General features: G+C 45.0%; 2 protein-coding genes across 5 annotated transcripts; one reads left to right on the top strand and one right to left on the bottom strand.

The window, feature by feature from the left end:
- The first annotated feature begins 425235 nt into the window (after positions 1-425235).
- Positions 425236-866795, top strand: ADCY7 (adenylate cyclase 7). Its single transcript, XM_078670626.1, has 26 exons — positions 425236-425553; positions 536923-537371; positions 546766-546963; positions 565753-565917; positions 604360-604509; positions 641439-641584; positions 649441-649552; positions 665321-665448; positions 689628-689786; positions 692309-692441; positions 714025-714213; positions 734751-734794; positions 737336-737410; positions 762434-762506; positions 771513-771610; positions 772588-772672; positions 781112-781249; positions 798287-798358; positions 798534-798703; positions 812831-812915; positions 830511-830669; positions 834028-834174; positions 838156-838263; positions 860677-860791; positions 865058-865182; positions 865269-866795. The coding sequence occupies exons 2-26, from the start codon at positions 537138-537140 to the stop codon at positions 865416-865418; spliced, it is 3258 nt and encodes a 1085-aa protein (XP_078526752.1). The 5' UTR covers positions 425236-425553; positions 536923-537137; the 3' UTR covers positions 865419-866795.
- A 2334-nt stretch (positions 866796-869129) lies between these two features.
- On the bottom strand, positions 869130-1096983 carry LOC144799363 (uncharacterized). Of its 4 annotated transcripts, none has more exons than XM_078670627.1 (8): positions 1096839-1096974; positions 1090320-1090491; positions 1065647-1065711; positions 1063659-1063853; positions 980710-980881; positions 950610-950674; positions 948622-948816; positions 869130-869246 (listed from the first exon to the last, which is right to left on the bottom strand). In XM_078670627.1, exons 1-4 carry the CDS (start codon positions 1096941-1096943, stop codon positions 1063749-1063751), a joined length of 447 nt encoding a protein of 148 aa, XP_078526753.1. In that variant the 5' UTR covers positions 1096944-1096974; the 3' UTR covers positions 869130-869246; positions 948622-948816; positions 950610-950674; positions 980710-980881; positions 1063659-1063748. The 4 variants fall into 3 exon arrangements, with proteins under 4 accessions (XP_078526755.1, XP_078526753.1, XP_078526757.1 ...); XM_078670629.1 differs by having other exon boundaries at positions 1096866-1096983; XM_078670628.1 differs by lacking the exon at positions 950610-950674 and having other exon boundaries at positions 948622-948742.
- Between the last annotated feature and the right edge of the window lie 56450 nt (positions 1096984-1153433).

Raw genomic sequence — 1153433 nt, 5'->3', positions numbered from 1 at the left:
GCACTTAATAACTCGCCAGTGACATTTGAGTGACTCTGGTCAGTGGTGACGGAGATAGTGTCACTCATAGGGGTTATTTATACAACTGTTCTCTATTTGTTCGTTGATGGCGGATCAATTTGTACCTACAATCACCATAAACAAACTAGGATAACGCCTGCTTCCATCTATTGACGCAGCTGCATTTTCTGTGCATGAGACTGGGTTAAAAAACATACATAGTAAAAATACATAAATATATACATACATACAGGGTCCTTTCAGCACTCATCTTCACATCCTGACCTGACTAGGTGTCATTCACATTTTAATTATGCCCCTCACAGCATACACCATTGGGTAGTGGGTCAGTCCACTTCCTTCATTGCTTCTCTTGACTGTCTGTGATGGTATTTCGCTTGTGCAGATGTGCACACCTACCTAAAAAGTAGTCCATTTCAATGCCAGGGCTGGTTAGCTAATGTGTGCTATCATTCCTGCTTTCATTTCATTTTATTATTTTTGGGGGGGTTTTTGGCAAAAATATAGAGGCCTCCTTTAGACAGTGGTATTTTTGACTATTTATTACTTTAAAATTTCTAATAACTATTGCATATGTTTGTACAAAATATCATCACATGATTATCTAGGCCAGACCTATTGGCTTTTCTAATACTTATCTTTGTTTTAACTAACTTTGTCCCATTTCCCTTCTCCCCCTGCTTCGTGTGCATGTGTTCTGTAGTCTGTTTTGGAGACGACAACCAAAATATCATGAAGGTAAGTATAATTTCCAGTAGTATATTGCACTCTTATTAAATACCAATAGTGTAAGTTACGGTATTTACTGGGTGTGTAATCTGCATAGTATTCAGAGATTTCATATTATGTTGGCAAAAGAAGTGTTAAGTGCTCATGCTTTTCCCTTTGTGAGGAGCATAAACTCTGATTTTGCCATCAGGATTTGTGGCCAGTTTAACCTGCAGAAAATTGTGTAGGTAAAACCTATTGAAGCACACAATTGACGCCTGATTTTGAATCAGATCGCCATATTTGTCATTAAGTCGTGCAGCGCAGGCCCGGGCACCAACTGCTGGATGTGCCAGGCCACACGGGCATCCTTTTCACACCTGGCTTGGAGCTTATTGGGCAGAGGTATTCTGCAAAATCCGTGAAAATCTGTAGACAGTGGCGTAGCAAGGTCAGGTGTTACCCGTGCAAAAAATTTCTTGTCACCACCGGCTTGACATAAAGGCAAAAATAGGTGTATAAAACACATATTTTTGCCATTTTGTCACCCCCTCAGTGATGACACCCGGTGCGGCCCGCACCCATCGCACCACCCTTCCTACGCCACTGACTGGAGATACAGTTGGAACCCACACCTCTGCTAGGGCTGCTGGGATACGTGAAGGAAGCACCGATGTGGTCCCGTAGATTGCTGGCTATGTTGCTGTTACTAGCAAAACGAAGGGTGGCCATCTGCTGGGGGGGGATCAGGAAGACCATCATTTAAGGCTTGGTTACTAGATATATCCTATTGCCAAGAACAGTTCTCCATCTTCTGGGAAATGATGCCAGAAGCTTCCAGACTGAGAGAGCACAAATCAAGAAAAATATAGAAGTGCACCATATTTACAAACACGTTGTATTGGTTTAGTAAACATTATATAAGAGTGTCGAATTTATAGAGTGAAAATACATAAGAGTGTTTAATTAAAATAGAATACTTATATCAAGTGTGAAGAACTAATGTAGATGTTTGTAGAGATGTTAGAATGATGTTGAAATCCCATGTTATGTGGCTGTTGTAGGGGAAAATGTAATTCTGCTAAACGTAGAAATGTGTAGGCCACATGGCAGTTCACATAGAGTACAAGATGCTGTTACACTCTTACATGATGATGGATTTTAATGTTGTTATAATTCAAAGTATTATTGATCATAGAACTGAAATATATGTTTTATAGAAGTGTTTCATATAACCATTGTGTGTAATGAGTTAGAATACTGTTTAGACTAAGAAATTAAAGGTTTACAGAGTGCACAGGCCCGTTTCATGTAACTCTAATAGGCCTGAATAGATAAGTTCATTTCTTTTGATCTGCATGTGTTAGTTAGAGAAATGTCATGTTAAGCTTAAATTGCAGAGCCTGCTCGATGGTTTACGACTTGAAGATATGGTGGAGGCCGGAATTTGGGGCCCACTGCACAAGTGTCTGTTTGCAGGTGCGAGGAGGTTCCAATCAAGAGAGTGATGAATAGGGTTTTGTTCAGAGAGCCAGGCACAGGCCTGGAGGAGGCTTCAGGAATTTCCTGGGGGGTACCGTCTTACCGGAGAGGAGCCTGGGAAGCAAGGTCAATGCTAACGATGGGCCCAGAGGAGTATCAGCATGGAAAATACCAGAACCAACACCACGTGAGGGGCGTCTCTAAAGGGCGTTTCCATTGTAAATGTGATTTTGTATTAGGGACAGCACCCCTGGGTGGAGTTAAGGCAGATGGTCTGAGGAACCTAAGAGAGCGGATGGGTAGGCAGATAGGGAACTGCGAGACATCGTTTTGCAACAAAAACTTAGGGAAGAGTGTGATCTTCTTTGGAAGTCACCACTGCTGACACCTTTTTTAGGTTAAAATCTTGCTAAGTAGGGATGTCACTTAGTCTAGTGTAGGGACAGTCTAATCTGATTTTTTCCTTTCTGTAAATGACTCATAAGCTACAGCTTGTGTCTATTCTTGCAACTTTGATGATTTTTGAATTGGTTTTGGTAATATTCTTCTGCCGACTAAGAGCATTTAGAAAATTTATGTTTGTATTGATACCCGTATATCTTTTGAACCTTATATTGAGATGTTTGTATCTTCAGTTAAGTTTGGCTTTGTAATAAACTTTTAAACTTTTTAAGCTTAAGTGGTTCTTTAGAGTGGTGTAAGTCATTAACTGATTGACCTAGTAGTGGATTGCCTTTTACTCTATGACAGGTACCAACGGTTCAGTCGACCGGAGTTGGGATCTAGATCTATAACAATAGACCAGATGTCCCGCGTTAACAGTTGGTAGCAGAGTGAGGATGGTTACCTTCTTGAAGCAGGTGATCTAGACTAGGTTAAGTTTACCCCAAGGTCCCTAGAGATCGAGAGGTGGCCTGCCGAAGAGGGCGCTGTCGGCGCGAGAGAAAAGCAGCAGAATCGGATGAGAGTGAGTATAACAAGGGTCATGCGTGGACAGATTGCGGTGTTTTGTGTTGTATTTGTATTGTAATGTCATGCGGAGTTGAATGCCTGTAGTGTGAATGAGAGAGGGTTGTGAGCGCGCGCAACCTGGCAGACTGGTAAACTGGTAACCTGGGAAACGGGGGAACCGGTGAACTGGTGAAAATCTTAAGTTCGGGGAAGAGCTTAAGTGGTTCGGGTGTATCGAACATCCAGAGTAGTTGTCGACCAGAGAAAAGGGGGTCATGAGGTACCATTGATCGCCCGCAGGACCGAGATAAGGGGAATGCAAGAGTGAGTGTGTGGGTAACGGACGCAGGTCGAAAGTTACCGTGTGCAAGTAACCTATCAGAGAAGGCGATTGTCTGGACCAACGGAAAGACATTTCGTCAGTTAAGGTGACAATTACAGTTAGACTGTGGACGTACAGTCAAGGAAAGTGATCGCTTGGTCGGAAGTAATCATTTTTCAGAGTATGAATGGGACGCATGCATGACCGGGAGACGAGCGGAGAAAGGAGGGGAACTGCTGCGAAAGGGGGGCGAGTGACGTCAGCGAGAGCCGCGCTGTGATAGGCCGGTTGGTGTGAAGCCGCGCTGTGATAGGGCGGTTGGTGTGACGTCAGCGAAGAGCCGCGCTGTGACAGGCCAGTTAGCGAAAACCGCGCTGGGATTGGTGGATTGTCATCAGGAAGTAAACGAACGCGGAGAAAATAGAAATTTTGTAGATTTTGAACATGAAGTGTTTTAAATGTTTGAGAGGGATTTTTAAGAGAAAAAGAAGAGAATCTTATTACGGGGAAGAGGCACCGCCGGAGGGTACACCAGCTCACTATATGGCAACGAATGTTGGGTTACATACTATACTGTGGCTGGATACTTGGAGTAAGATTACAGAGGGGAATGAGGAACTGACTTTTCCGAAATATGGAACGTTTAGACTAGAAGTGTTGCATCAGCTGAAAGCAGTTATGTCCTCATTGAGACCTTTGCCTAGACCAACACAGTTTGAGGCCCTTAATGCATGGATTAGGGCGGCGCACGACAGGAGTCAGAACAGACGCCAAGAAAGGGTACGGCGATCAGTAAGGGCAGTGCAAGATGCCAAATGGGATGCGGAGGCTAAGAGATGGAGGGTACAGACGATTGAAGTGGATAAGTTGTACCCAGTGAGAGAGGTTACAGGAGAAAAGAGACCAATAGAAGAGGATGAAGAGAGCGATTCGGAGGATGGCCTAATAAATAGGTTATTGATAGATAGACCGCCTCCGGACTATAGGGAGATAGAAGGTACTGAACTCCCAAGGGGAGATAGGGTTGACATGGAAGGAAATAGGCCACTCCCTATAACGAATTGGGTACCTACCAAAGGTGAGGAGATACCTCAACATAGTCCTGTACAGGGAGTAGTCGGAAGGGTTGTGGTGCAGAAGATGCCAGCGACAGAGAGGGTTGAGTCTTATGGATTGCCAGATGCTCTTCAAGTACCCGTTACCATAGGTCCAATAGTGTCGGTTTATCACCCGGAGAAAGGGAGAGAGGAAGAACAGGTACGGCTAGACAGAGAAAGCGTTGAGATGGAAAGGAGGAATAACACGACAAATGCCTGGAGGAAATTGCCAGGACCGATAACGTGGAGCACCCCATTGGATTCAGCAGTGGGTCCCGTAACAGAACAGGGGGGTCAGAGAGGACCGATGGACCTGAGGGGACCACGGCCGAAATCCTATAAAGAGTTGAGGGCTGATTTGAGGGAATGGGATGGGTCCACAGAAGTACAGAGCAACAGGACGAGAGCAGAAGCAGAATGGGAGAGTCAAGGAAAAGAGACATTATCTCACTGCGGGGCTAGCGAAAGTGGTCAGGAGTGGGGCGGTAAAAGTCAGGAGAGTAGAGGAGTTACACGTCATATTGACAGAGGAAATGGGCAGGAGCAAAAAGGCAGAAGTACGGAGTGGGGAGAGACATCTCGTCTCATTCAAAGTGAGGGAGACCAAAGGACCCAAGAATACAGAGATAGGTTTAGGTGCACTCACCACGCACCTACTGATAACGTACAGCACTGGAATCATGGGAACACGGGGAACAGTGAAGGATCTTGCCATGCGTCGAGTGATCAGAGGTCACAGGCGAATTGTGAAGACATGGGGAATAATGGAATGTCTTACCATGCACCTAGAGAAACCATGCAGAATGAGAAATGTGGGATTATGGGAAATAGAGGAGTGTTTCACCATACACCCAGAGAGGATGGAACTGCATGGGACCTGGAGAGATGGGAGCATGGGAGGACTCCCCATAACTCGCCTGAGCCTAGACATAGGACTCAGAGCTGTGATGGGAGAGATGTAAATAGACTCTCTAGAGATGGCATACTGAAAGCTGTAATAAAAGCCAAAAGACTCGATGTGACCAGCTTAAGATCTGATCTGGACGATATAATAGATGGTACATTGTCTTTAGAAAGGATCGACATGTACGAACAAGATGAGCTGCTGTTTATAGCAAAGGATATTACTCGGAAGGCAAGAGCAACTCATGAGAAACTGTCTGAACTGGCAGACAAGTATATGGTAGATTTGTCCAGAACCAAGGCATTACAGGGTAACCACATGTTGCATTATTCAGATCAGGACTTGGATGAGAGGAGGACAACTGGATTAAAACACACATAAGGGAGCTGATCACAGGAATAAGAGCATGGAGAGATCTGGACAAATGGGAAGAGAGGTGGTCCAAAAAGGGAACTGTTAGACGGAGTGCGAATGTGATGTCTCCGGAGGGAAGGCTAATGCAGATGGAGGCATTCCCTTTGCGAGAAATAGCGAATGGAAGTTACATACCCTGGAGTAGGGGAGATTTGGCTGCATTTACAAACTCATTTCCGAAGTTAAGGGAGAATCCTGTAGAGTGGTACAAGCAGGTAGAGAGGTTTGTCAAGATTTCAAAAGTATTGTGGATTGATTTGAACACCTTGTTTGATATTGTGGTCCCAGGAGATTTGTGGCTAGCATGCAAGGTTAGTGTCGAGTGGCCAACTGCAGAACCAGAAAGGGATACTCGTACTAATGGACCGTCAGAAAGTGTAATGGTAAAATATGAAAGGGTGATGACATGGCTGAAGGATAAGGTGCCACCACAAGACATAGATTGGGTAAAAATAGACCGAACAAGACAGGAGCCCAAGGAGACAGTTCATGAGTATTATGAACGATTGCTGAAAACGTTCAAACAATATAGTGGACTAGATGTAATGGATCCCAAGGATATAGGACAGTTTGTATCGAAGTTCGTTTTGGGGTTGAGACCCGATATTTGTTTGATGATTCAGCAACATTTAATTTGTTGGCAAAATAAACCATTGGATGAGATTTTGAGATACGCAAGGTATTGCAGTGATGAAATAGAGTCCAAAGCAAAGAAACTAAAGGAGAAACTGATGATGGTACAAATGCAGTCAGCTGGTAAGGGAGGACAGCAGCAACAGGGAACAGGGACAATGGGACGGAAATTAAATAGTCAGAATAAGGACAACAGGAAAATCTGGGACCTAGAATAGACTTTGCTACATTGAAAAAAACGACAAAGTGCCACCAGTGTCACCAGGTGGGACATTGGAGACGCGAGTGTCCCTATAACCCTGAAAACGGAGAACTAGAAGTTCTAGAGGAGGAAGTTCAGGAAGTTCCAGCCCAAAGGGTGACAGTGACAAAGGGTAAGGTGGCCAAAGGGGGGACTTCGGCTCCTCGAGCTCCGTTCCCGCAGCCACCAAAGATTATGACAGGGGGAAAGGTCTATAGACAAATGCCTTTTTTCACAGGTGAAGAAGAGTGTTACTACGTTGATCCATTGACGGGACGACGTGTAAATAGAGAGGAGGACTGTACCCTTGGGGCAGTTCTAGAGGTGGATCAAAGAGGACCGTTTGTTGAGGCTGAAGTGGCAGGGTGTCCTACAACATTCTTAGTAGATACTGGAGCTACTCGATCAACTTTGAGATCGGCGGTGGTTCCAGATCTACCAATGTCGGGGGAGACAATTCAGGTGGTAGGGGTTGCAAATAGAAGGATGAATAGCCCTTTGACGGAACCAGTATCAGTGAAAATAGGAAACTACACGGATGAACATCAGTTTGTGGTGTGTGATTCTAGTCCTGTGTGTCTGTTAGGAAGGGACTTATTGTGCAAACTGAACTGCACAATATACTGCACACCACAGGGAGTGGAGGTACAGACTACAGACGATGATGCTACCTTCAAAGTTGCAAATTCGAGAACATGCATAGAACTGTATCCTACCCTGACAGTGGAGGAGCTCCCATGGGATTTACGAGATGCAGTGTCATCAGAAGTATGGGATTTTACTGGAGAAGAGATAGGACTGATCAAAGGAGTAAAACCAGTGAAGATTATGGTAAAGCCAAATGCTGAATATCCAAGAACGCCCCAATATAAATTGACCCCGGAGACGATTGCAGGAATAAAACCCGTAATCGACTCTATGATTCAACAGGGAATACTGAAGGAAATCGTGGGTAGTCCATGCAACTCCCCGATTATGGGTTTGCAGAAACCTAGTGGGAAATTTAGAATAGTGCAAGATCTTCGAAAGATTAATAACATAGTTGTTTCATGTTGTCCAGTGGTACCGAATCCATCAGTGATCTTGTTTCAGATACCATTCCAAGCTGAGTGGTTCACAGTGATAGACCTTTGTCAGGCTTTCTTCTCAATCCCATTGGATGAGGAGAGCCAGTACCTTTTTGCTTTTAAGCTGGAAAATTGTGTTTTAACATGGTGTTGTATCCCACAAGGGTATACAGAAAGCCCATCAATTTTCAACCAGCTGTTGAAGAAAAATCTTGAAAGTCTGGTACTGCCGCAGAACTCGGTTCTGGTCCAGTACATAGACGACCTACTTGTTGCGTCAGAAACGGAAGAGGCTTGTAAGATAGATACCATTGCTTTGCTGCACCATTTAGCTGAAAATGGACACAAGGTATCTCCGAACAAATTGCAGTACTGTTTGACAGAAGTACAGTACTTGGGTCACCGGATAGAAAAAGGAAAGCGCAAAGTGTCACCAGATAGGATAGAGGCGATAATGAAGATGAACGCGCCTACGACACAGAGAGAAGTCAGGATGTTCCTAGGAATGGTTGGTTATTGCCGACAGTGGATAGCTAACTTTTCACTGAAAGCAAAACCTTTACAAAAACTGACGCACAAGGAGGTGAGTGATCCGGTACCATGGGACAAGGACTGTTTGATGGCGTTTCTACAGCTGAGAGAGGACTTGTGTCGCGCTCCGGCTTTGGGGATGCCTGACTATGAAAAACCATTTTCACTTTTCTGCTGCGAGAGAGAGGGTTGTGCTTTGTCAGTTTTGGTACAGATTCATGGAAATGCCCGTAGGCCGGTTGCATACTTTTCGGCTACTTTAGATTCGGTAGCCGCAGCGTTGCCCGGATGTCTCAAATCCGTTGCCGCAACAGGTGTCAGCATCGAACAGTGTGAAAATATTGTCATGGGACACCAGTTAGTGGTGTATGTACCTCATTCTGTAGAACTGTTAATGACCAGGACCAAGACACAGCACTTGACCAGTAGTAGGCTCACGCGCTACGAGCAAGTTATAGTTGCTGCGGAGAACGTGACCCTTAAGAGGTGCTCTGTTTTGAATCCTGCTACATTGATGCCACTTCCTAATGATATAGAAGGCGAAGAATGTGAAGATCACGATTGCCTTGATGTGACTGAACTATGCACGAAGCCAAGACCAGATATTGTGGATGAGCCGTTGATTGACCCTGATGAAATTTTCTTTGTTGATGGCTCATGTTTAAGAGACGATACTGGTCGGTTGAGAGCAGCTTATGCTGTTTGCACCATTACTGGAGTTGTGGAAGCCGCTTGCCTGGAAGGAGTACACTCCGCTCAGGTAGCTGAAATCATTGCATTGACACGTGCCTGTTTAGCAGGTAGCAAAATTAGAGTCACCATTTATACCGATAGCCAATATGGTTTCGGTGTGGTTCATGATTATGGGCAATTGTGGTCTCAGAGAGGTTACATGACCTCCTCTGGTTCGCCTATTCGAAATGGGGAATTTGTGCGACTGCTGTTAGAAGCATTACAAGGTCCATCTGCAATTGCAATTGTCAAATGCGTAGCCCACACCAAAAATACAGATTTTGTGTCACAAGATAATAGATATGCAGACGAAGTTGCCCGCTATTGTGCGGAGCAAGGATATTCTTTCACGGAGGTGGAAGTGGATGGGGCTCAGGAAAGGACCGAGTTAAACATGATGCTAGAAACAGTTGATACTTGGGAGGATTTAAAAAACATGCAAGAGAACGCACCTGATTCTGAGAAAAAGGCATGGGAAACAGCAGGTTGCGTGAAAAGTGAAATGGATTTTTGGATTTCAGCAGATGGAAGGGCAGTGTTACCTGAGGAATTGGTGAGTCCAATGGCACGACAGATACATGGTCCAGTGCATTTAGGAAGAGATGCTATGCTGAGGGTATTCAGACAGACTTGGTATTGTCCTAAATTTAGGATTGCAGCAGAAGCAGTGTGTAAGAGATGTGTTACATGTCAGCAATTGAACGTAGGGAAAAGAACACCAGTTACAATGAGTCATATTGGGAGGTCTGGGGGGCCTTTCGACAGGATGCAATTAGATTTTATTGAGATGCCAAAGAGCAACCGCCTCAGGTATGTTCTGGTGGTTGTATGCATATTTTCCAGATGGGTCGAAGCATACCCTACACGCAGGTGCGATACACTCACAGTAGCAAAGTTGTTGCTTAGAGAGTTGATCCCGCGCTTCGGGGTGCCGACCTCCCTGGAATCAGATCGAGGAACTCATTTCAACAGTGAAGTTGTGAAGATGCTTTGCTCTGCATTGAACATTGATCAGAAGTTGCACTGCAGCTATCGACCAGAGGCTTCAGGTATTGTGGAGCAAATAAATGGCACACTCAAGTCCCGAATAGCCAAAGTATGTTCATCGACGTCCTTAAGCTGGCCTGATGCTCTGCCCTTGGTACTCATGAGTATGCGTAGCACACCAGACAGGAGGACAGGTCTCTCTCCACATGAAGTTTTAATGGGGAGGGCAATGAGACTTCCATCTGTACCCACTACAGCTTTGTTGAATATTACAGATGACCTGATCCTGGATTACTGCAAGGGTCTGTCTGACGCCATTCATTCTGTGTCTCTTCAGGTGCAGGCTGCTGAAGTTCCATCTTCAAGAGATCTATGTCACGACTTGTGTCCAGGTGACTGGATTCTGCTGAAGAAGCACGTCCGGAAGAACTGCCTAGACGTGCGTTGGAAGGGGCCCTACCAAGTTATCCTGACTACGAATACCGCTGTGAAGTGTGGAGGGCTGCCAAATTGGATCCACGCTTCTCATACTCGAAGAGTTCCAGCACCCCTAGAAGAAACAGCTCCTCTCACAGATGAAAATCCAGCTGTGGACGGCGAACCACTAGAGGGGATCAGTCAAGCTGAGGGGGTGTCGGAAGAAGTTGGGAGCACTACAGATCCAGAAGAAGAAAGAGGGGACGGCAGTGAAACTGACGTTGCCACAGAAGGGGAAAGTGGCTGTGAATACGGCTCAGACACAGAACAAGTCCAGAGTGATCAAGAACCGAGTGCGAGGACAAGATATAGGAGAACGAGGCGTGGAGAAGCTAGTTGGCCTGAAAGAAGAAAGAGGCCGAGTTTGAAGCCAGCTCCAGAGGAAACTCTTGCTCCTATATCTGAAGACTCGGATTTGGACGAAAGTGCACAAGGGCAGGAACAGGAAGGTCCGAGAAGATCGAGGAGGGTGCGAGTGCCTTGCAGAAGATACGCTACTCCTGAGTGGACCTGCCTCGCTGCAGATGTCCAGTGTACAGAGATCCGGGAGGGTGAGGGAAGTGACCCTGACCAGTACTGACCCCATCATAACAGTGGAAATAGTGTTTCTGATACCGGGAGTGGAGGTCGAAGGGTTGCTGACACTCAATATCCCCTATCCTCCTTATCTGAGTGGAATAAGAGACCTGGTTTTAAACAGAATAGAATTTCCGATTTGTTGTCCAAGGAGGTCAATACTTGAGGAGGTCCTTCTTCGTTTGGAAATATTAGAAGCCGTGATTAGAGTCGCTGGAACACGTATAATTTCGGATTGCTAAAAGGCTGTGTGAAAGACTTTGTAAATAAACAAATTGAAAGATAACCTAGCGCCAAGTGGAAGAAGAAGAAACTAGGGACTTCCATTTAGAGGACGGAGAAGGGTTAGGATTGTCTGTTGCTATAGAACACAAAGACTGATCTTGCGGAAAAGATTATCAGCTTCCAGGTGTGGTTCGAGAAGAGACATTGTACAAGGAAAGAGACATTGTGCTGTAAAAGAAAACCAGAGCTATACTGACTTGAGATCATGGACGATGGCAACCCGAACCGCAGGACCAAATGTATAGTAGGCACACTTTTAGTGGGAGGGATTTTTCTTATAGTTTTAGTAGTTACTATATCTTATGTAGTGGGACATGAAAATGAAGGGAAAACATCAAAGGAAGCGAAGATTGCATCAATACAGAAACCTACTACTGCTGGACAAAAAGGGAACAATACAGAGAAAGACAAAGCTTTACTAGCAGCTGAGACTCGTAGGTTACATGTAGATGAATCACAGGGAAATTTTAAATCGAATGCATATGCTAAATTGCTTTATGAATACATTGATGCTATGGAGGCCAAGAATTGTTATGTTTGCATGAAATTGCCAGCCTCTGTAGACGAAGGTATCAGATATCATCATCTTCCCTTGACTTATGGAATCACATGTAGTTTGTTGCTTAGTATATTCTATGAACGTGTGAATACTATTTTTCAAACTTCGATGCTGTTTTACCAGAAGTACCGAACTACAAGCATTTAAATAAGTGGGATTATTATAAGAGTGAAGACAGATTACAGAAATTTTTCCTTCCCTGGAAAACATTAGATACTTCACACGCCCGAAGAAATAATTTGACTTGTAAAGTGTCAGAAATTGAGTAAAAGTTTGTAGGACAAGTGGATGATCGATACCGGAGACAGAAGATCTTAAAAGCTTCAGGTCAATGGAAAACAGATTGGACCGAGGAAGAAAGGGCACACCAAAGAAAGGGTAGCAATGGTCCAATAGCTTTAGACCGAGAGAAAAAGGGGAAACTGTGTATACATAGGGGTGAAACCTATTACGAGAATGTGTTTGTGGGAAAAGTAAGTTGTGAACATGCTTTCCAATTAGAATATTATTCGAAAGACTTCTTGAAGGAAATGCAGGTGATCCCAAATGTATATTTTGTCTGTGGAAGAAATGCATACGTGAAACTACCAGATAATTGGTATGGATCATGTTATTTGGCAATTGTCTTCCCCAAAATATACCATGCTAAGGATTTGGAAATTATAGAGGGAGGAACTCAAGCTAGAGGAAGAAGGGATGTAAGCGCTGAGGAGGTAGTTGGAGACGTATTTGGGGCTATGTTTCCTATTTTAGGGATAGCACTAAATGATGTCAAGATAAGAAGATTGGCAACAGTTGTAGATAGGTTGTCCGCCAGTACTGCTAGATCACTAATGCTGGTGGAGGGAGAAATGCAATCGATAAGGGCAATGGTTCTTCAGAACCGACTTGCTCTAGATGTTCTGTTAGCCAAAGAGGGAGGAGTCTGTAAGGCTTTGAAGGTCCAGGAATGTTGCACTTACATTCCAGACAATTCAAAACCTTTAGAAAAGTACATTCGGAACATTACTGAAATCCATCATGAAATTGAGGATTTGACAAAGGTAACAGTGTGGGAGAAAGTAGGTCAAGGAATGGGTAAAGTTGGAGGTTGGTAATAGTGATTTGTATAATCACCCTGTGGGAATTGGTGCGGCTGTACCAATGGTATAGATCAAACCGGTTGCAAAGATCCATGAGAGAGCAGGAGAGGAGATTGACTGCGATGCAGGATAATCAGTACAGGAGTCTGAAGGCTCTAGAAATGATGAAACGAGGGGGTACTGCAACGACTTCAGTTTGACTCAGTCCATACCTCAGGGATGGTGTCGTGATGGTGATGACTACTAAAAGTCATCAAAGGGGGGACTGAGAGAGCACAAATCAAGAAAAATATAGAAGTGCACCATATTTACAAACACGTTGTATTGGTTTAGTAAACATTATATAAGAGTGTCGAATTTATAGAGTGAAAATACATAAGAGTGTTTAATTAAAATAGAATACTTATATCAAGTGTGAAGAACTAATGTAGATGATTTTAGAGATGTTAGAATGATGTTGAAATCCCATGTTATGTGGCTGTTCTAGGGGAAAATGTAATTCTGCTAAACGTAGAAATGTGTAGGCCACATGGCAGTTCACATAGAGTACAAGATGCTGTTACACTCTTACACGATGATGGATTTTAATGTTGTTATAATTCAAAGTATTATTGATCATAGAACTGAAATATATGTTTTATAGAAGTGTTTCATATAACCATTGTGTGTAATGAGTTAGAATACTGTTTAGACTAAGAAATTAAAGGTTTACAGAGTGCACAGGCCCGTTTCATGTAACTCTAATAGGCCTGAATAGATAAGTTCATTTCTTTTGATCTGCATGTGTTAGTTAGAGAAATGTCATGTTAAGCTTAAATTGCAGAGCCTGCTCGATGGTTTACGACTTGAAGATATGGTGGAGGCCGGAATTTGGGGCCCACTGCACAAGTGTCTGTTTGCAGGTGCGAGGAGGTTCCAATCAAGAGAGTGATGAATAGGGTTTTGTTCAGAGAGCCAGGCACAGGCCTGGAGGAGGCTTCAGGAATTTCCTGGGGGGTGCCGTCTTACCGGAGAGGTGCCTGGGAAGCAAGGTCAACGCTAACGATGGGCCCAGAGGAGTATCAGCATGGAAAATACCAGAACCAACACCACGTGAGGGGCGTCTCTAAAGGGCGTTTCCATTGTAAATGTGATTTTGTATTAGGGACAGCACCCCTGGGTGGAGTTAAGGCAGATGGTCTGAGGAACCTAAGAGAGCGGATGGGTAGGCAGATAGGGAACTGCGAGACATCGTTTTGCAACAAAAACTTAGGGAAGAGTGTGATCTTCTTTGGAAGTCACCACTGCTGACACCTTTTTTAGGTTAAAATCTTGCTAAGTAGGGATGTCACTTAGTCTAGTGTAGGGACAGTCTAATCTGATTTTTTCCTTTCTGTAAATGACTCATAAGCTACAGCTTGTGTCTATTCTTGCAACTTTGATGATTTTTGAATTGGTTTTGGTAATATTCTTCTGCCGACTAAGAGCATTTAGAAAATTTATGTTTGTATTGATACCCGTATATCTTTTGAACCTTATATTGAGATGTTTGTATCTTCAGTTAAGTTTGGCTTTGTAATAAACTTTTAAACTTTTTAAGCTTAAGTGGTTCTTTAGAGTGGTGTAAGTCATTAACTGATTGACCTAGTAGTGGATTGCCTTTTACTCTATGACAGGTACCAACGGTTCAGTCGACCGGAGTTGGGATCTAGATCTAGAACAATAGACCAGAAGTCCCGCGTTAACAAGACCTAAAGATATATGGAGCCCCTTTTTTACCTGGCTGCGTGTCCATAATTCAGAGGGTTACTATATACTGCAGATGCACCAAAAATACAGAAATGACAATCGAGGCCCCCTACTACTTCACTTAGGTACCCATTGTCTACCATGGATTAACCTGTATTCATATAGACACCTGGAAATAAATGTCATCGAAATGTGAAATATCCTAAATGTATAGATCTGATTCTAGTGGTATAAATCTACTAAAACGTTTTGCGCGTGACTAAGTCGATATCCTTTGCTCCTGATATAAGCAGGAATGTGGTGGTGCTATCCCTATATGTTGGTAGTTCTTGTTCATTCCTAGTTTCTCAAGTTGTATTATGTTTCTCTATGGGGATGTTAAGCTGTACTTAATCCTCTATGATAGTTTGTATATGTTATCTCTACCTGCCAATAAAGAAATAAAAATAAAGAAATAAAAGTCATGCAGCGCAGAAAGCCACCTTACTGCGCTGTGTGACAGGGCAAGGGCAGGAATGTGCCGTATTTAACATAATATGGCACAGTCCTGTCTTTTCCCAGCTCTGGCAGATAGTGTGCTGCCTAGCGCCAACGCAGGCTCCCTTGCACCTGCGTTGGAAGGAGGATTGTTTTTGTGCAGGAAGGGTCGCCTTCCTGCACAAAAAACAAGCCCCAGAGGCACTGTCCTCTTTCAAAGAGAAACAAGCATTAGGAATGCATTAGGGCTCGGGTTTGTTTTAAGTTAGAGATAATGGCATTGTAAATGGCAATGTGTTGTAGGCACTCTGCACTACCACTCTGCACTCTGCACTACCAATCTGCACTCTGCACTCTCAATCTACACTCTGCACTACCAATCTGCACTCTGCACTACCAATCTGCACTCTGCACTACCACTCTGCACTTTGCACTACCACTCTGCACTCTGCACTACCACTCTGCACTCTGCACTACCACTCTGCACTCTGCACTACCACTCTGCACTACCACTCTGCACTCTGCACTACCACTCTGCACTACCACTCTGCACTCTGCACTACCACTCTGCACTCTGCACTACCAATCTGCACTCTGCACTACCAATCTGCACTCTGCACTACCACTCGCACTCTCAATCTGCACTCTGCACTCTGCACTCTCGCTCTGCACTACCACTCTGCGCTCTGCACTACCACTCTGCGCTCTGCACTACCACTCTGCACTCTGCACTACCACTCTGCACTACCACTCTGCACTCTGCACTACCACTCTGCACTCTGCACTACCAATCTGCACTCTGCACTACCAATCTGCACTCTGCACTACCACTCGCACTCTCAATCTGCACTCTGCACTCTGCACTCTGCACTCTCGCTCTGCACTACCACTCTGCGCTCTGCACTACCACTCTGCACTCTGCACTACCACTCTGCACTACCACTCTGCACTCTGCACTACCACTCTGCACTCTGCACTACCAATCTGCACTCTGCACTACCAATCTGCACTCTGCACTACCAATCTGCACTCTGCACTACCACTCGCACTCTCAATCTGCACTCTGCACTCTGCACTCTCGCTCTGCACTACCACTCTGCGCTCTGCACTACCACACAAAAAACAAGCCCCAGAGGCACTGTCCTCTTTCAAAGAGAAACAAGCATTAGGAATGCATTAGGGCTCGGGTTTGTTTTAAGTTAGAGATAATGGCATTGTAAATGGCAATGTGTTGTAGGCACTCTGCACTACCACTCTGCACTCTGCACTACCAATCTGCACTCTGCACTCTCAATCTACACTCTGCACTACCAATCTGCACTCTGCACTACCAATCTGCACTCTGCACTACCACTCTGCACTTTGCACTACCACTCTGCACTCTGCACTACCACTCTGCACTCTGCACTACCACTCTGCACTCTGCACTACCACTCTGCACTCTGCACTACCACTCTGCACTCTGCACTACCACTCTGCACTACCACTCTGCACTCTGCACTACCACTCTGCACTCTGCACTACCAATCTGCACTCTGCACTACCAATCTGCACTCTGCACTACCACTCGCACTCTCAATCTGCACTCTGCACTCTGCACTCTCGCTCTGCACTACCACTCTGCGCTCTGCACTACCACTCTGCGCTCTGCACTACCACTCTGCACTCTGCACTACCACTCTGCACTACCACTCTGCACTCTGCACTACCACTCTGCACTCTGCACTACCAATCTGCACTCTGCACTACCAATCTGCACTCTGCACTACCACTCGCACTCTCAATCTGCACTCTGCACTCTGCACTCTGCACTCTCGCTCTGCACTACCACTCTGCGCTCTGCACTACCACTCTGCACTCTGCACTACCACTCTGCACTACCACTCTGCACTCTGCACTACCACTCTGCACTCTGCACTACCAATCTGCACTCTGCACTACCAATCTGCACTCTGCACTACCAATCTGCACTCTGCACTACCACTCGCACTCTCAATCTGCACTCTGCACTCTGCACTCTCGCTCTGCACTACCACTCTGCGCTCTGCACTACCACTCTGCGCTCTGCACTACCACTCTGCGCTCTGCACTACCAATCTGCACTCTGCACTACCACTCTGCACTCTGCACTACCACTCTGCACTCTGTACTACCACTCTGCACTACCACTCTGCACTTTGCACTACCACTCTGCACTACCACTCTGCACTTTGCACTACCACTCTGCACTACCAATCTGCACTCTGCACTACCAATCTGCACTCAGCACTACCACTCTCACTCTGCACTCTGCACTACCACCCTGCACTACCACTCTGCACTACCACTCTGCACTACCACTCTGCACTCTGCACTACCACTCTGCACTACCACTCTGCACTACCACTCTGCACTCTGCACTACCACTCTGCACTACCACTCTGCACTACCACTCTGCACTACCACTCTGCACTCTGCACTGCCACTCTGCACTCTGCACTACCACTCTGCACTCTGCACTACCACTCTGCACTACCACTCTGCACTCTGCACTACCACTCTGCACTCTGCACTACCACTCTGCACTCTGCACTACCACTCTGCACTACCACTCTGCACTCTGCACTACCAATCTGCACTACCACTCTGCACTCTGCACTACCACTCTGCACTACCACTCTGCACTACCACTCTGCACTACCACTCTGCACTACCACTCTGCAATACCACTCTGCACTACCAATCTGCACTCTGCACTACCAATCTGCACTCTGCACTACCAAACTGCACTCTGCACTCTCACTCTGCACTCTGCACTACCACTCTGCACTACCACTCGCACTCTCACTCTGCACTACCACTCTGCACTACCACTCTGCACTCTGCACTACCACTCTGCACTCTGCACGACCACTCTGCACTCTGCACTACCACTCTGCACTCTGCACTACCACTCTGCACTCTGCACTACCACTCTGCACTACCAATCTGCACTACCAATCTGCACTCTCAATCTGCACTACCACTACCACTTGCACTCTTAAACTGCACTCTCACTCTGCACTACCACTCTGCACTCTGCACTACCACTCTGCACTACCACTCTGCACTCTGCACTACCACTCTGCACTACCACTCTGCACTACCACTCTGCACTCTGCACTACCACTCTGCACTCTGCACTACCACTCTGCACTACCACTCTGCACTCTGCACTACCACTCTGCACTCTGCACTACCACTCTGCACTCTGCACTACCAAACTGCACTACCACTCTGCACTACCACTCTGTACTACCACTATGCACTCTGCACTACCACTCTGCACTCTGCACTACCAATCTGCACTCGCCACCAGACACGGCGGACTCGTGGAAAATTAATGAAGTGACCTAGAGGGTGAGGATGGGATACTCCGCTACCATCGAGTTCGTAGAAGAACAAGATTACATACGAAAAACAAGCAGCACAGAAAGCATCACTTTCGCGATCACAATTGTTTAAACAAGCAGCACAGAAAGCATCACTTTTGCGATCGCAATTGTTTAAACAAGCAGCACATAAAGAGATCACTTTCGCGATCGCAATTGTTTAAAAAAACGAGATCTGATGCATGTGATTCTCTACATTGCTGGCCGGCTGTTCATGCGCGCACACAGAGCTGAAGGGAAAAAAACCACAGCAGTGCACACGCTCCCAGCACCATCTGCCTTCAATTACCGGCACCTCGGACAGCTGGTAATTGAGGATTTATGTATTCTTCTGCGCGTGTCCGAACACTTTATGCAGGAAGTGGACATTGACAAATTCCTAAGTCCTATGGCGTGCTGCCTTACTTAAACACAGCCTTGCCTGGACCAATTACCATGCACATGGCAAAATACCACACGCAAAAAACGCGCGCTTTCTGGAATGTGGCAGCCCGGACCCCTTTCAGAATTCTTTTTTTTCTAATACATAAGAGCTCGGAAACTCCTCCCCCACTTCGTGGTGACGTAGGCCCGAGCCCTAAAAAACGAGGAGAAGTAAAGATATTTGTCCTCATCACGCCTCCCCTGCGGATGCATAGCATTTTGACACATTCCTGGATCTACCAGTAGTGGTATATCTGGGAATATGCCAAAATCCATGAGTGTTGCATGGTAACACCCACGCACCAAACATGGAACGCCTCCCTGGGGCAGTGTAGCGCAACACAGTGGTTGGCGCTGCGTTGCGTTACTCAAGATTTATCAAGCCACGCAGGGCAACGCAAGGGGGTCTTATTTGGCTTGATAAATCTGACTTATGAGTTGCGTCACTCTTGCGCCCCGTTGAGTAGCGCAAGGGTGACGCAACTCATTAACAAATATACCGCAGAATTTGTGCAAGGGTTACAAAATCCATGAACGAATGTGTGTAGGTTTGTTGCTACTTGTTAATACCGCGAGTGCCCATATGTTTGGAACCAGATTCAGAGAAGGAAGAGAGACAATTCTTTTGAGCGATAATGTAAGGTGTCTGCAATTTCTTTACGATTCTCAGAGCATGTTCCTATGAATAATATTGTTGGCTATATGGTGTTATTTCATGTTACATATTTTTGTAGATCATGTTTGCCAATCCCTTGATCTCCTTCTTGTTTCTGTGGGGCCTCAATGGGCACCTCACTTCTATTCCTGTAGAGAGTCTGTGCTCAGATACAGCTTCCTTGCTGCTTGAAGGTGCGTGTCTGGAAATTTGAGGAGTTTTGTTGGACTGTCAACTGGATAGATTTCATGTCACTTTCGAAGGAGGCGTCACTCAAACACTCCTGTCTAACATATTGAAGGTACTTCTCATATGTGCTTTTTATGATATGTACTTGTTGGAGTTATTTGAGGACACAGAGTAATTGCTGTTTCCCAGTCCTAATTCCCTGGACAATAGCCATGCACCTAGTTTATTCACCAGGTGAAGTGCACCTATAGTCAGGCTCATTTCCCAAACCAGAACACTAACCTGCCTCGGCGTCATTGGCCTGCTGGGGATCCAGGTACATTTTGGTGTTTCTGAACACAGTAGAAGTTTATATATTGCTTCGCATCAAGTTACCAGGTCAGCGGTTCATAGCTTGTTTACTTTTCTGAGCCAAAACTGATTAGCAGCTAAAAGCTGGGGACCACAGCCAAAGCAATATTTACCATTTGGACCGCACAAAACTACAGAAACAAGTACACAAAACAAATGTGCACTAAATATTTTATTTAATTCACAAATAAAAAATAGAAACATTAAAGTTTTAATGATATTGAAAAGATTATAGCTTTTTTAAATGTAGTTTGAGTTTCATTTCTCAAAGGCAAAGCAATATGCATTGCTTTGTGTTTTTTCCTCCTAACACATGAGGCCTTTTTGTTGCCACATACCAGTGCTTCAATTGAGGCCATCAGATCTCCATACTAGATACTTGTGCTGCTCTCTTGCATCAAACTTCCAACGTAGTTTTTAACTTCTTATATCAAACTTTTTCACATTTATAAAATGTTTTAAAATGTTCAATGTCACATTTTGCTTTGTTGTGTATATATACATTAGTAATATGCTTCTTTTAAATTTTCTAAACCATCTGAGATCCCCCTGAATATGTATTCTAGACGCCAGTTTAAGTACCACTGCTCTCTAGATGATCTGGCTCAGGTTAATTTTTTCATTGCTAATCTGTGTGCAGAGGCATTAGTCTGGGCAATACCTGCCCACCAGTGAAGAATCCCTTTATTAAGAAACTGTCTGAGCTTTAAGCACAAAGTTAAGAATGTTTTTCCTCAGATGTTTGCAGGTCTGCATTGTGTCTTTACAGGGACATGGGGAGGTGCACGTATGTAAATACAGATATCTGAATGTTATGGTTTTTTATTTGCATTTTAGATACTGCGCCACGAGCAACGGTGCCTCAAAACAGTGGTGTCGAGACATGATGGCCCATGCAGCAGTCAAACTCCAGAACATGAGTGGTGAATGGCAGGTGTCATTCCAAGCAAAGTTCTCTGTAGCCAAGTTTGACATAACCAACTCTAAACAAGAGAATGGATAAACTGTTTCTGGAACCTGCCCTACTCTGTGACCCACAGTGTGATCGCCGCCTGCAGACACTCGCCTGCCTGGTATTGTCGAACAGTCTGATATATAACGGCCGTTAATAATATGGCCCACAGGTAATTGCTACACGCTCAAGTTTCTCCTTTATTCTCAATTACCCTTTCCCATGACTTAAAGCTTCAAATAGCCATGAACATTCACTTAATAATCCATTGAAATGTCACCAAGGCATATAAGGGGGAGGAGGGTTTATGCAGTTGAGCCTCAGAAAATATCTAAAGGTAAGAAAGGTAAAATATTCATCATTAACCGAAGGTGGAAGTTGAAAGCCTTCATCAGTGTTCGTCATTTGTCTATTAAATGATGAATCTTTAGCTAGTGAGACTCCAACGTTCTTCAGTCAGGGACTCCCATGGTACTGGTCCCAAAGATGTAGGCCACTGAACGGTAAATGCAGATGGCCATCGAGTGCTTGCCGCTATTACCTCAACTTTCCCCACAGAGTGTGACAATACTCAGCTACCTGTATGCCCGGATCTCACAAGACAGCATGAGGAAAAGAGTTATTCTTCCCTTTCTGCTTCCACCTTGTATATACACATTGAATTTCTCATGCAACCCAGCCAGTGACGGCATACTGGTGTTAAAACAAGGCGAAGACCAGGTTGGGTTGAAGGGAATCCCGTAGCTGATAACTAAGTTGGTGAAGTGGATTCCAAGGTGAATTAACTGCCTTCTCATGTATGATGCAGTTTGCTTATTGCCTTCCCCCACTGTCTCAGAGTGGTACCCTATCAGCATCTGGTCAAATACATCAAAGGAAGCCGACTGAGCAGACACATTCAGAAAGGTTGATATCAGGCAAGCAACACCCATTGGGCTCACTGGGCTTCAGCCCCCCTCCCCTTGTGTGTGTCAGCCCGGGCTGAGACAGCTTCGCGGGCTGGCGACCGTCTAATTGCAGCCGCACCCGAGCACTTCACAGGTCTTTAAAGACCATTTAGTTGTTAATGAGGCTTTTGTTATGCTTTCACCCCTTCTTAGAGCCACTCTGCCTATGGCTGGAAGAATTACCCCCCCCCCCCCCCCACCCCCCCGAAATTTGTCTCTAGCTGCCCACCTGGTTGATCTCCACCTTTCCTGTTAAAATAGAAGATTCCCTTGCCATCTGTTGTCGTTGATGTACCCCAAGACCAGAGCTGGCCCTTGCTTCATTCGGGCCCTCGGTGGATAGAATGTGTTGACCTCGCTACTGCTAGTGAATAAAATGAGGCAGCAGTTGCCTTTCACAGGTCAGGGCCTTTTTGGCTACATCAAGGCAGCGACTTGCCCCCGAACACACTACTATGCACCTCCCTTGAATCACCCACAACTTAGATCTAAGTTGTTTGTTGGGGAGGGGAAGGGGTGTGTTTTTGTGTGGCAGCAGAGGGTGAGAGGTGGATGTGAAATCAAGGTAGGGACCTAATATGGTGCTAAAGAACAGTGACTGCAGCACGTTAACAACTAATAAAAACACTTTAAACACGATGACTGGAGCCAAGGTAGGGGACATTGCTGTTTGCAGGACCTTTATGCAGACAGTTCTTTGTGCCCCTCTAAAGAGTGGCGCCCTGGCCAGCTCACCCATGCCAAAAAGCCGGCCCTGCCCAATACATTTGAGAAAACACCTTTTGCTGGACGTTTCAGAATAAACTATGTTCTGAGTGCCTATGTAGTTGCTCACTGACTATTGCCTCCTTTTTTTGCTGATAATGGCAGATTAGCCGCAGGTCGATAAGTTACTGATTCTAATGGTGGCAGCAACACTCTGGCTTGCAGTGCAGTTGTGTGCTAGAGCTTTTGTGACTTCTTTACTAAAAATATACATCATGCTGGCTTCACAGAAGTGAACATCTCTCAATTTATGCTCTTGGCTGTTTGGTGCATCATTCTATTTTGTTGGTAGTGCCTCCATTGCAGTGCATGAGAAACTGTTGTACGTCTTAAAAGTACAATTAATCATCACACTTTTGATCACATTCGATCCGCTGAGCCACATCGGGATTCTAAATACAAAGCAGTTCTTGTTTTAACTGCAATACAAGGACATTTTAATGTACTTGTCAGTCTTATGAGACTAATCATAATATGGTCTCCTACTTGCCTAATGGGGTTTTCTCTTTACATACAGGGATCCCAAGATGGGCAGCGCAACGTTTTGTGAGATTGCTGTTTTTTAAGCTCTCAGCAGGCTTTATTTGCTATTGAAGCAGAGCAGTTCTTTTGTAAGTTTGAGCATTTATTATTTTTTTTTAATACTCCTGGCAGCTTCTCTTTTCTCCCACTGGAACCAAATGCCACACAGTCGTTAACTAGTCTACCTTTAATGTTCTAACACCTGCAAGCACAGTCTTGTACAAAGACAGCTTGCATATATTTGCATTATAAAGCCAGACCTTTTTGCTTTGTCAATGCTTGCTTTTGAAGGGTACAGAGAGCAAGTGACAGATTTATAATCTTGTGATTATTGGAGCCCCCTTATCACTTCTCTGCAGAGCTGTAGTAACTATAGTGGGAGATACATGGCAGATTTAAATTCGCTGAACAACATTGTCCTTTGGAAACATTGCAGGATTTTTTAGAAGGCATGGAGTATCTGTTTGAAGGAATTACTGATCACAGTATTTAGGCCTTAATTGACAAATGCAAAATATACAAATGACCGAAAAGCCCGGTGAATATTGATTTTATTAACATTTAATTTTGTTATCACTGTCATCACCTTGAAGCCAGGTTTGCGTCAGTATTCACAGCTAAGCAATTGAACAGAAATGCTGCTCATGATATGATCTCAATGGAAAAGATTGATGTGCTTATGGAAATACATGGTATGCATATATTTAAAAAAGGCGTTCTACTTCAAAAATATTCTTTAGAAAAATCAACAGGTATATCTTTTCATTAAAGAAATATGGGATCAAATATTTGAGTGTTATGATGCCTTCGAAGTATAAGTGGGTCTGGATACAGCCCCCCATGTCTCCACCCATCCTGCTAGGATGTCCCATCCTACCAACATCTAGTCGCCTTTGTCAGCCCGTCTGGGAAGAATATACAAAATATAATGTAGATATGATTATATTCTGACAACTCACAATGCGTAGAGAAATGTAAATCTGGGTCAAATCCTTTGGTTTTATTCTCAAGATTACTAACTGACTCCTAGTAAACTTAGTGAACTGGAGTTGCAATTTTGCACTCCATAGGAAATGTATCCTTTGCCTCTTCATTATATTACTGGCCTCACAGTAGCATAAACCAATAGTGATGTAGTTCGTATGGATATTTGGCAAGATGATTGTTTTCATCACCTTGACTGCTGTATTAAAGGATTTGTACTCGGTTACAAGTTCCTTAAAAAAAGTACCAATACCAGCTGTTATGCTAAATGAAAGGGGTACACAATGTACATCTCATTCTTAGAAAACCTTTGGTAAACACGGACACTGAATTACATTTTTCTTCACTCTTCCATCACTTGTCAGACCAAAAGAACAAATAAGAGGCTATATCACATTTGCCATGTTTTATCAATGTACATCAAGAAGACAGGACTAATGTGTTGCTGATGGCTGAATCTGCCCATTACAATACCTCTTTTGTCTGCAGGCTTGATATCTACAAATTATTTCATTTACTAATCCTTTAGCACTGTACAGCTAGCTCATGATATGGTGCACAAGTACATCCTTCCAAAAAGAAAAGTTTAACAGAAACTTAAAATCAACTATAAGTTTACAGGTGCAGAAAAAAAGACTCATCATTTTATAGCTGTCTGTGTGATTAATAACTTAATTAATCATCCACTCGGGGATGATGCTAGGACTTTAGGGGCCCCGGGCAGAAAGGGAATGTGTGAGACCCTCTTAAGTTGCATACAACGTGAAATCACAGAAAAGGACATAATAGAAAGTGCCATCAATTGACTATTGTTGAGGGAGTTTGCTAGAAGCCACTTTCTTGGTGCAGATATTAGCAAAACAAAAACAAATATCAACATGAATAAAATAAGCAGATATATTTTTAATTTCAAATAACTGGAAATACATTACATACGTCACACTGGATGGAAAGGTTTGGCCTAAGTCTCTCCAAAACCTATTAAAAGTTTAATCAAATGTTAACAATTGGTTTCCTATTAGTGCATTAGATACGTATATGTGTATGCAGTATTTATATAGCGTAAACCAAACCGAAAGACTGTTAAGCACTGTACAGGGTCAAAGAAAAGTCAACATGTGATAGAAGGAATAGAAGGATTGTGGATCGTGACTTCATCATGGTTTCATTTTTTTTTTAAGTGGATTATTTGCTGTTTCTTAAATTGGGTCTGACTTCGGACTGTCGGGGTGGATATGGGCATAACATTGTATATCTTTGGAGCATCTTCTTCTTCCGTCTGAAGATGCCCTTGCTGCGGGTGTGTAGAGCGCCACTGGAGATGGCAAGCTTGACATCCAAGAAGGCAGCGGTATCAGTCATATAGTGCAAACCTTACCAAAAGTAACGGAGCGCTGTACAGGGTTAATGACAAGCATAAAGTCAAGGAGTGATGGGAAAGGTAGCTGGTTTGTGGATTAATACCGCATTGTGATGGCTTTGCAGATAATGCAGCTGAGGTTGAAGATGGTGCGGGCCGGCAAGGAGGACCTGTGGATTTCCCTCTCAGTGTTATGATGTCATATTTCTTTACGCACTTGTGAGGTGCGCTGCAGCATTTGGAATGCTCCTAAGGGGGCCAGTGTGGATTAAAATTCCAAGATTGTTTCCCAGATGCCCAGTGAAAGATAGGGTATGTGCAAAAAATATATGAAACCAAATAAAACTGTTGAAAATAGCTTGACTTCTAATAAAGACATCGCCCTAGTAACTGAAAAACACCATAAACTACCAGAATACAATTATATGTAGGCTAAAAGGGTTTAATGTCCTGTGCCATGATTCATGGCTGCAACACCCCTTTCAAGCTTCCTCTTAAGACTTTAAATGTTCTCATACTAATAATTAGTATATACTTGCATGGTTCCAGAGTGCATTTCATTTTGTAAATTAGCATGGTGCAGATTCAGTTAACAAATTTGAGATACATATCCTCTCATCTGATTTCTTCAAATTTTGAACAAAACTTGGAAATCACATGTTTAAACGCCGTTAAATAATGTTGCAAGTCGTGCCCACTGACCGAGCGATTTCCTTGGGCTTTACTGTATTGAACTATGGCGGTAAGGCCCACTGGAGAGAGACCAGGCCTCTATTGTTGTGTCTGGTTTGTATTTTGCTGTCATGTATAGTATTTTCATGTCTAAAACAGAGCAAATATCTCTAGGGCTATAACAACATAGAACAAAGTATCCATGCCTCATCAGTTTAGTAAAATCTCTCAAATTGGAAGGGCTCAAAATATAAAGACAACTGGTGTAAACAGAGGTCTTTAAATTGGAGAAAGGCTCCCCTGGTGGACCTCAATGTATCATAGAGGGGGGACATCAGCCTCAGCAGTGGCTGAGATTAATTCAAGCATTCCATCCTTCACTTTGTTGCATACTTTAGTGAGTCGTCGTAAGTGGGAAGCGTATGCCCAGACATGGGTTCTGTGCACACTGTCTCACTTAAACCGAGCTATACCTGGTTGATGATGCCTAACTAGGGTGACATCTGTCCTGGGCTGCTTGTGTTATGGGTCAGAGAGGGACTAGCCTAGTAGTTTGGTCCGGACTGTTTCCAATGAAGCAGGGTGAAGACTGATTTGCATATGGCTGGGTCCAAACTGACGTGGCATGGTGTGCAAAATAACAATAGAGTGGGATGCAGCCTGAGTAATTACCCGTTGCTGTGATTCATTGAAGCATTCCATCCATCACTTTTTGTACACTTTTTTTGTGGACAGTAAACTACAGCCATAATGTGGGCTCATTGGACCCATAACCCCACGAGGCCACAGTCCCACTGCACTTGCTGTACTATTGATAGCTATGCCCTTCAGAGGGGCGTCTCGCCCCGGGGCTTGCAGCTATGGACCAGTGCTGCAAGGCCCAGAACAGCAGGCCTTCTCCCTTGGGCCTCTCAGCACTGGTCCATGGCTGGTAGGCCTATAGGAGGATGGACAGTTCTTGACCTTCACAGATCTGGATCATGACTGTGCTGTACATAGAAAAGGGACCAGGGGTTTAGTAATGTAGCCATGGACCCTATTGCAAGAAAATGATGTCGGACCGTAAAACGCACCAAGAATCTGGGAGCATTGGGTGCAGAACATCCATGAGCCCTGGTGCCACCGCACCTGCTGCACTACTGATAGCTACACCCCTGAGAGATGCCCCCAATGAGCCTCACAGAAATACTCATGTTCTGCTAAGCTCATAGACTGGCGCCACCTCCACTGAGTGTCCAACCACGACCGGCTACAATGCCCACTGGAAGGAGGGCCTCTCCAAGGCCTCACCACTCCCGAACATGACTGCAATGCCTATGGAAGAGAGTCAGGTAGCATAGCAATGGTGCCATCGGTGCTGCTGCATGGTAAAAGTCCCCCCTCACTCTTGTCTACTGGCTGCACAGTAAAATAAAGACATTATTTGGGAACAGTGGGCAATTAATACCCAGGGGCTCATTGCCACTGGTACCCGCTGCACTACTGATGGCTATGCTATTGCAGAAAGGTAATGTGTTAGGTCCCTCTAATTTGCATGCAATGTAAAATCACAGAAAATTACATCGCAGGACATCGGCCTATGCACAGAGCCATGGTATGGAGCTGCGAGACAGTTTTAATGGGGCCCACATGAGGTGCTCGTCCCTCCTCCTGTGCCTCTCAGACATGGTGTATCGCAGAGAGGAATAGGGGAAGGAGCCCACTAACCCATGGGCCTTGCAGCACATAAACATGCTTGCAAGGCCCAGGGGAGAGGGGGCCTCCCCATTGCCTTGTAATGCAACACCATAGCTATGAGTCATAGGGTAGGGGCCTCCATTCCCCTAATCCTCACAACCATGGTCTAGTGCTGCGAGGCCCAGGAGAGGGGACCGAGGATAGGGAAGTACTCTACCACTGGCTACACAACAATAGTGTAGAGCTGCAAGCCCAGGGGGTGTTCCCTACCATGGCCCACCCCAACATGATCCACAGCTGAGAGTCCCATGAGTGTGTTGTCCGAATCTCTGGTCTCATAGCTATGATGTAGTGCTGCAAGGCCCATGGGATGTGGCCCCACTGCCATGGGCCTCCATGGCCGTTGCTGTAAGACTTAGAGAAAGAGAGCCCCCTTCCCTGGGCCCCACAGCCATGGCCCCCAGCCATTGCAGCAAGAGCCAAGTAGGGTGGCCAATTTTCCTTTATCACTTCACAGGACAATTTATGCCTTTGGAGAAACCCTGCTCGTGTGGAAACACATTTTGTGTGCAGAGACTTCAGAAGATGTTTATTGGGGAGCAAGGGAACTATAAGTCACATAGCAGATTTTTGAGGTTTCATTCCAAATCCCCTGTCTCAAACAAGTCATGTTAAAAAATAACTTAGCTGGACATTGAGTTTATTGAGTGTGATTATTCTTTTTTAAATTCTAATCCCATCAACGCCTATTGGAGTAATCCTTGTCTGCTTGCAATTGCATATTTTTAGCGATAAGTTAAGAAAATAAACTCAGGTATTCAAACAGAATGAAATAGTCTTAAGCTTTGAAACACCAGTGGTAAATATCAGTATCTACCACACATACTTCTCAGTAAGTACCCACTCACACATTACCTGGTCCAACTGGTACGTTTTAACCATGGTACTATGATATTTGACTTCTAATCTCATTTTTATGATGGAAATAATCACCAGGATCTAAAGCTGAGCAGGGCTGATAACAGAGAAGTGATTCCCTGGGAGGGGCAGCCCCTTCGCCTTGGCATCAGAATCACTGACACCCCAGTTGTAGTCTAGGGAACTAGTTGGAGATATTGAACCAGGAGATGCATTTTTTAATCCTAGCCTCCCATTTGGCCAAATTGTGTGCTCTTCAGCAATCACTTTTCTGAATTAATCGCTAGGGCCACTGGTATTATGCGATTGTGTGGCTGCTGCATTTTTTGCTTAGTTATAGATTTGCTGCATTTGCCACATACTTCATCATCTGCTGTATAATCTGCAGGTTTTAACAAAAAGAAATTTGTTTCTAGCTCAAATGGTCCAAAATGTCCTAATCACACAATGACACGTGTTGGCGCAGCCGAAGATCCTTTGCAAAGCTAGACTGGTTGCATTTCTGTTGCTTATTGCTTCATTTCGATGTTAAACGGGTACTAGCTATGTGCAACCAATGCTGAGGCAGTGTTGACAAGTGCAAAAATGTCAATATCGTGAACTAATACTATCATAAAATGTGCTAAATTACACCACATAATATGCCTTTTCTTGATGCATAATTTACTCACCCCCACCACATATTTTGACCCTCCCATGCCACATAATTCCTGTGGCCCTGCTTATTGCTCTTCTGCTCCCTTTTTGGCAAGAGCTTCGTGCTCTGCTGCTCCCTTTTTGGCAAACTGCTAGTCCCCAAGATTCTTTTTTTCTTTTTTAAATAATTTCTCTAATGCTTCCACTTCCAGTCCTAATACAAAAGACTACAAAGGAATAAATAAATAAATAAAATAAATACAAAAGAAAAAATAGAGAAAGGAACAGATGGTAATAATATGGATGAATGAATAAATAGAGCAAAAGAAGAGTTCATACATAAGCATACAATTTATCAAAACAACGTAATACACCACTATATTTATATAAAGTTCTGTGATTAAGGTGTGTAATTTTTCCTAAACAAGAAAGTGATTTTGTTTTTGTTACATGTAAGAACCGGACTGTTGCACTAGATGGCTTTACTGCGGGTACATTTTTCAATATCCACAACTGAAATTAAGACAAGTTGTTTACATGACTTCTCTCTTTTTTTTTTTTATAAGTCATCAAGATATTTTAAAAAGTTCTGAATATTTCCTGAGAGAAGGGAGGTGCCCAGTCATATGTAAGAGTCACCCAAATGCAGTAAAGTGGTAAATATATAGGGGCAGATTTATGAAGGCCTTGCGCTGCCGGTGCGTCATTTTTAACATGGGAAAAAGTGACGCACCGGCGGCGCAAGGCCTTCGTAAATCTGCCCCCTAGTCTTTGTACCAAGTAGCAGTCTACTGCAGGCCTGGGTGTACTAATTTAACAAACTTTTTGACCCTGGACAAATATTACTCTACCTGTGCTTCGTTCACTGATCTGACAATACAGCAGCACTTTGAAACAGGCTTAATGTGAGTAATAGACACCAAAGACATACTCCTTGGCTCTGGCTCAGCTCGAGGTCCAGTTTGAACCACAAGTCCCTGAATAGCCGAGCTTTCATGTGGCTTCTGCCTGCCACCCTCCATCTTACCAGGATGTGCATTACAACTAGAGCTGCTGACTTTGTCACTGTGGAACCAGGTCCCAGGTTTGGCGTCAGCTCAAGATCCTTTGGTTCTGGACAAATCCCTTAATCTTCCTGTGACTAAAAAAAGAATGTGTCCTTGAGTGATGCATTCAGTTCTCATATAAAGTGCTCCAATACCTTCGGGTTGAGTTTGCGCTGTACCAAACTGCAAAAAATGTGTTTCATTCCTCATTCAAGGCTGTTTGCATCTAGGGGTGCCACCTAGCTGGTTTTCTGTCCCATTCTGGTGTGTCCCATTCTGTTGTGTAAGCAAGTCACTTAAAACAGTTATTTTTAGCCCTCATCTGTATATAATCAAAACAGCAAATATAAACAGAAAACACATTTAAACATGTTCTAGCGCTGCATTTGATCCCTGAGTATTAATTAAGGTAAACAAAGACAGAAACGTTTTGTTATAAATTAATACACACGATTTTCTTTTCAGTGCTGTTTGGTATTGTGTTCCAGGCTTTTCAGACTCCTAAAATAGCAACAAATGGCCTGGAATTTTATCTTGGAAAGGCGGAAACCCTGTTTGCATCCCAATAGTTAAAGATGATCCTGAACCTACATGGCGCAGGACCCCTCCTGTGCAGCAATGCCCCCTCCCAGACATTGAGGAACAGAGAATCCTGAAGAAAGTCATCTGCCAAGTAATACACAATAGCAATGTAGGCATGGGTCTGTGGGGGTTCAGCTGAAGGTTTCAGTTTACAGTATAAGGCGCTCACACAGTGCAAGTAAATAGCGGTGATGATGGACAGGTTGGAAAAGAGTGACGACGGTGCAAACAGTATAGAGGGAAACCTGGAAGCCTCTCTACGGTGAACAGGCACGAAGATGCCCGGACACTTGAAACAAATAAACAACAAAAAGATGAAACAGACCCATGCCTATAAACAACAGGTACTGTGCACACGTTATATGAAAGCAGTATTGGTAATGTGGTAGTCTCTTGAGACAAAGAGAAATGTGCATAACGTTGATGGATTGAAGACAGTTGTAGTATTGAATATAGGTCTTTAATTGGCTTTTGCCACACCACGGCCAGGAGCATTACATCCGTACTTAGGACAGACCGTAGCATTTGTACCCTTATGCACGGCGGATCTCCATTCAGCTCATACCCTTGCTGACCTCATGTTTTTTGGATAAATCTCGTACCCCAAGACAACTTGATATTCATCACGCCTTCCACAGCCCTGATGAGTCACAGTCTCCTACCTCTGATGAAACACGTGTCGGCTGGCGTTTTTTCAAATAAAGACAAGAATTAAAGACCTATATTCAATACTACAACTGTCTTCAATCCATCAACGTTATTCACATTTCTCTTTGTCTCAAGAGACTACCACATTACCAATACTGCTTTTATATAACGTGTGCACAGTACCTGTTGTTTATAGGCATGGGTCTGTTTCATCTTTTTGTCTACACCTTTCCCTAAATTAGTACTTACAGCTCTACAAAGTTAAGGCAAGACTCTATAGGGCCACAAGACAGCCCCCCTCAATTCTCTACAGAGTTAACACTGATGCATCCGAGAGTGACGTATGATATATTTGGTTAACTATTTGCGTAGTTGCGGGGCGTGGCTAAGATGGCGCATAATTTGGAGCTCCACAACAGGCCCAACATTCCTCCTCCTTTAATCCCCTACATCCCAGCTGCCGCTGACTCCCACTGCCGCTGAATCCCACTGCTGCCTACATTTAATCTGTGATCAGTGGGCACGGCAGATTCCTTTTTCGGCGGGAGTGAGGGCTCCCTGCTGGTGACTCCCCTATGATGAGCAGAGCCGGGCCTGCCACCACAGCCCGGCTGTGATCCTGGATTTTAGGCTCTTGGCGGCAGCCCCTTGAAATGCACCACGTAGTATTTCGACCCTAGGGCCCCCGGGTCTGCCCGGTGCTGCAGACACCCCTCGATCTGTGACCTGAGCTGTGTTTGGCCCTGGGCTACGATCATTGGAGTTGTTGAGAGAGGGGTTGGCCGGAACTGCCCGTCAACAACCGGACGTTCAGCCTCAGGAGTGCTGTAAGAATGCCAGGCTGCCCCGGGCCACCTAAGAGGGCGGCCACCCTTAGTGCCGCAGGATAGCCCAGACCCCTTTGAGCGGTCTAGTGTGGGGACCAGGGATCCCCAGTGACGTACTTCCGGTGGGGGAGGGGCTGTCCACGCCTATATGGCCTGGGGTCGCGGGCCTGGCACCCTCTTTGCCCCTCGATCGGCCATGTGGACAGGAACCTCTCCCCCTTGACCGGACGGTCGTTGCTGCCCGTGCTCTGTTTTACCTCTTTGCAGCACGATTCGCCGTCTGATCTGGCGTCGGTCGACGTTCTTGTGGTCTCCTTAGCCCTCGCTGGACACGCTGTGTCTGCAGTGGACCTCGGGTGTCGTGTAATCGGGACCAGGTAGTGGTCGACATGCGAGGTGAGTTTGGGGGGCAGGGAGGACCTTTGCGTGCTGGTGTTGTGGGGCCGGGTCCTTTTCGCTCCGGGGGTCCCTGAATTATGGGTTCAGCTGCTGTTGCGGGTCGGGGAGCTTTACCACCCGCTTTGTCGGTGTTGAGACGGCCTGGGTTCTTGTTTTGGTGTGTGCGAGGATGGGCGGGTGGCCGCTGGGATGCTGCCTGTATTTCACGGCTTGCCGGAGGCGGGAGAGCTGTGGGTGGCAAGAGGCAAACGTTTAGCGGGTTTGCTTGGCTTGGTCGTCAGCCTTTAGGATCGGAGGGCTGTCTTGCCTTTTCGGAACGGGGCCGGTTTTCGGTGGGATGGAGATCGGTGTTGGCCCACCCGGTTCGATCGGAGACTGGTTGCTGAGTTTGTGTGAGAGTGGGTTCGATGCGGGCTTTCGATTGGTGCCCAGGGACTGTGTGGCTCGTTGTCCGGCTGACACTTCGGAGGGTTCGGGCCCGTGGCGAGTGAGAATTGGTCGGGCATGGAGTGCGGTGGCGGTGGCTGCACATGATGGTACAGGTGGGCGGATGGGGGCCTTTGGGTGCGTGGCGTGGTCCCGAGCTCACGGCATACACAAGTGGTGATGCGATCAGGGGTGCTGCGGGTGGCAGGCCCCCATGCAGGTCAGTTGTGTTGCGGAGACATTGGTGTGCATGGTCGGTGCCGCCGTTGCAGTGCTTTTCCTGTCCTGGATCGGCCTTCAGGGTTCCGGGCTGCTGTGGGGACGGCCGCCTGACACGTGATGTGTGGTTGGGGGTTGTTGATTGAGGCGCCCGGTGGCGATCTCGGGAGACCGATTGGATGGCTGTGTGGTAGTTTATTGGGGTTAAAGGGGAAGTCTGGTTGTTGCCGGAGCGGCTAGCTCTTCGTCTTGCTCGGGGTGCATGCAAGCGTTGGGTGTGCCTGGGGACGTGCCACCTGGGGGGTGGTCTTGCCTGGCGGGGTCGCTTTGCAGTGTGTATGGCATTGCGACTCGAGTGCAGGGCTTCTCACCTGGGGTGGTTGCATGGCGGTGCGGAGAGAGCGTGGGTTCGATCCACTCACGGTTGGGTGCCCTCGACCGGGGCGAAGACATGGGGCGAGTGGAGTACCTTGAGGGGGTTAACAGAACCAGCTGCACGTTGCGCCAGGTTTTCTACGGGTGCGTGTGCGCTCCTTGTGTTGCGTGTGCTTTCTCTTGCGGGAAGCACCTGGCTCGATCCACGGCACCGATAGCAAGCTTCCTGTCATTAGTGAATTCATGTTCTCCCTGTGCCATAAGTTAATGTTCCCTTGTAAGCAACTGGTGCTCACGTAGTGGCCCCCTGATACTGACGAGCGAGTTAGCGCTGTACTTGCCTGCCTGCTCTCTGAGTGTGAGGGGCTGTTTTCACTCGTGGAAGAACGGCATTGGGCGTATTTGTGGTGACTCGTGGGCAGCTTGAAAGGCTTTGTTAGCAGTCGGAGCAGTGAACCAGGAAAGTAGCCCGTCCAGTTCCTGCACCGGTGGCTCCCCAGTTTGCAGGGGGCAGAGGCAGATGACGTAGTGTCAGAGTCTGGCGGGGGTCCTTTTTCTGTTGGTTCGGCCCAGGCCTGCTCTAGCTGGTTTCAAGGTTTGCGATCCAGCTTGGGGGGCTGCTTATTTTACGATCTTTACAATGCCGGCAGTCCTGACTTGTTGCAGGTATGATGTGCCTTTTGAATCATCTTCAATTTGCATAAATGAGGCAGCCAGTGACACGTTGTGCGACACTTAAGATAGGCACAGTTTCTTACGTACGTATTCATGCCACGTTCTCCACTACAGTGACCACGCCCACTTTCCAGACCGCGTGCGGTAACAAGGGCACGAGGCTTGGGCGATCGGCAAGTGATTAGTGCATCCCTGCTGCAATTTCTATTGGAGGATGCAGTGTGTCTGCAGGTCGTGGCGGCGAGGTTTTCTTTTCACAGCAGGAGTGCTGCTTGTTCTCCGGTGTGGTGCTTGTGGCTCTTGCTCCGGCATGTTCCTGTTTTCGTGGCCGAATTGAACGTTCTGTCGTCATACGAAGCTCTTTACAATACCTCCGATGCTGTGTGTGCAGGAAAAAGGTTTAAGTTTGTTGTCTCATGCCGATACATAAAGGGGAATGCAACGTTTGTGAGTACGCAGATTACAGCAGTTACTGTTCAAGGTTCACATTAGCGCAATACCGGGACCGCGTATATATTACAAGTAGAGGTAGAGTACGGCAATACAGAGCAGACACTCTAACACTAGAACAAACGTTACGTAGGCAAGGGTGGCACTGGTGCAAGTATCGAAAGCAAACACAATGTAAGAGGTAGCAAACAGTGTGTTGCAAGTGAAAAGTGGCGTGTGCATGTTACTATAGGCTGCCCAACACAGGAAAAAACGGTATACTGTAGTAAGTGGCAGACTCTCAAACCACAAGGGCACACTGAGATGACTCTTCCTAGTCATGAAGAATAGATATTCATTAATAAGGTTGTCCTTCAGATAATAGAGAGGGGATGAATTACACAGGGAAGAATAGTAAGGGGAAGAGTTAAGAAGTGACTATAATTCACACACACCAATGTGCAATGATCATGGTCAGGACTTAGCAGTGCATATTTGACTTAGTTTCAAGACACTACAATACTGCCTCAGGCGCGGGAGGTTCGCAAGTATTTGCCCCACCCAACTCCTCATGAGAACGTAATGTGGACAATCTAGTCCTCGTAACTGACAAACAGGCTTGGCCTTGGTAGCGTTGGGGGCACTGATGGCCCCTGTCTCTTGCAGAGATTCCATATTGCTATATGGAGGGGGGCCAGGGCTTTTAATGGATTTTTTTGTGTCTCAAATGCAGGAACCGCGCTGGAGAGCCGCCCTACTCACATGGGGGTCCACCTAAATGTCAACAGGCATAAGGGTTAGAGCACACTGGGGGCAGTGTGCTAGGGGCTGGGACACCCAGGTTCTCCCCAGGTGTCAGGACTGTCCTTGTTGTGGGGCACACAGGTCACACCCCATGGAAGTTTTACATTCATAGTCAACTGGTGAATCTGATCGTGGCAGGTAGCTCCTGTAAAATAGTGGATGTTTTCTCTTGTAAAAACATCGGATGAGCCTGGGCAATTGGTTGATTTACTGGGAAAAAAACAAAAATTGGGGTGTTCTGCCGTAAGCAGTGGGAGACTGGGCAAATCATGCATGCCCCGTGACAAAAATTTGAAATGCGTTTTCTTTTACACATCTGATGGGTGGGCATGAACACTGGGGGCAGTGTGATAGGGTCTGGGATTCCCAGGTTCTCCCCAGGTGTCATTACGGTCCCTGTTGTGGGGCGCGCAAGTTACACCCCATGGTAGTAATGCATGGATAGTTAACTGGTGAGTCTGCGCAGAGAAGGTTGCCTCTGTGCAATAATTGGATGTTATCAGTTGTAACAACAACTGATGCGGCTGGACAATTTGTTGTTTTACTGGGCAATAATTGGGGTGCCTCTCTGTAAGCAGTGGCAGAGTGTGGGCAAATCATGCATTCCCTGTTACAAAAATGAAATGCGTTTTCTGTTAAACATACTGGCGTATCTGGGCATATCATGCATCTCATGTGCAATAAGGGACTGCGTTCTGTTATACAGCAACTGGTGCGCAAGTAAGGGGCTCTGATCCTGGCGATCGAGTTAGCAAACTAGTGCTCGTAACTGACAGGCTGGGCCTTGGTAGCGTTGGGGGCAGTGAGGGGCCCTGTCTCATTGCAGAGAATCCATATTGGTATATGAGGGGGGGCAGGACTGCTAATGGATGTTTTATGTCTCAAATGCAGGAACCAGGATGGAAAATCGCCCTACACACATGGGGGGCCACCTGAACGAACAACAGGTAGAAATGTCGTAGCTTCCCGGATGTCAATACCGTCATTGTTGTGGGGTGCGCATGTTACACAAATACATGGGTAGTTAACTTGTGAGCCTGTGCATAGTTGGTGGCCCCTGTGCTATAATTGGATGTTCTCTATTGTAAAACAATTGATGAGTCTGGGCAATTTATTGTTTACTGGGCAATAACTGGGGTGTTCTCTCTGTAAGCAGTGGCAGAGTGTGGGTGAATCATGCATTCCCTGTGACAAAAAGAAATGCGTTATCTTTTAAAAAACTGATGTAGCTGGGCATATCATGCGTCCCATGTGCAATAATGGAATGTGTTCTTTTGTACAGAAAATGATGGCAAGTAAGGGGCTCTGATCCTGGCAATCGAGTGAGCAATAGGCTTACCTGTCAATGCTGGTTAGGGGCTGTTTTCATGGATTTGTTATTTCTTCCAGAAACGCACAGGTTTCGTTCTATAACGGTCAAACCACGCCTAGTTAGCTGGCATGCCAGGGCTCGGAGCTGGTACAGGGGAAGAACACACTGGGGGCTAGTGTGTGGGCATCTGGGTCAGCACGTCCAGGATTGGAGTGTAACCTTTTTTCTAATTTCAGGACAATCGGATCAAGTACACAGGCACGCTATGAGAAGTACAGGTGGGAACGGAGGCAGGAATGGCCCGGGCGTGCTCCGGGCTCGGAGTCCGAATGCTGTTCCTGGATAAGTTACCTTGGGGGCAAGGTGACAACCCGGTTCTGACTTCTTGTAGGGGAGAGTAGAAGCAGTGTTAAGTGTAGCGGTTGTGCCATTACCATGACGTCCTTACACTTCAGCCACAGTTGTGCTCAATGACCTTAGGGAAATACTGGTCTCAGCTCTTAGATCACAGGAGGGGTAACCACAAGGGTAGATGGGCAGAAGACTGGTTTGGGACCTTTAGGAGGGTGCCCAGGGGTCTTTTTCAGAAGTTATCTGAAGGTCAATACTTGTGACACACTATAGGGTTTGCACACAGCAGGGGAGAGGGGACGTATGCTCCAGGGGGTGGAGCCCCTTAGAGTAAGGCGTGTGCAGCATGGACCTGGGGTAGCCAGCTCAGGCACGCTCCTGGGTTTGTAAAGTTGATGTTGATGTGATGGACCAAGGGTGCTGCACCATGTGTAAGTGATTTGGGACAGCATCTAGTTTACCAGTTCTGTATGGGATCATCACTAGCGACAGCAGCTGCTTATGGATAGCAGTATAACCGCTTTTAGTTTGCCCAGGTTTGGGGCGGGCAAGGTCAGCAGCCTGGCAGCCGGAAACAGGTAGGGAAAAATCATATCCGGGACAGAGTAATGTGCACTCGGCAGTCAAGCAATCTATATTTCAACAGAACCCTGATACACTGTCTGGAATATATGCAAGGTGATGGACTACACATAGATAGGCCTTGATTTGTGCAGGGGGCATGAGTGAGCCATTCCCAGGAGGATGCGATTGGCCTTGACAGTGCTGTAATGGAGGCGATGGAGCGCATTACTGACAGTTCACAGTCCTGTGCAGCGGCAGAACTGATAGAGTATTTTGGTTGCTGGACAGCACAGCTGTCCAGAGGTGGAAATGACATGTCCTGGAGCCAAGGGAGGCCTCCGAATGAACAGGCTGTAGGTCACTGGGTCTAGAGGGCCACTGTAGCGAGGTGGGGAGGGAGCCGACCCCTGATGACTGGTGGGTAGCTGACGCTGAATCCCCTCCTTCCCTCCAGAGAGACTGGGAGCCCTGGCAGAGTGACGTCGACGCTGAAAAGGAGGAAGGAGCCTTTAATTGGGCGTTCTCCGACGAAGACGAGACCACGCCCCCTGATGACGTCTCCGAGTCCAGAATGGACAAGAGCCAGGAAATCCTCTACTCGTCGTGCAACGTCACCCCGGAGGAAGAAGGCGGTTGGAGTGGGGAGAGTGGAGTACGGAGTTCGGAAAGCGTGAGAAGAGGCGAGGAGTCCCGTGAGCGGAGGAGTGAAGGAGAAGGCGGCGAGATACAGCCAGGAGGCCAACATCCCTGCAAAGCGCCGTGCCACACTCCCGAGGGAGGAGTGTGGCTTCAGCAGGTACGGCGGCGTTTGTCGGCCTGGGTGGGGAGGAGAGGTGGCCCTCTTGTGTAAATTGTGTAGACTTCTGTATATATTCTTCCCCGTACCCGCGTTCCATTCCCGTGTCCCTTCCTCCCTACGTTCCTACCCTTCCTTACCTGCCTTCCCTTCCCTTTCCCTTCACACTTCCCTCACGCTGCCCCATCACTGTAGATAACCTGTAGAGCACTTTTCAGCGGTGTCCCGGTTACTCCGGTCTTCCCCTAAAGGGCAATCAGTGTTCAATACTTTGAACTAACGGCGGTCCCTCTTTTTGGTTCTCTTTTGGCTGGACGACGACGAGAGGTGAGGAGAAGACTCCCGAAGACCTGCCTATGGCCAGCAAGGGTCGCCCTGCGCCAGAACAGGCTAATCCCACCGCAGCCACGGACCAATCCGGATTCGCCGGGGAAAGACTGACCTCACGCAGCAGAAGAGCCTTGTTAAAAATAAAACCCAGTTTACCCAAGAAAAGTCTCCGGTCTGTTCCTGACCACAAACCCACGCTACAGCCACTCACTCCGCTTTTGAAGCAGCTCTCTTTTCAGCAACTTTGCGCTGGCTTTCTGTGGTGCATTTAGAATGGGGAAGCGAGTGGCGAGTTCCAAACAGGACACAACAGGAGTAGCCTTGTGCAGACGGGATGCTGTCCTGACAGGCGAGGTCCTGACTCTAGGTTGAGATCTAAAACGGACCAAGAAGGGGCAAGAAAAGTTATATTGTTAAACAGGTTGGAAGTGCCAACCACTGCCCAGTGCGCCTAGTTGCGAGATACCTGGCACTGCGCCCCCCCCCCCCAGGTGAGGGGCCTCCTGATGCATGCTGATGGGACCCGTTGACCAAATACCAAGTACAGCGCATAATGGAGGTGTGTTTGGAATTCGCAAGCAACAAGGTCCAGGACAAGCGCTTTTACAGCCACGCCTTTAGAATAGGGGCATCAACCACGGCTTTCCAGGCAGGCTTGCCAGTGGAACACATAAAACAAGTAGGGCGTTGAGAGCCAAGTTGTTACAAGAATTACATACGTCCTTAAGAGGCAGGTTTAGGCACAGACCTCAATTTTGATGTGCCGTTGTTGTGTGACCTGAAGTCAGTGTAATCATGTTTGAAGAATTTGGTTGTGTACATAATGAACAAGGTGTAAAACATCTGCCAGGGGCGCAGGGGCCTAGCGCACATGATGAGGAGCACTTTTGTGCGAATTGAGCAACTTGCTGGGGACTTGTGAGTTATGGTGGTCTGAAATTACCCAGAGGCATTAGTGGCGGGGCGCAAGGTCAGGGGTGGCGAGGGAGAACTCTCGCAGGCATGTCAACCGCGCTATGCGCAAATGCACCGAGCAAAAAGGATTTGGTTTTGGCAGGCCATGGGTTGCTACATGCAAAATGCACAGGGTGCTTGAAGCAAATGGCATACACCTATCCGAAGGGGGATGGACCTCTTCCTGCTAGATTTAGCGGAAGCGATAGTAGCAGCAGGTTGAAAATACAAACGCTAGAAGGTGGGGGGGCTCTGGGGCGGCGGCGGCCTCACCCAGAGCCATGGCGGAGTTACAGGGCGATCCAACGCTGGAAGGTACAGAAAGGTACCCTCTACAGGAGTACCGGAAGGGTGCGAGAGCCAATTATCGCCAGCGAGATCCCCGGTGGGATCCTGGAGGAGTGACGGCGCCCCGTTAGTCCTTCGGGCGGTTGTGGACCTGAGCAACCAGGGGTTGCCTGCAACGCTCCGCCCCTCCCTAGGGGGGAGGGGCGCGAGTAAGGGGTGGACTGGAGGTCCGCCGGTGGGAGGGGCTAGCCCTTCTCCCAAATTGACAACACCCCCGCGGTTAACAACACAGGGGTTTATGGCTTATCAGGTGGGCAGGTGGCGAGAGGCGGCCTGACCCTGGATCGCCCGTAAGATAACAACATGTTGGCATAATGTTTATGCAAATAAAGCTGCAACAACTTTCTCCAACGAAAACATTGTGTGGTGTCTGTTATTTGGGAAGTTGTTGTGAGCGGTCTGGGGTATGGGCTGATGTTGGCACTATGCCAGGCTGCCCCGGGCCACCGAAGGGGGCCACCTAAGAGGGCGGCCACCCTTAGTGCCACAGGATAGCCCAGACCCCTTTAAGCCGTCTAGTGTGGGGACCAGGGGTCCCCAGTGACATACTTCCGGCGGGGTAGGGGCTGTCCACGGCTATATGGCCTGGGGTTGCGGGCCTGGCGCCCTCTTTGCCCCTCGATTGGCCACGTGGACAGAAACCTCTCCTCCTTGACCGGACGGTCGTTGCTGCCCGTGCTCTGTTTTCCCTCCCTACCGCTAACCCGGCTGGCGGGCAGCAGGAGGGGGGACTTATTTAATACAAATTTGTTTTGTGTTGCAGGCGGAGTTACAGGCCGATCCAACGCTGGAACGTACAGAAGGGTACCCTCTACAGGAGCACCGGAAGGGTGCGGGAGCCAATTATCCCCAGCAAGATCCCCGGTGGGATCCTGGAGGAGTGACGGCACCCCGTTAGTCCTTCGGGCGGTTGTGGACCTGAGCAACCGGGGGTTGCCTGCAATGCTCCGCCCCTCCCTAGGGGGGAGGGGCGCGAGTAAGGGGTGGACTGGAGGTCCGCCAGTGGGAGGGGCTAGCCCTTCTCCCTAATTGACAACACCCCCGCGGTTAACAACACGGGGGGTTTATGGCTTATCAGGTGGGCCGGTGGCGAGAGGCGGCCTGACCCTGGATCGCCCGTAAGATAACCCAACATGTTGGCATAATGTTTATGCAAATAAGGATGCAACAACTTTCTCCAACGAAAATATTGTGTGGTGTCTGTTATTTGGGAAGTTGTTTTGAGCGGTCTGGGGTATGGGCTGATGTTGGCACTCAGCCCATACCCCAGGTGCACTGGGGGCCTGAGATGTAGATTGTGAGGAGCAGCCTTGCAGATCCCATCTGCTTTGGACTTGCGGGCTGGAGGTGAGTAGACTGACCGTAATCCTCCACCCCCGCTCAACTGCTGACAGAGGCCTATGGGGGCCTGTGCTATTGGGCAGCTTAGGGTCAGCCTCTTGGCGCGGTCCTTGCACTTTTCCCGATCTCACCTGCTGTGGCTGCTGCCCTATGAGGAAAGTGAGCAGCGGGTCTCAAACGGGCGGGACGGCGCTGGATAGCCTGCTTGAGGGCCTGACATGTGTGAACTGCCCACAGTCCTGCAAAGGAATCGCAGACTTTCCGGGTCCCACTACTGAAGCTGGAGGGGTCCATGCAGGGTTGCAAAGACCAAAGCAGAGGAAATCTGAAACTTAATGATGACAAATGGAGCGAGTAGGAGGGACAGAGGACCCTGATTTGCACGAAGTCCAGTGCTGCTCCCCATCTGCCTGGTTGCTCACTTACATGGTGCACCCTGGTTTGACCGCTGCCTTGCGGAACCAGCTGTGCTGCAGAGGACCTGTCGGAGCTGAGAAGGTGAGATGATTGAGAGGACTGCTGCTGGTTCTTGGGGTGTGGTTGGAGTTCTTGCCTCTCCCCTACCTTCACTGCACAGAGGGCGACACCTGGCTCCTGTAAACATGGGCTCCAGCATACTGCATCAGTAGATATTTGGGCGCCTGTACCCTGGTTGTTTGTCTCAGGGCTCCTCGGTGAGCACGGCCTGCTGTGTGAGAGCCTTTTTCTCTTCGCTGCTCCCAAGATGACCGCCCCTGGACTTATGTAGCTTATGAACGAGTATCATCTAAGCGGGCAGACCACACACATTAATTTTTACAGCACAGGCCCCAGAGGGCTTGCACTACCTGGCAGAACGGTGGTGGGGTTTTGCTTCGTGGGGCTGACCCGTCACTGGATATTTCACTCTAAGTGAACACCTATTATCCTGTATTAGACGGAATTGCCTCCCCTTGACTCCAGGAATATACCTTGTCGAAGCCAAGACTGCTTGTTTCCATACCTCCTCCGTGGACCCACCCGATTGCATTCTAATGATGGTGAAACCAAAGCCCAATAAAGGCCCAGAAGGTGGACACCACACCAGCTGACAAGACCCTGTCAGCCTGCAGCAACTATAGAAGCGGCTCCTTGCCCACTCTACCCAATGCCCGAGGGGGTGTCTATCCAAGACCCAGGCCACTGAGGAACGAGCCTGAGCGGTTGCAGGAGTCTCCTTCCACAACATGAACTCCTTTGCACTTCTTCAAGATGAGCACCCATCAGAGTCGGGAACGGACTTGGGTGGTTCACTCCCTTCCGTCATCGGGGACAGTCAGGGTCTGAAGGTTACTCCCAGATCGGCTGACAACTTGTGACTGTGCCTCCTGGAATAGCCACTTTTTCGGTGACAAACTTTATGTACACTTCACTAGATACGATGATAGTAGGCAAGTAAGAGGTGGTATGTATGGGATTGTGGGTCATTTATAATCAGGGCCTGCACTAGGTCTACCCAACCAATGTTGCTACCTCATCAGGGCCACAGGCAGCCCCTGACTTTGATTTTGGTGCCATGCCACCCCCATGTTTCAAAGTGGACTCTAGCATGGATTGTTTTTTTCTCTTTTGTGCTTCTTCTTTTTTGCATTCTATTGATATCGGTGTATAGCTTGTTTGTTTTTCTATGGACGGGCCTTCTCACGGCTACTGTCCCAGGGGGGAAATCTGTTGTTTATTGTTAACCTGTTTAATCGAGATACTCTATCAATGTTCCACACAGTAATTGCTGCAACCCTGTGTGCAATGACCATAGGCGGTGTTTACCTAACTTGCATGTGCCACAGGGAGGGGGGCAATGGTTTCATAGAGTCCCCAGACCATACACAATGCATGACAAGACTAGAGAATTACCAGAAAACCGTGCCCCTCAATATCCTAATTACCTGGAATGTACGAGGTATGGCCTCGCCAACTAAACGATCTTGCATTTATGCCTCTCTTAAATGGATCCAGATACATATAGCCATGCTCCAAGAAACACACTTCAACACCACTGATTACACAGACTTCTTGCTAAATGGAGGGGGTAGGTATATGGCTCTTCAGATCCCTCCTACACTCAAGGGTCTTAATTTGGGCTTCACCGGGGTTACCCTACACTATGGGCACTCAGAGGGCAGACACAAGTGGTTGATTTGTGATCCTAGAAGGCCAATTGGATGGTGAACTCCTCACGCTAACCGCAATCTGTGCCCCCAACACTCAACAGGCTGAATTTTTAGAAGCCCTCACACCGGTGCTCCTGGGAGACCCATCCGCACTCAGACTTTAATTGTGTCCCAAAAGTCATGCTTGATCGCTTCCCCTCCCTCAGAGTGGCCATCACATGACAGTCCGCACACTTCCTTGGTCAAGGAATCTCACGAATGCACCTTTTGGATGCATGGTGATGCCTACACCCACTAGATCAGGAGTATTCTTATTACTCACAGGTCCATGACATCCACACTAGAATCTACCTATTTATTTGTGTGATCCAGCTCGGAGCACGATTATCTGGGGTGGAATACCTTGCATGCAACTAATCTGACTATAGTCCCCTACGTCTCACCTTACAGTGGGGATGATAAAGCTCAATCATACCCACATGGCGGCTACAGTCGATGGCTTTGTCTGATAACCTCTTCCACGTGGGTCTCACCCAATGTATTGATGAACATTTCACTCTTAATGCAGGCAGTGCCTCATCTCGAGAAACTGAATGGATTGCCCAGAAAATGGTGGTGCAGGCCACTGCTTGGCAGCTTCCTGGGAGATACGCAAGACGCTGTTGAACAACCTCTCGAATATTGAGGGTGACCTCTGCTCCCTAGAGAACTGGGTAGCAGATCGGGCAGCCACAACTGCGCAGCTTTACCTACTACGGAGGTAGTGCAACGAGGATGAGGGCACGCTCAGTAGGCATGATTAAGGATGACATTTAGCTTCACAACACATGGATGGCGATCGCCCAGGACGACTACTTAATACGGGCGGCTCAGCAATGCACCCCTATAGGCATGATACGCATGGGTACTGGCAGGTTGCATACCACGCAGATGGACATAAATGGGGCTTTCCGCAACTACTAGTGGGAATTAAACGGAACCCCTGCACCATTTTCCCGGTCCCAGGCTTGCGATTTCTTTGGTCCCCATCAGCTAATACGATTGAATGCCCTACATAGGGCTGAAATGGAGGAGCTGCTAAAATGGAGGAGATCCGCATGGCCAATGCCCAGATTGTGCGCGAGAAGACCCCGGGTACAGACGGTTTTCCAGTTGAGTACTATGCCACCTTTGTTACTCAGACCTCGCAGCACCTGATGTTTTGCTGAGGTTAGAGAATGGGAACTCCTCCCTGACTCAATGCGCAAAGCCTTGATTGTAGTTTTACTCAAACCTGGCAGAGATCCACTGGATGTCCACTCCTATCGCTCCCTCTCTCTACTTAACATGGACTGCAAGATCCTGGGTAGAGTGTTGGAGAACCGATTTGTCCCCCTCACCCACCTATTGGTCCACACAGACCAATCCGGCATCATACCGGGCCGCAGTCCTTTTATTAACATCTGCTGGTTGTTCCTCCTCATGCACGATACACCACTCATAGCACTTGAACAAGTGGCGGTGTCACTGGATGTGGAAAAAGCATTTCACACCTTGAGGTGGGATTATCTTTTTCTGATCTTTGCCGAGATGGGGATTGGAACGGAATTTCTGGGATGGATTGGCACTTTGTATGCTAATCCCACGGTGAGAGTGAAGACAGGACAGAACATCTCGGACAGGGTGGATATTTGTAGAGCGTCTACAAGATAGGGATGTCAGTCATCCCCTTTCCTGTTTGCACTAGCCATGGAGCCTCTGGCCTGTCAATGTCATCTGTGGGCTGAGGACTGGGGCATCCGGGAAAGGGATATTTAGCACGTTATATCGCTCTACACTGACCATGCCTTAATCTTCCTCCAGGATGAGGATGCATCACTTCCGGGGCTTATGGAGATATTAGACACTTTTGGTGAGATTTCTGGGCTACTCGGAAACTGGGATAAGTCCTGTGTATTCCCTCTGGTGTGCAGACTGGTTGCAGAATGGGAGGATCCCCTGGGGACTCGCCTACGGTGGTGCTACGATACCATTAAAAAACTAGGTATAGAAATATATCACACTGAGAAAGACCCCAAAGAGGGGGATCTGGACAAGGCTGTGACCTCCATACGGCATTCCCTCTCTTTCTGATGCTCGCTCCCACTGTCTCCGTCAGGTTGGGTGGCTAAATCTATAATGTTGGTTCTCCCCGGACTGTTATACTTCTTTGTGGCCCTCCCACTCCTGCTCCCTAGGAGCGGGTTGCTGCTTGAACTAATATTGGGCTCTAGACATCGGTGGGTTGCCTTAAGCACAATGCAATGCTTATTTAATGATAGCAAATTGGGGGCACCCCACTATGAACTTTATTATGCCGCTGCACAGCTGCAGGGTCTAATGGCATGGTTGTGCAACCAGCATCCTCCTGAAACCGTCCTAGTGCACGCAATACCGAAGGATGTGAGTACTAACACATGGCTGACCAATTCAGCATCCAGTACATGATACGCGTTCAGACAGATGGCACTTGCTGGCGGAGGTATGTACACGCCAAAGGCTCTGCGCTTCCATACTCCCCAGAAATTGTTATTTGGGATGTGCCTACATTGCACAGGTGTTGTGTAGTTCCTAGGAGTCCCCCAGGACCTGCCCGTTTTGGATGACCTAAACTGAGGGCTTGGTGTCCCAACCGCTTCCGGACACCCCCACAGGATATGTCAGCCATTAGACCAGCTAGCTCTACAGTGCCACTACCACCCCCATGTTACAGTGATGTAGGTAGTCCGTGGAAACCACTGAACATGACAACCCCGATTCCTCAGGGATCATGGAAAACAGTACAGGACGTTTTGCTCAGACACTCATGCTTGCTTTCAATCAGAAAATACACAGGATGGCGATTGGGACGTTTCAATAAGAATTTATTGGTCCACGACAGCTTTGTGTAAAACATATGTGCTGCGACAATCAGGAGACATAAGCAAACAAAAGAGATTGCTAGTACCAATGTAGTGAATAGTAGATCAATTTCTACCATAGTGCTAATACGATGAACAGAAACAGTTCAGATAAAAACAATAGCACTTGCATATTCCTAAAACGTGCGCCCCAAGTAATTTGTTAAAATGTACCTAGCCTAACCGCGATGTGTAGGTGTACGTGTGTATAGATATGTGTATCTGTAGCCAAGAAACCTCCAGGGAAGAACCAACCCTCACCTGGTGATTTGGAATGAAGAACCCAGTCTCTGCGTCGAGGATGACAACCCTTAAGGGATTTCTGACCGCTGCTTGTCGGAGATTCGGCATGCAGGACCCTTGGAAGCTTGGAAGGAATTCCCCTTTAATTTTCAGGGGGAAGTGAGGGTCTTTTATACTAAAGTGGTCACTCCAGAGTTTTTCCTAGAATCGATATGTTTTTAAAACAACCATGGATGTTTTGAAAACAATCATAAATGTTTTGAAAACAAACACCAAAGCTTTTCTAAACAAGTGTGATCGTGCACAGCTGGCTGTTGGCCAAGGATGAAAAAAGCGGTGACAATTATACAGAATAAATCTGCAGTGCCTGGGGATATGTTTATGTACGTCAGATACAGGGATTCAGATAGAAGATTGAGAGCCGGGTGTCGAAGAGACAGGAGCAAGCTATTAGGTAAAAGGTCACCTGTTTAGAATAGGTATAATCATGTGGATGGCATAATGTATGTAAGATGGGGTATACATTGATTATACTATCCTAAAAGACATGACACAGGGTGGCACAATGCCCTGACCTGGCTCCTTGGAGCATAGCAGAACTCACATTGCTGGTTGACCTCTATAATGAGTGCACGCTCATGTCCTTTCAGGATCTGGTGGAGTCATATGGCCTAAATAATGGACAGTTGCTCACACACATTTTATTTATTTATTTTATTTTGCGTGTTTGTACCGCGCTAGGATCACTTCCCGAAGGAGTATCTCCGCGCCTTTGGCAGCCAAAAAGCAACTAGCGGACCCTAACCATAAACATAAGTCAATTTTGAAAAAGGAATGTCTTTAATTGCTTCCTAAAAGGAAGGTGGTCCTTGCACTGTCTCAAATACAGTGGAAGGCTGTTCCACAAAGTTGGACCAGCAACCGTAAGAGATCTTCCCCCTTGTCTCGCTTTGCTAAATTTTGGAATCTGTAACAATGCCTGCTCACTGGATCTCAAAGAGCGTGTCGGTGTATACCAGGAGAATTTATTGATCAGGTATGCTGGACCATTTCCCTGTAGACACTTATGCATTGTACAGCAGATCTTAAACTTCACCCTCTGTTTGATGGGTAACCAATGCAACTTCTCCAAAAGGGGTTTAGAGGGGGTGCGAGAGGGCTTATTCAGGACCAGACTGGCCGCAGTATTCTGGACTACCTGGAGTCTAGAAATTACCGCTTCATTTGTTGACAACAACAGCCCATTGCAGTAGTCCAAGCGACTCAATACTAGGGCCTGCACCAAGGTTCTCCTAGTAGAGTCAGGTAGTAAAGGGAAAACCTTTCGTAGCATCCCGATGATATGAAAGCAGGAGCCCACCACTTGATTGCTATGATGTTTTAATGAGAGCTCCTGATCAAGTCGGACGCCAAGGTTTTTCACTACCTGCTTGGGTTCTGGGGCCGGGCCAAGATCTTGAGGCCACCAGTCTGGGGTCCACAGAAGTTTGGCCTCACCGAACAGCATCACCTCCGTTTTTGCAACATTACACTGCAGGAGGTTTGATGCCATCCAGTTTGCCACCGCCTTCATCCCCTGGGCAAAGGAGTTCCTGACCTCCACCGTAAGGTTATCCAGGAGACATGGAATTCAGACAAATCCGAACTCCCCATTTCCCTGGGGCTACATGCCCTTTTATCGGCTACCTGCACCTGCCACACCATCACAGTTTTATACACCACACCAGCCGACCACGCAGTGAAGGCATGCGCCTGGTGGAATGAGATACTCCAACAACCACTTTCTGATGGGACCTGGTCCCCGCCCTCCAACTGGCAAAAAATGTTTCCCGTGATTACTGATTTCGCTAAACACAATTAAATTTAATTCACCAGACTTCTCTCTCCCCACACAGCATCCAACACAGGCTCCCGGCGCTCGCACCAGAATGCCCCAAATGCCAACTGCGCAATGTAGACCTCTTTCACATGGTTTGGGCATTCACATCATTGCAACCTACGTGGACAAAGATAACTGCACTCGTCACTGGCATGGTGATGCACACTCTCACTCCCACACCTGAATTGTGTCTACTGGGGCTGCGCCCCCGAACGAAGGGCAAAAACATCTACAACATTTTATAGATTTGGGTTTTGTATTATTTAAACGCAGCATAGCCACGGCATGGAATTCTCCTGCACCCCCAGATACAAAATAGTGGTTGCGTGACTTGTTGACTTGGACTGGGGCTGAAACGCACACTCTTAGGTTGCTTAGAATGAGATGTGATTCCCGGACAGGAAGCGAGTGCTGGGAAACCTTCTTGCTTACAGTAAGGACAAAATGGATGAACGAACCCCGTGAAAGACAATCATTTCTCCCATTGAGCAGGACTGGCTCGATGGGCGCTACGCTGATTGCTCGGCCTTAGCGAGCACAATGTCCACTGTTTCATACCCACATGATACTTTCATGAACTGGTTCCCCCCTCCAGCGCCTTGAGACCCTCACAGGTGAGTAGCGCGATTGATTGTATGACTACCCTGAGAGATACGCTCCCAGTGGCTATCACGTATGGTCGCAAACTTTGTACACCCATGGGACACCTACTCCTCCCACTGCCTCCTGTGACGCACGTACATGACATTGCCCTCCTGCAACCTCACTGACATGCTCCTTTCCTTAGACATGGCACCCGCACATTACATTAGGCACACACCGGAAATGGTGGGGTAACAATGGATAACCCACACATCATGGTTAGCTGATCCGGAACAAATAAGATTTTGCTATGGTTGTTTATGGTTTGTTACTCATTGTTTTTATGACCTGTTTACCCCTGTGCAATGATGTAACCCAAGCCGGTCCATTGATATTGTTACTTAAGCCTGTTACTGACAGATGTGATGTATTGTCCTGATGATTCTCTATTTTTGGTATTGTAGCACTGAAATTATGTGTCAGGAGCATTACAGACGATCACTGTATAAAACCAAAAAAGCTGTCACAAAAAATATTTGAGAAAAAAAACTGTTTGGGTAGTCATCCAATTGGGGACCTATCTGGGTTGGGAGTTGAAGGGGGGTTTCACCAGTTTAAGTTGCACAGATCACACAGAGAGAAGGAGCCCGGACAAACATGGCGATTCCCTCAGGGTACGACTTGTGTGCAAACTAAGAGATGCCCTCCTTAACCTTCCGATCCCCGTGCAGGCTTGGTCTCCTCCTTCCCCTTCCTGTTATACATTACACAGGCTTGAATGGCTAGAATACGCATCCTAACCTGGAACTTCTGGGGAATGGGGACAACACGCAAGTTACTCCAGTGCAACAATATGTGAGGAAGCTCTGCTCCAGGAAACTCACATAGCAAAATATGAGGAGAGTCGATTACAAAAGTGCTGGTGAGGGCAATTTTACAGTATTACTTAATATGGATTTGCAAAGGGAGTGCTCATATGTGTCAGACCAGGGGTGCCCTTCCGGCAAATCGCAGTAGATGCTGATCCAGAGGGGCACTATGTCCTGGTGGAAGGCCAGCTAGATGGTAGACCTATACCGTTGGGAAGTGTAAGCGCACCAAACACAGCCCAGCCAGCTTTCCTGGCACACCTTTACCTTATCCTCACCCAATGGGCCCACATTCCCTGGGAAATTGGAGGGGACTTCAATTGCGTTCTAGATCCACAGCTAGACCGCTCACACCCCCATTACCTTCCCCTCCAGTAGTGTCAACAGCCACCCGCCTTACGCAGTGTATCAGACACTGGTCCCTCCACGATAGCTGGCAGGTCCTTCATCTAGGGATCACGGAATACTCTTGCTACTTAACTCCACACGACTTGCATGTGCAAGTAGGTAGCATTCTTTGCCACTACACAGTGCAGGTGCAGGTAAAGGACGCAGAGTACTTAGGGAAAATATTTTCCAATCACAATCCACTTCAGATGCAACTTATGCGGGGAGAACCACATCCCCTGGTTCAGACATGGAGATTGCAGCTAGTGATGCTAGAGCTTCAGGTCTTTAGAGAAGAGATACGAGAGATGATAACCCAATCAGTGAAGAGAATTGGGGCACGGCTACCTCTAGACCAATCGAATGGGAGTCGTTGAAAGTGGTGATAAGGGGTCACTGCATCAGAGCGGTGGTAGGGGCTAGGGCGAGTATGCACAGAAACCTAGTACAGACCGAATCGCTGTTGGGGTCCTGGAGATGGCAGCGAGGACAGACCCCATAGCAGAGCCTGCCCTAACCGAGGCACTGAAGCACAAAGCACTTCTGATAGAACAACTGTGCTGGCTGGCCTTTAGGGCATATCAGGCTAGGTTGCCCCCGGAAGGGGACAAATGAGGCTGCCTATTGGCATGCATCCTATGTAGTGTGACATCAGTCACCCCCATCACAATGATCGGAGAAACCCTAACCCACACGCATATTAGTCAATCAGACATACACAGGGCATTTACTGCATTTTAGCAACAGCTGTATTACCCCCTGCACATAGAGAGTCAAGTACACATCACAGACTTCCTTGAGGGTCTTGTAATTCCCACTCTCGACCCTCTGGAAAGAGGACAACTGAAAGACCATCTTACTATACAGGAAATTCCGGGGCTATTAGAGGCGCAGCCACACAGAAGACCCCAGGCCTAGATGGTTTGTCAAACAAGTTTAACAAGGCCCATGAATCTCTCCTTGTCTCAAAATTACTGGAGGTGTACCAGGCCGTCCGTGGCGAAGGCCGATATGAGGTTCCCTATTGGTGTCCCTATCCAAACCAGAGAAAGACCCATTAGAGCTCACATCATACAGACCATTATCAATACTAGGAACAGATTACAAGATCCTTAGTAAAGTGATAGCGGTCAGCTTGATGGAGCACATGCCCATCTGGTTTATGTCGACCACAATGGTTTTAGTCCCGGAAGGTCAACTACATTGAATGTTCGAAGATTACACAAACTGATGGAGCTGATCTCAGTGCAGTGGCCTTATGCAGCCTGTCTAATGCTGGATCTGTAAAAGGCATTCGACACTGTGGACAATTGACATCTTGGAGGGAATGACCCTGATGGATTTTTTGTATAACCACTGATCCCTACAGGAGTTAAAGTGTGAAAGAGAGGTGACCCAATTTTTCAATTCATTTTTAAATTGAAGTTTTAAAGGGACGTAAAGCAGTAAGAGCCCATGTAGCCAAAGAGCTATTTTACTTTGAATACTGGGTTGCTTCTGTCGCAAGGGTGGTCAGGAGGTGGTTGTTGTTCATGTGTTTTATACTGTAGAGATTTTAAGTAATCGCACAGTTAATAAAAAATATACATATACACACTGTGGACTGGGGTTACCATTTCTCCACACTGACTAAAATGGGCATATCCGGGAGACTACAGAGGCTCATTAGGGTCTTCTACATGGCGCCTGCTGCCCAGATGAAAATAGGCCAGCTTATGTCACCTTCTTTTTCAGTGAGTAGAGGGCCCCACCAGGGATGCCCCTCTCACTGCTTCTATTTGCACTAGCAATGGAGCCCTTAGCTCGGTGACTCCGACAGAGGGTTGAGGAGTGGGGTATACTGCTGAATGAGGAAATGCATTGCGTTTCATTATACACAGATGATGTCCTTATGTACGTATGGGACACTCAACCGGGGATTCCTGAGATTGCATGGATTCTTGAAGAGTATCAGACAGCGTCGGGACTAGGAGTCAATTTGGCCAAGTCATGTATCTTCCCACTTCATGTGAACTGCTCTCCACAATTTATATCTGTGGGTTTCCACTCGTTGAGATGGGAACCCTGCACGTTCCAATACTTGGGAATTCGTATATATTACGATACACAGGACCACATTGACGGAAAACTTACAAGGGCTGTATCTTCTCTTCACCCGCTAATAATGTTTTGGAGCACCCTACCACTTACGGTACAGGGACTAGTATCCCTCTCTAAAATGGTGATGCTCCCCGGCTCTTATACTTCTGCCATACCCTTCTTGTCCATATCCCACGGTCAAACTTACACGCCTTACATGTGATGCTGGGTAGTTTTATATGGAACAGAGGCAGAAGGCAAATGGCACTCTGTAAGTTACAGCTACCAGTCGGCAAGGGGGGCTGAATTTAGAGCATTAATATTTGGCGGCGCAGTCACAGTGGCCCGCGAAATGGTTACCAGGGTGACAGACTGACTAGGTGAGTGGGCTTCTCGCGGTCAGGGCGTAGGCAATGATGGGGGCAATGAACAGGTGGAGCTTCCCAGAGCAGCTAATAACTTTGTGTACATAGCCTATGAAAGTTATCGAAGTGGCCTATGGCTCTTGTCGCACATGTTACCATATCCTCCCGCAATAAATCTAAGCAATATAGCTCTGTTCTGTGAACTCGTAGGGAGAGATGGCCTGGCTGGAGTGGGCACCATTGGTGATCTATTCAGGGATGGGGCGCTGATGCCTTTTGATCAACTGCAGGATGAGTGTGAGTTGCGGTGGGGCATTTCCTGGCCCATGGTATACTAGTGGCAGAGCAGGGCCCTTTATGGAATATCACTGACACTGAGCCGGAGCAACATCCACTAGCACATGCGCTCCACATCATGGGTAGTGGCCGTCAGCTCATCACATGGTTCACCAAAGCTCTGGCGCATAGGACCGTTGACCCCCTTTTGGCAACGCGCAGAAGCTGGGAGAGGGACATAGGCTGCGACCTGACACCCAAAGAATGGGAGAGGATCATATAATATCCGTGGGAGCTATCCTGTAATACCAAATATCAATACATCCAACACAACATATTGCATAGGGCCTACCTCACCCCTGCAAGCCTACCCAAAATGTTTAATACTCCTTCCCTCTGCGTCAGCTGTCACGCACCACAATGCTGGTCTGGCGCATGTGTTCTGGAGCTGCCCGGTGGCGTAGACTGTGTAGGGCGGTTACAAGAGTGCTGACAGCAGTGACTGGACGCACTGGCTTGTACACTATGGAAGGAGCATTGTTGGGAGTATATAAGCAGAATAAAGGTAACTAACCCATTCATAGACCTGGCGATACTCATTACACGTCACTCCATAGCAATGCAGTGGAAGGCGCATGCCCTCCAGAGAATACAACACTGGTGCGCGGCAACACTTAAGTGGGGCAGAGGCAGTGGTGTTGAGGAGAGAGGAAGCTAGAGAGCTATGTAGGTTTCCCATAGCGGGATTTTGGGGGACCATGTTACTGGTGTTGCAGACATACCAAGATGTTCCCCCGGATAGTAAAAGTTATATAGGCCTACAAGTACAAATACATCATCTGTGGGCCCGTCCATGACTGCCTTTGCTGTTTGTTTCTCAATTCCTGAAAACCCCTGGCATACTACTCGATCCCGGTTGACCCTTAGGACTATACACACATTGCGACATGGGGAAAGGAACGAGAGGCTACCTGGCACATGCATCAACATTGGAGTTTGCGATTCCTTAATTGCAAAAAATAAGGAATCGCAATTAAGGAATCGCAAACTGCAATGCATCAAGAAATCGCTAAATAAATTGCGATTTCTTAAAATTCCTTAATTGCGATTCTCAATTTAAGAATCGCAATAAAGGAATCCCTTCTGATTCATTCCTATGGGCCTAGAGGCCCATAGGAATGTCTTACCTCCTGGTCTACTGATTTTAGATGTAACCTGCAACTTCAAGTGATCCAAGAGATTTAGGGCCTGATTACGAGTCTGGCGGTCCAGGGACTGCCAGACTCATGGGGACATGGCAGTAGTGGTCCAGCCACCGCCTCACCGGCAGTTCGATCACCCTATTACGAATTCGGCAGTCAGACTGCCATTCCACTGCCGCAACCGCCAGGGAACCACGTTCCCTGGTGGGCCCGCTGCGGTCTGAGGGCTGCAATATGCTTGGTGTTGCCCCGATGCACCACCAAGTATAATATGTCTTTCCTCGCCGGTCTCATGGAGGTTCTTCCTCCATGTAACTGCTGGCGGTGAGGAAAGAAAAGGGGTCCTACAGGGCTCCCCTCTTGTCTCTGTGCACGGGGTACATGCAGGGGGGGGGCATGGCGGTCCCACGGCGGTGGTGTTTAAGGCTCACAATGAGCCTTTACACAGCACCGCCGTGGGACCGCCATGCCACCCGCCCGCTAGCCCACATACTTATAATCTGGCAGGCGAGTGGTACCGCCCACCTCCGCACTGCCAAAAGTCGTAATCAGCCCCTAACTGCCAAGTCTTACATTTTTAGGGTAAGATTAAGCGACTTGATATAGTGAACATTTTATGGCCTGAAAGAGAGTTCTTGGGATCTAGCAGAATGGATCAACTTAACATGTCTGATGCAGTGTTTTTATTCACACTTTCTAAATGAACTTAAGACGGAGGAGAGTTCTTATGTATGGAAAAATTGTCAGACAAGACATCGCTACAGCACACTAGACCCATGACTTTAGACCAGGCAACAGAAGAAGCTGCTGATGCTGGCTAGAAGACACAAGGCGTAAGTGGGCTTTATAAGAAAACATAATGTACTATAATCTGTGGAGGCCACTGTCCTTTCATCCTCAGATTGTTTTTTGAGGATGGAAAAGAAGTCACTGCTTTTCACAAGACACTATGAGCCTGTATCAGTACATGCTAGAAGCCTCGAAATTAAGAAAGAATTACAGAATTTACGAACTCAAAATGGCTGAAGTTTCTTGACATTTGTATCAAGTCTGATTAGTAGCATAGTATAGCTCAGAGAAAGCACACACACTGGACAACTTATTTTTAACCCCTCCCACGCTGGTGACGGAACCGCTCCCTCACGCCCCTCGGGTGGGCTGTGCTGGTGACGGAGCGGTTCCGTCACGGCCCGCTCGCCGCGCCTGCGTGGCGCTGATTTTGCGCCTGCACGGCGCGTTCTATTGAGCGGGCGGGGCCGTGACGGAACCGCTCCGTCACAAGCACAGCCCACCCGAGTGGCGTGACGGAGCGGTTCCGTCACCAGCGTCTGAGCACCGCGCGCCCCCCCGCCCCTTAGCGCTGCGGCGGAATTGCCGCCGCAGCGAAAGGGTTAAGCATGATCAAAGCATGAGACAGCGATCTTATGAAAGAGGCTCATTCGCAATACATTTATTTATTTATTTATTTATTTATTATTTATTTAAGAAGCTTATAGAGCGCGCAGCTACCCCCGACGGGGGTGTCCCGGCGCTGAGAGTACAAGTTAATCACGGGAGGGGGGCTGCCGGGTTCACGTCCATCCTAGCCTGAAGCTACAGAGGGCTCCCTGCTCGCCTAATCAGAGTTTGGTAAACAGCCAAGTTTTTAGTTTACGTCGGAAGACTTGCTCTGACTCAATGAACCTGAGGTCCAGAGGAAGGCTGTTCCAGTACTTGGCCGCAGTCACTCCGAACGTCCTGCCGCCACTCCTGGCGAGCCTAAATCTGGGAGCCACCAATAGGCGATGGCTGTTAGATCTCAGATGTTTTACTGATACGGATAATTTGAGTCTTTTACTCAGGTAAACCGGGCCAATTCCATGAATCGCCCGAAAGGCAAGGATCAAGATTTTAAATTGAATGCGCCGGGGCGACGGGGAGCCAATGTAGGTCTTCCCGGTATGCTGTGACCGAGTTGCGGATAGGGATGTTTCCAATAAGTCTGGCTGCCGCATTCTGAACAATTTGCAATCGGTCAATGAGATATAGGGGGGCACCGGCGTACAAGCTATTGGCATAGTCCAAGTGTGCCGTAGTAAGAGCATGGACGATCGTTTTGCGGGACGACTGGGGGAGATAGGGAAAGATCTTCCTAATCATGCGCAGCTTTCCAAAGCAGGCCGCGGTAACTCTGTTGACCTGAGCTTTGCAGGACATAGCGTTGTCAAAAAGGAAGCCGAGATTGCGGGCCGACTGTACAGGACTGGGAGGGGGATTCAGTACAGTAAGCCACCACAAGGTGGCGGGGGGGGCTGATTTCTGGCTAAAAAAAAGCATCTCAGTTTTGTCCGTGTTCAGGGCCAAATGATTAGAAGCCATCCATGCACAGATGTTGCCAAGGCAGTTGCGAAAGTTGGAAAAATGGGAGTCAGAGTGGTCTCTAAAGGAAAAAACAAGCTGAGTATCATCAGCGTAAGAGACCACCCTGACCCCCCAGGACTCAACTACCCTGGCAAGTGGGCCTAGGTACACGTTAAACAAAAGAGGGCTCAAGGCCGAGCCCTGGGGCACACCGCACAGAAGGGGTTTATCCTCTGATTCAAAGGGACGAAGAAGTCTTACACAGTGGCGTAGCTAGGCAAACTGCTGCCTTTGGTGGACCCTGCCTTTGCCGCCCGCGTGAGAGCGGGCGGCAAATGCATGTAAGAGCGGGGGGAGGTGAAGCCGCCTCCAAAACTCGTGCCGCCCCTGTTCTTGCAATGTGATGCTCAGGCTGGTAACAGCCCTGGGACCTCTGAATGCTTCTTCCATTTTTCTTAGGTGTCATAAGCACCTGTTTCCAAGGGCCAGATATACAACCAAGGAATTTGTGACTCGCAAAATGTGTCGCAATAGCGACTCGCTATTTGTGAGTTGCAAATTGGTATGTACCGCAGTGTCTGCGACTCTGATTGTGATTCCCAATGGAGTCGCAAATTGCATGCCTCATGCATATTCATGAGTCACTCGCAATTTGCACCCCCCATTGGGAATGGCGGGCCCTCCCAGGTATAGTGGCCTGCTGGGCTCAGCAGACCTCCATGTCTGGAAGTGCTTTTAAATAAAGCAGTTTTTTTTAATGCAGCAAGCTTTCCTTAAAGGAAAACGGGATGCATTTAAAAAACAGAAAAATGAAACGTTTTCATTTAATTTTTTAAGGGCAGGTAGTGATCCCTGGGACCACTGCCTGCTCTTAAAAATGTTTTTAGAGCCAGTCACAAAGGGGGACCCCGTCCTGTTTGCTAGTTTTCTGTGAAGGGTGGTATACTGCCACTGTTTTGCGGCTGCAATTGCGGTCGCAAACAGTCATACATGGCATTTGGGGTCGCTATTAGGAAGTGAACGCCACTTCCTAATAGCAAGTTGCAAATCCTATTTAGAGAGTCGCAAATAAATTGCAACTCGCTAAATAGGGTTTGTACATGGCGCTGTAGGATGGACATCTGGCCCCAAGTATTAAAAAACATATACTCCTGGGAAAGAGCAAACATGGTGCTTGGCCCCATCTAGTGGTCAACAACATAAGTTGCTTCATTATTATTGAATATTGTAAATAGAGGGGTTCGACCCATGTAGTCAGTGGGACCTGGGTAATAAATTGAAGTGTATGAAGGGGTCCCAGACCAGAAACACAAAGAATATATAAAATCAACTGGATTTTCACACAATTGGATAAGATCAAACACACAAAGTGACGGTTGACAGTGTTTTTATTTTCACTGAACCCACAAGACCATATAGTGGTTGTATAAAGCATTCCACATAACAGAGACTCCTGTAATGATTCTTATTATCAATCTTGGGGTGAGGAGTTCGTGTGAGTAGAAAACGGTCTACGTTTCGACCCAGGGGTGTAGGATAATGGATCCTTCTCTGTTATGTGGAATGCTTTGTAAAACATGTGTTTCCCTTGATCTCCGATTCATGGATCAATGACAATGATGTTTTCATTTGTGGATTTGTGCTTAACGATTTTTCTGATTAGTGATGTTAACTAACTGAAGCACTTCCCCTCCCCTTGCACCCCTTTCCCCTCCCCTGTGTGGGCGCACCTGATAATTGTGTATAAATATTAGTGAATATACAACCACTATATGGTCTTGTGGGTTCAGTGAAAATAAAAACACTGTCAACCGTCACTTTGTGTGTTTGATCTTATCCAATTGTGTGAAAATCCAGTTGATTTTATATATTCTTTGTGTTTCTGGTCTGGGACCCCTTCATACACTTCATTATTATTGAAGGCAACAAGCTTACATGCAATGAAAAATCTATAACTAAATGTTGTTGAAGGAGAGCAGGGCCTTGGAAAGCACTGGGCCTGTGGCATAATAGTCTTTCTACTCTTCTCCCCACGTGACGACCCTGGTGGTGTTACATAACTTATGATCTGTGTCATTTATTTGTCCTGATGATGCCCTGACCCACTTCATACCTTGAGCTTTTGTTCCTCCAGCACTACCCTGCTGAGTGCTAAAAAACTGGAGTCACTTCAGGAAAAAAAAGAACAGCTATGGGGTTCGTTGAGTGGATGCCAGCAGCCACTAGGGTTACTGCATACCCTGAAAGAATTGCAGGTTCCCTGTCATACAATTTACCAGGTGAAAGATGTACTAACATTAGGAATACTGATTTCCTAATTGCGATTAAATACAAATCGCAATTGGGAAATCATTATTCCTAATGTATGAAATACTTTATTCCCAAATAGGTCGGAAATCGACCTACCTCATGAATATTAATGAAGTAGGAATCGCAGCCATCACAGGGATGGTGTCTGGCTGAGATCAGCAGACCACCATGTCTGTATCTGCTTTTTAATAAAGCAATCTTTCTTTTTTTTTTTTAAATTAATGCAGCCCTTAAAGGAAAACTGGATGCGTTTATAATTATAAAAAAAGAGAGGAACTTTGATGTTTCATTTTTTAAGAGTAGGCAGTGGTCCGTGCGACCAGTACCTACTTAAAAAAAACAACAAATTTTGACATTCTCTATCCATTCGCGAATGGGTTACCATCACTATTAAAATGGTGGTAAATTATTACTGTTTTGCAATCAGAATTCGGTCAGAGGACAATAATATATATCATACTGATTCCATATTTGGAATGGATGCCCAAATCACGCCCCTTCCAAATACCAAAACACAAATGGAAATTAATTACATTTTGTATTTTGGACATTTGAATAAGCATTTTTCCAATCACAAACGACCCGATTCTGCGAATTCGGCTGAATGCATCCAGAAAAATGCTTTGTACATCTGGCCCTAGGTCTTTTAGAGAATGATTTTAGAAGAATCTAACCACACCACATGTAGGGGGAGGTCTCCAATCTAGTCTATTTTTTTCTGCTGGAAAGGCTCTCTTGGTAGGACTGATGAACGATGACCATGCCTATGTTCATACATTGAAAATGGTGCTTTTCACACACTATGCAAATTGAAATATTCGACTACGTTTGTAGGTGAAAAGTAACTTCTCTGTCATTACGTGACAACTCACTGAGACTCTACTTGGAGGAGCGGGGGGGGGGAGAGCGGATGTCCTAATTAATGTTATGTAGGCATAAGTGCATATGGTATGCATTTTTTGTTTACATGAAAAAGAGGATATTGTAGAAATCTTGACATTGCATCTGATTTGCTATTTTCCTTTTAAAAGTCAATTTGTGTTGTACCAGTTTAGTTTTGCCCCTTTCAACGTTGTAAGGCTGGGTCATAACCAGAGTTGTATTACTTGTACAAAGTAATTGTACACTGTGCTTGGTATCTGTTCATGGAGATGAATGAAAGAATTCCAACCCTGCTTATTACAACATGCTGAGATATAAAGTTTAATACAGAAATCTAAATGAATGTGAAAATTCCATATCATGGACTAAGCAGATTATTGGATTTGAGAAAAATGTCCTTAAATAACTCAGCATTTAAATGTAATTAACATGCTCCTGTGATTCCTACTGGGACACCAAATGTCGTACTGCTTAAGCACCACTTGTAACTATTTTTAATTATCCTGCTTCTGGGTAATTAAATCATCAAACGGCCAAATATTTAGGCACGATACTGGCGAAAGGTTAAATCATTTAAAGCCGTAACGAACATTTAAATAATGAAAATGCTAGTTTATTTTAAGCTGTTTATAAAAACACGAGGTTCCACATAAAATGTAAATCTTACAGATTTTCCTTATGAAGGTGCGAATTAAGAAGATAAATTACGTCTGACCAGCCAGTCATTTGTGGCTTTGCGGTCTTCATGTGTATATATGTTTGCATGAAAGAAAGACTCCTAACACAAATGAACATGTCTTCCTTTTCCTGTTTAGAGTAAGAGAAGAGTTGTAAAGATGATTTGAAAAGACTTAAACCACCCACTCCAATATTTGAGGAGGGTTCAAGGAAGATCTAAGCATTTGAGAAGTACTTTTTGTACGGTGCATTAGGTGCCTAATTTGTCAAACAAATTAGGTGCCCGTGCCCTCGTCTGGAGGCTACTGCAGCTTGCACCATCTATTGTCCCTGCCAGTGACAGTACTAACACAACTAATAACCATACCACTCCTACACGTGTAACAATTTAGACTATTCCAGGCACCCAACACTACACGGATGGCTTTGTGGGAGGTATTAGTCCTTTGTAACATATATTGGATTAATAAACAACTCTTGTATTGCTCATTTCTAAATTAGATAGCACCACCATGTGGCAGACTTTCATAAGTGTCAGGTGTTGACAATTAAGTGCTGGTGCCTAGCACAGGAAACCACCCACTCAAATTAAGCACTGGGTGCATTGTTGGGGGAAGAGTATGTCTTGCCAAAATGGGGTGTCACAAAATGTGAATTTCTGTATCCAAAGTAGAGGTACATAAAATCGTTTGGAAGTATTGTTGGATAGGAGAAGCCAAGCAGAAAGTGGGTGTCTGGATAGTTTCATATATTCTCAGTAGAGACATATTTTTTTGAAAGGGCATTTTTTACTGCATATCTGTAGCGTCTATTTTGCTGCAAAAATCAGTCAATTTTTAAACTGAAAGCAAAGAATGTTATAATAATATTTTTTTATTGAGAAGACAGTGACCAGGAGTGATGATCGCCTGAGATTTCCTGTTTGCAGAACGTACTTATACAGTTTTTATTTGACACAGTTATTTTATACAGCATTATTTTGCGCTCAAAGGTTTTTGCAAAGTGAAATGAAAGTGAGGGATTCCGGGAAAAACAGTTGATACCCATGGTTATATACTTGAGAAGCCTGTACTCTCAGTCATATGTGTTCCAGTCACCAAGCTGTAGCTTGAATCGAGAATTAAGTATCAGTGACCAAAAGTGACCGTTAACCATTTTTTTCACTTTTACAATACGTTTAGTCTTTGATATACTGAATTATATTTTTCCATTGAAATCACTTTGCAGCTAATTGTTTTATTGATTTCTTTTTGCATTTTATGCCTTAAAGTGAAAAATGCTGTGCATTCGGTCCTTTTTTTCATTTTGGTAAGATTTTAGTTATTAACACTAAACAAACTTGTATATTGTTTTAGATGTCTTAATTGCTATTGTATAACTGTGCACTGATTATATGGCTATTTTATTTCAGAAAATAATAATTATTCCTCAGTAACTAATTTCAAATGCAAATAGAGTGCAAAATTATTTGAAAGGCGTGATTTGGCTTTGAGACAGTCACAAGGCTAGACACCAGTCTTACTCATGGGAACAAAAAGTGCCTTAGTACAAGTTGCCCTTGAATTCCGATGGGACTGGACGCTCCGGTAACAGGACCCCATCAGAATTCTAAAGTCCACGGATTTACCGCAGACCTTGTAATTTTCTCTCAGAAATTTCACCTACTCTATTCAGGTGGAATCTCTGTCATAAAAATCAAGAGAGAAAGAGGAATTACAAGTGGAAGCGCGTGCAAAATTACCAATACCCCCAATAATTCCTCCATTCTCTGGTACCTGAAGAGTTCAACTTGTAGACGGCCAGTTAGTCAACACCTCCCCGATTTACTGCCACTCCAGTATATCGAATTGTGGGGACAATTTACTGGCACCATTACTGGAATGGTGTCCATAGGAGGCACCGTTCCAGGAACTGTTATCTGGGTGGACCAAGGGTGAGTTCGGGTGGTCCAATGCAGCACCAATATATAACAATTCTGAAGGTAGACTACAAGCCAGAGAGTTACACATGGGCGTCAATTCACCAAAATGCCAGCGGAACAAAAGGGGGTGGTGATGGATGGAGCATCTGAACCAATCAAACACTCACACCCAGTCAAAAGATCTGGGTTTAATCCATCACCGTTCTTTAGCCCACTCTGCCACCCCAGTTCAGAATTGGCCATATGCAAATCAGTCTGACCCTGTGCCTCCTGGGAACAGTCCAGCCCGAACTGCCATGCCATGCCTTCCCTGGACCGGACACAAGCTTCCTAGGACCGGTTTCTGGCATTTCAGCCGTCTTCAGCCGGGCCTGCTTGAATCCAGTGGCAAAGTGAGCAAGGTACTCACGTCTGAGCATACCCTGCCAACTTATGGCGAACAAAGCGGTACAAAAGGGGGTGGTGATGGATGGAGCATCTGAACCAAACACTCACACCCAGTCAAAAGATCTGGGTTTAATCCATCACCGTTCTTTAGCCCACTCTGCCACTCCAGTGCAGACATGGCCATATGCAAATCAGTCTGACCCTGTGCCTCATGGGAACAGTCCAGCCCGAACTGCCAAGCCATGCCTTCCCTGGACCGGAAACAAGCTTCCTAGGACCGGTTTCTGGCATTTCAGCCGCCTTCAGCCAGGCTTGCTTGAATCCAGTGGCAAAGTGAGCAAGGGACTCAAGTCTGAGCATATCCTGCCAACTTATGGTGAACAAAGCGGTACAAAAGGGGGTGGTGATGGACGGAGCATCTGAACCAACCAAACACTCGCACCCAGTCAAAAGATCTGGGTTTAATCCATCACCGTTCTTTAGCCCACTCTGCCACCCCAATTCAGACATGGCCATAGCGGGTAGCAGAAATGACATCACACATCCTTGAGCTTAATGACATCACAAAAAGTGACATCTTATGACCTTTAAGCCTTAATCTTCCTACGAAGCGAGGTCACATGATCTTAACCCTTATGACATCATAATAATTGTCATTGTTAAGTTATAATAAAAGCCATAATAAAAGCATAACTAATACAATAACACAACGTGGCCATTGGGAGAATGTGTCACTGTAGTTGTCCACGAGGTTGCTAAGTGTTTTTGATTAGTCTACTGATATATGGGGACCCGTCCTGTACCAGCGGTCCTATCCGTTGAGGGAAAGGAAATGGGCAGTGGCTGGGAATCCATCACTAACAGGTCAGTGGAGGACTTAACCACTAGATCCTCCCTGTCAACCCATTTCTTCAGTAGGTTGATGTGATATATTTGCCCTGTTCTCCCCGAATGAGGTACTGCTACTCTGTATGTAACAGGGGTTACCTGTGCTTAAACCACATAGTGACCTTGCCATTTTTCCAACAGCTTATTGTCTGTAGAAGGAGGGAGTAGGAGGACCTTATTGCCTACCTGAAAGTCCCTCACCGCCTTTTTTTTGTGGTCATAACTGCTTTTCTGTCTGGTTTGGTCTGCTTCTAACGTATGCCGCACATCTTCCCACAGAGCTGTTATCTTTGTGCCTGAGATTTGAGGCACAGTAAGGAGGGATTTTCCCTCATCTTCTTTGTCTACCCACCTTTCGATGGCCATGTCTAAAAGGGTTTTGGGCTTCCTCGCAAACACCAACTCTAACGGGCTACACCATTGAGGACTGCGTGTGTATACGTATTGAGAATAGGGTTAGTGGCAACTGTGTATCCCATTCCTTCCCTGACTCGGATATGGTATTTTTTAAGATGGTTTTGATGGTGCGGTTATACCGTTCTACCAAACCATCCATTTGCGGGTGGTAGACTGAAGTGCCTATCTGTTGAACCCCAAGCACCTTATAAATTTGAGCCATAAGCATTGACATGAAGTGGGTGCATTGATCAGTTAGAATCTCACTGGGATATCCCACCTTGCTAAAGAACCCAATCATGGCCTGTGCGTCTGCATTAGTTGTCATAATGGTGAGTGGTATAGCCTCGGGGTATCTGGTTGTGTAATCCACAAACACTAGAATGTATTGGTATCCCCTGGCCGAAGAAACTAAAGGTCCCACTAGGTCCAGCCCAACGCTGGAAAAAGGGATGTTAATGATCGACAAGGGGCGTAAGGAGGCCTTAGGGATATGGGGGCGATTTACATGCTGACACTGAACACAAGCTGCACAAAAGCGCCTGATGTCCAAGAACACGCCAGGCCAGAAAAAACGCCTCAGAAGATACTCTTTGGTTTTCTCTCTTCCGTAATGTCCCTCACCCGCCTGATTATAAGCTAAGTGTAGGACCTGGTCCCGGAAAGGGAGAGGAACCAAGAGTTGGACAGTCTCAGTGTTTTTTTTATTTTTCTACACAGTAAACCACTGGGAATACAGAAATAAGGGCCTACCTGGCTGTCCTCCTGTGACACAATCTGGGCTCAGGCATTCTCTAAGGTGGGGTCTTCTTTCTGGGCTGCCCTGAAGCTACACGGTACTCTCTCTGCCCCATCTATAACAGAGGAAGTGGATGGGTTGTTAGACAAACCATTCAGAACAGCCCAATGGTTGTTAATCTGTTTTTCTCTACGGGATCTCCCCTCTTTGTACCCACCACCGGGTAAATCCTCTTGGAAAAAGGGGCGTTCTTCAGCCACATTCACTCATCCTCCTTTTTGATTGGTGTTGATAAGAGGACAGGAAGGTCCACATAATCTATGCCCACTATCATTTCCTCCACAAGCCTTGGTATTCCCCAACCTGGATGTGTTTCCATTTTCCGTGGCATTCCATGTCTACAACAGCAACGGGATAAGCCGTACAGTCCCCATGCACGCAGGTTATCTTTAGCATCTCCCCAGGCTGCCACTGATGATCCAGGACTCGCTCGCTATCCATGACAGAGTGGTGACACCCCGAATCTACAAGAGCCTTCGTTCTGTTCTCCTTGACTAGGAGTGTCAGGTGGTAAGACTGCAGTTCATCTCCTGCCCACAGCACCCATCCCTTTGTGTGCCCCACCTCCATGGGTTCGCTAGTGGTGGTCTTGTGGGCGCAGTTGTGGGTGATATGGCCCCAGTCCGCGCATTGGTAGTGGCCATTGTCCCACCTCTCTGCTTGCAGGCCGTACAGTGACCCTAGGGTCCATAGAGGGTCTAAGAAGGGGAGAAGGGGGATTAGGAGTTGAAAACCTCCATCCCAAAGCCACCAGCATGGGCATTTGGGTTTGGGAGATCCTACTATCTGGTGCTCGTTGCTATGCACAGGCCAGATCGATGGCGCTAGTCACTGATAGATTTGGATGTTGTTTCAGCCATGCACATTTGGAACGTAGGAGCTCCTCCAGGAACTGGTCCATTACTTCCTCCATTGTGGAGGTGGTTGATTGTAGCTATAGAGTGCCAAGATCTTGCACCCTGTAAAAGAGTACACAGGGAGTGTCATGGGGCAATCATGTTTCTTTCCGGAATGTTCTTGGTCATACCCTAGTCTTTCAAACATGGCCTTCTAGATCGCTCAATATGGTGTGGTTTCTGCAGGATTAGAAGCCTAATAGACAATTTTGGATCTCAACATTCGGGCGGTGGCTGTGAACACACTAGGACGCAGGCGGGGAGTCGTTGGGAGCGAATACCTCCGACGTGAAGTAACCCCCTCCACTGTGCCCATGGAGTGAAGTGCAAGTTGCTTTCACGTTTGGACACCTGGAAATACCAGGCGAGTCCGTGACTCAATTGTGAGTTTTTTCCAATTTTCACATTTGTAGCACTTTCACCACTGAGGTTAGGGTACACTTTAGGGTGTGAACACCGCCCAGTGGTGTTTCTTTCGTTTTTACACCAGTTTATGGTCCTGATGAAAGCTCAGCCAATTTGACGTCCCGGAGCAGAAACATGTCGACCTTTGTTCACCTTTTGGACATAGTTGGCTCAAACTAATGGCTGATTTTGTCTCCACAATTGTTTTTAATGAGAACTTGCTGTGTCTCTATTAAAATAAATTGTTGACTACAGCCAAGTCTGTTTTAATTCCACTTTTCACTTATTCACCATCACTCACGAAAAACCAGCTCCACTGCAATTGCAGGTGTTGCACCACACTGGGTAGGCATTCGGCCCGCCCAGTGGAACCCGATGATGAAGCATGTCACCCACTAGGGGTGAGTGAGGGTTTTCTTAAAAACCTTTGTGGTTTTTCAGCACACTTCTGTCACGTTACTCTTTTCTTTCTTGTCTCTCTCTTTTTGGTGAAGGATATTAGTTTTTCTGTGTTTTTGCCAGAATTTGTAGTCACTCCTTAGTTGTTATTTAATTTTGGATCTCCCCAGACAGTAGGGGAGCGATGTATTAGCCCCGGCGTTCCACAGCCCACTGTGCAGCACTGGCCACTCTCTCGAAATTCGTGAAGAAGTCTGGGTCCTCCCCCAGCTGGTACTTTTGTAGTACAGAACTGGGCACATTGGGATGAACTTTGCTACTAGCTATGGTGTCCGTTGGGCCTTGTATGGCGGCGTCCTGTACCACCTGGTTCTGGGCGATCACCCCCCTCCGGTGCTTGTAGCTCTTCCTGAATGTATTCATGGTCTTTCTGGGCCTCCGTGGTTTGCCCCTCCACCACCAGCTGTAGGTGGAGCTGCCCCTCTGCCAGCTGCTTGATCATGTCATCCAGGCTGATGGTTTGCATCATTTTCTTGTTTTATGTCTTACAGGTAAAGAACCAGCTGCCCACATAGCGACCGGTTGTCCGGGTTACTTGCCTGAAGCCATGGCTGATTAACAGGGCCACGGCTGCCTCATCCAGTTGGCCTTCCCTTGGGGTGGTCGGCACCGCTGCCCAGCTCTGTCTCTCCTCTTGACCGGTCTGAGTCTCGTCCTTCGTACTCAGGTCCTTGCTTACACTTCAGTGCTATGGCGTCAGCAGTTTTTCTCCTTCCGGATCACTCTCTGCTCCTGTCTCCTCCTCTGGGGCCTCCTGCTGTACTGCCTTGGCCGGAAATGGCCATCGGTCACGCCCAGTCAAGGATGTCAGACAATCCCTTACAGTACCCTCAGGGCTCCTGTAGTTCTCTATGGGGCCCTGTCACAGTGGCCTTAATCAAAAATTGCTAACGCCATGCTCCACCATTCTAAAAACCCAAGGATGCAAGTGACATGCCTGTGGCGTAAAGCCCTTGAAAATATGCCTCTAAATTTAGAAATAAAACCATTTTAACATATATATACCAAGAAGCACGTGAGGGACAGCGTGTCCATTTCAAGGAGGGTGACATTGTGTGCAAGCCGGGTTGCAGTGCACATACCCACTTGGGTAAGATTAACATTTTGGGGAATAACGGCGCCCATTTATGGTTTTATTCAAAGAGCGGACTTCAAGAACCACAATTCCCTTAGGCACACGACCACATGGGCGGGATATTTAATTGTGCCCACAGGACTGCTCTGCTGTTGTTTCCTTGCCAGTGATCAAGGGCGCTTCACGCCCGAAACGCTTTTGGCTGACATTTGAGTGAATTTCCCTGGATTGTGCAATCCTTGAAATAAACGGAGTTTACAAGCTGGGAGTGGCTTTATCTTTGGAGGCAACTCGTTGGTTTGAGATATATATATATATATATATATATATATATATATATATATACATACACACACATACACACACACATACATACGGAAGCCTTCGCCACTGCAATCCCTCAGCACAACAGATAAAAGCAGACCCAAAGTCAGTGCGTAGCTTTTAGTTTATTGAGACCCCTTTGTGTCCACCATGACGCGTTTCTGCCTTCAGAAGGCCTTGATCACATGATATAGTATATACTTGATATTGATATAAATATATAGCATTATAATAATTTTACAAATGATTCAAAAATAATTGTATCAGAAACAAAACAATCAAGTAAACATAGTATGCATAATATTTTTTAAGTATACTAAAATAGTGACTATAGAAAAATGATTATGAAAGCATTCTCTTAAAAGAATATGAACATTGCTAAACCCCCCCCCAAAACAAACAGCAATATTAAAAATAGTAAAAATCCATTCTAAGCAACAGTAAGTAAAGCGTTGGACTTCTGAGTTGTTATATTTAATATTCCCACTCCAATCTAAGCAACATTAGGGAGAGTATTGGACTTCAGAGTGCTTAGATACACTTTTCCATTGTAGTCTAAGCAGCACTAGGGAAAGCATTGGACTTCGGAGGGGTTAGATATACTATTCACACTTTAGTCTGAGCAATAAAAAGGAAAGTGTTGGATATTTGAGAGGTTAGATTTACTATTCCCACTCCAGTCTGAGCAAAAGTAGAGAAAGTGTTGGACTTCGGAGGGGTTAGATTTACTATTCCCACTCCAGTCTATGCAACAGTAGATAAAGTGCTGGACTGTGAAAGGAATACATACAAGGATACAAGTCCTACTCATTTACTAAAAATATTTCCACAACTAATAAAAAATACATTATAGTACTTAGAAAAAATAAATACTCTAATATTTAATAAAAATATGAAAATGTAAAATATAAAATGAAAATTTACAAAGAAACAATTAAAATTAAAATAGTATTCCTTCTAATAATATTCACTTGCCTAATTTCAAATACATTGCAAAAATTGTAAATCAATACCAAATTATTTAATTTAAATACTAAAATAAACAAATATATAAAAACAACAGCATTCCACAGACAAAGTGCTCCAAAACACTTAACATCGAATCATTAATGATAATGATTAAAATAAAACACAATAATTACAATACAAAGTACAACAGTAAAATTCTGCACAATCAATTATTAATTCATCCATAACATATCACAACTATTAATAAATAAATTATGTTAATATCTTTCAACCCTACTCCCCTACAAAAAATGTAATACAGTTTTAAAAGCATATGCATAGTAAACTTATGAAAATTAAAATACCCATACAAATTAAACTCTTCATGAGTTAAACAACATTCAAAATAATAAATAATTTACATAATTATTATTCAATTAAATATCTTATTAAAAAAATAACATTTTACATTTAAATACATTTTATTTTAATTAACTTCCTACCCTCTTGTGCTACAATTTCAATAACCTGCTACTAAAATATAACTTAATATAACTAATAATAACATTTAAATATACATTATAATTAATTAATGAAAATATAGCAATTAAATAATTAATTTACATTAAAAAACTAATTACCATGACATTTCCATTGTTTATAATTTAATTAACTTCCCATCTTCAAACCCCATAACTTGCTAATACACTATAAATAACTAATTCAATTTAAAAGTTACTAAAACACTTAAAACTGTTTTTCTAAGAACTTTGACTCCATTTGAGGAACCTTCACAAAACACGTAAAAAAAGATAATTTACCTCTGCTCCTTCCTTGAAGATTTTGGGGTGATCCGTCAAGCGTGGGACAAGGGGTGTATCAAAATATCTTTTACCCATAGGAATTTTAGACAGCAATACAGAAAACATGGGTCAACACAATTACATAAATTGTGACAGAAAGCTAGACCTTTACTCAAGAAGCATGTTTTTGTGGTCTGGGATATATCTGTTCAGCCATTTTTATGACATTAAGGTTCAAATGTTAATTATATCTTGGTGTGTTTGAGCAATTTGATTAACAAACTGTAATGTCAACAAAAATTTTATGGCCCACATTTTGAGTTAATAAAAAGAAAATATGCCCTCCCTGTGCACACGCAAAGGCTATTATTGGGGGAGACTGGCTACCCGGGTGCGGGTTCTGCAGGGCCTCGCCGCATGGCAGGTACTGTGCCGTACACTCCATTGAGTACAGCTGAAGTATCCTTGGGTATAGAATTAAGGTCTGACATTACATAAGAAAACACTAGAAATTCACTGAAAAAACAAAGATTAAATTAACGTTATATTTAAGTAAGTTTTTCAGTGACAATGTTAATGTTTTTTAACTAAAAAAAATAACTAATCAGCAGTTATAGTTACACACTTTCTCTCAAAGACGAGCACCACAATATCCATTCCTACTATTAGAGTGTAATGAGAACTAATCTACTCCTTTTTACTATTCACAATCCCATCAGGGTCCCACTAGAAAGTAAAAATTATTTAAAAACAAAAAAAATTTTCTCTTCACAGTACTTATCCCTTAGACACCTTCTTTGTAAACATAGAGGTACAGCATGCCTTCTGCTGCCCCCTTATATACCATTTTTATTTAATTTCCACAGCACCTCCAATTTTTCACAGTAAACAGTAATGGTGGCCATTTCATTTCTAACAGTCTAACAGCGAGCCAATGAGAGCTCTTACGGGACTACCATGAGTGAGTGCAGGCTCGCGGGAAAAATTGACTTTTCAACCAATCACAGGGCTCCACTTTTAATTTCGCTCTCTCGCTGGAGGCCTGCAGGACTCTCGCGAATCCAACTGTTAAAATATCCAATACATTTGTATCCTTTATTTCTCAAAATCTACTAAATGGAATTATACCAAATCACAAAAAGAACAATCTTTGGACCAAGATCTAGCTTCCTGACGGATTTGGTGTAATTCCGTTCAGCAGTTTATGCTGCAGCTAAGTCTAAAGAGATATATGGAAATTGCAAGGGGATTTTACGTTTTGGGACACCCATTATATAACAGCTCCGCTTGATGGATCACCCTAAAACTTTCCAGGAAGGAGCTGAGGTGAATTTACTTTTTGGGGAAAATTGTATGAAGATACATCAAATCAATCAATCAATCAGTCAGGGGATTGTAAGCGCGCTACTCACCCGTAAGGGTCTCAAGGCCCTGGGGGAGGGTATGCCGCTCCGTTCAGCCGAAGAGCCAGGTCTTAAGGGTCTTCCTGAAGGTGTTCAGGGAAGGGGCGTGTCTGATGTCTGCCGGTAGCTCATTCCAGGTGTTGGCTGCGATGTGGGAGAACGATCTCCCGCCTGATCTGGCTCTGTGGATCTGCCGTGTTTCGGCCAGTGCGAGGTTGGATAATCGCAGGTTTCTTTTGGGAACGTGGAAGTTTATTCTGTTGTTGAGGTATTTGGGCCCGTTGTTGTGCAGGCACCTGTAGGCGTGGGTGAGGATTTTGAAGGTGAAGGAGCTAGTGGAGTTGCTGCAGGTGTTGGTTGATGTGTTCATGCCGGAGGATGCCGAGGACGAGTCTGGCCGCGGTGTTAATGTAATGTGAAGTAATGTGTATACTTGTAAAGCGTACTGTTGCCAGCCGGCGTCCTGGCGCTGTATACCGCTGGGGAACCCGTCCTGGCTTTCCCTGTGGGATGGTCCCTGCTGGGAATCCCCAAGGTGGAGCCAGGCATCCCCAGCGTTGAGGGGGCCGTTGTGGAGATGAGGCAAGCTAATGCCCAGAGTTGCCGAGTGGGACCCCTGGTTAGAGTGGGCACCGAGGCGAGAATTGTCGAGTCCGCTGACCCTGGTCCACGACCCTGCCGCGTCGGGAATCGAACCCTGGTCCCGGGCCGACTTCTGCTTCCGGGTCTGCCGCCTCTAACCAGTGAGCCACACCACTCCACCGTTTGCAGTTTCCGGAGTAGGGACTTGTTGATGCTGGCGTAGAGTGCTGGTGATGAGTGTGTGGGTGACTGTTTTCCTCGATTCGAGGGGGATCCATTTGAAGGTCTTTCGGAGATTGCGGAGGGTGTTGAAAAAGCTGGGGTGATGGCGTTGACCTGTTGGTTCATGGTGAGTGATAAGTCGAGTATGATGCCGAGGTTCTTGGTGTGGTCTGGGGGTAGGTGGGCTTCCGAGGGCGGTGGACCACTAAGTGTTGTCCCATGCTGATGGGGTGGTTCCAAGGATGAGGACTTCTGTTTTCTCAGCATTGAGTTTTAGGCTGCTGTTGGTCATCCGGACTGCCACTTCTTGCATTCCTCTCAGGAAATTGACTATAGCGGTGGTGGGGTCTTTGGTGAGGGAGAGGATGAGCTGGGTGTTGTCGGCATAGGATACAATGTTGAGGCTGTGTTATCGAATGATGTCTGCGAGGGGGGGCCATGTAGACGTTGAAGAGTATCAGGCTTAGAGATGACCCCTGTGGTACTCCGCAGGTGATGTCGGTGGGGGCGGAGAGGAAAGGCGGTAGTCTGAGCCTTTGGCTTCTTCCAGTGAGGAAAGAGCAGATCCAGTCAAGGGCCTTGCGAAGTCTGGTCATTAGTGTGCGATGAGAGACTGTGTCAAAGGCTGCAACCAGGTTGAGGAGGATGAGGGCCGCGGAGTGGCCCTGGTCCAGGAGGGTGCGGATGTCATCTGTGGCGGTGAGTAGGGCAGTCTCGGTGCTGTGGTTAGCTCGGAATCCGGATTGGGACGGGTCAAGGATGGCGTGTACTTCGATGAATTGTGTCAGTTCCCTGTTGACTGCTTTTTCTGCCACTTTGGCTGCGAAGGGGAGAAGCGAGATGGGCCGGTAGTTTTTGAGGTCGGTGGGGTCCACCGTGGGTTTCTTGAGCAGGGGCCTGACTTTGGCGTGATTCCAGTCATCTGGGAAGGTGCCTGTTTTGAAGGTGGTGTTGATGGTCTGTTGCAGTTGGGGAGCGATGTGTCCGTGGCTCTGTGGTAGATGTGAGGGGGCAGGGGTCGGTGGGGGCCAGAGTAGATGCCTTTCATGGCCGCGGCGGTGTCCATGGTCATGATTGGTGTCCAGTTGGAGATGGTGGGCTGGCTGATGTCCTGGCGAGGAGAGGGGCTGGCTGAGGTTTCTTGTGAGTGGTCGGTGAAGTTGTCGTAGAGTGTTCTGATTTTGAGGTGGAAGAAGGTTCCAAGCTTGTCGCAGAGGTGCTGGGAAGGGGTGATGTCTGTAGTTTTGCTGTGTGGGTTGGTGAATTCTAGGATGACGTTGAAGAGTTCCTTGGAGTTGGTGGAGATTTTTTTGGGGATGAAGGTCCTTTTAGTTGTTCTGATTTGGCTGTGGTAGTCCGTCATGGCATTTTTGTAGGTGGAGTAGCTGTCGGCTGTCTTGGTATTCCTCCAGTTCTTTCCAGGCATCTGCAGGTGTGTCTGGCTTCTTGAGGGGTGGTGGTGAACTCCGCTGCTTTTCTGGGGTGTTGTTTGCCGGGGTTGCATAGCGGGGCAAGCTCACCTGCGCAGTTGGCAATTCACGAGTGGATTTCTCTGGCTGCGGTGTTTGCATCGGATGCCCAGGTGTCGTCTTGGGAGAGGGTGGAGTTCAGTTGCTCGTCGGTGATCTTGCTCCATTTCTTACGTGACGGGCGAGGGGCTGGTTTAGGTGCATTGGGTTTCTCGATGGTGAAGTGGATGCAGTGGTGGTTGGTCCAAGGGGGTTGCGTTGTATGGCTGAAGCGGATGCTGTTTCCTGCAGGGAAGATGGGGTCGAGGGTGTGCCCTGCCCTGTGTGTTGATGAGTTGGTTGATTCCGATGTTGGCGAGGTTGTCGCGGAGGATGGTGGAGTTGGGGGTCGCTGGGGTTATCGAGGTGGAAGTTGAGGTCTCTAATGAGTATGTCGTTCGCTGACGTGCGATGAAGTTGGTGATATGGGCGGCGAAGGGTGTCCGGGGGCCGGGGGTCTGTAGATGAGTGTTCCACAGAGTGGGGTCTTAGGGTTGGTCTTAATTTGGAAGTGCAGGTGTTCGGCGGAGGAGAGGTTCTCGCTGGAGGTGGTGAGGCGGAGGGTGTTTTTGTGGCAGTGAAGGTGGAAACCCACCTCACTTTTAAGAGGGGTGAGAGATCCCCTCCGAGGCGGTGCACAAGCCTGCAAGGGGATGTCTAGGGTGTCTATAGGACCCCCTTCACCACCTCCAAAAGGCTGCCATCAGGGAGCGCACTGATAGTGCACCATGTTTTAGGTGGCACACTGTCAGCACGCCTCCTGACAGCTTCTTTACCTTTGCACTCGCATCTGTGACATGGCGCACAGACAAAGAGATTTCCTCATTTCCATTAGTTCATGCCCCCATGCAAATGAGGGAACACCCTCTGATGATTGTGCTGACGCTATGCATGCCAGTATTACCTGTATTACAGAAGGGGGCACATAAGCATCTGTTACCCCTTCTGGAATACCAAAGTGCCCTCGGGGTGCGCAAAGCAGGTGCATAATACATCCCCAGGTGAATTTCACTAATTTTTAAACTGAACATCTCACCTAACCAACCAGCCCCTTGCCCGTAAGAACTTCCCTCTAATAGAGATATTGATACGCTCCAACGCAGAGCTACCGTAATAACCCTGAGCATCCACAACTCCATTCTGGATCTAAAGAATCTCCTGCACCTCACCAAACTCTCCTTCTCGAATCTCAGGCTCTCGCAGAACGCTACCCCCTCTTTACACCGAGCTCCTCCTTCACCCATCACCGCTATCCCTGAGACACCTGCGCCCCAGCAAGCAACCTTGCCACCTCTCGGAGGAGGAATTTCTAGCCCTCCTCCTTACCTACAAACCTAACCCTGTCATGCCTAGTATCTATACCTCGCACATGAAGAAGTTGTAGACCTCCTCATTAGCTACGAATCTGCCTTGACAACCCCATGACCCTCAGACCTTAGTGACTAACACCCTATCTGCACGGTTGCAACCAACCCCAACAGATCAGCCACCATCCACGACAGAGGAGTGGTCAATAGCAACCTGGCGCTAGTACCAATCTCTGCCCTTACCCACGACATTCACTCCAACCCCCCTCTAGCCGGCCTCCTAATTAACTGCCAATCAGCAGTAAGGCATGCCTCTGATGTCGACGATCTCATCCTGAGCCAAAAATTGGACTTAGCGATCTTGACTGAATCTTGGCTCAATGAATCCTAATCGCCCTGCCTAGACCTCTTAGTCCTACTCAATTACAACATTGTAAGGCTGGACAGGCATTAAAAAAAAGGGGGAGGCATTGTCTGTATCTACCGCTCTAACTGCCTTGTTACTGAACTTCTGGCTGACCCTACAGACTCCTGTGAATACCTTGCACTCACTATTTGCAACAACACTTCCCAACTGTGCAGACTACATATCTTTCACCACCCCTCAGGCAAGAATGACACCTTCACTGACCACCTCATGGAAATCATCACAGCCAAGGCTTCCCCTAACTCTAACAACATTTTCCTTGGCAACTTCAACTTGCACTGGAGCGATCCCAAGGACCCTCAGGTCAATGCCATCAGAGACTTCCTGGCCAGCCAAGGCCTTATCCAAGCCTGCTCACTCCCTACTCACTTGAAAGGTGCCACCCTAGACTGGATCATCACTAAGGAACCAGCAGTCAAACTTACCTCTATTGACCCATGTGATTGGTCCAACCACCACGCTAACACCTTCCTCCTGCCTGGCACCCACAAGACATGGACACCACAACCCGTGATTTCCAAACGATGGGTTAGAGACCCCAAGAACCTTGATCATGGGAAATTGGCTGCGCGTTATGAGACCGATCCTCCCCCCCCAGTGCACTTCGGTTAACAACCTCACGGATCATTATTGCTCAACTATATCCGACATTCCCAATGGCCTTTCTCCGTTAAAACTAAAAAGAACCCAGATCAAAGACAGGAATCCCTGGTTTAACAGATCCCTCAACAAGGAGATCCCTTCGGCAGACTGAACGTAACTGGAAACAGCACCCGTCAGCAGCCCATCTAAAACTTCTCTCCGGGCTAGAAATGCCTACAATAAGAAAATACTCAACTCAAAAAAAGTATTCTTCAGAACAGAACTAGAGAATGCTAAGAATAGACCCCACAAGCTATTTGATTTGGTCAAACACCAAACTAACAACAACTTCCAAAGTAACCCTTAGATCCCTAATATAATGCGAGGAATTTTCCTCCTTCTGCGACAAAATCACTCCCCTAGGAAACAAACTTAAATCCGCAACTTACTCCCAAACTCCATCGCCTCTACCTCTTCTCTCCGTCCTGCCCTCCCAGACTTCACCCAACAACCAAGCACACTGGTCCAACTTTAAAGCCTATGATGAACACTATCTCGAAAATTCTAGCCTGCCCTCCCAGACTTCACCCAACAACCAAGCACACTGGTCCGACTTTAAAGCCTATGACGAACACTATCTTGAAAAATCTAGCCTCCTTAAACACGAACAATCACTTCAATGATCCTCTCCCCTCTAACTGCCTAGCCGCCAGCTCTTAGGCTATCGTCCCTTCCTGGAATGCAATAATCAACACTTCCCTCCTACAGGGTTCGATACTGGACTCTCTTAAAGCCGGCCAAGTCGTCCCCATCTTTAAAAAAACCTACACTGGATCCTGCTTCTGCCGACAACTATAGACCTATATTAAACATCCCACTCCTAGCCAAAGTTCTGGATAAATGTGTGCAACAGCAGCTGAGCCGACACATCACCAACTTCCACTTACTAGATGACTTCCAATCCGGGTTCAGACCTGGACACAGCACTGAAACCACCCTCCTCCACATCGTGGCTGGCTCCCTCCAAACCCTCGACCAAGGCAAAACCTGTCTCCGAATCCTCCTAGACCTATCCTCGGCGTTCGATATGGTTAACCACGAAACACTCCTTGAACGCCTCAAACTCGGGATTGGTTTGGATGGCACTGTCCATGAATGGTTTTGTTCCTTCCTCTAGAATCTCTCACAGAGAGTCCAAATCAACGGTAACCTATCCGCTCCCTCTCCAATCAACCCTGTCCCCTACCCTGACTGACTAGGTGTGTGAGTATCTCTGCGGACGAGTAGCATTATGTGAGTGGCTGTATGGGTGTATGAGTGCATATATCAGAGGCTGTATTGATGAGTGACTGCATGTATGAGTGACAATTACAGTGAGTGCGTGGATGTGTGTAGACCTATGAATCAGTCAGTGGGTATGTACCAACTGGTATTGGTGTGGCTATGGTTTCGAGAATGGTAGTCTGTACTTCAGAGTGGTGTATAAAAGGTTATATTAGGGTGTGAGGAGTTGCATCAGATGTTAAGTGGATGATGTCATCAGTGATGTCATTTGAGATGTCATCAGTGATGTAATATGTGACGTCATCAGCAATGCATGGGGGGGAGTTATAGTTAGCTCAACTAACTAGAACGGCCACATTTCTCTGGTTTTGTACGAGTGACATGTCCAACTAACTATAACATCCCTGAAACCCGTTTTTTCCCCTTGAATTTCTAAAGTTTTTTAAATGCAAATTTCTAACTATAACATCCCTGTAACCTATGTTTTTTCCAGTGAATGTCTAAGGTTTTTTTAAATGCTAATTTCTAACTATAACGTCCCTGAAATCTATGTTTTTTTCAGAGAAATTAGCATTTAAAAAACCTAAGAAATTCAAACTATAACATAGTAGTCACGTTTGCAGAGTGGTTCTGAAAGGGGCCTGGGCCTCCGACCAGAGCTCAGGAATTCCACTGTGTAGGACTTACAGGAGGTACCAGGAGGGCTACTTGGCTGCCAAAGTCCCTCAGGAATAAAGTGCACTTCATCCCCCAACCAGTACTGTGCCATGAGGCGCATTTGCAGAGTGGTAGAGAAAGGTGAGCGTGGCCTCCGAAGACCTCTTAGCAATCCCACTGTGTGGGATTTACTGTAGGTAACAGGAGGGGTAGTTAGCCCCCAAGGTCAACCTTGGGGACCAACTACCCCTCCTATTACCTCCAGTAAGTCCCACACAGCAGGATTGCTAAGTTCTTATAGCCGGCCACACCCCCTTTTCCTACCACTCTGCAAACACAATTCCTGGCACACTCTTGGATGGGGATTAAAGTCCACTTCGCTGGTGGGGGTTCTTAGGGGCAAACTAGCCTACCTGATACCTCCAGTATGCCCCAGATAGTGGGATAGCTAACAGGTGGACACAGACCATGCCCCCTTTCTCCACCACTCTGCAAACACACCTCCTGGCGTGTTCTGGGTTGGGTGATTAAGTCCCCTTGAATCCTGAGGGTCCTGGGGGCCAACTAGTCCAACAGGTACCTCCAGTACGCTCCACACAGCTAAATTGCTGAGAGTGGTCCGAGGCCACGCCCCCTTTTTACACCACTCTGCAAACGTGCATCCTGGTGCACTCCTCTGGGGATGAAGTACGCTTTAGTCCTGAGATCCTCAAGACACAAGAAGACCTCATCGCCCCACCATCAATGCGCAAAGAGACGCATTTGCAGAGTGGTGTAAAAAGGGGCGTGGCCTCGGACCACCTCTCAGCAAACCCACTGTGTGGGACTTACTGGAGGTACCTGGTGGGCTAGTTGGCCCCTAAGGACCCTTAGCATTCAAGGCGACTTAATCCCCCAACCCAGAACGCGTCAGGAGGCATGTTTGCAGAGTGGTGCAGGGCCTCCGGCGAGATGCCGGCTTTTCTTTTTGTATTTTTAGAAGGGGAGCTGTGTGGTCCCCCTTCTTTTAGTATTTTTTGGGCCCTGGGGACCCCATCCCCAGGGCCTTAAACATTTTTTTTACTTTAAAAAAAATTAGAGCGGGCCCCCCTCCCGAGGCCGACTTTGGACCCGGGGACCCCATCCCTCGGGGCATGGCCCAGTTTATTTTTGTATTATTTATACAGAAGGGGGGCTGCGTGGCTCCCCTTCCCTGGACCACTTTTGCCCCGGGACCCCATACCCTGGGGCCTGGTCTCATTTAAAAAAATATATATATTTAAGTGGGAGGGGGCCGGGTGGCCCCCTTTCCCTGGGCCACTTTTTGCCCGGGGACCCAAATTCAAAATACTTTATTCGGTTTTTACAAGTACAAAACCATAAAAGCAGTATTAAAACAGTAAAAGGAACATTTTTGATGAAAAAACATATACAATAATCTTAAATAGATGTTAAAAATAATTCATTCAAATATTAAAACAATCATGTTGGGAACTTTCATCTCTGTAATATGTGCAAGCTCTGCGGTGGGTTTTACTTGAAACAATAACCGCAATGCAGGAAACCCTAGTTTGGAAAGCTTTTTCTCAGTCTCAATGCAGATTTTAAAAAGCCTACCACAAATAAAGTGCTTTCTGGCCTCAGCATTTGCAGAAAGCAAAGAGTCGGGCGTACCTGGGTAAAATTCATCTTTTTCAGCAGTGGTTTTAAAAAGAACCTCCGGGGGGCATCATAATAGTGGCAGAAGAACATAAAGTGCGTCAGGTCCTGTGGAGATGAGGCATCGCAGCCACAGGGAGACAGCACCTGACCGCTATGACTTCCCTTTGGAACGGCAAGCAAAAGATGGTAATAGTTAAACCTAAACTGGTTAGCAAGAACCGCTTATGGGGAGAGAGGGGCCATGTAAGATAGGGTTCCAGCGATGAAACAGTTTTGAGTAACAAAGTTACGTACGCCGGATTTTGCCAATTCTGCCCCATCTCTATTAAATTCTTGCCATAGGGAGTAGGTCTTTTTGACATAAGCCATGTCCCCAGCAGTGATCGTGTCTGGGCTTAATAAAAGGTCCGGGCGCCCCAGGGCATTAAAACGGGTTTTTAAATATTTTAGCCAGGGGATATTTAGCATATTGTTCCAAGTCAAGGCCTCTTTAAGTAGATGGTGATTAAGAGTAAGGTCTTTATTTAGCCAGCACTTAAGCCAAAAAAGCAAAGGGCGGATAGCTAGAGTGTCACCCATAAATGGGAGCCCGGTTTCTTCATGGATGATTAAATTTGAAGTTCCTTTGGGTACTCCCAATAACTGTTTTAGAAAGTTATTCTCCACTACCTGAATGCCCTTCACTGCTGCGTATCCCCATAGCTCACTGCCGTAGCTGCCAATTGCAACGCTTTTTGCCTGATATAACTTCAGCATTGCCGCAATTTGACGTTTGCCCATTTTGCATGCAGAGCTGAAGTTAGCTGCATTCGCCCGTGTGATCTCACCTCTTTTCCTCTCGACTAAGGCTCCCCAATTTAAGCGGTCATCAAACAAAACTCCCAAGTAGGAGAAGGTTGTAGTTATGGGTACTTTTCCATGATTTACCATAAAGGGATAATTACATTTCGGGTGGGTCCCAACCTGTAAGATGTACGATTTAGAATTGTTTATGGCTAGGTCACGGTCAGCCATGAAACTGCTAAAAGCATTCAATAGAGATTGAAGGCCTTTTGCGGTTCTAGCCAATAGGACCGCATTGCCCGCGTAAAGGAGGACGGGAAAGCCCCTTCGCCCTACACAAGGGAAATCCACCCCAGTTTCAATCAGGGACTTATCTAGCTCGTTAATATTTAAATTGAAAAGAAAGGCAGCGAGAATGCACCCTTGCCTTACTCCCCGAGTGACTGTGAAATCCCTTGATACTCCAAGATCCTGTGAGAATCTAATGTTCGCCCTGGTATCCCTGTGAAGATCCCTCAGGAAGTTAACTAGAGTGACATCCACCCCCATGGCGTCCATGGACTGCCACAGTTTCCCCCGATTGACACAGTCAAATGCAGAGGATGGCACCCTTATGGGCGACAGTATACTTGCCGAGGATCATATACAGGTTGAGGCATTGTGCCAAGGGAGAGTGCCCCGGGCGAAACCCATACTGGATATCGGAGATGACTCTGTTTTCTTCAGCCCAGATGGACAGTCTGTTAAAAACTACTCTAGTAGTGCTTTTACGGTCTCCCTTCTTAAAAACTGGAACAATCGTGGAGGTACCCCACGACTCTTGGCAACCTTCCAGCACCCCTGCATTAAGCACGGCCATGAGGACCGGGGTCCAAAGGGGCTGGTTTGATTTAAAGAGGTCTGGAGGCAGACCATCCGGACCTGGAGCCTTGTTACAGGACAGGACAGAGATGCCTTTCTCGACCTCACACAGGGTAAACGGGGGCAGTGTTTCATTAATACCTCCCAATTTAGGATGTGACTTTATCGTGGTGCACTTAAATATGGTCTCAAAATGATGGACCCAGTCATCTTCGGTAATGTTTGAACCAATATCGTTCGCCCCTTCCCTTTCAAATAGGGTTTGTTAATTAATCCCCAGAATTTTGCACTATTACCTAAGGTATCTGGGTCAAGGAGCTCCTTCCACATGGTATCCTTTATTTCAGACTTCCGACCTGCCAGGGCCCTTTTATAATTAAGGAGGAGAAGCCTAATCCGAGATTGATCTCTTGGGATGGACCTCAAACCGCCTTCAGCTCTCTCGCTGCTCTCGAACATGGCTTGTCAAACCACTTAGGGTCTCTAAGCGATGCTTTTTTGGGGTGAGTAGATAATAAAGTTCCCGCCTTAGCAACAATGTCCTCAAAGGCATTTAGTACATTCCCAGGAGAAGAATCTAGGGACTCACAAGCTGCTAATTCAATAGCACAAGATTCCCGGATAAGGTCATAAAAGGCTACAGAGTTCACCTGGGACCACTTAAGTCGGCGCCTGCCATCCGTAAGTTTCAGCACAACAGGCACTGCCTTCTTCCCTTGCTGATTCAGTAAATCTCCACCGAGACGTACACATACAGGATTATGGTCGCTTGAAATACTACTTCTTATTTTAGAACTCCAGGAGGGAGGATTGTAGGCCACTAGAAATAAGAACATTATCTATAAAAGAGCCCCCATTATGGCCTTTAAAGGAAGGGACATGCTGTATTCTAGAGTCATCCTCCACAGACATAGCTGAAATCAGGTCTAACACATTAAGTAAGTTATTAAGTGCATCTCCCTGCAATGAGTGCTCAAAATGTAGGCCCCCCATCTTTGCACAACCCAATTCTCCCATGCATGTTAAAGCAGGGTCACCACACGGTCTTAAGTTAAAGTCACCAGTTACCATGAGACAATGAGAGGAGAAACCACAGTACTGTTTTATAAATTCACCCAGTAAAGAGATCTTGCAGGGCCCTGCAGCAAATACCACGTTGTAAAAATTAATCAGGCAAAGACTTACATTCCCTTGCTTCAAAACAACAGCTTGGAGATCTCGGTGGGGGAAGCACATTTCCCTTATTCTGCATTTCAGGGCCAAGGCCGTGTAGATAACCAACACCCCCTTAGCTCTGCCCCTTGTCGAGGGCAATGCGGGAACAAAAGAAGCTTTGTAACCCTCTAGAAATAAATTACTTTCCACCATCCAAGTCTCCTGAAGCAGATCATCGGGAATAGCTTGATGAACAAAACCCACTTTGGGTCATGGAACTTCGGCACCCTGGGACATTGCAGGAGCGGGGGTGGAGGTCCGCAGGGCCATGGAGGGATCCAGGAGGTGGGCTGCGTGACCTGGAGAGTTGGCAGTCACTGGGGGCCGCAACGGACCCCCACCGATAGTGAAAGGTAGCCCCGGGCAGTAGTGGTCCCTGGGGCAGTGAGGGGAGGGGCAGAAATTCCCCACACTTTCTTTTGTTAAATTGAAGCCCCAGGGAGGAGGCGTCCTAGGGGCTTGGGGATGCCCATGAGGCCCCCGGCACATAATTAAATTAATGCCCCAGGGAGGTGGCAGTCCCTGGGGCAGCGTGGGGGAGGCAGGAGCACACCCACACCTTTTCCATCAATGCCCCAGGGAGGTGGCTGTTCCCGGGGCTGCAGGGTTCCCCAAGGCCCCCGCACCATAATAAAACATTGCCTCCGGGACCTGGCCCTCCGAGCGCTTTAAAAAAATAAAGCATGGGAGCCCGGGCTTCGGTTCTTTTTCTGGCGGGATTCGCGAATCCTGCTGACATTTAAAAAAAATGCTTTTAAAATGTTTTCTGGTGCCCTGGGGGTACCTGTAGGACCTCCTGACCAGTCCTAGGGGATCCGGGTGTTCCTACCCTGCCCCCTTTTCTTTTTTTTCACCTTTTTTCTTGTGACTCGGTTCTACCAAGTCACAAGATGGCGGCCAACACTTTTTGGTGTGAAGAGTTGGCAGCCAATCAAGCTCGTGCTCGGGAGGGTTTGTGGATCCACCGCGGTCACCAGGTATTGATATTTTTTATTTTTTATTACTGAACGGATTTACATCATTTTGAAAAAAGGTCGCTTTCTGAACCAAGAGATACCTTTTTGCCAAATTTGGTGTAATTACGCTCAGCAGTTCGGGCTGCAGCTTTGTCTAAAGTTTCCGATGGAAATTAACATGGAGAAAATGTGTTTTGTGACCCCCCTTTTTTCTCGGCCCTTGCTCGACGAACCACCCCAAAACATTTGAGACAGGAGCTGACCTGAGTGAACCATTAGTTATGAAAATTTCGCAAAGATTCAAACGCCGCCAAAGATATTGGCAAAAGAAAAAATGCTTTTTAAATAGAAACAAGGTCCTAACTATAACTACCTACATAAAATGAAGTTTTCATAGAATGTAAAGCAAAACTGATATATCACAAATGGAAATAAACAGTGTGCTTGAACAGTCAAATGCAAATGCATCCAAACATTCTCTTCACCTTGAGTCATAAAAGAATTGATTACACTCTCCCTGAGCCAAATTATTGACAACCCCAGTTGTAAACACAATATATGTCAAATGACGAAAAAAGTGCCTAAGTGCTAAAGTGCAAGTGCTTAAGAACAATTTCATGATCCAATAGGATACATTGTACTGACTGCAGAAGACCTGATTTGAAAAACAATAAATTTGAACAAGAAAGATACAGTTAAACACTTCAAAATATCCCATCCTAACAATTAATCAGAGACAAAATCATCACAAGAAATGTAAAAAAGGAGAAACAAAAAATTGCTCATTTCACAAGGGGCAAGGTCAGATATATACTATTTATAGAAAATGATGTAATTCATCAAAAGCATTAAGCCCATTAGGGGACCGGGTATCAAGCAACATAATGAAAAATGCTTCTTTTTGACGAAGCTATTTTTCGCGATCACCACCTCTGCCTGGGTTGGCTACGGAACACAACAAAGTATATTTAAGATCTTTTAATTTCTTGTCGTGTACCGCTTTGAAGTGGCGAGCCACCAGGTAGTTCATATCTGAGTTAACTATAGCTCGGATGTGCTGCAAAATGCGCTGATGCGCAGGAAGTTTAGTACTTCCAATATATGACAGAGAACATGTGCAGGTTAGCTGATAGACTACAAAATCGCTGCGACATGTCAGATATTCTCTTATTGGGATCAACCTGTCATTAAAAGCAGATGCATAATGTGTCCCATTCACAGCAAATGTGCAAGCACGACACGAGGTGCACCTAAAAAAACCAGATTTATTGAGCCAATTAGTTTTAGGTGGCAGTTCCGGTTGGGTTCTATCTAATGCATCTTTCATCGAAGGAGCCCTCCTAAAAGTTATGGCTGGTGATTTATGTAAAAATGGAGCAAGGATAACATCAGTTAATACAATTGGCCACTCTGATCGAATAATGTTGCTGATCTTGGATGTCTGAGAGCAATAGGTGGTAATGAATCGAACAGAGCCCTGTTCAATAGATTCTGGGATCTCCTTATTTTTAGGGGTTAGAAGGTCCTCGCTGGAGCGAGCACGTACCTTGGTCATAGCCTGATCTAAAATGGCTCTACTATAGCCCTGGCTAAGGAATCTTGCCCTTGATTCCATTAAACATTGATCTAAAATGTCGGGACTACTGCAGATACGTTTGATCCGGATGAATTCACCCAAAGGTATGCTATTGATGGTATGAGGTGGATGAGCACTGCGGGCGTGCAAGATGGAATTTCCCGCAGTGCTTTTTCTGTGAAGTCTAGTCTGTATGGTGTCATGATCGATGTAAACCTGGACATCTAAGAATTCTGCCACATCAGATGTAATGTTGGCAGTAAACCTTAGATTCCTGTCATTGACATTAATTTCAGTGACGAATGACGCTGCTTGTTCCTTGGTGCCCCGCCAAATGATGAAAATATCATCAATAAAGCGCCAGTAATGCGCTAGGTGAGGAAGCCAATGTGCGTGGGTGACCCCAAGAACATGCTTCTCCCACCAGCCAACGTGGAGGCAAGAATAGCTGGGGGAGAAGCATGAACCCATGGCCACCACGCGTTCTTGATGGTAAAATTCTTTTCCAAATTGGAAATAGTTGTTAAAGAGGCATAACCGTATCATTTCCAAAAGCATGAGGTTATGATCTCTAAATCCTGCCTCTCGTCCATCCAGAAAATATTTGACTGCTTCAAGGCCCTGGAGGTGGTTGATGCTGGTGTAAAGTGCCTCAATATCCATCACCAGGAAACAAAAATCAGGACACCAAGTGATATGACTGACCTTAACCAAAAAATCAGTAGTGTCTTTCAAAAGAGAGGGGAGAGAAAACATATGTGATTGAAGAAAAAAATCCACATATTTAGAAATATTCTCATTCATACTACCCTGAGCAGAAATAATAGGACGGCCCGGGACAGGGACGGTGCATTTATGAATTTTGGGTAACAAATAAAAAAGTGGAGTGATGGGATGTGAAACATTCAAGAACTTAGATTCATCCTTTGTTAATAAGCCAGTTATAAACCAGAGATTGATATCTTTTCTTGTTTTTTCATGACTTTTAAGCATCACAAATTTAGTGCATTTTGTATAGCAAAGGGGATCACACAATTGCCTGGTTGCTTCAGTGATGTAATCTGTTTTAGCCCATAGCACTGTGTTGCCCCCCTTGTCGGCACTCTTCACTATAACCGTGTCATTACCCTGAATTCTTTTCACAAGTTTGGTATACTGCGTATTGTTAAAATCAACCTGGTTTTTTCTTTTTCAGCACCGTTCTGTTAAGGGACTTCAATTCTGTTATAATCCTATTACTAAAGACATCAAGTGCATCTTTAGGCATCAAGGGCAAGAAAGTAGATTTACCATGAAAAGTGGTAGGGGGAGAACAATTCACCTTGATAACTTGACTCACTGTCATATCAGTTTGTGAGTTGTTTTCATTGTCTAGAGACAGTAACGTCTGTAGACGCTGCAAATGTTTCACCTGTAGAGATTCGACATTAGGTGTAACACCCTCAGATTCAGCACGTGACATTGAGTTATCAGGATGTAACAAAAAATATTTTTGCAATTTAATTTTCCTAATAAATTTAAAAACATCAATCCGTGCTTGGACATAAGAAAAATCATTGGGTGGACAATACGAAAGTCCTAGAGAGAGGAGTTGCTCTTCCGCCCTGGACAATGTCAAATCTGTCAGGTTGATCACTGTGTTGTCTTGCTCACTGGTCAATTGTTCCAGTTCTTGCGAGTTTTGCCTCGCCTTCCTCCTCTTTTTGGCAATACGTTTCCTGCAGCGGCGTTTTTTGGCTGACGCTTTGTCTGCTTGGGGAGGAGTATTCCGTGAGCGCAGAGAGTACCTCCGGTCCTCGCTGACAAAATTTAATTCGTCAACCATAGAGAATTTAGTTAGGTCAATTGAAGTAGCATCAGATCGTGGTAGACTGTCTTCAGAGCCACTGAAAGACGCTACTGATAAATTATCTTGATTAGTCAAAGCAGGGCACAAAATTGCCCCTGGATCAGTAGTTGTAGTTGTTTGCTGCTGAGTAGACATGGCTTTGCGCTTGTAAGAGTCGTACTTGCGTGAAAAAGTAAAAATACGACCAGTCGCATAGTCCTCTTTGTCTCTGGCAAACTTATTGATTTTTCGTTCTTGAATTGTTTGCTCCAGCTTAGCGAGCCTTTGGTCGATTTCCTTACGGGCATTCGCTATTAAATCAGTGTCACCAGACGTCTCCAAGAGTGTATTGATCTTTGCAATTTCAACTAACAATGATTCTCTGTCAGAGTGGGCAAATTCAGTCAGAATTAATAGCATGTTCCTCGATGATTGGAGACTGTTTTCTGCCCATCTCTGAAGCATTTTGGGGTCCGGGTTTTCATAAGTAGGAACAATCATCACTCTTAATCCCCGGGGTACACGATTGACTTCCAGATATTTATCCAGTGATTTCTTTTTCCACTACTTGGAAAGTTCACTACGGAGCAACTTCTCCAGAGTCTTTAGTAAATCTTTGGTACTGTTACTCGCATTTGAAGTGTGGCTTTCTTGAGGAGTTATAGAATTTACAGTAGGTAAGTTTTCATACAGGGCTTCCGCCGCCATTTCCCTACTCCTGAGTGCGTCGGTGGACAACATAGTTGCAATTAAATGTGACGGCCAAATATGCCGCTGGACTGCTGTTATGGCTATTGTGGCTACAAAATAAACACGATTGTTCTTTCAAGTTTTCGAATAATTAGCCCAAACCTGCCTTGCTCGTTTAAGATAGCTGGTACGCGCAGACACTTCCTTACCGGATTCCGGTCCGAGCCGCCGGGTGAAGCCAGCCGACTCCCTCAGCCTCAAAACACACCACCGGGTCGGGAACTGAACAGCGCCAGCCAGTCCGATAGTTCAATCAATGAGTAGGCAGGGGGCACGGTAAATAGTACTTATGCAAGTCCAATTCCAAAACGCCGAGGCGTTAAAGTTTGCAAACACGCCGTGCCTCGAACAATGGGCGGGTCCACGAAGCCGGAAGCAAACCAATTCCGGTAATGAAATTGAACGCTGAAACCTGACCGCCGGAGGTAGCGGTAACAACAGGCGTAGACCTCGTCTTCGATACCGGGTGTTTAGTCAAGTCGTAAACACCAAAGCAGCCACAACACAGGAATCATTGCCAGCAATCCATATTTAATTTTATTTAGAGTGCAAGAGCGAGTGCCCTCCCTGACGCGTTTCGCTCCGCAGGCGGAGCTTGATCACATGACGCGTCAGGAGTAGGCCGTGCATTAAATTCAAATTAAAAGCCCAAGCGCCTAAAGAAACAGGACGCAAGGGTTGCAACAAAGCAAAAAGGCATACAGTTTGTAATTAAAGCAATAGTGCCAATCAAATTGTGTTTTACCTCTATGTACAAGGGGACAAAAATAAGAGCGTAATACTGCGTCTCGATACAGGCAAAGAGCCAGCTCCGCCTTGCCAGCAAAAGACTTCATGGACACGGACCAGTTTCTGTGCTTTATCAATTTATTGAGGCAAAGTAAGTCGCATGACGTTTCGGCTCCATGGAGCCTTGCTCACATGACAGCGTTTTAATTGCGAATGCTCATTTTTAAAGTGCCAGTGCTTAATTGTGTCAACACCACGTGATGATTACACCCAGTAGACATGGAAAAATACTGAAATTACATTTTGTATAAATGAATCCATACTCATACATATAAAAATAGCTGTTTTTTTAAGAGTCCAACTCTGTTAGTTTAAAATAATTTAGAATGTATATATATATATATATATATATATATATACACACACACACACTGAGAAACCCAAAGGTTACAATGACGTTATAGTTAGACTGACGTTTCACTCATACTAAACCAGAGAAATTCAGCTGTTATAGTTACCTGAGCTAACTATAACTCAAGCCCCCACAATGCACTGCTTATGACCTCACATATTACATCACTCAAAACATGGTCCGTGACATCACTGATGACATCTCAATTGAAAGATTTTTTTAAAGTTATTAACCTCTCAGTATATGTCAGGATGCACAGAACATGCTTACCTCCGAGTGCCAGTCCCAGCCGTGGATACAGTATTCCAAAAAATGTTAACTTGCAAATCTTCAGGAGCAGAAGAGGATGGCGAGGAGTACAGAGTGTTGGTGCCAACAGAGAAAGAGTGTTCATGTCTTCAATGAATGTGCTACACTAAACACATGAATAAAGACTAGAAGGAGTCAAAGGACCCTCAAATAACTCACAAATGGTGGTGGCCATTGTGAATGTTTAAAGTTTATTATGGCACATTTTATCCTTGTGAGGCAATCGTGATTCATAGTTGCTGCAGCTGGGACCTGCTACTCTGAAGTTTAGAATCTTCACAATCTGTCACTCTTGAAAGTTGATGAAAGGCATATCTGGAGTCAGGGAAGCACTTGCATAAAAGGAAATAGACTTTGCACTTGAACATTAATTCATGTGTATCCCATTAGGATTACATACTCTTACTTTGCACAAGCAGTCATCCATGAGAGTTACCAACTCTTGCTTTGCACCATTTTGTTACACAAGAAGTCATCCATTAGGATTCAAACTTTATATTGCAGTTGTGTCTTTCTACAGGTAGGGTTTGAAACCTCATCATACACAGTTTTGATATCTTTATTATAAACACATGTTGTATTAAGGTTTTAATTTGAAATAGCATATGATTGTTGGTTATTAGGCATACAATTAGAATTAAAGAATGCTTTTCATCTTACAGTTATCAACCAGTTACATTAATCACCATCATAACGCTAGAGTGTTATCACATAATCTTGCAAAGTTAGTGCATCTTGAGACAATGGTGCCCACGTGATAACGAATGACAACAAACTTAAGAAATATTGATTTAGGGAGAATTCAAGATTTTAGCCACGGAGTTAAACACTTGTTCAAAATCTTTAAAAAAAAATATGGAAAAATACATTCAAAACAAACACAAATGTAATTGTTCTCCTATCTATTTTCATGGGTTTTTGTTATTTCCCAATTTCTGGGGATAAATCTGTAAATAAGTGCAAAAACTTAGGAGGCAACCTGTACAAATATAATGTGCACCACTGACTTTTTTAACCCAAACTTTGCGCTATGTATTGTAAATGAGAACCTAAACACATGTTGTAATCATACAAGTAGTCATCTCACCCTTTTGAGGTATTTAGAATCACAGATATATAAAGGAAATCAAAAAAATAATCTGATAGCACAGCAGAAGTTTTAAGTATGTCTTGTTTCTTTCTTCGTTTTATTAATGTATAGAGAGCATAAAATGCCCTTCCTGTCATTTGACTAGCACTCACTATAAACCCACTAGCATTACCAAAGAAACAGTTAAAAATCCACTACCAAAATTATGTGAAGTTGTTCCCCACTTCACCAATCTCTGGAGTGACCTCTTCCTCTTGACTTTGCTCTGTGTCAGATGTGATCTGTGCCAAGCGAACTTACTCGGAAGCCTTGAGGGCTTTTTCATAAGCATCTTTTTTGGCATTGTGGTCTAATTTCAGGTCCCTTTCCTTGCACTGGGTTTTTACTTGGGGCACTTTGAGAGTAAACAGGCTGGGCAGATTCAACTCCATCGTCCCTTTAGACTTTTAAAAGGTGTAATCATTAGAATCAAAAAATAATTTAGAAAACCAAACATAACCCAATTATTGACTTAAACCAAATTAAAAATCTAAAACAATTTTGCATTCTGGGAATTTAGGGATTTTTCATTTTCTAGCATAATAGCTGAGTGATACAGCTAATCACAAATTCTAAGTGCCAACTCTAAACACCAATTTGAGAAAGTGGATTATTAGTTGATGTGGATGGTAGTCCTCTTCAAGTAATAACAGCAATATACATGACTAGTTCTAATTAGCTCTCAATAATTTAAGCCTGAGCTCAACACTTGCTAGCAGACAGGCTTAACGTAGGAAAGATTTGTAAAGCATTTGTCAGTACCAAAATAGTCAATAGGTAGGAAACACAACAGAATACAAATTCCACTCCAATTTATCAAAAATAATATAAATGTTAATCTTCAAAAGACACCAAAATGACAAATACTTGATGTGGTTAACCAGATATATGATTTTTCAAAGTTTTAGATGTTTCTAGCACCAAAAGGAGCAAAGCACCAACCATGTGTATTTGATAATGATAGACTAGGTCAAAGTCAAAAATGAAGCCCAGCAGAGATGGAGCCTCTGTCAGATACAGGGGCCAGGTTTGTCTTGCTGAAAAGTTTACCTACTGACTTATTCTAGAGAAAATTCTTGGTGACGGGTTGAGCTTCAGGGTGGACCCGAAGAAGGGCTTGTTGTTGTCTACCATCTGAAGTGCGTGACCTTGGTTGGAACCTCGGCTTTGGCAGGAAGTTCAAGGGTCGTGGCATTAACGATGGGAAAGTTCTAAGTGGGCAAAGTCGAAAGTCTGTGCCCAGGTAGGTCTCATCGGTGATATCCCTCTATGTTCACACTAAAACTTTTTGGGAAGTCAGACTACTTTTAGCAGGGTAAACCACGAAGTTGAATCTGACCGGTGGTGCAACATCAGCAGCCATGGCTCAGTGTGGGTCCGGTGGTAGCCTCTGGCTCTTTTTGGAAAAAGTTTCAAGTGTTTAGTTTTTCAGTTCTTGCAGGAGAAGAGTGCACTCCAACACCAATCAAAGGCCCAGGTCCTTGTGGCACCACTTGGATTAGGACTCAATGTCCCAGAAGCCACTAGCAGGGTCCAGAGAAAATCTAGTGGAACTGGTCAACTGGGCTCATGACATTGCAGTCTTTTTGTAACTTTTGTGTTCTCAGAGCTTAACAGGAAGCTAGCTGAATAACTCTTGGAACCCAATCTTATATCCTGGGTTCAAGTGGGAGTAGATCCACGGCCCGGGGCTTCTCTCCACAGTTAACAGTAGGTGGACTCCTCTTTCTGAAGCCCAAAGGGTTCATCAGGAATAGTCCTTCTATATTCCTCAGGTCTAGAAGTGTTCTGAGGAATGTACCAAGGGGTGTCACTTTTATGCCTGGCACTAACTTGTAGGTGGGGAAATTCCCTGTCCAATTGAGAAAAGGTTCCTGGGAGCACCTCTCCCTACTTTGACATAATTTCCTGGCAGTTGGCTCTAAACAATCCCACAGTACACTGTTCTGACAAACTCCAACATGGCAGAATCTTCACCTAGATGTTCTTCACCTAGTCAGGGATCTAGACACACCCCTGAGTTGTGTCTATGGAAACAAGAAACTCCCCCTGCCAACCAGTTCTGGAACAGGATTCACCCTCCACTGGCATTGGTGCCACTAATGGCTACTGGATAATGGCAGAGGAAGGCCTAGTTGTGAGTTGCATCCACCTGTGACAGGGGAGGCCCCATTGAAGCTTGTGCAATTGGCGGGCACATCCTCCAGACCATTATGTCGGGAGGAGGTCACACCTCCCAACTAAGGACCTCTTGTCCCTTTTATTCCCTTTCCCAAGAACCATTCACACCTCCCATCAGGCTGCCAGGTAGCAGTTGGAAATTACCTTTAAAAAGGCTACTAGAGATTGTAGGCATGAAAATGGCAACAAACAAAAACAATGGATTTAACCCAGAACTGTGACTGGGGTGAAAGTTTGATTTGTTCAGCATTCCTTCCATCATCTGTTCTTTCTCCATATATTGCCTTAAGTGGGAAAGGTATGCCCAGAAATGGGTCCTGTGCTCGCCATGCCACTGGATTCAAGTTAGCCTGACTGAGTGCTGATACCCCAATACCCATCAAAGGATGGTTGTTTCTGGTCCAGTGAGGACCTGGCTTGGCCGTTCGGGCAGAGCTGTTCCCATGGGGAGCAGGGTCAAGACTTATTTGCATATGGCCGGGTCCAAACTGGATTGATGAGCAAGAAAAGATCGATTTCACCCAGATCTGTGACTGGGGCTGAATGTTTGATTTGTTCAGCATTCTCTCCATCATCTGTACTTTTTGCATTTGGCACTCTAAGTGGGAAGGGCATGCTCAGATGTGGGACCTGTGCTCGCTACGTCACTGGGTTCAAGCTAGCCTGGCTGATAAAGGGTGATACTTCGAAACCTGTCCAAGAATGTTTTTTTCTGGTCCAAGTATTACTGGGTCCAAACTGGAATGACATGGTGAGCAAAAAAACTATGTTTTTAACCCAGATCTGTAACTGGTGGTGAATGGTCGATTTGTTCAGCATTCCGTCCTTCATCTTATTTTTGCAACTTTCTAAAAGTGGCATTTTAAAAATAGTAATTTAAAATCTGACGACCATTGAATTGTGTTTTACATTATTTTTTATTTGTGTCCTTAAATCATTGTTCTAACTCTTGCCAATCTGATGTTCTGCATTATATGGTGTTATAATGTAACCCAGTGCTTTTCTATGGGAGAGCCGGCCTTGCCACAGTGAAAAATTACTTTAGAGATTTTTCAAAACCAGGGCATGCACAACATAAGCACACGTCTTTCTTTTTAAAACCATGCACCCTGCCCTATGGGCAATTAGGTCCTGCCTTAAGGGTCACTTATCAGTATTAGAAAGGAAGTTAGGTTTTTTGCTAGGTCAAATTTGCTGTATTAAAACTGCACATTCAGGCTGCTGTGGCTAGCCTGAAGATAAGATGTGCCTTGTCACTTTAGTAGTGACACAATAGGTGCAGCAGTCCACTAGTGGCATGTACCTTACAGGCCCTGGGTACACAGAGTACCATATACTAGGGACACACAGGTAAGTTAAATATGCCACTCAGGGATTAGCCAATTGTACACATTTTAGGGGTCAGAGTATATGCTCTCAGGCCTGGTTAGCAGGGCTACAGAGTCTTAAACCCGGAAGCATCAGTCTAAAAATTGAGGTGTGATTATACAAAGAAGAGGCCTTTCTCACATAGTGCCTATTAGGAATAAAGTGGAAATTGCACTTACTCACGGTAAACCCAAGCACATACCGCTATGCCCCATCATTTTATTTTTCTTTGTGTAAAAATGTAATGAACTATGTGGGATTGTTGCAAGCCCTATGCAGACTGAGGCCTTGCATAAGCCTTTAACCTCCGCATGTAAAGTTCTCTGGTGAACTTGAACACAAAAACTCCCCTAGATGACACCTGTTTTTTGGACCCAATTTCCTTAGAAGCACAAGAAATGGGATTCACAGGTAAGCAGCTTTTCTGCACCTTTTGCAGCTATTACCACGTTTTTCCTTTTTTTTGTACAAAATGCAAAGCGAGAGCTGTTTACACTCAACTCCAACTGCCACAGCATTAAAAACCTACCTCAAAACATTTGTATTTCTGAGCAAACCTATCACTTTCAAAACCGACACATCCCCGTGAAACATGCAGATGACATTAGCATAAACATAACAGGCCCTCTCACTCGTTATAAAACACCAACCTGGCGCATGATACTAGTGTAAAAAGAACTGTACTTTGGCTAAGCAAAGGACCACGTATGCCCCCCCCCCACGAAATAATGGAAGGAAAGTCCTTCAGCACGCCCACACACACAAAACTCCACAAACATCTTCCTAGATAAAACTTGCGTTACTTTAACACCATTCAAGTTGCATCCATGCTCCGTACTAACTCACAACCAAATAACAGACAACATCTAGTGGTGCTTCCGGTCCGTTTACTGGCCTTTGCAGATCCACATAAAAAGGGCACAAGCGGGTAATGAAAGTGCCACAATACTAGAACAATGGTGGTTGGCACTATACAAATAATAAGATCAAATATAAACAAGCAATTAAAGGCCAAATTTGTTAGGAAGGCATGGAACGGCGTGTTTATAGCATTACCAGGGTTGGATTGGCAAGGCGGGCATTTGGCTGGTGCCCGAGGCCCAGCGCCCAAGGCTTGATGTGGGATGGTTTTTCACCCATTAGTGTTCAGGCTGGATCTGCTGATCTCAACTCAAGAGACTGCAGCAGCCCCTGCCCAACCCAGCACAGATTATCGTGGCCCACTGTCCAATTTCCAATTTCCAATTTAAAACATTTATAAAGCGCAGCGTGCACCGTACGGTTTCTTGGCGCTAGTGGAGAGTTCGACAACTGAGGCAAAATAAAACCTGTCATAGGAAGGAGGGGAAATTACTCGGAGAAGGCCTGTTTGAAGAGAAACGTTTTTAGATCTTTACGAAAGGAAAGATAATGAGTGGCAGAGCGGAGGTGATCAGGGAGGGAGTTCCAGAACGTGGGGGCTAGGGTAGAGAAGTTAGTTCCACCCCACTTTTTACGTTTGAAACGTGGGATTCGGAGGAGGGATTTGGAAGAAGAGCGAAGCTCTCTGGTAGGGACATATTCATTTATTAGCGAGGAGATGAAAGCGGGGGCAGTGCCTTGACGGGCCTGGAAGACCATGCAGCCGGTCTTGAACAAGGAACGTTCCTTAACAGGGAGCCAATGAAGCTCCCAGAGGAGGGGTGTGGAATGATGATAACGTGGGAGACCATAGACCAGCCGGGCCGCCTGGTTCTGGACCATCTGGAGTCTCTGCAGGCTGTATGCTGGGATGCCGTTGTAGATGGCACTGGCATAATCTAGCCGCGATATCACCAGTGCGGCCATGATCAACTTGAGTGCCTGTGGGGAAAAGAAACGGGAAACAGTGCGGATGGTTCGGAGGGTGAGGAAACAGGAAGAGACCACAGCACTGATTTGTGAATGAAGGGGGAGCTGGTTGTTCGTTCTAACCCCCAATGTTTTAACTGTGGTTGAAGGAGTGGGGGAGGGACCAAGAGAGGAGGGCCAGAAGAGGGAGTTCCAGGGACTGGACGAACCACCGGTGAGAACCAACTCGGTTTTGTTCGGGTTCAATTTAAGATGGTTGTGGTTCATCCAGTCCCTGATGAAGGTCATAGTAGACTGAAAGTTAGAAACAGAAAGAGGAGAGGAGGACAGGTCAAAGATGAGCTGGAGGTCATCGGCATAATTGTACACGGTGACCTCCAGCTGCTGAAGAGCGAAAATAAGGGGAGATATAGAGGTTGAATAATAAAGGAGAAAGAGAGGAGCCCTGGGGAACACCACAAGTGACAGGAAGTGGAGTGGTCGTAAAGTCTCCTAGCCGGACCGCCTGAGTGCGGTCCCTCAGGAAGGAGGAAAGCCAAATCAGGGCTGAACCCTCAATTCCAGCCGCCCTGACACGGGACAGTAAGATGGTGTGGTCCACCGTGTCAAAGGCGGCGGAGAGATCGAGGAGTACCAGCGCCTGATAATTGTTATTGTCCATACCCTTCCTGAGGTTATCCAAGACCGAAACCACAACTGATTCGGTCGAGTGCCTGGGGCGAAAGCCAGCCTGGCGGGGAGCCTCTACGTGGGCGCTGAAAACCGCGGTGGCATGGCGTTCCAGCACCTTGCCCAGGTAGGGCAGCAGGGAAATGGGGCGGTAGTTGGCTGAGATGGATGGGTCAGCGCCAGGCTTTTTTAAAATGGGCACTATAGTGGCTGACTTGAGCGCCGGGGTCACTACTCCCTGCGCAAGGGAGTTGTTGAGGAAAGTAATGGGGGAATCAGGGCAGGAGGAGTAGATATGTTGCAGGATCCGAGCCGGACAGATGTCTGCCGGAGAACCCGACTTTACTTTGGGGAGTATCTCCCGGAAACTAGCCTCAGTAAGGGGAGGGATAGAGGTGAGATGGCAACGAACAGTGGGAGGGGAGGGATCCACAAAGACAGATGAAGGGGGGGGATATTAGCCTTGATGGTAGCGATCTTCTCCAAGAAGTAAATGTTGAGTTGGTCGCATAGTGACTGGGATGGAGGGATTTGAGGTGAAGCTCTATCGGAATAGGCCAGGTCGTTCACTATACCGAATATTTCTCTAGATTTTTTTTCAGCTGCCATTATTTTTGTAGAAAAATAGGTGGTTTTGGCGGAGAGAATTGCAGTTTTGTAATCGGCAAGTGATTTAAGATAGAGGGTTTTTAATGAGGGGCAATAGTTTTTCCTCCACTGTCTCTCTGCCTGTCGAGCGGTCAGTTTTAGTTCTTTTAGGTGGTCGTTGAACCACCTGTTGGAGTCCTGTCACTGTCATGCATAGAATGACAATGGACCAGCCCCAGCAGACTTGGCATGTTGTGGGAGTTCTCACCATGGCCTTGGGGTATGACAGTGAGGCCTCGCCACAGGAGACGCTGCTTCTGAGGGGCAGTTTTTTCACTCCCCTTGGAAGGAGAAGTGATGGTGGCAATGAATGAGGCTCTGCTCCATCCCTCCCCTGCAGTGGCTGAGATACACTCCCATTCATGGTGTGCAGGGAAGGCACCCTCGCTGCTCTACCAGCCTCCCACCTCAAACCCTCCTCTCTGACATCTGCAACTCCTACACACCAAAGACCTCACTTAAGGGTACGGCCTTTACTCACTCCAACATCCCTGTTAGTATAGGTACCAGCAGAACCCTCTCCTCCCCCTGCTCCCTCAGACCCCCCTCAACTTACCCCCATCCACTCATGCCCCCCCACCTTAAGCCCCTGGCCTGCATGCTTGTGAACTACCGCTCGGCGGTCCGACATGCAACTAAAATTTCCTAAACTATCCTTAGTGAAGATATAGACATCACCTTCCTCACGGAAACCTGGCTCAATGATCAATCAACACCCATCCTTGATTTACTCTCCCCCACAGGTTAATCTATCAACAGAAAAGACAGACCGAAGAAAATAGGAGGTGGAATAGCAATAATCTGTAAAGGCAAACTCCAGCTCTACCTAGTCAAAAACACAAACTTTGCTACTTTTGAATACCTTGGAGCAGAACTTAAGATTCAAGGAGATCCCCCAATATGACTACACAACATCTACCACATTCTGGGTGAACCTCTTCTGTTTGCCGATGAACTATCTGACCTTCTTACTCAATCGTCACTTTCTAGCTCTAAAAATCTCTTCCTAGGAGACTTAAACCTTCACTGGTACGTGCCCAAGGACCCCCACTATCAAACTTCTCAATAACCTTCTTGAGATTAACAACCTCAAACAACTCTGCCATTCCCCAACCCACTGAAAAGGGGCTACTCTTGACGCCATCATTGCAATTAATGATTTTGCAGCCCTTTCTAACAACATCCCTATCGATTGGTCTGACCACCACGTCATACTGTTCTCCCTCTCCCCTTTAGCCCCGCCCGCCCCATCTAAAAACAACAAAAACAAAATGTCAACCAGAAACCTTAATCTTATCCCCCCTGGTGTACTGGAGGCCAAACTCCAAGCTCAACTTTACTGCACCCCTCCCTCTCTTAATGTAAATGAGCTCACTGTGCACTATAATAAAACTGTCTCCGAGGTCTTAGACCAACTTGCACCATCCAAACTAAACTCAAAAAAATATCCCGTCCAAATCATTGTTTAACTCTGACCTCAACAATAAAAGACGAGGTCTTAGACTGGCTGAAAGAACTTGGAGACAACACCCTTCCCCCTCCAACCTTGTCCTCCTTCGAACTGCTAGATCTACTTACAAGAAACACATTTTCTCTGAAAAGGTATCCTTCTTTCGTTCACAAATCGACCGTGCCAAAAATAGGCCCAGAGAACTGTTCAACATTGTTAGAATCCAAACTCCTCCCGACCCCTCAATTTGACGGCCACTACTAGCAAATGTAAAGAAATTGCTAACTTTTTCTCCCAAAAAGAAATCGCCCAAACCTTCATGTTAACTCCGATCCCTCCCAACCCCCAATATACCCTTGCTACTACTCCAACACCCTCCCCTCTGATCCTACCCCCTACCTCCTCCCCAACTTTCCACAATCCCTCCTGAAACCTTCCCCGACATAACACAGCCCAAAAAATAATGCCTCCTGGCAGAATTTCCACCCAGTTTCCGAACTAAAAGTCTTTGAAATCCTGTCCAAATTAAAACCGTCCTCTAACACAAAAGACCCTCTCCCATCTACCCTCGTCCAACATCTTAAACACGTCATTGTCTCTTATTGGACCAATATCATCAACTCCTCCCTTACCTCGGGGTGCGTCCCTGTCTCCATCCAACTCAGACAAGTCACGCCCATTCCTAAAAACCCTACGGCCGACCCTAACGACCCTAATACCCTCCTCCCCATCTCAAACCTCCCCATTCTCTCAAATGCCCTTGAAAAATGTGCCCTTCTTCAATTGGATAAACACATTGACACTTACAACCTACTCGACCCCCCACGATCCGGCTTCCGTAAAGGCTGTATTACTGAAACTGCATTGCTAAATATAGTTGATGACATCCACCATACCCTGGATAATGGAGAGTCCTTCCTACTCAATTCTGCTTGATCTCTCTGCGGCATTCGATACAGTTAACCATTCAACCTTACTCAATACACTTAACCCCTTCCATGCTCATGACGAGCTCAGCTCTTCATGCAGTACACTGCTCGTGTGCTCATGAGCTGAGCTCGTCATGAACAATTGGAATCAATGAGTTCCAGCGCTGAGGGAGATTTGCTGTAGCATTGATGTGGTTAGACTTCGTTTCGGCCTCAATGGAACTGTCCTCAACTGATTCACCTCCTATTTCCAACACAGAACCCAGCAAATCAAAATCCAAAGCTGCCTGTCTAGCTCCACTCCTGTCTCCCTCGGTGTCCCCCGAGGATCTATCCTCTCTCCTGCTCTCTTCAACCCATTCATGAAACCCCTTACCCTCATACTTAAACAAGCTGGTATTAACGATCACCTCTATGCCGATGATACCCAACTGTACTATAAAATCAAATCCCACTCAGATGTCCTACACCTTAACACCGCCCTTGCTAATATACAAACCTGGTTCTACTCCAACCATCTCAAACTCAATCCAAACAAAACTAGGATCATTCTTTTCTCTCCTAATAACAACCCACTCCCCATCCAAACATGGATCACCGACCTTAGTGCCCTAAACTGTTCACTCTCCTTATCTGAATCAGTAAAATCCCTTGGCATCACCATTGACAGTAAGTTAACGCTCAATTCCCATAAAAAAAACTCGGCAAAAGTAGCACTTTTCACGCTCCAACGTCTCCAAAAAAATCAAACCTTTCATTCCAGAGGTAGTATTCAAATCTGTTGTCCAATCATTAGTCCTCTCTTAAATTGACTATGACAACACCCTACTCTCTGGAGCTCCCAAAGTTCACCTTGGCCCCATCATATCTGTTCTCAACCTAGCGGCCAAGCTCATAACTGACTGCAAGGGCTCTGACCATATCTCGCCTGCGCTTAAGACCCTTAAATGGCTTCCTATCGAAGGCAGATCCTCCTATAAAATAGCCTGCATTACGTACAAAGCCCTTAATCAAAGACCCTGCTATACCTCTGAAACAAACTCAATAAAGCGGGTACCCGACCGATGAGAAGTACCAACTCTCTCCTCCTCATCCCCCTCTGTTGAAAAAGAAAGCCGCACAATCTCGCTCCTTCTCTGGTAAGGCTCCCAGCATCTGGAATGCCCTCCCTAAAGATCTACGACTCAACCCTTGATATGCCAGTTTAAAAAAAGACCTTCAAATGCACCTACTCAATAAATACTAGGGTCCTTAATCCTCCTATTACCATACTTGTTACACCCTCCTTTCCTTTTGAAACCGTTGCCTTCCCCTCCTCTCTTCACCCCGCTTGCGTCGACCTCACCTATTCACCCCCTTCCCTACCCTTCTTCACCGTTTTCTTCCCCCTTCCACCCCTTTTTGAACACTTTCCCTCCCCACTTATTCTCTCTCCCCCAACCCTTACTTCTTCACAAATTAATTAGTCTACCTCCTTTATGCCGTTTAAAAACTTGCAATTACTCTATTCACGTGTTGTTTCGTAAATAGCTTCTTCTTTGCACTTTTTATTGATTCAAGCTATAGCACTCAATGGATACCACTGTTATGTATTCCATGTACTATTGTCATTCCAATGTAAAGTGCCTTGATAACCCCGGATGGAGCCAGTGCCATATAAAAACTTTTAAATAAATAGATATAAACCCAGAATTCAAACCAGAGCTTTAAGTGGGATGAAAAAACGGGGGGGGGGGGGGGATGGGACCTTTCAAAGGGGCGTGGCCGATGTCATTAAGGGCGTGGCTTAAAAACATGTAAATTAAAAATCTGTGCCTAGCATTGTGTGCCACCCGACTTGTATTTTGCTGTTTCTGTCATTGCATCCAGATACATGATACAACAAGTCACATCATACATACAACAAGTCAGGACTATTGGCTTTGTCAATGGTTGTTAGTTTCCCTGGTGACACCATGACAATGTTGCTGCTCCAAATTTTCAAAAAGAGAAGGGAAATCCAGAGAGAAAATGAATCTCTTTAAAGGATTTCCCTTCCCCTACAACACTCACCTGGCATGACGTCATGTTGTAACTTCTCCACTAGTGAGAAGTAAGCAGTGTGACCACGCGCATGTCGATGTGCCTGCTGTCCCTGCAGTCCAGAAGAAAATGGATTCCTGTGGCAGTGCACAACACAGAGCCCGATAGAGACCCTTTCGAGGCCTCCTTTAAAAAAAACTACCGGCGATCAGCACCGGAGAGACCTGGCCAACTTAAAGCCATGATTCAAACGGAAAGCACCGCCTTGCCTTACCTGTCTCTTTGAGATTTGGCACTTAATTAAGAGGATTTGTTAGCATATGCCCCTGGCAGCAAGTTTCCTGACCCTTAGTGGCACCGCAGTGCAGCTTTTAAATTACCTTAGTCAAAGGAGGGTCCCACAGAAAGTGTTAATGTTTTTCTGAGAGACCAAATGTTTGATCATCTACTGCTTCCTTGGATAAAAAAACATAAAGCCCTTTCAAACAAAACCAGTGAAACTGAAAATGTTTGTTAAAACAGCACAGTCATTAACATTCTGTCTGCTGGGGTGAATTGATATAACCAGGGCCATTGACATTATGCAGCCTTGGAGGGCCCAATTATGTAGCAGGGTTGCGTAAATTATACTGCAAGAAAGGAACAATTATGCAGCTTAATGCTGCAAATTTTATGATAGTATTACTTCAATATTTTCTCAGTTTTACACTTAAAGGTGTCTGTGCATTGGTTGCACCTCATTAGTACCAGTTATTACTCAGATATAGAGATAAGCAACAGAAAGGTGATGATAAGCATTGAAAATGGCCTTCTACTTTGCAGCCACACATGTCGCTGCGGTTTAGGTAAATTTTGAACCTGTTATGCAGGAACAACATTTTTTGGTTAAAACTGCAGTTTATGCAGCAGATGGATTATGTGGCAAATGCAACACATCTAAATGCGAAAAAGGCTGCAGCCGCACCATCACATAATTCCAGTGGGAATAGAGGATATAACCTGTAGCCTCCATTCTGGATAGTTCCAACCCAACTATTCCTCTTTCTGAGAAAAATGGATCATGGTATTAAAAACACCTGTTTTGTACAGTGCTACAAAATGGCATAAAATTCAGTGGAATGCACTATGTAACAACTCAAATTGTATGCACCTTACCTTTCCTGCCTCTTTCAGCAACGCTCTGCCTTTTGACTCTGTTCCACGAATGTCTGTAGCTTACTTTATTTGTCCTCACTGAACAATTCACCGTCCTTTTATCACAACATCAACTCAGTGCTGAATTTGTTCAGATTGTTGTTAGTGATTGGCACAAGCACTCATTTTTTGAAACCAAGGCTTATTTTTTAACATGAGATTTTGACCATCGCAGGAGAGAAAAAGGCAGAAAACGAGGGGAACACAGTCATAGGAAAGCACTGAAAAAAGGGAGAAAAGAGAGAGGAAAATGAACTTTCAAGAGTGAAATAAAGAGACCGGAAGAGTAGGACGGTGGAAGAAAGAGGGATAAGATGAAACTAAGTTTTGGTCAGTTGCCTTGGAACTGAGAAGCCCTGCATTCAACAACTCCGACCAAGTGCTCCTAAAGAAAATCTGAGCCCCTGCACAAATATAAATTGTGTGTGTTTGTGTGTGTGTACACATTATGTTTGTGTTGGACGTTTGCCTCTTCTACTACTGAGCCAATGGTGAGGACCTACTTCCAGCCTTTTATCCACGCTGTCTCTTCCACTGAGCACTCACGATGAGCATCTCTCTCTCGCACTCCAAACGCCATGAGCAGAGTTTGTCTTTTCTATTTTTTGTCCATGGTAAGAGTTTTTACTCTTTTTAAATTCAAATTGAGCAAGTCTTTGCATCTAGAGAGTATCTAGCCATTCTTCAAATCTTCTTTCAATAGTCATACCACTCTCTTAATTACTTCTCAACTGATGATTTAATCCCCACAATTTCAGCTATAAAAATATCTATCATTACCCATTAATAAAAGAAAGAAAACCACTGACATCTCAACCTTACTGCTTTATATACAATCCATACAATGGATTTTTTCTATCAAATACTATTTAGTCTATGAAAATATTTTTAAAAGTTAAATACTAATCCAGGCACCTCTTCTCATTCACACATATCTAATGAAAAAGTCCTGGTAAAGGGAGACAAAAATACCAAGTAACATGAATTTCATCCAGTAGTTACCGCTCCTTTCCAGACACTTTTTCAACAATTATCAACGTTGTAAACAATGTTTTGGCTCATCATGTGTTGCCTTCATCAGGATATATATGGATAATGGCTTAATAGACAGGAGGGAACTCAGAGATAAAAAGGGGAGTATGGGATAAGTGCAATTCATGGACCTCAAAATGAGCGTCAGGAGAAGAGTGAGTGATTATCAGTGGATAAGAGAAAGTGCCCTCTTTCTTGCATGGTATGCCCCCACTTTTTGCTGAATTGCTGATGTGCTTTGACTGCGTGTGCCCTGGGCTCCTGCCAATCAGGTACCCGGGGCCTGTGTTCCTTCCCTAAAACTGCATTGAAGCCTAAACCCAATTGGCATCTCTGGCCACATGTCAGCCCCTGGTAAATGGTACCCTATGTACCCAGGGCACTGTGACCAGAGAAGGCCCCTAAGTGCTGCAGCACTTATTGTGCCACCCTTAGAGGCCATGTGCCCTGACACACACACTGCCTTGGCAGACTGCGTGTCTTCGTGCAGAACAATACAAAGAGTCAACATGGCACACATCCTAGTGTGCCATGCCCACAAAACACTGCCCTGGCATACATCAGTCACCCCTTTAGCTGGGTGCCCTATGCCAGTGGTAAGGGTACAGGTGCATGAGCTCTGTACCCCTACAATACCCAGGTCCATTCCTGGGCACTGTAAGTGCAGTGCTGCCATTAAGAGTATACGGTGCTGGGAGGTTGTGATTACATACTCCACAGCACCATAATAGCTACACTGAAGACTGAGAGGTTTGGTATCAAACTTCTCAGCACATTAAACCCACACTGATGCCAGTGTGGGATTTAATGTAAAATGTACAACAGAGGGAATCTTAGAGATGCCCCCTGAAACTCGACCAACTACTAGTGACTTGACTAAGTGGCTGCTGAGGCTGCCAACCCAGACATGTTTCTGGACCCCTGAGTCGAGAGCTTGCCACTCTCGGGGGCCTAAAACAATGCACATCCTGGGACAAGGTGCCAAGCCTCCTCCCCCAGAACGGGCAGGGTTCACGAAGGAGAATATTCAAAGGCATACCGCCTTTGTGAGCCTCTCCAGACCACTTGCTGTACTCAGCAACTGGTCCCCACTGGTTCTATCCCCACTTTGGGCGGGAGACCCGGCGGGAAAAACAAAGTGAGGAAGAGAAGTGTGCCCACCTCCGCCAACTCTACCCCTAGGGTGGGGGGGGGGGGGGGGCGAGGTGAAGCACAACCTTGAGTCCCCGCCATCTTTAGGATGTGGGTACCCAGCCAACCAGGGACAGGCTCCTGCCCCCCTCCCACTGGAGAGTGGCAGAATAGGGGGCGTACACACCCCAGGGAAGGGACCCATTGGTCCCTGACCATTACCTACCTGTAACACCCTACATTTAGTATTTAGGGGCACCCTGAACCTTAATTCTTCAGATCTAGCAATGACAAGAAAAGTAGAAGGATGTGAAGCCGTGCAGAGCTAACAAAAGGGTGACACCCACTGACTTGGCCCCAGCCCTACAGGTCTGTCTCCCCTCGAAACTGCTCCTGCGAAATCCCGGTGTGTCCAGCGGCCAGCAACCTCACAAACCCCAGAGGACCTGCCTGCATTCACTTCCCAAGCTGTTTCTCCCGTGAACACTGGACGTGTTTGAACTGCAGTTTCTGGTGCCAACCAGGAACCGCAAATCCAGCACACCTTGCACCTGCCCTGCCAGGTCCGTGTTTGAGTAAACAAACACCACGAGGAGGTCCCCCCTAGTGATCCTGACCCGATACCCGGTGACCCCTGACCTGCCTCAAGCCTCCAGACGACACCTGCAGCCTCAATCCAGAGGACTCCCCCTCCCGCGACCAGAGCGGGTAAGAAAATCCGACTTCCAAAGGCACCCCTGCACCCGACGCCCCACGGCCTTGTGTGCCCAACCCAGCAGTGCCTAACTATCCCTCTACATCCCAACTTACCCCTCAAAGTGGTGGTCACTCCTGGATGATCCTCATCCCCGGGCCTGCAGTGTTTCTTTGTCATGGAGAAATCTCATTGAAATCAACAGGGCACCCGACCTCAAAACTGTACCCGGCTGCCCTAGCTCCGCTGAGGGTGCCCCTTTGGTGCTAACTTGGTCCCCAACATGCCCTGAGCTTAACCCTAGGAGCTTTGCTCCCACAACCCGGTGGCCTGCTTGCCAGCCGCCACCAACCGGAGTCCCCCTATCCCCCATTGGATAACATTGGGCCTCAACACTCTGCACCCGGCCTCTGAGTGCTGCTGGGGGTGCAACAACAGTGCATCACTGACCCTGGGAGACCCCTGAGTCTAACTCCAGAACCCCAACTCAAAAGACTGATTCATTGACAATTTTCCTCCCAAAAAGTTTTGAAGTGTTGACTTTTGAAAACTGCAAATATTCCTTAAAAATCAGCCGAATAACCAAAACTAATTTTCTCAACTGTTTTCAGTAAATGTCCCAATGCTGAATCCAGGATCCAGCACAGAGTAAGAAAAGGTAACGATAACCTAACTTACCTGCTAAGTGAATTTCCTCCCATAGGATAACATTGGTGATTCTATGTGAAAAAGTTTCTGTCAACTTTTGAAATACAATTATATTCCTTAAAAATCGTACCGTTAACCAAAATGCATGTACTCATCTGTTTTCAGGAAATGTCCCAGGACTGACTCCAGGATCTAGTTCTGTGTTAGTAAAAGTAATCTGAAAAGTAATTAACTGCATTTTACTTAAAAAGCCCATTCAATTGAATGTACTATATCTGCAATGTGTTGCAAAAATGCTTTCTTAAAACTGTAATCAAAACCAGTACAAGTTACACTGCTATTTTGAATTGTGTTCATACAATTAATTCACTACTGAAACAAATTTTCATGCTTACCTGTACAAGGCTTGCTTGGTTCTAGAAATAAAACAACAGTATATTTTTTTATACAGAGATAATTGGCCTAGAGTTCAGTTCTTGAGTGTGTGAGACCATCTGCTGACTGAGTGTGTAAATCAAATGCTTTACACTGTCCTCTGATACTGCCTTACTGCTCGACCAAGCTACCACTTTAGAGAGAAAGGTTATATCTAACTTTAGCCTCTGCCAAACCTCTGGAGACTGCTGGACTCTGTGCACACTGTACCTTACTTTGGTGCAGTATATACAGAGCCACTTTATTACAGTGAAATAATGGAATTTTCTGTCTTGACCAATGTTAATGGCCATATACGCAATACAAGGCTTTCTTTACCATAACATTCTCCTAAAAGTATGCCTCTCATACTAAAAAGTCAATGCTTCACAAAAGGTTGCAATTCGCAAATGTGGGCCATTATTTAGGGGGGCGGGCCTATATCTGGTCCCAATCCGACCCTGAAGCATTACCAATGAAGTAAGCTCCCCACCCCGTAAAGGGTAACCAGACTTTTAAAACGTAGAACCGATGACAACCCACATTCAAAGAAGTAGGACTTAAAGGGTGCCTTGGCCGAGGAGCATCAAACGACTCAATCAGGGCTTTAAGTGGGCCGGGTCTCAAGGGGTCTGAGCACCAGCAGTTTTTTTAAGGGGGGCTCGAAATGGGTCTCTATCGGGCTCTGTTTTGAGCCCTGGCACAGGCGGTCTGTCTTTTTTTTCCGGACTGCAGTGACAGCAGTTTGCTGTCACTGTAGCCCAGAAAAAGTGCCAGGCGCAAAACGGAGCCCTATAGAGACCCGTTTCGAGACAGCAGGCACGTAGATGTGCGCTGCTCACACTGCTCACTTCTCACTAGTGGGAGAAGTTACGGCATGACGTCATGCCAGGTGAGAGTTGTGTGGAAAGGGAAATCCTTGAAAGATTAATTTTCTTTCTGGATTTCCCTTCTCTTTATAAAACGCAAGATTGTGGTAGGGTCAGCAGGGCTTTAATTGGAAGCTTTTTCAATATTATATTTAACAAGCCATAGTTGCAGCTCATTTATCTTATGCAACCAATAACCATTGACAAAGCCAATAGTCCTTACTTGTTGTAGGTATGATGTTACTTGTTGTATCACATATCTGGATGCAATGACAGAAACAGCAAAATACAAGTCGATGGGCACACTATGCTAAACACAGATTTTTAGCGTGTGTTTTAAAGCCACGCCCCTTTGAGAGACCCCCCTGTTTTTTCATCCCACTTAAAGCCCTGGACTCAATTGAAGCACTCGCCAATGTAGAAAGCACAAAAAGGCGCCATGGGTTTTAAATTCAACTGTGCACACATCACTTGTGCTAACTAAATTGCTTCCTGCTACAAGCAGCTAACTAAGCTAACACTGGAAACTTTCCTCCCTCCATGCTCAGTCCACTCTCTCTAAAAAACCGAGGCGTGCTAATTTTACTGAAATTTTCTAGGTCAGATGACGAAAAACCCAGACTGGCTTGGCAAATGTAGACGTCTGGTCTCCTACCTCGAAGCCACGGCCCAAGGAGGTGCAGGTACGGACAGTTTTGTACCCGACTAGGACAGGAATCAAAGACCATATTCTAGTACACACTCGCTCATGGATCAGAATGTATTGGGTAGCGTGCTACACAGCCGCTGGAAGTACTTAGGGGCCTTGTGAAGTGCAAGAAGCGCTATATAAATTTATTTGCAAAACAACGCAAATAGCTACAGGCAGGGCATGAAATGGAAACACTGAAGCGCAGATACGCTGTGCCAGATTAAATGTTTGCTTCTCACAAGCCCACTCACCCTTAATGTACTTCCGTCCTACTGAGAAGTGCTGGCACTCTCCCTTTCAAACTACAAGTGCAGGTACTCAGTCGCTGCCCGTTGAAAGCACCGGCCACGGACTTTCACCGGCTCCTAAGGTTGCGATTTGAAACTTTTGGGCCACGCGTAAAAATACCGAAAATATTGATTCCTAGCTCCGAGCCTACGTTAAAGTTTGTGACAGCGGGGGTGAGTGTAACTTCCACCGTGTGACACATTTCCACTCCCGGAGGAGAGCTCGCAGGCAGAGTGAGTGAGAGAGGACGCCGCTTTGGAGCAGGAGGTGGGGCGCCTGCCTCGGGCCCCGCCTGCTTCCCCAGGGCAGAGCCGGCTGCAGGACGGCGGGGAGGACGGACGCTGCTGCGGGGCTTCGCCGGCTCAGGTAAGGGCAGTGTGGAGGGGTGCTGTTGGCACAGGGGCCTGTATTGTAGGGTGGCTCCCACCAGCTCCACACACGTAGAAGCATCTTTGAACAGGGGTGAGTGGCTGGGGCAAGAAGGGGGCGTCTTGCCCCGGCTCCTGCCTCCGACCCACTCTTCAACAAGGCAAGGGTGCTGCTGATCTCAAATGCCGCCCTTCTTTCTGGGATAGGACAGCATGAAGTTGTTTAGGGAGTCTGAAGATGGACACATGCCCGCCACTGGAGAAAGACGTATCCTGAGGGGAAAGTTTGAAATCGGTGTATTTTCTCTTAGTACTTGCTTTTATTCACATTTCTATATCCTGTGCGCGCCCTGATTCTTTCGCCCCCGCTCTGCTTCAGCCGCACCTCCTGCAAATTAACCGGGAAATACAAATGCGCGTGTGATCGTGACGCAAATAAATTTGAGTCATTTACCATTGATCGGATCATCCTTTCGAAAAATGTCCCTAAACCAAACGCGGGCCGATGTGGGAGGAAAAACGTTACGTGACAGATGTTTCTTGTGGGGTGGGGCGATTACATGTGTTAAACTTAGCCCAATAAAATAAAGCTAATTTGATTTCTTTTTAATTCATTGTATACCGGTGTGCTGTGACCAGCCCCAAGCAATAAACCTCCCCAGTTAAATATCCTACGATAATAGTCCCTATGATCACATTCAGCATTAGTAAATGTGCGTGCTGTACCAGCAGTCACCTCCAGAGGACGCACTTCTTCAACCTCTGGATGTAGACTGTCCTGCCTGCCTCGTTGAGGTGTTCCATTGCCCAGTTTAAATTGGTTAATCAGCCTGAACAGGAGGGTGGCGTCATTGGCCCGTGCAATGCTGTTTTTTTTATATCTAGGGGCGCAGCTCTAGAGAGGTCTCTGGGTATATTATGGCTCCCCTAAACTATGTATTCTGTAGTAAATCGTTGTTACAAGTGCTTTCAATCGGGTAATAATGTGAAGGGCCTGTCGGGTTTCACCTGGGATGTTTACATGCCAACATTGACAAAAACACACACTCTTTTGTCTACGTTTTGACGACCTTAAAAATTTTGATTAGCTTGAAATTAATGGAGTTTTAAGTACCCCTTGCAGTCCGCTCTCCTCGGCTGCCCCTTAAAACCCCCTCATGTACTGCTTCACTTATAATGTTCTTTAACAAGATGCCCCAGTGTAATTGTAGGTAGCGACATCTGTAGCCTTCCCATCACATTGCCCCTGTTTTTAACCTTAATTCGAGCCCGATCTTCGCATCTCGCCGTCCTTGCCTCTGTAGATGTACCGCGCTTGCATTTGTTTTCAAGTCTCTTGCATGTGGTGAGCCGCTGGACTTTCCACAGTAGCCAATAGGGAGCCCTTAAAATAAAAACTTCGAATCCAGTTTCACAGTTACCTGACAATTAGGAGGACCGTACCACAGTTATTAAAAAAAGGGTGGTGTTCCAATTCATTTCCGAAGGGAAGTACAACTGACTCTAGAAAACACTGCTTACTGCCTCACAGATCACTAATTACCTTAATCGCGCGAAGGAAATCGTGGCCCATTTAATGAGAAGTTCCCGCTGCGCGCATTTAACCCCCCCGTGTGAGTTGGTGCGGGTTAAGAGTGCTTGTTTCTTAACCGTACATATGAGGAAAACTGAATTCACACACCATACCTGCAGATCCTCGACAGCAATGACAGCTGGACTGCTGCGCCGCCCCGATTGGCTGATTGTGATTATTTCGGTGCCGAAGACGAGTGATTCCCACAGGCGGTTTTCTGGGGCGTGTATTGTTGCCTTTACACCTGCAGTGTGTAATGCTTCTCGAGAACGCTCTTCTATTTGCTGAATGTGCACACAGGCGCAGCCCCTTTATTCCAGATCTTTCTGTTTTAGTTAAAGCTGGGCTTTGCTTATTTGTAGATTGATGTTCTAGTTACTGAATGGGCATACAGCTCTGGCATAAAGGGGTGCACTTTTTGGATTTGCTTTGTTGGGTTCTGCTCATCTGTTTCTAGGGCAATCTTCCATTTACTGCACGAGCACACATTTCTGAAATTAAGGGGTGCACCTTTCTGATTTGGTAAAAGCTGGGTTCTGCTCACCTGCTTCTAGATTGATGTTGTAGTTTGTGCACGCAGCTCTGGCATAAAGGGGGGCGCACCTTTTATTCTGGCCCTGCCCTTCGAGCATGACTGTCTCATAACCTCATATTTCAGATGAGATCCCGATTGGAAATGTAGGGATGCAGACATTTTTTGTGCGTCAAATAGTCGCAGTGACCTTAATCTTGCAATTGTTTGCTGGTGGTCTTCTTCGTCAAATAATGCTCACAGATCACTGGGGTGTACCAGGTCACGTTTGAGAGGTCTGTGCTGTTTTTATCGGTTTCTTTACATTCTAGACTGGAATACACCTAATCGAACGAAAAGCGAAAGCAGGTTGGAATAAACGACTCAATCGCAGCTTCGGACAAATTGAGGTCTCTTGAGATTTTTATGTTGCCCGAAGGGAGGTAAGATGTTTTTGTTTCCTCCCCCAATCTCTAGGAGAGCATTGGAAACGTTTTCAGTAGTTTTAGGGAAACAATTGACAGGTTCTGGTTAAGCACCAGACAAGAAGGGTAGTGCAGTATGATGGGATCCCCCAACGGAATGTGATGAGGAGCTCTCCAGTTGCCAATATCTCACAAATAGTCATAGACTTTGCACTGACGGGGGTGGGGGAGGGAGGGTACCCCTTAAGGGTTGGAGGCCCCCTACGAAGCAGGGGCTTCAAGGGCCGGTGCTACATACACCTCTGGCACCATAGGAAGCGCTCCTTCAATCCGATTTCCTTTCCAAATCGAAAATGTTTTTCCAAGAAATACATTCTTACAGAATTACTGCAATTGTGCAATATTCCTGTAATAATGTATTTCTTGGAAATAAAAATAAAATGAATTTGATTTTCTTTTCCTTTATGCATGTAGAGCACATCTGCTACACATATGTATCTGGGGCCCGCTAGTCGGAATCTGTCAGCGCAGGGCCATTGCAAACTTCTTCGCAGGAGACTGAGTAAAGTTAGCGGGCCTCTACGCCCCTGCACCGGAGGCCGTCTCTTACCCCACGCCAGCTTCTGATGCATATGTGTTTTGATCTTTTAATTAGCGCTTTCCTACCATTTGTAAGGCACCGAAGCGCTACTGGAATCTGGGCGCCCTACTAGTCTGGATTCTGGCCAGAGTCGGTGTGACTTGTTGGGGATTTGTCCTGACCTTGCTTGTGTTTCTGGAGCTGAGTCGTGTTGGGGTAGGCCGCCATGGTGGAGTAGGGACTAATGCATTATTTAAAGACAGATTGTCTTGGATGTCACACCTGGGCTTCAGTCTGAGTCTGCCTTTGGTGTAAGCATGACCGGCTCCAATTTATTTTCTTCATGGTGTCTCGTTCACATAGGTTATATTCACCTTTGGGGTGCCAACTCAGCCCTTTTTCCATGCGTGATCTTGGTGCTTTTCTTGAGTTTGTTGGTGATGCTCTAGTCACCACTGGTGAACACTATTCGCCATGTTACTCCCAGCTGAGTGGCCCGCTGTTGCACCTCGCGCGCTACCCGCTGGTCCAATCAAGGTGGCGCACTCAGAACCCTGCCTTGGCGCGCGCACCTCTGGACGCAGCTCACGCACTCACGCTGCTGCTCCCTGCCTAGGGACACGAGGTGCCCGGGAGGAATGGCGTCGTCTCCTTTTCATCCGCTGCCCTTTGTCTGCCAGCTCTTGGACAGAGGCATCCATTCCTCCTTTCAAACGCTGGCTCTTTCTTTCAGCTGCGTGAAGGCCCGGAGCGGCCTTCGTGCGCGCCATGGTTACCGGCACAGTGTCCCGAGTTGTAATCTGGCGGAGCAGCGGGGAGCACTTTGAGCTGTCTGTTTAGCTGAAGCCATAAAACGTGTAATTGTGTTTTATAAAGGAGCTTCACTTGACACCAGGGCCCGGGCCCTGCAAGCATTTAATGTTCGTTTGTCGCTTTTGTTTCCTCCTGCACTTTAAGGTGGGGCCAGGCCAACTTCTGCTTGGAGCAGCACATATAATACATTGGAACAAAGCCGACGGGCTGGCTTTTTAGAGTCAAACACTTTTGTTTGTTAGAATGCTGATGTGGTTTGCAGATAGTTTTGTAACGAGAGGGGTAAGTGCACTGGTTAGGTAACGCATGGGTGTTTTTTTTGGTTGGTAAATAGGGATATTGCATATACCCTGTCACTTTTTGGGTCTGGTGTTAGTCAATACCTTTTGATTTTATTAAAATGTTATATATAATTACATTTATAGGGGCTTTCAGCCAGATCTCTTCGTCTTTAGTTCTGTTATTTTGGTATTCATATTTTTCTTCGCACACTACAGCATGGGACAGTGGATCAGCACATTTCAGTCATTGGATAACTTCCAGGGCACAAGTCTTAAAAAAATAAGTGGGGGGACGCTGTCACCAGAAGTGACGTCACGACCGGAAGTGACGTTATGAAAGGTGGCTTGCACCATCAGGTTTGGATTTTTTATTCAGGAAAAAGTGCCCATTAGTGCCACAAATCCAGGTTACATCAAACAGCCCTGAATCCAAATGGTACGTCAAGGAGGAGTTCAAAGCAAACACACAATGTTGATTGACACTTCCGGATATGTTACTTCCACCACACACGTAGGATGTACTCTGTATCTCCTGCAAATCGAGCAGCGTGTTGAAATTCAATTAAAACTTTAAACCATGTGCTCACAAATACAAACATAAAAAATAATTAGACTGTCCTTTATTCCTAGGGCCGTGGTTTGTTGTTGAACCGCCTGGAGTAAGGTACATTGATTTACAGGAAATTGCCCGCTCATTATAAATACTACTGTCGCAGCCAATGAACCCTGATAAGCCACGGCTATCCGAGCCGAGTGTGTCATCAGCGCGTCAGTGTCTGTTTACAAACAGCTCCCTTCCCTCTAACACTCTCTTTTCCCCCTCCGAGTTCAGAAAAATATTTGCTTCGGATTGGCTCGTTTGAACCACACGCAGCCTCCCTCGCGGCGCCTCTGCAACCTGCCTATGTCCTGCTAAATATGTTCAAAGAGGGCATCCGAACAGTCAAGTGGAGCGAGTAGACAAATAAAGTGGTTTTATTGGGAAATCGTCTTCACTGTAAGAACAAAAAAGCATTTATTTCTCTCTCCAGCTGTTTGGCAGGGGGGACGGCGTCCCCCCCACTGCCCCCGGTAAAATAAGTGGGGGGATGCCGTCCACCCGCGTGGTACCCCGACTCGAGCCCTGCTAACTTCACTGTGGATGACGGCATTCTTCCCTTTCACCAGGTGCACATTCACACACAAAGGAGTTCCCTTAGTACCAGGAACTACTACGACAATGTGTATTTTTTACATTAAAACATGTTTTGCTTTTAGCCAATGTGTTTCTTTTATATTGTTGATCCCTGACAGCTCATCTTAGATTAATAATGTTTTACAACACCCATGGCAAAGGAAAACAAGCACAGATAAAGATAAAATGTCAGCAGACGAAAGACCGTTTGATGTTGCCGTTGCTTGTTCACGAAATGGAGTAGTGCACCTGTTATGAATAGTGGAGTGTTCTGTTTAGTAAAAAGAGGTAGTGCAGTTGCTGTAATGGGTAATCTGTTTATTTTATTTTTTAAAGAAAGCTGTGCACCTGCTATGAATCATGGAATATTTTGCTGTAAGAGTTACATTTTGATGCAGTTTGGGGCACTTGGTACTAAAATAAGTTTTCTTCGATGAAGTGAGCTATAGCACTTTTTAGAAGAGCGACGTTTTGTTTGGCGAAGCGAGGTAGTGAACTTGCTACAAGCGTTCTGAAATCAACTGTGCGATATAAAAGCCTCATAAATAATTTTACAGCAACATTTTCTAATTAATTTATAGCAATATTTTGGTAAGTGGCTCTTGCTTAGGTATATGTATCAGATGAAAGGTTTAAGTCATCCCTTTACTGCCCGAGAATATGTAACCTATTTTTGGTGTTAAGGTAAAATAACTATATCTGAAACATCAATTAAAAATGACCTCACTATATAAGTGCTTTCATGATCTTCCTTGCATCTTTGAGACTTTTGCTGTGTTTGAGGATGATGTGGCCTCCCCTCAGATGTATCTCCAGTGTGGCGTTCCCCAGGGCTCATCCCTCAGCCCCACCTTATTTAACATCTATATGAGGCCATTGGCGGAGGTGGTGCTTCCTTGGGGGGTGCAACTGGTTACCTACGCTGATGACACCCAGCTAGTCATCACCCTCTCAGGGCAGGACTCAACCTACGACAACCTCTCCTCTTGTCTTAGCAGAGTCCGTGAGTGGATGGATGAATCCTTCCTAAAACTCAATGGAGCAAAAACGGAGGTCATGATGCTGGGACACAATGCTCCCTCCTCAGTGGAGGTATGGTGGCCGGGTAGCCTCGGCCAACCTCCTCCTCCAAAAGAACAGATTAAGAGTTTGGGAGTCTGGTTGGATCCAGCTCTGAATTTCTTGGTGCAAGCCCGGAAGGTAGCAGCTACCTGCTACGCCTTGATTAGATTACTCAGGAAAATCCTTAGGCTCCTACCGTTCGAGGCGAGGCGGATTTTAGTACAGGCCCTGATCCTATCACGCCTTGACTACTCCAATGCGGTTTACCTAGGGGCCCCACAGGGGACAGTCAAGATCTTACAGACCGTACAAAATTGTGCGGCCCGGATGTTTTTAGACATCCCGTGAAGGACCTCTGCCAAACCAGCGCTGCACCAACTTCATTGGTTGCCAGTTCAACAGAGGATTGAGTTCAAGGCCATGACCATTGTACATAAAGCCATGACCAAGGCTGGTCCCGCCTTGATCCAACCTATGGTTTGCCCCTACCAAACCTCCCAAACCCTAAGATCCAGTAATAAGAACTTACTGGCGATTCCTAGGATAAAGAGAACCCGCATGTGCGGCAGGTGTTTTTCCCTACAGGCAGCAAAGCTCTGGAACAAGCTTCCCGACACCATTCGCTTAGAAGCGAACCATCTTAGGTTCAGGAAGGTGCTTAAAACCTTTCTGTTTTCCTAAATCACCGGAATGAATGGGTCTTTGAAGCGCTGGGATGCCTCCGGGTAGCCATGCACTATACAAATGTGTAGTCATTCATTCATTCAAACAGCTACAGGTTCACATACAGTGCCGAGCAGATGTGACACTGGTCTCAGGCAACTCATGTCTCACTCATTGGAAGTGAGTCTCACACCTTGGCGCAGAGTCTCAGTTCTGGCTAGTTTCAAAAGCTACATTTACTTTAATGGAGTCGTACAAAGGGACTCCTAGTATTTTTTTGGGTTAAAACAGTATCCGTCCTAAATCCTCACATCAGATTCCCGTGCACCCTTATACAACAAACAGGCTTGCACACATGATATTTACACTGGGATATTTAAATTCACCTTGCACCCTTATTCAGCTGGCGTCAGACAAATTTGAAAAATCTGTTTCTCAACAAGACCATCTTTAGAAAGGAGACCAACAATCCACCTTCTATATTGAGCTATCTCAACTGCACCTAGCTTTTGAGTAGAAAAGATGACACAAGCTTCACAGAGACTTCATTTAGTGTTTCTTTTTGGAAAATGTACCTTGCACCAAACTGATACTCGGGGTGTCAGAGTATAGCATGATAAGTATCAGATGGAGACACTCCTAGAGACCGGTGATGTTTGACGATGATGAAGTACAGACTTTTAATTCTTATAAAATTCAAACAAATTGCAGGTGATCAAAAAGTGAATCAAGTGAGTAAATAATGGATGCCAGAAAAAGAGTACTTTTAGGTCTGATCTAGCGACCGCTTTAGCTGCTTTGCTGGCCTTATGTAATAGTAAGCAAAAGACACACAATTGATGGACGGAATGCAGAACAAATCAAAACATGCACCCCGTCAAGAGATCTGGGTTAAATCCATCATTCTTTTGCTCACCATGCCACCCCAGTTTAGACCTGGCCATATGCAAATCAGTCTTGACCCTGTGCCTCATGGGAACAGCCCAGCCCAAACTGCCAATCCAGGTCCTCACTGGACCGGAAACAAGCATCCTAGGACCCGTTTCGGGGTTTAACCCCTCATCAGCCAGAATAGCTTGAATGAAGTGGCATAGTGAGCCCGGGACCCATGTCTGGGCATACCCGGTGCTCTTAATGCAAGGAAGTAACAGACACAGTTGATGTACGGGGTGGCATGGTGAGCCAAATAATGATGGATTTAGCCCAGATCTCTTGACTGGGGGGAATGTTTTGATTTGTTCTGCATTCGGTCCATCAATTGTGTGTTTTTTGCTTTCTTGCCCTAAGTGCGCTGGGTATGCCTAGACGTGGGTCCCGTGCTCACTGTGCCACTGGATTCAAGCTATCCTGGCTGATGAATAGTGAAAACCCAAAACCGGTCCTAGGATGCTTGTTTCCCGTCAAGGGAGCGCCTGGCTTGGCAGTTCGGGCTGGACTGTTCCCATTAGGCACAGGGTCAAGACTGATTTGCATATGGCCAGGTCTAAACTGGGGTGGCATGGTAAGCAAAAGAATCATGGATTTAACCCAGATCTCTTGACTGGGGGTGAATGTTTTGATTTGTTTTGCATTCTGTCCATGTAATAGTAAAACATAAATACATACACAGAGGGCCTTGGGACAGCCGTCTTCATCCATTGGTCTGTTCAACTGTCATTCACAATTTGATTCCACCCTGGGCCATTCCACTTTTGCCAAAGGCTCTATTACGATTTGAGTGGTGGCATTTCACCTGCTCACATTTTCAGAACCGCTTACCAAAAAGCAGACTCCAGGTGCGCTGAAACTTCACTGTGTTAATGCTCCTTTCGTTTCCTTTTTTATTAGGTCTAGCCTTGAGCCAGCATGCAAGCCCTGCTCTGGGGTTGATCTGTGGTAGTTGAGTACAGGGGAGAAGTCACACCCACTCCCCCACCCACTTTTTCATTGGCTTGTGTCTTTGTCCTTTTTAAATTCTGCCTTCCGATTGATTTATAGGCTGTTAGTTCCTCCTTATGAAGGCCATGTCATCATTTATATCCTTCCATGGCTACTGGCCCCTTTACTTCATGTTGCCTGAGCACTATTTTCTCCCCATTCCCCCCTCCCACTTTCCATGCCTTCTCTCCCACCCCCCACTCCCGTTGCTCGCACCTTATCGTCCCCGGCCGCCCGCACTCTTGTTTGCAATGCAATAGGTCTCGTGTAAATGTGAGTCCTATTGCATTGCAAATGCTTGTTTTGTAAGTCCCCTCATATTTTAAACGTTATCTTCAGTTTACAGTAAATCATAGCTAAGGGCACCTTTTCTTTGTGCAAATAAGAATTATTTCTTTTGATGTGTTTTCAAACTACATGTGTTTGTTTCTATTTAGTTCCAAAGGCACCAGCCTTCCAGGAAGCAGCCTTTGTATTATGTTAACATTATATACAACAGTAATAATTTTCAAATATTTTTCATTGCATGAATATAGCCATCACAGTGGGAAACATCCTTTATAACAAAACTTTCGCAAAGCGGTACCATTACCACGCAGGTTTTACAACTCAAGTCGTTACAACGACTTGCGCTGGAGGGTGCTGTAGGATAGGGAATCGTTTAATTTACTATCCAACACCTTCCCTACTATCCACAGGGACTGGAGTTGGAATAGTAAATTAAACTATTCACTATCTAGCGCCCCCCAACGCAAGTCGTTGTAACGACTTGCGTTGTAAAACCTGCGTGGTAACGGTACGCGTTGTGAAAGCACGCGTTGTACCGTCATACATCCATCACAGTAATGCAGCAATGTGTTTTTTTTCTGTTTGTGCGAATGCTTACTGTAAAATAAATAACCATTTCACCAGCTTGCAAAGACCAAACCTATGTGTTTTGCCAATGCTGTCATAATGTTTATGTAAAAATTGTGGTCATAGTATTTTTACTGTGTCGCTATTATGTACGTGCCATGCAGCGAGTATATGCTTCACCTGATGTCATACCTGCTACAGGTAGCGTTGCTGCTATCGCACTGTTTCATGTGCAACTTGTCCTGCTGCGGTGACCTATTTCTGTAACCTTGTGCCAGTGGTACTGCTGGTGTTGCACTGTCTCATCACACCTTGTGCCAGTGCTACTGTTTCTGTGACACTCTCTGCACACATTGTGCTGGTAGTACTACTGCTGCTGTGACACTGTCTCTGCACACCTTGTGCCAGTGCTACTACTGTTGTGACACTGTCGCTGTAGACTCAGTGCAGGTGTTGCCGCTGTTGTGACCATTTCTGTACATCTTGCGCAGTTGGCACTGCTGCTGCACTGTTGCTGTACAATCCGTGCAGGTGGTGCTGTGACACTGCGTATGCACTCTGTGCAGATAGTTATCCTGGTGCATGCCTGTTTCTGTGTACATTGTGCCAGGGCTACCTCTGCTGCTGTGATACTGTTTGTGTACACCCTGTGCAGATAGTAATACTGTTGTGTGCCTGTTTACGTGCACCCTGTTCCAGGGGTACTGCTGCAGTTCTGGAACTGTTTGTGTACACTCTGTGCAGATAGTAATTGTGGTGTGTGGTGTGCCCGTTTCTGTGCACCCTATGCCAGAGTAATGCTGCTGTGATCCTGTTTGTGTACACCACTTCTGCATCTTGCCTGTTTGTGTGCACCCTGTGCCAGGGGTGCTACCGTTGCTGTGGTAGTGTTTGTGTACATCCTGTGCTGATAGTAATACTGCTGTGTGACTATTTCTTTGACCTTTGTGTCAGTGGTGCTGCTGCTGTGACATCGTTTGTGTTGTGTACACCCTGTGCATACAGTAACACTGCTGCATGCCTGTTTCTATGTACATTGTGTCAGTGGTGCAGCTTCTGCTGCTGTGGTGGTGTTTGTGTACATCCTGTGCTGATAGTAATACTGCTGTGTGACTATTTATTTGATCCTTGTGTCAGTGGTGCTGCAGGGGTACTGTTTGTTCACCCTATGTAGAGTAATACTATTTTGTGTAGGTCTTGGTGCACCCTGTGCCAGGCGTAACGCTGCTGCTGTAGTACTATTTGTGTACACCCTGTGCTGATAGTAATACTGCTGCAAGGCCTTTCGGTGTACATTGTGCCAGTGGTGGGCTGTTGCAGTGACAATTTTTGTGTCTACCCTGTGCAGATAGCAATCCTGGTGCGTGCCTATTTCTGTGCACCCTATGTTGGTGTGTTGCTGCTGTGGCACTGGCCGCTTTTGACCACCTTATACAGATGGCACTGCTGCGGGACTATTTCTGTACACCTGGTTCAGCTGGTACAGTTCTTGTACTGTTTATACTTAGTACTCGTAGTACCTTCATTGGACACACTTTATGTACACCTAACTCAGCTGGTAATACTGATGTACTCAAATAGAGTTGTTAGGCAATTCCCGAATTCCTGTGCAGGTAACACTACTTGTTGAAATACTATTTTATAGTAAAGTGGTCAGATTATTATTAATAATAGCTAAATACTTTTGAACTTAAAGTTATCCGCACTTCGGCGTTTTTTTAAAAAGTGGTTGTGCTATTCATTTTGCTCGAATCATGGTGCTTTTATTGTTGTTGAGAGATCTAAATATTAGTGCTGCTGTAAGAACTAGCCTGTTGGAGGATATTATTTAGCGCAAAATCTTTAGACATTTAACCCCTTTCGTTAAAGTACCAAAAAAAAATTATTGTGCTTATATGTAAAGACATGGATTTGCAGACTGTTTATAATTTTGCTTTCTGTGTTGCGTAGAATCCGAATCCTTTCTCGCATTTTGTTGATAAATGGAATTCAAATTTTTTTTTTATAGTTTTATAAAACTTAAGTTACCTTAATGTATTTGATAGCTATGTGTTAATTTGATACACTTGTTTTTAAACTTGAATAATCGATAAAAATGTAAATTGAAATAAGCACCTGGTGCAAGTTGTATTGCCTCTTTCACACTGGCGCCTTGATGGACTGGCATGATCAGGTAAAGTACACAAATTTCCAATATCTTCCCTTTTCTTCGAGTCCCAGTGGATTTATTATTAGTTCAGCCTTCAATACCAAACATGTTGGTATTCATGTACGTAGTTAAAAAGGTATCTTATTTTCCACTTAATGATTTTTGAAGATTTGCAGTCACAAGCCTTGCCACATTTCAGAAAGGTGACCCGCGGTTGAAAAATTCTGCTAACATGAGGTGTTCACTGCACAATTCTTCCTGTTAGAAGAGAATTTCTTGTAAAAAAGTGTTCTCAAGAAAATTGTGTGGTGACATTTTTTTTTTGCTTAAAGTTTCTGCCACAAGATAAGCTGGGACTGGTTGGGGAAACTACAGCCTGTGTAAAATTTACCAAGTTCACCCCAATTTGTGGCACAGTTTGACGCTTTGCCAATCCTAACAACATGCACTGCAAAGGCAATCTTTGGCTTGCGTACATTTCATGCAGCGAAAGAGTAACAAAAACCAAAAATGACCCATCACAAAAATAAGAAATAAAAAAAAATTAAAGCAGAAATAAAAGTAGAGATTGGTCTGTCAATCCTACTACTGAAGTGGATCTATTTTGTAGGTGGTTTTACTTAAGGAGAAAGTTGTCATTCACAGTGAAGAGAGCCGAGGGCTGAATTGGATCCTCTGTCCCCTCCTGTATACCAAGGTGGGTGAAAGCAACATTTGCATGACTTGTACAGCAAATGGCTGAAGAAGTCTGACCGAATACATATATATTACATACATACAGACGTGGCCTGTTCTAATGGGTGGAGGGACCATGCCCCCTTTCTTTTTGTCCAACAAGAATAGTGTCTGTCAGGCTGAGCAAAGGTCAGCTTGACAGCCATTTTATTTTCAGGTCATACAGCTAGCAGTTAGACATGTACTTAATGGGCAGGCTCCTGGATGCCTGAGCTGAAAGTTGCAGGGTTGAAGATGTCAAAGTGACATGTGTGTATGACCTCTTCAGCCTGGCAAAGCCCCTTGAGGCCCTCCCCCTCATGACGAGGGGGAGTGTCACTGATTGTCTTGAATCTGGGCGCTTCAGTTATAAACCTTGAAGTGCCTAGGGCTGAGTGTCAATCACTGACACCTCGTCACAGAGAGGATGGGGTCAGCGACTCTTACTGATCCGATCCCACTCTGTGAAGAGGTAGGGACTATTGCCTCCCCTTCTTGGCTGACCTAAAGTTGGCCAGTTAGGGAAGGCAGCAGTTCCAAACCTGCTGGGACCTCTGGGGCAGAGCTGCACAGGCAAGTATGATTTTCTTAAAGCATTTTTCAGTGTGTGTGTATGAATATTTGGGAGTGAGTGTTATCAATGAATGTGTTTGTGAATGCATTGATGTGAAGGAGTGTGTGTGTGTGTGTGTGTGTGTTTTATCCGCTCCCCTTCCTACTAAAATTACTGTCGTCCATTGGATAAATGTATTTGTTTCTTTGGAAAAAGTGAGGCTGGTGAGGTATTTAAAGTTATCCCTCTGTCAAACCTAAAAATTAGGAACATTACTAATTTCTTTTCCATGACATTTTGGTTTCCTGTACTGTACTTCTCTGTTATCAGTGCTTGAGATAAGAAAGCTCATGTGCAGGTGTCATTTTTCACAGGGCTTGCGTCCTTTCGAGTTGTATTGGCACTGTACTATTTACAGCATTATAATCCAGCTAAGAAGCACCTGGAAGTTCCAGTGCTGTCACCTAAATAATATACTTTAAAATAGCGATCCGAGTGGGGTCGCTTCATGAATTTTAATGAGGTAGGCCGCAATTTGTGACACACTGGAAATCACAGCATAACGGGGATGGTGGTGTTCTGGGGTCAGCAGACCACCATGTCTCTGATCACTTTTTCATAAAACAAAATATTTTCTTTGAAATGCAGCATGTTTTCCTTAACCCCTTCCACGCTCATGACGAGCTCAGCTCGTCATGAGGTACGCCTGTCGTACGCTCATGACGAGCTGAGCTCGTCATGTAACGCGGTATTTGCGAATCTTTAGCGCACAGCGGTAAAACGCTTAGCGCGGATGGGGTTAAAGAAAAATGGGATGCCTTTTGAAACGAAAAACTAAAACCTTTGTTTCCTTTTGTAAGAGTAGACAGTGGTCTGTTTGACCACTGCCTGCTCTTTAAAAATATATTTTTTTAATCTGCCAAAGGGGGAAGGGATCCCCTGGAGGTCCCTTCCAGTTTGTGAATGGTTAACACTGCCTTTCAGTAGTCAGTGAAAAACAGTTTTGTGACTGTAAATTGGTTGCAAAACACTAAAGGATGCCCTTTCCAAATACCGAATCGCAAAACCAAATTGTGAATCCGTAGCAAGTGATTGAATCGCAATTTGGTTTTGTACATGCATTTTTGCTATTGCAAATCAGGCCGTTTAAGATCTCTAAATAAGCTTTGTACACATGGCCCTTGGGCCTCCTAAGATTTGCGGTTTTGTCTTATAAAGTGTTTCAGGTGTGCGGAATATCATCCTTACAATTCTTTCAGCATTCTAAAGCGGTGTTGTTCAAATAGTTAACAAATTCATTATAAGCAGGGCCAGCCTAAGGGGAGGGGGGGGGGTGAAACCGGTGCGGCTGCACTGGGCGCTGACCTAGAGGGGGGTGCACTGACCTCAGGGGGGGCACTGTGTTTAGCAATAACATGCAATTTAAAATACCTGCTGCACACCTGCTGCAGAGTTCCTTGTGCATCCAGCTTTCAGGTAGCAATAATATGTTACAATAACTCTGGTAGGTAATGTTCCTGCTATAGGGAGTGAGACTGGAATTTTGGCTATTAGCAGTTTTGGCTCACCATAATGTAGTGCAGATTGTTAATATGGCTGCTGCAAAGAACAGATTTGTATATTTTGTGAATTTGTAAAGCCAGCCTTTACCAGCGCTTTAAAACAAACAAAATGTTTTTGTGAGAGGTGCTATGCAGAGATGAGGGGTTCTTTTGCCGGCTGGTGGTGAGGGAATATGAGGAAGAGATCACATGGGTGTGTACCAAAAAACATTGTCGACCCGGGCGCTACCAGCGTTAAAGCCGGCCCTGATTATAGGAATGAAAGTGAATAATGCCCAGCTTTTAGTAGTGCTTCATCCTGCAGTTTCTCTCTAAGTGCTGTAATTAATAGATTTTGCCACAAATAAGTGTCTTAAGAATTTACATTTAGCAACTTGAAGTGGTTTTTGTAAAATGGATTTCATAGGGAGCTTGAGAAGACCTGGGCCAGATGTATTAAGCTTTCTCAAAGACTTTACGACTTCGCGAGGTCAGAGTCTGGGTTGATTCCCCTAGGTCGACAGCAAGGAGCCAGAGTCACAATATGGTGATGATTTGATTGCAGAAGAATCGGTTGAGACCTGCTCTTCCATATAGGCCCTTGTGGATTTTTATTGTTTTTTTTTTTAGGTCTCGCTAGAGCCAGCGCATGCGCTGGTCTGGCGAGACATTTAGTAGCTGGCTTTTAAAAGTGCTACTTTTGCCGGCCACCAGCTTGTTGTCACGTGCACAAGCGCGTGCGACGTGCACTGCTGCCATCTGGCTTGTAAAGGCTCAGTGCACGCGCGCAGATGCGATCACTGCTGCATGCGCACATCCTCGCGATCGCTTTCACCGCGATCACTTTTACTTTCACGGCCGCGCGGCAGTTACTTTTATGGCCACGCGGCCAATGCTTGTTCATAGGGTCTCTCTGCCCTGTTTTCTGTGGTTATTTTTCACCTTTCACTGGCGATGTTATTTTACAAAACCTGACTTGTATTGTCACTCACACATACCTTGTTAGAACATTAATTATTTTTGAAAAGTGGTGAAACTGGTTTGTTACTGAGTTTTTACATTACTTCCCAGCAGTGAGGTTACCATTTTATTTTACGTAAATCACATGTGTTTAAGAGCAAGCTGAAGAAGAAGTTTTCTGACCCCTCTTAATAATTTCCAGTGGCTGAGATTAATTCAACAATTCCACCAAACACGTTTTTGTTTTCCTCGCAGCTTTTTGCATTCGCCTGAGTCTACAGGAGATGAAAGTTAATAGTTCATGCTCACACTTTGCATCAACAAAGGCACACCTCTCTACTGAACATGAAATATGAAGGTGTAATAAATTGCCCATGGTCATTGCATAAAATTGTTCTGGAATGGTTAATGGCATCAAACTTCAGAAATATGTCCAGAATTAAATCCAAACATTTCAATTTAATTTGTGATAAATTAGCTTTTTGCAATGGATCCAACGCAACCTGCGTGTGTTATTTTATTTTCGATTCCTGGCCAATATTACGTTTCCATGTTTGCTGGATACATTTTTCTGCCTCCCCTGCTCAGTTTGAAGTTTGAAATGCCCAGACAACCGTACAGTGTCCAAAATGCAAAAGTGGCTAAGCTTTTGGGGTGCTCTGCAGTAAATCATTTTACACTTCAACGAATGCTGCACGGCCCGTTTCCTACACTTGGAAGTTCTAAAACTAATAATCATGGAAAAGCAGCATGTGCAGTATGTCACCCAAATGAAACAGCAAATATTTAGCTAAAATATGTACTTAATGCCTCATTAAAAAAAACATAGACCCTCAGTGTGTCATGGCCTTCCAGAGCAAGTTCACTGTGCAACACGGCAGCGTGCTGACAGATTGTTCGAGAGCGCCCGCTCCGCTTACGCAGGTGCGACTTCAGTTCTGACAGGCCCGCTGGAACCCATTGTGTCACGTGGGCAGTACCATTTCTAACAGGCAGCCGCGGCCCGAGCAGGTAAGAGCGCGACGTCCAAATCCCCTCCCCCAATGCCACAATGCCCAACCACTCTTACCAGCATGGGGCGTGGCTGCTAGCCGGGTGTATCCAGAAGTCTCCAGAGATCTTATTTTTGGAAAGCCAGAGGTGCTTATGGCATCGTGCTTCAGCTGAAGATGGCAATACCTCCTGTTAGAAATATGTAAGGAGTGTGGGCTGACTCGTGCCGGTTTAGCATGACGTTTGCCTTCCCTTTCACACATATTCCCTTTATAAGTATTTTTGCTGGACATATCGTCACAACAGCCTCATTCATAACAGCCTCATGCACAACTGTCTAATCAATACTGTTTTCTGGGAGTTAAATTACTAACAGGCCTAAATGGCCTACGAGTACATGTCTGTGGGTCCTTATTCACCCAAAGCAACACAGAAAAAGAACGCGAAATGAAAGGCTCTGACCAACCATGGAAGCATCAAGAAGCCTTCAATAATTGTGTTAAATGACTTAACTTGGTGAGATGGAGAGCACTTTGGGGTCTCGACAAGCAGTAGGAAACGTTGCGGAAATGCCACACTACAATACAAGTGAGAGGCTTGCTTGCTATCTGAACATATTTGCTTTTATGAAATAGGTAAAATTTTATAGCAACAAACTGCCACTCTCCCCTATACCTAATAACAGGGCACAAGTCCTAAACAAGCATTGGCATAGCGAATAGGTCTCGCCTTTGGGACCTTATAAGTGTTTAGTTATCCAGCACAATGTCCTTGGTGCAACTACATCAACTGTTGCATGGCTAAACACTTATAAGGTCCCAAAGATGAGACCTATTGGCTATGCCAATGCTTGTTATCTTCTGGGCCCAGCATGGTCCAGTTATTTTTGGGGTGCGTATTATTAGTATTTAAAGCCAAGCTGTCATTCAGCTGGACTGTATAACATTATGAGGTGACCTTTTGCCCTGCACCAGGTATGTATTTCCAACCCTGGGAAAACCCTTAGGTAAAAGGCACTGCTAAGCTAAGTTGCACTGAACCTTGGTTCCCCATTCTTCTGCATACCTTTGTTGCAGTTTGTCTTCAGAACGGGGGTTATTCCCCCAAATCTCTGCCAGCACTTTGAAAAAGAACATCAAACACTCAATTTCAAGTATATTTTTCAGTACTAAGCATCTCGTGGTGAAAATACCAGCAGCAGTTTGCCGGGAACGGGAGTGGAGGGATGGGGTCGCGAGGGTTTACAAAAAAAAAAAACACTTACCCCCTTGCCACGTCCCGAGTAGTCTCTCCTCCATATCCCTCGTCGTGACATTGCGTCTCCGCCGGATGCACCTAGGTTCCCTCCCTTAAGCCAAATTCAACGCCGCAATGCAGTGTTGTGATTGGTCTGAGTGCCGTTGCTCGTTGCTCAGACGGGGAATGGGATGCTTGGCATGTTCACCACCAGACTGTGTAATGCAACCTGGTGGGAAACATGCAAAGTGCGCAGGGTTCCCAGCCACACCCAACCTGGCTGAAAAAGGTAAAGTAAAATAATAACAGAAATAACTTCCTTATTATCATTTTTCTTTACACTGCTCCGTGAGAAGTGGGGTGATGCTCCCTCGCCTTAGCGGAGGAGCCGCCACTGGAAAATACACCTTCAAACCCACTCCTGGCCCCCTCCATGCAGAGACATGTAACATGCTGTGCACGGGTTTGGAGCAGAAAGTTAATTTTTTTTAAAACAGATGCCTTTGAAACTGCACAGGGAATCTCTTTTTAAAACTTTTGTTATTGTATTTATGTATTTTATTTTTAATATGTATGTGCTCTTTGTATAGCTCATAACTGTCCCACAGTCAGTAAAACGCTGAACATGGGTTGAAGGCGGTGATACATTCGGAATATGCAGAAGGCCCTGTCTCCTACTGACATCGCTTCTTCTTACAAGCGGCATGGAGTTGTGTGCTTCTCAGCAGGGCCGGACAGGCCTTTTATTCCATCTGGCATTTCCCTGGTAGGCCAGAGCCCTTGAAGGCTGGTTTTAAAAGCTGGTCCTTGTGCCACCTGCTCTACGTTTGCTTTTCTGTTACTGCCCATCCCAAAGTTTAATTTTTTTAATTTTCACTTTTGCACTAACGGTGTAATTTTTAAACTTAGTGATCCAAGTGGTGTCCACCATCTTGGAATGGTAAACAAAAAATTAAAGCAAATGGCACCTGCATCATTCCGATGGAGTATACATGTATTTTGATGCATTCACTCGCTTATGACATCTTGCATGCATGTGCCAAAGGAATATCGAGACAGTCATCAGAGCTCAGGTCGTCTCGTCTTTTTAAAATGTATTTACTTATTTGGACTTTGCTGCACAGCATAAGGAAAAATCCAGACACTGTATAGCATCGCCACATGGCACTGGCAAACCCAGTACTTCCCAAAGGCAAGACCTACTGGCTTGCCAATACTTGTTACACAAGTCTCACTGTACCTCTACATTAAGTATGGGTGTTCAAACTCCTTAATGTTATGCTGTCCCGTGTATTTAAAAAAAATAAAAAATCAGGGCCCCCCAGGATGGCACACACATTTTCTCACAATTATTCTATAACACTTGCAGCTCTGAACATATTTAAAAAGTCAAACAATGCATTTATGTTCATTTATTCTGTTTCAAAATGCAATCAGTCACACAATAGCTAATATTGTTTTGGGGGTCAAATTTTCCTTACACTCTAAAAGCATCCACAGTGTGAAGCTTTTCAGAAATATGCGGTGGGACTTTGATTGTGTGGTAGATCTTCAGCCTCATAGTTTAACACCCACTAGCAGCCAAGAGATGTGTCACTAAAGACCTTACTGATGGCCCATAACAGAGTAGCGCTGAACAAAAGAGATGGAAGCTGTTCCTCTATGTGTTGGACCAGCCACCAGCAAGTTGAGCGGTGGTGGTGGGGGGAGAGGTTGGAAGGAGGATGTTGTGTTAGGACTAGGAGGAAGCGGGATGGGGGATCCCGCTTTTGCGGAACTAGGGTCCTCACACACCCAGCAAGCTAGGTGTCATGCTTCATCATTTGGATCTGCTCCTCGTTGGGCCGGCGCTGCAATGCCCAACGGGCACCCACGAAGGGGCTCTTTGTCGGAGATCTTTTGCTCCTTAGCCGGATGATGAGGTGGGGGGGGTGTGGCCCATGAGTGTGTAGATAAAGTGTGGTGCAGTGAGTGCGTGTTCTAAAAAAGGGTTGGATATTCCAAATACTTTTTATTCCGGCTAAATATATATCAACCCTCTTTCTTCTGGCATACAATTATTACTGAAGGGAGTTCCATATACTGGATGTCACAAGAGTCACGTGCCCCATACAAGACACAAAACCAATGCATAAACCTGCACTGTACGTAACAATCCATGAAACTGAACCGTTTTTCATTGCACCACAAGTACCAGCATCATTAGAAGTAAGGCCAAAATATCATATAACAAGAAAAAAGGCAATAGTAGCATACTTTGGTGACGTTTCAATCAATGACATGTATGCCGCAGCCAAAAGGTTGTCAGTGCACAGATTTGCTAAACATTATTTTTTGATCGTTTAGTCTCAGAGAAGTATAAGTGGGCCAGACAGTTTTAAAACATTTATAAGGCGCCGCTCACTCTCCACTCATCCCCCGGGAGGGGAAAACTCTGCTGTGTAACCTCTGCATAATTTGAATCTACAATATGTTTGTGTTGCAAAAGAAACTCGTTTTTTTTAACTAGAACAACATTTTTGCAGCATGAAATTGTTGGTGAGTCACATTTGACCCTTTCATCTCCTGATGAAGGAGAGAAGTTTGTAGTGTAGTTCCTATATTCCCAATAGGCTCTGCGCATTGGAATAATATATCCTATAGCAGTGGTTCCCAAACTTTTTTGACCTGTGGCTCCCTTGACCTAACCGGCAGTTGGCTGTGGCTCCCCACCATTTTTTTTTACCGGTGGGCGGGATGTAAGCCCGACCTCGGGAGTACTTCCTGTTGTCTTCCTTAAAGTAATTGGTACGCAATGAAGGTATTATAATCATATCTGTAACAAAATAAGAAGATAACAGTTGTTTAATAAAAACTTGTTAATTGAGAAACAATAGAAGACTTTTTTGGACCACACAACAATAGTTTAAAAACTTCTGTATAATATAATATCTTTGTCAATGAACAGGAAAAACAACGGAGTCCGAATTTACCTTACAAATCCTAGTGAGATGGATGTGCTTGTTTTTCCTTACATAGCTCCTGAAATCTTGGAGTTATTTTTGAGATCGCAACACGCATTTCCTTTTCAAGATTATTTTTTGCCCTATATTTGGACTTTATTACTGCAACTGCTGAGAAACCAGCTTCACAAAGGTATGAAGTAGCAAACGGGATCAAAACATGCAGGGCTCGCTTGCTTATCATTGGGTATTCATCCCCAGCTTGGCACCAGAACTCAAACAGTGACTGAGACTGGAACCTTACTTTCAATGCTAAGTCACTTGCAACATCAATAAGCTGTTCTGCTTCCTCATTGTTGAAATGCTGAGGTATCTCAGCATGGAAAGGGTCTCTCACCCATTTTATTGGCTCCACCTCATCCCCATGAAAATATTTGTCAAGGTAAAAACGCAGTTGAGACAAATACAGAACAAAAACTGTCTGCAGTTCCTCCTTTAACACCATTCCATTCTCCTGCAGAAACTGGTCCAATGAAGGAAAACATGTATAGACACCCTTGCTTACACTGCTTTTCCAAAGGATCACTTTGTTCTTAAAGCCTGAAACTTTGGCTGACAGTTGCAAGATGTTAGTGTTATTGCCTTGCAAGGACTTGTTCAGTACATTCAGTTTTTCAAATAGATCAGAAAGAAAACCCATTTGTATTAGAAAGTCTGCATCAATAAATTTGTCAGCAAAACAATGTTCATCATCATCATGTAAATATGAGTATATATCATTCCTCAGCTCATACACTCTAAGCAGGGAATTACCAAGAGACAGCCACTGAGAGCTGCTGTACAACAAGAGGCCCCATGTCCTCACACAGTTTAGCAAAAAATCGTGCTTTCATTGGTCTTGTTTTAATATGATTTACCACTTTGATTACTATTTTCAAAATACCATGCAGTTCTTCACTGAGGTTTCCTGCTGCCAGTGCTTCTTGGTGTATTATACAGTGTGTCCAAACAGCATTGGGCGCTTTAGATCGTATGCGAGCTTGAAGTCCTTGGTAGCATCCTGCCATTGAACGACCCCCATCTGTACAAACCCCAACACATCTCTCCCAGTCAATTTGATTCTGTTGCATAAAATCATCCACAACTACATACAAGTCTTGACCTGTAGTTCCACCTTTGATTTCTTTACAGAACAACAAATCATCAACAATTTGTTTTTTGGTGTAGAAACCGGACATAGCAAATAAGATGGGTGTCTTTGTGGTTGTCTGTTGCCTCATCCAACTGGAGTGCAAAGTCTTTTCCTCTTAGATTACAGATGAGCTGATCATTAATATCTTCAGCCATATCATTTATCCTCCGGCTGACAGTATTATTAGAAAGAGGCACTTTCAGCAGCTGTTTACCCGCATCTTCGCCGACCATGTTTGTTACCATTTTAACAGCAGCAGGCAAAATCAGCTCTTCTGCAATTGTGTGTTTTTTTTTACTCTGTGCAACTAGATAGGCCACTTGATATGAGGACAGGAGGGCATTGCTATTAATTTTGGTTTGTTTAGAGAAAGTGGACTTTTGTACTTTGGCTTCTGACGGTCCTCATTATTAACCTGAACATATGAAACCATAATCCAGATACCTGTCATCGTACTTTCTGTACTTGGCCTTTCATTTCCCGTCCTCTTTGTCAGAAGAACCTGCAACTTCACTTTGCGCAGATGAACTTGAACTTGGCATTAGAAATCTCTTCATTGTCAATCAGAAAGATGGAAATCAGTTCCACGTGTCTGAATTATTCGGATGGAGGAGTCTTTCTATCTGTAAAGTTCCTGGTCTTCTTTTCTTTTCCTTTGCTCCAGTCTTTCCAGGTTTCTTCCGGGTCTCATCCAGTCTCCACGGTATAATAAGTCTGAAGTACAAAACATCCAGGTAAGACAAGTATAAGTAGAACAAAAGTTATCCTCTTTCTAATGATGGATCTATTATTGATGTTAATTTCCAATAGCAGCCCGTGATGATGATGACCATTTGGATTAATTATTCTTATTGGTACCCCACACAGATAGAAAGAGCATTCAGTTTTGTAATGAAATCTAAGATGGCACATTTTTGCAAACAAAGAAGAAAGCCAAATTGCAGCTAATGTGTACATCAGACTGATTTGTAACACCAAAGACCACACTTCAACAATTCCTGGGCCCAGCCAAGGACATATCACAGTAGTACAGAGTACGCTACAGAACGGACATATCGTTTTTAATCCAAATCATGGCAGTAGCTTGACTGACATTGCAGCAACCCCTACTGACTTTTTTCTGCTCCTTAATACTTTTTGCTCTCTACTGAGGACGGGCTAAACAGAGAAACGCGTGTCGAGATAACAGCACTACCTGCATTAACTTTGGTGAAAGACTACAGCAACTTTGAAAGTAAGCATACTGCATTTACCAGGATGCAATGGGATGAACCCTGCTGGGATGCGAGGCAAATGCTGCAAAGCACGAATAATGTCTGCAAAAGCTAAACAGGCATCCAAGTAGCTTAGTAGCTAATGCAACAGAGCACATTCAAGTCATTGAAGCAAACACAAGACAGTACACACAGATACACTACCATTCACACACAAATGCATGAAAAATGCTAACAACACAGCGCTGCACACACACACACACACCATCACAGAAAATGTAACTACAACACCCACACCAATTCAGCAAATGCTGTGGAGGACACACACACCACAACAAAAGTGCAGTAGAGCACATGTAAGTCACGCATCTAGGTGCAGGACTATGCGTCTCAGTACCTGCTCAAAGGCTTGATGCTGCTCCGCGCAGGCCTACGCGGAGAAAGCTATGTGCCTGACTTCATAACTCATTCACCACTAGCAAGAGAGGAGCTGGAGTGAACCAGGGCAGGCAGCTACATGGAAGTGCTAAAATCTGTGAAATGTGTGCATGCAAACACCTGTCGAGAGGTACTGTGACCTGTGAAGACTTGGGCACAATTTCAGCAACCCCTGATGACTTTTCTGCCCCTTAATACCTTTTGCTCTCTACTGATGACGGGCTAAACCACCCTCCCTCTCACTCCTGGAGGGGGCTTGAGCCATCTGCAACATCCTGGTGGGCCTTACTACTGGTCGAGAGGGCCCATGCCTCCCCCACTGAAATTGAGTTAAGAGATGTGTGGGATAGATAGACTGCAAAGGAATGGCATTTGGTAAAACCACGTGCTTACCACACAGCAGTCGGCACCAAAACAGGGCATCAAGGACCAAGTACAGAAGGCTTGCATTAGTGCAAAAACTAAATAACATCCTTAATAAAGAGCCTTCAGGCACTGTGCGTGGCACCTGCCATAAAGCAACAATGGGAGCGCAGCAGAACAGCATTGAGCCGCAGATAGACTGGAGTCATGAACAGAGAGCATGTTCATTAAAGTATTGCTGCATGGAGGCGCCCCGGGACATGGTGGCCCCTGGATCAGCCACACTCCATTTACCAGTCACTAGTTTCACCAGGGAGTGACAAACTCGCCCTGCTTGGGGCCTTTTTCTCAGAGAAAACCCATTTTGTCTGCATGTGTTCGGGAGCCACCACCACCTCCCAGGCCTTCAAAACTGACCTCAAAGTTCTCCTCCTTCAAAGACACTTCCAAATTTAACTCACACCCTCTCTATTTATCTGAAGGAAGACCTTCTAGTACAGAAAATTCTATTCTCCATGACTATGGAAGCGCCTTCCAGTGTGTTCTTGTGGTTTGAGTTTCTGCCATTTATTGCAGTATTATCCTTCTACCTGTGTTTGGTACTCGTTTGTAACATGCACACGTCACTTTTCTCTTGCAACACTGTTTGCTACCTCTTACATTTTGTTTGCTTTAGATAGTTGCACAAGTGCCACCATTGCCTACATAACGTTTGTTCTTGTGCGTCTGCCATTTATTGCAGTATTATACCTCTACTTGTAGTTTCTACGTTTTTTGTAACTTGCACACGTCACTTTCCCCCCTGTAATGTACCTTTTGCTGCTTCTTGTATTTTGTTTGCTCACGTTACTGCCTCATGTAACTTAACGTTTGCTTTTGTAATTTGGTCACTTGTAATTTTCTCCTCATGTATTATTACTGTTCCTATTGTGAAGCGCTCTGACACCTTCGGGTAAAGTCTGCACTATATAAAAACTCATAAAATCAATCAATCAATAAATAAATATGCTGCAGAATTGGAGACCCATTCATTGGAGCATGCAGGACTATTTCTACCAGGTGAGTCCCACCCACCTCTCTCTGTGCCATTCCAGAGAGCTCCACTGCCAATAACCTATTCTTATTCAGAAAATGTTCCCACAGAGTATTCCATTTCTGATGCCACAGCAGTGACCCCCATATTATGATTTGGTCCTCTTCTCCTTACTGTAGCATCCAGAGTCGTGCATACAATTATGCAGAATAAGCATATAATTCTGCAAAAAAACTGGCTTGCTCTATTGGATTCCGGTTGTAATTCTGGCTCCTGCACTTCAGCAAATCATTAAATAACGTTTGATTTTAGGCAAATAAAAGTATTTCACAAGGCCTTAAATTGCAAATGTTTGTAACATATCCTATATACTGTGTAATGTAAACCTACTTTCGATTGTCATCCCATCCTGGTGTCCATAATGCAGTCTCAGCTCCACCGTGCACACGGTACTGATCCAGGTAAAACTCATGCCCGAAACAAAGCACTAAACGAAATGTCTCAAATAAGAATAAAATGAATCCATATTTCCACACAGTGTCCTGTGAGGGCCTTTCATGTGGAGCCCAACGAAATTGAACATTGGAGGCGCGCCACTACACTTGCTACCGTTTCGAATACTTGCAGAAGTGTAAATACAGCATTAGTCATTCCTGCATTAGTTTACAACTAAGCTTACTTACCGATTTTTGTTCCACAGGGTCCCACGAGACGAGACGAGGTGAGGCGAGGCACGGCAGGGCACAACACGGGGGTCAACAGCAACGTTCCTCCGACGTTACACAGGGTCCCACGAGACAAGACGAGGCACGGCACGGCACGGCAGGGCAGGGCAGGGCACAACACGAGGGTCAACAGCAATGTTCCTCCGACGATACACAGGGTCCCACAAGACGGGGCGAGGCAGGGCAGGGTACGGCACAACACGGGGGTCAACAGCAATGTTCCTCCTACGCTCCAAGCTTTCTAAGGCAGTAATGGTGAGCCTACGCAGCTTAAGTAGGACGCGTGCGTATGTACGCACGGATGCGTATGCTGGGCAAAACCATTCCGAGGGTGGCGTTTTAAACCCCCCCCCGCATGTTGGGCTGCAATGTATATCACCCACATCCTGCCTAGCGCACCGCGGCGCCCCTGGCTGCTCATCCTGGGGTGCCGCGGCGCACACTTTGGGAACCGCAGTCCTATATATATGACGTAGGACTTAGGTCAGTAGGTCTCCATCGAATATACTAAACTTAATTGTGAGTGCCAGCTATCTCAGAGGTCACTAGAAACTTTCTCGAATTCACAAGAAGGGATTGGGTTCTGACAAACGCATAAACATGACAACTTTGTTTCCCTAGGACTGGAATAACTATCTTCAGAGTCGTAGAAACAATAGATAAGTATTTCACTCAGTCAATCGTGCATGCTTCATTTCTACAGAGTTTGCAGAGAAATAGTGAGACAGGTGTTTTCAGTGAAAGGTTTATTGAACAGTCTTCTTTCTCTTGCAAGAGAGGTGAACTGCTACAATCGTTAGACAGAATGCAAAGTATAATGCGTACAGCGAGAGTAGTCTTATGAAATAATACTGTAATAGCATTGTATGGTTTCTAAGTGATATAAAAATACATACATAAATAAATAACGTAGACTAAAATACTCAACTGGTGCTTCTAAAATATGCCTACCCCAATGTACCTAACCTAAGTCTAGTACGAGGGAAAAAGTAAGTATGGTCTTTAGCATAGGTTTAATTTTTGCAAAGAATCTACCAAAGGGTTCTCTAGGTTCTTATTGGCTCCATACATTAGAATGAAGGAGGTCTGGTATCTCTGTCTCGGGACTCGATTTCCCAATACCCCATAAGGGGAGTCAGAAACACTGGAGCTGGAGTCTCGGCAGGAGAGGGCAGCTTCCTGATCAGTGCGTCAACTGGAGAGTCAGATTCCTTCAGCATTTGCTGTAGGGAGCTGCGTCGGGCAAGTAGGTCGTCGAACTGCTCCGAACCACCGTGCTTTGCCATAGCAAGTGAAGGTATATTTATACCTTGAAGGCTTTTAGGAATGCCATGTATGATGTAAAGTTGGGCATATGAACGTCATGAATGAACCCCTAAGGAATAGATGTTCATTGTAAAACTAACTGAGTTCTTGGAGAAATCAATATTCAAGCAAGGGGAAGTTCCTAACTGCTTAAGCTGGTTTTCCAAGAAATCGTTGTGACGTTTGGGGAACGGATGGAAGTAGCCATTCCTGTATTTGGGTAGCATGGGCTATGCCTAAATAAGGGAAATGTGAATTGTACCTATATAAGGGCATGAATCGGGAAAATCCATTCGGAATCTAAAATGCCATACAACAAGTTAGTGCACAAGAAAAATATTTTAAAAACAATGCACAAGACACTTAAGGCCACCTAGTCATTCGTCGTGTGGGATTTTACCCCCAATCAGGACACAGACACCATGGGTAACGTATGTGAATCCTCACTGACGAAATCACTCTAATTCGCGTGAATGCGAAAGGTGGAATAAAGTGATAAACGTTTGAGCGTAGGGCAATAACACAAGCGTCTGTTACCAAGACTCAACCACACTGGATGGAATCCCCCACCCCCCTCAGCTACTCCACTGCCTTTTATTAGTCAAGGTTTCCTGCATGGAATCGTTCTCTGCAAAGGCTTCTAATCTTTTCTATCTAGTTGGGCATTTTCTTCAGGTGCTGTCTCCTTTAAATAAATATATTCTCATTGAAGATTAATAGTCATGAAAACACCACTGATCATACTAGCACGTATTGGCCTTAAAAGTGCAAAGATTTAGTGTGATGATGTTAGTGCTTGGTTGCTGTAAGCTTTTGTGTGGTTGCACAAGGTGCCAGTTCCCTAGCCTGCTGCAACACCTTAGGCTAGCTCCTGGGCTTCCTTTGCTCTAATATTATGATTACAGTCTACATATGTAAACATACATGAATGGATATTGGAGGAAAGAGATCTAGTCTTTTTGGTGCTCACACCATGATAGGATTTTAAGATAGCAGATGAGGTACGTCTTCAAGACTCTCTCCTGAATATTGTGATGTGTTCAACAAATGTCTTGGATGCCATCACCTACAGCGGAAGGAATCAGAACATGTGCAATCCCGCTATCATGTACACAAATACATGACAACAACATGGGTACTCTACGTGGGCTGGGGTGTGCTGCTACTTTATACAAATAAATGCATCTAATTTCAATCAACTGAGAAACATTATTGCAGAACATACTTTGCATGACATACATCATGTCCTAACACATTAGAATATGCATGAGCGTAACCTAGCCCAGCAATTCTAGCTGTTGAATTGAAAGCGAATACACACCGCAATAAAAGAACCACACTCAACAGAATATTTGGCACTACTCTGATGCTTCCTAAACATCCAGTCTATCACATGGTAACAGCATGACCACCTATGCATGAAAACTAGGTTACAAGTAGCATGATCATTATGCATGAATGACATGAAAATTAGAGTACAAAACCAAATGACTATTGTAGTATCTATACACATGTAAATAGTAATAATTGAGTGAATAACCTTGAATTAACTGGAACACTTGTAAACTAACATCCATATACAGAAGTTACAAACTCTCCATTGCACAAATTGTATGGCATATGTATTAAAAGTCAGGACCACTCGAATTATGCGAATGTGTGGTCGCAGTGTTTTTTTATCAGGAAAGTGCATTTGCTGCATTTGCCACTTAGTCCATCACCTGCTGTACAATCTGCAGATTTCAGCAAAAAAGGTTTCTAGCTCAAGTTTTGTAAAAATAAGGGACATGTAATGTAATGTATGTATACTTGTAAAGCGCACTGTTACCTCGTTACGTGGCGTCCTGGCGCTGTATACCGCTGGGGAACCCGTCCTGGCTTTCCCTATGAGAGGGCATCCCAAGGTGAAGCCAGGCATCCCCGGCGTTGCTGGGGCCGTTGTGGAGATTAAGCAAGCTATTGCCCAGAGTTGCAGAGTGGGACCCATGGTTAGCGTAGCACCTAAGCGAGAATTATCGAGTCCGCGGACATTGACCCAAGACCCTGCCGCGTCGGGAATTGAACCCTGGTCCCGGGCCGACCTCTGCTTCAGGGTCTGCCGCTTCTAACCAGTGAGACACACTTCTCCACATCTTGAGGATTTTGGGAGCCCTGGGCCAAACGTATTTTAGGGGCCCCTGCTCGAAATTGCTTTGAATTTATGATCTATTTTCAGCTCTTTTATGTACTCTGGCCAGATCCCACTCGTCCAAATCTTAAATGTGTTTACATCTAATTTTCAGGGATTGTCACATGTAATATTGCTGCAAATAATCCCTGTGACAGTCTCCTATTTCTCATATGTGAGGTTCTGTTTTCATCTGAAAAACTTTTTTATGGACGTTGTATTAAACCTAAACACACGATTTCTCTGCAAAATGTTTGTAATAGACACATACAACAACCACATGAAAAATAAATTGAAGGAAAACATTATTTATAACAATCTGTTTAAAAATTACTCAAGGTGATAAGAACAAGACTTTCTGCAGAACCGATCTAGCTCTATCAGGGAGCCCGCTGAAAGACTGGGGCCCTGGGCCAGAGCCCAGTTTGCCCATGCCTTAAAACATCTCTGACATTAAAAGATACTAAAATTGCATTAACACCTGTTGTCGTGGAGTGGAAGGCCCTTAGCAAAGTTTTACTGGTCACCTTTCTGTTGCTTATTACTATATTTAGGTGTTACACTGGAACCTAAGAGGTGCAAACTATGCCCAGACAGTGTTAATAAGTGTAAAAATGTCAAAATAATGAAATAATACTAGTACAAAGTGTGCCACATTACACCGCATAATTTGTCTTTTGTGCCACATAATTTAGCCAATCACTGCCACATAATTTAACCTTCACCTGCCGCATAATTCCCAAGGTCCTGATTAAAATGCATGATCCTGAATGCAGACAGACCTTTTATGTATGCCCAATCCCCCAACACTGAGCTCCCACAGAGTAACGTGTTACCCATTCGGAAAGCTTTTCTGGGGTAAGTGCTATGAAACTACTCGGACCATACCTCAGGGGTGGATCAGAGTAAAGCTCACTGAAAAGGAGGAAATCTGTTATTCTTTTGAACGTTGGTTGCCAATCTCGGGCGCCTGGAAGGTTGTATCTGGGGTAGGAAACATAACGCAAGGCTGTTCAGAAGGCTGCAGGCTGCAAAGAGCCATAAATGATCCCTTTTGGTTGTCTGCTGGCCAGTTGGGTTAACTGAGAGCACGACCGATGGAGCCATTGAATCTTCTACAATGCAGGAGATGGCGTGGCATGATTTGCAACCTTTTAAACATTGTTAAGTGTTGTTTCTGGCAGTGTCGCCCCTCTGCTCAAAAGGAAAAATAAAATGATAATAACTGTTGTTATTATCTTTTTATTTTCCCTATTGCAGTCAGTGGTGGGTAGGCGATGCTGGCCAGAGCAGGGGAGGAGTAAGTTGCATTCCCTAAGTGCGCATGAACTGTTTGGCAGGCCCTCTTGGGCCGACCAAACAGTTCACGTGCACTTTGCATGTTCTTACCAGGCTGCATTACACAGCCTGGTCAGGAACATGCACAGGCTCCCTGTTCCAGTCTGAGCATTGATCCACTGCACTCAGACCAATCACAACGCTGCATTGCAGCATTGTGATAGGCTCAGGGGAGCCTGTCTGCCCGGGTGCTTCCTGCTGCCGCCGGCTGGGACAAGAAGATGACAGAGGAGAGGCGGCGGCCGGCCGTTAAAGCGAAGTACTTTTTAAAATGACATTTCTCCCCCCTCTACTATCCAGTAGTAGGTGCTACTGTTTGTCTTTATTTTCATCAAACCTTGCCTGCTCCCTACTTCCGCTTGCAATCATTAAAGCTTACGCTCTAGTTTGGTCAAGGCATTCGCTACTTCCCTTTGGCAGCCACATTCTGCTACTCAAGACCCAATGCAGTCAGGGTGCCGGGAATACCCAGTGTGAGGTGAGGGACCCCCAAACATCTTAAATTCTTTATTTATTTTTATGACATCCGCCCCCAATACCTTCAATTCCATACACATGTTTGAGACTACCCTTAAAAAAATAGTCTGATTGAAATAAAAATAAAAAAATAAAACCCATGACTACAGCAAAGATTGTGACCTCATTACTGGTATACCTTTCCTAGCAAACATCTTAGAGTAGTGTGTAGATGAACAGCTAAAACTATTCATATCGGAAAAAAGTTCCATAAAGAGCTACCAGTCAGCTACACTTCGCTTCAACAACGAGGATGACCACCAAATGCTGGGCACAAATAAAACCTACCCATTTAACACCATGCCCCTGCTATCTGAAAAGAAAGAAATGAATATCCTAATGCAGCCAGGGACACCTCTGCTATGGGAGGCAATAGAGCTTCCTATTTAATCTCGTCCTTCCTAGGGTGTGGACCAAAGACCTGAAATAACATCCTGCTAAATCGATACAAAGGTCCAGCGAGTGTAGCTTGTACTTGAATTTACACCAATGATCTGCATGTTCATACCCCATCCCATGCTGATTCACACCCTAGGCCATGTGTCAATTTAATATTACGACCCCTGGTATTTCTAAAAATTTGCAGGTCCTGGAGTACAAATTACCAATATCCTCTCAGCCTGCCATGCACATTCTCACTCAGCCTCTGTACTCCTCTCCAAAGCCATGCATTAATCCAGAACCATTGTACAACATATCAACTCTTCCCAAACACATCATTCTGAACATATTCTCCATCTGTCACACTTTCATTGGAACACTACCCAATCTGATCTGAGATCGATCTAGTTCAATAGCACCATCACATTTGCATCCAAAAAACCCTCACCACTAACTCACTCAGCAGAAACCACACAGCTGAGATACAGCATGATCACTCCCCTAACCACAGTGCAATGGCCACATTGTTATGAAGCGCCCTGTAATCGATACACCTCCCTTCGTCACTGTTTCAGTCACGGACTGGTAAATGTTATATTCTACGTAGATCATCTCAGTCAGACATGCTATTCAAATGACTACCCATAAAGGCAGCCAAGGTCAATGGCAGCTGGGCCTGAAGGATGAGGGCCATGAGCTTACCAGCATTACTGTCCATCGTCCACAGAGTCCGGGGTGGTCTAGCTCCCTTTCAGTGCTGGAAATGCAAAATAAGGAAGTGCAGGTACTCACTATCCAGTTGTATGTTTCCCTCTGAAAAGTGCCCATTAAAAGGTATTGCACCCCCACTGAGAAGTGCCTTTTAAAGTTAAAGGACTTCAGGTACTTGGGGGCTCATTATGATCGCGGACGGACTTGAGTCCGTCCGCGACCATCGAGGAGGAGGGAACCTCCGCATGGCCTGCGGAGTTCCCTCCTGTCCAATTAGGATGTGACCGCCACCCTGGCGGTCACATCCTCTATTTTTAACATTGCGGCGGGTGCAGCTTCAAGCTGCAACCGCCGCAATGTTAAAAATGCATACATTGCATTTGTATGCAGAAAGCGGCAGGCACCGCGCGGTGCCTGCCGATTACTGCATACAAATGCAGGGGGGTACCATAGGTACCCCTCATATGCAACCCCCCTTCACCCAGGGGGCCCGCAACGGGCCCCCGCAGTGAAGCTCCGTATGCTTTTCCACGGCAGAAAACCCGCCGTGGAAAAGCATTTCTTTTTGGGCATCCTAATATGGCTGGCGGTGTCTGAGACACCGCCACCATATTAGGGCTTTTCCGCCACGGTTGTAAGCCAACCGCGGCGGAGAAGCTGCGGACGTAAACCTGGACCCACCAGCCATCCTAATGTGGCGGTGGGTCTTTGGTGGGTCCGCTGCGGTTTATCCGTATCCTCCAGGCCGGCGGTGGCTGGCGCCGGCCCGGAGGATACGGAAAAACCGGTATCCTAATCTGCCCCTTGGTACCTAAAAGTACCTGCACATTTAAAGAACTGGCTACCCCTTAGGAACATTGCAGGAGGCGGTGGCACAAAACTCCAGCCTCTCAAAATGCCAGTGAATGCAGACAAATGTCCCATCCACATGACCAGATCTGTCGCTATGGGGTGGTATGCTAAGGGCTCGTTAAAAATAGGGGAATGGCAAGAGGGTCATAGATAATAGATCAGACAGCACCTGCCCAGGCACTACCGGTCCACCAACTGCAAGGCCACATGCTCACACAGTGTCATTCACAGCACAGGATGTGCACCACAGGCAATAACCAAGCAAAATACTCCGTGTGCTTGACCGTATTGTAGGCCAAACACCCACTGTCCCTAAAACAATGTTTTAGCATGGAGCCATCAGAACAAGGCCATCCTTTCTTGTGGACATGGTTGTTGGAAGGGAGTGGTAGTATAGGAGTCATGTGCCAGAGGCAGGGTCACACTGGCCAATGGGGCAATCAAGCAGTGCCTGATGGGCTGCTCTGATAGGTCAGTGTATGGGCCAGTTCTCTGAGATTTCTGTGCCTGTTTTATTGTTTGGGGAGCTGGTATTTGCTATTGATTTCCGTTATATTACCACAAACATTGCCCATAGCAAGCACAGATGCATGCAGTCTCTTATACGTTGCAAAACACCTATACAACATATCTTGAACAAGTTAAAACCAGTTCTTTTTTGCAAATGCTGGCCACTTTTTTAGCCTTCTGATTCACTAATGAGGTCCACTTTTATTTTAGTGCTCGCGTCTATTTTCATTCAGAGCCCGACCCTGGTCAAAAGAGCAGTGTAGGGCACTATATGCATGCATGCCTTTTTATGTACATTTGCCTATGCTTATGCCTGCAAAACCTCTGCTTCATACCCATCTAGAGAGAAATTGTATTTAAAAAAATGGCCGTTATTTTTAAATTCTTTCTTAGTAGGTAAACACCCAAGAACCCATTGGAAGGATGAAGCGTGCGTGACACACAATGAGACTATTATAATATTTCATGAGCGAGCCTTCTGGATTGCCTATATTGCCTACTATGTTTTTTTGTTGGATTATTTGAAAATGGTGCTTTACCACGCTCTGTATTTATGGGACCTGGCTGTGAGTGCCTCATTTGGTACTGCGGGGGAGTAGTTATTACTAGTTAGGGGAGAAGATGTGGCCTAACGGCTGGCTACAGCGGTTTGCCTCAAAGCTGGGGAACTGGGTTCAAGTCGGAGATGCTCAACATCCTGTGATTGATTCTGTGCAAATCACTTAATCTTCCGGTGCCTAACAAAATAAATGAGTCCCTCTGTAATGCAACTGGTGCTCATGTAAAGTGCTTGGATACCTTCAGGTCGAGTTTGCGCTATATAAAATCCCCCTCCACCCAAAAAAATATAAGTGCCACTAAGGCAGAGGCATAACACAGGCCCGCTGCACAGCGGGCCCCCGAAATCTTTAGGGGCCCCCAAAATCTTCAGAGAGGCAGCATTCCGCCCAAGGCCAATTAATATTTGTGAAATACGAGACACTCAGGGGGGGACTGATTTTTACTATTAAATGGGGCTTGAGCGGCATGTTCTTTCCTTGCATTATGGCCCATCATCCTTGCAACAATCATGACTTCATATAATTAGGCAAGAGCACAGAGTGGAGGCAAATGCAAGCAGGAGCGGGTGGTGGGGGGCAGGGAGGGAGATTTGGGCTATGAAAGTATTTCCATTAAACCTCCCTCATCACTCGGATTCGAGCCCCTAAAAACGGCCTTTTTAAGAAGAATGCAGTGAAAACATTGATTTATTTTGCCTGGTGTACCTTTGAAGCTGAGCAGAGGGGTGGGACAATATAACTAACCAGACCCCTAACCTCCATTCCTCTCAGCAGCAGTATGGGTGAGAGAATTTCTTAGTTCCATTCTGCAATGCTAAAATTATAGAATGGTAGTTTGTTTGATAATGTCAATTAGGATTAGCGATTTATTGTGACATCATTCACCGCATGGTCCCTTTAAAGCTGTGCATGCGCGCGCGCACACACACACACACAGGTTGTTTAATTGTAACTTTACAGTCTTCGCCAGATGTCAAAACACTTTCCTGTAACAGCTCATCATGGCAGTTGCCAGCTTCTGCGAGTAGACGACACACAACTTGCCCAGGGAAAGGATATATAATCCCAGCTCACACCTCGCATCCTTGGCAAGTTCTACGGCCTGCCTTTGGTGCGTCTTGAAATCCACCTTTTTATTTTCAAGCAGAGTTATGAGAAACGCGAGACTATTTGGTGCTTCATGAAAAGCTGACATTTCTTGGCTCGCATACAGTTTCTCAAAATGTGTTGCGGGCCAGTTGGCCATGCGGTTTGAAAAGGTGAAAGCAGAGTTTTCACCTCCATGAACCTTCGCCTACCCCATCTGAAATGATTTTACATAAAAACTTCCCCTTTTATTTGCATTGCCACATTTCGAGGCCCTGCACCTGTGAGGGTTGAAGGGAAGATTTGGTTTTAAGGGGCTATGGATTATGCTCTAAATTGGATCAGAGGCCCTTGAGCGTGTGTACAAGAAAAGGATGCGAAGTGACCATCAAAACAATAATATTGTGGGTTTTTGTGATTTACATTGGACTGGAAATTTCCAATCGCGAGGAAGCACTTAGATTTATATAGAAGTTGGTTGTTGAGCATTGTTGTACTGATAGAGCGCGCGAGGCCACCCGGCCAACAGTTTTCGCCGTTTCCGGCTTCAGGGCCCGTATACTTTCCAAACCACCATATACATCGATCGGGTGACTTCACGAGCTCTATCAGGTTGGTGTGTGTGTGTTCCCTGCTACCAAATTTCGGTGCACCCGACTTACCATCCACCGATGCGGGTGCCTAATGACCACAATGAATCAGGGAGCTAGCTGTAAAGGAAAGGCAGCAAAATACAAACCCAACCAATAACATTCAAATACTGTTTAAATGACCACGGACAACTGGAAGTTTTAAAATGTTTATCTAAAGTTCAATATTTTCTTGCATGAGGTACAGTAAAATAAGGCAATCAATAACCAAGATAACGTAAATCACATAGGCAGAAAGAAATAATGACAGAGTAATCATCAAGGTACTAAATAAAATGTAACGAGAAAATACTATGTAAGTCAGTATTATCTAGACAGGGATAGACTAAGTGTGTGTGACTATAGAAGAGCTTATAATGAATAACACGCTTCACTTAAGGTGAAGGGGCCTTTGAACAACCTAGGCAACGAAGTTCTAGACCATATCAGAAAATGACACACTGCTATGCAAAATATGATTTCTAACAAATGAGAAGACATAGGAATAACTTTGCAAAATTATAAATGACTGTTCAATAGTTGCGGAAAGGCATGGAAATATAACATATGCAATGTTGAACTTTATTTAAGCAAAAGTTAGAAATTCAGAAGGTGCAAGAATTTCAAGAGGTTCAGAGTAATATTTACCTAGAAAAGGTGTGGAAACCAAACCCTGGCCACGGGTCAGTTAAGGACAGGAAACCCTCAAGGAAGGATACCCCTCAAAGGACAGCAGGTGCAGAATGGACACCCAGGACAGGACAGGATACCCTCAGAAAAAGGAATCAGGACAGGACCCTCAGGACAGGACGGCAAACCCTCAGGACAGGACCCTCTTCAGGATAGGACCGGAACCCACAGTTCGGAAGCAACGCCTGCGCTCCACCCGCTCTGCAGCTATCGATCAAGACCCCGATTGGGTCAGCGAACTCCCAGCTAAGTGCTTTGCCAGCACTTTAAGGTTCAGTAGAACCTTAGTCTATGGTCAAATTCGGACAGAGTGCTCCACAGCGCTCTGTATCTTCAGTCACCTATTGAGTGCGTTGGGTCAGTGACAGGTCAGCTAAACCAGACAAGTCGGACGGTTCACTAGGTGAACCCAGGGTAGATATACAGTTTGGGGACAGTGTACCACCCCCCAATGTTGCAAAGTGTCAGAATCCCTCAATTTCGATTGGTCCTAAGGTAGGGTTTGGGTAACACACCAATCACAATACACGAATTGAAGCCTTCATTAACATATTTGGGTACCGCCTAGCAGATTTGGGGTTCCCATGAGCTAACAGTAGCGCAATATAACAATGTATCACATAAGGAGCCACATTCGCTGTTCTCGCAGGGCAGAGGTGACTTTCTCAGGAGCATCTCGCCCATCACTGCCAGCTGGCTATGTTCCATCAGCCAAGGTCCCTCGTGCTGCCGAATGTCGCACAGGCGCAGAAGGGACCTCCAATATGGCTCTCCTCTCACTCAGACCCCCATTTCCCGCGGTACATGAAAAGTAAGCGAAAACAAATTAATACATAATAATGTCATTATGAAAACACATCACAGGGTTTGTACTTTTAACTCATCATCAAGAAATAAACTTAATTGCATTAAATGTTAGCTACATTGACACGGACACAAGAGCAGTGGCACGAGCAGTACCACATGATAAGCACAGCTATGAATTACGCATGCGCATAACTTTCCCTCCACTTCTGCAGACGCGTCAGGACACGTGAGTGTGGCTGACGCATGCGCAGTAACTAAAATACAAGCGACGGCCATTTTTAAAAGGACACGGATTAATTCATTAGAAATACACATAGGCAAGCTTCGGGAACTTTACTTAAGCTAAATATAAACGTTAGTAAAACATACACGGGTTACCTTATTACACATAAATGAGGTTCTTGATTTCGGCAAGCCGCAAAATATGCGAAGCTTTGCTTCATCAATCCCCTCTTTGATGATATCTACTATCATCACAAATTATAATGGAACCAGATGCCAACTTTCTTTCACACTTTATAAAGTTCTATTTCTTCCAGCAACCGCTCTAACTTTTCTCTTTCAGTTTTAGCAGGGTGAGAAGTTTTCACCTTTTTGTATATCTGATCATTCACTTCCTCTAATTCAATCTCATCCACACTTCGTTTCACTCCTCTTGCATTTACCTCGTGCTTTTTGGTGCGCTTGCGGTATTTACAGCATAAGAAAATGGAAAGTATAATAAGACCTATAATACCAATTGGCATCAGAATTTTGAATAATAAGCTTTTACCTATGCTAGCAAGCCAATGACCTACATTTGAGAGACCATCTACCAGTCTCTTCCAGGCACTATCAACCTCGAGTGGTTTGAGTTCCTTTGCCAAATTAGTAATGTTTTTCACATATCTTTTGATCTGTACACTTTTATCCGGAATATAAGTGCAACAATGTTGCGCCTTCAACATCCGGCAGACTCCGCCCTCTTTCGCTAATAAGGTGTCAAGAGCAAGTCGATTTTGTAAAACCATTGATCTGATCGCAACCATTTCGGTATTGACCAGCAGAAATCCATGAGCTGTTTCAGTAGACAGCACATCTACTATAGTAGACAATTTGCAAATTCTGTGAGTGTTCAGAACCACTCCCACTCCAGGTATCAGTGCACTGAAAATACTACCCATAATTTCACCTATACTTTCTCTTTTACTACGCACTAAGCCATTAGTATCTTCATTGCTTCCAGCTTTTCCATTCACATGGTATATTTTCGGGAAAACAATGCCAAAGTAGCAGCTTCCATACCAGTGATCCGGCAATTTGAAATAAGCCTCGTCCCCACAAATATAATAAATTCCAGGAAACACAGGCTCTGACCCATTTTTGAAACCCCAACCTCCAATTACCTTGTAATTATGCTCGCATTCACTGGAACCAATGAAAACATTATTATAATAGCTAGTCTTCTCGCGGTGAAGACATAGCTTGCCTTTCTTTTCAAAATCCAGCAACAGAGCAGGACCCGCTCCACCAGATGAGGTGCCTTCCATGTTTTCTGCCCACTTTGGCTTTTTCTGACTTTCGTCATTAGCCTTCTTCTGAATTTTAATTCTCCTTTTCTCTGCCATGTTCAGGAACATCTTTTCCTGCTCACGCAAAGAACAAGTCAAGTTATCTCTGTGTGCGTCTGCTATGTCAATGTTCCCTATAGTCAGAAAGTAGTCTCCCATATATCTTATGGTGTCAGTTTTTGTATGTACAGGATTCAAGTTCCCACGTATAGGAAGTTCAGAAAAGATCACGTCATTGTTAGAATAATAATACTGTAACGGTCCCCTTTTGTAAAATAAACTAGCTAAAATGCTACAGGAAATTCCATATGTTAATGGCAGATGATGGTATGTCACGCCTTCAGCCACCGAAGTAGGTAGCTTCATGCAGACATAGCAATCTTCAATTTCCATAGTTTCTACATAGTGTATTAACAAGTTTGCGAAAACATTCAAATGTGTCCTGTTTTTCATTCCATGGTAATGTAGTCCTTTCTCATCTGATGCTTCTAAGTCTCGTTTAGTTTGTCTCAATGCTCTCTCATGTCTTTCTACACTCTGTGTTGTCAGCTCCTCATTGTCAGTATTTACAACTTCAGTAGGGACAATGTTAGTATCTTTACTTACAGCAAAGGGAATGAAAATTGTTAATCCTATCCAGATAACTATCAGCACTACTACACTACATATACACACCTTGCAACACGTCTTAAAACGGCTGCAACTAGGTCTACCATTCACTGTTGAATCAGACATTTTAGCTCAGTAGGAGTGTTCTCACCCCTCTTTTTTACTTTTTACACAACTAGCTTACTTTGTGCAAATTCACGGTGGCTCGTCTTCCTCTTCAGCTGAGTACTCTGGGACAGGTTCTCCGTCGCTCACGTCAGTTATATCAAGATCTTCAAGTTCTTCCAAAACCAGTGTCCATTCAGGAGACTTGTACTTTTTGTTTTGCCTTTTTATTCGCTCACTCCTTCTTTTGGAAGAGTCTTCTTCTTGTTCTGCTATTCGAGCACTTCTTCTTGCTTCTGCACGTTTTTCTTCCACTGTCTTTATCCTTAGTCTCAGTCTTTTTACAAACCTAGGCTCAAGGTTGTTTCTTTTCTTTAGTCTCTTAGTCGGTACTTTGACTTCACTTTCTTTTCTTATTCTCTTGTTCTCTTTATCTTGTGGTAATTCTTCTCCACTTTCTTCTTCTACTTCCCTTATCTGACTAGTTCCAGGGCTAGTATCAAATTCTTCTGCCTGGTTGCTAATCTGGCCTTGTTCAGGAATATTTTGTTTTTGGCTTTCAATTGTCTCTGTTTCTGTTTCTGTTTCTGTTTCCTGAACCCGTTTTTCTAACCCTATCTGATCCTGTTCAAGCACTTCGATCTCTTTATTTTCTTCTGCTCGAACTATTACTCTATGTCTAGTCTGTCCCTTATCCACATCAGGAGTTAATGGAGGAGTATCAAACACTTGTTCTGTATCCTGCACGTGTTCAGTATCGGGCACTTGTTCAGTCTTATTCACTTGTTCTGTATCAATCACGTGCTCTGTCCCTGTCTGACCTTCTCCTTCCTCAGTTTTGATTTGAATCTCAATCGGCTGAGGATCTTCGCCTGTGCCTTGCTTTTCCTGACTAGTCCACTCTCTACCTTCACTAAGTCGTTCTCTTGTTCTGATAGGATCTTCGGTCAGATCAATCATCGGTATCCATTCTTCTGGCCATATGCTTGGCAGCTCGTCTTCAGCTACTCCTGGCTCAGTTTCCTGGACCTCTTCAGCAGGCTGGTTTCTTGGCAGTTCGCAGTCAACTACTCCTGGGCCAACGTCTGCTGTTCCTGCAACCTGACTGGTGCTGGGCTGCTCGTTGTCAGTTGCTACTGGTCTGGCTCCTTCAGGGTCCTCTGCTGGTTGCCCTGGTTCTTCAAATCCTTTGTCTGGCAATACCTTCTGAGTGTGTCCGGCGTGGATCCACTGGGGAACACCTGCGACTTTCACTGCAGTGGTTGTCACCAGGATTACTTGGCGTTTCTTTCCCCACCTTGGTGCCAGACAGCTTGATCGAGTGTGCTTCTTTATTTTGACCCAGTCTCCTGGAACCAAGTTGTGGAGAGGAGTCGTTGGATTAAGGATGCCGTCGTCTCCAATCTGGCGAGAGATAGAACGCACTTGGTCACCCAATCTTCTGCAGTATTCAAGCACCAAATCATCAGTAATACTCAACAGTTTGCTTCCTGGCACCCATGCCTGTCTCATCACTCTTCCCATAATGATTTCATGGGGACTTAGGCCTGTCTTGCGGTCTGGAACACTTCTCAGTCCCATCAGGACCAGGGGCAGGGCCTTCACCCAGGTCATGCCAGTAGCATCTGTCAGTTTTGCTAGTCTGTTTTTGATAGTTCCATTTACTTGTTCCACTATTCCAGAAGCCTCTGGGTGGTATGCACAATGGAGTTTCTGCCTTATTCCAAAGGCCTTACAAAGTTCAGCCAGTATGTCATTCTGGAAATGTCCACCCTTATCTGATTCAATAATGCATGGTATTCCGAACCTAGGTATCAGTTCTTTTAGTAAACACTTCGCTACTGTCAGTGCATCACTTTGAGGAGTAGGGTAAGCTTCTACCCATTTTGAAAACACGCAAACAATGACAAGGACATATCGTTTCCCTTCACAACGGGGCATGGTGATGAAATCAACCTGTATCTTTATAAAGGGACCCCCTGACCTCCCAATCTTGCTCAGTTCAACCATTGTCCTCTTGCCTGGGTTCATCTGTTGACATGACAGGCACCTCTGGCAGAGGGACTCTGCTACCTTCCTGAACTTTTTATTGTACCAAGTCTGTTGAAATACCAGAATCATGGCATCCCTACCAATGTGTGATCCTTCATGTATTAATCTTGCCATTGTGCCAAGCAAGTGTCGGGGTAACACAGGCATACCAGTTGGACCTATGATGACACCATCCACACGTCTCGGTCTACATCCATCCTCCTTCCATTTCTCTCTTTCTTGCCAAGGAGCCGACTCCTGCCACTCTCTCACCTCATCCCATGTAGGCACTTCCTCAAACACCTGAAGCTGGCAGCTGGTTCCTGGCCCCCCTCGTTTTGGATTTACAATATACCGATCTTTGGCACACCATTGAGCCACTCGATCAGCATAATCGTTTCCCAGAGATACTCTGTCCATGCTCCTTTGATGAGCAGTACATTTTACCACTGCCAGTTCTTTGGGTAACTGGATGGCCTCTAAAAGGTCATGAACAACTTTTGCATTCCGAATGGGAGTACCTGAGGAAGTCATGAATTCCCTTTGTAGCCATAATTGGCCAAAGTCATGCACAACGCCATAACAGTACTGACTGTCAGTATACACTGTTATGCGTAAGTCCTTCCCAATTTTGCAAGCCATTATCATGGCTATCAATTCGGCTACTTGTGCAGACTTGATGTTATATAGGTAACCTGCTTGTTCAATTTTTGTGAAAGACACTACTGCATAAGCAGCACTCAAGCCTCCTAATTCATGTCTTAGGCAGGAACCATCCACAAATAGTTCTTTATCATGCTCAGGCAATGGTACTTCTTTTATGTCTGGGCGTGGCTTGGTACTGAACTCTGTCAGATCAATACAATCATGTTCATCATCATCCCCACCTTGCATTTCCAAGGGGTCGGGGAGTAAGGTGGCAGGGTTCAGAATACCGCACCTAACAATGCTCACATTTGCTGCACCCACAAGAATCCTCTCGTATTTAGTCAGCCGACTAGGGGTGAGATACTGTGTTTTAGTTCTGGTCAATAGGATTACCACTCCATGTGAAACATACACGGTCACAGGATGTCCCATGACAATGGACTCACTCTGCTCCAAACTTGCACAGGTAGCAGCTACTGCTTTCAGACAGCCTGGTAACCCAGCGGCTACTGGGTCCAGTGTGGCAGAGAAATAGGCCACAGGCCTCCTGGTCGTGCCATGTTCTTGAGTCAGGACTGACAATGCGCAATTATCGCGAGTGTCACAGAATAGGGCAAACTCTTTGGAATAATCTGGCATTCCCAACGCAGGGGCTGTACACAGACAGTTTTTCAATCTTGTGAAAGCCATTAGACTTTCATCGTCCCACTGTACAACATCTGGCATTCCTCTCGTGGTCATTTTTATCAAGGGCCTGGCTAAGGCTGCAAATCCCAGAATCCACTGCCTGCAGTACCCTAATACACCCAGGAACATTCTGACTTCTTTTTGAGTACGGGGCAACTGCATTTTTTGAATTATTCTCACTCTTTCTGAAGTGACTTTTCTGACACCCTTTTCTATCTGATGTCCTAGATATTTCACTGATTTTGCACAGAACTGTAGTTTGTCAGGGGCCACTTTATGCCCTTTCTCACACAGGTGATTTAGGAGGGCAATGGTGTCAACTACACAGTCCCTGTGACTTTTAGACGCCAATAGAAGGTCGTCTATGTACTGCACTAATACAGAGTTCCCAGGTAAGATCAAAGTCTCTAGACATTTTTTCAAGATCTGATTAAAGATAGAGGGACTCTCTGTATACCCTTGAGGGACCCTGTTCCAACAATACACGTGACCCTCGAAAGCAAATGAGAAAAGAAATTTGCTGTCGGGGTGCAGGGGTATCGAAAAGAATGCATGACACAAATCAATCACAGTGAACCACTCAGCATCCCAAGGAATCTGGTACAGAATTACTGCAGGGTTCGGGACAATAGGGCAGCAAGGAACTACAATTTTGTTAACCTTTCTCAGGTCCTGCACTACCCTATACTTGCCACTAGGCTTTTTGATGCCCATAATCGGTGAGTTGCATGGGCTGCTCATCACTTCCTGTATGATGTTTCCTTCCAATAATTTTTGTATTTCCAGAGTGACACCTGCTTTTACTTCAGCATTCATTCGGTAGGGCCTAGTGTTAGGATATACTGCATTGTCCTTGATGGCTATTTGTATGGGGTCCACATCTTTCATCAACCCCACATCCTTTCCAGTGAAATCCCACACCTCTGGCTTTACGGCTTCCTGTAGTTCTTGGGGCAAGTCCTGCAGGGTCAATCTTTTAATTTCTGAGTCAGGTCTAAGCAACAATAATTTATAAATGCCGTCTTCATCTGGGGTCTGTATTTCAACACCTTTTGGTGTGCAAAAGATGGTACAGTTCATTTTGCACAGCAAATCACGTCCCAGTAAATTTACTGGACTGGTGTCACAGACGACAAATCTATGCATCTGTTTAAAATTTCCAATTGAAATCTCCATTGGTTCGGTGACAGGAGTACTAATCAATTGATTAGATACACCTACTACTTGGATATTTTCTCCCGAGAGGGGTAGGTTTGGAACGTCCACTGTTCTTACAGTAGAACGGGTAGCGCCAGTGTCCAACAGAAAGGTGACATCATTTCCGTCAACTTTTCCTTCAATATATGGTCCAGACTGGTCTACCGGCAAGGAAGCGCCAAGTACGCACTCCTCGTCCTCCCCTCTCAGGCCCCGTCAGTCCTGATCATTACAAAGGAAGGTATCATTCAGCAGATACTGCGAAGTTGCTGTATTTCTGTTCTCCCCGCTTTCCCAAACCTCTATCTCTTCATTTTCTGCCTGTCTTCCCCTGTATACCTGTTTGGGTGCTCGAGGCACCTGAACTGTTTTTACCTGGGGTTGAGTCTTTCTTGGTCTTTCTTTCTGCGTCTGTGGAATTAAATCAGGAGTTTTCTCATTAACATCGACTAATTGGGGACACTCGTTTCGCCAGTGTCCAATTTCGCCGCACTGATGGCAGGGAAATTTTTTCATAGCCTCTTCCCTGCTAAATTTGGGCCGGGGCTTTCCTCCACCCCCTCCCCCAGGACCTTTGTTCTCAGCATTTTTAACCATGTTACTCAATTGTTTTTCCTGTTGTTCTGCGAGCTTCACCTGAGCCCACATAACCTTCTCCTTAAGGGCCTTTTTCTTTTCTGCCATCTCGTCCTCGCAGTACTTAGCGTACCGCAGGACCTCATCCATTTTCTTAGTATGCCAACAGATTTTATTGTCTTTTATCCACTGACAAATTTCAGGTCTTAAACCATTTACAAACCTGTAAATAAAGTGCGTCATATCCTTCAGGTCGATGTTGTCAATACCACTGTATGTTTTATATACCTGCAATAACCTCTCATAAAAAGAGTGCACTGTCTCGTCCCTTTCCTGTGTTGTTCTATCTATTTTTGTCCAATCAGTTTCCTTAGCGGGCACCTTTTCTTTCAAGTGCTGAATTACCTGCTCATATTTTCGCATGACTTCTTTTGATGGCTCCCCTGTTTCCTTGTTTCTGGGATACTCTTCACTGGGCCAATCTATGTTTATTTTACACTGGGTCCATAAATCTACTGGAACCACAATGTCGAAAAACCCATCCAGGTCTTTCCACAGACATTTCTGTACCTTCACGAACCTCTCCACCTGCCGGTACCAGTCAACTGGTTTCTCTCGTAACTTTGGAAAATCGTTCGTGAAGGACACAATATCCTGCCTAGACCAGGGGACATGCACATATTTCCCCCCTGGAACTTCGCGCATGGGGCATAACTGCTCAGGTTTTTCTACCTCTCTTAAAGCAAACTCGGGAGTCACTTGTCGGGAGCGAACCTCTTCCCTCTTTTTCGCCCACCTGCTTCTCCATTTTTCCACATCTCCCCATTTCTGCAGTACCCCCATTAATTCTTTAATCTGCAACTTCTTCCCTGCCACATTCAGGTGTTCTATATCTTTGTCTGAGAAGTCTGCTCTGTACGGTTTCTGTAAGGGCTTGGATTTTGAGATATCTACCCCCATACTAACTGCTGTTTCGGTCAGTTTTTCATGGAGCACTCTGGTGTTCCTTGTAAAGCTTTTACATATGAACGACAATTCTTCCTCAGAGTAGGTATTCAATCGATCCAACCCCACATTTCCTGCCATTAATTCTTCTATTTCAACCCTCAGCTTGTAGAGGTCTAAAGGCTTTGTTTGCGGAGTCTGCTTTTCTAATTCACGACTCCAACTCTCAATTTCATCCGGAGTTACCAGAGAGACATTCCTAGTACCTGTTGCTGTCTCTAATTTAATTTCTTTTGTATTAAAAGGGTTATACCTCTGCTGTATTCCCTTTCCAGTCTGTTTGTTTGGCAATTCCAAGAATGCAACTTCAGACTCGCACTCACTGGACTGATCATCTATGATGATTGGTTCCTGTCTCGGGGTTGCTATGACTGGGGTCATGACTGGAGTAATCGGATTTCCCTGACCATTTCCGTATAACGGGACCACTGGTCCAATAGTTACTGGAATAGTCAATGCCTCAGGACTGGTATTTATCTGAGAAATTTTCTGAATTATTTCTGTTCTTTGTCTAGCTAGAGCCTCTTGCTCCTTTTCCACTAGTACCCTTCTTAGAGTTGTGTCATGTAATATCTGTGGGGTCAATGGAGGAGTAAAACTCGGGGCAGTAGGATGCGTTTCACTTGGTCCTCCCCCATAATTTGGTTTCGGGAATAAAGTTCCAGTATTAAAGGACCTGCGCTCTTCCCTATATGGAGGTTGAACAAAAGGCAGTCCTGAATTCGAGGGTTTCTCTTCGCTTTCATACAAGGGTCTGGGAAAAAAGGTTTTCGTACGTGAATATTTTTCTTCCTGACTTGCGGGCACTTTGGGATATATGTCCCTTGTTTCCGTCAGTTCGGGTTTTTCAGGATAGGGCAGTACTTGACCACCCCCTCCCAGTCCCAGGGACCTGTCTTCTTCCTTTAGGAAGTGGCGTCGGGGAACATCTCCTACACTGGAAGGTCGGGTTCCCTCATTGTAAGGTGGCGGACTTCTGGTACAGATGTCATCTATTAATTCATCATCTGAGTCCCCCAGGGCCCCCCAATGCTTACATTTTTCAGTACTTTTCTCACCCGCTCCAACGTTATGACATGCCGGCATCATGGGAAACAGACCCTCAACAATCATGCTCTGTCTCCACTGTTTCATCCTTTTATCCCTGGACTCCTGTTTCTGCCTGGGGTACCACTTGGTCAAACCCTTGTCCATTCGGGGTCTTTCTCTTTCAAAAGCCTCAATCTCCCATTCCTCTAATGCCTCATACTGCGTTAGTCTTGGTCTGGGATGCAGCTCATTCATTCGGGTTCTTAAATTAAATAAGATCCTACCATTGAAAGTACCATCTAACGGAAACGCCAATACTCCGTCATCCTTTGTATACTTCACCCAATTCTCCAGCCACACACAGGTATTGTACCCTCGGTCAAACATCATGAATGAGGCGGGAGTATTGGGTGCTGGGACAAGAACACCTTCCCTAGATTTAATCGGTTTGTCCGTTTTAAAATAATTTTTCACCTTATTTACAAGGGACATTTTTCTCTTGGTTCCGTACATAATATCGTATCTGTTAGCCTTCCACTGATCCCTTTCAAACCCTAGATGCCTTGGATCAGGTCGAGTCTCTGTAGTCCGCGAGTGCCACATACGACTTCTGCGCTAACTTTGTTTACAAACTACCTCCAATCAGAATGTGCTTCAGAAAATTCGTGCAACCAATGGGTGCGCGACACAAAATAAGCTCCGCCAATGGGTGCGCGGCCCCTTCGTGAGACAGTTCCCACGCTCCGGCGCTCACCCCTCCTTTACAATTTTCAGCTCTGCTACCCGCCCGCTGCTTCTACCAATCCCAGCGCGGCACAGAGTGACGTCAGAGGCGCTTCGCGACTGACTCCCTCCCTTCACAAGGTAACGGAAACTTTCTTTCTTTTAAAGTGCTCAGTGCTTGGTTATTTTACAACAAATACACATTCGCCACAGTGCTCAAGTGTCTAGACAGAGAAAGAATTCTATTACTGCAAGTAAACTACTTCCATTTACTTTTCACTCGCTGCGGGCAGATCTCTTCCGCCTACCCTTCACTCTAGCATCGATGAACCTGTTATTCCCCTAAACTCATCCACTTCTTTCCGGGATATGTTCCGAGTTTAAGGTTTCTCAGCGGACCCCTCTGCTTTCACGCTAGCTCCGAGGAACCTGCTACTCTTCCGATGTGACCCTTACTAGGTTACGCCACTATGGGAATTTTGCCAATGAACCCCGTTACTGTCATTTATTCACACATGTATTCAGAAAACCCTAGTTAGTGCTTCCCGGTTATCCTAACCTGCACCTAACTTTCCTCGAACCTGTGACCTCAGGACAATGGATTCTATTCACCATTTGCCCTTTCAATTCCCCGGGGAGTTCGGACAACACTTAACTAGACGATTGACAATTGCATGGATTAGTACATATAACAATATAAGAACAAGAAAAATAACAATACAGCAATTCATGAATTTCAGCAGCGTATTCACAAGAGAGTGATCAGTTCCCTCAGAACAGCCGCTCTTATAGCAGCATTAATATAATAGCAGCTTCCGACTTAACTAGTCCAACTAATCCTGCCTAACCTTTAGCTAGTCCCTAACCATCCTCTAGCTACCAGAAAACTGATAGAGCGCGCGAGGCCACCCGGCCAACAGTTTTCGCCGTTTCCGGCTTCAGGGCCCATATACTTTCCAAACCACCATATACATCGATCGGGTGACTTCACGAGCTCTATCAGGTTGGTGTGTGTGTGTTCCCTGCTACCAAATTTCGGTGCACCCGACTTACCATCCACCGATGCGGGTGCCTAATGACCACAATGAATCAGGGAGCTAGCTGTAAAGGAAAGGCAGCAAAATACAAACCCAACCAATAACATTCAAATACTGTTTAAATGACCACGGACAACTGGAAGTTTTAAAATGTTTATCTAAAGTTCAATATTTTCTTGCATGAGGTACAGTAAAATAAGGCAATCAATAACCAAGATAACGTAAATCACATAGGCAGAAAGAAATAATGACAGAGTAATCATCAAGGTACTAAATAAAATGTAACGAGAAAATACTATGTAAGTCAGTATTATCTAGACAGGGATAGACTAAGTGTGTGTGACTATAGAAGAGCTTATAATGAATAACACGCTTCACTTAAGGTGAAGGGGCCTTTGAACAACCTAGGCAACGAAGTTCTAGACCATATCAGAAAATGACACACTGCTATGCAAAATATGATTTCTAACAAATGAGAAGACATAGGAATAACTTTGCAAAATTATAAATGACTGTTCAATAGTTGCGGAAAGGCATGGAAATATAACATATGCAATGTTGAACTTTATTTAAGCAAAAGTTAGAAATTCAGAAGGTGCAAGAATTTCAAGAGGTTCAGAGTAATATTTACCTAGAAAAGGTGTGGAAACCAAACCCTGGCCACGGGTCAGTTAAGGACAGGAAACCCTCAAGGAAGGATACCCCTCAAAGGACAGCAGGTGCAGAATGGACACCCAGGACAGGACAGGATACCCTCAGAAAAAGGAATCAGGACAGGACCCTCAGGACAGGACGGCAAACCCTCAGGACAGGACCCTCTTCAGGATAGGACCGGAACCCACAGTTCGGAAGCAACGCCTGCGCTCCACCCGCTCTGCAGCTATCGATCAAGACCCCGATTGGGTCAGCGAACTCCCAGCTAAGTGCTTTGCCAGCACTTTAAGGTTCAGTAGAACCTTAGTCTATGGTCAAATTCGGACAGAGTGCTCCACAGCGCTCTGTATCTTCAGTCACCTATTGAGTGCGTTGGGTCAGTGACAGGTCAGCTAAACCAGACAAGTCGGACGGTTCACTAGGTGAACCCAGGGTAGATATACAGTTTGGGGACAGTGTACCACCCCCCAATGTTGCAAAGTGTCAGAATCCCTCAATTTCGATTGGTCCTAAGGTAGGGTTTGGGTAACACACCAATCACAATACACGAATTGAAGCCTTCATTAACATATTTGGGTACCGCCTAGCAGATTTGGGGTTCCCATGAGCTAACAGTAGCGCAATATAACAATGTATCACATAAGGAGCCACATTCGCTGTTCTCGCAGGGCAGAGGTGACTTTCTCAGGAGCATCTCGCCCATCACTGCCAGCTGGCTATGTTCCATCAGCCAAGGTCCCTCGTGCTGCCGAATGTCGCACAGGCGCAGAAGGGACCTCCAATATGGCTCTCCTCTCACTCAGACCCCCATTTCCCGCGGTACATGAAAAGTAAGCGAAAACAAATTAATACATAATAATGTCATTATGAAAACACATCACAGGGTTTGTACTTTTAACTCATCATCAAGAAATAAACTTAATTGCATTAAATGTTAGCTACATTGACACGGACACAAGAGCAGTGGCACGAGCAGTACCACATGATAAGCACAGCTATGAATTACGCATGCGCATAACTTTCCCTCCACTTCTGCAGACGCGTCAGGACACGTGAGTGTGGCTGACGCATGCGCAGTAACTAAAATACAAGCGACGGCCATTTTTAAAAGGACACGGATTAATTCATTAGAAATACACATAGGCAAGCTTCGGGAACTTTACTTAAGCTAAATATAAACGTTAGTAAAACATACACGGGTTACCTTATTACACATAAATGAGGTTCTTGATTTCGGCAAGCCGCAAAATATGCGAAGCTTTGCTTCATCAGTAGCAGTGAATAGCCTTTAGAGATTGCCCTGGCTTCCTTGAAATTCCAATGTTCTGAATCCAAACCAGTTTACATTCCGCTCATGTGTTCTAGTGCAGCCAGTGGACATATTTTGGTGTCTCGTCAGTTGAACAAACCTTATTGTCTGTGATCTCAGAGGCTAAAAATGTAAATCCAGAGGTTGGGAGAAGTTACTGAAATGTAGCAGCTGCAGTTGTATGCCAAGTTATTTATGTCTTTATATTTTTAGCGGTCTGGTTGCGAAAGACTTATTGTGTAAACTTATCTCGGACTTATAGGCTGTCTATTGCTTACCATTGGTTGGCTTTGGCACTCTCAATTGTTTGTTGCTTATGCAGTGGCTTCCCTTCCTCTTCTTGTATTTTTCCCTCCCCTAGAGCATAGCCTCTTTACAAACGTTTTTATTGGCTGACTTGTATCCTTCACCTACTCACGTTTAGGGAACCACTGTTTTCTTTTTTCATTCCAAACTGTGAGTGTGCATGTATTTTCTATCTCTCTCCTTCATATGCCGCGTCCCCGCCCTCAAATAGACTCTTTCACTCTGTGTTGTTCCCCACTTCTCTATAAAGCAACAGGGACATTTTGCTCGGGTATCACTGAAGAGCAGCCTTTAAATGTTTTTAGATCACCTCCTTCAGTCCACATATGGTATGAAAGCATCATTTTTGGCACATTAAGGGCTTTATAGCGTTGTGGGAAGTGATTCCATCTGAGGCAAAAGGTGTACTTAACATGACACTTCTCTTGAAGGCCCATACATCTGCTCCCTGGGCTACTACAGAGGACCAAATGGCTGAATTATGTGGAAAGTAAATTATGTTTCTGCAATAATTTCCCTTTACATTCTGACACTATTTTTTTAATTCCTTTCACTTTTTATTGAGTGAAATGTATTTGATGAATAAGCCAGGCCTTTGCAAACATAGCATTCAATGTGCATTTTTGTGAGGCCATCTTTTTACTTTTGTAAACAATACTTTACAGACCAACATTAGCCTCAGCTTAGCTGACGCATTATAAAGATGAGACCTATGGCTTTGCCACTGCTTGTTCTTTATTTGCGGATATTTTCAAAGAAGTCAGAGTGCTTTACATAAAAACAAATAAAATATGCAATAATAGTTAATAAATTACAGAGGTTTGTAGATGAGAAAAGGTACAAGCTGGCAAAGTAAAAAATGATTTGAAATAAGGTCACACATTCTCAAGGCAAGTTGCAAGTATAGATGTCAGAGTGTTTCGCAGGTAAATTGGCTACTGTGCGGTAACCGGAAGCTATCCATTTATGCAGTTTGGTCATGAATCATGCCTAGAGAGTGTCCAGGATTTAACAGAAGTGTTCTGCTGTTTTGGGAGAAGGTGATTTTCCGGGGAGTGTTTGAAAGATGTGAAGCATGAGTCCCATTCTCAATTCAGCGGCGGTGTGTCCATTGGGGCGCTGGGGCGGTGCCCCGCTAATGCAAAGTAATACTCCTGTATGTCTGGCAGACGTACAGGTGTATTACTTGAAGTCCGTGCGGTCACTGACGATCACCGGACGACGCCCGGCCCCAAGCAAGCATCAGGACAGGGGGGGGGGGGGGTGTGACGTCGGGTGTAGCGCACTTAGTGCGCATGCTCAGTTCTGGGCTCGTCATTTTTCTGACCAGCCCACGGCGCGCATGCGCATTAGCCTGCAGATTATAAGAGCGGGGGTTGCTTCATTGCGCAGCCCCCGGCCTCCTAATGGGCGGGTGCGTACCCCTGCCCAAGCCAATCCTGGCGCTGCTGGGGCAGCGTCTGGATTGGCTTAGTCACATCCAGTGGCGATTCCTCCATGGGGGCGTTTGGGCGCCGCCCCCCCTGCTTTCTCGCCGTGCGAGAAGGCAGAAACAAATGGTAGTTATTTATAATGATATAACTACCATTTGTTTCTGCCTTGAGAGTTTTATAAAGCGCATACATGACCGGGGGTGCCAGAGTGCTGTACAGTATAGGATAATAACAGTTAAAGTGGGAAGAGTTTTGAAGAAATACACAACGACAAAGAATACATACAATAGTTAGATATTGGAGAGTGAGAAAGGGAGGAACTCATTTAATCACCATGGCGGGATCGAAGGGACTATAGGCCATATGTACTAACGTTTTTTTTTGTCCTCTTAGACACAGACTGAGTAAAACCCTTTGATACATCAGGCCCTAACTTCAATAGATAACGACTGGTCCGTTCATTAGATATCTTTCAAGCAGAAAGACTTCAATCTTCTTGAAGAAATCCAGGAAGGGTTTGCGTGGATCTCCGGAGGTAGTGAGTTCCAGATCCTTGGAGCGTTTCCAGTGAAGGGTCGTGCGGGATCTCTCTTTCTTGAATCCAGACGGCTCAAGGAGTAGCGGGTGGATGTATCTGTACACCTTATTGGCAAACAGTACGTAAATCCTGCAAAATACGTCCTGAAAAGGTAATTAGACGGAAATATGTTCAAAGTTACCATACATCAACATATCCAACAGAGGAGAGAGTCTGTTAATAGGTCCATAAATAGCTAATAAAAAGACTTGAAACATTAGACCTACCTGTAATAATACTAAGCACTGTGAACTCCATCAGACCTGTCAAAAGTAGCAGTGCATGGAACTGTCTGCAGCACCTTTTTGCTTGGCAGGAGGGGGGAATGAAAAGAAATGGAGAAGGTCACAGTCAGTACTTAGAATGTATTCATTGAATTGAAATAAAATGTAAAAACTGGACACTATAGACATTAGGTGAAGAATATAAAGGCACAAACACTTCACAGTGAATATTGAAAGAGTTTTGATTAGAATTTATTCTGAATATATGCACAGTTCATTGCACAGGCAAGTTAATTACAGATATCAGCCAGACTGGGGCATAGCTTGAGGGAAACGGATGTCTTCTGCACACAAATATTGGTAATGCTATAAAATACATACAATGAAGCCATAGCTTTAAAGGTCTGGAGGGCAATAGCATCGTGCTCTCTATCATAGCCATAGCTATATCATTAGCATCAATAGCATTAGAAAGGCGAGACTGTGCGGCAGAGCCCTCTAATTTCTGGGCCCCAGTCTCTGGAATAAACTTCCTTTTAACCTGAGATGTTGCTCCAACTACCTAATGTTTAGGACACTACTGAAGACTTTCCTGTTTTAAATATCCCACCCCTCTTCAGCACACTCATGAAAAGTACTGATTTTATTCCGGTTGGGTGAACCAAGCGCAGAGATACTCCTCCGGGAGTCGAGTCTAGCGCTATATAAGCCTCTAAAATAAATATCAGTAATTCTGATTTTAAAAAAATGCGCTGATTGACATTAAATGCTACTATTATTTGTATCTGCACTAATCAAGAATTGATTACTAGCATATTTCTGCGCAGCAAAGTTATTTCTGCACATGGAACCTTTTATCTGACAGGTCAAGGAACTAGCGGCCACATGCATCATTGTTGCCGTTTGCGATTTCTTAATTGCGAAAATTAAGGAATCGCAATTAAGAAATCGCAAAAAGCTATGCATTAAGAAATCGCAATTTTCTTTGCGATTTCTTAAATTTCCTTAATTGCGATTTACAATTTGCGAATCGCAATTAAGGAATCCCTTCCCATTGATTCCTATGGGCCTAAAGGCCCATAGGAATCAATGGGAAGTCATTCTCAATTTGCGATTGGCAATTTGCGAATCGCAAATTGAGAATGCAATTTCAAGAGTGCTGGAGGGGTCCAAAGGACCCCCCCCCTGCACCCCTAAAATATAACTTTAAGTGCATTTTTCACACACACATGCCCCAAGGGCATGTGTGTGTGTAAAATGAAACTTTAAAAAATGCACTTTTGTGCATTTTTGAAAGTTTTCGCAAATTACCATGAAGGTCAACTTCATGGTAATTTACCTCTCCCTATTTGCGAATTCGCAAATTGAAAATGTTCATGCATTGCATTTAAGAAATCTAAAATTGCGATTTCTTAAATGCAATCGCAATTTTAGAAATCGCAACATGATTGCGATTCCTAAAATTGCGAAAAACATGATGCATCCCAATTTTGTCAATTGCATTCGCAAACGGCCGAAAATTGCGATTTGCACCATTTGCGAATGCAATTGACAATGATGCATGTGGGCCTAGATGCTTGCTTTAGGAACCAGAGTGCTTTTCTTGTTGTTGGCTTCTTGTGTGTTTTCAGTGCAGTAAAATGCACGTTGAGCATTTTTTTAAATTTTTTTATTTTAATGTCTGATAAGTATTGAACGAACATTTGCTTTCACAAACGGAGCCTGTGCCTACAACAAAGGGCCAGGCGGGAAAGTTTGATCTTTTTTTTTCATTTGGGAACGCTGGATATTTGACCTCTGCTGAACTTCTTGAGTCTAGTAAACACAGTCTAAACCTATGCACTCTGTAGCAGATGACAAACTATTCTATTATCCGTTCACCACCTGTTACTATGGGCATTTCCCGAATCTGGCATGACACTAAACCGTCACTGCAGCCTGTTGAATTTCTACAAGGTGGCTCCCTGATCCTGCAGGATTGGTGCAGTGTAGGGTATGTCAGCCCAGTTTTGAGGTAAGACGTGCAGCTTTGTGCTATGCTGCTTTCTGAAAACCGCTTGCTGCAAACCAGTCTCTCTTTTTATTATAATGCATCTCCCATGCATTTGGAATTCTACTATGAGAAATACCTTGTTACAAAAATGCTGTCCTTAATGGAACCTTAGTCGAGAAGTTCAAATCCATAATTGTATATAAGGCATCTATTTTAGTTTTGTAAATTTTGCAACATGGGATATTGTGAAGCTAATCCAATTGCAGTGGATAAATGAGATGTATATTTTGGCTGGGAAAGGATGGTTATTCATAACTGCTGCACCCTTCTTCCTGGGGGTCAGTTTCAGCAGACTCTATCTGGGCAGTGCTTTTGAGAATGCATCTTCTGCTCCATTGAAACTGGCCTCCAGGGCAGGACTGGCCGGTGGCGGGCATTGGGCGTTTTCCTGGGAGACTGAGGCCGATTTTTTGCAGTGTTGGCGGCTGTTTTGGTTATTGGGGGCCGGTTTTTCAGCAGTGCTGCTATTTCGGCCTCCAGTAACAAAAGTAGCTGGGGGGCTGATCCGTCAAAATTGCTAGGGCTGCTTTGAGTTCCCAGTCCAGTCCTGCTGGGCTCACACTGTGCCAGGATGAGAAATGCTTTTTTTACTTGCAGGTAATGCCATTACTCTGAATCCTAACCTCCTTGTTCGGATCATTATGAAATGAGGTGTCTACGCCTCAAGAAACCGATTTGACCAGCTCCGTGTCCTAAAATCACAAAACAAAAATGAACTCCTCCCTCCTATATGAGGATATATGCCCCTTCCTTACCCCTTTCTACCTGGAATGTAACAAACTATCATCTTATTTCCCTAATTCCACTTCCCATATAATAATTTGATATTTCATAACGGGAGGGGTAGATGGATTTAATGATCAGAACAAGGAAGTTTGGGCTCAGAGTAATGTACCGGTAACTAATTAAGGCATTGCCTCTTGACCCCTTCCTTGTTACTCTCATTATGAAATGAGGAATACCCAAGCTTTACCTTTAAGTGATTATTTACCATAAACACCAGTCAAGAATTAAAGAACCCTTTTGTAGATATATTTTTATACTATTTACTTCATAGTGGATACAACCTTAATACCAAACACATCATTCTATTTGCTGACATTTTCAAGCCTGTAATGTCTAACAAAGGTTGAATGGTTTGACCACGTTGCTGCCCGCTAAGAATCTTCTTGAAATTCCGCCCAAGAAACAGCCCTTCTTCTGGTGGATCTACCTTGGGCCCTAACTGGAGGAGAAACACCTTTCTGTTGATATGCCAGATAAATTGTAGAGCTTAGCCACCTGCTTAGTGTCTGAGAAGAAGGATGACCCCATTATTTCCTGCACCAAAATTCACAAATATCGATTCTGTCTATCTTAAATGAGATCCCCTTTTCCAAATAAATCAGAATGGCATTTTTTATATCATTTACCCGATTAGGATAAAAAACTCAGGAAGATTTATCTCTTGCTCAAACTTTGATCTAGAAAGTCACTTAGGGAAAAGAAAAAATGACCTAACCTCAAAAATACACTATCTGGGAAAACCATTAGATCCGGATCTCTAATTTAAAAATAACCCGGTTCTTCTATTTTGGTTGCTGTGATTGCCTTAAGAAAACACACTTTCGTAAACAGAAATTTCTACTCTGTTGACTCTAATGGTTCAAAAGAAGAGCACTTTAAAGTGTCTAACACCTGTAATATATACCAAGAAGGTAATTGAATTCTTACTTCTGTTCATCTATTAGAGAACTCCTTAAATAATCTAGTTGCCAAGATCGACACATCTCTCCAATTCTCTCTGAAGTCATTAATAGATGGCCACTGCAATGTTAATGTGACCACTTTCAGATCTAACTCAAAACCATCTTGAAGAAACCGATGTATTGCCATGTTCAGACAATGCAAAGGATCTAACTGTGCACTTCCACATCTTCTGGAGGAAGCAACCCAATGACGAGAGTAAGACATTTGAGTGGCTTCTTTCCTAGATGTTTAGATAGTGACTGCTAACTCATTTAGAATATCCAATTTCTTTATCGCTAACCTTTCCATCTCCAAGCCATTAATTGGAAGTGCCCAAGTGCTATCAGAGATAACTGACGAAAAATGAAATGAGGCGGCCTGATAGGAAGTAACCATACTTGCCATCGTTCGTTTTCACAATGAGAGGGAACCAGAAGGAATATACCCAGGCTGGAGCAATAAGAATTATTCAAGTTCTCTCTGTCCTCTCCCTGATCAGAAATGTCGATATTAGAGGGAATGGGGAAAGGCATAAAGGGTTTTCTGAGGCTAAGAACAATTAGAGCATCCACATTCAACACTTTGTCTTCCTTTACCCTGGAATAAAATTTGGCAAGAAGGGCGTTCTGCTGACCTGCAAAAAGATCTCCAACTGGCGTTCCCACCTTCGTGCAAATATCTGAAAACACTAAAGGATTTAGATGTAAATTCTGCAAGGAAGGAAATACTCTGCTCATCTGATCTTCCATCTGATTAAGAATCACTTGAATATAAATGACAGAAATCCTCTCTAAACGAATCTCTGCCCACTGAAAAGTGTGCATTGCACACTTCATCATCAACTTTAACCTCATGCCTGCCTGCTTTATCAGCTAATCCTTTGTTGACCTATTGTGTATCCTTATGAGAACAGGTTTGTCCTCAATTGCTGTGGAAAAATGTCTGAGAGGTCGATGTACCACTTCCATCTCTCCCCAGTTGGAAGACTTTCTCTGCTCCAGAGGACACCATCTCAATTTAACTAGTCCGGAACTCAACCCGACCCTTGAAACACTTCTTAATGGTATTTGTTGTTATGATTAACCAGTTTGAGGGATCTAAGTTGAAGACATTTCACAATTGTCCTGGATCTAGCCACCCTTCTAATTATTTCCTGATCTCCTTGGACAGAAATAACTTCTTCTCCAAATAATCTGATGCTGGAGTACACATTTGGAGGATCTGTTTGACAAGCACATTAAGGTGAAACTTCACCGGAAAAGCTAGAAATATGGCAGCCGCCACATCACCCTGAATTTTTAACCAGCCTCTGGCTATTGGATGAGCCAGCTTCAGAAAATTGTGCAGAATTGAAATTATTATCTGCTGTCTTCTTAAAGGGAGAGATAGTCCAATATCTGTTTGGAATCTTGCTCATGTTAATTCTAGGTCTTGTGAGGGAGACAGCTGGGATTTCCCCAGATTTATCAGAAATCCATGCTGGTGCGAAATCTCTAGAACGTTGTCCTTCTCTTTGTTGATCTGGTCCTCAGGTGTGGACTAATCATCCAAGTAGGAATGCAAAATCACCCTTCTCTGTGCAGAATGCCCACCAAAGGAGTTAGCACTTTAGTAAACATCCTTGGTGCAGATTTGAACTTAAATGTGAAGGCTGCAAATTGAAAATGTTGATTTTACTACTACAAATCTCAAATATTTTTGTTGATGAAATAAAATCAGGACATTCATATATGCATCCTGTTAATCTATGGTGACCGTGAACTCTTTTGGTAACAACATAGGAATCATTTTCTGTAGACTGTCCATCTTGATATGTACTGTCTTGATCCATTCGTTGATGCTTTTCAGATCCAAGATGGATCTGAAGCTCCTGATGGCTTTTTTACGAGACCGAGGATGGAATAAAATCTAGACCATGCTCCTCCCTGAGAACCAGCACTACTGCCCTTTTTCCAGCAAAGTCTTTATACATTCTTTCAAAGCCGTACCTTTTTCTGTGATCTCGGGCACAGGAGTTTGGATACTTCTCCAGTTTGGCGGCTTGGATTTGAATTCTATCACATATCCTCTGTGAATGATATTCAGAACCCATTGGTTGAAAAACAATGTATTTCCGTCCTTCAAGCAAAACATTTCAGCTGGCCTCAACTGGAAAATTCTCCTTTCTGGAACCTAGATCCTAAAGACATGGAGCCCCTTTCCTCCTTCTTAGGCTTGAAATGCTTCCTATGTGATAATTTGATATAATATTATCCTTTCTTCTTGACTTCATAGTTTCTTAAACTGATTTGGCCTTTGTATGGCAAAGCGTGCTTCCTGTCTTTGAAGGTCCTTGTCACCATTTGCTTCAGCTGATTTCCAAACAATTTTCTGCCTTGGAAAGGCATTTTCAACAATGTTGTATTTTCTGCTGCCTTTGCATTCCAATGGCTCAGCCACGTGTGTCTTCTGGCTAAGTGAGGCTCCTGGTACTAGTGCTGCAGATTTTATGGAATTGCAGGAGCTATGTTAACCAGTAACTCAGAGCAACATTCTTCCTCCTGCATTGCCGCTGCAAGGTTTTCAAAATCCTTTACTAAGGATTATTCTGTATAGGTGGCAAATGTCCCAGCTCTTAACAACATATGATTAGCTTCATGTGCCACTTTCATCGCCTTTTCAATCCTCTTAGCCACCTGATCCTTAGGTGTACCGTTTTTTGGATTAAACAAAGTGTGGCCAATTAAGGTGGGTAACATTGCATCAATCTTTAAGGCTTTGAGGAGAATTTTCCTCTGCCTCCTCCAACAAGTACAATTTTCTGGAAATCTTTTTATACTCTGTGTTTCAGATCTTTCCGTTCATGTAAGATTAAAGCTTGAATTTTCTCAAGGAGCAGCATGCACAGTTTTGACGGCCTTAAACTGTGGAAACAGTTCTTTAGCCTCCAGGGAATTCACCACTTCCATGAAGACTAATTTAGATCTTACATGATCCAAGAATTGGCAATACTCTTCTTCGCATATATATTTGTCACCAACTGTAGAACTTGTGCCTGGCTCAAAATCTGAGAAACAAGAGTACTCTTTAGTTTTCTTTCTCCTGCTCCTTTATTCTTTTAATTTCAAAGTATTTTTATTGAGTTTCAAAACAGAAGAAACAGGCAAGGTGTAGCAATAGACAATTAGCAGGCAAAATTGGCGAGCGAGACAGACAAGCATGTCTTCTCTAGTAAGCGGTAGAAAAGCAGGGTGATCATGCCCAAATGGAAAGGCGGTGCCTGGAGAACGAGAAAGGCCCCTCTCCTTTATTCTTTTAAGGTTTTTTGCGACCTCCTCATTAATCAAAGTGTCCCATCTCATCAGCAGAGACAGATATGTCCTCAGGATGTCCCCTTTCCCCTTTACATAGCCTGAAAGGGCTTCTGGAGCAATGTCTCACTTCATCCTCCTCAGAAGAAACAGAAAACAATGTCTTCCCTTATATAAATGTGTACCCTCCATCAATCAACATGTATTTGTACAGCTCGGCTATTCACTCGGAAGTGTATCCAGGTGCCATGGTTCTCACTCAAAAAATAAGGGAGAGTTTCCAGAATATATGTAGGCCCCTTAGAATACATCCAATAAAGTAAAAGGTTGCCAGTTATCCACCAATCCCAGAAAAGCCTCCTTTTGCTTTTTTTGTTTTTCAACTCTCTTTGAGCGTTCAAATTTACACATATCCTGCTGCTCAAGACAACGCGTTTGAGGCACAACACTCATCTAAGTTTGTTGCCGCTAGGTCTGAAAATTCACCCGGCAATTCAGTACGATAGGCACAACAGTCATTTTATCTTATTTGTGTTTCCGAAAAGAAAGGTGACGTTGTGTGTGGAGTTCTTAGTTGAGCCAGCCTGACAATTCCTTCTTCTGTTCAAAAGAAATAATAACAGTTTAATCGCCCGGACGAAGCTCTTGTCTAAAAGAACGAAACGCGTTGGCTGCCTGGTGTTTTGTCTCAAATAAAAAGGAGACTAAAGAAATCTGAACATTTCTAATACTGGATGGTCATTTAAAAATTACTTTTATTGGATACTTGGATTTGGTGGTGCAACATACAGTTGATAATAGCCTGAAAGGGCTTCTGGAGCAATGTCTCACTTCCTCCTCCTCAGAAGAAACAGAAAAACAATGTCTTCTCTTATATAAACGCGTACCCTCCATCAATCAATATGTATTTGTACAGCTCAGCTATTCACTCGCAAGTGTATTCAGGCGCCTTGGTTCTCACACAAAAAATAAGGGAGAATTTCCAGAATATATGTATGCCCCTTAGAATACCTCCGATAAAGTCAAAGGTTGCCAGCTATCCACCAATCCCAGAAAAGCCTCCTTTCGCTTTTTTGGGACTAAAATTCCCATAAATTGTTATTTTTTTCCTAAGGGCCAAGCTGGCTTGATTATCGCTGCTACTGGCGCAAGAGCCTAAAACCTTACTGCCTCCGAATCACAATATGTGATATTTCTCGCAGAGAGAGGCTAGAACTCTTACGTTCTCTCTTGAATTGTTACACAGTAACAATATGAAGTTGCTTAGAGACAAGGAGCGGCTGCTCAAGTGTCTAGCAAGCCCTCCCGTTCACTCGGGCCGACGCTGCTCAGGAAACAAACTGAGAGCGCTTTTCGGGGACTAATACATCCTCCACGTTTCCTGGGCCTGTTAACCGCTGCTATGAAATGCGCGTAACTTGAAACGCTCTCGGCTACTAGAGCGCATTAGGATAGAAATAAAAACACGTTTAGGATGAAAGTAAAAGGGAATGTATTCAAAATAAAAAGGCTTACTTTGTGTGCAGACGGCCCCCCTGGCTCGCCTACAGGTATGAGGCCTGCACGGATGCTTCACCATGAGCCAAGCACCGCAGAGGTCATGGGAACCGATTTGATGAGACCAGTTGATGCAGCCTAGGCTATGTCTCGCACTCAGCTGACCTGTAGATGGTGACAAAACATACATGCAGAGAAAGAGAAGGAAAGGACATATATCCTCAAATGGGAGGGAGGGGTTTGTTTGTTGCTTTGTGTTTTTGGGAGATTGCGCTTGTTTAACCTGTCTGTGGAGGCATTGGTGCCACGTTTCGTAATGAGAGTAACAAAGAGGGGGGATGAAGAGGTAATGACCCGGAGCACTAGTTAGCGATTCTACACTCAACAGAGGAGATCACACTACATCCTTTCTACATGCTACGAGGTGTTGGGGCCCAATATGAAGAATGTACTAGAAACTTGAACAATATTAAGAGAGATTACATTGGTCATACCGGATAAACATAAAGCAGCAATCACAGCAGAAGGATAGAAACAATCTATAGAATAGAAAAGATAAGGCATGGATTGGAGATATGCTTGTTTGTTATTTATTAAGGAAATGGGGAAGTCTGTTAGTAATTCAGATAGAGGTGAAAGAGGCAAGTTTTTGGATGTTGCTTACATATGAACACTGAGGGCAGTGGTTCCCAAAGTGTGCGCCGCGGCGCCCTGGTGCGCCGTGATTAGAAGCCAGGGGCGCCGCGCCACAGTGCAGGATGTGGGTCATAGAAACTGCAGCCACAAATCTTCCCCCTCCTTTGTGCTGCCAGGTCAATTGATCACAGCCCTCGCCCTCTGCATCTGAATGGCTCCATTAAGGGCTGCGCTCATCAGCCCCAGCGCCTTACCTGCTGCCCCAGTGACGAGCAGATAAGGCCGGCCATGGTGGGGGGGGGCCTCTTTGATTACAGCTAATGGGCCATCACTCCCCAGATCAAGGGCGCCTCTTTAATCGGACCCCCAGGGGGGCTCGGCCAGATAGAAACATCTCCGGCCTTTGAGAAGAGTAGAGTTAAACGAGGCACACCTCGGAAATGCACAGAAGAGAGGTTTGTGCTGTGTGTCTGCTGTGAGACAGGGAGGCTTGCTTGTTGCGCACATGCTGTATGTTTTTCGAGAAAGCAAAGCTTGCACTGTCTGTCTAATTTCCATCTGTCTTTATCAGAGGATAGCTTGCACTACTGCTGTTCTGTTGTACTTGTTCTGTGGGGAAGGTTAATGCCTACGCCTGTTGCCCAATCTGTACCTTTTATGTGAGGGCAAGACACTAGCACTGTTGATGCTGCAGTTGTATCTATTTTGTGAGGAAGAGTTTAGCACGTGTTAGTTGACACGTGATAATTCACCTGGGGATAGTTGAAGCAATAAAAGCGAGGTGAAGCTAGCAATAGTTAAGCTGCCTTTGCCGATGGTACAAGCGGGCGCATTTTGCGGTTTTACCGTGCGCTGGAAGAAAACTGGGTGAACTAAGAGTGCAGATTTCATCATAATGTTTTATTTGGAGACTGATGAACATTTGTCACGGTAAGCCCATTGCAGAGATTGTGACTACATAATATGCAGTTCAAACTGGAGGGGGTGATCAGGCACCATGAACTAGTTAACATACTACTGCTGCTCAGTTTCCAGAAATACGAGTTGAATGGGTAACAGGGGCAAGCATAGGTCAACGTTAGAATTGATGGTAGTAAAAACAGACATATTAGAAAATGGAGATAGGGGCACTTACCGAAGCAAACAGTTGTGTATAAACATGAGTGCATGTAGCTTGTTATCATTTTATAGGCACGTCAATAGCAATCATAGATGATGTATTATTATATTTTTATATTATAGATACCCTCGAAGAAGGGTTTTTACCCGAAATGCATTGGGTGTTTTTCAATAAAGCGTGACATCTGGAAACATGCATCGTTCCTGTCACTGTGCTTATTTAATAAACATGGAATTGAAATAAAGATGAGTAAAATGAATTGAAGAAAACAAAGGACTAAAGAGGACAAAATGAAATGGATAAAATTGTGGAATAAATGGAGAGTTTTATGGATTTAATTCATTGGATTCGTTTTGAAAACAATGGCTGTGCTGCTTGATGGGGATCGGAATGTGGTGCCCTCGTGTTCTTTCTACTTTGGCAGCGCAATTGGACAGAGCGCAGAGCAAGCGCGCATGCCTACCAGGTCAAATTGAAAGAGTACCTGAACTGAGGTTTACATTGATAATTGAGCATATAGGTGTGCATCTCCCTATCCTGTATTTCTAACATTTTATTATCTGCCATGTGCCTCTAGGTCATGTGTGATATCTTCAGCCAATTCTGGCTTTGTAGCCAATATCATTTTGCAAATTGGGATGTATGAACCGATAATGTGTGTCAATGCTGAAACGTGAAAAAAATATACTCCACGATTGCATGCCTTTGCGAGTAAGATTCTTCAAAACAGATCGGAGGCGTGTTCACAACTAGTGGAGTTATGTGGATCAAAGTCCAACAGTCTGTGTATACTTTTATGTTTTCAAAAACTCTGCCCTCCAAAGGAATTGGCAAAAAGAATAAATGTGATAGTATATCTGTTGTGTTTTATTGATTTGGTCACAACAGATTTAAAATAGGTTACCAGGTTAAGGTCCCTGCTGCAATATGAGGGGCATGTGATTTTGAGAGCTTTGGGGACCCCAAACTGTTCATTGTTCTAAAATCGCACACAAATGTTTCTACATTAGCATTTCTAATTAAGGCCACCAGTATTACCCTGCGCATCACCTGAAAGGAAGGTACCCTTGGGAAATGCCAACTTGTAATTTTGCTGTGCCCGCAGCAGTCTTTGAGAGGATGCGGCAGTCGGGGATGGAGGGGCTTAGACTTTGCGAGTTCGTTTCATGTGCAGTGTGATCACTGCTGACCTGGGAGAGCTGCCTCGCCCCGATCAGGTTGGGCTCCAGCTGCAGATCTGAAGCAGCGACTCAACTTGCCCAGTGCATGCAACTAGAGTACACCCAAGAGCATGAATGTTGTATTTTGCACGCCCAAGAAAATTGGTGGGGAGCCACGACCAACTGCCAATTAGGTCAAGGGAGCCACGGGTCAAAAAAGTTTGGGAACCACTGACTGAGGGTATCGTTTGTCTACCTGGAGGGTGATAGTTTCACAGAGGGGACTGGAAATGGGCCGCCTCTGCTGTGGCTCCTGTTTGGTAGGGAGAGGTGTGGCGACGCGGCCAGGGCGACTGACGCTGGAATCTGGGGATCAGGGTTCGATCCCCGGGTCCGGCGGCAGATTAACCCAGCACCATGCGACTCTGGGCAATAGCTTGCTTAATCTTCCCAACGGCCCCCAGCGCCTAGAGACCCTAACGGGTGATTGTGCGCTATACAAATGTGGATTATTATTATTATTGCTGAGGTTAGGGAGGCGCATCATAAACCATTTGCGCTTTCTGTCTTGTGGATCATGGCCCCGCCCCACACTCAATAGCAGTAATAAATAGCATATTACACCCTGAACATCTGCATGTATGGTTTTTGCTGTGATATTTTTTCATGTGCATTAAATGTCTGCAGTGAGATGGAATGGCATTGCCGAAGCTAGGTTATGGCCCTTCTGTCAACTGTTTCTGGAACAGTATCTGTGAGGCAATGAGCATTGTTTCCTCAAAGTAGTTAAACAGCACTATGGTAATACCATGGAATTTGACATGTGCACTCTGGTGATAAAAGCTTTCATGAATGGTTCTTATTATGCTTGTTCCTAACAATATGCTGTATTTTGTATATTTATTTTTTTAGCCGTAGCAGAAATGTATTTGTGCATGGCACTGAAAACAATACTTGTTATTTGGAGCAATTATACTAATAAATATACATTTGTACATTTATTACTACAGCGGTACTGTTATTACCATAGCACAGTGAAATAGCACAAATTTAGCCCATAGTGTCTTGATATTGGTTAAATATATTTATTTAAACAAGTACATGTGAAAAAACATGGCATAAACAACATATGCAACTGTGCAGAGTGTAATATGCTGTTTATTTGTGCCTGAGGGGAGGGGCTTTATGAGCCAATTGAGCCTTTGACTTGTCATTATTGGCTCGATCCATACTCAACAAAGATAATGAATAGCATATTACATTCTACACATCTGCGTATGTAAAATTACTTCGTGCATAATTGTCTTCCTGTGAGAAATTTGAAGTGTATTGCATTAATTGATTCAGATTACTGTTAAAGACAGATTAATATTATAGCTGTTTTTATATTGGTGTGGCTCTTTTTTTGTTGCTGTTAACTTGTCGATTATTTTGTTAAACATATCCATTTTGCTTGATTTATCACCTTTATTTTAATTCCTCTTCTTGCGATATGATGTCCCTGTGGTTATGAAATATGCAGTGCCACTTCCTGTAATACAGTCCGGTTCAAGAGATTTTACATTATTTTCTGTCAAACTCATCAGATATCCAAATTAATACCCCACCTTAGAATTTGGAAAATTGGCTATTTGCTTCTACCATTTTAAAGCCACAGTACCTACTATTTAGAGGGCAAGAACATATTTTTAGGGCGGACATAGAAGATAAAAATGTGTGTTCTTAGGGGAAAACCTCTCCTTGAAATGGGTGAGTTATGGTCCCTGCATATGAATTCTCATGTCCCTCAAAGTGCTCACTCCTCACTCCTCAATGAGGATTATGTTAGGTGTAGCCATTTTGGGACAGTGATATACAGTTACCCAGAATATTTATTTATTTAGTATTTTGTAGAGCGCACAGCTACCTCCAACGGAGGTGTCCCGGCGCTGAAGACCTTATCTCTGAAGAGTCAGGGGAGTGTGAGAGGAGGCTTTTTAGAATTAGATTTGGGAAAAAAACAGGTTTTCAGTTTTTTTCGGAATAGGGATTCTGATGTCAGAAATCTTAACTCTGTGGGCAGTTGGTTCCAGAGTTTGGATGTGGCAACTGCAAGGGCCCTTCCTCCCGTGCGTGCAAGACGGTAACGGGGGCATACCATGAGGCGTAGATGGTTAGATCTGAGGTTTCATAGGGCTTGTGAAAACCTCATTCTACGACGTAGGTATGTGGGGCCTCGGTCATTGAGAGCTCTAAAAGCCAGAGTTAAGGCTTTAAATTGGATGTGCAGTCTGATTGGGAGCCAGTGGAGTTTGATCAAGTGGGGTGAAATGGAATGGCGGTAAGGAATATTGCATACCAGCCTGTCTGCTGCATTTTGGACTCTCTGAAGTTGGTTGATGATGTAGGTAGGAGCACCTACATACAAGCTGTTAGCGTAGTCCAGGTGGGTGGTGATGAGGGCGTGGACTATTGTTTTTCGAGAGTCCAGCGGTAGAAAGGGGATAATTTTTTTTAACATTCGTAGCTTCCCGAAACAGGCTAAGGTGACTTTGTTGACTTGGGTTTTGCAGGAGAGGGAGGTGTTGAATTGGAAGCCTAGGTTTCGGGCGGCTTGGACTGGTTCTGGAGGAGGGTTGAGTTCAGACGGCCACCAGAGATTGGATGGTAAGGGAGATTTCTGATTGAAGAATAAGACTTCCGTCTTGTCAGTATTGAGTTTTAAATTATTCGCCGACATCCAGGAGGCGATATTCAGCATGCAGTGGCGAAAGTTGTCGAATGATTTTTCAGAGTGGTCTTTGAAAGAGAACACCAGTTGGGTGTCGTCAGCGTAAAAGGTTACTTTGACGCCCCAAGATTCCACCACTTTTGCCAGAGGTATGAGGTACACATTGAAGAGGAGCGGGCTGAGGGCGGAGCCCTGCGGGACGCCCCAAGTCAGTGATTTTTCAGAAGAAAGAAAGGGTCCCAGCATCACTTGTTGGGTTCTGTTCGTGAGAAAAGATTTTACCCATGAGAGGGGAGGCCCGCCGATACCTATCTCTTGAAGGCGAGTCAGTAGTTTGTCATGAGAGATGGTATCAAATGCCGCGGATAGGTCGAGGAGGATCAACATGGCCTCCTCTCTCCTATCCGTGCATTCTCGGATTGACTCGGATACCTCAAGTAGAGCCGACTCAGTACTGTAGTCCAGTCTGAAACCCGATTGGGTATCGTGGAACAAAGAGTTTGATTCTAAGTAGTGTGATAGCTGTTTTTGAACAGCTTTCTCAAGTACTTTGGCGGGTTTGGGTAGAAGTGAGATCGGCCGGTAGTTGTTTAGGCAGGAAGGATCTAAGCCTGTTTTTTTTTTGGATAGGGATTAGTAATGCATGTTTCCAGACGGAGGGCATAACACCAGTGTTTAGAGAGGAGTTCCAGATTTCGAGAAGGGGATTGATGATTAGGGGGGCGATTCCCTTCATGATTAATGCCGGGGCTGGGTCCAGGGGAGAGCCTGATTTACATTCCATAAAAAATTTCAGGGCAAGTTCCTTAGTTAGTGGTTGGAATGCTGTGAATGCATGATTGCAGTTAATGGCGGGGCCTTCGGTAATGTTGGAGCCATTCTGAAGGATCGTTGCCGCAATATTGGCTATTTTTTCTTCAAAGTAATTTGCAAGATTTTCGCTCAGGGCTTGAGACATAGGAACAGGGGTGGACAGTCCACTGGGATGAGTGAAGTCTTCTACTATATTAAAAAGGGCCTTGGTCGAGTTTTTTGCCTTGGCAGCGTATCTGAAAAGTAGGTAGACATGGAGTGGCGTTCGAGTTTGCGAAACTCTTTAAGGCTTTGACGATAATGGGCCTTGGCTTCCGGGTCATAGTGTTGTCTCCAAAGTCGTTCCAACTTTTTGCACTTGCTTCTGTATGCCCTGAGTTCTTGAGTGAACCATGGGGCAGAAGGTTTTTGTCTGCGAGAGGTGAGGGTTTGTAAAGGGGCAATTTTCTCTATAGCGGACGTAAGATCGTTGTCAAATATACGTGCTGCTACATCGAGATCGTCCGGTAGGGAGTTTAGACTGTTATGGTATTTTTGCTCTAAGGTAGTTAATGAGAGCTTGTGCCATTTCCTGCCTAGTGTTCTAATGGCAGACTCCTGTTTGACAATTTGGGCCAAGGGGACCTCGAAAGGTATTAAGTAATAGTCAGACCAAGCTAAGGGTAAGGGGGGAAGGATTGTAAGTTTCTCGCAATTCGAGAAAATAAGGTCGAGGGTGTGTACTGCAGTATGAGTGGGGCCTATTACCTTTTGTGACAGATTTAAATTTTGCATAGATTCCAGGAGCTGCGAGGCTCGGTTGCAGTTGCTTACGTCAACATGTTGGTTGAAGTCTCCCAGTACCATGAAGTGGGGGTGTTTAAGAGAGAGATCTGCCGCGGCTGCCAGTAGCTCTGAAATAGCAGGTTGAGGGGTGTTCGGGGGGTTGTAAACCAAGATCCCTGAGGAGATGGCGGTGGTGGAGTCTGTGATTGAGAAGTATAGAGCTTCTATAGGCTTGATGTTAAAGATTTTCCTAGAAGTGATTTTCAGGTGGTTTTATAGGATCACAGCGATTCCGCCACCCGTTTTGGAGCCTTCACGGCTTAATCCGGTGAAGCTGTAACCAGTCGGTACAGCTAGGGCGATGTCTGGGTTGGAAGAGTCTTTAATCCAGGTCTTCGTTAAGAATAATACATCCCATGATGTGGTAGATAGTAGAAGCCAGATGTCATTGGCGTGACAGGGTAGGGAGCGACAGTTCGCTAGACCCATGAAGTAAGTTTTAGTCGGAGGGGGCTTATTGGTTGCTAGTTTGTGGGGGAGGGTCCAGTCGGGGCATAGGGAGTAAGGGCAATTTAGGCATTTGTGCAGGAAAGGACTGGGTAGGGGGAGGTTGCAGGAGGTGGGAGATGAGCAGGATGTCTTACCTATGTTTAGGAGCTGTGATCTGGTCCAGGTTAGTATCTGAGCAGGTGGCGGACTAACATTATAGCTGGCTCTAGGCCCGGAGCTGGCACGGACGGGCGCAGACGGGCTTGCCTTAGGCGCGCCTTCGGCGCGCAATCGTCGCGCCCGCTGCGCATCCGAAATATACACATCATTTATAGTGGGAAGCTGCCGAGGGGTAGGGGCGTGGCCTCGTAAAAGAGGGCGTGGCCTTAGGGTGCGGCGGGAAATGGCGGCAAAGTTAGAATCGCCTGAGTGTCCTCGGCAGCGCTAATATCCGCTGCGAGGCTGTGGGCATAAGGCTTGAAGTGAGAAAAGGTGAGGTTCTTGAGATCAACACCCACCCTTTCGCTTGTGATTTTCGTTCGGTTTTAAAAAAAAACAAAGTAATTACTGTCGTGACTCTCAAATATTAAAATTAGAGTGCTAGTTGCCTGTAGCTCCCGGCTTCCGCCTCAGGAGATATGGACTTCTGTCAGGGTGCTAGGTAATCGCGTCTTTTATAGTCCAGGGGGCGTGGCCTCGTAAAAGGGGGCGTGGCCTTAGGGTGCGGGGGGGGGAAATGGCGGCAAAGTTAGAATCGCCTGAGTGTCCTCGGCAGCGCTAATATCTGCTGCGAGGCTGTGGGCATAAGGCTTGAAGTGAGAAAAGGTGAGGTTCTTGAGATCAACACCCACCCTTTCACTTGTGATTTTCGTTCGGTTTTAAAAAAAACCAAAGTAATTACTGTCGTGACTATCAAATATTAAAATTAGAGTGCTAGTTGCCTGTAGCTCCCGGCTTCCGCCTCAGGAGATATGGACTTCTGTCAGGGCGCTAGGTAATCGCGTCTTTTATAGTCCAGGGGGCGTGGCCTCGTAAAAGGGGGCGTGGCCTTAGGGTGCGGCGGGAAATGGCGGCAAAGTTAGAATCGCCTGAGTGTCCTCGGCAGCGCTAATATCCGCTACGAGGCTGTGGGCATAAGGCTTGAAGTGAGAAAAGGTGAGGTTCTTGAGATCAACACCCACCCTTTCACTTGTGATTTTCGTTCGGTTTTTAAAAAAAACAAAGTAATTACTGTCGTGACTCTCAAATATTAAAATTAGAGTGCTAGTTGCCTGTAGCTCCCGGCTTCCGCCTCAGGAGATATGGACTTCTGTCATAATGCCAACATTTTAAAAGAGGAAAGTGGGAAATTTTTGGGGAAAAAACAGTCACGGGAGTACAGCTTCCCTCCCCATTGATATCTATTGACGTAGAGGCAATTTCAGGCAGAAAACAGATATAACAAAGCCATTTTTTTTGCTTAAAAAATTGGGAGTCTTCCACCACCTGAGTCGGGAATTTTGGCAATGATGTCAGTGGCTGATTTCATTGAGAGCTGTCGAGGCAATCAGCTGGTTCATGGGGTAAAAGCGATTGAAAGGAGGCTTAAATGAAAAATAAGAGCAAATCTCTTTAAATCAACAGCAATATTTTATCATAATCTAATACACAAATACCAAGTAGTCCGATTTGCTCCACATCGTTACATGACTGTTAGTTCCGGCTGTTTGAAACAAACAAACGTATTACTGATGTTGTGTTACTATCAGTACTTAATTTGCTCCGGGGCACTGGCACTTATTTCCTGGGAGTGCAAGAGAGGGAAAAACACACAAGTTGTAAATCGGAAGGAAACTGCAAACCTGTACCAAAGAGAAAGTAGGAACATGCAAAAGAGAAAAAAAGGGGCAGGGAGCGTCTGGTAGTGGATAGAAAACTACCCCCGGCTTGGTATTCGGCGAGCGGACGTTTAATTGCACCGGCCACGAGCTTCTGAGTAGAGCTTCGGTACCTGCACTCTTTGTTTCACAAAGTAAGCACTCACTACTGTGGAAGAAGTTTTAAACCAAGCGCTGGGTGCCTTGTACATCTCTGCCTTACCCACAAACCCAGCGCGCTTTCGGTCCTTCCGGTGCAATAGTTTACCTACAAGCCTTGTTTTTACATCATGTCTTTTAAATGACTGGGAAAATCAACAAGAAACCCCCAAGTCTTCTCTTCTGAGTTAAAAAAGGAAACAGGAAATGCAAGTAGAAAAACTTCTTGTGTTTTGCAGAGGCATCTTCGACCACTAAATTTATACCAACGCCAACAAAAAAGGCCTACGACGAGGTCAAATGAAGGCTGGTTTTGCAAGTTGTACTCGTGCCCTCCACGTGCTTCTAGAAACTGTGAAAACTGTAAAATGACTTGAGGTCAGCCATAGTCTCTACTTCTCGCCTGCTCAGCATCCTGTTTCACACTCCTAAGCAGCTGCCCTCATCCTCCCCAAAGCAGTTTTTTCAACGCCGTGCCTCTTGCCTCACTACAGCTGTCCCGTACCTCTTTATTTTCCTTCCATGTTTTTAGGTCTCGCCTGGCGTCAGCAGCGCGCATGCACTGCTCTTGCCTTGCGAGGGCTTCTTGGAATCGATACGATTCCAGAAGCTCGCTTTCTGCTCCGCCCGTGTTTTGCATTGGTGCGTGTCATTTTGCGTCACCAATTAAGCAAAACTGGGTGTTATGATTGTCCAGGAGGGTTTTTAGTCCCTCCTGGTTACCACCCTGCCCGCTTTTGGCTCCTCCCACCGGGATTGCATCTTTTACTGGCAGAGGGAAACAGTGTCTCCTAATTAGCCGCTACTCACTTTTTTGTTCTCATTCGGCTTTGGCAAAGGCAGCCGCATGTTTATTTTTGCATCATGCTTTCACTTAAAGTGAAGGCGCAATGCAATTATAAACAAGCGGCTGACTTTGCGCAATGCCGAGAGCTTGTTTTTAATGTAATTTAACCCATCCTTCCTACATAGGTGGGGCATAGGCAAGGACGTCAAGAGAGTAAGTGTGCTTTCATTCCTCAGCTGGTTTCATTCAGCTGAAACTTGTTATCTCTTGCTGTGGGGAGTGCTGCCTGTGCTCAGACTCCGTGCCTAGAAGCCCTCAATGTTATTGGCTGGGAGAGGATGGGTGATTACAGAGATGCTGACTTAGGAACTGGCAATTAGGCTCAAGTCCCGGCGTCAGCTCAGCACCCTGTGAATTCAGGCAAATCGATTCACCTTCCCTTGTTCACAATATGAATGCGTCTCTGTGTTATGTAACTGGTGCTTGTGTAAAGAGCTCCCTCGGGTTGATTTCATGTTAAATAAAACTGCTCTGATGAGAACTAAACAAGATCTGTGCCCAACCCATCCCAGACCTTCAAGGCTGAGATGGAACCCACCAATCAGAAAGCGGTACAGCAGCGCGTCATCACTCATCAGGTGGATCCTGGCTTCTGTCCTTTTGTGTTCCTGTCTGATCCTTTTCACAGTGCTTAAAAGCCCCCGTCACCTGCCCTGGCTGCCGACCACAACAAGGTGTCTGCACAGGGGTGTCACCCCCAAGCCCAGTTGCTTTTTTGTTTTAAAACCCCCTTTATATGTACGATATCAGCTTGTCACACACCCGTGGCATAAGAACCTGCCTGTAAGAAATCTCTTAATGTTTGAGAGCGCACCAGACCTTCACAAGACTGTGAATAAACAGGACATTTTCCTTTTGATAACGATAAAGACGACCGACCCTTGCCTCTCTTGTGTCTGAATACCATGTTTTGACTCTCACTCTAGTACTAGTAAGAAAACTTTATTTGGTTAGTTACAACCTTAAAAGTATACCCTATACATAAAATTCTACAAAAACATAAGCAGGATCATATTAAAAACGTGGCATATGTACATCACATTGAATAGCACTTTCCTTCATACTATATACAAATGTTCCCCTTTGGGTAATTAAGTCAAGTAATTTTCCATCAGCATCAAATCCTTTCCAAGAGGTTCCATGCCATATTGTTAACCTTTACATGCACAGCCTCATCCTGCCCCAAATGCGCACTCTCACTCAAACATCTCGCCGTGTGTTCAGTTCACAAAACAATCATAGTGCTATACGTCTGTACGTTTTTTAAATGACAACTACATTTTGAGGCATTTTGGAAAACAATTGCTTTTTGTAGCTTAACATCTCGATGGTGTCGGTGAATCGGTTTCAACGTTTTCATTTAGCTGAAAGGCAGGTTTCTTTTTTACGTGCAATACTTTCCAGACTTGCGTACATGTCAATTCAATCGCCATTCATCACAGTCTCATCATATTTTGTGCTGGTTATATGATCTGCTCACACCTTCAGCTTTAGCATACCAAATAATCCCATATTAAAAAGTATATAACAAGCATTTGCAATGCAACAGGTCTCACATTTACGCGAGTTTGAGCTATTGGCATTGTAAATGACAATGCGTTTTATTTATGCTTCAAAAACCAAAACAAAAATAAAAGGCATTGTCATTTACAATGCTGATAGCTCAAACTCGCGTAAATGTGAGACCTGTTGCATTGGAAATGCTTGTTCTTTCTGTAATTAGTTAATCTTGACCCTTCGATGTGTCCACATGAAACGCCTAAAACTGTAAATTATGGGAGCAGGTCTGGTATTAACTAGCAGGGCTGGACTGACTATCGGGCGTTTTGGAATGCTGCTGAGCTGGGGGATGACTTCACTGCGGTGGGGGCTGATTTTATTGATGGAGACCTGCGTGTGCTTCAAAATAAACAGAGCAACACAAATTTCGTTCAGCACACGCAGGTCGCCATCAACGAAATCAGCCCCCAGCTCAGCAGCATTCCAAAACGCCCGGTAGCCAGTCTGGCCCTGTTAACTAGGGCAGACAGAAGAGAATTATCAAACATGGCTACTACAAAACGCTTCCCTCAAACTGGCCAGGCTCTAGTTAAGAGACACTGTGGCCCCAGCCATGTCCAATTGGTAATACACAAGACTAGGTTTTATACCAGTATGACGGGTCTTTTAATGTTCCTGCTGGTACAACAACTAGAAAAATCGCCTAAATCCGGTATTTGTTTTCACTGCCTACAGTGGCCACTTTAATGCGCTATTCACATCTTTCTCATCATGGCCTCACTCGAGCTCACCAACAGAGCGGTGGATGTGGGAATAGGAAAGCCCCAGTCTTTGGAACAGTCTGCGCCTCTATAGTGTAGCTACAGTGTACCTAAGCCAGAAGAATCGCATTTTGCCAGCTTGGAAGATATTACACAGGTGACTGCTAGTGGCAGCCCTGCAAGGGTGTAGCTTCGGGGGGTGGGGGGGGGGGGGCGTTTGGGTGGGAAGGGGGAACTATACCCCCTAAAAAATTTATTTTCTGTTGAATAGTTGGTTCCACTTGCTTTGAGTCGAGTATAGTGATGTCTGTCAGATTTCAACAGGAAGTTTGACATACACACAGACAAAACTCTGTTTTGAAAGTGTTAGATATGTTGGTTAATTTACAAAATATCATGTTTTCCTTAACCTAGTACCCCTACAAATCTGCATTCCTCTCCATTTCCACTGCACCTTAAGTCCCTCACAGGTGCCCTGGTTGTCGTCTAATGTATTTTAACATTAAATGCCTGTGTGATTTTTGAAAACATGAAGCTTGCCCCCCAATTTTACTGGCCAAACTATGACCATACAGACATGGTAACCTTGAACAGTATGATCCTATAGAGCTAAAGGGGACCTAGTATGGCGGGGGACTAAATTTGAGTCTTTGCTGCCTAAGAAGCCCCATAGGGGCCTTGAAGAGCATAGATCCAAGGTGAGTGTATGGGGTTCTGAGCCATCACTGCCTGAGCAACCATTTCTGCACTCTTCAAAACACAAAGGCTTCTACCACCTGGGGAGGATGGAACATCATGCTTGCCCCAACCCCACACATGATTTGGAGATCCAGTTTCCAGATGCCCTTGAGTTATCGTGTGCCATCTGTTCTTCACTGGATGACCTTGTGAAAGATGTACATATATCAGTTCTTCACTGGATGACCTTGTGAAAGACGCACATATATTAGTTCTTCCCTGAATGTTCTTGTGAAAGATGCATATATATCAGGTCTTCACATGTTGACTTTGTGAAAGATGCCCATAAATCAGTTCTTCACAGGTTGGCCTTGTGAAAGATGCACATATATATCAGTTCTTCACAGGATCACCTTATGGAAGATGCACATATATTAGGTCTTCACAGGATCACCTTGTGAAAGATGCATATATATATATATATCAGTTCTTCACAGGATGACCTTGTGAAAGATGCACATATAAATCAGTTCCTCACAGGATGACCTTGTGAAAGATGCACATATAAATCAGTTCCTCACAGGATGACCTTGTGAAAGATGCACATATAAATCAGTTCCTCACAGGATGACCTTGTGAAAGATGCACATATAAATCAGTTCCTCACAGGATGACCTTGTGAAAAATGCACATATATCAGGTCTTCACTGGATGACCCTGTGAAAGATGCACATATATCAATTCTTCACAGGATGACCTTGTGAAAGGTGCACATATATATCTGTTCTTCATTCGGTGACCTTGTGAAAGATGCACATATATCAGTTCTTAACAGGATGACCTTGCAAAAGATGCACATATACATCAGTTAGTCACTGGTTGACCTTGTGAAAGATTCACATATATATCAGTTATTCACTGGATGACCCTGTGAAAGATGCACATACATATCAGTTGTTCACTGGTTGACCTTGTGAAAGATTCACATATATATCAGTTCTTCACTGGATGACCCTATGAAAGATGCACATATATGAGTTCTTCAATGGATGACCTTGTTAAAGATGCACATTATCAGTTCTTCACAGGATGACTTTGTGAAAGATGCACATATATCAGTTCTTCACATGATGACATTGTGAAAGATGCACATATATATATTTTTTAGAGTTTTATATAGAGCGAACTAGACCCGAGAAATCGGGTATCAGAGCGCTTTACTTGAGCACCAGTTTCGTTACAGAAGGACACATTAATATTTTTGTTAGGCACGGGGGGATTAAATGATTTGCCCAGAATCACAGGATGTTGAGCATCATTGCCGAAACTCAAACCCGGTTCCCCAGAGTTGAGGTTGACCGCTCTAGCCACAAGTCTACATCCTCTTCCCATATATCAGGTCTTCACTGGATGACCTTGTGAAAGATGCACATATTTCAGTTCTTCACATGATGACCTAGTGAAAGATGCATATATTTCAGTTCTTCTATGGATGACCTTGTGAAAGATGCACCTATAGCAGTGGAACTGGTTGAGATGGTGTACCTGTAATGGCCAGAATACAATTCCAGCCCTTACTGTTGGCTCACAACGGTTTAGCCTGTCTCAAGTACAGGATCACGTGCTACTTCTGCTTGAACACTGTACTCCTGCAGCAAGTTTTCTTTTGGGATGCTGGAGGTATTTTATTTGAGAGTAGGAAGGGGTTCTTTTGCTTCTGCTGTAAAGACCAGCCACCTGCAAAACAATCTCGCATCTGTATGGGAAGTAAACCATTTTTATTCAAAGGAAGGCTAAATATGTAATTATGCCAAGATTCTAATTGTCTGGCTGCCTCAGGGTTGCAGTGCTTTATAAAGTGCTGCTGGTTATCAACCACTTTTAGGAAGGCCCTCAAAATCTTCACATTCATCTGTGATAGCCTTTGAGATGAGGACTGGCCCCAAATCCTCCTGGTCTCCTCCAGGTCTAGATTGATCTGCACCAGACTAAGCCACGTGTGGGCCGTCTTTGTATGCGCGTTGTATGTATGCAGCTCGAACCTTTGGGCGCTATGCAGTATCAAAGAGCAAATCAGCATGTAACTGGAGGGGTAGCTGTTGCCTCAAAGTGAACGTGGACTTTTACTTCATCATGATGTAGTGTTCTTTTAAAAGTTGCACCTTCAGATGTTTCTTAATTACTTTATTTAATAGTTGTTACATTACTACTCTACTATAACGAGAAAAAGACATGGCTTCTCCATTGTGTTATTACAGTCAAGTTGTGACATCTCCACATTTGCAGCTGGATCCAGCAGACATCATGGAAGCCTGGTCATAGAGCAGAATGACTATTGTTCCACCAATGAAAGAGCTAACTAGCTTTCAACTCTTTCTCCTAAACTATGTTTGCCTAAAGCTTCACAGTTGTTAGCTGATATGGAGACATTTATTATAGTATGTGTGTTTATTGCACTGCTTGACTTCATTTGAAGAAACCAAAACTATCTGCTGTCTACCAGACATTCTAAACTACAGCCATATTTCAAAGTGACCTGTTCTCCATATCAGCAACGATAACATCGTATTGAAGAAGCCTTGTGACCGTAAGTAGAATTGCTTCCATGTGTAAAATAATTCTAATGTGCCATGTGTAAGGCATTAAACATGTTTTTCTCATGTCTACTGCTGTAGTAAACTGAAATTCGATGTTTCCACTGTAGTAATATAAATGTGTGAATATTCGTTTATTAGCAAATAAATAACATGTTATTGGGTCACATTTATTTTCACGGCCTTGGGATAAATTCTTATAGTTGATCATGATGTGGTCATGGGCTAAGACTGTAGAAATGCCCAAATGTAATGAGGTGAGATAGACCAATGCATACAAACTGTGTTGTTTTTTTACTCTAATACCAATTATTAGTACTAACCACCTTTGCGATACCCATTACAGATCACTAACTACTTGTTTAATAAGTTTGCGTTTTTCGCACATCTAAGTGCTGTTCTAGGAACTACTCGGACATTTCGCACCAATAGGAAGACTGCAAAAACTTTTTTTAGAGAGACCAATCTTGTTTATCTCCGGTTTTTCCCATTCAGTTCTATGCAATGGGACTTTCTGTGACTCTGTATAAATGCCAAGGCAGAAAAATGCCAATTAAGATTGCATTATACCATATGGGGATTATACAGTTCTATAAATAGACCGCTGTGAACTTGAGTAAAATCTTTCCCAAGCACCTATGAAATGCTGGAAACAATGATCCATTATCTGGATGCCTTGTTTTGTATGGCGTTTCAGTTTACAGTGCACAGTAGCGCACAGTTACTCGCATAGTGATGTGATTGTTGTAGCGATATTAGAAATTCTTTCATGAAACCGATATCTTGCTGCTCTCTTTACAAGCTCAAACATGCGTCCTCAGGTAAACACCTCCTATGTCACAATGTCTCTGGCATAAGCAGCGATCTATTTTGGTTGCCACTGGGTTTTCCTAGAGGGTACCAAATCCATTTGTTCTGGCCCACTTTGGACCCTACCACAAAAGTTGTTGAATGTCACAGAAAAAGACACCTCGCATTGTCGAACACATTTTTGTATCCTACCACCTTTCCCTGTAAAAAAAAAAGAGCCAGTATTTAAGGAAATACGCGAGCCTACATGTTTACTTCAAATGTCAAAATCTGACTTTGTGTATGCCTATATATTTATAAATGCATAAATACATATAAAGTCATATTTAAGCATTTTAGCAAAAGTGTGCACATGCCCCCAGGCAAGCACTTCACGATTGCACCTAGTAGGTGGCCTCCCAGTTTTATCGGTGACCCTGTGTGGGGTGAAAATACAAAAATGTCTATAATGTCTGCAAACTAAACGCCCTTCAGGTGGCACAAAATAAAAAAGGGCACCTCATATGCCTTGTAAAATTTGAAGAGTGCCCTCAAAATGTCATGTAGGTTGACCACCTCATAGATATACAAAGGCCATAGGCAGGCCTGGACTCGGGCCGGTCCTTGGCACAGGTGAGCTGGGCCCACACCCAGGAAGAGGGGTGCAGGAGCTTCCTGCAACAGTCTCTTTCTGACGTGGCTCCAAAGAAAGGTGCATTGAAACACTGTTCCTGGTGGTGGCTGGTGCCCATGTCTGCATTTTGCTGCTTTTTATGGTCTGGTTGACAGTGCAGCTGTCAATTATGTGAGAATCACCAGGAGAGGGCTCTGATCCGGGAGTACATGTTTTGATTTTACAGAAGTTGTGTGTTTCTACCAAAAGTGTTTAATCCCCAAATACTGTGATCATTTTGTTTATTTATCCAGCTGCCTGAGCATGAACTTTCAGGGGCAGACACGTGACATTTTAAATCTATTAAAGTGTCTTCTAACAAGATGATCTTTAACCTACATAGATTTTTAGGTCTGGCATGGCAATGCAACAGTCACCTGACCTTATGTGATCAACAAAAATAGCTTTCTGAGTCCTACAGATAGAGAGGCTTAGTCTCCTCTCACATGTTGGTCCACCTGAGCACAGGATTTGATTTTGCCGAATTTGTGTTCTTCTGCTAAAATGATTGCATGTATTTTACTTTTTTGGCTTCTTGCAAAGTTCATATTGAAGGTAGCAGGACTGAGTTGGTTATGATGGCAAGCCAATGATTATGGTCACAGTTCTGATTTCTTTATTATGAAATGTTATAATAAAGGCATTAGACCAAATGCATTTATTGTGAAAAGCATATGTTAAAGTCTATAGAAGTTTAGGGACTGGTTTATATCACATGCTAGTTGCCAGTTTATGTGCACTTTAATAGGCTGAGGTTGGGTAAAGTTTAATGTTAAAGAGTAAAGGCTTCATCAGTTCATTAGGAAAAACAAGACAGATTTAATAGATTTGATCTGTTTATTATGAAATACTGTGGCAAAGCCAGTGGGCCTGACCTACTTATTGTGAAAAACATGTGTTAAAGTCAATAGGCATTTAAGTGTGGATTGCTATTAATCTGAATCAAAGCCTACTTTTTGTTGCTTGGAATCATATAGATTACCTCCATTAGGCAAGAGTTTTTGTGCTGGTTACATCCTCTGATAAACTATGAGTGCAGAGGACTTGCAGTGTGAATATCATTGTAAGCCCTGTTAGGAGAGATACAATTTTGCGTTCCCAGCTTTAATTTTGTCCACATTTGCAATTTCATGACTGTGTGCCTTTTGGTAGCCTTGTGGCAATGTTCATGCTCAGTACAGAAGGTGTGAATTGGTTATGGTGACAAGCCAATGATAACAGCTATAAGCTTGATTGTTGTACAGGGAAATGCTATGTCTAGTGTAATGGGTCTGGTCTGTTTATTATAAAAAGGTATTGCAAACGCAGGAGGCCTGGCATATTTATTGTGGAAAGCTGTAGACCTCTAACAATGTATTGGTGGCTAGGGGTGGGCAGGATTTGCGTGGTCGCGCTACGCACAGCTCCGCAAAACGGTAAAAAATCTCAGCAGGCACGCAAAAGTTCAGCGAACACGCGGAATTACTTGTTCTGCCCGTTTGCGATGCTTTTTTCCTGTTTGCGGATGCTATTTGCATGCTCGGGGAGAAATATCTTGCGAACACGCATTTTGAAAGCGCAAACAAGCAAAGAATTCTGCTAAGCAGTGGATTTGGGAATTTTTGGCAATTCCGCGTTCTCTGCACACTTTGAAATTACCCAAATTCCGCAAATTTTGCGAGCGGAACAGAATTTACCGCCCAGCCCTCTTATTGGCACAGTATTTTGCAGGCTGTAAAATGGTATTTGGTTAGCTATAATCTCCGAGATTACCATAGTAGGCAAGGGTTTTCGTGCTGGTCACCAACTCTGACAAACTTTGAGAGTAGAGTTTCACTGTGGTTGTTCCTGTTAGGCCATATTAAGAGAGGCTATATATTGTTTTCCTAACTGTGAATTTGTACATATTTGTAATTTTATCAAATATATGACTGATGGTTGCCAGCGGTAAACAACCATTACTTCGCATCTTTTACTTAGCATTGTCTTTTACTTCGCATGCTTTTACTTAGCATGCCTTTACTTCGCATATGCCTTTACTTAGCATATGCCGTTCCTTCACAGGAGAAGAGTGGATCCATGGTTGAAGGTGAAGAGAGGGACCAAGGGCAGAGAGAGGTAAGTGGGGCAGTGTAGTAGTGTATGTGTAGTGTAGGGTGTAGTGTTTTAGGGTTTAGGTAGTGTTGTAGTGTAGGGTGTAGTGTTTTAGGGTTTAGGGTAGTGTTGTGGTGTATGTGTAGTGTAGGGGGCAGTGTTTTAGGGTTTAGGGTAGTGTTGTAGTGTATGTGTAGTGTAGGGTAGTGTTTTAGGGTTTAGGGTAGTGTTGTAGTGTATGTGTAGTGTAGGGGGTAGTGTTTTAGGGTTTAGGGTAGTGTTGTAGTATATGTGTAGTTAGGGGGTAGTGTTTTAGGGGTTAGGGTAGAGGTGTATGTGTAGGGTAGTGTTTTAGGGTTTAGGGTAGTGTTGTAGTGTAGGGGGTAGTGTTTTAGGGTTTAGGGTAGTGTTGTAGTGTATGGGTAGTGTAGGGGTAGTGTTTTAGGGTTTAGGGTAGTGTTGTAGTGTAGGGTAGTGTTTTAGGGTTTAGGGTAGTGTTGTAGTGTATGGGTAGTGTAGGGGGTAGTGTTTTAGGGTTTAGGGTAGTGTTGTAGTGTATGTGTAGTGTAGGGTAGTGTTTTCGGGTTTAGGGTAGTGTTGTAGTGTATGTGTAGTGTAGGGTAGTGTTTTAGGGTTTAGGGTAGTGTTGTAGTGTATGTGTAGTGTAGGGGGTAGTATTTTAGGGTTTAGGGTAGTGTTGTAGTGTATGTGTACTGTAGGGGAAGTGTTTTAGGATTTAGGGTAGTGATGTAGTGTATGTGTAGTGTAGGGTAGTGTTTTAGGGTTTTTGGAAATGTAGGGGGCGTGGAGGGTAGTGTTGGTGTGTAGGGAATTTTTTTAAAAAAAGAATCTTTATGCGTAGTAAAATCCTGCAAAGTAATGTACTGCTAAGTAATACCAATTTAATGCTTTTAATTGTTTTTGCAAAGTAATGGTATGCATAATAAAATACTGCTAAGTAAAGGCATTTGCGAAGTAAAAACTTCGTAGAAACGGCATGCTAGGTAATAGCATGTTAAGTAACGTCATACATTCTTGCCAGCTTCTGCGTTCTTCACTAGGCCCTGGTTGGAAATAGTTTCAAGCCATTGGTAAAGGATAGAGGCCTTATCGGTTCACTGGGAAAAGTTATGTCAGATTCTATCATTTTGAGCTGTTTATAATGAAAAGTTATGACAAAGCAAGTAAGCCTGCCTTACTTCTTGTGAAAAGTATGTGTTAAAGACAAATCACTTTTAAGAGTGGACTATTATTGCCCTGTGCTAGAGGCATTTTGTTACATGGAATCTAACAGATTATTGTAGTAGGAAAGGGTTTTTGAGCTGGTGACCCACCTGAAAAAAACATGGGGAAAAACAATTTGCACTATGGAAATCACTACTAGGCTCTATTAGTAGGATTTTGTGTTGGTTTGACAACTGCATTTAGTACCTGTTTGTACATGTTTACAGCACACCTGATGGTTGCCTTGTGGGGAGGCTTATGAACCAACACTGTAGGTCTGATTAGTTATGGTGACAAGCCAATGAGTAGGTTATAGGCATGATTGTTTCTAATAAAGGATTATGATAAAGGCAGTAGGCCTGACATATTGATTTATTAAAAGCGTGTGTTAAAGTCAATAGGCATTTAAGGTTAGAATGTTATTTCTCTGCATTGAAGCCTACAGCTAAGCATTTTGTTACATGGACTCTCACAGATTACCATAGTTGGCATGCATGTTAGTTCTTGGTAGCCACCCTTGATGAATCATGGGTGCAGAGGATTTTTACTGTCAGAATCTCAGTTAGGCCCTCTCGGGAGAGATAGAATTTTGCTTAGCCAACTGTAATTTTGAGCACTATGTAATTTTATGAGTGTATTCCTGATGGTTGCCTTTCTGGAAAACTTATAGTCAGTATAGAATGCCACAGTTGGTTGTGGTGATGCACCATTGCTAACAGCTATTGGTCTGTTTGGTATACTAGGAAAAATATTTCTGTTGCCATATGTGTGATGGGTTTATTATGAAAAGTTATAATAAACACATTAGGGTTGATATATTGCTTGTGAAAAGGATATGTTAAAATCAATAGGCAATTAATGGTGGGTTGATATTTCTCTGTTTTAAAACCTACAGATAATTATTTTGTTACACAACGTGTCAGATTACCTCTTTAGGAAAAGATGTCGGTGTTTGTTACTGCCTCTGACAAACCCTAGAGTCAGATGATTTGTGCTACAACAATTTTTGATAGCATCTCTTCGTAGATGTTTGCCCTTTTGCCTCCACGTTTTTTCTGCGATTGGTTTGTCTGGGTGTCGTTTACACTCTACTTCCACCCATGACAGCAAACTGCAGGGGGCAATGTGTCCGTCTGCGTCTGTATCAGCCAGTGACCTTTTTGCCTTGTGAATGATGACATTTTCTTATCACATGTGTACATCCACCTGAAAATGAGAGCGCTCCAGTATCAGGGCTGGTTGGCCAGTCCTTTAGTTTTTCATTTTCTTATTTTATAGTTGCCATTTCATTTATTCGCTTCTCCGCTTTTTTATTTGAATGTTTCTTATGATGATTCTACAGTTCTCCATGCAGTGCTAACGAGTTTTTTGCTTGCTACTCATTTCATCTGTGGTGCACCACATTCCACGTGACCACTTCCTTCAAACCAGAAGATCATTATGGAAATGCTAACTGTGGCGCCCATCTTAGAACTTTAAAACAATGATAGACTATCTATAATATCTTTATAAGATGGACGCCTGTTTCTATATTTAGTTCAGTTATTACAACCATATGCCTGCTGTGTTTAGTAGGCAGCATGTTTTCTTTTTTCTGTTTGTATTCTTTTATTTATTTTGTGTATGTTGTTGAGCTTGTGTGTGTTTTATTGCAGTTGCATCAGAGGGTGAATGGAAGAATGAGTCAGTGGATGGATGAATGGATGCATGAACGCAAAGATGAGTGAGTGTATGAAAACTTATTGAGTGTCACACATACCAACGTTTTAGATGAGGAAAGTGGGAGATTTAAAAAAAAATGGGATGCTGTATTTCCCCCATAAACTCTTATTGAAACAGAGACAATATCAGGTGGGAGAAAAGTAAACCTGAATCTTGTCTATCGGCATGTATGAGTGTCTACACCTATCAGTGACACAAAAGGCCCTTTCCTTCACCTATTGGCTTCGCCAATTCTTTTATTCTCATGACTCTCCTTTCTGTTACTCTCCACCCCCTCCACTTTGTTCAACACACAGACAGCTAAACAAGATGGATGGGAGGGGGCACACCCAATTGGTTTTGCCCAGGGTGCTCTCTGAGCAGAGGCCAGCTTTGCCAGGACTGTATGTTTTTGCCACAGGGTATTTCTCTGGTGACCTGGGGCCACTGGAGGTCAGTTTGTAAGGCAGGGGGCTGCTGCTGCACCTCTGACACTTTCTCTAGCTCTCTTGGGTAATTACAGTAGGCACAGGGGAGTTTCTGAGGCGAAACAGGTGAGACAGATGAGAAACGAGGAAGAGAACAGCGCTGGTCTGCACATGTTTGCCAGAACTGCTTTTGGCTTCCAGCCCAGGCTGAGCACAGACCACTAGTGGGATGGGGCTGAGTCCCTTGCACCCAAGGTGCCAGTCTACATTATGCCAATAACACCTGGTATTCTGCAAGAAGTATGAGATTGGTAGAGAGAGGAAAAGCACAGACCATTGACAACGATTTTTGGGTGAAAAGGGCAGGTTTTATTGAAAGAAGTGTACATCAAATGTTTCCCTGGGCATTCTGCCTTTCACTTCCTGCCTCGTCCAGGTGTGAGCTTGTTCACACCCTCCCTTTCACTCAGGTACACCAATAGTGACAACAATAAAACGAGCTGAACGCATGCACGCTTCTCAGCCAACCACCAACTGTACCTGTCTCAAAGCGACAACAACACAACATAATGTGCCCTGCACATCCGTTCCAACATAAAGCACCACACAGGACATGAATCCACATAGCAATGAATAGCCCACAACTGTAGGAAGAAAATTAGGAATGGGTCAGAGGGACAACATTTTCGTTCTTACCCAATACCCATTACAGCCACCAGGTGACCTAACACACATTGGTGGCGAATATCCCAATTACCTGTGACTATAAGCTTCTGCTCCACCCCTCTACTAGATATAGCCCAAAAACCTGAATACAGTCACCCGGAATGTACCACTCACCCAATCATTCCAAGGGGCATATATCCCCTGTTCAGCTGCCCCCCAAAGCCTTCTTATTCACAGAGTTAGAGATGCCACACGCACTTAGAGGGCGCGAGACAAGGCATGCAGTGCTGCACTTGTGCAGCCATCAGCTTTGGCACGAGAAATGAGGCCTGCAGATGGGCAGGGGCCCTGTCGGCATCAGAGAGAGAATTAAAATCCTGCTCAAAGGGAACCCACAATCACGTTTTTGAAACCCGAACACTCAACCATTAAAAGTCCCCCCGCCTCTTCGGTAAAAGCCCTTTGAATATTAAACGAGGCATTAAGAAATGCGTCAAAGCTTTCAGTGGTGTGCTGAGCTCTTTGCAGGCAAGAAAAACAGGAATTAGGTGTGTCTTCTTGCCCCCCACCGCTCCCAATTAACATTAAAAGGCAGTAGGCGACTGACATCTCTGCCACTTGTCTACAGCAAGAATTATTTGTTATGCACCAAATCTGACGTTATTCCAAGCAGATGTGCAAGCATCCCAAAGTTAAATAAAGTGCGGCTTTCCTGGGAAACCATTGGTTTTTTCAGCTCACATGTTGTTGTGAACCGACAGTGTGGCTCTGTGTGAATTATTAATACATATCGTTTTCTTCGAAAGCTTTTATGTAAACACAAATGTTCGAAATCAAGGAAAAGATCAGAATTTTACTCAGCTCAGTGGCAACGAAACTTGAGGGCGCCCCCTGAAAACTACATGGAGGGCCCCCCTGCTCCGGACCCAGTCAGGAGCTCTTAGGCCAGAGGTCCCCTGCCCGAGGACCGTGCTGGTGGGGGACCCCGTGGAGCTTGGGGCACCCCCGCACCATGGGGGCTGCGGTGCTGTTGTAACGCTACTGAGCTTCCTGCAGAGTTTTGTGTTTCAGGCAGGGGTGGCCTTAGGCATGTGCAAGCTGTGCACCTGCAGGGGCCGCCACGCCAATATATATCCTTAATATAATAATCCTCTGAGGATGGATACATATTTGCGTGGCGGCCCCTGGCAGGGATTTGGCGGCCTCTGGGTCTGTTCCACTTCCAAACACCCTGACCCCCCTTTTCACTCCGCGCCTGCGTTCATCCGGGGGGCCCCCTACCTACGCTCCCTGCCCGGGGCCGTCATGAGCCTAGAGCCGCCCCTGCTTCATGTCTCATTGGAAGGGCGGGAGCCGAGCTCCAAGGCAGCAGGACAGCCAGTGGCGGCTCGCACAGGTAACCCTGTGGGGCAGCGAGGCGGGGTGGGGACCTGGATGGGGGTGTAGTGGAGTGTGACATACGCCGGGAGAGTCGGCGATGCTGCGAGCGCAAAGTAAGCGTTTTTATTAATTTATTTCTTTACTCTCTACTTTCCCATCATATGTCTCACTCCACTACCCCCCACCCAGCCCCGCTCTCGCCCCCCCCTCAGTGTTACCTGTGCGAGCCGTCACTGAGGACAGCGCCTTTGAGAACAGCGCCACTGAGTCCCACACCTCTTTGGCCAGAGCAGGTAATTCTGTGAGCGCCTCTGCTTCCAGAGGTTAATGTATTCATGACAAGAACACCACGTTTTAGGGGTCTTGCAGTCTCCTCCCTGTTAGTAAAAGGTCTCCAAGAAAAAGAGTACCACAGGGAACTTCCTGGTGCCATAACAGTGCTGCACCAGCGTGACTCGTCCATATGTGAATCATTCAACTCTGCACAGAGAATGAGTTGGAAGGAGGACATTTTGAAAATCCCAACATGTGAAATGAATACCAACGTTATCGTCACATGGTCTAAATCCAACAACTCATGGCGTTAATTGTATTACCACAATAGATCGGTCTCTGGGAGCTGGCCAGCCAATCAGAATGCTTCCTTTGCGGGTGAAAGCTATTGTTAGAGGCCCACTAAATGTATTTTCTGCCAGCTTCTACCAACCCTCCACTGTAGCCCTAGGAATGCAGCAGGGGCTTACGCATACCTGTAGAGTTAGGAAACAAGAATCAACAAAGCCAGACCTCGACTTTCTGAACTATTGGGTTTGCTGATGATGTGCAGCTTTATAAAAAAAAGCAAAATTGTTTGTGATAATTGTAGGAAAGTGGACCATTGTTTGGGGTGGATGTGTGTTCACTTCAAAGGATAAGGCCACCCTCTGCTAGGTATCACACAAATTAAATAAAATCAATCTGTGGTCAGTACCTGGCAATGTGACACAAAGCAGCCACACGTAAATCACAGGAATGTGTCAAGTATTTAAGAAGTGCATAGACAGTAGAAAAGTCACCCAAAACAACATAAAGCGCCATAACCCATAAAAAAAAAACTATGAGTAAAGTAAGTCCAAAACAACAAAAATCGAATAAGGTGAACCAAAGATGAATTTTATTACGTTTTAAGTAGAAATAGCACCAAACAGAGCAAAGCATCAATGATAGTCAATGGTCGCAGTAGACAGGGATCTATGTGCTATTTGAGGTGGACTGCGATGAAGCCTTGGTCAGACATTGCAAGTGAATTGTTCCCGGTGAAAGTAAAACCTTTCATTTAAATTTCTTCCAAGTCCCAATACAGGAAGGGTCTTTGACACTTTCTGAGAAGAAATATCCTCCCTAAGTGGGCGTCTTCTGAAATTGTAGCTGCTGCCATTGAACCGAAGGCCAGATACTTGAAGGATGTTGCTCCTACTGGAAATCTGGAGTTTTGGAAATTTCTCACTGAAACGTTTTTCAAGTCCCAATGCAGCATGGGACTCGGCCGTTTTTTTTAATGTGCTGGGAGCCTGGAGCGGGAAAAAGCTGAAATTCATTCAGACGCTGTGGAACTGGCAGTTGAAAACTTCTTCCCTTAGCTCTGGAGGAAAGGCTTTCAAAAGTTTCCAAACTTTCTCCTGGTTCGCACAGGAGGGCACTCCTGAGGGCCCAGGACATTGGACCTTCAGACGACTTCTCAAGACCTGGCTCTTCGAACAGTAGCAGCGCCCCCCCACCCCCCAGCGCTTTGAGACCCTCACGGGCATGCAGTGCCCTTTACAAATGCTATGATTGATTGGCAAGTGCAAGGTAAGTGGTTTTATTTATTTATCTATTTTATTTTCCCTATCCTATTGTATGCGGACATCCCGCCCCCCTCGGCCACTTCACCGCTCTTAGCTGTACCAACCGCGCCTGAAATGACATTAATAAAAGAAAAGCTATGGCACAATACAACCATACAAAACCATTGAAATCAATAGGGACAACAGCATTCCTTAAGGATTGACATGACTGTTGGTATTGAATTTTTCAGTAAAGCATTTCAAAATATGTCAGTGACCACCATTAAAACATGTAATGACTGGCTGTTAAGTTTGTGGTCATCAATAAAATCTTTCCATGTCTAACTAATTAGAGAGTCCTCTATTTTTCACATGCTGCCACTACAGCTTTAGGGTCATCAAAAAATGTCCGTGCCCTTAGAGTTCATGTGAAAAAGCATACGCTCCTGGAGTGCTTAACAACCAATTGCACTGCTCCCAGGGGCATCAATATAACCATTTGGTAGTTTTAAGGTGACATTTTGGGGGAATAGTTAGAAATGGGGGTCTCTAGTTGGCAATGGCTGGCCACTGTCCAAGTAGGGACCCTTCTTCCTAAGTCAGAGTTTGGGGGCTACACCCTTTGATAATCCCTGCTCAACCCTGTTGTAACGTAGCACGAGCAGCTAGGCGTATCTCAGAGGCATTGTGTGAAGCATTTATCATCATACACAATAACACAGTGAAAAACATTACAAAGGGACACCACACAAGTATTATAAAAAAATAAGTCTTTTTATATATAGACTTAACACAAGACCAATAACGTTAAAAAGCCACAATACTGTAAAATAGTGTTATTCCTGAAATGCTGTAAAAATAGTTCAAAGTGTGCAAATAGGAGTTCAGTTCAAAGCAGTGGTCTCTGCGACCCTTTTACTTACAAAGTACCTGGATTTCGTAGCAAAACGAACCAAATGTCGAAAATGAGCTGTTGCAGTGATTTGCCTCACGCGAGGCCCGCGAGGCATTGAATTCTTGCCTCAAGGGAGGATGATGCGCCGATCTGCGGATGCGCGCGGGACACAGCAACAAACTTTTTCACGCAAGGCCAGCGATGCGTTAAATCCTTGCCGCAGGGGAGGATGATGCGCCGAGCCTGTTGCATGTGTGACCTTGTTGCGATGAGAAGAAATGGTGCTCCGCGAGGGAGTGACGCTCCGGGTGTGATGCGATGAAAATGGCACACGGCGCCCACACTGCGATGTCGTGATGCGATGATCTCGGTGCAAGGATCCGGGGCTAGCGAGCACTCGAAAAGCCCGAAAATGTGCGATGCGATGATCTTTGGGTGTTAGCGAGCACTTTGTGGCCCTCAAGCGTGCGATGCGACGGTTTCTGGTTTGCGTGTGCTCGGCGATAGCAGCGCAGTCATTTTTCTTACACTCTTCAGCTGCGGCGGCTCGCTAATGGACGTTAGCGACGATTTCAGCACTCTCTTCTCTGTAGTAATACTAGAGGCCCTGGAACTGACGGGGGCCTCACCTGCATATAGAAGTCCTCACTGGGAGGAATCAGGAGGCTGGTGGGGGAGTCAGATGTGCCTGTGACTCCAACAGGAGGCTAGCTCTCTTCTAGCCCTTGGGTGATTGCTTTAGGAAGTTGAAATAAAAGTTCTCTCAAAGTCCTTTTCCCTCTTTTTCCAAGTCCAAGGCAAACTACTGCAGGCCAATCCAAGAAACAGCACACAAGCACAAGGACAGTCCTCTCCTGCAGATTCCTTCAGTTACACGGACAGAGGTTCGTTTTGATATCCAGGAGCAATACCAAAATCAGGGGTTTGGGCACAGATATTTATACCCCAAAAGTCTTTGTGCTAAAAAGTCACTGGTCACTGAACCCAGCCAGAACCAGTTCAGCTCATGCCTGGAGCACTTTGTTTACCAGGCTGTATCCTTCCTTTCAGAAAGAGGGGGGTCTGCCATCAGACGCACAGTAGGAGGTGGAGCCAGCATTCACCTTGCCAGGCCCAGCCCTATTCAGGTCAAGGAGCTACCGCTTCCCAGTACTCAATGCAGATCTCTCGATTCAACCCAGGTCTGACTCAGCCTGCCTTGCCCCTCTAAACACAGACAGCCAATACACATAACAGCAGAGCACACTGAAAGGCTTAGGCAAGAAAAATCCTACTTTCTAAAAGTGGTATTTTCAAACACAGAATACTAAAACAAACTTAGCTAAAAGGTGTATTTTATCTTTGAGTTCAGGCATACTAAACTCGAATTTCTACCATGTTCCCTGAGTCAGTTAGGACTATAAGATGTTAAAGCCAAACTGCCCATTCTAGCCTACGGAGAACAGATAGCCTTGCAGTAGTGAAAAACAAAATGGGGTGTAATTCACTACCAGGACATGCTACACATATCAAGCCATGTCCTACCTTACACAAACAATGCACCCTACCATAGGGGTGACTGAGAGGATGCCAGTGGAAGGTTCAGGGGCTGGGAAGTGTGGGCACTTCACAGCCAAGATGGCAGTTCTGGACTGCACACAGACATTGCATTGGCAGGTCTGAAGTACACTTTACAAGTTGCTTCTGTGGGTGGCGCATACCAGCGCTGCAAGCCCACCAGCAGCATTTGGGTTACCAGCCCTGGGCACACACAGGCCACACTACTAGGGACTAACCGGTAAAACAAATAAGCCAACCAGGATATACCAATTCACAGTCATATTTACACAGGGAGCATTCACGCTGTGGCACTGAATGGCAGTGGCACAGCGCCCAGAGCATCTAATACCAGCAAAAAACAGAGGAGACAACAGCCAAAAATAGAAGGGAGACCCATGCCAATGGTGCCAGGTGTAACATGTGTCCCCTCCAGCTGAAATGTGGGGAGAACTATCCATCCCCTTGGGAGTTCTCTTCACTAAGGCGGAAAAATCTGGACAGACCATCAGCATTGGCATGTTCTGTACCAGGGCGGTGTTCCACCGTGAAATCCATACCCTGTAGGGAAATGGACCTCCTCAACAACTTGGGATTCTCACCTCTCATCTGCATCAGCCATCTGAGGGGCCTGTGGTCTGTCTGAACCCGGAAGTGAGTCCCAAACAGGTATGGCCTCAGCTTCTTCAGTGCCCAGACCAGAGCAAATGCCTCACGCTCAATTGCACTCCACCTTTGTTCCCGGAGAAGTAACCTTCTACTGATGAAGGCTACAGGTTGGTCTAGTCCCTCCTCATTTATCTGTGACAGAACAGCCCCCATCCCATGCTCTGAAACGTCTGTCTGGACAATAAATTCCTTAGCAAAATTGGGCACCTAGAGGACGGGTGCTGTACACATGGCAGTCTTGAGGGAATCAAAAGCTTTCTGACCGGTGTCAGTCTAGTTCACAATCTTTGGCTGCTTCTTGGAAGTCAGCGCAGTCAAGGGAGCAACAATGTTGCCATACCTCTTGACAAACCTCCTGTAATAACCCGTGAGACCTAGGAAGGCTCCCACCTACGTCTAGGTCCTGAGGGCTCCCATGCCAGGAAGGTTTCAATCTTGGGCTGTAGGGGAGCCACCTGGCCACTCCCAACCTGGTGTCCCAAGTACACCACAGAACCCTGCCCAATCTAGCACTTACTGGCCTTGAATGTGAGGCCTGCTCTGCGCAGTGCCATCAACACTTACCAGAGGTGGCTCAAGTGGTCCTTCCAGGAGGAACTAAACACTGCAATGTCATCCAGGTAGGCAGAACTGAAATCCTCCAGTCCAGCCAACATCTGGTTGACCAACCTCTGAAAGGTGGCAGGGGCATTCTTCATCCCAAAGGGCATCGCACGGAACTGGTAGTGCCCATCTGGGGTGGAGAATGCAGACCTCTCCTTGGCCCCATCAGTTAAGGCGATCTGCCAGTACCCAGACGTTAGATCAAACGTGCTGAGGTACCTGCCAGCCCCCAACCGATCTATGAGCTCATCAGCTCTGGGGATGGGGTGCGCGTCGGTCTTCGTGACCAAATTGAGACCTCGGTAGTCGACACAGAATCTAAATTCAGGGGTGGCACCAGGCGCGGCAGCTTTTGGTACCAAGACCATGGGGCTGGACCATGGCCTGCTAGAGGACTCAACCACCCCTTTAATGTAGGCCCTGACCCTGCCACTTACTCTGTAAGCCTTTTGCTTGACAGGAAGACTGTACCCGGTGTCCACTTCATGGACGCACCACTCAGTGACACCAGGCAAAAAAAAACTGAAAATTGCCCCAACAGCTGGTTACAACCTCCCTGCTGCTCAGGGGTCAGTGTGGTGGAGAGGACCACACCCTCCACAGACACATCTTTCTCTCCTGCACACAGGAGGTCAGGAAAAGGCTTACTCTCCTCCTCCACTCCAGCATCTGTGGCAAGAAGCATGCCCACTTCAGACCCTGTAAAGTGGGGCTGCAGGCGGTTCACATGCAGGACCCCCAAGGGGTTCCTGGGAGACTGAAAGTCCACCAAGTAGTTAACAGGACTTTTGCGCTCCACCACCTCAAAGGGATCGGTCCACTTATCTTGGAGCGCACCATGCTCCACTGGGGCCAGAACCCAAACCTTCTGACCAGGTTGAAACTCGACCAGAGTGGTATTCTGGTCGTGCCAGCATTTCATTTCCTCCTGGCTGGCTTCCAGATTTGCCTCAGCAATTTTTCTGAAACGCCGAGTCTGGTTCCTGAAGGCCAATATGTAGTTAAATACATATTGGGGAGGTTTCCTGGGAGATTGCTCCCAGCCTTTCTTGACCAGACTCAGTGGCCCTCTTACACGATGGCCATAGAGCAGTTCAAAGGGACTGAACACTAAGGACTTCTGTGGCACCTTGCGGTAGGCAAACAACAAGCACGGCAAGAGGACATCCCACTTACGCCTCAGGGGCTCCTCTAGGTCCATAATCATGCCCTTCAAGGTCCAGTTGAACATTTCAACCAGACCATTTCCTTGGGGGTGGTAGGACGTGGTGAACCTATAAGTTACCCCACACTCCCTCCACAGAGACTTCATATACTGGGAGATGAAGTTGGTTCCCCTGTCAGACACCACCTCACTGGGGAACCCCAGGCGGGAGAAAATCCCCATCAGTGCACGTCCCACCACGGGGGCCGTCACCTCCTGAGCGGGATGGCTTTAGGGTAAATGGTGGCATGGTTCACCAGGACCAGGATAAACCTCTTGCCCATGGTTGTCCTGGGATCCAGAGGCCCCACGATGTCAACGCCCACTCGCTCGTATGGGGTACTAACAACTGGAAAGGGCTAGAGGGGGACCTTGATCTTCCCCCCACTCTTCCCACTTGTCTGGCAAGTCTCACATGTCCTGCAATGAGCGTCTGAGCTCTTGCGCATCTGGGGCCAATAAAAGTGGGTGGCCAGCCTTTTAAAGGTCTTGGTCTGCCCCAGATGTCCTGCCAATGGAATGTCATGAGCCAACCCCAGTAGGAAGGCTCTGAAGCAGGCGGGCTCCACCAGCTCACAGGGTGACCCCAGCTCAACAACCTTAGGCTCACTATACAGGAGACCGTTCTACCAATAAGTCAGATGTAAACCAGACTGGTCACCTGCTGCCTCTGCGGCAACCTGTTGCCGCATACCCTCAAGAGAAGGGCAAACTCATAGCTGCACACAAAACTCCTCCCTGATGGGCCCCCCTTCCTGCTGCCAATGGGTCAGCTCAGGCAGGTCCCCCAGGTTGGCACTCTGCTCCCTGGTAGGCTCCAGGGCATCCCTCTCGGGGTCTGCTCCCTCCTGGGCCGTGGGAACCAAGAGGGCCAGCTTCCCGGCCCCCCTGCCCCTTCTCTATACGGCAGGGATATGGGCCATACTCTCAGGCTCCAGATCCTTCTCAACACCCTCCTTGACTTCAATGGACCTCGTGGTAGCACACGCCCAGTCAGGCAGACCCAACATTTGTAAGTGAGCTTTCCTCTCTACCGTAGCCTACGGGGAGTTCTCTAAATCATTGCCCAAAAGCCATTCTACAGGCATGGTGGGCCTCACAGCCACCTGAAGGGTTCCTGAGACCCCCCCCCCCCCACTCAAAGGGAACCTGAGCCACCTCACATTGGCTCTCTGAGTTGTCTGCTGATACTACAGGGTAGAATGCATGAGGGACAACCTGCTATTTGGACACCAACCGGGAGCTGACAGCAGTTACACTAGCTCCTGTGTCTCTTAGAGTCTCTACTCTATGGCCATTGATGGTCACCCACTGCCTGTACTTTTTAGTGTTTTCAGGCAGTGCAGGTTTAGGGACCATCTCAAAGTCTCCTTATGAAACAAGGGTCAATTCTACGGGACCCCACTCCTCTGGGGCGCCTATCTCTTGCTCTCCCAGGGCTACACTAGCAAGTTGGCGGGGTGGTGCACGGATTGGTGCAGGGTGGTCCTTCAGGGGACACTGGGGGTCAAAATACCGGTGGCCCACTTGACCAAACTTAAAACAAGTAAGGGGCCACCTCTGAACAGGCATACCTGTCGGGGTCACTGACCTCTGCTCTTGGGGAGGCTGGGATACCACTGCTTGGTTCCCTTGGGAATTACTTTTGGGTCCTTTTGAAAACTGCCATGGTTTACCCCTGTCCCCCCCACTTCTCTGCTGGGGACCCTGCCCACCTTTGGTAAAGTCCCTCATTGGACCCTTGCGAACCCGGGTGCTCAACTAGCGGTCAGCCTCCTCAGCAAGCTTCCTAGGGTTAGTTAGCTTGCAATCAAGCAGGTGCTGGCATAGCTCAGGAAAACAATTACTAGATAACTGCTCCCATGCAATCAAATCATAAAGTTGCTCAAATGTTTCTACTTTGCTACCTCTTACCCAGCGCTCCAATGCGCTGCAAAAAAAAAGACACATATTCAACCCACGTGGTACCCTCTAACTTCTTGCAGGTTCTAAACCTCTGCCTATACATCTCAGGGGTCAAACCATAGCGGGTCATCAAAGCTTCCTTCATGTGGGCATAAACCATTCTACTTTCCTCAGGCAGGTCCAACAAGGTATCCCTCCCTTCACTAACAAAGCGGCCCCACAACCCGCTCCCCAATCCTTCTCAGGGACCCAGTGGGACACCATGGCTAATTCGTAGGCTGCAAACCACTGCCCAATATCTTCACTTTTGTGGAAATCCTTAATATCCTCTTTGGGTATATATACTCTATTCTCAGTATGCACCACAGGTATGCTGCCACCAGAGAGGGAGATTTCTACTTTCTTTGCCTTAATCTCCAACTCCCTTAATACTCTCTCATGTTCAAATTTCATCTTCATTATCTCAACCTCTAACTTTTTGTTCTCTAGATCCCTCTGACCATCCATCCTGAGTTTAGCCATCTCCATATTATGCCGCCTCTCTCTCTCTCTCTCTCTCCCTGTCCTCCATCTCTTCTGGAGACAGATCCCTTGAGGACACACTAGTGCCCGGGCTGGAAAGCGCTTTACCACCTACCAAGTCTACTACTTCCACCTGCTGCTCTCTTGCACCCTCTCCCTCCTCCACAGGCTCCCCCCATCTTTAGGGGCATGCCAGGCTTCTAGCCAGGCCTTCAGGGCTTTGTAAAACTCCTCCCTTTTAGTGAGACCTGTGATAGGGACGGTGAATTTTTTGCAAAAATATTTGAGCTGCTTGCCATTGTAGGTATCACCTTTCTCTTCTTCCCAGGAGAGCTCTTCCGAGGCATTGGATCTGGGCTTGCCCATTGTAGTAATAACTAGCCATATCAATCAAAAATAAAATCAAAAACCTAAAAAATGTACGTGGTTGCCTTATGGTCTGCACTCACTAGTAGTGTACACTATAATTACTGTATGCGATCATAAATGCAAGTCCAGATCCTCACCGCTGACCACCAATGTTAGGAATGGGGGTCTCTAGTTGGCAATGGCTGTCCACTGTCCAAGTAGGGACCCTTCTTCCTAAGTCAGAGTAAGGGGGCTAACCCCTGCTCAACCCTCTGGTAACTTAGCACGAGCAGCTAGGCTTACCTAGGAGGCAGTGTGTGAAGCATTTATGATCATACACAATAACACAGTGAAGAACACTACATAGGGACACTACACAAGTAGCTGTAAAAAATAAGTATTTTTATATATAGACTTAACACAAGACCAATATCGTTAAAAAGCCACAATACTGTAAAATAGTGTTATTCCTGAAATGCTGTAAAAATAGTTCAAAGTGTGCAAATAGGAGTTCAGTTCAAAGCAGTGGTCTCTGCAACCCTTTTACTTACAAAGTACCTGGATTTCGTAGCAAAACAAACAAAATGTTGCAAACGAGCTGTAGCGGGGATTTTCCTCACGCGTAGCCGGTGATGCATTGAATCAATGCCGCAAGGAGGATGATGCGCCGATCTGTGGATGCGTGCGGGACACAGCAACAAACTTCTTTTCGCAAGGCCAACGATGCGTTGAATCCTTGCCGTAAGGGAGGATGAAGCGCCGAGCCTGTTGCTTGTGCGACCTTGTTGCGATGAGTAAAAATGGCGCTCCAGGTGTGAGGCGATGAAAATGGCAGACGCACGGCGCCCGCACTGCTATGTCGTGATGCAATGATCTCGATGCGAGGATCCGGGGCTAGCGAGCACTCGAAAAGCCCGCAAACGTGCGATGCGATGATCTTTAAGTGTTAGCGAGCACTTTGTGACCCGCAAGCGTGTGATGCGATGGTTTTTGGTTTGCGAGCGCTCGGCGGCAGCAGTCCAGTGATTTTTCTTACGCTCTTCAGCTGCGGCAGCTCGTAAATGGGCGTTATCGATGATTTCAGCACTCTCTCCTCTGTAGTAGAACTAGAGGCCCTGGAACTCACAGGGGCCTCATCAGCAGATAGAAATACACGCTAGGAGGAATCAAGAGGCTGGTGGGGAAGTCAGATGTGCCTGTGACTCCAGCAGGAGGCTAGCTCTCTTCTAGCCCTTGGGTGATTGCTTTAGCAAGTTGAAATAAAAGTTCTCTCAAAGGTATTTTCCCTCTTCTTCCAAGTCCAGGGGAAACTACTGCAGGCCAATCCAAGAAACAGCACACAAGCACAAGGACAGTCCTCTCCTGCAGATTCCTCCAGTTACACGGACAGAGGTTTGTCTTGACATCCAGGAGCAATACCAAAATCAGGGGTTTGGGCACAGATGTTTTTACCACAAAAGTCTTTGACCTAAAAAGTCACTGGTCACTGAACCCAGCCAAAACCATTTCTGCTCAGGCCTGGAGCACTTTGTTTACCAGGCTGCATCCTTCCTTTCAGAAAGAGGGGGGTGTGCCATCAGACGCACAGTAGGAGGTGGAGCCAGCATTCACCTTGCCAGGCAGAGCCCTATTCAGGTCAAGGAGCTACCCCTCCCCAGTACTCAATGCAGATCTCTCTATTCAACCCTGGTCTGACTCAGCCTTCCTTGCCCCTCTAAACGCAGACAGCCAATACACATAACAGCAGAGCACACTGGAAGGCTTAGGCAAGAAAATACCTACTTTCTAAAAGTGGTATTTTCAAACACAAAATATTAAAGCCAACTTTGCTAAAAGATGTATTTTATCATTCTGAGTTCAGGCCTACTAAACTCAAATTTCTTCCATCTTCCCTGAGTCAGTTAGGACTTTAAGATGTAATAGTGAAACTGCTCATTCTAGCCTACGGAGAACAGGTAGCCTTGTAGTAGTGAAAAACTAAATGTGGTGTAATTCACTACCAGGACACGCTACACATATCAAGCCATGTCCTACCTTACACACACACAATGCACCCTACCATAGGGGTGACTGATATGATGCCAAAGGAAGGTTCAGGGGCTGGGAAGTGTGGGCACTTCACAGCCAAGATGGCAGTTCTGGACTGCACACAGATACTGCAGTGGCAGGTCTGAGGTACACTTTACAAGCTGCTTCTGTGGGTGACGCAAACCAGCACTGCAGGCCCACCAGCAGCATTTGAGTTACCAGCCCTGGGCACGCACTGCCCACACTACTAGGGACTAACAGGTAAACCAAATAAGCAAATCAGGGATATACCAATTCACAGTCATATTTACACAGGGAGCATTCACGCTGTGGCACTGAATGGCAGCGGCACAGCGCCCAAAGCGTCTAATACCAGCAAAAACAGAGGAGACAACAGCGAAAAATGGAAGGGAGACCCACGCCAATGGTGCCAGGTCTAACAGGAATCTTCTGTGGGGGAGGAGCTGCTGTTCCTTTGCCAGGCCCCCAAACACTTTGTAGTGTAGTTCCTATTATCCCAATAGGCTCTGCGCATTGGAATAATATCTTCAATAGTATAGACGTAGGACAGAGGTTAACTAGGTCTTCTACTGACGATATTAGACTTAAGTTTTGTGTGCCAGCTAGCTCAGAGTTCACTAGAAACTTTCTCGAATAGCCGAGGAGGAGTTTAACCTCCCTGGATAGACAAGAAGGGATTTAGTTTCTGACAACCATAGAACATGACAACTTTGCTCTCCCTGATCAAGAGTATATCTCTAGAGTTGTGTGAAAACAAAAGACAGCTATTTTACTCAGTCAATACGTGCATACTTAGTTTCACCAGATTGTAGAGAAAAGAAGAGACGGGCGTGTTCAATAAAAGGTGTTATTTATTGATCAGTCTCTTTTCTCATACAAGAGAAATGAATCGCTACAATTGCAATACTTAAGGTTAAGTAGAATGCATATAATAAAAGCAGGATTATAAAATAATACTGTGAAAGCATTGATATGGTTTCTTAGCCATATGATACTTTAAAATGAGTAAAAGATATACATACATATATACATTGACTAATCGTACTCAACTGGTGCTTCTAACTATGCCTACCCCGGTGTACCTGACCTAAGCCTAATACGTGGGAAAGAGTAAGTAAGTAGCAGTTTAAGTTTGTTTTGCCAAGAATCTGACTCAAGAATTCTCTGTAAGGGGTTAGTCAGTTCAGTACCTGGGATTTAGAAGGCAGGAGGGCTGGTATCTCTGTCTCAGGACTCGGTATCACAGTTACCCGCGAGGGCAAGCTGGAAACGCTGGAGGCTGGATTTCTCGGCAGGAGAAAAGACAGCGTCTTCCTCAGCGCGTCAAAAGGGAGGGGCAGCGTCCGTGGGCTCTCGCATCAGCTGGGCTTTCCGGCAAGTAGCGCTGCTCCAAGCTCATCACCACCGTGTCTTTGCTTAGGGCAGGGCCGGTATATTTATACCTGAAAGGTGCCGAGTTTGACGTAAGGATGGACATAAAACGTCAGTAAGGATGTCATAAGAACTGGTCGTTCTTACATTCTTTACAGGAGTTCTTGAATGAAATCAAAACAATAGCTGCGGGGGATTTCCCAGGTCTGCTGGTGGTTTGGTTTGTTTTGAGAACTCGGTGTGCTTTCTAGGGGGCTGGAGGAATAGTGCTTGCTTAATGTGATAGCATGCGCTATGACTTAATCTGAAAACGGCTTTCTGTGCCGTTGTATGGATATTAGTGAATTATAACCGGACAAGGGTCAGAAAATAGGAGTATCGATACAGGTCCCTATATAAACACACTACACCCACTCCACGCATTTATGTACATATTTACTAACCTAGGCAATAGTAAACATAACTAATAGTGCATGTGTATACCGAACCACCCCAAAATACATTTTTTGCATTTAAAAATGGCATATGCGAAATACACGAAAATGAGTATAGGTACTGTATGCATTCAAGCAGTGTGATCATTCAAGAAAGGATGCATATTTAAATCAGCATGAATGATTCACGAAAATTACACATGAAATGGCTCTTAATACAGAAAAAAAGTGCGAGACCACTTCATCACATATAAATACAATCATTTGTAAAGAAGCTAGAGGTTGAGGTAATTTCTCTAGAGGTCCTAAAAATAAAAACTCTGTTCTCTAAGAATAGTTTTACTTTAAGCAGAAGATAAGTGCAAAAAGGTAAATATTTTGGATTTGGTAAAAAAGTTTTCGTTATCAGAGGAAGAAGGAAAAAGTTCTCAGTAGCTTTGTTTTATAAAACTGAAGGTCAAATTCAGAGATCAGGGAACGCTGTGTGCACGTTTGCTTAAAGTCACTCTCTTTGTTCTGGTGAAAACATCATTTCAGACAGACTCTCGAAAAAACAGTCTACCGCTTCTGGTGAAAGTTCGACTAGGTTGGAAAATGTCGTTACCATGCAGTCATGCGCATGTTCGCTTTCAGTGATGTTTCGATCAGCATTGCTTACAGAAGGTCGTACCTGGTTGATGCTGCTCTCATCTTGTACTTCACTACCCTTCAATCGTAGTGGTGAAGTCCCCACGAATGCCGTCATCAGGATAGGTAGCCGCTGGGGACAGCACAATGCATGAGCCTTTACTGGACCCAATAAAGTATCTGCATCCAATGGTACTTCTGATTGTAGTGTAAGACAGGTGTCCAACACGCATTCTTCGCCGCATAGCATGCACCTCAATACAGGCATAACACAATTCTGCCACATGGCTCTGAACGAAAGAAACCAGGTCATATTCAGATCTCTTAGCCGGGCTAGTCCAAGGACTTTAGTTATGTGGTCCCGGTAGCGTATAGCTAGGATCGTTTCTTCCATTGTTGCTGGAGTCTTGTCTGTGACATGGCTTGCCATAACGAAGCAGGAATAGCAAAAATAAAATGCCTGATACGAGTCCCAACAGGAGTGGAAGTCCGCCAAAGATGGAATGGACGAAATTAGGAAAAATACCCAGGACTGCTTTGAATGGTGTTAACAGTCCCGAAAAAACTGTCTTAAATACACTTGCGATACTACTTGTATCAGAAATATTTAAGATTTCGTTTAGCATTTCTGCGTAGTGTAGGGGGCAATTTGTTGATAACAATGCATGTATCTCACCCGTTGTCCTTGCAACTTGGAGATCATACGTTTCTTTTGATGACGTCAAATGGGTTGGCGTCTGTAGGAGCACAGTCTTCATTCTGCTTAAAGTATCAATTCGAATAGAAGAGATATTCAAACTGGGCCAAATTTTTCCCTCCCTGTCTGGAGCGTCATTCGGAAACAACACTCGCTCACAGCAAGTGACCATGGAGCTCACGCTTACTAGATAAGGTTTTCCTGGCAGTAAGCCACAACATCTGTGATCTACAATTAGAATGTAACTCCCGTTAGAAAGTCTTCTAAAGAATGGTTCTATTTGTGTTGCAGGTGTGCCGAGCTGGTGACATGAAAGGTTATTTGAAGTCCCTTCACAGGCCCCATGCAAACTTATACCCTGACACAGAAGTATACCACTTAGCGATTTTTCACAATTATTACCACTAAGAAATACACTCTGTCCATTATTACTGTAACATGTGTGTGTATAAGGTAAGTTCCATGTTGACTTAATGTATCCTTTACCCAACCTTTCATACTGGCCTGCCTGTATATATTTTTGGCAGTATCGAAACTGGAAAGTCGTTATTGGAATAGTTATTATCCCATGTATTATCCATTCAATGACAGGTCGTTCTGACATTGTCAATGGCAATCTCTCAATGCTCAGAATTGTATAATCAGCACCCTTTTGTGCCAAGCTGATTTGTGTATCAGTAAGGTTAAAGATACTGAATAATGACGTTGTGTTGATTAAACACCAGGGCACGTAGCCTGAACGCAGATTTTGTAACGTCCAGCCAAGCTGTACAATAGAACGTAATTGGGACTGACCGTGTTGCAACATCAGTAAGTCTTGCTCTATTATATCGATTGCAGATGATACAATACTGTCCAGTGAATATATTCTGGAAGACAGAGTCATTAACCCATTGTCTACAACAGAAAGTGATTTTTCCAAATTAACACGGTCAATTTCCCGTATTTTCTCCGCTGTCTCAATTTGAGTTTCTTTCCAAGCTTCGTTGTAAGCTGCATATATAGAGGCCGCTATGAAACGTTTTTGACGCTGTTTGCGTGGTCCCATAATGAAATCACGCAAGTCAGCACCTTCTTTAAGTAAAGTCAAGTGTTGCTTAATTTCAACCAGTGTGGATGTTTGTAGCCATTCGAGGCAGAGTTTCCCTACACTGTAAGTAGTCACTATCCCTGGATGTTGTCTCTGGGAGTATCTAGGGTCTGGCCTGGTCAATGTGAACCCCTGTATTTTGTTCAGGAATCTATCTTGACAGTTATTTGTGTCTGTGGGCCAGATCAACCATTTTTTCCAATCAGGATGTGTTCTGTTTTGGTTTAAAATATGGGATACGTCTATTTCAACATCTGTAGTGCTATTACTGTCAGGTGTTGGTTTAGGAATAGACGGTTTGTTTAAGTCTTTAATTTTGGCTAGGCCAAGACAGGTTGTCTGTTGAATTGTATCATTCAAAAATATAATTTGTTCTGGGATCATGCAGGCTCTAAATAATGATTCTATCCCTTGCACTTGCCAATCTTTTGTACCCCAGATTGTTTTCGTTTCAATATTATTGTTCCAGAAATCAAAACCGAATGTTTTCATTTTTTCAAAAAATGTCTCAGAATAGATTAATTTTGTATTCGTAAGCATGGTTTTCATTCCTGTCTTATTTGACAATTTGAAATAAAATGTTTCTGCATTACTTGTGTTAAACCCTGAGAAGTATGAGAATTTTTCATAAAATGTTTTTGAACTGCCTTTTGGTGGAGTTGCACAATGTTCCCATTGGTTATAATTAAAAACATTTCTAGGTTGAGCAGATTTATGCCGATAATGGTTACCATAGTGGTTGTAACAATAAATCTGGTCATAATTAGATGAACCTTGCAAATAATCATGTTCTGTAAATTTAGCTGACATCACTAGATCAGACATATCATTAATACTTTCAAAGTCCCAATCATCAGCGAATGTGCTTGGTTTTACAAAGTCACTTAATGAAATCTTGAATTGATGAGGATACTTCAGGAGCTCAACCGGGCCATAGATTTCGTAATCAGTTTTGTCCCATGCTACCCCACCGGGTATAGGATTGGCTGTGAAGTTTACTGAAGAAAGTTCTCTTTTCTCGATGTGTGAAGACTTGTGTGGTTTCAGGACCAAGTTGATTTTCTGACTTGCTGTGTCCATTGTAACATATTTTCCCTCAATGAAATGTCCCAAGCATAGTACCATGATGAGCCAAAGTATGAGGACAAATACACCTTGTGCCACCCAGAAATCAATCCATGGAGAAATTAGATAGGTTTCTTGTATTTGATGAAATAGTTCCTGTGCTTTGTCTTTAAAAGTTTTTGTTGTTGGCTGTTCCCCAGGTTCGCTTGGATCCTCAGAAAAATCATCGAAGTTGATGAAGTAGCCAGATGCTGTTCTGTCAATTGTTTCAATTGCTTCTGGATTCCTTTTTGCTTTAGGAATTTGCTTTGTTTCATTAGCATAGTCAGTTGTTACATCATTGTAGATTGGTGTTTCTTGATGTAAAATTTTGATTTGGGTTTCAAGAGGTTTAAGTTCCATTGCTTTGTTGCATAGTCCTTGTTGATTCACTGTAGGTTTATCAAATGTGATTAGCCTCTCAGTTTGAACCTCTGTAATTGTAGCAAACTTTGGTGTTCTACTACTTCTTGGGAGTCCACTTGGCCTACTACTTGTTATCGGCCACATGATTGTGGTTTAACCAGGTCGATGGATACAACTCGGTTCTCCTTTTTACCAGCAAGGGGCAGTAATACTACTGATCTTGTCCCGTTGACAGACAAGACAGGTACTGCTTTTCTGTAAGAAGGCCCAAATTCCTTCTTTACCGCGATCTTCTCTCTGACCAGATCCCCGATTTTTGGAATCCAGACAGGCCTTGCTGGAACAGGTGGTTTCTCTTCAGTGGTTGTTGGCTGCTGTTTATGTTGCTCAGGTCTTTTCTCGTTTCATTTAAGTCCTGTAAAATAGCCAAACGATCTTTGATATCAAAGCATTTTTCTTTCACCACTGAAGTTTGACTATCGAGGTCCTGGATTAATATTCTAGTCCTAAACAATAGTTCGTACGGACTGAGACCTCTCAGAGAATTTCTTGGCAGAATATTAAGACTACGTTGGACACTTATTAAATGTTTAACCCACCCAGCTCCTGAACCTAATACCTTTGCTGTTATAGATTGCTCTATGCCTTGGTTTTTTCTTTACACCATCCCGTTTCCCTCAGGAAGGAAGTGAGAATAGTCCCGCAATGTAATGCTCATGCTGGCCATGCCCCCCCTATAAGCTCGAGAGCTAAAGGCAAGACATTGGTCAGAACGTAGCATGCTCCTAGCGTATATGCCATTATAGACTCGCAAATCTTTTTATAACAGTTCAGACGTCAGCCCAGTGCTGGGGTCTACATTTATAAGTGAAAATAGTCTCTACATGTTAATTTGACGCATTATTTATACTGTTTTTTTTATTTTTTATTATTGTTTAATCCAATCTGGAGCGAAACGCCATGGTAATATACCGTCTCGGTCGCCACTGCGATCTCTGTTGCAGTCTGGGCAGTTTTTTACAAATATGTGATGTTGCAGGCTCATTCCTGGCCACCAGTATACCGATTGTAATTCTTCCAGAGAATCCTTAAGCTTAAGGTGTCTAAGACCCTCACCCATATGTGCGTCTGCTATTAACAAGACTCTCCTGTTCGTGTTTGGAATTACCCTATCCCCCACTCCAGAGCAAAAGGAACGGAGTTTGCATCGATTATGTATGTATAATTGAGTGGATAGTTGATGGGTAATGCTGAGCAGTCGCCTTTTGATGACGTTTTCACCGCCAGCATTGTTTCCCCGTCAATGTATTTTTCTGAACGCTTTTTTGTAGCTACGGAAGCCGATTTAGTTGTTTACGCTGTGGCTGTCTCAGCCAATGAATTCCCTGCAGCGTGAACGCCATCACGCTGATGACTCAGTGAGTGTATCACTACTTGTTCCCAAAGCGATTTTTGCTTTATTGTTGCACCTGTGTCATCTTTGTAACCGTTTTGAATCCATTTCTGTAAATCGTTATTGTATGATTTTACGAATCGCACACTATTAGTGTCGGAATTTGCGATCGGCATTATCTAGCGCCATTTTTAACGCTATTATTTCAGTTTGTTGTTCTGAATTATTTTCCACTGAGTGTGTTTTTGTAAACAGAGGTCTCAGTTTACCTCCGCGCCACACGTCCTTTACAATTTCGCATGTGGCGTTATATGCTTACTTTCCCCATACTGAGGGTTGAGCATGTCCGTCTGTATATATTACACAGGCGTACTGTCGTATGGGCAGAATGTCGATTGGCAGAGGATATTCTCTTTCATATTCTAGATTTTTTAATTTTTTCATTTCCGGATCAAAATAGTATTTTACTTTGTCTGTAGCAAGATAATTTTCCCATTGTATCCATTTAGGATTTAGTGCCATAGTAGGTAAATTACATGGGCTTGTTAATGCCTCAAAAGCTGATTCTGCTGTTCTGATTGTAATACGTGTGCCGTCAGCTTGGTCTTTTTCTCTTGCTACAGCTGTTTGAACCGCATGAACAATGTTTTCCTTTATACTGAGTGTTTTTTCAGCTTCTGTGTACAAATGTGATTTGTATGCTATTGGTACCGTTTCTCCCTCATTAGAGGTTAGGTATGTGAATCCGCATCTTCCTGGGATGACTCGGATCACAAGGTTGCGTGTGTTATCGTGTGTTTGTAGTTTTGTTTTAACTAACATGTCTGTTTGTAAAGATCTCAAAATTTCTGTGTGTTTTTGAGTCCAATTGATTCTTTTAAAATCTGGTTTTATTAGGTCGTAGAGAGGTTTAACCCTCTCTGCATAACCGAAATTCAGGAAACCTAGAATTGATTGTAAGTTTTTCAGCGTTCTTGGTGCTTGGATTACAGCACATTTCTCTAGGAAATTATCAGCCAGGCTTTTGCCTTCACTTGATAGTTCATATCCTAAAAACAGGACAGTTAGATGGGCAATTCTTGACTTTTTGAGGTTGAATTTGTAACCCTCTGCTGCGAACCCAAGTATTATGGTGTTCACTCTCTTCAAGTGAGTATCCAAGTCATCATCTGTTAGATAGATGTCATCGACATAAGATAATGCCTCATCATCATATATTTGTGGTAACTCTGTTACTCTCGCTGAGAATAATCCTGGGCTGTTCTTGAACCCCTGTGGCAAACGACAGAAATTTACTGCGAGCCGTTTATTGAGAAAGCGGTCAAATATCTGCTTTCTGGTGCTATATTTTGACAAAAGAATCCATTAGAGATGTCTAATGTTGTTTTGTATTTTTTGCGCACTATGCTATTCATTAGTGCTGCACTGTGTGAGTTTTGTACTGCAAAAGTTGTGCAACATGAGTTTAGGTGTCTGTAGTCCAAAACTAGACGATATGAATCATCTGGTTTGGAGACAGGAAACAAAGGATTGTTCATTTGTGAGGTGAAAGTTTCAATCACCCCCTGGTATTCAAGTTGATCTAAGATCTCCCTGACTTGTTTTTTAGCTTCTTGCTTAATTGGGTACTGCCTCTGTGCAGTTGGTTGAGATTTTAACTGGATTTTGTGAGGAGGAGAGTCCTCATCCCATCCCACATGGTTTTTATATAATGCAGGAGCTTGAGCTACTGCCCACTTTCTTGCAAGTGTATATTTTTTATATATTGGAATGTGATTTGAGAAGGCAGGCATAATCATTTCTTCGCCATGAGGGCACTCCCTGACAAACTCCGGTGGCCAGTCTTTTTCAGCTAAAAGGATGTCGTAGCCTTTGGAGAGATTATCCCAAAATAGACCCCTTATTTTCCTAGTCTTATCTCCCTCTATACGTAATGTTATTTCATATATTTTATGAGGTTTGCTAACTCTGGTATCTGCAGTTTCCACTTGAATGTATTCATTCGTGTCCACTGTCTCCAGATGATTCATCAGGATCTTGCGAGCTATGCTCACTTCTGCTGCGCTGTCTAGCATTGTCTGAGCCCACTCTCTGTTTTTCAGCTGTGTCCTCAGGATCCTCGGCATGTTTGATTACTTTAATACTGGCTACCTTCTTTTTTGGAAATTGTAATTTTTTACTTTGAAGAGCAGGTTCCTTGTCTTTGGACTTGGTGTGCTCTTCCCTGTGTTCTGACCGTCCTCTTCTTTCCGATTTCTGGGAGGAAGTCTGAAAAGATCGAGAGGGACGTGTATCAATATCTTGATATCTATCAGGTTTCTTTACATTATCCCTATTTCTAAGGTTGTATTTTTTCTCAGAGGGCTCCCTCTGGGGAGACTTGTGTCCTTGGTCCGGAGATCTTTCTCTCCACCGAGGAGACCTTCCTCTGGACTGGAATCTTTTTTCTTTGGGAGTGGATTGTTTATTTCCATCCCAGCTCTTTTTTGGAGTGTTTAGATTATTTTTAATAAATACCTTTTCAGGATTTTCAGTTAGTTGGGGTTTCACTGGTTTCCCACCCAAACTATCTCTTCCTAGTTCTTCATAGGATTTTTCTATGATTCTGGCAAGTTAAAATGGTTGGTCTGCTATATCTGTTTCTTTCAACCTTTGGCGGATCGCCACAGATGCTGCTTCCCCCTTTATGTTTGCTAGTAATATTGCCGAGACCTGCTTGAAGTCTTTCAGTAATTTCATACCCAGAGTTAAGGCAGGTTCTAGACCGTATTCATTTTGAATCTGTTTTAGCACATCTGGTATTACCACCATGGACGGAACACCATGTATTTTTGTGTAAATGGAAGCAAAGACTGTGCCCCAAGTGTCACAGTCCTCCACATGTGGTGCGATCCCCATTGGGAGACAGTCAGAATTCTGTGTTTCTCAACAGGGGTAGTATCCGGAAATACTGCCTCTATTTGAGTGATTATTTGTGCTAACCAGAATGGAATTTGTTCCCTTTTAATGGGTATTTTACCTAGACAGGACTGTATGTTCTGTGGTGTGATTTTATTTGTGTTCCCCTGATGAGGGGTCAGCTGTGGAATTTTAATAGCTGTTTGGACTGTTGAAGTCCGCATTACATATTGGACTAATTGTCTGTATTTTAATCAGTTGTTTTAGCTGTGCTAAAAGTTCTGGTATTGACATTTTTCCAATGTCTGGATGTGGTGTGTATCCGGCTAGAACCGGCCACGTTGCTCCTGGTCTACCTAGTGGACCGAGCCTGGTGATGTGATCATTATGTTTTAGGGCGCCTTTAAACCAGAGCAGGTGCTCTTGGTATTTTAGTGGTATTTCCACCTCCTCGAAAGGAGTGTACTCATCCGGAGGTTCCTCTATCTTGTAATAGTGGAATTCCTTTGTTACAGCATTTGCTGCTGGAAAGTTTATCCATGAATAGAATACCTCTGTCTGCCGATATTCGTGTGCCTCAATTACGAATATGACCGTATCGCCTCTCGATGTCAGTCCATTTTCTATAAGTTTTAAAGTTATAGTTTTTCTTATGCTGACCGGGATGAGTATTGCATCCGGGTCAGTCTGCAGGAGACTATTGTCATCCTTTAGGAGTTGAGCTGCTATTCTAGCCGCCTCCCTTTCTCCTTCGCTGTCTGACATTTTACTGACAGGAAGGTTTTTTTGTTTTTGTTGTAGATCAGGTTTTCAAGGAAACAAAGATTAGGTGCACAATATTGTGGAACACTGTATCCTTCAACGTTGAATAAACCAAAAAACCATACATAGGAGTCTCCTCCTACTAAGTTTGGCGGATGTAACCTTTGACCCACTCCAGACGTCTTTGGAGTATTTATGGGAGAAAGGGTCTGTGTGAAAAAGCACAACTGAGTTACTCTAATGCCTTGCGTTAGATTTATCGCCTATCCAAACCGTTGGGCGCCATGTAGTGTAGTTCCTATTATCCCAATAGGCTCTGCGCATTGGAATAATATCTTCAATAGTATAGACGTAGGACAGAGGTTAACTAGGTCTTCTACTGACGATATTAGACTTAAGTTTTGTGTGCCAGCTAGCTCAGAGTTCACTAGAAACTTTCTCGAATAGCCGAGGAGGAGTTTAACCTCCCTGGATAGACAAGAAGGGATTTAGTTTCTGACAACCATAGAACATGACAACTTTGCTCTCCCTGATCAAGAGTATATCTCTAGAGTCGTGTGAAAACAAAAGACAGCTATTTTACTCAGTCAATACGTGCATACTTAGTTTCACCAGATTGTAGAGAAAAGAAGAGACGGGCGTGTTCAATAAAAGGTGTTATTTATTGATCAGTCTCTTTTCTCATACAAGAGAAATGAATCGCTACAATTGCAATACTTAAGGTTAAGTAGAATGCATATAATAAAAGCAGGATTATAAAATAATACTGTAAAAGCATTGATATGGTTTCTTAGCCATATGATACTTTAAAATGAGTAAAAGATATACATACATATATACATTGACTAATCGTACTCAACTGGTGCTTCTAACTATGCCTACCCCGGTGTACCTGACCTAAGCCTAATACGTGGGAAGGAGTAAGTAAGTAGCAGTTTAAGTTTAAGTTTGTTTTGCCAAGAATCTGACTCAAGAATTCTCTGTAAGGGGTTAGTCAGTTCAGTACCTGGGATTTAGAAGGCAGGAGGGCTGGTATCTCTGTCTCAGGACTCGGTATCCCAGTTACCCGCGAGGGCAAGCTGGAAACCCTGGAGGCTGGATTTCTCGGCAGGAGAAAAGACAGCGTCTTCCTCAGCGCGTCAAAAGGGAGGGGCAGCGTCCGTGGGCTCTCGCATCAGCTGGGCTCTCCGGCAAGTAGCGCTGCTCCAAGCTCATCACCACCGTGTCTTTGCTTAGGGCAGCGTCGGTATATTTATACCTGAAAGGTGCCGAGTTTGACGTAAGGATGGACATAAAACGTCAGTAAGGATGTCATAAGAACTGGTCATTCTTACATTCTTTACAGGAGTTCTCGAATGAAATCAAAACAATAGCTGCGGGGGATTTCCCAGGTCTGCTGGTGGTTTGGTTTGTTTTGAGAACTCGGTGTGCTTTCTAGGGGGCTGGAGGAATAGTGCTTGCTTAATGTGCTAGCATGCGCTATGACTTAATCTGAAAACGGGTTTCTGTGCCGTTGTATGGATATTAGTGAATTATAACTGGACAAGGGTCAGAAAATAGGAGTATCGATACAGGTCCCTATATAAACACACTACAACTTTCTCAACACACTGGTGGTTCCCCTGCCACTGCCCTTCCTAGGGCATCATTACAGACTACCAAATAACAAAGTAGGCACCGGCGTATGGGCCCCACTCCTTTTAGGACCCCGAGGCAACGGGTCAAAAAATATTGATTTGATCTTGATTGAAAATTACATTCAAGCTTATTGCTTCTAAAAGACAAAAAATAAATAAACAACTCAGAGAAAAGAAAATGTTACACTATATGCTCTATAGATAAAATACAATATTAATGTAATGTACCCATTAACAACTTAAAGTACATAAATCAGAGACCTCAGATTCACATAGCTATATCAATAGCTGGCCATGACAAGGAATGAACGTAACATGGACACATCTTGTGGGGGACTGGCAGTAGACAGCGCTTGCACTTTAGCAGGATCAGGTGTCCTGTCCCCATTAGAAAAAATATGGCTTAAGAATTTTAACTTTGTCTTATGGAATTCACATTTCTCGACATTCAAAGTAAAACCAGCATCAGTGAGCAACTGACACACTTGAGTAAGAGCTTTGTCGTGCTCCTTCTGAGTAGCACCAAAAACCAATATGTTATCACTGTAATTGAAATCATTCTTAACAGGCTAAAGGATATGTTGAATGACATCTTGGAATAGCTCTGCAGCTGATGACACACCAACCCTTAGTCTCTTGTAACGGAACAGACCAACATGTGTAGAAAATGTTGTAATGTATCTTTACTTCTCCGTGAGTTCCAATAGATGATATCCTTTATTCAGATCAAGGAGAGAGAATCCCTTTGCCACATTCAAATGTGTTATGTCAGCAATGTGTGGGCCTGGATGTCCTTCATTTTCACTGGCCTTGTTTGCTTGACGCATATCCATGCAGATGTGTACAGCTCCTTCACTGTCCTTTTTGGGTATTACCACTATTGTAGAAACCCATGTAGTCAGACCAGTAGAACACTCAATGATATTGTGCTTGAATAAAGATTCAAGTTCCTTTTCAACAGCTTCCTGTTAAGTGAAAGGCAATTCATCTGTGTCTTTCATAGTCCTGTCTTTTCCCAATCCATTAAATAATGTTGGGAATTGACTTACTATTTTGTTATGAGCATTCATGTTCTAGTTCTCGGATATCAGTCCCATATCAGTGGCTGTGCTGAAACTGAGCACACAGGCACTTAACACTTTACCTTGAAGTACATGAATAGGCACTTGTACTATTGTTTTCTTATGTTTCATCGTTGCCACAAATGAACCTTGACTTTTTAGTGGCGTTGATGCAGCCCCCGTATACACTTTAGTTTTCAATGGCATAAGGCGAGGCAACGGAGATAGTTCATTATATTTCTGCTCAGGCATGAAATGAAATGAAATGAAAATAAATTGAAATGAAAATAAATTTGTAAAGCGCAACTAAACCCGAAGGCATCAAGGTGCTTAAAGATGGTAAACTGTTTGGTCAGAGGAAGGAGTGGGAGCGGGTTATTGGTAAGCTTCCTGAAAGAGGCATAATTTATTGATGCACCACTATTGATAATTAAAGGTATTGAATAACCATTGACATTTAGCATGATCGTTGGGCAAGGTTTTAATGACTTCGGTGCTTTGTCATGTCGGTTTCTCTTGGACCGATGCTTTTCCTCAATGACCGCCAGTCCACCATGTGCATGCTTCTCTGAGGTGAACATATACATGGCACACCCATCTTCTTCACTTTCAGTTGATATTGACATGGAAGAACTAGTTGACGAAAATGTTGGTGTCTTTCAACTTCGTTTGATGTTGATTTGCCTCAGCTGATAGGTTTGCTTGGCCTTATGGGTATGCGTTGAACATCGCTTCTGGATCGTCTGAGTGGCCATTTTGTCTTCGCTTTGTGATGCACCTAATATTTATTTCTCCTTGCACTCTGTCACAAAATAGTTCTCCTTTCCACAGCCTTTGCAGACCTGCCCAATTGCGGGACATTTACATTTGTGTGTAAAAAAAATCCACACCTGAAACAACTTTTTTCTGTGGAGAATTAACTCTGTGTGCTTTCGCTTATTTCTTACATTCATGACTGATTCATTTCGGGCACCTCTGACCTCCATGTCAGCAGCTTCTGGATCAACACGCTCTTCAGCTCTGGCCGCAATGCAAATGCAAATTCACTTCAGACTACAAGTTTCTCTCAGTATTTGTCGACTGAACAAACCTGACAGGCAACCATCAAACACTCAGAGGCCTTAGCTTCCTCATCGTTATATTCATTGAACTTATTGTTTGAGCAGATCTAGCCTCTAAACACATTTTTCAATGGTCTTGCCAGCTTTCTGTCTTTCTCTCGTAATCTACATTTGGCATTGGATTGAATTTAAGAATCAAGTGTGCTTTGATTTGACTGTATGTAATTTCTTTAGCTCTCAGCATAATCTTTGACTTCTTTCACCAGCAAGATTCTTAAGCTACTTGATAAAGATAAGAGACTTGAAAAATATTTTGTAATGTTTGTGTTAATTTGGTATCAGCCACTTCGTATCACTCTTTGTGAGTTTTTTATTTATTTTGTACTATACACCAAATAAAGACCGGTCAGTGTGCTGAAAAAAAACTTTAAATAATATGGAGAAGAATGACAGAGAATGGTACTGCAAAAAAAATCATTGTATTTATTGACCTCTTAATACCACTGACGAGGCATTGAATGTTCTATATGGTGAGTAGCATGCTACTCTTGAAATCAAGATTAAAGTTTTATGATTAGTAATACGTTGTAAAGGGGGGTGCGGGCAGAAGGGTCCCTCGGAGGGACGTTCCGCCCCGTTACATACGTGTTTTTTGGCCATTGTACATTAGTTGTGTTAGGTTTGTGCTTTTGATTTCTTATGTGTTTAGTAGAGGTAAGATTAAGGTTAGTATAGTGGGGGTGAATTTGAAAGGGGAAGCAGTAATTTGTTTCTATAAGTGGCCATGTGTGCCTGTTAGTTAGGAGACATGGCTAAAAAAGGTCAGGGCAGTTTGAGAAGGATGTGTGGGAGTTCATAGTAGTCAGAAAGGTTTGGAATGGGACAGAGGTTGAAGGGAGCATTTTCTTTTTATATGTTTACGCACATGTGACTGGGTAAAGTTTTAGTGCCTGCAGTCAACTACTCTATATAAATGCAAGCAGCAAAATTTACATGGTCTGATGTGCACTTTGATCTTGTTGGGTAAAGTATGCACATTTTTCTTAAAATACTTTTACATACAAATATACACACAGCATTTCTTAAAGTTTCAGTAGCAAGTGTAAACCCCTCTATATAAGCAGCTATGTGTACATAGCAGAAGCCAATATGACATGGTCTGATATGCTCTTGTATGTTGTGGTGTAATATATATTTTTTACTCCTTCTATAAATGTATCTGTTCATAACTGGAAGCATAATTCAATGTACAATGGCACTTGTATAACAACAACCCCATCTTCATACCAAAAGAAACAGTTTGTCATGTCTGAGTATGCTTCTGTTTTGTAATTCTAGTCGTCATGTGGGGAAGAACCAGGTCTTGACTAATCTTCTGAAGCTGAGATGGTTGTCAATGGATCTTATGGTTGTGGGTTGTGAATTCCTTAGTTCTTTGTAAAACGGGATAGATGGATTCTATGCATTTTTGGCTTACAGATTTCAGACAGTATTTGACAAAAATAAGGAAGTGAATAAATACATTAATGGAGTTTAAGTAACAGTAACACATTCTCACTGTAAACACATCAGCAGCTCCAAGGTCTGTCTCATTATGGAGTGTGGAAGACAATGTTGTAGCGCGGATTTCTTCAGGAAATGTTGTGGGAAATGTAGTTTAGTCACTGAATTTGTTTGATATTGTACATAAGAATGCAGCAATACAAATATTTCTATTTACTAAATGATTTACAAACAGAAAGCAGCACCAAACAGTTCAAAACAATGGTAAAGTGTTTCAAAGTCTTATCCGTGTTTCATTGAATGATTACATTAAAAAAAAGTCACCATTTTAATCTCAGGAATGAAACACAGCCTCAGTGTCAGGCAAAGTTGTGTTTGCTATCACAATACAATATCCAATAATTTAATGTAATCATGAACCAACTACCATGTGGGGAGAGGATGGGGCATAATTGCCAGAGCTGCTGACTTTGGAGCTGGGGAACCAGGTTCGAGCCTTGGCGCGTCGGTTCAACATCCTGTGATTCTGGGAAAATCACTTAATCTCCATGTGCCTACCATAAATGAATGTGTCTTTAACTGGTGCTCATGAAAAGTGCTGGTGTATATGATTAAGTGCTGGTGCTGAGCATCGGAAACTACTGGCTCAAATTAAGCACTGCATCCATGGCTTTAGGGGCAACGCTGGGTCTGGTTGTCTGGTGGCTCAGTTGTTAAATGCGCCCACTCAAGAAATCTGCTGTGTTTCAAAGTACAGGGTCAAAGGCTCAAATCCCATCAGGTTCGCTCAACCCTTCGCTCCTACGAGGTCCATAAGAAAGTATCACTAAATTGGGTACAAATAAACACAGCTTTACGGCCAGTAGCCCCAAGGGGCTGCCTCAGGTGTGAATGTGAGCTATACAATTATACCTGTTATGATCATGTTGCTTCTCCTAGCTACCGTTCAAAACCATGTTTCTTTTGTGCAAGCTGTCAATAGGATACAAGATAAGCTGTAAGCAAAACCCTTCTGTGCAGATGTTTACCTTTTGCTGACGCCATAATTACAGGTCTCTGCCATCAAAGGTATAATCTAATATGCAAAGCTCCAGCACAAGTCATGTATTTATTTTTAACCGTCAGTTGGTGCTTGTAGGAGCCATATCGGCTGCAAGGGGTCCTTGAACTCAAATAATCTAATAATACCCTAGGAAACTGGGCATGAAACTGTGAGTACAAAAGGAGCTCCAGAAGGAATAATTTAGGAAACAATACAAATAAATTCAAGAAAGTTGTAATTGCATTTATATATCGCTTATTACCCCTGATGAGGCATCAAAGCGCTTTTTCAGTGAGTAACATGTTACTCTGGAACCCAAAAAGGATTAGCGGGGAATTAGCATAGGGAAATATTAAATTAATTTGAGTGGTGCACATATGAGTTTACTTGGATTGAAGAAGGATGGTGGAGGGATAGAAGAGGGAACAGTTTGTATTAATGAATCCAACCTATTCAACTAAACTAATCAACATCATCAGCAAATACATAAATGTATAGCTAGCATGAAGAATTAATTGTGTCAATTTTTTACATTACTAAGTCAGAACAATCACACTCACTGATGTCTGCAACCCACTTATTACATGCGAAGTTCTTAGATCTAGAAGTGGCATTAATCATTGAAAGTTCCACTTGGCCATAGATAAAGTGTCCATCAAAATCAACTTAGTCGTAATAAAGGAAGCACTGTGAAGAAATCTAGGGCCAGTGTGTAATAGTCGTTGACCTTTGTCTTGAAGGTCAATAGGAAGTAAGACCATCCTCAGAACTATTTGACGTACTGTCAAAATGGCTGTCTCTTTGAATCCGGAATGTCAAAAGTAGAAGGAAAATGATTCCTATGCTGGGATCAGAGACACTGCTCAACAAATCTATCTTTCACATGCAGTGACTCACAGTTGTATCGTGCAAGAGTAAATAAGAATTGTATCTTTGTAACATCTGAACCACTACGCAGAGAGGCACACCCAACAGTGGACACTGGAACTGCTTATTATGAGTTTATGATTTGTTGTGAGGGGCGGCGCTGTTCTTGTTATGTTGATACAAGGGGATTGCATGTATCATGTGTGTATTAATTATGAAGGAGCACCGAACAGGTTGTTCTGCACTGGTACTGCACTGTTTTTGTTACTTTCATTATTATCCTTATTAAAATGGTCATTTAATTGCATATAATTTCTGCATATGCTTGTAACTTTCCAGTATCTTCAGAATTAGAGATATATTTGATATTGCATGCTAATATTTCTGGTCCTACTATCCAAAAAACACTCACAGGCAAACAGTGGGAGAAGACCCTAGGAAACACACAGACGGCCTCCCGCAATGCAAGGTTCAAATACATGTAACTAATAACCTTCACACAACCTTCTTAACACCCAAAAGACTCTGGCGAATGACTTCTGGCACTGTATACAGTTACCTGAGCTGTGAGCTTGCGGACGCTGACTTTACGCACATGGTAAAGGACTGCGAGATATCATCTGATTTCTGGAGGGTGACTTTGGAATACATTGGCAAGGAGCTGGGAGGGGATGTACCCTGCGCCCCCGAAATATGCCTACTGGGACTCACTCACTTGGTAACAAAAGTGAGGGTTAGCTCCAGGTTCCTGACACTTGCGATCACTCTGGCCAAAAGATGCATAGCCGTAAACTGGAGGGCTGACCTGCCTCATCCACAATGCAATGGGGGAGAGATGTGGCCCAATGGGCACAGAGTGACACATGGCGCTGAAACTAGAGGAGAGAAGGGAATGTAGGAAATACGCTACTGGGGGAAGTCCTGGCATTATTTGAAACCCCGACCTGACACTACCGTTTGATTGAAACCCAAAGGAAAAGACTGTCAGTCTGTTACCCCCATGAGTGGTGACCTGCACAATGAGGAAGTGTTGACAGTATATTTTATGGTCAAGCTGGTGAGTGATGTGTTTAGTTTGGTGAACTGTTGAGTCGATATAGTTACAATGCATAATATGGTCTGTAGCAAATGCCAGCATAGAAACACACTGTTATATGCAAAGTTATTGATGTGTAAGAAAAGTGAAATAACCAATGTGGAAACTGATACTCATGTACCAGACATGCTATTGGAGGACAATGTTTATTCTTTTTTGGCGGCGAAGGTGTAAAGTCAATAATAGCAAGAAACCGATCCAAAATAAAATCAGGTCTTACACATCCAGTAAGAGTATTCTCAGATGGAGTGTCACCCACTATTTCTTCAACCTACCAGGATTAGATTCTTCTCTGGGGCCTTCATGATTTCCCATGATTAACTTGGAGGCATATGAATCTTCTAGGTAGGATTTAGTTATGAAGTGATGACCTTGGTCTCTACTGATGAGATGTCTTAATAGTAGAAACTAGGGGCCACTGAGGACTTGACTGAGTTGGCTCTAAGCTCTCTCTCGACAGGAGAGATGTCCGAACTAATTATTTCAATTGTATCCTTGGGTGTTCGCTAGTTTTTTTTTTCAAAACCGTATTTATTAAAAGTTCAAGCAGATCAAGTGTACAGCACCCCAAGAGCAGGGGAACAGACAAGATGCAAAGTACAGTAGAAAATACGTATGGCTCAAACTTTCGATTAACCCCTACCTGCCCCTGTAACCCCCCCCACAATCCCAACAGTACCAACTACCCACCCCTTATCCCACCCTAACCCGATGCACGTGATCACAGTTAGCTGCAGAAGACAAGAGAAAACACGCCAGGTGTCTTGGAGCTATCTTGGCCCCGAGGCATTCAGTCATCAGGCAGACCATCATCCGTTACAGTGGGAGGATCTAATGTCAGGTCTCTGTAGTCTGCCCACCGCTTCCAGATCTTGAAATGTTTCCGAGGGCAGCCCCTGGCCTCAAATACCGGCTTTTCCAGCCCCATGAGGAAGTCTAAGCCCGCCTTCCAGGCGCCAAGTGGGGGGGCACGGTCACTCTTCCAGGCCCTCGCCAGGTCTCTCTTGGCCACAACAAGGCCCAACAGAAGGAGATGGCGCTTATAGACGTTACCACCCACTTGTTCGAGGACATGAAGAAGACCCAACCTAGGTGTACGAGGTAGCTCCCATCCCAGCACCTCCGACAGGCAGTCCCACACCCCACCCCAGAACCGGACCAGGCCCACACACGACCACACAGTATGCACCAATGTGCCCCTCTCGGCCCCACAGCGCAGGCAATCCGGGGAAGCAATAAGGCCCGCCCTCCACAGTCTCTCCCTGGTGTAATAGGCCCGATGTAGGTATTTAAATTGTATGAATCTCAACCGCACTGCAATAGCCGCACCCCGGGGGGATTCCAGCGCCTCTCTCCAATCATCCTCATCCAGCGGTCCAACATCCACCTCCCAGGCGGCCTTCAACGACACCAGAGAAGAGGAGCAGTGAGTGACCAGCGATTGGTAGATTTTCGAGACTTTTTTATCCCCAAGGTCACCCATGAACAGCTTAGCCTCGACGGGGCTGAAGTCTGGAAGCTGGTCCAGCTCCACTAGGCTCGGCGCCAGCGCATGACGAAGCTGTAGGTACTTAAAAAACTGGGTCTTGGGCATCGCAAACTCACTGCTGAGCACTTCAAAGGACTTAAGGGTAGTTCCGGTAAGTACGTGACCAAGCGACGAGATCCCTATGGAGTCCCAGCCACCAAACCCTTGCAAAGAAGCCAGCGCCGGGAGCCGCCCGTTATGCCACAGCGGAGTTTCGGCCGTCAGCCGTCCCCACCAACCCATTCGACGTAGTGCCTGCCTCCAAATCAGGAAGACCACTTGTGTCGCATGCGGCAGCGACTTCCGCCGCCCCGCTGAATACAAGAGGGTATGGAGCGTGGCATCACCCATCAGAAAATGTTCCAGGGCATACGCTGGGTCATCGCGGCCACCGTACCACCACTCATTCAAGACCAGCAAATGAGAGGCTTGATAATAGGACAATATGTCAGACGTCGCGAGGCCTCCACAGTACGTGGACAAAAAGCAGGTCCGCAGTGCCACCCTAGAAGCACCCCCAGCCCACAAAAACCGGCCTAATAGGGAGTTCACACGCCGGAACCACTGTGGGTCCACTCTGTATGGATGGTTCTGTAATTGGTACAGTAGTCTAGGGAGGGCCACCATCTTAAAAATAGCAGATCTGCCATAGATATTCAGAGGCATGCGTGACCATGTCTTAACGTCTGATTGAACCCTGTCCCACACCGGTTGTATGTTACGCTCCCAGGCAACAGCGGCAGACTCCGACAGGAAGACTCCGAGATACTTCAGGCCACCAACCGCCACCTGCAGTTCCACCGCCCAAGGAGACACTTCGCGTCGGCCCCCCAGCATCCAGAGGGTCGATTTGCGAGGGTTAAGGTACAGTCCCGAGACCTCCCCAAACACACGCATTATCTCCAAGATACGCGGACCCGAACGATCCAGGTCTGTCAAAAAGAAAAGAACATCATCCGCATACAGTGCGATCCTGTCCGTGAGGCTCGCACTCCACACAAAGCCACGAAGCTGTGCATCAATGCGCACCCAGGCCGCCAGCGGCTCCATGACTAGCGCAAAGAGATATGGGGACAGGGGGCACCCCTGCCGGGTCCCCCTAGCAATCGGGAATTTCTCCGAAATGGCGCCCGAGACACGCACCGAGGCTGTGATGTCGGTGTACAGCAGTCGGACATATGAGACAAAGACTGGGCCTAAGTTGAGACGCGGCAACAGAGCAAAGAGGTATGCCCAACTGACAGAATCAAACGCTCTGTCGATGTCCGCCAGTAAGAGCGCCGCCCGCTCCCCAGTCGCCCCTATCGCACCAATCGCCACCTGCGCCCGTCTGATGTTGTGCCTTGTCGCCCTGCCCGGCATAAAGCCCGCTTGATCCGGGTGGACCAGATCCGTCACATACGGGAGAAGGCGATTCGCCAACGCCTTAGCCAATAATTTGGCCTCAAAATTAATAAGAGAAATCGGGCGATACGACTGGTGTCTGTCAGGGGGCCTGCCCGGTTTCAGGAACACCACTATTTCAGCCTGACGCCAGTCGGCCGGCAAGCAACCAACCTCTCGCGCCGCCTCCAAAGCCCTCCGATAGTGTGGTCCCAGCTGCAAATGAAATTTCTTGAAAAATTCACTAGGGAAGCCACTCGGTCCCGGCGCCTTGCCCGTGTTAAGCTGTCCCAGCGCGTCGCCCAGTTCCTCCGCCGACAGGGGAAGGTCAAGGGCTGTCCTAGCCTCCTCCGACAACGCCCGGGGGGGCAGGTCAGCTATGAATTTGTCAATCGCCTCCGGTGGGAGACAATCACGCGAAGCGTACTGTACCCTATAATAGTCGGCAAAACTCGCCGCAAGCGCAGCAGGGTCCGTCATAGCAATCCCCTCCCTGTCCGTAAGTCCCGGCAGAGAGATCGGCTGTAGAGTTCGCTGACACAGGCGGTGGAGCATAGTGCACGATTTGTCACCCCACTGGTACACCCGACTGCGCGTGGCCAGCCAGGCCTGACGAGCCTCGTCCAGCAGGATCGAAGCATAGGAACGCTGCGCCTGAAGAAGTAGCCGAAGCGCCACATCCCCTGCATTGTCACCACACTGTCCTTCCAAAGTTCTCACCGCCGCCGCAGCCGCCACAGTGGCCTCCCGACGCCCCCGACGGGCAGCAGCACACCAGGCGATGTCCACACCCCGCAGCGTGGGTTTCATGGCCTCCCAGACCGTCACACTGTCCATGCCGTCGGTCAAATTCTCCCGCCAATATTGGGCTATCGCACCGCGCAAGTGGGTCGTATATTCTGCCCGTTGGAGATGCCACGAGGACATCCGCCAACGGAACGGCTGACGGGGTTTACACAGTGCAATCTGTACTGCGACCGGGGAATGATCTGACAATCCACGAGGCTGGATCACGGCCTGCTGCACCCTATCAAGGAAGGCCCCGGGTACAAACACACAGTCTATCCGGGAAAAGGAGCCATGCACCGCCGACACAAACGTGTACTCACGCGTCCTTACATGCAGATGTCGCCATGCATCCACCCAACCGAGCCCATCACTCATAGCTCTCAGACGCGTAGGGGCAGGCGCCCCCGCGGCCACTTGCAGTCTCCGCCTGTCCAGAGTCAAATCCATTACATCATTCCAGTCACCCCCTATGACAGCTAGGCAGTCCGGAATATCGGCCCACAATTCAAACAGGCGCTCCGCTAGAGACCACTGCAGGGGAGGGGGAGCATACACACTGCCGAACACCACAGGTTCCACTCCAATCATGCCCTTGACAAACACAAACCGACCCTGGGGATCAAGCCAATGGCGCTCGTGAACATAAGATAAGCGTCGATGGATAAGGACAGCCGCCCCTCTCGACCCCCTGGTAAAACCTGCATGGAACACCTGGGTATAACCAAAACGTTGTAGACTCAGCACCTTCGTTCCTAACATGTGTGTTTCTTGCAGCAACATGACATCTGCCGAGTCCCTCTTACCCCAGCGCAGCACTGCCCCCCTTTTAATTTTGTCCAGCATGCCCCTGACATTCCAGCTGAGAATCCTCATGGAGCCACTAACAGGCGCCGCTCCTGAAGAATCACCCATAGTCTCGGTGGGAGAGCATCTGGAAATCCCCGGACCCAGCCCAAGCACCCAGTAGTACAAAAACCACAGCAGCAAAGATCACGTGCATCCCCAACCAACCACCCCGCATCCCCCCCCACCCGAACACCCACACAACATCCTCAACAACCAAACCCCTGCCTATCCCCCCTCCCCCACCCCTATACCTCAGGAAACAGTGAAGTACCTGTCGCGGCATAAAGAGCCCCGGGCCCAAAACAGAGCGCCCAAAGCCCCCCAGGCCAATGGATCCCCTCACACACCCCAACTATCAGTACCTCCCCTTGGGGCCCCCCTCGAACATGGGAGGAATGGGCCGCCCATGGGTCAGCACCCCGAACCCCGTTACGCACATGTGGTCCACCGCATAAGCGCAGCGGGACAGAACAACCTTAAACAACACGCCCACCCCCTGTGGGACCAGCCACGGCCCAGGCCACCCTACACCACACACCAGCCCATCAACCAGTAGTGTCACCCCTACGGCCACCAGCCCAGGCTAGAAACGAAGGACATGCATGAGACAGGAGAGGGCCCTACAACCCTCAGGACCCAGTCCCAGACTGAGCAGTGTCTGACTGTGCACCATCCAGTAGGCCACCCCCGGATCGGGAGCGTCGTCGCGACCTAGACTTCCGGCGTCTCCTGCTCCCGTTGGAAGATTCGCCCCTCTCCGGCGATGACCCACGCGATGCTCCGGAGTTCAGGCCCGGCTGGGCATTCGGACGGATCCTGACAGTCTCATCCGTCCATTGAAAAACCGCCTCCGGAGTGTCAAAGAAGTGGGTCTTGGAATGAAACACAACACGCAGACGTGCAGGGTACAACAGCGAATACTGAATTTTCAGTCCACGCAACTTGGCTTTCGCATCCTGGAAGGATCGGCGCTGCTGCTGCACCAGCCTGGTATAGTCCGGAAAGATCATTATCCTGTGACCCTCAAACGATAAGTCCTCCTTTGCCCTTGCTTCCCTAAGGATCACATCCCGGTCATGAAAATTCAGGATCTTAGCGATGACCGGACGCGGTCGCTCCCCCGCCGGCGGCTTCTGCGCCAAGGCTCTATGGGCACGCTCCACCACAAAGCAGCGTGATAAAGCGTCCGGGGGAAGCCAGCTCTCCAACCAGTGCGCCAAGAATGAATCCATGGACCCCTTCTCACAATCCTCCGGAAAGCCCACAAAGCGCAGATTATTCCTTCGCGCCCTCCCCTCCGCATCCTCGACACGGAGCGCCAGCCCTTTTTGGATCCTGGCCATGTCTTCCACCTTCTTTTTCAGGGCCACCACATCGTCCTCCACTCCAGTAATCCGAGTCTCGGTTTCGGTGATGCGGGCCACAGCATTGCGGAGATCCTGGCGCAGCAGCATGACATCGGCGCCAACAGCCCCAATCTTGGCATCAAGCATGTCTCTGGACTGCGTAATGGCGGCCATCAGGGCCGCATTATCAGGACCTGCGCCCTGGCCCCCACCGGAAGCCCCGGATCCTCCACTGGGCCCCGTGAATTTATCAATTGTCCCTTGCTTGGCGGACCCAGTGCCGCCCCCTCCTCTCGTCATGGTTAGCGGCAAGGAAAATGGCCACACTGCCCCAGTGGTGGGCCCCTCGTTGACAGCAATGCAGTAGGTATGGCCACCCAGGGGGGCCAGGGAAACTCCGTCGGGGATCAGATGCCGTCTCCAGTGAGCACCCCCAGCACACCAACACCGCAGCCCAGCTCCAGGCGGCAAGCCCCAGCGGGAATGCCTGGCAGGATAGTCACGGCACTAGGGAAGGGCTTCCAGGATCTCAGACTGGACCTTACCCAGAACCCACGAGCCGGGACGCGCAGAGGAAGGTCTCAGGAATCGGGGACGTCCAGCCCCGACGACCGCCCGGCCACTCCACACCCCACCCGAGTCACAAAGCAGCGGCCAATGCAGAGCAGACACTCCGGACCACCGGAGGAGAGGAGGAGGGGGGGGGCACTCACAGTTCGTCTCAGGCTACCTGTAGGAGACCTCCACGTACATCCGGGCAGCAGGCTTGTCCCTCCAGGCACCATCCAAGTCCGACGCGGCGTGTAGAGCACTAGGACTCCATCTGCTCCGGGCCCACTTCTCAGTCCAGGAGCCAGGGAAGGCACCACCCGGCCAAGGCCCACCAAATTCGAGGCCCCGGCGTCCCCAGGGCCAGGCAGGCAGCAAGGACACTCCAGCGCCCCAGAAACCGAGGTAGGATCCAGCGGGGACTCCCTCCGTCGTCTCACCGGCCCCAATCAGTCCAGGGAGCAGGGCCGAGGAGTCGCGCCTCAGAGCGCACGCTATGTGGAGATTACCAGGCCACCGGGCAACGGGGCGCGATCCACGACCAAGTCCCTCAGGGTCCCTACAGATGATGCCAGCGGTCGCCGCTCACAACAGGTGCCGTACCGACCCCAGGAGCCAGCCTCCACGACCCCCAGTCACGCAGACACAGACCGGCCCGGGGTCGCAAAACTCGAGGCCCCGGTCCCTCGGGGTCCACACAGGCCGCGGCGCCCCCAGACCGCCCCAGGAGCACCCCAGGGGCAGCCTCCGAAGACTCAGGCACTCCCAGATGTCCCCGTGGGCTCCGGCGCCGATGCTGCTGGGTGAGGGTTCCCCCGACCGGCTCAACCACTGGCCGACGGTCTCGGGTCTCGAAAATCGAGGCCCCGGCTCCACTCGTGGGCAGTAGGCCGCACCGCGTCGCCAGCAAGTGCGGGTCGCCGGAGCAGCTGATGAAGCGGGGCGGCACACCGGACAGGTCACGGTGCCACCCGGAACACTGCTAGCTCAGGTAGGGCAGTTTGCGGGGCTCGGGGGCCAGGATAATAGTCGGATAACATGTGGGCCGGCGGGAGCTCCTCTAAGCTGCGACCGCCATCGACGCCCTCCAAGCCACGCCCCCCTGTTCGCTAGTTTTTTTAAAATCAGTAATTCCTTTAAGTATTGGAAAAAACTGTTGTAGCATTCAGAGCTGCTCTGATCTGTTCATGCTGTTGTCTTTCAGATTTTATCATAGCTTTTTTTTTTTGCAAACACTTCTATCCCTCTGTAGTAACGTTTTTTTTCAAATCCGTGAGCTTTCTGTGTGGCCCGTTCATATTTTCTGGCCATTCTCTGAACTGTTTGAGGTCTCTTTGAACACTGAATGTCATTTATTAGTACACCTGCTCACTGAAGAGTTCAGAGGAGCAAATGCATTGGCAAAAGCAGTTAAGGTAGAGTTAGACTGTCTGGAAAGCACTTTTTCCTACAGCCACTTCGCTCTACTAATAGCTATATATTTTTAAATCAATAGTGGCATTTGATGAGAGGATCCAATCAAAGACATCACCTCTGGTATTTGTCAGAACAGAGTTACCTGTATGGTTTAAATGTTTTTGTTAACAAGAAGAAGCATAGTAGTAATTGAACATTGCTATCTCCCATGCTTTTCATTTCAACACGTATTGTATAATGCATGAAATGGTTCTAAAGAAGCCCAAACTTATTTGAAATATTATGTGTTATGTCTCTGATCCTGCTTGTGTGATATAAGTTGAGGGAACAGGAGAAAAGGAGACATATCAAAAAAGTAAGCCTGCCACTCCTTCAACAGGGACTCCTCCGTACTGCCTTTTGACTTTGTTTACTGTTAATGTGTGGGTGATTGCCCTGGCCCTCACCACAGTGTGGTGACCCGCTTCATCCTGAGTGGTCTTCTCCCTTTCACTTCTTCATTGCCATGTGTTGGACTTAGCCCTTTCTGCAGGGTCATCGCCAAACTGTGTTCTTACACCCTCCTATTTTCTGGCACCATTTATGCTGACTTTTAGTACTCTGTGCACTTTACCACTACTAACCAGTCCTAACAGGCGTGCGCTCTCTCTTTAAAACATGGTAAGATTGGCTTACACCCGATTGGTCCATTTCGTTTACTTGTAAGTCCCTAGTAAAGTGGTGGTACATGTGCATTAACTGCTACTAGTCTATAAGCTAGATCTCCTGAGAAATATAACTGCAGGAATAGAACTATCCAGTAGGAGTAGTGGCAATTTCCCAACCCTATACTACAGACTAAAATCGAGTTAGTAGCAGTCCCCAAGAGTTACAAACAGCAGATTAGAACCATTTTGACTACGGGATTTATGGTCTCCGCGGTTTGATTTCATGAATGTATGACTGGAAAAAAGCACTTGTGAAATTGAACACATTAATTGCTTTTAATTTGTGAATTTAGTTTCTCTGGTTTGTGTTTCTGTTTTGTAATAAGTTTTTCACATCTTGGTTTTGTTTGATGTATTTAAAGTGTCTGTGTACATATCCAAAATTACGAAAGTGGTCCCTTTTATGACAAAAAATGAACTGTGATTTTATGGAAATTAATGAAAGATTCATAGTAAATAAATACAAGGGCCAATTAAATTGAATTATTGGTCCCATTTTCAGAATTGGATAGTGGTGTAAATAGACAGCTAGAACATTTTTGGGATAATTTATTAGAGAGGCCTATTCTAGCTGATACTAAGGGCCCAACCCATTGAAATACGTGAAACTTTTAAAAAGTCTGTATTTTCTTGCTTTAGCCACGTAGTGCCCGCAGACGGTTTCTTGGTCACATGACTAGGTGTGGTTGGCAGATGGCCTTTGTGTATTCCTCCTGGACGGCCACACACAATATGGAGTTTAGGTGTGCCTGGATGAACCATCACTTGCAGGATGGGGGTGGCACAGATGGACACAAGCCCCACTTACACCTGAATAGGCTGTGTCCTGCCTTTCACACAAAGGACTGCATACCCCCTGTAGTTAGTCTGGAGCCAGGGCAGGGGAGGCAGTAAGTCCGAACATTTCAGCGTTTCCCACTTCAAAGGAGGTATAAATATTGGACCACAGAGACTAGCTCTTCAGTACACTTCTGTACCCCTGGGGATACAACAAAAGGGCGGCTGTGCTGCTTTGCTGCTAGGCCTGCCACTCTGCTGCCCTCCTGCTCTGCTGCCTGCTACCCTGCTAGCTGAGGATTGGACCTGTACCCTTCATTCCAGCCTGAAGTGGTTCCAAGGGTCAGCCAACTGACCTCCTGTAATGAGCTACAGGGACATAACAAGCTCCAGGGCCTCCCTGCAGCTGACCAGCTAATCTATTACCTGGACATGCAACTGGCCCTGCCTGAGCCCTGCTGGTGTCTGCTGATGTGGTTTCCTAACCTCCAAGTGGTGCCGCTCCGTGTCGGGACCTTTGGTGTGGCCTCATTTAAGCTCCACTGAAGTTTTTAGGCTCTTCACAAACTCGATAGGGCCCATTTACACCAAAATCTTGCCACCCACCAGCACAAAGTTCCTGGAAACCTGAGTCTTCACGTTATAGCAACAGCCTACGACACTCAGCACCGCGAAATCTGCACTTTATAGTACAGCATCGACAGCTCGTGCAGATGGCCAATGTGAAGCTCCAGCAATGACTGTCCGTAATGCCGATGGACGCTTCTCACCACAGTGATGACCATCCATGATGCCCATCCTGCTTTTCACACTCCATCGAGGAGCATCTGCAACGTTCCCCCTGCTCCTCGCTTAAGTTTCTTCCCAGCAAAGTTTGTGTAACCATCATTCTGTCTGAGGAGTTATTTGTAAAAGCATCCCATACCTTGATCTTTTTAGGTGGAAGGGATCAAGTAATAAGGCACACATTAAATTATTTTACAGAATTATATGGCGCCAAAAACACACAGGTCTGGAAGAGATTTTCATAGTAATATAACATTGTACAGTTAATATAGATCACAAGGTCCGAAATTGAATGCGAAAACAAATAATTGTTAGCAGGTACATCACAATAAGATATGGGAAGACTCGAGAGGAGGATAGAGTGGGAGAGACGTGAGAGGGGGGTAAAGAGGGCAAGGAAAGGGGAGTGGGAGAAAAGAGGGACTGGGAGAGAAATATAGACTATGTAGGTCTTGACGATACCAAAGGGGATGATGGACCCAAAACCGGTCCCAGGATGCTTGTTTCCGGTCCAGATAAGACATGGCTTGGCAGTTCGGGCTGGACTTTTCCCATGAGGCACAGGGTCAGACTGATTTGCATATGGCCATGTCTGAACGGGGGTGGTGGAGTGAGCTAAAGAATGATGATGGATTGAACCCAGATCAGTTGACTAGGGGAGAGTGTTTGATTTGCTCAAAAGTTCCGTCCATCATCCCCTTTGGTATCGCTTTGTTCGCCCTAATTCGGCAGGGTATGCCCAGATATGGGTCCCTTGCTCACTTTGCCATTGGATTCAAGATAGCCTGGCTGATGAGGATTATGAACCCGAAACCGGTCCCAGGATGCCTGTTTCCGGTCCAGGGAAGACATGGCTTGGCAGTTCGGGCTGGACTGTTCCCATGAGGCACAGGGTCAGATGGATTTGCATATGGCAATGTCTGAACTGGGGTGGTGGAGTGAGCTAAAGAATGATGATTGATTAAACCCAGATCAATTGACTGGGGGTGAGTGTTTGATTTGCTCAAACGTTCCGTCCATCATCCCCTTTGGCATCGCTATGTAGGTCTTGAAGCAGAATGAGAGGTTAAGGAGAAGGATGAAAAGGGTGAATGAGGGGATCATAAGGGGAGGCAGAGGAGGCAAGGAGAGAGTCAATGATAGAAGGGGAAACCTGAGGAGAGGAAAGGAGAACTAGAGAGGACAAAGTGAGCATGAGGGAAAAGGCATAGTGCGTGAGGAAGAGGGCATGTAAGAAAAGTTCGACTGAGAGAGGGAAATGGGTTAAGTAGGAATAGATTTAGGCGCAGGAAGGGTAAGAGACGGTGGGTGAGGGCAAGAGATGGTGTGTGAGGGCCAAGGAGAACAGAAGGAGATGGTGAGAGGATGGATTATGGGAGGGGCGTCCAGTACTCCAGGCATAGTGAAGGAGGTGCTGGATGCAGAATGAGGTAGAGGGATGAAGACCTTGAATTCTTGTTTGGTGATAGGTGTATCATGGCTGACAGAGTATGTAGTTCAAAAGGAAGGATTCCTCTGTTCCAACCAGGACATTTAAGTGGTTTAGTTGTCTTTGCATGTCATTTGGTACTGAAATTCTAGAAATCAAACTAAGGGGGTCATTATGATGGCGGATTTTCCGCATACTCCGGGCCGGCGGAAGCCACCGCCGGCCCGGAGTATGCGGGAAATCCGCCGAGGAGGCCTGAAAGACCCACTGCCAAATCAGGATGGCTGGTGGGTCTCACAATCTGTCCGCCGCTTTTCCGCCGCGGTCGGAAGCCGACCACGGCGGAAAAGCACTAACATGGCTGGCGGTGTCTATCAGACACCGCCAGCCATATTAGGATGTAGGGAAAGTAATGCTTTTCCGCGGCGGCTTTTCCGCCGTGGAAAAGCATACGGACATTCACTTTGGGGGCCCGTTGCGGGCCCCCTGGGTGAAGGTTGCGTGGGGGGTGCACATGGGGGGTACCTATGGTACCCCCCTGCCTTTGCGTGCACGAAGCGGCAGGCACCGCGCGGTGCCTGCCGCTTTGTGCATGCAAATGCACAGCTTTCGTTTTTTACATTGCGGCGGGTGCTGCTTCAAGCAGCACCCGCCGCAATGTAAAACATACAGGATGTGACCGCCAGAGTGGCGGTCACATCCTAATTGCCATGGAGGGACCGCCGCTGCCCATGCGGACGGTCCCTCCTACTCAGGGGGTCCGTCCGCCATCCTAATCGGCCCCTAAATGTTGATGCCGGGCGTTGGGTAATGAATGCTTCACATCCTGGCTCACATCTGCAGAAGGATATACCTAGTGTTACATTACTTCAAACCTGATAAGTCCACAAATTATCCAAAACTCTGTTCTGGTAGAACACCTCCACTTATTTGCCTACCATTCTATACTTGCATACATCTGTTTGGGTATAACATTAGTTAGATTTCATGCTGTGAGTGCTGTTGCTTCCTTAAGCACAGAAGGCAGTTCCATGTTCATTTCCGCTAACATTTTGAAAGAACTGATTTTGCTCTTTTAGATAGATTTGTGGAACCAATCAGCCAATAAATTCAGTCCCATCAATCATGACATTGCCCAAGTAACTGCTCAGTGGCTACCAATAAATCCAACCCAGCAGCCAAAGTTGCTGCCCCTTAAGTAATAAAACCCAGCAGTGGTCCATACCCTCCAGATCACCAATGGGCCCAACTATGCATCCATGTAGTTACGGTTTCTACGTAGCTCAAATACAGGCCAGTTCCTCAGTTGATGGTAGTCACTGATTGGAAGTTACAGGTTATTTGTAAGGGATGGGAAATTGCATTCTTACCCTTATCACTGCACTCGAATATAATACTAGTCTAGTTCGGTTGCTGCCATTTGTATTCCCTTGTTCAGCCGGCAATTTATATGTTAAAATTCAATTGGATATTGAAAGCTTTGTGACTACTTGAAGAACCAATTAAGCCACACTAGAAGGGGAGGAGCTACAAACATAATGATATTACACAATAATCATAAAAGCAGCAATTGCAAACATAACAAATTCTCAAAGTCATAGTCATGTTATGCTATCACTTTGTCTGAGTTCCACCGCACTGTATTTCAGTAAACGTCATACATATCATGAAATCTGGTTTACAGAAATTTGAAGTTCAAATTAATCAGCTACCATATTAGAAACTGTTCATCTCAGACACTAGTAAAAATGCTAAAATGTGTGAAATTCACACTTATTTAAAGGGATCCACAATTCCAGAAATGCACCTATTTGTAGCGTCACTACAGTGCTGAAAAAGGTGAATAGGGAATATTAAGGTGAAGTATTGCTGACTTTCCTGGAGATGCTGGCAGTAGCGGTCGTGAAGGCAGACTCTGCCGGAAAAACTTAAAATAGGTTACAACAGATATACAAACTGGTACTGAAGGTCTAGTGTCCTACTTTGCATTTACTAGGTGGGACCGTGCCTCTATTATTTAGAGATGAAAAGCTTGTGTTCCCATTAGTTGGTTTCTTGTTGGCTACTGGAAGAACAATTGGATCTTCAGTGCCAACAGTTCTCTGTGAAACTCTTGTAGTGGTGTCTCTTTTACTAAGTTATCAGTTTCTGGTCTGCAAAGATCCATCTTCTGTTCCTAGAAGATTCGTTTTTTTCTTCGCCACTGCTTCAAGGTTGACTCACCTGCTCTCAGGGTCTCGTGGCAGAACTTGAATTGATCCCTTTTTATGTAAATAGCCCCTTATGTATGGAATCTATAAACTGAGTCTATATAATAGTTGGCATGCCGCCCTCATCGGTTGTTACCTTTAGTAGGGCACATTTCCGCATGGTTGTGCCCTGTCTTCAACGGCACAATGATTAGAAAAGCAATGGAGTGGAATACACCAGGAGCAATTCCAATTTGTTAAAATCAGTACACGTACTGAAATGCATCACTTTGTCAGATCCTGCACAGATTTCTTATGTTTCACATAATCATCTTGAAGACAAACTCTTGCAATGTTCCAGTATGCTGCTGCCTCTCACTTCCCATGGCTTAAATTTTGTATTTAAAAGAGCAATTGTGATAAAAACCAATCCCCTGTGTTTTTGTACAACGCTCTAGAAGAGATTGTTCCAAACCACCTACTTTCAAGCCTCGATTTTAGCTGCTTGTCTATCTGATCCACTCATCTGCATGGCAGAATATGGTTAATCAAAATGGCATCTGGGATAAATATTGTGGTCTACATGCTCCTTATAAAAATATTACTCCTTTGGGTGTAAATTTTCTATTAATAACTCCAATGGGGCTAAGTTTCTGTAAAGAATATTTTGGAATAATATTTTTGGCTGATGATATTTCATCATTGATATTCTGGTGCCATATTTATCAAATGTGTGTTTCATACTTGGCATGGTTATTAATAAACTACCCCAATACGTGTCTACTCATTATATCCAGAAGTTTTGTATCCATCTGTGTTTTATGAGCAATCGCCAATGCTTATAGTGTGTCTTGCATGAATTAGATTCGGGGACATCTTAACGATTTGGGGCCCCGTCTCATCTTATCATGTGGGCCCCTGTTCGGAACATCTTTGAATGTATGATCCGGGTTCAGCTCTTTCATGCGCTCTCTTTGACCAGGTCACTGACACTGCACAGGTACACTCTTCCAAACTCTAAATGTGTTTACATCTAATATTCAGGGATAATGATGTGTTTTCAATATTGTAACACAGCAGCAGCTCACTAATATTGCAAATAATCCCTTTGACGCGCTCCAATTTCTCATAAGTGAGGTCATGTGTTGATCTAAAAGAAACTTTCTTTTACGGCTGTTACATGAAACATAAACACAGTATTTGTTTGCAACAGACTCTCTCACACATCACCCACTGGACAAATAAATTAAAGGAAAACAGTATTTAAAACAATAACATTCAGAAATATTCAAGGTCATCGGGGCAAGAATCTTTGTGGAATAGACCTGGCTCTGTTAGGAGGCCCCCTGAAAGGCTGGGTCCCTGGACCAGGGCCCAGTTTGCCCATACCTTAAAACATCTCTGATTAGATTGCTTCTTTCCTGTGGGACAGAACCCAGGATGAGGGAAGCAACCTCCCTGTCCACATCTCACAATGCCAAATGTGGGGTTGCACTGGAATCCATATTCTTTAAATGTATACGGAAGATTGAAGGGACATTGTAGTCCTTTATATTGAACCTATTATTGATGCATTTGAGCCTCAAAGATGGCATATAAACAAGCAGTTATCAGATTTTTGGCTAGCCAATACTGATCCAATAAGAACGCTCATGAATAATTCACTCTAAACAACCATTTGCTTAGCGGTTCCAAGATTCTTAATTCTATTTTATAATAAACTGTCTTCCAGTTTGTAGTTTGCAAAGCTTCTACCAGCTTTCCCTTCTGGAGCAAATTACACTACATTTCAGATTCATTTTAGCCTTAGATAATTGTATTAATGTTTTTTACTGTAACTGTAGAGGGATGAAATAACAAGCTATGCTGTACCCCCAGCACGCTTTTGGTTTACAAACAGTGGGGCTCTTCTTTACATTGTCTTCATGGATTCAGTTTCAGCCCATACTCTTAAGACTTCATCGAGGCCTCCTGTCTAATTGTTCATGGAACAGCTCAATACAAGTAGTCTCGGCTGTTTAAAAGGTTTAAAATTATGAAATCGCGTACATCCTTCTGATGCTAAATGAATTGACAGTGGTTTTTGTACTTTTACTGTGAGTGACTCTCACTAACTGAGTTCCACCCATGGTAAATTCCTAGTAATTGGACTGAGCGTTTTAAGCACCAGTGTTTGCCTTTGAAGATGAGGCCACTGCTGCGCAGTTAGGATAAGGGGCACTAGGTTAGTTACTTGTGAACACGTGTGCACATGCCTGCGCTCACGTGCGGATTGCACTTGAGACTACCATTGTGTGCAGCTCCATATTTGCCTACAAGTAGCCTGACGCAGAAGGCACTCTGCAAGGATTAGTACTGACCTAAGGAAGGCCTTATAATATGAGTGGGAATTCATAGTGTAGGTAAGTGGTTCTTAACCTTTTAACTTCTGTCGACCCCACTTGACCACTATTAGAATCCAGGAACCCCCACTAAATAATCATTGGAAACCGGGGCCCCCCATGGTGCCTTTTTCGGAAGCCGGGATCCTGCCTAAAACAATTTTGAAGATCTGAACCACAAAACAATACACAAACGATGAAATATTTGATTGAAAGTGTGTATATGATACTGGCTCTCCCCACTTCCAGCCAGCGAAGAGAGAGTCACGGACTCCAATATTGTGTGGCAAAAACAGGTCTTTATTTCTCACAAAGCCATATGACGCGTTTCGGACATCAGAGTGTCCTTGATCACATGCGGAAACGCAGTCCGCCTACATTTTTATACTATTGTGTTTTACTTCCCCCATGTCACGTGATAGATGGACATAAACAGTATACTATGTTGCAATATCCCAGCATACTATGTTGCAATATCCCACATAGTCTGTTTTCCAATCAGTATGCATTATAAATCGGGCAATTGTAATTTCCAATGTACTGGAAGTGTGTTTTCAGCAGGCGACATTTCAATGAGTCTATCATGTTTGAAAAAGCACATGTTTTTTTATAACTGCATAAATACAAATAACTTATTGCATACATTAAGCATTGGTTCAATTGTTACATATAAAGTTATCTGAATTCAATAAATAAATATATGTATATATAATTAAATATTATACAATTAATTGAATGATAGATAATAAATATACAGTGTGGAAAACCTTTTCTATTGCTGCATGGATGCAGTTTAAAACATTTGATACTAGATAATCGACAGAACTGTGCAAAGACCCACCTGATATCACAATAGTTCTTCATATTCAAACATTTGGACATAGTGTGGGGGACTGCTGTACGGAGTGAAACTCCTAATACTGCATTAATGCTGTAACCTATTGTAGCCCCATTAGTTCATACTGGTCACCTGTCTAAAATATTGTAACAACTATATACACTAGGGATGTCTTCTGATAAAAGCTAGAGCATAGATCGCTGTATGTATAAAGTGCAAAATTAAGTGCATAACCAAGTGCTGCTACCTTGGGAGGGCAGCCGCCCAACCAAGCTATAAAGTGCTAGTGCAAAGAAACGATAAAGTTAAAAGACAATGGGATTAAAACAGTGAATTAGCAGCTGAAAACCAGTTTGTGCATATACCTACGCCACATCATGCCTGAATTAATTCATTCTTATATGTCTAATTCCTTCGTACTGTTACATGTGCTATGGACATGGGCAGTATTGTCTACAGGATCGCTATTAAATATCATATCTAATCTTTCCACGTTACAGGAAATTGTGCAGATCCTCCCTGTTGTTAAGCCCTTTGGGAGTTCTGCTATCAAGCACTAGAATCATGTGAGATTCTAGTTGGCGCAGAGACCTTTCCCTATTCCCTCCTCTACGAGGGATGGGAACCGCCGCAATGACAAAGTATTTCAGGCACTTCAGCAAGAAAGCGCGTTCTTCCAAGACCCACACATAGAAGCCAGATAAAAAGTGAACAATACTGCCATCCTACTCAGGAAACCACCCAGAGTATAAGCGACATAGGGAGAATTTAGCCACACAGCGTAATAATTGGACCCGGGGGGGGGGACAACAAAAAAAAACCCCGGTCTTTTAGTTCCATTTCAACAGATGCCAGAATGATCTTTTGTTTCGGTTCCCAGACCTTGCAAGGTCGAGCTTTAACACTTGTAAGACCGAAGCTCGCCAGTCAGTAAGTGAGGGTGGAAGTTGATCTTTCCATCTTTTACAGATCTCCCTTCTGGTCAATAATATGGAGTAAAAAAGAAGATTTTTGGCCGGACTTCGAGCTCCGTCCATTACCCCAAAGATTGCAAGAGGGAGATCAATCGAAATTTGAAGACCCAAAGATGATGTAAGTAGGTTACTAATAGAGTCCCAAAAAGGTGTTACACGAGGATATTCAAAGAATATGTGAGCATCAGAGGCAGCTATTAAACCACACCTGGCACACGCTACCGTAGATCCCTGTGCAAATGTTGCCAATCTCTGTGGGGAATAGTATGCTCTATGAAGAGTAAAAAGGTGATTCCTTCGCAACCATGCGGGTTTTACAATATCCCACAAAACCTTAAATGATGTAATCCACAGATCTTGAAGGTTATGACAAGCAAGGGAAGGAGCCCACAACAGATCAGGTAGGGGAAATTCTCCGTCAGATTCCTCTTGTATCAGATTATACCACAGAGATATCTCCTTTTTGCCCAGTGGTTTATCTAGAAGGAGAGACTCCAGCTGGTTCCCACCCCCTACTGGAGCTTTATTCCGAGATGAGGGGTGTGACACATAAGAGTGTGACCAACTGGTAATCTGAATATATTTACATTTTGAAAAGTTTGATCCTATCTTTGCTATTAGAACTTCCCATGGGAGCAAACACCCCTCCACAAATAGGTCACCCCAAACCTCCAGCCCTGCATCCCGAAGGGGGACCGCCAGACTATCTTCCAACCACCCAGGATTCCCAGGTGATTCCCACAGCGGGGCTCTACTAGAGTGATAATCAAGCTTGATTGAACTCCTCACCTTAAACCATATTTTTGCCATCCACTGTAAAACCTTTAGTTTGGCTTTTTTAAAGAACTTCGGATCCCCGAATTTAAACAAAAAGGCTGACTGGGCTACTCCTTCACCTCTAAGCAAAGCTGAGAACATGCTACCAAGGCCAAAATCTGTGGGCATCTTTAGCAACATGCAAGCATGGGAGAGTTGAAACGCCCACGCATAGATTTGCAAATCAGGGGCTGCCAGCCCACCCTTCTCCCTACGGCGCCTGAGTTTCTTCCAAGCAATCCTTGGAATATGTTTATCCCAGATGAAAGAAGTGATATCTCCCTGCAACTTAGATATGGCTACTGGGTCAAAAAAAAGAGGAATGGTATTAAATAGAAACGAGACCTTAGGCAAAATAGTCATCTTGACTAAATGTACTCTCCCTAACAAAGACAAAGGGAGTTGCGACCATGATTGCATAAGTCTGCGGCAATCCCTTGCGACAGCAGCAAAATTATTTGTTGCAATTTTATTAATATCTTTGACAATAGTAAGTCCCAAATACCGTAGGCTTACAGCCGGGCATATCTCCGTACCACAGCCTCCATCATTCCGCACCATTACCTCGGTCTTTGAGGCATTGACCTCATAACCAGATATCCCCCCAAACTCTAAAGCCAACTTAATAGCTGTTAGAAAAGCTGAACATATGTCAGAGGAAAATATCAGAATGTCGTCGGCGTACAGAGCCACCTTCCTTTCCCAGCCCTGATATACAAACGACTTGATAGACTCTTCCTTCCTCAAAAGCTGGGCAAAGGGTTCTATGTACAAATCGAATAATAAAGGGGAAAGGGGGCAACCCTGCCGCGTTCCCCTTGTGATGGGAAAAGGATCAGATAAATCACCATTCACCAGAACGCTAGCTGACTGGTTCGAGTACAGGAGTCTGACAGCTCGGCGAAAACGATCGCCGATGTTGAACTTAGCCAAGACCCCGACAGGTATGCCCAGTTCACCCTGTCGTAGGCCTTGGTCGCGTCCAGCATCAGCACTGCCAACGGGAGGGAGTCAGATGTTGCCATATCAATGGCTCCTATCAGATCATAGGTTAGTTCATATAATTGGCGGCCCTTCAAAAATCCTTTCTGATCCTGGTGTATAATGTCCGGCGCAACCATACTCAGCCGCTTCGCCAGAATCGTGGCAAAGATCTTATAGTCCACGTTCAGTATGGAAATAGGTCTATATGACCCACAGCTAGTCGCTGGTTTCTCTGGCTTTAAAATTAAAGTAATTGAAGCACTATCCCAGGATACTGGAGGAGATAGACCTTCTTGCAATATTTGATTAAATAACATAGTTAAAAATGGTGTAATTGCATGTTCCAGGGCCCTATAGATCTCAGCCGGGATGCCGTCCGGACCGGCCTCCTTCCCTTTCTTACTATTATTGATCGCTGCCCTGACCTCCTCTTCCGTAATAATGCTATCCAGGGAAAACCGTTGCTCCGAGGATAGAGAGGGCAGAGACACCTTTCTCAACCAATTCTCAATGTGATCCTGATCCAAATTTTCATCTTCCTGATAAATGGATTGAAAGAACTCTCTAAAAGTTCTTCTGATGTCACCATCTGAGGTAAAAGACACGTTTTTACACGTTATGGACTCGATATTGTTACGGACCTGGTCGGTTTTAGCCTTCCAGGCCAAGCGTTTCCCAGCTCCTTCACCAAATTAATAAATGCAGTTTCGATCTCAACTTGTATTGCGAGCATCTCAGCTTCTATAGAGGCTATTTCTGGGATTGTGTGGGACTCGTTTAAGGCCTTTTTAAGAGGTCTTATTACCAATAAAGTTGCATTCCGGAGGAGAAAAAACTTTAAGTCATTGTGTTCCAGCCTGAAATGTCTGGCAACTGGGTACGCTGTATCATTATTTGCGATCGCTCATAAATGTTGCAATATTCTGACATGCACCTGTAGCTTTGTGCTTCCCACGTAACTTAGGCCACAGGTGCACGTCAGAACATATACAACGTACTCTGTTCTACAGTTGTAGCTGCCTTTGATCAAAATTTCAGTGGGACTGAAAGGGGTCATATACTTTATGGTATTTTCTCCAATTATACATGGTCTGCATGTTGAGCATTTGAAGAACCCTTGTCTTGGCTGTAGCCACATTTGCTCAGGTTGAATTTCAGGGCTACTCTTGACAATTTGGGACCTCATAGAGACACCCTTCCTAAAAGGGATTGTGGGATTTTCAGTTAGGGTTAGTGCCAAAACCGCATCTGTGAGAATGATTGGCCAATTACGTTTGATGATTGACCTTATTTGTCTTTCCTACTGTGCAGATCCTTCCTGTTGTTAAGCCCTTTCGGAGTTCTGTTATCAAGCACTAGAATCATGTGAGATTCTAGTTGGCGCAGAGACCTTTCCCTATTTCCTCCTCTACGAGGGATGGGAACCGCCGCAATGACAAAGTATTTCAGGCACTTCAGCATGAAAGCGCATTCTTCCAAGACCCACACATAGAAGCCAGATAAAAAGTGAACAATACTGCCATCCTACTCAGGAAACCACCCAGAGTATAAGCGACATAGGGAGAATTTAGCCACAGCAGCGTAATAATTGGACCCGGGGGGGGGAAAAAACAACAAAAAAACCCCTGGTCTTTTAGTTCCATTTCAACAGATACCAGAATGATCTTTTGTTTCGGTTCCCAGACCTTGCAAGGTCGAGCTTTGACACTTGTAAGACCGAAGCTCGCCAGTCAGTAAGTGAGGGTGGAAGTTGATCTTTCCATCTTTTACAGATCTCCCTTCTAGCCAATAATATGGAGTACAAAAGAAGATTTTTGGCCGGACTTCGAGCTCCGTCCATTACCCATAAAGATTGCAAGAGGGAGATCAATCGAAATTTGAAGACCCAAAGATGATGTAAGTAGGTTACTAATAGAGTCCCAAAAAGGTGTTACACGAGGATATTCAAAGAATATGTGAGCATCAGAGCCAGCTATTAAACCACACCTGGCACACTCTACCGTAGATCCCTGTGCAAATGTTGCCAATCTCTGTGGGGAATAGTATGCTCTATGAAGAGTAAAAAGATGATTCCTTCGCAACCATGCGGGTTTTACAATATCCCACAAAACCTTAAATTATGTAATCCACAGATCTTGAAGGTTATGACAAGCAAGGGAAGGAGCCCACAACAGATCAGGTAGGTGAAATTCTCCGTCAGATTCCTCTTGTATCAGATTATACCACAGAGATATCTGTGGTATAATCTGATCTTGCCATATCAATGGCTCCTATCAGATCATAGGTTAGTTCATATAATTGGCGGCCCTTCACAAATCCTTTCTGATCCTGATGTATAATGTCCGGCGCAACCATACTCAGCCGCTTCGCCAGAATCTTGGCAAAGATCTTATAGTCCATGTTCAGTATGGAAATAGGTCTATATATGACCCACAGCTAGTCGCTGGTTTCCCTGGCTTTAAAATTAAAGTAATTGAAGCACTATCCCAGGATACTGGGGGAGATAGACCTTCTTGCAATCATTGATTAAATGACATAGTTAAAAATGGTGTAATTGCATGTTCCAGGGCCCTATAGATCTCAGCCGGGATGCCGTCCAGACCGGCCGCCTTCCCTTTCTTACTATTATGGATCGCTGCCCTGACCTCCTCTTCCGTAATAATTCTATCCAGGGAAAACCGTTGCTCCGAAGATAGAGAGTGCAGAGACACCTTTCTCAACCAATTCTCAATATGATCCTGATCCAAATTTTCATCTTCCTGATAAATGGATTGAAAGAACTCTCTAAACGTTCTTCTGATGTCACCATCTGAGGTAAAAGACACGTTTTTACACGTTATGGACTCGATATTGTTACGGACTTGGTCGGTTCTAGCCTTCCAGGCCAAGAGTTTCCCAGCTCCTTCACCAAATTGAAAATGGGCTATTTTACTAGCTTCCCATTTCTCAAGAAGACGCAGATTTAAGACTGAGCCCTGTTGACCTTTTAGGGAGAGGAGCTTATTACAGAGCCCTTGTGTAACATTACCGGATGAAGCTCTAGCAGTTTCGATCTCAACTTGTATTGCGAGCATCTCAGCTTCTATAGAGGCTATTTCTGGGATTGTGTGGGACTCGTTTAAGGCCTTTTTAAGAGGTCTTATTACCAATAAAGTCGCATTCCGGAGGAGAAAAAACGTTAAGTCATTATTGTGTTCCAGCCTGAAATGTCTGGCAACTGGGTCCGCTGTGTCATTACCTGACCGTCCTGACTCTGTTGGATACGGTCGCTCCCTTCTGCCCTGCTCTCCCCTGACCACGCTGGCTGGGTATCGTTAGCGCTGCTACAGTGCCTGCATTGATTGTTTGATTATTTCACAGTGCCTTTGCCCGATCCTGCATTGATTGTTTGATATATGTAGAGTGCCTTTGCTAGATCGATTTTATGCTTTATTTGCCTGCGTGACTGTGATAATATCATTGCTCCTGCGCCCCGCTACCCCCCACAGAATAATTAATTAACTTAGTCTCCCCAACCCGGTCTGCTATTCCCTTTGTGCCGCCATTACTCGTGCTGTTGTTGTGGCCAGAGCCCGCCCCCTACACCACGCACCCGCCTCCCAGCTGCTCCTCCCTCCCCCATCCATTTATGACAGATGCACTTGCGTGCAGCGGTCACGCGCAGCGGTTGCGCCGAAGGTGCGCCAAAGGTAAGCCCGTCTACGCCCGTCCGCGCCAAGCCCGCGCCCAGCGCCAGTCCCCCTGGCCCCCGTACCACCCACCCCTCCCGCATTACATATGACGCCTCCACCCTCTTAGCCCTTAATCCCGGCCGTCTCCCCACCTGCATCCAAGCGGCCCCTGGACACACCCATGGACCCTTCACATGTAACTCCTGCAAATTTGACGGCACCAAGACCAACTCCACATCCACGAACACCAAACAGAAATTTTACTCCAACCATCTAAAATGCATCCTGCTCAACACCCGCTCGGTCCACAGACACGCCATCGACCTTTGGAATTTACTAGACACCATCTCTCCGGACGTCGCCTTCCTAACAGAAACATGGATGAACGCCTCATCAGCTCCAGACATCACCATAGCCATCCCGGATGGATACAAGATTATTCGTAAAGACCGCGCCAAGCAAACAGGAGGAGGCATCGCCATCGTCCATAAGAATTCCATCCGCATCTCAACCAGCTCAGACGTCAACCTCACTAGCGCCGAACACCTTCACTTCCAGATCCACACTGACCCCAAGACCACTCTCAGAGGTACCCTCCTCTACAGGCCACCAGGACCCCGTGCACAATTCAGTGAAGACATCACTGACTTTATCACACCTCACGCCCTCCCCTCCGAGGACTACATTCTACTGGGAGACCTCAATTTTCATCTGGAAAAGAGTAACGACAGCAACGCCACCACCTTACTGGACAACCTCGCCAACCTTGGACTCAAACAACTTGTTAACACCCCCACTCATCACTCAGGCCACACACTCGACCCCATCTTCACCTCCAGCAAACATATCTCCTTCAGTCACACCACAGTTCTCCAATGGACAGACCACAGCTGCGTACACTTTGTCTACAAAAAGTCCACTACCCACAACCATCCTCAACCCACTCTACGAAGAAACTGGAACAAAATCACCATCGACCAGATCTCCTCCTCGCTTCTTCAAAACCCCCCTGCCCACTCTTCGAACCCCAACCAAGCAGCCATGAACTTCACTCAATGGCTAACCAACAGCGCCGACAACTTAGCACCTCTGAAAAAAGGTCAAAACAAACTAGACCGCAAAAACGCTCCCTGGTTCAACGATGATCTCAAGAAATCCAAGAAACTCTGTCGCTCCCTCGAGAAGGCCTGGAAAAAAGACCCGAACACCAGCACCAAGGACGCCTTCAAAAACGCCACCCGCACACACCATCAACTGATCCGGACGGCCAAGAAAGCTGCACTTAAAGACCGACTAGACAACAACGCCCACAACAGCAAGGAATTATTCAACATCATCAAAGAATTTACCAACCCCTCTGCCAACTCCAACGACATCACTCCCTCTCAAACCCTTTGCGACTCCCTAGCCTCGTTCTTCCACGACAAAATCGCAGACATCCACAACAGCTTCGACAACCAACCCAGAGACCAACCCTCACAACCTTCTGCCGTACCCTCACCCCCCTCGAACTTCCTCAACGACTAGAACCCTATCTCCACCGAGGACACCATCCGCCTGATGAACACCATTCACTCTGGCTCCCCTACAGACCCATGCCCTCACCACATCTTCAACAAAGCAGACTCCATCATAGCACCTCACCTCCGGGACGTCATCAACTGCTCTTTCAACTCCGCCACCTTCCCGGAAAGCTGGAAACACGCCGAACTCAGCGCCCTCCTGAAAAAACCCACAGCCGACCCCACTGAACTCAAAAACTACCGCCCCATCTCGCTCCTACCTTTCCCGGCCAAAGTCATAGAGAAAGCTGTCAACAACCAGCTCGCCGCCTTCCTCGAAACCAACAAATCCCTCGACTCCTCACAGTCCGGCTTCCGAGCCAAACACAGCACTGAGACCACCCTCATTGCAGCAACAGACGACATTCGTACTCTACTGGACAATGGAGACACAGTCGCCCTCATCCTCCTTGACCTCTCCGCAGCCTTCGACACAGTCTGTCACAGCACCCTCCTGCAACGCCTCAGAAACATCGGAATCCAAGGAAAAGCACTGGAATGGATCTCCTCATTCCTTGCCGGAAGAACTCAAAGAGTACGCCTCCCACCATTCAAGTTCGAGGCCACTGAAGTCACATGCGGAGTTCCACAAGGATCCTCACTCAGCCCCACCCTCTTCAACGTATACATGAGCCCCCTCGCGACCATCGCACGCCAACACAACCTCAACATCATCTCCTACGCTGATGACACTCAACTGATCCTCTCACTCACCAAAGACCCGACCACCGCCAAAACCAACCTACATGAAGGAATGAAAGAAGTTGCCGAGTGGATGAAGCACAGCCGTCTGAAACTGAACTCAGACAAAACAGAAGTCCTTATCCTAGGTACCTCTCCCTCCGCCTGGGACGACTCTTGGTGGCCAAAGGCCCTTGGAAAAGCTCCCATCCCGACGGACCACGCACGGAACCTAGGCGTCATCCTGGATTCCTCTCTCTCGATGAACAGACAAGTCAACGCCGTTTCATCATCTTGCTTCAACATTCTTCGCATGCTCAAAAAAACATTTCGCTGGATCCCCACCGAAACCAGAAAAACGGTCACCCACACACTGGTCACGAGTCGCCTAGACTACGGGAACACCCTGTACGCCGGCACCACCGCTAAACTTCAGAAAAAACTCCAACGCATCCAGAACGCATCAGCCAGACTCATACTAGACATCCCGCGTAACGACCACATATCTGGTCACCTGAAAAACCTCCACTGGCTCCCCGTTAATAAGAGGATAACATTCCGCCTCCTAACCCACGCACACAAAGCACTTTACGAACTTGGACCCGAATGCCTCAACACTCGACTTTCCTTCTACACCCCCCCCCCACCAGCTACGCTCCTCCAACCAAGCCTTTGCCACTGTACCTCGCATCAACAAGACTAATATGGGAGGAAGATCCTTCTCCTACTTGGCAGCTAAAACCTGGAACTCACTTCCCACTCACCTTCGCCTCACTCAGAACCATCTTGCATTTAGAAAGCAACTGAAAACCTGGATATTCGACAAGTAATTCCCCACCCCATCTAGCGCCTTGAGACCCTCTGGGTATGTAGTGCGCTATATAAATTATTTGACTTGACTTGACTTGACATTTACGATCGCTCGTAAATGTTGCAATATTCTGACATGCACCTGTAGCTTTGTGCTTCCCACGTAACTTAGGCCACAGGTGCACCTCAGAACATATACAGCGTACTCTGTTCTACAGTTGTAGCTGCCTTTGATCAAAATTTCAGTGGGACTAAAAGGGGTCATATACTTTATGGTATTTTCTCCAATTATACATGCTGTGCATGTTGAGCATTTGAAGAACCATTGTCTTGGCTGTAGCCACATTTGCTTAGATTGAATTTCAAGGCTACTCTTGACAATTTGGGACCTCATAGAGACACCCTTCCTAAAAGTGATTGTGGGATTTTCAGTTAGGTTTGGTGCCAAAACCGCATCTGTGAGAATGATTGGCCAATTACGTTTGATGATTGACCTGATTTGTCTTTCCTACTGGTTATAAGTTAGGATAAGTCTAGGTGCATTTATTTCCTGAGAATCATCTATGATTTTGATTTTCAGTTCCAACAGTGATTCCCTAGATTTTAGGGCCACTTTGGCTACCGCCTCCTTGACGACTGAGTCACTGTACCCTCTGTGTCTAAATCTCATTAGTGCCTCCAGGGTGCACTAATCTTGATCTTGTTTGGTACTGCATATTCTTTTTATTCTCAGGAGTTCCCCATAGGGTATACTCCGTACCAGGTGTTTGGGATGTGCACTGTCAGCATGGAGCTTGGAGCTTCCTGCTGTTGTTTTTCTGTGTAGAGTAGTAGCAATACGTCCTTCCCCAATGAATAATCTAACATCTAAAAACTCGATGCTCTCTCTGCTAACATGTGAGGTGAATCTTAGATTTGCAGAATTGACATTAATGCTATTAATGAACAGAGTGGCACTTTCTTCATTTCCTTGCCATACAATAAATACATTGTCTATATATCGGAGCCAGTATTTCACATGCCTGGCATACATGTCTGAGTGTGTAGCCCTGAGAGCCCGCTCCTCCCAACAGCCTACCATCAAACAGGCATAGCTGGGAGAAAAGCAGGCCCCCATGGCAACCCCCCTCAGTTGTTTATACATATCACTTCCAAACATAAAGTAGTTGTTGTTGAGGCACCATGCTATACATTCCATCAACATTTTGTTATGTTCATAACATTCTACTGGTCCGGTATCTAAAAAGTACTTGATCGCCATGAGTCCTATTTGATGGTCTATGCAAGTATATAATGACTCTATGTCCAAAGTTATAAACATCATGTCAGCTTCCCACTGAATGCCTTTAACTTTTCTCAAATATATATATATATATATATATATATATATATATATATATATATATATATATATATATATCTTCACAATTTTAATTTTAATGGAACATTTGGAGATTTCTAAGTTCAACCAAGTCAAGCTATTGTCCATACCATACTCTTTGATACTCTTATAATTTCCCATGAATCTGAGATAACCAACTTATTTTTTAGCCTCTAATTTCTAATTCCTTCACATTTACTGAACACTTTGCTTCTTTATATACACTTTATTAATCTATTAATATTATTTAATTTTCTAAGCAGTCACAAACCCCTAAGTAGGCTCTGTGTACACCCCCTGCCGTGACTCCTCGACCATTTAAGAACCACCAGTGTAGGTCTGTAGTGCTTCCTGGAAAACATGTGTTGCTTTCACTATATTATAAGCAACACAAATATCTCCTGCTGCAGAAAATGCAAACGTAATTGCTTATTTAAAGGGATGTGGTAAAAATGTATTCACTCTGAAAGAATACATTAAGTAGTAAAACAACATCCAATAAACCGTGCATAACACAATAATTATTACAGAAGGCGTACTTCTTTGTATACCAACATCAATTTGTAATTTATTTGTTTACGATAAAATCATGATAGGGTCCAAACGAATCCCACTATCCCACTGTCAAACCGAGATCACCCAAGTTTTGTAAAAGTCCAAATAGTGATCCGAGACAGACCGGGGACTCCCGCAACTGATCGGTCTTCCTTTTTAACCCTTTAAGTGCTGCCGTCGGCCAATGGTCGTCACGGGCACTACCTCCCCAGTGCTGCGTGCGACCGTTGGACGTCCATTCAGCACTGGATAATGGACAGCGCAGCACTGGGGAGGTATATTTACGAAGCTCCTAAGGTGTTAAGGATGATGTTATTGAGAAAAAGCTTGCAAGACCCTTACGTTAGCAGTTGTGGTGGTCAATCCTGCAACACTTCAGTCTACAAGCATCTAACAAGTACATGAGGCCATCCGCCAGGCCAAAATATCTAGCTTTACATATGTGTAGAAAGACCCTTTATATACAATGGGGCAGTAAGCCAATCTCAAAAGTAGACTAGGGACACTTCTATGTATAAAACCATAATCCGGACATTGTACTGTACCAAAGAGTTATGAGAAAAACAAGATCTTCAAATATATATCAACACACAGACAAATGTTACATGCAGCCCCCGTGTAGCCGATTCACGTGAGGATCAGTATACTGCCTGCACGAGTGAATCCTTCGCCATTTTATACACGTTGGCAAAACTTTCCTAAAGTACAATTTCGCTCTGCTTAGGCCTACTAAGTCCAGCCAGGTATCACACTGGGGTAAATCATGCAGACCAAGCACGAATTTGCAGTTCCCAATAACAAACATCCACTTCTTATGGACTTCTAGAATAGTTTTATTTGTCTGGCTGAGCTTATACACAAAGTCCCGGCTTATGTCCCCTCCTACTGGGCCAGGTTAATCACTCTTCTCCCCAGCAGAGAGAACATAGGCTTTCCCGCACAAAAAAGAGCAATCAACAGTGATTAACTAATTTCCTGGCAAAGGAAGAGGTACGGGGGAAATCTGCATTCAATAATTAACTTTTCATACTGCACCTGGGCATTGGACAGCTCTATCTGAACAAAGGAGGTAGTCCAGACACCTGGAGCCAACACTGGAGGGGGCTTGCCTTTGACATTTTGGTGGGAAGAGATCAGGTGGTGATGCCAGTTAGGTGTGTAGCTGAGGCCCTCAGAGGAGCTTTTTTTCAGGGAAAACTTGAAGTCACTATTTTGGTTTGTACCAGAATGTTATGCAGGAGGGTTGAGACGGAGATGTATGGATGATGTGGCATTGCAGGATAGAGGTGCCTGGCTTTTACAACTTTGCTCTCCACTTAACAACCCCTGAGCAAGGGAGATACAATTGAGAATATCCTGGATTTGCTAGGCGACAACCGCTGAAAGGATGCCCAGCTGGAAGGAGAAGACACTTGATACCCTGCAAGGATGGACTAAGATGAGACTGGGGCACCTAACAGAGAAAATAACAACATAAGGAGAACACTAAGTGTGTAAGCAAGAGAAGCTTGCTCATTACATATGCATCCAATAGTGCGAGGAGCACTCATAATCTCAAACGAGGGGGTTGAAAAGTACATACTGTTACTTTGTGGTGCCCCTGCCTCTCCTTTGGGCTCCACAAATAAACAGTATGTACTTTCAGTACCAAAGCTCTGAACATGTTGCGGGAGGCTCCAGTAGTGGCACAAACTCTCCTTGAAATATGTGTCTATAGACTAACTGTATGTTCTCCTAGGGTGCCTAGTGCAGAAGTATGACCCCAGGAGAGTATTTATTATGAGCCCTCTTAGGACATGAGCTTTTTCTCTTGGGCTCTGGAGTGTGGGGACTCCTAATTGTTTGTCATATGGCTGTATTATGTGGCCTGTAGCAATTAAAACAAAACTTAGACTTGTGTGCTGTTTAATTCAAATACTGTATTGACAATATGAATATTCAGCAATAAGCAATTACCATTATAATCAATGCTTATGAGAGGTAGTACTGTTTAAATAGATTTTAATTGTGTTATCATGTTTAAACATGACATGTGGCTGACTTTTTTAATGTGGACACCCTGTCAAAGTCAGGAGGCTTGCCTCAGATATATTAAAAACCCCTTATAGTATGTTATATTGACGAAGTATAACATATGGTTATTGTTATTCATGTGGTGACCCCCTCACAAAGGCATGAGACCTGCACTATTTAAAATGACAACACCTTCTGTTTTCATGTTGTATCTGGTGTAGCTGATGGGTATTGTGAATAAGGCATTCAGGACCCAATGAAGGATTATTGTGATATTCGGTTCTCACCACCTACTTTAATGTATGTATTTGTAATTTAATGTGTGGTATATAGTAGTGTGTGCGTGTGTGTCATAAATGTATTCACTTGTATTGCTGCATGTCAGCGAGGAAAGGTAGCCCACACCACCGCCCTGAGTAAGCCCTGGACTGCTCTGCTTAACTAACCTGAGAGAGTCAAATGCAACAATGAGGTATTTGATCAGACAAGACAGTAACAAACGTTTACTTGTGAAGGACTCACATCCACACAATACCTGGATTTCTTACAGCGTCAAGTTAGTTGATTTTTAGCACAAATACGGAATAGCTCATTTTGATTACTAACAGTGTTTACTAGTCGGAAAATCGACTCAAGTCACACAGACCGTGTTAGCTTACTGATTTTGCTGACACAAACATTCTTTCTGAATATCTCTTCTCCTGGAAGTAGTTGTCCTAAGGACTGGTCATTACCAGTCCATCCTCAGTGATAGGCAGGTAAAATGCTAGAAGTTCTTACAGAGGCTCCACATAAATTCTTTTAAAAAGCATCCTTTTTCTTTGCAGCCCATGATGTCCTATCAGTCACTTATTTATAAATGTCCTTCTTTGACACCATTGGTTATTATGAATTTAGACACAAAGGGGGATGCGTACCTTAACCATATCTTCTGACCAATATCCCCCACCCCATCCGAGCTTCTTTTGCCACTCTTATGAGCAGTGTTGGTAATTGGGTTACTGGTTGAGGGGGGTGAAACCCTATTCAAGCAGCAACCACAATCTCGGTCAGTGTGAAATACAAACAAACCCCAAATTAACCTGTTTTCTTTCCTCTGATAGCTTGGCACAAACGCAGTCCGGCTGAACTAAGAGGCAATGTGTGAAGTATTTATGCAGCACTTCAAACAGTAATAAAGTAAAAACACAACACAAGAACATTCTCACACCAAACTAGAAAAATAGAATAAAATGTGATGAATTAATTGAGACCAAAACAACACAAATCCAGTCAGTAGAACCAGGGATATGCATTTTTAAAGATTTCACGTAAGTAAAGTGCCTAACAGCACAAAGGCCACTTGTGGGTATCTAGTCGAGTGAAACATGGTGAAAGTCACAAGCTCAGGCCCACCACGATGGAGTGCGGGCTGGGTACAGGGACCAGGTTAGTCCCAATGCAAGAGTTACTTTCAAACTACAGCACAAAGAGTTCCATTCACGTGAAAGAGGCTGCAAGGAGCATGGAGAGTATTGTGGATAGTCATTGATGTAGCACGAAGAGCAGACTGGGCATTGCTGACAGTCGTTGCTGGAGCTTCGCATTGGAGCAGCTATTGATGCTATAGCGGAAAAAGCAGATCTTGCATTGCCAGGCGATGCAGCCAGTCACTCTGGTGTGAAGAGTCTCGTTCACTGGAGCTCTGCGTTGGCGGGCGGTAAGACCTTGGAGTGAATGGGCTAGTTCGCCAAGAGCCCAAAACTTCAGGATTTCTCCATTTCTTTGGAGAGGAGCTCAACTGATGCCACACTTAGTGTCCAGTAACTGAGGGACCCCTCTTTGGGGTTGGGAACTCACTAGAGCAGAGGCCAGCAGGGCTCAGGCAGGTCCAGGCAGCCGGTCAGCTGGGCAGTGGCTAGGAGCCTCTGCCGCTTATTTTGTTCCTGTAACTCAGAACAGGAGGTAAGTCATCTGACCCTTGGAGTCACTTTAGCCTGGGATGAACGTACAGGTCCATTCTTCCTTCTCAGCCAGCATGGAAGTAGATTAGCAGGGCAGCTGAGTGGGTTCACTGATACAATATGGATGTAACAACCATCTATGTTCTAACTTTTGAAGAAAAAATATAGAATGCTAAAATATTGACTCCCTATACTTAAACTGGTAAGTACAAAAATATTGATTCAAAAATATCAAAGTAAAAATATAGATGTGAAAGGTGTGAAACCTTGACCTCTGGTCCAGGCCAGCACTCTCCCCAGCAGCTCCACTACACCGCCGCATCGCCTTAGTGCAGAGCCCTCCCGCCATCAGGGTTTGCGTCGCCAGCCCATCTCAGCTGTCTCAGCCACCGAGATGAATCCAATACAGCCCGCCTGGTGTACCCCACACCCTATGCTCACTGTTTTTTGCCTGCTGCCTGCCTGCTGTAAATCTAAATCACCTTTTCTCTTCTTTATTAATTTTAATTTTGGTATCTAATTTCCCCCCCCCGCTGCTGCCCCTGCAGCCCTTACCCCTGACACAGCCACCACTCCCGCCTCCCTACCTCTAGCCCCCTACTACTTAATGGCGGCCACCACGCGGTCGTGCCACTGGCACGCCAAAGGTGCGCCTAAGGCAAGCCCGTGTGCGCATGACTGCGACCAGTGCCAGGAACCCTGGATCCACAACCTTCCACCGCTACGACTCCGCCGCCCTCCTTGCACTCAACCCCGGAAGACACAGAGACTGCCAACAGGCCCCGCCCACCACGACCCACGGCCAGTTCACCTGCCTCCACTGCCATCAGACCTTGACCACAACCTCGACTTCCGGCACCATCGACAACTTCGCCGACTACACCCTAAGATGCATCCTCCTCAACATAGACTCCGTACACAAACACGCCATAGAAATCTGGAACCTTCTCGACACTCTCTCGTCTAACATCGCCTTCCTCACAGAGACATGGACCAAAGCCACCTCCGCCCCCGACATCAACACCGCCATTCCGGACGAATAGAAGATCCAGAGGAAGGACTGCCCCAACCACTCAGCAGGGGGCCTCACCATCGCACACTAGAGCACCCTCCGCCTCACCACCTCCAGTGAAAACTTCTCCGAGTACCTGCACTTCCAGACTAGCCCTAACACCACACTCCGAGGAACCCTCGTCTACAGACCCCTCGGCCCCCGGACACCCTTCACCACCACCATCACAGACTTCATCGCACCACATGCCATTGCATCAATAAACTTCATACTCATCGGAGACCTTAACTTCCACCTCGACAACCCCAGCCTCACCATCCTCCGGGAAAACCTCGCAAACATGGGACTCAACCAACTCCTCACCACACCCACTCACAGAGCATGACACATCCTCAACCCCTTCTTTGCTGCAGGCAACAGCGTTCGCTTCAGCCACACAACTCAACCACCATGGACCGACCACCACTGCGTCCACTTTACTGTCGACAAACCCAAGGCACCAAAACAACTCCCTCGCCCACCACGTAGGAACTGGAGCAAGGTTACAGACGAGCAACTGAACGCCTTCCTCACCCTAGACAACCCCACCTGGACACCTGACGCAAACACTGCAGCCACAGGACTCCACACCTGGATCTCCAACTGCGCAGACAAGCTGGCCCCGCTACGCAACCCCGGGAAACAGCGCCCCAGGAAAGCCGCCTGGTTCACCACTAATCTCCAATAAACCAGGCGCACCTGCAGACGCCTGGAGAAAAACTGGAGAAACACCAAGACCACTGATAACTACGCCACCTACAAGGATGCCATGACGCACTACCACAATGAAATCAGAACAACCAAAAGGAACTTCATCCACAACAAAATCCTAGCCATCTCCACACACTCCAAGGTACTCCTCAGTGTCATACAGGACTTTACCATGAAGCGAAGCCACGAACATCACCCTGTCCCAACACCTCTGCGACAAGCTTGGAACTTACTTCCACCTCAAGATCAGGACAATCTACGACAACTTAGCCGACCACACACAAGGCACCACAGCCGGCCCCCTGGAGAAGCCAGCCAGCCCATCATCTCCAACTGGACACCACGCACGACCAAGGAGACCACCATGACCATGAAAAGCATCCATCCGGGGGCCCCCACTGCCCCCTGCCCCCCACACATCTACCACAGGGCCACAAACACCATCGCACCCGAACTACAATGGACAATCAACACCACCTTCACACCAGGCACTTTCCCAGAGGACTGGAAATGCACAGAAGTCAGACCCCTGCTCAAGAAGCCCACGGCCGACCCCTCTGACCTCAAGGACTACTGGTCCATCTTGCTCCTCCCTTTCACAGTCAAGGTGGCAGGAAAGCAGTCAACAGGGAACTGACATGATTCATCGAAGAGAACACTGTCCTCGACCCTTCCACATCCAGATTCCGAAGCAACCACAGCACCGAGACCGCCCTACTTGCCACCACAGACGACATCCGCGCCCTTCTGGACTAAGGCCACTCCGCAGCCCTCATCCTCCTCGATCTATCTGCAGCCTCCAACACCGTCTCTCACTGCACACTAGCCGATAGACTACACGACACTGGCATACAAGGGACTGACCTGGACTGGATCTGATTGTTCCTCACCGGAAGAAGCCAAAGTATCAGACTACCACCCTTCTTCTCCGTGTCCACAGAAATCACCTGCAGAGTCCCACAGGGGTCATCACTGAGCCCGACCCTCTTCAACATCTACATGGCCCCCCCGTGGCAATCGGCCCACAACATGGACTTAACATCATATCCTATGCCGACGACACCCAGCTCACCCTCTCCCTCACCAAGGACCCACTACTGTGAAACTCTATTTCCAGAGAGGAATGCAAGACGTCGCAATCTGGATGACCAACAGCTGCCTAAAACTCAATGGCGAAAAGACCGAAGTCCTCGTCCTTCGAACCACCCCTTCAGCATGGGACAACACCTGGTGGCCCGCCACCCTCAGAAGCCCGCCTACCCCCTCAGACCCTGCCAAAAACCTCGACATCGTACTCGATTTATCACTCGCCATGAACCGACAGGTCAACGCCATCACCTCCAGCTGCTTCACCACCCTCCGCATCCTTAGAAAAACCTTCAAATGGAACCCTCCTGAGTCAAGGAAGACGGTCACCCATGCACTCATCACTAGGAAACTGGACTACGGAAACGCTCTCCACGCCGGCATCAACAAGTCCCTACTCCGCAAACTCCAGATGATACAGAACACCACGGCCAGACTTGTCCTCGGCATTGCCCGGCACGAACACATCAGCAAACAGCTTCAGAAACTGCACTGGCTCCCCGTGGAGAAGAGTCACCTTCAAGATCCTCACTCCCGCATACAAATGCATTCACAACAGCGGACCGCAATACCTCATCGACAGAATAAACTTCCACGTACCCAAAAGAAACCTCCGATCTGCCAACCCCACACTAGCTGAAACCCCTCACATCCACAGGGCCAGAGCAGGCGGAAGATTGTTCTCCCACATTGCGGCCAAAACCTGGAACAAGCTACCAGCAGACATCAGACGCGCCCCTTCGCTGAACACCTTCGGGGAGACCCTCAAGACCTGACTCTTCGGCTAAATCGGATCTGCGTACCCCCTCAGCGCCTTGAGATCCTCACGGGTGAGTAGCGCACTTCTAATTCCCTGATTGATTAATTGAGATGTAAAAATAATCAATTAAACATATATATAAAGTAAAATAAAATATATCAAATAATATTATTTTTAAACAAACTAAATTAAAACTAATACATTTTAACCAAGTATTACAAATAAAAAATATAAACAAACATAATATTATATATATATATTTAAATATTATCTTTATTTAATTTGTAAACTTTTAAAATTATGTACAAATAAAATATATATATCAATATTTTAAAATTTTACAAAAAATCTATAATAATTTAGAACATTAAATTATTTAATAAACATTAAAACATACAATAAATGCAACAGTAGGGAAAATGTTGGATTGCGAAGGGGTAAAAATTACTATTCCCATTCTAGTGAGTTTAACAATAGGGAAAGTGCTGGATGGCGGAGGGGTAGAAATTACTATTCCTACTCCAATGAGTTTAACAATTGGGAAAGTGCTGGATAATGGAGGAGTAAAAATTACTATCCCCACTCCAGTGAGTGCAACATTAGGGAAAGTGCTGGATAGCGGAGGGGTACAAATTACTATTCCGACTCCAGTAAAAGAAACAGTAGCGAAAATGTTGGATAGAGGAGAGGAAAAAATTACTATTACCACTCCAATGAGTGCAACAGAAGGAAAGTGCTCAGTAGCGGAAGGGTAAAAATGACTATTCCCACTCCAGTGAGTGCAACAGTAGGGAATTTGCTGAATAGCGGTGGGGGGAAATTACTATTCCCACACCAGTGAGTGCAACAGTAGGGAAAGTGCTGGATAGCGGAAGGGTAAAAATTACGAAACAGTTGAGAAAGTGTTGGATAGCGAAGAGGAAAAAATGACTATTCCCACTCCAGTGAGTGCAACAGTAGGGAGAGTGCTGGATAGCGTAAGGGTAAAAATTAATATTCCCACTCCAGTGTGTGCAACAGAAGGGAACGTGCTCGATAGCAGAGGGGTAAAAATTACTATTCCCACTCCAGTAAGTGCAACAGTAGGGAAAGTGCCGGATAGCGGAGGGGTAAACAATACTATTCCCACTCCAGTGAGTGCAACAGTAGGGAGAGTGCTGGATAGCGTAGGGGTAAAAATTACTATTCGCACTCCAGTGTGTGCAACAGTAGGGAAAGTGCTGGATAGCAGAGGGATAAAAATGACTATTTCCTCTCCAGTGAGTGCAAAAGTAGGGAAAGTGCTGGATAGCGGAGGGGTAAAAATTACTATTCCCAATCCAAAGAGTGCGACAGTAGGGAACTTGCTGGATTGCAGAGAAACAAAAATTACTAATAACATTTAAACAATAGATTTGTTTTTAAAAATCATAAATATAAACAATATTTTAAAAAAATATTTAAATATATTAAACATATAAAAGAAACATATATTATAATATAAATTACATATAGCAGAAATCTGCAAATATTATATAATTAATTTAATAAATACATTTAAAAACAATAATAAAAAACAATCGATATTCTTGACCACAATATTTTTTCTGGCTATTTCTCACCCACGTTATTTTTACATTGATATTGGTGCAAGTAGATATTTATACATCGATATGAATTATGTAAAACATAAATATATTTATTTTGTTTCCTACCCTAGAACACCACATCAATGAAAAAACACTTAAAACATTTTATCTAATTTTATTTCTACAATTAACATAATTAATAGTCAATTAAAAATGATTAATAAAAAAAATAATACATTCATTGAATACACATGCTTTATCGCCATAATATCCACACCACACACAATCACAGTGAACATAATTAATTACTAATTGTTTTAAAATAATTAACAATTTATTAAATCATCAATTTAAAATTAATTACTTCCCACCATTTACATCTATACATACCACAACACACACCTAAAATTAATTACACAATTACCATAATTAATTGCCAATGAATTAATTAAAAATTAACAAATTATTATTGAATTAATTAAAAATGACTTTCCACATTTAACACTGTAACATCTCAAACAAATATTAATAAATAAAAAAGTCAGTCCATTCAATATAATTAAATTTCTTCCCACCCTATTCCCCTATAAACCTACAACCCGCTACGGTACTAAAAACACAAAATTCTAAAATAAATACATTTATAACCACTAAAAATAATCAATACATTTAATATAATTAAATTACTTCCCACCCTATTCCCCTATAAACCCACAACCTGCTAAAACAATTCTTATACAAAAAAACACATCGCATACATATAAAATATACACTAAAATGCATAACATTCATAAAAAATCGATTTTTGAACTACTACATTTTTACAAACAATATTAAACACTTTGATATTTTAAACATCGATATAACTTGCCTAACAATCGATATTCTTGAGCACAATATTTTTTCTGGCAATATTTCTCACCCACGATATTTTTACATTGATATTGGTGCAAGTCGATATTTATACATGGATATTTAGTCTCTGCACCGCTGAGTGGCAGCCCTGGCAGCAAAGCAGCACAATAGTCCTTCTGTAGTATACACAGGCCCAGGAGTTATACTGTTGAGTTGGTCTGAAGGTATTATTTTGTTATGCCTTCTTTGAAGTAGGAGAAGTTTCTAGAGAATTATCTTTGATGTGCATGAAGTTTAAGCTTCCCCTGCCCAGGCTGTTTGCATAAACAAGTCCTTTGTGAGAAGGCAGAGCACATCCTATTCAGTTGCAAGTGGGGTTGTGCCCAGCTTCGCCCATCCTGCCAGTTATTTGCCCATTCAGGCACACCTAATCCCACTATTGTATGGCTGTCTGGGAGGAAGTAATGAAGTCTAACTGCCAACTATACCCAGCCATATGACCCAGGGACATGCTATAGGCACCATATTGTTAGGGCAGGAAAATGCTAACTTTCTAAAAGTAGAAAAAGAATACCTGGAAGTGTATCCAGGTTGACCCGGTGCACTACAAGTGTGTCACATAATAGTGTACAACCGCAGATACAAAAGCATCCATGTCATCTACAAATTATAATGCAATAATTCCGCAGTAATCCAGAACAATATGCATAAGAATCAAACACATTTAAAAAGTGTTATCCAAAACAGAAATATTTGTTAGATCTGCGTTTTTATTCAATGTCCATGCAGATCAAATCCACGGTGAAATAAAATAATGCAGCTTTGATTCAGCAAGCAGAAACAAGCTTCAAAGGTTCCCAATGCATTTCGGGCTATTAATAGTAGCCCTTCATCAGGAGAATCTGCAACAAGCAAATCAATAATTGTGGTAAAAAATCAATATATTTACAATGATGAGTTTTACATGACATAGGGCTCAAACACTAGTGACTATGGGACACCAATTCCCCAACACTATGTCGACAAGTTTCCAAGAGTGAAAAAATAATAAATAAACAGAAGCGATAGAGCCAACTTCCAGGATTGAGTCACAGATGGTGCCAGTTTTAAAAGTGAGGAAAAGTTCAAAAGCAGCAAAGTAAAAAAAGATACCTGGAGGCAGAACTATACACGCATTCTGCCACAATGCATGGCCAGCCTTCACGTAATTAAACTGTCAAAACGATAAAAAATGGAGAATGGAATGAAGAACTTGATTAAGAAAAACAAACACGTGAAAAGCTAAAAAATAAGCATGACAGCCGTCTACCTTAACTGCACAATACCAGTGCCGTGAAGTAAACAAGTTCCGAAAATTAACAAAAACTCAGTCGAAACACGCCCACCTACAGAAGAAAATGCCAACTTTAAAAACATTGCTCAGTGTTTAAAGACAGCAAAAAAACGAAATTCAAGAAATAAAGCCTGAGGCTTATCAATACTCTGCTGTAAGCAGTGCCTGTAGTCCACTCGCTGTGAAGTCGCCGGCCACGATTAGCGGGCCGCTTTGTTTGCTGACGTATAAACGAAAAGTGGTGCGCATAGACAGAGGACTCGAAAGAGCTACTGTGTGGTGACCGCGAACGCCGTGAAAACATGCGGAGAAAAGAAACCATAGCCCAAAATGAAGCTGAGTCAAAAGAAAGGACTAATGAAGCGCTGAAACTAGTGACTAAACAAAATGTTCGAGAAAAAAAATACCTCTCAGTCTTGCCTACATACGATAAGTCACATGGACATCTGATGACATAAATCACATGATCACTGTTGTCATTCGCGTTAAAATGCAAAGGAATCTTTTTTCCGGTGCGTGGATGGCATGTGCTACTGCCAACAATGACATTATTGCAATGCGAGCAATTCATACACTTAGTCATCCCTTTGAATGAAACCTTGTTAATGTCAGGTTGTCTATTCAAAATCTCTTTGAGGTTGTTTGATCTTTTATATGCGAATAGAGGGGGGTAGAAAACATCCCCTTAAAGTCAGGTTCAGACTGGAGTAAATCCCATCTTTGTAAGATACTTCTTTTCAGAAGAGCAGAGTGAGTGGAAAAAGTGGAAACGAATACTTCCCTGAACCGAGAAGGATGCGTTAAACTTTTTTTTAACAATTCCTCACGATTTAAGGCAGATGCTCTCTTCTCAGCGTTATCAACGACTTGTGGGGGATAACCTCTCTCAATGAATTTTTGTTTGGCTTCTCTCATCGTCTGCAAGCCTAACTCCAAATCTGAGGTAATCTGTTGGATTCTCAAAAATTGGGAAAAGGGCAAATGGCGTTTCAATGGCCGGAGGTGGAAGCTATGGTAGAGAAGAGCATTATTACGATCAGTGGGCTTCTTAAAAATAGTTGTCTCAATGGAAGTGCCAGAACGTCTAAGCATGACATCCAAAAAAGCTATGCTTTGTGGTTCAATCTGAAATGTAAATTGAATTTGGGGATTGATCTTGTTAAGTTTGAGAATCTGAGTTTCCAATAAGTTGCGTGACCCTTGCCAAATAACGAGTATGTCATCTATGAAACGTCTGTATATGACCAGATTTGAAGTTCAGACGTCATTGGAAAGAATATTCTCTGTTTCAAATTTCATCATGAAGATGTTTGCATAGCTGGGGGCTCTCGAAAAGACCATCGAAGTACCATTGGCTTCAAGAAAAAACTGCTTTTGCCAATGAAAATAACTGTGAAACAAACAAAAATGAAGGATTTCTAAAAGAAGTACCTTATTGGCTCTCAAATTGTCTTGCTTCAACAATGCCCATTCAATGGCTTCAATACCCTCACTATGGGGTATGAATGTGTACAAAGACACCACGTCTATAGTACACAACCAAAATTCTTCACTTTCAGACACCCTGATCGTCCACAAGATGTTGAGCAAATGAGTAGTGTCCTGGAGATATGAAGGACAGTCTTGAACAATGGGCTGAAGGAACACATCCAAATAATGTCCAAGTGGCTCATGTAAAGATCCGCAACTAGATACTATCGGCCTGAAAGGTGGATCCTTCAAATTTTTTTTAATTTTTGGGAGCATATATAAACCCGGTCTCCTCGGAAAATGGGTAAACAAATACTTTCTCGTTTTAGAATTGATCCACTTCATTTCAATGGCATGTGTTAAAATAGAATCCAGCAAACTAAGAAGTGTTAGTAGGATCTTCAGAAAGTGGTAAGTGCTTTGAAGAATCCTGCAACATCAAACCAATCTTGTTGTCATATTGAGTGCGATCCATCACTACCATGGCTCCACCCTTGTCTGCTTTGGTGAAATGTAATGATTTATTCTAAAATTGTAGCGATTTTAAAGCAAATTGTCCTCTAGTGGATAGATTTGGCCTCCCTCGAATTATTTTTTTACCACAATTATTGATTTGCTTGTTGCAGATTCCCCTGATGAAGGGCTACTATTAATAGCCCGAAATGCATTGGGAACATTTGAAGCTTGTTTCTGCTTGCTGAATCAAAGCTGCATTATTTTATTTCACCTTGGATTTGATCTGCATGGACATTGAATAAAAACGCAGATCTAACAATTATTTCTGTTTTTGGAGAACACTTTTTGAATGTGTTGGATTCTCATGCATATTGCTCTTGATTACTGCGGAATTTTTGCATTATAATTTGTAGATGACTTTGATTATTTTGTATCTGTGGTTGTACACTATTATGTGACACACTTGTAGTGCACCAGGTCAACCTGGATATACTTCCAGGTATTCTTTTTTCTACTTGAATTAGGTGGTCTGCAGAACCCCTCGCCTGGTGCACACGTGAATTTGTTTGTGAAAATTCAAAATTCTACATTTATACTTCTGATTCTGATTGTTTGAACTGGTTTCTTGAGTGCACATTGGCTGCGTTTATCTCTTTGAACTTTCTAAAAGTAGCATTTTCAAAATTGGAACTTTAAATCTGACTTTGCCATTAAAGAGGATTTTTATTTACAATTTCTCAAACATGAAATGATACCTGTTCCCAATCAAATGTTAGCACTTACTAAATGTAATAAGACAACTGAATGTTATCCTGAGGGAGAGGTAGGCCTCACAGTAGTGAAAAATGAATTTAGGAGATTTCAACTACCAGAACATATAAAACTTAAAAGTACATGTCCAATCTTTTAATTACAATGCACCCTGCCCTATGGACTACAGAGTGCCTACCACAGGGGGTGACATACATGCAATAAAAGGGGAGTTTAAAGCTTGGCAAGGCGGGTTATATTTACAAGTCGAATTACCAGTTTAAAACTGCATTCAGGCTGCAATGGCAGACCTGGGACATGTTTTAATGGGCTACTTAAGTGAGTAGTGCAATCAGTGGGGCAGGCCTACTAATATCTTTTGATTTACAGAGAGTATACTACTCTACAAGGTACTTAAAAGTAAATTAAATAAACCAAACTGGTGTAAGCCAATTTTATCAGTTTAAAAAGACGGTGAACAAGCACTTACGCAGTGGTAAAGTGCGGAGTCCTAGAGCAAACAAAAACGAATTAAGAGAAAAGGGGGGAGTATATAGGCAAAAGGTTTGGGGGTGACCCTATAGAGATGGTCAAGTCCACACAACCTCCATCCAGCCAAACTCTTGGGGAAAATAGTGAATACCTTGATGGGTTTTCCTGCTTAGGCGATAGAACATGGACAAGGGCCCTCTACTGCAGAGGCCCTTGCCAGTTGTATGCCCCTCTAAATTTAATTGGTGCCTCTGTCTACACTCTGAGTCACTGAACTGACGCAGGGGGAAACCTTCTACTCACCTATGGCCCCATCTGTGCAGGATCTAACTTTATCTTCCTCAGAGATGCATCCCAGTAGGCAGACACTACCACCATGGCCAACAAAGTGATGTGGCCCATTCCACTCCTTGGATCAGACTTCTGTCCCCAACCCAAGGAAAACTCTGCCCATATGCACATCAACCAACAGAGGCCACTGACAGTTGTCAATGTCAAGAGCCAGGTCCCAGGCCATCCAGGGATCTCTCACCTCTGAGGTTTCTCAAATTGGGGGGCTACCACCCAGATGTTAGACACCCTTCTTCCAATCTCCTCCCTACCAGTCATGGGGTGGTAGCCTGAGACTGGCCACTGAGCCCAGGGTCTGTACACATGACTTCCAGAGGGGAAAAACCACGCCTCCAACAGTGACACACTCTGTTTACAACCAGAGCTTTTAGGTGGCCCTGGGCAGTCCCCCTTCCCTGCTCTACTCCTACCAGTGGGAACTTATTTCCTAGAATGAAGTCAATGAAAATCTCGAGGCATACTGTGACCATCCTCTGGGCTACCCCCCTACCCCATCATTCTAGGGGTAATAGAGCCATGGGGTGGAGAAAGTCCTGCCCAAGGGCCTGACTCACCCTGCACACTTGTCTGGTATACTGATTTGGGGAAACTAACCTTTCCACTACCACTGTGTGGCTGGCACTAGTATCCCTCAGAATAGTGGCGGGAATCCCATTCTCTGTGATCTGATGGAATTGCTGAATCCCACCCTCTGGGATCACCAACCTACCCTCTGAGTCTATCTCCCAACTATGGGAGACTAGGACATGTTCTTCCACCTGCCCCTGGGTACTACCTCCCCCTGAGGCCACTTTTGCTACTCCTGTAGAGTTCCCACCTCAGAGTGGTGTCTTGGTACGGGCAAGGTCCCCTTGAGCTCCAACTGGGAGCAATCAAAGCACTGGAGTTGAAAATGGGGCACCCTAGGCCACCACCCACCAGAATCTCTCCTCCTATCCTTTGAATCTGTATGGAACATTTTCCTCTCCCACTATTCTGAGACCTATCTGGGCCACCTTAGACCTCCCCCTAACTCTGCTGGAGGAACCTGAAATATAACCCTCAAGATCACTCCCAGGTACCTTCTTGTAGACCCTGGTGCTGAGCCAGTGGTCCGCCTCCCTAGCAAGCTACCTTCGGTCAGAGATCTTACTATCTACAAGGTGTTGGCAGAGCTCTGTAAAACTAAGACTGAACATATGCTTTCTAGCAATCATATTGTGCACCCCTTGTAATCATTCACTTCACTGCCCTTCACCCAAGCATGCATTGCCTTGCAAATATTATCCACACAACCCACCCAAGACTTCCTTGGGAGTTTGTGGCTGTCCCTGAATCTCTGTTGGTACCTCTTAGGGGTCAACCCAAATTTAGCAACAAGCATGGCTTTAATGGGGGTATTCTTTGCCTGGTCACCCACCTCAAGTGTGAGAAATGCCCCCTCCCCCGTTAGGCTTGTACATTTAAAGACTGCCGGCTAACTAAATTTACAGGCCCTGGACATATGGTATACCACTCGACAAGGGACTTATAAGTAAATGAAATATTCCAAACAGGTGTAAGACAGTTTTACTATATTTTAAGTAGGTAGCACTTTAGCACCTGCTAGCAGTTCTCAAATGCACAGAGGTCTAGAGCCAACACACACGAAATCAGCAAAAAAGGGGAGGGTAAAGGCAAAACGTTTGGGGGTGACCCATCAGAGAGGGCCAAGTCCAACAGCAAGGATAACTGGAGAAAGGGTTGCAATGTTGTGCCTGCATAAAAGTAAGAGTATCCTGCCTATTGCCTGTGGATGTTTATGTGTTATGCAGCCCTTGCCGAAGGTCAGTGTATCTGATGTACGAAGTCAAAGGAAAATCTAAGTCCCCTGTGAGGTAAGCAACCCTGGCTCCTTGTTTGGTAATCAGCTGAAAATGAAATTCAAAACATTAATTATGTTATAGTGCCTCAACTAGTCTGAGCCAAGGAGAAACCGAGAAAACCTCTGCCTGAAATAAATCTGTATTACCATTTGCAACAATTTGCAACTGATGGCAACATTCCATTTTTCTCATTCTCTATAAAATGACTGTTCTCGTGCAATTTTACAATAACACGTAAAAAGTTAATGAACACCTTTTCAGTAAAGTATTGATTCAATATGTATACGCGCCGCACAAATTACCGTAAATACAAGTGGTAAATAGCACAACAGATTCTGTGGCCTGATAAACGTCGTGTAAATGCTGATGAGCGGATGGGCTAGAATAGATTTCATTGGTGAGATGCTGTGTGCACGTTTTATGGGAGTTACTGTAATTGACGTCCGACAGGTGTAGTCTGGCCCCTCGGTTGATGTAGTGTGTTGTACCTTTAACAAAAAAAAATTCCAGTGTTGCGGGGAAAAGTAAGCCTTTGCTTCAAATAATATAATGATGGAAACGATACAACAGAATACAATGTCTGCTGATGTCAACAAGCGCTCCCAGACTCGCTCGACCCCATTTCAAGGTTTCTGTGTGGAGTGCGCTCTTTTCTGTAACAATCCACCGTCACCCACCCGCGGGTTTCGTTCAACTAAAAGTTCTCCAGCTGGGCGCCGCTTGCTGGGAATTCAAACATATAATCTTAATTTAATTACAGCCCAGTGGGCCTAGACACGTCTAGTGCTAGCTGCCTGTCTTTTTAACAACTGTTTATTAAGTGACAAAGCAAGCGTTCCGTAAAAAACAGACCTGGTCCGCACACTTAAAACCAGCTTCAAGCACCGAGCAATCCCCGAGTGTCTGCGCTGTTTTTATCAACAAAATAATTACATAGCTAGTGGTAAAACTCAGAAGAAAGCACACAGCCGCTCGCTAGGAGCGAAAGAGTGGGAGAGGAAGGTACTGAGAGGAACACATCATCGTATGGGGGCTAACGACCGCGCTACCCATCCTGTCCTTTTCCTCTCTCTCTTTTCCCGCTTCTGTTATGCTACCTTCGAGGGTATTACATAAGACCACCAATGCAGCATCCGCCAAGGTCGTGTTTGCCTATCTAATGTACACGTGACCAATCATGTCAACGATATGCCCACTGTAACCCCAACGGCGTATAAGGACACCAGTATTGCCTTCACTATATCTGTACTGTACATACAAAAAAATTCGAAGAAAATCTTTTGAAATCAAAAAAAAAAAAAAAAAGAAATCCACTATAACACAAATTCAAAATCAATCAGTCAATCAGGATTTATAAAGCGCGTCTTATCGCCTGATAGGTTATAGAGGTGGGTAATAATGTCTAGCATTCTCATCACCTCTCTTCCTGGGGGCATGTATTGGCAAGCCGCAGTAGTAGGGCCAAAGACCACCTCCATCCCCTAGACTGCCAAACCCAAATTCACAAGTGCCCCCAAGACATGAAGGGCGCCGTCCAATCCCTTCCAGGCTGCTAAGGAAGGACCAGGCTGCTTTGCCTTGATTGAAATAATATTCTCTTCCTTGGTGCTCTCTTCCATGGGGTTTTTTGATTGCAGGCCAGGAAACAGAAGTAGATGGGGACCATCCCGCATCATTGTTCTCTTTGGGAACACTCCATCTATTTCCTTCTTTCATCATTCAGCTGAGGCCAAGACCAACATCAATGTTATTCCTGTTTTTTACTCTGATGCTTGGAACTTGAGGACTTTCTGTTGCTCTCGCACCATCTGCTGTTCCATCCCTTCTTGTTGACCAGTAGATCATACAGCTCTGTAACCATCACATCCATGAGGGATTCCTCAGAGATGGAAGGAGGGGACACCAAGCAGATGTAGCAGCGCGTTTCTCCTCCGGTTATCTAGCTCTTCCGGCACAAGTCCAACTTAAGAAAACTGTATTTTGGAGCTTTTGAAGATAAGGAGATGACCCAGCGTCTTGTTGGTTTTGAATCTCTGGCCTTTTAAAACTTGTATCATGGCACAGCGAAGATCATGTCAAGTTCCGTCCCCATCGCATGAGTTGAGGGGCTTTCATCTTTCCTTTAATTTTTTTTTCTAATATCTTTATTTGCATTTTGTCAACCATACAGGTTACAATTTTTAATTTTTTATTTTATTTATACATTTTCAAAAACATATACAAACATAAAGACATTAGTAGTTGTTTAGCCATATAAAACTTAGGCAGTTGAGTCAGCTCGTTACAGCAGTTTCTTACCAAATTACTAAAGAATCAGGCATCAGTATGACAGAAATAGACCTTAAAAGAGAAACAAGCAGAGCGTAACATCACAGTGCACAAAAAGGCCATCAGATATCATTTACAATATGCAGGTAAGGAGTTAGTGGACCCCATATGTCACAAGGCTTCAAGGCCTTGGGTAGTTCTTCAGCATAACAAGTGAGTTGATCCCAGGTGTATACCATGTCCTGTAACCATTGTCTAGATGTGGGCGCAGGTCTACCACCCCAGCATATAGAGACTCTGCGTTTAGCTAATAGAAGCTTTAACATTGGCAACATTTCCCAACAGGCATAACTGTGGAGTGCATGCTATGGGTGCTCCAACAATCCGTGTCAGGCTGCGTGTAACCTGCCCCCAAAATGCGCCTACCTCTGGACAGGACCATGCTAAGTGATGAAAATCAGCATCTGGAGTACCGCACTGTTGGCAGATTCACGTAAACCATATTTATATAGTTGAGCAGGTGTGTAATATATTGGATGCAGATATTTATAGTGGATCAACCTTAGATTGCCATTTGCCGTTAACTGCCATGTCAGCCTACAGCAGTTGCTCCAGTCCTCTCCCGACAGCGGCTTGGAGAGAGTTGCATTCCACTTAGCCATCGAGCTTACCCCTGTAACAGCCCCCTCTTGTTGTGAAGCGCAATATAAAGTGTGATGAGTTTCCAAACGCGACTGAGTGGTGTAGAGAAGTTGCAGTGCCTCCAAAGTTGGTGTTTCTGCAGGAAACTGGGGGTTTAGTGCACGCAATGCAGACGGCAGCCTGGTGTATACAAATGTTCGCATTGCGGCATGCTTCCCATCTGCAAGGAACGTCGATATCTCTACAAAGTGACCCCCAGGGAACACGTCACCCAGGGTTGACAATCCCACCTTGTGCAGAGTTTTAAGTGCACCAGCCTCCCTCGAAACAGAGATTGCAGCATGGTGTAAAAGCAGCATATTTGGCGTGTAAAGTGGCAATTTCTGTGCTCGCCTCCCAAGTTCTTGCCACGCTCTGGTCGTGTTTTGCACCGTGTATATCTCACCTTTTTCAAAGACTTTGTGCTTATTGACTATCATAGCTTTAAGTGGTATTGGATGCACCGCCCCTGCTTCCACCGCAACATTGGGGAATGTAGTTTGGTGTTTATTGCCAGTAGTAGGCGTAGTGCGCCTCTGCGCAGAGATAGTATAGCTGAAAGTCTGGCGCAGTGAAGGGATGTATGACGTTACAACGCATACTTTTACAACGCATTTTTTACAACGCAACATCCATTACAACGCATTCCATTACAACAAATTTTTAAAAACGACAAAACAACGCATTCCATTACAACGCATACTACCTTTACAACGCATACCATTACATCGCATAACATTACATTGCATGTATGGTAAGTATTGGATAGTGTAGAGGTAAAAATTACTATTTTAACTCCAGGGGGGTGCAACAGTAGGGTAAGTGTTGGACAGTGTAGGGGTAAAAATTACTATTCTAACTCCATGGGGGTGCAACAGTAGGGTAAGTGTTGGAAAGTGTAAGGGTACTATGCGTTGTAATGTTATGCGTTGTAATGGTATGTGTTGTAATGACCTGCGTTGTAGTGGTATGCGTTGTAGTGTCATGCGTTGTAATGGCATGCGATGTAATGGCATGCGATGTAATGGATGTTGCGTTGGAAAAGTTTTGTTGTAATGGTAGTGTGTTGTATAAGTTGCGTTGTAAAGGTTGTTTCCCCGCAGTGAAGTCACTCATATCATAAGAAACATACAGGTTACAATTGAATGAGAAAGGGGGAAGAAAAGGGAAGGAAGGGGGAAGAAGAGGGAATCTGGCAAGGGGGAGAGAGCCTGGGTAAGATAGGGAACAAATAACCATTACTAGTGCAATAAAGGGTTTATTTATTTATTTTATTTTATTTATAGAGTTTTGTATAGCGCGGACAAGACCCGTGGGTATCAGAGCGCTTCACATGTAAGATAGATTACAGACATTATAGTAGCAATTGTAACAACAGACATATATGAAGTGTAAGGCGATAGGCTATAAAGGTGATTATATGTAAGAGTTCTTCAGCCTATGCAATTAGTATTAGGAGGTGAGTGAGTTTAGCTTGAGTCAAAGGCATATGTCCAAGCTCGGTGAGGTAGGGTTATATAGCATAACAGTGCAAATAATATGTGTAATTAGCATTAGGAATAGAAAGGGTTGACATGTATCCGGGATCCTAGGCAATAAGAACAAAGTGAGGTAGAGGGTATATAGTATTGTCTGTGAGTTACAGTTATCAGATCCCATAGATGTGAGGTAGTAGTAACGTGTGTGGCCAAGGTTTAACCATGAAATCAGTCAATTGTCAGATAATTGATCTTCAAGATATTCTAGTCGAGGCCGTCTTTCTTTGGCGTAGATGTTCACATCAGTAATCAGTAAGCTTCTCTATGAAAGGTATTTGCTCATCATGTGGTTCTTCAGTTCACGTTTGAATATTGCCGAATTTTGAATCTTCCTGATGTTAGGAGGTATTGAATTCCAGACTCTGGGGGCAGCTCCTGAGAACGCTCGGTCATAGGTCTTTTTCTTACGGAAAAAGGCTGGCCTCAATAGCAGCTCTTTAGCGCTTCGAGTTGGTCTGTTGCCTCCCGATAGCTTAATTTTCTTGGCAAGGTATCTCGGCGTGTTGTAGTGAACTGCTCTGTGGGTAATACAAGCCATCTTCATTTGAATTCTGGCCTCATATGGTAGCCAGTTTAGTGTTTTCAGGTGAGGAGATATGTGATTGAATTTCTTCGATCCCGTGATCAGTCTTGCCGCTGCATTGAGACAGGCTTTTAGTGGTGCTGTGGATGTTTTCGGTAAACCCGCTAACGTGGTGCAACCGTATTCGATCCTTGAAATAACTAGGGATTGTACAGCCAGTTTTAGGTCCGCCTCTGAGATGAACGGTTTCAGTTTTCTTAAATAGTTCAGGTGGAAACGGGCGCTCTTGGCTATTGAGTTAATGTGGTCTTTCATGTCAAGGTTCTCATCTAACGTAATTCCAAGTGATTTAGCGGAATTAACTAGGGTCGGGGTGCAGTTCAGCGCGGTCACCAGTTTCGTCCATTGCTTTACCTCGGGTTGGTTCCTTGTCGGTGAAATTAGCAGAAATTCTGTTTTATGGGCATTTAGTTTCAGATGGTTCGTGGTTAACCATTGTAGAGCTCTCTTTAGTGTATTGTTCATTAGGTCAATGTCATCAAGGGAGGCGATCTTTATGTATAATTGCGTGTCATCTGCATACATGTGATAGGGTATCTGTGATTTCCGAAGGATCTCCGTGAGAGGTTCAACATACAAGTTGAATAGATCTGGGGACAACGTTGAACCTTGTGGGAACCCGACAGCAGTAGGACGTGGGGAAGAGATTGCTTGATTGACCAGGAAACGTTTAGTCCTATTCTGCAAGAAAGATTTAAACCATTTCAGCACAGTTTCCGACAAACCCATCCTGTCTTGTAGCCTGGTCATCAGCATTTCATGATTTACCGTGTCAAATGCAGATGACAGGTCTAGGAGAATCAGTAAGCATGCTTGATTTCTGTCTAGGGCTTGTAGGGCGTCATCTACAATATGCAGGATCGCAGTTTCAGTACTATGCCCAGCTCTGAATCCCGATTGGCAATCATCTAGTAATGAGAACTTAGCGATGTGTTGACTCAGTTGGCCCTGTACGCATTTCTCAATAAGTTTGGCCAGTAAAGGTATGTTGGTCACTGGTCGATAGTTGTTCGGGTCTGTTGCATCCGCTGTCGGTTTTTTGATGATGGGCACAACCTGACCTGTTTTTAGGCAGTCGGGTAGGGTCCCTTGTGCAAGTGAGGCATTTATTATCTCGGTCCAGATCGGAACTAGGGTGTGGCTGATTTCTCTTACGCACTTTGCCGGTAGAGGGTCTTGATAGTGGTTGTTCGGTCTGATTTCCGTTAGCGTTTTGGCGATCTTTTCTTGGTCATATAATTCAAATGTGTCCCAATTTGCCTTATTTTTTGTTTGGGGACTCTCTATTGACTCGTTGGCCTCATTTGTAGGTGAGGTAAGGGTCGAGAAGTTAATCGCGGCAGTTGAGAGCTCCGCTTCAAGCAATTTGGTTTTCTCCGTGAAAAATGTAGAGAATTCTTCACAACTTAAGGGAGTTTTTGGATTCTCGTGAACTGTTTTAGCTAGTTTATTAAACTGTTGTTTTAGAATCTCAAAGAGTTTTCGAGGTCTGTTTGAGGCATTGTCCAGTTCAGCTTTTATTAATTCTTTTTTGGATTTAATTATCTTCTTGTTATATTGGCTTCTGGTATTCCTGAGGGCTTTCAGCTCGGGAGAGGAGGGATGTTGCCTCCATTTCCTTTCGACCATTCTCAATCTGCGCCTGTCTTCATTCAGTGACTCACTGAACCAAGGATTTTTAGGCTTCTCTGATACTCTTTTCAGTGTCTGTGGCATGGTGTCATTGACGATATTTCCTATTGAGGTTAAGTAGTGCTCCGTCAACTCACTGACATTCAGTCTGTTGTTTGGTGGCTTCAAGACTTTCTCACATCTTTCAACCAATAGTTCAATATTGGCCTCTTTTGTATCTCGGATCAGTTTTTTGAGCTTGCGGGGTTGTATGGTCCTGCCCTTTTTCATTGTGGGTATCGCGAAAGTTATGGCGTGATGGTCGGACCAATCACACGGGTCAATAGCGAGAATTGAAGCCTCTTTATTCCTTGAGATAATCCAGTCTAAGGTCGCTCCTTGTGAGTGAGTGGGATGTGTGCAAGCTTGTGTAAGGTTTAGCTCGATGAGGAAATCTTTAAGTGAGTCAACCAGTTTGTCATTGCCGTCATCCCAGTGGAGGTTAAAGTCCCCTAGGAATATATTGTTGGCATCCGAGTTAGAGTTGGCTGTTATGATCTCCATTAGTTGCTCTGTGAACTTTGCGTTATCTCCAGGTGGGTGGTAGAACGCATGCATGTTGCATCTTTGATTGTTTGTTGATCTTATATTAAGACCAAGGTATTCACAAGACTCTAGGGGGTCAGATTGGAATTGGCTGACCTCAATCTCTGACCTGTGGATGCAAGCTATACCTCCTCCCACTTTCTTTGGTCTGTCTAACCTGACAATATTATATTGTGGTGGAACTAGGAGATCTATATTCGGTGAAGAGGGTTCAGCATGCACTGTCGGAATATTTGCAAACTGTGATTAATATTAGTTCTGTACAGCAGGCAACTGACCACAGATTGTATTCCTTTTGTATTACATATAAATTAGTTATCAGAAGGATCACACATTGATGTTCAAATGGATATAAGGAAAATATTCATCCTTTCTCTGCTTTACACATAAATATCTGGATCTGGTTATCCAGTTTGGTATCAAAATTGAGGCAAAATCAGATACAATTTATAACCCTACAATCATACATAAAAACAAATGAAGAAAACTATTGTCATATTGTCACGCCGGGTCAGGATATGTAGTGGAAATGTGCCGCCATCTCAATTGCCCTGTATTAAATATACCACCCTGTCCTCCTGGTGATGGAAGGAATTACCGGCTGGGCGTTCCCCTCCCTAGCTCGTGTAAGTCCCAGGCATGGCCGCCCCTCCTACGTCAGCCCTCGATTTCACTCAATCCAGGGGAGCCATGCATCTAGGAGCCAGTGTCTGTGTCTCGTCCTCCAACCCCTTGTGGAGGGCTACTCCCTGCTTCTCCGTCTGTACGTGCCAAGTCCCCAAGTATAGTGTCCCAAAGCTGTGCAATGGGGTATTTACGTAGCCCTGCTATTTCCTCCCTGTGCAATGACGTTTTCATCATTCCTTATATGCTCTCACACCTGCTTCCACATGGTCATTTTGTTTACTTATTTAATTATTTCAGACTTATCAGAAAAGTTAATAGCCAACTCTATGTCCTTACTTATTAAAGGTGCAAGGTTTAAAAAAGTGCATTTATTTTTGTGTGTTTCACCCATTGCCCTTGAAGCAAGGAAAGGTTTTGTGATACATCAGCCAAATGTAAAGGGCTAAAAACACGCAACGAGGGCTGGAGAATGGAGATTTGTGCGGAGTCCCATCCAGCTAAACGCGTAAAGCCTCTACAGGGTCCTTAGAAAACATAACCTTGTGTCCGGGGTATAATGAGGTCTGGGAACTCGCCGCATGTAGGAATAAAGCATGAGGCCCAAGAGCCACTGTCACTTCAGGTTTGTTTCCTCACCGACCTGTGGCTCTTATTTCACTGCAGTACTCGTGGCTCTCGGAGTCCTTCCTCATGACTCGTCACTCATTTCTCTAGTTTCTACGTTACCTCTGACAACAGTGGTCTTAAGAGGCCTAGGGAAGCTCAGGCCAGTGGCGTAACGAAACTTGAGGGGGCCCACCTGCAAAGTACATGGAGGGGCCCCCTTCCAGACTTACTCAGGAGCTCTCAGGCCAGGGTACTGTGCTGAGGGGGCTCTCTCACTGCGGGGGCTGCGGAGGCCTTTGTTATGCCACTGGCACAGGCTTACTGCTGCCAACACCGTGTATGACTGTACGCTGGACTCAAGCTGCCTCAAATTCCAGGCGATGTTGAAGGAAAGGTGCCCATGGGGTCTGCTGCAGCTGACAGACCTTTTGCAAATATTTGGTTTTCTCACAGGTTCCTACACTGTGTTCTTAGTTTGTAGTGGATCCAAGGCCCTCCAAGGTGAGCTAGAGAATCTGGGTACTCATCAGGAGCCCAGAAACATTGCCCCCTTCTTGGGTTCAGCCTAGCCACAACCTTTGGCCACCACTAGTCTTTGATGCAATAACAACAGCTAAACTCTGATCAGGGTGCCATTCACCTATACAAATCATTTATATCACTTATGTAGCAGTTGGGCTTTAAGCACCAGGCACAATAAAACACGTGGACTATTATTTCCATATATATCTGTTATTTAAGAAATATACAAAACAAAGACTTACCTCCCCAGCGGACACTATAATGTATCTGCCTTTGCATATAACTGCATTATAATTAGAGCCCCCAGTTTTATGGTATTTATTTTGTTAACATTGCCGTCTGTATTTTTAAATTGTTCTTTTTTTTTGCTCATTTTATCTGTATTTGTCCACCGAAGCTGAAACACATTTAGCTGCTATATGTACACTTGTACTTGAATGCCTGGCAGGTTCAATGATGCCAAAACCCACAGATGATAAAACCATAAACCTGTTTTAAATCATGGATATGTGACTATCAACTTTGTACACATCTACTGTTTAAGCCTCATTACCTGAAAATCTTTCTTTTTTAACCTCCTCAGCTGTCAGTCCACACAGCTATTTACCTGGCAGTCATGACTGACAGCAGTTAGAAGCATTGAAGAAATAACCTAATTATCTGTTTTTATTCATATTTACAAATTAATAGAGACAGGAAAATACATGGTTTTCTGTCTGTATTTATCTGTAGCAATCTGTAAAAATGGAAAACTGGGAGCCTTAATTACGATGCAGTCATTAGAGCATGATAGAGCAGATTTATTTTGCATTCACCGTGATTAAATGTGTATTACAGGGAGTTTGGTTCCAAGTCTGCCTGTAAGGAGGATATCCAGGTTGGCACTTGAGGGATACCTGGCTGGACTCTAAAACTTACAAGGTTGTGACAAACTCAAGAATTAAGAACCTTTTAGTATATAGTAAAGAGAGTCAAACCTTACGAGGAAAGATAACTGAACTGAAGGCCGTTAATGGGCTGGGTCCTGTTTATTTGAGGAAAAGGTTCAGTCGCTATTCCCCTAATAGACCTCTACGCTCTGTGGATCAAAATCTGATGTCGGTTCCGCGCTTTCGTCGCTCACGGTTAGGAGGACAGTCAATTGCTGTCCGTGCAGCCTCTGCTTGGAACAGACTTCCATTGTTTCTACGATCTATCCCGAATTTTGCTTCATTTAAAAAAGCTTTGAAAACTCACTTGTTTAGGATTGCCTATTAGTTTTTTCTGTGCTGATCTCTTTTAAGGCTGCTTTCTTCCTCTTCTTCAGTCCGCGCCAGGATACTCTTGAAGTAATAGAGCACGTTATAAAACAGCATAATAATAATAATAATAATAATAATAATAACATGTTCTCTAATAAATAATCCTAGGAAAATATATGAGAACAGTTCTCTCTTCAAAATAAAATCGTACAAAGGAAATAAAAGCAAACACAGAGACGCTGTTCTAATGGATAATGTTGAAATGCCCCATATATAAACTAAAGGTGTCCCACAACGGTAATTATGGATCCAAAATCAGGAACTCCAAAGTGAAATGAATAAACTTAAGGGAACAGTAATGATTCTGAAACAATGAAATTAATATAACAGAGTGGGGAAAATGATAAAACACAGAGGTGCTTGGTCAACCAGAAAGAGACACAGAGAAGAACTAAAATGAAACATTGCCATAATGAAACTAAAAGAGGAAGAGAGACTGATTGGAGAAATAAAGAGGAGAAATATAGGAAAACTGTGACAAAGGGAAACGGGGATGAAAAAGAACATGTAAGACTGAGTTGAATGGGAAGCGTAGGTTTTTGGGAAAAGAGACTTGAGGGGGAATCAAAAATGACAACCTCTATATTTGGTAGTGCTAGCTAGGGTCTCCTAAGAAGCATTTGGTTCTGGCATTGGGGCAGTGCTAAGTTTGTAAAAAAAATAATAATCATAATATTAAGTGCCAGGATTCACGTCAGGAGGCCACTTCAGCTTGCACCCCATATTGCCCGTCCCAGCGCTGCCAATGATAGTAACAGGACAAGTACTAACCATCACACTCCTACAAGTGTGACAATTAGGACTATTTTGGACCCCAAAACTATAAGAATGGCTTGGACATCAGGTAATAGTCATTCAGTGGCGGCCGGCATAGTTTGCAGTGGCGGGTGGGTACAGGCGTGCGGGGGGGCAGAAAGGGGGGAAACGGTGCGCAATAAAAAAAATATATATATATAATATAAAAATAATACTTGCCTTGCCACACCGGGTCCTGCGTCTCTGCTCTCCTTGTCAGACAGGCACCGGAAGTACAGCCAGGCTCCCCTGACCAATCACAATGCTGCAATGCAGGTTTTGAGTGTTCTGTTTTGATGCTCAACCAGGGAATGGGGGCCTGGGGTTGTTCTCCACGCAGGCTGTAATGCAGCTGTGCTGCTCTGCTGTGAAAGAGGATGCAAGAAAAACTGGTAAACCAATATGGACAAGGCAAATCCATTTGGCCATAGGAAACTGGAAAGATTTTCACAAGTCAGTCAGAGACACAGGGCAGCTAGCATATCAATGATCTGATCTGATCTGATAGTGAGACTGACACTGAATACACTGAATAAACACATGTAACAGATTAAAGAAGACCAGATAATTATTGAAACCAAAGGTGTTTTAGTTGGAAAACATTATGATGCAGGTTTATTAGTCACAATAATCGTTAACTTACAGGTGATCCAAGGTTAGTCAGCAATAACATCTAGCCTGGCTGCTTAGTTAGTCAACAAGTACCAGAAATACACAACATCTGGTGCTAAAGCTTTGGGGTTTACCCTACATCTGCACCCATTGGCCAAGAAAACAAATGAGCAGGATGGAGAAATAGTAGGCAAGCTCGAAGCTGCATTTTTAGTAACTTGGTCCGTTTGAGCTAGAAACAACTTTTTTTTAATGAAAATCTGCAGATTATGCAGCAGGTGATGGATGTGGCAAATGTGGATAATCATGGTTATGCGGAAAACACCGTACAACCCCAGTGGCCTTGTCCGAGAGTGATTAAATCAGTACGCTTACAACTGTGAGTGGGAATAATCGAGCACCACCGCATTCATCCTGGGCCCTGCAGTAAGAATGCCTGATTTTGGGGATGAAGCCATCTCATCCCCCCCCATTGGGGATGTTTGTGGTTGCTTTCTGCAATAAAATACTTTGGATCACTGTGTAACTCTGCCAACCTCAGGGCTCAGCAACAATCTAAACTGAGGGACCCAACCATTAACTGTATTGCTATGTGACATGCATTTATTTCTTGTTATTCTACTTGCCAAGCACCCTCGTTGCCTCCACTTATTTAACTTGTTTAAATAGAATGTTACTGCCATTTATATTGGTGCTTAATTCACCAAAGAGTGGCATACCAATGGCATCAGTTTCATGGAGACCCCTGTCTGGGAGTGACCTAGCTAAAGCGGGCTGCGCTGGGGTGGGGACATGGTGTGGATAGTTAAAGTTTGGATAGGATTTGGGAAGGCGAGTTGGGTGGTATTTACCTCACCTAATAATTACCAGGTGTGCAAATACCTCACCCTTTGTTAAATTTTGGCAGGTCAAATCTGCGTGAATTCAACACCAGAAAACAATGTATTATTTACTTAACATACAGATTTTGGTGCACTAAGAATCAAAATCTACATGTTACTCCCCTATTTAATAGGTGCCAACTATTACACCCAATAAAATCAGAATCTTGGGGAGTTGAGTTATATTGGGTGTGACAAATACAGTGCTTAATTTGAGCCGGTGATTTCAGGTGCTTGGCACGGGCACTCAATTGTCAACACCGGTGCTTTTGACAATCTGCTACAATGTGGCACTGTCTGGCTCATTTAGATAGGACCACAACCAACAACAGTCAATTATTAATTCGATAAACATTAAAATGGACTATTACCTGCTCCCAAGCCATTCTTATAGCTTTGGGGGCGCGGAATAGTTCAAATTGTCACACTTGTAGGAATGTGATGGTTAGTAGTTGTGTTGTTACTATCATTGGCTGCGCTGGGATGGGCAAAGTGTGGTGCAGTCTGCAGTGGCCTCTTGTCGAGAGCCCTGGCACTTATTATTTTTTGCAAATTAAGCACTAGATAAATAGGATCTACTTATTAGACTAACTCAGAATCAGGTCAGAGTCTTCAATAATGTATGCCATTAACCAGGCATCAAAAGGTGTAATTAGTAAGCATGGGCTGAAAATTTGTTCCCCCTCGCGAAATTTGCAGAATTTTGGTAATTTCGCGTTCCGCGAATCGCGCGAAATTGCCAAACACTCCGCAATTCGCAAGCTCGCGATTTTTTTTTGCTTGTTCACGCTTTAAAAATGCAATCTCGCACGCGCTGCATTGACTTACCTTGATTCTGAGTTTGCCGAGTTGTTTTCCTCCCGCGAACAAGATGGTCGCGCCCAAAAACGACCGCATGGGTAAATTCGCGGCAGCCGTGCTGAAAAAAAAACCAGCGAACACGCCAAAATAAAAAAAATTCGCAAGTTCACACAAATTCACGGATTTCACGGACCGCGAATTTGCTTTTGCGCAAATTCACAGACCGCGAATTCGCAAATTTCTCCCATACTTAGTAATTAGCTCCCAAGATGATGAAGTATTGGGTCCCATTTCTGACTGCAATGCAAGACTTGTCTAGAAGCAGAATGAAATACGTATAACTCAGGCGTATAGGTAAATGTAAACATTTACGAAAAGCGCTTACAAAGGATGAAAAATAAATGGGAGATTTTTTTGAGTGACGGATCAATTTAATACAGTTATTTTACATATATTCTATTGATTGAAGGTACATCCCAGGGTTTCTTAGGACATCATTTGGTCTTAAAAGATTTTAGTAGATCTGTCTAACTAGAGTTTTAATTTACCCAAACTGCTTGCTGATGACACCTTGTAAAAGTACATACATAAAGCGAAAATAAAATAATCTAAAGGTGATATAATTTGTAGCAGTTTATTTAGGGTTTTGCTTGAAAGTTAATGCATAAATTGGGTATTAAACTTCATTGAAAGGAATAAGCACAAATGTGAGTGAAGCTGGGAAGGGTACATGTGCACTCCGCTCACCTAGCCCTAATTCATCCTTTTCATACTGGTACTTGTATTTTAACATGCTCATCCACCTAAAAAGAACTTCACATCAGTGTCAAGGCTGGTGGGCCAATATTTAACTTTTCTATTTTGACTCTTTCCATTATTTGCCCTTTTCTTCATTTGTTTAGTCATCCTTGTAATCTAAACTATGTCTGTAGTTTACACTAATTCAAAGCGAAAAGCACACTTTCTTTGCAGCTTGCACACTTTTCTTTTCTGCCGTCATGCACATTAACACTGAAAACATCTTCTATACCTTTTCATTTGCCTGCTAGGAAGCACCTATTCTGTTCTATCAAAATTACAGTCAAAAGTTAATTAAAAAAAATTCCCGAGCTTAAAGCCACCATGTTTTAGGGAAGACATGGCTTGGCAGTTCGGGCTGGACTGTTCCCATGAGGCACAGGGTCAAGGCTGATTTGCATATGGCCATGTCTGAACTGGGGTGGTGTGGTGAGCAAAAAAATGATGGTTTTAGGCCCAGATCTCTGTACAGGGGTGAATGTATGACATTGTTCTGCATTCTGTCCATCAACTGTTGTTTTTGCATTTATCACCCCGAGTGGGACGGGTATGCTCAGACGTGAGTCCCGTGCTCTCCACGCCACTGGAGTCAAGCTATCCTGGCTGAAGACGGCTGATAGCCAGAAACCGGTCCTAGGATGCTTGATTCCGGTCCAGGGAAGACATGGCTTGGCAGTTTGGACTGGACTGTTCCATGAGGCACAGGGTCAAGGCTGATTTACATAAGGCCATGTCTGAACTGGGGTGGTGTGGTGAGAAAAAATACGATGGATTTAGGCCCAGATCTCTGTACTGGGGTGAATGTATGACATTGTTCTGCATTCTGTCCATCAACTGTTGTTTTTGCATGTTTAAGTCACAGGATTTTTTCTTCTTTTTTGTAGCATATTCTTGCAATAAAAAAAATCATTATTCCAGCCTACAAGGACCAGATCTAATGGTTTTGGCAGTTTTTGTTTACAGGAGGAACAGACTTATCCTTGAATATAAACAATTTGGTCTTGTGTCACGACCAAACTGATTGATATCATGCAAGTCCATCCCCTCTATTCATCAGCAGCCTGCCTCCTGGGTCTGATGCTTTATAGCTAGGAGTATAAAAAGAAATTAAAACAGTTTAGATTTTTATTTAGGTGTTGGTGCTGGCGAAAAGATTTTTAAGGCAGGGCAAAGTGGTCTCTGGACCAGGGCCCCAGCATTTTTGGGGGCCCACTGATAGAGCCAGCTATTTTCTTACCCTAATGGCTTTGAGTACTTCTTATACAGAGGTTAGCGTTTTCCTTCTATTTATTTCTCATATGGGTGATATGTAAGAGTCTATTACAGACATTTTGCAGAGCAATGTTGTGTTTGTTTCATGCAATAGCCTAAAAAAAATAGTTTGGATCAAAGCAGGACTTCACATATGAGAAATGGGAGGGTGTGACAGAGATTATTTGCAGTAATACAAGTGATCTGCTGCTGTCACAGTATTGAAAACACACGCCACTAGCCCTGAATGTTAGAAGAAATCACTTTTACAGTTCGGCCGAGTGTTCCATTGCACTGTCAGTGACTTTGCTAAAAAGAGCGGGAAAGAGCTGAAACTGGATCATAAATTCAAAGCTGTTCTGAACAGGGCTGGCAAAATCCTTAAACTCTCCATGCATATGTTTGAGGTCCAGCTGTGCTCTGATATTGAGTGTCTGGGTTTATGATGTGGGTAAACCATGTGTTGCAGATTGGGCAGCACACAGAGAAGAATCCCAGGCATCAACGGGGGGAGGCGGGACGGGGTTTGTATTGGTGTTAATTTTTGAGTTTGTATTGTTTGCAAGTTTGTTTAATTCGACACCATCAAGGAGCAGAGCAGAGCTGGGAAGTCTTCTACAGAAGCGAGATGTCGAGCGATAGACAAAGATCAGGGGTCAGAGTGCTCAGCTGGAACGTAAATGGGCTGGGGGACAAACTAAAGCAGGGCATGGTCAATCAATTTATCAGAATGCATGCCCCAGACATGATCCTTTAACAGGAAACCCATCTGATAGGGAGCAAATGTATGGCTTTGCATAGGGGAGGATATAGACTGGTGGCATACGCAGGATTCACCTCAGGGTCGAGGGGAGTAGGCATACTGATCAAAAATGTGTTTCCCTTCATGCTATAAAACACATGGACAGATAATCGAGGTAGATATATAGGGGTCTCGGGCCAATGGGAAGGGAAGGTAGCCACATTTGTTTCAATATTTATCCCCCCGGCCTACAGATGGAAACGTTTAAAGACCTTGGTGCGATTTTCCTGACTCTCCGCTAGGTATTCTGGTATTGGGAGGTGATTTCGATGCTGTTATGTCCGGGGATTTAGACCGTCATCCCCCACGAGTGATCAGAACCGCCCAGAGGTGGATCCCTGAGTTCATGGACGCAGTAGGTCTAGTGGATGGCTGGAAGACACATAACCCTGATAGAACACAGTTTACACACGTGTCTGGGGCACACCATAGTTTGTCTAGAATAGATTATATCCTACTATTCGAGAGGTACGTCATTTGAGGGGCGGTTATCTCAGACCACTCCCCCGTGTGGCTCCAATCGGAGTGGGACTACGTGAGTGTTGGTAGGGTAGCCCCCATTAATCCATGGTATTTGAGGGATTCACACACCCGTACCAGTTTAGTCAAAGTCACAGATCATTACTTTCAAGAAAACAAGGACTCAGTGGGCTTCGCACAGACAATATGGGAGGCTTATAAAACGGTTGTCCAGGGAGAGACGCTCTCCCTGATAATGGGGAACAAGAGGGAGAGGCCGGCTGATCTCGAGAGAGCAGAAGGGGATGTGGTAAAATCAAAGGAGGAATTGGCCCAGGCTGTTTCCCCGGAGGGTCTTTACCTCCTGCGACTGAAACAAGATGAGTTTCACAGTATCGCTAGAGATAGAGCCAGAGCGCAGAGTAGAGAGGTCAAGGGCAGAGTATATGAGCACGGAGACAAAGCAGGAAAGCTAATAGTGTGGCTGGATAGACGTGAGTGGGCATCCCGAGTGGTGCCTGAGATAGAGGGGCTTGATTCCACTCCTATAACAGACCCACAGGCCATAGCGGACACATTTTCTGCCCACTACCGTACCATATATACTACGGCCGGCAGGTTCACAGAAGAAGACGATGCGGAAATGTTAAGAGATATAAGACTCCCCAAGCTCTCTGGCAAAAACAGAGAAAACCTGGACTCCCCTATAACTCACAATGAGGTGTTGCAGGCTATTCTGGGAGCGAACTCCGGAAAAGCTACAGGGCCCAATGGTATCACCATTGAATTGTATAAACTGAATTCCAATAAACAGGCCCCTTATTTCCGGTCCATGTTAACGGAGAGTAGGGAGAAGGGACTGCTCCCATACGACAAACGAGTGGCGAACATAGTGGTCATATACAAAGACGGCAAGTCGAGAACTAGCTGCGCCTCCTATCGACGATATCACTTTTAAATGTGGAGCCCAAGGTCCTTGCTAAATTATTGGCGATACGTCTGATCAAAACAATCACCACTCTGGTAAACCCAGATCAGTCGGGCTTTATGCCGCATCGCAATACAGCCTTTAACCTACGTTGACTGCATGGAATATTGAGTAGAGCGTCCACCATACAGGAGCTGGCAGATATCGTATTGTTAGTCGCCACCATGGCGTTTGATATGGTTGAATGGCCCTATCTATTTGCGGTCTTATACAAGTTAGGTTTTGGGTAGGAATACATTGGCTGGATTCGTCTCCTCTACTCAGGCCTGATGGCCCGGGTGGTGGTAAATAATCGTAAGTCCCCGGATTTTCAGCTCAGTAGAGGTACTCGGCAGGGCTGCCCCCTGTCTCCGCTCCTTTTTGCGTTGGCAGTGGAGCCATTGGCGGCTTGGATCCGGCAGGACCGATCCATCCGTGGATTTAGGTGGTCGCTGGATTTAGAGGACAAGATATCATTGTATGCAGATGACGTTCTATTGTACCTCACAAATCCTAGAGGTTCATTAATCTGCCTCCTTGATGTGCTGGTAATATTTGGAAGGTACTCTGGATTTACTATAAACTGGCTCAAATCGGTGATCTTCGTCCTACAGGGGGAACTGCCTAAAATACCATGTGGTTGCCCGATTCAGATTGTGTCGGAAGGGTTCCGATACCTCGGAATCTATGTGACTCTAGACTCGAAAATCCGTTATGCCTGCAATCTAGATCCACCTCTGCAAAGACTCAAAAATGATGTCGCGCATTGGAGATCTCTTCCTTTATCCATGCTAGGCAGGGCGGTCCTTTTCAAAATAATGGCACTTCCATGTTTTCTATATGCACTTCAGAATATGATGGATCCAGAGACAACTCTTATGGGAGGGCAAACCACGTATAGCATTCTCCAAATTGACCCTCAACTTGTATGATGGGGGAATTAGTCTGCCAGATTTAAAGAAGTACTACTGGGCGTCTCAATTTGCAGCAATCAACCACGGGATCTATGGGCAACCAGATGACCCCGGTTATGCCATGGACAGATGGCTGCTCCAGGGGGGGGGGGGGGGGCTATACTAGAGCGCTATGCGCAAACCCCGTAGATACCCGCTGACCGGACCCACAGCACACGCCGTGCAAGTATGGCATACCGCCACAGAACACCTGCGATGGGAGAATAAACTCTTGCCACACCACTGTGGAGTTCGGAGAAATTAGGTAACCTTTGAAAATTTAAGGGGTTCGATAAATGGGACCTAATAGGGATCTCCCGAATCAAAGACATCAGGGGGGAAGGAACAATACAACCATTTCCGGCACTACAGGCGCAATATAAATTGTTAGACACCGAGCGTTACCTTCAAATCCCCCATGAATTACCCACTCATGTGCCTGGTGGCCCGTCACTCCTGGAAGCCTCCCCCCTAGAGGATAGAGTCCTCGATGGGCATCTTTCAGAAAAGACCATATCTCTAATATATAGAAATTGATTAGCAACATGGAGGATCAGTTATCGACCCTCAGAGGGAAATAGACCGGAGAAAGTCTAGAACTAGACGATGACGACTGGCAAGAGGCGGTTTCCTCCCCACAAGTGGTTGCAATCCAAGCCAGGCTGAGGTTAGTGCAGCTTAAAATATTGCATAGGGTCTATGTAATGGGTCCGGGCCTGGTTCGAATGGGACGGGCAGAAAGTGGAGAGTGCAGACAGGGGGGGGGGGGGCACTGGGAACGTTCATACACATACTGTGGGACTGAATCTGATGCTAAAGCAGGGTGAAAGGAAGGGCTGAACTACGAGCCAGAAAAAATCCATGGTTTCTACCGCCTCACATCACACAGACCAAGCAGACCAGCATGAACCTTTCCATGAATTTTGGAGGGTAAATTATTGTCCCTTGTAGAAAATGTTGAGATTGTCTTCAAATTGTGCATTTTACAGCACAAATATAAATATATTTTCCATGTAGTTCCGAAAGGGAAATTGCTACAAATTAGTACAACAATGTAAATAACTAAGATTTACAATATTCCTCATGAATAATATTTAATCATAACATCAAATCATGTATTACTAAACATTTGGTGCACAACAGAAAGTATATTTGAAACACAGGAAAAGCAAGGCCAAAGGAATCCATTTTGTCCAACTGTAAAATTTGTGAATTAAAGAATATATACCAGGAGAACTAGCACCATAACACTCATTTCAAATATTGTAAAAGGGTATAATGCCCATCACTGTGTCTCTGCCAGTAGTAGCCTATAATAATGGCAATACGATGAAAATGTATACCATTATATGCCAGCATACTGGCATTATAGCAGGGCAAGACCAGAAATGTGTTGGTCAAATACTCATTTTTTTAAAAATATACTTTTAAAGCGCTTGATTATCCTGGGGTGTCTTGGCGCTGGCTTTGATACCAGAGAAGAGTTTAAAGAAGAGCAACAAGAGCTAACGGGTACTGATAAGACAGGTTTTTAGAAGCTTCCTGAAGGTGATGAGGTTAGACATAGTATTGATGTGCAGTAGTAGGGCTACACAAACCCCAGAACATCCAGAACTCTGTAGCCAGACTAGTCCTTCGCACCCCACAACATGAGCACATGACCCAATACCTGGGAGACCTCCACTTGCTCCCCATCGAGAAGAGATTAACTGTCAAACTACTGACCCACGCCTACAAAACCCTCCACAACATCGGACCCAAATACCTTAACGAAAGAATCTCTTTCCACGCACCCAAAAGAAATATCCGCTCTGCCGACCTCGCTCTGGCCGGCACCCCACGCATCCACAGAACCAGAGCTGGAGGAAGAGGCTTCTCCTACGTCACAGACAAAGCCTAGAACGAGCTCCCAGCCACCGCCATATGCTCCCCTACCCTGCACCCCGTCAGGAAGAGCCTCAAGACCTGGCTTTTTGGCTGACCACTGGCTCCACCTCGCCCCCCCACTCCCAGCATCTTGAGACCCTCACGGGTGAGTATTGCGCTTAAAAAAACCTGATTGTTTTATTCCAGGTTACTGTCGTACCCAGAAAGAAGTTCCTGTCTCCACAGCTGGGGGCCTAAGCCATGGAGTGCCTTGTAATCAATGCAAAGTGCCTTGAACGGGATTTGTTTAATGAAAAGCCAGTGGAGGTTTTTTTTTTTTTTTAAATCTTTTTATTATTATAACACAAGAGGAAAAATATACATATCGGGTGTCATTAAACGAAATACAGCACAGCTGTGGACGGGCAAATGAAGTGACGAAATAATGTACAGTCATAAGCAGCAGAAAAATCAAATGCAGCGTGAACCAGAAGCAAAACAATTAGATAGCAATGACCGCAGGCACCCATCAACAGCACCCGCCCACCAGGAGTACAGGATGTACCGAGCAAACATGTGACACCCGGATACGTTAGGCAAGAATCAGGAGAATACGCCACAGCGCTTGTGAAGAAAGGAAAGGGGAATAGAATGGTCATAGAAAATAACAAAGGAAAAATAACCCCCCCCCCCCACAACCCCCCACCCTACACCCCTGCAGATGGCTACGACCTAACCCCACTAGCAGCGTGCCTGTCGCCCCCTAAGCTACACCCCAAGGAAGGGAAAAAGTTGAAGGAGGAGAATATAACAAATCAATACGAGCTCCCGGACTTCCATCCCCCCGCCAAGAGCAGACACCCCGTACCTTAATGTTAAGCAAGTTATAGCAAAGCAAGAGACATGTCGTAGGGGAGTCGCAAGCAGAAAAAGGACCATCCCGCCCGATCCCCGGCACCACAGAGGCAGCAAAACCCGTCCCGAACACATCAGACACATAAATATCAAACACTCAGAACCACGTCTGGCCCTCGCTCCCACAGATATAGCCCAGCAAAGACAAAAGAAACATTGCATCAAAGTCCAGTCCAGTTCAGCCCAAACCCTCACGTTCCATCACGAAGACCCCGTCCAGTACAAATTAATTGTTGCGATTTTTCACACGGGTTCTATCCATCCGAACCGCCAGCATCACAAAGATAACCGAAAACAGTAGAGTGTCAAAGTCAATTCGAAAGAAGAGAAAACAGGATAGACGTACACAGAGTCTAAAAGTCAAAGCAGGTCCACCGCCCACCATCGACAAATCTGCAAAGCGGTTTTGATCACTCACGAAAAGAGGCAAAGGGTTAATCCTACAGACGCTGGAGAAGACACAATGGCTAACAATCCAGGACATGACCTCAACCCTGTCCCGTTCGATCCAAAACGTCAGCAGAGATCAACCGGCCAGCCGCCGTGGTAGTCGACGTGGGCAACAAGGGCAACCAGGACAAATCGGTGGGCTGTCCCCCCAAGCCAGCCGTAAGCAACAGCAGTTCACAACATCCAACGGAGATTGTTCGACAAGATGTCCAAAGCACCTGCACAAAGTTCAAAGACAATAAGTCTGACATCGGCCACTGTGAACCCTGGGGGACCCCCAAGAGACATTCTTCAGATCGCCAAGCCCTGCTTACACAATCACTGTGCTCATGGTGAACAAGACTGTGGGAAGATGTAGGGGGGAACATGTCCAGTTGCGTCTGAACCACGTCGTCAACAAGCCCACAGGGCATTACTAGCTGGGGCTCTTCCCCCTCGTCGGCCCCGGCGGGAACAGCTCTTGTCGGGTGGAGCGCAATGAATCCTGTATCCAGAGCAGTGTTCAGCTTTGCGAACTGCTTATCCAGAGAGACTCGGACATCAGCTATGGCCGCCATGATGTCTTGCATCGTAACCGCCATCTTGGGTATGGGGGGGGTCTTCTGGCGTTCCAAGCATTAGTTCCCAGCCTGCAGGTAAATACTCCCGGAGACCAATGGACCACACAAAAGACAGGGCAAGTCACACATCGGAGGAATGTCTCTCTCCACACTGCCAAGTCAATCCTGCCCGTGTAATGAACACACAGCTCAGTTTCGGATCCCACCACGTAGCGCCAGCAATGGGGGCTCCTCAGTATCCCAGAAACAGTCTCATCTCCGGCAGGATCTGCAGAGCCGGTTGTGCGCCCGTGGGAGCAGCGATCGTCCTCGCCCCGAGCGGCGCCAGCCGAGAATTCGGGAGCGGCCCGTGAAAACCGGGCCGAATCCTAAACAGCGTCGGGGTCGTCACAGTATGCGCTCCGCAGACATAGAATGTATCCAACAGGCCAGCGCTTCGGGGGGTGTTACCACGCCACGTTGCCGGTCAATTAAGGCGTCCGCGGCAACAACCCGACCGATGGCCACTACGCACCAGTAGACCGACTCCGCCCCTGTACAGATGGCCGCTGTTGTTGCTTCTTCGCCCGGCCATGCTCTGCAACCTACGTCTCGGCTCAAGAGACTTTAGGGCCGCTAACTACCGCTGCGGATTTCTCCGATTTCGGGGCCGGCAGGGAGCCGGGATTCGCGCCATCAATTTCAGCGCACCTTCCCCAATACAGAATATAGCGCGATAACAGGATGATATGCAGGATAGTTGTGCGGGGCTCGGAGGGTCACGGAGCCGGGAGCCTACGCGTCCGTCCTGGCCGCCATCTTGGCTCCTCCCCCCAGTGGAGGTTTTTGATAGTGGTGGCTACTGAATGATGTCTTCAAATTTTTAAGAGAAGTTTTGCTGCAGTATTTTAAGCCTGGTAAGGATGTACTGGTATGCGGTGAGTAGTAAGCCGTTGCAGTAATCCAATTTACTTATTATCAGAGATGAAATGAGGGTTTTCTGAAGGTGAAACTGAATAAACAGGAGAATCTTTTTTAGCATTTTCAAAGTAAAGAAAGTGGAAGAGGATAGGGCGCTCACACGATTCGTATAACTTAATGTATTGTCAATCAAGACTCCCAAGTTCCAAGTCTTGGTAACAGGAGTTGGAAGAGGGCCCATATCTGCTGGCCAGCAGGTCGGGGTTCGGAAGGAAGTTTGTAAGTTTGTTCGCGAAAGAGCATCACTTCCGTTTTTCCTGCATTCATTTTAGGAAAGTGTCTACTTAGTCATGTGCTGACTGTCTGCATGCAATCGCAAAATCTGGTACGTATAAGGTATGTCATCCTTGGCCAGTGATGATTTGGGTGTCATTTGCGTAGGAAGTCGAGGAAAAGCCAAAATGTTTAATTTCACGGGTTAAAGTTGTGATGTATATATTAAATAAAGTTGGGCTGAGCGAGGACCCTTCAGGGACCTGCACGAGAAAAAGAAAGGATGAGAGGAAAATTCATCCAAACGGACCGATTGTTCTCTGTCTGATAGGAACGATTTTAGTTGATCCCAGGCCTGCTCGATGACCTTGATTTCTGTCAGACGTTCCAACAGCAATTCATGATTCATAGTATCAAAAGCTGCTGAGAGATCAAGGAGGATGAGAGCTACCCATCCGCCCTGATCGAGCGCCTGCCTGATCTCATCGGTAGCCTTGATCAAAGCTGTTTCTGTGCTGTATTCGCTGCAGAAACCAAACTGGGTGGTGTCAAGGTGATCATTGGATCGAATGTGTTCCATTAACTGGATATTCACGGTAGGGAGAGAAAGGACAAAGGGCGGTATCTGCTGGGATCTTTAGGATCTAGAATTGCCTTTTTTAAAGGAGGGAGTAGGGAAGCTTTCTTCCAAATGGAAAGAAACCTACCAGTGGAGATCATGAGCCAGAAAATAGCTGTGAGCTGACGGACAATAGTCCCAGTATGTTAGTGACCTGTTCTAGAGTGGGCTATGTGAAATCGCTGAATATTATCCTATTTTCACTTTTGTAGTGTGGACATAAATATTGTCTGAATGAGAAATCGAGGAGAAGAATAAATTGTAAAATGCTTCTACTTTGTGCAGAAAAAAAAATCTGCAAAAGGATTGTCTACTGGGCTCGTCTTGTTGGATGAATTAGTGGCTAGCTTGGTCACTGTTTGATAAAGTCTTTTTGTGCTTTGTCTATCTTTTTGATAAAGTAGGAGGTATTTTCTCTAATAATAAGAGATTTGTAAGTGGCTAGACATAGCTTATGGTTCGCCTTCTCATGCTCGTTGCAGTTTTGCCTCCATATTTTATTTTGAAATCCATCTAGGGTGTGCCCCACCTGGTGTGTGGGACCCTCTACAATTTGGGTGAAGCCAAATATGGTCTGATGATGGCTCATGTGTCCAGGTCGTGAAGTGCTTCTACGGGAAAATTGAAATCACCTAGAACAGTGAAAAGATATGTGCTTCCAGGAGATTAATGATTTCCTGTGAAAAGATTTGCCTGGGCATGCAAGTGAAAGTGTTGGTGTCAGTAAGAGCAATTTTAAAAGAAAGTACTTCACAGTATTGGCAAGGAGCCAGATAGCAATTGATTTTTAGTTTTGCCTTATAGACAATCGCTAAGCTACCCCCTTGCTTATGCGGTCTATCCTATCTGGAGATGGAATAACCTGGAAGTAAAGCCGCTAGCTTTTCTGGAATTCATGCAGGGTTGCCAATGTTTTAGCAATGAATGCCAGGGCAAGCCTGTTAGTGTCAAAATGAATGAAATTCCAGATTATACTTAATTATCGATCTAGCATTAAGCAGTATGCAGAGCAAAATGTTCTTGGAGGAGGAGTTGTTAGCGTGCAAGTTAGGGGAGCGAGCGCGCATAGCTATTGCTGTGTTATGTATGATTAGTTGTTTGCCACAGCTGGTACAGCAGTGTTGGGTGTTTACTGGGGTTATAAGACAGTAAAGTTTAAGACAATCTATGGTTTTACCTGGATGGCAACTAAGCAGGTAATTGAGCGAGTATTTTTGTGTCGTTGATTCTGCCTCAGGAGGACCAGGGGACAGGTGCTATGTGCGGTTTGGGGCACAGACGGGCTTGCCTTTGGCACGCCAGTGGCACACCCGTTGGGCAGATGTGCTTTGGTGGAGTTGATATAGCTCGTCATGTCGAGGGGCATAGCAGGGATGTGGCCTGTGTGCTCAAACAGGGCTTCAATAAAGACCAGCAGGTGAGAACAAACAGCTGTGACAAATTAAAATAAAACCCGGGGCCCAGCAACCCCTGATCTTAGTAGCAGGCTTCCCTGCAACTAATGACTACTGTTAACTTAACCTTAATTAAAATAACGATACATAAGTCAAAAGCATAAAACAAACTAAAAGCAAAGGGAATCACCCTTCCGAAATGGCGGAGTTGTTAGGCTGGGAACCAGGCACCTCCCGGAATACAAGGAAATTAAAGCACAATTAAAGCACAGTGTCCTGTTGTGCAACAAATCTGCTTGGAGGCTAACCGTTCCATTTTATGGTTCTGCTAAAGTATTTTATGGTTCTGCTAAACTATCTCATGGTTCTAAAAATACTATGATTCTAAAAATACTATGATTCTCTATATTCTTTCTTCCCATAAAGCCGTAGTTCATTTATTCCAGAAGAATGCTCATGGGTAATCACTGGGTGGGTAGTTGGCCAGTGTTAAGAATGCCAGATTTGTTAGCGCAGGGTGCTAGAATTAGTACAGATTACTTATTATGCTTGTATGGATGTATGTACAAGTATGTGTAGAGTGCAAGCCTTGCAGGCGACCTGCGGATGGGTGGGAGCCCCGGTATCTGATTTAGGATCATGTACAATGAGGAAGAATATTTATGGGTTACTTACCGTACACGCTGCAGATTCACATAGTAGAAGTATCTATAAGGATGCTGACACTTCTTTAATCCTACAGTGTATAATGTAAGTGTCAATAATGCCTACAACCATACATAAAGGCCACCTCTCCATGCCTGACTCTACTAAGCCCCTCTTTTGGGGAAATGCTCTCCTTGTCCTCCTGTCCCTCCTCCTAACCAGTGCAGGGGTAGCGGTAACAGAAAAAAAAATAGGGAAATACAGGGGCTGCTGGGATATTTTTAATACTAAATGAGTGAGACAGCTCTACCCCTTGTCCTCATCAATATTTAATCCATAAGCAGCCCCTCCTCTTCACTCTGGTTCAGCTCATTTTGTGGACTGGGGGAAGCAGAAGGACAGCAGTTTAACTGAACATTTTATGATTCGAACAGAGGGAAACCATGAAGGCTTCGGTCATGGACTTTGAGTGTTCACAAATGTGCAGGTAGCTTCTGCTATCCACTCTACTCCCCCCAGCAGCACTACATGGCATTCAAAAAAGCCCACAATCTGGTAGAACCTCTGAAAAATGTGGATGCAGCCAATCCAATCACGATTTGGGTTGACCAGCACCCAGATGTGGGGCAGGAAAAGCAGAGCGAAGACCAAATGCAGCCCAATGCCCTATTCCTGTCAACGCATGGGTGAGGGGCTGGGTCTCAAAATAGGTGTGTATATATACAATAAGGACAACTCCTTTATCTTTAATTCCTCCAAAGCTCCTCCATGAATTGTGCCACTTGGAGCCTCATTTCTAGCCGGACAACTCAGCACCGTTGAAATAGAGGAACTGCAATGGGAACAACTATTGCACCTCTTGCAATAGCTAATGGAGTGGCTCTCTTTCCAAAATGGAAGCATATATTTTCATAAAAGCAATCACCACGCCAGGCCTACACCGGATGAACACAACCCCATGCATGCACAAAAAGTTTTTTAAATCCCTTTTGCAAGGCATAACAAAACCTCCAGCCATTCCTGTGCTAGAGTCCATCATTTGTAATAGAAGTGCAATGCTTTTTTCCTTCTAGGAGAACAAAAGTCTAACTTGGCCGGATGGAAAAAAAATAACATTGTGTATTCTGGCTAAAAGCAACTCTCTTGGGACCCATAACGTGGAGAAAGTTAGAGGCTGATATTCTGCCACTCTTCCTGTAGAAGAACATTATCCAACATTTCCTGGTTCTGAATCCATCATCATGCATTATGTGATGAGAGCCTGCATGTGTTTAAAAATGTGAATTGAATTATCCCCAATTGAGATAAGGCGGCAGTTTAAAAAAGCATCATTGGTGTCTAGTAAAACCCATAAATCAAGCCTAAATTGGACACAGCGCGTTTATGATGTGCCTTGCTAAGAGCAAGCACACACTCTAATCTGATTAATGGGGGTTGAGCCAAGTAGAACAAGAAATGAGCAACAAAAGTAAAAAGAAAAATGAAAACGAATAAAACAAGACAGAAAACTGTGGTACATCTTTGTGAGTAGCGTACACTAGGGAGGACAGACTGTCTCATCCAGTTTTTGTTTTATAGATTAAAAACGTTTTCCCCGCACAATGTCCAAGTGTCGGTCACAGATCTCAAATAGGGTAAGGTAAATCGTGCATGTTTTTGGTGGGTTAAACCCTTAATTTAGCAGACTAGCTGTGTGTCTGGCATTTTTTTTAGTGATTGTGCGTTCTGGTGATTATTACGTACAAAGAGTTGTGAGTCACGTTTATACCTGGCCAGCAGATTGCCACGCTAGGAAATCCACATATTTTGTTTGTAGCTTTTTCACAGAGCTGTAAATGCCTGCTGTATCCAAGCGCTAACAGACGTCATTTTATTAGCAAATCTTTGTGATGATCATTGCATTTAGAAATCAAAAAGGGTGTTTTGACCTAACATGAGTTGGAAAGGGAGACATTGGTAGCCACCAGTTACTGACTGGGCACTCTGACAGGATGACAACCATATCACACGAGCCTCTAGGGTAGCATAATTTCACGCTCCCCATCACTGCCTCAGCCTTAAGGACACGAGATGGCTAGTAGTGTTGTGCTTTACAAATAAACCTAAAAATAAAACAAAACAATTTTGCTTCGGCCTGTAAGGGTCTGCTTTAATGGGTTGCTTTTATGAGTGTTTCCCATGCAGCATTGGCCAGTACAGGGTAAAGAAAGAAGAGCAAATTTCAGAATCCATTTAAAACCAAAATAGCTTTCAGAAAGCTAGCTTGCCTAGACCTCTAACGCTGATACACCTGCCAAAAACAAGAATAGGTTTGTGCAACTAATTGTGTGCAAACTATTCACACTTATGTTTATGTGACCACTTGTTCTTCCTGCATTTTTAAGTTTTAAGTGTGTTCCTGAACAGAATAAGAAACAACAAAGCCTTACTTGGCATCTTGGTTCACACATTGGCGTTTGCTGAAATCGACTGGTGTGTGAGTAGGAATTGTGATTTCAGTGAAGGAGACATGTCCTCAGCGCATCATGGATTGGGAACACCAATGCATTAATGCCGGGACCACTGAGCAGTTGACTAGCCTCTAATGAACTTTGATTGTCAGGGACCATAGCTGAATGTGGGAAGGCAGCAGAAAGGTGAAAGGTGCTGATACCTTAGGCTAGACTCTTTAGTGGTCCAGTTTCTGCATTTGGCCCTAAAAGCTGGATTTTCAGGTTGAGCCTGAGTGAGCATGCACTAGCGCATGTACTCTCACTTGTGAGACCGTTGTGTTCAACAATGGGTTGTAAACCCACCCATAGCTTGCCACTTGCTGGCATTAATGCCACTGTTCTTTGCTCCCTTTGGGCAGCCCTTGCCATGCGTCACATCCTTTTATTTTTGTGTCACTTGGACCAAGCACAGATTTCTGTAAATGTAAATGTAAATTGATACTTGTATAGCGCACTACTCACCCGCTAGGGTCTCAAGGCGCTTGTACGAATACCGCTGTGGAACCCATCCTGGCTTTCCCTGTGAGGTGTCCACTCCTGGGCACCCCCAAGGTGGAGGCCAGGCATCCTTAGTGTTGTGGGGGCCGTTGTGGAGATTAAGCAAGCTATTGCCCAGAGTTGCAGAGTGGGACTCCATGATTGGAATAGGCACCGAGGCGAGAATTATCAGGTCCGTGGAATTTTTGAGCCCAAGACCCGGTGAGGCGGGGAATTGAACCCTGGTCCTGGGCTAGACCTCTGCATCAGGGTCTGCCGCTCTAACCATTGAGCCACATTTCTGTCCCTCCTCTGGCCATCTACTGCTCATGCTGTGATTCAAGGAGTATTTCTTCTTCTAAAAAACCCACAAAAAAACACAATAATGAAGTCCACACCATCTGCGCCAGGCAGCTTTTTCCACCCTCCCATTCCTGTTTGTTCTCCCCCACCTACCCTCAGTCCCTTTTTCTCCTCCTCACCTGCCCTCCCATTTGTTTTTCTCCCCCAACCGCCCCATCCTTGTTTCTTCTCACTGCTGTCTGTCTGTTCTCCCCCTCCCACCCACACCTACTATCTCTGTTCTCCCCATTCCACCAGCCCTCGCATTCCTGTTTCTTTTCCTCCTCCCAACAGCCCTCCCGTCCCAGTTTCTTCTCCCCTTCCCACGCACACTCTTGTCCCACTTTAATCCCCCTCTCCCTGTTTCATCCCCCATCCTTGACTCTTCTACCCCTTATCCCTGTTTCTTATTCCGCCTCCCACCCATTCTTTAATCTGTTTATGTTCTCCTCTCCCACCAGCCTGTTCCTAATTCTTCTCCCCTCCCACCCACTTGTCCCTATTTCTTCTACTCCCTCCTATTTGTCAATCCTTGTTTCTTCTATGCCTCCCACCTGCCCTCTCATCCCTGTTTCTTTTCCCTCCTGTGTCTGTTTCTACTCCCCTCCAACCGCCTCGTTATTCTCCTACCTGTCAACTGACCGAAAAAAGCACTATGACAAGGCCAACACTTGCCACTTCAAGTCACTTTTTTAACCATCCTGTTATCCACCCCAACCCGCCCTCCCATTAACCTCGCCCACCTGATTGCCAGAGGCAATAGCTCATCATAGGGGAGACCTATTGGCCTTGCCTATGCTTGTTAGTTCTGGTGCTGAAGAGAGATTCAAGTGGACAGTACCAGCCAGGAGATAGTTAGTTACAACTAAAACACTTTTTTGGAACGTCATCCTGTGCTCTGGGCATCTCCAACTTTTAGCTGACTGGTACTGGTGGTAACTGACTCTTACTGGCCATAGGCTCTGCCTAACCAGGCCCAGGGCCAGTGCTATGCTGAAAAAGACACATTTAGAATACAGTGAAAACACCAACATACACTATGGTACACTATGGGTTGGGGGTACCCCTGTGATTGGCATGACCTACCTATAAGGTCCTAGTACATAATAGGGCAGGGGGATTGAAACTACCTATCAGTCCCTAGTATATAATGGGACATGGCAGTTTAGAGGCCAGCAGCCCTTTCTCCACTTGCATGTGTGCACTGCTGAAGCCCAATGTCAGTGAAATTGCACATTTCACTCCCCAGAAGTGCTGCCCAAAATCGACTGTGGTGGGAGGATCTGCAATATTTTTACATATTCAGAACCTCTAAATTCTTCCGTAGGTGTTCCTGGGGGTGGGGGTCCTGTAGATTTATGCAGAGTACTTATAAAGTATGTATTTATAAGCCCTGGTGCTGGTAAAATGGCCCAAGCCTTTTATCCCATTGCAAATCCCATGCCACATAGGTTAGCATATATATATATATTTAGAACAACTAGGGTGCCCCAAACAAGTCAGCACAGGACCTCGGGGAGCATATTTTGAGAAACAACAGTGGTCCCATGCAACATAGATTCATACGAAAAGATAAATACAGACACAGTCAATTCTGTATTAATATGACTTGTCCAGCCGGACAGAGGTCTCAATGTATTTACTCAACAAGGAATAAACAAGGAATTTCCTTAGACAGTTTCACGTGGTGGGGCACAAGCCTGTACCCTAATTAAACACATACAGCTTAGTACAGTTGAAGAGGTAGTGAACAGGAAAGGGCTTTTAGGCAAAAGCTTCAGAGTTCTCAAATAACAGTTAGAACAAGGATTTCAAGATGCACCTTTACATCAACATAATACATGATATAAACAATGTATAAGGCACATAAAAGGTCGACGGCGTTTCGATCCCACTTTTAAATCAAAGGGATCATCATCAGGACATTGATTAGTGCCTAATTCAATCAAGCCTCTAGAGCCATGCTGGATCCATGGCCAAAGGGAAGGGATAAAACGTACAAGTGGCTACCAGCTTCAGGAGCGATCGCATTGCCGAGTGGGACGTGATACCGACTGACCCGGTACACCCTGCATCCAACGCGATCTGACCTTCGACGCGGCCCGGTGGCTCCTGAAGCTGGTAGCCACTTGTACGTGTCCTAAAAGCCCTTTCCTGTTCACTACCTCTTCAACTGTACTAAGCTGTATGTGCTTAATGGGGTACAGGCTTGTGCCCCACCACGTGAAACTGGCGAAGGAAATTCCTTGTTTATTCCTTGAGTAAATACATTGAGACCTCTGTCGGGCTGGACAAGTCATATTAATACAGAATTGACTGTGTCTGTATTTATCTTTTCGTATGAATCTATGTTGCATGGGACCACTGTTGTTTCTCTCAACATAGGTTAACATGGCAAGAAGTTATTAATTGCTAACTCTTGATAGGAGAGAGAAGGCTAAAAATACCATTCAAAGACTTCCCAGAAGGTATTAATAAATCCAACAATATTATATAGTTGAATTTCTTCTAAGATGTACATTCAAGAAGTAATAAGACTTTCTTGTTTGTAAGTCCAGATTCAACCTTCCCAGCTCTGCTGGTAGTGCAGTGTTCTGTTACACAGGAATGCCAGAGCAGGGGGAGGGGTCGTAAACACTGGACTTCAAGAGAAGGGGAAGACACCAGTGTAATTTACAACTCTATTCTTTTGACCCCAAACCAGATCCTTTGCTTACGGAGGGAATGAGCAGATGCAAGGGGAAGAGACTATGGAGATTAGCCATATTAGAGGTGTGTTTAGCCAGCTCTTCTCTCCCAGCTGGAAAATCAGCCATTATGAATTTGGAAGAATTGGTGCACACTGGGACAAAATAGTGCCACACTCTGTAGGAAGTGGTCAGACCTTTGGGTGGCACCCTGCAGCCCATTGGGCAGGAGTGACCTCCTGCTTGACCCACAGAAATTAGAATAAGTATCTGGAAAGGCAGAGCCCCTCAGATCTGCTGCTTGAAACTTAAGAAAGCAAGACGGGCCTTAAGAAAGCAAGACGGGCCATGCCAGAAGTTAGATATGCATTTCTGAAGAATGCACCTTCTGCACCATCTGAAACTACAGCCTGTGGATTACCTTGCTGCAAAAAGGCCTAAAGAGTGGACTCCCTGCAAGCTACAGGTTAACAGAGCTCACTTGGGACATCACCACCAAGAATCCGCAACCTGGAACACTACCAGTGGATTTGTAAGGGTTTGTCCAAGTGGATTGTGGGAACTGAAGTCCTCAACTTTCAAGGACCATCTTGGAGATTCCAGACCCTTGGAGTGAGTTTGAGACACTTTGGGGTCCTTTGGGGAACTTCAGGAAGAAGTTCCATAGAATAGGAGAACTTTGGAGCAACTTTGGAAAAAAGCTCCATAAGGGGACTGACTCAACCTGTTCAGCCAAGCCACCTGCCTTCAACTGAGAGCCGGCCTGCCAGCTAGGTTCGCCCCTCGGAAAGGCTCTGCAGATCTGACTTCAAGAGTTTGGCAGGGAGTAGGTGAAATCCGAGGCTGGTGAAACCCTCACTGGATCCAGCCTGGTGAAGAGCATTGAGGGACCCCGCGAAGAAAAGCTGCAGAAAAGTTTCTAAGTCCGCAGGTAAAGACTGTGACCAAGACCTACCACGAGAACTAGCTGAGCAGGGCTCCATTACGGTTGGCCTGAAACCTTGACATTCACCCAGTCTATCGCGACCAGATTTCCTGACAAGGCGCTATTGGTTTCGGTGTGGTAGGAATAGCCAAATCTTTGAAAATTCACATCTCCGGTTCCCTATATTGGATTTTTGTCGTTTTGGTGTAATTTTAAAGAAAAAAATATTTCTTATTTTTGTAAATTGGTGTTGGATTTTTATTATGCACTGTGTCTTAATTATTTACTGAAATAGTGTTTTTAAATGCTTTACATACCTGTCTTTTAAGATAAGCCTGCCTGCTCAGAGAGACGCTGCCAAGGGTTGAGCATGGGACTAATTTTCTAAGACCTATTCTGAGCCCCATACTGTGTTAGTGACCTTATTGCCAGTGGCAGATATACATTTGCCCCTACTAATAATCCACTTTCCAACACTCTTAATGTGAAATTTCTTCCGGGCTAATATAATGAAAGGAAGTGATTGGAACCACAGGTGACTGAACATGTTTAAGACTGTTTCACTGCACTCTAATGACTCCATAAAGTTGGGCGAGCAGCCACAAGTGAATAATCTTGTTTTGGCGTTGTCTTGACTTTCAGCATTGATGTCCTAGGAAGGTAGTTGCCCTGTCAGGGCTGTTCGGGAACTCCAAACAGCTGAGCCACCAAAGGCGAGTGTGGATTTTCTAAAGTACAACAAAATCAATTTCAGCCTGAGTTTTACTAGTCCTAACTGAAGGGTCTGCTTCATTGTCGATCCGGATCCAGCTGCATTCGCGTCAGGTTCCTGGGAGGATCACTTAGTTGTTTTTAGTGCCCATCATAAACCTGCTCAAAGTACATTGAAAGCTCTTGAATGACGAGATTAGATTTCAGGTGAACCTGCAGCATCATGGCGTCTTGCAGCCGATGAGAAAGCAGCGGCCGAATGAGATTTTACGCGGAGTGATGAGTAAATTGTATATAAATAATGATGAATCCTCTTGGATTATGGTGAGTTGTTTCCTGTGGTAGGCCAGGGATGAGTTATAAATTATTTGAAATTGTTTCTCACGTTACCCTATGGCTATTATTATGTACTCTTGGTCTTTGACATTCGGTCAAGCGCACCCATAGCCAGTGCTCAGCGTTGCTTTCCAAGCAGTGATTCCAGATGACCTCATGCCTGTTGCATTCTTTGCAAGCCTTGCTTTTAGGGTTGCAGACTTACCTTCTTTTTCAAAAGGACCTCTGCAAACCCAATGCCAACCACCGTGGACAAAATGCTTAGATCCCTACCCTGCTACACAGGAGACAATTCATTTCCCTTTTCCCTCTTTTGACTGTTTATGCACACTGAAGATGACCAGACTTTGGTGCACTGAGTGGCTTAAAAACGAATTAATGTTGCAAAGAGGCAAGTAAACATGACAAGTAACAGAAAATGCATAATCAGCTGCACAAACACTCCTATGCAAAGTGTGATATGAAGGAAAACTGTAAGATGACAGTGGGTGGGAGGCATCCTCTACAGGATTGACATGTCTCATAATGGCAAGGGAAAGGGACCATGTCTTTAGAGTTAATCAAAGTTTGAGCGATCTCTTATTTTTGTTACGTGACTGCTAAAAGCATCATTGGTGTTAACAACTGTAGCAGAGAAACATCTTCCTTATGTTGGCTTTTTGACCCCCACTTTGTAAACTGATTTAAAATGATGGATGGGGATGAGATGGATGGATGGGGGGCCGAGGTTGGTGTAAAAAATTATCTTGGAATACTCCCCTTTCAGCGACTAACTCCATCAGCTATGATCCGGCGGATGATTTCTTGTCACGATTGTCGAATGGGTTTTGGATAGATATGTCTTTATGCAGCAAATAAGTAAAAAGTCTGCCAGGTTCTCTAGTTGGTAAGATTTGGAGGTCATGGACCATCCTCGCTGGTATTGCAATTTCTCAACTGCAGCCTTGGGTTAATTGTTACGCCACTAACTGGGATCAGTTCCGTGAATTTGTGGATTTTCACAACAAAGAAATAATACCAATCATTAGTCCGTCTTTTGTTTTCTTTAACTTGGGCAGGAAACCTTTGAGTTTCACCATTTTACAACGTTCTGATCTCTGAAAGAAATGATATGTCTGCGCATTCGGCTTCTGTTTATATGCTATTGTCTTTCTTTGATCCACCTGTGAGGACATGCTGGGGGCAGAATTTCTGCCTACTGTGTGGGTGTTTTTTAGCGGTGATGTTTGGTGTGGTGATTGGAGAGAGAAACCAACTAGAACTGGTGTTTTTGTGGTAGTTATTGTACAAGTGATTCTTTATTTATTTGATTATATGATGGCCTTTATAAAAGTAAGTGTCTAGGTGCAGAACTGTGAAATAAATGTGAAATACAAAATGAAACAAACCATACTGTACTACAGGGGCGGTGTAGGGTGGGGGGTGGGGTTCAGCAGGGTCTCCAAGGTCTGACAATTTGTGTTTTTTCTGAAAAAAGTATTCAAGATGTTTCTGGAGCTAATGAGTATACAAGTCTCTAACATTTGAAGGCAGATCACTCCACATGTGAGGATTCAATGAAGCGAGCCTCCTGTCATCTCAGATGGGTGAAAAGTTGACAAACTCAATTGTTCGATGGTAGGTGAGAGATTAGCAGAGAGCAGTTTTTGACAATCCATTTGCCAGCAGAATGTTTTCAGCCCCAATGAGATAATGTTATGCTTTCCTAGTTTGTGTGTCAGAGGGCACCAGTATTCTGTATTTGCAACAGCAGTTGACATTTTTCTACGGTATCTCTAGAACTGCATTTGCACAGTCAATTTCAACACTGATCACTGCCCCGTCCACTTCCTTGCTGGCTTTTTTTACATAGATGGCATGATTCCATTTTCACCAAACATCTTATTGATCTTTTTTATTGCACCAGGTTAGGGCAGTTGTAGGTTCTATCACGGGTAGCCTGCCTTGACAAAAGTGTGACTATAGGCACTGCCCCCTCTGAAGATCTTTGTCGCCCTAATCTGGTGCAATAAAAAATCAATAAGGCCTTAGTGTGTATACGTCTATTGACTAGGATTTTCCCTAGCAGCTTGGTCCTGAAGAAAGCCACTGTGACTCATATGGCATTTATATTTGGCTGAAACATGTCGACCTAACACTAGGATGTGAGAGATGATTCATTTCTCACTGCAGATCAACCATCACTGTTTTTAATCCTACCCAAGGGATCCACTAGTAAAATTTCCCAAGCGAAGGATTCCCTTGAGGTAGTTTTAACTCACTCACAATTTCATTACATCAAAAAAAACAGCTCTGCTCTGAGATGCATTAGGCATCTTAATTATGACCCCAATGATGAAGCATGCCCCGACTAGTTGGTGGGTGAGGGTTCTTTTAAAAAAAACCTAATGGTTTGTCTGAGACCTGAGTGAAAAATATTTGTGACCGCACATTGGGATGGTAACAAGCGTGTTCTCATTTGTTTAACATCTTAACAACTACCACCAGCACCTGTAAAACACTAAAGAAGACGCACTAGTAACCTGCATTAAGGCCAGCTGTAACCACAACAAGTTGCTCTTCAACATCATCAGAGTCTTCTCCAAACCCTCAGCAACCGAAAACATTGTCACTCTTTCCCAAGATCTCTGCAACCTCTTGCAGACTTCTTTCACAACAGAAATCACCACCATTTGCTACCACTTTGACCCGAACAACCCGTCACCAGCATCCACAGCCTCCTCAACTCCACCGACTCCCACCCCAACATCAGGGTTAAAACATGGGACCAACTCACCATGCAGGCCATCTCTGCCATCATGAGCTCCATTCACAAAGAAGCTCCCAGGGACCCCTGCACCCACCACATGTTCAACTTAGTGAACAACACCATCAGAAAAAACTCAACACGATCTTCAACACCTCCATCACCTCTGCCAACTTCCCAGAGGAATGGAAACATGTAGAAGTCAAACCACTCCTCAAAAAACCATCCGCTAGAAACTAAGTAGGAGTTGGTATGATGGTGGAATTGCTCTGCCTGACATAAGAGCATATTATTGGGCCTCCCAGCTTGTCCCGATCAACCAGTGATTGCACGTCCCCCAAGAAGAGCCATTGTTCAGGCTTGACAGACATCTTCTTGATCCTGCAGGGATTATGAATGCCCTATATAACAAAAAACGAAAGCACTCGATCACCGGGCCAACACTACACACAATACGCATCTGGTTTGTAGCTCAGCGCGCATTGGGATGGGAGGGGGTGATCACCCTAGCAACGCCGTTATGGGACACACAGAAGCTTGGGAGGCTGGGTAACTCCAAGGGGTTCAGAAAGTGGGACACCATAGGGATATCGACGATAGGGGATTTGTGGCAAAAAGGAGAAGTGGTTCCGTTCGCACACCTGCAGACCACCTATGGCATGGCTGAAACTGAAAGATTTCGTTATATGCAGATTAGACATGCCTTGTGTGGTAAAGGAAGCTGCAGAGTCCACTTGATAGGTTAAGATCCTGTATTGCAGGTTCCTTCCAGGTTAGACAGACAGGTTAAGATTATAGGTAGACCCCACCAGGAGCTCGCTGTTGGCAGCTCAGCCTCAGGTGACCAACTGCCACAACAGGTAATAGAAAGGTACAGTGAGCTAGAGAGACAGCCTGGCATTCTATGATGTCATAGATATAGTAGTACTGTCTAGCCAGAGAGGAACAGTGAGGAGAACATTTACCACACATCCTCTCTCTTTATAGAGTAATAGCAGAACAAAGGAATAATCGGCATCAATACCTAAAATGCCTCAATCAGCAGGGAAGTACACAACTAAGAAGAACCAAGAGTAGTAGTGTACAACAAAAGCTGACTTTAGCAAGGTATCATTAGCAAAGAAAAGAACAAAGAATCAATGTTGAAATAACATGCCACATCCCCTTCCCTTACCGAAAGAGTAAGGTTTTGAAACAAAACCAAAGACTAATAGCTAAGGTATTTGCTGACACACATAACTATTCCACACATGTGTACACCACATGGTAGACGCCCTATAAACAAGAATGAGAGTAGATTGGGAGAGATTGAATGGGTTAGAACTCTCTTAAGGTAACACTAGAGAGTAAATCCCTTTGACAAGAATTCACCAAAAAGAATTAAAAAAAAAAAAAAAACTACCCCCGATGAAGATATGTCGGCAACAAATGTATGGCAAAAACACTACTCAAAATCTTACCTAAAAGAAGCCCTGGCCAGTAGCTGCAAGAAGGTAGACTGAGACAAAAACATTGTGTACAAACAAACTCCACCAAAAACAGGGGACAGTGCATAATAAGGAGAATAGACTACTCCCAGACACTGAACTTCCCTATAAAGGGGTATGCTGCAGGACAGCATGGGCATTGACTACCCAAGAACACCCACCTTCCCCTGAATAGGGTACGCCGCAGAGTAAGTAAAAAAGCTTGAAAGCGCTGGCGGTGCAGAGGCACTGAATTACCAGGAAAATAGTTCACAAAATCACTGTAGAAATGTCTAAGTGACGAAGGAAAAAAAAACGCTTTTTTTTTTTTACCATTCGATTACAGTTCTCATTGGACCTGATGCCTTCCTCTAAGGTGCAGTGGCAGTGTCGATTTAAAACAGAAAGACTCTCCAGAAAGTGCTCGTTTCCACACGCTGGAAAGATACAGGCAGATCAGGTAGAGAATGTTGACAAGTCACTTATAGAATAAAGCGCTCAGGTTGCAGGCTGTTTTGTCACACTCAGACATATACATAAAGACACATACCCAGGGTGCAGGCTGTCTAGATGTAATAGGACACTGGTGGGGTCAGCTGGGTTTTATCTTTCGTCATATGTATAACTTTTTAGGGCTCGGACTCCTCCCCACTGAAAGTGGGAGGAGTTTCGAGAACTAATGTTAAAGAAGAAAAAAAAGAAGTATCTCCTAGGGCTTTGGCCGAGACAAATTCCACACATTCCTTAGCGTGTTCTGTCATCTGGCCAGTGATTCGTCTTCGTTGTGTTGTCGTTTTAATAGACTTGAAGTGATAGGATAAATGTAGTTTTGTTCCGCCATTTTGGGCATATTTCGTTCGTGCTCGCGCAAAGAAGTACATTAATTATAATTAGGAGCTGTCAGGGTGGCCGTGTAATGCATTCCAGATGGTGTGCGCGCGTTCACCATCTAGCAGTGTGTTTGTCTGGCGCGCGTCCTCCTCACGTGCACACAGGCATAGACGCCGTGTGCGGCTCCTTCCTGCCGGCCCGGGGAGCTGCTCTGCCGCTCTCTGGCTCACCCCCCGTCTCCCCGCCTGATTTAGTCTGTAGTTTATGGGCACGTGCCAGGAGTAGTAGATGTGCTGCGGTGCTCTCTGCAGTTTATGTATGGTGACGTGCAAGTGGCAGCAGCAGCGCCGCTGTGCTCCCGTATGGCCCCCGAGCCCATCCGCACTGGGTAATGGGCACGCGCAGGGCAGCGGCAGCAGAAGCACCGAACTGCGAGGTGCTCTAGTCTGCAGATGACGGGCGTGCGCGAGAATGAGCAGAGGCACCGAGGATCCGGGCTGCTCTCCTCCCGAGGCATGTGCAAGGCACAGCGATGGAGCTGGACTCCTTGATGCCGTCTAATGATCCCACCCCACTCTGTATAGTGCAGTCTGATTTGTGCCTATGTTGCATTTCAAATTCACATCCTGCTTAGAATTCTGAAATTTTGGGCTGTTGAACCATCCCGGACAACTTAAATGTACATTCAACTAGAGGGGGGCGAGGCAACACATGAACAGGGGGAGTCAGCCGAGCCACGGGTCTGGCTCGGATCGTAGAGCGTGTGCACGAGCCGAGCGCTGTAAATGTGTGTTAAATAAACATACAACAAGCCACATAAAGTATGCTAAAGTCACTACAAAGTTGAAAAAAATGATGTCTTCAATATGATGTAACTTAGACATTACCATGGCACAATATAGCACTGCACAGAGAAGTACTTATTAAAAGTAATATTTTTGTAAAACTCCCGTATGGCCCCCGAGCCCATCCGCACTGGGTAATGGGCACGCGCAGGGAAGCGGCAGCAGAAGCACCGAACTGCGAGGCGCTCTAGTCTGCAGATGACGGGCGTGCGCGAGAATGAGCAGAGGCACCGAGGATCCGGGCTGCTCTCCTCCCGAGGCATGTGCAAGGCACAGCGATGGAGCTGGACTCCTTGATGCCGTCTAATGATCCCACCCCACTCTGTATAGTGCAGTCTGATTTGTGCCTATGTTGCATTTCAAATTCACATCCTGCTTAGAATTCTGAAATTTTGGGCTGTTGAACCATCCCGGACAACTTAAATGTACATTCAACTAGAGGGGGGCGAGGCAACACATGAACAGGGGGAGTCGAGCCGAGCCACGGGTCTGGCTCGGATCGTAGAGCGTGTGCACGAGCCGAGCGCTGTAAATGTGTGTTAAATAAACATACAACAAGCCACATAAAGTATGCTAAAGTCACTACAAAGTTGAAAAAAAAGATGTCTTCAATATGATGTAACTTAGACATTACCATGGCCCAATATAGCACTGCACAGAGAAGTACTTATTAAAAGTAATATTTTTGTAAAACCAGTAGCCTGAACTGACAAATTCAAAAGAGGTTTCCTGGTTTCATTCGGTACAAATCCAGTAAATGGGTATCTATTTGCCTTTCCGTATGTAAAGGCTTTGTTTTTATGTGTTAGTGCACATAGGGCCAGATGTAGGTGGAGTAGTGAGTGCAGAGTAGTGACTAGAGTAGTGAGTTGTGAGTGCAGAGTAGTGAGTAGAGTAGTGAGTAGTGAGTAGAGTAGTGAGTAGAGTAGTGAGTAGAGTAGTGAGTAGTGAGTAGAGTAGTGAGTAGTGAATAGAGTAGTGAGGTGAGTAGTGAGTAGTGAGTGCAGAGTAGTGAGTAGTGAGTAGAGTAGTGAGGTGAGTAGAGTAGAGTAGTGAGTAAAGTAGTGAGTGCAGAGTAGTCAGTAGTGAGAAGAGAGTAGTGAGTAGTGTAGTGAGGTGAGTAGTGAGTAGTGAGTGCAGAGTAGTGAGTAGAGTAGTGAGTTGAGTAGTTAGTAGTGAGTAGAGTAGTGAGTAGAGTAGTGAGGTGAGTAGAGTAGAGTAGTGAGTAAAGTAGTGAGTGCAGAGTAATGAGTAGTGAGTAGAGTAGAGTAGTGAGTAGAAAGTAGTGAGTAGAGTAGTGAGTAGTGAGTAGAGTAGTGAGTGGAGAGTAGTGAGTAGTGAGTAGTGAGTGCAGAGTAGTGAGTAGTGAGTAGACTAGTGAGTAGAGTAGTCAGTAGAGTAGTGAGTAGTGAGTAGAGTAGTGAGTAGAGTAGTGAGTAGAGTAGTGAGTGCAGAGTAGTGACTAGAGTAGTGAGTAGAGTAGTGAGTAGTGAGTGCAGAGTAGTGAGTAGTGAGTGCAGAGTAGTGAGTAGAGTAGAGTAGTGAGTAGTACATCACAGGCAGCAGCTGTGCAAGCATCTTACACTCACAAGGAGACCACAGGCAGCTGAGGTGCAAGCTTGTCCCACTCACAAGAAGGACATCACAAGCAGCAGCGGTGCAAGCTTCTCACACTCACAAGAACGACATCACAGGCAGCAGCAGTGCAAGCTTCTTACACTCACAAGGAGACCACAAGCAGCAGAGGTACAAGCTTCTCACACTCGCAAGAAATACATCACAAGCAGCAGTGGTGCAAGCTTCCCTTACACACTGACAGCAGGTACTGTGCCAAGGCAGCAGCAGCAACAGAGCAAGAGTCCCTTACAAAGAACAGGAACAGCACAGAGATGCACAATGCAATCTTCTCATACTCACAGGCAGCAGCGGTGCAAGTTTCTCACACTCACAAGAAGGACATCACAGGCAGCAGCTGTGCAAGCTTCTTACACTCACAAGGAGACCACAGGCAGCTGAGGTGCAAGCTTCTCCCACTCACAAGAAGGACATCACAAGCAGCAGCGGTGCAAGCTTCTCACACTCACAAGAACGACATCACAGGCAGCAGCAGTGCAAGCTTCTTACACTCACAAGGAGACCACAGGCAGCAGAGGTGCAAGCTTCTCACACTCGCAAGAACGACATCACAAGCAGCAGTGGTGCAAGCTTCCCTTACACACTCACAGCAGGTACTGTGCCAAGGCAGCAGCAGCAACAGAGCAAGAGTCCCTTACAAAGAACAGGCACAGCACAGAGATGCTCAATGCAATCTTCTCATACTCACAGGCAGCAGCGGTGCAAGCTTCTCACACTCGCACGAAGGACATCACAGGCAGCAGCTGTGCAAGCTTCTTACACTCACTGGCAGTACACACCACATGAACACACTCCATAACACATAGCAACAATACATTGGCATTTACAATGCCATTAGCTCAAACTCAAAAAATCCGAGCCCGATTGCATTTCTAATGCTTGTTTTAAATGTCTTTAGTTCTTTTCTTTAGTTCCTATCTTTAGTTCCTTTTCTTGAAGTAGCTTCTTTAGTGCAGACGCAGGTTATCCTCTAGAAAACGTCGCCAAATTGTGGTAAAGGAAGATGTAGAGTCCACTTGATAGGTTAAGATCCTTTATTGCAGGGTCCTTCCAGGTTAGACAGACAGGTTAAGATTATAGGTAGACCCCACCAGGAGCTCGCTGTTGGCAGCTCAGCCTCAGGTGACCAACTGCCACAACAGGTAATAGAAAGGTACAGTGAGCTAAAGAGACAGCCTGGCATTCTATCATGTCATAGATATAGTAGTATTGTCTAGCCAGAGAGGAACAGTGAGGAGAACATTTACCACACCTTGCAATCTGTCTTACCGCCAGGCGCGACCCCAGAGGAGTCCTCGCCATTAGAGGATAGGCTCCTGACAGATCATCTGCAAAAAAAGGCGATCTCACTGACGTATAAAACAATTATTAACAATAGACCTGACCCCACGGGGACTGTCAAGGCTGCATGGGTAAAAGAGGTGGGAGACATTGATGAGGCAGACTGGAGGGAGGCTCTGGCTTCCCCTAAAGAGGCGGCAATTCTGTCAAGGCTACGACTTATACAACTTAAAATTCTCCCCCGCACATACTATACGAGGGTGCTCCTACATAAAATTGGGAGGACAGACATGCCGCAATGCCTGAGAGGGTGCGGGGAGCTTGGGACCTTTTTCCATACCATCTGGACCTGCCCCACAATAGAAAGATACTGGATGGCAATGATGAGGACACTCTCCCAGGTCACGGGAATCACGGTATTGCCAGAGCCGAGGTACTGCTTGCTCAATATATGGGAACCAACAGACTTAAATACGACGGCTCAGGGATGGGTGACCCTTGGGGTTACAGTAGCAAAGCGGAACATTGCGCAGAGATGGGTGTCTGGGGCTAGCCCTACCCTGGCCCAGTGGTGTACGGACATGGACCTGGCAATGGTGGCGGAAAAGTCTGTCTTTATTTATCGGGGTTGTCCGAAAAAGTGGGAAAGGGTGTGGGGAAGCTGGAACTCTTATCGGGGAGAGATATGTGAGCCACTGCCCCCCGAGGATTATGAATCGGCGGAGAGCAATTAAACGAATTGGTCACAGTGCTCTGTTTAACACACACGAAGATGGGAGAAACATGGGACTGAGTGGTGTCCGGGTATGGGACTATGAAACTGATGGAAATGTCTGTATACATGATAATGTGACCTATATGCGCGTCATGCCAATAATACTGTATGAAAATGGCTTTGTTTTCTCTTCAATAAAAATGTTTTTTTTTTTTTAAATGTTAAAACATCCGCTGACCCCAAAGACTTCAAGAACTACTGACCCTGCTCCCGTTTCCTGCCAAAGTTCTGGAAAAAGCCAACAATCACCAAGTACCTAGGGAATAAACGACCTCCTAGACCCGTCACAGTCTTTGTTCCACCTGAATCACAGCACAGAAACCAGCCTAATCGTAGCCACAGACACCATCAGGACCCTCCTAGACAATGAAGAAACTGACGCTCTGATTCTCCTAGACCTCTTGGCAGCTTTCAACACTGTGTCCCACTACACCCTCCTAAAAAGGTTCCACCATATGTGGATTCAAGGGGATGTCCTCAAATGGATCACATCCTTCCTCACCAAAAGAACCCAGACCGTCTTCCTCTGATCCCACACCTCGGGCCCCAAGGACATCATATTCAGCATCTCCCAAGGGTCCTCACTCAGCCCTACCCTGTTCAACGCCTACATGTCCCCACAAGCCACCCTGAACAGGATCTATGTAATGAACATTATATCATACGCCGACAACACTTTGCTCATTCTCTCTCTACCCTCTAACCCTACCACCACCAAGGCCAACTTCCACCTATGCATCACCAATGTCGCACACTGGATGCAATACAACTGCCTCAAACTCAACACCGACAAAACAGAGGTACTTCTATTCGGAAGCAACACATCTCTGTGGGAGGACTCCTAGTGGCCAGCAGAACTGGAACCTTACCCACACCAACAGAACACGCTAGAAACCTAGGCATCATACTGGAAAACAAAGCCACCATGAAGAACCAGACTCCGAAAAATCTTAAAGTGGTTCCCCGCAAGCACCAGACACACTGTCACCCAGGCCATTGTCACCAGCCACCTAGACTACAGCAACACCCTCTATGTAGGAATCACCTCACAACTGCTCAACAGACTACAGATCATTCAGAACTCAGCTGTCAGATGCGCCCTCAACCTCCCCTGACGGGCCCACATCACCCCCCACCTCAGAAAACTTTACTGGCTCCCCGTCCAAAAGAGGTGTCCGTTCAAACTGCTAACCCACGCCTACAAGGCCCTTCACAATCAGGGTCCATCGTACATTAACCACTGGGTGAATTTCCACCAGCCTTCCAGGCAACTGCGCTCCGCCTCCCTCTCCCAGACTCCTCGCATTCACTGAAGCAGGAGGAGCGGCAGCCGCTGATTCTCCTACCTGGCTGCGATGACCTGGAACTGCCTCCGCCTCCGAACCTCCCCCTCCCTTGCACAAGTTCAGAGAGGATCTGAAAACTTGATTGTTCAACTGACTACACCCAGCTATACATAACCCCAGCGCCTGGATACCCTCACGGGTGACAAGCAGCACTATACAAATCCCTTCGATTGATTGGTCGATTGGTCTCTTTGATTACGGGGTACCTTCCCAAGTGCAACTGGCCTTTGTAATAATTAAACCTTAAACACATGGGTAGGTGAAGAATACTCCACACTAGTGCAGACGGTGGGATGTGTAAACTTGGGAAGAAGGCACATAGGGCAGACTTGAATCTCTCCGGAGTCTAAGCAGTTGTAGGAGATGACATTTCCGTTTTTTGCAGACGCAGTTGCAGTTTTGTGAGCCATTGTCTTGACTTTTTTTTTTATCACCGCGGCTCAATGGCAGATCTGCAGATCGCTTTCCTGCGGCTAGCTGACACTCCGGTTTCCAAACACAACTTCCGCATCTCAATTGCGTCCGCCCTTTATATAGAGTTTATTAAGAGCTTCAGAGTGCAACCAAGAAAAAATGAAACCTTGGAAGGTGCAAAAACAGGCAGCTAGCGTGTTTAATCTGCTCGCCTCTTCGAACTGAGAGGCCTTTTGTTCGGTTGCCTGGCATCAGGGGGGGATTTCGTAACCTAGATTTACAAATCTAGTGTGTTGGAAATATTTGCTGAATGCTCAGCAGTAATTGAGCCCTGGCCATGATATTACTTGACATTTAGCGAAGTGGCAGTTACTCCGAATTGTCTTTCTGTTCCTGGAGTTAGCCGTGTGATCTCACTGGACAAGTGTGCCTAATTAAACCGTCACCCTCCGATAATAACCTGTAGCTGATACTTGCGGCTTTCCGTCCACATACCTGGCGACGAGGAAATTGAGCCTTCAAGTATGTTGACAGTAGGGCGGACTCAGTCAATAGGAGCAATCGACAGATGTCTAAAAGTCAATATCACTTTTTGTCCTTCCTCTAAACTGGACCTTGGGTATTGTTCTTTAAGTCACTTACGCTCCTGTTTATTTGCATGTATCATGTTCGATCTTGAAGTAGGTTATGCATTGAAGACGATAGTTGTGCTAATCAGTCTACTGATGTATTCTAATATGTTAGACAAACCTTTATATTTTGCATATTCTGCCAGTAGTATTATCTTGAAGCATCATATAACCATTCACTATCCATAGCATGGGATTAAAAATTCTAGTTTTAATACTAAGATCGTATTTGCTTCCTTTACGCCTACTTTACTGAGACAGTTTGTCCCTTGTAGGCCTTTTTGTTTAGGTCTGGCTTGACAGCGCAGCTGAAAGTAGGACCTATTGTTACCAATTCTTTAAAATATGCTCAAATGGTCTTTGGAGCTACTCAGGGAAGTCTTTTTCTTTCACCTCCTGCTGTTGGCTCTTTTATGTATCAATCCACCTTTCATGGAGCGTTTGCATCGCAATGCATGAGGAACTACTGTAAATCTAAAAAGGATAGTGAATCACATCCTACATTATTTATCAAAGCAGACTATTCTGCTTCGCCAATGCTTGTTTTTCTTATGCCACTCAAGCAGCATTGCTGCAGCTCTGTTTTCTTTGCAGGGCACAGGGAATAGACCTTCCAATACAATTACTTCTTAAATTGTCTCATGCTTCTGACATCTGCAAAGTGCACTGCTACCATCTGGAGCCTGGTGAGCACTGCATTAATCTACAAATGAATAAATAATCAACCTCAGTTGTGACAGATCCTGTTTCACTTCTCATCCATCCTGAGGAGTTTATTCCCTCTTTCTTTCTCAAGCACTCACATGTGCACAATCCTAGGAGACCAAGAAAGTGAGATCCGTTACTATAAAGTGCTCTTCCCTCATATTTATAATTTCTTAGATGAAAGCCTCTTCTGTCAAATTACACTTGACCTAATTGCAGTGTTATCTGCTTTGGGTAAGCCCACAAGAAAATGGCCATTGGTAATCAAAATAGCTCTGTGTTATAAAGAAAAGTGCCTTTTCCATCACTGGTGAGTTTAGGCACTCCGTTCCTCATCATGCATGAGCTCTATCGCTAACTCTTGCACTTATGCATCCATTCTCCCAACCACTGATTCATTCTTGCATTCAAATATTCACCCATTATAATAAATGCGCCCATAAACTCAGGAAGCGCAGGCAAGATACATTAAGAAAAAGTCTGTAATTTCAAGAAAGTAAAACCATAATATATTATGCACAATACCATTCCAAAATGGCCGCTCAGAAAATCTCACACTTGATGGCCATCTTGGAATGGGAATGTGCATATTATATCATGGATGCACCTTGGAATGGTAAAACTGTGATGCAGTGTGGTCAGTCACATTTGAGCATGACTGGACAATTTAGAAGCAATGGCTTCATGGAATGAGACACATTGCAGATGAAATCAGAGGAAAGTGATTACTGTATGGGGAAGTGCTGGGATCACTTAAAAAGAGCAGCAAAAAAAAGGAACAAAGTGAAGGGGGACCGTTAATACAGAAAATGTAAAACTAAAGGCTGGCCCACCATCCCTGATACTGAAGCACACCCATTTAAATGCAGCTGTGCACATGTGACACGGACACAGGGTGATCGAGCTTATGGCTGAAGTGGGCTGATGCACTGTCTCATGCTGAATGCTGCTACAGGTGGAAGCAGAATGTGAATGATACTGGAACAAACCAGTAACCAAAGAGGGTGTGCCCAACGGTCCCGCTATCAATACATATTTTTCTGTTTTATTGTAAAAGCTTGACACACAGCTAAAGCTTTCTGGTCAAAACAAAACACTTTAATGAAAATACAGCTAAATACTATGCATAACATTACAAATATGCACAAAATTGCAGATTGCAAAAGAATGTGTGAATACCCCTTAAAAAGGTCTAACAAGGATTCTCACAGTGACAGTCATCTACACCCATGACTTGTTGGATATGTTAACCAACACCTAAAGTCTCGTCTATTATGTAATCTGTAAGCTACCACATAACACAATACTTGTCCATACTTGTAATACAGTGTAATGCTAATCTATCCTTAAATGATTACTGGCTTGTACATATTCTTTCACAATAAATAAGTCAGTACTACTGCTTTTGCTGTAACTTTTCATAATAAACATATCTGACATGTGGAATCTGATATAGCTATTTTCAATAAGACCTCCAGCCTTTATCCTTCACTTTTCACCATAAACAGCCCTCGCCTACTGTACTGAACCTGAGCTTTACCACTAGACAACCATGAGACACATAGTCTTAAAATAACAAATATGAAAAATATTACATTTGGCGAGCAATATTAAATCCTTCCTAAGAGGGCCTAACAAAGGTGTTTGAAAATACGAGAATCTGGAGATTCTTAGGACAAAAAGCAAGAAGCAGGGGCACAGAAGCTTCTGAAATCAGTACTGCTCAAAGGATGTTTAGCAATCTATCTCAAAGGTATACCTCCTCAAGGGTTTTGAACTGAATGATCATCGAGTTCAATAATCGGAATCCGTAAGATGGTTTCTTTGTTAAAGTTTGTGCACAAAATGATAGGGGTTAAGACTGACATATTAAAGATGTAAAACAACCTATTCACTCAAGCTGAAGGCAAAATGATTAATCAAATTTTGTTTGATTTATTTTCACAAAGGTTTTGACAAATGAACAATGACCTCCAACGGGCTCATATCCCAAGCTGCAGACTAAAGTGAAAAGGTAAGAAAGCTAATTGAAAATGTATTTCCAAAGTGAAGACCTTTAATTCTTTATAAGTGTGTTTTTTTGCAAAGAAATGATTGTGATCATTTTCATGTCCACTCAATATTTTGAATTCTCTAGTTCCTTCATAGTTACTTTAGTGTCCATTATCCACACATGATCCGAAAGTTCATAGGTTTTTAAAAAACTTGTATTAGTCAATGTTATGTTATGTAATAGAACTTTTTAGAGTGCAGCATTACCCAAGGGTGTCCTGGCGCTAGTCTCTTATCCCTAGAGCACTAAACGGTAGGAACGAGTTTTACTTATCAAACAGCCAGGTTTTTAGCCCTTTCCTGAATGCCAAAAGATCAGTGGCATTTCTAAGGTGGAAAGGAAGGTCATTCCAGGCTTTTGCAGCACAGAAAGCAAAACTTGTCCCACCCCACAATACTTTTTTTGTGGAATGCACTGTCACCCACTTGGCTCCTTCAGACTAACCAGTCCTTTACGAACTTGGAGTAAAATACCTTGCGTTCCGGATGGCCAGGTTGGTGGACTGTCTCTTATCAAGTACCTGAAAGCACAAGATGGATATCTGCTGTACTTTAGCTGCGATCTTTTCTTTGACAAAAGAGAAAAAAAACATTCACCAGCTGACACTGACACTGAAGACAGCCAAAGAAGTTCAGAATCCTTGGGACTAAGAACACAGGACAAAAATCAGAGGGGGGGGGGTAGTATGTTCATATGCTAGAGGATCATTCTCTGAGAGGTCTGTGCAAACTCACCTGGAGTGGGGATAATTATGTTATTTTTCTCAGTGTGACTCTTCACTAAGAAGTAAAATCTGCTCATTGTTTTCCAAAGGTGTTCAAAGAATATGCTAGTGGGAGTCTAAACAAACCAGAACTTAGAGACAAAGAACCACCATGTGTTCTAAAGGCAGGATCACAAAAACACAAATGATTGTAGAAGTTAAAATGTGAGTAATAAGGTTTAAAAAGACCAACCCAGTTATCAACCTGAAAGTGCCCGTGTGAAGCAGCAGTGGACTTATCCTGCCAGTGTTCTGGATGATTGCTAGGTAGGTGGGGGCCTGATGTATGTTGCATGGTTGCTCTGCCATCACAGTTATAGCCCAATGCTCCAATCAGCACTGGCCTAGCACATACATATTTGCACATGCTCTGATGTTGCTTTGAATTTGGAGGATCAATACAATTTGTTGCTAAGTGAAAAGCTGACATTTACAGGATAAAAAGTTACTTGCCCATAGACAACAATCTTTTATTTGGAAAATCGCATATATATACTCAAGATAGAGGGCTGGTTAATGGGTAGAAAATGTGTGTATTGATAGAAAAATCTAAAAGATGCTGGGGGAGTCAAAATTATTTATTTTCCGTAAAATATATAGATCCGATATGTTTGTAATAATTTATAAAGCTTTTGGGGACAGTACTGCTATTGTTACTTCATTGGTGCCAGTGGACACTTTCTAATATTGTTTGTAGTGACATTTTATCATCTATATTGCTATACCATGGTATGACATTAACTTGACTACTGTTGTCTGAGGCCAGAGTCTGGGTGTTTGGTCTGCTCTCTGAACCTGTAAAGATTTTGTAGCCTGTGAAGCAGTGTAAGAACCTGTGATTACAGTTCTTCATGAAAGATAATTCCAATTTTTTCTGTCTGCAATTATGAGACCTGTTCTTTTTACCACCCTGTTTTCTCTAATTTGATTCTCAGTCATTATTTGACAGTGTAAATCTACTTGCAAGACATATGTTGGGAATATGAAGGTAGAAGATACAAAATAGCCTATATATATTGAGAAACATTGTAGGAGGTCCTGTCAAATTGAACAGACAGATTAGTTGTACTACCTGCAAAACCTTTGGATTTTTTCATTTATTTATGGGGAGTTGAAACGAAAAAAAATACGATTTGCCTCCATTTTTATCAGATTTTTTTAGGGTGGGATAGAACACCCCCAATCATCCCTCGTCAGCATTTGATCTATTTTACAGACCATCAGAGTTTAAGAATATTCACCAGTTAACCTTCAGTACTGCTTGTAAAACCTAAGGCCTTTAAGCCTGTAAAACTAAGACTTTTCAGCCATGAAAGTTACAATTTGGCCTTTTTATGAAAAAATCTCTTGAGGGGCAGAAAAGTGGAGCACCTGAACCCTTCAGGGGAATGTGGGCTCTCTCATTCGCTTGCTAGGTGAATTTTGGATTGGCTATTTACTTTCAACCACTTTTGATTTTAAGCTCACTGGCTAGCAATGAGATTTTCTTTCAAGTGCCTTAGTTTTCAACAAAAAACAACAGCTTAAATAAAGTGGTTCCGACAAAATGATTTAATCTAATACGGGCAAGTTTGTCAGCAAAAATGAGTTCCAATGGGTGGAAAAAAACAACCTGCTGAAAATATTTTTTGATGCAATATTTTTTCCTTCAGGCTGTTTTTTTTGGCTCTTTTAATGGTGCCCCCCTCACCTCCACCCCCCAAGCCCTGTTATTTTATTTACTTATTTTAAAGACTCTCTCCTATGCATTCAATGTCCCTGGTAATACTACCAATAGGGCATTTACCTGTTCTTTTTTTCCTTCAAACCCTGTTCTCCCCTTTCCGCTTTACTCCTGTTTTGTTTTTTTTTACAAATTCTTTACTACTTTATTTCGTGTTTATAAACTTCTTATCCCCCTAACTGTCCTCTTTTTTTATAAACCTCTTACTGCCCTTCTCAATTCACTCTAATATTTTCAGAAACTCCTTACTCCCACTCTAGCTTGACTGCCTTTTAAATTTTTTTTACAAACCTCTTACTCCACTCATAGTAAACTCCTCTTTACTATAAAGTTTATTCCCTCTCCTGCTCTTATTTTTACAAACCTGTCATTACCCCTCTCACTTGAATTCCTTTTTTCAAACCCCTTAGTTCATCGCCTGCTTTACTCGAGTTGTTTATTTCACAAAACCTTTACTCACTCCTGTACTACACCTTTTTTTACAAACATCTTACTCTCTCCTGCTTCAATTTGTTTTACAACCCGATCAATCACACATTACTCTCACTTTTTATTGTCTCCACTTCTCTATCTCCTACTGTCCTGTGTTCCCACCCACTTTTCCATCTTAACTCTTTACCATGCTGTCCATTAAAATGCATTTGTACCTTTACAATGAAAACGTAATTGTTACACTTGTTCAGCCAGAGGTGGGCTTCTCCAAAACCTTTGGTCTTACTCCTCCATTTTTGCTCATCTGTTTCTTTGTTGGCCTTAGGACTCTGTGCTCTTTACCACTCCTAACCAGTGCTAAAGTGTGGGTGTACTCCCTCCTTTACACTTTTTGAAATTGACTTGCACTCAATTGGTGCATTTTATCTACTTGAAAGTCTCTAGTAAAGTGATACTGCTTGTACACAAGGCCTGTAAATTAAATACTACTAGTGGACCGCCAGCAGTGATTGTTCCACCCACTTAAATAGCCCTTTAAACATATCTCAGGCCTGCCTTTGTAGCCTGTGTGTGCAGTTTAAACTGTAATTTCAACCTGGCAAAATAAACCTTTTATCAGGCCTAAATCTTCCTTTTTAATGCATATACCACCCCTAGGATGGGCACTAAACAGCCCACAGGACAGGGTGCAGTGCATTAAAAAAGTTGGACATGTACTTTTAACTTTGACATGTTCTGGTAGTGAACAATTCCCAAATTAGTTTTTTACTACTGCAAAGCCTACCTCTCCCATCGGATAACATTTGGTTCACTTATCACATTAAAAAAGTGTGAACTTTCAATTGGGAGCGGGTAGTAATATCAAGTTTGGCATCAAAGAATTGTAATTTAAATCCCTCTTCAACGGTAAAGTCAGATTTTAACCCCCACATGCATCAATGTGTCTTTTTGCATTTCTTAAATTGCGAAAAATAAGGAATCGCAAATTAAGAAATGCAAAAAGATATGCATCAATATTTTCAGTATTCTGTTGGGATTCGGTAAAAATCGCAATTTTTACCGAATCCCAAAGAAATACCGATTTCTTAACTTACTTTTCGCAATTCCCATTGATTCCTATGGGCCAAAAGGCCCATAGGAGTCAATGGAAATTGCGAGTGGCACTTAGAAAATTTCATGGGTGCAGGGGGGGGTCCAAAGGACCCCCCCATGCACCCCTGAAATGTATTTTTCGCATCATGTTGCACACACACATGTCCTAAGGACATGTGTGTCCGTAACATGAATGTTGAAAAAAAAACATTTTACACATGTAACACACTTTTTCCAAATTTACCGAGTGGTTCAACTACTCAGTAAATTTGGCACCCTATTAGCGAATTTACAATTTTTAAAAAAATGATGCATTGCTTTTAAGAAATCGCACATATGCGACTTCTTAAAAGCACCCGCAATTTTAGAATTCGCACACATGTTACGAATTCTAAAATTGCTTCATGCATCCCAAAAAGCACTTTTGCATTCGCAAACGGCCGATTTTAAGGAATCGCACCGTTTGCGAATACAAAAATGCTTGATGCATGTGGGGGTAAGTCACAATTCTGAGGGTGCCATTTTTAGAAAGTTGACATTTTCTTCTCCCAATCATTTGGTGCCTGCAACTTGTTTCCTTGGTCACATGACTAGGTGAAGCTGGCAGTTGGTATTTTTATATTGCTCCCAGACAGTGAGACAAAGGAGAATTGGCAGGATAGCTAACAATATCCTGTTCGTGGTGAGCGGTGCCGGTGTGTGAGACCCTCATTATCGGAATCAGCGTCCCGTTATATCAGAGCATCAGAAGGTTTTTTCCCGTACGTAATTAGAACCTTGGGGTTGGACTGCTAAGAAAAAATACCCTATATTGCAGCACCACCGTGTGATTTACATCAGGATAATATAGCGCGAAGCCTTAAGCTGGCTTATATTTTCGGTATCTGCAACTTGGATCTTTCCAACAGTACCTGTTCCTCACCGTCGTAATCTGAATTTTACATCTCGTTAACGACAGTGACCACAACTATGCTGCTTTTAATACAGAGTTGCCATCATGAAACAACATAGCTAAGAAAAAACGGTGGCCAGTTACCATTGATCAATTTATAAACAAAATTCTCTCTTTTTGACTGCAAATGACGGACTCCTGAAGAAGGCAATAGCCGAAACGCGCGTTGAGTTCACATCTACCGCTTTGCTTACTTCATTTGCCCATTTATTATCACCGATTCATTCTTGTGTTTTTGAATTCATTTTTTCCATTAATTGGGTGTGTCTATTTTCTCTGTATTGTAATGATTTATTGTGTTGCACCGACCAATGTTCTGAATTGTAATTTTTTATATATATTGAATCACTATGAAGAAAAAAAGATAAATGAATCCATAAAAAATATTTTTCTATATATATCAGGTTGGTCGTGTTTAATTTTATATAATCAGGATCATGTGTCACCTTACATACTAATTATGTTGTTCTCCTAGGCTTTGGCTATTGATTTATTATCATTCACTACTGTTTCCTTTTTTCAAAATAATTGTTGTTAGTCCCTACCAGTAGTGACTTTATTATTAGTAGGGGTCCCCCCTTTTTTTCAAAATAGAATTGGCAGGATGAGCCATCTCTGATTTGAGGGGAGGAGCTGTTACCCACCATACTTTCACGTCAAAAAGGCACTGCCTGAGCACACTCACAAAGGGTTTGTCACTAGTCTATTGTGACCCCAGACAATCTAGGGCCAAAGAAGGGAGGTAAGAAATTTCAAGCACCTCTGGATGAAAATCTCCAGAACCATCTCCTGCTTCAAAGTGGGGACCTGGTATAAATATTGAACCCTCAGACCGAACCCTTTGGTACACCTCTTGACCTGTAGATGATTCAGGACTGCCGTGCTGCTTTCTAAGAAGTTCTGCTACTCTGTTACACTGCTACTTGAATGAAAGGACTGGACCTGCATCTTGATCCCAGAACCACCAGAGTGACTCCAAGGGCTAGTTGGCTGGCCTCCTGAGCAAAGCCTCAGGGACAGAAAAGGTTCCAACTACCTAAACCCAGCACCTGGACACAGTCTGCTGTGAGTCTTGCTCCCCAGGTGGTGCCACCCTTTATTGGACCCTTGGAAGTGAGCCTGACGGTGCTCTACCAGTCCAGCTGTGACCCTGTAGGCAGAGCCGTCGCAGCACGATGCATCTCCACTTCAGAACTGCTGCTTTGTGATGCATTCCTGATGCAGGACTTCACACCGCAGTCAGCAGTCTCCTCTGAACCAATGTTACCTGGCGCAGGACTTGCACCGCACGCCACAGTCTCTTCGGAACTGCCATTCTGTGACTTATCCTCGACCCCGGCCTTCGCATGGCAAGCCCCTCGTCGACGGGATCTTCAATGACAGAGGAATCTGCATCGTAGCCATGCAGCTTCTTCGGTACCGCTAGTGCACAACTCATCTTCGATGCCAGACTCTGCATTGCAAGCCCTGCATCCTCGATTGAGCATGAAGTCCCAGTCTGGCGCAACTAGATTACCACAGTTGGCGCTTTGTGCTTCTAGGCACTATTTGTACTTACAACTTTAAAATTGCATATCTCCGGCCCTACTGAGTGTATTTTTATTGTTTTGATCTCAAATAATTAATTACATTTTAATTTATTTTTCTAATTTGGTTGGGATTTTTCTTGTGATTTTCACTTTATCACTGTTTGAAATGTTGTGTAAATATTGTACACATTGCCACTAAATTAAGCTTGGCTTCTTTATGCCAAGCAACCAGAGGATTAAGCATAGATTAGTTTGGGGTTTTCTTGTGTTTCACCCTGACAGAGATTATGATTTCTGCTTCAGTAGGGTGCCGCCCTCCCAACCAGTAACCCAATTTCCAACATTTATAATTTCAAGGATAAGGTATACATTTTTACACATTGCACAGTTAGGCCCTACTTGTCCCAAAACATGGCACTGGGCCCACATATTGATGTGCACAAGAGTTCCAATACTAGGTGGGCCTCTCTTTGCAGAACACAAATTGTAACATTCAAAATCGAAACACCTGGAAAAGGAATGATGTTCAGACTCTGAACGAGTAATATATGGAAAGCGTTGACGATTGTAAATGTAAATGTAGTAGTATTTGTATAGCACCCGAATCGACCCCCGAAGGGGTATCTCAGGTGCTTGTACGCATACCGCTGTGGAACCCTTCCTGGCTTTTCCCTGAGAAGTGCCCACTCCTGCGCACCCCCATGGTGAAGCCAGGCATCCTAGCGTTGTTGGGGCCGTTGTGGAGATTAAAAGCAAGCTATTGCCCAGAGTTGCAGAGTGGGGCCCATGATTAGAATGGGCACCGAGGCGAGAATTATCAGGTCCGAGGAAATTGAGCCCAAGACCAGCCGAGACGGGAATTGAACCCTGGTCCTGGGCTAGACCTATGCATCAGGGTCTGCCACTCTAACCATTGAGCCACACTTCCTTACCAACCTAGGAAGGAATATTACAATAGTTTGTATGAAAAGTTAAAAACGTAGTGAAGTGACAGGAAAAGATTTGGGGAAAATGGGGGGGCAATCATAGTTGGGTTTGTGAATTTCTAACTGTGACAGCTATACAACAGTGCAAATGTGGATATATTGGTTGACTTGTAAAAGTCAGTATAGTTGGAGCAAATTCATATTATTTTGTATATTAAGTTTGAAAGTTGTTCTGATGGGGCCTCTTCACTCGCACATGCCACAAAATGTTCAACTGCCACCACGAAACTTGCACACTTCCTTTTTGCTTTCTTAAACGGATGATCAGGGGCTATTTCACAAACCAAACTTTACTTAAAAGGCACGTTAGACTTTTGCTACCTGGGTCTAAAAGAAACTGGCTTCGTGAAGTTATTGAAATGTGCAGGTGGTGTAAAGATGAAATCACTAAGTGAATTTACAGTTTCCTGTACTTTCAAATGGGGGGACCCAGGTCATGTTATGGTCTTTGCTGTTTTCAGTCGGTACCTGTGGGCCATCCCAGAAAACAGTAAGAGAAATAAGTAATCTCAAATTAGGTAAAGTGTAATCATCAAGGCTTTCAGAATTCACATGTCTGGGCACAGTCTTTTGTGGGTTTTTTCTAAAGTAATCGTTCCTTTAAACGCTCCGGCTCTTTGGTACCAGATGCAACCCTCTGTACTGTCCTGAAATCACCCAGAGTCATTAACTAAAAAACCCTGCAATGTGAGTTGTATTTCCTAATTAATGACAGTGTAAAAAATGATCCTCATTCTCCTGTTGTTTAGGGCAAGAAAAACTGTACATTGTGTTTAGATGCACAAAAATATACTTTCGGGGTCACCGAATCTTAGAAGGATCAGAGGTGAGGTTTTTCCCACATCTTAATGCAAATATTGCAAAGGCAACCAATTTCCTGTGGACAAAAGGGTGTCCTCCTACCTCAGAGAGGAGGGTGGATTTACGGGGTGAAAGTTACTTTGGAAAAAAACAAAACATTATGCATAGTTAAACTATACCCATAAGTTTAAGACGTTTGGGAGCCAACCGCATTAGTCTGTTAAAAAGAAAAATCAACTTCTTGAAAAATAAGCGATATGAACTTTGAATATGTCTTTCTCCTGCCTCTAGCATCCCCATTGAAGTGCACTATCTTTCAGTAAAGAGTTCTGTGTTTTTTAGTGTTGTGTTGCCATGATCCATCATTTGCTGGCGACAACTCCATTTCCTCTTACTCACAACACCTACAACGTCCTGTCTTCTTCACCGCAACATAATTCTCCTGATCCTGTTGGCAGGAGAACAGCAAAATGCAACTCTTCATCACTACGTTCATCCACCACTGTTCGTCAAAAGTTACTACTTATTTGCAAGATCTCTCCCAATCTTGCTCTCCACTCGGCCAAAGTCTTTATTGGTCAATGTGCTGATCTTCAGCAGGAACTAGAACTGCTGCAGTCCCCTTGTAGGATTCCTTAACACTCATCTCAAGTCCTAAAATTCAGGACCTAAGTCCATTATAGGTTACCACCATCCCCTGCCACCCATGGACTCCCCCCCCCCCCCCCAATCTGTCTCCAAGCAGGCTGGCTAATAATGGAAAACAGAAGTTAATTGATCTATCCAAGGCCTTGCACAGTTCTCCTTTCTCAGACATCCTCAAATACACCCCACATTTCCTCGCTATTCACTAGCTACTCTACGAGTATCCAAGGAGGCTGTGATTTTAACTCACCCAAGAAAATATTTTAAAGTGCAGAATGTACCGCCACGATAAATGAAGCCTGTTCCAAGTTTACGTTTAAGAATAGAGAATTGCATAAAATGTTCATGCTTTCCATGCCAAAATACCCATGTTCTGGTAATAACTCAGCCTCTTCCCTTCTTTAAATTTCCAAAATCTATCTGAGGAAGTGCACTCTATTGCACCTGGTAATTACTTTGTGCGCTAGATCCACAGCACTTGTAACTACAATTACTGCACAAGCAGATGTTTGCGCAGGGATTGTAAAAAACAGGATACTTGAAATAGAGGCCATTGTGTCCTTCGTTGTCAGTCTACCCCATCCTCCGTTGGTCGGGATAACAGAATGGACTATTTTCACTTTTTAATCCGCGCCACATGACTGCCATGTCATTCTACCTACAGTCATCATCGCCAACAATATCTTCAAATTGGCCCTCAAAGACTGCTACCTTGTCCTGGCAGAAGGCTTGCTTCTCCACTACCATCAACTTCTCTTTAGCTGCTCACTATACAAGCTCACCAAGCAATACCTAAATATTGGTCCATATTTTAGTTTGCTTTTGTACCTTTCTTCCACCATCCTTCCTGTACATTCTCTGGGTATTGTAATCTTACACCTGCCATGCCGAAGGTACTATCTTTTGGAACTGATGTACAACATTCCTATTAGAAACCATATAAAGGAGTACTCTAATCCAAATTAGTCTAAAAATGTAACTTCTTCAAGTTTTGCTACTTCATATGAGGCAAATAATACTCAAAGAAGGGGCAATTCATAACATTTTGGAATAACGCAGATGGCACTGACGCAATAACTTAATTGTATCAATGCCACATTTAAAATTATATTGCATAGATTTGGATGTTTATCCATTGTACACGTGGTTCAAGTTGTCTTCACTTAAGCCAAGGAAAGGTATCAAAACCTGGAGTATCTGAATTATAGAAAACGCTTAAAGTGGATCATAAGTATCTCGTTTTCTCCAGGAATCAAAGTCACAAGTATAAAAGTGGCAGACAAGTTTCCACTTTAGTTAGTGACCGAATAAACTCTGCAGTTTTATTGGTGTCATTTTGTGGTATAAATGCCAATTTACTTTCGGTGGTCCTAATCTCAAATATCCAAAACTTTATCTACATTTTTAGCAAGTCAAAGATGGCGCTTCTGTTCGCACAATTCCTTCTGATAATCGATTTTAACGGGACTAGATAAGCGTCTGGTGGATGTTCACAGAGTGTTAAACATTGACCTGTCAACCTTTGTGAGGATTGGAGTCCATGGAGAGTGATTGAGCTTTTTCAAGTTAGCAAGGGGTTAACGACAGGGGTGTGCCTTCGCCCCCATATTGTTCCTTTTATATATGAATGATTTGCATCCATGGCTCATTGAGATCGGACATACCTATGGTCAAGAACAGGCCTTTACCTGCACTGCTTTATGCTGACAACACTGTTCTGATTGCAAGAGATGAACAACAAGTTGTTGATTTCAAGGATACACTCATTCTTGATACCAATCGTAGTAAGACTTTCTTTATGAACATTTTTATTGTCCCAATCACCGTGGAGAACCACAAGAGTGATCCACATCAGTTACCGGTATTCTTCATCTACTGCTGTTGTAAAAAAATCTATCTCAATCTATGAAGAGGCATCGCTTAGAGAGGGCTTTTCATTTTCCCTACCTGGGTTGACCTTTGAGGAGACTGGAACATGGGACCTCAATTTGCTTATAACAAAGCCACGTTTCTTGCATTCGGTTGGTTTTATGCCTAATCTGGCCACCATATTGGGGCAATACAGATCGCTGTCCTCTTGGAAATCTTCTACCATAAATTCTCGCCTGTGATGCGCTACTGTTCCAATGTTCAGGGATAAATGGATGTCTTTAGCCTTCAGAGAGAAGAAAAACATTTTTGGGGTGTTTGCACTTACAACTACGCAAACACAAGGAGATTATAGACGGAGCGCTGAAACTTTTCAGAAACTCACCCCCAGTCACAGATCTGAGTTGAATCCATCATCGTTCTTTAGCTCACTTTGCCACCCCAGTTCAGACACAGCCATATGCAAATCAGTCTTGATCCTGTTCATTATAGGAACAGTCCAGCCCGAACTCCCAAGCCAGGTCTTCGCTGGACCGGAAACGAGCATCCTGGGACCAGGTTTCAGGTAACACCCCTTATCAGCCAGGCATGGGTCCCTTGCTCACGTTGCCAATGGATTCAAGCTAGCATGGCTGATGATGGGTGTTACCCTCGAAACCGGTCCCAGGATGCTTGTTTCCGGTCAAGGGAAGACTAACTTGGCAGTTCGGGCTGGACTGTTCCCATGAGGCAAAGGGTCAAGACTGATTTGCTTATGGCTGGGTCTGAACTGGGGTGGCGAAGTGAGCTAAAAAACGATGATGGATTCAACCCAAATCTGTGACTGGGGGGTGAGTGTCTGAAAAATTTCAGTGCTCCGTCCATCATCTCCTTGTGTTTGCTTTGCACTTTAAATTACACCAGTCATGGGAAGTTCGGAGAAGGCTACATAGAGGATCCGGTAAAGCTATCACCACTTCTATATCAGTATGCATCATTAAACAAGGGTATTATGCAGGACTGGTTGTCCTTGGAGCAAGGATTGAATGTCCCTTGGGTCCACTGTATTAAGTCTGGCCTTGTATCTTTGGGAAGGGGTGTGTTATTCAATAAACCCTTAGAAATTCTGAGCTCGGATAAAATGCGGGTAAAACTGAATTTAATGGATAAAAAGAGGAGAGAGTGTAGTATGTTGGAGCTCCAAAAATCGGCCAACAGAGAATATGTGGGGATCATGACAACTCCTAGAATGGAACCGCAACTAGCCCTGGTAGCAATTCATATGGAAGCTTTGTTTTAACAAGGCTTAAAATTGGTCCATAAGTTGGCAGTTCAGTTTCCCTCTGAATCCATTTGATCCAGGTATGCCGAGTTTATGTGATGAATCTCCACAGCAATCTTTGTTACGTTTTTAGGTTTTTCTGTAAATGTCACAATGTGCGAAGGAAATTCTTAATTAAACCAATTTTAAAGGCTATAGGTTTTAGAAGGTGCAAAGCTCCCCTGATTCTTCAAATGCTCCCATCTCTGCTTGTGTGTAGCTGGATGTTTCCTTCTTAACAGCAGCTATTGGTTTCCGGAATTCATTAATGTTTTCATTTTTGTATTATTTATGTGTTGATGTTATTCTCATTCATATATTTTTAACTGATGTTTGTTGAATGCCATCCATGTCCAATTGATTTATATGGAATGTTTTAAAACGTTGTGGATTTTATTCTATTTTTGTGCTTTTATGATTATTTTAAATAATCAAATGAAGTATTTTGATAAATTTGATTGTAATGGTAAAATGTTGGCTTGTTCCAAAGGATAGTTTAATGGTACCTTTGCAAGTTGGAAGCTCCGTTGATAATAACGGACTTCAGAGGCTCAATGACAGTTGGCATAGGCAGACTGCTCCTAAATTCCAAACATTGTCTTTCTGTGCGTCCTTATTTAATTCAGAACACTGTACCCTAAGTGGGTAACGCATACAACGATAGCCCTTCTGTCCAGGGTTATACCACTTGTTAAAGGCCCTCTCACTGATTATTGTCCTACAACCAGGGGATGGGGCTTTAACTTTTAGAGGAGGCCCGCCCCTTTAGCACCCGTGACAGCTATTGGCAGCGAGCTATAATAGAATTGGCATCACTAAATTGGGTGCATGAGAAAATGCGTGTATGACCATCATTTCATCATTTGGAATCTAATATGTTTCCAGTAATATTGTGTCTGTCTCCTCCGGCCAGTAAACCTGCCACTGTGTGACTTAAAGTGATCACAGACTATCTAATTCCCTACCCTTTATATGGAAAAGACTGAGGAATATGAAAGCCTCGCGTGCGCACATGGCGATAATAAAATATACATATCTAGATGTCTCTGTGCATTTGAAAGGCTATTGCTGTTGAAAGTATGGGCCGGTTGCTAGGAGGGAGTTGAGCTGTAAACAAACCGCCTTCAATCAGTTTCATCGGGCAGGCAGCGGTACCAAGGGTCAAGATCGCCCTCGAAGCCTTCGTTCGAACATATCGAGCGCATTTTTAATCGTAACACTTAAAACGCAAAGCCTTTTAATTCCACAGATGGTGAGAATGAGGATGGCCGCCTCTGAGATGAAAGTTTATGAACTTAAAGTGCCTAATTATAGTTTGTGGTGCGTTTTCAGTTTGATACGTCATAGCTTTTTATTTCTATATAGGCAATTAAATGTAGGTCACAGTTTTGAAGCCGATGTACTTTTGGATCAAGTTTATATAACCTCAGGAACATACAAATCAGACGTTTTTGTATCACTAAAGGATTTATTTTTTAGTTTTCGCAATTTTAGTGGTTATCATTCGTGACTTGAGCAGTTTAAATGTCTTCAAAACATATAGGCCCACATGCATCAAGCATTTTTGTAGTCGCAAACGGTGCGATTCCTTAAAATCGGCCGTTTGCGAATGCAAAAGTGCTTTTTGGGATGCATGAAGCAATTTTAGAATTCGTAATATTTTTGCGAGTTCTAAAATTGCGGGTGCTTTTAAGAAGTCGCAGATGTGCGACTTCTTAAAAGCAATGCATCATTACTTTGACAAGTGGAAATTCGCAATTAGGGTGCCAAATTTACCGAGTGGTTGAACCACTCGGTAAATTTGGAAAAAGTGTTTAAAATGGTGAAAAAGTATTTTTTTCAACATTCATGTTTAACACACACATGTCTTTAGGACATGTGTGTGTGAAACATGATGCGAAAAATACATTTCAGGGGTGCATGGGGGGGTCCTTTGGACCCCCCCCTGCACCCATGAAATTTTCTAAGTGCCACTCGCAATTTGCATTGACTCCTATGGGCCTTTTGGCCCATAGGAATCAATGGGAATTGCGAAAATTTACTTAAGAAATCGGTATTCATTTGGGATTCGGTAAAAATTGCGATTTTTACCGAATCCCAAATGAATACCGAAAATAATGATGCATAGCATTTTGCACTTAATTTGCGATTCCTTATTTTTCGCAAATTAGGAAGTACAAAATGTAACAATGATGCATGTGGGCCATAATGTGGACTAAGCACCACAGAAACGTGACAGTACTCTTAATAATAATTTTAATAACAACAATATTAACTTATTATTATATCCATGAGTACTGCTGTAGATATTACTATACTCAGTTTGATGGTACTCAATGTATCGACCTCATGAGGATGAGAGGCTGAGATCTAAACGCATGACCTGAAGGTCGCGCACACATGCTACTCAGCAGAGTGCTCTACTCACTGAGCCTTTTTGTCTGAGCAGGGTGTGAAGTGTCGCCATGGGTCCTGCATAATGCTGGAATGTATGTAGCATATGACTGGTGCCGGGGTGGCCTGGTTGTGCTTTTGCTTTGTCCTCTGATTCAGGGTGAGGTCACTGTGCATACTTTTGAAGAGTGGTGGGGTGGTGTAACATGTATAGGAAGAGTCAGAGTAATGTGTGAGGACCAGAGGTTTGCTTGGATGGTGCTGTGAGAAACTTGAAAGCGCTATGTGCCTGCAATGTAGCCAGAATCTAGGGTCTATGTGAACCTAAGGACTGCAAACAACATTGGTGTTTTGAGAAGGCAGTATATTGTTGTTACGCAGTGCGTTTATCAAATGGCAGTATACCAAAGTGATCTATGGACCTCTGCAAAATTAGATCCTATATTACAGCATTGGAATGTTGAGCACTCCATTGAAGACAATGGAGTTCTCCGGGCTTCTAATGCTGGGTAGAACACCTGAGCATCAACATTCCAATATTTGTTCGCAGCTGTTGCTTTAAACAAAAGCCTCACGGGGCCCCAGGGGATTTCAAACCCCTCGGGCTTCATGAGGTCTTTGTTTTACATATTAGAACATTTTGCCCTCTAGAGGCGGAATGTTTAATAGCCTTAGAACCCTCTGTAGCGGGCTCTACCAGCCGTTAAAGACCCGATCCCTTGTTAAAGGCCTGAGCTGCCCGCTACGGCGGGCTCTAAGGCTATAACAGACAATCCGTATGAAATTAGACAGTGACCGGATGTTCCCAGTAGCCTATCGGGAGGTTCTGATCATAGACAGCTGTTCTGATTGGTTGAAGAAAGCCAATCAGAACTGACGAGCAGCCTTCTGATTCATCATAACAAGCAGTCCATGCCTCCCCACACTGTTTGCTCTTGGTAATAGCACAGTAGGGACCTCTTCCCTAGATATGTGAATGAGGAAGTATGATTGGAGAGAGTTCTGCGGCCATACTAGCCCTTCAATTGTGTCATAGTTGATGTAATTGTGGATGGTGGGAGATTATCATTGCAGCGCTAGTTAGGTGCCTGGACTGAGTCTGGAGTGATTGACCGCAACTACATGGGACTCATTGGTTTTCTGCCTGTAGATGAGTGGTTGACTATGATATTGAAGACAATATCTGAGTCAATTGTTGTGAACAAACAGGTGTTGTGAGTCTTGGCTTTGTCAGTGCGCCACAGTGTGGGTGGCTGGAGCAAATCCTTCAGCAGGTTCTTAGATGGGAAGGTTCTTTCTAGGGGAACTGAAGTATTTATTTATTTTTGTGATTTGGATATCGGACAGACATGGCCTGGAGGCATCAGAGCCCTTTACAATAAATCAGAACATGAAAATATACATGTATTTTTAGGTGGAGTGATCACCAGGTTGACCTCCCCCTTGAGGCCGACTGCTTCACACACATTCATTGTAAAACATAGCAATGGAAAGCAGGAGGTACAGCAGCAAGTGAAGATCTTCATTCATTCTTGTAGGTTGAGGTTGGTATGCACTTGGTAGGATCGTGAGGCGGTTGGAGTGTTTTAGACCAGGTGCCACTCAGAGAAGAGCTTTGAGGTCTATTTTTGAAGGTGAGAAAACATGTGGTCAAGCGGAGACCCGGCGGAAGAGAGTTCCAAATTCTTCCATACACTAGGAGAACCAAGGCCTGAATGGGACACGAGTAGGCTTGTCCAAGTGACACATGGCCAGAGAATCCACTACCTTCCTGTTACTGCACCATTTCTGCAGCCACTGAGATGGTTGTAAATGGAGGGAGATGTCATAATGTGGATACCTGGTATCCCCTTAAGGCAGTAAGTGAATGATGCATGATGAGTAACCACAGTAGGGCTACCAACTCAGGTAGGAGAAAATGTATTCAGCTTGCTGCGCAATGATGGGGCCTGATTTGGACCTGTCATACATCTAGGCATGCACTACAGCTCTTAGACAAATATTTTAGCATTGTATAAATACTAGGAGATTTGAGAGGGTCGCTTGAGGTTAATTTCTCACACTAATTTACCAGAATCTGCTAGATTAATTTATTCTTTGGGGAGTATAGGACAACCCAGCTGGAAATTACATTAGAGTGGATTTACCATTACCCTGGAGCAAACTGATGTAACCCTTACTCATTGGGCGAACCTCTCCTTCCTGTAGTTTAGGCAAGACACTTAAATATAATTTCTGACTTATATCGGTCTTTTCAGCCTCATTTTAAGAAGGTTGCAGCCTCCTTTTTTGGCACTCAGAGTTACACGGAAAATTCTTGCAATTCTATTTGATTGAGGAAGACCATGGTACAACTAATAATTTTGGCCACCTAGACTATGGCAATGCTCATCTCTTAGGATTATCACAGTACCTGCTTACCAGGCCTCCGATAATGCCGAATTATACTCCAAGACTCACTCTGGGACTCCAGACAATGGATTATATTCCAAATCATTAAAAAAAACTCCAGTCACTGCCTATCTCCAAAATAATTCTTTTAAATGCTTAAGTGTTTATTGTAAAGGCATTACTTAGTTCTTCTTTACTGTGTTCGATTCCATACTTGTGCAGTCCAGATATCTGAGATCTTAATCTACCTTTTTTCTGGCTGGTCATTTCTTGAGTGCCAGGCCAAGACTGAAGGGACATCAATCTCATTCCTGACTGCTAAGCACTGGAATGCTCTCCCGCTGCACAACCAATTCACCATCTTTCAGGAGACAACTCTAACCCTGCTTATTTATGCTCCCTTCGTAAGTTCTTGATGACTATTCAGGGCTGTCTTTGTATTCTCCACAGCACTGAGATACCCTTTGAGTTTGCTGTGTGCCCTCTAAGCTAATTTCATTCATTCATGTAAGGAAACCTGAGCAGGAAGCACTTTGTGTTATGAGTTTTAGATCCCTGCTTCAATGACAATAACATTATAACTTTCAACATTTCTCTGCTTTTAAATTCTATTAGTACTTTGCAGTGTTGGGAGTTCCGTTGAAAACAATGGATTGATCCGTGATTCTAATGTTCAGTAGAAGCCCGGAGCTCCAACATTTCAATGTTTGTTCACAGCTGTTGCTGTGAACAAAAGGCCTCACGGAGCCCAAATGGATTCCAATTCCCTCAGGCTCCGTGAAGCCTTTGGTTTGCAAATTAGAAAATTCTGCCGACTAGGGGCAGAATGTTTTAATAGCCTTAGAAACCTCTGTAGCGGGCGCTACTGGTCATTAAAGGCCCGCTTCCTTGTTAAAGGCCCTTGCCTTTGGCTCGGTTATTTAATGCTGGAGCAGGTTTTTAATGGCCGGTAGAGGCTATAGAAGGCGCTGAGCTCTCAGTGATCCATTTCACACATCTTCGTTTTTTGGGTCCACTTTTATAATGCTGTCCACTAATATCTGGCTGCTGTTGACACTGAGAGCACAGGCCACCACAGGGGAGGTCTCTTTTCCTCATGCATTACCATTGCAAAGCAGACGGGGTGGTGTCTTTTAGTAGACACATCATGACTCCCAAAATGTTACTGATATTTCCTAACTGTTGAGAAACTTGCCATTGCCTCACCTGATTTCACCCATGAAATCACGAGTCTGCGATGCAACGCATGCAGTTATTTAAAGATCCTCCGGATTCTCAGGCAGTGTCCGCCATGATCTTTATGAACGCACATCTTCTCTGTGTTTGAAAATGCTGAAAACAGATAATAAAGTATCCATATGATTAAGGGCAAAGGGTGTGGGGGGACAACATAGCAAAAAAATACACATGTGGATTTTTAAAGTGGCATTAATGACCCATCTAAACTCAGTTAGTTATTGGAATTTAATCAATTCTTTCTCCGTTTCCGTCTGAGTACAATTTGTGAACAAGTCAACATCTCAAGACAGGATGTTCACAAAGCATCACTGTTTAGTTTCTTTCCATTTGTAATATCTTTTTTCTTCTTGAAGCACAATACATCAGAATTAGGTGTCACTAAAAACACCTTTAAGAAAGTTTGGGGAACATCTTAATGCTTTTGATGAATTCCTTTCTTTGTCTGATATTAGCAGTCTTTACCAGTTTGTGGTTTGAGACATAATACATTTCTACTCAAAGTTCAGCTGATTCCAAGATGTTTAAAGCTTGCACCCAGTCAAGACTGGACTTGACTTTTCTGGTAAGTTGCACTTAATTTCTGCAGGTCAGAAATCAACCATCTGAGTGGAGAGTGTAGGTCATCTTTTGCCGGGCACAAGTCCTCAATAAAGATGCGCTAACATGTGACGTTTAAGGCGGGTCTTTAAGGATCCAGAGACCGACTCATTTGCCTTTTGGTGTTCTCCCTCCCTATGCAGACACACAGAAGTAAAGCCAGTCAGTCAGTCAAAAATACTTTATTCGGCCACTAAAAGCCATAAAAGCAAATAGTTAAAAAGAAGACATTTGACAAGAGATACAAAGATTAAAAAGATCCCACATGTACAATTAGAAAACCAATGGAACAAGTCATGCAAGAAAGGATAAAACTCCTTATTAAAAACCAGCACTCAAGCAAGTCAAAAAAACATCACTCATCATGACTGATGCTCCAAACACTCAATGGCAGCCCTGTGGGCTGATCCAAACTGTGATTGGCACATCCATCAAAGCAATGCCTGAAGGTGACCCATTGTCCCTCTCTATGTAAGTTGTCCTATGGGCTGATCCAAAATTTGAATGACACTTCCTATTAGCAATGGCTGCTGGGCGCTGACCCACTGCCACGCTCTGTTTGTTGTCCTATGGGCTGCTCTAAAATTTGAATGACGCTTCCAATGAGCAATGCCGTAAGGGGGCTGACCCACTGCCCCCCTCTGTTTTGTAGTCCTGTGGGCTGGTCTTAAATGTAAATGGCACTTCCTCCAAGCAGTGGATGTTTTAGGCTGAACCAAAGCCTTATGTATCATTTTTCCCTCGTGTCATGACCTCATGTAGACAGGTGAAGCTGTCTTGATATGTAAGTGGATTACAGAGATTCCCTTCTCCAGGAGTCGGCTTGCCCTCAGAGCACTGTGATGAAGAGGAGGGCAAGTCTATTGAAACTTACTAGTCAGCAATCGGGTGTGTTTGCCTGTTGAATGTTTTACCAGGCGCCTCCATTTTTCCTGCGGGCCCGGACATATTCTTCTCTTAGCTCATAACCACATTCGTGTCCCGTCCTCCGTTTCATTAGCCGAGAATGCCGACGGTCTGTGGGAGGGAAGCAATCAAGCAGTGAGTGAATCTGCAGCTGTGCCGACATTTCAATAAAAAAAACAGAAAGCCCTCATTACTGCTGGAAAATTGAATACCTCTCTCCCGGGTCATCCCAAGCCGGTGTTTTTCTTACGCTGCTGAATCATGCCTTGCTGGTTTCTCCCCCTTTGCTTCCTAATCAGTTTACAGTTGAGTCATTATAGTACCGCTGTCGTCATGCGGTATCCCTGTCTTATTATATTTAATGTGGGCCATGCAGCCGTAAATGATGAAAGTAGGCGCGTTTTTGATTACCTTGTCATCTGGAGTTTCACGACCCTTTAATAACGGGTAATTTAATGCAATCCAGTGGCATTATTTTACTTTGTTTGTGTTTAGGTAATTGTGTAAGTGGTGGTCGTCATCTATCTGTTTTGGAAGGCAGTTGTAGGTTACGTACTTTGGCACTGAGCTTGCAGAACAAGGCAGTTTTTGTTCTACTCCCATTTAGGTAGCTATTAATTCTGAGTTATTGATTACGAATGCCATGTTTTCCTTTTATATGGGTGCATTTACTCATTTTTTAAAATCATAATCTCTTTAATAATTTGGATTTATTTCATTCGCTTGTTCCCCAAATGAAATTTTACGCAGAGCAGCCATTTTGTACGTTCTTTAAAGATACCACTATTACGCGGAGTAGCAATCTTCTTTCCATCAGTGACACGAACATCACTGTTAAAAAGCACGTGAGTTCTGCCTGGGTGCCTCTGTGTACCATCCTGGGAACTCCATGGGTGTCATTTTGTTAGCTTTGGAGTTCTGCGGTGCTGCCAATGTGGTATTTTGAAATAAAGAGTGTCCTAGGAGGGTTGGGATGAGTAAAATGTCAGAGTCCTGCAGACACCATGGTCGTCCACCTTACCCATGTGCTGTGAGAGAATGGTGACATCAGGCCTATAATGCCACAAGAACATAAACCATGAATCATCAGACTTGCTTGAAGCTCAAGACAAGCCCCTGAGTGCTGCACACAATCCTCAGCAAGCCGACCACTAGATAAAGTTTGCAAAACTTTCCTGCCTTAATAGCACGTGCCATACAAGCACAAAAGTCCCTTGCAGAACCAAAAAACCATATCAGATCACAGAAAGGTCCCACAAGCACAACACAGAGTCAAAATCATGCTGATGGCAAAGCATTGCTACCCCAAGAGCATACACTTGTCATCCAACACACTTATCAGAAGGTGCTAAAACATAAAAAAAAATCACATGCACAACAAGTTCTCTAGTATGGGGACCACCTCGCTCTAGGTCTTTATGGACACTCTCTCCAGTACTGAACTTTTTACCTATAAACAGTAATTTCGGGTTTAATAATCTGAGTACAGTGGCAGCAAAACGTGTAAAACACCCAGAATGCATTAGGCCATTGCAAAAAAAAGTCCTGGACTGGAAACAGAGTCCCCAAAGAGATTGCATCAGAGTTCTTCAGGTAGATTCTTGACTCTTGGCAGGAGAGATGGGAGAAATACACTATACAGATGCTCATAACATCACATAAAACCGCCCCTCCCCTGGGCTGTCGATAGGACCTTCCTGCAGCGAAAGGGTAGATTTTCAGACCAATGGAAGTCTGATCTTACAGACAGCTCCCTCCTCTTTCCCAGAAGGCTCCAGTGAGGTTAACAGATAATCTGGCTTCGGGTTGCTGTGATCTTTAATTGTTATTGAATAATTGCTGGAGGTCACTGGATCACCTGACTCCAGAGGCTAATAGAGCATACAGTCAGCGCGCCTTCACCACCCATGTACAGCTCTAGAGGAATCTATCATTTCCTACGTCATCAATGAAGTCTGGGCATTCGCAGAGCTGTAGCCCATCCAGTGAGCTTGATCAGAGCAGTACAAGGGGCATGAAAACTTCTCTAGTGTGATAAACATAGACCATAGTTCCTCTCAGTCCTTCGTTGGCCGGGGAAAGAACACGGAGTACATATTGTGGGCAGTAACTCCCGCCCCCATCCAGCCTTTCAGAAGTGATATGCAATAGGCTTGTCAATGGAGACGTATGCAGTTGATACATGCCACAGGTAATGCAATGGGCACCAGATGCCCAATGTTAAGGGCCGCATTGTACCTAGGAGTGTGCAGTACCTGCAGTCAAGGTCGCTACAGCTGAGCAACGGACTAACGTAATACCTCTTAATGGTCTTTACACTGTTGGTAGGGGCTCTGTGCACTGAAGCGGATAGAGTTCCAAGCCATGGTTGCAAACACAAGCATGGAGTTGCAGTAATGTGTGTTTTGGGTTCTAGACGCCATTGTAGGGAGAGCAGACCCCTCATCCTTAAAGAAATCCTTGATTAAGAAGTGTGGTATTACTTCATCCGTCAATAATCGAATTGACTTTTCCGGTTGGTTTGATTTGCTGTCCTTCCTCTCCGCTAACAGGTAATATTTATATGGGAGAGCAGTTAGAAAGAATTAGCGGTAGAATCCATAAATCCTGACATGGAGGCTCCCCACTGACACAGAAAACATTATTCCGCTTGACTATTGTATTTATTACTAAAGAAAATGTAGACCACTTGTAGTGGATGCTGCCATTGACAGTAGTCTATTAACCCACTGCTTTGTTGTAATAAATCTAAGGCTGTCTTTGATTTGAGATTCTCCATTGAATAGACAGTAGAAGAAAATCTGTCCTGAGGCACAAGTACCAGATTAAAATCTCCCCCAAAGACTTTAAGTGATGTAAATGATCCAGGCACTAGCACCACATTTGTTAGTTGATGGACCTGTCCACTATTGGGCCATGGTGGCAGGCTGCAGTGCAATTCTGTGCTTTACCTCCAAGTATGCAGTTATCCACCTCCCAGCATTAATTGCTTGTATTCTTTTAACCATTATTCCACACATTTTCCTTGTGATACAACCCACCTCTCATGGCTGCTGCTGAGCTGGATTTTTTCTACCCACCGTATCTTTTATACTATACCTATGCCCTTTGCCTTCCAATGAGTCTCTTGAAGACTTATAACATCCTTATTGTTATCTGCAAATAAACTAATGAAGCCCTATATGTTTTTTCTGGTAGTGAAACCATTCACACATACTAATGTGTTTGTGTTCATGGACATCACTTATATTTTTTTTTAAAGCAGTGAGTTTTTTAATAATAGCATTTTTTTTGTCTCATTTTCTTTTTGCCCCTTGTTTTTCCTGCCTTCCCTTACCCCCCTTTCCCAGCCTAAGCCCTATCCCTGTCGTGAGCCACCCTTTCCTCTCACTCTTACCCTTATACACAAATGGCGGTCACCTATTAGGAGGCCAGACCTGTGCTCGTGCTTCTTCGTATTGAACTTGTGACTGGCAGCTTAACTATTCAGCACCCCTCTGTAGGAATGCATCTCACTGGCGTGTATGGCCCTCTTCCTTTTAGCCATATTGCAATATTCAGTAAATTGGATCTTGGCTCCCATCTTAAATATGAGCCTTCTTGTATCTGCAACAATTTCTGAGTCCCCTGAGATGGAGCAACATAGTGGCATCAACTTCCGCCTCTATCTGGAATTCTGTTGGATCTGAGATAGGATGGATTGCACCTCCACTGCCTCATCGAGAATACAGGATTCACTTTCGCAAAGAATGCGTACATATAATTGTTCGACAACTTGCATTTGTGCAGCTGCTTGCGTCAGTTCTGGAATGATCCTCCGTAAGGGTTTTACCCTTTTAGCAGTTTTAAATGCAAAGTCTGAAAAAACAATGAAAGTTTAATCATTGCGTAGCTGTACTATTCTGACTCTTCTAGCATGTTTCATAATAAGTTCTTCAATGCCATAGTCTAAGAAGCACAAAATGATTGTATGTGGCAGGGTTCATGGGTAACCCTTTTGGAAAGAGGTCTGATGCATATTGGCTATTGTTAAATCTTTGCTATGATAATTTGAGAGAACATATTCACTGTTTAGTTTATCAATGAAACGGTTCATTGTTGTTTCTCCTTCAGTATCTTCTAGTATTCCAACAAACCTAGGAATAGATTTTCTAGTAGTTTTCTAAATTAGAATTTTTTTCTTAGGATTTTTTTCGAGATTGAGTCAGGAGGTAGATTCCTAGATCAGGAAGAGGGTGCAAGGGCCTGTATTTCGTTTTATTTTTTCTGCACTCTTTTGACAAAACCTTCAATCTTCTGATCCATTACTTCAAGGTGTTTGCTCATTCTCACTGCCGTTTTCCCATGTATTCCTGGTTTTGCTTAATTTCTTGAACCGTAGATTGGATTTGATGCAATAGCTTAATCATTTGACTTGGAACTTTTGGTATGAATGAGCGGGGTGGGGGGTGGTTGTTTCACAGGAATATTTGGAATAAAGATGGTGATTCATGGTCCATTTTCTATACTGGCTTCTTTCTGTTCGCAGCTATGTTTGTTTCTGAATACACTTGGAGTTCTTTGTAGTAGTGGGATAATCTGGGCAATCTTTCCAGTTGCTCTTGTTCGTGTTGTTCCAACCAGCTTTCGCATCTTCGCATGTAGACACACTAATACATGAGTAGGTCTCTTTATTGTTCTTTGTTTCCAGTGTATTGCCTGATTTCCGTGGGGAAGTATAAGAGACTAGTCGGCTTCAAGCTAGGGGAGATGGGGGATGTTTGGTAGACTCCTAACTTTACTTGAGCACCAGTTAAGTGTTACTAATTTCCTCTTTAATTTTAAGCCCCGGGCAGCAGGGGGAGCTTTCAACTCTTCCGATAGCCCAATTTGTTGAAGGGGGAGCCGGGTAAGGCTTCTCCTATTTAATAATGAATCCCTATTTGTGGATTGGAAGTTAGATCTCTTGTTAATCTCTCTTGTTAAACCTCCCCCACTTCCCATCTCCCTTTGCTTGAGGCAACACTTCACTTGAGAAGCATTTAGCATCCTCCATAACTGCATTTACTTTAAAAGAAGCACTCCAACTATCCGTATAAGTATGCTGTGTCCTACTGGTTGAGGATTTGCTAGATTTCTCCTGCTGACTGGGCCCCACCCGTTCCTCCACCAGGTCTCCTGTCTTGCATTGCACAGTGGCCTGTTGCTCCCCAGTCCCTTTGCCGAGTTGCCCAGAGACCCCCATCCCTTCAATAGGTGCAGAGGTTGAATGTTTTTTGGGATTGGTTGACACCACTAAGTTACCAATCGCATATGTTTCTTTTCCCCTTTTACTATTGACACCTAATTTTCCATTTCTTCTCAGGGGGTTAATGTGGAGTGTGGATTTTCTAATAATGGATCTGCCTTAAGCAAAATGAAGAAGTGCATATTGGTATCTCGCTTTAGTTATGTCGATACCGTGGTGGCCGTTGCATCCAGGTTGTTGAAGTTTGTTTGTATGGATAGGGTTTCATTTGTGGGCTGAGGCATGTAGCTATTGCCTCACCTGGAATTTACCGTGAGGCAAAGCAGCTCACTCTCTCTCCTTCCCTCTACCTGGAACAGTGCAAGTGTCTCCTTTAAGAATACACTTTTTTTAATTCATATCCGAGTATGAGCCGTTTCTCTTTCTTAATCCCCGTTTTAATTTATGCATCTTAAAGTGTCGATGATCTTTCTGGGTTTCTGTGGCTTTTTTTTATTATTTATTGAGATGTTCTCATACAAACACAGATAATAAAGTAAAAAATAAGAAAATGTAACATCACAGAGATCGAAGTCAGCTTGAATTGGATATAGCAGGCATTTCGCAGTGCACAATACGTTAACATCTTTCCACCAGCTGCCAAGGTCTTTGAGTAATGAATAGGAAGATAATACATACTGCAGTTCTCCACAATACATACTATGCAACATGTGCATAGTTCCCCGGAGTGCGAATTATTCAAGCTGGTTATGACCGTCCTTTGGTTAGGATGGTGAGTCCTGTAATGTCAAGACAGGCAGAGTGTTATTTACTAGGACTGTTCGTAGTGGGGCCATACACCTTTAGGCCTGTTGGCCAGAGAAAGTGTATGCGGATGTGCATCCTGGTAATACTAGCATGGGGGAAAGCGGAATTCTCACCTCAAGCATTGGGTAGAGGATGTAGCCTTACGGCTAGAGGGACCAATCTCGAAGCTGCGGAACCGGGTTCAAGTCTCGGCAACGACGCTCAACATCCTGTGATGCTGGGCAAATCACTTGATCTCCCCGTGCCTAACAAAAATGAATGTGTCCATCTGTAATGATACTGATGATCATGTAAAGCGCTCTGATACCTTATATCTTCGGGTCTAGTTCGCGCTATTAAAAACTCTTAAAATTTGTTTTAAAAAAAACAAAGAATGACGGATATCCCCCCCTTTACTCTTGCCAAACCTGCTTCTACTGCTATGATCTCCAAATAAACACTTTCTAGACTCTTCCTTCTTCTGTCCCTCCACCACCCTTTTCTGTCCCTCCACTACCCTTTTCTGTCCCTCCACTACCCTTTTGAATCCAGCTAACAGACTCGGTGTCCACTGCTCAAATTATTATCATATTCCCCTATACTAATGAACCACTAATCCTGTTTGGGTTCTGGAGTAGTGTGCTACTCCTCGAAAAGCACTTTGATGCCTCATCAGGAGTACCAAACGCACTATAAATGCAAATCCCTCCGCCTACTATCCTTTTCAACCCAAATAACAGACTCACATGTCCACCGCTCAAATAAATTTCATATTTCCGTATACTTACTCAACACTAATCCTTTTTGGGTTCCGTTGTAGCGTGCTACTCACCGAAAAGAGCTTTGATGCCTCGTCAATTGTAGTAAGCGCTATATAAATGCAATAACAATAGGCAAAAATCTCAAGCCCGTTTTTATTTATTTCAGTGCATGTCTATGCTAAATAGAGAAAGTCCACTACTGTGACATGACCGCATAAATCTGGAATCCTCCACAATACCACATTTCTACTGCCCTAAGGGACACCATATACTCGATGTAGGGATTTAAAGTGGATCAAGGGCAGCCTACTATTGGGGGCTATAGTTCCCATCTACCCTCAGCAGAAGCAGCATTTTTTTGTCCGTGATAGGACACTTAAGCTTTGCTACCCATGTTTGTTTGGTGGCCGAGCCAGAGATGATGGAGTTCTTCTTCTGTCCTGGGCTGCATAATTTGGTGACAGTGTGCCCAACTGCTTTGACGGTAAGTAGCAGGAACAATGTTTTACAGGCTGGAAGTTCTTATGGGAAGGCGGGATAGGCTGACCTGCATAATGCCCACAGTCTGTCATATAGCAGTATGTCAAGCGACGTGTGGTTTGCCATACAAGTGATGGTTGAAAGCTCCATAAAGTTACCCGTTGGAAATAAATCGCCCATCCTAATGAGCCCCCAACACCGCCATTGCATCCTGACCTCGCGCTCTTCTGTGAGTCGTGAAATGGCTGGAGGATGAGCCCTTGTTTTGGTGCTGATGGAGCGAGATAGAAAACAAAATTTTGTTTAAACTCGTGAAGTCACATTTCCATAACATGAATAATAATATTAATGATTTGTGATATGTCGTGCTAATACAACTTAGATTAAACTTTACACATGGGGGGACTAACATGTGTGCTCATAAACGTGCATAATTGTTGCATCTTTTTGTTCGTGCAAAATAATAAAATAATTTATTGTTTTCGTTTTTGTCATTACTAACTGCTGCAAACTTAAAAGAAGCATGTGCTTGTTTTGCTTTTCCTTGTCTGTGTGATGTCATTTCCACTATTCTAGGTGCATATAAGTCTCATGGATTATCGAAGACTGGTAGATATAAACGCTGCTTTATTTGTTTGCATTGGCTAGGTAACATTTGATTAATCGGGTGGGTTAATTAATTAGTAAATCTTGGGGTGGATACAGAATCTACATTATTTCTTACATTAATACTTTTCTTGTGTTTGTTTTATACTAGAAAGCATAAGTTGTCTGCTTTTGGGCCTAGCCTGTTCGAGCTACAAAATGCTGAATTTTACTTCTGCAAAAGTCACGAGACACCCATTCTGAAATAAAATGTTCGTCAAAAGCTGCGTTCACTAAGCAAAAACTGACGTGCTATCATCATTCTGTCGGACATGGCCAAGGTCGAAAAAGAACATTTTGTCAGCCCTTAACTTGGCATCCGCGGAAGTCAATTGGAAGCAATGAGACATTTGTAGCAAACCTAGGAAGCTCCTGGTTGCATACAGAAAAGACAATGGTCCTTAAGAAAAGTGACCTAATGGAAGATTTGAAATGTGGGTGACATGTCACTTGTCACTCTCAGCCAATGGGACGTCGAAGATTTCTGAAAACTTTCCTTTGCGTAGTTTAGTTAGCGTAGAAAGGTATAAAAAGTCATGCCCCTAGGGATGGGCTGGCTGCTGCTTTCTGACTTTCCGATGAGGGTGAAGTGCTGTCGGACTTTGCGTGGAGCACGTAAGAATCCTCAAAGAACTTTACTTTAATTTCTATCTATTTAACTTAGTTAGGGACTTAGGTTTTAGAAATGCTAAACTTTAAATATTCACTTTAAATTTGATCCACTTGCTTAAATTGTATTTTTCTTAAGTTTCTTTACAATCATGCTTGCTTTATTGCTAATAAAATTCATTTATAAAACTATCAACTTATATACCATAATTTAGTAAATAAAATCTTACTTTTGACAAACAAGCTGGTCTTGGTTATTCAGAAGTGTAGGTTACTATTAGCTAGATCACGTCGCCAATGGTGGTCGTTTAAATGATTAAGATTTATTCTAATGACAATATTCTTTCCGCAGATGTATAAAACTGTATATAGTTTGTAGATAATGTATATATAGATTTAATCTGACCACCTGATTCAGTAGGCCCAAATTATGTCAGGTTTATAAATGGGTCCATATTTAGTATAGAATTTTGTTTATAGGTTATGAAATTGGGTAGCGTTGTTTATGATATATTTTCTATAGGCCGCTGGATCAATTCTCTGGTAGCAGAAATTGATGGTTGCTAAGGGTAACCAAGGTAATATGTTGGTTGCTAAGGGTTACTAAAGCGTTATGGTATGGAAATAGGATCGATGTTTTAACACATATTGAGTTCGTTTTTCGTGCTATCTGTAAGCTATACCGGTATAGATTGTGTGGCGAGAAATTAGTCACGCAAGCCATCTGTTCTGTTTGTAGTGATATCGCCGAGTATCACAAGAGGTATCGCCGTGTACCATAGTGTTGTCGCCGAGCAGCACAGTTTTAGGGCTAGGTGTGAATCTTGTATAGTGAGGGTTTTCTAAGAAATTAAAGCAGCATGAGAATAGGGACAAAGCGCCTTCCATAAAACTCACTGTGATAAGAGTATTAGTTATATCCGAGCTTGAGTGAAGGGTAAATTAGCGCCGGTGCATGACTATCTATAAACAGGTTAGAGTCCTGTACGGGTACATGTTTCATATCTATAAACAGGTTAGAGCCCTGTACGGATAACGTCGTTATTTTGCTAACGGTGCATGATCTCTATAAACAGGTGAGAGTCCTGTACGGATTTCATGTATGTTTGAAATTAGGGAATTTTCAGTGTGAAAGTGCGAGTTTGAATTGTATTTTATGTTCAAGTGGAACTCTTAGAACTGTCACTTCGCGGTGGGTTCAGAGCAAAACGAGTTCATAATTATACGTGTTAGAAGGGTGGGGTAAGGTTACTCTACTGACAATTGAATATTATCCTTAGTGTGAATAGCGCCGTCTATTCCGAAGTGTGGATACTTGAATGTATGTAAACTATCCTAAATAGTGAAACGAACAGATGTTGTCCTTATAGTCATTGTTAAGAATTAATTTACACTGAAAAATGTTTTTAAAATGGCGCTGTGAAAAGATTTTGTGAAGGAGGGGTAAGCGCCAGGAGTGAGAAACGAGAAACCGCAGCTGCTGTGTACGTCACAGAGCCGCGCTGGGATTGGGTGACCTACGTCACCAACTGTACTCTGATTGGTCCTAGAGTCTCTGACGATCTGTAAGCTGATTGGTCCTTCAGAAAAACTCCAATTTTATTGGTTGAGCAGAAAAGTGACGTAGCTCAACTGTCATTGGCTTGTTGGTGTGTTTCGCGCACGGATTGGTTGTTTTGCGGAACATCCCGGAAATATTTTACGAACGATTTTGTGAATTTGATTTAACTCTTAAAAATGAGTTATCATTTTAAACATGTTGAGAAAAAGCCAACATTATTTCAGAAATTTAAGAATTTATTTTCACCTGATAAGAAAATCGAAACGCGAGGTGGTAAATTACTTCATAAGTATAAAACACCTGCAGCGTATATGGAAGGTGAATATGGATATCATACTGTCTTATGGTTCGACAGTTGGAAACGCTATACAAAGAACGACGGTGTTTTAACTTGGCCTGATGATGGTTCATTTAATGTAAAAGTCTTGAGAAATTTACGAGAGAAAATGAACGCTCTTGTTCCGAAACCGAGACCAACTCAATTTGAAGCTTTAGTTGAGTGGGAAGACGAGATGTATCAGTTACAAAGAGAAGCTAGTGGAATTAAAAGACCTTCTAAAAATCCTCCTTGGAGAAGAGAAACTCATGAAGATAGATTGCGAATGTGGAGACAGGGAAACATGAGTGAAGGATTGTATTTAATTCAAGAAATGGTAATGGGTACTCCTACAGGGAAATCTATGGAAAGTGAATCTGAAGATGCAGTTATGGAAGAAATATATACAACTGCTAGAAAGAATCAGCCTTTGAGACCTCCTAGATCATGGTCTACTCCGGTGGTTTCTACTGAAACTTCACCGAGTGCACCTCCAATTAATGAAGCTCCTAAACTTTATCCAAATAATTGTGAAATCATTGAAACTCCTAGAAGACCAGAATTCGATAATGCTCGAAATGAAGGTAGACATTTTACAATGGCTCCAAGGGCAAGAGAAGCTCCAAAAGATTATACAAGAGAGGCAAGAAATGTTGAAGATGCTGATTATAATGAATATTTAAGATCTAAAGAAGAATTAATAAAAAGAATGACAAAAGGCATGGAAGCTGTGACAGTTCCAGTAACGATTGGTCCTGTTCAACCTGTATTTGACCAAAAGGAAACAAACAAGACAGGATTAACTATTCCTTTAAATACAGAAATTCAAAAAGCTGCTGAAAAATTTTATTCAGACTTATCTGAAATAAACTCTTCTAAATCGAGAATGCCTGATTTAACCTTTAATGAGGATTTATCTCCAAAAACACCAATGGGTGCTATATCAGATATAGGGAGTCCTGAAGTCAGGGTAACCACACCAAAACTTGATGTGGCCAAATTAAAAGCAAATATCGAAGAATTAATAATCGGAACAATCGGTCCTGATAGTTTAAATTACTATCGAGATGATGAACTACTGTTCATTTGTAAAAGCATTCAGTGGAAAACAAAAAATAAATATGATCAACTAGAGGATCTAGCAGCAGAACTTGAAATCGATGTGAGTAAACAAAAGAATTTTGCGAAACATTACAGATTAGACTTTTCAGAAAGTGACATTGAGAGTTTGAACTCAATGGGAAGAATAGTACATATAAAAGATTTGATTGTCTATATCAAAAAGCTAGGAGAACTGAATAAATGGAGAGTAAAATGGACGAAAAAGAAGGAAGATGAAAGATTGGAAAAATTGTCAAAACAATTTCCAATGAGAGAAATTGCAGGTGGAGGATATGTTCATGTCCCTTGGTCGAGACAGGACATTCTGTTATTTACAAATGACTTTCCGAAATTGAGGGAAAAACCAGTTGAGTGGTACAGGCAAGTCGATAGATTTATCAAAGTGTCAAAAGTTCTGTGGATTGATTTAGATGGATTTTTTGATATTGTAGTTCCATCAGATCTTTGGACAGAATGCAAGATATCGATTAGTTGGCCAAAAACAGAACCTGAGCGAATCAAAGAAACAGGTGCTCCAAATCCACTTGTAATGGATTTTTATGAAAAAGTGATTGTTTGGATGAAAAACAAAATTCCACCCAAAGAAGTAGATTGGGTTAAAATAGAAAGGACAGAACAAGAAACAAAAGAATCAGTTCATTCTTTTTATGAAAGACTACTGTTAATCTTTAAACAATACAGTGGTTATGAAAAACTAGACGAAAAAGACATGAGCCATTTTGTTTATAGATTTGTTTATGGACTAAAACCTGAAATAGGAGAAATGATCAGAAATAGCATTGTCGGATGGCAATCACTATCTGTAGACGATATACTAAGAAAGGCTAAATATTGCAGCGATGAAATAGAAGTAAAACAGAAGAAGCTCAAGGAGAAAGCCATGTGGGCTCAGGTAAAAGTGGCTGAGCAACAAATTGCCAGCATGGGTAATAAGAACACTAATTTTGTTCAAACTGGAAATACAAACCAGATACAAGGAAAGTTTAAAAGTAATAATTTCCCAAAGAAATTTAGCCCAAAGATTGAGGAGTTGAAGCAAAGATTACCTTGTTTTAATTGTGGCGAAATTGGACATTGGAGAGACGAGTGTCCTCATCCTCCTAAAAACTTAAAGAATCCCTTATTGAATCCACAGATGCAGAATGGTGTTGACCTGCAGCGACAGCTACAGATGCAACAGGGGTTAAACGAATTAAATATTCAGCGACAGTTGCAGCAACAGCAACAGCAACAGGTGAATAATCGTCAAGACCAATTGCCACAACCACCTTTTCCGAATTGTGGGGGAGTTCAAAAATATAATCCAAACGTGGGATTTCAGGGAAGTGAACAGGTAATAAAACCACAAAAACAGCAAAAGCAGCAAAGAATTCAAATGCAAAATGCTTCACAACAGTTTTTATTAGCAGAAAGTCAAGACAGCGATTCTGATGATTATTGCTGACGGTGCCCGAGAGAGGAGGAAGAGTGTGTTGTTGGAGCCACTCTTGAGGTTGACCAGTCCGGTCCTTTTGTAAACGGGAAAGTTAATGATGTAGACATCACTTTTCTAGTGGACACTGGTGCTACCCGTTCTACTGTTAGATCAGTGGAAATTGAAAACCTACCTCTCTCTGGGGATACCATCCAAGTTGTCGGAGTAAGTAATCAGCAAATTAAAACTGACTTAACTGATCCAGTACCAGTTGAAATTGGAAATTACAGAGACAAACACAGATTTGTGGTTTGTAATAGTAGTCCAGTGAATCTATTGGGCAGAGACATCCTATGTAAAATGAATTGTAGAATATATTGTTCTCCTGATGGAGTTGAGTTACAAACAATGGAGGAAGATGGTTTATACAGAATGACAATGATGATGATGGAAGCAGAAGGAACAAAATTGTTTCCTGCATTTGAAGAAAAAGATTTACCTGAAGAACTCAAGGAAACAGTGAAATCTGAAATATGGGATTTAACTGGAAATGAGATGGGTCTAATGAAAAACGTAGATCCAGTAAAAATTACATTAAAACAGGGAATAGAATTTCCAAACATTCCACAATATAAAATGAAAACAGAAACAATTGAAGGTATTACACCTATAATTGAAAAATTAATCAAGCAAGGTGTATTAAAAGAAATGGAGAGTAGTCCTTGTAATTCACCAATTATGGGAGTTAAAAAGTCTAACGGAACATTTAGAATCGTACAAGATTTGAGAAAGGTTAATCAAATTGTCGTTCCATGTTGTCCTGTGGTTCCAAATCCAGCAGTAATTCTGTTCCAGATTCCACATGATGCTGAATGGTATACAGTCATTGACCTTTGCAATGCATTCTTTACTGTTCCCTTACATCCAGACAGTTATGAAATCTTTGCTTTCAGATTCCAAGGTAAGACCCTCGGATGGTCAAGAATCCCTCAGGGCTATACAGAAAGTCCTTCAATCTTTAATGAACTGTTAAAAAGATCATTAGAAGACCTAGACTTACCTGGTAGGTCTACGCTAGTGCAGTATATTGATGATTTGTTAATAGCTGCAAAGACAAGAGAAAACTGTGTGACAGACACAATAATTCTGTTAAATCGCCTTGCAGAAGAAGGACATAAAGTGTCCCCAGCAAAACTACAGTTTTGCAAACAAGAAGTAAAATATCTTGGTCACAGAATTGCAAAGGGAAAAAGACAAGTAACAATAGAGAGAATAAAAATGATTCAAGCAATGTTACCACCAAGAACACAGAGACAGGTCAGAATGTTCTTGGGAATGGTAGGTTACTGTCGACAATGGATAAGTGGATTTTCAGTAATTGCAAAACCACTACAAAGACTGACAAAGTCAGATGTAAAAGATCCAATTATTCTCAATGATGCTGAGATGGATTCTTTTGAGAACCTGAAAAAGAGCTTATGCCAAGCTCCTGCTTTAGGTATGCCAAATTATGAGAAGGATTTTGAACTGTATTGTAGTGAGAGAGAAGGATGTGCATTATCTGTGTTAATTCAGAGACATGGAAATTTAAAGAAACCTATTGCATATTTCTCTGCAGTTCTTGATCCAATTGCAAAAGCATTACCAGGTTGCTTGAAAGCAGTTGCAGCTACAAGTATCAGCCTCGAACAAAGTGAGGGGATCATTATGGGATTTCCTGTGAAAGTTTTTGTGCCTCATTCAGTAGAAATATTACTGACAAGAGGTAAGACTCAACATTTAACAAGTAGCAGATTGACAAAGTATGAGAAAATCATACTAGGAGCAGATAATGTTTCGATTTCAAGATGTTTAAATCTGAATCCTTCTACATTACTGCCTGATTCTGAAATTGTTGATGACATTGAAACAGAACATGAATGTTTAGATGTCATGGAATTCTGCACTAAACCAAGAAAAGACATCAAAGACAGACCTTTGTCTGAATCGGATTTTGTCTACTTTGTAGATGGCTCATGCTTAAGATCCGAAGGAGGTGTCTTAAAAGCTTCATATTCAGTTTGTACAGTCGTAGATGTCGAAGAAGCATCATGTCTTGAAGGAGTTCGTTCAGCACAAGTGGCTGAATTAATTGCTTTAATTCGTGCATGTGAAATATCAAAGGATATAAGAGTTACCATCATTACTGATAGTCAGTATGGGTACGGAGTTGTGCATGATTATGGACAACTCTGGTCACAGAGAGGATACATGACATCAGCAGGATCACCAATTAAAAATGCAGTTTTCATTAGGAGATTAATTGAAGCAATACAATTACCAAAAGAAATCGCAATTGTTAAGTGTGCAGCGCACACTAGAGGAATTGATTATATTTCCAAGGGAAATGCCTTCGCAGATGAAACAGCTAAATACTGCGCAAGGAAAAATTATTCTTACAATCGGGAGAGGAGTAAAGAAACTGATTCAAATTCATTAATGCTAACAACAGTTGTAGAAACATGGCATGAGATTAGAGATTTACAAAATGAAGCAGAAGATGAAGAAAAAGACTTGTGGTTAAGATCAGATTGCAGACCACGTGAAGAAGATGGAGTGTGGGTTTACAAAGATGGCAGAGTAGTCTTACCAAATTGCTTGATTGCTGACATGGCCAGATTATATCATGGTCCAGCACATCTGGGAAGAGATTCTATGGTTAGACTTTTCAGAGAAACATGGTTCAATACTAAGTTTAGAACTATTGCAGAATCTTTTTGTCAAAGGTGTTTGTCATGCCAACAAATGAATCCAAACAGAAAATCAGTGGTGGGGACAGGAATAATTGGTCGAGAGGGTGGTCCCTTTACCAGGTTACAAATGGATTTCATTGAAATGCCATTACACAATTGTTTGAAATATGTGCTTGTAATTGTTTGCTTATTTTCAAGATGGGTAGAGGCTTTCCCTACACGACATTGTGATTCAATTACAGTAGCAAAATTAATGCTCAGAGAAATCATCCCAAGGTACGGTTTTCCAGTCACTATTGAGAGTGATGGAGGAAGCCATTTTGATAACAAACTGATGAAGTTAATTTGCGAAGCTTTGAGCATTGAGCAGAAAATACACTGTGCATACAGACCAGAGGCATCAGGAGTAGTTGAACAAATAAATGGAACAATTAAAAACAGAATTGGAAAAATGTGTCTTGAAACAGGTGTAAAGTGGACTGATGCTCTTCCACTTGTTTTGATGTCATTAAGAAGTACACCAGATAAAAAGACAGGTTTGAGTCCTCATGAAATTTTAATGGGAAGAGTTATGAGACAAGCTTTTGTACCTGTAGGTAAACTGTTGAGCATAAATGACAGTGCAATTATGGATTACTGTAAAAGGTTATCTGATATGGTAACTTCTGTGTCTAATCAGGTGGGAACTGAAGCACAATCAGATGAAAAGGTTTTGACACATGATCTGAGACCTGGCGATTGGGTCAGAACGAAAGTACATCGGAGAAGGAATTGTCTAGCTCCTAGATGGCAGAAACCTAGGCAGATAATTTTGATCACTACTAATGCTGTAAAGTGCAGAGGATTGAAACGCTGGATTCATCCTAGTCATACTATTCCAGTACCAACTCCTGAGAGTTCTGATGTTGAAAGTGATACCACAGATGATTCTGATTCTGAAGCAGAAGGCGAAACAGAAGGTGAAATAATTCCAGATTCTGAAGATCGACAAGAAAGTCGACATCTGGAAACTGTGCCAGTGAATGGAAATTTGACAAGAAAAGACTTAGAAATCATTGAAATAGATTCTGAAGGTGAAGAGAATCTGTTAAAAGGAAAGATAACTGAGGATTCGGTTGTCTCTATTGAAGACAAAGAAGCAGAACAAAAAGAAGTTTCAGACCAGGAGAGTATCGAAAGGCAGAGAACAAACTCTGAAGTAAGGAACAAAAATCCGAAATCTGGGAAGTTGGGGGTAATTGAGGAAGAGGAGGAAGACGAATTACCGAGTACCAGTGATGGAAGACAAAGTGAAGTTCCTGAAGGAGTGAAATTGCCGAATAGAGAAGTTCCTGAGTCAATTGAAATTTCAGACTACGAAACTGAAGAAAGTGACGTGGATGGTGAAAGTGAAAACAGAAAGAAAAGGACTTGGAAGTCAGAATCAAATAATTCTGAACCAAAGAAGAAGTACGTGAGAAAAGCAGACTACTGGCCTGGTGGAAGATTGAGAGTCAGATTGATCAAGAAACCAAAAGAACAAGTTGAAGAAATCAGTAGTCAAAAGAGTCCTGGAAAAGAAGTTGGAGTTGGAAGAAAAATTGAAGTGATATCGAGAAAAGGAAAGAGAATAGTAAGACCAAACCAAAAATACAAATCTCCTGAGTGGACTTACTTAGTAATTCCACCTGTTATTGACATATATGATAGTAGTGAAGAAGAAAACGAAATCCAAGAAATTAGTGACAATGATTGAAGTACAGATATATTAAATTGGCAAAAGGCTGAAGAAAAATTGTTAGTTGACACAAGGTCGAAGAAAAACTGTTTAGTTGAAGAAAACTTATGTATGACATAAGGTCGAAGAAATCTTGTTTAGGGTTTAAAAAAAAAAATATATATATATATATATATATATTTTAAAAGGGGGGTGTAAATATATTTAGAATTTTAAAATTTATTTTTATTTTTGAGGCTAAAATTAACCAAAAATGCCTTATGTTAAGGAGAGCACTTCAAAGTGTTCTGTTTTCAAAAGATGCTGTAAGATGACTCTGGTGTGTCTGCTCATTTTAATTCTGCTCTGGTTGGTTTTAGCTGTGATTATCCCTTTAGAGATGAATAGAGAATTACACAAAGTTAACATAACAAGCAAAGCTCTGGTTAGCCAAACTAAACATAGTGCGTCTGCAAAAGTTATTGATCATCAGCCTAACATTCATCAAGATAAATCAATTGGTGATTTTTCAAGTAATACATTCACAAAGCTATTGAGTGAATATGTTAAGGTAATGGATGCAAAAGACTGCTACGTCTGCGTTAAGTTACCAGCTTCTGTTTCTGAGGGAGTAACATATAATATGCTTCCTCTCACTTATGCTGTAACATGTAGTGTGTTAACTAGTTTATTTTATCAAACTGGACGTTTAGAATATTACTATTCAAATTATGATGAAATTTTTGCAAATATTAAGATTGATAATGCTTTAAATAAGCATAAGAAAGCAAAGCAAATGAGAGAATTTTTCCTTGTTACTAACGAACTTACTTATGAGTATGCTTATAAAAATAATCTAACTTGCAAATTAAGTGCTGAAGGAAAGAAATTTTTGAATATGGTTGAAGAGAGAAGAGCAATTTATAAGAGGAATGAATTAGTCAAGCAGACTAAGTCAAGTTTCTGGCAGAAAGAGGATGAGAAATTAAATGGCAAAATGCTTGAAAATATTGCAATTCACATAGACAAACCAGTTAGTGGAAAGCTTTGCATTAGAAGAGATAATACACTTTTTGATAATTATTTTGTAGGTGCAAGTAACTGTGAAGATACTTATCAGATTTTGGGAGGTTGGGGATTCAAAGGTGGAAAGGATCCAATCTTTCCTGGGATTTATTTTGTTTGTGGTGACAAAGCCTACTACAACCTTCCAGACCACTGGTATGGAACTTGTTATGTGGGAATTGTTTTTCCTAAAGTGTTTCATGTTGACAGAGATTCAGAAGGATTGTTTAAAATTCATAATTATGTAAATAGAGCTAAAAGAGAAACTTTTACTGAAGTTCTGGGAGATATTTTTCAAGCAGTAATACCTTTTGTTGGTATAACCTTAAACGCAGGGAGAATTAGAAAATTATCCACTATAGTTGATAGATTATCAACTGACACAGCTGATGGGTTTCAATTAGTGAATGTTGAAGTTATTGCAATTAGATCCATGGTAATTCAAGACCGCCTTGCTTTAGACATACTCCTAGCAAAAGAGGGAGGAGTCTGTGGCATTTTACATGTACAACATTGTTGTACATATATACCTGATGAAAGTAAGAATATTGAAATGTACATTAAGAATATTACACAAATGCATTCAGAGATAATTCCTTTAGAAGAAGATGATTTTACAGGGAAACTTTCAAAAAGGTTTCAAGCAATTAAAAACTGGTTTCATGATATCGGAAGTTCAATTCTTGGTAAGATTTTGGCACCTTTGATTGTAATAATATTCATTTTTATTTTGACCAAAATAGGTTGTTTGTTACATAAAAGAAAGAAACAGTTGAAAGAAAAGAAAAGAATCTATAAACTTAGAAAAGAAGAAGAAAGGGAGATCGAATTACAGGAGTTACATAGAGAGCGTTATGCTAATTCCAAAGATTATGCAGAAACAGACTTTTAGGTTTACTGATACAAATGAATTTGAATCGATTTCTTATAAATTTAAATTACCAAAATTTTGAGTGCTGGTGTGGTGATTTGTTAATCACCAGATGAGGGAGTTGATGGAGCGAGATAGAAAACAAAATTTTGTTTAAACTCGTGAAGTCACATTTCCATAACATGAATAATAATATTAATGATTTGTGATATGTCGTGCTAATACAACTTAGATTAAACTTTACACATGGGGGGACTAACATGTGTGCTCATAAACGTGCATAATTGTTGCATCTTTTTGTTCGTGCAAAATAATAAAATAATTTATTGTTTTCGTTTTTGTCATTACTAACTGCTGCAAACTTAAAAGAAGCATGTGCTTGTTTTGCTTTTCCTTGTCTGTGTGATGTCATTTCCACTATTCTAGGTGCATATAAGTCTCATGGATTATCGAAGACTGGTAGATATAAACGCTGCTTTATTTGTTTGCATTGGCTAGGTAACATTTGATTAATCGGGTGGGTTAATTAATTAGTAAATCTTGGGGTGGATACAGAATCTACATTATTTCTTACATTAATACTTTTCTTGTGTTTGTTTTATACTAGAAAGCATAAGTTGTCTGCTTTTGGGCCTAGCCTGTTCGAGCTACAAAATGCTGAATTTTACTTCTGCAAAAGTCACGAGACACCCATTCTGAAATAAAATGTTCGTAAAAAGCTGCGTTCACTAAGCAAAAACTGACGTGCTATCATCATTCTGTCGGACATGGCCAAGGTCGAAAAAGAACATTTTGTCAGCCCTTAACTTGGCATCCGCGGAAGTCAATTGGAAGCAATGAGACATTTGTAGCAAACCTAGGAAGCTCCTGGTTGCATACAGAAAAGACAATGGTCCTTAAGAAAAGTGACCTAATGGAAGATTTGAAATGTGGGTGACATGTCACTTGTCACTCTCAGCCAATGGGACGTCGAAGATTTCTGAAAACTTTCCTTTGCGTAGTTTAGTTAGCGTAGAAAGGTATAAAAAGTCATGCCCCTAGGGATGGGCTGGCTGCTGCTTTCTGACTTTCCGATGAGGGTGAAGTGCTGTCGGACTTTGCGTGGAGCACGTAAGAATCCTCAAAGAACTTTACTTTAATTTCTATCTATTTAACTTAGTTAGGGACTTAGGTTTTAGAAATGCTAAACTTTAAATATTCACTTTAAATTTGATCCACTTGCTTAAATTGTATTTTTCTTAAGTTTCTTTACAATCATGCTTGCTTTATTGCTAATAAAATTCATTTATAAAACTATCAACTTATATACCATAATTTAGTAAATAAAATCTTACTTTTGACAAACAAGCTGGTCTTGGTTATTCAGAAGTGTAGGTTACTATTAGCTAGATCACGTCGCCAATGGTGGTCGTTTAAATGATTAAGATTTATTCTAATGACAATATTCTTTCCGCAGATGTATAAAACTGTATATAGTTTGTAGATAATGTATATATAGATTTAATCTGACCACCTGATTCAGTAGGCCCAAATTATGTCAGGTTTATAAATGGGTCCATATTTAGTATAGAATTTTGTTTATAGGTTATGAAATTGGGTAGCGTTGTTTATGATATATTTTCTATAGGCCGCTGGATCAGTGCCTGCTAAGGGAAGCGTGATTCTCTTACAGATCGTATCCAAAGCCAGCCGAGTGAATGTCATTGAGTTTATGGTGGTTACATTGCATGCAGGGCACATCCAGATTAGAGTTCTGAGTAATGTGGAACCCAGTTGTAGTATAGTATAGCTCATGGTCGGTTGCAGGAAAGCCTCCTTGGTCATACGGCAATGTAAGAACTTCCCATTAGATGACCCTGCGCCGTCCCTCAGCCAAGGCGAAAACCAATATGCTGGACCCCAAACACTTGAGAAAGTGCTGGTTTAGGTGGATTGGAATGGTCTAGAAGAGACAGAGCATTTTTGGGAGGATGACTTTCTCAAGGCTAACCTTCCTGCTAATAGTAGTGAAATCTGATGTTTAACCGATTGTCACCATCACTGCACCTTATTTTAACAGCATAATTATATCTTTATCCCAACAAACCCAGATGCCTAGGTATTGTACTGTGTGTGCACCAGGGAAGGGGAAATTCCAACACTTGGGGCAGTACACAAGGCGGCGGCGAGAACACCATTGATTTATTCCAGTGTATGGATAAACCAGGCACATGTCCAAATACTGAGAATTTTCTGATGACTGGGCGAAGGTTTAATGCCGGACCGCAGAAGTACAATGAGATGTTGTCTGCATATAAAGAAATTATTAGATTACTGGATGTGAAATTGAGCCCTCTGGCAGCCTGCTGCTGTGTAATCATGCAGGCGAGAGCTTCAAGAGCCAAGGCACAAAGCAGGGAAAAGGGCCTATCTTACTGGGCGCTTCTTTTGATGGAATGGAGTCTCACGGTTGAAGTAAAATATAATATTTGGACCCAGGTCAGGAAGCTCATTGATACATTGGCCATTGTGGTTAGGGTGGCAAAGAGGAAGTTCCATTCTAACTAATTGAATACCTTGGTGTATCGAGTTGCTGATCTAACTGTGTATTAGAGCAGAGAGACCGCGTGGACTATGGGCTGTTTACCTTCCAGGAATAAATCCTTCCTGCTCTGGCAAGACTATGTAGCTAACTGTTGAACAGTGCCATTGCAAAATCCTATCTCTGTATTCCTGTGGTCTCCTGGCTTTTAATTGGGTAATATCCGAATACATGTTTTATGACTGAATGACAATAGGGCAATATGAGGTGACCATTGTAGTGAGGGGGTAGGGTGTCAGCAGCTCTCACCTCCTCATCCAGCTCATTCCTTTTACAATTCCTTGTAGAATTAGTATTGGAGGACATCACTTCCAGGCGAATTAATCGTAATCATGCTAGACTGTACGGACATTATTTTCTCTACAGTTATGGGGGCTTCAAGGAATTGCCAGTGCTGGAAATCTAGCCAGTGCAATGCTATTCGCTCAAAAAAATTGTAAAGATCAGTGGGTGCTTGGTTCGTTTGATAGGTTTAGAGGTTGGTGTAATACGGACTGAATTCACTAAGGATATGATCTGCTTTGAAAACCATCCCTCCCTCTGCCCTAATGTCAACTACATTGTTTGCTAACCACAGGCAGTATACAAGGGCCACTAGTGTTTCTGACCGGTCACTCACACTCCCTATATATTACTGCTCTAGCTAGTTTTCCCAGCTGTTTCATTCATCTCCTGTTCCACCACTTCATTACATTCTGAGAGCTTAGCTGGGATTTTGGGGCTGGGTTGCTACGTGTAAATTGTTTGGAGTTTCATCCTATAACCTGACTCCGTGCTGCTTCTCCATACACAACCCACGGATGTAAAATTTGAAGGCTTCCAGAAGACTGCACATAGTGCTCAGTGAGTGCTCATTTTGCTCAAATAATGCAATGATCTCCGCCCTTAATTCCTGTTTGAAAACTGGGTCTTGGGCTGCCTGGGATCTAAGTAGTCCTTTGAAAGCCCTATCCTGTGAGGCAGGTATTGCTATAGCCAACTTGACTGGGGAGTGGTCTCTTAGAGAGAGGGTGTCAGATGCTCTATAGACCTAGCCCAGGCACAAATGTCCTTGGTGCCAATCCACGAATCTAGCCTGGACCATGAGCTATGTACACAAGATGTCTGTGAACCCTCTCTCTCTAGGGATGCCTGTTAGCTCAAATGTCTGCCCATTTGGATGCTGCATGATACATGGAGTGAGCCAGCTGATATATGTGGTCTGTGAACTGGTTTAGTACAAAATTAAAATCACACCCCCTCCACACTATAACCTGTGGAGCAGTAAACAAATATGTGCCCCAAAGCTGCTGAACAAAATGGAGTTCATCCACATTTGGACCATATATCATTTATGAGTGTGATGTGTTTCCTCCCAGTGTACCTTGGACTATATTGAATCTCATGTGGCACTCATAAATGATGTGTAGGAGTCTGAAGGGCAGAAAACTTCTGATAAAGGCAGCAGTTCCTCTGGCATATGTGGAATATGTTGATGGTGATTGGTACCCACTTCATCTTGATGCAATTTAGATTCTGTTAGTTTGGTTAGATGAGTTTCTTAGAGAAACACCACATCCATTTTAGAATGGTCTAGAAAGGCTAATACCTGTCTGGCCTTGTGGAAGTTATTGAGCCCCTGATGTTCCACCCGAGGAATTGATAAGTCACAGCGGCATTAGCCATTGCACAGTGTGCTACATCAGGGTGTGAATGAATTGTGCCAGCTTCCCTTCTCATGATATTAGGTGCATTAGATGTTTGTTTTAGACTGGGGTTTTTTAACCCAGTTTTGTGTTGATCCTTGTGAGTAAACAGTTACCTGCTTCCACCACCTACGTCACTGTCCCCAACCAACTAGTAGATATTACCCTCTTACATAACCAGCGACAAACTATACCAAGGATACAAGCAAACCCAAAACATTTGAGAACATCCAGTGTAATCAGTGGGTCTACATGGGCGAAGCCATAAGATCTGGCATGCCAGCACCTTCACAAGGGTGGACCGTGTTGGGAATATTCATTGGCATGGACCATTCTTCATATGAACGTCAATCTGTGATATACTCTCTTGGTGCACTCACCTTCCCGAGCTATGTTTGTGTTAAGCCTGTACACATTTAAACTTTTGCACTGCATTCAGCTAGTACATTAGCTCTGCTAAGGTGATCCCCAGTATGCACCCCTGCCCTTGAACAGAGGCTGTGTCTATACTGGTCCACTCAGCAGGTCAATGTTTCAATCACGTAGAAAAGTATACATTTGTCTGTAGACAGTGGCTCATTCAGTCCTGGAGTAGTTCAACTCATTGTGTGGGTCCCCTCAGATGACCTGGGGTGTTCTATATAGTGGCTATTCTTGACTGGAATGATGGTTATTACAGGTGTACTGAGCTGAGTGTTCACATACATGTCATCTGTTACCGTCTCTGATTTTGAAGATTTTACCATTATTCTATGTCATTCAGCTGCTCTCTCAGCCTTTGGGTGACTCAAGGCGAGAGCAGGGTGGTGTTGCTTCTTGGAGCTTTAGAAAGGGGCTTGTCCTCTGTGGCATCTCAATGATGTGAGGTTTGTTGCAGTGCATTGTCCTAGACACACCTAATATGGCATGGCTTATTGTATGCCCACCTATTGTAGCTTGCATTTGGTGGGAAGATATTGACGCTGACACTCCTACACAGCGGCTGTGAAGGCATGATTGATAGACATAGTTCTGTTCATTTGATATGACTTGTTTACCCTTGACAACCTAAGAACTATGTTGAGATCTTTGAAATATAAATGGAAATGTTGGAGCAGAGAGCTGCCCTGGCGGAAGTCTAGACCCCCGTGAGCAGTGAGCTCTCTCTTCTGCAAACATGCGGAAGAAGTTGTCAGCATCGAAGATCACAGTGACTAGACTTTATATATAATCTTCAAGTCTCTCTGTGGTTGTCGATTCTGGCATGCCAATGATGTGCATATTGTTGTGCCGGGATTCAGCGTCTAATTCTTCATTCTCTGCTTTGATGATGCTTAAGACTTTTCCCTTGTTGAGCAATTTTTTGTTATTGATCACAGTGACTACTTTGAGGATGGATATTTGCGCGGTTGTCAGCCTGCCCCTCTTTAGTTTTCATCTGGTCTACCTTGTTGGTCAGAGAATCTGTCTTTCTCTTGATTGGGGCAAGACTTTTTTGCATGTTAAGCAGAAGGTCTTTGTCATCCATGTCTTCTGCCTCTTTAATGTTTTCCGAAGCACCCTGCGATATTCCAGCACCATCGCGGTCCATCGTTTTTAGGTGATCGTTTGAGTCGAATGTTATTTTAGTTTCTTTGGCATCATGCTTTCCCATTCTTGCAGTTCGTCTGGGTGAAATCCCCCCCCCTGACACTGCTAACAAAGCTGTGGGTTGATGATTGCAATCGCCAAAAGAGCTTTTGTAGTCCAAATATCAGCACCCTGGCTTTGGGCTTGCAGAGAGTTCATAGTGCTTGGACTGTTGGTGCTAGTAACTAGTCATTTCCTTTGAAAGGACTGGCCGGGCGAGAGCAAAGTCACTTTACAATGAGTGGGTTCTAACCCCACAATCCGGTGGAAGGGAGGCCACTATCATGAGGACATATGGTTCCTAAGGCTTCTTTGATGCACCCGTGATTTAGAATTATTCTAGGTACATGTCTCGTCTGTTCTGGGGGCTGATCCGACACCACCCCCTGGTGTTACAGAGGCACTGGGGACCATGAGCTGGCCACCCATTCCCCAAATACAGTGCCTTTGACTCTTCCTGGCATCAAGGGGCAGATGCCAATAACGGAGGCCGCCAGGTCCCATGCAGTCACCCCATTTTCAAATGGTAATTACATCTTCAAACCCTCCACAATATGTTGTATTAGTATCACCTATTGATTAAAATCAATTAATTAATATCAATGTCTCTAGGGAATACCATGCCTAATTGAGATTACGTCAGCGGATAACAACATTACAGTGTATCTATATCATGTTGTTCTCTCGTATGTCTATGAAATGAAATTCTGTCAGATTTACCACAAAAGATGATTGTGAATAGCTAAGTGGAAAGTCTTCTAAGGATATTTTGGCATTTGTCTTAATTATATATCAAATAAATATTTTTGCTATTTTGAATATAATATAAATCAGATCTTGACTATGTATCATTGATCGTTAATGTAATTTTGAATTAAGTTACCACTGTACTGTCCTAGTCCTGTAAATTAAGTGTACATTTTCTTGCTCAAGATACATTTTTAAGCTTTATTGGTCTCTCCCTGCTCTTGGCAAGTTACCCGTATGTAGGGGACCCCTTTGTATTTCAAACTAAGTCACCCCATTTTCACGCAGCGCTGCCTCCAGTTCATCTTTCATGCCTGCCACCAATCGTAAACACCAAGGCTGAGCGCAGAGCAACCAAGCCCAGCAAGAGCATGTCCTGCTCCAAGCCTTCGCGTCGTGGTCAGTCACTTGCTAAGGTAAGTTCAGCAGGCCCGCCACTCTAGGAAACACCATCAGTATCACCAAGGCCCCAGCCAGGGGCTGTACGTAGGCTGGTTTCCATCTCACGTTCACCTCACATTCAAGATTATGTGAGTAAGCTTAAGCTATCACAGATATAAGAAGGGCACCCCACGTGCTATTCTTATGCATGGGAGAGGGGGTATATAAGGACAAAAGAATAGCAACTCCAGTAGCAATAACAACAGGAGGCCAAAAAGCAAAATGTCTGGGGGTGAATCAGCTGAAAAACCCAGATCTAGCAAACGTCTATTGCATCAGCAGTTGCACAATGTCCCATGATCTATGACACATGACTACAGCACACATTTGTTAAAACCCCTTTATTATTCACCCTCACATATTTGGATATAGACCAACAGTGGCAATTGTCAAAACACCAACAATCAGATGCACACTGTGCTAAGGGGATCTTTGATGCTGTCCAGGATTGATTGCTTATATTAGTGAGATGAGTATGAGTTTGCGAGTAATGGGAGTCAGGGTTCATGAGTTATTATGCAAAATGCATTTTTTACATCGATTCTGTTGAGGCAGTTCTCTATCACCCAATGTGTTAAAGTTGAAATAAATTATGATACAAAAATGTGAATAATAATAAATACTTGTTAAGAATTTTTCTGTAATAATGTATGATAGATCACGTGATATTGTGCAACTATTGAAGCAACAGAGGTTGAAAGGGAGTCTGGCTCTTGTAGGATGCATTTCAGCGGTGATCTGCAGTTGATGAAGGGTCTCATCATGGCTCTGTGGACTCCCGCCTTGTCTGTGGTTCTCCAGGCATCTCGCTAGGCATTTCTGGGCTATGTGCCTCAAGTGACAAGGGCGGAACCAATAACTGCCCTTACCACTCCTCTGAAGCCTCGTTCCTCCATTTCCAATGTGGTGGTTCCCGCCTCAGCTACTGTCGGCGTGTTAGAAGCAACAAGGACGGTTGCCGGGACCTCCGACCTGTTCACAGGCATATCTAGGTTGGGTTGGGTTTCTTTAATAGGTTGTGATAGCTTCATCCCTTGAGGGAGTGTCGTCCTGCTTGGGCATCCTGAGAGTACGAGGACACTGATAGCCTTGCCCCGTCCAGGTCCAGGGCGCCTGCTAAAAAGTGGAATCCTAGTAGGTGGTGCATCCCCCCCCAATTTGTGTTGTCCACTGCCAGGAGATCCATAGGTGTGGAGAAGCAAAGTGATTATCATTGATCATAAAAGGGGGAGAGTCTGTGGGAGTGGAATGTCGAGCGGTTTAGCCAGTGCTCCTCCTCAGGAGGCCACTGCAGCTTGCAACACCCATAGCACCTGCCAGCAGTGTCAATGACAGTACCTACACAGCTACTAACCATCACACTCCTAAAAAGTGTAACAATTCAGACTATTCCAAGCCCCCAACGCTATAGGAATGGCTCGAGTTGCTGGAGTAAGTCATTTTAAATGAATATTGACTGTAGAAGCAACTGTGGTTGTGCTCAGCTCTGAATCAGACAAACTGTCATAAGTTCTGATGTTGACAAATAAGTGCTGCTGCCGAGCACCAGAACCCACCGGCTCAAATTAAGCACTGTAGCCGAAAAACACAAACAATTCCTCACTATGCACGTTAGTTTGATTGTAATGAAGAGCCAGGTAAAACAGCTACTTGGGGCTTACCTGCTTCTGGCACAGCGCCCAACCTCACTGCATATTGTTAACCTATTTTGTTGGTGGGGAGAGTTTTATATAGCACGAACCTGACCCAAAGGTATCAGGTATCGGAGCGCTTTACATGAGCACCAGTTACGTTGCACAAGTACACATTCATTTTTGTTAGGCACGGGGAGATTAAGTGATTTACCCAGAATCACAGGATGTTGAGCGTCTTTGCCAAGACTCAAACCCGGTTCCCCAGATTTTAGATCGACAGCCCTAGCCCGTTCGGCCACATCCTCGCTCCAACTTGTAATGGCTTAATTAGAATAAATGGAACCTCAGAGTATTTATGGGGCATGAAGAAACCCCACATTTACACACAAAACCACAAGAATCTCTGTAATCTAAAATACAGTATTAAACCTGCATTTGGGGGGGGGGGGGGTGAGAGCAGGCAGGTGATGAGAAATAGCCGTAATTCATTTTGCATCATGAGCGCAGCGACTTCCATCTCTTTTCTGTCGCACTCTTGCAAGTGCAGGTTGGTCGTCTGACTGTGGTTTGAATCATGACCTGACTAAATTGAGATTGTGTGCCCTTGAGGGCCTTCAAGGGCATGGGAGGGGCTTTGGGCCTTCAAGGGCATGGGAGGAGCTTTGGGCCTTCAAGGGCATGGGAGGGGCTTTGGGCCTTCAAGGGCATGGGTGGGGCTTTGGGCCTTCAAGGGCATGAGAGGGGCTTTGGGCCTTCTAGGGCATGGGAGGGGCCTTGGGCCTTGGGCCTTCAAGGGCATGGGAGGGGCTTTGGGCCGTCAAGGGCATGGGAGGGGCTTTGGGCCTTCAAGGGCATGGGAGGGGCTTTGGGCCTTCAAGGGCATGGGAGGGGCTTTGGGCCTTCAAGGGCATGGGAGGGGCTTTGGGCCATCAAGGGCATGGGAGGAGCTTTGGGCCTTAAAGGGCATGGGAGGGGCTTTGGGCCTTCAAGGACATGGGAGGGGCTTTGGGCCTTCAAGGGCATGGGAGGAGCTTTGGGCCTTCAAGGGCATGGGAGGGGCTTTGGCCTTCAAGGACATGGGAGGGGCCTTGGGCCTTCAAGGGCATGGGTGGGGCTTTGGACCTTCAAGGGCATGGGAGGGGCTTTGGGCCTTCTAGGGCATGGGAGGGGCCTTGGGCCTTCAAGGGCATGGGAGGGGCTTTGGGCCGTGAAGTGCATGGGAGGGGCTTTGGGCCTTCAAGGGCATGGGAGGGGCTTTGGGCCTTCAAGGGCATGGGAGGAGCTTAGGGCCTTCAAGGGCATGGGAGGAGCTTTGGGCCTTCAAGGGCATGGGAGGGGCTTTGTGCCTTCAAGGACATGGGAGGGGCTTTGGGCCTTCAAGGGCATGGGAGGGGCTTGGGTGCAAACACTGCTCAAAATTGGTATCTTTCAGCCAGTAATGAAAGTGCTGTTTCACTTATTATCTCACTAGTCTGCCATGAGTCATGAGCCGCAATAGGTTGCCGCCTTTGAAGGATCCCACGGTGGCATTACCTTTATGGCACAATTGGGATCCTCCCAGTCAGGAGAGGAACTGGGCGCTAGCTTGAGGAGGGGTGCTAGACCCGATTGCGAATGCCTGGCCAGAGGTACTGGCGTTAGACAATGATCCAGGGTCATGGGCTGTTTTGGCTATGTTTGTTATTTTTCTCTTTCTCCAAGTGTTACCATTTCCTCTTGTTGATCAGCTTATGCAATGGGTGAATTGTAACCGTGGCACTCATCCAGTACCTGTTGGCACATGCACTGCACACAGTAATTGTGATAAGACGGGGTTAGCATGGATCCACTCTGGTGAACCTCTGGTGTTGCTTCCAATTTAGGTGTATTTGCAAAGTCAAGGGAAACCGAAAGGTACTAAAGGACCAAGAGTAAAAGTATCTTTAAAGGAACAAAGGTCCCTTACACGTGAAGTAACACAGGAATCGGTACATTGTGATACAATGAGGCCTATGTTGAGTATCCCTAGACCTCATTGTATCTCGATGTATCCTTTGCTGTGTTACTTCACGAGTAAGGGACCTTTGTTCTTTTAGAGATACAATTTACGTGTTACATGCAGATGCTACCAGTAAAACCGATTAAGAGCAATTAAAAAAAACAAAAAACTTTACAGCAGTATGCAGTAGCCCTGACTTTATACATTTGCAAAGATACAGCCCATGTCACCCACTTGGATTGGCATAAGTGTAAAGTTTCTTGTATCGTCATGGGGGCTATTTGATCTAGGCAGCACCCCAAAACCTGTTCTTCTGTTCCCCGTTACCGGGTGCCTGGCCCCACAGTTCCTGCCTGGCTGTTAATATTGGAGCAGAACCAGGACTGACTTGGCACTGGCTTTACTCTGTCTTGAGTGGCATCATAGGCTGGAATGCAGCCAGAACAATTACCAATGGCTGAGGTTAATTCGGCATTGCACCCGTCACTTCTTTGTTTTTTCTGCAAATGTCTATATGCAAGTGAGAACCCAAGTGTCTGGCACCAAATAGTAGTTTCCACGTGAGCACAGGTGGAAACAAGTATACAAATTTCCAGCATAACACCTCAGGGAGCAGGCCACTTTCTATTAATTTAACACAGGAAGGTAAGCCATACAGTTGGTTATCACCTTTCTAACAGCAGCACACACTAGCTAGCATCCAAGAGCACATATTAGACAGCAATCTTCACATACATCCAGCATGGCCCAAATATGCCATCTAATTCACTATCAAAGTACCCAACAGCACTCTGCCACATGGAACACTCCACGCATCTTAATTTACCGGTTAATGAATCTAAAAATTGAGCTAGAAGATGCTTTCGAACTTGACAAATATTTGTGGCCTTCACTATTAAAAGGCCTCTAGAATTATGCTTCAGGAGGACAACAAAATATATGGTATGGTTGACTAAATTATGCAGCAAGGAAAGGTAAATTATGCAGCATAAAACACATCATCTGCTGATAGTATGACTACATTATTTTGTCTTTTCCACACATGGTAATACTGTATGGTCAAATATTTCACCTTATTAATACCAGTTTAACAAGCATGAACAGAAAAAAGCAACTGAATGATGACCAGATCACCTTTGCAAAGGGCCTTCCAATACACATGACACGTGTCACCACATTTTAGTATGCAGCAGATGATGAGTTATGCGGTAAATCCAAAATTATGCAAAAAAGCTGCAGAATCGCATAATTCCAGGAGCCCTGACAATTAGACACCAAAGTCATACATACACAGCTCAATGAAGAAGACATGGCTGTGTAACTGAAAACACGAACAGACACAGGTCCTGAAACACATCATCGTAGGCTTAATGAGACCCCTGCCTTCAATGGTAAACAGGTGGAAAACAGGGAGAATGCGCAGTGCTGCACAGACATGAAAGCGGCGGTATTTACACTACACACGTTCTGGTTACAAAACGCACATCAAAATAATTGAAGCATGTATAAAAAACTACAAATTCATAACCCCATAATTTGTTTGTGTTATGCAGTGTTATTTTCCATTGAGTCACAATATAAAAATGTGGATTTTTAGGTCTGGGTTTTTAAGTGCATAGGTCAAACTGACATATCGCTGAAAGTGCACACAGAGTGGGCTTTGACTTTGCACCTTTCTACCATTGGCTTTCTTCAGGCAGCCTCTTTCAGCCATTGATTTGAGAGTTTGCCCGTCATGTCTTAGCTCAGCCCAGCGTAGTAGTAATCTCTCACCTAAAGGTCTTCGCCGTGTGGATGTATCCTGCCATCTCTACTCCAGTGCTTGATATCAACGGTGGGAGGGACTACTTTACAACCATCGCCCTCTCTATCCTGCTTCTGCTGGGTCTCTTCCATGCACTTTGCTCAAAAGTGCTAACACTACATGCGTTGGCACGTTGTACCTAAACCTATTGGCTTTACCAATGCTTGTTTGAAATTGCAGGGAAAGAGACCAAATTTAGTTTTCTGCCCTAGTTAACCAGCTAAATGTACAAATATTGCCTGAATTAAAATCGGGTAGGATTGGACTCATGATTGTAGCAGAGAGCCAAGTGGTTTGTCAACGGCCTTATATAAGAGCTTTGGTTCCAATTTCGGAGCACCGGGTGCGTAAATGTAGAGTCCTCGTTGACTGATCATTAAAGGCTGGTACTATAAGGGCCAGATTTTTGTGTAGCTGAGGATACTGAGAGCAACACGTTCTTTCTAGATAATTCCTGTCTTGGAGTTCTTGGACCTTGACTTTAAATCAGTACAACTTGGCTACAAGAAATGTAAATCTTTCCTTATTACTGGCTTGAAAGGTCCAACAGGCGCAGAGTGGAGACACTCGGGTGCTGAGATGTGTCTCTCGCCCAGAGCACTTCACATATATTTTCAAGATCCTCTCAGTTACCTATGAAATTCCACATCTGCTTCATAATGGCCTTACTGGCCTTCAAAGAAGACTAGACCACAGCACCAGGGATTCCAGATCAAAAACACAAACTTGGATTCTCAGTGGAAACACGAATAATCGGATCTAGGGTGGCAAAGCATAATGACTCAAAGGGGCAATACATTGTATAGGCAATATTTAAGTGCTAGCAGTGTTCCTAGTATACTTTGTCCATACATACGATATTAAGCTAATATGCACAATATTTAGTGCAGATGTATAATATAGGGTTAGTGTATGTCATATGTATGTTGCGATTATTTTTTGCAAGAATACAGACTGAAGCCTGGAAAGCACATCTGCCCTCTGTGGTCAAAGGTGATTCGGATATTAAAAGTTTTTGGAAGAACCCAACTTTCTTTGCATTCATTTTACAGTAGTATATTTTCCCACACAACCGATTTGTTCCTCAAGATGACCCTTCCCTCAGTGTACACCGCACACCACTGAAGGTTTTTGCATACCTGCGGCTGCGTATGGCAGTCAGGGAGCTAGTCTCCTCGTTCCCAGACGAACCACCACAGCTTAACGCATTGCAAATCCTGTTAGCAGCTCCTACACGCCAACGATTGGTAACACGCCTGTATAACGCATCACAGGGGGAACAGGGTCAAGGCCAGAATAGATCGCTTCAGAGATGGGAAGAGGCAGTTGGCAACCCTATAGATAAGAAAGACTGGGATTCTAGTTGTACACAAATGCAGCTGCTAACATCAAATTGCAATCTGCGCATTATTCATTTTAAATTCCCACATCAAACATATTATACTCCCTCAAAATTACATAAATACGGACTTAGACCAGACGATAGGTGCCACAGATGCGGTGCTCCTAATACGGACTTTCTACACATGGCATGGGAATGCTCCCAGCTCCAATCATACTGGGAGGAAGTTACTAGCACTCTTACAGCTATGCTCTCCGAGGAGATACCAAATGCTCCACTTGTCTGTTTGTTGGGACTCTATAAGATTTGGCTGGCAAGAAGAAGAAAGCTTCTAGCGGTGGCATTATTACTAGCTAAACGCTGTGTTGCACTACGATGGGGGTAGCAGGCACCCACCACGACACAAAGACTGGCTATCAGATATGAGCTACGGCAAAGAGACACTGGAAACATATGCAGAAGAAAATACTGCAGGCCTCTAGACCTAGAGATTTCTGGGAACCTTTTGTACAATACCTCAGGTCCACACAGGATGTTGATTGAACTAATGCAACAATGTAAAGATAATGCTTGATTAGCACAGGGGTGATTTTGTGGTAAAGATAAGGATGGTAAGAAATATGTACAGGCAACTAGCAATGAACCTGGGGATGGGTGAACACTGTACGAATATTATACTGTATAATCTAAGCCGCCTTTTGTTTGCTACTTGTTCTGCCAAGCTGCCACATAGCGCCGGGACACCTCCTAGTGAGGTAGCTGTTCGCGCTCTATAAGTATCAGTATTATTATTATTATTATTATTATAATCACAATTTTAGTCCACATACATTTTCATGTTTAGTCTCTTTTCATCCTCCTCTGTGTTTATTGGCAAAGCAGCTTTAGCCGATGCACGTTTCGTTACCTCTATTGCTTTTTCAAGATTGTACTTACACTACGATTGGTTGGGTCTAAGGGTGCACCCAGATGTATTTCAACTGAATACAGTCTTCAGATTGAGATCCTTTATACATAATTCAAAACACATATATGCCGCAGTATGCATATGCCTTATAAGTGATGAGCGAGTATTTTATGAAATGTGCATATTCATAGCATTTATTTATTTATAGAGTTTTACTTTTATGTGTGTTTTTTATTTCTGCTGTGTTGCTATCACTGTCATTCTCTTTGGGACGTTTTATGTGATAGCGATACCTGATTTTGGAGAATTATCTGCAGTACCAAAAGAGAGGATGATTCAAATCTGATTTAACGTCTAGGGCAAATAAATTATTCAGCAGCCCATCACTTTAACAAGGAACCCAAATTCACGCTGTTGCTGCCGACAAGGGACAGGAAGCCAATTACCAAGCCAGCCATCCAAACCAACGGAAGCTGAACACAGATGGTAAGTTCACCACATCTAGTACTAGAAATTTCCAAATGACCCAGTGCTTCTGCATTAGCCAGAGCTTTCCAAGCATGAAGCCTGATGCAGTTCCTAAACCTATCAGCTGCACCTTATGGGTAGCTACTGTTGAGATTACATTTGGGATTATGTCGCCCTGTTTGGATAAAGAGTGGCATTGAATGTACTTGATGCTGCATACACAGCCTTGTCAGCATAGCCAGTCAGCTGCCTGCTGTAAGCTTTCTGAGGGCCAAGGTGTATTTTGAGGACCCAAAATATGTGCTGTGGGTTTTGTTTTTTTGGGGGAGTGGGGAAGGAGTAGTTGACGGGTGCCTCTATTCTCTTTCCTCACTGTCCAGGATCAGCTTATGATTGTTATGTTATGTTATGTTACTATATATTTGTATAGCGCAAATCACCACTGGTCCACTTTGTCACAATCTGGAAAGTTGCTTAGGGAGGCTGTGTAAACCTTTTGCTTTTGGTTTGTGACTTCCTGCGCCTATATGTATACGCAAGCTTGTGAAATGGTTTCTCAGTGCAGGATCGCAAAGCCAAGAATTGGCCTTTCCGGCACCTGAACGTCTTCAGCATATAAGTAGGTAATCTTGTGGGCATATCAGGATTGCCTACTTGTATGTATTTACCTCGTAGAAGAATGCTAGAGATGAGTGTACCCAGTACAGGAGTATGTAGACAAGCAAAAATCTAGAATCCAGCATAACACTTAACGCTAAAAAGGTGTGTGGATAGCTCAGGTAGGCTTCAGGGTGAGATATGTTGGTGTTTGTGGAGGTGATGGTACGGGGCGTTCTGCAACCTACAAGCTTCGTTGGAGCACTTATAGATGTATACAAATGGTGAAAAAATAGGAGTGCGGGTCTTTTATGTGAGAAAGAAAAATGCCTGCCTAGTAGGTAAAGTATTATTTATTCGGACCTCTAGTCTGTATGATTAAAAAGAGGGAAGATGAAAGGCAAGGTAATTATGTCCCTGCCTTTTTAAGGGTCTACATCTTTCAAGCCGTTACCCCATGACTATTCTTCAGGACCAAGGACGTAAACTCCCTGATACCACTCCTTTTATACCATATAGCTGCACACACACTGCATGCTAGAGATATAAAATACATATATACAGCACCTATTTGGTGTTGTATCTTGAAATTTTAAATTATGCTAAAATCTTGCATCATAGATCCTCCGGGGGAAGGGACACTTCTAGTCATGCTTGTATTAAAGCTAGTGCTTTGCATCATGGGTCCTTCAAGGGAAGGAATGCTACTAGTCATGCTTATATTAATGCTTGGGGCTTTGAATCATGGATCCTCCGAGGGAAGGGACTCTTCTAGTCACGCTTATATTAAAGCTTTGGCTTTGCATCATGGGCCCTCCGAGGCAAGAGGCACTTCTAGCCAAGCTTATATCAAAGCTATGGCTGGGAATCATGGGCCCTCCAAAGCAAAGGGTGCTTCTAGTCACGCTTGTATCAAAGCTATGACTTTGCATCATGGGCCCTCCGAGGGAAAGGACACTTCTAGTCATGCTTATATCAAAGCTGTGGCTTTGCATCATGGATCCTCTTGGGGAAGAGACGCTACTAGTCGCGCTTATATCAAAGCTTTGGCTTTGCATCATTGGTCCTTCGGGGGAAGGGGCGCTCCTAGTCACGCTTATATCAGAGCTTTGGCTTTGCACCATGGGTCCACCCGGGGGAGGGACGCTCCTAGTCAAACTTATATCAAAGCTATGGCTTTGCATCATGGGTCCTCCGAGACAAGGGGCGCTTCTAGTCACGCCTATATCAAAGCTATGGCTTTGCACCATGGGTCCACCCGGGGGAGGGACGCTTCAAGTCATGCTTATATCAAAGCTAGAGCTTTGTATCATGGATCCTCAGGGGGGGAGGGGCGCTTCTAGTCAAGCTCATATCAAAGCTATGGCTTTGAATCATGGATCCTTCGAGGGTAGAGATGCTTCTAGTCACGCTTACATCAAAGCTAGGGCTTTACATCATGGATCCACTGGGGCGAAGGGGCGCTTCTAGTCACGCTTATATCAAAGCTAGGGCTTTGCATCATGGATCCTCCGGGGCGGAGGGGTGCTTCTAGTCATGCTTATATCAAAGCTATGGCTTTGCATCATGGGTCCACCCGGGGGAGGGACGCTTCTAGTCACGCTCATATCAAAGCTATGGCTTTGCATCATGGGTCCACCCTGGGGAGGGACGCTTCTAGTCACACTTATATCAAAACTATGGCTTTGCATAATTGGTCCTCCGGGGGGAAGGGACGCTTCTAGTCACACTTATATCAAAGCTATGGCTTTGCATCATGGATCCACTGGGGGAAGGGACGCTTCTAGTCGCGCTTATATCAAAGCTATGGCTTTGCATTATTGGTCCTTTGGGGGGAAGCGAAGCTTCTAGTCGCACTTATATCAGAGCTTTGGCTTTGCATCATGGATCCTCAGGGGGGAAGGGGCGCTTCTAGTCACGCTCATATCAAAGCTAGGGCTTTGCATCATGGGTCCACCCGGGGGAAGGGACGCTTCTAGTCACACTTATATCAAAGCTATGGCTTTGCATCATGGATCCTCCAGGGGAAAGGGACGCTTCTAGTCACACTTATATCAAAGCTAGGGCTTTGCATCATGGATCCTGTGAGGGAAGGGACGCTTCTAGTCACGCTTATATCAAAGCTATGGCTTTGCATCATGGATCCAGACGCTTCTAGTCACGCTTATATCAAAGCTAGGGCTTTGCATCATGGATCCTGTGAGGGAAGGGACGCTTCTAGTCACGCTTATATCAAAGCTATGGCTTTGCATCATGCATCCTCCAGGAGCGAAGGGGAGCTTCTAGTCACGCTTATATCAAAGCTATGGCTTTGCATCATGGATCCTCCGGGGGGAAGGGACGCTTCTAGTCACGCTTCCATCAAAGCTAGGGCTTTGTATCATGGATCCTCTGGGGGCGCTTCTTTTCACGCTTATACTGTGTTTACTAGGGACTGTGCACTTCGTTTTTTTGGCCAGGAGAGGGAGTAAAGTTTTATTCAAACAGTATTGTTAGATTTCAACTTAGTGAGACCTTTACCTGCAGAAGTCCAAAGTATGGATTGAGCCTGTCTGTCTCCTAGGAGATTCTGAACAGGAGAAGCAGCTCCCCCGCCCCCACCCCCAGGCCAGCAGACTATTGGCTATTCAGCTACCAGGCTGCTCTGAGTCCTCCCCTCACACTTGCCCAGGCACCTTAAGGCTTTGCTGGGTGCACCCCAAATCATTTTTAAAACAGTGCACCCCCAGCCACCATTTTGTGTTCACAGGCCAGTGAAACCAGCCCCCCCCCCCCAGCAACAGGGATATTCTACATCAGAGGGTGCTTCTGTGAGCTGTTTAAACTGTGTTTACTAGGGACTGTGCACTTAGTTTTTTGCCCAGGAGAGAGAGTAAAGTTTTATTCAAACAGTGTTGTTAGATTTCAAGTTAGTGATGCCTTTACCTGCGAAGTCCAAAGTGTGGATTGAGCCTGTCTGTCTCCTAGGAGATTCTGAACAGGAGAAGCAGCTCCCAACGTTCTGGCCAGCAAACCTTGTCTGAGGTCTCCAGGACCTTATATGGTCTGCTAGTGGTTGGTACATGTGTACACTGATTGGTGGTTGGGTATTTGAGGGTTCTGATTGGTTTCTGGGTCTGGGTTTCAATCAATGTAGGGTTGGGACTAGGGCTAGGGTTAGGATTTCTATTGGAAGTAGGGACTAGGGCTTCCTATGTTGTTGGTTGTGTGGAGTAGGGCGGACTAGGGCTAGGGTTAGACCTTTAATTGGAAGTAGAGATTAGGGCTTCTGGTGTGATTGGTTGCTGGACTAGTTGTGGGACTAAGAGTAGGGTTAGGCTTTCTATTGGAAGTAGGGACTAGGGCTTCCTGTACCATTGGTTGCTTAGACTTAGGTTGGGACTAGTGGTAGGGCTAGGGCCTCTATTGGATGTAGAGATCAGGGGTTTTTAACTGATTGGGTGCTTGGTCTAGGGCTAAGATTGGCTGTAAGGTCCTGGTCTCCTATTGGTTCTAGATTTTAGGGCTAGTATTGTGATTGGATAGTGTTAGGGCTAGGGTTCCCATTGGCTGAAGGGGTCACCTGATTACTAGGGCTATAAAAGTCCAGCGTTAGGGCGTCTCAGCCCGGGCATCGAGGCTAAGGGCTGCTGCCTGTTTGAGCCTGTTCGGGACTGGCCAGGGCCAGAAAGGCTGCCTATTTTCTCTTTTAGCAATACCCAGCCCACACCATCCACATCCACAAACTTAAGGTACTTATGGATCTATATATTTATCACTTTCTTCTAATTCAGAATTTCTAATGCACTACGCTATTTCTCAGCCTACACATCTATCAATATATCCTCTAGATCCACTCTCATTTATCCCAAACCCCATGCCACTACTATGATCCCCAAAATAACCCTCTCTTGACTCTCTCCTACTCTACCCCTCCTTGTATCATCTGACACCTCTTTCTACTATACCTATCCCCCAAAACAAACCTTTTTTAACTCTTCCCTCTGACTCCTCCCCTCCAAAACTCCTTTTTACTCATCCAAAAGCCTCCTCCTAATGCTAAGACCTAAAAACAAAACAAAAAAAAAATCCTTCACTCTTTTATGCCTCCACTATCCTTTTCAATCAGAATTAACAGACTAACATGTTCACTTCTCAAATTCCATATTCAACTATACTAATTCACCACTAATCCTTTATGGGTTCCGGAGTGGCGTGCTTCAACACCCCATCAGGGGTAACAAGTGCTATATGAATGTAAACCTTTCTTCCTCTGTCATTCTCACGCTATTCTTCTCACTCCAAATACCTGACTAATATCCACCACTGAGATTACTTTCATATTTCACCATACTAATTCAACACTAATCCTTTATGGGCTTCCGGAGTAGCGTGCTTCAACACCCCATCAGGGGTAACAAGCGCTATATAAATGCAAACCTTTTTTCCTCCTCTATCCTTCTGCTATCATCCCAAATCCAAATAACTGACTAACCTATCCACCACTTAAAATGTATTTGCATGTTTCACTATACTAATTCAACACTAATCCTCTATGGGTACCGGAGTAGCGTGCCACTCGCTGAAAAAGTGCTTTGACGCCTCGTCAGGGGTAGTAAGCTCTATATAAATTTAATTACAATACAATACAATACAATCTATTCTTTTCCTGGTGCTCCTTCTCAAAACCGTTTGCAGGGTAAAGAGCAGTCCAACATTATTTTCAAGTTTGTCCTGGGTGACTCTAGTGTAGGTGCTCGGGATTCCGGTTTGATTCGAGTAGGACCCAAGGAAGAGATGGGAGGTGATGGATTGTTGCTTACTTTTACCATGGCGGTAGCCAATCAGGAAGTGAGTGCGGCTCTGGATTGCCACGGGCAGTCCCTTCCAGACTGAGTTTATATCAGTATTTTACTGGATGGTGGGCACCTTTAAGAGACATGTTGTGGAACTTACACTGATATATTGTCAGGATGCCACTGTAGTGCCACAGGTTGTGTTTGGCGTCATTCTAATATATTGCTTTGATTATTTATTTTGAATTGTTTTTTCTGAGCTAAGGCTGAGCTAGGTTTGACCTTTCTTTCAACTCTGTATCCAAAGTATTTGTCTGTTTGTGACTATGTGGACAAGATCTGAAACTTTTATACATATACATTTCATCCACATTTTTTATTATATTATCATTGGGCAGCATTTAACTTGTGGGCCATTTCCATATTGTAAAGGAAAAATGTGCGATTCATTTATTTTGTTTTTGTTCCTCCTGTGTAAAATAGTTTAGCCAAATTACTCTATGAAAGTAATACATTAATGAGTAACGCGCAAATTCGATTCGTTGTATTTGAATACCTGAATAGATTAATGTGTAAAGTATTTTAGCCTTGCTTGCACATAATCCATTGAACATTGAAAATTGCCGCTCGCACAACACCTTCCCCATACCTATCCCGGGCAGACTCAAAGCCTGGAGCCTGTCCAGCTACAACTCTGCTGATGTCACACAGATGAATCTAAAGGTAGAAGATACTACAGACCGATACAGAGCACCCTCTACTTCTGCCTGCGGCCAGTTGAAAACATATGAATGGTACACACCTCAAACTCACAGCAGTGAAAAGAAAATCCCTACCTGTGGTAAATGGTTGACTGTCCAGCAGTGCGCCCAATTGCCTAAAGACCATGCATGGGGTACAACCTGCTGTAGACAGCAGTATTAAAATCTTTGGTGTCCTCTCTGACTCCAAGGTCTCACTAATTCCTAAAGTCAACAAGTCATCAAATCTCTTAGGAAGCAAAGGCGCGTTGTCCCCTTCATGGGCTTCCTTCATCAGGACCAGGCAACCATCGGCCTCTTATTTTTCCAGCCAGAATATGCCAGTGGCATCTTCTGGAGGGCTCCTTGCGTCCTCCTCTGCTGGCTGCATGAGCATCAGAGCACAGCAGCCACGCTACTCCTCCATCTCTGACCTTGAAAATACACATGCGCAGTTCAACTAGGCATACACTGATTCCCAATAGCCAGAAGGCTCCTTCAAGGCACTCAGCTGTGCACATTGAGCAATCAAATGTATAGGCCCTCATTTCCAGTAAGAAAAGCTCTAAACCGACCAACCAAGGATGAAGCTTCAATTTAACATGAGCATTCTAGTTGCCATCCATAGTTTCACCCAACACAGTAGGGGCGGGCTGAATTCATTGTTTAGGTCTGTTTTCCCAGTATCCTTCCATTGATGGTAAAGAGGAAACAGACCTTATTGCAGTCAAGAAAGCTATAAATATCTTGCTGTGTCCCCTGCAAGTCTGACTTTTTCTCCTACACATGCCCCACACCATGGTGGGCTCCATACTGAGACCGGCGGAAGTTTATTTGTTGTGACTTCTTTCTAAAGACACCTGTGCTTATTTCACACTGATGCCATCTTGGCATGCCATGACTAAGAATTAGGCCCTCCACATTTGTGCTGGGCCATTCCACCATAAGGCAAGGGTATCGAGTCTTCCAAGCCCTGCCTGCAACCGACCCATAAAAGGCAATGGTGTGCCCAGGCTCCGTCCCACACCAAATGTGAGAAGTAACCCACATGTTAACCCTGATTTGCAAAAGAACAGATATGGCAAATAAGCCCTAAGGATTGGGCTAGCTGCCTTGAATAATACCAACACAGCACCACACCATATCCAAAGATGGAACAAATTGAAATGTATTCAACAAAAAAAGAAGGCACACTATCTCTATCCACCATATTTCCTTTCATGAAACTAGTGTGTACACACACATTGTGGCGTTGCAGATACAGGTAGGGGCTACCTTGCAGACCTTCATACACTGCACCAACATTTCCCACAAAGAGTAAACTACAGTGACACTCTGCAAACCCACACTAGGTCTGCTTTGAACTCAGACAAGGCAATTACATGCAGTGAGTCCCTATATTTATGGTTCACAGCCGTGTGAGAACTATGCTACTGCTTTCTAATAATGCTGGTTATATGATCCCTTACCAATTTACATGTAGGTGCTGTAATGTGACTAACAGGAGATGAGAGCTTATTCTCTAAGAAATATAGCTGAGCCAAGTCGACCAAAAACCTTTTATTTAAATATTGTGGTGACATATGTGTGTTTGTATTTAAAAATATATCATCACCTGAGGCAACAAAAACGTGATGTTTTTATTATATATTGGAATGGAAATTGCAATTATATAGTGCTCACTACCCCGACGAGGCATTGAAACGCTTTATGGTAAGAAGCACGCTACCTGGGAGCGCAAAGTTAGCGGTCAGTCCATTGGTTATTGGGGTTAGTCTTTCATGCTAAAGAAACCATTCCATCCATTTACTCCAGTTTCCTTGTAGTTCATTAATAGCTTAGCTATGATCATTAGAGGGGGATATGTGAGAAGCAATTACTTGCTGGAATAGATATTATGGTTTCAAAAAAAGAAGCTTAAGAAAGAGAGGCATGAGGTTTAGAGTAGTGTGTATATAGAAGAGGCATGCATATGGTAGAAAAGAAACAGAAATGCATTCAAAATAAATGAGGGAGGGAAACCATAAGTAAAAGTTTAATTCAAGGTACATTTTTCATGCAGGATTTTAAGGAATATAGCAGGTGGAGATTTTTTTTGCATGCAGTTTGAGTCTGTAAACCCCCTGAGGTCTGTGTGAGTTGGCACTGTACCCCAACTTCGCCAATTCCGAAGAGTCATGTTAAACTACTTGTCCGTTCCACAAAAAATTAGCAACAACAAAGTTGCTGAACATAATGTCTTCAGTGTGCCACAATAAGCATAATTTCCTTGGATGGAAAACATTATTTTGCCTATTACATATTAACTGGCAACAGAACTGTACAGGTGACAGACTCTGCGGTACACAAGCTTTATTTACATCCAGGTTCTACTCAACTTATGTACCACACTGTCATGTTAAACAATTTTCGATACTCTGTTTCAGTATATAAATGAGCACCTGGCTTGAGCTTAATAGTAACTCCACTTTTTCTCAACATATTCCCTCACCGGGACATGCTATAAAAAATACTAATCCTCTTTGGATGAACATTTCTTCCTTGTGGAGATTGTGATGTTTTTGGTGAAGGTACAAACAGATGGCCTTTGATAGGTTCTCTGCCCTTATTTCTTCACACTTCTACAACAGCAAAGCAAGGGAATAGTTTGGTAACTAAAAGGTGCTCAGTGTGTGATATTCTAGCAGTTCGCCTGAAATACTATTTACTTCATCTCTCATGAGCAGCAATTCTACTAAGGCGGAGCGGGAAGGTGGGTCACTGAAACTCATCTGCAGTTTCAGGAAAAATTGACTCTCACAGGATACACGTCAGAGAAACCTGGAATTACCTCTTAAATTACAAGCTTCCATAGGGGCTAGCAGTAGCCCAGGCCCCAGCTTCCACTTATCTGGTCTGGTTCTCCAACCAGTCTAAGACCCTTTTGGACCTGACCTCGCTGACTCGAGGCCCCGCCTTGTTCTTGCGCTCCTTCTTTTCTCTCTCTTTTCGCCCGTTCCCACTTTTCACACTCTCGTTTGGGCCTCTTTGTACCTTTTTTCCACTCTCCATCCTTTCTCTTCATGCGTCTTTGTGCCCTGCTTTTTCCTTCTTTGTGCCACTTTGTTCCCCACTTTTCCCTTCTTTACGCCCTACTTTTTCCTTCTCTTTGGCTTACTTTACCTTCCCGCCTGTTCTCCTGTACTTTCCCACCTCCTGCTCCCCATTGCTTTCCTGCCTCCCACACTCCTTACCTGTATGCCTTCTCCCACCTTCTACCACGCCCTTCCCTAGCCTGGCCCTCTGCCCCCATTGCCCTCTCTCACTCCCAGGGACCTATTTATTGGCAGATGATGTGTGACCACGCAGCAGACGCACCAAAGGCAAGACTGTCAGCGCCTGTCCACTTCTGAACCGCACACAGCGCCATGGACCCTGGTCTGACTGAACACCAACACTACACATCTTCCAGTCTACATGCTCTCAACACCGGACACCGCCACACCAGCTACTTCCGCACCTCACCTCGCTCCATGGTAGGGCCTTTCTCATGTACTCACTGCTATTTCACCTGCACCAACATGCACTCCCCACACAATGTTTCACCCCGTCTGGCATGCAAGCTCCTTAACACCAGATCTCTCAACAAACATGTTTCCGAGATCTGGGGCACCACTGAGACGCACTCGCCGGACATCTTTTTTCTGACAGAGACCTGGCTAAAATCTACATAAGCACCCACCATCACCACAGCCTTCCCCCTGGGGTACAAGATCTTCTGTCAGAACGGACCGAACAAACCAGGAGGAGGACCCACCGTTATCCATAATGACTACTTCCGTTGCACCACCTCCCCGAGAACACAACCTTCATAGAAAACATGCACATCTGACTTCAGCCCGTCAACCACACCTCCATCAAAGACACCCTAGACTACCAACCACCCGGAACACGCGCCACCTTCAGCAATCTCCTCACAACTCATATTTCTTACTCTGTGATCTCAACTTACATTTCGATGACCAAACAAATACCCACTCCACAGTTCTACTTGAGAGCCTCAAGATCCTAGGACTCACCTAGATCATCCAGGGCCCCGCCAAAAACCCTGGACACACTCTTGACCCCATTTTCACAGCTATCAACAAGGTCCAATTTAGTCATCTCATTCCGCTCACCTCAATGGAGCACTCCATCGTCCATTTCTTCATCGTCGTACCCCAACCCCCCTCTGCCAAAATTACCAACAAACTCGGACATAGCTGGAACAAGATTAATGACACAGACTGGACCAACACCCTCACCGCCCACCAACCAAACCTCATCTGCGACCTGCATACCAACACCAAATCTTCAAGAACGGGATCTCTACCATAGTAGACACCCTCGCGAACCCTGAAGAACTTCAGACACTCAAGAACCAAAACACACGAGTCAGCTGGCACACCATGGACCTTTTGAAACTCCAAACAGCTCTGTAAACAGTTGGAGAGAAAATGGAGAACCAGTAGGGACACCACTGCAAGAAACTCTTACACGTGCGTATTCAGTAAATACCACACCCAAATCAATGAGGCAAGAAAAAAAAGCCCTCGCTCTTAGATTGGGAAACCTCATCAAGGAATTCTCCAACCCCTCAGGGGCCATTAACTCCATCACCCTTTGCAAGAACTCTGTGGAAACCTCTCCTATTTCTTCCACAACAAAACCCTTAACATCTACAGCAACTTCGATCCCCAGCGCAAGACACAAGAACTCATCAACCAGTTGCTCACCACCACTAAAGCGGACCACCATATCACAAACTGGAAACCCCTTACCCCAGAAGTCACAGCTGAAATCGTGAGAACAATCCACTCCGGCCCCCCCCCCAACCACTATCCCCACCAGATCTTCAACCGTGGAGGAATTCTGTTAAGCTCCCACCTCACCACCATCATCAACACCTCCATCCAAAGTGGAACCATCCCGGACAATTGGAACCATGCAGAAATCACAGCTCTCCTGAAAAACCCACAACAGACCCAAAGTAGCTCCGCAAATACACACCCTTTTCCCTCCTACCCTTCCCAAAGTCGTGGAGAAAGTTATTAACAAACAAGTCTCCAACCATCTTGAACAACATAACCTACTAGGCATTTCCTAGTATGGATTCCACAACACCCACAGCATGGAAACTGCTCTCATCCCAGCAACTGATGACATCCAGGCCATCATGAACCAAGGAGAAACTGCTCCACTCAACATCATCTCACACAGCACCCTTATCAAGAGACTCCACAAGTCTGGAAATCATGGTTCTGCCCTGAGCCTTGAAAATTTCGTCATAGGACGAAACACGTGTTGGTTGTACTCCTCTTTGGTTTTGCTCATCTGTGGACTACAATCCAGTTTGTTCATCCTTGAAAATTAAAAGAATTTGCTACCTCAGCCAAAGGATTTTCTCGTACTTGGACTTTGATTTTTTTTTTATAAATCTAATTTGTCTTCTGTGTGTGTAAACTACTATTTGGACCTGTGAAATTTGGTGTTGCTTTGGGACAAACTATTCTGTATTAAGTATTGAAAGTGTTCTGATACTTTTCAACACTAGGCGGGTGGTATAGTGTAACTAATCCCTGTATATCACATATGTGCCTTTCTGTTTGGTTCTTTACTTACCCTTATTTGTGATGTGCGAGCTTACATTTTTGATCACCACCACCCACTCTTGATTACACTCTTCAACATCTACATGCCTTGTCATAAGATCGCCAGGAATCAACATTGTATGCTGCGCAGACAACACCCAGCACATCCTCTTCCTAATGAACAGCAAACACACCACCAGGACCAAATTCAACACCTACACAATGTAGCTAACTGGATGAAACAAACTGCCTAAAACTCAAGACTGATAAAACTGAAGCCCTGATCTTCGGCAACAAGAGCTCTTCATGGGACTCCTCTATGTGGCCAACAGAACTGGGACCCACACCCAACCTCACCGACCACACCCAAAAACTGTATTATTGTGGACTACAGACTCACAATGGTAAAACAAGTGAACGCTGTTACCTCCTCCTGTTTATTCAACCTAAGGAAACTATTCTGCTGGCTCCCCATCAACACCAGACACACGGTCACCCAGGCCTTTATCACCAGCAGACTGGACTACAGCAATGCACTCTACACTGAATCATGAATCAACTCTTAAAATGACTCCAGTCCACCCAGAATGCCACTGCAAGACTCATCATCAACATCCCCGCTATGCACAGATCACACCCCACCTCAGAGACCTCTCTCAGCTACTAATCCAGAAGTATTGCCAGTGCAAACTGCTCACCCACGCATAAAAAAGCTAGCCAAAACATGGAACCTGCCTACCTCAACCATCACCTCAACTTCCACTAACACACTAGGCAACTGCGCTCAGCCTCACTCCTCTTCATGCAAGTATCCTGTATCCATAGGAGTAAGTCAGGAGAATGCTCTTTTACCTACATCACCATCAAATCTGGGAATGACCTTCCTCACCACGTCCGGAAAGCCCCATCCTTTCTCGAATTTTACAAGAAAATGAAGACCTGCATATTCAACTTGGAGCCTGATTGGCCTCTTCACCTACTCCAGCACCTGGATAGCCCCTGGGAGATAAGCGCACTCTACAAATACTCATAACATAACAGTATGAAGACTTCTATCAGGGTTATCTACATTGACCGGTGGCTTCTGGCTTCCTCCCTTTCTCTGCTTCATACCTGGCAGTGACCTTTCCAGCTTCCTATTCCTAACAACATCACAGTCTCTAAACTCAACAGCTATATTCTTTTAATGACATTTTATTGACTTTAGCTTTGGCTCGTTAGAACACTGTGCACATCAACACTTAGGCAGACATCTGCCATGCAGACCAATTAAACAAAAATAGATATGCACTCCAAATCAGTAAACAAATCAATGGTGCAATAAAGTGTTCCTGACCTAAAGTACACTGCTGCTGAACTAGTGTCCCAGCATTACTTGTGTTATAATATGTGGGAGCTCGTAATCTCCCTTTAATATATTGTATTTTATTTTCCTATCCCAGGCACGTTCTGACATCAGAGCAGGCTTTTAATAAGAAAATAACGCACCCTGTAACTGGTAATAAGCTATTACTAGGGATTCGTGACTTCACAGGGCTCAGGGGGCACGGCTACCTTCACTCAGCGTAAAAGAAGTTGGTGCATGGGAGCCCACATACCATTTGTGTGACTGCAGTTTTTATGTCTCGCCTAAGACAGCCCATGCACTGTCTGTTGCCACATATGGAATTAGCTTGCAGTGGGCTTAGAGCACACTCATTGTTTACCATTGGTTGGCATCATAGTGGGGGCTTTGCTTCCCCGTCATGGGTTTGTCTGTCCCTGGAGCATGGCATGGATGCATTACATGGCTCGTTTCCTTAGAGTTCGGTTTTTTAGGTTTCGACTAGACAGTGCTTGCTCGGTCTCTTCGAGACATGTTGTATCTAGGATATGGGCTTGAAAAAACGCCCATCTTTTTCATTGGTTCCTGGTGCTGTCCTTTAGAAATGCCGGCTTTTCATTGGTGAATTCACTTAGTAGTCCCTCCTTTCAGAATTATGTATCCTTCCATGAGGAATGCCCCACTTACATGTGTTCTTACTGTTCAGGTTATTTATACTTAGAGAGAACTCTTTTTTTTTTAGTTGGTCTGCCTCATTGTTAACTGTTCTGTTTACTTGTGCAATGAAACTTCAGTGTCATCATTTGCTTGTGATCACTTTATCTCCCTGTGCCTCCCCCTCACCCATCCCGCAACAGTGCTTTGGTTGCTTCATGTCCATTTATTCTCCCCCGCCTCCAACTCAACCCACCCACAAAACTGCTCACAGGCCCCCACCACCCCTCGCCACTGCTGTTTTGACACTGCTTGACACCCCCCCCTCGAGATCATTGCATTGAATTCTTATGCTATTTTACATTAAACACTTTTATTTATATAGCGCACCTACCCATGGGCTCGGGACATTAAACAATCAGCCCATTATCACAGGATGTTAATCCAACAGCAGACTCACACATGCATCCCCAACTCACCAGTCGTCCGCTCTCACAGGTGAACTATATCCTTTGCCTAGCCATGTCTCAGGATGCAGTGCCATATGTGGCCAAAAGAGGTCCCAAGGGCACCTGGTGACAGCAGGTGGTACTGCACCCTCACAACATTGCTTGTTTTAACGTGGAGTCGGAACTGACATTTTCACTCCCAGCGCTACTGCACCATTGCAGGTGTACTACATAAAAATATATGTGCAACGACAGGCTACAAAGCAGAAAAGCACAGCTTGTAACCCATTACCCTTAGTGAGATGTGTCTCTCCCAAAAAAAAAAACATATTTTCTTGTTTAAACACTTTTCATGAGCATTTGAATACAATTAATATGAGAACTCTAGGTGAGCTCCATTCCATCAAGCTTTGTCAGTCTGATGCCTCAGAGAAAAAAGCTGCAAGAAAAGAACCCGCAGAAATGGGAAGATGCTTTTGGTTCGTGACTTATTGTGATCTGTAAATTAACTTAAGACACATTTGGACACAAGCTGCGCTGTTCGAGTAAAACTGATAGGCTTCAGAGGATGTGGGTAAAAGGTGAGCAAGACTAAAATGTGCTACACGGGTCACTCCCTACTGCATCCTTAAGTAGAAAAGCTATGCTTTATGAAGAACGGGTCCTCCTTCAAATCATTGGGACTGTTCTTAAGTAGACCATACTGTAAATAACCAGGCAGTATTGTAGAGATGGATGTGCCACCAATAAAGACACAGGAGCCTGTAATGCTGTAGCTGTGTTTATTGCTTAATTTCCCTAAAGAGCGCCGAGCCTCTGCTTTGCGCTCTGGCTCTCACTCTCACTTTTCGCGCTACTGCGGCGCGATGTGCGCGCAGCCAATCATGGCCGCCAGCACGTCACGTCGACGACGTGACGTACAAATACTAGACCGTCACTACATATCTCCCCTTTTTCCAACACATAACATTTGTAACTTACAGTCCGTCGCTCAGATCAAAGTCTCTGAACCTTGTAGGCTTGATCACCACCCTGCCGCGCCGGGTCAGTCTTACTGGGGTGGTGTGGTTCTCTTCTTCGCTGCTTCTTCTGCTTCCTCGTGCCTCTACTTGTCCATTTACATCACTCGGATCCTCTTCAGCCCTCTGCTCCTGCTCGACGCTTCCCGCCTTCACCTGTCGCTGTACTTCTCCTCTCATTTCAGGTTCCGCCTCCAGATGTTCTTGTTGGCCGAGTTCGTTCTCTCCGTCCTCTTCGTCTACTCCCCCATAGTTCCAAGATAGAATCTTATTGCATCTTGCCATGCGGTCCTCTGACCATACATTCCCATCACTCAACCGGGCCGCTCTGCCCAGTATTTCCTTCACCTGCATGGGCTTGCTGTATTTGCTCTCTCCCTTCCTTTGTAGCGTGGGCAACTTTACTCTCACCCATTCCCCTTCTTCCAGGTCCGTGTCTTTCACGTTCTTCCACTCGTTGTAGTGTTTTGTGTAGACCGCTTGTGCTTTCTCTATATTGGCACGCACCACTGCGGGGGACCATTCGCTTACAATTGTCTTCTCTTTCCACACCCGATTGTCTTGGGGTATTCACTCCTCCATTTGTCGAGATCGGGCGACGCTTCCTGGTCCGTTAGTAGTATCTGTTCCTTGCCTCCCGGATCCAGCTTGATGCCCAGGTCGCCTTGATCTAGCCATCCTAAGACCGACGGGCCTCTCTCCGACACGTAGAGCTTGCAGTATGCTGACCGGCCTCGGAATTCAAAGTTCAAAGGTCTGAATCCTGCCATTGGTATTCGATCTCCGTTGTACGTGACGGGGCGAATGTCTAGTTTTTCTAGTTCTGGGCCTAGTCGCGGTGCGAATTTCTCCTCCCACACTCCTCTCTGGACAATAGTGTAGGGCGAGCCTGTGTCTGCCACCACGCTGATTGTGACTCCTCCTACTGCCATTTCTAGGACAGGTTTCATTGTCCCTCTTCCGTCTATGCCCAGGACTTGGCCGTCCGCGCTCAACACCTGATCATCGATGTAGATCACCGTGACGACGTCCTCCTCTGTGTCTTCGTCTTGATCTTCGCTGCCTTGACCCACGTATCTCACCGTGCCTTTGGAGGCCTTCTTCCGACAGACCTTCTCGTAGTGGCCGATTATCCCGCAGTACATGCACTTGGCGCGAAATGCGGGACACTTCCTGTCGTGCGCTTCATGCGACCAGCTCCCGCACCTGTAGCATGGCTTCTTGTTGCTCCCTGCTTGTTTCCCCGATGAGCTTGTGTTGCTCTGCCACTTGTTGGGTCCCCTCTCCAACGGCTTCTTGTTCTGATACTCTCTGCGAGGTCCTTCGTCGTCTACCTTGTTCACCATGACGTTGGACGCTGTTTCCTTCCTCGTCACTTCTGCACATCGTCGTGCTAACTCGGCCCTTTTGACGATGACCATCACCTCTTTCAGTGTGGTGTCTCCACTGGCCCACAGTTTGTCCTGCACTGTCGTACACGTGGTATGCATCACCACCTGATCTTTAATGAACTCCTCTTCCCAGTTGTCATATTTGCACGTGGATGCCAACCGCTTCAGTGCCGCCACGTATTCCTCCACCGTTTCTTCCTGACGTTGCTTCCACTGTTGGAAATTGAACCTGTCCACCGATACGCACACCGCTGGCCTGAAGTGTTCGTTGAGGTCGTCGAGTGCGTGAGCGTATACATAGTCGTCTGTGGCTGCTCTCTGTTTCGGTACTAGGCTCTTGTAAATTCTCAGACCTTCCGGACCAAGGTTCAGTAACAAGATGCGTTTTTTCCTCGTGGGTTTAAACACCTCTTCGTTCTCATCCTCCAGGACTCCTATGAAATTGTCTATATATTCTCTCCAGTCCTCCCACTTCATAAGTGGTTCCCCGGGGCGGGGTAAAAACTGTACCGGCGCCATCGCGTATCCAGTTTGCGCACTCATTTTCTCTCTCTTGACCTTGAGTTGTGCACTCCCTTGGCTTCTGGGACTCCCTGGCGCGTCGTCCTGCTCTTCCTTGCTTGTTTGGGCGTGGGGACTACCTGCGTCAGCCCCCTCACTCTTCGGTGGGTTATCCAGCGCGGTTTCCCTTGTCTTTTGGGCTGCAGTGTGGGTTGGTGCGCTTTTCTGCTTGTCTCTGGGGTCTGTCCCCCCTTTGTCGTTTCCCTGTGCCGCCCCTTCGGGTGCTCTTGGGCTCTGCCACGCTCTTTAGGGTACCTGTGCTGTAATTGGAGGTCCTCTTGGCTCTCTGTCCTTTGGGGCTCTTTGTTTGGTGGTCCTTGTCCACTGGTGCTCGCTATGTTGTATTGTGGTCGCTCTGGTGGTTCTTCCTTGCTGGGGGGTCGTCATCCCACCTTCGTCGCCATTGTAGAGATGGGTGTGCCACCAATAAAGACACAGGAGCCTGTAATGCTGTAGCTGTGTTTATTGCTTAATTTCCCTAAAGAGCGCCGAGCCTCTGCTTTGCGCTCCGGCTCTCACTCTCACTTTTCGCGCTACTGCGGCGCGATGCGCGCGCAGCCAATCATGGCCGCCAGCACGTCACGTCGACGACGTGACGTGCAAACACTAGACCGTCACTACAAGTATGATACCCGTTTTCATTGGCCCACTGCCTTAAAAGGATAAAAGGTACTCGCCTGCAGTTGCATTATTACTCTTTATCTATAGGTCCCCTTCCACTACAGGGTATTCTGTATCTTTAGTTATTATGAGAAACACCAAGTTAACATTTTAAAATGCAGTGAAACCAGTGTAATGCACACCAGCCACACCTAATTATACACGCAGCTCAAAATATGAGAAGTCACCTGGAATAACCCCAAATAAATGTTGAGCAAACAGCATATTCAAACTTGAATCTCCAGCTCACGAGTCGACAGCTCTCACCGCTGTGCCGTAACTTTTGCTGAGCCATGTTGCTGGGTGCAGTACCACATGTGTCCAAAAGAGGTCCCAAGGGACACAGAGTGACAGCCAGTGGTACTTCAGCTTCACAACACTGCTTGTTTAACGCTGTGTCGGAATTGCCATTTTCACACCCAGTGCTACGGCATGATTGCAGATGTACTATATGAAAAAAACACAACTGATTTCTTTATTTTATTAAGGTGGGACGGGCATAAAAACAGGCATTTATAATGCTAATAGCTCCAACTCTAACAACTGCGAGACCAATTGCATTCCCAATGCTTGTTATTTGTTGCAGTTACACTTTTTGCCCTAAGTGAGACGGGTATGCTCAGACGTGGGACCCTTGCTCGCTGTGCCACTGGATTCAAGCTAGCCTGGCTGTTAAGGGTGACATACCCCGAAACTGGTCCCAGGATGCTTTTTTTCCGGTCCAGGGAGGACCTAGCTTGGCAGTTCGGTCTGGACTGTTCCCATGAGGTACAGGGTCAAGACTGATTTGCGTATGGCTGGGTCCAAACTGGGATGGCGTAGTGGGCAAAAGAACAATGGATTTAACCCAGATCGCTTGGCTGGGGGAGAATGTTTGAATCATTCAGCATTCCGTCCATCATTTGTTGCAGTTACACGTCTTTTTAGTAAAGCACTCTAGGCAAGTGTGTGTGTGTTTTCCAGCTACGATCCTTGTGTGCTTCTCTGCCCCCCCCATGTCCGTGTTGCTCTGTGATTCACTGTTATGTCATGTGCTCCACTGCCCTACATCTCAGTGTTACTCTGTCTCGTTGTGCACTTATTTATGCCTCTTTCTCAAAGAAAATGCCTCTTAAGAACTAGTGGGGAACCAGCAGCTCAATAAAAGTATCTTCTTTAACCAGCAAGGGATTATTGTACTTGAAAACAGGGTTCCTCTGCTCAACGCACATTTCAACAGACCACATACAAATATTGAAAAATAAACTGTGCGCGATATAGAAAATAGATGGAATAACCATTACCTGTCTTATTATGTTTTTAAAGCATCCAGAAGGCATGCAGTTGTTTAGTCTTTGTCTGAGACTTGTATATCAGAGGTAAAATTGTGGTTACAGCAAGTGTGTGCTTTATGTTTAACATAGAAGGACGGTGTTCTTGAGATCAGATGGCTGCTTAGTGTGTTTTGGTGTTTTAGATTTCACTTGGAGTCTGGCTGTGTGAATGCTTTGGGCTTTTAGGCAGAGGGCCTGCGATTTCTTCACAGAATGTTGAGGCTGGAGCCGACTGATAGATGTGTGTGTGGCAGCTAAACAGGGAGATTGGGGTTGAGCTGCAGTCTAGACTGAGCAGTTCAATGCATCACCTAAAGAGCCTTAATGTCGGTGGTTCCTGGCAGTGGCAGCTGGTATTTGAAGGTGGTGAGGAGGAGGGAATGAAATTTAAAAAATAATACACACTGACCTGTCTGCTGCTGTCGCCCGCCATCGTCCGCCATCACCGATCCCTCATCTCGGTCCTCTTTTCTGCTTCTAGGGCAGGTAGCAGAATGCACCCAGCTCAAAGCCTCCCAATAGCCAACCACAATGCTGCAGTGCAGCATTGTGATTGGTCTGAGCACCGTGGATTGGCGCTCAGCCAGAGAAAGGGAGGATGGGCATGATCTCCATGCAGGCTGTAATGCAGCCTTCATGGAGAAAATGCAAAGTGCGCATGAATGTTTGGCTGGCCCCAGAGGGCCGGCCAAACATTAATGCGCACTTTAGGGAGTGAAAACCACTCCTTCCCTCCCCTGCTCTGTCAGTAGAGCAGCCCCGCCCCGTCCCGCCTGCAAAGCTGCCACAAGAAGGAAAAAAGAAAATGATAACTTAGTTATTGTTATTTTATTTTTCCTTCAGTTACAGTACTTAAAAGCAGTGGGGCGATGCTCCTCCCCCTTAGCAGAGGAGTCGCCACTGGTTCCAAGGTAGGGTTTTAAGCTTCAAAACCTATCTGGGACCTTTCTCATGTTAGGTGCTGAGACAGACCAAAGGTTTCTGATTTTAATCCGAATTCAGTTGAACAAACCATGGGACGAGAGGTGGACCCTGTAGCCTAATCTGTGAAAAAGTATAAGTGAATAGTCCAAGTTTTTAATATAGCCTTATAGCCCGCCGTAGAGGGCTATACCGGCTATTAAAGGCCCTCTCCAGCGTTAAAGGCCCCGAGCCGAAGGCGAGGGCCTTTAACAAGGGAGAGGGACTTTAATAGCCGGTATAGCCCGACTACGAAGGGCTATAAGGCTATTAGAACATTCTGCCACTAGAGGGCAGAATGTTCTAACAAAAAAGAACAAAGCTTTATGGGAGCGTGAGGGGATTGGAATCCCCTCAGGGTCTCTGAAGCCTTTGTTCACAGCCAGAGCTGTGAACAAAGAAACATTGGAATGTTGGAGCTCCAGGCTTATACCAGCCATTATAAGCCCAGAGCACTCCATTGTTTTCAATGGAGCTCCCAACATTCCAATGTTCTAATTAGGAGTCCGCCACTAGCAATCCCTAATGCTCTTGTGGCAGAATAAGAAACTGCCTAGTTTTGTTTCCACATCATGCCTCTTTCTTCCACGACCCTAATATTCCGGAAACCTTTTTAATTCTAAAAGTGAGATGTTGATAAGGCCTTGACTCTCCAGGCTTCAGATTTAAACATACTCACTGTCACTGCTAGTATATGGAATTTCTATTTGTGAAGATGAGATCCATGTAGGAGGTATTCTGGGGTGTAAGTCTTTTCTGTAGACTCTATTATTCAAGAATCAATTTAATGTAGAGATTTAGTGTGGTTATTGCACAGATAGAAGGCTTGACTCCCAAATTTTATAGTGTGGATTGTAGTTCATGAGACAACTCGTGTAAACTGAGTACCTTGACAAGATCATTGTATGGTGGCTCTGTTGAGCCGATCAACTCAGCAAGGCGCACTGTAGTTGTTGGTTCCAAGAGTGGGACAGGTTTCTGACAAAATGTATGTTAATCTTGGAGCACTATAGCATAGTTTGTGTTTCTCCCTCTCGAATAGGACTCGGGTCAATGTAGCCTCATGGAACCAAAGGATTGACGTCACCTCTCCTCTCTGTTGGTATGGAAAATTTGCATAATAATTTGCCTTTGTGTAGTAACTTGAAATGTTGGAAAAATATGTGAAATCCAAAACTGGCCCTTAGCTCTATATTTTAGCACGAGATGACATGTCCTTTCAGGATGCCAAGACGCATTTAGCTCTGAAAAAAATATATATATATATTTGAAATACAAGGGCCGCAAGCAGCAGCCACACATGTCCTGGTCGGTCTCGCTGTTCCCGTGCACTCAAATTGAAGTTTTGGCATGAATAGCGAGGAATTACTTGATGTGGCCTAATAGGGTAATTTGCATTACAAGCGTAACATGAAATTAACAAAATTACGCAAGATTTCGCCTGGGTAATGGACATTTCACCCAGGCCTACTCTCCTCTTACCACTACACAGCGGCTTGTGCATCAGATATATTGAAAGTTACAGAAGAAGAAGGGTCGAAGTGAAGTATTGTTCATTGGTATAGTGCATGCAAGGATTGCTGAAATGCAATAAAAATGCACCCATGGTGAACAGAAAAGCATAGAGATCTGCTGCAACTAAAAAGAACGGTTGTTTTTATAGTTTTTGCTGAGATCTTTTTATTTCAGGATTTCATTTCTAAACTACACATACTAGTTTGTAGAACTAGCCTTTTCTGCAGAAGATACAACATTGCCGGTAATAGAAAGCAGTACAGATACTCTTTAGCCTATCCGTTTGCACACATCATAAAGCTAGATTTTCTAACGTTTTCGTCTTCTAAACAACTGTACTATGAAATATATATTTGGTTCTTTAATCCCTCCCTTCCCAGGCTCCCCACGTCACGGCTCCTGCATCGGTTTGGCTTGCTTTTCATGTCTGTAGTGTTCCTGTTTTCTGTGTCATGATTGGACCACACTAGTCTTTTGTTGTCCATGGTATGGAGGCTTTTTTTCGAGTTAGGAAGGTTTGGGGGCGGTAGGGGGTGGGGGGCTGCGCTGTTTTTCCAGTATCACCAGTCCTTGAACCCTGGCACACTGACTAGCAGGTTTTAGAGACAAAACTAATACCAATGTGTCTCTCTATATAGGATTTAGGCTAGAAACCCCACCACTTGCACCTGTTACCAGCAACTGGAAGGATTTCACCAAAGGTTGCTGACCCTGCCCAGCGTGTAGAGAAATAGAAGAAACTGATGAGCATTTACTGTTCTTTTGCCCAATGTACACCAGGCAAGGCAGGCTTTGGGTTGTGCCTCTTAGCCGTTCCCTGGGTATTCACCGATACAAAGTGGCACTGAGACTTTGCAAGTCGGACAGGTATGCTGTATTGTATTTCCAATTGCAAAATAACTTAAATCCATCTATCCGGTCTAAGATCCTGTCCCAGTCGGTCTCTCTCTTGCAGCAAATTGGGCTAATGGTCCCTGGATATCGAGGCGACCACTTGAACACACGAGTAAATAACGTTGGCCACAACGGTGATTTTATGCAACTGAAAAATGTCCATTTTTCTATGTTTTGTTTTTTAATGATGATACTGCACTCTATTGTTCTGTACATGAAGGGGTGAAATTATCCAACTTCACGGAGATAGTTGTATTCGTTTTTCCATTTTAAATATAACTGATTTGCTAATCGAAATTTTAAAATATTTTTATACATTTCTCAAAGCACTGTAGCATATTTGTATTACACGCGAGTTTTTATGAACATTTTACAAATGTATTTTTGAATATGTCGTTGTGGATTCGAATTCTGCTTGCTGGATATGTTGTGTTGTTTGAAAGAATGAATGTTGTAATTTGCTGATGCTGCTTTTAAGGGTTTTTTGGACCGAAAAAGTGTTATTGAAATAAACTGCTCAGTACGTGGAATGAGCTAGCATTGTTGTTGCAATTGATATGCTTGCTCTGTGAGTGAGGGAAGCTTGCAGTGCTGCTCCCCATTATATAACTGCTCGGTATGTGCGGGGAGCTTGCATTGCAATTGATGTGTCGCTCTTTGAGTGAGGGAAACTTGCAGCGCTGCTGGCATGAGCTGCTAGCTTAACCCCTTAGACGCTCATGACGAGCTGGGCTCGTCATGGCGTAGCCTCCTCGCACGCTCATGACGAGCCCAGCTCGTCACGTAAAGTGCGATTCCGCAAAACCCAGCGTACGGGCGGAATTCCGCCCGCACGCATGCGGTTAATGTGAGGGGACATGCTCATAATGGCCTTGGTGTGTTTGTCTGGTGTCTCTAATAAACTTGCAATACTACTGTGCATCATTTATTAGTTGTGAATATAAGTAAAGTTTAGAAAACCTTTTAATTTATACAGGAAGGTTATTGGCTTCGACACTGAGTTAGTATATATTAATTTAATTCGTTTAGTGTTGTTAAGTCAATTTCTGTGATCCGTGTACTTCAAACACAGGCATTGCTCTCCAGTATTCCTTCACCTGGGAAACAAAGGAATCAATCCCTCACTCAATGTCCTAGTTTTTCTTTAGGGTTTGATTTTTTTTTTTTTTTTTGGGGGGTTAAAGACTTTTATTTAGAGTTGCAAGTTAGCACACCGCTATTTAGCCAACAACCCGGAGGCAGGCAGCATCAATAGGTACAATTAGACTCCATCTTGCGGTCTCATGTCTTATATTCTTGCATACATACTACAACATTTTACATGTGAAATAGCTAGAGAAGAAAAACAAAAAGAAACAAACCCTTTAAACTAAACCTAAAGCTTCTGTGTTTCGGTACGTCAATCTAGTCAACATATGGAGTATCGTGTCACCATCTCTGGAGCGAGTTCTGAAGTTCTCGTCCAATAAAACAGGGGAGGGGGGGGGGGGAGAGTGGAGGGGCGGTGACATGTTAGGCATTCCACATCAGGCAGCTTACCCAGCCAACCGTCTCAGTTATGGGGCTAGTGTCCACCCTCACTCAACCACAGCGTCCCCTGTTCCACCGTTTTCAGTCATAGCGCCACATCATCAAGGCCCTCGCATTTCGGACATCTAGAACCCCAATCTACTCATATCTCCACACTGTCCACACTCACTCATCCAACATGTTGCCAGCCAGCAAGTCCGCCAGGGGCTGCCAAATATCAGCAGGCCTGGATCTCAGCGGTAGTAGTTCCCAGTGGTGTGTATCACTTACAACGCAACTTTTACGTCGTAATGCTGTTACAACGCAGCTATTACAACGCAGGATCCATTACATCGGATGCCATTACAACGCATGGCATTACATCGCAGATGCTATTACAACGCATACCATTACATCGTAAGTATTGGTAAGTATATACATTTTTTTAATTTTATTTAATATTATATAATTGATTTAATTAATATTAATTATAAATAAAAATAAATAAAAATATTTATTTATGTTTTTAAATATTATAAATTAAATTTATTAATTTAAGTAATTTTTTAAATAAGTATGAGTATAGGAGTATATGTTTTGGTGTACTGGGTTTTGGGGTACAGGGGTGTTTTTAGGTTTCAGGGCTAGGTTTGGGTTTTGGGGTACAGGGGTGTTTTTAGGTTTCAGGGTAGGGTTTGGGTTTTGGGGTACAGGGGTGTTTTTAGGTTTCAGGGTAGGGTTTGGGTTTTGGGGTACAGGGGTGTTTTTAGGTTTTAGGGTAGGGTTTGGGTTTTGGGGTACAGGGGTGTTTTTAGGTTTCAGGGTAGGGTTTGGGTTTTGGGGTACAGGGGTGTTTTTAGGTTTCAGGGTATGGTTTGGGTTTTGGGGTACAGGGGTGTTTTTAGGTTTCAGGGTAGGGTTTGGGTTTTGGGGTACAGGGGTGTTTTTAGGTTTCCGGGTAGGGTTTGGGTTTTGGGGTACAGGGGTGTTTTTAGGTTTCCGGGTAGGGTTTGGGTTTTGAGGTACAGGGGTGTTTTTAGGTTTCAGGATAGGGTTTGGGTTTTGGGGTACAGGGGTGTTTTTAGGGTTCAGGGTTGGGTTTGTGCTTAGGGCTAATTAAATTATATTTACCATTTATAAATTAATTAAAATATATTTATTACATTAAATTAATTATATTATATTAATTACATTTTTAATTAAATTAAATAAATTATTTTAATTAATTTAATTTCATTACAATTTTAAACATATTTAAATTAAAAGAATTTCATTATATTAATTAATTAAAATTAATTACAATTTTTATTAAAATTAAATTAAATAAATAGATTTAAATTTATTAAATTAAATTAATTACTATTTTAAAATGTATTTTAATTAAATTAAATAAATTAAATTAACTAAATTAACTTAATTACATTTTTTTTTAAAAATATACTTACCTATACTTACGATGTAATGCCATGCGTTGTAATAGCATCTGCGATGTAATGCCATGCGTTGTAATGGCATCCGATGTAATGGATCCTGCGTTGTAAAAATTACGATGTAAAGGAATGCGTTGTGAAAATCTGCGTTATAGTGACACCAATCCGTTCCCAGTATGTAGTCAGTTGATCCCGACAGTATAGTGCAGAGTTAATCCAACCTGTGACCCCAGGAGCTCCCTCTTGTTTCCAATGTAGTGCAATTTGTCTCTTCGCCAGTAGCAGCAACATAGCGATCAGATTTCTCGAGGCACAGGGTATATCGGCCACCATTCCCAGAAGTGCCATCAGGGGATCTGGAGGCAGCTGCTCCCCTAGTATTTGTCCCAACTTTGAGAATACTTCTGCCCAATATCGCTGTACTGGAGTGCATGTCCATGTTAGATGGAAGAAATCTGCATCCAGTGCACCACAACGCCAGCAGCGAGATTCGGCTATTAATCCTATTTTGAAGAGCTGCGCCGGCGTGCGGTACAGCCTGTGTAGAAAATTAAAGTGAATTAATCTCAGCCTGTAATTGGGAGACAGGTTCTCTAACTGGGTGCAGCAGAACGTCCATTGTTTGTCCGTTATGCTTAGTCCCGTCTCCCCTTCCCATTGTGCTTTCGAACCAGGTCGTATCCACGGTGCCATGTCTTGTGTTATTTTATAGATCCTGGTAATCAATTTATTCGGAGATTTGTTCGCTAGTATGTTTTCCAGTGCAGAGAGCGTTGGCGGCACCATCGGAAACATCGGGAATCTGGCCTTACACGCTGCTCTGAGCTGATAATACAGGAGCAGTTCAGATGCCGTAGGCACCTCCGCATTGCAGATGTCTCCCAGCTCTATAAAAGTGTCATCCGGGTATAGATCACTTGCGACCAACAGCCCGCTTTTACGTGCCCTTTCAGATATCGCCGCATCCTGTAAGGGACTCAGTAACGGATTACCGCCAAGCGGCATGGACGGAGCATATAGTTCAGCAATGCCCGCCCGTTTCGCTATGTTTTGCCAGGCCCACCGTGCTGTTTCAACTGTGTTCACATCTTCCGGTGAACGTTTGTATTTTTGGTAGACCGTCGTGGTTAAGGGGGTGGGTGACGACACGTCTGTCTCGATCGCCCCATGAGGTTGATACAGGATCGGGTGTTGCCAAAAATGCAGGTATTGAGCCTGGGCACAGTAGGCGTAGAGCTCAAAATCTGGAGCCGCCAGACCACCCTGTCTGAAGGGAAGCGTCAGCACCTTCCACTGAATTCTGGGTTGTTTGCCCGCCCACACTAAATCCAAAATCGCGGAGCGGATGTGCTTAAAAAAAGATAGTGTAAGTGGCAGAGGTATGTTTGCAAATAAATATAAAAATTTTGGTAGGACAACCATTTAAGTTATGGCTATCCGGCCTGTCATTGACAGCGGTAAAGTGACCCATTTTTTCACCTTTGTCTCGAGCCAGTCAACTGCCTTGCCGTAATTCAAAAGCCATAGGTAACCTCAGATCTAACAACCTACGTCTCATCACTACCCCCCGTTTCCGCCTCACACGCACGGGTGGAAGGGCCTTCGCCGTTGTCACCTCTAAACTCTGGAATCAGTTACCCACAGAGTTAAGATTCGCCTCCTCAGAACCCCTTTTCCGAAAAAAATTAAAGACCTGGTTCTTCTCCCAGATCTAAACTCTCGTTCCTCCCCCATTCCTTCCTCTGAGATAAGGTCTTCAGCGCCGGGACACCTCCGTCAGAGGTAGCTGTGCGCTCTATAAAACACTAAATAAATAATAAATAAATAGGTCCTGTATCGAGCGGCTAATATGGATCCCCAGGTATTTCACCTCTTCCGTCACCCAGGTTATGGGGAACTCGGTATGGCATTGTACCGTTCCGTCTGTCAGCGGCAGTATCATAGATTTAGACCAGTTAATGTTAATGCCCGTCAAACCACCATACCGCACTAGTTCCCGCATGAGGGGGGCGAAATTTTCTGCTGGGTTCTGCACAAAGATAGTCATGTCATCGGCATATAAGGACACTAACAGCCCTCTGGAAGTGAATCCTATACTGCGCTGGGTGTGGTGTTGCCGCAATCTCGCCGCGAGGGGTTCTGTGGCGATTGCGAATAGCAGTCAGTGGCGATAGGGTGCAGCCTTGCCTGGTCCCCCTAGAAATACTTATTGTCCGCGAAATCTGTCCATTTACCTTTACTCTCGCCATGGGACAATTGTACAGGATGCAAATTTTCTGAATAAATAGCCTACTGAAGCCCATTCTCGTGAACAGTGCTTGTAGAAATTTCCATTCGAGGGAGTCAAACGCCTTGGTGGCGTCTAGCAAGGCAGCTGCTGCTTGGACCCTCGGGTCCAAGTGTGGAGCAGACCAAATAGTGTGCGCAGATTGTCCGAGGTCGATCGACCTGTCACAAATCCCGATTGATCCGATAGCGCTATTTGGGGCAGCATCGGTTTCAAACGTTCTGCCAATAGTTTAGCGTAAATCTTGGCATCTAGTTTTATCAGCGAGAGCGGCCTGTACGAATCGGGGCTCGTGGGATCTTTGTCTGGTTTTAAAAGTGTGATTATCATGGCTTCACGGAGCGATGGGGGAAGGATCCCAGTTTCGATCGCTTCCATGTACACCTTATGTAACCTGGGGACAAGGATATCAGCGTATTCTTTATAGAAGGACGCCGTAAGACCATCCGGTCCCGGCGCTTTACCCGACGGCATGCCAGCTATGGTCGACCGTATGTCATCCTGCGTGATCGGCAGGTCCATGTATTCACGTGCCCCGTTGTTAAACCACGCCAGTGCAATTGTGTCAAGGTATTCCGTTATTACCTCGTCCTCCGGTTGTAGTTTAGAGGCGTACAAGTCCTCATAATAGGCTGCCATAGCGTGTAAGATACCATTTGGTGTCCTGACAGACTCGCCAGACGCAACCGTAAGTTCCAAAATATATTCCGTACCCCATGGCTTTCGAAGCTTCGCGGCTAGTGTCCTACCCGGGCGGTCTCCCTCCCCATATCTCCGAGCCGGAGCGTATTTATTTAAGAACTTCACCTCTCTCTCAGCTTCCTCCTGGTACTGAGTGAGTTTCGCCCTGAATGCCGCCTAGGTGGTAGCAGTAGGCAATCTAGTAATCTCAACCTCTAGAGCCGCCAATTCTTTTTCAAGCATAGCTAGTGTGTTTCTTATGGACCGTAACACTCCCGTTTTTAGTGCCATGCAGTGTCCTCTTGTCACAACCTTGCAGGCCTCCCATAACGTACCGGGCGATTCTACAGTGCCTTCATTAAACTCAAAAAATTCCTCCAGCTTAATTCTCAATTCTTCCTTGAATACCTGATCCAGTAGGGCCTGCGACGGAAATCGCCAGCTAAATGGCTGTGCGTATTGTGCAGGAGTGGTCAATGTCACTACCACCGGAGCGTGGTCCGACAATGATCTCGGTAGGTGTATCGCTGCCACAACCGAGGCATGTAAGTCCCTGGACAGCAACCAGTAGTCCAGCCGCGACCAAGCGGCCCTGTGGGCTGTAATGCAAGTGCCCGCCCGCGCATGGGGGTGCAATTGCCTCCAAGAATCAACTAGGGATGCCTCTAGGATAATGCCTCCCAGTGCCTCTGCTGCCCTTGGGTGGTGTTCCCGGGCAGCGCCCTGTCGATCTACCGCGTCAGACAGCACTACGTTGAAATCACCCGCCCACAGTATCGCTGCATCACCAAATGTACGCATTTTATCTCACAGAGTCTCATAGAAAGCAGGGTTATCATCATTCGGGCCATAGACATTCACCAGCAAGACCTGTATTCCACACAACATTCCCAAAATCAATGTGTATCTCCCATCCGCATCCTTCAGCACCCGCTGCGTCACCCAGTGTAGGCCTCGGCGGATCAAGACTGCCACCCCCCTGGCATAATTCGAGTATGGGGCATGAATCACTTCTCCCCATCTAGAGTGTTTGAGTTGTGGGGCTTCCGCGGAACTTAGATGTGTTTCTTGGAGCATGCAAATATCCACATTCTTCCGTAATAAGTAGGCATGTACCAATCTCGCCTTCCTCCTGTCATTCATCCCCCTCACATTCCAAGACAAGCATGTTATGGACGGTAATCTGGGCTCCCCATCTAAGGCAGTAGTCTCCCCAATCGTCAAGCACCCTCCAGCGGCCATAGTGATACTAAAAGGTGAAGGTGCAATCGGCTCGGTAGAGTGCTCAACGCAGTGTCACCACAGCTCCAAAGCTTACAGTTCATCGCTACAATGTCAGTGACTATCAAATAGAATATCTCCAGTGACACATTTAACACATAGCTTTTACGGGTTAACAGTGCAAACCAAACAGACCCATGTCCCATCCCTCCCACCCCACCCGCTCCAACCCCCCAATTAGGTCGTGCAGTCTTCCCCCCCAGTACCAACCCAACTGAACCAGGTACCAACAACAATAGATGGTCTAACCATAGTTTGGGATACATCCCTCGGGGTACGCAGGTGCCTGCCTTCTAACCCTGTACTTTTGACAGGGCGATCGAGTACAACTCTGACTCTGTGCGCTACAGGGCCCATCGCGCCCCAAGGCAAGCAAAGCAACAATTATCTAGTAACAGAGATCTGGACAGGTCAATAGTAAGTACAACACCTCCCCGCATAGGTGGTTAGCGCCCCACCTCCCTCAGTGGCATGTTTACGTTTTCCCTCCCTCAAGTAAGGGTCCCAGCGGCGCCATAATCCATAACATATGATATTATTCAACGTCACTTAGCTGGTCAGTGTCCCCACGCCTGTCGGTCTCAGTCTGCCCCCTCTGTTCCTTAGCAAGTTGTTTGGCAAATTTCAACGCCGCTTTGGCGTCCGTGAAGAAGGTGGGTTTACCCGGCCCCTGCACCCTCAGCTTCGCCGGGTAGATCAAGGAGTACTTCGTGCCTGTTTGTTGGAACACCTTTTTGCGGGCAAGAATTCCCGCCTGGCTGATTGTACTTGGAGCGTGAAGTCAGGGTACATCGCTATCCGGTTCCCTTTGTATTGCAAATCTGCCATGTTGCGTGCCAGTCGCAGTATCGCGTCCCTGTCCCTATAGTTTAGAATGCGTGCAAGGATTGTCCTTGGTGGAGCTCCCGGCTTGGGCACAGGTCCTAGCGTGCGGTGCGCCCTTTCCACCAGAAACATTGGGGATAGTTCCTCTCCAAAGAGATCTTTCATCATCTGCTCAACGTAGCGTTCCATATTTGCAATGTCCCTCGATTCCGCCACGCCCGTGATGCGTACGTTGTTTCTTCTGGACCTAGCTTCTAAATCTTCATTCTTCATTTGGATCAGGGAGAGCACCTTGTCCATTCCTCGCAGCTTCTTGTCAAGGTCCGATTGGCACTCCTCCGTTTCCGTCACCCGCGTTTCCAGTACCCCGACAACACCTTCCTGCTTGTCCATTCTTTTAGTCATACTGTCCATCCTTGCAGCCAGAGCGTCCATCTTCCCATCTATGCCTTGCAGACTCGATTTGAGGTCTTGAAACATGGCCTTGATGTCGTTGGCTGGCAGCACAGGCCGGGCGTCCCCCTTAAAGCTCCTGATCCGGCGTTTCATTGCACGTCGGCTTCTTGGTCGTCTTATCAAAAGCGATTTTGGGCTGCCGCGTGTCCGGTTTGCCCATGGCGTCGTCCAGCCCCGACGCACCTCTAACCGCTATCCGGGAGCACCGTGTGTCCAACCCGGGCAATTGAAGTTGCAGCGGTCGTGGCTTTTGAAAATTACGTGTCTTGTTACTGCGCCAGGCGTCCGCAACGTGGTCCGGCGAAGGGGTCAGCCTCACTCGCCAATGGGCAGCCGCACCGCAAATTCACCCCCTGGCACCGCGTTGGCCGATCTCAGGGCGCCCAGGGCAGTGTGAATCAGCCTCCACTACATGCAAGCAAAAGGAAAGTAGTTCGTCAGCCTGCCTCCACCTGTTTCAGCTGCAGTTTACAGGGTACTGGACAAAATGGCAGTCCGCACTTGCCAACCGCCACTAGCAGTCCCAAGCAACGATCACGGACGTATGTCCAAGAGTATCAGGCTTCGCAGGACCTCCCGTCTCCCAGCGGTGCAGACGCGTTTAGGCAGCTCACCGGGTGTCTCACTGTTTCTCTGGCGGTGTCGAGCGCCCCAACCGCGTCCTCCGCTGTGTCCACGCGCCTTCAATTCTGCGCAGCGCGGCCCCACATCAATATCTCCTCGGGCGCCTGTGTCCTTGCTGCCGGAGCGGGTGTGTGCAGTGATGCCGCCGGCACTAGGCTCCGTCTTCAGCACTCAGGCCAGGTAATCCAGTCTCCGAATCAGGCGGCACTCTCAGGATGGGCCGAGCCGGGCACCCACTCACTTCCGGCGGGCTAGCTCCTACGCGAGCACCCGGCGCCACACGCCGCAGCAGGCCCCACAGCGCAGGCAGGTCGGAAAGGCAGTTTCCACCGCGGGCCGGTGTGCGGTATCGTCGATCCTTCACGTGGCAAGGCGGGGATGCCTCGCTTGCACAAAGGGCACAAGACCCGAGCCCCAGAGGCAGTTATGGACGGATATTCGGCGGATTATTCAACTCGATCGGCGGAGCTACTCACTCAGGCAGCCATCCCGCTCGGCAGTCAAGCCACGCCCCCCAGGGTTTGATTTTAATGGGGTAGATGTACTCTGGAAGTGTGGTGTGGGGCAGAATGTATCCTTCAGACAGCACCATAAATATACTGTTCAAGCAGTATAGTTATTTTGTGAAGGATGGACTTTTATTACTGTTTGGTAAATTCGAAGTATCTGAAGTAAGTTTTTTGGCATTAAAAATTCACTTCTGAATCTGTATCTACAGGTCCTCTGTAATTAGGCTACGTCTCAGTCTTATACAAACTGGTGAAGGTATACAATAAATAGGCTGATCCCGGCTATATAGTCCAGTGTAGAATCTGCATGTAGGTATTCTTTGGGAGGATAGTTTGATACTTGCAGTGCCTTGTTGTACTGCCTCATGGGAGCCACATGTGGGCGCCTTAAGCAGTTCTGGAGTTGCAGGTCCTGATTGTACAAAAAGTTGTACTCTTGGCCAGGTGGGAGGAACAAGCACCGGTGGGTTTGGTGAACAGGCCCATAGTCTTGAGCTAGAAGCAAAGTGGCTGAAGAGGTCTTCGGCGGGAGGTGCAATGAGCACTTCACCAATTCATACGGAGGAAATGTGGCAATAAAGGATATACTAAATGGGCTCAGTTGATCAAATTATGTAGAAGTGCCGCAATGAAGGGTGTACGCAATGGGCTCACATGGATAGTGGGTACAGACAAATCTGTGTCGATGCAGGTTGTAGTACACGGACACGCGAACATCAAGCACTCGAGGAAATAGCAGCCAATCAGATGGCAGCATACTGGCTCCCAGAATCATTGGGCACAGGAACATTACAGCAAATGCAGGGTATGGGCAGCCCAGGCCTCACGTGATAATCAGTTGCAGGAGAAGCTCTCATGTAGCTGCAGCAAGCTAAGGCTGCTGTCATCAGGTACTGTTCACAAGTGGAAACACAGGTCAGACTCCTGGTCGTGGCAGGTTCTGCATCTTGGACCTCTTCACAACACGAATCTGAACACATATCAGGTTCCAGCTAAAGAGAGATCCAGCACAAGAAGGTCAGTCTCCTGAGTCCTTGAACAACAATGTTTATTCTTCTTTTCTGGGTGTATCCTTATATTGCGGTATGTAGATGTGCAGCGCTCCTTGAAGTTGAAGTGGAACATATGTTCAGCATATATGCATTCAGAGACGTTTTAAGGCATGAGCATAGTAGGCTCTGGCCTAGGGCTCTAGCCATTAAGGGGGGGTGGCTGATAGAGCTGGCTCTGTTCTGCAGAGATTCTTGCCCTGATGACCGTGAAACATTTTTAAACACATTGTTTTAAATATCGTTTTCCTTTATTTATTTTTGATGTGTGAGTCTATTACAGAAATTTTGCAGAGAAATACTGTGTTTCTGTTTCATGCAACATCCATAAAAAAAGTTTCTTTTAGATCAAAAAAGGACCTCACATTTGTGAAGTGAGAGGGCGTCACAGAGATCATTTGCAGTAATATTACTGAGCTGTTCTGTGTTACAATATTGAAAACACACATCACTATCCCTGAATAGTAGATATAACCATATTTTGAATTTGGATGAGTCAGTGACCTGGCAAAAGTGGGACATGAAAGAGTAGAAACTGGATCATAAATTCAAAGCTGTTCTGAACAGGGCCCCCAAAAATTCGCTTGGCCCAGGGCCCCTAAAACCCTGAAGATGTCACTGTATGCACTCCTGGGGCAGTAGGCTCAAATTCAACAGTCTAGACAGATTCAAAGTTAGACTCGGGCACTGGGGATGGACTAATTAACTTAGAGTGGATGTTCTTTTCAGTGTGTAAGACATCCAGAGCAACTAGTCACACGTGAAGTTGCCTTTCAAAGTATGTGTTTCTTGGTGACTTCTCTCAAGCACCACCAAGCTCAGGCAGTATGGTTGGGCAGACCGACCCCCGTCACTGTAAGAGGTGGGCAGCCTTGCCATGCACTTTGGCCATCCCTTTGTTGAAGATATTGCTCTGGTCATGTCACAGGCTGACCTTCTCCAATTGGTTTTACTCAGGCTGATGAACAACAAAAGGACTCTCCTTTCCCCTCCTTGATGATGATGATTCAGTCCACAAATGTTCGCTTGGCCTACCAAAACAATCTCTGCTGATGGGGTAATCTAAGGAGCACCAAAGAGGACTCTGTGGGAGAGGGAGACACTAGCACTGACTATGACTGCACTCCATGAAGCAGCTTACAACCTTAGGAGTTACATACGTCTGATGGGGACTCCAACACGGGTACCCTGCTTCACATGTACCCAAGCACACAAGTCCTCACTGAGAGGCAGGGGGTAGAGTCTTGATATAATAGACAGATGTGCCAGGGAGAGCCAATTGTCAATCTACCCAGTAGAGTTCTGGTATGAAGGCAAGTATATCACTACTATACTCAACTTCCACCAACTTTTAGTAGTGTCATGGCCTGTTTATGGGGCTGCTATCCAGCCACGTCAATGGGAGTGCCACTTTGGGTGGATCTCAATCACCCAACAGAGGTTAGCATTCTATTAGTGCGCAACTACAATAATCCGCTTCTGCAGAAAGAAACCTACCAGGTCTACAAGGCTAAAATAAGGAGAATTTGGGAACAGTGCCATGGAGCTTCGAACCTACAAGTGGTGTGGAGAAAATGCCCGTGATTATTATTTGAAATGTCGATATCTGGTTGTTTCATTCAGTATTTATATGTAACCAATAGAAGTTGCACCAGGGTATGATTAATGCAAGAGCCGCATATTGTCCTTAGCGATCCACCATCAGGGTTCTAGGTGGCATTACACTGGACCTGCTCTGTGGTGCCATGGTTAGGGTTCAGTATTGCGTGATGTTCCTGTCTGTTATGTCCTCTTGAACTTACCCTTACCCTGAGTAATTTCTCCCATTTTGCCCATCCTGGGCACTGTTGAGTTTGGTATCAGCAAGAGGAGAGGGGTGGGCGGTGCAGGCCCAGTTCCTCTGATGTACTAGAAACAGTCTGCTGCTTATGATGGAGATGCCCGGCACCCTGCACAGAGGATGGTGAAAGGGTTGATTCAAATCTGCGTTCTTTCCCCTGAGACCCTGCGGTTTAGAGCCAGAACTCCAAACCTCAGTACTAAAGTAGATGAAACCTGATGCAGCTCAGTAACTGTCTTAAGGAGCGACGTTTCCCCCGATGGCTTCCCACCGGGATTTTAAATGCCTGGAAAAAGTGTCGCCCCATTAGCAGCCTCCTGTTTATTTACCGCTGAGGATCTAGGGGACGAGCAAGGTGTGGGAACAGGACAAAGTAAACAGGACTCCTAGAGCCGTATTTACTTTATATTTATGCCTCTGCCTTCATGGCCACTGAGACAAAAGATTGCAGGTGCGTTTTGGGGGGGTGTTTTTTGTTTCGGGCATCTGCAGAGCACATGGAGGCCAATGTAAAGGTGTTGTGCTCTTCTGATGCTAATCTTACATTTCTCTCTCTCTCTCTCTCTCTCTCTCTTTGGAGAGTGAGAGAGAGATAACGAGTTGCTGGCAGAAAGGTTAGTGTTTCGTGGTAATACTAATATATTATCTGCCCAATAGGCAAACCAGCAATGCCAGCTCACACATACTGTGGCTACGAGGACTTCTGAACCTCCAGCAGATCCCTAGCTGAAGCTAATTTGGGGGAGGCTGGTACATCATCGATTGCACACTGGCAAGGCTCTGAAGAAAACTGAAAGTACAAATCTGCAGCGGAGAATTCGCACATCATTTCAGGGACATCTGAAGGGTTTTGGGGGCCCTGGGCCAAACTTATTTTGGTGGGCCCCTGTTCAGAACAGCTTTGAGTTTATGATTCAATTTCAGCTCTTTCATACCCTCTTTAGCCGAGTTACTGGTGGCACACAGGCCCTTTGGTCCAAATTCTAAATGTATTTACATCTACCTTTCAAGGATACCGGCGTTTGTTTTCAATGTTGTAACACAGCAGCATCTCACTAATTTTACTGCAGATCATTTCTGTGACATGCTCCCTTTTCTCATATGTAAGGTCTTGTTGTGATCTAAAAGAAACTTTTTTATGGATGCTGCATGAAACATAAACACATTTTTCTGCAAAATGTCTGTAATAGACTCTCACACATCAATCACATAAACATTCAATTAAAGAAAATAGGTATTTAAAACAATATGTTTTAGAATTATTCAAGGTCATCAGGGCAAGAACAGAGCTGTCTCTCTCAGGGGGGCCTTGAAAGGCTGGGGCCCTGGGCCAGAGCCCACCTTGCCCATGCTTTAAAACGTCTCTGACCAGTTTACTGGTTCTTGTAGAACTCCCCACGTAATAAACTCCGGAGCAGCCCCGCAGCAAGGTGAAGATGTTTAAAACACCTCTTTGACACAATTTTCCTGAGCAAACTTTATCGTCCTCCATAGAAAACAAAAGTTGAGGCTATGGATGGAACATATACGGTTAAAACATGATGAGGAAAATTGCAAGACTGAACAGCTAATCTAGGAAAATTAAAAAAAGAAACCAGTCAGCAAAACGAGTTACAGCATTGTGCTGGAAATTCCTACAGCCAATTGGAAAAGAGATTTGGGAGTATTGTGAATGGCTTTCGAGCTAAAAATAACCGGATTGGGGGTGTGCGTGCTGGAGATTAGAATATTGTCAAGCAAGAGTTCTTGACAGAGCTTTACCATAGGTTTTCAATTCTAACTCGATTCTGACATTAGAGAAGGGTGTTTGAGATTGCTAAAAGTTGTTAGGGTCAAAGTCATTTGTCTCTCCTCTTTTTTTCCTATAAATGTTATTTAGTATTTAGTTGGTACAAATAACAGGTAACTATGACTGCAAATTATCCCACCTTCCTCAGATGCATTCTGCAAATTTTTCCACAACCTGGTGCCGCCAATGACCAGTAACCCCCCACATGTTGCTCTACCCTCCTTCAGTGTTTAATTTGAGCCGGTGGTTGAGGGGGGTGGGGTGCTTGCATCAGGACTCATTTTCGGGACCTGTACTTATTATTTTTTTTTTATCAGACTTTGACCAAGAGAGAGAAAAACAAAAGGAGGAAATGAAGAGAAAGACAGGAGAGCTGTGAGAAATGTTGAAAGTAGGGCTGAAAAAGAACCTCCCAGAGTGAGATAAAGGTTAAGGAAGTTTCTGGTGATGAATCAAAGAGGGAAGGCAAGGAATCCTGACAGTGTAATTTGCACCCCAACATTCTATAGCACCGACTGTAGGCTCCTGCCCCGGCACATATTCTTTTATGTATTATATTATTTTATTATATTATTATTTTACAGTGGAGAGGTGTGATGCAGCGGCCAGGGCAGCTGACTTTGGAGCACAGGGTTCACGGTTCGATCCCCGGCTCCGGCGGCAGCTCAGCTCAGCACCATGTGACCCTGGGCAATAGCTCACTTAATTTCCACGACGGCCCCCAGCGCCTTGAGACCCGTAAGGGTGAGTAGTTCGCGTTTTACAAATACGATTTACATTTTTTTTTTTACAAACTGCGCACTACCAGCTTTTGTTTGGAAACCAGAGCAAAAGAGGGCCTCCTGTACAGGGGTAATAGAGGAAACCGTTTTACCAGGCGCAGCCCTTCGGAGCCTCCGCATTGTAGCACAAGCAAATTCTGTGTGTGCTGGTTTGATTTGTGTATTTTTTATTTGGGAGCATATTGGTGCCCCATACAAGCCAAACACACTAGCTGTTGTCCAAGCTGGTGCCACCAAGCTCATCTTGCTTGCACATTTAGACAGATGAGCACCAGGGTAGATTAAAATGTTACTGAGGGGACGTGTTCATAGCATGGAGCCTGAATGAGCCAAATGCGGTTTCATCTTCCCTCTTATTGGAGGTGTGGGGGGTCCGATCACAGACTGTGAGGTGAAACTACTTTGTTGGGGTCTTGTTGGGGTCTTTCAACACCGAGGCTCATACAAAGCATCGCCACCCATTAGGGAGTGTCAATATTATTACAGGCATTCCGGCAAATTGGTTGTGTCCTGGAAAGACAAGCTATTTCCTACCAGAGAAAATTGTGCTTTTTGGGAGCTGGCTGAGTTTAGACCCATTGTTATCTATTGGTAAACTAAACTATTGTTGAATCAAAGGAGAGAGTGAGGACTAGATAAGCTAGTCCGGATCCCCACTATTATATGTCAAAAATCAAAGAGGACTAGCTAAGTTACATGAGAAAGGGACTCAATGGAGTACGTGTGTCGACAAACCAGTAGGTTTTTTCAAAAAGCCCTCACCCACCAACCGTCATTCAGCCGTCTTATAAGGTGAGTGTACGAACTATGTATGGCTAAAGTGTGGTCTTGTCAGTGACAGGACCTATGTGGTTTTTTATCTAGAAGCCGGTTGTAGTGGTGGGCTAGAAAAGCGATTTTTTTCAATGTGAGGTTCAGGTAAGTAATGTTCTTTTACTTACTGTTCGTTCACTCACCTTATAAGACGGCTGAATGACGGCTAAACTTGCAAAATAATGCTAATGTGACTCTACTCTGTACGTCTGTCTGTGTCCCCTTCATGTTATATGTAGCAAAGCGAGAGGGATCCCCCCTCTCACCCATACAGCACCTTAGGGAGTGCTACACATAGCAAAAAATAAACACACTCACTATAATTTAGTTTATTTATTTAATTCACCCTTACACATACTCACTTGGTCCTGAGGAAAGCCTGTTTCAAATTAAAAAAGGCCAGGCTGAAACATGTAGACCACACAGGACGCTGGAGGTCATAATCCATACTCCAACACGTCCGTCTGCCTTTTAATATACCAACAGGGGCCCAGTAAATTAAAATATTGTTTTACCCTCGGGTACTGGGACCACCTGTATGGTTTTTTAATTTTCACCTTCACACTCACTACACTGCACACTCAGCAAGTATACCAGCTCCGCAGTAATCTGGCGTTGAAGCACACCCGGGGCACATTAGGTGCCACTGTGGTGGGCCCGATGATGAAGCATGCCACCAACTAGGTTGGTGGGTGAGGGCTTTTTGAAAAAACCTACTGGTTTGTCGACACACGTACTCCATTGAGTCCCTTTCTCATGTAACTTAGCTAGTCCTCTTTGATTGGAAACTAAAACTATTTACATAGTAATAAGTACAGCGAGATAACATGTACAGAAAAAATACAAAATGAGTGATTGATGAAAATACTAAGGTTGCTTACCCTTTATTCCATCCTGTGCCATTTTTCACCTACCTACACTTCCTGTTTTTTGTCATCCCTGCTTTTTAGGTCTCGCCTATGCAGCGCGCATGCGCTGCATAGGTGGAGACCTTTAGGAATCGGGTAACTTTTTGGGCCAAAAACGTGCACGCTTTGCATTGTTTTCGATGGCAACGCGTGCACGTTTGGCGATTCCCTTGCAGGAGTGAGATTTGAAACCATCTGTTTGTAATTAACTTGCAACCAGATGGTGCCCCTGCTCGCTCCTGCAAGGGAAACGCTTTGTGTGGTCCCGGCCGCACTCGCCCCATCCATCCCCCCTCAGCTGCATTCCTCGCATCCCACGGCGTTTTGCCTGCAGGAGCGAGCAGTGCCTCCTTGTTTACATAGAAAGGGTCACCTTGCAAACATTACTGAGTATATCGTATGTGTTTTAATTAATCACCCAATAAAGTATTAAACATGAACCCGCAGCTTTGTGGCCTAAAATCTTTTTCTGGCACCTGAGCATTTTGATGAACTGCTCTACCTCTCTACCTCTCCCTCTGCACCTCTACCTCTCTCTGCCTGTCTCTATCTCTACCTCTCCTTCTCTTTACCTACCTCTACCTCTCTTTCTCTACCTCTCTATCTCTCTCTACCTCTACCTCTCTATCTCTCTCTCTCTCTACCTCTCTCTCTGACGCTTTACCTCTCTCTCTCTGACGCTTTACCTCTCTCTCTCTCTTTACCTCTCTCTCTATACCTTTCTCTTTCTCTACCTCTCTCTCCCTCTCCACCTCTCCATGTCTCTACCTCTTCTCTCTACTTCTCTCTCTACCTCTCTCTCTCTCTACCTCACTCTCTACCTCTACCTCTCTCTCTACATCTACTTCTCTTCCTCTCTAACTCTCCACCTCTCTCTACCTCTTGCTCTCTCGACCTCTCTCTCTACCTCTCTATCTCTACCTGTACACCTCTCTCTCTACCTCTACCTCTCTACACCTCTCTCTCTAACTCTCTCTCTCTACTTCTCTATCCCTCTCTACCTCTCTATCTCTACCGCTCTCTCTCTACCTCTCTGACGCTTTACCTCTCTCTCTCTACCGCTTTACCTCTCTCTCTACCTCTTTACCTCTTTACCTCTCTCTCTACCTCTTTACCTCTCTCTCTATACCTTTCTCTTTCTCTACCTCTCTCTCTCTCCACCTCTCTCTACCTCTTTCCTCCACCTCTTCTCTCTACTTCTCGCTCTACCTCTCTCTCTACCTCTACCCCTCTCTCTACCTCTCTCTCTCTCTCCCTCTACCTCTCTCTCTACATCTACTTCTCTACCTTTCTAACTCTCCACCTCTCTCTACCTCTTGCTCTCTCTACCTCTCTCTCTACCTCTCTCTCTACCTCTCTCTCTCTACCTCTCTATCTCTCTATCTCTACCTCTACACCTCTCTCTCTACCTCTACCTCTCTACACCGCTCTCTCTAACTCTCTCTCTCTAACTCTCTCTCTACCTCTCTATCCCTCTCTACCTCTCTCTACCTCTTTACCTCTCTCTACCTCTCTACTGCTCTACCTCTCGCTCTCCACCTCTCTACCTCTCTCTCTACCTCTCTCTCTCTACCTCTCTACACCTCTCTCTCTACCTCTACCTCTCTCTCTACCTGTCTCTCTACTTCTCTCTCTACCTCTCTACCTCTCTCTACCTCTCTCTAAATCTCTCTCTACCTCTCTCTACAACTCTCTACAACTCTCTACCTCTACACCTCTCTACCTCTCTCTACCTCTATATCTTTCTACCTCTCTACCTCTCTCTACCTCTCTACTGTTCTACCTCTCTCTACCTCTCTCTCTCCACCTCTCTCTACCTCCCTATCTCTCTACCTGTCTCTCTACTTCTCTCCCTACCTCCCTACCTCTCTCTACCTCTACCTCTCTACCTCTCTCTCTACCTCTCTCTATCACTACCTCTCTACACCTCTCTACCTCTCGCTACCTCTCTCTCTACCTCTCGCTACCTCTCTCTCTCTACCTCTCTACACCTCTCTTTACCTCGCTCTACCTCTCTACACCTCTCTATCTACCTCTACACCTCTCTCTACCTGACGCTCTCCCCCCTCTCTCTCTCTCTATATATATATATATATATATATATATATATATATATATATCTCCCTCTCTCTACCCCTCTCTCTACCTCCCTACCTCTCTCTCTCTACCTCTCTACACCTCTCTCTCTACCTCTACCTCTCTCTCTACCTGTCTCTCTACTTCTCTCTCTACCTCTCTACCTCTCTCTACCTCTCTCTAAATCTCTCTCTACCTCTCTCTACAACTCTCTACCTCTACACCTCTCTACCTCTCTCTACCTCTATATCTTTCTACCTCTCTACCTCTCTACTGTTCTACCTCTCTCTACCTCTCTCTCTCCACCTCTCTCTACCTCCCTATCTCTCTACCTGTCTCTCTACTTCTCTCCCTACCTCCCTACCTCTCTCTACCTCTACCTCTCTACCTCTCTCTACCTCTCTCTCTACCTCTCTCTATCACTACCTCTCTACACCTCTCTACCTCTCGCTACCTCTCTCTCTACCTCTCGCTACCTCTCTCTCTACCTCTCTACACCTCTCTTTACCTCGCTCTACCTCTCTACACCTCTCTATCTACCTCTACACCTCTCTCTACCTGACGCTCTCCCCTCTCTCTCTCTCTCTCTATATATATATATATATATATATCTCCCTCTCTCTACCCCTCTCTCTACCTCCCTACCTCTACCTCTCTATACCTCTCTACCTCTCTCTATCTCCCTCTCTACCTCTCTACACATCTCTACCTCTCTACACCTCTCTATACCTCTCTCTCTACCTCTCTACACCTCTCTATACCTCTCCCTACCTCTCTTCCTCTCTACCTCTCTCTTCCTCTCTCTTCCTCTCTCCACTTCTCTACCTCTCTCTACCTCTCTTTCTCTACCTCTCTCTACCTCTCTCTCTCTACCTCTCTCCCTCTCTATCTCTCGCTCTCTCTCTACCTCTCTACAGCTCTACCTCTCTCTACCTCTCTACCTACCTCTCCTTACCTCTCTCTACCTCTCTCTCTAACTCTCTCTGCCTCGCTACCTCTCTCTACCTATCTCTACCTCTCTCACTACCTATCGCTCACTCTACCTCTCTCTCTACCTCTCCACACCTCTCTACACCTCTCTACACCTTTCTACCTCTCTACCGCTCTCTTTCTCTCCCTCTCTCTAACTCTCTCTCTACCTCTCTCTCTCTCTCTCTCTACCTCTCTACACCTCTCTACCTCTCTCTCTCTCTCTCTCTCTCTCTCTCTCTCTCTCTCTCTCTCTCTACCTCTCTCTACCTCTCTCTACCTCTCTCCACCTCTCTCCACCTCTCTCTCTCCCAAAGATGGCTGCAGCGTCTACCTGGAATGCGGTGGACTAAGTGGCAGCTGAAGTCTGATAGCACTGCTTGTCCTTAAATAAAAAAAAAACATTGACATAGCCAATAGGTCTCCCCTTTGGGACCTTATAATGTGTTTAGTAATCCAGTACAATATCCTTGGTGAAACAACATCAACTGTTGCATGGCTAAACACTTATAAGGTCCCAAAAGCGAGACCTATTGGCTATGCCAATGCTTGTTCTCTTTGTCGCTGTTTTCCTATCCGTCTCTTCTCCTTTTCCTTTTTTCTGCATTTCTCTCTGTTGAGCTGAGTCAAAGTCTGTTGATGAAACATAAGTGTGACCCCAAACTGAGTGTCGGTGCCCAACCAACCCCTGCAACAACTGGCACAAAAGAAAACATTGGAGCTATCTTAGAATGTATGCACAAAATACTTAAAGATCAGTGGTGTAGATAATTATTTCGTGGTAAATTACAGCATTTACAACAAAGGAAAAATCTAGAAATTTACGGTTTTTCAGGTGCTAGAGCCAGGGCTTTAGTGCTGTTGGCACCTGGTGTGGCAATCATTTTTGTTGCCCCCCCCCCCACCCCATGTCCACCTCCTCGGATTCTGTCACTACCACCGGGCATTTGTCCCTCATCTCTCCAATCATAAGTTATTGCTAAACAGTGCTCACTCCTGAGGTCGGCGCCCCCTCCATATGTCAGCGCCCAGTGCAACTGCACCAGTCGCACTGCCCTAAAGCCGGCCCTGGCTGAAGCTAGGATTAAAACCCAAGTCCTAAAGTCAATAACTGAGCCACAAGGCCACACCCCTTAGCATTTACTCTGACTTGGATATCCTAGTGTACTGGTGTGGATTCTGATGTTCACTTTCTGAATTTCAGAACTACCTTCAGTATGTCGAAATTATAAAATGGCATTATTTTAACTCAGTTGGTCTGAGGATAAATAAAAGGCAACTTAAACTGTTTCTCACTGCCGTCTCAAATGCCCATTTTGTTTTCTTTTTTTGCGTTGGGGGTGAAGCAATTACTTTAAAAAATACTCTTATTGCTTTATAGGCCTCACCACATGATAATGTGTTACTCTCTGTATGTTGGCAGGTGCCATGTCCAATGGCTTGGATCACTCGGCAACTTTTAATTTGGTGGCTTTGACTCGTGAAAGAGGGAGGCCGTCCTAAAATATGCGAGTGCGCAATGAGCTGTCAGGGTATATTGTAAGGCCATTTTTAGGTCTAGCTATGGGCAGCATTAGTTTAGAGAAATAACTCATTTTATCAATTCCTTAAAAAGGTACAAAAATACAACGTACATAGAAAGAATGGGCTTTACATGTGTTTTTCATGGCTTGCCATTGCTTGTTCATCTGGCCATGACATTTCTAAGATATTAACCACACAAAGTACCCAACACTTATGCTCAAAAAGGGGTAACCTAAGCACATTAGTGTGGCTGCTCAGGAAAACCTAGATTGCCTAAACGTTTTCCTTGAAAAGGTCAAAGGCCCTCATCCACTGAGATGGCACGCTTCATCATCGGGCCCCTCCTCACTAATCTGAAGGTTACCATGGTGGGCTCCCCCTGGAGCTCATGTAAGAGGGTTGTGTAGAGCACCTCCCAGCTGTTAAGGTATCTGGGACCTTGCTAAAGATAAAAATACATAAGCGATGGTTAGGTAATAGTCAGTTTACCGGTACCGCTCTACTGCATCAATAAAAGCAAATGCACTAATCAATGTAATGTAACCCCTCAGTGACATGCCATAGTTACATTGCCCTATTTGTGTTTCTGTTTCATTTTGATTAGGGAGATCAAGTAGTCTTTTTGTTGAACTGCAAAGATAAACGTGAAGTGTAGCTTCTAATGGGGAGCCAGAGTGTGTTCTTTTATGCATTGACTTTGCTGACATGATGGCATTTTAATTGCTGATTTATGGCTTTTTGGTTTAGGGAGTACTTGCTGTCTGGATGCCTCAGCCTGTCATCGGGCTACAGTGTCGTTGACTAATTGCCTTTGTATATTAATTTGTTTTACTTTGTTGGACGTATAACCTCTTTTGTTCCCGAAGTAAAGACATGCGGTCGCATAGGCTTTCCTACAAATGCAATGAAAATAAGGGCTGTTTGCCAAAATGCTCTTGTTTTAAATATTTTGCTATGTGTGCCTGTTCAGATCACCACCTGCAATGCCAATTGCACCTTAACCCCTTTTCTTTATCCTCCTGTGTGAGGGTTCTACTTAACTCTGCTAATGCAGTTTATTCAGCAAAGAGGCCCGATTCCATCTTCAATAATTATTTCTAGGCCAGCTTGGCGCTCCACACACATTGCTGTGTACCAGGGCCGGACTGGGAACCAAAACCGGCCCTGGCAAAGTGCTCGGCCGGCCCCCTCCTCCCTCTGGGGGAGAGGGGGGATGCCACCAAGCTCTTTACCAGGGCCGCGTTTCCGCCAAATTTGTTACAGGGCCGATTTTGCAGCTTTGCTGCAAAAACGGCCCTGTCACAAAAACGGCCCCCACCCTTGCGGCCGACCGGGGAATTGACCGGTGCCCGCAACGGCCAGTCCGGGCCTGCTGTGTACTACCATTCAATCCCCTTTGGCTGAATTGGATCACGTTCCTGAGAGGGGCGGACAACATAACGGCGGATAGCTCACCACACTCCACCACAAAAGGCGAGATGTGGCTCCCCCTAGACAACTACCTGGGCACGCACAAACCACCTTAGACAGAGACTACTAGCCTCCCCACAGGCCATACATTGGTGTGCGGCATATGAACGACCACGCCACACTCTCCTGCCTGCTCTTCCCTTCTTCTCTTTCCCCTACCCTCCTTTTTTAGGTCTCGTGGCGTAACCAGCGCGTCAGCGCTGTTGTCCGCCAGGAGATCTTTTGTTGCTGACTGTGCTTCCCAGGAGACAGCACCTGGCCGCGCGCATCTCGCAAAAGGCGATCGGCGCAGGCCACGCGCGCGCGAACGCGCTCGCCGTGGCTGTCTCCTGGGAAGCGCAAACATACACATGCACACCTCCCCTGCACGCATGCGCACACACATACACAAGCACACATACACGCACGGAGAGACATCCCCCCACCCCTCCGCCGTCGCACACACAGACACACGCACACGCACACATACAGGCATCCCCCCCTTCCCCGCTCACCGGCACTCCGGACTTGTGCATCCTCCGACCGCGGGGCTCCCATGCCCGAGAGAGCCCCGCGTCACCACTGCTCCTCCAGGCACTCCGTGGGCGCGGGCTTCACAAAACGGAAGTCCCGCCCCCACCATAGGTTTCGTTTTTAGGAGTGCGCGCGCAGTAGCGTCCTCCTCTGTGTCAGCAGCTCGGGGCTTCTCCCGTCTCGTTCTGCAGCAGCACCCCAGCTTTGCAGTGGACAGGTGGGTGAGAGCTGCACTGTCGGCTGTTGGTTGTGGTGCCATCCCTGAACCCCTGTCCCAACGCCCCCGCTGCACTCGTGCCAGCAGCGGCCCCGCGCTTCCAGTAGGAGAGCTGTCCGTGCCATTAGGAGTGCCTCCACTGTAGTAACCTTCTGAATGTCACATGTGCCCTGAGATTCGCGTGGAAGCTGTGAGCCCGGCTTTCGGGTTCCTGCCATGTTCACACTTAAGTGGGAGAAGCGCTGTCCTGTCATACTTCATCGGAGCAGCATTCACACCAGGGCCTGGAGCCGGTACGGAGGCCGAGGAGGGGACCAGCAACGCGCGCACCATGTCCGGGGTGTGGGTGTGGAGCGAGGAGTACCACTGGCAGCACATCCACGGGTCAGTTTGGTCAGGTGTTATGTACGGACTTTGTTAGGCTAGTAGAGTGCATTACGTACAAAAAGGAGGGAGGAGTATGAAGCTGAACAATGTGTGTACACACCCCACCCAAGGCTTGTTGGAAAGGCAGGGTATTAAATGATTGTTTCACGAAATACCACACTTGCGCTTATTTGCTTGTTTTTCTGATAGTGTCCTCAACCCACCGCCACTTTTCCACTCCACTGAGGTTGACATCATGAAGTCACTGACACCGGCTCTTGCTAAGCAGATGGCTCCTTTACACGGCGCCGGCGCCCCTGTCGCAATGCATGTCCTCCCCCCCCCCCCAGTCAGCACATTTCCATGGGGCAAAACCCTCTCCCCAGCAAGTGGCCCTGCAATTTGCCAACATACGTAATTTTTGTGGCACATCACTTTCAACCTAGGCTTTGCAGTCTGTTCCACAGTTTAATTACTAGTGCCAACAAGCATTTGCAATGCAATAGGTCTCGCAGTTGTTAGAGTTTGAGCCATTGGCATTGTAATTGGCAATGCCTTTTATTTACGTTTTATAAACTAACACATAAATAAAAGGCATTGCTATTTACAATGGCAATGGCTCAAACTCTAACAACTACGAGACCTATTGCATTGCAAATGCTTGTCTCTTCTTTACTTTCCTCGCACGAGGGCAGTATGCAGAACGGCCGTGTGCCAATGTACGCCAGTACCATGTCAGACAACGACTGTAACATGCACCTAACTATGTCAACTTTATGCCCACTGTAACCATACGGCGCATAAGACACCAGTACTGCCTTCACTTCACATGTTCTGTTAAAATCTCTTTAATAAAATCTTTTGAAATCGAGAAAAAGACAGAACTATTGGATTAGGCAGCTTGTTCTTAACTGGCGCCACACATTTTTTTTTAAAACATTGTGTCCAAATTCTCCAGTGGAAAAGTCCAATCACTGAAAAGGCTGATTTATATTAACACCATGTTGCCCTCTTGTATGATGAGATACTCCCTGATGGAGATGTATGTTTCACACATGTGATACGGCTCTCTCTGATCTTCTTGTGCCTTTTGAAACCTGTGAGTTGCTATACTCCTTTTCTTTCTTTATTTTGTATACTTATTTCAGAGTTTTATATAGCATGTCATGCAACCTCCTTACCTCTGGAGTCTTGGCATGTGGAGGTTGCTTAATTTCCAGTTACATTGGATGACCATTACAAGACAGTTTGGTTTGGGGGATTGCCAGGCTGCCACAGAAGTGACAAAAGCTACTTCAATAAACAGGCCTCTGCAAAGCTAATGTGGCTTGCCTTTGGGACCCATTGGCTTTGCCAATTGCTTTTGGCTGTGCTGTACAGCATCTGGACATTGCAATCTTGTCAAAATAAAAAAGAAGCGATGGTGGTTGTGCCATTCGACTGATGTGCGCATGTGCCAGAACATATGTATGGCCCTGCAGAAAGACTTGGGCACCATTTCTTTTTTTATTTTTTTATTTTCTGGATAGGTAAATAAATAATATAAGTAGTGTTACAGTGCCAGTTTAAGGGGGGAAAAAAGGTCTGCAGGTGATATGGGGTGGGTGAGGGGAATGGAGGAGTGGGTGAGAAGACGAGAAAAGCAACCCACAGATGGTGGGATGGAGAATCACAAGAAGGACCAAATACCACAGAAGCACATGGGTGAGAGCGAGCAACACAGAGAGCAATGTGGAGAAAGAGAAGCACACGGGCGAAAGGGAGAGCAACAAGGAGTGGGAACGAGGAGAGAAGCACACAAGGTTAAACAAAAGAAAATAGTAGTTCCCTAAAAGTGAGCAGTGGAGGTCACAAGTATAAAGGATATGCTGCAGGGAGGGACAAACACAAGTTGGACAACGCATCAAACCATCCAATAAGAAGAAAGCAAATGAGAGTGATGATAAAGCCAACCAATGGTAAGCAACAATGAACTTTAAGCCCTCTATAGGATCTTGTTAAGCTCAAAATAGACCTTTTGCAACCAGACACCTTGTGCTGTCTGGTAAGCTCGACCTGATCAAATACTACCCCTCACCCATTCATTTGTGTAATGACCCTTCCCTGCAGTATTTCACCCTCTCGAGCCCCTAGATTTTCAATTCTTTGTTCCACTTTTCCATTTAGCCCTACTAGCAATCGAGCCCCCATCTCCAAAAGCCTAGGGCAGAGCTCGGTCTTGGGTGTCTCCCACACATGTGCCCGGTCACGCTGTTTACTGGGCAAAGGACTCACAGACACACCTGCCCTTCACTTGATTTTGAAATGAGGAATACTCGGCGAGGAATCTCCACACTACCGGCCAGTCTTTTGGCGCCACCTAGTGTGTGTTTTTTGAAGAAGTTCATTGAAGGGGCCGCACATTTGTGAGAAGCAGCACTCTCCCCCCAATAAGGTTAAAACAAAATATACACTAATGCAGGCTTCTCCAATGAGTAGCTCGTGAGCTACTGGTGGCGCTCCAGTTTCCAATAAGTAACTCTCCTGTGTGCAACCCAGCCTACTAAATTAGAAGCTTTTACTTGGCTAAATTAATTTACATTAACAAATGGAAAAGTGTGCATTCAAGACGGAATGTGTGTATTTTTAGAACTCCTAAGCTGATGTTCGGAGAAAAAAGTGGATTTCCAAAATATATTTAAAATTAAAGCACTCAATATATAATGCGTACCATTATGATTGACTTAAACCTTGAGGTCCTCGTTGTTTTAAGTAACGATTCCTAGTCATTGACATACACACGTGCATGATTCATTGCCTATGTATATGTTTCTGATATAAAGCGCTCTGACACTCCACATTGGGATGAATGTATGACGTTACAACGAATTCCATTGCAACGCATGCCTTTACCACGCATGCGTTACAACGGAATTAATTTTCCACGCATAACCTTTACCTCGAATATTCCTTTACCACGCATACATTTACAACGTTTTTCGTTGTAAATGTATGCATGGTGAGGGCATACTCTTGATAAAGGTTATAACTCTCCCCTTACATGCCCCCAGCCTCCACTCCTTATATTTACCCCTGCCCTTAACCCTTAATATATATATATTTATTTTACTAAAATGCCCCTTATCTTTTACTCGCCCTCTCTCCATCTTCTTTGTTTACGTCGGTCGTACGTCGTTAAGAGGAAGCGGAAGTTACTTTCCGTTTCCTCTCTAACGACGTTGATTGCTTCAGCTTCGGCTCTGGCTCTTCAGGTTAGTTTTGATTTTTTGGGGGGAGACCCCCCAGCCCCCCTTTTTATCCCAACGCTTTATTTTTTTTATGGGGGAGACCCCCCAAACCCCCCCCTTTTTTTCTTTTTTTTTTACCACACATGCCTTAACTACGTATTTCGTAGTAAAGGTATGCGTGGTAAAACCTCTCGTTGTAACCACGCATGCGTCGTAATGCATGCGTGGTAAATGATTTCGTGGAAACGGCTTCGTTGTAGAGGCCGTTTCCCCATTGGGATGAGTAGCGCTAATAAAATAGATAAATGCGAGAGAAGGGGCTAAGGGGAGTTGAGGGGCACTGTTGGAAGGCAGCCGTGTAGGAATCTGTGAAGAAGGAAGTCATTAGGGGGTGCCAACAAAAGATTGGCAAACGGGCACCCCCAACTCAGAAACCAGCCCTACTTGTAGCTCCGCATGCTTGGGAGTCTTGACAGAAAATGCCATCAAGTGGTATTTTCAAATGCATGGCAGTGGAATGCTGCATCTCTACCAGTGCCTTTTTGCTTCTTGGCCATTGCAGGCACCCGCACGTGCCAATTTCATGAACCTCTCGGATTAATTCAGTGTTCAGAGATTGATTGGCGTGTGTTTACCCCTCGCCCTGCTCTCTCTGTCTGGGCCTCGTTACCCAGTGCATGATGAAGACCGTAGTTTCCGGTAGGGAGCAAAGCGAGAAGGCTCTGTCATGGTCTTAAATGGCTTAATTCAGGATAAGGAAAGCCATTAAGGACAATTACAGGAAAGCCACAAATCATTACATTAAAATAATGCAATTACAAATAAATCCCCAGCGTCGCAGCACAAGAGGATTTCTTTCGTTTCTGACCTTTCAAAAGAGAAGCTCTCGGTTTGCAGTGAAAAGAAAGAATGGAAACGGAAGTGCAGTAGATCTGGCTGCTGATTTGCATTCGGTGGTGTTGCCTTGTGCAGTTTGGCTGTTTCCCTGAGCTGCGCCTCGGTTTACACTCGTCATTCAGATTGTGCGGTCTGTGAGTGTGTGTGAGCTTGTCGTCTCGAAAGCGGGCCCGGGCCGCTTCGTGAGGTGGTAATGGCGGCGACGCACCCCCGGATAGAGCGTTTAGCCTGATTGCGTCACTCGGGTTGATGGTCATAGGGAGCATGAAGTATGACGTAGGTGTCAGAGCGGAAGTCCCTGTTCCGCTGCGTGAGGCGCGAGACCCGAGTGCGCACGTTCTTGTCGAACCAGCAGAAGTGTTTGGTTGCTGCCAAGGCTCTGTCGGGCATCGCATTCTACAACGCGCTGTAAGTCATTTTTTTTATCCGAAACATTGTTAATTGAAAAAAAAACACATATGCATTTTAAATCATGAATTAGCAGGTGTTTTTAACCTTAATGGCCGTGCGCTATATAAAACTCTGCAAATAAATAAATTAATAAATTGGGGCGAAATGTACTCTTATTGACTTAGTGTGATTAATTTGTTTGGTTTGTGACGAGGTTGTGTGGCCCATAGAAGGGATAGTATCTGTGATGTTCGTTAGTGGGCTGGACAGGATGAAATGTCCAAACAGCCTTTCATTTATTCTGTTTTAGTATTTGGTTGTAGCCTGAAGCGAGCTTCAAAGAGCAGTAACACAACAGGCGAGTGTCAACCGTGATGTGCTTTACGTAGACGAGCATTGTTTCCATTTCACTCTGAGATAGGAGGCGGCTGTGACATGTCTTTGGGATAGTACACTATATGGTTGTCTTTGTTGGCATTACACCGATTCATAGTTACACATACATGTCGATGCACACGGAGAGAAAGTGGTCATGCAATCTTTGATTAAGTGACAAAGCGTTGAAACCCTCCTCACTGCTAAATTTGTAAAACAAATATATAGGGACCCGAGGTTTTTCTTAGGAGTCCACCACAGGTGCTGTCGAATGCCAGAGTTAACCTAGTCTTGATTCCCCGTCAATGCCTCTTTCATTTGCCACTCACTCCAGTCTCTTCACCTCGTTCTTGGACGTTCTTTTTTCTTCATGCTTTCTCCCTTTGTCACTGTTTTCTTATCCCTTGCTTTCTTCTTTCTCTTTTTTTTCTTTTCTGTCTTTTGATCCGAGTCAGAATCTTTCGATGAGTCCTGGGGACTCCCGTTCCCCGAATATGAGTGTCAGTGCCCAGCACCTGCGATCACCAGCACAAATTAAGCCCTTGAAGCCAGATTTCCATGTTCCATGATTAGAAAGTAAGCCTCTAGATTACAGGTCTGATTTGCATTCAGGTAGATAGACAAAAATCCTCCTATTAGTGAAAGAGCTGCGTTACCCTTAGGAGAAGCCACCAGCACAATTGCCTCCACCTTACCAGGGTGGAAAAAGTTCCTCTGGTGTTTCCTCCTCAGCGTTCAGCATTTCCTCCTCAAATATGAGGATTTTCTGTTACCACCCAACTCTAAACCATCCCATAAACCTCGATAGGAAAAACTGTTTCCTGGTTTGAGAAACAATATTTTGCCCTTAAGAGTGCGTTTGTAAAACGTGGATGCTATGGTGAAAGGTGGGAGGGTTGTTAGGGGTTGGAGTGCCACCACATAAAGAATCTTCCATGTCTTTCTTGGTGCCAGGTACTCTAAGAGCTCCTCTGGCTGTACTGTGCTGACTTTAGAACTCAATGCCACATCGTAATAACTAGAACATAACCAAAAATATACTGAAGTATGGGAGTGAGTTTGTCGTATATTTTTTCACTGAGGAAAACAGTCCTTTTCCTTCGCTGTACAGTCACAAAATATTCTCAGAATGTTGTTTGGTATTATCCACTCGTGTATTTAAATTATGTATTTAGTAGTTTTGTTTAGAACCCAGTAAGGTTAGTATATATCATTTACAAAATCATCTGATAGAAATATTGTGTTTTAAATATCGTTTACAAAAACAACGCCCCATTGGGTGTAGAGTTTCTGTTGTTAATTCCAGTGGGGGAATATTTTTCTAAACAATATTTAGGACATGGTATTTCTGTCAGAAGATTTTATGTTAAGATATGCTGGCACCCTACCCCACTAAGCCATTTCCTGAGAATGCGGTACAAGGTCACAGTGAGACATTGCTTCGTTTAACCTGTTGATGCAGTCTGACAAAGGGCCCTGTGCATTGAATCCTTTGCTTATGGAGGTATGCACAATCGATTCGCCCTGCACAAATGGAGGCGATGGATTGTCAAACGTTATGCCTGAAATGGCCAGGTGAGCTCACTAATCCAACGTGCAGAGGTCTAAGTGTGCAGTTTGCGCTCACTTTAGGATAGCCAATAGGGGAAGTACTGGACTTAAGAAGTAAGAGGGTTTTTATGCACCCCACCCCTGGCTGCACATTGTGAAAGGCATTTTTTTGTGGCTGATGCTGCAATTTCCTCTCTGGGAGTTTCTTAGCTAAATGTGTTAAGTTTGTTGCAAGGTCATGTAGCTCTGTTTGTAAACCACTCCATAAAGCTACAGTGATCCATGAAACATGGTTTCAAGACACTTAGCAAACTTTTAGGTTGAGGTATTCTGGTAAAAATGATTGTTTCTCTTCAGAGAAACACTGTTTCTCCATTGACTGTAGAGAGGAGGCTCCTTGGTTTTCGGAGTGTTTTCACGTACAGACTCTGAAGCTCATTGTATGGTCAGGGAAGATCAGGCACTCATGGTGTGGGAATCTTTAAGCATTCCTCCTGGCCTTTTAAAGGTCATGTGAGATGAATACGATGCGAAACTCGCCACCAGAATTCAAAAGAAAACATCGTCTAACTCAGATATTATTATCCAGGCTTACGTTTCATAGCATTTCCTAGGGCAGTTATAGGTCGAATGAATATGGCAGTGAAAAGAAGGATTCAGGTATGCTTTTCAGTACTACAAGCTTTCAATAAAAGGCTAGTGGAAAATGCACTTTTAGAGAGGCCCAAAAACGTGCAAGTAGGAGGACAAACATACAGACAGACGGAGGGCGTCCATTGTGCCACGTCTGTTCATGTCCTGTGGGGTGCCCCGTGAATAGCTGACAGCCACAGCTGGAAAACATAGACACTGCCCTCCCCCCAACCTGGACACAACAATATTGTTCCTTATAACATTTCACAATTCGCTGGCTCTTTCTTTGCCGTCAGTGGTAATGAACGGGTTCAGAATGCATGCCCCCCTCAATCCTTGGCCTCTCTGCAGATCGCACAGAGCAATGGCAAGGTGTGTCAGTTGTAATTGTGATTCTATTCAAAAGTGTATTGAGGGGGTACACAGCTGTCAAAATTGATGGGGTAAACGTTAAAGAAAACACAATTCCTACAGGTGAATGGGTGCCTAGTGAAGGGAAAAAGAAGCAAGGGAGTATGTGCAGAAGAGAGTGAAAAGAGAGTGCTGAAGAGGAAAGAGATGAAATGTGAGATATGCAGATGGAGTGTTTCAGAAAGATATGAGGAGAAGAGGGCATAAGAGTTTAACCGTGAGACTGTAGAAGACAGTGAGTGGAATGAAGAGAACTGAAGTGAAATAAAATGCTCCGAAGACCACCACCCCACCACAAATCCTAGTAAGGTTTATTTATAAGGTTGCTTAAAATTTGCTTAAAATGTATTCACTGAAAAAAATAAAAGTTGAAAGCGATGTTATAGTTAGGTGAAGATATCAGTTGAAACATTCCATTTTAAATGTAAAAAACTACTGAAATTCACTATTTCTAGTCATCTCAAGTAACTATAACTCATTCACTATGGTAACTATGATACATGGGATTCTGCAATCCCTGTATGAACACCAGTCTCTAACTTCTTCATAATCGGTAATTTGTGACCCACCAAGGAACCAAATGTAAAGAAAAGACATCAGAACACATAATAACTTACTGCAATTAAGTTCTAACATCAGCGTAGATGAAAGCCAGGTCATGGAGAATAATTGAAGCAGCAATGGAAAAATGAACAATGTTTTTCTTTCTTTTGCTGTATTTTTCTAGCTTACAGTGACTGGCAGAAAGGACATGTTTGTTTTTTCCACTCCTTAGATAATTATAGAAAATTTAGAACCTTTCTGCATGTTTCTACACATTCTAAGCTACTATAGCTTTTTTGCTTAAATTACCTGTATTGAACTGATTCTATTATCTTTTTGCAACTAATATCTAACAGGTTTTTATGTGTTTAATTTTGCACTAGAAGTTCTATTTTTATTCTTCATGTTTGCAATAGTGCCTTCTTTCATTGAAGGAGCTACACACCAAGGTTTTAAGTGGTTTGTGGGAAAGGTGCTGGTTTGACAATGTATTATAAGGGCTAAAGTACCCTCTGCCATACATTATAAGGATATTGCAAATCACACCGGAGTTCCATAACCTCATAAAGGAGCTTGGCCTTCTGTCTCATTCATCTTTATGGTTATTAAACTCCTCAGTGACTTGCAATATCCTTATACTTTATGACAAGGGGTAATGTATCCTGTATACGTGTATATGTATATATATATATATGTATATATATATATATATATATATATATATATAAATATATATACACATATATATACATGCACACAATCTTCATGATTGCTCATTGTAGGTGGCATAGCACAACATTATGCCCCTCCTTGCAGAATATGATGAGGGGCCCGGAGCCTTCCATACTTCACACATTTTCATTGGCCTTGGCTTGCATGGGCCCCCCTGAAGGACTGCATGTGTGTGCATGATGCTCTTGTTGTGACCCTTTGTGTGCCCTTAGAATCACTTCTAGAGACACCTCCGAGGACACTATATAGGAAATGGAATTCGTTTTATGCATTTATTTTGTGCAATTTACCCATCCCCCTTTATTGGGGAGTGCGTTTTAGCATTTTAGATGACCATTAGATGATTCAGTGTTATTTTAGAACTCCATTGTGTAAAAAAATACAAAAAAAAATACTTCATGACGACTTTTCTGCATGCAATGTGTGCTTGCTTTCTTTGTCAGAGTGAAATTGGATCTGAAATCGTTGCTAGGGAAGTAGCCTCGTGTGGTTCATGTCCAGCGCAGCAGCCTGTTTTCAGTTTGATGTGGCATGGCCTAGCTACCCGACCGCTGATAAACTGTTAGATAACAGGATCTGTGTTTTGGCTGCAACAAAAAGCAGCAGAACTGAAGAAGCTAACTTTCTCCATCACTTGTTTAATGCATAAGCAGAAACGAGCTACTTCCTTTTTTGGGTCTCGCTGGCAATGCATCCTGCAAGGATGCATGTGTCCAGCTGGAGACGTATAGCGATCAGTCTGGGGGGAAGGAGGACAAGAGGGTGTACGAGCTTTTTGTCTCCAGGATTCGTGTGCGCGAACGCGCACGTCGCGTCCCGCGCCGTACACATGCGTGCGCAGACAGACACTCGCTCACACACACACCCCCTCCCCCACAGTCACACACACACACTCCAAGACACATACACACACACGCACGCACACTCACATACACAGCCCGCGCCCCACCCCCCCGCACGCGCGCGCGCGCGCACACACATGCTCCCCCCGCAGCTCAGCAACCCACTCACCGGCTTCCTTCGTGCGGCGGCTCTCCTCAGCTGCAGGGCTCGGCAGCAGGACTCTTCTTCCCTCCTTCGGCACCGGGGCGCAGGGTAGGCTCCTGCCTGCTCCGGTGCTCCAAACAATCGCGGCTCTTCCGTGGGAGGCGGGGTAGGCTCCCGCCCTCCTACTTCCTGTTTCCTGTTGTCACGCCGGCCTGCCTGACTTCCTGGTCGCAGGCCGGCAGAGTGACGAGGATGTTTCATTTGCGGTATTTATTTATGCATTTTTATATAGCGCAGACTTTACCCGAAGGCGGTATTTATTTATTTATGTATTTATGCATTTTTATATAGCGCAGACTTTACCCGAAGGCGGTATTTATTTATTTATGTATTTATGCATTTTTATATAGCGCAGACTTTACCCGAAGGCGTCAGAGCGCTTCACATTAGGAACAGAAATGAAACATAATGAGAAACATTACAAAAGAACAGGTTGCAAAAACATACGTTACTTACATAAGGTAATAGTGACAATTGTGAGCAAACAAAATACATGAGGTAGTAAAAACTATGAGCAACCAAAAATACATGAGGTAGTAAAGGTAATAGTGACAATCGTGAGCAAACAAAATACTTGAGTAAAAATTGTGAGCAACCAGAATACATGGGTAGTAAAGGTAATAGTGACAATCGTGAGCAAACAAAATACTTGAGTAAAAATTGTGAGCAACCAAAATACATGAGGTAGTCAAAAGTGCACAAGAGGAAATGAAAGTGACAAGTGTGCAGTTATAAGAGAAAACAGAGTATAATTAGAGGTATAGTCCTGCAATAAGTGCTAGACACTCAGGCTCAGGAACAAGCGTTACATGGGCAAGGTGGCACTTGTGCAAGTATCAAAGGCAAAGACATGTGAGAGGTAGCAGCCGTGTGTTGCAAGGGCAGAGTGGTGTGTGCATGTTACAAAAGGGCACCGAACACCAGTACATGGAAAATACTGCAAAAAGGCAGACCCTCCAATCACAGGCATACACTGGGAAGGCACTTCCATGGTCATGGAAAGTTGAAATTATCAGTAGTGGGAAGTCTTCCTCACAAATAGCAAGAGGACGTGAATTACTTTTGGAGGTGTCTCTGGAGGAGGAGAACTTTGAGGTCCCTTTTGAAGGCCTGGGAGGAGGCGGTGGTCCGGAGCTTTTTTTTGTCCTCTCGCGGTTTGTAAATACAAAACATATTGCATTACAAATGCTATAGGTATCACATTTGCGAAAGTTATAACTATTGGCATTGTAAATGACGAAGCTATTAATTTAGCTATTTAAAAAAAAAGAAACATAAATAAAAACTTTGCCATTTACAATACCAATAGCTCAAACTTTCCTAATGCGAGACCTATTGCATTGCAAATGCTTGTCTTTCTCTCTACTCCATCAGCGATGGAAGTTTTGGCCTCTTTTGGATAGAACACTGTGTTCCAGTCTTCTTATAAGGGCCCCCTGCTTGCAGCGGAAGTGAATACTTACACCGGAAGTGAATACTTACACATGGACGCTGCAATGGATTCAAACCCAAGGTGTTTACTTCTTTTTTTACCCAGAAAGGGTAAATATGGAAAAGTTAATACCTTAAACAGAGATCTAAAGTGGATTTAAAGAGATATATTAATAGCGTTCCTGAAGTACAATCTTTATATCATGCAGTTATTCGGGTAGGAAGTATACGAGGTCCGGATGCAAGTCAGTAGTGACCCTCTTGAAGTAAGTAGTGTGCGATTTTGCACTTCACTGTATCAGTAGATGGAGAGGAGGACCTCTCAAGGAATTTAGAGTAAGTGAACAGAGTTGGTGAGTTTTAACTATGGAAAAGAATGTGCCCCCTTGTCAGCATTATGGGTCAGAATTCACCAGTTAGTACTCGCTTGTGCCCCCATCTTGTCTTTGATTTATAGAAATACAGAAGGAAATGCCTTTTATAAAAAGAATAAATAGCACATTAAAGGGAATCCTGAAGCAGATTCACATTTTTTCAGGCCAGTTTTCTTTATTTTAAAACAGAATCATTTACAGAGCTTATTTCATGTCCTATTATTTTATGAAAATGACATTTAATTTCTTATTAAATGAAATCCATATCAGTGCCTTGCATACTGTCATTACGCTACCATTGATCCGTTAATTACCATTCATATTGATAACCAAAGTTTAGATTTCATATATATGTAATTGTAGAACAATTACTGTTGAGAGTGCCATTGATGAAAATGGAGTGTCTCAGTGCCAATAATGGCTGATATAGGCCTTCGACTCCAATATTCCAATGTTTGACTTTGTGTTTCTCCCTTTTTTATTCAGAATATTTCACCCGTATGGATGGAATTGCCGAGCAGCCTTCTAATAACTTCTGTCTCAGGCTCTATTAATTGTTTGCTGGTATAGGACTTCACCTGTGCCTCTGGCTTATGACTTGGGTTCTTGGTCATTAACAACCAGTATATTCATCAGTAATGGGATGTAATACACAATGAATCAAATGCTCCAGAGTTTTTCAATTTGAAAACAAAATCAAGAAATCTGGACTTTTGAAATAATCTTGCAATTGTCACTAGGTCAATAAAAGTAGGGTGGGCAGGAGAGAGATGTAGGAGAGAGATGTCACTTACTTCTCTCTCTCTCTTGCGCTGCATGGCCAGTGATGTCACTACAAGCTTCTTACATCTGGGAAGCTCTAAACAAGCCGCCAGCATAGTCGGGAGAAGGGGGATTTGGGGGGCAGCCGAGCCGCGAGGTCTGACCCCGGGCAGTTTTGGGAGGGAAAGGGAAGCAAGACATGGGAGCGGCCATTTTGCCGTTTTGGGCTGCCTGGGAATAGCCCAAAGGCAGCCCAATGTCAAGTTTTATAGCCCAAGTATAAAGGGGGCTGCCCGCGTTTTCCCAGCCACCATTTTAGGTATTGAAACCTGGTGGCTGGGAGCGGAGAGTAGATTTTTGTCCCCGCTCACCCCCCCTGGGCTTCATGTTTTTAAGGGAGGTTTTTTCCCTTTGGTAATACATTTTTTTATGAAGGGTGCGGAATTGGGGACAGGTGCACAGGGTGGGGATATATGTAAGTTGTCGCTGGAAGCAGGTGCAGGTGGAGTTTGTTTTGGATGTTGGCCAAGTTTGGCTGGAGTTCGGTATTTTGTCGTTAAGTTTGGGGACTTGGGGAACGGGAGCGGGGAAAGGGTAACCAGTTTGGGGGTTACATTAGAGGGTAGTTTGGTTACAGTTGCAAAAGGACAGATAGGAATGTAGGTATTGTGAGGTTTTGGATTTAAGAGGTAGGGGAGAAAATTGGATATTCATAAGATATAATGCTGTTATATATTGTTATGTTGGGGGGATTTTATCATGTGGGATCGTAGGGGTGGGGGGAGAAAAACAAAAGGGGGTCAGGTAACTCGATGTTTAGAGAGGTTTTAGTTTTGTAAGGCGGTTTGCCAGTTTGGTAATAATGTGATGTGCACTTGTTTCAATAAAGCGGCCTTTTACACACAAAAAATGGTAGTCGGTAGTGCTTGCCTCCCTTTCTCCCTCCCAAAGAAACTACTGGAGGTTGGGACAAAGCGATACCAAAGGGGATGATGGACGGAGAGTTTGAGCAAATCAAACACTCACCCCCAGTCAACTGATCTGGGTTTAATCCACCATCATTCTTTAGCTCACTCCACCACCCCAGTTCAGACATGGCCATATGCAAATCAGTCTGACCCTGTGCCTCATGGGAACAGTCCAGCCCTAACTGCCAAGCCATGTCTTCCCTGGACCGGAAACAAGCATCCTGGGACCGGTTTCTGGCTAATCAGCCGTCATCTGCCACGTCTGGGCATAGTTAGTGACCTGGTCCCCACAAAGGCTGCTGTTGAGCCTGGATAACAAGCCTGGATTGTTGTCTAAGCTCAATTAGTGAAGCTTGCCAAATGAATTCCCAAACCAAAATAAAGGACTACATCAGATAATCCATTTTATGAATTGGCATAAAGCAGCTACAAGTGTGGGGAGCAGTGCTTAGCGCAGCAAGAGTAAATCACATCGGTGGTGATTAAAATAATAGATTAAAGGAGAGCATTAGGCCTCAATGGAAACTAAGTGGTGGGATGTTTTTGTAAGGGGCCAGAGCAAAATATCTTTTTGTGATGTAAGGCGGTGTGAATATATGTATTCTAAATATTTCTTGTGGCACCCGTGGTGAATCGATGTTTAGACAGTTGAGTTAGTCCAAAAGTCATCATTAGGACTGTCTTGGAATTAGAAGTTGGATGCTGAATAGTCTTAGGTCTGACCTGGACCCCTGAAAGTTGAAAGTGACTGTGATGTCACTTGTGCGTGATGGTAAGAAGTTATCAAAATTAAGCGTCTGACAGTCACTCTTGCACTTCTGACTGCGACAGCCGGATACTGTTTTGCAAAGTTCTGCAGCTCTTTGAGCCTATAGCTCTTCCATTTATCGGGACACTATTAAGTGTATAATGGGAGTAACTTGACTATCTCATTAGATTGCATCATGATCAGAGGACCCATCAGTTTCCCTTTTTGATACTGCCTTGCAACCAGTGACTACCCTTGTTCTCCGTGAATAGTCTTCATATATTGTTAGCTGATTTAACATGTTTTGCTCGGTTGTATGATGTTACTACGCATTCCGTTGCAACGCATGCCTTTTCCACGCATGCGTTACAACGAGAATGCCACTACCACGAATATGCTTTACAACGAGAATGTCTTTACCACGCATAGCTATACCATGATTTTTGTTGTATAACTATGCATGATAATGGCATTTTCATTGTAAATGCTTTTTTCCATCCCTGCCCCAATTCCTTATATGTTCCCTAAAATCATTAAAAGTTAGTATATAAAAAAAAATCTCAGTTTTTCATAGACTTACTTCTCCTTCAATGTTAAGTGGTCCTTTTTCTATTTTTTTGTAAAGGCAGTACGTAGACGCATGTACGTTATTACGTCGTTAGGGAGGCTGTCTTATTTCAGGAAGGACAAAAGGCACAAATCATCGTCTTTATGGTAAGAGTTTTCTTTCTTTTTTTAAGCTCACTCTTTTTTTTGGGGTGGACCCCCAGCCCCCTTTTTTAATTCTACCTTTAGCACACATTCCTTTACTACGTATTTCGTAGTAAAGAAATGTGTGGTAAAGGCTTTACGTGGTAACCACGCATGCGTTGTAAAGCATACGTGGTTAAGTACAGCGTGGAAACGGCCGCGTTGTAGTGGCTATTTCCCATTTTGCTCCACGTGGCATGCATTTATGGACCTTCTTCTGAAATGTTACTTCTGCTTTCGATATGGATTCCTTCGTACAGATAAACAGGATAACCTGGTGCAGTGATCAACTTTTCTATTTCACCCACAGGTCTAACTTTATAAATAAATAAATAAATACGTGCAAGTCTTTCGTAGGACATATTCTAAACGAGGATATGGGGAAATGGTGCACCAGCCTGTACCCAAACCTAAGTGGAATAATAATGGACCGCACAGAATGGATGGTTGCTTTTCCACTAAACTAGTGGAACTGTCTTCACCAATAAATTCCTACATATATTCAGGGGAGCAACGGAAGCCCCCTGCGGTGTGGAGGGGTGGAATAAACGTAAGGGGCCCCCCAAAAATTAAGGGTGGCCTCTTTAAGCCCAAACGCAATGAATTTCTGTGAGATATGAGCCTCAAGGGTCTCTCATCACACTCGGAGGGGAGGGGGTACTGCATGTATTAAAACAATAAGCAGCGTTTATTATCTAAATACAAACCTATATGTTTTAACTGATCACCTTAGATCGATACGCAGTGTTCTCCTCCCCATGATGATCAACGTGCTTCTAATAATAATGCATCTCGCGAGGAAGAAATAATTTTTCCTTTTTGTTCTCGGAATGTGTTTCAGGGTTTATCAACACATTCTGGGAAATGGTTTGCAATTGTCTTGAAGTTAATGGGCTCATTAACCGAAGACAGAGACCAGATGCCATGTACAATCCACGAACTGACTTTGCCATGCTTGAAGAGACTGTTCTGGCTCAAAGTATTAGAGTGAATTTTGGTTCAGCCATGAATAGGGTCAGTGCATTCACATTGCAGGTGACCTCTGCCCCTCTTTTTTGGAGTAGACTTACGATTTTACTTTTAAAAGCATCAGTAGTGTTTCTACTTAAAGGACTTGGGAAAAAAGTATTTTATTTAACAAATTCACCTTTATTTCTATTTTTTAAGGGCCGAATGTTATTATAAATAAACCAACTTTATTTGAAAATGTACTTTTTAAGTGGTACACAACACAGTTTTCTATACGGCTTCAGCCAAATGAATTAAAATCTCGCTTTTGATGGCCTTTATTATCTGTTACCAAGATCCGTATTTACTCTGTGTGCTTAAATAAAAAGTTGGCGCAAACAACACATTTAAGGACTCGAAAGGACTATATGTATTTAATTACTGTAAAACCTGAGGGAAAGTTAAGGGACTTTATAAAACCCGTCCTTTGTGCACATATTCAATATAATTCCCCTAAAACAATATTTGAATTTGTTTCTTTAAGGGGTGTGGAATTTAATAAAATATATCCTTGTCCATGGGGCAGGTTGCTTCATAAAGCTACTTGTCCTGTAACAAAATCCACTTGTCCCTTTGGTGCCATGTAGTGCTGCTACAAATTGTGGCAGCAATCTCATTATAGAAGAGCTCTGATATAGCCTCTCTGATTATGCCAGGGCTCATATCATAGTAGTGTTTGAATACTTGCAATCCCTTTATGTTTCCACGTTTCCGCATATCTCCATACTAGGGCTGAAGGTAGTGGTAAATATAGTTGCAGTATTTGCCCTTTTAAGTCTGTGCAAACCTCCTAGCATGTTTTAAGAGTTTACAGCAACACTTCTCTAATCTTTTCCCATACTGGGAAATTTTGGAACTTTACTCCTGACAATGGCAGATGTAAACCTCTTCCAGAGTTGTGGAAAAAAGTGGTTGGAGGGAAAGTGAACTTGCAAACACTCAGATTTTTGCATGAGTAAATCTACACATGCATATTTGCTCATGCTAAAATGCAGTTCACAAATATTTTCTAGGAATACTATTTCTTGTACTACTTCTGTAAATTGTTGGGAATTCTTGAAAGCCGTATAGCTGCATTTAATAATAGGGCCCCTAATTTGGTCTGGCGTTGACCATGACCTTCTGCGTTTATTAAAATTCTGTCACTCTCTCTGTATCGGCTGGCTTCACTGTGAGTGACGGCATTCTGCTCTTTCAAACGGATCATATCAGTAGACAAAGTAATTTTGGTCAGTGCCAGTAACTACTGTGGCAGTGTGTGCTTTTTGAGGCCAAAAACAATTTTTGCTTTTGCCAGTGTTTGTTATAATGGTGAGGGCCCGGCAGCTCCCACACCAATAAGGTTTTACAAATACAATGCCAAAGCAAGTCACACATTGACAAAACTGAAAAGCTGACCACCATTTTCAGACCTACTGGCTTTGCCAATGCTTGCTTATTTCTGTTTCCCAGAATCTTATTGAAACTGGTTGCACTGATTTCCTATTATGAATATTTTTGGGAAATACTAGCATGCATCAACACGTTACTAAATGATGCTGCAAAGAAAAGGTACCTGGAATTTTACAATAGTTTAGCTAAATGTTTTTTTCCTGCTTTCATTTTTTGATCAACATTTTATTTTGGAAGCAAATAATCCTCAATCTTGCTTTCCAGCTTCTGCAAATATTTGCATTGAATCAAAGAGCATTCTGGAAGCATTAGACATAGCCTCATATTGCTAAACTTTGAAAACATGTGTACACATTTTTATACTGGAACCACTGTCAGTAGTGCAGTCAGAGCTTACAACATTTACTTGGAGCGCTCACACTAATAATAAAGGCTTTCAATTAGTGAACCATAAATACAAGTTTGAACAGCATTAACCTATGGACAACAATATTAACTTAACTGCAGACAGTGCCCTTCCCTGATTTATATTGTGGTACTGCAAACTGACATCCTAAGGGTTTGTGCTGCAGGGGGTTTGGCCTACTAGTCCCAATGACATAATAAACATGAAAACTTGTTGCCCTTGACCCCAAACAATATGTCCTGGGCATCGGGCTATAGGAATTCCACATCCCTTTTCTTTATTGATAAATGTATTTAAAACTGTATTTGGATATGTTAGGTACATTTATATAGCACATTCCCATGATTTGAATGGTACTGGAGTACTTTCAGAATCTGATTACCCTTTAAGGTTTTGGGATTTTCGTTGGCCATAGTAAAAGTGACCTGTTGAAATTGTATATTGTTTAGAGGTAAGTCCCGTTGAATAGCAGCAGGTGCAGATGAAGAAGACTAGGGCATTGTTTAGCGATGGATCATATTGGATAGTGGCCGGCTAGATCCTGGTATGGCTATTTAGTGAGCATTATGTATATGGATACATGTGCCTCAGGACTGTTTTTTGTCATTCGGCATGGATGTACTGTTGTTCATTTTTCAGCTACAAGTGGTTGTTATGTATCAACACACGTCTGCCCATTACGTGGCTTTAGTATCATTACATGTTTACATGGGTGTAATAGGTTTGACAGGTTTAAATTAGCTTCATGAGGATGGTTGGTGTAGAATGATGAGAGTGAAAAAATCTGGTGAAATAACTTGAGTAAACCTATCATTCAGGTGACAAACACATAGCCGAATAAATGACTTGGAAGCATGTTGTTCATATAAGGTTTCCAAAAGTTGTATCCCGTGTGTACTGTTGATGTTGGACGAAGTATGAGTGTGATGTGCTGTTGGAGTGGCAAACACTTCAACAATGATATTGCTTGAAACCATATTGTGTGCATGATGCTGCCAGGAGTTGTCTAATGTATAGGTTCATTTGTGATGTATTGTTTTTGTTGAATTTGTTTTGGTTGGCTTTAGGACTCTGCACACTTTACCACTGCTAATCAGTTCTAAAGTGCTTGTGCCCTCTCCTCCTAAGATGTTCAAATTGGCTTACACCCAATTGGCACATTTAGTTTGCTTGTGAGTCCCTAGTAAAGTGGTACTATATTCACAAAGGGGTTGTAACTAGTCCATTGCGACCCCAGACAATCTGGGATCAGGGTAAAATGGCACTACATGTAGGCATGGCCTGTAAATTAATTGCTACTAGTAGGCCTGCAACTCTAATTGTGCAACCACTTAAGTATACCTTTTAAACACGTCTCAGGCTTGCCATTGCAGCCTGGGTGTGCAGCTTTAAACTGCCATTCCGACATGGCAGAAAAATTCATTTGCCAGGCCTAAACCTCCCTTTTTTATTACAGATGTGACCCCGAAGTTAGCCCCTAAACAGTCCACAGGGCAGGATGCAGCGTATTTAAAAAGTTGGAAATGTACTTTTAAGTTTTACGTGTTCTGGTAGTGAAAAACTCCTAACTTCGTTTTTCACTACTGTGAGGCCCACCTCTCAAATAGGAAGACATTGGGTTACCTTATTACACTTAATAAGTGATCACTTTCGATTGGGAGCAGGTAAGAAGGTTGGGTTTGGTCTCTAAAGAATTGTAATTTAATGCCCTCTTTCATAGTAAAGTTAGATTTTAAGTCACAATTTTGAAAATGCAACTTTTAGAAAGTTTGCCTTTTTTGTTGTTCCTGCCGCCTGCAGCCTATATCCTGGGGCACATGAGTAGGTGTAGTTGGCAGGTGGCCTTTGTGTGCTCCCAGACAGTGAGACAAAGGGGAATAGGTGTTGGCATTATGGCCCATATTTGACCTGATGGGGGTGAAGCTGTCACCTACCATACTTGCACATGACAAAGACTGTGCCTCAGCACTCTCGCAAAGGGTTTCACACTAGTCTTTTGAACCCCCAAACAAGCTGGGGCCAGGACAGGGAGGTAGGAAATTCCAGACACCTTTGTGGGGAGGGAGGACTGTAGAAGTTTTTTCATACTTCAAAGTGGGCATCAGATATATATATATATATATATATAATATATATATATATATATATAAAATATATATATAAAATATATATATATATATATATATATATATATATTAAAACAGTCCACTCCCATTCCGGCTAGACAAATGACCAGCACGCCATACCATAAGTTTTACAAGTATTTAATGTAAGCCCCTACCCCCACAACAGACGCGTTTCGCCCAGTGGCTTCGTCAGTGTTCACCCGTGCTGTAATTCACAACGCCATTTAAAGCCAGCTCATCATGGAAATAAACGACGGTTTACATTTCCAGCATAAAATTCATGGCAGACATCTTTGAATGTGCAAAAAAAAAAAAAAATATATATATATATATATATATATATCCCTTAGTCCCAACTCTTCAGTACATATCTGGACCTGTGGAAGACTCAGAAGAAGGACTGTTGTACTGCTCTGCTGCTAGAAAGACTGATACTCTGCTGCCTGAGTGAGGACTGGATCTGCATTGTGAACCCAGGACCAACAGAGTGACTCTAAGGACTAGTTGGCTGGTCCACTGATCAGACCCTCAGGGACAGAAAAGGCTCCAACCACCTTGAACCCAGCATGAATGTCCATAATTCTGTGCCGACCAAGGTTCAGGGGGTGGGTATTGTCTTTGGATTATGTTTATGTATATGCAGAAGAATGGACCTTGTGAGTATAGATATGGAAGTAGAGATCATTTCTGTCACTGACTTTCTGGAGATGATCAGATAGATGTGGACACAGTTGGGTAATACCGATGACCCAGAGGACCAGGCAGATATCAGAGAGGGTGGATGTTAGCTTGTGTTGCTGTGGGCCATTGGATAAGACGGCGATGGAGGTAGAAAAGAAAAGATTATTAGAAAATGAAATGATGGGGCAATCACATATTTGTGATATTACTGGTAAGCTGTATTTGGAGGAGTAGAACTAAGAGGTAAAAACAATTTTCTGGTGGTAAAAATAATATTAAAACAAGGCTTGTAAGAAATTGTGTTATATTAGCTGGGGGGGTAAGTACCCACCTTTAGTGGTTCACAGGACTGTGATTATTAATTAAGTCACAAAATAAAGCTGAGCTTAGTATCTTGGTAGCTATGGTATCTATGGTACAGAGCACACAGGCTCAACTTAGAGGCAATGTGTAAAGTATTTGTGCAGTACTAAAACAGTCATAAAGTCAAAATGCAAGACAAAAGAAATCCCACAACAAATTAGAAAGAAAGAGTAAAATTTAATAAACAAAATAAAACCAAAATGACAAAAATCCCATAAGGTGAAATAAAGATATGAATTATTAGTATAAAGTAGAAATAGTGCCATGAAGCTCAAAGTGCCAATGATTGTCAATGGGCACGGTAGAACATAAGCACCCAGGAGTAATTTGACGCTGGCAGCAATGGAGTGTGGTTCATATATACTAACCAGGTTCACCCTGGTCACACATTTTACCTTCTGGCGTTAGTCCTAATAACTCAGGGGAGGCACTTGGAGACTAAAAGGGTGGGAGACAGAGTGCAGTTCAGGTCCATTTGCCAATGATCAGCTGAGAATTTAACAAAAAGTCGCCTGGGAGTTTGTTGTATCGCTGTATGTTGAACAGGAGGTCAGCCTTTTGACCCTTGTAGCCCAATTCTTTGTCCTTCATACAAGAGAGAGGGCAGATCCAGTCCTCCAGGGTTCTTCTCAGGTTGCAGATATCAGATTTAATGCTTTTTAGATCTTACTCAGGTCCAGGGGTATTCTGAAGTGGGTGCCAGGAGATGCCACATTTATGCCTAGCACCAGCTAGTGGGTGAGAATGACGCCTGGGGCATGCCTTAACCAATGGGGTAAAGGTTCCTGGGGTTACCCTACCCACTCTGGTCATTTTCAAGATGGCCTAAGTCTTCTGCCACTCTAAACTTGGGATCTGAGGGCTGAGGATATGTGTTGAGAAGTGACCTAGTTGCCTCCCACATCGAGCACTAAAATCCAATTTAAGGCAGTCACTGTAACCCCAACAAACTAAGAGACATAAGCCTGATAGAACAAAGCGGAGCTGTCAGAAACCAGACAATGGGTATACCCAAATTGTTTTGGCATTCTGTTTCCGTCATTTGAAGTGTCCCCAAATGTTAAATATAAGCCGATCAGACCTGCCAAACAGGCTGTGACACTTTAATGTCAAAAAGAGGCCAACTGTGATTGGGGCCAGACTGGTTGGCGGGTGGGGGACACAAAAGATGGGCCCTGCCCAAGTGTCAGCTAACGTTTGCCTGTGACAGGGGATGCCCCATTGTAGTGCATCACAAGTGTCCTATGAAAAACCCCAACCAGGATGTGACATTCAAGCAGGACCTGATACTTTAATGTCAAAATGTATCCACCAAGCATATTCTGTTAGTTCAGATAGGTAATCTCTACCCATTCAGAAATGTCTATATTAGTTATATTATTTCAAACAACATCTGTGCCTATTTAAGTGCTAAATACTGGCGAGTGGAAGAGCAAAATGCAGATTTAGCTTCCAGGGACTTCAGGCAGGCCATAGGGCACTTTCTAAAAGTTACTGTTTCGTAATATTTAGAAAAATATGATTTCACAATTGAATTGGTTTTTTAATAACTATTAAAACTAGTTGTTTAATTATTTCCTACCTAGTCCCTTTCCCAAGATACAGTATTAGTATTAGTATTGAATATTGCTTCCCGGTACTTTCCTATGGAACAGAGAATCCTGCTACAGTGAAAATAGCTTTCAGGGCTTTCTCACTGTAAGACTTTTCACAATACATTTTTGCATTTCGTATTTGAAGTACTATGCACCCTGCCTTGTGGGTAACGAAGCCTATTTAGGAGTGACAAATATTTAAAAAGAATGTTTAGGCCTGTCAAAAGGGGCCGTTTTGACATGTAGAATTTGCAGTTTAAAACCTACATGGTCTCTCTACTTGTGGCAGGCCTACAGTAATCTTTACATTGTCACTGGAGTGGTTGGCACAATGGGTGCTGCAATCCACTTGTGATATTTAACCTGGGTACACCTTGGTACCGTATACTAGGGTTTTATAGGTCAGCTAAATATGCCAATCAGAAGTATACCAATGTTATCAAGTTGAAAGGAGGAGCACAATCCTGTTAACTCTGGTTAGTGGGGTAAGGTGCTCAGCTTTCTATAGCCAGCAATAACAGGGTTCAGCAAAAGGGAAATAAATCCAGGGTGAACATGTAGAAAGCACTACATTTCCAACGGGGTGGGTTGCACCAATTGGAAAATTTTGTTGATACTCAAAATCTACACTAAAAAGAATATCAGCAGGTGGGAAGTAGAGGAGACTTTTTGTTATGGAATAGAAGTAGGAAGGAGGGTAGATAGGAAAACAATGTCAAAATGTTTTAAAAGAAGAAGGAAATTATGTAAAAATGTGCTTTACGCCAATATTTTTTCTTTCGGTATTTTTACCTAAAACCATAATCTGGGATTTTAGAGGCATAATTGGTCTTTAAACTGTCAATGTTCAATAAAGAGTCCAAAACCCATGTTGAAGTAGTGGTGGATACATGCATTGCTTCTGTGTGTGTAGTTGGTTTCTTTGGTGGTTGTGGAGTTGGAGTATAAGAATAAGTGTAATAATAAGTTCAAAAGGCGATTTTGTTTTCCTAGTGGTCTGTATCAGAAGACACATGGGTTAATTTGGGAGAAAAGGATTCCATGAAAGGGACCTATTGTCCTTTGTAGGGAGTGTTTTGTGAAGTTCAGGTTTGGACTTGTAACTATGACTCCGGCCAGATTGTCTCCTATTTGACTAAGGGCCTGATTTAATTGTTGGTAGTTGCGCTGTCCTCCACAATACACTGTCACCCTGGTGGAGGTCCTGACTGCTGAAATAAAAAATATCCATCAGGCCGAATGCATTGACATGAACCATCATCAAGGCTTTTCCTCTCAATGTATTGTAACTTTGCCATACGACTCCATCACATATGATGGAGCTGTACAGCTACGTTTAAATTTTCTTATGTTCAAAAACAAAACCCAAAGCAGTATTTTGTTTTTGAAAAAAAAACATTATGCTCCCTCACTATGGCGAGGGAGGAATTGTACAGTTTCTACTGTTCCTCACATTCAGCGTTTTCTTGCGGGTGATGGGCAGTGCAAACTGACCTATAAGTCTTTCCATTTAAACTAGGTGTACAAACAGTAAACCAGGATACAAGCAGCCCAGGACTTGTTATTTACCTGTGGCTGAGATTAATTCAAGCATTCCATCCGTCACTTTTTGTGTGCTTTAGTATGTCACCCTAAGTGGGTCATGTATGCCCAGACGTGGGTCTGTGCACACTGTGTCACTGGAACCAAGCTATACCAGGCTGGTAACCCCATAACAAGGGCGAGAGAGGCCCTGGGTTACTTTTGATCCGGTTCAGGGAGGACTTGGCTTGGCAGTTCGGACAGGACTGTTCCCATCGGAGGAGTGCCAAGACTAATTTGCATGTAGCTGGGTCCAAACTGAGGTGGCATGGTGTGCAAAATAATGAACTGGGATTCGGCCCCAAATAATTACCAGTGGCTGAGATTAATTGAAGCATTCCATCCATCACGTTTTGTATGCATTTATATTAGGTGGATGGACATCCAGGTCAATGTCTTATGGCCCTTACTCTATCGGGCCGTCGGAGTGATCTGCCCATGGCAGAGGCTGAGTAGTCTACATTGTGGTTACAGCAAAGATCTGCCCACGTTTAAATCTAGTGGGCAGTTCATTATATTGGTAGGAAGAGTACTCCATCATTCTTGCGACAGAGTACCCTTTCTGCCAACATAAAAATCAGGCCCTCACTCTGTGTTCCATCAGAATCAAACAGTGGCGGCTGCTATGGACCAGAGATGGTGGGCAGCAGGGGCAGGGATGGGGTGGGAAGGTTTTGAAAATATAAAAATAAAAGATTACTTTCCCATATACGGCCACTGCCTCTACTCCGTCCACTTCTGCTCCTGACTTACGGAAGCAAACAGGATCCCAGACTCCTTTAAGCCAATCACAACGCTACTGTCATGCAGGTACTAGCATTATCTGTTATAAAACAGGGGTAAACCCAATTGTAGTCAAAGGACCTGGGTATCAAGTGTTATAGTCAACAGTTGGTCCTAGACAATAATTGACCCTACAAATAAATTCGAAATTAGTCTGACACAATTAGTTTCCTTAGGTCACCTTTGGATTAAATCACTATGGTCAATACAAAACAATGCATGAAAGATATACTAGCCCCAACATTTATCAATTGATACAAGAGAAACACACCTGAAACCAATAAGTCTGTCCGTGAGACTTTATTTAATATACAATTTAACAATCACAATTTATAAAATACAATTATATACAAAAAGGTTTCAACATCAATATCGTGCACAGAAAAGAGTGAGAATAAGTGCTCATGTGATTGATCAAAGGGATCAATGAAGAAGAGTGAAAAATGATTTATATACAGAATTTGAGCCTGCCCTAACTCAAAAGCTTGCAAAAAATGTAACTCTTTCTCGCTAGCACATAAATGGAATGTCCTTCCGTATTTCTTAATTTGCACCAATTGGCAAGGGAAAAGGGAAGGGGGGAGGGGAAATGGCAGGTGCAGGCTCCAAGGAAAAGATGTCGACGTTTCGACCCAGAACAAAATTGACGGGTAATTGGATTCCTCAAATAAGGGTCTTCATCAGGACGGGGCGGGGAGTGGGGGCTGAGGGTTTCTCAATGTGCACGACAACAATTAAACCCCAAGGTCGGCGGGCACCTGAAACAACAAATGAAAGTACGGGCTAAATATCCAAATCATGTTTTTACTGAAAAACTAAATAAATAAAGAGGGGGCGTGCACTCACCCTTGTATGGTGTGCCACCCGTGCTAACCCACTAACGACGCACGGGTGGCACACCATACAAGGGTGAGTGCACGCCCCCTCTTTATTTATTTAGTTTTTCAGTAAAAACATGATTTGGATATTTAGCCCGTACTTTCATTTGTTGTTTCAGGTGCCCACCGACCTTGGGGTTTAATTGTTGTCGTGCACATTGAGAAACCCTCAGCCCCCACTCCCCGCCCCGTCCTGATGAAGACCCTTATTTGAGGAATCCAATTACCCGTCAATTTTGTTCTGGGTCGAAACGTCGACATCTTTCCCTTGGAGCCTGCACCTGTCATTTCCCCTCCCCCTTCCCTTTTCCCTTGCCAATTGGTGCAAATAAAGAAATACGGAAGGACGTTCCATTTATGTGCTAGCGAGAAAGAGTTAAATTTTTTGCAAGCTTTTGAGTTAGGGCAGGCTCAAATTCTGTATATAAATCATTTTTCACTCTTCTTCATTGATCCCTTTGATCAATCACATGAGCACTTATTCTCACTCTTTTCTGTGCACGATATTGATGTTGAAACCTTTTTGTATATAATTGTATTTTATAAATTGTGATTGTTAAATTGTATATTAAATAAGAAAGTCTCACGGACAGACTTATTGGTTTCAGGTGTGTTTCTCTTGTATCAATTGATAAATGTTGGGGCTAGTATATCTTTCATGCATTGTTTTGTATTGACCATAGTGATTTAATCCAAAGGTGACCTAAGGAAACTAATTGTATCAGACTAATTTCGAATTTATTTGTAGGGTCAATTATGGTACTAGCATTATCAGCATGACATCAGCGTTGTGATAGGTCTGAGCAGCCTTGTTTGTCACTCAGACAGTGCCTGGGACTGTTCTCCACCCAGCTGTGCAGGACGGACGGCCAAACAGTCAAGCACGCTTATGATGCCCACCAGTCCTCCTACCTGCTGGCTTCTGCTGTCCATCAGTATAGCACAGCTTCACCTGGCTCCATACTGAAAAATAACATGATAATATTTTTTTATTATCATTTTATTTTTCGTTTTTGTACTGCTTAGAGAGCAGTGGATCGACGCTCCTCCACCTTAATGGAGGAGCCACCCCTGGATTCAAATAGTTATTTACCACAGGGTCAACTTGGAGTGTATTTGTCATGTGGGTAAGCTAGAATTCTCTGGTCGCTCGTCATGTCAGAACTTTGGGCATTAATGAAGTGGATTTGTCTTTGTGCTCAAAGTGTGATCTAGTGGCGAGTTTTTTTGTGGCCATTGGTAACGTGGTTTTGGCGTTTGAGTTTGTGATCTAATGTCCTTTTCCCTACATTTTTAATAATGGTGGATATGAGTAGTTGTTGATGGGTATACGAATGAATGAATGAATGTTGACGGAAGTTGGTGATTGGTGCCGGGAGTGGCTGTTGATTAATGATGCAGGGAGTGACTTTGGGTTGAGCAGTGCTTGAATTGACTATAATTGATTGGTTCTGAAGGTGACTGTTGGTGAGATTTGAAGGGATATTTATTAGTGGGTAGGCAGGATGACCTGAAGGGGTGGAAGTAAAAGGAAAAGAAGGTGCAAGGTTATCATCTTAGTGGCTGGGGCACAAACTTCAAAGTCAGAAGTCCTTATGAGGCAACAGTATCTGGGCCATGTTGGATTATGTTGCTATTCTATGACATGCGAACACGGTCTGTGTGCCAGCATATCAAGACTGTTGTCTGGAAATCACTTAACCCTATGAACCTGCTTAAGATTGCACCCAGTAAAATCTGAAACCAAGTTTATCAGGCAAGATAAGCATTTCCAATCCCAACATTTTGGGGAATAACATGCATATATGGGTAATTACTGGGTCTTTTTCCCTTGTAAAATTCTTTCAGGTGTGAGCTGTTGAAATTTAACTGATGGTATAGTAAACATCATACCACTTATAAGTGCGATCCCTGCACAAACTGGGGTTTGCAGAGGGATCCCAATTTTCTGTAGCACTTCTAATCAGGCCTACATTTAGGCTGGCCTGACATTTTCATAGCGATATTGTCAGTTTAGCAGTTCTCGTTGATATAACAGATGAGGTCTCAATGTGCAGTGTTTCCTCTCCTGTGGTTAGGCATACTTCCTGTTTCAGAATCTGATGATCAGAAAACACATGACAACTGGAGCTCGCTGTGTAAAGGGACACTGCTACATAGCTTGTGTATGTTTTATTTTGTTTCAGTTTTCTAATGTGCTTTGTTGTCTCTACAAGGAGTCTACCTGCTGCTTTTGTTCTCATGAAATGCAGAACATTGTATAGTTAGAGCATACGGTTTAATAAAAAGAAAAAAAGTTGTTTTTTCAATATTTTGAGCAACTTGCAAAGTTAAGCTCAAGACGGAGGAGGAAGATAAAGTGTGTGTGGGGCGGGGTTAGGGGAGGGTTGGTGCTTATCACATCAAAACAGTTATCCACCAGAGGGCTGTATAACTTCATATTTTTCACCATCTGCAATTTTTTTGGGAGCCGGTACCACGGTGCTGCAACCCAATGTTCTTTAAGTTAATTTTCTACCAAAGATCCATTGAGATCTCCTTCCAAAGTTTGCCTCAAACCACTAACAGCAATCTATCACCCAGTGTGCTGCTTTTGAGCTTAGGAATTACCAGGAGGCACTTGCCAGCCAATCGTAATGCTATCTGGGGGTCTAGTGTTTAAATAACATGGGGTGATGGCCAAATGACAATATGGTAGCAACTTCCAAACAGTTACATTACACAAAATGATGTCTCCCTCCCCCCCCCCCCCGACTGCAGAAATGGCCGCCTGAGTCTCCCATATCTCGCAGATATTCATGGGCCTTGAGATGAATAGGAGCCCACTGAAGGGTTGTGTCCCACTCCCCCACCTGCGCTGAAGGGGCTTCATGGGCCTACATTAAGCCCCTGCTTTGAAAGGCTTTATGTTCCCACTGGCTGCCTGTAGAGTGTCCTACAGCTGCTGTTTATGTAAACTATTTGCTACATTTTTCGCTACACTCATTCACAAGGTATTATAGTAGTCCAGCTTTGTCCTTGTAATGACCCTGTCAAAGCTACACAGTTACCTTCTTCTATCAATGGTTGAAACCTATGCAGCTCTTGGTAGAACCATTAATTAGATGTTCATTTGACAGACCTGAGGCTACACAGTTTCAAATGTATTTTCAGTTGCTGGCAAGAGGGAGGGAGCGCGTGCAACACAGAGGCTGTAGATGCCTATGACCGCACAATAGTTATTTAAAAACATTCAGCCATTCAGAATGCACATGCATGCACTGCTGTGCAATTTGGCTAAAAACATTGACAAACCCAATGATCTACGTAGGTAAGACCTATTGGCTTTGCAATGCTTGTTTTTTTCTGGCAAGACGGGAGGGTGAGATGAGAGAAGCAATGATGTGGGGTGGGAGGGGGCAAGCAACAAAGGATGCAAGCAACAGCATGGGATGGGAGAGGGAAAGCAACAAGGGGGCAAGCAAAACTGTGTGGGACAGGAAGGTGGAATGGGGAAGCAAAAAGTGGGCAAGCACCAATGCAGGGTGGGAGGTGGCATGTCACAGTGTTGGAGGGTGAAGCAAAACCACATAGGTAGGGTGGGGCAAGCTATAATATGGGCAATCAGTGTAGGAGGGGGCAAGCAGCAATACAGGAGGGGAAGGTGCAAGGGAGCAAGCAAGAATGTGGAGCGGGAAGGGAGGCGGGGGATGGCCTGCACACCTATGGAGTGCTGCAACTAAAATAACAAGCATTTGCAATGCAATAGGTCTCGCATTATAAAAGTTTGAGCTGTTGGCATTGCTAATAATAATGCAACACTAGAAGCTCAAAGATTCAGTAATGTGAGACCTATTGGTCTGCAATTGTTTTTTTTGTTTTTTTTTTATATAGCACCAACTGTGGTTGGGTGTATTTGTCTGTGGTTGTGTATGTGGTTGTGTGGTTCTGTGTGTGCTTGTGTTTGTGTGTGTGTGTGCGCTTGTGTGTTTGTGTGTGCTTGTGGTTGTGGTTGTGTGTGTGCTTGTGTGTGTGGTTGTGCGTGTGTGTGGTTGTGTGTGTGTGTGCTTGTGTGTGTGTGGTTGTGTGTGTGGCTGTGTGTGTGTATGGTTGTGTGGGTTTGTGGTTGTGGGTGTGTGTGGTGTTGTGTGTGTGGTGTTGTGTGTGGTTGTGTGTGTGTGTGTGGTTGTGTGTGTGTGGTTGTGTGTGTGTGTGTGTGGTTGTGTGTGTGTGGTTGTGTGTGTGTGTGTGTGGTTGTGTGTGTGGCGTGTGTGTGTGTGATGTGGTTGTGGTGTTGTGTGTGTGGTTGTGCGTGGTTGTGTGCGTGGTTGTGTGTGTGGTGTTGTGTGTGTGGGGTTGTGTGTATGCACCCTCATGTTAAAATGTTTCTTCCATGTTATATGCATTGAAACAAATTGATTTTGCTGCTAGAAACAGCAAAGTGAAGTTATACTGGCACTTCCGGTCCCATGTTATGCACTCCTGTGCACGGACAAGAGCCCCACGAGGCAGAGTGTGATCCCACCACTCAGACAGCACGGAGCGGAAGCCGATGACAGAAGCCAACAGTTGGAGATGTCATCTATCTATGCTCGGGTTGTGGCATACATCCAGGACGCATAGTGTCAGACCAGAAGGGAACCTGGGATGATCCGAGCTCAGAAGCCTCAATAAAAGATTTCCCTTTTGGCCCCTGTTGACATTTGCCCCTTTCTACTACGCACAAATGGCCTTTTCGATTTTTAAAAACTTTCACCACAGTCCATTAGTTGTAATATTGGTTGCTATGTTATTGCATGGGTATGTAGCTGAGTCATGGAATAATCTGTGTTTGAACTTTGGTTGCTACGGTCTGTGCTCTGTTTCAGAGGGCGGGATGTTGTTATACAGCGCTGTCTGCCGGTCACAAGTGAGGGTCAGAGGCCCCGTCCTCTGTGGCCAGTCTTACATCCAGCTTCGACCACAGGAGAGGGGCTTCCCCTCGAATGGAAGACACTACAGAAGGGCTGGAATCGAAGCCGGCACTTCTAAGGCAGGCACGTATATAAACCACAGCTTCTGCACAGCCAGCAATGCTAGGATGGAGGCAGGCGGCGTCTGGCAGAAGCGGTAAATCGGATCAAACTCAGTCAACTGTGAGCTCCACGGGGTTAACTGGACAAGCAACAAACAAACAAAGGCATAAAACATTGGAAACACAATGTTTATAATATTCACTATCAACACAGACAAGCCGTGCAAAACAAATAATCTAAATTTTTTGCAAAAGAAAGTACGAAGGTATCACCAACTACCCTGAAAGAAACTAATAAAAGCTTTAGTAACAACACGAAATAAGAAGAAAACGGAACATGCAGGAGACGCAATAAATCGCATGTAATCGATTGTGCTTCTGATGGTCCGATAAGGGGAAGCAGACTGTGCAAGAAACAAACTAAGACATACATTAAAGAAATCACAGGTAAACATAATATTTATCACATTCACCGCCCACACAAGCAAGCCGTAGCAAAATACATTTTCTTTTTTCCTAAACGCTTCGAAAGTACCACCAGGGACAATTCACAAACTACAAATTAACAGCTTTAGCAACAACACGGCATAGAAGAGAAATCGGAACAATCACGGCAGAATAAATCACATGGAATGGATGCGGCGTCTCACAAGGGCCGATACAGCCATTATTATGGAAGGATTAATGCCTTTGATAAGGCAGGGCAGACTCGACAAGAAACAATAAAAAACAAGCAGCGCGAAAGAAAAAAAACGCCCGCGAGTGGTGCACGCGCGCCCCTGCGAGGCATATGTTTTCAATTATAGCGCCCGTGTCTGGGCACGATAATTGAAAACATATGAGCTTTGGTGCGCGTAACAGACACCAATAGACCATGGGCGGAGCAATGCCCCCGCATTTGGCCTATTGCGTGCTCTGTTAAAAAAACACATGCACACAAAGCCCAATAGCTGAACCCAAAAGGAAAAGCACACGCAAGAGCGTGTGCAATTCAAGGGTCAGTTTTCAAACCCCAGACAAAAGGGCTCGCCTGCGCAGTGCATCACAAGGGGCGAGCCCTAAAAATGTAGCCCTGAAAGCACATGCACTGGACAATGAAGCAGTTGTTGGACCATGTTAAAGGAGGGACAAACCAGAAGAGGAAGTGTAGTCTGCATGCTCAGACCACAGCATAGCAAGGAAATGAGTGATGATGAAGCCAACCATTGGTAAGCAGTGGGTGGGCTCTATGCTTCCTCTAAGAAAACATAATGATTCGCAAGCGAGAACACATGCCCTGTCTCAAGCGAATCCTAACAATTTAGAGACTTGTGCACGTGCACCTGAAAAGTACATAGTGATTTAAAGTCCAACCACCAGATGGCAATGGCTTCTTCAAGTGAGATAAAACAAGCATTGGCAAAGCCAATAGGTAGCTCCCATGCAAACGCTATTGTTATATGTTATAGAAATTTATGGAGCCTGGAGGTGTCAAGGCACTAGCTCCATGTGAGAAAAAGATGGGAGCCCTAGTGATTCAGCTTGTCAGAGGTATCCTCTTATGAAAAGACGTAGTACCTAGTACTTTACTTGGGAAACAGCCAGATTTTGAATCCCTTCCTAAACATGAGCAGGTTTGAGGTATTCCTGATGTTGAGGGGGGAGGAGTAGATGTCATTCATTAACTGTGATATTAACAAACCCTCTACGGCTGCAATTAGTACGTTTGAACCTTTGGGCCTCCAGTTTCCGGGCACCTGAGGACTTCAGATTTCTCCATGGATTATACAAATTAAAGGATTGTTTAAAAAACTCTGGGGCCACTCCATGAAGAGCCTTATGAGCAAGGCAGAGAGTGTTAAACTTAATTCCCTGTCTAACAGGCAGCTAGTGAAGATGTATGATAGCCTGTCAGACTGATTTGTGTTTGGGAATCCCTGTCAACAGTCTGGCAGCCGCTAATGTGCTCTAGCCATGCTATAAACCAACGTGGCTGCTGTTCAGCATGGCTAAAAGTTAGTGTCATAGAGTAGAGACATGTGGAGTGTCGGACAGTGGAATGACGAAGAGTGGAGTAGAGTGTTGTAGAGTGGAGTGGCACAGTGTGGAGTCACATAGAGTGGCATGCATTGGAGTGGCATAGAGTAGAGTTGACTGGTGTAGAGTGCATTGGCATAGAGTGTTGCAGAGTATAGTGGCGTAGAGTGCTGTGGCATGGATTAGAGTGGTGCATAGTAGACTGGAGTGACACAGAGCGTAGTGGAGTAGAGTATAGTGCTGTAGAGTGGGGAAACAACCTTTACAACGCAACTTTTACAACGCACTACCATTACAACGAAATTTTTACAACGCAAAAACCATTACAACGCATGTATTTACAACGCATGTTTTTACAACGCAGGTACCTTTACAACGCATACCATTACAACGTAAGTATTGGTAAGTATATAATTATATTTTAAATTTTATATGTTTGGGTTTTTTAAGGGGTATTTTTAGGGTTCAGGGTCAGTTTTCAGTTTTTGGGTAAAAGGGTATTTTTAGGGTTGAGGGTCAGTTTTTAGTTTTTGGGTAAAGGGGTATTTTTAGGGTTCAGGGTCAGTTTTCAGTTTTTGGATAAAGGGGTATTTTTAGGGTTCAGGGTCAGTTTTCAGTTTTTGGGTAAAGGGGCATTTTTAGGGTTCAGGGTCAGTTTTTAGTTTTTGGGTAAAGGGGTATTTTTAGGGTTGAGGGTCAGTTTTCAGTTTTTGGGTAAAGGGGTATTTTTAGGGTTCAGGGTCAGTTTTGGGTTTTTGGGTTAAGGAGTATTTTTAGGGTTCAGGGTCAGTTTTGGGTTTTTGGGTAAAGGGGTATTTTTAGGGTTCAGGGTCTGTTTTGGGTTTTTGGGGTACAGGGGTATTTTTAGGGTTCAGGGTCAGTTTTGGGTTTTTGGGGTACAGGGTAAAAATAAAATAAAATTAAATTTAAATTAAATCAATTAAATTAAATTAAATTAAATTATATTATTTTAAATTAAAAAAATTAATATATACTTACCAATACTTACGTTGTAATGGTATGCGTTGTAAAGGTACCTGCGTTGTAAAAACATGCGTTGTAAATACATGCGTTGTAAAAGTTTTTGCGTTGTAAAAAAATTCGTTGTAATGGCATGCGTTGTAAAAGTATGAGTTGTAACGTCATACATCCGTAGAGTGCAGTGGCATAGAGCACAATGGCATAGAGTGGAGTAGTGAAGAGACTACTACTGGGTCATACCCCTGTGGCGGAAAGCCGGGGGATAGCGTATTTGTGATTTTAAACTGTGTGCATTACTATTTTGGTTTTGTGGCATTTTATTTCACGTTTTGAAATTTTAAAAAGAACTTGCCTCACCCTCCGAGTTCACCGCATCTCCCAGCGCAGCAGATTACTTGCTGACGCTGCGGTAGAGACTGTCTCGAGCCGCCATACTGGGGGGAGGAAAGGGTTGCGCTCCAGTTCCTGGCCGCATCCCGGCCTCCCAGGGTATTTAAACTTACTTCAAGCGCGAGCGCACTGACTACTACTGGGTCATACCCCTGAGGCGGAAAGCCGGGGGATAGCGTATTTATGATTTTAAACTGTGTGCATTACTATTTTGGTTTTGTGGCATTTTATTTCACGTTTTGAAATTTAAAAAGAACTTGCCTCACCCTCTGAGTTCACCGCATCTCCCAGCGCAGCAGATTACTTGCTGACGCTGCGGGAGAGACTGTCTCGAGCCGCCATACTGGGGGAAGGAAAGGGTTGCGGTCCAGTTGCTGGCCGCATCCCACCCTCCTCTAAACTGGATAAAAGGATGCCGTCTTCCCGTCCGCGCATCGGGCGGGCGCAGCGGGCGCGCCGGAGGTGCGCCGAAGGCACGCCAAAGGCAAGCCCGTCTGCGCCCTTCCGGGCCTAGGGCCACAATCCCTGGTCCCGATCGTATAGATCACAACATCATCTACTCCAAAGCGACATTGGTCGATATGCGCCCAGCGCTGATGAATAACTGTATAAAGCACGATCCTGAGTATGCGTCAACAACAACTAGGCTATCCTGCCCTTACTGTAAGTCCACTATATCACTTATCAACAACAATGCCAATCCCAGTACACAGAACATCAGAAAACAAATATATATTACTATAGCGCTTATCAATGCTCGCTCACTGGGAAGGCAAAGACAAGATATCGCGGATTTTATCACTGTCAGGAACATAGACATACTCTTAATTACAGAAACCTGGATGGACAGTGCGTCCGACCCAGATCTAGTTATCGCGGTCCCACCAGGTTTTAAGGTTTACCGTCAGGATAGGGAGCGCAAAAGAGGAGGTGGGCTGGCTATAATTGCCCGTGACGCATTTAAGGTGAGGACCTTTTTGATTCCCTCACCTACTTGCGAAGCCATGCAATTTGCTATTAAACTGACCCCCTCATATAATTTTAAAGGGGTGCTTCTGTACAGACCACCAGGAGCACGCTCTGGATTCCTTTCCAATATAAGTACTATGATGGAATCACTAGCAACCGAAGAGTCACTAACAGTCCTGGGTGATCTAAATTTCCATTTAGAAAAATTAGATGACACCGAAACGCACTCCTTACTATCAGACATGGAAACCTTAGGGCTCCCTCAATTGGTCTCTTCCCCCACGCATGATGCGGGTCATACCCTGTACGGTATTTTCTCTAACTTAAAGGGTATGCATATAAAAGATATTCTCCAACTCCCATGGTCGGACCATCACGGCATAATTTGTACAATCACACCAAAGGGGGCCCCCTCTACCAACAGCTCTTTGCCCAGTCGTGAACCTTTCAAGGTCTGGAAGGACATAAACAACACAGAGTTAAAAGCCCTATTGGATAACACTCGGCCTACTTTATCCATAGATTCTAATATAGCCACCAAGCAATATCAGGATTGGTTGAGTCATGCCATGAACTCACTGGTACCTCTCAAAACAGTAACCAGAAATAAGACGGCGCCTTCCGCGCCCTGGTTCACAGAAGACCTCAGGAAACAGAAACAACTCTGTAGGAACAGAGAGAGACATTGGAGGAAACTGTACAATCCAGATAGTAAACTCCGCTACAAGGAGATGCTCTCTACCTATAAAACAAGCATTTACAATGCAACGGTCTTGTCTTTGCAAAAGTTAGAGCTAATGGCATTGTAAATGACAACATTTTTATTGATGTGTTGGTTTTGAAAATAGATAAATAAATGGCATTGTCATTTATAATGCCAATAGCTTAATCTCTCGCAAATGCGAGACTTATTGCATTTGCACGCACACACACACACACACACACAGCTACACACACACAGCCACACACACACAGCCACACACACACACACAGCCGCGCACACACATACACACACACACATACACACACACACATACACACACATACATACACACACACACACACACACACACACATACACACACACACATACACACACACACATACACACACATACACAGAGACACACACACGCACGCGCACACGCACAGAGCCACACACACACAGCCACACACACAGAGCCACACACAACACAGGAACAGAACCGGCCCCACAGGACTGTGGAGCACTCCAGGAACTGCCCAACAACAGTGGAGCGGCCCGCTGCGAGACTGGGCCGCTCTGACTCTTCCTCCCCAACACGGACTGTTGAACCCCACTCACCGGCTCTCCTCAGGCTGCTCCTCCAGTGGGGGTTCAATCGCTGTCTGGGCTCTTGGACGGCTGCACGCGGGGCTGACATGCGACGGGGGCAGGCACCGACAATGTGCCTCATGCCCCCTCCGCGTTACCTCTCCACAGGCTGCTTCAGTTGCGGGGCTCACTCTCGTGGGAGCCCCGCCTCGCCAGGGCCACGTTTCACCCGGTCCATCTCAGGACCGGGACTTAGTGTGGAGCTAGCGGGGCTCTCGGCTGCCGTCTCCTGCACTTCGGACGGATTTCAGGCCCCGCCCACGTCACGGGCAGGAGCTGCCTGACGTCCAGTTTGGACACACGCTTTGAATTGACGTGGACCCCATGCGATCTTGGCAAACAACGCATGCTATTGTCCGGGTCATTTTTCCAAAAATTCTGAAATCAAGTGGTTTTCTCAGCCCACACAGACTCTGTGGTTGAATTTTGGGAGTTATGACTTTAAATAGAAAGTAAGTGGACAGTAAATAGAAAGAATAACTTAATAGTCAACCCTGTACCGTCCGATAGTACATTTGTTTTTAAATTAAGCTTTTTGCGCTATTTATGTTGTGTTTAGTAAGACAATATTCACGATCACCCAGTTAAATGTCTGTATGTGAACTTTACGAAGAATGTTGATTGCAGTTAGAATATACTCTAATCCAGCTAGCACCTCCACTCTACACCTTTTCCCTCTAGCCGCACATCAAACCGCACAATATGCTAGTTAAGTAAATCATCATAGTGACAATACAACACAAAGCATTTCTTTTTTGCGAAATTAAGAGCCCGTCAGATACAGAAATGCGTTAATACAAAGAGCTCTCTGCCATTTTGAAACACTACTGACTCGCAGCAGTCCATAAAGATCTGTATTGTGCGGTAGAAAGGTGCAGCCTCGCGCTGGCTCTAGGGCGATGGTCGCTGCTCGCGCTCCGCCGTCTCAAACTAGTGAGTGCACGCTCTTGTCGCCGCTTGTGGGAGGGAGGGAGGGAGGGAGGTAGGGGATGCACTTCTCGCGTTCCCCTCTTTGTGGTCCGGAGTCCTGGGCTGGCAATACCCGTTATTCTGCGTGGCGTGACCAAGGAGCTACTGTTCTTTTAACGCCGCTTTGGAGCTCTCAATACTTCCCCTCCCAGCCCCACTGCCTGCGGCTCTGCCCGAACCCAGGACGGGGTGGGTGTGCGAGAAGAGAGAGTGGCCAGCGGGGATGCAAGCAAGTCGGCCTGGAGCGCATAACCGCCTCGGAAGAGACACGGGAGGGCAGGAGCGTGACGCCGTGAGCGTGCACGTTGGCTTTGGCATTCCCTGCGGCTCGAGACAGTAGCGGCGCCTGCAGTCTTCGCCGTTTCTTTGAAGTTTGCTTGTGCACCGGTCTGTTCCACTGTGAAGCGCGTTCACAGACCTGAATCGGCTCGTGACCAGGTCTGGATCGACTCGTGCACAGGTCTGTCTCCAGGTCTGTCTCCCTTGGAGGCAAACACGGCGACTATAAGTCTCGTTGGCGGCAGCGCTTGGCGCTGCAACGCCAGCGAGACCTAAAAATGATCTTAGAGGCTAAGAGGAAATATTTTAGTGACCAAATCGAGAAAGCCAAGAATTCTAACAAGCAACTCTATGACATAACTAAGCAACTTGCAGGGAATGCCCCCGACCTAACTCTCCCCCCCCCTCTCAATCCTTTTGTGATGCATTGGCAAACTTCTTCTTCACCAAAGTGAATGACATATAATCTAGCTTTTTCTGCTAAGACCGATGGTACTACACACTCTATATGTATCACACCGCCAGATTTTTCATTCACCCATTTCAAAGATCTTACGGAGTCTCAAACAATGGACATCATCACATCTATAAAAACAGGATCAGCCATGGACCCCTGCCCAGTCAAAAGTCTCGTCCCAGTTATGGACTCCCTGATAACAGTTATTACTCAAGTCTGTAACACTATGTTCAGATCAGGGACCTATCCAGATATATTAAAAAATACCCTTTTAAAACCACTTCTAAAAAAAACATATCTGGATAAGGGTGATCTAAAAAACTACCGCCCAATCGCCAGTCTGCCATTCTTGGCAAAGGTGGCTGAGAAAGCAATGAACCAACAGTTGTCGGAATTCATTGAGGAACATCAACAGCTGGACAGTACCCAATTTGGGTTTCGGAAATTTCATGGCACAGAAACTGCCCTAATTAAAGCTGCTGATGATATCCGAGTCATCCGAGATCAGGGAGGGACAGCAGTACTAGTCCTACTGGACTTATCTGCGGCCTTCGACACGGTCGATCACTTAACCCTGATCGATCGTGTCGAAAAAATGGGCATCCAACAAGCGGCAAGGAACCTGCTCACCTCCTTTTTATCGGGAAGAACGCAGGCCGTCACCCTCGGACCATTTCGGTCAGCTAACTTGTCGCTGCCATGTGGGGTTCCTCAAGGCTCATCCCTGAGTCCGACACTGTTTAATATCTATGTGTCGGACCTAGCTAAAGTCATCAAAAGGCGCATGGGATGGGCCTTACCTCCTACGCAGATGATACCCAGTTATTGCTGGCTATTAACAACGACGGAGAAAGGGTAGCCGAACGCTTCCAGGGAGGCATGCTGGCAATTGCAGACTGGATGGCCTCCAATTGCCTCAAGCTCAATTCTGAGAAAACGGAGGTCGTCAGCTTTCTCCAATTTGGTCTCCCGCTTGGTGGCCTTCATCTTTTGGAGCTCCACCTAAACCAGTGCCTAGGGTCAGAAATCTGGGAGTAGTTTTCGATCAAAACCTAAACTTCACTGCCCATGCCAACCAAATAGCGGCAGCAGCATTTCATAAGCTGAGACTGGTAAGGAAAATAATTCCTTTCCTACCAGACCGCGCTGGAAAAACGTTAATAAGTTCACTGGTGTTATCTTCACTAGATTACTGCAACGGCTTGTTTGCTAATGCCCAGATTCGTGTGGTTAATAAAATGCAGACCATACAAAACGCTGAGGCATGAGTGCTCTCCAGAACCTCAAAATACAAATCTACAGCAGAAACAATTCGGAACTTCCATTGGCTTACGATCAGAAACAGGATAAAATTTAAATCCCTCTGTATCGTATATAAAACGCTACACAAGCAGGGACCTCAATTTCTGAAAGATCAGCTCATACTCTATTGCCCCCCGAGACAACTTCGATCATCATCCATGTACGAACTAGTGGTGCCACGCACTAAAACTGTCTCCTGGGGAGATCGGCGGGCCATGGTCACGGCACCTAAATTGTGGAACACACTGCCACTGTCGATTAGGACAAGTCACTCCCTCTTGCTTTTCCGTAAAAGGCTAAAGACCTGGCTGTTTAACCAGTAACTCGGCCCTGAACCAGCAGTGGGGAATCCAGTATGAAGTCTTAGCGCCGAGACGCCTACGGGCATTTGTTCGCGCTCAACAAATATAAAAAATAAATAAATAGTGGCGCAGAGTGCAGTGTTGCAGAATAAAGTGTCAGAGTCCAGTGGTGTAGATTGGAGCAGTGGCACAGAGCACAATGATGCAGTGGCGTAGAGCACAATGATACAGTGGCGTAGATTGCAGTGACGTAGAGTACAGTGTGGAGTGGCACAGATTGGAGTACAGTGGCATAGAGGGCAGTGGCATAGAGTAGATTGCTTCAGAGTACAGTAAACTGGTGTGGAATTGTGCATAGTAGAGTGGCACAGAGTGTAATGGCATAGAGTAAAGTGGTGTAGAGTGCAGTTACATTGAGTGTAGTGGTGCAAAGTAGATTAGTGTGGTTTACAGTGGATTGGTGCAGGGGCATAGAGTTGAGTGATACAGAGTAAAGTGCATTGGCGTAGAGTGTATTGGCATAGTGTTCCGTGGCGTAGACTGCAGTGTTGCATAGTGGCTTAGAGTACAGTGGCAGAGAGTGGAGTTGTACAAAGAAGATTGGTGTGGCCTAGACTGGAATACTCTAGAGTGCAGTGGTGTAGAGTGCTGTGGTGTATAGTAGAGTGGCAAAGAGTGCATTGGCATAGAGTAGAGTGTACACAGAGTAGAGAGGCATAGCATGAAGTAGCATAGAGTGCAGTGTGTAGAGTGGTGTGGTGCAGAGTGCAGTGGAGTGGTATAAAGTGCAGTGGTACATCATAGAGTGCTGTGGTGTGGAGTGGTGTAGAATAGAGTGGAGTAGAGCGGAGTATGTGTGGCAATATAGTGCACTGCAATTACAGACCATACATATTTAGTTGAAATGACAATTACATTTGCACAGGCATACAGTTTTACTAATAAAACTATACAGTATACAAACGAAAATGTGCAGAAATTGCACCTCCTAGTATAATGATTTGTTTTTTATCATATTAAAGTATTTGTTTCCACTACACTTCAAAAATAACACAAAATGTGCCTAATTTATTGTCTTTATTCCGATATATTCTGAAATACCTACACAGTTTATTTAATTGTTGTTGTGTACTAGAAAAACCTCTTTCCTACCCCCAGTGTACAGGAAGATTGTCACATAAATCCTCTCACTTTGGAGTCAGAGAAAAACAAGCATTTACAATGCAACGGTCTCGCCTTTGCAAAAGTTAGCGCTTTTGGCATTGTAAATGACAAATGTTTTATTTATGTGTTGGTTTTGGAAACAGATAAATAAATGGCATTGTCATGAGCAGTAGAGAGTGAGTAGTAGAGAGTGAGTAGTAGAGTGAGTAGTAGTGAGTAGTAGAGAGTGAGTAGAGAGTAGTAAGTGAGTAGTAGAGTGTGTAGTAGAGTAGTGAGTGTGTAGTAGAGAGTGTGTAGTAGAGAGTAGTGAGTGTGTAGTAGAGTAGTGAGTGTGTAGTAGAGTGTGTAGTAGTGAGTGTAGTAGAGAGTAGTGACTGTAGTAGAGAGTGAGGAGTAGTGAGTAGTAGAGTGTGTAGTAGAGTAGTGAGTGTGTACTAGAGTGTGTACTAGAGTGTGTACTAGAGTGTGTAGTAGAGAGTGTGTAGTAGAGAGTGTGTAGTAGAGAGTGTGTAGTAGAGAGTGTGTAGTAGAGAGTGTGTAGTAGAGAGTGTGTAGTAGAGAGTGTGTAGTAGAGAGTGAGCAGTAGAGAGTAGTGAGTGTGTAGTAGAGTGGTGAGTGTGTAGTAGAGTGTGTAGTAGAGTGTGTAGGAGAGTGTGTAGTAGGGAGTGTAGTAGAGTGTGTAGTAGAGAGTGTGTAGTAGAGAGTAGTGAGTGTGTAGTAGAGAGTGTGTAATACAGAATGTGAAGTAGAGAGATTGAAGTAGAGAGATTGAAGTAAAGCGATTGAAGTAGAGAGATTGAAGTAGAGAGATTGAGGTAGAGAGATTGAGGTAGAGAGATTGAAGTAGAGAGATTGAAGTAGAGAGTGTGGAGTAGAGAGTGGAGAGTCTGTAGTAGAGTGTAGTAGAAAGTAGTGAGTGTGTAGTAGAGTAGTAGAGAATGTGTAGTAGAGTAGTAGAGAGTAGTAGAGGGTGTGTAGTAGAGTGTGTAGTAGAGCGTGTGTGTAGCAGAGTGTGTAGTAGAGTGTAGTAGAGTGTGTAGTGGAGAGTGTGTAGTGGAGAGTGTGTAGTAGAGAGTGTGTAGTAGAGAGTGTGTAGTAGAGAGTGTGTAGTAGAGAGTGTGTAATGTAGAGTGTGTAATGTAGAGTGTATAATGTAGAGTGTGTAGTAGAGAGTAGTGACTGTAGTAGATAGTGTGTAGTAGAGAGTGTGTAGTATAGAGTGTAAAAGAGAGTAGTGGCTGTAGTAGTGAGTGTGTAGAGAGTGTGTAGTAGAGTGTGTAGTAGAGAGTAGTGACTGTAGTAGAGAGTAGTGACTGTAGTAGAGTGTGTAGTACAGTGTGTAGTAGAGAGTAGTCACTGTAGTAGAGAGTGTGTAGTAGAGTGTGTAGTAGAGAGTGTGTAGTAGAGTGTGTAGTAGAGAGTAGTGACTGTAGTAGAGAGTGTGTAGTAGAGAGTAGTGACTGTAGTAGAGAGTGTGTAGCAGAATGTGTAGTAGAGAGTAGTGACTGTAGTAGGGAGTGTGTAGTAGAGAGTAGTGACTGTAGTAGAGAGTGTGTAGCAGAATGTGTAGTAGAGAGTAGTGACTGTAGTAGGGAGTGTGTAGTAGAGAGTAGTGACTGTAGTAGAGAGTGTGTAGTAGAGAGTAGTGACTGTAGTAGAGAGTGTGTAGTAGAGAGTGTGCAGTGATTTGAGTTTTACATCAAATTAAAAACGGGAACGGAACAAACTCATCCTATACATTTTTGTGGTAGGTGCCCACGCATATAGGGTTAAATGATGCGTTAGATGCCACAGGTCCCACCAGCACGCTTCCTTTATGATAGGAGAATGCCCAACATCACGGAGATTTGCTCTCTGCTCTTCCCGGATATTTGTATTTTCAAATATATAATGTTATCCTGCTAAACGAAGACGATGCTCAAACTATAAAAGAAGAGGGTTTCACAGATATGTTAGTCCTTCCGGGCAAACGAAATGACCCAAAGAAAGATCAAGTGACAGTTTAGAGCTCCAAGTGAGTCTTAATAAAATCAGTGTCTGGAACGCATAGCATCAAAGACGAGCGGGGCATCAAACTGCAGTGTCATTCAATCAAAGCTTCAAGGCTTCTGAGCGCTAGCCGAGAATTATTTTTTGTGAAGCACTAATCACTGTGGAAGGTGCCCCTGCTATCCCAGATGTGAGAAGTCAGTCTGATATAAAAAAAAGCAGTATTTGGAATGAATGTATTTGGCAGGGGGAAGGTGGGGCGGCGCAAGACCGTACTGACGAGTGAACAGGAGCCATTTTGTACCGAGTGATTCTGCCTGTGTGCATGTAGACAAACCAGGCAGCAGCATGAGCATGTGATTCGGTAAATAACGAGAGTTCGTCAAAATATGACGGCCCTTTAAAAAAGGTGTCGTTCTTTAAAATGTGAAGGCTTGGTGTTAATGCTGCACGTTATCGCTCTGCACTGAGAAGGTTTTCTACAACTGGTAGCGCACATATTTCAAAGTGTTTTCATACACAAAAAAGGAAAAAAAAACACTTTGCGTTGTTGTAGCTGCTGCTTGCTACATGTTGGAATGTGTGTTCCAGCGGAGTTTCTTCAAGTTCCCGCTTCCCGCCGGGCCGCCGCGCTGCCTGCGACGACCCGGAAGCGGTTGGGCAGACGGCCAATTGCAGCGCGGCCCCAACCGGAAGTCCCGCCCCCATCGCGGCGCGAGAGAGAAGCCACTGTCTGAGGAGCCCCGAGGGCTCCTGATCGAGTCCCGGTCCCGAGATGGGGGACCGGGTGAAGAGCGGCCGGGCGCATGAAGAAGGCGGGGCTCTCATGAGGTGAGAGTGCCCCGCAAAGCGCAACCGCCGCCCGAGAGGCACGCCGAGCACCGCCAGAACAGGTGAGTGTGTTGCGGAGGAGGAGGGGTGAGTGGGGGTGGGGTGTGCGCGTGTGTCTGTTGTAGTGTGTCTGTGTGTGCGTGTGTCTGTCTGCGCGTGTGTCTGTTAAAGGGGGGGTGCGTGTGTGTGTATGCAGTGTGTGTATGTGCGCATGCGTGCGGGAGCCTTTCTGTGCATGGGAATAGCAGGCACGGCGACGCGACGTGCGCGCTCACGAGCTACAATCTCCAGGAGGACAAGCTCGTCACAGTCTGCTGTCCACATTCCCCGGAAAGTGGCGAAAGTGGCGACATAAGTAGTCTCCCTAGACAGCAAAAGCTTCGCTTTTGCTTTCGTCTAGGCGAGACCTAAAAAGTAAACAAGCGCCCCTAGAAGAAAAGACAGCTCCTGACATTTGACCTCGGTCTTTGAATGCACAGCAAATGTGACAAGACCAGAACAAGATTTAAACCCATGTTTCACAGAAAGGGAGTTCATGGGGGAATACAGTAAACATGGTTTAGGCAATGGGAGGGAAGAACTTAACCTGGGGAGAGTAAATCAAATAAAGACAACAAATAGAAAGCCAGAAAATGTGAGTTACAAACCACAAAGCGAATGTTAATCAACGGGCAGAATGCATTCCTTGGTCAACTTTCCGAATGTCCCCAAGATGTCAAGCAAACCAGACAGCTGCACTGTCTGGTAGGCTGCGAACTAAAAAGAGAAGCATCATTTAAACCTACTTCCATTTGATCCACTTACCAATAGAAAAGAACAAATGATACAGGAGCACACCAGTCCACTATCATAAGAGTCTTTGTGAGGTACAATTTTGCAAGAAGGTCATTTGTACTGCATATTCATAACTTTGGGGGTCATCACGATGGCGGTGAACCCGCTACCAACAGGCTGTTGGTGGCGGGTTCACCCCCATAGTGAGGCCATTCTCTGCCCCCCCCATATTATAGTGGCGGGCGGTACCGTGGCGGTCCAAAACTCCGACCGCCACGCGTCCGATAGGACCCTCGAGTCTGTCGGTGCTGCGGAGGCACTCACCATCTCATACATGGTGGCGGTGCCTACCAGGCACCTCCATTGTGATTATGATGGTCCATCCCCACCAGCCTGTCCATGACGGTACACCCGCCATGGAAAGGCTGACGGAAAGAGCTCTCTGGGCCCAATTCGGGTCTCCCTTGAGCAGGGGCAGTTCGGTTTTGCACTTCATTTCCCTGCACCATGTTGCAGGCACCACGTGGTGCCTGCCACATAGTGCAGGGAAATACAAAACTTGCATTTATTCCATTGCGGCGGCTGCTGCAGCCAGCAGCACCCGCCGCAATAGAAAACTTGGCACTTGTGGCCGCATTGTAATGCCATATGTGGGACCGCCACCTTATTGCTGGGCGGCCCGTATCCCATCGAAATCAGGCAGTTTATTCGGACCATTCCCCTAAATACCAAAACAGCTCATTTAGTTGCAGTCACTCAATGGCAAATTTACCAGACACGTGTAGGGCAAAAACGACATTTCTTTTCAATTGAAGCTTTTAAGAGATGAGAGGCAGAAACTGGACTCTCGATTGTCATTCTTTCGATGTTTTGCAGGATGCTTCTTTTCTGTTTAGTACATGGGGGATGAGGCTTTTTTTGTCATATACAAACCTACCTTCTCACAGAAAAGGGCCAAATATAAATTCTGCTTTCTCATTTGAGCTTTTGAAAAATAAAGTTGTTATTCAACCAAATTCTAAAGGCTGTATTCTTTGAAATTTGAAACCTGTCAATGTTGAAATGTCATTGTTTGAGTGCCTTCGGTTATTTAATTTGTATTTTTACCTTTACATGTTCTTTGAAATACATTGGTTTCTTCAACCAAGGTCTTCCCGTTCAACGCAAATTAAACTCCCTTTGTTGTAAGCCATTTTGACAAAGGATACTTCTTCTGCTGCAGAGGACAAAATCCAGCCTCTCCTCATTCTAATGATCTTAGTCTATGAGAGAAAATTTGTGTTTTGCTTATCAATGATTTGTAGGTATTTCATTCTGCATGGTGCCTGTAATAACTGAAAAAAGGAATATTTTATAGTGTTTTGCAATCCGCTTCTCTCTGTAATATTGCAGAATCAGTTAGACCCTGCAGCGAGGGTGATGACGTTGTAGTATTCCCGTGAAAGGCTAATATCTTTTGTAAAAGTGAGAACTGAAAAATTATGTTTCTCCAACCCAAACACACAACGGATTCCAAGCTAGGGGTGTGTGAAATGTGCGCAGTTTGCATTTGTATACTCACTAAATTTGGGGAAAATTCTATGAAATTCCACATAAATCCATGATTTGCAAAACCGGCATTTAATGATAAAAATAGTGCAAAAAACACAAGCACTGCAAAAGGCAGTTGGTCTGGTGGTTTGCAGTGCACTTGTGTTAAATGTTTGCCATTGATGGCTCATAATTATGCAAAGTAAAGTAATAGCGTAACTTCAGGAATTTTGCTCTAACAAACATAAAACGAAAATACAGAGATTATGCAAGAATAAGCTGGTGAAATGGGCATTTTGCCCGGACCTAATTCCAACGAGGCAGATGTATTCTTTGAAAGAATTTTTTTTTAATCAAACCTACACAAACTCATTATATTCCTTCAGTAGAGATGGCGTTATGTTATATGATGTGAATTTGTAGAGCGCTGCTAATCACCAGATGCTGGGTAGGCCTGAGGAGGGAGGAGGAGATCCTACCTGTTTCATCTGGAAGAGCCATGTCTTGAGGTTCCATCGCAAGGCCTTGAGGGAGGGGGAGGATCGGAGGTGCTTCGAGAGACCATTTCTGGTTTTGGCTGAGAGGTATGAGAAGGAGCATCTTCCATTTCTGGTCTTCTTGATGCGTGGGAGGTGTGCTCTTGCCTGATCCGCTTTGATCTGACATGATTGATTAATAATCAATTTGTTCAGATCAAACGAGAAGGATAGCACCACTGTCCCCTTCTGCTGCTTTTGCAGCATCAGACTGAGGACCATGTTGAGGATGGTGCCAGAGATCTGTGTATTTCTTTTGGTATGCGCATGACGCTGACCCCACAAAGCAACTGCCATTGCAGATGTTTTTTAACAGTATTAAATAACAAGAAATTGTACATTCCTTCAATTGTTTTTAGCCAACATCGGTCAACTGTTAACCAAAATGTAAAGAAAAGTGTGAGTACATCACAAAGTATAAAAGTGAACCTATTTTTCTTCTGTCATTCTTGGTGAACACGTTATCACATACAAAGGTTAAATGAATAAAATTCACTATCAAAATCAAGATTAATGATACTATTTCACACATCTAATGAATTATTCTTCTGTTACGAAGTAAATTTAATAATGGGAGAATTTCATCCTATACACGTTTTCTAACACAGGTTCATAAAGCAAGATTATTTTTCTTTAGTAAATCACCATCTATGTTAATTATACATATGATATCATCTAAATTACTCTTTCCCTGCATGCTTTTACGATACAGTAACTAAAATTCTTTGTTTTCATCATCTGTTCCATAACGTTGATTCATTTTCTCTCAAAAGGTATAATTTCCAGTTTTTGCTCATCTTTAAAATACTAATATAATTTCCGCTCTATTAGTCCACAACTCAATAAATAACTTATCAGGTGATTTCTCGTTTTCAGAAAATATATTCTCCTTCCCGTAATAGTTTTGATCTACCATTTGTTTGCATAATCATTTAGATTACATTTCCTGGCTTAGGTCCTTATTATTTCTGGTTGAGTAATCCCAATAGGGATTTTAGTGGGATTTACTGGTCCCATCAGGATTCCTAATCCTGCTGGAACACCATGAGTCTAGTATTTTTCACTGACACACTTCACTTGCTGCTAGTAGGCAAAGCGTCCCAGTGAAAAACTTGGTAAATACATGCAGGAATCTATACAGGAACACCAATTCCTGCATGTTGTCCTCCAAAAACTTGCAATGGGGAGTAATTCATTACCCAGGAATTCCTTACGCATCCGGTATTGGTAATGTGGGTGGGGATTGTTGAGCCATTTTCTGGGCTGCCTATAATCGATCTCTAAAAATAAATTAAATACCTCCCTCCGGAAGGCCTCAGGCTGAGGGCAATTAAGGGGCATATCCGTGAGACTGGATTCCAGTGTTCTTTATTTCCTGCAGTTGGAAATGTTCCTCAGATTTAGATTAACTGTTTTAATTATGCCCACTGGTTATATATTATTATTCCCTATTGAGCATAAATTATACAGCATTATTCACTCTACTCTGGGGGCATCCTGGATTTGCCAATTTTCTTCACGAATAGCCACATCAAATTATTTTGGTAATCTGTGTTAGGATTTTGTGTTGAACGTGTATCATTTAAAAGCACAGATTATTTTTTGGTAAAGGGGAATGTTTAAAAAAAAAAGATAGATAACGGTTATACTAAATAAAGGGTGTTTTTTACATTGTGTGATATGTGAGACTGGCATGCGTATTGACAACTCCTCTGATCTTGATCTTTGTTATGCTAACAAAACACCTACACCATAATCATTTATTTGTGGATGTAGGATATTAAGGTGCCTACTAAAATGACAAAACCTGGTTTAATTAACAAACAAATTGTTAATGCTATATTATCGTCAATACCGCTGGTTCTGCAGTTAATTATCATGATGGATGTTGGAATATGTTGCACACTACAAGGGGGGATGAAAGGCTTTAGAATCCCCATAAAGAAAGAAGCTCAATGGATGCTGACAGTTCCCCTGTATACTTTTCCTCTGTTGTGTGTTGAGGAAGAATGAATTCAGTGTCATGAAAGGGTTTCTGGTAGCAAGAATGCTCTGGCATATCTGAAGTAATTTCTTATTGCCCAGAATAGGATCAGCACAAGTGTTTCTACTGTATGATGGATGTCTTCCTGGAGGGAGAACTTAGCCGCCTCCGTGCTCTACATGAGCCTAGAGCATGATGTGAGAGGAGTGCTTTTGGTGGGGCTTTGGAATTGTGTGTGCATTACTTGTTTCCTGATGGTGGAGATGATATTTCTTTGAGATGGCTGGTGAGGTTATTGATGTCTTGGCAAGTCATATTAAGCAGACTAACGCCCTTTGTGAGTCGTATATTTGGTAGGTTGGTGAAAACGTTTTACTAAAGGTAGACATGTCATTCCTTCAGGAGCTTGTTGAACATGGTGGTATGGAAGGGCTTGAAGCCTTGGTTATTGCCTCGATTACTTCTTTTTCTAACTTTGTGAAAAGGTTGAAGCTAGGAGCTGATCTGCAGATAAAAAAAATAAATCTGACACAGCGTGTTTTGCTTGTGGAGCAGACTCTAGGTCTCCAGTTGAGAAAACAGTGCTTTAATCATTGGAAGGCACAACGTTTGGGATTTTCAGACTCAGAAACATTAAGAACTAATACTTGAGCTCTATGGCCTAAAACTGAAATAACTCTATAACCATGGCTTAGATGAGGAGTTCACTGCTGATTTTTTTTTTTTTTTTGCTGCTGCTATTTTTATTCTGGATCTTGCTGGTGCCATGGAACACCTTGAGGGCAAACGTGGTGTGACTCTTATAAATCCACTTTATGTGTTCAGGTATTCTAATTGCTTAGTCATTCACCTTTACATAGTGATGGTTTCCTGGTTATTCCGCCTATTCAATGGTCGCAAGAGTTCTATCCGCAAAGTAACTTGAATTCCGTTCTGAGGCTATGCAGCATTTTCTTACTGTCCCTTGTCCAGCTGATGGTTAAGATGCTGGGTACTTGATCTAGATTGTTTTTTGTATTGGGAATGTTCTAACATGGGACCTCTGTGAATTTACAAGTGCATTATTTGATACAATTGTAAGGTGCTGCAGTTGCCTATAAGTGGTCCTTAGTGCATCTGGGATGTCTTACTAGGGGTCAAAATCTTTCCTCTACTTTCAATTTTGGGACTTGTTGGCAAGTAGAAAGCTGATGATTTTGCCTAAGTAACTATAGTTTCATTGCAAATTCAACTAATCTTAATCCTGTCTTGCACCCTTTCCCCTCTTTCATATGTTATTTTGGAATGCCACACAGACAGTTTCTTTTCCTGTCTGAGAGTGCTGATTGGGCAAAAAGAAGAACCTTATGATTCTAAGAACACACCCACTTAATATGTTGACCTTAAATACCCTTACAAGAACTAGAAACGGCTGACTCAATGTGTATCGAACAAGGAAGGCATTTAGCCCAACTTAAGGTGAAGTGAGTTTTGTAGGAAAGGTAAAAATCAGTGCACTGTTTTTGTAGATGTATAGCTTAAAATCACTCATGCTTTAATATTTTTACAGATATATTATTGTCTTATTTAAAAATGATATTTGTGAAAAATAGTAGTTTAAAAAATATTGATATTTTCTCACATGAAACAGTAGTACCTCCATGGTGGAAACCTTTTGAAAGTACCTACCATGGAGGACAGTAACTATGTTCAACCCCATACTATACATGGCGGACAGCTGTATACAGTGGGGGTTGGGACAACCTCTGTGGCTAATCTCCACTGTGCATGGACTTTGGATGTGCTCAACGGGGGACCCAGTGAGTTGGCTGTGCATAGCCAAAGGCTAAGCGCAGTGGAGATTGGTAACCCATGTTTGGACAAGATGGTATCCATGACTGAATGTCAGTCCCTACTGTGCATGACCATATGCGGTAGGAGTTGGTTGACTGCGGGAGCTGATCGAAGGCACAGCAGAGGTTGGTGCGGCTAACCCCTGCTGTGCACAGCTATGAACTGTGGTTTGCAGATTGATAGAGGTGGATATAGTTATTGTTATTAAAGAAAAACATAAGGGTAAGTTATGGGTTCTTCTACTCATAATATATTGACCTATGATTTTAACAAATCTGAGAAATTCACTTAAAAACACTGTTTAACCATAGTTAGGTTTACAAAATAAAACTGAAACCTCTCTGAAAATTTGTTAGTAGTGATTACCTATTCACACCATAACTTGTGCTCCACCCACAAAAACCATAACAAGCCCATCAATTGCACTGCCCATGACTTCACAACATTTTTGCCAACAATAAAAGAACTTAAGAACACCTCATTAAATAAAACATTTGCCAATAAACAATATTCTATCTATAGTTCTGCCTTCCATAATGTCAATTGTAAGATGATATATAATGTCACCAGTGATGTCATTTGTGGTTTCACTTGTCACCTATGCTAGCAAGTGTTTGTAATGTGCATGGAATATATTTGAATCATCTGTTAACACATTGTAGTGTTTAAACTTTTGAAATAATTTTTTATATGTTCAATCTCTCTCTCTCTTTTTGAGGGACATCATTCCCGAAATGCTACAGTGTTACTTCACTTGAACATTTGTACATTACTTCAGCTGATATGGCACCTGTTCCAATCTGGAGTTTGTTCTGTCATTCTTGAAAACTGAAGAAAAAACAGTGAAATTTACAAGTTATGGTTAGCTATGCAACGCAAGAGATACACAAAAGCTGTGCAACTCATAATTCGTATACCAGATGTAATGCTTAGGACCTCACAATATGTATAAAAAAAAGTAACAACACTTAAAGCACAACTTAGTTAAGTAGCATGCATTCAAGCCACTAAAACATACTACATTCATAGTTGCATCTTTTATAGTGTAAAGGGTAATAACATATGTAATCCATTGTAAGATTACTTACCACATGGGTCAGGTCATGAGCATTGCATTTGGTGTGCAAGGTATATTTGTAAGTCTCACGTGCAACTTATGGATACCATAACTTACTGTCAGAAATTGCGTTATTAATTTGGAAGAGGGGTGTCCTCCCACAAACGTAAACACAATATGGTTAGGTCAAAACACAACACTTGGAGAATCTTAGAGAAGCAGACCTAGGCATAATTTCAGACTGACTGCAAAGGAGCACAGGTCAGATACACTGACTAGGTCATCCCAGTCAAAGTTTTTACCTTTGGACCCAGTCTTTGAATTGGAAGTCACAATCTTCCAGTGGGACTCGGCCCAAAGCTGTGCTGGTGTGAATCCCTCAAAGTCAAATATGTTGCAGTTGAGTTCCCACTGAAACTGTTGGCCTTAGTGGCAAAAGCTCACAAAAGGACAGGATTTCATGCCGCTGAGGGTCCTTAACAGGTTGAATTGATTTGCCTACTTGCCCTGGTCCAGGCTTCATCTTCAGACGTAGTCAATTTTTCAAAGTTTAAAGCCTTCAGCGGAGCAGGCTGGAACTGGTAGCCGCACAGGGCTCCACAATGCCAGATACCTTTGCCACAACGCCCGTCTATCTAGATTTGTTTTGAGTGCTGTTCAGAGTGGAACAAACCTGGTTTTCTTTCCTGATTAGAGAGTTGCCTTCCTGGACAAGAGTCAGCACCTTGTCTTGGTCCTCTGGACTAAGTCCCATTTTTCGCCTACTGCTGAAAAAGTTCCTTATGGTCAGTCCTGCAGCCTTTTATTCCTCAGCGAAGGCCTCTACGCGTGATCGCTCTCTCGAGCCAGGCCTCCTGCAGGCCTCAGTGTTCTGTGGTCATCTGTGCCATCTTTGAGCCACCAATATTTTGTTTTTTTAGCTCCCCGGTGCAGGCAAACGTGAGTTCCGCAACTTGACCATTGGAGTGCAGTTCAAATCCCTAAGTGCCAGCAGGAATCAGGGGTCCATGAGTAAGTCCTGTTCTTCTAGAAGAAGGCTGAAGACAGGAGTCTTTTTCTGGCAGAGTCTTCTTCAGTTGGAGTCTTACCAGAAACAGGGTTGTTCTGAAAAAGTAGTGGTTGACGTGCTAGATTTATTCTGTGTACTAGGTAGTACTTGAAACCAAAATGGGTAATTCAGTGCTTGAGCTGTGATGAGTAGCAGAACTGGATTTAAGCCAGTTTGTGTCTCAGGCAGCTTAAAGTACATTTTTGACGTTTTGGAGGACCGTTCCCAGTCTGTTTGCCTCTCCCACTTTACTGCACCTAATTTGAAGACTACATGCGGTGTGCCTGAGGGCTCTCCACTCTCCCGACCTGTTTAACTTGTATCTACTTCCCCTTATACTGTCCTTAAGAAAAAAATGTGAGTTCATTTAATTATGCAGATGACCTGCGATTAATATTTTCCATTGACAACACATCTGACTCTATATCCGAATTCCAAGCCACCATGCTGCATATCTGTAACTAGATGAACAGCAGCCACTTAAAACTGAATCCAGAGAAAACGGAGCTGATCCTGATAGGTGGCACTTGCAATCCTTGGAGCCCACACTTCTGGCCAGCTGGGCTCTGCCCCAACCTCATCCTCCTCAGCTAAGAGCCTTGGAGTCACAATCAACTACGACTAATCCATGAAATCCCAGATTGGAACTGTAGTCTCTACCTGTTTCTTTCAGTTCCAGAAAATAAGGAAAATCAGCAAATTTCTCACTAGGGAAGCCCCGGTGCAGGTCGTTTAAGCACTGTTTTTTTCCAAAATAGATTACTCTAACTGTCTGTACTTTGGCCTGCCATTATATTTAGTAAAAGGACTGCAACTTGTGCAGAATCAGGCCGCTAGACTGATTATTCATCGGCCTAGATGGCAACATGCCTCCCCTCTTAAGAAGAAGTTATATTGGCTCCCCGTACCCCAACACTAGACCTTCAAAATTGGCTGCCTTATTATCAAATCTTTACATGGCACATGCCCAGAGTTCATCTCCAATACCATTCAGAGATATATAACCACCCGCAACTTTCAATCAACCCACATGAACCTACTTGCCACCCGCGCTATAAATCAAATCAGTTAGGTGGCAGCAAAATTGCGGTGCTGGCCCCTCGTTTTTGGAACGCTCAGACCCTTGACATCAGATTCTGCACAGACTGCCTAAGATTCAGAAAACTCCTCAAAACATGGCTGTTCACTCAGGTATATGATTAACTGTCCAGGACTCCAGTCACTCCTATATACAGCGCCAAGAAACCAACCGGTGTACGGGCGCTGTATAAAAATAACATATAAAGATACTTTTCCATTTAGGATTTCAAACATCTGATGTTACCATTACAATCAGATTTAGAAAATTAAGTAGGAAATACATTTGAGTGAATTTGCTAGCAGGTTCCGACACGGAGATATGGAATTACATATATTAATCACAACTAGGCCTGACTTATGGCAATTATAGCTGTGAAATTGCTTTTAGTCCATCGGTCCCTGAGGGCACACTTTTGAAAAAAATATATAGTGTGCTATGCTTTTACCAAAACCATTTTAGGGCTAGGCCTTATGCGCTGTGGCACTAATTAGCATTTTCACAGTGTCCTAGTACAAGCAAAAATAGGGTCCTGAAAAAGGTAAACTATCTGAGGAGATCATTCAGAATGGTGGATTTGCTTCACTAACCTTAACTTACAAATTTCAGTGTATTTTTGTTTTAATTCACAACTTTATTTGTGCTATAACTGTAAGTTTTCAGTGAGTTGATGAGTTTTTTTTTAACATATGTTAAGGTGCTATAACCAATTCTAACCACACACACACTCTCTCTCACTCCAATTCTGTTCACCTTCTACCACTGAGTCAGGGAACAACAGAAATCATGGAGTCAGGGTAAAAGTAGTGCAAGCCAGTATAAGGAGCAAGATATATGCAGTATTGTCATCCATTTTCTATGATCATTTGGTGATTGCAGGCTCTTTAACACTTTAACCTCAGCCCCAATCATTGGCATACTACAAAAAGAGTATCCATTTGTGATAAAGTTGCTAAGGGACCACTAAACGTTTTCTTGGGTTACTTGCCTCAATGATATTAAAAGTCTGTGACCTTTGATGGGCCACTGCTTAATAAAGCCTTATCACTAACTTACAGAAATTTCAGCAATAACTTACCAGACACATTCCATAAACTCCAAGAGAAATGGCTGACCGACCTGGGGCCCATCGATGATGAAGACTGGCAAGAGGCGCTAATGTCCTGAGGGGGGCGGCCATCACCCTTCGTTTCTGACTAATCCAACTTAAAACCCTGCACAAAGCCTATCTCACGCGGGTCACACTGGCGAAGATTGGTTTGAGATCTGATACACTATGCCTGCGTGGCTGCCATCAAGATGCAACCTTTTATCATACAATGTGGGATTGTCCACCTATACGACCAATATGGGAGGGTGCCACGAAACATATCCAAGATGCACCAGGAAAGGCACTGACCCTTACACCATGGCTGGGCCTTCTTAATATATGGGAACAGACTGACCTTATGGAAGTGGAACAACAACTAACTACACTGGGCTACACCTTAGTGAAGCAAGAGATTGCGAAACAGTGGGGAGTTGCCGATAGGCCTTCACATCGGGTATGGGGGAAAGGAATTTGACAAATGCATGATTGCGGAGAAGGAGGTATTTAAGTCAAGAGGGTGTCCAAAGAAATGGAATAAAAAATGGGGCAGTGGAATGTGTATTGAGGAGACCTGTGTATTTCCCTCACAGTGGAAATGGAAATGCAACGCAGTGGAGCGCGGCTCCTGGAGGTACCGTGACTGAACCTGAGAAACTCACGCATGGCTTAACGTACTATGTAACATGCCGAAATGTTCGAACAATTAATGTATGTGACTTTAAATGTTGTGAAATCAATTTAAAAAAAATGTTTTAAAGTCTGTGACCAAATGGGGCTCCTATGAGATGAGGGCTCTCCATCTCTGAACAAACCGCAGTGATGTCCATTAAACCCTTGCTCCATGTCATACATTGTAGGGATATACACAGCCTCGGAAGCTGTAAGCCTATCTCTTCTTCAAATTATGTCAGTTCGACAAATGGGAAATCGAAACAGTCTGTTGCGTTACCTGTGGTTCCCCACTAGTGAGATGTAAAGATGGAAATTAAAGGGAAGCTTCTAATTTCACACTGTAAAAGACAACGGCTGGGCGGTGTTACTTCCAGTGATATAATGGAACAAGAATGTAAGAAAACTGGCCATTAGTTGTGTGGCCTGCACTAGTAATAGTTCCACATTTGCCCTCCATTGAGAACCAAATGCCCCATTGTAGTGCTTGACTCTGCCAGGGTAGCAGAGGAGAGCAGTCCAAGACCTCCTTAAGGGAGGTGGTGTGAGCTAGTAATAATCATTCGCTGGTATGCAATAATAACACTCAATATATAATATCCCAGTCTGTGCTTTTCTTTGGAACAGTAAAAGTACATTTATTACACACACTACTCAATACTACGTGTTAATTTACAAATATAAACATCAGGCAGATAGAAAAAATACATAGATGAAATTGCGTAATCCTAAGGGACATACAAACACATCAGCTAAGTCTATTGGCATGGTCAAAAGTTCAAGATCACCAAACCACGTGCAAAAAACACGATAATTTTACGAGGAAATGAAATAATCAATACCCGAGTGTAAATGCACTTATTAATGTTACTAAAGCATATGCACTTTCATCATTAATCACTGTCAACATAATTCTATCAATAAAGCATTTAAAAATGAACATCACTTGTCTGTGATTTTTATATACTTTCAAAACATGAAAATACAACCATAAAAACAACCCCTTGAGAGTATCACTTGTTGACCACATAACATGCTACCATAGATTTAGCTCCTAGAGGGTGTTGTACACATGTATCTTTCTCTAGACACCTTCAAGCCACATGAACTGTAGCCATATACTCAGTAGCAGCCTGTGGAGGGAGTTCCACGGGGCGGTGGGGCGGGGCTGGGAGGGACAGGAAACTACGGAATACAGGCGAACAGAGGTAAGTAAACAAATAAATAAATAATTCGAATTTTATTACGCGTGCTGCATTGCCAAAAGCGATGCAGGGCGCACAACAAAATTAGTTGTATTTATTTATTTGTTTACTTACCTCCTTTCGGACCTATTCCGTAGTTTACTACCCCCCTCACCCTGCCCCTCCCCCGCCCCGTGGAACTCCCTCCAAGGGCCCCTACTGCATATACTTATCCCGTTGAGAACACTGCACTCCCAGCTGCAGAGCACATGCTCATGAATGTCTAATGTTGTTTGCAAACTAGAGGGGCCTTGCACATTCCCTTTCTGCCTGAGGCCCCAAACATCCTAGAACTAACGCCTAATTGTATTTCAAAACCCCTCATTTATGTGGGCTGCTCAGAGCCCACACACACCGAGGTGGAAATCCATCCCCTCCAGGGGGTTCATCTCATCTTGTGTACACCATGTGACTCCAGCTCTTCACCAGGAGTACATGTGACGAGAGCTGAAATCATGTGGCACGTGGTGGCAGCATGTGATTTGGCATGTCCGAGGAACGTTTGTGATCATCAAGGCTTGTGCTTTTTCCAGCTGCCAAGTAAAGGTGTTACAGCCTTTTTAAACGAGGGGCATCAGCACCACTGAGAAAAGCACTACAAGTTCTCAGGCACCCAAAGCCCCAGCTATTGACAACAGGTATGAAGTCTGCCTGTGACCGGTTGGCATGTTTCAGGGTGGATTGTGTAGATTTGCAAACTGAAGTTATGCCATAGAGAAACTCTCTCTATCTTCTGGAGGTTGTCCTACCCTGCAATCACCTCATCCCTCCCCTCCCTACACTAGGTCTAATATTTCAAACTTGAAGCTAAACATTCAGTTGGCATACTAAAAAATGTAATTGTCTAATCAAGACGCTTCAAAGAAAGGGTAGCGGTATATTCTATAAGTGTAGAAAGTTATTTAATTAAGGCGAGACCAGCCATCATCACATTGTTAGTGTATTCACTTTGTATGAACCATTTGCATGCTCAATGATAATCTGGAAAAAATCTGTATCGCTCTCACCCTCCTCTGGTTGATCAAAGGTGGCACCGTCCTGTACAGCGAAGGGCTCACAAACAGATTCCTAACTTTGTAGGGTAGAGGCAAACCTACCGATGAGCTGACCGAAATCATGAGTCCAACTCATACATATGTACATGTTTACCTACACTTGGTCTAGAAGCCTCATATTTCGGAAAGAATTGAGACTGAGACACAATTCAGGCTGAGAGGCAAGCTCATGCTTTATTCATTGCACTATGATACAGAAGTACTCGCCAGAACAATCTTGGTGGCTAAGGAGATAAAACTCAAGGTAGGTTCTAGAGTATGATTCCCCGGTCATCCGGGTCACAATAATAGGTAATTAACATTAAGGGAACATTCATCCTCACCTGTACATTTGGCTGCATCAGCCCTCACTCTTACTTTGAAATAAATGATTATATTTCCCTGATATCTTCTACTGTCCACTTGGGACTGGAGCACCTCCACCCCTCCAAGAAGGCTTCAGTTGGGGGTCTGTGTTACCTCACTGTAGAGTTCTTATCAAGTCAGTCCTGTCTTCCTGCGAGGCCCACCCATCCAGGGACCTTCCAGCACAGGCCAAGCACAGCACACACGATCCATGTGCATGCTAAGCTGGCATGGATGGTGGAGAAATGTGACGGTCATTAATGGATATTTTAATGAGAAGTTCTTCTGTCTGTCCAAGGCTGGCAAGACTGATATCAGTCAAGTTTACTATACTAGCAGCTGTCTACTCCCTGATTTGAGACTGGCAACGTCTAGGACTAAAAAGTGACAAAATACTACTCGCGTGACAATCTCCCTGTTTACAGAATGTTTAATTCATAGCATGGGAACTGATATCTGCGGTGTTTCAGTAAAAAGCAATTTCACCATTTGGAAAAAAAATCCATGTGAAGATAACATGGGGTCAACATTGCGCACTGTATACACCCTCCAACCCTAAACCTGTAGGTTGTTCCTATAAACAATTTGCTGCTACAAAGATAAAAGCAATGGACTACAAAGACCATTAAATGGTTGTATGACGATCCATCGGAAACAAAGACCGCGCGGCAGTTTTCATCACGGTCACAACATCGCAACGGCAGTCACATCGGCAATTTTCTCATCGCACGTTGTTGCGACGCAAATGCGGGCATTTAATTGGTTAGCGTGTCACATCGGCGACTTTACATCGCCCGACATGACAACGCGATGTTCGAGCCCACACGTTTCAGACTGGACAATGGCTATGATTCTACAGACTGCACTGTCAATGTGTATTTGAGGGAGAAGTGAGTGCCTGACCCTCTCTTGCAATCCACAGCCTTCATCCTGAGCCGAATTCACTAATGTGCTTTTCTATCCGAAATCTTAGTTCTAGCAATGCCGTTCTACGACATACACTGTGCACCGCTGGGAAATCTATATCCCGGGCCTTTGAATAACACTGAGTTTAACAAACCATTAAGCACACACACGAGGAAATAAATACCTGACTGAAATATGCGGGATGTCAAATGTTTTGAATGGAAAACCGAGTTCAAGACATGGTTCTTCCTCTTATTTCCCTTTTCTCCCTCACACATGCACATTTAGTTGATGTTCGTTTTTAGCATCTACGTTTGGCAGATGTTATTCTTCTACATGTGACTCACTGTATACACCCTCCAACCCTAAACCTGTAGGTTGTTCCTATAAACAATTTGCTGCTACAAAGATAAAAGCAATGGACTACAAAGACCATTAAATGGTTGTATGACGATCCATCGGAAACAAAGACCGCGCGGCAGTTTTCATCACGGTCACAACATCGCAACGGCAGTCACATCGGCAATTTTCTCATCGCACGTTGTTGCGACGCAAATGCGGGCATTTAATTGGTTAGCGTGTCACATCGGCGACTTTACATCGCCCGACATGACAACGCGATGTTCGAGCCCACACGTTTCAGACTGGACAATGGCTATGATTCTACAGACTGCACTGTCAATGTGTATTTGAGGGAGAAGTGAGTGCCTGACCCTCTCTTGCAATCCACAGCCTTCATCCTGAGCCGAATTCACTAATGTGCTTTTCTATCCGAAATCTTAGTTCTAGCAATGCCGTTCTACGACATACACTGTGCACCGCTGGGAAATCTATATCCCGGGCCTTTGAATAACACTGAGTTTAACAAACCATTAAGCACACACACGAGGAAATAAATACCTGACTGAAATATGCGGGATGTCAAATGTTTTGAATGGAAAACCGAGTTCAAGACATGGTTCTTCCTCTTATTTCCCTTTTCTCCCTCACACATGCACATTTAGTTGATGTTCGTTTTTAGCATCTACGTTTGGCAGATGTTATTCTTCTACATGTGACTCATGAAAAAAAAATACCAGAGGAGTGTTCACCTTTCACCCGCCACCATTGAGGTTTTGCTCCAAACAGGACTTGCATCTGAAAACAATACGGCTACCTATAGGGAACTGTCTCCATCGTATCTTTACGTCTCCTGTGAAGAGGAGCGATAGAGAATAGCATGCAAAAAAAGAGGCGATATGTTACCCTGCGCACATCGTGCTCTCGAGACTGCTGGACCTCACGAGAAACAAAAAGGTAATGTTAACCTGACATAGCGCAGTAGCGCTAATGTTCTTCACACAGGACTTAAACAAATGCCCAGTATCAAAATGCACCGAAGGCAGACAATTTGTTTAAATACGTGCTAGTTCAGAAACCATTTGTGATGGTGCTGTGATTATTCTGAGAAATACTTTTCTTGGTCAGGCGAAAAAAAGGAAACTGTTCAGGATTGCTTTGTCAGTGCGCCTAATGTGCATTCGCCCATGTGCCGAAGGTTCCAATTTGATTGACGCTCAAGAAAATTATATTTCACAGTGTTCAGATGTGCATCACAAAGAGCAATGCTATGTTGCCGTGAGATGTCTCTGTCAGTTCGGACCCGTGAAGCATGGATAAATGACTCCCATGCATCCATCCACCCAACTATGCATCCATCCATACAGCCATCCATGCATCCATCCGCCATCCATTCATCCACCCATCCATGCATCCACCCATCCATGCATCCATCCATACAGCCATCCATTCAATCATCCGCCGTGCATGCATCCATCCATACAGCCATCCATTCATCCGCCATCCATGCATCCATCCATCCATCCGCCCACCCACCACACACTCATCATTATACGGTCCGCCATCATGCAGCCATTCATCCATCCGCCGCCATGCACCCATCCACACTTTTCCCCATCCATTCACCCAGCATCCATCCATGCATCCATCCACCCATCCATGCATCCATCCAGCCACCCGCCATCCATTCATCCGCCCGCCATCCATTCATCCACCCATCCATGCATCCATCCAGCCATTCATCATCCATTCATCCACCACACACACCCATGCACCCATCCTTCATTCATGCATCCATCCAGTAGTGATAGCCACTGTTTTTTTCATCCGCCATCCATTCATCCAGCCACCCATCAATATTGACATATGCGCCATTATAACATCCCCCATCAGCCATCCTTCCACCTGTAATGTTGGGGGCCCTGGGCCCTCATGCTGGACAGGACTGACGCAGACACAGTGGGTTACATGGTAGAACTGGCCCAGAGCACATGGGCTCGGCTCCTTTTATTAAAGCTGTCTCACCTGACCAGTGACATCAGTGGTGGGTGGGTGTTTAGTGTAGGGCATACAGAAACACTAGACTGCTGACTGTGACTCTGGGTCACTACATCCCTCCCAAACTTGGGGGAAAATGAAAACAAAGGAAAGTCCAACCTTTGGGAGAAAAATGCAGTTCGCAAAATCCCACGACAAAGTTCAAACCTGTGGGAAAGAAAATGTACATACAATATAACACTGGACTCTATGATTTGAAGTGAGTCTCTTTGGTGGATTGCAGGTCGCAGATGGTGTAGTTGCTGCATCCAGGACTCACGAGTCACTGTGGCATGGTTTGCCATTTTCGGCGGGTCCTATCTTCTGTCTGCGCCGCCTGGACGTTGTTCTCGGTCTTGCCTTTGCTTGGCACCACTGGTGACAGTTGGTAGTTAGAGAGAAGGGTGACATGATCTGAGTATTGTTTGTCTTCTCGGTTCTCCTCTTCAGTCCTGGTCCTTGGTGATGTCTCTGGGCAGGCTTCAAAGTATTTCTGGGCAGATGAAAGGAGTAGGTGCATACATCCCTCTCACTAGGATGTCCCTCTCGCCAGTGTTCTTCTCTCACAAGATATCCGGGAGGACCTCTTTGCCAGGCTTCCACTGGACTGGTGTTGTCGGTCATGGTGCTCCACCATAGCCTTCGGGCCATGAGCGGGGCGCTCCACGATCTTCACCGTTGTGTCCTAGTTCCACCTGAAGGTTACGCTGTTGACTCTTTTCTTGCACGCAAAGCTTTCCTCTCAGTGGGTTTTGCAGACGCACCGTTGTGGATCTGTCTCTCTTGCGGGACTTGCTGCCACCAGAGTCCCTTGAGGCCTTTGCTTCTTGGGCTGCCACGGGTTAGTGTGGAGTGGTCCGTTCCTCAGCCGGATGTGTGAGCACTCTTGCCAACCAATCTTCCGTTCAACCCCAAAGGTAGATTGCTGTCAACAGTCCAAACTTGCCCTCTTCTACGATCGCTACATGGATGGATGGCTTGTAGGTGGATATCTTTGACTTGTGCCACCGGTGTTCATGCCAGGCCTTGTTCTCTGTTGCACTCCGGTGTTCTGGTGCATGTCACCATCTTCTTCTGATGGGTGTGTGAGTTGACTGGTCACATCTCTTCTCTTCTTGTGATCTTCTAGTGGTACCGTGGCACTCACTACCCTTCTTCTCCTCCATTCCTTTCACAACATGGTCTGTCCTTTTTCTTGTCTTAACTACCCAGGCCATCTCCGTGTGGCGTGCCCTCCACACGTGTCTCCCTGGTTGCGTCCTGCCCTTAGGACACGCCTTCTCTTCTTCCGATGACCAAAACCAGGCATCGCACCTTTCTTCCTGTCGCTACTCCTTTACTTTGTGTCGGTGTTATCAGACCTCTTCTGGGTCCCATCCATGGACCACTTCTTGAACTTCACGTCGGTCTTCATGTCAGAATATTCAGTTACTTTAGCTTTGACCTTCTGGCGGGTCTTCGCAGTCGTGACCTTCTGGCAGGTCATCTTCTCCTTTTCTTTCCGGGCGACCAACTGACTGGTCATCTTCTCCTTTTCTTTCAGGGCGACCATCTGACTGGTCATCTTCTCCTTTTCTTTCCGGGCGACCATCTGACTGGTCATCTTCTCCTTTTCTTTCGGGCGACCAACTGACTGGTCCGCATCTGGCGGTGACTTTTTGGCAAGTCATCTTCGCTGTGACCTACTGACAGGTCTCCGAGGACGCGATCCCTGCGTTACTCGGTCGTGGTGGCGTGGTGTTCCTTCACTCCTTGCGCGGTCCTGCGCAATGCTGTGCTGTCCTGATGTGTGGAGTTCCTTCACTCCTTGCACGGTCCTGCGCAATGCTGCTCGGTCCTGAGGTGTGGAGTTCCTTCACTCCTTGCGCGTTCCTGCACAGTGCTGTTCTGTGGCGTTGGCGTGTCGCTGTGCAGCGTCACTCTGGCGTTCCTGATCCCTGGCGCTCCTGGCACGTTCCAGCACAATGCTGCGCTGTCCTGTCGTGCGGGTGTGGAGTTCCTGCACTCCTTGCGCGTTCCTGTGCGCTCCTGCGCTGTCTCCTGGCGCGTTCCTGAAGGTTTTGGCGCGTTCCTGCGCTATCTCCTGGCGTGTTCCTGAGTGTTATGGCGCGTTCCTGCGCTGACTCCTGAACACTTCTTGCGCTTCCTGGGGTGTACCTGCGATTGGTCAGTCTCCTTGGGTGTCTGCTAGGTAAGTGTCTTTCTTTGCTGCTGACAGTGTTCCCTTGGTTTGTTGCGGGCTTGTATATACTGATTCTCTGTCGGGTGTCCTCTGCGGGAAGTCTGCTGTCTTCTGGCGCACTTGGGGCTGCTAGGGCAAAGCTGCAGTATGCCTTTGGGTTGTCATGGGCTTGTTTGGTTCCTCATTTCTTACAGTGGGCGCAGTGATGCAGTTTGGCCACTAGATGGCTCTGCAGGCCAGGCAGCTCTCTGATTGATTCTGGTTTTACTCGTCCCGGCCGGGAGGCGAGGAGTAGGCTTTGGAGCAAAGAGGCAGGCCTGGCCAGGCCACGGGACCAGAGTTACCCAGGCAAGTGGAAAGGTCTTTGTGGTTTGCGGAGGTGCTGGCGCTCCTGTAGACACTCTGGGGCAATGTTAGCCGCGCTGCAGGCTGGGTGCTGTTTCTGTGCGGTGTCCGCTCATGCTCACACAGCTCTGCGGGGCTTTTCTCACACTCCTCCTTGCCTTCCCCCGCCGCGGCAGCTGCACACTCTTCATTTTGCTGTGCGCGCGTGGAGAGGGGGGGAGGGGGAAGAGGCGCTGTAACGGCACCACACACTGCTTGCACCGAGGCGGTGCAGAGGTCCTTCGCCTCGCGGGTGGGCTCCGCTTACTATATCGGTGTCCCGCAGCTCCTCACACGCTGAGGGCACTCCCGTTGAAAGTTTGTTCGCACCACAGCCTTTCCTCAGTTTTGGTGGGCGGGGGCAAAGCTACCGTCGGGGCACTCGCGCTTCGGCGCTCCTTTGCCGCAGTCCTTCCCGTGCCTGTGGGGCGATGTGGAGGGCTCGTGTTGCTGCGGGTGGGCTCCGCTCGAGCTCCTGGTGCTCCTTTGGGGGTCCGTCACCCCGCCGCCACAGCCTCAATCACGCGCGGGACAGGGGTCGTGTTAGCAGGCCGCGGGTGGGCACCGCTTGGCTTCTCTTTCACGCTCTCTCACCCTCGCAGCGGCAGCCGCGCTCCACACATGCTGCCCTGCGGGGGGGGGGGAAAGGTAGGAGACGCTGCAGGCAGGCCGCGGGTGGGCTCCGCCGGCGCTGCTTTATTGGAAATTTAATGTGGCTGCAATTACGCCCGGCGAGGCTCGCTGGTCATGCGGGTGCGCTCCGCAAGTGTTCAGTCATGAGGGGGGTCGCTTAAGGCTCACGCGACCCCCGAGGCTTCTTCAGTGCCCGGGCTTACCTCCGGCCGACGGGCCTGTTCGACCACGCGGGTGGGCTCCGCGTTGGTCTCAGCATACGTGGGCACATTCGCGGCCGACGCGGGTGGGCTCCGGTCGGTCCGCACTTTTCTTCAAGCTCACTTGCGGCCGGTACAGGTGGGCTCTGGCCGGTCCGCTTATCCTCTTTGGGCACCGCCACGACAGGGCGGCATTCAGAAGGCTGGAGAGGTGCGGGGTGGACTCCCGGTCACCTCCTCCTTCTCCAGGCCCAGGGCTCGACACACGCTTCGTGGGCCTCTCGGCGGCCAGCGCCGCTTCCCCGGGAGGGTGCCCTGCACATGGGCACTTCCCTTCTTCTTTCCGGGGTTTTTCTTTTATCTGCGGCACGCGTGGCTAGCGTCCGCCCTCCTCGTCGCCAATGTAATGTTGGGGGCCCTGGGCCCTCATGCTGGACAGGACTGACACAGACACAGTGGGTTACATGGTAGAACTGGCCCAAAGCACATGGGCTCGGCCCCTTTTATTAAAGCTGTCTCACCTGACCAGTGACATCAGTGGTGGGTGGGTGTTTAGTGTAGGGCATACAGAAACACTAGACTGCTGACTGTGACTCTGGGTCACTACACCACCCATCCTTAATTCATGCATCCATCCACCCACTTGTGATAGCGACTGTTTTTTTTAAAATTTGCATCTGCGCCATTATAACATATGTAGGCTGTGAATACGCTTGATAATAACAACGTTTCTGTTGCGATTGTGTTGCCCAACAAGATTGTAGCCAGCATATCAGACCGTTTCTGTTCTGCATTTTTATAAAGTGGGGCATGTACGTGACATTGTAATGGCATAATTTTTTTAAGTTGTCTCAGCCCGTCTATTGCAAAAGAGGCTATAATTTTTTTAAGTTGTCTCAGCCCGTTAATTGCAAAATGGGCTATATGTTGCTGTACCTCACGAGAAACAAAAAAACGTAATGTTAACCTGACATAACACAGTAGCTCTATTGTTCTTCACATAGGACGTAAACAAATGCCCAGAAACCATTAAAATGCACCGAAGGCAGACCATTTGTTTAAATACGTGGTAGTTCAGAAACCATTTGTGATGGTGCTGTGATTATTCCGAGGTTTTTCACACAGGACGTAAACGAATGCCCAGTATCTAAATAACGTGCTAGCTATTATTCCGAGTAATGGCATCTTAACATCGCATGCGATGTTAATGCCATCGCGCTGTTGTGGCATGCGGACTAAAAGGCTGCGATGTCAACGACCATGCGATGTAAAAGTTGCGGTGCGATAGCACCGCGATGTATTTACATCGATGTAATTGGTGTTTCCCCCATTAAATTATAGCCACTCTTGAGTGTTTGCTATAAATATATTTAGCTGCTGAATTCGTGACTGAACCCAACCACCATCAATCTGACGTGTGCACTTGCAGGACAGCCACTTGGACCTGGGCGAGTTGGGCACTCAGAGGACACTTGGCCAATTTTTACTATTTTTCCACTTTCCATTGACTTGCAAGTCAACACCTTTTGCAGTTTGGTGTTGGTATGATAGATTAGATTAAAGCTTATAAAGCTCCTGGTTAATCCAACGTAGTGTCCCCACGCTAAGACATCTCAATCTTTACAGAAAAGCCATATCCAGAGATTAACACCTGTCCCCTGAAGGTGACTGAAAGAACCATGTCTTAAATTTTCTATGAAACAGCACTTCTGAGGGTTGCATCCTCAGCTCCAATGGCAGTGGATTCCAGGCTTTAGCTGCTAAAAAGCTAAAAGATCTGCTTCCTAAACAGGCCTTTTGAATTTTTGGCACTATCAACTTGGCGGTGCACATGGACCTAAGGCTGCGGATAGGTCTGTAAGGGGTGAAAATAACTAGGTCCATTCTCATTCAGAATCCTATGGCAAAACATTGAGCTTTAAAAGTAACTCTGTACTGCACTGGTAGCCAATGTAATTCCCTCAGGACCGTTCCCACCGGGGTTCATCTCGAGATGTTCAATATCATCCGCGCAACCAATAATTCTTAACGTTTGAATGCTATATCCAGTTCAAACAACTCGTGTTCTGGTTCCGGTTTGTTTGCTTCATGCTGCACCTCACACATATTCTCTGACGATTACCTTGCTGCTGAGGTGAATCAAGTCTACCATTATCGGAACCTCTTTGATCTGGTAGATTCTTAGGCAGAGTAGGAACTCAGTCACAGCTCACTTAAGGATCATAGTGTATGTGTTTCTGAGAGAGAGAAAAAGACAGAAACGCCTACTCCTGGAAGTACCAGAGTTCCCGAGACTGAACTCAACCGACATGTCCATGGCATATGTTGGAGGACAGTCACCCAGAATCAGCCTTTCTACTGCTCAGTATGGAGACCCCAGGCTCCACACCGTGAGGTTAGGGTCTGATTGGGACGGAAAATAGCCCCGGACACCAAAATAAAAGTGGCCCCATTAGCAAACCAGGTAGCTAAAAGAGAGGCCCACATTGGCAAATTAGGCCTGTTTTGAATTTGACACACTGTATGGGTATTTTACAGGGCATGGGAGACTGACTGCGTTTCTGTTTGCTGCAGATAGTGATTGCTGTAATAACAAAGAAATCAACAGTAAAAACCGACTATAAAACAGGCCCGCAAACCGCTAAAAAAACAGCCCACACACCAATCTGTCAGACCAGCCCATCAGGCCAGCCTGATTACTCTTTGCCAGGTTAATCAAGAAATAGCAAGCTACCCCGGCATGCATCTAGCATTTTATTTGGACACCCACGGGTAGTTGTGCGCTCTATAAATTGTTTAAATAAATAAAATAAATAAATATATAAAGCAGCTGCAGGACACATTTTATTTAAAGGAGTTTGCTATTAATACCCAATATATGAATATGGAGAGCCACTTTTACATGATGGATTGATTTGCCCATTTTGGACTGTTCCCATTACACTTGCTCACCCTCCTTCTCCTCTCAATTTCCTATCTCACTATTCCACTTACATCACTATTCCCTCTTATATTGTTAAATCTTAATGTATAGATCTGATACGCTTTGACGCTTCTACTATTTAAAATCAAATTAAGCTTATTTGCTTCGCTTTGTTCACTTTCATCCCGTTTAAGTCCTTGACCCACACAACCTATCCCACGACGACCCTCGGCACCCACACTGATACCTCTCTCCACACGTAACATGGAACCCTTAGGCACATATACTTTCAATATCATTTACCCTCCACACCTCTCACAAAAAGCCTCTAAACGCTTCAAGCATAACTCCCTAAAACTGCACCCTGAAACCCTCTTCGCTGACCCTTACTTCTCTCAGCACAACGGTTACATTACAACTGACATCATAACTGACATCATTTTCTACACCAAAGGCAGAGCCCAATGGCGTAAAGCATTCCTAACACTACTTTTGATCTCCTCCACCAGAAAATCCCCACATGGGCTAGCAATCACTATTTCACCATCACAGTTCTTCCAAGCTACAGCAACAATTTCTATCTACAATAATGGCACTATCCTCATGCAATCCACGAATCACAATCTAAATTTACTAGAGAAGGTCTTCCCCATCATTAAAGATCATATATGCAATCCCCTTTCCTCTACCCAACACTCCCCCCTACCCAATCCACCCTTTCTGCCAACACATATATCGCCCCCTCAACATCCCCATCATCCACTCTCCGGTCACCTCTTCCCCACCCTCCCCAGGCATCGCATCCACCCGCCCCTACCTCCCATACTACCCTCTCCCCATACACACTCCACCCCATCGTTATCTACCAACCCACAGCTCAACCTTCACTTCCCACCCAACCCCTTACGCCTCATCCATCAACACACTCAAACACACCCCGACCTCACTACAAAGATCGAATGCGGGCACACACATCGTCTTCCCCCCACACCGATCCCGAACGCGTTCCCCCTCCTGACCTCTCTAACTCTCCCAGCTCCACCCACTACTGCTACTCACCAACAACAATCCTCCCCATCACCTATGGTACCCGTACTAATTGTCCCTCCACCCACCCATACAACATCATCCACTACTCTACTTGGGCCCTCCCAGGTTACGGCACTACCCTACTCATGCGTATCTCAATCTTCCACTCCAACAACATCCGCCCCTGATACCACGATGGATGAACTATCACATACGTTTACCTCACGCACAACGGAAAGCATCAGTCTCAATAGGATTATGTCTGAACTCCTACTAATCAAAGAAGAACTCCACACTGTCAAAAAGATGATTGCCTGACAACCAATGCATTCCAGATCGGCGTACATGGCTAGATCAGGTTACCCCCCTATTCACCGCCCACACACCACAATGCACAATCACCTCTCATGGAACTCCATCCCATCCCCCAATCTCCCCTCCCGCCCTATCCGATACACTAACCCATTCTCGGAGAATGATATTCGCTCCCTCCTACTCTCCTACAATCCCCTTCTCATCTCCCCTAGCGCCGCGACACATACGATTAGGGCTATCACCTCTAATCCACACAGACCCGCCACTCACAACTATAGAGGAATCATTGATAATAACCTTAGAAGAATCACACTCACACTTGATCGACACCCCTTCTCAAATGCACCCTCCTGAACTGTAGATCGGCCGCTAGACACGCAGTAGATGTCGCCTCAAAAAAAAAGGTCCCACATCTCCCCTGACCTAAAAGCTTTGAACTGGCTACCATGGGAAGCCAGAATTCACCTAAAAATAGCATGCATGATCCACAAAGCCATTCACCATAAAGCACCCAGTTATCTCTCTCGGAAACTATCTATCTCTGGTGGCAAGAGATCCACAAGAAGTGCAGAAAGCCTATTACTGAAACCACACAGATTTAATAAGGCGAAAACTTACAAACGCTCCTTCTCAGGGATGGCTCCTAGGATTTGGAACGCACTACCCCAGGAACCAGACTTACCACATCTACTGCACTGTTCAAATAGGAAGTAAAGGCGATTCTCATGGAAAAATTCACATGAACTTCACTGAAGGACATGACCTATAGAGATGCAAACAGACATTCTACATGACACCTAGGCTCTCCCGTTCCGCACCTTTCTCTGTCTCCTACTTTGCACAACGTAGGATCCAGTGTTGATCTACCTCTCTCGTTTGTTATATTTATGCACACTATGTACATACTTATTTGTATTTTGTATTGTGTTGTATAACTCTCACTGCTTGATATACATTGGTATTTTGTATTGTGTTGTTTAATTTTCACTGCTTGTAAAGCGCTCTGATACCCGCAAGGGTCTGGTTCGCGCTCTATAAAACTTTCAAAATAAATAAAATAAAAAGAGTGCATTCATGTGGCTCTTTATAACAGGCATGAGCAAAAGGGAGGACACTTGCATATGTACAAATCTCTTTGATGCATGTTACACACAAAAAGGAATGAGATAAAGAGACAAAAGTAAGGGGCATGTCTGCTTCTCAGAGAGTTTTTTACTCCGTTGAACTGAGTGCATAAATAGTAAAAACATTTTTTTTTTAAAGAGCAGGGGCCCAACATTGTTCTTAAGAGTCTACAGTTGGTACAGCCAAATGCCAGGGTTGCCAAATACCAGAGCTGCCTAATACCAAGGCTGTTTAGCTTTGTTTTCACCTTATGTCTCTTCCACCTTCATACACCTCCTCTTTTTCTCAATCTTGCATGTCTTTTTTAGATCTGGCTTTAGCTGTACGTTGCTGTTGTTAAGGACATATTGTCTACAATAAAATATACTGCCAGTGTACTTTCAGTGAGCGTACTGCTTATCATTGGTTGGCTTTCTTGTTAATCTCATTATCTTGCTTTCCTTTCTCCTGCGTTTGTCCATTTCCTGTAGCTCTGCCGTGTTAGAAATCTTTTTGATTGGGTGTCTTATATCTATCCAGGGCTCACAGCAAGAAACGACTTTTACCATTGGTTCCAGCAAGTACATGTAGTTTCTTGCTTTCATCCACTGGCCTCTGAGTGGTGCTTTCTCTTTCCCATCCCCACCCTGCACTCTCTTTCCTTACCTCTCAGCTTTCTGCATAATTGTTTTTTATTTGTTATAACACCTTCCATTGCTTCCCCACCCTTTAATGCTCACCTCTGTAAAGGGTTTTCTTGCTCTCCCTCATTGACCCATTTTCTTTTTAATCTATTTTTTTGTTTTTCTTTATAAGAGAGTTCGGCAGCTGCGCTTTGCTGCCGGGCCACTCCTTGCTGCACTGTCCTTCTGTTCGCCTGTTTACTGCTCTAAGATTGTCGCTGCAAATTAGAAACAATAAATTAAAAAAATACAATGCCTGCTGCATCATGATGTATTTAAGTGCATTTTTCCTTCGTCCCTCTCGTTGTGATGACTTACTCATTGAGGCCCCTGTGCCTCCAATCACAATCCTTTCCCACATATAAAAATCCCCTCTTTCCTTACTTCCGGTTCCTTTTTTGTGCTCCAACAAATCCATGAGCAGTCGCTGTGGACATGCTGCAGCAACTTTCAAAGGCTCCTTCAGGCCGCGCAGGGACGTCAGGTTCGGTAGAACGCGCGAGCCTGTTTCATGGCGGCATGCGCACTGGCTTATTTTGGCAATTTCTATGGCATGAGGAATACAGCGCGAGCTTGCTGAGTTACTGTGAGGGAGGAGAGGCTGGCTACATTGCCATAGTCTGTGCCTCCTCTCCCTTCTTGGACAACCAGAGGCCTGCTGTGCTTGCCCCCATGCCGGCTAGATGGCGTTTCTTGGTTGCTGGGGCACAGAAGGGTCCTCGGCAACCAACAACTCAGGACGTTCTGGGGATATTTCCTATGCTTTCGCCTGACTGGAGGGATGCGGTGCCTTCCTCTGGCCAGGGTGGTCTGGCTGGGTGTGTTTGGGGTGCCGAGGTTGGGGTGCACCTCTGCTACCAGCTGTTTGGCCCGTGGGGCTCACTGTGTTGTGCTAGGGTGGTGCAATAGCTCGATGAGCTGTACATATGTAGCTGTGTATTTGGGCTCACAGTTTGGCCCTAGTCAAATGCAATGTGATGAGTTTTGAAACAGGTGAATGCAGTTGCTCTTGATTTTGGCCGCTCTCCGGTCACTCTGGCATGTTGTGCAGCATTGCTGATTGGTTGTCCTTTTGTACTTTCACCTGTATGTGCCATTTGTCACTGTAGCAGGATGTCTCCCCCACGTCTCTTGACTGTTACTCCAAGTCTGTAGACAATGTCTATCAAGGGCCTGTTTGAGGATACTGGCTCTCATTGCATTCATTCACTGCCATGAGTCGCTCAGGCTTGTTGACATGCTGCCTGGCCGTGGCACATGGGATGTCATATCCATGGGTAGCGAAGAGTTGATTGTGGCCTGTCTGTGAGATTGGGCAGGTTTTTTGCATTTGGATTCTTATGTTGATGTTCTTTTCAGGTTTGCAGGCTTGTCGTCTACATTGAGGTGTATGCGGGCTGGAGCAGCAACAGTGGTCCTGGCTCTATAGTACATCTTTTTTCCTGCTTGCGATGCAGCAGGATAGGGTGGCTGACTTCCAGTGTTCCCCGGGCTGCTGGATGCCTGTGGTGAATGCCAAGGAAGGAACTTGTGTCTGGATTTCACCTACTTTGCCACGCTTCCAAGTTGTCTGCTTAGCTGGGTCAGTGGTGGTGGGGGGCTAGCAATGGGTGTCTCAGAACACAGCTGTGCTCCTGCGGGGATCACTGTTGTGTAAGGCGATGACAGCTGTGGGTTGTTGCACAGTGCTCTTGTGGATATTCTGAGTGCAACTATATTGGAATGGAGTGGGGTGACCTGCTGCTGGGAGTGATTGCTCTAAGATGCAGTCTCTTGCCTCTGGTCTCAGTGTCATTTCTGCGATGCTTTTGGTTGTTTTGGAGGTTATTTACCCCCATTGATGAGGCATTGGTCACTGTCTCCGGATTCACCTGTGCATTTATAAGGTGTGATGCTGTTGCCGTGTTCCGTCCAGATTGGCGCCATCTTGGCCCCTCTTGTTGGCTGTTTCTCATTGATTGCATGGGGTTGTTGCCCTCAGATCATATGGGTCACAGGGTGGATGGTTGCATGACGGATTCTGGCATGGCCTCTACTTTGATGATCAAGGCAACATCACATGGGCATTGTTGGGTCAATCCTCGGGGAAGGGTTTTGTGGCTCTGACGGAGGCTATGCTGGAGGGGTGAGTGTGTTGGATTTCCAGGGGGGATGTTCAACAAGTTGATTTCCTAGCTATTGTGTTGGCAGTTATTGTTAAGGGCATCCGTGGTGTCCTCTTGTGCTTTCATGGCCTGACATTTCTTCTGGTTGCAGGACTGCTAGGCGGTTCTGGCTGACCATGCTCATTTCTCTGCTTGCCGTTGAGGGTGGAAGCTGTTCAGCGAATGGTTGGATGATCTACCCGCCCGTCCTTCGCGGACAGGTTATACGCCTGGTTCTGCAGGTCCTGTTCCAGCACTTCTACTAAGCCTTGGTTTTGCTCAGATGCCAGGGAGCCCAGGGGTCCTCTCGTGGGGACAGCCATTCCTATTCCTTATTTAGGGGTCGGTCTCTGCCAGGTGGGATGGGTGGCAGGATGTCTCCCACACTGTGGGTCCCTAGGGTAGTGCTCGTGGCTTGGGCTGTCTGGTGGGCACATGGCCTGTGGGTGGTCAGAAACTGCGTTCCTTCCAGCACGGGTATTTTGCTTTCCATCTAGTGGGTGTGGAGCTTTGTTCAAAGCAGCTAGCTCATTGTTTTCATCTTCCTTCCTCCAGTTAGGGGGTGCTTCCCTGCTCTCATCCCAAGGTGAGTCGTCCTGTTCTGCTGGTTTAGAGCGGTTGAGGGGTATATTCTGTTGTTTTCCTGGTACTGAAAATATCGGGGTATTTTGACCAGTGTTGCTGCTGTGGTACCTCATCTGATTGGTGGCATCCTTTCCATTTGAATTCTGTCCTTACAGCAGCTCCTTCCCTTATTGTCTTCTGGGGTCTTCAGGCTACAGTTTTCTCTGCATGTTGCATTTCTACGCATTTACGTTTATCCGTGTCTTCAGTGGTTTTCTGAGTCTCACTGTGAGGTTGAGATTTTCCATTTGCTGCTCCTGCTGTTCAGCCTGTGTACCAATCCATGTTTTTTTTTCCATAGTGTAGGCTCCCCTCTTGGCTGTTCTTTGTCTGCTGGGGATTTCCTTCTTCCTATTTCTAGAAAGCTGTTGGTCAAGAGGGCTTCTTTTGCCCTGACTTGTTACATGTGCTGACAGTGCTGGGTGGCTTCATGTTGCAGGGGTTTTCAACCTCTGTCTCCTTCTCTGTGCAGGTGTCTGGGAGGTTTCTGCCAGTCTGGGGTTGTGTCCATTTTGGGATTAGCAGCTTGTTTTGCAGACTCTCTGGTGTACACCGTTTGAGCTCTTGGCATCTGTGGGGTCCCGTCTTCTGGCATTGATTATGTTCTTTCTGGTGGCGGTACCGTCTGCTCGCTGCCTGGGTGAACTTGTCTCGTTGTCTTGTTGATCGCCTTCCTTGTGGGAATTTGAAGACATGATTGTATTTTGGGCCCTAGCTGCGTGCCCACAGTGACTTCTTTGTTTCATTACCAACAGGTGGCGTGTCTTCTGCTGTTTTTTCCCCAGATTTTCAGTCTCCTGGACAGGTGACACTTCATTCAGTTGATGGGAGGAAGGCAGTTCTGCCCTTCCTGGACCATGTGCAAGTGTTCTGGGTCTCCTCTGATTTGTTTTTGTGCACTTGGTCCCACTCGTAGGGAGGAAGGGGGGGCCGGGTGATCAGCCTGCGGCTCAACCCTTGAGCTTGTGCTTCGGGTCATGATTCTACATGTATTTCAGCAGTTTGGTCTATCTTCTTGTCTGAGGATACAGGGGAGGTCTACTTGGAATATGTCTGCTTCCATTGCTGAGGTGCTTGGCGTTTCTTTGCTGGTATTCTGTCAGCCTGCTACATGGGTGTTCCTTCTACCTTTGGGTCTCCTTATCGGGTGGTCCAGGGTCCTGCGGTTCTGGTTTTGTTGGGTTCCACAGTGCTGGCTTGCGTGTTGTACATAGATGTTTGCCTGTGGCTTGAACCTATGTTTGCATTTTCTGTGCAGTTGCCCATGCCCACTTTTTGGCTTGGGTACATCTCAATGAGTGAGTCATCACAACGAGAGGGACAAGGGGTAATGAGAATGGATACTTACCTTTTAATAGCATTACTCTGAGTCCTTTGTTCACCATGATTACGCAGGCCCTCTCTCCCACCCTTTTTGGTCAGTCCAACTGTGTGGCATTTCGGCTTGGTAAGGAACAGGAAATAAGGAGGGGGGAGGGAATTTATACGTGGGAAAGGGTTGTGATGGGAGGCGCAGGGGCCTCAAAGAGATAGTCATCACAGCGAGAAAAGTACTAGGAGCAATGCTATTACCAGTAAGTAATCACCACATTCTTGGTGAAACATGTGCCCATACATACATCATGGACGTACATTGGTCTTCATTATGGGAATGGGAGCAGGCAGGGATCCACATGCTAGGGGATTTATACGAAGATGGAGTGCTGTATTCTTATCCAATATTGCAGGAGAGGTTTGATCTTCCTTGGGGAGATTTTCTGATACATGCGGCCCTAGTGCGAGCAGTCCAAAAGCATTGGAAGGGGTGACTGCTAGAACCTGAAATACCGAAAGCGTGTCAGTATGTGGTGATGGCAGCAGGCACATTCAAAGCAGTTACATGCCTATACTCGAGCATGTTGAATGAGGGTTTAGTCCCGTTAGATACGCTGCATCTGAAATGGGAGGTGAGCACGGGGAAGCTCATATCGGAGACCACATGGGGACACATCCTATGTAGGGCGTAGAAGGGCACCAGGAATGCACGTTTCCAACGAGTGCATTTCTTCATAGTACATAGGGTTAGGTTAGGTTAAAGCAAGCTTTATTTCGATATATTTCACATATCTTAAAAAGCATTACAAAACATTAAAAACAGTGGAAAGTACATTACATTGTTAAAAACATACATTTCATATTTAAAAAAGCAAGGGATTTCACATGAATCCAGACTAAAATAAATATTTATGTTAGACACAAAAGCCTAGCGGATCTAACTCGCCATGCCCAGCCAAGAAATCTGGCCAGGGCACAAGCAAACAAGGGACAAGTGTCTGATCTTAAAAGTTGTAGGGCCTCCTTATGTGATCTAGTACCAAGGCTCCTACAGAGTGGCTTCAGCCATTTGCAGCGTGGAGCAGCATAGGCCGGACATTCGAACAGTAGGTGGGGAACGGACTCAGGCCTGTTCGGGCAGAAGGGGCAAAAAGGAATTGTCTGTGCCGGAACCTTCCAGCTAGCAGTCAGTGTCCCCACTGGCAATAAGCCCACCCTGAATTTAAAGAATAATGCCCTATCCCAGGTTTTTATAACCATATCCAGGTACGGTTCGCAAAAAGGGACCTCCTTAACCATCAAGAAGTCTACAGTTGTTCTGCACAGGTTGGCCTTGCTATTTCTGCCATCAGTCACCCAGGTCCAATATAACTTCTTCAGGATCATCTTGGGCGGGGCAGATCTGTTTAACCAGGCATCTTCAAGGCCCAGGTCTAAAAGAAGGCGCTTAACTTCCTTTAGCCAACGAACCTTGTGCCAACCAGGTGTTAAAAGAAGTTCTCTTAAGCCTTCGGCATAACTAGACAATTCTGGGATCCTCCAGATGCGTGCCCATAGAAGGAGGGGGCGCAACTTCGCCAGGTCGCTAATTGGGCGAGTGCCAGCATCTAGAAGGAGCGGGAGAGATGGTATACTATATGGTAGGCCCATGAGGTCTGTATGAAATATGTTTTCTGAACGAGTCAAGAAATCTACATTCTGCACGCCCCATAGTTCTGACCCATACAGGGCTGCACTCACCCCTCTTGCCCTGTAGATGTCCAATACAGGAGCAATAGGTTTAAGTGAGGAGGCTCGTTGTTCTTTAAGAAGGGCCCCCACCACCCTCTTGTGGGTCAACAACATCTTCTGATGGTGGGGTTTCCAGCTCATGGAGTCACATAGGCGAATGCCTAGGTAATCAAACTCTTTTACCCTCTTGAGTGGGACAGAGTCCAAGGAGGGTGGGTTGACAGTCTTCCTCGGGGGGTTTAAGACCAGGAACTTGGTTTTACCTACATTGATAGCAAGTCCCCTGCAATCACAAAAGTTCTTAAAGTTGGTAAGGAGACATTGCAGGCCTACTGGAGTTTTTGAGATCAGGAGGGTGTCATCTGCAAATAGGAGGGTAAGTATTTTCCTACCAGCCAGGGAAGGTGCATCTGCTGGATGTTTAAGTAAATGCTCCACCACTCCGTTAACATATAATGGGAACAGAGTGGGGGCTAGCACACAACCCTGGCGCACACCCCTATTTACAGGAATAAGTGATGTTTTTTGTCCCTGGTCACCCCACCTGATCTGAGCAAAATTATCCTCATGCAGCTTAATGAGCAAATTAAGTAAATATGGAGGAATTCCCAGTTCATCTAGGACACTCCAGAGTTGGCCACGTGGGACCAGGTCAAAGGCAGTCCGTAAGTCTATAAATGCCAGGTACAGACTGCCCTTGCCCAGTACAACCACTTTCCAGTAGATCATTAGTAACCGGAATGTCTGTTCAATGGTCCCCATGCCAGTTCTAAAACCCGCCTGGTAATCTGAGAGTATTTCCTTTTCCTCAACCCATTGTAAAACCCTTCCTAAGACTACCTTACCAGCCACCTTCTGGGTGGAATCTAACAGGTCGATAGGGCGATAGTTAGCGGGGTCGTCCCGACTTCCTTTCTTAAAAATCGGGACGACCTCCGCGCCTTTCCATGAGTCCGGGAAACACTCACCATGCAAGCCAGCATTCAAGAGGGAAGCAATGAGTCTGCCTCACTCTTCTGGGTTAACCCGAAGTAGATCGCCTGGGAGACCATCAGGTCCCGCAGCCTTATTTGGAACCAGGCACTTAATTGCTCCCTCTACTTCCTTGGGCAGAAAGTGACTATCCTCAATGTGGTCAGTACATTTAGTAAGGGGCTGGCTCATCAGGCTAACAGAGGGATCCGCAGATAAAGAATAGAGCTGGGAAAAGTGGGTAAACCACGCCTCACCAGTTATATTACATGTTAGTAGAGAATCTGTGGATTTGTCCCTAGCCCTCAGCAATTCCCAAAAACCCTTCGAGTCTTTCCTAGAGCTAGCCACCTTTAGGTCGTTCCAAAACTGGGTTTCATGCTCAGCCCTTGCCGTAACTAGAGCCCTTTTGTATATTTTCCTAGCAAGGCTAATCTGAGCGCCATCCTTAGCCTTCACTGCTTTGATTAGCTCCCGTTTGGACGAGCGGCAGGCAGAGGAGAACAAACTCGCGCTGTCCTTAGGTACAGCTCTTGTCTTATCCCTCATACCAGCTGGGTGGACAGTAAACAATTCACCTAATGCATGGGTAGTTTCTGAAAACAAAATTGGGACATCATGCTTACTGAGGCCCGAAGAGTCTAAATGTGACATCACATTGGACATTATGGACTTTACTTCTGAGATCTTAGCCTCATTAGCAGCGATTTTGTTCCACTTCAGCCGCCTGCCACAATTAGATGGGCGTACTTCATGCGTTGTTTTCCAAGAATGCGAGGGTGGATCTGGAGTCATACCCTTCCAAGGGGAGGACAAAGTTAAAGCTAGAGGATTGTGGTCACTATCAGTAGACGGCAAGATCACCATATCTATCAGATGAGCCCAGAGCCTATAATTCAAGAATATGTAATCAATCCGTGAGGAGTAACCCACCCTTATGTATGTGTGTGCCACAAGGGAGTCGGATTTAGATCTGCCATTGGTTGCCCTAAGACCAAATTCCAAACAGAGGGCATTAAGATCTATGGCACTTTGGGTCCAGCTTCTGATAGGTGTGAGAGTGAGCGGGGGAATACCTCTCCTAGCATCATCTTCCCTGATGCCTAATATATCCTCACGGGCAAGAGGTTTGAAGGAACAGTTAAGATCCCCAGCTAGTAGAACAAAAGAGTCAGTATTACAGGAACCAAGTTCCTCCTCGATTCCTGTAAGTGACAGCGTAGAAGCACCACCCCTTGCCCCTCTTACATAAATGTTAAAAACTTCAAGCTTCTTCCCCCAAGAGCCTTTTATTAATACTCTCTGCAGGTCAGGTGATTTTGTTGGTATGGTCCTGATATTTAAACCCAGGGAGATGCTAACCCAGATTAAGAGGCCGCCAGACGGCGGCCTTTACTACCAGGTGGTTGTGCCGCGGGCACAAAGTGGGTGGAGTAACACACCTTGTAGCATGGTTCCAGGCACCATGTTTCCTGGAAGAGACAAATCCCGAAGGATTCAACAAATGAATTCCAATCGGGTAAGTCGATGTTCCGTGCAAGGCCCGCTACATTCCAACTAAGCACCTTCAGCGCTGAACTACCAACATCCCCCGACCCTAGCATAAAGGTAGACATAAGGGGATCAGGAGTGATGCTAGGCTTCCTAGCCATGGGCAACGGCAGTAAATCCGCCTCAGTTACCCCCGAGAAGAGATGTATAATCTCCGCCCCTGAGGATGTAGTTACAGAGGAATCAAGGACAAAGCCAACATTGTTTTTATGGTGGATTACTGCATCCGGTGACAATAATATCGGGGGAATCTGGGACAGGATGCCTGGAACAAAAGCCGCCCTTTGGATAGGAAAGTTCAACACACCCTGCTCAATTGGAGCCTCCAGGAGTATTTTGTCGATTGGGTCTATTGTAACTGGGTAGGATCCAAAACTCTAGTAGCTATCCTTCCTGTGTCCCTTTCCATATTTACAGGTGGACTACTCCTACCTATATTACACTTGATGGGCATAAATTCAGTGTTCGACAAGGGCGGTATATCTTTAACGTCAGTTGGGGGTGCCAGTAACATAAGGAGTCAATCTACCTCTTCTAGGCAGCCAAACCTATTAAAGGTTGGTACCCCATTCCGCCATCTATTTGTGCCTTGCCAACAATCTCTGTCACCTCCCCGAGCAGGATGTCTGGCCAATAGCCAGTCCCCCCCGTAATTTATGGTAGGCCGAGGGGGATAGAAAAATGTTAGTGGTCTAACTACGATGGAAGAGTTCTCGCCACAAGTATTCCAAGAACATAGGTGTTGTGCCGTATGTGGATCTTCAAATGAGACTACAATGCAGTCACCAGGAATGGTTTTGGATGATGGGCCTATCCAGGGAACCCTTCGCACCATCGCGATTTTGCTTCTCAGATGGTTGGGAAGCGGTCTATTTACATTCAGCCAATGGATGACCTTGTTTTTAAGAGACCAAAAATGTTCTTGATGGTGGGTCCCAACTGTGGGTACTCCAGCTAGCACCACCACATATGGCCTTACATCTGGGGGGAGATCTATATAACCCCCACGAAAGTTCTCTATGATTTGTGGCCCCTGCGAGGTGGTTCGATGTGCCTTAGTTTCTTTCGTCAACGGGGCAATAATTTCTTTATGTGGTGGTATTGGTTGTGGAGGGAGTTGTTTCAATATCTTCGGTGTGGATTTAGTGACTTTATGGTCGTAGGCCTTCGTACGTGGCTTGGGTATTGGTTTAATTGGGGGCGGTACTATTGTGGTAATGGTAGGTGCCATTGCAATTTTGTCATCTTCCAATGGAATATTGATTTTATTTTCCTTAAAACTAAGGCTTGCTAGAGTTAGAATACTCTTTTCTACCTCTAAAAGATGGTTTTCTATGCGTGAGAGCCTCAGTTGTAGGGGGGTTAGAAGCTTTTTTAGAGTCTCCCATACTATTTGTAAAAATTCCTCATCTTTTCCCTCTATCTCGCCTGGGGGTACCCCATTCTTTACAGCACCTTGATATTGATCATTATCCCCCTCTATAATATCTATCTTGGTGGCATCTATGATTAGGCAATTCTCTTCAACGATGGGAAGCTCCTGCACTGGAACTACAGCCCCACCTACCCCACTTTCCACAAAAGAGTTTCTATCATTAGGATAATGTGCGCTAACGACTTTGGCCTTCTTCCTCGAGTAGGCTGATCTTATGCTACGTTTCCTTTTTTGTACTATTCCCTTCTTGTTAGAGCACACGTTATTCTCATAAACCTCATTAGTTGGTGGAATTCTTTCAGAAGGTGACCCCAATTCTGTATCAAGAACATTCGAGGTGGGGCTCAAGTTGGAATGCAAATGGGCGTACCCTAGAGTAGAAACTGTTACAAGTGGGGTTGTGGGTGAGGTATGGTGGACATCAGCCTGTGTAGTAATTAATCGTAGGCCAGATGAACGCTCGGGGGTTTTAGCAGTTGCTATATGGCCCAGGGATGATTTTTTAGACATAGCAATAACCTGGGACAATCTTCTAGCTGCGTCTAATTCTGTAGAGACTCTCTTTTGCATTTTAGTGATTTCAATATCTATTGCAGAGTTGGTCCTAGTGATAAAATCATCAAGAGTCCCATTCTGCATCTTCCCTCCTTTAGCAGCCCTACTACGGCTTGGACGTGAACACATGTTATCTAGGGGACCTGTCCAAAGAAACAAAAAAAAAAAAAAAAAAAAAAAAATACCAATAAAGCAGGGGGCGACAAGGGAAGGGCCCAGTCCAGTCTCTCCAGGCCTCGAACGGCCTCAAACGGCCCGCCCTTTGCCCGGGCTTAGCCCCGGGCACTCCCGCGCAGCGGGCTGCAGCGTCAGTTATAGGGAGACGAGGTTAGACTGGGGGCGTGTCGGCAGGGAGAGCGAGCCAGGTGCAGGTGGTTCCACCCTGCAGGGACTCCTGGGATTTCGAGTCCCTGCGTCTCCGCTCGCAGCCCTGCAGATTACTCAATCCTCCCAATCAGTGGCTCAGGTCCGGTGCACAGAAAACGCCCCTTCAAAGAGCGAAGCGGGACCCGCGAAGCGGGTCCGGCAAGCTGTGGCTGCTGCTACGATGACAGATGGCAGGCAAGTCAAATCCTATCAATGCTTCCTCTTGGCCCAAGCAAAACTTCCTTTCAGTGTCCCCACATAGTACATAGGGCGTATTTGACACCTGGTAAAATCATGGAATATTATAATGTTGGGAATGTGATGTGTCCTAGGTGCACTACAGTGGGAGCAGACCTTGAACATATGTTGTGGGGATGCCCGAAATTAGGGAACTATTGGGGGAAGTGGGGGACCTATTGAAATTGGTTACGGAGCGTCAGTTGACCTTTGATATGGCTACATGCATATCACACTGGTTCCCTCACACCTCCAGGACGAAGATAACAAGTAAATTTATAGATATGGGACTAGTGCTGGCGAAGAGGGAAATTACGATGCGCTGGAAGGCGAAGGAAGGTCCTAGCAGTTCAAGATGAAGGGCTGAGATGCTTCAGTGGGCTAGTGGTGAGGGGGCTATTCGTTTCGAACAGGCGCGATGCCAGAATAATGAAAAGGTGCTGGACGCGGCAAGAGCATGGGAAGAACTGGTTCAGACGTTGATAAACCAATCGACTGAGGACAACAGGGAATAGTGAGATGAGGCGTGATGAGGTAATTGGAACGCCCATTACAAAAACGTGCATCCTGACTTTCTGTAAACACAAGCTCTATACACTGAATTGTTGTGAATAGTTGAACACACCGGTGAGAGGGAGGAGTGTTGGGGGGACGGGGGGGGAGTTCTTAGATGTTTGTTTAATAAGATGTAATAGGTAAACAATGACGGTTGTCTACCATGTCAGTTGAAAGGTGATACGCCACGGTTCCTCATTGGAAGCATGGGGAACATAAAAAATGAACATTATTTGGCAGTAACATGGACATGTAACTGGACCCACAAGCACCAATTTGTTGGGGGATAGGGATGTCAAAGCCAATAGGAGGGACTTGTCTTTCCCTGAGCTGCACACAGTGGTTGCATGCTGACACTCACCTGAGCTTACTCCCGTTGCCCGATACTTTCAGTTGGGCAGGTGCTGCTGACACTGCCCATACACACTTTTTTCTCTCCTGCCCAATACCATTCTGTGCTGCTTCACCATGAGGCCATCCCAGTGCCATCAACCCACCCTACGCCACTGAAGCAGGGGGATTCATGTGCCAAGCAGCAGGCTGCCATAGTGCTAGCCCTGGCCAACATGGAAGGCAACAGAGACCAATCATGTTAGATTTGGTTCTGCACCAGAGCATACCATCTGTCCATCTCCATGGAGTGCTTAGTCATGGCTCAAAGTAGCAGTAGTAAAGAGTTGCAGTGAATTTGTAAACAACTCGAGCCATGCAGTTGGCATGCCGGCATGTGAAGGCACTGCACACATGCCGGTACTTCACCTTAAAGTGCAAAGCTGCTGCAACATGAAGTGAAGTCAACCTCTGCCTTCCTCATACTTAACTACAAGGTAGAAAAAATACTTATTTTAAACTGCAAAATAGTAAATACATTTCAATACAAAGGAATCACTTCCATTGCCTCAATAGACTGCTTGCCCCACTGGGTGACATTCTTAGATCTCAGTCTTTCCCCTCGCAAGTTTAACACCAAAAAGGTTTGTTCGGCATATTTTCGGGGCTTGCTATGGCTGTGCTGCAGAGATGCATGTTTTCTTCTGATCAAAACCCCAGTCACTGCTACAGAATTGCAAAAACCTAAAGGGGCTGCTTCGTGTGTAAATTGATACCACAGAGCTCCATGTCGAATGATGCCCTACTAAAACGTGAGCACGTTTTATCGCGAAGAACCAATGAAATTGCTCAGTGGGATAAACGCCTGCTGCTGAGATCTGTGCATGATTGGAGCAATACACTTAAAGGCACCAGCATCTAAGTGCTAACATTATGCAACAGACATAGTTCCAGCTCTACTCCCGGATACTTTTCAACTTTTTGAGCTTGATTAAATGATTGCCATTAGTCTTGGTGGATACCAGACAGTACACACACATGGCAATTTGAAGTGCTGTAAGCCACATGTTAGAAGCAGTGATTGGGAAATTACCTATAGGCTGTTATTGCCACCCCCAGCCTCAATCTAAATACATTGCTGTGCCCGAATCCTACCTTTTGCCGTGTTCCCACATATCGCTTATGTCTGAACAAAAGCAGGTAAATAACACCGTATCTCATGCAGGCGATCTAGGGTGGCTCATTCAAAGGGGGTATGAGATAGTTACCTGAGGCTGGGTCTCCTCAGCAGCCCTGTTGAAATATTGTATAAACATAAACAGATGGGGCAGGTGTTTTGTCACTACTGTGCTGGCTGTTAATAAAGGCTAAGCTTCAGCAAATCAACACTAGGAAGAGTCGCGTCAAAGAGAGTATGAGAACTATGTGACAGAGGTTTGTGGAAACAATCTGTGACAATCATTTATTGCAGTAGCAGCAAACGATGGTAGTAACTAGGCCCATCAGGCTGTAACCTTGGTCATTGATAATCATTAAGTCTCGCCTACAGACCGCTTTAGCTGTCTGTCAAGCGTGACTAGGCTAGGCCCATGAAGAAACACTTCCATTTTACATGTACACTTTTCTTAAGTTGCCTACTTTTCTGCACAATTACTTTTGACACACATTTGCTTGTGTGACAGTGCAGGATTGGTTTCTCTGAAACCACATTGCTTACAATTCCACTGCGTTAGCAAATTTTATTGTTTAATTTTCGTCCACGAGGCACAATGGCTATTACAAAGATTATAAACAATGTCAGCCCGGCGACACGAAAGCGTGAGTGATGTTATTATAAATACACAAGCATTTCCATGCTCAAATTTGAGGGGCACTCTGCTGTCACTGTGAGGTCGTCTCTGTGTCAGTCTCAGCCCAGCTGATTCCTGTTTACCTTCTCGGAGGAGGGATGTCCAACTTGTGACCAAGACGGGGACCTACATACCTTGCCTTCAGGTAATGGGACCTAAGATCATCCAGTAGGGGATTCTTGGCAGACCACCCGCCGCAGGCAACTAGGTTAGGGAATGCATAGTAGGAGTACATTACACCCAGTACTTATATGCCAGCATATACACACTGTTTTACCCTTTGTCCTTGTATTGCTAATCACTTTTATCTGCTTCTGTTTGATAATCATTGCAGCACCTATATTTTATAGAAGAATCACAATGGTTCAATAAATATTGAGAACTGCCCTTTGTGCATTTCTTGTGCATCTTTCTGAGTAAGCACGAGTGACTGAGCAAAGAGGTTCAAGATCTGTTACCACAATTCCTTAGGGAGGTAGGGTTGTCATGTTCTGAGGTTGCCCAAACCATTCCTTACCTTACCAGGTTTAAGGGTACTTATGGTGGCACTGTGAGCTGGCAGATATTAGGCCAATATATCTTGAGGAGGTGCTTGGAATCAGTCTGGCACCAACACGTTTTTGTTGTCAAACAAACGAACAGTTCCTACTGAAAAGTGGAAACTGCGTGACAATCTCATATCATGCACCACACACCGACACAATACATACACACATATATACATAAAGAAAGGGGCTTTTGAAAATCTTCCTACAGCCAATGGCTTCTGGGTTCACATGGTGTTAGGCATTGACAGTCAGCATTTGTTAACAGCCCACTGTATTTTTCGGATGTGAGCACTCTGACAAAGTAGTTCACACATGCACAACCACCACATCACAACACACCCACACCCATGAATTCCTTTATTGTATTATTTTTCTTTTAACATGAGGTCCACATGCTCTCGGTAGATGCTCCCCTCTCCTTCACTGCTCGCCATCTCAGCAGCTCTCCTACCCTCTCATCCTGGTTCGCCTTTTCTGACAGCTGCAAAGGGGTGTTGATTTCACTTTTATTTACTGATATGCCCTTTGTAGAAAAATGTTTTTTTGCTATTACGACATGGCCACTGCATGTGTTACAACACAAAGGTGGCCAATGAGCTTTCATTAACTTTACAGTTCTAGCGTAGTAACTATTTTGGTAACGTAAAGGAAAAACAAAAAATAGAGTGACCCAGTTACAAGAAAGCATTGACAAAGCCTTTAAGTTGCCACTTGCGTTCTGAAGGTGAGGCCTAATGCCTTTGTCAATGCTTCTTCATCCATGCATTATCCCTTTGTCACTGTTTTCCCAACTTTCTGTTCCTCCTCATTTCTCCATTTACGGCCTTTCTCTCTTTTGCCATGGTCAAAAACTGAGGATTGAGGCCAATATCACATGCCGCCTAATTTTTTCAAAATGTGCTGGGTCACACATCTTTCTTGTGCTGAGTGGATTACCTCATTTCTGCGGCAGCCAGTGGATACTGTCTGTTTTGGAACCGCCTTGAGTCCAGACAGCTGGGGAGAAATGGACTTATAAAAATGGAATTATAAAATAGGGAATACCACCAACTTTTTAGGCAGCGCGGTCTCTTCGAGACATGCTGTATTCAGAATATGGACATAAAGCTCCGCCCACTTTCTGCCCATCTTTTTAATTGGCTCCTGTCCCTGTCCTTTGTAAATGGCTTTTTATTGGTCAGTAGACTTAGTAGTCCCTCCTTAGTGCTTCCTTGTCTGTTATTGTAACCTCTCACGAGGACACCCTGTTACGTGTTGTAACTCCCTAGGTTTTAATTACAGCCTAAGAGCACTGTTTTCTTAAAGGGCTTCAGGCAGGACTCACGCTTGGTCCTGAGAAAGGCGGGCAGTAGTTACTTTACTCACTAGCACATTTCACATTTATATGAGACCTTCTGTAAATTTCCCTTCATCAGCTCCACACAGAGTACAACACAATCCGGAATTAATATAATTATTTTGTCACATTTCAAAGCTACTAATTGTATATATGAACATAGCAATTTGTAATACATTGTGGGTAGGGTGGAATTACCATTTCTTCTGCAGGGCGCAGTACCATATGTGGACCTCTTTTGGGCCACATATGGTACTGCACCCTGCAACATGACTAGGTAAAAACCTTTGGCATTGTCTACGCCAACAGCTCTAACTTTAACAAATGCTGGACCGATTGCATTTCCAGTACAATAGGTCTCGCATTTGTTTAAGTTAGAGCTGTTGACAATGACAGTGTTTTTTACTTTTGCTTTTTTATACCATTAGCAATAGTGCTATGCAAATATAATAACGCCACTGCAAATAAAAGAACAAAAGTAAAAAACTGTTATTTTCAACTCCAACAGCTCTAACTTTAACAAATGTGAGACCTATTGCATTGCAAATGCTTGTTATTGCATTTACTACTCTAGAATCAAGGTGTTTTTCATTGAAAAAACATAATTTATTTTATAGCTTGTATGCTGTTTTCCTTAGACTTAAGTAAGCATTCTTGCCACGAACTGACCTACATAATTTTATTGCACACACTACCCATAATGACCATAAGTGAACTGCCGCCTGGTACTGGAAGTGTTTCTGTTTTTAAAGACGTCTGATTTTGTTAAACTTGGCAGAGAGTGTCTTGCGGTAGTAAACTGATGTCAGACGCACTCCAGCCGCAGCATCGAGCTTCACAGGCGACTAGGACTGCAGCCATCCGACCCACCACACCTTTGGCTCATTAGCAGAGTTTTCATTCTTTTCAATCATTTATTTCTGAAATCACATTAACATCTGGACTTGTCTTTGAAGCACACAGCTGTCTCCCGCGTGACCAATGCATCCCAGGTCCCATCAATCCCAGCTTGTGAAAGGATGTTTACCTGTTCACCTCGTGCACTTGGGAGCTTATTGGCCGTATGTAGAAACTAGGCCTGGGCGGTAAATTCCGTTCCGCTCGCGGAATTTGCGGAATTTAGGTAATTTCGCGTTTCGGGGAGAACGCAAAATTGCCCAAAATTCTGCATTCCGCAACTTCGCACATTTTTTTGCTTGTTCGCATTGTCAAAATGCGTGTTCGCAAGATATTTACCCCCGAGCACGCAAACAGCAATTGCGAACAGGAAAAAAGCATCGCGTACAAGCAAATCCACATGTTCGCGCAATTTCTGCGTGTTCGCAGAGATTTTTTACGGTTTCACTGAGATTTGCGTAACGCCATTGCACAAATTCCGCCCACCCCTAATAGAAACAACGCAATGGCTCAGTGGAAGATGGCGGCATTTTGTAATGTCAATTAAAAAGTTAACAGTGACCCAAATGCCTTCAATTGAAACAGAGGTTAGGAGATTTGCAAAGCAGTGGTTATTGTGGAAAAGTGTCTCTTTTGTGAGTGTCCCTGCTATTTTAGTGTCTAAGAACAAACATGAGTCAGTTGTCTGTCTGAAATGCTCATTCAGATAGGCTGAAATGGGCATGCCTCAAATAGATCCAAACATGTTTGTACTGTAGTACAGCACCATCTTGTGTTTGGATGACCTATTACCTTCCTAGAGTAATGTCTAACTGCTCATCGCAGTAGGAGGCTACAGGTGAATGAGACATGCTACGTAAATACCCCCAGGGGCCATCAATAATAACACATCATTAATGAGTTTCACAACACATGGACTTTTTTGCAATGTGCTTGACATAATAACTTTTAATATAATTTTTCAATGATTAATATCACCACATCTACGACTTGATATGCAATTAAAGACAAACATTTCTCATATACGCAATAGTTTTTCAACTGCTTCTTTAACGCAAAAAGTACAAAAGTTGTTATGACTGCCTGACTTTTAACTGGACAATTTTATAAATATCTTATATGTATGAGCACAGAATTACTTTAAAAACAACTAACTGAGTCCCCTGTGAGAGAGAAATGCTGTTACCTGAAACTGGCATAAACCTCGATCAGGCCTTATCCTAATGTTGCTCATATTTGAAGGAAAATAAAACTTGCTTATGTCAATTTTACAAGGCTTCAATTAACCCGTCCCAAAACCTCTGTTTTATTAGAAATGGGAAAACGGTACTATCTGTTTCTATGCTGCCGCCCCCCCCCGCCTTTATCTATTCGATTGTAGCTGTTTTTCTGTATCACTGGAGAGCACTTTTACGCCATCTGCGGCATGTTTCAGAAGATAAGACTCCATAAATCAGTTCACCAAATGCATCCGGTCCGCGCATAACAAGAGTTCAGGGGTACGTGGAGATTGTGGTCCGTCGCTTAGCAGCTCCCTAGCAACAGCACCGAAACAGGTCACCCACATGTGGATTCATTATTATGTGGTGACCCAATTTGTTATATATTCTTCAACTGGAAAAATATGCTAGTTGAGAACTCTAACAGAAAGTGAGACGAATGACACTACTAGGATAGAGAGCTTCCACCTATCAAACAAGCATTTTCAGTTTGGAGACATCATTTGGAAGGGGCATGGCAACCATACCAATCTTTTGTACCTGACCAGTGTGAGATGTGCTAACGGTCGCATTGCCAGGTGGACAGTGTTCTTTTCTTACATTATTGTACATTATCACATATAGACGCGACAATCGACACCAAAAAGGCCTGCGTTCTATCCCAGCAAAAGGACCAGTCGTTGTAAACTAAGTGGAGAGCCCGTGCAACCTGGCTCTATCTACATTCAGTTCACAAAATATATTTTCCTTGGTCAATGACGACAGAATATAGCTCAGAAGGATTGGGTGGAACTGGAACCCCAGCAAAGAAACACGAAAGATAGTTTGTTGTATTATGGAGAAGCACTGCACATCCCTTGCAAGACTGATATTTTAAAATGATTCCACATTGCTCTCTGGCTTCAGTGCCCAGCAGCCAGAGCAAAATGGAATCTACTTACTAATTCCAGCATCTTCCAAGGGCTTCAGTGCCCGTGGAAGATGACGGAATTAGTAAGGAGAGCCCTTTGATGGACGAATACACCTCTTGCATTTTTTATATAAGGAACTGTAATGTCTGTGCCAAAGCAAAAACATTTATATGCCTACAAATTAAGTATTGTAACCCTTCCTTCACCACAGCCGCCTTGAAAAATGACCTCCAGTGATTCTATCGCTGATTTGCCCTCATCTCAGGGACACATTAGAGTCTTGGTTGGGATAGACTACTTCACAGTGATGGGGCATTTTATCTCCTTAAAGAAACTTCCCACTTCAGCTGAATTAGCAAGAGTATTCATTACACACTTTTTTTTATTTGCATGGGCTGCCAGATGTTCTAATCACAGACAGAGGAACTCCGTTTACTTCCCCTTTTGGCCTCCACTTAAAGAAAAAGTAATCAAAAGCCATTTCAAGTCTACCACTTTCCACCTGGAGGCCGATGGACAGATAGAGTGGCTGAATCAGCCAAGACAGTAATAGGGCCGTTTTTTGGTGGACCGTCCGACTGACTGACATCGCTGGATAGCACTAGCAGAGTTTGCTTATAACTTATTATGCACAGACCATGGCAGATTTCACTTTTTCTGCCCATATGGCAACCACCCCCAGATGCTGCCTATTAAAGTGTCGTTCCCCTTTATGCCTTGTGACTACTTTGTTGAAAAAGACTGAAGGAAGTTCAGAAAGCTCCTCATCAGCACTTAGTAGCAAAGGCTAGCCACAAATATTTCACAGCAACACATCGCATAAAGGCCCCAGACTATCAAGAGTGTCATAAAATATGGCCATCTATCAAGTACCTGTCTATTTCTGGGTCTCACTATAAGTTTACGCCAATGTTTGTAGGTCCTTTTCTGAATAATTCACACTTCTGTTACTACTTCCTTCACAGTAGCAGATACATCCCATATTTCCATGTTTCCTGGCCATTTCTGGCACTTCCAGTAAACAACAAGCTATGCTAGTGGATGGCTCTCCTGAGTATGTAGTTGAAGACATTTTTGATTCCTGTATCTTCCACAGCCAATTACTTTACCTAGAAGCCTGGAAGGGTTACAGCGTTCCATGAAGATCTCAGGAAACAGCAGACTTCGTACATGCCTAACGATTAGTAAAGAGGCTTCACAAACAATATCCACTAAAACCTAGGCGTTCCACCTCCCTGTTTCTGCCCGAATCCCTACATCTTATGGCGAGTTCCTTTGCACTCACTGGTGTAACTATTCAGGGGTGACTGGGGCTTTTCAGGGATCTACAGCTTCAGAACCTGACAAACAGTGAAAGACTAGAGTTAATCTTATGCAGTAGTAGCGGGGTGTAATAAATCATCCACCTTGCAAATAAGTTAACACAACAAAAATACGCCGGCCTTAAGAGCTTGTACGTAAACTAGTATTTCAGATGTTTAGATCTTGCTCCTATTTTTTTTATTTTTTATCTTAAGGCAATTTCTCATAGACAATCTCTGATATCCGTGCAAGTTCCAGTATGAGTATCATTAAATAAAGTATCCATGATTTCAGCTTACTAAAAGTGACAAGCTTTCACACGTGGATTCACAAAACCTTCTGAAATGAAAGATAATACCACAATTGCTTATCATTTACTCGATGTTGCAGTTCTTCCAAGGTACACCAACAGTTATCTGCCCTAAAAGAAAATCACGAATATTGCACATCCCATTAATTCCCATCTAAGAATCTCAGAAAATCTATTTCTAGTCCCACATTTTGGCAATCAGATAATATTCTGGACATAAAAACTTGAAGACTTGTATAAGATCATTTTTTTAATAGATGGGTGATTTAATAAATGTTGGTAAATCCCATCTTGCTGTATTGTTAGTCATACAATAGAATTATCATACATGGACAGACTATGAAAAGTATTTACTTGTACTAAAAGATTGGATAATTCAGCAAAGTAGTATAATTTTAGCTTCGGCATTGAGAGACCTTCCTGCATTGTATCAAGTCCAAGCTTTGCCGGTCACATTTAGAGTTTGCGATTTTGCCAAATAAAAGATGATACAAGCTGTCGGAGCTGCTTAAAGGATAGAGACAGAAATGTACTTGGAACATTAAGAAACGTGAAGACTAACAAAGGCAAGATCAACATTTTGATTAATACCACCCGTTCCAATAATAGAGAGTGTAAGAGACTGCAATTAGAAAGCAATGAATTTATTTTTTGATAAAAGGGCGCTATAATTCAATTGAAATAATTGATAATAGTTATGTGAAACACAAATGCCCAGATATCGGATGTTCTGTGGCAGGTGAAAAATATTTTGAAAATCAAATAAACCAGTTGAACTGCTGGTTCTACATTGAAGAATAGTGTTTCAGTTTTAGACGGATTAACTTTATTGCCACTGATTTTAGTGTATTCTTGTATTTTCACAAATGAATACAAAAGGTATATAAAGAAAGCAAAGAGAGTAGGACATAATTGATAACTCTGTTGTGTACGTCGCTTAATGCATATTTTTCTGGCTAATTGGTTGTTCATTAAACTGGAAGCAGAAGTATATAAATGCTGAAACCTACAATATTTTCCTGGCTAAATATATTTAAAAGTAGAGTGTACCAGTTAACCAAAACAAATGCTTTTTAACCATCAGTCATAAACATTGCCATGAGAAAAGTCTGAGCATTAGAAAATTAATCAATGTACTCAGTTAAATAGCTACTACTAGAGATGGTTTGCCTACCTGAAACAAAGCCAGTTTGATTTGAATGTGTCAACCCCTGTGCGATTGAAATCATTTTCTTATCTAATAATTATTTTTAATTATTTATAGTCGGAAGCTCAGGTTTTCATGATCTTTATCCTTCATCAAGGAACTCATAACACTCACTTCATAAAATGAGTTTGTAGATGATCCACCTGCTAGTACATGATTGAGTAATAATAGTAAAGATTGTTTAGTTCTATTAAAAACGCCCTATAAAATTAATCTGGGAAACCATCTCCACCACAGGTGTTTCAGTTGGTAAGCTTGCAGTTTGAAAACTCATTTGAATCAACAGGGGATATTCATTCAGATGCCTGCTTGGCGTTCATTTGGGGAAACATTAATTGAAGAGAGAAAATAATAATTTCATGGGGTGAGGCTTTATGTTCAACAGTATACATGGATTGATAGTGATGTAAATAATTGATCTGCTCAGGAGTGGTCTTTATGTGATTAGTAAAAGGATCTCTTATCCGTATATGTAGATTTTTTAACAGTTTTAGCCTTTGCAGATCAGACAAATAATCTGCTGTACACTCACATTCTTCAAAGTTTGAGGGGCAATCGGTTTATCATTTAATAATTGTTGCCATAGTATAAAAATTGTGCTGTCTTGATTTAGCTTCCACAAGCTGTTTTTGGGCTGTAATACTAATATTGACAATACATTGGTATGGCACCCAATATTTTTTTTCCATCCTGTGAATTACCAGCTACCCCAGTTTCTTTTTCCTTACATTATAGACAATGACAGAATTCCAGAAAGTGGCTTTAAAGATGTCGCCAACAGTAACTAAATTAGCAGTGCCAATATTGACTCAAAGAATTTACTAATAAACTTGTGTGTTTCACTTATCCACACACTGTCTTGAAGTAATCATTTTTTAATGTTCAAGGGTTGCAAAAGTTGGAGTTATCCCTATGCAATATACTTAAAAAGGCCACAGTATTTTCTCTAATCTCAATTTGTAACAATATTTTTGTATGTTAAAAAAAAATCAAAGCAAGCTGTTAAAACCTGCTTGAGAAAAAAGCAAATTGTTTTTTGTAAGGTGTGCATTGTTCTACAAGGATCTACTAGCCCGAAAGCAGATGTCAGTAAATTAATATGATTTAAAGTATGGTGTTCTTATGGGTTTTACCTTTCTTAGAAGATTAACTTTTAGAAGATTGCAAGTAATTAAATCCCCTCTCCAATAACTAACACTGATACCTGACATCTAAAGAGATGTTTACAGCTCCTGAATTGGCTGCGAGTTATCTTCATTAGGGCCTTAATAGCTTACAAATGTGAATAAGGAATTGTCTAGCACATCAGCTTTCCAAAAGACTTGGATTTTAACAAAATATGATTGGAACACCTTTAGTAGGTGCAAAGCAATACAGCTGGGACCCCATTATACCTTACTAGGATAATAATGTGTCTATTGCAAACATATACCAGTAGGTGATGTTTTTTTACCCATCTCATAATTATCTTTTTTCCATCCTTCAATCCATTAACATCACATGAACATTTTAAATTAATTCAATTAGGGATGATCAATATTGCTTGCCCGAAAATATGCAAATCTTCAAGAGCCGCCTTTGCGCTCATTTTCTTCCCATATGCACCTATACGATCCCCCTCTATGGACCCTCTTCCACCTCTCCAAGCCTCTGACCCACCCCATGCATCCTCCAACCTACACTGGCATCCAGAGTCCTCTGGAAGCCACCACCCTCACCAAAAGAAGAGCTGTTGTATTGCACAGAAGGATTCCAGTACCAGTGAAACCATACTGCTGAGAAAACAGGAAGATATGAGTTAAAATCACTTTGTGGGATTTAGTTGTCATGCAAGCTGAGATCCTAAAACATTTGCACCTAGCCATTATGAACCACCATGAGTTTGTATTGCTGAAACAATGCTGCGAAGAAGTTCAAGGACTGAAAGTGTGGAAAGAGCTGTTTGAAACCTTTACACATCTGAGCTGTTTCATAGGTCATGTCTGAAAATATTCTGAAATCAAACCTTTCTTTAGTCTTAAAAGTTTCAGTAGTCAAGGCCTTAGCTAGGGTCCTTCCTTAATCCGGTAATCAGCAAAGCTGATAATTATGATATGTGGAAAATTCAAATTTTGATATATAGCTATATAAAATGCATGCATGATTGTTAAATCCCCTTTACAATACATTAGAATCTATTTTTTAACAAGTGTGTTCATTAGGATTGCTGGATTAGAGTTATTTCAGCCTGCTTAGGGATATCAGTGAAGAGAAGATTTGATGGACTGGTCTGTTCTCAAGATCTTCCTGATTAGATTTAAGAATTTCAAGATCTTTTTGATATTCCTAAATTATGCTTTAGATCATGATCCTCCAAGTCTGAGGCACTTACTTCTAATGCTTCATATGATGAACAAAAGCAAACCTTTGAGCTTTTCAGTCTGTTCTTTAATATAAAGGGAATATTGAGAGTGAATTTTTTTAACCTCCTTGATCACTAAACTCCTGAAACGTGGGCTAACAGTTTCATCACAACCGAGGACCCCTGAAGCAGAAACTGTGCATAAATTGAGAATGAGAGAACCCGCACACTGGCTAAAGCACAGCCATGGTGTCCTAACCTACATTTAAGGGCCTGCTAGAGAAGGACACAGATAATATAAGTACAGCACAAACAGAATATTGAAAACTTGGCTCTTTCCTAGGATCGATCCCTAACCCTGTCCCTGCTGTTATCCCGGTCTATGTTTAGGTTGGTCTATTCAAGTCTGAGCGCCAGGATACCCGTAGGGTGGCAGCTGCGCTATACAAGAACTCAATTCAATTCAATTAATTCAATTCAAAAGAGGATGTGGCCTAACGGTTAGAGCGGTCAACCTCGAAGTTGGGGAACATGGTTCGAGTTTCTGCAGGGACGCTCAACATCCTGTGATTCTGTGGAAATCACTTAATCTCCCAGTGCCTACCAAAATGAATATGTCTGTTTGTAACGTTACTGGTGCTCATGTAAAGTGCTCTGATATCTTCAAGTCAAGTTTGTGCTATAGGAAACAACCCCTAAAAGGAAAATTGTTATGTTATGTTATGTTAAAACCACACTTTTTGAGCGCACGGCTACCCAGAGAGGGTGTCCCGGCGCTTTAGCAAAGAGGCCTGAACATAACCAAGAAAACCCAGAAGCGGAGCACTATAGACGCACCGATTGTGCAGAGAAAAGGACGGTCTTCAGTTCCTTCCTAAAGGCCAGAAGGTTGTTGGCCTTGCGAAGTGAAAGAGGGAGCTCATTCCAAAAACGAGCTGCCATGAACTGAAAAGATCGCCCACCCATCCGCACTCGTTTCATCGCTGGCACCTCCACCTTAGCCAAATCCGCAGATCTCAGCTTCCTCCGAGGAACATAGAAAGCAATGCGCTTCCTGAGGTAGGCTGGGCCCGAAAGATGGAGGGCTTTAAACGCCAACGTAAGGATTTTAAACCTAATTCTGCACAGCAGTGGTAGCCAGTGCAACCTGCCACGCAACAGAGAGGCGCTGACTCTCCGCGGAAGGCCAAAGATTGCCCTGGCCGCTGAATTTTGGACCATCTGCAATCTGGACACGAGGTATTTAGGCAGTCCAGCAAAAAGTGCGTTAGCATAGTCTAAGCGCGATCCCACAAGTGCTTGAACAATGTTCTTGCGGTACTGTAGGGAGAGCAATGGGAGAAATTTCCTCACCATCCTGAGGATGCCGAAGCATTTCCCTGCTAAACTCGTGATATGTGGGCGAAAAGAAAGATCGTCGTCTAACACGACTCCCAGATTTTTTGCTTGGGAGGAAGGTTTCTCAGGGGGGAACATGTCCGGGGGCCACCACGACTTCCAACCAGGGTCCGGGGCACAGCCAAAAAAGAGCAGCTCGGACTTGTCCGAGTTGCATTTCAAGCTCTGATGCTGAAACCATGCAAAGACTGCACTAAGACAGTCTTTGATTCTGCCGCCGTCAAAATCCGCTCCCTTACTGCAGGTAAACAGGAGCTGGGTGTCGTCAGCGTATGAGATAACCCGGGCTCCGAAAGCCTCTGCGACCTTCGCCAGAGGGGCCATGTAAATGTTGAAGATGGTGGGGCTCAAGATCGATCCTTGAGGCACCCCCACCTCTAGCGAAGGCATTTCCGCGGAAAACGGAGGAGCCCAGATCACCTGTCGACGGTCGGTTAAGAAGGATTGAAACCAATCCAACACCGTCCCCCGCAGTCCTATCTCCCTGAGTCTTAAAAGGAGGCCTGCGTGTGGGACGGTGTCGAAAGCCGCCGACAAATCCAGTAAGACCAACATAGCATTTCCCCCAAGATCAAGCACCTCCCTGATGGCGTCGGTCACCTCCACAAGAGCTGTCTCCGTGCTATAATTAGCACGGAATCCAGATTGGGAGTCATGCAGCAGATTGTTATTCTCAATGAAGGTGGTAAGAGTATGCTGAACATGCTTCTCCGCGACCTTCGCCAGAGCAGGGAGGAGAGAGATCGGTCTATAGTTGGCCGGCTGCAGGGGGTCAAGGAGAGGTTTTTTGATCAACGGAAGAATAAGAGCATGCTTCCACTCACTAGGGACCACTCCAGAGCTCAGAGACAAGTTAAGCAAGGGGTTCAGCAAGATGTTTACAGCTGAAGCTACATTGCTCAGGCATTTAGCCGGACAAGCATCCAAGGGGGATCCAGATTTCAAACGGGAAAGCAGCTCAAGTGAGGTTTCACAAGACAGGGGAGGGAACACCGCTAAAGTGGGCCCAGCCTCTGCTTCAGCAGATGACAAGAGCTTTTGATCGCTCCCCGAGACCACAACAGCTTTCGGAGGCCCTACCCTGCCGAAGGAATCCTGGATCTTTAAGATCTTAGCAGCAAAAAAGTCAGCAAGCTGCCTGATCCACTCCTCAGAATGAGAGTGTACACGGGCGCCAGCAGCAGGATCCACGAATTCCTTCACAATACGAAACAGTTCCCTGCTCGTATTGTCAGCTTGATCAATTCTACGCTCATAGTAGATCTTTTTAGCTTCGGCGATCTGTTTATGATATAATTTTGTAACACCCTTGTACCTCACTTTCTCCTCAGGGTCGTACTTGCGCCGCCAGAGTCTTTCCGCCTTTTTGCAGTCTTGGCGCATTTTCTGCAAAATGGAGGTAAACCAAGGAGCAGAGTCCTGGCAGGGAGCTATCCTGGCTGGCTTCCGAGGGGCAAGCTCCTCGAATCTTCCCTGAAGCCAGTCTTGGACTACCGACAGGTCAACTTCTAAGTTCCCTGTCAAGGTACAAGGATGTAAACAGAGAGCGTCAGCGAGCATATCAGCTGTCACCAGGTGGAACGCTCTTGATAGGCGAGTCCCATCCCTAGAAGCTCTATGGCTAGTCTGACACTCAGACAGCACAACAAAGTTTATTAAAAAGTGATCAGTCCACAGAACTGGAAGAGGGGGGGACGCTTTAATCGGTACTGTGGAAAAGATTAAGTCAAGCGTATGACCCTTAACGTGAGTGGGCCTATCAGTAAAAGGGGCAAGGCCAAACATCCCAGTGATATCCCGTAGTTTAGACGCTTCAGCATCAGTAGTTGAGTCCATGTGCACATTTAAGTCGCCCAACAGCACACAGTGCGCCGAGCGCATGCAAGGTACTGACAGCGCCGCCTGCAAGTCCTCAAAAAACGAGCCAATAGGACCTGGAGGTCTATAAACCAGAATCCCAGTGCAGGTATGTGAGGCTGACAGCTGGAGACTAAAACCAAGGGCCTCACATCCGATGATGTTCTCCACAGGGAAAGAAGAGCATTCCAAGGATTTATCGACAACTAAGGCCACTCCACCCCCTCGGCCTCCCGTTCTGTCCCTCCTTAGAATGGTATAATTGGGGGGAAGGGCACTAGTGATGTCAGGTTCAGAGCCCACCCCCAACCACGTCTCTGTCAAAAAAAGACAGGAAATTTTAGAAGATGCTAGGAGGTCCCAGATCTCCGCCGAATGACGCGCCAGGGATCTCGTATTCAGCAACGCGCAATGACATTCTAAGGGGGGAACAGACATGGTACGAGGTGGTAATGAGACAGGACGCCATGCACACACAGAACATCCCTTGCCCAATTGACGACCGCCAGGGAATAAGGATTTACAATCAAGCCCAGCAGGGCGAAGGGCGAATAGCGCGGCAGCACTATAGGTGATCATCCCTAATTACTTACCCTGGGAGCCAGAGTCCCGCCTCGCACGCCTCCGAGACGCGGACGGGCGCAGACGGGCAGGACTCTGGCACGACTCAGGCGCAGGGAAGGCGCACCGCTGCGCGTCACCGCTGCGCTAGTCAAGCGAGCTCTAAATAGCGTCGTCTCGGCGTCCCAGGTGACCTGGACGCTCAAAGATAGCGCTCGCACTACTCCCCACTCCAAGATGGCGCTCAACCCGAACCCTCCCGGTAACCCGGATCCGCCCAACAGCGGTGGTGTTAACCAGAATTATTGTGCAGGTAAGAGCCAGAATGATTTGCAAGCAGGCTAAAAAGTCAAGAAAACAAAATCCAAAAAACGAAGGTTTTTTTAAAATGCGGAGCAAACAAGCGCGCGACCAGCGCGGTCCAAAGCAAGGCGCCAAGAGAGATCTTGGCCACAGGAACCCTAAGCAGGCTCACCTTGCAGCTGGCTCGCCCTAAATAGCGTCGTCTCGGCGTCCCAGGTGACCTGGACGCTCAAAGATGGCGCTCGCACTACTCCCCACTCCAAGATGGCGCTCAACCCGAACCCTCCCGGTAACCCGGATCCGCCCAACAGCGGTGGTGTTAACCAGAATTACTGTGCAGGTAAGGGCCAGAATGATTTGCAAGCAGGCAAGCAGGCTAAAAAGTCAAGAAAACAAAATCCAAAAAACGAAGATTTTTTTAAAATGCGGAGCAAACAAGCGCGCGACCAGCGCGGTCCAAAGCAAGGCGCCAAGAGAGATCTTGGCCACAGGAACCCTAAGCAGGCTCACCTTGCAGCTGGCTCGCCCTAAATAGCGTCGTCTCGGCGTCCCAGGTGACCTGGACGCTCAAAGATGGCGCTCGCACTACTCCCCACTCCAAGATGGCGCTCAACCCGAACCCTCCCGGTAACCCGGATCCGCCCAACAGCGGTGGTGTTAACCAGAATTACTGTGCAGGTAAGGGCCAGAATGATTTGCAAGCAGGCAAGCAGGCTAAAAAGTCAAGAAAACAAAATCCAAAAAACAAAGGTTTTTTTAAAATGCGGAGCAAACAAGCGCGCGACCAGCGCGGTCCAAAGCAAGGCGCCAAGAGAGATCTTGGCCACAGGAACCCTAAGCAGGCTCACCTTGCAGCTGGCTCGCCCTAAATAGCGTCGTCTCGGCGTCCCAGGTGACCTGGACGCTCAAAGATGGCGCTCGCACTACTCCCCACTCCAAGATGGCGCTCAACCCGAACCCTCCCGGTAACCCGGATCCGCCCAACAGCGGTGGTGTTAACCAGAATTACTGTGCAGGTAAGGGCCAGAATGATTTGCAAGCAGGCAAGCAGGCTAAAAAGTCAAGAAAACAAAATCCAAAAAACGAAGGTTTTTTTAAAATGCGGAGCAAACAAGCGCGCGACCAGCGCGGTCCAAAGCAAGGCGCCAAGAGAGATCTTGGCCACAGGAACCCTAAGCAGCAAATTGAAATACCTGTCTTACTTTAATAGGACACGCAGGTACATTTGTGTGAGACTGAAGAAAAAAACAAAAGAGCCAACATTTGAATGAGGAGTCTTTTTTTCTTACTGCATTTGCTAGCATAGGTAAACCATGTAAGTGCCATGGGGCTGAATAACGGGTATGATTGGGGTGCGAAAGGCTAATGAGAACATAATATTCCTTACTAATTCTCATTGTTACTTCTTCTCAACATGTTCTTGAGATCACAGATTGACTGTGTTGAAAATCAGCATGTTGGGCTGCCCTTTTCCGCAATTTTTCTACAACACACAGCAGTACATGGCTCTCAGTAGATTTCTGTGAATTATCAGTAGTCTGGTCTCATTGACTTTCTCAGGTGAGAGTGGAAAACTGAGGGAAAAAAAAAATTCTTTTGGAAAAAAACTCTTGAACAGATAATGCAAATCCATATACATGCAAATGCACCATAACTATTAGATAAGAAAAACAAGATATAGCCATTGCTTTCTGAAATCCACATTAGTACTTCCCTGTCGTGAGTTGCCTCTGGCTGGAGGGAGGATGGAAAGAGTAGTTCTTTGTATTTCTTCCTGTGAAGGTTATCTTTCCTTTGTCAATGAGATCTTACTCTGTCCCCTCATGTCTTGAAAGTGTACCACCAATGGAGGAGAAACACAGTGTACCATCATAAAACAGCCGTTGTAGCTCAGCTCCAATCCCATGAGTGAGTCAACAATAAGATTGAGTCCGTGCCAGTCTCATTCATGCTACTTTTCATGACAATTCTGCCTTAACAATATAGGCAAACTATTTTGTTACCCCAATGTATAGAAACATGTAGTTCCTATGTGCTTAGCACTTTCCGTTTGGCATGGATGCCTGTACCCCCAGTTTCACCTGTCTTTATAATGATGTGTGACTAAAGCCTGGGGGCAAGTTTGGAGTTGCACTACACAAGAGGTGAAAAAACAGGCCCCCATCATCAGCCTGAAGAGCCTACTCATCATTCAGACATGCTCTCCTCTTCTGTCAATGAGCAGGTGGCTGTGCTCCATGAGAGTCTGAGTTTAATCCAACCCACGGCTCAGCATGCTCCATCTTTTTTGTGAGCAGGTTGGTTCTGTTCACAAGCAGCCAAAGCTTCTTCGCCAAGGTTTCTCTCATCACCACCCTCCAACAGGGCTTCTCGTCTCTCCATATCCCCTCTCCCACAGGTATTTAATTTTATAAAGAAAAGGGAAACATCTTCTTGAGGACACGAATAATAAAAATCATCTGGTGGTGGTGCGATTTACCTGTAGGTTAAAATTAAGAGAAGCAGCAGGAAAATTAACCCTCTGTGCTACTTAATGATTGGTTTAAACTTCCACTGGGCAAAACTCCAATCTCTTTCCTACAGGTACATCAATCATCAGAGTCATCTAGCTATTTTTATTGTTGCCAGAAAATTGCTGGACACACAAGGAACTCTGAAGCAAAGGCTTTTAGACCCATAAACACAGCGTCCTCCATCTGGGCTCCCATTGCTATGGCACCAGTCGCACCGCCGTTAAGCTAGACGTTCTTGTAGCTGGCACCTTTTCTGCTGTCACAAAGGTGCTCATCCCATGTTGGCTGCTGCTCCTGTTGTGCACCCCAATTTCAGCCATGAACCCGCCACCCCCACCCCCTCCAGGCTTTTGAGAGCAGAACGTGCAAAGCCAGATCCATGCAGAGCTTAATGAAATGTGTCCATCTTGAGTACTCTCCTGTCACGCCTCCCACACAAGTTTTAAAAAGCTTATTGAAGTAAAATCTAAAGCCTTCCTCCTCATTATAGCTAAAATACTAACGTGTAATCTGTAAATACCAATAAAAACATTAAAAATAAATAATAAATAAATTCTAAGCCAGTGTGAATAGTAAATGGCTGCTGCTGAGATCTGTATGTATTGTGAAGCTCTACATCTTCCCTTTGTTCTTCTCTGAGGTTCACTCTTTTCCAGCTTCTCCGACCTAATGATTAAGTCAAGTCCACGCTACATAGGAACCTAAGCCGCCAAATCTGAATCTTCTGGCTGGCATTAAGTATTGAAAATCTGTGGCTTGAACAATGGCATGTATTGGCCCTGGCAGCTACACAGTTTAAAGCTGCTTGTATTCTTCGCTTGCTGAGACCTCTCAGCCAGCATAGGCACAGAATGATGTCTATTCCAGGAAACTTCCCAGCCGTATGTGCTGCAGCTGGATAGGCTTGAATGGCGTTGAAGGATTTGTCCAGGGTTTAAACAGGTCACCACAAATGTAGGGAATCACACAGAGACTAGTGAACCTGTCATGTAGCCTACTCTCCATAGCTTGTGCGTACTGACCGTTAGACTGATTCAGAAATTTCTCACTCCTTACGACCCTATGAGATCGCTTCGATCCGCTAGCAAGCAACTGTTTAAAGTTCCCAGGATTAGGAAATCCAAGAGCGGGGGATGCTGCTTTACGTCCTTGGTCCCCAAGTTGTGGAACGCTCTCCCTGAGTATGTAAGAAAAACTAACTGAGTCAGAAGCAAAATTCAGAATTACCGGTTCAAATACAGTGATATCCCAGTGTCCACATTTGTAGCTTCCGCACGTTGACAACCCACTGGTTTTCCAGACTTAGCCAGATAACATTTTGTTTAAATAAACTTTAATAGTGGAATTTTCAGTACAAAACATAGCACCACTTTCACAACTATCATCTATGACCAGGTGACTTGAGTCATACTAATTCAAAAACAGTGGTATCCCAGTACCCACATTTGAAGCTTCCACAGATTGACATCCCTGGTTTTCCAGTTTCAGTCAGATACTTTTCATGCCTTTACCCAGACAAGATTTCTGCCTTTTGACTTTGGTCCTGATTTAAAGCTTGGTAGACAGGTACTCTGTCACAGACATGACATATATCCCATCCAGCTTGTTATAGGTGCATTAGAACATTTGGCCGCAGGGTATCTGACTTTGAGTGCACGTCCTTGAATACAGCCTTCAACGTTACCCATTGGAGAATTTTGAATTCCAAAAAGTAGACTAAGTCAGAAGGTAAAAACTTTACTGGGACGAGCCCCTTGGCATGTTTGAGCCCCTTGGCATGTCCGACCTCTGTTCATTTGTGATTAGTCTGAAATCCTGCCAAGGTTCTGGTCAAACGCGAACAGTGACTTTTAATTGGTGCTTAAACTTTTCTTGGTACTTTTTGCCCAAAAATTATTGTCTAGGAAACCATTGGATTGCATTCGTTTTGTATCAATTTTCTTTTTACATTATTCTCAATTGTTAAAAATTGGTTGTGGGATTTTTATTTTGTTGTGTGTAGACTTCTTATTGTTTTGCTACTTCTAAATACTTTGCAAGCTTTTTCCGAGGTAACCTGTCTGCTCGGTGCCATAACTACTTGGGCTAGCTCTGGTTTAAGTGATTGAAATTGTATGTTTAACCTGGCAGGATTTAGAGACTTTTCACTTAAAAAGGAAACACATCCTCCCCAATTATTAACCCGTTTACTTTCACCCACCATGTGAAGACTTGGAAGCACACATCTTCAGACGCATTCACATGTAATCAGATTTCCCCTCTGCTAAGAACTCATGGGAAACTAACAGCTGCAGGTAGTGCTTTGCAATAAATAAATAACATTAGGCTGTTCATAGCTGAAAAACGACTGGCTAAATTAAAAGGTAATGGCCAGAAACTCTTTGACCTGTGATTCTTATTGGCGGGTGCCGTTTTGCTGGAGTACATTTATTTCTCTCCAATGGTTTTAAGAAAGTTCATTCTGCCCTGACAAGCAAATGGTTGTACCTGCCTAAAGTGCGTTTTTGCTTTGATCTTTCTGTATGAAATCCAGTTTACCACATTTAAAGGCCACTAATAGCATACCTTTGCAGAATACATGCAATTATAAGCAAGCCATTAATTTGAACGATGCTGGCAGTCCTCGGCCTGCTTGTACTTGCATGATCGTTTTCCTTAATTGTTTTTAATAATATGAGTTTTTTGTAGGCAGGGGGTCATTTTCTCATTTTAGAGCACCAAAATACTCTAGCTATTAGCTTCAAATTTCCAAAAGAAGAGACCGATTTTACTGCGGACAGATACACCTCTAAGAGCATCGGCCTTATTGATAAAACCTGTGACCTGTTACAGGTCATCACACACTCAAAATGGTATTAGTAAAAGCTTTTGTTTGTAAAGTTGTGAGTGTATACATATCACCATTTGCTTCCTGACAGAGCACCAGTCCGAGACAGTCTTTCTATGTACAGCACAATGGCAATATGACCGTTATTTTGATTTTTGGCGCTGTAAGAAGAGCTGCCTTTTTTTCTTCTGCCTCTTTGCTTCCCTGCTCCTCCACCTAGCACGAGGGCCACCTTTGCTTCTTCTTTGGGCATTCAGACTCTCTTCGGTTATTGCATGTGTTGCCCTAGGCTGTCACGCGTATGAGCACAAGTAGGTGAGAGGACGAACTTCATTCATTTATTATATTTTACTTGTACACAAAATGTTTAGAAGTTAGTAGTTGGACTAGTTGTCAGAAAAATCATGTCTTGCAGGAATTGCATGCTTTTTCCCTTCAATGGCACATCAACAGTTGACTGAGTTGGCAGATGCTGTGACTGGAATGTCCCCTGCATGGTAAATGGTTACGTGCCCCTGCGGTGAGTGGCCAGATGAAAGGAGACTGGTATACTGACTTATTTTTTGGTCCTGGTGTCACAGTAATGTGCGGAGAAGCTTAGACATTGTGAGATCCAGGGGCTGTCCTTTGAGCGGGAGGAACACACCAACAGTGCCCTCATTGTAGGCAGTGGGCTTCTGTCCATGCATTGAGTGTTTCGTACGTGTACCGTGTTTTTAAATATACCTTTTTATGGCCAGACCCTTTTTTGCTTTGTCAGTGTGAGTACAGTGCACTGACCTCTCTCGTGTAATTTTCTGCTGTCCTGTGAAACCTAGATGCTGACATTGACATCTCATGCACATGTTGAGAGTGTATGTGCAGTGCACGTGTAGAACATACATGATAGTAGGAGAGAGTACTGAGGCTAGTGGGATCCAATCTAGGTGCCCTTGGTTTAGCATGGCACAACATTGAGAATAAAGACCGATTCACCTAGGAAGTGTAAATGTATTGCCTGCATTCCTGTGCCTGGAAGATGGAGACCCAGTCACTGGAGTGAAGAGGATGGACACAGGGCACTCATGAGAACTAATCAACAAAGAACTTCTATTTAGATTTTGGTAGATCGTAGGGGTGTGGCTGTGATTTATATTGCTCAAGTTGGGGACATTTCTAGGCAGGGACTGGACATTTGTCTGTCTGATTCCTACATAAAGGAAGGCTGATGATAGCCAGGTGCTGAGAACTCAACTTCATTATGCCCATATTTTGGAAACCTTTGCTTTGAGCAGCTCCATTACTACCTGTTCTGAGAAGCATCACTTTGCAGAACGAATGTGTATGGAGAGCAGTCTGAAAATGACATTTGCCATTGTGAATCGGTTTTAGTCCAGTTCTGGGATTCTATGGCTGTGTCTATCAAGGCTCAATGGGTTGCTGGAATAAATACATGCACGGGGGCAGAAAATGTGGTGTACACAGCCAAAGGGCGCCCCAGAAAATTAAAAGAAGGTTTGGGGCTGGTGGATGGCAATTTATGGCATAAAACTTGGAGGTTCTCAGTTGTCTCCGCGACAAGATATGGACACTGAATAACTGGCCGGGTGGGACTGGACCAGTGTCTGAGGTGGTGGCTCCCACCTCAATTCAAGATGTATCCTGGCAGTCCTCTCTCGCCCTTGAGAGGTGGTCTTTGGGTTGTCCCCATGCAACTGTGGTACAAGTACAGCTCTTTTTAGCCGAGGAATCCTGTAAGTTTGTGATGATGTCACATACCATGCTCACTTTTTATGTTTGTGCCCAAAATGCTAATAAAACACAGTTGATTAAAAAAAAAATAGAAATTCGAAAGATAACCAACCGAAAGCAGTTCTGAAACCTCGGACACTGGGTCCACATCTGCTTTCTAGAACATGTGTATAAAAGTGAGTTCCAAACCACCCCACCTTGTTCCAGTTCCAAGTTCTTCATGAACAACAAAGGGAGTACTCCCCAGAGTACCCAAAGGACTGCTGTTTGACTAAATGGTCCTGATCCTGAACCAACTAGCCTTCAAAAAATCAACCACTGTTTGAAATTGTCAGTCTGTTGTGTCTGAAAGTCTGGTGCTGCTGCCCCACTGTCACAATCCGAATGATACAGTATCACGTTGGTGTGCACCCTGATCATACCAGGAGGCCAATCTTGTCAAGACCATATATGAACACGTGATTAAAACGAAGGCCGCACTTGCTCAACAAGCCTCCCTCCAGTTCCCAGCCTAAGGGAGGCCACTGAAGACTGGAAGCTGCCAGAGGAAGCTGTCACACTGAGATCACCAAAGTCTCCACATCCTCAAGACGCTTCTGATGCAGCCATGACAGCTCCAAAATTGTCAGTGTGGGACTGCTGCACACATTTCATCCTGCACCCTCTGGACTCCAGTAACCATGGGGCTGCCTAAAATGCAAGTGGAAGGCTGAGATGCAGGCAGAGCCTGCTGCACAATCTGCCTCTGGGGTGACCAAATGACTGCCCCTTTGACTAGCCATCCCTCTGCCCCTGATTAGATATCCGAGATAACACACCAAGGAGAACTCCTTTAGCGGGGATGGGTACAGAAGAAACTATTGCATATATGCAAACAAGGCTGTTGACCCTGTATTGTATTCTCCTAATTGATCTGTGTATTATTGAGTAATGCTTATTTTAAGTAGGACTGTTAATCTTGACCTTCCTGGAAGTGGCACCGAAATTGTTGACGAGGCAAAGTTATACTCTCCCATTCTTGAGAATACCTTTGACATTGAGTACCACGGTTCCTAAGCTACCTAGGGCCTCATTACAAGTGAAGGTGTTATTTATCGCACATGATAAATAACAATACTATGTGTTACTTTATTTACCATGTGCAATATATTTACACCTATTACAAGTTGGCGGGGAATAACATGCAGATGTTGGTGTTTAATGAACCAAAATCCGCATGTTACGGTAATTACCGTATGATTTTCCCTTGTAAATTTTTTATCAGGGTTGACCAACCAAAATTTAACAAAGGTTGAGGTATTTAACACATCCGATATTTGTCGGATACATTAAATAACACTCAGCTCGTAATTCCGACCATTGCGCAAAGAGGGTTTTACACAAGGATTTAAAATTATCGACCCACTCGTAATCGGGCTCTTAGTCTTCCTCTTTGGTCAGGCTTCAAATTACAGACTGAAGACCTGTTCTTTTTAGTGATCCAACATTTTTGGAGCATCGTTTGTGAGTTTCCAAGCTAAAAAGTGCTAAATTGTGTGGTACAGACTTGACATAGCACAAGTCAAGAGATTCCTCCTCTCACATTGATTGATTCACATAGGATGTGTTCTTGAAGTTCTTGTATACCAACAACGATGGTTCACTGGTAGGACTTTACTTAATTTAAACTCTTCAAGGTAAGTTATTTTCCAAAATAAGTAATGAGGTATATATGAGAGGAGAAAAGTTAGGAACGACCAATAAGATTTCTAATCTAAAATGTAACAGAAAGAATCGAACAGGGATTATAGAAACGACTAGTTCAGTGGTTAATGCCCCAGGTGACACCACAGATAACAGAAACATGTGTGTGCGCGTGCATGCAATGAGTAAGGTTCCTAGCACTAGGCTAAAAAAGGTTGTGTTTCCCTTCGCTTGATCAATTGGTTTGGAGGCCAATCTATTAATCTTCCAACTTTGTGAAATTACCGAACTTTTGAGAGAAATCTTTATAGAAATTCCTAGTTTCCTCATAGTTAAGGTGCAAGTTCTGAAACTATGTCTCGTTTTCCATGTGACATAGGTCACTTTTTGGCTTATCCGGTCTGGTGTGCTTGCCAGACCTGTCTATGTTACAGTTTTACAATCTAAACATGTGATCATTGTCCCTTTTTAGCAATTAGTTGCTCATGTCTGGAGGTTTTCAGTGAATAGATAGTCTGATCTGCCATAGTTTCTTCTTAAGCAATTATAGTGGGAAGCAGGGGCGTTGTCAATCCCCCCTACTTTAGCAGTAATAACACTGTTTGGGTGGCTGGATAGATGGATGAATGAGTAAAAGGGAGGAAGGATGGTTGAGTGAAAGGGTGGATGGACGCTAGAACAAAGGATGGATGATGAGTGAGTGAAAGGATCGATGGATAAGTGGATGAGTGGGTGGATGGATACAGAGATGTACTGAGTAAAAGTATGGATGGATGGGTGAAAGGAGGGATGGAGGAGTGAAAGATTGGACAGATGGGTGAAAGGAAAGGGTAGATGGATGGCTAAATGAAAGGGCGGACAAATGGATAAGTAAAAGGCTGACTGGATGGACACGAGTCAAAGGGTGGATGTATGAGTGAAAAGGTGGATCAATGAGTGAAAGGATGGATGGATGAGTGAAAGGGAGGATGTATGGGTGAATGGAGTGAAAATGTTGATGGATGAGCAAAAGGTTGGATGGATGAAAAGAGGGATGAATGGATGAAATAGGGGATGGATAAGTGAAAGGATAGATGACTAGGTAAAAGGACGGATGGATATGTTTGATGGATACATTTTAAGATAAATGGATAGGATTGGATACAGACAGAAAAATAGGATGAAATACTGAATGGATGAAAGACTGTAAAGGTGAATTGGTGGATGTCATCAGGTAGATGGAAGGATGAAAAGATGAATGGTTAGATGCTTGGATGGAAGAGACAAGCAAGCTTTACTGGGGAGGGTCGCAATGACTTGCTTCGCTTGCTCAGTGCCATAAGAACCGTGGTTCAAGTGGGGGTGGTGTGAAGCAATTCGTATTGTTCTGGGTATAGGTTTCCTATTTTGTTTTTCTTCTGACAGCAATTACGTAATGCAATTCTAAAGCTGTCTTGTGTGGGTTTTTTTTCGTTTGGAGGTAAAAATCGAATGCCTCACACGGGCCATATTTTATTGTTTTTGATATTTCTCATGTCAATTTTTACATTATTTATGCTGTGCACCTTTGGTACATTTTCACCTCCATCAAGATGTATCTGTGTTTCAAAGTCTGTATTTAATGCACAACAGTAACAAGTATATGGCATATCTGGTATGTGTTGGCTTTAGGGCAGTGGTTTTTGCTATCTCACTTTCCAAGTTCCCGAAGTGACTTTATTGAAAAATGCAACCTTGTGGCACCCTGTAACTTTCTCTACCTTAGATAAATCTGCTTACAATTTGAAACGTAAGTGGGCATAGTTGTATTACAACGTTTTGTGTAGTTTTACGATACATGAGCAGAGTAACAATCCAAAAAACGCTTTTTTATCCCTACATGTAGCATCAGTATGTACATGTACTTTATGGTAGTAAGGGTAATTCCATTTGCATAGTAAATACTCTGTATCATCTTAAGGGTTTTGGGGACCCCAGGCAAGACGTGTTTTGGGGCACCTGGAAGGTACAAGTTCGAATTTTATTACCCATTTCCAGCTAATTCAAAAAATGCATGATGCCAAACAATTCTACATTTCATGTTAATTGTCAAAAGTACGCCATGGTTGCCAACAAATAGTTGAAATATATCTTGTCCGGGCCCACAAAAATCTTTAAGATGACACTGCGTAGAGAGACAGAGTCCGAAACAGAGGTATGTAGAGAGGTTTAAATAGAGAAATTAAATAGGAGCCCAATAGAATGAAGGTTCCTTTTTCCTGGAGGCCCCTTTGAAGATGGGGGCCCTGGACAGTTGCCCATTGTGGCCAAGCATCAAAACCTCTCTGCATACACTTCATTTGTAACCTCCCATGAGGACTGGCCCTTTTACTTAGGTTGTTACGTCGTCTTTAGTATGTAAACACTATTTTTCTTTAATGAGTTTCACTTACTGCAGGAGGGTAGGAGGGTCTCTTGTGCGCAGTTGTGACCACGGCTTGTTTAACTCGTAGCAAACAGGGTGCTCTTCAGGGGCCATGGGAGACAGAAGGGGGCAACTCAGCGATGCTTTTAGGGAGGTCAAAGGTGCGTGATGTAAATTCTGTAATAAGTCTAGCATTTGGATAGTTTAAGCTATTGTCATTGTAAATGACAATGCCTTTTATTTATGTTTTAAAAACCAAAACATAAATAAAGGGCATTGCCATTTACAATGGCAGTAGCTCAAACTCGCGTAAATGCGAGACCTATTGCACTGCAGAAGCTTATTAGTGATTAGTTAGTCGTGTTTGGTGGTTTTCAGTGAATAGATATCAGTCGCGGCCGGCATGACTCACAGGTGGGGGGTCGCGGAGGCTGGGGAGGGATTGGTTTAATTTTAAATAATAAAAAAAGTTAACTTACCTTTCCTGGTCCGGTCCTGCATTGTCTCTGCTCCACTCAGGAAGCAGGCAGCATCCCTCCCCTCCCTACGCCAATCACAATGCTGCAATGGCAGTGTTGTGATTGGCTGGGACGCCGACCACACAGGCGTCTATGGGAGGCCATTTTCTCCTGCAGAGTGCTTATGACTGGTTTGGTCGGCCCTGGGGCGACCAAACAGTCAGCGCCCTCAGAGTGGGAAAGCCGCTCCTCCCCTTGCCCACTCGCCCGCCCGCTCCCAACCAAACCCTTCCCTATTATAAATACCATTTTATGTTTCGGCTTCTCGCACTGCGAGAAAGCAGTGGGACGACACTTCTCCGCCCATATGGAGGAGCCACCCCTTATAGATAATCTAGTCTGCTATAGTTCTTTCTTAAGCAATTATATTACAAAGCATGATTGTCGTCAACCTGCCACTTTAGCAGCTACAGCTGGGGTGGGGTTATGAAGGGCCTCTCTGTCTGCAACTCGGCAGACAAAGGCTCATAATTAAAGCGAAAGGGTGAGAATGTAAGTGAGTGAAAGGATGGATGGTTGGAAGAGTGAAGGGGTGGATGGATGATTGGCTGCATGGGTGAATGAGTAAAAGGATGGATGGATGAAGGGGAGCTAGGATGGATGAATGACTGGATGTGTGAAAGGGTAGATGGGTGATGAGAGAAAGGAGGGATAGATGAGTGAGCAGATGGATAATGAGTAAAAGGGTAATTGGATGTTGGAGTGAAAGGCTGGCTGGATAGGCTGAAAGGATGGATGTATGAGTGAAAAGATGGATGGATGAGTAAAGACGGATGAATGAAAGAAAGGGAGGATAGATGGATAGCTTGATAAAAGGATGGATGAGTGAATGAAAGGGTAATTGAGGTAAAGATGTGTGAGAGAAATGGATGGATGGATGAGTCAAAGGATGGATGAGTAAAAGGGAAAAATTATCAGCTAATTCAAAAAATGCTTGATGCCAAACAATTATAAATATCATAGGAGGGGGGTGGGCGCACACTGCCTCACACTCCAGCACTCAGTTTGCCCTGATGCATCATAATAAATGCAGTGCATGATACCACTTTCTTCTGTGTCAGGCTTTAGTTTTTCACCCTTGTTGGTGCAGCCAAATATTTGGGAAGTGCCTGGCTAATCAGATCAAAGCGCTTATAGGCGAAGCAGATAAGTAGCGCCACAAACCCCCGCCTCCTAATGTTCTTGGTTTAGATACATTGTTCTTAAAAAAATAGTATAACTCTTTTAATAGTTTTTTAAACCTTGTACATATTGTTCTTTTAAATTTTAATTCATACTGTATGTATGGCAAGAGATACATTGTTTTTTAAGATACTCACGTTCTTTTCTCTTAACCTACGAATGAATTGTGTAAACTTTTATGATACATGTATCGAATAAAGTCATACAACAACTTTCTTCTGTGTCAGGCTTTAGTTTTTCACCCTTGTTGGTGCAGCCAGTGCTGTGTATCTCTAGGCACGTGTTTCAGGATAATTGTCCTTCTTCAGTTGAGAGCAACACTTTTTTGGGGGTGCTCGAGATGCTGCCCAAAGTCTTCTCAGGTAAGGCCACACTTGCTGGGAGGTGTAGCGGTGTGCTCCCACCCCTGTTCCTGTTTAAAAGCACTCCTGTGAGTCATTGAGCTGACGAGCTCGTGGAAGAAGCACCCGCGCGCCAGTGAGAGGTACCTGACCTGATGTGATGTTTGGCAGTCTACTCAGCAATCCCAAAATTTGAAGCCTGTAATCTCTACTGATGACGGTTAAAGAACCAGAAACACGTGCCTAGAGATCAGCACCATCTGCGCCAACTCTGGCGAAACACTCATGAATATTTCAGTAAAGCAAACGACATGAGTCTGCATTTACCATAATGTCAGGGGCAAGCCTTGCTGGGAGGTGTAGCAGTGTGCTCCCACCCTTGTACCAATTATAACTATCATGTTAAATGTTAAAAAGTAAACCAGGGTTGCCAACAAATAGTTGAAATATATCTTGTCCGGGATCCCAAAAATCCTTAAGATGACACTGCATAGAGAGACAGAGTCCGAAACAGAGGTATGTAGAGCGGTTTAAATAGAGAAATAAAATAGACGAGTCCAATAGAGTGAAGGTTCATTTTTCCAGGGTGCCCCTTGGAAGGTGGGGGCCCTGGACAGTTGCCCATTGTGGCCAAGCATTAAAACCTCTCTACATGTACTAGCACTAGTGTCGATTTAGAACACAGTGTATGTTATAGAAATGTATTTCATCCCAACATGAGTGTGACACAGGAGCGGCTCGTGCAGGTAAGCGCTGTGGGGCGGGGACTCGACAGACGACAAAGGACATTTTTTATAAATCATTTTCCCTCCTCATAGTCTGTCGAATCCCACCCCACAGCTCTTACCTGCAGGAGCCACTCCTGGTGTGACAGTAATGGAAAAACGGGCAGATCAGCTCATGGTCCAGAATGGAATGCAATCATTCTGCCAGCAGTCAAGGAATCAATTTCCAAGTTTTATTTGTTTATGATATTTGTGTTTTATTATTCTTGATACGCTTCAATGAATGTAGCCTGATTGCAAGCATATGAGTACAAGTATTATTATCTTCTGAACCTAAAATTTTGTTTGTCAGCCCTATAGCTGAATAGATTTGTTTTTCTATGAGGAATATTGAGTCCTCCCTGATTTGCAGAGGCTGCCCCACAAAGCCCTACGGAATGGCATCTCGCAGTGAGTGAGCTGGTTTGCAAACAAGAAATGGCTGAAAGTACTAAAAACAGTAGCTCTTCTGAACCAATAAGATTTTTGTTAAAGTTGTTGGAAGCAGGTACTATAAAAATTAGATATTCCACATCTATCTTTAATTTTGGTCTTTAACATTTCCTGAAAACTACTTAATGTATATACCACTCCTCAAGCAAAGTTTGGGTCGTTACTGTGTTCTGAATCTTTGCCTCCTACACTAACTCCCATAGAAGACATAGAAGTATTGCCCTCACTATCCTGATGGTCAAGCGTTGAAGGGGTGCACTTGACCCAGATTACGGGGTCACATTAGATGAACACCAGAGGCAAACAACCCAAATCCCCACAGTTATGGCCCAGTAGCCCATTTCTGCCCTGTGGCCCCAGAAAGAACAGAGTCTGATTGTTTAAGTAGCACTGATTACCATGTACTGGTGTTGCACAACTCAGTGATACTTATACTGGACTGAGAAGAAGGTGAGGCTCTTTGGAATTTGGACCTGTGACCTTCAGCTTAGAGACAGCTCTCTACAGTGGGTGCACCAGTCCATTGAGCCACCCCTAAGAAATGATAGGCCCTGAATCACACATAATTTCCGATAATTCACAAAATCTGCATTTGAAGACATTTATTTGTGGAGATTGCCTTTTTTACTGCAGAAGATCTGCAACACATGAGGATTTACCCGCAGTTAGGTCACCAAGTTGAAGTGAATAGTTTCCCTTTGGAGCGTCAAGAAAGGGAACTTTGCAAAACCTATGAACACACACAAAGTTGTAACTTGGTAGGTCTTCTAAACATTTCTAAGGACCTCCTGGCATGTTTCTATAAGCCTGCACCTAAATAATATAGGTGGAATTGGTTTCGTAATTATAGGAAAATATCGCAAACATCCTGATTTCTAATAGGGTATATTAACAGTGGTTTCTCATATGGAAAAACATGTTTTGCATGTGATCGGGTTAAAGGAAATTGAAAGAATTGTGCCCATGCACCTTCTAACTGATCCTTTGCCTATATATTGTCCCCACTGTGGCCAACTGTAAGTGCAGGATGTGCAAAAACTGTACAAGCATTAATTTCTGCAAAGTAGCCCACTTTGCTCGGATACGCCTGGACGTTGTAAATATATGCAATAACTAATAATCGTGCCTTTGAGAATTTAAACCTTTTTCCCTGGGATAAGTCCCATATTTGCACAATGTGTAAGCTACATCTCTACTTCTTGAGAGAAGTTGTCCAGGTAGGCTTATGCTTACAATCACTTTCTCCTTTGCAATGAAACATTTAAGGTGTTACCTACCACAGTTCTAATGTGTGCATTAAGTAGCCTGATTTTGACTTTGGATAATAAATCCATCTGGTGCTAATTTCAGTACAGAAAAAATGGTATTAAATTATACGATCAATGGTTTACGGAGAGAAGCCTAATTAAATAATTGTTTCTTAATCGTGTTCCCAGCTCCGCCCAGTATGTGTTACTTTCAACGATGCATTTTAAATTATTTATGCAGCAGAACATGTCTCATGGCACCCTTCCTTTCGAAGCGTATTCCCTCAACCTTGGGATGCTGTTAACATTATATTTCTTTTTATCGCAAAGTCTCACTTCTAAAATATTATTGTTTTTAATTTTTCATTGACGCTGTTTTTTATTTAAATGTTCTGTAAATTAATCTTAAAATGTTTGTTAATGCATAAAGAGAGTGTCTGGTATATAAGATAATTAATGGTTCGACTTCTCGTGATGCAGTAGTAAGTAGGGTGGATGTTTTCTAAAGAGCTAGATTACATCTGTTTTTTTCAGTACAAATTACATACACGCCATGATTCCGATGACAATAGTTGTTACCAATGGTAAAATTATGCTTTGACATCTGAGACGGGCGTCGGTCGACCTGCAACTTGGCACACTTTATCCTGCTTGGGTGGTGAATGGAAAGCTAGTTTGGTTAGAGCATATCAACGAAGATGGGTCGGCAGACCTCAGGCCATAGCAGAGGGCCAACATCTAGCTGTACACAAAGTGAAACTACTTGGGGAAACTGCAGACCCATGGAATCTCTTACAACAACTTGCTTGCAGTATAAATTTGTTACAATCAATGCAGCTAAAACTCTTCAAATATAAGCGGCCAAGAAAAGAATGCGCACCGTGACTCTTTGGAAGCATTTTACTCTTACACTGCTCTCTCTGAGGTGTGGTGATATTGTGAGTGCGTGTGGATTGTTTGTACGTGCACAGTATCAATTTATTGCTAAATGCCATTTTTAGATTTTGTCTTTATGCATTATTAGAGCTATTGAGGCCCAAACTAGTTGCACAATAAATATTTTAGCCTCCCTCCATCGGTTGATAAGCGCAAGTGAATTTCTGCACCTGTGTTGTTGCCTTGCTGCTGCACGCCTGCTGTATCCCTAAGAGGTGTGGGTGTAGCTTTCATTTTTTGGAGGTACTTGCTGTGCTCAAGGCCCTACCTTACCTGTCTGCAGCTAGTTCAGTACCTACTTCAACTGCACCACTATGGACCACATCTGTTGCACTATAGAACCAAAGCTGCCGCGTTATATATACAACCCTACCATGAAATACCGCTTCTACCACAGCACTCAAACACTATAACTGCAACAATCCAGTTCCATCTAATCGTTATTTTCCTGATGTCCAGTGTCACGGCCGTCAAGACAAATACACATCCACGACATACACATCCATCACGGAAGCATAACTCTAATTGTTTATTCTTGTGATGAAAGTGTAGGTTTCTACCACCAAAAGGAATCAAATCCAGCAACGTGGAGTCCCATAAAATGTGTCATAGTGAAATACATTGTTTCTTGTTCGTATATCTTTTTGAGACTGGCAAGCTGACAAGTCCATGAACATTGACCATGGCAATTGATTTGTAGAGTCCATTGGGTGGTTGTACTACTTTCATTTAGGGTTCTCGCTTTTAATTATTTTGTGTCACACTGCTATTATCATCCAAATCGTCATATAATCCGCGACAGCCAGAGGACATAAGAGTATAAATATGTTCTTTTTGTTTCAGGAACTGAAGCAAGACTGGGAAAGAAATATCACGCTGCATGGAGCTCCCCATGAATAACACTTGGGTCGGTGGAGGACGAAACCCTATTGCTTTGCATGTAAGGTGAACATAGATCCATCGTCCATGTCACGAGTGTGGAGTGGGAGTTAACCAGTGTCCTTAAATCGGCCAGCGCTTTCACCACTGTAATCACTTGGTCCGCGAGCCAGCTGCCCATGCTTCTTCTCCACAGAAAATCTGGCACTCAAAAGGAGTCACACTGGAAGAAAATGCCATCCAAGGGAAAGTACTTTATAAATGATAATGAAGATTTGAAGGACTCAGACCTCCTCTATGAGTCGTACCGCTGTGCCAGCCACCATTACCCGCTGTTGCTACACCTGCTCTTCATCTCCATCACGTCGTGCCTCACACTGATCATCTTCTTCTTTGCCTCCTACCCTTTCAATGTGAGTACAGGTGTCTTCAATCAAGGTCATTCCTTTAATGCATGGGCTTGAGGCCAAAAGTGTTAGGGTGATAAAACGACACAACACCGTGTCATTTTTCTTCTGTGATCAGTGTGCATTGGAAGTTTTGCAAGCTAATGTTTTTTTTTAATTGTTTTTATTAATTCAACAATAAAGTGGCATTACATCGCATAGCATAAATCAGGCAATTTCTTAACACAATGAGATCACATAATATATTTACGGCAGATTAGATTAACTGTGTGTAGGTCTTATCGTCCCTCTAGGTACCCTTCCTGTAGCCCTCAACTAGTTCTTCACCCCTCTTCTTCCTCTTCGTCTGAACCCTCCCCCTCAGACTCCGGCAGTGGATCACAAATGTCTCCACGAAAGTGGTTCCACATTGTCCAAACTTTATTCCACTTCCGTGGGCAGCCCCTGGATTCGTATACTGTTCGTTCAGTGACCATCGTTAAGTCCATGTTTCTACACCATGACGCCAAAGTCGGAGCCTCCACTGCCCCCCATCTCTGAGCAATATCACGCTTAGCGACTAGCAATCCCAACGTAACCCAAATCTGCATGTAACGTGAGAGGTCGTTAGGCTTCCACACATTCAGCAGACACCTCCTCGGGTCAGGTAAGAGTGATACTTCCGTTGTTTGTGACATGGTGCGCATCACCTGACGCCAATAGCCTGCCAAAACCGGACAATCCTAAATAGTGTGTAAAAAGGTTCCCTCCTCCCCGCACCCCCTGAGGCAGAATGGGTGTGTTGGTCTTTGCAGTTTATGTAGGGTGGTTCTCGTGTTGTATATGCGGTGGAGTACCTTTAGTTGCACCAGCCTGAGCCTATTAGATATTCTCACCTCTTTGGGTGACGCTAGAGCTTCCTGCCACTCTTGATCATCGAATTCTCCCACTTCTGTCGCCCATTTGGTTCTAAGTGTGGCAGTGGGGTCTGGTAAGTTATTCAGTAATTTCCGGTATGTGAATGAGGTGGCCCTTTCCTCCATGAACTCTGTGAGTAGCTGGTCATCCATCGGGGAGGCCTCTGGTAATTCTGTCTCTGGCTGTATCACTGTTATGTTATGTTATGTTATGTTATACTTGGTTTTGTATAGCGCACGGCTACTCAGAGAGTGTCCCGGCGCTTTGGTTTGCACACCTATCTCATAACATAACAAGAAAAGACAACAGAAAAACAAAGAATCCAGAAGGAAGAGAAAAAAAAAAACCCCAAAGAAGCAGCTAAGAAGTAAAAAGCCAAGTTTTGAGCCCCTTCCTGAAGGCCAGCAGGTTTGAAGTACTGCGCAAGGCCACTGGCAGCGCTTTCCATAGCTGGGGAGCCAGCAATCTAAAAGAGCGGCCTCCAATACGCGCCCTTTTGACCCGAGGGACTGCGGCGAGGAACAAGGATCCTGACCTCAAGGGCCTGGCTGGATGGTAAAAAGCCAACCTTTTTTGAAGGTATTTCGCTCCGGAGGCATGCAAAGCTTTATGCGCCAAAGTCAAGGTCTTAAAGATAATCCGCTTCCGGACGGGAAGCCAGTGCAGTGCCTGCAGGAGGCCCGAGGCTCTGGCACGGCGAGATAGTCCAAAAATTGCCCGTGCTGCCGAGTTCTGGACCACCTGCAACCGTTGAAGCAGATATTCTGGCAGGCCGAGATAAAGAATGTTCGAGTAGTCAATTCTCGAGCCAATTATCGCCTGCACTGTAATCTTCCTGTGCTCCTCCGATAGTAAAGGGAGAAACTTACGCAGCATCCGGAGCAGACCAAAACAAGTGCCAGTGAGGCCGATTATCTGAGAGCGCAGTGTTAGGCCGTTGTCAATTTTAATCCCTAGGTTTTTAGCCACCTGGGACGAACTTGCTGGTGGAAACATGTTCTCTGGCCACTACACCTTCCAGTCCGGATCTGAACTGCACCGAAGAAGAGGACCTCGGATTTGTCCGAGTTGCACTTGAGGCTGTTATGTTGGAACCACTGAAAAACAGCCTCAAGGCAACCCCGGATCTTCCCTCCATCGAAGTCCGCACCACTCACACAGGTGAAGAGGAGCTGGGTGTCATCAGCGTAGGAAACGATCTGAGCCCCGAAAGACTCCGCCAGAGCCGCCAGAGGGGTCATGAAGATGTTAAATAGAGTTGGGCTCAAAACTGAGCCCTGAGGGACTCCGACACCCAATGGCGACATCTCGGCGGAGCAAGCAGAGGCCCAGACCGTTTGTCGACGGTCCGCCAGGAACGAACGAAACCAGTTGAACACCGTCCCCCTCAGACCGATCTCAGAGAGTCTTACGAGGAGACCCTCGTGGGGGACGGTGTCGAAGGCCGCCGACAGATCTAACATCACCAGCATCGCCCAGCCACCTGAATCCAGCACCTCCTTAATAGCCTCCGAAACTTCCAGGAGTGCTGTTTCGGTGCTGAGATTAGAGCGGAATCCAGACTGAGTAGGGTGCAGTAAATCATGGGACTCCAGATAATCGTCGAGCACCTTATGCACATGTTTTTCAATAATCTTAGCGAAAGCAGGCAAAAGCGAAATAGGCCTGTAATTCGCCAGCACCTCCACGTCCAATCCGGGCTTTTTGAGCAGGGGAATAATCATCGCCTGTTTCCATGACTGAGGAACCACACCCTGTGCAAGAGAGCAGTTCAGCAGGGGGTTCACATATGGATTAATGGCTGCTGCCATTTTCGCCATAAACTTGGCGGGACAGGCATCCCGCGGGGAACCTGATTTTAGACAGGCCATCAAATCCAACGAAGAGGCCGTAGAGAGAGGAGGAAAAACTGCCAGAACCGGACCTGCACTAGACGGGATAGCCGAGACATTCTCCGCCAGGCAGGGCACCTCGGGCTCCTGCACAGGGAAAGAGTCCTGGATCAGTCGGATCTTAGAAGTAAAGAAATCAGCAATTGCGCCGACCCAAGGCTCAAGGGGGGGAGTCTGAGTCGACGCAGCGCGTGAAGTCGTAAACTCCCGCACAATGGCAAAAAGCTCCTTACAAGAGTTAGAGGCAGCTTCGATTTTCCTCGCGAAATATCTGTTAGCAAGGCATGTCGTATTTGTAAGTATCTAAATTTTTCATTCGCGCCTAGTTGGTACTGTTGTTGTAATTGCTCAAAGGGCATCACTGTTCCTCTATTCCACAGGTCTCCCACTGTGGATATGCCTATATTATCCCAGTGCGTGAATCCTTTACTACGTCGTAAGTGCCCTAATTTCTTAGTGTCCCATAGTGGGGTCAGTTTGGTTACCACCCCTCTCCAGCCCAATTTAGCTTGTGCTGCATGCCAGATCTGGGCTGTGTGTTTAGTAGGGCCCGCCAACCTCGAGATCGAACCTTTGTTTTATAGTACTTCTAACATATTATGTGTTCCCAGTTGTTCCCTGTCTGCCCTATACGCTGGGTCATTCTGGGGTATGTGGATCCAGTGATTTATTATTTTAAGTTGCGCCGCCCAATAGTACAATTGGAGGTCAGGTAGTGCGATTCCCCCATCGTGCCAGCTTTTATGGAGTTTCACTTGAGCTATACGAGCTGGTCGGTTTCCCCATAGAAGGAGTGTCACTTGTCCTGCCACCTGTCGAAAGTAAAGGGGCGGAACTATATCCGGCGTGCTCTCCAGGGTGTAAAGTAATCTAGGGAGTGCTTTCATTTTGTACAATGCCGCTCTCCCGAGCAGTGTAAGGGGAAGCGATGCCCAATGTGCAACGTCTCGTTTCAGCCTCTCTAATGGCGGTGCCAGGTTTTTAGCAAAAAATTCAGCGTGGGTTCTAGTAATGTATATTCCTAAATATTTAAAGGAGTCTTCCGCTATCAACAATGGGCAATCCGCAGGGAGCGTCGGAGGAGGCCCCTTCAGGATGAAAATGACTGATTTAGTCTAGTTAATCCCGAGAGTCTCCCATGTGAATTACAAATATTAAGAAGTTCAGAAATGCCGCTGTCCGGGTCTTTGAGATACACCAACATGTCGTTGGCGTAGAGCGACAGTCGGTCCTCCCATCCTTCCTTCCAGACAATGCCCCTAAGTAACGGGGTCTATCTAATCAGCGTTGCCAGTGGTTCCAGTACCAATGCAAAAAGTAGCGGGGACAAGGGGCAACCTTGCCTTGTGCCCCGTGCTAGCGGTATTTCTTCTGATAAGTGGGCAAGCTAATGTTTTGAATGTATGTGTGTATGCATGTATATGGTATCTATGTAGTCAAGACCAAGATGAAAGGTGCAGCCTACCGATTGTAAAGGATCTAAGGCAAAGGCATAGTCAACAAGAGACTGGATGAGTTGCTGGGCTGTAAGATGGCAAGTGGAGTGTTACTGCATCATGCTATTGTTGGGGCTGGGTTCTTATCCAGATTTTCTCTTACCAATCTTAAGAATCCTTGGTCGACTGGACCGTCTCGTCTGCTAAGAAGTGTGAAGGGAAGAACAACAGGTTCATAATAACTTTGGAAACTACCAAATTAATCCAACTCAAGAACCACTGACTACGGAATCAAATTTTTAGGGGATTGTTACAAAGGCAAAAATAACTGAACATACAGGCACCTCAACAAGAGGTTGAGAAAATAAATGGGCACTAATACAAGCATAATCCTATGCAAAAGTCTCAGGGGACTTAAGATAATGACTAAAGTTATCTCTAAAAGCATCAGGCAAATGATGACAGTCCATGCTTGAAGCTTTGACTGTATTCGATAAAAGGAAAGAAAAGAAAATTAGTCCCTACACTAACACTAAAGTGACATCCCTACTTAGCCTCCCTCCCAAGCAAGAGAATAAGGTGTCAGCAGTGAAGACTTCCTAAGAAGTACACTCACTTCCCATGGGTATGCAGCCTAAGCTACTGAACTCGTTCTAAGATGCTCCTTCTATTCTCCTGCTCTTCTCCTGCTAAACTGCACTAACTAAAAACAACTGATTCTCCTCCCTCGGGGTACAGTCCCTAATACAAAATCCCAAAAATGTTAAACACGCCATAAACACGCCCCTTTGGCAGGTCTTCAGGCTGTGCTTTTCCATCAAAACTGCATCTTCGTCCAAAAACCGTTGATGTGTCCTTGGGTCCCAGGCACCTTCTCCGCCAAAAGTATCTTCTCCGCATTCCAGTACCTTCCCACATCTCTCGTTCCTACCATCCTAACTCCTAAAACAGAGTTCTCCTGCCTAACTAAATGTGTGTCCTTGCACCTGCAACAGAAAGCCTGTGAACGAATTAGCCTTGTACACACACAGATCTGCAATGCAAAATTCGACTAGGAAAGGAGCCATACCAAGGAAAATACATTTTCAGGCCCACAGTTTCTCGACAAGCTAAGAACCACATTAGGCCTCTAATTAATGCTTTCATACAGTTAGGCCTTTACATATTTTAAACACATTTCTAAACTACATTATAAACGTTAAATTCAAAATCATGTTCATGCATTACAATTTGCTCACAATAAGCAACCCTACATGTGCAACTTTTTAACATGTGCACATTTAAACCTAATGCAACATCTCATACGGGAAGCAATCATTTCTACATTACTTAAGGCACTTTCTCGTTTTAACACTACATTAGTTTCCAAAGGATATGAACACTCCTAAACATTCTAACATAATTATTTACTACAGTTCTAATGCTCAGACATCAGTACAGTCCTCTAAATATGCGGGTGCTAACTACCCATGATTATGACGCACTCCTATAATTTTCAGAATAACATGGCGCTCTATCACTAGTCATAGTGTTCTTTAACCCCTTCTACGCTCATGACGAGCTCAGCTCGTCATGAGCGTAACCTGCGCTACGCGGATGACGAGCTGAGCTCGTCACGTAACGCGGGATTTTTAAAATCGCAGCGCGCAGCGGGAAAACCGCTAGCGCGCATGCGGTTAAAGAGGTCTGTCTTCCGCTCTTTCCTGATTTCGAGCAGGGTTATAGTAGTACTGATGGATACGTGTTGTTCTAGATACCCATCTGTACATTGTATTTTATTGTTCACGTCTCCAGTCTTGTTTCCTAAGAAAGCACCACCTTAAATTAGTGCACATGCATACTCATGCATACATTTAATAAACAATAAGGACCAGCACAAGAAATAGAAAGCAAGCTAACCTTTTGCACAGCCTTGAATCTGGCAAATACTTCCTACTGAAAAAGGAGGAAATAGCTAATCACAGGATTCTGCCCAGACTTCTGCTTTCACTGTCCTAGTAATATGTCCATGTCGTGGCCATCTGCAGTTAAGTGCCACTAAAAGCTGCGGACTGAAGAGAAGCTTCAGGGTGAAAAATACATATTTTCGTTTACGTACATTTCCAGTTATGTTTTGTACGATACTTGTGCGCTAGCCTAGCTATAGTGCTGAGAAGCATGCTGGATGATTGGAAGGAGATACAGGTTACTAAGGAAGGCTGCATCTAGGGGTCGTAGCTCTTTTAAAGTTGTCTCAAGTTACTAGTGCACGGGTAGTTACATCATGCTAACGAAAATTAGAAAAGAAAGCATAGGTTATGTATAGTTTAAAATTAAGAATGCTTATTTTACTTCATATATATTTCAAATACTCCAATCATGAATGAGAATTATTTTTTTTCCTCTCAAATAAATAATTTCATTTTCGACTTTTAACAGCAGGTGATTAATTCTCTCACTATAAAACTTTATTTAGCACACCAGATGCAATATTATAAGTTCGGCAGAAATATGAGGGACTCCTACTTAAAAGTTAAGCAGATCAGGGGAAACGGGCAATTTCAATGAAAAATTGCATGCCAGACCTTTATTTCTTTATCAGGAGTCAAAATTGATAATAAACCCAGGATGGGACTCTATTAGTGGCATACTACAATATGTGGTTCGAAATATGCTTTTTTCTTTTTATGAGAGCACACAATAAATACAAAATTCATCCATTAATCAATTCATGAACATGCATATTATTCATTGTGCAGCGTTGTTAATTTATACAAAATCAATTTTTAAATGTTCCTTTTGTCTGCATCCAAAGAAACCCACTCCATCAAATTGATGCATATCATACACTCCACTACAGTCATACCAATACATACTCTTAATAGAACACCGAAAAATTCAAATAACACTAAAATACATTTGTACAGATACCCCTGTCTTTCACATAGCATGCCCACTTCTTCTCATTTTTTAGTGGGCCCAACAGGATGTCTTTTGACACGCGTTTCAGTGACTAATGCCATAGAAGTGATCACCTTCATCAGGAAACACAAACTTTGTTTCTTATAGCATAAGCCATGGTGCGGGGGTATCCTTGAAGTGTGGGGTATAACCAAAACAATGCCACCACTCCAACTCCATCTCTGTATCATGCAAAATGGAATGTTCTTGCCTTTCTTTTAATTTATGGAGGAAAGAAATTATTGCGTATGCTGGAGAGGAAGAAATCTAGCATGTCGTACAAGTGCTGTAAGAGAGAGGAGCATAAAATGGAAGTACAATGCGGGTTAAGGATTGTCTCCTTTTCAAATTCCTTTTCTCAATGAAATAAAAGCAGTACAAGAACATCCCGTGATGTACGGCGTAGAGACAGGAAGCATGTTGACTAACTTTACTAGCAGGATTTCAAACCTCTTTGGAAAATGGCTAAGCTGTCAGCTTAGCCTCCTGGGAGTCTTATATCTGCTCCTAAGTGTGACTCTCATACAAACAGACTGCTGCCTCATACAAGTAAGTCCAGAAACTACTCCCAAGCCTTACATGCATGGCGAATTAACTTGGAGCAGTAATCAATCACAACTAGAAACCGAAATTAGAAATGCTTCCTAGCAAAGTTTGTTCATGTAAAAATAAAAACTTAAGTGGCGATAGAGTAGCTATAATAAAATCATATAATAATTTGTATTTAAATATCTATGTGAAAAAATAAAATGTACTCAAATCCTCTCCTCGGCATTAAAGACTTTGAATGCCATTATGCCGTGTGACAGTTTAAAACATAGTTTACATGTCACACGCTTGTAAATCAAAATATGTTGCCCTTTTCCCAATCTTCTTGTTACTCCCATATTACCAAAAAGACCACCTACTAATTTTCCTTACTTGTTCTTTATTACTTGTTCTTTATTTGTATGGTTAATAAAAATCTTTACAAATTTAAGACCTTTACAAATTAAGAATATTTACTCCCCTCCAACGAACTTGAAGACCTATCAAGAAAAGATCTTTAAAAAAGAAGAACATCAATTCAGTCAGCCAATCGCGAACTAGTCCCAAACCTGTTTCACTGTTTTCCTTGTTGCACACATTCGTGTGAGTTATTTTTGCTTTTTTGCGAAAAGATTGTACTTTTTAATGATTTTATTTTGTAAGGCATATACTGCAAGCTAGATCTCATCTAGAGTTTCCCAATAAGGGAAACAACGGATTTGCCCAGTATCTCACAATTTGTTTACATTATGAAGCCAGAATTGAGATGCTTCCATGGATGGTTAAAGTTTTTCCTACTGAAATAAAAACGATGACACAAATTGTCCAGTCTGTAGACATTCTTCTTTCTAGCAAAGTGTTCTGAAAAGGTGCTGTTTTTCCAACTCAATGCACATGTTTGATTTTTACACATATCCTCTTTAACGTTCCAACGTCCTTGTTTTGCTGGCTCATGAGCAATGATTCTGTGGTAACTTTACAAATCATATTTTGGGATATTTAAAGGAAGTCTTGAGCTCCCCCTTTACAACGAATAAACATATTTTTTATTAACTGAAATGGTTTGCAAATGTGATTCAAAATGGACTGCTTGACCCTATCTAAATCCCACTTAGAGGTGAGCTTGCACACTGCACTCGTTCACCAAGCGACACAAACCATGTACCACGAGCGTATCTGAAATTCTCCGAGCGTGGTGCAAATTTGAGGCAGAACTAATTTTTTAGCTTAATGGGTGGCTGTAAGTATTTTACCATTTCTCTGAGTACCATTCATTAATTCCCTATTACTGAAGCTTGTCTTTTACTTTTTGATTGCCCTGTACTTCCACATATGTGCTTTACTGTTGCCACTCAAATCCCACCCAATTTAGGCGCATATGCCATGTCAGATTAATGGTCAGTTGGAGTAATGGTGTCCAAGGTCAATTGGGCACAGTCATGGGGTAGCACCATTATAGTGCATTCTTTGGTGATGTGAGATTCCACTAAACACATTTCCAATACAGCTGCGATATTTTGTGTTGATATTATTTGAGGTTTAGCTGGATAGGAGCAAGATGTCAAGCGGCCTCTCGATTTATTTCCATGACGCGCTTTAGACCTGCATGCAATGAGTGTATGTTGCATAAATGATCAATTTTAGTTTTGTTATGGACCTCCACCATGCCACCCTGTATAAGGTACGTTTCTGCTCTGTTTGTCACAGGATCCCAGTGAGCACCTTGCCTTCGTCATAACAATATTCGTCACCCTGGTCATATTCTGTGTCCTGTATCTGCTGGTGCGCTCTGAATCCTCTGTTGAGAGGCGGCTGACACTATTAGCGGCGCTGATATGGATCTGCCTCATGACCATCGGCTATGTCTTGATTTTCGACAAAGGTGCTGTTTCCGCGTGGGATCAGGTATTCTGCTTTATTCTAATTTATCGACAAATCAGTTGATGTCTGTATTGCCGACATAGCCTTTGCACTTAAAGTACAGTAAATAATCCAAAAATGTAAACTTTAAGTACACAAGATTGAAGACTAGGTTTAACAATATCTAACGGAACACGCATTACAAGTAACAAAATACAAAATTCATGCCGAGAAGTTACCTTTGATCTTTAACAACCTCAGTTGCAAATCGGGGCATGGGACAAACTGCTTTAAAGTGCATCAAATATCACACCTGTCCTAGTAGTCTTTCCGGATAAGCTCTATCCATTTATTAAACGCACATAATATAATATAATATAAAAAAGAAGGGGAAAACAGGACAAGTATTTTCATCACTTTGCAGTAATTGCGTATTTAACATTTAAAAAGTTTTTAGTTGTTTCCTTTCGAAAATGGACATTTTTTTCTCAAGCATCCATATTTTAAGGTCACAGTTATGGGGCAGGCAATAAAAGGTTTGCCTCATACATTGCTTACATTGTTGTCACGATGTACTAAAATAGTGTTTTATTGTCCACTTCACTGTTCAGAAGACGGTGGGGGGGGAGGGGGGACATTAACACGAAGAGTGCATGCGTCTGGTTTGGGCATGCGAGTGCCCAAAGATGGGGCACAGTGTGCAGACCCGGGTTGTGCGCAACATTAACAGTAAAAGCACACTCTTCTGTACACAAACTGGTAGAGCTTTATATGTCTAAATAATAAAACAAACCAACACTCGACAGTGTCACAAGAGCATAATAAGGCCCCTGTAGGGCCCCCCACTTAGATAAAGGCGTATACATTTTTTGTGAGATTTAGGTGTCTCACAGGGCCCCTCCCCGCATGCTGTAAGGTCTCCATCATTTTGTGTTATGCCACCGGACAGTTCACCTGCTTCTACTTGTCTGTGTGCGGTGGCCCCTGACTGTTGTGGATGTTGCCCACATTCCCAATGAGAAGCAGCGTACTATGCGATTGCATTGAAGTAAATGCATAGGACGAGACAGTATCCAATTTAAAGTGGGTTTGAAAATAAGGGACTATGGTGTTATGAACACACTAGATTGTGGGTGATGGTGGGATAGATAGTGTAGCCGGCATGTGAAGTTTAAGTATAACTAGGCAGATGACTCTCAGCTTGGAGCACTTGCCGGCATGACTGATCAATGAGTGCTTCTCAAGAGGTAACTATGCACAAGGAAAACTGAGAGTAGGCAAAAATAAGGAAGTTCAAAAATGTAAACACAAGGTCTTTCCCTTTATTACAACAAATGGGACTGCTTTCTTAAGGACGAACCCTACGATAAGATCATTGCATGATCCTCAAGACTCTTGCTCACCACCAGATTGCAGTGAAACTGGATCTGAGATGCAAGCAAAGGCTAACCAGATCCCAGGAAAGTGCAATCTAATTACCTTAAAATGGATCTCTCACCTAAGTATACATTTGAAGATGATTCGAAATCCACATAATATTTGATCACTCATACTTGGGTTGATAATCCAGTTGGAAAGAAATTGGGCTTTGGACATATAATGAGAGTTTATGCTATACATAAAATACTGATTAATGTCATTTCTATTTTGGGACTGTACATTGGTGTTAAAGGCTATCTATTGTGTTCACTAATTGGTAACTGTTATGAAACCAGGAGACATTCTGTACATTCCCTTATGCCTCATTTATAGATGCATATTGTTTTTTAACCAATCACCTATGTGCCACAATAGACACTGGTGAATAGAAATTTACAACATAGTACAGTTCTGTTCATTAGCTGACTAACTATAATGTATGTGACAGTAGCAGCCGGTATGCCAGTAGAGTCAGGGCATTCAATATATACTCAAACCAATGGTTCATCTGGAATTCATTCATACGAACTTCAGATAGGTGAGGGGAGAAATATATTATGCTATGCTATGTTATGTAATGTTAGGGGAATTTATAAAGTGCATGGCAACCCGAAGCCATACCAGCTTTTTTGGGCAACACAGACTATGACCGCAGGATCCTTAGGGGTTCCTTCACTACAGGAAAGTTTTGAGCCTTTTCCTAAGGGACAATTCATTATCAATTGTATGCAAAGAGGGTCAGGGAGCTCCAAAGTTTTACCACGTTAAATCTAAAGGATCTGCCGCCCTTTCGACTTCACAGATAGGACTACAGCCCATAGGGTGTGAGCAGATTTGAGAGCTCTACCCGGTTTATAGGGATCAATCAGCTGTCAGGAAATATTCAAGGCATACAAGTAATGTAGTACAATGACTAAAACACTCTAGCATTATGGGTGCTTTTAATTAAAACAGAAATGCATAGTAACTACACGCATAGTGTAGTAATTTGTAAACCACAAAAATGTTTTTGTATGTGGTTGTAAGTAAGGACTATGTTTTTCTTTATAAATATGCCACGGTGTCTAAAGGCCACTGGGAGTAAGATGCCTGCTGTTTGTAAAAGCAACACTTTGAAAAGGGAGAAAATTAAAACGATGTGTTTTATGCATATGAACAAAATTAACTCTTCAGTTTAATTTTCTCCCATTTCAATATGTTGCATTTACACCAAGCAGGCATCTTGATATCAGTGGCTGGTAGACACGCTGCCATTTTTAGGTTTTGCCTGCTCAGTGCTGGTGAAATCTCCTGTAGTTTAAAGAAAATCTTCAATGGGGCTTACAGCCCGCCCATTACTAACCATTCGTAGGCTTTGCTGTTACTCACATTTTCTTGCTTCTCACTGGTCAGCTGACTCATAGTCACATCATCAGCTTTTCACTTCCTCTTTCCTCTGCTGTTCCCTGGAGCTTGGACCAAGTACAGTTTCCGGCTGGCGGCCAGTGTTCTTCCACTGGCCGGGTGCTTCTGAGGTGCTTTTTTTCCCCCTTTCTTCCCTGCACTCCATACGGGACTATTCATTTTGTGGAGTATAGTGTATTTATTAATGGTTAATATTATTGAAACTGATTTTAACTACTTCATAATTATTTCGTCATCCGGCGGGGGTCCTTCATAGGAAAACATGGCGGCCGCTAGATAGAGCGGTGCGCTCGTCCCTGGCGAGGCTCCTGCTAACATGCCCCAGAGCAGTTTCTGTCGGTAGTTTCGGCTTTTTGGCTTTTTGCAGTGGTGATATCGAGGCGAGTAAGCTGCGGAAGGAAGGTTAGCAGCTAGCAGCGTGGTGCGGTGGAGACAGCCTCTGAGAGGTGGCGGGAGCGGCGCGTGTAAGCGGACTCGGGCTCGGCTTGGGCTTCGGTGGAGGAGGAGGAGAGGAGAGTGCGGCAAGCGGCGGGCGGAGCCCTGCTAGTCCGCGGTGAGTCACGGCAGCCGAGCTGAGCCTCTTTGAGAGACGGCGTCTTGTGATTTCAGCAGTTTTCAGGCAAAACGCCCGAGAATAGTCAGCGGTGCGGAGGCAGCTGAGCCGCCCTGAGATGAGAGGGGTGTACTGCGGGGGGCCGTGCGGTGAGATAACAAGTTAGCCGAGCGTGTGAACTCAGGCTCAGGCTCAGGAAGAGAGAGGTGGTGGGAGCAAGTGGTTGGTGGACTTTACTTACGAACGGTGGTAGATGTTGAGCTGTCCCGAGGAAATCAATTAAATAAATACAGCTTCCGTAGATTACGGATAGAAAATAAGAAAGTAAGAAGACGTCAGTACCCTCAAACATCCACTAATGCTGATTGGGATTGGGATTGGGGGTCCCAGTCTCAGGAAGAAGTCTGGAAAAAGACCTGGAAAAAGATTGGGAATTTACCAGCGCAAGAACAGCCTGGGCTCTTCAGAGGTAACAGTGCTGCACGAGTATAAGGTGGACAGAGCTGCCAATGTGTCGGGAGCAGGTTCTTCTCCCCGCACCTCATCGTTGGGGTGACGCAGCCGTGGAGCTTCGAAGAAGCAGAAAAGCTACAGCATACACCGTCTCTGCGAAAGGACTGGCAACAACTATTCAGTGCGGTAAGGGGGACCAGCAGAGGGGGAGGGTCTCAAGTTCTTTAGGAGGGCAGGTGCAGACTGCTGATAACCAGGATCATAACCAGGACTTCACTGGTATACAGGGCTGTCACCCTTCACAAAATCTAGACCCTGTACCCAGAATCTTTAGGTTTAACGCACAACTACAAACCACTTGTCATACATCGAGTGAGGCTTTACACTCATCTACTGCCAGAACCCTGGGGAAGCGGAAGGCTAAGGGAAAAGGAAAGGGCAGCAATAAGGATAAAGAATCAGCCGCCCCTACAGGCCCCAATGACACAGGTCAAATACAAGTAGCACTAAGAAGTCCAGAAGAGCAATATTGTACAGAGTCTGAGACAGAATTTGAGGATCAGGCAGTAGTGGAATCATTACAACCCCCAGTCTTAAGGGTATCAAAAAGGGGCAAGGAACGTAAGGAACGTCAGCAACGATACACCGCACCGAAGGACCTACCACATAAGGCTAATCCGAGCAAGGGGGGTACTAAAACAAAAGCTAGCACAACTTCCCGAGTTACACCCTCGTTGAAGTCATATTTTAAGGCCCTCCCCCAGGTTCTAAATATAAACCAAGAGCCCCAAAAATCTTTTTGTACTCAAATTGCACCCGTATCAGTGGAAGAGACCGGTGTCATAAACACTTCTACATCTCCCTTATCTGTAATTAGTTGTCTTGGTAACCCGGAAGATAAGGAGGGAGAAGTAGTAGGGGCAGGAGGCTCACTCAGCGGTATAGGCATGGGGGACCCAGTTGAAAAAATCGGTAAGGTAATCTCCCAATCAGATCAGCAAGCCTTGGCCACAGGAACTGCAAGTGAGATAAAGGACTCGAGCCAAGACATAGTGGGCTGTAAAGACAACAGTAGTGATGACACCATCCAAGCCATACTCCTCAGTATGAGGGAAGAGATCAGAAATGGGTTTGAGGAGTCAAAGAGATGTTTTGAGGAGTCCAGGCACACTCAATCAGAGATCCGCACAATGTGCGAAAACCTAGAATCTAAGGTAGATGGTCTCTCATTAAGAACTGGAGGCCTAGAGAATTGTGTTGAAGAGCTTAAGGCTAAATTGGAATACGCTGAGGTGAAGATCCAGACACTACGACGAGAAGGAGATTCAGTCAAAGAGAGAGTTGAGTCTTTTGAAAATTTTTCCAGAAGGAATAATTTGAGACTTCTAAAAATACCGGAGGGAAAAGAAGGAGGAGGTGGAGATTTAAAAAAGTTTGTTGCAACCTTACTAAAAGAATCTCTAAACTTGGATGAAACTCTGTCCCAAATAGAAACAGATATTCAGAGGGTACACCGGGATCCCTTCTGCCTTAAACAGGGCAGGGATAAACCAAGGAAGATCCTGGTGAACTTCTTAACATATTCCCTGAAGGAGAAGATCTTGACCGCAGCTCTGAAAGTCAAGACTTTAAAAGCCTCTGATTTCTCTTTTGAAGTGAGATCTGACCTCTCTAGAACAACGTTGGACAGGCAGTGGGAATTAGGCCAAAGAATGGAGCAATTTAGAAGCCTAGGAGCCACCGTGCAGATGAGATTTCCTGCCTTTCTAAAGATAATGTATAATAATAAAATGTACAATGTCAGGTCCCCTTTGGAAGCAGATGAGCTACTTGCCACCATTAGTGTACACGTAAACCCTCCGGACCGTGGGTGAACCCTTTGTAAATTTTTGTAAATGAGTTAAAAGGGGGGAGGGGAAGAAAAAAAATAAAAAATTAAATAGAACATAAAAATACAAAAATAAAGGAACAAAAAAAAAAAGAAAAAGAGAAAGGGAGAAAAAAAAAAAAATATATATATATATATACACGACATTATTAACATTTGGATGAGGTCACACAATTTTGTTATTAAAACAATATCGGGTGATACACTATAAAAAACCACGAATTGAAATTCTATCATAGATCTCCACCCCAGCATACTAACGTCAACATTTTCTGAGCAATTAGGCTGTAATGAAGCCTATATTTTCTATTTCCCAAACTATTCCCCAAACTTATCCTTTTCTATTAGAATATTATCAATAGAAATAATACTCTATAGAATAGCTGCTAGATAAGAGACATATAACTTTGCTTTGTGATTAACCACTGCTTATATTCTAAGCATATAGACCGGTAAAATGATTGATAATATAGATACTAGGGTATGGAGCGGAAACATGTCGGAGATGACAAGCTGGCAATCCATCATGCCAGAGTAAGTCGGGGGGGGGGGGGGGGTTTCTAGGGGCGGGAGGGAGGGAGAGGGAAAGGCAAAATATAAAAGTCCTCAGAAACCGAATCTTATAATAACGAATAATATAGATCCAATTGTGTCTCCAAGAGACTACTTAACTAAAACAGAAGGAGATATAGCTAAAGATAAGTCGCTTACAAAAACATTTAACAGAGTTGAGAGATCAGAAACAGTGCTAAAGAGTCTTAAAACTAATGTCAGACATTAAATTCCTATCCTGGAACGTAAATGGTCTGCGCGTCAGGGCTAGAAGAAATAGAATCTTACAATACCTACGAGACTCACCCGCGCAGATCATTGCGATCCAGGAAACACATCTGAATAGACAGGAGATCACGGATATACTTAAAAAACATAAATGGGTCGATAAATTTATAACTACAGACCACAATGCTAGTATCCGTGGTAATGCTATCATCTTTAAAAAATCAGCAAAGGCCCAGATAATGAGTTGGAAAACTGACGCCAGCAGCAGATGGTTGTTAGTCAACGCTCAATTAAACTCAAAGGTTGTCACCATCATTAGCTATTATGGACCCAACCAGGATGACTCTTCCTATTTAAATATTTTGCAAAATCAGCTGATTTCTTGCTCTGACCCTATAACATGGGTCGGAGATTTTAACCTTGTCCTAGATCCAAAGCTAGACAAATCTACAAACTCCAGGGCCATAGTACATAGCAATATGAGGGATACACTGCTTAGAAGTATGTCGAATCTTGGTCTAATTGACCTATGGAGACAAAGAGCTGGGAACGCTATGGGTGTCTCATACCACAATTATAAATACGGTCATAAATCACGTATAGACTACGCTCTATTCAGTTTTTCAATTAAGGAGCAGGTTAAATCTATAACATATCTCCCTCTACACCTGTCAGACCACTCTGCAATCTCTTTCTCGATAAAATTGGAGCAGAAACCTACTCACCCATCCTGGTCTTTCGACCGAACAAATTCTATTGGAGGATGAAGAGAAAGACTATCTGACGCAGGAAACTGCCTCCTTTTTAGAACAAAATATAGGCTCTGCCTCTCTAGTCATTGTATGGGAGGCTTGGAAGGCCTTCATTAGGGGCTGTATTACAGGTAGGGCCTCGTTCAGGAGAAAGAAATATGAAGAGGCAATTCGACATATAGAGCTAGAATTGACCCAGCTAGAATCGTCAGACCAGCTCCCCTCTGACAACCAAGAGGAGAAAAAAGAACTAAAGGACAAGCTAGACACATTATTACAGGACAGGATAAGTAAAAGATGGCAGACAAGTAAACTTGCACATTTTGAATATGGGGAATCTGCTGGAAAACTGCTGGCTTGGAAAATTAAAGCTGATCAATCCAGGAACTTTATTAAGGAAATAAGGGTAACTGGGGAAGTCAATAACAGGTCAACAGACACAGCTATTGGGGAAGCCTTTAATGAGTTCTTCCAGAATATCTACACCGAGCAACTTAATGTAAATCTAAATGAAAGGAATGAATGGTTGAACAATATAACCCTTCGAGAGTTGAAAAGTCACCAAACCGAAAATATAGATAAAGCTATAACAGAGCTGGAAGTTTCCAACACCATTAAACAACTAGCACAGGGTAAAGCCGCGGGACCAGATGGTCTCCCCGGAGAAATATACAGGGTACTTAATTCTATCCTTACCCCATTCCTTACAAACCTTTTTAATAACATAATGATTAGAGGGGAGACACCACCTAGCTCTTGGGGCGAAGCCAATATAGCTTTAATATTAAAAACAGGCAAGGACCCAGCTGGGTGTGGATCATATCGCCCCATCTCGCTTCTCAACAATGACTATAAAATCTTTACTTCAATCCTGGCTGCGAGATTGGGAAGCGAGATTGGGTCGATTATTCACCCTGACCAAAAGGGGTTTATTAGAGACCGGCAACTGACTGACCTAACTTATGATTTGGTGGGAGCTGCGGATATTGCCTCAACCTTCGGCTTACCCCTGGCCATCATGACCCTTGACGCAACAAAAGCGTTCGATAGGGTAAATTGGGAATACTTAAATTTAACAATGGAAAAATATCATCTAGGCCCCAAATTTTGTCGAGCCATAGGCTTACTATATAACAACGCTAGAGCATCCCTATTAATAAATGGTACACGAACATCTCCTTTTAAAATTAGTCGAGGAACAAGACAGGGTTGTCCCTTATCCCCCCTTCTCTTTAATTTATACGTAGAACCGTTTGCACAATCTATAAGGGAAGATACTAATATTCCACATTTTAATTTTTCGGGATGGGAAAAGAAGATTGGCCTTTATGCCGATGACATAATTATATACACAACGGATCCTGCATTGGCATTCCCAATTATTATAAAAAAAGCGGAGGATTTCGGAAAATATTACCGGATATGAAATCAACGCAGGAAAAACCGAAATCATGGTGTGGAACATCCAAAATCTCCAGCTCCCGGTAAAATCTTCATTGAGGTACCTGGGAATTACTATTACCAAAGATCTAGCAAATCTGGCTCAAAACAATTTAGCCCGTATCTCCCGAGAATCTCAAATCTTGATGAAAGCTTGGTCCTTTCTCCCGCTCACCATCTACGGGAGAACCAGTCTGATAAAAATGAGTATCCTCCCGAAATTTACTTTTATTTTTAATTCCATTCCGTTAATCTTCAACACCAAACAGCTTGCAAAATGTCAGCAAAATGTTAATTCATTTGTTTGGGGGCATAAATCCAGCAGAATAGCCTGGAAAAAATTGAGAAGGAGAAGAGAAAAAGGGGGGCTTGCATTGCCAGATTTGGAATACTATGCCTGGGCATTTCACTTGACGCATTCCCGGATGTTACTTAAGATCCCCTGGGAAAATGCAAATGGGCTTATGTATACGGCAATGCTAATGGGTTCGGGCCTTCCAGTGAACGGATTCCTCTTTAAGTTCGGTCATCAAAAGTTCTTTAAAAAAATCAGATTAAAGACACTATTTAGTATCCTAAAAGAATGGTCCCAAATAAAGCTTAAAACTGGCATAGGATACCTATCCAAACATGCCCCGATTTGGGACCTACCAGGATTAACACTACAAGAAACCAATACAGTTAAAAGAGTCTTGCTACACGCAGGTATTACACAGTGGGGTGATCTCCTGGTGGAAAGATCAATTATGGATTGGGATATTTTTAACTCCAAGGTAACATCATCACTCTCTTGGTTAGTATACTTGCAACTAAGCAGCTGGCTCCGGATTCAAACTAAGAAGAAAGCAATGATGGGAGAAGAGAGTGCGTTAGAAAATCTCTTAGTTGGAAGACCCCCCGGGAAAAAGGAAGTAGCACTTTTCTATTGGCATATCATAGAGGATGGAGAGAGAGATCCTAATCTCCCGGAAAAACTCTGGGGTGTGGAGGGAGAACCACATATGGAGGACATATGGGAGGAATCTTTCGCCCTCCTCTATAAAATTATCAAGCCAGCATGGTTGAGGCGCAACCACTTTTTTACACTTCACAGAGCGTATTATTCTCCTAAACGTCTGTCGAAATTTCAACCCGGGAAGTGTTGTGGCAAATGTTCTCTTCCAGCTGCCTCAGATCTCCACATGTTTTGTGAGTGCCCGAACATTGCTACCTTTTGGAACGAAGTCAGAACAACACTTGAATCCATTCTTGGTTTACCTATCCCGTGTTCGTGGCTTTTAATTATTTTTGGAATAAAAGACAATATTAAGGGACCAGAGAGAGAATTTCTGTTTTATGCCATTTTACTGGCAAGAAGAGAAATCTGCAAAAACTGGGTAAACACAAACTCCCCAACACATGCAGAATGGTTGTCCTCACTATATGCAACGTCTAAGCAGGATCTACCAAGAACATGTAGCCCTCGATCTTTGAGATTTTGGGACCTTTTGATCAATTGGAGAAGGGACAGTTAGCCAGCCCGGGTTTTTTTTTTTTTTTCCCGGGTCCGATGATTAGGCCTAAGATCTCTCTGTCCAAAGGGTGCCACCGAAACAGATATTGGACACTGGCCGAACTGGTCTGAAGAGAGAATGCTCGTCCAAGCTCTGCTGGCGACGCTGGGGTCGACTCTCTGAGCACTTGGAGCTTAGTATTGGGCTCCTTGGTGTAATAAAGGGGTCTCTCCTCGAGTCTGCGCAGATGGGAGCGCAGTTGGATCGATTTAATGGCGAATGAGGACAAAAAAAAACAAAAAAAGAAGACAAAAAAAAAACAAAAATTAATTATTTCGTCATGTAATTGTTTGGCACCAATATGTTGCATTTCGAGACACTTCAGTTCTCCCTATGTCATTAATCGGTCTCAGTTAAGACGTTACTGGCCTGCGTTAAATATTTACAAGCATTGGGCTTGAATGTGAGTAAACTGATTTTCCAGGGCCAATTTAAGTATGTTTATTTTACCAGGAGCGTTCCAAAAATCCATCGGATTAAAATAATATTAAATTATGTGAGCGCCTGAATTCCTGGAGAACTTTCACTTGTGCACCAAAAGTCTGCCTGTGGAAGCTCTGGCTCGATATCTATTTACACTTTGCTGTAAATGTTTGAAATGTGTCCTCATGTTATGCCCAGGTTACGGTTGCAAATGCTATGAACAGATGGTGTGCTGTAGAAATGTAGTGTTACTTAAATACAGCAGGCAATGCTGGCATTTTAGCCTGCTTTTAAGAGCTCTCATTTTAGTAACAGGACAACCAGGTGAATGCCCACACGGGCGTAGTCAAAGGGGTGTTGGATTGGGTTGAGACCAAGTGTCTCAAAATCCAGTTCAGTCATGTAGCCTACACTACAAAAAGAAGCTCCAGAGGCACAGAGATCACCGCATCCCTCTGTGGTAGACTGCACCAGTGACCCACGTGCAGAGCTCACATTTTGTCTAACGTCAGCTGTGAATAGCTGCGCACCTAGTACTTCCTAAACTACATTGCCTCTTTAGGTCGTACCTAGCGGCAGTGCGCATGCACTGCTCGCTCTCTGAGGCATGCTGTAATAGAGTATGCAGTGGAAACCCTGCCCACTCTCCTCCCCTATTTGTTATTAGCTTGTGCCATTGTCCTTCGTAAATGCTGGCTTCTGATTCATAAATAGGCTTGTTAGTCCCTCCTTCGTACCGCCTTGTCTGCATTTGCAACTACCCATAACAACTGGACCTTTTACTTGTGGCGTTACCCGGTCTCCTTCATAAGTCAGTAAGCACTATTTTCTTTAATGATCTTCCCTATTCCGCCCACGACATCTCAGCAGGCCCTCTGGTTTTACTAATGTATATATTTAAACTATAGCGCATCTGCTTTAACTATAGCTGCCCGTTCTCAATTATTTATTTACTTAATAACGCTGGCCGCTTTCGTAATGTGTTTATTTAAATTATAGCGCGTCCGCATTAACTTTAGCGGCCGTGCTTAGATATTCATTTACTTAATAATGCTGTCCGCTTTCATAATCTATTGATATAAATTATAGTGCGGCCGTTTTAACTATAGCGGGTGCGCTTATTCATTTATTTTATTAATTGTCCAGTCCGCTGTCGTTACGGCCTAAAAAAGGGGGGGGGGGCTTTGGGACACAACATCATAGCTGCACCAGCAGACTGAGTTACTCGATCTCGGCGCTCGAGGAGATGGGATGTTATTAGCAATCATCGCGTTCACTGGTGAGATCGAGTTTCCTTGGCTCCTCTTCCCTTGATGAGCTTGGATATGTATTTTAATACATTTAGCCTTTTCGAGTGGGAAGGATGGATGTACAGAAAGAGACTGCTTTCTGCGGTGCAATGGGTTTACGAAGGCATGGGGTGCGCGTGTGGTAAGGCAGCCGCCTTACGATTTTATCAGAAGGGTGCAGTGATGAGGGCAAGCCCTTCCTGGAGATTTGCCTAATTAAGCCGTTTAATAGGACTCGCATTACGCGAGTTTAAGCTATTGGTAATGCATTTTATTTATGTTTTAATAAACAAAACAGAAATAAAATGCATTGCCATTTGCAATGCCAATAGCTCAAACAAGCGTAAATGCGAGACCTATTGCATTGCAAATGCTTGTTTTTGTTGCATTTATGTAGCGTAAACTCGACTCGCAAGTGCATGTGTTTGTACCCTGTCATCTTCTTGCACCGTCTTGCAGTTTTACATAAAATATTTTAGGTGCATTTATGTAGCGCAAACACGACCCATGAGTGCATGGGTTTGCACTCCGTCATCTTTCTGCACTGTATTGCCTTTTATTTATTTATTTTATAGCTGCATTTACGTAGCGCCAACTCAACCTGTAGGGATTGCAGTCCATTATATAAGCCCCACTTAGATTACACCAGGACACTTAGTGAGCACTCCATAAGAGTGCATCTGTAGCCATCTTCTATTCTACACGGCATGTTAACCCACCACCCCCAGCCCGGGTTTTGAACTAATCCCCCCTGCTTTGAACTCACCATGTCCTCCTCTCTGCTCTTTGTTGTTTTACCCCCCCCTTCATTCACCTCCTGCAACAACCCTCATGTCCACTATTCTCCTGCCTCATGTCCTTTTAAACACCATTCTGGGCCTTTTATTGTTATTTAATTAATTTTATTGGTGCTTTTCTATATAGCAAACTCAACTCCAAGGTATTGGAGTGCTTTACATGAGCACCACTTACATTAGACAGGAACACTTTCATTTTTTTTTTTTTGAAGATTAAGTGATTTTCTCAGATTTAAAATATGTTGAGCAGACGCCAAGGCTCAAACCAGTTACCCAGTAGCAAGATCGGCAGCTCTAACCTTTGTACCAAATCCTCGCACTGTTTTAATTTAAGTCATGTTGGACAGCATCCCGCGCTGCTGTCCGTATCTAAAAAACATTGACAAAGTCAATGAATCTCACATAGCAAAACCATGCTTGTTTTAAATGGGAGATATTTAAAGTGCAGAAAATTTTTCCATATTATGACCATTTTTGCAGAACAATTTCCTGCACTTTAAAAAAGAATAGTTGTATTATTTGTGCTGTACATGTAACGGTGCCACAAATGGTGCAAGGATTGTCTTGTACATACAATGCAGGCTCTCAGTCTTCCATACACATATATCCAATTCATTCACACATGTTCATACTTCCCCACTGACACACATGGCAGCCATGCCATAGTGCCCCATGTCAACCTATTTTGTTCAAACCATAGTATCTGGCTTCATGGACATTAGGTTTAAAGTCAATGAAGCTGGACGATTGGGTGTCTGGTACAATGCCTACGTTTGACTGGCCTTCAATAGCTCACAATGATTTTCACTGATCAGAAGTAGCTGTCATCACGGAAACGTTTGGCAACACGTGCTGTAGTTTGAAGTAAAACATAAATATCCTAATTAAGGTGTTTGTGATGGCGAGAAGTCTCAGCTTGCCAGGACATTTAAATGCATGTCAGACATTGTGCAGGCTTTTTATATTTAATTTGTCTTGGCTTTGTTGCAATTCTGTGGTTTTGGACTGTTGACGAACCGGTTCATATTTCAAGGTTGTGTCCTGATTACCTAAAGATCGCTGAAACAAATGATCTGGTCACTGTTTGCAAGTGTGCTAACCAAAAGCAGGCACTGGACACATTCTTATTAAATGATTTTGGCAACGTATTTAATTGCTTTGGCTTCGGTACCGTTCTAGTGCATGTTAAAAAGTGTTCAGCATTTTCAATTTTTTAAGATTACATCTTTGTTCAGGAAGCTGGACACTGGCACGTCCAGTCGAGTTTTTTTCTATTACTCTTTCAGTTTTCAATAGCGCATTTTATATACAGTTCATGACCTTATAAAACTGCTGCAACTCTTTTGGTATGTTTCTGATATTCTAACTTTAAAATTAGTATTTTAGTTTAAATTTTCTCCAGGTGGGCAAGTCTAGTTTTCAGATTTTTTTTCTTCTCATAAATGGATTTTGTAGTTTTAATGACCAAATTCAGCATAGAGTGAACCCAGAATCAGACATCAGTACATTGAATCTGTTACTTTCAAATCAAAGGGCCACATTAAGATTTTGAATAGCGATTACCTAATTGCGATGTTCAGCGAATCGCAATTAGGTATTCACTATTCCAAATGTATGAAAGTCCAAAAGTTTCATTTAGCAATACATAGGGGCTTGAAAATCGACCTGCCTCATTAATATTAACGAGGTAGGTCCCCCATGGAATCGCTAAAATCATGGGGATGGTGGCCTGCTGGGGTCAGCAGATCACCATGTCCGAGATTGATTGTAAATAAAGTAAGCATATATATTTTTTTAAAGCAGCCAGTTTTCCTTAAAGGAAAATGCGTTGTGTCTAAAAAAAAATCAAAAAAAAAATCCATGGTACTACTGCCTGCTCTTAAAAAAGAGTTTTCGCCACCATTCCCAAAGGGGACCCCTTCCCATTTGCGAATGGATTACCAACAACTTGAGGTTGGTGGTAAATTGCGAATGTTTTGCAACCGCATTCACGGTCACAAAACATTCATACATACAGTTATGATTCGGTATTTGGAAGTGGCGCCCTAAACACGCCCCTTCCAAATACGAAATCGCAAACCCATTCTGCAATTCGGTAACTGGTTACTGAATCGTGAAATAGGGTTTGTTACATGTGTTAAGCATTTTTTGCATTTGCAAACGGGCCGATTTGAGAATGCAAAATGTTTGATACATGTGGCCCAAAGACATGTGCTTTTTCAAAGTCTTAGAAGTAGACATGCAATCCAGTACTAAATCTGAGCCGGCGATTGCTGATTTGGCCCACCAACACTCATTTTTGGAGTCAAGCACCTATTTTAACTCAATGGACTATGAAGCTGAGCCAGAGAGAGAAAAACACAAAATGGTGAGAGAAGGCGGAAGGTAGACCAAAAACAAATGTCAAAGGGATGAGAAAATGGGTATGGAACAGAACCTGCAAGAGTGAGATAAAAAGACAGTGAAATTATGATAGTGGACTAAGAGGCAGGTGGTGGAATCAAGACTCAATGTCCTTTCTATTTGGTATTCAGCCTTTGATAGCGCTTGCCCTTTGCTTCTGGGCAAAACTTTGGGGCAGGCACTTATTCTTTTACAAACTAGACCCAGTCTTTGATACCATTAGATCTTAATACATAATTGCACATTGTGTATGTTGCTTATTTATTTATTTTAAGGTCGAATCTGCATTTATTAACTTTTAAGTTTTTGCTAAATGATTTTTACTCTGGGTATCCACTATAAATTTAGAACAAATTGTTCAAGGTGGTCAAACATTAGTTTGGAAACACTATTTTGGGGTGGGTATTCAAAACCTTCATATTTTTTTCTCTTCTCTCCTCTACATCCCAACCTATTGAACAGATTTACACGAAATGTACTGTGTAGATACAATATTTTCCACATTAGTTAGCATTGTAGCTTGTTGTAAATCTGTGGAGTAGGATGGGAGATGTTCGCAATTTAATAATTAACAATCCACACTTGGAAAGTTTTGTTTTGAGTATATGTCCCCCATTAGAATCCACAAAGCAGACCTAGTTTTAACTTTTTCTTTCTGCAAGCGTAATCAGTTAACCTCATTTATAGTCTTGAAAGGTGCATGTACACTTTCTCTGCAGACCTGCTAGATTTTATTTGGCGAGAGTCTCTCCCAACCATAGACACACGCTTGATTGGAAGCCACAGATGCAACTGAGAAAAACCATTAGAAAAGCAATAGGTCTCGCCTTTCATTAATTCAAAGCCATTTGCTTTGCTATACAATACCATTAGCAAAGCAAATGGCTTTAACTTAATTAAAGGCGAGACCTATTGCATTTTCAATGCTTTTTTTCAGTCTTGGCACTGTGCTGGGATCGGTGACAGTAATGTCATCTGCTTGTCCACTTTTTTCTCGGCTCCTTTCTTGGTATCACCTTCTTGTAATCTATAGAAAAGCGGCACTCTTCTTGCCCGCTGGGTTTGCCCTAGTCACCTCCAAGTTATGAGCATGAGGGGCAAATATGAGTGTATCCAGACCATTCAATCATTAACCTCTCTTTAGAAAAACGACCCCCCCCCCCTTCTTCGGGAAGGCAAGTCGTGCCATATCCAGGGAATTCCAAGGTTAGGAGACAGAAATGACCGTTGACATGACGTGTTAGCCCCTACGCCTCACCTACTCCTGCTCTTTCTCTTTTTACCTCACCTGATTGTGCCTGCATAAGCCTTATCTGTTTGTGAGTTGCTGGGCCTCAACTTTCCGCGCTGCCAGATGTCCCTCACTGCCCCTCCCATGCCTGCATGTTTGTTGTCCCTGGCCCTTCAGATTGTGGAAAGCCCTCTGCCCACGCTCCTACCTACTCTCACCTGACCACCCCTCCAGTACCCCGTTTGTCCGCCCAGATTTCTATTCACATAACAAGGCAGTCACGAACTATAGCTTAAGTTAAGAGCAATGGTCCCCAACTCACTAGACTACAAATGTGGGGGGAGTTTTATATAGCGCAAACTCGAACCGAAGGTATCAGAGCGCTTTACCAACTGCGTTACAGACGTACACACTCAATTTATTTGCCCAAAATCACAGGATGTTGAGCATCCCTGTTGAGACTCGAAGCCTGTTACTCAGCTTCAAAGTCGGCTACTGTAGCCGTTAGGCCACGTTCTTGAATCCATGCATGGTAGGGGCATGAAACGCCCCCTGTACTCCTGGGTCCCGGTGCTACTGCAGCTGTTGCGCCAGTGATACCTATGCCTATGCATTTGTATCAAGTGTTTGCCCCATACCGTACTTGAACCCTCAGCAAGTGGTGCCCACAATTCCGACCTGCCCCCGGGTACACCCCCTGATTGGACACTGGCAGGCTGATGAAGAGAGCAGACTCGCAGGTATATGATCCTGTGCGAGCTAATCTCCGTTTGTCCCTTACTTTTCCGCATTGCAATGATGTGTGCCCATTAAAAAGGAAAACCTACCGTAGGACAAAATGCCGTAAAAAGCTAGGAATGTCCAGTGTAATAACATCGCGGAACCGCGAAAAGCTCCGCAGTGTCCAAAAGCACCAAAATAGTACAACAAATATACACTTGTGTGTGCGCTTCTTAAAAAATGTACCGATAAACAAAGCGTTGTGAAAAGCTCCACAGTGCCCAGCGACACGTAAACAGTACAAAAAGCATATGCTCGTGTGTGTGCGCATGTTTAAAAACCTACAGAAAAATAAAGCGCTGTGAAAAGATGAGCAGTGTAGAAAAATATGTTTGTGATAGCGCATGTAAAAGGGCAAACCTACCGGAAAAGAAAGCTTGGTGAAAAGCTTTATGCTGTTCGGTGAAATGATATCGCCGCGCACAACATTTATGACAGCTTTAAACATACAACCCCAATAGTATACTGATGCAGCTGCCTACCGAAAAACAAAGCGATGTGAATGCGGGACGTAAACAATTTAAACAAGCTGATTGCAGCAAAAAGACAGAAGTGAATGCCTGCTTGTGCCCCGGGGGAACTGCAGGGTCCGCGCTGGTTCAGAGTTATGAGTGAAGCAGCATTTTCTTTGCTATGGCAACAAAATGGCGTGGGACTGTCCACAGTCCCTACGGACACGCGCATGCTGTCTGCTATGGACGAATGGCAAGAGCAGCCATGTTTGTCCATGCAGGCATGTGCATAAAAGCCCTAAGTGAAATTGATTCCAAAAGGCACTTGCAATAGTGAGAGCAGCGCATGCGCTGCTTTCGCTAGGCGAGACCTAAAAAACGTGGGGTTGGACTTCGTGGAGAACCTCCAGGCATGTGCGACCTAATGGGACTGAGGACAGAGGAATGGAAAATGTCCTCATTTTCTCAGGAGGTTGCCAGTTTGAGCCTTTGTCTGTGGATAATCTTTCAGTAACTAAAGGTCTTAAAGCAATCACATGCAAATTGTGATAATTGAAGTCACTGGACTTCATGTTTAGTTTATAGATGCTTTCCACAGTCTACACCTGCTGTAGTGATGGTGATCACTATGAGCTCACATATGGTCAGGGGACCAGGGGACTGAAAGAAACAAAACATATAAAAAGTATGTTTAAAAATACAGACCTCACAGAATGTCGACGTTCGAGGACTTTGGGGTGGAAATCAACCTAACCTTGCCTATAATGGTTATTGACCTCACTGGGACCATAGCACTCTGGTAACACGTCAGTGGAAAGAACTTTGCATTTGCAGTGCAGTGGTAGTGGTGGGTCTAATAAGCATAATTTGCCAATTTCAGTAGTTCTTTTAGAGTTTTGTATGATATCCACTATAATGTCCTTAATATAATTTTTTCAGTTAGAATATTGGGTACATTTTCTCTCCCCTGCACAGCATAAACATGTTTGGTTTGGGTATAGTTTTGATGCTAGAGTATATTGAGGTTTCATACTATTTTTCTGCGGCATCCCTACAGTCATGTATGAATATGACCCCGATCAAACGAACAATTATAAAGTGTATATTGTGATGAGCTCCAACCAAACGAATTGCAGAATGTTTGTTACTGTGTTTCTCCTTTGATTAGTGGTATGCTCCATCTTACTAATGTATGTGCTTTCATATTTCTTGAATAGGTGCCATTCTTTCTCTTCATAATTCTCGCAGTTTACACCATGTTACCATTTGGGATGCGAGAAGCCATCTTCATCAGTGTATTGTCTGCAGTGTCTCATATTGTGGTTATTAGTATTGCTGTAACAGTGTTTTCTTCAAAACCAAAGGACAACGTTGCTCTGCAGGTAAGGTTTTTTCAGCTAACCACCCAAGCACTATTAAATACAAATCCCTTTGCAGTAAACTTGTCAGAACAGGAACATGACATGATATTGTGGTTTAGGTGGGCAGGTCAGTCTCTATTGGAAGAAAATATTTTAAGGAGACATTTTTACTAGTCAAAGCTTAAATTACTTTCACATTTTCATCCATCTTCAAGTCGACCATTTAATGGCTCTCAAAATCTGTCAGAAAAAAAAAGATGTTTACTCTTCACAAGCTGGGCCTCGATCTTCAATTGACGAATAAATACTGATTGATCCAAATGTAGATGTTCTAGATCCGGCCGTAGAAGCTTTATCCATCAAACACTTAAATGCTTCACGAAAAAGTCAATCTGAAAACTTGACAGTCACAAGCTTTTGAGATAGCATGTGGCGACCCTGCTTCTGTAGCAGGCTAATACTAGTCCTTTCAGGGCATGGATACCATTTGCAGGCTCTGTAGTGCTACAGAGATGCTTACAGATTTTAATTCACATTTATATGTTTACCATCTGCAACGCCTTTTGTAGAGGGGTCCGTGGAGCGAGAATAGAGGTCCATACCTTTGGGGGGAAATTGACTGATGACTTAACGATGTTTCGTGTTTTTAGCTTTCATTTCACAATCATATATTTTTGGAGTGCTAATCTTTGTCACTGTAACTGACTGCGGTGCATATGCCATATGCAATGTTTTGCAATCAGAAAGTATGAAACTGAAAATATGTTTCCCTGGCGACTCAGAGCCACTGGCTCACCCTATGTCTCTATGTTCGACCAGGCGCTTCTTCAGAACAAAGTGCCAGTTCATCACCTCACTGTACCTAGTGGCGAAAAGTATCCCAGTCTTTGTATTATTGATCATATCACCAGTGCGTAACTTGTAAAATAAATAAATACATTAAAAAAATGAATAAGTGTACTGGACAGGTATTTTTTTTCTAGGTGTATGTGGATGACCCTGCTGAATGCTCGGGATGCCCTAGTCTTTATTTTTCCTCAAGCCTTTTTTTACTACCGCTCTTAACTTCTTGTCTCCCTATCTCATTCTTGCCTGTTCTTTTTGATCCCCCCTTTGTCCCCCTGTCACTGCGTTGTCATATTTCCCCTAATTCTCATTTGCTCTGTGCCAGTCTGATGATAAAAGGTATGGCCTGGTCCTCATCCTCGGCTGCCTACGCCACAAATGAAGGACTGCTATTTGCTACTAGAGAAATTTTAGTGGAATGTATCCTTGTTGGTGGAAAGGTAGACAGAATATTGGTCTTACCTCCATAAGACTTCCACGTATCTTCTACCGCATCCATCACTAATTAAAGTCTTGTCGGTGCTAAAAATACCAAAAATAATTTTTTAAAAGCTCAGTAAAGCTTTTGTGGCATGTTTGAGCAAAATTAAAGGTTGGCATCTGTATTGATTGAATTATTTGGTATGTTATGTTCTCAAAGCTATTTGAATTCATTCTCCACTAGTCCAAGTAGAGAGATCTACACCCACAGCTGCAGAACGGTTTCACAAACCAGAAGCTGCTTTACTTCATGAATCTTATTGTAGGAGTATGTCATACACACCTGGAAAGTGATTGCACACATTTGCCTTTATTGTAGAAGAATCACAGTTCCTGCATTTAATTTGTGAATTGTCGAAATGTATAGGGTTTTCCCAAAAAAACAAAAAAGTCGGAAAACCCGGGCCAAGTATGAGTTTTTATGGTTGAAGATTTTGCAGGCACTATCTTTGGCTGAAAGAGGCATATATGCACATCGTTCCATGAGCCATTCTCCAAACAAATCGGCATGGTAGTTAATGTTTAGTACTGGTCTGAATACTGCTTTAATTTAAAACAGAAACGTGACGTATGAGTCGAGCGGCTCTGCAGATAAGGCGCCACCGCAGTGCAACCACATGTAAGGGAACCTTTTGTTAGTCATGTCTACAAACATTCACTCCTGCCTTTGCAGATCTATGCAAGGGCTGAGGGCACCGAAGTGTCTGTCTGACTCAGACCCTGAACTTTTTTCCAGTGCATGGAATCTCTGGATCCATCTCATTCCTACCGCGGTCTAGTCCTGTGGGATGACCAGATCATTGCTGTTTGTATCTTCGGGGAGCTGCGCACCTTTGTAGCTTTGATACTTCAAATGCCCCTGGCAGATCTTTAGTTTATAATTAAACTAAAATATAAGCGGGTATTTAATCCTAAAATATGAGCTAATGAAGCCAAAATAGGTCTTAGAAATTGATATTAAAATAGGGGTGTGGAAACTGCAGAAATTCATGACCATTGAGGTGTTTGAAGAGCATTTCAGAGGTAGAGCTTTTTGTCCCAGGACTCCTTAGTGGAGACCAGTCTAAAGTTAGAAGCCCTCACTCATGCAGGTTGAACGGATTCCTCCCTCAGGAGAGAATTATGCTGATAGGCTTGGTCTTGGCTTCCATGAGGAAGATGACTGGGCAAGTTGAGTAGGCTGTAAAAGTTAAGAGGCTGCGCGCTGTACCTACTATCACCTCGATATATGTGTGCCACGCAGAGCTGGGGCTAGCTTATAGCACAGATTTGATTAAATTGCGCCCCTTGATGCTGTCACTATCTGTATGGCCCAAACAGGAATCCTGCCTTAGACAGGTTCTGTCTGACTATCTTCAATTAGACAAAGCATTAAAGAGTCCTTGTTTTGCCTACCTAAAAAAGGTAAGCCTTAGTGTCAATATGCATGATTTGTTTAGTAACCCACAGCAATTATCTCCGTCTTGTAAGTATAGCATTAAGGGCTGTTTTTAGGTTTTGCTTGCAATGTGTTTGTGAAATCTCTTGTATTTAATATATCTTAAAAGGGGGCTCTTATCATTTTCCATGACGAATTACTGTGCTCATTCACTTTTGTGTGGAACTTCTTTTTTTTAACTTCTCATGGCTGCGTGCATTTACAATACCTCTACTAAAGCTGTTCACACTGTTTAAGCCCCATTCACTGTCAAAATAAGATCTCTGCCCACTAGACCGCTTCTAACAGTATGCTTAAATGTTAGCTTTTTATTTCTTAGCTGTGCAAAGAAGATGCTTTTGCCTTAGAACGTTTGGGGCACTTCCTATTTATGCCTCAGTACCTTTCTTTGCCCTTTGTAGGCATTATCGGATTGATTTTTTTCAACTTAATTTATTTGATCATTATGATCAAATTCTAAATGTCGTAATAAACATTGCACATTAAAAATAAATTTACTATACAAGAGCTATGCTATATTTTACTACTAAACAGGCAGCCACAGTGCCGTTACCATGCAGACAACAGGGTCATGATTTGAATGGTGCAGCAGGTGCAGTAGTACCGGGCCCAAAAGTTGTCAGAACTCCTTTAAGCATATGATATAGCTATATTTGACTACTAAGCAGGTAGTCACGATTGCAGTTACAAGGGACTTGATTTGAATGATGCAGCAGGTACCATGGCTCCGGTGCCAAACGCTTTAGGTACCCCACAAAATCAAGATTATTGCTAAAAATGACTACTAAACATGACACTTCCATTTATTTAGCAGGCAATTGGGTCATGATCTGAATGGTGCAGCAGGTGCAGTAGCACCAAGACCAAAGATTCTAGGCACCCCGCTAAACACCTAATGTTGCTATATTTTACTACTAAACAGGCAGTCACAAGTGCATCAGGTGCAGTGGCACCAGGCCCAAAAGTTGTCAGAACCCCTCTAACCAGCTAATATTGCTATATTTTACTACTATACAGGCAGACACAATTGCAGTTATCTTGCAGTTAAAAGGGGCTTAATTTGAATGGTGTAGCTGGTGCAGTGGCACTGAGGCCAAAAGCTCTAGGGACCCCACTAACGAAGAATATTGCAATATTTTATTTCTAAACAGGCAGTCACAAGTGTAGTTATCTAGCAGGCACTAGGGCCCTGATTTCAATGGTGCAGCAGGTGCAGTGACACTGGGGCTCAAAGCTCTAGGAACCCCCTCTAAACACCAAATATTGCAATATTTTACTACTAAACAAGCAGTCACAAGTGCAGTTACCTTACAGGAAATAGGTTCATGATTCAAGATTTTGATGGTGCAGCAGGTGCAGTGGCACCAGGGCCAAAGTTGTCAGAACTCCTCTCAACACCAAATATTGCTATATTTTACTACTAAACAGGCAGTCACAAATGCAGTTATCTTGCAGGCACTAGGGGCATGATTTGAATGGTGCAGCAGGTGCAGTGGCACTGGGCCCAAAAGTTGTCAGAACTCCTTTAAACACATAATATTACTATTACATCAATTAATTCTATTATTTCCCTCTCATTTTATTTTTCAAAATTATGAAATTTCTTTCCTGCACTATACCATTACTAACAGCACAACATATTGTCATTTTGTACATAAACAAGTCTTAGCAATTTTTGTTGTTGAATAATCTTTATTGATATTCAGCAAGTTATACAGGTAAACTTTATCAATAATGCTTGGTTTTACAGTACCGTTTACAGGAGGAGCTTTGGTGGGGTGCCAAGCAGTAACTTAAACAATATTCTTAAACCAGTATTGATAATTTATACCACCAGCACTAGACTTTGTAGGCACATCAATTAAACTGCTGTCTGTTTGGAGTTATTCGATCGCGTCTAACTTATATTTGAGATATAAATCTAGTTGCTTGTGATCAGGTATGAGTGTCTAAGTGCGCGCTTAGGAGGTGCCGGGAGGGGGCAGCCCTGTGACCCATGCAGTTGTATATGCATTACCAACCCACCCATTTCTGGGTGCAGGTATGCAGCCAATAAGGGTTTACTTTATTCGATGTCACGTCACTTTGTGCTAAAAGTGCGGGGTAAGGATGTGCTTTATGTTGCAGTTGGATTTATTGTGTTCAGCTTAGTTTCTATGGTAGTCGGGTACTCTCGCCATTGTATGGGGTTAACCCCCTGAGGGTACCTGTGGAGCATTGGATAATTGAGTGTCGTGTTTTGCAACAACTGCTCTGCGGAGATGTAGGAGCCATGATTGAATATTTGGGCCCAACTGCGGTTTCCAAGCCATAGCTATTCTGCGTTTTGCTTGCACCAGTGCCAGGTCTAAAAATTCATTACAATTCTTATGTAGGGTGTTATGCTACATTATTCCAAGCAAAAAATGTGGACCCTGGGCTATTATCTGAGTACCCGCTGCCTCCGTCAATGTCACAGCTCCCTCATTCTAGAATGTCCTGAGATGAGGACACGTCTAGACCATGTGGGGAAACGTTGCTTTTGAGGTTAGACATCTGGGGCAAACATCAGCAGAAGTAGGATACATACGTGCCAGCCTATGTGGTGTTAAGTACATTTAGTAGAGATAGGTAAACTGTGTGTATTTCAGCCTAGCATTCGAGGATATAATTTTAGGATAATTTATGCATGGTATCCAATGCTGGTCAGTGATGTTAGCTGTCAGTGCTGAGTCTCAGTATTTGTGCAGTGGTGCCAACAGAAGTGACGAATCAGGTCTAAAAGACGCGTAAATCGCAGTGATTGCATGCTTACCCTGTCGATATGTTAATAGAGTTCGCAGCGGATGAGATGTTGTGATCTCATTTTGAGTATTGCCCTATAATTGGAGGAATTGGTGTGACAGCATTGCGTGGAGCAGGTGTCCCCTGTGACACCCCATAATCATCCATCAAACTCGCACATTCATGTAATTGCAAGTCTGCAAATAAATCTCCCCAAATGTCCAGTCCCATTGCCCTCTCCAAGTATCAAGTCCTGGGTGCTTGTGATAATTGTAAGGTCTCGGAAGCACCTCAAGCAGTAGATTAGGGGCATATGATGCTGGTTGACCAATAAGCAATATAAATTTCAGCCGGCTGCATCTTGCTGCTAGCTTTAGTAAATTACTCCGTTTTTTTCTGTAGCGTGGTAGTAGAGCCTGATGGCCATTCTATCATGGCTGGCTGACAAAATGCCATCGCCCATGGGGACAGTTCGATTAGGTTAGTGTTCGCGAGCCATCTCATAGGCCACCGCAGCTGCGTGACAGCGTATTAGAGTTCATAATTCGGCACCCCCAGGCCCCCTTCAGATAGGGGGAGGTACAATTTATGAAGTGCCACCCTGGATCTAGAGCACCCCATATCAGGGAGACAAGGAGGGATTCTAAGTCTTTGAAAAGCCTGTGTGGTAGCCTTTAGGGGAGTATAGAGATGAGGTATAAGAGTCGAGGAGTAAGAGCATTTTGGCGATGGAAGCCCATCCCATGGGGGGATAAGGGTAAACTCAACCAGAATGGGAGGGCTGCGCGGCCTCTAGTAATCGCCCTTCCCAAATTACCATCTATTAGATCTACCTGGGACTGGTAAATTTAAACACCCATATAAGGTGTCAAAAGCCCATTTCAGAGGTGTACGGGGTAAAGTGTGTCTCTGATTCACTGACAGCGTCTTCATTGTAAATATATCGCCGATTTGGGCCAATTAACCCATAGGCCTAAGACTCTGATATGTTTATCCAGCAACCCCTTTAATTCCTGCAAAGCTGTGATCTGGTCACACAGATAAATCAATGCATTGTCTGCATAGAGAGAGACTATATGCCATTGACTAAACGCTTGTATGCCCCAGTCTTATACACAATGGCACAGCTTGCATGCCAGGGGCTCCATGGTTCGTGCTAATAGAATGGGCGATAGAGGACATCCCTGTCTTGTTCCGCATTCTATTACGAATGACAGAGAAATGATACGACCAGTCTTGACCCTTGTCTGCGACTTTGAGTATAGTATTTTCACCCACCTCAGAAAGTTAGGGCCTATGCGAAATCTGGATAGTACTGCTAATAAGTATTGCCACCCCAAGGTGTCGAACGCCTTTTCAATGTCTAAGGCAGCTATCCATGGTTTTCGATTTCCGCTCGGGCCCACTCCAATAATTTAAAGAAGCGGCGCAAGATCAGCTCAGTATTTCGTCCTGGAATGAATCTATTCTGATCCCTGTGCACCAGTGTCTGTACTGCATCTGTTAACCTGTTAGCTAATTTCTTACCTAAAATGTTATAGTCTGAATTCAGTAGTGACGAGGGGCAGTAGGAACACATTTGGATGGGTCCCTGCCCTGTTTAGGCAACACTACCAAAGCAGCCTCTCGAAGGGAGGGCCAAGTTTCCCCCCTTTCGAATGCCTCCTCATATATGGTGGATAACTGGGGAATGAACTGTTCAGTGTGGGTTGAGTTTAATTCCAATGGCCATCTGTCTGCCCCCAGAGCCTAACCTGTGGCTAATTGTTTGATTGATTCCAAGATCTCGTCTGCGGAGATAGAATCTTCAAGTAGTGCATTTTGAGTTTGTGTTACCTGCGTGATATGGAGGTGAGATAAAAACTGCTGTATACGTGAGGGGTTGCCAAAATCAGGGGCTTTGTATAGGGAGGTATAATAACTGTAGAAGGAATCCTTAATTTTTTCCTGAGTGTTTACTAAGCGGTCATCAGTTGTATGTATCGCCGTAATGTGGGGTTGTGAAGTGTTGGTTTTTAATAGCCATGCCTGCATTTTACCCGCTTTGTCCCCTTCGTTGTGTCGTTGGACCAGGTATTGTTTTATAGTCTAACGAACAAAGACTGTCTAGTGTCTCTTTGTATGATAATCAACCCTTGGCCAGCGAGGGAATTATATGTGGGTCTGGGGGGGAGAGCGGATCGCATCACTGCATCTCTCTCTCATGTTTTGAAGTTCTTTCGTGAGTTTCATGCGAGAACCGTAAACAGTTTTAATGGCATGCCCACGAAGAACAGATTTAAATGCATCCCACTCTATTCCCGCATTCGAGGCAGAGCCTGCGTTTGTCTGAAAGTATGAGTCGAGGGTTTGCGTTTGGGAGGCGCAAAACACTGCATCTTTAAGTGCAGTAATAGGGAGACGCCAGTCAGGATCCTGGCTCTGTGTTCCTCACGAGAGCGGCAACTACAAGAGGCTGTGACCGTGCGTGTCACCCTATGCAATGCATTGTCAGAGCAGTATATCGCATCTATCTTCGTTTGAAGATCATGAATCGTGGAGTAGTATGAATAGATACGCATTGTGGGGTGTTTGCTACGCCATGATTAATTTAATTGCATGTTATCGGCCTAGTCTCTCATGTGTTGTGCGAGACTAATGGATTGCGCACCCAGGATCGGCAGGCGTGAGCGATTTAAGGCGAGGTTGTGAACGCAGTTGTAATCCCCTCCCCAGAACGTTGGCGCCGTGGGGTCGCAGAGTAATGATGGTGTAATTGTCTGCAAAAATGAGAATTGCCCTGAGTTTGGAGCGTACAAGGAGATTAATGTCAGTGGGGAGCTGTCCAAGGGTCCTTCCAAGATTGCGTAGCAACCCTGAGAGTCTACCCGGGTGTGTATTATCTGCAAAGGAGTGCCCGGCGCCACCCATGATAAAGTGCCTCTGGCGTACCCCTAGTATGTGGTTCCTACCACTGTGCCCCTCCATCTTTTGCAGAGTGATGTGAGGGTTTGTGTGGGTTTGTGTGGTGAGATGAGTTTCCTGTATCAGTACAAATGACATCCCGTGACTACGTTAATATTGTTAGACATTATGACGTTTAACACATCCAGCTAAGCCCTTCACATTCCAGGCTAATAAGAGGTAATCATTGCTTACCATGTATTTGTTAGTATATAAAAGAGTGGAATAAATTCTGTACCCAGACTGCTACCCTTATCTGCCAGTGGCCCCCCAGTCGCCGCCTCCAGATTATAGTTGCAGTTGCAGTAATAATACCCGTCTTGTACATTATGTACGGTATAGCGAGATAGACAGATCTCAATAAACATTAAAAATACCCAACTACCCACCCCAGGCCAGCTTGCCAATAAGCAATTGGCCATCTCCACTAAAGTGCAATTAGACAAAACAAGAAATAACAGTAAAGAGAAAGAAAGAAGATATGCTTGACCATGTGTTATATAAAGAATACACTGTAAATGAGCGGAGAGAGAAAAAGAATGTGAAAGCATAAGGATGCTATATCAGCCACTTATCGTAAGTGGGGGCGTAGTAATTCTGCGCATCATCTCCATCTTGGCCACCATTTACATTTCAGGCCTGCTTCAACCAAATTAGAGACTTGTGATCAACATCTAAGGTAAAATACACCAGTCTCTGTAGTAGTAATGTACCTATGTTGTTCTGCAGAGGCTATTTTAATTGTTGCTTAAGAGATCACCCAAGCTCCTCTGCAGTTTGTGGGATGACTATTGGGCCTCCTTCCATCACTGACCAGCGTGTTGTGAGGCAGTTAGCTGTAGTGTTTGATCCAGGGCCATGTCCATGTCCATCTCGGATTCAGATCTTGGAGGGGTCGTGGAGTTACCAAGATGTTCCGCCTGAGCTTTCATTGATCATTGCACTCTTCCCTTGCCACAATGTCTATGTGTACCTTCTAGTTTCCATGGCTGTCGGGGGTTCGCTGAAGTTGTAGGTTGGGCATGTGCGAGCCCATTCTGGTCTATTCAGGACCAGGCCTCTTCAGGGGTGGAACAGAGGATGTTGCTGTCTTTGTATCAGATGTGCAACTTGGCAGGATATTGCAACAAGTATTGTAGCTCGTGGTCCCAAAGGCATTTCTTAACATCCAGGTAGGAGGATCTGCAGCATTGCACTGATAGCGTATAAACCAGGTAGATGTGCACCGCAGTATTTTCAACTTGCCGTGCTCTGCGGGACCTGGTTACCTGGATGTTATCCCTATTGTGGTAATTGAACAGCCCGCTACCTCAGGCCTGGGGGATTTCCCGGGCGGAGGGGGCCTTCCCGGCACTCTGTGTGCCTGCTCAACTGAGAAGAACACCGCTGCCAACAGTTTGTCGAACCGGTGCGAGTAATCTGTGTGTCCTACAGGGTTCAGAACCACTGACTGCGCAGTACTTCCTGCGCTAGTTGCCTGAAATTTTATGTCGATCGGTTGGGGCTGCGCCTTGTCTGTTCTGAGTTTGCCCATTTCATGGTCTGAATGTGTGGCGTTGTACAGGTGTTTATACTAGCATTGATGGCTTCTTGGAGAAAAACAGAACTATTGTTCTATTGTTGGGCAGCATGTCAGCAAGGCCTGTTTGGCTGACAACTATTTGGATATGGGTATGGTATCTTGCTGCAACAAGGCAGGACTCAGAATTCAAATGTATGCAGTCAAGTGAATCACAATGCGTATACGTTGGACAATTTGCCGCTTGTGTCACAATTATGACTCTTTGTGAGGATGTTGGCCTTAGTACCCCAATTGTGAACCATTTGGCAGTGGAATGAAAGGACAAGTTTGCGCATCAGATCCCATAGGGCGCAGACTGAGGTGGCAGTTTTTCTAGGGCGGAGTAGAGCTGAGGTGTTGTTTGCAATCAGGTCGCCCCAGTAGAGGAAGGCAGCGACCTGACATCCACCTTTCACTCAGCGGGGCAGATTGTGTGGCACCGATGGTGAGTCCCATTTCACACTAGGCAGGCGTTGAATAACTGTCATGTAGCAAGGTAATTCCCGGCTCCAGGCCACCGGAGTTAGCACTATTTGGGGCCCCCTGCATGTTTCCTCCGATGTTGGTCACAGCAGGGAGGAGAGCAGCCTCTGGGAGGCACCAGCGTGCGAGTGTCACAGACATGTGCCTCCGTGATTTCTGACCATGTTCACAATCCAATCTCAGTACCGTAACTCTCTCTCTTTGTTCATCACGATCCCGGCAGGGCCGGGTAGATCATCGGTTTCTCTGGGCCTGCCGCAGAAGACCTGCAGGAAGGAACAACAGCAACAGCGGTCAGGGAACCTCAGGATTCACCACAGCCGGAGGCGTGGTAAGGCACCGCAAGGCCGCCAGCACCTGGCACCCTGTGGGTAGATGTGGCCACTGATCCCCAGCTTCACGTGCCAGTCGGAGCAAAGTGGGCTATGCAATCCCTCAACGGTGAGCACACCGCAGCCAATACAGGGTGCCCGTCACGTCGATCACTCACGGAGAGAGGCAGGTGTGATTGTCCGCTGCCGGCACCGAGTACGCAAGGCCGGTCTCCTCCAGCCGGGCTCCGAATCACCGTGCTATCAGCCCCGCCCAACAGCCTCCGATGAAGCCAGTTTCCGCTGTCAAGGGTCGGTGCCATGTCTCAGATTATTCCGCTGCGTTCACCACAGCATATGGCAGGTTGGTACGTGATTTATTGTTTGGCAGGCCGATACGGAGTGAATCACTGTGCGTCCGCACTTGCCCCCATCTTGGCCACGCCCATCAAAAGTCATAACACTTTAACCCTTTCCCTGCGGCGGCAATTCCGCCGCAGCGCTAAGGGGGTGGGGCGGCCGCGCGGCGCTCCGCCGCTTATGACGGACCGCTCAGTCACGGCCCTCGGGTGGGCTGTGCTTGTGACGGAGCGGTTCCGTCATGGCCCTGCCCGCTCAATGGAACGCGCCGCGGGCCATGACGGAACCGCTCCATCACCAGCACAGCCCACCCGAGGGGCATGATGGAGCGGTTCTGTCATAAGCGTGGGAGGGGTTAACAGACTTTCTGTAACTTATATTGTAAAACTACTCAGCAGGCTACAACTTACACCAAAGAACAGCTTATTATTTAATTTAATTTTAAACTCTTAGCTCAAGAGACCATACAATACAAATAACATTTCCATTAGTACATCGTGTATCGAACACAGAAGATCAATAGCAGTATGTTCATGAGGGCATAAAGGAAATTTTTTGACCATTTAGCACCCATCTATTCACCCACGCCCAGCCCTCTGTACTTTCGCCAGGGCGCCCACACTTTTCCCCATTTTCTAACACATCCCCTGCCTTTGTACACTGTTTCTTCGACCCGCTGGCACCAATCAAGATCTCGTTTCTACTCCTCCTCCTGTGAAGGTTCTGGTGCCCACCGCCCACTGGCAATGTTGCGCTTTGCAATGTCCGCTGCCGGAGCCATCCACATTGCCACATAGCTGGACCAGTTAGATTCTCCTCTGATCATTAGTAAAAGCCACTTAGGCTCTGAATGGACACACTCTCCCACCACCTCGGACATAATATCCATGATTTTCTGCCAGAATCGAACTATCTCGGGACACTCCCATAGCATATGCAGGAAGGTACCCTCCCACTGACATCCCCTGATGCACAGCGCTGTTGGTGCCCTACCCCAAGTATATAGGTGGGTGCGAGGATAATACGTGCGGTGCAAAATCTTCAGCTTCACTAGTCTAAATCTGGAGCATATTGCGACCTCACTAGGGCTCTGAATAGCCTCCAGCCACTCCTCGTTGTATATGCTATCAAGATCTTTGACCCAGGCCTCTCAGAGAGTGATCAGGGGGTCTGGTACATTATTTATCAATTTGCTATATATCATGGAGGTTGGTTCCTCAGTGATGGGATACAGGGAGTAGTCTGGGACTGATACATCACTGTGTATGTGCAGTGCTTGCAAAAGTCTCAGGTAGGGGTATCTCTGCGACTGGTGCAAGTTATATTCCTTTTGGAGATCCTCAAACGTGAGGGGGGAATCCCTTTGCCATACATCCGCAAATATTCAATACCGATCAGTTTCCACCCTTTAAAGCCCGTCAGTGCGGCCACTTCAGGCAATGGATCATGCACCCACAACGGGGTTCTACCAGTCAGTTTTTCCGCCCAGCCCAAGAGTTTATTGGCCTCTCTCCAGCACTGTAGCACCACTTTAGTGTGTTCAGGCCACTCGGGTCGCTCACAATTCCCTCCTGGCATTACTGTTTTATCAACTCTACAGGTGGGCCCCTCCCCTCCTACATACACCCAGTTGTTTATGACCTGAAACTGCAAGGCCCAATAGTACAGCCTGATGTCCGGAATATCCAGGCCACCATCGTATACTCCCTTCTGCAGCTTGTGAAGCGCGATTCTCAGGGAGCCACCCTTCCATAACAATGTCCAAACTGCCTGCGCTATACGTTTGAAGATAGACGGGGGAACCGGGTAGGGGTGTTTTTGAAGAATATAGAGAAGCCTCGACAGCATCATCATTTTAAAGAGAGCCGCTCTTCCCATAAGAGAGAGCGTGGCAATGAGCCAATGACTGCCATCTGCACCTAAACGACTCATTTGGGGTCCGAGATTACTTTCCAGGGATGACTTGTGATCTCACGTGACATAGAAACCCAAATACTTAAAGCCCTCTGACACCACTGGAGACTAACACCGTCGCGAAACCCTGGGGGGGAGACCCAGCAATGAAAAAATCACAGATTTTGACCAATTGATATTGTAGCCTGAATAACTACAGAAGAGCTAAAAAATGTGTAGTAATCGTGCTATTGAGTAAAAAGGCTGTGCCAGATACAAAACAATGTCATCGGCGTAGAGGGAGATATGCTCCTCCCACCCCCCCTGGCACCACTATACCCCAGAACATGGGATCCCTCCTGATCCAGTGTGCCAACGGCTCCAGTGCTAGAGCAAATAGGAGTGAGGACAAGGGGCACCCCTGCCTGGTACCCCTACGCAAGTGAAAGGATCTGGTTAGTGCCCCGTTAACTCGCACTTGGGCCATAGGCATCGCATACCAAGAGTCTAACCCAACCACAGAAAATAGGGCCAAAACCCAACCTGCTCCGGCCAAGGTCTTGGAAAAGTTGGTCCATTCTCAACTGGCAACTTTTATTGAGTCTAATGGGCTTCTCCACGATTCCCAGCACGGCTTTAGGTCGGGCCACAGCACGGAGTCGGCCCTTATTGAAATGGCCGACTCTGTGAGGTGGACGCTTGACCGAGGGTCGAGGGCGGTGTTAGTGCTGCTGGATCTTTCAGCGGCATTTGACACCGTCTCTCACAAGATCTTGCTGGGAAGGTTGGAGGACTTAGGACTGGGGGGCACTGTCCTGAAGTGGTTGTCTTCCTACCTATCTGACCGTACACAGCAAGTTTTCACTCCTCCCTTCACTTCCCCAGCCAGACCGCTCAGATGGGGAGTCCCACAGGGTTCTTCCCTTAGTCCGCTTTTGTTTAATGTTTATTTTTCCCCTCTGGCTAAGCTGATTGCTCAGACCGGGATTAAGTCCATATCCTACGCTGATGACATTCAGCTACTTTTTACGTTTGACACCCTTTCCGCCTCCGAGCCATTGAAATCCTGCCTTAGAGACATTTCCAACTGGATGGACGCTAATTCCCTCCGTCTCAACGCAGGCAAAACGGAGTTCCTGTTTTTCAAATCTCCTTCTCCCCTTGATCCCAGTCTGTGGTGGCCCGTAGACCTGTGCCAAGCCCCCACGCCCAAAGACTCTGTGAGAAATCTAGGAGTACGCTGGGATAATAATCTCAGCTTTAACACCCAGGTCCAGACCGTAGCAGCCTCTTGCTTCGCTAAAATTAGAACAATCAAACAACTCATTCACTATCTGCCGGAGGACTGCCGTAAGACTGTGATCCAGGCACTAATCATCTCCCATCTTGATTATGCCAATGCCCTTTACCTTGGTATCACAGCTGGCCTGTGTCACAAACTACAGACGGTCCAAAATGCCGCTGCTCGGCTGGTGGAGAGAATCCCCGCTAGACACCACATCTCTCCTCATCTCCGGAAACTTCACTGGCTACCCATTGCGAAAAGGTGTGTCTTCAAGGCAATGACGCTGGCCTTCCGTGCATCCAAAGGCACTGGGTCAGCCCATCTGAGGACCACCCTTCGCCCTTATGTCAAACCCAGTATACTACGTTCCAATGCCCTTCTACTGCTGGAAACCCCCCGTTTCAAACGGTCCCGGGCAGGTGGCAAAACCTTTGCGGTTTGCGCCTCTCAACATTGGAACCAGCTTCCCCTAGCCCTTCGCTCCTCCCAAACAGAACCCGCATTTCGCAAATCCCTGAAAACCCTTCTCTTTTCTTCTTAGTGTGGTTCCCTTCCTGTTTCCTCTTGTTGTCAGAGTCTTTTGTTAGCGCCGGGATGCCCCGTTGGGGTCGCTGCGCGCTTTATAAAATACACAAATAAATAAATAAATATGAAGGACCATGAATAGATATGGCCACTCAATACTATAAAAGGCCATTGAGGTGTTCAGCGCCATCAATGCCATCTGTTGGGTCTCCTTACCACCAGTCATGTGCAGCACCCCATTTAGTCTCCGTAGATTGTGCTGGGTACTTCTACTGGGCATGAACCCTGATTGGTCCACCTACACCAACTCCGTAATGACGGACACCAACCTGTCCACCAAGGCCTTTGCCAGGACCTTGGCCTCCATATTGATGAGAGAGATAGGGCGGTAGGAACTACACTGGTCAGGCGGCTTTCCTTCTTTATAGATCACTACTATTGTCACTGCCCTTTGGTCCGACGGCAACTGCCCCAGTTGTGTGCCTCTAGCAGCATTTCTCTGAGCGGAGGCAGTATGGTCGAGGCCTACCTCTTGTAAATCTCCACCGGGAGCCCATTGGGACCTGATGCTTTCCCTGATGTAAGGGAACCCAAAGCTTTACCCAGCTCTTCCACCATAAATTCTGCTTCTAGCAGTTTGTGTGCCTCTAGGGACACAACAATCTCTCAAAAACCCGGCACAGTCCTCTTCTGATCTTGTGCAGACCGGTGCATGAAAGTGCTCAAAGTGTGTGGCAAAGGCTTCTGCTATATCATATCTGGTGGACTTAAGCAACCAAGTCACGTCACACACCCCATCACCCATGATCTATCCTGGTCTCGACGTTCCAGCCGCGCCATCGTACACACGCTGCTGTGTAGCTACCACGTATGTCCTCGCCATGCCATCTGCAAGAGCCCTGAGGTCCAGCTGTTTCAGTACCAGCCTGTGGCACAATTCTGCAAATGAGGCAGTTGCACTGTCTCTCTCCATCTGGCTAATTTCCTGCTCCAGTTGTCGAATCTGCAAGGACTCCTCTTTTTTCTGTGTTCCAATCAGCGCCTGCGGCTGTCACCTCAAAACTGTCTTATAGGCCTCCCATAGTGTAATGTGTGACTCTACAGACCCCTTGTTCTCCTTAAAATATAGCTCCGAGCCTTCATGGAGCTTGTCCCCAATTGTTGGATCCTGGAGGCACGAAGGGTCTATCCTCTGGAACGCGGCTCTATCAATAAACGGGCCTCTAATGAGACGCCCAAGGGAGAGTGGTCCGAGATCCCCCGTGCCATGTATTTGGCGTTAAGGAAATCCCCCACCTTATCATTGCGGGTAAAGAAGTGATCTATCCTGGAAAAGAACCCATGCCTAGCCAAATAAAAGGTGTAGTGTCTCAATGAAGGGTTATGCGCCCGCCACAGGTCTAGTCTACCATACTCATCACCATGACGAAGTCTGCCAGACCATGTTCTCCTTGCCTGCCAGCCCGGGAGCCGGACCGATCCATCTCCGGGTCCATAACTGCATTTGTGTCCCCACCAATAAGTAGAATACCTAGGGTGAGATCAGCTATGAATGAACTAAGCCGTGGGAGGATCACTGAGTGGAGACCCGGCAGTGTATATAGCAAGAACAGAGTGCAATCAGGCGTCCCTCCCATTTACTTGCTGCCGCAACGAAACATCCCGCAGCATCCGTCCATGGACCTGTGATGACAAGGGGCAGTTTGTTACGTGTCAGGATTCCCACCACCCGTGCCCCTGACGTAAACCCAGAGTGACCAATCATTTTGTAACCAAAACGGTCTAAGGCCTTACATTTACTTCCCTGCAAGTGTGATTCTTGGATCAGAACAACATCTGGGGAGTGTCTCTTGAGATGCTGCATCACCAGTGTGCGCTTGATCTTGTTCCCAAGACCATTCATGTTCCAGGTCCATATCTTCATGGTAACTGGGTCTCCCATGGTTTCTAGTTAGGCCTATAGTAATGAAATGTGCCCTCGCTATTGAAATACTCTCTGTGTCAACCTCCAGTAACTGTTGGATATCAAGGTCTCGTGCATATATCCCCTACCCCTCGAAGAAAACAAACAACAACCCCCCCCCCCCCCCCCACCAGCAACCCTGCTTGGTGAGTCCCCAACCTCCCACCTCCGGTGCAGAGTGCCTGTCGCCCAAAGTGTCTAGAAAGAAACATTTCTGAGGAGTCGTGGACTAGCGTCTAGCGTGAAGTGATCTAGGACCGCTGACGGGGATTACAATCCCGTAGCTAAACGTTTCAAGGCCCTCTGCCTTCCGATTCATATATACGGCCCAACTGTACGCCTAAACAAGAAGAGAAATTATAGGTGGGCCATGTATTACGATAGTCTATTCAGAAGTTGCAGACCCCAAGTAACAGGAGGCATCATGCCCTTTATCCTCCCTCCCTGCATCCACTGACACACTAAGTAGTGTTCGCAAAAAGAATGTTATTCAATGTCAGCAAATTAAGGGATGTCCCACAGGTCACTTATCTGTCCGTTGCCATTGCGTCTGGCTAATGGAGGACCCCTCAGACTCCTGCTTAATCTCCGCGCTGCCATGCTCGGTCTCTGCCCGGTGTTTCCCTCCTTTGCGACAAACAGTTCGCCAGCCCTCCAGCCAGTCGCTTGCATCCGCCGGCATGTCGAAAAGTATGCTTTCCCTCCGTCGAGAATTTTAAGCCTAGCTGGAAAAAGGATCATATATTTCACATTTTGTCCCCAGAGGGCTTTTTTGACGGCATTAAAGGAGCGCCTCTGGTGTTAAACATGCAATGTGAAGTCCGGAAACAGCGGATGATTGCATTTTCATGTCGGAGGTCACCATACATGCATGCCGCTTGTAAGATGGCATCCCTATCCCTGAAATTCAGGATGCGGGCAATGATTGTGCGTGGAGGCGCCCCAGGCGAGGCTTGCCTCCCAAAGCCCTGTGAGCACGTTCCACTGAAAAGAAGGCCTACAGGCATTTAGGCTTCAGGTAATTTAAGATTAGGTCCTCCAGGAACAAGTTCATTGATGGTCCCTCCATTCCCTCTGGCACCCCCACCACGCGCATATTGTTGCGCTGGGCTCTCCCTTCCTGGTCTTCAAGCCAGGTGTAGATGTCCGACTGATTCTTTGTGAGAGTGGCAACATAGTCTTCGAGACATTTTGTTTTAGACTGTAGGCCTCCAATGCCCGCCTCCACCGTGGAGACTTTCTCAGAGATGTTACAGAGATCAGCTCATAGGAGATTCACCTCCTCTGTTATGGAGTCAAGCTTTGGCTCCAGAGTGGCTTTCAGTTCCCTGATGGCCATCATAATGTCCTTCAAGGATGGGTCCGGGGTATGGTCACCGGCTTCCTCTTGCGGGCCCCCTCCTGTCGCCCCCTCCTCACTACCCATGGCCACCGTGTACTTGTCGATGTGGTTGGCCTTTCCAGGCCCCAGCGCTATATTGCGGCCCATGGCGCAGTTTGTTGGCTGCCCGGGGTAGTGCCTGGGGGCCAAGGGCATCCCCGCTGTTCCTGACGCCCCGGGGGACCCTCCCCTGCTGCACAGGCTGTTGTTCCGCCATTCACCCCCTTCACCACCGGGCCGCAGGTTCCACCCTCCACTCAGGGGTCAGTAGGGAGTGGGCCCTCGTCCTATGTATGGCTGGCAGCACCCCGCGCACCCGGCAGGCCGGGGCCACCGGTTTCAGGGATGCACTGGCCATCTCTGCTGCCCAGGACCGGGAAACCCTGTCCACGTGTGCACCCAATAGGGGATTTGGGACACTGCTGCTGGACCGCCTCTGGGCCACTGTCACTGAGGGGTAATGTATTGTATTGTATTGTAATTGCATTTATATAGCGCTTACTACCACTGACGAGGCGTCAAATCGCTTTTTCGGTGAGTAGCATACTACTCCGGGACCCATAGAAGATTAGTGTTGAATTAGTATTGTGAAACATGCAAGTACATTTTAAGTGGTGGATAGGTTAGTCAGTTATTTGGATTTGGAATGATAGCAGAAGGATACAGGAGGAAAAGAAGGTTTGTATTATATAGCGCTTGTAACCCCTGATGGGGTGCTGAAGTACGCTACTCCGGAAGCCCACACAGGATTAGTGGTGAATTAATATGGTGAAATATGAAATTAATTTCAGTGGTGAATATTAGTCAGTTATTTGGAGTGAGAAGGATAGCGGAGGGATAAAAGGGGAAGAAAGGTTTGCATTCATATAGCACTTGTTACACCTGATGGGTGTTGAAGCGCTTTTCTGGCACATCGGGGGTCCACTCAAGCCACACTTTTAAAATATTCAGCAGGCCCGCAGATGCCTGGCTCACATTTCTCTCGGCCGGGGACCGGGAAGCAGCATGGTCTCCCGGCCGCAGCGTCACTGACTTTCGGGGGTTGCAAGAGCCGGTCTCAGTCTGCACCTCCCACACGCCAGGGAGCGCGCTTCATTGCTCCTCGGTGCTCCGACCGCAACTGCGAGGCCGCGGGAGCCTGTCTAGGGCTACTGTTCCCTTCTGCGGCGGATGAGCAGCGCGATCAAGTGCCTGACCGCCTCTGGGCCACTGTTTCACTGAGGGGTAATGTCTTAAGGCCAGATTCCACGCAGGCAACAGTAATAAAATGTTCAGGCCCGCAGATGCCGGGCTCACATTTATCTCGGCCAGGGACTGGGAAGCAGCGTGGTCTCCGGCCGCAGTGCCACTGACCTTTGGGGGTTGCAGGAGCCGGTCTCAGTCTGCCCCTCCCTCGCGCTAGGGAGCGCGCGTCGTTCCTCCGCAGTGCTCCAACCGCGATGGCGAAACCGCTGGAGCCTGTTGAGGGCTGCTGTTCCCCTCTGCGTCGGATGAGGGGCGCGATGAAGTGCCTCTGCCTAGGACTCCCAGTGGGGTGCTATCTTGCCATTGCGAGCCGCCAGCCATGTCCCTCCATTCGCTCGATATTTCACCCTTTTCCACAGGCTTGTTCGCACCACCCGGTCACCACCACTTCACGACCACTTTATCACCTGGAAGCAGTCTGCAGGGCCAAGGATTATGACGGATATTACAAGCTCATTCGCTGTCTGCTAGCGCAGCGCGATCAACTGGTGGTCATGTTCCGCAGCTGCTAGCCACAGCCCCAGGATATCTTATTATTAATCACATAGGCGAAACCTAATGAATTTACCAATGCTTGTTATGATTATTCTTATAATAGCAGAGACTGTCGAGAATTTCAGAAACATAAAGTGAAAGATTAATTTTTAATTCAAACCACGCTAGGGTTAGTATCTTATCTGAACAGGGTACCAAGTTTTTAAACAAGATACTCACCTGATTCAGGCTAAATTCCATACGCAACCTGGTTGCGTTTCCGTGACCATTCATTATATCGCCAAGATTCCTGTATGTCTGTGTGATTCCTGTTCATCCAAGATGACAATGCATTCTGTGTTAATCCACAAATTTTACACTTTAACTTACAAAGCAATTTTAGCTTTCTATTCGGAAATGTACTGGTTTTAGGCTCAGTAGACATGTAGTATTTTTATTCAATTACTCCCTTCTATACCACTATCTGGCTGTAGTTAAATTTATTCAGCAGTCGATTAAATTGAAAGAAACTTGAGTGGAGTTTAAAAATGACTTGGGCTATTTTTTCAGCACCAGGACTTACAAAAAACATATTTTATGAGTACTTGTCTTATATCTACAGGAACCCCACCCATATGCAACTAGGGGAGACTTTAGGGGTTCTGAATCTCTAGAAATATTGCAGATTCTCCCTCCACAGTGCTCCTAGCATCAAAGTCGAATTTGAGCAGCAGTTTACCGCAATGTGGGGAATGAAAAGTGAATATGTTTTTGTAAGTCCTGGTGCTGAAAAAATGGCCCAAGTCATTTTTCCCATTGCAAATCCCTTTTTACATAGGTTATCATGGTAGGAAGTTATTGATTAATAACTCTTTATAGGAGAGGGCTAGAAATGCCATTCAAACACTTCCCAGAAAGGTGTTAATTAATCCAACAATACCATATTGTTGAATTTCTCCTAAAGTGTACATACAAGAAGTTATACGACCTTCTTGTTTGTAAGTCCAAATTCAGCCTTCCAGTGGTCTGCCCTGATTGGTCATAGTTAAGTGGATTAGCCAGGCTGCCTTGAAGAGGTGATAAAGAACCCCTGGGGTTAACCAGCTCTGCTGACAGGGCAGTGTGCTGTTCCATAGGAATGCCAGGTCAGGGGGAGGAGTCGTAAACTATGTTCTTCAAAGAGGAGAGTAGAGACCAGTGTCATTTACAGCTCTGAACTTCCCACCTTAGGCAGATGGTAGGATTAAGAAAGGTATGAGCAGTTGCAGGGGGGAGAGTCTAAGTAAATTAGCCATCCTAGGGGTGTGTTTAGCCAGCTCTTACCTCCTTGCTGGAAAATCAGCCATTATGGATTTGGAAGATTAGATGCACTCTGGGACAAAACAATGCCACACTCTACAGAATGTGGTCATATATTGGAGGAGTTACCCTGCTCCCATTGGTCAGAAGTGACCTCCTGCTTGACCCAGACAACTAAGAATACGTATCTGAGAGGGGCAGAGCCCTCCAGATCTGCTGCTTGAAACTTACTGAAGCAAGAAGTGCCCTGTTGAGTAGTTTTGCTGTGCAAAGATTTCTAAGGCCTGACCTCTGAAGACTGCACCATCTGAAACTACAGCCCTGTGGGTTATCTTGCTGAAAAAGAACTAAAGAGTGGACTCCCTGAAAGGTACAGGTTAAAAGAGCTCATCTGGAACATCGCCAACCAAAACTACACCTTGGAGAACTACCAGTGGATATGTAAGGGTTTTGTACCAGTGGATAGTGGGAACTGAAGTCCTCAACTTTCAAGGACCATCTTGGAGCTTCCGGACCCTTGAAGTGAGTTTGAGACACTTTAGGACCCCTTGAGGAACTTCAGGAAGAAGTTTAAGAAGTTTGGAAAACTTTGAAGCAACTTTGAAAAAAAGCTTCATAGAGGTACCGACTCAACCTGGCCAGCCAGGCCACCTGCCTTCAACCACGAGCTGGCCGAGCCAACCAGGTTTGTCCCGCTAAAAGCGCCATCGCTCCAACTTCCAGAGATTGACCGGGACTAGGAAAAATCTGAAGCCGGCAAACCCTCACCGGCTCCGGCTACATGAGGAGCATCGAGAGACCCCGCGGGAAAAAGCTCCAGAAAGTTTCTAAGTACGCTCGTAGAAAAGGTGACCGGGAGCAACCGCGAGAGTCAAGCCGCCTGCCTTCCATCCCATGCCGGCCTGGATTCCTGGGTTGCCCTGCTGAAGCGTTAAAGGAACATTGTCTAAGTCCGTCCCGGGAAGTTGACCAGGAGCTCGTCAAAAGGCAAGCAACCCTCAACGGATCAGGACTGGCTGGGAGCTTTGAGGGCCTTCAGGAAGAAAAGCTCCAGAAAAGTTTCTAAGTGTGTAGGTAGAAACAGACTGGGGCCTTTCGCGAGCTGTAGCCATTCAGGGCTCCATCGCGCCCGGCCTGTAACTTTGACTTTGGCCCGTTCTATCGCGAGGAGGTGTCACAATATGGTGCTATAATCGTCTAAGTGCTATATTTTATTAAATCTTTGAAAGTTCATATCTCCACTTCCCTACATTGGAGTTTTGTTGTTTTGGTGTCATTTTAAAGATACAAATATTTCCTATGTTTATTATAAATTGGTATTGGATTTTTATTATGTGTTGTGTCTTAATTATTTACTAAATTGGTGTTTTTAAATGCTTTACATACCTGTCTTTGAAGTTAAGCCTGTCTGCTCCCAGCCACGTTACCAAGGGTTGAGCATAGGAATAATTTTCTAAGACCTATGCTGCGTCCTATCCATGTTAGTGGCCTTGTTGCCAGTGGCAGACCTACATTTGACCCTAACAATAACCCACTTTTCAACACTCAAAGATTCTGTCACCCTGTGAGCATGCTAAGAGGTTTACAAGGCCTTCATTTTTGATTGGATTATTACCTGCATCTCTGAATACTACTCTATACAGTGAATCTTCCTTCTGGAAGAAATGAATTAGTACTTCTTTAAGCACATGGAAAACAGCTTCATTTACTTTCTAGAGTAAGGTCACCTATTCTCCCTGTTTGCATCCTTTTTTGCCTTTTTCTGAACCTTATTTATGCAGTTACTAGTAGTTAATTCACTGTAAACTTCCATCCAGTGACACTGTGTGTGTACTCTGCCCCTACAATGGTACTGTTATATTTATTTCACCCAATTGGTGCATTTAACTTATCAGTAAGACAGTTGTAAATAAGCGCAGAAATAGCACCAGTGTCATGGCAGTTAAATATCATATGTGGATAGCAGTATGTATTTTCATTTTCACCACCCATATGTATGACATACATTTCTGGCTGGCAGGGCCATTATTGTGCTCTGACTGGACCATAATTGAAAAACACTGCAACGATACATGGCATGGAAAGGTGTTTTTCCATTTTGAAAAACCAATTTGTATATTTATGATAAGTAGCCCAGTATGCCTTGTAAGCCCACAGGGCTTGGTGCTTACTAATATAAAAATGTGGCATAATTCATATTGGGAATTGTATTCCGGCTCAGTGAGTAATTGTCGTGAAGCTGTTAACACTGTGTAGATAAAAGTACATTTTCCATGATGAAGCTTAGCTGTAAATAATATAATTATTTTACATCACTGATTGTGAAAATACTAGTTTTAAAAGTCCAATTCAACAGTGAAAGCAGAATTTTGATAACATTAGTGGAAACCTTACTTTAAGAGCATCTGCTTGTGCTGTTTGAAAGAAAACTGGTTTAGAAGCAATCCACTTCTCATCCCTACTCCAGAGGCTCAATACGTATTCCTAGCAGGGTGATGTTAAAGACCTTGCCCCCAGAGGACAATGGCTTGGCCTCTGGGCCTAAAATGGCACGGATGTTGTCAACAACTGGTTCTTTAGCAGGGATTAGCCAGCCCTTTCAGAGAGTTATAGGATCAACTGGCAGAACAAAGGACACCCTTAACACTTCTTTACGGGTATTGGCACTTCATTTAAATAAAGAAGTGGCAAGGGGAATGCCAGAGTTCCTTTCGGGTGGTGAATGGACAGAGCCACTTTGGTTTTAGTGCTTCTTGGAATTTTGGACGTAAATCAAAGAGGAAGTGCTGACAAGGAGGTGGGGATAGTGCAGTGTTTTGTGTAGATAATTCACCAGTCAGTGGCCACTGCACAGGATAAAACTGGAACCTCACCAACCCCTCCTTGGAACATTCTGGGACATGGAAAGAAACCATTTCTGAAAAAGAAGGTTCTGTCTGACTGCTGCACAAACAGGACTCAAGGCATCCTGCTGGCACGCAAGGACTAGAATTGCTTTTAAGGGTTCAAATGGTTGGCCTCCTATTTGCATTCTCAGACTAGACGAAAAGCAGACCTCTGACTGCAAGAAAGACCATCTGTGGAATGACCCTGCAGGACCCCTGGCTAGAGAGAGAGTCGTGGTGCCAAGAAGCCTTCCATGAGGATCTTTTCCAACAGTTGGAGAAAAGTGATACTACTGTTTTTCACCTCTGAGGGGCCGAAACAAGGTGCTAAGGCTTCCACAGGCAGCATGCACATCCTAGCGGGGCAAGAAGACCAAGTTCAACCAGTTAGGTTTTTTTTACCGTGCGGAAATCAGTTTAGCAAAAACCTGCATTAAAGGTCCCCATCCTGGTGGAGACTAACTCGGCTAAAGCTTCCTGCCTCATTCAAATGTTGGCTTTTCAGAAAGAAATGGATGGCTAAGACTAGAGGTGGAATCTTATACTATGCTGAGGCCACAGCTCTATTCCAGCGGTGAATGGACCTCTGTGGCTAGGAAATCTAGTTTTTTCTCATTGTGAGCTTTTCATACCAAAAACAACTGCTTCAGTCGGAGCTTGATGATGAAGTAGAATAAGTCCTACAGCAAACACTTTAAATGGTGCGACCTGCTTGGTTTCCCTGACATCCACTCAATCCCGATCAGCCTGAAATCACACCTACGTCCCAGTGAACTTCAAATTCAATTTTCACAGTGGCTCTTTACTTTTTCTAGTCCCTTTTTGCCTTAAAACTGAAAAATGTATTTCTTTAATCTCCTTTACCCAATTTTAATTGTTTCTTTTTTTGCTGTCTTGCATTTCTCTGTATATTTCTAAATAGGTTTGGGAATTATACTATGTTGTCTGTTACTTCGCTATTGTTAATACTGTTTGACACACATTTTTCTGGGGAATTACCTGCTGCTTGTGCCACATAGATCAGGAGTTGAGCACATTTTCACTGAGAATTGTGTAGGAGAACAGGTACTTTCTAGAAACCTCACCCCACATATGTCATTTTCATGGCAGAGAACTGGGATACATCAGATGATTTCTCTAAGTGTGACTGTGCAGATACATTCTCTCCATGGTTATGACGCAAAACATTCTGTCCAGGCTCGAAGGATGGAGGTACAGTTCAGGCACTACAAAACCAGATCATGGTTGTCATCACTGAATAATAACGTATTTTGGAGCCGTTCACAACAAGTTCTGAGATTGGGTAAATGATTAGGTAGAATCCCCCCTCAGTTTCTATCCTAAAGAGGAGAGGCAAGGCCAGCCGCATACAAAATTATCGACAAGAAGCAATAGGCACATAGAGGATATGCAGGAGCCAAATTAGCTCCTTCAAAGAACATTGCCCTGCTGAGCCCCCTGGGAGACCTGGAACTCATTAGGAACTCTGAAGTAGCCATGTGACAGCTGGAGGGGAAATACTTGAAATATAAGAATATATATAAAAAAAAGCACTGGAAGAATTTTACCTGAGAGAAGAAGGAAACTGCTAAGTGACCCCAACACAACAAATATGAGTGGCTGGACCAACAGGGAGCAGATGGCGCATAAAAGCATAAGCATATCCAGGCACCGTACTGCTGCTTGTACTCTCCTTACGGTTACTGACACAAAGGTGAAGCAAATATGAAACCCTGTGCAGGCTATGGAATGTTGACAACAAATTTAGCATCTTTTCCTGTTTTGGCCTAATTTTAAGACCCTCATCCCCGTCAAATAGTTAATTTGTCATCTAAACTTGACTTTTCACCTCCTCCCCAGCCACCCTTAGCTGATCCACCACCGTCGCCATGTCAAACTGTGGAATCATTTGCCAAGATGACCACTATTGCTCCATGGCCTGGGCCCATGAAAGGGTAAGTGCTAAGTCATTTTAGAGCTCCTGGCAGTGATTTGCACAGCCTTTCCAGTTATTTATGTTCCCTAATATCTTCGCTCTTTGTGCTCTGGAGAAATCCATCTAAAAGGAGCTATGCAATTCTGTAGAAACTGCTTGAGTCAGCCAGAGGTCTGTAAATCAGACAGGAGTGGCTGGGCTTTTATCAATTCTAAAACACGATTAGCCAGGCTTTCATAGTAGATATTCTGACGCAGAGAAATAAAAGTTGTAGTATCTCCTTATTGATAATAGGAGGCCTCCACCCCCTTTTACCTCTCTCTCGGATCAGAATTTCTTCGCATAGAGCTCTCTTCTTATTTTTCAACCATGTTTTGGTAATTTTTAGACTTGTCAACTTAAAGTCTTCAAGGAAATCTCAACTGATTTTGTACTTTATTCGCTGCTGACCAGGAATTTAGAGGTCTCTTCCTGACTCTTGCCAACACCCTACTATAGTTAGTATTGAGACTACATCCACACAGACCTTCCTGAAGGTTTGTGGAGACCACGGCTCCTGTGAGCACTGCCTGAGTGTCTCACGGCTTCCAGCTCCAGTCATATACCTGTAGGAGCAGAACCATCTCAACACAGAAAAACTTTCATTTTCAGTTCATATGTGTTTCCATCCTACCTACCTATCCATGCCCACTACTTTCTTACGCTCTGTTCTTTGATATGCTGGGACCAGTGCCTTCTGGACTCTTGTTCTTGCGGTTTTCGCTAATTGGTCCCATCGGTCCCATGTTTTTTAGGTAATGACCTGATCAGAAGATTCTGAATGATTGACCCAACTCCTAACTTTGACACTGTCCTTCCAAACTATGCCTGTTGCAGTGAGGTTTGTGCCTGGAGTATCCTCTAACTGGAAACCAGGAGTCTTATGTGATGTAATTGCAGCACGTTTCCGGTATAATTTAGGACATTGACCTCACCATGGACATTTTTCTTTCAATTATTAATGGACTACCAGGCAGATGGGGTGGTGCCTTACACAAAGTACCTCAACTTAAGCAACTTATGTACAACTAACTGTAAAACACAGGTAGTCTTCCAGGCCTTTGAAAGTGCACAGGTATTGCTGCATGTCTGCACGCCACATTTATTGGCCTGTATTCCCTCTAGTGAGATGGTTGACTTTTGTCTACAGGGGAGTCTTGCAAAGTCCTGGAATCCACTGGCACCCACAACGCTCTGTGAGTCCATTTCCTGGTCTGTCTATTTCAAGAAGAGTTTATTATCTAGCTCCTGTTCCTTAACTTTTAAAAACATTTTTGTACTAAGAAACCAAGTTCAAAAGTGCCACTGATTTGCTTGATGGGGACTGACATTTGCAGGGGCTCAGAAGTTTGAGCCTTTCCTCAGTTGTGAGTGATATCTAGAGGTGGAAAACTGTGGGTTCACATTTGAGCGGGTAATGCACAGTATTAACTTCCCTTACCTGGAATGGTTTTCCTCGCAGTCACATTTTTTAAACACACGCCTGGAGGACCCAGGTATAAGTGGTGCGAGAGAGGGCCTAGAACACCCACATTGTGACAGGGGGTTGGAGAAATTCTAATTTTCATGCAGGAAATATATTTTTATATATATAAATTAGAATATTTTCACAATTCTCCTGCTTACAGGCGCACCCCAGGAACTTCACAAAAATTAACATTTTCTGTGGTACTCTGTTAAGCTTTTATGAATCAGGAAAACGTACACAACTCAGTTTGAGTCAGAGATTTAAGGACTTTGAATCGGGCCTACATTGTGCTACAAAAGTGTAACCACTGACTCACGGTGGATGTCCACATGTTGTGAATGTAGGGAGAGTGGAACTAAAAGCACATCCGTTAATACAATGTGTGACTAAAGTCATTTTACTGAAGTAACTCACTCACTCATCATGGTAACTACCTTAACGATGTCTTCGCCAACAAGAAAGCTAAAAATGCATGCAATAACTGCTTTGGTTTGCTTGTATTTAAATTAAGTGAGTGAATGAGTAAGGTTAGGGCAGTGGTGGCTAGTAGGAAATTAGGGTGGTGAGGCGGGGGTTGAAAATATTTTTTTAAACGCACTCACCTTTTCCGCCAGCCACATCTCTCCGCTTCTCTGCTCTTCCTGACTCCAGTCCTGAAGAAGCTGCAGGAAGCACCCGGGCACACTGGCTCCCCTGAGTAAATCACAACGCTGCAAAACAGCCTATGCATATTCCCTAGCAGGCTGTCCATTACAGCTTGGTGGGGAATATGCAAAGTGTGCATGACTGCTTTGCCGCCCAAAACGGCGGACCAAGCAGTCGTACGGACTTAGTGTGCATAGTCCACTCCTCCTCCCTGAGCCACCAGCCCCGCTCTAACCCAGCCCCGCAGAAAACAAAAATAAAATGATAATAACGTTCAGTTATTATCATTTTATTTTTCCCTCTTTCACTGCTCTAAGAGCAGTGGGTCGACACTCCTCCGCCTTAGCAGAGGATCTGCCACTGCATTAGGGGACTGTAACACCCACACCAGAGTTCAATAGTAATAACTGTTTTTACTTTCTAGGATACATACGCTTAGATGCAGCGAACTCCGGTCGACCTGACACAACCATTATAAGAGAATGCTGTAATCTAGATCATTATAAAAGGATCGGGTGGCTACATTATGTAGAAACTGTACTGAAAGCCCTAGGGATGGCAAAAAAATTTCAGGACCCCCACGCTTGCAAAGAAGTCAAGAAGAAATGGTTAACGGATCTATATTCCCAAAGAGCAGAGCAAGCCCATAGGGAAAAAAACGGATCTATCAGTCTTCTATTGCATATGACCTAGTTCCACGATTATCAGGAGAGGGTTTTCATTATTTATCTTGAATAAACAATTCGCAGCACAGATTCATATTATTATGCTTCAGATTGAATATGATCCCGATACTCTTGGGCTACCTACAAAATAAATATAGATTAGCAGATCTCGCTCCCTGCCCCTCTAACAACCATGCTGTCCAGTCGAACCTGCATATTATACTATTTTGTAAAAACTACTTTGAGGAAAGGAAAATATTTATACTTCCAATCCTTAGGCACCATAAATTTAGGCAATGCCGGGTCGTCATGTATTTTCTAAAGGCTTTACCAGATCCATTTGTATGTTTTTGTGTTGCTTCATTTCTATGGGCCTGTTTTAGGAAGAGGAAAAAGGTGGGACCATTTGTTGATAGTAGTGTGTAATTTTTAATTATGAACCATTCTCTCCTTTAATACAAATTATTTTTAAGGTCATATTTCTGTTCACAACAAACTTGTTTAATATTTATTTTAACCAATGTAAATATGTATTTAATAGCTTGAAATTATTTTATATGAGCTGTTGTGCTTTTATGGTCTATTTACAAAAGATCGAATAAAGCTGTGTGGCTGACTGAGTGCACGACCTAGATGGATGGTGTTTTCTCCTTCAGCACTCTTGTAGTACAATCATTGCCCAATAATGTGCATGCCACACATCAAAGTAAAATCTTATTTTTCAGGGTACATTGCTTTTTTTTAAGTGCTGGCTTGCAGATTGCTGACAGTGTTCCAGCAAATGTGAGGTCCTAATCAGCGCCTTCTACAGTATATCATTTTTCTGCAGACACTCGTTATTATGTCTCTCAGGGCAGTTATTGACAAATCCAATTGTATTACAGTAGTAATTACCTGTGGCCATGGCATTTACCGCTAATGTCTCCTGACGCCGGGCTCTTCGCCAGGCCCCGTCGTCTGCCAAATGGCACTTTCAAAGCCATTTGCAGCTCTTCACTTTAATGGCTTAAAATCATCTAAAAGCAAAACTTATTATTCTCATTAATTAATTAAACTGAGGGTTCCAAACAGTCTTAATAGAGATGACAAGTGAAGCCAGTGTGACAAAAAACTGCTTAAACACATAGACAATATAAACCTTTCACCTTAGTGGTGACTGGTGATCTCTGCAGATTGCTTTGCTCACCGTGCTTTTTTCTATGTTGTTGGAGCCATGACATTGTTTCATTTTAATGTTTGATGGTGATTTTAAGGATTATTGAAATGTGCTTAGGTCGTCCTTGGAAGATGGAAGTTGTTGCTTTGTGTGTCTTTGCTCTCTGGTCTGGGGTGAGAAGTTTGGCTTGCTTTGTCTCCTGAGTACTGCTCGGAAAAGATTGCTTTATGTTGTTTACTAGTTACAAACTGGCAACCTACATTTGACTTATGTACTTCAGGACATAGTTTACGACTTAAGCATTGTTACCCGAAGCGGGGCAGGTGAGGGGGGCACGCCAAGGTAGTTATTGACTGGGGTGAGGCCAGAGGACTGCACTTCATCCTGGTCAATAACAATTTGGGAGTGCCCTCCCCCTTGGATAATATCGCTATTGCAAATCAGACCCTTAAATTTGGGTGAAATTCACAAACTTGTTTGTTTGATGGTGTGTTAGTCTTGTGACTGGAAGGTTCCTAGAAGCATACCTGTTGAATCTTTTATGTTATTAAGCCTCCACCATTTTTGTTTCATTGATATGCATTGTAGTGAATGCCTCGTTTTGAAGGACACAGAAATGAACAAAGGGTTATAACAAATTTTACTTACAATATAAATCATTTGTTGGTGGAATCCTGCGAATTCTAGGAATTGTGATGAGTTCTAAGCTAACTTTACCATGTGAACGAGTTCTAAGCTAACTTTACCATGTGAACAATGCTGACCCTCTCCTGGTATTTAATGAACCATGTTTGAGAGAAAATGTTTTTCTTTCATGATTTTTGTGATAGAAGTTACGGAAGGTGCTCCGAAAGCTAAAATGAGAGCACAATTTTCAAAAAATTAATACATATCTTCCATAGCCATTTGAAAAAAAAGTCTGACATGCTAAGTAAAAAATATACTTCCAATAGCAGGAGCATTCTGTCAGTTATGTGTCTAGTGTTCTCATGCAGCTTTAGCACAGAGTTGTAAGGAACAACTACAAAGCTAATATTCTATATCTAAGAAAATGTGAGGCACACCTGAAAAATATGTTGCTGGAATCAGAAGGCTTTTTTATTCTTCCATTTAAATGTGAATAGATTGTTCAGAGGCTATTTGTAGTAATATTTAATATTTAAAATGAATACATGTGTGCTGCATGACACAATGCGTCTTAAAACCTTGTGAAGAAGCTGCTGTTTGGATACTTAATATTTTCTTTTTAGTTTTTCCCACTTCCTCATACGTAGTTGCATCACTTTGCATAAATGTTCACTAGCTTCAAAATCTTTCCATTTTTTGTTAAATATAAGGCAATTATAAAACATATTAAAAAAAATATATTTATTGTGTATAAAGATGAGTTTTTATGTACCCTATAAACTACTACATTTAAAAAAAATCAACTGAAACATTTTAAAATAATTAAAATTGTAAAACAGTTAAAAAAGTGACGGTACAATTTTAAAACAGTCAAAACTACCATAACCTGCTCAATTTTCACAGACTAGGACCACTTTAAAGGTATAATACCAATGCTTGGAAAGGCGTATTTTTAGAGACTTTTGGGAATTTGTAGCAGCAGAGATCAGAACATTTTTCATGTACATATTCAGAATTCTGTACAATAAACTGAATGAGTCAGAAGTTATCTTCTCCAGCAGCATGCCCCCATTGTCGACACATACTGTGAGCTAGGTGAACATTGTAGTTCTTTCTTAGAACTCTGTGAGCTTCACAGGCCACTTTTATGGGAAGAAGGCATTGTGATAGGTTGGTTGCTGCTGTAATGACACTTGTCTCATTTGTTAATTATGAATCTCCTGTTTGTACTAACTAAGAGCCAATCAAAATGCAGCATTTTTTGTAGTGTTTTAGTTATAATTGTTATCAGTAGTCTGAACATTATTAGTTGGTGACGTCACAGAGCTGGACCATGCATGAAGCAATATTCTTCTTAGAAGTGGAGCAGCAAAATGTAGTGCTCCACTCAGTTATTTGCCATCTATATACTCTGTGTGTTTAACAGTATTAATCTAAGTGCTTTTTTATTAATCTAATGAAGTATGTGGTTGTACTTACCATTAAGATGAACAATGCACATATATTCTCGACTTGTAGTCAATGTGTTTACTCATGTTAATTGTACTTGCTTGGAAGCCATGTTGATTTAAAGTAGCCATAACCTATAACCATATCCGAGTTACACAAAGTGTATTTATAGGAATTAATTTGCAAGGCTTATGTTCTTTCCCCTCTGCAGGTGTCTTATCAATATGCTTGTTAGTTAGAATAGGGACATTATTGTTATTCTGAAACAGATAGATAGATAGATAGATAGATAGATAGACAGACAGACAGACAGACAGACAGACAGACAGACAGACAGACAGACAGACAGACAGATAGACAGACAGATAGAAAGACAGATAGAATTAATTGGATTTTGACCGTGGACATGGAGAGCCTCAGGATGGGAAGAATCCTCCTGTACTAATCAGACAGAACAACTTCACAGCCATGCAGATGTGTATGCCTGTGTCCAGCGCTGGGAAACTAGGAAGTCTACTTTCTCCCAGAGAATGACCATTCTTGATTGGTCCATTTGGTGGGAATCCATAGGAAGAGGCTTCCAGAACCTTCCTTTATGTATTTGTGTGTTCCATAGAATAGTTTTAGAAGACTCTGTCCTGACTTTGTGGAGAGAAGATTCTTCTTTACTCTTCTGACCTCCTAGGGCGGGGTGTTGAACTTCATGTTTGCGCACCTGTGTCTAACCCCTGACCCTTAAACTTGGTTAATTTCATGCTGACACCTGCCTCTTAGAAATATCCTGTTCCCCTTTCAGTACTTATTTAAAATAAGCAAACTCCTTTATGGAACTTGTCTTCTTAAAATTGTGTCTACTCCATCGTTACATTTTGTATGTTTTTCTTGACAAATATACATATTTTTGACTACAAGATCATTTGGCTATACATGCTTATTCTATAGATTGATTAATTTACTGCAATTTGTTTTCCGTGTACCTTTGTTAATTTGCTAATAAAACGTTTATGGTTTGTGCAACATTCTCTCTGTCATTTCTGTCGAACACATTGGTTTCACTGTACTTAAAATGTATTGCTGATGCTAATTCCTTTGTTACGCTTCAAGTCGACAATCAAATACGACCAGTGAAGAGTCCTCTCTGATGAGTACAATAAACAATTGAGATACAAGGACCTCCGCTCCATCAGAAGAAATATGAATTACAAGTATCATGTTAAATTGTGGCACCCCTGCAAACTCCTGTCTCAACTGGTATTCCAATTATGAGTGGGATGGAGTTTTCCATCTCCTTGGAGTATTCCCAAAGTAAATATAGGCAGGTCATACTTGACGATATGTACCCTGTGATAAAACTCAGTAAACACCATACATGCAGATTTTGTTGTGTTAGGCACCAAAGTCTGCATGTTATTACCAATTTCAATAGGGAAAACTCGAATTGTTTGCTATTTATCACACCTGTTAAATTTCGAACCTCAGAGCATTGGTTTTTAATGGGTGACATAAATAGCATCTGTTCTAAGAGGAAATCCTAAGTGATTTATACTTTTCTTATAGTCCGATTATACGCAGATGCACTTGGTCTTTGTCCATGAAAGCAAACAGACTGATTGTGCTGGAGGCGAGAACAACCACGCTTATTTTGTCTGTATTTGTTCTGTAATGGCGCCAAACATGTGATTTGCAGGGACTATTTACAAGAATACAACAATGAAGAGTAAGCCACCTGCCACTTACTTTGCTCTACCATTACTCATACCAATCACTATAGGTGCTTTACCTTGGAAGTTTAGATCACTTGCAAAACAAGAAAGTATATACCAAATGCTAGGTGGATAGCAATTACTTTTCATATGCTAGATCTGAGTCCAAAACGTGAGACATGACCGGTAGTACTGTTTTCTTGATCCTTCTTTGGACTTCTGGAGCAGATGAAGAGCATTTGATTATGTGGGGTAAATTGCTACAAGAAATATGTTAATCTGCCAAATCAGGAATACTTTTGGAGCTCCCCAAGGGGAAGTCCTGCTTTAACCTATCTTTGACGTCCCAATTTCTGTTTTCCGAAGGGTTTTCTCTTATTCGGAGTATCACAGCAGATAGTTTCTGTCATTGGCCAGCATCCTACATATTTCATTGTTCAGTAATGGTGCCCTAATTGTACTTGTATGGACTGGTGCATGGATTCACAAGTAGTTGTTGACTGTCTGATCTGGTGGAATCAACTTTAGAGCTAACTTTCCCACAATGATTAAGGGTTTCGCTTCAATATTTCTTATGTTCAATTCTTTCCAGAAGATACACAATTTTTCAGTCTACCATTAAAGGTGTGTTACATTGTGTATTTTACGTTCGTTAAATCAAGCTGCTTGAGTCAGGAATTCTTTGTGCGTTTCTGTCTTCTTGTTACATGTTTCTGGCATGCGTGTTGACACAGTATCATTCTGTTTAATTTATTACAACATTCAGAAGGATTCACAGTCCAATCACAGCAGCCTGATATGAGCAGAAGGACACCAGACCTTATAGCTATGACCTAATCATAAGGCTCATTATGAGTTCACTAGTCTGGATTTTCTAGCTTATCTCAAGCACTGCTTCACTCAGTTGAACAATTCAATTATGCCAGGCACTACTTTGTGGTTGTTCTGTCGAAGCTCATATGAAACTGAAAAAATAGAGGATAAATGACAACACTGAAATAAACAATTCGCTCTCAGCACATGGTTTGCAAGGTTTATTGGGAACCCAATCAGAATGCAATCACAATGCAATATACATGCGGCACGGAGACCTCAGCAAAGCTTACTGAGTGCCCAATTGGCATGACAGTGCAGAGACATTTTATAGGTAACAGCCCTACCGGATGGTCATCATAGCATACGTGGAGAAGTGTGGCTCAATGTTTAGAGTGGCAGACCCTTGTAAGGCTCGAAGTATGTCTATACCCTGGTGTTGCTGCCCACGTGCCATCTTCAAGAGCAGATTTGGGCTTTCCCCTAAAGGTGTAATCTGTGCCTCTGGTATACGTGGACTTGGCACATGCGTGACCGGCCAGGTCATGTCGACATGATTTGCTGAAATGTGAGGTTTTGCAATAGCTAGCTGGAAGCTGGCGTGTTTGTTCTCGGAAAGCCTTGCGTTGCTTGCACGTTGCAGCTGACTGACACACAAAATGGAGCGTGCAACCATTTTGTGGATTTCTGCTGGTGTCATTTCTTTAGTAGCTGAAAGAAGACTATAGGCCTGGCAACATATGCATTTGGTATCATAAATAATATCTGCTTCATCAGTTCCTTAGTTTCACTGGGCTCACATTTGCTTCAAATCATTCCAGTTACTGGGCACTCATCACCAGAACAGAGTGCTTGGTGAAATAGAGCTATCCCTTACTTCAGGCATTTAAAGTTCAGCCTCAAAACTCATCCACCTTGAGCGTCACTTCCACTACTTTGCTGGATCCAACTTAGTAAGCTTACAAAATGTAACTACATAAAAATGCAACCAATTTTATGTTAAGTACTGCCATCCAGTGTAGAGAAAATACAGTTCTGTTTGCCTATTTCTACATCTTATCATAGATCTGTTGCAACGTCATTCACTGGATGACCCCTGGAAAAAAGTCCCTACACAACTATTTTCCCAGTTCTAAATATGGTAGACAAACTGTACTGTCAGTCTCACATCATCAATCACCTCCAGCTGCATCACCTAGTCTTATTCTATGCTTTCTTGCTGTTCATGTCTACTGTGTCAACATAGTTTGTCATATAAAGTGATTCAGTTTGAAATGCTGCTCTTCAATTCAATTATATGAACAACTCCAAGCTTCCAAGGGTAATATGTTCAGCACTACAGAGTCAGTTGTACAGTGAAAGGTTTATGTTCATGTAAGAATATCACCCCTACATGTCCCTACATCTCACCTTAAAAGAGAGTCCTGATACAATCACAAAACAGCAAATGGCCAGTCTCATTGAATAAAGTCCTTTGGGACATTTTATGCCTTTCATTTAATAATGAGGCTTCCATCTGAAGATTCATTTTATAGGTCAGCCTATGTCTGTGACTGTGTTTTATCTCTCATAATCTCCGTATTCAGTTATTTTTAATTTGTTAATGGAATTTATGACAAAAAGAGTATTTGATTTGATAGTCTACATTTCCAAGGCATAGCTTTCTTGTTTGTAGATGGCTGAGGGTGACTGAAACAAGCAACATCTTTTTTATAGGCACTCAAGAAGAATTATTGACCGCCCCCGATAAACTATTGTAAGGTCACATTGGGGAATTTGTGTCTGTGTTGGCCTATTTAGATCTCAATACTGTTAGCTGCTCAACAGTATGTCTTTGCTCACATCGGTTTAATTAGGCATCAACTAATGTAGCTTGGCCAAGAAAACTTTGTGTGCTGTTTTGTGCTTCAATTTTAATATTTGCTTGTCTTGGAGACTGTTGGAGTGCTAGTGTGTCGGCCAGTGTGCAACTGTAGGCTGCCACCTGATCTGGGTGACACATGTGAGTCCGTACTTCATGTAGCAAAGTTCAGTGGTTCTGTTTACAATAGCATTCTCAGCTTGTTGAAATGTCAAACATCTGTAAGCACGCATTGCATGGGTGGGCTGCTCTTCTTCTGCAGGTAGTCTGAGTAAGTCCACTTGACATGAAGGACTCTGTGACAAGTTTGAATAATTACATGTTGGATTCTTTGAATGAAGGACACAGTATTCACTTAAAGAATGTGTCCCATTCATGCAGATTTTGAGCTAAAGTTTTGGGTACTACCCTGTACTTCTTGTTAACATAAGGGTATGTTGGAATTTCAGCATGGGATTAAACTTGTCCACAAATCAGAGTCTTGACTTTACTGCATTTGTCCCCATGTTTTAACTTATGAAATTCTGATAATGTAATGGGAGGGAGTGACTGGACATTAGGTTTCTGGGTGGGAACTCGTAGGGTGCCAGGTACTAGGGATATTCTGAACCCTTTTCCCAGTACATTGTGTTCATGTTGCACAGGAATTTAAAGTAGATCCAGTACTCATTTGGGAGCTAATGTGATGTCTTTAGGGCACGGATGCTGAGGCTGAACTTTTTTGGCTCTAATGGGACACTGACGGCTATATTCTGCCGCCCTCCCTGCTTTTGCAGAAGTTGTTCCTTGAGAAAGCTAGCAATAATAATTTTACAATAGTCTAACTTCAATTCAGCTACATAACTGTTGATTTATCTTGTGTATCCTGCATGCAACAATGACAACATCTTTTGAAACCTGTTAATTTAGCAGAGGTTCCTGTAACACTGTAATTTATCTCTGTGCCCAAGGATCTGATTGAGACATAATTCTGAGCTGTATAACTTTGTTGAATATTGTTGAGACATCAGCTAGAAATGTACACCAATCCAAAAGAGTGTATGATCAGAGCATATAGAGTGTGCAAGCACAAGAGTGTGTGGGACACTCTTGTTGACAATTAACCTGATGAGCAACTGAATGCTGTTCTGAAGAATTGGTGTACATTATGAAAATACTTAAAGACTACTTTAATGATAGTTTAAGAATCACTTCCTTCAATTCACAAACAATTCCTCAAGGTTAATAAATTAGGCTACCTTTTATTCAAGCAATGGTATGTATATATGGCAACAGCCTTCACTTGTTTTTCTCTTGAAATTCAGCCAATGAGATATTATTTGAATTCAATCACTGTTATGCTCGCATATCCAGAACAAATGTTATAGCTTTGTCAGATCAGTCACCAAATGGAGGTCAATTAATGTAACTGCATGTTATACCTACTGGTGTTTGAAGCCTAATTTATCTTCTCATCACACAGGCAAACATTTATGATTTGAAAGAAATAGATTAGTGCTAACATGTCTCCTCCTCTAGCTGAATTTACCCAGTGTTTATCTTTGCCACAAATGCTGCAATTATATATGGGAGCTGTGCCAGCCCTATCACCATTTCTAACCCTAACAATACTGAATACTTTAATGACAGTTTCATGTGCTAACAAAAATAGGTTATTTATCAAAACTGATAAAGATTGCTGTGTTGCACGAATTGTAAACTCCAGTGAAATTTATGGAAAACATAATTTCAGTTTAAAGAGAATATAATTGTGTCATATTGTATTGAAGTTTTAATCTAATCCCTGCTTCAACATGTTGCCCCCGGTTCCAATTTATGTATAGCAATAGACTGTTGAAACAGGAGACACAGTGAAAATGCAGTGCAGAATGTAAAGGGCTGATGCTTGTTCCTTTTTGGGGGGGTTTGGGGACTGTCCTTACCAAGTTCACTTCAAAGGGCCTCACTGTTTATTTCTGTTTACCAGGTCCTCTCCAATGCTGTGATTTTTCTCTGTGGAAACCTGGTGGGTGCGTTTCACAAGCACCAGATGCTGGATGCCTCCAGGGATTTGTACAGATATACTTTGAGGTGCATCCGGATGCGCATGAAACTAGAGGATCAGAAGAGGCAGCAGGTAGCTATCAGATTGTAATGGTGAATTTGCATTGCTTCTAAGGATACTTAAACCCATTTCCCATATTCTTGATTCACCCTTCTAAAGTTGATCTGGTAATAGCAGAACTAGAGTTGCACACTTTTGAAAAAGTCTCTCTCCTTGACCCAATTAAATGATTTAAAGGTTCCAGATGTATTCCATGTGGAGGGGTGGGGACTGTATTAGGATTCAGCAGAAGCTGTGGATTGGTTCCTCATGCAACAGAAGATAGGGAATGAGGGCTGGTAAAATCTGGCTCAGCATTAATGCACACACTTTTTCAGTGATTTTTACAATGAGACATAACTAAATATCATAGAAATACAATAACTCATGGCATATCCTCACTCACAATAGCTCATTATATTGGCCTTGGTTTCATTTTACTTCTATTTTGTATAGCTTAGTGCACAAGTAGACAGGAACCTTAGTACGTAGATTATAAGGCTAACTAGAAATCAGCAATACAGCCTTTTAGGAATTTTAAGAAAAAGTTGCTACCTTGTTTTAATTAAGAGGCACTGTCTTCTGAAGTAAGCATAAATTAAGTTCTTTGGATAAGGCACTGAATTAAAGGACTACAAATTGGATTTGAGGTATTCGTCGATATAACAAAGACGTAGGTGGCCATCATTCTTTACAGAATGTCAAGGAATCGACGGTCAGTTGTCTGTTTCAAGCTGTGGAATTGGTTGTTCTTAGATTCTCAGAGGTATTCTAAAATTTCCAAACGTATTGTATGCCAGTGTTGACAAACTCGCACCCTTAGTGCATGAGGCTTCCACGAGCATTACGCTTTAAGACTGTTCAAGGATGCTAAGCACTTCCTGTTCACATTCATGAGCACAGGTAATCACAGTTTCTGTATTATGAAAGGGAAAAACTAGAAACCAATAGAAGACATATTTAAATAAAAAGGTACAGAAACACAAAATATAATTCTTAAGTATTTTCATCCAGTCCATAAATGTGGTAGTTGCAAAAAAATATTAAAACATCGCAGAAATTAATGATGTCAATGCTCTTTATCCAGCATTCAAGTTAAACCAGTTGTCTAACTGTCCCCATACCTCCTGGCCTCTTTTATGACTTGGTTTCCTTAGCCTCTAAAGAGAATTTTCTGTTTGATAGCAAGCCCCATATCTTGGCCCCCATTGCCGGACTGAGGGTGACTTAAGCCAAACAGCAGCAATACAAAGCCTAGTACTATAGCAAGGAAGAATGGCCGAAGATTTCTTTTGAGGTGGTTTTGATCATTGCCTAGAACACGGGTATTCATAGTACAGCCCGCAGGCCTGCAGCGGCCCGGCAAGCCTTCCGCTGCGGCCTGCGGACCATGAGACATCGTACCTGTGTTTTAAAAAAACATTTTCAGTGTCTTTAAACACTGCCGGTTGCAGAGACACTCGGAGAGTCTCCGCTGCTGTGTGGGGGCCGGGCGATTCATTCCGGCGAGGCCAGAGTGGAGCTGCAGGGGCGCTAAGAGGAGGAGAAATACAGCAAAGCCCCATTCACATGCAAATGTTTTTTTTAAAGACCTGTGAAATGCTCAGGTGTGTCTGTGCGCGCTGGGGAAGCTGTCTCAGCCGCGTGACACACAGTCAGGGTGAGATGACAGAGGGTGACAGGGGGAGGTAGAGGGTGACGGAGGGAGGTAGAGGGACAGAGACAGAGTGAGGGAAGGGGAGTGAGGGAAGGGGAGTGAGGGAAGGGGAGTGAGGGAAGGTAAGGGAGTGAGTGAGGGAAGGGCACTGAGGGAGAGAGGGAAGGGGAGTGAGGGAAGGGGGGTGAGGGAGTGAGGGAAGGGGGGTGAGGTAGGGAGGGAGTGAGTGAGGGAGGCAGTGAGTGAGGGAGGGAGTGAGGGAGGGAGTGAGGGAGGGGGTGAGGGACGGGGAGTGAGGGAGGGGAGTGAGGGAAGGGGAGTGAGGGAAGGGGAGTGAGGGAAGGGGAGTGAGGGAAGGGGGGTGAGGGAGTGAGGGAAGGGGGGTGAGGTAGGGAGGGAGTGAGAGGGAGGGAGTGAGTGAGGGAGGGACGGAGGGAGGGAGTGAGGGAGGGGGTGAGGGACGGGGAGTGAGGGAGGGGAGTGAGGGAAGGGGAGTGAGGGAAGGGGAGTGAGGGAAGGGGAGTGAGGGAGTGAGGGAAGGGGAGTGAGGGGAGTGAGGGAGTGAGGGAAGGGGAGTGAGGGGAGTGAGGGAGTGAGGGAAGGGGAGTGAGGGAGGGAGGGAGAGAGGTAAGGGGAGGGAGGGAAAGAGGGAAGGGGAGAGAGGTAAGGGGAGGGAGGTAGGGAGTGAGGGAAGGGGAGAGAGGGAAGGGGAGTCAGGTAGGGAGTGAGGGAAGGGGGTGAGGGAGTGAGGGAAGGGAATGAGGGAGGGAGTGAGGGAAGGGAGTGAGGGAGTAAGGTAAGGTGAGTGAGGGAGAGAGGGAAGGGGAGTGAGGGAAGGGGAGTGAGGGATGGAGGGGGTAGGAGAGTGAGGGTGAGGGAGGGAAGGAGAGGAAAGGGGAGGGAGAAGGAAGGAGAGGGAGGGAGAGGGAGGGAGAAGGAAGGGGGGAGAGGGAGTGAGACAGTCAGAGTGAGTGAGAGGGAGACAGGAAGGGAGAGAGGGAGATAGAGGGAGGGAGGCAGATATATATATATATATATATATTACCTACTGGCGGTCGCCAGTAGGTATATATAGTTAGGATTTTTTCTCTATGGGATTTTTGAAAATTCTATGTCTAATAACTTTGGCGTTTGTGGACGGAATTGGCTGAAATTTTCAGGAAAATGGCACATTTTGTTTCTGAGCAGCCCTTGAAAATTTGGGGGGGTTCGTCAAGGGGGGGCCGAGAAAAAAGGGGGGTCCCAAAACGTGTTTTTAACATTGAGTTTTCCATAGGGCGGTTGGCCTCACTTTTAGCCCGAACGGCTGAATGGATTTGCACGAAACTTGGCAAAATTGTAGGGACTGGTAGCCCGATGTGCCTTTTGTAGGTCTCAATATATGTGCTCCAGTGGATTTTGAGAAATTAACGTTTAAAAAAAGATATATATCTGTAACAGCGGACCGGGCAGCGTCCCAGGACGCGTACTTTTCGCGCAACGGAGCTTTGTGAAGCGAAGCTGATTGGTTCTCTGGCGTCTGTCAACATTCCAAAAAGTCCGTAGCGGCCGCCATCTTGTCTCTCGGTAGGATCGAGAGACAAGAGGAGGCCAAAACAAAGGAGGAAATAACCATAAGGGGGCATAGTAGATCCTCGCTGACCCCCTAGGTTTGATGTGGAGGTTTTAAAAGGGCCCCGCGGGGGGGCAAAAAAAATAAATAATAATAATAATCGAACGGCTGAATGGATTTGCACGAAACTTGGCAAAATATTAGGGACTGGTAGCCCGATGTGCCTTTGCTAGGTCTCAATATATGTGCTCCAGTGGATTTTGAGAAATTAACGTTCAAAAAAAGATATATATCTGTAACAGCGCTCCGCTTCGCGTAACGGAGGTTTGCGAAGCTGATTGGTCATTCTGTCACTGGGCTATAGTTGGGCTACATCTGGCTGATATTTGGGCTACATTTGTTTTTTTTGTGTCTGGTGGCCATCTTTGGGCTACATTGGGCTACATTGGGCTTCATTGGGCTACATTGGGCTACATTTGTGCTCCAACATATATATAGGCCAATGTAGCCCAATATATATTTTTCAAAGTTAATTTTCGTAAAAACCACTGGAGCATATATCTTGAGACATAGCAAAGGCACATCGGGCTACCAGTCCCTACAATTTTGCCAAGTTTCGTGGAAATCCATTCAGCCGTTCGAGCTAAAAGTGAGTCCAACCGCCCTATGGAAATGAAGGAAATGAATGGGTAATTTGTAATTAGCAAATAGCTAATCGCAAACTAGGAATGGTAAAGAATCGCTATTTATTCCTTAAAGTTCGCTATTTAGGAAATGCAAAAAACTTTGATGATACATATGGCGGTTCATCTCTAACAAGATAAGAAGCATAGGGATAGATTTATGATGACTGGCGCATCACCAGGGATGTGTTAGTCATTCTGTGCCGCTGTTCCGTCACCTATGGTGTGCTGCATTTACAATGCGGCGCATCATGGGGCAAAAACAGCACAGATGCGTGATGTATCTGTGCCGTAAAGGTGGCGCATTGCTGGAGTTGTATCGCAAGTGTGATGAAGCTCCAGCAAGGGTCGGGGGTGCCCCTGTCGCAGGGTTTCTGTTCTCACACAGAACTGTGGACAGAGGATTGGAACCTCGGCGAATTAGGGTGTCCCAAAACTCACGTTAGTAATCAAAAACCCCTTAGCAAGCTAGGTACAGTGTCACATTGGATATAACAAACTCTCAATGTTTAGACAATCCAGAATATGAACTTATAGTACCTCAGGATACGTGGAACTCATGAACAGTCGGTCGTTATATATTTCTTAGAAACCAGAACATGGAGTTAAGAAGAACACATGTGTATTTGAAATGTTTATTTACTAATGCCGTCTTCTCAGGCGTAGTATCTTAGATAATACAAGTACACATATTATCAGTAGCAAAATTACCAGCATAGTTACTAGTACATAAAAAGCGAATGGTGATAGTATGTTAACATGCTGTAAATGAATAAGAGTTAGCAACACTTATAAGCAGCCGCGGGCCGTGGAGGGAGTTACGGTGAGGCAGGGAGGCGGGGAGGGGGAGAAGCAGGGTGGAGAATACAAGTACACATATTATCAGTAGCAAAATTACCAGCATAGTTACTAGTACATAAAAAGCGAATGGTGATAGTATGTTAACATGCTGTAAATGAATAAGAGTTAGCAACACTTATAAGCAGCCGTGGAGGGAGTTACGGTGGGGCAGGGAGGCGGGGAGGGGGAGGGGCAGGGTGGAGAGGGCTCCACCCTGCTTCTCCCCCTCCCCGCCTCCCTGCCTCACCGTAACTCCCTCCACGGCCCGCGGCTGCTTATATCTCACCCTCCCTAATACACATATTATATTATTTGCTAAGAAGGTCTCTTTGTGTTGGTTTAGGGCGTGCCCATACTTTAGTGTCTTAGATTTGAAGGAATCACATCAGCATACACCAGCTCTCTCTTCATGTGAACCGCATCAAGTGTTGTGTATGTGTGTTCGGCAAAGTAATATAAAACCCGCCTCATGCCCAGAATTGGCAGAAGTTGCACTTATGTTATGAGTATGAAGTCGTGGAGATCAGACCTCATAACAATTCTGTATCGTGTTGTTCTTGAAACTTTAGCACTCGCTGTACAGATATAGTTTAACAAGCAAAGCAGATAGTAGAGCAATAACATATTATTCTCATGTAAACCACGATGAACTACTAGGTTGAAAGCTAAAGCAACAACTAAGTGTCGTGTGCAGAAGTTGCAAAAAAGGAAAAATGGCGTTTAAACCGGTAATGAGCCCATGCTAACTTAACACGGTGTAAAGATATCCAGGACCTAGATGACACCTCCCCATGATCCGGAAACGAACTGAATAAGATAATAGAAGTGCCATCTCATGAGAGCAGATTGCAAGTTTATATGTGGACGGTCCGCAAGGTAAAGCATTAAAAACTAGGAAAATTTAATGCTAAAGAAAAATAAAACAGCCAAGTACTTTATCGAGTCTTAAGCCAATAGGCAAGGTAAATAATAAAAACTTGACAAATAAGTCAATGAATTGTCAATGAAATGCTAGTACTCAGCATATCAAACATGAAAAAGGTCTATGACATAACTGTGTATGCAAAATAAGCTGCAACAGCCTCCAATAGGAAGTCACCGTCTTCATCCGAAAACAGTTCAGCCATCCAATTTAAAAGCGGAAAAGAACATACGTGCTCTCCCAGCACCGGATCCTCTATCACCATCAGAGGACAGCTCGGTGGGTTTTCAAGAAAGCTCTGTTCCAAGAAAGACTGTGCTGCCGCCAGTAAATTCCAGGGACCAATTAGTCCATGCATCAATGCCACAGCCATAATCCTTTCGCCAGGACAAACCAACTCGTGAGTAATGATAGGAGTCATCAGCTGATTAAAGTCGACGTCAGGAGAAACCGGTCCGCAGAGACACAAATCAATGGCCCAATCGAAATCACAGGTCAGGCAGTGAAATACAGGCTGGACACAGGTGAAGTAGGAGAATCGAAAAGATAATCCATATGCCGTGCTTAATATCGCCAACGGCATTGTGCCATAATATTCTAGCATGCGATTGCGGAACAGTGTCAGCAGCTGCAGGGCGGGAGGTTGCATAGGAGGGACATCCATATTTAAAAATGTAAAAAAGCACAAGAGCGTCCGCTGGTAATGCAAGTAAAAATGGCAATCCACAAAGCAGAGTGGAGAAAATAGAATGAAAGAAAGCAGAGATGAATCCAAAGATTTTCTCAAATGAAGTCACGAGACCACTGGTAACAACTTTAAAAAAGTGCGCCAGGGCCTTTGTGGAGGATGCGTTAAAGATAGTCCGAACCATCTTGCTGAAATTGAAAGGCAAATCTGAATTGAAAAGGGTCTGCACCTCTGTACGGGTGTTCGCTATGTGAAGCACGAAAGTTTCACGGGCCGAACTCAAGGCCACCTCTCTCTGAGACAAAAGAGCTCTTATTCTTGCCATGCCGTTGAAATCTGCTCCCAAGGTTGGTATTTGTGGCCAGATTGAAAACTCCCTATGTTCATGTGTGGGAGGAAATAGAACATTTCTGCAGCAAATAACCCGTTCACTTACTGTTACGATAAAAGGAATACTTTTAATTAACCCAGAACAATCTTCATTATTGAGCATCAAATAACTACCATTTTCCAACAACTTGAACGTGGGGATGATAGCAGGAACTGGCGTGCCTTGCAACACGCAAGCCATATTTGGTCGGTGTTTGTTGCATGAACCGTGTAACTGTATGTGCCTACACATTAGTGAATGATCTGGCGTCTCAGTGCATTCCTCTCCATTCAGATAAACTTCTTGATCATCTTTGAAACATCTGTATGTGTATGGAAGCGACCAGACCTCATGAAGAAAAGCACTACCTAAAGGTTCATAACGACCTATTGGTATATATTTCATACAATTTGAAAACTTATATAAAGCAAAAGGCAGCGTTATTAAACCGTGGATAAGGCACGTTGTCAAAAAACCCGCAATCCTCTGCTGATGATGTCACTGAGCATGTCATGAATGATGTAATATGTGACATCATCAGCAGTGGATTACGGGTAATAGTATCTCTAGTTTACTCCCCTATAGCTGTCTTTCTTTTAACATAAGTCTCTGTTTCCTTCCCTTATACTTACTGTTTTTGGTTCGCTTCCGGTTCGCGTACCGGCGAGCGAACTGGGAAGCGAACTAAGAGAAATAGAGGTTGGCACAGTTCCAAATATTGTACCAATTTTTTAATAACGGGGAGGTAGTTCTGAAAAGAACTTTTTTTTTTATTGTTTTTGTTGTTTTATATTTTTAGGTTTCGGCTACCGTCCCACTGCGTGAGCAGTGGGTGGGCGGAGCCGAAATCTTTTGTCTCTACATATGGGCTTTGGTCCCGCCTTGTCTTCCATTGGCTAGCTCCATAAATGGAGGCTAGCCATTGGAAGAGATTGGCTGTCACTCACGCTTTCCCCTGAAAACGCGATTCGGGGGCGTTTCTGTGTCTTTTTTTAAGTTCCGCCCTCTCCTCTTCCCATTGGCTGGAATTTTACCTTCCAGCCAATGGGAAGGGGAGAGCGCGAAAAACACGCCCCCGAATCTGCCGGCCGTCTGTACCCGTGGAAGTAGTGGCTCTCGGAAACCGGGCGCCAGTCAGGGGGGTAGAGGTGCGGCCCCTCCCTGGGGGTATAAGGGGCGGGGGTGATGGAGGGCGCTTTAAATCGAAAGGCAGGGGGGTGTATATGTATTGCCGTCGCTCCTTCGCTTGGCTCCGCATCGAACCTCAGCTCGCGCGGCTGAGTCACTCGTGCGCACAGTCTGGTGAAAGTCCGAGAGAGACCTGGATTTGTACCTGAGCTTGTTAAAAGTTTTCTCCTCGTGGCTCTCGGAAGCCGGGCGCCAGTCAGGGGGGTAGAGGTGCGGCCCCTCCCTGGGGGTATAAGGGGCGGGGGTGACGGAGGGCGCTTTAAATCGAAAGGCAGGGGGGTGTATATGTATTGCCGTCGCTCCTTCGCTTGGCTCCGCATCGAACCTCAGCTCGCGCGGCTGAGTCACTCGTGCGCACAGTCTGGATTTGTACCTGAGCTCGGCGCTCTGCTTGCTGGGCGTCCTCCTGCTAGTCAAACAGAAGTTCACCCCAGCCACCTACGGCAAGCACGTGGGCGTGCTGAAGAAGCAGACGTACATCTCTGTGCCCGCCAAGTTCGGCTGGTTCCTGCAGGAGCTGCCCTCGTTCCTTGTGCCCTTTCTGCTGGTGCTCTGCAGCCCGCACCCCGGCTCCCCCGGATGCAGGCTGCTGCTGCTCACCTTCTGCGCCCACTACTTCCACGGGTAAAGACGGACTGGCAAATTATCGTAACCGGCTCAGTGGGGTTCGTAGATGAAATGGACAAAATGTATGCAGCTGATTCAAATTTACCTTATGGTGGTTAAGAGGCTGTGATACTCCAGTTCACTGGTACTCATTTTATCAACCTCAGGAGGACGTAATGGCGAGTTGTTCCCTCAAGTATTTTTCCCACGACTTTGCTGCTTCTAGAGTTCTCTTTACGAGGTTCATGCCCGCGAGTTCTGAGTAGAAAAAATACATGTGTGAAGAAAGCTCAAAGAAGGAGAGTGTGTGCTGTCGTGATGAGTGAATGATTATTGTACCGTAAGTCACAGGGTCAAATACCCAGAAGGACTTCACTGCCTTTCATCCTTTTGAAGTAAGTAAAATGATTATCAATTTCTATTTGGCAATAGTATTTATGTAAAAAAAGGTCTTTGTACCATACTTTGGATAAAAGTAATAAATATAACTGATTATTTCAAATTCCCATTTGAACTTCTTCTATCAAATGTATTTGATTTTCTAAGTCTTGGGGTGCCGGGCACGTTACTAGTCAGGATGAGGATGCATTGTGAGAGCTCTGGGAGTGTCTTGGATCTGAGGCACGAGTCACTGTAAGTGGAGACTTGGGTGCGTCGCAGAGTCTGTGAATGGGTCTGTACTTGGACAGTTGTGTATGCAGACTGCACTATGAGAGGTTCCTTTGATACATAGTGTAGATGTCAATGATGTTGCATTATATGCCCCCCCCACCAAGCTATGTAAATATGTGGCAAATAACATCGACTCTTCCAGTCTTCCTGCAACAAAATCTCTCACGCACGCACTCTCTTCTCTCTCTCTCACGCACTCACTACTCTCTCTCACGCACTCTCTCCTCTATCTCTCTCTCATTTTTTCAGATGTTGTCAACCTGCATGTGTCTTTCACGATGCTCTGATGTCCCTCGCCGTTAGTCACAGCCTGAGCCACCCCCATCATTTCTTTGACATCTGTGGTATCCAGGTTTGTCTACTGACAGCTGTACTTGTTGTTCGTCGTGACAAGCAGCCCAGCTAGCATCATCTGTTTGTGTTGGAAGCTTGCCCTGCCTGACCTTTGCTGCGCCTGTTGGCCTAAATCGCACATATTTCCTTGAGCTGTATCTGCATGATGCTAAACCATACCTTTTCTGTGCTGCAGATGTTAGGAAACGTATGACATGTTATATTCTTGTGCGAATTTCACGTTTCCACTTGCTTGCAAGAGAACTGCAGGTTAGCAGCACAAGGTATTCATACAGTTTCTCAATTCACGTGATACCACAGAGCATGCCGCCGATTAATTTATCTAATTTCACAGTTAACAGAGATTAGCTGACATACAGGTAACTCAGTATTTGTTGTTTACACAAGCTATTCACTCATGTAAAAAGAACGTTGCACACGCCTGATTTTTTGTGGAGAGATGTTGGAATTCTTTCTTTTGAAAACTTACAAAGGTTATCAACATTTTAGTGTGGAGAACTTTTTGTGTTCATCACTTCAGACGAATGTATATTAATTTCCTTATGATGCTGGAAGCCTCTCTCTGCGTCCAATCAAAAGATAGCTCAGCGGGTTAATCTGCCTGCTGCCAAGAATTATGTGCAATCTGCATTACAAAAGTTTTGTTGATCCGGGCGGATTGAATACTTTTCATTCAGAGGTCGGTGACTCCAGTACTACTTTTGACCTCTGATCACAACTAGGGGCTAATTCTGTTTCCGATGAAAATCCCTGTTGTGGCCTGTTGCGCATGACGACTTCTCCACAAATTGTTCTGTGGAAGAGACACAAGGGGGCGCTGTGCTTGCTTCCCTGCCCCCTGGCTGTGCTTGCTTCCCTGCCCCCTGGCTGTGCTTGCTTCCCTGCCCCCTGGCTGTGCTTGCTTCCCTGCCCCCTCGCTGTGCTTGCTTGCTTCCCTGCCCCCTCGCTGTGCTTGCTTGCTTCCCTGCCCCCTCGCTGTGCTTGCTTGCTTCCCTGCCCCCTCGCTGTGCTTGCTTGCTTCCCTGCCCCCTCGCTGTGCTTGCTTGCTTCCCTGCCCCCTCGCTGTGCTTGCTTGCTTCCCTGCCCCCTCGCTGTGCTTGCTTGCTTCCCTGCCCCCTCGCTGTGCTTGCTTGCTTCCCCGCCCCCTGCTGTGCTTGCTTGCTTCCCTGCCCCCTCGCTGTGCTTGCTCGCTTCCCTGCCCCCTAGGTGTGTGGGTGTGGCTCTACTAGGTGTGTGTGGCTCTGGGTGTGGCAGTAGGGTACAATAGGTCTTACATTTGCGAGAGATTAAGCTGTTGGCAATGTAAATGACAATGCCATTTATTTATCTGTTTTCAAAACCAACACACAAATAAAAATGTTGTCATTTACAATGCCAATAGCTCTAACTTTTGCAAAGGCGAAACCGTTGCATTGTAAATGCTTGTTTTTATTATTTTTCGGAATATTTTTTTACTTTTTTTGAATTTTTCTGAACAGTTTTATATGTTTTGGGGTTTTTCTTGGAGGGGGCAATGAAAACGATTCATTGTAAAGGGCTCAACAGGAGCAACAAAACAAAAAAAAAGTATTTATTATTTTGGGCGTTTCGTACAAACTTGCATATGATAGTCAATAGCTCTGTTGATCAGAGTGATGCTTCTTTCTCCGTAGCAAATGAATCCATCGCAAAATACGCAGATGTGTTTTACTTCACCAAATCTCATTTGTATATTTGGCACCATCTCCCTGCCCTCTGGTCCCGTTACTTCCGGTACAACAGATCTTCTGGCCATAATAGGGAGATTATCTAGGTCGTTCCGAAACTGTGCAGCACTGTAGTTGTTAGGATGCCACCTAGTCATATGGCGATGCATTGTGTAGTTTCCGAAACTGTATTTTTTCTCGGTTCCTCTGGACAGTCTATCTTGACATATAAGGCAAGTTACGTATCTTGCATTTACTTTTTTCTGACCTTTGGGAATTTAAAAAAATTGCCAAATGAAGTTTTCTTTCCGGTGAGACGTCCTGGGTTCCTCAGGCAAAAACTGCCTCTCTTCCTGCTCTTCCTCGTCTTCCTCTTCTTGCTGAATTATAACTTGAGCAGGTGGTCCACTCTTCCTTGGATGTGGTGGAGGTGGTGGGGAAGCACCAGCTGAAGCTACTAAAGAAGCCATTGCTCAGTGATCACAAAGGGTCTTTCTCTCACAATGATGAAAGTCAGAGTGAGGAAAGAAGGAGGGATTTTCATCATTTGGGAAAAACAAGAGTTCTCAACCAATGAAAAGTGTTCATTTTAGATTATATGACCTAGTCTTACATCATTAGGAAACCAAAAGTGAAATGAACCAATGAAAAGTGTTATTACCAAGTCACATGACCTGCTGTGTTTACGTTAAGCGCTTTGCAGGGCCTCACGGTTTGCTTCCAGAAACCTGCGCTTTGCGACTCGCTTCGCGTACCAGTTCGCTAACGTAGCACGTCATATGACGTATCACGCGACAACGTGAAACGTCATGCGGACGGGAGGCGTCACGATGTTGTTTTCTAACGCGGCACTTGCGGTAAAGAAACGTTTACCGGCTCGCGGTCTATTTCGCGGCATCAAGGTCAGCTAACGGGAAGGTTCCCGATTCGCGAAGCGGGAACGAAGAAAAAAAAATATTTAAAAAAAAAAATTATTCATAAACATATAAAATATATTTTTGGATTTAAAGAAGAATACATTTTACAGCTACAGATATTAGCTGTTAAAAAACCAATGAAATTCACTGAAAAAACCATAGGTTATAGACTATATATAGTTAGGAATTAGCATTTACAAAACCTTGAAAATTCACTGAAAAAACCATAGGTTATAGACCATATATAGTTAGGAATTAGCATTTAAAAAACCTTATTTTACTCACACAAAACCATTGAAATTCCATATATAGTTAGTTGCACTAACTATATATCGCGCACCCGCAATCCACTGCTGATCATGTCACATATTACATCATTCATGACATGGTCAGTGACATCACTGATGACATCACTGATGACATCTCAAATGACATCACTGATGAGATCACTGATGACATCTCATTTGACATCAATGACCACATCACTGATGATATCATTCATGTGACAATACAATGCATCTCCTCACATTTTAATATAACCTCTGTTTCACCCAGTGTTAAATACAGAGTATAATTTTTGAAACCATTGACACACCAATACTAGTTACTACATACGTACTCACTGATTCTTACGTCTACACACACATTCACTCATTCACCCATACAATCATTCATACATACAATCACTCATCTTTACAACACTATCATATGCACTCATACACCTATACAGACACTCACACTCTGCCACTCATCCATGGAGTTACTCACACACCTAGTCAGTCCTGTAAAGAATCAATCACACTTCCATTTTCTTGTCTATACAGTTAAAAATAGAGCACCTTACATTTTCAAACATATACTAACACATACTTACTTTCTTATACAATCATTGATACAAGTACACATTGATCTGCACAGAGTCACACACCTCCCAGCCAGCCACACACACACTCAGTCTCCCATACAAATACTTGGACAATCAATCAATAACCCATATAGTTAATCATATAGCTACTGATCAACACATGCAGCAGTTTACAGAACAACAGACATAATGATGCACAAATTAAGACAGTTTAGTCACTAACCCATGCACTCAGTGAGACACATTTAATCACTCACTCATACATTCAGTCATGCACCTACTAAATCCTTCGTCCAGACACTTATACATCTACTCATTCTTCAATATGTAAAACATATTTAAACTTTACAGAAACACACAGTCACTGGATGATGTCATCAGTGATCTCATCAGTGATGTCATTTGAGATGTCATCAGTGATGTCATCAGTGATGTCACTGACCATGTCATGAATGATGTAATATGTGACATGATCAGCAGTGGATTGCGGGTGCGCGATATATAGTTAGTGCAACTAACTATATATGGAATTTCAATGGTTTTGTGTGAGTAAAATAAGGTTTTTTAAATGCTAATTCCTAACTATATATGGTCTATAACCTATGGTTTTTTCAGTGAATATATATATATATATATATATATATATATATATATATATATATATATGTAAAAGAAACCTCCAGCAGCGCGGAAGGAAGAGGCCACAAGCAGGGATTACAGATGAGGCTTTCTTTATTCGAAACAGCAGATGTGGCATAATGCATTTCGGCTATGAAAAGCCTTCTTCAGATGCCGCTGCCAAACAGAGGTGAGTAAAGTCCAGCTTTTAGTAGTCCTGCACCACTCCCCTGACAAGGAATAGGCGCCACCCCCAACCATGTGACCATCCACCATGCTGTAGTATGGTCGCAAACTACAACTCCCAGAAACCTGCATACCTGGGCTGGTGGGATGTGGGGTAACCACAAGTTGAATCCTGGTGTTTGTGACGCCTTGCAGTGTTGGACTCTCTTGCTTCAGTTTGCATTACTTCTCGAAAGCCTCTCGAGTCCCCGCACGCTCCAACCTTGTGAGAGCAGGTCCGCCAGAATGTGCACTGATTGCAGTGAACCATGTGCCCTCTGTGAAGTCACAGACTGCCGACTGGCAGTATCTCTCGTTTCTCCTGGACTCACGAGGCGGGCTGCCGTGACGTGTCTCTGGCTGACACGAACAAATGTAAAAGAAACCTCCAGCAGCGCGGAAGGAAGAGGCCACAAGCAGGGATTACAGATGAGGCTTTCTTTATTCGAAACAGCAGATGTGGCATAATGCATTTCGGCTATGAAAAGCCTTCTTCAGATGCCGCTGCCAAACAGAGGTGAGTAAATATATATATGATGAATATATATATGATGAAGCTTGTCGCTTAGAAGACAAAATGCCGAGTAAACAGCAACAAAGAGTCGACCCAAAAGTGCTGGTGCAAGGGTGGTTTAATTCAATAAAGCCAGCGCTGCCGCCATGACGCGTTTCGCCTTCGAGAAGGCTTGATCACATATATATATATATATTATATTATATATATATATATATATATATATATATCGGCTCTGGTAGCTCAGTGGACGAAGGCATCCGCTGCAGGGACCTGTGTTCAACGTCATGGTCACAGTTTTGTTGCTCTAGCCCCGCCCCTTCCCCCACTGACCCCCCCCCACCCCCGGTGCGGCCCTCGGACACAAACCACACTGTAAATTTGGCCCCTGAGAGAAAGTTTGTGAGTACCCATGGCCTAGAATAATAAATTGAATGGAGACTTGAATTTGTGTTGTGACATATTAAATATATATTTCCAATATTCTTGCAAGCAAGGGCATTGTGCAAACAAACATATGCAAAATATCTGCTCCATCCTCCTGAGACTTAGGACATTCAGAGTGGTCACGTCTACACTTCAGCATTGCAGGGAAATAATAGAATAAAAAATTAGGAAAATAACAGCGACGTACAGTCCACTGTAAAGGATGTCTAAGTATCTACAGTGCCCTTTTTCGTCACCTGTAACCTCAAACAAGCTGCTAATAGCTGAATCGATTTCAAGGAAACAAGAATTTTGTAAAAATAGGGGTCTAACTCTGTGTATATAAAATACATTTGGTGAAATACACGTTTTAACAACATTACCTAGATGGCAGATTCAACTTTGTGGATCTTATGCATGAGAGCAAGCATTTACAATGATTTGTGTTTTATGTTATTTTAGATTATATCCAGACATTCGACAATAAATCTCTGCTGCAGAATTAATAGTCTTTACAGTTGTATCAGCTTCTGGTGATAAATTAACAATATTGTTTGGACGCTAACAACTTTATTAAGTGACTTCTACATGCATTATTCTCTCTATAAATAAGCATTTTCGCCGAAAGGGTTCGGGATTTAATGCAAAAAAAAGTGAAGAACAAGGACATCCCTGGCGAGTTTCCGTACAGATATGAATATTGTCAGAGGCTCTTTACATCATTGCAATCTTATCTTTTGGTTGCTAATATGTAATGATTTTATGAATCCAATGCCAAACAGCTTCCCCCTCGTGCCCACCCATAGATATTGCAATGAGACCTTGTCAAATGCTTTTTCTGCAATCTAGCAGAATAACTGGTAAGAGATCCCTCTGTTCTGAAACAATATTAAATAGTGTTTCTTCTAATTGATGTGAACTACAGTATCCCGACCCATTACAAATCCATGATGCCAGGGACCCCACTTGGCAATAACTTCATTTATCAAAGTGCCCAAATTTTAGAATAGATTTTAACATTGCTATTAATTAATGAAATAGGACTGTATGACAGGGTATGTCTGGGGGTTGTTTTTTTAAATTCAATATTTAACTGCATCTGTTCTCCTGATATGGTCTTTGTGTGCTGAATGTTTAAAACTAGAAATACATCAATGGCGTAATAACAGAAGAAAAATATTTGGAAAATTGAAATGGTCTTCTTCCCTCAACAACCAACTAACAAGATCAAATGTAGCAGTTTCAATTTCGTGGCTAGTAATGGGTGAAGGAAGATAAAGGGTTTCAATAATTTTCTTTTAATGAATCGAGGCAGATATCTTCATTTAGAGGATAACAATCTTCTCCGACAGGCTGATAAAAATATACATTTTTTCAGGTATTTAAGTTGTAGTTATTTGAAAGGAAATTTAGCACTACGGTGTTTATCTACACAAATTCGTAACTAAGTTAACTGTTTTATTCAGAGAGACTTGAAATGTCCCTGTTCATTCACCAATATATGAAACTTCTCCCTGATTCATCTTCCACAAGGCAATGCTTCCTTATGGTATGCTATGTAATGTCATGTTATGAGAGATATGTATCACTGTATTGCAATAGGTATAGCCTCATAGTGTGAGTGAAACATTAACATTAATGTAAAGGGTTATCCCAAGTTTACAACTGTTTGCTGTTTTAATCTCTAGGGACTTCATGTAAGGCATGGTGCTCAAACTCCTTTAATCCATCACCATTATAAGTCCCAGCGCAAATGTTCTGGAATTCAGTCTACAGTGTGGGCTATATAAAATATGCAATGTGATTTTTTTCTGTTGGTTCTTATTTTCAGCATTTATTATAGTTCTGTGACTCATAGCAAGCCATATTGGTAAATTGATCTTTTTGGCAACCTACCTAAAGCTGAATCTTTTTGGCATCCTTACTAGAGCTATGTAAAAAAATACATGTTGGTTGGATAGGAAGCTCTAAAACTATTTGGAAGAAAATGTCTTTGTTTTGGAAACATGTTTCAAAAAGTACCTTGCATTTGTCACATTTTGCGTAAAAATATAAAAAAGGCCTAGTACAAATACTCCTATCTTGCTTTCAGCCCTACAGCTACCTTACCCAGAAGGAGTTTGCACATGCCCAAGGGAAATGAGAAAATAGAGGTTTTGTTGCTGCACACAGAGAAAATAACTTAGAGGGAACATTGGTTGTTGTTGAGCTTTGCCAGTGATTTAATTCTAACATCTCTAGAAGTTTATGTTTTCTGGATTTGAATTTATGATAGTTTTTTCTTTCTTGCTGAATAACTTAATGTAGCCCCATGGATTCCAGTTTTAATGGTGTCCTCTGCAGTATCGAGGTAGCAGTACCTTAATCATGCTGCATAAAATCCTCCAGCCATTCCCGCATCATTTGAGTATCTGGAGACTCTAGCTGCTGAGAGCTATCAAAGGTCCATCTAGAGCATGATCTACAGTTTCTCCACCTTGAGTTATGGCATGAGCAGAGTACGGTATCCTAGAACTTTAGGATAGAGTTTTAGTTTTGCAAATCACAATAGTTCCTTATCAATTAAAAATAAATCTATTTGAGCATTTTTCTTGTGTGGATGAGAATACGCTGTATCCGGGGGTTCAGTGGCCCTCCGGGATGTACTTGAACCATTACCCATCTATCCTTTGAATCAATTGCTGTTCTTAGCACATGAAACAAATTAGGACAGGCTAATACTGCAAAGCCACAGAATAAAACATGTTGGGTTGTACATTCAAAAGACCTATGTTCTATCTTTTCCAACAGTTTTCTATCTTTAAAGTATATGTGGGTTTATTTAATACAAATCATACCTCCCTTGAGAGTTTTCTGGTTTTACAGCCTGTGACTTTTTTACTGCTCTGATATAAGCATTTAATGTTCCTTGTTAAAATTCATAATTATGCCTTCATGATCATAGGTTAAATCCTGAGTGTATTTCCAATCGAATAGGTTTTGTGACAGTGATTCTTTAATTTTGTTTTTATTTTATAGACTTCACCTTCTACCAGACCCCAGCCTGCCCTCTCATTATGTCCACTGAACCCTGATCCATGCATCCCAACCCTCATGCTCTTGTTTCTCTTGACAGAAAGAACCCATCTGTTAGACCTAGCATCCTTGGTGTGGTTTACCCCTAACTCTTTGCATTCAGACCTCCTGTTTTTGTTGGCCTTAGGCTTCTATGCACTTTACCACTGCTAACCAATGCTAAAGTGCTTGTGCTCTCTCTTTATAACATGTTCAACTGTTATTTTGGAATTGTCTGTTTCCTTTTATTGTGTAGATGCTGGCAGTAGATAGCGGCCACACTGCCAGGCTTGACAACCCTGCTATTTTGGTCATTTCACTGATGTGTCCATTGCTGATTTATATTTTTAATGTACCGCCTTTTTCAGGGACATCTTAAGGATTTTGGGGGCCCCGGGCAAACCTTACTTTGGTGGGCCCTTGTTTAGAACAGCTTTTTAGTTTGATTCAATTTCAGCTCTTTGATACCCTCTGTAGCCAGGTTACTGGTGGCGCACAGGACCTTTGATCCAAATTCTAAATGTATTTACATCTACCTTTCAAGGATAACGGTGTGTGTTTTCAATGTTGTAACACAGCAGCATCTCACAAATTTTACTGCAGATAATTTCTGTGACATGCTCCCACTTCTCATATGTAAGGTCTTGTTTTGATCTAAAAGAAACTTTTTTATGGATGTTGCATGAAACATAAACATATTTTTCTGCAAAACGTCTGTAATAGACTCTCACACATCAATCACGTAAACCTTAAGTTAAAGAAAACAGGTATTTAAAACAATATGTTTAAGAATTATTCAAGGTCATCAGGGCAACAACAGAGCTGTCTCTATCAGGGGACCCCTTGAAAGGCTGGGTCCCTGAGCCAGAACCCACTTTGCCCATGCCTTAAAATGTCTCTGGCCTTTTCTTACAAGCTTTTATTTAAAAAAAGTTTTGAGAAAAAAAATACATGTTAGATTGGTTTATACCCAATTGGCATATTTAATTTACTTGCAAGTCCCTAATAAAGTGGCACTTGCCAGTGCCCAGGGCCTGTAAATTAAATGCTACTAGTGGGCTTGGACTGTTCCCATGGGGCACAGGGTCAGCGCTGATTTGCATATCGCCATTGTCTAACCCAGGGTGGTGTGGAGTGGAAAAACGATGGATTTGGGCCCAGATCTTTGGACTGGGGTGAATGTGTGACATTGATCCACATTCTGTCCATCATTGTTGTGTTTGCAGGTACCACTAGTGGGCTTGCAGCATTGATTGTGCCACTCACTTAAATAGCCCCTTAAACATCTCGCAGGCCTGCAATTGCAGTCCGGTGTGTGTACAGTTTTAAACTGCCATTTCGTCCTGGCAAAATAAACTTTTTGCCAGGTCCAAACCTTCCTTTTTAGTACATATAAATCACCCATAAGGTAGGACCTGGACGGCCCAGAGGGAAGTGGGCAATGTATTTAAAAAGTAGGACATGTACATTTATGGTTTTACATGCCCGGGTAGTAAAGAACTCTTACATTTGTTTTTCACTACTGAAAGACCCACCTCTCCTATAGGATAACATTGGAGTTACCTTGTTATATTTCTTAAGTGTAATTTCCAAATGGGACCAGGCCAGCATTCTGTTTGGTGTCTTTGGAATTGTAAATTCAATCCTAACTTATGGTGGAGTTGGAGTTTGAATTACAATTTCATTTAGAAAGTTGGTATTTTCTTTCCATAGCCATTTGGTGCCTTAGCCTGTCTCTGGGTCACATGAGTTGTTGTGGATGACAGTTGGGCTTTGTGTATTCCTCATAGACAGCCGCACACAATGGGGAGCTTAGGTGTTTCTTGGTGGGCCGTTACTAGCAGGATGGGAGTGAGAAGCTGGGCCCATCCCCACGTACACTTGAAAAGGATGTGTCCCGTCTCCACACAAAGGGCTTTATACCCCCTGTAGTTAGTCTGGAGCCAGGGCCAGGAAGGTAGGGCACCGGTACACTTTAAAGCAGAGGTCTTCAAACTTTTGTAGGTTGAGCCCCCCCAGCTGAATTTTTTTAGATGTTGGGCCCCCCACCACCTGACAGAAATTTCTGGACTCGACCGCCACGCGCACATTCTGGGCATATTCAGCGAATACCATTCAATACAATAAGAGTGTTTAGTAAACTGCAGGTTTGTGAGTGGGTGGGTGTGGTGAAATGACAGAGGCTTATTACACAGCTCAAAACACCACTTGTTTTCTAGGGCTGCCTGAATGATCAATGACTGATAATAAAAGGGAGCAAAGATAAAAAAAAGTCACATTACAAATGAATTGACAAAAAGAAGTGGGGACCGGGAGCTCGTTAACATTACAAATGAATACATACTTATTTATAACTATATTTAGCAATTTGCAAGCTGTTTAAACACATGGCTGACTGGCATTTTGCGCACCTGCCTGTGTAATTTTAAAAGAAACTTTCAGGGACGTTTTAAGGATTTTGTGGCCAGTGGGCCAAATTTTTTTTGGGGCCCCTGTTCAGACCAGCTTTGATTTTATGATCTAGTCTCAGCTCTTTCATGTCTTCTTTGGTCAAATACTAAATGTTTCTTCATAGGATATTCAGGGATAGTGATGTGTGTTTTCAGTTTGTAACACAACAGCAGTTCACTAATATTACTGTAAATAATCTGTCACACCCTTCTATTTCTCATATGTGAGGTCATGTATTGATCTAAAATAAACTTTTTATATGGATGTTGCATGATGCATAAACACATTTTGTCTGCAAAATGTATGTAATAGACTTATACACATTGAAAATTAATGATTGAAAAACGCTATTTACAACATTGTGTTTTAAAATGATTCAAGGCCCCCCCACCCCTCCCACACACACACACACTCCCACCCCCTTTGAAAGGCTGGGGCCCTGGGCCAGAGCCTACTTTTTGTTTTTTTACAGAGATTTATATAGCGCGAACTTGACCTGAATCAGGTATCAGAGCGCTTTACACAGCACCAGTTGCATTACATGAGGACATATTCATTTTCTTTGTCAGGCACTGGGAGAATAAGTGATTTGCCCAGAATCACAGGATGTTCAGCTTAGATGCCGAGACTCGAACTCTCTCCGTTCTGGGAAGAGCTAACTCTCCCAGGAGGGGGTTAATTCATAGAGCTGAAATGCTTCAGCTGCAGTGGGAGGCGAGGGGTCTCCTCTGCTAAAACCGAAAGCGTGTCTGTTTGTTTGCTTTCGTTTTTAGCAGAGGAGACTCCTTGCCTCACACTTTAGCTGAAGCTAACAGCTCCGTGAATTAACCCCCTCCTGGGAGAGTTACCCAGACAAAAGGACGGGCACCTCCTGCCCCATCGATCTCCCCTCCCTCCCCCTTCCACATACCGGAGTCCTCTAAGAAGATTTGCACGGAGGGAACAAAGGGCAGATTGCAGTGGAGGACGCGCCCCCCCCTGGGAAGGTGTCATGCCCCCCCAGGGGGGCGCGCCCCACAGATTGAAGAACACTGCTTTAAAGACATGCCTCTAAAAGCTTCTCTCCACTTAGACACAACTGAGCATTAATACTGGACCCCAGTCACCAACTCTTCAATACACTTCTGGGCCTGTGGATACACTGCCAGGAAGAAGATCTGCTGTGCTGCTGAAAGGACTACCACACTCCTTGACTGCTGGTCTGAAGGAACTTCTGCCCTCCTGTGCTGACCAGTTGCACTCTTGCCTGGGTGAGAAGGACTGGACCTGCATCTCTTGAACCTAGAACTCAGCGTGACCCCAAGGGCTAGTTTGCTGGCCTCCTGATATGAAGCTTCAGGGACACAACAGGCTTCTTACAATCTTTCACCTGCACCTGGACTCTCCACTATGTGAGTCAACCATGCCCAGGGTTGCCACCCTAATCCTGGACCCTTGGAAGTGAGCTTAAGGTGCTCGGCCAGCCTCTGTGGATCCAGCAGACTCAATGCATTTCCTCTGCTGCGTGGCACAATCCCGTACAGAACCAATGCTTCTCCGCTGCTGTATGGAGACCAGTTGAAAAGACCGGCAACACCTTCGGGACCGCTGCTGCATGTGATGCATCATCGGCCAGGCCCTTGCATTTCTCATCACAGGCAGCCTTAATGACGTTACTGAAAGCACGCATCACAGCCTTGTAGCTCCTTGGAACCGACGCATCGCCCCAACTGTGCACAGCATCCTCAACCCTGGACTTCAAATTTAAAGCCCCGTCGAAGGGATCCTCAATTATGGCGCAGGCTCTGGCATCGAAGCCTCACTGCATCGCGGAACTGGTACATTGCTTTGGCTGCGTAATGCATCTTTGATGCGGGTTCTTGCAACACTCCACAAACCAGGATTTAAGGTACTCTGTTCAGCAGACCTAACTGGGTCCCTGTAGCCGGCCCATTCTCCATCTCGGTTTGGCAGCCGATTTTTACTTTTTAACACTATTTTCACCAAAATATTTAAAATTACATATCTCCAGTTCTACTCGTTGTATTTGTGTTATTTTTGGCCTTATTTTATTTATTAAAGAAATTTCTATTTTTATAACTTGGTACGGGATCTTTTTTGTGTAGTGTTTTCACTTAGTTACTGTTTGAAGTGTTGCACGAATACTTTACACATTGCCCCTAAGTTAAACTTGATTGGTTGAGCACAGGTTAATTTAGGGTTGGCTTGTGCCAAGGGTTGTGGTTGCTGCTTGGCCAGGGCTCACACCCCTGTCAACCAACAAACCAAATTCTCACACCGTTCCTGATCAGTGTGCCAAGCTTACCTTCTACCCCCTACCAACCAGACAACACTATTAATGTGTGACATTTAGTTGATAATCTAAATTTAATATTAGACATGCCTCAGGGTTTGAAAATTCTTTGGATTAGATTTTCTAAGTGAAGAAATACATTTGTGAGTCTCTGACAACTTTGAGTCTGGAAGATTCCTTTCTGTACCGTAGGAGAATCTGCATTGCTATGCTATGCTCCAAGAGACCGACCTAACAGTAGCAGAGGGGCAAAAGGTATAGGCTAAATGGCGAGGCAGAGTTGTAGCCATAGGGTTCTCATCCTAAACTAGAAGAACCCTGATCTGGATAAGCCCAATGGTCTCCATCGAAGTTATAGTGGTTGATGAGGGCAGGCTGAACGGGTGACTGCTCATGATAGGGAGTATATAGATGCACTCAACACTAGCCAGTCCTCATTCTTTGCTTCCCTGTCCCTGGTGTTGGCATCATGGCTTCATCTCCCATTAATATTAGGTGGTGACTTCAGTTGCATATTAGATGCACACATGGACCGCTCATCCCCCCACCTACCAAATGCCCCACCGTTCACTACTGCGATATCCCTACAAAGCTGGCTACACACTGCGACCCAATGGACATGTGGCACCACAGATACCCCCAAGCCTCAGAAGACTCTTACTATTCAGCACTCTATGAGGTGCATGTCTGACTAGATTGGTTTGTTGCACATACCAGCCTCATGCCTGTCATTCATATTATAGAGCACCTTAGCCGTGCCATGTCAGACCACATCCCTCTACTACTCCATTTAGCCTGGGAACATGGCACTCCACCTATCACCACATGGAGATTCCAAAGCACCGCCTTAGATTTGGTGTTTCAAGACTTACATGGGGAATTTATTGACACCTACTTCAATGGAAATGCAGATGAGACTCTCCCTTATCTGAGAGGCATTTAGTGTCACTCACAGAGGTCATTGTATACAGGCCTCTGTGGAACTGAAGAAACAACTACTCAACCCAACTTTCTAGATAGCCGCATACAAGACTTGGAAAGCCAATCAGTCACAGGCATCTGAGTACATGCCTGCCTATGAGCCACTAGGGATGAACAGGCCACTTGGGAAAGTACGACGGCCTGCCACTTGACTTTTAATTGTAACCACTGGCTCCCAAATAGATTGAGCTTTATATTGAAGCATATACCCAGGGTTATCAGCTGCCCATCACCTGGGAGGCACTAGTAACAGATCTACTTAAACCTGGGAGAATGCAGGAACAACTTTACTCACTTTCAGTTCCTAATGTGTATTATAAAATATTGAGATAAATCACAGACTGGCACCAAATCTTACACACTTAGTCCAACCCAACCAGAGTGGTTTTATACTGGTAAACGCACATCTCAAAATATCCGCAGACTGTTTAAAATTACGGAAACTGGTCTGAAGCAGTGGCCGAACTGCTGTGGTAGAGATTGATATAGAGAAGGCCTTAGACTTCCTTATTTGGAAATTCTTACATATGGTCATGGCCCACTTTGGCCTGGGGCACATTCCTTAAGTAAATTCAATTACTCTATGCTATCTCTTCGGCCTGGGTACGTGCTGGCTGAATGATATCAGAGTCCTATAACGTCCATAGAGGTACATGGCAGTACTGCCTGGTTTCCCCTCTCCCGTTCACCCTGGTGTTGCAGCCCTTTGCAATTTGATCCTGAATGATCAGCAGAAACTGGGGAATACCCATTGACATGGGTACAGACTCAATTTCTCTATATGCAGAGGACATTTTGCTTTACGTCAGAAACGTGGGTATTCATGTAGCAGAGATCGTCGAAGAGTTGGGTGCATTCGGCTGCATTTCTGGGTTGCAGGTAAACTGGGATATGGCTACCATATTCCCGAAGCACCCTCGAACTCCGCCTGAGTGGGGATCCACAGGGACTCTACTTCCACGATCGTAGTCCACTACCTTTAGCTATATGGGGATATGGGTCCCCCAAGCTGAAACATATGTGATAGACGAGAATATTGGGCACATGGTGCGATCCTCCTCGCCCAGGTCTCCTTTTGGCATATCTTCCCGTTGTCAACGATGGGCAGACTAGCAATGGTAAAAATGGTAATGCTACCTCAATTGTTTTATTACTATGCCAGCCTACCTTACGCGCTGCCTAGGTAACATTTTAAAGAGATGGTTGTGATACTACATGACTTGATTTGGAATAGGGGCCGCCCTAGTGTTGCTGTGGCCACCCTGAGATGATGGATTGATCAGGGAGGGCGTGGGGCCCCTGACTTCGAGCTCTACTACCTTGCAGCGCAAACGCAATAGCTTTCGGGATGGCTAGCTGGCTTCTTTTTAACTGAGATTGGCACTTCACAGAGAACTAATGCGATAGACTGAATGGCACAGTGGGTACTATGCCCTAAAAGACCACAAAACGATCAACCTCTGCTTTCCGGGGTGTCACAAACCTGCAATTGGTTGAACCTCAGTTAGTCCTGAGCCACTAAACCATTTGCCCCCGATATACCTCTAGCACTTTTATTTACAATCCTGCCTCCTCACAATAAATCAATGACAGTCCACTGAGCGCACACTAGCCTCACCACAATAGGGTATCTTTTCGAGAATGGGACGATATCTGCTTTTAATTCATTGCAGACTAGCTCAGACACCTTCCATCCACAGTCAGCTTCTGGCGAAGATGAGGAATTTTTCTCATATTACCCCTGAGGCACCACCTACACATAGCTATATCAGGATCAGACTAATTATGTGGCCCTATAAATAACTGTAATCCCTTCTCCCCCCTTGGATAAGCTCAAACCTCACTGGGAAATAGACTTGAACCACACATTCACTGACAAGATATTGAGAAACTACTCAAATATCCATGCAAGGTTTCCCACAATGCCTGACTGCACTAAATTCAATATTATCAGCTTCATGGAGCAGATCTATCCCCCACATTCTCAACAAGATGTATCCAGCTTCCACAGCACACTGTCCCTGCTGTCAAATAAAAAATAAAAAAATTAAAACCTATTTTTATTGACATTTTGTATTTAACGCTTTAGTGTACTCTTATAAATCAATTATTCCATTTCAATGTATTTTTCTTTACAGAGGCAATCGCGTATAAATTCCATTCTGATTTCACAGCTTAAGTCTTACATGTGTTTCTTCTGAATGTTTACAGAGTATGCGCCATGTTTATTGTCGATTCAGTGATTCACTGTTATATATACTCCAAAATAAAATAAAAAATAAAAAAAACAATTGGTAAGTACCCCTAGTAACGTTTCCTATATCAGGGTAGACAAAATACATGTACATAAATTTATAGGAAACAGTTCAGCATTTGGACCAATAATACATTAAACAAAAAAGTACAAACCAAAATGGACAAAGTATAAATTCATAATTTATTAATACAAAATGTATGTTCTTTCCTTTCCAAAAAATACATGGCTACCTGATGAAGGCTCAGCCGAAACGCACGTAGATAGTATATTTCATTTTAGCTATGAAATGTTGTGATTAGTTAAATGTTGGGTGTTAATTTATTGTATTAGTTGTGTTTCAGTGTCTCTTTTCATAATAGAATGATTTTTTTTAAATAAGTAAGTGTACCATTGTACATTTGGCGATCCATGAATTTAATGAATTAAGATGCCAAATAGAAACTGACTAAAAATACTTGATACGGATTGCAGTTTATTGATTGTACAGATATATCTATATTTATATGGTGCCACTGTTTCACATTTCTATATTTATAAAAACTGAAAGGAAAGAAAATACATTTTTGTACTCCAAAATGTATAGCATTTTCCTAATGCCCCTTCCATTTGGGAGGCATCCAGCACCTGACTGGGGCTCGGCAATGTCATCTATACTTACGGGATCAGTTTAATAAACTGAACTACTAACAAAAACCTTGGGCAGAGAGGGTGGTGAGTGCAGGTCCTAGTGGGGAGTGTGTAGGTTATCAGCTATGGAGTACAGTGAGGGCTGCGTGGTGGGCTTCACCTTCATTTTCATGCCCTTCTCAGCTCGCATGTCTACCCCTCTGATAGGGGTGTGTATGTTATGGGATGGCCACCTCTGCCCATCTGGGCAGTTGTAAGCTCTAGAGCTATTGCAGTGAGGCGCGCACATTACTCGCTCTCACTTCCGCTCTCCCCTCCCTCACTACTCGTTTGTGTCGGGTTATCCAAGACCATCAGGGCTTCTTTCCATTGGTCCGCTATGTGGCACTTCCATATTCCCCTCGCTTCCTCCCAGCTCAGCGCTCTACCCTCAGCTCCAGCCCAACCAATTATGTCCCGGTTCCAGCTGACAATCTGTGGCCCGGCAGCGGACTTCCAATCCACTTCTAGACCCAAAGCTAGTTCTATTAGTCTATTCCCCACTTTCCGTTTATGTGGTCGGAGAAAGAGTCCCAGCAGGCAGACCTCCACAGTAGGGGCCAGTTCCTGCCCCAGTGCATCTTTAATCTGGGCTAGTATCGCTTCCCAGTATGCATGGAGATTGATGCAGTCATGTGCATGAAATCAGCATCTATGTGGCCGCAGCACGTGCAATTCCGCATTTCCCCCCATACAAAACAATGAGGCGATGTGGTGTCATATAAGCCACGTGTACTAAGTTGAATTGCGTGTTTTTGAGATGGATATTTCGGGAAATCTTCTTGGGGGATCAAGGAATCTTGCCCCACTCTGCGTCTGTGAACTCCCTCTCTACTACCCTCTCCCACTTCCCTCCGATTTCTGTTAATGGGACGAGGGACGCTGTGACTATGGCATCATGATGCCACTTCACTTGGTGCCTCGCAGTGCCCAATGTGATCAGTGAGGGAAGCACAAGGTGTGTCTCAAGTTCCTCTCTAGCCTTTCCCCACAACTGCCCAAAGGTGCGGGCCAACGCCTTGTACTGTAGGAATTGACCGGGGGGAGACCACAACCGTCCAGCAGTTCCACAAACGGTATTAGGATTTTATCCTGGTAACAGTCTCCAAACCCGCCTCCGTCCAGGGTGCCAATTGTTCTGCCGTAAATGTCGTAGGGTCACCGTGAGGAAGACCCACTAGTGGTAGCATAGTGGTATACCTTGGCATGGCTCGAAAAATCTAAAAATTGTGACAAGACCTGCAGGTCTAGTAACCTAAAAAAAATACTTGTAATGCACTTAACCTCTGTGAGCAAATGCGACAAGTTAACAAGATTTAAAGGCATTTTTATTGCTCATTCACTTTGTGAGCAATGAAGATGCCTTTAAATCTTGCTATCTTGTCACATTTGCTCTGCTTTCAGAGACAGAGGTCAAAAGTCAGTTTATCTTCCTACTCGCCAAAACGGGCAAGTAGGACCTAAAAATAGCTTACCCTAATAAAATTTTGCGACCGGGCGATTGGATTTTTCGAGCCCTCTTTGGGGACCCTCCTAATCTCGCCTAACATCGCTTCCAGGTCTGTAAGGCTGTAGTTTATAGCATCAAGCGGTATGGAACTGCGGCTGCCGGCTCCAACAGTTTAGCCAACAATAGGCTACGGCATGAGCTGGGTTCCGTCAAGCATGTACCCTCTGCATTCACCCCTTCCACCCACTGCGCCAGCCATTGCAGCTAGGCAACCAGTATGTAGAGTTCAAAGTCCGTTACCCCTAGACCACCTTCGGTCAACTGGCACTGCAGCGTTTTCAAAGACACCCTCCGCCGCCCTTCTCCCAATATCAGGTCTCGTATTAAGGAATTCAATGGTCGAATTCAATGGTTGAAACCACCCCTGGGGCATCAAGGTCAGGAGGTTAACAAAGAAATACTAGAGGCATGGTAGCATGGCCATCTTAATCAGTGAAAACCTGGCCATGATGGGCAATTGCAGGGTGCGTCAAAGGAGAACACAGGATCGGAGGGACCGCAAAGTCCTATCCAGGTTCTCTTCCTTCAGGTCGTCCATAGAGTGAAACACATGAATATCCAAGTAATCTGCAAGCCGCTCGACAAGCGGTTAAATTGCCGGGGCAAATAGAAGGGGTGAGAGGGGGGTCTCCCTTGCCGGGTTCCATGTAATATCTGGTACTGGGGAGATACAGTTTTACGTGTCCTAACCCTCGCTGTGGGGGATATGTACCGAAGTTGCACCCATTTCAACCAGCCCTTCCCAAGGCCCATCTGTAACATTGTCTCAAACAGGTACTCCCAGCCGACCGTGTCAGTCTTTTTTCAAGGTCGATCGAAAGTACCACGGTCTGTGGCATGGACTTCGCCTGATCATGGTAAAGGATGGAATAAAGTCTACGAAGATTGTAGGAAGTGTTGTGGGACGGAATGAAGCTGTTTTGATCTGGATGTATAAGGGACTACATGTGCGGGAGCAGTCTAAGTGCCGATAGTTTGCTGAGAATCTTGAAGCCCAAATTGAGCATAGACAGCAGTTTATATTCCCTAACCGCGGCTCCCATGTCTGCGGCATTGGGGAGAGGGATCACCAGGGCACTTTGAGTGGACTCAGGGAAACCTCCTAGACGTAGAGATTCCACATACAGAATCACCAGTTGCGGCGCTAGCTGGGCTGCATATCTTGCTTAAAATTCTGCAGGGAGGCCATCAGGCCCCGGTGTCTTGCCCGACGCCATATCCGCAATGGCCCCACGGACTTCCTGCAGTGTCAGCAGGCCTCCAGCTCCTCCTGTGTCTGTCTGTCCGGAGTCCGCAGCGGCGAGTGGCCAGGAAGACTCTAACCATGGAGCGAGGGGCCGATACGGGGGCCGAATACAGTTTCTCATGATATTCTTGGAACGTAGTAATTGCTTCAGGGGTGTAGATCAATTTACCTGATTCCTTCTGGGCTCGCGTGATCGGTGCCCCTCTAATTTTGGGTTTGATCAACCATGCCAGCAGAGAGCCGGCCTTCCGCTTTTGCCTCTGCACCGTATCCAAATACTCCTTGTGGCTATGGCATCTCAGCATTTCTAATACATCATTATAACTTGCATGCGTCTCTTGCAATTGCACCGTGGATGCAGCGTCGTATCCCTGGGTGTTATCTAATTGGCGAATCTCAGCCCGAGGTGTAGTAACTCTTGTCAGATTTCCTGCTGCGCTCCAATCAACTGACCCCGGCAATGTCCTCTCAACACCACTTTAAATGCCTCCTACTCTACTAACACAGTGGAAGCTGTTTGAGCGTTGGCTGGAAAAAAATTATCAATAAGGGTGCCCAGGGATTCCTGGAAGGGAGCATCTTCCAACATCAGTGGGTTCAGCTTCCATAGAGGGATCGGCGGGCGTCTCCTCAAAGGCTGATGGATAAGTAATAAGGGACCATGGTCCGAAAAGATCCGTCCCAGGTATTCTGTGTGTGTGATGGAGGTAATAAAGGCCGATGTGGACAGGAATGTATCCAATCTGGTGTGCGCTTGATGTGTTGGAAAGAAGTAAGAATATTCTTTATCCACTGCATGCTGCACCCTCCAAATATCCTCCAGTCCCCAATGATTTATCCAGCTGTATAACCCTGATGCTATGCGATTGGCCCGTGCTCCTGTGAGAGGGGGGTGGGAATGGTCTGCTACAGATTTTTTGCAACACAATTAAAGCCTCCCACTAGCACTACATACCCCCATGCATCCAGTCATCCGAGCCGAGAGGGCAGCGAGGAATGCAACTTGATCTAGGTTAGGTGTGTGCACATTACTAAGCATCACTTCCCGACCTACCAGCCTCCCTACAATAAGCACAAATCTCTCTTTGCTATCTATTACAGTGTGGGTATGATCAATGGGGAACCCGGACCGTATCCAACTCAATACTCTTCTAGCACAGGCCGAGTAAGTAGGAATGTATGGCTTTACAACGCGTGCTTTTACACCGCGTGCCGTTACAACGTGTTTTTTTCAACGCAAGTCGTTACCACGACTTGCGTTGGAGGGGTGCGGACTTAGGAATTTTTTAATTTACTATTCTAACACCAGCCTACGTACAGTAGGGAAGGTGTTGGATAGTAAATTAAAAAATTCCTTGTCCTGAAGCGCCCTCCAGCGCAAGTCGTGGTAACGACTTGCGTTGAAGAAACCGCGTTCTAACTGCGCGGCGGTGTGACAGCCGCGTCGTAAAGGCTGTAAACCATACGTAGTTGCATATATCTGTCCTCTCCACCTCCTGTGCAACTTTTTGACCTCGCTGCCAAGTAAGTGAGTCTCCTGGAGGAGTGCTATATGGACAGCTCTCCGCTTCAAGTAGGTATACACGTTGTGCTGTTTAGCCATGGTCACCATCCCTCTTATATTCCAAGTTATAAACGTAAACGTATCGTGTGCAGGCAGCATAATGACACAGAACGTCTCCCCAGCTCGGCTCTGCAGACCTCCCAATTTTCAGGCCCGCAGTTATACACACCTACCCTCCTCTGCAAACTAAATGCTAGAAACCAGTAAGAAAACACCCATGTCAAACAACTCCCCAATCCCAGGGCAATCTGACAACGGTTAGCCGCCCAAACCTTAAGTAAATCATCGGCAACTAGTTGAGGTCCAAACCCACTGTTGTGAGGACCTTAAGGGGGTGTGGCAGTTATCGCAAAGGAACCAAGAACAAGAAAAGCTGTATATGGTGCACCAGCCCCAGTTGGCTGTACCGGCAGGCGCCAGGGAACCCAGCAGGCAGCCCCTTGCCCCCATGGAAGCCCCCAGTAAACAGTGCCAAGCATTGATATCAAATAATCTCAACAGCTGTCTTCGGGGTCACCACAGGTAAGTTAAGGCTACCACTGCGGGAGGAGTCTGATTCCGACCCTTTGGTCCCTCTCAGGGAACGGGATCCTCTTTCCGATGGCGATCTCCTGCCCTGCATGACTACCGCCACAGCCTGCAGCACCTCGGCTCTCTCTTTCCCTGTTTGTGAGGAACTCGGTTTCTATGAGGCACCTCGCCCCTGCTGCCTTCTGAGTCATTTGATAGGTCATTTCCTGGGGTGGCACTGCAATCCTCGGTGCTGCTTGTGGGCCCTCCGTCTTATAGGCTTCAATCCATTCCCACGCTATTTTGGGATCCTCACAGAAATGTGCCTTCTCACCCAAGAGTATACGCAGTCGGGCTGGGAATATCAATGAATACTGGAGGCCCTCTTCTCGTAGGGATTTCTTGGCCTCAAGGAAAGACATGCGGCATTTCTGTACCTCCACTGTGTAGTCCGGGAAGAGTGGAACTTTACTATTGTCCACCACATAGGGGCCCACAACTCGTTCCTTTTGTAACAATGTATCTCTGTCTTTGAAATGAAGCTGCCTGGCCACCACTGGGCGCGGAGGCCGCTCGGAGCCGGCGGCCTGGTAGGGACGCGGTAGGCTCTCTCCAAAGTGTCAAATGTTGACAGGCCCTCAGGTGCGACCAACATTCGGAGCCAGTGCTCAAGGTAAGCAACCATGTCATCTCTTTCCGCTCGCTGAGGCAGTCCATGGACCCTAATGTTGTTCCTCCTGTTCCGTCCTTCTGCATCCTCTGAACTCCATTCTAGGGTACGGACCCTATCGGATAGATTCCCTACTTGAGGTGTCAGCACCTGTTGTGCCTGTGCAATGCCTGCAAGAGAGTACTCTGTCTACTAGTTTCACATGTTCTGCTCTCAATAAGCCCAGCCCCACTGACACCGTACTTATGTCCTGATTTAGCGTTGGCTTTGTATCTGCTATTGCGTCAAGTATTCTGGTCAGTTGCTGTTGCACAGGGTCCTCAGGGGGTTACTGCCCATGTTTTTTTGCACCTGTTCCTGGGTAATCCCCTATAGGTCCAGGGCAGCCCCTGTCTGCTTCGCTCTAGGCTTGCCCATCGGGGGTGCTCCAAAACCGGTATCTTGGTGGTGCTCTCCTGCAGTCAAGCAATCTAGGCCTCAGTCCACCCCAGTGGTACTACCTCCAGCAGACTCCCAGCAGGCCGCCACTCAACCTGGGCATCCCACTTTGTATTGCCCCGCCCACAGTCCACGTTTCTGAGCGTCCGCCAGGTGGCCGTCTCCATCGCAGTAACAGAAGTCAGGTACCCTAAAGGCATCCTGTGAGGCCTGTTCAGCACCTACTGTATTGGTTCTGGCCTTAGTAACTTCTTCCCAATCAGACAGGCCTCGCTTCCTCCTGCGTGCGCCATGACAAGGGCGCTTCCACTACAGCCGGGACCGTCCCGCGCAGGTGCCATCCACTCGAACCAGTCCCAGGGTCTCTACAATATGGACCAAGGCCCTGGATCTCATGGTCTTGTTGGTTCCCAGTGCACTGGCCCTCGGGGCCTCTTTACTGTGGCCAGGTCACTCTCCTAGGGCTTCCCCACAAACCTGACTCCCACTCAGCGAGTGCCTCCACCCATTTTAGTGTCCCAGAGTCCATTTCGTGTGCCGTCAGTGCCCCCTCGCCCATCGACTCCACCGGGTCTTGATTCAGGCCCCGACAAACCACCACCACTCCCTACGGCCGCTCTTGCAACCTCGCTGGTTCAGGGTCCGTCCAGGGTTCAGGGCTCCCGCTTCAAACGGGACTGCCATAGTGCTACCAAGGCCTCAGTCGGTCATCTTGGGGCGCCAGCCGCACCAGACAGCCCTGGTCTCATAGCTCTCTCCACTCCCGCAGGATGTCCTCGCCCAGGCTCCCTCTCACCTGCAAATTCTCTCTGTGAGACGTCTGTCTCAGGCCGCCTTTATCTCCTCCATTGTGCTGGGAGCCTGTACTTCTGCTGCCGGACTCCGTGTGGCCCCGTCGGGGTGTCCTCCGGGCCTCACCTAAATGCCCTGGGCGCTGACCGCTCTCCCGCTGCCCAGGTCCCTCCGTTCCCTCCGCACTGTGGGACAGTCGCCTCCGGGAGACCTCCCGGCTGATGGGTCGTTCTGTGACAGCCCCCCAATCCAGAGTTGCCTCGGCTTCTTCTGGCACTCCAGGGGCCTAGGCCGCCATATTGCTGGGGTGCGGTCCGCAATCCCGGTCCCGAGTCTCAGCCATGCGGGCTCTTACGGGTGACCGGCAGCTTCTGGCGCTCACTGGGGCTCCCCCGGTGCACCAGCCCCACCCCCGCCGAGCCCCAGATCTTCGGCTGTCGCAGATAAAGCAGGATAATTGGCAGGCATGCGCAGAGCTAGAGGCTCACACGTCTGCTACTTTAGGCTGCCAAGCCATGCCCCATCCCTTCTGTCGCATACATAAGGTGGATTTCTACCACATGATGTCTGGTAGCTTAGGTTTGGCAACAAGTTCAAGCGACATACAAAGTACCACTGGTAGGACCTATTACACTACACGGTCGCTTGCCTTTTGGGCTCTGCCCCCCGCCCAGAAAGATGCAAAGCAGGCACGAAATTCACTGACTTTATTGCTGACCCTAGCAAAGCTGCCCATTGCTATGAATTGCAAGTCCCCCTTTGGCCCTCCCATACAGCGGTTCATAACCTGGGAAAGCATAGCCGTACATAGAGAGGAAGCAAGAGGCCTTTGTAAATACCCGATAGCGTGCGAATGGAATGAATTATTAGCAACCCTCATAAAAGGCAGGTATAATGACTTTAGTCCCCCATAAAACCAATGTGAATACCATAGAGGACTCCCCCTTCCTATACATACCGCTCCCCAAAGACCGACAGCTAGACACTGCACTGCTTTCCCATCCCCTACTCCATAAACGATAGAAACATTTGGGCATCTCCCTTCCCTTATTTCAATCCCTAGGAGATCAGTGTCTATGTACCCTCCTTTTTGAGGAAAGTGGCTGGCACCCCACAGGAGCTGATGGACCTGCATAGTTGTTTCCCCTTCACACTGACCCTCCATCTTTATTGGCTTTTGGGGAAGTGTTACTGTCACTTTAGTTATTTATTCTTTTAACCTGCAATACATAGCTTACTCCTGTAAGTAAACGCATGTTCTTTCATCTCAGTTGACCTTTACGCACAGCCAATGGCGTTGGACTGAGATGGCTAAGCTCTACTATGTTGATCAATTGAAGCCTCCCACTGTCTTGCAATGCAAATTTTGACTTACCAATATGCCACCATGGGATTGGCTGTTATGTATCGACTATGGATAGAGCTGTGAGAAAATATGACATTTGTAATGTTGTACAGTTTTTCTCATGTTTGTAAAACAATAAAAATATATATTTTTAAATCCTTGAGTCTGGCAGGGGCAATGCATGCAGCTTCATGTCTTCAAAAGGTTTGATCATCTGACAAAATCATCTCATTTTCTCCACAGTTGTGCAGCAAAATTCAGGGGTCACTAAAAGCAAATGGCCATCGGTCATCTTTGCTTCCAGTATGGCTCTTTCAAAGAACTTCTGCTGGAGTAAAAAGTTACCACGGAAAAATAATATAGTTCTAGAGGCAGTTTTTATTGAGGTGCAGAAGAAATTTTACACGGTCAGACAAGTGAAAGTTGTAGGCGTGTTAATTCTGTCAATCCCAATCCCAGTCACTTATGCCTGGAAATACATTTTTAAACTAAAGACCTGGGGTCTGAGCCCTCTACTTCTTCGCCAGTGCGCAATACCCTGAGATTATTTTGACATTGTTGATGTTCGAAGTCTTTGCGCTTCCATTTTCTGTCGAACAGTTAACTTTCATGCCATGCAGTTTACTTGGTTGTCCTTGCTAAGGCAAATTCTGCCTCCAAGGTGTACTCTTCAACTCCCTTCATCCTTACTGCAATTTTTGTACACCTCTTGGATATCTTCCGATTGACACCTTGAATTTTCCTGGTGAGGTGTTGACCAGTTGGCTGTCCTTACAGGTGTCTTCTCAGTAAGCCATGATGAGTTAGTACATTGTACCAAGAGAAGGCTCAGCTCCTTCTTTTGTCTGCCCCTCCTGAGAGAGAGGAGAATCTAAGCCTGGTCATTTTCACCAGGGTGAGATGTATGGTGGAATTATCCCATTTTAATGGTGTTGGATTCTTGGTTTCAAATAAATAGCCCGAGCCCTCTCATGCTGAGTCTTTCGGTGGGATGTGGGCATTTGAGAGTACAGATTAAGTGTCAAACTAGGTGAACATTCACCAATTGCAACTTTGTGGTATTCAGAAACATTTGATGGCACATTCAAGCTAGGATGTGTAAATTACATATTTGTTTGTGAAATTCAGGTAAACAAAGTGAAATGACACAAAATTTCATGAAATGTAATTTACCAGTATATGAAGTGAACTTTTCATACAAGGCCAGAGGTTGAAGTACACAGAATCTATTGGGAACAATGTTCCCATTGCTTTTTTTAAAATTTGACCAAGATAGTTACCCTACTTTTAGGCAGGAAACTACCCTTCTTTCGTTGTTAAGGCAGAACCTTGAGTTACTTCAGGTGAAAGGGAAGGAGGGAGCCTTCCCCACTCTGAAGGAAGAGACCGATAGCTAAACAAGAAACACACATTTCTATCCAGAGTGTCTGACTGCCACCTGAAAGAAATTTAAATGTGTTCGATTAGTCAGAAAATCTAAAGGGTTCTTGGGAGCCAGTACTGCCTTTTATTGCAAGAATCATTTGAAGCATCCAGGTGACGAGTTATTGTTTTGGAGCGGCACTTTAAGTCTAATACCGTTCTGGGATGCCTCCCTTATATGGAAACATATAAGAAAGGTTTCGCACTAGGTACTTTCTCATTGTGTACAACTAAAAATATACCTTTGTAAGCACTGCATCTCATACGTTGTTTAATCTGAAGCCGCTTATCATATACTGTGTGTAATGCACTTTTCAAACTAATGATTTACCTATCCACAGGGGTTTCTGTCACAGGCTGGGACCTCATACCATTATAAATACACATCTTTGTCCCCAAGTGCGTAAAGAAGGATTGAAATCAGTGACCGTACACTGCCCCCCCACCCCCCAAAGTAATCACACTAACCAACTGAACATTCCTATCATAACAGTGCATTTCGAACAGAATAATTTAACTTACATTTAACAGCGCCCAAATTGATGGGAGGGTTATTTCTCCGGTGGAGGAAAATGTTCACATTTTACATTTCAAATGCATTTCTTTTCATCCCAACCAGTGAACATGTCAAGCTACATGTTTGCATGGGAAATGTTTAAAGATGTGAGTACTCGTGGCAGTCTGCGACTGCTGCATGTAGTTCCCGGAAGCACGTCTTGTAACATTTTTAAACTCCAAAACGTCCAAAGCATGCATAGACATTTAGGCAACATCGTATGTGTTAGCCCATGAGTGTACATTTGCAAATTTACAGTTTGGTGCTTTACGAACAGTGCTCTTAATGACTTGTTTTCTTTCTCAAGAAATACAATCACATTTTTTTGACACATCATGGTAACCATCATTTGAACGTTTGAGGAAACTTCAGTGCTTGCGTGTCAGGATATCATTAACGTCTGCGTGTCCTTTGTCTCTGTCTAGGAAAACCTTCTGTTATCGGTGCTGCCGGTGCATATCTCGATGGAAATGAAGCTGGCTATCATGGAACGCCTGAAGGAGAACAATGACAGGAACGTGCCCGATAAAAACTTCCACAGTCTGTACGTGAAACGTCACCCGAACGTCAGGTAGACAAAGCGCCTTACAGAGTGATGCATGTGCGCTGCGTCCTGTGCCTTGTTCTCGCATGGGCGACTTCATGGGAACCAGTGGGGTTGTGCTGTTCGAGCCGGAGCTGTCATCCCAGTAGACCTGCAGTGTAAAAACAGTTTTTTTTACTAGTTGAGCTGGTCCTTTTCTGCATGATTCCCACCACCCGGGGCTTGCACACTTCTGTTCTCAGGTTATAGCCCACTTCTGTTCTCAGGTTATTAATACGCTGTAAGCACAGCCTATTAAATCAAATTCAAAAAAGCTTTATCTCGATATTCAGAATATTATCATAAAAGCAAGCATTATTAAAAACAAACATATAATCACAAAGTGCCAGTTGCGTTACCATCATGGGTACACCATATATTTTAAAAACAGGGGTATGATCTCAAAGTGCCAAGTGCATTAAAAACAAAGAATAACAATAGAACAGCAAACAAAAAGAATCATGTACATTAAGATCTAATAGGTTAAAAAGGTCTAAGATACATACGTATATATCATATGTTACATCAAGTTCCTAAACTTTACCAAAAGTTTCAAAAATTTAGCTAGGGTGTGGACCACTTCCATATTTTCTAGCCGTTGCAGTCTAAGAAAAGCGTTTCTACAAGACCGGAGGCCCCACTCCTTAAAAATTGGTTTAAGTAGGATCTTTCTTGGAACCTCATAAAAATTGACAAAATAAAATACAATGCATATTAGTTTGGGGGGCGAGATCATCACAGGGACAGGGCGGTAAATCTCTCGACCAGTCGTTACAGGCTGGGAAAGTACTTAAGCGATGAAAAGATCCCAGTCTAAACCTTGAGAGGAGCATTCTAATGTAACAGTTGAGATCACTTGCAAGGTACAATTGGAGTCCCGGTTCAGAGGTGATTTGCTGATAAGCTAAAACAGAATTTTTAAGTTTTTCCGTAGACCATCTTTTATTCACTAGATAGTCCATTGCCAATTTTCGCAGGGCTTTCCTAGGCATCGTTTCCATACTAGATGGGTTCTTAAAAAAACTCTGGATGGCCAATCTCGATCAACATTGTTTCCACATAGGACAGCCATTTAATTTGCCTTATACCATCAAGGTTTAGGCAGTCAGAAATTATGTTACGATTAAAGGCTGTCTCGGGAGTAACCCACAGCTTATGCCATAGCAGGATAGGCTCAATCTTTATAGTATCAGAAATATAGGGGAGACCCAATTCTACATGTGAAAAATAGCTAGCTGAGGATTTAGGGACCCCCAGAAGATATCTGAGAAAACAGTTTTCAGATTGCTGAATTGAAGTTATAGTATCAATCCCCCAGATACCAGAGCCATAAGTGGCCGTGGATACACATTTAGCCTTGTATATTAAAATCAGCTCCTTGACGGGTCTACCCTCAATTTTTGCCGCAAAGCTCTGCAATGCTCCAATCGCCCTAGAGAATGCTAATTTTCTAGCTTTAATTGCTGTATGCCAGGAGCACTTCCGGTCAAACGAAATCCCAAGATAGGGAAATTGGTCTGTTGTCTCTACCCTTCTACCCTCGAGGAAAATGGGGCAGGGTGCTTTCTTTGTTCCACGGCCACAGGACATGGAAAAGGTTTTTGATATGTTAACCTTAAGTCCCTTTTCCCTCATAAAAAGTGTAAACTTTGAGACAGCCCTCTGTAAGCCCAACTTGGTTTGCAACATGATGGCAGCGTTGTCCGCATACAAGAGAATGGGGACGGGGTGACCCCGGACTGGGGGGTAATCATACTGAAAGCCCTTAAGGTGGTCGCCAATAGAGTTAATATAGAGGGAGAAGAGTCGGGGCGCTAAGATGCACCCCTGTCTCACCCCCCTCTTGATGGAAAATCTTGACGAGCACTCCCCTCGTTGTCCAAAGCGCACCCTCGCCCCAGCATCTCTGTATAATTCCTTAATAAAGTTAAGAATTGAAGGTTCCATACCCAGGCCCTCAAGTGTGGACCATAACTGATTATGGTCGACACAATCGAAGGCTAAACTCAAATCAATAAAAGTATAAAAAGGTTCCCTTTCTTAGCTTGAGTATACTTAGAAATTAAAAAATACAAATTTAGACTCTGCTCCACCGTTCCCATACCAGGGCGAAAGCCATCCTGGAGGCTAGATAAAATGTTGCCTTCCTCAGTCCATTGTTGCACACGCTTTAGAATAATGCGGCCAGCTACCTTCATTAAGGCATCGAGGAGGGAGATCGGACGATAGCAAGTTGGATCATGCCTGTCCCCCTTTTTTAAATATAGGGACAACTAACGCCTCTGACCACGTTGCGATAGGTCCATGAGTGTTGGCACAATTCATCACAATGGTTAATAAAGGGGCCAGAGATCAATTTCAGCTTTAAAAATATCAATAGGTATCGCATCCGGGCCCGGTGCCTTGCCTGATGGGCTGTCCCTTATAGCCAAAGTGACCTCCTCTCAAGTAAAAACAATATCCAAGGGGAGGGTTCCCAGGCAGGATCTACTATCATCGCAAGACGTGGGAAGATAAATGATTGGGAGTGGATTGTCATACAGATTTTGGAAATGAGCCACCCAGGTATCCCCATTTATGGCTATATCTATCGGCTCAGAACTTTTGTTCCGGACAGAGGGGGCATTTACAGCCTTCCAAAAGGCAGTTGGATCCCTGTTTTCAGAGGCAGATATTAATGCTTGCCAGGCCTCATGCTTCAGGGATTTCTCCCTAATCTTAATTGCACGGCGATACAGGTGTCTGGCCTGTCGGACCTCGCGTGGGGATCTAGGTGTGGCGTGTAGGACCTTTTTTAGGGATTTTAACGCAGATGTGCAGTTCTTATCAAACCACCCTTTAGGTTTGTTCGGGCCTGACCTGAACTGGCGGCAGAGTAGATGTTTTAAGGATGCTTGTATCCTTGAAAAAGAATCCAAAATTTTGGAGGGATCTTCCAAGGGGGATAAGCAGATGTTAATCTCTTCCTTTCTTGACATAAATAATTTATCAAGAAGCCCAGCAGGGTTAACCTTATCCCATTTAAGCGTGTAACCGTTGGTGCGCCCAAGGGAAATAGGTTGTTGATAGGTGGAGCAATTGTCCCTAGGTGCCTGCTTATGTAGGGGCTTGTTTATAGTAAATGAGATAGCATAATGGTCGCCATAAATAGCATCTAAGGTTTTCCATGATGACAGTAAATGGGCGTGTGTTTTGGCGAAGAGCGTAAAATCTATTACGGTGTTGTAACCCCTCCCGTGAAACGTTGGCTGAAATGGTAGGGGTGGTGAGCATAAGTCGTTAATATATGACAAGTTGAAATAAAAAAGAAAATTATTTAAAATGTCCCCCGTTTTAGAGTGAGTGAAATGGTTCGGAGTATCATCCAGAAGGGACCCGAGGCCGCAAATACCCTTCGGGCCATGCTGGCAGATATTACAATTAAAATCACCCAACCAAGCAAGGACGCACTCCCCACCTTCAGATTCTTTTAGAGTGGTAATCGTTTGGCTCAATTCATCTATAGTTCTTGATAAGTTTTCTAAGGGCACATTATTATAAAAGTTTATTCAAATCAAATTAACAAAGTTACCCCATCTGATCATAACAATCTGATAAAATTCAGTGGGGATATGTTTCAACACAGTGAGTCCACTAGATATACTAACATACACACATAAACCGCCCCTATTTCTTCCCTGGGCACTTGCTGAGGCTGGTGAGTGGAAGGTCTGAAACTCAAGAAGATGGACGGGATTTAAGGCCCATGTTTCCTGGAAACAAAGGATGGTGTAGTTATTAACTAATTCCAACCATGGTTAGAAGCTAGTTTTGATTGCCAGGCCTGCCACGTTCCAATTAAGAACGAAGTGGGGGGAAGATTCAGGTATTTGTGTAGGTTTCATGGAAACAACCCCTTTTTCTTCTCCAATACTGGTGGAACATGGTATAGTAAATAAGAGAGTATGTTGTTTCCTAGCCTCCCCCGCTAGATTAATTTCTACTTTCTGAGGAAACGGGGTCGAATATTTTCCAAGGGTGGGCTCACCAAGTGTGGTAGAGATGACAGGTCTGTTAGGTACTAAGTTACACCCTGAGGCACAATGATTTTTCGCGTAGCGAGAACGTAAGTTTAATACAGTTTTTCACATTTTAGCAGGCTTCAAATGCACGAGATGGACCCTAAACTAGAAGACAAGTCTGGTTGTGATAGAAAATTATCCCCCGATGTTATTCGGGGGGACTCAAATGCCCTAGTAGTTGGGATAAGTGTAGCAGTAGCAGCTTCATTGGTTATTTTACAATTAATCGGTTGATCGTGGAGACATCCTAATTGGGAATCAGGTAGTGCCAGTCATTCATTTTCATCTAGGCCAGAGAGGGGATCAAATGGATTGTATAATGGGATATTCCAACGCCCATTTGAATTTGTCTGGTGGTAAGTGCTAACAGAAGGGAGAAAGGACCTATTGGAACATAGGGGTGGGAAAAAGGGGGAACATTATTGACTCCGTATCTTGACGCTGTGAATTGAGAATTGCAATAGGGGGTTTGCGAAGGATTGAATCTATTCAGGGTTGGTGGAAAATTTAGAGGGTTCATCAGAGCTTTAGGATAGAAATAGCTCAGATTACGGGATGAGACACTGCCATCACCTGTCTCTGGGAACCAATCACTAATATGCGTTATAACTCTATGATCCCTAAAATTAATTATCACAACATCCCCCTCGATATCTTTTGGTCGGGGACCAACCCAGTTACATCGTCTAACAGACACTATATCTCCGTTTAAGTGTGGTGGGAGAGGTCTGTTAGTGCATAGCCAATAAATGACTTTGTTTTTAAGGCTAGCATAGGTTTCTATACTTCCTTCTGCCACAACTGGAACTCCAGTCAGAATGATGACGTAGTTTGATGCCTCAGGGGGTAGGTCTACATAACTTCTGCTATTAAGTTGTGCCGTGTACGTTTTGGGTGCCTTAGTTGGAGCTGTACTTTTAGCTGTAGGGAATTTCGAAGAACCTAATTTAGTTTTCTCTCTATGTTGCTGTTGAGACAGCTCCAATCTAGAAGGAGTGGTCTGGGGAATCAGCTGTTGAGACAGCTCCGATCTAGAAGGAGCGGTCTGGTTTGGGTATGGGGTACTCCGCTTGGGGCCTTGTTGTTGTCTGTATAGGACATTTAGTTAGTGGGCGGTTTACCTGGGAATTAGTTTGTTTTGGGACCTCTTCGTTGGAATTGGAAACTTCCAATAAACGGTTCATTTGATCACCCAGCCTTCTAACTCTCTCTCTGAGCAGTAGCAAAAGGGATTTTAAGAGGCATTCCATAGCCTCCATTAGCCCTTTTAAGGACGAACCTTCTGAGAGTAAACAGCCTATTATTGGCGCATCTTAGATTATCGATAGTCCGAGAACAAACAAGCAGCACTTCCTACAAGGACCCACAGGTGCACCCCGCCTCTCCTTCAAATATGTTATGTCCTTGTTCTAGGTAGAGAACGCACTACGATGTAAATGCACTGAATGCATTAGAACCCATTGTACTAGAATTTAGTATATGTCATATGGTATGTTTCTGTTCAATTACTGTGGTAGTTTACTTGTACCTTACTGGAGCTGTGGGTCATGCTAATACGTGTTCCTCAACTCAATAAAGGAATTTACTTCTACACCATGATTCAGTGTTCCTTACAACACTGGCGACGAGGATTGAATTCCTTACAACAATATGCCTCATTCAAAACTTCCCTAATAGTGGATGCAGCTTGAGGCCTAGAAAGACACCCTTTCCTTCCAAATGATATACTAATGAAGACATCTTTACACTTTAACTACATCCTTGATGTTACAGAAACCACCACAATTGACCCTAACAGGATGTTGTTACCTCAAAATACAGTTTTTCCCTGGAAAAAGGGAGCCATTGAATGGAGAAACAGAATTTTGATTGAGGTTCTGAAAATGGTTGCATCGGAGCTAGGAGCACTTGATGGTCTGCTAGAGCTGGCAGTGCCCCTTATGGGGCTCAGTTGATCCCTTAGGACCACGAAAGGCCTGAGTTAGACCTGAAAGAGGAGGGCAGACTGAAGCAGGGAAGTTGTATGTAGGTAAAGACATGTCAAACATCCTTAACTGGCTGCAAAGATGAATAGAAAAGACACAGCTACGGGTTTCAGTAAAACATTGCGTATTGACCTCAAGTAAGAGATTGAGCGAGAATCAGGTTGGCGCAGTGGTGGAATGATGATGCAGGGGAATTGCATTCACCCGGAGGGAAGAACCGTGGGCACATTGAGTGTAAAGGAAATCAGTTCTTGCAGTGGTAAACTCGGATGCCACTGACAACCCACACAATATGCCGCTGGAGGTCAGATTCTAAGCCCATTCTCTGCTCCTTCAGTAGGTGCAGCTTTGAATCCCACTGTCCGCAGATGTTTTTGTTCAGACACAAAGTCTTGTTGTGTGCATGGGTGACTGCTGGTGTCTTCAGCCAAAACTTAGGTTTAGCAATATCTTTATCGTTAGTCTAGCTCTAAAAATGTTGACGTGTTTTAGGGTCTCTGCTGTGGGAACAACTGGAGGACATTGTGAGATGCATAATATAAGGTATGTGCATCTGAAAATGGAAACTTGTACAACTGGCATGCATCTAAGAGAAGCCCTAGAAGTAGAGGTCCCACTTTTAGAGGTCACAATATCAGAATAGGATGGGATGGTTAAAAAGAACATTAGGCCATGCTTTCTTAAAGAGAAGCTTTTTGATGAATTCAACACCCTCTCAAAAAGAAACAAACCGGTTACGCTGGAGCTCAGGCAGCATCTGCATTTATAGAAAGGCAGCAATTGGATACACCAGATGAGATTGACAGGTCCTAATTGGAGTCCTATTTTAAATTGTATTTTTATGTAGCTCTATGATCTAAAAGTTTTTTTAATCATTTGCCACATCTTTAGTTCTTTCAGTCATGCGTACCAATAGAATGGCACATTCGATACCTATGATTCCTCAGTGTCTATCGATATGACCTTTGACCCAGGAATATAACAGTCAGACACTATAAAAGACTGCCCTTCTCATGCCATGTGCGCCTGCCTCTAAAATGGAGACATTGCTGTAGTCAGACATTTAACCAAGTAACTATTTTCCCCGATTGTGCAAACCTTACCAGTTGATGAGAAGGGAAGACTGCTTTGACATACAGCAGAATTTTTTTTTAAAAAAAAGGAAAAAACGCAAATGCAATGCCAACAGGTTGGAATAAATGATTCATTTTTTTGTCGTTAGTGATTTGCCTCAATGCTGATTCATGCTTCCATCACAGATGTTCTCAAGGTTCACCTGAAACTGAAGACAAGTTTTAGAACATAAAAGGGGAATGAATGCTGTATGAATGAGTCACACCGGGTATTACAAGCAGTGTATACATCTAGGCTTTTCTTTCACTGTATCCAATTTTGCATTTGTTTCACCAATGTATTTTATTCTGGAAGGTAGACAGAACAGTATTCATAAAACAACAAAACTGTGTTACCATGCAAGACAAAGTTTTTAATTGTTGACGAATACCAATTTAAAAATAATCGGCTTTATGGCCTGGGTATTTTTTTATAACAATGGAATCTATTGTGTTAGTGTTCTAAAATATTTAACATCTAGGCCGTAATGCCACAACATGTGTTGCACAATTTGCCTTGACTCGGATAATGTGCAACAAAAAGTTCCTTTCCGTGACGCATAATTTATTTAGCACTGCCACACAATTTGTCCTCCTCTACCACATAATTCCAAACAGTTTTTTATCACTTCTGTTTGTTTTTACCAGTAGGCTGTAGAAGTTAGTTCTCTTCACTCTCTTTGCAGTATCCTGTATGCAGACATTGTCGGCTTCACCCGGCTTGCTAGTGACTGCTCCCCCAAAGAGCTCGTGGTGGTGCTGAACGAACTTTTTGGGAAGTTTGACCAGATCGCAAAGGTAAGTTACTAAGGAGAAGCCTTGCCAGCTTACCACAACAGAGGAAACCGACTTGTTGTACAGCCAGGTTTACATTACTAAATTACCACTTACCTCACTACACGTTTAGCAATCTCTTTCATAATTAATAAAAATGTTAGTCCATAAGGTTCATGTGTTTTTATCTACCCTAAATGCAGTAATTAATGTTTGACAGGTTGGCTGATGGAAATCTCAAGTGAGGTAAGCACTGCATTTTGCTGATGTGAATCCCAATTTCTTATGGCTGGCCAGTGTACTTTCCAAGTGGTTTTCAAATGTTCTGTCTCCTGCTTTGGTGCATGTTGCATCTTGTCTGCTTGGAGTTGTCCATCATCCAAAAAAGTTCACCAAAGGTCTAGATGGAATAAAACACAAAGCAGAGGAAATAGATGGACTCCGTAACTAGGCAGCGTACTCCACTAGTAGCATATTGTAATCTGGTGCAGTAATTAATGTAATTTAATTTTTTTATTGCAAGCCTTTGCCACAAAAATAAAAAGGTTAAAAAAAGAGAGGTGCAGTTGTATGAAAATGACATTGTGATTTGCAGTATGCAGTGACATTATTTAGGTGACACAGAGATGAAGCATCACCAGTATACAAGGTCTTGCCGGTAACAAACCACCATGCATCTTGGAGGTGACATTAAATGGGGTATTTTTGTGCTAGTGAACATTTGAAAAAAGTGGCAGTGGGTACATTGTGTTATCTATGTTTTTTGAACATGGTTCCCATTAAAGTCCATGGCCAATGTACAACATTTCAAAATAAAAAATTCAATATATTGTTTCATGGATTACTTTACATCACTGAATCGCACAGCAATTTATCAACCAGTGCGCAAGTGACATTTGTGCAAGGAATATGTGATAGTGAATGACTCAATTAAAGACATGCCAAGAAATGGGTATTGATATGATGGGATTTTCGAGATTCTTTGCCCGTCATTTATATTGATTGTTCATATCATCATTTTGGGCTTGGGTGAAAGGTTTAGGTAGTCATAACGAAATCAGTCTCTAGTTTCATCAATAAACATAACATGTATATTTGTAGAGTGCATCATTCGCACTCCTCTGCTCCCAAGGAAGTCTCTTGAAGTTATTGACAAATAACAGATATTTATTGCTATGTAGATGATTGGTACTCATTTTATTGACCATAACAGATTGGAAATACGAGTAAACCTAACAGTATTCAAACCTGTGCCCATTGTGTTCAGGACAGAGGTCTGTTGTGGATCCACCGAGCCACCAGACCAGCATTTTTAAAATGTTTATGGTTAAAAGTCATATTAGCTTAGTAGGATTTAATTTTTCTATGGCATTTAATTTTCCAAACATTATTTCATGATTGCCATTGTATGCATAATTAAAAAATAATGTATTTTTTAAAAATCAAATGCATGGGAGAGAGGGACATAGATTCGTTCTGCAAAGGTAATGGCGTCATGTACTTACCTGCCTCCTAGGAGCCCCAGCTTGACCTCTGCTCTTTTATCTTAACTGAGGTCGCTAAAACTCAGGAGGACAACAAATTGCTCCTGGAAGCAGTGGATTGGTGGTGTGTAGTGTGCACTCTCTGGTAGTTTGTTTTGGGATTATTATTGGATATGAAGAACCATAAGTTCCACTCCCCTGGACCTATTGAGTGAAACTACTGATGAGCGTCTTATAGAAATTAATAGATTAATATTTACATTATAGGAGAGTATCAGGAAAATTAAGACCAGCGCTTCTGGCAAAGACCACGGACCAGATGGTGTCCTTATGGAGCTCTTTGAGAATTCCTCTGACTAGTTGACCTCCTACAGCTACCAGGCTTTTAAACGTGGCCAGCAACTCTTTTACCCACATCCTAGTCACATTCTATTACTGTGCTTTGATCATCAAGGTAGCCTATAGAGATATTACAAAGAAAGATTAAACTTGGGCTCAAGAAAGGGATTTTATCATGAATACCCAGCATGGCTTTAGAGCTTTTTCTCTACCGCAGAGCACTGCCTACATTTGCACTTGGTTGTCTGTAGATACTCTGCAGACTTTGAAAGCGCTTTACATTTTGCATTCATGGATCTTAACTGAGCTCTTGACCGCCTCAATTGCTCAAAACTCCTGCACAACATTCAGGGGCCGCAGCTGTAACTCTTGGTTCGATCCTTGTGGCCTTTGTGATCCACGGCCTCAGTGGTGTCAAAATCAGTGCAATAGCAGACGATACACGACTGATCATCACCATCAATTCAGAACCCGCATCGACCAGAGAAAGATTCAAAAAGTGCATGTTAAGGAAAGCAGAGGAGTTTTGGCCTAATGACTGGTGGCCTCCTGAGCTGGGTGATTCCCCCCCCACCACACAAATATGGATGAAAAATGTAGGTGTTGTCATAGATGATAAACTCTCAGTGGAGCAACACGTGAAAAGTATCTCGGGCACCTGCTTCGGCTTGATGCGTATGATCAGCAAGCTCTTTCCTTGGCTTCCCCTTCCTGCAAGAAAGTCACTCATTCAGGCGTTATTAGTAAGTAGGCTGGATTATAGTAATTCCCTACTGGTAGGGATTAGGGAAGATCTCCTCTCTAGACTACAGGTCGTGCAGAATACTGCTGCACGTCTTGCCCTTGATCGCCCTTCCCATTCTCCTTCGTAACCTCTCCTGCGTCTACTTCACTGGCTGCCCATTAGGAAGCAAGCATTATTCAAGCTTCTATGTCTGGTATTTAAAACTCTACAGGGGCATGGCTCAGTCTACCTCAGCAAGAAGCTAATACCGTATATCCCTTGTCAGCAACTGAGGTCGAGCAATCGGCTGTTGCTGTGTCCGAGGAGGATCAACAAAATCAGAATGGGAGGTTGCTCATTTTCCTACCTTGTGCCCTCCCACTGGAACAAGCTTCCAGACAACATTTGTGCTAGCCCCACCTTCGGGCTGTTCAAAAAACGTCTTAAAACTGTTGTAAATGAATCTAGGACTCTATTGTAATTTTTCTCGATTCATGCCCTTATATAGGTATAGATTATCCTATCCTTGTATAGGCATGGAAATCATTACCATATTTAGACTGAGCCTATGCAGCCCAAATTCTGCATGGCTACTTCCACTAAATTCCAAGAATCAACAACGATTTCTTAGAGAAACCCGCCTTCAGCAGCTAGGGACTTCCCCTTGCCTGAATACTAATTTGTCCAGGAAATCATGGACTTTTCGAGGAACTGAGTCTTTTATGACGTTATTAAGTCCAATCACACGTCAAACTCGGCACCTTCAAAGTATAAATATGCCTGGATTTGCCCAGACAAACACACAGTGGTTTGGAGCAGATCGACTTACTACTTGCCCGACGCCCTGCAGCAGTAAGTGCCAACGGAAACCGACCCTCCAGCTGACGCACTGAGAGACGCCGTCTTTTCTCCTGCCGAGAAATCCAGCTTCGGTGTTTCCAGGCTACCCTTGCGGGTTGCTGGGAAATCGAGTCCTGAGATTGAGATACAAGACCTCCTTCATTCTAAACCAAGGTACGGAGCTGATTAGACCCTTAGAGAATTCTTGGATAGATTCTTGGCAGAGAAATACTAAACTTGAACTACTCCTTACTTACTTCTTCCCTTGTACTATACTTAGGTTAGGTACACCGGAGTAGGCGTATTTTAGAAACTCCAGTTGAGTACTTTTAGTCATTATTTTATCACTGTATGTATTTGATATGTTTTAGGCAATTTATGGCTTAGAAACCATATCATGCTTTTACAGTACTACTTTATAAAACTTTTCGTATTATATACCTTGTACTTTATAACCAGTATTACGATTGTAGCAGTACATTTCTTATGCTCGAGAAAGAAGACTGTTCAATAAATACTTTTTATTGAAAACTCCAGTCTCTCTATTTTCTCAGCACCTCTGGTGAAACGAAGCATGCACGATTGACTGAGTAAAATAGTTATCTATTGTTTCCGTGACTCTAGAGATTGATTTCCTATTCTTGGGAAACAAAGTTGTCATGTTTATGCGGTTGTCAGAAACGAATCCCTTCTAATGACCTCTGAGCTAGCTGGCTCTCACAATTAAGTCTAATAGATTCGGTAGAGACCTAGTCGACCTCAGTCCTATGTCTAAATGTTGGACTTGGCCCTTCTGGCAGGTTCACCCCTAAACCTTTTGCTTTTGATGGTGAATTGGTGGTAGTGATTTTTGGTTTCTGCGCACTTTCACTGTGCCCCAGTGGAATGTGCGTGCACACTCTGAGTGTATGTGGTGAGATAGGCCTGCCCTCCCATAGGAATGCATGGGGAATGTATGTGTCCCTGGTAGTTCCTGATGCGTGGGGTGTACAGGCTCAAGTCTGGTATGTGCGGACTAGTGTGATTGAATGCTGCGAGATGATGTATGCGGCGTGTATGTGTCTAGTGTGGAAGTGCCACTTCTAGACATGGCTGTGCGTGTGCTGTAAAGATGCTGGCGTGTGATTGGCTGGGGCTGGCTGGGATGCCAGGCTCCATGAGTCATGATGGGTCTGCCCGGTGGTGAGTGTGGAGATTAGCATGCGGATGGCTGGGGAGGAGTGCACCTGGGTCCTGAATAGGGCTGGGCTTTCCCCACACAATGCTGGCTCCGCCCCCTGTGGTGCGTCTAACGACCCTAGCCCTGCCAGTGAATAGAGTGAGGGGCTGAGCACATCAAGAGTGCTCACCAACCAGCTGCGACTGGTTTTTCCCCTCACCCTGAAGCCAGACAAAGGAATTTACAGTATAAGAAGGGGCTGTGTCCCCTTACAATTTGTTCTCTTCCAGGATCCTTTTGCTGAGGGGGGCTGCTGCTGCTGCTGGGCGCCAGGAGGACCGCCACTGGTGACTGCCTCCCTGCCTGGAGGCCCAGTGAGCTGGCTCTGGGCCCAGCCTTGCCCCCCCTGCCTGCTGTAATTCTTGGAGGACTTTTGCTGTACTTGTGGGCCTCTAAGCGCCTGGGAGCGCTTTATTTGCTGTTATAGCGCTTGGGAGCGTGTTGTAATGTACTTTTACTTATTACACTCCTCCTACTGAGCTTCTCTCCCTGCTGCTCAGCCAGTGATGACGTCAGATGGAATGTTGATTGTGTTGGTTTGGAAGAGTATGTCAGTTGGTGTGGATAGGCTGAGCAGTAGAGAGCCTGCTCCTGGTGGGGCACTCTTATGGATCTAACTACATCTGGTCACCTGTAACTAAGAAGAGATCTAAAGAATAAAACAGAGATCATATTACTTGCTTCACCTGGTCTACGCATCATTTACCGTTTTAACACTGGCGACGATTCAAAGAACCCATGGAGCTATCTTGATGGATTAACTTTTAAAGACTGAAGTAAATGAAGCTGCTTTGAAGGAATAAGAATTTTAAGAAAAGTTTCCTTCTGTTTGGAAATTTATGAGACTTAAAAGACCCAAGTAAGTGAACATTGACTTATGGATATGGTGAAACTAGGCACACAATTGCCCCACCAGTGACCCTGCCAACGGTCGCCCTTAACTGAATTGTGCCAGTTTCTGTATCCTTGCTGGTTTTGGAAAAGGACTGACAGTCTATGTTATATTCTTTCATATAACAGCTTTGAGGAATACTGCCCTTGCGTGCTAGAGCGTTTGCCTGAAGCTACAAAGTGACATTCTTACAACCACTTTATGGAAGTACATGATGGAGTTTCCTTTTTCCTGCCTGCCAACAGATTATACCGTGTTCTCTATGTATGCCTGTTTAAGCTTAACATCAAAAGACTGTATACTACGTTATGTAGAATGAGAGTTTGACTCTTGAGCTACCGTTTTTAAGGTGTAAAAATCGAGCGTTTTTGACACTATTTACAAGAAGAGAAGTGCTCTGAATTAGACACCCTTTTGAAACATGACTGCTATACGACCCTTTGGAAAGTGAACAGAGCTCAATGTGGGTCATTAATTCCGTGTTTGTTTAATTGATAGCAGACAGCATGAAAGAAAGCATGATCAAAGGAAAGTGAACAAGAACTTCACTTTCGGCAGCTCAACTGCTTATGACCCCTGACAGAGAGTTCATAGCACCGCGTTGGAAATTCACTTCGATAATTCATTTGGGGAGCATGTAACATGGTGTTAAGCAATTTTGGAAGACTGTTATTCAATTTGGAGCCATGCTGGGTACAAGTTTTTAATTAACCGGATTGTGATTGCAATAGCCGTTGAAGTGTGCGAGGTTTGAACCTTTGTGAAAGTTCGGTTTTCACACGCTCACATCTTACCTTGCCTGCGTGTTTTCAGTGCGACGTCTGATCCTACGTGAGGTGGTTCAAGGGTATTGTGCTGATTATGCACGCGAGGATGCCTTAACGTGCCGGTAGCCACCCGGGACAACATAATCTGCGTGCTACCATTTTAAAGGTTTGGCGCAGCTATATTTTGCCACGAACAGTTGTGTGGGAGCGCTTCTGGAGTCATTATTATTATTCCAACCGCGTTCCTGGCAGACTGCAAGCAAGCCATAACACTCTCAATCAGCTGTGTGAGCAGACGTGGGGTGACGAATTTTAAGTATATAATGCTTCATGCTACATTACAAGAAGAGGTACTATTTATCAAATTACCAATGGAGGGGGTGTTTTTCAACAGACTTATTGGTAGATTTTTTTGACATCTATGGATTTATATTAATACTAGCAGACTACGGATTCAGATTCAAGACTTCGGGTGAGAGATCGCTCATCGGACCACATGACTGTTATTAATATTATTTATGCTGGGCATTGAAATGTTATTTTGTGTGTGAGTTTTAGTTCAAGTTTGTGTGTGAGGTCTGGACTCATGTATGTTACGCTGAGTGCTCATCTTTGGGGAGGTCATATTTATTATTTCATGGCGTGCTTGGAGTCCAAATGAGTTTATTTTTGAGTAAGTATCTCCCCCGGAGTCATGTAATTGTGGGGTTGTCATGGATTTGAGGATACCCTAGATTGTCTTTGGGTTATGGGATACCTATAATTAGTTGGTTCTGGATTTATGGTTCCTAATGGGAATATTGTCTGTATTTTGGGTTAATGGATACCATGGTTTGATTTATGTTTGGACTGTGCGTCAATGTTACGCACCTAGTGAGTTTTTCGGACTGTGTGTTACGGGTTCACACGTGGGAAGTTTACCTTTTGTGTAGCTTCTCCTATTTGGTTTTAAACCCTGTATGTGGTTAATGCCTTTAGTAGGTGTTTGGACTGTGCTATTTGGTTGTGCACATTAAATTGGTGATTCAATTGCTTTGGGTTTAAGCTGACCATTATAATGGTTGCTTTGGGTTAAGGGATACCCGTATTGGTTTTTGAATGTTTTTGGGGTTTTATTACCCTGTCTTAGTTTGGGCTGTGTCTTTCCATTTCTTTTGGGTAGACCTGTTTTTTTTCTTTGGTTGTACAGTTAGGGGTTGTAGATCCCTCTTCTGCCACTGTTGTGTGCCTAAGTTTGTGGTGCACTTGGCTACTCATGATTGTGCCCATAGTTTGGGACATGAGTTTTGTTGATAGTTTCCACGGGTTTTGAAGTATGTTTTAATTAACTTGCTTTCTTTTTGTTTGTGATCTTTATTTATTTATTTATTTATTTTTATTTTTATCGATTTTTAGAGCGCGCAAATACCCGAAGGTGTCTCGGCGCTAATGTTGCTGAACTCTCTGGCGGGTGGGTGAGATTTTAGGCTGAAAACAGCCAAGTTTTCAGAATTTTTCTGAAGTTGAGCAGGGTTGGAGCACATTTGATGTGGAGGGGGTAGTGTGTTCCATAATTTGGCTGTGCCAACCGTGAAGCGTTTGTCTCCCCAATTGACCCTCCTTGTACGGGGGACTATTAGCAGGTGAGCCGAGGATGAGCGTAGTGTCCTGGGGTGTTCAAGCGGGCGGAAGGCTTGTCTTAAGTATAGCGGACCATGGTTGTGGATAGCCTTGTAAGCTATACATAACGCTTTAAATTTAATACGGCTCCTCAAAGGCAGCCAATGTAGCTGTCGGATGTAGGGGGAGACAGATGCAAATTTGGGAATGGATAGCAGGGTCCTAGCCGCTGCATTTTGCACTGTCTGCAATTTGTTGAGGACCTTTTGTTGTGCATTGAGAAATAGGGCATTGCAGTAATCGGTTTTAGAAAAAACTAATGTACTGACTAAGGTTTTGCCTGCAGATGATGGTAGGTAGGGAATGAGTTTTTTGATCCTTTTTAGAATATGGAATGAAGAAGAAACCACAGAATTGGCGTGCTGCTGGAATGACAGCTTGTTATCAAAGACAACCCCCAGATTTCGCACTTTAGATACTGGTTCCGGAGGATGTCCCATCTGGTGTGGCCACCATTGTGGAGACGGAAAGGGAGATGGAAGTAGTATTTGAGTTCTCATCCATCTTCGTTTGTCCTCATTTGTATGTTTGGTAACTTTCATGCATTTGTTGTTGTGATCACTTTAACATGGGGATGATGTATAATTTTTCTTATTATTGCATCCTCTTTTGTCGGAACGTGTGTTTTATCATCTTCACATGTCTTGTTTGTTTTCTTTCATTGTAAAGCGGGGGATGTGTTGTAATGTACTTTTACTTATTACACTCCTCCTACTGAGCTTCTCTCCCTGCTGCTCATTTACCGTTTTAACAGAGCGCTGTATCTTCTCTGCCGGTGCCCATCCGGCATTTGCCCGCTTAATTGCCGCCCTCGAGGGATTCCTCGGCGTGGGGATCCCTCTTTTGCCAATTAGCGGCGCGGGAGCTCACCCCGCTTAATTGCCGCTTGTTGCCGATTTTAAAGTCCCCTGGCAGGTGCCCACCCTGCCAGGGACCTTGCCGCTATTTATTTGTGGCCCCCCAGTGAGTGCCCACCTCGCTTTATATTTAGATTCAACGAGGGAGCCCACCCCTCGTCTTGGCCCCCAAGATCACCGCTGTGATGTGTTGCCCCGCCTCCGGGCCGCCGCGCTGCCTGCGACGACCCGGAAGTGCTGCTGCGGAGAACCGGAAGCAGGAAGCCACGGGAGCCGACCCCGCGCTCCTGCGTGTGCTGGAGGAAGCTTGCCATCCTTCGCCTGTCCCTCGCCGGTCCCCCAGGTGGAGAAGCTCCCCGCCCCAGCAGCCGTCAGCAAGAAGCACCAGAGAAGAGGTCTCCCGAGTCCCACCAGGAGCTGCGAGAGGACGCCTCCACCAGAGACCCGGTGAGTGCCCGCAAAGGAGAGGGGGGCGTCGGGGCACATTGCCGGTGCCCACCCCGCCCCTCTAGTGTGAGGGCCGCCGTGTTGGGAGGCCTGTGGGGTCTTGCTGGATTTCGAGTCCCCCAGGGAGGGACTCCAACGAGCGGGCCTATTTGTCTTTGAGCCCAAGAGGCTCCGGGGGCCATTCTGGTTGTTTTAGGGCTACAAGAGGCCCTTGGGGGCATATTGTTATTTCAGAGTCCCCCGAGCGGGACTCCGACGTCTGGGCCACATTGTTTCACGAGCCCTGAGAGGCTCAGGAGGGCCATTTTGGTTTTTTAGAGCCCGCGAGGTTCCCACTTGCCCCATGGTTTGTTACCGAGCCCCCGAGGCTCAAGGGGGGCACATTTGTAATTCATAGCCCACGAGGCTCAGAGGGGCATTTATTGATCTCGAGTCCCCAGAGGGGGGGGGACTCCAACGCCTGGGCAGCCCACATTTGTGTTGTTTAGAGCCACGAGGCTCTTGGGGGACACGAGTGCTTTTGGCCAGAGCCTGCGAGGCTCAAGCGTTGACCCAACATTGTCACACAGCTGCCCAGCACTTCGTGGGCAGCTGCCATGTTTGGGCCCCTGACTTTGGGACACAGGGCATCCTAGTCCTAGAGAGGCCAGTTGGCCTAGGGACAGTCACAGGTGGTGACTTATGTGAGTTATGCGCAATTGTGTTTTCCTGCACCTCTGAATGTGTTTTAATGCGTCATGTGCCATGTTCTTACACCGCTGAATGTATGTTATGCATCATGTGTTTTCCTTCCCTACACCTCTGAATGTCTTGTGATGCATCATGTGTAATGTGCTTATACCCATACAGGTATTGTGATACTTAGGTGGCTGTTCTTGCTAATACAGATGGTGCTAGTGAGGTCCTGGTTCCCTGCGCAATATTTTCCTAAGGTGGTTAGGGTTGCGTAGGTGGTACTACTGGTTACCAGTGATTACTGGTTGCGTGCTTAATGTTCTATTTGATGCTAAAGTGATTATTATTCAATGTGCAAGTGCTAATTCTACCAAGTGCTAAGTTCTAAAAGTGGTGATTCCTGACAGTGGTCCAGGTGGCCCTGTCTTGTACATATCCCCTGTAAATTCTGCCCGTGCCTGTTGGCACATTGTAAAGTGTGTGTTTTCATCTAATGTGTTTTGGTATAATACAAAGGATATTTTTATACATAACCTTGTGTGGAGTTTCCTTTGTGGTGGGCCTTGGGTGTTGTTGCTGGGGGTGCGTGCGCAAACACTTAACTCACATCGCCTCCAAGTTTAGCCTTACTGCTCGTGCTACGTTACCAGGGGGGTGAGCAGGGGTTATCTTGGCATGTAACTCCCTTGCCCTGACGTGGACGTGGTTGTCTCTGACTGACTTTGGCGCAAGCCCTGGCCAGCCAGGGATCCCATTTCTAACACTAAACTACAGGATTTATTATTCCAATGCGCAGAGCCTATTGGGAATATAGGAACTACACTACAAAACCTGGCTGTCTAGTCACTAATCAGTTGTTTCTCCCCTTCACTCTTCTGATACTGTAACGCCGAGAGATCCCCTTGGGATGATTTGTTTTGCACCTAACAAATGCTAAATAAAGAAATAAATAGGTAGCACAGGGGAGTGGCACCTTATGGTCACAGTACACCCCTCTCCTTGTTTTCCGCCCATTTCTTATTAGGCTAATAGTGACTAATACTCTTATTTATTCACTATTCGTGAAATTTAACACCTTGGCTGCTAAGGGGTTTTCCCCTCCTGCGCTAACATTCTTAGAATACCATTGTTCATGACAAAGGCAGCTCGTCATAAGCACAGCTCAACCGTGCCTCATGACGAGCTGGCCTTGTCATGAGCATGGAAAAGGTTAAAAAACGAAGCACAATTTGTTGAACAGCACTTTGCTACCAGCTGAGGTAAGTAAGAGAAAGCTTTAAAATGTAAGTTTTATGAATGCTTCCAGATGATGGTACGTTTGTTAGACAGAGCATGTGTACGTGTGAGCATGTGTCTGCATGCGTAAGCATTTGTGAGTATGTGTCAGTGACATGGACTGGGTACAGAGTGAGAATGAGAGACTGTCAATAAATGAGTATGAGTGAGTCAAAGTGAGTTATAGCAACAAAGACTGCATATGAGTGTGAATGAATAACAGAATAAATGAGTGTGAGGGAGTGTTAGTGTGAGCGGCAGTGAGTAAGGGTAATTGTGAGTGAGAATGAGTGTAAGGGAGTGTGAGTGGCAGTGAGTAAGAGTAATTGTGAGTGAGAATGAGTCTGACCAAGTGAGAATACATCAGAATGAATGTGTGAGAGGAATGGTCAGTGTGTGTGCATGAGAGTAAGAGTGAATATGAGAGTGTGAATGAGTAAGTGAGTTAGAATGAGGGAGTGTCTGTGAGTGTTAGTGAGTGAGAAAGTATGAGAGTCACAGTAAGAATGAGTGATTGAAAGTTAGGAGAAGGGAGAGTAAGTGAAAGAGAATGAGTGTGGGTGAGTGAATATAAGTGAGCATGGGAGAATATGTGTTGTCATGCTTGCGAGTCTGCCATTGGCCATTCATAGTAACAAACATTCTTGCCCTGTAGAATCACCCATGGCAAAGTACTGTCACGTGCACATACTGGAGATAGTTCTTAGAATCATGGGAACCCATGGTAAAGTACTGGTACTCGCATAGTAGAGGCAATTCTTGTCATATGGGGCAAGTTATGAAAAATGCTGGCATGCATGATATTCTTGGCAGAGAGGGCACTCATAGTAAAATGCTTGCTACAATTCAGGGCAGGTATTCCGCCCTTTTACTTCTCAGAGACTTGGTGAGCAGTGTAATGTATCTGGTTTCTAAAACAAGCATTTGTCTGTGTTGTGTTATATTAATCATGCAGTTATTATGGAACTTCAGAGATGTCAATTATTATGATGTCTTCAGGGTTTTGGTCTTGTGATACGATTTCCTGGGGGTCAGGATCAAAAGGTCATATGATGTCACTTCCTGTGATGTAATTAATGTCAAATGGTATGTGATGCCACTACTGCTATTCCTGGCTTTTTGGTTAATCGACGTCCATGTCAACATTTTGCCCCCTCCTAGTTAAAATGGGCATAGACAGTAGTATTTTTGATTTTCTCTGAAGTCTGTATTCATGTCTCACAGTTTGACCATGGGGATTAAGACCACGTGATCTAGCACATTCTTTATTCTATATCTCACTTTTTATTGCGTTTGGGCTTTAGCTTATCTTTTAGATAGTTTTGGACGAGAGCCTTTTCTTTTGTAGACAAGGAGGCATATTTAGTCGCACTGGGCCATTTGTGATTTGGTGGCTAGGTTAGGCTGGTCGTTGCATTTTACTATGGATATCTCCATAATTTAATGTCTTATATCTACTTGTTACGGTGTGGGTATCTAAGATATTGCGTAACACTAACCGTGTTTATATAGCAGAGAATAGATTCTGCACATGACTCTTGGGCTTAGCACATATCACTTCCCATCTTCCTGAAGCAAAAAACTTGGTTCGAGCTATCTGGGAGATGTCCTAAAATGAGCATGTCCACACATCCGGATGTCTGTTTGGGGTCATTTGGCTACCCTGTGCCCTAGTAAGGTTTTTGGATCAAGCAGCTAAAAAATTTCGTGATGGGACCCAAACCCATTAGCATAACAACTCGGCAAGGTCCATCTGACATTTTCATCTACACTGGACTGGAACTCACATTCTCTTTTATATGTATTCCTTTAAATATTTTTTATATTTTGTAATTTGCAAAGGTTTTTTTTAAATCACGCAATAAAGTCTTCTATACTCTGTAAACCGAGAAACTATTAACGAGTGCCTGAGCTTGGTGCTCACAAGTCTGTGGCTCAGCATACAAGGCTGACGTACTGTACTCAGTAGAGCAGATTTATGTAAGAAACAGTGCCTTATATGCAAGAAAGTTACCATTTGGGTGAAAGATACTTTTCTCCAGTAGAGGCAAATACTCCGAGATTCTGCAGAGTTATGCAAGACAACAATTAGATTTTCTTTTATTATTCAAAACAACAGAAGGTTACGTTTACAATTGGTTCCGAAGGCAAACAAATGCTGTTTATTAACCATGTTCAGGATGGGCATTGTCCATTATATGCCTGTTGATTATCTGAAGCTTTCTCGCTGTAACCCGAGTACATTGCACGCACTGATACACTTAACTGTTTTTTGCACTTTTTATGTTAAATTTCTCTGACTTAAATATCCTGTAGTCTTCTTGAGATCTAGTGGTTTTCCTAGTTGCAGACCAACTTTTTCATGTTTACAGATGTTTTCCACCCAATGCTCAATTTGTAAACAACTAAGTAGCGGTCCCACAATTTTGCTCCAAAGCCCGCACTATGGTATGTCAATGTGCTGCATATGGAGGATGTGGAGTCCTGATCCCACGTAATGCCTCTTTTAATCCACCTCCAGACATTCCATGCCCTTCTATCTCACCCTTGCAGATTCCTGCATTGTCCATTTTTCTGTCGTTCTCTTCCTCTTTCATTGTCCCTTGTGAATATTTCACTATCTTGCTCTGATTTAAAGTATGATGAGGAAAAATAAGTGCCGGTCCCCAAATATGAGTGCTGGTGGGCCCAATTTGCAACCGCCGAATCAAATTAAGTACTAGTTCCACCACATTTGAGTTATGCTGTGGGTGGCTTCCTACACAGACCTGGAAAAAACTGAGCCATCCAAATGAACTGGACCTGGCTTATGGAGCGGAGCAGCTGAAAATAATTGTCCAACAATGTTCGAGGTAGCGTCGTAGGAGGCACCATTGTTTAGCCTGAGACAGAAGGCCATATTGGATACACTCCAAAGCTGCATAGAAAAATTGGAAATGTTTTGGAAGTCTTCCAACAGTGGATGCTGGTATTGAAGATGCAGCCCTATCAAAACTGAAGAAGGCACCCTGCTTGGCATATATGTGATATACGGAAGGGGGCCTTCCCTAGAATGAGCAATAAAAGGGAGAAGATCCCATCAAAGAGTTAGTCTATAATCAGAGTTTCAGGCATAGCAAAAGGTTTGCATGTAGAACTGTTTTGCAAAGTGAGCCATTGTTTTGGTAGCCAGAGAAAGAGAACAACCCAAATAAAAAGAAATTCCGAAATGGGAAGGGAGTATCCTACAGATGCCTTTGTAGACGGTAGTTAAGTTAGGAAAACGTTTGGGTACCAAACAACGCTGGTGGGGTATAATAATGAACAGAGACAGCTGGTCTTTTAGGTTCGAGGGCGGTAACAAGCCATGGTTATGAAAGTGATTAAGGGCCAGGTGTACGACGGCTTTTAGTGACACAATCGGAAACTCGGGCTGTTGGGACAGCTAAATAGCCTTTTCACATGTACTAACTCTATTTTGCGCGTCTGTAATCTATTACCGACTTGCAAAATAGGGTTTGGAGTTTTCTATTAAGAAGGGGCGTGCCAAAGGCATCCCTTCCTAATAGCAAGTCGCAAGGGCATGTACGATTGTTTTGAAACTGGAATACGGTCGCAAAATAATTGCAGTTTACCACCTACTTCAAGTCAGTGATAAACCAGTCGTAAACGGGAAGGGGTCATCCTCTTTGTGACTGGCAGCTAAAATACTTTTTAAGAGCAGGTTAGTGGTCCCACAAACCTCTGCCTTCTCTTAAAAAATTCAACGAAACGTTTCATGTTTCTTATTGAAACACATCCCTTTTTCCTTAAAAGAAAACGAGCTGCATTTAAAAAATATAAAAGTTGCAGCAGGTCAGCAACCCTGTGTTATTTTCTGTTCCAATGGGTTGTAAATTGCGACCTGCCTCATTAATATTGATGAGGCAGGTCTTTAGCGATTCCCAAGGGGTCACAAATGTGTCTGAGACACATTAGTACATTTCATTTTGTGACTCAGAAATTGCGAGTCTCTAAAAATCACTGAATGCTGTCCAAATGGCATGTTAGGAGGTTTAGTGACTGAGCATAACATTGAGGCTTTTTATTAAGTACCAACTAAGAATTTCAGTTCTGCAGAACTAGTTTGTGGTACTTCCTTGAAATGTTTATGCCCTTCCTTGACCATTAGGGTGTTATGTGTGGTTATAATGTGGTTAAACATTTGGTAGAGAGAATAGTTTAATATTTATTCCATTTTTAACCTCATTCTGAAAAATGTGGAATTCCTATGTTTCAAAATAACCATGCTTTGTTCTGCCTTTTTCATCTTGGAATGAGGACTAACATGCAGTATAATTCATGCCAAACCAACATTTTGGACATTTTCTGCTTTTCCATTATATTTTCCCATAAACAAATTCATTCATTCAATATCTATAAAATCAAAACACACGGATGAGTCAAACTGCTACACAAGTTGTGATCCTGATACAGGCAGAAATGCTTTTGCTCCCAAGTCTGAATGTATCTTCACCTTTGGAAGAGGGCTTTAGTATGTTGACAAAATATTTTAATTAAAAAAAAGCAAAACCCCATTTTGCACTACGCTAACCTGTGCTTATAACAATGCATTGTGTTTTCCTTATTCTGCAGGAGAATGAGTGTATGCGAATCAAAATTCTGGGAGACTGTTACTACTGTGTCTCAGGGCTGCCTGTGTCATTGCCAACCAATGCGAAGAACTGTGTGAAGATGGGACTAGATATGTGTGAGGCTATAAAGTGAGTAAAATAATGCTTGCGAAACCAGGTACCAATAATAAAAGAAATGAATATGTCTAAATATGCCTAATTGCAGTGCTTAGATGGCCTGTTTACCCAGCAGTAACTTTAGAAACATATGTGGTACTACTGTTTTTTTCATGAATGTTCAGCAAAATATGAACATCAACTGAGGTCGAAGTTCCTCAACATAACTTTCAAATAACTGCATGCCAGGAGGATCACTTTCACATAGCACAGTCTTTTTCAGTCATCAGCATCACACATGCTGGCATTTGTAGGCTCATTCTTACAGCAGTTAAAAATTAAACTACAAGGTTTGACCAGCATGTTTAGTAATGTTGGGTGAAAGACCAGGGTTTAATGAAAGTCAACCTTTGGACATTGAAGACCGATTTCCTTGAAGAAATTCTCAATACATTTGAAATCGACCTGGTGTCAATTCACTTGTACCATCCACCCAAATAGTAATTTTAATTCTGCAGTCTACCTGCTTTTGCTGCTTCAATGATCCTCACCAACGACCTCCCTCCAGCTGCTCTAAACCCAGAGAAATCAATTCCATTTATAAAGGCATGCTACATTTATACTTGGGGTATGATTTATGGAATCATTTGTAAGACCATAGCCTGAATCATTTTTCTGTTTGAATTAGTCTTGTTTATTTCAACTAGTATTTGGAGCTGACTAATGCTATGATTGACCATGTTATAACCCACTGTGCATGCAATCCAAGCTCGATCTCTCTTTGTGCTGGGGCTAGAATGCTCAGCCTGCTAGCTTCAGCAATCTCTTATGGCCGGGACAAGATGACTAGGTCCAACATTGGTGTGATACCTACATCATGCGTCACTGGCAGTGAAACTTAGTGGGCAGTCAAAAGACTATCACTTTGTGGTAGTGGACTGTCATTTACTGTTTATCTATTGAAATGGGCACTAAATTTGCACAGGCATACAGTTTTACTGATAAAACTATAGCACACACAAATGATCATGTGTGGAAATCGGGTTTCAGTGAATATGTATAATTTGTGCATCACCAAGTAATGTGCCTTGGTGTGTTTTGATCCTATTGAAATCTTTGTTTCCATCACACACCAGAATTACACAAAATGTGCTTAATTCTTTTCTTTCCTAAATCCTGAATTTGTACAGTTCAGTTATAGGTATTTACAATTTGTTGTGTGCTACAAAAAATGACATCCTACAGCCTGTCCTTTCACACTTCCTGTAATCCAGCAAGATTGTCACATAATTCACTTTAGTTTTCTTTCTCTGACTGTGAACTGAGGAGTTTTTAAACACCAATCCCGATGTTAAATAAAATTGGCAGCAATTTGTCAGAAGACAGCCTGACATTTGGCCTTGGTCTTTGAACCTCAGCAAATGTGACAACACAATACAGAATTTAAAGGCTTCTTTTATTGCTTGAACTTTTTTGACCCTCCAAAAATTAGCTCAGGACCCAGATTTTGGGAAACACTGGTGTAGATGAAAGTTTGAGAAGTGTTTTTTGAGTTTCTATCAATAACACTTCTTGGGAATAAACTACACTATACTCACCAGATTTTAGTAATAAACCTTATTGATATTTCGAATAAATATTTCTTCCTAATGGCTAAAACTAATATACTGACGAAGGTGCAAATTAGTGTCCACCACTAGGTTCGCTGCTCTTGTCTTCTTCCCACCTACCAATGCCATTTTCACAATCACACCAGACAGTCCTCTGTTGTTACTTTAGGCAAACACTTGCGGAATCTGGGCCCTCAATGTGTCTCAAGATGTGAGATGCTGGATCTCCTGGATCTTGAACCTGGATTACTCTTTATCGCAGGCACTCCCTCTCAGCACCTTGTCGGGTGGGACATGAAAGAAGAGTAGGTCAACTAACGCTGCTCAAGGTATACCAACTAAATGTTAGGTTTCTTGTTAAGCACCATACGGAGGTGCAGATGTTTATTACCGAGGAACTGCCAGATGTTCTTTTTATTTGTGAAACTTGGCTGCGGGATGATATGACTGCGATTCTCAGCCTCACTCTTCCTACTGGGTACCTGATTAATACCATTAATAGGGACTCCAGGGGTGTTGGGATAGCCATAATTTACAAAGCTCAGTACCCCTGTTCCTTTACTAGGGAAGACATTTGGGGGTGTGAATGTGCCCGTTTTAGGATTGAAATAAGTGCACATTTTACCTTCTCAGGACTGTATGTTTACCGCCCCCCAGGGCCGGCGGCTAGGTGTATCGAGGCACTATTAGAGACAGTCAGTTCCCTGGTGGTGGGATCCGCTAATTTCTCGATTTTGGGAGACTTGAACCTTCATTTTGATCAAGCCCAAGACACGACTATCTATAACCTGCTGGCAGCCCTACAGTTGGAACAATTAATAACAGGGGCTACTCATATTGCCGGGCATATTCTAGATCCGGTCTTTTCCAACATTCCCATGGGATGGACAGACCATTACCTGATTGAAATCAAGATGGACATCACTGAGCCATTAGGCCAGATAGGGAGAGCCTGGTCCTAAAGAGGCCCTGGCATAAACTTAAATCTGAAGTCCTTCATGCCACCCTGGGCGCCTTTCCCTTAGCTAATTTGGTTAATCCTGAGGTGGCCTATACTACCTTTTGTGACTGGATTTTGGGAGGTCTGGACACTCTCATTTCGGCCAAATGGACAAAGGGGCGAACGTCTAATTCTAGCCCATGGTGTAGCGAGTCACTGAGAGCACTGAGGAAGGAATGTAAGAGGGCAGAGCGTGTATGGAGAAGGGAGTACAATGGTGAAGACAAAATAATATACTTGACTAAAATAAAGCTTTATCATAAAGCTATTTGTTCTGCACGTGCTGCATTTTACGCAGAGGAAATCAAAAATAGCTCTAACCCCACAAAATGTATTTTTAAAATTGTAAACGAACTTAAGAGCGGCAGAGCCACCTCTACTACTATTACATCTGCACAGCAGTTCGAGGAACTTGCTACTTTTTTTTATTGATAAAGTACAGAAAATGTATCAGTCATTTCCGCAGCACCCCCTAATTTCATCTATTCCTGTCGGGGAAAAGGTTGACGGCCCCACTTTAACTGTAATTCCGGAGATCTCTAGCGAATAACTTATTAGACTGTGTGGCAAAATTAAATCTGGGTCCCCTTCAGATCCTATGAGACCGGCACAATTCATCGAGTCATTGACGCTCTTCCAGCAGCCGCTAGGTGAGATACTTAACCTGTCCTTTTCCATGGCTAGTGTCCCGGAGACCTGGAAGCAGGCCTGGGTCTCCCCTATCATTAAGAAACCCACGCTGGACCCTTTAAAACCGGAGAATTTTAGACCTATTTCTCTTCTCCCGTGGGTGGCGAAAATTGCTGAGGCCCATGTAAATAATGTTCTTTCTCAATACATGAGCCTCCATAATATTCTGGATCCATCCCAAAATGGCTTTAGGCCAGGCCACAGCACCGAGTCTGCCCTACTAGCCACAACTGAACATCTGCGGGCGATTTTAGATGCCGGTCAAAGTGCAGCGCTGATCCTGCTGGATCTTAGCACTGCCTTTGATACAGTATCGCATGTCATTCTTTTACATCGCCTTGAGGCAGCAAGGATTATCGGAACCGCTTTGGAATGGTTCAGGTCATTCTTGAGGGATAGATCTTTCCGGGTATCGGCCCCGCCGTTTCTTTCCAAATCCCATTCTATAGGCCAAGGGGTCCCTCAAGGCTCTGCATTAAGCCCGTCTCTGTTCAATCTTTATGTCCAGCCATTGTCGGCAGTGGCAAAGAACTGGGACCTAACGATGGTATCATATGCTGATAATACCCAGCTTGTAATCACCTTAGCTGAAGGGCCATCTACATCGGCCACTAGGTTCAGAGACGGGATGACAGCAGTAGCCCAATGGATGGCAGACAATTGTCTTCAGCTTAACGCGAATAAAACTGGGGTCCTACTGGTGGGGAAAAACACCGCCCTCTGGAATGAGCATTGGTGGCCGGCATCTCTGGGGACTATGCCAATGCCTAAGACCTTGGTTAAGAACTTGGGAGTTTGGACGGACTCTTCGCTTAGCTTTCAGACTCATACTAAGCGAGTGGCTGCCACATGTGTGGGTATGCTAAGAGGTCTCAATCCTCTCCTGAAGATGAACCAGCAGTGCGACAGCTCATTGTCCAATCCACTATTTTATCTCGATTGGACTATGCTAGTGTGCTATTCTTGGGGGCCAATAAAGCCGAGATTCAACGACTCCAACGAGTACAAAATTCGGCAGCCCAGATTTTGGTGGGACTTCCCCGCCGATATCCGGTTATAGCCACGATCAGAGGGTTGCATTGGCTTCCGATTTATGCACGGATTCAGTTTAAAGTTCTGTGTCTGGGGTTTAAGATCTTTAAATCTGGGAGCCCGGAACTTCTATGCACCCTGCTGACTCCATATGTTCCTCACCGCAACTTGCGCTCGCTAGGACAACACTTGGTGACTGTACCACGGGCTAAACTCTGCCGTATTGGTGGTGGGTCGTTTCGGTTCATGGCAGCTAAGCTAGGGAACTCCTTGGCGGCCCATATTCGTGGAATGGAAAACGTGCTGGCTTTCAGGAAAGCAATTAAAACCCTCATTTTCCCTCTAACATAGTGTTGTGGCTTATGTTTAGCTAGCTCTTTTTGGATCTTGTACTATTAAGATTTGCCAGCGCCGGGACGCCTCTTTGCTGGGGCAGCTGCGCGCTTCAAAAAACACTTAACATAACATAACATCTACAGTAGTCTGACTGAAGAATGGATATTGATTTACTGAAGGACGTCTGTGGTTTCACGGTCGAGAATGATGTGTCTCAGGATAAGCCAGAGAGCCAGGGGATAGTTTTACATGGGCTTGTCTCAGAGTAAGCTTCATAAACGGTAGCTCCTGGTCTCCACCCCATCTCTTCTCTCTCCTGACTCCGATCTAGTTAGATTCCAACTCTCTGATTCTCTTCACTTCTGCACATTTTATTTATGCCATCATGTGTGTTCCTGCTTCAACTGGTACTAGAACATCCGGCACAACTGCCCTCACACTGACATCTGTCAAAAAGACCAGTTAAATAGAAAGATATTCTAGTCCCAATCGGTGAACAAATTAGTGCTGCAGGTGATACTAGCCAGACTAAAGAACACTGAGACAGAAATGGTTTTGTGTGAGAAAATGCTCCTTTGTTTTTGATAGCTCACACTTTTGTACTGGTAGTGTTAGTTTTCAGACCCTGCACACTGGGACACTGTTGACCCGTGCCTAGTGTATGGGCTCTGACCCCTAAACATGTAGAAACTGGATAATCTATGATTGCATACATAACTCCCATAAATCCCCCAGGGGGCAGAAAGCCTACAAGACACCAGGGAATCAGGGACTTTTTCTTTCTTTTTTTTAATTTAGGAGGTGTGGGCTGCCCACCATTGGCATGACCATGGCCCATCCTAACAGGAAGCCAGATAGTCTTTCTGCCCCCTGGGGGACAGATGGGGGAAACAACCCCCGATATGCCCCGCCCCTCCAGGGCAGAAACCCCACTAGACACATGGGAAGAAAGAAAAAATCATAGTGTTGGGGGCTGGCCACCATAGGCAGGTCTATGCCTCACCTCAAAAGAGTACAGATGGTCTTTTTTACCCCTTTAGTGGTGGATTAGGGAAATCATCCCAATTCCACCCGAGGGGCAGTAAGCCCACTAGACACCAGAGACTACATTTATGCAGTATTTTTGTCAGGGGTGTAGCCCCCTGGGCATGGGCCCAGGGGTGTAGCCCCCTGGGCATGGGCCCATGCTTTCTCCCACTCACCCGGCCCAATAGATCTTTTGCCTCCGGGTGGGTGGTTAGGGGAATTCACTCACAATCTGCACCGGGGGAGTGGACGGGGAGTAAAGCCCAATAAACACCAGGCATTTCAAAAGGGAGCAAAAGCATACACAAGGAGGGTGCGGCCTACCTTGGCATTGAGCCATACCACCTCCCCAGAAGGGGAAAAAGTGTCTTTCTTCTTTCTGCTCCCCTGGGAACAGGTAGGAGGTGTGTCCAAACTGGGCGGGGGGGTAGAGAGTAGATTTTGTCTTTAGGGAAAAAGAAAGTGGTGTGGATGCTGCACTCTGGCATCGTCCACCCCAGCCCCCAAAAAAGGAACAAAGCCGTCTTTTTTCTCTCCTCTCGCTGGGGCAGATAGCTGGTTTGCTCTGGGGGCCAGAAAGCCCACTGTATGGCAGTAATATAAGTTTTTAAATAAAATAATGAGGTGAGTCTGGCACATCCTAACATCCCCCCCACCCTTAATGCTCACCAGTCTTTCTCCTCCCATGTGGACTAAGAAATCCCATCCCAATGGCAAACGAGAGGAAATGTGATTCCTTTGGGTGTTTTTACATATGTGTCAGGACAGTGTGGCTAACTCCCAATATCATCCCACTTACACTAGTGAATGGCTGCACTTGTTGAGCTTGAGTAGGCTGCCACCTGGGAAAAAATACCAGACCCAGGCAGTTCTGAAACTTAAACACATGGGGGAGTCCAGAGTGGTGTGCTTTGCTTGGATCCCACAACATTTTGTTGCCTACAATGCCCTGCAATTTTCAAACTTTGACTAAAAATACCCACTTTCCTCAAATATCTGCGAGGAAAACTTCTGGAATCTGCAGGGAGCCACACATTTACTACACCCCAGAAGTCCCACAAGACTCCTCATAAAAATGGTACCTCACTTGTGTGGGTGGCTCAGGATACCTTGACACAAAAGGCCCCAAAATGCTAAGTGGAGAGATCAGTGATAAAAGTAACTTTTTGATTTGGGGCCGTGCTCGGCCGTCACCCATGGAAACCTATGAACCACATGTATTTTTGAAAAATAGATTGCCAGAGTATTTCAAATTTGGGGTGCCTTGTGTGGATCCCATGAGGTTTTCTTACCCACAATGCCATGCAAACCTCAAACTATGCCTGAAAATCACACATATTCTTTATGCTTCTCTGATGGAAACTTCTTGAATCTGCATGAATCTACAAATATCCTACCACCCAGCTTTACCCTACGTGCACAATACAGATGTTGACAATGTGAGGAAAATGTGTTTTTTTAGTCAAACTTTCATGTTTGCAAGAGATTCTGAGTAAAAAAAAAAATCTGGTGACAGTAATGCAAGTTACCTCGCCCCGGATTTCCCCGGGTGCCTAGTTTTCAAAAATGTGCAAGTTGCCGAGGTTTCCCTTGGTGCTGGCTGAGCTAGGGCCCAAAGTCCACAGCTACCCACTTTGCAAAAAAAGGGTCAGTTTTGAGTGGAAAAATTTGATTTATACATGTTGCATTTTGCGCTGTTTCCTGCTGCAGGCACTAGACCTACCCCACACAAGTGAGGTACCATTTTTATTAGGAGACTTTGGGAAATGCTGGGTGGGAGGAAACTTGTGACTCCACAGATTCTAGAACTTTCCAACATAGAAATGTGAGGAAAATGTGTTTTTATTCAATGTTTCAGGTTTGCAAGGGATTCTGGGTTAAAAAAAAACCTGGTGAGAGCTGTGAAAGTCACCTCACCCTGGATTCCCCCATGTAACTGTTTTTCAGAAATGGGTAAGCTTGTTAGGTTTGCCCAAGTGCCGGCTGAGCTAGGACCCAAAATTCACAACTACCTACCTTGCAAAAAAAGGTGTCCATGTTGCGTTTTGAGCCCTTTCCTCCCTCAGGCATTAGGCATACCCACACAAATAAGGTATCATTTTTATCAGAATACATGTGGGAGCATAGAATAGTAGAATATTTACTATTACCTATTGGATTTCACTGCAGTTATGCCTTCCAAATGTAACGCAAACAAAGTGCTATGCAAACAAATGATGGATGGAATGCTGAGTAAACCATACATTCACCCCCAGTTAAGAGATCTGGGTTAAATCTATTGTTCTTTTGCTCACCATGCCACCCCAGTTTGTATGTAAGCCAGTGTGTAAGAAAGAAGACATTTTGAAAAATAACCTCTAAATAATATGCTAGTACGGGTAACCACAAATTCAGAGATGTACAACTAAGCACTGCTCCGAAACTCCACATCTTGTGCCAATTTCGGAAATACATAGGTTTCCTTGATACCATTTTTCACTCTACATATTTTACCATATGAAGTGCTCTGTACTCTGTACACAATGAAAAACCATTGTATGGTGCAGCTTGGTTACTGACTCTGGGTACCTTGCGTTCTTGGAGAACCTACAAACCTTATATATCCCGAAACCGAAAGGGTCTAGTGGACTTAATGGTAATTTGCTTTAATGAATCGGCCATTGTGACAAAAGGTCACAAATGAAAATGTTGCAAACAGCCTTTCTTCATAATCATTTTCAATATCTCTGTATTTCAACAGTTAGTTTCTTTGGGGAATCCTTGAGGAATGTACACATATGACCTTTGCGGAATTGAGAATTTCATCTACTTTTTTTTTTTAGAAATCTATAACTTTTCTGGATCATCCATGGGTTTCATACTGGTTTCCACCACAAACTGGACGTAGGTTGAAAGCACACAAAATAGGAGAAATGGGCTACCTCTTTGTAAAATGCTAAAACTGTGGTAATAAATGTAGGTTTTTTTATTCAGCGCTGCATGTTCCTGGAAGATGGTGACTTTAGCACAACAAATCGATTGTTGGTGCTAAATGTTAGGTAAAAAACCCAGACACTTTTATCCAGAGGACTTTTTTCCTATTTTTCTTCAAAAACTCAAAATGTTTCTATAGTTTGCATATTTTCTCGGTCCCCTCCAGGGAACTCCACAAACGCTAGGTACTTTTGGAATCCTCAGGATGCAGGAAAATAAAGGACGCAAATTTGGCATGCATACCTTATGTGTAAAAAAGTTATAGAGCCCTTTGTGCATACAACCCCAAATAACCAAAAAAGGGTTCAGCACGGGGGTGAGGGGGGTGGGGGGGGGGGTGTAAGGCCCAGTAGTTAAGGGATTAAATAAATATCTTAATTTGCAAATGTTGACCTAAAATAGTTCCACTATTAGGCATGTACGTCCATATATCATAGAACTGGGGTTACAATAGTAGATTGTCAGTCCTGTAATACATGTGAAATAAGTGTGGTGAATTTCTTTTGTCATTTATATAGGGAATTACATATTTATCTTTAATTTTTGTAGCGATGTACTTACCTTAACCGAGATTTTGGCAGTCTGTATTTCAATAACTTTGTTGTGGCTTAAGATCTTTTTCTGGTCTATGTTTTTACATGAAACCCACAGAAGTGCACCGTCGGAGAATACTGCACTTCTAAAAACCCCTAGGCAGGATGGCGAGTATCTCATGTTGCTTACCTTGGACACCAAAGCTATTTCTGCACATTGAGTTTCACTGTGGGGCAGTGTGTGTTTTGGCAAGGCCACAGACTTGGTTAAGTGTTAAATTCATGAGTTCTACAAAATAATAAAAGCGTCGGTTTTTCTTGAAACTGGCAATTCATTGTCAAAAAATGAGATTCTGAGGCGAAGGGAACAGTGTCATATGTTCTTTTATCCAGAGCACTTCCTGCGAAAAAAAAATCCGATATACTTTTTGACTTCCCCTGGTGAAGTGAGCTTGTCTCCCGTCCTATTAATTACGCAAGCAGTTTCCACAAACTCGCTTCAGTGAATGGCTTTTACATTAAAGTGAAGTCTATTTTATGGGATGTGATCAAATGAGTGTTTTTTGACCAACAAAAATATTAACTTGCATTTGGCATCATGCAATGGCTTTTAAAGAAGTGTGGTCTCAAATGACGTATCTGGCATCTCAAATGACATTTGAATTAAATAGCACAACAATGTAATGTGGACAAAGCGTATGTGTGGAAAACAGTAATTTAGTGTCTACCAGCAGAGGCCTTCCGTGCCCATGTGTGTCTCTTTAATCTATGTGCCAACAGTCGATTGCATGTTAAAATATTGCATTGACAATATTTTCGTAAAAAAATATTAACTGCCTTATAACGACTACCACCAAATGCTAAAGGCTCACGGTAAGCTTATAGGTTTAAATATAATGATATATATATATATATATATATATATATATATATATATATATATATATATTCACTGAAAAAACCATAGGTTTCACACCAGTTATAGTTAGGAATTAGCATTTAAAAAACCTATTAAATTCACTGAAAAAAACATAGGTTTCACACCAGTTATAGTTAGCTGGAAATTTTACTCGCATAAAACCATTGAAATTCCCACGTTATAGTTAGTTGGACTCACTATAACTTGCACGTGCAATGCACTGCTGATGACGTCACATATTACATCACTCATGACATGGTCAGTGACATCACTCATGACATCACTGATGACACCATCCAGTGAATGTGTGTATTTAAAAAAAATAATTGGTATATATGTATATGTAAAAGTTGATGGAAGAATAAATGTTTAAATAAGTGTCTAAAGGGATGTTTTAAAAAAAAAAAAATGGATTGGTTAACTGGCTTATTAAGTGTTTCTTAGTGAATACATATATTAGTGAGTAATGTTTAAATATTTAAATATATGTGTTAGTGTTTCACTTTATGTTTAAGTGGCTGCATGGTTTGGTGAGTAGCTACATGTGTATGTATATGGGTTAGAAGTTTTTTTTGTTTTAGTATCTGTATGAGTGTCTGTATGGTTTGGTGGGGGTATTACTTAGCACATAGATGCATGAATGACTGACTCTCTGTTTGTATGTATTTTGGAAACAGCATATGTGCAGGACTGTATGGGTGGATGAGTGTGTATATGTGTGTGTTAGTGAGTGAATGACTGTGTCACTAGTGTGATTATCAGTAACTACATATGTTTTAATCTAGTATATGTGAATATTAATCTACATAAGTGAGTATATGTGAGAGTAAGAGATTGTAAGAGTTCCTGTTTAAATAAGTATGTTTTTCTATAAGTGATTGTTTAAGAGAGTAAGTATGTGTAAGTGGTAGTGTGTGTATAGCTATATATGCAAATAAATGGATGTTCAATAGTTTACTTGCATGTGTGAGTATGTGTGAGAGTAACTTTTGGATGACTGTCGGTGTGTAACAGGATGTATAAGTGTATCACTACATATGATGAGTGAGCATATGTATGTGTGACTATATAGAACTGTTGGTGAATGAGTGGATGTGTATATAGATGGTGGAATTACTGAATTGGTTGTTGTAACCGGTATGGGTATCTCGATTTTTTTGAACATTTTTGTTTCTTTTTTTGAATATGTATTTCAAGGGTTACATTACAGTGAAAGGAGGTCTGTCACTCTGCCACAAGGATGGTGTCATCAGTGATGTCATGAGTGATGTCACTGACCATGTCATGAGTGATGTAATATGTGACGTCATCAGCAGTGCATTGCACGCGCAAGTTATAGTGAGTCCAACTAACTATAACGTGGGAATTTCAATGGTTTTATGCGAGTAAAATTTCCAGCTAACTATAACTGGTGTGAAACCTATGTTTTTTTCAGTGAATTTAATAGGTTTTTTAAATGCTAATTCCTAACTATAACTGGTGTGAAACCTATGGTTTTTTCAGTGAATTTCATCGGTTTTTTAATATCAAATCTCTATAGGTATGAAATGTAGTATTTTTTATAATGAATTTTATATTGTATAATTATGTAATACAATTTTTTTATGTTTATTTATTTATTTTTATTTTTTTTGCCTCGGAGCGCTCCCGGGGCGCGTACCGATGCGCTCACCGGTAAGCGCAGTGTTACGGCGCGCCCCGGTGCGCGTACCGGGGAGCGTCCCGTTCGCGCCATTGCCGCGAACGAAAAACATCATTGTGACGTATCGCGTATCCGCGACGTCTTGCGTCATAAGACACGTATCGCGTAGCCGCGAGATGCGTCTTATGACGCACCGCGTAAGCGCTCCCAGAAGCGCCCGAGCGTATACGAACGCGCAACGTAAGCGCCCCGACGCGCCCCAGGGTGCGTAGCGTAAGCGCGTCAAGCCATGTGACTTTAAAATAACACTTTTCATTGGTTCAGAATTTTTTTTTCACAAATATTGAGAAACCCACCCATTTCTCTCACTATTGCTTTGTACTTGGAGAGAGGTGTTCTGTGCATTATCTGCTTCTCAAAGTTTCCTGATCTACAGCAATGGCTGCAAGGGAGTCATCCAGCAGTGATTCTGATGGTTTTTTGCCTGAGGACCCTCCTCACCACAAAACAAAGGACCACTTCATTTGGACATTTTTTGACATCCCTGAAGGAAAAAAAAAGGTTAATGCTGCTAAGGTAACTTGCAAGATATGTGGCAGTATTTTATCCAGAGGCAATCCTAATAAGAAATATAGCTTTGGAAATGCCAATTTAATTAGACATGTCCAGAGAATACACCCAAATAACTATGCCAGGGAGAGTGTCAGGGACCTGGCACGGAATTTACCAAGAGATGGCAGCAGCACCTCCACTGGTGGAGCAACACCTTCAGGAACACCACGTGGAAGAATGGTCCCTAACGTGCAGCCGGTGTTTGCAGGCATAAAATTTCTATGCGTGGACTGTGATGAACTGCTCTGTTATGGGGAGCAGAGCGTTGAACTCATTGCTATAAAGAGACAGGAACACCGCTGCCCTCCCCGTCCCTAATTTTTCACAATTTTTTGCTCCTGTTGAGCAGTTTTGGAATCCCAGTTTTTGTTTTTCCCCTGAAAAAAATCCCCCAAAAATATAAAATCGTTTTAAAAAAGTATAAAAAAATATAAAACAACAAAAAGAACTACCTCCAATTTATAAAAAAAATGCTACATTTTTTAAAAACTCTGTCATTCTTTTTTCTCCATGGTACGCTCCCCGGTACGCGTACCGGGCGCTCTGCCGCGAAAATCGAAGAATTTTTTTTTTTTGTTCTGCCACGCGGTACCCTTTTATGGCCCCCACATCAAACCTAGGGGGTCAGGGGGGTCTACCCTACCCCCTTTTAGTCATTTCCCCCTTTGTTTTTGCCACCTCTTGTGTCTCGATCCTACCGAGACACAAGATGGCGGCCGCTCCGGACTGTTTGGAATGTTGACAAGACACCCGAGAGCCAATCAGCTTTCCGCTCGCGATCTCGCGTAGTGCGCTGGAGCGCGCCCCACGCGCACCGGGGCGCGTCTATAGATATATATATTTTTTTGAACCTAAACTACTCTAAATCCACTGGAGCACATATTTTGAGACATAGCAAAGGCACATCGGGCTACCAGTCCCTACAATTTTGCCAAGTTTGTTGGAAATCCATTCAGCCGTTCGGGCTAAAAGTGAGTCCAACCGCCCTATGGATATTAACATGGGGAAAACACGTTTTGGGACCCCCCTTTTATCTCGCCCCCGCTTGACGAATCTCCCCGAAACTTTCAGGGAAGGAGCAGAGCGGAGCGGGCCATCTTCTTTGAGAAATTCGCGAAGATTCGTCCACCGGCGCCAAAGTTATTCCCAATAGAATGTTGTGTGGATTTCCTATGGAAACTAGGTCCTAACTATAACAACCTACTGGCGACCACCAGTAGGTAATATATATCTATATATATATATATATATATATATATATATATATATCAAACACACAACAGGAAACCCAATTCGAATGAAGCCACCACAGGAGTTTGCTGAATATGCTCGTCTCTTTATTTTCATCTTGCTGGAAGGCCCCCGGTCCAGAGCCCACACCCAAAAGTTCATAAACGCCAGACGCGTTTCAGGGAAAGAATCCCTTCATCAGCGGCGAATGTTCAGAGGAAACTGCAAGCGCCATGGGAATTGCACACCTTTATGTAGAACGCATCCGCCCCAGTGGGCGTGGCCATACCTGATGGCTTCTGGGATGCGTAGTGTAAGTTCCTTTACCCTCGTGGGAGCACTGCAATGTCCTCAATAAGTGAAAAATTATAGTAAAATCCCCAGTGGGTTGATGTGAGATGCTGGTAGGGTGCCCACCTTGCTTTGTAGATGAAAATCGAGCGTCAGGCTGACACCCCCTGCAAGGCATCAGCTTGTCTCCCGTCGTTGTGCAAAACACCGGATGATGCCTGCACCGATCCGCCACAGCGGCGGGCTTCATTCACGACCCGGGCAGGCCGTCTTAAATCAAACACACAACAGGAAACCCAATTCGAATGAAGCCACCACAGGAGTTTGCTGAATATGCTCGTCTCTTTATTTTCATCTTGCTGGAAGGCCCCCGGTCCAGAGCCCACACCCAAAAGTTCATAAACGCCAGACGCGTTTCAGGAAATGAATCCCTTCATCAGCGGCGAATGTTCAGAGGAAACTGCAAGCGCCATCGGAATTGCACACCTTTATGTAGAACGCATCCGCCCCAGTGGGCGTGGCCATACCTGATGGCTTCTGGGATGCGTAGTGTAAGTTCCTTTACCCTCGTGGGAGCACTGCAATGTCCTCAATAAGTGAAAAATTATAGTAAAATCCCCAGTGGGTCGATGTGAGATGCTGGTAGGGTGCCCACCTTGCTTTGTAGATGAAAATCGACCTTTATGTAGAACGCATCCACCCCAGTGATCGGTGCAGGCATCATCCGGTGTTTTGCACAACGACGGGAGACAAGCTGATGCCTTGCAGGGGGTGTCAGCCTGACGCTCGATTTTCATCTACAAAGCAAGGTGGGCACCCTACCAGCATCTCACATCAACCCACTGGGGATTTTACTATAATTTTTCACTTATTGAGGACATTGCAGTGCTCCCACGAGGGTAAAGGAACTTACACTACGCATCCCAGAAGCCATCAGGTATGGCCACGCCCACTGGGGCGGATGCGTTCTACATAAAGGTGTGCAATTCCGATGGCGCTTGCAGTTTCCTCTGAACATTCGCCGCTGATGATGGGATTCATTTCCTGAAACGCGTCTGGCGTTTATGAACTTTTGGGTGTGGGCTCTGGACCGGGGGCCTTCCAGCAAGATGAAAATAAAGAGACGAGCATATTCAGCAAACTCCTGTGGTGGCTTCATTTGAATTGGGTTTCCTGTTGTGTGTTTGATTTAAGACGGCCTGCCCGGGTCGTGAATGAAGCCCGCCGCTGTGGCGGATCGGTGCAGGCATCATCCGGTGTTTTGCACAACGACGGGAGACAAGCTGATGCCTTGCAGGGGGTGTCAGCCTGACGCTCGATTTTCATCTACAAAGCAAGGTGGGCACCCTACCAGCATCTCACATCAACCCACTGGGGATTTTACTATAATTTTTCACTTATTGAGGACATTGCAGTGCTCCCACGAGGGTAAAGGAACTTACACTACGCATCCCAGAAGCCATCAGGTATGGCCACGCCCACTGGGGCGGATGCGTTCTACATAAAGGTGTGCAATTCCGATGGCGCTTGCAGTTTCCTCTGAACATTCGCCGCTGATGATGGGATTCATTTCCTGAAACGCGTCTGGCGTTTATGAACTTTTGGGTGTGGGCTCTGGACCGGGGGCCTTCCAGCAAGATGAAAATAAAGAGACGAGCATATTCAGCAAACTCCTGTGGTGGCTTCATTTGAATTGGGTTTCCTGTTGTGTGTTTGATTTAAGACGGCCTGCCCGGGTCGTGAATGAAGCCCGCCGCTGTGGCGGATCGGTGCAGGCATCATCCGGTGTTTTGCACAACGACGGGAGACAAGCTGATGCCTTGCAGGGGGTGTCAGCCTGACGCTCGATTTTCATCTACAAAGCAAGGTGGGCACCCTACCAGCATCTCACATCAACCCACTGGGGATTTTACTATAATTTTTCACTTATTGAGGACATTGCAGTGCTCCCACGAGGGTAAAGGAACTTACACTACGCATCCCAGAAGCCATCAGGTATGGCCACGCCCACTAGGGCGGATGCGTTCTACATAAAGGTGTGCAATTCCGATGGCGCTTGCAGTTTCCTCTGAACATTCGCCGCTGATGAAGGGATTCATTTCCTGAAACGCGTCTGGCGTTTATGAACTTTTGGGTGTGGGCTCTGGACCGGGGGCCTTCCAGCAAGATGAAAATAAAGAGACGAGCATATTCAGCAAACTCCTGTGGTGGCTTCATTCGAATTGGGTTTCCTGTTGTGTGTTTGATTTAAGACGGCCTGCCCGGGTCGTGAATGAAGCCCGCCGCTGTGGCGGATCGGTGCAGGCATCATCCGGTGTTTTGCACAACGACGGGAGACAAGCTGATGCCTTGCAGGGGGTGTCAGCCTGACGCTCGATTTTCATCTACAAAGCAAGGTGGGCACCCTACCAGCATCTCACATCAACCCACTGGGGATTTTACTATAATTTTTCACTTATTGAGGACATTGCAGTGCTCCCACGAGGGTAAAGGAACTTACACTACGCATCCCAGAAGCCATCAGGTATGGCCACGCCCACTGGGGCGGATGCGTTCTACATAAAGGTGTGCAATTCCGATGGCGCTTGCAGTTTCCTCTGAACATTCGCCGCTGATGATGGGATTCATTTCCTGAAACGCGTCTGGCGTTTATGAACTTTTGGGTGTGGGCTCTGGACCGGGGGCCTTCCAGCAAGATGAAAATAAAGAGACGAGCATATTCAGAAAACTCCTGTGGTGGCTTCATTCGAATTGGGTTTCCTGTTGTGTGTTTGCTATATATATATATATATATATATTCACTGAAAAAACCATAGGTTATAGACCATATATAGTTAGGAATTTGCATTTACAAAACCTGGAAAATTCACTGAAAAAACCATAGGTTAGAGACCATATATAGTTAGCTGGACATTTTATTGACATAAAACCAATGAAATTCCATATATAGTTAGTTGCACTAACTATATATCGCGCACCCGCAATCCACTGCTGATGATGTCACATATTACATCATTCATGACATGGTCAGTGACATCACTGATGACATCACTGATGACATCTCAAATGACATCACTGATGACATCACTGATGACATCTCAAATGACATCACTGATGACATCATCTAGTGTCTGTGTGTTTTTGTAAAGTTTAAATATGTTTTACATATTGAAGAATGAGTGGATGTATGGAAGACTGAGTGTGTGTGTGGCTGGCTGGGAGTGTGTGACTCTGTGCATATCAATGTGTACTTGTATCAGTGATTGTATAAGAGAGTAAGTATGTGTTAGTATATGTGTGAAAAGTATGGTGTTCTGTGTTTAACTGTATTGATGAGGAAATCGAAGTGTGATTGATTCTTCACAGGACTGACTAGGTGTATGAGTGCATATGATAGTGTTGTAATAATGAGTAACTGTATGTATGAGTGATTGTATGGGTGAATGAGTGAATGTGTGTGTAGACGTAGGAATCAGTGAGTGCGTATGTAGTAACTGGTATTGGTGTGTCATGATGTCATCAGTGATGTCATTTGAGATGTCATCAGTGATGTCATTTGAGATGTCATCAGTGATGTCATCAGTGATGTCACTGAAGTATGGTGTTCTGTGTTTAACTGTATAGATGAGGAAATGGAAGTGTGATTGATTCTTTACAGGACTGACTTGGTGTGTGAGTAACTCCATGGATGAGTGGCAGTGTGTGAGTGTCTGCATAGGTGTATGAGTGCATATGATAGTGTTGTAATAATGAGTGACTGTATGTATGAGTGATTGTATGGGTGAATGAGTGAATGTGTGTGTAGACGTAGGAATCAGTGAGTGCGTATGTAGTAACTGGTATTGGTGTGTCATGATGTCATCAGTGATGTCATTTGAGATGTCAACAGTGATGTCATTTGAGATGTCATCAGTGATGTCATCAGTGATGTCACTGACCATGTCATGAATGATGTAATATGTGACATCATCAGCAGTGGATTGCGGGTGCGCGATATATAGTTAGTGCAACTAACTATATATGGAATTTCATTGGTTTTATGTCAATAAAATGTCCAGCTAACTATATATGGTCTCTAACCTATGGTTTTTTCAGTGAATTTTCAAGGTTTTGTAAATGCAAATTCCTAACTATATATGGTCTATAACCTATGGTTTTTTCAGTGAATTTCATTGGTTTTTTAAAAGCTAATATCTATAGCTGTAAAATATATTCTTTATTACGTGACGTATCACGTAGCCACGTGAGACGCCTCATGACGCGTCGCATAACCGTGACGTATCGGCTCTTCAGCGCAAACAAAACCCGTAACGTAAGCGTGCCGGAGCACGCTTACAGATATATATATTTTTTTTAACCTTAATTAGACAAAATCCACACGTGCACATATCTTGAGGCCTTGCAAAGGCACATCAAACAAACAGTCCCTACAATTTTGCCAAGTTTGCTGGAAATCTATTCCCTTACTTTTTTTTTTACTGTTTCTCTTGGTTTTCCCCTTGTTACGCTTACCGGGACGCTACCCGGTACGCGAACCGGACGCTCCAAAAACACAAGATGGAGGACTCCCGTTACGCTGCCTGGTTCGCGTACCGGGAAGCGCCTCTACCGTGAAAAATCGCGGGGGACTTTAATATCCCCCTCATCAATCCTAGGTGGTCAGGAGGGGTTTACCTTGCCCCCTTTCCTTCATTTCCCCCTTCTTTTTTCACCATATCTTGTCTCTCGAACCTACCGAGAGACAAGATGGCGGCCGCTCCGGACTGTTTACAATGTTGACAGCTACGCTGCCGGTTAGCTGCCCGGTTAGCTGCCCGGTGAGCTGCCCGGTTCACGTACCGGGACGCGCCTCTACGCTGTAAAATCGCAAAAAAAAAATGTATTTTATTTTTTGCCCCGCGGGGCACTTTAATATCCCCCTCATCAATCCTAGGGGGTCAGGAGTGGTCTACCTTGCCCCCTTTCCTTCATTTCCCCCTTCGTTTTTCACCACATCTTGTCTCTCGATCGTACCGAGAGACAAGATGGCGGCCGCTCCGGACTGTTTAGAATGTTGACAGACACCGGAGAGCCAATCAGCTTCGCTTCGCGAAGTTCCGTTACGCGTCAGGTACGCGAACCGGGGCGCTAACCGGAGCGCTGTCACAGATATATATATTTTTTTAAACGTTAATTTCTCAAAATCCACTGGAGCACATATATTGAGACATAGCAAAGGCACGTCGGGCAAACCATATCTACAATTTTGCCAAGTTTCATGTAAATCTATTCAGCCGTTCGAGCTAAAAGTGAGTCCAACCGCCCTATGGAAAAATTAATGGGAAAAACGTGTTTTGGAACCCCCCTTTTTTCTCGGCCCCCCCTTGGTGAAACCCCCCCAAATTTTCAGGGGCTGCTCAGAAACAAAATGTGCCATTTTCCTGGAAATTTCAGCCAATTCCGTCCACAAACGCCAAAGTTATTAGACATAGAATTTTCAGAAACCCCAAAGAGAAAAAATCCTAACTATATATACCCACTGGCTATCGCCAGTAGGTAATATACATATATAAACATATATAATCTGCATATCTATATAAATATAAATGCATGCATACATATACATATATACATACATATGCATGTTATTTACATGAAAGTTTTAAAAACACTAATAAAAGCAAAGCTAAAAAGCCACCTCATTACAAACAGAATGGCTTTAACTTAAACGAGGGCGAGATCTATTGCATTTTCAATGCTTGTTTACTTTGGTTCTATCAAGAAGGCATTCAGATGTGTCACACATTTGCCATAAATTCTGAATGTTAGCACTCTAGTTGCTCATTAGATCACTGTAGTAAAGCTAGTGCTCACCAGGGAAGTCTGCTGCTAATCATGGTTTGCAGCCATTTTCCCGCATTTTTTATCCCGCAGACTTTCAGTCCGCATACCATTATCCCGCAAGGTCATTGACCTCGCATACCATTATCCCGCATTTTTTCAAAACGCATGTGCATTTATCGCGCATGCCTTTACAAAGAATTACGTTTTAAAGGCATGTATGGTAAATGCATTTGCGTTGTGAAAACCACGATGACGAGAGAGGTAAGTGGGTTTGTGTTAATTTTTTCGTGGGTTAGTGATTGTGTAGTGTAGTGTAGTGTTGTGTAGTGTAGTGTTGTGTTAGTGTAGTGTAGAGTTGTGGTGGTTGTTTAGTGTAGGGTCATGCTGGGGGTAGTGTTTTAGGGTTTAGGGTTGTGTTGTAGTGTTTGCGTAGTGTAGGGTCATGCTGGGGGTAGTGTTTTAGGGTTTAGGGTAGTGTTGTAGTGTTTGCGTAGTGTAGGGTCATGCTGGGGGTAGTGTTTTAGGGTTTAGGGTTGTGTTGTAGTGTTTGCGTAGTGTAGGGTCATGCTGGGGCTAGTGTTTTAGGGTTTAGGGTAGTGTTGTAGTGTTTGCGTAGTGTAGGGTCATGCTGGGCGTAGTATTTTAGGGTTTAGGATAGTGTTGTAGTGTTTGCGTAGTGTAGGGTCATGCTGGGGGTAGTGTTTTAGGGATTTGGGTAGTGTTGTAGTGTTTGCGTAGTGTAGGGTCATGCTGGGGTGTAGTATTTTAGGGTTTAGGGTAGTGTTGTAGTGTTTGCGTAGTGTAGGGTCATGCTGGGGGTAGTGTTTTAGGGTTTTGGGTAGTGTTGTAGTGTTTGCGTAGTGTAGGGTCATGCTGGGGTGTAGTGTTTTAGGGTTTTGGGTAGTGTTGTAGTGTTTGCGTAGTGTAGGGTCATGCTGGGGTGTAGTGTTTTAGGGTTTTGGGTAGTGTTGTAGTGTTTGCGTAGTGTAGGGTCATGCTGGGGGTAGTGTTTTAGGGTTTTGGGTAGTGTTGTAGTGTTTGCGTAGTGTAGGGTCATGCTGGGGGTAGTGTTTTAGGGTTTTGGGTAGTGTTGTAGTGTTTGCGTAGTGTAGGGTCATGCTGGGGGGTAGTGTTTTAGGGTTTTGGGTAGTGTTGTAGTGTTTGCGTAGTGTAGGGTCATGCTGGGGGTAGTGTTTTAGGGTTTTGGGTAGTGTTGTAGTGTTTGCGTAGTGTAGGGTCATGCTGGGGGTAGTGTTTTAGGGTTTAGGGTTTAGGGTAGTGTTGTAGTGTTTGCGTAGTGTAGGGTCATGCTGGGGGTAGTGTTTTAGGGTTTAGGGTAGTGTTGTAGTGTTTGCGTAGTGTAGGGTCATGCTGGGGGTAGTGTTTTAGGGTTTAGGGTAGTGTTGTAGTGTTTGCGTGGTGTAGGGTCATGCTGGGGGTAGTGTTTTAGGGTTTAGGGTAGTGTTGTAGTGTTTGCGTAGTGTAGGGTCATGCTGGGGGTAGTGTTTTAGGGTTTAGGGTAGTGTTGTAGTGTTTGCGTAGTGTAGGGTCATGCTGGGGTGTAGTGTTTTAGGGTTTTGGGTGGTGTTGTAGTGTTTGCGTAGTGTAGGGTCATGCTGGGGGTAGTGTTTTAGGGTTTAGGGTAGTGTTGTAGTGTTTGCGTAGTGTAAGGTCATGCTGGGGTGTAGTGTTTTAGGGTTTTGGGTAGTGTTGTAGTGTTTGCGTAGTGTAGGGTCATGCTGGGGGTAGTGTTTTAGGGTTTAGGGTAGTGTTGTAGTGTTTGCGTAGTGTAGGGTCATGCTGGGGGTAGTGTTTTAGGGTTTAGGGTTGTGTTGTAGTGTTTGTGTAGTGTAGGGTCATGCTGGGGGTAGTGTTTTAGGGTTTAGGGTAGTGTTGTAGTGTTTGCGTAGTGTAGGGTCATGCTGGGGTGTAGTGTTTTAGGGTTTTGGGTAGTGTTGTAGTGTTTGCGTAGTGTAGGGTCATGCTGGGGGTAGTGTTTTAGGGTTTAGGGTAGTGTTGTAGTGTTTGTGTAGTGTAGGGTCATGCTGGGGGTAGTGTTTTAGGGTTTAGGGTAGTGTTGTACTGTTTGTGTAGTGTAGGGTCATGCTGGGGGTAGTGTTTTAGGGTTTAGGGTAGTTTAGTTGTTTAGTGTATGCTAAAGGCATATTCGTTCTAAAAGTTTTCGTTATTTTAATTTGCGGCCTAATAGTACATGCGGGATTTTTTTTGCGGACTGATGGTATGCGGGATTTCGTCATATATTCGCTAATCATACTTTCTATGGCAAAATGAACCCCCTCATTTTGTTCCTTTTTAAATTAAATGTTTTAAGAGTTACCACTTTATTCCAATCAAGATGGCTTCAGGTGTGCCATACCTTTGTAATAAGTAGGACTGTTAGCACTCTAGTTGTTCTTTAGAACACTCTGGGACATTCTGTCATTGGGCTATAGTTGGGCTACATCTGGCTGATATTTGGGCTACATTTGTTTTTTTTGTCTCTGGTGGCCATCTTTGGGCTACATTGGGCTACATTGGGCTACATTTGGTCTCCAACATATATATAGCCCAATGTAGCCCAATATATATTTTTCAAAGTTAATTTTCGTAAAAACCACTGGAGCCTATATCTTGAGACATAGCAAAGGCACATCGGGCTACCAGTCCCTACAATTTTGCCAAGTTTGGTGTAAATCCATTCAGCCGTTCAGGCTAAAAGTGAGGCCAACCGCCCTATGGAAAATTGCATGGGAAAAACACGTTTTGGGACCCCCCTTTTTTCTCGGCCCCCCCTTGACGAAACACCCCCAAATTTTCAGGGGCTGCTCAGAAACGAAATGTTCCATTTTCCTGAAAATTTCAGCCAATTCTGTCCTCAAACGCCAAAGTTATTCGACATAGAATTTTCAAAAATCCCATAGGAAAAAAATCCTAACTATATATACCTACTGGCTATCGCCAGTAGGTAATATATATTTCCACCGTCAATCCTCATCGTAAGAATCAGATTCAGGAGGCACAGCGGGGCTCATAACACCGTCATTCTTTATTTTAAACATCAGGGCATGACGCGTTTCGGAGGGTTTCCTTCATCAGACGCCCTCGATGTTTGAATTGCCACTGTTCCACTGAGTCCTTTCTTAGTGTCTTTAAGTGTTCTCCATCACTGAAGTAGTGTGGGATTCCCTGAAATTGTGGCACGGAGTCATCATGTTTCCTACATTGGACCACATCCCCCAGCATGCAGTGTTTCTAGCTTGCTGACGATGGCTCCATTAAGCGGCTGTTCATCACAATCCCAGTTGGGAAGCCGATACGCCGTTAATATATATATATCTAAGATGCCGTGAAGCCTGTCTTACCTGTTCCCCTCGGGCTCCTGCTTCGTTCTTTTGGAGGAAGTTTCTGTTCATGTTTTCTGTGCTTGCCAGCAGCGCAGTACAGGAGCATCCGCCACATTTAGGATCTGGACAGTAACTGGCTTTGCTTCAGGGCATCTTTGTTCTCCAGAGATGGATAGTCTGGAACCCGCTTCATCTTCAGGGGGCCCAGAGCAGTGAGGTATTTTACCTCGTTTTGGACATTGTGCTCCCTGCCTATTGGACTCGCTGATTCTGGGGTTGTGGCGTCTTGAGGGGACTCAAGGACAGGCACGTTGGTTTTGGGGCAGTGGAGGGTTTTTTCATTGTACCCTGCTATGTGACCGCTGTGAGGATTATCTTTACACCCTCCCCAATTCACTGACCCAAGTTGCTACGAACATGAGGCAGCCTGGGAGTCGCAGTTCTGAAACTCAAAATGGACTACGACAGGTGTGCTGAATTGCCAGGGGGAGGAGCGGGCTACGTTAACAACTTATTAGAAACAGCAGGAATGAACTAACACAGATGAAGGCTTCCGGTGTTGGGCGCTGAGGAAGGCATCACGCCGAAATGCATCTGCCGCCACTGGGACTGTCTTTCAACCAATAAAGCCTGTCTTACCTGTTCCCCTCGGGCTCCTGCTTCGTTCTTTTGGAGGAAGTTTCTGTTCATATATATATGTATATATATGTACATATATACACACACACACACATATATATATATATATATATACACGCTTATATATATGCAAGTGATGAAAGACTAAGATTAAATCTACACTCTGCTATCCATACTAATATTGACTATACAGTGGCAATTGATTTCTGGAGTCAATGTGGTCTACATCCATGTGAATTACACGTAATATTGTGGTTGTACACCCTTGCAACGTGTCTTAGTGAAAATATTATGGTGTTTAGATGCATGCAAAGAAGGATACATTATAAATGGCAACAATAAATGAAAATAATGTAGATTAAAAAAGGCACTGTAAACAGGAGGAGTAAGGCTATGTATTATCACTAGGAAGGAAAAGTAATGTGCAAACCTAGTGTAATAATTGGTGGCCAAAGATCTGATCTGACTGATGAAGAGTTATTGATTCATAAGTCTTCTGTTTTGTTTTATAGAAAGGTGCGTGAAGCTGTGGGTGTGGATATCAATATGCGAGTTGGTATTCATTCTGGCAGTGTCCTCTGTGGTGTGATTGGCCTCAGGAAATGGCAGTACGATGTTTGGTCCCATGATGTCACACTGGCTAATCGTATGGAATCAGCGGGAGTACCTGGGTAAGCATTCAGTATGATGTATTGATTGATTGGACAACATATCCCTCCAATCTATGGATTTTCATTTTGGTATCGCAGATTAACTCTAGCTGCCCAGTGGTTAATGGTCCCACCTTGGCTGGGAAAGAGCTGGGATGGGCAGACAAATTCTATAAGCATGACTTCTCAAAAAAGGAAAATCTTTTTTTAAATTTCTTTATAATATTGTTCTTTTGTCGTCAGTATTTCATCGACCTATTCTTGGAACGTGTTACTGCATCTTTAACAAGGTTTGTGGCAAGTTGTACCCTTGGAAGTGGAAAAAGGATATTCCTTCAAAATTTGTACCTGCTCTTCATAAAATTCAGAGGTTGTAAATTTCTGTAAAATAACTAAAGAAGGTCTTGATTAGATTTCAAATGTTCTATTTCCGGACCCAATTCATAGCTTCCAGGCACTGAAATGAACTAGTGTCCATATTACATAGTTTCTCCTGAGCGAGTTGAAGCAAATTGTTATCAAAGTCATTAACAGAGCTACCTGATATGGCCTGAAAGATGTGCAACCTAAATATCGAACTCAGAATATCGGAGGGACAGATTATCGAAAAAAATATTGACAGGTAAGTAATTACCTAACTCCACATATATGTACATATGCGGAGCATATATCTTCAAGGTATGTAGATGTGGAGTTAGTAATAGTAAATCTACATTTCCCCTTACCTTTCAATATTCAGTACTTCAACATTCTGTCCTCGATATTCTTGTATCTCAATGTTGATGGTGCCTATATTCAGTAGTACAACCTGCCTGGAACATTTCTATGATGAGTAGAAAACTTTCCTTTTAAGGACATCCGACCTAAAACACCTTTCAAATTCATTACTGTTTTTAGGAGTAAAAAAACTCCATAAAACAATGAACATCTGTTCGATGCAACAAAGGGAGTGATCTACAGTGGGTGAAAATTGCTCTTAGGGAATATACAGGAGATAAACATTCTGTCCTTGTCAATGCCATTGTGATTCAGGATTCCAGCAGTCACAAGGGCAGTATCTCAGGACCCTGTAGGTTGTCCTGAGAAATATATTGTGACTTTTGAAAATCTCTAGATAATACCCAGATATCATACACCTCTGTGACATATTGGCATGTCTTAAAGCACTTATGCCCCTCCTCTCCGTAGTGAATGCATTACTCACTCAAAATTGGTTTCAGCTACTGTGAAAACTGGTCAGATTCTGTTGACCATAAAAATGTTCTCCTATCCACTACTTTGGAAAAACAGCCACAAGCATACAACACATGCCCACATGCAAGAGATAACCACAACCATTTACAAGTATACCATTCCTCCAATGTGGCAGACTTCCATCAATTTGCCCAGATCAGATCCCACCTCTGCCCCATTAGTGAATTCCCAAGGGCTCCGTCATATTCTACTTACATTAAACCTCTAAATAGAAATGCTATTGATTCTACTAGTACACCAAGACATCTATATAGACTCTTACCCCAAGTATACTCAAATCTAACTTAAACCATAGCCAAATGATAGTGTCAGGCACCTGAGATACTGCCTCATTTAAATATAGATGCTCACAGTGTGTCAGCTCCACTAAAACTCAATGTATTTTACAAACCACCTAAGGCAAACATTCACAAATTGAAGCCTGGGAAACCTAGATCTCAGGCTAACAGATAGTGGGGTTGTTCACCACTTCTCCTAGTTTAGACCAGAACACTCCGCCTTCATATTGATCATGCACCTTTGTTTGTCACATCACAGAAAAAACACATACAGCCTGACACCAACTCAAACTTCTCAAGTCAACAAGCAAACTGAATGCCCTGTATATGCACTCAAGATTGCTCGCCTTGAAGGGGGGAATGTAGTATGTCAAGTCTGTGGAATCCTCGCTTTATCTCATGGAAGTCACAGCTCCACTCATCAAAGGAAAATTAAAGTTCAAACACATTACTCTTACCCTTTTCAAGCTCCACTTGATAATCTTAAATAAACGTCTTGTTCAAAACCTTATGTGACATTTACGAAGTACGTTAACCTGAAACCTCACCCCGGCTGGTAAGCTTGCAGTCTGTGGAAGATTTCTACAGACAAAAGCCAAACCATCATCAGATCATAGTAGCACAACTGTAAGGAGGAGTGGACATGTATTGTATGTCCATCGAGCTAAAACATAGAATGATGTCTCTCTACATATCAAACACAGAAGGTCACATATTTTTCTAATTTAACATAATAGATCTGCAACCTTCTTTGCTTCAAACTGCTAAGGACTCTCTTCTATATAATACTCCTATGTAAAATACCCAATGCAGTATCTACTTGGTCTCCCCAATGCTCAACCTCTCTTCAATGAACGATTGGGCACATTTGTTGGTTTGTCTATCCTGCATGCTCATCCATTTGTTTGTGAAGATATGGGATTGTTCATAAATACCCCTATAGCAAAAGAAAACCGACATTAATGAGTTGCCATTTTAGGAAGAGTTATTGGTTTGTTTCTTTCTCCACAGCCGTGTACATATCACAGAAGCAACGCTTGCCTTCCTGGCTGATGCCTATCAAGTGGAGGAAGGCAATGGACATCTGAGAGACCCCTATCTCAAGGAGATGAACATAAAAACTTACCTAGTGATTGACCCCAGGGTATGTCATTGCATTCTGAAAAGAAAATGAATATTTGCTTTTGAAAATAATGTTACTCTGCTTTAGTACAAATACTGTCAGTGCCACTTTGATGGCCACAACATCTCAAGTGTCCGAATTATTGTGTTTTTTTCAATATTATTGTTTCTATATTTAGTTTCTCAAAAAATGGTTAGAAATATTTAGTTGAAGCCAAATATGTTACAAAGTGGTTCAATATAGCAGTCGATTTAGAAAGTGTACTGACTACTCAGCTGTACAAAATTTTCATCCAATAGAGTCTACGGGTATGAATCTTAGGACATATATCTGACCTTGATTAGGCTTTTAGAGGGGTGGGTAGGGGGATAATAACTACAAGCATCACATGGCAGGGATAGATTCTTAATCAGTAAGCCTACATTGCCAAACATTAAACAGTTTGACTTCATAGTTTGACATTATGTGAAGAACTGGTCTTCTTTTAGAGTTAATACCACTTAACTTTATAGTATTCGATTTAGCACACTATGAAAAAGGACAGTTTTGGCACAGTAGGTTAAAAGATGGCATTTTCAAGCATATGTACGTTGTATGTACCCTATAGGCATATACCTATATTAGGTGAATGCCAACCCAATACACTAAGAAGATTTTGGGTCCATGGGGCATATATAAGAATAATGAATTTTCTAGGATTCATTCAGTACATTTCACAATTTAAAGGATTGCATCTCAAAACCGTAAGTTATTAGCTATTTAATAGATTTAGTGAGGCACCGGGCATTTCATTTAAAAACAGCCCAGGTGGGCCCATGGATGAGAGGTAAAAATAGTGAGCATCTAGGACAGCAATAAAAGCATCACCGGGTAGCTAGAGAAAATCGGCATGAAAAACAACTAAGACCGCGCAGCCCATCAGTCACTGTTCATGGTAGGTGAAAAGGAAAAAGAGAAATCAGTGAGCAAGATCAAAACCGCTGTGGTCTTTCACTAATTCATGCCCCTACTAACATCTCAATGCAAAGAAAATACAGTCCACAAACAAGGATATGTAACCTCAGCTCAGCAAAAGAGCAAATAGTACAAGGACAGCTATAGAAGAAAATACTATATCTGATGATTAAACTACAGAACTTTTTTAACTAAACTTTAGGATCCATCATAATCCTTACTGAATTCAACAAACGCCTAAAGGAGGATCATTTTACAGGAAAATAAAACTAAAGGAACTCTGCAGAAACAAACTCTTAAGCATATAAAGCAGTTAAAAGTACATGGCTAAAGAAAGCTTCTATTATGAGTGGCCCATACATTTCAATGGGCTAGATATGTTATTACTTATCTCAATTATAAGTTTTGTTTTTTCACGCTGAGCCTTTCGATGGGGATTCCTGCTTGTTAGTCTCCAAAACTTTGTAATCACAGTTATTACCTCCTCGTCAGTCTTCCTAGCCACAGTAATGACATAATAAGCTTTAGCCTCCCATAGAAACTCCAAAAGTTAAAGTCAGCATACCAGCCTCCCATCCCTCCTTTCCACCAATAACATAAAAGGAACTGCTGCCTACTCGACCTACACTATTCAATCCCTCCTCAAAGACTTCCAAACTCTGGTGGCGTTGATGGACCAGGAGGAAGACATCTCTCCTACTTTGGCCGTGATGGAGCAGCAGATCATGCTCTTGTGGGACATTTCTTTTAACTCCTTGGGTGCTGCTGAGTCATCCATAGCAGCTAAATGCCAGATGTGGTTACAGTCATCCAAGGCTGATGCTGCCCAGAAAGATTGCTAATAAAAATCCCTTCTTCTGGGGAAAATTGTTTGGTCCTTCTTTGGAGGACACGGTGAAGAAATCGGTGAAGTATTGCAAGCTGCTGACCCCTGAAAAGGCTGGCCGTCCTAAATTCTTTAGTAACAAGAGGGTCTTTGGTCCGGGATGCCAGGGTAAATCACACCAGCCCTTTCATGGCAGGGGGCGTGGCCGGGGTACCCCTTCCCCACTGACAAATCCCGGTTCCTCAGCCATGTCTAAACCCTGACTATATGGCAGTGATGGGCAACCGGGTGGGGTGGTCACATCTCCCTCTACTTTCCCAGGTCTGGCAGCAGTCGGTAATGGACCAGTGGGTGCTTCAGGTGGTGGCAGAGGGTTTCAGGATTGTTTTCTTTAACACCCCCCCCCCCCTATGTTTTTCGAGTCACGCCTTGTCCTCTGGGTGGAGCAAAATGTCAGGCCCTCTTAGATGGAATTCACACTCTCTTGGAAAAAGGTGCCATTATTCCAGTGCCACATTTGCAGGAAGGAGAGGATGGTTTTTCTACTCTTTTTCTAGTGAAAAAATACATTCAGGCGATCTCAAACATGTTCTGGATATGAAGTGGCTGAACCATTTCCTTCCCAAAGTCCTTTTTAAAATGATGTCTCTTCAACTCATTCTTCCCTTCATCATTCAGGAGGATTTCCTGGTGTCCCTGGACTTACAAGATGCATATCTACATGTTCTGATCCATCTAACATTGCAGCGGTTTCTGTTCTTCTATGTTCTGGGTCACCAATACCAATTCAAGGTATTGGCTTTTGGTCTTTGTCCTTCTCTGAGAGTCTTTACTAAGGTAGCACCCCTGATTGGGGTTTTGCATGGTATGGGGATTATGATTTTCCCTTATTGGGATGATTTGTTGATTTCTGCCTCTTCTTTTCTTAAGACGGAGCAACATATCATAGAAGTCTGCAAGGTGTTGTGGGATCATGGATTTTTGGTGAATCTCATCGAGTCCTGTCTCACCCCGACGAAGCATCTAACTTACATTGGGGGCCAGTTCAGGACTTTAGTGGGGGAAGTGTTCCTGCAGGGTCTTGGTGATTCTGGTGGTGCTTGGGTGGCGGAGAAGCTCCTAGTTTCCCCTCTTGTTGAAGTTGACGATTCAACCATGCTGGGTGATTCCTTATCATCCCTATCCGTTGGTGGGTCACCCGCTTCCTCTCCTGGTTTTCCAGTCCATGCATCTTCAGGCTTGGTTATTGAACGGAGTATTCTGATGAGTAGGGGGTGTTCCCAGGTAGTGTCAGGTTTGATTCAGCGCCCTTCTACTTCGCGTTCTTATGCCAAGCAATGGTCTAATTTATCTGCTTGGTGTTTGAGAAAGGATTTTCTTGTTGATGATGTTGACCCAATGGCTTTGAACTGGGTTTGGCCCATTCTACACTTTGGGCTCAGTGGGATGTGCTTCGGGCTTTTAAGTGTCCTCTTTTTGATAGGTTGAAGCCTCTGGTGTCTCAATTGTTAAAATCCTTAGCTCTGAAATGGCTGAGGCCTATACCGTCTGCCCCTCCGTGTGACTTGCAGTCGGTTTTGCAGGCCTTGCAGGGATGTCCGTTTGAACCTCACGAATCAGTGGACTTGAAGTTCCTGACTTTGAAGGTGGTGTTCTTGGTGGCGATTGCCTCAGCCAGCGGATTGGTGAATTGGGATGTTTTTTAAAGTCTGGCCCTTTTTTACGGATCCTCGATTACTCACCCCACTTTTGTTCCTAAGGTGGCATCCTTCTTTCACATGTCTGCTGAGGTGGTGCTACCTGTTTTTTTTCCCTTATCCTCAGTCCTTCTTACATCTCTTGAATGTGAAGAGGGCGTTGTTGGTTTACTCAGCCCTGATAGAGTCCTTCTTTAAAGTGGATAGTCTTTGTTACATTTGTTCCAATGCAGGATGGGTTGAAGCCATCCAATTCTACCCTTAGCCGCTGGATCAAGCAGGCAATTTGTTGGCCTATGAGGCTCAGGACAGGGTGGTGGTGAACCAAGTTCAGGGAGGTTCTACGAGATCAGTGGATGTGCCTTGGGCTGCTTTTAAGGGCGTATCCATGGAGGACAGGGTGGTGCTTCTGTGTCTTTTGCTACCTCTGTGCTGCATGCCGGTATGCATTGATTTCTCTGTTTGTGTAAGTATGGACTTATGTAGATTAAACAGGCTGTTGCATATCTCTTCTTGGTGTTTACATTATTGGCATGTTTCCCAAAGCTGATGCTTGCTTTGGTATCAGCTCATTATGTCATTACTGTGGCGAGGAAGACGGATGAGGAGGTAATCCCCGGTTACTTACCTGTAATCGTCATTATTCTGAGTTCTAGCTGTGCGCTTTACAAGTATACTACTACTACTACTACTACTACTAGTCTTCCTCGCCACAGTATAGCTTCCAATCCCTTCTGCCCTGTTTTGTGTGGGGCTTCATCTTTATTGAGGCTTTGGTTACTGGATGTTATGTGGGGAGGCCATTCCTATTATGTCATTGGTGGATGACGGCATTGGCCATAGTGGGTGGCTGGGAGGCTGGTATGCTGACTTTAGCTTTTGGAGTTTCTGTGGGAGGCTAAAGCTCATTATGTCATGACTGTGGCGCGGAAGACTAGGACTCTTAGTAATGAAGATTACTGGTAAGTGACTGGGGCATTCCCACACCTTCCAAAATGACCAGATGTCCCGATAATAGTAAATCCGGGGAAGAGGGTGTATGAATGAGGATCTTAACAGGCTGCTCATAATGAGGGTCCTAGAGTGTAAATACTAAGAAGCTAAATTAGAAATGTCTGCGGGAGTGGCTTGGCACGTCAGGATGGAGGTCTCACTCTAAGAGTGCCCTGGACCACTCCATCATCAGCGCCACGATCCATCGCATCAGCTCACCAATTATTCTCTCATCTGCTGCTGTGGCCTCCGCCTCGACCTGCGCTGCCCGCACTGTGTCTGCTGTCAATCCGCCTTCCCGCAGAGTCGACTTTCCTGCCTTGGAAGCGATTGCACCTTCACCATAAAATGGCAGTGGCTGTCCCCTGAAGCTCCCCTGGTGCCTGGCGTTGCGGCCTACTCGGTGGGACTCGTGGACCTTGGTGATCTGACTGGGTCCCCTCTGCATATTCCACGCTGCTGGTGTGGCGGACTACCAGCTCCTCCGCTGTGGATCTCTGGCGCGGATTCCCCCTGCCTGACCCACCTGCAGATAACACCGGCTAAGACTCACGGCGCCGGCGGTGTGATCTTGGGGGCGCGGACGACTGAGAGGCACATCGGCCACCAGATCAGGTGGCGGAGTCCGAATGCCTGAGTTTTTTCCCATGAGTGGCCCGCTGCCTGTGCCCTGGGGCTCGTCTAGCCGCCACGGAGGGTCCTGGATGCCTCTGATGTTCATGGGCCACTGTGGCTGCCTCTGAGGCCTACCTGTAGGCCTGACCCCCCCCCCCTGTAATTGCTGTCCCGGCTGGCTTTGCTCCTAACAGCTGTCTGGGCTGCTGCTGCAGCTTCATCGACCGGACTCCGCCCCTCCCTGAAGGCAATCAAGAGATTTGGCCCCCGTGGCTGCTCCGGTTCACTAACTGGCCCTGAAGCACCCCTTGGAGCTTCTGGGCCTGCTGGTGCTTTGGGGCCTGACGGCCGGCTCGCCTGGATTGCGAGGTTCTCCCACCCTGCTGGAGCCCACGGAAAGCCCTGTCACACCTTCTGGAGCCGCTGTGCCTCCGGTGCCCTCCCATCAGTACCGGGGGAGTGCTGTTGAAGTTGCCTGTGAGACTTGGTCCAGGGCGACAGACTGCTCTCCCCGTGCCTAGTCGGCATCGCGGATCTACAACTTCACAGGGAGGTGGGTGCCTGTCCGCTCCTGTGACTGGGGGTGCGGGGGCTTTCAGTTCTATCCTTGTATCCACACCCCCGCTCCATGCTGTGACCCTCTGGGGCTTGGGGTCTGGCCTGCAGCATCACTCTTCCCCTGTGCCGGGGGCGCCTCCCTTTCCCAGCCCCCACTCCAGCTCTGTGCCCACAAGAGTTGACTGTTAGGCGGCGTGGAGTCCCGGTGGTGGGCCCCCTTAGCGGCTCTCAGCCCGATGCCCTGGCCCTGGAGCACCTGCAGGCTTGTAACAAGCAGCCACTATCGGCTGCACCCATCGAGCGGTGTGGGGTCCCCGGTGCCGGTCCTTCCTTCGTTCATGAACTGGCCACCTGAGGACCCCATCTCCAGGGCCCGGCCCGACCCCGCTGACCGGTCACCTGGTTTCGCCTGGCTCTGACCTGAAGGCCGCCTCCATCTCCTGGGCAGAACCGGCCACACTCATTCAGCTGCGGAGAAGCCCCCCATCTCCCTCTAGCCTGGCAGCGTCCACTCCGAGGTTGAGGAGGCGGTGTCCCCCCTGACTCGGTCATCGGGAGACAAGGTCTCTGGAATGATTCGACTGATCCCTCAGGACTGGGGGGCTGGTGCGGGAGTGCATTCGGTGCCCGGGCCTGAGAATTGACGGCGTGAGTATTGGATCCCTCCCGCTGGAGACCATCAGCCTGAGCCTGCCCCCAGGACGCTTGGTTCCTGAGCTCACAGCGGAGATGGGTTGAGATTGCGCCCCAAAGACCCCCGCCCCACAGACCCAAACTAAGATGGACCAATACACCACCGCTGACCAGAATCTGACGACCATCCTGCAGGCTATCAGCACCTCTCAGGCCTCAGTGGAGGGCAAGATTGGCGCGGTACGGGTAAACGTGGCCCTTATGCACCAGGACCAAGCAATGCCACAGCAAGAACCTTGGAGGCTGAATTGCGCCTCTCCACGGCTGAGGATGAGCGGAGTCAGTTGAAAACCCAAGTGGCTCACCTACAGACTCGAAACTCGGAGTTACACCGGCGGGCTGAAGATGCTGAAAACCGCTCCCGACGGAACAATTTGCGCTTCAAAGGTTTCCCTGAGGGAGTCGAGCAGGGGCGGGTGGACACCTATGTGGAGACTTGGGTGAAGTTGTGGTTACACAAGGATGCTTTCTCTATGTGGTCCATCATTGAGCGCGCCCACTGCTTCCTGGCAGCCATGCCTCCTCCCGAGGCGCCATCTCATCCCCTCATCATTAGGATCCTCAATTTCCGGGACAGGGATACGATCCTTCAGGAGGCGTGGGCCCACGGACCCTGAAAAACCAAAACTATACTATAATGGTCTTCCCAGACTACACAAGAGAAGTACAGCCCAACGTGGAACCTGCACGGACGTCAAACAAAAGCTCCACAACTTGGGACTGCGATATGGTCTTTTCTTTCTGGCCTGTCTCAGAGTTGTCTTTCAAGGTAAAAAATCTTCTTTGATACCCCGCAGGCGGCCTGGACCTGGCTCACAGAGAAGCGTCCACTACGGACCCGACCCCCTTCCCCCCCTTCTCATCGACATCCCCACGGTCACACTCATCTCCTCCCAAGCCGCAGTGGAGGCACAATCGGTCCCACAGGAGGGGGGACCGGAAGTGGCCCTCATGCTCACCAGGCGCTGGGTCCCAACTGCTGGTCTCCTTTGAGGTTCCTCTGGCTCTTGATGACCACAGCCGAGCCAATTCTCTGATAGACTTCAGCCATGACCCGACCCGTCTGGGACACTCCGCCCCGTCTTATCAGACTCCGACCTATCTAGAAGTCCAGCACTCCATGGATCCGGCGAAGATACGGAAATCTGATTAGTGGAGGCCCAGGGGACTGGATTTGGGACAGAACTCTTTGGTTACTTTTGCAGTTAAGTAGCTGATGACACTATTACATCCGTCTGCATGGAGGGGTCCATCATTGCCACAAACTGCCCTGCTAAACTTTTTAGCTTTACTCTGTTATTGTTATTGTTCATTTGTTACTTTTCAGGGCGACAGATGCTTCAATTTCGGAAGTATAGAGTGGGGGGTGTTGGGTGAGTTTGGGGTGGGGGTGGGCGTTGCCCTCCGGACTCTCTTTGTTTCTGCTCTGTTTGAATTGTTGTTTTCTGTTTTTAATGACAGCTCACCACATGCACACACCATCAACAGAGGACAAATCACCCTGTACAAGCCACATCTTTTATCCTAGTTGCAATGTGCTGCCTTGCCTGGGAGCCACGTCCCCCAGTCCTTCTTATCCCCGCACCAACTGCTCTTCAGATGCCCACTCGTGGTAGATCCCTCCACGTCGTGTCGTGGAATGTAAATGGCTTGCTAGATCATATCAAACGCGCAGCAGTCCTTAAGAGCGCCCAACGCCAAGCGCCCAATGTACTCCATCTTCAAGAGACACACCTCTTGGGAACCCACTGCTCTTTTCTTGCCCCCTATGGGTTCGACAGGGACTGGCACTCCGGTTTCACACGAGGCTCTCGGGGTGGCTATACTGACCCGGAAGGGTCTTCCCTTCACCCCAGACACGCAAGGCCGCTATGTGGCCCTGTCCGGTAGGCTTAAAGGACAAGTCCTCTAACTGCTATCAACATACATCCCTCCAGCCACGCTTCCCTCTTCTCTCCACCATTTTACTGAGGTAATCTCCCCCTGCCCCAGTGTCAGACGGTAATTGGGGCGACTTCAACGCAGTTATGCATCCATCCCTTGATACAACCGGTGACCCCTCCCCATCACGCCTAGCCTGTTCTAAATGGCTGCTGGACTGGTCAACTGCCCTTGGTCTGTGTGACACCTGGAGGATCTGGCACACCCGTGGGAAGCAGTACACTCACACTTCTGCGGCCCACCACACCCACTCCTGCATTGATTTGAACCTCCTCCCGGCCACCGACTGCCAACAGGTCTCTGATGTCTCTATTCTCCCCCGTGGAATCACAGACCACTCCACCATTTCCCTTCGCTTGGGAGGCCCCACTGATGGGGTGCGTACGGTTTGGCGGTTGAACGTGTGTTTCCTGCAAGACACAGAGATCAAAGACGCGCTTGCAGCTGGAGTCAAGCTATCCTGGCTGAAGACGGCTGATAGCCAGAAACCGGTCCTAGGATGCTTGATTCCGGTCCAGGGAAGACATGGCTTGGCAGTTCGGGCTGGACTGTTCCCATGAGGCACAGGGTCAAGGCTGATTTGCATATGGCCGTGTCTGAACTGGGGTGGTGTGGAGTGCAAAAAAACGATGAATTTAGGCCCAGATCTCTGTACTGGGGTGAATGTATGACAATGTTCTGCATTCTGTCCATCAACTGTTGTTTTGCATTTGTCACCCCGAGTGGGATGGGTATGCTCAGACGTGAGTCCCATGTTCTCCACACCACTGGAGTCAAGCTATCCTGGCTGAAGACGGCTGATAGCCAGAAACCGGTTCTAGGATGCTTGATTCCGGTCCAGGAAAGACATGGCTTGGCAGTTCGGGCTGGACTGTTCCCATGAGGCACAGGGTCAAGGCTGATTTGCATATGGCCATGTCTGAACTGGGGTGGTGTGGAGTCCAAAAAAACGATGGATTTAGGCCCAGATCTCTGTACTGGGGTGAATGTATGACATTGTTCTGCATTCTGTCCATCAACTGTTTTGCATTTGTCACCCCGAGTGGGATGGGTATTCTCAGACGTGAGTCCCATGCTCTCCACACCACTGGAGTCAAGCTATCCTGGCTGAAGACGGCTGATAGCCAGAAACCGGTCCTAGGATGCTTGATTCCGGTCCAAGAAAGACATGGCTTGGCAGTTCGGGCTGGACTGTTCCCATGAGGCACAGGGTCAAGGCTGATTTGCATATGGCCATGTCTGAACTGGGGTGGTGTGGAGTGCAAAAAACGATGGATTTAGGCCCAGATCTCTGTACTGGGGTGAATGTATGACATTGTTCTGCATTCTGTCCATCAACTGTTGTTTTGCATTTGTCACCCCGAGTGTGATGGTTATGCTCAGATGTGAGTCCCTTGCTCTCCACACCACTGGAGTCAAGCTATCCTGGCTGAAGACGGCTGATAGCCAGAAACCGGTCCTAGGATGCTTGATTCCGGTCCAGGAAAGACCTGGCTTGGCAGTTCGGGCTGGACTGTTCCCATGAGGCACAGGGTCCAGGCTGATTTGCATATGGCCATGTCTGAACTGTGGTGGTGTGGAGTGCAAAAAAACGATGGATTTAGGCCCAGATCTCTGTACTGGGGTGAATGTATGACATTGTTCTGCATTCTGTCCATCAACTGTTGTTTTGCATTTGCAGTAGATTTGAGGCACTACTTTCTTGCCAACAAGGGCTTGGTCCCTTCCCCAGGCACACTGTGGGAGGGCGGCAAGGCTACCTTGTGTGGCGTGGCCAGAGGTCTGGTTCACATGAAACAGGCAGTGCAGACTGCTCGCCTGACCCGCCTTGAGGTGCAGGTCACGTGGCTGGAGTTGACCCTTGGTGACACCGATGATGCCAACCCCGCTAGACAGCTCACGATGATCCATGACAAGATCCGTCAGATCTCCCTGGACTCTGCTAAGATGCTGTGGTGCTCCTCCGTGGCCCGTGTCTACAGGTGGGGTGACAAAAATGGTAAGCTGCTGCACAATTTGGTCTCCTACCGCAAGGCTAACAGAATTATCCCTGAAATCTGTGGCGCCACGGGAAACCATCACTGTACTCAGCGGGCTATTGCCCAAGCCTTCGCGGGTTACTATGCCTAGCTCTACTCAGCTCGATCCTCTAGGGCCTCATTGGTCGACTTGCTGGAATGAGCGGAGGCCCAGCTCCCCTGCCTTGCTCAGACCCACTCGACGGACCTCAACCTTCCCTTTACCCCTGAAGAGATACATGGAGCGATCTCCGTAGTGCACTCTGGGAAGACACCATGGCCAGAAGGCTTCTCGCAGGAATACTGTGTGACGTACCGAGACTTACTGGTCCCCCACCTGGTCGACCTCTTCCAACATGTGGTCGAGACGGGCTCCTTCCCCTCGGAGACTGACGTGGTCATTCCAAAAATCCAGCCACCTTCTCTCTCCTGGGTGGACTACCACCCGATTTCTCTCATTAACACCAAAATGAAAATGTATGCCACTGCCCTGGCTCAACGTCTTCATCCCTTGTTACATCAATTGATCCACCCGGATCAATGTGGCTTCCTGCCTGCCTGCGGAACTCAGCACTGCATGCGGCGCCTTCACCTTGCCATGGCCCATTGCCACCTACTCACTCCGTACCTGGCTCTGCTTCTCATTGATTTTGAGAAGGCCTTTGATACAGTTGACTGGAGTTACTTAGAGGACGTTCACATCACGATGGGATTCGCCCCCATTTTTGGCGCCTCATCCATGTCCTGTACTCTAACCCGAAAGCAAGAGGCCTGACCAACGGTGCCTTCTCGGAGGCGTTTTCCATCCAATGAGGCACCCTCAGGGGTGCCCTCTCTCGCTGCTCGTATTCACGCTGGGATTGGAGCCCATGATTTGCCTCATACGTAATGATTCCTAAATCTGAGGGTGGTCCTGGGACCTGCATCAGGTCGATAACAATGCCCTATATGCGGACACTGTCCTCCTTTTCGTGGCCAACCTGGAGATTTCGGGCCATGCTGTCGGGAGGTGCTTTAAGCTTTTGAGACCGTCTCGGACCTGCGGCTCAACCCGGGGAAGTCCACTCTGATCCCCCTCCATCCCTCGAGAGCCTCCTTCAACTGACAATCTAACATCCCCATACGGAGGCAATCATTTAAGGATCTGGGTGACCCTTCTTCCAGAGCTGGAATAGGCTTTCAACCTGACACCCCTCGTCACGAAATCCAAAGCCGACCTTAAGCGTTGGCAATCCCTCCCACTCAAACCCCTTGGACGAGGGGTTCTTTTTAAGATGATGATCGGCCCTGTTTTTTATATATTCTTCAAAATACCACCTTTCACCTCCTGGGTAGTTGGTTCTGAGAGTTTGATGTGGTAATTACCAGGTTCTTATGGGGAGGCCGAAGACCGCGCATGGCCTTGGCTCGCGCTGGATACCTCCCTTTGACGGTGGCATGGGTGTGACCAACTTTCACCTATACTACTTGGCCACTAGCCTCATTGTCGTCCACAGCTGGTTTGCTGGAGGCTGGTCTGACCTGGCTTATCCAACTGAGCTTAGAACTATGGAATGCCCACAAATCCAAGCCTACTTGCATGGTGCCCCCATTCAACAAACTATTCCACTCATCACTAGGGCAGTCCTAACGGCTTGACGCTCTGCTCTGCACTATACGAGATAGGACAAGAGGCCCTGTGGTACGGTATATGGCGGTGTGAGGCATCAGCCCTTCAGGGCTTTCAGCAGTGGGATCTGGTCGGGATTTTACTCCTCGGGGACATATGGTTGGGAGACCACGTCAGGGCATTTTCCGACCTGCAGCTACTCCCTTCACGCCACCCAGTTTTACAAATACCTGCAGCTATTTCACGCCCTCACTACACATATTTCACCAGGCACCTCACTCTCTGAGTTTAGTGCGCTGGAAGCCCAGGTCATGATGGGAAACCTGGGTAGAGGGGTGGGTGTTGTGGATCTACTGCTCCCTTGTGAACAATGACCCTACTACCTTAGACTCGCTGCGAACCCGCTGGGAGGGTTGGCTGGGCCCCCTAGAGGAAGCAGACTGGCGAGATGCCCTTATGGCTCCCAAAACTCTTGACTATCTCCTCTAAGCTACGCCTCATCCAACTTTATTACCTTCACACGGCATACCTCACCCCGCATGCTTACACAGTGCGGGACTACACCCCTTCACAGAGTGTACACGATGTGGCCACGTCCCAGCCGATTTTTACCACACGGTCTGGCTGTGCCCTGGTCTCGCTCCATTCTGATTGGGTGTGGAATCAGAGCTCACACAGACTCTGGGGTGGCAGGTCCTTCATTATCCCTTATGCTTTCTCCTGAGAGTATTTGATGGCCTGGACGGCTCTAGAGCCGATAAACGCTTCTTGGGCACTGCGGTGACAGTGGCCAAGCGAGATATCACAGCAGCTTGGACACAGGCCAAACCCCCTACCATACGTAAGTGGCGACGAGGAGTGGACTGGTGCGCGGCCCAGGAGGAACCCCTCTTTGAGGCCCCGGGATGTCCTGAAAAATTTGAAAGGGTTTGGGGCAAATGGCTCAATCTACTGTTTTGAGTTCTGGGCTTATTTTTCTCCCATATCGCTACATTGTTTTTGCAAAAGGTGGTTTGTTTTAGGGCCTTACATTTAGGCCGGGTCTCCTGTTATCTGCTGTTGATGGACTAGATACATTGTGCACTTTCATACTGTTTTTGTATTTTTATGTTACCTCAAATTTGAATACATTTGATTATCAAAAAAAGAAAAGAAATGTCTGCTGTAAAGCCTGATTCAGGTATGTAACTTGCACTGTCTTGTTACTCCACCTTGTGACTCGTGCATTTTGTCCACAATGAGTAAGTTCCAAATGTACCTATGTTTTTGTATGTGTGTTTAGACAAAATTATCATTAAAGAACGTTAGAAGTAGATCCTAAAATTGGTAACCTCTAAAATTGGCCCAGTCATAGGTATGTTCCCTACCGTCAGATTAACACATTGCAAATACATGCTTATTTTCCTAACAATCCAATCGTGTGAGCATTAATTATAGTTTTGTTCTTAAAAATAAAGAGCCTTTTAATTATTTTAATCTCACCACAGAGTGCTGTAAGTATTGTCTGTGAAGCATATCCCTGTTGCTACTTTTTCTGAGACCAAAGCGGGATGCGACATAGTGTAAATATGCTGATATGGATATGCTATTGGCAGAACTACAAATAGCGATGGGATGGAAGAATGTGGATGAGCATCTTTGTTTAGATGGCAAGAAGAAATGAGTCAATTGTAAGGTCGATGATAATGGCCTTGGATATCTTGATAAAAAATGGGTCTGTGTTTCAAAGGTGCACTGAATGGGATGCATACCTGCTCAAATTAGAAAGCAAGGATGACAGCAGACCACCATAGCAATCTCTACCTAAACCATACGGTAAAGCTGGGTCCTTGGTAGAAATGTATGCTCTGTCCAGATAACATACCTCAGGACAACATGTAGTTGAACCATGAGTTAGAATTTAAACAAATTGTACTGCATAATTGAAAGTATTATTGCTCTTCTATGACAGACGTAGATGTATTTTGAGTCGTATATTGCAAAATTTCATTAACGAAAAGTATGTGAATAGATCACATGTTTCTGAGCTCTATCCAGTGCTTATATTCTAAAATGTAAATTAAAATACTAATAAAGAAAAGTTGTGTCAGTAAAATGCGGATGTGTTGTAATGGTATAACTATGCAAGCAAACAAAAACATGAGAACATGAACTGCCGCATGAAAAAAGGTGCGCTTTTCACCAGCCCAAAAAGATGGTTGCTGTCTCTTGCAATAATTATTATGCTTGTAAATTTTTTACACAGATACATTTTGCAAATACCATTAACAATACAAATCTTCAAAAATCAGTCTTAATATACTCCTGCAACAGGGTAGCTCCACGAGAAAACTAATTGATGAAAGTTGATAAAAGTTGTACTTGCGGTGTGCAGGTTATAATCCTCCCATTGGGTTATATACCTATGAAAGCGCCATAGCTAGATTACTGTAATGGCCTCTTCTTATCTGCTAATGAAGAGGTACTCAGCAGACTGCAAGTGGCCCAAAACACCGCGGCGAGATTGATCTTAAATGTCCCGCCTAGAACACCCTCTCGCCCCCTCCTGGAAAGACTCCATTGGCTGCCCATTCGTCAATGGGTTAAGTTCAAGATCTGCTGTGTTGTACATAAAAGTTTGTTTGGCTCAGGCCCTCAATATTTGGCTGAAAAATGTAACATCTACAATCCTGGACGTTTCCTTCGTTCCAGCGGCCAACTATTGCTACAGATTCCTCCGGTTAGGAAAGTAAGGCAGGGCGGTCGAGCTCTATCTTATATGGGCCCTACCCTTTAGAACAAACTTCCCATTGGCCTGAGACAAACTACCAATTATCTCAAATTTAGGAGAACATTCAAGACATATCTGTTTTGGACAGCATAATCTCACATGCCTTCCTAAAGCTCTGTTTTGATACACATTTGGTGAACCAATCGCGGAGATACCCCTACGGGGGTCGAGTCCTGCGCTATAGAAGCACTTAAATAAATAAATAAATAAATACACTGTAATATCTTTAAAATGTAGTGCATTTCTGCGTTGTGATTAATAAAGCCCTCTCTATCCCTGAGCCCTCTGTTTCTGCAATCATAAACCCAGGTGTACCACCAAACTGAGAAAAGGACCAGAACAAAATTCTTGGAATATGTCATTACAAGCCAAGGAAGACTTTGGTCACTGATGTAAATCTCAGCACCATGTTTGCCGCCACTAACCCCCCCAAACACACACACAGCGATTGCATATAGCATTGAAAGTCTATACCTATAGCAGAAAATGTGTTAGACAAACCTACGAACATAACCTATATTAGGATAATATATAAAGTCTTTGACTTTGAGGACTTTGTTTTCACACCCATATTTGTCCGAAGATAAAGCACACACATTACGTGGTAAGAAAGGGTATTTTCTTCCCATTTGAGAAGAGCCCTTGTGCTTTGTAAGGTAGTTAAATTCTAATCATTTCTCTCATGTAAGCAAATGGTCTTGCTTTTGTAGGATATAGATTAAGGAAGTCAATAATTCAATGTGCACAACTCCTATCTGTACACAACTCACTTCACAAAGCCTTTTACCTTGTGCAGCAGAAGTTGGGTGGAGGGCCTGGTTGTCATCCAAGGCCTACATCTGTATCCTTTGGATTTGGTGCAGTAGCTTCTAGGCACAGAACTCTGGCCGCAGCCAGGCTATGCAATAAGTCCTGCTCACACTAACTTAAACTGCATTTATTATTTGGCCTAAATAGTGACCTTTGGGTCCAGCCCTAGTGACCATCCAATCTCTGAGTACAGGATAAAAGCCAAGCCCTGATTCGATCAAAATGTCCTGTGGCCTGCCTTCTGCCACCTGTTGAGGTCTCAGGGCAAAAGGTCCTGGCATGCAGCAAAGCAAGAGATGAAAAATCACGTGTTAACTTTCTAGTAGCTTTGGTGCCATTTAATTTTATTAAACTGCATGAAATGCACCACACAACTCGTTAAGCCCTGTTCTGTCATCTAAATTTCATGTTGATCCATGAAGTAACAGAAGATCGATTCAGTCCATGCTAGCCTACCCAATATTTCCCACCATAACATATCTGCACAAGACCAATATACCAAGAACAGGCTAAACTTGTTATGTTATTTGTATTTGTAAAGTGCACGATCACACTCAAGGATATTCTGGAGTGACGGCATCATGCTTGGGGTAAACAGAATTTTGTGCAGATTCATCAACTTTTAATTAATTTATAAAAAAATCAAAAAAGCATGTTACACACCCAGAAGTTTGACTCTTAGAAGATCATCTGACGCTTTTTTAATGCAAATATCTAAAAAAAAATTACTGACTGGATTTACACCAAATCACGAACGGTCTACTTTGAGTGCAGTTTTATTTTCATGGCAGTGTAGATGTAATTCAGTTCAGCCGTTCTTTGCTGTAGCAAGGAGCAAATGTGGGATGCAAAATGAAAGAACTATCCTCAAGATTGCATGAAAAGTAAACCTTACAGTACTGATGTCAGCGTAGATGTCCTTCAAGAGGTCATAAAGAGAAATACAGATACTGTCGTTACATTCACAAATAGCTAGCCTCGCAGATGTTAAATACAGATGCAAAGCAGCAATTTTAGTCAGCAACTGGAGGTTTTCACAGAGAACCTCTAGAGAGAATATTTGCTATAGATATAAGTAATTGTTATCCTCATTACCACTGGATAAATATCTAAGCCTGATGTGCTACAAAACTAACAATATCCTCACAGATTTGAATTTGAATTTGAATTTAAAAGGCTTGTATAGCGCAACGTACACCATTACGGTTTCTTGGCGCTTTAGCGGCATGCAATAAAACAGGGATGGGAACAATTAGAGTGGGAAGGCCTGAGTAAACAGAAAAGTTTTCAGTCCCTTACGAAAAAGGGAATATTGTTTTAAATTTCGGAGGTGATCCGGCAGGGAGTTCCAGAATACCGGAGCCAGATAGGAGAAGTTGGAACCTCCCCATTTTTTCCTGGTAAAACGGGGGACTTGCAGTAGTGCCTGATCCGACGAACGAAGGTGTCTGACAGGAACGTAGTTGGTTAGAAGAGAGGAAATGAAGGCCGGGGCCATTCCTAGTCGTGCCTGAAAGACCATGCACCCCATCTTAAAAAGCGAACGCTGCCGGACTGGCAGCCAGTGCAGTTTTTTCAACAGAGGTGTAGCATGATGGAACCGGGGAAGGCCATACACCAGCCGAGCTGCTTGGTTCTGCACAAGCTGGAGTTTACGGAGGCTGTATGCCGGAATGCCGTTGTAGAGGGCATTGGCATAGTCTAGCCGGGAGATGACCAAGGCAGACATAATGAGTTTAAGTGCCAGAGGGGAAAAGAAACGGGAAACAGTGCGGATAGTTCGAAGCATAAGAAAACAAGAAGAGACAACAGCACCAACCTGTGAGTGAAGAGTGAGCTGGTGGTTAATTTTTATGCCCAATGTTTTTACCGTAGAAGAAAGAAGGGGGGAGGTACCGAGAGTGAGGGGCCAAAAAGAAGAGTTCCAGGGACTGGGGGAGCCACCAGTAAGCACCAGCTCGGTTTTATCCGGATTGAGCTTCAGATGATTGTGGCTCATCAGATAATCAAGAGAATGGTATCAAGAGGTGAGAGGATATACAATGGGTGGCCCTTCAATAATGTCATTGCAGATGTTGTTTGGGAGGTCTTCTGTGATCTAATATGTGAGGTTATAAATAGTGCTTAGGGGCTTTTGATCGCATTACAGCTATATCTGCAAACTCCAGGTTTTGATTGCTGATAACTTTCACCTCATTTGATTAACCCCTAAGAAATTTTGGAAAAGAAAGTTCATTAATGTAAACTTGGTCCTGGAATGTATATCGAAAAAGTGTCCTGGAATGTGGCAAATTTACAGGCTGGAATGGGTGCTAGAATTTGTATTTAAGATAGTTCATTATCCAGCCTAGTCTTCTGGGTTGACTTCGTTCCAACCTTTCCAAATCAATAGTAATAATCAATATGTTTGTAAACCAAACTCGGTTGAGAAAATGCTATTTATAAACACATCGGCCATTTTTCAGCTCGCAAACTGCATTGTGCAAAAACCCATTCCATGGCAATGTATGGGCTGCAACAAGGCACTACGACATCTTGAGTGCTCAGGGAGTAGAATATGCAATTGTCACATGCAAAGTGACATTTTCGGTGATGAGAACAATGTACTTCCAACACAAGCAATTGGTCAGGCAAAAGTGTTTCCCACCAAAGTTCATGATCTAGCAAAAGGCACAAGGGTATAAAATTGGTCAGCAATCTCTTATAACAAGATCCCCAAACATGCTTAATAAGAGATATATGTTCAAATGACAATACCAGAGTGCACTGTCATAATATAGAAAAAGACAAACATATTTACAGGTCCATAGCTCCTAAAGCCTTGGACACGGGGATGGCCCTTGATAAGGTGTCACTGTTTGAGAAATGCTAGCCAAATTAACATTGGTCAATACCTTCACAAAAATGGTTTTGACCTTCCTTAGCATTCCATGAGCCTTGGTGAGAGTAATCAGTATCCTATCAGAGCACATTCAAGTTAGACCAGTGTTGCTAATTCTCAGCATTGCGTGCTTATTTGTGCATTGAAGCCTTACCAACCTCAAAAGGGAATTGTTTAAAAAGATGAGGCAAGGAGTACTTTTAATATATTTCTCACACATCATCTTATACATATGGATGCTATGTGTAGGGTCTGTAAAATTTTCAATTTTCAATACGATTATATATTTTCTTTCTCCACCTTAACTATCAATATAGCCAGAAGGCCACACCCTTCTCCCCTTTTGAAAGGGACATCAACAAAACAATCTTTTGTAATCGATACCTACCTACTGAACTTGGTCTTCTCATATCCAGTATCATGAAGATAGCACCATCTTTCTGGAGACCTAGATTTTATTTTTCTGGAATATTCTTTGCTCACCTGTTCTTCTTCTGCTGGTCCCTTTAAATTGCTTTGTACGATACGTCCACGGTCTTGACGAACCATATCAAGAGCCCAAATAAATGAATCCCAAGTTTCACCTTTTCCTGTAAACAATTTGCCAACACTGGATAAAATGGTGTGATTTACTCAAGATCAATCTGAGTGGTAGTTAAGTGCTTGGATAAGTGTAGAAAAAAAACTTTCGGGCCTAGTCAAAGCGATAAATTCAAAAGTGTATATTTACTCGTGAGTACAATTATAACTACCCAAACAGGACCCACTGCACACTTCTACTGTAAGTAAGAGCAAAATCAGATGTCACATTGGACATTAAAGTTCGTATTAATCAGAGGACATAAAAGTTCGTATTCAGCGTTCAAAAAAGGGACACCAATGTTCCGGCTCCTCTTTTATTCTTCAATAAGTGCCAGCCGACACGTGTTTCGTCGCCGGGAAACACCTTTTCCCGTGACTCATCAGGGCTGGGGAGGATACAAGATTACAGGATGGAGTACATGATGTTCAGAAGACAACAATGATGCGTACTCATTTGTGTTAATCATCTGTGAGGTCGTGCTGTGTGGGTGAGAGATTATGATCATGCAAGTGGCAAAAGTGGTGGTTGCATGTTATACCCACCTACAAGTCACTGTGAACGGATCCGAATACTCGTGTATATGGAAGGTAAATGGACTGTGAATCTATGAGTGTTGAGTGAAAAACCAAAAGGTGGCTACTGGTGCATTCGCCAATGGACATGTGAACAACGGTGAGTGCAAGGTGCAGTGCACAGGCAAAGTTTTATGGGATCAGTGCAATCTAAGTAGAACATACCGACCGGGGGTCAGGGACCCATCTATAATTTCAAAAGGTTAATGGAACGCATCATACCTGTAGATGGTCTGTGTAGGACCAAAGGTCTGTAATGTCACAAAACGAAAAGGAGACAGAGCACCATAAGATTGTATACGTGTGTACTATGACTTATTAAATAACAAATGCACACGCAGTAGTAATACAGGTTATGTACTGGTGAGTTTTGCACCTTTTGGTTTTTCACTCAACACTCATAGATTCACAGTCCATTTACCTTCCATATACACGAGTATTCGGATCCGTTCACAGTGACTTGTAGGTGGGTATAACATGCAACCACCACTTTTGCCACTTGCATGATCATAATCTCTCACCCACACAGCACGACCTCACAGATGATTAACACAAATGAGTACGCATCATTGTTGTCTTCTGAACATCATGTACTCCATCCTGTAATCTTGTATCCTCCCCAGCCCTGATGAGTCACGGGAAAAGGTGTTTCCCGGCGACGAAACACGTGTCGGCTGGCACTTATTGAAGAATAAAAGAGGAGCCGGAACATTGGTGTCCCTTTTTTGAACGCTGAATACGAACTTTTATGTCCTCTGATTAATACGAACTTTAATGTCCAATGTGACATCTGATTTTGCTCTTACTTACAGTAGAAGTGTGCAGTGGGTCCTGTTTGGATTGTTTACGTTGTGCTCTGACACGACTTTGAGAGGTTTAGGGTCTTACCTCTAACCCATTTGCACCTTTGCTTCAACATAGCCACTGCGGTTCACCAATGAGCTGTGCGCCCAGTATTTCCCTCAGCATTTAAAATACCCTGTTCTTATTTTTCATACAATTATAACTACACCTATGTGTAACTCTACACTTTTTTGCTATTCACCATTTTCGAGTGTGAGTATATAGCTAGTTGTAGACTTGCATATCTCCACACCCTCAAATCTGGGGAGTTGAGCCTCCTACAACAGGTTTTAAAAGTGTAAAGTAGCTACTTATAACTTTGCACATGTGGGTGGAGATCTCGGTCACCAGTGCTGAGCTCTCCTTATGGGAAATTGTAGGAAAATATATTATAGTTTATCATTATTTAAAATATATATTAACATATTTTAATGTAAAATATAAATGTAGATTCATTGTTTTTACAAATTTTAACCTAGAACTATTCAAAATAAAATGTTACAGCACAATAACTCAACAAATTATTGTGCTAAACTAGGAAGTTCATGAAACCCACATCTTCAGTTTTCCTATCAACTTAGCCAGCATCCCTTACCTCCTTTGCCTCACTTCACTGTAATGATCTCTTCCATGCCTGTATGTGCTTATTGTCCTGAATACTCATCAGCTCATTACCACCAATGAAATAAGTATGTTAATACTCACTAATTCTAGGAGCCTGATTTAGAGTATGGGAGACAGGTACTGTGTCACAAAAATTACAGATATCCGTTTTGCCTTACTACAAGTGCATAAGGATAACATGCACTTATATTAGGGCGGACTGGATAGTCATCCCATTTGTGATGTAGTACCGGTCTGCCAAACTCTAAATCAGGCCCTAGGTTCTCTAAAGATTTTTGTTTTTATTCACACATAATCAGTGAGTAAGTGAGGATTGGTGATCCCTGCTCCATGTGAAATACTGTATAACATGAAAAAAAAATCATTCTGTACTAAAGTATGTTTTTACCTATTTTCACGTGTTTATATACATTAATGAGATTGGATACATTCTGATCAGGTGTGTCATATAAATATAGCAGCTGTCTAAAAATTCCATGTTGTTTGCATCACTAACCAGAGTGGCCTTTCCACTAGCTCTTAGCTTTCAGATAACTTAAAGAACAGTTAATACCAATGTCCAACCACATCCCAAAATGTTTTCTTTACAAGAAATGTTATTGTGTTTTCTATTCTAGACAAAGGAGAGACACCCAAGAAATAATCACTTGCCAAAAGCAAGAGTCAATGGAGGTCTGAAGATGCGTGCCTCAGTCCGAATGACGAGGTACTTGGAGTCTTGGGGTGCTGCCAGGCCGTTTTCCCAACTGAATCAACGAGAAAGTATAAGCAATGAGTCTGCTGCTCCGAATGGCACGACCAGAAAGGTGAGCACATTTTCAGCAGTCATTTCTTTTTGCACCAGTTCGAATGTCCTCAGCACATACACATGCTTCACATAGCTCTGGTTTTGTGATTCTTGGTTCTCCCATTGTAGGGGTCACCTGCACTACCACCATTTCACCCCCCAACTCTATTGCTCTCCGACTAACTCCTCTTAACTTCAGTGTCAACATTCTATTGGTGACTCATGGGAGCTCAGCAATGACTGATGCCAGATTCTCCTGCACAACAACTCTCTCACATAATAAATAGACAGTAAGTAACAGAGAAAATCCTGAGGGATTGTGAGAAATTGGGTTGTTGGTTGACTGGGGAATGAGCCCTAGTCAAACACCACGCACAATTCTTGTCAGGGTGAGCCTGGCACAAGCCAACCCCTTTGCTCAACTTTCTGGTACCTTAGCATAGTGCAGTCACACTTAACTACGAGGCAATAGGTGAAGTGATTCATCACGTTCCTAAACCATGGAAAACTTATGAGTGCTGCTAAAAGCAGAATAAGAACGTTTGCATGATTTGTATAATTTGTCCTGAGGAAGCCGATGTGAACAATTTTGATTTCCATCTAAACGGAGTCGACATAATCGTTTTTGAGTTAATTTTATATTTGTTTTATTGTAATGAAAAGTCTTTTCACAATGAATTTTAGAAAACAAAGATTTTAGTATTAGAAAATGATGGACCGTGGAAAGTGCTTTTTATTCTGTGATTGTTTTCATGTATGTATATGATTATATGTTATGAAGATAAATGTGAAAACATTTTTTTAAAGAAATATTTATAGTGAGAGATTATTTATATTTGCATGTGGCAAGGCTTATAGTACATATCCTTTAGGCCTCTGGAAGCAAAATCTGGATCCTGCACTATGAAGGTGCCCAAAAGGGAATTTCTTTTGTTCTAGGTATAAACCATCCTGTCCCTTTTACAACCAAGTCCTGGGCACGCATAAAAACCATACAGTGATAACGTATCAACACAGTTGAAGTGGATTCAGAGGCAAGGATCAATAATCCTGGTGGGTAGAAAGTTTCTTTGTCTTTATTCCATATGTCATTTGAGCAAAAAAGAAACCAGCCAACACATGTTTTGTCACAATTGTAAATTAATTCTGCGACTTCCTCAAGGCTGGGAAGAATACAACATGTATTGTCAAGAGCAAATGGTGTGGTCAATGTATATCAAAGAAGGAAAATTCATGTAAAGTATTCTCAGATTATTCATGAAAAGAAGCAAACCCAGATATATCTGTTTACAGTGTATAAAGCGGGTGACCGAATGTTATGATCTGATATGCGTACACAAGATAACACGATTCTCACATTATTGCTCTAATCACCTGAAAAATATTGCATTTCATTTTCACAATTTAAACCATGTTCAACCGAATGGAGACGCATGATCCAAGTGGCTTCTGTACGTCTAAGTCTGAGCTCCCTGTTGCCACCCCGCACATTTGGTTGAATTACATCGATGCCAGAAAAGGAAAAGCGTTTCTGTATTCCTTGTGATGGACAGACCAATGTATGTAGTGTCACTGGTTATCCAGTATTTGGGTGTCTTTCATAGATTCACATGCCTGAATCATTCCCCGTCGTCGAGACGGGAGCCTCCGGTATATAAAAAAGTAATGTCCTAGAGACATACATAGAAAAGAATAGGCCCAAAGGTCTCACCTTAGTAGCCTATCCACGTCCTTTTGCAGGAAGGACCAAACAGAGCAGGCCCCAAGGGTCCCACCTTGGTGGCCTATCTGGGTCCTTTTGTAAAAAGGACCAAATAAAGAAAAACAGCCAATCAGCTACTACCTCCTTCTAGAACCTTCCTGCCAGGAGCCCAAGTCTCTCAGATTTTCTACCGCACGTTGTGCTAGGGAGTCTCCACCTGAGTTCTCCTCAGGAATTTCTCTTTTCTTCTCAAAACGAATTTAATTATCTTCTACAGTTATGTCTGATAGTCAGAAGAAGGGTCTTTTCCGAGCTTGTTCCTCCTGCAGCAAGAAAAGACTTCATGTAGAGGATAAACATGAAACATGTTTATACTGCCTCTACCCTCACCATCAGGCAAAGGACTGCAAAATATGTCGGACCTTCTCCAACAAGACCCTCAAGGACCGAGAAGGTCGACTTCTACTTTGGCTCAACAGGCTCAAGACCAAGACTGATGACTTGGTGTCCGAAGGTGAGAGTGTGTCTGGAGCGTCGCATTTTTCCTTGAAGAGGCCAATGGTTTCTTCCCCTAGCCCCACAGACACCCCTCCTATGAAGACTTCTAAAAAGTCCTCAGAGGGCAAGACATCTGTGTCTGTCAAGGACCTTCCTGTCCCCAGGAAGCAGCCGCTGGTCCCGACGACGACGACAGCGTCTATGGTGCATTCAGCGCAGAAAACTATCTCGACGTCGACGACGACAGTGTTGACGACGACAGCATCGTCGGCTTCCTCCTCGACGACGAGGACGACGCCTTCATCGTCGGCAAGTCGACCTACGCCGTCGACCATCCCGGTCACTCCATCGACGACGAAGATTTCGTCGTCGACGACCAGACCATCGTCGAAGACACCGACGACGACACCGTCGACGAAAACAACGCCGTCGACGAAGTCTACCTCGTCGACGAGGATCATCCCGTCGACGGTGGGAAAGCCGTCAACGACGAACACACCGTCGACGGTGGGGACCTTGCCGTCGACGAAAATGACGTCGATGAAGACACCGTCGTCGCAACCACCGTCGACGGCGAGTAAATTACCGTTGTCGAAAATACCTACCACGACACCGTCGACTCCAGCGTCGACGTCTACGGGACCATTGAAGGAGTCTGCACTCTTATCCCACGCCATGGATGCCTTTCCACCGCAAGTGAGCCATGTCACGGTCAAAATTACTAAACGGCCTATTACGCCACTTCAGACATCGCCCGGTAGGTTACAACAACTACCTCCGGCCTGTCTACTGCAAGGTCAGGAGTCGGACGAGGACTCTTTTACGCAGGCTACTAGTCCATCAGACCTGGTACTGAAGTGCCAAACCACAGACGAGGAGCCGGAAGAGGAGGAAGACTTTGTACAACAACCGGTCCAACCTCCACCCCAGACACAGGTTACTCCTATGGTGTGTCTCCCCGCATCCATCGTCTCGGACCTACAATTCCTCATAAAGGATAATAAGGAAAGGTTCCCGGAGAAACCATCTGCGGCCGCGCTTCCAGCTGCACAGGCGCCAGCTCCTTCATCTCGTCATAGGCCAACTCCCCTGGTCATTGAAAGGACACAGGTGCCAATTCAGGACGCTCCCTCATCTGACGAAGAGGAGAGGGAACAGGAGGAAGGGGAAGTCGATGACGACCAGTCTGACCCGGATGCAGACCAGGACTATGTGGCACATTTTCCAGCCTCTCCGGATCCACAGACCTCGGAGTCTCCACCCGCAGACATCGGTGGATTCCACAACATCATTGAGCGGGCTGCCAAGAGGTTCCATATGTCCATGGAAACTCAGGAAACTGAATGCTTCCTTTACGACTACAAGGAACCCACTAAGAAGTCCACAAGGTCAATCCCAATCATTGACTTTATATGGAAGCAGGGCAAACAAATCATGCAAACTCCTGCTTCTATACAGGTGGTGGTGCCCAGGCTTGATAAGAAATACAAGGCCACCTCTTCGGCACCAGTATGCCTGACAGGTCACCCCAAAGCAGATTCCGTGGTGACTCAAGCGGCGCAGAAGAACTCAAGAAATCCAGCCTCGCCTCTGTCGACGCCACCTGACAAGGAGGGCAGGAAACTGGATGCCGTTGGCAAACGCTTCACTACCACGTCGGCCATGACGGTGAAAGTAGCTAATTCAATTGCACTACTGGGCCGTTACAATCGCCAACTCTGGGCGGACATTGCGCCCTATCTTTCGAATCTGCCGGAGGATCTCAGAGAGGAAGCACATTCACTTCTCTTAGAAGACCAGACCTCTGCTTCAGAGCTCATCGACTGTGCCATTGATGCCGCCATGACTGGTTTCCGGCAACTGGCAGGGGCTGCAGTCCTGAGGCGACCGGGTTGGCTCAAGGCCACCACTTTCCGCCAGGAGGTGCAAACCAGGATTTTAGATATGCCTTACGATGGCTAGCACCTATTTGGTGAACAGATCGTCGGGGCCCTCACCACCATTAAAAAGGACACGGACACAGCCAAGGCTCTGGGTACTCTACAATTCCGGACCCAGTCCTTTCGTGGCAACAGGGGAAGAGGCCAACCTGCGTACAAAGGTTCCTATCAAAATCGGTCTTCCTACTCACATTCACAGTCCAAGCCGCAATTTCAACAGCGGCAACCACAACAGGGACAACAGTCTTCCTACGGCAAATCCAATTACTGAGGAAAGGGCCAAAAACGACCTGCTGGCAACAGACAATGACTTGTCTCCCCAGCTAGCCCCTCCACCACTACATTCTTTACGACTTGGAGGAAAGCTGACATACTTCCTAAAAAATTGGAAAACTATAACAACGGATCGGTGGGTACTACAACTCATTCGATTTGGACATTCCCTAGAATTCACTTCTATTCCCCCAACGACACCACCTTGCCAACGTTCACACAGGCACCTACGATTACTTCTTCAGGAAATAGCTTCCATGCTACAGAAGGGAGCCATAGAGAGAGTTCCACGGGCCCGCAAGGGACAAGGTTTCTACTCTCACTTCTTCCTAATCCACCAAAAAGGAAAGAAGTGGCGGCCAATCCTGGACCTCAGGGCACTCAACGTGTTCCCTCAAGAAACAATCGTTCCGTATGGTGACTCTGCAAGAAATTCTTGGTCTTCTGGACAAAGGGGACTACATGACGTCCTTAGACCTTCAGGACGCCTACTACCATATACCTATTCTCAAAGGGCACAGGAAGTTCCTCAGGTTTGCGGTGGCAGGACAACATTACCAATTTCGTGTCCTTCCATTTGGCCTCAAATCGGCCCCGAGGATATTCACCAAATGCCTATCACCCGTGGCAGCATTCCTTTGTCAGCAAGGCCACCAGGTGTTTCCATACCTGGACGACTGGTTGGTAAAGGCACCAACAAAGGCCGCCGCAACCTCATCCTCCAGCGCCTGTCTGGATATTTTCCACCGCCTGGGACTGACCCTCAACACCGCAAAGTCGACTCTGGAACCCACCAAGGTCATCACGTTCCTTGGAGCAACTCTGGACACGGAGCGTGTCAAAGCTTTCCCCTCTCAGGAGAGAAAGGTCAAACTCATCTCCTTGGCCAAGGCAGTGGCTTCGCGGAAGACTCTTACGGTTCGCACGTTCAAGTCCCTCCTCTGCATGATGTCTTCATGCATACTGCTCATTCCCCACTGCCGCCTGAAAATGCGTCCACTTCAGGAGGCACTGACAAAGCAATGGACACAAGCCACAGGTTCTTTCGAGGACCGCATACGAGTCACTCGACCTATTATCAACCACTTGCAATGGTGGACATCACTCAACCATCTGTCAAAGGGTCTGCCGTTCCTGCTCCCAGCAGAACCACACGTAATAACTACGGATGCGTCCCTGGAAGGTTGGGGAGCAGTCCTCCAGGAGCTCCAGATAAACGGCAAATGGACTACACAGGAAACCAAACTCCATATCAATCTGTTGGAGTTAAGAACGGTCTTCCTGGCTCTACAGGCGTTTCTACCACGCATTCGTCACTCCCCAGTGCTCGTCAGGACGGACAACACCACGACGATGCACTACCTGAACAAACAGGGGGGGACGGGTTCGATCTCGTTATCTCGAGAATCGCAAAGAATCTGTAACTGGCTTCTGGAACATGGAATATCGTTGAAAGCGGAGTACGTCCCGGGCAAGGACAACGTCTTGGCGGACGCACTGAGCAGGGAGAGATCTCCTTCCCACGAATGGGAACTGGACATGGAGGTGCTGGATTGTATCTTCGAGGAGTGGGGCACCCCGAACATAGACCTCTTTGCCACCAGAGAGAACGCCAAATGCCCAAGCTTCGCAAGCAGGCATCATCACTCAGGAACCCTCGGGAATGCATGTTCCATCGCATGGCGCAACGTATTTGCGTACGCCTTTCCGCCATTCCCACTGATACCCAGGGTTCTCAGGAAGATGAAATCGGAACCCTGCACTCTGATCCTGATTGCTCCGTCCTGGCCGAGGCAGCACTGGTTCACGGAGCTTCATCGCCTCTCTGCCCGGCCCCCTCTTTGCCTGCAGCAGTTTCCGGCCCTGATCACGATGTCCCAAGGGCAGGTTCTCCACCCGAACCTGAGCTCTCTGAAGTTGTCAGCCTGGCTCCTGAATACCGCGAATTCAGCCACCTGAACATCCCGCAGGAGTGTAGAGATGTCCTTGCGAAAGCTAGAGCTGTCAGCACTAACAAAACCTACTCACTTAAATGGAAGCGATTCTGTTCCTGGTGTGTGGATCATGGCTTACACCCCTTCCATGTCACTCCACAGCAGCTGCTGCCATACTTGTTGCATCTTGCGCAATCAGGCCTTGCACATGCATCCGTCAAAGTGCATCTAGCAGCAATTTCAAGGTTCACAAGGACGGCTAAGGGCCCATCTTTGTGGGCGGACAGACTCATCAAGCAATTCCTAAAAGGCCTATTCAGGTCCTTTCCACGACCACGACCAATCCCTCCATCGTGGCACCTCAATGTGGTTCTTCATCAACTAATGAAGCACCCCTTCGAACCCATCCATAAGGCAGAGATCAAGTTCCTCTCTTGGAAAACGACCCTCCTCCTGGCGCTAACCTCCGCCAGAAGGGTCAGTGAATTGCAGGCTCTATCCATCCAAGATCCTTTTCTACAATTCAGGGAGGACAGAGTCATTCTGCGGACTAACCCTCGCTTCATTCCAAAAGTCCCCTCGGACTTCCACCTTAACGAACCAGTGGTGCTTAGATCGTTCTTTCCGAATCCTACCACGGCAGCTGAAAGAACTCTACATTCTCTAGATCTGAAGAGATGTCTTAAGTTCTACATAGATAAGACACAACACTTCCGGAAGTCATCCCAACTCTTTATTGCCTTTAGTAGACCACGGCTGGGCATGCCCCTGACAAAGCAGAGTATCTCAAGATGGATCTCTTCTGCGATCACCTTTTGTCACGACAAGGCCGGACGGCCTTTAGACTCACGAGTCAAAGTTCATTCGACAAGAGCCATGTCCACGTCTGCGGCGCTGTTCGCTGGAGTGCCGATCTTGGACATCTGCAGAGCGGCGACATGGAAGTCCCCGCATACCTTCACCAGGCACTACTGCCTGGATACTGAGCTGATGAAGGATGCAGCAGTGGGCCGAGCAGTGCTTCGCCATCTATTCCAGTGAGGTGAGCCCTTCTACATCCCTCCATCCTTTACTGGTATGCACATTCTCTTACTGTATTTATATGCCATTGGATTTTGTGCTTTATAGTCATGTGATATGTATTATCTACATACTCATACCTGATGTTCATACAGAATGTGCATAATGTATTGCTCGCTACTCTGATTCAGGCATGTGAATCTATGAAAGACACCCAAATACTGGATAAGAAATGCGTTACTTACCTGTAACTGCAGTTATCCAGTATTAGTGTCTTTCATAGATTCACATGCACTTTCCCGCCTCCCCTGGCAGGGCTCACCTTTCTCTCTAATGAGTTTACGCCTAACTAGCTTGGTGCGTACGAAAATCTGAGAGACTTGGGCTCCTGGCAGGAAGGTTCTAGAAGGAGGTAGTAGCTGATTGGCTGTTTTTCTTTATTTGGTCCTTTTTACAAAAGGACCCAGATAGGCCACCAAGGTGGGACCCTTGGGGCCTGCTCTGTTTGGTCCTTCCTGCAAAAGGATGTGGATAGGCTACTAAGGTGAGACCTTTGGGCCTATTCTTTTCTATGTATGTCTCTAGGACATTACTTTTTTATATACCGGAGGCTCCCGTCTCGACGACGGGGAATGATTCAGGCATGTGAATCTATGAAAGCCACTAATACTGGATAACTGCAGTTACAGGTAAGTAACGCATTTCATATCTGGCATCTTGTTGGTGTAACGCTCTAACATGTTAGCTGATTCTGTCTTTTAGAGGTCTTATAGTGCTGCCAACATATAGTTTTCCACACATGCACTCTATGATGCACACCACAAACTTGGTGTTGCATTTGATGTTGTGTCTAATGTTACATCTTTTTTTGTCATAGTTGGTGAACTCCAAGGTTCCATGTTTTGCCCATCTGCGTACCCCATAACAGCTGCATTTGTAAAAACCCATAGTGTATTGGGTAAGCCAGGTTAGATCCTTGGCTTTGCATGGGACCGTAGGGCTAAGACTGTTCCTTAGGGAGTATACAAAGAGCAGACACATTAAGGGTCAAGAATCCTACACTACAACAACATCAACCAATGAGACTTGTCAATGATTTTAACGGTCTGAATCACATCATTAGGAGAAGCCTCACTAAGCATTGAGAGATCCTACAGGCTGATAAATCTCTCAAAGATCACATTACCAGTTATCCTCAAATCACATTCAGGAGGGGTAAGACCCTGTAGTGTACATCATAGAGTGCACGTGTGGAAAACTATATGTGGGAAGCACTATAAGACCTCTGAAAGACTGAATCAGCAACATTTTCGAGCGTTACACCAACAAGATGCCAGATATCCAGTGGCACTATAGGCATGGGTCTGTCCATCACAAGGAATACAGAAACGCTTTTCCTTTATTAGCATCGCTGTAATTCAACCTAATTGGCGGGGTGGCAACCGGGAGCTCAGACTTAGACATACAGAAGCCACTTAGATCATGCGTCTCCATTCGGTAGAACATGGTTTAAATTGTGACCATGAATTGCAATATTTTTTAGGTGATTAGATTAATAATGTGAGAATCGCGTTATCTTGTGTACGCATATAAGATCAAAACATTTGGTCACCCGCTTTATACACTGTAAACAGATATATCTGGGTTTGCTTCTTTTCATGAATAATCTGGGAATATATTCTGAAAAATATGTAAAAATATGCTTGCATACAAGATCATAACATTTGGTCACTTTGTTTATTAACTGGAAATGGTATATCTGAAGTTGCTGCTCCTCAATAATCTGTAAGTATATTCTAAAATATGTCTGTGTTCACGTTGAACTTATACCATAATTTTGTAAAACTTTACCACTGTACATGCATACATAGATCTGCTGAACACTATCATTTAGCATGTTTTAAATAACAATACTAAAACAAATAACAGTATATAGGACAATGTGTTGTCACCACTGTATGTTGCACTGATATTTGCATGAAAACTCGCCCTTCACAACTGCTTGGCTCAAAAATTGTGTTTACTTAGCAAACCCATTCTCTTCAATAGTGTGCCACAATGTAAAGCATTGAGACCGTCAACCAGAATAATTTGCCTACACTTTCCCGAGATATACTAAATACTGCCTTCCAAAATGACATAGTAATTTTTGAAACATCAATCACCTTGTAAAGAGTAAAGTTTTCCCTTCACATCCACACGTTCTTCTCATACTTTTATGCTTTGCCTTTTAGCTTGCCCTTGCATTTTCTTAACCTCAACATTTCAGATATTTGATTTACATTGTCTTTTTCTTAGTACCATTGATAAGTAACTTTATTTTGCAACCACATTATTACTCACGGGCACGGTTTGAAGTTTGGGACAATAGAGATACTATATCCAGAAAAGCGAGTTTTTGCACTCTAGTCTTTTAACTCCAGCTGGATGTATAAATACCACTTCCGGGTTTCTTTTGCTGTGCCCACACTCGGAACACAGCAGACTGCTGTGAGGACCTACAGCGCACACGCTTTTTGGGTAAGAGATATGCCACTTTTTTTGCAATGCCGGACGTCTCTTTAACTTTTAAAACAATTTGAAATATTCTGATACTGAATGTAAGATCTGCATTTCAGATCTTCAATACAGACAGGCACCAACTATCGAATTCAGAATACTCACGGCGGATCCAAATACTGGATCCCCATACCCATGGTAATATCCCGCTACTTTTAGATTGATTGCTTTCCTATATCAACACATTCTTTCATAGATGATCATTATTCCTGTGTGTCTTCCTTTGATATAGGTGCATCAGTAACTGAATAGCCATTATTTTATGACTTCAGCTTGCCCAGCTGGATTGGAATTATCACCGGCGGAGCATTGAGCGCTCCATTTTTTCACTCCTTTTCCATACAGTTTACTAACTGCTACCCTCTGTGGTCTCCTTTTCCCTTTTACTTTCACAGACTACCGAGACTGTTATATCCATAAAACAGGTAGAAATCCTCTTTCCAATTAATAGCCTTTCCCCATCTCCCTCTGTCCTTCCCTTCATGCCTTATATAAATCGTGTAGATTTTATTTAGAATGCCATAAATACGTGAAATTGTGATGATTAACATGATATTCTTTGCAAATTGTTTAAGAGCACCGCACTATTCAACTTGAGTGTTTTCTGTTATTTTATTATGAGTATTCACTTTGCTCACATTTCACCTGCTTTTTTCTCTTATACTTAGTTTGGTTAATTAGAGTTTCCACTTCTAAGATGTAAAGTCACCAAATACTTTACATGAATTTTTCTTCTTTGATGTGCCTTGACGCGCACCATTTGCTGTTGACAATACCATATGTGTCCTTCCCATCCCTGAGGAAGTCGTGAAATTAATTTTCAATTGCGGCAAAACACGTGTTGGTTGCTTTCTTTTTTGCTCAAATGACATATGGAGCAGAGACAAAGGAACTTTCTACCCACCAGGATTATTGATCCTTGCCTGTGAATCCACTTGAACTGTGTTGATAGGTTATCACTGTATGATTTTTTTTGTGTGTGCCCAGAACTTGGTTGTATATGTAACTGTGTAGGGTTCCCCTACACTAATTCTAGGGGTATAGGGCTTATACCCTCACCTGGTTGCACCTTATACAATAGAGATCACTAACACTTACGTTTATAGAGCAGAGCCCCACATTTCCTGAGTTACTAAAAACCTTCATAATTTCGAAACACCCTGTCCCTTTTGACAGTGAAGGCGCTACTCCTTTTTTGGAGTAAAATTATTTGTGCAACATTTCTGACACTAATAAAGTGAAAAACACCACACAAAAGGATCCTACAGCAAGCTAGAAAATTACACTTATAATTAATACATAAAACAAGACCAAAACAACAACAATCCAATCAGTAGAACCTAAAGATATGCAATTTTAAAGATTTCAGTATAAAAGCACAAAAAGCACAAAGCACCAACTGTGGGCATTTGGTCACGCCGGACTGTGACAAAGTCACAGGTTCAGGCCAATCGCGATAGAGCGTGGGCTGACTACAGGGACCCAGTTAGGGCTGCTAAACACCGAACCTAAATCCTGGTTTATGGAGCATTGTAACAATCTGCGTTGAAGATGCATTATGCAGCGGAAGCGTTGGTTTTGTGATGCAGCGAGGGTGCAATGCGAGGTCCGGCATCGTTGTTGAGTATTGTTATTGTTGTTGTTGTTGTTGTTGTTGTTGGGCAAGAAGGCAGCATGTCAGCACATCAGGGCAGCAGTGATTCAGAGCAGCAGTCTAGCAGAGTGGCAGTCCTTTCAGCAGCACAGCAGTCCTACCTGGCAGAGTAACCATGGGACAATGAGTGTACTGAAGAGTTGGTGTATGTGGTCCAGTATTTATACCCAGTTGTTTTTTGAAGTAGGGAGAAGCTCCTAGAGGTGTTTACTCCCCTGAGGTGGCGGCATCCCCACTTCCTGCCCTGGCCGCCGCTTGTCTGGGATCACAATAACCTGGTGACATGCCCTTTGTGCTCAGGCAGAGCCTTTGTAATGTGAATGTGTGGTAGGTAACAGCTCCTCCCCTTCATTAAATCAGAGTTGGCCATCATGCCAATACCTATCTTCCCTTTGTCTCACTGTCTAGGAGCAATACACATAGACCAACTACCAACTACACCTAGTCATGTGACCCAGGATCAGGCTGGAGGCACCATTATGGGGAGGACAAGGAAATGCCAACTTTCTAAAAGTGTCATTTTCAGAATTGTGATAAGAAATCTGTTAAAACATTAAAGGGGGCGTTTGAATACAATTCTTTAAACCTCAAACTCAATCTGTCTACCTGGTTCCAATTCGAAGTTGCAGTGTATTAGACGTGATAAGGTAACTCCAATGTTATCCTATGGGAGAGGTAGGTCTTGCAGTAGTGAAAACAATTGTATTGTTGTTTTTTATTACCAGGACATGTAAAACTTAAAAGTACATGTCCAGCTTTTTAAATACACTGGAACATGCCCTCTCGGCTGTTTGAGGTCTACCCTAGGGGTGACTTGTGTGTAGTAAAAAGGAAGGTTTGGGCCTGTCAAAAAGGTTTATTTTGCCAGGTTCAAATGTCAGTTTAAAACTGCACACACAGACTGCAATGCCAGGCCTAAGACTCGTTTAAAGGTCTACTCATTCCCCATCCTGTCACGTGTTATGCAGGGCTGTTCACTCTTCCCTCTTCTGTTCATTTGGGTTATAGAGCTCCACGAAATTAGACAGAACAAGAACATCAGGGTAGTGACAGTACTGGGAAGCAGCAGGAAGGGTGAAATGAAGTGCTCCGTCCAAGTGGACGATGTCTCGGTCTTCGGCTTGGGCTTGCCCTCTGTGAAGGAACTGGAAAAGACTTGTATTGAGTTTGGAAAGGCATCTGGAGCCTACTCTTCGGCCACTGGACCCCACCTGAGATCCACTGGCGTTCCACATCAATCAGGATTTCCTGAAGATCCTTGGAGGCTGGTTCAGCAGAGAAGGTGCAGCGGAGAAGACATGGGAAGAAAGACTGGAGAAGATGAAGCAGAAGCTGGGACTCTGGAGTCTCTTGGAGCCTCTGGAAGTTGACAATCGAAGGGAAGTATTTGGTCCCGCAGAATGAGACCCTGCCAGTGGTCCAGTTCTTCGCTCAAGTGTGGCCACTGCCGCCTCAAATGTCCAAGGCTATCACAAGAATGATCTTCTACTTCATCTGGAGCTCCAAGATGGTTAGAGTGAAGAGTGAAGAGACAGGTGATGTTCAAAACCCATGATAAGGGAGGCAAAGGAGTGCCAGACATTGCCACGATCCTAAGGGAAATCTTCGTGTGTCACTGCATGAGGAGCACCCTGGGGACCAAAGTTGAAAGCCATGCCAGCTTTCTGATGGAACGCTTCTTCCACCTGCTAATGTGGAGGCGCCTCAGATGGGCAGAGTGGGTGTGCCCGTTTCCTACAAATGGGATTCTGCATGGTTCTACAAAGAAGTGGAAAAGTCTGTCAAGGAGTTTGGTCTGGAGGTTGCTGCCTCGGCCTAGTGGACTCCGAAGATCATCCAACACCAGGTACGTGCGAGGGATGTCAGCAAACCAATTGGCACCCTCCCCTCTGCCACAGTGGACAAGGTGTGGGAGAACGTTGCTTCCAAGCGCCTGACCAACTACCACAAGGACACCGCCTGGATGGCCATCCAAGGAGGTCTGCCAGTGAGAGCCTTCAATGCACATAAGAGGGCTCAACCGATATAAGTCCTGCCCAAGAGGGTGCACCCTAGACAAGATGACCTACCATCTCTTCTGAGAGTGCGCTTATGTACAGGACCTGGTGACGGCCCTGGGCATGGAGCTTAGGGGCTGCATACCAACATCATGCATCACCGCTGACTCTGTGATGTACTGTCTGTTCCCAGTGACAAACCACTCTGGGACTTCCAGGACCGCTGGAGGCTCCTGTGCTGATTTAAAGATATTGTTCTGTTTTCCATAAATCTGCCTGATAGTAGGGAAGGAGGAGACATTGACCTTGGGCTGCCGGAACATGATCCACAGTCGACAACGCTGCACTGAACAGAAAAGACGAGGACAGCAACAACGAAACCTGAGGACCCAAAGGGGTCCCTTGTACTCTCACACGGGGCATGCAGGGCCGGACTGGGAACCTAAACCGGCCCTGCCAAAGTGATCGCCCCCCCGCCCCCTCCGGAGGGTTGTGGGAGCCCCCGAGCTCTTTACCAGGGCTGGTTTTCGGCCGATTTTGTTACAGGGCCGATTTTGCAGCTATGCTGCAAAAATGGCCCTGTAACAAAAACGGCCCCAAACCGGCCCCCCACCCGTGGGGCGCACCGGGGGATTGCCCGGTGCCCGCTACGGCCAGTCCGGCCCTGGGGGCATGTCCCTAGAAGGCTGAGGCAATGACCAGGACGATAACACCTGAGAATCCAAAGGCGTCCCCCTGCCATTGCCTCGGCGGAAGGCCTGAAGGGTCACTTTTTTTCTCTTTAATGTAGGAACCAGATGACGACAGTAAAACACTCTCACGGCTGAGTTTACATCACACAGAGATGTGATACCAGGTGTCTCTCCAAGTGCACACTGCTGTTGATGGCCCGAGCCTGGTAAGTTTGTGCAAAACTTCTCTGGCTCATGAGAGCTCTCCAAAGCCCGAATGAGCCTTTAATAGCAGTGGGAGCTCCAGGGAGATTTCAGTCGGGTGTATCATGAGATGATGGGCCATGTTGGATGAAATACTGTCCGGGCAAATCTTCAGGCTACTGAATCCGGCCCTGAACCTAAGCAAACACGTGGCACCCAGGGGGATATTCCATGTTCATATTAAATGTTATTTATTTCCCTGCATTTATATTGGTAAAGGCAGCTACAGATTGTGTGTGAAACAAATAGCTGCTGAGAATTCTGAGAAACTTAAAAAACAGCATAACATAGCGTGAGTGTTTTGTAAGTGTCCTTTCTCCCTGTAGGTTATCTTGGCCCTGAAATAGCAGATGTTTATTGTTGCCCAACTCAAAGACACTCGTTTTATCGACCTCTGAAGGATGAAAGACTGAGTGGACCCACAGGATTCAAACCTGTGGACATGAGGTCAAACAATGATCCATGGATGGCACCTGTTAACCCTGTATCCATGTGATTCTGTCTGTGATATTTATGTCTCCTACATGTATTTGTGCAATCTGAGGGGTAGCTCTGTTACTAACAATTTACTCAAAGCCATTGTCACCTGCTGGACTGCAGAGGTATTGTTTTGTTGCCATGCATAGTATCCCACCTAAAGTAGGGCTCTCTCACTTGCATGACGTGCGGGACGCATCATGTGATTTAAGCATACCACTACATTATCTCTTGAACCATGGGACATTCTTTGGCACAATTCTATAGTCCCTCACAAAAAAAGTTTACAGTTTAGAGTCTCATTAAAAAAATTATGCGTTTATTACAATAGCTCACATGAGCGCAAGGTCAACACAGCGCCTCACTAGAAAGTGTTGATAGCACAGACTCTCATAAACGACGCCGGCTTCCTCCAACTGTGGGTCCTTTGCGCGCACGTGTACTGTTTAAAGTGAAAGCACGCCGCCATGCGCGCACGCGTACAGATCTCTAGACCGAGCCAGAGTTGAAGGATGCCGGCGTGATCAAGATGGCGGCGGACTGTCCACTGTCCCATGGATATGCGCATGCTGTCTGCTTTGGACAGATGGCGAGAGCAGCCATCTTTGTCCATGCAGGCGCGTGCATAAGCCCTCGGGGAGAATCGATTCCAAAGGTTCCTCTCTGGCGAGAGCAGCGCATGTGCTGCTTTCGCCAGGCGAGACCTAAAGAATGTGTGCAGTCACCTGCTCCTCTTGGCTTCCCAGCTCATGGAGTGGCATTGTGCATGCAGCGCTGTTAGTTCATGCTAGTAACCACACTTCCTCGGTTCGATACAAGGCCCACCACCCATTACTCTTAGCCACACCACTGACCTTTTGAGCAGGAGTAGTTCTTCCCAGTCCAATCTGCCGTTCAATGTGGAAGAAGGGAGTAAGAGAGGAATGCATTATAATTTCATAACAAATCCATTCTGAATTCTAGCATGCAGGCCCAATGGAGATAACAATCAAAAGAAAAAGAAATAGTCTTTCATTCTTGGGCAATGTGCAAAAAAGCCTTATGTGCTAAAGACAATTATGTAGTAATATGCAAGTTTAATGTTGTAGCAGAATGTTTAATTTGCTTCATTCAGCTAGTAAAAAACAAATTATGTCCAAAGATTTAACACTAAAAATACCATCAATTTCGTGCATCACGGTCCAGATGACTAAACAATATGTAAGAAATAAAGTTATCCTGAAATTCGAAAAAGCTCTACTGGAATGAATAACTTAAAACAAAAGTACCCAGACATTTGTATCCGCTGTTATATTCAATAATTATGCGTACACATTAAGAGAACAATGCCGGCAGGCCCAGAACTCTGCAAGCCACATGATCACATCCGTAGCATTCTCGTCTCGTCCCACCTTCTTACTGGCTGGACGCCCTCCTCTTGCAGCACTGCAGGGTGACAGCAGAGCTCTCTTTATTGTTAGAGGGTCTTGAGGGGAGTCCAATGAAGCTCATGTGCATGACTAAAGCAGTGCAGTGCAGAGACTTCCTCAGGCAGTGAAATGCATTAATCTAATTGTCCATGCATGATACATGGCAGGGTTGCCTTTTGGCAAACAATATCCTACTAAATAAGGCCGTACAGACCTGAATAACTCTTATGCACACTGTGCACCAGAATTGCCCGCTTTTGTGCCAAAACAAATCATTATCCTTATGTGGGCTACACCTGTAGAAAGCAAACTGACACCATGATTGAGATTTTTAAAAAACACAGCAATTAATTAATTCATGCTCATTTATCAGAGACTAAAAGGAGTGGAATTTGATACTTGATCAGGTCTTTTTTTATTAGGGTGATGCCTTATCGCTAGCTAACCGAGTTACTCACACATCCCATACCTTCATGGTGAGCTGATGGACTGCTTGGGTTCCAATTGTGAGTGAAATGATTTTGGATTTTGTTTTTAAATTCCCTTATAGATTCTGCTGCTGAGCTGCTTCTCACATATCAGCTAGTCAAATATTAACCCTTTTACTGCATGTGTCGGCCAATGGCCAACACCAGGACTACCTCACTAGTGAATCTGTCTGCCATTTGCAGACACTGGGAGGTATATAAAGGCCCCTCCGGTGCTCTGCACCAGAGGGAGTCCTTTATTTTATTGTTAGCTTGGACTGCTTGAGAGGAGCTTCCCGAGCAGCCGGAGTGTTGTTTTGTTATTTTTTACTTCAATGACGATTAGCACGCAGGGTGCTCCGACGTCATTGCAGTAAAAGTTAAATTAAAATGACCCAATGGGCTCATTTTACTCAGACTGAATCAGTGCTCGGGGGCATAGCTCAGCCCCCATGAGCACTGATTCTCTTGGAGGAGGTATCGTTGAAGAGGGGAGAATCTCCCCTTTCCAGTGGTGGTACTTCTCAGTAGATCCCTGCTTGGGGATTCCCAAGCAGGGATCCACCAGTAGGCACAAGGGATGGAGGGGGCAGCCCTCTTAGCAGGACTTGTGCTCCCCTGGGGGTAACTATAAAAAAAATCTGTCTTTCTGTCCCCTGATGGGGGTGAATGGTGGTAGTTACCCCCATATGCCCCCCTGGGGGGCAGAAATCCCACTATACACCAGTGTTAATTAATATAGGGTTGGGGGTTGCCCACTATGGCCATGCCCCATCCCCAACAATAGGATCGACAGTCTTTCTGCCCCTTATAACACATAGGAGAGAGGAGGAGGCGAGCCACCGTACATCCCCCTATGAAGATACGAACAGCACAAATAGGTACGGCAGCTGTGGGTAGAATACAAGATATGGTATTACTCTTAAGCAGACCCAATTAAGTTCAACCAAGATATTCACAGAGTTCCTGTACAAGTGCAGAGAGTAGAGAAGGTCATTCTTATGGAAGAGGAAGACTCACACAGAAAATTGTGTCATGCTTCATGATCTGCAGCCTCTCCCCAACCAGGTAGAGCAATACCACCAGGGCAGACTCGTCTTCCTGTTGGACTTGACGAGTTCTTAGATAAAAGACTACTACTATTTGTTTTTAATCTTATATAGTTCCTACCAATAAAGGTGAACTGTCGGGAACCGTAAGGTATTTAAACTCACTGATCTGGTTCCCTTCCTTTGTCCAGTGGTCTTTTATATTTGTGATCTGTAGTTGATGACTAATCTTTTGGCATTTCTGTCCTTAACAGTATAGTACTGCTGTGGCCATCTTGTTGCAGTCAATGTTAAATTGCACTGAATCTATCTTAGTAAAATATCTTACCAACCAGAGAATGTTAAAATATCAGTCTAGTTACTGGGGAACATCCTGATATGGACAGAAACTCTGAAAGAATAGCCATTACCAATTGGATTTCGTTGCATTTGTGCCTTCCAAATGTAAGCCAGTGTGTAAGAAAGAAGACATTTTGAATAATACCCTCTAAATCATATGCTAGTACGGGTACCCACAAATTCAGATATGTACAAATAACCACTGCTCCTGTACTCCACATCTAGTGCCAATTTCAGAAATACATACATTTTCCTTTATACCATTTTTCACTCTACATATTTCACCATATGAATTGGTCTATACTCTGTACACAATGAAAAACTATTGTACAATACAGCTCAGTTGTTGGCTCTGGGTAGCTTGGGTTCTTGGAGAACGTACAAACCCTATATATCCCTGCAAACAGAAGGATCTAGCGGACATAATGGTATTTTGTTTTTTTAACTCTGCCCTTATGACACAAATTTACAGATGAAAATGTCACAAAGGCCGTTTTTTCCTAATCATTTTCAATATCTCTTTATTTCAACAGTTACATTATTTGGGAAAAACTTTAGGGATGTACACAGATTACCTCTTGCGGAATTCTGAGTATTGTCTACTTTTCAGAAATGTATAATTTTCCTGGATCTCGATCATTGGTGCAGCAGTATGGGGACGAGGCTCCACAAGGAAAGAGGGGAGAGAAGAATTTGGCAATGTTTCTGAGAAAATGTGGATGTTTAAAAAGTCATGCCTGAAATTAGGTTAAAGAAGGATTCGATCTATGTTGCTCCAAAGTTAAAAATAGAAAGGCTTTAAAAGGGGAACGGGAGAGAGTGCTCACAGGGTGGGATCATGTAAATATGGAAGCTTGTCAGTGGTTCAGACTAGTGGTGGCTGCAAGAAACCCTTTAACTGATATAATATTGTGCATAGACCTCAGATGTCTTAACAGGTGTGTACTATTAAGTAGGTATCCATTTCTTATTGTAGGTGAAGTGGTCTCACTGTTGGCAAATGCAGATGCCTCTACCACACTGGATCTTACTTTAGCCAAAACCAAGTCAGGCTGCATCCTGTAGTAGGGGTCTGACTGCTTTCATAATACCAGAAGGGTTATTCAGGTTCTGCAGGATTCCCCTTGACCTGTGTAAACTACATCTGTACTTCATAGTGATGCAGCAAGTATTTAGGGATGTACCAGGTGGCCTTACATTTTCAGGGAGACAATCGGGTAGCAGGGAAGCGGATGCAAGAGCATGACAGTAGGTTACGAAGAGTTCTAGAGATTTAAAATGTGGAAGGTTTTATGGCGATGGATGATTTTTTTTTTTTTAAGAATGACATTACACACAAGTTGTCAACTATGTATCAGCCTCAAAATAAGAGGATGACGGAGAAACTGACTAAAACATTAAATTCAGCATTATGATGGGATGAGTGAGGGAAGCGAATAGAAGAATTATTTGCATAAGACACTCATGGGATACCAGGCAACACTTCAAAGGATCACTGGGTTAGGTCCTGTTGAAATGTTGAGAGGAAGGAAGCCAAGCAAAAGATTGCTCCTATAGAAGATGGAAAAAGCAAAAAGAGTGAAGGTGAATGGTGAATGGTGAAAGAAAGAGAAAGGATGAATTCAGAAGAGAATAAAGGAGAGGGCAGATTCCGGGAAAGCCACCAGGAAGATGGAAGGTGGGTATTTGTTCTGCAACCAAGTACCTAGAAAAGTAACAAAAGGTTGAGAGTGTTTTCTTCTCACTTTGTAGAAAAACAGGAGTTTTATAAAACGGGGAGAATTACTGATTGTAGAGCGACAGTTTGCACCGGGTGGTGTTGGCATGTAAACAAAAAGGTGACAGAGTGGTGGGTGATGCGAGAGCTAAGATGAGAGGTGGTGTGGCCCAGTGGGTTTTGTGTAAGGATAAGGTTGTGCCAGTAAAGACTGCACAAAATGACTGGTACTATAAAATATGATTTTATCATATAGCAAGCCATCCATTTTTAGACAGAAATATATTGTTGTCGAGTAAACGTTGCCCTTTGTTTATTTTTTGGAGGTGTGTGGTATCTTACCAGTTCCATTCCAGTCCGTATGGTTTAGGTAAATATACATTTTAGAATGTATGTTACAGCTAACACTCAAAATGCAGACAATCTGTGGCTGAAGGAGGACAGGGTCTCAAGAAGACTCTTGGGATGAAGGCTGCTGTGCCACCTTCAATTTAATGGCCAAGCCCCTTTAAATGATTTTTTTATAAATACGGAGTCATACTTTAGTAAATGAACATCTCATATTTTTCCATATATTGTTTTTTAGGAGATACCCCTGCAAACCGTTGGACAGAACACAGCAAGCGCTGGGTAAGTACTAGAAAAATCCTTTGGTAAAGTTTAATGTCACTCTTCTCCAGATCTCTCAGATTATCTACATTCCCTCAGAAGTTCACTCAAAATTAGAGTTAACGTCTTTGTGTTTAGATTACATGAATTTTGAACACCTCTAATTGCAGTTTGCTTCTTAAAGGGTCCGGTACTGTTCGATTAAGAAAGAGACTGCTGTACTATACTATTAAAGGTTTAGCTGTCTATTGCCTGGAACCTGACTTAGAGGAAGGGGGCAGCTGGGAAGCGGTGTTCCCCATCCCGGTCCTTGATGAGACTGGATTACAACTCAGCAATTTGATTACAAGTTGCCTAACACTAAGAGAAAGTCAGCTCCCCTCTAAGACGTCTAGAAAGTCTGTCAACCTCACACAGGTTGCAGAAGTGGGAAGGGAAGAAAAGATTCAACAATTCTTAGTATGGAAGTCTCAGAATAAGAGGAATTGAAAATTTTCACCCCCAGCTCCCAAGTGAACAAAGACTTATAAATGTTGGAGGAGATGGGTTAGAAAACAGAATATCATTTTATGAAGGTGAGCTAAAAGGCATCAATGGAGCATCAAACAAAAAAAAAAAACTTTACGAAAGAGACTGGAATATACTTTTGGAGGCCATATGCAGAAATAACTGTTAGAATTGGAGGTATTCCAGCAAAAGCAAAAGGATTGGTTTCCCTCTTGTAACTTTTACTGAGCCTATGTTTGTAGAGACATTTAGAGAAAAACTACCACACAAACCCTTAATGACAAAGTGTTCAGAGTAGGAAAAGGCATGGGCAATCGGCTTTCGTCAAGAAAGTTTTATGTACGACTCTATAGAAGTTCAGTAAAACATTACAATGTCCAGTAGTGGTAGCTACTGATCTTTGTGGTAAAGCGTAATACTCGCTTTGAAATTCACTGAAAATGAGCAAAGAAAGCTTTGCATCTCTAGGAGGGTTTGTGGAGGTAGATTTCTTACCCCCAGAAAAGTTTGAAGAAATTGGGTCAAATGGTGAATTTTAATACACAATGTTCACATAAACATGCTTAAATGCCATATGGCACTAATGAGTACCCCAATGAATGGTTCCTAGAAGACTCCAAAAACTATATAACCAATGGCTGTTTTACAACCGCGGTAATTTACTTACATGATTATTAAATTAATCAAAATTAAGGTAATCATAAAATGTTATTTCCTGGTAAATTGTGTAAATGCTACTAAATATAGCTGAATGCCACTAGTTACTCCAATCCGATAGCATCAGCAGTGGTCATAACACAACGGAGGAATGCAACAACATTCTTTGCTTTTGACTCGGACATCTTGTCTGCCTTTGATTCCTGTTATGTTATGACAGAATTTTAAAAATAATTATCATCATCAAACTTGTAAACTTACATGGAAATTCTTAAAGTATTGACTGTCCTCAAAATAAGCTGGTAAGCCTACCAGCAGCTGCTCCCAGATCCTAATTACTATTTTCACCCGAGCTTAGTTTTAGTCCCTTGGGAGGGAAGGAGAGGTGGTGGACGAGGATTCAGCATTGCGATAGTGGTGGTCAGGGGGCTCACGGTCTGAATATTCACTCAGTGGCCCTTCTTTCTCCTAATCCTCCACTTACCCATTGATGACAATAGGAAGGAGGCAAACGGTGGGTGATTGAATCTGGAGGTAGGGGAAATGGGCCCTTTCTAAATATAAATCAGTGTAAAATTCTGCCTGGGCATGTTTTGAAAGCCTCAACAGCATTTTACCCTCATTCTAAAAGTAAGCATACTTTTTAACTCAGTACCAGCACTGTAGGGCCAATGAAAACACTTCACTGATGGGTTAATCTTGAGAGTCAGGGCTGGCAAATGATAACATGTGGATTAAAATTGAGCTTAAACTGTTGGATCTGACCATCAGAACTCTAGATTCATACTGAGTACAAAAAATTAATTTTTTCCTACAATTAATAACCAAGTTATCCATTTGGTCCAAAGCATTTCAATATGAAGTACAAGTAGGTCCACCATTTCTATATCAGAAGGGAAGATCCTATTTAAAACTGCAAAAAGTTATGGGCAATATGATAAGTAATCACACATGGAGAGACAGGAAGGAATGATGGGCATATAGATGTGTAGCATAGGCCTAAGCTGGTGCTGTAGTGTTGGCCTTAGAGCACGTTCTGGATTCGATTGATCATAGAAAGTGGGATTTAGAACAAAACTTTAGTCAAGGGCCGGTATCAAATAGCAAAAACATGGATGGACTGAACAATTAACAAACATTACCCACTATTCCACACCCGGTTTTTAGTACTGCATGAGATGCTACATTTATTTGGTTAGACCTGCAATAATTTCACCTTGTCTTTCTTGGAGCGTTTTGCATTTATGAGCATATCTGAGAATGTATTTTGAAAAATAAAGCCAGGTATATCTGAAACACATTCCTAGATCCCAGACACTTTGGGAATTTGCAGTTCTTGAAAACAGGAGTGAGATGCGGATAAAATTCAACAATTATACTCTCGTTATTTTCCCTTAGAAATGCATCTCAGAAGATTGAAGATGGCCTCCACGACAAGATGAAAATGGCTATTGATGGTCTCAGTTCGGCTAAGTATGTAAACTATTTTTCTTGTAGGTTGAGACTCCATATATCATTTAAAACCATTTTACAAATGTTTCACAGATGCTTCTTAGTGCTAGAATCTTGTGAGAGGTTTTTTTTTTAATTGAAGTTTTGAATAGCGCTAGCTTCGCCCAGGGGTATCAGAGCGCTTAACATTGTAGGTCTGATAGTCACTAGAATAACTGGACAAGTGTATCAAAAAGCAATCGACGAAAATACACAGAGATAACATAATGAACATAAAAGTTATTGGAGAGATCTGTTAAGGGATGATCATCAGGAAGATATAACATTAAGAGGATGTCGTAACATAATATTATACTGTAAGCATTCAACCAGGTTAGTTTAAAAGGCTAAGGTTGGCAGGTACGGTTCATGAATAAGGTGAGATGAGAGTTCAATGGAGTTGCAAAGATAAGGGAAGAGGGCTATGAGGGGGGTAGTTGAAGGTTGAAGAGAGGTTGAGGTGTGGAGAGTGGTTGAGTTTGGAGGGGTTTTCTCATAAATGTATTGAGCCGGGCATATATGGTTTGGGGAGAGGTTTAAGGTAGGAGGTAGAAAGTGGTAGGAGGAGGGGGATGTAGTGAGTGGGGGAGAGAAAGATTGGGGAGAGTGAGGGTGTAGAAAGTGTAGTACATAGCGGCTTAAGAGCCCCAGTATTTGTTGAGCATGTGTGTTTTAAGGTCTTTTTTTAAATTGAGATAGGAGGGGTTTTCTCGTAGATTTTTAGGCAGGGCATTCCAGATGCTGGGGGCCTTTCCAGAGAAAGAGCAGGATTTTGAGGTTTGTTTTTTCAAAAGCGGGGGGATGAGGAGAAGTGAGTTTGTGCTTCTCAGCTGTCAGGCGCAACCTACTTTCTTGAGTTTATTTGAGAGGTAAGGTGTTTTTTTTTGGTAGAGTGCTTTATGTGTAATGCTGGCTATTTTATAGGAGGAACGTCCTTCAATGGGGAGCCATTGAAGGGTCTTGAGGGCAGGTGATATGTGATCGAAGCGTTTGCAGTCTGTTGTGAGCCTAGCCGCTAAGTTGAGGACGGATTTGAGGGGGGTAAGGTGAATTTTGGGCGTTCCGGCGATCAAAGCATTTCCATAGTCAATTTTCGAGAGGACTAAAGATTGGACAATCAATTTGAAATTTTCAGCGGGGATAAACGGTTTGATTTTTTTTAAGATGCCAGAGTGTGAGAAGTGCTCCCTTTGCCGAGTTTTTAATATGGGAATTGAGCGTTAGCTCTCTGTTGATGGTGATGCCAAGAGATTTAACTGGTTCAGCTAGGGAAAGAGAGAAGTTGAGGGTATTAAGGTCAGAGATCCAAGACTGAATGGGGAGAGGATTGTTTTTAGGAGTGAAGAGAATTATTTCAGTCTGGCTGGGGTTGGGTTTAAGGTGATTGGAGTAGAACCAAGCTTGAATCTTGATTAGGGCGGAGTTGAGGTGGAGAATATCGGTGTGTGATTTAATTTTATAGTACAGTTGGGTGTCGTCCGCATGTCGGTGGTAATTTATTCTGGCTTGTTTGAGTATGAGGGTCAGGGGTTCCATAAAGAGGTTGAAAAGTGCGGGAGAGAGAATTGATCCTTGGGGGACACCAAGGGAGACAGGTGTGGGGCAGGAGAGGTGGTTTTGTATTTTAACTTGGGCTCTGTGTTGGAAGTTGGAGGTAAACCAATTAAGGACAGCGCCATTGAAGCCGAAACGGTCTTGAAGTATCTTAAGTAGGGTTGAGTGGTTTACTGTGTCAAATGCAGCGGTAAGATCAAGAAGAATGAGTATGCAGGACTCTCGCTTATCCAGGCCGAGGTGGAGATCATCTACTATATTAATCAATGCTTTTTCTGTGCTGCACCCTTTGCGGAAACCAGATTGAAGAGTGTTGAGTAGGTTGAAGGAGTCAATGTGTATATCTAATTGGAGAAGGGCACATTTTTCTAGAGCTTTGGAGAGAAAGGGAAGGTTAGAGATGGGGCGGAGGTTATTAGGGTCCTTAGGGTCGGCTTTAGGGTTTTTGGAAATGGGTGTGATTTGGCCAAGTTGGAGGGAAACTGGGACGCACCCTGTGGAAAGTGAGGAATTGATGATATTGGTCCAGTAAGGGGAGATGATGTGCTCTTAAGTTCATGGACGAGGGGGGATGGTAGTGGGTCTTTTGTATGGGAAGATGGTTGAAGTTTGGATATGATGTTAAAGACTTCTAGTTCTGATACAGGTTTGAAATTATGCCAAGAGGCATTGTTTTTAAGCCGAGGTTCAGTGGGGCTAGCTTCCGGTAGGGTGGGTGAGGGGAGGGAAAGGAAGGGTATGGGGGTAGGAGGGAAAGTGGTATTAGGGTCGCATCAGGAGGACATTGGGGTGTTGGGGGGGCTGTGTATTCAGGCAGGATTTATCAATTTTAGCAATTTTTTCGCTAAAGAAGTTTGCAATTTCAACACATTTGTTGGTGGAGGCCAGAAGGCTTGAGGGGCGTGGAAGTTTGGTTTCTAACAATGTTGAATAATTCTCTGGGATGGTTCTTAGCCTGGAAGAGTTGTGTTCGGAAATAAGAAGCCTTTTCAGAGAAGATGTGTTTTTTATAGGTGGCTCGTTTCTAAGGAGGGTTAGATGGGCAGGGGAGGGGTGATGTCTCCATGTTCTTTCCGCGAGTCTGAGTGAGCGTCTTTCATTGTTGAGGTCAGAGGTAAACCAGGATTTGGAGGGAATATTTTTCAGTGTTTTTGTTGCGAGAGGGGCAAGTCGGTCTAAGACCTCAGAGGCTGATCTGTTGTTGTGCTCTGTGAGTTCATTTGCATTGAGAGAGTGAGGTGAGACAGAGTTGTGCTTCGAGTTTAGATTCAAGTGTACCTGGAGGGATTTGCTTAAGATTTCTAGTTGTGATCTTGGTTTGTTGTTTCTAGTCGGGGCGGGTGGGGTAGGTGGGGAAATTTTTAACAGAATGAGGTGGTGGTCAGACCAATCAGTGGGGATGATATTGGATAGAGAGGCTAAGTCTTCATTTGCGATGTCCTGGTTGAACCCCATGTATCAATTTCAGCATAAATCTTCTACCCATAAGTCTTTTGTAATCTGTACAATGAAACTTGGTGATCATATGTTGTCTTCCAATAGAACTGATGTGGGATTGGTAGGTGTTCCGAGGTTCCTAATCCTTGATGAGTGCGTGACTACAGGGCGGAGCATCCCCATAAGGTCCATGATGCTGTAATAACCCATAGAGAATGGTCTTCAAAAAACAGTAATTCTGGTTTAATGTTTAGCATTCCTTAGTGTTCATGCATGTTTTGAGAGAACTAGATGCAAGGATACCTACATTAGTTAACGCCCTCACAAAAGCTGTTAACCCATAGAGGCATAGGAAAAGGCTGCAAGTATAAAGTGGACGGATGGTTCATTATATCTCATCTAACACCCACAGTATTGATATTTTAATTATATTTGGGTCCCCAATCAATAAAGTGGAATATCTCATAGGGGCACACCCTATGTTTTCAACAGGAATCTGGATCCCTACAAATATCCAGGTAATTTTATCTGAACTCTGAACCATTTGTCGGGTCTGCCAAGGTGTTATCTACCTACCTTGGTGTGAAAAGGTCATTGATGATGAAGCATGCCACCATACTATGTAGGTGAGGTGACACATCCATTTCTTTTTAAAACATGCTGCTGACTTGGATAAGTAAACACATTGTTCACTTTAGTAACCTAAGCACCTGGTGTGTGCTTTAATATGCTGGAAGGCAATTTTACTAGAAGTATTCCATTTATATATGAATGGCCTCTTGGGACTAGACCAAATCTAAGAGTGTTATGCAGGAAGATGGATGAAGGTATCAGTGATATTCTAAGGGATATGTGGAAGACAAATCGTTTAGTGATGCTCTGAACCTGTAAATGTAGGACATTGACATAAAGTAAGAGAAATTCTTTAATTAACTCTGTGAGAGGGCACTCAACCAATAAAGGTATTGCTAATGGAAGGTCATCTGAGTCTACATGTGTCCTCCTTTTACAATGCTCAGACTTCCATACCATTACACCCAGAAATCAAACAGATGTTGAAATTTCCCGCTTTCTCCATCCTTAATTGTATCTAGTATGAAAATGACATGGAAAATGCTTATGCATTAGATCAATTGCACGTTTATGTTTTTGTATTTTCCCAAACACACACACTCCCAATACACCTACACCAATTTTAGCGATATTCCCTTCCAGTTACTGTACTTGACAAGGGTACATTGTGACTTTTTCCAGGGTACAAATGAGCTGAGAAAAGACTTGTGAATACTCACAAACAACTATGTTTGTAGGAGATTTACTCACAAGGAAGTGTAGGTGAGAGTTTAGTTTTTAGGAATTGGAAATGTACTTTTGTGGTGTTTCTATAGCACAAACCCAAAGGAGAAGTGAAGAAAGGCAAAGATACAGTCAATGAGTGACTGGAGGGGTGGCTGGGTTCTGAGAGTGGGTTTAGGTCATGCTGATAGATCTGGGGATGTCACTCCAGATCCTAGGCACATAGATGGACAAGGCTTGTTTTGTTTTTCTTTCTGCACTTCTTCATTTTCATGTCTAATGATGATCTGGCTGTGGGTGTGCAGAGACCCACCTGTGATGGTGAGCTCCGTAGCCTGATAAATGGGGTGCTGGTCCTGATGGCTTTTTTAAGCTGATGCAACTGGTTAGAAAGATGACTCATAGCTGCAACAGGAGCTGGTAACGTTCCATCAGGGAAGGGAGGATCTGGTCATATTTCATCAGGCAATTGGTGAGGCATGCTACAATGTGTAGGAAGTTGTACTAAAGTCCCTTTCTAGGAGGAATAGTTCTACTTTCTTTAGTACAGAATTCTGATACCAGGATGTCTTGGTTTTCTTTGCAATGTATTCCTTGAGGGTGAGGTCGGTGGCCAGGCTGAATCCATGTGATTTAGCACTTGGTGACATTTTGGGTTTGAATCCTTCCTGATTCACGTAGTTGATCAAGGTTTAGACCAGTTGTTGCTGGTTGTTACTGTTAAACAGCAGAAATGTTGTTTTGGTGGGGTTGAACTCCAGGTAGGTGCTGAACATCCAAGTCTGTAGAAGGTGCAGGAAGTGTTTCTGGTCTTGAGAAGTAGAGTTGTCTTCTTTAATATCAATAAAACATGATAATTTTCACGTGTAAGAAGACCTTCAAAGTAAATAGTTTTGAGGACCAGCTCCATGCTGTGATTCTGGATTTACACTGTACAACGTTAAACTTCAAACTACAATTTTTGCATTCCTGCATGAGACTTAAGAGTGTGACAAAATTAGTGTACCGGACATTACATGTTTCATTCCATTTCTACCCATCAATATCAGTATTTTACAATACTCCCACACGTGTCCAGGTCTCTAGTGACTTGTTAGCTAAACCGATTCAGGGACCTAAAGGACACAAGCGTTGGTTCGACACAGCATGCTCGAAGGCCCACAGAGACCTGATGGCAGCACTAAAAATTGTACCGAGGGCAACAGATAAAATTGCGAGACTAAGGAAAGTTTATAAGTCAGCAATAAAAAACTGTAAAGACTCCATCAAACATGAAACATGGGAAAACCTCCAGTCAGCGGCAGTACTGAAGGATAGTAGGAGGTTCTGGGAGATTATCAAGCAGCCTTTATTCTCAGAAGATAAAAATGAACCCATGGACTGTGTGATTGCTGATGATAAATGGCTGTCTTTCTTTAAAAGTGTATATGAAGCCGATGAGGGGGATGTGGGCAATAAGGGCTTATTGTATAATGGACCCGCTCACCCTATCATCTTTAACCCACAAGAAGTTGAAAATGCACTTAAGGCAACTACAAAATATAAGGCACCCGGTCCGGATGGAGTCCCGGCTGACTTCTTTATGTACTCACCTAAACTATGGTCTACCGTTTTGTGTAATGTGTTTAATGCTGTTACTGATAACCCAGCCCCCGCTTCATGGGCAATATCTACCATCGTCCCTATTTATAAAAACAAAGGTCAGCGGGACGACCCAGCATTTTATAGACCTATTTCACTTTTGGACTCAACTGTAAAAGTTTTGGGAAGAGTCCTTTTGCAAAGATTAAGGGAGAATGTGGAGGGCTGTGGTGGGCTCTCAGAACTGCAATATGGTTTCAGAGAAAAAAAAGGCACAATCGAGCAATGCATCAATTTGCATTTACTCATTTCAAAGTACACAGTGGCCAAGGAGGGGTCCGTGTATTTAGCTTTCATGGACCTCTCCTCGGCTTTTGACCTTGTCAATAGGTCCAAATTATGGTTGATTTTATTGGAACTAGGCATAGACAAAGCATTGGTCGCATTTATGGCCACTTTGCACCAGGAACTTTTTGCAGCTGTCCGAGTGTCTAACAATGGAAGGTGTACCCCTTTATTTAAATCTTTAAAGGGGGTTCGGCAAGGCTGCATTTTGGCCCCCACGCTTTTTACGATTTATATTAACGGCCTGGGGGCATACCTGCGAGGTAGGGGCACGGACGTTCCACGTGCAGGAGATACCCAAATTCCGGCACTCCTGTATGCGGACGATGCCGTGCTGATCGCCCGCACTGGTATTGGTCTTCAGGTTCTCCTAAATGCCTTTGGTTCCTTCATGGAGAATTTGGACCTTAAGATTAACGTGTCTAAATCGCACACGATGGTCATGGGTCGGGATTGTGCAAAAAAGAGCCATAAATCCTTTTATTGCAGTGGGGCTCAAGTCTCCAAGGTCACCACATTTCCCTATCTGGGCGTCTTGTTTGATCATAAAGGGACGTGGGGCCCACAGATAAGCGCAAAGCGCTTGGCGGTTACTAGATCGGCCTCAGCTCTCTTAGGTTTCGCAAGTAAGTTGGGAGCAAGACCTATGGAAGCCTTGTTAAAAATCTACAAGTGCAAACCTGTGGCTATTGCCTTATACGGTTCCCCCTTGTGGGGATATGTAAATCTTGACCCCATCCAGAGAGCCGAGAACAGATTCATTAGATCGCTCTTATCTGTACCTCAGTCAACTCCAACTTATTCTATCCATAAGGAGTTGGGTTTAGCGTACTTATCAGACCTATTGAGTTTAGCGCCCTTGACCATGTGGATGAAAATGTGGTTAAATGAAGATCTTTCACTGAACCACAGTATCTTGAAGGACGTTCTTTCTTTAGACAAATACAGGAAGATCCCATGGCTGGAGTATTTGATTAAATCCTTCACGAACTTGGGTCGCTCAGAACTTTTCTTTTGTCCAGATAAAATCAGGGCCCAAGATATAGGTCTAATTAAAACGCTATTTTATGAAAGGAAGGAAGCTTGCCGTGAGGTAGCTGAACTGAAGAAGCCAGCAGTCAGAGCACACTACCTTTTGGTAAGCGAACCCCATCTCGCACCTTATCTCAGCTACGTCACAATCCCTTACCATAGGTTTTTATTAATTAAATTTAGGTTTAATCTTTTACACTTTCACCTTGGTTCTTTTAACGGTTGGCAGAAGCCGGAACAAGCTGCCCCTTGCAGCTGTGACAATTTTTCGGTGCAGGACACAATGCATTTTGTCATGTTTTGTAGTCTGTTTCACGAGCAGAGAAAAAAATACTTGCTCCCCATCTTGAAAGAAGCAGGGTTCACACAGGTGCGCCCTGCTCTGCTTTTTTTTACAGCTTTTGACAAATCCTTGCACTACTTTTAGTGTTGCAAAATTTTTAGTGGCAGCTGCAAGGGCTAAAGCTAAAACCATTGGCAATTCTTTTTCTTAAAAATGCCCCCATTTAGGGGAAACAAAAATGCATCTTCTTATATAAAATGAATTCTTAAATTTGTATATAGTATTTTAATATGTGTTTGTTTTTTAGGCAGATGCTTTTTAGACACTGTATGTCTAAGTATGTTTCTTATGTAATTATCATATGATTGTTTTGCTTGAATGTGTTTTTTCTTTTGCGTTTCTTTGTATGACTTGGAATAAGTCGAATAAAGATATTCTGACTGAATACTCCCACACGCAGGTACTATTTTGAGCACCAACCCCGGGCATTAGCATTTTTAGTCTTTATAATTGCATTGTATTGTAGCATTTCTATTTCAATTTCCTTCCTCTAGTGAGGTATCAGATCAGATCATTTTCTGGATAGCCAAGTAAGAAACTGCTCAATTTGTTTTGCATTGTAAGCAGAGACTGTGTTTCATGGTGTGATCTACCTGGGAGGCATTTTGGTGTGTCTGTGAAATTCATATGTGTGCCCCTAACATTTTGCAGAAAATGTGTGGGGGGCCTAAGCATGGCATGAAGCTGAAGTAAGTAGGACAGGTAGAATTGTGTTCGCATATGCTTACTTATGTTCCTTAATGTACTTCTCAGCATTATTTCTTATGATGACTGTGTGGAGAGCTACCCCTCTGATAGTGAGCTATCCGTCTGATAGCTACACCTAGGATGGTGTGACGCAATGATATCAACAAATACCATAATTAAATGAATCTATTGGGTCCAGTCTGGAGCAGAGATGCTTTGTGCCACAAAAATCCAGAGACATTTTTGTTTGTGGGTCTTCTACATCGATTTGGGAACCCTTTGAAATTGGCTAACTATGAGGGCCACCCAGGATTAGAGAAGGTAAGTCCCGAAGAATCAACAGACACCATTTTTAAATGTGTTAGGGGCTAACCACACAAGTGGAAGATCTGTGTCCCAGGAAATATGAACAGACACCACCTCTACATGGGTCCATGGTCTCCACCCAGGATTGGGGGTGTTATGCCCTCAGAAATGAACAGTGACTATTCATACATTAGTCTATGGGGGTCCCAGGAATGCAAAATGTTGTCTCAAATGAAACATTAAGAACCACCCCATGTGCATGGGTCTATCAGATCCACAAAGTGGAAGAGGTTCTGCTCCCACAGTAAAGTGAATAGACCGAAAAGGCACATGGGTGTATGTAGTCCATCCAGAATCAGAGATGCTATGTCACAGGGAAAAAAGCAAACATCACATATGTTTTCCTCCCACCAGAAGAAGACACATTGTCCCAAGAATTCAGGAGCCCAGTTAATTCCCTGGAACTTGGGCTCTCATCTATATATGAAAAGTGTGGTTCCCTAAGGGAAAGATCACACTTAACGGCCTTTAACTTAACTCAAGAATGTACCCATAATTTTTGCTTCATTGTATTGACTTTTCTTTACGCCAATTATTTCTCCTACTCTCCCCATGGCAATGACAGAACATATAGTATCACTTTATCGTGTATAATAGGCAAACGTTAGTTACCTTTTGAAATTCAATGCTCATTTATTTTTACATTTTTTCAAAATACAACAGTTAACCTTATTAAAGTGCATGCCGTGTATGTAAACACTATGTGCAAAATGTGACACAGTCCATTGTAAGCATTTACGGGGTTGTATGCACATAAATTGTGTCCATTTATACACCCTTAGGTAGTTTGAAAAATGATACTCCAAAGGCAAAATCCATAGGCCAACGTCTGGTAAGGATGTAATCAATCCTTATATGCCACTTGCAGTGGCAGCTAGTAGGGAACGGTGGTGGGGTGGCAGGGGTGGGTTTAGAAAAAGAAGAAAAAAAAAAGAAGACTTACCTGCTGGTTGCCAGCCTCCATCTCTCCTCCATCCTTTCTGTTTTCCTGGCTCCCGGCAGCACTCAGGCTCCCAGACTACCCTAGCCAATCACGACACTGCTGTCAACCTCATGATAGTTGTGTTGTGATTGGTCTAAGTGGCCTGGTAGGGTGCTCGGACAAGGAATGGGAGCCTGTGCATCTTCTCCACCCAGGCTGTGCAATACAGCCATGTGGAGAACATGCTAAGTGCGCATGATGGTTTGGTCGGCCCAAGACGGAATGCCAACTCGCCATGCGCACTGATTTTTTTTGTTTGAATATTTTTTATTGACATTTCAACTTATAGTCACATTGCAAATCGTTAAGTTGAGGAGGGTAAAAGGAACAATAAATAAAGAAAAAGGGGGCGGGGGGACAACTTTTCGAGTCATGGCAATGATCCTGTACAGCAACAATAATCCTACATTACAGTTGTCTCATTTCCTAGCTGCTGATGTTCGAAAGAAAGAGGAAGTATACAGATCATATAACAGTTCCTCATAATACTTTGTACCGAAGAGTGTTTCCCATCTCTACAGAGTTATGGACACTCAGCTAATAGGAAGATGGTGCCCAGGAATTGAATCAACGTTACATGCCACAGCGTCAGGGCCTTTCGGGTGCTGCTAACATGCGCCCAGCGAGGTGTCAAAAGAGAGTAGGGGGCAAGTCGTTGTCTGGATCAGTCGTGGGTATGGTGTATTTCGCGTATGTGTTCCAACTGGGACCCAGCGTTTGTCATATGAGACAGTTCCCCACTCCACCCGACATGGCCTAAAGACCTCTTATGTGGAGTGGCCCCTCAAATATAGGTGTGAATGTGGCCAACCATGTAATGTACAGGCGTATGACATTCTGTACAGTGGTAATTAATCAGCATAACTATTGTGTCCATTAATGAACTTGGCGGGATACCGCTAACGCGGTCAACTAGGGGGGGAACTAATATACTGGTCAAATGGCAAAAGGGGTCAATAACAATTAAAGGTAGGAAAAAGAATACAAAGAAACAAAGCACTGTTCTGTGGTAAATTCAAAGGGGTGTGTAGGCAGGCATTGTGTTCATGTGTGTCAATACAAGTACAGTATTGCCCCTAGCTGTAAGGGTGGCAGTGTGGGGATGGGTGGACTTAACTTCAGCACGGTTACGGTGGGATGTCGGTGTCCAGTCGTGCGTGCGGGGGCAGGTCTGAGTTACTTGTTGGTGGCATGTGATCAGTATCTTATGTCATGTGCGAAGCATGTTATTGTCTGCTAGAGTCAAGTCACCTCCCCTGGGTGCGCCATCTTCCCTCTTGTCAGTCATTTTTATGACGCTCAGCCCGACAAACGTCTACGTGATTCCCTGCTCAAGACACGCCTGTCGAAAGGATTTAAAAGTGTCATCCCAAGATTGCGCTATTGGGACGGCTCTCAGTCCCGCCGTCTCCTCCCTGTGTAGGGTCGCACTTTCTGCTGCCGCCCAGTTATTGAAGGAGGTGCAGCAATGTTTGATTTGTGGTGAATCCCCGCTCTTCCAATGCTTGGTGATGAGCCTCTTAGCAGTGACAAGCCCCAAGTCCCAAAATCTGGCGTGAACTTTAGTATGTTTCGTTCTTTTAAATAAGCACAGCAAACATGTCTCCCATGTGTGTGGCAGTTCTACGTCAGTCCCCTTCGTCAACAGCGACGTTATGCCGCGCCAGTATGCCAGCAGCCTAGGACAGGTCCAGAGCATATGTAAAATGTCCGCACCTGGTATTGAGCAGCGCGGGCATATGGACGTGCTTATTGTGAAATATTGGTTAATTTTATCTGGTGACAGATACACTCTATGTATTTTATAGAATTGGATAATCTTGAACCGCGAGTTGCATGGGATATTAGCGGGTCCCTCCAGTATTCTCTGCCATTCCTTGCCCGTCCAGTCTTTGCCCCTATCTATCGTTCATTTATCTCTCAGTGGTTGGAGGGTGCCAGCTGTGTGCGATAATAGTGCCTGCGCTAACCAGTGTATCACATGGGATCCATTTCCCATGACGTGCATATATTGTACCAACTGGTGTGTCTGCGGTTCCTCAGTCATGTCACCCCAAGCTTTTGTGTATGTGCGTATCAATGATGTGTGTAGCAGGAACTGCCCTGCCGGTAGGTCTGTGGTCTCCACTAGTCTGTCGAATGGAAGCAGAGCACCATCCGTATATAGGTCAGCCATCGTGTCTATTCCGGCCTGGTCCCATCGGTCCAGAATGGACGTGGTTACAGCCCCTCCTTCTTTGGGAGTGCCCAGCAGAGGGAGTGCGGGGGCATAGGCGTCACCGCCCGCGTGAGTCGCAAGCTTCGCGTGTAGCACTTGTGAGCCACTGCTAAATGTAATTGTGTCGAGCGAGGTAGCTTGGCCAGGGGATGAAATCGCGTGAGGACCTGTGCGTGCGTCAGGGTTAAAGTGTCGGAGGTCGTGTCAGCCAGGCATTTCCCACTCAGCCAGCCAACAACCCACTGCAGCTGTGCTGCCAGGTAAGAGTTCCTGATTGGGAACCGCGAGTCCCCCCGCTGCCACTGGTATGTAGAGTTTCGTCAGCGCTACTCGGGGTCTGCCGGTGTTCCAAATGAGTGCTCTAATCATGGTTTCCAATTCTCGAAAAATGCGATTCAGAACATATACCGGTATGTTGGAATAATAGTATAAGAGCCGTGGTAGGACAATCATTTTCGTTAGAGTTACCCGGCTGGGTACATTGAGGGGGAGCATTTTCCAGAAGGCGATTTGTGCCTGCAGGGAAGAGATGGCTCTGACCAGATTGCCCTCCAGCACGTCTGCGGGGGACCGGTATATATGGATACCCAGATACTTGAATGTGGTAGCGTGCCAGACCAGCCGTGCCCCGCTGAGTCGCACCTCACACTCCTGCATTCTGGGCTGAAGGAGTACACTCCAAACTTACCCCAGTTAACCTTTAGTCCCGAAAGGGCTGCAAAGGTGTTTAGGGTGTCAGTTAACTCCCGCGCACATTTGTGAGATCTTTAATATATGGAAGCAGGTCGTCTGCATATAGTGAGACCGCATGGATACCGTCTACCAAGGGTATGCCCCAGTCCTTGCCCTGCTGTCTCAATAGTTCTGCCAGTGGCTCCATTGCCAGGGAGAAGAGCAGCGGTGACAAAGGGCAGCCCTGTCTCGTGCCCCTCCGGACTCTTATGGCTGCAGACAGTAGGTTTCCAGTGCGAACCCGCACTGTAGGTGTCTGATTTTTTTTAAACACATTTTATTGAGTTTTCAGTTTGAGTGTACAATATGCAAAAATCGGTGACCCGAAGTCACTGTAGGGGTCTGATAGAGCAGGTTGACCATGTCTATAAATGCCTCTCCTAATTTGTATTTCTGCAGTACCTCCTGGAGGTATGGCCATTCCACAGAATGGAACGCTTTTTCAACACGAGTACCAAGCAGCCTGACCTTGGCCATTGCTTCACTGCATACTCTTGCACTCTAAACAATCGACGAATATTGTGTGAGGTGCTTCGCTTGGGCACAAAACCATTTTGGTCGACATGTACTAGTGTAGGTGTGAAGGGGGCTAGTCGCTGTGCCAAGGTAGATGCTAACATTTTATAATCAGTATTGAGAAGAGCAAGAGGTCTGTACGAACCCAACTGCTTCCCATCTCTGCCTGGTTTTAAGAGGGAGTCCAGGGTGGCCTCATTGAGTGTGTGTGGAAAGGAGGAGTCCTCTAATGCCGCCTCATACATCCGAATCAGCTCTGGGATCAGCAGGTCTGAATAGGCCTTGTAGAACTCCGCTGGCAGTCCATCTGGGCCTGGGGACTTGCCATTGGAGAGAGCAGCGATGACTACGCGGAGCTCCTCCGTTGTTATGGGCGCTGCCAGATCTTCACTCTGGGCATCTCGTAGTTCCGGCAGTGGTATGTTTGCGAGATAGTCAGCAATGTCTGGGTGGGGGGCTCGCCATGCGCACTGATGGTGCACCAACCACTCGTCCTCCCTCTGACTTACGCCCAGCCCCACCCCACCTAACCTGGCTCCATACTAAAAATAAAATGATTATAACGTTCTGTTATTATCATTTTTTTTCCTTTGCACTGCTCATAGAGCAGTGGGGCGACGCTCCTCCACCTTAGTGGAGGAGCCACCACTGTACCACTTGTATTTTCAGAGTGAACTCCTCAAGTGTTAAAGGTGTCTAGGTATTTCAGCCAGTGATTTATGGCCTCATCAAGACAAAGTTTACATAGGAGCATGTAAAGCATCCTAATCAGGTGTAAAAATACAATTAAAAGCTACCAAATTCAGTTATGACGATTATACAGTAGAAAAAACAATTGTATCCTCTCCTTATAACAGCTCCTAGAAATCATATAACTCGTGGCACTGTAATATACGAGGCAACAAATGGCTTCCAGGCGTTTGCATGATCACAAACGTTGGAGAAATTGGATAATGGCTCAAGAGTTGACGACAAGACAATGGTGATGTGTGATACCCAGTAGTCCCTCATGGTACGAGCGGGCTACTTGGCTTTCTGCCAGATACTGGCGTCATTTAAGACAGCCCTATTCCAAATAAATGGCCGCCAACTGACTGATTATTATTTAAACCATCCGGGGCAACCCAGTCCTTCCATTTTCATACTGGTTTTGGTTTAGCGTAAAGTGAAATAAAAGACGTCCAGACTGCACAACCCGTAGAACCAAACCAAGAAATCAGCATTAGCTGATAATATATTTGTCTATGGAGTTCATCCTGGAGCAGAAGATTATATCCCATGAAAAGTGAACAACCACCACACAGACAGGTGTCGTGAGGTCTTGAACTGGGTGTGCAGCAATGCTAAGAAATCGACTGGTGCCCCTCATAGAAAGGATTATACAAAATCAAGGACGCCATTTATGCTGCTGCAACCCAAGGAGATAGACAGACGCCACACTTTAAGGGTGATTGGGTCTACCCAAGAGAAGGAGATCCTGCGGATAGCACAGGAATACATTTAGAGACGATGGGGTGCGCTTAGGAGAGTTGCAGGGCGCATTAGCCAGTGTTGCTCAGGCACAGGGTCACGCACTTGGTACCAGGGCCGGCTTCAACGCTGGCGTCAATCATTTATGGCACCCCCACCCCCTATGGCTGCCTCCTCAGATTCCTTCACCATCACAATGCAAAAGGGTCCCTCATCTGTCCAATCATAAGTTATTACTAAACACAGGTCAGCGCCCCGACCACAGATCAGCGCCCAGTGCAACTGTACCGTTCGCACTGCCCTAGATATGTTACTGCTTGGTACTACTTGCCCCTAACAGGCCCACACAGGGAAGACGCTTCCCACACCTTGCAAACACTTATATAATGTGTGTGATTGCCGAGTTCCGAACTGCCCCAATGTGCAAATGTGGATGACTTTTTTTTTTACCTCCCTGATTCGCTAGTGGGATCCACTTTTATTTTGGTGCTGGGTATAGTGTTTGGTCGAGTCCGATCCTGTAGGGAAGCACTGCAGCTTTCTGAATTTTTACAGCTCGGAGGGGGTGACAATTACAGTATTACGTTGTTACCAAGCTGTGCATCCCAAATGGGAAGACGATACCACTCCTGGTAAATGTGGCACCTTGCAGTTTCAGTGCTTACCAACCGTCAAGAGGGGCTAAGCTCTGTAGGGCAGCTGGCACTGCCAGAAACACTGGTCCGACTGATCGGTGTGTAGGCCTTTTTTGGCAGTTTGCAGGCATGTTTATGGTCTGATGGGCCCGTTTTACAGTTGATTTCCCTGATATGACCACAACATTGCCTGTAGCAAGCCCGCATGCATACAGTCTTCCATACCTTGCAAAACACCTACATAGCGTATGTGTACACGTGCAGAACTGACCCAATGTGCAAATGTGAGCTTTTTTTGCTCTCTGATTCGCTAATGGGGTCAACTTTTATTTTGTTGCCTGGGTCTAGTTTCAATCCCAGCCCCACCCTGGGACTCAATAGGTTTTGGGCTAATTTTCAGACACTGGGAATGTGAGATTTTCAGACACTTGATCAAACCTATGTGGTTCTGTCTTTTACCTCTGCCGAGTGAATTAAAGCGCGCTTTCCCATCTCAGCAGCCGATGTATGTACACATTGGATTACGTCAGTGCAACCCCATGATTATTTGTACATTGTTTTCTAAACAGGTCAGATCCACGCTTTACCTATTAAAAACAGCACACCGCGGCGCGCCTGCGTCAGGAGCACAAGATGTGCTTACATGATAACCTGTATTCCTTTTCCCCTAAACAATGATGCGTCATCACACGGCCCTGTCATGTTTTCGTGAAAGGGTGTTTGAATCCTATAAATAACCCCAGCGCTGTAGCACCCCGTCGCCAATGGTGAGGCACATCGCAGCTGATGACGTCGTTTGCCTGCCTGCCTGCCTTGGGTTTGAAAGCCTCTGCAGTAAGCTTATCAGCCATGTTACAGCTTCCTGTTCCTGGCTTGGCGGGAAGTTAATCATTGTCAAGTGCAAAATGTGATTGCGCTGTATTGTGGGGGCACCCAGACTGGAAGCTATTATTTTTTAAAACATGGTTTCTTGAATCATGTATTTAATTAAAATATTAACAGTTCTCTAGTGTAGATTTATTTTCAATATTTGATCATTGGGAATAGCAAACATCGCTAAAACCTTTTTTTCCAGATTACTTCATTTTGAGATATACTTGAGTGCCGACCAGTAGTACAGTCCTGTATGTTGGGGCTCAGATTTGAAAACATTTCGAGCTCATATCAACTGCTAATCTTTAAGACCAAGGGCTTCATTTAGAGTTTGGCAGATGGGATACTCCATTCCCAACATGGCGGACATCCCGTCTACCTCCGGCACTTGTAATGCAGTGCATGGGATGTCCGTCATGTTTTGACAGTGTCCCATATGCCAGAATCTTTCATTTCCTGTTAAGCGCTGCACCCAAAGCCATTTAATCGCCCATGCCGTTCCCATGCTCTACATTCTTCCTTCACTCTCCGTGTACGATCTTGGGGTTCACTTCAGCAGCAAAATGTGTCCCTCATTACCTCTGCCTTCAGCCACTTGTTTAACCACCATTCTAACATCCGCAAATTTCACCTTCCTTTCACATCTCCAGCGTGGTGATTAACACACCGATGGTCAGAAAACTGGGCTGCTGCATGTGCCTTTCCTGGGTCCTCCTGGATTACTCCTTCCATTCGCTTTAAAGTCCTCAGTATTGCAATCTCGTCTTCTTTGATTTGTCAGCTTTCCCGCTCCCTCTGGACGTAAAGGGGGAGCTTAGAGAAGAGAGTAAGCACCTCCACCGTAGGTACATTTTCAAATCCACCCTTCGCCTTGCTTCACCAAGCCTGCACAGACCATCTCCCTGCACTGACCACCCTTCTGCTTGCAAAACCAACACTGCGTTGGAGACTCCTCACAACAGTGTACTAATCAGATCTTTCTCTGTTAACCCCTCTTATTTGGAACATCCTTCTCCAGAACTGAGCTTTCCCCGACTCCGAGAACTATCGAGATGACCTTCCCCTAACCCGGCTTCTTTCATTACCTCTTCTCCTCTGGGTTCACTTCATTTAAAAACAGCAGTTCATGACCACTTCTCAGAAGTACTCTAGAACTGTTGTATTGTTTCGGACTGCGTTGAGCCTCATCTTAAAATCTTGGTATTAGTTACTGTGATGGTTTTCCTTCAGTAGCCAAATAGGATTGTAGGATCAAACCTCAGCCAATCTGTAGCTTTGACATATTTCATAGCCCTAATGCAGGTGTGGGAGGTGATGCTAAGCATAGTAGGAGGACCATGACGGAGAAGAAGAAAGCAGAGCAAGTTGGATCGATAGTCCAGAGAGACAGTTAAGTTAAGGAATATCTCTATCATCATGTGAGTTCCCTGAAAAGTTTATTCTTTAATCTGTATAAATCTAAGATGAGTCTCCTTCCATGGGCAGAGAGCCCCAGAGATGCGAGTCTCCTTCCAAGGGCAGAGAGCTGCACAGATGTGAGTCTACTTTCATGGGCAGAGAGTCCAGAGATGGGAGCCTCCTTCCATGGGCAGAAAGTTGCACAGATGTGAGTCTCCTTTCATGGGCAGAGAGCTGTACAGATGCGAGTCTCTTTCCATGGGCAGAGAGTACCATAGATGCGAGTCTCCTTCCATGGGCAGAGAGTCCAGAGACGCGAGTCTCCTTCCATGGGCAGAGAGTCCAGAGACACGAGTCTCCTTCCATGGGCAGAAAGTCCCAGAGATGTGAAAGGGCGGGATTTTCCTTCTAGAGTCTGCATCTCGTTCTCTAGAATCCCGTCTCAGGCCGACTGGACCTTTTTACCTGTCATAGAATGAATTAGGCAATCTATCTACCAATAGTCAATCAATTTCAATGATTCCCACTGTTTCCCCCACAGAACCATCGACTAAGGACTAAGTTTGAAGATTTATTACAAAGCCAAAAACAACTGAAGGTATAAACACCTCAGCAAAAGGTTTAGAAGATAAACAGGCACTAATACAAACATAATCCTACGGAAGAGTCTCAGGCGGCTCAGGAATAATACAAGAATCATCAGGCTAACAAGAATTGCTATAACCTGAGTTTTAGTATGCATTGATAAAAGGTATAAATTCAGGTTAATCTGTCCCTACACTATACTAAGTGACATCCCTACTCAACAATAGCCCAATCTAATAAAGGTGTCAGCAGTGGCGACTTCCAAAGAAGTTCACTCTCTTTCTTTCGACTTAGTCTAAAGACTCCTCAGCCATAGCTAAACTCTCTGCCTGGTCACCCGCTCCCTCTCGCTCTTCGGCTCATCTACTCTACCTTCTCCCTCGGGGTGCTGTCCCTAATACAAAAACCCCACAATGCGGACGACACGCCTTCCGGTACGCGCCTCTCGAAGGTGTTGGTTTTCAGATTTTTCCATTATGGCACCTTTCCATCCTTGTCTGTTAAAACGTCCTTGGGTCCCAGGCTCTCCTTCGCTTCAAGTTGCTTTCTTAAATTCCTCGGCTACTCCTCCATGTCTGAGCCTAGTATCCTAACATTCATACACAATGGGCCCTTCTACTCCACTATCTACTTGGTCCTGCACCTGCAAAGGAATACATGTGAATCGGCTCACAATTTCTTAATGTTGCAATTGACTTTAGCTAAAGGCAGCTTTCTCCAAAAACATTTCTACGATTTAATGCTAAGCAAGGCATCTTCGATCAGGCCTACACGATTTTCATGAACTGGGCCTCTGCACGTTTATGTGCCCAACATCCTAGCATAAAAAATATCTTTCGTTCTTTAAGCCTCCATCTTTAAAACAAAATACATTTTTCTATCTCAAGCAATTTTATCACGTTTAAAAGGTACAACTATGAATTTTAATAAAGCAGATCTAAAGTCACAATGATGATCTATTAAAACACATCTCTTATTAATGAAAGGCTTCACATCAAACGACATCTCTATGGTAAAACGGCATTATTGATTTTCAAACTCTTAACATTAGCTCTCCATGTAATTCTAATACCAAGTACATTAGTTCTCAGCCCTACATTGCATTTGAACACGATTAGTAAATCCTCTATATATGCGGGTGTTAACTACTTGTGCATATGATACACCCCTACAAATTTTACTTCTGTTTGGTGCTCTCTCAGATGCGAGTCTCCTTTCATGGCCACAGAGTCCCATAGATGAGTAAATGTAAATGTAAATGTGCTGGACTTGTAAAGCGCACAGCTGCCCGTAAGCGTCCCGGCGCTTGCCTAGGGAACCCGTCCTGGTATTCCCCTGTGAGAAACCCCGGCAGGGTGTCCACAAGGTGAAAGCCAGGCATCCCGCCGCGAGGGGCCGTAGTGGAGATTAAGCAAGCTATTGCCCAGAGTCGCAGAGTGTGACCCCGTGAGTTGAGTAGGCACCAGAGCGAGAATTGTCGAGTCCGTGGAATTGTGAGCCCGAGACCCGCCGAGGCGGGGAATTGAACCCTGGTCCACGGTCGATCTCAGCTTCCGGGTCTGCCGCCTCTAACCACTGAGCCACGCTTCTCCACCATGGCAGAGTCTCCTTTCATGGCAGAGAGTCCAGAGATGTGAGCCTCCCTCCATGGGCAGAAAGTTGCACAGATGTGAGTCTCCTTTCATGGGCAGAGAGTCCAGAGATGCGAGTCTCCTTCCATGGGCAGAGAGTCCCAGGGATGCGAGTCTCCTTCCATGGGCAGAGAGTCCCAGGGATGCGAGTCTCCATCCATGGGAAGAGAGTCCGAGAGGTACGAGTCGCCATCCATGGGCAGAGAGTCCAGAGGCGCGAGTCTCCTTCCATGGGCAGAGAGTACGAGAGATGCGAGTCTCCTTCCATGGGCAGAGAGTCCCAGGGATGCGAGTCTCCTTCCATGGGCAGCGAGTCCGAGAGATACGAGTCTCCATCCATGGGAAGAGAGTCCGAGAGATACGAGTCGCCATCCATGGGCAGAGAGTCCAGAGGCGCGAGTCTCCTTCCATGGGCAGAGAGTACGAGAGATGCGAGTCTCCTTCCATGGGCAGAGAGTCTCAGAGATGCGAGTTTCCATCCATGGGCAGAGAGTCCCAGAGATGCGAGTCTTCCTTAAATGGGCACAGAGTCCCAGATATGCGAGTCTCCTTCCATGGGCACAGAGTCCAGAGAGGCAAGTCTCCTTCCATGGGCAGAAAGTCCCAGAGATGCGAGTCTCCTTCCATGGGCAGAAAGTCCCAGAGATGCGAGTCTCCTTCCATGGGCAGAAAGTCCCAGAGATACGAGTCTCCTTCCATGGGCAGAAAGTCCCAGAGATGCGAGTCTCCATCCATTGGCAGAGAGTCCAGAGAGGCAAGTCTCCTTCCATGGGCAGAAAGTCCCAGAGATGCGAGTCTCCTTCCATGGGCAGAAAGTCCCAGAGATGCGAGTCTCCTTCCATGGGCAGAAAGTCCCAGAGATACGAGTCTCCATCCATGGGCAGAGAGTCCAGGAGATGTGAGGTTCCTTCCATGGGCAGAGAGTCCCAGAGTTGCGGGTCTCCATCCATGGGCAGAGAGTCCCAGAGATGCGAGTCTCCATCAATGGGCAGAGAGTCCCAGATATGTGAGTCTCCTTCCATGGGCAGAGAGTCCCATAGATGTGACTCTTCTTCCATGAGCAGAGAGATTTAGAGATGCCAGCCTAATTCCTTGGGCAGAGAGTTTTGGAGATGTGAGTCTCCCTCCATGGGCCGAGAGTCCCATAGATGCGAGTCTCATTCCATGGGTAGAGAGTTGTAGAGATGTGAATCGCCTTTCATGGGCAGAGAGTCCCATAGATGTGAGTTTTCTTCCATGAGCATGGAGTCTTAAGAAATACAAGCATCCTTCCATGGGCAGAGAGTCCCAGAGATGCGAGTGGGCAGAGAGTCCCAGAGATGCGAGTCTCCTTCCATGGGCAGAGAGTCCCAGAGATGCGAGTCTCCTTCCATGGGCAGAGAGCCCCAGAGATGCGAGTCTCCTTCCATGGGCAGAGAGTTGTAGAGATGTGAATCTCCTTTCATGGGCAGAGAGTCCCACAGATGTGAGTCTCCTTCCATGGGCAGAGAGTTTTAGAGATGCGAGTCTCCTTCCATGGGCAGAGAGTCACAGAGATGAGTCTTCTTCCATGGACAGAGAGTCCCAGAGATGGGAGTCTCCTTTCAAGGGCGGAGAGCTGAAGGGATGCGCCATCCTGTGGCCAAAGGTGTGACGACTGATGTTGAATTGATGGATTGTAAGCACTGGTGCTAGTGGAACTTTGATGCTGCCATTGCAGTGATATTAGCACTCAGTATCTGGAAGAATGGCACCGATTTAGTTCTCCTTGTGGGCCGAGCAAACCTCCTCTCTAAGTGGAATTTGCCAAGTGTTTTCAGTATAATAGTGTCAGTGAAATTCCTTCAGGAGTGGAACAGTTTGAAGTAGTATGCCCTGGAAAGCAATGTGACCGGCTTCATTTTCATCACCTTACATATGAAAATATACGCTGCGACTGTTACTCCTGAAGACGTGTGTAACTGCGTATGGAGTGATGCAGGAATGGAACCCATAGGGGATGTGATGGAGTTGGAGGGTTTGCAATGTTTTATTCGGACATTTTCCACCAATTCTTCATCCGTGATGTAGCCCAGAGAAAGCCAATCCTTTAACTCGTGAGCTTCCTTTAACTTGTTGAGATACTATGTTGTGGTCTTTCATATTGAACTTTGCACCAAGGTCAGAAAAGATTCATATTGATGGTCTACCGGTCCTGCTTCATGTTCTTGCTGGTCACATTGGGCTGTTCCAGTGCTCTGGAGAGTTTGGACACGTTATTATCCTACATCCTGTAGATTATTAACATTCACATAGACTTGGAGTAGTTTGGCTCTGATGTGTTTCATGATCTTTTAAATGCAAAGCATTTTAGTAATAGGTCTATAGTTTCAATGATTCAGACCAGCTTTCTGTTTTGTTATAACATTATTAACTAAATTATTTAATGTATTTGATTTTCATAGTGTTTTTTAACCCTGATTGGTATTTAGGCGCTTTATACAGAACTCCGTAACTTGGTGTGTAGATTGGAACCTTGCAAGTAAGGCAGTCGCCAAAAAATGAGATAAGGTTGAGTAAGAAAGTGAGAACGAGGGTGGCAGGGTGGGATTTAGGATTTTGGGGAATCATAGTAAGCTTGGTAAAAAAAAACACGTTAACACTTGCAGAATTACTTGCAAGCTGCAATCAAAGATCGTTAGCTATTTTGGCTAATTTGAGGAGTATTGAACCAGAGCCCTAAGAAAATGTGCCTTGTGAATTAGTTGCCAGATTTCGGTTTGAGTTCCCAGCACAGCTTTTACTTGAGCCAATGGGCATGGGCCAGTCTGTTTGTGCTGTTAACACTTCCCTCAATTATTTTTTTTAAAATTATTTTTATTAACATTTCTATAATACAACATATATGGCATGTTGAGCTACAACTTAGCATCCAGCAGACAAAATTTGATACAATTATCCATTGGCGTACATATTGGAGATAATACACGTTGTTGGCGCTTTTACTGCCCATTCACCAATTTCATAAACTGACTCCATCCTGATGAGGGAAGGGGGCGGGACCCGGGAGGCCTCCCAGCTACTTTCCCATCTCCTATGCATTCTGCAGCTCACATAGATAGAGGAAACCCCTCTCTGGATTGTTTTTGTGCAGGAAGGTACTCCTTCCTGCACAAAAACAATCCTGCCTACATTGGCGCTAGTAGAAAATGAGTGGGAAACCCAATAGACCCTTGAGCAATTAGTACATCAGCGGGTAAGCGTGCCTAGAAGGGATTTTCTTCCTTTTGTTCAATCTAATATCTATAAGCAAACAATTGTCATAAGCTCTATCCAGTAATTTACATCGAGTTATTTCAGAAGTTAAATTGACTTATTTCACCTTGAACAAATCTTCCAAAGATTATTTAACACGGGTGTAAGCTTTTTGAAACATAAATTTATAATGAAAAACTTTAAGAGGGTACAAAGAACTGTTACATATATAAATATACATTAGCACATAGTGACTGAGATTCAAGAATTATTTGCTGTTATAAGCATCTCATTGTCACTAATGTGGCCACCTATTTCAAACAATATGCACAAAAGGAAATTGTGACTGATTAAACAGAAAACAAATCCTCAGGTAAATAATACACAAACAAAATAGGTGTAGTTGTCGACGTTTCGGTCTAGGTAGTGAAGACATCTGTTAGACCACCTTCAGGACGGTAAATTCATATGTTGAATGACCCTTGAAAGACTACATAGGTGACTTGAGAATGTAGTCTAGTTCATAAAACCGTATACTCGACATCAAAGAAATAGCTAGTAAATAGCTTGCGATATTCCAAGGAGGTCCCGAAAATGTGTAACACAGGCGGCCAACTGTTGAGACAGCGGACCATTGTACCCATTCTGTGTCCGTTCTCTAAATTTATAGTAAGTGATCGGCGACGCTGGCACTTGAACTAGTTTGTCCATGTGGACTGCTGGAGAATCGTAAGTACCTCTGTGTTGCACATTTTCGGGACTGCAAGAATTGGGGGCTTTTATGGTTGTCGATAGGTGTCCATGATGAGGAATACCAAGTTCTAGAAAGTTTGGTCAGGAGCGGGTCTCTGCATCAAAAAGTCTGAAAACCTCTGCGCTAGAGACACAGACTGTGATCACAGTGATCCTGGAAGATTCCATAAAGGGACAGAATGATGGCGCTGTGTGCTCCTATTGTTCCACCAATCAGCTGCATGTAGTGCTGTCACTCATACAGTTCTACTAGTGCGCCTGCTAGCTGCTCGAAATAGCCATAATTGGCTCAGTTGTTCCATGGATTTACTCCTTTCAGGCACAGAAAGCGATGTCATTCTTCCACTCTGCTTACAAGCAGTCGTTAACCATTTGTGGCAGCCCCATAGCTCATAGGCTGGCACTGCTGCTGGTCTTGTTCAGTAAGTCAGTGATTACCCTGAGCCATCCTCCTTGATTACTGTTATACCTGCGTCAGGGACACACAGGTGAGCTTTAAACTTTACATGTCCTCTGAGCCACCCATAGCTAACTTTGCTCGCTGTGTCGACAAAAGCGCAAGAAGGATGTGCAAAACCAATTATAAAAAGCAAGCATTGATAAGGCCACAGTTTGCGCATTTTTATAGTCAAAAAGCTTTTCGGTTTCAGGAATACACACAAATCAGTGTGGCAGCAAGAGTTTCCCTCACAAACAGAGCAGATACAACACTGCGACAACAATGCAGGCTCATATTACACATGGGCATGGACACTCCCCCCCCCTCTCACCTCCCACACACACACACACACACACACACACCCTCACACACTCTCACATACATACACTCGCACACCATCTCTCTCTCACACACCCCCCCCCACACACACACACACACAGCTGGCTCAGACTATTTTTATATTCTCTGGAGGGGGAGGAGTCTTTGGACTGGCTGGAAGCATCAATAATGGGTAATAGGGGCAACACCAGGGCAGTTACCCAGAATTTCAGCTGTGCCTTGTCTTACCTAATTGAGCTGAGGTCAAGTTTCCCTCCTCGGAGAGAAGTCTGGACCTCTGCCCTGCTTGCGGGGGCTCCAGTTGAACCTTCTTGAGGCACCTCTGGTGGGAAGGTACCCCCCATCTTGCAACCACCGATAGTATTATCTGATAAGTTTGCAGAATTACTTATAGGGAACCTTAAATCCAGGTGCACCACTAATGACCGTGAGCACATTTTGAGGCTTCAAGCAAACTAGTGTTTTCAAAGAATTATACTAGCGAAGGGTTGGCGAGCAAGTGGTTTGTTAAACCTTCATTCAAATGATAACGTTTTCATCTGCACCCTTAAGTGTAACACCATATTTTTCTTGTGTGCAGGCCCTGGTTTGGTAAATCCGATGACTTCTATGGGATATTCCTTTTCTTCACCGAAAAGGGACTGGAGAGAGAGGTAGGTCAAATGTGTTAGAAGATGGGTCCTTGGGCCTACAAAATGCAATTTGGCAACTTATTCATATTTTAGCATAAACACTACGCAGATTATTATTAGGATGGGTGTTTATATTCTTAAAATACTTTTTTACATAATTGTCATTGTGATGTTTTGAAACCGCACGACCCCATTTCCCGAGGTCTCAGCCAAGCCAGAAGGAAATCAACATATTCTGCATTCCAGTTTCAAGTCCCTTTGTAAATATTATGTATTTGTGGAAGTTAAAACCCGAATGGTTTATGGCCTGCATGCTCTGCTGTTTGGTGGTCCTCTTGCAGAAGCTTCCAACATGCGGTCCTGTCTAGCCCTTGAAACGACATCAAACAAGTGTGCGTTGCAGGACAGTGAGAAACGCAGTGATTCGGGTTTAGGTCGAGCTGCCCGTGGTCAATGACATGGAAGTCAACTGACGTCAGGGTTTCAGATTTTTTTCTCAAGTAGACGTGCAGGCATTCAGGGCTGGTGTCGCTGAAAGCATGGACAGCTGTACATTCAAACAGATGACGCCTATGTTTCAGACAGACATGGCTTTATTTAGCCGTCTCCTGTCTAAAATTGCCTCTGTTCCAATTTTAGTTAATGGGGGAATAAGTGGCCACATTTGATTCATTATCTCCCATCTTTCCTGCTTGGAAATGTTGGCATGTATGCCTTGTTAACCTAAATTATTGCAATGTTTGGTTTTTCTCAGACTCTACAAGAGTTGTTTTTGCAATGGCATAATTTAGGAAGCCCAGTGAAAATGTACTTTTAGAGGGCGTCTAGGATCATACACTCTTTCCTTTTTTTGTGGGAGTTACAAGGGGTGGTAAATTGTGGGCAGAACCCCACAATCGTTTGCCTGCGTCCTTATTTCAGTGTCCAACTTATGGCCATGAATGGCTTTGGGAGCAAGGAAAAAGGCTAGTATTTTGTAACTTTACAAAACAGGGAAGGGGCACTCTGATTGAAGTCAGTCAGGAGACATGCGTTATCCAAAAGTCTTCTCTTTATTAATGTACTTAGGTTAAAACCGGCACACAGCCAACGCGTTTCGTTCTCTAGTGCCACGGGAACTTCGTCGGGGCTTGCTAATAGTGCTACTGGACATATATGGCCTAAAGAAATTCCAATTATCATCAGTGTGCGACGTAACCAATTAGGATCGTCCCATATATCTAGTCCAGTAAGATCTTGAGTGTAATCCACTCCTTCCAACATCAATATCAAAGTTGTATAATATCATAATTTCACATTGCCGTGAATCACCTAGGTTCTGAGAAATAGCATGGATAAGAGATACCAATCAGTAATAAAAGTCAAAAAATACAGCCCAACAGATGGTAGGGATAATTACACTTGGACTCTTCTCACCATAAAATCAATAATTGGATCGTCAATTTATAAAAGACCCCAGAACACACACAGTTGTCCTCTAATATAGGCAAACAACTGCGGAGAAGCACCAGCGGAAAAAAATCCTTTCAAGAGACTCAATGTGAAAAAGGGAATCCGGAATAAAGAGTCCCAGGACGCGCACTAATCTTTAATTTCGAAAAGTCAGCTCTTTGTAATACAAGGGTCCTAAATGGCATGTGAACCAACGAACCCCAGGGCATGCAATGGTCCTTAATTACGGATATTCAACTATATATCATAGCAGGTTCCTAAGTGGCATGCTAACCAAAGAACCCCATCACGCCCTTTTATCCAAAGCAAAACGTCCCAAACGGCGTGATAACCGGCAGCGACACGGTACAGGCAATAAGTGTCATACCCACTAGCACTTCATTATAGGCACAGGTTTAGAAAGGTGGCCAATGGCAACTCTAATAATGTTATGATATCTTTGACAGGCACATTGTTTTCAACCCACTGGTCATTTTCGACCAATGTAAGATAGGCTCTAGGTGTTTGAAGTATTGCAAGCTGAACGGAGATGTAGAGCACCTCTCTGCCTCCATGTGAGGGCCACTGACGTCTCATGCACCCTGATGACTGGGCAGAGGGAAGGGATAAATAAAGTGGTACTGGACCAATGCTTAATTTGTAAACAAATGTGTACCAAACCAGCTACTAACCATCACACTCCTACAAGTGTGACAGTTTAGACTATTCCAGGCCCCTAAAGCTATAAGATTAGCAAGGGCGGCAGGTAATAGTTATTTTTAAGGTATTTTGAATTAGTAAACAACTGTTGTGCTCACTCTAAATCAGGCTCGCAGCCCACCATGTAGCAGACTGTCATAATTGCCTGTGTTGCCAATTATGTACCGGTGCTGAGCACCGGAAACCACCGGCTCAAATTAAGCACTGCACTGGACCACTTGAGGTCCACTTCCAGACAGAGTCCTTTGTGTCTAGTGTGCCTGTGCTCAGTCTGTGTGTCGTGTGGGCCGGCCACATTACACTGGTGATGAGGATCAGAGCGTCTACAGGTACATTAGGCTGATGCCTGAATGTCACTGCAGTCTGCCCACGTTCACCTGCTTAGACGACCACCCGTCGTCCCCCAGCCCGACAGGAATGCAAGCACCGGTACTGCATACATGGTGTTCACGGGCTGAGGGAAAGCTAGCAGCTCAATCTGACACAGTAGAGCCCCTCCCTGATACCAGGAAGCGGAAAAAGGTAACATCCCCATAAGTGTGAAATGCATCCCCATGTGGCTTATGGTTGCCACCGCACCTGCCCGTTGCTGCTTCAGTTCTCAGCAAAAACAACAGTTGAAGGACAGAATGCAGAACAATGTCATACATTCACTCCAGTACACAGATCTGGGCCTAAATCCATCATTTTTTTGCACTCCACACCACCCCAGTTCAGCTTCAGATCTCAGGGCCCTATACAATACAAGATAATGGAATTTTCTGTCTGGCACACCCATAAGAGTGCCCCCACCCGATGGTTTGCTATCACTGCACTTTCCCCCACCACAAATGAAAAAGTTAAACTTAACCCGGTCCAATCCTCCAAGCCCAAAGTTTGGAAAAGAGACCTGAAGAAACTCAACCCAAACTCTTTACCCCCTACCGGCGTTATGGACGTTCAAAACTTAACTGACCACTATCTCAACGCTATGACCTCAATAATCAATGAGGCTGCACCGATGCAACTGAAAAGAGTCTCCACTAAGATCTCCAACCCATGGTACGACGGGAGTCTCAATGAAGATAGACGGGCCATTCGAATGGCAGAGCGCACCTGGAGATCTGCTCCCTCGGCACTGCACCTAAAAACTCTGAAGAAAAAGAGAAACGCCTACTTCAGGAAAATAAAACGCTCAAAATCAGAATTCTTCAGACTCCAGCGCGACCAAGCAAAAAACCGTCCAAGAAAACTGTTTGAGCTAATCAGAACACAATCCAAGGAACAACCCCAATCACTCAGCACTATGGGCGATGCACCTTCCTGTGAAGACTTCTCTGCTTTCTTTAACCAAAAAACTGACAACATAAGGAGCGATCTCCTCATTGACGCAAGCCTTTACTCCAAACCCCACTGCATAACACCCACTGAACCAAAAAACAATGCTACATGGTCATCCTTTGGCACTTACTCTGAACAAGAAATTGACAGACTACTCAGCACCTTGAAACCATCCAATCACCTCACTGACCCCCTTCCTGCTAGCGCTGTAAAAGACTTCACCCCTTTGCTCCTCCCACTCTGGACTAAAATTATCAACAGCTCACTTCAACAAGGAACCATCCCTGACTCCCTCAAAGTTGGACAAGTCACACCTTTACTAAAGAAACCAACAGCCGACCCCACTGATCTAAACAATTACCGTCCTATTACCAACATTCCCACTCTCGCCAAACTGTTGGAAAAATGCGTTCAACTACAATTGACAAAGCACATAGAACAGTTTGATCTCCTCAACCCTCATCAATCAGGCTTCCGAGCAGGGCAAAGTACCGAAACTGCTATGACTCACATAATTGACGACACCCTCCAAATTTTAGATCAAAACGATACCTGCCTTCTCATCCTTCTTGATCTCTCTTCAGCATTCGACACTGTTAAACATGTGAACTTACTCGAACTTTTAAACACAAGAATGGGTCTTTCTGGGACTGTTCTCCAGTGGTTCACTTCCTTTCTACACAACCGGTCTCAGAAATTCAAGAGGAACAACTTGATGTCCTCTCCAGTACCTGTATCGTTAGGTGTCCCCCAAGGATCCTCCCTATTCCCAACTTTGTTCAACCTAGTTATGGAACCTCTCACCACCTTGCTACAAGCATCCAATGTACACTTTCACATGTACGCCGATGACACCCAACTATATCTCAAAATACAATCCCCTAAAGACATTATGCTTCTGAACTCAACAATCAGAAGCACCCAATCCTGGCTTGCCGATAACCACCTCAAACTCAATGCTCTGAAAACTGAGTTCCTTCTGATCTCACCTCCCGCGAAAATCTCTACCACTCAAACTTGGCTTAAGTACCTAACTGCACTCAATGTCCAACCGACCATCGTGGATTCAGCAAAATCTGTAGGCATAACACTTGACGCCAATCTCAACATGCAGCAGCATATCAGCAAGGCAACTAAGGGAGCGAACTTCCAAATAAATACCTTGAGGAAACTTAAACCCTTCCTCCCAGCCAAAGACTGCCAAACTGCAGTACAAGCACTAGTCATCCCTCGCATAGACTACGGCAGCATCGCCCTCTGCGGTCTCCCCCTAACTACAACTGCACCCCTAAGAGCTTCGCTAAACGCGGCAGCGAGACTCATCACTGGATCTAAAAACACTCACATATTTCCCCTGACTTTAAATCCCTGAACTGGCTGCCTTTTGAAGCCAGAATACATCTGAAAATTGCCTGCATGACGCACAAGGCTGTACACCTGAACTCACCCGGCTACCTCACTCAGAAGCTGACAATCTCTGGCGGATCCAGAACCACCAGAAGCACAAACAATCTTCTGCTGAAGCCTCGAAGATTCCGGAAGGAAAAAAACTTACAAACGCTCCTTCTCAGGAATGGCGCCCAGGATCTGGAACTCACTCCCTCCTGAAACCAGGCTCATCTCCTCCACTCCTCTTTTTAAGAAAGAAGTAAAAGCTATCCTCATGGCTAAATACACTTGAACTATTACTTTGGACCTTTTAAGACTCTTCGTCGATCTGTACTACTTGTTTGATCTCTTTTGCCCATTTGTATTACTTGTATTATCGACTTACCTGATTGTCTATGCTCCCTCTTATTTGTACTTTTTGTATTACTGACTTACCTGCCTGACTATGCTCCCTCGTTTACCTACCCTACCACTCACTTATTACCTACAATTACGCTATGTCCAAATGCCTGTTAGGCACTCTCCTATTCTTACCCCTTGCCTTTGTAAAGCGCTCTGATATCTGCAAAGATCTTGTTCGCGCTATATAAAACTTTCAAAATAAAATAAATAAATAAATGCAGCGGAGCATAAACAGCCGGTCTGATTTATCATCCCCTGGTCACTGGCATGTCCGACAAGCCAAGCCACCAGAACTACTGCACATGCTTCCCCTGCCTGACGGGGCTACGACACATCATGTCCACAATAGACTATATCATTGCGGACCTCAAAGGGTCAATGGTTTTCAAAGCTTGACCTGAATTCAAGTTAGCTCCAGCTACTCCTAGACCTGGCCAGCAGATACATAACCTATCCAACACATCTGGCGTTAAGGGGGTACAAGCGTCTCAACCTCGGAATATCCTCAATAACTGAGGCATGGCCAACTGAGCCCCTGAGAGTGCTGACAAAGACCAATGCCTGTTGGGACTGGCGAACCCAGGCAATAGAAGCATTTAACATCATCATGCTCTGTAACACCACATTGGCATAGTTCTACCCCCAAAAGACATGGAACGCATCATAGATGAGTGTTTTGTAAGGCTGGGTGCTGTTCTAGTCCAAGAACATGAATGAGGGTTTCTGACGCCAATCTTTTTTGCAAGAAGAGTGCTGACCCTCACTGAGACCAGGTATTCCCAAATTGAGCTCGAATGCCTGGCTATTAAGTGGACAGATCATCACTTACACCTCTTGTTCTATGGGGGTGAGTTATGAGTTGTAATGGCCCACAAGCCACCTGTCTGCAAGCACATCTCAACACCACCCACTGAGGTGGGTGGTTTGGCTTCAGCAATACAACTTCACTTCACTCTGCAGACTAAGGGCCAGCAACCCCATGGACTACCTATTGAGCGACCTGCAAATAACCAGACAAGAGACAATCTCACCAGGTGATGACACCGAAGACCTCGCCTGATCGCACAGGAAGCATGTCCCAAAGCCATGACTCTGGATGAAATCATCACTGCTTCTTGGGAGACATATGTTTACAGAAAGCTGTGAAAGCAAATCAACAACACAGGTAGAAAGACTGACTGTAGGACTCCCAGTCATGAAACTCAGTCGATAAAACAATGCTCATGGAACTGTCAAGAGAGGAAGGACCTGAGTGCCACCAATGGAGACCTTCTCCTGCAAGCATAATGCATCATGAGACCTCAAACTTTCCACAGAGGATAGTGGAGTTGGCACACCAAGGCAACCTGAGGTTGCCAAAACAAAGTCACAGCTGAGGGAGAAACGGTGGTTCAGTGGTGGATGAGGCAGTAGAGGATATGGTACAAGTATGTCACACCTGCCAGCTGACCAGGGGAGCAAGTTGCCCAGCCCCATCCTGACTGAAGACCCATGAAGGACTCTGTGGACGAATGTCATCATAGACAGATGAACAATTAACCTTGGTGCTAGTGAATGGATGCACTAAGTTTCCAGTGATTGAGCTTATGGTGTCAACATCCTTTCACATGGTGTGCCCTTCACTGGAAAAAGTGTTTGCTACTTTCAGACTGGGAACAGAAATTAGGACAGTATTCTTGCAAGGGCAGAGGTAGTGACCCGCTGCTCTGGACAATACCACAACTCAGTAGCAATGAATACAGGCAAATGATATTGCGAGTCAAAATTGAATGACCAAAGACTCCCCCATAAGCCCTGGAGACCAAGTGCTTATCCGAGACAAGTACACAAGGTGAAAGGTTCAAACATATTTTGGAAGGGGTCCAGGGACTCTAGAGGAGGTCGAAGGCACAATGGTTTTGGCATTCTTGGGAAAAAGTTACCCTCAATGTTTCATGATTTAAAAGATACCTCCTGTGGAAACCACGAAGAACACCGACAGGGAGATGCCAAGTGTCAATGAAAACCCTTCTACTGGGAATAAAAGTGCACAGTGCCCCACCAGAGTATGGAGAAAGATGGCCGACTCCAGTGGACACAACCAAGGAGCAAGGGGATGTCCCGGCGGAATCAGGCCCCTCTGCTGAAGAAGGACAAGTCGCTGATAGCCCTCAGACAACACTCCAGAGCCAAGGTACCACTTGAGACCCAACCAGCCCTCCATCCAAGTGTTACTGGACTGTGTATGCTGCACTTACCAAGAACCCTGGGAATCACAACAGGTGCAAAGGACCTAACCAAAGTAGGAAGGGATGTAGAGAGCCAGCCGAACCCCTATGTGAGGGACACTCATGTTGCTTGCCCCCTGATGACTGAGCTCAGACAAAGGGATACATTAAGGGGAGTGAGGTCCACTTCCAGACATAGGTCATTGTGCCTGGGTTCCCCCTCTGTCGTGTGGTGCTGCCACGTTACAGGTGGGTTGTGTTGAGGTATTTGTGCGGAGCTGTGTACAAGCTCTTCAAAACAGATCTGTCTTGGTGGCTTTCCTGAATTGGTGTTTGTCGTCTTCTTTATGCAGACTGCTAACAAAGCAGTGCTAGGCAGCACAAGGGAACCATCTGCTGGAGGGTAGGGGTCGTGCCAGTTTGCCCTTGAAGCTTTAAGCCAACAAACTGTATTAGACACCAACCCCAGGATGTCACATCACGATACGATGCTAAAGACATACAGTTGCCAAGGCTGGCTTTGATCCAGACACGAGCATGGTAAGAGAGGCTGATCGTATAGATCTGAGGCACCTTGCCAGCTGCTGACTAGGAAAGGGGCCATAGAAGGAGGACTTGGAGATAGAGTGGCCTGCTTCAGTGGGCAGTTAGAATATTCAAAGAGTCGTTGCAGGGTTTTACGTGGGATGAAAAAACTGAGGGGAGGTCTCTCAAAGAGGTGTGGCCTTTGTAATTAAGGCAGTGGCTTAAACATAGCTAAGCTAAAAACCTGTGCTTAGCATAGTGTGCTGCCCGACTGGTATTTTGCAGTTTCTGTCAGTGCACCAGATATATATAATACAAGTAAGTAACATTTCTACAACAAGCCATGACTATTGGCTTTGTCAATGGTTGTTAGTTGCATAAGATAAATAAGCAACGCCTATGGCTTCTTTGTAAATAATATTGAAAATGCTTCAGTTCTGAAATGATGAGACTGTGAAAAAAAATAAAAAGGACTTACCTGAAACGGACAGACGACCGCCTCCCCTCCGTCCTCTTCATCTCTTGATCTCCAGTCCTGGTCGGCAGCAGCAGGAGGTAACCAGGCACACAGGTTCTAATGAGCCAATCTAAGTGCCATAGTCGGCACTCAGACGAGGACATGGAGACTTTCCATGTTCCTCACCAGGCTGTGTAATGTAGCCTGGTGGGGAAAGATGCTAAGTGCACATGACGGCTTGGCCGGCCCAAGAGAGCCGGCCAAGCTGTCATGCGCACTTAGGGAGTGAAAACCACTCCTTCCCCCACGATGCCCAGCGCCACAAGCCACTGACTTCCATAGGAAAAATACAATGATAGTAACAATAGGTTATTATCATAGTTTTTTTTCCTCTTGAGCACTGAGGCGACGCTCCTCCGCCTTAGCAGAGGAGCCGCCACTGAAAAGAGATCGCTAAAAGTTGCTGCTGCAGATCTCCTTGAAAGGCCACTCTTCATTCTTAAATGTTTTTGTGTTAAAGTTTAAGTTGTTCCTCCAGCAGTAAACCTTCTTTGAATGTATATCTTTTCCTTGCAGTATCGCACCATCGCTATTCCGAAGATCCGGAATTATTTTGTCTGCGCCACTTTTGTGTTCCTCTGTATATTTTTTATACAAATTTTAATCATGCCAAGGTACGTAAGCATGTTGTTCTCCTAATACCAAACTTTTATGAATATTTTATGTCTCCTAATAATGTTTTTATGTTCAATTGGCACTGTTCAAAAAGCTATTAGGCGAAGTCGCTTGCATTTCAGTGTGAATCACTTTCAAGTGGATTAAAGGGAAGCAAGATTACACCCACAAGGCACTCTGTTTCAAGATGGCAGAAGTCAGATAAGATGATAAAAAAAAAGCTTTTCGAGATGTTATGTTAGATGGTATAGTGTGAGCAATGCAAATTAAAATAAAAAGTTTTTTTAGTATCAGGAACTATCACAGTGTAAAATATTGTTTGCACTGGACGAAAATGTCATATTTATAGCACCAAGGAGCTTGCATTACGCACTATGGACAATCAAGTTCTTGCCACAAACCGTCACATTTCACTTAGCAACAGTGATCAAAGTGCTTTGATGCTGATCGCACGTGATAACACGTTGTTGATCCTGTAAAAGGATGACCAGTTAGCACGTTGTGGAATTGATCATACATGAACGTGACAAGGAAAGGCATTTTGTAGGGCCTAATGGCAGGAGCTGCCAATTCTGGAACCGGGGCACTCGGTTTTGCTCAACATCGTGACCGAATCACTTAGCCTCCCAGTGCCTTATGTGTAACGTCTGCTGCTCACGTAAAACACCCTGACGCACTTAGACCAAGTTTACACTGTATAAAAAACTGCAAAAATAAATATTCTATAGAGTTCCAGGTAATTGCTAAGGCGTGATGTGAAAGTTTGTGTGCGATCACAATTCAGGATTTTAACAAAAATGCCCAAATTCTCCAAAGGAGTGAGGGTAGTCGAAGTGTATACCAAATAACGTAAATTCAATGCTCCTTGCCAGCGTTTGACCCTCTAAAGCACTTGCTGCCATTCATTGTGTGCCACCGATGATAATACCGCCTGGGCCATTACTTAGCAATAATGCCCCCTTTCTTTCCCTCATAGGACTGCTGCGCTGGGAATTTCCTTTGGCATCGTCGGAGCGATCGTTTTGCTTATTTTATTTCTATGCTCTGCTGATAAATTCCAGGTAGGTAAACGGATGAAAACAGCCACGTCTTTGGGGCACCTGTGTGTTCTTGAAATTGTTGATCCGCAAGTTCAAAGGTCAAGCCGTGCTTTCAGAATGCTTATGAGAGGGCCCTTCAGAACCATATGCGTCACAGTGAAGGGGTACTGCCGCTTGACTCATGGTATTCTAAACCCGAGGCTTGTTTTTCTGGTTCTTCTTTAAGATCCCATCGTTTTTCCAGTATGATTTGCCCCCATGAGAAAATTGCCCTCATTCCATTTATAAAAAAAAAAAGAGGGTGTGATGCTGGTGACCCATACCAAATACCTACCCTGATAGTCTGGGGCTTCACAAGTTGGGAGCAACCACAGCTATTTACACACAGCGTCCTGCTTTTTTTTAGAGCCCCACTATGCTTCGACTAAAATTATTATATATTAGGGGAGGGCGAAAAATTCCACTCCACCGGTTTTGCCCACTCTGTGCTCCATGCGAACTGTAGATTCAAAAAAACGTAGCGAAGCGAAGTTTTTTCTCTTGAACGGCTCACCACGGGTAAGTTGGCAAAGGGCTCGCGAGAAAAAATCGCGCGCTAAACCTCCTCCCAGCGAGATTTCTCATCACGGGCGGTCGTGGCAAGTCGCAACCTCTCCATTGAGATATCTGCCATCCACGTTGAGGAAGCTGCCGCTCGGGTAGAATGTCTAATCGAGCGGCAGAGGGCAGCAGTGCCCTCTGGCATGACACGTAGTGCTGTTCGCGCTGGTTTTACAGCGTGGGCAAACTCCCGGGCACTAAATATCAGTGCGAGCAGCGCGACTTTACAGACTCTGCCGTTGGTGGAACTCCGCAGGAAGCTTCTTTCCGGTCCAGGAAAGGCATGGCTTGGCAGTTCGGGCTGGACTGTTCCCATGAGGCACAGGGTCAGACTGATTTGCATATGGCCATGTCTGAACTGGGGTGGCAGAGTGGGCTAAAGAACGGTGATGGATTAAACCCAGATCTGTTGACTGGGTGTGAGTGTTTGATTGGTTCAGATGCTCCTTCCATCACCACCCCCTTTTGTACCGCTTTGTTCGCCATAAATTGGCAGGGTATGTTCAAACGTGAGTCCCTTGCTCACTTTGCCACTGGATTCTAGCAAGCCTGGCTGAAGACGGCTGTAATGCCAGAAACCGGTCCTAGGAAGCTTGTTTCCGGTCCAGGGAAGGCATGGCTTGGCAGTTCGGGCTGGACTGTTCCCATGAGCCACAGGATCGGACTGATTTGCATATGGCCATGTCTGAACTGGGGTGGCAGAGTGGGCTAAAGAACGGTGATGGATTAAACCCAGATCTGTTGACTGGGTGTGCGTGTTTGATTGGTTCAGATGCTCCGTCCATCACCACCCCCTTTTGTACCGCTTTATTCGCCATAAGTTGGCAGGGTATGCTCAGACGTGAGTCCCTTGCTCACTTTGCCACTGGATTCAAGCAAGCCTGGCTGAAGACAGCTGTAATGCCATAAACCGGTCCTAGGAAGCTTGTTTCCGGTCCAGGGAAGGCATGGCTTGGCAGTTCGGGCTGGACTGTTTCCACGAGGCACAGGGTCAGACTGATTTGCATATGGCCATGTCTGAACTGGGGTGGCAGAGTGGGCTAAAGAACGGTGATGGATTATACCCAGATCTGTTGACTGGGTGTGAGTGTTTGATTGGTTCAGATGCTCCGTCCATCACCACCCCGTTTTGTACCGGTTTGTTTGCCATAACTTGGCAGAGTATGCTCAGACGTGAGTCCCTTGCTCACTTTGCCACTGGATTCAAGCAAACCTGGCTGAAGACGGCTGTAATGCCAGAAACCGGTCCTAGGAAGCTTATTTCCGGTCCAGGGAAGGCATGGCTTGGCAGTTTGGGCTGGACTGTTCCCATGAGGCGCAGGGTCAGACTGATTTGCATATGGACATGTCTGAACTGGGTGGCAAAGTGGGCTAAAGAACGGTGATGGATTAAACCCAGATCTGTTGACTGGGTGTGAGTGTTTGATTGGTTCAGATTCTCCGTCCATCACCAGCCCTTTTTGTACCGCTTTGTTCGCCATAAGTTGGCATGGTATGCCCAGACGTGAGTCCCTTGCTCACTTTGCCCTGGATTCAAGCAAGCCTGGCTGAAGACGGCTGTAATGCTAGAAACCGGTGCTAGGAAGCTTGTTTCCGGTCCTGGGAAGGCATGGCTTGGCAGTTTGGGCTGGACTGTTCCCATGAGGCACACGGTCAGACTGATTTGCATATGGCCATGTCTGAACTGGGGTGGCAGAGTGGGCTAAAGAACGGTGATGGATTAAACCCAGATCTGTTGACTGGGTGTGATTGTTTGATTGGTTCAGATGCTCCGTCCATCACCACCCCTTTTGTATCGCATTGTTCGCCATAAGTTGACAGGGTATGCTCAGACGTGAGTCCCTTGCTCACTTTGCCCCTGGATTTAAGCAAGCCTGGCTGAAGACGGCTGTAATGCCAGAAACCTGTCCTAGGAAGCTTGTTTCCGGTCCAGGGAAGGCATGGCTTGGCAGTTCGGGCTGGACTGTTCCCATGAGGCACAGGGTCAGACTGATTTGCATATGGCCATGTCTAAACTGGTGTGGCAGAGTGGGCTAAAGAACGGTGATGGATTATACCCAGATCTGTTGACTGGGTGTGAGTGTTTGATTGGTTCAGATGCTCCGGCCATCACCACCCCCTTTTGTACCGCTTTGTTTGCCATAAGTTGGCAGGGTATGCTCAGACGTGAGTCCCTTGCTCACTTTGCCACTGGATTCAAGCAAGCCTGGCTGAAGACGGCTGTAATGCCAGAAACCGGTCCTAGGAATCTTGTTTCCGGTCCAGGGAAGGCATGGCTTGGCAGTTCGGGCTGGACTGTTCCCATGAGGCACAGGGTCAGACTGGTTTGCATACGGCCATGTCTGAACTGGGGTAGAAGAGTGGGCTAAAGAACGGTGATGGATTAAACCCAGATCTGGTGACTGGGTGTGCGTGTTTGATTGGTTCAGATGCTCCGTCCATCACCACCCCCTTTTGTACCGCTTTGTTCGCCATAAGTTGGCAGGGTATGCTCAGACGTGAGTCCCTTGCTCACTTTGCCACTGGATTCAAGCAAGCCTGGCTGAAGACGGCTGTAATGCCAGAAACCGGTCCTAGGAAGCGTTTTTCCGGTCCATTGACTGGGTGTGAGTGTTTGATTGGTTCAGATGCTCCGTCCATCACCACCCACCTTTGTACCACACTTTCAGCTAGGCTGACGTCAGCCATTGCAAACTTCACCCCTCTTTGTCCCTTTGTGGTGCCTGCTCCAGGCTGGAGAGTACCGACTGTGGAGAGCATCACTACTCGAAGGCTGTCTGAGAGCCGCATAGAAGGACATTTGAACGAAGAACCACCAAAACCCGTTCTGCAACATTTAGGTTTTTTTTTTAAAGCCACTCCCAGGCTGTGCTTAAAATAAAGCCCACATTTTGAAAATATAATACAATCTCATACCACATCCAATAAAAATATAGAACCAGCGGTAGAAAAAAACACCTTTTCCCTAGACAGTCAGCGCGACCAGGCATCTTTTTAAGCTACTCACAACAATGCAGAGATGACCACTCAAAGAGGCTCAGCTTCACCTGAGTGAGCCTGTCTGTTTACATCCGCTGCAGCCAGTCGCTCCCTGTCCCACCCAGTTCACACGTCACATGTGTGCTTACGCCGAGCCATGCGTGCCGTGTAAGGGACTGATACCAAGCATGTAGGTGAGCTCACAGCTGGCGAGAGCAGCGAATGAGTCAAAACTTCCTCATCTCTTCAGGGGGTTTCTACTTACCTCCCTTTGTAACTTCAGAAAGTGTTTGGAGTCCAAAAACAGGCATTTAAGTTTCACGATAAAATATAAGCAAGCACGATTTAAGCAAAGGTTCTGATAGAGCAAGTATTCAAAAATACATTCTGCACATGATTTAATTTGATTTGATGCAGGGCTCGAGTCGGGGTACCACGCGGGTGGACGGCGTCCCCCCACTTATTTTACTGCCAAACAGCTGGACTTCACTCTTTGGCCTCTCTGGGACGAGGAGCTCGGCACCTTTCGTGATGTCACTTCCTGTCGTAATGTCACTTCCGGTGACAGCGTCCCCCCACTTCTTTTTTTAGAACTTGTGCCCTGATTGGATGACTTGTATCCATCCAAGCCTATCAGGGAACTACCTTTTTAGGGCTCGCCTGCTGATGCGCTTCAGCGCATAGCTGGCGAAGCTCTATAGGGGCTTATCCAGTGTTTATCCACTGGCGATTCCACTGGCGATTCCTTCAAGTGCATGTGCTTTTTAGGTCATTGCGCTTGCGCAAGCCCTAAAAAGCGCGTGCACAATGCCACCAGCCGCCTGCCTGCCTGCCTCGCATTACCACATCAAAGGCAGCCCTCCGAGCGCATTTCTCACCCCCTAATTATTCACGGCCGGCCGGCAGGCACATCAAAGGCTGCTGCTGCCGTGACTCGCATTTCTCCTCCCTCCTCCCCTATCACTGCCCAGGCCGGCCGTACTTTCTCTTTACAAGGGCGCCCATTCCTGAATCACTTGAAATCTCTCCACATTATTTGCATTTTGTTAATTAAAAAAATTAACTTCAACACAGCGTTGCACATTTTTCTCGACTTCGGAAGGATGAGTCCCAATCTCATTTGTACAAAGTGTTGTAATGGGATTATTGGAGAGTTAGAGAAACGTGCTCACAAGTTACATTTTTATGCAAATCATCTGAGTAAATAAACAATAGCATGGTGCCGTTTGCGTCCTTGACTTGATCTGGTTTTTATTTTTATTTTGCTATTATTCTCACAAAGGCTAAGAAGGTCTGCCTACTTTAGTATTAAGTGCTATACGTCGCATAAGCAACAGCTAACCATTCACTCACCCACGCAACGCCACTCACCCATGCAACGCCACTCACCCACGCAACGCCACTCACCCACGCAACGCCACTCACCCACGCAACGCCACTCACCCACGCAACGCCACTCACCCACGCAACACCACTCACACACGCAACGCCACTCACACACGCAACGCCACTCACACACGCAACGCCACTCACACACGCAACGCCACACACGCAACGCCACTCACACACGCAACGCCACACACGCAACGCCACACACACACGCAACGCCACACACACACGCAACGCCACACACACATGCAACGCCACTCACACATGCAACGCCACTCACACATGCAACGCCACTCACACATGCAACGCCACTCAACCACGCAACGCCACTCACACACGCAACGCCACTCAACCACGCAACGCCACTCACCCACGCAACGCCACTCAGCCACGCAACGCCACTCAGCCACGCAACGCCACTCAGCCACGCAACGCCACTCACACACGCAACGCCACTCACACACGCAACGCCACTCACACACGCAACGCCACTCACACACGCAACGCCACACACACACGCAACGCCACACACACACGCAACGCCACACACACACGCAACGCCACACACACATGCAACGCCACTCACACATGCAACGCCACACACACACGCAACGCCACACACACATGCAACGCCACTCACACATGCAACGCCACTCACACATGCAACGCCACTCACACATGCAACGCCACTCACACACGCAACGCCACTCACCCACGCAACGCCACTCACCCACGCAACGCCACTCACCCACGCAACGCCACTCACCCACGCAACGCCACTCACCCACGCAACGCCACTCACCCACGCAACGCCACTCACCCACGCAACGCCACTCAGCCACGCAACGCCACACACACACGCAACGCCACACACACACGCAACGCCACACACACACGCAACGCCACACACACACGCAACGCCACACACACACGCAACGCCACTCACACATGCAACGCCACTCACACACGCAACGCCACTCACACACGCAACGCCACTCACACACGCAACGCCACTCACACACGCAACGCCACTCACCCACGCAACGCCACTCACCCACGCAACGCCACTCACCCACGCAACGCCACTCACCCACGCAACGCCACTCACCCACGCAACGCCACACACACACGCAACGCCACACACACACGCAACGCCACACACACACGCAACGCCACACACCCACGCAACGCCACTCACCCACGCAACGCCACTCACCCACGCAACGCCACTCACCCACGCAACGCCACTCACCCACGCAACGCCACTCAGCCACGCAACGCCGCTCAGCCACGCAACGCCGCTCATCCACGCAACGCCGCTCACCCACGCAACGCCGCTCACCCACGCAACGCCGCTCACCCACGCAACGCCACTCACCCACGCAACGCCACTCACCCACGCAACGCCACTCATCCACGCAACGCCACTCATCCACGCAACGCCACTCATCCATATGCAAAACGAAAAATGTCAAACTCTTCTATTGCGAGACCTATTGCATTTTCAATGCTTGTTCTTTTAGCACTCCCTAGGAGCGCATGCATGTTTTTTGCCCGCCTCCCTGTTTACTGCTTCACTCTCACAAGCATCTTCAGCGCTTTCCATGTATCCCCACCCAGACTCATCCATTGCTTCCACCACTACTCCCTATCCTGCTCAGCTTTTCTTTTCTGTTTTTTAACCCCACGCGGCCCCACCTTTGATCCCAAACATCCCCCTGCTCCAAGTCATTCCTGTGGCCTTTAATTTCTCCCTCTACCCGTTCCACCATTGCTCCCCGTCTTTTCCCCATCACTTTCTTTTGAGAAAAAAGGGAGGTTTTTTATAGACTCAGCAGCTACAATTTCCTGCTGGGCTGCTCCATTCTAAATTATAAGTTTTGTATGCTTTTTATATTTTTTTAATTTATTGCTCCAAAATCGGTGAGAGCTAATCGGATTATGGCAAAAGCTGTGACAAAACTTTTTGGGGTGTGCTGCCACCACATGAAATGCCCTGCTGTACATTCGGAAGAGGAATCTTAAACATAAACCACATTAAATAGTATTATAAGGCGCCCATCTCGCATAAGTGCAGACAATGAAGAATGACGTCCGACTGTCAACAGTAAAAACACATTTGACCGAAACCTTTTTTTGATCAGTGGGTACCTATGGTTATGTACCCGAATAAACTATTGCATGGGACTGTAAGAGTACATTTGCAGGTGTAGGGTATAGCTGGAATCTAAAAGAGTATCACCAAAGTTCCATTTTTTAGAAATCAGTGGCTGGCTTTGTGCTGTCAACGTACAAATAACTTCATACACTGGTTCTTTATATCAGCTGGAGAATTTATATCAGCTGGAGAAAGCAGTGTTTAAAAGAGCACTGGGCTGTCTTATACCATCTAAAAGGCAGTCTCTCCTAATTGAAGCCCTCAAGAGTCTGCAAGTAGGAATGTGGATGCAAACACAGCTACTCCGCGCCTCTAGATACCTGCAAGGAACTAAGGGCCAGATTTACGACTGTTTTAGCGGTTGCAAACAGGAAATCCTGTGCACACTCTTCACATCTGCCTTAAAATAGTTCCTTTATTCTCAGCCCCAAAGCTGGTTCAAAGTGTGCATGTGTAGTACCCTGGATGTCCCCATTATCTGTATTTCTGAGCTGGTGTCTGGAATGCTTAGAGTGAATGATGTTATCATATGTTGGTATGTGGTGTGGAGTGGAGTGGAGTGGAGTGGAGTGGAGTGGAGTGGAGTGGGAGATAGAAACAGTAGAAGGGAGGGTGGAGCTCATACATGACTTTTCTGTAAACTACAGGACTACCATGCAATAATGAACTCACCTCCCACCTAATTGCCCCATGCTCTGTGTGAAGATCCTTCCCTCCAAATACGAAAGCGTTTTATTATATTTATTTTTATAAATTAACATTAAATATAGGCTTTTTTATTTTACCTGCACTACTTCTTAAAGTTTGTTGTGAAGTACTCAAGCAGCATTGTAAGCATTATAGGTGCCTGTAGTTTGAGTGCTTGGTTAGGTGGGGATTTACTGTTGTCTTCTTCACCAATAATAAGAAGAAAATGCATCGCACAGCTGCAAGGCTTCTTTAAAAAAAAACAATCCTAGTAAAGCAGAGCATCAGTGAATGTTTTAAGGGTATATTTTCTCTTTTCCTTTTTTTTAGCTAGCATGAAATAATTAACCATTGCTCCAGCTTGCCAAGGCCAAACCTATTGGTTTTACCAATATGGCTAATCTTCCATTTACCTTTCATGTAAAATATAGTTCAGTAAAAGCATTTTGTTTTATTGACTACTGATTGATTGATTGATTTGTATCTCCCAGAGAGCTAGAAGCATGCTACAGCACTGACATGCCTGCCATTGTGTGCCTCGATGAACTCTAATGTAACAAGCTCTGCACAAGAACCAGGCATCTCACTTAACTATACTTGTTGGCTCACTTGGTTTGTCCCTGTTTCTTTCTCTGTTATTCCGACAGAGCTCCTGTCTTAAGAAGTCAAGCGTAGCTCAATGTTTAGATGGTTTTCCAGAAAAAGTGGAAACGATTCCATGCGTCAGACTGCCCCTCGCCGTCATCACCATCGGTGCCTTGCTGATAATCGCCATTTTTAATCTGGTGAGTGTTGGGATGCAAGTCCTAGAAAAAAGACACCCACTGGTTCATTGTAATGTTTTGTATTTGAAATGCATGCTTCTCTTGGGCCATCTCCTTCAAGAATAGAAAGGTACTGACAATTTATTTTTAATAATATTCCTGTTATGTTTTTATAATTACTGGATGGTTCTTTGTTGGATGTGAAGGTCTCAAAAACAACAAGTTAGTTTCAAAAAGTTATCCAATGGGTATGTCTGACAGGTTTTTTGTACATTTTCTACTCTAATTAGATTTTGTTTGCATCACAGTAGACATGAGGCACCCCAGATTGGTTCTTGTTATTGTTGTCCCGGGGATGTGGGGGAGGGTAGGAGTATGTGCATGAAGGACAGGGTAATCGAAGGGTTACCTGTGCGCCCTGGATGCAGGGTGAAATGTACCAATGTTCCTCTACCCCAGGTCTCAGAGAGTTCCAGGGGCTCACATGTTGCTTGCCATACATGTCACAGGCTGCAGCGGCACATTGGAGCTCCGTGTGGACCAGTGAGAGGGACAGAGTGGGTTAATGCGAGCTCTGACCTAGCTATCATTGCCACCATACCCAATGATGGAGATTGTATTAAACTGGTCTTAAGAGCAGCCACTTTTGTCCAGAAATTCTTACTCATAAGAAAAAGTGTAATGACAAACCGTAGCACAAAAGCCGCGTCACTAAACCTCTATAACACATAGAAATCTAAAGCTGAATACTATTCCTCGCTGATCTGCAACACTACCAACAACTCCAGGAGTATTTTTAACATATTAAACAGCGTCACTAATCCGGAGTGCTCCAAGAATGCGATTGTCCCGTCCCAAGATCTTTGCGACAACCTTGCCGCATTTTTTAAGGAAAAAATCGAACTCATCCTTAAAGATCTGGACATGCCTCCGGAGTTTGTCCCCTCACCTGTCCTGTGCCCTGTTTCTCCGGTAGAACGATCGGCTGGCCTTGCCTCGGCTACGAGTGAATTATTACTCGCGTTCCCTCCACTTACCTATGAGGTTTTCACTGAGTTAGCCAGAGGGATTGTTTCCAGTTCTCCTTTGGATCCGGTGCCTCCCAAAATTTGGAAGGAATTTGAGGATGAACTATTCCCCCCTCTTCACCAAATCTGCAACCAATCCTTGGTGACTGGTACTGTCCCAACTCATTAGAAACGGGCGTTAGTTTCTTCTTTGTTAAAGAAACCCTCCTTAGACCCTGACTGTTCTAAGAACTATCGGCCCATCTCCTTGCTGCCTTTCCCCGCCAAGATAGTTGAGCGTTTGGTCAGCAACACTCTTTCCAACCATCTCGAACGCCATCTATTATTAGATGGGGACCAATTCGGTTTTCGGCCTGCCCATGGGACCGAAACAGCTCTCATCACCGCTATGGACGAGCTTCAAAGGCGTGCAGACAGAAGACAGGCAGCGTTCCTGATCTTGCTTGATATCTCTGCTGCCTTTGACACGGTGAACCATAAGATCCTGATGCGGCGGCTGTGGGAGGCAGGAGTGAGAGATACCGCGCTGCTTTGGTTCCACTCTTTTTTGCAGGATAGGCAGCAGGCAGTTTCCATGCCACCTTTCCAGTCAGCCTTTTCCCTGGTATCACATGGAGTCCCTCAGGGCTATGCAATCAGCCCTATTCTTTTTAATATTTACCTTAGACCTCTGATCTCTCTCATTAAAAGATTCGGCATTAGGATTGTGAACTACGCCGACGACACGCAGATGATCCTCTCCCTGGAAGGCGAGGATTCAACTTCCTTGGAGGTTCTACACAATTGTCTGCGTGAAACGTCTAGGTGGCTGAAGGATAACTCCCTTCAGTTTAATGCAGGAAAGACAGAGGTGCTTTTCAGTGCAGGTACTAGGATTCCCCAACCATTCCCAATTAATTTTTGGCCCCCGGAAACTAGGGCTATTGTAAGGCCGGTGGATTCTGTGTTCGCAACCTTGGGGTCATGCTGAATCAGAGGCTCAGCATGGAGACGCATGTTCAAAAAACGTCTGCCTGTTGCTTTGCCATCCTTTGCTCCCTAAGGAAAGTCCTGCCCCTCTTACCTACTTATGCCCGCGCTCAAGTGGTCAGATGTACCATCCTTAGCAGGTTGGACTATTGTAATGCCCTTCTGCTCGGGTACCCTGAGTTCCTGCTGGACAGGCTCCAGAGGGTCCAATCAGCTGCTGCTAAATTGGCTCTGGGGTTACTGAGAAGTTCTCATGGAGCGTCCGCACTGGCAAAACTGCATTGGCTTCCTATAAGGCAAAGGATTCATTTTAAGGCCCTCTGTATAGTTTTTAGGGCTCTCCATGGAGCTGGCCCAGCTCCTCTGCAATCTAAATTTGCCTGGTATACCCCCACCAGACAGCTTCGATCCTCTGACGCTAAATTGGTAGTTGTTCCCAGATTCAGGAAGGTCAGAGCCGGTGGCAGATCCTTCGATGTGACTGCCGCCAGACTATGGAACACTCTCCCTATCGAGATTAGGCACATCAGTGAACTCCTCCCGTTTAGAAGGAGGATTAAAACTTGGCTATTCCCCTGCTAGCCCGCTCTCTTTCCGGTCTCTTTTATCTCTCAGCGCCAGGATGCCTGCAATGGTGATAGTTGCGCTTTACAAATGCCAAAAATAAATAAATAAATAAAAATAAATAAAGAAGCAAAAACTGTCCTGAAAATCACTGCTAGAAAAAGACTCATTAATACATAGTTGGAGAAAACCAAACCCACTTCATCGTTCTCTTCACCACTTGCTTTTCCTCTCATGCCCTAACCTGGTTTCAATCCAGTAATTAGAACTATGTGACTAACCTGGAATCAGCCACTGTATAAAACAAGAAAGAGCACCCCACAAAACATTAGGGTTACTTCAAGGAGACTACCCAACAATTGTAAATAGAAATCATATAGATGGGGACTAGATGCAAGTTGTGAATAACTACCTACAAATCAACCACAACACAAATGTGAAAGCATTTAAATAACAGTGCAAAATTATAAATGGTAAAATAATCTAACTTTGCTCAATCTATTTGAAAATCTAGAGGCGTTCATTTAAAGTCGAGGTACCTTCTCTAACACTCTCCTCTCACTGGCAGCCTTCCCCCAGCGCTTGTCGTGAAGTTTAAGTGAGAAGGAACCTGCCCATGCCCATTGTCTGCCAGTACACATCCACTTCCCCTGTGTCTGAGGGCCAGGCAATGGGATAACATGAACGTCGGCCATGTCCTTTCTGAAAATGACTCTGAATGGCTACCTTGTAAAGTGCTCACTACTCCCTCGCATCTCTTGGTGCTATTGACCATTGAAGAGAAGTAGGAAAACAGCAAATTCTTTGGGCAGGCTAGATCTGTGGATGGCCTTTTTTAGTTATAATCCAGCAATAAATGAGAACACACAGTCTGAGTCTAATAATTGTTTTACTTTTTTGTATGCAAAGGCACAAGTGGCAGAATGATTATATTTGCTTTTTCGCTTCATGGCAGTTTTTTTAATGTTTTTACTCCGTCTACGTGGAAAAAAACACCTTACCTATGTTTTTTGTCTGAGGTGGGGGAGGGAGTTAAAAGTCTGTAAATTGGTGCTATAATAGTTTCAAAGTGGCATGCCTGAATGCCCTCTTGTAAGGGATTCGGCCGTAATCTATGACACTGGTTATGTTGGCACAGCTTCTAAGGGATTCAAGAACAGTCAATATCTTTGCCTAAATAAATCAAACATGGGCAGGAGAAGCTAGGTCAGGCCTTGCGACTCTTTTCACAAAGTTACTAGAAATAATGTAAGAGTTTCCTTCCAGTGGAGGGAAGAGAATGGATGGAGAGGAGTGAATGCCATGCTAGTGGGCCAAACATTTTCATCTTACTTTTTCAATACAAATTGCCCATGTGTGTTTTTTCTAGTATAAATGTAGATTCGGTAGGCGTACACTGAAATATACGATATGATTCATACCACAGCCTAAGTTATTTTAAAAACAAACCGTAATACAATGTTTAACTAAGTTATTTTCCTAAAGATGCACTGATTGGTTTAGAATAAAAATAACCATATATCTTCCTTATATCCCAGTCCTCAGAGTCTCCTACAAATGGATTTTAAGGAGGAGAGAATACATTATTCAAACCAGTACAACTGATCTAAAATGGCAATTGTTTCATCGGATTAATCTTTCTTTCCCTTAGACGGCTCGGGAAAAAAGATTGTATTGTCTCCATTTTATAGTAAACCTACAGACTATGTGCATTGAGCACAGATGTGAAAACCATTGTTCTAGGCACTTAGCTGGGTGTTGGAGTTTATTCACTGAATTGGCTATGCCGTGTATTTTGTTGTTAGTCAGCACTACTGACTGTTGCTTTAATAGATCTTAATTGTGCATTTATATTGAGTTAACAGTGGAGTGTGACACTGTTGATCGGTGTGTTTTTTGCCCCGTTATTTAACATTTAGAAGCTAATACCTACTAATATTAGTAGATGAAAGATGTTTTATGTATTTTTAAGCTTAGTAAGGTTTAAAAAAATATACACCTCTATATGAATAAGTTAATTAACATATTTGCTTTAAATGTAACAAACAGAACAGATTTACAAACAGATGGCTGTTGCTGGCTCCAGATTGTGCTTATATGGGACCCCCTATGGGACACTTACTTAGGCTGAAGGACAAAGAGTAGGTGCAGACGGGATGATCCTAAAATGGTTCTCCTCCTCCTTACACAACCGCTCCCAAAGGGTAAAAATCAAATCCTTTATGTCCGACCTACACCCTGTCAGCAGAGGTGTCCCCCAAGGCTCAGTGCTCTCCCCTCAACTATTCAACATATACATGGAACCCCTCACCACCCTCCTCAAAAAAGCCAACATTCCCTTCCATCTATACGGAGATGACACCCAGATCTACTTGGAAACCTCCTCCATAAACGACATTCTAAGACTAAACAACACCCTCAGAGAAATTCAACACTGGCTATCAACTAACCACCTTAAACTCAATCAAGACAAAACTGAATTCCTCCTCATCTCCAACAAAGAAGGAAACCCTCAAATTGTAGAGTGGCTAAAAGCAATAGATGCCCTCAACGGTAATCTCACTCTGGCTAAATCGGTAAAATCTCTAGGAATCACCATACACCCGAAACTGAACATGAAGAATCACATTAAGATCTCTGCGAAGAATGCCTTCCTCAATCTGAAGCTCCTCAACAAAATCAAACCCTTTATCCCTCCCAAAGGCCTCAAGCAAGCCATCCAATCACTGGTGCTATCCAGACACGAATACGGTAACGCAATCCTCACCGGTACAGCTCGATCGCACCCAGCCCCCCTCAAAACAACTCTCAATGCAGCTGCCAGAATGGTCACTGGAGTTAAGACATATGACCACCTTTCACCCGCACTCAGAGAACTAAAATGGCTCCCAGTCGAAATTAGGGCCAGCTTTCGGACTGCCTGTCTCACACACAAAGCCTTGCACACAGGGAAACCAGAATACCTGGCCTCCAAACTCAAGAAAGCCGGCCAGACAATAAACCTTAGGAGCTCCAACACCACGCTACTCATCCCCATGAAAAATCGCAGACAAAAAACTGCAACACGATCTTTTGCGGGAAACGCACCAAAAATCTGGAACTCCATCCCTGCCGAAATCAGGACTATCACTTCCTTTATATAATTCAAAAGACTTCTAAAAGTCTTCTACCTCAACCATGCCTTCCGGAACCAAGAGCTGCCGCCGAAGCGCACAAACTTTCACTCCACAGCCCCTGGATAATGCTCCACTACTACCTACCTCTTAATACAATCTGCAGCCAATCAATAATGCTCCACCTCTATCCACCTCCTCAGGCACCTTACAGCCCCTGACAATGCTCAACCTCATCCTACCTCTTCCATCTTCCCCGATCCCCCACTCGCTAACTCCTCCCAAAATGAGGTTAAGCCCAGGTCAATGTGCGCTCATCGAGGCTATCTCAGGACTTCCTCACCTCAATGACGCGCAGCTCACTGGGTTCTCTGAACATTTATGTGGGACTATGCCTTTCTTATGTGATTACAGCTTAATTTATGTTGTAAAGCGCTCCGATACCCTCGGGTCTGGCCAGCGCTATATAAAACTTCTAAATAAATAATAAACTGGATACCTCCTCCTGAGCTACTGATCCCTATCAAGTCCCGGTAGGTTCTCCCACCCCCCTCAGCCACCCCTGCACCCTAGGGGAGTTGACCACCAGGGCATCCTCCCCAGGGGACCCACTGTTAGTTGCTCTGAAGACAGACAGGGCAGAAAGTGCAAATATCTACAAGATAGCACATTAATACCCCTTGACACCTCCCACCCCCACATGAATCTTTTACCACTTGTTAGTAACAGAGACTCCATATTCAGACCCTCTATCTGCCACCACAAACCCCCGCATCGGGATTGTTTTTTCAACTTGTTGCACTATATAATTTTGTTCATCAATGTAAAATAGATATGTTTGAATGGCATTACTCTGGAGACCCCATTGTTCACGCCCACCCCCATGACACAGGGATTAGTATTATTATTAATATCATGAAGTGTGGCGTGTATCCACTCCATATTGCTTATGTTACATTTCTGTGATTGTCTTCTGACTAATGTGTCGACACAAATGTAATCACATACATCTAACCTTGATCACTGTTGTAACAATTTGACAAAATGCCAATAAAGACATAGTTAAAAAACAAAATCACAGATAGCTGTTCAAACTTCCTAAACTTTAGTTCAGTTTTGATTTATTACTTAAAATCAGTGACACCAAACTACCAGAACAAAATCTGCCAGGAAGGTTGTCTTTTGGAGTATTCGATGGTCGGGTTATGGCCCAATCGCATCATCATTAATGTAGTAATCATGGTATTGCTGGAGCAGGATTATACAAATTACTGTTGCCTATTGCTCTGACATTTGTTTGGTTGCTGAATGAATATAATACCCAATAGATATGCCAACTTTTGTGGTGCTGCTGGATTGAGATACCACGCACTAAGTAAGCATATTTCTGTGACATTGCTTAGCTGAGTCAGTTTGCTTTGCATTGCACTTTATCTTCCTAGCCATTTATATAACCGCACAGGCTTAACATTAGGGATAGTATTTATTTTTTTACCAAAATGAAAGATCGCGTAAGAAAATTTTCATGAGCCCTTTGAAGGCACCTTTTCTTCCTTCATACAAGGTGCAACCAGTATTGAATATCGACATGAATGAACTAAGATAAAAAATCCAAGGGCATGCAATGTACCTTGGTTGCCTTTTTTACTCGGTCCCAAATCAGTCACAGTACATCAACATTTCCCCAGTGTTCGCCATCTGCCATGTTTGTACACATGGATGCAATCACCCCCCCCCCCAATCCATATGCATACTTTTGCATTACTCAAACAAAACATTGTCACATTTTGACACAAAGCTTGATCTAATTTTGAGAGATCTAAAATTCAAAACCCTTACCAGTCTTTCTACTTCACAGTGATTGGATTCTCACTGAGGTTATAAATGCAGGCTGGGCCAAAGCTGTCCACATATATGGCAACGAGTGTAACCCACTAATGTCTCGGACCATAGATTACCGCTCTTCCCCACGAAAAGCAAGTACAGAGGCACAGCTTCTGCAAGAGATGCAGCCTCCCCAGTCCTCCCGTGTAAGGTCCTGTACACCTCCATTTGAGCACTCTAGCACAAAAAGGAGGCCAAAGAAAACAGTGCCTCTATCTGCAGACTCCTGCTGTGCCATCCCCTGTGTGATCTGCATTCACATCATTACTAAGCTATAAGCAAAGGTGTATCTTTTTGGAAAAAAATGCCAAATATAAAAGGTAACAAGAAATGTTGAGTACCACTTACTATAATAGGCAGTAAAGTTCACATCTGAAAAATAGCTGGACAAATAAAGCAGCACAAGTTCCTGTTAGCTCCCTTTTCCTGTCATGGAGGTCTCCCCTAGGAGGATCTTACTAAATGAACACAGAGTGCTCCCACTCTTGTCTGTAACTCAGGTGACATTGTCTTTCTGACGAAGGCACCTAACTGCAAACTTAGACTTTATTCCCTTTTGCTCAGACCAGCATCTCCTGACGGACACCATCAGTTGGATACCTGGAACATGTTTTCACATCACCTGTATTTTTCTTGCAACTTCTCCTGCGATTCCTTAGCTTCATGAAGCTGCCGCTATCTTGTCCTTCTCGTTTCCAATGTCAGCTACTGTCATTGTTGTTGGCTACTGCAGACCTCTTGTCTTTATGGGTTCTTTCCTGGTACTTGACATGCGGTCCTAATCGAGACGTTTTCCTCATTGCTGGTGTGATAGTTGAAGTCAGGATGCCTCTGTAGTCAGGCTATAGTTTCATAGCTATATTCATATCATTCTTTAGTTTGCTGGTGCATGCAATGAGACACAACACTCAGGTCATTGATATTTCTTAAGCCTGCCTTCAGATCAACAGACTTCTTCCAGCTGCCAGGGACATGATCTTCACCACACAACACTCATATATCATACATTCCAAAACAGGAGGAGGAATCAAACATTCAAGAACCATGTACTCTACAGCCAAAGCTAGCTAAAACATTACAGAAAAAAAGATGTTTCTTGCTTAAGGTATTTATACTAGTCATCTTGAAGCTTGAAAGAATTAAAAAAAAGTATTAACGTGTTTAAAATATTAAATATTTATTAAACCTTAAATTAAATATTTTAATGTTTTAGTATTTTTAAAAAGTATTAAAAATGTTTCCTGTTAAGGATTTAAAATGTTTCTTTGACCATTTCGTACTGATGCACAGCACGTTTGGGGAGTTGATTCATTTCCTAAAAAAGTTGTAATGGTTGCAACTTGCTCCAATTACCAGAATTCACAAAGAGGTGTACATCGTTCCTCCAGTGAAAGGGTCCAGATTTGGTCAAAATTTAGAACATTTATGCTCAACGAAGCAAGTAATATTTCAACCACACTCACTAGAAAATGTGGTCATCAGGATGCCTCCTTTTGATTTGAAGAACAGAATTTTTTTATCTTTGCTTGACGATGATCCAGCATTTTCTGGTCCTACTTGCTTACCATTGGTCCTCCAATGGACTTTTTTAACCCGACTGACAGCTGATGAAAGTAAGCATTTACCTTCAATCCGATTCAATTAGCAGTGCAACCCATTTGGCTACAAATTGAGGACCAGGAATCAGTAGCCAAGTTTAAGAAGGTTTAGTACAGAATAATAATCACGTTCAAATACACAACTCTTTTTTGAGGCAGACCAGTATTAAACAAACAAGCAGTTCAGTAACATCAATACAAAATAGCAGAATCAATATTTGTTGCTCAGAAAATAGTCTAAGACTCTCTCGCCTATACATTAGTAAACTAAATCTCCCAAATCCAGTCCAGGTCAAGTGGATGGTTCAGTAACCTAAGATCTCAAGGGCAGGGAATTTGCATGAAGGAATTGAAGACAAGACAAAGCAAATCAAGAAGAAAAGTGTTAGCATTTCAGAAGCTCTACGGCGCATCAGGAATAAGTGTGAGTCTGAGCCACACTTAGGACAGAATTAAGGAATAACATTGCGGTCTAAACCTTTCAAACTCCATTCAGGTAGTAGGGACTCAGGGAAGGTGTCTGCAAGGAATCCGCAAGAGAGATCTGCCAAGAGTCTACAGAAGGATTCAGTAAAGTAGTTCTCAAGTCAGATGGGATCTGAAAGGGATCTGTGAACAGGTACTCTCTGAAGTCTGATGGGGTGAATACTATGTTATAACAACTCACAAAGTCTTTGGGTAACACCCCTTATACGTGTCACTCGGGGTCCATTTTTTCTCGCCCACTTCTCAGGTTGCAGACTGCAACATCCAGAGAAAACCACAGGTTGAACATGGGAACAACATCTCCTTCTCACACTGGTGGTAGCAGTTTTGACACATTGCTGAATGGGCATTTCAGTTAACGCTCTGGTTCCCCGTGTACTTTCGTGAAGGTCTTCTTCTCAGGCTCTATCCTTTATCACTAATACAGTAATGTATCTATTCAAAACTAATAATGCATGTGAATACCTGCAAGAAATGTCTCATTAACAGGAAAGGGAAAACAATATTTTATGAAATAAAACATGGTGAAATACAGGCCTAAATTGTCAAGACAAATCGAAGTATTAACTCAATGGTGCATATTTAAGATACATGTGCACATTTAAACACAAGTTCAAGTTCAAGTTCGGGCATTTATATAGCGCACTACTCACCCAGAGGGTCTCAAGGCGCTAGTGGGAGGGGTTCACTGTTTGTCGAATAGCCAGGTTTTCAGTTCTTTTCTGAAGGAAATGTGGTTCTGAGTAAGGCGGAGGTGGGTGGGGAGTGAGTTCCAGGTCTTGGCAGCCAGGAAGGAGAAGGATCTGCCGCCCATGGTGGTTTTTCGGATGCGCGGGACTGCGGCGAGGGCTTGATTGGATGATCTTAGTTTGCGGGTGGGAATGTAGAAGGACAGTCGGGTGTTGAGGCATTCGGGTCCTAGATTATAAAGGGCCTTGTGTGCGTGGGTAAGAAGGCGGAAAGTAATTCTTTTGTTGACGGGAAGCCAGTGGAGGTTTTTTAGGTGTCCGGTGATGTGCTCTTGGCGCGGGATGTCTAATATGAGTCTCGCTGATGCGTTTTGGATGCGCTGGAGCTTTTTCTGTAATTTTTTTGTAATTCTGGCGTAAAGTGTGTTGCCATAGTCGACTCGTGACCAGTGCATGGGTGACAGTCTTTCTTGTCTCGAGGGGGATCCAGCGGAAGATCTTTTTGAGAATGCGAAGGACGTTGAAGCAGGAGGACGATACGGCGTTGACTTGTCTGGACATTGAGAGAGAGGAGTCAAGAATGAAGCCAAGGTTACGAGCATGGTCTGTGGGTGTGGGTGCTGATCCCAAAGCGGAAGGCCACCAAGAGTCGTCCCAAGCTGAGGGGGAGGATCCTAGGATGAGCACCTCCGTTTTGTCTGAGTTGAGTTTTAGGCGGCTCTGTTTCATCCATTCGGCTACTTCTTGCATACCTTCGTGGAGATTGGTTTTGGCGGTGTTGGGGTCTTTGGTGAGGGAGAGGATTAGCTGGGTGTCGTCGGCGTAGGAGATGATGTTGAGGTTGTGTTGGCGTGCGATGGAGGCGAGAGGACTCATGTAGATGTTGAAGAGGGTGGGACTGAGTGAGGAACCTTGAGGTACGCCGCAGATGACTTCGGTGGGCTCTGAGTAGAATGGGGGGAGTCGGACTCTCTGGGTTCTCCCAGCTAGGAACGAGATGATCCAGTCCAAGGCTTTTCCTTGTATGCCGATGTTGTTGAGGCGTTGTATGAGGGTGCTGTGACACACAGTGTCGAAGGCGGCGGAGAGGTCGAGTAGAATGAGGGCCACTGTTTCTCCGTTGTCCAGGAGTGCTCGGATGTCGTCGGTCGCTGCGATGAGGGCGGTTTCGGTGCTGTGTTTGGCTCGAAAGCCGTTCTGTGAGGGATCCAGGGAGTTGTTGGATTCAAGGAAGGCTGCGAGTTGGTTGTTGACGGCTTTCTCGATGACTTTGGCCGGGAAAGGGAGGAGGGATATGGGTCGGTAGTTTTTCAGTTCTGAGGGGTCTGCTGTGGGTTTTTTCAGAAGGGCGCTGAGTTCGGCGTGTTTCCAGATTTCTGGAAAGGTGGCAGAGTTGAAAGAGCAGTTGATGACATCGCGGAGTTGGGGAGCGATGATGGAGTCAGCTTTGTTGAAGATGTAGTGGGGGCAGGGGTCAGAAGGCGAGCCAGAGTGGATTGAGTTCATGAGGCGAATGGTGTCTTCAGTGGTGATTGGGTTCCAGGAGCTGAGGATGTTAGTTGGAGGGGTGGGATCTGAAGGGGGTGGGGCGGGTTGATCATTGGGAGTATTCTTGAAGCTGTTGTGGATGTCGACAATTTTGTTGTAGAAGAAGGAGGATAGCGCATTGCAGAGGTCTTGGGAGTTGGTGATGTCGTTGGAGGCTGCGGAAGGGTTGGTGAATTCTTTGACGATATTGAAGAGTTCCTTGCTGTTATGAGAATTGTTGTCGAGACGGTCCTTGAGTGCTGATTTCTTGGCGGATCGAATCAGTTGGTGGTGTTTGCGGGTGGCTGTCTTGAGGGAGGTCATGTTGTCTGAGGTAGGTTCTTTTCTCCAATTCTTCTCCAGGGTGCGGCATGTCTTCTTGGATTTTTTAAGGTCATCATTGAACCAGGGAGCCTTTTTGCTGGATGATTTCAACTGGTGTTTTTTCAGGGGTGCTAGTTCGTCTGCACTGTGGGTAATCCATTGCCTGAGGTTGGTGGCCGCTTGGTCTGGGTCCATTGCTAGGGTGGGAGGGTTTTGGTTGAGTGATGTGAGGAGTTGGTCGGTGCTGATTTTGTTCCATTTTCTCCGGGGAATGGGTTGTGGACGGTTGTGGGTCAGGGTGGTTTTGTAGCTGAAGTGAACACAGCTGTGATCCGTCCAGTGGAGATCAGTAGTGCGATTGAAGGAGATGTGCTTGCTGGAGGTGAAGATAGGGTCGAGCGTGTGTCCGGCTACATGAGTGGGGGTGTCAACAAGTTGTTTGAGTCCGAGATTGGACAAGTTGTCCAGAAGGGTGGTGGTGTTGTTGTCGAGTATGTTATCAAGGTGGTAGTTGAGGTCTCCTAGAAGAATGTAGTTCTCGGAGGCGAGGGCGTGCGGGCTGACGAAGTCTGTGACGTCGTCGCTGAATTGAGATCGGGTGCCTGGGGGCCTGTAAATGAGGGTGCCTCTAAGGGTGGTCCTGGGGTCGGTGTGGATCTGAAAGTGGAGATGTTCGGCGGTTGCAAGATTTTCGTCAGAGCTGGTTGTGATTTTGATGGTGTTTCGATGGACGATGGCGATGCCTCCTCCAGTGTGGTTGGTGCGGTCTTTTCGAATGATCTTGTAGGTGTCCGGTATGGCTATGGCGATGTCGGGGGCAGAAGATGCATTCATCCATGTTTCAGTAAGGAAGGCGATGTCCGGTGACGCAGTGTCGAGTAGGTCCCAGAGTTCAGTGGCGTGTCTGTGGACTGAGCGGGTGTTCAGTAGGATGCATTTCAGGCGGTTGGGTTCGGAGTTGTGTGTGGAGGGAGTGTGTTTGGTGAGGGTCCTGAAGCAGTTGAACTTGCAGGAGAGGCAGGAGAATGGGCCGTGGGTACGTCCTGGGGTGGCTTCGCAGCATAGCGGGGTGTGTCCGGTGTTGAGGGCGAGGAGAGTAGCGGCATCGTATGTGACTCTGGAGGGTCGGGAGCGGCAAGGAGCAGGGGGACGGGCGCTGGGCGCGGACGGGCGTAGACGGGCTTACCTTTGGCGCACCTTCGGCGCGGCCGCAGCGTGTGGACGCTGCGCGTTGGAACATCTGTCATATGTGGATAGTGGAAGGGGAGGGGCGAGGGAGGAGCAGCTGGGAGGCGGGTGCGTGGAGGAGAGGGCGGGCTCCGGGTCCAACAACAACAACAATGGCGGCAGAGAGGGAAGCGCAAACCGGGTTGGGGGAGAATAATGATTTAATGACGCTGTGGTCAGCGAGGCGCTTGAGGAGTGGTGCGCAGAGGTAAAGGACCACAAAAATGAATAAGCGATCAGGTGATGCAGGCAAAACAATACGGGCACAATTAATTATATAAATAAAATAATGCAGTCACAGTTAGGCGCAGGCACAGTCACGCGTTATTGTAAGCAAACAGAGCAGTTCAAACGATACCCAGGTGCAGTAGGCAGAGGAGAGCAGGGGCAGCAGGGAGCGACCGCTTCTAACGAAGTTAGGACGGTCACAGCGCTTGGATCTGCAGGGAGAAGCCTTGCCTCTAAGTGGGAGGGAGGAGCAGCTGGGAGGCGGGTGCGTGGAGGAGAGGGCGGGCTCCGGGTCCAACAACAACAACAATGGCGGCAGAGAGGGAAGCGCAAACCGGGTTGGGGGAGAATAATGATTTAATGACGCTGTGGTCAGCGAGGCGCTTGAGGAGTGGTGCGCAGAGGTAAAGGACCACAAAAATGAATAAGCGATTAGGTGATGCAGGCAAAACAATACGGGCACAATTAATTATATAAATAAAATAATGCAGTCACAGTTAGGCGCAGGCACAGTCACGCGTTATTGTAGGCAAACAGAGCAGTTCAAACGATACCCAGGTGCAGTAGGCAGAGGAGAGCAGGGGCAGCAGGGAGCGACCGCTCCTAACGAAGTTAGGACGGTCACAGCGCTTGGATCTGCAGGGAGAAGCCTTGCCTCTAAGTGGGAGGGAGGAGCAGCTGGGAGGCGGGTGCGTGGAGGAGAGGGCGGGCTCCGGGTCCAACAACAACAACAATGGCGGCAGAGAGGGAAGCGCAAAGCGGGTTGGGGAGAATAATGATTTAATGACGCTGTGGTCAGCGAGGCGCTTGAGGAGTGGTGCGCAGAGGTAAAGGACCACAAAAATGAATAAGCGATCAGGTGATGCAGGCAAAACAATACGGGCACAATTAATTATATAAATAAAATAATGCAGTCACAGTTAGGCGCAGGCACAGTCACGCGTTATTGTAGGCAAACAGGTCAGTTCAAACGATACCCAGGTGCAGTAGGCAGAGGAGAGCAGGGGCAGCAGGGAGCGACCGCTTCTAACGAAGTGAATATAAGTTTCTAGTACATTGTATTCAATTTGTATTACATGTGGCATAAAGTAAATCTTAATTTTAATCTAGTGTAAGTATGGCTAAGAACTACATTTAAATGCATATATGTATAAAACTAGTGCACACATTACATAAACGTTATCGTTTTAGGTAAAATTACATTCTACATCTCAGGATGGTTTCCATCTAGTTTTCAAGCTGTTAAATGCTGTTCATGTAGTATACCTCACATCTTTAAAAGTCGATTTCTTCTTCACAGAAAGTACATTATCTACTAAGTGAGAACGGGTTTCAATTCATTAAGACGTCAATTAATAGGTATTAATATACCTGTTAATTGACGTCTTAATGAATTATGATTAAAACACACACATAAGTATATTTCCCGGATTCTACAGTAAATGCACTCTTTAATGGTAATATCGAATGCAACATTTTCATTAATCATTGAACCACGTAAGAAACATGTGCTTAATGCACGTTCATCTCATGTACCTGTTAACATCTTTTGTGACGTATAAAGAGTGGGCAACTTTGCACTGCACCAACATCTAACAGAGCAGAGCCTGTCAGAGTCTGAATATTTCTGTGCATGATTTCTAAATTCATTGATGAATCTACTGTAGTTGAGGTTCACGAGTACATGGTCAGTTCTTGGCTACTAGGTGTCTCTCCCTTTGTCCCAAGGAATTCATACTCCAGTCATGTGTCCAGGAAATGGATAAATATCTGGATAATCTCTCACATGATCTAGTCTTTCTAAACCAATTACTGCATTGAAGCTGTGGAAATTATAAACACGTAACTGGATCCATCTTTCTTTTTACCTGTCATTTGTACCTGTTGCAGATCTTTTTCACATTATGGTTTGTCATTATCAAACTTTCATCTGAGTATTTCCTGTTCGCTTTGGCATCACTGGTAGAGCTGAAGTCCGAAAAGTTTGATTAATGTACATAGTGCCACAACTCTCTCAAAAAGTCTTTATCCTGTGCTGGTTGGTAGTGACAGATCTACTTCTGTCTGTGGCCGTATTACAAAAAGTGCCCGTGGATACAGCAGGCATGTGCACCTGCTTCTTGCACCCTAGGGAACTTTGGTATTATTAAAGGGCCTCATATGCTTGTGCTGCTCCATCTATATTGTGAAATGAGCTGGCATTTCATTACGGAGTCAGTGTGCCCCCACAAATGGGGAAAAGGGGGGGAACCCATGAGTGCTACAGGCGATCACTCGCTGCACTCACCTCCAGCAGGGTCTTTGCCCCCCTTTGGAATGCAGGCCAGTTTGCCGTCTGCCGCTTAAAGTCGCTAGTCTGTCTTTCACTAATGCGCTGTCCCCAGAGTAGGTGCAAGTTTGTGGCCATGTTGTGCACAGCACATTGACTGTAATACAGTGCGATGTCCCAGTCTGCACCTACTGCACCGATTTAAAGGTGTGCTGCAGTGCAAACTGCAACACTGCACCCTATGTGTACACTTAGGACCTAAGGTAGAGTTTGGTAGTAACTGAGAATCCCAGCGAAAACATTAGATGTAGAGTAGAAACCACAGCTCTGTTTTCCTTCATGGTATAGTGGATGAAATGAACTAGTGAATTCTAGTAGGTATTTAGAGTCTGTTTTTGAAATTGATTTAAAGAATAGTGCTAATTGACATTTCTCCAGACACTTAATCCTATTCAGTTTGTTGGTAAGATATCAGCGTAACTACAAGAATTGTCAGACAGCTCTGCACCTTTGTTGACAGTCTTAACAAGCATTGACGTAGTCAGTGGATCTGGATTAAATGTGCTCACAAGTGCATCGTCAACCTATAAGAGCAAGACACAGGATAGGAAGCCAGCAAGAGCCAACAGAGAGGACTATAGATGTAGTAGTCCCTCACGCAGTTCAGGGAGAGCCAATCGAGTGGAGGCGGAAGAACACAGACAAAAGCATTACAAGAGAGATGAATACTCTACTGGGCTGAGCTATGGCATGATTGACCAGGTCTCAAGCCATTGGCTGAAAAAGGGTGTTCAAAGAAAGACAATGGTTGATAGGGGCAAGCCCAAAGCCCACTCCACGTATATTGTAAGCAATATGTTTTTGACAGGTCTGCTGTAAACCCCAGACCTAAAAATGGTTGTGGTCTGCTCAGTTGAGCAGCGTGGATGACAGTTCTCCAATGACGTCTGTGCTGAGACTGGCTTTCTGATTAAAAGAGCATGTCATTCCCAAGGCACTCTGCCAAGAACATTTCATACACACTTCTTTTCCCAAAAACCAACAATAGTTACAAAAGGACCTTAATAACAACCTGTAATTTATGTCTTCATTGTGTATGTTAATTGCACCTTCTATCCAGTGCCAATGACAGATCTCTTTTTTACTTTCTAGCCACTGAACACAAAACTTCAAAACTGCAACGGATCAAGCATTGAAACCCACAGTGACTGCCAAAGCGTTCCTGTGAGTGGAAAAAAAACCTCTGAGTTCTGAAACTGAAGACAATAAAATCATCAATAATAGCATACAAATGCCTGCAACAAGAATGTATAGTTGTTACATTCTGTAACCTGTTTTTAAGTGTGAATTGATGAGTGAATTATGCAGTTCATTAACTATTCTAAACTCTCTTTTACAGTATTATATTTATAGTTGCATATTGGGGTTCATCGCTTGTTCAGTGTTTCTTCGATTGAGCTTCGAACTCAAACTACTTCTTCTATCCACTGCTTTCATCATCTACAACGTTGTCATCTTTCGCACCCATCAAAACTTGTTTAAAACTGATGATCCTCTAGGAAACATCAGGTGAGAGACTCTTTATGAATGCACATGTCTATTTTATAGAAAGTGTAGTGTGCAAACTTGCAAAAGGCAGGATTCATGTAGGAGTATATTATCATTTGACCTCTTGACTGCATGTGTAATATCTACCCCAGAATAAAACCTGCCAGTCTATCATCAAGGTAAATATGTATATAGGTCACTGTAGATTTACTTTTCTCAACTCCACATCTACTTAGCTTAACAATATAGTTTAGTTCAACACTGTTGCATGTCATTATTTTGTACCATAGGTCAGGTTCCCAGTGTGACGTTATTATGTATGTCTATTTATATACACACACATCATAATACCACAATAGGAACCCATTGTGTGTGTGTATCTATGTATATATATATATATATATATATATCATTTTTTTATCTGTTTATTAAAGTTTTGTCAAATCCAAAAATACATATTGAACAGGAAATCGGACCATTACATTTCCGCATTCATTATCCATCTGTAATCTATACATTTTCAAAATAGAAAAAGCAAATGTAAAGGGCAGTCTGTGCTTACAGTTCGTTGTACCTAAGGAGTGAGACATATTATCGGTTACACCTTTGAGACCATGGTAGTATCACGTACATAATCTGTAAGAAAGAACCAATAATCTTTCGGACGGGACCTTGCCGGCAATTCTTCTTCGTAGGTTAATAAAGTATCTCTACAATAAGCCATGTCACGTATCCATTGTGGAACACTTGGTATACCCGTCAAACCAGTTTTGTGATATTTGACGTTTGGCCAGTAGCAACGCTATCACACAAAATGTTTGCTTCACCGCTCTCACATTTGTCAGAATACCCAATGAACAGGTCTTTATATTGCAACCAATCATTGTTCCCACCATTACTGTAAGAGTAGAGGTGACCTCCTTCCAATACTCCCGTATCCTCAAACAGTTCCAGGCTAGGTGTATAAAATCAGCCACTTCAATACCGACCCTTTTACAACTTGCCTCTGCTCGTAACCCATATCGATGGAGTTTTGCTGGTGTATAATATGTTTGATGCAGATATTTGAAGTGCAGAAGCCTTAGATTACCATTAGGTGTGAGCATTTGAACTAATGCACAGGCACTGTGCCATTCCTCCTCAGTTAGTGGTTCAGGTAGTACCGCATTCCATCTCTCCATCGCCCTGTTAGTTGTGTACAGTATTTCATTCTGTGCTACTGAGTATAAGCGAGAGACCAGATGTGTTGTATTCTTCGATGTCAGAAGTAGTTGGAAGGTATCTAAACTGGCTGGTTCAGCAGGGTAGTCAGGATATAACTGTTTAATTGCTCTTTGCAGCCTATAATATGTGAATTGCAACAATGATGTTTGATTGTGAATGTAAGTAAGGTCCTGCAATGGGCGAAATCTGCCCTCCTTATAAAGGTCGCCAAATTTGTCAATCTCCACCTGGTGTAGTAAGTCCATACCTACTTTCTCCCCTATGACTGATAGCTCTGGGTGATAGTGTAGTGGTAGTGTTGGTGCATATAACGGTACCTTGTGCGCCAGCTGTCCCAGTCTTCGCCACGCATCAGTGGTAGCGTCTATAGTATTAATATCTTCAGCAAGCAGTGGCGGCCGCCTATGCGTTATTATGGCTGTCAAGGGAATTGGTGATGCGTCCCCCTCTTTGACTGCCGTGTGTGTTAAGAATGGTATCGTATGGTACCAGTAGGTAGCATATTGAGCTTGCGCACGCAGGTAATATAAGAGGAAATCCGGAACACAGAAGCCTCCCCTGGCATATGGGAGTGTTAATGTTTGAAGTTCTATCCGCGCCTGTTTACCTGCCCAAATTAATCTGAGCACTAACGATGTAATCCGTTTAAACACTTCTCTCGGAGGGGGGATGGGAATATTATTAAATAAAGGAGTTTAGGTAAGATGTTAATTTTCACAATCGCAATACGGTCAGCTATGGAAAGCAGTAGCTGTATCCATCTGCTAATTTTATCCTCTAGTACGGAGATCACCCTCCCATAGTTCGTGCGTATGACCACTTCAGGATTTTGATGGTACCATATCCCTAAATACCTAATGGGATCTGTTTGCCAATCCAATGGGAATTCAGTTGTATGCGGTTGTGTGGTGTCCGTCAGGGGAATTATTGATGATTTGGCCCAATTTATTTGAAGGCCAGAATGTCTGCCAAATTTTATGTATTCTCTCAAAAGTGGTGCCAGATGTTGTTCAGGATCGCAAACATACAGGAGCATATCGTCCGCATATAATGCTATGTGGAGAGGCCTAGAGGGGAATTGCAGAGCAGAGCATTTGTGCTTTTGGCCCACTAGGCAAGCTAAAGGGTCTAATGCCAACGCAAATAATTAAGGTGATAAGGGGCATCCTTGCCGTGTCCCTCTCGCAATAGTGAATTGGTCCGATATATACCCATTCACCCGCACTCTAGCTACTGGGTCTGTGTACAGTAACTTCACCCATGTCGTGAATATCGGGGGGGAAACCCATCCGCTCCAGTATCGTCAGGAGGTACGACCATTCTATTGAATCAAAGGCCTTAGCGGCATCTAACATAACCGCCACTGCCTTGGTGTTGGGTACCAAATAGTAGGATAGTGCAAAGAGGGTTCTGGTGTTATGTGAGGTGGCCCTGGTTGGAATAAAACCTGATTGGTCCGGGAGGACCAAATTTGTCATAAGCGGCTGCAACCGTACTGCCAGAATTTTAGCCAATATCTTAGAGTCGACGTTGATCAATGATAGAGGTCTGTATGACTCACACGTCTCGGGGTCTTTAGTGGGCTTCAGGAGGGCTATTATTACTGCTTCCCGTAATGTCGGAGGGAGTACTGCCTGATCGAAAGCATTACCATACATAGCTACTAAATGGGGAGCTAACATGTCTACGTGTGCTTTGTAGAATTCGCAGGTAAACCCATCCGGGCCGGGGGCTTTGCCATTCGGCAATGATTGTATGATTTCTGTAACTTCCTCCACCATTATTGGCAGTGATAAATACGTCCTCTGATTGTCTGATAGCCATGCAATAGCCACATCTTCTAGATATTTGAACACTTCCTCAGGCTGTGCAGTGAACTGCGACTTGTACAACTCCCTATAAGTTTGTACAAAGACTTGTAATATATCCTCCGTATCCGTAATCACAGCTCCATCCTCTCCCCGTATTTGCAAGACTGATTGCGGGCCTTTCCCCTCACAAATCTTAGCCGCCAGTACTCTACCTGGTCTCCCTCCCTCGCCAAATTTCCTAGCATTAGATCGTTTGGAAATGTATTTGCGCTCATCCTCTGTGAACGACTGATGCTCTGTGTTTATTTGTCTTAACTCCCCCAGCAATTTGGGATCCTTCGAATGCTCATATTTTGTCTCAAGCTCTTTCATCTGGGTTTCACATCGTGCAAGTTGCTGTCGAATATCCCTTAATATCCCTACTGTCATGTTTATGCATACACCTCTCAGAGTGGCTTTAAAGTTCTCCCAGAGAATGCCTGGATCGTCAACCGTGGCTTCATTTTGGTTAAAAAAATCTTTGATTGCTTTGGCTATTGTGTCCGCATATACAGTATCTGTAAGTGCTTTAGCATTAAACCGCCAGCTAAATGGAGGAGGGGAATAATGCTTAATCTGAAGGGATATAAAGATTGGATTATGATCCGATAGGGTTTTAGATAGTGTTCTCACTTCCTTAGTCCAGAACGATATGTTGTCTGACCCCAACCAATAGTCAATCTGTGACCAACTTCCATGTGCTGCCTTTATATGTGTCGCTCCTGTAGTGTCTGGGTGTCTTTCCCTCCAGATATCCCTAATTTTTAGGTCCACCTTTATATCTAGCACTTTCGCCCCTGCTTTCCTATGCGGTTCTGTAGAATTCCCTGACCTATCAACTTGCTCATTCAAAGCTACATTAAGGTCTCCACCCCATAGAATCGTTGTATCCCGTAGTTCCTGCATATGGTTCCATAGTTCCTGATAAAACTCAGGTGCATCCACGTTTGGCCCATATATATTTGCTAGTGTTATCCTCTGTCCCCTCAATATCCCTGTTATTAGTACATATCTCCCATTCGGATCTATTATTGTGCGGTTCACTTTAAAATTTGTACCCTTCCTCACCAATGTCATTACTCCTCTGGAATAGGAGGAATATGTTGCAGCGTGTGTTGTTTCTGCCCATCTCTGGCCTATAGTAGTGTGCGTGTGTGGGGCTATGTGGGTCTCTTGCAGCAAGACTATGTCTATTCCCCACCTATCTAAACAAGCGAATATCTGCCTTATTTTCTTTGGATTTGTAAATCCGCAGACATTCCAAGTGAGGAGGTTTAAACGCAGTTGACTTAAAGGCACGTCCCTATTACTCATCCTATGTGATTGCATACTTCCACAGTAAATTCATAGCAACATTGTCTTATTTATTTATTTTATTTTATTTCCAAGGTTTTATGTAGCGCTACTGGACCCGGGGGTATGAGAGCGCTTTACAAGATAGGTAAAACAATTACAATAAAGTACAACAATGTGCATTGAAACATGAGTTACGTAAAATAGGGTAATAGAATGTGCTGGGTGTTTAGGGGTGATGGAGATCGATAGGGGGAGGGGGTGTTGAAGTTCAGAGGGAGAAGGGAGTGAAGAAAAGGGGAGAGGCAGAATGAGAGGCGGGGAAGGGGTTGAGGAGGAGGCGAGAATCGGGAAGCAAGCAGTTTAGAGAGTCAGACATCAGTGAGGTTAGGTTCCCCAATATTTGTTGTGAAGGAGTATTTTCAGTCTTTTTTTGAAGAGAGGGTAGGAGGGGTTGCATCGAAGATCTTTGGGGAGAGAGTTCCAGATCATGGGGGCGTTCGCAGAAAAACCACGAGATTGGTTTTTTTTGTGCTTGAGTCTGGGAGGGATTAGGACAAGGGAGTTTGTGCTCCTCAGGGACCTGAACCATCCAGCTTTTTGCAGTTTCTCAGCCAGGTGGGAGGGGGTGTTTAGGTGAAGGGCTTTGTGCGTGATACATGCAATCTTGTAGGTGGATCTACGTTCTATTGGGAGCCAATTGAGGTTTTTTAGGACCGGAGAGATGTGGTCGAATATTTTACAATCGGAGATAAGTCTGGCGGCAAGGTTGAGGACAGATTGGAGCGGTGCTAGGTGGAGCGGTGCCAGCATTTAAGAAAACCTTCATTGGTACAGCACCCGTAACGCAGATCTGCAGTACAACATGAATCTCAGCAATGCATCTCAAATGCTTTGGTCCTCTAACTGGAACAAATACCCAACTCCACCCACCCCCACCCACTTCAGCAACCCAATTCTGCCAAAGCCATATCTCCCCAGTAACACCCCAACACATCAAAATTTGGTAAGGGGATCACCCATGTGGAGGTCCACCGAGGATGCACTACACCATCCAACTTAATGGATGGGGCAGACCTTGGTTTTTTTTAGCGTGTTTTTTGTTATACCGACACTTGCTTCAGGAAATAGTCAGGCGTACAATTTAACATCATCCCCTTAATAAGCTAATTAGTATGACGATACCTTACCGCATCAAATGTGCATGACCCACCCATCCTTTCCTGACAAACGCATTGCTGGTGTTTACGAGATCATAATCGTTAGTAAAAACAGTTACACAGATCATAGTATCTATCCCATTTAACCTCCCTTAACCCAGTCAGGCTTCCGTGATCATACTGTGTCCATTCTGCGTACTTCGCCTAACTGATCTCCCAGCTGGCTTCCACGTTGCTTGTCTTTATTGACCAGCCCAAATCACCCTGCTTCTCTGTCAGTATATCCTAGTCCCAATATGTATCTGCATCACTCAGATTACTTTCGGCTAGTCTTTAGGTTGGCGCACTTCACCTCCAGGTGCCATTGTCTGCTGCACTCGTGCGTAGGACTCCGCACTTCCAACTGTGTAGCGTCTTGTCCATTACATTCATTCACCCTCCTAATCTACAACAATTGGCAACCATACAGTCTTACCAGGAATCAGTACGCCATGTCAGCTGACAAGAACACTGTGGGTCTTTGCATCCGCTGCACGTAGGACCTCCTCTTTAGTCAGTCCATTAGTCGGATTCCTGCTGCTGCTCCCTTCTTTCTGCGGTTTTGCACGAGTTTGCTATGCATTTGATAAATTCCTGTGCCGCCCTAGGAGTGGCCAGTATTGTTGTTTTCCCTTCCCATGTCACCCTGAGGCGTGCAGGATAGAGCATGGCATAGTTTATCTGTAAGGACCTCAACTTGGCTTTAGCCGTAGCGAACTCTCGGCGTGCCTGCTGTACTGCGATAGTGTAATCCGGATAGAATTCAAGCTTGTTTCCTTGATAGTTGATCTGGCCTTTCTCTCGGGTGAGTCGAAGTATATTGTCGCGGTCCCGGTAGTTCAGTACATGAGCCACAATAGGTCTTGGTGGAGCACCTGGCGGTGGCTTCGGTGCTAAGGAACTATGCGCTCTTTCAATTATAAAGATTGGGGAGAATGCTTCCTCACCAAACAGTTCTTTGCACAATGACTCGATAAAGGGCTCCATGCGGCCTGTATTTGTTGATTCCGGGAGCCCCCTATCCTTACATTATTTCGGCGGGACCTGGCTTCCAACTCTTCAGCTTTCCTTATGATCACCTCAAGTACTTTTTCCATACCATTGCATTTGCCCGCTGTCTCATGCGCCTCGTCTTCAACTGCCGAAATGCGGTTTTCAGCTGTCTCCAACCTCTCACCCTGTTTGTCCATTTTTGCAGCCATGGTATCCATCCTACACGTGAGATGATCAAGCTTCCCGTTGATGTCTTGCAAGTTGGATTGTTTGGACTTTAAGATGATCTCCATATTACTTTCTGCAGGTGCATCCGCCTCGTGCTCTTCCTCCGCTTGTCCATTAGGGCCTCTTGTTGTTCTGCGGGATTCAAAAGTTAGCTTTGGTTGTTGTTTGTAAGGTTTCCCCATGATGTACTCGTATGGGGTCCTCACAGGATGACCGCCCAGTTGCGATCCTCCAACACTGCCTGCCTTGCAGTAGGAGGTCACCCTCAGTCACCACTGTGTAGATCTCAGGTCTCAAGTAACAAGGGGAGGTCTGTGTGTTCTCAAGGATTTGCTATGGTTTGCACGCTCAGCCAAGGGGGCTACGACCTCTGTAAATCCAGCAGTTGCGCTCAATTTCGCTTGGCTGCGGGCTATATGCGGTAAAGCGTGCTGTAGTTTCCTGCTCGGGATTCCATCCCGGTAAATCCTTCGCAATAGTTGGAAAGTTAGATATGGCGCCCGCTATATACCTCTCCACGTGATCAGCGACTCCACCAGGCACTATGCTGTCTTCTGATTCAATTATGTAAGGGAAGGCTCTCACACTGACTCATTGCCGCAATCAGCTACATACATACAGTTTTCTCAATTCTCCGGCAACACAGCTCTAGTGCTATAAATCCAGCGCTCATGTGGTCGTTTGGGAACCTCAGCTAATCTCCGCATATGACACGTGCATCGGACACACTGCAGGATCGCTCAGGGGGCAGGTTGCGCACAGGTTCACCATACCGTTGGTATGCGCCCGCTAGTGTCTCTCCTAGAAGGCCTCATATAAACCGGAACGTCAGTGTGGCGCCAGTAATCTCCATACTTATCCGCCTCCGTTTCACTGGAAATGTCAGGTCCCGCCACCGCGCGATCAGTTCGCAGCTCCTCCTCGTTCTCCACAGAGGTATATCTTGCAGGCGTTTTGTACTTCGCCGTCGCTTTACCACCACTCCTTTCCCACCCCTAGCTGCCGTCGCGCATCTCCCGCTCGCAGTTCCAGTGAGATCTTGTAAACTGTTAGCGGGTACTGTGATCCCTCATCCCGATAACTGGTAACCGGTCGGGCGAGGATATGTGCGCCACCATTTTGTCTTAGTCGGCCCGGCAGTGTCAGCGCTACTTCCCACGCGCTATTTCTTTTCTCTCTACTTACAGGACACCGCCAAGTTTCCTGCCCAGTCTCTGGTCACGTCTCCTCTCGTGTTAGGGTGATCCGTGGTAGCACATAGCACGATCCTTACCGGGTCCGTCTATGGTCAGTCATTTCTGCCAGCGTCTGCCGCCATTTTGCCTGCCGTCCGCCCTGGGTCAAGGTGACGCGGATCTCCGGAACTTACTCCACCATTCACAATTCAGATGCTTCTTCTAACGCCTGACATCTTCCCATCCACAACGCTATATTTGTATCATCATTTGTTGTCCGTTTTGCCGATTTATTCCAGCTAGACTGGTGTCTGCCCGGCGGAGCTGTCTCTTCAGGCAGCCATTCCGCTGTGCGCCCCCAGCGCCTCCCAAATATCATTTATTTTTCACTGAAAAAAACCAAAGTTACAGGGATGTTATAGTTAGGCTCAGATTTCACCTGTACAAAAACCATAGAAATTCAGCAGTTATAATTACCTGAGCTAACTATAATTTACACCTCCACAGTGCACTGCTTTTGACCTCACATATTACATCACTCATAAAATGGTCAGTGACATCACTGATGACATCATCAAGTGAGTGTGTTTTTAAGAGTTTATGGAGTTTAAACATATATGCTAACCTATTACAAAAGTTAGATTAGTATTCTAGTTGCACTTCTAATGAGTGATTCTATCTCTAATTTGTGATCTTAGTGGGTGTGTGACTGTATAAGTGAGTGGGTTTGTGAGTGGCTGTATGGTTGTGTGATGGCATGCATGAGTGATTGTATGGGTGAATGATTGGATTTCTGACTACGTCTGTCAGTGGTTGTTTGGATGTGTGAGTGGATATCGGAGTGCTGTATAATTCTATTTGCTAACTAGAACGTCCCTGTGACCTTTGGTTTTTTTAAGGGAATTTCTAGGGTTATTAGAATTCTATTTCCTAACTATAACTTCCCTGTACCCTTTGTTTTTTCAGTGAATTCTACTCTTTTTTTTAATGTTATTTCCTAACTGTAACCTTTCAAAGTGAATGTGTGACTGAGTGTCCTAGTGGGTGTCTCAGTGGGTGTGTGAGTGAGTGCGTGCGTGAGTGTCTCAATGGGTGTGAGAGTGGGGGCTCAAGTGTCTGAGTAGGTTTGTGAGTGGATGCGTGAGAGTCTGAGTGGGTCTGTGAGTGGATGCGTGAGAGACTGAATAGGTCAGTGAGTGTATTAGTGCATAAGTGAGTATGTGAATCTTTGTCTCCAACGTCTTAGCAATCCAGCTGTGGGGGACTTACTTGTCGCAACAGTAGGGGTTCTTGGTCCCAACGACTCTGAGTAGTAAGGTGACGTCATCCACCAACCGGTAGTATGCTTGGAAGCCCCTGTGCAGTGTTGGGAAAGGGGGCGGGCCCTCTCATGATGTCTCAGCAATCTGGCTGTGGAGGACTTAGTTATATAGCAACAATAGGGGTTCTAGGCCATCAACGACCCTCAGCGGCGATGGGGACTTCCTCCCCCAACCAGTATTGCACCAGGAGGCCCCTGTGCAGAATGGTTCAGAAAGAGGGTGGGGCCTCCGTTGCTGTTTCAGCAATCCGACTGTGAAAGACTTACTTATCGCAACAATAGGGTACCTGGTCCCCAATGACCCTCAGTAGCCAAGGGGAGTTCATCCCCAAACAGTACTAGCCCAGGTGACCCTTGTGCAGAGTAGTTGACAAAAGGGGACAGGCCTCCAATGATCTCAGCTAGCTCATTTCTGCCCTTTATTTGACCTCTTTCTGTTTGTTTCTGACCTTTATACTGCATCTTTCTGCTTGTTTCTAACCTTCATTCTGCCACTTGCTGCTAGTTTCTCAGCTCTATTGTGTCTCTTTCTGCTCATTGCTGACATTTATTCTGCCTCTTTCTTCTTGTTACTGGCCTTTATTTTGCTTCTTTCTTTTAGTTTCTGATCTCTATTTTGCATCTTTCTCCACATTTCTCATCTTTATTTTGCATCATTCTGCTCGTTTCTGGCCTCTATTCTGCCTCTTTCTGCTTGTTGCTGACCTTTATGTTGTCTCTTTCAGCTCACTGCTGGCCTTTATTCTGCCTGTTGCTGCTAGTTTCTGACATCTAATTCGCCTCTTTCTGCTCACTGCTCACCTTAATTCTGCCTCTTTCTGCGCATTGCTGACCTTTATTCTGCCTCTTTCTGCTCGTTTCTCTCGTTTATTTTACCTTTTCTGCTTATTGTTGACCTTTATTCTGTCTCTTTATGCTCTTTTCTGACCTTTATTCTGCCTCTTGCTTCTAGTTTCTCACCTTTATATTGCCTCTTTACGCTCATTGCTGACCTTTATGCTGCCTCTTTCTGCTCCTTTCTGACCTTTATTTTCCCTTTCTGCTCTTACCCAGGACTGCTTTGCTTTCAGACATAGATAGCTGCTAGACATGCAGCTCCCTGTGTCTGAAAGTAGTTCCGCTTCCAGAAAGCGAGAGCACTTCTGAGCTTTCACTTGCTGGAAGTGGATCATTTGCTGTGGCTTTACGGGAACGGTAAAGCTCCCGCTAAGCCACAGAAATCAGCTGTGTCCTGGGGTGGGCACCCCAGGACATAGAAGGAGCTGGCCCTGGAAGGGTGGCGATCCCCAGGATCACCTATGACTCCAGGAGCGGTGCCCTTCGCCCCCCCTCCATTCACTGCTAAGCCCTGGGAAGGTAGTGGCCCCTGGGCTGCAGGGGGACCCTGCATTAATGTTATATTTAGCTCCAGGGAGCTGGTAGTCCCTGGGGCGTGGCCCCCCAAACATATTTTTTAATGCCCCAGGGAGGTGGCTGTCCCCGGACCTGCTGAGGTCTGGGCGGGTCCCCCGCATTAATTGTAGATTTGTCCTGGGAAGGTGGGGGTCCCGAGGGAACGGGGTTTGCCGCAAGAGCAACCACAGCATAAATTTAAAACCGGGCCCCGGGGAGGTGGCGGTCCCTGGGGCTTTTATAAGCCGGAGGAGGGGGCCCCATGTACCCCCTCCTTTTTATACCTCCTCATTCCCAGGAACCTGACTCACCCGGTAGCTCAAGATTACAGAAGCCCATGCTTCTGTGTTAAAAAAAAAAATTCTGCGGAAGACGCAGATCCAGTGCGACTACCACAGAAAATTATTTTTTGCCCCAGTCGAACCCCCTCTAAGAGGCTTATGGGGGTAAGGGTAGTTCTACCCTGCCCCTTTTTCTTTTTTTTAAATGTTTTTTCTGGGACTCGTCTCAAGCCGAGTCCCAAGATTGCTGCCAACACTTCCTGGTTCTGTGTCCCTATAATTACAAATTTGGATTTTGGTTAATAACTCTGCAACTACTGAACGGATTTACACCAAATTGCAAACAGGTACTTCCCCTGACTAACATCTACCATCCTACCACATTTAGTGTAATTCCGTTTACCAGTTCGGGCTGTAGCCATGTCTAAAGGTCCTATGAAAATAAACATAGGTAGTGCACTTTTTGTTTACCCCCCTCTTTTTCTCTGCCCTCGCTTGACGGATCATTCTGAAACTTTCAATGCGCCAGGGCACTTTTTTTGGTAAATTTCATGAAGATGCATTAAAAACGAATCCAATGGTCTAGGCAAATCAAAAATGCTTTTCCTATGGAAACTAGGTCCTAACTATAACTACCTACTTGGGACTGCTAGCAGGTGAGATATACCTACAAAGTTATAGTTAGGTGATGATTGCAGTGACAGCGTAATGTTTTAAATGTACAAAACCACAGAAATTTACCAATAACAGTAAGCACTGGTAACCAAAACTCGTGTTCTAAGGTAACTATAACTCACATCTCTGCCTTGCATAGCGTTCTCCTAAATAATTTCATTGCAAATGTTGCAGTGAAATTATTAATGTCATAGAAGATGTCATAAGTTATGTAATATGTGGGGTAATTAGCTGTGCATAGCAAGGGCACGAGTTATAGTTACCTTAGGGCACGAGTTATAGTTACTAACCCTGGGCGAAGCACTACGCTACGCTCGCGGAGTTTGCGAAGTTTTCGCAACTTCGCACTACGCGAGCTGCACATAGCACAATGCGAACATGCGTAGTGCAGCGTAGCGTAGTGCAGCGGTCATTTTTTGCTTGTTCGAGGTCCTGAACGTCATGTTCGCGACCGCGAGCAAGCAAAATGACATCCCGGCGAGATTCTCAACGCGAGGAGGTCAGGTTTCTCATTGTGAGTGGTTGCGCATGTTCGCGACCGCTCTCAATGAGAAACTACCTGTTCGCGTTGAGAAAGCTGCCGCTCGAGTAATAATCTACTCGAGCAGCAGAAAGCTACAGCTCGCACTGTGCAAGATGCTGTTTTCAATGCTTGCACAGTGCCGGATGCTTGTCCGCACTGTGCAATCATTGAAAACGCATCTTGCACAGTGCGAACATGCTACTACGCAGCTCGCGTAGTGCTACGTGAAGTTCGCGTAGTGCGAAGTGCACTTTGCGTAGCTTCACGTAGCACTACTTCGCGAACTACGCCCACCCTTAATAGTTACCAGAGCTAAATATACTTGGGAATTCCAGTGGTTTTGTACATTTAAAAAGTTACATTGTCACTGAAATTCTCACCCAACTATAAAGTTACTTTAACCTTTGTTTTTTTAGTTAATTTTTTTAATGTAAAGTAATATTTGTTACCGTACATAAAGCCAACCCCCAGCCATGCAGGGCTGTGGCCAACCCCATGCTGCACATGGCCTTTGGTTGTGCGCCGCTGTCGGTTAGTTACAAGGCCTAGCCTGTGGCCAGGGCTTAGCATCCAACACCTGCACAGGCAGCCAATCACACACTTCGCACAGCCTTTGGGCGTGCGCAGCAGGGGGTTCGTCACAGAGATTGGCTTGCAGCCAGGCCCAGTGTACAACTCCCCCACCCCCAGCAAGCAGCCAACTCCATGCTGAGCATAGCCTTTGGTCACAGGGCTGCACGTGGCCTTCGGCTGTGTGCAGCAGGGGGTTGGCCTCTGGGACTGGCCTGTGGCCACGCCCTGCACCCAACCCCTCACAGACTGCCAACCCCATGCCATGCACAGCCTTTGGCATGCGCAGCATAGAGTTGACCTTCAGGCAAAAAATATTAAGTGTAATTAAAGCATTAAAGGATAATGTGGCACATCATTTGCTAGATGACAACAGCATGAGAAAAATGCAAGCAGATTGAGCATTAGACCTACAAGAGAATATAACAAAGAAAGAATATTTAATAAATGCAACATGATATTCCGAGGTCCAGAACACATGTACCCCTTCGGACGATAAATAAAAAATTGTTTAGTGTACTTAACACTAATAAAAATGTTTGCATTCAGTGCCTTAAGGTGTTTTATCCTGAAGTTTCTGGAATTAAAAAGGGTCATATTCCGAGTTCCTCGTATGAAAATAAATAGTAGAATATATTTTATATAATATTAAATGTAAAAATATACTAAAACATACTAAGACAATTAACTGGTGAAATGACTTTTCCAAATTATTCATCGTGTCGCTGGTTATCTGCTCCCACATACATAGAGAGATGTCCACTTCAATGCTCCTATCATCTATCAGTTTACTCTCTATAATGAACGAAAAACAGTAATGATAACAGAATTTTTATTTTGCTATAATTGAAGACTTTTGGAAGATTGGACCACAGAAACCTCTACATAGCCACATTTGGGAGAATTACTTAAATGATCATATAAAAAGACTTCAGGAAAATATTGTTTTATTTCCAGTATCTTTGCAACTAATAATACATAACATGTATTTAAAGAGGAGGTTTGTATAATGCTGCCAGGAATATCTTTTTTTTATTCTGTCACTCGTTCATCTATAATTCCTGTTTATTATTTTGCTATAGATAAATTGATTTGAGGAGCAGATGATGTCTAACGTTTTGACGTGATTATACAGAGAAATTCAAGAGTGTTCTGTGCCTCTGATGGCTTTCTCTTTAGCCATGCCATTTTTCTCCTGTTCTGCAATTATTAAAACAGTAGTAGTATTTTTATGTGGAAACAGAAGTGGGTGGGTTTCATAGTGCATTCATCTTTTTGTTTATTTGTTATACAGTTAATTTGAAATAAATATGTAACATTATATTTCAAGTTATAAGTCAACATACTGAATCGGAAATTATTTAATCTCACACGTGTTTCAAAATGAGATCTCCATCTTTATTCATATTTATTTTGTATTTCAGTGCTGGAGTAATGAAAAACCCACAGATGATGGCCTGTTTTTACCTTTCACTGTTTTATGTAACCCTGGTTTTCTTATCAAGACAGGTAAGCATGAAATATATGTGTCTCTAAAAGGGAATTGTAGAAAATCGGGATTGGAAGCTAAGCCTATGTGTGGTGTGGATTAATTGAAGATTCGTGTTTCAATCAATACACCTCAATGAGAGAGAATATTTGAATTAGATTTACAAAAATCTTGAAATGTGGTCTAGGAGGATGCAACTAATGTACAATGTAGATTAATGTAAAGTCTTGCAACTGATGATGAAAAAAACCTCTGACATGAGGCATGGTTAGAGGGGAGAGTTGGAAGGCAACCGAAAAAAAGAGCGTTTACGTCTAAAGTCCTCATGTCTCAAAATGGTTAATTTTTCTTTTTTGGTCATACGCAAAGATTTTGAAAAACAGACATTTTTAAAATACATTGAGGAACCAAAACATTGAGAATGATATTTTTTTACTTAAAAACGAAAAGGAGTATGTAACATTAAAAATAAATAGTTAAAAACAAGGTCTCATTATTGGGCAGGTGTTTGGGCATGGTGCCATTTATTTTCGTTAAAAAGAAAATCTCAATTTATGTTTTTCACTGCAATTACCCACTTGTTAGTAGAAAAATGTTGGAATTATGAATTGTTTTTTTTGAATTTTCGTTAGTAAATGTTCTTGTTTGTGACATTTGTTATTTGCACATCAGCCTGCAACACGCAGGCAGCCCTTCCATTTCTGCATTATCTCTGCATCTGCTCTACCAATCACCAGTCACCTCCGTTTATATTGGTGGGAAGCCTGCCTCCCATTGTATCCTTTGAGACATTGGCTTGCACGAGCCCTATACTGGCAAAGCAAGAAGATGCAGAGCACTTTTTGAGACTCCAAGGAAACTCAGCTAGAAAGAAGACTTTTGCTCTGGAGGACTTCCAGTAGCACTGCTCCTCCTTTTTGCTCTGTCTGAGCACAGTGGGGTGCTCTGCCACACCCCTCAATCCAGCCCCCTGCCCGTCATGTCTCCCCACGCCCCAGTTGTTGTGGTTGTGCCCTGCATTTGAATGCAGATTGCACTGATTATTCAGGTAAATATAATGGTTGTATGTCTAAACAACTACTGCCTAAACCACGACTTCCTTAACCACGAAAGCCTAACCACGAGATATTCTTAACCACTACCTTTTTTTATACGACTTCCTAAACCACGAAATGAAACATTTCGTATTTGGCCAGTAGATGGCACTATTGTAATTACAATACTATACTTCTTGCGTGAACCACTCGTAAAAAAATAAACGGATCTAAATCTACTATATTATTTTTCTTTGACAACGCATACCATTAGCTCTTTTTTTTTATATTTACTTTTTTTGGGGGGGAGACCCCCCACACCCCCCTAATGTTCCCTTAATTCTGAGGAGTGACGTTATACAGGAGCGGAGGGTAGTGGAGAGACTCGTGGTTTAGGGAAGTCGTGCTTAAGGAAAGTCGTGGTTTTTGAAAGTCGTGGTTCCGGCTTCGTTGTTCAGGTAAGTCGTTATAAAATAATCGTTGTTAAGGATGTTTCCCAAATATAATCAGAGGCATCAAAGCTACCATTGAGGCCTCCTGTAAAGAAAGATGCTGGCATGACTTCACATTAGCTTTTCCTCTTGCTGACATCTCTCTGGACAAATGGGGCCCTGCAGGGCCCTGAATATGGAAGGAAGGAGTAGCTTTTCTGGCTCTACTTTACATGTGCGTTCTGAATCCTCACACTTGAGCTAAATAAAATAACACCTGTCCCAGCCTTTTTCTTTGGCTCTTCACTAAGGATGGATGTTGAGTAAAAGTGGGTAGTTATCAGTCCTCTTCAGGACATGCTCTAATTCCTAGTTTGCCTTTAAATATTTGCTGTCCTTATCCATACATAAAATCTCCATCTCCGCTGTTCATTTCTGTCCTTTATCTCACTTCCTTCAACTGAGAAAATCAACATATATTTCTTTCCCATACTTGCATTCTACAACTCAAATGTTTTCCTTCCAGTCTCATTGCCCCCCTAATTGTATTAGGTCTCTGTCACTCAATTACTTTGTTGAAATCATACATTTACGTAATGCAGTATTCACTAATTGTAAGTAAGACAATTTTACTGTACAGTTAATTAAAACCATTACAAACGTCCATCTAATTACACATTTTCATAATAAAAGTACATATCGTGACACATTACCATTAAGGCAGTTCAAGAGTAAAAAAAAACCACTATTAAATAAGAAAGGTAAAAGCTTTTAATATGCGCTAATGATATATGGGCGTAAAATTAGCCTGAGCACTGACCTGGTTCACTTCTTAAAGTGCAAAATTCGCAGCGGGGGTCTTAAACCTGCGGAAAGAAGATACAGGAGTGTGCCGAGAAAAGTGCCATGTGCGCGGGTGACTTGAGGCCAAAGGCGGGGCAGCAATGAAAGCATTAGGTGGACTGTTTTGTTAATCAAAGCCTGTATACTCGGATGAGGCACATATATTATTGTGCTATCCTTAAGAGCAAGTACTAGGGCCTGTGTGCGCAAAGTTGCGGTGAAATCTATAATCAAGAGACCAGATACTGGTTAAAATGTGTACTTAGTTAATACAGTAAAGTGCATGATATGCTTAGCGTGCAAATATTTGTCAGTGCCAAGGTTCACGGAGATTAAGCGTAAATTAAATTAAAGCTAGTGGCTGGCAGCTATTGCAGGCCTGTGATTAGCAGCATGGCCTGGCCATTCAACTCCTTAATCAAGTGCTTAGCAGCAGTCTGGTTCGAGCAGCCGGCAACAATGTACGGGTGTACCGGGAAAAGTGCCTACTGCAAGAGCCGCTTAATGAATGGGTCCAGGGCATCTGGGGTTGGCCCGCCACGGGGCCTTGAACTACCTTCTTCATCATTTCAAATCAGCAAATAGTTTAAAACCTCTTCACCCTTGATCTGCTCCATCGTCTAAATGGATTATTGGGCAGCCTTTAATGCGTGTGCATCTTTCTTCTCCTGTTTTTCATCTATAATTTGGCCATTTTGCAAAGACAGTGATTCAATCATTTTCTTCCATCTTTCCTGCTTGTCTCAACTCAACGCTACTCCCTCTGTCATCTCTAGAACATAGTAACTCTTTCTTGCTTCCCTGTACTTTTTGTGTTCCCGTTCTTCAGTAGCTGCTTGACAAGAGTTCTCAGCACCTACCTCCCCCTCCCACATCTTGATTCCCTTCAGACTTTAATCTGAACATATTTCTGCTCCACTCCATTACCCTCCTGGGTCTTTATTCAGGGTTCAAACCTAGGCCAACGATATCCACCATCCGGATCCTCTCTTAATCTTGACTTCTGTTCCGTTTCAGTTCCCTCATTTGTCTCTGCTTTTCGTCCCCCCTATCAAGTGAAAACCTCTTATTTTTCTTGTATTCCCTGTCCACATTTCTATATTCCTCCACGTTTCCCATTGTCCATCATTGTGACTTTGTAATCTCATAACCATAATCTTGGCCTCCTCTCTTTCAATCTCTGTAGATTAATAGTTTTCCTTCTGTAGACTTGTAGTGCAGGTGGCAGAATCACTTAGTGATTTTTCGAATGCAACCTGAAGTATGGCTGATTTGCAAGTCAGTATTGGAACTATGGAGGGCCAACACAACCTTCTGTGCTAGATACACTGTGTATCATTATATTTGGTAACAGTATCTTGAGCACCATCAAATTGGGTAATTGGCATCTACCATGCTTGGAAATGAAGGAAGTTCATAATGAAGCAATAAATAAAAACAAGGTATTTCGTTTATATATCTACTGTTTGGCAGTGGCAGCTGGTATGACTCTCAGGGGGCAGAGGCTGGCGCGGGGGTAAGCGGGGGTGCGCTGGGTTGTGCACTGGGAAGAAAAATTAAAACAGATATTTTACACTTACCTTGCCACCGGATCCCGCATCTCTGCTCCTTGCTCCTGCTCTCCTCGTGGGACTGGAAGCCAGGAAGAACAGCCAGGTTCCCTTGACCAATCACAACGCTGTAATGCAGCCTGCATGGAGAACGGGGAAAGTGCGCTTGACTGGTTTGGGCGTCCCGAGAAGGCTGACCAAACAGTCATTGCTTACTTAGGAGTGGGCAAACCATTCCTCCCCTGCCCTTCTTCAAGACCAGAGCAGCGGTGCAGGAAACCTAAAATGATAATAACTCCAAGTTATTATCATTTTATATTTCTTTTACTTTACATTGCTCAAAAGCAGTGAGGCGACGGTCCTCCACCATAAGGGAGGAGCCGAAAGTGCTGTTTGGCATGTATTATGTCAGTGATATTATAGTCACTAACGGTGATGTATGTTACTTGGAACGCCAATATGGGTTCTTTGTAGATCCGTTTATTTTGGGACTTTCCCTAAAAGGAAAGAAGTCCGTCATTTATCCTCAGCATGAAGAGAAACGTTGAAATTATTAAATATATGTTTTGAGTGTGCCTTTGTCTAGAGTTGCTGTTTTAGGAAATTAAAGCTTTGAGGCCTCCCACTTCAAAGACAGGACGTGATTAAGATTTATACTAGAACGGTTTTGCTTCTTACAACTCAATTTCAAACTGGAGGCCTTGTTCTTCTTCACTTTCTTACAAGTTGTTGGAGGCGCTACAGGAGCAGGAGTAATGGAGTCAGAGGCTTGAATCAATGATTTAAGAGATGGTTTTATTTTTATGTATGCTTTCCGTCTCCGACTTGTTATTCTTTTGCGGGCAAAGGCTGCCGGGTCCGTCTTGATATGGGTCCGGGACGCCAGTCTGGTAACCGGAATACAGGAGAGTGGCTCCGTCTGCACCGGAAAGCAAAAGAAAAAGAGATATGGACAAAAATTAGGTGGGAGTCCGGGACTAAGAACAACGAGGGACCAGGAGTGAGGGAAACCAAGTGCACTGGTGCTCTACACAGGCTAAACTACTGTGCTCAAGTGCTCGTGGCGGGGAAAAGGTTCTCAGGAGACTGTACACTATGTACATGCAGGCTAGTTCCGCAGTCCCACCCAACCCGCAACCTTGCCCCGTACCTGTTCGAGCCACGCTCCTCCCGCGGGAGCGTGGCGGGGCGGCTCGTGATGTCGGTGGCCTCCTGGCTTGCTGGTAACGCCTCGGTAGACCTGCGCCTGGTTCGTCTTGCCTTCTTCCTCCTTTAAGCTAGGTTTCTCTCCTCTCTTCGTTCGCACTAGTCTTCTTCCTTCTCCAGGGAAACGCCATCCGTTGATTTCCTGGTTCCTCCCCCTTTTGACGAACAGGACGCGATGACGTTCGACTGGGGTGGAGTCTCGCCGGTAGAGAAGTCCCAATTAAAGGAGCCATGTCCTCCTTATTCCCGGTGGCTCCATAGGGGCTCTGCTTCGGATTGCCAATCGGAGTCCAAATAGGGATTATCCTGCTGATGAGATGAAACAGAGTCAGGTGAGAGGGGCATATTGGACCACTAACCTTCTGCAGTAGGCTGTCCCTCCACGGAACGTTCCTCCCTGTTACACACCTCCTCCCCTGGATTCTCCCGATCGGGGAGAGGGAAGACTCTGGATAGAATGTCGGCGTTTCCATTGTCCAATCCTTTCTTATGGTGTACAGAAAAGGAGTAGGGCTGCAGGGACAGGAACCACCTTAGCACCCTAGAATTGTGGCTTTGGTTATTGTACATCCACGTTAAGGGAGCATGGTCAGTATGGAGGATGAATGGCTTTCCCTCCAAATAATATCGTAGTTTATCTATGGCCCATTTTATGGCTAGGCATTCCCGCTCTATAGTGGCATATTTACATTCCCTGGGGAATAACTTACGACTGGCATACAGTATGGGATGTTCTAATCCATTCTCCCGCATTTGTGAGAAGACGGCCCCTATCCCTACACTCGAGGCGTCTGTGGCCAGTATGAAGGTCTTGGAAAAATCGGGTGATACCAATACCGGGGTGGTGATTATGGTTTGCTTTAGGCTCTCAAATGCAGTTAATGCTTCTACAGAAGGATTTTGTAATTCCCTGGGTCTGACGTCTCTTTTTAGGAGCTCAGTAAGGGGGGTGGCTACCTCAGCGAACCTCGGAATAAAACGGCGGTAATACCCAATTAGTCCTAGGAAAGCTCTCAGGTCTCTTTTATTGGTGGGAAAGGGTGTCTTTTCAATGGCTCTCACTTTCTCACTTTGAGGGGCAATGGACCCATCTCCGATAACATACCCAAGATAGTTCACTGTATTCAACACTGCTCTGGATTTTTTTGCATTTATGTGTAGTCCTGCCGTCTTCAGTGCTGTTAAGATGATGCGTAGATGTTGAAGGTGTTCCTCCCAGGTGCTACTGTAAACCACGATGTCATCAAGGTATGCTGAACTGAACGAGGGATATGGTTGTAGAATGGTATTCATGAAATGCTGGAAGGTGGCAGGAGCCCCGTGGAGGCCGAAAGGGAGAACCGTGAATTCGTATAACCCCTCATCTGTTATAAAGGCGGTCTTCCTCACGGAGAGGCACCTGCCAATACCCCTTCGTGAGATCCAGGGTGGTAATGAACACCGCATCCCCAAGTTTTTCAATCAGTTCATCAACCCGTGGTATGGGGTACGCGTCGAAGGTGGTGATGGTGTTAAGGGCCCTGAAATCCATACAGAAGCGTTTGGACCCGTCGGGCTTCGGGACCATAACGATCGGCGAGGCCCAGTTGCTTTTTGAGGGCCTTATCACCCCAAGGTTTAGCATTTCTCTGACTTCATTCCTTACTGCCTCACGTCTAGCTGCTGGAATCCGATATGGCTGTTGTTTCACCAATTTACCGGGAGGCGTCTCGATGTGGTGTTCGACCAACGTTGTTTTACCGGGTAGGTCAGAGAAGATATCTGAAAAGGGTAGTAGGACATTCTGCAGGTCTTCTTTCATTTGGACCGACAAGTCGTCGTTTACCACAAGCCGGTCTATCGTGGTCTGTTTTTCTGTGACTGTAGGTACAACCAGGTTATTACCTTTAGGGACAGGACCAATCCACTTCTTCAAAAAGTTAATGTGATAACATTGAGACTTGGTAGGGGAAAGCCATAGTCTATATGTTGTGTCTCCTATGGTACCAGTCACTTGATATGGTCCCATCCACTCTGCTTTACCTTTGCTGGATATAACAGGTAAAAGGACCAATGCCCATTCGCCGACTTGGAGTCTCCTTAGTTTCTTTCCCTTATCATAGTTTTCTTCTGTCTCCAGGTTGTGTGTTCCAAATTGGTTTCTGCGAGGTTTCTTAATTTGCCGAGTCTGGAACTCAATTGCAGGGTGTAGTCGAGGAGTGATTTCTGCTCTTGTTCCTCTTCTGTTTCCCAGGAGTCTCTCGTCATTTCCAACAATGACCTGGGGTGACGTCTGTACAGTAATTCAAAGGCTGAGCAGCCTAAACTGTTTTGTTTCTGAGCCCGGAGGACGTAAAGGGCCAATGGTAAGAGACGGTCCCAGGCAGGTCCTTCTGAAGTCAGCATCTTTTTGAGTGTAGTCTTTAAGGTCTGATTGTAGCGCTCAACAAGCCCATCCGTTTGAGGTTGATAGACCGATGTTCGTATGTGACGGACATCCAGGGTCTTACAGACTTCCTTCATGAGATGTGACGTAAAAGGAGTGCCTTGGTCTGTAAGGACCTCCTTTGGGAATCCGACCCTAGAAAACAGCTCCACGAATCGTTCCGCAATGTTAGATGTGGTGGGGGCCCTCAATGGGAAGGCCTCTATGAACCTGGTTGCGTAGTCCACGATTACGAGGGCATAGGAGTGTCCCCTTGGCGTCTTGGGTAGGGGCCCTATCAAGTCCATACCCACCCTCTCAAAAGGGGTGCCAATTATGGGCATGGGTTGTAGTGGGGCTGCCGGGGGCCGGTGCGTGTTCTTTCTTTGACAGATCTCACATTTCATGCAGTAGTTCTGCACATCTTTGTAAATTCCAGGCCAAAAGAAATAGCGGATGATGTTCTCGGTGGTCTTTTCCTTCCCTGAGTGACCAGCTGTGAGGTGCGCATGAGCAAAGAACAGCACCTGTTCATGGAAGGATAGGGGCACCTGTAGTTGGGCTATTCCTCCTTCTTCAGTCTCTCTATATAGTAAGTCCTTTTGTATTACAAATCAGGGGTATCTGGGAGGGTTTTGATCTTGAGACACGTGAGCGCTTTCCCATGCATTGTATAGAGTTCTGTCGTCTACCTGGGCAAACCTAAAACTACGGTCTATGACCGATGGTTCTGGCGTAAGGAGCGTTGGTATGGGACCGTCTGTTTTTGGGGTTGGTCTGTTCATGCTATTCTTAAAGAGGGAGAGGAACTCTGGGTTATCTACCCCCAGGCTTAGGTCTTCGGGAAGGGAGGCTACCACCCCTACCTTTACTGTACATGGCCCTTTCTCTGTTGGTCGTATGGTTACCTGTGCCAGGGCGTAGGGTTTAACATCCCCATGTACACAACCGATGTGGACCACCGTCCCAGGGTCGTACTGGTTAGGGAGGATAAAGCGTTCCTGGACCACTGATTGTCTGCCCCCAGAATCTAGAAGGGCTTTTACTAAGTGGCCATTCATCCCCATACTTACATAAAAGGATGCTTCCATCTCCGCGGAGTATAGAACCGTTTTAGGAAGATACCCCACTTCCATGTGTTCTTCTGTTGCTCGTTTCCGGGGGCACAAACGGGCTATGTGGCCCCACTCGCCACAATCAAAACATTGTGGTCCACGTAGGAGAGTAGAGTCCATTCTAGAATGTCGGGGTCTCACGGGATCCACTTGAGGTTTTGGTTTCTTTTCCACTCTGACTGGAGTCGGATATTTGTTGCCTTTCTCCTGATCCCAGCCCATAGGTCGGGGTTGGGCCCTAGCGTAGTTGGCGGCCATCTCAATCGCCTGTTCTATGGAGAGCCCCGAGTGTTGTCTCAACCATCTTTGGGAGGCATATGGTAGTGCCTCCGTGAATTGTTCCAAGTAGATTTTGGCCATCACTTCTTCCTTAGTGCTGGATTCTGGCTTTAACCACTTATCTGCAGCCATTTTGAGGCGGAAAAATAATGTTTTAGTGTTCTCTACTGGGGTTCCTCGTTCTTTTCGGAAGCGGACCCTGTAGGCTTCAGAATCAAGGCCCAGGTGGTCGAGTATCACTTCTTTAATTAAGTGGTAAGGAGCATTCCCTAAAGGGTTAGCCACCTGATAGGCGAACTGCGCCTCTCCCGTCAATAATGGGGCTAGAAAGAAGAGCCATTTCTCTTCTGGCCATCCGAGCGCTCTGGCCGCCCGCACGAAATTCAACAAAAACGCGTCCGGATCTTCCCCGTGTACGTACTTCTGTAGTGAAATCCCAGAGGGGTTTGGGACATGTACTCTACCCTCTGCCGGCCCTGAGGCTGTTGGTGGCAGTGACACCGAAGGAGGGGATGCACTTTTCTGGAGGCTTTCGAATTGGGCTGAGATGGTGTGTTGGAATAATTCCCACTCTCTTGCCTGCGCCGAGGAAAGTTGTCTCTCTACTGCCCACTTGCCCCTTTATGAGATGCTGATTTAGGGCGTCCATCTCGGTACTACAGATGGGCTGTGGTGGAGATCCCACTTCTGACACCAGTGTTGGAGGCGCTATAGGAGCAGGAGTAACGGAGTCAGAGGCTTGAATCAATGATTTAAGAGATGGTTTTATTTTTATGTATGCTTTCCGTCTCCGGCTTGTTATTCTTTCGCGGGCAAAGGCTGCCGGGTCCGTCTTGATATGGGTCCTGGACGCCAGTCTGGTAACCGGAATACAGGAGAGTGGCTCTGTCCGCACCGGAAAGCAAAAGAAAAAGAGATATGGACAAAAATTACGGGGGAGTCCGGGACTAAGAACGACGAGGGACCGGGAGTGGGGGAAACCAAGTGCACTGGTGCTCTACACAGGCTAAACTACTGTGCTCAAGTGCTCGTGGCGGGGAAAAGGTTCTCAGGAGACTGTACACTATGTACATGCAAGAGTTTAAGCGGCAGGCTGGTTCCGCAGTCCCACCCAACCCGCAACCTTGCCCCGTACCTGTTCGAGCCACGCTCCTCCCGCGGGAGCGTGGCGGGGCGGCTCGTGATGTCGGTGACCTCCTGGCTTGCTGGTAACGCCTCGGTAGACCTGCGCCTGGTTCGTCTCGCCTTCTTCCTCCTTTAAGCTAGGTTTCTCTCCTCCTCTTCGTTCGCACTTGTCTTCTTCCTTCTCCAGGGAAACGCCGTCCGTTGATTTCCTGGTTCCTCCCCATTTTGACGAACAGGACGCGATGACGTTCGACAGGGGTGGAGTCTCGCCGGTAGAGAAGTCCCAATTAAAGGAGCCATGTCCTCCTTCTTCCCGGTGGCTCCATAGGGGCTCTGCTTCGGATTGCCAATCGGAGTCCATATAGGGATTATCCTGCTGATGAGATGAAACAGAGTCGGGTGAGAGGGGCATATTGGACCACCAACCTTCTGCAGTAGGCTGTCCCTCCACGAAACGTTCCTCCCTGTTACACAAGTTCTCTTTAATTCCTTTGAATCTAGCAGGGAAAAGGGTCTTACCATATTACATGCAGCTAATAGAACCAGGTTTCTGGGAGGCGAGCATCTTCTTTGATTACTCCAGGTGTCTTAGTATTCCTGAGGTCACCCTTTTGTACATGCAGTCATGTGACTCCCTTGTCACTCCTATATCACCACCAATGCGGGCCATCAAATCATCGATTTAACTCTTACTCTACCAGAGTTCTGGGATTATAATCAAACACTTAATTGTTTAAAACTCAGGCAACACACAGACTACACCCTAAGTCAATTAGACATTTAATCACTTCAGGGCTTCTAAAATCCCACTCCCTTGTGCAGGAGTCACCTAACCATTCATGTGAACATTAGATAACTTACTCTTATTGTTGCTGGATATGCACATGTCACTGAGGTCCCCTGGGTTCTGTCTAAGACCCTCATTGCAAAACATAGATCTAAAATCAGTTATAAACAACTCGGCAGTAGATGAAGCAAATTCCTTTAATCATAATAAATAATTGGCCACATGAACCCACCATACGCCCTGGTGATTCTAAGCTATTCACAAGTGAAAACACAAATTTAGCACTTCATAAACTCTGAAACTAAGCATCTCACAGTGCTGTAATCCAGGGTGACATTTCTACTCGGATTTCTACTGGCTTAGTAAAATATTGTATCTGCCGATCATGTTATTCGCACCATTTGCCCCACTTCCATGGTTGTACCTTGTTTATTCAAATCTTTTTGCCGAGAAATAGAAACAGTTATATTTTAACCCCTCTAATTGCATCACTTTGAAACTGTTGTGTGTTGCATAAGCCCGGGTGGGTAACTATGCTCTGCCAGTGGAGTTTACGCAGTTTTGCATACTCCGCGTTCCATTGAGAACGCGGAGTTTAGGCAAAACTACAACTCCGTGGCAGAGCGTAGTTAGCCGGCCCCTCCCCCCTCCCAAAGTAATTATAAAGTAAGAAAAAAGGCACTTACCTGCCGTGGCTGCCTCCTCCTCGTCATGGCTGCTCTCCTTCCTCGTCCTCACCGTCCTTCTTTGATTACCCCTACGTAGTACGTCTTGCACGTGCGCATGTGCACCCGCACGACGTACAACGTAGGGGTTATTAAAGAAGAAGGATGGCGAGGACGAGGAAGGAGAGCAGCCATGGCGAGGAGGAGGCAGCCACGGCAAGTAAGTGCCTTTTTTCTTACTTTATAATTATTTTGGGAGGGAGGTGGGAGCGGAGCGGAGTTCCACAGAGTTTTTTTCCAACTCCTTGAAACTCCACGTGGATGCACTACGCCTGCTCCGCCCGGGGTGAGTGTTGCATTGAAATGTATTAAGTGCAATATTACAACAGTTCAGTTGTTTTATGTTTGAACAGACAGGCTAAAATGATTGTAACAATCACCAACACCTTAGAACACATTTCCAATTGTAGCACTAAACAAATTTAATTATAGTGGTTAGCCCTTTAATTCAACGTCTTAATCTTGCACAGCAAAAAACTTAACCTTTGTCTCTTAACCTTTAACCATAACCTGATAACTGAACCACTATTCCATTCACTTTATACCTTTAAACTTGATTTGTACCCTCAACCATATATATCAAACAGCTAACCATATACCCCAAACCTTAGCCATATACCTTAATCTCAATATCCAATGTCCTAAACCTGAAACCCTAACACCCTGACCTAATCACTATATCCTATACCCCTGACCCATTACTCTTAACAACTATCCCCCAAAGCACTAATTCTCTCCTATACCTTTAATCCTATAGTCTCCAACCCATAACCCCATTCCTTTGACGCTATTCCCCAAACCCATTGGCGTAACCCTATAACATTAACCCCCTTCCTTAGCCCATACCCCATCCTTTAACTCTTAAGCCTGTGCCCGTAACCCCTAACCTTAAATCCTAACAAAGTAACCCTGTACACTAAACCCCTATACACAAAACCCTTACCCCTACACCCAAGCTCATAGCCTTGTACCTTTAACCCTATATCCCTAACCCGTTTACCCTCTACCTTAGACCCTAAACCTTTAAACCCTAGCCCTCAAACCTTTTACCCACAACTTTCAGTCTGTCCTTACGTTAACATATTTTGGCAAAAAGCACTTTGGTATGTGTTTTTTCCCCCAAAGTATTTATTTTCATGGAGGTATAGGTAAGGCTTTCTTTTTGTAAGCGCAACAAGTAGCAAATAAAGTCCTGCACTTGGGCCTGTAAGGGCTGTTTTTGAAGGCTCTTACAACAAGGGACAAATGTTTTCCAATTAGCCACATAGCCGGCCCATGTAGGGGCTTTCGTGCTGCCTTAAAAAATTGTACTTCCTGGTCGTTGGCTCGGAAGAGCCTCAGCGATTCATCCTGTAATACAACCAGTCGGTCCCATTGGTGACTGATGGTCTTTCTGCGCTAAAAGGCTTTACAGGCAAAACTGGCCAGGGTCCCTTTGGAGGCAAAGCTTACCGACCAAATGCTGGTACGACTAAGACATCTTGTTAGTTACATCTGAGGTAGAAATGAAAAGGCTTGTTCTCTATACCACCCCCCTACTAAAGTAATTTTTAAACACCCTCATCCTGTAATTCTCAGCACGAGTCAAATCTGAAGCAATCCGGCAACCCGAAGTCGAAGTCTTTAGCACGAGATTACTGGAGTACTTGAAGACTTGTCCAAACCTGGTGGTGTTAAAAACAATATGTAGTTTGGAGGGTTTATCCAGATGCATTATGGATTTCAGCAGAGGTATCACAAGTTACCTCAAAACCGAAACCTCTTTGAAGAAAAACAAGTTTCTACGTCCACACTCCGCACTAGAAGGCTGGAGTCAGTAGCAAATGCCGCAAACTGTACAGACATGCTAGACCATTACCCAAACCACTCCTAATTTACCTTTTTATTTATTTGTTGGTCCACACTCCTAGTCTCCCCATAGAACATTCACGTCCTTCCAGTCCCTTACTTTGACCCACATCATCTGTTTTACACTATCATCACTCTTCCCTCTCCTAGCTGTCTTTCTACTTGCAATTTTACAAATTATTTTACCTTTAGAGTTAGTTGATTCCACTACCTTTTATTTATTTTCCTCTCTCTCTCCTCCATCTTCTGTTCCTGTCAATAAATCCGTCCTCCTTCATTTTCAACAGTTTTTGACTTTGAATAGTCCTAAGTATCTACCATGATAATTCTACTCACCATCTGAGCCCCTTCTTGTGCTATTGCCCCAGTTATTAGATCCGACTATTTCTACAAATCCTGTAATTTATCAAACCAGCCCAGGGATTCTAGTTTAGAAATCCCTCCATAACTACTGGAAATGAAATGACACTTGAACAAGCCAAGTGAATTCTGGACGATCTTAAGGTGTGTTTGGGCCAGATTTCAAAAATGAGAAAAATAGTAGTGTTTAAGGTGTAGCAACAGAATATTTGTAGAAATATTATATAAAATCAATACAGTGTCCTAAATATGATCTGCAAAAATATGCCCCATTGGAGTTAACAATAGAAAATCTATATGCAAAGTTACAACATTTTTGTAAAGGATATTTAGGAATGATACTTATATCAGATGGTATTTATCTCTATGCTAGTCTGACATGCAACCATTGTGTATGTGACACCCTAATGCATTCTTAAGCCTTATAGCCCGCCTTAGCGGGCTATACCGGCCATTAAAGGCCTGCTCCAGGTTTAACAAGGGCCCATGACTTTAATGCCGGTATAGCCCAGTTACGGAGTGCTATAAATCTATTAGAACATTCCGCCACTAGATGGCAGAATGTTCTAACAAATAAAACACAGTTCAAGTCCCTTCGGGCTCCATGAGGCCTTTGTTCACCATAACAGTTGTCATGACAACATTGGAATGTTGGAGCTCTGGGCTTCTACCGGCCATTAGAATCTGGAGCACTCCATTGTCTTCAATGACGCTCTGAACATTCCAGTATGCTAATAAGGCTAAAGGCATAAGGGAGTAAGGTCAGTGCCTTCTAGGCTAAGGCCAGAAGGTGCAAAGTAAGCTGAATACTTAAAAAAGAAATACAATGATATCCTGTAGGCTTTGAGTATTTGCAGAACTCACTGTAATTCAGTGACGGCGCAATTTTTCTTTTCTAGGGGGATATAAATCTTACTATACAACATTAAGAGCTATAGAAGTGATTTCTGAAATAGCATAAATTTTCTTTGTAAGTTGTTCTATCTCTAAAATAAAAGTGGTTCCTATAAAATGTTCCTGCAAATATCCCTAATATGCTAATGCGCGTCTTATTGTGACTAAGCAGATTGTGCTGTCAACAGCTGAAAGAACTGAATGAGTGCTAATTCTGTGTTTATAATTATCCTCTCAATGTGACACACTGATTTAGATGCTACTAGATGGTGCTATAGTTGAAAATGCACACGATAGGTGGAATATTTTCTTTCTTTCTTTCTTGGGATGTTAAAGTGCAATACATAATTTTCTAGTTAGCTCAGAGCACTTCAGGTGAGAGGAAAGTAGCCAGGAATTGGCAGGTAGCAGCAGTTTGACCAAATGTCATACGTGGCTCACTACTCCTTGCTCACTGTCTTAAAGTCTAGACGTTTGTCAGAGACTAGACTTAAGAGCTCCATTTTCAAGAGATCTTTAACAAGCATTTACAATGCAACGGTCTCGCCTTTGCAAAAGTTAGAGCTATTGGCATTGTAAATGACAAACTTTTTATTTATGTGCTGGTTTTGAAAACAGATCAATAAATGGCATTGTCATTTACAATGCCAATAGCTTAATCTCTCGCAAATGCGAGACCTATTGCATTTGCACACACACACACACACACACACAGCCACACACACAGCCATACACAGAAAGCCACACACACACACACCCAGAGCCACACACCCAGAGCCACACACACACAGAGCATATCCTGTTCCTCAATTTTTATGACCGCTACAATTTATACCATAATCTTCAAAGTGTTTGACTATTTGAAATGTACCAACGTTCTTGATTAATGTGGGCCTTTTGTAATGTTCTAAGTTCTTGATTAATGTGGGTCTTCTGTAATGTTCTATTTCCATTGTACAGTGCTCTAGCACTTTTCGGTAAAGACCACATGTTGTATTGTAATGCAATATATACAGTATAGCAATGCAATCACGTGTAGTGATAATGTTTCCCACTGTTCCCATGCTCAAGCAATCAGATTGGTTCCTCCTAGAGCGTAAGGTTCGGGAGGATTCTAGGCTGAGCGCCTGTTTATTATGAGTGATACCGAACAGCAAATAAATTGTCCTCTTCAACAGAAGCTAGATTTTTCCTCAATTTGTGATCAATTACATGTGGGTCGATATACAATCTCAAACGTGACTTTCATTCCGAGGTCATCTCCAGCACCTTATCATAGTAAGTCAATCATTATTTCAGCCATAACTTGCAAACATACCTATCACTGCCCAAGCACCCCCAACCCGTCCTTAGATTCTCCAATCCACATTCTTGATGCACTACCGTACTCCCGATCTCACCTCCTTGCCCCCTTCCTCCAGGCTCTGGAAGCGTGACATCAACGGAGCGGTGGAGTTCCCCAGTTGGGGGTCTTTCAAAACAATGGAGTTCCCCCTAAGACTTCAAATACGTTTGGGTATATTATTGCGCGCTAACTATCCATGCAATCCGCAGAGGCTGAACATCTGAATCTGAGTAAGCCCTTCTCAAGATGGCCGCCATCGCGGCTCCGAGGTTTAAGCGCCGACGGCAATCTTCCAGGTGTTAGGAGTAATCTCTTGTAATGCTGAAGAGATACTTTGCTGACATTTTTAAATATGAGCTAACTACATTATATGTTCTAAAACAATTTTTAATATTTAAACTGTAAAAACTTCCTATAATATCGCTGGTGAGTTTCAGAATAGTTAAGAAACTATTGCTGGCAACTTTGGAAATACAAAATGCATGGTTTTCAGTTTCTCTCGGCTTCTCAGAGACACGGACAGCGCGGGGGATGGGGGGGGGCGAAACAAGGACACGGACAGCGGGAGGGGGGACGGACAGCGTGATACAACCATGCGGGACCAGGACGATCTGAGCAATGAGGAAAAAAAAAAGTACACGCCCACCGCCGCAATGACGTTGTTAAAGGGGCGGGATGAGTAAAAATCGCCGGAACGCCCACGAATCTGCTCCGGCAATGACTGACAGATCTCTCTTCCAAAGGCTAGCCTCCATTTATGCCCAAGCTCGGGAGAGGAGTTGGCCTAACGGCTAGGGCGCTCGACCTCGGACCTGGGGATCTGGGTTCGAGTCTTGGTAACGACGCCAAACATCCTGCGATTCTGGGAAAATCACTTAATCTCCCCATGCCTGACAAAAATGAGTGTGTGTCCTCATGTAATGTAACTGGTGCTATGTAAAGCACTCTGATACCTGATTCAGTTCGGGTCAAGTTCGCGCTATATAAAACTCTGCAAAAAAAATGTAAAAAAAAAAATGTATGGAGCTAGCCAATGGAAGAGAGAGGCGGGACAAAGCCCCGTACTGCTAAAACATAAGATTTCGCCTGAGCGAACACTGCTGCGCAGTGCTACACCAGGCGAAACCTAAAAAGCACGGTATCACAATGCAGTAACAATCCACTCGACCAGCTCCCTTTCCTACCACTCATTGACTTTAGGCTTGCCTTTAGCCCTGTAGAGCACTCAGCTGCCTTTCAGCTAGGTTCACGTTGTACACATACCACATAAAATACATTCAGGAGTTTTCTGATCAGTTTTACTCTCAAATGTCAGGTTCAGGGTGTTCCACAGCTTTGGGCCTCGAACTCTTAGGGAACTGCCTCTGTGTTCTTTAATGAAATGTAATGAGAACTGAATTTATTATAATGTCATTGAATCTATTCGAGAAATATGCTAATCTTTAAAACAAATCTGTTTCATCCAATCATCATAATCAATCTGTATTTTCTGATGTGTGCACTTTTTGTTCGCACTCAATAATAACATTTACATTAAACCTGAAACTCTACATTTCTCCCTTGATCAGTAATTACAAACTGCACCAATTCATCTAATTTTTCTTTCTGTAGAAAAATATGATTTTTTTTCATCCTAGTTATAGCACACTACTTGAAAATCTCTTTACAGATTGACTATTATTGCAGACTCGACTGCCTGTGGAAGAACAAGTCTAAGAAAGAAGATGAGAACACAGAAACCATGGAAAATATGACTCGACTCTTGCTGGAGAATGTTCTCCCGGCTCATGTCGCAGCACATTTTCTCAACGACAATAATTTTAACGAGGTAAAAACGTGTACAGCTGTAGTTCTTTGATACTTCCAGTTCCCTAGTTGTATTGCCTATACGTTCTCTCTTTCAAGGAAGACATGTTGAATTTGTGTCTTCTCAACAGTCCCATATTCTACCCAAATTCTAGTGTGTGTCATCTGGTCAAGCATACAATTACAATACATATTCAAAACAAAAGAGGGGCATACAGTAAAATGAAGAATATGTATGTTAACATAGGTGGTGACAATATGATTTTTGTAAGAAGAGAGGGGTGTTCGACGGTATTCCCTAAACAGGTGATCTACATGGGTTGGAGTGTTAGGAAAGGGGATGTCATATGTGCAGTGGTTGGTACTCCTACTGGGCTGGGGGTGTACTATTCAGATGGAAATCAATTAAATAAACGGCATATGACAAGCACTAGTATTGCTGTCAACGTTCTCACATATTAATACATATACCTAAAAAATACAGCCCTTATCTAATAAACCATATTTCATAAAAAAGTCATCTGTGACCAGTATGGAGGTATATGAAAAAACATTGAAAAGGAATGGTTGAATATATTTGTGTACGTAAGCCTGTACGTACTTATTCCAAAGTATGCAACGTTTTGGATTAAAATGGATCTCGTTTTTTATATAAACATTCCAACATAAACTTGGGCAGTAAGAACAAGTCACAGTGTATCAAAAAGTACAAATGTAACAATTGTTTAACCATGTTAGGCATTTCTAAACACCGTAATGAATTAAACTATAAACTTTTACCTTCACAAATTAATTCACATGAGAACAGAACATATGGCAGTGCTAGGTCATGAATAAGATAAGAAAGAAAAAAACAGTGACTAAGAAAGAGGAAAAGTTAGTGTTATGCTGGATCTAAACTGGCAGTTACTAGGAGGATTTAGATTACCTTGTGACCTAATATAAAATACGGCATATGTGTGTTTCAGCCACAGGCGGATCAGTCACCTAGGCCTTCATCAGGACAAAACACATACTATCAGGAGAGGGTAGTAGGCCATAATCGAAATTCTAGGAGCAGTAAATAGTTACATATCCAGTTGCAGAAGCAGTAAGACAGAGCAGTGGGCACCGTGACAATGGACTGATTTAACTTTATGTAAAATATATGATTCATGCCACAAACAAAAGATCCCACATTGTCTGCATTCACATGCACTTCTCTGAACTGAATGGCATCAAAATTGTGTTTGAGAAAATTAGTAGGGAGGGATAGAAATAGTATGCTACTGGTACGTGCATTCAACGAAAAAAAACACCTGACACTGTCAAAAGTTCGTATGTGTGAATTCAGCTTGCACACACGTTTTAAAAAGTGCTTAATATGCAAGTGGTAAACTTGAAGAATAGAACACTTTGCTTTTACATGATTAGAGGGATTGCACAGCTAACGCAGGGTTCTCCCTTTTGCTGTTACATGAATCAGTGACTGAAAATATGCAGCAAATCTGCTAAACTGACAGCATTGAGTAATACAGTGGGTGCCAGCACAATTCCCAAGGACATCGCTGTGGTGACATTGCCAGCGGTGCCACATGCATAGTTCAATGCATAATGTGTAGAGAGGATCGCATAACAAAGTTTTCTCTGTGTGCATGAGAGCCATGGTTGGTTTTCCCTACCCTAGTAACCATTATTTACATGGAGGACTCGAGCAGGACAAAACAGCAGGACAATACAGTAAAGAGGGCAGGGATATTGCCCTGTAACCGGGTAGAGTGTCAAATGGGTTGCCAGGCCAATAATTTCAGACAGAGCAGCCAGCAGAGGCTCTGCCATCGGAAACCCAGCAGTTTCCCGAACTCAAATTGAGAGAGCAGAATCCTGTGTTTGATGAGAGGGGAGCACCACCAATTTCCGGTGGAGTTCTCACCCCGCCAAACTCTAGATGAGCACCTTAGCCTGCAATGGTGTTGAAATCCTCTGCGACAGAGTGCACTTCTGACACCTAATGCAGTTTCACTGCTCCAGAAATACATAGGATGCCCTTCAGTAAGGATGGGCATGATTATTTACTTTTGATTGATCCTCTTAACATTTCATCTACATATGCGAAGCTGGGATCCCACCCTGCAACTCCTCATTAGCAATGTGTCCTGTTGGCCCAGCCTGTCCCCTCCACTTCCCCTGCTTACACTTCCCAGGAAGTGGTGGCCAGAGCACCTCTCTCAGCCATTCTCTCATTCCCAAGCACATTCTTCGACCTTGTCATCTCGGTGTCATCGACATGACATGGGTACTATCAGTTGTCTATATATGCAATACATTCTCTCACAGAGCAATTCCAGAAGTGAAGGCTGTATCGTAGTTTTCCCATGCAGTTCTGAATCTGACCTGATCACATAGACAGTTCTGCAGGGGCAGCTCCTCTTCAGGAGTGTCGCCTTGCCTGTTGCGAGCGCAGCAGGCAAACGTAAATAAAAACCATGGCTTTTTAATGCCATTTTATTTATTTGCCACCGCACCGGCTTGTGCTGTGTACAGTGCAAGGATGGGGGCGGGGCTGAATACTGCAAATGCATGATTACAGCACTGGTCTACAGTGTGCATGACAGATTGGCCGGCTGTCTACAGCTGTCCTATCCGACATGTGCAGTGTAGACCCAGCAACCCAAAGGCTGTGAAACAGCCTAGGGTTTGCTGGCACAGGCCCCCAGCCTCGGAATGAGCGCTGGGTGAGCCTGCTCCCACCAATCCTGGAGCTCCTTTCACAGCATCAAGCAGCTCCGGGATTGGTTGGAGTTTCGTTCCACGAGCAGGAAGGAAGTCCTTCATTTTCCTTCTCGTGGAAGGGAGAAGTGCTGCAGCAGTTGTGCTCCATTTCCGAGTAAATGGTGAGTAGCTCTTTCGCGCCTGAAGGCAGCCGCCACTACAGTTCTGTTCAATAAATGCTTGCTTATGTTATTTTATTTACAGTTGTAGCCAGCAACATTTAGCTAGTAGGGAAGCTAGGTGTTGCCTTGTCCATAAAACAGCTGAAGATAAGGCACATATTACTGAGAACCGATGCTGAATTAAACCTCGGAAACTCCCACCTATTGCAGCCCTCAAACCCTGTGCCTCTGTGTAGTGCTTAGACGATGGTCACAGAAATTACCATGAAAGTGGCTTCTGCCACTGCTGGCTCAATAAGGATGGGAAAGGGAAAAAAATAAGGATTTGGAAAAAAAGAAAAAATAACATCAATAAATGAAACTTTATATAACAACAAGGGCAGGTTAACAGATTTTTGCAAAGCATGTTACATGCATTTCTACAACGTATAAACCACAAGAGAATGATCTGCTTAAAACTATCCAACATTCCTGTGAGATTTTAATTTCTCCCTTTCATCCCGGCAGGATTGGTACCACCAGTCGTATGACTGTGTCTGTATCATGTTTGCCTCCGTTCCAGACTTCAAGGTGTTCTACACAGAATGTGACGTCAACAAGGAAGGTCTGGAGTGCATCCGGTTGCTAAATGAAATAATTGCTGACTTCGACGAGGTAACACCATTTTCACTCGGCTAACTAGAATTCAGAATGCTCTCTGCGTTGGCAGTTGTATGTTACTCTGAGTGGGGTAACCAATCACAGTAGAGTTTTGGCATGAACAACTGTTGGTTACCTTTCGCTTTCAGTGAAAGCGTGAAGGGAAGGCAAAAAGCAGACACGCAGAGAGGATGTAGGTCTATGCACATTGAGATTATGAGGAATCGGCTAATAGGTCTAGATGGGATAATTGTCTGTTCCAGTCCTTATGCACCCATAATTGAAGATCAGCCAATTAACAATGATAGACCCTGAGGAGTGCTCAATAATGCTCATTGATTATGGTTGTCTGCGTGAAAATGCTTTGCACATCAATAACTACTTGAAAGGATGGCCTGCTTGTGCAACAAAATCAGTGGGAAACCACACACCAGGCTTGCCCTACAAAGTCACACGAATGAATGAGAGATTTGGTGTGCCATGGAAGAGGTTCCCTGCCGCCTCCTTTCATGGCTGCCTTTGTCTCGCCTGCATTGCTTCTTCAGTGCTCCTACACTAGCCTGATTTGCATCTACTTGCCTGTGGACTCTCCTTCCCGCCTTTACTTTCCATTGTGTCTGCCTGCCATTTGAGATACATTCATCTATTTATTTATTCCCTTTTGTATGGAATTTTATGCATCGCCACATGTTGCCATTGACACTTCGGAGGCTTAGTAGGGAAGCTTAAAATGGTTGATGAAGAAAATGTTCACAGGGAGTTCAAATTATTGTGAACATAGGGACTGACACTCGCAAGTAACAAGGACCCCCTGAATATGGATCAAATTCCAGGGTCAGGGTAAAACATATAATGAAAGTAACATTCCCAGGCAATATGTGATTTGACGAGGCAATGTAAATCAGTAAAATATGAATAAAACTTAACAGAAAGGATTTAAAAAAATAACAAATTTTTATAATTTCCATAAGATAATGGATAATGATAAATAGATAATGAGGAAGAAACCATCACCATTTAATCCTCATTATCTATTAAGATATATGTTTCATGTGTATTTTTGACATATTGTAAAGTGTTATTGATTTAAAACTCACTTGATTTTCTTATGGAAATTATTGCAATTTGTTAATTTTTGTAATCCTTTCTGTTAAGTTTTATTCATATTTTACTGATTTACATTGCCTCGTCAAATCACATATTGCCTGGGAATGTTACTTTCATTATATGAACATAGGGACTGATCCAGGCTCGGACCTTCCTCAGTCGGTCGCTGATAGTGTAATATCCGGTGTTCAGTGGAAAGCCTTTCTTAGCAGCTCAATCTTCAGGAGTATCTTAAACGGCAGATAGTGGAGTTCATTCCACAGACGTGGGTTCAGATTGTTTAGGGTCTGGGTCCTGGATTCCCAAGTGAACTGACACAGTGGTTTTATTTTGGGATGGGATGGTCTGTGAGCTGGTAGGTGAGAGGATGCCGTTTGAAAGTCCCTGATTGCCTTTTTTTTTTGGGGGGGGGGGGGGCTGGTGTAGCTGGCATTGCATTAGCTCTAGCAGACTATTACAAGTGCCCGTGCGAGTTATAAGCTATGGTTGGTTACTAGGACCAGGAATCGTTTTCTGAGTTGTGCTAGCTAAAAGTTCACAATTGTCATTGCTGCGCTCAGTCGGTGTACAAATATGTGGTCTACATTAACTATGGTCACCAGGATGTTATTTATGTGAATTAAGTTTGCACTGCTGTTGCCTTTCTGTGTGTGTTTATGCATGTCATAGGGGGGCAATCTAGCACGCTGCTGCTTTCCCTACTTTACCAGTTTGAATGTCTGAATGAGCCTTCTCTTGCTTTGTAGTACCAGTTTTATTCAAGTAGAAATCTTGCACAGCCGATGCCATCCTGCACCCATTCTACCCGTGCAAACAGAGCTTGTACTGCTTGCTCTGTAAGGGCAGACTTTGCTCTGTGTGTTTATGTGTAAAGAAGCTTGTACTGATAGCGCCAATACTTTCCCTGTTCTGTGTGAACAAAGGAAACCTTCCACTTCTGTTACACATTTTCTTGTGCTGGGTGGGATTTGTTTAATTTCTACTGCCCAGGATCAGTGGCGAACCGTAATGTGACTCCGCAGTAGGGCGGACCACATGCGTGCAAACGCACCCATCCACACACACCCATCTATTTACAAACATATACACATGCTCACACCCATTCACAAATACACCTACATCCATATATGCACACACACACAAACTTTAATTAAATACGGGTATCTACCAGGCCGGTCCAGCGGGAAGAAAAGAAGATGACACAGAAGGTGTTGGACACTTCAGGCTGGGAAAACAAGAAGATCCCTCTGTCTCCACTCACTCGCTGACTCTGTCATGGGTCGGCCAATGAGAGGAAGACATTATCTCAATCGTCACAGAGTTGGATGTAGTCAGTGAGAGTCACTGACCTCACCTCACTCTGTGATTTACTGTCACTGATTGACAGTCCGCGCAGGGCACTTTAGGGCTTAACCCTGAAGCACCCAGGTCCGAGTCTATCAGTGAAGTACCTCCTTGTCTCTGAATGCAGCCCAGGTCTATTCAGCCCAGCCCTGACGCATTCAGGAAAGGCAGGACACACATCAACCCTCCCGGTGGCTGTCTAGGAGAATGTACCTCCCCAGTGCCTGTCACTCCAAAACCAGACAGTCAATACACAAACAGGCAGAGGCACACAGAATGGTTAAACAAGAAAATGCCTACTTGACTCTCCAATCCCATTCCCAATCCCTTCCCCATATCTGTTATTCATGTGTGTCTAAAGTTTCGTGTCAATTTATGTTGTCCATCACAATGCGTTATGTCTTTGTGACATTGTTCCCTTAGAGACAAGAATCTAAGTTACCCTCCTCCACTGTTTCATATCCCTTAAATGTTCACTGAGCACAATGTGGATCAAAAACAAAATTATAATCTAAAATGCAAAATAAGCTATGAATTTTTGAAATAAAAAAAGAAAAAAAAAAAAATTATAAATCTAATAAATTGATATATTTTCACAAGACGATTGACTGAAAGAGTGGTCTGTTTGGATGAGCGATTGCTAGCTCATTTATGTGAGATAGGTTAATTTGTTGCACAGTACTGGCATCCAGTCTTGTTCACTCTACTTTCTAAAAGTGGCATTTTCAAACACCCAATTAAAAAAACATCTTTAGTAAAAGATATGTTATTAAATTCTGTGTTCAGAGAGCCTAAACTTTATTTTTCTGTCTTATCCCTATGGGAAGATATGCTTGTCAAATTTTACAAAGCATTCCCCATTCTGTCATATGGGGCATGACAGTCTTTCAATAGTGAAAAACGAAGTTAGCAGTATTTCACTATCAGGACATGTTACACACATCAGTACATGTCCTACCTTTCGCATACTGCCAAGTCGACATGGCAGTTAAACTGCGCACACACACACTGCAGTGGCAGGTCTGAGACATCTTATCAGGGCTACTCATGTGGATGGCACAATCGGTGCTGCAGGCCCACTAGTAGCATTTGGTTTACTAGCCCTGGCACACTTAGTGCCCTTTACTAGGGACCTACTAGTAAATCAAATATGCCAATCAGGGAGAACCAATTGTAATAACAATTTACACAGATAGCATACACACTTTAGCACTGTTTAGCAGTGGTAAAGTGCCCAGTGTCCTAAAGCCAACAACAGCAGGTCGGGAAAAAACAGGAGGAAGAAGCAAAAAGTTTGGAGATAGCCCCGCAAAAAGGGCAAGCCCAACGTGCACATATGCTTCCTTGCACATGAGCCATAACTGACCTGTATGAGTGCAAATTTCTGTGATGTTCACTGTATTCTGAGCTTTACTATGCCATATGTATGCTGTGCCTGCAGTCAAACTATCTATGAATACTTTGCAGAAAAGACTATAACACACCAAAAGAACTGAAACTTGCTTTGCTTTGAAATATATATTTGAACGATTTCCTTCCTTCCAGCTCCTGTTGAAACCTAAGTTCAGTGGTGTTGAAAAAATTAAAACTATTGGAAGCACTTACATGGCAGCAGCAGGACTCAGTATTACACCCGGGCAGGAGAATAACCAGGTATGGCACTGTTAAGTGTTTCAAAGCTCTTATGTATTGTGAAGGGTTTAACAGCAGTTGGGGGTGAGAGAGACACTGATTGCATATATTCTTCATTAAAGTAAAACAATTAAAAGTTCTTAGAAACCATGCACTCAAATAAAAAGGATATTAATATTTAGGTGTGACCGAGTCAGAACGTTCAGTAACAAGTTCCTGTGATGTGCATTACAGACACTGCCAAAGTCGCAGATATGGCTTGGTGTGCAAACAGAGTACTGGTATTTTTTCCTGTGAGAAGGTGCTTCTGACCATCTGAGCCACCAGATGTTTGCTTCTTGAACACCTGATCTTTGAGCTTTTACAGTGGGAGAGCCTCGTAAGCTGGGACTCACCCAGAGTGAACTCCTGATAAAATGGACTGCACGTGGATTTCACAGGTGTCTTTCTTGTGAGATAAGGCTGCTGAATTGCCACCAGGGTACGGGGCACCGGACTGGTTACATGTGCACATATGTGGACGGGCTGCACAGGGGAGATTCCTGTTGTGTGCAGCCCAGGAGCTGGTACAAATAGAATGGTGTGGCAGGGATTATGCAGAGTTAGGCGGTGAGATGGAATAGGCTTTATAATGTGGGATGACACATATAAGGGAAAGTCAGTGTGCTTTACTGTTTCACTGTAGGAACACTCCATTAATCTCCCATGGAGACAGAGACGACATGGGGGAGTTTCAGATCCCTAGGGACTACAAATTCCAGATATGTACCAAAGTACACTGTAAATTGTGTAAAAATAAGTATTCTGCGGAGTCCAGAGCCATATCTGTACTGCTAATGGGTCATCCAGAAATGTCATATTCCTCTGACTCAGCTCATAACCAGAGCCCGGCCGGGTAAGACCCTACCAGGCTGGATTGATTATCTTCCTACCCAAGCTGTAGCATCAGAGGCCTAGCCCTTCACTGCAAGCATTCCCAAGGGGGAAGGTCTTCTCTCTAGGAGGGAGAGATGGGGTGAAGCTGCAGGTTATCAGTCAGAAGCTGTCACCTGGTGCCAGGCACCAGGCCTGCTCTGAGCCCGGGCCATAAAGTCAGCAAGGGGGCTTTTCAGAGACCATGTGGCATGAGACCCCTGGATGATGCCATCTTGAAGTATCCCAGAGGCCTGTGCAGGAAGGCAGGAGCAAAGAGGTGATGTGTTGCTGCAGGACAGGGCAGAAGTGCCTTCCTACCAGCCCCCTTCAATTCCTCTTAAAAAGTCTTGCACAGGAAGAGGAGCTCTCACTGGGGTGTGGTCTTGCTGAAGAAGACTGGTGAAGGAACCTGACATCACGGGTAGTAGGAAGGAGCAACCCCCTGACTGTCCCAGGACTCTGGACTGTGCCTTTGAAGAAGTACAGGGCCAGTGAGAAGAAGCCTGGACCTCTGCGCAAGGAGAAGAGAGGGCCAGAAGGAGAGCCAGGTGAAAGGCTGGCGCAGGGAGCCAGTGAAGGCAGCTCCTTGCCGAGTCATCCTCTTGGAGGCCAGGAGGGTGGTGAAGAGTGATCCATATGGCTAGGGCTGGTCACCAGGAGCGGGAAGAGGCCAAGATTGTCAAACTAACAGCACGTGGGTCGAGATATGCCCCCCCAAAAGGTAGGCAACCTTTCACCTCCGAACTGACCGACGACGAAGCGCGTGGGGCTCTACCACTGGTCTTTGATGTGCCCACGGGGTGGGTCAGGTCCTGGGGGCTGCCCACAGATGAAGGAGATGGTGGGGAGTGCCATCATCCCCCGTGAAGGTGCATATAGGGCCCAGGCTCTCCATCCTGGGCCCCCGAAAAGTAAAGTCGGGGAGCGCCGATGCACTTCCTGTGTAATGGCCCCGGGGGTGCCAAGATCATACCAGGCCCCGACGAAAACTGAAGTCGGGAACTGCTGTCTCGCCCTTGTGAACCGATGCCAAGGGCCCGGGACCCCCAACTCCAGGCCCCCGCCGAAAAGGAAGCCGGGGAGCACCGTCGCGCTCCCTCCCTGTCAAGAAATTCCTAGGGCCCGGGACCCCCAGCTCTGGGCCCCACCGAAGAGAAAGTCGGGGAGCACCGTTGCGCTCACTGTGAAGGTGGGTGGGTCCCAGGATCTTCCCTGGGCCCCGGATGCCGGAGGAAGGAGGGTGGAGTGCCGTTGCCCTCCCCCGCAGCTGGAGGAAGAAGTGGGAGTGCCTTTGAACTCCCCCGAGGCCCCGCCCGACCTGTGGCATCATCCGTGTCTCCCCACTGGAGCGGGCAGACCAGAATGAAGAGCCTGCTACCATGGCAGTACGCAAGGGTGCTGGCCAGTCGAGGAGCCAGCGAGAGCAGCTGTGGGTGGGCTCCCCGAGATGCTCTCCAACCTACCTGGATGCAGGGTGTCTGGGTGGTACCAGTACCCTAGAGAGATGTGAATGCGGTGTGAGGCCGCCAGAGAGGGCAGCAGAACAGTTGCTATTCAAGTATTCATGCGGTGGTGTGGAAAGCACCCCATAAATGCCTTGCCTTGCCTGGGATGGCCTTAAGTGAAAACCTACCCGTTTTCAGCACGTGGTGGCCCCAGGAGGCTGGGGTCACCGCCATTTGTTTGCAAGGGTGCAGGGAGAGCTGCAGGAGCAACGCAGACTCCTGCTGCACAAAAGTAGAACTTCTCACCCTCACCCTCAGCCTCTCGGGCTTGAAAGAAAGAACCCTTCAAAGGTTATTCATGTTTTCTTGCGCCTACCTAATGCTGGAACTTTTAATGATAAGTAATTGGGGAAGATGTTGCTAGGCATTCCTGCCAGGGTGTCTGGTTAGTACAGTCTGGGCAATCAATTATTGAGTGTTATTTTCTGCATACCTGTAAAACCTGTAAATGGCGATAACTAGCCCACACCACCTCCCTTGAGTAAACCTTAAACTGCTCTGCAACGCTACCCTCTGAGATTCAGGTGCTACAATAGGGTGTTTTGGTTCCCAGTGAAGGACAAATGTAGACCCATTATTTGCGCAGGCCTTACAACTAATGCCTAGTTTTCCAAAATCCTCCTACTCAGCTCTAATCTCTAGAGCAGGGGTCTCCAACCTTTTCTGTAGTAAGAGCTAAACAACGTGCCCATTGTTACCAGACACCCCCACACCCAGCTTCATTGACTTTATGCCTAGTGTCTACAGAGCCAGATATTTTGCTTTGAACAAAATACTTTGACTAGGGGTACCATGACAGGGCTGCCATGTGTGTCAGTGCGAGTGTGGTCCTTGGGGATGTATGAACATGTGTGCATTTGAATGGGCTATATGTACATGCCGCCTTTGGTGTATGTTCTAGAAGCTTCTTCCAGATGAAGGAGACCAAGTATCTAAAATAGGGCACTCAGATCCACTCTTCAGTTCACTTTCTGAACCTTTGGAAGGGCTCTCAGAGGACCGACTGCTTCTGTGACCTCCTTTACCTGAAAGAATTGCTTTGCTACTGGAGCTTGGCTTGAACCCTCAGAGACCAGCCCTGTATCTTCACCTGCACCCAGAACTACCAGAGTGACTCCAAGAGCTACTTTTCTGGCCACCTGTTCAGAGCTACAGGGACACAAAAGACTCCCACCATCTTGAGCCCGAACCTGCACCTTGTTCAAATGAGTCCTGAACCCCAAGTGGTGTCCCACAAGTCCTGGACCCTTGGTTATGGTACTAAAGGTGGCCAGATAGCTAAAATAAAAAACTGAGAACTTTGAACATTTTTGGCTACAAACTGCTCTGAGAACTGAGGGGAGACTTGTACCAACCTGCTTGTCTATCCACCCAAGGTGCATCTTCAGTCAGCCCCACTTTTGGCTGCTCCCACTGCATTCTTCTCCGCAGCAAGAAATCCTATTCAGGGGTCTTCCATCAAAGGGGAATTCAAGCACCTGGAACTGTGTTTGGCTACAGCCACCTGCCTTGTTCTGTTGGAAATTTTCAACTTCCATTAAAGCAACTAAGTCTGAACGTAAAAATCTTCACCAAGGCTTCGTGACAAGGACGCTCCCTCCTCAGACACTGCCTGCAGCATTGGTCCGCTGAATTTTACCTTCTCAGAACTTTTTTCTCAAAATGTCTTAAAAGTTTGAAGGCAAGTGCTTACAAGGCCCAATCCACTTCTTGATACTGAGCAGCGCTCCATCACGGACTGCCATATTTTTTTAATTTGATCCGGTCTTGCGCGATTAGATGTGCGCAGTTGGTGCTTTGATCTTTTAAGTGCTAGTTTTCACTAAACACTTTAAAAATTCATAACTTCTTCAGATTGGATTTTTGGTGTCAAAAAATGTATTAAAATGTACCCTATTTCTCTAAATTGGTATTTTTCTTGTCTTGCATGTTCACGTTATTGCTGTTTGTGTGTTGCATAAATACTTAGCACATTGCCTCTAAGTTAAGCCGCTTGACTGCTTTTTATGCCAAGCTACCCAAGGTAAAGCACAGGTAAATTTAGTGACTTTTTTTGGTTCACCCTGCAAGGAATTGTGGCTGTTGCTTGACCAGGACACCCCAGTCCAGTCAACCAACAACCCGATTTCTCATACACATTCACTTACAAAAAGTTAAAATACAGTTAATAATAGAACAGCTATGGTTACAAAATAAAATTGAGAACTAATTAAATTCATGGTTAGCTGAGCAATAAGGAACTTGCACAACAGCCATCCAAACCATAGCTTGCGTATAAAATGTTATTCTTACGACCTTGCAATATTTATACCAATATATAAACAACATCAAAAAGCATAAGGTCATTAAATAACAAGGCATACTCAAACAAATAGGTAATACTATTTTCACACACTCTCAGTGATAGTGTTATTGGTAATGTAATCTGAGCTATACATATTTTGCTGAACATTCATCATAATAGCACCTTCACCTTTGATATTGTTTAATTAGCAAACCTCTTTATAAAAGCTAAAGCAAAATCTGAAAATCTGAAGGTTGCTTAGATCTGCAGAAGCTTTCCTCCTTGTCCAGCCACGTTGCAGACTGGCTACTGTGGGAGGTCGTGCTTTCTCACATACTCTCCCAGCTCTGTGGAATAAATTGCCATTGGAACTGCGGAAAGACACTAAGCTAATGTCTTTTCGAAAGAAATTAAAAACGGTGCTCTCCAGCAAGCGTGGGACTGTCTTTAATTTGTAACCAGCTGTATCCTTCGGAATCGCCTATCGGACCCTGTCAAAGCGCTTAGAGACCTCTGGGCTATAGTGCGCTATATAAATCAAATAAATAAATAAATAAATAAACATTCAAATTACAGCTAAGTTCCATTGATAGCTGAGAATTGAAGAAGTTTCAAACATCTCAGAGCTTCCTCATGGTTTGCTTCGCCATGGCTTAACGTTTTTTTAAAAATGTTGGACTTTTAAATTGCAATTTACATACACTGGAAGATGTAATACACTGATTTAACCCAATCTAAATGGATTTCACTGAAGTATCATTGTCAGTTCAACATTTGCAGTAGAAATAGTTCAGGACATGTTTCCCTATTTCCACTGCCCCATCCATTTTTCTTACCACAATGCATTTCCAGCCTTGGTGGTACTTATTTTAGCTTCCTTTTCGCAATACCAAGTATAACTGTTTGCTTTTCTCCTTGCATGGTGGCCTAGAGTCTGGTGGATTAGTCGGTTTCATCAATATTCCGCCTGGTGCACAAGCCTAAGTGGCCAAGAAGCTCACAACCACCCTCACCTGGATCAAGGAGCGAGCCTGCAATATCGGGATCATAGCACAAATGTCCTGGTGTGTGTGAGGGGGGGGGGGGAGATCCCTGAATTCCAACGTATCCAGGATTACCCCAAAGAATGGAAGCCTCCGAAAGGGGATCAGGAGCAACTTCGACTCACTCATGGTGAAAATCAATGATGTTAGGAATTCCGCTAATGTTCAGAGGTGGTCCTTCACTAATGCACCAAGCCTACCTTCAGCAGCCATTCATTAAAGTACCGGAGTACAGCAATTCCCAACCACCTAAGAGAGACAGAGACTCCTGTCATCTCTTTTGTGAACACCCAAGAATGCTATTGAGGCTGAAGTGGATAACAGTAAACTTAAAATTCTCTTGGCCTGCCCTGACCTCCCCACAGATAATGACTGCGAGACTGCATGATGGGGAAATTGAAAATACTGCAAGCTCAGGGTTACTATCCAGTCGCCCGGGTGTAACTCAGATAGGATCTGGGATCACGTATTGAATCTGTCCTTTTGAAGGAGTGCTTTAATAGGACAGAGTTCCAAGATAGACCTGAGGCTCCCAACCCTTTTCAGAATGAGGAAAAAGCAAGAGTAACAAACCCCGCATTCGTACAAGTTTGGTACCTTCTCCTTAGTATCTTTGGAGAACTGGTGCACCTCCTATAGAAGGATGGAAAGATATTTGGAGGGAAGGAAAGAAAGGGTAAGGCACAGCCACTGTGAAACATTTGTAAGATCCACCGGTCAGATGTGATGGATCGCAGGAAATGTTGGATCCTGCCTCCCACTGGGTGGGCATGTGCTTCTGAGTACAAACTTAAACAGTTTGTTGGCAGGTGTAGCAGGGGAGGAGGAGTTAGAAGACTAGCACCCTTACTGTTCTGCTTATTGTTTCCTTGTTCCACAGCCCAGAAAGGCCTGCGTTTCCTGCTCCATCATTGCTTGTGAAGGCTGTTTTTGTCTACATAGCTTTACTGTCTTTAAAGCGTTACAGACAAGAGTCTGCGTCTGACCGTAGAGCTGGTCTATCAAAAGGCTTGTCCTTTAGTGAAGCCTGCACATTGCCAGAGAAAACAGTGGACCTCATCAAGGCATGTTGATGATGAACCACATTTGTACCAACTGCCTTGCCAATGCAATCCATGGTATTGAAACCTGCATGGATAACATATTTGGCATTCTTTGTCCATCATGTATCATTTGGGCTGGTATGCCCCAAAGGTCCTCCGGGAGTCCTGGCAAGATCTTCTTGGCCATGTGCCAAAGTGCAATGGTGTACTGGCCCATCAGACAAACTGCGTTGACAGAAAACACTACCAACCTGGCTGAAGAAAACATGTTTGCTAAAGGAGTTAATCCTTTTAAAGCCCCTTTCTGGAGGACAGATGGGGGAATGAATTAGGATTGACCTTAATGATTGAGACCTGCTCAATAAGGCTCTCTAGAGTTGCATACTTGGTGAGAAAATCTGAGTCATGAGTTGCTGGTCTGTGACGTCTGGCCATCTGCCTTTTTACTGGCGAGACAGAACATGGTTTTGACTAGTAGGCATCATTAAATGGAAATAAACGCTCAGATATTGCGGGCCCAGCTGCAAAATTTCTGTGAAAACATTTGTCTCAGTGGATGTCCAGGGTTAGAGTCAAGTTGCATGACAACTGGTTGCCATTTTGTAATGTAGTGCAACATCAGTTGAGCTCAGGTAGATGTTGTTTTGGGATCGAATATAGGTGTGGCAACAGCATCGAAGTGGAAGTCTTTTATTGGTATCAGCACCGACCTGTTTGTGGGTCACAAGAGCACAGACAGTGCCATGGAAAGGACCCCTGAAAGTACCACGAAAGGAGGCCCGCAGGTCCTTGGGCTCCAAATGTGCACCAAAGGCAGCAGGAAGCTCACTAAATATCTGTAGCATGACCTCTTTGAAGGCCTCATACTGCTGCAGGGTCAAAAAGAGCCTGGAAAACTCTGGGCACATCAGGATCAGCTGAGAAATCGACTTTGTAACCTATGACCCTGACAGAGTTTGACTTGCATCTTTACACCCCTCGCCTTACCCTTGGAGTTGGAGCAGCAGGATGGGGTCGAGTCCCACTTTTCTTTTTTATGCTTACTTTTAGACTTAAACTTACCAAAATACTTTGAGTAGGAAGTTTAGTGGTCGTAGGAACGTCCCCATGATCGGGACAGAGTACTGATGGATTAGTTACCTGTAATCCTAGTTCTCTTCCAGGGGTATCCTCATCAAAGTCATAAGCATTAGAATATTCCCGCCCATGCGCGGGACCCCGGAAACACTATATTATATGTGCCCCACATATATATACATATACATATATTACCTACTGGCGATAGCCAGTAGGTATATATAGTTAGGATTGTTTTCCATAGGGAATTCGCAACATTCTATTGGGAATAACTTTGGCGCCGGTTGAGGAATCTTCCTGAAATTTTCCTTAACTTTTTCTCGCGGCGCTCCGCTCCTTCCCTGAAAGTTTGGGGGGAATTCGTCAAGCGGGGGCCGAGATAAAAGGGGGGTCCCAAAACATGTTTTCCCCATGTTAATTTCCATAGGGCGGTTGGACTCACTTTTCACCCGAACGGCTGAATGGTTTTCCACCAAACTTGGCAAAATTGTAGGGACTGGTAGCCCGATGTGCCTTTGCTATGTCTCAAGATATGTGCTCCAGTGGTTTTTACGAAAATTTACTTTGAAAAAATATATATTGGGCTATATATATGTTAGAGCCCAAATGTAGCCCAATGTAGCCCAATGTAGCCCAAAGATGGCCACCAGAGACAAAAAAAAAACAAATGCAGCTCAAATATCAGCCAGATGTAGCCCAACTATAGCCCAATGACGGAATGTTTCCAGAGTGTTCTAAAGAACAACTAGAACGCTAACAGTCTTACTTATGACAAAAGTATGGCACACCTGAAGTCATCTTGATTGGAATAAAGTGGTAACACTTAATACATTTAATTTGAAAAGGAACAAAATGAGGGGTTTAATTTTGCCATAGAAATTTTATATATATATATATATATTCACTGAAAAAACCAGAGGTTACACACCAGTTATAGTTAGGAATTAGCATTTAAAAAACCTTTGAAATTCACTGAAAAAACCATAGGTTTCAAACCAGTTATAGTTAGCTGGAAATTTTACTCGCATAAAACCACTGAAATTCCCACGTTATATTTAGTTGGACTCACTATAACTTGCACGTCTGCAATGCACTGCTGATGACGTCACATATTACATCACTCATGCATATATTTAAATATTTAAACATTACTCGCTAATATATGTATTCACTAAGATACACTTAATAAGCCAGTAAACCAATCAATTTTTTTTTTTAAAACACTGAAAAAACCATAGGTTTCAGGCCTTATATAGTTAGGAATTAGCATTTAAAAAACCTTTGAAATTCACTGAAAAAACCATAGGTTTCAGGCCTTATATAGTTAGGAATTAGCATTTAAAAAACCTTTGAAATTCACTGAAAAAACCATAGGTTTCAGGCCTTATATAGTTAGGAATCAGCATTTAAAAAACCTTTGAAATTCACTGAAAAAACTATAGGTTTCAGGCCTTATATAGTTAGGAATTAGCATTTAAAAAAACCTTTGAAACACTGAAAAAAACATAGGTTTCAGGAGTTATATAGTTAGGAATTCGTTTTTAAAAAACCTTTGAAATTCACTCAAAAAACTATAAGTTTTAGTGGTGTTATAGTTAGCTGAACATTTTACTCATACAAAACCAATGAAATTGCTCCTATATAGTTAGTTGTACTAACTATATTTCGCGCACCCGCAATCCACTGCTGATGATGTCACATATTAGATCATTCATGACATGGTCAGTGACATCACTGATGACATCTCAAATGACATCACTGATGACATCACTGATGACATCATCCACGTGACAATCACATACATCTTTTCATACACTATTACAATTTTTCATCACTGTTTGTAAAATAAAGTATCATATTTAAATCCATTGTCACAGCAATACAAGTATCTAAAAATCCACTCAGTGATTCATAGAAGTATACGCACATCTAATCACTTACCTATGGATTCACTCATACATGCTGTCAATGAACAATAGAACACTATCAAAAATACTTATACATCTATATCGACATTAAACAACAGCACGCATCCTATTCACATATGAAGTCATCCTACTCACTTATGCAAACAATGGATCATACTTACATATTTACTTAGCAAAACACTTATACAAACACCACTTCTTCTATTCATTTAGATAGTAAGTCATACTTAGTGATTTATAAAATCATTATTACAAGTATACAGTTATCCATACAGTCACTCACACAATCATTGTGTCTTATGTATACTTATTTATATACAACAACTGACACATACACTGCCTTTTATTTTTCTAGTTTGTTGGACCTGTACCTTTGAGAAATATATTTGCTCATCACCACACCCATAAAGAGATTCCCTCACCCAAACTGTTAGAACATGTAGTTTTAACTTCATATATCTACTGAATCAACTATTCACACATCTTTGGACAGTCACACACCCCCCACCGAACCACACACACTTTCACACTCCCATACAAATACTCAGTTAACTAATCAATAACTAATATAGACTTTCACATAGCTAGTAACCAACTGTAGAATCAGTTTACACAACAACTGACAAAGTGATACAGATATTCACACAGTTTAGTCACTATCCACTATATTTAGTGAGACATTATAAATTGGTCAAGTAAACAGTCAATTACACTGCTACTAAATCCTCCATCCAAATATTTATTTATATATATCCACTCATTCTTCAATGTAAATTGCTATATATATATGTAATGCATATTTAAATAACGAAGTAAACCACATTCACTGGATGATATCATCAGTGATGTCATTTGAGATGTCATCAGTGATGTCACTGACCATGTCATGAATGATCTAATATGTGACATCATCAGCAGTGGATTGCGGGTGCGCGAAATATAGTTAGTACAACTAACTATATAGGAGCAATTTCATTGGTTTTGTATGAGTAAAATGTCCAGCTAACTATAACACCACTAAAACTTATAGTTTTTTGAGTGAATTTCAAAGGTTTTTTAAAAACGAATTCCTAACTATATAACTCCTGAAACCTATGTTTTTTTCAGTGAATATATATATATATATGCACCTGGACGCTCTCCCTGCTTGACCCGCCCCCTGAGCACCGAGTGAAAAGGTGCCTGTTCGCTGCTGCCTCGTTGGGAGACGCCTTACGCCTACCTGCTGGAGGAGGGAGAGCTCTTGGTTCCGTTTTTGCTCCTGAGTGTTTGCTGCTGGACCTCGCGGCACCCGCTTCGCGGGTCCCGCATCACCCGTCTGCCTGGGCGCTTGACTTTGTTTGTTGCCGACCAGTGACCAGTGGGATCTGCAGGGCTGCGAGCGCCAGGTGAGAGACAGGGACTCCATTGCCCAGGAGTCCCTGCGTTGTCATCACCTGCACCTGGACGGTCTCCCTGCTTGACCCGCCCCCTGAACACCTCTCTCCTATAATAGGGACTGTTACTTCCGCTGCGCGGGAGCGTCCCGGGAGAAGCCCGGGACAAGGGCGGGACCGTCTGTGGCCATCAGGGGCCGAGGGAGGCCGGGCTGGGCCCCCTCTCTGTTATCTTACATCAGTGACTTTTCGCCTTCCTTCTATGACTTGGTGTTTAAAACGAACCTAGGTACTGTTTTTTTTCTGTAAATATATCACCTTGTTCAGGTTACCAAATATGTCTTCACCAACAATTCCCTCCACTGGTATCCCTCTTCAGGGAGAGGTGGGACCAGCAATCTCGGGCCCATTGGATAAATATTTTTTACGGGTAAATAATGATATCGATAAAGAGATTGCATTGGCGGAGAGACGCGCTGAGCGTAGGTTGTCAATTGAACTTCTCAAAATACCTTTGGAAAAGAGACAACCGCAGGTTTTTCCGGCACTGATTCCGCCACGGTCTTCTTTAATCTTGCCAGTGGTAGCTGAAACCTCTTATACTTTTCCCCCTACGATTGAGTTGTTGACCGACCCCTATGTGGATCCGGGCATTTGTTCCACCCTTGTTAGTACACCTCCCCCACCCACTGATCCATCACTATGTCAGCCGATTTCGGCCCAACAGAGTGTGCTAAATCAAGTAGGTAGAAGAAAGTCCTGCCCTAAAAGGAAGAGATGTCCTGCCCAAAAAAAGAGCTACCTGTCTAAACCCCCTAAGAAATTAAGGAAAGTTGTAGTAAGTTCTCGCCCTCCAAAGGAATTTATAGAGGTTGGCCCCAATGGGGAAAACGAATATGAGGCGGGGGCCGCTCCTGAGGTAGTTATTTTTGACCCAAATAGTACCAATATACTATCCACAGGGTTGTCGCAGTCCCTACCGCTGGTCCTTTCTACGTCTTATGAGGGGGGTAATGTGCTAGTCAGTTCCAATTCCAATTCCAACACCAACGACTCCCCAGAAATTGGTGCGAGTGAGTCCTTTCATGTCAACCCTACTCTGCTACTCGAGCTGGAGAAATTAATGATGTTTCTTTTAACCCCGCTCGAGGAAAAAGTTAAAAAATTAGTGGATAGGTTAGACCATTTTGAACAGGGAACTTTGGATAATTTTTTTACTACAAAATCCCTAATAAAGTCCCACATACGATTAGGAGAGTGTAATAATTCTCACCAACCTAGTGGACCGAGGACGGATGTGTCGGCTGATGCATCCTTCCCACTTGTGGATGGCACATTAAGTGGCCTTCAGGGTAAAGGGAAATCTAAAAAGACAAATTTAGAGCCAAAGATCAACCCAAGTAGTAAGATCACCAAAGTAGTTAAGCAATCTGCCACAATTGCTACGGGTACAAATGAATCTTGCAGTACTGTTGCCCCCTCAATCATTACTCATCAGGACTCATTGGCTAATCCAACACCCTGTAGCGGTTCTGCAGTTTGTAGCAGCACAAATGTCTCTGTGAATAAAAATGTTTCTTCAAACAGTTCCCAAGTTCCAATTATTATCTCTTCTGTGGCACCTGTTAATAGCTTACCTAAACCACCACCGATGAGGGCACCGCGCAGGATTCCCTACATGAATGTACCCAGATTTCTTTCCCTATGTGGCTGTCCTTATAAATGTGCCACCATTACTGGTTGGGCAAAAGGAATCCTTCCAAATGCTCAAAAATAAAGTTATGCACTGGTTGAGGGTAAACAGACCACTCCCCGGGGAAGTAGATGGATTGATTGTTGGTGTAAGAAGGACGGAGTGGATTGGTTGTACTATCAAGAAAGTGGGGGGTGATTGTATAGTTGTTAACTTTCAAGATCCTAGGGTGGCAAGCTTGATAACGAAGCATGTTCGGGGCTCAATTTGTGGGGGAATTGGTGTCGTGGATCTTACTTTCTTTTATCCAAGACCAGCGGATGTAGAATCACTTATGACAAATCAACCGAGATCCCTATTTAGTACCCCACTCCTAGGATCTGCCCCCCTCACCGTACCATTCCAACAGAATAGCTACTACGGTGGCATAAACACAAACTGTTTTGGAGTACCGAGGGTTCCGGGGTGGGGGTACTGACAGTTGCCTGATAACTGTAAAAACAAAGTAAAGGACACGACTATCCGGAACTCATGTGGGATTTTTGTAAAATTTGTTAAGAACCTTAATGTGGAACGGAACGAAATGCATACTGGTTTGGGAATAGTAACCATGGAGAAACCATGTGGGGAATGCAACCAATTATCTGGGGATGATGACCCAACTATCCTAGGTAACCTGAGTAACCAGGGGGTTGAGTATAATGATGTAGCCGAAACAAGATCTAGGGTCGGGGAAGATGCAATTCTGAAAAATCCCCCAATGAGGTCTTCTGTAGTACCAGTCCCTGTTGACGGCCCAAATTTAGGGAAGTTCCTTTCGTGGAATATCGCTGGGCTGGCAGGTAAACTGATGTCCCAGGATTGGATAGATTTCGTTAATGGTTTGGAAGTCTGTCTATTCCAGGAGACATGGGCATGTGACCCTATCTTTTTTTCTGGCTATTTAAATTTTTCAATCCCGGCAAGTAAAGGTCCCAGGGGTCGACCAATGGGTGGCCTCACAATTTGGGTGAAACAAACTCTACAAATTAAAGTAAATGTGGTAGACCTGGCCTGTAGGGATATCCAACTACTGAGACTGACTCCACAAAAGGGGGGAGTAATAGACATTTATAACATCTATGCTAGGGGTACCAACTCAGCTAGCTCCCCCACTTTAGAGGCTTTGTTTACCTCGTTAGAGTCGCAGTCTTTGGGAAACAGAATATTAGTAGCGGGCGATCTAAATAGGACCTACGAGCCGTTAGATAGTATTGATGATCCCCTGGGGCAGGGCGAGGATACTCATTGGGGAGTCCCGATCCTAACTCTGGCTCCTGTCAAACGATGGACCAAAGACATCCTGTTAATAAACGCAATTTGCCTGGAATATGGGTTGAGAGCTCTCAATGGGAGAACGAAAGGTGATAGGGAAGGGGCTAGTACTTTTGACAATGGTCTTAATCATAGCAGAATTGACTATGTCATTTGCAGCCTGAATCTGTGGCAGTGGGTATGGGACATGAAAGTAGAGGGTAGATTGGAAAGTGACCACAATCCCCTCTGCGTGACCTATAACTGGTGGTCAACCATGTTAGGTAGCCGCCAAAAAAAAATAAAAAAAATAAAAAAAAAATATATATATATATATATATATAAAAACAAGCAATTGCAGCCAAATACACAATGGAGCTGGATTATGCTGTAAAGAATTTCCACCATACATGAAACATATGCATTAGAAACATGAAAAAACAAAACCAAAGATTGTTTTGAAACTGTTTTAATGCTGAAAAAGCAGTAGAAATTCCTATTATATCCTGAAAGCATAGAAAGCTCCCAGGCTGCATTGCAAACACACAGTCTAAAAAGACTGAAAAGCTAACCTGTAGCTGCATGCTACAAAAAACTGACACCGTGCCTTTAAGGCACTCATGACCCCCAGTATCCCATCATGCCTCAGGGGTGACAGTTGGGTCAGTTGTTCTTTTCGGAGACTGAAAAACCATGGAAACAAATAGGTTAACAATATCTCCAAATTCATAAAGATCCTTTGCCCGGTGAGGTGGGAGGGTTGCTTATGACTTTGATGAGGATACCCCTGGAAGAGACCTAGGATTACAGGTAAATAACTAATCCTTCTCTTCCAGGGGATCCTCATCAATAGTCATAAGCATTAGAATATAATAGCGAGCCTCACCTCATCTCCCTGCGGGCAAAGGAGTAACAATACAGTAATAACATTACTAAGCCTAGAAAAAACTAAGCTTGTACGGGCCGCAGGCTACCCAAATAAATTCCTCAAAGAGGCTTGTCCTACTTGAGTATCAGCCCTGGAATCAGATTCTAGACTGTAATGCCTTGTAAAGGTATGAACTGATCTCCAGGTTGCAGCCTTGCAAATCTCTGGCATAGGGACATTATGCAGGAAAGCTACTGTGGCCGCTTTCCCCCTAGCAGAGTGTGCTTTAGGTGACAAAAGTAAGGGCTTGCCTGCAAGCTGATAAGCCAACTTAATACAGGAGACGATCCATCTGGAGATGGATCTCTTGGCAGCTGGAAAGCCCGTTCTCAGTGGACCATAGTTGATAAACAATTGGTCCGTCTTCCTACTCTCTTTGGTCTTTTCCAAATAAAATGTAAGGACTCTTTTGAGATCTAAAGAGTGCAGCGACCGCTCAGCCGGGGTTGTAGGGTTTGGAAAAAAAGAAGGAAGAGAAATAGACTGATTTATATGAAAATCAGAGACAAACTTAGGTAAAAATTATGGATGTGCCCTTAAGACTACTCTGTTGTGATGGAAAACAGTGTAGGGTTCTCTTGTACAGAGCGCTTGTATCTCACTTACTCTGCGCGCTGATGTAATTGCAACTAGAAAAGCGCCCTTCCACGGGAGGTGTTGCAAGGAAGCTCTGTGGATGGGTTCAAAGGGGGGGGGGGGCATCAACTTAGACAACACTAGGTTTAATTCCCACGGAGGAGAAGGGTTTCTAACAGGGGGATACACTTTCTTCAACCCCTGTAAGAAGTCCTTGACCACCTCCATCTGGAAGAGGGAGGGCTGAGTAGGAGACTTCCTATAAGCCATAATGGCCGAGAGGTGCACCCTGATCGAAGCATATTTAAGACCAGATCTTGCTAGGTACAGCAGGTAAGGCAGAATTACATCCTCCTGTGCCAAGGGATCAAAGTGACGTTCTCTGCACCAAAGAAAAAACCTCTTCCACTTAAACGCATAAGACGTTCTTGTGGAGGGTCGCTTCGCTTCCTTTAAAATGTGCATACAATCAGGTGGCAAATTTAAATGTCCGTATTGCAGGACCTCAGGAGCCATGCTGTTAAGTGCAGTGAGGGAAGGTTGGGATGAAGAATCACCCCCCCCATCTTGGTCAACAGGTCCGGCCTGCAGGTCAGTCTCCTGGGTGGAAGCACCGACAGCTGTAGAAGGTCCGGGTACCACCACTGCCGAGGCCAGTCCGGGGCTACCAGGATCATGGTCATGCTGGATCTGATGAGTTTGGACACCACCTTCGGAATCAGGGGCAGAGAAGGAAATGCGTAAGCAAATGTCCCTGACCAGTCCATCAAAAGGGCATTCCCCCTTGTCACTGGACGGTGGAATCTGGACGCGAAGGCGTGGCATTTTGAGTTTTCGTCGTCCGCGAACAGATCTATTTCTGGACGACCCCAGCGATGGAAGAGGTCTGCCACCACCTCGTCATGCAGCACCCAGTCTAGCTGATCTTCGAAGTGCCTGCTGAGTGCGTCGGCCTTGATATTTAGCTCTCCTGGGAGATGCACCGCTACTACTGTGAGGTTCCGGGCGAGCAGCCAGTGCCATATGGCTTGTGCCTCCAGAGAGAGAGGACGCGACCGAGTTCCGCCCTGCTTGTTCAGGTAGAACATGGTCATCGTGTTGTCCGTTTGGATCAGAACTGAGTGTGATTCGAGTGCAGGAAGGAAGGACTTCAGAGCCAGATGGACTGCTCGAAGCTCCAGCATGTTGATATGGTAGGTCTGTTCTTTTGCTGACCACCTTCCTTGAATCTGCAGACACCCCATGTGTGCTCCCCAGCCTTGGAGAGACGCGCCTGTGACTATAGACTGTCGGGAGAGGTTGGTGAAAAGGCCCTCCCACCAGAAGGTTGCAAAGGTGAGCCCACCATTTGATGGAGGTCTTCGTCACCTGGGAAAGATAGATCCGGTCTTCCCAGAGCCCTGTCGTCTGATCCCATTGATCCTCCAGAGCCTGCTGTAAAGGTCGCATCCTCAACCTTGCGTGAGGAATCGGGAAGATGCAGGACACCATGGAACCCAGCAGAGACGCTACTTGACGCGCTGTTGGATTCTGGGACTGTAGTAGAACTCTGCACTTCTGCTGCATAGAAAATAGTCTCTCCTCCGAAGGATACGCTTTTCCCAATTTTGTATCCAGAACGGAGCCCAGGTAGTGAATGGATTGGGTTGGTAGTTGTACTGACTTCTCCATGTTGACGTGGAGGCCGAGCCTGTGCAATTGTAGCAGGCAAAGGTGGAAGTCGTTCTCTTCCTGTTGAGGAGATGGGCCTTTTAGGAGCCAGTCGTCTAGGTAGGGATAGACGAAAAGTCCTTTTTTGTGCAGGAAGGCTGCCACCACTGCCATGAATTTGGTGAAGACTCTCAGCGCTGACTTTAGCCCGAAAGGCAGGACCCTGTACTGGTAGTGTTTGCTGCCCACCAGAAGCCTTAAGAACTTCCGATGTCGCATGGCAATTGGAAAGTGGAAGTAGGCATCTTGCAAGTCCATCGAACACATCCAATCTCCTACTTGCAGATGTGGACATATTTGGTGAAGAGCAGGCATGCGAACTTCTCTTTGACTATGTTCTTGTTCGGAACACGAAGATCCAGGATAGGCCGGAACTTGTTTTCCTGATCCTTTTTGGGGACAAGAAAGTATCTGGAGTAGACTCCTTTTCCCCTTTGTGAGGGAGGCACCTCTTCTATAGCTCGTTTTTGTGGAAGAGCCTTCACCTCTTTTCGGAGCAGATCGAGTTGGTGCGGACGGGATTTCTTTGGGGGAATGACCTGTTGAGGCGCACGGAAACAAAGAGCATATCCATTGCGCAGTGTATTCAGCACCCACCGATCGTTCGTGATGCTGTCCCACTCTGCCAGATGTTTTGAAACACTTCCTCCCACTGGAGTGGACAACGGCGCTAGAGGAAGCCAGTGCTCATTGTTTTCCTCCTCTCGTCGAGGTAGAGGACTGCTGGTGACCTCCTCTACCTCGGCTGGCTTTACCACCCCGAAACTGGGTCTTGCCCTGGGTCTTGTTTTGGGACCACTGAGGGGTTTGAACCCTCTGTTGAGCCCCTCTGCCTTGGTCTTGAAACGGTGTTTAAACTCTTTCTTTCTAAGCCGACTGCCTTGATGGTGTTGAGCTCGGCTTTCATCCGACTCATCTCGTCGTCCGTGTGCTGGCCAAAGAGAGATGTTCCGGTAAACGGAAGGTTCAGAATGCGCTGTTGCGCATCGGGCTTGAGGCCTGTCAGGCGCAGCCACGATGAACGTCTGGCACATAACCCATGGGCATATGTATGTCCCGCCAGCATTGCTCCATCTGCAGCAGTGCTAATTATCTGGTTAGCCACCAGACCTCCTTCCGTCAGGGTCTCCTCGAAGTCTTGTCCTCCTTAGGCAATTTTGATTTAAAACGCTCCATTGAGTCCCATAAGGCTCTATCGTACCTGACTAAAAGCGCAGCCGCGCTAGAAACCTTCAGCGTCGAAGCGGCAGAACTGCAGACCTTGCGGCCCCACGAGTCTTGCAACTTGCTGTCCTTATCAGGAGGAGTTGAGGAGGAGGGAGAGACTGAGTGGGTTTTTCGTGCCGCCGCCACGACTACTGAGTCGGCAGGCGGGTCCGCTTTCACAAAGATCGGGTCAGAGGGTGCGGCCTTATACTTCTTTTGGATGCGAGCCGGCACCGCTTTTACCAATGCTGGAGCCAGGAACACATCATTGACAGGATCCATGATCCCTGGGACCAACGGTAGCACTGGACGAGACCCCGACTTTTGGTGAAGAGTCTCAAAGATCACTGTTGTGGAGACCTGTGGCACAGACAGCTCGATGTTTAATTTCAGTGCACCCCTCTGTAGGACATCATGATAGGTGTTTATATCGTCCACCGGGGAAACCCTAGAGACAGGGCTATCAACCAAAGTGGGGGAGTAATCCCGTTTGGATTCTAGTGCAGGGCAACGAGATGCAATTGCAGACGAAGATCTCCTCCTCGACGCCGATCGATGCCTGGTTGTCGACGGCGGAGGACTTGGGGCTCTCGACGTCGGTCGCTTAGCCTGCGGCGATGGAGGTGAGCCAGCTCTCGACGCCGAACGTTGTGATGACGACGAAGGCGGAGGCTCCTTACCCCTCGACGCTGAACGTCGCCCGGTCGACGGCAGCGGAGGAGACACACTTCTCGACGCCGGTCGTCGCCTGGTTGACGACGGCGGAGGTGTAACGCCCCTCGACGGCGGAGGGGTCTTATCGCTCGACGCCGATCGTCGCAGAGTTGACAATGGCGGAGGGTCTGGACATCTCGACGACGACATACCTGATCTTCTTGACGGCGAGCCCGCCGTCGACGGTGATAAACGTCGTTTTTTCGTAAAATGACCCACCGGTTGCTCCTTTCTCAACACCGAGCCCGATGCTGAAGCTGCAGGACGAGAAGACTCGCCCTTTGAAGGTTCTCTGGACCTCTTGGAGCTCTTCTTGGCTGGGGACCTCCCTCTAGAAGACCTATGGGCTAGGCCATAGACTCGAATTCTCTCCCTGTCTTTCAAAGTTCTTGATGACAGGGACTCACAGTGAGGGCAGGTCCTTGGGTCATGGTCTTCAGGTAGGCAAAGGATGCAAACCTCATGGCTGTCCGTCTTTGCCTTCTTCTTGCCACGAGAAGGGCATTTGTCAAAAAGGGAAGGCATATCAAAATGAAAATGCCAACCAACAAGAGAAAACCTACTTGACTAGATGAAAAACGTCGAAGTAAGGTCAAAAATTTAGAAAACTGAGAGAATTTTCTGTCAGAAACAGAAAAAGAGTGGAGCTGTGAAACCAGGATCCTTCCTGAAGGAGCCGGAAAGAACAACTGACCCAACTGTCACCCCTGAGGCATGATGGGATACTGGGGGTCATGAGTGCCTTAAAGGCACGGTGTCAGTTTGTTGTAGCATGCAGCTACAGGTTCGCTTTTCAGTCTTTTTAGACTGTGTGTTTGCAATGCAGCCTGGGAGCTTTCCATGCTTTCAGGATATCATAAGAATTTCTACTGCTTTTTCAGCATTAAAACAGTTTCAAAACAATCTTTGGTTTTGTTTTTTCATGTTTCTAATGCATATTTTTCATGTATGGTGTAAATTCTTTACAGCATAATCCAGCTCTATTGTGTATTTGGCTGCAATTGCTTGTTTATATATGTATATATATATATATATATATATATATATATATATAGGTGTATATATATGAGTATATATATATATATGTGGGGCACATATAATATAGTGTTTCCGGGGTCCCGCGCATGGCCGGGAATATTCTAATGCTTATGACTATTGATGAGGATCCCCTGGAAGAGAACCACAACATGGAGTAGGACCTACGCAAAGGCTGAGACTGCTTCTTGTGCTTGGCAATGTACAGTTTCACCACCTGCTCTCAAATTGCCTTCATGTACAGAAGGACACACTTATCACATGACCTACTCATGTCCTGAGACCAGACACTAAAGACCCACCTTTTGCAGATCTGTGTCAGCCATTTACTTCCTGCTGTCACTGCACAACTTGAATCCTGACGTTTTCGGTGGGGGGATTGTTCACTAGCACAATTTTGTTTTAGAAATCCCTGGGAAAAACCAAAAATTCAGGAGCGGCTCTGCATTGAAAGGTGCTAAAAGGAAGGAACTGATCTCAATGGCAAGGGTGGCAATTATGTGGGGCTCAGCTCTGTTACTTCTGTGGCAATATGGACACGTACAGTGCCACCTAGCAGCACACAGGAGTATTACTATGAAAAATCTCCAGATCTAGTTTGATGCCTGGGGAATATTCGAAGGTGAAGAAAATGCAATAAGAAGAATCCATCAGAAAGTAATGCCTCTCAGAATTCTGGTGAGTTAGGTTCCCTTCTTGAGATTTTTCTCCCGGTTGGGCTCTTCATCAAACAAAGTCACCACCTGTTGTAATTTCACTGCTGTGTGATATAGGGGTAAGTTGGGCAGTCATTGCCCCCTTTTGCCGATGGGAGCTTCTGAGCTGCCAGTTTAATTTGGCTACACGCGTACACCAAAACCATTAAGCATAAAAGATATCCAAGTGTTTAATTTGCTTACTTGGCTTTGAGAACATAGAGCAACATGGTAGAAAGACCATTTTAGCCTCTCTGATCCTTCCCATAATAGATTATGGCAGTGATTTCCAAAATTCGACTGAATGCCTCAGTCCCTCTAGAAAACTTCCCATGTTCAGTAAGCACTGCTCCTGTCTAACATTAACTTGTATGCCAAAGTGTGTTCCTATGTCAGAAGAACATGCTTTTCCAGTCCTTGAAGACCCCCAGGTGTGAATAAGTGTCATTTTCCCCAATTGGTGAGTAAGCTTGAGACCTGTCCTGGAGAATAGAAACCGGCTGGTCCATATCACTTAAATACACTAATGTATTGGCAGTGTACAATATCACGTGGGTTCTTTCACCCAGCTGTGTCTGCCCACCCCCTAGCTAGATTTTAGTGAAATGTACACACTAGCAGCTCCATAGCCTGTTAAAAAAAATTGCAGACAGGGGGTATCCCTGTCTGGTACCTCTTCCTAGCTTCCAACTTTTTTGAGATCCATCTGTTTACTTGGATTCTCAGTGTTGATTCTGTATTTAACAATTTGAACCAGCTTAAAAAGTTTGGGGCGAGTTTCATCTTTTCCATGACTAACCATATGTATTCTCAACCCACTGTGTCAAATGTATACTCGACGTCCTGCATCATTAGAGTGTAGATGTGTGACTCATCTAATATCATGCTTCTATTCAGGACGAAGCAGGATTGATTGTTAATTGTTTTGTCTAAAAACCAAACACAACCAAAATATTCTGAATACAATCCGTTCTCATTATTATGATTGTCTTGCTGGCAGTAGCTGCAGCAATCTCGGAGCATAACCACTGCCTACTGTTCAATTAACCATTAACTCAGGGATGCTGAGTGGACTATTTGCTGTCAGGGTCTAATACAAACAATGTCTGACTGGCATTTACTTCAACAATCTCTGATTTTTATAACCAGAATGAGCTTTTTAAGAAAGCAAAACCTGATGTCTCTGAACCTCTTTATTAACTACATAATTAAATACACTTCTCTTCTTTTCACTGCACACACTCCAGTACTTCACTTAGGCCCTCATTATGAGTGTCCCTTTTATTCCTATAATGACAGATACCAGTCCCTTCGCAATTTTATTGAAGATCTTGTTAAGTGAATATTTGTAATATATTTTGCAATGGCTCAACAAGTGAACTGAGGCTTTGTGTTAATCATATGTTCCCACAGGATCTAGAAAAACTACATGCTCAAATTGGAATCATGGTAGAGTATGCCATTGCTTTGATGAGTAAATTGGATGGAATTAACAGACATTCCTTCAACAATTTCCGACTGCGTGTTGGTAAGTTTTGAGTAATGAGAAACTTGAATATATGTTTTTGCTTATGCATGCTAAAATCATTCAGATGTAGCACCCAAATGACCAGCTAGTGTTTCAGCTTCTTTGTGTAACTATTACAAATTCTGAAAACAACTTGATCCTCATTTATAAAAAGAGCATGAATTTGTTGGGTTTCATAGAAACATGCCATTTTGTAGCTTATAAAGGCTTCCAATTCTATACAGTTTATCTATTTCCTTTTCTACTTTTAAAATATAAAACTTAACACCTTTACTGCTGTGCAGTTTACACTGTGTGCTGACGATTGCAAAAACCCACTGTTCATGACGAGCTCAGCTCGTCATGAGCACACAAGCAGTGTACTGCACGACGAGCTGAGCTCGTCATGAGCATGGAAGGGGTTAAAGGTTCATCCGTTTCTCGCCTATTAAGCTCTTTCAGCAAGGCTTTGGAATAGCCTTGTTCAGACATTTAAAGATTAACAGATTTTCAGAAAAAATCTTGAACACACTTTGTGTGGGAATTTTCAGTAATACAAGAAACTCTGAAATAATAAAATATAACAAAATTGTCCTATTGTAATCCCTTTTTCTTTTCTGGCTTTTCAGTCGTGGGGTGAGGCCACATATACTGAGAGGCTGTGTATTACATTTTCACTGCAAATCCTAGGTTTTACCCGTACCCCTGGCCAGCCTTGCTCACCCAGGCTCATGACATGACGTTTAGTTCTATATATTCACAAAAAAATGCCTGCCATTGGTACTGTCTTGATCACTCTTTTCTAAAGTTATAGTAATACCTTCAATTTATACATTATGCATCACCTTTAAACTTTATGTATTCGTTACCTACAAACCAAACAAAATACACAAAATAAAAAATTGCAAACTTCTACTTATACCTTTGATTTATAATTTAAGTAACACATTCAAATTATTATAACTGACACATCGCCATACACAGTGTATTCAACTATGTAGGCAGACTACATTAACTATAACTTACCACTGTACCATGCATTGTGTTCACTCAAACGATATAATTTGCAATGTCATAATTATTATTATAAATACTATTATTTTAAATGGTGTAAGTGAAATAATATAAAACTGAATAAGCAGTGCATGGAGAAGGCGCAAGTTGTAGTTAATGTAGTCTGGCTACAGAGTTGAATACATTGTTTATGGAGGTGCACAAGTTCTAATAATTTGAAAGTGTATCATAAATATTAAACTAAAAGGTATAAGTAGAAGTTTACAATGTTTTTTTTGTAGTTTAAGTTTTGTTTGTAGTTAAAGAATAAATAAAGTTATATTAATTTAAAGGTGTTGCCCAGTGTATAAACTGAAGGTTTAACTAGAACTTTAGAATTTGTAATGTTTGTGTATTTTAAGTTAGTTTTATGTAGAAAGAAAAAGTAGAGTGATGTTCACTGGAGTGGCATAGAGTAGAATAACAGAGTGTAGTGTCTTAGAGTGGAGTTGCCTGCAGTGGAATAGTGTACAGTGGAGTGGCATACAATGGAATATCGTAGATTGTAACAGCGTACAGTGGAGTGACGTAGATTAGTGGTGTGGACTGTTGTAATTGAAACAGATGTAGCATGAAAGTGTGTGAACGGATGTAGATATAATGTGGCAGGAATATACATTGTGGTGTCAATGGTAAAATGTGCTAGTATGTGTTAATAGTGTAAGTAGTGTTAAAGTTATGAATTTAAAAAAAGTAGTTATATATTGTGCCGCGGTGCAGGTGGATGAGAAGTTATTATGTGGTTGGCTAATGGCTGTGTTTACCAATGGTAAAAAACAGCCATGTAGTTTTTGCGACAGTTTGGCTGCGTTCTGCGTTTCGCTGTATTCTGGGTTAGGGTCTTAGTTATATGTAAGAGTAGGTTTTATTGTGGCTCACTACCTATTACCACTTTATTAAAGTTTAGGCAGAACTCCCCATTTTTTAACCTTTTCTTTTACGTGTTGTGGTAATTTGTTATATAATATAACTGTATAACTATAATTGGTGAATTTCAGTGGTTTTGTAGGTCTAAAACTTTGTTACTGACATTCTCACCTAACTATAACATTACTTTAACCTTTGATTTTCTCAGTGAATTTCTAGGATTTTTGAAAAAATCTTTTAGCATAAAGTAATATTTTGTTACCCTACATAAAAGGCCACCACCCCCAACCATGCCACAGCCTTTGGCTCGTGCCCCCACCTCCCCAAGCCACATTGGGCCAGGGACTGCATCCCCTGGAACCCTACGATATTCACAAAGTGGAAGGGGAGAAGTGGCCTCTCTACCCTAGCCAGAAGGGACGGGGATCCCATCCACTGGGGCCAAACAATGCATGTGAGGGGGAGGGGTAGTTCATGGCCCCCTCTTCGCAGAGCCAATAGTGTCCCCAAGGACCCCATCCCCGGGGCCAAAGCATATATTTAAGGGAAGGTGGCACACAGCTCCCCCTTGAGCCTTAAAAGGCCCCGGGGACCCCATCCCCCAGGGTCAAATTATGACAAAAAGGGAAGGGGGGACTTTGAACACCCCCCCAAGCCCATTGTTGCCCCCGTAATCCCACCCCCCTGACTATTTTAAATTAAAGTTGGGTTCCCCGGTGCCTAAGCACCATGTTGGGGGCTGCGAAGGGGCACCATGGCCTCTGCAGGCTCCCCGTATACTGCTGTAGCCAGCACTGTTCCCATCTGCAGAAGCAGTTTTTTTGCATGCTCCCTTGGGTTGGAAAATATCTATTTCCCTGCCTGCAACAGTGCGGGCTAGGAAAAGAAGTCTGCTCCCACCTGGCAGGAGCATTTTTAAATCTCCTGCCAGCTGGGAGCAGGCTTGACTTCCATGCCTGCACTGTTTCAGGCAAGAAAGACATGTTTGCTCCCGCCTGGCAGAAGATTTAAAAATGCTCCTGCCAGGTGGGAGCAGACTTCTTTTCCTAGCCCGGCAGGCAGGAGCAAACACATGTTTCTGTGCCTTCATCAGTTTAGGCAGGGAAGCTACACTGTCGCAGTGGTGGATCCTGGGGGATGGGGTCTCTGAAGCCTTGTAAAGCTCAGGAAGGGGTGGGGGAGTCGTGCATTACCCATCCCTTTTTTGGCTAAATATAGCCACAAGGAATGGGGTCCTCTGGGTCTTTTTAGCCTAGATGAGTAGGGACGTGAAGAAAGTGAAGGGATGGGAGTGCGTGACTCCTCTCCCCCTTTTTCTTTTTTTTGTGCACCGTTTGGCCCCAGAGATGGGGTCTTCAGGGCCTAATGAGGCTCCGGGAGAGGGGCTGCGTATTCCCCTCCCTTCACTTCTACATCAGCCCCTGGAGGATGGAGTCCCGGGCCTCACACTCTCCTCTAAAAAAAAATTATATATATGATTTGCACCACTGCCGGGCCCAGGCCCTTTCTGTGGGGGTTTCAGGAGAAAAAACCCTTTAAAAACCTTTGCCGCAAATACTCTGTAAAATTAAAAGAAAAAACAACAACTAGCGTTTTAATTGCTCAACAACTACTTAAACAGATTTACAACACATTATAAATGCACTGTTTCTGGGTCAAGATCTAGCTTTCTGCCTAATTTGGTGTAAATTTGCTCAATAGTTTGGACTGTAGCTGTGTCTAAAGTTCCTATGGAAAAATGAATGGAGAAAACACGTTTTAGGACCCTCCATTTTTCTTGGTCCCTGAAATTTTCCATTCGCAAACTAAAAGTAGCACTTTTTTGGAAAGTTTTGTTAAGATTTGTCTAATGGCACCACAGTTTTTAGCAACAAAAAAAGGTATTTCCTATGAAAACACGATCCTAACTAGAACGATCCAGTTGCAGTGAGTTATAGAGAGACAGAGACAAACACATTACATTTAGAATTATGCCTCTTGATTGTCTGAAATTCATTTTGTTTAGAGCTGAGGCATGCAGAACTTAGACACTAACCTGTACACCAAAAAGATAGTCTCTCTTTTCTTATGGTTGATCCCTTCTCAGTACTTTCCAAGATTTCTCTTGCTCTCTTCACATCCTATCCACATTTCCCAGCCATCTTGGGATAATGATCCCGCTTCCATCTGTTGGCTTTTTGGAACTCTCTCCTATAATATATAGAGTTTATCTGGATTTTTGCATTCTAAATACATGGCAAAGCATTGAGCATTGCATCCTTCCTTGTGTATTGTCTTTTTTTTTATACATTATGTATTTTCATTAAATTAGGGATTTCCAAATACAATTGCAATAAAAATGAATGCTTGTCAATTGTTTTTATTCAGGCATAAATCATGGACCAGTGATAGCTGGTGTGATTGGTGCTCGCAAACCTCAGTATGATATTTGGGGAAACGCTGTTAATGTGGCCAGCAGGATGGAGAGCACAGGTGAACTCGGAAAAATTCAGGTAATGGACTGACATGAGCCTATTCCATTAATTCCAAAAGTTGATAGCTTCTGTAAGCTACATAAAGACTTTCCCTTCTGTTGCAGGTTACCGAAGAGACCAGCAATGTTTTACAGGGTCTTGGGTATTCTTGTGAATGCAGAGGATTGATCAATGTCAAAGGGAAAGGAGAGTTAAAGACCTACTTTGTGTGCACGGACACAGCAAAATCCCAGAGCATTGGATTCAACTGTTGATGCCAAAAAGATCATGCATTGCTCGAATCAACATTCCTGTTCGACTGGGTACCTTATGAAGCTGCCAAATCAGCAGGGCAAAGAAAGACTAGATAGTGATGGCCAAGAATACTAAGGGTTTCGCTAACAAGAGAGACATGGAGGCATATGGACCTATGGACTATTTGGGTGGAGCTACTTTCGAAGTGGTGGAATGTGCATCTTCTGTTGAACTTGTGGCGAGTGGGAGGAAACACAGCCTCTATTCCCTGGATCACCTGGATTCACCACTTATTGCCTTGAAGAAGATAACTTATTTTTTCTCGCCTTAAAGAACCGTGACTTAAAGTGTATTTTTGGGGGATTTGTGACTCGAAAGGCTATAGAAAGTCAGAAATAATTTTAATATCCAGTATTGGACCATACAGTGTTTTACAGACTACTGGCCTACTTTAAAAGCTTGCTGCCTTTTTATGTCGAGTTTTCTGAAATAATTTTGCTCTTTCTTAAAATGCGCAAGTCTGCAGATTAATATTCAGATAATCTCCAGCTTCCAAGTCATAGATGATATAATAACGATCTGTTGTCTATTCCTACAAAAGTGATGTTTTGCATTCATCTCACAGAGAGACATTGGTCTGCTACATACATACTGCATACTCATTGTTAATTGAAAAAACTGTCAGTTGCTTTAGTTATTTGGGATGCCTGTTTTTTACGTGACACTTATTTTTCCAGATGCTATATTATGTGTGGAGATTGTGCAAGATGGTTATTTATTTTCCTACAGTTTTAATACTATATGTAGCATTCATTATTCATGCAGACGTATAGCATTGTATCACTCGTCGAGAACCTGGAACGCATGATTTTTAACTTATTTTACCTGTAAAATATGTGAAAGGTCTCGGGCCTATTTAGTTTAGCCAACAGGGATACTCAGTCAAAATATTACGGCTATACTGTCTGCTGTATCTAGAGGTGCCATAGGCTATACAGCTTAAAGCACTTTTAAAACCGCCGCCACTTTTATAACTGAGTATCCCATTCACCAGCCTCTAAATGGGACCCTTGACTTGCCAGCAGAGCTTGGTCTTATTAAATAGGGATCGTCTCCAGATTCTGGTGATACTCAAATAGCGAAATTAGAAATGCCAAGAAAGATTGCAATGTAGAATTTTTCCTATATTTCGCTGGCAATTTGACCTTACAGCCTCACTCCTTTCAGTGTGACTTGTAATTTGTTCTGTCCCTCTTTGTTGCTGTTTTGTTTGCATTACAACAGCCTTTGAAAGTTGGTTAGCCACAAATGTTACAACATAACACATAGGATGTATATTCTTTTCATTTACTATATGATGAACGTTTTGACTGAATAAATGTATACCTGATCAGAAATGTCCCATTCTGAATGGTTCCTTTGGTCCAAAGGATGACATCTAGGAGCAGGTGCCAAGGGTAGTGAGTTGAGGTGAAACAATGGTGTAGTAAAACCTTTCCTTGTTTTCATTTCATATCACATTTATGGTGGTTTGTGATAGTTACGAAAGGAGGAGGCTCTGATGTGGAGTGGGAGGTTATTCCACGCTTTAGGAGCTCTATAAAAGAACGTCCAGCCTTCTGATCTCATTATGTGTATGCGTGGAGTGAGAATGAGTAGGAGTCTTGCGGAGTGGAGGTGTCTTGATAGTTGGTGGAAGGAGATGTGACTGTTCAGGTAGGTGGGGCTGATTTGTGTAGTGCCTCAATTGTGTGTGTGAGGAGTTTCAATGGAGCACATTTGTGTAAGAGGGTCCACTGTAGTTCCCTGTGGTGTGATGCGAGTTCTGTGTGGGAGGTTGAAGATGAGTTTGGCTCCCAAGTTCTGAATGGATTGTAGTCTTATAGCGAGTTGCTTGGTGATCCTGGCGTAGAGGGTGTACCCGTAGTCCAACTTGCTGGTGACCAGAGCGTGAGTGACAATTTTTCTAATGTTGTTTGGGAGCCCTTTGAAGATCTTCCTCAGCATCTTTACGGTGTGAAACAAGATGTGTGGACTTCTGTGATCATGTTTAGTTTGCTGTGGATGATTATTCCAAGGTTGCTGATAATGTTCTGGGTATGAGTCTGATTTCAGCTGGCCACCAGTTGGAGTCCCATGGTGAGATTGTTACTATTTATTTCACGTTTATTCGGACCGTAGGTCCACAAACAATACATGTCAATAAAAATTAATCTAAAACACATTTCATTAGCACACGTAAATACATCCTAAAAACATGTTCCATCTAAAAACCCACTATTGCCTATTTGGTGAGATGTTTTTGCCAAAGATCACAATGTCTGTCTTATCAGTGCTGAGCTTGAGAACAGTTGGCTTTCTTCCAGTTAGCATGATCATGCAGGTAGGGAATTTGTTTCTTGATTTGCTGGTCTTATCCGAGAGGGAAAGTATGAGTTGAGTATGATCTGCATAGGAGAAAATGTTGGCCAGCGGGTTCATGTATGTGTTGAAGAGGGTGGGGCTGAGCAATGAACCTTGAAGCACTCCTCAGATATGTTTGTGAGTTTCAGGGGAATAAGGTGCCAGGCTGACAGCTTGTGTTCTGTCTGTTAATACGGCACAGATAGCAGGCCCTTGGATGCCATATTTGTTGAGGTGCCTGATGAGCATGGGGTGGTGATGTGTGCTGTTTCTGTACTGTGGTTGGGCCTCAACCCAGACTGCGTGGCATTGAAGTGGTCAGTGAGGCATCAGTTGATTAGTTTTCCAAGATCTGTGCCAGATATGGTAGGAGGGTGATGGGTCTATAGTTAGAAGTGTGGCTGGGTCAGGAGAGTGTTTTCTGAGCAGGGGCATGATGGTTGCATGTTTGTAGGTGTCCAGGAATGTCTTTGGAGGAATTGAGGATGGGTGTTAGTGTTTCGCTGATTGGTAGGAGTTGTGTAGTGACGGCTTGGTGGGGGCAAGGGTCAGATGGTGCCCCCCTCCCCGAGTGGATGGTCTTCGTAGTAGCAGCCATTTTGTCTGTGGTTAGTGCAGGCCATGAAGTCAGGGTTCGGTCATCAGATGTGATCGGAAGTAAAGTTGAAATGGTGAAGGGGTCCATTTGAGACTCGAAATTGCTATATATGGAGGAGATTTTGTTACAGAAGACTTCGGAAAGCTTGTTGCAAAGGTCTTGTGATGGGGATGTTGCAATAGGCGGCAAGAGACACAGTGAAATCTTTAATGATGGTGAAGATTTTCTCGCTGCTGTTAGTGATGGTGTCAATGCAATCTACTGGGTGTTCTGTATCTAAGGACTGATTTGAAGATGTCTTGTTCTTCATTTGCGCTCCAATTGTTTGCAGTAAAGTTTCATCAGCCTTAGTTTCTCTGTATACCAGCTGGCCTGTGGTCGGGCCATCGAGTTTGGCTTGAGGGGAGCCAGGGTGTCGGTGCTTGCGGTGATCCAGCTGTTGATGTATTGGATGGCTTTCAACCAGTCTATGGTGTGCTTGGGCTGGAGCTCGGAGAGAATGGAAGTCCACTCCTCTTCTGAAGTGCTTTTCTAGCAGCAGCGGTTGGTTCCAGTGGTGGTGGGTCTATGATGGTGTGGGATAGGTATGCTGAAACTGATGATGCTGTGGTCTGTCCAAAGTCATAGTTGCTGGCTTCTCAACTGTGATGTTGGTGATTGAGGCAACTTTACAACTTCCTCTTGGGAACTTGTTTCTTCGGGTCAGTCTAATTATAAAGTACGTAAAGAGCTTCTGTGCTTTAATGTGACAGCTTAGTAGAATCTACTGTATACTATGTCATGCTGTTGAACTGCATCTCAATTTGAATTTTACCCTGATGTGGAAGGTAGCATGGGATGGTTCATTCTGAAAATAAAGAAAGACCATAATGATGAAATACATAAACGATGAGCACAGAATGAAGACTTCATTATGATCATTTTCCTTTTAACATGTGTCTATTCTTACCCTTTTTGAATACCATATTGCTTTTAAATAACAAATACTTTTTATGACCTCGTTTTCTTCATTTTTAATTAATAAAATGGTAATATTCATTTGTAATCACTTTAATTGTTTCATCAGTGCATTGTCATTTTAGTTTCTTAAGTTTCACTTAATCTTGACATTTTTTGAGTGTAGGCTCACTGTGCTCTTTAAAAAGTTCCCTTGGACAGTTGTGTCTAACAAGTAAATTGCGAAACTTGTGCTAGTGGGAGCAGAATATGTATCTGGACTCTTATCCTTGCTATTACTATGAGGAGGAAATTACGTATAATAGAACAAACGGGTGTATTATTATGCTTTGGACATTGAAAGGTATTAGCTTTGGACACAAAGCAGAAATGTCTGCATTTCAAGTGGGTGAAGGGTAAAATCCTGCAGCAAGCAATAGTAAAGCCTACTGCTCAACAATTTCATGTTAGGAAAGGTTGCATTGTGGTTGGCGAAGAGAGTAGGTTTTATCATTACATTAAAATGCCAGAGCGATCTAATATTATATTTTAAGGAAATAAGGGTTTCGGTGACATTTCTCATCAGAATATGATTAAGCAAAGTGAGGGGAAATTATATTGTACACTGTTTGCTACTTGTAAAATATTTGAAATATTTTGAATCTGATTTTGAACCCAACTCTGCATTCAGTTTGCCAGGTCACAATTTCTTTCTGCCCAGTGTGTTTTAAGAGACATTTCAAACAAACTAGCAGACTTGGGGATAAAAGGGAGTTGGATTCAGAGAAAACTACCCGGCAACCGTCAAAGATTCTAATCTGATGGTTACTCAAAAGATAAGTGGTGACAAAGAAAATGAAAGGCTAGAAGAGCAGCATATTTGGACTCTCTAGTATCCTTTCTTCCATATTTGATATTAGACGTGTGGGCTCCTTAAGTACGCCCTGTTGCATATGACAGGCCCCTTTATAATTTTAACCTGGAATATTAATCCACCCCTTATTGTTTCCAATGAGTTACTACATACGGTGTATTTTCCCCTTGACAATTCTATTTTAATATGTCATACTACAAAAAGTACTGACTTCAAAACTTCTCTTTGGCTGTAAACTTTTCAAAAGGCCCAAAGCTTAGAGTATGCTTGAAAACAAAGTCTATAGGAAATATATTCTGGAGCTTCTCTCAAATCTATAATTTCCATGATGTATATCACATTTGAGTACAAATAAAAAGAGTATGGGCAACCATGTTGTATCATTTTCGAGCTAGTATGATTTGATATTAATCATCACAGTAAAAAAGTTTGAAAGTGTATTTAATCTTTAAAACTATTGACACATAAACTAACATATGTTAGAAAGGAAGAAAAAAGCAAACAACAATCCACTGCACACAACTGCATTCTGCACTGTCAGACGGTTACTCGCGGTGCTGAGAAAGCATAAGAATTTAAATCACACATTAACATGCATTATGACACCAGAATATTATTGGAAACCTTTTAGTTGAAAAATGATTACTTACCTCGCACGTTTTGCAGCATTTGTTTCTTTAGATAAGTATCAGATTGGGTTCTCATGAATGAAAGAATTCTTGCGTATTTGGCGTAGTGAATGATGGAATATTTTCACTTAACAGTTTGTAGGCAGAATATATGGTGTTCAGAAAACACCTACTTCAGCTATGTTTTGCAGCATGCTAAACTCAGAAAATTAAAATGAGCTTTTTAACACCACAGCTAAGAGTTTGCCACTAGAGAGTGTTGAGCACTTGATCCTGCTTGACCCTTGCTCGTGATACAGCATGTTGGCTTAAATTGCAATCAAGTGCCTTTAATATACGATGTTTAGCATTTTTCCAATAATGTGTGTAATTATTTGTATATACATATATCATGGTAATATATTCTAAATAGGCTGTGTCCACCCAGAATTCCTGAATTCAGCTTTTCTTGTCATTACTCCTTTCAAGGCAAGCCCTTCTGGAACACGTTCACACGATCTTATATAAGAAGCCTGGCCCCTACCCTCAATAAAGTAATAAAGAGATCCTGCTACCTCTTCTCCATGAAAATATGGCAAGAAGGCAGACAAACACAAAATAAATGTACATCTCAATAGGCATGTGAAAGCCAAACACAGGTATAGCTTGAATCAGGAACGCAATGAGTATGCTGCATAGAATAGGGCCATCTCTTGAAGAATGGAAGTTCAGTCTACAAGGAATGAACAACATTTTGTTTTGGATTGTAACATTTGGTTAGCACGGCATACCACTGGCATTCTAATGTAGCTGTTCTGGAAATGTTGAATAGTGAGCACTTTGTCTACTTCACCATGAGGATGCCATTTCTCTAGCTAGCGTTGTGGGGACTATGACCTCACTGGGGTCCTCGGTGCACTAAGTAAGCTGTGGGGACAGCAAGATAAATTGTTGTGCTTAATAATGGTATACAAGTATGCTTCACATGCACAGCAAGATCACAGCACACATAGAAAGAGGGAAATGCCTCAGGGGATTGTTTCTGTGCAGTAAGGTGCCCCTTCCTGCTCAAACACAATTCTGCTTACAACGTTGGCACCCATGCACCTTGGTGCAAGAGTGCTTGCTTTGGCATTTTAGGCAGCACATTGTGTGCCAGTGCATGAAAAAAAAAAGGCAGGAATGGGCCATATAATGTTAAATATAGCACATGCCAGCCCTTTCCCTGTCTCGCAGCAAGGTAGCTTGCTGTGCTGCGTGAAATATTAATAAATATGTCCCTCAGCCTCTTGTATGGTTGGTAATTGAATGGCTTAAAACTGAGTCGCATGAAATTTGAAAAAAGTCCATTGTGTATCAATGCAATATCATTTCCAGACTCAGCTGTTCTTAGCAATTGATTACTAGGCTTTAAAACACATGAATGGACTTTTCCAATGGGAGATAGGCTTCCTATGAAGCATCACAATTGTTTGTAACTTATGACTGCTATGAAGACATTGTTGAAACATGCTACTGAAGGGAATCCGTCTCTAAACCTTAAGAACATGCAGGCTGATGCTGGACCTGGGAATGTGTACGAAAGGGACAGATGACCTGTATTTTTCAAGTTGTTGCAGTTTGGTGTCCAGCTTGGCACTAAGCCACTGTGAATAATACTTTGATTAGGGAAGTCTAGCTTGCCATTATCCACCTCACAATCTATTCAACATTAACAACTTAGGCATCCATCCATAAACATAAATATTTCCGCATTGAACCATTCAAAATCTACACATTTTAAAATTGTAATGATGAGGCGTTTCCTTTCTGTCCCTTTTACATTCTCTTTCTAAGCAATCTACGTATCTATCGTATTTACATAAGATAGAGGACCTAGCCACAAGAGCAGTGGAGTGTTATATATGTTATATCATAATACATCAAACAAGGAAACAGCAAAACATGAAAAAATTGGCTCTGTATTAACTTTCTTGTTTTAGGTGGACAGATTCAGATCTTTCCAGACAGTGAGTACATGCGCTGCAGAGATTCCAATCTTGGAGAAGCCATCCAATGTAATGGGTACTGTATTTCAACAAAGAAGTAGATTGTCTGTTCTGATTCTGAGAAAATACACATAGATTGGGCCCAAAAAATCAAGGGAATATTATTTTACCAATGTCACAGTTTCTTCTGATTAACTTGTGGTTTCTCTCAAAAGTGCCTAATACATTGTTATAGAACTATGTCAGATTATAAACATCAACTTCTTCATTGTTACGGCATGACTCGTCCATGGTTAAGGTTGCTTTCTTACTTGGCCTTAAAATGTAATAACTTGCTTGCATTTCCAAAATGATCTAGTGTGGATTTTTGAAAAGTCATCTGATGTACAGTAAGTTTATGTTTACATATAAAATAAGACCTTTGGGTGCTATCTGCACCTAGAATTGGTTATGTTAAATGTATATTTGCTATAGGCTTTGTTACATTAAAAAAAGCTTCTACCACACATTGTGAGATAGACGTGTTTTTAAATGTTTATTTAGTTTGACAATAGACCTTATTTTTTTTTAACGTAGTTTATTGATTTTTCGTACAAAACAGACATAAACACAGGTGACTCAATGGCCTCAATATTACCTTCCCTGTGGTAGGATAACCCCGTCTAAATCTCGTTGAGTGTCATATCTCTGTGTCAACTGTGAGCAATCAGTCCCCCCAATATAACCCAATAAACCCTGTTGTTTATACCCTCAACTCCCCTTTTCTAACAACATTTGCTCCCTACGTCCTCCCAGTTCTCGTTCCTGATGCATAGAGCTGTAATAATCCCTTATATCATTAGTGTTCAGGAAAAACCCTATATCCTAATCCTATCGATGTTCCTGTCATGCTACGGGGCTTCCCCTGTATGGTGTAACACTCCAGCTTGTGGTTGTGTTTCTTGTCAGTATAAAGCCAGCTTGATCTACATGGATCAATGTGGTCATGTGTTTTAAAAGCCGGTTTGCCAATATTCTGCTAAGTATTTTGTAGTCGGTGGTTAACATTGACAACGGGCGATATGAGGCCGTTCCCCCCCCCCGTCCCGATCCGGTTTCAGCAGCGGGATCACCAGCGCCTCCCGCATAGACTGGAGCAACTGTCCGAGTTAGTTTGCCTCTTTATAGACCTCTTGGAGTTTTGGCGCTAGTACATCTATATATTTCGCGTAGAATTCTATAGGTAAGTCATTTATACCCGGGTTTTGTTGCGAGCCATGTGCTTAATAGCACCTCTGATTTCCCCCAGTTCTATGTCTTTACCCAAGCTTTCTGCCTGTTCCCGTTTTAGCTCCGGCAGTTGTAGTACCTCCAGGAAGGCCTCAACAGCAGGGTCCCCGGCTACTACTGTGCTTTGGTACAGTTTCTCATAGTAACGCAAGAAGCATTGCAGGACCTCGTTCTGAGTGTTGGCTACATTCCCATCTTCTGCCTCTAGCGGCAGTATAGATGAACCTCGTTTAGTGAGGTTTGCCAACCAGGCCAGCAACGTCCCTGCTTTGTCACCCTCCGCATGTGCCCTCATCTCGTAAGCTTTGTAGTCGTAGCTACGCAATCGTTCCATTTCTGCCGCTACTGCTTCCTTCGCTGTGCTAACCTCTTCCTGAAATTCGGGGTGACCGGGCCTCGCTAATTCTAACTCGCGTAACTTGGTTTCAGCCGTGGCCAGATCTGTTAGTAGTACCTTTCGCACCCCTGCGTGCCTCCCTATGCCAATTCCCCTGATAACCACCTTGAAAGCATCCCATTCCGTTGCTCTCGTGGCCGTTGATCGTGCATTCTCTGCAAAATAGTGGGTAATCCCCTCTCCCAGCGCCTCCTGAAAAAGTGGGTCGTCCATCGTCTCGGGGCGCAATCTCCAAGTGGGGATGCAAGATACTCTGGTCCTCCAGTGCATCGTGATGAGCAGAGGATTATGATCTGATATCGTCCTAGCTAGATACTCAGATTGTATTACTGCGGGTTGCACCATCGTAGAGCATAGTACTGCGTCTAGCCTGACGTGTAATTCATGCATCCCGGAGAAGTAGGAGTAGTCCCGTTCCAGCGGGTGTTGTGCACGCCAGATGTCCACTAAGCCCCATCTCGTTTGCCAGTCTAGCCTTCCCTTAGTCAACCTACGGACTGGGGACTCGGCCAGTGGGGGATGCGATCTATCAAGAGAAACGTCCGCAACGGAGTTGAAGTCTCAACCCATTACTAACGGGCTAGCAAGATAATGTGCCAAAGATCCAGATAGCTTCGCCAGGAATTCCAGTTGATCAACATTAGGTGCATATCTACTACAGAATGCTATGTCCTTACCTCTAAGTTTCCCTTGTATTGCTTCAAACCTGCCGTCAGGATCTATCATCTGGCTATTAACCTGAAAAGGGACTCCCGCTCTAACCCAGATCAGTGCACCCCTAGCGAACGCCGAGTATGTGGTGTTATATACTTGGCCCCTCCACCTACGCTTCAGCGCTATACCCTCGGCTTTAGTCAAATGCATTTCCTGGAGCAGTGCTATGTGTACCCCCCTGCGAACCAAATATGCATGGATTTTATGCGGTCTTGTCATGGTATGAAGCCCCCTCACATTCCAGGTTATACATCTTAAATCCGCCGTATCACCCATTTTCCATTAGTGTCCTGTACATCATAGATCTCGATTCCGCATCTGCATCAGTGACTATCCCTCCCAAACTCCCCTCCGAACAACCCCTGTCATCCCTCCCCCAGAACAGGACCTAGCAACAACCACCTAGTTCCCATCCAAACTAATACAACTTCTAACACATTTCGAAGCCCGCCAGCAGACACTGTGGACATGCCTTAAGGACAATGAGTGAGGACCGTGTGCCAACCGGTGGCCACCTACTCCGATAGTCCTCCTTGTCCCATTAAGCCCAGATAACTAGTGCCCTCCGAAACTCCCCCCCCCCCCCGCATCACTCATTTGACCAACCTCCCTTGTTAGGTCACATTAGGAAGTTCATTGCAGCTCAGAGTTCTCAATCCAATCGGCCTTACAGGACCAGCTACCCTTCGTGGAGCATTCCCTCAGCCGTCTCCGGAGTGACCTTCGGTAAGCGTACGCTGTCCGTTTCCGAGTGTTCAGTGTCAGATCACCGATGTAGGTTGTTGTGTAGTCGATAACGTGGACACCGCTGCCAACACATCCCGCCGTTCTGCTCCCGTCTGGGACACGGAGGGCCTCCTTAGTCCCCGCTGCCTATTTCGAATATGTCACGATTTCCGCGGAGGCAAGCTCCCTGTGGCAGTCTGCATTCTTTGTTCCCCGTTATCCTTTCCAGCTTTGTAGAGTTCCAGCCAAGCACAGGCGTCGTCCGGGGTTTCAAAAAACATGTTTTGCCATCCACAATGACCCTGTCTGACCGGAAATAGGAGAGAATATTGGAGTCCTTCGGTGCGCAACTCCCTCTTGACGGCCAAGAATGAGGTTCGACGGCGTTGGGTTTCGTATGTGTAGTCAGGGAAGATATTGACCCAACTATTCTCCACCTGGAAGGGGCCATCCACCCGCGCCTTCTGGAGGATCAAGTCCCGGTCCCGAAAGTGCAGCAGCCGGGCCACTACTGGTCGTGGAGGTCGGCCCTGTTGAGGTGGTTTAGACGGCAACCGGTGCGCTCGCTCCAATGTGTAGAAGGTAGATAAACCCTCTGGTGCCACCACTGTTTTGAGCCAGGTTTCCAGAAATTGTACCATGTCCGATCCTTCAATTTTCTCCGGCAATCCTACTACGCGGATTTTGTTCCGGCGATTGCGACCCTCGGCATCCTCGGCTCTTCTTTCCAAGGCATCCACTCGTTCCAACACATTGGTCAGAGTAGCTTTGAGGTCCTTTTGTAGTGGTTCAATGCTTTGGAGCGCGCCCTCAACTGCTGTGACTCTGTCGGCTAACTTCCCATGATCGGCTCGTAACAAGCTCAGTCCCGTGGCTACCTGTGCTATGTCCTGCTGGAGCGCCTGTAGGGGAGGGTCCCGCACTTGCTCAGGTTCCGCTTGCTCTTCCCGTATAGGTGCTTCTTCTCCCACGGCTGGTTGGGTACCGCTCTTACTCCCCTTCAGTTTCCCAATCATCAGGTATTGCCGAAGCGGACTGGACTAGTCCGTCCTTTGCAGTTAGTTCTTCGTAGGTGGGCCCCTGGGACTGACACCCATGAGCGCTGGTCTCCTCCCCGCTTCACCAGCGAGCCAGTAGTGCCCAGTTCCAGTCACCAGATGTTATGCGGAGGTGGTGCGTCGCCTCTAGCAGTGTCCACCTTGAGTACTAGCAATGGGCCCCCAATTCTATCAGCCACTAGGGAGTCCGTTACTTGGCGCTTTTTATGCTCCGTTCGAGTTCTCAGGGGCCTACCGGGCGTAGATCACAGCGTTCACCACCTCGTGGCGCATTCCATGCTGAGGGGTCTGTTCCAGGCCTAGGGAGTCATTTCCACTGCCGGTTACAATTGGCAGCGCTTGCCTGTTATGGTGTCCAGCCTACTCCTGCACTCTCTCTATGTGTCTGGTTGGTCTTGCGCCGGGCTGTTCCCCAGGTGTCTCAGCAGTCGCGTTTTCACCCCGCTCTGCTCTTCAGCGCAGTTCGCAGCTCCGCTAGAGAGTGGCTCCGTCTAAGCGCTCCAGCGGTCATACCCTGCTTCAGCTACTGCAACCCCTAGCTCTCTGCAGGCCGGGCGGCGCTCGCGGTCCGGCTCCTCCGCCTCCCCTTCAACCGTCCCGGTCACCTGTCTTCCTGGGTCCGATTGCAGTACCAGTTTGGGGCAGAGCTACTCTGTAAAATCTTCCACCATCCGTGGTGCATTGCAAAGCCAGGGCAGATCTCGCCACATTTTTCCTCGCCCTGCGGATCCACAGCAGAGATCCCGGCTAGGTACCCCTCATGCTCCAATTGCTTCATTGCTCACTACAGACTCAGCCTCGCCTCAGTCCCCCTGAGATAGTCTGGTGTGAAGCCCCCCGGGTGTGACTGCCAGACGCTGCTCCGAAGGCAGAGGGCCTGCACCTTTATAACAGCTTTCTCCGCAGCGGTCTTCAGGGTCCCGAAGGAGCCGCCACAGGCGCCATGTTAGCTCCCGTCTCGCCACCCATCAGCCAGCCCGGGCGCGAACCTCAGTAGGATCGCAGGTCTCTTATTCTGCTGATCGGCGCAGTCTCGCTTCACTCCCGCTGCCGCTTCTGAGGTTATGGACATCCCCAGGCTCGTCCTCCGGTCGCAGCCTCATAAGTCGGAGTCCCGCCTTTCAGCGGTTATTCCCTCCGCCGCAGTGTCAGAAAGGTCTGATTCTCCGCCGCAGCCGACATTTTAGTTCATCCTCCGCGGCTCACCGGCCAGTCGGCAATCGAGCCCCAGCAGGTTTTCTTGTCCGCTGCCACTTCCGGTTTGTAGGTAGTTCAAGTTCAAGTTCGGGCATTTATATAGCGCACTACTCACCCAGAGGGTCTCAAGGCGCTTGGGGGAGGGGTTCATTATTTGTCGAATAGCCAGGTTTTAAGTTCTTTTCTGAAGGAGATGTGGTTTTGAGTAAGGCGGAGGTGAGTGGGGAGTGAGTTCCAGGTCTTGGCAGCCAGGAAGGAGAAGGATCTGCCACCCATGTTGGATTTTCGGATGCGCGGGACTGCGGCGAGGGCTTGATTGGACGATCTTAGTTGGCGGGTGGGTTTGTAGAAGGACAGTCGAGTGTTGAGGCATTCGGGTCCTAGATTGTAGAGGGCCTTGTGTGCGTGGGTGAGAAGACGGAACGTAATTCTTTTGTTGACGGGAAGCCAGTGGAGGTCTTTTAGGTGTCCGGTGATGTGATCTTGGCGAGGGATGTCCAATATGAGTCTCGCTGATGCGCTTTGGATGCATTGGAGTTTTTTCTGTAATTTTGATGTGATTCCGGTGTATAGTGTGTTACCATAATCCAGTCGACTCGTGACCAGTGCGTGGGTGACAGTCTTTTTTGTCTCGAGGGGGATCCAGCGGAAGATCTTTTTGAGAATGCGAAGTACGTTGAAGCAGGAGGATGAGACTGCGTTGTCTGGACATCGAGAGAGAGGAGTCTAGGATGAAGCCAAGGTTACGTGCGTGATCTGTGGGTGTGGGTGCTGTGCCCAGAGCGGAAGGCCACCAAGAGTCGTCCCAGGCAGAGGGGGAAGATCCTAGGATGAGCACCTCCGTTTTGTCTGAGTTGAGTTTTAGGCGGCTATGTTTCATCCATTCGGCTACTTCTTTCATGCCTTCGTGAAGGTTGGTTTTGGCGGTGTTAGGGTCTTTGGTGAGGGAAAGGATTAATTGGGTGTCGTCGGCATAGGAGATGATGTTGAGGTTGTGTTGGCGCGCGATGGATGCGAGTGGGCTCATGTAAACGTTGAAGAGGGTGGGACTGAGTGATGATCCTTGTGGTACTTCACAGATGATTTCAGTGGCCTCTGAGTTGAATGGGGGAAGTCGGACTCTTTGAGTTCTCCCGGCGAGGAACGAGGTGATCCAGCCCAGGGCTTTTCCTTGTATGCCGATGTTGTTGAGGCGTTGTATAAGGGTGCTGTGGCAGACCGTGTCGAAAGCGGCGGAGAGGTCGAGTAGAATGAGGGCCACTGTTTCTCCGTTATCCAGTAGTGTTCGGATGTCGTCTGTCGCTGCAATGAGGGCGGTTTCGGTGCTGTGTTTGGCTCGAAACCCGGATTGAGATGGATCGAGGGAGTTGTTGGATTCAAGGAAGGCGGCGAGCTGGCTGTTGACGGCTTTCTCAGTGACTTTGGCGGGGAAAGGGAGGAGGGATATGGGTCGGTAGTTTTTAAGTTCAGAGGGGTCTGCTGTGGGTTTTTTCAGGAGGGCGCTGAGTTCGGCGTGTTTCCAGCTTTCTGGGAAGGTGGCAGAGTTGAACGAGCAGTTGATGACATCACGGAGATGGGGTGCGATGATGGAGTCAGCTTTGTTGAAGATGTAGTGGGGGCAGGGGTCGGTTGGCGAGCCAGAGTGGATTGAGTTCATTAGGCGGATGGTGTCTTCAGTGGTGATTGGGTTCCAGGTGCTAAGGTTGTTAGTTGGCGGAGTAGGATCTGAGGGGGGTGGGGAGGGTTGATCGCTGGGAGTGTTCTCGAAGCTGTTGTGGATGTCGGCAATTTTGTTGTAGAAGAAGGAGGATAACGCATCGCAGAGGTCTTGGGAAGGAGTGATGTCTTTAGATGCTGCAGTGGGGTTGGTGAATTCTTTGACGATGTTGAAAAGTTCCTTGCTGTTGTGGGTGTTGTTGTCGAGACGATCCTTGAATGCTGATTTCTTGGCGGATCGAATCAGTTGGTGGTGTTTGCGGGGGGCTGCCTTGAGGGTGGCCATATTGTCGGTGGTTGGGTTTTTTCTCCATGTTTTCTCCAGGGAGCGGCATAGCTTCTTGGATTTTTTAAGGTCATCATTGAACCAGGGAGCCTTTTTGCTGGCTGATTTGATCTGGTGCTTTTTCAGGGGTGCTAATTTGTCAGCGCTGTGGGTGATCCATTGCTTAAGATTGGTGGCCGCTTGGTTTGGGTCCAATGAGAGGGTTCGAGGGTTTTGGTTGAGTGATGTGAGGAGTTGGTCGGAGGTGATTTTGTTCCAGTTTCTCCGAGGAATAGGTTGTGGGCGGTTGTGGGTCAGGGTGGTTTTGTAGATGAAGTGAACACAGCTGTGGTCCGTCCACTGGAGAGCTGTGGTGCGATCGAAGGAAATGTGCTTGCTGGAGGTGAAGATAGGGTCAAGCGTGTGTCCGGCTACATGGGTGGGGGTGTCAACAAGTTGTTTGAGTCCGAGATTGGCCAGGTTGTGGATGCTGATGTATATTATCTCTTGATGCTGATCTTAAGAGCACGCCCTACTGCCTTTTAAAATTGAATTGAAGCTATCTTTACCTGCACTTTCTTCCCTCGTGGCCCCGTTCCGCCCCGGCTTGTGCCGTTTGTTGCGGAGGGTCAGACCGAGGAGCGTCACTTCCTGTTCAGTGGCACCACTTCCGCCCTGCACTGAATCTTAGCAGGTTAGCGGTCTAGTGCTCCCTCCCCTCACACTATTTATGGCGGTATGGAGGAAGCGCAGCGGACGAGCGCAGCGGGAGCGTCGACTTCGCGCCGAAGTCGTGCACAAGTCAAGCTCGTCTGCGCCCGTCCGCGGCCGACCAGGCCCAGGGCCCCGTTGTAACGCCCAAATCTTGACATACTCTGCTGAGGATCTCACTACCCTGCAGGGCCATTGGGCGTTACCAGAGTCAGTCCGCTGTTATATCACCTCACTTGGCCTTACCCCCTCACCCTCGACCCTTTTGTCCACCCTCACTACATGTTTGTTACCACCCCCCTCCCTGCCCGTCTCCTCCCCTATTACCCCTCCTCTATCCATCATCTTGCTAAACACCAGGTCAGCGGTCAAACACCATCTGGAGCTATTTGTCCTGCTTGAGGCTGAAAAGCCCGACTTATTGCTCCTGACCGAAACCTGGTTTTGTGACTCTTCCTTACCTGCTCTTTTAGCTGCCCTCCCCCCCTCCTATGTCGCCTTCCGCGCCGACCGTTCAGCGGGTAGGACCAGCGGTGGCGTAGCTTTAATTGCTCGCTCAGATTATAATTTTCAAATCTTGCCATCCCCCCCATTTCTCCCGCTGAATACCTTGTGGCTCGTTCTTCCTTTTTTTCCCCCTCCGATTACCTGTCTCTTAATGTATCGCCCACCCCAGCCTTCTCCCTTGTTCCTGCCAGCCTTTCAAGACCTACTGGCCAACTTGGTGGTCAACCACGCCTCCGTCCTGGTGTTAGGCGATTTTAATTACTGGCCCTTGGACCCTTTAGAGTGTACCCCCTCTAAACAATTCACCGAATCCCTCCAGTCCTTGAACTTTGTCCCTCACATATTCGTCCCTACCCACTCCCATGGCCACACCTTGGACCAGGTTTGGTCTCTCAACCTTTCGGTTTCCTCCGTGGTTGTATCCCCCTGCCTCTGGTCTGATCACAACCTTATTTCCTTTTCTCTCCTTCTCAACCCCGCCACCAAGGCTCCGCTCGCCAAAAACACCTGGGCGCGGAATTGGAATCGGGTTGATCTCCCCTCACTGACCTCCCGGCTCATGAATTCCTCTCCCGATCTCTCAGGCCTCTCTTCCAATTTACAAGCCACTGCTATCAACATCTGGCTTGCTGGAAGCTGCGACTCGGTTGCCCCACTACGCCGTGTTTCAACTCGACGACTCAAGGACTCCAATAGGTGGTTCTCTGATGACTTAAAGGAACAAAAGTTGGCAGTACGACAAGCCAAGAGGCGGTGAAGAAAAATCTACTGTCCCTTACGGAAAAACCAATATTCTTCACTGTTAACAAAGTATAAAAAATCCATTTTAGCTGCTAAAACCAGGTACTTTTCTACAAAAGTTCAGTTAGCTGAAAATAAACCCAGGGAGATTTTTACTATAGTTAACGACTTAGCCTACTCGGATAGGGCCTCTCCCCAAATTTCTCCCACTCAGGCCCTGTGTGACCAACTAAATTCCTATTTTTTGGATAAGATCGCAACTATTAAAGCAAACATCCCCCCTCCTTCTCCTCTCTATGTTGATCCTTGCCCCCCGACTGTTCAGTCCTGTCTCACCTCAATCCCCCCCCTCACCAAAGAAGCATTTCTAGAGTTGTTGCCCAAAGTCAAATCTGGCTCTCCGGCAGACATCTGTCCGGCTCGAATCTTACAACAGATCTATTCCTCCTGTCTTCAGCCCCCACTCACTTTTCTTAATAGTTCTCTTGCACAGGGAGTCGTGATTCCCGCACTGAAATCAGCTACAATAGTGCCCATCCTAAAGAAGTCCGGCGCTGACTCGTCTATCCCATCCAACTATCGCCCCATTTCCCTACTGCCCTATCTGGGGAAGGTGCTTGAGCGCCATGTCACCTCGGTACTCAGCACCCATGTAGAGGTAAATGGAGGCTTGGCGTCCCGTCAGGCCGGCTTCCGCCCTAGGCACTCCACCGAGTCCGTCGTGGTTTCGGTCCTGGACAACCTCAGGGAAGGGCTGGACCAGAATTTACATCAGGCGCTGGTGCTTCTCGATCTCTCCGCCGCTTTTGACACGGTGGACCACACCATCTTGCTTTCACGTGTCAGAGCGGCGGGAATCGAGGGCTCAGCCCTGGTCTGGCTATCGTCCTTCCTGAGGGACCGCACCCAGGTGGTTCGGTTAGGAGATTTCACGGCTACCCCACTTCACATCACTTGTGGTGTCCCCCAGGGCTCTTCACTTTCTCCTCTACTTTTTAATCTATATATTTCTCCTTTAATCTTTGCCCTTCAGCAGCTGGAGGTCACCGTATATAACTATGCGGATGATCTCCAGCTCATTTTCAATCTCTCCTCTTCTCCCCACTCTATTTCTAACTTCCAATCTATTATGATTTTCATCAGGGACTGGATGAACCACAACCATCTCAAATTGAACCCGGACAAAACCGAGTTGGTTCTCACAGGTGGTTCCTCCAGTCCCTGGAATTCTTCCTTTTGGCCCCCCTCGTTGGGTCCTCCCCCCACTCCTTCTTCCACAGTTAAAACTCTAGGTGTTAGGGTGAATAACCAACTCACCTTACATTCACAAATCAGTTCAGTCGTCTCCTCTTGTTTTTTCACTCTCCGTACCATTCGCACTGTCTCCCGTTTCTTTTCTCCTCTGGCACTCAAGTTGATCATGTCCGCTCTGGTGATTTCGCGGCTGGACTACGCCAATGCCCTCTACAACGGCATCCCTGCGTACAGCCTGCGGAAGCTCCAGCTGGTCCAGAACCAAGCGGCACGATTGGTGTATGGTCTTTCGCGCTTTCATCACTCCACACCCCTCCTTAAAGAGCTTCATTGGCTCCCTGTCAAGGAGCGTTCCCTCTTTAAAACTGGCTGCATGATCTTCCAGGCTCACCAGGGGGCTGCTCCTGCCTTTATCTCCTCTCTGATCAATGAATACGCTCCTGCCAGGGAACTCCGCTCTTCGACCAAATCTCTCCTCCAAATACCGCGCTTCAAACGAAAGAAGTGGGGAGGTGCCAATTTTTCAACTCTAGCTCCCACCTTTTGGAACTCCCTCCCTGATCATTTACGTTTCGCCTCCCATTATCTTTCTTTCCGCAAAGATCTTAAAACTTTTTTCTTTAAACAAGCATTTCCCCTGTAGATCTTGCCCATGTCACCTCAGGGCCAGTCTGCCACAAATTCCATTTTCTGCCGAGACTTTGTCTATACAGCGCCAAGAAACCGCAGGGTATATGATGCGCTTTACAAATGTTTTAAAATCAAAATCAAATCAGAAGGGTGGAGGTGTTGCTGTCGTGTTTGTTTTCAAGGTGGTAGTAGAGGTCTCCTAAAAGAATGTAGTTCTCGGAGGCGAGGGCATATGGGCTAACGAAGTCAGTGATGTCATCGCTGAATTGAGTGCGGGTTCCTGGGGGCCTGTAGATGAGGGTGCCTCTAAGTGTGGTCCTAGGGTCGGTGTGGATCTGGAAGTGGAGGTGTTCGGCGGTTGCAAGATTATCGTCGGAGCTAGTCGTGATTTTGATGGTGTTCCTATGGATGATGGCGATGCCTCCTCCTGTTTGGTTGGTGCGGTCTTTTCGGATAATCTTGTAGGCGTCCGGTTTGGCTATGGCGATGTCGGGTGCTGATGATGTGTTCATCCATGTTTCTGTAAGGAAGGCGATGTCCGGTGACGCAGTGTCGAGTAGGTCCCAGAGTTCAGTTGCGTGTCTGTGGACCGAGCGGGTGTTCAGTAGGATGCACTTCAGGCGGTTAGAGTCGGAGCTGTGTATGGAGGGTGTGGATTTGGTGAGGGTCCTGAAGCAGTTGAACTTGCAGGAGAGGCAGCCGAATGGGCCGTGGGTACGTCCTGGGGTGGCTTCGCAGCATTGTGGTGTGCGACCGGGGTTGAGGGCGAGGAGAGTTCGGCATCATAAGTGAATCTAGTGGATTGGGTGCGGCGGGGACCAGGGGGTCTGGCGCTGGGCGCGGTCCGGGCGCGGACGGGCGTAGACGGGCTTACCTTTGGCGCACCTTCGGCGCGCATGGGGCGCGGTCGCTGCGCGTGAACGCTGCGCGCAAATGCATCTGTCATAAGTGGAGAAGTGGAGGGGCGGAGCGAGGGAGGAGCAGCTGGGAGGCGGGGGGTGCTGGAGATGTTTGTTACAGGGCACAACAATCAAAATGGCGGTGAAAGCAAAACATAAACTGGGGCACACAGATTGGGACACGAGATTGGGGCAAGCAGAGTAAAGACGCTATGGGCAGTTATGTAATTTCAAGCTGGCTAACAGAACGATAGAGCGCTTAGTCAGAGTAAAGACGCTATGGGCAGTTATGCGTTTTAAAGCAGACTAACAGAGCAATAGAGCGCTTAGTGGTGAATGAAGTAGTAAAGCGCTAAGATACCCAGAGATCGAGATAATTGCAGGCAAGCAGTGCGAGGCGCCATCACCAGCAAGCAGGGAGCGTGGGGAGCGACCGCTTCTCACGAAGAAGGAGAGGTCACAAGGGGGGGGGGGCAATCCCTCCCCTATCGCCGTGCAGGAGGTGAGGGCCTCGGGCGCTGTTTGGTCAGCATTAATAGGGCTCAAGTGCGGAGCTCCTCGTTCAAGCAGCCACCATCGTCTGCTGCAAGCCATGCCCCCCTTGACAATAGACCTCTCTAGGGCAGAATGTGTTTGTGACTTTAAAACTTAAAGAGCATTACTTTCTCTGTATAGTTAGAGTTAACATATTTCAATGCCCATGTTGCTAACACTGTAAATGTGTGTGTGTGTGTGTGTGTGTGTGTGTGTGTGTGTGTGTGTATATATATATATATATATATATCCACCTCACATTCTCCGATCTTGAGCCCCGACCTCTCACAGGGTGGCCTCGGCGCGCGGGGACCGGAGTGCCTCGCTTAACATCCAAAAAATCCTCCCTTTGAAAATCAAAAGAAGAGCGCCGGTCACCAAATTAAGAAAACAGGAGCTTTATTTCGAATACACCAGCATGGCAGCAGATAGGTTCCTTACGCGTTTCAGCTAATGAAGCCTTGATCACAGGTGAGCCTCTGGATAATTTTGCGGGCGTGGCCTTGATGCTGCGCCCTTTAACAAAGACTGCAACGTCACTCTGCAGTCCTCGCATACTTCAACATCCAAGATGCACTGGGTAAGTCTTTTTCATGTTGCGAGAAAGTCAGCAATTGCATTTTCCAAATTGTTAAAGTATTTCAGGGAAATTGCAGACTATACACTCGTAGTATTTTAGTTTCCACGTGCACCTTTGCTGGCCCAAATTGTCATACTGCCAAATTCATGCCATGTTTCAGCGCCTGCATTCGAAAATCTGTAACGAACAGACCTGTGTCTGCTCGTATCCCCTTGCTCTGCTGCACCTTTCCTGATATCGGCTGAAACTCTTCATACCTTCCATGTGGTGACTCACGCAGGCGGGTCAGGCTCTTCACTATTCAATCCACCTCACATTCTCCGATCTTGAGCCCCGACCTCTCACAGGGTGGCCTCGGCGCGCGGGGACCGGAGTGCCTCGCTTAACATCCAAAAAATCCTCCCTTTGAAAATCAAAAGAAGAGCGCCGGTCACCAAATTAAGAAAACAGGAGCTTTATTTCGAATACACCAGCATGGCAGCAGATAGGTTCCTTACGCGTTTCAGCTAATGAAGCCTTGATCACAGGTGAGCCTCTGGATAATTTTGCGGGCGTGGCCTTGATGCTGCGCCCTTTAACAAAGACTGCCCAGTGCATCTTGGATGTTGAAGTATGCGAGGACTGCAGAGTGACGTTGCAGTCTTTGTTAAAGGGCGCAGCATCAAGGCCACGCCCGCAAAATTATCCAGAGGCTCACCTGTGATCAAGGCTTCATTAGCTGAAACGCGTAAGGAACCTATCTGCTGCCATGCTGGTGTATTCGAAATAAAGCTCCTGTTTTCTTAATTTGGTGACCGGCGCTCTTCTTTTGATTTTCAAAGGGAGGATTTTTTGGATGTTAAGCGAGGCACTCCGGTCCCCGCGCGCCGAGGCCACCCTGTGAGAGGTCGGGGCTCAAGATCGGAGAATGTGAGGTGGATTGAATAGTGAAGAGCCTGACCCGCCTGCGTGAGTCACCACATGGAAGGTATGAAGAGTTTCAGCCGATATCAGGAAAGGTGCAGCAGAGCAAGGGGATACGAGCAGACACAGGTCTGTTCGTTACAGATTTTCGAATGCAGGCGCTGAAACATGGCATGAATTTGGCAGTATGACAATTTGGGCCAGCAAAGGTGCACGTGGAAACTAAAATACTACGAGTGTATAGTCTGCAATTTCCCTGAAATACTTTAACAATTTGGAAAATGCAATTGCTGACTTTCTCGCAACATGAAAAAGACTTACCCAGTGCATCTTGGATGTTGAAGTATGCGAGGACTGCAGAGTGACGTTGCAGTCTTTGTTAAAGGGCGCAGCATCAAGGCCACGCCCGCAAAATTATCCAGAGGCTCACCTGTGATCAAGGCTTCATTAGCTGAAACGCGTAAAGAACCTATCTGCTGCCATGCTGGTGTATTCGAAATAAAGCTCCTGTTTTCTTAATTTGGTGACCGGCGCTCTTCTTTTGATTTTCAAAGGGAGGATTTTTTGGATATATATATATATATATATATATATATATATATATATATATATATATATATATATATATATATATATATATATATATATATATATATATTACCTACTGGCAGTCGCCAGTAGGTAGTTATAGTTAGGATTGTTTTCCATAGGAAATCCGCAACATTCTATTGGGAATAACTTTGGCGCAGATTGAGGGATCTGCCTGTAATTTTCCTCAAATTTGCCTCGCTGCGTTCCGCTCCTTTCCTGAAAGTTTAGGGGGGATTCGTCAAGCGGGGGCCGAGATAAAAGGGGGGTCCCAAAACGTGTTTTCCCCATGTTAATTTCCATAGGGCGGTTGGACTCACTTTTAGCCCGAACGGCTGAATGGATTCCCACGAAACTTGGCAAAATTGTAGGGACTGGTAGCCCGATGTGCCTTTGCTATGTCTCAAGATATGTGCTCCAGAGGATTTTGAGTAATTTAAGTTAAAAAAAATATATATATCTATAAGCGCGCACCGGGGAGCGCACCTGGCGCGTAACGCGAGTTCGCGCGCGGAAAGCTGATTGGCTCTCGGGTGTCTGTCAACATTCCAAACAGTCCGGAGCGGCCGCCATCTTGTGTCTCGGTAGGATCGAGACACAAGAGGTGGCAAAAACAAAGGGGGAAATGACCATAAGGGGGCAGGGTAGACCCCTCCTGACCCCCTAGGTTTGATGTGGGGGCCATAAAAGGTCGCCGCGGGGCAAAAATATATATATTTTTTTTCGATTTTCGCAGGGGGAGCGCCCGGTACGCGCACCGGGGAGCGTACCAGGGAGCGTACCAAGGGGAAAACCCAGTGAAACAGTAAAATAATAATTGAAAGTGCTTAGAGGTAGGGTAGCTGTGAATAGAGTTGTTGTTTTCTCTGGGTGATTTAAGTACGAACATGTAGGTACCAATGCAGAGTTTTAAATTCAATGTAGACCGTCTCCTTTGTAGATAATTTGCATGTTGTTACAGAAGTTATTGTGGTATATGGAATCCATAGCATAGTCTGTCAGGAAAGTAGAAACAGATCCTTTAAGCACACCCTGAGAAGGTCTAGGGATCATGGGTAGTCTCTCCTGCTACCTTATGATGTTTTCCAGTATTACATTTAATCTCTTCTAAATCTACTCAAAATGTGCATTAGAGACAGACAGTGAGAGAAAGGAGGCAGGAGATGAAAAACAGATGTCAAATACACTTTGGAGATAATATAGTGGGAGAAAGGAAGTAACTATGAGCAAACTTACTATGTAACTCCAAAAAATTGCACAGTATAGTATAAGTCTCACTTTATAATATATTCTTTTTGGTACGACTTCTAGAATTACATACGAATTACATATAAAAATGAATAATGTCTCAAACAATTTTTAATTATTAAATAAAAATGTATTGTTGAGATTTGTCATACTCTATTAAAACTTCTAACACCAGATTATCTGGAATCTCCTCCACAATTTCATTGCATGATTCCATTGCTTCAAGACAGTTTATTAGTTCTTGATCACCAGACTCATCCATGAAATCAAAGTCTTCGTTAAGAATGTTGTTATGCATAATTTCAAAAGAAATTGTATTGGTCTCCTCTTTACCTTCGATTTTTTAGCTGTAAATTGCATAAAAAATAACTATATTAGTAGAGTTAGGGCACTGTTGGGTTTAAGTTCAGACAGGTACTTCTGAGTTTTTACCAGTGAAGTTATCTTTGGGCAGTGTATGTTATCAGGCAGGAAGTAGAAATATAAAAAAGTGCATGTGAAGAAGTCTAAGTAAATTCATAATTATACTAGAGAAGCCTAAATTAATCCATAACTACAACAGAGAAGCCTATCTGAATCTATAACTATAACAGAGGGACAGTAAAAAACTATCAGAAAACGTTTTTCCAATTTAACTTAAAGTGCAGAACATAGTTCCCCTTACAAATTAACAAATTACCTTTCAGACAGGAGTTGATGTTTTCAGAGGAAATCCTTTATAAATGTACCTCAGGTAGTAGTACTCAAGATGGCCGTGTTTCCCTCTCATTTTTTATATATATTCATGTACATAACCAATCAAATGTCAGGAAATAATAGTAGAAAATGAAAGTAACATTTTCATTGGTTGCAAATTCTAACACTTCATATGTGTTTTTGTCATGTAATTTACCTCAGGATATTTAGACAGGGCTACAGGGCAAATGGCTCAATGGAATTCCACCAAATTTGGGAAAATGGTAGGGACTGGTATGTAGTATGGCCTATTCTATATTTGGTGAACATCTCTACAGAGGTTTTTATATAAATTAAATGTTAAACATTTTTGGGTGCGCTTACCGGTGCGCGCCCCGGTACGCGTACCGGCAGCGCTACGGGAGTCCTCCATCTTGTGTTTCGGTAGATTTGAGACACAAGATGGAGGACAAACAACGTTGGGAATGGGTAAAAGGGGGCACGGTAGACACTCCCTGACCCCCTAGGTTTTCTGAGGGGGGCTTAGGAGGCCCATATAGGCCCAAAAAACCCAATTTTTTTAAAAAAATTCGCGGGGGGAGCGCCCGGTACGCGCACCGGGGAGCGTACCGGGAAGCGTATTTTAGTGAAAAACAGTGAAAAAAGTTAGAGAAAAATAATCATTTTGAGTGATCAGAGGTAGGGTAGCCCTGAAAAGAGCTTTTGGGTTCTGTGGCTGATTTAGGTACCTACAAGTAGGTTCCAATGCACAGTCTTATATTCAGGAGGAATATTCTATTCCCCTCATCTGAGAAGTGCACACCATCCCCTCTGTAGATATCTTGCATGTTGTAACGCAAGTTATTGTTGTATATTGAACCCATTCCATAGTCTCTCATGTAAGCAGAAACAGATTTATTCACATGTTTCCGTGCTTTCTCAAATTGTGGACAAAATTGGTTGGACCACTTCCATTTCTGTCTTTGGCATATATTGGAAAATACCAAGGCAGTTTGAGGAAAAAGTGCCATAAATTGCTCAAAGGTGTCCTTTAAAAGCATTTCCAGACCTACCCCAGTCAAAGTGCCTAAGTCATTTCCACCACAGTGCAGAATTATGAGGTGAGGGTGTGGCAGATGCAAAAAGGTTTTCACCAATGGTATCAATTGATGACATCTCAATCCTCTCTGGCCAATCCATTTGATGTTCATATTTGGTAAATCAAGGTTGTGAAAATTTCTGGTAGCTGCATACCTTTGAGCCCAGTGGATGTAGCTCTGTCCAATAATCCCGACAGAATACATGGTAAGAGGAGGTTCTGGTGCAGTCAGATGAAGTGTGGGAATGAAATGGCAGTTGGAACAGTAGGAGTTTGCAAAAAAACGGACGGTGGACTTTCAGTGCTCTTGAATCACAAGCAATGATTGGTGGATTCAGATAGTTGAAAACTGAAAGTTAGGGTGCATGGTTCTGTTTTGTGAAAGAAGCAATTTGAATGGTTAAGAAAAAGTCATTTAAAGAAACATTGCACTGGATAAGCTGGGGTATTGAGAGGTCAAACATCCTTGCTAAGTTCAATTGCAACATTGTAGAATAAACTTTTAAACCTGAGAGCTCAGTGAGGAGGGAGTTGCTATGGTAACAGGTAGAAAGGGCTGAGGGGGGGAAGGGTGTTGATTTGAAAATATAGAGGGAAGAGTTTTGATTGGTTACCATGAGGAATATGTGTGTAGAATTAGAGGTTCTCTGTGCCATTCATGGTTGCAGTGCCTGGAGTACATACCTTTTGCTCTGCTAAAGAAATATTGGTGTGTGTGTCTGACACTGTTCTCAATCTCCTAAAGCATTTGTAAAGGTGAGTAATGATTCATGTAATATAGATAGAGACTTGTATACTCTATGGAGAAGATTTGGAAGCAAATTGCGGTTTTTTAATGTTGCTTTGTGTCATGCTTTTTGATAATGCTTGGTAAAAAGTTTTTACTGCATATAGGAATTGTATTTTGTAAAATTGTGAAGTTTCAGTAGTGACATGGAATCCTTGTACATAGGACCTGTGCTGTGTTTCTTAAATGTGATGTCAAAAACGATTTTGGGGAAAATGAATGGCTTTTACATTTTTTAGAAGGAATACATAATGTCTGCATGCTTAAAGAAATAAATTTGACCCTTTCACAATGATTTTACCCGTGTTAACTCAGTGTAGGAAGCACATTGAGTTTCTTTGCATAGAGGAATTGTATTTTGTAAAATTGTGAAGTTTCAGTAGTGACATTGAATGCTTGTACATAGGACCTGTGCTGTGTTTCTTAAATGTGATGTCAAAAACGATTTTGGGGAAAATGAATGGCTTTTACATTTTTGAGAAGGAATAAATAGTGTCTGCATGCTTAAAGAAATACATTTGACCCTTTCACAATGATGTTACCTGTGTTAACTCAGAGTAGGAAGCACATTGAGTTTCTTTGCTGTTGGTTTGTGTCATGTTTTTTGATAATGGTTGAATTTCAGTAGTGAAATTGAATGCTTGTACATAGGACCTGTGCTGTGTTTCTTAAATGTGATGTGAAAAACGATTTTGGGGAAAATGAATGGCTTTTACATTTTTGAGAAGGAATAAATAGTGTGTGCATGATTAAAGAAATACATTTGAACCTTTTACAATGATGTCACCTGTGTTACCTCATACTAGGAAGCACATTGAGCTTCTTTGCTATTGGTTTGTGTCATGTTTTTTTGATAATGCTTGGTATCAACATTTGCAAGATAGAGGATTTGTATTTTGTGAAATAGTGAGGTTTCAGTAGTTGAATTGAATGCTTGTACATAGGACCTGTGTTGTGTCTCTTAAATGTGATTTGAAAAACGATTTTGAGGAAAATCAATGGCTTTTAGATTTTTGAGAAGGAATAAATAGTGTCTGCATGATTAAATAAATATATTTCAATCTTTCACAATAATGTCACCTGTGTTACCTCAGATTAGGAAGTAGATTGTGCAGATGAGGTGAGGCATGTCCAGAGGGACAGAGGAGGTGAGGCCTGTGTTCAAGACTGTAGTGGGAGAGAGGCCTTTCCTGGGGAGCATAGGTGGTGAGGCCTGTGTCTAAGAGTGCAGTGGACTAGACTTCATGAAGCCTATCCCCCACTGCACTCTTAGACACAGGCCTCACCTTCTTTGTACCCCTGGACAGACCTCTCTTCCACTACACTCTTCAATACAGGCCTCAGCTCCTCTGCACCCCTGGACAATCCTCACCTCATCTGCAACCCTGAATAGACTTCAACTAATCTGCATCCTTAGACAGGCCTCAGCTTATTTACACCCCTGGACATGCGTCACCTCATCTGCACCCAGTTACCATCAATTATACTCAATACATTGAGGCCTGTCCAGAGGACACAGATGAGGTAAGGCTAGTCCAAGGGTCAGAGGAGGTCAGTCCTCTCCACTGTACTCATGGACACTGAATGCTTGTACATAGGACCTGCGCTCTGTGTCTAAAATGTTATTTAAAAAACGATTTTGGGGCAAATCAATGACTTTTAGATTTTTGAGAAGGAATAAATAGTGTCTGCATGATTAAATAAATATATTTCAACCTTTCACAATGATGTCACCTGTGTTATGTCAGATTAGGAAGTAGATTGTGCAGATGAGGTGAGGCATGTCCAGAGGTACAGAGGAGGTGAGGCCTGTGTTCAAGACTGTAGTGGGAGAGAGGCCTTTCCTGGGGAGCATAGGTGGTGAAGCCTGTGTCTAAGAGTGCAGTGGACTAGACTTCATGAAGCCTATCCCCCACTGCACTCTTAGACACAGCCCTCACCTTCTTTGTACCCTTGGACAGACCTCTCTTCCACTACACTCTTCAATACAGGCCTCACCTCCTCTGCACCCCTGGACAATCCTCACCTCATCTGTAACCCTGAATAGACCGTTTGCTTATTGTCATTGCTTTGTTGTTTGGTAATAGTGGTCTATAATGTGTTATTTTTTTCTTTACCACGGATTGAAATCAAGATTTCAATAGTAAGGAAATATGCCCTCAAGGCAGAGGAGAAGGAAAGATGCCAAGCGGAAAAAATCAAAAACAGCAACGGAATTACAGCACTCCTCTACAACAAATACTTCAAAAAACAGGAAAAAAGCTCCTGGTAAGACAACTAAGTCTTTCTCACGGAACATATGTAGATCAAAAAAAATTTTTGGTGAAAATGTGGATAAAGAGAAGGAGAGAGTAAATTTGAAAAGGAAGGAGAGGCCCCCCAAAAATGTTACTACTGGAGCAGGAGAGAATAATATGTATAGGAATAGAAGGCAGAATCAGTTTAGAGACATTCGTAAACGAATGTTTGGCAATAGGGTGGTTTTAAATTTGTTAAAAAACATTAGGAAAGGTAAAGAGAGAGCTGCTTTTTATAAGAAAAAGAAAAGTGTAGAGAAGATTGTTGATCAGGCTTTTGAAGTTAAGAAAAAATTATTTATTTTAATAATCAATAGAATTAGGACACTTAACAAGACAATTGATGTTTTCAAATCAAACAGTAGATGGAAAAGAGTAATTAATCGGACTAATTTTTGTAAAGTTTTTTCAGGAGAATGGATGCACAGTTCAAGTTGTGAGCCATTTTTTTAATGAGCAGAGTTACTTCCAGGAGAATGATTTAGTGCATGCAGTTGACACCAGTGGTCGAGCATATGAAAGACGGTTGTCGGATTGAAAAAGAGAAACTTGTGCCTAGAGAACCAGAAGAGGTGTTAACTGATGAAGTTTTAGGGAGACGTACTAAGGGTCCAGTGTACACTTGGAAGTGTAGTAGTATTTGTAGTGTGCGACAGGAATCAATCGATTTGTTTTGTAATTTCTTACGTACATATAGTAAGAAAAGTCTAAAACAGAAAATGAAGATGTTGCAAGACTTAGATCCTTGCAGAGTGAGAGAAAACACAGGTTTGCAAGGGCATTCACTGGCTTGTCTTTCTAGAAAAGTCTGTCAGAGTGTTTTTCATCATTTTAGGATGTTAGCAGTGCATCATAACAAAATGAGGAAATTAGTGAGAAGGTTTTATTATGCAAAAAGTCCAGCACTTAAGCTTAAACAATTAAACAGTGCTCTTTTGCATGGAACTGAATTAGATGTGAAGAAGATTTGTGAAGAAATTGAGATTTGTTACTTTGGTGAAAAAGAGGACAGTGTAGAAATTGACACAGAAATTCAAGGTAATGTGGAAGGCAATGTACAGATTTCAAGTACAGAAAAGTTTGACCAGGAAATTACCAGGTTAAAGTTGAAATCAAGTGAAAGGCCGAATTTTACTTGTGTGTGTTGTCGACGAACTCATTATAAGCATCAAACTAGATTAGTTGATTTATACGTAAAAAGTGAAAGGATTTTGCAACTTATTTGTGGGTGGAGAATTCTTTTGATTTGAGTTCTGATCAGCGTATTTGTAAATATTGTTATGATAAATTAAATCAAAACAGAATGCCTGCTAGAGCTGTTCATAATAATCTGGAGTTGGTAGACATTCCTCCTGAATTGATGGATTTAAATACATATGAGTCTATTTTGATTCAATGTGTCCATCCTTTTCAGGCAATTGTTCGCATGGAGCCTAAGATAGGGAAATTGCCTCCTTCAGATTTACAGAGAGGATTAAAGGAAAGAGTTGTTTATTTGCCTCTAGATTTCAAGAAAAATATTGATACAATTGGTGTAGAGAAAGTGGAAGAGGAACCTCTGGTTATTCTAGTTAATGGGGTTCCGACAAAGAGTAAGAAAATCTGGCAAGATTTAGTGGATGTTAGGAAATTCAAAAAGGCAACGTTGTATTTGGTCAAAAACAATGAGTGCTACAAACATGTATGTGTTGGAGCAGAGGAAACAGCTGCAGATGAAGACAGTGATTGTTCAGCTGGCCAAATTGAAAAAGTTGATGTGTCTAGAAGTGAAGAATTATATGAACATTATACTGTTCATCCTTTGCATTCCAAAGAAGTGATGGGGAATGCAATTGACTTGTTTCAAATGAAAGCAGCAAAAGGAAGTCCCATTAGTGTATGGGAAGAAAGTTTGGAAGCTCGTTGTTTTCCACATTTATTTCCAACAGGTCGAGGTGGACGATATGACGATCGACCACTTCAAATTCCTGCATCTGAATATCGAACTTTAAGATTATATGCTGAAGATCCAAGGTTTCGTCAATGCATTCCATATTTGTTTCATCTACTGTATGAAAGTGACTTGTCTGGGCTTTCTTATGCAGTAAACCATATACTGAAAAGTGGAGCACATCTGCAAAATGTTTCGGTGAGGGACTTTATGGAGAAAGTCAATCTGCAAGATAATATTTTGGAATCTCATCTAATCAATCTCATGGCATGTCAGTGTGGTACAAATGAGTATTGGTACCGTCCTCATGGGGAATTGAAATGTATGCTAAGAAACTTAGGAACTCCTACATGGTTCCTCACTCTTAGCTGTGCTGAGTATGCATGGGACGACTTATTTCAATTTCTACGAGAGGCAAATGCAAATATACAAAATATAGAATTCAAAACTGCTGGAGAACTGTGTTCTTTGGATCCAGTGAATGTATGCAGATATTTCAATCATAGATTTGAAGCTATGATGTCTTTTATTACCAACAAAAAAAATCCTCCCCTTGGAGAGGTTTTGGATTTCTTTTGGAGAAAGGAGTATCAAGCGAGAGGTGCTCCTCATATACATATGTTGTTGTGGATTAAAGATGCACCCAAATTTGGAACAGATTCGGATGAGACAGTGATGAGCTTCATTGAAGAGTATTCAACATGTGCTGTTCCGAAAACTACCGAAGAAAACAGTTTAAGGCAACAGATTTTAAGCTTTCAATCCCATCGTTGTGGAAAGTGCTGTCGTCGAAAATTCAGAAACAAGGACAAGTTCTACACAAAATGTTGTTTCGGGTTTCCACGACCAGTGATTTCTAAAGGAAGAGTAAATAATTTGATGTCTTCTCTGCGACATACTGTGACGAGGAAATCACCAAAAAATACATACAATTTAAAAAGAAACGAAAAATCCAAGTACATCAACGACTACAACCCAGTGATTTTGTCCATGTGGAATGCTAACATGGATATTCAGTTTGTTGCTGACAACTCTATTACTGTGGCTCGATATGTGACGTCTTACATCACAAAAAAAGAAAAGGCAGAACTGAAGGAAATGTGGGAGGATATTTCACATGAAAAGAGTCTAAGCAAGAAATTATACAGTTACAGTCTAAAGATGTTGTCACATCGAGAAATTGGAGCATATGAATGTTCTGATCGACTGTCATCAGCAAGTCTATATGCCAAATCTAGAACCATCATTTGGGTGAGTCTAGGTCTTACTGCAACACAAAACCGAGTTTTTGAAATCTGTACAAGAAATAGAATATTTGGCGGAGAAAGAACCAGAAAGTACAGATATTTTGAAGACAAACATGTTGGATACATACTATCCAAATAGAAGTCCTTACCTTGAGAACGCTTGTCTCTATGAAGTTCTGCAAAGATATATTTATAAGAGGAACATCAGAGAAGATATCAATAATGGAATATATGCTGTCATTGGGTGTGAAGGATGTCTAGTGAAGCAGAGAAAAGGCCATTTGTTTAATCATCGAAAATTGAGTTGCGAAAATCCAGAGAAAAGGGAATCTTACTATTTAGCTCTTATGCAACTCTTTAAGCCATGGCGTACAGAAGAGGAACTACTTGGAGATTTTCTCCGTTACGAAGATTCTTTTAATGCAACCAAGGATACCATAGAATGTCCTGTTTTTCCAAATTATCTGCAAATGTTGAACGAAGAGAAGCCACAATTGCTGTAGAGATTGCTAGAGACAGTTCTCAAGACAGTCAGAGTTCTACTTCATTGAGTCAGGATCCACTAGGAGGACCAATTATCCAAAATGAAGCTGCCACAGCCATGGATGAGGTGGAAAGAGCTATGGAACAAGCTCAAGATGATGTAGTTAACTTAGAAGATTTGGTGAAACAACTAAACCTTGAGCAGAAGCAGATATATGACGAAGTCACAGAACAGATTGAACATGGATTCAGTCATGAGAAAAAAGAGTGCTCATGTACATCATTTAAGCCTGTCCAACTGTACGTGAGTGGAGAAGCGGGAACTGGAAAAAGTTTTCTGATTAAAGCAATTGCAACTTATCTGCAGAAAAGGACTGAATCACCGCTATCTTGTGTTGTTACCGCTCCAACTGGGCTGGCAGCACATAATATTAAAGGGATTACTTTACATCGTTTACTGATGCTGCCAGTGGAGCATGATAACAAATTGCAATACCACAAGCTATCTAGAGATGCGTGTTCCGAAGTTTCGAGAGTCCTGAAGAAAATGAAACTTCTTATCATTGATGAAGTAAGCATGGTCTCAAATCTAATGCTTGCTTTTGTGCATTTGAGAATGCAAGAAATTCTTAGAACAGAGTATGATGTGTTATTCGGAGGGAAACACATTATTGTTTTTGGAGATCTACTGCAGTTGACTCCAGTGAAAGGACAACCAGTGTTTAAAATGGTCACGCATGAAGATACCAGGAAGTGCCTAGGAAGCATTGGAAACGTTAATATATGGTTACATTTTAAATATGCAGAACTACTCCAAAATATGCGGCAGGCAAAGGATGAAGATTATAAAAATATTCTACAAGATGTAAGAATCGGAAAAGTAAGTCAGCATGGGAAAGAAGCTTTACATGGACGATTAATTTCAAATTTGTACCCATATGAAAACATTCTTCCAGAGAATATTTTTAAGAAAATTAACGAGAAGAAATCTGGGATATGTTTGATGCCAACTCTGAAAGAATGTTCCATGTTCAACAACAAAATGTTAAAGTTAGAAAATGAAGAGATAGTGAAACTGGAAGCTATAGATAAAATAGAGCATATGGGAGCAACAATTATTTTGTCTGAAAATTTGAAATCAAAATTGGATTCATTAGAGAAGACTATATCTAAAACTGCTGGTTTTGAAAAGACTCTGAATGTGTGTTTAAATTGTCGTATCATTTTGAGAAGGAATTTAAATGTTGAAAGAGGTCTGGTAAATGGAGGAATGGGTCATGTTGTTGATTTTGTGAATTACAAAAATAGAGATGGAATTGAAATTTTAAAAATTCAATTTGATGGCATTGACGAAATAGAACAAATTTGTCGTTGTTCTGCTAGATTTTTGCTTGTGAAAGACTTATATGTTCGCAGAAAACAGTTTCCTGTTTGTTTGGCATATGCGGTGACAATCCATAAATCTCAAGGTTTAAGTGTAGATAGTGCTTTGGTGAACATTGGAAGTTCTGTGTTTAAAGAGGGTATGGCATATGTGGTATTATCACGAGTCAGAACTTTATCAGGATTGTACTTGATTGAGTGTGATGAAACAAAAATTTGTGCAGATCTAGATTGTGTTAAAGAATACAATAGGTTAAGAAGAGAGTATGCTCCACATTTGCCTCAATATCCTCTGTTTGAAAAACATGTGGTAGGCCGAAAAAGAAGAAATGAGAATAATTGCAGTGAGGTAGTAGCAAAAAGACAAAAAGTAGATGAAACTGTAATTTTAAGCAGAAGGAAAAAGGATTCTGTTGAAGATGTTGTTGGATTTCAGTTTGAAAACAGTTCTGGTGTCAACTGCTATGCTAATGTAGTGCTTAATGTTGTTTTTTTTCTTCAAAATTTACAAGAACAGATTGTTGAAAATCGGGATCAAACATTCTGCTGTTTATTGAATTCTGTGTTTGAGAAATGTAGCAGTGATAGAGCAAAAATAGAAAGTGTTTCAGAAATTCGAAATCTTCTAGACATATGTTCTGGTCAAAATCAATTTTCACAGAATATTCAGCAGGATTGTCAGGAATTTTTAATGTATATGTTTGATGTATTGGAAGATGAAGGTGTAGATATAAAAAATCTGTTTAGCCTTTCTTATCAATGGCAGCATGACTGCGACAACTGTAGTTTATCAAGTAGTACTACAATAGACACTGAAAGATTTATATATTTGACCTTACCAGACTGCAAATCAGTGTCTTTTAATAATCTTGTTAAAGCAGCTGATCACAATATGGTGTGTACCCAATGTAAGTCTGCAATGCTATCCACATTATTTATACAAAATTATGGTCAGTGTGTCATTTTAATGTTCCAACGATGTAGACCTGATGGAAATAAATTGACAACTTCTATTAAAAATTTCGTGGCTTCTCAGTTATCAATATCAGGAAGAACTTTTGCAACTGTAGCTATTATTTATCATGACGGTCCCTCAACAACATCAGGGCATTACACATGCTACTTAAAATGTCGAAAAGGTTGGAGTAACTCCAATGACACTCATTTGACTTTCAAACAACGTTTGCCTTTTGACTTAAAAAATTCAAACCTAGTGTTTTTAGAACCACAATTTAAGTAAAGGTAATTGCCCTATGAAGACGGGAGCAGTTAATAAAAGTTAGTTTGCTGTTTAAAATTATATTGTGAGTAAAAGCGATGAAGATAATATAAAAATTATAGTTCTCATAAAGGTACGGTAAGTGGATCGCATATTAAGTGATATCAGTATTATAGGAAATGTTCAACATGAGAGAGCCAGAGCTGGCATTATGAATATTTAAATATTGTGAAAATGTTGTTTGAGCCTTTCTTTCAGAACGTCGGGAAAACGGTAATTTTAGAATTTGTTTTAAGTAATTTGAAAATATACTGATACATCTGACACTATTTGGTCTTAAGGAAAGGTGAAGGAATGAGCAAAGAGTCATGACTGAAAAAAATGAGTATATAAAAACATTGAAACATATTTCAGATGTTCTTCGAGCTTTTCTTCTAGAAAGTCGATGAAATGGAATTTTTAGAGAACAGCAGAGTACTTTCCAACGAAAAGGACCTTCATGATGTACTATTTGGCCTAAAGGAAAAGTAAGTGAATGAAAGATTAGTGTACATTTGTGATTTTTAAGTTTATATGGATTTTTTTAAAACACAATCTTTTTGATTGTGTTTTTTTTCCAGCTGTCATATGATGAGTAGTTTGAACTCACTGTTTTAAGTGAAATTCAATATATTCTGAGAACAGCAAAAATAAAATATGTAACATGTTGTATAAATTATTCTACAGTTTGTATTGTGTAATTTATATTGTATTCCCATTGTCTCACACTCACTTTCCTTTTTCCTCTCTCTTTCAGCTCTCTTTACTCACTCACACTGCCTTTCTCTCACTCTGTTTCACACCCATTCGTTTACTGCACTTCTTTCACAACCCCTCATTTTCATTTCAACTGTCTGCATCCCCTCTCTCCCTTGCACCACTTTCCAGTCTCTCTGTTTTACTTCCCTTTTCCTCCTTTGCTCTTTTAGTAATTCCTCTTTACTCACTCACCAGTATTGTTGCACTTTATCACTATAACTCACCCACTCTCCCTCGCTTATCTTTGTTTGCTCCTTTTTTTGACCTCTTCTCTCTATTTTCTGTTCACTACCTCTATGTCCTCAGTCCCTCACTCTCCTTGTGTTATGTTCACTTGTGTTTATCTACCTTCTATCATTTCTCTTACAACAACCTCACTGCTACTCTCTCATCGTTCTTCATCCCATTTCTTTTACTTTGGTTCCATTACTACCCCTCATTTCCTATCTTTCAGTGTCCTTCTCTTTACTTTCATCACCGAATCACTTTCTCTCAGTACCACTATTTTAGTCCTCTTCTCCTCTCTTTCCTTTTTTTGCTCCCTTACTCATTTCCTTTCCTCACTCATTGTACTCCACTTCACTCAGTCCTTCTCTTAGTCTCTCTGTCTACTAACTTCCTCACTCCTTTTCCCTCAATCCTTCTATATTATCCTCTCTCCCTTCAACCCTTCACTCTGACTCTCCTTCACGTACTCTCAGTTATCTTCCATTCCCCATTCTTCTAAATGCATCCTCAATTAGACTCCTTTACCTCTCAGTCATTATCTTTTTACTTACTCCTGTTTCCTGATTTAGTTTTGCTAACTCGCATTCTTTTAGTATCTTTTTTACCTTCAGTTCATTTCTCTCTTCTTCTCTTCCTCTCTGTTAGTGAATCTATATGCCTTACTCTTAGTAATTTGCTCTCCTTCTATTTCTTTTTCCCTCTTTTTGTCCTTCTACCTTACGCGTACCCTGGAGAAAAAAGAAAGACAGAGTTTTTAAAAAATATAGCATTTTTATATAAATTGGAGGTAGTTCTGAAAAGAACTGTTTTTTTATTCTTTTTGTTGTTTTATATTTTTTTTATTGTTTTTTTGAACATTTTTTACTTTTTTGGCTTTTCTGAACAATTTTATATTTTTTTGTAGTTTTTCTGGGGTCTAACAAAACACAGGGAATTGCAAACAGCTCAACTGGAGCAAAAAAAATTGAAAAAAATTAAAGTTGCTTGCTGCAGTGATGGTTGTCTGCAGCTCGATTGAGTAAAGTGATGCTTTGCTCACCATATGAAATTGTTTTGTTGCAATATATGCAAACAAATTTAAATTTTGCAAACCTGGTTTGTACATAAGAGACCATCTCCCTAGCCTCTGCACCCGATGGAGTGGGTTGATTGGAGGCGCTTGAAGAAGAAGGATGGGGAGGGTTCCTGGCCAGTTCCGTGACCTCTGCTACCGAATAATTGTTCGGGTGCTTCCTCTGCATATGTCGAATCATAGTGTGGTTCCCAAAAGAGTACTTCTTCTTTGGGTTCCCTCTTGACAGTTGTTGGCCACAGATGAGGCAAGTCACCTTAGCTGCATTCACTTTTTTTGCACCCCTTGGCATCTTGTAAAAGTCCCAAATAAAATGTTCCTTGGGTCTGTATGGGGGATTGTCCTCAGGCAGAAAGTGCCTCTCCTCCTCCTCCTCTTCGTCCTCCTCTTCTTCTTGACCACCAATGTGGTCTTGTGGTGGTCCTTGTGGTGGTGGTGGAGGTGGTGGTGGTGCAGATGCACCTGCAGCTGCTACTAGTGAAGCCATTTCTCACAGAATGAATGCAGGTCTTCTTCACTCAAACAACTAAGTGAGAATGAGGAAAAAAGGTGGGGTCTTTCATCATTTGGAAAACAAAACTCTTGTGAACCAATCAAAAGTGTTATTTTCAGGTCTCATGACCTGGGCTTTCTCATCATTTGGAAACCAAAAGTGTTCTGAACCAATCAAAAGTGTTATTTTCAGGTCACATGACCCGACGCGCTTACGCTACGCGCCCCGGTGCGTGCCCGGCGGTGCTTACGTTGCGCAATCAGATGCGCTCGGGTGCTTCCGGGTGCGCTTACGCAGTGCGTCATATGACGCATCACGCGGCTACGCGATACGTCACGATGTGGTTTTCGTTCGCGGGAATAGCGCTAACGGGATGCTCACCGGTACGCGCCCCGGGGCGCGCCGTAGCACTGCGCTTACCGGTGAGCGCATCCGTACGGCCCCGGGAGCGCTCCGAGGCCAAAAAAATATAAAAAATAAAAAAATAAAGATAAAGGAAATACTATTACATAATTATACAATATAAAATCCGTTATTAAAAATATTACTTTTCATACCTGTAGAGATTTGCTATTAAAAAATCTTTGAAATTCACTGAAAAAACCATAGGTTTCACACCAGTTATAGTTAGGAATTAGCATTTAAAAAACCTATTAAATTCACTGAAAAAAACATAGGTTTCACACCAGTTATAGTTAGCTGGAAATTGTACTCGCATAAAACCATTGAAATTCCCACGTTATGGTTAGTTGGACTCACTATAACTTGCACGTGCAATGCACTGCTGATGACGTCACATATTACATCACTCATGACATGGTCAGTGACATCACTCATGACATCACTCATGACACCATCCTTGTGACAGAGTGACAGACCTCCTTTCACTGTAATGTAACCCTTGAAACACATATTCAAAAATAGAAACTAAAATTTTCAAAAAAATGGAGATACCCATACCAGTTACAACAACCAATTCAGTAATTCCACCATCTATATACACATCCACTCATTCACCAACAGTTCTATATAGTCACTCATACATATACTCACTCATCATATGTAGTGATACACCTATACATCCTGTTACACACCGACAGTCATCCAAAAGTTACTCACACACATACTCACACATGCAAATAAACTATTGAACATCCATTTATTTGCATATACAGCTATACACACACAACCACCTTACTTCTAAGGAAACTTACACATACTTACTCTCTTAAACAATCACTTATAGAAACACATACTTATTTAAACAGGAACTCTTACAATCTCTCACACTCTCACATATACTCACTTATATACATCAATATTCACATATACTAGATTAAAACATATGTAGTTACTGATAAAGACACTAGTGAGACAGTCATTCACTCACTAACACACACATATACACACTCATCCAACCATACAGTCCTGCACATATGCTGTCTTCCAAACACATACAAACAGAGAGTCAGTCATTCATGCATCTATGTGCTAAGTAATACCCCCACCAAACCATATAGACACTCATACTGATATTAAAACAAACATCTAATAACCCATATACATACACATGTAGCTACTCACCAACCCATGCAGCCACTTATACACAAAGTGAAACACTAATCCTTATATTTAAATATTTACACATTACTCACTAATATATGTATTGCCTAAGATACACTTAATAAGCCAGTTAACCAATCAATTTTTTTTTTAAAACATCCATGTAAACACTTATTTAAACATTTATTCTTCCATCAACTTTTACATATACAACACATATTTATTTTTCAGAAAGACACACATTCACTGGAGGGTGTCATCAGTGATGTCATGAGTGATGTCACTGACCATGTCATGAGTGATGTAATATGTGACGTCATCAGCAGTGCATTGCACGCGCAAGTTATAGTGAGTCCAACTAACTATAACGTGGGAATTTCAATGGTTTTATGCGAGTAAAATTTCCAGCTAACTATAACTGGTGTGAAACCTATGGTTTTTTCAGTGAATATATATATATATATATATATTACCAAGAGGCTTTGCAGCCACGCCCACTGAAGCAGGTGATTTAAGAATGGTGCACGAGCAGCAGCGCTGTTACAGACTAAGGCCACTGAAGAAAGGTTATTCCTGAAACGCGTCTGGCAGAAGATTTTATGGATGTTTGTGCCTCCAGAAAGGGCTTGCTGGCAAACTTTCATTTAAGATTTGTGAGCTGATTTATTCTTTGTGTGGCCTCACCTAAATGGGATCCTGTCATCGATTTATGTGCAACGGCCGTGTACATTAATTCTTATAACATGAGGAACTGTGTGCCAGTCTAAGAGTTCAACACAAAGAGTTTCTTACTCGAAGTGTTTTGAATCTCAGAATCGAAATTTGCCTAGCGGATGTAACGGTAAGTTTCAATTCTATTAAGGACACGGAGGCGAGGATTATGGTTTCTATTCTTCGCTGTTTTATTATACACAAAACTCACAGCAGCCCAGAAAGCACTTAGTCAAAAAATGAACTTAAACACCAGCTCATGAGACATCAGATAAACTACAATTTCCATGAGTCCATCAAACAATCCATAATGTAGTCCTTCCACTCTTTCCATGGAGGCTAGATATGCAGTCCCTCTTTACTGTTCTCCCTCTTTCTTCGCGCAGGTTACGCTCACTCATCACTGGTCTTGTTTGGAACCATCATTGCCTGACGAAAAAACACGATAGCATAAGTGTTGTAAAGGAAAAACACACCGGCAGCAAAGCTATCAACATCATCAAGCATGAGAAAACTACAGTGATCAAGAATCAGATCAAAACCCAATTACTTACTACCATACGGGTGGGTTCTTCTCCAAGAAGAAGTCCAGGGAGGGATAATCCTCGCCTCCGTGTCCTTAATAGAATTGAAACTTACCGTTACATCCGCTAGGCAAATTTCGATTCTATGGCAGGACCGGAGGCTCAGATTATGCTAGTTCAAAGCTTACTCACCACCAACTGGGCTATATCCAACACCGGTTTAAAGTAGAACCTCTTAAAGGTGGAATCCGAGGACCAATCCGCGGCGCGCAGTAAATCCTCTAGACGAGCTCCTGCAGAGAACGCCTTCGAAGCCATAGCTCCTCTGGCTGAATGAGCTCCAAAACGCTTAGTATCAATGCCTGCTTCCTGCATGACCCAACGCACCCACCTCGCAATAGTGGGGGAGGAGACTGCTTTGTGTGGTTTTCGCAAGGCAATCAACAATTGTCTCTCGCCCGGCGGGCGAAGTTCTAGAGTCATCTCTTCATAGGCTTTCAGACATTGCACTACGCACAGTTTGGGGACATCCACAAAAGCTGGGTACGAGATCGTACGTGACGCAGATTTCGTACGACGCCCCACCATAAAGGTAACCCCGTCCGGGGAGAACACCCTCGCCGAGACATCCAGGGCACGGACATCCGATACTCTACGGCAAGATACCAAACACAAAAGCATGGCCAGTTTAGCTGAAAGCTCTTTCAAAGACAAATATTTATTAGGTTGCCAGGACAAAAAGAGATTAAGGACCACATTAACATCCCAGAGGACTGAGTACCGAGGCTCTGGAGGCAGTGAAAGACGAATGCCCCTCAAGAGTCTACAAACAAAAGGGTGCTCACCCACCGGTGCCCCGTCCACCGGATGATGGCCCGCCGAAATCGCTGAACGCAGCGCATTGATAGTCCGGTATGCTAGGCCTTTGGTCGCCAAATCAGCTAGAAAATTCAGAATAGGAACGACTCCTGCGACCAAGGGATCCAAGTCCCTTCGAAGACACCAACGCATCCACCTAGTCCAAGCGGATCTGTAGCGCTTCGCCGTACTGTTTGCCCAGGCCTTGGACAAAAGTCCCTCAGCCGACCTCGAAAGGCCCGGGAGCGACCAGCGTCGCCGGAAAGCCTCCATGCCATGAGGCGGAGAGACCCGTGAGTGATGAGATGATGTGGCTCCCGATCCGGATTGAGCAGCAGGTGAGGAAACCGGGGGAGTAGGATTGGAGAATCCCAGGAAAGTTCCAGAAGAACTGGAAACCAGACTTGGGACCTCCAGAGCGGGGTCACCATCACCAACTCTACAGCCTGCCGGCGAACCTGAGTCGCCGTCCGCATCACCATCGAGAAAGGGGGGAACGCAAACGGCCTCTCCTGACTCCAATCTTGGAGAAAAGCATCTGTCGCCTCCGCCAGAGGATCCGGTCTCCAACTGAAAAACCGTGGGAGCTGATGATCCAAGCGGGACGCGAACAGGTCCACTGAGAAAGGACCCCACAGACCGCTCAGCCAATGGAAGACCTGAACATCCAACATCCATTGGCTGGAGTCCCGCAGATGCCTGGAATGCCAATCCGCTACCTGATTGGCTTGCTCCGGTAAATACTCTGCCGTTACGGATACCTGATGAGCAAGGCAATAGTCCCAGAACTCTTTCGCCAAAGCTGCCAGAGCCTGGGACCGAGGACCACCCAGGTGGTTGACGTACCGCACTGCTGAGACATTGTCCATCTTCAACAGTACACATGATTTCACTGAATCTCTGGTCCAGCAGCGTACTGCGAAGGACCCCGCCAGAAGTTCCAAACAATTGATGTGCAACTTCTGTTCGTCTGACGACCAGGTGCCCCCTGTGGAAAAATCTCCGCAGCGAGCACCCCAACCCGACCTGCTGGCGTCGGATTCTATGACCAGGTCCGGAACTGTCCCGAAGATCGCCCGACCGTTCCAGGCCTCCATGTGGGATAGCCACCACTCCATTTCCTCTTTTACCTCGTCCGATAAGGGAACCACCTGATCGTATGACATGCCCCTCCGGAGGTGTTGAGCTTTGAGGCGCTGAAGCGCCCTGTAGTGAAGGGGGCCCGGGAAAATCGCCTGGATGGAAGAGGAGAGAAGCCCCACCACCCTGGAAATCTGCGGCAAGGAAGTCCGCTCCTTCACAATGGTCTGCCGCAAGAGATGCCGAATCTTGGCAATCTTTCGGGACGGCAAGCTGAGAGTGGCTCCCAGGGAGTCTATGACAAACCCCAAGAAGGTCATCGTCTGACTCGGTATCAAGACCGACTTGTCGCCGTTGATGATAAAGCCCAGTCCCTGCAAAAGACAGACTGTCTGCTGGAGTTGAGAACGTAACTGCACTGGGCACTGCGCCATCAACAGGATGTCGTCCAAATAGACAATCATCCGGATACCCTGACTTCGCAGGTACTCCACCGCCGGGTGCAACACCTTCGTGAAGCACCAGGGGGCCGAGGAAAGCCCGAATGGAAGGGCGGTGAACTCGAACACGCAATCCCTCCATAAAAACTGAAGAAAACGGCGGTGAGGAGGATGAATGGGAACCACCAGGTAAGCATCCTTGAGGTCCAAGCGTACCATCCAGTCTTGTGGACGGAGGACATCCCGGAGGAGGTGAATTCCCTCCATTTTGAAGTGCCGATAAACCAACCACCCGTTGAACTCCTTGAGGTTCATTACCGGTCGCCGCCCCCCGTCGGTCTTGTCCACCAGAAAAACATTGCTTAGGAAACCCGAGGGGTGCCGAGTTGATCGACGAATGGCTCCCTTGCGAAGCAACACCGAGACCTCTTCGTCGATCAACTGCGCATCGGCGTCCGAAAACGCCATAGGCCGCGGTGCACTTACCTGAGCGGGCCGGTCGTAAAACTCTATGTGGAAACCTTGCACCGTCTGCAAGACCCAAGCGTCCGCAGTAAGCGCTACCCACTCCTCGTAAAAAGCCGCTAACCGACCCCCAATGCGCACCTGTTCTGCAGGGATTACAGACAAGACACTCACCGTTTGAGTTGTTGGAGCCGGAGTTCTTTCGGAATCCTCGACCACCAAATCGCTGTCCTCTCGTGGGATAAAAATTGGTGAAGTTGGCTGAGGTTTGGTACTGACCTCGCCCGGAGCCTTGCCCTCTATTGCCGGCATTCTGTCCGCCACGGCCGGTCGACCGGCCCCTACCACGACCGGCCCCTTGGGAAAAACGTTAATGGAAGACCCGTTTTATGCTGGATTGGGCTTTGTCCAGCGAGGTAAAGGTGGACACAAATTTCCCCAGCTCTTTTATGAAGGGTTCCCCGAAAAGCCCGCCTTGGGCCACAGCGCCCGCCTCCGAAGAGGCTAAGTCCCCCAATTTCGGGTCTAACTTGATTAAAAGGGACCTTCGGCGCTCCGTCGACAGGGCGCAGTTGGCGTTACCCAGGAAGATAACTACGCGCTGCGCCCAGTTGGAGAGGACGTCTGGGGAAATTGCAGCCCCCGTAACTTTCGCCTCCTCTGCCATATCGAGGATCTTGGTAATAGGGCCTACCGCGTCCAATAGTTTATCCTGGCATGACCGCCAGGAGCGGTCGATGCCTTTGCGAGGATCCTTCATAAATTTTGTGAGGAAGGTGACCATTTTTGCATCTAACTCCGGTGTAAGGGCCACCTTGCCCTCCAGTGTGGGCCTCGGACATTCACCCCGTAGGCACCCTCTGGCCTCCTTCTCCAACGGTTTACGCAGTCGGCTTGCCACAAACTTCGCCACCTTGTCACCCGGCGCCCAGGCTGCGGATCGAGGATGAATAATCTCATCTGGGTCCAGCATGCCCGAACTGTCCTTGGGAAATTCAGTGGCGGAGCTCGAAGGCCGCTAAGAGCGGACTGACTCCTCATCGTCGTCAGTATCAGGGGAGTCCCCACCCGGAGATGGAGGCGCTGTACCCGAAGCCACCGAGAGATCGGGGGTCGGGGTAGGGGAGGCAGCGGTCGCCTTAGCCAAGAACGCATCCCGTAGGCGTTCAAAGGCGCCCCTGTCCACCCCCTGACCCCCCTCCGGCAACCCCTCCCTGCAAGGTTTCTTCGGGGCAGGGGGGCCTTCGCCTGAGGGGCCCGGGAGGTTTGTGGGCACTCCCGCGTGAGCTTGCGCCAATTTGGCGCACTCCTCAACAATGCGCGCGGAGAGGCGCTCCTCCATGGGAGCCACCACCTCCATGACGCAGCGATAAATAGAGCTATCCACAGCATTGTAAAATTCGTCATCATTCAAATAGGAGTGGGGCTCCTCATCATAAAACCCGTCCTGCTCCATTCACAAAGACAATAGGGAACCCAAAGCCCCTTTTTTCAAATACTACCCAACAGGGTGGGCGTCAGAATACAATATGGACAGACCTGAGGACTGTAAATCTTTGGGGCCACACGTGTGGCAATAAAGGCTGCACTTAAGCCTACAAGCGCGCTGACCTTCAAAAGCTGACCAGGTCTACCGCCCCACTGCGCACTACCACACACTCGTTATCGGGCCTGAACACAGCACCCAGAACTGCCCGAAGGCAAAAGCCGATAAATGTACCGTAAGTGCAATGACCTGCCCGAAGGCGATTGACGCGGTAAAACCGCAATACAGACCCAATGGGCGTAAGGCAACTGGGGGGAAAATACAGACCCGGTGAACCGGGCGTTCGTGGGGCGGCAAGGGCAAGACTCCGGCTCGGTGCAATCCTCAGCGCGGCTCCTCTCTATGAGGCGAACCGCGCTGCGGACCAACGAGACGTCGGAGAGCCCTCTAGCGGCCTTGTACAGCAACCGCAACTCGCGTAGGGGACAAACGTCGCGTCAGGAACGAGAACGTTCCCGCGACTCAGGGGGCTCTGAAAGAAAAGCAAGAAGCACAGTCAGAGCCCCTCCCGACCCCCACACATCAGTAATAAATACAAGAAATACAAGAAATCCCCCCAACAGTAAGGAGAATCAAAAAGAACACTTAACTGGCTGCGTGAGCAGCGAAGAAAGAGGGAGAACAGTAAAGAGGGACTGCATATCTAGCCTCCATGGAAAGAGTGGAAGGACTACATTATGGATTGTGTGATGGACTCATGGAAATTGTAGTTTATCTGATGTCTCATGAGCTGGTGTTTAAGTTCATTTTTTGACTAAGTGCTTTCTGGGCTGCTGTGAGTTTTGTGTATAATAAAACAGCGAAGAATAGAAAGCATAATCTGAGCCTCCGGTCCTGCCATAGAATTCACATGGCACAGATATTGGTTGGTTTACAATATGGGGTCTATTATATTTGTGATCTTGAAGGAGTAAATTGCTACAAACGTAAACCTTTTATACTAAATTTCGCTCTTAAAGCATCTTATCTCTCATACTGAGAACTTCTCAGTAAAGGCTAAGTCAGAAAATTAATATTAGTACTAGGTCACTGCCAACTTTACATGAATTTAATTTTATGATGAAATAACTAAAACGTGCCAATTTTGCTATAAAAATGTTGTGTTGTAAATTGATCATAGTTGACCCTAGTTAGCCATATTCATTATGCACATATGTATAGCTATGTCAGGTTTGTCAGAACTATTTTCTTTAAAAAAAAAACTGCTATTGTGACACTGCTGTAATAAATATGACCATTGCCTTTTTCTATCACTTTCTGGAATCTAATTAATAAACTAATACATGATGTAATATTCATTACATTACCCCACTCAAGGCAAAGGCTTGCACTCATGGGTAAAATACTTGGGTGCTGATGTATTGTCAAAGAAAGAAGTACAGTTTCTTACCTGTAACTCCTTTTCTCTCGTAGGGGTAATTCCTTGATAGTCATAAGCGTTGAATAGTCCTGCCTGCCTGTGGGGGCCCTGGAGCACTTTTTTCAATATATCTTCTTAAGTTCTTAAGTTCGTCTTTCTTCAGAAAGGCCTTCAATAGTCACTTAACCGCATGCGTGCGGGCGGAATTCCGCCCGTACGCTGAGAATCCGTAAAGTGCACTTTACATGACGAGCTGGGCTCGTCATGAGCGTGCGAGGAGGCTACCTCATGACGAGCCCAGCTCGTCATGAGCGTTGAAGGGGTTAAAGTAATTATGCAGCCTATAGAATTATGCTACAGTGGTCATAATTCTTCATCTTGTTGTAACAAAAGGGGAATATCGAAGGAAACATGCAACTAATGGATGACAAACTTTGTATGGTAAAAGAAAACCTCTTTCATAAACCCTTTTGTTGTGGGAGAGAAGGATGAAGAAGTGCATGGCAGGTCAGTCCATAGGCTGCTTTATCGGGGAATAAAAAGGAGACTGTGCCTTTAAGAACTGTGTGACCTCCAATATCTAATCATGCTCAGCCAGAGGCATTTACCTCAGTTCTTTTTATGGGCTGTACTAGCTGAATAATAGTGGAGCATAAAAGTGTCTGTCTAATCCAGTGGGGAGGAGGAAGGGTTGCTTATGACAACCATGGAAATACCCCTACTAGAGAACAGGAGTTACAGGTAAGAAACAATACCTTCTCTGGTAGGGGGTTTCCATGTATAGTCATAAGCTTTGAATAAAGTAGCAAGACCATCCCCCTTGGAGCGGTGGAGTAGACAGAAACAGGAGCGAGATGGATAGTTAAGCAAATATATTTCTGAGGGACGTCTGTTCTACTTAAGCATCTGTTCTAGCATCAGAGTCAAGACAGTAGTGCCTAGTAAATGTGTGGACTGACCTCCATAAAGCAGCTTTGCAAGTACCTGCCATGGGAATATTTCTCATCAAGACAGTAATGGCTGCCCAGCCCCTAGTGGAGTGTGCTTTGGGTTTGCCAGCAAGAGTCTTATTAGCTAGCTGATAGCAGAACAGGATGCAAGAGACAAGAAAATCCACCTGGAAACTGACTGTTTTGGAGGTAGCCAGACCTGTATGAACTGGGCCATAATTGATGAACAATTGTTGTGATTTGGGAATAGATTTGGTTTTATCAAGATAAAACTTGAAAACTCTCTATACAGCCAGAGAGTAAAGGGCTCTTTCTGCTCAAGTAGATGGATTTTGAAAGAAAGTGGTTAAAACTATAGTCTGGTTTATGTGAAAATCAGAGATAACTTTAGGGAGGGACTTGGGATGGGTCTTAAGCACTACTTTGGAAGAGTGGAAGGCTGTGTATGGCTCATGAGCACAAAGGGCCTGTATCTCACTAACTCTACGTGTAGATGTTATTGCCACAGGAAAGCAGTTTTCTGAGCAAGATGTTGGTGAGATGCTTTATGTGTGGTATCAAAAGGTAGTAGCATCAGGAATGAAAAAACTATGTTGAGTTCCCATGGAGGAGAGGGGCACCTAAAGACATTCTTTAAACCCTCCAGCAAATCTTTGATGACCGGTATCTTAAAGAAAGAGGTTTATGAAGGACCTTTCCTGTATGCTGTGAAAGCAGCCTGGTGGACTTTGATGGAAGAGATTTGAACACCAGATGTAGCAAGGTGCAAAAGATATGGGAGAATAACATCCTCCTGGCAAGATGTAGGGTCCATCTGTCTGAATGAACACCAGATGCAAAATCTCCATTTGAATGCATTTGCAGACCGTGTCGATAGCGGTTTGCCTCCTTTACATTCTCCATACAGTCTTTAGGTAGGTTCAGGTCTCTCAGGAGCCATGATGCCAAATTTAAGGAGGAGAGATTGGGGTGTAACATTTGTCCTCCGAATTTAGTCAAGAGGTCTGGCCTGCATGGTAACCTAAGATGTGGACGGAGGACCACTGAAGAAGGTCCGAGAACCACGATGGTCTTAGCCACGCTGGTGCGATAAGGATCATCTTTACTGTCTTGGTTGAAAACTTGAGCAGGACTGCTGGGATCAGGGGATTTGGTGAAAAAGCATAGAGAAATTCGTTGGACCAGTCTATCCATAGGGCATTCCCCATTAATTCTTGATGGAAAAATCTGGCGGCGCAGTCGCAGCATTTTTTGTTATCCGCTGTAGCAAAAAAGTTGGCCGAAGGTGTGCCCCACAAGTGGAATATATCTTGCTGGACATCTTCATTCAACACCCTCTCGTAGTTTTCATGCAGAGCCCTGCTGAGCGCATCTGCTTGGAAAGATGAGTGGCTGTTACCTTCAGATTCCTGGCGAGGAGCGAGTGCCAGATCATCTAAGCCTCTTGTGATAGGACTCTAGACCTACTTTACCCCTAATTTTTTAGGTAGTACATGGTAGTTGTATTGTCCGTCTGAACAAGCAGTTTGCTGGTCATGAACGACGGGTGAAACGACTTGAGTGCAAGATGAACTGCGTGGAGTTTGAGAAGATTGATGTGGTATGTCCTCTCCTTCGGAGATCATGAGCCTTGCATTTGCAGGTGACCCATGTGTGCTCCCCATCCGAGCAGCGAGGCATCCGTCACAATGGTCTGCTTTGGATTCTGTTGGTGAACTGGCATCCCCTGCAGGATGCTCAGAGAATACCACCACTTGAGTGACGGTATGGCAAGAAGGGATAGAGTGCATTTGGAGGCGAGCATTGGGAGTTAAAAAGATGCAGGAGGCTATCGAACCGAGAAGGAAAGAGGTTTTGCGGACTGTTGGACAACACATTTGTTGTGTCAATGGTAGCGCCTAAGTAGTGCAACTTCTGGATTGGTGTTAACATGGACTTGAGAAAGTTGACCTGAAGACCCAACCGATGGAGGAAATATCCAATTTGCTGCTTGACAGATGTCCAGGACTGGGACACCCCAAGCCGAGGCTGTGGTTGCAGCCTTTTCCCTGGTAAAATGGACCCTTAATCCCTCAGGGGGCTGCTTATTAGCCATGGCATAGCAGATCTTGATGCACGGAATGACCCAGCGAGAGATGGTCCTTTTCTGCACTGCCTGCCCCTTCTTAGCTCCCACTTACCCCACATAGAGTTTGTTGTCCACCCGGAACTCTTTTGTGCAGTCAAGGTAGGACTACAACTCTCTTTTTGGGTCCAGGCAGTGGATAAGCTCCTCTTCCTTTGAAGGCTGCAGGGGAGCAAAGAATGGGTTCACCACCTTCGGCAAGAATGAAGCACGGATGCAAAGCACCACCTTGTCTGGAATAGACAATATGTAGGTTGGCGTACAGGATAGCACCTGCAACTCACAGGCAGATGTTATCGCCACTAGAAAGGCGGTCTTGATGGTAAGCAGTTGGAGGGGACAGTTGTGTAAAGGCTCGAAGGAAGCACACATAAGATAAGTGAGGACCAAATCAAGGTCCCACTGCGGCATGAGTGGGAACAAGTGAGCCAGCCCCTTCAAAAACCTATTTACAATTGGAGACCTAAAGTGAGAGGGTTGGTCTGGCAGTCGCAAAAAAACGAAGAGAGCAGAAAGATAACACTTGAGAATTCCCAAAGCATACCCCTGTTGGGCAAGGGTTAGAATAAACAGAAGAACAGTCGAGAGAGAAGCAGAAAGAGGGTCAATAGACCTTTCTGTACAGTATAATAAAAATTTCTGCCAACGGCAGGCGTATACCGTCTTAGTGGGGTGCCGCCTGGCCGCCAAGATAACGTTACATACTTTGGGAGGAAGGTTAAAAGCCATCAACTGCCGCAGCTGAATCTTCACGCATGGAGGCGCAGAGTTGACAGGTTTGGGTGGAGGACCCTCCCCTGCTGCTGCGACAGAAGATCCTCCCAAAGTGGCAGCCTGATCTGCTGAAGATGGTGGCTCATTTTCAGAAGCTCTGGATACCAGACTCTCCTCGCCCAGTCCAGAGCCACAAGAGTGACTTGGACCCGATCGTTCCTGATCTTCTTCATAACCCTTGCCAGCAGTGGTATGGGTGGAAATGCGTACAGCAGGCCTGAGCTTCACTCGCGACAAAAGGCATCGCCGAGCGATAGCCGCCTTGGAAACTCCAGCGAGCAGTATTGCTGACACTGCGCGTTCTCTTCGGAGGAAAACCGATCTAACCAAGGTTCTCCCTAGTGCTGAAAGAGACCTTGCACCACCTCCGACTGGAGACACCATTTGTGATTCACTAGGCATCGATGGCTACGTTTTTCCGCCCTGGGGTTCATAGAACCTGCCAGGTGTTAAACCACCAGGGTTATGCCCTGCTTTTCTAGCCATGTCCAGAGACGCAGGGCCTCTCAACAAAGGGTCCATGACCCCACTCTGCCTTGCTTGTTGCAATACCACGTGGCGGTGGTGTTGTCCGTGAACACCTGCACTAACTTCCCCTTGACAGAGGGAAGATGTACCTTCAATGCCAATCGAATCGCTCGAAGCTCCAACAAACTGATGTGGAGCCCTGACTCCACTGAAGATCAGTGTCCCTCATCTCCACCTCTCCCAGATGACCAACCCATTCCAAAAGTGATGCATCTGTCACGTCTTTGAGCTCTGGTTGGGGAAGGGTGAGGGGTCTGCCATTGACCCAATTGCGGTTCGTCAGCTACCACTGCAGATCTCTTGCAGTTCCTTCTGAGATCTGGACCATCTCTGTGAGATTTCCTCAATGTTGTGCCCACTGGAACTTCAGGTCCCACTGCAGAGCTCGGATATGCCACCTGGCATGCTTTACCTACAGGATGCATGAGGTCATGAGGCCCAACAGCCTCAGAGTCAGTCTCATCAAAATCCAGGACAGAGGCTGAAACATCGGATTCATAACCTGAATATCCTGGACTCGCTGCTTGGGAGATAAGCCCAAAACTGCATCATGTCCAGAACAACCCCAATGAAAGGGAGTGTCTGAGGAGGAGTCAGGTGTGACTATGGCACATTTATAGAGAACCCCAGTGAATGCAGCCTGGGCAAGGACGCATTCAACAACCAGTTGTTGAGGTAGGGGAAGACTGACCCCCTAACCTGTGCAGACGAGCTGCGACCACTGCCATCCCCATGGTGAACACCCAAGGGGCACTGGTAAGCTCAAGGCGAGCACAGTAAACTGAAAGTGCTTGCAGCCTACCTTGATCTGCAGGTAACACCTGTGTCCCGACAGGATGGGGATGTGAAAGTACGCATCCTGCAGGTCCAACACTACCATCCATTGTTCTTAGTCTAGGGCAGACAAGACCTGAGCTAGAGTGAGCATCTTGAATTTCTCCTTCTTGAAGAAGAGATTGATGGTCCGAAGGTCTAAAATGGACCACAACCCTTTGTTCTTCTTCGGAATCATAAAGTAGCAGGAATAACAGCCACTGCTTACTTCTGAATATGGGACCTTCCATATAGATTCCTTGGACAAAAGAGCTGTAACTTACTCTTAGAGCAATTTTAAATCATAATCCGCCAGCCGCTCTAGATTTGGCAGAATAGGAGGAGGAAAAGAAAGGCAAGTCAGAGAATAGCCCTCCTGAATGATCTGCAAGACCCCTTGTCTGATTTTATGTACCTCCAGATGGATAGATGATGATGGATCCCCCCACCAACTGGAGTGGTGTGGCCATGCAGAGTCAGGCTAGGAGTGCTTGGAGGCTGCGGCTGCCGAAGGCAGGGTGGCCAACGACTTCTGGCTTCCATTCCTTGGTGGGAATGGTCGACGTCCTCGCACAACTAGGGAAGTCTTCACAGGACGTTGGCTGGGTTAGGGCTGGCGAAGCAAACTTCTTCCGTTGCCTCAAAAGGGGCAAAAGCTAGACTGGCCATGAGGTGTAGAAGAGAGGACCAAGGATCTGGCCGTAGCTCGAGAGTCCCTGAACCTCACTAGGGCTGAGTCTGCCTTCTCCCCAAAAAGACAGGATCCATCAAAGGGCATGTCCATCAAATTTGCCTGGACATCCTGAAGTCGATTCTGGCTTCAGCTCTGCCGAACCACGCCTAGGGCGTTGGTTCTTCTTACCTCGTTCGTTGACGAATGACAGCTAAGGCGAAGATGAAGTCTGCTTGCACTTTTCCTTCTTGTGCCTCATCTCCGAGTGTCCCGAAGAGCTCGAGTGGGACGAAGAGGACTTGGGGCTCCTGCAACTGTCCTGCAACCTTCTCTTCTTAGATCGGGATCAGGACCTCCTCTCATCACTGCTCGGTTTAAACCCAGTCTTCCTCTAAGACATCTTCCCACACAAAGTTGGAAAAAAATCCAAAGTTGAAAAAAAGGCCTGTCCAAAAGCGAGAGGGGTAGGTCTTCCCAGATAGGCGCTTAAGTGACATAGAAAGAAAAGAACTGACGTCCCCATGCCTGTGTGGGGCCTATATAGGTGACACGACATCATAACCGATGCTACCTATGCCATCTATTTCACGCCAAGCTGGATGGAGCTATCAGATTGTTCATGCAAGGGGTATTGCTCGAGCAAAGGTTTCCGGATCCAGGCTGACGGCTGGGAAATTCAAAGGTAAGGAATCTGCAGCTAGAAGTCTCTATCAGATGAGATAGCATGTCCAGTTGTTAGCAGCTTTAATCCTGCACTCAATTTGCTTCCTCCCTTGAGTCTGCCTGAACTGCATACCCTCTTTAGACAAGTAAATTCTGGCTCACCTGCAGGGCCGCTCAAATCTGACTGAACTGCTTCTCAAATTCCATGACCTTCTCCTCCAACCTTGCATGGAAGTAATTAGTCTCTTCTTTTCATCAGCTTGTGTGCCCAGCCCTTGGAAACATGCCAAGGTTATCCCCCTTCTGAAGAAACCTTCCTTGGACGTCTCCAAATCAGAAACCTTTCGTCCTATTTCCCCCGCTCTCATTTCTCAATGCATTAAGTGCCTGGTTGAACAAAATATCATGGATATTTCCTAAAATGGCTTCAGGCACAGTACCGAATCTGCGCTTCTTGCAGCCACTGAACAATTCCACAGTGCCCTTTATGAAGGCCGGTCCTTAGCCCTAAACTTCCTGGATTTGATACAGTGTCTCATAAAATCTTACTACAGAGCTTAGAACTCATTGGTATAGGCGGGGTGGCACTGTCCTGGTTTGTGTATTTAATATCTAAATGCTCCTTACAGGTAATTTCACCCACCCACAGCTCTAAATCACACACTTTGCCCCATGGTGTTCCCCATGGTGCCCCCCCTTGTTCAATATTAATATCCAACCACTGGCACAGGTCATCAAATCCACAGGGATTGCTCTAATATCATATGCCGACGACACTAAGCTGTTGCTCTCCTGTACAGATAATCCTACAATTGACAGGTCTCATTTTCAAAGAGGACTATTAGCGATCGCAGAATGGATTAATGCCAGTTGCCGCCACCTGTATGAAAATAAAACTGAAGTCCTCCTATTGGGAAAAGACACCCATTCTTGGGGTGGCCATTCGTGGCCCCTTTCTCTTGGGCCTCCTCCTATTCCCAAGTCCTCGATAAAAAATCTAGGAGTTGTCATGGACAGCACCTGGGCCTTTGAGGCTCAAGCTAAATCGGTACAGGCATTTGTTTTGGGTTTCTGAGAAGCCTCAAGCCCATTCTTGGCCTCTTTGACTCTAGCACGCAACAAACTATCATCTAGGCAGTAATTCTGTCAAGGCTAGACTATTGTAACATCCTGTGCCTAGGCACCAACATTTCAGTCGTCAGAAGACTCCAGCTTGCCCCAAATGCGGTAGCGAGGCTGCTCTTTCTCTCCTGAAGTTTTGCCCTGTCTCTGGTCTTCTCTACAAAGTGCATTGGCTGCCAGTGGAAAAGCACATCCACTTTAAAACCCTGTGTGTTGTTCATAAGATTCTGTACTCCGAGAGGCCCCCATTTTGTCCAATCTTGCAACGCGGTACAAACCATCCCGCACTCAGCCGATCTTAATCTGGCCACTGTCCCGTGTTTCAGGAAAGCCAGATCTGGAGGCCGCTCCTTTCGTGCCAAGGCACCTGCTCTGTGGAATTCGCTACCTCTGCCTATCAAACACTGAGAACCATCAGCACTTCAGGAAATCCCTGAAGACATGGTTCTGCTCCATCTAATGCCGGTCCTTCTCTGTTACGCTGTTGGTTACAGCATTTCCGTCTTTGAGGTCTAGTGCTGGAAAGCCCCATTTTAGGGGCAGCTATGAGCTTTATAAATGCCCTTAACATAACTTTAGCACTTGTTAGCAATGGTAAAGGGTGCAGAGTCCTAAAGCCAGTAAAAACGAAGTTAGCTAAAACAGTACGATGGAAGGCAAAAAGGTTAGGGGTGGGTGTTCACCAGGGATGTCTGCTCCAACCGTCCTAACTGGCTAAACCTATACATTTTTACTTTTTTTTCCCCCCAGTATTTTTCTGTGGGATACTATTTTCCTCTGCAGATTCATCATCATCTCAGACTTAGCAGTGCAGCCACGGGGAATTGAAGTGGCAATGGTGACTTCAACATGGTAATGAAAATGATGTCTTCACTAGAGAGAAGAGCCAGCGTTGACCCTGTACCCAGCGTGCAACCTGAATTTCCTTCCCCATGGAGCCCAGGAAACAGTGAACAAAAGAGTATGTATGAAAAACATTTTGCATGGACCTTCGCTGCAGCCCTTACAAAATAGAGAAGGAAGGTCGTTCATGATCTTTTCTAAAGGCTACATTCCTCCTGCTCATTCTTCATTTTATGAGGGATTATCATAGGTGTGTCTTTAACCACATCCATGCTGGTGACGGAACCACTCGGTCACCAGCCACGGACGCGCTGTGCTGGTGACGGAGTGGTTCCGTCACGGCCCGGCCGCCGCGCCTGTGCTGCAGTGATTTCGCACCTGCCCGACGCTTTCTATTGAGCGGTCAGGTCGTGATGGAACCACTCGGTCACAAGCACAGCGCGCCCGTGTCTCATGACGGAGTGGTTCCGTCACGAGCCTGGTGGCGCTGCACACCGGAATTACCGCCGCGGCTAAGGGGTTAATACAGGAGATGCGCCCACGGACAGGAGAAAATATTTCCATTTCTAGAACAAAAAATGCTACAGTACTGAATGCCAAAATCAGGGTTAATTTACCACAAAAGCGTTATACACAGATGACCAAGTAGCAGCTTAATAGATTTGCATCTGCAGGTAGTCCTAGTTGCTTGGCTTATCAAGCATCTTTATGCACTTTACATTTCCTTGAAAGAGTGAGTTACAAAAGCGCTTTCCTTTCCGTGGGCATCTGAAATCCACAAACAGCAGAGAAATCGATAAACAGCTGCCTATCTTCATGTTAGAGTACATGTGACAAAGAAAAATCCTCTTTAGCTCCACCGATAAAACTATCTTCTCTGCCTAATTACCGGTGCTATGTGCCCTAGGCTAAATAAAGTATACCTAACAAAACAGCACGTTAACTAAGTGTTTTCATGGTGCACAATACTTTTGTGTCTATCACCAAATAAAGTGTTTTACTGATAATGCTGTCAAGCGATGTTAACCCTGCGTGTCTTCTTAACCCACTTACAAATGTTCTACTTTGCAAGGACAGTTCAGCTGATTAGCCCTTTGGAAGATTAGATGCAAAGCTTTATTAAGTACACATTAAGGTCTATAGATCAGAAAGCAACATTACTTACGTCATGCATCCCAATGGTAACTAAGGGAGAAAACCACTGCATGATCTTGTTAGGAAATTGACACATTCACTCTACAAAATATACTCATGCACGTTTTCAATAGCTCCGGAAAGTTTAATTTGAGTGCCACCTCACAGAGTGCAAGAAGAGCAAGTTACTTACCTTCTTCACAGATTCCTTAACTTAGATTATTTCCCAGGTGTCAGACTGAATTCCGATGTTTTTGAGCAATACCCCTTATGAGCCTCTTGACAAAGGGTCCACGGCCCAATCCTGCCCTGTGTGCTGGTGGTCCATTAAAATCTGCACCAGCCTTCCTTTGATCTAATAAAGAAAGGCTTCCAATGCCAAGCGGATCGTCCAAAGCTTCAACAGGTTTATGTGGAGTCCAGACTCTGCCGGAGACATCCCAGCTTTGACGTATCTGTTACTACAGTTATCGGTGGTTGTGGAAGGGAGAGGGTTCTGCCACTGACCCAATCACAGTCCATCAGCCACAACAGTGGATCTTTCGCAGCCCCCTCCAAGATCTGGACTATGACAGAGAGATATCCCTAATGCTGTGCCCCCTGGGACTTAAGGCCCCACTGCAGAACATGCATATGCCAACGGGCATGTGTTACAAGCAGAATGCAGGAGGCATTACACACAACAACCTCAGAGTGATTCTCACCGAAATCCAGCATAGAGGCTAAAACATCGGGGTCATAGCCTGAAGATCCTGGACTCGCAGCTCAGGGGGATATGCCCAAAATTGCACTGTGTCCAGAACAGCTCCAGTAAAAGGGAGCATCTAAGAAGGTGCCAGATATGACTTCAGTACCTTGATATGGAACCCTAGCAAATGCAGCCGGTTTGCCATAGTCGGGAGGTGGGAGACGACTGCCTGTGGCATGCCCAGCTTCAAAGGCCAATCTATGAGGTAGGGAAAGACTGCAACCCCTGACCTCCGCAGGTAAGCCTTGGTGAACACCCAAGGGGCGCTGGTAAGGCCTAAGTGGAGCACAACATACTGAAAGTGCTCTTGGCCCACCGTGAACTGCAGGCACGACAGGGATGTGGCAAAATGTATCCTGCAAGTCCAAAGCTACCATCCAGTCTCCTTGGTCCAGGGCAGACAAAGAATGGGCAGGCATGAGCATTTTGAATTTCTCCTTTTTCAGAAAGCAATTGAGAAGGCGCAGGTCTAGGAAGAAGGCCTCCTTCCTTTTTGGGCAGCAAAAAGTAATGGGAATAACAACCACAACTTTTGATGTCTGCACCCTCTCAATGACTCCCTTGGACATGAGAGCTAACTGACGGAGCAAGGAGAGGTAGTCCTCCGTCAGCCAGTTGTATGTGGGTGGCATGGGTGGTCACAAAGGGGATGGAGTAACCCCTTTGGACGATTTGCAACACCCAATGGTCTGATAGTAATTAACTCCAGTGGTACAGGAGACGGTGTATTCTTCCCCTACTTGATGCCCATGATGGTCCTAGGTCACACTAAAGGGGTTTGGAAGCTGTGGCTGCCAGGGAGGGTGGACTGGCCTGACCTTTGGCCACCTGTCCCACGCATTCAATATGACCCACGTCTTCAGCCATGAAAAGACTGTTTGCCATGCGGTTGGGAGGGTATGGACGTGGCGGGAAACCCCTTTCATGGCCGCGGACTGGGGTTGACAAGGAGCCATGGAGTAACCCATGGACTTGGCAGTAGCTCTGCTGTCCTTAAAGTACTCCAGCATAGAATCTGCCTTCTCTCCAAAAAGACGAGAGCACTCAAAGGGAATGTCCATACGCAAAGCTTGGACATCTCCTGAAAAGCCAGTAGTTTTAAGCCAGGTGTGGCACAGAAGGGCCACTGACAAATAAATAGCTCTGCCCAGCGAGTCAGTCATGTCCAGTCCATATCATATGGTGAACTATGCTACGTCTCTCCCATCAGCAATAGCTTGGGGGAGTATGGCTCGGGTCTCCCCTCAGAACATAGGCAGCACTTGCGCAACCGAATTCAAGACTATGGTTTGGGTCTCCTCCAAGACCATAGGCAGCACTTGCTCAACCAAATCCCAGATCGTATGGGAATATCAGCCCACATCGCACGCAGTGTTCACCAACTGCAGTGCAAGGCTGGAAGAAAAGAACATCCTCTTGCCAAAGATATCCAGCCTCTTGGATTCCCTATCCGGTAGAGTAGTAGAGAACACCCCAGGGTTGGCTCTAGAGGTAAAGGCTTGTACCACCAACCTCTCTGGGATGAGGTGCTGGGCAAGGAAACTGGGCTCCCCAGGAGCAAAGCAATGGTGGCAGACAAATTTCATATGCACAGGAGCTCCTGTGCGGGGCTTTGCCTAGGCCTAAGTAGGATGTTGGTAAAGGCTTCAATAAAAAAGAGTAAGGTTTAGGAATGGGCGACTCTCGGATAAAGCACCTCTGTCAAGACATTTGTCATGACTGCCACTAAAGGTAGCTGAAAGTCCAGGACCTCAGCCGCACCACCATAGAGAATGAGACTCCCTCCTCCACTCCATAGCCACAGTAGGAGGAGAGACCAAGCAAATGTCCGGTGAGGTGTCTAATTCACTGGCCTCTGCCAATTCCGCATCCCAGTTGTCCTCAATATCATCTAGGGGAAGCTGCTATCAATAAGGGTCCTCAACCCCTCTCATTCGTCTCCCACTCCAGGCACTTCTCCGATCCGGATGCCAATCTGTAGAGCATGATGCTGGTCAGCTCTGTGTCGAAGTTGGGAAAGACGATGGGGATGGTGCTGCTGTTGGGGCGTTGGTGGCACTGGAGCAGGCACTGAGGAAGGTCTCTGTCTCACAAGCAGCTCTGCTCTGGATCCATGGGGCCCGACTGGCAGCGTGGGCGAACCTGCTGGCGGGGCCCTTGTGGTGGTCCCTCCCATACTTGCAGGACCTGAAGCCCACCCAAATATGAGGTGCATGGCCTCATAAAATTCTTTCTGCTGGTTGGGTGTCACTCCGGCTCTGGGAAAGTCAATGAAGCGCAGAGTGAACCCTTACTCAGGCTTTGAAGAAGCAGAGGCCTGGAGTGCTGACTCTCCCGTACCTCGTCCGAAGACTTTGACAGGTGTGGATAATTCGAAGATCTCTCCAACTTATTAGATTTCTTCTTGTGGTGGGACTTACCGATGACAACTGCTGGGAGCAGCTCTGTAAAGGGTCTTGGGACCTTATGCGCAACCGGATTTTGAGTGTCATGATGTCATGCAACATCAGAAGACTAGGAGCTTGAGAGAGGGCTCTTGCAGCACCTTTGGGTGCATGGTGCAGCAGTCCTCACTGGTTTTGGACTCATGGTCCCTCTCAAAGCACCACAGACAAACCAAGTGTGGGTCTGTCACAGACATTTCCCTATGACAGGCTGATAGAGCAAGATTTCGCATCGCGACTTGCTCGAGTCAAGAACCTCGAATCTGTTATAATCCTATAATACCATTTGTATGTTTACTAATTCCCTTTATTTTGATATGCGTGTATATTAGTGACACTTGCCTATGTGTTTTATTAATACGAATAACCCTTGTATAATAATATGGCCGCTGTTTAGAAATTTGCTTCTGCGCATGCGTTAGTCATACTCACGTGATGTGACGTAATTGAAATTCTGGAGGGAAAGGGTGCGCATGCGTAATAGCCATAAGATGGCTGCTTATGTATTAACGAGGTGAAGCTCGTGCTGTTGCTCTCGTGTCGTTGTGTTGCTCTAATCTATAACTGCATAGTATATTTTTAAATTGATAAACCTGAAGTACAAAATCTTGATGTGTAGTACACTCATTTATTTCTATGTTTTAATTTGTTTTCGCTTACTTTTTATGTATCCTCGGCATGGAGGGTTGATGGGGTGCTTGGGAGTCCATTTTGGAGTGCAGTACTGCGCAGGACCAGAAGTGGCGAGGTGGCATTGACACAGCGCCAAGAGAAAGTCACTGCCAAGACGTGCCTGGGAAGATGCACCTTCACCCAGCCAGTGAAACTGAAATGTGTTACATTATTAACAATGTATTTCTTTCTATTGTATTCAGTGCGACTTCTCATGGGAACCCCAATCTTGCTAGGCGGTACCCTAGAATGTAAATTAGGCCTTAGAAAAGTCTGTTCTGATTGGTGTGTTAACCCATCCTACCTTAGGACCAATTGAAATTGGGGATTCTGACACTTTGCAACATTGGGGGGTGGTACACTGACCCGAAAACAGTATAACTAGCCTAGGTTCACCTAGGGAATTTGTCCGACTTGTCCGACTTGTCTGAATAGCTGACCTGTCACTGACCCAACGCACTCAATAGGTGACTGAATTTACAGAGCGCTGCGGAGCACTCTGTCCGAATTTGACCATAGACTCAAAGGTTTTACTAAACCTTAAGTGCTGGCGGAGCACTTTGCTGGGGAGTTCGCTAACCCAATCGGGGTTATGACTTATAGCTGCAGAGAGGGTGGAGCGCAGGCGTTGCTTCCAAACTGCGGATGCTGGTCGTGCCTTGGTGATCCTGTCCTGATCCTAATCTGGTTTTCCTGTCCTGTCCTGGGGTGTCCATTCTGCACCTGCTGTCCCATTGCTGACTGTCCTTCCGTGGGGTATTTCCTGTCCTTAACTGACCCGTGGCCAGGGTTGGTTTTCACACCAGTCTAGGTAAATATCTTGCTGAAACTCTAAACCGCATCTTTCTATTTTTCTGTCTTTGCTTCAATAAAGACATACCTTTGCATACGTTAATTTTCCATGCTTTCCGCAATCTACTATATGAAAAGTCATTGCAATTTTATTTTTCATAGCATGTTCCTATGTTACCCTTCCTTTTAGTACAAACTCTCCGTACTACCTTGAATTATAGATATGGTTTATAATTTTCTCCTGCAAACTGACCTGAAGTAAATGTTGCTATAATTTGGCATACTCCATTCTTTCCCCTGTCTATAGGTGTATAGAATTTATCTAAGTTCTCTCCCTACCCCCTGAAGTGATTCCCGGTAATCAATTTCTAGTACGTGCATAAGTTTGCCCATTTATAAATGTCCATTCTCGAATTCCATTCCTGAAATCTGCTTAGCATATTTTCATGTTCTTACCCTCTAATAACTCATAAATGTTTGCCCTTATATTTTTCCTGTACGGTTATGTGCTTTTCGTTATTCTGGTTATAGACTGCCTTCTTGTCATAAATTGTATGATCTCTGAAAATGAAATCTAGATAAAGCTTTTAAACTTTTCAGTTGTCCGTGGTCATTTCATAAATATTAAAGCTATATGAAGTTGGGTTTGTATTTTGCCTGCCTTTCCTTCACAGCTAGCTCCCTGATCCATGGTGGTCATAGGTACCCGTAACGGTGGATTGGTAAGTCGGGTACACTAGAACTAAATAGGAAGGAATCAGGGTTACTGGTAGTAGAGTTGTAAGGTCACCGGATTAATGTATATGGTGAATTGAAGTTTATGGGCCCGATACATATATGGTAAAATTATTGGTCGGGTGACCTGCGATCTCTATCAGTAATTTACTGGTAGCACAGAGGATGGTTAGGGAATAGTTAAAGGTTAGGTAGGACTAGTTAAACTAGCTAAGTTGGATGCTGCTAAATAACGAACCTTAGTGCTGCTACGAGGGCAGGCAGTTCAGGTGATTTGATCACTCACTTGGAATGTTTGCTTTGAAATATTATGAAATGTTTTAAATTTGTTATTCTTGTCATTATATTGATATATGTACCTATCCATTCTTTGGTAAAACGTCTTCTGTGTTGTTGGAAATCCCCGGGGAATTGAATAGCCAGTGGTGAAGAGAATCCACTTGCTTTGAGGTCACTGGTTCCAGGAAAGTTGGTGCAGGTTAGGCAGAACTGGAAGCACTAACTAGGGTTTTTTTTCCTGAATATATGTTTGAGTAAATGTTAGCAACGAGGCTCATTGGCAAAATTCCTATTGTGGCATAACCTAGTAAGGGTCACACCGGAAAAGTAGCAGGTTCATCGGAGCTTGGGTGAAAGCAAAGGGGCTCGCTGGTGAAACTTTAGACTTGGATATATCCCGGAAAGGTGGATGAGTCTAGGGAAGTAGCAGGTTCTCCAATGCTTGTGTGAAGGATAGGCAGAAGAGATCTATCCGTAGTGTGTGAAAAGTAAATGGAAGTAGTTTACTTGCAGTGAAACAAAATTCTTTCCTATCTAGACACTTGAGCACAGTGGCGAATGTGCATTTGTTGTTAAATAACCAAGCACTAGCACTTTAGAAAGAAAGAAAGTTTCCGTTACCTTGTGAAGGAGGGAGTCAGTCGCGAAGCTGCTCTGACGTCACTCTGTGCCGCGCTGGGATTGGTAGACGCAGCGGGTGGGTAGCGGAGCTGGAATTGTAAAGGAGGGGTGAGTGCCGAAGCGTGAGAACTGTCTCGCGAAAGGGCCGCGCACCCATTGGTTGAGAATATTTGAATCCGTGCACTTCATTGGTCGCACGAAAATAAAAGACGCACTTGGATTGGAAGTGATTTTGTAAACAAAGTCACTCGTAAAAATCGTATGTGGCATTTGTATAGACTGCATATCAGACCTGATCCTCGGTATATGGGATTTGAGAACGATCAGTGGAAAGGTGTTAAGTAAACGACATTATGTACGGAAACAAAAGAAAATTGTCTCTTGTAAATAAGGTAAAGAATTACTTCAAAAAGGACAAGCCGATTAAAACTAGAGAAGGTGTTGTCATACCGCCGCCCAACACTCCCGCATCTTTCATGATGTTTGATAAAGGGTACAACACATGTGTATGGTTGGAAAATTGGGCGGAATACACGAAAAATGACGGAGTATTGGCTTTTCCGTTAGAAGGAACATTTAACAGCAGGATTCTATTCAATTTGAGAACCCGAATGAATGATTTACATCCCAGACCTAGATTAACGCAGTACAAAGCACTAGAGGAATGGGAGATTGAGGCTTTTGAAAGGGATAAGCCCGGAATGGATAAAGGGTTAACTAAATTTTATCCAAAGTTGAAGCAGGAAACCCGAGCTAAAAAGATGAAACAGTGGAGACAGAATATGATTGTAGAAGGACTGTTTCCAATGATGCCAGTGGGTGATCCTCCTGGGGGGGAAAAGAAGACAGAGAAAAGTAAACATTGGGTGCCTATTGGAGAGTCGGATGATGAATTGTTAGACGATATGTTTATGAGAAGTCCGCCTCCTTACAATGAAAGAAATAGACCTTGCAGTGAAGGGGATAATTCTCGAAGACTTCATCTCCAGGATGAGGCCAGATCTGCCAGTATAGGAGGGGGTTGCCTCATACCTCCCTATACCGAGAGTTTAGGACCCGTAGATACAAGAGATCTTTATCCAAGAATACCAGCTAGTGGGGATGCAAGATACTCCCGTGAAAGCGACTTTTTCTCAAGACCTCCCTACGAAGGTGAGGCAAGACCATCAGGTTCAGGAATGCCGTTCTTACAACCTCTATACGAAAAGGAACCAAGATCCCTAGGTGCAGGAAGTTTGTTCCCAAAACCTAATTATGGTGAAGGACCAAGTGAGACACATCCCACTGCCCCGAGTTATGCTCCCACTCTAACCCCGCAGGTGTTACATGACAAATCATTAGAGAGATTATTGGAAGAAAAAGAGCGAGAAGCTCTAGCAAGACAAAGAGCAGAGATAGTTCAGAAAATCTCCCAGTTAAATACAAGCCCTGAAGCCTTGACAATCCCAGTAACTATTGGACCAGTGGTTCCGTTGTATGGGGACCGACAAGGAAGTCCAAAGACTCCAGTCATTACCCCAGTCATAGCACAACCCAGACCAGAACCCTTAATCGTAGATGATCAAACGAGCGAGTGCGAGTCTGAGGTCTCACTATTAGATCTGCCCATTAGGAACACAGGGAAAAGGATACAGAAAAGACATAATCCTTTTAATACGAGGGAAATTCAAATGGAATCGACTTCGGGTACTAAGAGTGTCACGCCGATGACTCCGGAAGAAATCGAAACATGGAGTCAAGAATTAGAAAAACAAACTCCGCAGACGAAACCTTTAGATCTCTACAAATTGAGAGTAGAAATAGAAGAATTAATGGCAGGAAATGTAGGATTAGACAGATTAAATACCTACTCTGAGGAAGAACTGTTGTTTATTTGCAAAAGTCTTACCCGCAATGCCCGAGTACTCCATGAGAAATTGACAGACACTGCTGCTAGCATGGGAATAGATATTTCAAAATCGAAACCTTTGCAGAAACCGTACAGAGCAGATTTTTCAGACAAAGATTTGGAAAACCTGAATGTGTCAGGAAAGAAGGCGCAGGTCAAAGAATTATTGACAGTGTTGCAGAAATGGGGAGATGTAGAAAGATGGAAAGCCAGGTGGGCCAAAAAGAAAGATGAGGCTAGATCCAAACAAGCGACCCCAGAATTCGTTCTAAAAGAAGCTGACAAGCCAGAGCAGTTATACCCTATGCGTGAAGTGCCAGGTGGAAAATACGTGCACGTTCCGTGGTCCAGACAGGATATTGTGTCCTTTACAAATGATTTCCCAAAGTTGCGAGAAAAACCCGTGGACTGGTACAGGCAGGTGGAAAGATTTGTAAAGGTGCAAAAATGCCTATGGAAAGACCTGGATGGGTTCTTTGACATTGTGGTCCCTGTAGATTTGTGGACCGAGTGTAAAATAGCCATGGCTTGGCCTAGTGAGGAATACCCGAGGGACTCTAAAACAGGGGAACCCTCTAAAGAAGTGATGAAAAAATATGAACTAGTAATTCAACATCTGAAGCTAAAAGTGCCCGCAAAGGAAACTGATTGGACCAAGATAGATAGAACCACGCAGGAAAGGGATGAGACTGTACACTCCTTTTATGAAAGACTGTTGCAGGTGTTCAAAACATACAGTGGTATAGATAACATCGAGATGAAGGACATGACCCATTTTATTTACAGGTTTGTAAATGGTTTAAGACCCGAAATTTGTCAGTGGATAAAAGATAACAAAATTTGTTGGCAGTCCAAGAAAATGGATGAGGTCCTACGGTACGCAAAGTACTGTGAGGACGAGATGGCAGAGAAGCGAAAGGCGCTGAAGGAAAAGGTGATGTGGGCACAAGTAAAACTCGCAGAACAGCAGGAAAAGCAATTAAGTAAGATGAGTAAGAATACCCAAAATAAAAGCCCTGGGGGTGGGGGAAAGCCCAAAGTAAAAATGAGCAGAGAGGAAGCTAAAAAGAAATTTCCCTGCCACCAGTGCGGAGAAATTGGACATTGGCGAGACGAGTGTCCGTATTTACAGCATGATAATACCCAAAACCTTGATTTAATTCCACAGACGCAGAATGAAAAACCAAGAAAGACCCAGCAGCAGGTAAAATTGCCCCGAGCGTCAAAACCTAATTTTAAGGGAAAATCACCGCAGGGTGACGACGTAGAGATCTGGGGAGGCAATGAGAACAGAAATGCAGCAACTTTGCAGTATTTGTTAAATGACACCTTTTTCTGTGACGACCAGTACTGACGGGGCCTGAGAGGGGAGGACAAGGAGTGTGTACTTGGCGCCTCCTTGCCGGTAGACCAGTCAGGGCCATACATTGAAGGAAAGGTTGATGGAAATGATGTCACCTTTCTGTTGGACACTGGTGCTACCCGTTCTACTGTGAGAACAGCAGACGTTCCAAACCTACCCCTCTCGGGAGAAGCAATCCAGGTAGTAGGTGTGTCTAATCAATTGATTAGTACCCCAGTTACTGAGCCCATGGAGATTTCAATAGGGAACTTTAAAGAAATGCACAGATTTGTCGTCTGTGACACCAGCCCCGTGAACTTACTGGGACGTGATTTGCTGTGCAAAATGAACTGTACCATCTTTTGCACACCAAAAGGCGTCGAAATTCAGACACCAGATGAAGATGGCATCTACAAATTAATGTTAATCAGACCGAACTCAGAAATTAAACGAATGACTATACAAGACTTACCTGAAGAACTTCAACAGACAGTGAAGCCAGAAGTATGGGACTTTACTGGAAAGGATGTAGGATTAATGGCAAATGTAGATCCCATAGAAATAGCCATGAAAGAAAATGCAGTTTACCCCAATACAAAGCCCTACAGGATGAGTGCCGAAGTAAGAGCAGGAGTTGCCATTGAAATACAGAAATTGCTAGAAGCAAACATCATACAAGAAGTGATGAGCAGCCCGTGTAATTCCCCCATAATTGGAATCAAGAAACCTAGTGGCAAGTACAGAGTAGTGCAGGACCTGAGAAAGGTAAACAAGATTGTGGTTCCTTGCTGTCCTATTGTCCCGAATCCCGCAGTGATCCTGTATCAGATTCCCTGGGATGCTGAGTGGTTCACTGTGATAGACCTATGTCACGCATTCTTTTCGATCCCATTGCATCCAGACAGCAAATTTCTTTTCTCGTTTGCTTTCAACAGTCACGTGTATGTTTGGAATCGTGTCCCCCAGGGGTACACAGAAAGCCCCTCTATCTTTAATCGGATCTTGAAAAAATGCCTTGAATCTTTAGTCTTACCTGGAAAGTCTGTGCTGGTACAATATATTGACGACCTCTTGGTGGCGTCCAAAAGTCATAGGGATTGCCTGATTGACACCATTGCCCTACTGAATCACCTAGGTGAAAAGGGACATAAAGTGGCCCCCGAAAAATTGCAGTTCTGTTCAAAATCGGTGAAATATCTGGGGCACCAGATAGAAAAGGGAATCAGAAAAGTCACCTCAGAGAGAGTCAGAATAATTCAAAAGATGCAGTTACCCCGTACTCAGAAGTCAGAATGTTCCTTGGAGTTGTAGGTTACTGCAGGCAATGGATTGTGGGATTCGCAGTCCTAGCCAAGCCTTTGATAAAGATGACAAAAAAAGGCGCAGAGGACCCAGTGGAATGGGATGATGAAAGCTTAACAGCATTCACTAAATTACGAGATTGTCTGTGTACAGCCCCTGCTTTAGGGATGCCTGACTATTCTAAAGAGTTTGCCCTATTCTGTGACACACGAGACAATTGTGCATTGTCGGTCTTAACTCAGGAGCATGGGTTGACTAGACGTCCAGTGGCATATTTCTCAGCCACTTTGGATCCAGTAGCTGCTGGATTACCTGGGTGTTTGAAAGCAGTAGCTGCAACCTGCACAAGTTTAGAACAGAGTGAATCCGTTGTTATGGGACATCCTGTAACTGTGTATGTTCCACATGCAGTTGTGATCTTACTGACCCGAACTAAGACTCAGTATCTCACCCCTAGTCGGCTGACTAAATACGAGAGGATTCTCGTGGGTGCTGCAAATGTAGCCATTACTCGGTGTAATATCTTGAACCCAGCCACCCTACTCCCTGACTCAATGATTATGGAAGATGGGGGAGAAAACGAGCATGACTGCATTAACCTGACAGAATTCAGTACTAAACCCCGCCCAGACATTAAAGAAACACCCTTGCCTGAACATGATAAGGAATGGTTTGTGGATGGTTCATGCATGAGACACGAACTTGTAGGCCTAAGTGCTGCATACGCTGTGGTCGCTTTAGACAAAATTGAAGAAGCATCCTGTTTATTTGGAATAAAGTCTGCACAAGTAGCCGAATTGATTGCCCTGATAAGAGCTTGCAAATTGGGAAAAGACAAAAGAATCACAGTGTATACTGACAGCCAGTACTGTTATGGGGTTGTGCATGACTTTGGCCAATTATGGCTACAAAGAGAATTCCTGACTTCATCAGGTACCCCCATTCGAAATGGAAAGGTTGTACAAGACCTTTTAGAGGCAATCCAATTACCAAAAGAATTGGCAGTGGTCAAATGTGTTGCTCATAAAAAGGGCCTTGACCCTGTATCTTTGGGAAATGATTTTGCTGATCAAGTGGCAAAACAGTGTGCTAGGGATCGCATGTCAATAAATATCAAACTGGGAGGGACTGGAAACAGCTGCCAACTTATGGTGTTTGAAGAAGTGCCTACCTGGGATGAAGTGAGAGAGTGGCAGCATGCTGTACCATCAGAAGAGAAAGAGAAGTGGAGGAAACTTGGTTGTCGACCAAGACGTGAGGATGGTGTCATTGTGGGCCCAAATGGTATGCCTGTGTTACCTAGACACCTGCTTGCCTCTATGGCCAGATTGATACATGGAAATTCACACACTGGTAGGGATGCCATGGTTTTGGTGTTTCAACAAACCTGGTATAATCCGAAATTCAGGAAGGTAGCGGAATCACTCTGCCAAAGGTGCTTGACATGCCAACAGTTCAACGCTGGGAAAAGAACAGTAGTTGAACAGGGGAAAATTGGAAAATCAGGAGGTCCCTTTGTAAGAATACAGATTGACTTCATCACCATGCCTCGTGTGAGGGAAAAAGATATGTCCTTGTCATTGTCTGCCTGTTTTCAAAATGGGTGCAGGCTTACCCTGCCAAACAGAGTGACGCCATAACCGTAGCCAAATTGTTACTACGAGAATTGATACCTAGGTTCGGGGTTCCAGTCACTATTGAATCAGATAGAGGCGGACATTTTCAGAATGAGGTAATCGATCAGCTCTGTAAAGCATTTGGAATCACACAAAAGCTGCACTGTGCACATCGTCCAGAGGCTTCTGGAGTAGTAGAGCAAATAAATGGCACTATTAAATCGAGGTTGGCAAAAATGTGTGACTCTACTGGCATGAATTGGATAACTGCCTTGCCTCTTGTTCTGATGGGACTCAGAAGTATTCCAGACCGGAAAACAGGCCTGAGCCCCCATGAAATCTTGATGGGAAGAGTGATGAGACAAGCATGGGTACCAGGATACAAACTGTTAAGCATTACTGATGATTTGGTACTTGAGTACTGCAAGCAACTGGGTGACCAAGTGCGTTCTATCTCTCGCCAGATTGGGGAAGACTCCGTCGCCAACCCGACAACTCCAGTTCACAAGTTGGTTCCTGGTGACTGGGTTAGAATCAAGAAGCATACTCGTTCGAGTTGCCTTGCACCGAGGTGGGGAGAAAAGCGCCAGATAATACTGGTAACCACGACAGCAGTGAAGTGTGCAGGCGTTCCCAAGTGGATCCATGCCAGCCATACACAGAAGGTGATACCTGACAAGGAACCTGGAGCTGAAGGTTGTCCAGCTGAGGGGTCTGCAGACGCCGGTCCTGAAGTAGCTGATGATGAACAGCCGAGCACCAGCCAAGATGATTGGATACCTATAATCAATCTCACTGAAGACCCAATCAGAACCAGAGAGCGAAACTACGAAGATAGAGAGTGGAATAGAGAGGACGAGATAGGCACAGGCGAAGACCCTCAGATTATTGAGATTCACGTCAAGTCTGAGGACGAAGAAGAAGGTCAGACAGGGACAGAACGAGTGATCGACACACCTCCGCTAACTCCTGAAATTGAAAAGGGACAGTCTAGAACTAGTATAAAAGTTCGAGCAGAAGAAAATCAAGGGATCGAAGTGCTTGAACAGGATCAGATAGAACTAGAAGAACGTGTTCAGGACATAGAAACAGAGACATTCGAAAGCCAAAACCAAAATTCACCTGAACCAGGCCAGCTTAGTAACCAGGCAGAAGAAATAGATACAAGACCTGGGACTAGTCAGACAGGAAGGGAGGAAACAGAAGCCGAAGTGCCACAAACAAACGAAAATAAAAGAGCATTAGAAGAAAGCCAAATCACAGTGCCAGCCAAAAGACTAAAGAAAAGGAAAAATATCGAGCCGAGATATATTAAGAGACTAAGACTGAGAATAAAAACAGTAGAAGAGAAACTTGCAGACAGAAGGAAAAGTCCACGAATTACAGAGAAAACTGGAGAAAGCTCCAAAAGAAGGAGTGATCGAATAAACAGACTAAACGAAAAATACCAGGATCCTGAATGGACATACTTAGTTTTGGAAGAATTTGAGGATCTTGATATCTCTGACGAAAGTGACGGAGAACAGATTGCCGATCTATCTGCTGAAGAAGACGAACTAACCTGAGAAGTTGCTCAGAGTAAGCTACCTGTGCAAAGTTACAAAGAGGGGTTGAAAACTTCTTCTGAGCAAAATGTCTGATTCAAGAGTGAATGGTAGACCTAGTCGCAGTTGTTGCAAAACATGCTGCAAAGTATGTGTATGTAGTATAGCTATAGTGATAATAGTTTGGATAGGACTAACAGTTTTCATTCCTTTTATGGTAAGCAAAAAAATTTATATTGACCCTACACAGACTACCGACACTGAAGAACTGACAACACAAAGTGTAGAAAGACATGAAAAAGCACTCAGACAAACAAAACGAGACTTAGAAGCATCAGATGAGGAAGGACTACATTATCATGGAGTTAAGAACCAGACTCATTTAAATGTTTTCGCAAACCTGTTAGTACATTATGTAGAAACTATGGAGATAGAAGATTGCTATGTCTGCATGAAGCTACCTACTTCTGTAGCTGAAGGCATGACTTATCACCACCTACCTTTGACTTACGGAATTTCCTGTAGTATTTTAGCAAGCTTATTTTACAAAAGAGGACCGTTACAGTACTACTACTCAAACTCAGACGTGATATTTTCTGAACTTCCTATACGTGGAAATCTGAATCCTGTACATACTAAAAGTGACGTTACACGTTATATGGGAGAATACTTTCTGACTATAGGTACCATAGACCTAAATGACGCACACAGGGACAACTTGACCTGTTCATTACATGAACAAGAGAAAATGTTTCTAAACATGGCAGAGAAAAGAAGGGAGAGTTTCCAAAGAAAGGCAAATGATAAGGGACAGAAAACTCCTAAATGGGCTGAGAACATGGAAAGCACCTCAGATGGTGGGAGTGGTCCTGCTTTGTTGCTGGATTTCGAAAGGAAAGGGAAACTTTGTCTTCATCGCGAGAAGACTAGTTATTATAATAACATCTTCATTGGTTCCAGTCAATGTGAACACAATTACAAGGTAATTGGAGGTTGGGGATTCAAAAATGGGTCAGAACCTGTGTTTCCCGGAATTTATTATATATGTGGAAACAAGGCTTATTTCAAATTGCCGGATCACTGGTATGGAAGCTGCTACTTGGGCATTGTTTTCCCGAAAATATACCATGTGAATGAAATTGCTGGAAGCAATGAAAACACTAATGGCTTAGTGCGTGGTAAAAGAGAAAGCGTAGGTGAAATAATGGGTAGTATTTTTAGTGCACTGATACCTGGAGTGGGAGTGGTTCTGAACACTCATAGAATTTGCAAATTATCCACAATAGTGGATGTGTTGTCTACTGACACAGCTCATGGATTTCTGTTGGTCAATACCGAAATGGTTGCGATCAGATCAATGGTTTTGCAGAACAGACTTGCGCTTGATACCTTATTAGCAAAAGAGGGCGGAGTCTGCCGGATGTTGAAGGCGCAACATTGTTGCACTTACATTCCGGACAAAAGTGTACAACTCAAAAGATATGTGAAAAACATTACTAATTTGGAAAAGGAACTCAAACCACTGGAGGTTGACAGTGCCTGTAAGAGACTGGTCGATGGTCTCTCCGATGTAGGTCATTGGTTTGCTAGCTTAGGTAAAAGCTTATTGTTTAAGGTACTGATGCCAATTGGAGTGATAGGTTTTATCCTATTTCTCATATTCGTCTGTTGCAAATGTCGCAAACACACAAAGAAGTACCAAGTGACTGCGAGAGGAGTGAAAAGAAGTGTGGATGAACTTGAATTGGAAGAAATGAATAATCAGATTTACAAAAGGGTGAAAAATTCTCACCTTACCAAAGATGCGAAAGAAAAATTGAATCGCCTGTTGGAAGAGATAGAGTTGTACAAAGTGTGAAAAAAAAGTTGGCATCAGGTTCCGTTATTTGTGATGATAGTAAATATCATCAAAGAGGGGATTGATAGAGCAAGATTTCGCATCGCGACTTGCTCGAGTCAAGAACCTCGAATCTGTTATAATCCTATAATACCATTTGTATGTTTACTAATTCCCTTTATTTTGATATGCGTGTATATTAGTGACGCTTGCCTATGTGTTTTATTAATACGAATAACCCTTGTATAATAATATGGCTGCTGTTTAGAAATTTGCTTCTGCGCATGCGTTAGTCATACTCACGTGATGTGACGTAATTGAAATTCTGGAGGGAAAGGGTGCGCATGCGTAATAGCCATAAGATGGCTGCTTATGTATTAACGAGGTGAAGCTCGTGATGTTGCTCTCGTGTCGTTATGTGTTGCTCTAATCTATAACTGCATAGTATATTTTTAAATTGATAAACCTGAAGTACAAAATCTTGATGTGTAGTACACTCATTTATTTCTATGTTTTAATTTGTTTTCGCTTACTTTTTATGTATCCTCGGCATGGAGGGGTGATGGGGTGCTTGGGAGTCCATTTTGGAGTGCAGTAATGCACAGGACCAGAAGTGGCGAGGTGGCATTGATACAGCGCCAAGAGAAAGTCACTGCCAAGACGTGCCTGGGAAGATGCACCTTCACCCAGCCAGTGAAACTGAAATGTGTTACATTATTAACAATGTATTTCTTTCTATTGTATTCAGTGCGACTTCTCATGGGAACCCCAATCTTGCTAGGCGGTACCCTAGAATGTAAATTAGGCCTTAGAAAAGTCTGTTCTGATTGGTGTGTTAACCCATCCTACCTTAGGACCAATTGAAATTGGGGATTCTGACACTTTGCAACATTGGGGGGTGGTACACTGACCCGAAAACAGTATAACTAGCCTAGGTTCACCTAGGGAATTTGTCCGACTTGTCTGAATAGCTGACCTGTCACTGACCCAACGCACTCAATAGGTGACTGAATTTACAGAGCGCTGCGGAGCACTCTGTCCGAATTTGACCATAGACTCAAAGGTTTTACTAAACCTTAAGTGCTGGCGGAGCACTTTGCTGGGGAGTTCGCTAACCCAATCGGGGTTCTGACTTATAGCTGCAGAGAGGATGGAGCGCAGGCGTTGCTTCCAAACTGCGGATGTTGGTCGTGCCTTGGTGATCCTGTCCTGATCCTAATCTGGTTTTCCTGTCCTGTCCTGGGGTGTCCATTCTGCACCTGCTGTCCCATTGCTGACTGTCCTTCCATGGGGTATTTCCTGTCCTTAACTGACCCGTGGCCAGGGTTGGTTTTCACACCAGTCTAGGTAAATATCTTGCTGAAACTCTAAACCGCATCTTTCTATTTTTCTGTCTTTGCTTCAATAAAGACATACCTTTGCATACGTTAATTTTCCATGCTTTCCGCAATCTACTATATGAAAAGTCATTGCAATTTTATTTTTCATAGCATGTTCCTATGTTACCCTTCCTTTTAGTACAAACTCTCCGTACTACCTTGAATTATAGATATGGTTTATAATTTTCTCCTGCAAACTGACCTGAAGTAAATGTTGCTATAATTTGGCATGCTCCATTCTTTCCCCTGTCTATAGGTGTATAGAATTTATCTAAGTTCTCTCCCTACCCCCTGAAGTGATTCCCGGTAATCAATTTCTAGTACGTGCATAAGTTTGCCCATTTATAAATGTCCATTCTCGAATTCCATTCCTGAAATCTGCTTAGCATATTTTCATGTTCTTACCCTCTAATAACTCATAAATGTTTGCCCTTATATTTTTCCTGTACGTTATGTGCTTTTCGTTATTCTGGTTATAGACTGCCTTCTTGTCATAAATTGTATGATCTCTGAAAATGAAATCTAGATAAAGCTTTTAAACTTTTCAGTTGTCCGTGGTCATTTCATAAATATTAAAGCTATATGAAGGTGGGTTTGTATTTTGCCTGCCTTTCCTTCACAGCTAGCTCCCTGATGCATGGTGGTCATAGGTACCCGTAACGGTGGATTGGTAAGTCGGGTACACTAGAACTAAATAGGAAGGAATCAGGGTTACTGGTAGTAGAGGTGTAAGGTCACCGGATTAATGTATATGGTGAATTGAAGTTTATGGGCCTGATACATATATGGTAAAATTATTGGTCGGGTGACCTGCGATCTCTATCAGCAACCACATGGTTTGAAACCAGTCGGTTTCTTTAGGGGCATCCTGTCGCACCAGGAGAGAAAATCTCTCAAAAAAGGGTTTGATAAAAGTCAGGAAAAAAGCCACTCAAAAACAACTGAGGGTAGCTCTTCACAGATCAGCGCTATCTAGTGCAGAAAGGAAAGAACTGACATCATCATGGGCAGGTGCCGTCTATATAGGTGCATGGAGAACGCAGATGCAGAGCCGAACTATTCCATCTCCAATGAGCTGGGCAACTGCTAAAAAACTTAGTGAGCCGGTCTGATGCCTAGTGAATATTCTAAGGTAACAAATCTGTGACTAGAAGTCTCTATCAGACATACAAATTTAATCAGCAGTATTGCACAAGTTACTTACCTTTGGTAATGCTCTTTCTGATATATACTCTCTTTAACTAGAAATTCCTGACCTTGTCAATAAATATCTCCAGGTACCAGACTGGATCGAGAAACTCAAAAAGCTGTGCTATTGCACGTAGGCGTTGTGGGGCTCCACGTCAACTTCATTCCACTCCAGAAGTGACAAATTGAGCTGCATTTAAGCGCCACCCATGCACCCTAGATGTTGTTTTTTTTTGTAGGCTTGTCTGTGCCCCTAGACCAGCTGTGGCCTGTGCAAGTAAGAGCAGTGGGGCAGTGCGGCTGGGTGGGGGTATTTTGACGGACGATGACAAGTGAAAATTAATTATTTATTTAACTTCCTCTCATCATCATCTATCGAAATCCCCTCTCACCCGGCCCAACCGCACCACCACTCTTACCTGCATGGGCCATGGCTCCCCCAGATGCGGAGCCCATCAGCAAATTGGAAGGACTAGTATGCAAATTCTTTAACTGGGACCTTTTTAGATAGAAAAAGAGAACATTCCACAGAATGGGAAGGTGGGGCGGCGGTGAGGAATCTGAGATTAGATACCGTATCCACCAGAAAGAGTGTTACGTAAGGTAAGACAAGCCTGGCTGTGAAGACAAAAGTGCAATAATGTTTAGTGAACGTATGCAGTGATGCCCCCGTAGCAGATTAACAGATATCTGGGAAAGGCATCCAAGGGCCAACACAGTGATAACAGCCTCGGCTATGGTGGAATGAGCCCACTGACGTTCTGGAGGCTGCCTACTAGTCAATGCATTGCAGACCTTAATGCAGTAGACGGTCCATCATAATAAGGTTTGATTCGGAATCACCTTGCCTTTCTGTGCTCTAAAGAACCCCATTAAGAGTTAATTGTCTTCTCTGCTGTTTGTTATTATAAATTTAAAAGCTCAGCAATCTTTTGGGGTCCAAGTGATGGAGTCTCTCTTCTTGTTTTGAGGGAAGAGGCAGAACTAAAAATGTCAGAAGAGTGATACCTTGTCTGACACGAAAAGGCGTCTCTACCTTTGGCAGAAAAGCAGCTCGGGTTCACAACCCCAATTTGTTCGGAAAAAAGATTGTTAATGATATTGCAACAAGTATGACTGTTTTCAAGGTCAGAAAGCATAATGGATAACTGTGCACCAGCTCAAAAAGGGTACACATTTGGAAAGTGAGAACCACATTTTTGTTTTACTGTTGCATCACTAATGGTTATGGTCAAAAAATATGTTGCAAACCTTTAAAAAATCTCATCACAAAAGGTGATTTGAACAAGGATGGCTTGTTCGGGGAAACATAAAAGGATGAAAGGGCTGACAAGTAATCCTTAAAATGTCCACTGAAAGTTCCTGCTGGACCAAAGATAAAACAAACATCCAACAGTTTATGCTGCAATGGATCTCCCTGGCAGGTGCCGCATCAAGCCACACATGTATCCCTGCACTCAGCTTACACTAGTTTTGTGAAAGGGCACATTGCTGGCCATATCACATAAACAACTCTAGTCTACTGCTGCTTTTCAATCTCCATGCATGGAAGTGCAGAATGCCCAGACCTGGGTACAAGACCTTGCTCTGCTGCTGCGACAAGAAGGTCCTCTCAAAGTGGCAGACTGATTTGAGGCCGCTAAGATAACTTGTGCCTGGTCGTTCCTGATCTTCTTCAGAACTCTGGTCAGGAGAGGTAGCCATAGGAAGACATTCAGGAGTCATCCACATAACTCTAAGTAGAATGTGTCTCTGAGAGAAAGCTTTCTTGGGAAATCTAGCTCACAAACATATTTATACTATATGTTCTCCTTGGTGGCAAGGAGATCAAGTTAAGGTTCTCCTCACTGCTGGAAGACACCCTCCGTCCCCTCTGTGTGTAGCTGCCACAGGTAATCTGCTTGGCATAGTCAGCTGAGTTCACCTGCCCTGGCATTCAAGATCCTGCCAGGTGGTGCACAACCAGGGAGATCCCTGAGGCACAGCCAGTTCCAGAGGCGCAGGGCCTCCTGGCACAGGACCCAGGACCGCACCCCACCCTGCTTGTTGCAGTACCAAATCTAACCTAACAGAAACGACACATCTCTCACCTCCATCAGCTCTGGGTGAAGTAGGGAGAGGGTCTGCTGGTGGTCAAATTGTGGTCAAGCAGGCACCACTGCAGATCTTTTGCAGTCTACTCCGAAACCCAGATGGAATCTGACAGGTTCCACCAGTGCTGGGCCCATTATAGAGCTCACATGTGCCATCTGGCATTGTCAACGAGCAGAATGAGAGGTCACTAGACAAAGAAGTCTCTGTGCCATCCTCACTGAAACCCAGGATAGTGGTTGAAATGCAGGGTCATAGCCCTAATGTCCTGGACTCCTTGATCTGGAAGGAAGGCTGAAGCGCACCCTATCCAGGATGGCTCTGATTAAAGAACAGCTCTGCAAAGGAGTTTGGTGCTAGTTCAAAAGGTTGATTGTGAACCCTGATGAATTAAGGAGGAATACAGTCACTGAGTTAGGGGAAAACTGATACTCCCCACCTCCCAAGATAGATAGCATACAGCACCATCATATTCATGAACACCTGAAGGGCACTGGTGAGGCCGAAAGGGAGGCCAGCAACCTGAAAATATTTGTGACCCAGCTTGAACCGCAGGTAGAGTCTGTGGGCACATGGAACAAGGATAGGGAAACCGGCATTCTGCTGGTCCAATGAGCCATCTAATCTCCTGGATCCAGGGCAGATAGAACCTAGGCCATTATGAGAATCTTGAATTTGTCTTTTTGCAAGAAGGTGTTTAAAGGGTGAAGATTCTATTTCTAAGGCCAGTACCCTCTATATGGCTCCTTTGGCCAACACAGCATGTTCCTCCTCACACAAATTGGACAGGTGAACCTCCAAAAACTGCTCTGATGTAGATGGGCCTGAGGAGAGTAATTACTCAGAAAGGCCATGAGTGATCCAGGCTGCACAGTTAGAGTTAGTCAGCTGAAACTGGTCTGAGGCTGAAGCTAGTGAGAAAGGAAACGAAACCTGGAATGATCTTTGACCTGAAACTAAGAAAGTGCCCTCTGAGAGGGCCAGTGGCTGGGCAAAAGGAAGCCCCCCCCCCCATGTGATGCACTGATGAGTAGGTCAGAAAGATATTAAAAATATTGTTGCTAATCTTTTGGACAACGCATTGGTTAGTAACGACTTTGGGTGAATAAATATTCTCATGTTTTTAATTGACTGATTACCAGTTAGTGTCTATCCACATCTAGCAAGATTGCTCAATGAGACAAGTACTTGCTGCTGTGAACAGGAAGCTATAAACTGCAACAGCAGCAAGTCCTTTGAGCATGCCAATGTTGGTAAACTGAGCACCATTCAGGTGAGTAATTGTTAACGCGTTATTTGGAGGATGTATAAAATGCAACGCTACATTATGAGGTGAAACATTAAAAATATTGTACTGTTATTAGCACACTGGAAAGCCAAACGGTCTTTCCCAGAACACCATTTTTTCATGAAAGTATCCAGACATTATAAATGGGTTTTACTTAAAGGTCTGCTCCCACTCAGTTTCCATCAAAAAAAGTAAATAACAGGCCATGGAAAATGTGACCAATTGAGGGAGCTGTTTGGGTTGTCCCATGGCAGTCCAAGGTTAATGGTCTCCAACTGTGACAACTGTAGTCAATTTTTATTGGTATCCTGGACCCACTGCACGATCAAATCCCAAACTGGACTAACTAGCATCCTCCTCAAGCACTGGGCTCTCGCGGTAGCGAGGCAGAGCACGTTAAGGCATACTCAATAAGATGGTGGGGGCTCAGTTCTTCACTAGATGCCGGTCAGTGCTCACACGTTGTGATTTCTAGATTTCAGTGGGAAATGTAGCTGCATGTCTCACTTGACTAGGGGAGCATGTACCTCTTCATCTATGCTTTACACTGCAATGAATTGGACCCAAACTGATGCTCTCCACCTGAAATGGCCAGAAGAGACAACCCTAAACTTAGTGATGGCAATCAGACACAAAAGAAGGCAAAGGGGGGGGGGGGGTTAAGAGAGCAACGCCCTGTGCCTCAGGACAGGCACATCTCAGGAGAGTCCACTCTGGTAGGGAGCGAAAGGGGGGCAGTATTAGAGGCTCATAGGAGGCCTAGAGTTGATTCCAGAGACCACGCACCACAGATATAGTTATCTCAAGTAACTATAACTCATGCCCTAAGGTAATTATAACTCGCACCCTCGCCATACACCGGTTTCTCATTAATAATTTAATTGCAAATGTTGGCGTGATATTATCATTGATATCACAGAAGATGTCATGAGTGATGTAATATTTGGGGTAATTAGCAGTGCATGACGAACACAGAAATTATAGTAATTATAACTGGTGAGACCAATAGCTGGTGAATATCAGTGTTTTTTATAGTTCAAAACATTACGTTGTAACTGACATTTTCACCTAACTATAACCTTTGTTTGTTCCAGTGGATTTCTAAGGTTTATTTTTTTTAACGCAGAATAATATTATATTACCATACATAAAGCCACCGCCTGCCACACACAGCATCTGGCCGTGCACTGAGGAGGGTTGACCACAGGGCCCGCAGCTAATCTCTTCCAAGCAAGAAAGCCCATGCCACAGCCTGCGATGTGTGGCTGGCTGCAGTTTCTCGCCTACGGTCATGCCCTGTCAACGACCCCCACAGGAGGCCAACTGAGCCACGCACATTCTTTTGGTCATGCAGCGAAGGGGTTGGCCACAGGGCCTGGGGCCGGGCCCTGTGTCCAAGCCCCTCCCCCACAGACAGCCATCTCCCTGCTGGGGGAGGAGGAGCACCGCACCCTTCCCAAGTCACTATTGGCCATCCCCCAGGGCCATAAATCAACTATAGGGAATGTGGCATGTGCCCCCCCATAACATTAAAAGGCCCCAGGGAACCCATCGCCTGGAGCCAAAACCAGGTTTTTTGGGGGGGGAAGGGAGGTGTTAGAAAGGGAGTGTAGGAAGGTAGGATCCTTCTGAGTATGTACCCCAATGTTTTGCTTGGTGCCAAGCTGGTTTTTGACTAGTCTGACTGGGATCCTGCTAATCAGGACCCCAGTCTATCTGCTTTCTCCCTAAAATGTTGTCATGTTCTTAGGTACACTCCAGATTGGATACTGGGGTACCCCTGTCAGTCCCAAGTATATGGTACCCATGTACCCAGGGCACAGGTACCCCAGAGGCCTCCCATGGACTGAAGCATGTATTATTCCACCCATGAGAGGCCATGCAAAATGGATCTACAGGCCTTCCATTGCAGCCTGTGTAAGTTGGTGCATGCACCACTTACTTAAGATATTGGTTTCCTATATCTAAGGATCACCACACTTAAAACCTATAAGTCAACCCTATAACAGGCCTCATCAATCCTGAAGGCAGAGTGTTTGGTTCTAAGTGTGAGGGGGCCCCTGCATGAGCAGGACAGCCCTGCAGCCTACGGAGTCCATTCTCCTGGGTTGTCAGTGTATCAGCCATTTACGACATATAGAGTGGCATTACGCAACCGCGTAATGACCAACTCTAAAACGGCTGAAAGTAACTCAATCATGTTTGGTATCGGACATTGTGGAATCATACCCCCACACTGGTAACCAGTGTGGGAGGTATGATTCCACCCTTCAAAAACAAGCTTTGTGAGGTACCTGGTGTTCCCAGTACAAGCCTTCTAGTCCCGGGCAGCCCAAAAGGGTTGCTGCCGACCAGAGACACATTTCTGCCCTGATCTAGGATTTAGTGTATTAGGCCTGGTACTGCGGTATCCACAGGTGGGGTGGCTCTCCAACCTTCCATGATCCAAAGGGTTTCTTCGTAATCCACTTGGAAAGGTCCTTAAACTTTAAAACTGCAACCGTGACTCTCCCATAGAATTGTATGGCGCCCGCAGTCGTGTTTCTACACTGCACCCGTCTGCCGTGGGGTCCCTACTTACTCACCTTGGGGTCCCAGCAATTCTACATACTTTAGACATTGTCTTGACTCGAGCCGTGGTTCGTATACCACTATTTTAGTACATGGTTGGGTCTCCCCCTGGAGCCCACTGTGTATCAGTGCTACTTACGATTGTTTCTGTGCTACAGTATGGTGCTTTTTGTTTATCTGCGTGTAGCGGATACTCTTAAGTATTTAGAGTGCATTATATTAATAAATACATATTTTTATAACTACAGTGTGGTTCTCCTTTCATTTAACCAATATAAGGTTGCATTCTGGTAATACAAGCTGCTTAACATTCCTTCAATACTAAGCCTGAAGGCTGCTCTCCACAGCTACCACTTGGATAACTTTTTAAGGTTATCTTTGACCTCTTAAATCACCATAAGGGTTGTTTGGACTGGTACAAGGCGCCCTCTTTAATTAGTGGACAGCATATACCAGGCCAACTTCTTACATGGATTCTCTAGCTGGCAGAGGTATGCAACTGTCCAAGCAGGGACCACCACGTTAGTCAGGGTAAGTCAGATCCACACCCTAAATTAACCTGTGCTCACCCTCTTGTAGCTTGGCACAGAGTAATCAGGCTTAATTTAAGAGGCAATGTGTAAAGTATTTGTACACACTTTATTTTCAGTACATAAATGCAAACACCAAAAGACTCCACACCGGTTAAAAAAAAAATTAGAGGATATTTATCTGTTTAAAACAAGACGAAAACAGAAATCCAATAAGAAGAAGTAGAGATATGAATTTTTAAATATTAAACCCCAAAACAGTGCTTTGAAGTCAACAGCTCTAAAGGGTTACTTGAGGTCGCACTAGACCGAGCCAAATCTGAAAAGTCAATCCAACTGAGACAGAGCGCGTGGCGGATACAATTCCAAACAGGTCCTGCTGAAGCTTTACCTTCTCAAATTGAGCCAAGAATCCAGTTCGCAGGGAAGGATTTATCTGGGAGCACTGGGAGTGTCACTGGCGGTGGTCTGTGGGGCCTGAAGAGCCATCGGGCGTTTTTGGACAGACAAGATGGGTTCCAGTAGATGTCTAAATTGGGGGTATCAGGGTCCTGTAATAATACCTAAATGTGCTTTTGAAGTGGGGGAGACATCACTGGGGCCTTTGAAGATCACAAGTTCCCTGCCTTTCCTGCCCTGTCTCCAGACACACTACAGTGTGTATGCAGCTCTTTGTGTGGGGACAGGTACAGCACTATTTAGGCTCAAGTGTCAGCTCTTCCCTACCACTCTCCTGCAAGAAGGCCCTTCAGAATGATAATAGGCCATCAGGATGCAAATGTCACACCACAGCTTCCTTTGGATGATTATCTAGAGGAAATGCACAAAGCCCCGCTGTTACCCCACCCAGACATGTATCTAGAGACAGGCAGAGGCACTGAATAGTTAAAGTAAGAAAATGCCAACTTTCTAAAAGCGGCATTTTCAGACTTACAACTTAAAATCCAACGTCACAATTAGATGTGATTTTACATTGTGAGTTCAGAGGCACCAAGCTCCAAATCTCTATCTTTTCCCAACTGGAAATTACACTTAAAATATGTTTTAGGGTAATCCGATGTTAATCTATGGGAGACCTAGGCCTTGCAGTAGTGAAAAACAAATGTATCCATTTTTCACTACCAGGACATGAAAACTCAAAAGTACATGTCCTACCTTTTAAATACAATGCACCCAGCCCATAGGGCTGCCTAGGGCCTTAGGAGTGAATCATATGGAGTTAAAAACTGCACACACAGGCTCTGCAGTGCCGGCCTGAGCCATGTTTATGGGCTATTGAAGTGGGCAGCACAATCAGTGCTGCAGGCCCACTAGTAGTATTTAATTTACAGACCCTGGGCACCTATAGCGCACTTTAATAGGATCGCACAAGTAAATTAAATATGCCAATTGTGGATAAGCCAATGTTAGCATGTTTAGAGAGAGAGCACATGTACCTTAGCACTGGTTAGTAGGGGTAACAAGCCCAGTGTTCTAAAGGCAACACAATCAAATTCAGCAAAAAGGGGAGGAGGAAGGTAAAATGTTTGGGGGTCACCCTGCAGAAAGGGCCATTTCCAACAGGAGGCATATGGTGCCCTTCACGAGCCCAAATGCGCACTGGGAACCCCATCCCCCAGGGCCAACCACTAAAATAGGAGACGGGGGCGCATGACCACCCTCCCCAACTCTTAAGAGATGCCGCATGCCCAGGACCCTTTCCAGTTTGGGTGGGTTGTCTGGTGCCCAACAGAGTCACACACAAAACATATAATTGAGGTCAGCAGGGGGAGCCTCAGGGCCCCCGTGGCCCCAGTCTGCTCCCTGCATGCTGCGGGGGCTGTCATCACTCCCACCCAGAGGGAGCAGCTCCTTTTACATGCTCCCTCCGGCCAGGAGCAATATCTGTTTCCCTTCCCACAGGAGTGCGGGCAGGAAAACAAAAGTCTCCTCCTACCCGGCGGGACCATTTCTAAAGCTACTGCTGGGTATGAGTAGATATGCCTTCCCAGCCCGCATTCCTGGAGGCAGGGAAGGCATGTTTGTTCCTACCTGGCAGGAGATTTAAAAATGCTCCTGACAGGCGAGACCAAACATATGCTTCCCTGCTTGTGCTTCTGCAGGCAGAGAAACTACTATGTGTACTATGTGAAACTACTATGTGTTATGGGGGAGGACTCCCTGGGACACACAGCCTTTGATCAAGCCCCAAGTAATGGGGCCCCCGCAGCCTTCTAAGGCTCGAGGGCATGTCCCCCTCCCTTATTCTGTGGTCCCATGGGATGGGGTCCAATGGGCCCATTTGGACTCGGGGAAAACACCCACGCAACACTTCCCTGGTGCAGATTAAGGCAATGCAGAGTTGTGCGCTACGTTGCTTTACTCGAGATTCATGAAGCCACTCAGGGCCATGCAAGGTGGCCTTGCGTGGTTTATTAAATGTTGCATTGTTCTTGCACCTCATTGCGTGGCGTAACAGCGATGCTATGGGGCTCGTAAATATGCCCCTTCATTTTAAAGCTTGAAGGCAGAACTAACGTTACTTTTTGTGCTAGCATGTATGATCCTGGGAGATAAATTAAGTAACCCCTATCTTGAAGTCCTTCTATAAGCCCCAAATACCACAGCTGATGTCTTCAATATAGTTAAGTACCAACAATGAACATTTGGGAGAGTCAAAGCCCCATCAAGACATACACAGGAGGGGCAGAACCAAAAGAAAACAGCAATGGCAAAGCCAATAGGTCGAGCCTTGGGAAGCCCACAATGTTTTTATATTTTTTTTATATGCACTAGGTGCTAAAAGGTTTAAACGTAAAAATGACCTATTAGACAAAAAAAATATGAAATAAAAGCAGAGATTTGTCAACCAACCGTAGCACTGAAGTGGAATACATTTTTGGTGGATGTACACAGGCAAAATGTGAAAGGAGCCAGTGGAGTGGGCTGACCCATTGCTATAGTGGGCAAAAGCAAAATATGAATGAACCTAGAGGAGTCAGATGGATGAAGAGAGCTAATTGAAAACCCCTTTATTTATGTATTTTTATTATGATTTTTTTTGTAAAACATAAAACTGGAGAAACACTAAAGCAAAATGTGGGCCAGACGCAAAAAAACACAACGGAACTATAAAAGTCATGTACTCACCACAGACCAGGCTTTACTGGAAACACCACTTCCAAACCACACCTCCTGAAGCCCAAGGAATGGCGTTCCCAACATGGCGCAGGTTTTGAATTACAAGGGGAGACTCAAAGACAATCTCCGTCTGTACAGTGAAATAAATATTTGCAGTTTCTGGACTTTAATAGTTGATATCATATTTATGTTTAGTTGGTTTACCTAAAAAGTATAACATATAAAACATTATTTATCTATAGCAATTATAATGTTCCCAAAAATGTAATCACATGATCAAAGTAGTGTAAACAAACAACCCCGCCCAATCTAAATATCAGGGTTTAAGTTTTCCGTAAAATTAAAATCCGGTCCAAATTGACTCAATCCATACTCCACAGAAAATGGTTTACATCTTAATGCGAAAGTTCTTTACATTTCAGTAAAAAATATCTTCTAGTAATCCGAGATTCTCACTGCATAATCTGCACACTCGTTTGGAGTGGTTGGCAACTATTTCAAGCGAATTCTTATTAATGTATCCGTTTTAAAGTGACACATTAAAGTTCATATTATTGTCAATTGGATCAACTGCCGAAATACCGAACATGGTCATAAAATAAAATTACTATATGTAATTTTAGCTTGTGTTGCTAAGGGATGTATATTCGACTGAAGTGCTCTCTTAAAGGCTGGCTTCCCGACCGTATCAACTAGAACAAGCATTGGCAAATTCAATAGGTCTGGCATTGGCTGCCAGCCTTCTGGCAGTGTTTGTTTTGTCATGTTTTTGCAAAACTTTATTGTTTGGGAATACGCCCAACCCTCATGAGTCTGGGAAAAAAATAATTTGCTACATGCTAAAAAGTTTTTGGGGCCAAAATCCCACATTTTACCAAACTACTCTCTGACACTGTAGGGGACTATTTCAAAAGTCAATCAGTCTGGAATTGGCTGCAATAAGAAAGAAGGCAAAAAAGAAAGAAAAAAGGCAAGAAAGAAGGTAAGAAAGAAAAAATACCAGGGCAAGTAAGTTCTTAGAGGTAGAGGCTCCCTTACTGAGAGTACTTCTGCCTTTGCAACTGGACCCTGTAAAGAAGCCCAAGGAGAAGCCTGTCACCCTATTGGTGCTAACCCTGCAACTGGTAGGACTGGGTTGGTTCTGGAGAAGTGGTCTTGGCTTAGTTTGTTACTTCCAATAGGAGTCCCTGCGTGAAGGGAGCTGGAGGGCAACCATAGCTTCAGAAGTCTGCGTGTTTCCTTGATATTCTCAAGCTTGGCGTCCATCTGAGGCTCAAACAGGTGCGCCCCAGTGCTTTTGTACCTCTGGGTTGAACCCAGACACACGTAGCCAGGAGTGGCGCCGGAGGATGATGGAGGTGTTCACTCCCCCGGCTGCTTTATCAACTGAGTCTAGGGAACACCTAACGGTAGAGATGGCATAGGCTTTCCTCCCCCTTTTATGATATGGTCAGGGAAGTGCTGGAGGAGCCCTCCTATCTCCTCTCAGTGAGCCCTATCATAACGAGATGCACCGCTGCACCCACCACTACCTATGAAAATTGTACACAAGATCAACCCTTATGCCAATTACCAGAACCAGGGTAAACTATAGAAACAATACAACAGTTCTGTGGGTCTCTCTTCTCATACAACGATGAAGTTATCCTATATTAAACTCTCTCTCGCAACATTATAACTATACATCACATACAATTTTCAAGTTCTGCAGATGGCACCGTATTCATAGTTGCAGAGCTGTTAAATATTAAAAATGATACACATATACAATCGAGATGCCACAAAAATTTTACAGATCCACAGTTCAATCTAAATTCTGATTATTGTCTTCAAATCATTGAATATTGGACAATCCCTATTTACAGTATCAACGTTCGACCCAACACCAAGTATAAGTATGCGTCTTCAGGACAAAAACATGCCATCTAGAGAAGCTATTTACTCCATGGGTCAGAGATAATGTCCTTATAGACCACTCCTTCAGATTTAAAACCTACCTCCAATCTGTGTACATTCTTCACATGCTGGGGTGATGTCTCAATAGCTGGCCTCTGGATCCCAACTAAAGAAAATGGATATCAGTATATCAATGCAGATGAACCGTAAACAATACTGCTTCTACACTACAAGACAACACTTTTAATAGTAAGAATGTCATACATTTGATTACCTGCACATGTAAAGGAGAATCATTGGTTAAGCCCTATAGGGATGAACATCACAGGGAGGACATACTACAGTGGTATGCCCTGCAAGCAGTGAAACCTGACTGAAGAGGTAGAAATCTAAATGAAATATTGGCAAATCAAGAATGTAGATGGATGGATCGGCTGAAAAGTACAGAGAGAGGTCTAAATGATGTGTGTGAACTGAGGGGCATAGCTGCTACCTGTCCCTAGGAACATGCCCTTTCTGAGTGGTTGGTTTGAAACGTTGACACTATAAACAGGGACTGCCAATATTCAATGATTTGAAGACAGTAATCAGAATTTAGATCTTTAAAATATTTTGGGACATCCCGCCTGTATATATGTATTGTTTTAAATATTTCACAATGTTGCACCTATGAGCACTGTGCTGTCTGCACCACTTGGAATTGTATGTGATATATAATACATGTGTGATGAATAAACACACAAAATGAGCTATACTGTTGAGAGTTTAATATGGGATAACTGCATGGTTGTATGAGAAAAGAGACCTATGGAATCGTTGTATTGTTTATATACTTTCTTCCCTGCAGCATCAATCCACTTTCTCTCCTGTTCAGGTGGCTGAGCATCACCTGGGCTGCTGCCTATTTCTTGGCAGTGGTGACAAGTAGGGAGCCTCTGGGATATGACATCTGACGCAGAGTGGGCAGACTTGAAAGCTTTTCTAAATGAGGTGTAAATACCCAGGACTTAACAGGTTCCTTATTATCTCAGGGCATATTTTAGCATTGCAAGGTATTGAACAGGACTGCTCTCCTTTTGAGAGCATCTCCACCCACCAAAAAATCATCATCCTCAGGGGTGATGTAGAGGTCCACCTTATGGAACGCAGCCACGCATAGAATAGCGATGTGGCACGCCATGATGTCATTCAGCAGGGGGCCCTGACTGAGATGTGTTGTAGATCTGGGCCAGTCTGGGCGTCCATGCCATAATCCCCCCACGGATCTTCCGAGGGGCCAGGGCAGACTAGGACAAAGTCATCAAGCCAGGATTAGGGGCTATGACTGCCTGTGTTGGAGTATGACTCCAGTGACCCCTGAGGGTGAAGTCATAGGATATGAGGGCCTAGGTGATGGTGGTGCAGGAGAAAGAGAAGAAGCTTTCTCCTTAGGCCTCTTGGGTGGCCAGAGAGAGACAGAAGTGTCAGATGGCTGGACTTTTCCAAAAGTAAGCCTGTGATTTTTGGAAGGGTCTTCTATGAAGCAGAGATTTTGCCAGTGTGCAGCTGAATGATGATCCTCCTCTGTCTTTCATCCAGCTCCTGCCTCTGGAGGATTGGGCTTTCCCCAATGCAATAAGCGGGGCCAGGGGGACTTCAGAGCCGACTGCGGTTTCGCCATTGATGACAGCTGCTTAGATGCTGATGCTGCCTTCGGTCTTGAGAGTTCGGACCCGACGTGCATCTTCGACCTTGAGGCTGGATAAAGGTCAAGGTCCCTGGAAAAAGTATTTTCTCATGTCTGAAGCCTTGCTTCCATGTCGACCAGAGACTGGAGGCTGCTCCGCACCAAAAGGTGGCAGCGGCTTAGGAACAGGGCTTGACACTGTCCCCAAGAAGAAGCAGTGCTCAGTTCTAACGTGCAGCCATTTCTGGCCTTTGAGAAGGGCTTGAGTTTTGACAGTACTCACATGTGGTGTGGTCTTCAAAAGAGGACTGGCGCCAACCAAGGTGGTTGAGGTTCCTTGGGTGTCACTTCTTTTTCCAGACGTTCCTTCTCCTCTGATTCTGTAGTAGGGGATCTCTGTGTATAGTCATAATCTAGTGAATAGTCCCGCCCATGTGCGTGGACCCCGGAGCAATCAAAAATAATCTCTTACAGTGTCAAAAAATGCAGAAAATGCATAGACACTTAAGAGAGAATTTAAAGACAGATAATGCAGCCAAAAGGCTACACTGTCCAGTACTTCAACTAGAAATTTCCACCATAAAATCCACAAAACAGCAAAGCCTGTACAGATTTCCCTTGCTTAACAGCAAAATCCCTCAGGAATGATAGAGAGAAGAACCTGGACAGACAAGCCCCATAGGCTGCCATTATGTGGCTTAATTAGGATACTGTGCCTTTAAGAGAACCTTCCAGAACCTTCTCTCAGTATCCCAGAATGCATAGCAGGTCCAACTTAGCCTCAGTTCTTTTTTCCGGCTCCTGCAAGCAGGACCCTGGAGCATTGAGCTCTCCCTTTCAAGGGTTTTTGTTAGTGTTTTACACTGATTTCGATTTTTGGTACTTTTAAAGTACTCTAGTGACTTTCTTTCTGTGTTTCTGCACTCTTTTTTGTCCAATAATGCCTGCATTATTCGACAAATGCCCTGAGTGCTCAAGAAAGAAGGCCAAGACAGACTCCCATGAGGTCTGTATTCTCTGCCTTCCCTCTTCCCACATCCCTGAGGAGTGTAGGATCTGCAGAAGCTTCTCTGGAAGGACCCTGAAGGAGAGGAAGAAGATCAGGCTTCAGGGCCTTGAGGAGAGAAAGCTGAAGGCACGAGGTGGGTCAGGAGGGGCTCCTTCTACCCATGCTGAGGCCTCTGGGGGGCTCCCCAGGGGCAGGAAGACCAGCCCGCGCCCAAGGTCTCCGTCTGGGTCAGTTGCGCTGACCACGACGTCGAGGGGACGGTCAACGGCCAGTTCCAGGTCTCCCCAGGGCTCTGGGTCGAGAAAACGTCGCCCGTCGACGTCGAGGAACGTGTTCCGGCCGCCGTCGAAGCCGGTGTCGATATCCTCGTCGTCGCTGTCGGCGTCGAGTGATCGACATCGGAGGGCCCGGCGTCGGCGCTCGCCGTCGAGGCGACACCGCCGTTCGCCGTCGAGGACATCGTCGTCGAGGGGATCCTCGTCGTCAAGGTCGCCGTCGAGACGTAAGGCATCTCCGGCGCCGAAGAGGTCGACGTCGAAGCATTCCAAAAGGCCGACGTCGAGACGGTCGAGGAGATCGACGTCGAGAAGGTCGGAGAGGTCGACGTCAAGAAGGTCCAAAGGGTCGCCGTCGAAGCGATCCAGGAAGTCGACGTCGAGACCGGCGAAGAGGTCGAGGTCGCCGTCGAGGCACCATCGCCCGTCGTCGAGGTTTCGTGGCTCGTCGATCTGGTCAGGGTCGACGTCGAGACGGAGACACGGTTCGACGTCGAGGAGTGTGATTCGGTCGACGCCGAAGGACCGTTCGACGTCGAGGGGACATCGGTCGTCGTCTGGACGCCGGTCTTCAGCGTCTGGAGGTCCTAAGGACAGGCCCAGGACTGTGGGGGGCTCCCCACTCTCTGGTAGAGGTGATGGCTCGCCGGGACCGGCGCATTCCGGGGTGGATACTCCAATGAAGCCGTCTACGCCTCCTCCGCGGCCGGCTGTGCCGAAGGGTCCTCCTCCGAAGGCCCCTACCCCGCCTCCGAAGCCGGCTCCGCGGGACCCGCGTCCGGTTGCTCCTCCACCCCCGATCCCACCGAGGGAGGTGTCGATGCCTAAGTTCCCGACGCCTCCGAAGAAGACTCCTAAGAAGCCTGGAGCTCCTGACCCTGGGAGGCCGAAGGAGCGTCCGAGGCCCAAGAGGTCGAGGTCTCGCTCGGGGAGACGGGACAAATCGAGGAGTGGCCGCGGATCTTCATCACGATCCAGGCATCATCACAAGAGACGTCGGTCCAGGTCACGTTCTCCTTCTGGGACCCGTTCCTACTCGCCCACGCTGTCCGATTCGCCGGAGACTAGGGTGTCTCCGATAGACGATATTAGCACATTTCAGGAGGTTCTCCTGCGTGGTGCGGCGAAGTTGGGCATTGAGGTTGAAGCGCCTACGGCTTCTACCTCGGTAATCTTTGAGACTTTACACAAGAGGCACTTGTCTCGCCCCCTGTTACCTCTGGTGCCGGGGCTCCTTGAGCCCGCCGAACAGCTATTCCTGACGCCGGCAACGGTGAAATCTGTCCCTTCCAGGATACTGAAAAAGTACAGGGCTCCGGACTCAGACCCAGCCTTCTTGAGGAAGGACCCGGTACCGGATTCAGTCATCGTGACTGCTGCTCGGAAGCTTCATGCCACCTCCCCTGCGTCCACGGTGCCTCCGGACAAGGAGAGCCGGTGGATCGATTCTGCTGGTCGCAAGGCGTGTGGGACATCCGCCTCGTCCATGAAGGCAGCCAGTGACTCGGCTTTGCTGGGACGTTACGACCGGTCCCTTTGGGACTCGATGGAGCAGTTCGCAGATCTCGTCCCTCGAGACCGCAAGGAGGACTTTGTGGAGATCGTCAAGGAGGGGATGTTGGTCTCTAATCAGGCCATCGGCGCCGCAGCAGACATATCGTTGCTGTCCGCGCACGGATATTGCCACGGGATTCACCAGAGACGCCATGCTTGGCTCAGGTTGACATCGTTGAAACCGGAGGCACAGCAACGCGTGGCGAATCTCCCGTTTTCCGGAGATACCCTCTTCGGGAAGCACGCGGATGATGAGATGGCCAGGATGAAGGCCGAAGCGGAGACCCTGACGGCAGTGGGCCTGGAAAAGCCCAAGGAAAAGAAACCCTTCCGACAGTACCAGCGTCGGTTTGGGGCGCAGGGTCGTGGAAGGGGGCAGTCTGCTGGTCAACATCAACAGCGGCAGCAGCAGCAGCAGTACAGGCAGCCCTTCCAGAAGCGGCAGGGTGGTAGAGGTCGTCAACAGTCCTCTACCGCGACCAAGGGCCCGGCGGGGTCCCGTCCCTGAGCTGTTACTTCCCCCTCGTCCGTTACCCGCTCCGGTGGGGGGAAGCGTTCAATTTTTTCTGGCAGAGTGGAGAAAAATTACTCAGGACAAGTGGGTGCTGAATATTGTTTGCAATGGATACAGTCTACGTTTCACCAGCCCTCCTCCATCGATTCCTCCCGTCAGCTCGCAGTATCAACTGCGCGAGCTTCAGACGGAGGCGGACGTTCTGCTAAGGAAAAGGGCGATCGAAGACGTACCTCTGTCTCAAAGAGGAAGAGGTCTGTACTCTCGGTTCTTTCTTGTCCGCAAGAAGGACAAAAACGAGTTCAGGCCCATTCTGGATTTGCGGCAGGCAAACAAGTGGATTCGCAGAGAAAAGTTTCGCATGCTGTCGTTGCATCAGATCTACCCTCAGCTGCAACGGGGAGACTGGATGTGTGCCATAGATCTACAGGACGCATACTTCCACGTGCCCATTGCATGCAAACACAGAAAATTTCTGCGCTTTCAAGTCGGCACCAATCACTATCAGTACACGGTGCTACCCTTCGGACTGAAGTCTGCACCCAGGACATTCTCAAAATGTATGGCAGTGGTAGCGGCACACCTGAGGAAGAACAAGGTGTTTGTCTACCCGTACCTGGACGATTGGTTGATCAAAGCCTCCTCCTTCTCGGAAGCCCGAGCACACTTCCAGAAGACGTGCGTTCTCTTGAACAAGCTGGGGTTGCACATCAACATGTCCAAGTCGGTCCCGATTCCGGTGCAGTGCATCCAGTACTTGGGGGCCTACATCAATACGCTGTCAGCAAGCGTGTCTCCTTCGGAAGAGCGACGTTTATCACTCGTTCGGAAGGCTCAGGCTCTCATGAAAACTCCGTCTACGACTGTGAGGACCGTGTCTTCTCTACTGGGATCGATGGCCTCTTGCATCTTTCTCACTCCTCACGCACGGCTACAGATGCGTCCTCTGCAGGAGTGCTTGGAGGATCAGTGGGACCAGAGGAGAGGTTCTTGGGACGACAGGATACGACTGTCTCTACATGCTCTTCAGTCTCTGAAGTGGTGGTGCTCGAAGGAGAATCTCCTCAGAGGCGTTCCCTTCCACAAGGACATTCCCACACAGACCATCGTGACGGATGCGTCTCTCCAAGGTTGGGGGGCGCATTCCGGAGATCTGCAAATTCAAGGGACGTGGTCCCCGACGGAGTCCACGTACCACATCAATTTCCTGGAACTGAGAGCGGTTCACTTGGCACTGAAGGCCTTTCATCCGTCCTTTCAGACCAACTCTCTGCTTGTTCAGACGGACAACACGACTACGATGTATTACCTCAACAAGCAGGGGGGCTCGAGATCGCGCACTCTGTCGCAGGAGGCGCAGGCGATCTGGCACTGGCTTCTGGCTCGAGGACTGTCGATAACGGCCACCCATCTGCCAGGTGTGCAGAATGTTCAGGCAGACGAACTGAGCAGAATCGTGCAGGAAAACCACGAATGGGTCATAAACGACGAAGTACTAGGAGAAGTCTTCGCAAGGTGGGGAACTCCAGACGTAGATCTGTTTGCCACCGCCGAAAACAGCAAATGCCGAGGCTTCGCCTCCAGGTACTACCAGCCAGGGACGCTGGGGAACGCGTTATGGATCAACTGGTCGAACAGCTTTCTGTACGCTTTTCCACCAATTCCCCTGATTCCGGCGGTTCTCATCAAGCTGTCTCAATCCAGGGCGAGAATGATTCTGATTGCCCCGGAATGGCCCAGACAGTGGTGGTTCACGGACCTGCTTCACCGATCTCTCCTTCCTCACATGAAGCTGCCGTGCAGGCCGGACCTTCTCACGAAGTTCGGGGGGCGGATGGTGCACCCCAACCTCTCGTCTTTGAGTTTGGCGGCATGGCTCCTGAAATAGTGCAATATGGCCATCTGAATCTCCCAGAGGATTGTATGGGCATACTGAAGGAGGCTAAGCGACCTTCCACTAGGACTTCCTATGCTTACAAGTGGAAGAGGTTTTGCATCTGGTGCAAGTCTAAGAACTATGACCCTACGTCATGCAAGGAAGATGTCATCCTTCCATATCTGCTTCATCTGGCGCAGTCGGGCCTTAATGTCCATTCCATTAAGGTTCATCTGGCTGCTTTGACTGCCTACAGGAAAGGCCCTTCACAGACTTCCTTTTTCCAGATCCCTGTGATCAAAGATTTTTTGGAAGGCTTGAAGAAAGTGTTCCCTCCTGTCAGGCTTCCTTCGCCTTCATGGGACTTGAATGTGGTGCTGTCCAGATTGATGAAGGAGCCTTTTGAACCCATTCATAAGGCTTCGTTGCAGCACCTGTCCTGGAAGGCGGCGTTCCTCGTGGCCATTACATCGGCCCGCAGGGTGAGTGAGATTCAGGCATTGTGTTGCCAAGAACCTTATACTGTATTTCATAATGCTAAAGTTGTTATGCGTACTCACCCTAAGTTTCTTCCCAAGGTTGTTTCTGATTTTCATATCAATCAGACTATCACTTTGCCTACGTTCTTTCAGAATCCTTCATCTCCGGCGGAAAGGTCTTTACATTCCCTGGATGTGCGGAGGGTGCTGAAGTTTTATCTTGATAAGACTAAAGATATTCGTAGGTCAGACCAATTGTTCGTCAATTATGGCTCAGTCAGGACAGGTCTTGCTACCTCTAAACAGTCCATCTCGAGGTGGATTGTGTCCTGCATACAGTTGTGTTACTACAAAGCTAATAAGACCTTAGGAGGTAAGCCTAAGGCTCATTCCACCAGGGGCAAAGCTGCTACGACAGCTATGCTCCGTAATGTTCCCATTGCAGAGATCTGCAAGGCGGCCACTTGGAAGTCGGTCCATACCTTTGCTAAGCATTACTGCCTGGACACTGATGCCAGGGCAGACGCTCAGGTTGGGCAGGCTTCGCTGCGGAATCTGTTCGCACAGTAGTGGCGTTATTTTATTCTCCACCGCCGCTTGGTGTGGGGATGGGCTTGCCATTCTATTCACTAGATTATGACTATACACAGAGATCCCCTACTACAGAAGGAGTAGTTTCTGTCCTGTAACTCCAGTTCTGTAGTAGGGGTATCTCTGTTATAGTCATAAGCGCCCTCCCGCCTCCCCGGTGGAGTGTTGTTCATGATCATAATGCTACAGGTCTGGCGTTTCCTACGCCCTCGAAAAGAACTGAGGCTAAGTTGGACCTGCTATGCATTCTGGGATACTGAGAGAAGGTTCTGGAAGGTTCTCTTAAAGGCACAGTATCCTAATTAAGCCACATAATGGCAGCCTATGGGGCTTGTCTGTCCAGGTTCTTCTCTCTATCATTCCTGAGGGATTTTGCTGTTAAGCAAGGGAAATCTGTACAGGCTTTGCTGTTTTGTGGATTTTATGGTGGAAATTTCTAGTTGAAGTACTGGACAGTGTAGCCTTTTGGCTGCATTATCTGTCTTTAAATTCTCTCTTAAGTGTCTATGCATTTTCTGCATTTTTTGACACTGTAAGAGATTATTTTTGATTGCTCCGGGGTCCACGCACATGGGCGGGACTATTCACTAGATTATGACTATAACAGAGATACCCCTACTACAGAACTGGAGTTACAGGACAGAAACTACTCCTTCCAAGTCATCAAAGTTGCTGATCACAGAACTAGACTTGTGTGTTGGGAGGACTGGTGACTCACTCGATTTCTCGCCTTTGCCACAGAGAGGGTCAACCTCACTAAAGATATCAGCGTTTCCGTGGAGGATTTCGACAGTCTGCTCTGGGCCCACAGTCTGTCTAGTCGTAGCGCAAAGTTTGCTTGCTGCGGAACGCCGAACAGGAGTCACACTGGCTTTCGCCGTGTTCCAGTGAGAGGCAAATATTGCAGCCAGCGTTAAGATCGGCATCTGTTCAATCAACTCGAGAGTGTCTTCATTTTTTGAAGGTAGAGTGAAGTATGCGGTGGCCAGGACGGCCGAGTGGCTCAGTTGCTCAATGCCAATGGGCCTGAGGAGCAGAACAGCTGCCATACGAAGTACATCAAACAGTCTTCTGGCAACAGAATGGAAGGTAAGAAACTCCAAGGCTACAACTGGAACTTACAAACTCAGCGAGAGTAGGAGCAATGATGTTTCACGTTCAAACCTACCTGATGGCAGAGAAAAATAATCTAATAATGGAGTCGGTGCCATGCACATCCATGACCAGAGTAGGAGTCACCAAGACCTTGCGACAAAAAATAATTCTTCAAAGGAAAACAACTTGTAAATGTCCAAGCCTTACACTAGATGGCAAGAGTACAGCAAGAGATGAAGGTGTATCTAAAACCACACATGCTATTGAGACTCATTTATTTACATCTGTTATACCATTGAGGTATGTGTTTACATCCTTAATTTTACATGAGTATGAGTTTTAAAGATGGCTACAAAAGTGAGTGGTGGCATATCGGATTTCACTTTCGTCTCCACATTGAGGATAAAACTAGGGCTGAGCAAAATATTCTGCTCCTCGGGCAGAGTTCGCTGAGTTTTGCCCACTCTGCACTCCACTTGGAGCACGGAATTTTGGCAAAACGCCGCCAACCACCTCATGGTGGATTTTTTCTTGTGTACGGCTTGCCAATATTAAGTACGTGAGTAAGAATCTGCATCCCTAGCATGATTTTCAAGCGCTAGAATGCCTTCCAGCGAGATTTCTCAAAGCGGGCGGTAGCAGCAGGTCGCTATCGTTTGCTTTGAGAAAACTGCAGCTTGAGTAGAAAATCTACTCGAGTGGGAGAAAGAAGCAGCACCCTCTGGCATGCCGCGTGGTGAAAATAGGCCAAACGCATATTTCTGTACAGGGAAACAGTGCAATAATTTGCACTGCGATTTTAGTGACATTCCACTGTGAAATGTCTCATGTACACAAGTCTGTAACCAGGGTCCCGAAGCGTTGTACTCAGGAACACTAGCCAAGGGGAACCACTGCTGTAGGCTGAAGCTAGTGATACTGAGAGACCAGAGGCTGCAGGGCTGCTTAAGTCCCAAAGATTAAGAGGTCAGGAGGTTTGTTCAAGAAGACAAAGGCATAGCTGGCAAGTTTTCATTATGCTTATGTGTGACATTTTCATGTTTCCAGTATGTTTATGTGAGACATTTCACATTTTATGTGTGACACATTGTGAATGCATCAAAATAAGTACATCCATGTACTGAGTAGATTTCACAAATAAACCTGCTTTACACAATATAAGTGCCCAGAGATAACCTTAAAACAGTTGCTTTGGTCCTGAAGTGTGTATAAAAGATTCGTAACCTGCTTCCCATTTGTACGACCCTCCTACAAACAACAGTGGCATCATAATAAATAATGTTGGCCTTTTTGAGTTATAAAAATGTTATGCTTGTTTTTTACCCTTAGAATGGGAACGGTCAGGCGAAGTGGAGTGGAATGTCTCCAAAGGCTGGGGCAGTGTGTTTTATGTGTGCTGTGGTGTAACACAACATGATGTAGCCGCCTTGCAAAGGTGGCGACGGGCCATGAGGCTCCCATGATATCTGAAAGAAATTCAAAGTTCTTCGAATTAATGCCCCCTGAAGTCCTACCCCTCCCCCAGAGGTGTCCGAGATCATGCACTAAGCCCCTGCTTGTGCAATCTACACACCATGAACATGCTGACTGGGAGGTAAGATATATTGTACTAAAGGGCCACTAACCATTTTGCTTTCTCAAACTTGTGTCCGACGTGTATGTTCATTATGCACATATTGCAATGGAAAACACGCATATGCAAACGAAATATGCATGAACATGCGTGAGTGACGCAACGGGGAAACGTACACGGGCCTGGTTAAATCTCGAGCTGGAATTATAGAGATAAAAAACAGAATTGTCTTGGGACAGACTCAAACTCTCTAGCAAAGACAGATTATGAGAGCAAGTACACTTGACCTAGGCAAGACAAGGTAGAAGAGAGGAGAAAAGCAGTAAAAGGCCTGGAAAGAAAGATAAACTCTGCAAAGAAGCTGTACTGGTCTGGGAAGGACCAATAAATCTCTGTAGATGAGGAAAGCGAGAAGCAGGGCTAAACTGGGCAGGTCTGCTAAACTCTCTGGACCAGTAGCATGACTCAGGACTGACCTATGCACAACTGCTTAAATGAGTATTGTTTGGAAATAAAAATGCCACCACAGTAGTACACCCAATCTCGAACCAGCTTAGCTCCGGCATGACAAAGTCCATACCACCCATGTCAAGCAAATAAATCCAGAGTAGTGTGGGGCCCCCCCTGTGAGTGCTGGCGCAGCGCGGTGACGCTGCGCTGGACAGAGGGACTCCGGACACCTTGCTGCTTCTCCGCGTGGTCCGGACTAACCCCGAGACCACGCCTCCTTTATTTTATAGTACGCGCGGACGCCACGTACCACGTCCGCGCTGGCGCACGACTACGTGCGTGAACACTAGACTGCGCAAGGCAGTCTTGGACATTACACTCCTTTCCACCTTTATTGAAAAAAAACAATATGCAAACTGAGAGTCAATGGTGAACATGTGGAAAAACAAACAAAGTGGCCGGCAGGCCTGTTACCAGTCTGACGCTCATGGTGCACAGTCTCAGTCCACAGCAAAGTCCGCCAGCTGTGATGAGGGGGCTGGATTTCTTCTTAGCCCATAGCCAGCGGCCTCACCTCGAAACAGTGTTCTCCTCGGGGTGACCTGCCGGGCTGGGGTTGGAGACAGCTCATCCCCGGAGGAACACCGACTGGCTATGCCGGGCCTCTCAGACTCTGGCGAGCTCGCCTCTGGCTGGTCTGCTGCGTCGTTGTACCCGCTCACCGGGGATCTGGTGCTTGGAGTCGTTGGGCTTGGTGTTGCTCTGTCCGGGTCTCTGCTGGGCATGCCGTTGGGCGGGACTGCAGCCCGCTTGAAGAAGGACACGTTGCGGGTGACGGTTTCTCCGTCGCGTTGAGCCGTTACCATCGTGCCTGTCCTGCGGGTGACAGTCCAGGGCCTGGGTTCGAACGGGAGCCTGAATTTGCTTCCGGGATATCGGTCTCGCACGTATACTCGATCTCTTTCTCCAATGTATGATTCCTTGGCTCGGCGTCGGAAGCTCGCGTACTCATTTGATCGCTTTCTGTTGAGCAAAGTCTGCTGAGGGTTTGCTTCCGTCGGGGTCCAGGTGTGGTGGTGGGGGATCGTGTCTCGGACAATTCGCCCCATGGCGGCTGGCCCTGGGGCCGCTGTAGTGGTACGGTGGGGTGTCAGCCTGTACTCCCTCAGGAACGTGTAGATGGCTTTCTCCAGGGGTGTCTCCTCTGCATGAGCAATCCGAATCACTTTATTGAGGGTCCTCATGAAGCGTTCTACCTCCCCGTTGGCTTGTGGCCACCTGGGGGTGACCTTCCTGTGCTGGATGCCCCACTCCTGGAGATAGTCCGCAAATTCTTGGCTTTGGAATGGCGGCCCGTTGTCGGTCTTGACCAGGTCGAATATGCCATGGGTGGCGATGAGTTTCTCGAACTTCGTCGTTACTTCCTTGGCTGTGAGTGTGGGTATTATCTCCACCTCGGGGTATTTGGTCAGGTCATCAATGACAACGAGCATGTACCGCCCGTCCGGGAGGTGTCCAAAATCGGCGCTCACTCGTTCCCAGGGTCTCTCGGGGTTCTCCTCGGTGATTACCGGCGGTGGCGGTTCGGGTGGACCTGCGGCCTGGCACCAGTGGCACTCCTTGACCATTTGTTCGACCTTCATGTCCAGGTCCGGGAACCACACTTTGGCTCTGAGTCTACTTTTTGTCTTCACCACTCCCTGGTGGCCGCGGTGTGCCAATTCGATTATTTGTTGAGTCAGGCTCGCCGGCATCACAATCCGTGGTCCTCTAAGTACGCACCCTTGACTGTCTACTGACAGTTCGTCCTTTACCCTGCAGAGGGTCTCTAGGGCTCGCTTGGCTTCCGGTGTCCTCTGACTCAGCGAGGCCTGGAGTGTTCTCCAGTCGTTGTCTCTCAGGGCAGTGTTCACTAGCTGCAAGACTTCATCCTTGCGGGTTGCGTCCACAATCATGTCAAGGTTCATGGGCAGCGGGCGTGATCTTTCGAGGATAACTTGTACATACTCTTCTGTCTCTTCGGCATCTTCTCTCTCTCGGGTGGTTGCCGCTCGGGGGTGCCGTGAGAGGTAGTCGGCCGGATTGGACGCACCGGGCTTAAATTCCAGTTTGTAGTCATACTCTTGGAGTTGTAGAATCCACTTCTCGATTCTCGGGGGAGGCTTCGAGACTGACCCTCGGAACAGGGGGAGTAGGGGCTTGTGATCCGTGGAAACAGTGAACGGATGTCCATAGACGTAAACGTGGAAGTGCCTGCAGGCCCAGTGGATCGCAATGGCCTCCCTCTCAATCTGAGAGTAGCGTTGTTCCGTTTCTGTCAGGGACCTGCTGGCGTAGGCTATGGGTGCCCAGTCTTCACCGTTTTGGCTTTGTGTCAGCACTGCTCCGAGTCCATAGGGACTGGCGTCCACTGCTACGTTCGTCGCCTTGGAAGGGTCAAAGTACGACAGGGTCGTGTTGGCTGACAGGGCTGCCTTGGTGTTCTGAAACGCCTGCTCCTGTTCTTCCCCCCACTGCCATGGGGTGGTGGACTTGGTGAGCTCCCTTAGTGGCCTGGTGAGATTGGATAGGTCGGGGATGAATCGCCCGCAGAAGTTTACCATCCCGAGGAAACTTCGAACTTCTGATGTGTTGTTCGGCGCTGGGGCTGTTTGCACGTCCTTCACTTTTTCAGGGTCAGGGGCTACTCCCTTGTCGGAGAACGTGTACCCAAAGAAGCTGATGGTGTTCTGCAGGAACTGACACTTCTCTCTGTGTAGGGTAAGGCCTGAGTCTTTGATCCTTTGTAGCACGCTTCTGAGCCTTCTGTGGTGCTCTTCTACTGTATCGGCGTATAGCAGCAAGTCGTCGCTGACATTTAGGACGCCTGTGATCCCACTCAATACTTCTCGAATCGTGTTTTGGAAGACCTCTGCAGCGCTTGATATTCCAAAATTGAGTCGCCGATAGCGCCGGAGGCCAACGTGAGTGGAGAAAGTGGTGATGTACCTGGAGTCCGGGTGCAGAGGTAGCTGGTGGTATCCTGATCTCAGGTCCATCTTGGAGAACCACTTCGCTCCGTTTAACTCTCCTAGAATGTCGTCTATGGTAGGCGTCAGGTGTCTTTCTCTCTTCACCGCTGCGTTGGGGAGGCGCATGTCGACGCAGATGCGGACCTGTCCTGGTTGTTTGGGCTTCCGCGCTACCACAATCGGCGACACCCAGGGGGTGGGCCCACTGACCTTCTCGATTATCCCCTGTTTTTCAAGGGTCTCCAACTCCTGTTCCACTTTCTTTCTTAGGTGAAATGCTATCCGTCGATGACGGAGGGCTACTGGCTGTATGGATTTGTCAATGTGTAGAGAGACTTCTTTGCCTCGGAGGCATCCAATACCTTTGAATGTGTCTTCGAATTCTTCCAGGATTGTGTCTAGCTCTTCTTCCCAGACGGCCATGGCAAACGAGATGAGGTGTAGGTCTTCAGCTGCTTGGCCACTCAGGAGCATTCCGCTACCTTCTTTGGTCACGTAGATGGTGGCTGGCGTCCTCAGTTCTTGGTGCTGTATGTCTGTCTGGAAGCACCCTATTAACGGTATTGGTGTCTTTTGTCCATAGGCGAAAACTCTGATCTTGGCTGGTTTCAGGAGTGGTTTGTCTCGCAGTTGGTTGTAGACGTTTGCCGCCATCAGCTCTATTGAGGCCCCTGTGTCAATGGTCGCTCTCACTTCTTGGTTTAGTACCTTTATCCTGCACTTTGGGAGTCGCCGTTTTTTCCTCAAAGGCTGATCTATGGCGAACACATAGTGCACCGGATAGTTGTGAGCGTCATCGTCCATATCTTCGCTCTCAGGGTCTTCCCTTATGGCATGGGCGGCTTCAGGTTTGGGTTTAGATGATCTGCACACCGATGCGAAATGGTTCATGCGCCCGCATGACCCGCACTTCCTCCCCCGTGCCGGGCAGTCTTGTGCTCTATGTGGTGCGCCCCCGCAATATCCGCACTCTTTCCGGCGTTCTGGCGTTCTTCCTCTCCCCGCCGGGCGTTGCTTCGGTCTCACCACGTTGACGTGCTCTGCCACGTGAACTTGCTCTGCCTTTGCTGGTCTGTGAAGCGCTGCCTCCATGTGCGACGCCCTTGCGTGGGATAATTCCTTTGAACGGCCTAGCTTTAGAATGTCGGCCAGGGGCTTGCCGTCCTCCTGGAGGATCTTTACCCTCAGGTCAGAGGAGTAGCAGTTCTGGATAATCTGGCCGCGGATTTCTTCTTGTTCATCCTGGAATCCGCACGTGCTCGCGAGTTCCTTCAGGCGACCATGGAAGGCATCGAGGGATTCATCCGCTTCCTGACGCGCTTGCCTGAAGATGAAGCGCTCGTAGTCCTTACTCTGCATCGGCTCAAAATGGGCATTGAGCGCGTTGAGGAGCGTGGCATATGTTCGAGGGGTGGCCTCTACCAGGGTTTTGTATATCCTGTAGATATCTTTTCCTCCCAGGTGCAAGAGGAGCGCCCTGCGTCGGTCGCGCCCCGTTCCTGCTCCTTCAAAGTAGAACTGGAGCCTCTCAACCCAGTCTTTCCAGCGAGGGGCCAGGGATGCCGGGGCCCCGTCAACAACAAAAGGCTCGATTGGGGGGATGGACGCCATGATGACGCAGTGCGACTAGCCTCCGCTTCACTGGCACGTGGGGCGAGGGTCGTGTGACTCCTCTGCCTCCGAGGCGCGGATCTCGAGCCAGGTGAGTAATGCCAGGTGAGAAGTCAATTCAGTGGCCAGAAGAGGGCAGTATGCTGGAGCCCTGGCTGCACTGCTTGGGATTGCGCGGGGGAGGGGCTCATAGGAGTAGCTGTGGCCCTGAGCAGATGCACGGCGCTGGTACCTCGGGTTGATCAAGTCCTGCTCCCATCACGTGCCAGAGCTGAAAGCACTCGAATTGTCCCCTGGGAGGCAGAAAGCACTGAGGCCAGCCTGCGCCGTCGAGGAGATGCAGGGCCGGCCGCTCCGCACTCGGCAGACACACGTGTTGTCCCAGGAGGTCGGGGACGCCTGGGCGCACCGGCGGTGCAGGCGAGATAGCCTTTTCTCACGCAGCGTGGGCACTCTTCGCCCTCGTCGCCATTGTGGGGCCCCCCCTGTGAGTGCTGGCGCAGCGCGGTGACGCTGCGCTGGACAGAGGGACTCCGGACACCTTGCTGCTTCTCCGCGTGGTCCGGACTAACCCCGAGACCACGCCTCCTTTATTTTATAGTACGCGCGGACGCCACGTACCACGTCCGCGCTGGCGCACGACTACGTGCGTGAACACTAGACTGCGCAAGGCAGTCTTGGACATTACAAGTAGTAAGCCCAGTGTCACCCAATCAGGAACACAAATCCTGCCTGCCCTTTCCACCCCCAGCCAGCACCCCAGCCTCCTCTATGCACACGCTCTCATCCATCCAGCTCTATTTAAAACCTTCGGTGTTGCTCAGCATCACTGACCTTCAGGGTGTTCCAAGTCAGCAGGCAGCATCCCTGGAGGAGTGTAACTCGGCAAGGAGTTCACTTGCTGCATGGCCAATGACTTGCATGCACCATATCGTTATTATTTTACAACAGGTTCACATATGCCAGACCCTTAATGGGTGAATGGGAAGCTGACCCCAAAGGACCATGGAATAGTGTGACAACCAGGTGTCAATGGGGTAACGCAGGGTCAACGACTAGTTTGCGTTAGTCTCACTCCCTATGCGCGATACTTGACAGAGCCACAAAGGTAAGTGAATAAACCAAATGAAAACAGAACTCATAACCAACAGTGAAAACTGGCTTGAAATCCACCATCTGCCCTGTTTCTAGGGGCCAGATGTAGGTGTCCAAATACCGGTCGGAAACGGCCGAAAATACCGATTTTCGGCCGTTTCCGACCGGTATTTGGACATTGGTATGTAGGGGCATGTAAAATTACAGAATCGGTAATTTTACCGAATCTGTAATTTTACCGATTCGGTAAAATACCGAATTGGTAAAATTACCGAATCTGTAATTTCAGATGTAGGTAGCACTGTTTTCAGTGCTACAAGGGTTTAGGAATTCTTAATTTACCACCAACTAGTAGTTGGTGGTAAATTAAGAAAACCATTTAAAAAGCATTTTTTTTGCTTTTCTTTTTAAACAGTGCCATGTGGCACACATACATGCCCTAAGGGCATGTATGTGTGTCGCATTGCACACAAGGCAAAAACTGGGGTGCTACAGGGTGTCAAAGTGACACCCTGTCCCCCTTGGCAATTCGGTATTTTTACCGATTCTGTAATTACAGAATCGGTATTTGCCAGTGATTCCTATGGGCTTCAAGGCCCATAGGAATCAATGGCAAATACCGATTCTGTAATTTTTTACCGAATGAATACCTACATCAGATTTACCGATTCATGAATACCGAATCGGTAAAATTCGGTATTTATGAAGCGGTAAATCTGATTTACCTACATCTAGCCCCTAGATCCTTCACCCTACCCATGACTTAGAAGCCTCCAGATGTCCAACATTCTCCTTCTTTGTCACACTTGTTCCACCCAAAAACACCACTAACACTTCCCTTCTGAACCCCTTTCCTTTTCTCTGTGTATTCAGTCCTTCCCTTCCTTCAGCCTTCCTTTCTCTCATGCATATACTTTTTGCATTCTATTCACTTATTTCCTTTATTTACCTTCCTTATTGTCTCCTTCTCTTACCTCACTTCCCTCCCAGTTCCTCCTGTCTCCTCTTACGTCTTCCCATCTCCTTCTCATTTCCCTTTACTTCTCTTACCTTCCCATCGCTGCTGCTTCTTACCTTATTACACTTCCATTTACGTCCGCTTCTTGACTTCCCTATTCATTTCGGTCACCTTCCCATTGCAACTCTCCACACCCTAACTCTATCAGCCACTATTTTCTGACCTTGTTTCCCATTCCAGTGCTGCCTGACACCACACTACTGTGTTCCAGTCCCTACCCTATGCTTTCCCATCCTTCCCTTTCTCCTATCTTTCCATTCTCTTTCTCCCTTCTCCTATGATTTACCCTACTCCTCTTAAGCATCTCTTTGCGAAACCTTCTTGTATCATCCCCCTCCATACCCTTTACCCTACCCTTACATTCACCAACATCTGCTCTTCTTCGAGTGACTCATGTCCCCTTCCCTTAGTTTCTCTTTTTCTCCGTTGAGGTGAAAGGTTTTCCATATCTATTCTTATTTTGCCTAAACACGCTGTCCATCTCAGTTTTGTAGCATGGTTCAATACTGCAACCCAGCTACAAAAAAGGCTCAGGCACAAACAGCAATCGGCAGAAAGCCCTGCTTGGCCTGGGGTCTACATTTTTCACCAACCTCTACTGAAGGGCCTACAGATCTGAGCACAAAGCCTAATTCGTATACCGTGCAATCAAATGGGCTTCCAAGCCGAGGCAAGTACCACCAACAACATGGCCGTCATGTCTATGATGATCGAACAGTCTATTCAAAAGGAAAAGCTCCTGTATGCTCATAGACTTCGGTAGGGCCTTTCATCAAGTAAGAAGAAATTTGCTGTTGAATAAATGGACAGCTAGTACATTCCGGCATATCTTCTATGAGCTATCCAGCGATTACATACAGACAACTGGGTGCAGGTGAAGCTGGGCACAAACCAGACTATCTCTTCAAAAATCCACACAAACAGAGGTCTCAAGCAAGCAGCATGCTTGCTCAGCTACTCTTGAATCTATACATTGGTAACCTGAGCACACAACTCACTGTCGTCAATTCTCACCTCCCTGGAGTTGGCAAACTGCACAATACATCAATTCAATTCAATACATTGACGATGTTGTTCTATTAAATCTTACACGGATTGGTCTCCAGAAAGGATCATTCCAGGCATGCATGCGAGAGGTTGGGATCTGGATGGATGGGAATTGCCTCAAACTGAATTCCACAAAAATTATTTTTGGTAACAACACTTCTGTTACATCCTGCACTGCATATCTTTCATTTCATTACTTCCCCTTTAATGGCATGAGCCTTTCTTCATGGTGTTCTGGTTCTCAGAACTTTCCTAGTGATGCATTCTGCATCTTAATGTCAGTTGTACTTGGACTTGTAGCTGCCTACATGATGCTGTGCTGCTGAATAAACCTACTTGAACTTTTACCTGTTTCCTGGATTATTACAAATTTTGGCGACGAGGACTCCAGCCATCTACAGCACAGGAGCGGAGTGAACCCTACTTTGTTTCATTTTGGACTTTTTCATGGTCTTTTATGGACATTTTGCCTTTTCTGAAGAAAAATTCCTTTAATATTTTTTTACATTGGATTTATGTCTTTCCTTGGATTCATTTCTTCATTTTTCTCACCTTCTGGGAGAATCTACGCCTTATTTTATATGATCTACACCTAATTGAACTTGTGCATCTTTCAAGTCTGTTCAACGCACAAGCCTCGCTGAAGATTCCAGCTTGCTGCCTGCTGTCCAGCTGTAGAACTCGCTGTCACGCGAAAGTTCCAGCTTGTTGCTCGGATACCTATTGCCAAGCGAACGGAGCTTCGTGACGTCTGCGCTTTGTTTTGGCATTTATTCATTGCCTAGCTACCAAAGCGTCATCGCCGTGTTGCTTTCCTTCCGAAGCTTGGATCACCGTCACACGCAGCGCATGCAACGTCCTACGCACGGACGCTGTGTACAACGTGCCGCCATTTTGCTTATGCTTCGTTACCTGGCAACGTCAAATTCACACGGAAGCCAATTTCTCCGATTTCTTCACCGCGGAGAAGCTGTTTCCTTCAGCGTTTTCTTCGTTTATACTCAGCGCTTTATAAGTATTATGCTCAGCGCTTTATAAACATTCAGTCTTCTGACTTGTGGGACTATTTTGCTCACTCTATTCCACAAAGGTACATTTTCTTGACATCGCATCCAGAAATTTCATCTTCCAGTAATATAGTGACGCTTGTTAATATGTTATTATATTTGGTTCATTTCACAAGTTGTTGCCCATGATATAGTACAATGTATTCATGATACTGCTTTACATATAATATTTTAGTACATTTCATAATTTTAACTTTAGCATACTTTACTGTCATTGAGTTATTTAATATGCAATTTGATCCTCCTGCTAAGTTTTTGCAAGTTAAGGGTGATCCTCCCTTGCCTTGGGCAAGATGGAAAGAAGAGTTCTGCAATTATATGAAGGCTATTGATGGAGAACGAATGGGGGCAGAGAGAAAAAAAAGTATTTTGTTACACTGTTTGGGCTCAGAAGGGCAAGACATTTTTAGAACTTTACCTCTTATTGTGCTACCTTCTGGAAGTGGTGATAGTCTTAATGTTTACTCTGAAGCACTTGCCAGATTGGAGAAAAGGTTCAAACCTACTGCTAATATTGCCCTTAATCGTTTCAAATTTTATACCAGAGCACAGGAACAGAATGAATCGTTTGATGATTTTCTCACTGCCTTGAGAGCGTTAACTTTACGCTGTAATTTTGGTACAATGGCCGATGAAATGATACGTGACCAAATTATTGTTCATGTCAAAAACAAAAAAGTCCAAGATAAATTATGGTGTTTAGGTGACCCTACCCTGGAGGAGAGTATTGCCATTGCTAAGTCCACAGAGATGTCTGAAAAATGGATGAACATTGTAGAGAAACAGAGTACCAATACTAGCAAAACTAGTGTTGAGGAAGAAGTATGCCTTGTTAAGCCCAAAAATGAAGGAAGAAATTTTTCTGCTACACATGTGGGTACTAAGAATGCGTCAAGTAGTAATTTCAGAAAACCTGATTTTAATAGCAATTCAGTTTCTTGTTTCAGATGTGGAAACAGATCTCATATTGCCTCTTTCCAAGGTTGTCCTGCCCTTAATAGAACCTGTAGTATATGTGGAAAAATGGGACACTTTGCGAATGTCTGTAGAGAAAAACGTTTCAATACACAGGGGCGAGCGGGGTTTCCACGTCCTTTTTCTAACTTTCCTACTTCTGCCAAGGTTTCTTCTGTTAATACTCCTGAAACCACAACACAAGAACTGGATAGAGGATATGTTGTCTCTATCATTCAAAGTGGTACTGTTGTTTCAATTAGTAAGAAATCACCTAAGTGTATGTTTAACATTTGGGGAATTGAAGTTGAATTGATGGTGGATTCTGGATCCCCATGGACCATCATTACTAAGCAATATTTTGATGAAATGTTACAGAATGTATGTGATTTTTCCAAGTTACAACCTTCTGATATTCTAGCAGAAAGTTTTAATGGAGGCAATATTTCTATTGAAGGATTTTTGTGTGTCCCTCTAACCTTCAGGGGTAGGTTGGCTCACATCAAGCTATACATTGCTATCAAGGGTGTAAATGTTTTAGGGTGGCAAGATCAATGGGAGCTTGGCATCAAGTTGAATCCACGAGCTAAAGATCCTATTGAGCTTTGTAGCGACCAAGAGATGGTTAACACCATTAGTGATGGGGGAGAGGATGTCACTTCAGTGTGGAGCAGTAAATTTAATAAAGTGTTTTGTGATCAACTGGGGAAGTTGAAAGGATTTGCACACAAGATAGTGCTAAAAGATGGAGCTATTCCGGTTAAGCAGAAATTAAGAGGCGTACCTCTAAATGTCAGGTCTGAGTTAAAAGATATGTTGGATGACCTATTAAAAGATAACATCATCGAACCCATAGAGTCTTCAGAATGGGTTTCACCCATAGTTCTCGTACGCAAACCGGATCAAAAGTTGAGGGTCTGTATTGATTTGAGAGCTCTCAATTCTAATATTGTTATAGACTGCCATCCGCTCCCAAATATTAATGAACTTGTTTCTCTATTTGATGGTGCGCAGATTTTCTCTACTTTAGATCTTAGGTCAGCGTACCATCAAATAGAGTTGACGGAAGAATCCAAGAAATTTACTGCCTTTATTACACCCATGGGTCTATTCCAATACAGAAGAATGCCATTCGGATTGGCTTTGGCTGCTTCTGTTTTCCAGCGTGTAATGTTTCAGATATTCAGGGATCTTGATTCTTTCGTTAAGTGCTTTCAAGATGACATTTTGATTTTTTCTAAAAATGCTGTTGAACATTCTGCACATCTTGACGAAGTTTGTTCCAGATTGCAAAGCCATGGTCTTACCCTTAAAGCACATAAATGCAATCTGTTTAAAAAATCAGTAGAGTATCTGGGGCATACTCTTTCAGGCGAAGGTTTGATTCCAAAGAAAACTAATGTTGAGGCCATTCTCAATGCCCCGGCTCCTGGTACTAAGGAACAACTTCTATCTTTTTCGGGAATGTGCGAGTACTACAGCAAGTTTGTCGCTAACTTTGCTACTAAAATGGAGCCTTTAAGGAAGTTGTTGAGGCAGAAGAATGAATTTGTTTGGACCACAGAGCAAGAAAAGGCTTTTACTGAGATAAAAAAAGATATTGTAAATTCACCAACTTTAGGACCTTTTAGGATGGGCAAAGAGTGTATTATCACTACGGATGCGAGTTTATATGGTTTGGGGTGTGTTGTCTCAGACAGATGGTGTGTCAGAGTGGAATGTTGCTTTCTCATCTAGGACCTTGAGTGAAACAGAACGCAGGTATGCGGTTATCGAGCGAGAGCTACTGTCATGTGTGTGGGCAATTGAACACTATAGGATCTACATTTGGGGAAGCAAGTTCATATTAAGAACTGATCACAAGCCCCTTGTTCATATTCTATCAGTAGGAGGAGGATGGAACTCTACAGCGAGAATTGCACGGTTAACATCAAGGCTACAGGAATATAGTTTCACAGTAGAATATATACCAGGAAAGAAAAATGTCACAGCTGATTGTCTATCACGCCTTCCATGTCTTAGTGTAGTTGATGGTATCTCTGGGTGTAAGGATGTTGATTTTGTTTCTGGTTTGCAGGATTTTGTTGGTACTCAGTATCAAGATATTACTCAACAATTTTGGCTCAAATGTCAGAAGAAGGATGATAGGCTGAATACTTTAAGGAAATATTTGTTGGAAGGTTGGCCCAACAAAGCCAATGTCAGAGAAGATATTGTGCCATTTTTTAATGTTGCTGATGAGTTGTTTTGTGAAGGGAACTTAGTTTTTAAAGGTGACAAGTGTGTCCCACCTGTTGGAGTTCAGGACCTGATACTCAAGTTAGCACACAAGACCCATCCGGGAATTTCTGCTATGAAGCGGCTTATTAGATTGAACTTTTGGTGGCCGGGTTTGGACAGGTTTGTGGATTGTGTGGTTAGAGAATGCAGTGAGTGTTGTGACAAAGATAAAATGTTGAAAGTCTTTGTTCCTCCTCTTAAATCTGTAGTGTGGCCTGAATTTCCGTGGAAAAAAATTGCCTTTGACATTTCTGGTCCCTTCAACATTTTACCTGAGTCTTCTCGTTTTGCTCTGGTAATTATAGATTACCATTCCAAATGGCCAGAGGTAAAGTTTGTATCCAAGGTTACTTCTGAGGTCATTATTATGTTTTTTCAGGAAGTGTTTTCTAGAGAGGGTTGTCCTTCTGTGTTGGTGTCAGACAACAGAGTTCAACTTGTCTCGTCAGAGATGCAGTCATTTCTACAGTCCTGTAATATCAAACATGTCAGAACTTCTCTTTATGAACCGCACGAGAATGGTCAGGTTGAGTGGTTCAATCGGGTGTTAAAAAACTTTGTTGTTGATTCCACTAAAGAAAAAGGTAACTGGTTGAATGCTCTCAGAGAGAAACTTTGGAACTACCGTATAACTCCCCACACCACTACTGAAGTTAGTCCATTCAAATTACTCAAGGGAAGAGATCCAGCATCTGTCATCTGTCCTTGGTGGTTCAAGGAGAAGTGTAAGGGTTTTGGTGAAGATACTGTGGATGTTAAGAGTCTTGCGGACAGAGTTTTTTGTAAGCAAAAGAAATCGGCTGAATGGTATAACAAGAGGTGGAAAGTAAGAGAGCATGGTTTGGCTGTTGGTGATTGGGTCAAGATTATGAAACCTTCTTTTGTTAGCAAGGGCATGAGCAAGTATGGCAGACCTATCCAGATCAAAAATGTTTTTAATAACTCTGTTATCACACAAGATGGAAAGGTCTGGAATGTAAGCAAAGTCGCAAAGTGCCCTGTCCAATATGATGTAAATACCCATGATGTGAATAATCATCTTGGTTCTCATAATCGTTATGATTCCACACCAGGTCTGTGTTCTAGGCTTCCTCCTGACACTATTGCCTCTAGGATCAAGGAGGATTCCCGCATTCGTAAGAAACCCATGTCTTTACAGGACTATGTATAATATTGCCTTGGTTGTTTTCATGATTTTGTACATATGTTTTATTCTTTACAATTTTGTACATATGTTTTATTCCTTGTTTTTTTTTTAGGGGGAAAATGTGTTACATCCTGCACTGCATATCTTTCATTTCATTACTTCCCCTTTAATGGCATGAGCCTTTCTTCATGGTGTTCTGGTTCTCAGAACTTTCCTAGTGATGCATTCTGCATCTTAATGTCAGTTGTACTTGGACTTGTAGCTGCCTACATGATGCTGTGCTGCTGAATAAACCTACTTGAACTTTTACCTGTTTCCTGGATTATTACAACTTCCTTTTGGAATCCCTCGTGGTGGCCGGACGAATTGGGGGCATATTATCAAGTAAGGGCGTTACATTATCGCCGCTTTTAAGCGGCGATAATGTGCTTGATAATATGCTCTATGAATTCCAATCGAAGCCCATGTTAGATGTGAAGACATCTAACATGGGCTTCGATTGGAATTCATAGAGCATATTATCAAGCCCATTATCGCCGCTTTATCAGCAGTTTCCTGCCGATAAAAGCGGCGATAATGTAACGCCCTTACTTGATAATATGCCCCTGGGTTCTCTCCCGGTACCTGTGAACAGGGTGAACAATTTGGGTATTCTGGTTGATGGTAAACTTACGTTAGAGGAACAGGTTAACAAGGTTATCTCTACCTCTTCCTTCATGCTGGGCATAATCAGGAAGATAGCACAGTTTCTACTATCCAATGTATTGTCTACCATGATCCTCTGCCTTGTAATCTCTAGGATTGACTATTGCAACAGCCTTTATGTTAACCTTCTTCCTATGGTTCAGCTGAAAAAATGACAAATTCTACAAAACACAGTAGCTACACTGCTGAGGAAAATTCCAAGATTTCAGTCGGCTTCACATGCTCTGGTTAGACTGCATTGGCTACCTGTTTAGCAAATAATTCTCTTTAAAGCGCTTTGTATAACTTATAAAGCACTCCTGGGTCGAGGGCCAGCCTTCCTGAGGGGAAAATTCAGCCGGTATGTGCCCAACAGCACCTTTATATCTAATTCAGTGATGAAATTGGTGGTGCCTCCCTATAGGCTTTCCTCCTGGGGTGGCAGGAGTTTTCTGATTTGCACAACCCAAAATTGGAACAAACTACCTTTGGCAATTAAATCAGCCACCTCTCTCGGGAGTTTCCGCCAGATACTAAAGATTTGGCTTTTTACTAAAAAGTAATCTCATTCCCTCTGTCCTTCCTCCTTTAGCGCCGAGACTCTTCCAGGTAATGGTCTGCACTTTATAAACTTAAATCAAATCAAAATCAAAATGAAATCAAATGGACTGAAGTCCTCCTGGCAAGCAAACCAAATGACAGTAAATCTTGATAAAATGAAAACTGTCATCTTTGGGAGGAAAGTACAAAAGTCTGGCTCTTGCTGATAGACAACTTGGAAAACATCTCAAAATCACAAAAATTGGGAGCTGGTTTGAAGATCACGAGGGCACCAAAAACATCTGAATTCCCGTAAACCAGAGGGATTGCCACCATGCTTCATTTTTTGTGCCTTTAAACAAAAAAAACAGAATCTATCACTAATCCCCGGACCCAAAGTGACAATATAAAGTCTCACTTCTGCTTTCATATGTGGCGCACCAGTATTTCCTCACAAATCTTTTCTAAGTATATATCTCAATGCAAATTATACAAACTGTTGATCAAATTATCGTAAAATTCAATTGAAGCCCAGACTAGGCTAGAACTAGGACTGATAGACCAGCATGTGGCTTTAAAAATAGCATTTTTAAAAATACGCACACAAACTAAGAAGAAATTAAGTCGGGATCTTCTAACACGAATAACTCCTGGTCGATCTTTAACGAATACTGCCTTAACCTTTCTGCGAGTTGATGGTATGTGGGAATTGGACCTCCCATATGCTTTATTCTAGAAGTTTATTTTTTTTAAAAACTGGCAAAACAAACAACTCTCGTGGCACACAAACTATCGCGGAAAAAGAAGCCACCCTTGGTCAGTAATGTTATGTTATGTTATGTTATGTTACATACATTTGTACTGCGCACAGCTGCCCCAGCTAAGGGGCGTCCTGGCGCATGGCAGGTAATATGCAACACCTACAGGGAACACAACAGAAGGAGAGACAAAGAGCTAAATTATTAAAACAAAAAAGTTTTTAAAGCTTTACGAAAAGCTAAAAGATCATCTAGCAGCCGCATCTCTATTGGAAGAGAATTCCAAAGCTCGGCCGCTCTGACCCGGAAGGATCGGCCACCGACCCGACACAACCTGTATCGGGGGATCACAGTAAGTGCTTGGCCCAAAGATCTCAGGGACCGGGTAGGCACATACCAGGACAGAAGGTCCGCAAGAATTTGAGGACCCCCACCCCTCAAAATCCTGAACGCCAGACACAGCACTTTAAACTGGATTCTTGCCCTGATAGGCAACCAATGCAGTGATCTCAATGTGCCGGAGACTGAACAGGTTCGGGGTAGGCCAACAATGGCTCTCGCCGCGGCATTCTGAACGCGTTGGAGGCGGGTAACCTCAGCCAGATTGGACCCTACCAGGAGAGAGCTTGCATAGTACAGGCGAGATAACACTGTAGCCTGGACTATCAGCTGCCTGGTGCGATGGTCAAAGAACTTCAGGATGGGCCGCAGCGACCGTAGGATGCCAAAGCAACAGGCCGCGGTTTTCTTCGAATGGCCCACAAAGCTAAGAAAGGGGTCCATCCATACTCCTAAGTTCTTTAATTCAGTGACCGGAAGGGGGGCCGGCCCCAGCTCAGCAGGCCACCACCTGTCCCCCCATAGTTCCGCCCTCCTACCGACGATCATGATCTCCGTTTTCTTTGCGTTGAGCTGGAGACAGTTGTTCTTCATCCAGCTCGCCACCGCCCTAAGTCCACTCTGAAACCTGGGGGCATCCTGGTCCGCATCCCCGCTGATCGTAACCGCTAGCTGAGTGTCGTCAGCATATGAGACCATGGTCATGTCCCATTGCTTGACGACCTCAGCCAGCGGTCTCACGTATAGATTAAACAACGTGGGACTCAGCGAGGAGCCTTGCGGTACCCCCTGTTTCAAAGGATGGAATTGGGACTGGAACGGTGGCACGGCAACGCTAAAGAAACGATCGTCTAGGAAGGACCGGAACCACTGGAGGGCAGGGCCGCCCAGCCCAATCTCCTCCAGGCTATGCAACAGGATGGGATGCGAGACAGTATCAAACGCGGCGCTCAGATCTAATAAAACGAGCGCCGCTGTGTGCCCCGCATCCATCACCGTGCGAAGATGTTCAGCCATGGAGAGAAGGGCGGTCTCCGTGCTGTGCCCAGCACGGAACCCGTTCTGGGTGGGATCCAAGATATTAGCATGGATAAGGTGGGCCGAAAGAACTTTGTTGACATGGGCCTCCAACACTTTGGTCGGCCATGGGAGCAAGGAGATAGGCCGATAGTTTTCAGGTTTATCTGGGTCCAGAGAAGGTTTCTTTAAAATAGGGGAAACCACCGCCCGCTTCCAGCTAGCGGGTACCGTGCCGGACTCCAACGAGATGTTAATCAAGGAGTGTACCACGGCCCGTCCCACGAACGACTGATCTCTAAAAAGAGTCGATCTGAGCGGATCAGTGGGGGACCCTGATTTAACCTGCTGAGCCAGGAGGTCAAACCCTTCAGATGTCAACGGGGGCAGCACGTGCAAAATGGTATCTCCATAGATGTTAATCGGAGACTCAACTGGAGGCCCTGTAAAGGGGAACGTCTTATAGATGTTTTGGACCTTTTCCAGAAAAAACAGAGCAAGGGCCTCACAGTGAGTGGTGGAGCCAGTCGTCGGGGCACAGGCTCGCTTTGCTCCATCTACTCTACCTATTTGCTCTATCTACTCTTACAAAGCCCTTAGTCCACAGAATTATTTTTCGGATGCCTTCCCTGTACCTAAAGCAAGGCTAATGCAGGTAAGCTTTAGTCTCCTCCCCTGTTTGGGCTTTTTGCTCAAATGGGTGGTACACTCTCTCTTGCAGGTATGTCGGCTCTGTAAAATGCTGCAAGGAACTTTGGCTCATATGTTATGTACTTGCCCTGTTTTACTCAATGAGCGTCTAATGTAGTTATGCCCTCCCATTGATCAGCATGGCATCCATACTTGCTGCATTGGCATTTTCTTTTGCCTGCAAGGAGAACACCCTCAAGTGGTAACCAGGTGACATATTAGCAAGAACCTCGTTAAAATTATTGCCGGTTTCCTGCCGCTAAAACGGCGATAATGGGCTTGCTAATAGGTGTTATAGAATTCCAATAGAAGCCCAGGTTAGATGTGCAGGACATCTAACCTGGGCTTCTATTGGAATTCTATAACGTATATTAGCAAGCCCATTATTGCCGTTTTAGCGGCAGTTTCCTGCCGCTAAAACGGCGATAATTTTAAGGAGGTTTTTGCTAATATGCTCCCAGATTTCTTAAATATATTAACTCAGCAGACAGGCTGTAGCAACTGTAATCTCCATTACTCCGATAATTGTCTTCCTCGCCACATGAGTTATGAAGTGAGCATCAGCTCCACACCAGAACCCTCCAAAGCGCTTCACATTCTATGCCTCCCATCCCTCCCAACATGGCAGACCACTTTTGGAGGCAACAAGAGGACAGTGGCAGGGCAAAGGGCATCTCATCACATGATGCTGCAGGTAGCAGTCCCTCCCCTTAAGTCCCAGGCAGTGGAGATCCTGGTAAATGCTTTCTCTTGCACAGCCCTCTACGGTCCTCAAGGCACTCTGCCACACAGCCCAGCATGAATACCAGACAGTATCTTGTCCTAGGGTAAATCCCTATGAACACATGGTCAGCAAGGAATCTTGAGACTACGTACTGGTCAGGTTGGCCAGTATTTATTCCCAGGGCTGACCACTCAGCTCCTGTAGACTATCTGAATTACATGGCTGCTGTTTGATCAACACATCATGTTAATGTCATGGGCAACGGGACTTGCACCAGCTGGTTCCAATCAATTCAACTGTGTATGTGCATTTGGACCCAAGCAGGACAGCAAGGCCTTTTTGTAAGGAACATCAGGGAGGAAAATGTGAAATGTGGCAGACCTGAATGTGGTCTGGCAGAGGAACCACTGGTCCCACCCACAGTACACTGTAACCCTCTGCAGGAGGGAACAAGATAGGCAGGCGAAAGGAGAAGCGAAAAGAAGGCAAGAAGGGGAAGTAGAAACTAAGGAAACAATAGAAAGGAATAAAAGGGAAAGGAGCAAAAAACTGAAAGAAAGGCAAAGGAGTGACAGATAAAGGGTAGAAAAAGGAAGATGAAATTACTAAAAGGCTGGGAATGAAGAGATAGGAAAGGGAGGTAAGGGGAAAGGAGGAAATGGATGAGGATAGAGTAGAAAAAGGGGTATAGAATTAGGATGTCATATGTCATGGCTTGTCACTTATGCTCGCACCTGCTGGTACCCACCTTAGGTTCTGTGGATTACCAGCAACACCTTCTACCCCTTGTTGAGTGTATTGCCACCTTAGATTTCATTTATGCTACGTGACTGGACATGCTGCGTTGAATTGGGGCTGCTATATTTGACCAGTTGTTACACCTATCAGCACCACACTCAATTCTCTCTCCATACAGGCACCCAAAAAACTGTGACTGTATGCCACATCTGAGTGACAGACTATAGTGGAATTTGAGGATCTAACACAGAATTTGAGGATACAGAGATTTGAGGATCCCGCATTCTATAAAAGCCACACCAAGACGTGAAATGCGTGAAAATAAAAGAAACTGATGCAAGAGCAGAGAATAACAGTAGTATAGTGTTATGTTTAGTATAAAAAAAATCTAGCTCTCACCTGTAAGAGACTGCAGAAAATTAAAGAGAATCTCCGTCCGTGCAGACGATCTGTGTAACCTTGAGTGCCTTGTCTTATATCCTTTCACCTCCTTCGTCGTCAGCATCACGTGCAGTCTTGGATGTGTTCCACAGGTCAACAGGGAGTGAGGCTGGTGGGTTCCATGTAGTTCCTGCAGCAACATTCAGATCAATAGCAATGTGAGTTTGATATTGGATGGGTAGAGGGAAAGGTTAGGGGAGGCTAATATTGGAGCTGAAGGAACTAGGTAGGGAAGGGAAATGAAGGGCAGAAGGGATTAAAGCAGTGAAAAGAATATGTAGGCGAGAGGGGATTGAAGTGAACAGGTGGGATAGGAAGGGAAAGTCGAAGGGAGGGGATGGACGCTGGAGGACGGGGAAGCGACAGAGGAAATTGATAGTCTAAAGGAAAGGCAATTTGAAAGTTGAAAACCTAGAGGACCAAAAGGGGGGAAGGTGGGGGAAATCTTCAAGAAGAAGCCCAAGGCACTGAGTGCCCACAATGATCAGGGCCCCCTTATAGCCCCTTTCCAACCCAGGGAACAAACTACTCTTCCTGATGTGCAAAACAGCTCACTAGAACGCGATACCGAACAAGTAATCCCTTATTTCGAATGCCTCAACAGGTACGATGTCCTTCAAGTAGATTATCCATCGGATAGTCGGTCTCAGAATCCTGCTCGGCCACCACCTATCCCTACACCTGGTTATAGCCCCCGACCCTAGAAGAAGCGGTCAGCATCGTCAAAGGGATGAGGTTAATGGCTTAAAACAAGCGCTCTTTGATGTGAAAAATTCTCCCGCCATTGGAGATTCCAAAGACTTAACATGGGTACCCAATGGGCTGACAAGAAACTATAGAAACATTGATCGCCCATGCCCTCCTTACATCTGCAGTAATGGCCCTCCTCTAACTCCCGTGAGGCAGTTTCCACCCATGCATCCATCAAATGATCTAACTTTTTGCAAGGAAAGATCCACTTGCCACTCAGCCTCCTCGTCTTTTACAAAGACCCGGCATCTCCTCAGTGAACTCTGTGCCCTCTCAAGGGGATACATCTGAAAGTAGCTCGAGTATTCTGCACCTCCAAGTGGGCAATATTGTTTTTATGTCAAAGGTTCCCAAATTACACCACAGTGCTCTTGAAGATAAAGTTTCCTTGAAGAACAAGTTCCTACATTGGATTAAAAATGTTAGACATTGCTATTCAATTGTTTACTTCTATATCGTCTATGCCAAGCGCTTTTCTTCCCAGGACGTTGGGAAGGATTGTATCGGGATGAAACTTGGTAGAGGGTTTGATCTCCCTAGACCCACGCACCCTTCCTCCCATAGGGTCTGAAATCTGCTTCAAATTGAGTCCTCCAGGTGATGGCATTGATGGGGGGAGTGAAAGGTTTGCTGAAACTAGCTCAAGGTGCAGCGTGGCCTACATAAGTGTAGCGCTCTAGTGTTCCGAGGTTCTCGGCTGAGCCCCGGAACCACATACACACAATGTATCACCTTCTGGCCGGGCGTGGCCAGAAGGCTATAAATAAATGGACGGGAGTCTCTCGGGACTTCCGGTCCAACTAACTACAGTACTGTGTGGGTGTCCAATCATTTATTGTTGCTCAGGGCCCCAGTTGTAACCCCCATCTGCCAGCAGGCACGTACAGACAGACAGCTGCCGACGAGGGTGGGATGCTGGTAAAAGAGACACCCGGAGAAAAAAAGGAAAGCGTAACGGAGCGGCGAGCAGCGTGGTCGCCGAACAGCGAGTGACCCCTGTCTACCCCGGAGGTCCCCTGAGGTCTCGAAGTCCAGCGCCGGTAAGCAGCGTGCGTAGAAGCTGCGGGAGAAGCTGGCAAGTGCAGCGCCAAAAGACGCGAGATAAGCAGCAGGCCCAGCGCTGAAGAGGCCCGACTGGAATACAGAGAGGCGCGCGCATGCGCGGAAACCACGAGGCCTGCCCCAGCGTCAGACGCGTGTAAAGGCCCTCACAGTTACGCGAGGCAGAAGTCACCGGCAGAGGGGGAAAAGAGGCCTTGAATCCTAAGCGCGAGAACCGCGCGTGAGGAAGAATCAACAGGCACTGCCTAGGAACCCCCGAGAGAAGGAAAAAAACAAGCATTGGCCCAACCAAGTTATCAAGCAAACACACTGCAACAATAACGCGTGCATGTGCAGGATAAAAGACTGAAAACTGTAGAGAGCCACCCGGCCTCTTAACAACAATGTATCCAAAACACTCACGCACGCATTCACCCTCGGGACGGGCACGCCCCGAGGTATATAATAAAAGCGCGGAAGACCGCTCGGGGTCTTTCCGGCATACCCTCAGATACTGTGTGTGTGTCCCTCTTTGTTATAGATCTGCTGCGTGCGAGGCCCCGACCTCGCACACCACACTGGCGACGAGGCCGGTACCGCCCCCGCGCGTGCCCTGCCGACCGCCGGAGCTGTTCGCTCCCTACCTGCTGCCCTCCGCAGGCTGTGGCTGCCTGTGCCGTCCCTGGCCGCGGAGGTCGTCCGCCGGCCTGCTGCCTTGGCTCACTGACGGCTCCCGCCCACGCGCCTCCTATCGCGGAGCGTGTTCAGCCGGCAGGAGCTGTGCCTGGCCTTCCTCCTGGTGCCGGGTGAGTGCGCTGTCCCTGCGGCCCTGCTGTGGCCCCCCCGCGCTGCGCGTGTCGCTGTCTGGGGGCTCGCCCTCTACCCTGGCGTGTGGCGCGTGTACGCGCGCGCTCTTCGTGTGGTGCGCTGCCCCGGTGGGGGAGGGGTGAAGAGGGGAGACGCTGCACGTCAAACCCCGAGGCCCTGACACGTGGAGCCTCCAACGCCTGCCCTGCCCTGCGCCCTCACACGCTATCTATCACTCGGTTTTGGACCACGTGGGGGGGGAAGGTCGAATACCTCCACATCCACCGCTTCTGCCGCATCCTGAAAAAAAAAAAAACATTGAGAAGAAGACAAGCACTGGTAAAACCAACGCTGCATGATATCACTATAGGAAGCCTACTGCCACCACAGTGCACCAGCAGCCTGCCAAGGCATTACCCTGCCCCAAACCAAGCACTACAATCAGGGCCAGGGAGGAGTGAGTTCAGAGAAGGGACTTAAGCATGACTGACAACGCCACTGGAGGCGCGACCGCAGTGCCGGTCACCAATGCTGCTCAACCAGGGCCCGCTGGCCCACCTCAACGCCTCGACGCCGACACGCATATTATTAGTCATGCGCATACAGGCGTAGCCCCCATTCCGCCCTTCAGTGAAACAGCAGACCCCGCAACTGCGGCACCGCGGTGGAAGGCGTGGCTTGGGCGCCTGAATCTATACTTCAAAGGGACCCGAGAAACGGACGACACCGTAAAGAGATCGCTCTTGATCCTATATGGGGGCCCAGAAATATATGACCTCTTCGAGTCCCTTCCGAACACGGGAGAGGAAGACGACTATGACGCGGCGGTAGCCGCGCTGAACACACACTTTGACCCCCAAGTGAACACGGACTATGAAAAATTCAAATTTAAGCGGGCGTGGCAAACTGAGGCTGAATCGGTAGACATGTACTACGCTAGGCTGCGCCGGCTGGCCAGCAGCTGCCCATTCGCCGACCCGCGGGAGGAGATAAGGGACCAAATCATTGTAGGGTGCCGGTCGAAACTACTTAGAAAGCTCATCCTCAGACAGCCCGGCATCACGTTGGACGCCATCCTTGTCCTTGCTCGCTCCCATGAACTATCAGACTCAAGAGCGGATGAGATGGAGCTGGCGCTCCGATCCCCCATGGCCCCACCAGCCACACCCAAAATGGCGCTCATCAAAGAAGAAACAGTTGACGCAATACACAGAAGACCAGCGGGTGGAAGAACACGACAGTGGCAACCCCGAGAGGCTCAATGCGCATACTGCGGTGGAGACCACGCAGCGACAGCTGTGTGCAACGCAAAAGGGAAGATCTGCTCGAAGTGTGGGAGACTCAACCACTTTGCCGCCGTGTGCCAAGGAGGGAGATACAGGCCCAATGCCCCGCGGTCACGGGGCGGGTACGGGCCTCGATCGACGACCTCAAGAGTGAGACAACTATCGCTGGAGCCTGAACACCCACCTCCCGACACGCATGCCCAAGACAGGAGGCCACACTATGAAGATGAGGACGACGACGAAGTGTATGTGATATCGTATGTCAGCCGGATCTCTACCAGGAAGAGACCACCCCCCATGTGCACGATATCCGTGGAAGGCTCGGAAATCAGAGCTCTCATTGACACTGGAGCTTCAGTAAATGTCATGGACTCTGAACAGTATGAACAAATGTCGCCCAAACCTCCACTCGCCACGTCAGCCGCCCGGATATATACCTATGGGGGCACGGAACCCCTGCCGCTGCGCGGAGTCATTAGCACCACCATTAGCAATGGAGACTACACCACAGAGGCACGGTTCCACATTACTGAAGGGAAGAAAGGCACACTGCTCAGCTGTAACACAGCCGAAGATCTGGGACTGGTTTTCTTCGCCAACCAAGTCCATCAATCACACGCTGACAACATGTTACAAGAATTCCCCGCACTGTTCAGTGGCCTTGGAAAGCTCAAAGGCAAGAAAGTCAAACTGCACATAGACACTTTCATTTGTCCTGTCGCGCTAAGACCCAGAAGAGTGCCATTTAATCTCCGCCCTCAGGTGGAAGAAGAGCTGAAGAGGCTTGAGGACCTAGACGTCATCGAGAAGGTGTCGGGACCGACCCCCTGGGTATCCCCGCTGGTAGTGGCCCCAAAACCAAAGCAGCCTGGCGCCATCAGGCTATGCGTCGACATGAGGCTGCCGAACGCTGCCGTGAAGAGGGAGCGTCATATCACGCCCACAATGGATGACATCGTCGCCGACCTCAACGGGGCGAAATGGTTTTCAAAACTTGACCTCAACGCGGGATACCACCAATTGGAACTGGAACCAAGCAGCCGATACATCACAACATTCTCTACTCATGTCGGACTCCGACGGTACAAGAGGCTGAGCTTCGGAGTGTCATCAGCAGCCGAGGTGTTTCAGAACGCAATTAAGGAAGTTTTATCCGGACTGACTGGAGTCATCAATCTAAGTGATGACATTCTCATCTACTCAAACACGCTGGAGGAACACCACGCCCACCTAAGAGCCACCCTGCAGAGACTCCAAGAACACGGGTTGACTCTCCACCGAGCGAAATGCTCGTTCTATCAGGAAGCCGTTGATTTCTTTGGTTATAGGTTCACACGCGAAGGGCTCCGGATTGACCCGAAAGCAGAAGCCATCCAGAACGCAAGCACGCCCAGGAACCCATCTGAAGTGAGAAGTTTCCTCGGGATGGCCACGTACTGTGGCCGATTCATACCCAATTTAGCAGATCTAACCGAACCCCTCCGAACACTCACAAAACAGGATCAGGAGTGGGAATGGACATGCGCAGCGAACCAGGCCTTCCAGGAGATCAAGGCAAGCCTTCTGGATAAGGCCACAATGGCCTACTTCCAACCGTGCAGAAAGACCGAGCTAATCGTAGACGCCAGCCCGGTAGGCCTCGGTGCAGTCCTGCTGCAAGAATACGGCCGGGACGAGTGGAGACCCGTGGCGTATGCGAGCAAAGCCCTCACAGACACTGAGACTCGATACGCTCAGATTGAGCGAGAGGCGCTAGCCATCAAGTGGGCCTGCCACCACTTTCACTTATATCTCTGCGGACAGAACTTCACTGTTGTAACCGATCACAAGCCACTCCTACCACTGTTCACAGGATCCTCCAGACTCGCTCCCCCGCGAATTGAGCGATGGGCAGTCCAGCTACAAGGCTACAACTTTACCCTGATCTTTCGGCCAGGCGCCCACAATCCGGCAGACTACCTATCCAGACACCCAGACGTGACCCGGAAGGCACTCCCGTTGGCAGATGGGCAGGTCGTAGAAGAGTTCGTACACATGGTGTCCATGGCTGCATGCCCGGACACACTCACCTTGCCGGAAATAGGGGAAGCCACGGCTGCCGATGAGACTCTAGCCAGAGTCAAGAAAGCCCTAGAACATGGAAGCTGGACTCGATTCCTCGATGGAATACAAGGACTACGACCGGAAGTGAGTCACGCCCAACAACAGCTATGGCAGATCCGTCATGAGCTGAGCATAGGAGACGAAGGAATCGTACTGCGAGGACACCTCATCGTTGTGCCCGCAAGCCTTCAGCAACACATGCTCACGATTGCACACGTGGGCCACCAAGGGATGGCCAAAACAAAAGCCCGGTTGCGCAACAAAGTGTGGTTTCCCGCCATGGATCGCATGGTGGACGATATGGTGCGATCCTGTCATGCATGCACCATCACAGGCTCGGATCCGGCTCCGGCCCCTGTCATCACGGAAGAGGCAGCAACAACACCTTGGACTCAGCTAAGCATCGACTTTGGAAGCTTCCCAGATGGCCGGCACACATTGGTGGTGGTGGACTCATTTTCAAAGTTCCCTGTCGTAGAATTGCTCACATCCACAGCGTTCGGGCAAGTCAAAAAGGCGCTGGACCACATTTTCGCCACGATGGGGCTCCCAGACGAAGTGAAATCGGACAATGGGCCGCCTTTTCAGGGGAGAGAGTTCCAAGCTTATCTGGAAGGTTTACGGATTAAACACCGGAGAATCACTCCTTTGTGGCCGCAAGCGAACGGCGAAGTGGAAAGACTCATGCGAACCCTCAATAGGGCCCTCCGCATCGCTGTCAATGATGGTAAAGACCCAGAGGCCGCTTTGGACCAATTTCTTAGTGCATACCGACAGACTCCACATAGTACCACACAATGTGCACCTGCACACGTCCTGTTCAAAAGAGCCCCAAGGGGAAACATCCCCACGTCCCCCACCTGGACACCAGAAGCAAGGGACAGTGAGGCGATCCAGTCAAGGAGAACCATCACAAATCAAAAGGCAAGCGAGGGACGACATGCCAGACAGCCAGGGCTACAAGTAGGGGACACTGTGGTGGTGCAAGATCGCCACCCAGGGTGGAAATTCAGGACCCCATTTGAGCCAGAAAGATGGATCATTGAAAAGTTCAGAGGAACGATGGTGACCGCCCGCCTCGGCCAACAGACTGTCACTCGTAACGTGTCGTGTTTCAAAAGAGTAGAGAGACAGGATGGTAATCCCAGAGACACGGAAGAAACAACCGAGGCAGAGTCAGACCATCAGGGCGACGCAAGACCCAGGGACCAAGGATTGGTGCCCCACTCGAACCCTGACAGGTCTGGCGAAGACAGACGTCAAGCCAGCAGTCCCCGAAGTGAAACATTGGAGCAGACACCCTCCGATAGTGATGGTGAGGCAACCCCGGCCGGGGCTGCTAGATCTCCTGTTCGCCACCATCACCGATATCACCTACGGCCCAATCCTGGCCCCAGTGAGAGGCTACGAGACTTTGTGTGGACTTCCCCATAATTCAAGTGAAAGAGCAATCCAGTATATGAACTAAATTGAAGGAGGGATGTAGAGAGCCATCCGGCCTCTTAACAACAATGTATCCAAAACACTCACGCACGCATTCACCCTCAGGACGGGCACGCCCCGAGGTATATAATAAAAGCGCGGAAGACCGCTCGGGGTCTTTCCGGCATACCCTCAGATACTGTGTGTGTGTCCCTCATTGTTATAGATCTGCTGCGTGCGAGGCCCCGACCTCGCACACCACAAAAACAAGCATTGGCACAAGACTCCAAGAGAGAGAGAAAACAAGCACTGGCACAAACATGTACAGTAAACAAATGTTGACAACGTCAAGAAAGGCCACACACCACTATATCAAACCCACCACAGCAGGAGCACAACAGCAAGCACCAATCCCAGTACAACAAGCAGGACCCCCTATCCAACAACCGGCCCACTCACAGATACAAGCCCTGCCCCCCTACAGTGAACTCATTGATCTGGCGACAGCGGCTCCGAGGTGGGCAGTCTGGATAGGACAGTTAAATAACTATTTCGTAGCCACGAGACAGAAAGACAACGAAGTCCAAAGGTCGCTGCTATTACATTTTGGTGGTGTTGAAATCTACAAGCTCTTTGCTCACCTACCGAACACAGGTGAAGCCGATGATTATGATGCCGCGGTACGAGCATTGAATGCGCACTTTGACCCATAGCTCAATCCACATTATGAGCGTTTCAAATTCAGGCAGTCGAGGCAGAGGGAAGGAGAGATGATAGATGCATTCCACGCGCGGTTAAGAGCATTGATCAGTACGTGCACGGAAGACGATCAAACAAAGGAAGTCACGGCGCAGCTGATACAGGGATGCCGCAACAAATCACTGAGGACGTTAATACTGCGTCAACCCCGCATCACATTAGAAGAAATACTACTTCTTGCACGGTCGCATGAGTTATCAGATGTCAGATCCTCAGCGATGGAAGCTGCCCTAAACCCCAACGCAGACACAGGTGTAGCAGTAAAAACCGAGAGAGTGGATGCCGTCCGGAACACTGGCCGGAGTGGACGTGGGCGATGGCCAACGAGGACCCCACGACGATCATCATGCGGATATTGCGGGCGTGAAGAGCAGGGCCCGGAGAGTTGTCCCGCTTGAGGAAGGCATGCTCGAAATGTGGAGTGCAGAATCATTTTGCCAGCGCCTGCAGAGGGGGATACCGTGGAAGAAACCAGTCCGGGAAGAGGACACTGTCTGGGGCAGTGAGGCAATTGGCCTTAGACGACACCCCATCATCACGATCTGCGAAGCCTCAGCATCGACGTTATGAGCGCCTAGATGACTCGTCCACGGAAGAAGATGAGTGTTATTTTGTATCCTTCACAAGCGACCTGAAGATGCGGCGGAGGCCGCAACCCAAATGCCAAATCCAAATCGATGGGTCGTCAGTGACAGGAGTGATAGACACAGGCGCCACCGTCAACGTGATGGGGATACAGCACTATAAAGCACTTAACCCGAAGCCACAACTAACACCATCGAAGGTCCGGATATTGACGTATGGGAGTCAGGAACCACTTCCTCTGCGAGGGAAGATGGTGGTACAGGTCAAATCGGAAGAACGAGAAGTAATGACGACGTTCCACGTTGTTGACAAAGAAGCTAATCTCCTGGTCGGGAGCCACACAGCGGAAGACTTGAATCTCATCGCATTCGCCAACGCCATGAAGAGTTTACAGACTGAAGACATCCTACAACTATTCCCATCTCTCTTTGAAGGCCTAGGGACAATCAAGAGGCCACCAGTAAAGCTCCATATTGACAAAGCCATACAACCAATTGCACTGCGACACAGAAGAATCCCGTTCCACCTGCGAACGGCCGTTGAACAAGAGCTGGCCCAATTGGAAAAACAAGGAGTCATTGAGACGGTGACAGGCCCGACACCATGGGTGTCCCAGATGGTGATAGCGGAAAAGCCTCGACAACCTGGGAAAATAAGGATCTGCAATGACATGCGAATGCCTAACAAGGCGATCAAAAGAGAAAGACACATCACGCCGACAGTAGATGACATCCTAGCTGACCTCAACGGTGCCCAATGGTTTTCGTATCTAGACCTGAACGCCGGCTACCACAAACTAAGGCTGGCGGAAGAGAGCAGGTACATCACCACGTTCTCGGCCCACCTAGGTCTCAGACGATACAAGAGGTTAAATTTCGGGATATCTTCAGCCGCAGAGATATTCCAGAACACCATAAAAGAGATCCTGTCAGGCCTACAAGGAGTGCTAAACGTCAGCGATGACATCCTAATACACTCTAAAACAAGTGAAGAACACCATCACAGGCTGAGAGCAACTCTCAAAAGATTAGCAGAACACGGGGTGACCTTACACAAAGATAAGTGCAAGTTCTTCCAGAAGTCCATAGAGTTCTTTGGGTACATGTTCGACGCCGAGGGAGTCAAGGTGGACCCCCGAATATCTCAGGCCATCAAGAATGCACCTGCTCCGGTGACAGCGTCCGAGGTGAGAAGCTTCCTAGGCATGGCCCAGTACTGCGCAAGGTACATTCCCAACCTAGCTACCATTGCAGAACCACTCTGTAACCTGACAAAGAAGAAGAGCCCGTGGAGGTGGGCCAGAGAAGAAGAAGATGCTTTCAACAAAATTAAAGAGGCACTACTGGACGGAACAACAATGGCGTACTTTGACACGTCAAAACGGACAGAGATATTAGTAGATGCCAGCCCGGTCGGTCTGGAGGCACTGCTTACACAGGAGACAGAACCTGGAGTAGGGGCCCCTTTAGCATTTGCCAGCAAAGCTCTCACAGCGACTGAAGCAAATACTCCCAAATAGAAAGAGAAGCTCTAGCAGTCAAATGGGCTTGGAACCACTTTCACCTATCACAGGATACCCATTCCAGATGGTCACAGACCACCAACCGTTGATACCTCTATTCAAAGGCACTGCACCTCACCCCCCGCCTCGAATTGAACGTTGGGCAATTCAGATACAGCAGTATCAGATGGATCTCGTGTACAGACCCAGATTGCCAATTTTCTGTCTCGCCACCCGGATACAAGAGCAGTAACAGAAGGCGAGCAAGAGTCAACGTCTATCTGGCCCCCTTGGCGGACGTGGTGGAATCTTACGGAGTCAGGGTGGTCTCTTACGCTGACGACACACAGCTGGTGTTTTCCTTTCGGGACCACTCTGACTCCGCATTTCTCAACTTCCGCCAATGCCTTCTTAACATCAGTGGCTGGATGACTACGAACCACCTTAGATTGAACGCAGACAAAACAGAGGTTCTGTTCTTTAATCAGAAAACCTCTATCCCCTCTTTTTGGTGGTGGCCTACGGCTCTTGATCCTGCCCCATCCCCGGCTCACTCGGCTCGGAACCTTGGCTTCCAATTTGATGACTCTTTGTCTTGTAAAATTCAGATCAACAAAGTTACGTCCGCATGCTTCATGAAACTTCGCATGATAAAGAAGATCCTTCCGTACCTCCCCATGGATTCCCGCCGCACAGTTACCCAGGCCCTTATTACGTCCCACCTGGACTATGCCAATAGCCTTTATGCAGGGGCCCCCCAGTACCTGATTGGTCGGCTGCAGATCGTCCAGAATGCTGCAGCCAGACTGATCGGTAATATCCCGTACCGTCAATCTGTCTCTGCATACCGGAGGAAACTCCACTGGCTCCCTGTGGCTAGCCGCATCCAGTTTAAGGTCCTCACTCTTACCTATCGAGCCGTCAACAACCTCGGTCCTACTTACCTGCAAAATCGGGTCTCGATATCCCGCTCCACCAGATCCCTGAGATCCAATGACCTCCGCCTCCTAATCTCGCCCCGTTTCAGACTGTCCAGAACCGGTGGCAGAGGTTTTGGTGTCATTGCTGCCAGACTCTGGAATTCCCTTCCGCTTGAACTGAGGTTTTGTCCCTCTGAAACCATCTTCCGAGCCAAACTTAAAACCTGGCTTTTCTCCGGACTCTAGTTTCCCCTTCATCTCTTTCTTTTTCTCTTCCCTTTTTTCACTTGGGTACCCCTGGATTTTAGCGCCGGGACACCCCCTCGGGGGTAGCTGCGCGCTCTACAAACTCCATAAAATAAAATAAAAATAAAGAGGCCCAAATAGAAGAATTTGTGAACATGATAGCCCAAGGATCATGCCCCCAGGCATTGTCAGCACCCATTTTTTTTTTGTTTGAATATATTTTATTGGTTTGTTGGCTCACATAATCAATACACAAATATGCAATGCCTAAGAGGAAATAACCCACATATGTTGCATGGTAACAGTGCGGCAATACAGTACAATGACAACGCATAGCAATACAATCATTATGTATTCCAGGTCGTGTAGTAGAATTGCCAGGACAATATGGATAGTTGGGGCCACAATGGGTGTGATGTCACTCTGCATCCAGAGCGATGCAGCTTTGGAGTGTTGTGAGGTTAGATTCAGTGGGAGGCGGCATGTCCCAGTGATTCCGCATCTTCACTGTGTCCTTCCCAACAGGCAGTACGTGATGTGTCACCAGATGTGGTGTGTAAACAGGAGTACGGAGTGTCAGATGTACACCATCAACCAATGCAATATACACAGTTTTACAACAAGCGTGTCGGTGGAGACAACCACCGTATCATCTTAACGAAACCGTTAGGGGAGAAAACTAAACAGGACAAAACAGTGAGAGTGGATAGGGTCCCCAACACCATGAGGCGATGATTGAGGAGAATGAAAATAAAAAATGGGGATGGTATGAGGAAAAAACAGGATGTGTTAAGAGATCTGCAGTCTCGTGAGGAGTGTCAATGTGCGGTCGTGAAGGCAAGCGCTTGGGTCCGAGAGCAAGATAATGGGAGTCAGGTGCTCCGCGGGATGTAAGCCCCGCCCAAGGTGGAGGTAGGGGAGATCGGTCCAGCGGCATCCGGCAGGCACCAGGGTGTTAACGCTAGGGGCAGGCATTGTCAGCACCCATGATAGTAAACCAATACCCAAATGACAATCATTCAAAGAGTCATCGCAGCAATCCAAACAGGATCCTGGGAAGGATTCCTACGAGACACTCAGGACTGGAGTGAGCCAGACCGTTCACGTCTGGGGAAATTTTGGAAAATACATTATGAGCTCGGCATGGCGGAGAATGGGCTGGTACTGAGAGGGCGTAGAGTCGTGATACCTTTGACATTACAAGAGCAAGCAACGGTGCTGGCACATTCAGGGCACCAAGGCACCTGGCGGATGAAAGCCAGGATGCGTGAGCAGGTGTGCTTTCCTGACTTTGAGAGTGACGTCGACAAGTTGGTGCAAAACTGCCGAGCATGCCAGCTGACAAGTGCCCCTGAGGTGCCAGCACCTGTCATCACAGAAGAACCAGCGCCGGCCCCATGGTCGTGGGTCAGCCTAGACTTTGGCAGTTTCCCCGACGGGAGAATCACAGTTTTACTCAGACACATACACGAAGTATCCCATTGTAGAAGTAGCCGCGTCCACCAGTTTTGTGAATGTTCAACCAATCCTAGACAAAGCCTTTGCTATGTTTGGACTTCCACAAGTACGCAAGACCGACAACGGTCCCCCATTCCAAGGGAGTGAATTTAAGGAGTTCCTGCGGGTACTGGGAGTGAAGCATCACCGCATTACACCACAATGGCCACAGGCCAACGGCGAAGTTGAAAGGTTCATGTGGACAATTAACAAAACATTGAGGATAGCCACAGTGGAAGGTGTGGATCCTGAAAGTGCGCTCCAGCGTTTTCTTGGAGAATATCGTAGTACCCCCCACAGCACGACCCAAAGGTCGTCCTGGTCACTCATGCTGGCGGGACCACGGAAGGATCTCCTTCCAATGGCAGAAAATTGGAAACCGGAACCATACTCCCCGGAGAACATCCAAGCGAGAAGGAGGCGAAATAATGACAAAGCAAGCAAGAAACGAAGAGCTCATGAACGGGCATTAGCGCCAGGAGATGCCGTGCTAATCCGAGCCAGGAGGCCAGGCGGAAAATTCCGCACTCCCTATGAAGCTGAACCCTGGACGATTAAAAATACAAGAGGAACAGCCATAACAGTGCAGAGAAACGGGGAAGAGGTGACACGGAATGTGTCCTGGTTCAAACGAATACCATCTGACTCTGGGTGTGAAGAGCGAGTTAGTGAACCACTGGCTGAAAAGTCCACGGAAGGTGGAGAAGAACATGCCTGTACGGAATCGCTCACTAACATGCCTGGGCCACCACCACAATCTCCTCCCAAGACGAATGCTGCACGTAAACCGGCAAGAGGAAGACAACGATATGATCTCAGACCTAATCCAAGACCCAACCAAAAGTTTGCAGACTTTACGTGTTAATGGTTATCAATCTGGTTGTGGTTAAAAGACTAACTTGGGAAGGGATGTAGCGCTCTAGTGTTCCGAGGGTCTCGGCTGAGCCCCGGAACCACATACACACAATGTATTACCTTCTGGCCAGGCGTGGCCAGAAGGCTATAAATAAATGGACGGGAGTCGCTCTGGACTTCTGGTCCAACTAACTGCAGTACTGTGTGGGTGTCCAATCATTTATTGTTGCTCAGGGCCCCAGTTGTAACCCCCATCTGCCAGCAGACACATACAGACAGACAGCCCTCCCCCCACAATAAGGAGCTCTCCCTTCACAACCTGCTGATAGCGGTTGGACTGCGGTCGACCGAATGCGCAATCCCCTTGCTTCCACAGAATATGGCGCATGCAAATACATCGCGTTCCCTAACAACGCGATGCCATTACTATGCAAGTCATTACATGGACTTCCAGTAGATGGCGCTGTAATATTAGGACTGCATCATTTACTATTCCAACTCCAGCCTACACAACAGCAGGGAAGGTGTTGGAAAATTAAATGATGCTATTTCTTATGTTAGAGCTCCATCTACTGAAAGTCGATGTAATGACTTGGGTAGTAACAGCATTACGTTGTAAAGTCATTGCGGTCTAATGACTGTGATGTAAAGGTTGTTTCCCGTTTAAAATGATATTTATCAATGGGTGTATTGCCTACCTCTTGGACTGCCAGAACGACTCCCCAATAATTGCAGGGTTGAAGGGCCTGAGTCTGCTTTATGCAGATGACACTCTTCTCCCCTCTAAAACCCTGCAGGGTCTAAATACCCTCTTGGGGAAGTTTAGTTTATTCTGCAAGGACCATGGCCTTGAAATAAACAAAAACAAAACCTGCATGGTATTTAGCCCTCCAAAGAAAATTAGAGGGAAGGTAGTCCTACAGGGTGATAGACTAGAAAGGGTCCATAAATTTGACTAACTTGTTGTGAGACTCAAAGATTCCCATAATTGGACGTTAGAGCTATTGGCATTGTAAATAACAACATTTTTATTTATGTGTTGGTTTTGAAAACAGATAAATAAATGGCATTGTCATTTACAATGTCAATAGCTTAATCTCTCGCAAATGCGAGACCTATTGCATTTCCACCCACACACACACACAGAGAGCCACACACAGAGAGCCCCCCCCCACACACAGAGCCCCCCCACACACACAAAGCCCCCCCATACACGCTCACACAGAGCCCCCACAAACACAGAGCCCCACACACACAGAGCCCCCCACACACAGCCCCCCCCACACACAGAGCCCCCCCCACACACACAGAGCCCCTTCACACACACACAGAGCCCACCCACACAAAGCCCCCCCATACACGCACACACAGAGCCCCCACAAACACAGAGCCCCCCACACACAGCCCCCCATACACACAGAGCCCCCCCACACAGAGCCCCCCACACACACAGAGCCCCCCGCCACACACACACACCCCCACCCACACACACACAGCTCCCCACACACACTGCCCCTGCCAGTGACAGCATCTATACAACTGACCATCGCACTCCTACAAGTGTGACAATACAGACTATTCCAGGTCCCCAAAGCTATAAGAATAGCTTGGGTGGCGGGCATTAGTCCTAAATATCTGTTGCTGTGCTCATCTCTACACTGGGGGGATGGATGGATGGAGTGGGGGATGGATGGATGGAGTGGGGGGGATGAATGGATGGATGGAGTGGGGGATGGATGGATGGATGGAGTGGGGGATGGATGGATGGAGTGGGGGATGGAGTGGGGGGATGGATGGAATGGGGGGATGGATGGAGTGGGGGGTGGATGAATGGAGTGGGGGGATGGATGGATGGAGTGGGGGGATGGATGGATGGAGTGGGGGATGGATGGATGGAGTGGGGGATGGATGGATGGAGTGGGGGGGATGGATGGATGGAGTGGGGGGGATGGATGGATGGAGTGGGGGGGATGGATGGAGTAGGGGGATGGATGGATGGAGTGGGGGGGGATGGATGGAGTGGGGGGATGGATGGAGTGGGGGAGCCGAATGGATGGATGGAGTGGGGGAGCCGAAGGCAAGAAAAAAAGTACAATCAGGGGAGCAGAAGGCAAGACAAATCAGCTGACGACAAACAACACAACAAGTGAAGAAGCACAATCGTAACACAAAGTGAAATGTATCTTAATTCGATCGAAATCTGGGCGCTCTGTGGTTGTGGTGGGGGAGGGGCAGTTGTGAGAGGCGCCATGACGAAAGACAGGAAAACAATGACAATAGCACTCTGCAAATATAATGAATCGACGGCTAATAGAAACACGCAAGTAAAAAACATTGTCATTTTCAACGTCAATAGCTCTTAGTTTAACAAATGTGAGACCTCTTGCACTGCAAATGTTTGATTCTAACTGGTATTTCTTCAGTTTTTAGAGTTCAGGGTTCGGGCAGGAATGCTATTTCTTTATTTTGCACTCAGTGGTGCGCCTTCCTTGTTAGTACAATGAGCAACGTGTCCGGCAGCTCAAGTATTAAGGAAAATGTTCCCGCAGGTGGCTCCACTTATAGGACAGGGGTTACCTTAAGGAAAAGATGCATTGGGTGAAAATGTGAACTATGTTTTAAAGTATCGATGTTTAGTACTGCCAGGGTGAAACCCGTATTCAGAAGAGAAAAGTTAAAACCCAAAGCATGTCACCACCAAAAATCACCAGGCAACTGTCTTTCAGATGCAAATTTGTCACCCTGAGAATTCCTCTAAACATTCCGCATATGCAACCGATTTTAGGCACGAAGGGGCCGGGTGCTGCTGCTGCTGTGAGGTGCAGCTGGCGGAAGCAATACCCTGCTCTTAACACCATCTACAAACACACGCGGGCCCCAGATTAGAATCCAAGAAGTGGCCAAAGCCCTGGAAGGGATGCGCAATGAGTCCATTTAAATCCAGTTCCACGTCTTCCAGCTGCACAGGATAAAAGCTGCTATCGGGTGGCAGTATGGTGTCTCTGCGGGATCCAGCGCCGAGCTCGGCTGCGCCTACATTAATCCCTGGCTCGTCCTGATAAGCCTTATGTCTACTACAAACTTCTGCTGAGGCAGCGTCAGCTCTTGCATACGAGTATTTTGCTAATGCACTCAAGAATGCTTCTCTGACGGGGTATTTGTAAATTGTGTACAGCACAATGGTCTACTACAAGGCTTCCCCAACTTGGAGGGAAGCTCCCCGGTGCACAGCACTGAAGTGACAAAAAGTCTTAAATTGTATACAAAGTTCATCATATAGTGAAGTCAACGAACTTTCAAAGTTTCCACGGTTTTAATCAAACTCATTGATTTCATGAGTACTTCATAATTATTTGATGTATGATTTCACAATGATGTATCAAAATGCGTCATCCAAAATAAACGATCCCAATGCATTTCGGGCTGGCAAACAGCCCTTCTTCAGGGGAATGCTCTACGAAAAAAAGAAAGCAATCTGTCACTAGACAGTTTGTAAGGGAACCATAAAGCGCTGTTAGAAATGGCGCTGTCGGTGAAAACATGCCATCATGCTCATCAGGTGCACCATGTGCCTCAACCTGGAGGTGTGCGGTTTATTCACAAACTGAAGCCGTGTAAGTGGGTTAGCAACGCAAAGATAAATGACAAAAAAACTATTAAACGCTGCCACAATGCATAAAACTAAAGTCGCCCAGACCCATGTGCTCAAAGATCAATATAGCAATGTGCAACGAAACAAAACAAATGCTGAACCCAGGTCAGCCTCACTCACGTGGATGATCACATAACAAATGCGGGTTGATGGCAAAAACCTACAACAACATGAGCGCGCGTTAGTAATCAGTGAAACTTAAACGTGACTGAACGCTGGAGTGTGGACTCAGTCCTCGGGAGAGGTATTTACGCTAGTCCAACTGCATGGAAACCCTCATTCCGCGACCGGTAGGGAGAAAACAGCCGCCGGAGTGTCGATGTGATTAGTAAGCGTGCAACGTGCCGGATAAACAAACGATGGACTAAAAACAGTGTAAAAAAGCGCGCCATCTTGGAGAGGGAATATCTCTATGTGCTAGTTCAAAATAACAAAATGTAAAGAGCATAAAACTAAACAATACTCAACAGTGACATTCTGACTGAAACAATAACACACTATAAAAGAACATGATGTAAGCAAAGACATAAGTCGGTAAATCTAAGGCAATGGTATCACAAATATCAAACAAACATGTACAGTTAACACAAAGTTTATAGGTAACACAGGAATTCCATCCTGTCATTTTGTCCGTGCGAATACATCGTCGCCATGAAGCGGATCCAGAAATTCTCTCTTTTCAACAAAGTGTTTTTGTTGTTGTGAGTTGGTTTCACTTGCTCTAGTATCAAATATTTCAATTGTGCGACTGTATGATTGTATTCAAGAAAATGAGCTGCTACTGTCGATTTGATGTTCTTCGTTCGTATGTTGCTTTTGTGTTTCAGCAACCGCACACGTATTTTTCTCTCAGTATGTCCCACGTAACATTTACCACAAGGACACTTCAGCATGTAAATTACGTTGGTGGAATTGCAAGTGGCATTAACTCGTAGTTTGATTGGATGACCCTTCATGGAGTGATTGGTGACGTTCCCTAGGATACAGTTGTTACAATTGCTGCAGTTGTAGCAAGGTCTGAGGCCTTTGAACTCTTCAGGTTCGGATTGCTCTCTGGGTTTAGTCAAAATTTCTTTACGGTTGCGCCCCCTAGTATAGGCAAACATGGGTGACTGTGAGAAGGCTCCCTGGAAATCCGGTTCCAAACTAAGTAGAGACCAGTGTTTGGTAATGATGTCCCTGAATTGATTGCTGGTCACTGAATACTTAGAGACTACTACCATCCGTGAATTCTCAGTTTTGGATTTTACTCGCAAAAGATCATCTCTCTTGATATTCACACAACGGGCAGCGGCCTTATCAAGTGTTTGCTGGGGGCAACCCCTTGCTTTGAATTTCTCCAACATTTTGGACATTTCTTGTTTACTTTCATTATCAGATGATACAATTCGTTTGACACGTAACAACTGTGAAAAAGGTACGTTTTGTTTCAACCCAGGTCGATGAAAACTACGATAATGTAGAATTGAATTTCTGTCAGTGGGTTTTTGAAAAATGGTCGTGGCCACATGGACCAATTGTCTCAAGATTTCAACATCCAAGAAGTGTATATGATTCCTGTCAAGAAGTGTCCAAGTGAACTGAACGCGGTCATTGACCTCATTCCAAGATTGCAAAAAACTTGTGAGGGCATTCTCAGTTCCTGCCCACAAAATGAATATATCGTCAATGAATCTCAAATACAGCTTCCCATGGGCTAGCCATTGGGAAGCTGTATTTGAGATTCATTGACGATATATTCATTTTGTGGGCAGGAACTGAGAACACTTGACAGGAATCATATACAAGAGATGATCGTTTGCGAGTAAAATCCAAAACTGAGAATTCACGGATGGTAATAGTCTCTAAGTATTCAGTGACCAGCAATCAATTCAGGGACATCATTACCAAACACTGGTCTCTACTTAGTTTGGAACCGGATTTCCAGGGAGCCTTCTCACAGTCACCCATGTTTGCCTATACTAGGGGGCGCAACCGTAAAGAAATTTTGACTAAACCTAGAGAGCCATCCGAACCTGAAGAGTTCAAAGGCCTCAGACCTTGCTACAACTGCAGCAATTGTAACAACTGTATCCTAGGGAACGTCACCAATCACCCCATGAAGGGTCATCCAATCAAACTACGAGTTAATGCCACTTGCAATTCCACCAACGTAATTTACATGCTGAAGTGTCCTTGTGGTAAATGTTACGTGGGACATACTGAGAGAAAAATACGTGTGCGGTTGCTGGAACACAAAAGCAATATGCGAACGAAGAACATCAAATCGACAGTAGCAGCTCATTTTCTTGAATACAATCATACAGTCGCACAATTGAAATATTTGATACTAGAGCAAGTGAAACCAACTCACAACAACAAAAACACTTTGTTGAAAAGAGAGAATTTCTGGATCCGCTTCATGGCGACGATGTATCCGCATGGACTAAATGACAGGATGGAATTCCTGTGTTACCTATCAACTTTGTGTTAACTGTACATGTTTGTTTGATATTTGTGATACCATTGCCTTAGATTTACCGACTTATGTCTTTGCTTACATCATGTTCTTTTATAGTTTGTTATTGTTTCAGTCAGAATGTCACTTTTGAGTATTGTTTAGTTTTATGCTCTTTACATTTTGTTATTTTGAACTAGCACATAGAGATATTCCCTCTCCAAGATGGCGCTCTTTCTTACACAGTTTTTAGTCCATCGTTTATGTTTATCCCGCGCGTTGCATGCTTACTAATCACACCGACACTCCGGCGGCTGTTTTCTCCCTACCGGTCGCGGAATGAGGGTTTCCATGCAGTTGGACTAGCGTAAGTACCTCTCCCGAGGACTGAGTCCACACTCCAGCGTTCAGTCACGTTTAAGTTTCACTGATTACTAACGCGCGCTCATGTTGTTGTAGGTTTTTGCCATCAAGCCGCATTTGTTATGTGATCATCCACGTGAGTGAGGCTGACCTGGGTTCAGCATTTGTTTCGTTTAGTTGCACATTGCTATATTGATCTTTGAGCACATGGGTCTGGGCGACTTTAGTTTTATGCATTGTGGCAGCGTTTAATTGTTTTTTGGTCATTTATCTTTGCGTTACTAACCCACTTACACGGCTTCAGTTTGTGAATAATCCGCATACCTCCAGGTTGAGGCACATGGTGCACCTGATGAGCATGATGGCATGTTTTCACCGACAGCGGCATTTCTAACAGCGCTTTATGGTTCCCTTACGAACTGTCCAGTGACAGATTGCTTTCTTTTTTTCGTAGAGCATTCCCCTGAAGAAGGGCTGTTTGGATGACGCATGTTTGATACATCATTGTGAAATCATACATCAAATAATTATGAAGTACTCATGAAATCAATGAGTTTGATTAAAAACGTGGAAACTTTGAAAGTTCGTTGACTTCACTATATGATGAACTTTGTATAAAATGTAAGACTTTTTGTCACTTCAGTGCTGTGCACCGGGGAGCTTCCCTCCAAGTTGGGAAGCCTTGTAGTAGTCTTCTGTTATTTACGTTGGATGGTACAGACAGCGTTCATTCTGGGAGCACGCCACAGACCATAACAATTGCTATCATTTGAATTTATCAAGCTGTGCAAGTCCCGCCAAATCCTTTGTACAGCACAATGGTCTCATAGCGCACTTCTTGAGTAAAATTCACCCTCCCTGCCTCCCGCTAAGAGATGCGCTGGCACCAAGCAGCCTCGTGGGGGTCAGAGCATACATCAAACACAGACCACTGCCCTGCTGCGCACTCCCTGCTACTAGGATTCAGCAAATACAAGAAGGCTATCAAACCCATCTTTTAAACGTGCGCAGAGGCCAACGACTACCAATGCTTGCCAAACAGGAGGAAGGCCTTCTCGGTTTATGGCTCTATTTTTATTGTCAGAATAATAAAAAGCAACTACATCAAATCAAGGTCCAATGCAAAGAAAATACACGCACATCGATTATATATGCCCCCAACTATAAGGCTAAAAGGGGAAACAAGAGGGATAGAAGTTGAAAAAATAATTTGTTTATTACAAACTAATAAATGGTTAGGCAAAACAAAAGATAACCACGATTATAAGTTCAGATATCTAGGAAGTAGGGGCAGGAAAAATAATTATCTAGTTATAAATGAAAAACGTGTGCCATCATTTCTTGGCATAGCAATTCATGACTGCATTGAATCTACCAGAGGAGAGGAAATAGGGAGAGGCAGAGCGGTAGGATCTGTAAGCGACATTGGATAGCATCGAACACGGACAGTGGGCGGGAGGGAGGAGGCACAGACAGTGGGCGGGAGGGAGGAGGCACGGACAGTGGGCGGGCGGGAGGGAGAAGGCACGGACAACGGGACGGCGAGAGAGAGGGTGTGGGGGGCGGGACTTAAAAAAAGACACAGAAACGCCCCCGAATCGCGTCGTGACGGGGAAAGAGTAATTGACAACCATCTCTTCCAATGGCTAGCCTCCATTTATGGAGCTAGCCAATGGAAGAGAGAGGCGGGACAAAGCCCCTTACTGTACATCAAAAGATTTCGCCTGCGCGAGCACTGCTGCGCAGTGCTATCGCCAGGCAAAACCTAAAAATCATGTGTCCTACTGTAACGAAACTTCTGCTGATGTAAAGCGCTCTGATACCCGACGTCCCGGGTCTAGTTCATGGCGCTATAAATACTGTGGAAAATGAAGAACATGTTTTATTTTTTTGTTGTGCATATGCAAAACAGCATGCTCGCTGGATAGTGCCTGTTTGTCGGCTCCTTGGGATTGATAATCGACATACAGCCCTGGGAATCTGATTCAGAAAATAGGTGTTTTGTCCCACTTTTTTATGCTCTATCTAGCACATTAGAGCTACGGCTGGGTCAACGATCTCACCTCAAGGGCGATTTCCAATGACTTAATGTTTTAAAGATTTCAGAGACTTTTTATAATACTTTGCGCTTTATGCTTCCCGGCATCAGATAGCGATTGAGCACCCCTGAACTAATGTGCACCACTAGATACCATTGTTGGCATAGCGGACCCCCCTAGAGCTCATTTGTAGGTTCTTTCTGAGGATTTTTGCCTCTTTTGATATTGTTATAGCATGGAGGTATTTTAAAAAGCTCTATAGCAAATAGATGCATCAATATGTTAACTTATCTTAAATTATTTGTTTGAAATGATTTGTATATTTAGCTCGGGCAAATGTCCCAGAGTAGAGCTACTTTACTGTGCTCTACTGCACATAGATGTAATATGATCTTAATCTATTTTAATTTACCTTAACCGTGATGAACTGTGCGGGTATTATTTTGTTTATTTTTTACTCATCACGTAATATATAAATTTCTGAGATGTTTGTTACTGTGCACTTTTATGGTTCTTTGAACCGATATAAGGTTTTGATTATTAAAGTAGGAACATGAAAGGAGTGGAACCAGAGGGCAGGGAAAAAACAAAGTTAAAAGAATGGTAAATAGCAAGAAGAGAAAGGTACAGGAAGTGAATGGGAGTACAGGGAAGGCAAGGGTTAGGTAGGGAATGAGAGGAAGATACAGGAAGATTTTAAAGAAGAGAAGGGGGTTTGGAGAAAGTACAGGTCAAAAAGATACAGTAGCTAAGCATTGTGAAGGGAACGGAATATACTGGGAGCGAAGAGTACAATGTAGGGAAGGAAAAAGGTATGAAGGGTAAATCAGTGGGAAAGGTAAATGATGACAGTAGGAGGAGGGAAGTGGAGGGAATATGGTATGATAGAAAAGGAAAGAAAGGTATGCCAGAAGTATGTGAAAAGAAGGGAAAAGGAAAGGAAATGAAAGGAAAGGGGTAAAGTAGGTTGTGAGGGAAAAGAATGGTGAAAAGTCCCAGAGAAGATTGAGGAGATGCAAGGGAAGGAGAAAAGTAAGAAAAAGCAGGCAAATGGAGAACTGAACGAGGGATAGGTTTTCGTGGAATCGGCAGTGAAAGGTAGGAGAGGGAAGCAAAAGATTGGGAACCAATAGGGAGAAAATGGAATGGAATGGAAAGGTTGCAGAAATAAATTGAAGGCAGGGATAGAGGCGCTGAAGAATGAGTAGGGTAAGAAAGTGGAATTGACAGTGAAGCGGCAGTAGGAAGAGGAGGTCAAGGGAAGTTGGGCAGGTGGGTGAAGGTGAGAGGAGGGCAAGGCAGGGGTTCTAAAGGGACAGGGTAGGGTTGTGAAAGCCAGGAGATGGGAGAACAGTGGAGGAAAGGATGGGTAAGAGACGGGATGGAGAAGACGGTGGGAAGGGATGGGGAGAGACAAAGAAAAGGCAAGGGCTGGATGGAAGGGGAAAAAAGGGAAGGTTGTGAAAGGAGAATGAAGTAGAGGGGCGTGGTAGCCAATGAGTGAAGGGTAGACACGATAAAAGCAGGCATGGGACAGGAAAAGAAGCGTAAGAAATCAAAAGGGAAGAGAAAGGAAAATGGTAAGGAAGGACATAGATTGAGGGCAGCAGTGGTGTAAGGGAAAGAGATACAAACAGGAAGGCAAGTGAAGTGTCACGTGGAAAAGAAGAAGGTAGGATAAGGTGTTATGGTAGGGAAGACAATGGGAGAACATGGAAGTAAGAAGAAGTGAATAGGTTACATTAGGTTTGGGATAGTAAATGATGGGAAGCTAAAGGATGAAAGAAAGGGGGAGAGATAGTCAAAGGTAGGGCAAAGAAAAGACTGCATCAGGGCAAATCAGGTAAGGGAAGTAGGAAACGTAATATAAAGTGAAAAAGAGAGACATGTAGGGAAAGGCAGCTGTGGGAAAAGCAAGGAAACAAAGGGGCACAGGCTGCTGAGGTGAGAGAAGGAAAGTTTTGGCATGGAGAGGGGAGCAGTAGGGAGGTAATGGAATGAGGGACAGTAAAAGATAAATGGAAAGAAAATGATGGGAGAAGGAAGGAAGTGAGAGGGAAGGACGAAGGGAAGAGAAGGAAAGTGCAGAAAAATGGGAAGTCGAGGGAAAGAAATGGACGGAGGTAGAAGAGAGTAGCAAATGGGTAGGGAGATAAAGGAATGGGAGGGAAGTGAACAGGAAGAACGAAGAAGGAAGTGAAAGAAGGAAGGGTAGTGAAAGAAGGAAAAGTAACAAAAGAAAGGGAAGGGGTTTGTATACTGAATATAAGAGAGGAGGAGAGGAGACAGTCAGGAAGGAATGGGAAATAGAAATGGAAAGGAATGAGAGAGAAGGAGGGTAGATGGGAAGGGAATGGAATAGGGTATGGCGGAGGGGTGAAGGTACAGGGAAGGACATGGGCAGAAGGGATGGGGAAATTGCAGGGAAGAGAAATCAAAAGCAAGGGTGATGGAAGGTGAAGATAAAGGAATGGATATCGATCCCGGGGAATAGAATGGATGGGTTTGTTGTATGGTCAATAAGGGAAGGGGAAAGGGAATAAGAAGGCAGAAAAAAAGTTAAGGGAAGAGACGGGGCTTGGGCAGGGATAGAGAGGAGAGACAACCTGAAGCCAAAGGAATAAGAGTATACTGTCAAGGGGTGGGGAGTGAAGTGGGGAGGGGAAAGAACAGGAGGGAAGGAGAATCAAAAGTTGGGAATGTAATGGAAGTCGAAAGGGTAGCTATGGTGAATAGGAATGGAAGAAAATGGAAGAGAGGGGACAAATTGGTGGGCTGGTATGGGTAAGGGAAAGGGTGAGGTGGATGGGAACTAAAGAATAAGGAACAGGGCTTCTGATAAGGAAGAGAAGGGAAGTAAGAGATAGGTACGTTAGAAGGGGAAGGAGAGGGGGAATGAAGCAGAGGAAAGGGATGGGATCCAAGGGGACAGAGTTGAGATGGGAAAGGCAGGGAGGAATTGTAGGGAAAGAAAGTGGTATGGTGGAAGGAAAGAGTAAGGACTATGAGAGCAGGCATAGGAGGGGACAAGAGGGGACGGTAGGGCACAGAAAAGAAGTTCTGGAGTGGGTAATGGAAGAAGAACAGAGATGGCAATCAGTTGCATAGGAAAGAAACACCACAACCAAAGAAGTAGGGGAAGAAGAGAAGAGGATGTGGTAATGAGGTATGGTAAAATGAGGTAGATAAGTGCGGGGCGGTAAGTGATGAGGAAGGTATGAGAATCAAAGGGAACTGGTTTCAATGGGTGGGAAGGTGGTACAGGTGAGATGGGGATGAAATATATGCAAACGGAATGGTTGTATGACAGAGGCAAGCATGGCTAAACCATGCGTGCCTCTACAACATAGAATTCCTTTACCAAGCATACCTTTACCACGCAATTTTGTGGTAGAGGCATGACTGGTAAAGGGATGTGTAGTAAAGATCGCACCCCAGTCCTGAACCCTAAATACTACCCTGACCCCCCACCCCCAACCCTCCTCCTGGGCCCTAAACACTAACCCGACCCCCTGAGCCCTAAACACAAGCCTGACCCCCCTGAACCCTAAAAACTACCCAGACCCCCTGAGCCCTAAAGTCTAAACCTACCCCCAGCCCAAAACCCTACCATGACCCCCCCGGAGCCCTAACCACTACACGACCCCACCCCTCGAGCTTTAAACACTACCACGATCCCCCGAGCGCTAAAAATTAACCCACTCCCTCCCTGAGGCCTACAAACCACCTTAACCCTTAAAAACTACCCCCACCCCCAAACCCGGGCCCCTGTCCCACTTACCAGGCCGCGTCCTCTCCCGATCCTCCCTCTTCCTGTGCCCGCCCATCTCACATTTAGACCGCGCACTGCCTTAACCACACATATGCGTGGTTAGGGCATATGTGTGGTTAAGGCATATGCGTGGTTAAGGCAAGCGTGGGTCCGCTCGCAGGGAAACGGCATGCATGGCTCTTCCGGCGTCATAAAGGCTGTTTCCCGAAAGGAAAGGGTGAGTAGGAAACAGATGTGGTTTGAATGGAATTGGGTATGCTAATAGACCGAGGGAAGGGAGAGGAAAGTGGGCAGAAGGAAAAGGAATGGACAATTGTTTAAGGAACAGGAGCGAAAGTGTACGCATAATGGATGGAAAGGGAAGTGGCAAGGGGACTGGTGTGGAAGGAGGTGTTATGGTGGAGACCTCTTTCAGGACCTGTACAGTACCAGGCTGCTGGAAGGAAGCTGTGGTCCTACCGCTCCCTAAGAAACCTCATATTGGCCCAGACAAACTGGATAATATGCGCCCCATCTCACTTTTGACGTACTTTGCTATGGTGCGGCAAAAGTGGTAAATAAACAGCTGACGGCACATATTGGGAAATTCAATCTCCTACATCCCACTCAGTCCGGATTCCGAGCGCGATATTCTACAGAATCAGCCTTGCTCTTCGCCATGGAAACCATCAGGCAACATGTGGTCGCAGGTCAAACGGCGGCCTTGATCCAGTTGAATTTAAGTGCTGCCTTTGACACTGTGGCCCACCACACGTTGGTGCAATGTCTGAGGATTGGAGGGGTTTCGGGCAGTGCCCTGAGCTGGTTGAAATCTTTTTTGTCTGGACGCAGCTTTCAGGTGAGACAGGGTGACCATTATTCAAAAGTTATCAAGCTTAGACAGGGGGTACCACAGGGATCGACCCTGAGCCCGACCCTGTTCAATCTCTACGTGGCTCCCGTAGCGGATATTGCTGATGGGTTTGGGATCAGGGTCGTGTCCTATGTCGATGATACACAGTTGGTGGTTTCCCTAACACAGGCACCGGAGACGGCTGCCTCCAACTTCACAGGATGCCTGCAAGAACTGGCTGCATGGATGGCGACGAACTGCCTGAAGTTGAATGGCGACAAGACGGAGGTGCTTGTGGTGGGGAGGACCCCAGCGGTATGGTCCTCTGCTTGGTGGCCTCAGAATCTGGGGACTACACCCACTCCCTGCGCTCAGGCAAAGAATCTGGGAGTGTGGTTAGACACAAACCTTTCCTTTGATTACCAAACCAGGCGGGTGACAGGCGCCTGTTTTGGAGTCTTGAAGGTCCTTCGGAAAAAACACTGGATATGCTGCCTACGGCAGCCAGGAAGACTATGGCCCATGCCCTGGTGACGTCGCGCCTGTATTATGGCAACATTCTTTATCTGGGTGCGACGACTAAGTGTATGCTCAGACTCCAGGGAGTGCAGAACGCGGCAGCACGCTTGATTCTAATGCGCCCGAAAAGGACTTCTGCGAAGGCAGCATGGGCTGCGCTACATTGGCTGCCAATAAGGGACAGAGTCCTATTTAAGGCACTGTCTGTGTGTCATCGGATCTTGCAGGGGACTGCTCCATCGTACCTGTCTGATCTATTGGCCCCCTATGTCCCATCACGCCAGCTGAGATCAGGTGGGGTGGGCCTGGTGTGTGTACCCCCGGTCAAGAGAGCTAGGATGGGCGGACGGTCTTTTCGCCTGCTGGCTGCCCAGCACTGGAACGTTCTCCCGGTGGGTCTCCGGATGAAGGTCCTGGAGAGCTGTTTTAGGAAAATTTTTAAAACCAATCTCTTCCCCCGGGATAGTTAGGGTGGGAGGTGACGGTAGTGGATTTCTGGCCAGCGGTACCGCAGCGTGGGGACACACTGGCTGAGTGTAACCATGCGCTTTACAAATGTGCCTATTATTTATTATTATTATGGAGGGACGCAAAAGGATAAGAAGGTATAGGTATAATGTAGATAAGGGGAGAGAGGGAAGGGAAGGAAAGGAAAGAAAGAAGAGGGAAGAGAAATGACGGAAAGGAGAAAGGAAGTGAAGAGGGTTCAGTGGACCATGAAGGGATAGGCGAGGTGTCCAATGTAAGAAGAGAACAGGAAAGGAAAATTAATAGGATGGCAACGTAAGGAGGGCAGTAAATTGATGGGGGTATGGAAAGAAAAAAGGGCAATAGGAAAGAGGAAGGGAAGGAAAGGGGGTTGTTTAGTGACAGGAAGAGATGGGAGGGAAAGGGAAATGAAGTGAAGCAAATGGGGGTGCAGTGTTACGGGAGGGGAGTAAAGGAGAATTAATAGTTGGGAATGGAAAGGAAGTAAGAATGGTATAAGGAACGGAAGTGATGGGTGAAAGAATGGGTGGAGCAGGGTAAGGAAGGGTACAGAAGGGAAAGGAAGGAGAGGGAATGGAAAGAGAAGGGGTAGGACTTTGGTATGGAGGAGATTGGGAAAGGACGGTGTAGGGCAGAATAGGGAAGGGAAGGAAAGGAAGTAGAGGAAAAGTGAGCTTGGCATGGAAGAAAGGAGTGGTATGGGAAGGTAGTGTAGGAAGAAGGGAAAAGGAAATGAAAATGACTACTTGAGGAGGGATTGAACAGTGTGGCAGAAAAGGTAGAAGATAGAAGGGAATGGATGGGGTAGGGCAAGGAAGAGAAATAAGTGGTAATGTTAGTAGGAAGAGAAGATAGAAGGAAATAGAGCTGCGTAAGAAAAGGGAGTACTAGGGAAAGATGAAGCAAACTAGAAGAGTAGGGAATAAGGAGGGAGGCTGGGAGGATGAAAGAGGTAAGCCGAAAGTAGGCAAGAGAAAGGAAAGCAAAGGAAGTGGGCGGGGTAGGGACGGGGATGTTGTATACAGGCAAGGGAGTGAAAGGGAAGGGAAGTTAACGGAAGAGTAGGGGATGGATGGAGAGAAAATGAAGCGGGGAGGAAGGAATGGAAAGGTATGGGTGGGTAGGAGGATGGAGTAAGATAGAAGAGAAGTAAATGGAGGAGGCAGGAAAGCGGAAAGGGAGAAAGAGACTGAAATGGGCAAAAAAGCTATGGAAACTGAAGAGACGTGGATATGAGAGAGAAAATGGTGGAGAGAATGGGGAGGGAGAGGAGTATAGTGAAATGAGTGGATGGACTAGGCAACGATAGGGAAAGGAAGGGTACTGACAAGGAAGGGAATGAGCTAGGGTAGGGAAAGGAAAGACAGCGCAAGAGTTCAGAGGGGAAAGGGAACAAGGAAATGAGTTAGAGAGTCCGGAGGTGTGTGTGTGTCTGGTAAGGAAATAAAATAGGAAGGAAAGAGAAGGGGTGAGTAGGAAAGGGGTTGGATATGGAACAAAGGGAAGGTAAGAAGGGGGATGGAAGGGAGGAGTTGGAATGGTGAAGGGGAATGCAAGGGAAGTGGAGGGCTTGGGAGGCGAGGATGGGTAGGACATGTAAGGGAAGAGAATGGCATCTGAGGACAAGTAAAGGGGGGGAAGGCACAGGGCTGGGTGTGAAAAGATGGGTAGGCAAAGGGAGTTATGATACAGGAAAGGGAGGGAATAAAGGAGGGGAGGTGGGGGAAAAGAGATGTTATGAGATAGAGAGAAAGAGCAGGAAAAAGGATGGGATGGGGAGGGGTAGTGGGAAGCAAGGCAGGAAAATAAATTACACCGGTGTCAGAATATCAGAGGAAGGAAGGATAAATAAGATAAGGGAACAGGACTGAGTCTGAAATAGGAGTAATAGGCAAGGAAAGGGGTAAGGAAATATCAATGGATAGTTGTTGGTAATAATGCAAGGGACGAGGAGGGAGGGGGAAAATGGGAGGGTAAAGGATGACAAGGGGTAGGTTAGGGACTGGAAGAGATAGAATGGTAGAGGTGAGAGTGTAAGGAAAAGAAAAGGATTTGGACAATAAAGGTAGCTACTGGGATGCAGGGCAAGGGGTCATTGAAAAACAGGATGAGAAAACTGGATTAGCAAGGGACAGGTGGGTATGGATGGAGTGTGGTGAGTTAAGAATGGGAAGGGGATGGGATGGAAGAAGGGAGTGAGTGGAAGAGAACGAATGGGAAGTGATAAACAGGCATTTGCAATGCAATAGGTCTCGCATTTACACAGGTTTGAGCTATTGACATTGTAAATGACAATAACATAAATAAAAGGCATTGTCATTTACAATTTCAATAGCTCAAATTCGCATAAATGCGAGACCGATTGCATTACAAATGCTTTTCTTTTTGTAGTCTTATATAGCGTGCACTCGACCAGAAGGTATTGGAGCGCTTTACATGAGCACCATTTACATTACACGAACACACATTCATTTTTTGGTACAAGGCGATTAAATGAATTGCCCAGAACCATAGGATGTTGAGCCAACGCCGAGATTTGAACCAGGTTCCCAGTTCCAAAGTCAGCAGCTCTGGCCGTTGGGCTATCGTGCAGGTCACAAGTTTAAACATTGTTAAGGTAACTCAGTGGGTTGTGCACAGTGGGTTGTGATGAAAGAGAACTAGAATTCCAGTAAGATAACTCGATAATGTAGGTGCCTTCTGCAGTCACCGTTTGACAGTATCTAGGTGGGCTCTATGGTAACATTAAAAATCCATTTAGGCTACTTTGTAATACTTGTCATTTTACAGATCATAACTAATGATACATTCATAATCAAGCGTCAATAGAATTTGCTAGTTTTAGAACCTAGTTGTTGAGGTCTAGGGCAAGTGACTGTTTATTAAAGTGGTAAAGCCTACAATGTTCAATTTAGATTGTTTAAGAATTAAGGGCCACGTTTACTTATGTAGCGCTTGGCTACTCCAGGAGTGCCTTGGCACTTTGGCAGTCAGGGACGGAAATAGGGGTCTGGTTCATGGAAGTTCTAATATCCCTGCAGTTTGAAAAAATAGGTTTTCTGCTCTTTGTTGAATTTAGTCTCCTCCATGAAAGATCTTAGATGTGCAGGCATCTGATTCCAGATGTTAGCTGCTCTGAATGAAAGAGGACCTCCCCCCCCCACCTTCGCTGTTTTATAAATCGGGGAACTGTGAGAAATGAATGACCCCTAGGCAGGTTGTTTACAACCCTCTCCAAGTGGGCATAGGTTGCATCTCAAAACGACCAGCAGGTAGCAAAGATCTTGTGTGCAATTTGCACCCGCTATTTATGGCCTAAATATGCACACATCAGGCCCTAAATATACAATGGTCTGTCATTCCTGTCAAAGAAATGCACTTACTGGGAAGTAAGCCAAAGACATGTGATGTCAATTCCACTACCACCATCATTTTTATGAAATTACCTTCATGCACGCTTGTAATGAAATGCAAACTGGCAGAGGCATGCGCCACTTAATAAGGGGTGGCCCAGCCAATGGGAAAGCACGTGTTAAGGAATGCAGAGGGTGAATCAGAGTCATTATATGTTAACCAAAGGTCTATATACGTCGATAGCCAAAGTGTACTCCTTCCAGAACCAGGCCCTGGGGTAGGCGGGACTGGCGTACTAACTAGCCCCTCCTCTGCAGCCAGGAGAGCTTTATTTGTGGTCCAGTGGGATGGAAAATTGCAGCGTTTATAAACTCCTGGTTACACAGAGCTCGCAAGGCAGACGCCCTCTCCAGACAGCGCGGATAATTGGGAAAATTGCATGTTTTCCTGTCAGGGTGCAGGAGCGCGTGCCTGAGAGTTTAAGGAGATGTTATCTTTAGAACCAGCTACAGCTTCATTTATTTGTCAGCACGTGATAGAGAAATAGCGAAGCCCGTTCTGCGTCTGTCACCCCCGAGGCCCCCAGCCTGTCACTGGCGCAAGGCATGCCGGGAATGTTAATGGTACCCGCTGAGAAGGGATCGCGGGGCCAGGCTACAGAACACTGCACGTGTGCAGCTCAGGCATGCAATAACATCTGCAGCGACGGTCCAGTGAATGAATAAACATTTACACAGCTACTGCAAAAGTGCAGTTTTAACTCTGGTCACTTTCATTCTTGCACTAATGGATAGGTGCACATGTTTTTTAGCACTGGTTGGTAGGCTCAATTGTCTATGCCAAATTACACAAAAGTGATGCAACATTTAGGTAATGCCTATAGATAACACAGGATGTGGCCTAACGGCCAGAGCTGCATACTCCAGAGCTGAGAATCCGGGTTTGAGTGTCAGTGTCGGCTTAACGTCCTGTGATTCTCGGCAAATCACTTAATCCCCGCGTTTCATTCATTCAAATCTCTCAAAGTACCCTAGCTTGCAGCATTACCACTTTTAATATGACATTGATTTAAAGCCAGACATGCAGCATAGTTCATAAAAATATGCCGACTATGACTTTAACTTGCTGTGGGGCCCATTTTAGCGTGTCAATATCAAGGTTGGATCAGGATTGGAAATCGGCCCGGGCACACTATAAACAAGACGTGAGCGAAACTGAAACCTGTTGTGGGGCGGGACTTCCGTCTTCTGAAGCCCACGCCCACGGAGTGGCTGGCCCAGAGAGGAGCAGTGGTGACGCGGGGCTCCCATATCCGAGTGAGAGCCCCGCGGAGGCTGCAGAGTCCAGAATGGCGCCGATGCGGTGAGTGGGGTTAGTTGTGGGGGGGGGTTAGTTGTTGGGGTTCTCTGTATGTGTGCGTGTGTGTGGGGGCGGCGGCGGTGGCGGCGGGGGGAGTGTGGTGTGTCTAAATCGCAAAAGACCGGGATGGAGGGGTGGTGGCCTCACTGACTGGGGTAGGGCAGTGTACGTGCATAACTGTGTGTATGCCTGTGAGCCTCTGGGTGAGGTGGGGGAGTAGTAGCTGCTTGTATGCAAGTGAACTCGTGTTTTTTTTTTGGGGGGGGTGTTTGTGCACTTGTTGCAGCACCAGTGTCAAGCATGACCCCCACAACTTATAACGTGTTCCACCGGAAATAATAAAAAGCTGAGATAACCGCCAGAGCCGGCCACAGCACCCGCACCCTGTAATGCAATGTACCTGTAATGAAAACATGAAGTCTGCCCAATGTATGTATTTTTGCGATCAGTAGGGGGAGGGGCTGCCGTCAGAAGTATCGAGAGAGAAGGGGAAGGGGCTTGAGGGCTTGAGCCAGATTGCCGAAAGGGCGCACACACGCTGAAATCAGAAACAACCCTGCGCGACCGCCCAGCAGCATGTGAGACAGGAGATGTGCTCGTGGGCGTGCGCGCCCACGAGATGAAATCGCCGAGGGCTTGCGCGTGCACATCCCCTGTCTCACATTCCCGGCAAGCTGACAACAATAGGTCTTACGCTGGCAGGGCTCGAGTCGGGGTACCACGCGGGTGGACGGCGTCCTCCCACTTATTTTACCGGGAGCTCGATAAGTGGAACAAATGGAGCCACACATTCACTCTTTGGCCTCTCTGGGGCGAGATCTGAGCTCATTCAGAACGCTGCTTATGCGCTGGCTTCTCTGATGCAATCGCATCTAAGGGGTGAGCGAGGGGAGGCAATGAGTCTGATGGTGCAAGCCACCTTTCGTTACGTCACTTCCTGTCGTGACGTCAGCGTCCACCCACTTCTTTTTTTAGGACTTGTGCCCTGTACGCTGGACAGCGAGACCTAAAAAAGGCGTACAGATTGCAAAGTGGAAGGGAAGTGGAAAGGACAGAGGAAGGAATTGGAGGAAAGAGAAGGGAGAACAGGGTAAGTAATGAAGGGGCATATGATACACAATGGTATGGAAAGGAAGAGAAAGGAAAGAGAAAGCAACTTAAATCGAAGGGGGTTGGGTAGAGGCAGAACGGGCTGAGCTAGCCAATGTAGCAAAACGAATGAGTAAGGAGTGGGAAAAGAATAGGGGTGTGTGATGACGGGGAAGGGATGGGAATTGATAGGGTTCAGCTAGGACAGTGAAAATGGAAGGGAAAATATGAAAGGAGAATTGAAAGGGAAGAGAAGAGAAATAAACTGGCTTGTTTACGGCAGGGAATGGAAGTGGGGAGCTAGGAAGGGGCCAGGATTAGATTGAGTGATGTGAATGGGTGGGAAGGGAAGCTAAGGAGATAGATTGGAGGGAAGTGCAGAGAATGAGCAGAAAAGGAGGGGGTGTAAAGCATAGGGCTGGTGAAGGAGAAAGAAAATTAAACGAGTGAAAAGAATGGCTAGTTTGGACAGGTAGAGAAACGGCAGGGAAGGGGAAAGGAAAGATATCAAGGGGTGGGAATGGGAAAAGCAGGCCGGGGAAAGGGAAGGCAAAGCAAGTGATTAGGGCATGTGAGGGAGGGAACAGAAAGAAGGAAGTGCTGAGGTGAGGGATGGCTGGATTGAGATGATGGTGGGGAAGAGAAGAAGTTAAGGGAAGGCAAGAGGAGGGCTAAGGCTAGGAAGGAAAGTGACGGGAAAGAACAACAAGCATTTACAATGCAAAGGTTTCGCCTTTGGAAAAGTTTGAGCTATTGGCATTGTAAATGACAAAATTTGTATTTATGTGTTGGTTTTGAAAACAGATAAATAAATGGCATTGTCTTTTACATTGCTAATAGCTCTAACTTTTCCAAAGGCGAAACCGTTGCATTGTAAATGCTTGTTTTATTTGTGTATCCCCCTAAACCCTGACCCACCACTTCGCAATACGAGTGGCAGCTACTGCCTATAAGGAAGGGGTTAAGGACAATAATATAGGGCCCGATGCCCGTTTTTAATTACCACAGGGTATGTGACGGACTCGGCCCACTTAAAGCCCTGGGCCCAGCGTACCCTTATTATTGCTGCATTTTATAATTGAAAAGCAGCCAAGGGGCTCATGACTCACTGGCCAAGAGCAGAACTAGGCTGCTGTTTTCCGACTCAGCACGAACATTAAAAAGAAGTTAAATAAATGAGCAAGCATTTGTTTAAAGGTTAATTAAAGTTTTAAAAAAGCAAATAACTTGAGTGCCCGGCACTGTTTAACTTTAGGAACACCTTTATTTTTGAAGACATCTTGCAGTATAAGTGTTAAACTATAATAAAGTCTACTTAAAATTCAAAAGGTGTCTTCATTAATAGGTTATATCAGTGTATTGAGATATATTTTTTTAAGTGATAGTTTTCAAACATAAATTTAGAAACATTCATGCTTCCACCCCCCACCCTGACAAGAATGGCAATAGTAAATTAAGAGGCAAGCCGGAGATGCACTGCACATGAGGGTTTGGCCGGCTAGACACGGCCGGCCAAACCCTCATGTGCAGTAAAGGGAGTGCTCTACCACTAAATCTCCAGCAGTGTCATCCCCTGGACCCGCCCCAAGACTTGTCAAATATGTTTTATTTATTTGAGGGTGGTAGCATGGGGGTTGCTCTCCTCCTCTCTAATGAAGGGGCTGCCCCCGCAAGTCACCCTGTGTGTTCCCTGGGTTGTTATTATAGGTAAACAACATTATAGTTTATTAAATCAAATACTCAAGAAGTCATGTATTTCGAGGTCCACTTATAAGTGATAATGAAGAAAAATGAGTGAAAGTCAAATAGAACAATTGCCTAGGATCACATAATTTGCTCAACTGGGGAAGCCAGGATTGATCCTAAGTTTTCTGTTTTCACTCTGAGCAATTTAGCCACTAGATGTACATGCTTCGCTTTCCCTACACCCAACTCACTCACTCCTCAACACTCCTCCAAACAGCCACCATGCTGGCAACAATGCTGCCCTCAATCACACCACAGACCAAACTTTTTGTCCCTTAGGGAAAAGTATGCGAGTCCCCATGGTCTAAGTGAACACAATGGATGCTTCCCATTCCAAATATTCTATTGGTTTAAGTTATTTCATGATTTATTTCTAAAAGGCACAGCTCTGCATCTCCAGGACAGCCGCCGGGTAAGCGACGCATCAGCAGCCCAATGAAATGAAATACCAAACGCAACTTACTGGGCAGTGGTCTAGTTTCAGAGACGCCCCTGAGAGAAGACAATTTAGACTGGTGGTATATTCTACCGCTACACTGTGTATTTTTAAGGTCTGCTGTAGTGCAAAAATAAATTCTGTTAATAAAATGTAGAGGAATCAACCCCCACCTATTTAACTCACAGGAATTGGCAAAGCCAGTCAGTCTGGCGTGGGCAAGCAGGTGTAATCCTTAAATTTGTTTTAATTTGTATTGCAAGCTTATGCCACGAAAAAAAAAATCAACAATTGCTTATAATTTTGATAGAAGACTGGTGGTTCTTCCGAGAAGGCCGGTGTATTTGGAATAGTTATAGAAATGTTTTTCACTTTTGATGCATATCACAGGAAAATTAGATTCCTATTGGCACAAAAATACAACTGGCTTTAAATTACTGTAATATGAATACAATCTTTAAGCACACTAGAGTGACTTACGTAATATAAAAAAGGATAACCAGGTAAAGAAAAGAGCACTGGTAAATTATTAGCCATCAACTCTGGTAATGAAGTGCACTTGTCTTTAGGCATGTGATCCGGAAATTGCAATCGCTCACTGCAAGAGAGCCAATAACTGAAGTGCTATCTGCTGTATGTTGCGGTGGGTGGAAGCAAAATGTAAGTGGCAGTTCAACAGCCCAATCAATGAAGATGACTGATTCAAAGCTAGTTTATGAATTATACGTGCATGATTTTTTTTATTTAGGATTTTTTTTATTACCTAAAGCTGGTAAGACAACTTTAACCACACCTCAAAACTGATAGGAACGAACTATGGAGTATAAAGCACTTCTGACTCCTTGAATTGGTCACATTATATTTTAAATATAACTGCAACGACCACTGATAAAGCCAATAGATTGTGCTTAGTATACTACGTCCACAAGGAACACAACATACAGGTTGACTGTTACATGTGTTAACACAGAACAGGCACACAGAGAAACATATCTATAGACACCAACGTACACACATTTCAATAACCCATGAATACAGACCAATAAACCTACTGGTGTCAAAGTACACGGAGAAATCATAAATAACAGAGTGCATCAGGCACACAGGTTTAAGTGCATCCAAGAATCACAGTATGAAGAACACCTCGGGAAACCGTGGGGCACCGTAATGCACCTTCAGGACTGTGGGCAGCACTCCTCCGGCGGTTGCTTTGGGGCCGCGGGCGGGGTTCCTCTCCTCCTGGGCTCTCTAGATGCAGCAGGGCTCCCTCGCATCACGGGAGCCCTGCAAACCGGCCGCCATGCTTCTTCTTTCTTCCCCCCGGGCTGCGGGGGCGGGCACTTCCGGCCGGCCGCGCTGGGATTGGCCGGCCGGCCAACCACTTCCGGGTCGCTGCGGGCAGCGCAGCGGCCCTTCTCCTTAGGTAGGCAGGCGGGGGCTGATTTTTACGGGCAAATGCCGGGTGGGCACCGGCTCTAGATAAACATCAATCGGGGCGGGAGTGGACACGGACGGCGGGAGGGGGCGGGAGTGGACACGGACGGCGGGAGGGGGCGGGAGTGGACACGGACGGCGGGAGGGGGCGGGAGAGGACACGGATGGTGGGAGGGGGCGGGAGAGGACACGGACGGCGGGAAACGTGCACAGGACAGCGAGGGGGGGGCGGAAATGGCCAGCGCATCAGTGAAAGGGGAGGGAACGGGAAAAAACGTAACTCCGCCCTGGGAAAAAATCTCGGGAACGCCCCCGAATCTGGTCCGGCCTTGACGGACAGATCTCTGTTCCAATGGCTAGCCTCCATTTATGGAGCTAGCCAATGGGACAGGGGGGCGTATTCCATTCTCCTTACTGGAAATCAAGAGATTTCTCTGGAGGCGGAGCTAAGAGCTCCGCCCTCCAGCCGAAACCTAAAAAGGCATAGGAGGAGAAGGGTATGCTAGTGAGCAGAAGGGTTGGCTAAGGCTTGGAGTCTTTGTAGGTGGAAAATGAGTGAGGGGGCATGTGGACGATTCTTGACTGGGCTGTGAATGGGGCAAAGGATTTAACGGGAACGGTAAATGTAGATTTTCATGACATTTTTCCTGTTACGATTTCCGTTTTCAGTTCAGTTTCATGTGGTTATTCATTCACCTTTGACCTCTTGCCACACCCTTCTCACCTCTTCTTTTTTGTGGACTTTCGTGTGCCCCAGACCCTACGGCTTCTGGCTTCAGTGTCCCCAGCTCTAGGCACGAGCAATGACCTTCCCAGAGTGGCGTCCTGGTGTGAATGCTGCAGCTCCCTGGATACCAGACTTTATAATACTAACGACATGTCACAATGGAGACCTAACCCAACACTCCATTACGACTCAGTGGGTGATACCATTAGTCATGGGCGTAGGAACTGTGGGGGACGCGGGGGATATATCCCCCCCAGATTTTAAAGTGGGGGGGACACGGGGGACAAGCATGGGGAGGGGCGAGGGGACAAAAGAATTTCCCCTCGCCCTTCTGTTATTCACAGGGCCATTAGCGCGCGAAAGCGCTACCTAATGGCCCTGTACTTGACCTGCCTGGAGTCAGAGAGGCCACCCGCCCTCTGCCCTTTGTTATGCTGCAGGAAGGCTCGGCATCCTCAGGGCAGAGAAGGAAAAAAACTCTGATTCTTTTCCTTCATACCCAGAGAAGGCAAGCAGAGTGTCAACTTCTCCTGATCTTCCTCTGGCAGCGTCGCGACCCTCCCCCCCTTCTCTCTTTCTTTTCCCTCTATCTCGTTCCGTCTCTGTCTCCCTCCTAGTTACGTTCTGATTTCAAGAGACAGCTCTTACGTTCTCTCTCTTGCCTCTCCTAGTCTTTATTAGTTTCCTTGTGAAATGGATCCAAAATAGGAAGAACACTTTGGCTGGAAATGTCCTCATTTGCTGAATTCCAAAGAAAAACCTCGGAACGGAGAGAAACAATTATGAAATACCTAAATAAAGCGATACAGAGTGGTCAGCAGACAGGCCAGATTGTTATTTACACACATTAGCACCACTTTACAGAGTTTGCCAGTGAAAGCGCTACTTTCTTTTTTTTCTTCTTTCTTTGAACAACATTGTTTTTCCAGGGCGGGGAAGTGCTCCATTCCTAAAGGGACTGCAATACCTGGTTGAGTGGAGTAGAAACGTTTCATATGATCGTTTTCAACTGTTTTAATTATTTTAGCTTATAAAATGTATACTGCGGCTCTCTGTTCGTGGATGTGGTGTTTTTTAAACCAAACTGCTTACATTTTGAAAGGATATAAGCAATGGACATTGAAACAGGTCCCTTCCTGCCTGGTCCTGTAGCCATGTCCTGAATTTTACAGGAAAAATCACTTACTGATTTCTGAATAATGAGTTTAAAACTGTTAAGGTAACCATGTTGTTCCTGAAAATATTTCACATGCTTTGCTTACTCTTGCATTCCTAATGAGTGTTTGCTTTTTCCAGGGTGTTATTCGTTTTTTTCAGGCAGCATTTTACTCTTGTCCAATGCATAATTTGAATTTAGTCGCAGCACAATTGAGTTGTAGCTTAAGGCAGTGCAAGTTTCTCTCAGTGGGGCACTATGGTGTTCAGTGTGGGAAAGGATGTGGCACTCTGGCCAGAGCTGCTGAATTTGGAACGTGAGCACCATTTTCAGCCTTCATGACCAGTCCACCAGACCACACTCCTGACAGAACTCATTCTGATGCTACACCTTAGAAGGCTTCGCAAGACCTTAGAAGCCCTGGTGTCTTAGCACCCGCAGGTGGACCCTAACGGCGGCAAGTGTGTGTTAACCTTGAAGGCCTGTCCACCACAGTTCACCTCCAGTCTTGCGAGCAGGCATATAAAGAAGCACACCCTAGACAAACCATCGACAGTGACTGTCACTGAGGTCACAAGATCCTTGAGGCCAGTCCACCGCACCCATTGGTACCTCCATTGGCCTCTTTCAGCAGTAGTTGTGCAACTCACCAGGGATCAGCAATGAAGGATTTGCATGCACACCAAACTTAGGGGGTGACTATAATGGAGGTGGGACTGCCACGTCACCCCGTCAGTGGCAGTTCCACCACCATCGGTGACTGCATTACCGCCAGCCATATTACAATGGCGGGTGGTTCCCTGGCGGTCGGAAAGACCCCCGCCACACATCCAACTGGTGCCTTGAGCCCGCCAGTGCGGCGGAAGGGCTCGTGGTTCCTACAATACTGGTGGTGCCTTCCAGCCACCACAGTAGGGATTATGATACCCTTTACCCGCCAGTCTATCCATGGCTGTTCACCCCCCATGGAAAAGTTGGTGGAAAGGGACATTGGGGGCCCGTAGCAGGCCCCTGTCCCTCCAACCCCCAGACATGGAACTCGGTGGGGGGGGGGGTTCTAAGATGCCCCCCTACATATCACTGCACCATGTGGCAGGCACCTCATTCTGCCTGCCACGTAGTGCAGTGTTATATGGAACATGTCCTTTTTAGGTCTCGGCCTGCGTAGGCTGCGCTTGCGCAGTCCCACTGGTGAGAAATTTTGTTTACAGTATGGGGGCTTGAACCTGCCCCCCCTCTCCATTGGCTGGCTTCCTAAACAAAGGCCAGCCATTGGGCGAGAGGGGCGTCTGTCCTTTTAAGCCCCGTCTTTTTGGGATTGAGGGGTGTTTTTTTTTTATTTCTTTCTATTTTCTTTCTCTCCTCTTCCCATTGGCTGGAATTTTACATTCCAGCCAATGGGAAGAGGAGAGAAAGAAAACACGCCCCTCAATCCCAAAAATGACGCTGGGTTCTCCGAGGCATTTCTGCCTCGCCTCGGAGAAATGTGGTGGTGTTTGACTCTTGTGCTCACGGCATCGTGTGAATCTGACGGCTTTTTTTTTTTTTTTTTAGCTCCCACAGGCTAGAGGTAGCTTTGCTCTACGATCTCTCTCCCTCTCTCTTAGAGCGGCAGCCACATGAGTTCCACTTATCCAGACAGCGCCGCTCAGCCGCGCAGGCCCATTCCCATACCCCCAGGGCAATGTAGGCATCTCTCCGCTGGCCTCGTCGCGCCAGGTGGGTCGACTCGGCAGGCGATATACAGCCCAGTCCTTCCCTCTCGGGTCACTAGTCAAGTGAGGCCTCAGGCGCCCGTGTGAGCCCGCAAGACCCCGCTGTCCTCATGGTGGCAGGGGCCCTCGCTCACCTCCTCACAGCAGCTCTGCCCCCTACACAAGTCCCAGGCGTATGCAGCGCAGCCCCCCTGTACATAAGCTCTGCTTGCATCAGCTCAAAGCAGCTGCACGTTACCCCTGTTGGGCCCGATCTCTCCGGTGCCCAAGCCAGCGCAGGGGCCCCCACCCGGTGGCCGCCCCTGCAGCAGGATCTCGCCGCGCAGATGGGTTGCTTAGAATTCACGGGTCACCTTCCCTTCCGCCTCGGGGTCACAGTCGGCCCCGGCAGCCTCACTTCACTGCCGCGGCAGGGTGGGTCGGTCCCTGATCTTGTTTCAGGCCCGCTTTCAGTCCCCACTGCACTCTGACTCCCTCTGCCAGACTCTGTTAGGTCTTCCAGGCTCCGCCATCTTGGGACGCGAAGCTACGGGTGGATCAATTTGGTGGGGCGGATTCCAGGCCACGGAGCACCTTCTAATTGGTTGTGCTGCACTCAGCAACGTTCTGCCCCCGCAGTTCTATGGGGCGAGGGAGGGGGTTCTGGATGTCGCTGGATCAGGCTTGTCGCGAGGAGCTCCGAGGTGAGCTACTCACTCCATCAGCGTCAGGCCACCCTTTCCCCTCCAGACCCCCCCAACACCACCACTTGTCTTGCCTCTATTCTCTGCTTGTCATCGTTTTTTCTTGCCTCTGTTCTCAGCCTGTCATCGTTTTTTCTTGCTTCTGTTCCTTGCTGGTCATTGTTTTTTCTTGCCTCCTTGTTCTTTGTGCTTGCTCTCCCGCCCCCTCGTTGGTTGTGCTTGCTCTCCTGCCCCCTCGTTGGTTGTGCTTGCTCTCCTGCCCCCTCGTTCATTGGGCTTGCTCTCCTGCCCCGTGGCTGTGCTTTCTTTCCTGCCCCCTGGTTGTGCTTTCTCTCCTGCCCCCTGGTTGTGCTTGCTCTCCTGCCCCCTGTTCCCTCGTTGTGAGCGTTTTTTCTGGCCTCTGTCCCCTGTGTGTATGGCTCTGTGTGTGTGGCTCTGTGTGTGTGTGTGTGGCTCTGTGTGGCTCTGTGTGTGTGTTGCTCTGTGTGTGTGTGGTTCTGTGTGTGTGTGGCTGTGTATGTGTGGCACTGTCTGTCTGTGCCTCTGTCTGTCTGTGTGTGTGGCTCTGTCTGTCTGTGTGTGTGGCTCTGTCTGTCTGTGTGTGTGTGGCTCTGTGTGGGTAGCTTTTTTTGTAGGTGGCTCTATTTGTGGGTGGCTCTGTGTGTGTGTGGGTGGCTCTGTGTGGGTGGCTCTGTGTGTGGGTGGCTCTGTGTGTGGGTGGCTCTGTGTGTGTGTGGGTGGCTCTGTGTGGGTGTGGGTGGCTCTGTGTGGGTGGATCTATGTGAATGACTCGGTGTAGATGGCTCTGTATGTGTGTGGGTGGCTTTGTGTGTGGTTCTGTGTGGGTGCAAATGCAATAGGTCTCGCATTTGCGAGCGATTAAGCTCTTGGCATTGTAAATGACAATGCCATTTATTTATGTTTTAAAAACAAAAACATAAATAAAAATAATGTCATGAGCAATGCCAATAGCTCTAACTTTAAGAATGCAGAGACCATTGCATTGTAAATGCTTGTTTACATTGCGGCAGATGATGCAGCCAGCAGTACCTGCTACAATGTAAAAGATAGGCACTTGCGAATGCCATAGTGGCGGTCGCATTGTAATGCCTATCGTGAGGCCGCCACCTTGAAGGCCAGCTGTCCCATTTCCCGATTTGATGGCGGACGGACTGAAGTCCGCCTGCCATCATAGTCAGCCCCTAAGTTTGCAAACTTCATGGTCTCTGCTTCATGCACAAACACTTTTAACATGTGCAGCCTGCTTTCGGGCCACTGGAGTTAAGCAGCAATGGAGGCCAAAAAGATGTTGCAGTGTTGACTAAATTATGCAACAATAAAAAGGCTGCAGCGTAATGCAGTGCATTTTATGATACTTTATTATTTTGACATATTTATACATACTAACAGCCTCTGCAAAGCTTTTGCCTCATTAATAACTGTATAACATACAAATGCAGCAGTGGGAAAGGTGACCAATCAACCTTTGCAATGGGCCCTACACTTCACAGCAACATAAGTCACATTTCTCTTAGTAATTTTTGATCCGTTTGAGCAACAAAACTGTTTTGGGTGAAATTGTTAGATTATGCAGCAGATGATGTATTATGTGGCAAATATGATACAGCCATAGTTAAGTGGAAAATATTTTTCCACTTAACTTAATTTTGCCCCAGCATTGTAGTTGATCAATTTGCAAGTTCCCCAAACCCAAAAGTCAGGTTTGGGCACAATTAGCATTTTAAAAGCAGTCCTACAACACAGGGCTACTTGTAAACTGACCTCAGGCTTCAGCAGTGTGTAGTAACTGACTCCACGCAGATAGATGAGTTTCATGAGGATTTATTGAAGTTAAGAGAGAGATCAGAAGTACACTAGTATTCAGCCCCACCAGGAGCAGCCAGCAAGGCGCTCAGCCCTTCTCCAACTGTGTGATTCATACACCAACATTCTAAGTGACATTATCTTAAGAGTGTTCCACTGGTGAAGCAGTGGAAGACATGTAAAGCATAATAACCTAGATACTACATATCCTCCTTTCTTCCAAAGAAAACAAAAGAGAAGAAAGTATACTCGGATGTATAAGCTAGTAGGAAGAACTAGAGAGGAGAGTGACATCATCTTAAGAGTGTTCCACTGGTGAAGCAGTGGAAGACATGTAAAACATAATAACCAAGATGCTACATATCCTCCTTTCTTCCAAAGAATACTACACAGTGCACACATGGCAAACACAGAAAGGGCTGCTGGCCTCAAAACTGCCATGCCCTATTATATTCTAGGGACTTAAAGGTAGTTCTAATCCCCCTGCCCTATTATGTACTAGGGCCTTATAGGAGAGGTCATGCCAATCATAGGGGTACCCTAACCCATAGTGCACGCTAGTGTATGTTTTTTTTTTTACAGTATCTTTAGGTGTCTCTTTAGGAATAGCACTGGCCCTGTAGAGGCCAGGGTCAGGTACCACCAGTACCAGTCAGCAAAACGTTGGGGAGTGCCCAGGGCAGAGGATGGCTTTGCACCACTAAAGAAGCACAAACTCAGAATTTAAAACATAACACCATGGTTGTGGGGTTCTCTTTAATAATCAGAATTGATTTCTATCCTAATGAACCCATTTTCCAACATTAGGATAAGGAAAGACTGGGGAAAAATCATAACGTTCTAATCTATACCTTGAAGTTTTCATGCAGCTCTTTGATGATGGTTAATAGCTCACTGTTCTATGTTAGGATTTTAACTTATGAACTGCAAATACCAAAAGAATCTTTCAGACAAAAGCAGTAACTCACTAACCTATTTACATGATATGCATGTTGTGATCTGCGTGGTACACGTTCTTTGCTTCAGGCATATTACACCACTTTGGCTACCTTACCAAGAGTCAAAACTTCCACTAGACAAACCTCCGATCTCTCTCAATAAAGGTTATTAATCACCAAAGTTATCTTCACATTTTTATTGTTGCCTGAAAATTTCTGGATACCAGGAATGCAGCAGCAGGTATTTTTCAAACCATAATGCACTTGCAAACACGATGTCCACACCCTAAGTCCGCGACCTTTGTTTGCTTGGTGCATGAAGATGCAAGATTCATATACATGTTTTTTTTAACATTTGGTCTGATTACTATATGAAATAACAAAGAAGCATACATGCAAACTGTGACAACATGCCTGCTTTTCTCAAAATTTCACTTCGAAAGTATGCGATTGTATTTGTTTAACGGGTGGTGATTTGTATAAGGTCACTGGGAAGTCCACAAGGTTGTCCCTGTCCCCCCCAGAATTTTAGTGTCTCCTACGCCCCTGTGGAAGGACTACATTATGGATTGTTTGATGGACTCATGGAAATTGTAGTTTATCTGATGTCTCATGAGCTGGTGTTTAAGTTCATTTTTTGACTAAGTGCTTTCTGGGCTGCTGTGAGTTTTGTGTATAATAAAACAGCGAAGAATAGAAAGCATAATCTGAGCCTCCGGTCCTGCCATAGAATTCACATGGCACAGATATTGGTTGGTTTACAATATGGGGTCTATTATATTTGTGATCTTGAAGGAGTAAATTGCTACAAACGTAAACCTTTTATACTAAATTTCGCTCTTAAAGCATCTTATCTCTCATACCGAGAACTTCTCAGTAAAGGCTAAGTCAGAAAATTAATATTAGTACTAGGTCACTGCCAACTTTACATGAATTTAATTTTATGATGAAATAACTAAAACGTGCCAATTGTGCTATAAAAATGTTGTGTTGTAAATTGATCATAGTTGACCCTAGTTAGCCATATTCATTATGCACATATGTATAGCTATGTCAGGTTTGTCAGAACTATTTTCTTTAAAAAAAAAAACTGCTATTGTGACACTGCTGTAATAAATATGACCATTGCCTTTTTCTATCACTTTGTGGAATCTAATTAATAAACTAATACATGATGTAATATTCATTACATTACCCCACTCAAGGCAAAGGCTTGCACTCATGGGTAAAATACTTGGGTGCTGATGTATTGTCAAAGAAAGAAGTACAGTTTCTTACCTGTAACTCCTTTTCTCTCGTAGGGGTAATTCCTTGATAGTCATAAGCGTTGAATAGTCCTGCCTGCCTGTGGGGGCCCTGGAGCACTTTTTTCAATATATCTTCTTAAGTTCTTAAGTTCGTCTTTCTTCAGAAAGGCCTTCAATAGTCACTTAAAGTAATTATGCAGCCTATAGAATTACGCTACAGTGGTCATAATTCTTCATCTTGTTGTAACAAAAGGGGAATATCGAAGGAAACATGCAACCAATGGATGACAAACTTTGTACGGTAAAAGAAAACCTCTTTCATAAACCCTTTTGTTGTGGGAGAGAAGGATGAAGAAGTGCATGGCAGGTCAGTCCATAGGCTGCTTTATCGGGGAATAAAAAGGAGACTGTGCCTTTAAGAACTGTGTGACCTCCAATATCCAATCATGCTCAGCCAGAGGCATTTACCTCAGTTCTTTTTATGGGCTGTACTAGCTGAATAATAGTGGAGCATAAAAGTGTCTGTCTAATCCAGTGGGGAGGAGGAAGGGTTGCTTATGACTACCATGGAAATACCCCTACTAGAGAACAGGAGTTACAGGTAAGAAACTATACCTTCTCTGGTAGGGGGTTTCCATGTATAGTCATAAGCTTTGAATAAAGTAGCAAGACCATCCCCCTTGAAGCGGTGGAGTAGACAGAAACAGGAGCGAGATGGATAGTTAGCAAATATATTTCTGAGGGACGTCTGTTCTACTTAAGCATCTGTTCTAGCATCAGAGTCAAGACAGTAGTGCCTAGTAAATGTGTGGACTGACCTCCATAAAGCAGCTTTGCAAGTACCTGCCATGGGAATATTTCTCATCAAGACAGTAATGGCTGCCCAGCCCCTAGTGGAGTGTGCTTTGGGTTTGCCAGCAAGAGTCTTATTAGCTAGCTGATAGCAGAACAGGATGCAAGAGACAAGAAAATCCACCTGGAAACTGACTGTTTTGGAGGTAGCCAGACCTGTGTGAACTGGGCCATAATTGATGAACAATTGTTGTGATTTGGGAATAGATTTGGTTTTATCTAGATAAAACTTGAAAACTCTCTATACATCCAGAGAGTAAAGGGCTCTTTCTGCTCAAGTAGATGGATTTTGAAAGAAAGTGGTTAAAACTATAGTCTGGTTTATGTGAAAATCAGAGATAACTTTAGGGAGGGACTTGGGATGGGTCTTAAGCACTACTTTGGAAGAGTGGAAGGCTGTGTATGGCTCATGAGCACAAAGGGCCTGTATCTCACTAACTCTACGTGTAGATGTTATTGCCACAAGGAAAGCAGTTTTCTGAGCAAGATGTTGGTGAGATGCTTTATGTGTGGTATCAAAAGGTAGTAGCATCAGGAATGAAAAAACTATGTTGAGTTCCCATGGAGGAGAGGGGCACCTAAAGACATTCTTTAAACCCTCCAGCAAATCTTTGATGACCGGTATCTTAAAGAAAGAGGTTTATGAAGGACCTTTCCTGTATGCTGTGAAAGCAGCCTGGTGGACTTTGATGGAAGAGATTTGCACACCAGATGTAGCAAGGTGCAAAAGATATGGGAGAATAACATCCTCCTGGCAAGATGTAGGGTCCATCTGTCTGAATGAACACCAGATGCAAAATCTCCATTTGAATGCATTTGCAGACCGTGTCGATAGCGGTTTGCCTCCTTTACATTCTCCATACAGTCTTTAGGTAGGTTCAGGTCTCTCAGGAGCCATGATGCCAAATTTAAGGAGGAGAGATTGGGGTGTAACATTTGTCCTCCGAATTTAGTCAAGAGGTCTGGCCTGCATGGTAACCTAAGATGTGGACGGAGGACCACTGAAGAAGGTCCGAGAACCACGATGGTCTTAGCCACGCTGGTGCGATAAGGATCATCTTTACTGTCTTGGTTGAAAACTTGAGCAGGACTGCTGGGATCAGGGGATTTGGTGAAAAAGCATAGAGAAATTCGTCGGACCAGTCTATCCATAGGGCATTCCCCATTAATTCTTGATGGAAAAATCTGGCGGCGCAGTCTCAGCATTTTTTGTTATCCGCTGTAGCAAAAAAGTTGGCCGAAGGTGTGCCCCACAAGTGGAATATATCTTGCTGGACATCTTCATTCAACACCCTCTCGTAGTTTTCATGCAGAGCCCTGCTGAGCGCATCTGCTTGGAAAGATGAGTGGCTGTTACCTTCAGATTCCTGGCGAGGAGCGAGTGCCAGATCATCTAAGCCTCTTGTGATAGGACTCTAGACCTACTTTACCCCTAATTTTTTAGGTAGTACATGGTAGTTGTATTGTCCGTCTGAACAAGCAGTTTGCTGGTCATGAACGACGGGTGAAACGACTTGAGTGCAAGATGAACTGCGTGGAGTTTGAGAAGATTGATGTGGTATGTCCTCTCCTTCGGAGACCATGAGCCTTGCATTTGCAGGTGACCCATGTGTGCTCCCCATCCGAGCAGCGAGGCATCCGTCACAATGGTCTGCTTTGGATTCTGTTGGTGAACTGGCATCCCCTGCAGGATGCTCAGAGAATACCACCACTTGAGTGACGGTATGGCAAGAAGGGATAGAGTGCATTTGGAGGCGAGCATTGGGAGTTAAAAAGATGCAGGAGGCTATCGAACCGAGAAGGAAAGAGGTTTTGCGGACTGTTGGACGACACATTTGTTGTGTCAATGGTAGCGCCTAAGTAGTGCAACTTCTGGATTGGTGTTAACATGGACTTGAGAAAGTTGACCTGAAGACCCAACCGATGGAGGAAATATCCAATTTGCTGCTTGACAGGTGTCCAGGACTGGGACACCCCAAGCCGAGGCTGTGGTTGCAGCCTTTTCCCTGGTAAAATGGACCCTTAATCCCTCAGGGGGCTGCTTATTAGCCATGGCATAGCAGATCTTGATGCACGGAATGACCCAGCGAGAGATGGTCCTTTTCTGCACTGCCTGCCCCTTCTTAGCTCCCACTTACCCCACATAGAGTTTGTTGTCCACCCGGAACTCTTTTGTGCAGTCAAGGTAGGACTACAACTCTCTTTTTGGGTCCAGGCAGTGGATAAGCTCCTCTTCCTTTGAAGGCTGCAGGGGAGCAAAGAATGGGGTCACCACCTTCGGCAAGAATGAAGCATGGATGCAAAGCACCACCTTGTCTGGAATAGACAATATGTAGGTTGGCGTACAGGATAGCACCTGCAACTCACAGGCAGATGTTATCGCCACTAGAAAGGCGGTCTTGATGGTAAGCAGTTGGAGGGGACAGTTGTGTAAAGGCTCGAAGGAAGCACACATAAGATAAGTGAGGACCAAATCAAGGTCCCACTGCGGCATGAGTGGGAACAAGTGAGCCAGCCCCTTCAAAAACCTATTTACAATTGGAGACCTAAAGAGAGAGGGTTGGTCTGGCAGTCGCAAAAAAACGAAGAGAGCAGAAAGATAACACTTGAGAATTCCCAAAGCATACCCCTGTTGGGCAAGGGTTAGAATAAACAGAAGAACAGTCGAGAGAGAAGCAGAAAGAGGGTCAATAGACCTTTCTGTACAGTATAATAAAAATTTCTGCCAACGGCAGGCGTATACCGTCTTTGTGGGGTGCCGCTTGGCCGCCAAGATAACGTTACATACTTTGGGAGGAAGGTTAAAAGCCATCAACTGCCGCAGCTGAATCTTCACGCATGGAGGCGCAGAGTTGACAGGTTTGGGTGGAGGACCCTCCCCTGCTGCTGCGACAGAAGATCCTCCCAAAGTGGCAGCCTGATCAGAAGATGGTGGCTCATTTTCAGAAGCTCTGGATACCAGACTCTCCTCGCCCAGTCCAGAGCCACAAGAGTGACTTGGACCCGATCGTTCCTGATCTTCTTCATAACCTTTGCAGCAGTGGTATGGGCGGAAATGCGTACAGCAGGCCTGAGCTTCACTCGCGACAAAAGGCATCGCCGAGCGATAGCCGCCTTGGAAACTCCAGCGAGCAGTATTGCTGACACTGCGCGTTCTCTTCGGAGGAAAACCGATCTAACCAAGGTTCTCCCTAGTGCTGAAAGAGACCTTGCACCACCTCCGACTGGAGACACCATTTGTGATTCACTAGGCATCGATGGCTACGTTTTTCCGCCCTGGGGTTCATAGAACCTGCCAGGTGTTAAACCACCAGGGTTATGCCCTGCTTTTCTAGCCATGTCCAGAGACGCAGGGCCTCTCAACAAAGGGTCCATGACCCCACTCTGCCTTGCTTGTTGCAATACCACGTGGCGGTGGTGTTGTCCGTGAACACCTGCACTAACTTCCCCTTGACAGAGGGAAGATGTACCTTCAATGCCAATCGAATCGCTCGAAGCTCCAACAAACTGATGTGGAGCCCTGACTCCACCGAAGATCAGTGTCCCTCATCTCCACCTCTCCCAGATGGCCAACCCATTCCAAAAGTGATGCATCTGTCACGTCTTTGAGCTCTGGTTGGGGAAGGGTGAGGGGTCTGCCATTGACCCAATTGCGGTTCGTCAACTACCACTGCAGATCTCTTGCAGTTCCTTCTGAGATCTGGACCATCTCTGTGAGATTTCCTCAATGTTGTGCCCACTGGAACTTCAGGTCCCACTGCAGAGCTCGGATATGCCACCTGGCATGCTTTACCTACAGGATGCATGAGGTCATGAGGCCCAACAGCCTCAGAGTCAGTCTCACCAAAATCCAGGACAGAGGCTGAAACATCGGATTCATAACCTGAATATCCTGGACTCGCTGCTTGGGAGATAAGCCCAAAACTGCATCATGTCCAGAACAAGCCCAATGAAAGGAAGTGTCTGAGGAGGAGTCAGGTGTGACTATGGCACATTTATAGAGAACCCCAGTGAATGCAGCCTGGGCAAGGACGCATTCAACAACCAGTTGTTGAGGTAGGGGAAGACTGACCCCCTAACCTGTGCAGACGAGCTGCGACCACTGCCATCCCCATGGTGAACACCCAAGGGGCACTGGTAAGCTCAAAGGCGAGCACAGTAAACTGAAAGTGCTTGCAGCCTACCTTGATCTGCAGGTAACACCTGTGTCCCGACAGGATGGGGATGTGAAAGTACGCATCCTGCAGGTCCAACACTACCATCCATTGTTCTTAGTCTAGGGCAGACAAGACCTGAGCTAGAGTGAGCATCTTGAATTTCTCCTTCTTGAAGAAGAGATTGATGGTCCGAAGGTCTAAAATGGACCACAACCCTTTGTTCTTCTTCGGAATCATAAAGTAGCAGGAATAACAGCCACTGCTTACTTCTGAATATGGGACCTTCCATATAGATTCCTTGGACAAAAGAGCTGTAACTTACTCTTAGAGCAATTTTAAATCATAATCCGCCAGCCGCTCTAGATTTTGCAGAATAGGAGGAGGAAAAGAAAGGCAAGTCAGAGAATAGCCCTCCTGAATGATCTGCAAGACCCCTTGTCTGATTTTATGTACCTCCAGATGGATAGATGATGATGGATCCCCCCACCAACTGGAGTGGGTTAGGGCTGGCGAAGCAAACCTCTTCCGTTGCCTCAAAAGGGGCAAAAGCTAGACTGGCCATGAGGTGTAGAAGAGAGGACCAAGGATCTGGCCGTAGCTCGAGAGTCCCTGAACCTCACTAGGGCTGAGTCTGCCTTCTCCCCAAAAAGACAGGATCCATCAAAGGGCATGTCCATCAAATTTGCCTGGACATCCTGAAGTCGATTCTGGCTTCAGCTCTGCCGAACCACGCCTAGGGCGTTGGTTCTTCTTACCTCGTTCGTTGACGAATGACAGCTAAGGTGAAGATGAAGTCTGCTTGCACTTTTCCTTCTTGTGCCTCATATCCGAGTGTCCCGAAGAGCTCGAGTGGGACGAAGAGGACTTGGGGCTCCTGCAGCTGTCCTGCAACCTTCTCTTCTTAGATCGGGATCAGGACCTCCTCTCATCACTGCTCGGTTTAAACCCAGTCTTCCTCTAAGACATCTTCCCACACAAAGTTGGAAAAAAATCCAAAGTTGAAAAAAAGGCCTGTCCAAAAGCGAGAGGGGTAGGTCTTCCCAGATAGGCGCTTAAGTGACATAGAAAGAAAAGAACTGACGTCCCCATGCCTGTGTGGGGCCTATATAGGTGACACGACATCATAACCGATGCTACCTATGCCATCTATTTCACGCCAAGCTGGATGGAGCTATCAGATTGCTCATGCAAGGGGTATTGCTCGAGCAAAGGTTTCCGGATCCAGGCTGACGGCTGGGAAATTCAAAGGTAAGGAATCTGCAGCTAGAAGTCTCTATCAGATGAGATAGCATGTCCAGTTGTTAGCAGCTTTAATCCTGCACTCAATTTGCTTCCTCCCTTGAGTCTGCCTGAACTGCATACCCTCTTTAGACAAGTAAATTCTGGCTCACCTGCAGGGCCGCTCAAATCTGACTGAACTGCTTCTCAAATTCCATGACCTTCTCCTCCAACCTTGCATGGAAGTAATTAGTCTCTTCTTTTCATCAGCTTGTGTGCCCAGCCCTTGGAAACATGCCAAGGTTATCCCCCTTCTGAAGAAACCTTCCTTGGACGTCTCCAAATCAGAAACCTTTCGTCCTATTTCCCCCGCTCTCATTTCTCAATGCATTAAGTGCCTGGTTGAACAAAATATCATGGATATTTCCTAAAATGGCTTCAGGCACAGTACCGAATCTGCGCTTCTTGCAGCCACTGAACAATTCCACAGTGCCCTTTATGAAGGCCGGTCCTTAGCCCTAAACTTCCTGGATTTGATACAGTGTCTCATAAAATCTTACTACAGAGCTTAGAACTCATTGGTATAGGCGGGGTGGCACTGTCCTGGTTTGTGTATTTAATATCTAAATGCTCCTTACAGGTAATTTCACCCACCCACAGCTCTAAATCACACACTTTGCCCCATGGTGTTCCCCATGGTGCCCCCCCTTGTTCAATATTAATATCCAACCACTGGCACAGGTCATCAAATCCACAGGGATTGCTCTAATATCATATGCCGACGACACTAAGCTGTTGCTCTCCTGTACAGATAATCCTACACTTGACAGGTCTCATTTTCAAAGAGGACTGTTAGCGATCGCAGAATGGATTAATGCCAGTTGCCGCCACCTGTATGAAAATAAAACTGAAGTCCTCCTATTGGGAAAAGACACCCATTCTTGGGGTGGCCATTCGTGGCCCCTTTCTCTTGGGCCTCCTCCTATTCCCAAGTCCTCGATAAAAAATCTAGGAGTTGTCATGGACAGCACCTGGGCCTTTGAGGCTCAAGCTAAATCGGTACAGGCATTTGTTTTGGGTTTCTGAGAAGCCTCAAGCCCATTCTTGGCCTCTTTGACTCTAGCACGCAACAAACTATCATCTAGGCAGTAATTCTGTCAAGGCTAGACTATTGTAACATCCTGTGCCTAGGCACCAACATTTCAGTCTTCAGAAGACTCCAGCTTGCCCCAAATGCGGTAGCGAGGCTGCTCTTTCTCTCCTGAAGTTTTGCCCTGTCTCTGGTCTTCTCTACAAAGTGCATTGGCTGCCAGTGGAAAAGCACATCCACTTTAAAACCCTGTGTGTTGTTCATAAGATTCTGTACTCCGAGAGGCCCCCATTTTGTCCAATCTTGCAACGCGGTACAAACCATCCCGCACTCAGCCGATCTTAATCTGGCCACTGTCCCGTGTTTCAGGAAAGCCAGATCTGGAGGCCGCTCCATTCGTGCCAAGGCACCTGCTCTGTGGAATTCGCTACCTCTGCCTATCAAACACTGAGAACCATCAGCACTTCAGGAAATCCCTGAAGACATGGTTCTGCTCCATCTAATGCCGGTCCTTCTCTGTTACGCTGTTGGTTACAGCATTTCCGTATTTGAGGTCTAGTGCTGGAAAGCCCCATTTTAGGGGCAGCTATGAGCTTTATAAATGCCCTTAACATAACTTTAGCACTTGTTAGCAATGGTAAAGGGTGCAGAGTCCTAAAGCCAGTAAAAACGAAGTTAGCTAAAACAGTACGATGGAAGGCAAAAAGGTTAGGGGTGGGTGTTCACCAGGGATGTCTGCTCCAACCGTCCTAACTGGCTAAACCTATACATTTTTACTTTTTTTCCCCCCAGTATTTTTCTGTGGGATACTATTTTCCTCTGCAGATTCATCATCATCTCAGACTTAGCAGTGCAGCCACGGGGAATTGAAGTGGCAATGGTGACTTCAACATGGTAATGAAAGTGATGTCTTCAGAAGAGAGAAGAGCCAGCGTTGACCCTGTACCCAGCGTGCAACCTGAATTTCCTTCCCCAGGAAACAGTGAACAAAAGAGTATGTATGAAAAACATTTTGCATGGACCTTCGCTGCAGCCCTTACAAAATAGAGAAGGAAGGTCGTTCATGATCTTTTCTAAAGGCTACATTCCTCCTGCTCATTCTTCATTTTATGAGGGATTATCATAGGTGTGTCTTTAACCACATCCATGCTGGTGACGGAACCACTCGGTCACCAGCCACGGACGCGCTGTGCTGGTGACGGAGTGGTTCCGTCACGGCCCGGCCGCCGCGCCTGTGCTGCAGTGATTTCGCACCTGCCCGACGCTTTCTATTGAGCGGTCGGGCCGTGATGGAACCACTCCGTCACAAGCACAGCGCGCCCGTGTCTCATGACGGAGTGGTTCCGTCACGAGCCTGGTGGCGCTGCACACCGGAATTACCGCCGCGGCTAAGGGGTTAATACAGGAGATGCGCCCACGGACAGGAGAAAATATTTCCATTTCTAGAACAAAAAATGCTACAGTACTGAATGCCAAAATCAGGGTTAATTTACCACAAAAGCGTTATACACAGATGACCAAGTAGCAGCTTAATAGATTTGCATCTGCAGGTAGTCCTAGTTGCTTGGCTTATCAAGCATCTTTATGCACTTTACATTTCCTTGAAAGAGTGAGTTACAAAAGCGTTTTCCTTTCCGTGGGCATCTGAAATCCACAAACAGCAGAGAAATCGATAAACAGCTGCCTATCTTCATGTTAGAGTACATGTGACAAAGAAAAATCCTCTTTAGCTCCACCGATAAAACTATCTTCTCTGCCTAATTACCGGTGCTATCTGCCCTAGGCTAAATAAAGTATACCTAACAAAACAGCACGTTAACTAAGTGTTTTCATGGTGCACAATACTTTTGTGTCTATCACCAAATAAAGTGTTTTACTGATAATGCTGTCAAGCGATGTTAACCCTGCGTGTCTTCTTAACCCACTTACAAATTTTCTACTTTGCAAGGACAGTTCAGCTGATTAGCCCTTTGGAAGATTAGATGCAAAGCTTTATTAAGTACACATTAAGGTCTATAGATCAGAAAGCAACATTACTTTCGTCATGCATCCCAATGGCAACTAAGGGAGAAAACCACTGCATGATCTTGTTAGGAAATTGACACATTCACTCTACAAAATATACTCATGCACGTTTTCAATAGCTCCGGAAAGTTTAATTTGAGTGCCACCTCACAGAGTGCAAGAAGAGCAAGTTACTTACCTTCTTCACAGATTCCTTAACTTAGATTATTTCCCAGGTGTCAGACTGAATTCCGATGTTTTTGAGCAATACCCCTTATGAGCCTCTTGACAAAGGGTCCACGACCCAATCCTGCCCTGTGTGCTGGTGGTCCATTAAAATCTGCACCAGCCTTCCTTTGCTCTAATAAAGAAAGGCTTCCAATGCCAAGCGGATCGTCCAAAGCTTCAACAGGTTTATGTGGAGTCCAGACTCTGCCGGAGACATCCCAGCTGTGACGTATCTGTTACTACAGTTATCGGTGGTTGTGGAAGGGAGAGGGTTCTGCCACTGACCCAATCACAGTCCATCAGCCACAACAGTGGATCTTTCGCAGCCCCCTCCAAGATCTGGACTATGACAGAGAGATACCCCTAATGCTGTGCCCCCTGGGACTTAAGGCCCCACTGCAGAACATGCATATGCCAACGGGCATGTGTTACAAGCAGAATGCAGGAGGCATTACACACAACAACCTCAGAGTGATTCTCACCGAAATCCAGCATAGAGGCTAAAACATCGGGATCATAGCCTGAAGATCCTGGACTCGCAGCTCAGGGGGATATGCCCAAAATTGCACTGTGTCCAGAACAGCTCCAGTAAAAGGGAGCATCTAAGAAGGTGCCAGATATGACTTCAGCGCCTTGATATGGAACCCTAGCAAATGCAGCCGGTTTGCCATAGTCGGGAGGTGGGAGACGACTGCCTGTGGCATGCCCAGCTTCAAAGGCCAATCTATGAGGTAGGGAAAGACTGCAACCCCTGACCTCCGCAGGTGAGCCTTGGTGAACACCCAAGGGGCGCTGGTAAGGCCTAAGTGGAGCACAACATACTGAAAGTGCTCTTGGCCCACCGTGAACTGCAGGCACGACAGGGATGTGGCAAAATGTATCCTGCAAGTCCAAAGCTACCATCCAGTCTCCTTGGTCCAGGGCAGACAAAGAATGGGCAGGCATGAGCATTTTGAATTTCTCCTTTTTCAGAAAGCAATTGAGAAGGCGCAGGTCTAGGAAGAAGGCCTCCTTCCTTTTTGGGCAGCAAAAAGTAATGGGAATAACAACCACAACTTTTGATGTCTGCACCCTCTCAATGACTCCCTTGGACATGAGAGCTAACTGACGGAGCAAGGAGAGGTAGTCCTCCGTCAGCCAGTTGTATGTGGGTGGCATGGGTGGTCACAAAGGGGATGGAGTAACCCCTTTGGACGATTTGCAACACCCAATGGTCTGATAGTAATTAACTCCAGTGGTACAGGAGACGGTGTATTCTTCCCCTACTTGATGCCCATGATGGTCCTAGGTCACACTAAAGGGGTTTGGAAGCTGTGGCTGCCAGGGAGGGTGGACTGGCCTGACCTTTGGCCACCTGTCCCACGCATTCAATATGACCCACGTCTTCAGCCATGAAAAGACTGTTTGCCATGCGGTTGGGAGGGTATGGACGTGGCGGGAAACCCCTTTCATGGCCGCGGACTGGGGTTGACAAGGAGCCATGGAGTAACCCATGGACTTGGCAGTAGCTCTGCTGTCCTTAAAGTACTCCAGCATAGAATCTGCCTTCTCTCCAAAAAGACGAGAGCACTCAAAGGGAATGTCCATACGCAAAGCTTGGACATCTCCTGAAAAGCCAGTAGTTTTAAGCCAGGTGTGGCACAGAAGGGCCACTGACAAATAAATAGCTCTGCCCAGCGAGTCAGTCATGTCCAGTCCATATCATATGGTGAACTATGCTACGTCTCTCCCATCAGCAATAGCTTGGGGGAGTATGGCTCGGGTCTCCCCTCAGAACATAGGCAGCACTTGCGCAACCGAATTCAAGACTATGGTTTGGGTCTCCTCCAAGACCATAGGCAGCACTTGCTCAACCAAATCCCAGATCGTATGGGAATATCAGCCCACATCGCACGCAGTGTTCACCAACTGCAGTGCAAGGCTGGAAGAAAAGAACATCCTCTTGCCAAAGATATCCAGCCTCTTGGATTCCCTATCCGGTAGAGTAGTAGAGAACACCCCAGGGTTGGCTCTAGAGGTAAAGGCTTGTACCACCAACCTCTCTGGGATGAGGTGCTGGGCAAGGAAACTGGGCTCCCCAGGAGCAAAGCAATGGTGGCAGACAAATTTCATATGCACAGGAGCTCCTGTGCGGGGCTTTGCCTAGGCCTAAGTAGGATGTTGGTAAAGGCTTCAATAAAAAAGAGTAAGGTTTAGGAATGGGCGACTCTCGGATAAAGCACCTCTGTCAAGACATTTGTCATGACTGCCACTAAAGGTAGCTGAAAGTCCAGGACCTCAGCCGCACCACCATAGAGAATGAGACTCCCTCCTCCACTCCATAGCCACAGTAGGAGGAGAGACCAAGCAAATGTCCGGTGAGGTGTCTAATTCACTGGCCTCTGCCAATTCCGCATCCCAGTTGTCCTCAATATCATCTAGGGGAAGCTGCTATCAATAAGGGTCCTCAACCCCTCTCATTCGTCTCCCACTCCAGGCACTTCTCCGATCCGGATGCCAATCTGTAGAGCATGATGCTGGTCAGCTCTGTGTCGAAGTTGGGAAAGACGATGGGGATGGTGCTGCTGTTGGGGCGTTGGTGGCACTGGAGCAGGCACTGAGGAAGGTCTCTGTCTCACAAGCAGCTCTGCTCTGGATCCATGGGGTCCGACTGGCAGCGTGGGCGAACCTGCTGGCGGGGCCCTTGTGGTGGTCCCTCCCATACTTGTAGGACCTGAAGCCCACCCAAATATGAGGTGCATGGCCTCATAAAATTCTTTCTGCTGGTTGGGTGTCACTCCGGCTCTGGGAAAGTCAATGAAGCGCAGAGTGAACCCTTACTCAGGCTTTGAAGAAGCAGAGGCCTGGAGTGCTGACTCTCCCGTACCTCGTCCGAAGACTTTGACAGGTGTGGATAATTCGAAGATCTCTCCAACTTATTAGATTTCTTCTTGTGGTGGGACTTACCGATGACAACTGCTGGGAGCAGCTCTGTAAAGGGTCTTGGGACCTTATGCGCAACCGGATTTTGAGTGTCATGATGTCATGCAACATCAGAAGACTAGGAGCTTGAGAGAGGGCTCTTGCAGCACCTTTGGGTGCATGGTGCAGCAGTCCTCACTGGTTTTGGACTCATGGTCCCTCTCAAAGCACCACAGACAAACCAAGTGTGGGTCTGTCACAGACATTTCCTTATGACAGGCTGATAGAGCAAGATTTCGCATCGCGACTTGCTCGAGTCAAGAACCTCGAATCTGTTATAATCCTATAATACCATTTGTATGTTTACTAATTCCCTTTATTTTGATATGCGTGTATATTAGTGACACTTGCCTATGTGTTTTATTAATACGAATAACCCTTGTATAATAATATGGCCGCTGTTTAGAAATTTGCTTCTGCGCATGCGTTAGTCATACTCACGTGATGTGACGTAATTGAAATTCTGGAGGGAAAGGGTGCGCATGCGTAATAGCCATAAGATGGCTGCTTATGTATTAACGAGGTGAAGCTCGTGCTGTTGCTCTCGTGTCGTTGTGTTGCTCTAATCTATAACTGCATAGTATATTTTTAAATTGATAAACCTGAAGTACAAAATCTTGATGTGTAGTACACTCATTTATTTCTATGTTTTAATTTGTTTTCGCTTACTTTTTATGTATCCTCGGCATGGAGGGTTGATGGGGTGCTTGGGAGTCCATTTTGGAGTGCAGTACTGCGCAGGACCAGAAGTGGCGAGGTGGCATTGACACAGCGCCAAGAGAAAGTCACTGCCAAGACGTGCCTGGGAAGATGCACCTTCACCCAGCCAGTGAAACTGAAATGTGTTACATTATTAACAATGTATTTCTTTCTATTGTATTCAGTGCGACTTCTCATGGGAACCCCAATCTTGCTAGGCGGTACCCTAGAATGTAAATTAGGCCTTAGAAAAGTCTGTTCTGATTGGTGTGTTAACCCATCCTACCTTAGGACCAATTGAAATTGGGGATTCTGACACTTTGCAACATTGGGGGGTGGTACACTGACCCGAAAACAGTATAACTAGCCTAGGTTCACCTAGGGAATTTGTCCGACTTGTCTGAATAGCTGACCTGTCACTGACCCAACGCACTCAATAGGTGACTGAATTTACAGAGCGCTGCGGAGCACTCTGTCCGAATTTGACCATAGACTCAAAGGTTTTACTAAACCTTAAGTGCTGGCGGAGCACTTTGCTGGGGAGTTCGCTAACCCAATCGGGGTTCTGACTTATAGCTGCAGAGAGGGTGGAGCGCAGGCGTTGCTTCCAAACTGCGGATGCTGGTCGTGCCTTGGTGATCCTGTCCTGATCCTAATCTGGTTTTCCTGTCCTGTCCTGGGGTGTCCATTCTGCACCTGCTGTCCCATTGCTGACTGTCCTTCCGTGGGGTATTTCCTGTCCTTAACTGACCCGTGGCCAGGGTTGGTTTTCACACCAGTCTAGGTAAATATCTTGCTGAAACTCTAAACCGCATCTTTCTATTTTTCTGTCTTTGCTTCAATAAAGACATACCTTTGCATACGTTAATTTTCCATGCTTTCCGCAATCTACTATATGAAAAGTCATTGCAATTTTATTTTTCATAGCATGTTCCTATGTTACCCTTCCTTTTAGTACAAACTCTCCGTACTACCTTGAATTATAGATATGGTTTATAATTTTCTCCTGCAAACTGACCTGAAGTAAATGTTGCTATAATTTGGCATACTCCATTCTTTCCCCTGTCTATAGGTGTATAGAATTTATCTAAGTTCTCTCCCTACCCCCTGAAGTGATTCCCGGTAATCAATTTCTAGTACGTGCATAAGTTTGCCCATTTATAAATGTCCATTCTCGAATTCCATTCCTGAAATCTGCTTAGCATATTTTCATGTTCTTACCCTCTAATAACTCATAAATGTTTGCCCTTATATTTTTCCTGTACGGTTATGTGCTTTTCGTTATTCTGGTTATAGACTGCCTTCTTGTCATAAATTGTATGATCTCTGAAAATGAAATCTAGATAAAGCTTTTAAACTTTTCAGTTGTCCGTGGTCATTTCATAAATATTAAAGCTATATGAAGTTGGGTTTGTATTTTGCCTGCCTTTCCTTCACAGCTAGCTCCCTGATCCATGGTGGTCATAGGTACCCGTAACGGTGGATTGGTAAGTCGGGTACACTAGAACTAAATAGGAAGGAATCAGGGTTACTGGTAGTAGAGTTGTAAGGTCACCGGATTAATGTATATGGTGAATTGAAGTTTATGGGCCCGATACATATATGGTAAAATTATTGGTCGGGTGACCTGCGATCTCTATCAGTAATTTACTGGTAGCACAGAGGATGGTTAGGGAATAGTTAAAGGTTAGGTAGGACTAGTTAAACTAGCTAAGTTGGATGCTGCTAAATAACGAACCTTAGTGCTGCTACGAGGGCAGGCAGTTCAGGTGATTTGATCACTCACTTGGAATGTTTGCTTTGAAATATTATGAAATGTTTTAAATTTGATATTCTTGTCATTATATTGATATATGTACCTATCCATTCGTTCGTAAAACGTCTTCTGTGTTGTTGGAAATCCCCGGGGAATTGAATAGCCAGTGGTGAAGAGAATCCACTTGCTTTGAGGTCACTGGTTCCAGGAAAGTTGGTGCAGGTTAGGCAGAACTGGAAGCACTAACTAGGGTTTTTTTTTCCTGAATATATGTTTGAGTAAATGTTAGCAACGAGGCTCATTGGCAAAATTCCTATTGTGGCATAACCTAGTAAGGGTCACACCGGAAAAGTAGCAGGTTCATCGGAGCTTGGGTGAAAGCAAAGGGGCTCGCTGGTGAAACTTTAGACTTGGATATATCCCGGAAAGGTGGATGAGTCTAGGGAAGTAGCAGGTTCTCCAATGCTTGTGTGAAGGATAGGCAGAAGAGATCTATCCGTAGTGTGTGAAAAGTAAATGGAAGTAGTTTACTTGCAGTGAAACAAAATTCTTTCCTATCTAGACACTTGAGCACAGTGGCGAATGTGCATTTGTTGTTAAATAACCAAGCACTAGCACTTTAGAAAGAAAGAAAGTTTCCGTTACCTTGTGAAGGAGGGAGTCAGTCGCGAAGCTGCTCTGACGTCACTCTGTGCCGCGCTGGGATTGGTAGACGCAGCGGGTGGGTAGCGGAGCTGGAATTGTAAAGGAGGGGTGAGTGCCGAAGCGTGAGAACTGTCTCGCGAAAGGGCCGCGCACCCATTGGTTGAGAATATTTGAATCCGTGCACTTCATTGGTCGCACGAAAATAAAAGACGCACTTGGATTGGAAGTGATTTTGTAAACAAAGTCACTCGTAAAAATCGTATGTGGCATTCGTATAGACTGCATATCAGACCTGATCCTCGGTATATGGGATTTGAGAACGATCAGTGGAAAGGTGTTAAGTAAACGACATTATGTACGGAAACAAAAGAAAATTGTCTCTTGTAAATAAGGTAAAGAATTACTTCAAAAAGGACAAGCCGATTAAAACTAGAGAAGGTGTTGTCATACCGCCGCCCAACACTCCCGCATCTTTCATGATGTTTGATAAAGGGTACAACACATGTGTATGGTTGGAAAATTGGGCGGAATACACGAAAAATGACGGAGTATTGGCTTTTCCGTTAGAAGGAACATTTAACAGCAGGATTCTATTCAATTTGAGAACCCGAATGAATGATTTACATCCCAGACCTAGATTAACGCAGTACAAAGCACTAGAGGAATGGGAGATTGAGGCTTTTGAAAGGGATAAGCCCGGAATGGATAAAGGGTTAACTAAATTTTATCCAAAGTTGAAGCAGGAAACCCGAGCTAAAAAGATGAAACAGTGGAGACAGAATATGATTGTAGAAGGACTGTTTCCAATGATGCCAGTGGGTGATCCTCCTGGGGGGGAAAAGAAGACAGAGAAAAGTAAACATTGGGTGCCTATTGGAGAGTCGGATGATGAATTGTTAGACGATATGTTTATGAGAAGTCCGCCTCCTTACAATGAAAGAAATAGACCTTGCAGTGAAGGGGATAATTCTCGAAGACTTCATCTCCAGGATGAGGCCAGATCTGCAAGTATAGGAGGGGGTTGCCTCATACCTCCCTATACCGAGAGTTTAGGACCCGTAGATACAAGAGATCTTTATCCAAGAATACCAGCTAGTGGGGATGCAAGATACTCCCGTGAAAGCGACTTTTTCTCAAGACCTACCTACGAAGGTGAGGCAAGACCATCAGGTTCAGGAATGCCGTTCTTACAACCTCTATACGAAAAGGAACCAAGATCCCTAGGTGCAGGAAGTTTGTTCCCAAAACCTAATTATGGTGAAGGACCAAGTGAGACACATCCCACTGCCCCGAGTTATGCTCCCACTCTAACTCCGCAGGTGTTACATGACAAATCATTAGAGAGATTATTGGAAGAAAAAGAGCGAGAAGCTCTAGCAAGACAAAGAGCAGAGATAGTTCAGAAAATCTCCCAGTTAAATACAAGCCCTGAAGCCTTGACAATCCCAGTAACTATTGGACCAGTGGTTCCATTGTATGGGGACCGACAAGGAAGTCCAAAGACTCCAGTCATTACCCCAGTCATAGCACAACCCAGACCAGAACCCTTAATCGTAGATGATCAAACGAGCGAGTGCGAGTCTGAGGTCTCACTATTAGATCTGCCCATTAGGAACACAGGGAAAAGGATACAGAAAAGACATAATCCTTTTAATACGAGGGAAATTCAAATGGAATCGACTTCGGGTACTAAGAGTGTCACGCCGATGACTCCGGAAGAAATCGAAACATGGAGTCAAGAATTAGAAAAATAAACTCCGCAGACGAAACCTTTAGATCTCTACAAATTGAGAGTAGAAATAGAAGAATTAATGGCAGGAAATGTAGGATTAGACAGATTAAATACCTACTCTGAGGAAGAACTGTTGTTTATTTGCAAAAGTCTTACCCGCAATGCCCGAGTACTCCATGAGAAATTGACAGACACTGCTGCTAGCATGGGAATAGATATTTCAAAATCGAAACCTTTGCAGAAACCGTACAGAGTAGATTTTTCAGACAAAGATTTGGAAAACCTGAATGTGTCAGGAAAGAAGGCGCAGGTCAAAGAATTATTGACAGTGTTGCAGAAATGGGGAGATGTAGAAAGATGGAAAGCCAGGTGGGCCAAAAAGAAAGATGAGGCTAGATCCAAACAAGCGACCCCAGAATTCGTTCTAAAAGAAGCTGACAAGCCAGAGCAGTTATACCCTATGCGTGAAGTGCCAGGTGGAAAATACGTGCACGTTCCGTGGTCCAGACAGGATATTGTGTCCTTTACAAATGATTTCCAAAAGTTGCGAGAAAAACCCGTGGACTGGTACAGGCAGGTGGAAAGATTTGTAAAGGTGCAAAAATGCCTATGGAAAGACCTGGATGGGTTCTTTGACATTGTGGTCCCTGTAGATTTGTGGACCGAGTGTAAAATAGCCATAGCTTGGCCTAGTGAGGAATACCCGAGGGACTCTAAAACAGGGGAACCCTCTAAAGAAGTGATGAAAAAATATGAACTAGTAATTCAACATCTGAAGCTAAAAGTGCCCGCAAAGGAAACTGATTGGACCAAGATAGATAGAACCACGCAGGAAAGGGATGAGACTGTACTCTCCTTTTATGAAAGACTGTTGCAGGTGTTCAAAACATACAGTGGTATAGATAACATCGAGATGAAGGACATGACCCATTTTATTTACAGGTTTGTAAATGGTTTAAGACCCGAAATTTGTCAGTGGATAAAAGATAACAAAAGCTGTTGGCAGTCCAAGAAAATGGATGAGGTCCTACGGTACGCAAAGTACTGTGAGGACGAGATGGCAGAGAAGCGAAAGGCGCTGAAGGAAAAGGTGATGTGGGCACAAGTAAAACTCGCAGAACAGCAGGAAAAGCAATTAAGTAAGATGAGTAAGAATACCCAAAATCAAAGCCCTGGGGGTGGGGGAAAGCCCAAAGTAAAAATGAGCAGAGAGGAAGCTAAAAAGAAATTTCCCTGCCACCAGTGCGGAGAAATTGGACATTGGCGAGACGAGTGTCCGTATTTACAGCATGATAATACCCAAAACCTTGATTTAATTCCACAGACGCAGAATGAAAAACCAAGAAAGACCCAGCAGCAGGTAAAATTGCCCAGAGCGTCAAAACCTAATTTTAAGGGAAAATCACCGCAGGGTGACGACGTAGAGATCTGGGGAGGCAATGAGAACAGAAATGCAGCAACTTTGCAGTATTTGTTAAATGACACCTTTTTCTGTGACAACCAGTACTGACGGGGCCTGAGAGGGGAGGACAAGGAGTGTGTACTTGGCGCCTCCTTGCCGGTAGACCAGTCAGGGCCATACATTGAAGGAAAGGTTGATGGAAATGATGTCACCTTTCTGTTGGACACTGGTGCTACCCGTTCTACTGTGAGAACAGCAGACGTTCCAAACCTACCCCTCTCGGGAGAAGCAATCCAGGTAGTAGGTGTGTCTAATCAATTGATTAGTACCCCAGTTACTGAGCCCATGGAGATTTCAATAGGGAACTTTAAAGAAATGCACAGATTTGTCGTCTGTGACACCAGCCCCATGAACTTACTGGGACGTGATTTGCTGTGCAAAATGAACTGTACCATCTTTTGCACACCAAAAGGCGTCGAAATTCAGACACCAGATGAAGATGGCATCTACAAATTAATGTTAATCAGACCGAACTCAGAAATTAAACGAATGACTATACAAGACTTACCTGAAGAACTTCAACAGACAGTGAAGCCAGAAGTATGGGACTTTACTGGAAAGGATGTAGGATTAATGGCAAATGTAGATCCCATAGAAATAGCCATGAAAGAAAATGCAGTTTACCCCAATACAAAGCCCTACAGGATGAGTGCTGAAGTAAGAGCAGGAGTTGCCATTGAAATACAGAAATTGCTAGAAGCAAACATCATACAAGAAGTGATGAGCAGCCCATGTAATTCCCTCATAATTGGAATCAAGAAACCTAGTGGCAAGTACAGAGTAGTGCAGGACCTGAGAAAGGTAAACAAGATTGTGGTTCCTTGCTGTCCTATTGTCCCGAATCCCGCAGTGATCCTGTATCAGATTCCCTGGGATGCTGAGTGGTTCACTGTGATAGACCTATGTCACGCATTCTTTTCGATCCCATTGCATCCAGACAGCAAATTTCTTTTCTCGTTTGCTTTCAACAGTCACGTGTATGTTTGGAATCGTGTCCCCCAGGGGTACACAGAAAGCCCCTCTATCTTTAATCAGATCTTGAAAAAATGCCTTGAATCTTTAGTCTTACCTGGAAAGTCTGTGCTGGTACAATATATTGACGACCTCTTGGTGGCGTCCAAAAGTCATAGGGATTGCCTGATTGACACCATTGCCCTACTGAATCACCTAGGTGAAAAGGGACATAAAGTGGCCCCCGAAAAATTGCAGTTCTGTTCAAAATCGGTGAAATATCTGGGGCACCAGATAGAAAAGGGAATCAGAAAAGTCACCTCAGAGAGAGTCAGAATAATTCAAAAGATGCAGTTACCCCGTACTCAGAAAGAAGTCAGAATGTTCCTTGGAGTTGTAGGTTACTGCAGGCAATGGATTGTGGGATTCGCAGTCCTAGCCAAGCCTTTGATAAAGATGACAAAAAAAGGCGCAGAGGACCCAGTGGAATGGGATGATGAAAGCTTAACAGCATTCACTAAATTACGAGATTGTCTGTGTACAGCCCCTGCTTTAGGGATGCCTGACTATTCTAAAGAGTTTGCCCTATTCTGTGACACACGAGACAATTGTGCATTGTCGGTCTTAACTCAGGAGCATGGGTTGACTAGACGTCCAGTGGCATATTTCTCAGCCACTTTGGATCCAGTAGCTGCTGGATTACCTGGGTGTTTGAAAGCAGTAGCTGCAACCTGCACAAGTTTAGAACAGAGTGAATCCGTTGTTATGGGACATCCTGTAACTGTGTATGTTCCACATGCAGTTGTGATCTTACTGACCCGAACTAAGACTCAGTATCTCACCCCTAGTCGGCTGACTAAATACGAGAGGATTCTCGTGGGTGCTGCAAATGTAGCCATTACTCGGTGTAATATCTTGAACCCAGCCACCCTACTCCCTGACTCAATGATTATGGAAGATGGGGGAGAAAACGAGCATGACTGCATTAACCTGACAGAATTCAGTACTAAACCCCGCCCAGACATTAAAGAAACACCCTTGCCTGAACATGATAAGGAATGGTTTGTGGATGGTTCATGCATGAGACACGAACTTGTAGGCCTAAGTGCTGCATACGCTGTGGTCGCTTTAGACAAAATTGAAGAAGCATCCTGTTTATTTGGAATAAAGTCTGCACAAGTAGCCGAATTGATTGCCCTGATAAGAGCTTGCAAATTGGGAAAAGACAAAAGAATCACAGTGTATACTGACAGCCAGTACTGTTATGGGGTTGTGCATGACTTTGGCCAATTATGGCTACAAAGAGAATTCCTGACTTCATCAGGTACCCCCATTCGAAATGGAAAGGTTGTACAAGACCTTTTAGAGGCAATCCAATTACCAAAAGAATTGGCAGTGGTCAAATGTGTTGCTCATAAAAAGGGCCTTGACCCTGTATCTTTGGGAAATGATTTTGCTGATCAAGTGGCAAAACAGTGTGCTAGGGATCGCATGTCAATAAATATCAAACTGGGAGGGACTGGAAACAGCTGCCAACTTATGGTGTTTGAAGAAGTGCCTACCTGGGATGAAGTGAGAGAGTGGCAGCATGCTGTACCATCAGAAGAGAAAGAGAAGTGGAGGAAACTTGGTTGTCGACCAAGACGTGAGGATGGTGTCATTGTGGGCCCAAATGGTATGCCTGTGTTACCTAGACACCTGCTTGCCTCTATGGCCAGATTGATACATGGAAATTCACACACTGGTAGGGATGCCATGGTTTTGGTGTTTCAACAAACCTGGTATAATCCGAAATTCAGGAAGGTAGCGGAATCACTCTGCCAAAGGTGCTTGACATGCCAACAGTTCAACGCTGGGAAAAGAACAGTAGTTGAACAGGGGAAAATTGGAAAATCAGGAGGTCCCTTTGTAAGAATACAGATTGACTTCATCACCATGCCTCGTGTGAGGGAAAAAGATATGTCCTTGTCATTGTCTGCCTGTTTTCAAAATGGGTGCAGGCTTACCCTGCCAAACAGAGTGACGCCATAACCGTAGCCAAATTGTTACTACGAGAATTGATACCTAGGTTCGGGGTTCCAGTCACTATTGAATCAGATAGAGGCGGACATTTTCAGAATGAGGTAATCGATCAGCTCTGTAAAGCATTTGGAATCACACAAAAGCTGCACTGTGCACATCGTCCAGAGGCTTCTGGAGTAGTAGAGCAAATAAATGGCACTATTAAATCAAGGTTGGCAAAAATGTGTGACTCTACTGGCATGAATTGGATAACTGCCTTGCCTCTTGTTCTGATGGGACTCAGAAGTATTCCAGACCGGAAAACAGGCCTGAGCCCCCATGAAATCTTGATGGGAAGAGTGATGAGACAAGCATGGGTACCAGGATACAAACTGTTAAGCATTACTGATGATTTGGTACTTGAGTACTGCAAGCAACTGGGTGACCAAGTGCGTTCTATCTCTCGCCAGATTGGGGAAGACGCCGTCGCCAACCCGACAACTCCAGTTCACAAGTTGGTTCCTGGTGACTGGGTTAGAATCAAGAAGCATACTCGTTCGAGTTGCCTTGCACCGAGATGGGGAGAAAAGCGCCAGATAATACTGGTAACCACGACAGCAGTGAAGTGTGCAGGCGTTCCCAAGTGGATCCATGCCAGCCATACACAGAAGGTGATACCTGACAAGGAACCTGGAGCTGAAGGTTGTCCAGCTGAGGGGTCTGCAGACGCCGGTCCTGAAGTAGCTGATGATGAACAGCCGAGCACCAGCCAAGATGATTGGATACCTATAATCAATCTCACTGAAGACCCAATCAGAACCAGAGAGCGAAACTACGAAGATAGAGAGTGGAATAGAGAGGACGAGATAGGCACAGGCGAAGACCCTCAGATTATTGAGATTCACGTCAAGTCTGAGGACGAAGAAGAAGGTCAGACAGGGACCGAACGAGTGATCGACACACCTCCGCTAACTCCTGAAATTGAAAAGGGACAGTCTAGAACTAGTATAAAAGTTCGAGCAGAACAAAATCAAGGGATCGAAGTGCTTGAACAGGATCAGATAGAACTAGAAGAACGTGTTCAGGACATAGAAACAGAGACATTCGAAAGCCAAAACCAAAATTCACCTGAACCAGGCCAGCTTAGTAACCAGGCAGAAGAAATAGATACAAGACCTGGGACTAGTCAGACAGGAAGGGAGGAAACAGAAGCCGAAGTGCCACAAACAAACGAAAATAAAAGAGCATTAGAAGAAAGCCAAATCACAGTGCCAGCCAAAAGACTAAAGAAAAGGAAAAATATCGAGCCGAGATATATTAAGAGACTAAGACTGAGAATAAAAACAGTAGAAGAGAAACTTGCAGACAGAAGGAAAAGTCCACGAATTACAGAGAAAACTGGAGAAAGCTCCAAAAGAAGGAGTGATCGAATAAAAAGACTAAACGAAAAATACCAGGATCCTGAATGGACATACTTAGTTTTGGAAGAATTTGAGGATCTTGATATCTCTGACGAAAGTGACGGAGAACAGATTGCCGATCTATCTGCTGAAGAAGACGAACTAACCTGAGAAGTTGCTCAGAGTAAGCTACCTGTGCAAAGTTACAAAGAGGGGTTGAAAACTTCTTCTGAGCAAAATGTCTGATTCAAGAGTGAATGGTAGACCTAGTCGCAGTTGTTGCAAAACATGCTGCAAAGTATGTATATGTAGTATAGCTATAGTGATAATAGTTTGGATAGGACTAACAGTTTTCATTCATTTTATGGTAAGCAAAAAAATTAATATTGACCCTACACAGACTACCGACACTGAAGAACTGACAACACAAAGTGTAGAAAGACATGAAAAAGCACTCAGACAAACAAAACGAGACTTAGAAGCATCAGATGAGGAAGGACTACATTATCATGGAGTTAAGAACCAGACTCATTTAAATGTTTTCGCAAACCTGTTAGTACATTATGTAGAAACTATGGAGATAGAAGATTGCTATGTCTGCATGAAGCTACCTACTTCTGTAGCTGAAGGCATGACTTATCACCACCTACCTTTGACTTACGGAATTTCCTGTAGTATTTTAGCAAGCTTATTTTACAAAAGAGGACCGTTACAGTACTACTACTCAAACTCAGACGTGATATTTTCTGAACTTCCTATACGTGGAAATCTGAATCCTGTACATACTAAAAGTGACGTTACACGTTATATGGGAGAATACTTTCTGACTATAGGTACCATAGACCTAAATGACGCACACAGGGACAACTTGACCTGTTCATTACATGAACAAGAGAAAATGTTTCTAAACATGGCAGAGAAAAGAAGGGAGAGTTTCCAAAGAAAGGCAAATGATAAGGGACAGAAAACTCCTAAATGGGCTGAGAACATGGAAAGCACCTCAGATGGTGGGAGTGGTCCTGCTTTGTTGCTGGATTTCGAAAGGAAAGGGAAACTTTGTCTTCATCGCGAGAAGACTAGTTATTATAATAACATTTTCATTGGTTCCAGTCAATGTGAACACAATTACAAGGTAATTGGAGGTTGGGGATTCAAAAATGGGTCAGAACCTGTGTTTCCCGGAATTTATTATATATGTGGAAACAAGGCTTATTTCAAATTGCCGGATCACTGGTATGGAAGCTGCTACTTGGGCATTGTTTTCCCGAAAATATACCATGTGAATGAAATTGCTGGAAGCAATGAAAACACTAATGGCTTAGTGCGTGGTAAAAGAGAAAGCGTAGGTGAAATAATGGGTAGTATTTTTAGTGCACTGATACCTGGAGTGGGAGTGGTTCTGAACACTCATAGAATTTGCAAATTATCCACAATAGTGGATGTGTTGTCTACTGACACAGCTCATGGATTTCTGTTGGTCAATACCGAAATGGTTGCGATCAGATCAATGGTTTTGCAGAACAGACTTGCGCTTGATACCTTATTAGCAAAAGAGGGCGGAGTCTGCCGGATGTTGAAGGCGCAACATTGTTGCACTTACATTCCGGACAAAAGTGTACAACTCAAAAGATATGTGAAAAACATTACTAATTTGGAAAAGGAACTCAAACCACTGGAGGTTGACAGTGCCTGGAAGAGACTGGTCGATGGTCTCTCCAATGTAGGTCATTGGTTTGCTAGCTTAGGTAAAAGCTTATTGTTTAAGGTACTGATGCCAATTGGAGTGATAGGTTTTATCCTATTTCTCATATTCGTCTGTTGCAAATGTCGCAAACACACAAAGAAGTACCAAGTGACTGCGAGAGGAGTGAAAAGAAGTGTGGATGAACTTGAATTGGAAGAAATGAATAATCAGATTTACAAAAGGGTGAAAAATTCTCACCTTACCAAAGATGCGAAAGAAAAATTGAATCGCCTGTTGGAAGAGATAGAGTTGTACAAAGTGTGAAAAAAATGTTGGCATCAGGTTCCGTTATTTGTGATGATAGTAAATATCATCAAAGAGGGGATTGATAGAGCAAGATTTCGCATCGCGACTTGCTCGAGTCAAGAACCTCGAATCTGTTATAATCCTATAATACCATTTGTATGTTTACTAATTCCCTTTATTTTGATATGCGTGTATATTAGTGACGCTTGCCTATGTGTTTTATTAATACGAATAACCCTTGTATAATAATATGGCTGCTGTTTAGAAATTTGCTTCTGCGCATGCGTTAGTCATACTCACGTGATGTGACGTAATTGAAATTCTGGAGGGAAAGGGTGCGCATGCGTAATAGCCATAAGATGGCTGCTTATGTATTAACGAGGTGAAGCTCGTGATGTTGCTCTCGTGTCGTTATGTGTTGCTCTAATCTATAACTGCATAGTATATTTTTAAATTGATAAACCTGAAGTACAAAATCTTGATGTGTAGTACACTCATTTATTTCTATGTTTTAATTTGTTTTCGCTTACTTTTTATGTATCCTCGGCATGGAGGGGTGATGGGGTGCTTGGGAGTCCATTTTGGAGTGCAGTAATGCACAGGACCAGAAGTGGCGAGGTGGCATTGATACAGCGCCAAGAGAAAGTCACTGCCAAGACGTGCCTGGGAAGATGCACCTTCACCCAGCCAGTGAAACTGAAATGTGTTACATTATTAACAATGTATTTCTTTCTATTGTATTCAGTGCGACTTCTCATGGGAACCCCAATCTTGCTAGGCGGTACCCTAGAATGTAAATTAGGCCTTAGAAAAGTCTGTTCTGATTGGTGTGTTAACCCATCCTACCTTAGGACCAATTGAAATTGGGGATTCTGACACTTTGCAACATTGGGGGGTGGTACACTGACCCGAAAACAGTATAACTAGCCTAGGTTCACCTAGGGAATTTGTCCGACTTGTCTGAATAGCTGACCTGTCACTGACCCAACGCACTCAATAGGTGACTGAATTTACAGAGCGCTGCGGAGCACTCTGTCCGAATTTGACCATAGACTCAAAGGTTTTACTAAACCTTAAGTGCTGGCGGAGCACTTTGCTGGGGAGTTCGCTAACCCAATCGGGGTTCTGACTTATAGCTGCAGAGAGGGTGGAGCGCAGGCGTTGCTTCCAAACTGCGGATGCTGGTCGTGCCTTGGTGATCCTGTCCTGATCCTAATCTGGTTTTCCTGTCCTGTCCTGGGGTGTCCATTCTGCACCTGCTGTCCCATTGCTGACTGTCCTTCCATGGGGTATTTCCTGTCCTTAACTGACCCGTGGCCAGGGTTGGTTTTCACACCAGTCTAGGTAAATATCTTGCTGAAACTCTAAACCGCATCTTTCTATTTTTCTGTCTTTGCTTCAATAAAGACATACCTTTGCATACGTTAATTTTCCATGCTTTCCGCAATCTACTATGTGAAAAGTCATTGCAATTTTATTTTTCATAGCATGTTCCTATGTTACCCTTCCTTTTAGTACAAACTCTCCGTACTACCTTGAATTATAGATATGGTTTATAATTTTCTCCTGCAAACTGACCTGAAGTAAATGTTGCTATAATTTGGCATGCTCCATTCTTTCCCCTGTCTATAGGTGTATAGAATTTATCTAAGTTCTCTCCCTACCCCCTGAAGTGATTCCCGGTAATCAATTTCTAGTACGTGCATAAGTTTGCCCATTTATAAATGTCCATTCTCGAATTCCATTCCTGAAATCTGCTTAGCATATTTTCATGTTCTTACCCTCTAATAACTCATAAATGTTTGCCCTTATATTTTTCCTGTACGGTTATGTGCTTTTCGTTATTCTGGTTATAGACTGCCTTCTTGTCATAAATTGTATGATCTCTGAAAATGAAATCTAGATAAAGCTTTTAAACTTTTCAGTTGTCCGTGGTCATTTCATAAATATTAAAGCTATATGAAGTTGGGTTTGTATTTTGCCTGCCTTTCCTTCACAGCTAGCTCCCTGATCCATGGTGGTCATAGGTACCCGTAACGGTGGATTGGTAAGTCGGGTACACTAGAACTAAATAGGAAGGAATCAGGGTTACTGGTAGTAGAGGTGTAAGGTCACCGGATTATTGTATATGGTGAATTGAAGTTTATGGGCCTGATACATATATGGTAAAATTATTGGTCGGGTGACCTGCGATCTCTATCAGCAACCACATGGTTTGAAACCAGTCGGTTTCTTTAGGGGCATCCTGTCGCACCAGGAGAGAAAATCTCTCAAAAAAGGGTTTGATAAAAGTCAGGAAAAAAGCCACTCAAAAACAACTGAGGGTAGCTCTTCACAGATCAGCGCTATCTAGTGCAGAAAGGAAAGAACTGACATCATCATGGGCAGGTGCCGTCTATATAGGTGCATGGAGAACGCAGATGCAGAGCCGAACTATTCCACCTCCAATGAGCTGGGCAACTGCTAAAAAACTTAGTGAGCCGGTCTGATGCCTAGTGAATATTCTAAGGTAAGAAATCTGTGACTAGAAGTCTCTATCAGACATACAAATTTAATCAGCAGTATTGCACAAGTTACTTACCTTTGGTAATGCTCTTTCTGATATATACTCTCTTTAACTAGAAATTCCTGACCTTGTCAATAAATATCTCCAGGTACCAGACTGGATCGAGAAACTCAAAAAGCTGTGCTATTGCACGTAGGCGTTGTGCGGCTCCACGTCAACTTCATTCCACTCCAGAAGTGACAAATTGAGCTGCATTTAAGCGCCACCCATGCACCCTAGATGTTGTTTTTTTTTGTAGGCTTGTCTGTGCCCCTAGACCAGCTGTGGCCTGTGCAAGTAAGAGCAGTGGGGCAGTGCGGCTGGGTGGGGGTATTTTGACGGACGATGACAAGTGAAAATTAATTATTTATTTAACTTCCTCTCATCATCATCTATCGAAATCCCCTCTCACCCGGCCCAACCGCACCACCACTCTTACCTGCATGGGCCATGGCTGCCCCAGATGCGGAGCCCATCAGCAAATTGGAAGGACTAGTATGCAAATTCTTTAACTGGGACCTTTTTAGATAGAAAAAGAGAACATTCCACAGAATGGGAAGGTGGGGCGGCGGTGAGGAATCTGAGATTAGATACCGTATCCACCAGAAAGAGTGTTACGTAAGGTAAGACAAGCCTGGCTGTGAAGACAAAAGTGCAATAATGTTTAGTGAACGTATGCAGTGATGCCCCCGTAGCAGATTAACAGATATCTGGGAAAGGCATCCAAGGGCCAACACAGTGATAACAGCCTCGGCTATGGTGGAATGAGCCCACTGACGTTCTGGAGGCTGCCTACTAGTCAATGCATTGCAGACCTTAATGCAGTAGACGGTCCATCATAATAAGGTTTGATTCGGAATCACCTTGCCTTTCTGTGCTCTAAAGAACCCCATTAAGAGTTAATTGTCTGCTCTGCTGTTTGTTATTATAAATTTAAAAGCTCAACAATCTTTTGGGGTCCAAGTGATGGAGTCTCTCTTCTTGTTTTGAGGGAAGAGGCAGAACTAAAAATGTCAGAAGAGTGATACCTTGTCTGACACGAAAAGGCGTCTCTACCTTTGGCAGAAAAGCAGCTTGGGTTCACAACCCCAATTTGTTCGGAAAAAAGATTGTTAATGATATTGCAACAAGTATGACTGTTTTCAAGGTCAGAAAGCATAATGGATAAATGTGCACCAGCTCAAAAAGGGTACACATTTGGAAAGTGAGAACCACATTTTTGTTTTACTGTTGCATCACTAATGGTTATGGTCAAAAAATATGTTGCAAACCTTTAAAAAATCTCATCACAAAAGGTGATTTGAACAAGGATGGCTTGTTCGGGGAAACATAAAAGGATGAAAGGGCTGACAAGTAATCCTTAAAATGTCCACTGAAAGTTCCTGCTGGACCAAAGATAAAACAAACATCCAACAGTTTATGCTGCAATGGATCTCCCTGGCAGGTGCCGCATCAAGCCACACATGTATCCCTGCACTCAGCTTACACTAGTTTTGTGAAAGGGCACATTGCTGGCCATATCACATAAACAACTCTAGTCTACTGCTGCTTTTCAATCTCCATGCATGGAAGTGCAGAATGCCCAGACCTGGGTACAAGACCTTGCTCTGCTGCTGCGACAAGAAGGTCCTCTCAAAGTGACAGACTGATTTGAGGCCGCTAAGATAACTTGTGCCTGGTCGTTCCTGATCTTCTTCAGAACTCTGGTCAGGAGAGGTAGCCATAGGAAGACATTCAGGAGTCATCCACATAACTCTAAGTAGAATGTGTCTCTGAGAGAAAGCTTTCTTGGGAAATCTAGCTCACAAACATATTTATACTATATGTTCTCCTTGGTGGCAAGGAGATCAAGTTAAGGTTCTCCTCACTGCTGGAAGACACCCTCCGTCCCCTCTGTGTGTAGCTGCCACAGGTAATCTGCTTGGCATAGTCAGCTGAGTTCACCTGCCCTGGCATTCAAGATCCTGCCAGGTGGTGCACAACCAGGGAGATCCCTGAGGCACAGCCAGTTCCAGAGGCGCAGGGCCTCCTGGCACAGGACCGAGGACCGCACCCCACCCTGCTTGTTGCAGTACCAAATCTAACCTAACAGAAACGACACATCTCTCACCTCCATCAGCTCTGGGTGAAGTAGGGAGAGGGTCTGCTGGTGGTCAAATTGTGGTCAAGCAGGCACCACTGCAGATCTTTTGCAGTCTACTCCGAAACCCAGATGGAATCTGACAGGTTCCACCAGTGCTGGGCCCATTATAGAGCTCACATGTGCCATCTGGCATTGTCGACGAGCAGAATGAGAGGTCACTAGACAAAGAAGTCTCTGTGCCATCCTCACTGAAACCCAGGATAGTGGTTGAAATGCAGGGTCATATCCCTAATGTCCTGGACTCCTTGATCTGGAAGGAAGGCTGAAGCGCACCCTATCCAGGATGGCTCTGATTAAAGAACAGCTCTGCAAAGGAGTTTGGTGCTAGTTCAAAAGGTTGATTGTGAACCCTGATGAATTAAGGAGGAATACAGTCACTGAGTTAGGGGAAAACTGATACTCCCCACCTCCCAAGATAGATAGCATACAGCACCATCATATTCATGAACACCTGAAGGGCACTGGTGAGGCCGAAAGGGAGGCCAGCAACCTGAAAATATTTGTGACCCAGCTTGAACCGCAGGTAGCGTCTGTGGGCACATGGAACAAGGATAGGGAAACCGGCATTCTGCTGGTCCAATGAGCCATCTAATCTCCTGGATCCAGGGCAGATAGAACCTAGGCCATTATGAGAATCTTGAATTTGTCTTTTTGCAAGAAGGTGTTTAAAGGGTGAAGATTCTATTTCTAAGGCCAGTACCCTCTATATGGCTCCTTTGGCCAACACAGCATGTTCCTCCTCACACAAATTGGACAGGTGAACCTCCAAAAACTGCTCTGATGTAGATGGGCCTGAGGAGAGTAATTACTCAGAAAGGCCATGAGTGATCCAGGCTGCACAGTTAGAGTTAGTCAGCTGAAACTGGTCTGAGGCTGAAGCTAGTGAGAAAGGAAACGAAACCTGGAATGATCTTTGACCTGAAACTAAGAAAGTGCCCTCTGAGAGGGCCAGTGGCTGGGCAAAAGGAAGCCCCCCCCCCATGTGATGTACTGATGAGTAGGTCAGAAAGATATTAAAAATATTGTTGCTAATCTTTTGGACAACGCATTGGTTAGTAACGACTTTGGGTGAATAAATATTCTCTTGTTTTTAATTGACTGATTACCAGTTAGTGTCTATCCACATCTAGCAAGATTGCTCAATGAGACAAGTACTTGCTGCTGTGAACAGGAAGCTATAAACTGCAACACCAGCAAGTCCTTTGAGCATGCCAATGTTGGTAAACTGAGCACCATTCAGGTGAGTAATTGTTAACGCGTTATTTGGAGGATGTATAAAACGCAACGCTACATTATGAGGTGAAACATTAAAAATATTGTACTGTTATTAGCACACTGGAAAGCCAAACGGTCTTTCCCAGAACACCATTTTTTCATGAAAGTATCCAGACATTATAAATGGGTTTTACTTAAAGGTCTGCTCCCACTCAGTTTCCATCAAAAAAAGTAAATAACAGGCCATGGAAAATGTGACCAATTGAGGGAGCTGTTTGGGTTGTCCCATGGCAGTCCAAGGTTAATGGTCTCCAACTGTGACAACTGTAGTCAATTTTTATTGGTATCCTGGACCCACTGCACTATCAAATCCCAAACTGGACTAACTAGCATCCTCCTCAAGCACTGGGCTCTCGCGGTAGCGAGGCAGAGCACGTTAAGGCATACTCAATAAGATGGTGGGGGCTCAGTTCTTCACTAGATGCCGGTCAGTGCTCACACGTTGTGATTTCTAGATTTCAGTGGGAAATGTAGCTGCATGTCTCACTTGACTAGGGGAGCATGTACCTCTTCATCTATGCTTTACACTGCAATGAATTGGACCCAAACTGATGCTCTCCACCTGAAATGGCCAGAAGAGACAACCCTAAACTTAGTGATGGCAATCAGACACAAAAGAAGGCAAAGGGGGGGGGTTAAGAGAGCAACGCCCTGTGCCTCAGGACAGGCACATCTCAGGAGAGTCCACTCTGGTAGGGAGCGAAAGGGGGGCAGTATTAGAGGCTCATAGGAGGCCTAGAGTTGATTCCAGAGACCACGCACCACAGTTATAGTTATCTCAAGTAACTATAACTCATGCCCTAAGGTAATTATAACTCGCACCCTCGCCATACACCGTTTTCTCATTAATAATTTAATTGCAAATGTTGGCGTGATATTATCATTGATATCACAGAAGATGTCATGAGTGATGTAATATTTGGGGTAATTAGCAGTGCATGACGAACACAGAAATTATAGTAATTATAACTGGTGAGACCAATAGCTGGTGAATATCAGTGTTTTTTATAGTTCAAAACATTACGTTGTAACTGACATTTTCACCTAACTATAACGTTACTTTAACCTTTGTTTGTTCCAGTGGATTTCTAAGGTTTATTTTTTTTAACGCAGACTAATATTATATTACCATACATAAAGCCACCGCCTGCCACACACAGCATCTGGCCGTGCACTGAGGAGGGTTGACCACAGGGCCCGCAGCTAATCTCTTCCAAGCAAGAAAGCCCATGCCACAGCCTGCGATGTGTGGGTGGCTGCAGTGTCTCGCCTACGGTCATGCCCTGTCAACGACCCCCACAGGAGGCCAACTGAGCCACGCACATTCTTTTGGTCATGCAGCGAAGGGGTTGGCCACAGGGCCTGGGGCCGGGCCCTGTGTCCAAGCCCCTCCCCCACAGACAGCCATCTCCCTGCTGGGGGAGGAGGAGCACTGCACCCTTCCCAAGTCACTATTGGCCATCCCCCAGGGCCATAAATCAACTATAGGGAATGTGGCATGTGCCCCCCCATAACATTAAAAGGCCCCAGGGAACCCATCGCCTGGAGCCAAAACCAGGTTTTTTGGGGGGGGAAGGGAGGTGTTAGAAAGGGAGTGTAGGAAGGTAGGATCCTTCTGAGTATGTACCCCAATGTTTTGCTTGGTGCCAAGCTGGTTTTTGACTAGTCTGACTGGGAACCTGCTAATCAGGACCCCAGTCTATCTGCTTTCTCCCTAAAATGTTGTCATGTTCTTAGGTACACTCCAGATTGGATACTGGGGTACCCCTGTCAGTCCCAAGTATATGGTACTCATGTACCCAGGGCACAGGTACCCCAGAGGCCTCCCATGGACTGAAGCATGTATTATTCCACCCATGAGAGGCCATGCAAAATGGATCTACAGGCCTTCCATTGCAGCCTGTGTAAGTTGGTGCATGCACCACTTACTTAAGATATTGGTTTCCTATATCTAAGGATCACCACACTTAAAACCTATAAGTCAACCCTATAACAGGCCTCATCAATCCTGAAGGCAGAGTGTTTGGTTCTAAGTGTGAGGGGGCCCCTGCATGAGCAGGACAGCCCTGCAGCATACGGAGTCCATTCTCCTGGGTTGTCAGTGTATCAGCCATTTACGACATATAGAGTGGCATTACGCAACCGCGTAATGACCAACTCTAAAACGGCTGAAAGTAACTCAATCATGTTTGGTATCGGACATTGTGGAATCATACCCCCACACTGGTAACCAGTGTGGGAGGTATGATTCCACCCTTCAAAAACAAGCTTTGTGAGGTACCTGGTGTTCCCAGTACAAGCCTTCTAGTCCCGGGCAGCCCAAAAGGGTTGCTGCCGACCAGAGACACATTTCTGCCCTGATCTAGGATTTAGTGTATTAGGCCTGGTACTGCGGTATCCACAGGTGGGGTGGCTCTCCAACCTTCCATGATCCAAAGGGTTTCTTCGTAATCCACTTGGAAAGGTCCTTAAACTTTAAAACTGCAACCGCGACTCTCCCATAGAATTGTATGGCGCCCGCAGTCGTGTTTCTACACTGCACCCGTCTGCCGTGGGGTCCCTACTTACTCACCTTGGGGTCCCAGCAATTCTACATACTTTAGACATTGTCTTGACTCGAGCCGTGGTTCGTATACCACTATTTTAGTACATGGTTGGGTCTCCCCCTGGAGCCCACTGTGTATCAGTGCTACTTACGATTGTTTCTGTGCTACAGTATGGTGCTTTTTGTTTATCTGCGTGTAGCGGATACTGTGAAGTATTTAGAGTGCATTATATTAATAAATACATATTTTTATAACTACAGTGTGGTTCTCATTTCATTTAACCAATATAAGGTTGCATTCTGGTAATACAAGCTGCTTAACATTCCTTCAATACTAAGCCTGAAGGCTGCTCTCCACAGCTACCACTTGGATAACTTTTTAAGGTTATCTTTGACCTCTTAAATCACCATAAGGGTTGTTTGGACTGGTACAAGGCGCCCTCTTTAATTAGTGGACAGCATATACCAGGCCAACTTCTTACATGGATTCTCTAGGTGGCAGAGGTATGCAACTGTCCAAGCAGGGACCACCACGTTAGTCAGGGTAAGTCAGATCCACACCCTAAATTAACCTGTGCTCACCCTCTTGTAGCTTGGCACAGAGTAATCAGGCTTAACTTAAGAGGCAATGTGTAAAGTATTTGTACACACTTTATTTTCAGTACATAAATGCAAACACCAAAAGACTCCACACCGGTTAAAAAAAAATTAGAGGATATTTATCTGTTTAAAACAAGACGAAAACAGAAATCCAATAAGAAGAAGTAGAGATATGAATTTTTAAATATTAAACCCCAAAACAGTGCTTTGAAGTCAACAGCTCTAAAGGGTTACTTGAGGTCGCACTAGACCGAGCCAAATCTGAAAAGTCAATCCAACTGAGACAGAGCGCGTGGCGGATACAATTCCAAACAGGTCCTGCTGAAGCTTTACCTTCTCAGATTGAGCCAAGAATCCAGTTCGCAGGGAAGGATTTATCTGGGAGCACTGGGAGTGTCACTGGCGGTGGTCTGTGGGGCCTGAAGAGCCATCTGGCGTTTTTGGACAGACAAGATGGGTTCCAGTAGATGTCTAAATTGGGGGTATCAGGGTCCTGTAATAATACCTAAATGTGCTTTTGAAGTGGGGGAGACATCACTGGGGCCTTTGAAGATCACAAGTTCCCTGCCTTTCCTGCCCTGTCTCCAGACACACTACAGTGTGTATGCAGCTCTTTGTGTGGGGACAGGTACAGCACTATTTAGGCTCAAGTGTCAGCTCTTCCCTACCACTCTCCTGCAAGAAGGCCCTTCAGAATGATAATAGGCCATCAGGATGCAAATGTCACACCACAGCTTCCTTTGGATGATTATCTAGAGGAAATGCACAAAGCCCCGCTGTTACCCCACCCAGACATGTATCTAGAGACAGGCAGAGGCACTGAATAGTTAAAGTAAGAAAATGCCAACTTTCTAAAAGCTGCATTTTCAGACTTACAACTTAAAATCCAACGTCACAATTAGATGTGATTTTAAATTGTGAGTTCAGAGGCACCAAGCTCCAAATCTCTATCTTTTCCCAACTGGAAATTACACTTAAAATATGTTTTAGGGTAATCCGATGTTAATCTATGGGAGACCTAGGCCTTGCAGTAGTGAAAAACAAATGTATCCATTTTTCACTACCAGGACATGAAAACTCAAAAGTACATGGTCCTACCTTTTAAATACAATGCACCCAGCCCATAGGGCTGCCTAGGGCCTTAGGAGTGAATCATATGGAGTTAAAAACTGCACACACAGGCTCTGCAGTGCCGGCCTGAGCCATGTTTATGGGCTATTGAAGTGGGCAGCACAATCAGTGCTGCAGGCCCACTAGTAGTATTTAATTTACAGACCCTGGGCACCTATAGCGCACTTTAATAGGATCGCACAAGTAAATTAAATATGCCAATTGTGGATAAGCCAATGTTAGCATGTTTAGAGAGAGAGCACATGTACCTTAGCACTGGTTAGTAGGGGTAACAAGCCCAGTGTTCTGAAGGCAACACAATCAAATTCAGCAAAAAGGGGAGGAGGAAGGTAAAATGTTTGGGGGTCACCCTGCAGAAAGGGCCATTTCCAACAGGAGGCATATGGTGCCCTTCACGAGCCCAAATGCGCACTGGGAACCCCATCCCCCAGGGCCAACCACTAAAATAGGAGACGGGGGCGCATGACCACCCTCCCCAACTCTTAAGAGGTGCTGCATGCCCAGGACCCTTTCCAGTTTGGGTGGGTTGTCTGGTGCCCAACAGGGTCACACACAAAACATATAATTGAGGTCAGCAGGGGGAGCCTCAGGGCCCCCGTGGCCCCAGTCTGCTCCCTGCATGCTGCCGGGGCTGTCATCACTCCCACCCAGAGGGAGCAGCTCCTTTTACATGCTCCCTCCGGGCAGGAGCAATATCTGTTTCCCTTCCCACAGGAGTGCGGGCAGGAAAACAAAAGTCTCCTCCTACCCGGCGGGACCATTTCTAAAGCTACTGCTGGGTATGAGTAGATATGCCTTCCCAGCCCGCATTCCTGGAGGCAGGGAAGGCATGTTTGTTCCTACCTGGCAGGAGATTTAAAAATGCTCCTGACAGGCGAGACCAAACATATGCTTCCCTGCTTGTGCTTCTGCAGGCAGAGAAACTACTATGTGTACTATGTGAAACTACTATGTGTTATGGGGGAGGACTCCCTGGGACACAGCCTTTGATCAAGCCCCAAGTAATGGGGCCCCCGCAGCCTTCTAAGGCTTGAGGGCATGTCCCCCTCCCTTAGTCTGTGGTCCCATGGGATGGGGTCCAATGGGCCCATTTGGACTCGGGGAAAACACCCACGCAACACTTCCCTGGTGCAGATTAAGGCAATTCAGAGTTGTGCGCTACGTTGCTTTACTCGAGATTCATGAAGCCACTCAGGGCCATGCAAGGTGGCCTTGCGTGGTTTATTAAATGTTGCATTGTTCTTGCACCTCATTGCGTGGCGTAACAGCGATGCTATGGGGCTCGTAAATATGCCCCTTCATTTTAAAGCTTGAAGGCAGAACTAACGTTACTTTTTGTGCAAGCATGTATGATCCTGGGAGATAAATTAAGTAACCCCTATCTTGAAGTCCTTCTATAAGCCCCAAATACCACAGCTGATGTCTTCAATATAGTTAAGTACCAACAATGAACATTTGGGAGAGTCAAAGCCCCATCAAGACATACACAGGAGGGGCAGAACCAAAAGAAAACAGCAATGGCAAAGCCAATAGGTCGAGCCTTGGGAAGCCCACAATGTTTTTATATTTTTTTTATATGCACTAGGTGCTAAAAGGTTTAAACGTAAAAATGACCTATTAGACAAAAAAAATAGGAAATAAAAGCAGAGATTTGTCAACCAACCGTAGCACTGAAGTGGAATACATTTTTGGTGGATGTACACAGGCAAAATGTGAAAGGAGCCAGTGGAGTGGGCTGACCCATTGCTATAGTGGGCAAAAGCAAAATATGAATGAACCTAGAGGAGTCAGATGGATGAAGAGAGCTAATTGAAAACCCCTTTATTTATGTATTTTTATTATGATTTTTTTTGTAAAACATAAAACTGGAGAAACACTAAAGCAAAATGTGGGCCAGACGCAAAAAAACACAACGGAACTATAAAAGTCATGTACTCACCACAGACCAGGCTTTACTGGAAACACCACTTCCAAACCACACCTCCTGAAGCCCAAGGAATGGCGTTCCCAACATGGCGCAGGTTTTGAATTACAAGGGGAGACTCAAAGACAATCTCCGTCTGTACAGTGTAATAAATATTTGCAGTTTCTGAACTTTAATAGTGGATATCATATTTATGTTTAGTTGGTTTACCTAAAAAGTATAACATATAAAACATTATTTATCTATAGCAATTATAATGTTCCCAAAAATGTAATCACATGATCAAAGTAGTGTAAACAAACAACCCCGCCCAATCTAAATATCAGGGTTTAAGTTTTCCGTAAAATTAAAATCCGGTCCAAATTGACTCAATCCATACTCCACAGAAAATGGTTTACATCTTAATGCGAAAGTTCTTTACATTTCAGTAAAAAATATCTTCTAGTAATCCGAGATTCTCACTGCATAATCTGCACACTCGTTTGGAGTGGTTGGCAACTATTTCAAGCGAATTCTTATTAATGTATCCGTTTTAAAGTGACACATTAAAGTTCATATTATTGTCAATTGGATCAACTGCCGAAATACCGAACATGGTCATAAAATAAAATTACTATATGTAATTTTAGCTTGTGTTGCTAAGGGATGTATATTCGACTGAAGTGCTCTCTTAAAGGCTGGCTTCCCGACCGTATCAACTAGAACAAGCATTGGCAAATTCAATAGGTCTGGCATTGGCTGCCAGCCTTCTGGCAGTGTTTGTTTTGTCATGTTTTTGCAAAACTTTATTGTTTGGGAATACGCCCAACCCTCATGAGTCTGGGAAAAAAATAATTTGCTACATGCTAAAAAGTTTTTGGGGCCAAAAACCCACATCTTACCAAACTACTCTCTGACACTGAAGGGGACTATTTCAAAAGTCAATCAGTCTGGAATTGGCTGCAATAAGAAAGAAGGCAAAAAAGAAAGAAAAAAGGCAAGAAAGAAGGTAAGAAAGAAAAAATACCAGGGCAAGTAAGTTCTTAGAGGTAGAGGCTCCCTTACTGAGAGTACTTCTGCCTTTGCAACTGGACCCTGTAAAGAAGCCCAAGGAGAAGCCTGTCACCCTATTGGTGCTAACCCTGCAACTGGTAGGACTGGGTTGGTTCTGGAGAAGTGGTCTTGGCTTAGTTTGTTACTTCCAATAGGAGTCCCTGCGTGAAGGGAGCTGGAGGGCAACCATAGCTTCAGAAGTCTGCGTGTTTCCTTGATATTCTCAAGCTTGGCGTCCATCTGAGGCTCAAACAGGTGCGCCCCAGTGCTTTTGTACCTCTGGGTTGAACCCAGACACACGTAGCCAGGAGTGGCGCCGGAGGATGATGGAGGTGTTCACTCCCCCGGCTGCTTTATCAACTGAGTCTAGGGAACACCTAACGGTAGAGATGGCATAGGCTTTCCTCCCCCTTTTATGATATGGTCAGGGAAGTGCTGGAGGAGCCCTCCTATCTCCTCTCAGTGAGCCCTATCATAACGAGATGCACCGCTGCACCCACCACTACCTATGAAAATTGTACACAAGATCAACCCTTATGCCAATTACCAGAACCAGGGTAAACTATAGAAACAATACAACAGTTCTGTGGGTCTCTCTTCTCATACAACGATGAAGTTATCCTATATTAAACTCTCTCTCGCAACATTATAACTATACATCACATACAATTTTCAAGTTCTGCAGATGGCACCGTATTCATAGTTGCAGAGCTGTTAAATATTAAAAATGATACACATATACAATCGAGATGCCACAAAAATTTTACAGATCCACAGTTCAATCTAAATTCTGATTATTGTCTTCAAATCATTGAATATTGGACAATCCCTATTTACAGTATCAACGTTCGACCCAACACCAAGTATAAGTATGCGTCTTCAGGACATAAACATGCCATCTAGAGAAGCTATTTACTCCATGGGTCAGACATAATGTCCTTATAGACCACTCCTTCAGATTTAAAACCTACCTCCAATCTGTGTACATTCTTCACATGCTGGGGTGATGTCTCAATAGCTGGCCTCTGGATCCCAACTAAAGAAAATGGATATCAGTATATCAATGCAGATGAACCGTAAACAATACTGCTTCTACACTACAAGACAACACTCTTAATAGTAAGAATGTCATACATTTGATTACCTGCACATGTAAAGGAGCATCATTGGTTAAGCCCTATAGGGATGAACATCACAGGGAGGACATACTACAGTGGTATGCCCTGCAAGCAGTGAAACCTGACTGAAGAGGTAGAAATCTAAATGAAATATTGGCAAATCAAGAATGTAGATGGATGGATCGGCTGAAAAGTACAGAGAGGTCTAAATGATGTGTGTGAACTGAGAGGCATAGCTGCTACCTGTCCCTAGGAACATGCCCTTTCTGAGTGGTTGGTTTGAAACGTTGACACTATAAACAGGGACTGCCAATATTCAATGATTTGAAGACAGTAATCAGAATTTAGATCTTTAAAATATTTTGAGACATCCCGCCTGTATATATGTATTGTTTTAAATATTTCACAATGTTGCACCTATGAGCACTGTGCTGTCTGCACCACTTGGAATTGTATGTGATATATAATACATGTGTGATGAATAAACACACAAAATGAGCTATACTGTTGAGAGTTTAATATGGGATAACTGCATGGTTGTATGAGAAAAGAGACCTATGGAATCGTTGTATTGTTTATATACTTTCTTCCCTGCAGCATCAATCCACTTTCTCTCCTGTTCAGGTGGCTGAGCATCACCTGGGCTGCTGCCTATTTCTTGGCAGTGGTGACAAGTAGGGAGCCTCTGGGATATGACGTCTGACGCAGAGTGGGCAGACTTGAAAGCTTTTCTAAATGAGGTGTAAATACCCAGGACTTAACAGGTTCCTTATTATCTCAGGGCATATTTTAGCATGGTAAGGTATTGAACAGGACTGCTCTCCTTTTGAGAGCATCTCCACCCACCAAAAAATCATCATCCTCAGGGGTGATGTAGAGGTCCACCTTATGGAACGCAGCCACGCATAGAATAGCGATGTGGCACGCCCTGATGTCATTCAGCAGGGGGCCCTGACTGAGATGTGTTGTAGATCTGGGCCAGTCTGGGGGTCCATGCCATAATCCCCCCACGGATCTTCCGAGGGGCCAGGGCAGACTAGGACAAAGTCATCAAGCCAGGATTAGGGGCTATGACTGCCTGTGTTGGAGTATGACTCCAGTGACCCCTGAGGGTGAAGTCATAGGATATGAGGGCCTAGGTGATGGTGGTGCAGGAGAAAGAGAAGAAGCTTTCTCCTTAGGCCTCTTGGGTGGCCAGAGAGACACAGAAGTGTCAGATGGCTGGACTTTTCCAAAAGTAAGCCTGTGATTTTTGGAAGGGTCTTCTATGAAGCAGAGATTTTGCCAGTGTGCAGCTGAATGATGATCCTCCTCTGTCTTTCATCCAGCTCCTGCCTCTGGAGGATTGGGCTTTCCCCAATGCAATAAGCGGGGCCAGGGGGACTTCAGAGCCGACTGCGGTTTTGCCATTGATGACAGCTGCTTAGATGCTGATGATGCCTTCGGCCTTGAGAGTTCGGACCCAACGTGCATCTTCGACCTTGAGGCTGGATAAAGGTCAAGGTCCCTGGAAAAAGTCTTTTCTCATGTCTGAAGCCTTGCTTCCATGTCGACCAGAGACTGGAGGCTGCTCCGCACCAAAAGGTGGCAGCGGCTTAGGAACAGGGCTTGACACTGTCCCCAAGAAGAAGCAGTGCTCAGTTCTAACGTGCAGCCATTTCTGGCCTTTGAGAAGGGCTTGAGTTTTGACAGTACTCACATGTGGTGTGGTCTTCAAAAGAGGACTGGCGCCAACCAAGGTGGTTGAGGTTCCTTGGGTGTCACTTCTTTTTCCAGACGTTCCTTCTCCTCTGATTCCAAGTCATCAAAGTGGCTGATCACAGAACTAGACTTGTGTGTTGGGAGGACTGGTGACTCACTCGATTTCTCGCCTTTGCCACAGAGAGGGTCAACCTCACTAAAGATATCAGCGTTTCCGTGGAGGATTTCGACAGTCTGCTCTGGGCCCACAGTCTGTCTAGTCGTAGCGCAAAGTTTGCTTGCTGCGGAACGCCGAACAGGAGTCACACTAGCTTTCGCCGTGTTCCAGTGAGAGGCAAATATTGCAGCCAGCGTTAAGATCGGCATCTGTTCAATCAACTCGAGAGTGTCTTCATTTTTTGAAGGTAGAGTGAAGTATGCGGTGGCCAGGACGGCCGAGTGGCTCAGTTGCTCAATGCCAATGGGCCTGAGGAGCAGAACAGCTGCCATACGAAGTACATCAAACAGTCTTCTGGCAACAGAATGAAAGGTAAGAAACTCCAAGGCTACAACTGGAACTTACAAACTCAGCGAGAGTAGGAGCAATGTTGTTTCACGTTCAAACCTACCTGATGGCGGAGAAAAATAATCTAATAATGGAGTCGGTGCCATGCACATCCACGACCAGAGTAGGAGACACCAAGACCTTGCGACAAAAAATTATTCTTCAAAGGAAAACAACTTGTAAATGTCCAAGCCTTACACTAGATGGCAAGAGTACAGCAAGAGATGAAGGTGTATCTAAAACCACACATGCTATTGAGACTCATTTATTTACATCTGTTATACCATTGAGGTATGTGTTTACATTCTTAATTTTACATGAGTATGAGTTTTAAAGATGGCTACAAAAGTGAGTGGTGGCATATCGGATTTCACTTTCGTCTCCACATTGAGGATAAAACTAGGGCTGAGCAAAAGATTCTGCTCCTCGGGCAGAGTTCGCTGAGTTTTGCCCACTCTGCACTCCACTTGGAGCACGGAATTTTGGCAAAACGCCGCCAACCACCTCATGGTGGATTTTTTCTTGTGTACGGCTTGCCAATATTAAGTACGTGAGTAAGAATCTGCATCCCTAGCATGATTTTCAAGCGCTAGAATGCCTTCCAGCGAGATTTCTCAAAGCGGGCGGTAGCAGCAAGTCGCTATCGTTTGCTTTGAGAAAACTGCTGCTTGAGTAGAAAATCTACTCAAGTGGGAGAAAGAAGCAGCACCCTCTGGCATGCCGCGTGGTGAAAATAGGCCAAACGCATATTTCTGTACAGGGAAACAGTGCAATAATTTGCACTGCGATTTTAGTGACATTCCACTGTGAAATGTCTCGTGTACACAAGTCTGTAACCAGGTTCCCGAAGCGTTGTACTCAGGAACACTAGCCAAGGGGAACCACTGCTGTAGGCTGAAGCTAGTGATACTGAGAGACCAGAAGCTGCAGGGCTGCTTAAGTCCCAAAGATTAAGAGGTCAGGAGGTTTGTTCAAGAAGACAAAGGCATAGCTGGCAAGTTTTCATTATGCTTATGTGTGACATTTTCATGTTTCCAGTATGTTTATGTGAGACATTTCACATTTTATGTGTGACACATTGTGAATGCATCAAAATAAGTACATCCATGTACTGAGTAGATTTCACAAATAAACCTGCTTTACACAATATAAGTGCCCAGAGATAACCTTAAAACAGTTGCTTTGGTCCTGAAGTGTGTATAAAAGATTCGTAACCTGCTTCCCATTTGTACGACCCTCCTACAAACAAAAGTGGCATCATAATAAATAATGTTGGCCTTTTTGAGTTATAAAAATGTTATGCTTGTTTTTTACCCTTAGAATGGGAACGGTCAGGCGAAGTGGAGTGGAATGTCTCCAAAGGCTGGGGCAGTGTGTTTTATGTGTGCAGTGGTGTAACACAACATGATGTAGCCTCCTTGCAAAGGTGGCGACGGGCCATGAGGCTCCCATGATATCTGAAAGAAATTCAAAGTTCTTCGAATTAATGCCCCCTGAAGTCCCACCCCTCCCCCCAGAGGTGTCCGAGATCATGCACTAAGCTCCTGCTTGTGCAATCTACACACATGAACATGCTGACTGGGAGGGAAGATATATTGTACTAAAGGGCCACTAACTATTTTGCTTTCTCAAACTTGTGTCCGACATGTATGTTCATTATGCACATTTTGCAATGGAAAACACGCATATGCAAACGACATATGCATGAACATGCGTGAGTGACGCAACAGGGAAACGTACACGAGCCTGGTTAAATCTCGAGCTGGAATTATAGAGATAAAAAACAGAATTGTCTTGGGACAGACTCAAACTCTCTAGCAAAGACAGATTATGAGAGCAAGTACACTTGACCTAGGCAAGACAAGGTAGAAGAGAGGAGAAAAGCAGTAAAAGGCCTGGAAAGAAAGATAAACTCTGCAAAGAAGCTGTACTGGTCTGGGAAGGACCAATAAATCTCTGTAGATGAGGAAAGCGAGAAGCAGGGCTAAACTGGGCAGGTCTGCTAAACTCTCTGGACCAGTAGCATGACTCAGGACTGACCTATGCACAACTGCTTAAATGAGTATTGTTTGGAAATAAAAATGCCACCACAGTAGTACACCCAATCTCGAACCAGCTTAGCTCCGGCATGACAAAGTCCATACCACCCATGTCAAGCAAATAAATCCAGAGTAGTAAGCCCAGTTTCACCCAATCAGGAACACAAATCCTGCCTGCCCTTTCCACCCCCAGCCAGCACCCCAGCCTCCTCTATGCACACGCTCTCATCCATCCAGCTCTATTTAAAACCTTCGGTGTTGCTCAGCATCACTGACCTTCAGGGTGTTCCAAGTCAGCAAGCAGCATCCCTGGAGGAGTGTAACTCGGCAAGGAGTTCACTTGCTGCATGGCCAATGACTTGCATGCACCATATCGTTATCATTTTACAACAGGTTCACATATGCCAGACCCTTCATGGGTGAATGGGCAGCTGACCCCAAAGGACCATGGAATAGTGTGACAACCAGGTGTCAATGGGGTAACGCAGGGTCGACTAGTTTGCGTTAGTCTCACTCCCTATGCGCGATACTTGACAGAGCCACAAAGGTAAGTGAATAAACCAAATGAAAACAGAACTCATAACCAACAGTGAAAACTGGCTTGAAATCCACCATCTGCCCTGTTTCTAGGGGCCAGATGTAGGTGTCCAAATACCGGTCGGAAACGGCCGAAAATACCGATTTTCGGCCGTTTCCGACCGGTATTTGGACATTGGTATGTAGGGGCATGTAAAATTACAGAATCGGTAATTTTACCGAATCTGTAATTTTACCGATTCGGTAAAATACCGAATTGGTAAAATTACCGAATCTGTAATTTCAGATGTAGGTAGCACTGTTTTCAGTGCTACAAGGGTTTAGGAATTCTTAATTTACCACCAACTCGTAGTTGGTGGTAAATTAAGAAAACCATTTAAAAAGCATTTTTTTTGCTTTGCTTTTTAAACAGTGCCATGTGGCACACATACATGCCCTAAGGGCATGTATGTGTGTCACATTGCACACAAGGCAAAAACTGGGGTGCTACAGGGTGTCAAAGTGACACCCTGTCCCCCTTGGCAATTCGGTATTTTTACCGATTCTGTAATTACAGAATCGGTATTTGCCAGTGATTCCTATGGGCTTCAAGGCCCATAGAAATCAATGGCAAATACCGATTCTGTAATTTTTTACCGAATGAATACCTACATCAGATTTACCGATTCATGAATACCGAATCGGTAAAATTCGGTATTTGTGAAGCGGTAAATCTGATTTACCTACATCTAGCCCCTAGATCCTTCACCCTACCCATGACTTAGAAGCCTCCAGATGTCCAACATTCTCCTTCTTTGTCACACTTGTTCCACCCAAAAAAACCACTAACACTTCCCTTCTGAACCCCTTTCCTTTTCTCTGTGTATTCAGTCCTTCCCTTCCTTCAGCCTTCCTTTCTCTCATGCATATACTTTTTGCATTCTATTCACTTATTTCCTTTATTTACCTTCCTTATTGTCTCCTTCTCTTACCTCACTTCCCTCCCAGTTCCTCCTGTCTCCTCTTACGTCTTCCCATCTCCTTCTCATTTCCCTTTACTTCTCTTACCTTCCCATCGCTGCTGCTTCTTACCTTATTACACTTCCATTTACGTCCGCTTCTTAACTTCCCTATTCATTTCGGTCACCTTCCCATTGCAACTCTCCACACTCTAACTCTATCAGCCACTATTTTCTGACCTTGTTTCCCATTCCAGTGCTGCCTGACACCACACTACTGTGTTCCAGTCCCTACCCTATGCTTTCCCATCCTTCCCTTTCTCCTATCTTTCCATTCTCTTTCTCCCTTCTCCTAGGATTTACCCTACTCCTCTTAAGCATCTCTTTGCGAAACCTTCTTGTATCATCCCCCTCCATACCCTTTACCCTACCCTTACATTCACCAACATCTGCTCTTCTTCGAGTGACTCATGTCCCCTTCCCTTAGTTTCTCTTTTTCTCCGTTGAGGTGAAAGGTTTTCCATATCTATTCTTATTTTGCCTAAACACGCTGTCCATCTCAGTTTTGTAGCATGGTTCAATACTGCAACCCAGGGGGGGAGGAGCCTAGCTCGAGGACGTAATGGCCGCCTTTTAGCTCGGCTCCGTCGGCCCTCCGGCTAACCTCGACTATCCTGCAATATATCCTGCACTGCGACGCTACTTCAATACAGAATTTGAAATTTAAAGACCCACTCTTACTCACCGTCTGGTCCGGAGGTTCCTGTGTGCTGTGGGTCCGCAGCTGTGCCCTCGGTGAGATTGGGGCCTCCGGGCACTCGAGACCGGGACCTCGCCTGCGGGACCCGACCGGCGGAGAAGGGATTGCCGGCCCCGGCCGCGAGAGTGAGCCACTGATGGGAACCGTTGTGCGTGTGCCCCGGAGATCCTGAACCGGCCACGATGACTGGGCTGTGCGGCTGGAGGGGGACGAGATGTGTTGGGGGCTGACCGTGTGAAGGGGTCCCTTCGCCTTTGTCCTGTCCGGCGGCCCTGAACCCCGCGCCTGGCTCTCGCCTGTGGGGCCTGCCACTGTTCGGAAGGGACCCCCCCCCCCCATCGGGCGCTCGCCCATCCTGTGCCGGTGAGGCCGTTGTTGGGAGCCTCCGGAGGTCTGTAAAGTCCTACATTTGGGAACTGTTTGGGGGCCCACGGTGAAGTGTGGGGCGGCGAAACTCACAAGATGGCTACCGACAACGCGGGGGGTGCTCCGCTCTACACCGAAGCTCCTTACCGGCCGGATTGTGCGGAGGCCTGGGTGTGTACTCGAGCGCCCACGCCCGGAGATGTCCTGGACGCCTTGATGTCATTGTACGCTGTCTTGGCCCCTGGTGCCTCTACCGACCCCATGCGGCTCGCCGCCATTTTGGGCCGCCGCTCTTTCATGCACCCCTATCGTCCTGATGCCGCCATTGCTTCGCCCCCTTCGGCTGCGCCAGGAGTTGCTGTTGTTGTTCTTCGGCCGCTTGATGGGCCGGTGACTTTTGACCCTCTGCTTCCTCGCCGCCTGGATTTCGAGGACTTCCACACGACGCGGAGATCTGCTCCTTCCCGGGTGCCTGGGACTTATGGTGTGTGGTAAATAAATAAATAATACCTCTATTTTTGAATGGATAAATGAATAACAGATAGCTCAATAAATAAGAGTCAAGATTCGAGGTAGTAGGAGTTTGCAGGTTTAATACAGCATAAAGGACAGGAACAGGACAACCTGCACGGGAACAGGATGGCAGCGCTTGACAGGGGGGCCCCGACAGCTGCCGGGCAGGATCTGGGATGAGCGCGCTAACATTTAATAACAATACACGAACATATATACTAAAACAGTTGCATTACAATACATATGATAGGCGGAGCAGTGGGTGTGGTCAATAGCAGTCGCGAAAGATAAGGGTGAAAATGGGTGTAACAGGGGCGTATACATAGACATGTGATGCAAACGTAACAGAATATGTCATAAATGGGGCGGAAACATGGAGGGGGCTACCTAAGGAGCCGGGACCTCTAACCTAATGGTGCGCGCAAACTGACAATGACGTGTTACTAGGAGAAGCTGGGGGCTATGAACTCTGTGCTAGGAGCAGAGACTGAAGTCTGGAGAGTCAGGGCGACATGTACCTAAACAGTATCTAGTATCTGATGTTTAGAGAACATGTTGATATAAACTAAGAGTCAGGAGGGGAGAGGCTAACGGACTCCAAGACTGGAGCATGCAGTATTCTACATGTAGTGCGTGATGAAGAATATTAAATGACCATTAAATGCAGTATTTCTCTTACATGGAGACGTAAAGGCTAGACAATGACGAAAACTATTGATGCGATTCAGTAGCTTAGGAATGCAGAGAAGGAGGGCTGGACTGATAACTAGAATCATAACATACTCTTGGCAGACTCAGAGGCAGAGCCAGGCTGAGCCGGGCACTGTGAGGCAGGAAGTAAGTGAAGGGTCGAGGATACAAGTGGGGGCTGTATCGCTCCTCAGCGAGGACTCAGAAGACAGGAGCTGAATCTGGTGTCCGGGCCCTTTTGAGGCCTAGAAACGGGGACTTTACAATGAAATAACGTGCACACTGAGAAACGTGGCAACGTAACTTTACATAGGCCTGATACTCGTAGCTTTCACGAGAACTGGAAACTGGCATACTAGTGATGGACACAACTGTAATTGCGTCTTTAATCAAACATGGGGGATACATATGCATATTAATCATGCACACATAACATAAGATGGAGGACGCGTAGGGACACAGAACATGGCAAAATTTACTTTTCCACATTCCCTCCTTGTCACTACGTTTCCATCAGGAAACATCAATATTCATGATACCATCTATCATTTCATACAGTATCATTTGCTCGTCTCGAATTTTCTTGGAACGGGATTTAGGACGGGACTTGGGACTAGGAATACAAGATGTAGCACAAATGCCGCAAATCGCAGGGCCACATTGTAAACAGAGGCAGCAACTGAATATGATCGCTACTGCAATACCCAGAAATGACAATACTTTCCATCCCAGGCGGAAATTATATTCCAGAACCAACCGGACCATGTCCAGGTGCCTGGATCTTGGTGTAACATATGGGCAATTTTATGGAGTCTGGTAATAGCTGAATAAACAGACGGTGCGTTATTAGGAATGAAAATGCAGCAACTAGATCCGATGACTCTACATGCCCCGCCCCTATCGGCCAGTATGACGTCAAGGACGAGACGATTCTGGAGCACGACAATTATCGTAAAGGATTGTTCTTCGGTTAAGTTACCTAGAGCAGAAGTAGTCTCAATCACTACTGCTTCAAGTGTTCTGGTTAATCTACGTATCAGTTTACTATTTACAACATAGTAGGTATGGGGAAGACACCTTTATTGATATCTATGTATTGTTCTAGAGCAGTTTCAGTATAATCGACAATCGGGAAATTTCTCTTGTGTCTAGTATGTACTAGGTGGGAATTCCTATGGTAGTCAGGTGGGGCTAGAAAAACTGGTGGCAGTAGGAAGGCAATGTAACATGTTCCATCCCAATCAAGGGGCAGACGAACATATGCGGTCTGACCACAAACAAAATAAGAATGACGTGAAGCTTTGAAAATAGATTTCCTACTGTCACTATACTTGATAATAGTAGTACAATCACTATGGCCTACATGTATGGAACCATTATTTCGGACACATAATTCACCTTTGACTGGTAGTACTGAAATAGCAGGTAAGTCTGGAGTAGAATCAGACTGAACATTCAGGACCATGAAATTCGAAGAATAATTACCCAAATTGTAAACTTCGTTTTCTAGATCTAACCCTGTTCTGTGGGGAAGACCTTGCTTGTCTGGGAAACATGTACTGTTAAGTAAAGACATATCTGTTGAGGATGACGTTAACGTGGACCATGCTCCACACGAACCATTATGTGAAAATGGATAAGGAAAGAGTGGCAGAACTCCCTTCGGTGTCTGGAAAGGGGGGAGTCGACCACACACCCAACAATTTGTGGCATTGCTGGTCTGGTGTGAATAATGTAACATGCGGACAAAAGAATTATTACGCATAGCAAGACGATAAGAGAGTTCATGAGGAGGTAGATCACTAAACGTGTGCTCTACTGTAACATTAGCAGACTTATTTACATGAGAAACTGAAAAATACAAATAAAATGCATAACTGGTGCAGGAAATCATAATGCTAAAATATAGCAGAAAACATAAAATAATAGTGCAACTTCTAGAGTTCTCACTAACTCTCTCTCTATGGGGGTCTATTATATACTTGTCAGAAACCGGTCTAACCGTTTCACCTAGGGGAGGACTTAGACAATCAAACTGGCTGACTTATTTTACTAGACCTTAGTTTAAGCTTATACTCCTGTTGCGGAGTTTTCTCTAACAGGGAAGGGTTCGTAGCAATGTCTTTTGCGGGACAGTCCTTAAGAATAGTACTTTGGCAGTCTTTAAGATCCTCGGAAATGTTCTTTGAAACAGGTTTCAATCCAAAAAATCTTTTCACATGAGACAGATGCACCCAGCCCTTCCTGCCTTCCAGCTTGACGGCAGTACGGGTGGCCAGGAGGACCTGTCGGGGCTCCTTCCAGCGAGGCTCCAGCGGACTTGAACGATCAAAATTTCGGACAAGAACCATGGATCCGGGAACGATTTCATGCGGTGCCACCTCGGTATTGTCTGGAAATGCGGCAGCAACCTGTGAACGACAAGAGTTGAGGGCAGACATCAAGGAAGCTAGGTAATCTGTCAGCATATTACTTGAAACATCGGTAATACTTCGGGGTCTAGGTGTACCCCACATGTTAGGGGGGCGGCCGAATACGACCTCGTACGGGGACAGACCTGATCTGGAATGTGCGACCATGCGCATGTAGAACAGAGCAACTGGCAGAGCTACTAGCCAGTCCACACCTTTCTCTTGACAAACTTTTGCAATTCGGATTTTCAGGGTCTGATTATGTCTCTCTACGAGACCAGCTGCTTCAGGATGGCGTACACAATGGAACTTCCACTGGTACCCTAACAAAAGGGAAACATGTTTCATCAACTCGGATGAGAATGGCTGGCCGTTATCAGAATATACGACTCTAGGGAGTCCATAACGGGGGAAGAACTCACGAACCAACTGCTTGGCAGTGGTCGCGGCTGTGTAATCTGGGACTGGATATGCCTCTGTCCACCTGGACAAAGCGCATACAACTACAAGGACATACTTGAAACCTCGACATCGCTCCATCTGAATATAATCCATCTGGAGGACTTCAAAAGGGTGGTCAGGGGGCTGGAATCCACCTTGTTCCACCGGGACACTTTTACCTGGATTGAACTGGCAACATATCATACAGGTACGGACTTTCTGTTTGGCTGCAGCTCGTAAATGCTTGTTGAACCAAATGTTCTGGATACTATCTAACATAGCTTTTTCTCCTAAATGTGCTGGACTATGTGCGGTATTGATAATGACTTGAACCATAGAATCGGGGAGAAACCATGTGGCTTTACCCTTCGTTACCCATCCCTGATCTGTCTGGACCCCTCCTTGTTCAGACCATTTCTTGATTTCATCGGGAGTAGCATGTAACTGGATATCTATGACATCTTGAGTAGGGTCCTTAACTGTCATACAGGTAGTTGGATCTGGAGTGTATGTCGGTGTCTTATTTACTGGAACGTCTGGTGTCTGTGCTGTAAGCTTGGCTGTGCGATCTGCTAGATCATTACCTTGAGAAATAGTGTCAGTAACTTTCGTATGTGCTTTGCATTTCATGATAGCAATGGATGTCGGTAAGTGTATGGCATCTAACAGAGCTTGAATAAGGAGACCATGCTGAATCTTGGTTCCATGAGAAGTCATGAAACCTCTCTCCTGCCAGAGTACTCCGAAGTCGTGTACGACTCCAAATGCGTAGCGTGAATCTGTGTAAACATTAACTTTCAGGTTCTTGGCGTGTATGCAGGCTTGTGTCAGAGCAACTAGCTCTGCTGCTTGAGCAGACAGGGTGTCAATACGATGTGTTTCAATAACTTCAGTGTCAGTAGTCACTGCATACGCGGCTACTAGTTCTCCTGTACTTGTTCTCATACATGAACCATCCACATAAAGTGTCAGGTCGGGATCTGGTAATGGAATGTCCGTCAAGTCTTGTCTTGGCTTAGTCATAATGTTAACTACTTCCACACAGTCGTGTGTGGCAGGATTTGAATTTACTGACGGTAACAGTGTGGCAGGATTTAGAACGTTGCAGCGTCTGATTTCTATGTGTGGCTGGAACAGTGTCAATTCATAACCTGTTAAACGTGCAATTGTCAAGTGCTGAGTCTGTGTTCGGTTTAAAAGAACTTCCACGGAGTGTGGAACTTGTACTGTCAAGGAATGTCCTAATACTATGGAATCACTTTGTCTGATAGCTAGTGCTGTGGCTGCAACTGACTTGAGGCACGCAGGCAGAGCCTGGGCTACAGGATCTAATGTGCTCGAAAAATAAGCACAAGGCTTGTATTGTCCTGCTTGATCTTGTGTGAGAACAGATAATGCTGTACCTTCACGTTCAGTGACGAAAAGTGTAAAAGGCTTACTGTAGTTCGGTGTAGCTAGAACTGGAGCTTGGCATAGAGCTTTCTTTAACTCATTAAAACTAAATGTATGTTCAGACGTCCAAGGGAGGACAGTCGATACGGCTGCCTCCTGTGTCGTTAACTGTATCAGTGGTTTAGCTAGAAATGCATACTGAGGAATCCATTGTCTGCAGTAAGAAGTGAGGCCGATAAAAGCACGTACCTCCTTCTGGGTCTTGGGCTGAGGAAGACTCGCTATTAACTGGATACGGTCTGGTGTCAACTGCCTACCCCTCTTGGACAGTAAGTGGCCTAAATAGATCACTTGCTGGACACAGAATTGAAGCTTAGAAGGGGACACCTTGTGCCCCATCTCTGCTAGGAAATACAAGACTGTAAGGGATGCTCGCTCGCAAGCACGTTCAGAACGGGCTGTGATCAGTAGATCATCGACATACTGGAGCAGGGCAGTGTCAGTTGGCATGTGAATATTGTCTAGTTGTCTCTTAAGTGCTTGACTGTAAATACTAGGACTTTCTGTGAAACCTTGAGGAGCGCGTGTGAACATATAGCTCCTTCCATTTAAACAAAATCCGAAAAGGAACTGGCTGTCTGGATGAATGGGGACACTAAAAAACGCGTTCTTGAGGTCTATGACTGAAAAAAATGAGGCTTCGGAATCAATGGCTGTCAAGAGGGAAGAGATATCTGGGACAACTGGGTACTGGGGAATAATACATTTGTTAAGCTCTCGGAGATCAATCACTAATCGATATACTGGGGGTGCATTTGGATCAGTACGTTTCATGACTGGAATGATCGGAGAATTACATACATTGGAGTCAGTTTCTACAACTACTCCTTGAGCGATGAGCTCGTCAATAATTTTGGATAAGGCTGCTACAGCCTCAGGTGGCAATCTGTACTGTCTGATTCGTGGTAACACTACACCTGGTTTGAGAGTCACACGATGGGGTGTGATTTGCATGAAGCCAACATCAGTTGGACCTTGCGCCCATAGATGCTGCGGAACATTAGACAATCTCGGATCAAAATCTCGTAATACATAGTGACCCTTGAAGTCACGTAGGAACAACCGTATTCCCTCTGGGGAACAGCAAATAACTGCACCTAATTCTTTCAGTGTCTTAATGCCTAACAGATTTTCTGGACATGACTTCGTAAGTAACAGATCAGTAGTGCGGGACAATGGACCTACTTCTAGAGTAACTGGCTTAGATATCTCGTTTACAATAGGCTTTCCTGAAAATCCAAGGGAAACATTTCTAGAGCCTGAGAGCGGAGCCCCTGGAACTTCGGCGTGACTAATGGTGGTCCTACTTGCCCCTGTATCAATCAAAAACTTTCTGTCTTTCCCTAATACTTGACTATGAACATAGGGACCCTCTTGATCTACAGGTATCTCGATGAGAGGCAAGCCTACCTCCCTCTCTAGGCTGTTTCATGAATATGGCTGATACTCTGGATACTCGGACTGCGCATACTGGTACATCTGCTGTGTAACATGCTGTGTTGCAGCGATAGGCTGCGGTACTGGAACTGTCTGTTGTGCATTCTGTGGCTGAGAAGTCTGTGAAACTTGTTCTTGTCTAGGCGGACGTGGTCTTTCTTTAGTCTTACCGGTAGCTATATTGTGTTTCAGAACTGCACACTCGTTTATAAAATGACCTGGCTGTTTACAATAATTGCATGTCCCTTTAACGGGAACTGCAGGATGACTGGCTTGATTCGGACCCCTCTTCTGACTGTCTTGAGGAACAGATTGCGCAACTAGTACCTTCATTTTCGTGTCTTTCATACGTTTCCTTTCGTGATCTTGTTCTTCTCTGATTCTATTCTGGTGGTATTGAAGCATCTGTAACATCTGGGACGGGGTATTAGCTTGCCAGGTACTTTCGACTTTCAAAACTCGATTCTTAACTTGTGGACTTGAATTCTCGACTAATTTAGTAACAAAAAGATGAGGGTATGACTCGCTACTTGTCTTGAGGCCACTGTTGATACTAAAACATTTCTCGAATCTAGAATAAAAATCACTAGTGTCTTCATCTTGTTTCTGTTTACAGGCTGAGATTGCATCCCAGTCTTCCTTTTTAGTGGCTAATAATCTTGGCAAAACTTGTATTAACAGTTCTGGTAATTCTTTACATTTTTCTCCTAGACCGGTACCTGGTACTCGTGCCTTATCTTCGGCTTCTAGAACTGCCCAATCGATCTTTTTCTCTCCCACCTCCCAATCTTTTTCCTTGAGTTTCTCGTATACCCCTGCGGGCAATAAGACTTTTAACATTTTAATTATATCTGGATACGTGTATTCTCCCATACGGAGCATGTCCTTTAATTCCCGGTGGAACCCTGCTGGATCTTTGTCATGACAGGGAATTAACTTTTTCATCTCTAAGAGTTCCATCTTTGTAATCGGAGTGTAAACAAACACTCGTTGCATTTCACCATCTGTTGTCCTAACTGGGTGTACTTCTCGTAACGGATTCTGTCTGTCTATGTAAAACGGTTTACTTTCTGGAGGTGAGACATGAACAAAATGCGGGTTCAAAAACATACTATATTTGTGGCGCTGTTCTAGAATGACACTAATTAAATTGGTACCTAAACCTTTCCATCTATACTGGAGTAACTCGTTCAGGACATCGTGTAACGGACCTGGATCAGAATGTTGACCCTCATACAGAGTAATGAGGTGCTGGATCATATACATACCCACCAGTCGTTGCTCGGCTGGAGGCAATTTCAGGAACATTTGTGCCACTATTTCGTCTGGAAAAGTGGTAGAATCAGTAATCCATCGGACTGCTGATCGGACTAGTTCTTGTTCATGCATAGTACTTAACTCGCTATAACCGATTCGTGATTTCAGAATGTGATCGGTAGCTTGAAATACTTGTTCTAGAGAACCTTGTTCTGGTGCCGGATGAGGAACAGTTTTCTTGTAGTCTAGACGTGAATGTCGGTCTGGAAATCTAGATTTTCCTACATACGCTATTCTGACGGGATTCTCGTCCTCTACCTCTTCAGTAGAAGAGTCATTTTCTTTCTCGTTTACTTGTGCTGCTTTACGTTGTTCGTGTAACTTTATTATTTCTTTACGGATTTTCTTGTACATACTCTCTATACTACTGATAGTCTTGTGTTTACCCTCGGCTATATTATCACTCCACCTTGTCAGGATTTTCATTTCGGCCTGATCTTTAGTCGGGGAATCTTGTTCTCTTATTAGACAATTAATCAGAAACTTTAATATCATGAGCTGGATCTCAGCTTTCCTTTGAGACATGGCTTCGCCAATACTTTCTGGATCATCCCCTGTACGGATGAAACGATATATTCTGTCTAGATCTCCTTTCATATCTGGTAGGGTGTCTAAATACCCGGTCACCCGTCTTACACGGATGGAATATATTACTGTACTATCATCACCTGCAACTGGATCATAGCGGCATTCAGTGAGAGCTCGTCGGATTTCCGCAACGGACTTAAATTTGGGCGTACGTTGTAACGCACATTCATGTAACTCGGCCAACGTTCTACGTTGGTGCGGTGGCGGGGTACCAGGAGGACCTCCTCCTGCGGCCCCTAAACTGGAATCGTCGACTGATACTCTTCGTATCAGCGCGGCGGGAAATTGTAATGTAGGCTGGACCGGGGGTACCGTAGCAGGTACTCCGGTGACTGGAGGAGCAGGATTTACATTATTTACAGGAGCTGGCGGAACAGGATTTGCATATTCTGGGACTGTGTCGTCCAAATAGGACGAGATGAAAATATCAGCTGCGGTCGGTTTGTGACGTAGCTTAGTCGGAACTAATGGTGGCGGAAAATTACTGGATGCCTCCGGGGTCGCTTTTGGCAAGCCCTCGGCAAGAAGAGGATACATACCCTTGATGAGGGCATGCCTCTGTCTGTCTGACTGTTCTGTTTTAACTCGTTCACCTATCTCGATTAGTTCCCTTTCTTGGGCTCGTTCCAAAGATTCTCTACTTAGTTCTGACTTTCTGATTTCTTTTTCGGTTCTTTTATGAGATTCTTTGCGCCATAACTCGATGGCATCTTTCTGTGACTGTCTGGCTTTCTTTTTCCATAATGCTTCTTCTACTCGCATGATGCACTCGGCATCCCATGTGCCTGATACAGGCCATCTATACTTTTCTTCTAACTGTTTGGTATACTCTACCCATAAATCTAGATATAATATGGCACTTATGCCATGCTTTTGATACATAAAATGACCTGGACTGTCCCTAGGCGGGACAGGAACTGCTTCTTCTAACAGACCTTTTCTAGTTCTTAACTGACGTAGTCTGGAAAATAACGGCATGACTGGACTGTAATCTAGACACAATACAATACACAATGAACACGATAACTACACCACTTTCATACCACGACATTAAAAATACATGAAGAACATTTAAAATAACAGTTCGAACAGAATACTACCTGGAATACTCAGAATACATGAATTTTCTCGAGAACAGAACTGACTAGAACAGAAACTAGATGCACTGCTGAAACAGTACGAAACTTACCGGTCTCATAAAGAGACACGTCAGGACCCGCATCCACCGAAGTGGACACTTCGTTTTGGGTCTGTGTACCACCAACCCACGGACCAGAGTCAATTAGATTGACCCTGTCTAGATACTACCCCAGCAATGGTACTCACCGGGCAGCAAGAACGGAAGGCCTCGGACTGGACTGGACTGCTTCGACGCCGGACGGACGAACTTCGGACTTCTGTTACGGGTGGGCCTCCGGATACCTCGGACCTTGGACTCTCGGCTTGGGCTCTGGTCGGGACTCGCCGCGTTCCTCCACCGCCTCGTCTGGATGCTGGACCGCCACCTCCGTCTCCTCCGTGGGCCTGAGGGATACTTGAAGCAGAAATATCTGCACGTGCACGGTATGGTTCCGTCACGGCTGCAGAGGGTCAGGGGGCCGGCGTGGCTTCACCGGCGCGTGGGGAAAGGGCAAGTCCCTATTCGGGCGCCATTATGTGGTAAATAAATAAATAATACCTCTATTTTTGAATGGATAAATGAATAACAGATAGCTCAATAAATAAGAGTCAAGATTCGAGGTAGTAGGAGTTTGCAGGTTTAATACAGCATAAAGGACAGGAACAGGACAACCTGCACGGGAACAGGATGGCAGCGCTTGACAGGGGGGCCCCGACAGCTGCCGGGCAGGATCTGGGATGAGCGCGCTAACATTTAATAACAATACACGAACATATATACTAAAACAGTTGCATTACAATACATATGATAGGCGGAGCAGTGGGTGTGGTCAATAGCAGTCGCGAAAGATAAGGGTGAAAATGGGTGTAACAGGGGCGTATACATAGACATGTGATGCAAACGTAACAGAATATGTCATAAATGGGGCGGAAACATGGAGGGGGCTACCTAAGGAGCCGGGACCTCTAACCTAATGGTGCGCGCAAACTGACAATGACGTGTTACTAGGAGAAGCTGGGGGCTATGAACTCTGTGCTAGGAGCAGAGACTGAAGTCTGGAGAGTCAGGGCGACATGTACCTAAACAGTATCTAGTATCTGATGTTTAGAGAACATGTTGATATAAACTAAGAGTCAGGAGGGGAGAGGCTAACAGACTCCAAGACTGGAGCATGCAGTATTCTACATGTAGTGCGTGATGAAGAATATTAAATGACCATTAAATGCAGTATTTCTCTTACATGGAGACGTAAAGGCTAGACAATGACGGAAACTATTGATGCGATTCAGTAGCTTAGGAATGCAGAGAAGGAGGGCTGGACTGATAACTAGAATCATAACATACTCTTGGCAGACTCAGAGGCAGAGCCAGGCTGAGCCGGGCACTGTGAGGCAGGAAGTAAGTGAAGGGTCGAGGATACAAGTGGGGGCTGTATCGCTCCTCAGCGAGGACTCAGAAGACAGGAGCTGAATCTGGTGTCCGGGCCCTTTTGAGGCCTAGAAACGGGGACTTTACAATGAAATAACGTGCACACTGAGAAACGTGGCAACGTAACTTTACATAGGCCTGATACTCGTAGCTTTCACGAGAACTGGAAACTGGCATACTAGTGATGGACACAACTGTAATTGCGTCTTTAATCAAACATGGGGGATACATATGCATATTAATCATGCACACATAACATAAGATGGAGGACGCGTAGGGACACAGAACATGGCAAAATTTACTTTTCCACAGGTGGACCGCTGTTTGCTCCCGCTTCGTTGGATTCAAACTTTTGTTCTGGAGGGGTACCTTTGTATTGTCGAATTGCGCACCTGGACTCCGGCTTGCCTTTGCTTGCCCTGTCGTTACTGCTACAATTGACTTGCTTTATTGACTTTTTGTATTCCCTCCGTACGAAGGCTCTCCCTGATTTATATCACTGCCGTGACTCTGGACAACATTACGATTATTTTGTGCTGGGTGGTCCGCTCCACATTATCCTTTATTGGGTTGGTTTCGTGGTTAGGAAGGGTTGGGGGTGAGTTGCACGACATGATAGTTTGCTGGTTTACCTGCCCGTTGCACTGATGTTTGTACTTCCGACACGGTGAAACGTTACAATCTCTTCCTCCTCCCCCTCCCTGTGGTTTTTGCTGTATGTGAAGGTGTAGTATTGATTTGATACCTATTCATTCGTAGGTCGGGGGAGGGTCGTGGCCGAATGTGTTTGCTCATATCCTCTGGCTCCTCCCTCACATTTTATTTTTGTTTCGTATCTCCTCTCCTCCTCTTTTTGTCTTCTTCCTCAACTTTCTTTTTTCACTATATTTCGGGTTTCGGATTAGGGCGACAGGCACGCTGTTTGGAGGGTAGGCCGTAGCCTTCTGCAGGGGTGCGGGGTGGGACGGGTGGGCGGGGTCTTTCAGGTGTTTTCTTTTGGTTCTATGGCCCTTTTCTATCCCTTTATAGCGGTGCCGCTTCTGTCCTCGCTTCTCAGGCATGAGTGGGTTGGGGTCTGTTGCTATGCCACTTTTATCGGTTTCGATGCTTCGTCGCGACTGCCATACCCTTCTTTTCGCCAGCTTCCACTCTCTTCTGTAATATTAGCCGCGGGTTGCCTGGCCCGGGGTGGCGCCCATCTTGCACGATTGTGTTTCTCCTTTTATATTTCTTTTATTTTGCTCTTCTCCTTTCCTTTCCCCCCTTTTCTGTCCCTTTTTGGTTTCCTCCCCTTTGTTTCCCCCCTATTTTTTCCCCCTTCCCCTTCCCCCCCTCCCCCCCTTTCCCCCCCCCCCTCCCCCTTTTTCCCAGGCTCGTATTGAGAGAAGTGGGTTCGGTTCGTACAGTTTATCCGCTCCCCTTGCCTCTGTTAGCGTGTTATTGGGTGGGGGACATGAGATCTTGGTAGCACTTGTATGCTTCTTCACTATATTTTGCGCTTGTTTTGTGCTACGGTCGACTCGTGCCCTTACATCCTCCTCTCCCCCCCACCCCCCCACCCCCCCTCCTCTCGTTTTGGCATGGGTGTATTCCTGTTTCTGGGTTTTCCCGTATTTGTGAGTCAGCCATGAGCCTTGTCCCCTTATTATAAAATAGACCTCGTCGATCCTGATATTGGGCCGTTATTGCCGCTTATCCCATTTCTAGCATTGTTCAATTATGTTTGCTTGCCTGCCAACTGGCCTTGTGTCGCTTATTTTGATTCTTGATTGTCTTTGATTTGTGGCCGGACGGATTGGTTGTAGGCCCACGCATGTTTCTCCTAATGATGCAAATAAAGGTCTTCAAAAAAATGTTTAAAAAAAATACTGCAACCCAGCTACAAAAAAGGCTCAGCCAAAAACAGCAATCGGCAGAAAGCCCTGCTTGGCCTGGGGTCTACATTTTTCACCAACCCCTACTGAAGGGCCTACAGATCTGAGCACAAAGCCTAATTCGTATACCGTGCAATCAAATGGGCTTCCAAGCCGAGGCAAGTACCACCAACAACATGGCCGTCATGTCTATGATGATCGAACAGTCTATTCAAAAGGAAAAGCTCCTGTATGCTCATAGACTTCGGTAGGGCCTTTCATCAAGTAAGAAGAAATTTGCCGTTGAATAAATGGACAGCTAGTACATTCCGGCATATCTTCTATGAGCTATCCAGCGATTACATACAGACAACTGGGTGCATGTGAAACTGGGCACAAACCAGACTATCTCTTCAAAAATCCACACAAACAGAGGTCTCAAGCAAGCAGCATGCTTGCTCAGCTACTCTTGAATCTATACATTGGTAACCTGAGCACACAACTCACTGTCGTCAATTCTCACCTCCCTAGAGTTGGCAAACTGCAGAATACATCAATTCAATTCAATACATTGACGATGTTGTTCTATTAAATCTTACACGGTTTGGTCTCCAGAAAGGATCATTCCAGGCATGCATGCGAGAGGTTGGGATCTGGATGGATGTGAATTGCCTCAAACTGAATTCCACAAAAATTCTTTTTGGTAATAACACTTCCTTTTGGAATCCCTCGTGGTGGCCGGACGAATTGGGGGCATATTATCAAGTAAGGGCGTTACATTATCGCCGCTTTTAAGCGGCGATAATGGGCTTGATAATATGCTCTATGAATTCCAATCGAAGCCCATGTTAGATGTGAAGACATCTAACATGGGCTTCGATTGGAATTCATAGAGCATATTATCAAGCCCATTATCGCCGCTTTATCAGCAGTTTCCTGCCGATAAAAGCGGCGATAATGTAACGCCCTTACTTGATAATATGCCCCTGGGTTCTCTCCCGGTACCTGTGAGCAGGGTGAACAATTTGGGTATTCTGGTTGATGGTAAACTTACCTTAGAGGAACAAGTTAACAAGGTTATCTCTACCTCTTCCTTCATGCTGGGCATAATAAGGAAGATAGCACAGTTTCTACTATCCAATGTATTGTCTACCATGATCCTCTGCTTTGTAATCTCCAGGATTGACTATTGCAACAGCCTTTATGTTAACCTTCTTCCTATGGTTCAGCTGAAAAAATGATAAATTCTACAAAACACAGTAACTACACTGCTGAGGAAAATTCCAAGATTTCAGTCGGCTTCACATGCTCTGGTTAGACTGCATTGGCTACCTGTTTGGCAAATAATTCTCTTTAAAGCGCTTTGTATAACTTATAAAGCACTCCTGGATCGAGGGCCAGCCTTCCTGAGGGGAAAATTCAGCCGGTATGTGCCCAACAGCACCTTTATATCTAATTCAGTGATGAAATTGGTGGTGCCTCCCTATAGGCTCTCCTCCTGGGGTGGCAGGAGTTTTCTGATTTGCACAACCCAAAATTGGAACAAACTACCTTTGGCAATTAAATCAGCCACCTCTCTCGGGAGTTTCCGCCAGATACTAAAGATTTGGCTTTTTACTAAAAAGTAATCTCATTCCCTCTGTCCTTCCTCCTTTAGCGCTGAGACTCTTCCAGGTAATGGTCTGCACTTTATAAACTTAAATCAAATCAAAATCAAAATGAAATCAAATGGACTGAAGTCCTCCTGGCAAGCAAACCAAATGACAGTAAATCTTGATAAAATGAAAACTGTCATCTTTGGGACGAAAGTACAAAAGTCTGGCTCTTGCTGATAGACAACTTGGAAAACATCTCAAAATCACAAAAATTGGGAGCTGGTTTGAAGATCACGGGGGCACCAAAAACATCTGAATTCCCGTAAACCAGAGGGATTGCCACCATGCTTCATTTTTTGTGCCTTTAAGCAAAAAAAAACAGAATCTGTCACTAATCCCCGGACCCAAAGTGACAATATAAAGTCTCACTTCTGCTTTCATATGTGGTGCACCAGTATTTCCTCACAAACCTTTTCTAAGTATATATCTCAATGCAAATTATACAAACTGTTGATCAAATTATCGTAAAATTCAATTGAAGCCCAGACTAGGCTAGAACTAGGACTGATAGACCAGCATGTGGCTTTAAAAATAGCATTTTTAAAAATACGCACACAAACTAAGAAGAAATTAAGTCGGGATCTTCTAACACGAATAACTCCTGGTCGATCTTTTACGAATACTGCCTTAACCTTTCTGCGAGTTGATGGTATGTGGGAATTGGACCTCCCATATGCTTTATTCTAGAAGTTTCTTTTTTTTAAAAACTGGCAAAACAAACGACTCTCGTGGCACACAAACTATCGCGGAAAAAGAAGCCACCCTTGGTCAGTAATCTACTGTTACAAAGCCCTTAGTCCACAGAATGCCTTCCCTGTACCTAAAGCAAGGCTAATGGAGTTAAGCTTTAATCTCCTCCCCTGTTTGGGCTTTTTGCTCAAATGGGTGGTACACTCTCTCTTGCAGGTATGTCGGCTCTGTAAAATGCTGCAGGAACTTTGACTCATATGTTATGTACTTGCCCTGTTTTACTCAATGAGCGTCTAATGTAGTTATGCCCTCCCATTGATCAGCATGGCATCCATACTTGCTGCATTGGCATTTTCTTTTGCCTGCAAGGAGAACACCCTAAAGTGGTAACCGGGGGACATATTAGCAAGAACCTCGTTAAAATTATCGCCGGTTTCCTGCCGCTAAAACGGCGATAATGGGCTTGCTAATAGGTGTTATAGAATTCCAATAGAAGCCCAGGTTAGATGTGCAGGACATCTAACCTGGGCTTCTATTGGAATTCTATAATGTATATTAGCAAGCCCATTATCGCAGTTTTAGCGGCAGTTTCCTGCCGCTAAAACGGCGATAATTTTAAGGAGGTTTTTGCTAATATGCTCCCAGATTCCTTAAGTATATTAACTCAGCAGACAGGCTGTAGCAACTGTAATCTCCATTACTCCGATAATTGTCTTCCTCGCCACATGAGTTATGAAGTGAGCATCAGCTCCACACCAGAACCCTCCAAAGCGCTTCACATTCTATGCCTCCCATCCCTCCCAACATGGCAGACCACTTTTGGAGGCAACAAGAGGACAGTGGCAGGGCAAAGGGCATCTCATCACATGATGCTGCAGGTAGCAGTCCCTCCCCTTAAGTCCCAGGCAGTGGAGATCCTGGTAAATGCTTTCTCTTGCACAGCACTCTGCGGTCCTCAAGGCACTCTGCCACACAGCCCAGCATGAATACCAGCCAGTATCTTGCCCTCGGGTAAACCCTATGAACACATGGTCAGCAAGGAATCCTGAGACTGCATACTGGTCAGGTTGGCCAGTGTTTGTTTCCAGGGCTGACCACTCAGCTCCTGTGCACTATCTGAATTACATGGCTGCTGTTTGATCAACACATCATGTTTGTTAATGTCATGGGCAACGGGACTTGCACCAGCTGGTTGCAATCAATTCAACTGTGTATGTGCATTTGGACCCAAGAAGGACAGCAAGGCCTCTGTAAGGAACATCAGGAAGGAAAATGTGAAATATGGCAGAGCTGAATGTGGTCTGGCAGAGGAACCGCTGGTCCCACCCACAGTACACTGTAACCCTCTGCAGGAGGGAACAAGATAGGCAGGCGAAAGGAGAAGCGAAAAGAAGGCAAGGAGGGGAAGCAGAAACTAAGGAAACAATAGAAAGGAATAAAAGGGAAAGGAGCAAAAAAACCTGAAAGAAAGGCAAAGGAGTGACAGATAAAGGGTAGAAAAAGGAAGATGAAATTACTAAAAGGCTGGGAATGAAGAGATAGGAAAGGGAGGTAAGGGGAAAGGAGGAAATGGATGAGGATAGAGTAGAAAAAGGGGTATAGAATTAGGATGTCATATGTAATGGCTTGTCACATATGCTCGCACCTGCTGGTATCCACCTTAGGTTCTGTGGATTACCAGCAACGCCTCTACCCCTTGTTGAGTGTATTGCCACCTTAGATTTCATTTATGCTACGTGACAGGACATGCTGCGAGAATTGGGGCTGCTATATTTGACCAGTTGTTACACCCATCAGCACCACAGTCAATTCTCTCTCCATACAGGCACCCAAAAAACTGTGACTGTAGGGCCACATCTGAGTGACAGACTATAGTGGAATTTGAGGATCTAACTCAGAATTTGAGGATGCAGAGATTTGAGGATCCCGCATTCTCTAAAAGCCACACCAAGACGTGAAATGCATGAAAATAAAAGAAACTGATGCAAGAGCAGAGAATACCAGTAGTATAGTGTTATGTTTAGAATAAAAAAATCTAGCTCTCACCTGTAAGAGACTGCAGAAAATCAAATAGAATCTTGGGCCGTGCAGACGATCTGTGTAACCTTGGGTGCCATGTCTTATACCCTTTCACCTCCTTCGTCGCCAGCATCACGTGCAGTCTTGGATGTGTTCCACAGGTCAACAGGGAGTGAGGCTGGTGGGTTCCATGTAGTTCCTGCAGCAACATTCAGATCAATAGCAATGTGAGTTTGATATTGGATGGGTAGAGAGAAATGTTAGGGAGGGCAAATATTGGAGCAAAAGGAACTAGGTAGGGAAGGGAAATGAAGGGAAGGAGAAGGGATTAAAGCAGAGCAAAGGATATGTAGGTGAGAGGGGATTGAAGTGAACAGGTGGGATAGGAAGGGAAAGGCAAAGGGAGCGGACGGGGGAGGGACCGAGGAAATTGATAGTTTAAAGGAAAGGCAATTTGAAAGTTGAAAACCTAGAGAACCAAAAGGGGGGAAGGTGGGGGAAATCTTCAAGAAGAAGCCCAAGGCACTGAGTGCCCACAATGATCAGGGTCCCCTTATAGCCCCTTTCCAACCCAGGGAACAAACTACTCTTCCTGATGTGCAAAACAGCTCACTAGAATTGATACAGAACAAGTAATCCCTTATTTCGAATGCCTCAACGGGTACGATGTCCTTCAAGTAGATTATCCATCGGATAGTCGGTCTCAGAATCCTGCTCTGCCACCACCTATCCCTACACCTGGTTATAGCCCCCGACCCTAGAAGAAGCAGTCAGCCTCGTCAAAGGTATGAGGTTAAAGGCTTAAGACAAGCATTCCTTGATGTGAAAAATTCTCCCGCCACTGGAAATCCCAAAGATTTAACATGGGTACCCAATGGGCTGACAAGAAACTATAGAAACATTGATCGCCCATGCCCTCCATACATCTGCAGTAATGGCCCTCCTCTAACTCCCGTGCCGCAGTTTCCACCCATGCATCCATCAAATTATCTGACTTCTTGCAGAGCAGATCCACTTGCCACTCAGCCTCCTCGTCTTTTACAAAGAACCGGTATCTCCTCAGTGAACTCTGTGCCCTCTCAAGGGGCTACATCTGAAAGTAGCTCGAGTACTCTGCATCTCCAAGTGGGCAATATTGTTTTTGGTTGTATGTCTAAACAACTACTGCCTAAACCACGGCTTCCTTAACCACGAAAGCAGGGGCGGTGGGCGACATTTGAAAGTGGTGGGACGCAAAGTGATTTGCATACAGCACCGTAGCAAGCGAGCGCAGCGAGCGAGCCCGAACCCCAAAAGGGGGTTTTGGGGGGATAACCCCCCCAAGAAAATTTTGAAAAAAAAGAAGAAAAATGGTGCATTTTCAAGCAAATTTGAGTAAGCAGGAAGGTTAATAAAGCAATTGTGAAAGTGCAGTTATTACATTAATAGATGGCATAACATAGGTAGCTGCTTATTGAGTATAACCACAGAGCTTCATACATTCCGTCCTATTACGCTCAGGTGCTGAATTCAGACTATAAGACTTTCATGAAAATCTCAGCTCTAAGAGTAGAAGAAGTTGCACAGCAGTTGGGATCTCTGTGACAAAAGCAGTGACTCACTGACCTATTTACATCATATGCATTTTGTGATCTGCATCAGGTACATGTTTTTTGCAGCAGGCACATTAACCTTCTGCGCTGCCGCCTGCTGCTATTTCACTACTGGGACCACAAACATAGGCTAGCTCTGCCGGACTATTCTTCAGATTCCACTACTATTCTGTTTATGCAGAGTCTAAGTACAGGCTGCAGAGCTGTCCCTCAGATTACAAACATTTTACAGACTATAGAGCAATTTTAAATGGCTTATTCCTGGATGAGCTGAATGTGAGAGGGGTCTCTGTCAAACTGACTGACTTCATTAAGGAAAACAACTCCACTTAATCTCTCCTTTCAGGCCATCCAGGTAACAGGTGGAGAGGTTAATGATGTCTTCCTGTAGCATCATTCCTGTTTGCGGCTGTAGGGGCATAGGATGGGAAGGACCTTTGTCCAAACCCCCCGCCCTACTCCATATTGCCACCATGCCTCACCTTCACCACCTTAAATCCAAGCACCATTTCCTTCCCAGAACTACTTCCACACACTCCATGTTCCAGTACTGTGGTGCATGTGGCACTCATTTGGAATCAGCCTCTGCCACCTCTGGGTGGACCTACAGTCCCTCTTCTGCGGTATCTCCAATGTGCCCTGGGTTGTACCATTACAGCTGATGAATTGCCCCACAGATCTACTACTGTGGTGTCTCTAGTTATTCATGGGATGTTTTGCCCAAAACCTCTGCCTTCCTCTTCCTCTCCCCCTCCTCACTATCTTCTCTTGAGCCTCCAATGGGGCGGGGGAGGCCACATGTTTAGCCTCTTTTTTAAGCGTATCTGTGTCTCACATGTCAGCACCTAAAGAGGTACATTGTAGCACATAAAGAAATATTCAAATGACTAGGCTACCTTAAGAGTGAACAAAGTCATTGCAGACATTCCCATGCCATATCGTTCCAGTAGGTTTCTCAGACAGAATTCATGATGTTAATATACGGAACATAGCCCATAATTTAATTACCCATCATCTAATCGCACCTTAAAAACAATAGGCAAACACTATATCTCTCATTTTAGAAGTAGTCAATTAATTTGAACCATATTTTCTAGACTAATCCCTAATAACAATATTGAGCACAAAGCTCTGAAATGAAATGAGCATTGAACCAATGATGTTCTGGTAGGCAACCTGAGTTACAAGTGGACTTGGGAGCCAAGTACACACATTTATTGGTGGAGCTCAGTTCACATTATCCAATATGGAGTATACATTGGGAAACCCTGCATGTGTGTCAGGCTTATGGATTGTGATCTGTGAAATTTGATCTATTTTTAAGATTGAACTTCCCTTTAATTGTACTTCAAAATCTCTGCTTCTACCCCCCTATACATATACATGTACACTCACTCGCCTCTGCTCATCCACTTTCCTCCCTGTGCTCTCACACCAAGCCCCTCCACTGCCTACAACTTTTGAACGATTAATGCACCCTTTTACCTGCCCCTCCAGCTCACAAACCGCCCCCTTTGCACATATTCTATTCTCCTTGTGCCCCCACACTAACACCTCGACTGCCTGCATCCTCTTAACACTGCCATCTCTGCTCCCTGCCTGTCCAGCTCACAAGCTGTCCCCTTTGCGCATAAGGCTGCCTGCTCTGAGCAGGCAGTCCACTATTGCCTTAGTACAGTGGTTCCCAAACTTTTTTGACCTGTGGCTCCCTTGACCTAATTGGCAGTTGGCCATGGCTCCCCACCAGTTTTTTACCGGTGAGGGATGCAAGCCCGACCTCGGGAGCACTTCCAGTTGTCTCCCTGAAATTGATTGGGATGCGATGAAGGTATTATAACCATATTTGTAACAAAATAAAAATATACATTTTTTCATAAAAACTTTAGGTTGCCATGCCTTGATGGAATTCAGGCCTTCTGCATCCAGGATCAGGAGTGATATTTCCATATCCATTACGACTTCCCCTACCCTGCTCCAGTAATTTAGGAACAAGCTGAAGAGACGTGTTTTTTTCAATAGCACCCCATCATGATGTAGTAAAAGTCCACTCTTAAAAACCAGCTAACCTGCCATTTGCACGTGGACTGTGTGTCTATGCATTATATAGGGATTGTGGTTGCAGACAGCCGTATATATGCCCGCAGATTTTGTGTTGCACTGAAACATTCGAGTGTGCCTTGCACTCAGGAGATGAGGGCCCAACCCCAAGCTATCCAACCTTAGAGTGAGTGAGCAGGCCATAGAGACAAACGTTTGATTTGCATTCTGGTGCCAGAATCTGCCACCAGATACTATGCTTTGTTATGGATAAAAATGGCTTTACATTACATACACAGGGCTAGCACAGAAAAACAAAACCAGATTTACAAATACCAGAATGTAAACGTAAAAGTAAGACTGGGAGAGCCATTCGCAGAACACATGAAACAATTGAAGCCCTCTTGCGTTTTACAGATCACTACAATTAATAATCATGACCCATGTGTAACCACTTGCACATGCGCAGCTAACCAAACATTTAACGTGGTTAAACTCACATAAAAGACAATAACATGGCAGCCGAAGGGATAAAAGGACATTATCATAAATTGCAGATAGAAGCTCCCAGAAGTGGCCGTGTGTAAAGGCTGCTGCTGCTGTGCGCTCTCCTGGGCCTGGCTGGGAATGAGCATGCTTGCTGGGAACCTAACATGTTGCTAACATCATGGTAATGCAGACTCTCTTTTTAGCAGATTATGTAGTTGTAGGGCATGCCCCTAACCCTCCTCTTAGAGCTGTCACTTGTCAGAACCGAGTAGCTGGCCCTAATCACTACCCCGCTTCCTCAATAACATGTAAAGTAAATACTGGCTGCAGCACTTGACTTTCCTGGCTTTGGCACTTGCTGGCCTCGCTGCACAGACCCAGCCCCGATGCTCGCCCTAACAACACGGTTGTGCGCCGAGGCCAGCAAGTGCCGGGCAGGTTAAATGTTCCAGACCACATTTTAATTTACATGTTATTAATTTTACAGGGTTTGTGCCGTCATGTTTGGGACGGAGATGGTGAACGGCGAAGAACTACTACACAATAGACGAAAGATATGAATCATGTGACTGTACTAAGTTATCAATTCATTAGCTTATTTTTGTGAATGAAGTGTATTGTCTTGTGTGTTTTCTCTCTCTCCCTCCCCTTTCTTTAAGGCGGAAACCATATTTGGATTGTGCTGTATGAACTTTTATATTAGTCATTAATTGTTTTCATGTATTTTTGATAGTGATATTGGGACTGGATTTTAATAATAAGTCTGTTTTTATTAAATATATTTTTTAGATATGATTTATGATCTTGTGGCATTATATACTCCTGTAGGTGGGGTCATAGGTATGTATATGTGATCAAGTCATGGCAAGTGAAGTGTGTGGTAAGTGTGACGTGAATAACCGGTTGCTTAAGGGAACATTTGCAGATATGAAAATCTAATATTGGACTACATTATCTTATCTCAATGTGATTCATTCTTCCCAGGCCAGAGAGCCTGTGCTTTTCTAGGCTTAAAATATTACTGATTTGTGGACGTAAAAACGTTTCCCTTAAAATATTACCGTTCCTGCAACCCTCCTCACGTTGTCCAATTTAGCCCTCAAAATGTAAGTTTGTTGCTCGTGGGATGCCTTTTTCTGGGATTATGGGTCACCTTGTCCTTCTTACAAGAATTTATTTCACTCTTCATGTTATTTGCAAATTTTTCAGGACCACTGCTTCTCAATCACAACTATTCAGCAGATATCTATCAGGCTCAGGAACTGGGAGCAGTTGTGTTCAAGTGTGTAGTTCATAATTGCCTTGCTTGCTTCTATCAAGATAGATGTTCATTTGCAGTGTCAAGACAAGGGTAGCACATTTTGAAGATCCAACACTCATCCACATGTGTGTGATCTGTGGACTTAACTTCATAGTTGTGCTCCAAACAGCATCATTGTGTTTACCTTGGCCTGGACAGGTCTCGACAGAGGTGTTGTCATTTCCGGGACTGCAAACAGGGCACTTGAGCAGTATCCAGGCGCAGCTGCGTTCTCGAACCCCTGTGGGCTGTATCTCAAGTGCTGCGCCCCCCTAGTCTGTGAATGGCCCCTCTCTTGTGGTGTTATCTCTCGCCGCCTCTCCTTTCCATATACAGCTTGGGTGCGTTTTTCTGTCTGTCCTACTGCCACTAACGCAGGACAGATAAGTGGACGCTCCAGAGGCTGAGGGTGGGAAGGCAGCGTGGGCCCAGCAGTCATAGGTTGGTCGTCTGGCTTCTAACATTAGATAAAAATGAATCTATAGTATGTATAGCTCCTCCTTATTATCGTAGCGGTTAGGGAATGTTTCACGTGACCTAAAAATAACTAGATATAAATCTTTTTTTAAAACTGCCAATCACACTTCTTGTCCGACCAGTGGGCCCTTATGCAAACGCACACGTGTTTCTTTCCCGAAGAGAGTGTGTTGCAGACAGGAACAGCACTTTACACCTGGCACGTGCAAGTGGCTTGCTTTACAAGTGCAAGCATTAAGCAAGACACAAAAGATGAAAAATACCATCCGAATTTGATTCACACGTGTGCAATTTTATCTCATTATGACGTAATGTTATGCAGGTGTAAATCTACTAACCGGTACAAGCACTGGGTCATTCTGGGCGAGGGTGTTTGGGCATTCACAAACTTATCATGCAACCATTTGATTCCCCGTCCTGTAAACATATTTAATCCGGTCATTGGCAACAATTAAGCAGATTTAAGAGTGGTAATAGCAAAGAACACACTCAAATCTGGTGGGTGTGTAAGGGGAGGTATTTATCGACACTTCCCATGGCTAGAAAAGTAGCAGAAAAAAAAGCGCCATTACACTCAGTACCTAATGCTTTCAGGACCGTATTTGCAGAGACAAAATTAAGTAATCGCAAAACGTTTTCAAGACTACTTACAGAAACAGCGTGGCACCGGTGGCTTACCAACTTGTGGTGGAGGCCGGCGTGCTCGAGGGCTGCCAGTGCCAGTGGGGTGTGTGTGGCAGCTTTCCCTCCACCCATGCCTCTTTCTGACTAACCTCCGCGGACCGCTTCTCTCTCCTGCCGCCTCCTCGCCAGTCTGAAGAAAGCAGACCCACGGGGAGAAATGGAGGCGTCGCATCCGGGTGCGGCGTGACGTGAGCCAGGTGTAGCCAATCCTGGCGCTGGGGGGGCACATTTGCTGCTCGCCCTGCCGCCCCTTACAAACCCGGGCTACAGCAGGCAGAGAAGTCCCCGCAGGGTCCCACTGGGGTACTGTAGTGCGCATGCTTGCGAAAGTTGGAACCCAACTCTCACTTGCGCACTACGGTCTGTGTACTGCAGCCTGAGTGTACTGTCACTCAAGCTGCAGCAGGCCACCACCCCCCTTGCGCATTCCGAAATCTCCGGGTGTGTCCCGGCGGCTGACTCGCAATCCTTACAATAAATTACTCTGTACTAGTACAGAGTAATTTATTGAATGGATTGCGGTGGCGGCCGCGATGCGGGTCCATGTGGCTGGTGGGGCTACGCCGCTACGCCCCAATGGACGCACCGCGGCTGCACGAAAGCCTAACCACGAGATTTTCTCAACCACTACCTTTTTTTAACACGACTTCCTAAACCACGAAATGAAACATCTCGTGTTTGGCCAGTAGATGGCACTATTGTAATTACAATACTTCTTGTGTGAACCACTCGTAAAAAATAAACGGACCATAATCTACTTTTTTTTTTTGTTTTTTTTTTACTTTTTTTGGGGGGAGACCCCCCCACCCTCCCCTAATGTTCCCTTCTGAGGAGTGTAGTGGAGAGACTCTTGGTTCAGGGAAGTCGTGCTTAATGAAAGTCGTGTTTTTTAAAAGTCGTGGTTCCGGCTTCGTTGTTCAGGTAAGTCGTTATAAAATTATCGTTGTTAAGGATGTTTCCCATTGTTTTTATGTCAAAGGTTCCCAAATTACACCACAGTGCTCTTGAAGATCAAGTTTCCTTGAAAAACAAGTTCCTACGTTGGATTACAAATGTTAGACACTGCTTTTCAATTGTTTACTTCTATATCATCTATGCCACGCGCTTTTCTTCACAGGACGTTGGGAAGGATTGTATCGGGATGAAACGTGTAGCCCTAACTTTGGTAGAGGGTTTGATCTTCCTAGACCCATGCACTCCTCCACCCATAGGGTTTGAAATCTGCTTCAAATTGAGTCCTCCAGGTGATGGCATTGATGGGGGGACTGAAAGGTTTGCTGAAACTAGCTCAAGGTGCAGCGTGGCCTAAATACGGAGCTCTCCCTTCACAACCTGCTGATAGCGGTTGGACTGCGGTCGACTGAATGCGCAATCCCCTTGCTTCCACAGAATATGGTGCATGCAAATACATCGAGTTCCGTAACAACTCGATGCCATTACTATGCAAGTCATTACATCGACTTCCAGTAGATGGCGCTGTAATATTAGAACTGCATCATTTACTATTCCAACTCCAGCCTACACAACAGCAGGGAAGGTGTTGGAAAAGTAAATGATGATATTTCTTATGTTAGAGCGCCATATACTGAAAGTCGATGTAATGACTTGCGTAGTAACAGCATTACGTTGTAAAGTCATTGCGGTCTAATGACTGCGATGTAAAGGTTGTTTCCCGTTTCAAATGCTATTTATCAATGGGTGTATTGCCTACCTCTTGGACTGCCAGAACGACTCCCCAATAATTGCAGGGCTGAAGGGCCTGAGTCTGCTTTATGCAGATGACACTCCTCTCTCCTCTAGAACCTTGCAGGGTCTAAATACCCTCTTGGGGAAGGTTAGTTTATTTTGCAAGGACCATGGCCTTGAAATAAACCAAAACAAAACATGCATGGTATTTAGCCCTCCAAAGAAAATTGGAGGGAAAGTAGTCCTACAGGGTGATAGCCTGGAAAGGGTCCATAAATTTGACTAACTTGTTGTGAGACTCAACGATTCCCATAATTGGACGGCCCAGATTGAAGAAAGCACACGGACTCTCAAACAGAAGATTTGCCAACAGCGCAGATTCATACCCAATCTCTCCTGCGCTAGATATAGAAGGCCCAAGCATGTGGCACCTCTATACGGGGCTGAATTGTGGGGCAGCTGCAACCTTGACCAGCTTGACAGAACTGAAAATACCTCCATCAAATCCTTGCTGAGGCTAATGAAAATCACCCCACTACTACCATTGAGGTTGGATTTAAACCTCATACAAATCTCAGATACAGCCTCTTTAAAACCCATGCTATATTGGATTAGGCACTGGGTGACAGAGGATCTGGCCCCGTATAAAGACCACCTCCAGGAGATAGTGGTCAATCGTTCGACTTCCATGATCCTGTGTCTCCCATTTAACAAGCATTGGCATTGCCAATAGGTCTCGCTTGTGGGACCTTATAAGTATTTAGTTTTGCAGCACAATATCCTTGGTGCAACAACATCAACTGTTGCATGCCTAAACACTTATAAGGTACAAGGTTTAGCCGTGCAACAGCTGATGTTGTTGCACCAAGGATATTGTGCTGCAAAACTAAATACTTATAAGGTCCCACAAGCGAGACCTATAGGGTGCGAATTGATGGGTAAAGCCCTTGGGCTCTAAACAGTGCTTTTGAGGGGTTGCTGTCATCAGAAATATGTGGGTAGGAGTGGGCCTTTTTTGCTCATCATTTCGCTTGTATCCCTATAAGTGGGTGTGGGCTGCTGTGTGGTTCTTGGCAAATCGAGACTTCTGCTAGTGACTCTTTAGCACTAATTGAAATAATTTTGCACGAACAATAGAACAACAAAAAGCCTGTGGAGCAAAACATGAACAGCGCATTAGATACCTTACAGTTACATAATTTGATTGGTTCTTTAAAAGAATTCTTAGGGTCACGATTGAAAAAGCATGCAAACTGGTTTCTGGGAAAAGATGCATGTTTTGAAGCTAGGAATTATGGCTGGCGATATGCTGCAGTTGTTGAAATATTCCGGGGTCCCTGGCATTCTGTGCTCTCTGTGTGATACCGCTATAGTGAGCTGCTAACTTCAATTAATGCAGTACAAAGGGATGCTGTCACTCCATGGATGTAATAAGATTTGCTGAGTGTACTCGTGGGCAGTGAATAATTAGGGGAGGAGAAATGCCTGAGGCAAAGCGGCCGAGAAAGGAAAGTAATTAGGGGGAGGAGAATTGAGGCCAGCGCGCACCGAGTCACAGACAATATGCTGTCCTCTTTGAATATGAATTTGGCGTGTTATTCCATAAAAGTTTTCAGGAGGGTTTGATGTATTATCTGGTTATCCATTACAAAGACGCAGTTCCCGAGCGTGGCATGTTGAATAACAAAAGAAAATCATATGAGATGTTCAGATATAGGCAGGTCCCTCTCCTTTCTTGATTGAAAGTTCTAATTAAGTGGATCGGGAGGGGGGGGAAATGAACTGGAATTAGCTGTCAAAAAGTCACATTTAAGTGAGCGATGGGCTGGTTTGGCAGTAAACATTTAAATGATATAAATTGCCATTTAAGTGTATGGTTTATTTAATGTTTGTCATGCATTAATGTGACATGACACTGCAGTGACAATCAAGCAGCTTGTTCTAATTTGAGCATCTTTAGGGCTTTTGTGCGGTGTGCTTTACACGAATTAAGACGATTGCTGTTTTAATGTGTCAGTTTAAGAGGGTTTTTTCTCCTTAGCATCGGTTAACGAAACAAACCCATCATTTAGAAGCGGAAATGCAGAGTGGCACCCTAAGTCTTTTGATATAAAAAGATGGAACAGTATTTGCTCGAGATAGAAACGTTTTGTTAAGCCTCCGTGCAGTTTGCAAATTAGGTGCTGTAGTCATGCGTCTTTTGCTGAGTTCTATGACTGAACATGATCGAATACAATTTACAGCACCTTGGAAAACGGGTCGTGAAGTAAAACCGAATTCAGTTTTTAAACTGTATCATTGCATGCAACGCATTGCCATCTCTGTTCTATCTCATTGAAGCATTTAAAAACAAGCTCCTGGCATTGCTGTGGGGAGGGGGGGAAGAGAAATGCACGGCCGTGAAAGTGGCTCTCGAGGGCGCATTCCTTTGAAGTGTCGGGTCTGATGCAATTATGCGAGGCAGGCTGGTTAGGAAGCAAATGGCAAGGGAGGGAGGCTGAGGCTTTGATGTGGGGAGTCACAAGTGAAGTGAATAATTAGGGGAGGAGAACTGGAAGGCTGATAGGCAGAAGGCTCAGGCAAGCTCGTGCACGAAGGAGCTTGCTGTCACGTGATTCACGTGAACTTAAAGAAAACCGCAGCGCAAGAAGCCCTTGGTTTCACGAGGATTTTCAGGACATGAATTCTCGCTCCGCTGAATGCGCTTGCGCGTATTGATAGGACGCGAGACCTAAAAACCTGGTTGACCAGGCCAGGGTTAACTGAATGTTGGCTGAACCCCGCCTCTATACCTAAAGGTGCCCAAGAATCAGTTACATTGTCCTACTGGAATTCTGTTATCTGTAACAGAATATCAACTGTATCCTCAGGTAGTCTGACTCATTTATATTTGTCCCACAAACGTTCACCAACATTTGAAGACTTTATGTATTATGTAAAAGCCCCATGCCATAAGATCTCTGTTTATTAAATTTAGGATAGGAACCTTGCCAATTGCATTGTTTACTTGTTCATGGAGCAAAAACAGTGGTATTCTAAATAACCTATTTCCCTTGGGCTGTGTCAACTGTTGGGGAGAGGCTGTAACCTTAAAGCTAGAGAGGTCGACCTCGAAGCTCGGGACCGGGATCGAGTCTCGGCAACGACGCTCAACATCTTGTGATTCTGGGCATACCACTAATTCTCGCCGTGCCGAACAAAAAAAAATCATGTGTCCTTCTGTAACGAAACTTCTGCTGATGTAAAGCGCTCTGAAACTCTATGTCCCGGGTCTAGTTCATGCTATGAAAACTGTGGAAAATGAAGAACATGTTTTATTTTTTTGCTGTGCATATGCAAAACAGCATGCTCGCTGGATAGTGCCTGTTTGCCGGCTCCTTGGGATTGATAATCGACATACAGCCCTGGGAATCTGAGTCAGAAAATAGGTGTTTTGTCCCACTTTTTTATGCTCTATCTAGCACATTAGAGCTACGGTTGGGTCAACGATCTCACCTCAAGGGCGATTTCCATTGACTTAATGTTTTAAAGATTTTGGAGACTTTTTATTATACTTTGCGCTTTATGCTTCCCTGCATCAGATAGCGCTTGAATATACGATTATACCACGATTTCAATTACCACGCATGGCTTTACCACGCGAATTTTACATCGCAAGTGGCTTTACCACGCTGGTATTTACAACGTAGGATTTTACTACGCCTAGAAACGTCTTACCTGCACGTCTTTCTCTACGAGCCCTTACTTCCATCCTCCATTGAAACAAGCGTCAAAACACGTATACCAAAATAAAAAAAGGACTGCTTTTTTGACGTACACGGCACGTCTTTGGGGGAGGCTCTTTCCTTTTTCTTTTAAATTTATGTTCGTTTTTTTTTTAAAGTAACCTGCTTGTTATTTTTGGGGGGGGAGACCCCCCCCAGCCCCCCTCCGAGCCCCCCCCCCTCTGCCCCCCAAGCCCACGCAGAACGACTTGAAGGAATACCACGTCTTCCCCCCCAGCCCGTGGTAAAGACGTCGTGGAAGGCACCCTGCGTGGAAGGCACCCTGCGTGGTAAGTGTCACGTGGTAAACGTTAGTAGTGGTAATGCCTTCGTGGTAAATGATGTTTCCCATAGCGCTTGAGCACCTCTGAACTAATGTGTACTGCTAGATACCATTGTTGGCATAGCGGACCCTCCTAGAGCTCATTTGTAGGTTCTTTCTGAGGATTTTTGCCTCTTTTGATATTGTTATAGCATGGAGGTATTTTAAAAAAGCTCTATAGCAAATAGATGCATCATGAGCTTAATTTATCTTAAATTATTTGTTTGAAATGATTTGTATATTTATCTCGGGCAAATGTCCCAGAGTAGAGCTACTTTACTGTGCTCTATTGCACATAGATGTAATATGATCTTAATCTAATTTAATTTACCTTAACCGTAATGAACTGTGCGGGTATTTTTTTTTCTTTACTCATCACGTAATATATATATTTCTGAGATGTTTGTTACTGTGCACTATTATGGTTCTTTGAACCGATATAAGGTTTTGCTGATTACAGTAGGAACAGGAAAGGAAAGGACCAGAGGGCAGGGAAAAGAACAAAGTTAAAAGAATGGTAAATAGCAAGAAAAGAAAGGTACAGGAAGTGCATGGGAGTACAGGGAAGGCAAGGGTTAGGTAGGGAATGAGAGGAAGATACAGGAAGATTTTAAAGAAGAGCGGGGGGTTTGGAGAAGGTACAGGAGAAAGAGTTACAGTAGCTACGCATTGTGAAGGGAACAGAATGTACTGGGAGCGAAGAGTACAATGTAGGGAAGGAAAAAGGTAGGAAGGATAAATCAGTAGGAAAGGTAAATGATGACAGTAGGAGGAGGGAAGTGGAGGGAATATGGTATGATAGAAAAGGAAAGAAAGGTATGCCAGAAGTATGTGAAAAGAAAGGAAAAGGAAAAGAAATGAAAGGAAAGGGGTAAAGTAGGTTGTGAGGGAAAAGAATGGTGAAAAGTCCCAGAGAAGACAGAGGAGATGCAAGGGAAGGAGAAAAGTAAGAAAAAGCAGGCAAATGCAGAACTGAACGTGGGATAGGTTTTCGTGGAGTCGGCAGTGAAAGGTAGGTGAGGGAAGCAAAAGATTGGGAACCAATAGGGAGAAAATGGAATGGAAAGGTTACAGAAACAAATCGAAGGCAGGGATAGAGGCGATGAAGAATGAGTAGGGTAAGAATGCGGAATTGATAGTGAAGGGGCGACAGGAAGAGGAGGTCAAGGGAAGTTGGGCAGGTGGGTGAAGGTGAGAGGAGGGCAAGGCAGGGGTTCTAAAGGCACAGGGAAGGGTTGTGAAAGCCAGGAAATGGGAGAACAGTCGAGGAAAGGATGGGTAAGATGGACATCTTCAACACCCAGACAGCCCCAACAGACAGCAACACAACAGACCCTCCGCACACCATCGACCATGCCCCCCCTGCTAGCCTGGGCCAGCGTGAGCATCGATGACACCATCAAGACCATGCGAACAATCCACTGCGGCTCTCCGTCAGACCCATTCCCGCACCACGTCTTCAACAGAGCAAGCAGCTCCATTGCACCCCACCTGCGCAACGTCATCAATCTCTCCCTCGAGACCGCGACCTTCCCAGAGATCTGGAAACACGCCGAGATCAACGCCCTACTTAAAAAACCTAAGACAGACCCAAGAGACCTCAAGAACTTCCGGCCCATCTCTCTGCTCCCCTTCCCGGCCAAGGTCATAGAGAAAACCGTCAACAGACAGCTAACCCGATACCTCGAAGAAAACAGAATCCTGGACCCTTCCCAGTCAGGGTTCTGCAGCAACCACAGCACCGAGACTGCCCTCATCGCCGCCACCAATGACATCAGGACCCTGCAGGACAACGGCGAGACCGCATCACTCATCCTCCTAGACCTCTCTGCCGCCTTCGACACCGTCTGCCACCGCACACTACGAGCACGCCTCCACGCCGCAGGGATCCGAGACAAGGCTCTGGATTGGACCACCTCCTTCCTCTCCGGCAGAACCCAGAGCATCCACCTCCCCCATTCCGTTCCAAAGCCTCCGAGATCATCTGCGGCGTACCCCAGAGATCCTCCCTCAGCCTGACGCTGTTCAACATTTACACACAGCCCCGCTCACACACGTAGACCGAAAGCACGACCTCAACATAATCTCCTACGCCGACAACACTCAGCTGATCTTCTCCCTCACCAAGGACCCCATCACCACCAAAGCCAACCTCCACGAATGAATGAAGGCCGTCGCCAACTGGATGGAGACTAGCCGTCTGAAGCTGAACTCAGACAAGACGGAGGTCCTCATTCTCGGCTCCAACCCCTCGGACTGGGACGACTCCTGGTGGCTGACAGGACTGGGGGCAGCCCCGACACCCACCGATCACGCACGCAGCCTGGGAATCATCCTCGACTCAATGCTCTCAATGACCAAGCAAGTCAACGCCGTCTCCTCCTCCTGCTTCAACACCCTCCGCATGCTCCGCAAGATCTACAGATGGATCCCGACAGATACAAGAAAGACAGTCACCTAGGCCCTTGTCAGCAGCAGACTCGACTGCGGAAACGCCCTCTATGCGGGAGCCCCGACCAAGCTCATCAAACGACTACAACGCATCCAAAACGCCTCGGCACGACTGATCCTCGACGTACCACGCCACGGCCACATCACCCCCCACCTGAGAAACCTTTATTGGCTCCCCGTCAACAAGAGGATATCCTTCAAGCTCCTCACCCACGCACACAAGGCACTCCACAAGACCGACCCAGCCTACCTCAACAGACGGCTCTCCTTCTACATCCCCAAACGCCAGCTACGCTCCGCCGACCTCTCACTTGCCACCGTCCCGCGCATCCGAAGAACAACCACCGGTGGGAGATCCTTCTCCTACCTCGCCGCCAAGACATGGAACACCCTCCCACTGAGCCTACGACAGACCCAAGACCTGCTGACCTTCAGGAGGATACTCAAGACCTGGCTGTTCGATCAGTAGCGCCCCCTCCAAGCGCCTTAGGACCCTCGCGGGTATGTAGTGCGCTTTACAAATGATTGATTGTTTGTAAGAGATGGGATGGAGAAGACGGTGGGAAGAGATAGGGAGAGGCCAAAAAAAGGCAAGGGCTGGATGGAAAGGGACAAAAAAGAAGGTTGTGAAAGGAGAATGAAGTAGAGGGGAGTGGTAGCCAATGAGTGAAGGGTAGACTTGTTCAAAGCAGGCATGGGACAGGAAAAGAAGCGTAAGAGATCAAAAAAAACAAAAGGGAAGAGAAAGGAAAATGGTAAGGAAGGTCATAGATTGAGGGCAGCAGTATTGTAAGGGATAGAGTTATAAACAGGAAGGCAAGTGAAGTGTCACGTGGAAAAGGAGAAGGTAGGATAAGGTGTTATGGTAGAGAAGACAATGGGGGAGAACATAGAAGTAAGAAGAGGTGAATAGGTTACATTAGGTTTGGAATAGTAAATGATGAGAAGCTAAAGGATGAAAGAAAGGGGGAGAGATAGTCAAAGGTAGGACAAGGAAAAGGCTGCAGCAGGGCAAATCAGTGAAGGGAAGTAGGAAACGTAATATAAAGTGAAATAGAGAGACATGTAGGGAAAGGCAGCTGTGGGAAAAGCAAGGAAGCAAAGGGGCACAGGCTGCTGAGGTGAGAGATGGAAAGTGTTGGCATGGAGAGGGGAGTGGTAGGGAGGTAATGGAATGAGGGACAGTAAAAGATAAATGAAAAGAAGATGATGGGAGAAGGAAGGAAGTGAGAGGGAAGGACGAAGGGAAGAGAAGGGAAAGTGCAGGAAAATGGGAAGTTGAAGGAAAGAAATGGACGGCGGTAGAAAAGAGTAGCAAATGGGTAGGGAGATAAAGGAATGGGAGGGAAGGGAACAGGAAGAACGAAGAAGGAAGTGAAAGAAGGAAGGGAAGTGAAAGAAGGAAGGAAGGGTAACAAAAGAAAGGGAAGGGGGTTGTATACTGCATATAGGAGAGGAGGAGAGGGGACAGTCAGGAAGGAATGGGAATTAGAAAGGGAAAGGAATGAGAGAGAAGGAGGGTAGATGGGGAGGGAATGGAATAGGGTATGGCGGAGGAGTGAAGGTACAGGGAAGGACATGGGCAGAAGGGATGGAGAAATTGCAGGGAAGAGAAATCAAAAGCAAGGGTGATGGAAGGTGAAGATAAATGAATGGATGGGCAAAGGGAAGGGGGTTATTTAGAATGGAAATGGACAGATATCGATCCCGGGGCGTTTCAAGAGAGGGGAATACGGGGATGGGAAAGAATTAATGGAAAAAATGGAAGGAATTAGAATGGATGGGTTTGTTGTATGGACAATAAGGGAAGGGGAAAGGGAATAAGAAGGCAGAAAAAAGTTAAGGGAAGAGAAGGGGCTTGGGCAGGGACAGAGAGGAGAGACAACCTGAAGCCAAAGGAATAAGAGTATACTGTCAAGGAGTGGGGAGTGAAGTGGGGAGGGGAAAGAACAGGAGGGAAGGAGAATCAAAAGTTGGGAATGTAATGGAAGTCGAAAGGGTAGCTATAGTGAATAGGAATGTAAGAAAATGGAGGAGAGGGGACAATTTGGTGGGCTGGTATGGGGAAGGGAAAGGGTGAGGTGGATGGGAACTAAAGAATAAGGAACAGGGCTTCTGATAAGGAAGAGAAGGGGGAGTAAGAGGGAGATACGTTAGAATGGGAAGGAGAGGGGGAATGAAGCAGAGGAAAGGGATGGGATCCAAGGGGACAGAGTTGGGGTGGGAAAGGCATTGGAGGAATTGTAGGGAAAGAAAGTGGTAAGGTGGAAGGAAAGAGTAGGAACTCTGAGAGTAGGCATAGGAGGGGACAAGAGGGGACAGTAGGGCACAGAAAAGAAGTTCTGGACTGGGTAATGGAAGGAGAACAGAGATGGCCATCAGTTGCATAGGAAAGAAACACCACAACGAAAGAAGTAGGGGAAGAAGAGAAGAGGATGTGGTAATGAGGTATAATAAAATAAGGTAGATGAGTGTGGGGCGGTAAGTGATGAGGAAGGTAGGAGAATCAAAGGGAACTGGTTTAAATAGGTGGGAAGGTGGTACAGGTGAGATAGGGATGAAATATATGCGAAAGGAATGGTTGTATGACAGAGGCACTCATGGCTAACATAGCCCATAGAACGAATGTGTCACAACAACGCATACCTTTACCATGCAAGTTTGTGGTAAAGTCATGACTGGTAAAGGGATGTGTAGTAAATATCACACCCCAGCTTTCCCCTACCCTAAACCCTAAATAGTACCCTGAAACCCCCCAACCCTCCTCATGGGCCCTAAACACTAACCTGACCCCCGAGCCCTAAACACAAGCCTGACCCCCCGAACCCTAAAAACTACCCAGACCCGCCTGAGCCCTAAACTCTATACCTACCCCTGAGCCCTAAATCCTACCATGACCCACCGGAGCCCTAACCACTACCCGACCCCACCCCTCGAGCCCTAAACACTACCCCGATACCCCGAGCCCTAAAAATCAACCCAACCCCTCCCTGAGCCCTAAAAAACACCCTAACCCCACTTACCAGACCTCGTCCTCTTCCGATCCTCCCTCTTCCTGTGCCCGCCCATCTCACATCTAGACCGCGCACTGCCTTAACCACACATTTGCGTGGTTAGGGTATATGTGTGGTTAAGGCATATGCGTGGTTAAGGCAAGCGTGGTTCCGCTTGCGGGGAAACAGCATGCATGGCTCTTCCGGCTTTATAAAGGCTGTTTCCCAAAAGGAATGGGTGAGTAGGAAACAGATGTGGTTTGAATGGAATTGGGTATGCTTATAGAGCGGGGGAAGGGAGAGGAAAGTGGGCAGAAGGGAAAGGAATGGACAATTGTTTCAGAAACAGGAGAGAAAGTTTAGGGAAAATGGAGGGAAAGGGAAGTGGCGAGGGGACTGGTGTGGAAGGAGGTGCTATGGAGGGACACAAAAGGATAAGAAGGTATAGGTATAATGTAGATAAGGGGAGAGAGGGAAGGGAAGGAAAGGAAAGAAAGAAGAGGGAAGAGAAACGACAGGCAAAGAAGAAAGGAAGTGAAGCGGGTTCAGTGGACCATGAAGGGATAGGCGAGGTGTCCAATGGAAGAAGAGAACAGGAAAGGAAAATTAATAGGAGGGCACCGTAGGGAGGGCAGTGAATTGATGGGGGTATGGAAAGAAAAAAGGGCAATTGGAAAGAGGAAGGGAAGGAAAGGGGGTTGTTTTGTGATGGGGAGATGGGAGGGAAAGGGAAATGAAGTGAAGGAAATGGTGGTGCAGTGTGACGGGAGGGGAGTAAAGGAGAATGAATAGTTGGGAATGGAAAGGAAGTAAGAATGGTATCAATGGTGAAAGGAACGGAAGTGATGGGTGAAAGAATGGGTGGAGCAGGGTAAGGAAGGGTACAGAAGGGAAAGGAAGGAGAGGGAATGGAAAGAGAAGGGGTAGGACTTTGGTATGGAGGAGACTGGGAAAGGGCAGAATAGGGAAGGGAAGGAAAGGAAGTAGAGGAAAGGTGAGCTTGGCATGGAATGGAAGAAATGGCAAATGGCTTGGCATGGAAGAAATGAGTGGGATGGTAGCAAGGAGAAGGGAGAAGGAAAGGAGAAGGAAATGGAAATGACTGAAGGGAGAAGGAAATGGAAATGACTAATGGGATGGAATGGTGTGGCAGAAAAGGTAGAAGAGAGAAGGGAATGGATGCGGTAGGGCAAGGAAGAGAAATAAGTGGTAATGTTAGTAGGAACGGAAGATAGAATGAAATAGAGCTGCGTAAAGAACAGGGAGTACTAGGGAAAGATGAAGCAAACTAGGAGAGTAGGGAATAAGGAGGGAAGATGGGTGGATGAAAGAGGTAAGCCGAAAGAAGAGAAGAGAAAGGAAAGCAAAGGAAGTGGGCAGGGTAGGGACAGAAGATGTGGTGGTAAAGGCAAGGGAGTGAAAGGGAAGGGAAGTTAATGGAAGAGTAGGGGATGGATGGAGAGAAATGAAGCGGGCGGGAAGGAAGGGAAAGGTATGGTTGGGTGGGAGGATGGAGTAGGATAGAAGAGAATTAAATGGTGGAGGCAGGAATGTGGAAAGGGAGGAAGAGACTGTGAAATGGGCGAAAAAGCTATGGAAACTGAGGGGACGAGGATATGAGAGAGAAGATGGTGGAGAGAATGGGGAGGGAGAGGACTAGAGTGAAATGAGTGGATGGACTAGGCAAGGATAGGGAAAGGAAGGGTACTGACAAGGAAGGGAATGAGGTAGGGTAGGGACAGGAAAGACAGGGCAAGAGGTCAGAGGGGGAAGGGAACAAGGAAATGAGTTGGAGAGTCTGGAGGTGTGTGTGTGTGTGTGTGTGTGTGGTAAGGAAATAAAATAGGAAGGAAAGAGAAGGGGTGAGTAGGTATGGGGAGGGATACGGAACAAAGGGAAGGTAAGAAGGGGGATGGAAGGGAAGAGTTGGAATGGTGAAGGAGAATGCAAGGGAAGTGGAGGGCCTGGGAGGCATGGATGGGTAGGACACGTAAGGGAAGAGAATGGAATCATAGGACAAGTAAAAGGGGGAGGCACAGGGCTGGGTGTGAAAAGATGGGGAGGCAATGGCGGCTTTAATACAGGGAAGGGAGGAAATAAAGGAGTAGGGGAAAAAGAGTTGTTATGAGATAGAGAGAAAGGGCAGGAAAAAGGGTAGAAAGGGGGAGGGGCAGTGGGAAATTGTAGAGCCGGCAAGTGTAAAGACAATTGAGAAGGAATGAGAATAACTAGAAGAGGAGGGTGGAAGGGATGAGTAGGGAAGCTTAGGGAAGAGCGGGAAGGGAAAGGGTGCAGCAAGGCAGGGAAATAAATTGCACCGGTGTCAGAATATCAGAGGAAGGAAGGATAAATAAGATAAGGGAACAGGGCTGAGTCTGAAACAGGAGTAATAGTCAAGAAAAGGGGTAAGGGAATATCAATGGATAGTTGTTGGTAATAATGCACGGAAAGAGGAGGTAGGGGGAAAACGAGAGGGTAAAGGATGACAAGGGGTAGGTTAGGGACTGGAAGGGATAGAATGGTAGAGGTGGGAGAGTGTAAGGAAAAGGAAAGGATTTGGACAATAAAGGTAGGTACTGGGATGCAGGGCAAGGGGCAATTGAAAAACAGGACGAGAAAACTGGATTAGCAAGGGACAGGTGGGTATGGATGGAGTGTGGTGAGGTAAGAGTGGGAAGGGAAGGGGATGGAAGAAGGGAGTGAGTGGAAGAGAACGAATGGGAAGTGATAAACAAGCATTTACAATGCAACGGTTTCGCCTTTGACAAAGTTAGAGCTATTGGCATTGCAAATGACAAATTGTTTATTTATGTGTTGGTTTTGAAAACAGATAAATAAATGGCATTGTCATTTACAATGTCAATAGCTTAATCTTTCGCAAATGCGAGACCTAACAAAAAAAAATTACATTTGGATTTGAAGTGTATGTTTGAAGTGTATGTGGGGGGGGGGGGGGGCAAAAATAGAAACTTTAGCGTTTGATAGTGTGCGTATCACAAAGCACAGTTAAAATGTGGGAAATAGTTGAATTACTCGAATGTCAAGAGTTCTAAAACGCTCTTCGACCCGTAAAGAAAGGCAAAAACGCCAAGACATTGAAATAATAATGATAGAACAAAAGCAGTGATGTAAGCAGTCAGAAGGCAGGTGTGAGAAGTTAGCCAATTTGTTTTCTATGTTATAAATCTCGGTCTCGTCAGGATTTTCTCCGCTTTGTTACCGGTATTTTTTTTTTTTTTTTAACTACAGGTACCAGAATGCAAATGGAATCAACTCAGACTGGCACGCAGGGTAGGCACTACATACCTACTCGAAAAAGCGAGCTACATAAACAGCCTCTGCGAATGTAAACACGGTGTATCACAAAGGGAGAGGGGATTAAACACCGCGGTTCTGCAGATTTAAATAAGTTTCCAAAACTTACTCTTGTGCTTGCCGCCTCCCCAGGACTGCTTGGCCAGGCTGGGGCTTCTGATAATAGCCCTGCCCCCAGACTTCAAGGCGTCCATGACTTTCCCAGGGAAGGCGAAATCTCAGCACAGGGAGCTAGCACTTATCAGCTCCCACAAACTTTTCCAGTCAGAGTCGAAAACTTTTTGCGTCGGTGGGCCTGGGAGGAGGTATTTATGTAAACTGCTGGGCTTCACAGGTTGGTCGTGTGCAGGCAGCAATAAATAATAATAAAAACGCCTTGAATTATGTGTGAAGGGTGGTGCATAAATCAAACCCTCTTTGGTCGGAGACACGGACAGCGGGAGGGGGGGGGGCGGGAACGGACAGCGGGAGGGGGGCGGGAACGGACAGTGGGAGGGGGGGCGGGAACGGGCACTGTGGAGAGCAGCATGGAGGGAGTCCTGGTTCCATGCCACTTTCATATGTACATCGGAAAAGGAACACAAACATTTGTACCTGTAACATGAGCAGCATGTTACCGTAAGAAACAGTGCTGTCCTTTCACGGCCAGGAAACAAGTTAATCTTAACGATATTAGATACAGAACAGCCGGGCCAGTTCAGAGATTTGACTCTGAACACGAGGTTTCATAGATAGAAACCATTCGCTGTCAGCGGATAGGACTGAATGGTGAACAAACGGCAGTTGTGTGCAGAGCGCTCACCTGATGATTTTGTCTGCTTGGTATTTATTGTACGCAAGACTCCTCACAGTGAGACTGGCAGGACCTGAGTTTGTACTTGGGCCATGGGTTTCGGGTACTGCTACAAGAGCGTAAGATGCAGAGACATCAACACATGCGTTAAAGTTCTATGGAACTAGACACAGCGGAACTTCTGGGTTAGAGGCCACATGCCATGAAATTGGAGTAGGTAGGTCGGGTGGGACCTCAGAAAAGGTTTTTACTGCAACGGGTAATTACGAGGTATTTTCCTCCGGTCTTGTATCAAAATTAGGTTTTATTGATGTCTGGTTATTTTGTTTCTCATCACAGTCCAGGGACCCGAAAACTGTTGCTTGTAGTGGTTAGAGTCCGGAATCCATGGTTTTCTTACTCCGTAGTGGTAGCTGTAGTGAAGCAGTGAATGTTTACCCTATGATGAGTAGGGGTTTGAACTCCGATGAACATTTTGCGCAAGAGTTATCACCAGTGTTTAATCTCAGTGTGGAGCCAAAGGAATTTGGAAAGGAAAATGAAGGCGACGTCGCCTTATGGCTGTCATTGCTGACCTAAGAACTGTGGCACACGGTTCGAGTCCCAACCTCGTCTCAACATTCTGCAATTCGGGACGAATGTGTAATGCCTGGCTCTCATGTAAAGCGCTCAAACCCCTTTGGGGCACATTTGCGCTATGTAAAACTGCAAAAGTAAAATGAAAAAAAATACTAAACAAGAAGCACGGGCACACGGACGGGGAGGGGGCGGGAACGGGCACACGGACAGCGGGAGGGGGGCAGGTTAACGGGCACACGGACAGTGGGAGGGGGGGCCGGAACGGGATAAGAAAAAAAACTAAAAAATGCCGCTTACCTGCAAGAAAAGTGAAATGGAGCAGCCCACCCCTGCTCGGAGTAGGGAGTGGGTCGGGTCTGCGTCCTCACAGGGAGAGCGAGCAGGCTGGTGTGACGAAGGATGCCGGCCTGGAAAAAAAAAATTACATCCGCCCACCGCCGCATGATGTGGCGGAAAGCCTAAAAATCGCAGGAACGCCCACGAATCTGCTCGCAGAATGACGAGCAGATCTCTCTTCCAATGGCTAGCCTCCATTTATGGAGCTAGCCAATGGAAAGAGAGGGCGGGACAAAGCCACACAGTGTAAGTCATTAGATTTCGCCTGCGCGGAACGCTGCTTGCGCAGCTTTCGACAGGCGAAACCTAAAAAGGGGTACAGATTGCAAAATGGAAGGGAAGTGGAAAGGACAGAGGAAGGAATTGGAGGAAAGAGAAGGGAGAACAGGGAAAGTAATGAAGGGGCATATGATACACAATGGTATGGAAAGGAAGAGAAAGGAAAGAGGAAGCAACATAAATCGAAGGGGGTTGGGAGGGGCAGAACGGGCTGAGCTAGGCAATGTAGCAACACGAACGAGTAAGGAGTGGTAAAAGAATAGGGGTGTGTGATGATGGGGAATGGATGGGAATTGATAGGGTTCAGCTAGGACAGAGAAAACGGAAGGGAAAATATGAAAGGAGAATTGAAAGGGAAGAGAAGAGAAATAAACTGGCTTGTTTACGGCAGGGAAGGGAAGTGGAGAGCTAGGAATGGGCCAGGATTAGATTGAGAGTGATGTGAATGCGTGGGAAGGGAAGCTAAGGAGAGAGATTGGAGGGAAGTGCAGAGAATGAGCAGAAAATGAGTGGGGGGGGGGGGGGTAGAAAGCATAGGGCTGGTGAAGGAGAAAGGAAATTAAACGAGTGAAAAGAATGGCTAGTTTGTACAGGTAGAGAAACGGCAGGGAAGGGGAAAGGGAAGATATCAAGGGGTGGGAATGGGAAAAGCAGGCCGGGGAAATGGAAGGCAAAGCAAATGATTAGGGCACGTGGGGGAGGGTAACAGAAAGGAAGAAGTGCTGAGGCGAGGAGGGATGGCTGGATTGAGATGAGGGAGGGGGAGAGAAGAAACTAGGGAAGGCAAGAGGAGGGCTAAGGCTAGGAAGGAAAGTGGCGGGGAGAACAAAAAGGCATAGGGTAAGAAGGGTATGCTAGTGAGCAGAAGGGTTGGCTTGAAGGCTTTGTAGGTGGAAAATGAGTGAGGGGGCATGTGGACGATTCTTGACTGGGTTGTGGATGGGGCAAAGGATTTAACGGTTACGGTAAATGTAGATTTTGATGACATTTTTCCTGTTACGATTTCCGTTTGCAGTTCAGTTTCATGTGGTTACTCATTCACCTTTGACCTCTTGCCACACCCTTCTCACCTCTTCTTTTTGTGGACTTTCTTGTGTCCCAGCCCCTACGACATCTGGCTTCAGTGTCCCCAGCTCTAGGCACGAGCAATGACCTTCCCAGAGTGGCGTCCTGGTGTGAATGCTGCCGCTCCCTGGATACCAGACTTTATAATACAAACAACATGTCACAATGGAGACCTAACCCAACACTCCATTACGACTCTGTGGGTGATACCATTAATTTACAGGGGAAAGTGTGTTCTGAGCAAGGCATGGTGACGATCCAACTTCTTGACAGAATCCAAATATTTTCACTAAAAGGGTTTCAGTCATGAACCAGAAAAGAAGTCCCTTGCTCCATGATATACTGCCTCAACAAAGTCAAGGACGCTCTCTTTCTCTCTTCGGTAGTGGGAGTCTCCCCCGTTTAGACTTTGCTCTTTCCCATGTACCCTGGCCTGGGCCTGTGACATCATGGTGCGCTCCATGCGCCCGGCTGTGCTTTCACTGTGCCCAGATCTTGAGAACCAAAAACCAGGACAATTTTCAAAAATAAAAGAAGGGCTACAAATTTACATCAACTGACCTGCGCAGAATGACAACTCTTATCAACATAGGAAGACAGAAGAGGCACTGAGAAAAAAATAATAATTTCCAAAACCAGCATTATACCGGTCAATGAAATTGCTTGCTTATAACAGCTGCTAACTAGCACAGCTTGTGGACACCCAAAAAGTGCCTCTCTCTGGTTTCAGTCAACCCCTTCAAAACAAGCATTTGCAATGCAATAGGTCACGCAGTTGTGAGAGTTTGAGCTTTTGGCATTGTAAATGGCAATGCCTTTTATTTACGTGTTGTTTTTTAAAACATAAATAAAAGGCATTGTCATTTACAATGCCAATAGCTTAAACGCTCGCAAATGCGAGACCTATTTCATTTCAAATGCTTGTTACTGGGATGTTACGACAACAGTATCTGTGATGTAGTATGCATGCACTTGTGGCATATATTTCGAGGCCCTGTGCTTGAAAAAACTAAAACGTATGGTGCCAGAGTCCAAGGAAAAAGAGGAGTTGCTTGTTAATTGCATCAAACCTCCAAGGTAGAGTGAAGACTCCAACTCCTCAGGTGCGTCCCATGGGAAGAAGACAAATTGCCATAAAAACCTCTTATGTGCTGGTTAATTTTTAACGGCAATACAACTCGTGGTCCAATTTATAGACAAAAATTGGATCAGAATCGGGTTAATAAATGTGTATGCCAAAAAATTGCATAAAGTAGCATTTTAAAGGGCGGCCTATGTGTTGCTGCAAAAGGCCTTTGATGCACCCTGATATATGTTCTACATTAAATCAGTAGTATGTTGTGACCCAATGCAAGTAGAAGTGTAACCTCAAAACTAACATTACAAATGGAGGCATAGCTAGCTGGGGAGCCCACCTGAAGCCATAGAATGTCGTAATTGAGACCTGTGATGTGAGTTTTTAGGTCGTACACCCACCTCTGTCCTTTTACATAGTCTTGTTCCCTGATTAGTTATCCACCTTTTCCAAACTCACCGACTGGATGTCATGCTCACTATGCCAGTTCTATTTCCCCCACCCTGTGGTGGCCCACAGCACTTGACCCTTCGCCCACCCCTGTCCAATCAGCACGTAACCTGGGCTATCAGTTCGATGACTCACTCTCATGCAAAGCACAAGTCAACAAGGTCACCTCTGCCTGCTTCGCAAAGCTGCGCATGATCAAGAAGATCTTTCCCTACCTCCCCTTGGACGCCCGCCGAACAATCACTCAGGCCCTCATTACTTCTCACCTAGACTACGCCAACAGCTTATACGCCGGCGCACCTCAATATCTGATCGATCGGCTTCAGATCGTTCAGAATGCGGCGGCCAGGCTGATCGGAAATATCCCCTACCGTCAGTCGGTTGCCGCCTATCGCAAAGAGCTCCACTGGCTTCCCATTGCAAGCCGCATTCAATTTAAGATCCTTACCCTCACCTTCCGAGCTATCAACGGCCTTGGACCTAGTTACCTAAAAAAGCGAGTGTCAATATCTCAATCTGTCAGATCACTTAGATCTAACAATTTACGCCTTTTGATTGCACCTCGCTTTCGACGTTCCAGAATGGGCGGCAGAGTGTTCAGCGTAATCACTGCTAAACTATGGAACTGCCTCCCAATCGACCTCAGGTTCTGCCCGTCTGAATCCATCTTCCGTGCTAAATTAAAAACCTGGCTGTTCTCCAGATTATGATTTCTGTCTGGTAACAAGCTTATTCCACCCCTCCTCCCTTGAGGTTCTGTTTCTAGCGCCGGGACACCCCTCCGGGGGTAGCTGTGCGCTGTATAAACTACTTAAATAAATAAATAAATAGTGTGGTGCTGTGGAAGCACCTAATATTGCTCCACTGGTGAAAGTAATCTGCAGGGCTTGGTTTTTATAGAACACACAGTAGAGCAGACCAGGTCTGGAGAGAGTGTGTAGCTGTACTGGCCAAGGTGCAATAGTGGATGCATGTATGGACGTATGGTGCTGTAAACCACTGGCTAGATAAATCCCATCAGACCACCCTTTATGGTGGAGTTTACGTCATGTGGGATGTTACTGATCATTCCAAATCATAAACGACCTTGTAGTGCCGATATAGAAATGGATGTAGAGAATCTAGCCGTGATGTCCATCATGAAGTGATATTTACTAAAGTGCAGTGCTTGGGTGAAGTAAAATTGACTACACGGGCATTGTAAAGTATTCAAAATGCACTGCATGTGTCAAAAGTTAAAAACCCGCCGAGTAGTAAGACTACCCCATGGCGTTTTGTGCAAATCGGTCGACATGTTTCAGCCCAAGGGGCATTGCCCCGGCTTTCTTCAGGACCATTAACAGGAAGGCTACTGCAACTATAAATCATGTATTAAATCAAAAACAGAAAATGTACTGAAAGGTACATATCTACCAGGAACCTTCATATTTGACTGCCCACTGGAAGGAGAGAAGAACATCTTCTTCCTAGAAAACAAAAATTGTTTCACAGACAAACACCACGTTACACACATGCATTCACAAAAGTGCACAAAGACCGCACAGACATAACACTACTGCATGAATGATTTGCATTCAGCATTATATCAAAAGCAAAATAGCTTTAACACCACGAGGCATTTCCTCATGGTGCTACTCACCCAGCTTTGTGTGGGTGAAGACCTCACCTCACCCGGCGACCGCTCGGGAGTATGAGACCCCGCTCTATAGTGTAGAAAAAGGAAACCATGAGTGCATGACTCTATAGTATCCAAGCCAATTGCTCTACACACAAAACCAAACAGACGTGTGATAGTACCCCAACTGCTCACCCTTTAGTAAACCTACATTAATGTCCATAAGACACTTGGAGAACACACATATTGTAGTGCTCATCCTAACATAGAGCACAGAACAAGTACTAAAGTGGACCTCAGTGTGTGTTATAAGTAGCTCATAAAGAACTTGCCTAGAATCACAGTGTATAATTAATTATAGCAGGTCCTCAAGAGTGCCCCAGAAGTAGTAATGGGGACTGTGCATAGTTAAGGGTTAATAAAATGCCCAGCGACAAAGGGCTGCAAAGTCTTCTAAGCCTTCTAAGCACAACTGTACAAGTACCCCCGACTAAACCACTCAATAAGGGTTAACTGAAAGGTAGAGAGAACACCCCTATGAGTCTCACCTGTCCGTCGGTGCCTCGGATAGTAAAGCGAGCGGAAGTGGAGGTGTTTAATCAGAACGCCCTTCTTCCTTTAATAGCCTCCGGTAATTGAATGGGCGTTAGATTCACCAAACCTTGGCCGACAGCGTGAAAATCGAGACACTGCTCTCGCGCGCATGCGCGTTTACCTCAAGCAAAACGCTTGGTTTTTAAACAGGGCATGATGGAGTCCCTTTGTGTGTAAAAAACACTGTAGATTAGCCGGACAGCTCCTTCTTCTGGCCCGGTTTTAAAAACCACTGACTGCACTGATGTGCATACCCCTCTGCGCCCTTACATACTCTGAGTATATAAGGCTTATATACGCTGGGCTTGTAAGGGTGCCGAGGGGTATGCACAGGAGTGCATACCTCTCGGCACCTGTACATACTCTGCAGTAATCACTGCAAGTATGTAAGTACGGCGAGAGGTATGCACTCCTTAAATACTCAGCGTATATAAGCATTATATACGCAGGGTATTTAGGTGGGTGTATGCACAGCAGTGCATTTGGCAGCGCAATTTCTTGGAGCAAAATGCACCCTTGCATCCTTCTTTTTTTTACATGATGGTCATTTTTTGCCAAGGAAATAGCGCCGAATTCCCACTCCACCCACCCCTATTCTGGTGTTCATTGATCCTAGTCCTGATCCTTCTAGTAGTCACACCTTAATAGTAGAGGTTGCTGGGATATGTTATTGTATAAATAACATTAGCAGTGATGCAATTTGTATGCCTTCTGATTTCCTATTGCTTGGTGATCCCTAAAGACTCCACTTTCACCCCTTCACCTCCACCCGCAGCCCTGAAATGCCCACACTTCACCCTCAAAAGGTAAAATTGTTGTTGATTTAGGAATACTTTTTTTTTTAAAGAACTTTATTCACAGCTGTATCATCTGCAGGTAAGCATTACAGTAAAACTTGTCAATGCGACAGCCGGGTTTTATATTTTCACCCTTATGCATATCCCCGTAATTCTCAACAATGACTTCTAGGGGGGGAGGAGCCAAGCTCGTGACCGCAATGGCCGCTCTGTAGCTCGGCTCCGTCAGCCTTCCTGCCCAACACGCAAATCCTGACGAATATCCTGCCCCGAGACGACACACTCTGGAAGAAACGGAAACGTGAAGCAACGCTCATACTCACCGTCTGGCCTGGGTGCTCCTGCGTGCTGTGGATCCGAAGCTGTGCTCCTGCTTGGTCCGGGGCCTTCGCGGTGTGGAGACCGGAGCCTTGCCTGCGTGGATCGGCCGGGGTTGCGGTGTCGGCGGCGGCCCCCGGCGGGAGAGAGGGCCGACTGTGAGAGGCCGTTGTGCGATTGTTCCGGTGGATACCGACCGGGCCCGGTCCAGCGGCCGGGAGGCCCCGTGGTAGGGCGCGGCGCGCCGTGGATGGGGGAAGACCGTGCAGGAGGATGCCCCCGTTGCTGCCTCGTCCGGCCATCTTGAAGCCCTGCGCCCGGAGTCGGCTTGTGATGCCCGCGGGTGGTGGCGCAGGCGGACCCCCCGAATTTGGTGGCGCATCTTTCTGCACCAAGATTGCCATTCTTGGGGCCTGCGTGAACTCCAGGGGTGTCCTCGCTTAAGAGCCCGCTCCGGGAGTTGCGGAGGGTGGTGACACGGCTGAACCCGCAAAATGGCGGCCGACGCCCTGGGACACAGATTTCCTCAGGGCGGCAGACTTGTGTGGCTGGAGTGCGCGGGGGCCTGGTCATGTGAGTGTGAGCCCACGATTGGTGATGTCCTTGACGCCCTGCAGTCTCTGCATGCGGCCTTGGCCCCCGGTGCCCCTGTGAAAGGTATACGGTCCGCCGCCATCTTTGATGGACCGTTCTTCATGGACGCGGCTCGACTTCGTGTTGGCGCTGCTTTGTCCCCCTCGATCGCTGCGAGGAGTGCTACCGCTGTGCATCGACAAGACTGCAAGCCTGCGACCCCGAATCTCCTGGCGGTTGTGAGTGTGGAGAGCATGGGCGTGGGCTCCATGTTGGGGCCCGATCCTGCTCGAGTGTTCGAGGAGCGTTGTGGACTGCTGCTCCGATCTATTTTGGTGAGGTCGTGCTGTTGTACTGCGGGGGAGCCTCTGCTTTCTTATACGGCGAGACTGAACTCCTGTTTTTTGCTGCTCTTGGTGTCATTGTTGAGAGTTCCGGACTGCAGAGAAAGATTCATGTTTTGTTGCTGGTTGCCGGGGCCCCCTGGTCTACACCCTTGCCTTGTTTTGTTCCGATCGAGTAGCCTCTCCATCTTGAAATGTTTGCTTCCCACTGCTATATCATGTGTGGTAGTGATGACTAGGAAAGGCCAGGGGTGAGCCAAACTGAACCCTGAGGACTACCGGTGAACGGATTGTGATGAGGCAGACCCCCAATCATGATAATATGGACGATCCCTTTGAGAGTTTATGATACCTGAGATTGTGTCGATCTCATTTAGACGCTGCATAATTGTGTGGGTGGGCGGGGGGCTGGGGCCGAAAGACTCGATTGATGGTCTCCTCCCCCCCCCTCTTGATTTCTTTCCCCCTTTTTTGCCTCTTTATTCCTCTCTCTCTCCTTGACTTCTCTATATTTCGGGTTCTGATTTAGGGCGACAGGCACGCTGCTGCGGGGGTAGGCCGTAGCCTTCTGCAGGGGTGCAGGGTGGGGTGGGTGGGCTGGGGCTTCTTCTCTGTTTTCTTTTCCTTAGTTCTATGGCTCTTTTGTATCCCTTTATCGGAGCGCCGCGTCTGTGCTTGTCTCCCATGGTACGATTGAGGGTGGGAACTGGAGGTGTGTTGTTCTCCTTCTTACGGTTTTGCCACATTGCTATTACGACTCACATGCCCACCTTGCTGGCGATATCCTTACTTTCTTTGCGTGCTTATTGCTGTGGGGCGCTTGCATCGGCGCGGCGTTCTCTCCTTCTCGCTTATATTACTTCTCCCCTTTCCTCCCTCCCTTCTCTCCTCTTTTTCTTCTTTAGGTTAGTATAGCGGATGATTATATTCACTGTTGCTATTCCGGTTCCTCCGTTCTGTCTAAAACATGTAACTGGGTGATAGGTAGACAAGAGACGAGCCACGGTGGGTACTGCTCTGATATATGGCGTCCATATCCTGATTGATGTAAACTGTTGCTGATGATTATCCATATTGATGCCCTTATGTTTTGCTGTTTGTTTCGTGGCCCGCTATGGGAACTCGGATATCCATAAACTGCAATTGATCCTGCTATACTCCTTATTATAAAATTAACCTTCTATGATCCTGCTCGATGGCCGTACTTAACCTTTCCAGACTGAACTGATAGCTTCTATATTGTTGGCTGATTCCAGGGCACATCCTTCCGGAGTCATTGGCCTCTCCTACTGTGTCGTGGCCGGCCTGACTGGTTGTAGGCCCGTATTTGTATATTCCTTACTGCATAATAAAGGTTTTCAAAAAACAAAACAAACAATGACTTCTAGAACATTATAGCAAAATATTCTGTTTTTCATGTCGCTTAATTCCTCATTGTCCGCATCGTAAGGAATACCATATCATCAAGCAACATCCCCCCGCCCACCCACCACCCTCCACCCTCTCTCTTACTTAAACTCGTCGTCTCCTGGCCGTCCAATAGTTGCAGTCATCTAAAAGACAAGAGTGTTAGTCGGGTCCGTCCGGTCGACTTAGGTGCCAATATAGCTGTCCCACAGGGTATAGTAGTGTATAATGGTTGTTGGTGTGAGGAAGGCTAGAGTTTCTGATTGTGCGTAATACCGGACCTAACCTTTACACTTAAAACCTCTTGTCCATTGTCCCCTGTTTGTGTGTGATCCTCACCCTCCATTGAAATGAGCATAGCCTCCCATTCCTGGGATATAGGGAATTTCCGGAGGCCTCGTGTTTCTTCCCAACTAAGTGTTGTCCCCTCAGCTCTCCCCCACTTAAGCACCTCGACCCGCCAAAGGCATATCCCAAACGGTCGATGTGATTTCCATCTCATTGTTATTGTCCTCATAGCAAGTAATAGGGCCAGATCTAGCAATTTTAATTGAGCCTTCAGTGTTTTGGGCCTCCTGCGCAACCCCAGTAGGCAATACAGTACATCTTCCGGCACCGGGAGATTCGTTACTATTCCCAGTATCTGGCACACCCCTGTCCAATACCCACGGAGCCGTGGGCATGACCACAGCATGTGAAGAAGCCCGGCCTCGTCCTCACCACAGCGTGGGCAATTATGGGGAGAATTCAGGAACATTTTATGTATCCGACTGGGGGTCAGATACGCTCTATGCAGGACCATCCCCTGTATGAATCTGAACCGGGCATTGCGCGATACCCTCCCAGGATTTTCTAATATTGTAGTCCAGTCTATGTCCGATAGGGCCTGATCTGCGTCTTGTGCCCAGATGTGCTGGAGAGCGGTGAGTGATACTGCAGCGTGTGCCCTAACTCCTGTGTATAGCCATCTCACCAGATGTCCTCCCGATCCCATGAGATACAGTAAGTGTACCAATTGGTGCTGTGTAGGTTGTAGACGTTGGGGCGCCCACCTATGTTGTATGTAGTGTGTGACCATGGCGTGCAGCAGGTACATCCGGGGGGGGGGGGGGGGCACCCGTAGCCTGCACGAAGGCTTCATGAGTAAGGAGGTGGTCGTCTCCAAAAAAGAATCTCCTACTCCTATTACACCCGTCTCCTGCCATGGGCGTAACACTCTGTCCGTTAGTCTGCCCTGTGGCGTCGGTAGGCCCAGCAGGGGATATTACTCGCATACGCCTCCGCTGAGGACGTATATGCCAGCGCTTTCCGCCAGACCCTCAGGGCTGTGCGAAGGAGCGGGTGGCATTCCGCAGGGATGCGGCTTCTTGGGAGTAGTAGGGCATGTAGTTCTCCCCGCCCCAGTCTATCAGCCGTGTAGTCGATTTCATGATGGTTCCGTCCCGCCGTCCAGTGGGAGAGCCACTGAAGTTAGCCAGCATAGTAGTAGCCTTAAAGTCCGGGGCTCCCATCCCACCAGCCCTGGTCCCTAGTTGTAGCTTACGAAGCCCTATTCGGCGCCTCCCTGCCCCCCAGATCAGTGTAGTCAGTAGCGAATTAAGAATGTTGAAGATAGACTGCGGCAGGAATACCGGAAGATTAACAAAGAAATGTAACAATCGGGGGAGCATTACCATTTTGGAGATGGCAATTTTGCCCATAACCGATAATGGCAGTGTCGTCCAGAATCCCACAGATGCTCGAAGTCCTGCTATGGCCTTCTTAATGTTCCCCTCTATCTGATCTTCTTGGTCCCTGAAAACCTGGATCCCCAGATATTTAAATGTCGCAGGGGCAATCGGGATAATGTGGGCACCGAACAATATAGCACCGGGGCCTGGAGCGTCTCGGAAATAGAAGCCGTTTGACTTCTCCGGATTTATAGTTAGGCCTGAGATCGCAGCGAATCTCTCGAATATGTCATATATGGGGGCATGATCTGCCTCCAGGTCTCGGAGGAACAGTAAAATGTCGTCCGCGTAAATAGACAGCAGGTGTTGAGTGCCGCCGCTTGGTATTCCTCTGTGTCCCATCCCAGTTCTTAGGGCTATGGCCAGGGGTTCCAGGGCTAATACAAATAACATTGGAGACAAGGGGCAACCCTGTCTAGTGCCTCGGTGGATTGCGTACTTCTCAGAAATATGTCGCCCTATGCGTGCCCTTGCCGAGGGAGCAGTGTAAAGCAGTCTGATCCATGCCAAGAAGGAGGCCGGAAGTCCAAACTTCTCTAAAGTCAGGAACATAAACGACCAGGTTATGGAGTCGAAAGCCTGCCGGAGATCCAGAGCTATGCAGCCTGCCCTAGGAAGGTCTTGGGGAGTGGACGTCATAAGGGCGTGAAGTCGTCGCGTATTCATAGAGGTGCTTCTACCCGGGAGAAACCCACATTGGTCTCTATGTATCAGGGCTAGGATGTGTGTCTGCAACCTCAGAGCAATCACTTTGCTGAGTATTTTATATTCCGTAGAAAGCATTGACAGTGGCCTATAGATTGCTGTGTCCAAGCTGTCCCTTCCCTGTTTAGGTAGTGATATCACCAGTGCCTGCATCGTAGAATCGGGTAGACGGCCTTCCTCTAGCGCCACTTTATACATCCTTTCCAAGATTGGCACCAAGATTTCCGAGTACGCGACATAGAACTCCACTGGAAGTCCATCCATACCTGGTGTCTTTTTGCGGTTCAAAGATTTTATCGCTACCCGTATTTCCTGTTGTGTGATGGGGCCTGCGAGTTCCCTCTGGGCGTCAGCAGTCAGAACTGGAAATGGGAGGTCAGTCAGAAAGGCAGCGACTTGTTCCGGGTCAACTGCCGGGGGCCGTGCATATAAAGTGGTCAAGTGATCGTAAAAAATTTGGTTAATCTCAGTTTGCGTACTCACTATTTGTCCGTCCCGTGCCCGTATCCTGGTTATCACCGGGATGTCCGGGTGCTCACGAACCAAACGTGCCAGCAGCGCGTCCGACCTATCAGCCTCTGCGTGCTGTCGACGTAGATATTCCCTGTGGTCTATGACGCGCAGCGTTTCCAGGGTGTCAGCGTGTTCTATATTTGCTAGCTGTAATTCCCCCCTTTTAGTGGGGTCGAGCCCCACCTCACCTTCCAGTGTCTTCAACCTATCTATATCTAGCAATTTCCTATGGGTTTCCTGTCGGGCTCCCACTAATTTCCCTATCGCAGCCCCACGCACCACTACCTTCATGGCGTCCCAAACCACCAAATTCGTGGAGGCGGTATCCCAGTTCTCAACAAAGTATTTGTCCAATGTCTCGGACAATGATGCCCTGAAAGGGCCATCTTCCAGTAGTAGCGGCTCAAGGCGCCAAGTGGGGACCGGGATAGGGACCCTACCCCATAGGATGGTAAGCGTCAGGGGCCTATGATCTGAAAAGGTTTTGGCTAGGTATTCCGGACCTTCAATTTTGGCAATCAGTCCCTCGGAACATAAAAACCCATCTATTCTAGTGTGGAGTGCATGTATGTGCGAGTAATGGGAGTACTCTTTGCTCTCAGGGTATAGTGCTCGCCAGGCATCCCTCAAGCCCCAGCCAGTCGCCCACGTACAAAACAGATCTGTCAATCGGGAGACTCCTGCCACTTGTAGGGGGGGGGTGACCTGTCCTTGTCAGCATCCATGATCATGTTCCAGTCACCCCCTAGTATCCAGGGGGTGTCCGACCAGTCCGCTATCGCCAGCCCTAATTTCTGTAAGAACTTGTCTTGATCAAAATTCGGAGCATATACACATCCGAGTACAACGGGTGTGCTATCTAGCGTGCCCCTCACTAATATGTACCTGCCCTGGTCATCCACCCTCCTTTCCACCTCCGTGAATGGTGTGTCATGTCTAATCCAGATTGTCGCCCCTCTAGAGAAGGCTGAATATGTCGTGGTCAGAATTGTACGTTGTACCCCTCCATTTCTTCCGCATCTTGGTAGCTTCCGAGGCAGTGAGGTGGGACTCCTGGAGAAAGGCTATTTGTGTGTGGTGGCGCAGAGAAAAGCGTGTACTCTGTGCCGTTTTTGGACCGCCCCCAGCCCCCTCACTTTCCAGGTCGTAACTCTGTACTTCCCTACTGTGTCAGCCATATTCATATGTGTACTTGTTGTGTGACCTCAGTCGCCCTCCGGCTCGAACCCTAAGTAACCGCAACCAGGAGACTACCCACCCTCCACCCCAAATACAAAAAAGAACTATACCGGCGCAACATAAAAACTCGGCTGAGCCTAACGATTGAAAAAAACTTGATATAACTGTATAGTCAGTGCCTTCGCCATCGGGGGGGTGGCCGAGCACCATTGCGTTCTCTATCCTCTACCCATCGGGCTCATCCTCAAGTCGATCACCTCAGGGGTCTCCGAGGCGATTATTACAGGATTTCGCCCCGATCAGCGCCTGAGCTCTAGCGGCGCTCGTCCGCGTCCATGGCCTGCAAGCCACGCTCCCCGTTGATTTAGGAATACTTAAAGGAATCTTTAGTCCCACGGCCAGCTAGAAAGAGCAGCTAAGACATATGTACATCTTGATAATGCACATTTTCACCTTCGGTGTTATCCTGCTTTTCTGTTACTCCCTTGTGCAAAATTGTTAGTTTTGATCCATCATACTTTTTCAGTGCATATTGACCTTTCACAGCCAGGCTTGTAGTCTGCTCCTACTTTCAGCAAACGCTTTAAGTAATTATTCATCCTCCAGAGTTTTTATCTGCAGTATGCTTTTGTGTTTCGCTATTATACCAGAGTATGAATGTAGAGGTCTGTAGCTTTTAATGCTGGGTAACTTTCATTTTAACTTTGTAAAAGTTTTAAACTTGACATCGGGTAGTGTGCAGATTCGTAAGCAAACCACCACACCTCAATGTTGTGAATCAGAGTGGGAACAGACCTTGCTAAGTTCGTGTGTTAGAGAGCTGGGCTGGTAAGAGGAGCTTGGAAGTTGGTTGTTGCCCAGAAGAATTTGACATTATTTGTTGATCATGTAGTTTATGGCTCCAGCGCGGGCCCCCGAGCTGCAGGGGCCCCCGAGCCACAGCACAGAATCCAGGCATGAACGCTCCGGAGTAATTCCGGAGCGGTGGCCCCACCCAGTACATTGCAGGGGCCCTTTAAACTTTCGTTCCACCCTGAGATGCGCTAAGCGCCCGCAGTCGTGGGATGCAGGCTGAGGACTAACATGGACATGCGGCCTGCTTTCAGGGGCAGTGGAAGCGGGGCAGGACTGGACCCGAGGAGTTTGGGCAGGTACACGCGAGTGTGCGGTGTCTTTGGACATTGGAATCAGTGCACAATGGCCCACATGCACCTTGAAGCTGAGGCATGCGCGTTCCTGCCACACACGTGCTTGTTTAGGCTCCAGGCAATGTAACGCAGTCCTAGATTGTGCTCTAAACGGAAACACAATGAGTTATGGGAACGATGACCAGATGGGGTGCATTTTAGTAATAATATAATATTTTATGCTGAGCTTCTTACATCTCTTTTATAGTTTCTTAGTCCTACAAATCATAGTTACTATTAAAAAATCTAAAAGCACTTATAATTACTATTAACCAATTTACTTGCACTTATCGTTACTATTAACCAATTTGCACTTAATTAATTGACCCCGGAAGGATGGGGGACTTGGGTTGCACAGCTGGCCCCGCATGCCCACCAAATCCGTGCATGTGTCAGTGGCGAGTATTAACCCGCTGAGTCGTGTTGCTGGCGCAGCACAAACACTGATCAGTGCGGGGTTGCTTTGCAACAATGTGAGCGAACATTGGCAGATGCAAGAAAAGCATGTGAAAGAACTGACTAGTGCAAACAGTAAGGATTTATAGTCACTTGGTGCAACCGTAGGTGTGCAAGAGGCTGCATTTCAAATGTTACGCACCAGCTGTTCAGTGTAGCTGTTGGTGCAAAACCGACCTACACATTTATCGGGCACTAGCATGCTTGATTTACATTAATGCACAAGGATTCACAGATTGAAAAAGAAAAGTATTAAAAAATATCTACTTATGTAAGAACACGTGCCTGTTCCTTCAGACACAGATCTTGAGTGCAGTAATAAGCAAAAAGGAGGGGCCGGATTGAAGGCTTCTGAAACTAAACAGAACAAGCTGGCTCCGTGGAGCGACGGGGGGAGGGAAACTGAAGGCGCGCTGCCACCCTCCGGGTACAGGAGATGTGCACGCGTACGGAGTGCACATCTCCTGTCGGCGCATGCACATCTCCTGTCTGCGCGTGCCACCTCCTGTCTCCCTTCGGGACAGAAAGCTGCAGCAATAGAGGCTCGTTAGCGAAGCAGCTGCGCTGCATTCGCTAGCAAGACCTAAAAACGGGACATGAGCCAAATTTGACGGGACAGCTGGCGGAAAACCGGGACTGTCCCTGCAAATCCGGTGCGCATGGTTACCCTAACTGTGTTGTAGGGACGAAAGCTTTCAAATCTATGTTAACGTGTATATTTTAACCATCCTGTTTAAAGTAATTGATATAGTCAGTCAACATAATGTTCATCCACAGGATTGGTCCGCACAATGCTCCGTCAATTTATAAACAACAAGCATTTACAAAGCAATAGGTCTCGCATTTGCAACAGTTTGAGCTCTTGGCATTGTAAATGACAATGCCTTTTTTTATGTGTTGGTTTTTAAAAAATAAATAAAAGGCATGATCATTTACAATGCCAAAAGCTTAAACTCTCAGAAATGCGAGACCTATTACATTGCAAATGCTTGTTTAATTTTAGCTTCAGTTTGTCTCTTTCTCAGAAAGGTTGCGTTCTTGTAGCCTCCTAAATCAGCTTCACGTGCATCTGTACTACCCGCAAAATTCCACCAGATGTGGCTTTAAACATTGACACTGCTTATAATTGGATTTCTCTTCCCACTAGAGCGAATCACTGGACCATATGGTAGGTTTGAAAGAGAGAGGCCTATGTACAGCACAGGGTACAGTGATACACAGTGACCAGTGTGTAGTTTACTTTGTGTAAGGCAATCCTAGTGCTCACCAGGAAGAGGCCGTCACGAGGAGTGCGAAGGAGGCCCCAGCATTAAACCCCCAAATGCACATTCAACCTTTGATGCAAATAGTTGACCCACACTTTTAGCTGACACCCTCCTCCTGTCTACCATCAGTGACTGATATTGTGTTGGACATATTGAGAAACCAGTGTGCAGTCTCACTCCCGCAGTGTCTGTACCGTGCAGTGTCCGGCAGCGGATTAGAGGGAGGGTGGGGGCAGGACAGTGCACAGTGTCACACTCGTGCAGTGACACCCCCGCGCAATGTCACCCGTCATCTGTCAGTGCCGTGAAGTAAGACACCGCCATGCAGTGTACCACCAGGGTCTGTCACACATGTGCAGTCTATCATCCACGCTGTGTCATCCCAGTGCAGTGTCATCATCGTGCAGTTACCCCAAGCAATGTCGTCAAATGTGCGCTCAGCACTGTACAGAGTAATTGGTGTGTAGTGTCACCACTGTGCAGTGCCAGGAAACGATCCGCAGTGAGTGTGAGGCGGGGCAGAAGCACAGTGTCACACCTGTGCAGTTTCACAGCCACGCAGTATGCCCCTGTGCAATGCCACCCAACGTCTGTCATCACCGACTTAGTCTGTGCACTGGCAACCCGGAATGTGTCACCGACGTGCAACGTACCACCAGTGCGGTGTCACCGCCGTGCAGTATGAAGCGGCAGTCTAAAGGGAGGGCGGGGGCTCTTGGAAACGGGGTAGCAGGGGGTTAAATCACAAAAGGATTTTGCCGAAGTAGCATTGCATACCATATACACGACACACAGACACACAGACACACGATGGCTGTACGCGGCAGGTCTGTGTTTATTGGTCACAAGTTGTCATGTTTTCATTTCAGAGATGTTTAGTTGAAAAGTCTGGCCATATCTAGGGTACCTTGGGGCGATATGGAAGGAGAGGGCTGGGGAGAGGCCACAGAAGCGAGGGTGGGGCAGAAGTTTTGCAGGATACATAAGAAACAGTTTGGAGTAAACAGAGGCAGGTTTAAGGAAAGGGGGTGTCCTGTGTAGGGCCGGGCAATATGAGTTCTAATCCCAGCTTCTCCACTTGAGCAACTAACTGTGTGATTCTGGGCTAATTCGTTTTTTATTTATTGTATGCATTTTTATATAGCGCAGACTTTACTGAAAGGTGTCAGAGCTCTTCACAATGGGAACAGTAGTGTTACAAGAGGAGAAAATTACAAGTGGGCAGGTTACAAAAGCAAACGTTACATTACACGAGGCAAAGGTGACAATTGTGCATGTATCAAAAGCAAACAAACTACAAGAAGAGGTAGCAAACAATACGTTACAAGTTCCCTTAGCTGTCAGCAGCGGAAGTGCCTAGACACCGTTTTAAGCGCTATACAAACACTGGGCATTTCCGCTTAGGTGAGTGGCCACTCTGGAGCCGACGGGGGGAGGGAGGGAGGGAAAGTGAAAAAAGCATGCCATGAGCGCGTTGTGCTGAAACACCTGTACACGTGCACATCTCCTGTCCGTGCGCGTGCACATCTCTTGTCCCCCTTCGGAACAAAAATGTATGACAATCGATCTCGCCAAGCGAGCAGCACATGCGCTGCATCACTAGGCAAGACCTAAAAAGGACTCTGCACAGACCAAATCCACATTTTAATGTCTGAGAGGCTCCCCTCTAATCTCCACCTCTTCTTTGATAACGTGCTAATACCAGCGGTGTCCTAATCTCCAGGAAGATGAACAGAAATGGCTCTTACTGTGGATATTCATTTAAAACATGGAATTGTTGTTGACTTCTTGAGTCTCGTCCCAGGAACAATGGGGCCGTACCATGATGTAGGCTCTGGAATGCAATCATTTTTGGTATCTTGACCGCAAATATTAGCTCTAGTTAGTGCATGGTTTACTGACAGCAGAGCTCAGAAACAGGGGGCATAAATTGCCTCTGTATGGTGCCGAACTCTGCGGTCAGAAAAATGTGCAGTAACTCGGAGATATTTGTATTTAATGCATGCGCTAAAGATGCAAAACGTACCGCACAAACCCTTTATTATGGAATGATGAAAAGCTAAAATGGCCTTGCCAGGAGCTAAGCTTATAACCTGCTCATCACAGCAGATGTCAGGAGTGGGTACTCAACTCGCTAAACCATCTTGTTGGCAGGGAAGTAAGTAGCCATTTAAATAACAAATGATAGGAAGTGTAGCTCCAGTCACAGTGTTTCCCAACCAAAGTTTTGACCCTTAGGTTGGTAGCTATGTTCAATCTCTTCAAGGCCTGAAAGTGACGACCCTTCAGTGGCTCAAAGGGCGAAACACACCTTTCATGTGTCTTTCCTAAGTGGGTTCTGTCTTATACTTTGATCAAGACCCCCTTCTCCCCTCTTCCCAGGATTTTTTTAGGTCTCGCTGAGTCAGCGTGCATGTGCTGTTCGGAGAGACGTTTAGTAGCAGCTTTTGGAAGTGCTCCCAAAGCGGCCACCAGCTTGCGCTCACACGCACAAGCACACGCGCTGCTGCACACGCATCCCTTGCGTGCTTTAGCGCGTCATCGCGATCACTTTCGCTTTCACAGCGATCGTGATGACTTTTCACGGCCGAGCGGTGTTACTATTACTGCCACGCAGCCAATGCTTGTTTAAAGTACATCAAAGTAAAGAGACAGAAAGTAGCTCCGAAAGACTGCCTGGAAAGTGCCCAGAATCCCCTTGCGTGGCTGCAGTGTTGGCAAACTGCATCCTCTGTGCCCCGCGCCACCCCACCTCTCATCGTATGCAGTTCAGGAGAGAAATTGTTTGTAGAGAGGCAGAAGTAACACCAATGTATCGCTACTCCGCTCCACTGCTACGAGTATACACGCGAAGACAATTAAACAGCCCCACAGCTGCTATCCAGGTATTTAAATCTCAGAGCCTCCACTTGGAGTTAAACAAAAATTTTTGGACATGTGACTTCGTTATTCATTCCATACCCAAGACGGAAAATACAGATTGCAACTCCCTCTCTGTATTCTTTTGGTAGTATTTTTCTCCGAACTGTAGTGTGTGTGAACCATCATGTAACCCCCCCACCCCACAATATTATGGTAGGAGATTTAGATTTCAAAGAGACAAAGATTATGGCGAACCTTCTCTACCGTAAACTCTAGCAGCAAAAGTTAATTAAACAAGCATTGGCTTAGGCAATAGGGCTCGCCTTTGGGACCTTATAAGTGTTTAGTTATCCAGCACAATATCCTTGGTGCAAAAACATCAAGTGTTGCATGGCTAAACACTTATAAGGTCCCAAAGGCGAGACCTATTGGCTATGCCAATGCTCGTCTCATTTACACCTTCCTCCAGGCAGCCTTCTGAGCGGAAACCCGGTCGCCTAAGACTCCCTACTGTTACACTCAGCCAGAGCTTACTCCGGCCTTACAGGCATTCACTTTCCAAAGATGTTTAAAGCGGGCCATGTGTCCTGGCAACCCAGACAATTGCCTGAGTGGCAAAACCGCTTCGGCTCAGAAAAATCTTTTATGCCAGCTTAAACATACTATTGCTCGGGTGCCTGCTCTGAAAAAAACAAACGCAAATGTGACGCTTAGCATGGCCGAAAGCTGCTTGTGAGGCCCAGATGCGTGTGATCCGCAGCCATCAGGGAAACCTACACTTTTTAAAATGTACTCACCAGGTGGCTTGCCGGTTCTCTTTTTTTTATAAACATTTTTTTCAGTTTGACTGACTTCTAAGCCCTATTACACCTTTACCTAGGAACGAGACACAACAGAATGGGTTGGAACTATAAATGATAACTGTTAAAGAGTTTACAGCTCCTTAAAGACATCTTTGAAGTAGCACAAAGTGCTAACTTTTGGGCTTCCTTGTTACATGAATGGAGACCCGATAGTCATATAAAATGAATATGTATACATAAAACCAGACCTCTCTTGTCCTGCCTCTCTATAAATTGCAATCTCTTAAGTGGTGCAAGTACGCACAGATCAGTGAAACCCGGCTTGTATGTCTGCCTTGGCTAAGAATCCGCATTTGCTGGATGGGGGTTGTGGGTCCAAGTTCAGGTTTGCTGGCCCAGTATGTGCGAACACCATACAGAAATAATTAACGTACATTTAACATTGACAGGAGCTTAGCGCCTTGGTGTTTTAAAGACATTTGGATTCAGAACTCTGGATGTGAAAGGACGTAAGCCATCTAGTATTTTGACTTCATATTCATTTCATGAGTACGATCGGATTGTGCGTGAAGAAAACAACTTTTTATGATGCCAAAACACTGATTAGATATTGTTTTATTGAGCGCTTTTTGCCGGTTTTAATATCTTCTGAATTTCTAACCCATACCTCTTCCTCGAGAAGACTTGGACTGCTCTGTTCAACTACCATGAAGGGGTCAAATACTGCAGAGGAGTGCTTGGTAATCCGGTAGTAAGATGTCCTAGGACAACCTCGCCAACCTCGGACTCAAGCAACTGGTGACCACCCCCACCCACTACGCCGGCCACACGCTTGACCCCGTCTTCTCCTCCAGCAAGGACATCTCGTTCAGCCACGCCACCGGACTCCACTGGACAGACCACAGCTGCGTCCACTTCAGCTTCAGAAGGACCACGCTCCACCACCACCCGCAACAGGTTCCCCGCAGAAGCTGGAACAAGATCACAGCCGACCAGCTTGCCACATCCCTGAGCCAGAACCCTCCAGCCAGCTCAGCGAACCCCAACCAAGCCTCCAACAAACTCACAAGGTGGATCAGCAACTGCGCAGATGACCTCGCTCCACTGAAGACCCCCCCCCGTCGGACCCGGCAACAAGAAAGCATCCTGGTTCACCGACGAACTCAAGAGCTCTAAGAAGAACTGCCGAGCCCTCGAGAAAGCTTGGCGCAGAGACCCGACACTAGACAACATGACCACCCTCAAGCTCGCCACTCGAAAACACCACCAGCTGATCCACACCACCAAGAAAACCGCATTCAAAGAACGACTAGACAACAATGCCCACAACAGCAAGGAACTCTTCAACATCGTCAAAGAGCTCTCGAACCCTAGCGCCGGAAACAACGACATCACCCCATCGCAAGACCTCTGCAACTCGCTCGCCTCGTTCTTCCACAGCAAGATCGCAGATATACACAACAGTTTCAGCACACAGCCGACGCACCCTACAACCACACCAACGCCCCCCACCACCACCCTCCGCGCCTGGACCCCGATCAACACCGAAGACACCATCCGCACTATGAACTCCATCCATGCCGGATCACCAACCGACCCCTGCCCTCACCACGTCTTCAACAAGGCCGACTCCATCATCGCACCCCATCTCCGGGACATCATCAACGCCTCCTTCGACACCGCCACCTTCCCAGAGAGCTGGAAGCACGCCGAACTCTGTGCCCTACTGAAGAAACCATCAGCGGACCCCACCGACCTCAAAAACTACCGCCCCATCTCGCTCCTTCCTTTTCCTGCCAAAGTCATCGAGAAGACCGTCAACAGACAGCTGGCCGCCTTCCTCGAGACGAATGGATCCCTCGACCACTCGCAGTCCGGTTTCAGAGCCAACCACAGCACCGAGACCGCCCTCATCGCAGCCACAGACGACATCCGAGCCCTGCTCGACAACGGGGAAACAGCGGCACTCATCCTCCTGGACTTCGACACGGTCTGCCACCGCACCCTAGTGCAGCGCCTCAGCAACATCGGAATCCAGGAGAAGGCACTGGAGTGGATCATCTCCTTCCTCGCCGGAAGAACCCAGAGAGTCCGCCTCCCCCGTTCAGATCAGAGGCCACCAAAGTCATCTGCGGCGTACCACAAGGATCATCACTCAGCCCCACGCTGTTCAACATCTACATGAGCCCCCTCGCGGCCATCGCACGCCAACACAACCTCAACATCATCTCCTACGCCGACGACACCCAGCTGATCCTCTCCCTCACCAACGACCCAGCAACCGCCAGAACCCACCTACACGAAGGGATGAAAGACGTAGCCGAGTGGATGATGAACAGCCGCCTGAAACTGAACTCCGATAAGACAGAAGTCCTCATCCTGGGATCATCACCCTCCGCCTGGGACGACTCCTGGTGGCCCCCTGCCCTGGGCAGCGCACCCAAACCAACGGACCACGCACGCAACCTGGGCTTCATCCTGGACTCCTCCCTCTCGATGACCAGACAAGTCAACGCCATCTCCTCGTCTTGCTTCAACATCCTACGCATGCTACGGAAGATCTTCCGGTGGATCCCCACCGAAACCAGGAAGACGGTAACCCAGGCGCTCGTCACCAGCCGACTGGACTACGGGAACTCCCTCTACGCCGGAACCACAGCCAAACTTCAGAAAAGACTCCAGCGCATTCAGAACGCCTCAGCACGACTCATCCTGGACATCCCCCGACACAGCCACATCTCCGAACACCTGCGAGACCTGCACTGGCTCCCCGTCAGCAAGAGAATCACGTTCACCCACGCACACAAATCTCTCCACAACCAAGGCCCCAGATACCTCAACGACCGCCTGACCTTCTACACTCCAACCCGCCAGCTACGATCGACCAACCTCGCCCTCGCCACCGTTCCCCGCATCGGAAGAGCCACAACGGGAGGAAGATCCTTCTCCTACCTGGCAGCCAAGACGTGGAACTCCCTCCCCATCCACCTCCGCCTGACCCAAGACCACCTCTCCTTCAGGAAGCAACTCAAGACCAGGCTGTTCGAGCAGTAGCGGACCCCCCCCCCCCCAAGCGCCTTGAGACCCTCCGGGTGAGTAGCGCGCTATACAAATGCATTGATTGATTGATAGGACACGAGCAGTGAACAACTCAGATTGTTACAATTGGAGCCCATTAGCTTCTGCTTGCCCTGGACTCCACCCCACCCCCAGGTCTCACTGCAATCAATCCCCACTTCTTACCCCTACCTTAAGCTGGCTAGAAGGCAGTCAGTGACCTGCCCAGGAGCAACATGTCCATATCCAATGGAATCTGCAGCACCCCACAAAGCAGGGACCTTCCTTCCACCGATCTCTACACCAGTCACAAACGCCAGGGAATTAGAGTGTATGTGCCCGAGAGCACCCAAGTCTCATTTCAGGATGTTGAGGACTACAGAAAGCAGCTCCACTGGCCCCTTCCCTCACTGCTAGTAGCTATGAGGTTCCTTCACCAGGCTTTTCCATTTGACATGTCTCGTCAGCTTCTGCAGACGCACTTCACTAGCCAAGGACAAGGAGAAAGGTCCTCCTCTCCACCCCCCTTCTGGTGCTGATCAGAGGACCCACTCGATGTTCCTGCTGGAGCAACGGCAAGCGCAGTAGCCTCTCCCGTTAGGTTTCTGCCTATGTTGAAATTAGTTTTTCTCCCCGCCAGCTAGGAATTATGTGGCATGTGGCAAAGTGTTTGCATGGCAAGTGTTGCAGGGCCTATTTCACTATCAAAAATTACATGAGTATGGGGGCGTGGCTTGCGCGCCGCTGTGTGATGGCGAGTTGCGCTTGAGCTCCAGGGGGATTGAGGTCCGTTGGAGGTTTTCACCCGCTTCCAAGTGCCCCTGTTCGGTGCAAAAGCTCTCCCGATCTTGGGAACATGCCGGGAGCAGTTTGGGCGCATTTCCATCAGACTCCGGTTGCAGCTTTGTGAGTGCTGACAGGCTGAAGTGACGCTCGTTATCTTTACGGGCGGCCGCCATTTTCTCAGCTTGTGACGGAGTTCGGCATTTCTCCTCAGGACCGACATGGATACAATCTTACCCGTTCAGCGAGCTATCAGGTGCTATTCAGTACATTTGGTTACTTTTTGACTTTTTGTTACTCATTCTTTTCTTCGCGCTGCTTGGCTGGTTATTTTATTGCTGTTTATGCTTCCATGCGTGCTGGATTACCTCAGTGCAGTATTTTTGAAGTTGGAGCTGCATTTCACCTGCTCTATGTGACTCTGTTTTGGCCTTCTGGTTTCTGGAAGGTTCTTTTGTTCAATTCCTGCGACTACATACCATATAAGTCCGCCTTTTGTTTTCTCTGTCTATTTGGCTTTGCTTGCTTTCAGTGCGCTCTATTCCTTTATTTTTGGTGTGCTTACATTCACTTAGACCTTTTTGCCTGCCTCTATTATACCTCAAGGGCTTTATATTTTTCTCTGTGGCGGTTGCTCCATGGCTGCAACTATGGGCCGTTCTTCAACTACTAAAGATTCAAAAGATTCCGGCGCCTCTCTTAAAAGACTAAAATCAGTGTCTCCTACGCCTGAGTCTTCTCAAACAGACACCAATACCACTCTTGACGCAATTTTAACGCGCCTTAATGAGGTTCATGATATTGCGCAGTCAACAAAGACTAACACAGATTTACTGCAAGTGGAGGTGTCCGCTATCAGAAATGACTTCAAGGCTCTCTCTATTCGTGTTTCGGCCACGGAAACACATTTCAGCGGTGCAGAGGATAATATGCAGAAGCAATCTAGGTCTCTTATCAACTTCGAGCGCTCAATGGCGGCATTGCGCAGAGATATCACTGAGCAGGAGGATCGTAATCGCAGATCCAATTTGCGCATTTTTGGTCTGCCGGAGGATGCAGAGAAAAAAATCTTCTTCTATGATTGATTTTTTATGCCAATGGATTCCTTCTACTTTACAAATATCATTCCAAAAAGACTTTGAATTAGAAAGGGCACATCGTGTCCCCACCTTTCGTTCTAAATCTGCAACACAGCCAAGAGCGATAATTTTGAAACCACTGCGGCATCAACACACGGAGCAGATTCTTGCTCACATGCGGAAGGTTAAAGCTGTTTCCTGGGAAGGTCATCGAATTTCAATCTCTCAGGACTTCGCCAGAGACACAGTGATAAGGAGGAAGGGCTTTCTTAATCTTCGGAAACGTCTTTCTGAGATGAACATCCCCTTTTCCTTTTCTGGACCATCGAAATTTCGTATTACCTTCAAAGGTCGTTCCAGAATTTTCGATGAACCCGCAGATCTAGCTTCTTTCTTAGACAATCAGATGGAACTGCAGATGGAGCTTCAAATGGCAGCTTCGCTTGATCCTGGTGCTTCTGGCACTTGAAGTGTATACCTTTGCTTCCTTGGCTCTCTCTTTCTTTTCAGATCTATTGAATTAGTTTTCTCTTAAGATCTGTATGTTGGTTTCATGTTCTTCTGTTGCTGGTATATTGGCGCTGTCTGTTTGTGGCTCTGCCACTGGAGTTTTGATTTTTGTTTTCTTTTTTCGTCTGTTTGCTGTTGTAAGTTCTTTCCTCTCCTCTTCTTTTTTTTCTGTCTCCAGCTACGGTTCTCATTCCTTTTAGTCTTTAATCTGTTCTTCTCTGTGGGCTCTTTTATGTTTGTTCTTTCTGTATTTCTCACACATTTCTATTCTCTTTTCATGATTTTCTAAATCATATGCATGTACTGTTTTTTACGTTTCTCTTGTTTGCATTTATATCTCTAGTTTTTTTTTCCCTACTTTATCTCAGGTCGTAATGGTTTTTCTGTTGCTCATAATCCGCTAATAAATATTTTATTGTTCTTTACTTATCTCCCATGTTGGAGTATCTATGTCTCGATTCCTGATTTGGCCTTATTTGTAGGAACTTGCTTCTCTATTACATTGATTATAATTTGATTTCGATACCCATAACAGCTATTTAGGTAACGTTTAGGTTGCTTCTCTTTAGTGTTTATCTATTTTCTAGAGAAATTAATTCCTTGCACTAGTTGTTTTATAGCCTCATGGCTTACTTTGTTTAGTAGTTATTGATTATTTCTTTTTACTTGGGTCATGTTATTTTATTTCTATAGCACTTTATCTTTTTCTCGATAGGTAACCCTACACTTCGTTATTAGTTGCTAGAATTAAAGGTTGGACTACTTTCATATGGTTCTGTTTAGATTTCACCCATGCTTTATGCGGTTCTTTCTTTTTTTTTACTTCATGATAACAAGTTTTATATACTCTGTTGATTGCTATTATATGGATTTCTGTTAGCTTTTTGCCTATTTACTATGTTCTTATTTAGAGTATCTATTATAACTAACGATTCATTGTTTGATACTTAGAGCACTTATTACATGTTTTTCTAAAGATGACTAATTCACTTGTATTTATACTGTATTTTTTCAATCCTCTATTGTAGTTTCTTTATTTATATCTACTCTCTCTTACAATTACATGATAATCTGTTTCTATAATATGTTTTTTATTAGTAATGCTTCTTCAAGATATTTTTCTGTTCATTATTTGTTTCGAGAAATGTTTTCTATTGGGGCTGATGATGCTCATTCTATTTCTCCTCATAACGGCTTCCTTGATCCCCTTTTTCACGTTCCCCCTAGTATGAATTTGGTCTTTTTCAGACCTCCCTTCCTTGCTCTTCTCCCCCTTCTTCTCTCTTGTTTTATCTTTTTCCCCTACCTTGTCCTCTTTTCTTTCTCCTACCTCTTCGCTTTTCTCTTTCCTTGGACTTCTTTTTTGGACTTCCCCTTTTTAACGATTTTGTGTGGTGCTTGGAGGCTTGTAACTATTCTGTTTGTTCATATATTACCATCTATGTATTTTCTTTTCTATCTCCTACATAGAAAATGCCTGGTTTGAATGTATTATCCCTTAATGTTAAGGGTTTAAATCACACAGTAAAGAGGTCGAAAATGTTGAACTACTGCAAATCTCTTTCTTTGGATCTCGTCCTATTACAGGAAACAAAGGTCTCGGTCAGGGAGGTGTGGAAAAGTAAATTTTGCCATGTTATATGTGCCTACGTGTTCCCCATCCTATGTTATATGTGCATGATCGATATGCATGTATTCCCCTCTGATCGATTAAAGACGCAATTATAGTTGTGTCCAACTCTAGTATGCCAGTTTCCAGTTCTCATGAAAGCAACGAATATTAGGCCTATGTAAACCTATGTTGCCACGTTTTGCAGTGTGCACGTTAATTCAGTAAATGTCCCCGTTTCTAGGCCTCAAAAGGGCCCGGACACCAGATTCAAGCTCCTGTCTCCTGAACCCTCTCCGAGGAGCGATACAGCCCCCACCTGCATCCCTGACCCTTCACTTACTTCCTGCCTCACAGTGCCCGGCCCGGCCTGGCTCTGCCTGCCTGTCTGCCAAGAGTATGTTATGCTTCTAGTTATCAGTCCAGCCCTCCTTCTCTGCATTCCTAAGCTACTGAATCGCATCAATAGTTTCAGCTAGGGTCTAGCCTTTCTGTCTCCATGTAAGAGAAATACTGTATTATATTCATAGAATATTCCTCACACACGCAACACATGTGGAATTATGCACGCACCAGTCTTAATGTCTAGTAGCCTTTGCCCTGATAACTTTTGGATTCTATCAACATGTACTCCAAACACCAGATACCAGATATGCCTTAGGTACATGTCGTCTTGACACTGCAGACTGTAGTCTCCTCTTCTAGCGCAGAAGTCATAGCCCCCAGTTCTCCCTGGTAACACGTCATTGCCCGTTTGCGCGCACTACTAGGTCAGAGGTCCCAGCTGCTCAGGTAGCCCCCTCCATGTTTCCGCCCCATTTATGACACTTCTGTTACGTTCACCCCACATGTCTATGTATACGCCCTGTACACGCCTCTTGTTACACCCACTTTACTCTTATCTTTCGCAACTGCTACGAGTCACGCCTACTGCTACGCCTACTGTATTGAATGTAATGCAATTGTTTTGATATATATACTGTGCACCCATGTTGAAAGTTACCCTCCCCTTCCCCTTGTTCGTTCCCAGATCCTGCCCCCGGCAGCTGCCTTCCTTTATTCCCATGCAGGCTGTCCTGTTCCTGTCCTTTATGCCTTATTAAAGCCTGTAGACTCAAGATACCTCGAATCCTGACTCTTATTTATTGAGCTATCCGTTTATATGAGTATCCTGAAAAATAGAACCGGTAATTAATTATTTATTTACCACATAATGGCGCCCGAATAGGGCCTTGCCCTTTCCCCACGCGCCGGCGAAGCCACGCAGGCCCCCTGACCCTCTGCAGCCGTGACGGAACCATACCGTGCACGTGCAGATATTTCTGCTTCAAGTATCCCTCAGGCCCATGGAGGAGACGGAGGTTGCGGTCCAGCATCCAGACGAGGCGGTGTGGAACGCGGCGAGTCCCGACCAGAGCCCAAGCCGAGAGTCCAAGGTCCGAGGTATCCGGAGGCCCACCTGTAACCTGTAACTGAAGTCCGAAGTTCGTAGTCCGTCGTCGTAGCAGTCCAGTCCAGTCCGAGGCCTTCCGTTCTTGCTGCCCGGTGAGTACCGTTGCTGGGGTAGTATCTAGACAGGGTCAATTAATTTGTCTCTGGTCCGTGGGTTTGGGTACACAGATCCAACACGAAGTGTCCACCTAGGTGGATGCGGGTCCTGACGTGTCTCTTTATGGGACCGGTAAGTTTCGTGCTGTTTAGCAGTACATCTAGTAATTCTAGTAAGTTCCGTTCTCGAGAAATTCATGTGTTCTGTTCTCAGTATTCCAGGTAATATTCTGTTCGAACTGTTATTTTAAATGTTATTTCAATGTGTTTTCAATGTCGTGGTATGAGTGATTTGTTTTTTCAGTCATTATTGTGTTTATCGTGTATTGTATTGTGTCTAGATTCCAGCCTAAAGAATGCCTCTATTCTCCAAGTTATGTCAGTTAAAAACCAGAAAAGGATTGCTCGAGGAAGCAGTCCCTGTCCCTCCTAGGGACAGTCCAGGACATTTTATGTATCACAAGCATGGCTTAAGTGCCATAATATATCTAGACTTATGGTCTGATTATACCAGACATCTCGAAGAGAAATATAGATGGCCTGTATCAGGCACATGGGATGCCGAGTGCATCATGCGAGTAGAAGAAGCATTATGGAAATAGAAAGCCAGACAGTCCCAGAAAGATGCCATCGAGTTATGGCGCAAGGAATCTCATAAAAGAACCGAAAAAGAAATCAGAAAAACAGAATTAAGTAGGGAATCCTCAGAAAAAGCCCAAGAAAGGGAATTAATCGAAGTAGGTGAACGAGTTAAAGCAGAACAGTCAGACAGACAGAGAAATGCCCTTGTTAAGGGTATGTATCCTCTTCTTGCCGAGGGCTTGCCGAAGGCAACCCCAGAGGCATCCAGTAATTTCCCGCCATCACTAGTTCCGATTAAGCTACGTCATAAACCGACCGCAGCTGATATTTTTCTCTCGTCCTACTTGGACGATACAGTCCCAGAATATGCAAATCCTGTCCCGCCTGCTCCTGTAAATAATATAATTCCTGTTCCTCCAGCAACCGGGGCACCCGTTGCAGTACCTGTCACGGTACCCCCGGTCCAGCCTACAGTACATGTACCCGCTACATCAGTCACTCTCCCAGCACGTACAATACCCGTCAACGATTCTAGTCTAGGGGCCACGGGGGGGAAGTCCTCCTGGAACCCCGCCTCAACACAGACGTATGACGATACTAGAGTTACATGAACGAGCGTTACAGCGTTCGCCAAAAATTCAGACATTTGCAGATATCAAGCGAGCTCTTACCGAATGCCGTTATGATCCAGTTTCAGGCGATGATAATATGGTCATATAGTCATTGCGTGTAAGACGGGTGACCGAATATTTGGACACCCTGCCGAATATGAAAGGTTATCTAGACAGAATATATCGTTTTATCCGTACAGGAGTAGATCCAGAAAGTATTGGCGACGCCATGGTTCAAAGAAAAGTCGAGATTCAGCTCATGCTTTTAAAGTTCTTAATTAACTGTTTAATAAAAGAACAAGATTATCCAGGAAAAGATCCAGAAGAAATGAAAGTCTTGACCAGGTGGAGTGATCATATAGCCGAGGGAAAGCACAAGACACAGAACTGTATAGAGAGTATGTACAAGATTCGTAGGGAAATAATAAAGTTACACGAGAAACGAGAAGCAACACAAGCAACCGAAAAAGAGAATGACTCTTCCAGTGAAGAGGTAGACGACGAGAATCCCTCTAGAATAGCGTATGTAGGTAGAACTAGACTTTCCGACCGACATTCACGCCTAGACTACAAGAAAGTTTTCCCTTCTCCAGCACCAGAACAGGTTTCCCTTGAACAAGTATTCCAAGCTACCGATAAAATTCTGAAATCACGAATAGGTTATAGTGAGCTTAGTACCATGCATGAACAAGAACTAGCCCGATCAGCAGTCCGATGGACTACTGATTCTACCACTTTTCCAGATGAAATAGTGGCACAAATGTTTCTGAAATTGCCCCCAGCCGAGCAGCGACTGGTGGGTATGTATATGATCCAGCACCTCATTATACTGTATGAGGGACAGCATTCTGATCCAGGTCCGTTACATGATGTTTTGAACGAGCTACTCCAGTATAGATGGAGAGGTCTAGGTACTGACTTAATTAGTATCATTCTAGAACAGCGCCACAAATATCGAAAGTTTTTGAATTCGCATTTTGCTCATGTCTCACCCCCAGAAAGTAAACCATTCTACATAGACAGACAGAATCCGTTGCGAGAAGTACATCCAGTCAAGAAAGAGGGTGGTGGTCTAGAAAGAGTATTTGTTTACACCCCTATTACAAAGATGGAACTCTTAGAAATGAAAAAGTTAATTCCCTGTCACGACAAAGATCCAGCAGGGTTCCACCGTGAATTAAAAGACATGCTCCGTATGGGAGAATACACGTATCCAGATATCATTAAAATGTTAAAGGTCCTGTTGCCTGCGGGCATATATGAAAAACTCAAAGAAAAAGAATGGGAGGTGGGAGAGAAAAAGATAGATTGGACAGCTCTAGAAGCTGAAGATAATATACGAGTACCAGGTACCGGTCTTGGGGATAAAGCTAAAGAATTGCCCGAGTTATTGATACAAGTTTTGCCAAGATTACTAGCCACGAAAAAGGAAGATTGGGATGCCATCTCAGCCTGTAAACAGAAACAAGACGAAGATACTAGTGATTTTTATTCTAGATTTGAGAAATGTTTTATTATTAACAGTGGTCTGAAAACAAGTAGTGAATCGTACCCTCATCTTTTTGTTACCAAACTAGTCGAGAATTCAAGTCCACAAGTTAAAAATCGAGTTTTGAAAGTCGAAAGTACCTGGCAAGCTAATACTCCGTCACAAATGTTACAAATGCTCCAGTATCACCAGAACAGAATCAGGGAAGAGCAAGAACATGAAAGGAGACGTATGAAAGACACGAAAATGAAAGTATTAGTTGCACAATCTGTTCCACAAGACAGTCAGAAGAGGGGTCCGAATCAAGCCAGTCATCCTGCAGCTCCCGTTAGAGGGACTTGCAATTACTGTAAACAGCCAGGTCATTTTATAAACGAGTGTGCAGTTCTGAAACACAACATAGCTACTGGTAAGACTAAAGAGAGACCACGTCCGCCTAGACAAGAACAAGTTACACAGACTTCTCAGTCACAACAGAATGCACAACAGACAGTTACAGCACCGCAGCCTATAGCTGCAACACAGCATGTTACACAGCAGATGTACCAGTATGCCCAGACAGAGTATCCAGATTATCAGCCGTATTCATGAAACAGCCTAGAGAGGGAGGTAGGCTTGCCTCTCATCGAGATACCTGTAGATCAAGAGGGTCCCTATGTACACAGTCAAGTATTAGGGAAAGACAGAAAGTTTTTGATTGATACAGGGGCAAGTAGGACTACCATCAGTCATGACGAGGTTCCAGGGGCTCCGCTCTCAGGCTCTAGAAACGTTTCCCTTGGATTTTCAGGAAAGCCAATTGTTAATGAAATTTCGAAACCAGTTACGCTAGAAGTTGGTCCATTGTCCCGAACTACTGATTTGTTACTTACGAAATCTTGTCCAGAAAATTTGTTAGGCATTAAGACATTGAAAGAGTTAGGAGCAGTTATATGCTGCTCCCCAGAAGGAGTACGATTGTTCCTTAGAGATTTTAAAGGTCATTATGTATTACGTGATTTTGATCCAAGATTATTGAATGTACCACAGCATTTATGGGCGCAAGGTCCAACTGATGTAGGTTATATGCGTATCACACCCCATCGTGTGACTCTGAAGCAAGGTGTAGTATTACCACGAATCCGACAGTACAAATTGCCACCTGAGGCTGTAGCAGCCTTATCCAAAATTATTGACTAGCTCATTGCTCAAGGAGTGGTTGTAGAAACTGACTCCAATGTATGTAATTCTCCTGTCATTCCAGTCCTGAAACGTACTGATCCAAATGCACCTCCAGTATATCGATTAGTGATTGATCTCCGAGAACTTAATAAATGTATCATTCCCCAGTACCCAGTAGTCCCAGATATTTCTTCTCTATTGACAGCCATTGATTCTGAAGCCACGTTCTTCACAGTTATCGACCTCAAGAACGCATTTTTCAGTGTTCCCATTCATCCAGACAGCCAGTTCCTTTTCGGATTCTGTTTAAATGGAAGGAGCTATAAATTTACACGAGCTCCTCAAGGTTTCACAGAAAGTCCTAGCATTTACAGTCAAGCACTTAAAAGACAACTAGACAATATTCGCATGCCAGCTGACACTGCCCTGCTCCAGTATGTCGATGATCTACTGATCACAGCCCGTTCTGAACGTGACTGCGAGCGAGCGTCACTTAAAGTCCTGTATTTTCTGACCGAGATGGGGCACAAGGTGTCCCCTTCCAAAGTATAATTCTGTGTCCAGCAAGTGGTATACTTAGGACACTTACTGTCCAAGAGGGGTAGGCAGTTGACACCAGACCGTATCCAGTTAATAGCATGTCTTCCACAGCCCAAGACCCAGAAGGAGGTACGAGCTTTTATAGGCCTCACTTCTTACTGCAGACAATGGATTCCTCAGTATGCATTTCTAGCTAAACCACTAATACAGTTAACGATACAGGAGGCAGCCGTATCGACTGTCCTCCCTTGGACCCAGGAACATACACTTGTTTTTAATGAGTTAAAGAAAGCCTTATGTAATGCACCTGTTCTAGCAACACCGAACTATAGTAAGCCTTTTACACTTTTTGTCACAGAACGTGATGGTACTGCATTATCTGTTCTTACACAAGATCAAGCAGGACAATACAAGCCCTGTGCGTATTTTTCTAGCACATTAGATCCAGTAGCCCAGGCTCTGCCTGCGTTCCTCAAGTCAGTCGCAGCCACAGCACTAGCTATCAGACAAAGTGACTCCATAGTGTTAGGACATTCCCTGACAGTACAAGTTCCACACTCCGTAGAAGTTCTTTTAAACAGAACCCAGACTCAGCACTTGACAATTGCACGTTTAACAGGTTATGAACTGACACTGTTCCAGCCACACATAGAAATCAGACGCTGCAACATTTTAAATCCAGCTACACTGTTACCGTCAGTTACTTCCAATCCTGCCACACATGACTGTGTGGAAGTTGTTAACACTATGACTAAGCCAAGACAAGACCTGACAGATATTGCATTACCTAATCCCGACCTGACACTTTATGTGGACGGTTCATGTATGAGAACAAGTACAGGAGAACTAGTAGCCGCATATGCAGTGACTACTGACACCAAAGTTATAGAAACTCATCGTATTGACACCCTGTCTGCTCAAGCAGCAGAGCTAGTCGCTCTGACCCAAGCCTGCATACGTGCCAAGAACCTGAAAGTTAACATATACACAGATTCACGTTATGCATTCGGAGTCGTACACGACTTTGGAGTGCTCTGGCAAGAAAGAGGTTTCATGACTTCTCATGGAACCAAGATTCAGCATGGTCTCCTCATTCAGGCTCTGTTAGATGCAATACATTTACCGACAGCTATCGCTATCATGAAGTGCAAGGCACATACGAAAGTCACTGACATCATTTCCCAAGGTAACGATCTAGCAGATCGAACAGCCAAGCTCACAGCTCAGACTCCAGACATTCCAGTTAACACAACACTGACACACACTCCAGAACAGACTACTTGTATGACAGTTAAGGACCCTACCCAAGATGTCATAGATATCCAGTCACATGCTACTCCCGAAGAAATCAAGAAATGGTCCGAACAAGGAGGGGTCCAGACAGATCAAGGATGGTTGACGAAGGGAAAAGCCACATGGTTTCTCCCCGACTCTATGGTTCAAGTCATTATCAATACCGCACATAGTCCTGCACATTTAGGAGAAAAAGCCATGTTAGACAGTATTCAGAACCTTTGGTTTAACAAGCATTTACGAGCTGCAGCCAAGCAGAAAGTCCGTACCTGTATGATATGTTGTCAGTTCAATCCAGGTAAAAGTGTTCCGGTGGAACAAGGGGGATTCCAACCTCCTGACCACCCTTTTGAGGTCCTCCAGATGGATTATATTCAGATGGAGCGATGTCGAGGTTTCAAGTATGTCCTTGTAGTTGTATGCGCTTTGTCCAGGTGGACAGAAGCATATCCAGTTCCAGATTACACAGCTGCGACCACTGCCAGGCAGTTGGTTCGTGAGTATTTTCCCCGCTATGGTTTACCTAAGCGTGGAAGGGTATACTCAGATGTGAGTCCCTTGCTCATTGCACCATCAGGATTCAAGCAAGCCGGGCCGAAGACGCCTGAAATGGCAGAAACCGGTCCCCGGAGGCTTGTTTCCTTCCCAGTGTAAGAATTGGCTTTTGTAGTCTGGTCTGCCCTGTTCCCATGATGCACTGGGCCAGGGACAGACTAATTTGCATACAGCCAGGTTCTGAAACTGGGATGGTGCAATGAGCTAAAAAACGGTGTTGGATCTAGCCCTGATCTCTTGACTGGGTGAGAGTACTCTGCTTAATTCAGAGACTCTGTCCATCACCACCCCTTGTTGTAAATAATTTTGTCCACCCTAAGCGTGGAAGGGTATACTCCGATGTGAGTCCCTTGCTCATTGCACCATCAGGATTCAAGCAAGCCGGGCCGAAGATGCGTGAAATGGCAGAAACCGGTCCCCGGAGGCTTGTTTCCTTCCCAGTGTAAGAATTGGCTTTTGTAGTCTGGTCTGCCCTGTTCCCATGATGCACTGGGCCAGGGACAGACTAATTTGCATACAGCCAGGTTCTGAAACTGGGATGGTGCAATGAGCTAAAAAACGGTGTTGGATCTAGCCCTGATCTCTTGACTGGGTGAGAGTACTCTGCTTAATTCAGAGACTCTGTCCATCACCACCCCTTGTTGTAAATAATTTTGTCCACCCTAAGCGTGGAAGGGTATACTCAGATGTGAGTCCCTTGCTCATTGCACCATCAGGATTCAAGCAAGCCGGGCCGAAGACGCCTGAAATGGCAGAAACCGGTCCCCGGAGGCTGGTTTCCTTCCCAGTGTAAGAATTGGCTTTTGTAGTCTGGTCTGCCCTGTTCCCATGATGCACTGGGCCAGGGACAGACTAATTTGCATACAGCCAGGTTCTGAAACTGGGATGGTGCAATGAGCTAAAAAACGGTGTTGGATCTAGCCCTGATCTCTTGACTGGGTGAGAGTACTCTGCTTAATTCAGAGACTCTGTCCATCACCACCCCTTGTTGTAAATAATGGTTTACCTAGGGTCGTGTATTCAGATAACGGCCAGCCATTCTCATCCGAGCTAATGAAACAAGTGTCCCTTCTGTTAGGGTACCAGTGGAAGTTCCATTGTGTACGCCATCCTGAAGCAGCCGGTCTCGTAGAGAGACATAATCAGACTCTGAAAATCCGAATTGCCAAAGTATGTAAAGAGAAAGGTGTAGACTGGCTCGTAGCCCTGCCAGTTGCTCTTTTCTTCATGCGAATGGTCGCGCATTCCAGATCAGGTCTGTCCCAGTATGAGGTCGTATTCGGCCGTCCTCCTAATATGTGGGGTACACCTCGACCCCGAAAGATTACCGATGTTTCCAGTAATATGCTGACAGATTACCTAGCTTCCTTGATGTCTGCCCTACACTCTTGTCGTTCACAGGTTGCCGCTACATTTCCAGACAACACTGAGGTGAAACCGCATGAGATCGTTCCGGGTGACATGGTGTTGGTGCGAAATTTTGATCGTTCAAGTCCGCTGGAGCCCCGTTGGAAGGAGCCCCGTCTTGTCCTTCTTACCACCAGGACCGCCGTCAAAGTTGAAAACCGCAAAGGCTGGGTGCACACCAGCCATATTAAAAAGTTTTATGGACTTAAGCAAAAGACATTCATTAAAAACTGCCTCATTCCTAAAGACTGCCCAGATACAGACTCTGAACCGAAAATTCCCCTGTTAGAGAAAACTCCGCAGCAGGAGTATAAACAGAAACTCAGGTCTAGTAAAATAAGTCAGCCAGTTTAATTGTTTAAGTCCCTCTCGGGTGAAGCGGTTAGACAGGTTCCTGACATGTATGAGATAGACCCACATAGTGAGAGAGTTAGTCAGAACTCTAAGAGAATCCGTTATCGAATTTTTTTTTGCAGTAGATGCATTGTCACTTTGTTATTTCTTATGTTTTTGAGTCTTATGGTTACCTGCACAAGTTATGCTTTACATTTATGTTTTCCGATTTCACATGTACAGATGTTTTCCAATACTACAGTAGAGCACACATTTAGTGATCTGCCTCCTCACGAGCTATCCTATCGTCTTGCTATGCGAAATAATACCTTTATCCGAATGTTGCATTATTCACACCAGACCAGCAATGCCACTAATTGTTGGGTGTGTGGTCGACTCCCCCCTTTCCAGACACCGAAGGGAGTTCTGCCACTCTTTCCTTATCCGTTTTCACATAATGGTTCGTGTGGAGCATGGTCCACGTTAACGTCATCCTCCACTGATATGTCCTTCTTGAATCGCACATGTTTCCCAGACAAGCAAGGTCTTACCCATAGAACAGGGTTAGATCTAGAAAATGAAGTATATGATTTAGGTAATTATTCCTCGAATTTCATGGTCCTGAATGTTCAGTCCGATACTACTCCAGATTTGCCTGCTATTTCAGTACTACCAGTCAAAGGCGAATTATGTATCAGAAAGAATGGTTCCGCACATGTAGGACATAGTGATTGTACTACTACTGTCGAGTATAGTGACAGAGGGAAATCTATTTTCAAAGCCTCACGTCATTCTTATTTTGTTTGTGGTCAGACCGCATATGTTCGTCTGCCCCTCGATTGGGATGGAACATGTTACATTGCCTTCCTACTGCCACCAGTTTTTCTAGCCCCATCTGATTATCACAGAAACACACATCTAGTACACGTCAGACATAGGAGAGAGATCGAGTCCCCAATTGTCGATCAAACTGAAACTACTCTAGAACAATATCAAGACTTCAATAAAGGTTTCTTCTTCTTTATAGGCCCTGTCCAGAATAGTAAGTTAATATGTAGGTTAACCAGAACCCTTGAAGCAGTAGTGAATGAGACTACTTCTGCTCTAGGTAACTTAACCGAAGAGCAATCTGCTATGAGATTTGTCGTGCTCCAAAATCGTCTCGTTCTTGACGTCATACTGGCCGATAGAGGAGGAGCATGTAGAGTCATCGGATCTAGTTGCTGCATTTTCATTCCTAATAACGCGCCGTCTGTTTATTCAGCCATAACCAGACTTCATAAAATTGCCCATCAGTTACACCAGAATCCAGGCACCTGGACATGGTCCGGTTGGCTCTGGAGTATCATATCTGCCTGGGGATGGAAAGTATTGTCATTCCTAGGTATTGCAGTAATGATCATATTCAGTTGCTGCCTCTGTATACAATGTGGCCCTGCGATTTGCGGCATGTGTGCTACCTCTTGTATTCCTAGTCCTAAATCCCGTTCCAAGACAATTCGAGACGAGCAAATGATGCTATATGAAATGATAGATGGTATCATGAATGTTGATGTTTCCTGATGGAAACGTAGGGCACAAGGAGGGAATGTGGAAAAGTAAATTTTGCCATGTTATATGTGCCTACGTGTTCCCCATCCTATGTTATATGTGCATGATCGATATGCATGTATTCCCCTCTGATCGATTAAAGACGCAATTATAGTTGTGTCCAACTCTAGTATGCCAGTTTCCAGCTCTCATGAAAGCAACGAATATTAGGCCTATGTAAACCTATGTTGCCACGTTTTGCAGTGTGCACGTTAATTCAGTAAATGTCCCCGTTTCTAGGCCTCAAAAGGGCCCGGACACCAGATTCAAGCTCCTGTCTCCTGAACCCTCTCCGAGGAGCGATACAGCCCCCACCTGCATCCCTGACCCTTCACTTACTTCCTGCCTCACAGTGCCCGGCCCGGCCTGGCTCTGCCTGCCTGTCTGCCAAGAGTATGTTATGCTTCTAGTTATCAGTCCAGCCCTCCTTCTCTGCATTCCTAAGCTACTGAATCGCATCAATAGTTTCAGCTAGGGTCTAGCCTTTCTGTCTCCATGTAAGAGAAATACTGTATTATATTCATAGAATATTCCTCACACACGCAACACATGTGGAATTATGCACGCACCAGTCTTAATGTCTAGTAGCCTTTGCCCTGATAACTTTTGGATTCTATCAACATGTACTCCAAACACCAGATACCAGATATGCCTTAGGTACATGTCGTCTTGACACTGCAGACTGTAGTCTCCTCTTCTAGCGCAGAAGTCATAGCCCCCAGTTCTCCCTGGTAACACGTCATTGCCCGTTTGCGCGCACTACTAGGTCAGAGGTCCCAGCTGCTCAGGTAGCCCCCTCCATGTTTCCGCCCCATTTATGACACTTCTGTTACGTTCACCCCACATGTCTATGTATACGCCCTGTACACGCCTCTTGTTACACCCACTTTACTCTTATCTTTCGCGACTGCTACGAGTCACGCCTACTGCTACGCCTACTGTATTGAATGTAATGCAATTGTTTTGATATATATACTGTGCACCCATGTTGAAAGTTACCCTCCCCTTCCCCTTGTTCGTTCCCAGATCCTGCCCCCGGCAGCTGCCTTCCTTTATTCCCATGCAGGCTGTCCTGTTCCTGTCCTTTATGCCTTATTAAAGCCTGTAGACTCAAGATACCTCGAATCCTGACTCTTATTTATTGAGCTATCCGTTTATATGAGTATCCTGAAAAATAGAACCGGTAATTAATTATTTATTTACCACAGAGGCACTATTCCTGAGAAAGGAGTGGGTATCAGATGTTGCTTGTTCAGATGCGTGTGGCAAGAGAAATGGGGTCATTACGTTGATTTCTAAAAAATCTAGCTTGTCTATTGTCTCTTCTGAACAGGACACGGAGGGTCGTTGGCTATTATCTAAGTTGTCTGATGGTAATGTTGATCTTTGTGTCATGAATATTTATGCCCCTAATAAGGATGATCCGTTATTTTGGAAAACAGTAACCAAAAAATTGCATGATACTCCTCATTCTGGTAATCTTATTGTTGGTGGGGATTTTAATTTACCAATGGATCCCATCCTAGATAGGAATTCAGCCTTTCACTTTCGCCCCCCGAAGTCACATAAACAAATGACTAATATGTGTTCTCTCCTCCATCTTCAGGATGTCTGGCGTCTCTTTAATCCCACTGGTAGTGATTTTTCCTTTTTCTCCTGCCCTCATTCTACTTTCTCGCGTATTGACTATCTTTTGGTACACTCCTCTCTTCTTCAATCCTCCTCCTCTCCTCTTATTCATCCTATTTTGATTTCAGATCATGCCGCGATTTCTTTAACGTTGTTGTCCTTTGCTCCCACGACACAATCTCGTTCATGGAGACTAAATACAGAAATTCTGTATGATGATTCCCAGGTTTCTGAGTTTTCTAAGGATATTGACACTTTTTTTCTTGAAAATGAAGGCTCAGTTGCTTCCCCAGTGGTGCTCTGGGATTCCTTTAAATGTACTTTCCGTGGTCAGGTCATTAAATGTGGTATACACCTGTTACAACGCATTTTTTACTCCGCACTACCACTACAACGCGACCATTACTCCGCATACTATTACAACGCATTGCGCTGGGGGGCGCTCTAGGATAGGGAATAAGTTTAATTTTCTATCCAACACCTTCCCTAGTGTCCACGGGGACTGGAGTTGGAATAGAAAATTATACTTACCACTATCCAGCACCTCTAAGCGCTATGCGTTGTAACGGTATTCGTTGTAAATACCGCGTTGTAATGGTATGCGGAGTAAAAGTATGCGTTGTAACGTCATACATCCATTAAATGTATGTCAAGAAGAAATGCTGCTATTAAAAAGGAACTAACAGATTTAGCTAGTGAGATTAAAAGCCAAGAATCTCTTTATCGTCAATCAAAAGATAAATCCTGTCTACAATCAATTAAACAATTAAAATATACGTATAATACTATTGTCACTAGAAGAGCTCATATTGGACTTCAAGCTCAAAAATCTAAGGCGCTCTTATTAAAAAATCGGGCTGGCAAGATTCTTGTGGCTACATTAAAATTTCAGGAATCTTCTTGTAAATCTTCCCGGATTTCTTCTATTAATGACCACTCGGGTAATAAGAAATTTCAGACTGAGGAGATTCTTGAGGTTTTTCGGGATTTTTATAACAACTTATATACTCCCTCTCATCAGGCATCTTTTGAGCAATGTCAAGAATTTTTAAAAACAATTCCAGTAAAATCTGTCTCAGTGGAGGATAGTTCCTCTTTGAATCGCCCAATTACTTCTGACGAAATTACTGCTGCAATTAAGGATACCCGTTCTGGGAAAGCCCCAGGTCATGATGGCTACCCTATTCTGTTTTACAAAACCTTTCTTCCTGTAATTGTTCCCAAATTACAATCCGTCTTTGATGCTTTTATTAAGGATGGCTCTGTCTCTGGTTCTGCCGCTGATGCTACAATTGTAGTGATTCCAAAAGAGGGAAAGGATCATTCCGAC

This window comes from Lissotriton helveticus, chromosome 12 (assembly GCF_964261635.1).
Source record: "Lissotriton helveticus chromosome 12, aLisHel1.1, whole genome shotgun sequence".
NCBI classification, from domain to species: domain Eukaryota; kingdom Metazoa; phylum Chordata; class Amphibia; order Caudata; family Salamandridae; genus Lissotriton; species Lissotriton helveticus.
This window is presented reverse-complemented; position numbering and strand designations above follow the sequence as displayed.

Coding starts and splice junctions, on each gene's coding strand:
- LOC144799363 (XM_078670627.1), bottom strand. CDS start 1,096,943: ATGGGTGGAGGGAAAGCTGCCACACACACCCCACTGGCACTGGCAGCC. Junction 1,065,712..1,090,319: donor TTTTCTGCAGTCTCTTACAG/GTGAGAGCTAGA, acceptor CATTTTCTTTAG/TTGGGATCCAGAGGCCAGCT. Junction 1,063,854..1,065,646: donor AGAATGTACACAGATTGGAG/GTAGGTTTTAAA, acceptor TATACTTTTTAG/GTAAACCAACTAAACATAAA.
- ADCY7 (XM_078670626.1), top strand. CDS start 537,138: ATGCTTCTTCTCCACAGAAAATCTGGCACTCAAAAGGAGTCACACTGG. Junction 734,795..737,335: donor CAGAACACAGCAAGCGCTGG/GTAAGTACTAGA, acceptor ATTTTCCCTTAG/AAATGCATCTCAGAAGATTG. Junction 830,670..834,027: donor ACGACAATAATTTTAACGAG/GTAAAAACGTGT, acceptor TCATCCCGGCAG/GATTGGTACCACCAGTCGTA.